The following is a 1153433-nucleotide window of genomic DNA, read 5'->3' on the forward strand; positions in this document are numbered from 1 at the left end:
TTGTATGTACTGTTTACACTAATGTTGATTGTATGTCTTGTTATAATGGTAGTAACGTGATTTACTGTCCCTTCATAAAGAGCTAAACCCACTAAAGCAGGGGTCGCCAAGTCCAGTCCTGGAGGACCACCGTGGCTGCAGGTTTTTGTTCTGTTTTTAAGTGGATTCCAGGGCTAATTAAGTTATGTGTTATTTCCCAAGTTCTGTGTTTTGGGAACCATATAGAAATTAGAAAACTAAGTTTGGTATAAAAAAAAAAAAAAAAAAACTATACACATATATACTCATCAAAAAAAGAAACGTCCCTTTTTCAGGACTGTGTATTTCAACAATAATGTTTTAAAAATCCAAATAACTTTCCAGATCTTCATTGTAAAGGGTTTAAACAATGTTTTCCATGCATGTTCAATTAACCCTAATCAATTAATTAACATGCACCTGTGGAATGGTCGTTAAGACCTTAACAGCTTACAGAAAGTAGGCATTTAAGGTCACAGTTCTAAAACGCAGGGCACTAAAGAGACTTGTCTACCGACTGTGAAAGATGCCCAGGGTCCCTGCTCATCTGCGTGAACGTGCATTAGGCATGCTGCAGGGAGGCATGAGGACTGCTGAATAAATTGCCATTTCCGCACTGTGAGACGCCTAAGACAGCGCTACAGGGAGACAGGAAGGACAGCTGATCATCCTCGCAGTGGAAGACCACGTGTAACAACACCTGCACAGGATCGGTACATCCGAATATCACACCTGCGTGACAGGTACAGGATGGCCACAACAACTGCCCGAGTCACACCAGGAACACACAATCCCTCCATCAGTGCTCAGACTGTCCACAATAGGCTGAGAGAGGCTGGACTGAGGGCTTGTAGGCCTGTTGTAAGGCAGCTCCTTACCAGACATCACCAGCAACAACGCCGCCTATGGGCACAAACCCACCTTCGCTGGACCAGACAGGAGTGGCAAAAAGTGCTCTTCACTGATGAGTCACGGTTTGTCTCACCGGGGTGATGGACGGATTCGTGTTTATCGTCGAAGGAATTGAGCACGTCTGGGACCTGTTGGATCGCAGGGTGAGGGCTAGGGCCATTCCCCCCAGAAATGTCCAGGAACTTGCAGGTGCCTTGGTGGAAGAGTGGGGTAACATCTCACAGCAAGAACTGACAAATCTGGTCCAGTCCATGAGGAGGAGATGCACTGCAGTACTTCAAGCAGCTGGTGGCCACACCACATACTGACTGGTACTTTTGATTTTGAGCCTCCCTTCATTCAGGGACACATTGTGAAACATTTTTAGTTTATGTCTTATGGTGTTGACTCTTTTAGTGTTCATACAAATATTTACACATTAAGTTTACTGAAAGTAAAAACAGTTGAAAGTCAGAGGACGTTTCTTTTTTTGCTGAGTATATATTAAAATGTACCAAGCCGTTATATGGGAATAATGTATTTTTTTTCTTTTTAACAAGTTTCATCTTGATTTTCATTCTACTTTTCTAGGTGTTCTAATTGTTTAATTAATCCATTATTTTCTAATTAGTGGCTCTGATGCTAAAGTAGTTTTAGCCTTTGATTTTTCCGTGTTGTTTGCCTGCGTGTCCGCTCTGTTCATTTTTAATTGTCATTAATAAGATACAACGAAGGGGGTAAACTGCAAAGAGAAAGGGGAAAATATAATGAAATCAACAAAAGAGAGTTAAGTATTTAAATCGATAGCAAAAGCAGAAATATTTCTAAATGTCTTATAAATGTAAAAATCACACTGCTGTGCTTTTCTCAATGTCGAATAAAAGAAACAAAATAGCAGCTAATTAAATGAGATCAGCGTAATCAGGTGGTGTCACTGATTAGGAATCTGGTTGGAACAAAAACCTGCAGCCACAATGGGCCCCCAGGACCGAGGTTGGGAAACACTCAGCTAGTCTGAGTAGAAGTCACATAATATGACATCAGCTTAAGAGGGCGCATGGGGACGCATTATTTGCATAGTCAGCCTCCTATGATTATTCCAAGCATGGTTGCTGCCTGTGTGGACTTTGTATACTTTTCTCACTGTTATATATTTTATATATATTTGGTACTGTGTCTCTCCGGAAAATCCTTGGGTACCGTTGGTTTGACTGTGTGTCGAATGAGCGGTTGCTCATGGAGTCCCGAATGAGGTACATGACCTGCTTTGTGAAGCAGCACTACGTTTTTCTGAGGGTGATCCCGCTCGTAAGATCCTCATTGTTGGGGACCCGAGTGGCTGGACCAGGCCAAGGGGTAACCCACGTAACACCTGGCTACAGCAGATACAGGGTAATTTCAGGAGGGTGGGACTGGACTGCGTGTCTTCCTGGGGGGTTGCAAACCACGATCCAGAGTTGTTTCATCATGTAGTGGGTGCGGCAATGCACCGAACCAGTGCATGCTCCCCAACTTGACTATATATTTTATCTTTACTATTCTTTATATCTGTATTGCCTTCCACTGTACTGAACCTACTGATTGAAGGACGCTAAGTTAGTAGCGTCACAAACGCACAACCGGGTCTCTGTACTTTCTGGGTGTTTTGACAAATGCGACAATACCAAAAACGTATGTGTGTGAGTGAGTGTGTGCGTGTGTGTGTGTGTGTGTTACACTAGCTGACCATTCTGAATTGTTACTATGTGGATGTGCCAGTAAAAGATCTTTGTCCAAGACTGGTTAATGCTTTGCGCCGGACATACAACATGCTGTGGATAGGCCCCAAACCTAAGCAAACCTGAAGTGGTTTGAGTGGATTTGAGAATGCCAAGTAAAAATATGGCCACATTTTTTTAAAAAATAAATAAAGATACCAGAACCTATTTATTTCCATAAATGTACTCACCACTGCTTCACTCACTAAGAGCCCACTTTCACATCTAAGCCTGGTATCATGAACAAACTGTTGTCATCCACCAAACTTCTCTGGAAAAAAATCAACCTTTACAATTTCATTCTCATGTATACAAAAACTTTTGAATTATGCCATTTAAAAAAAAAAATCACAGTTTGTTTATTGGTGCAGAAGACAGCACCAAATAAATATCTCTGGTTAATACTCTTTAAATCTACTGAGGTATTGTTCAGTTCCATTTTTATATACATGATACTGGCACTTGATTATTTTCAAAGTCACTAAAAAAATAGATCACAACAGTCGACAGACATCCTTAGATATGAAGAAGGTCCCTTAGGTTTCTTTAAGTTGTTTACGATTGTTCCATGCAAGAAAAACTCCTGGCAGTGTTCCGGTGCAAAAAGTTAAGTGCAACGTTGATCTGCTCACCAGTGAGTTCTAAATGTTTATTCTACGCACAGAGCAGGAATCCAACAAGCACAGGAACGACATTAATAATCAGCAACCACAATGTCACCACCAATCCAGCTGAGCTTGAGCAAGGATCTAAAAAAGGGAAGAATACACAGCGTTAGCGTACCTGCATGAAGGACACAGAGAAAAAAATAAAACTTTTAAAAAGTTGTTGGACTCTGACTTGGCTGAAATGCACATGTGAACAGTTGCTAAATAAAGTATGCATTCACACCATTTGTATCCCTGAATTTGGTGTAAATCGTTTTCAGGTATTCGCTGTCGGTTATGTGTTAGCATGGCTTATTTTCCTTTTTTGTGTTTTCTTTGTTTAAAATATTATTTTCATGTGGTTATTATACTGGGATTGGCTCCAGCAGACCCCCATAACCCTGTATTCGGATTCAGCAGGTTAGAAAATGGATGGATGGATGGTTGGTTATTATATTTCTGCATTGTGTAAACTTTGCTCTATTTAATTATTAGTTATTATCCATTTGGCAGACAATGTGGCATAGTGGTTAACTCTTTGGACTTTAAACCCTGAGTTTGTATGTTTAGATGTCACTATTGACACCATGTGTGTGACCATCAGCAAGTCACTTCACGTGCCCCTGCTCCATTTGGAAAAAAAAACAAACGAAAAGTAACCCGTTTTATTTCAAATGTTTGGTTGCCTTGGTTAAAGGTGTTAGCCAAATACAGGTGCATCTCAATAAATTAGAATATCATCGAAAAGTTAAATTATTTCAGTAATTCAATTCAAAAAGTCAATCTCATATGCTATATAGATTCATTACACATAGAGCAGGAGTCCTCAGTCACGGTCCTGGAGAGCCGCAGTGGCTGCACTTCTGCTTCACTTTAGTGATTTTGAGCCCTTATTGCTTCATTTTGTCTTAAACAGCTATTTGAATTGCTCCTTATTATCAATAACATGCAAATGACAAGAGAGAGCAGCATTTCTCCATTTAGCTTATTTCCATTTACACCTGTGTGTATTTATCTGCACTATTGGGTTTAATTAAATACATGGAAGAAAAATGAAGAGAAAAAAGTGAAGGACTGAGAATTACTCGTCCATTTTAGCCTTTAAATCATTTGCATGATAGAAAGGGAAATAAAATCTAGGATATGAGAATGACCTGACATAGCAGAGTTAATTTAATTTCATAGCTTGTTAGTGCTTTATTGGCAAGAATTGCTTTCTAATTAAGCAACCAGGTCAGAACAAAAACCTGCAGCCACTGTGGCTCTCCAGGACTGGGACTGAGGACCCCTGACATAGAGTGATATATTTCAAGCATTTATTTCTTTTCATTTTGCTTATTATGGCCTACAGGTAATGAAAACTCATTAAAGTAGTGTATGAGGAAGTCGGGAGTGACAGAGAAGTATGTAAGAGTGGTACAGGATATGTACGAGGGAAGTGTGACAGTGGTGAGGTCTGCGGTAGGAGTGACGGAGGTGGGATTACATCAGATATTGGCTCTGAGCCCTTTCTTATTTCCAGTGGTGATGGACAGGTTGACAGACGAGATTAGACAGGAGTCCCCATGAACTGTGATGTTTGCTGATGAAATTGTGATCTGTGGCGATAGTAGGGAGCAGGGTGAGGAGGCCCTGGAGAGGTGGAGATCTGCTCTAGGGAGGAGAGGAATGAAGGTCAGCAGGACCACCACGACAGAATACATGTGTGTGAATGAGAAGGAGGTCAGTGGAATGGTGAGGATATGCAAGGAGTAGGGTTGACGAAGGTGGATGAGTTTAAATACTTGGGATCAACAGTACAGAGTAATGGGGATTGTGGAAGAGAGGTGAAGAAGAGAGTGCAGGCAGGGTGGAGTGGGTGAAGAAGAGTGTCAGGAGTGATTTGTGACAGACGGGTATCAGCAAGAGTGACAGGGAAGGTCTACAGGACGGTAGTGAGACCAGCTTTGTTATATGGGCTGGAGACGGTGGCACAGGAGACAGAGTTAAAGATGCTAAGATTTGCATTGGGTGTGACGAGGATGAAAAGGATTAGAAATGAGGACATCAGAGGGTCAGCTCAAGTTGGACAGTTGGGAGACAAAGTCAGAGAGGCGAGATTGCGTTGGTTTGGACATGTACAGAGGAGAGATGCTGGGTATATTGGGAGAAGGATGCTAAGGATGGAGCTGCCAGGGAAAAGGAAAAGAGGAAGGCCTATTTATGGATGTGGTGAGAGAGGAAGAAGAAGAAGAAGAAGAAGAAGAAGAAGAAGAAGAAGAAGAAGAAGAAGAAGAAGAAGAAGAAGAAGAAGAAGAAGAAGAAGAAGAAGAAGAAGAAGAAGAAGAAGAAGAAGAAGAAGAAGAAGAAGAAGAAGAAGAAGAAGAAGAAGAAGAAGAAGAAGAAGAAGAAGAAGAAGAAGAAGAAGAAGAAGAAGAAGAAGAAGAAGAAGAAGAAGAAGAAACACAGCTATACTTCTGGTAATATAAAAACCCAAAATGAAAAAAACTGTGTCAGTTTCACTTTATTCCCAATCCTCACACCTCTGCATCTACATCTGCTGCTTTGTACTGTACATGGACAAATGGAGCTCTTCTGTGCCCACCCTCTCTATGGTGCTCTGAGCAGCCCTATTTGCATGTCTCTTGTCACGACTTTTTAGCCAGACTGTTACAATATTTTGTCTCTTAACACAAGTAACACAGTTGCATATTTGACTTCCTCCAATAATTGTTAAAAGATTAATTCAAAATAAATGTGCTACGTTGATTATCCATTCTTCTAATTAGGAAGCTCAATTCACATGCTAAACATAAATTTAAATTCAAAATTAAAGTAAAACCCGATACATAAACAATGAATGATTCTCACAAACGCACAATATTTTACAGATCTTTGCCTAGGGGGGAACCATTTTGTAGTATGTTGCAGGCATCCCAATTGGTCAGATGGTGTCTTTACAAGCAGATTTTGTACTGCTTGAACTGTCATCTCGGGTAAACCCAAACCATTTCCAAGCAACAAAGTTAACCCTGTCTGTTATAAATAGTTTCTCTTCTGATCCTCACTCAACTTGTTTTTACGCACACCACTGCCTGGCAACATGAGCAGAGATGGCGCAGTCATACTTTGTAGACTTTATTTAATGTTCAGAGGCAGTTGTGGAGAATCAAATAAAAGTGATCAACGTTGCAATATTGACTCCTAGATATTGATTTTATCTTAAACTAGCTGAATACCACTTTGCTATGGGATAGCAACCAGAAAAATGTGTTCCAAAATATACAGAGTGACAGTATACGTCCTGTAAAGGTCATACGGCAAGATTCAGCACATAAACGAAACAAAGTAGGTTACTAATTATTTCTTGAAATGGTTTACTTAAATATAAGCTGTTTTAAGTATAAAAGATTTAAACAGTCATAGGTTGCGGGTCTGGAAATTTCAGAGTGGTACTGAGGCTTGGTGCTGTAGGGGTCGGCGGTCCATGTCATGTTATCCACCAGTTATTAGAGACTTGGCTAACAATGTCAACCCGTATCTGAGCGGCCAGAGAGGTGGTGCCGTGCACAAGGTAGGCAAGCGAGGAGAAGAGGCACGAACTGTCACCGCTCATCCACACCACGCAGTGAGGGACCACTACTTGGTCAATATTAATCCTTTCTTCCTTGGTCATAGTTTTACGGGCTTATTTAAAGAGGTATAAAATTAATAGAAGAATGTATGACAGTATGAAAAAGAATAAAATAACAAAAAGTATGAAAATCAAAATCCTCAAAAAAAAAAAAAATTGATTTAATATCCATCCATCCATCCATTATCCACCCTGCTATATCTTAACTACAGGGTTACGGGGGTCTGCTGGAGCCAATCCCAGCCAACACAGGGCGCAAGGCAGGAAACAAACCCCAGGCAGGGTGCCAGTCCACTGCAGGGCGCGCACACGCACACGCATGCACACACACACACACACACACACACACACACACACACACACACACACACACACCAAGCACACACTAGGGACAATTTTGGATCGCCAATGCACCTAACCTGCATGTCTATGGACTGTGGGAGAAAACCAGAGCACCCGGAGGAAACCCACGCAGACACGGGGAGAACATCCTCGCAGGGAGGACCCGGGAAGCGAACCCAGGTCTCCTAACTGTGAGGCAGCAGCGCTCCCCACTGCGCCACCATGCCACCCTTGCTTTAAAATACCTTGGAATAACCAAACTAAATTATTTTAAAAAAATAAATAAATGGCAAATTATAAACACTTTGTGGAAACTCGAAAATATCAAAACAAAACTTGTACTCTTCAGAAAAATGAAAATATTTTTAATTTACTTTAAAGAAATTTATTTTAAAAAGAAATGGAGTAAATGGGTCTAAAAACTATAAGAAATTTCACACTTGTACCATGAAATTTTTAAAACTGTTTCTTAGCGAACACCTATGGCCCAAGGGTAACCTACATTCCAAATTTATATATATATATATATATATATATATATATATATATATATATATATATATATATATATATATATATATATATATATATATATATATATCGAAATGAAAACATGATAATCTCCACCCTAGTAATAATTTATGTATAACTTGTTCTCCTGTGTTTTTGTAGGTGGAGCCCACCAAGAGGCAGGGCCAAACTGACATCACAGCTGAAGGACCACCCTAGGCCTATACATTGGAGAAGACAGGGAGCGGATACATTAGTGGTTCGTTGATTGTCATCTGAAGAGTGTATTAGCGGCAGTGGCGCCTAAATGTGCTATTATTCCAGGGCAATATTTGAGACCGATCTATCCCAACAGAATAACTTGTTTTATCAGTTATGTTCATATAATAGCTAGAAAGCATTTCAATCATGCCAGTTAGCACAGAGATAAATGGCACATTTTTTAAAATGTCCCCATGCTATTAAGTATCATCCTTGTTTTTGTGCTTCTGTGTCTGTGTGCATCTAAACTTCCCCTTGGTATTAATAAAACTGATCTAATCTAATAATGCTGCAGAGTGTAAGCCACAAAATTGTACTAAGAGAAGACAAGAAACTGTTTAACGAATTTTTACTTCCAGGGTCTTTTTTCTTTTTCAAAGCTATTTTTGTGAGGTAGCTCAGTAAAACATTTTAGCACTGTAACACTTAGTCTAGTGGTTTGGTACACTGCTGATGTTGAACTTAATGTTAATGCGCAAGATGCTATCACATTGCAAATACGTCTATGCATCTACCAGTTTGCGCCAAAGAAAAACAGAAATGTCATGTGGTTCTGGTGAGCATAAGTACAAGGACAATGCTGATGACATTGTTTTTTACCTTACAGAAGAGATTATAAGTGCATAGAGATGTTAAATATGGTTAGATCTGATGGATACACAATGGGGGTCAATATAAACCATTCATGAAAAGTGGAATGAAGAGTGGGCCATGGATGTCACCAACAGAAGAGTAATAATAAACTGGCTCACTCTACCACTTAGCAGAGGCGAGATGCATAAAGCAGCATAACTGGCTTCACATTGAAGCAACAAACTTCTTTCCAGAGGCATTTAGACCACTGGTGTAAGTATACTGACATACAGCTTTATCAAAAAGAATTAAATTTGAAGTTGCTCTATTATAAATACAAGTATTTTGCAAAATGTATAGTGAAAACTTAAAGAACTATCATACTGTACTTGCTCTATCACTGGTCAAAATGTCTTTTAATTGGCTTCCTACCTAGAGGTATGCTTCTGGATGCATTTGCTGGTGGAGGATCACGTTCAGGAGGGCATGTTCTACAGAAGTCAAAACAGGAAGGGCAAACAAGACTTCCTGTATATACCCAATCACTCATTTGAATATTAATATTTAATATTTGTCCTGCACGACTGCATAGATATGGAGTACCGTGAACCCAAACAGTAAGGCCGTGCGCTGAGCAGGAGATCTAAAGGAAAAAAAAAAAAATCAATGACCATTTGCATCCTGGTAAGAGATTATCATTTATTATCAATGAATGTAGTAGTGAAAATTCTTATTCTAATACAAGAATTAAACATAGCGCCAATAACATTATGAAACCTGTATAATGTATAGTACTTCAAAATCACAGGGGGGTTGAGACCATCCCAACACATGTTTATATGTTCATTTTTATATATACAGTATATAAGTTATACCTTGTAGCAGCCACTTCCCCAGTCAGGATAAATTATTCTTCTTGTACACTGCTCCATCACAAATGGTGTTCTCTGATGCAAGCAGATGGATTCTGGGCTATAGGTTTCAGCAGCATAATTTCTGGATGGGTCTAAAATGAGTAAAATAACTTTTCAGAACACCTTACAAACCATAAAACTAACATTCAATTAATTACGTGAGGCAGTTACATCTTGCCTGAAGAAGGTGCCTGAGTTGCCTCAAAAGCCTACATATTGTAATCTCTTTAGTTAGCCAATAAAAGGGGTCATTTTGCTTGACTTCTCACTACATTCATAATGGCTAACATGGTACAACATCCTAGTACTAATTACATGAGGAATTAATTCTATTATTTGTTAAAACAAACAGTTCACAAGTGTTGTGGAGTACAAAATCTGCAAATTTTGGTTTATATTTCCACTATATTTTGTTCAAGACAAGACAACAGATGAACTACATTCAGGACAAATCAAAGCATGTCTTCTTCCCAGTTATATGTCACTTTTAAACAGATGTTCCAACAAAGAAAGAAAGACATGCTGGTGGCTCAAGCTATCAATTACTTTATAACCTGAGAAAGGATGGACATCTAATTATTTTACAGCCTGGGAAAGGAAAACCTGCCGTTACCTCAGACAACATAAAAAAATGTTATTGTTTGGGAATACGGACAGTGAATTCATTCATCATATTGACAGCCAGCCAATCAGAATATCTTACAATCACATTTTGCAAAACCCCCCAGTAGAACTGTAGAATAAATATGCTTTGTCTGAGGAGCAATATAGTAAGGAAGGAGGGAGGAAGAAGAAGGGACGAAGACGTCAGAAGAGAACAGAGCAACAGCCACGTGCGGCTGTTTCCATCTGGTCTTCAGAAAAGCATCATGAGTAACTACGAGTGCTAGATCACAAGCCGCCTGCAACATTTATACTTGTCATCTTTAAACTTTTTGTAAGCTTTATCTAAAAACTATATATATCCAGAATTTACTATCAGTCCAATTTTATATTATTCTTTGTTCTACTGGTATTACTATTTCTGCAATACCAGACTGCTTTTTAACTTTCTATGCTTTGTCTTAATGTCTATAGAGTGATTGAAGTAGTAAAGTAGATTTCTTTGAGCACCTGGTGCAGCCGTAGGCTTGCCATTACCTCTGTGCTGCGAGATTTATTAAGGCTAAGGGTGAGAGCGCCACCCCATATTAAGGAATAGTACATAAAGTAAGACAATCTTGGCTGATAAATGACCTATAGGTCAAGTCTTTGTATGTATAAATGTATTCTTGTAGACCAAAAGTAATATTTAGGTCTGAGATATCATTAAAACACTGCACAGTGGAACTTCGGGTCACAAACGTCTCGGACCATATGCAAATCGGGTTACGACCAAAAAGTTTGCCAAACTTTTGCATCTGTTCATGACCACACACTCGGGTGACGAACAAGCCAGTTTCCCTCCCGGTTCGTACGCGCTGATGATTTCCTCACGTGTTCAGTCTCTCCCTTTGCATTCCCTGTGTAGCTAGCTAGCGAGCGAGAGAGAGAGAGAGAGAGAGAGAGAGAGCACGAGATAGAGAGCATGAGAAGGCAGTTAAAGAAGGCAGTAAGGCCGAGAAGGCAGTTAAAGAATGAACTGGGCTTGTTTTTAAAGAGATTGCAAGGTTATTTTTCTCTGTTCAAGGTTTTCTCAATGTTATTCAATGTTTTTACATTTAGTTAACTATTACACTGTGCATTCTATGGTATAATTAACTATTTCTGTGCTTAAATATCTTTACATACAGCTCGTACGGTCCGGAATGGATTAATTGTATTTACATGCAGTCCTATGGGAGAAATTACTTCGGGTAATGACCAAATCGGGTTGCGACCAGAGTTTTGGAACGAATTACGGTCGTGACCCGATGTTCCACTGTATGTTGTTTGTGCCGATAGTAAGTCTCTTGAAGTGCTGAGAGAGTGACAGGCTGTGTTATTCCTAGGGCACTTGTGTGGTTTAAAGTGCTAGAGTTTAACCAGTGTGTGTGTCATTCATAGGGGGCACTGTTCAGTTTCTGTGTGTATGCGTATAGCTATGTATATGTGTGTTATGGGTGCAACAGTAGACCAACCCGGTAACGAGCTTGACGACCACACTTACCCTTGAAGAAAACAGGTAAAGATTAAGTAGAGGAAAATATACTACAATAATACAGCAAGTTAGTTAAAACAATATTGTAGAAATTGTAAAAAAAAATATTAAATTATCTAAATGCAGCACCTAATAGAACATATTGAAAGACTTTTCATTTTTTTATTTTCGGGAAATGTCATTATTAGTTTCATAAAAGTTGAATTACATAGGAGTAAACATGAACATGAACGTTTTACATTTAACAAAACAAAAACAGCTACTAAAAGTTTAGACACAAGACAGTACAATGTAAACATATTTTTCTATTATCTGAAATCTGTTAAATTTGAAAAGTCAATATTAGAGAAAATATAAAATGGTACCTAATTCTAAATGCTTTTTATACTTAATTCTGCTGTAGATAGTTGCTATGGAGAAGTTTTAGATGCATTCTATTGCATTTCAAACAAAACTACTATTTGCAGTGCAATACACCAAGCATTTTAAATACAAGCTTAACTAACCTGGTTGATTTTCCACAATTCTACAGTCAGAAGTTCTTTGAAATGCCCCACTTAGATGCCAGCTAAATTCCTGAGTGAATGGGCAGTAATCGGCTATCTCCACTGAGCCACCATAGTAAGGCAAATCTTGAGCTGCTACACCGGGGATGCTATCAAAATACTAAAAATGAACACAAACATAAATTATTGCTGTCAGTATGTTTTATGTTATGGAGAGCAGTGCAGAATTTAACAGAACGCAAATGTGAATGGAGAACATTTCCCTTTTACAAGTATCAGTCTATAGCAAAGCTAGAAAAGAGAATGAAGAATTGCGCAATACCTGATACTCCTGTGGTATCCTCCTCGAATATTTCTGCAGATTGCACACTGCCACAGCCATCTGGTCTTGCCTGCATGTTAACTGCAAAGGAGTGGATCTCAGTGCGTCACAATAGGGTACAAGTTTTTGGTTTCTGTACAAGGAAGAACAAATAAAACTTTGTAATTAAAAAATATCATAAGACAGACCAAGTAGCGTAAAGTAAATGGGTTTATAATGTTTCATTTAATTGCAAAGAAATTTTTCTTATTTGAGGATTTTCAAAACCTGCTTTTCGAATGTTTAGTATTGTCTTTCCAAACAATAATAATGAATTTTTCATTAATTACTGTACAAGCTTGTTGAACACCTTTATTCAGGGTAACTTGCAACAACAGGTAACATCACAATTATTCTTACAACAGAGATTATTAAAATATGCACTGCATGCAACAAAATTCTGTTCATTTACAACAATTTAACACTAGATAGTGCGGGCTACCTATTTGCTTGAATATGCAAAATGAAGATATAAGCACTGTGCTTTTTAAACTAATTAGTAACTGGCAAAACACAGTGAATGGATTGGAACTGTGCATTTTACTCAATGGGCAAAGCAATTAAAATCTGAAACTTCTAACTCTACTGTCTAAAACCTGATATATCACCAGAATTTTACTGGAAATTCAAATGCTGTAATGTAGGTAATGACCAAATAGACATCATTCCCATTCAATAAGAAAGACTCGTCAGTTCTCTGAATAGTGCAAACTTTTAAAAGTACAACTTAAGGCCCTCCAAAAGTAAAGATAGTCTCCAAATACCATGTGCATCCTCACATTTCATAGTAGATGACTGTCTACTAAAATTTAGAACAGTGTAATATTACATGTCCAGTATAATGTTTCATTTCTCTCTAAGACAAACTCAGTTCTGCAATGGCATTTTATTTTCCCCCAAGTGTTTCTATACTCAGCAAAAAAAGAAACGTCCCTTTTCCAGGACTGTGTATTTCAACAATAATGTTTTAAAAATCCAAATAACTTTCCAGATCTTCATTGTAAAGGGTTTAAACAATGTTTTCCATGCATGTTCAATTAACCCATAATCAATTAATTAACATGCACCTGTGGAATGGTCGTTAAGACCTTAACAGCTTACAGAAAGTAGGCATTTAAGGTCACAGTTCTAAAAACGCAGGACACTAAAGAGACTTGTCTACCGACTGTGAAAGATGCCCAGGGTCCCTGCTCATCTGCGTGAACGTGCATTAGGCATGCTGCAGGGAGGCATGAGGACTGCTGAATAAATTGCCATGTCCGCACTGTGAGACGCCTAAGACAGCGCTACAGGGAGACAGGAAGGACAGCTGATCATCCTCGCAGTGGAAGACCACGTGTAACAACACCTGCACAGGATCGGTACATCCGAATATCACACCTGCGTGACAGGTACAGGATGGCCACAACAACTGCCCGAGTCACACCAGGAACACACAATCCCTCCATCAGTGCTCAGACTGTCCGCAATAGGCTGAGAGAGGCTGGACTGAGGGCTTGTAGGCCTGTTGTAAGGCAGCTCCTTACCAGACATCACCAGCAACAACGCCTATGGGCACAAACCCACCTTCGCTGGACCAGACAGGAGTGGCAAAAAGTGCTCTTCACTGATGAGTCACGGTTTTGTCTCACCAGGGGTGATGGACGGATTCGTGTTTATCGTCGAAGGAATTGAGCACGTCTGGGACCTGTTGGATCGCAGGGTGAGGGCTAGGGCCATTCCCCCCAGAAATGTCCAGGAACTTGCAGGTGCCTTGGTGGAAGAGTGGGGTAACATCTCACAGCAAGAACTGACAAATCTGGTCCAGTCCATGAGGAGGAGATGCACTGCAGTACTTCAAGCAGCTGGTGGCCACACCACATACTGACTGGTACTTTTGATTTTGAGCCTCCCTTCATTCAGGGACACATTGTGAAACATTTTTAGTTTATGTCTTATGCTGTTGACTCTTTTAGTGTTCATACAAATATTTACACATTAAGTTTACTGAAAGTAAAAACAGTTGAAAGTCAGAGGACGTTTCTTTTTTTGCTGAGTATATATGTTTAGTTGTCCAATACAACTAAATACTGAATACTGTTAAGGATTTAAAAATACATTTTCAAATACCTAAGGCATTAATCAACAAATACTGCCAAAAATCAAGAAACTTTATTGTTTAATGACTTGCTTTTGTTGTTGCTGATCTATCCAGAACTTGCAGCTCTTCATTACAAAGTCACAGCCCATTCCTCTTCCCCAATCCAGCTGTTCTGCCATACTATAATTAGCTTTGTACCATCTGTAAAAATAAATAATTACAAACCATTTGGTTGCAGAAAAAGAAACATTGTAGTCTATAACAGCAGTCATGAGTCTAAAAAAGAAATAACGCATCGCCAACAACAGAAGTTTGAAGGAAACTGAGCTCTAGCAAACGCAGAATTCCAGGAGATGTACAAAATATTGAAAGCAAAGCACACAGTAAATAACTCATTGATGTTACTATAAGAAGGCCTGGCCAAACAATACAAGTTAGTATATTTATCTTTTTTAATCATATTACTTTATTTCAGTTTAAGGATTAATAACTTATTAGGAAACCTTTGCAACATAAAATAAGCAAAGGGTTCAACATCCTCAAAAACTAAAGCTGTTCATTTTTCTTTTGTAGTGTCTTTGTCTTATACATGAATAATAATAATAAAACATTTTATTTATATAGCGCCTTTCCCATGCTCAGAGCACTTCGAATAGTTGCCCGATAATCATTTAATTATTGCCTATTTTTAATTTAACAATTTCAACAATAAAAAATACACCTTAATAATGTACATTTACTTACCCAGTGTCCTCCATAATCGCTAGTGTTATTCTAGAAAATACCCTGTTCTGTGTATGTGATCCTGTCATTGCTTCATTCTGAAAAAGAGGAGGCTTCCGTAAGTCAAAGTTTAAGTATCCTCATAAGTGATATTTTTATTTGTGAAAAAACGTAATTGTTAAATAAGATTGAAATGTCAAATTCATTTTTTTAATGTTATACATCAGGATAGGGTTTGGATCCCCATGACATTAAATTAGATTAAGCTGGTATGTGAATGCTATTACACAACAGTCAGTGGCTTGACGTTTATATTATTTAATACAGAAATAAAGAGAAAATAGTAGGATGAATAATGAAGGAAGGAATTAAACTAAAGGAAAGCAAGAATAGATAGATAGATAGACGGATAGATACTTTATTAATCCCAATGGGAAATTCACATACTCCAGCAGCAGCATACTGATAAAAAACAATATTAAATTAAAGAGTGATAACAATGAAGGTATAACAGACAATAACTTTGTATAATGTTAACGTTTAACCCCCCGGGTGGAATTGAAGAGTCGCATAGTGTGGAGTCTCCTCAGTCTGACAGTGGAGCAGGATGGTGACAGCAGTCTGTCTCTGAAGCTACTCCTCTGTCTGGAGATGATCCTGTTCAGTGGATTCTCCATGATTGACAGGAGCCTGCTCAGCGCCCGTCGCTCTGCCACCGATGTCAGACTGTCCAGCTCCATGCCTACAATAGAGCCTGCCTTCCTCACCAGGTTGTCCAGGCGTGAGGCGTCCATCTTCTTTATGCTGCCTCCCCAGCACACCACCGCGTAGAAGAGGGTACTCGCCACAACCGTCTGATAGAACATCTGCAGCATCTTATTGCAGATGTTGAAAGATGCCAGCCTTCTAATGAAGTATAGTCGGCTCTGTCCTCTCTTCCACAGAGCATCAGTGTTGGCAGTCCAGTCCAATTTATCATCCAGCTGCACTCCCAGGTATTTATAGGTCTGTACCCTCTGCACAGTCACCTCTGATGATCACGGGGTCCATGAGGGGCCTGGTCCTCCTAAAATCCACCACCAGCTCCTTAGTTTTGCTGGTGTTCAGGTGTAAGTGGTTTGAGTCGCACCATTTAACAAAGTCCTTGATTAGGTTCCTATACTCCCCCTCCTGCCCACTCCTGATGCAGCCCACCATAGCAGTGTCGTCAGAGAACTTTTGCACGTAGCAGGACTCCGAGTTGTATTGGAATTCTGATGTATGTTGGCTGAACAGGACCGGAGAAAGTCCAGTCCCCTTTGGCGCTCCTGTGCTGCTGACCACAATGTCAGACCTGCAGTTCCCGAGACGCACATCCTGAGGTCTGTCTATAAGATAGTCCACAATCCATGCCACCAGTTATGAATCTACTCCCATCTCTGTCAGCTTTGTTGAATGAAAACAGGAATCATTCACTTTATCCCATTCCACATTTGTAGTGATCACATGTGTAACAAAATGTTACCATATTTTGGTTACCTCAAGTAATCTTTTTTCCCAGTGATTAAGTTCTGTACCCATTCCACCTTGGTTCTCAAGTTCCATTCCCTCTAGGATAGGGCAAGCAAAATGCTTCCTAGCTTCCTCCTAAACAGAAAGTAAATAAAACCGTACCTTAATATGTGGTCCCACAAAATTTATTAATATAAATTAATTATATTAATTTAGTTAATATAAGAAAGGCATAGTACAGTACTACTAGAGTTAATATACAAGAAATCCTCCAGGCTTAAAGCATTAACATATAAAAAAAAAAAAAGAAATATTAAAAAAAAAAAATCACATTTTGCACTTTATTTTCAGAGGTTAATTCACAAATATTTCCTCAAAAACAGCAACCCTGAAATAAAAGATGAATGTTTATTGCACTGCCCTATCATACAAATTTACAAGACTTACAACAACATGTGGAGTTACAAGAAGGTACACATCATGACGCAATCTCTTGTTACCACTGACATCCCAGAGTCTTGTAGCACTGCGTACTACTTTGTCACTCCATTGATATAATCCTAGACTGAAAAAGAAAAACACCATAAACTTTAAGTATTAAAATAAAAAATCTAAGCATCAATTTGTATTTATTATATATAAAAGTTCTTTATCAATTAATTTCCCACATTTGATTTCAAACATACCATTAATGCATTTGTTTCTTTCAATCTGGATAAAGACAGTTGACTTGTTAACCAGTCTCAACTATCTAGCAACCTGATGAATATACACAGAACATAGAAAACAATTCTAGATAATAATTACCGAACAACATCAGTTCTGTGTTTAGTATTTTTGTCATTTAATTCCTTATGTGAACTTCAGCAAAAGTGAGACGTTCCACATGCCTTGTAAGATATTCACTAGTAAAATATTCTAGGATGAGCAATTTCTTTCCACAGCCACTAAAATTCTTTCAGTTATACTTAAAAGGTTGGGAACACCTAAAAAGTGAGTAGTAGCATATATTAAAAAGTATTATTTAAAAAAAAAATGGTACTATTGTTTTACTGTCCTGATGACTTTAAAACATATCCAGTGCTGTTTTTATTGCAATTTGCACTGTACGCCCCCTTAAATAATTAAAAACTTTGTGAGGACACTCCATAAATAGCATTGTATATAAAGACTAAATATTTATTTGTGTTTGGAAAAAATAATCAGAACTTTTGTAGGAATAATTACCACTAGATACAGATATAAGTTGTTGGTGCCAATGTGAACTTTGTGGCAAAAGAAAAATGATTGTCATACAGTAGCATGAGTCTACTATAATTTTTAGTCAGTCAGTCAGTCTCCAGCCCGCTATATCTTAACACAGGGTCACAGGGGTCTGCTGGAGCCAATCCTAGCCAGCACTGGGCGCAAGGCAGGAACAAACCCCAGGCAGGGTGCCAGCCCACCGCAAAACTATAATTTTTATATTTTTAAAAATTCTTTATAAACTAAATTTCCCCTTGGAACAAATAAAGTATTATCTATCTAAATGCATTTTAAAATACCTTTCGTTAAATGGTGGCAATCCATTGGCATTTCTCCGAGTTAAAGGCTTTCCATCATTACTGTGATAAAAAGCAAAAAGACCAGCAGAGAAACCCTGGAATCATAAGATCAGATTTTAAAATTATGAATCAAAAACAACAATAAATGGGGAAAGTAACTTAGATATTCACATCATATCACTGTTGCATAGCTTACATGGTGCATGATTGCAATTTATTTATTGTTAGAAAATGGGTTCGTAAATTTAGTTTTCAAGTGTTAGTGTTTCCTGCTATTAATCCACAACTAAAAATTGCTATAAACTTGAAAGGAAAAAACAAGCAATTTTCTACCTTGCCAATTTTGATATGTATATGATTATAAACATATAATGAACACAACAGCACAATACAATCGGCAAATTAATTTATAATATACTAAGGGGGCTTTGCCCCGTGCTGGCTTCATTCGCCATCCCCTCCCCCCACCTGCGCTCCGCACCGTTGTGAAAAGGGGGGATGAACGCACCCCTAGGAGACGCGGTCGCGCCTCCGAAACCACTCTTAAACGGTGATACATTGGGAAACAAGTAACAGTTGTTTATTTTTTTACCTCCACTTTGCTCAATCAGCTGCTGGCTTGCTGCTGATGCTGCCATGCCACGTGATCTGCATTTTGTGCGGTGCGTCGAATGTTTAAAAGCCTGTACAGCACCAGAATATTCAGTTGTTGTAACTATGACGTGACTGGTCCCTGTCGTGAGAAGTGAAAGAGTCTCTCTGTCTCTCTTCAAAAGATCACATCTTGTCGCAAAAAAAAAGTCTCATATCGTCGCAAGATTTTTTTTTATAATAGATAACAGTGCATAGTAAGTATACTGTATATATATAATTCACTAAGGCAAGACACCCATGGAAAGCACGCCGGAAGGGGCGTGGATTCACTAAGCCGCAGACAAGTAAGACACCTATGGCGCACGCAGGGAGGAGCCATGCCCACCAACTCCAAGACCATTGGATACGACGACAACTCGCAGAGCCACGCCCACCAACTCGAACGCGACGACACAGAAAGAATGACGTAATTTATATTCGTCTGTCGTAGAGGCCTCATATACCTTCGAGCCACCGTGACTGTTCATAGAGGCATGTTTCTTGCGGAGGTGAGTCGCCATATGCAGCGTGTAAAACGGTTTGCGAGGGGTATCCCATGGGATCCTTAAACCAATCCTTTACAACTGAGGTTAGAACACAATGAAGTAAGCAGTCTTTAAAAAACGAGTTTTCGGTTATGACGCACGACCACGTGACCATAGCAAACTGTTTTACACGCTACATACAGCAATTCGCATCCGCGACAAACATGCGTCTTCTTCACTCATGGACAATTATATGTTGCTCTCTCCAGAGTTCCATCTTTTTATTCACTTTCTGTTGTATCCTCAAACCCTCCCTTTTTAGACAACCGTGTCTTTCCAGAAGTGTTCAACCATCAATAAGATGAGATTCAGCATGTGTATACCCGGCGCAGAGAGGCGTGGGTAGGCCGTTGAACCCCATTCGGGCTGCAAACCGTGGAATTCCCACTAAGTGCGACTCATACGCTCCCACTGGTTACGTCCCTACCCTTTGTACACACCCCCCTCCCACCTTGCTACTACTGTGGTCGGGTGTCTTGGTGGATTATATATAGAAAAGCGCCAAAACCGCACAGAGCAATGAAACGTCTATGTGAGTCACAGGTGCTTCTGGACTGTGCAAAGATGACAACGACTCAAGTGACGAGTTGGAGGTGGGCACATGAGCAGTCAGTGCATACTGAACGAGAAATCAGCAGACTAGCATGACGGAGGGAGCTGAATAGACGTCCTTCTCCTCTCCTCCAATTCCACACTTCGCGCCTGAGCGCTGTGCACTTCCATCTGGCAAGAGAAGGCGCGATGGCTGTCCGCCAGTTTTCAGTCACGGACGATTGCGTGTTGGTTCGTTCCGTGCTTTGTTACAATGTTGCTTTTCTTGCTGATTTATTACATTACCGATTTTTCAAATGTTAATTTTCTCCCTGTGCTTAAAAATCATTAAAAAAACGGCCTGATTATGCGGCGTATGGTACGCCGCAGGTTGGCTAGTTTCTTATAATTCAATATCACTCTGATCACTCTGGAGGAATTTTAGCCCACTGTTCCCTGTAGAACTGCCTTAATTCAGAAATTTTGGTAGGTTTTCGATCATGAATTACTCTCAATTCAAGAGAGGACATAAGCAATATCATTAGTGCCTTCCATTCTTCATAGTTTTTATGAGGCTTTAATCAGTACTGCAAAACCATTTGCACAAGCTTGAAGGCCTTTCCCCATGCTATCACCTAGCTATCCAGTTCTGTACTTTCTGTTCAATAAATCTTGAGATAATGACAAACCAATCCAGCCCAGTAATCTTTCCACAACAAAGCAGTTATGTCAGGAAAAGAGCACAAATTTTAAATATAATCTTAGTACTCTATTAAAGGAGTTGCACCTTTACAGACAGCAAATCAACTAAGGCTACATCCACACTACTACATTTTCATTTAAAAAGTCTATTTTTAAACAAAAATCATCTCAGCCCACAATGATATTTTCACATTGTTTTACAAAATGATCTTCTTCGCCCACACTAAAAACATCGAAAATGCATATGACATAGTTGTTCACCTACACATGGCATGAGCATCAGCAGAAACAGGAAGAGGAGGTGTCGTCCATGCTAGGCATTCATTTGCAGCTTATTTTTACACATGGACGACAGCAAAAGGTGGACTTGTTATTAAATGTAATGCACGAGTATAAGGCACGCAGAGCGGCTAAGGAAAAGTAATGAGCAGGATCCAATCGGGGAACTGCCACGTAATAAGCTTGGAGAAATCAGAGTGTCATTACATTCTGCTTTTTCAAAACTTTGTTTTCACCCATCCACACTGTAACATTGAGAAAGCGTTTTAAAAAATAATATGCCCTGGAGAGTGTTTTTAACAGGCTCTGTTTATGGGGATTGAAAACAAAGGGCGAAAATGGAGAGTAATGTATCCTATATAGAAATGTCTATGCGTGGAAGTATGTGTGTATCTGTCCGGCCCAAAAGTGAGAGGTGGAGTCGGGGTAAGGGCTCCAACTCTGAGGAAACAGAAACTCTCTTATCTGCTAATAACACAAGCGAGACAAGCATGTTGGCAAAATGAAACCTCAGAAGAAAGACAAAGTCGCATAGCCACTAACATCGGCAAAATGGTATCCATTTTACGTTCCCTCCCACCGCTAATGCACAAGCGAGGCGAGCACGTCGGCAAAATGAGACTTCTGAAGAAAGACATTGTCGCTTAGCCGCCAACATCGGCAAAATGGTATCCCCTTTTACTTTTCCTCCCAACACTATCGCACAAGTGATGCGAGCACATCGGCAAAACGAATCCTCCTAAGACAGAGATGCCCAGAGTAGTTCCTTTAAATTACTTGACATCTCTACATTTCAGTTTCTTCCTGACAATTTCAATAGTTTCTAGGACCCTGGGCTTTTTACAGCTTGGGCTTACATGGCTAGAGTGCTTATAAACAAACATGTAGTGGTCTGACGTAGCCTTAATTCACAATGGTGCTCCTCCACACCATTTTTTGAGCATCCAAAAGCAATTTTCATCATAAGAGATTAACTTCACTGTCTCTCTCACACACACATACACATATCTAGTGACATACAGGTAGCAGATGGCAAGGCCACATGAATAACTGCACTGACTGATCATATTGGTTCAGCTGAACACTATAATTAGACGACAGCTTAAAATATTATTCTGCCTCAAGCAATATTCAGGCATAAATTCTGAAAAATAATTTGAATTTGTCTGGCTCCTTGACAGTGATATACTGATTTTGGTTATTCAGAATGAGTTTGGAATGGAAACTTCAAAATGGCAATCAAAATACACTTTAAATCAAAACTGCCCTATCAAGAAGTTTGTACAAACATTTATCTCTTTGTTATCCCAATGGGAAAAATGAGTAATGGTATAACATGAAATCAAGAAATGAAAGTCAATTAAGGATTATTTGAAATCCTTGAGATACGAGTGCCCCAACATAGTTTGTTGAGATACGAGTCGTCACTAGGTCGATTTTCTGCCATGCGTTACGAGCCAAAATTCGAAGTACGAGCCATCAAAGAGCTTGTCGGCGCACATTCCGAGGAACTGACGACAGAGGAGTTGACTACAGACGCAGCAACATACCGAGGTTCTGCAGGAGATTGGTACCGCAGAGGAGCCAGAGGCGGAAGAGGTTATCTCTTCAAGTTAGAGAAAAGAAGTGTTGGCAATGTGGGAAAAAGTTTCTGACTTTATTGAAAATAAACAACCTGAAAAAGTTGCAACTGGTCGTGCAGCGGTGCTATTTAATGAAACTCATTTCAGAAACATCCTAAAAGGGGAGGAAGAAACAAAGCTCCTTGGACAGGTTTCTATTGAAACGCCCTACGAATGAAAGTGACGAAAGCGTGGCAAAAAAGAAAAAAAAAATAGTGAAGAAGAAAATTAAGTTAAGCAAAAGTGAAGTGAAAGAAAAAACATTACAATATGCTAATCGGCTCCGCCAACATCTGTTTATTTCTTTAGATTCTCTATTATGTATTACGTTTTATTTTGTTTGTATATAATATTTGTTCATTATAAATACAATTTTTCTTATGTTGAAAACATTTAACAAAAAATTGGGGTGGTTTTTTGGGGCTGGCACAAGCTAATCTCATTTCAATTAATTTCAATGGGGAAAATTGATTTGAGATACGAGCATTTTGACTTGTTAATTAAAGCACATGTTAATTCACATAGAAATCCATCATAACACAGCTTTAAGCAAGCATTTCCATGAGTTCAATGACATTCTCAAAGTAATCTTTTAATACAAACATTATTATACTGTTCAAGTGTGCTAGGGAAACTTTTGATACATACGTTCTGCAACACTTTAGTTTTCTTACCAATGCATGGATAATTTCATGTTTCACTGTGGATAACATGCCTATAAATTCCTGAGTCTGAGTAGAAATCATATTTGGGCAAAGATTGGCATATCCTGCAACTGGTCTATTTAAAGAGAACAGAAAATAACAAACATAAGATATATAACATAAGAAAGATTATTTTGTAACTTCTTAACAGAATAGACTCCTCAAAAAAAAAATGAACACATTAAAAAAAAAAATCTGATTGCCATTTTCCAAAAATGTGCAGTTTCTGAGTTAAGGCATACAATTTTATTATTAATAAACTAATGTTACTTTTAATGCAGTTTGCAAGTTCATATTTGTATTATTTTATCAAAATCATCAGCTTGAATACTACTAAACAGACTGGCTTTTCAGATTCTTCCACTACTATTCCATACCTGTCTAATGTACCTTCCAGTTGACAGTAAGCAGCATAAGCCACAATATTTTCTTGTCCACACCTTTCTGTTGTTATGCCACTCACATACAGTACAAAGTCAGCATCCAAAATGCCTACACCATCCGGTTGACCTCTTGGCCCCCAGTACTTTCCATTATCGGCACACACCATACATTGCTGGAAAACAAAAAATGTGCATTCCTCAGCTGTATCATTTTTATAATAGTATCAAGTCAAGTCAAGTTGGGCAGCATGCACTGGTACAGTGAGTTGCTGCACCCACTACATGACGAAACAACTCGGGATCCCAGTTGGTAACCCCCCAGGCAGACACGCGGTCCAGTCCCACCCTCCGGAAATGACCCTCTATTTGCTGCAGCCATGTGTTACATGGGCGACCACTTGGGCTGGTCCAGCCACTCGGGTCCCCAACAATGAGGATCTTACGAGCGCCACATGGCCGTAGTGCCGTAACTGACGTTCCCTCACAATGCAGGTCATGTGCCTCATCCGGGGCTCCATGAGCAACACAAAGTCAAACCAGCAGTACCCAAGGATTCTCCGAAGAGACACAGTATTGATGGTGTTCAGTCTTTGTCTCAGGTCACTGGATAGCGTCCATGTCTTGCAACCATAGAGCAAGATAGGAAGCACCAGGACTCTAAAGACTTGGACCTTCGTCCTTTTGCAGATATCGGGAGCGCAACACACCCCTTTTCCAGCGACCTCATGACTCCCCCATCCTAATCTGTCTACTGACTTCATATGAAGAGTCACCAGAGTCATGAATGTCACTGCCATGGTAAGTAAACCTCTCGACGAGGTTGACACTCTCTCTGCAAACAGACAAACTGCTGATGGCCATGCCCAAGAGGCCATTAAAAGGCCTGATCTTTGGTTTTTATCAGGACACTCACAAGCCCAGACACTCAGACCCCTCACTCAGTCTCTCGAGTGCCCCGATCAGAGCTTCCATTGACTCCACGAAGATCACAGCATTGTCAGCAATGTCAAGATCTGTGAATCTTTCCTCACAAACAGATGCCCCACAGCCACTGGACCCCACGACCTTGCCCAACACCCAGTCCATACAAGCATTGAACAGAGTAGGAGCAGAACACACCCCTGACGAACCCCAGAATCAACTGGGAAAAATGCAGCGGTCCTGCCTCCACTCTGCACAGGACTCACAGTACCAGTGTACAGGCCGGCCATGATATCCAGCAACCTCGAGGGGATCCCGCGAACCCTCAGGATGTCCCACAGGGCAGCTCGATCAACTGAGTAGAGTGCTTTATGAAATTCGACTGCAAAGAAACTCTGCCAATATACATTAATTTAACATTAACATCAATTTAACTAATTTAACATTAACAGAGCAAGATACAGAGGACAGGAAGCTATAGAAAAAGATGATCAACTGTGGCAACCCCTAATGTGAGCAGTCGAAAGAAGATTTTTAATTAGTATTCCAAGTAAATGTAATTTATTATTGAATGCATAAATGAGAATCTCACTGTCATTAATTGTATTAAATCAGTAAGTTGTAAACATGCCTGATAAACAAACGAGCTGTTAAAATATGTTTAAACTGACCTGTAGATGTTCCTTTGGTACAACAATTGGTCCGCAATAAGTGTTTTCAGCACAAGCACCCTGGCAATATCTGTGAGGATCATCTTTCTTCCTCAGATACAGATTAGTAGCACATTGTCTGCATTAAAATAATTAAAAAATGCAGAAAATATTAGGGACAAAAATAGCATTACAAATAAAATGGTCTTTGTTGGACTTTGGGAAATAATCAATATTGTACTTGTAATAAATATTGTCTCACATATGCACATGGGAGGCAGCTAAAGGGCCTGAATGAGAGTAATTCCATGCCAGACCAGGGGTGGCAGAGTGCACTAACTTTTTCTTTCACTTGTCTGCAGAACAGTTACGGGAATTCCTGCCTGGCCCTGATGACATCACTTCCTGTTCTGGCATCAATGATGCCACTTCCAGTTCCAGGGCCACTGATGGCATCACTTCTGGTTCTGGGACAAATGACACCACTTCCAGTTCCAGCCTCACCGATGACATCACTTCCTCTGGTCTCCTTTAAAGCCGCCATTTTCTGGCTGTTGAGCCAGTGCTGTTGTGGACTGCAGTCTGTACGCATCTGTGCATTATTAATATCCATTTCTGCAGCCAGGAACAATATACGGGAGGCTTCCCCAAACATGGTTCTTTTTGTCTTGTTTATGGCAATATCTTTTAGAAATTAACTGAATTACACAGTATTTACTAAACTGCTTGCCTGCTTCACTTAGCCAGTGCCAAACCTGGCAATGTTTGAAACAAAGCAGGAACCAAATTTGGAAGGGATGCCAGTTTACTGCAAGAAACACACACAACCACTTCCAGTCATACTTGACCAAAAACTTCTGTTTTCATGCTAATTTTAATTTTTCATGCTTTCCATATGGAAATATACCTGGCAAGTAGAATGGGACCAGCATGCTTACGAACTTGAAAAGCTTTTTGCAAATAGTCAATGGCTCGTGGAAAAAGCTTGTCCTTTGAAGAAGGAGAAAAAAAATCAAATTATTGTTTTAAATAATGCATAGGTGGTATTATATTATTGCTTTAGGACTGGAAAGCTTTAACTAAAGAGATTAACTAAATATTATAGTTGCATGAACTAAGAAATACCTCTGCTTACCTTAACTAGTTCTTTTTTATCTGGATCCAAACTGCAAAAAAGAAAGTTGGAGATAAGAACTACAGGCTATTGTTTTTTATTACCAAATTCATTTTAATTTCTACTTACTTATCTATACTTGCATCATAGACAACTTTAATCCTTAACTGTTGATCAGTACTTCTCTTGACTATTCGATCCGATTCCAGGTGAACTCCATAAACTACCTAAGTTTCAAAGAAAAAAAATACAAAACTGTTTAAGAAAGAAGAATACAAAAAATAAAATAAAAAAATACAATGAATCACATACGAAGGACAAGTTCTTTAAAAAGATAAGGGCCCTGTGCTAAAACTGCAAAAAACCACTAAATGTTAAGAGTACACCAACTTAACCCTTTCGACCCTGACATCCTATTACTAGTACATTAATATGCCGTTGTTTTTGTAAAACTCGTTGGAACCAAGCCTGCTACTATTAGTGCAGACTGGAGAGACTGGCATACAGTTCGCTAAACACGGAAGTGAAAATGGACGCTTCCAGACTGTGCAGACCACTTTCAGCTTTATTTCCTCAAGAAGATTGAAATATTGGCAGCTATTGTATAATAGTGATAATTTTTTTGTTTTTTCATTTTTGAGCTTCCTAGACACTCCAAAGGCACAATATCATTCTTGACATAGTAAACTCATCATTAGATACGGGGGTCTTCCCAGACTGTCTTAAGGCTGCTATAGTTAAACCCCTACTTAAGAAACATAATCTCGACCCCTCGGCTCTTGAAAATGTTAGACCCATCTCTAACCTGCCTTTCTTAAGTAAAATTCTGGAGAAGGCAGTCATTATGCACTTAAATGATCACCTCAATAAACCTGCTATTCTTGATAAATTTCAGTATTTTTAAAGTATTTTTAAATTTTAAAGTAGTAAATGACTTGTGGGTAAATGCAGACAGAGGCCATTTATCTGTTCTCATCCTTTTAGATCTGAGTGCCGTATTTGACACCATTGATCACAACATTCTTAGAAATCGCCTTAGTCAATGGGTGGGCCTCTCTGGCAGGGTCTTAAATTGGTTTGAATCCTACCTGGCAGGTAGAAAATTCTTTGTTAGTTGTGGTAATTACAACTCAAAAGACACACAATATCCTATATGGTGTTCCACAAGGCTCTAGCCTGGGTGCACTGCTCTTTTCGATTTACATGCTTCCGTTAGGTCAGATTGTCTTGGGGCACAACGTGAGCTACCACAGCTATGCTGATGACACACAGCTGTATTTATCTATAGCACCTGATGACCCCGACGCTGTTCTTTTACTAACACAATGTTTTACTTGTGTTTCTAATTGGATGAATAGTAATTTTCTCAAGCTAAATAAAGAGAAAACAGAAATTTTAGTGATTGGCAATAATGGAGACAATGAGATTATTAGAAATAAACTTGATGCATTAGGATTAAAAGTCAAGACGGCGGTAAAGAACTTAGGGATAACTGTTGACTGTGACCTGAATGTTAAATCGCTTATTAATCAGACCACTAGGACAGCATTTTTTCTCTTAAGAAACATAGCAAAAGTTAGACTTCTTATATCATTAAAAGATGCTGAGAAATTAGTTCACGCTTTTTTTTTCAGCCGACTAAATTACTTTAACGCACTCCTCTTAGGACTACCCAAAAATGATATAAATTGTTTGCAAAGAGTGCAGAATGCAGCTGATGGAATCCTAACTAGGAAAAGAAAATCCGAACACATTTCTCCAGTTTTGATGTCACTACACTGGTTGCCTGTGTCATTCAGGATTGACTTTAAAATACTGCTTATGGTTTACAAAGCCTTCAATAATCTCGGTCCATCTTATATATCAGAATGTCTGACACCTTACACACCAAATCGTAACCTTCGATCCTCAAATGAGTGTCTGCTTAGAATTCCAAGAGCAAAACTTAAAAGAAATGGTGAGGCGGACGGCCTTCTGCTGTTATGTACCTAAAATCTGGAATGGCCTGCCAATAGGAATTTGCCAGGTTAATACAGTGGAGCACTTTAAAAAAACTGCTGAAAACACATTACTTTAACATGGCCTTCTCATTACTTCATTTTAATTTAATCCTGATGCTCTGTATATTCAATTTATTATCATAACTATTCATGGTGGCTCTAAAATCCGTACTGACCCCTACTCTCTCTTCTGTTTCTTTTCCTGGTTTTCTCTGGTGACGACCTGCGCCACCACCACCTAATCAAAGCACCGTGATGTCCTACAGTGATGGGATTAAAAGTCAGAAGTCTACATGACCATCATCATCAAGTTCTTCCATGAGAACCCTAAATACAGAGAGGACTGTTTCATTTATGTAGAATGCCCAGGGGGGGACTGGACGGTCTCATGGTCTGGGACCCCCTGCAGATTTTAATTTTTTCTCTCCAGCTGTCTGGAGTATTTTTTTGTTTTTTCTGTCCTCCCTGGCAATCAGACCTTACTCTTATTCTGTGTGAATTGGTGTGGTCTTATTTTAATTCTTACTTTGTTTTTTATTTCTCTTTTCTTCATCATGTAAAGCACTTTGAGCTACATTATTTGTGTGAAAATGTGATATATAAATAAATGTTGTACTTGTTGTATCTTACAAAATCATTTTTCCCATAAAAACAGAAAATCCAGGGCCGGAAGGGTTAATTCCTATGCATTAATGTCTAAAATCAATGCTCTTACCCAACACCTAATTTCAATCCTAAAATGTCACTTACCAAGTTACTACAGTGTCTTTGAACAATAAATTAAAAGACCTCAAAGAATAAGGTGAGTGGCTGCATAGAGACAATCCTTGGATTTCATGGCCCTCTTAGAATTCCAAGAACAAAACTTAAAAGAAGTGGTGAGGCGGGCGGCCTTCTGCTGCTATGCACCTAAAATCTGGAATAGCCTGCCAATAGGAATTCATCAGGCTGATACAGTAGAGCAGTTTAAAACACGGCTGAAAACACATTACTTTAACATGGCCTTTTTATAACTTCATTTTAATCTTAATTTAACTTAATCCTGATGTTCAATTTCCTCAAAATAACTATTCATGGTGGCTCTAAAATCGGTACTGACCCCTACTCTCTTTTCTGTTTCTTTTTCCGGTTTCTTTGTGGCGGTGGCCTGCGCCACCACCACCTACTCAAAGCTTCATGATGCTCCAACAATGATGGATGGATTAAAAGGCAGAAGTCTACGTGACCATCATCATCAAGTCCTTCCGTGAGAACCCTAAATCCAAAGAGGACTGTTTCATTTATGTTAGGTAGAATGCCCAGAGGGGACTGGTCAGGTGGTCTCATGGTCTGGAATCCCTACAGATTTTATTTTTTCTCCAGCCGTCTGGAGTTTTTTTGTTTTTTCTGTCCCCCCTGGCCATTGAACCTTATTCAATGTTAATTAATGTTGATTTATTTCGTTTTCTTATTGTGTCTTTCATTTTTCTATTCTTTAATATGTAAAGCACTTTGAGCTACTGCTTGTATGAAAATGTGCTATAGAAATAAATGTTGTTGTTGTTACATTTCAACTTATTCTTATAGTGAGAAATCAAGCAAAATGACACCTTTTATTGGCCAACTAAAAAGATTACAATATGAAGCTTTCGAGGCAACTCTGGCCCCTTCCTCAGCCTGCGAAGTGGTGGCAATGAGGCTAAAGATCTGTGCTGTTATCCCGAAGGTTGCCGGTTTGAATCCTCGTCACTGCCAAAAGAGATCCAAGGCCCTTAACCTTTAATTGCTCCAGGGGTGCTGTACAATGGCTAACCCTGCGCTCTGACCCCAAGGGTTATGCAGAAACTAACAAATTCCTAATACGAGAAATTGTATAAGGCGAAATAAAAAATTGTAATCTTTTTAGTTAGCCAATAAAAGGTGTCATTTTGCTTGACTTCTCACCACATTCATAGCGGCTAACATGGTACAACACCCTAGTGCTACAAACTTATTCTTAGAAAATGCACTTTCAAATCACAAATACAATTTCAAAAGTATTAAATAATACAGCAGAGACAAAAGAAAACACAAATTACATGCCACATAAACACAGAAAACTCCAAGCAAGATGCAAAAAAAAAAATCAAGTTACGTCACTCTCTCTTCATCCGCTTGTCCTGCTGATGGCTTTAGTGGACGCATGCTAAGCTGGACTGACAGGGCCACCCTATACCTGGCCTTGACAGATTTCAGTCCAAGGTGCTCCCAAGCCGGAAAAAAGACAGAATCCAGCTAATGTATCCTGAATGTTGACTTAGTGGACCTTGTGGAGCCAACCCGGACACAGACAGGCGGACATGTTGTTTATCAAACCACCACACGTTTATTTACAGCTATTTACAATGATTTGGTCACTCAGACCCAGTTCAATAAAGTGCACAAACCCCAATAATCACAGTCCTGGCCACAAATGCCTTCTTCTCGGGCCGCCTCCACACCTCTTCTGCCTCGTCCTCCTTCCACCCGACTCCAGCCTTGAATGAAGGGAGACGGCCCCTTTTATATTCTCCCGGATGAGCTCCAGGTGGTTCCTGACACTCCCTCGTTGGCCACGCCCCAGCGTGGTGGAAGTGCCGGCTGTTCTCCCGGCAGCTCTCCGGGCGCCCTTTTAATTCTTCCCCCCAGCACTTCCTGGTGTGGCAGAAGTGCGGAGGTAACAGGTCCCCAAGGCATTGGGGTGCCTCCTGGCGGTGACCACGGGCCCCTACAGGGTAGGGCTTCCATGCCCTCAACCCATGGCCCCCAAAGCAACCAGGAAGGCGGCCCCCACGTGATCCAGGGTGGGCGTAGACCCACATCTGGTCCCTCATGGCGTCCCGGCCGTGTCGTTGCCCCTGGCATCCCTGACAATCTCTAAACTAGGGTCTCTTAATTTCAAAAAGAAACAGTTCCATTCAATGGCCGTCTTGATTTTATGACCTTCTTAGCCCTATCATGCCCATTCCGTGTGGTTGATCTGGCAGCAGACCCCATAGGGAGTCAGTTTTCCCAGTACTCGGTGGTGAAGCTAATGCATCATTACCACCTTGCCAAAGTCTACTGATGGCACCTGCAGTGTTGGGAAGATAAAGAAAGAAAGATCCACAAGAGTATCCTGTTAGTAACACATGTATGTAGGTGGCCAAATAGTCTTTTGGCCTTAGAAAATTTGGAGGTTTATTTATTTCAGCACCCAGCTGACTGGATTTTTTCCCCTTTTCTTTCAAATCTCTACATATGAACATAGCATTTGTTATCATGTTTGAGTTTCTGTTTCTCATCCCAAAAAAGTGTCGGTCAGGTTAACTGGCATCTAAACTGCATCGGTTTTCCTGCCAAGCTTATTTTAGCTAGCGGCTCTCAATTGGTCTTAATGGGAAAAATGTGGTTTCATTTGTGTGTCTGTGCCCTGTGATGGACTGGCACTCTGTCCATAGTTGTTTCCTGTCTTGTGCCCAGCGCTGCTGTGATAGGCTGTGACCCATGACCCAAAAGTGGATTAAGCAGTTTAGAGAGCTTATGTCAATATGGTATAACAGGTCCACAGCTCCCATCAAAAAGGCCAGTTTTAAATAAATACTCATTGCACTCGCGGCTTAATGAGTTGTGTGGCTGAAGCGGGTTTCCTGGGGAGCTAGTGATGTGGCCGTTTCTCACCTAAGTGCACAGGTGAGAGACGGCCCGCATCTGTAATTGTTCCCGGGAGCCGCTGACTGCCACAGGTGAATCACGTCCCCTTTTATTAAGAGTAGCACGAGGCGGCTGGGAAGGAAAGAAGGGAAAGAGCCGGAGGTTGCAGGAAAGCGGGAAGCAGCAAGGAGGAGAGACAGTGAAGCGAGTGAAGACTCGCTCGCAGGCAGCTGGACAGTTGAGCCCTAGCAGGGGTGTTTGGTCAACACCTAGGACAGTTGGAAGTGGTCGCTCCCGCTGAGCATTTTATGACGGAACGGGAGTGACCGCTGACCGCATAAGGCCAAGAAGGCAGCGGGAGTCAGAAGGCTTGGAAGTAGAAGCCCCAACGTGAGCGTCCTGGCCGCTGGGTGAAAAGCCAAGTCTCGGTCTGGACAGTGCAACCGAAGCCAGGGATCGGGAAGACTCCAGAGAAGGCCAGCTGCAGGAAGGGCAACTCCCCTGTTGAGAAGCCCGATGGGAGAAGCAGGGGAGCCGCCAGGTAAAAGACACCGGGCTTTGGATTTTTAAAGGGACTGCTTCCAGATTTATTTTAACCTCATTGTTTTAAAGGATTCTTTTTTTTCTAGTCATTAAATTTTTAACCTACACTTCACAACTGTTTTAAATCAGGGCTGTGGAGTCGGTAGATAAATGCTCTGACTCCGACTCCTCAGTTTCTAAATCTTCCGACTCCGACTCCACTGTATGTATATACTATGCTAATATATTTTCTACATCCATTGAAGGAAAGGAAGGCAACATACATGTCATTTCACCACAGAACTACTGGCCAGTGTCACTCACCGGCCAGCTGATCAGCACAACGAGCCTCTGCTGGAGACAGGTAGGGAGATCGGTGTTCTCGGCTCTTCGGCCCCCTTCACTAGTGCATAGCGAAGGGGAGCCGACGGAGCTGAGAACACACCAGATGATTTTTCAGGCGTTTGACGCGTGATGACTCGTTGACGGCCGAAAAATCGGCAGTGCATCTGTAAATGTATGGGGGGCTTTAGGCTAGGTTCACAGTTCCCTGTAACAGTGGAACACGACACAATGGAAAGCGGTGCCGCACCTTACCTGTGCATTACATCCCATATAGTGACGCATACAGTCAATGAAAAGCATGCTTCATGGTTACTTGACATGTTCGTTTTGTGGTAACATTATGCACTGCATGCATTGGGCTTTATTCTTACAGCAGAGAAGTAGTTCATTATGACTGTTTGTGAATTGGGACATTTCAACTTACTTTTTTTAATCCCATTTAAATTTAGTAGGAGTCGGAGTCGGTTAACTTTTTGCCGACTCCGACTCCAGGTACCAAAAATTGTCTCCGACTCCTCGACTCCGACTCCACAGCCCTGGTTTTAATGGATCATTTATTTATTGAAGATTTTTTCAAAGCACTGCACTTTATTTAATTTGGACATTGTTTTGTTGTTCTTTGTAATAAAAGCACTTGACCCTTTTTACACTATCCCCTTGCTCCATTTGTTGTGCCGCACTGCCGTGCTCATCGTTAACATTACCGACGGTGCGAGGGAGCATACAGCGAACCCGCATTGTCACAGTCAATATGTATTATTGTGATCATTTTTCAACATGCTGTGCTGTATATTTACTTTTGAACTCCCCAATTTCTAAAACCACCTGATGGTTTCCAACATTGGAGGTTTATCCAATGTAAAAGTAATACAGTGAAAGTCAATGAAGATTTCTTCTTTCTTAAATACAAAAAAAAAAAAACCTACTCTCTACTTTCTGTTCACTGAAGCACAAATTGAATCAACACCTGATAAACTGGTCACTTCCAATTTAACGGTGACTGAGCACGCTGTAAATAGCTGGATTTTATTACGGCCCTACATTTAAAAAACAAAATGACAGAATCAAGACCCAGATTTTTGGTCACGCATTGGACAATCATCTTTTGTTCTGCATCTCCAATGTTGATCACCTTTCTGCGTGGACGACGGTTACAGGGATAAGGACTGATGAAATGAACCATGAAATCATGGCAAGTCGTGATATTTTCTTTAGAAAGGTGGAAAGGATTGATGAGCTATGAAGGGCTTAATGGCCTGTTTCTGTGAAACATTCTTCTAATATTCTAACGCTCGAATATTGAGGTATTAGCACAGAATTAAAATTAACAACAAATGAAACTGTGCGTGCCTATGACATAACATTACAACAAGCCACAAATAAGCACAATTTTCTGCCAATGCGAAACTGTTACCACAATGTTTTGTTGAAAAATCACCTCCAATACTACATTTTTATGTCAATCTCTTTCTTGAATTCATGATTATACAAATTTAAACTTTCAACTTAATGTGTCACAACTCTAAATGTAAGAATATATAAATGACCATCTTTATATCTCTCTATTATAAAAGGAAATCCTGAGATGAGCCTTTTTTCAAAGAGATAATTTCAAGTCCCGTGAGATAAGACTTTGGCCATGAGATTTTTACAAGTCAAGCCCTCCTCTCAACCATATTTAGCCATGCCCACGGCCCTCTTACCTCTCATTAGTATGAATGCTTTTGTCAGACACAGTTCCTACACTCTTAGCTCTTATAAATGTTTACGTTTTCCTTATTTTAAGTTTCCAATAAAAGAAGACTTATTATATCCAAATCTTATTGAAGAATTTCATCCCGAAAGGTTATCAACAGAAGAAATGAGTACATGGGCAATCCCAGCACCGAGAAACGATGAAGTCAAACGAAATAACGCAAAAATTGGCTAAATGTGTATCAATAGACTGAGCTGAAACAGTTGGTGGTGATGGTGCGGAAGATGGAAACATCAACTTACAAATATCACGAAGAATATCTACAACCGTACGATCTTCCACTGCCCGAATTAGCGTTGAAAGAAGGATGTTTCCAAGAAAGGTAATGTAGTCCATCTTCAGGGGATAACATTAGACACCAAAGGAGATCTTGATTTGCCATTCGTATTAAAACATTAACAGTTTCCCGTTAGAATAGCTTTTGCAAAGACAATTAACAAATCTCTGAGCCAAACATTATTTAATAGAGGGAAAGAAACGATATTCACTCACGGGCAGTTATACATTGCGTTGTCATGATGCAAGTCCAAACACAGAATTTAAACTTCAATGCGATATTGACAAAAATCTAATTTAAAAAAAATGTTTTTTACTGAAGTTTTACAGTAAAAGTGTAAGTTTAAAAAGTATTTGCATGTTAACTTCAAAGCCAAACAGAACGAAATCGTATTACGCAACAAGTAACTCTTAACGCAACATGAAACATAATTTACTTTTAAATTATTACGTTTTACTATTTTTTAATATGGTTAATTACTCACTGTAATATAAAATAGTTAGTTCTATTATGCATATGTGACAATTCCCATGAAAATAACAATCTGTCTAAATTGTACATCCGCATCCCCATACGTGAGCGGCTGAACTGGAAAGTGGCTAGTGCGTAGTGCCAGCCCGGGGGCTAGCGAGCGAAGACAGCAGGGGTCAAAGCCCCCTAGTACTTGATATTTTTAAGAGCCTTTGGATAGAAGTGTCAGCTAAATCTAAGTGTAAGTGAATTATTGATTTTCTGTTTCATTTTTGTCACTGTACTGATTATTCAACCAATAATGATATTGCTACCTGGCCTCATGGTATGGTATGGCGCTGCTCCTTTTCTCCTGGAGGATTACAGATTATTGAAGGGAAGATCAATGAAGCCATATACACTGCAAAAAATTTAAATCTAAGCAAGTGCGATTTGCTTATATTTACAGTAAAAATCTTAACAGTTTTATTTTGAGATAGAGGGAAAGAAATGATATTCACTCATGGGAGGTTATACATTGCGTTGTCATGATGCAAGTCCAAATACGGAATCAATATTCAATGAGATATTAACGAAAATTGAATTCAAAAAATTGTTTTTTTACTGAAGTTTTACAGTAAAAGTGTAAGTTTAAAAAGTATTTGCATGTTAACTTCAAAGCCAAACAGAACAAAATCGTATTACGCAACAAATAACTCTTAACGCAACATGAAACATAATTTACTTTTAAATTATTCCGTTTTACTATTTTTTAATATGGTTAATTACTCACTGTAATATAAAATAGTTAGTTCTATTATGCATATGTAACAATTCCCATGAAAATAACAATCTGCTTAAATTGTACATACGCATCCCCGTACGCGGGCGGCTGAACTGGAAAGTGGCTAGTGCCAGCCCGGGGGTTAGCGAGCGAAGACAGCAGGGGTCAAAGCCCCCTAATACTTGATATTTTTAAGAGCCTTTGGATAGAAGTGTCAGCTAAATCTAAGTGTAAGTGAATTATTGATTTTCTGTTTCGTTTCTGTCACTGTATTGATTATTCAACCAATAATGATATTGGCGCTGCTCCTCTTCTCCTGGAGGACTGCAAATTATTGAAGGGAAGATCAATGAAGCCATATACACTGCAAAAAAACTAAAATCTAAGCAAGTGCGATTTGTTAATATTTACATTATAAATCTTATCAGTTTTATTTTAAGATTGAATTGACTTATCAAATATCTGGTGATTAAGATTGTTCTGCTTGTTTAGAAAATGTCTGCCTTGTGGAATTATAACAAGAGACACAACTTTTATTTCCTAATTTTTTCTTTACTGTAAGCAGATATTCATCAAGCTTTACATAATGCACTTTTACAGCAAAGCAGGAAACTGTCAAAAAATGTTAAATACAGAAACTTGAATTATGTTTCAGTGTAGGCCAAAATGTACTTAAGTATATAAAAAAGAGTGGTACTTTAATGATGATGACGAGAAGATCCTGAAATAACAACATGATTGAATTACCATAAATAAAAATGCAGTCAAGTGCACCAAAATGCACGGCTTTAAATTATTTTTGAATTGCTTCATCAGTGGAGCTTCATGGAAAGACCAGGAGAAAGACTCCCTAATACGTAGAAGCCATACAGCTGTACAAGTGCTCACTAAGAGAGAAAGCTGGCATCAGAGGACCTTAGTAGTCTGGCAGGTTGGTAAGATCACTGGGGCAGTCTGCTGCACAACATCACCATTCCAATTGTTCTTCAACCTAATTTAAAGCATTTTGTTAATTATGTTTGGTGCAATGCTTCCAGTTTGCGATGTGCTATAGTGGTTGAAAACGCATTAATATTATTAAATCAAACATTAAGTGTTTTACAACCCTGCCCATTGTAAGTGTATAGTGTAAGACATTATACGAAAGTGAAATGATAAAGTGATTAAAGATGTTTTTTTTAAATTTGATTTCAAGGCATATTTGCTGTCCAAGCATATCTGGTGTCATTACACAGTTAATCAATACAATAGTAAAATCTGTTTAAATATAACACTTTTTTTATAATGATCTCAAGAGCTATGCAGCTTCTCTACAGTGCGATAATTGTTTTTTCCATTTTTGTTCGAGGACCTGTGCACAGACAGGTTAGTAGTCACACAGTGGTTGGGATTGAACTGGCAGCTTTAAGATTTAAAGGCCAAAGCTAGAGCCACCACACTTTAAGCCTGTGGACACCTCAGATAATTATGAAATTGAATTGTAAGGACTCAACAAGTGAGTAAATGTGTGACCCAGGTCAAGTTTTCTAACCTTCTTGTGCAGGGCTGTGGAGTCGGTAGATAAATGCTCCGACTCCTCAGTTTCTAAATCTTCCGACTCCTCTGTATGTATATACTATGCTAATATATTTTCTACATCCATTGAAGGAAAGGAAGGCAACATACATGTCATTTCACCACAGAACTACTGGCTAGGAAGCCAACACTCTACTATAATGCCAGATTAAAGACAAACACAATTGATTGGCGGCGCGATTGCGGTGTCCACATGGACGGGCAGATCCAGCTTGCCGAAAATCTCGACCACCGTCCCCATCCAAAGTAATGTGATGCCTCTGTCTGCTGCAGTGGCTGTCTCCTCTGTCAGCCAGCCGGAAGGTTAGTGCATTGTGTCACTCACCACAACAACAACAACATTTATTTATATAGCACATTTTCATACAAACAGTAGCTCAAAGTGCTTTACATATTAAAGAACAGAAAAATGAAAGACACAATTATAAAACAAAATAAATCAACATTAACATCGAATAAGAGTAAGGTTCAATGGCCAGGGGGGACAGATCAGCTGATCAGCAGAACGAGCCTCTGCTGGAGACAGGTAGGGGGATCTGTGTTCTCGGCTCGCCCCTTCACTGGCGCGCAGCGAAGGGAGCCGACGGAGCTGAGAACACACCAGATGATTTTTCAGGCGTTTGATGCGTGATGACTCGTTGAACGGCCGAAAAATCGGCAGTGCATCTGTAAATGTATGGGGGGCTATAGGCTAGGTTCACAGTTCCCTGTAACAGTGGAACACGACACAATGGAAAGCGGTGCCGCACCTTACCTGTGCATTACATCCCATATAGTGACGCATACAGTCAATGAAAAGCATGCTTCATGGTTACTTGACATGTTCGTTTTGTGGTAACATTATGCACTGCATGCATTGGGCTTTATTCTTACAGCAGAGAAGTAGTTCATTATGACTGCTTGTGAATTGGGACATTTCAACTTACTTTTTTAATTCCCATTTAAATTTAGTAGGAGTCAGAGTCGGTTAACTTTTTGCCGACTCCGACTCCAGGTACCCAAAATTGTCTCCGACTCCGACTCCACGGCCCTGTTCTTGTGCCACAAATGTGGTAGCACAGAAAGCTTTGTATTTTTGTGACTCTGTAAACGATTTGCATGTTCTCCTCATGTCTCTGTGGGTTTTCTTCCAGGCCCCAGTTTGTGTTTGGTGTGTGTTTACCCTGGACTGGCACCTTATTCGGGGTCTGCCCCTGTGCTGACTGGAATAGGCTACAGCACCCCAACTGCGACCCTGGTCTGGATTAAGTGGGTTAGAAAATGAAAGAAATTTTGAATTAAAAAAGTTGGTTAAATACGTTTATGAACGACACAGAACTGGATTGTGCAGGTTGCAATTATACGGTTCTATAAATGTAACCAAATAGTGAGGCTGTGGTACATTGCCCGATAGCTCTCACCTCTGTTGGAGAAACCTGTCTTGCAGAGGACAAGAAGGTATGGAATAAGATGATATGCTATGGCGGGAGTAGCCAAAAGAAGCAGATGATTACGGACCGGACTTATTACGTGTAGTTTCTCATGCACAGTTCTGAGACCCCGTTTTAATAGCAGAAGTGTCATTTCATGACCTACACTAAGACTTAATGGTATTCTTCTTCATCTTTTATCTTTTCCCACATCTATGTGGGGGTCAATGAAACTGATCAGCCTTTCGCTTTCTCTTCCCCGTACGTCCATTTCCATCACTCTTCTGCCCACATTACCATTGTATCCCCTCATCACCACACCAGTCCTGCCTATACCACTTCAACCTACTTTCCTGTACTTTCTTTGATATCTGTACCAATTGTGTTGTACCTCCGATGGTCTCATTTTTTATTCTGTCCTTTATTGTAACTTTACACATCCATCTCAACATTCTCATTTCTGCCACATCCAACTTCTACTCCTGCTGTGCTCCCTTTAAAACTCACACAACCTTGCTGATCTTAGCACTGTATTAATAAATTTACCTTTAACCTCTGCCTTAATTCTTTGATCACACAATACTCCTGATCCCTTCTTCTAATTATTCCAGTCACATTGCACTCTGTAGGTTGTCTCCGCATGTAATTCTCCATCTTGGGCTACCACTGATCCCAACAATTTAAACGTATCCAGTCTTTTCAGTGGCTATCCCTACGGGTTAACATTTGAATCCTGATGAAAATGAAACTTCAAAAGTTCTTTCTTCTTCGTATTTATCGTCAATTCTCTATCTTCCAAAGTTTTTCTGTTTTTTCAACTTCCTTTCCACCTCCTCCGTTCCGCCTTAATACGCATAAGTTACTTTAAAGGGGTTTTAGCGATGACACCCAGACTTAAAAGCACTATTTGTAGAAATTCAGACCGCAAACAAATACTTGACACATTGAATACAATGATTTCGTTTCTACGGAGATAAATAGATAATGACCATGACTGACTGCTGAAACAGCGAGCAAAATGCAATATCAACTGGTAAACTGGACACAGTATCTTTTTAAATATATCATTAACATATTACAAACCCCACGTTTATTGTGCATCACATAGATAAATGAATGAATATGGAAAACGTTTTAATGCTTGACTAAAATGATAATTAATGAAACGCTTTAAAAACACAACAAAGACTACCAACACTATACAGTAACTGCCCATTGAACGACGTATTACCGCCTTCCCATTTCACTCACCTCAGAAGCAGTCGGGACACGATGCCTACAAAGATGACAGTGAGAAACGTGACAGGCAACTACAAAAAGATACAAATGACGAAATAATCCAAAGACTATTTTGCAGGAGCTCAATCTCGTCGCCATCATCCGCAACCATCGTCGAGCCGGCGACCTGCCAAACGCCCTGACAGAGCGACGTCACGTCAAAGAGGATCCCGCCTCTGGCCCGACGTGCTCTGGAAGTGACGTAGCGGATTGGTTACAACGTCCTGTCTTTCAACGCCCCGGGCACCAGGCATTCCCTAGGTTACAGTCTCCGCCCACAAAGCTGTGCAAGTAAGTGACGTAAGCGAGTGGAGCAAAGCCGCGGATCAGACTGTAGTCGCATTTATTGTTAAAGCGCCTATAGAGTTCGCCTGGCCTGCGCTGACACTGTCATGCCGAAATTGTGCTGAAATTATTTTGACAATGTTTTATTTCAAATTGAAGTGGGCACCTTATACCAGGGCCGTTTGAAGGAATTTGGGGGCCCCAAGCAAAATGGACATGGAGGCCCCCCGCACGCACGCACGCACGCAAAGGAACCACAGCATAGCCATACAGTTTAAATTCACTCACACTTTATATAAATAAAAAAGGTTTACAGTGCAAATACTGCTGTTGCATATACTGTGCATAAATAAAAAAATGTTTAGAGTGCAAATACTGCTGTTGCATATAAAGTGCATAAAATTTGAACATTTTCAACAATTGAACATTTGCAAAAAACACCACTGTACCATAAAATCAAATATACATTAAAAAAGTGAACAATAACTAAATCCAACATACTTAACACACACTTAACACTCCAAAACACACACACACATACATACTCACATTAACATTTTTCAGTTCTCTCAAACATGTGCAAATTATCTAAAACTGCTGTTTGCGAGCCTTGTTTTCTGCAAAGGCAATCACAATGTCCTCCATGTCCAAAGACTGGCGAACATCCTGCTCAATTGACATAAGTGCCAGTCCTGTGAGCCTTTCTTGGCCCACCGTGGACCTCATGTAATTTTTTATCAGCTTCAAAGCTGAAAAGCTCCTCTCACCAGAGGCCACTGACACAGGGAGAGTCAGGAGTAGACGCAAAGCGATGCTTAAATTACTGTACAAATCCAGTAGCTTCTCACTGTAAATGTAATTAAGCATGTCAAATGGGGAAGTGGCTACATGGTCTGGAAAAGTGTAGAGATGAATTGATCTCAAGTGCCAAGTCATCAGCATCAATGTCATGGAGGGTTTGTTCCAATTTTTTGCATCGTTCATGAAGCTTTCCATTCTTTATTGTCTGCTTCATGTTTTCCTTTGAGAACAGAAAGTCATAAAGGTCATAAACACCCTTCAGTCTTGAAAACCTGTCACTTAGGCTTCTGAGGGCTGTGTCAACCATGGGCAGAAAGAAGTCTCTTCTAAAAGTTATTATCCATCCATCCATCTTCTAATCCGCTGAATCCGAATACAGGGTCACGGGGGTCTGCTGGAGCCAATCCCAGCCAACACAGGGCACAAGGCAGGAACCAATCCTGGGCAGGATGCCAACCCACCGCAGGACACACACACACACACTAGGGACAAGTTAGTATCCCCAATGGACCTAACCTGCATGTCTTTGGACTGTGGGAGGAAACCCACGCAGACACGGGGAGAACATGCAAACTCCACGCAGGGAGGACCTGGGAAGCGAACCCGGGTCACCTAACTGCGAGGCAGCAGCGCTACCACTGCGCCACCGTGCCGCCAAAAGTTATTATTATAATAATAATTATTATTTTAATTTCTTCTATGTAAAGCACTTTGAATTGCCATTGTGTATGAAATGTGCTATATAAATAAACTATTTACTGTTAACAAACAATGAAATTATAATTAAATGTTTACTAATTATTAGTAGTGCTGTGAGTCGACTACCAATGCTTAAAAACATCCCAAGCTAATGTTTGATGCACAGAATTTATTGTGTGGTTTTCCTAAATAGATTATCACAGTGGAATAGTTAGTATAGCATGCTATGCCACTTTCATCAAAACCTATTACAAAGCTATAGCAATGTCATGTCATTTATGTATGATACATAAACATATTTCTGCTAGCCTACCTGCTGCAAAATTGCACCATTTGTACAAGACAAGTAGAGCTATTTTATGTGTGTAATTTATCACTTACCACTGTCTTGCTTTTTCTTATCCTCCTCTTCCTTTCTCTTCTTTCTTTTTTGGCTTCCTGAAGCATAATTCCGCTTCATGACTGCCGAGGACGTTTTGTATTTTGCCGGCAGCAGAGATCGCGTGATTGGCTGGCTGCTGTCAGCGAGGGGGCCCCCTTGAGGGGGATCCCGATAACAGTGTCATTGCACTTTACTGCATTCACTATCAATGGGGCGCTCACACAGTTTGTCGCTGCATTTTATTCTTAACCAGTCGTTATCTTGGGGCCCCAGGCCAGCTCGGGGCCCCAAGCAATTGCTTGGTTTGCCTGCCTTGTCGCGACGGGCCTGCCTTATACCCAAGCCTGTTATCAGAATCAATCAAAAAGTCTACTTGTTACAGTAATGTAAAAATGTAAGTGCACACCATGGAAACTGTTGACTTTTTCAACATATTTAAACAGTCTGGCACTAGGTCGTCTAGAGGTACCTGTGACTGGCGTGAGATTGACTGGTGGTGGTGGCCTGTGTCACAATGGGATGAGGTCCCATTGCGTGGAAATGCAGCCCAGAGTGAACGGTATAAGCTCCGTCCAAGATCTGACGTGAAGCAAAGCTCATTTGTGCCTTTATAGGTCGATGGTCTGGTTCTAGAAACAGTAGAGACTTTTCAACGTCTTGGTTACCACCACTTCCAACACACTAACATGGGAAGAAAACATATATGTGTTCTGGTCTGCTCTAAAAAGGTTTTGGAATTTCAGTTTTTCTGAAGAATCACGTATAAGAAATACATTAGGGCCATTATTGTTTTCTTCTGTACAATTGTATAACATATTGTAATTATTTCTTAATCAGAAGGTTGACATATTTTATCAATATTGTGGTAGTCTTGCAAGTCCAGACATGCACAGTAAATTCTACTTGTACAGACAACCATAAATCAATTTGGCTTAAAAGTGTGTGGGAACAATTAGAACACTCAGAGATTATGAAATTTCTAAAAACAACGCCTCATAGATAGATAGTAGTTTATCATAAAGGCAGTTGAAAGTAGGGGCAATGATTTTAACAGCAAACAACAATGGTGCTTTTGTTAATATAGTCCATCTACTAGCTAGCTTGTAATAATAATAATAATAATAATAATAATAATAATAATAATAATAATAATAATAATAACATTTTATTTATATAGCGCCTTTCCAATTCTCAAGTGGATGGATAAACCGATGGCTGAAAATCTCCCAAGCACACCCCTTTTGAAAATACACTTCTGGTCAAAAGTTTTCAGACACCCCGATTTTTCGATTTTGTATTAAAATACAAGCAGTTCAAGTCTTGTGAATAAATTGAAATAGCACAAAGGTAAGTGGTAAACTGCCAGATGTTAAAAAAGGAAATGTTTAACTTACCAAAAAATGAAAAAATAATGCAATTTTTAGAGATTTTCATAGAGGACTTAAACATCTCCTCTCATCTGACCTCATCTCATCATCTTAACCACTTTTCCTGGTGTGGTTCAGCTCAGACCTCACTGTCCCCAGCTACAGATTTAAGTTTTTCCAGGAGAATTCCCAGGCGTTCCTAAGCTACTCAAGAAGTAGGATCATTCTAGTGTGTCCTGGGTCTAGTAGGATTGGCGACGGTGATGCGGTGTTCACTGGATGTTTAAACTGTTCTTTCTACAGCCTCCAGTTAATCCAAAATTTTGCTGCAAGAATTACTACAAGAACAAGAGAACATGAACACATAACCCCAGTTCTTAAATCCTTACACTGGCTCCTGGTTAAGTTTAGGACAGATTTCAAAATCCTCCTTTTGTCATTGTCACACACGTGCACTTAGGAGGTAGTCAACAAGCCCGAAGGTGAGTGAAATATCGTGAGACAAGGGGTTGATACACAGTAATAACACCTCTCTATCTCTCATCAGACAAAAAGAAGAAATATAAAATACCTCCAGTACTGGGATTGGCTCCAGCAGACCCCCGTGACCCTGTGTTCGGATTCAGCGGGTTGGAAAATGGATGGATGGATACCTCCAGGTTCCCAAGATGGCAATCGATCGTCACATCTTCCTCTGATTCCCAAAGACAATGTCACTTCCGACACCCTCGTCACAATGTCACGTCCGATACCACCCTGATGACATCACTTCTGACTCCACATCACTTCTGGCTTCCAAAGATGACATCACTTCCCTCTGACAGTCATGACGTCATCTCCTGCCAACTCACTTCCGTTTGCCATTTTTTTTTCCTGTATAAAAAAATGATATTCTTTCCCATGTACTTTGCCAATTGCTATACAGTATTTCGATCCCAATTTCTGGTCTTTTTTCTTTATTGTCCTTTGAACATTACACAGGGACGGTCCCCAACTCTTTTTTGTTGTGTTGGAGTCGTATATTTCATCACAGCATATAAAACCTTAAATGGCCAAGGTCCGGCTTACTTGTCTGAACTTATCAAGACTTACAAACCAGGGCGCATGATAAGATCTCAAGATGCCAGTCTGTTTATGATTCGAAGGATTAATAAAATAACAATGGGAGGTTGAGTTTTTAGTTAGAGGGACCCCTAAACTGTGGAAGGGTCTGTCTGCTACTTTAAGAGATGACCCTTCGGTCTCAGCTTTCAAATTCCAGCTGAAGACTCACAACTTCAGTTTAGCACACCCTGACTAGAGCTGCTGATTAACTACACAGACTGCATCTCTGTTGTTTGTCATTAGCACTAAAACATAAGAAATATGATACTTCTAATTTACTACTAACACTCACCTATTCTGTTTCTCTTCTTGGTACTCAAATGTGGCACTTGGTGCCACTGCCCACCTGCCAAGTGGTTTTACCTGCCTAAGGTAAAGTCATCTCTGATGGAGGATCGCAGGAATCGTCGGGTAGAGGGGTCCTTTCATCGGATTGGCTGGCCCAGCACTGACTCAGCTGTGGAATGGCCAATAGGGGGAGGCAGCTTGATAGCCGAGGTCTCCAGGACTCTAAACAAATCCAAATCCTATTATGTGATATCATCCATCCATCCATTTTCTAACCCGCTGAATCCGAATACAGGGACACGGGGGTCTGCTGGAGCCAATCCCAGCCAACACAGGGCAGGAACCAATCCTGAGCAGGGTGCCAACCCACCGCAGGACACACACAAACACACCCACACACCAAGCACACACTAGGGCCAATGTAGAATCGCCAATCCACCTAACCTGCATGTCTTTGGATTGTGGGAGGAAACCGGAGCGCCCGGAGGAAACCCACGCAGACACAGGGAGAACATGCAACGAACCCGGGTCTCCTAACTGCGAGGCAGCAGCGCTACCACTGCGCCACCGTGCCGCCCTTATGTGATATCATCTACTGTTAAATTCTGCTCCGTATTTGTAATATTGTTATTTTACTGTTATACTGTATAGAGGATTACTTGTATTTTGTTCTGTGTATTGTATTGTATTGTATTGACCCCCTTCTCTTTGACACCCACCTACCTGGAAAGGGGTCTTTCTTAGAACTGTCTTTCCCAAGGTTTCTTCCATTTTTCCCCTACAAGGGTTTGTTTTTGGGAGTTTTTTCTTGTCTTTTTAGAGAGTCAAGGCTGGGGGGACTGTCAAAAGGGAAGGCCTGTTAATGCCCATTGTAGCACTTCTTGTGTGATTTTGGGCTATACAAAAATAAATTGTATTGTATTGTTTTGTACCGCAGGGTCTTCACCTAGTGGGATGTGCCCAGAGCAGCTTTAGTGTGAGCAGTCCCAGGGAGCATCCTTATGATGTGTTCAAACTACCTTTGACTGGTTCCTCTTGATCCATAGGAGCAAGCGGCTCTACTCTGAGGCTCTTCCAAATATCTGAGATTCTCAACCGATCACAGAGCGTCAGTCCAGCCACCCTGCGAAGAGACCTCAATTTTTGCTACTTGTACTCGCAATGCCGTTCTTTCTGTCATTACTCACAGCCCATGACCATACCTGAGGACAGGGATGTAGGTGGACCGGTAAACTGAGAGTACTGTCTTTATGCACAACACCCACTTCAACATCATGGAATGTCACAGCGCCTATGGAGCGGCTGCCGCAGTTCCAATCTGCTTGTTGATCTCATGTTCTCTTTTTCCATCAAATTTATAAGCAACATCTCGAGATATTTGAATTCCTCCAGTAAGGGCAGTTGTTTCCACCTCGCCTGGAGAGAGCAGTCCACTCTTTTCTGAGACAGAACCATGACCTCATTTCTGTTGCTTCACACTCGGCAGCAAATTTCTCGAGTGTGTGCCAGAGGTCAGAGTCGGATGAGGCAAAGAGGATAATATCATGTGCATAAAGCAGCGATGACGGTCTGTGACGTCGGGGCCGGCTCCATGCTCCCACTTCTGTTTCCGGAGCCTCTTGAACCCAACCCCGTCAATAATGTAACTGGATGAGCCAGGCAGATGAGGACACTCACACACAAAGCAAAGCAAAGGGGTAGGTGCCAAAGTGCTCTGCTGCTTTTATTAAAAATCAGTCAAAAACACCGCCCAAAACAGAGAGCAATGCAAAAATTCAATAATAATCCCTGCCTACAGAAAAGATGTGAAACGTGTGCTCATATTTATAATAGACTGCATAATTATACCACACTGACGACTAGAACGTTGCATAAAGGGATCATTTTCCTTCAGATCTTCTAGATCTTCTAGTTATCTTCTAGATAGATAGATAGATAGATAGATAGATAGATAGATAGATAGATAGATAGATAGATAGATAGACACTGTAATTTCCATCCATCCATTATCCAACCCATTATATCCTAACTACAAGGTCACGGGGGTCTGCTGGAGCCAATCCCAGCCAATACAGGGCGCAAGGCAGGAAACAAACCCTGGGCAGGGTGCCAGCCCACTGTAGGATCATCTATTTTGGTCTACCTAATTCTCTGCATGAAATGTCCTGACACTGCACTCTATGTGGGAAAAACTGGACAAACACTCCGCCAGAGAATGAATTTACACAGGGTCCACATTAAACATGGCAGCACAGATGTTCCTGTAGCAGCCCACTTAGGCCGGGTTTATTCTTCATGCGATGCAACGTATGCTCCAGCGGACGCTCCTGCTATGCAAGCGCTTAACTGTTTATACTTGCATGTGTACTTTACGTAAATCTGGAGGAATCCACCAGGTGGCAGTGCGAGATGTCATCACGGCGAGGACAGGTTTGGCTTCTCTGTGTTGTGAAATGACTGGAACACCCATTAAATTCTGATGACACCTCACTGCAATATCTCTGAAAAGGATGTTTAATGATTAAATCCATCAATCCAGAGATGGGTCCATTCCAGCCAGCATTGGACACGAGGCCGAAACAATCCATAGACGGGGCATCGGCTCATCGCAAGGTGAATACAAGCACTCACATACACACTGGCGTCATTTTAGTGCCACCAAATCTGCATATCTTTGGAAGGAAACCGGAGTACATGGAGGAAACCCAGCAGGAAAACATGGAAACTCCAGGCAGGGAACACCGGTGAAGTGACTCTGTGGGAGACAGCAGCACTAACGCTCCACCACCGTGTCACCCCCATGTGTGTAATTATCAACGGTATTCATTATTTAAACGAAATTAACGATTTATCTGTCAAATGTAACGTACATACTTTAATGCATTTCATCATGAAAGTGATATCAAGTATAAATCTAAGGATTGTAAATGTGCAGAGTTGGAATATCATACATTTAATGTGTTCTGTGTGGTGATCTGTTGCTGTTTGCCGCTCCTGTCAGGTCAGGAGGAAGCCACAGAAAAAAAAGACGGCCCAGAAGATGGTATGTGAGACTTTTAAAATGTTATCGTGTCATTACGATCGGGAATATGAATTGAATTGAATATAAAAGCACCGCGAATGCATCTGTATGTCGGCATTTTGCTTCACCACATCGAACCGTTCATCAAACATTGAAGCGCGCATATCGACCCCGTAGGATCCAACTTTTTTCATACTGTGACCCCCCCCTGACTTTTTTCTGGTACTGCAACTCCCGCAACTTTCGCATTAATTTATGAGGATGCATCAAATGAACGCTGGGAACACATGGCAGCCATGATGCATGCACTTACCCGTTCTAAGCATGAAATATGAATGAGCACTAAAACAGTTATGGACACTGTGGGAGGGACTTTAAAGTCACAGTGCTTAAGGGCAACTTCAGAACACTGCAAGAGAGAAAAGAATGGGAAGTCAAACTCCTGCTAAAACTGAACACATTACAACCTGCTGTAAACAGAGACAGCGGTTTTATGGCCAGATATGAGGACTGTTTGCATGTCTCAGACTGACACAGACAACCCATCCATCCTCTAACCCGCTGAATCCGAATAGGGTCACGGGGGTCCGCTGGAGCCAATCCCAACCAACACAGGGCACAAGGCAGGAACCAGTCCTGGGCAGGGTGCCAACCCACCGCAGGACACACACAAACACCACACACCAAGCACAATTTAGAATCGCCAATCCACCTAACCTGCATGTCTTTGGACTGTAGGAGGAAACCGGAGCGCCCGGAGGAAACCCACGCAGACACGGGGAGAACATGCAAACTCCACGCAGGGAGGACCCGGGAAGCAAACCCAGGTCCCCTAACTGCGAGGCATCAGCGCTACCACTGCAGCAGACCCCCGTGACCCTGTAGTTAGGATATAGCGGGTTGGATAATGGATGGATAGATAGATGTCTCACTTAAAGGTTTACCAATGTTTTTACTTGTCCTAGTGTGTCTATAAACACAGGGAACTCCAGTTTCTGTATTATATCTCGCCTGAAGAAGGGGCCCGAGTTGCCTCGAAAGCTTTCATATTGTAATCTTTTTATTTAGCCAATAAAAGGTGTCATTCTGCATGACTTCTCACTAAGTAAATAATCCATAAAAAGAAGCATCTGCGGAGGTTAAAAACAATCTAATAAATATTCCTTAAAAACGAGGTTAAAAATCACACAGGCAGGAAACTGTCCTCTGCAATTCAGAGTCCTGGTGCCCTTTTATAACTGACGTCTCCTCGACGTGCCCTTTTTGGACCTTGTAGCCCGAGGAGAAGTCCACCAGCAGGCGCCGACAGCCTTTTATCCCGACCCGTGTCCCACGATGTTCCACAGGGAGCCGCCTAACCCCTGCTCCACTCGCACCGCTGCCAAACACTGGCTCCTCCCGGCGAGAGCGCACCCTGAGCACAATGACTACCTGGTTGCTCAACAGCACCCTCCTAAGCCCTGGCCACAGATTTCTTCCTGGGGGCTCCATTCCCCTCTGCCTGCTTCGTTTCTTCTTGCACCAGCTCTCTGTCACTCCTGCCTTTCTCACTCCTTCCTTTCCTTTCCTTTCTTTTGCTTTCTCTCTTTTTGATCTCAGTATGGGTTTCCCACAAACTGCTGCTGGGATGCCAGTCCTTGTTGACCAGCTACTGCAGTGCCTCTCCATGCCCATCTCCTCTACTCATGCCATCCATTTCTGGCCAGGTAAGAAAACAGGGATGGTCCACCCTGGCTGGGATGGTGGTCAGTCCATCACATTTGTAATGGACTGGAAAGTATTAAATAAGGGATGAGTGAATGCACCTTTATGTTTGTTACCCGCTCCCTTTGTTCATCCTCACATATGACTTTTTTATTTTCTTATGGATCTTTTGCATTCTATTCTGCAAGCGGCATGGAGTTTGGGGATAACGTCAGGGGACTGCAATGAAGTGGAAAGAGTATTTTTTAATATTTTTTAAAACCCCTAATCCAAAATCCAAATGAGATGCAGGGATCGTAATTGTATTTTGCAAACAAATCTCCCATACTGTACACAATGGTGGTCCTCCTTATTCATACAGTATGTAGGGGAGCTAATAAAGGCAAATCCTTTGTACTCTTGAGGCACACACGGCAAACACTAATCTTTTTTTTTCTTTGATGTTGCATTTGCAAAGGAGGAACTGAAGTCACATTTATATTTACTTAAACTGGTTTTTAATAAATATGAATTACATTACTCACAAGATACCATTCAAATATCTCATAATAGGTAAAATATATTCACGTTGGAACACCAGAACATAAATCAATAATGCAGAGTGTATTTTATATTTGTTGAAGTTAATTTAATTAAATCTACACACACTTGAGGCAAAGAGGTCGTGAATTTCGTATTTCTTAAAATTTCTCTGTAACGTCTGCATTCACATGCCCCCCATTTTTCATATGCGAGGTGACCCTGTATCGTTCACTGTATCATTTCCCGTGGTGACATTTTTGACAACTTGGGGCTCAGGATGTTTCAGTCGCTGAGCGTCCACATTTTCTATTCTTATTTCTTTTATTTCCAACTCCGGTGTGTCATCAGTTCTTATGCTGTTCATCTGTCTTCTCCACTCCCTTTTCGCCCTCTTTTAGGTTCTTCTTTTCTATCCGCTCAGATGAAATCTCTCTCTACTACTTAAGCCTTTTTACTCAAGACCGCTTTTCGTCGTTTGGAAACGAAATCTGTCGCCGTCAACTCCTCTCGACTGGGACCTGCGCCTGTACTTATCAGCGTCTCAGAGTAGGACAGAAGGGGCTCAAAAATCTCAGAGTGACTCATATTTTGTGTGTGGGTCGTGGTCTTTCCGACTCGATGCTCGTTTAAGTCTCATTCTGGATGCTGTTGCGAAGTGCCAACAATTACGTGCCGCCCAGCGCAATAGCCTACCGTATTATTGTAGCGACCTCACTGTAACAGGCTCGAAAAGGAAAACACAGCAGGAAAGAGAAGGTGCTGCGGAACAGTTTACAAGTAACGGTCTAGGAAGAATACACGAACATAAGACAAAAACGAAGGAAATTGAACTGCAATTATTACAATTAGCTATAAACCTTTCATTGATATGGCCTTGAGAGTTGCAGTAAAAGATTATCACTGTTTCCGATACAGAACAGAACACCATTTTCAAAAGAGATGAGTACTTAAATAAAGCACAGAGATTTTAAAATAATAATTTCTTTCCCTATATTAAGATAACTCAGACTGAGAAACTACTTCAAAAGTTTAAACCATATCTAAAACATTATTGGATCAATGACAACTGGCACTAACACTATTTCTTTAATACGGCAGAAACTGCGCTGTGCTTCTCATTCAACTCCACAAGATGGCAACAGACGCCTGAAGAGTAGAAAACAGCAAACCGACACCTGGGAGTGGAGGGCTTTGAAGTGAAATGGGAAGCTTTGGAGGCATAAACGTGATGTACGAGGCAAAAGTGTGGCCTCGGGGAAAGTCTTGAGTTTTAATCAAACGTTTGTTTATTATATTATAATAGCAGACTTTTACCTAATATCTGCCTGAACAATGAAAAATGTGCTTTTTGTTTCTATCTATCTATCATATAGTGCCTTTCATATCGCTCTATCTATCCATCTATTTATCTATCTATATATTATATAGTGCTTTTTATATCTATATATCTATCTATTATATAGTACCTTTCATATCTATCTAGCTATATATTATATAGTGCCTTTCATAGCACTCTATCTTTCTATCTATTCATCTTTCTATCTATCTTATAGTGCCTTTCATATCGCTCTATCTATCTATCTATCTATCTATCTATCTATCTATCTATCTATCTATCTATCTATCTATCTATCTATCTATCTATCTATCTATATATTATATAGTGCCTTTCATATCTATATATCTATCTATTATATAGTGCCTTTCATATCTATCTATCTATCTATCTATCTATCTATCTATCTATCTATCTATCTATCTATTATATAGTGCCTTACACATCTATCTATCTATCTATCTATCTATCTATCTTATAGTGCCTTTCATATCGCTCTATCTATCTATCTATTATATAGTGCCTTTCATATCTATCTATCTATCTATCTATCTATCTATCTATCTATATAGCCTTGTGCTAAAATTATTTTATTTCATTTTTTCTCTCATCAATCCACACTCAATGCCCCAGAAAGACAAAGCAGAAACAGGATTTTAGGAATTTTTACAAATTTATAAAAAAAAAACCAACAACAACTGAAATATCCCATTGACAGAAGAGACCCTTTACTTAGTGCTTTGTTGAAGCCCCCATGGCAGCAAGTCCATCCTGGAGTCTTCTTGCTTCTGACTTCACACACCTGAATTTGTGGGTTTTCTGTCCTTCTTCTCTGCAGACCCTTCAAGCTCTGTCAGAATGGACGGAGACCATCGCACCACCAGACAGCTGTTTTCAGTTCTCCCCAGAGATGTTCAGTTGGGTTCAAGTCAACTGAACCCAACTGGCAGGGACACTCAAAGACAATCCCAGTGTTCTCCCTGAGCCACTCCTGTGCTGCCTTTGCTTTGTCCTGTTGGAAGATGATCCTTTGGCGCAGCCTGAGGTCCTGAGCGCTCTGGAGCAGGTATGTCTCTGTACTTTACTCCGTTCAGATTTCTCCCAACCCATTCTAGTCTACAGACCCAGCTGCTGAAAAAAAGCAAAAACAAATCTCCCAGTATGATTCTGCCACCACCACTGTGCTCAGATGATGAGTGGCACCAAGTTTCCTCCAAGTCTTGATGCTAATTTTGGTCCCATCAGGTGATGTGAGTTAAGATTTGTGACAACTATAGGAAAAGAAAAATGAGTGAATGCCAGCACTAAAGCCAATTCAAATGAATTCCTTCATTCTTGTATATTCTGAATTTATCAATCTGATATCCAAATTCAGGGAGGCACAGCCAATCTCAGCAGCATCAGACACAAGGCAGGAACCAACCCTGGATGGAGAATCACAGAAATAAAAGACTCAAGACCAGTGGGACAGGAGACGACTTGAAGGTAGCAATGCTAAATACTCTTCAGTTTGTGTAGTCATTTGAAAAGCACTATATAAATAAAATGTATTATTATTATTATGATTATGATTATTATTATTATTATTATTATTATTATTATTATTATTAACCCTCTTAATCCAGACCAGGGTCGCTGGGTGTGCCAGAGCCTGTCCCAGCTAGCATAGGGTGCAAGGCAGAAATAAACCCTGGACTAGGCACCAGTCCATTGAAAGGCGTATTCTCATATAGTGCCCTGCCGATAATATATGATTTGAAGTGACAAACCATTTTTAACATTAGAAAACGACCAGAGAGAGTAAACAGATTCAAAGAGACATTGATACAGACGTGCTAAGCCTCACGCAAAAATGAGGGAAAACAAGGCGCTTGTAAAGTTCTCTCGCTAAAATGAATTTGGCAGGCTAAACGAAAACACCTTTTCAATTTTCACGGGGTGTTGAGTTGCTCGGTGCTTATTGTTTCGGGCTGTCCTTTTGAACTGCTGACAGAAATTTGGCTCGGCCTTTGCTTTAATTGGTGGCACTGGTTGCCTGCTGCCTTTTGTGTGGCGCTCTTGTGTATCGATTTCCAAGTTTCCTTCCAGGCCTTCTGCCTCTGTTCTTTCTTTATTTCTCTTCTCTGTTGGGAGCCTTAGTTTGCATTTGAAGGCCTCTACACCAACCAGATGTTGCAAAGTTCATCTGCAGGCGCGGCCAGATCGTCAAGGAATTTCCCGGTTACTGCATTTAGCATCTGAACCTGGGTTATTATTATTGAACATTGAATCACAGTGGGTTTGATTTGGCTTTTTTAACACTCATCAACAGAAAAAGCCTCTTTAATGTCAAAGTGAAAACAGATCTCTGCAAAGTGGTTTCAATATAAAATACAAAACGAATGATTGCATAGAAATATTCCCTCCCTTCAAGTCAGCAATGCAGTAGATGGCAGCCTTGAGTCTGTGTGCACAGGTTTCTCTTTCTCTGTTAGTTCTGCCATTTCACTCCACATTGTTCTTAGTAGAAGTTCTGTCAGATGTCCTGTTGATCACGAGTGTCAAGTCCAGCCACTTATTCTCCGTTAGACTGAGATTTGGACTCTGACTCAGCCATTCCAGAACATTCACATTGTCGTGTTGAAGCCATTCCTGCGTAGCTTTGTCTTTATGTCTTGCTGAAAAGCACATCCTCTCCAAAGGTGTAGGCTTTCCCCATATTTTTCTGCATTCATTTTTCCCACACAAGCTTTCCAAGGTCTGCTGAAGAAACTCATTTCATGAATTGCATTTTGTATTCCAGCATATGGCACATCACAAACATTAACAGCGCTTTTAGGAATCTTATACCAAATGGCATATAACAGAGACATCTGCATTGCCTTTGTCATTCCAACAGATGGCACATCACAAACGTTAACAGTGCTTTTAGGACTCTTATACCCAAAGACATATAACAGAGACATCTGCATTGCCTTTGTCATTCCAACAGATGGCACATTACAATTATTTCTAGTAATACATTTTGCAAAGAAAGCAAAGGTTTGTGTGTTTTTTTTAAATGGTGATCCTGTTGTTTTTGCTAGCTGTCCCATCCATCATCCACACTGCCCTTCAATGTCTCTGCTCTCATCATAGGCACCCAATGCATTAGGCAACATAGGTGGCCACCTAAGGTGCTATCCTCTGCCAGGCACCATTTATGAAAGTTAAGCTCCCCAGCAATTGTTAAACTCTAATGATACTGAGTAGGTGTTGGGCATGTTGTTTATGAAAGTTAAAGTGTGTACACTCCATACACAGAGGGGTGTGCACTCCTTTATGTCTACAGAATCTACTCTATATACAGTATATATATATATATATATATATATATATATATATATATATATATATATATATATATATATAAAATCCTAAGCCTAAAAGTACAATGATTTTGTGCAACGATTTTACGTCACATTTTTATTGTCCCATTTTTTGTCACACTTTAAATCAGGCTTATTTTAAAACCTACATATATATGTTTGGTATCATTCTTTTCAGGATTTATCAAATATTAGTGTGTTGTTAGATTTTCAGATTCTTATTCTGTTTTTAAATTATAAACTAAAAAATATCAAGAACTCACGTCTCGTGAGACAAGACTTTGTGCCAAGAGATTTAACCAGGCCCGGGGCCGGAAATAAAAGACAAAGAGTAGAACAGCTGCTATGCAGGCTTTTAAATGTTTGAAGCGCTGTGCGAGATGCAAATCACATGGCATGGCAGCCGTAAGCCAGCAGCTGATCGAGCAAAGAGGAGGTAAAAAAAAAAAACTATTTGTTTCAATATATGGCAACAATTAGGTGGGGTTACGACCAATACCCCCCCGACCCAGCTCTCCCCACCAAAAACACCTAATTTTGCTATATATTGCCTTTGATTCTTGTAAGTCTAAGCATTATCCTCTGATGAAGGTCCCTGGCAAGGGTTGAAAGCTCGGGAATAAAAACTACTTAATGATATGTGATTAATTTTTTCTCACTTTGTGGATCTCCAGCTGCTAATATATATATATATATATATATATATATATATTTATTTTTTTAACCAAACCTAGTTTTGTAATTTCAATATTGTGGTAGCGCTGCTGCCTCGCAGTAAGGAGACCTGGGTTCACTTCCCGGGTCCTCCCTGTGTGTAGTTTGCTTGTTCTCCCACAGTCCAAAGACATGCAGGTTAGGTGCATTGGTGATTCTAAATTGTTCCTAGTGTGTGAGCTTGGTATGTGGGTGTGTGTGCCCTGCGGTGGGTTGGTGCCCTGCCTGGGATTTGTTCCTGCTTTGCTCCCTGTGCTGGTGGGACTGGCTCTAGCAGACCCCCATGAACCTGTGTTAGAACATAGTGGGTTGGATAATGGATGAATGGATGGATGGATGGTTCCCATAACACAGAACCTGGGAAATAATATATCTCTTAATTAGTTTATGAGTTCAATTAAAAGCAGAAGGTGGTTGGAACAAAAACCTACAGCCTCAGTGGGTCCCCAGGACCGAGTTTGGGAAACAGTGCCTTAGTGGGTTATAATAATGGTTGCTGTCATGTCCAACTCATCCTTTTATTTTAAGGTGAACAGTTTGTGGTGCTTCAATTATGAAGAAAAACTAACAAAGCAGGAGATTAACAGGAACACTTTGATTCTCCGTTGTGTTGTACTGCACTTCCACTCTTGATCAGGCCCCCCCCAATACCCCCCTGCAGGGCACACGATATTCCATTTTATACTAAAGTAGTAGCACACGGCATTGCCTGGTATGTAATGTTAAGTAAGCCCTGGTCATTTTTGTCTACTTGTCTGACTTCTGCTTGTTCGGATGTTTCACTTGCACTGAGCCAGCAGGTGGCAGTGGTGTGCAAGTTGTAGCATACAGGAGGTAAAATAAAAACGCACTGGGACCTCCAGGTTCAAAATTTTGAATTCTAAAGTCGTCTGTCTTGTCCATATGCTCTTAAATAGCAACTATGGGAAATTTTGTCCAGATTAGGCAAAGGGTGTAGGAGTGTAAAGGGATCAGACAGACAGACATTTTATTTTATATACATAGATAGCATTCATATTTTCCCAGTAAATCAGTCAGTGTTAGGACTTGAACCAAAATCCCTTTGGTTCAAGTCCTCAGCACCTTAACCATCAAGTCTATCAGTGCCTACTGTACTAATACAGTCCTTCACCCCCAGTGTTGGCACACATCTATCTTGTTTACATAATTCATAGTGTCACTTGATAGAGTTTAATAGCTTTAGTGCCAACCCTGCTCTTTATCCCGCATTATGCAAAGCCTTTTCAGAAGTCGGAGGCCCCAGCATGCCTTTGTTTGCTTCCATCTTTTCAGCCGTGAACACTGAAGAAGATCTTTAGTGACCCTACTAAAGTGTGACGGGCCTCTTATTGACTTCCATTCAATTCAGATCATTGCAATTCAAAAGCCCCTTTTCTAATTTTGAGGATCTTTATTCTGTTTGAGAAATAAAAAAGGCAAATACAGTAAAAGAAATGGCGGTAACTTTTTAATGCAGAATGACAAGAAAATTCAATCGCACGCTGTTGCAGTTCTTTTTTTTTTTTGACCGCTGTTTTATTGCCGTGCCACAAAGTTAATACAGGGTGGCACAGGGAAACGGGAAATTTTCAATTGATGTTCAATGCACAAATAAACACATTGCAAAATACATGTAACGGTGAAAATAATTTATTAATGGTAATCAGTATTCATTCAATATTCATTTTATGTTTTGAAGAAGACATCGTGAAGGTGTTGTCCATTTCTCCGTCCACATTCTGACAGCCCGTCGTGGAAATTCTGCATTGCTCGACGTAACTTGTCAATGGGAATGCCAGCGATTTCCTCATCGATCCTCCTTTTTAGTTCAGCGATGGTTGCAGGACGTGTGCGGTACACTTGACTTTTAAGATGTCCTCAGATGAAAAAAAAATAAAATAACAGACAGTGAGATCTGAGCATCTTGGAGGCCATGCAATGTCACCGTGGCATGAAATGACGAGCCTTCCAAACAATCGTCGAATAGCTGCCATCAATTGTCTGGAAGTATGTGATGTGGCTCCACCTGGGGAATTCTTTTTTTAAGGCTGAACCCGTCTCTTCGAAAATGGCGCACCCGTGTTATAATCACATGACCAGACAGGACACGATCGTGACATCCTAACAGGGTTTGGCGCCGCATGTGTTTGGTCAGCCGTAGGCCTCGCACACCTTTAAGGCCACCTCTATAGACGTCTGATCAATGGAGAACTGCTGAGATGGTCGTCATTTTGGCAGGTTTTCCCCTCTCAGCACGTGATCTCTCATCCTCTGTTAGAGTGGCCATTGGGTTCTCGGTCACCTACCTCCCTGTCCAAGGCTACTCAGTTTGACCAGATGGACAATTCTGGGAGAGGTTTACTTACCTTGGCAGCGACATTCATGGCTCTGGTGACTGTTCCTGCTGGTTCCAAAGTTCTACCATGTCACGATTATTGAGACAACTATACTGCTGAACACTCAAAGCTTTAGAAATGGTTTCATCCTCCTTGTCCAAGGATTAATAAAATAACAGTGGGGAGGTCGAGCTTTTAGTTACAGGGCCCCTAAACTGTGGACTGGTCTTCCTACTACTATAAGAGATGCCCCTTTGGTCTCCCGGCTGAAGACTCACTACTTCAGTTTAGTACACCCTGACTAGAGCTGCTGATTAACTGTGCTGACTGCATCTCTGTTATTAGTCATTAGCACTAAAACATAAGTAATATGATAGTTAGAATTTGTTACTAACCCTTACCTTTTCTGTTTCTCTTGTCGGTACCAGAGATGCCCCTCCGGTCTCAGCTTTCAAATCCTGGCTGAAGACTCACTACTTCAGTTTAGCACACCCTGACTAGAGCTGCTGATTAACTGTACAGAGCGCATCTTTGTTGTTAGTCATTAGCACTAAAGCATAAGTAACATGATAGAATTTGTTACTAACCCTCACCTTTTCTGTTTCTCTTGTCGGTACCAGAGATGCCCCTCCGGTCTCAGCTTTCAAATCCCGGCTGAAGACTCACTACTTCAGTTTAGCACACCCTGACTAGAGCTGCTGATTAACTGTACAGACTGCATCTCTGTTGTTGGTCATTAGCACTAAAGCATAAGTAACATGATAGTTAGAATTTGTTACTAACCCTCACCTCTTCTGTTTCTCTTCTCGGTACCAGAGATGCCCCTCCGGTCTCAGCTTTCAAATCCTGGCTGAAGACTCACTACTTCAGTTTAGCACACCCTGACTAGAGCTGCTGATTTACTGTGCAGACTGCATCTCTGTTGTTAGTCATTAATCACTACTTTTTGTGTGATTTTTGGCTATACAATGGATAAATTGTATTGTATTGTATAGACCCCCTTCTCTTTGACACCCACTGCACGCCCAACCTACCTGGAAAGGGGTCTCTCTTTGTACTTCTTTTCCCAAGATTTCTTGCATTGTCTTCTTAGAGAGTCAAGGCTGGGGGGGCTGTCAAAAGGCAGGGCAGCAGACTCACGACTTCAGTTTAGCACACCTTGACTAGATCTACTGATTTACTGTGCAGACTGCATCTCTGTTGTTGGTCATTAGCACTAAAACATAATGTAAATAATATGATAGTTATAATTTGTTACTAACCCTCACCTATTCTGTTTCTCTTCTCGGTAGTAGAGATGCCCCTTCGGTCTCAGCTTTCAAATCCCGGCTGAAGACTCACTACTTCACTGTAGCTCACCCTGACTAGAGCTGCTGATTAACTTTGCAGACTGCATCTCTGTTGTTAGTCATTAGCACTAAAACATAAATAATATGATAGTTATAATTTGTTACTAACCCTCACCTATTCTGTTTCTCTTCTCGGTACCAGAGATGCCCCTTCAGTCTTAGCTTTCAAATCCCAGCTGAAGACTCACAACTTCAGCTTAATACACCCTGACTAGAGCTGCTGATTAACTCTGCAGACTGCATCTCTGTTGTTAGTCATTAGCACTAAAATATAAGTAACATGATACTTCGAATTTACTACTAACACTCACCTATTCTGTTTCTCTTCTCAGTACTCAAATGTGGCACTTGGTGCCACAGCCCACCCGTCAAGTGGTTTTGCCTGCCTAAGGTAAAGTCACCTCTGATGGAGGATCGCAGGAATCGTCGGGTAGAGGGGTCCATTCATCGGATTGGCCGGCCCAGCAATGTCTCAGCTGTGGAATGGTCAATAGGGGGAAGACAGCTCGATAGCCGAGGTCTCCAGGACTCTGAACAAATCCAAATCCTATTATGTGATATCATCTACTGGTAAATTCTGCTCCGTACTTGTAATATTTTTATTTTACTGTTATACTGTATTGAGGATTACTTATGTTTTGTTCCGTGTATCGTTTTGTATTGAGCACATTCTCTTTGACACCCACTGTACGCCCAACCTACCTGGAGAGGGGTCTCTCTTTGAACTGCTTTTCCAAAGGTTTCTTCCATTTTTTCCGTACAAGGGTTTTTTTGGGAGTTTTTTCCATTGTATTCTTAGAGAGTCAAGGCTAGGGGGGTGGCTGTCAAGAGACAGGGCCTGTTAAAGCCCATTGTGGCACTCCTTGTGTGATTTTGGGCTATAAAGAAATAAATTGCATTGTATTGTATTGTATTGTCCTAACTCATGTTGCACCACAATTTGACCGCAAATGTCCACAGAGCGTTTCTTGGACTTCACTGCTTCGTTTTTATCCTGACGCGCAATGTGAATTGTTTTATCTTCTATACACAGCCACATGCGTGCCTTCGTACACAACGTCCGGTCAATTCAATGCGCCACAGACAGACTCCAAACAAGTTCTAGAAACATCTCAGGAAGCACCTGAGCGCAGACTGGAGTGTGTGAAATAATCAGCCTTGACACACAAAAAGGTTTGGGGCAGCCACCCCTATACTTGAGCTTGGCTGCAAAAGAGCAAAAATAAGATGCACAGTTGTGTACAGACTGAGTCCAAAACAGAACTGATAAACTGAAGGTAGTTGGTGGGGTTTTAAGGCCAGTCAGGGGAAGTGACGTCATCTAGACAGGAACCGGAAGTCATAGACATAGAATTACTAGACGCCGCATGACCAGCAGCATCGTACGTCAACGTCGCCACCATATTGCGAGTGGCACTGCTGTGGAGTGAAGTAATGGATAAAGACGCCTCACGCATGTGCTGCTTGGGATTGTACAAACCGCTGTACGCTCCAAGCCAGATCCCGGGGGAATACATTTCATAGGTAGGGCTGAACAATTGTTTTGGTTATATTTGTCCATTAGAAAATCCCGTTTTATAATCTTAGCACTCAAAGTCACCTTACAATAAAATTAAACTATATTAGTAAAATTAAAACAAGAGAATGATCAAAAATCAATAATTAGCAAACAAACAAAGATAACTGGCAGTAACAGTGCAAAATTCACAATTGGTTTGCCAGTATGAAAAGATAAGTTTTGAGGGCAGTTTTAAAACATGTTATTGAATCGAGCGCACAAATATGAGAGGGGAGAGAACTCCAGAGTTGAGGAGCACTAGGACAGAATGCTCGAGCACCCATAGCACTGAGTCTGACGTGTGGTACAGAAAGTGGAGCTGCAGATGAGGATCAGAGTGAGCGAGAGGAGTGCCAGTCTGGAGGAGATCAGTGAGGCTGTGGAGAGCTTGAAATGTTTAAACGAGCGGAATTGTGTATTGCAGAGTTTCTCATCCTTTAAGTATTTGCAACCCGAGTTTTCATGACAGTTTTAATCGCGCTCCCCTAACATTTTTTTTAAAATGTAGATGCATATTTTATTATACCTACTTAACTTTTATCGACATTTATCTAACTCTACATTTATTGTTCTAGTATCAGAATGTAGTTTAAGTTAATTTGTTTTGGTTTCAACAGATGTTTTTTTCATATTTTTGATTCTTGTTTTCTTTTTTTCATATCTTCGCACCCCTTTTTTGTTACTTCGTGGCCCCCTAGGGGGTGCCCGCCCTAACCCTGCCCCACAGGTTGAGAACCACTGGCGTATTGTATTCTGTAGTTAACAGGGAGCCAGTGAAGTTGAAAGAGAATCGGTGTGATGTGTTCAGTGGATTTAGAACAGCAGGTTATTATCCTGGCAGCAGAATTTTAAATAAGTTGTAAGCGACGGATACATTTTTGTGGGATGGCAGATAGAATAGCATTACAGTAAACTATACGTGAGGTGACTCGGGCATTAATTAATACTTCAGTACTGTGTTGGTAAGAACAGGACGAAGTCTAGAAATGTTTCGGAGATGGAAGAAGGCAGTCCGTGAAATGTTACTTAAATGAGAGGAATTATTTAATAATAATAATTTGTATTATTATTATTATTTAATAATTGCCATTATTAGTGTATAAATGGATATAAATAACTGCATGTAAACGATTCGCCAAAATCTGTTGTATGCAAACAATACTGTTTTATAAAAACGTTATTGTTTTTTCAACAGAAAACCCGTTTTCCATGTCTACCTGTATTAGTTAAAATGGCACTTTTGCCACTTGCAATATGGCGGATGCGCTGGCATATCGTGTCGACCGGGCAACACAGTGAATGCGGCGTCTATGTATATATGTCTATGCCGTAAGTAACATTGTCTGGATATAGCCTGGAAGTGACATCATCTAGACAGAAACCAGAAGTGATGTCATCAGACCTTGTTGTCTGCAGAAATAATAGAGACAGGATTAATGTACACTGCCACCCCCTGGCCTGGCATGGCATTACCTTCTTTCGAGCCCTTTTGCTGCCTCCCATGCGCATGTGTGTGACAAGTGCCACGGCAAAAGGTCTGGAAACTTCTAGGGATACATGAGAGATTTCATTTTGGGGTTTTTAACAACAGTTACGAACCTTTCTGAAAAACATTTTGACATTATGGAGAGACCTGAAGATGGACGATTACAGGGACTAGCAGTTTTAACGTAGCTTGAGTGGATCTGCCATGAAGAATGGGATAAAGGGACTAAATCCTGGTGTGCACAGCTTGTAGAGTCTTACACAAGAAGATTGGAAGCTGGATTTGCTGACAAAGGGGCTTCTATGAAGTACTGAGTTAAGGGTCTAAGTCACGGGAGCTGAAATCCGGTCCTGGAGGGCCGCAGTGGCTGCAGGTTTTCATTCTAACCGGCTTCTTAATTAGTGACTAGTTTTTGCTGCTAATTAACTTCTTTTGCCTCAGTTTTAATTAACTTGACTCCGGCCCCTTTAGTTGTTTCTTTTTTCTTAATTGGCAGCCAAACAATAATGAGACACCACATGAGCAGCTCACCTGTGCCCATCACATATTTTGACGGTGTTCTTAGAAAAAACAGAAAATCAACAGCTTTCGAAATGTCTGCTGTGGCAGAATGAGAGCAGCAACAAGCCATGGAATTAAATAATGGGTTTAATTAACAGAAAAAAACTGGCTTCTCATTAAGAAGCTGGGTGGAGGGAAATTGGTTGAAATGTGAAGTGCCAGTTTAGCTGGTCATCTGTCGTCTCAGTTTGGCTGTCATTTAATGAAGAAAGGAATCAATTCAGAGGGCTGACTCCTTAAAAACAGGGCAAATAAAAAAAAAAGGAAAAAGATTGAATTAGTAGTGAAAACTGGTCACTGATTAGGAAAAGGGTTTGAATAAAAACCTGCAGCCCACCTGTGGCCCACCAGGCTGAGAGTTCAACACCCCTGGTCCAAGTACTTCTATGAACGAGAAAGTTCAGTTTTTGATGTTTCATAAAACTTTCTGAAAACCTCTTTTCATTTTGTCATTACGGGTGATTGAGTGGGGATTAATGGATAAAATGGCAAATTTTATTCCATTTAGAAAGAAATCTGCAACACAATAAAATGTGTTGAATGTGCTGAATCCACTGTAGCTATCTGTCACAACTAGGCACTGTGCAGATCGATGGGTAAAAATGATAAATGCATCCATTGTAAGTGTGGGAGCGGATGGACTGGCATCCCGATTGGGATTGAGGATAAGTCCATACCTGAGCTGGGAGGACAACAAGAATGGAGGTGCAACCCAGCCAGGTGGACCACCAATTTCTATCTCACTCCTTGGATGGACCAGGGACAAAGGGATTTTATGAAGTAGTTTGCCTCCCCCCCAATGCGAGAGGTGCCCAGTACTCCTCTAATAGGACTTCATTTTTGGACTCCTAGTAGTGCAGAAGGACAACCATGTTGGTGTCTCTGGGTACCACAAGAGGGCGTTGTGAAGGTTGGATATCCGTATCATGGGGAGCTTGTGACATTTAGGCAATGTCATTGCACTGGACGTACTCTCGGGTCCTGTCATAAAAGAGGGGCGTCGCAGCTACCACAGAGTCCGAATCGGGAGGAGGTGAAGGAGGCTCACGCCATTTAACTCTAAATCTACAACACCATAAACTGTGTAGAAGGTGAGGGGGGAGTCTGAAGCCTTTCTGAATCCACCATAGCTACTGTATCTGTTACAACCAGGCACTGTGCAGATTGATGGGTAAAAATGATAAACGTATCCATTGTAAGTGTGGGAGCGGATGGAATGGCATCCCAAATGGGATTGAGGATAACTCCTTATCCGGCCGAGAGGACAAGAAGAAGGGAGGCACAACCCAGCAAAGTGGACCATCAATTTCTATCCTAGTCCATGGATGGACTAGGGATAAAGGGATTTTATGAGTAGTTTGTCCCCCACCCCAAATGCAAGAGGTGTCCAGTACTCCTCTAATAGGACTTCATTTTTGGACTCCTAGTAGTGCAGAAGGACAACCCTGTTGGTGTCTCTGGGTACCACAAGGGGGTGTTGTGAAGGTTGGATATCCGTATCATAGGGAGCTAGTGACATTTAGGCAATGTCATTGCACTGGATGTACTCTCAGTTCCAGTCATAAAAGGGGGGCATCTCAGCTACCACAGAATCCGAATTGGGATGAGGTGAAGGAGGCTCACGCCATTTAACTCTAAATCTACAACACCAGAAACTATGTAGAAGGTGAGGGGGGAGTCTAAAGACTTTTTGAATCCACCATAGCTATTGTATCTGTCACAACCAGACACTGTGCAGATTGATGGGTAAAAATGATAAACGTATCCATTGTAAGTGTGGGAGCAGATGGAATGGCATCCCGACTGGGATTGAGGATAACTCTCTACCCAGCTGGGAGAACAACAGGAAGGGAGGCGCAACCCAACCAGGTGGAACATCAGTTTCTATTTCGGTCCACGGATGGACGAGGGATGAAGGGATTTTATGAGCTATTTGTCCCCCACCCCAAATGCAAGAGGTGGCAATGCTCCTCTGATAGGAATCCATTTTGGACTCCTTGTAGTGCAGAAGGACAACCCTGTTGGGGTCTCTGGGTACTACAAGAGGGCGTTGTGAAGGTTGGATATCCATATTATGGGGAACTAGGGGCATTTAGGCAATGCCATTGCACTGGATGTACTCTCAGGTCCAGTCATAAAAGAGGGGCGTCTCAGCTACCACAGAGTACGAATCAGGAGGAGGTGAAGGAGGCTCACGCAATTTAACGCTAAATCTACAACACCATAAACTGTGCAGAAGGTCAGGGGGTCTGAAGCCTTTCTGAATCCACCGTAGCTATCTGTCACAACCAGACACTGCAGATCGATGGGTAAAAATGACAAATGTATCCATTGTAAATGTGGGAGCGGATGGAATGGCATCCCAGATGGGATTGAGGATAACTCCATACCCAAACCTGGATGACAAGAAGAAGTGAGGTTCAACCCAACCAGGTGGACCATCAATTTCTATTCCAGTCCATGGATGGATGAGGAATGAAGGGATTTTATGAGCTGTTTGCCCCCATATGCCCCCACCCCAATGTGAGAGGTGGTAGTGCTCCAGTGATAGGAATCCATTTTGGACTCCTAGTAGGGCAGAAGGCCAACTCTTCTGGGGTCTCTGGGTACCACAAGGGGGGAAGTTGTGAAGGTTGGATATCCATATCATGGGGAGCTAGCGACATTTAGGCCGAGAGGACAAGAAGAAGGGAGGCACAACCCAGCAAAGTGGACCATCAATTTCTATCCCAGTCCATGGATGGACCAGGGATAAAGGAATTTTATGAGTAGTTTGTCTCCCCCCCAATGCGAGAGGTGCCCAGTACTCCTCTGATAGGACTTCATTATTGGACTCCAAGTAGTGCAGAAGGACAACCCTATTGGTGTGTCTGGGTACCACACGGGGGGACGTTGTGAAGGTTGGATATCCGTATCATGGGGAGCTAGTGACATTTAGGCAATGTCATTGCACCAGACGTACTCTCGGGTCCTGTCATAAAAGAGGGGCGTCTCAGCTACCACAGAGTCCGAATCGGGAGGAGGTGAAGGAGGCTCACGCCATTTAACTCTAAATCTACAACACCATAAACTATGTAGAAGGTGAGGGGGGAGTCTGAAGCCTTTCTGAATCCACTGTAAGATCCATGACACTTCATCCATATATCCTCCTTGAACCTCCAGGACCTTTCTTTCCCTTTTATAGTTCGTCATCCAGCCAAGTGATAAAAAGCTCATTGCGAGGTAATGGCTAGCAGGCGTCAAGCTCGACAGATCTGCCCTGCACTCCCGAAGGACTTGTTTTTATGACACTGGCTCGGCAATTAAAGCGGCAAAAGTGAAAAATGATAATCATCATTTACATCACAAAGTACGAGGCTTGGGTGGTCTGTGGACTGAAGAGGGGTGTAACCAGACAAAGATCTCATTATATCCTCGAGGGGTAAAGAAACACATTTTTTAAAAAAATCACAGCAGCAGTGTCCTAAATGTAACGTGATGACCAAATTGCTCAGAGTTGTCTTCACAGCAGAAGTGGCAGGTGTTAATTTAACACGTAATGTAATTGAATATAGAAACACTGCTGCCATGTGTGCACGTTTAACACGGTCAGAGTTCATTTCACTCTGTGGTTTTGCTGCGCCGAATTCCAGAAAATGAAAGAAACACAATCCCACTCTTGCCAAAGAGAGGAAAATATTGTGACTTGGGGGTCCCAAAAGCACAAAAGACCCAAAAATACTTTCAAAAGTTGCCATCTAGGTCAGGTCAGGTCAGGTTGGGGCACATGCACTGGTGCAGCGGGTTACCGCACCCACCACACGATGAAAGAGCTCAAGATCCTGGTTGGCAAAACCCACCCTCCGGAAATGACCCTCAATCTGCTGTAGCCAGGTGTTATGTGGGCGTCCCCTTGGCCTGGCCCAGCCACTCGGGTCCTCAACAATGAGGATCACCCTCGGGTAATCGCACCACATGGCCGTAGTGCCCGAACTGACGCTCCCTCACAATGCAGGTCATTCAGGACTCTGTGAGCAACACAAATTCAAACCAGTGGTACCCAAGGATTCTCCAAAGAGACACTGTAGTTGTCTTAGAGGATCTTCATCTCAGGTCACTGGGTAGCGTCCATGTCTTACAAACAGGAAGCACCAGGACTCTAAAGACTTGAGCCTTCGTCCTTTAGCAGAGATATCAGGAGCGCCACACACCCCTTTCCAGTGACCTCATGACCCCCCATGCTCTCCCAATCCATCTACTGACTTCATAGGAAGAGTCACCAGAGTCATGAATGTCACTGCCGAGGTAAGTAAACCTCTCGACGAGGTTGACACTCTCTCTGCAGACAGACACACTGCTGATGGCCGTGCCCAGGAGGTCATTAAAGGCCTGGATCTTTGGTTTTTATCCAGGACACTCGCAAGCCCAGACACTCAGACTCTCGATCAGAGCCTCCTTTGACTCCATGAAGATCACAGCAAAGTCAAGATCAGTGAATCTTTCTTCACCAACAGATGCCCTCTAGTGAGGGGAAAACAACATCCAAACCCCAATTAGATACAAAATAGGGCTCAGAAGAATCCTATTAAAATAAAAGGTTTGTTTAAACAAAACTCTCTGTAGTCCCAAAAAGCTCCTCTGAGCACATAAATAGCCTGAGAAGGCAAGGCAATCCACAGCAAACCAAATACAGAATCCAAAGGCGAAGTCCAAGTTCAAAAAATCCAGGAAATCACAAAACCGAAGGCAAAAGTTAAACTCAAGTAACCCTTCACTCCCTAGCACATTTGAAATGAACCAACAGGAACCATGGAAGGCCCTCCCATATATAATGTGGTGGGCAGTTCCTGGCAGGTGGCCCCGTCCCTTGATAGCGCCTTGATATGTGGAGTACAAGTCACAGGAGGTTCTGCTCAAGACTTATAACACAATGGTGAGGCCTCATCTGGAGTACTGGGTGCAGTTTTGGTCTCCAGGCTATAAAAAAGGACATAACAGCACCAGAAAAGGTCCAGAGAAGAGCGACTAGGCTGATTTAGGGCTACAGGGGATGAGTTAGGAGGAAAAATTAAAGGACTTAGGAGCCGTAGATGACTCATCATTATCAACTGCCAGACAGTGTGCAGAAGCCATTAAGAAGGCTACTAGAATGTCAGGTTATATAGTGACTTGATATGTGGAGTACAAGTCACAGGTGGTTCTGCTCAGGCTTTATAACGCACAGGGGAGGCCTCATCTGGTGTCCAGGGGGCAGTTTGGTCTACAAAAAGGACATAACAGCACTAGAAAAAGTCCAGAGAAGAGCAACTGAGCTGATACCAGGGCTACAGGGGATGAGTTAGGAGGAAAGTTTAAAGGAATTAGGAGTCGTAGAGGACTCATCATTATCACCCTTCATTCACTCCCTAGCACATTTGAAATGAACCAACAGGAACCATGGAAGGCCCTCCCATATATAATGTGGTGGGCAGTTCCTGGCAGGTGGCCCCGCCCCTTGAGGGGAACCTCTCACGACACAAGTGGCACATAATCAAATAGACACAAAGAATAATAAACCAAAGAAACAGTAATGCACGAAACAGACAGGAAACACAAGTTTGTACCCCAGCCAGGGAAGAAACACTGGCTGACACCTGACTGGTAAGACATGCTTTACATTTGGCACTGTCTAAATCAATCAAATCAATTAACTCAATTTTCCTTTTATATAGTGTCTTTTACAATGTATACTATACAATTAATCAATAAATTAATTTTCTTTTTTTAACGTTTCATTCTAAGGTGACTTCTGTCAAATAAATACATTATATAGTGACTTTCATACTGATAACATTAATTAGCCAATCATCCATTATGCTATATCCCAATTACAGGGTCATGCGGGTCTGCTGGAGCCAATCCCAGCGTGCAAGGCAGGAAACAAACCCTGGGCAGGGCACACACTCTAGGGCCAATTTAGAATTGCCAATCCACCTAACCTGCATGTCTTTGGACTGTGGGAGGAAACCCACACAGACACGGGGAGAACATGCAAACTCCACACAGGGAGGACCCAGGAAGTGAACTCTGGTCTCCTAACTGCGAGGCAGCAGCTCTACCATTGTGACACCGTGCCGCCTAATTAGCCAATCATTTTTCTTGAATAGAGCTTTGTTTTTAAAGCTTACAAGCAATCAATTTTTGTCTCCAATCATCTATCCATCCATCCATCCATTTTCCAACCCTCTGAATCCGAACACAGGGTCACGGGGGTCTGCTGGAGCCAATCCCAGCCAACACAGGGAGCAAGGCAGGAACCAGTCCTGGGCAGGGTGCCAACCCACTACAGGACACACACAAAAACACACACCAAGCACACACTTGGGCCAATTTAGAATTGCCAATTCACCTGACCAGCTTGTCTTTGGACTGTGGGAGGAAACCGGACCACCCAGAGGATACCCACACAGACAAGGGGAGAACATGCAAACTCCATGCAGGGAGGACCCAGGAAGCAAACCCGGGTCTCCTAACTGCGAGGCAGCAGCGCCACCATTGCGCCACCATGCCACCTAATTAGCCAATCATTTTTCTTGAATAGAGCTTTGTTTTTAAAGCTTACAAGCAATCAATTTTTGTCTCCAATCATTTTTTTCAATTTTCATTTCAGTTCCTTTTTAAGCGATTGCTATAAATGAATCAATGTTCATTTTAAAGAGAACACTACCAATAAGTCTAAATCATTTCAATTTTATATAGTGCCTTTCATAGTGATTACTGTCAGTCAATCGATCAATTTTCATTTTTTATAGTGCCTTTTACGGTGAATGCTATGAATAAGTCAATTAATAACATTTCTTTTTCATGCCTTTTATTCTAAGGGGATTGCTCTCAAATGTATACCTTATATAGTGACTTTCATACCAATTGCATTAATCAACCAATCACTTTTCTTTAATATAGCTTTGTTTTTAGAAATTACAAACAATCAGTTTTGGTTTGAAAGCAATTTTTTCAATTTTCATTTTGGCTCCTTTTTAAGTGATTACTGTAAATGAATCGATGTTCACAATGATTATTCCTTCAGTTTTATATAGTGCCTTTCATAGTGATTACTATCAGTCAATCAATCAATTTTCATTTTATATAGTGCCTTTTACAGTGAATGCTATGAATAAGTCAATTAATAACATTTCTTTTTAATATCTTTCCTTCTAAGGGGATTGCTTTCCAATGTATACATTATATAGCGCCTTTCCTACTGATTACATCAGTCAACCAATTCTTTTTCTTGAATAGAGCGCTGTTTTTAATGATTACTAACAATCAATTTTGGTTTGGTTTCCTTTTCAATTTTCATTTCAGTTCCTTGTTTTGGTGATTGCTGTAAATGAGTCAATGTTCATTTTAAAGTGAATGCTATCAATCAGTTAAAGACGTTTCCATTTTATATAGTGCCTTTCATAGTGATCACTATCAGCCAATCAGATTTCATTGTATATAGTGCCTTTCATAGAGGTTTTCTTTACAAAGTGAAGAGCAAATCCAAGGATATCGGGGTACACGTCCAAGCCCGTCATCTGTCACAAGGTTTACTGAGGGTGACATTGTCATGGTTTGGATGTTGAAGTCGGCTTTCAGTTGTCCAGATGGCTGGAGTGGGAGTCAGTGATCAGTAGCTGACCAGCATCCTGCTACAGAGTTACACTGGATGTGTCTTTGGAACAAGGGGGCTTAAAGATCAATAGAGGAATCCTACCATAAGTAATATTCCAGAACATGCTGGAACAGAGTCATTTCCAGCTCACGATGATGAATGGCAACGCCGGTGACGCTCACCTTTCTCATATTCCCTGAACCGCAAGGCCACCAGTACCTGGCTGTCCTTTGAAGGCCTGGAGCATTCGTCACCCTCTTGTACCCCTGGTCTTGTATTCATCAAGGATTTAACACTGAAAGGCCACTCAGCGGATTAAAAGAAGTTTGCAAACGTGGATTTATGATTTCCCGACTTCAAAGAAGTGGTGGCTAACAAACCCCAGAAAAAAGGAAGGACCCTGTCACCGTAGCTGGGGTCATGTTTCTCACAGGATGCAACCTAGACCAAAAGAAACGTAATGAAAAGAGCCCGCTTTAATGACATTCTGACAGGCCTCTTTATCTGGCTGGCAGATTTCATCGCTCTCTGAAGTCCGTAAGCCGATGACACCCGGGAGGAAAAAAAAAAATCACACGTTTTATGATTCTCAGAGAAAGAAGGAGGCAATTTTGTCCGTCCCAGATGAATGAAGACCTCTGTGGAAGTCAAACCACTGGCATTCTGTTGGATGGATTATGTAGACATATTCCATTTTTAAAGACGGTGTTCAGAAGCCATGGAGAAGGTTAACAGAATGTCAGGTTATATAGCGCCTTGATATGTGGAGTACAAGTCACAGGAGGTTCTGCTCAAGATTTATAACACACTGGTGAGGCCTCATCTGGAGTACTGGGTGCAGTTTGGGTCTCCAAAAGGACACATCAGCACTAGAAAAAGTCCTGAGAAGATCGATCAGACTGATTCAGGGCTACAGAGGATGAGTTATGAGAAACATTAAAGGTCTTAGGACTCGTATTGGACTATCAACTGCCAAATGGTGTGCAGAAGCCATGAAGAAGTCTAACAGAAGGTCAGGTTATATAGCGCCTTGACGTGTGGAGTACAAGTCACAGGAGGTTCTGCTCAAGATTTATAACACACTGGTGAGGCCTCATCTGGAGTACTGGGTGCAGTTTTGGTCTCCAGGCTATTAAAAGGACATAACAGCACTGGAAAAGGTCCAGAGAAGAGCGACTAGGCTGATTTAGGGCTACAGGGGATGAGTTAGGAGGAAAAATTAAAAGAATTAGGAGCCGTAGAAGACTCATCATTATCAACTTTTCATCAGTGTTCAGAAGCCATTAAGAAGGCTAACTGAATGTCAGGTTATATAGTGCCTTGATGTGTGGAGTACAAGTCACAGGAGGTTCTGCTCAGGCTTTATAACACACTGGTGAGGCCTCATCTGGTGTCCAGGGTGCAGTTTGGTCTACAAAAAGGACATAACAGCACTAGAAAAAGTCCAGAGAAGAGCGACTAGGCTGATTCCAGGGCTACAGAGGATGAGTTAGGAGGAAAGTTTAAAGGAATTAGGAGTCGTAGAGGACTCATCATTATCAGCTTCCCATCAGTGTTCAGAAGCCATGAAGAAGGATAACAGAATTTCAGGTTATATAGCGCCTTCATGTGTGGAGTACAAGTCCTTATGCTGAAGCTTTATAACACATTGGTGAGGACTCATCTGGAGTCCTGTGTGCAGTTTTGGTCTACAAAAGGACAGAGCAGCACTAGAGAAAGTACAGAGAAGAGCAACTGGGCTGATTCCAGGGCTACTGGGAATGAATTCTGAGAAAAGATTAAAGGACTTAGGAGTCGTAGTGGTCTCATCACTGTCAACTGCCAGACTGTGTGCAGAAGCCATTAAGTAGGCAACTGGAATGTCAGGTTATAAAGCGCCTTGATGTGTGGAGTACAAGTCACAGGAGGTTCTGCTCAGGTATTATAACACAGTGGTGAGGCCTCATCTGGAGTACTGGGTGCAGTTTTGGTCTACAAAAGGACATAACAGCACTAGAAAAAGTCCTAAAAAGATCGACCAGACTGATTCAGGGCTACAGAGGATGAGTTATGAGAAACATAAAAGGTCTTAGGACGTATTGGACTATCAACTGCCATATGGTGTGCAGAAGCCATGAAGAAGTCTAACAGAAGGTCAGGTTATATAGCGCCTTGACGTGTGGAGTACAAATCACAGGAGGTTTTGCTCAGGCTTTATAACACACTAGTGAGGCCTCATCTGGAGTTCTGGGTGCAGTTTTGGTCCACAAAAGGACGTAGCAACACTAGAGAAAGTCCAGAGAAGAGCAACTAGACTGATTCCAGGGCTGCAGAGGATGAATTAGACAGAAGAGTAAAGGTTTTATGACTCATATTGGACTATCAACTGCCAGAGAGTGTTCAGAAGCCATGAAGAAGACTACTAGAATGTCAGGTATATAGCGCCCTGACATGTGGAGTACAAGTCCTTATGCTGAAGCTTTATAACACACAGGTGAGGCCTCATCTGCAGTCCTTTGTGGAGTTTTGGTCTACAAAAGGACATAACAGCACTAGAGAAAGTACAGAGAAGGGCAACTGGGCTGATTCCAGGGCTACTGGGAATGAATTCTTAGAAAAGATTAAAGGACTTAGGAGTCGTGGTGGACTCGTCAATATCAACGTCCAGACAGTGTTCAGAAGCCATTAAGGAGTCTACTAGAATGTCAGGTTATATAGCGCCCTGATGTGTGGAGTACAAGTCACAGGAGGTTCTGCTCAGGTATTATAACACACTAATGAGGCATCATCTGGAGTACTGGGTGTAGTTTTGGTCTATAAAAGGACAGAGCAGCGCTATAAAAAGTCCATAAAAGAGCAACTGGGCTGATTCCAGGACTACTGGGAATGAATTCTTAGAAAAGATTAAAGGACTTAGGAGTTGTAGTGGACTCATCAATATCAACTGCCTGCCAGATCTAAAGATGGAGCTATGTAAGTGTTTGCAGCCCGATAAAGTCAAGCAACGCGTCTCACTCGGTTTTGGTGAATCGTGACTTATGTGATATTTCACCTCCTGAAATTCCATCTTGCACCCCGGAGTGCGAAGCCCTGCCATAGAACACCTGTGAAGAGACCTGAAGGTGGCAGTTCACAGACACTTCCTTTCTAGTCGAATGAAGCCAGAAGAGGATCTGCCAGGAAGAACGGGATAAACTGCTGAAGTCCAGGTTTACAAAACTTGTAGAGACCTAGCCTAAGAAAAATCAACTGCTAAAGAGGCTTCTGCAAAGTACAGAATTAAGGGTCTGACTAATTATATGAACGAGATGTTTTGATTTTTATTCAATTTGCAAATCTTTCTTTGACATTATGGGCAATTGAGTGTAGATTGATGGGTAAAATGGCAAATCGTTTCCATTTAAAACAAAATCTGTAACGCAGTAAAATGTACAGAATGGGGTCTGAATATTTTCTGAATCCACCGTATCCATCAGTCTGTCACAAGCAGGCACTAGAAGGCCCATTTAGGATTGTGAGATCATTTGTTCCCCAAACAGCAGATGGACGGATGATAATGCTTTGCTAACTATAAAACACTTTGAAGAACGTCACTCAGGCGCCACACCGGTGCTCCATTGGCCTTTCTGCAGTGCGGTGGCCTTTGCCCTGAACCTCAGGCTTCCCTAAACTCAGCCCCATTAGGCCTACGTGCCATCTGCTTGCCCCACAGGACTCTTCCCAGTGTTTTCTTTCACTTCTGATTTTGTGTCCTCTCATGCCCTAATAAAAGAAAAAAAAAAAAGAAGCCCAGATGTCCCGATGAAATGCAGGAAATGGGTGAAATCCTTCCTGTCTGTGGAATTTTGAAAATTTACAATAACCCAGAAAAAAAAAAAGATCGACGCCATTCCTTGAAGGGGCTCCGAGGACAAAGCGCTGCAGATGCTATTTAAACTTTCGCATTCTCTGTCAGATTTCCTTCAGAAGACCTTTTTTGAGCTGCCACCGCTGCCATTGTTGCAGAACATTGGCGTCCCGTTTCACTTTACCTCTTTGGCTGCCTTTTGCTGACTCGAATGTCAAACGGGGGGTTTTTATGAGTTCCTGGGCAGCGGTAAAAATCAATGGTCCTGAGAAATACAAGAGAGAGAGAAACAGTTAAACCTTGTGCCGTCTGTCCATCCAATTTTTATGACCCTGCTTTTTTTCGTTACAGGATCACAAAGGGGACATATGGCATGCGATCACTGAGGGAACGTTGCAGCACCCCTAACTCCGGACACAAGTGCACGGACACAGTCCCAATTCAAATGAAAGGTTTCAGTTAATACAAAGGTATTGTGACAGATGGCTGGGGACCATGCCCGGCCGGGATGCCCCTGCGGCATATGTACCAGGAGAGCAAGCACGGGAAACACAACATCTTCCCTCAGGACGCTAGATGGCAGACTCCCTGGGTTGCAGCGGTGCCTCGGACTCCCCTAGGGCTTCATGGGAGTTGGAGTTTGGTGCAGCCCTGTTGGGTTCCGCGGGCGCCGCCAGGAGGTGCTGCAGCAGGAGCTGCTGGACCCTTCTGGGCACTACTTTTCGTCCAATGAAAGGAGCCAGCAACCACCACTCAGCGGCCAGAGTTGGGTGGAGGTGGACGAGGTTGCCTGGGAGGAGTGGTGGTGCAGAGGAAGAGTGCATTACTTTTGTGTGTTGGTGCTTTGGGACTGTATTGTGGCTGGGAGGGGGCATGGGGAAGACGTGCCCTCCAGCTGAAGAGAAATAAAAGTTTACTTATTTTATACGTGCGCCACCGTGTCCAATCTGTGTTGGGTCGGGCGCATACATAGCGCCTTTATCACAGTATCAAAATGCACACCCCAGACACAATGCAACTCGTTCCATTGTCCTTCTCCCCTCCCGCTCCTCCAGGTGGGCTTCGTCTACTTCCTTATCATACCGGAGCGGGGAGGCTTCTTTTATACAGAACCCGGGTGCACTTCTGGTGTCACGAGATCGTCCCTCGGAGGCACTGCTGAAGTCCCATAAAGAGTTGACCATGAATCCCTGCAGCGCCCCCCTGGCGGCACCCACGGAACCCAACAGGGCCGTTCAATGGGACTACAGTTCTCAAGATGCCCTGTGGGAATTGCAAGCCAGGGGCACCACCCAGGGTGTCTTAACAACATCATAGGCCCCCTGGCAAAGCTGTGCACTGGGACCCCTGTTTTGACAGTAAAACAGAAACGCTATTCAAAGGGCTGGACCAGACCTGCTAATATTTAATTAAAATGAAGGTGAAAAGGTGGAGCAACCTGCTTGTGGAAAAGATACATATTATTTTTGGTTTTTTTTCTCCACGCTGTCGGTTGACTCCTTTACATTTACTAAATTGCTCCATATAAAAGTAGAGGAAGAAAGGTCAGGAGATTGGACTGGTAACTGCTAGAGGGAGCATTCTCATTTCATTCATGTTGTAAGAGCCATTTGCTAGTTATCTCTCTATTATATAAAAAAATCCTGCGACAAGACGAGACTTTTTGGAACATTTTTTCAAGTCCGGCGAGATGAGACTTTGGCCATGAGAAGTGTTCAAGTCCCGCTCTCCTTTCAACCATTTGCAACCATTCATTGGTGTGAATGCTTTTGTCAGACACAGTTCCTGCGCTCTCAGCTCTTATAAATTTTTACCTTTTCCTCACTTTAAACTCCCAATTAAAGAAGACGTATTATGTCCAAATCTTATTGATGAATTTAATCACGAAGGGTTATCAACGGAAGAAATGAGTACACGCGCAATCCTAGCACCCAGAAGCAATGAAGTCAAATGAATTAACGTGAAAATTGTCGATCGGTTACACGGCAAATTGGTTACATGCGTATCAATAGACTCTGCTGAAACAGTTGCTGGTGATGGTGCGGAAGATGAAAACATCAACTTACAGTATCACAAAGAATATCTACAACCGTGAACACTGTACAGTCTTCCACCGCACAAATTACTGTAGAAAGAAGGATGTATCCGAGAAAGGTAATGTAGTCCATCTTCAGGGATGACATTAGACACCAAAGGAGATCTTGATATGCCATTCGTATTAAAACGTTAACAGTTTGCTATTAGAATAACTTTTGCAAAGACAATTAACAAATCTCAAAGCCAAACATTCAAAAAAGTCATTCTCATTTCATTCATGTTGTAAGAGCCATTTGCTAGTTATCTCTCTATTATATAAAAAAATACTGCGACAAGACGAGACTTTTTGGAACATTTCTCAAGTCCGGCGAGATGAGACTTTGGCCATGAAAGTCCCGCTCTCCTTTCAACCATTTGCAACCATTCATTGGTGTGAATGCTTTTGTCAGACACAGTTCCTGCGCTCACAGCTCTTATAAATTTTTACCTTTTCCTCACTTTAAACTCCCAATTAAAGAAGACGTATTATGTCCAAATCTTATTGATGAATTTAATCACGAAGGGTTATCAACGGAAGAAATGAGTACACGCGCAATCCTAGCACCCAGAAGCAATGAAGTCAAATGAATTAACGTGAAAATTGTCGATCGGTTACACGGCAAATTGGTTACATGCGTATCAATAGACTCTGCTGAAACAGTTGCTGGTGATGGTGCGGAAGATGAAAACATCAACTTACAGTATCACAAAGAATATCTACAACCGTGAACACTGTACGGTCTTCCACCGCACGAATTACTGTAGAAAGAAGGATGTATCCGAGAAAGGTAATGTAGTCCATCTTCAGGGATGACATTAGACACCAAAGGAGATCTTGATATGCCATTCGTGTTAAAACGGTAACAGTTTGCTATTAGAATAACTTTTGCAAAGACAATTAACAAATCTCAAAGCCAAACATTCAAAAAAGTCATTTTATTTAATAGAGAGAAAGAAAAGAAATTCACTCACGGACAGTTATACGTTACGTTGTCACGATGAAAGTCCAAACACGGAATCAAAATTCAATACAATATTGACAAAAATACCGTTTTTACTGAAGTTTTACAATAGAAGTGTAAATTTGAAAAGTATTTGCGTGTTAATTTCAAAGCCAAACAGAATAAAATCGAATTACGCAACGAATAACTCTAACGCAACATGAAACATAATTTACTTTCAAATTATTATGTTATACTATTTTTTACTATGGTTAATTACTCGCTGTAATGTAAATTAGTTAGTTCTATTATGCATATGTAACAATTCCCATGAAAAGAACAATCTGTTTAAATTGTGCCCTGCGGTGGGCTGGCGCCCTGCCCGGGGTTTCATTCCCTGCCTTGCACCTCTTGTTGGCTGGGATTGGCTCCAGCAGACCCCCGTGACCCTGTAATTAGGATAGAGCGGGTTGGATAATGGATGGATGGATGAAGTGGACAGGACTGGCGAGCTTTGCTGGACTGAATGTTCTCATCCAGATTCTTCTAAAGTTCTAATGTTTAATAGTCAAACTCCTTTGCTGCAGCCTTGTGTATTTTTGGCTCCATTTCAGTATAAACTGTGTGTTCAAGCGCACCACCCAGAACCACAGCACTTGGACAACCACATCTTGCTACTTGACCAGCACCAAAATAAGCCACCAAAGCCTCACTGAAGGTCTTCTTGTCTGAGAGGACCAATGCAGTCATTAGAATTTCATGGGTGGCTCCAGGAACTGGTGAGCAAGGCAGGATCAAGCAGCTGGTCAAACATGTGCGAAAGAAATCTCTCAGTCCAAAATGAAAAGTGAAAATTCAAAGGACACACACACACCAAGCACACACTGGGGACAATTTAGGATCGCCAATGCACCTAACCTGCATATCTTCATTCTTCTAAAAAACATCAAGTCAAGTTTTGAAGGCCCCTGAAGTCTTATTGTCTACCACACTACCATCCATTGTCCAACCCACTGAATCCGAACACAGGGTCACGGGGGTCTGCTGGAGCCAATCCCAGCCAACACAGGGCAGGAATCCAATCCTGGGCAGGGTGCCAACCCACCACAGGACACACACAAACACACCAAGCACACAACAAGCCCAATTTAGAATTGTCAATCCACCTAACCTGCATGTCTTTGGACTGTGGGAGGAAACCCATGCAGACACGGGGAGAACATGCAAACTCCACGCAGGGAGGACCCTGGAAGCGAACCCGGGTGTCCTAACTGCGAGGCAGCAGCGATATCACTGCGCCACCGTGCCGCCCTACCACACTACTTGGTCATTTATTCCAAGTGTCTGTGGTTCTCTGAGTGAAGAAAAACTTCCTAATATTTGTGTGAAATTTCCCCTTAACAAGTTTCCAAATGTGTCTCATTTTAAAGTCACCTTCGATCCACCGGACTAATTCCCTTCATGATGATAAACACTTCACTCAGGTCTCCTCTTCATCTTCTTTTTCTTAAACTGTGAAGGTTCAGCTCTTTTCATTTTTTCTCCTAACTCATCCTCTGTAGCCCTGAATCAGCTTAGTTGCTCTTCTCTGGACTTCTCCTAGTGCTGTTATGTCCTTTTGTAGACCAAAACTGCACCCAGTACTCCAGATGAGGCCTCATCAGTGTGTTAAAAAGCTTGAGGAGAACCTCCTGTGACTTGTAGTCCACACATCAAGGCGCTATATAACCTGACATTCTGTTAGCCTTTGTCATGGATTCTGTACACTTTCTGGAAGTTGGTAGTGCTGAGTCTACTATCACTCCTAAGTCCTGTAATCTTTCCTCAGAACTCACCACCTGTAGTTCTGGAATCAGCCTGGTTGCTCTTCTCTGGACTTTCTCTAGTGCTGTTATGTCTTTTTTGAAGTCTGGAGACCAAAACTGCACCCAGTACTCCAGATGAGGCCTCACCAGTGTGTTATAAAGCCTGAGCAGAACCTTTATGGACTTGTATTCCACATATCAGGGTGCTATATAACCTGACATTTTGTTAGCCTTCGTCATGGCTTCTGAACACTTTCTGGCAGTGGATAGTGTCGAGTCCACTATGACTCCTAAGTCCTTTAATCTTTCCTCATAACTAATCACCTGTAGTACTAGAATCAGCCTAGTTGCTCTTCTCTGGACCTTTTCTAGTGCTGTTATGTTCTTTTTGTGGTCTGGAGATCAAAACTGCAACCAGTACTCCAGATGAGGCCTCACCAGTGTGTTATAAACCCTGAGCAGAACCTCCTTGGACTTGCTCTGCACACATGAAGACGCTTTATAACCTGACATTCTGTTAGCCATCTTAATGGCTTCATCACACTATCTTGCAGTTGATAGTCCACTACGACTCCTACATCCTTCTTCTAAGGTGTACTCTCGATTTTCCGACCGCCCATTGTGTATTCAAACCTCACATTTTTACCTCCTATGTGTAATTCTTTACATTTACCGACATTAAATTTCATCCGTCACAAATCTGCCCAAAACCTGTCTGCTGTCCCTCTGTGATGATATAACGAATTCCAAATTATTTGCCACTATCTTGGTATCATCTGTAACTGTTACCAGCTTGTTATTTATATTCCTATTTAATCATTTATATTTATTAAAAATAGCAGCAGTCCCAGCACTGCCCTCTGCTGGTCACCACTCTTAACATCGGCCTATTCTGAGGAGGTTCCTCACGCCTTCCTCTGTCTGAGCCAGTTCCGCACCCATCCACACACCACACCCTGAATTGTCTCTTCTTTTACTTTGATGCCCAACCTCTCCTGTGGCACCTCATCAAATACTTTCTGCATTTATAGGTAGTGCCAAAGAATTGTAGGTGGGTGAGGGGTGTTCTGTGCCCACCCAATATAATAAGATCAATAAAGATTAGAGCTGACTGCCTGGGATGAGATGTGACAGATTCTCTCCCATGTCGTGATCAGATCTGTAAGTGTGTGCGAGCGAGCCCAATGTCAGGTAGTCTCCAGCCCACCTGCCCTTAATTTGCTTTAGGTGGGTTTGTGAATGCTGGCTTATATTATGTTATTTCATCTGAAGTGTAAAAAACAGGGGGCACCACTGACACCCCAAAACCCCAGACACACTACCCTAAACAGTCACAGGTGTAAAATAAAAGCTTCTATTGCACCAAAATGCCTTCTTTCCAGATGTTCCACAATCATTTTGTCGTGGATGCCAGGGGCGATGGCCCGGCCGGGATGCCTTGGAGGACTGGAGGTGGGCGTGCGCCCATCTGGGACCACGTGGGGGCTGCCTTCCTGGTTGCTTTGGGGGCCACGGGTACAGGGCATGGAAGCTCCACCCTGTAGGGGCCCGTGGTCACTGCCAGGAGGCGCCCCAATGCCTTGGGGACCTGTTACCCCAGCACTTCCGCCACACCAGAAGGTGCTGGGGGGAAGATTTAGGACGGCACCCTACGCTGGGGCGTGGCCAAGGGAGGAATGCCGGGAACACCTGGTGCTCATCCGGGAACCATATAAAAGGGGCCATCTCCATTCATTCGGGGCTGGAGTCGGGAGGCGGAAGGACAAAGCGTGAGGAGTGTGGAGGCGGCCCAAAGAAAGGCATTTGTGGCCAGTACTGAGTATTGGGCTTGTGTGCACTATTTGGACTGGGTCTGAGTGACCAATTACTGTATATAGTATTGTAAATAAACGTGTGGTGGTTTGATGAACAACATGTCCGCCTGTCTGTGTCCGGGTCGGCTCCACACTTTCAATAAATTCCTCCTCCTCCAGGTGAGCTTTGCCTTCTGTCTCCCGACTCTGACTCAATGGAGGAGGCTGAACGGCTCGCTTTTATGTCAGACCCAGGAGTATTTCCAGTAGCAGGGCACAGTGTGGCAGAAGCACTTCCGGGTCAGACGGAAGCCTCTTGAAACTCCCTGCAGGACCCCCCTGGTGGCACCCAAGGACCCTGACAGGACTACGACTCCCATATCTCCTTGCGGGCATCCTTACTGGGTCCACTGCCATCTGTTATACTGGGAGAGGAACTGCCCTGGATGCAACAACTCGCCCACCTCATCCATTAAGGTATCCCTGTTCCAGTTCAATTCCATCCCAGCTGGGTTAGGCCTCCTTTCATATTGTTCCATTATGGCATCCCGGCTGGTGAAGGGTCCAGCACGGTACTCACAGTAGACCTTCAGTCAGATGAAATGTGACCAGAATGTTAAAAAAAACAAAACAAATCCTTTTCAGTTTGGAGCTTTTGGAATTTTATTTTCTTACCAACTCGAAAAAAAAAAAAAAATCCTGATGACACCCTGACAGAGAAGCAGCGCTTATCTGATTCCCTGCCCAGCCTCAGATGGTTTCAAGTTCATTCCAATTATCCCAATTGTGCCTGGGGTTTGGATTCTTTATTCTGCGCACTGGCATGTACAACCCCGGCCTAATCAGTCCGTGCAATTAAAGGGTTGTGAATCCAAAGGAGATTTGAGACAGGAAAGCGGAAATCTGGGAGTCACTTTCCTGTTCTTCAAAATCATTAGACTGGCATGTGCTGGCAAGACTCTGCCTCACTTACAAATGCCCCCCCGCCCACCTCGGCATAACACAGATACTGGGGGATAATTACACTATCAGCAATTTGGGTGACGACAAAAAGTTGTTTACTTTGGGATTAAAAGAAAAAAAAAGGAATTTTCATCATCCCATTCCCACTGCTGCCCACATTAGAAGCATTTTGACTCATGTTTAACGCACCCTCACCTAAGGCGGCCGTGTCGCGTCTCGGAATCGCTTTAGCATCAACCTCAGAGACAGAGAGCATAATTTCACTCCTTTGGGATATTTGGAATTCATTGCGGGAAATTAATTGCAGAAAAGTCTACATCGCTAAGAAAATGCCCCTTTAGCTGTGTGTGAGAGGAGGGGTACATTACACTCTCACAGACTTTAGGGTACTCACTGTAGAGCTGGCCAAGGTGGATGAGTTTAAATACTTGGGATCAGCAGTACAGAGTAACGGAGATTGTAGAAGAGAGGTGAAGAAGAGAGTGCAGGCAGGGTGGAATGGGTGGAGAAGAGTGTCAGGAGTGATTTGTGACAGACGGGTATCAGCGAGAGTGAAAGGGAAGATCTACAGGACGGTAGTGAGACCAGCTATGTTATGCGGTGGCACAGGAGGCAGAGCTGGAGGTGGCAGAGTTAAAGATGCTAAGATTTGCATTGGTTGTGACGAGGATGGACAGGATTAGAAATGAGGACATTAGAAAGTCAGCTCAAGTTAGATGGTTGGGAGACAAAATCAGAGAGGCGAGATTGCGTTGGTTTGGACATGTGCAGAGGAGAGATGAGGGATATATTGGGAGAAGGATGATAGGGATAGAGGAAGGATGAGGTTTATGGGTGTGGTGAGAGAGGACATGCAGGTGATGGGTGTGACGAGGATGGACAGGATTAGAAATGAGGACATCAGAGGGTCAGCTCAAGTTGGACGGTTGGCAGACAATGTCAGAGAGGCGAGAGATTGCATTGGTTTGGACATGTGCAGAGGAGAGATGAGGGGTATATTGGGAGAAGGATGATAGGGATAGAGCTGCCAGGGAAGAGGAGAAGAGGAAGGATGAGGTTTATGGGTGTGGTGAGAGAGGACATGCAGGTGATGGGTGTGACAGAGGAAGATACAGAGGACAGGAAGATATAGAAGAAGATCATCTGCTGTGGCAACCCCTAACGTGAGCAGCCGAAAGAAAAAGAAGAATAAGACTATTGAATGGCGCATATTGTACTATGGGGCATCTGTGTATACCAACCAGACCAACAGCCAAAAGATACTCCACTTTGTAAAAGTAGTGATTTTATTCAACTAGCTCTGCAGCAAGAATAACCCGAATATAATAATAGAATGAGGATCAACAGAATGTGATGCACCTGAGCCAAACTTCAAATGTCATAGCAAAGGGTCTGAATACTTGCATAGATATGACTTTTTAGTTTCTTTATCCACATTAATAAAAGGATATGAATCTATGTGTCCACCCGGTTATTATTTCCCCATCATTCTAACAAATGGCACAGCACAAACGTTTGTAGTAACGAAATGCATAAAATTTGTCATTCCAACAGATGGCGCATCACAAATATTAGCACTGCTCTTATAAATCTCATACCAAAAGACATAGAACAGAGGTACATGCATTACGTGATGCATTGCATACAATAATGTTGAGGTCTATATTGATTATTTACATTTCAGTCCAACTTAGATGGGTAACACAACTAGTGAAAGGATAAGTGTCTGTGTGTCTGACTGCGTGTCCATCCAGCTGCTCTATGTCTGTCATTCCAAAGGATGGTGCATCCCAAACATTTGCTGTAATAAATTGCATTGAATGCATCATCTCAACAGATGGCACATCCCAAATATTAACACTGCTTTTATGAATCTCATACCAAACGAAATAGACATATGCATAGCATGTTGCACTGCAAACGTTAACACTGAGGTTTTCATTGATTACTTACATTTCAACCCATCTAGGATGGGCAGCAGTAAATAAAAAAAATGTCTGTGTGCCTGTCTAGTTGCACTGCCTCTGTCATTAGATTTAGTAATAAAATGCACTGGATTTGTCATTCCAACAGGTGGTGCATCACAAATATTAACACTGCTTCTACGACTCTTATACCAAATGACATATAACAGAGGCACTTGCTTTACATGGTGTACTGCAAACGTTTATGCCGAGGTCTATGTTGATTACTTAGATTTCAATCCATCTTAGATGGGTAACACAGCAGTAAAAAGGTTTAGGGTCTGTGAGTCTAACTGTGTTTCTGTCCGGCTGCCGTATCTCCGTCATTCCAAAACATTTGTTGCAATAGATTGCATTGAATTCATCATTCCAACAGATGGCTCATCTGAAATACTGTACGTATAGTAACAATATACTTTGCAGTTGTCATTCCAACAGATGGCGCATCACAAACATTAACACTGCTTTTGCTAATCCCATACCAACTGGCATATAACAAAGACATATGCATTACATGGTGCACTCCAAATGTTAATGCCGAAGTCTATGTCAATTAGATTTGAATGCGTCTTGGACGGGATGGGCACAGCTATCATTCATAAACAAAAAAATGTCTTCAGTGCCAGCCCTCTAGATGTTACAAAAAATAGACCTGTAACTAAATAAGTTTAACCAACTTAAAAATGAAATAGTCACCACTATAAGTTTAAACAACCCAACAAATAAACAGTTACTACGGATATAATTAACATTGCTTCCATGAATTCCATAACAAATGTCATATACAGTAACAGAGACATATGCACTGCAAACGTTAGCACGGACGTGTACACTGATTATTACATTTCAACCTGTCTTAGACGGGTAGCGCAGCTGGTGAAAGGTTAATTGTCTGGTTGCGATGTCTCTGTTATTCCAAAAGATGATGGATCAAAAACATTTTTAGTAACTAAATGCCTTGCATTTGTCATTCCAACAGATGGTGCAACACCAATAGTAACACTGCTTTTTACGAATCCCATATGCACTGTGAACGTTATGTTGCTTACTTAGATTTCAACCCATGTTAGATGGATTGCACAGTTAGTTAAAGGATAAGTGTCTCTGTGTCTGTCTGTGTGTCTGTCCGGTTGAAATGTTTCTATCATTCCAACAGATGGCGCATCACAAATATTTACATTGATTTTACAAATCTCTTACCAAATTGCATAGAACAGAGACATTCACATTGCATGATGCACTGTAAGCAATGCTGGGGTCTTCATTGATTACTTGGGCTTCGACCCATCTTAGACAGGTAGCTCAGCTTGTTTCTAATAATTTGGCAAATATTACTAAAATCCTGTCTTCGCATTCTGATTCTTGGGTACTGAGTTTTGCTTGATAAGCGAAAAGGGAAAAAATGAATTTAAATGATTTTAGCACCAGGCTGTTACAAAACAAAATGTGTAAAAAGTCAAAGAGTGCGAATACTTTCTGAAGGCACTTGTCATACATGCATGTCGGAGGAGCTTCTTCTGTGCTCATTTAAGGTATGCTGTACAACTCTGGGATGAGAGGGGGCGCTGTGGCTAACTGTGTCGTCTCCCTATCTTTTCACAGCACCAAGAAGACGCCCTGTGAGGACAACTGACTCTACCCCTTCTGGTCAAGAGATGTATAAAGCCCAGCCTCCCCAGAAGATGGTGTCACTTGTTTGGAATGAGATGACCACAGGATGGAGCCCCGTCCTATTTGGGAGACCTGCAGTGTGCCCACTGAGGCTATTTTCTTCAGTTTATGGACAGAGCTGTCGATATTGTGCTTTTGTGTATAACAGGTCAGGCCAGATTGGGGAGCATGCGCTGGTACGGGGACTTGGCACACCCACCACACATCGAAACAGCTCGGAATCCCAGTCAGACATGTGGTCCAGTCCCACCCTCTGGAAGTGACCATCTATCTGGCACAGCCAGGTGTTATGTGGGCGACCCCTTGACCTGGTCCAGTCACTTGGGTCCTCAGCAATGAGGATCATTTCAGTTGGATCACCCTCGGGTAATGTGCCGTAACTGACTCTCCCTCTCAATGCAGGTCATGTGCCTCATTTGGGACTCCATGAGCAACACAAAGTCAAACCAGCGGCACCCAACAATTCTCCAAAGAGTCACAGTATTGATGGTGCTCAGTCTTCGTCTCAGGTCACTGGATAGTATCCATGTCTCGCAACCATAGAGAAAGACAGGAAGCACCAGGACTCTAAAGACTTGGACTTTTGTCCTTTTCCAGAGATATCAGGAGCGCCACACGCCCCTTTCTAGTGACCTCGTGACCCCCCATGCTCTCCCAATCTGTCTACTGACTTCATAGGAAGAGTCACCAGAGACATGAATGTGACTGCCGAGGTAAGGAAACCTCTCGACGAGGTTGACACTCTCACCGCAGACAGACACACTGCTGATGGCCGTGCCCAAGAGGTCATTGAAGCTCTGGATGTTGGTTTTTATCAGGACACTAGCAAGTCCGGACACTGAGACTCCGAGAGCCCCGATCAGAGCCTCCATTGACTCCGCAAAGATCACAGCATCGTCAGCAAAGTCAAGATCAGTGAATCTCACTTCACCAACAGATGCCCCCCAGCTGCTGGACCCCACGGCTCTGCCTAACACTCAGTCCATGGAGGCATTGAACAGAGTAGGAGCAAAACACACCCCTGACGAACCCCAGGATCAACTGGGGAAAAACGCAGAAGTTCAGCACAGCACTCACAGTACCAGTCTACAGGCCGGCCATGATATCCAGAAACCTTTGGGGGGATCCCGTGAAGTCTCAGGATGTCCCTGAGGGCAGCTCCATCAACTGAGTCAAACGTTTTGCAAAAATCGACAGAGGCTGCTAAGAAACTCTGTCGATATTCACATTTGCGCTCCATGAGAACCCCCCAGTGCCATGTGGTCGATTATAGACGTCAAAAGGTGTAAAACCTGACTGCCCTGGTTGCTGGTAGGTGAGCAAGTGACCACGGATCCTATTGAGGACGACCCTAGCAAGGACCTTACCCGCCACCAAATGCAGTGTTATCCCCCTGTAGTCGTCATAATCCAGGCGACCACCCTTCCCTTTCCAGATAGGAATGACAAGGCCCGTTTTCCAGTCGGGTGGGATAACATTTAGTTAAACAGGACAACTCAGCTGGCGTGGTGTCATTCACCCACTCTACTACACAGTCGTGGCCAAAAGTGTTGAAAATGACCCAAGTGTTGGTTTTCACAAAGTTTGCTGCTTCAGTGTTCTTAGATCTTTTTGTCAGATGTTTCTGTGGTGAACTCATGTAGGATTACAAGCATTTCAGAAGTTTCAAAGGCTTGCAGTTTATGCAAAGAGTCCATATTTGCAGTGTTGGCCCTTCTTTCTTTTTCAAGACCTCTGCAATTCACCCTGGCAGGCTGGCAGTCAACTTCTGGGCCCAATCCTGACTGATGGCAGCCCATTCTTGCATCATCAATGCTTGGAGTTTGTCTGAATTGGTGGGTTTTTGTTTCGTCCACCCGCCTCTTGAGTATTGAGGACAAGTTCTCAATGGGGAGTTTCCTGGCCATGAACCCCAAATTTCAATGTTTTGTTCCCCGAGTCACTTAGATAGATAGATAGATAGATAGATAGATAGATAGATAGATAGATAGATAGATAGATAGATAGATATGAAAGGCACTATATGATAGATAGATAGATACATAGATAGATATGAAAGGCACTATATGATAGATAGATAGATAGATAGATAGATAGATAGATAGATAGATAGATAGATAGATAGATAGATAGATAGATACTTTATTAATCCCAAGGGGAAATCCACATACTCTAGCAGCAGCATACTGATAAAAAACAATATTAAATTAAAGAGTGATAACAATGCAGGTATAACAGACAATAATCTTGTGTAATGTTAATGATCTCCTCATTCAGTCTGTCACTGAAGCTGCTCCTCTGTCTGGAGATGATCCTGTTCAGTGGATGCAGTGGATTCTCCATGATTGACAGGAGTCTGCTCAGTGCCCGTCGCTCTGCCACGGATGTCAAACTGTCCAACTCCGTGCCTACAATAGAGCCTGCCTTCCTCACCACTTTATCCAGGCATGAGGCGTCCTTCTTCTTTATGCTGCCTCCCCAGCACACCATCGTGTAGAAGAGGACGCTCGCCACAACCGTCTGATAGAACATCTGCAGCATCTTATTGCAGATGTTGAAGGACGCCAGCCTTCTAATGAAGTGTAGTCGACTCTGTCCTCTCTTGCACAGAGCATCAATATTGGCAGTCCAGTCCAGTTTATCATCCAGCTGCACTCCCAGGTATTTCTAGGTCTGTACCCTCTGCACAGTCACCTCTGATGATCATGGGGTCCATGAGGGGCCTGGTCCTCCTAAAATCCACCACCTGCTCTTTGGTTTTGCTGGTGTTCAGGTGTAGGTGGCTTGAGTCGCACCATTTAACAAAGTCCTTGATTAGCTTCCTGTACTCCTCCTCCTGCCCACTCCTGATACAGCCCACAATAGCAGTGTTGTCAGTGAATGTTTGCACGTGGCAAAAAATTATCACTTTTGCCTTATGGCCCGGTGCTCCATCATGTTGGTCACCAAACTGTTCTTGGATGGTTGGGAGAAGTTGCTCCCGGAGGATGTTTTCTTCATTCATGGCTGTGTTCTTAGGTACAATTGTGAGTGAGCCCACTGCAACCCCACGTGACATGAATGGTCTCAGATGCTTTACTGTTGGCATGACACAGGATTGATGGTAGCACCGCTCACCAAACAATCGGAAAGGGGATTCATCAGAGAAGATGACTTTCTCCCAGCATTCCTCAGCGGTCCAATCCCATAATATCAGTCTGTCCCTGATGTTTTTCTTGGCTTCTTTGCTGTCCTTCTTGACGCCCACCAGGCCGTCCTCCAAAAGTCTTCGTCTCACTCCCACCTACCTGCTGACATTCCTGAGCGAGCTATGCCCTGGTGGTGCCCGCAGCCGAATCAACTTCAGGAGACGTTCGGTGCTGGCACTTCCTGGACTTTCTTTGGTGCCCTGAATGAAGCCTTCTTCACAACAGCAGTGGAAATGAGTTTTCTGGGATGAAGTTCTTTGTCAATGCAAAGTAATGAATTGCCATTCATCTGATCAGAACATTCTGGAGTCTATACAAATCATAAAAAACGGAGGCAGCAAACTTTGCGAAAATGAATATTTGTGTCGTTCTCAAAACGTTTGGCCACCACTGTACATGTGAGATAGTGGGGTTAGGGTGACCCCCCAGGATTCTCCTACAGTCACGGGGCTCTAATTGATCAGACTTGAGCCACCCCATGGAAACTTCTTCGGAATACGAAAAGCCCATCTGTTCTTCCACTTCAGAGTCGTGGCGGGATATTGAAAGTGCCGTGTGAAATTGGGGCCGATTGACCTTAAGCTGTAGTGGTCAGCAATTGAAAAGGAAGCGATTTATTTTAAAGACCTTTCCAAAGTCAGCTTTGTATCCTGTACTTTTGCACTGAAAACCTGCGAGTAATTTTGAAGAAATAATTTGTCTCATATGTTGCCACACTGGGGTGTTATTAAACACTCTTAAATGGCCTGACAGCACGATGTAAATTATTTTCCGTGGCAGTTAACGTTCCCAATTACCTCCAATTCATTTCCTTTTCTGTGTCCCGTTAATGCTTTCCGAACGTTTCTACATGTGAGGGCCCCTTGGCGAGGTCAGGGGTGATCTCCTTTCTTCTTGGTTTTTTTTTTTTTTTGGTCCTCCATTGTGTATTGTGCAATTCCCTTTTTATCTCTCTTATCCCGCCTCACACTTGATAAGCGGACATGTGGTCAGATAATTTATATCTTTCATGGAGAGCCACCAGGAAGGGTCATTTAAAGCTTCCTGGAATGTGTGTGTCCAGCACGTCTAAAGTTTTCGGCCAAGCCAATTAAGATTTATTCGTCTTCTGTACCTGCTGTGAGAGACTGGCGTCCCAGTTGGAGTTGTGCCAGGATCCTCACCCAGCCGGGACGCCAGTACGATGGAAGGACAAGGGAAGGCAGTGCATTCGGGTCATTGTCGTATCCCACATGCTGCCTGGGTTGCAAATACCCTTGCAGATACCCACAGGGCTTCATGGGAGTTGTAGTTCTGTGGGTCAGGGTCTACCAAGGGGCGCTAAAGGGGATTAGTGCGCCCTACTTTGTGGGGTTTCAGGTGGCAACACTCTCAGGACACCAGAAGTGCTCCCAGGTTTAATATAAAAGGAGTCGTCAGCTTCAGTCCGGAGAAAGAAGACAAAGCTTGACTGAAGGAGTGGAGGAGTGAAGAATGGAGAGAGAAGGTGTGCTGAGTGATGGGTTGAAAAGGATTCAGACTTTTAAATCCACCAAAACTTGTGCCCATGTTGTTGGGTTGGGATGTTTTTGGGTGCTGCAAGGCCCCCTGGTGGTCACACTGCTTTATTTCCAATTCAGGGTTTCAGAGACGAGAGCCTGTGATGGCGGCAATGACTGCGAGACAGGAAGATGGAGATGCCTGTCTGTTCATTCCATGTATCTTAAAATGAACCCGGTATCTGGAACAAATTTTAATATAAATGGTCATGTGGCTCTGGATATTCACTCAGTGGCCACTCTATAAGGTCCATCTGTGCCGTAATGCAAACAGTGTGCTCCTTTAACTTCCTTGGCATTATGTTTAAGCCTGGAAAAGAGTGTCAAAAACACTGAAGTGTTGTGAGGGGTGCCACCCAGGAGCACTTTCTGGCAGGGATGCCCGCAGCATGGAAGGACGGGAGGGGGGAAGGCAGTCTATTTAGGGGCATTGACTCCCCTGAACCATTAGGTGGCAGACCCGTTGGGTTAAGGGGCCACCACAGATTCCCACAGGGCACTTTTGGACTTGTAGTTCACTATCTCAGCCCTTTTGGTTTCCAGGGGACACAGAAGGGACTAAAGAGTCCTATTTCGTCAGGCTCCAGCTTTACCCGATAGTGCTACCCATATCACAGCTTTAAGACACCAAAAGTACTCTCGGGTTTTATATAGAAGGAGCTGCCTGTCTCACCTTGGAGACCCTTGGGGAGGAGGAGGAGGACAACACTTGCTGTGAGGAGTGGAGGAGGCTGAGAGAGGAAGACGACGACAGAAAATCGCAAGATTATAGAGTGCTTGGTGCATTAATCTGTGACTGTGCTTGTGGTGTGGAAAACGCTTTCCACAAGAGTTTCATACAATAAAAAATCCTCTTGTTGATTTATACCAATATACCAACACCAATGCAATTATAAAATCAAATGACGGTTTATCATTACAAAATCTGAACGGGTGATGTACTAATCACACAATTCATTTCTTCCTTTTCTCGCTTCTCATTTCTCTCTGTCTCTTTCTCTCTCTTCCTTCTTCCTCCAGACGACTGTTGTCCACTACCTCCTGACTATGATTGCCCATACAGGAAGCATTGCTTCTTTAATGCCGGACCTAGGAGTACTTCCAGTGTCATTACATTGCTGACTAGAGGCACTTTCAGGTTACTTCCCTAAATCGAGGACAATCCGTCCTTACATCTCCCCCTGGCGGCACGGATGAAACCCCAGAGGGATGAGCTACAAGACTACAGATCTCAGCCTGGCCAGAGTGGGCATCCAGACATTGGCACTGTCATCCAAAAGGACTGCCACCTATTGTGTCAGGGAGGAAAACCATCGGCGTAATTCTCCCTCCATTCTTCCAACAAACTGGCTTCCCGGCTGGGTAATAGTCTATTAACAATCCCGGCCAGAACGCCAACCCACGCCTGATGTCCATCACAGGTGGCAAACTATATAGAACTGTTCATGATTTTGGCAGCATGATGTTATTTCATCCACTAGATGAGTATGTTGGGAGAATTGTGCTAAGGATAGAGCTGCCAGAGAAGTGGAAAAGAAGAAGGCCTAAGGGGAGGGTTATGGATGTGGTGAGAGAGAACATGCAGATCATGGGTGTAACAGAATAAGATGACGAGAACAGAAAGACATGGAAGAAGATGATTTGCTGTGGCAACCCCTAATGGGAGCAGCCAAAAGAAGAAGAAGATGGCAGCAGAATACTGTCCTAAGCATCTTAAAAATGTACAGCAGTTCATTAGTCGTCACTCCAAGTCTGACTCGTGGTTAACTGTACTTGCACAGAATTCTGATCTAGAGTCACACTCTGGGTTAATACCATGCATGGTGCTTTATGCACGTGTTTTTTTTATACATTGACGAGACACATTTTCAGGGCAAAATTCATCATGCGTCTTCCTGTTTAAATCCTGGAGTCATTTGCCATCATGTCTAGAGAGCGTGCACATAAATCTGAACACAAGGGGTCACTTATGGTGCTAAAGCAGGACAACATAAACAGGATGGACCATCATGGGGAAAGAATGAGGACTTCCTTTTCCAGTTATGCATCTACTGTAGTCTACAACATCAAAAGACTGAATTCACATTACAGCCAGTCACCGTCTATGCACCCACTGGCCACTTTATTAGGTACAGCTGCCCAACTGCTTGATAGATAGATAGATAGATAGATAGATAGATAGATAGATAGATAGATAGATAGATAGATAGATAGATAGATAGATAGATAGATAGATAGATAGATACTTTATGACTCCCAAGGGAAAATTCACATACTCCAGCAGCAGCTTACTGTTAAAGAACAATATTAAATTAAAGAGTGATAACAATGCAGGTATAACAGACAATAACTTTGTATAATGTTAACGTTTACCCCCCCAGGTGGAATTGAAGAGTCACATAGTGTGGGGTCTCCTCAGTCTGTCAGTGGAGCAGGACGGTGACAGCAGTCTGTCCCTGAAGCTGCTCCTCTGTCTGGAGATGATCCTGTTCAGTGGATGCAGTGGATTCTCCATGATTGACAGGAGCCTGCTCAGTGCCCGTCGCTCTGCCACGGATTAAGACTGTCCAGCTCCGTGCCTACAATAGAGCCTGCCTTCCTCACCAGTTTGTCCAGGTGTGAGGCGTCCTTCTTCTTTATGCTGCCTCCCCAGCACACCACCATATAGAAAAGGGCACTCGCCACAACCGTCTGATAGAACATCTGCAGCATCTTATTGCAGATGTTAAAGGACGCCAGCCTTCTAAGGAAGTATAGTCTGCTCTGTCCTCTCTTGCACAGAGCATCAGTACTGGCAGTCCAGTCCAATTTATCATCCAGCTGCACTCCCAGGTATTTATAGGTCTGTACCCTCTGCACAGTCACCTCTGATGATCACGGGGTCCATGAGAGGCCTGGTCCTCCTAAAATCCACCACCAGCTCTTTGGTTTTGCTGGTGTTTAGGTGTAGGTGGTTTGAGTTGCACCATTTAACAAAGTCCTTGATTAGGGTCCTGTACTCCTCCTCCTGCCCACTCCTGATGCAGCCCACCATAGCAGTGTCGTCAGCGAACTTTTGCACGTGGCAGGACTCCGAGTTGTATTGGAAGTCTGATGTATGTTAGCTGAACAGGACCGGAGAAAGTCCAGTCCCCTGCGGCGCTCCTGTGTTGCTGACCACAATGTCAGACCTGCAGTTCCCGAGATGCACATCCTGAGGTCTGTCTGTAAGATAGTCCACGATCCATGGCACCAGGTATGAATCTATTGCCATCTCTGTCAGCTTGTCCCTAAGGAGCAGAGGTTGGATGGTGTTGAACGCAAATATCTAATCAGCCAATCATGTTGCAGCAAGTCAGTGCATTTTAAAGACATTGTCAAGATGACCTGCTGAAGTCCAAACTGATCATCAGAACGGGAAATAAAGGTGACTGAAGTGTCTTTGACCGTGGCACGGTTGTTGGTGCCAGATGGGCCGGTCTGGGTATTTCAGAAACTGCTGATCTACTGGGACACAACCATCTCTAGGGTTTACAGAGAATGGTCCGAAAAAGGGAAAATATCCAGCGAGTGGTACTTCTCTGGTCTTGTTGATGCCACTGCAAACTGGATCACTACGTCACCCTGCGTCTGAATTGGGCTTAACCATAATTACGCAGAATTTCGAATCACGCTTGGGGTTAACGCCAAGGAGGTCACGCAGCCAATCACAAGGCTCCTGCTCAGTCTCTGTAGAATGCAGGCGTGGTCAAGTGGTTAGTTATACAGTAGATAGATAGATAGATAGATAGATAGATAGATAGATAGATAGATAGATAGATAGATAGATAGATAGATAGATAGATACTTTATTAATTATCACTCAGCCAATCATTAGAAAGAGCCATACACAGGATCTGTGGGCCTTTGATTGTTGGTGGCAGAAGTAGTGAGTCCAGTTGTTCTTTTGCCGATTTTCAGAACACTACAATCCAGAGAATGTGGTGCCTGACAAAAAACATCATGAGCATGGTGGGAGTTTAAGAGGAAAGTGTAAAAGAAAAGCCACAAGTACTCAAATGACAGCTCTTTGCAGGAGGACTCTGAATGTCAGAGATGGAAGATCACGGTGCTGGAGGGTGGCAATGGGTTGCTTGGACACAACAGTAAGAATTTCACTGTACTCCACGCTTAACAATACCGTGTTGGAAATGCGCTATATAGGCATCGACCAGACACAGACTGACAGCAGAGGCACGTTTAAAAATAAACAAAAAGGTTTTAATTTTTTCTTCAGCCATGGGGCATGTCTTCCCCGTGTCCCACAGGCCCAACACAGTCCCAAAACACCACCAAAGAAAACACCAAAAACACCCAAAAATCACTCCTCTTCCTTCACTCCTCCCAGGCAGCTTTGTCCTCCTCCTCCCGACTCTGGCCATTGCGTGGTGGCTGCTGGCCCCTTTTATAGTCCACCCGGAAGTGCTCCAGGTGGTTGACTGCCGAGTTCCGGCTGCACCTTCAGATGTGGTGAATACGGTGCCCATAAGGACTCAGGATTCCCAGCTGCAGCACCCCATGGTGTCGCCTGTGGGACCCAACAGGGCTGCGCCCAACTCCAATTCTCATGGAGCCCTGGGGGAGACTGAGACACTGCTCCAACCCAGGTGGGCTGCCATCTAGCATCCAGGTGGAGGTATTGCACAGTCCATGGCTGCTCCCCGAGAACATATACTGAAGGGGCATTCCGGCCGGGCATGGACCCCAGCCATCTGCCACAACTGTTACTAAAGCTACTACTGTCACCCTGAAGTTGATGAACAACAGCAACAGGAGATCCCCGGCACTTCTCACTCTCACTTCTCACTGGAAGTAGACCAGTTGGTAAGCCCCCCTTGTAAGGTCTCGCTCACTCTTTCCATGGCCTAGTTCCCTGTTGGATAGTTATATGCTTCTCTTGCTTTGTCCTCGTTACTCCCAGAAAGTCAATCCACAGACGGGTGGGAATTCAGATTTGGGATTGATACAAGCCGGAACAAACCCGTCTTCCTCACCAACTCGTCTGGAGCCTCCCATCTATCCTCCTCCTATCACTTCAGCACATCTGCTAATTTATTCAATTGGCTGATTGGCTTGTTTACCGCTCTTTAGCATTTGGCAGCAATTACGATTTTTTTTTTTTTTTTCTCGTTTGCCTTTGTCTTGGGTCACATTCTCTTATCTTACTCTGCGGCCTCCCGATGTCATCGCAGTAATACGTGTTTTGTAAACAGTTCTAAGGGTCCTGGAAAGAACATTCCATTGTGCAATTCCAGCTAATCTTCTCCTTTTCCTAATCTTGTTTATTAAGGTTATAGACAGCATTTGGCAACCATTCCTCTGAGACGTATCTGACTCAAATGAAACACCCTTCAAATTTCCAGCCCTGTGGGGAATGAGGCCCCGCATTCTGACTTTGAAAAAGAAAGAAAGAAAGAAAGAAAGAAAGAAAGAAAGAAAAGCTAAATGATCACCTGAATAAACATTCTGTTCTTTCCAAGTTTCAGTCCAATTTCTGAACAAATCACAGGACAGAAACTGCACTGGTTAAGGTAGCCGATGACTTGCGGGTAAATGCAGACCGAGGCCGTTTATCTGTTCTCATCCTTGCAGATCTGAGCGCCTCATTTGATTGACCATTGATCACAATATTTTTATAAATCAGTGGCTGGGCCTCTCTGGCAGGGTCTTAAATTGGTTTGAGTCTTACTTAACAGGTAGAAAATTCTTTACTAGTTTTGGTAATTATACTTCTAAGACCCCTGATATTCTATATCAGTGGTGGCGAACCTATGGCACGCGTGCCAAAGGGGGCACTCAGAGCCCTCTCAGTGGGCACGCACGCCGTCGCCCGAGCGCAGAGTTCGTTACTATAAAGCCAGAGGAATGCGGGGCCGGGCTGCTCCCCTCACCGCTCCCCCTCTTCACGTGCACCGGAGGACTTTTCTCACATCACCCGCCCCTCTGCCCAGCAGCCCAATGGGAGCGCTTCCTCCCTCTCCTGTCTGGGGTAAGGCGGGCGGCACACATGCTGCTTGAGGGTGCGGCACGGACTGCAGCCTTTTGAGTCTGTGATTCCCGTGGTGGGGTTGGAGGGGATGTGGTATAGCGGGTCCACAGCTCAAAATTGAAAAGGCCAGTTTTAACAGATAATTGCCGCACTCAGCTTAAAGGGGTTATAGTAGAGTGGCCGGAGCGGTTTCCGGGAGCTTTGTGATGCGGGCAGTCCTCGCTTAAGCGCACAGGTGAGGAGTCGTCCGCATCTGTAATTATTGCCGGAGTTGCTAATCGCCACACCTGATCCACGACCCCGTAATATATAATGGAAGCTTTGGGGGCGGAGCTTAATAGGGAAGACCTGCGTGAAACACTTGAGAGGCTCGAAGGGATGACAAAGGACAGCACAGTTAGTTATGAAAATGAAATCCTTAAAGTGTGGAATTCTCTGCCAAATAATCTTAAGTCAATGAAGGCACTTGAAATTGCTTTCCTTACTTTGTTTGGAACATCTTATGCTTGTGCGCAGCTGTTTTCAGCTTTGAATTAAATCAAATCTGACACCAGAAACAGACTAACAGATGACCTGAGTGCTGCATGTGTTGCTCTCAGTCTTACAAAGTATGAGCCAAGGTTAGACAAATTATCAGCATGCATACAACAGCAAAAAGCACATTAATTGTTCAAAAGCATACCGAATGCAAACTTTTACCTTTCAACAAAAAGTTGTTTGTATCATTGAAAGCTCTGTTATTATGTTTTTCTTTTAAGACAAAAGATGTTACTGTATGAGTTGCTTTTCTAAACTAAAAGCTCAGTAGATAGATAGACAGACAGAGCATCAGTATTGGCAGTTCAGTCCAATTTATCATCCAGCTGCAGGACCAGGCCCCTCATGGACCCCGTGATCATCAGAGGTGACTGTGCAGAGGGTGCAGACCTATAAATACCTGGGAGTGCAGCTGGATGATAAATTGGACTGGACTGCCAACACTGATGCTCTGTGCAAAAGAGGACAGAGTCGACTAGACTTCCTTAGAAGGCTGGCATCCTTCAACATCTGCAATAAGATGCTGCAGATGTTCTATCAGACGATTGTGGCGAGTGCCCTCTTCGACGCGGTGGTGTGTTGGTGAGGCAGCATAAAGAAGAAGGACGCCTCACGCCTGGACAAACTGGTGAGTAAGGCAGGCTCTATTGTAGGCACGGAGCTGGACAGTTTGACATCCGTGGCAGAGCGACGGGCGCTGAGCAGACTCCTGTCAATCATGGAGAATCCACTGAACAGGATCATCTCCAGACAGAGGAGCAGCTTCAGAGACAGACTGCTGTCACCGTCCTGCTCCATTGACAGACTGAGGAGACCCCACACTATGCGACTCTTTAATTCCACCCGGGAACGCTAACATTATACAAAGTTATTGTCTCTTTTACCTGTATTGTTATCACTCTTTAATTTAATATTGTTCTTTATCAGTATGCTGCTGCTGGACTATGGGAATTTCCCCTTGGGATTAATAAAGTATCCATCTATCTAGCGTTTCCCCATCCTTCCACTTCAGGGGCATCCCGGCTGGCTGTCCATCACAGTGCTATAGAAATAAATATAGTAGTTGTTGTTGTTATTGAGTGACTTGGTGACATAATGGGCCAACAGCTTCTCAGAAAATCCTTTTGTTTTTAATTATAGCTTATGGTCGTGAGAGGTATGCCACTGGAACCAGATAAATGTTGAGGCACCAAACAGGTCGCCCAGTTTAATAAACTAAGTTGATGGTGCATTAAAATGAAAACAAAGAGCTGCTACAGTCAGGTCCATAAGTATTCTTGCAGTGACACAATTTTCATAATTTTTGCTCTATGCACCACCACAATGGATTTGAAATTATGCAATCAAGATAAGATTGAAGTGTAGACTTTCAGCTTCAATTTAAGGGGTGTACCAAAAATATCTTGCGTGAGCCATTTAGAAACGACAGCCATTATTATATGTGGTCCCCCCCCCCATATTCAGGAGCTCAAAAGCATTTGGACATTTGACCGACACGCTGCTCCTTAGCCAGGTCTCTCTCATTATTTCATTGACTATTAAGCAGGTTGAAGATCCAGAGTTGATTCCAAGTGTGGAATTTGCATTTGGAAGCTGTCACTGTGAACTCTCAACAGGAGGTACATGATAGTAAAAAGAGTCCATCATTAGGCAGAGAAAAAAAAGAAACCCTTTAGAGAGATAGTAGGAACACCAGGAGTGGTCAAATCAACCTGTTGGTATATTCGTAAAGAGAAGAAAATCACTGGTGAGCTCAGCAACACCATAAGGTCAGGAGAACCACAGAAGACAATGTAGCTGGATGATCACAGAATTCTGTCCTTCATAACATTTAGCCAAACCAAGACCACTGCTGTCTGGAACCTTCAATGCTTGCAGGAATGTCTTTGTGGGCATCACCCAGATCTGGGCATTGACCCCATCCTGTGTCAAAGCTCAGCAGACAATTCCTTCCATCACATGGCTTGGTTTTTGCTCGGCTGTAGGACATTTATTGGGTCCATGCTAATAAAGAGCGCCCCATTCTATTGATCGCCATTGGGGTCTACCTGTGGTCAGTTACATTTGTGGGACTGGTTAGGAGCAGGATGAGAAGAGAACATCTCCACTCACCAGGATACGTGGGTAGGATCTGCATGGTAGAGGTCAGAACTTCAAAGCACCTGATGGTAATCTCAGTGATGCCAAGGTCAGAGAGAGGTGGCGAGGAAGATGTTTTTTGACTGATTTAGGTTCTCTCTTTGGACCACATCTGCTCAGCGCTTAGATCATCTACTGGTCTGTTTCCAGCTCATAATATTCCACTAAAACTTTGCAAGTCCATAGCAATCTTTCTATTGGTGAATTCTGTGTTCAGACATTTGGATTGAGAGGAGTCACTGGGCGAGTGTTTTAGGTGATGTAAATCTGCAGTCTTCTCATATTTTTCAGTGGCATGAAGCTTTGTGGTTGACACCAGTGTGCTGGATATGTGAGGACTTCTTGAAAAGACATATCAGTGCGAAATTTCTCATAGCTTCATAAATTTCAAATCCCACCTGACCGATACATAATTTACCAAAGCCTCCATCGCTCTCCTACATTTCATACAAGTCACAGTTAATCCTCGTCACTACTTCTGCAAAGTGTTTGAGCGTTGACCACATTGAATCACTTTGCGCCCACCTTACCAAATTTTGGCCAGATTGAAGAACAATTCCTGTTACCAACCAGTTAGTCAGTCATTATCCAACCTGCACAGGGTAACGGGGGTCCCAATCCCAGCTAGCACAGGGCACAAGGCAGGAACAAACCCCGGGCAGGGTGCCAGCCCACTGCAGGGCACACACACCAAACAGACACTAGGGACAATTTAGGATTGCCAATACACCTACTAACCTGCATGTCTTTGGACTTTGGGAGGAAACCCACGCTCACACGGGGAGAACATGCAAACTCCACGCAGGGAGGACCCGGGAAGTGAACCCGGGTGTCCTAACTGCGAGGCAGCAGTGCTACCCACTGCGCTACCCTTCTTTACCAACCATTCGTCCAATATGTCATTTTCTAGTAAAGGGGTGCCAGGGGTGTTGGATTTAAAAAGTTTTGAGACCCATTCACCTTCTGCACACTTTATGGTGTTGTGCAGTCAACCTTAAATGGATACTTTGACATTTTTGCCCAACATCTACACTTAATATCCCAAAATGACAAAGTGAAGATGTTAGGGTTATGGGTAGGCTTAGGGTTAGGGTTTTAGAAAGGTTTGCATTTTTTTTTTTTAATCAAAAACTCAAATCTCTCATTCCAAGAAGTATTCAGACCCTTTGTTGCAGCCCTCCAAATTATGCTTCGTGTTTGCCTTAACTCTCCTTGAGATGTTTCTAAAACTTGATTTGGGTCCATCTGGGGCAAACTGAATTTACTGGACATCACAACATGTTCCTGAATACAGAAACTCCCACAATTCACTCTGCATGCCAGAACTAAAACCGAGCCATTAAAGTCCACGGAAATCTGAAGACCTCCATGATCAAATTGTGGTGAGGCACAAATCTGGGCAAGGGTATGAAACCATTTCTAAAGCTTTGAGTCTTACCAGGAGCACAGTGGCCTCAATAATTGTGAAATGAAGGAGGTTTGGAACAACCAGGAATGTTCTTAGAGTTGGCCATCTGGTCAAACTGAGTAAATGGTCATGAGGGTCCAAGGTTGAGGGTCAATAAAGTCTTCTTATGAGATGAGAGAACCTGTTGGAAGGATGATCATCTCAGCAGCACTCCAACATTCAGTTGTTTTTACTGTAGTAGAGTAACAAGATGGGAGTCCCTCTTCAGGAAAAGTCTTATGACAGACCACTTGGAGTTTTCCCAACAGTATTTAAAAGGAGTCTGAAGAGCATGAAGAATATCTGGTCTGAACTCTTCAGACTTCCAAGCATTATATCTGGTAAAGACCTGGCATTGCTCATCACCTGCCTAATGCCATCTCAACTGTGAAGCCTGGCAATGGCAGCACCATTCTATTGGGGGCTTCTCAGTAACAGGGGCAGGGAGACGGGTCAGAAATGAGGGAAGGATGAATGCAGCCAAATACAGAGGGGTCCTGCTCCAGAGTGTACGCCACCTCAGACTGGGGCAAGGGTTCACCTCTCAGCGTGACATTGATGTGAAGCACACAGCCAAGACAACACTGGAGCAGTGGCAAAGTGAAAGGGTGGTTAGAAACATTTGGGTGGGCAAACCATAAGCCATTTTTAAAATTCAGAAACCTTTTATGGACTATGGGTGGGATCCTGTTGAAGTTTCAAAAGACCCTTTAAGTGCCGTGTTCGCATTTTCCTTCTTCTGCTTCCTTTGTCTTTCCTCTCACCCACTCTACTAATGTGTTGCTGTCTCTACTTGTGCTCACCATTACTTTACTGGCTAAACCGTCTGTTTTCCAATCTACTTTAGTTACTCCACATTCTGCAATAACTTCAAACTTGCAACTGATGTTGTAGTTAATGCAGGTTTTTAATCAAGCATCAGCTCTCCAACCAAAGTAGATTTTATTGTGAGTATAAATAAACATTTTGAGCATTGCTTATTAAAAAAAATGTAAATGTTTGTGTGTACTCATTTCATCCAAAACAGACAACTTTTATGACATTCCTATCAGTTTGATTGTCCTTCCAACCCCTATAACTCACAATGATGGGTCCAATCAACACAGACCCTCCGCACAGAAAACAATTGGACGTGGGAGCGGAATTCAGGGTACTGGATCCGGCAGGGAGCAGCACTAACCACTGTACCACCATGCACCCCAGCAGAAAGTTGTGCAATAGCAATTTGTTTTTCCTTTATTAAGTTGATTATGTTGGCAAACCAAACTGTTAGTCTCTTTTGAACAGGAAAGTAGAGCAGTAGACAAAAGCGAAGCCCATGACATCATTTATTTAGACTTTCCAAAAGCCTTTGATGCAGTCCCAGATTTACTTTCAAATGAGAAGCTATTGAAATCAGAGGTCACTCAGAAAAAATAGATTTTAAGATGGTTAATGGTCCAGGGACGGAGAAGAGAAAGCTCTCTACATGGGGCAAAGTCATCAGTGCAGCTCTTCCTGGGTCTCTCCTTGAACCGTTAGCTTCTCCTTAGTAACTGGGCTGCTTAGTTTTGAATCTCAAGCATTTGTGTAATTAAAAGGACACTGAAAAGTTGTGCAGACGCTTTAGATGAAGGAGCTACCTGGGGCTGCTAGAAGAATATCTATCTATCTATCTATCTATCTATCTATCTATCTATATAGTGCCTTTCATTGTTATCTATCTATCTAATATTTAGTGCCTTTCATTGCTATCTATCTATTATATAGTGCCTTTCATGTCTATATATCTATTTATTATATAGTGCCTTTCATTGCTATCTATCTATCTATCTATCTATTATATAGTGCATTTCATTGCTATCTATCTATCTATCTATTATATAGTGCATTTCATTGCTATCTATCTATCTATCTATCTATCTATCTATCTATCTATCTATCTATCTATCTATCTATCTATCTATCTATCTATCTATCTGTCTATCTATCTATCTATCTATTATATAGTGCATTTCACATCTATCTATCTATTATATAGGGGGCTTTGTAGCTGCCCAAACTCCCAATACATCAGGCTCAGACACAAGTTCTCCAATGAATAATGATTTAATTGTGGGAAACTCTTCCAACAGTAATTGTTTTACATGCCATGCAATTTTTTTCACTGTGAACCTCTTTGTCTTCTTCTCCTCCGCTCCTCTCATAAGCTTCATCCTGCTATTTCCAAGTCTGGCTCCCAGATTAAAGCAGGCTATACCCTTCGAGCACCCTGGGTGTACCTCTGGTGTCCTGAAGCTGTGGCACAGGAGCACTTCCAGGTGAGTTGATCGATCACATCGACCTTACATATTAGTGGGAAAAGATGAAGAGGAAGAAGAAGTGGTAGTCCAAGATGGAGAATCAGATGCAGAAATGAGAATGTGGAGATCGCTGTGTGGAGTCACAAAGAAGGACAGAAGAAGGAATGAGAAAGTGGGAGAGAAAGTACTGGACAGTAGGTTGAAGTGATATGGAGAGGTGATGAGGAGAGACCATGAATATGTGATGGATATGGGAGAAGAGAAAGTGAGGGAAGACAAAGGGGAGGTGGGTGGATAAAGTAAAAGAAGATCTGAAGGAGAAGGGGCTTGAATGATTAGGAGGTGCAGGACTGAGCTGAATGGAGAAGGATGATCAATCACATCGGCCCCACATAGAAGTGGGAAAAGATGAAGAGGAAGAAGAAATGGTAGCCCAAGATGGAGAATCAGTTGCAGGTGTAGGAGTATCGTGTGATCAAAGAATTAAGGTGACAGTTAAAGGTCAGGTTTTTAAGACAGTGGTAAGACCACCAATGACGTATGGAGCCGAGACCTGGGCAGTGAAGGGAGTGTAAGAGAAGAAGTTAGAGGAGGCAGAAATGACAATGTGGAGATGGCTGTGCGGAGTTACAAAGAAGGACAGAAGAAGGAATGAGAAAGTAGGAGAGAAAGTACTGGACAGTAGGTTGAAGTGGTATGGAGAGGTTAAGAGGTAAGAGGAGAGGTGATGAGGAGAGACCATGGGCAAAAGAGTGATGGGAATGGAAGTAAAGGGGATGAGAAAGCAATGGAGCCAAAAGTGGAGGTGGATGGATAAACTAAAAATCGCGAGTGGTCTCCCTTCAACTGTCTTGTATACTCAGATATGAGGATGGATATTTGGTGGAGTAAACCAAAAGACAATGATTACATTTTTATATTATGTAAATTAAAGAACCATCAACAACAAATCAAATCAAATTAATAAGTATTGAACACTTATTATAAAAGTAAAGTTGAATAAATCGGACTCTGCAGCTGCATAAATAAAAGGTACAGTACCACTTCCGGTTAACAAAAATAGCCCAAAAGTTGATAGAAATCTACGTTTTGTACCTCATATTTGTATGCAAAATTTGGGTGACGTAAGTGAAAGTGTACTCAAGTTATCGTCTTTACACACGCACACACACACACACACACACACACACACAGACAGACAAAATTCTAAAATTGGCATTTTCAGACTCAGGGAGGTCTAAAAACGTCAAGATTCTTCAAAATCTTGACATTGAATATCTGAATGATTATAATACTTTCCTCATACTTTATATACGAGAAAGTCAGGGAGATCTAAAACATCGAGATTCATCAAAATCTCGACATTGAATATCTGAATGATTATAATACTTTCCTCATACTTTATATACGAGAAAGTCAGGGAGATCTAAAACATCGAGATTCATCAAAATCTCGACATCGAATCTTTGGATGATTTTAATACTTTCCCCATGCTTCGTATACAAGGAAGTCAGGGAGGTCTAAAAATCGAGATTCATCAAAATCTCGAAATCGAATTTTTGGACAATTACAATGCTTTCCCTACAAGAAAGTAAACCGGGCTCAGGGAGGTCTAACACGGTGAGATTCATCAAAATTTCAACATTGAATTTGTGGACGATTCCAATACTTTCCCTATATTTTGTATACGAGAAAGTAAAAAAAAAAAGATCTGAAGGGAAAGGGTCCGACTGGGGAGGAGGTGCAGGGCCGAGCTGTATGGAGAAGGTTGATCAAAAACATAGAAGTGGCAAAAGATGAAGAGGAAGAAGAAGAAGAAGAAATGGAAGACTATTATCATTGTATTTGTGGTAAAGCATTAGTATCAGAAAGCTAACAAACATCATCATGAATTGGAGGTGCCACGAAATTGTGATGTCATTTATTCTCAGTCAGGAATTCTTGCTGTTAGCTGGGACTGCGACTCGGACGCTTCATAGACGCTTGCTATGTTCTACTCTGAGGTATTGCCACTTCTTATCGTATTCCAATTTTTAGTGCAATTCCTAGAAGTAATCCTAAGACACTGGATAAATATGGGCCCTTCACACACTCCACTCTCTAAAAGGTCCAGTCTGAGCTTGTTGAGCACATGTGGCTCAGGCTAATGCTAGAAAGCTCATGTCACTATTTAATCTGGATCACAATGTCTGTCATCAGAATACTCACTGCTTGTTTTCTGAGGATGCTTATTGCTCTCCTTGGTAACTGCTCATGTTTTGAAGACATGATGTCTGCCATTTAATTTATTTTATTGTAATTTTTCATTCTGAGAAAAAAAGGCTTTGTGTAGAGGTATCTGTCCACAGTTACTTTGACATCACGTGTGAGTCAGCCCATCAATGCAAATTATAAGACACGGCTTGCGTGCCAAAAGGATTACAAAAGTTGTTTTGATTTCTTCTCCTTTCCAATAAATTCTCACAAAGAAATGTTTGTCGGCACAAAGTTATTGCTTCATAAAAAGCTTGCTGTCACCGAAGAGTCTGTGCAAAATTGTTTTGTGATCGTTCAATGTTGCTCGAGTAATCCAAACTCAGATGCACTACAGTGCTCTCTATAATGTTTGGGACAAATTGATTTTTCCCCAAATGCTCCACAGTTTTAAATTACAACTCAGTCAATGCAGACATTGTGATTAAAGTGCACATTGCAGACTTTAATTTAAGGGGATTTGCACCTAACCTTTTTTCTAAATGTTACCCCCATTTCAGGGCACCATAATATTTGGGACACAACAATGGCAGGTCTATTAAAGCCGCTGCCATATTTTGGTTTTTGTCATGTATCCCAGCATGCAATGATGGCTTGAGGTCTGCGATTCACAGACATCACCAGGTGTTGAGGGTCTTCTCTGGTGATGCTCTTCAAGTCCCTAATGCAGCCATCTTCAGCTCCTGCTTGTCCCCTTAAGTTTCCTCTTCAGCATATGGAAGGTCTGCTCAGTTGGATTTCAATCAGATGACTGGTTTGGCCATTCAAGACTTTTCCATTTTTTAGCTTTGATAAACTCGTGTGTGGCCTCAGCAGTGTGTTTGGCTCCTTATCTTGTGGTAGGATGAAGTGCCGTCCAGTGAGTTTGGAGACATTGACTGGAATTTGAGCAGATCAGATGTTTCTACACCTCAGAATTCAGTTCCATCATCAGTGAAGAGAAGCGTGCCAGGACCTGTGCCAGCCATACATGCCCAAGATGTAACCTCCCCAGCACCACTGTGTGCTTTGAATCTCGGACAGTTCCTTTTGGTCTCCATACTTTGGATTCATCTTTGTCTCTTCTGTCCAAAAGACCTTTTTCCAGAATTATGCAGGCTGTTTGAAGTCCTTTGTCCAAACTGTAATCTGACCATCTGACATCTTGCAGTGTGTCCTCTCTATTTCTGTTCATGGAGTTTTCTGTTGATCGTCGTCTCTGACACACGCAAATTGGCCCCCTGAACACTGTTTCTGATCTGAAGGAATCGGTGTTTGGGGGCTTTTTCTTGACCACAATGAAGGTTCTTCATTCATCAGCAGTGGGGGTGTTCCTTGGGCTACCAGTCCCTTTGTTATTACTGAGACCACCAGTGTGTTCTTTCTTCTTTATGATACTCCAGGCAGTTGATTGAGGACCCCCTAAGGATTTTCCGATGTCTCCAATAGTTTAATTCTTGTTGTTCAGACTCATGATGGCTTCTTTGACTTTAATTGGCACAGCTCTTGTCGTCATGTTGAACAATGGCAACTACAGACGCCAAAGGGTAGAAGCAAGCTGAGGTATCTTATGGAGAAATGAAACCCACCTGAGGAATTACAAACACCTGGGATGTCAGTTGTCCCAAATCCTATATAGCCCTGAAATAGGGGTGTTAGAATGGGGGGTCAAGGGCATTGTAGACGACTTTTTGTCATTTCTACACACTGTGACTGAAACTTGTACTTTTGAACTGTGGAGCAGACGGATACATTAAGGGAAAAAGTGCCTTTGTCCCAAACATTATAGAGGACACTGTATATTGACTTTACCACTGCTACATCAGAATGAAGAGAATAGAGATATGGCTTTGGAAATAAGAGTATTGGGACCACTTGTCTGCACTGATGGCCCAGTTGGGCTCTAGGCTGGTTTATTTAAATGTGATGCTTACAGATACTAACCATACTGCGCCATCTGTTGGAATGACAAATGCAATGTGAATGTCTCTGTTATATGCCATTTAGTATGGGATTCATAAAAGCAGTGTTAATGCTTGTGATGCGCCATCTGTTGGAAAGACAAATGCAGTGTGTATGTCTCTGTTATATGCCATTTAGTATGGGATTCATAAAAGCAGTGTTAATGCTTGTGATGCGCCATCTGTTGGAAAGACAAATGCAGTGTGTATATCTCTGTTATATGCCATTTAGTATGGGATTCATAAAAGCAGCGTTAATGCTTGTGATGTGTCGTCTGTTGGTATGACAGATACAATGCATTTTATTACTACACATGTTTGTCGGATCACCTTCCTGATTTATCAGAGGTAAGCGATACCATCCTGGGGCAAGAGGGGGCACAGCTGCTAACATTCTCATGTCTTTTGTCACCCACAGCAGCGTGGAGATGCCCACTGAGGGCAATTGACTCCGTGCATGCTGACTAGAGGATCATAAAAGAGAAAAGGCCCCCGAGAAAGGTGTCTCATTTCAGACCTGAATGGAGGTCCGGATGAAGAGTTGATCTTTCAAGCTCTTAACTTTGAAATGACGCCACATTTAAATTGCCTTTAATGTCATTTGCTTGTTATTATTTGCATCAGGATTAAAACAGGGGTCTCGGCTGGTACCGCAACACTTCACCGATGTCCACGAGTGTCCTTTCACCCTTCCTCAGGGTGGTTGTGATGCACCATCTGTTAGAACGACAGAGACATGCACATACACACAATCATGTGTCCTTTTATTGCGGTAGATGCATTATTAAATATTGTTGGTGCTAATTAATATTAACTCTGAGGTCTTCATTGATTATTTAGATTTCAGTCCAGAGGAGTTAAAGAGCTAGTCAAACACTAAGGGTTGTGTCTATCTGTCACGCAATGACTCACAAACCACTGGAGCTAAAACCTCGATCTCACTCTTAAACAAAAACTTATGACATGATGCATGCTGGTGAAGCAAAAACCTTGGGTAGCAACAAGTTATCAGGGTTCACATCTTTCTTACGGCAAACTGTCTGATTGGGTGACATGGTAGAAAGGAAAAAGACCAGTGGTGACATCTGCTGAGCGTGAAGCTCATTGCTGAGATCATTCCTAAGAAAAGGACAATGAACAGGCTATGCGTCAGGGGCAGGATGCAGAATACAAATGCGACAAAGACAGACTGACCTGTGTTTATGTCCTCATAGCAAAGTGACCTTTAGGATCACAAAGACAAGTGCTACGTTTCTCACGGCAGGATGATTCGAAGACGAAGTCCACACCGACAGCCTCTGAGTGTCAGACCAAACACAAGGGGAGCTTCAGTGATGAAGAACGATGACAGGTAAGCTTGAACTGTAGAGCCATTGAGAGGCGAGGGCTGATCGACGTGGCACATATTCTCGATGACGCAGAATGTATGGAGATGAAGAAGGATGTCGTCAAATACTTACAGCTTCACAGCTTATGCACACATTTCTTTTACATCGATTTTGAAAGCCAACGAAATGATGGGCGCCATTTCTTTATACTGAAAACAAAAGAGTCCGTGTAGCCAAAATAGAAATGTTCAGCTTGCTCTGTATCTCCTTTTTGAGGACCAGAGGTTCTCATGTTTCTTAGTAATCATTAAAATGAAAGAAACAATCAGATCACAACAATATGATCATGTCCCATAGAAACTACTGACCGATAATTTGTTGATTTAAATTGCATTTCAGTGTACCATACTTCAAATCTTATTGTGAAGATATTACCCTTGTGTCACGTTCAAGCAGCATTTTTAAATTTCAAATGAAAATGATGACAAAATAAAAATGTCTAAGTTGAGCAGACAAGGCAGCAGAGTGGAAAATAAAAAAATGAGAGTCATCTGGATGTGCATAAATATGAGGCGCCAGGTGCATCTCATTCCACCTTGTAGCCACATTTGCCACAGAACACGCTGGCGGTTCACATGCCAGGTCATTGCATTATCACATCTGGCACAGGTGGAGCAAAGAAATAACAAGGAGTCGACGGCAGCCAATGAGTCAACTCATAAATCAACTGAAGCCAGCGGTAATAAGAAAAGAAAACGTGCGAACCATCACAAAGTGCAGCTTCAGAAAACCTTACAGGAAAAAACCTTCATAAGTGTGATTTCTAAAGTGAAAACGGAAACGTGTGTTCTAAAAATAGCTAATATAACCTAATAATTCACTCTCACTTTTTTTAAAATTCTAAATATACAAAATATAATAATATAAATAAAAGGACTGATCAATGGGTGCCGAGGGAAAAAGAAACTGAAATACGTCATGTCACTTAAGAAAGCCGGCGGTGTCAGTCATCCTCCTGGTTCGAGATGATAATACTTTATATTCCACTTCAGTTAGAAAAGAAAAAAAAAAAAACGGAATCACCAGGCTGGGAAGTTTTGATATGACTATTTGATTTACATTTCAATATACAATACAAAAAAATGAAAAGAAATGCATTCCCCATGGTGCATTATTGGTATATTAGCCTCAAGAGGGGCTACGGTCTGCTGTATAATTGGGCCCAAAAAACTTGGTTGCCAGATATGCAAATAACACTTCAGGAAATGATTCTTGGATTTGAGCATCAAGTGAAGCCTTTTGATTCTGACAGACAAAAGTGAATGATATTCCCAAGGCGGATGTCTCTCTCCACGTGAAGATACATTAGTTTAGTATAGTAGGCAGGATCGATAGATAGATAGATAGATAGATAGATAGATAGATAGATAAATAAATAGATAGATATTAAGTTAAGTATAGTAGGCAGGATAGATAGATAGATAGATAGATAGATAGATAGATAGATAGATAGATAGATAGATATTAAGTTTAGTATAGTAGGCAGGATAGATAGATAGATAGATAGATAGATAGATAGATAGATAGATAGATATTAAGTTTAGTATAGTAGGCAGGATAGATAGATAGATAGATAGATAGATAGATAGATAGATAGATAGATAGATAGATAGATAGATAGATATTAAGTTTAGTATAGTAGGCAGGATAGATAGATAGATAGATAGATAGATAGATAGATAGATAGATAGATAGATAGATAGATAGATAGATAGATAGATATTAAGTTTAGTATAGTAGGCAGGATAGATAGATAGATAGATAGATAGATAGATAGATAGATAGATAGATAGATAGATAGATAGATAGATAGATAGATAGACAGATAGATAGATAGATAGACAGATAGATAGATATTAAGTTTAGTATAGTAGGCAGGATAGATAGATAGATATTTTATTTTTAAAATGACCTTTATTATGAACAATAACAAAAAATACAGTAATAAGACAAACAATCCCAATATTCAAGATATTAACAAAAAAGTCTGTATCACACAACCACCACTACTCCCCCTTTACACTCCTCCTACTCCGCTCATAAATATAATCAAAAAGTTGACAATTCATTATAATACAAAGACCACCACTACTCCCCCTTTACACTCCTCCTAATCCACACATTAATAAGAAAATCAGATGGTAATTCATTATAACACAAAAACCACCATTACTCCCCCTTTACACTCCTCCCACTCTGCATATTAATAGATTATTTTAATATTAAAAATTAAACTTTACTTCGTGCAAAAAAAAAAAAAAAAAATTGAACACAGCAGTAGTATGCAGTTAATAAATATGTTGCATTACTCCACTACTATTGCCCCGTGCACACTTCTTACTCCACACATAAAGTACAGAATTTCCATATTAAATAAGTAATTCATAATTTGTTCATTAACCCACTATTCCCTTATACATGCCTCCTGATTCACACATAAATAATAAATAATTGTCCATAATAAACACACAATTCATAATCAGTTTACTCCACCATCACTCCCCTGTACTCGTCTCCTACTCCATACATCGCTCTCCATTATACACACAGCATTGTATTCCCCAGGAGTCTCCTATTCTGAGCTTTCAATCATCCAGTATTTAAATATTTTGAAGGACATTTAAAGAAGTCACCACCCAGTCACCAGCTTGCCCTTCTCAACAGAACACAAAGCCCCCCCAAGCCCCCATAAATCACAGAAGGTCTGCATGTCTCCAATGAGTTGATGGTAAGTGAACTCCAGCTTCAACCGGCACTTCACCAGCACTTTAAACATCAGGAGCACATCGGTGGTCTTTGAGTTTTTTTCTCTGTTCCTCCTGGTTTTGAGGATTGACAGTTTTGCTTGGCCCAGTAGATAATTTCCCAGCACACACTTGTTTCTCTGTCTCTGAGTATACTTAATACCAAAAATAAATCCAACAGTTGACAATGACAGTCCTATTCTATCCAAAAGTATCTTGAGAAATATAAAAAATGGTTCGAGCCGTTTGCAGTTAACAAAAAGATGAAAACAGTCTCTGCTGTTGACAAAGCGGACAACAATCTGATGTTCCTGGTGAAATAACCGATAAAAAGGAGTTGGTGGCGAGAGCCCCATGAAGAATCCTCCATTGCAGGTCGCCAATTCTTTTTTGCAGTGGTTGTTTATAAAAGTTCTCCACGCTGGAGTTTCATTCACTCCAACATGCAGTTCTTGTCTCCAGCGTGTGTCTGGCAAGTCTCTAAGAAATTTATAAAAAGTCACCTTAACACACACCTGGTAGAGCTCATTTTTTCCCATCGTGTCAAACTGCTTGTCTATTAAGTTGCCAACTTTCAGAATGGAGCCTGGCGGTCAGTGCAGTCTGTGACGTTGGGTTTGACTTGGATGACGAGTTCTGTGATATCTGAGTTGAAGATCGGATTGTCCGGAGAGCGCTCTGGCACAGTGACCCTGCGCCTAAGTTCACCAAGGCCTCCTTAAACTGGCACAGAAAGTGGTGTACAAGGCGTTCAGACCTCACGCCCAGGACCGATGTGAGGTGTGCTGCGGTGTGCCATGTGCTAGTGTGGTTATTTAAAAGATGGCCAATCTTCGTGATTCCACTTTTAATAAGGATTGAGGTGAAGTGACAAGAGAAAAGCAGAGGAGAGTTCAACACATTATTCCTAATCAGAGGTTCCTCTAAAAAACAATGAAGATTGCCAAAAACAAAACGAGATCTCATAAGTTTACTATGCCAAGTAAGCAACATTGACTGATAGAATTTTGGCAAAACTGATAAAGTTAGTTTGGAGACGTCTAAGAGGAGTAGCTGTTTGTCAAATTTTAACTCGCTCACTTTGTGTAAAATTACAAACGCCAGGTCTCTCCAAGGCAGGCCGTCTGGACCATAGAACAGCCTCTGCAGCGTCTGGAGCCTGAAGGCCTCGATTTTACTTCTGACGTCAATCAGTCCCTGCCCTCCTTCTGCCACTGGTAGGTGCAGCACACCTCTCTGGACCCAGTGTAGACTGTCCCAAAAAAAGTCAAGGATGATCGTCTGTACAGATTTGATCAGAGCTACTGGTGGATCAGCACACCTGAGCTTGTGCCAAAACATGGAGGCAATCAAGTTATTCAGGATTAACACCCTGCCTCTACATGAAATGTCCCTCAGAAGCCACTTCCAACGGTTCAGCCTTGCTTGGATCAGATCTGTCCACCCCACCCAATTTTCTACAGCAGTGCCATCTGTGCCTAAATACACCCCCAGGTACTTAAACACGTTTCTATTCCATTGGAGGGTCTCAGGAAGAGCTGGAGGAGCGCGAGTCCCCAGTCACCCAGCAAGAAAGCATTGCTCTTGAGCCAATTGACTTTCGCTGGCGTCAGTTTTGAAAAACGTCTAAGCAGTTGACTAAAGTGTTTACCTCAGATGTAGAAGACACAAAGACAGTAATATCATCTGCGTAGGCAACGACCTTAAAACAAGCAGTGGGGCAAACTGGGATGCTGAGACCAGAAAGACGACGCCTGAGCTGCTCTAGGAGGGGCTCAATTGACAGAGAGTAGAGCATCCCTGAGTGGGCAGCCCTGGCGAATACCCCTGGTGACAGAGAAAGGGGCTGTTGTGGCACCGTTAATCTTCAGAACGCCATATATATTTGAGTAAAGCATTCCAATGTATTTGGAGAAGGAGGACCCAAACCCAAAAGCTTGTAGGACTCTGAACAGATATTGGTGATCCACTCTGTCAAAAGCTTTTCTTGATCCAATGAGATCATTCCTGCCTTTAAACCGAGAAGCTTTGAAGTCGTAATCAGGTCTCGCACCAGAAATATATTGTCAAAGATGGAGCGGTCTGGCACACAGTAGGTCTGATCTGACCTGATGACACACCCCATTACTCTCGCAGGCGAGTAGCCAGAGCCCTGGACAGAATCTTATAATCCGTACATAAAAGGCTAACAGGACGCCAGTTCTTGAGGTCGGACAAATCTCCTTTTTTTGGGAGCAGAGCAATAACAGCCCGCCGACAGGATAATGGCAGTTCATTGTTCATTATGCTCTCTCCGAAGACTGCCAATAAATCCGCACCTAATAAATTCCAGAATGTCTTAAAAAACTCGACCGTCAGGCCGTCTATGCCAGGTGACTTTCCTGTATTTAGTTCGCTGAGGGCCGTAGTCAAGTCCTCTAAGCTGAGGGTTGTATCCAGAAGCTCTTTTTCCGTTTTGGGGATTTGTGGCAGGTTGTCTAGGAGGCTCCTGGTCTCAGAAGAATCTTCTGTTGTTTCGGCACAGAACAGCTTTTTATAAAAATCATGAGCAATAGCTCTGATGGCCTCAGGCTCCTCGATGATGCGCCCATCCTCATTTTTCAGAGCGTGAATCACTTTACTCTGTGATCTTTTCTTTTCAAGTCCAAAAAAAAATTGAGAAGGAGAATCCATTTCGACCAACTCCTGAATTCTTGAGCGCACAAGAGCACCATGCACCCGTCTGTCCAATAAGTCCATGAGATCTTGTTTTTTTGTTTTTAGATTTTCAAAGACGCCATCGTTAAAAGAGCTGTCTAAAGACGAAGAAAGCTCTAAGATGTCCTCCTCCAACTCTGCCATTGCCTTCCTCATATTCTGAGTTGCATTCTGCGTGTATTGCTGACACAGCACTTTGATCTGAGTTTTTGAACAGTCCCACCACTGCCGCAGAGATGAAAAGGAACTTGTCGTCAACCTCCACCTCTTCCAGAAGAATTCAAAAACTTCAATGAAACGGAGATCTTTCAGTAGGCTGTTGTTGAAGTGCCAGTATGACGGAAAGGAAGATCGAAATGGAAGTGAAACTTTGAGAAGGACAAGACTGTGATCAGAAAAGCCAGAAGGATGAATGGAGCAGTTCGCTATAAGATTGCTGTGGTGATTCAAGCAATACACTCTATCTAGTCTCGCCATGGAGATCGAGCCCCCCGAACCCTTCACCCACGTGTACTGGCGAATTCCTGGGTGTAATGCCCTCCAGACATCAAAAAGGTCGGCCTTGCTGAGGACTGACTTTAAGTGAGCCGCGGAGCTGGGGTGAGGCTCCAGGCCATTTCTATCTAAGGAGGCGTCATCTGTGCAGTTAAAATCTCCCCCCACAAAAACAAGATCTTCATCTTTGCACTGCACAAGTAAGTCATGGAGCAAAGAGAAAACAGCAAACGCTCCCTTCCTTCATTGGGTGCATAAACATTTATGAAGACCCACGTTGTGCCCCCTAAGCAGGCTTCCACTTTCAGTAGTCTGCCTTTAACTACCTCTGTCACGCTAGTCGAGTCGGGTGAGAAAGAAGTAGAAAACAGAATGGCGACCCCGGCACTAACACTCGACCCGTGGCTCAAAAACATCTGTCCCTGCCAGCCTCTGTGCCAGTCTGCCTGGTTAGCAGGGTCTGTGTGAGTTTCTTGTAAAAAATAACACTAAGCTCCTTATTAAGTAGATAATCAAACACCGCGACCGCTTGTTGTCATGTCGACTTCCATTGATGTTAATTGTGCCAAAATTACACAAAGGCATGAAAAGCAAAAAGAAAAGCAGTCACCAAAACAACTTTAAAAAAGACATGGAAGGACGTGTCCAGCAGTACATCATACTGGCTTGGGATTTAAGGATCTTTTCACCCTGCTCATCACATTTTTCAGCCGCACAGCTTCAGTTCTCTTAAGGCCTAAAGCTGTAGCCTGGCGTAGGACCCCCTTAGCTGAGCTCAAAAACAGTTGGAGATGGGGAAATGGTGACTCACATTCACACCCCTCTTGCCCTCAATAAATTTTACAAAACGGATTATGTTGTCGTTACTGTAGCCACCACGGAAGCTCAGCTGAGGTGACAGATTGGACCTCACTGATGTCCCCGAGCCACCGCCTTCATCCTGACTCACAATACCGACGTCTGCAGGCACCTCAGGCTCATCTTGAACATTCTCTGAGTCGTCAGCTGCGGAGACTGAGCTCTCAACTTTATTGTGCTTAAGTGCAACACCGCTACATGCGGACCCGTCTTTCCTTTTTCTTGTCACAGGCTTTACCCACTCTGTGTCATCCTCCATTTCTTGAACATTGCTCGCTGTTGTCTGCTGAGGTGCTCATCTTATTGATCGCACCTCAGCCCTAACATTCTCCTCAACCTCTCGTATCTGTTGTACAGCTTCTGTTTCAATGAGCTCGGCGCTGGGCAGAGCCCCATCATCATGAACGGAAGCCACACTCACAGGCTGCTCAGCACCATCACTCGTATGTGCAGAATGAACAGTAACACCGTCCGTAGGCAGTGATCCGGCCTCAGCCGCAGCGTCCTTCTCTGGGCGCTCTCACCACTCTGCACGACTTTAGTTGCGGGCGGACTCAGCCGCATCCGCCGGCTCAGCTGCACGTTCAGGTGCCAGTTGCGCCATCATAGCAGGTAAAGAACTGCCCTGATCCTGCACACTCTGACCAGGGCCCTCCATTAAGTCCTCCTCCACATCAGAAAAACTGACGGAAGACTCACTGCCTTCATCGTCAAATAATATCGAGTAGTCCTCGCGGCTACTTTTAGAAACACCAGGTACTGCGGAGTCTGTAGTTTCCTCAGAGCGCTTACACTGGCTAGCCTTGTGCCCCACTTGACCGCACTTAAAACATTTCATGGACTCGGATGATATAAAACCACATAATCAAATCCATCTACTCTGAATTTGAGAGCCACATCAAGTTCACCTTGTAAATCGTTTAAAATCATGTGAACTTGTCTCCTGAAAGAAACGACATGTTTTAAGTCGGGTGATCGACAGCCAAGGGAATCATTGAAACTTTTGATATGATCTGCCCATATCTTTCAAGTTCTTTGATGAGAATATCATTCTTTAGAAACGGAGGAACATTTGAAATAATCACTCTCCGTGCAGGAGTAGAAAGAGGTAAAACTGAAATTAAGGTACCGTTAATAATCACACCATTCTGAACAAGAGTATGCACCAAACTCTCATCATTTAGAAACAGGACAACACTTTTATTCATCCGAGACGCTGAACGTACATTTTTACAGCCGATTAACTTGCCGACTTCCACTACACACGCCTCAACAGAGACCATCGGATCAACCAACAACTTCACGCCATGCCGGCGTGTTAAGTTTTCAAAATTGCGCGGCATCAAGCCAGGCGGTGTTTGTCTCGGCGCGGCCATTGCGCCGCCGCAAATACAATACTGGAGTCAATAAGAAAAACAATATGTAGACAGCAAAATAACCCCTACACATTAGAGAAAAACAAAAAATATAAAGATTAGGAAAAAAAAAGAATAAGAAATACTCACGAGCCCACCCGGCACGCCACCACCTCCTCCACCTCCCGCCAGCAACCCACAGACACGCCCACGAAAGACCTACGCAATCAAACCACAGACCGACAGCGAAACAGCATAGAGATAGATAGATAGATAGATAGATAGATAGATAGATAGATAGATAGATAGATAGATAGATAGATAGATAGATAGATAGATAGATAGATAGATAGATATAATTAGTATAGTAGGCAGGATAGATAGATAGATAGATAGATAGATAGATAGATAGATAGATAGATAGATAGATAGATAGATAGATAGATAGATAGATATTAAGTTTAGTATAGTATGCAGGATAAATAAATAGATAGATATTAAGTTAAGTATAGTAGGCAGTCATCCTCCTGGTTCGAGATGATAATACTTTATATTCCACTTCAGTTAGAAAAAAAAAAACGGAATCACCAGGCTGGGAAGTTTTGATGTGACTAGTTGATTTACATTTCAATATACAATACAAAAAAATGAAAAGAAATGCATTCCCCATGGTGCATTATTGGTATATTAGCCTCAAGAGGGGCTACGGTCTGCTGTATAATTGGGCCCAAAAAACTTGGTTGCCAGATATGCAAATAACACTTCAGGAAATGATTCTTGGATTTGAGCATCAAGTGAAGCCTTTTGATTCTGACAGACAAAAGTGAATGATATTCCCAAGGCGGATGTCTCTCTCCACGTGAAGATACATTAGTTTAGTATAGTAGGCAGGATAGATAGATAGATAGATAGATAGATAGATAGATAGATAGATAGATAGATAGATAGATAGATAGATAGATAGATAGATAGATAGATAGATAGATATTAAGTTTAATATAGCAGGCAGGATAGACAGATAGATAGATAGTGTTAATATCACTTTACAATGTTTAATGCAAGTAAACGTTAAAGAGTTACATATAGGAAGTGCAAATGTTAGATTTGAATACAAAATGGCAGGTATGAAACTTGACAATACACCTTATGAGAAGGAGCTGGGAGTCAGAGTCAACTTGTCACTATCTACAGTGGAGTGGCTTTATGACAAGTGTCTGAGTGTCCTTGAGTGTCCCAGACTTACAGCCCTTAAAACATCTGTGGGAAGACCAGAAGATGTCGTTTTCCAGATGCTTTCCATCCAATATAACAGGGCTTGTGAGGAGCGAGTCAGGAGGATTGGATTAAATGATTCATTTCAGGTTTGCAAAGCCGATAGAGACTTACCTAAGAAGATTCAGAGCTGGAATTGCTGCAAGAAGAGCTTCTACAAAGTAATGCATTATGGGTCTGAATACTTCTATGAATGAGAAATTTCAGTTTTTGATTTTTAAACAATTTGCAGACCTTTCTAAAAACATGTTGTCACTCGGTCCTTATGTGTTTTGAGTGTCGATTTTCAGGGGCGTAATGGCCAGGTTTTCCATTTAAAATGAACACAATACATATAAACTGTGCCGAAAGTGATGTGGTCTGAATTGTTTTTGAATCCACAGTACTTTCACATATTAAGATTGATGCTTTATTAACAATGATTTTTATGTAAGTTTCAAATTAAGACAATGCCACTTTTGTCATAAGTAGGGCGTTGTGGATTTTGTGACAGACAGACTCCCTTGGTGTCTTTTTTGTCATATGTTGGCTACAGTTAGTGCTTTGCTTCTCCTCTATTGGATCCGATACACGTGTTACAAGTCAGCAAACGCTAGAATAAGGCGAGGAACGATATAAAGTGAGTCAGATAAAAGTAACAAGTTGAAACGCATGTTAAAAAATGAGGTATAAAACATGCACAATTCAGGCCAAGTTTAGATTTGACGTCTTTAAATAATCGGGATCATCTAGACCAATAAAGTCTTTCTAATTAATTTCACTGTTTTTACAAACAGAGCCTACAAGTCCTTCTTCTAAGTAGACAATGGAGTGAAAAAACATCAGATGGCTTATATTTCACTCTGTCATATTGAATCATTCAATGAAGGGAAGATCAGGAATTAACTGAGAATGGATAGTCAGTGACATAGCAGCATCTCCAAGTGTTAAGGTGTGCCGCGTCAGTGACGGTATCAGTTCTTCTATGCTGCACATTGTCTATGAGACAATCAGTAAGAAATAATAAATACGGCTTAGAAGGTAAATATTATGCAGCTCCAGAAAGTACAGGATTAGTTTTCAAAGAAGGTGACAGCAGCTAATTTACAAATTCCAAGGATACATAAAAGAGTTGTGGGAGGTCGAGTCTCCATACTTTGGTATGACTTTCCTGTCGATATTCATTAACCTGTTCATGCTTCAACTGTGCTGGTCTTCTAAAATGAAATGTTTGTCATTCTTTACTGACCATTTGACGATCTGGATGGATCTTCTGACCATGAAATGAAACATCAGAGAACTTAGGCAAGGGCGGCATGGTGGCGCAGTGGGTAGCAGGGACTCCCTGCGTGGAGTTTGCATGTCCTCCCCGTGTGTGGGTGGGTTTCCTCCCGCAGGCTAAAGACATGCAGGTTAAGTGGATTGGCGATCCTAAATTGTCCCTAGTGTGTGTTTGGTGTGTGGTGAGTGTGTGTGTGCCCTGCGGTGGGCTGGTGCCCTGCTTGGGGTTTGTCCCTTGCCTTGCGCCCTGTGTTGGCTGGGATTGGCTCCAGCAGACCCCCGTGACCTTGTGTTTGGATATAGTAGGTTGGACAATGGATGGATGGATGGATGGAGACCTTAGGCATCAATGGTCAGCCACCCAGCACAAGGGTATCATATTTTATTAACAGACATTCTCAAACTCAACTAATTCAGTTGAAGGTCAAGCAAGGGATGCTATCTCCTTGGAAGGACCATGATCAAGGCTGGGAATCACACTGTGGAAAGCTTGCCTCACTTATAGTGTCATCACAAAGTCACAAGTGCAATAGAATACCAGGAGCGCTCCTGCCATCCTAACCACGACAAAGATGGCCACACATTAATTTCTCTTGCTCCCCACAGCAGCACAGTACAAAAGATCACCAAATACACAGTCCCTATTCTTTTTCTCCTTTCCACCTCCACTCCTCCATGGTCAAGCTTTGTTCCGCTTCTTCCCGACTCTGGCTCCTTGAATGGAGTGAGGCGACTCCTTTTATGTGGCTCATCAGGGTGAACTGGATTTACACCCAGTTGCGATGGAAACCCAAAGTATGATTCTACAGCTCCTCCTGGCAGCCCCCACAAAACCCAACAGGTCTGTGCCAAACTCCAACTCCCAGCATGCCCTGCAGGAATCTGTGGTGCCACAGCTACCCATGAGGGCTGCCCTCTAGTGTCCAGGTGAAGTAGTGCCATGTGGATGTTCTCTCCCCTGGTCCTTCCACGCAGCTTGCATCCCGGCTGGGTAGTGGCCATGGCCTCCCGTCACACCAGTAACAACACAAATACAGGTCAGCCCTTAGAATTCACGGGTTTTATGACGTACTGCAGTAAGCTCGCTACTTAACTCCGAGAGTACTGCATCATTGTGCACCTTCAGCGGTTGGTGCAAGAGCTGCTGGGTGGGAGATGAGGGTGCTAATTTTAAAAGTGACCCATAGCGAGCCTGCAGGGCGGATTTTTGCTTCAGTGATTTAATACACAATTGGATTACAATCACATCTATAAGGATTCTGGTTTTCTCTGGATTTGGGTTCTTGTCCTGAGCTGGAAAAATGACTTCCGACTTCTACAAATCTTCACATACATCGGCATCATGGTAGGGCAGAACTTTACACAATTTTCAATCGGCTGTTCACGGGGGATTCCATTTCATCACTACGCCTCCATCATCTGCAGCTGCGAAACTGTTGCGTTTTGTTGGACGTCTTTTGTATCTATTATATTAATTTTTTTCGTCATTTTAGTACCATAAATATATTCACAAATTTAAAATAATAAGCTGCATTTTGCAAAAAGCACCTTGTCTGGGGGATGCCACACATCTTTCACTCATCAGCCTGCCTTACTCACATGATTTGCTTGCTCACTGATCATTCAGTCTCACGTTCCTTGTCACCTTTTGAATCTTATTTAGTGCAATAAACTTAGAATATAGAGGAATCACGGGCCTAAAACATTTTTACGGATTTTCATATTCGGGGGGTTTCTGTGCCCCTAACCCCCGTGAATCACGATGGATTACTGTAGTCAGTTTATCCTTATCTTTTCTCAAAAGAGTCCAGCTGCAGGCAAGGCAGTCTGAAGCCTTGGAGAGATTCAGCAACCTGAGACATTCTGAGGCCAGTAAGACGACGCCCCTGTCAGCGTCATCTTGTCTGACTCCGCCCACTTTCCAGGAGCCACTCCCCTGTTTCGCCTACATTACATACCCTTCATGTCGAGTTCAATTCCTTATCAGTTTCTGCTCTCAGACCAGTGAACTCGGTAGGTTTGAAGCCTGCGTATTCAGAATTTATTGAACTACTAAACTATTGAGGTCACAGAATGGATGTGTCTTTTACTGTTGCTTTAATATATAAATATAACAAATAAATATATATATATCTTATATATAAATGTCTACACGTGGAAGTGTGTGTGTCTGTCTGTCCAGCCTGAAAGTGCGAGGTGGCCCGGAAGTGCGAAGCTACAGCATGAAGCTCAAAGTGAAACCACCGAGAAAATTGAAACTCGCTTAACCGTTGATAGACAATGAAGGCGAACACGTCGGCAAAACAAAACCACCGAGTAGTGCTTCCTGGATGCTCTCTCCCCCCAGTCCTTCTGTCGAGCTGGCATCCCGGCCAGGTAATGACCGTGGCCACCCGTCACACCAGTAATGACACAAATACAGGTCTTTAGGATTCGCAGGTTTCATGACTTACTGCAGTAGCCCCACTACTAAACTCTGAGAATACTGCATCATTGTGCAGCTTCACCGGTTGCTGCAAGGGCTGCTGGGTGAAAGATGAAGGTGCTACGGTCTCCTCTGGATTTGTGTTCTTGTCCTGTTACCACTTGTTTAGTACCACTCTGTAGTTTTGAGGCCTGCGTATTCAGCATTTATTAAACTACTAAACTATCAAGGTATTTCATGTCTGCATCTGAAGCAAAACCACAAAATGGATGTGTCTTTTGTTGTTGCTTTAATATATATATAACAAATAAATATACAGTATATATCTTATATATAAACGTCTACGCGTGGAAGTGTGTCTGTCTGTCCGGCCTGGAAGTGCGAGGCTATAGCATGAAGCTCAAAATGAAACTGCTGAGAAAACAGAAACTCGCTTAGCTGCTAATACACAAGTTAAGCGAGCACATCGGCAAAACGAAACCTCAGAGGAGAGAGAAACTCACTTAGCCGCTAATACAGAAGCGAGGTGAGCACATCAGCAAAACAAAACCTCCAAGGAGAGAGAAACTCACTTAGCCGCTAATACATAAGTGAGTCGAACACGTCGGCAAAACAAAACCTCAGAGGAAAGAGAACCTCGCTTAGCCACTAATACACAACCAATGCAATTGATTAATAGAAGTGCAAGAATCCATAGCTTCTAGGAGCCCAGGCTTTTTACAGCATAGGCTTACACAGCTAATTATCCTTCTATATAAAAGCGGTCGGGATTGTCCTTCCGTCCCGTGAGTGCTACGCAGGCGTGGAGTTTCACACGCCCCGTCCATTTTGCAATGCACGATGGGATTTGTAGTTTCATTTTTCCAGGTAAAAGATGATTTTCTACTCCAGACTGTGCGATATCTTCTTCTTCTTTCTTACTATTTAAAAGCGGTCGGGATTGTCCTTCCGTCCCGTGAGTGGAAAGCGTAGCGGTATTCCGCTTATCACAGACTTACTACTTGCAGCTTGCGGTACGAAGCGACATGATGTGAGCAGAGTTCTGGTGCTCCCATCGTTCTCTTGCTTTTGTGCGCAATGCGCTGGAAAAATAGACAAAATTATGTCTCTGGAAATAATTAATGTTGATGGAGTACAAATGCCTCACCGCGTAGTAAATATCAGGGGGGTTCAAAAGGGCGACCTCAATATAGAAAAAAAGTTTAAATTTCATCACAAAAATAACAGAAACTACGAGTATTAAAGTAATACCGCTCAAATGCAAAATAACCAAATTAATGAGTTTGTATAAAATATCAAATTAATCTACATATTGAATTGCCTTAAGAAGTGGTCAACTTAAAAGTCGGTCGCCTTAAAAGGCGGGTCAGCCTAGTATATATATATATTGTGAAATATGACGGCCCGGACACACACAGGCGGACACCATTTTAATCATCACCCCACGTTTATTTACCAATATATTACAAGTGTCAAGTGCACCGCCACCAAACCCCCAGTTCCTCAAAGTCAAAAAGTCACTGTCCACACACGCAAACACTCGGGCCTCTCTTCGCCTCCTCTGCCACGACCTTGTCCTCCTCCTCACCCGACTCCAGCCTTGATTGCAGGGCGGCGACTCCTTAAGTAGGCGGCTGATTGACGACTGCACCCAGCCACCTGTGACTATATATATATATATATATATTGTCACATGTGTGAAATTAAGGGAACAAGTTAAGGGCTTAGATAATAACAATACTACCCCGGGTCATCCGAGTATTAAGCAGTAACGGTATCTCATCTTCTTTCCCCTCTGCAGACATGATGATTGACATGATGTCACTTCCAGAACCTGTTCCACCTGTGTCCGCCTCTTCCTCCCAGAATTCAGCTTAACTGGAAGCACTACCATCTTGGCTCAGACTTGACCGGTTTCAGCTGGACAAGTCTCCGTGCATTTAACATGCAATATTTTGGCACCTTTTTTGCCAACTTATGATATGCGGGGTTTGCCTACGGTTGCCCCAGGCCTTTTATACGTGTTTTCGTCTCTCCTTTCATTATATAGACACACACTCTCTTACTGGCCACTTTATAAGGCACACCTGTTCAACTGCTTGTTAACGCAAATATCAGCCAATCACATGGCAACAACTCAATGCCTTTAGCCATGTAGACGTTGTCAAGACGAGCTGCTGAAGTTCAAACCGAGCGTCCTGACTGCAGCTGGATACTTCTCACTTTTTTCAGCATCAGACAGTGTTGGGAGAACTGTAAAGGGAAGATCTACAGGACGGTAGTGAGACCAGCTATGTTATATGGGTTGGAGACAGTGACACTAACCAGAAAGCAGGAGACAGAGCTGGAGGTAGCAGAGTTAAAAATTCTACGATTTTCAGTGGGTGTGATGAGGATGGATAGGATTAGAAATGAGTACATTAGAGAGTCAGCTCAAGTTGGACGGTTGGGAGACAAAGTCAGAGAGGTGAGATTGCGTTGGTTTGGACATGTGCAGAGAAGAGATGCTGGGTATATTGGGAGAAGGATTCTAAGGATAGAGCTGACAGGGAAGAGGAAAAGAGGAAGGCCTAAAGGAAGGTTTATGGATGTGGTGAGAGAGGACATGCAGGTGATGGGTGTAACAGAGCAAGATACAGAGGACAGAGAGATATGGAAGAAGATGGTCCGCTGTGGTGACCCCTAACGGGAGCAACTGAAAGAAGAAGAAGAAGAAGAAGAAGAAGAAGAAGAAGAAGAAGACAGTGTTGGGAGAACTCCATTTGAAAAAACGGCAGGATGACTGTTCATGTGGTGGTCAGGATCCTCTCTCTTCCTCTCTGCTCTCCTCTCTTCCTCTCCTGTTCTATTTTTTTGATATACATTGTTAATCCTGGAGGGGAGATTGTCTTTTTCACGTGATTTATCTGATGTGCTCTTGATGCATCAGCTGCTGTTTTGTGTGAGTGCTGTTAGAGTGTGCAGTAAAGTCTGTATGGAAGAAGTCCGAGGTGTTCCAGCATGTTTGGGGTCCAGCAGCGGTGGGTTTCTCAAAGATTTTAGGATGTTGTAACATGTTTTGTACCTATGGGATAGTGTAGTTTTAGTGTAACAAGCCAATCAGTATGAGAGAGGTGTGTGTGGACCTTGCATGTCCTCTCTCGTCTGTGTGTGTCATTTTCCTGTTATCCTGGTTTTCATCACACATTCCAGTGGTCCCCATGTTGCCCTGCAAAGAGCTGGTGTCCCATCCAGAGTTGATTCCCTCCGTCTTCCAAATGTGGATAGATAAGCCCAGAACTGGATCAGCAGCTTGTAAAATGGATAAGGGATGAAATGTAATTTTGTTATGGATTTTATTCTGGATTTCAGTAGATTCATTTCACACGGCTGTAATAGAAGACCATGTGCCCGTTCACACATTTTGGTTACTGGCAGTTGCTGCAGCTCGTTAATCACGTCTTTTATCATTTCCCTGCTTGTCATTTTAATGTGTACATACTTTTATTTCCATAATTTTCAGAATAAACTCAAGTTGAAACCTGAAATAATTAATGATGACAGATTGTAAAAAGCTTATTACAGTTTCTCTCTGACTTTCAAGTGCCGTGTATTTCATATGTGAACTTTGGTAAATATCTATTACACAGATTGGCATCGATGCTCCTGAGAACAATCCCTGACAGTTAAGATTTCCCAGGAGGAAGGAAAAGTCTTTCGGAATCTTGTTGCCAAAGATAAGACAGAGTAGACCACCTGAAGAGAAAGAGAGGCCTAAAGTACCATCTGGGACCCCAAAAAGAGTCTCTGCAATGTGGGATTGGTGATGTAGGGGTGGAGTAGGCATCCGGGAACAGGTTGTGGTCTCTGGGGTGTGCTTATGAGGGTCTTTCTCCAGGAAGTTGTGTTTTCCCCCTACATTCCAAAGACATGTGTGTGAGGTTAACTGAACACTCTAAACTGGCCGCGTGGGTGTGTGTGTGAGTGAGTGGACCCTGTGACAGACTGTAGGAAATTTAAAGGTGCTACATAAGGCAAATTGGACAATCAACTGTAAATACAGGATGGGCAATGCTGACCTACAGTAAACAATCTCTGAAATTAACAATAATATCAATACATTTTAATTCTTTAGCACCTTTCACATGCTTTGAAAATATTAAAAAATAAATTAAAGGGTGTGTATTGATCATTCCAAGACCGCCATTACAATACATGACTTCTATTCATAGAACATGTCAGGTGCAGTGACTGCAGTCGGTGAATGTCGTCACCCTGAGGATGTCAGATTACATGACTAGATATTGCAGGGGACAGCAGATTACACGACTGCCTCGGGGCTTCTCAGCACACTTTCAGATTTCTAAAGTATTGTGAGGAAAGGATGGGAGACTAGCAAAGAGACCACCTGACAGCCATATGTACGTGACCTGAGCTTAAACCCTATTTCACGTACACAACTTGCATAGCACCCTTAGAGAAAAGCAGCAGATTGCAAACGTCTCAGTGTCATGGGGCTTCCTGCAAAGCTTGAAAGTCATTTCATGCGTCATTAAGAGCAGGTTGCATTCTAAATGGAAGCTGGCATGAATGTGTCCTGTGCTGGACTGGCGCCCCACCAAGGTTAATTCCAACCTTGTCAGGATGCAATTAAGTCATAAAAATGGGTGACTAGCACCATAAGTTCTCCATAACATATCCTGAGCATAAAATGTTCCCACCTTTCCCAATACCTAATTTTTTCACATATGAGGGTGTAGGGAAGCCCATCCTATCACAAAGAGACTGGGAAAGAGTGCAGGGCAGTAACCAGCAATGGATAGGAAGTCACCTTCGGCCCTGTTATTGACTGAGGCAGTTCTCCAGCATCCAAGGCCGAAGTTCTTATGTGTTTAGGGGGTTGTTGTTTGTTGTATCTATCTATCTATCTATCTATCTATCTATCTATCTATCTATCTATCTATCTATTATACTAAACTTAATATCTATCTATCTATCTATCTATCTATCTATCTATCTATCTATCTATCTATCTATCTATCTATCCTGCCTACTACACTAAAATTACTATCTATCTATCTATCTATCTATCTATCTATCTATCTATCTATCTATCTATCTATCTATCTATCTATCCTGCCTACTACACTAAAATTACTATCTATCTATCTATCTATCTATCTATCTATCTATCTATCTATCTATTATACTAAACTTAATATCTATCTATCTATCTATCTATCTATCTATCTATCTATCTATCTATCTATCTATCTATCTATCTATCTATCTATCTATCCTGCCTACTATACTAAACTAATGTATCTTCGCATGGAGAGAGTTATCCGCCTTGGGAATATCATTCACTTTTGTCTGTCAGAATCAGACGGCTTCACTTGATGCTCAAATCCAAGAACCATTTCCTGAAGTATTACTTGCATTTATTTGTCTATCTTTCTATCTATTGTCACAGATGTGTGAGTAGGAGTCAATTAAAGGGCCTGAATAAAGGCAATTCCACGTCCGACCAGGGGGCTTCACGGTGCACTAACTGTCTTTCTTGATCCCTTGCAGACCATTCTTGGGAAATCCTGCAGGGTTCCGGTGCCTTCAATGATGTCACTTCTAGTTCGGGGGCACTCGATAACGTCACGGGCTCCCGGGAATGACCCAGTGCACGGGCATCTCACATGTGAACGGTTTTAGAATGAGCGACACTTATTTTTAATAAAACTACTGCAATATGTCAACACCAATAAAAGACTAACCTTAACTACAAGCAGTTTATGCTGTCATATAAGTACATGTTAGTTGCGGTAATAAGAGCGTAGAAAGCACAACGTGTCCAGCGTGCGGTCGTCCAGGTGAGAGCGCACCTTCGTGCAGAGTACGCCAGCCACTGAGAAAGCACGCTCTGCCTCCACTGAAGTAGGCGGCACAGTCATCAGATACTGATATACTTGTTCTAAACAACGCCCGCACTTGCCGTTGCTCTGAAACACCGCCATTCCAGCTTTTACTGATTCATCCATTCTGTGATGGCAAGTTTCTTGGCGCAGGTAATGCGGATGCAACAGACTGACGGATTGCAAATTTCAAGTTGCCGTTTCAAGCTGTTGTCTGATGAAGTGCAATCTGCAGCAATGGCACCACCTTCTTCCAGTGTTGTGGATGTTGCAGCCGAACTACTGCTGACAGTCTGTTCAAGTCGTGTTACCAGACGACAAACAAATTTTCGGATGATGTCATTAGATGGTACCGAGAACATGTCTGTAGCCATCTTTTTTGCAGAACACACTACACCGTGGGCCAAAAAACTGCGCCACTTAATTATTTTCAACTATAACTTGTTTATTTCCTGATCGAGTTTTACACTTTTACATGCTATATATGCGAGCTTGGACATCCCATTCAGCTGGGAATTCAAGCAGTTTCATTCCTGGGAATATGAGAATGGAAAACATCCGGAAATCCCGAATGGATTCCCTAGTCATTACTCAGATCTAAATGTTGGTTTAATTACAGTAGAATTCGGATTATCTGCTCATCGATTGACCAAGGTTCTGCACTGTCTGAGGTGAACCTCTAAGTATCATACAACACTTTCTTATTATTCTTAGAAATTTTGCTGTGAATACTACACCAAGCGTGTAAATACTAGCAAGCAGTTGAGGAGATGGGGACTCTGGGAATGTTGCTGTGACTCACTCGTCACTTCCCGACTGCACCCCTGTGCTATTGTCAGTGTGTCGCCAATAATGTCCCCGTACATGGGCTCTGCTCTTTCGTCCACTTAGGATTTTTTAAAATGTATTCACTTCTATCTATACTAATAAAAGGGAAAGCCCTCACTGACTGACTGACTCACTCGTCAGTAATTCTCCATCTTCCTGTGTAGGTAGAAGGCTGAAATTTGGCAGGCTCATTCCTCACAGCTTACTTACAAAAGTTAGGCAGTTTATTCATTATTCATATACTGTAATAGACTGCAGCTCGATGGCCGTGGGAGGCAGAGTTGTGTCTCGCATCCTAACGCCTCCCAGATAATTGAGGGCCTGCCCATATAAGGTAAATATTTGCGGGTGAAGAACTGTGCTTAGCATATTCATAAGTAAAAATATCTGAATCACAAACTGACGTTAATTTTATTTTGTCCATGAATACTTATTAAATAATTCCAAATAGTCTGTCCGCTTCCTTTCATAGCTTTTCCGATGGTTGTGCTGCTTCCAGGCATGTATTTTCGTATCAAAGCATTTAACCAATCACATTTCAGCCATCATTTGTTGCCAGGCAGAGAGGTCTTTACAATCCGTTGTGCAGGCACTCTAACACAGAAAAAATGTCAATTAACCTGTTACTTCAACCAATCAGATTTTGAGTTGGTGTCAGTAGGGCCCTCTAGCAGGCGTACGGCGACGTCACCGTATTCGGACCCATTGATTGGATAGAAGCCGCAGGTTCGACTTTCAGCATTAGCTTTGATGGCGATAGAAAGGGACTTTTTGATGGAACTGAGGCGCACGGATAATCTGTACGACAGAGTGATTGAACTGTTTTTGACGAAAGAGTGGAGGATGGATTTTGTTTACAAATAATCTGAATTTTTGGTGAGTGAAATGTTGTAATTTTCCTAAATAATATTGCAAGTTTATGAGTTATTATTGATGTTTTTTATGTGTGTCGTGGCTGTGGCTGCAGTGGAAAGGAACTTGGTCACCCCTGGTTTGTCTATTCAATAAAGGCATTTATTGTGGCTACAGGATTTATCTATCTGCAATGCAGCGGCTCTTTATACTGTATTTCTGCATATTAAGATGGTTTTTATAACCATAAACTAGTTTTTGAGGGGCGGGTTGATTCAGACGGTGTGAGATGCACGGTCCGTCAATGGAGCAGATGATATGTAAATTTAATGAACATTACAACCTGAAAATAAATAAAACTGTAGAGAGGCCCATGATTAAATGAATGGTAAAAAAGTAAAAGCGAAGCGACGGTGACTTATTGAGGCAGGCAGGCCAGACCACAATAGCAAGAGCTCGATGTGGTGCGCATTAAGTCGATCTAAAATGCGCGCTCAGATTTGAAAAAATATATCTTTTCAAGTTCTATTTGGATATAAGTAGGTTCTATTTAGTCGACAGAAATATCTTTGGTAGGAATGTAATTTAGTCGTTAAATTTCTATGGTGAAGAAAAATTTATGCAATGATGACTAAATTTAACTTACATTCCTACCAAAGATATTTCTGTCGACTAAATAAAAAATTACTTATATTTAAAATTTAAATAGAACTTGAACAGATACGATAGTTCATAATGTCCACGCAGCACTAAGTGCGTGTAAGAGCGGAAGTCATCCGATTTACCAAGCAGCATATTGCACTGATACGAAATAGCCTGCCCATTTAATTATTTAGGAATGGATAAATAAATTAAGATTTTGTACAAATAATGTTTTTCATTTTCTTCCTCGATGGATTCTGGCACGCCAAGCAACAGCTGCTCGCACCCCAAAGAGTATATATATATATATATATGTGTGTGTGTGTATATGTATGTGTGAATATATGTAGATATGTATATACAGTATATGTTTATATGTGTATGTGTATGTATATATATATGTATGCGTGTGTATATGTGTAGATATATATATATATATATACAGTACAGGCCAAAAGTTTGGACACACCTCCTCATTCAATGTCTTTTCTTTATTTTCATGACCATTTCCAGCACTCCATCACTCTTCTTCTTGGTCAAATAGCCCTTACACAGCCTGGAGGTGTGTTTGGGGTCATTGTCCTGTTGAAAAATAAATGATTGTCCAACTAACCTGACTTCTGCACAACACAACTGCTGGTCCCAACCCCATTGATAAAGCAAGAAATTCCACTAAATAACCCTGATAAGACACACCTGTGAAGTGAAAACCAGTTCAGGTGACCACCTGTAGAAGCTCATCGAGAGAATGCCAAGAGTGTGCAAAGCAGTAATCAGAGCAAAGGGTGGCCATTTTGAAGAAACTAGAATATAAAACATGTTTTCAGTTATTTCACCTTTTTTTGTTAAGTACAGAACTCCACATGTGTTCATTCAGAGTTTTGATGCCTTCAGTGAGAATCTACCAATGAAAATAAAGAAAACTCATTGAATAAGGAGGTGTGTCCAAACATTTGGCCTGTACTGTATATATATATATGTATGTGTGTGTATATATATGTGTGTATGTATGTATGTGTGTGTAGATATGTATATATACTGTATGTATATATGTATATATATGTGGATGTATGTGTGTGTGTATATATATATATGTATGTGTGTGTATATATATGTGTGTATGTATGTATGTATGTGTGTGTATATGTGTAGATATGTATATATATATGTGTGTATATGTATATATGTATATGTTTATATGTGTGTGTGTGTGTGTGTATATATATATATATGACAGCAACACTCACAACAGTCACAAAACAATTACATTGTCAATCATGTTACGTTATTTTCAAAATGTTTCCTTTTCTTTTTCATTACTTCTTTAACAAACGACTTCTCCGCTGCGAAGCGGGTATTTTGCTAATAGTTCATTAAATCTTCATCCTGAATATCACAATTGAAACGAGAAGCAATCAAATGGTTAAGCAGGGGAGAAACATGGTGTAAAAGTAACAAAGGAAAAGATTAGACTTTTGGAGCACCTTGGGGCCAACCCGTGTCAATCTCAACAATAATTGCAAAGAAAACGTGTTTTATAAGGCCAAATCGAGCCATCCCGACTTCCATCTAAGGTAGACTAAATTAGGATAGCGACTCTTCCGTTTTTAAGGTGTTCTGGGAGGAAGAGGCGGGTCCAAAAGATGAACTCTGGAGGTGACATCAGATGGAATGGTGTCAATCACCCTCTCTACAGAAGGGATAAGAAGAGCCGTCGTTAATACACAGCGCCACCTCCTGTCTCGGTGGAGAATTACCGTCACACAAGCCTTCTAGCTGTTTCCCATGCACATGTGCGTGACAATGGTCATTCATTTAGTGTTCAGTTATTCGAGATAGCATCTACATCCCCTCAGATTGTTGAGTTTCCATTGTATTATGTACTAGCAAAATACCCGCGCTTCGCAGCGACGAAGTACTGCCTTCAAATTTTTATTAAGAAGAAAAGTAAACCTTTATAAACTGAGGGAAAATATACCAATAATTATTTGTTAAGGATCTCTTTGTATACCACATTGTGAGTTCGGCCCTCCGGTTGTAACATGACCAAGCTGTGCGCTGAGCTTACTCTTGAGCATGTAACGTACAGTTGGCCATGTGAACAGTAATCTTGTCTCAAATCTCACAGCTTGGATTGCTGCTGTCATAATCGGTTTGAGTTTCATGGTTTGTTTCAATGACGACAGTATTTGCAGGACTTGTTGTATTGAAGTGACATTCAGCATCTGTCAGGCATTGTAAGCACACAACCGGTTTCATCGATAACTTCACATCCAGCTTCTGAGAGTTTAAACATTCATAAACATCAAAGTGTCCACTACTCAAATCGTCACCTGTCAATCTAAGATGTTTAAGAGGCATTGGCGGTTGTCCAAAGGTGTAAAATATTTGGCCATTTTGGTACACTTGAAAGCGACAACCGAACAATTCAGCGGCAGCCATCAACTCACATGCAGAACCATAGGTGAAGGGCTTAAGCATTTCACTCTTCTAGTGCTCCTGTGTAGTCTAATTATCTCCTGTACCGTCATCAGTCCACACCTTGAACCTGTGCCAGTCATTCAATACATAAGACACAATGTTCCTCCGGATATCAAGAGTGAGCCTGATATGGCCGTGCAACATGTAACAAAGAGAATGGAAAAGGCAGGTGCCATCTCCGGGCATGGAAACCACTCGGTAAGTGACAGTTCTTTGATCGATGGTGATCACCCCTCGATAGACATGTTAATGGGGGTACGGTTGTCGACCTTTATGACACTTACGCGTAGAATTTCGAAATGAAACCTGCCCAACTTTTGTAAGTAAGCTGTAAGGAACGAGCCTGCCAAATTTTAGTCTTCTACCTACACGGGAAGTTGGAGAATTAGTGATGAGTCAGTGAGTCAGTCAGTCAGTCAGTCAGTGAGTGAGTGAGTCAGTGAGGGCTTTGCCTTTTATTAGTATAGATAATGTTTTAGGTCTACTGTTTAACCATATATTATGTATTTTATGTATTTGTAATAAGCTTTGATAGCTCTATCATTTGTGATACGTTTTAATGTTATGTCCTAATGTATCTGTAAAACCTACTGACAACCCTCATTCCTCTGTTGGGACAATAAAATTGAATTTTGGTATCTAGAGCTCAGTCCACAATGTCTGCTCCCCTTGGGGGTTCTTTCAATTTGGAATATTCAAAATTGAACACATTTGTAGAGTGCTGAAGCCGTCTGCCACCCGCACAATGCCAACAGCACAAATGAGGGTGCATAGCATTTCAGTCACAGATTCAGCTCTCTGGCCAACAGGACCACTCGGCTAGCCAGTGTCAGTGGTCTCTGGCCCTCATGTGCGGCTTGACCTGTTAACGGGTTGATGCTAAAGGCCTTTTCTGAGGTTGTTGTAGAAACTCAAGCAAAGGTGACATTATTTCACTGGACTATCGGCTTTCTTTTAGAAACTCTGGATGTGCTGGCTGCTTGCCCAACAGGACCCTTCATACAAAATCCTAACAGAACACTGAGGCATTTGTTAGACCTGCACTCAGCGAGGCCGTGAAGTAGACCTCTGAAAGGCGACGTCTTACAATGGCAGGCATTTAAAGCACCAGGGCCACTGGAATGTTTGATTTTTTGAGAGCAATTGAGAATACCGACCAGGAAACCGTAAGAAATTCAACATTTCTCAGGTGGTTTGGACATTAGCCAAAGGAATATTTTGGGCTCCATTAAATTAATAATCACACATACACAAATGTATACTGCATAGTGTGCAATTTGATTTATATACATATTTAAGATAGATAGATAGATAGATGTGAAATGCACTATATAATAGATAGATAGATAGATAGATAGATAGATAGATAGATGTGAAATGCACTATATGATGATAGATAGATAGATAGATAGATAGATAGATAGATATGAAAGACACTATATGATAGATAGATAGATAGATAGATAGATAGATAGATAGATAGATAGATAGATGTGAAATGCACTATATGATAGATAGATAGATAGATAGATAGATAGGACAGAAACATCAGAGAATTTGACCTGTTTAGCCTTGACAAGAGGTGACTACATGAGGACCTAATCCAGGTCTTCAAAATCCCCAAAGTCATTGATGAAGGAGATCCACCAAGCTCAATGGAGGATCACAACCTTGAGCACATCAGTGGAAATTAAGGAGGAAGGCATTTAGGACTGAAAGCCAGGAAGCACTTCTATACATAAAGAGTTGTGGGATTCTGACACAAACTACCAAGACATGGAGCTGAGGTAGAAACCTTGACAACTTCTTAGAAGTCTCTGACGGTGACCATTAGGACAGCTTAGCTGTTAGCTAAACAAATGAGCTTGATGGACTGAATGGTCTCCTCTAGTTTGTCAAATTTCTTTTGTTCTTTTGAAGCCTACTCTAGCAATCCTAGGGTGCCAGTCCATCACAGACCTGGATGGGGCAGAAGTCCATCACAGGGTGAACACACAAACTCACACACACACCAAGTGAAGAACTAGTGCCCTATCCTGGTGTTGTTCCTACCTCATTCCCTAGGATTGCTGGGATAGGGCCAATTTGCCAACGACAGATTACTTAACCTGCAGAGTCAAACAAAGCACAAAGTGACACGCCACAAAATAAAACCTCAGTTCAAGTTAAAGGAAATGTTGGAGACATTCTTAATATCATTTAGACAATCATGCAAAACAGCAATCATTTGTACTAACCGAGATGGTAAAAACAGAAGAAAATTAGAGTTCAGAATCACACAGCCTAGGGGTAGAATTTCAGTTTCAGATGATATCTGTTTCTTAAGCAGACTGTTATGATCGATGGAGATACAAGAGGAGTGGAGAGCTGCATTATGGGGCTTTAGGATAACAAGAAGGCCATCATTAAGCGTTGGGTGCTTTCAAGGTAGTCATTATGAGAAGATTAGGAATACAGGTGGAGGTGCACTTGTAGCAGGCCTATTAAATCATAATGTCGCCAAGGAGAATGAAACCTACATAAGGTGAGGGAAAATGCACAGTCAGTTAATAAAAAAATGAAAGAAAAAACTCCACGTCCTTCCCACATGGGTCTTGAACCCTGTCTATCAAGTTGGGGTGGCCTGCACATTCACTTCTCCTAACAATTCTTCAACATCTCCCTCTCTTTCTAACATAGCCCGTCTCAAGGCCAGATTAAGACCCCCCACAGGCCCCAGTGGGACTTCATGAGTGGAGCTCCTTAGCAGAGAGTTGATCATTCATTGAATAATGCAGCTTGTAGACACCCTGCCGTTAAATGTATGTGGAGATGCCACTCCAGTTGAGACCCAAACATTGAAGAGGGGCAGTTGGTGCTTTTGTCTTGATGATTTCAGGGTGCAGATACCCCTTCATTTCTTTGAGAGGGGAGTTGGGTGTTTCACCCTTGATGATTTCCGCATGTTTCATCACTTTTAGTGGTTTCATCACAAGGGCACCAGATGGTGTTTCCGACTTGCAGATTCAAGATTGTATCATTGGGGGTTGATGGTCCCTTTTAGTGATTTCCTCGTGCAAGGGGAGGATTGTGCATGATGAAAAGACCCCTTTGCTGCCACGTTCTCTTGGGATCGCATCTAGAATATCCTGATGGTAGCCCCACCAACGGTTCATCTTCCTTTCCTGTGAATATCCCATTGGGGATTATTAAAGTATCTATCTATCTATCTATCTATCTATCTATCTATCTATCTATCTATCTATCTATCTATCTATCTATCTATCTATCTATCTATCTATCTATCTATCTATCTATCTATCTATCAACTGTCTAAGCTTGAATTTCTTCTAGAAATTTCTTCAGGGTTCAATTTTGGCCAAGTGTTGGAATCACTTCCAGGATTTCTGGCAGCCCTACTTTATTCCAGGGATGCCACCTAGAAACGTCATCCTTGTTCCTCTGGCACCACTACAATGGCTTGGTCAAGAGACTAGACATCATGGATGTGAGGCCTCCTATGAGGACCATAAAGCCAGAGCTACAAGCTAATCAGCCTGCCCAAGAACCAGAAAGGTATGAGAGGATTATCCAGGATATGCAGGAGGGAGTTAGGACTCGGGTTAGAAGCTGTGTTGGGGTAACAGATGAGATCCCAGTTAGAGGAGGTCTGTACCAGGGGCCTTCTTGAAGTCCTTATCTCTTTAATCTGGTCATGGACGTGTTGACTTTTAGGGTAAAAGAGCAACCCCCCCGGTACAGACTTTGTACAAATGACATTGTGTTGTGTAGCACCAGAAAAGAGAAAGAGTGGAGAAGGGCTTTGGAAGATAGTAGGAAGTAGGAAGAAGAAGAAGACAGAATATCTGAGGTTTAATGATGATCAGAATTCAGATGTTGACCTATAGAGAGAGCTATTGAAAGAGTAGAGAAGTTTTAATATCTAGGATCAGTGGTAGCCCATGATGGACAATTAGACACAGAGATAACTCAAAGAGTGCGCTGTGGATAGAACAATTGGAAGAAGGTATCAGGAGAATTTTGTGATTGAAGAATAAGGGCGAAAGTTAAAGGTGAGGTTTTTAAGGCAGTGGTAAGACCAGCAATGATGGATGGAGCTGAGATCTGAGCAGTAAAGGGAGTGCTGACGACACATAAGACACATTCTGGACCCCATGGAAGTATCAGATGAGGACAGAATGAAGACAAAACTGAGTTCCATTATGAACAACGACTGCAACTGATGCAGTCTTTGCATTGAGACAACCCATAGAGGAGCATGAAGAAAAACAGAAAGGGGGGAATATGGAGTTTATTGATTTGGAGAAGGCCTCTGATAGAAGTGGCACATCAGGTGGTCTGGTGGTGCATGAGAGAGAAAGGAGGACCAGATACTTGTGTGAGGATTGTCCAGGATATGAATAAGGGAGTGAGGACTGGGGTGGGCTAACAGACAAGATCCCAGTTGAAGGAAATCTGCACCAGGGATCTTCTTGACATCCTTACCTCTTTGATCTGGTTATAGATGTGCTGACTTGTGGGATCAAAGACCAATCCGCTGGTGCAGGCTTTTTGCTGGTGACATCATGTTGTGTAGCACCAGAAAAGACGAAGAGTGGAGAAAGACCAGCAATGACATATGGAGCTGAAACCTGGACAGTCAATCAAGTGAGAGCAGGAGAAGAAGTTGGATGTGTCAGAAATGAGAATGTTGAGATGGATGTGTGGAGTTACAAAATAGAAAAGAATAAGAGACCATCAGAGATACAACAAAAGTGGGCGAGATAAATAAGAAAGAATCAGGAAGGAAGGTTGAAATTGTATGGATATGTGATGAGGAGAGACCATGAATATGTGGGCAAAAGAGTGATGAGAATGGAAATATTGGGGATGGGAAAGTGAGGGAAGACAAAGCGGAGGTGGATGGATAAAGTAAAAGAAGATCTGAAGAAAAAGGGGCTTGACTGGGGAGGAATTGCAGGACCAAACTGTATGGAAAAGTTGGATCAAGCACATCAACCCCACAGAGATGTGGGAAGAGTTTGTCATACACGTGTGCTTAGGGTCCAAGTGAGTGTGAAATAATAAAAGATACGTGATTGGAACGGCGCACAGATGATTTTCTCCCTCTTTTAACAGACCATCAGAGGATTAACCATTCTTTTCTGCTCCAGTCCCATCTGTTACCATCTCTTCCGGCTCCGCATAAAGATGCCACTTCCGACTCACATCTGACAAGATCACTTCTGAGCAGCCATGATGACATCACTTCCGGGCCACCTCAATAACATCACTTCCAGGCAGACACGATGACGTCACTTCCGACCTACCCTCGAGGATGTCACTTTCGGTCCAATACTGATGAGATCACTTCCAGCCAGCTGTGATGATGTCACTTCCTTTCCGCCCTCAACTTCCTTCCTGCTGCCATTATTTAAATAACACCGGTTGGCTTGGCCAGATTGTCGAATGTGTTTTTAAAATTTTGACCACTTTAACAGTCTTTTTTGAACTACTGTGCCCGCCATACATCATACAGGGAAGCTTCCTCTACTCTTTTTCTGGGATTTTGTCTATTTATTGTGTCACATGATGAAAAGGACGAAGAAGAAGAAGATTTTGATTAGCACATAAGTGGTGTCACTTGGCCAGTGTAGATGATCTTCTTATTCTTAAGTTGGTCTCGTCTCGTGGTCCATATTCCATTCTAAACTCACGGTGCATCTTTGGTCGGCACAGTCGCACATAATGAGAAAAGCACCTACTGCAGTAGTCAGGTCTGTCTGCCTGTCCACATGAAACACCTCATCTCCCAGGTTTCATTGAGATGCCATCTCTTGAATACCGTGTGCTGTACATATTTTTAAAATTTCAAAATCTCCCATTAAAAACCACAGTTCCATATGCAGGAACTTGCTTTTAGCTTTTGGGATTCTCTCTCTTTGCCTTGGGGAGGGGGGTCTTGTAAAAAAACTTCCAATTGCCTTGTGCCAGCCTAGTAGTCCCCTTGCCAGCCAGGTGTCCCTTCCCACCTTACAAAGCTCATCTATCTACTGTAAGCATCCTTATTTTGGACAACTCTCTGCCACAAACTGCCATCTAGCAGAAGTTTGATGAAAGCCCTTAAATTAGCACATTATCAGATGAGGCATCAGGGAGCAGCGCGGGCTGCCGCCCTTTTGAAGATAAAAACGTCTAATGAAAAAAAAAATATCTTTGATGCCCCCACCCGCCTTATATTTTTGATTTCAGGCAAATCCTAATATAAAGCAGCATTCCACTGAGCCTTTGAAATATTAATCTGATGTTCTATTTTAAGCCATTTTATTCAGTTGTCATTTTCAGTTTGGTCACATCACGTTGAGCCGCATGCGTGGAGCTTGCCGGGGTTTACTTTATTAAAGCGCATATTTATTTATTCCTTGCGGCGGCTGAAAATGACATTTGTGGGTTTCTGGCATTTGAGGTTGTCTTAGGCTCTGCGCTTAATCACTTCCCGTTAAGAGCAAATAAATGAGGCATGATGTTTCTGAGTGGAGGATAGGAGTGGACTTATCTAGCAAGGATCTCCCGCTGACAAAGAATATAAAGCTCTGTCGTGGAGGAACTATGATTTCAATACACAATAAAGGAAAAGGATGGCTTTGGTATGGTAATGTTAGATGCCACTGGGCCCGTTGGTATGAGGCCAGCAATAACAATTGAATAGTTTCAAGTCCATTTGCATAACCACAATGGCTCTCTGGCCTCCAAGAGTTCGACGTGATTCCACAGAGAAAACCAAAAGTGGGCTGCAGGCTGCCCGACCTCCTCTCCTGACTTGGTGGGTTTGTAATTCTAATGGAAGGCTAAAGCTGCCTCTCATTAAAAGACGCAGGCTCACACTAAATGCCGGAGTCACCTTCAATCTGTCCATCATACTGATATTTCATTTTCATAACACAAGGTTTAAAGACCCATCCATCCAGCCATCCACCCATCCATCTCTGTTCTAAATTTGTGTTTTAAAGTTTTAAGACCCAGGGACAGCATTTAGATCAAGCCAGTTAAAGGATCAAAAGCATATTCTATCCACCCATCCATGTTCAGCATTTAGAGCAAATAAACACTGTCCATCACCAGGCCGGTTAAGAATTCAGAAATATCATCCATCCATTTGGTAACAGAATTTGTGTTTTAGGCTCTAAGACCCAAGGAACATCATGCTGTCCCACACAAGGCCAGTTAGCAGTTCAGAAGCATCTTCTGTCCATCCATGGTCTAATTTTTAGTTTTAAGGTTGTGAGACCCATGGGAGAGCATTTAGAGCACGCAAACACTATCCAACACCAGGCTTGTTAAGAATTCAAAAGCATCTTCTGTCCATCCATCCATCCATTCATCTGTGTTCTAAATTTGTGTTTTAAGGTTCTAAGACACATACTGTCCCACAACAGGTCTCTTAATAGTTCAGAAACATCTTCTATTCATCCATGGTATCATTTTTTGTTTTAAGGTTGTGAGACCCATGAGACTACATTTAGAACAAATAAACACTGTCCCTCACCAGGCCAGTTAGGAATTCAGAAATATCATCCATCCATCCATTTGTGCTCTAAATTTATGTTCTAAAGTTCTGAGATCCAGGAGAAAGCATGCTGTCTTAAACCAGGCCACTTCTATCCATCCATGTTCTACCTTTTGTTTTAAGGTTGTGAGACCCATGGGACAGCATTTAGCGCACATAAACACTATCCCACACCAGGACTTTTAATAATTCAAGCACATCTTCCGTCCATCCATTAATCCATCCATCTGTGTTCTAAATTTGTGGTTTAAGGTTCTAAGACCCAAAGAACAGCATTTATAGTAAATAAACACTGTCCAGCAAACTGTCCCACACCAGGCCAATAAAGAATGCAGAAGCATTTTCCATCCATCCATCCATCCATCCATCTATCCATCCATCCATCCATCCATCTATCCATCCATCCATCCATTTTTGTGCAGAATTTATTTGTGTTTTAGGTTCTAAGCCCCAGGGAACAACATGCTGTCCCACACCAAGCTAGTTAAGAGCTCAGAAGCATCTTCTGTCCATCCATGTTTTAAATTTTAGTTTTAAGGTTGCGTGACCCATGGCACAGCATTTCGAGCACATAAACACTAATTCCACATTAGGCTTTTTAAGCATTCAAAAGCATCTTCCGTCCATCCATCCATCCATTTTTGTACAGAATTTATTTGTGTTTAAGGTTCTGAGCCCCAGGGAACAACATGCTGTCCCACACCAGGCCAGTTAATAGTTCAGAAACATCTTCTATTCATCCATGGTATCATTTTTTGTTTTAAGGTTGTGAGACCCATGAGACTACATTTAGAACAAATAAACACTGTCCCTCACCAGGCCAGTTAGGAATTCAGAAATATCATCCATCCATCCATTTGTGCTCTAAATTTATGTTCTAAAGTTCTGAGATCCAGGAGAAAGCATGCTGTCTTAAACCAGGCCACTTCTATCCATCCATGTTCTACCTTTTGTTTTAAGGTTGTGAGACCCATGGGACAGCATTTAGCGCACATAAACACTATCCCACACCAGGACTTTTAATAATTCAAGCACATCTTCCGTCCATCCATTAATCCATCCATCTGTGTTCTAAATTTGTGGTTTAAGGTTCTAAGACCCAAAGAACAGCATTTATAGTAAATAAACACTGTCCAGCAAACTGTCCCACACCAGGCCAATAAAGAATGCAGAAGCATTTTCCATCCATCTATCCATCCATCCATCCATTTTTGTGCAGAATTTATTTGTGTTTTAGGTTCTAAGCCCCAGGGAACAACATGCTGTCCCACACCAGGCCAGTTAAGAGTTCAGAAGCATCTTCTGTCCATCCATGTTCTACATTTTAGTTTTAAGGTTGCGAGACCCATGGCACAGCATTTCGAGCACATAAACACTAATTCCACACCAGGCCTATTAAGAATTCAAAAGCATCTTTTGTCCATCCATCCTTCCATTGATCCATGCATCCATGTTCTAAATTTGTGTTTTAAGGTTGTGAGACCCAGGGGACAACATTTAGAGGACATAAACACTGTCATCCCTCTCACTAATTCTTTTTTCTAAACCAGAGCTGGGTTTCAAGGAAGATAATGTCCCAGCAATCATCAGAAAGAAGATGGGAACAATCCCAGGACGACCCATCGCAGGTGGAATACCCACAGTTCAGTTCAGCACTGCCAATCCATCACATCTGCATGTCTTTGGACTGTAAATCAGGAGTTCCCAGCCTTTTCTACTCCCCGCACCCCTAGAAAATGTTTGCTTTGTGTTCACACCCCTTCCAAATGTAATATCATATTTGATGTCGAAGAAGTTAAATCTCTGATTTTTGAACCACATACAGTACTGCGGGTGAACAAACTGAACTACAAAAAATAAACTTCTAGCTCAGTGCGTACATTTTAAACATAAATGGAGCATTTCCCCTTTATAAATCTCGATAATCTTATAAATGTGTCCCCTGTGAAGCTTAGACACCCGACTGATGATCTGTGGGTTGGAATATTCCATGAAGCATCAAGCGCTGGGATGAAAATAACACACAATCACCGATCAAAGGGTTTGGGGTATTGAAGACCCCTGTGAAGCAACGGGTACTGCTGAGCTGCTAAGTAATGATACCCAGTCAACGAACTTTGTGCCCTCGATAACACCCAGCACGGTAATTCAAAAAGAGACGTGCCACACAGTTCAAAATGGCTGCACTACAGCCAGGCCCGCCAGCAGAAGAGATGGGCAGAGTGTAAGCAGCAGGTGTTGCATCCAATTCAGTCCCCCTGGTAAAAATGTCAACCAAACCTCGCAACCAGTGACATTTCATAATCAGGGCTTGCACATAAATCACTACTAGACCTCGGCCTTCTCTAAAGATCATTGCAAAGCACAAATTCCACTCTCTTAAAAATAAGTTATTCACCTTTACAGACAATCTGCCCACAGCAAGGAACCCACGAGAAGTCTAATTTCTGCTGCTCATTCACAGGTGACAATTGCGCACACAATGCTCGATTCTTTTCATATTAAAGAACATGAACCCAAACTAAAAAATGGCCTACAAGTGACAGCATACTGCAACACACCGATTGCAGCACGATAAAGTCAGAAGACGCCCCTCATGCAATTTTGTCAAATCACAATGCACCCTAAATTTTTGTCACACCCCTTGATTTGCCCAATCCACGAGCCCCCTGCTATAGCTCGAAAGGGGGGCAAAGGGAGCCAACCCCACTCAGCCATGGGGAGAAGATGCAAACTCCACAAAGACAGCACTCAGAATGCAAACCCTAGTCTCCTTTTTTGCAAAGCAGCAACACTACCACTGTGCCACCGTGCCACCCTTTAAGAAAAATACTTGGCGATAAATCTGAACTTGAACTTTATTTAGAGTTGCTAATCATCCACCCCTGCATGTCTCCGAGATACGGGAGTGAAATCAAAGTATCCACGGACACAAGGAAAAACATGCCCATACCACGGAGACGGGGAGCTGGCTCGGGTCCCTGGAGGCTGTATGCCACCCACATTTTAATAATCAATTTTTACATTTCATTTTTGTACCTTTTAATTCTCAGCTTGCTGCTAGACAACATATAATCTGTTTTCATTCCTAGGAACGTGTTTATATTTAGCTCCTTTTTCAAGGACAGGATCTGCAGCCCGAGTGTTGATAGTAAATCTGTGTCAGCATAATTATTAAGCAATGACTCTGTAATTTGCTGCTTAAATGCCAAGGACAAAATGATGTTATTTTCCGTTTGAACTTGTAATAAATCGAGGCTGATCCTGCTCAGTGGCACTCGGTGTGCAGCCCCCAGAGACTCTGGTGTGCTTATGAAACGGTAAATTCATTACAGCCTATACTGAACATCCAATGCATGCAAGTATGACTCAATTTCTAATTAATATTAGGACAATGAATATAGGGCTGGGGAAAAAAGAGCAGGAATTCACACGCACAGTTTGCCAGATGAGAGATGACAGTGAATTGAACGTTCGAAAGTTTTAAGGTTGTGAGACCCATGGGATAACATTTACAGCACATCAACACTATCCCACACCAGGCCTGTTAAGAATTCAAGAGCATCTTCTGTCCATCTGTCCATCCATCCATCCATCCATCCATCCATCCATCCATCTGTGATCTAAATTTGTGTTTTAAGGTTCTAAGACCCATGGAACAGCATGCTGTCCCACACCAGGCCAGTTAACAGTTCAGAAGCATTTTCTAACTATCCATGTTCTCATTTATTGCTTTAAGATCATGAGACTCATGGGACAATATTTACAGCACATAAACACTATCCCACAGCAGGCCTGTTAAGAATTCAAGAGCATCTTCTGTCCATCTGTCCATCCATCCATCCATCTGTGATCTAAATTTGTGTTTTAAGGTTCTAAGACCCAGGGGACAGCATTTAGATCAGGCGAGTTAAGAGATCAAAAGCATATTCTATCTATCCATCCATCCATGTTCAGCCTTTAGAGCAAATGAACACTGTCCCTCACCAGGCCAGTTAAGAATTTAGAAATATAATCCATCCATCCATCCATCCATCCATTCATCTGTGTTCCAAATTTGTTTTAAAGTTCTAAGACCCAGGGGCTATCCCACACCAGGCCAATTAAGAATGCAGAAGCATCTTCCATCCATCCATCCATCTATCCATCCATTTGTGTACAGAATTTGAGTTCTAGGTTCTAACACCCAGGGAACAACATGCTGTCCCACACCAGGCCAGTTAACAGTTCAGAAACGTCTTCTATCCATCCATGTTCTAAATTTTTGTTTTAAGATCGTGAGACTCATGGGACAATATTTACAGCACATAAACACTATCCCACACCAGGCCTGTTAATAATTCAAGAGCATCTTCTGTCCATCTGTCCATCCATCCATCCATCTGTGATCTAAATTTGTGTTTTAAGGTTCTAAGACCCAGGGGACAGCATGCTGTCCCACACCAGGCCAGTTAACAGTTCAGAAGCATTTTCTAACTATCCATGTTCTCATTTATTGTTTTAAGATCGTGAGACTCATGGGACAATATTTACAGCACATAAACACTATCCCACACCAGGCCTGTTAATAATTCAAGAGCATCTTCTGTCCATCTGTCCATCCATCCATCCATCCATCTGTGATCTAAATTTGTGTTTTAAGGTTCTAAGACCCAGGGGACAGCATTTAGATCAGGCGAGTTAAGAGATCAAAAGCATATTCTATCTATCCATCCATCCATGTTCAGCCTTTAGAGCAAATGAACACTGTCCCTCACCAGGCCAGTTAAGAATTTAGAAATATCATCCATCCATCCATCCATCCATCCATCCATCCATCCATTCATCCATCCATACATCTGTGTTCTAAATTTGTTTTGAAGTTCTAAGACCCAGGTGACAGCCTACTATCCCACACCAGGCCAATTAAGAATGCAGAAGCATCTTCCATCCATCCATCCATCTATCCATCCATTTGTGTACAGAATTTGAGTTCTAGGTTCTAACACCCAGGGAACAACATGCTGTCCCACACCAGGCCAGTTAACAGTTCAGAAACGTCTTCTATCCATCCATGTTCTAAATTTTTGTTTTAAGATCGTGAGACTCATGGGACAATATTTACAGCACATAAACACTATCCCACACCAGGCCTGTTAATAATTCAAGAGCATCTTCTGTCCATCTGTTCATCCATCCATCCATCTGTGATCTAAATTTGTGTTTTAAGGTTCTAAGACCCAGGGGACAGCATGCTGTCCCACACCAGGCCAGTTAACAGTTCAGAAGCATTTTCTAACTATCCATGTTCTCATTTATTGTTTTAAGATCGTGAGACTCATGGGACAATATTTACAGCACATAAACACTATCCCACACCAGGCCTGTTAATAATTCAAGAGCATCTTCTGTCCATCTGTCCATCCATCCATCCATCCATCTGTGATCTAAATTTGTGTTTTAAGGTTCTAAGACCCAGGGGACAGCATTTAGATCAGGCGAGTTAAGAGATCAAAAGCATATTCTATCTATCCATCCATCCATGTTCAGCCTTTAGAGCAAATGAACACTGTCCCTCACCAGGCCAGTTAAGAATTTAGAAATATAATCCATCCATCCATCCATCCATCCATTCATCTGTGTTCCAAATTTGTTTTAAAGTTCTAAGACCCAGGGCTATCCCACACCAGGCCAATTAAGAATGCAGAAGCATCTTCCATCCATCCATCCATCTATCCATCCATTTGTGTACAGAATTTGAGTTCTAGGTTCTAACACCCAGGGAACAACATGCTGTCCCACACCAGGCCAGTTAACAGTTCAGAAACGTCTTCTATCCATCCATGTTCTAAATTTTTGTTTTAAGATCGTGAGACTCATGGGACAATATTTACAGCACATAAACACTATCCCACACCAGGCCTGTTAATAATTCAAGAGCATCTTCTGTCCATCTGTCCATCCATCCATCCATCTGTGATCTAAATTTGTGTTTTAAGGTTCTAAGACCCAGGGGACAGCATGCTGTCCCACACCAGGCCAGTTAACAGTTCAGAAGCATTTTCTAACTATCCATGTTCTCATTTATTGTTTTAAGATCGTGAGACTCATGGGACAATATTTACAGCACATAAACACTATCCCACACCAGGCCTGTTAATAATTCAAGAGCATCTTCTGTCCATCTGTCCATCCATCCATCCATCCATCTGTGATCTAAATTTGTGTTTTAAGGTTCTAAGACCCAGGGGACAGCATTTAGATCAGGCGAGTTAAGAGATCAAAAGCATATTCTATCTATCCATCCATCCATGTTCAGCCTTTAGAGCAAATGAACACTGTCCCTCACCAGGCCAGTTAAGAATTTAGAAATATCATCCATCCATCCATCCATCCATCCATTCATCCATCCATACATCTGTGTTCTAAATTTGTTTTGAAGTTCTAAGACCCAGGTGACAGCCTACTATCCCACACCAGGCCAATTAAGAATGCAGAAGCATCTTCCATCCATCCATCCATCTATCCATCCATTTGTGTACAGAATTTGAGTTCTAGGTTCTAACACCCAGGGAACAACATGCTGTCCCACACCAGGCCAGTTAACAGTTCAGAAACGTCTTCTATCCATCCATGTTCTAAATTTTTGTTTTAAGATCGTGAGACTCATGGGACAATATTTACAGCACATAAACACTATCCCACACCAGGCCTGTTAATAATTCAAGAGCATCTTCTGTCCATCTGTTCATCCATCCATCCATCTGTGATCTAAATTTGTGTTTTAAGGTTCTAAGACCCAGGGGACAGCATTTAGATCAGGCGAGTTAAGAGATCAAAAGCATATTCTATCTATCCATCCATCCATGTTCAGCCTTTAGAGCAAATGAACACTGTCCCTCACCAGGCCAGTTAAGAATTTAGAAATATCATCCATCCATCCATCCATCCATCCATCCATTCATCTGTGTTCCAAATTTGTTTTAAAGTTCTAAGGCCCAGGGGCTGTTCCACACCAGGCCAATTAAGAATGCAGAAGCATCTTCCATCCATCCATCCATCTATCCATCCATTTGTGTACAGAATTTGAGTTCTAGGTTCTAACACCCAGGGAACAACATGCTGTCCCACACCAGGCCAGTTAACAGTTCAGAAACGTCTTCTATCCATCCATGTTCTAAATTTTTGTTTTAAGATCGTGAGACTCATGGGACAATATTTACAGCACATAAACACTATCCCACACCAGCCCTGTTAATAATTCAAGAGCATCTTCTGTCCATCTGTCCATCCATCCATCCATCTGTGATCTAAATTTGTGTTTTAAGGTTCTAAGACCCAGGGGACAGCATTTAGATCAGGCGAGTTAAGAGATCAAAAGCATATTCTATCTATCCATCCATCCATGTTCAGCCTTTAGAGCAAATGAACACTGTCCCTCACCAGGCCAGTTAAGAATTTAGAAATATCATCCATCCATCCATCCATCCATCCATCCATTCATCTGTGTTCCAAATTTGTTTTAAAGTTCTAAGGCCCAGGGGCTATCCCACACCAGGCCAATTAAGAATGCAGAAGCATCTTCCATCCATCCATCCATCTATCCATCCATTTGTGTACAGAATTTGAGTTCTAGGTTCTAACACCCAGGGAACAACATGCTGTCCCACACCAGGCCAGTTAACAGTTCAGAAACGTCTTCTATCCATCCATGTTCTAAATTTTTGTTTTAAGATCGTGAGACTCATGGGACAATATTTACAGCACATAAACACTATCCCACACCAGGCCTTTTAATAATTCAAGAGCATCTTCTGTCCATCTGTCCATCCATCCATCCATCTGTGATCTAAATTTGTGTTTTAAGGTTCTAAGACCCAGGGGACAGCATTTAGATCAGGCGAGTTAAGAGATCAAAAGCATATTCTATCTATCCATCCATCCATGTTCAGCCTTTAGAGCAAATGAACACTGTCCCTCACCAGGCCAGTTAAGAATTTAGAAATATAATCCATCCATCCATCCATCCATCCATCCATTCATTCATCTGTGTTCCAAATTTGTTTTAAAGTTCTAAGACCCAGGGGCTGTCCCACACCAGGCCAATTAAGAATGCAGAAGCATCTTCCATCCATCCATCCATCCACCCATCCATCCATCCATCCATCCATCCATACATCTGTGTTCTAAATTTGTTTTGAAGTTCTAAGACCCAGGTGACAGCCTACTATCCCACACCAGGCCAATTAAGAATGCAGAAGCATCTTCCATCCATCCATCCATCTATCCATCCATTTGTGTACAGAATTTGAGTTCTAGGTTCTAAGACCCAGGGAACAACATGCTGTCCCACACCAGGCCAGTTAACAGTTCAGAAACGTCTTCTATCCATCCATGTTCTAAATTTTTGTTTTAAGGCTGTGAGACCCATGACAAGCATTTAGAGCACATAAACACTAATCCCACATCAGGCTTGTTAAGAATTTAGATGCATCTTTTATCCATCCATCCATCCATCAATTGATCCATCTATCTGTGTTCTAAATTTGTACTGTAAGGTTCAAAGACCCAGAGGACAGAATTTTGAGCAGATAGATACTATCCCTCCCTCACTAATCCTTTTTTTAAAACTGTTTATCCAGAGCTGGGTTTCAGGGAAGATGGAGCCTATCTCAGCAATCATCAGGAAGAAGGTGGGAACAATCCCAGGCAGATGAGAGATGCCGGTGAATTGAACATGTGTGTGTTTAGGACAGAAATTGGAATTGCTCTGCTTGTGATTTCGATTCACTTTACTGATACATTAGAACAATCTGGAGGAGAACAGGCCATTTAGCCAATCCTGTCCGCTTAACTCCTCCATAATAACATTAAGTCGAGTTTTGAAGGTCCCTAATGTCCTCCTGTCTACCACATTACTTGGTCACTTATTCCAGGTGTCTGTGGTTCTCTGTGTGAAGAAAAGCCTCCTAATGTTTGTGTGAAGTTTCCCCTTCACAAGTTTCCAACTGAGTCCCCGTGTTCTTGATGAACTCATTTTAACTCTTTCAGGACGGATGTTGACTTTTGTCGGCAGGAAGGGGTTGAGAGTAGTAAGCAACTGCAAATGGTGACAAATCCTACCATTATGTTTTAGTTCAACTCTCTTTGCTAAAAGGAAAGTTAGCTTCATTGGTTTGACCGACATTCCCTGCGCTTGCGGGAGCAAACAACGACAAAAATCTCATCTGGCGAGAGATCGAAGCGAACGCACAAAGCAAACTACTCCGAGGATGATGTTTTGTATATTATCGCTGAATTGGACTCTGACCTATCGCAAGTGATTTAGAGATCGAGATCAAACATGAAAGTGAGGTACCATCATCCGCTGATCGATCTCCAGCAAATCATGGTGCCGAACATGTTTGTGTAGATGAAGACCGCCACTCATAATGACATGAAGTACAAAGTAGATTGCGTTGTGCTGTGACCGTGACTGCTGCTGCCATCCCCAGCCCTATCATGCAAAGAAAGCCTGACAACTGTCCTGCCACGTGTTCCTGCCAGCTGTCATGCTGCCCGTGAGTGTCTTGAGCCACAAGAGATTGTGAACTGGCGGCCACAGCACCCAGCAAATGATAGCTTAGGTTGATTTATGTGTGAGACCCTTGCTTTGGGTGCTTTTCAGAAAACGGTGTTTTTTGGAAAAAATATTCAGCCCTCAAAGAGTTATAGTCACAGTCTCTCTAACTGCCTTCCTAATTTTAAACACTTCAATCCAGTCTCCTTTCACTTTCTTTTAACATTGTATTGAATTTATTAAAAGCAAGTGACATTCCATAACATTTTTCCAATTTCATGTAGTATATAACATCAGCTGCCCACGGACTTTAAAAAGGTGGGTTAGAATTCTTCTTAGTTGAGCGAGACAAGTCTACGTGCCAATAGTGAAGTAAAGGCGATGACAGTTTGTTTGTCCTTCTCCACTTTAAGCCCACCAAACACAGCTGTTAGTGGGTTAGGAGGGATTGTGATACCCCCAGGCTGTCTGAAAGGCGTTTAAAGGTTTTGGTCCAGAACGATGTTAATTTGGCGCAGGCCCAAAACATGTGGCCCAGTGAGGCTGGAGCTCGATTGCAATTTTCGCAGGTTGGATCTAACTCTGCAAACATTTTGGACAATTTTAAACTAAAGAGAGATGTGCTCGATAAAAGATTTTAAGTTGAATAGTGGCATGCGGCAGTACGGTGGTGCAGTGGGTAGTGCTGCTGCCTTGCAGTTAGGTGACCCAGATTCGCTTCCCGGGTCCTCCCTGTGTAGAGTTTGCATGTTCTCCCCGTGTCTGCGTGGGTTTCCTCCCACAGTCCAAAGACATGCAGGTTAGGTGCATTGGCGGTCCTAAATTGTCCCTGGTGTGTGTGTGTGTGCCCTACGTTAGGTGGCGCCCTGCTCGGGGCTTGTTTAGGCAATTCATTGCATTTCAAGTGATTAAATCTAAAGGAAAGCTGAGGTAGGGCAGTACAGTGGCACAGTGGGTATTGCTGCTGCCTTGCAGTTAGGAGACTCGTCTTCACTTCCCGGGTCCTCCCTGCGTGGAGTTTGCATGTGCTCCCCATGTCTGCGTGGGTTTCCTCCCACAGTCCAAAGACATGCAGGTTAGGTGCATTGGCGGTCCTAAATTGTCCCTGGTGTGTGTGTGTGTGCCCTACGTTAGGTGGCGCCCTGCTCGGGGCTTGTTTAGGCCATTCATTGCATTTCAAGTGATTAAATCTGAACGAAAGCTGAGGTAGGGCAGTACGGTGGCACAGTGGGTATCGCTGCTGCCTTGCAGTTAGGAGACCTGGGTTTACTTCCAGGGTCGTCCTTGCGTGGAGTTTGCATGTTCTCCCTGTGTCTGCATGGGTTTCCTCCCACAGTCCAAAGACATGCAGGTTAGGTGCATTGGCGGTCCTAAATTGTCCTGGGTGTGTGTGTGTGCCCTGCCCAGGGTTTGTTTCCTGCCTTGCGCTCTGTGTTAGCTGGGATTGGCCCCAGCTGACCCCGTGACCCTGTAGTTAGGATATAGCGGGTTGGATAATGGATGGATGGATGGATAATTGTATGCTTTGCACATATGGAGCTCGAGCGAATTCTGTGCGTAGGTGCCTTCCACTCCTTTCCTGAGATGTTGAGTGAGAGATCCTTTTCCCTCTCTGCTCTCGGATCTCTGTAAGGGAGGGACTTTAAAATGTTTTTATATGTTACAGGAATGCTGTTTGAGTCCTCAAGACTGATCAATATTTTTTCCAGAATATAAGAAGCTGGGAGGTGAGGGAAATTGGGCAGATTTTGTTTAGCAAAGTTTCTAATTTGGAGGTAGTGAAAGAAATGTGTTGCTGGAAAGTTAAATTTGGAGTTTAATTGTTCGTAGGATGCGTAGACATTGTCCGTGTACAGATCTCTTAAGTGATATAATCCTGTATGTTTTCCAGACGTTAATAACTGCATACGTTTTAGAGGGTGGGAAAAGGTGGTTCACATGTAGAGGTGCCACATATAAAAGCTTCTATGTCTTAAAATGCTTCCTACATTGGTTCCATATTCTGAGTGAATGAAGAGAGTGGTTAGGAGCGGGCACTGATACAGCACATTGCTGCACCCACCACAAACCAACTCAGGATCCCAGATTATGGCCCAAGTGCAGCCATGCAACGGGTGACACCTCAGCACCACACTAGTTCAGATGGAGTAGAACCAGTGTGAGGTTTTTTTATGGTGGCTGGAGTGCCAATTCTGCCACCAACCCCCAAGTTTTTCCCTGCAGGTTGGAGGGCCTACATGCAGGGATGGATGCAGATTACCGTCATACCGAGGACGGAGCAATTGCAGGTTAAGGGCCTTGCTCAAGGGCCCAACAGAGCAGAGTCCCTTTTGGCATTTTATGGGATTCGAACTGGCAACCTTCCAATTGCCAGTGCAGATCCCTAGCCTCAGAGCCACCACTCCGCCACAGTGAATGAAGTACAATTAATTGGGTTATTAGTATATTGGCGATAACTCGTACCTACTGTGGTACAAAGCAAGGAATATAAAGAAGCACTGCAGAATTTTATTTCTGTTGCAGACCAAGCCTGTGTCTGTTCATCTGTTTGTGTCCATGTCCAGGTTTTTATTACTTGTATGCTTGCCACCCAGTAATAAAACTGAAAGTTAGGTAGTGTCGTGCCACCTTCTGCCTAAGGTCTTTATAGGGTCGCCCTTTGAATACGTGGAAGTTTTGAATTCCAAATAAATGAGGTTGTGATTGAATCTAATTTCTTAAAAAAATGATTTGTTAATGTATATGAAAAGAAGCTTAGGAAGGATATTCATCTTGACAGTGTTAATTCTTCCAGCAAAAGTGAGATGGAGGGTGTGGGATAGTTTGTGTATACTACTGCTAAGTGTTAGGGGGTAATGTAGGCTGCGGAAAGAGGAATGTTGGAGGGGAACCGCAAGGGAGGAGCAACCTGGAAGAGGGAGGAAGTGCATTTGGCTGTAAGACGCTATTTTTGTTAAATAAAAGTTATCAAGTTCTCACAGCAGAGAAACGCGACATGGTGTCAGAAGTGATCTGGCTGTGGTGAACAAGTCTCCAGTACTAAAATTTCTCTCAAACAAATAAGCATTGGAGAATCCGCAAGAAAAGATTGGTAATCAGTGGTTGTAGGGGTGAAAATGGATGCCGCCGGTGCCGGTAGCACACCAGCACATCACACAAGTTTCAGGGCCGTCCACAACATTCAGTATTCAGCCACCAGAGCCTTTCGATTTTTCCAAAACTCAGCAGTGGCCAAAATGGATACGGCGTTTTGAAAGGTTTCGCCAGGCAAGCAACCTGCATGCGTCTCCCGAAGAGAATCAGGTGAGCACGCTTATTTATGCTAGTGCGGTTAGGATTGCAGGCACGGTATTTTGTGGATCTGATATATACAGGATCCACATATAGAGGAATTGTCTTATCAAGTCCTTCTCTGATAACCCCGTTTATCTCATAAGCATTTTGAAAGTGAACTGCCAGTGGCTCAATGGAGACAGCAAATAGCAGTGGTGACAGGGGGCATCCTTATCTAGTACCACGTTCTAGCTTGAAGTAGTCTGACATAATGTTGTCAATGCAAACTGAAGCTTCTGGACTGGTATACAGTAACTTGATATGTTCGGAAAAAATCCAAATTTCTCCAATGTAGTGAAAAGGTAGTCCCATTCAGTTATATCAAATGCTTTTTCTGCATCCAACGATAATAATATCTCCGGGTTGTTAGACTTTGTGGGTGAATATATTACATTAAACAGGCATTGAAGATTTGAAGCTAAGTGTCTGCCTTTAATAAATCCAGTTTGGTCTTGTGATATTGCCAAAGGAAGCACTGTCTCGTCTTAATCTATTTTTACTTAAACTGTAAAGGCTCATCTATTTTAATCTTTCCTCATAACTCATCCCCTGTAGTTCTGAATCAGCCTAGTCGCTCTTCTCTGGACCTTCTTCAAGTGATGTTATTCCTTTTTGTAGCCTGGAGACCAAAACTGCACCCAGTACTCCAGATGAGGTCTCACCAGTGCCTTATAAAGCTTGAGTAGAACCTCCTGTGACTTGTACTCCACACATCAAGGCGCTATATAACCTGATATTCTGTTAGCCTTCTTAATGGCATCTGAACACTGTCTGGCAGTTGATAATGTCGAGTCCACTGTGACTCCTAAATCCTTCTCATAAGGTGTACTCTAGATTTTCAGACCTGCCATTGTGTATTCAGACCTCACGTTTTTACTTCCTATGTGTAATACTAAACGTTTAAGCAAAAGAAGATGAAGAGGTGACCTGACTGAAGTGTTTCAAATTATGAATGGAATTAGTCCAGTGGATTGACACGGTCGCTTTAAAATGAGTTCATCAAGAACATGGGGACACAGTAAATTCCGTACAAACATTAGGAAGTTTTTCTTTTCGCAAAGAATGATAGACACTTGGAATAAGCAACCAAGTAGTGTGCTAAAAAGTAAGAAACAGTAAGAATTTAGGGACTTTCAAAACTCGACTTGAAGGTTTTTTGGAAGAAATAAGTGAATAGGACTGGCGAACTTTGTTGGGCTGAATGGCCTGTTCTCGTCCAGAGTGTTCTAATGCTCTAAAGATATCTCAGACCTAAATATTATTTTTGGTCTCTAGAAATATATTCAAACATACAAAGGCTCAGCATCCTTGACTATCAACCAAGAATGCCTTACTTTACATACTCTTCCCTACTATTGGGTGGAGCTCACACCTTCAGCCTTAATAAACCTCGCAGCAAAGAGTGTATGGCAAACCGGCTGCACCAGGTGTCCACCCTCGATTCCTGATGTCTAAATAAGACAGACAGGTCCACCTGTAGAATCCCTAAGGAGGTTCTAATACTTGGCACCTCACCGGGAACACCTGATTCTAATATGATGGATTTGAAGTGGTGATAAATGTAGGGACGGATTTACCTACTTTTTCCATGTGATAAATCTGCATTTTTGTTAATTTAGATTATGAGAATGAACCCACCATGTCAGTTTGATTTGTCATTTGTTCAAGTAGATCACCTTGATCTGTAGGCACTGTTGGCATGAAGATCTACTGTTTCCCTCTTCAAAGTTGTTGATGAAGTCAAGTATATCAAAGGGGTGCACTTACTTTTTCACACAACTGTATCTTCTTCAAATCCCCCAAGATTTGAGGGGCAACAGGTAAATCTGAGTGATCTTGGAAAATGGACATTACTTTTCCGGCACAAGACTGTATTTCTATGGCCCAAGGCCCTTACTGAGGACCTTTTTCTACATGCGAGAGGGATGGTGACCTTATTCCAGCGCCTCGTCACAAAAGCAGGTAATTATTTTAGGTCTAGACAGAGAAAATTGCCAGATTGATTTTTCTGGGTTACTCGACTGTGTCTTTTGTTATTTGACACCTTTAACCCAACAACTTACAGATTAACTCCTCGGAGAACCTGATTGCGTGAAGGGTCCGTGCCGATTTAAAGCAAAGCCATTGTGGCTTCTCCAGGTTTGAGACCCTTGCTGCTCACTTTACCATGCAGGAGGGCTTTATTAATTATTGAATTCCAAAATTTAATAAAATAATTTAAGGCATTCTGTGGTGGGCTGGCACCCTGCCCGGGGTTTGTTTCCTGCTTTGCGCCCTGTGTTGGCTGGGATTGGCTCCAGCAGACCCCCGTGACCCTGTAGTTCGGATATAGCGGGTTGGATAATGGATGGATTTAAGGCATTACTGAGACAAAGAAGAATTGCAATGTTTTTCATTGTCACCCATGGCAAAAAAAGGATAAATACGTGCATTTGAAAAGTCCGCAGCCCAACACAGGAGGGGTGCAGAAAAAGAGAACGAAACACCCAACTGCACAGCAAGCAGACAAATGTTCCTTAAGTTTAGAGTTTTGCCGTCGAGTATAGAATGGATTTGCTAACCAGTTTCCCATGGCTTTTGATCTCGGCGTGGGAAATATTTGGGACAATTAACAATCAGTGGGTTTGTGGAGAAGGAGACCGAGTAGCGCAGATTACAAAGAAGATGTCATTATTTCCAAGGGTTGGGGGTAGCCACTGTATTTCAGTCCTGAAAATGAAATGATTGAACTTCTCATTCTTTTCTTTCTCCCACTCACAACGCATCTCCACAAAGCAAGAAGAGGCCTTGTATATAATACAACAAAAGCATTGAGACTCTGTTTTATTGTTTGTCAAAACTTGCATATATTCAGTTATGACACATATTTATGCGCAGAAGCCTGGGGGGTCAAACGACTTGTTAAATGTTATTATAAATTAATTTGGGGTGCCATCTTATGAATGTGAGGTCACTTCAGAGTGCACAGCATAAACATTTAACTTTCCAATTTTATGTAATTAACTAGCTGTCCCCTGCGGCTCCGCCTGCGTAATAGTGAAACAGTACAGACTTTAAAAGTCAATGAACGAACAGGTATCGCTAGCTAATTGGAGACAAGGCACACTCCAAAACGCAGAGGTAGACCGACTCGGATGGAGGCTGGCGCGTTAAATGAGGAGGGTCCTGCCCTGCTCTCTACTCCTGACGCCAAGCTTCCCACGGATGGCAGCCTTTCTCTTGGATTACTGCGAATATATCACTCCTGCAAGCAAACTGGGATACTTAGCACGATGAGAGAAGTCGCAAAATCAACCAGAATGTTCAAGCAAATTATAGAAAAAAAACCCGATCTAAACCCTTTAAGTAGTTATCTCATTTGCTAGCTAAGCGGAGGTATGGTACACCCTGAGGCTGGTGCATGGGTGAGGAGGACAAAGTCCCTGTCCCCTCAGCCTATGGCCTGTCTCTCTCGGATTCACTCAAATAAATTGGTACCGCAAGTGAACTATGATACTTAGCGCAATGAGAGAAGTCGCAAAATCAACCAGAATGTTCGAGCAAATTCTCGAAAAAAAATCTGTTCTAAATCCGTGAAGTAGTTCTCTCGTTCGCTATCTAAGCAGAGGTAAGGTACGACCCAATGCTTGCTGGAATGGACACATCCCTGGATTGATGGATTTCATCATTAAACATCCTTTTTAGAGATATTGCGGTAAGGTGTCATCTGATTTTAATGGGTGGTTCAGGTAATTCACAACCCAGTGAAGCCGAACCTGTTCTCACCGTGATGACATCTCGCACTGCCACCTGGTGGATTCTTCCAGATTTACGTAAAGTACGCGCGCAAGTATAAACAGTGAAACGCTTCCGTAGCAGGAGTGTCCGCTGGAGCATGCGTCGTGTCGCGTGAATATTAAACCTGGCCTTCGAATTGCCTCACTACTTCTTGCAGATGATGTGCTCCTGTTGGCTTTATTGTTCCGAGAAGCCCAGCATGCACTGGGACAGGAAGCAGCAGGGATGATAATCATCACCTCCAAATCCGAGTCCATGCTCCTCAGCAGGAAAAGAAGGACCATCCTCTCCAAGTGGGAGGTGAGTTACTGCATCACATGGAGGAGCATAAGTGTCTCGGGGGTCTTGTTCGCGAGTGAGGGGGAAAAGGGATGGAGAGATTGACAGACTGAGCGGGGTGGCGAATGCAGTGATGTGGCCGTTATACCAAACCGTAGCGCTAAAGAAAAAGCTGAGCCAGAAGGCAAAGCACTTGATTTACCACTTGGTCTGCGTCCCTACCTTCACTTATGGTCACAAAGTTTAGGTAACAACTAAAAGGACGAGATTGTGGGGACAAGAGGATGAAATGAGCTTTCTCCACATGGTGGCTGGGCTCACCCTTAGAGACAGGGTGACAAGCGCAGACATCCAGGAGACACTCGGAGCAGAGCCACTGAGCCAATAGATATGGGTACCACCTGGATGCAGATGTTTATTTGGCACATCCAGCTGGGAGGAGACCCTGAGGAAGTCCAGGGGCCTGCTGGGAGAAATTAATCTCTCAGATGGTATGGGAAAACCTTGGGATCCCACAGAATGAGTTGGCAAGTGTGGCTGGGTAAAGAGACACTGCTGAGGTGGTTGCCCTGCTACCCGCTCCCAGAAAAGTAGTGGAACAGGAATGAATGAATGACGTTGTTGTTTATCATGGAAAGTGATGACATGTTGCATGGTTGGATATGCATGTAAAAATTTTACTGTACTCTGTACAATGACTGCACTAATGCCACTAATTTATTGCTATTGCTGCTTTAGCTTGAATCACAGGCATTGAGTCGACAGCTTTGGTAACTGGTAATAAAGAAATCAATTTCCTGTGATTGTAGAAACCAATTCTGGCTGAACAGAATTTTGAAAAGTAATAATTTAAAATGGGCGGCACGGTGGCGCAGGGGGTTGCCTCGCAGTTAGGAGACCCGGGTTCTCTTCCCAGGTCTTCCCTGTGTGGAGTTTGCATGTTCTCCACCGTGTCTGCGTGGGATTCCTCCCACAGTCCAAAGCCATGCAGGTTAGGTGCATTGGCGATCCTCAATTGTCCCTAATGTGTGCTTGGTGTGTGTGCCCTGCAATTGTCTGGCGCCCTGCCCGGGGTTTGTCTCCTGTCTTGCGTCCTGTGTTGGCTCCAGCAGACCCACGTGGCCCTGTAGTTCGGATATAGCGGGTTGGATACTGGATGGATGGATGGATGGATAATTTAAAATGCTGGCTTATGTGAGGGTGAAGCAGAAACCTGTCACATTCACAAGAGAGAGAGAGAGCTCGGTGTGACATGCTCAGGAGTGAACAAAAAGAAAAACGAGAAAGATGCGGACGCTCGCCGATGATTCAAGAATGCGCATCATTCTTTTCCTTACAAGCTGCTACACATCTGACTCCCATGTCTGCTGACATCCATCTGCTGAGAGGTCAGCAGCCTTTCTCAGGGGGCAGCAGCTAATTTGACAGTGACGCTGCCGAAGATGAAGGTGAGGCTGACAGGAAACCTGCCACATCTTGATCTGAACACAGCGGAATTGGAGCTGGTGAATCTAAAAACCTCGTACAGCTGAGCTGAAGAATGTGGCCTGAATTCTACAGCCGGATAACTCGGGAAGACTGGATCTAACGTTCAGTAATGGTTTCACTCTGCTTGACGCTTCTGAATGTATGAATGGACATCACCAGGTGCTTTTGCAACCACGTGATGAACCCTTTCTGAATGTGTCATGCTCAGTATAAATGATTGGAGCATAAACAATGAATAGATAAATATACATGTTGTGGAGATTTCGGACCCGGGCACAGACAGGCAGACACAGAATGTCCCAAAGCAAAACATTTTATTTGCTGCTTTTCTGCACAACACAAACCGAGTGCATCAATCACTAATGACACCGTCCTTTAGATTCCCTTCTTCTCTCTGCCTTCTCCAACTCCTCACTCGCAAGCTCCTTCTTCTTCCACCTGACTCCGGCTTGCCGAGTGGAGTGAGGCGGCCTCTTTCCTACGTCACCCGGATGTGCTCCAGTTGCTTCCTGATCTTCTTCTGGCAGCACTTCCTGGTGTGGCGGAAGTGCTGCTCTTGCACCCGGATGAATTCCGGACATACCTGGACTCTTCTTCTGGTGTGGAAGAAGTACTGCCTTCTGGGCACCCCCTGGTGGTGACCATGGGTCCCAACAGAGATGAGCTTCCAAGCTCTGCTCCCGTGGTCCCCACGCAGATCAGGGTGGCTGCCCTTTAGGGACCCAGGGAAGGTATTGCTCTTCTCCCGATCCCTCCAGGAGTCCCGGCTGGGCAGGACCCCCAGCCATCCACCACTATGTATATATTGTAAAAGGAACAAAGATAAAGAGTTGGTGTACCACCTTCGTTACCTCATATAATTGGAAAGGTTTAAGGAAAATAGATCTGTGGTAGATACCTCACAGATGATATACAAACATTGCATAACTACAATTCCTCTTAAATTCTCAGTCTCTCCTCCTTTCTTCCTCTCCTTTTACACCTCCAGGCAAGCTTTATCCACATTCACCCGACTCTGGCTTGCCTGGATGAGTTTCAGTGGCTTCTTTTATTTCCAGGAGCACTTCCCATGTGACCCTATCACAAGTAAGAAGTACTTCCGGGTCAGGCGGAGGTTCTTTTAAGAGGGAGATGATTTATTTCTGCAGCTCCCCCTGGTGTCACCTACAGAACACAGCAGGGCTGCGCTACTGGACTACACTTCCCAGTATACCCAGCATGGGTCCATGGAGGCACCAGAGTCCTGAAGGGCTGTCACCTATTGTGTCGGGGGAGAAAACAGTCTGTACAATTGGTCTTGAAATGTCCTTCAATTAAACTGGACTCTTGGATGGGTGAAGGACCTTGAACCATTCCAGCTGGAATGCCAGCCAATGTCTGGTTAAAATAATCTGATTTTAACATGTAATTTCTGGTATTTTATAATGTCAGTCATTTAAGTCGAATGCGGAAAACTCCCGCTATTTGTCCAAGAGATTACGATATGCTAAAGCCCTCCTGAGAGAGTCACCACAGAGCACATGGCCTTTTTTAATTCAATGTATTGCACCTATGTCACCACGCGGTAATACCTGAACTATTCCAAACCGACTTTTGCACCAATTTGTGTTTATTTGTATCATACACCTTTATCATAAGAGCATCCCTTATCTATGATGGAGCGTTCGATCAGAGGAAAATATGAAGCTGGGTTTAAATTGAAAGTCATTGAAGTGGCGAAAGAAACTGGTAACTGTGCTGCTGCAAAAAAATTCAATGCATCTGAGAAACTGATGAGAGATTGAAGGAGGCAAGAAGAAGTAAAAAAAAAAAAAAAAGAATGGCCGTATAAGTCGGGGTCTGATTTTATGATTGATTTTTCGGATTTCAAGACCCAACTTATATGCAAGTTTATACGATATTACATTTTATTCATTTGTATGCACCTTTCTAAATGATCAAGGACACCAAACAATAGATAAAACACACATTATAAACACAACTAAAAATACAGAATTACAAATCAGACAGAGCAATTGTAGTCAAAGAGAAAAAGCAATCTTAAACAGATGAGTTTTAAGTTCTAATATCGATCTATCTATCTATCTATCTATCTTATCCTGCCGACTACACTAAAATTAATATCTATCTATCTATTATACTAAACTTAATATCTATCTGTCTATTATACTAAACTTAATATCTATCTATCTATCTATCTATCTATCTATCTATTATATAGTGCCGTTCACATCTATCTATCTATCTATTATATAGTGCCTTTCACATCTATCTATCTATCTATCTTATCCTGCCGACTACATTAAACTTAATATCTATCTATCTATCTATCATATAGTGCCTTTCACTTCTATCTATCTATCTATCATACTAAACTTAATATCTATCTATCTATCTATTATATAGTGCCTTTCACATCCATCTATCTATCTATCTCTTATCCTGCCGACTACACTAAAATTAATATCTATCTATCTATCTATTATACTAAACGTAATATCTATCTATCTATCTATCTATCTATCTATCTATCTATCTATCTATCTATCTATCTATCTATCTATCTATCTATCTATCTATCTTTTTTCCTGCCAACTACACTGAAATTAACAAATATCTATCTATCCTGCCGACTACACTAAAATTAATATCTATCTATCTATCTATCTATCTATCTTATCCTGCTGACTATACTAAAATTAATATCTATCTATCTATCTATCTATCTTATCCTGCCAACTACACTAAAATTAACAAATATCTATCTATCCTGCCGACTACACTAAAATTAATATCTATCTATCTATGGAGCTATAAAAAGCCTCATTTTCCCATGTCGACCAGTACAGCTCTGTCTATACAGTGCATATTGTTTCCTTTCAACTTTATTGTCAGTAAAAGACAATTCATAAAATTAAATTTATTTGATTAAACTTTAATTATTTTAATTTAAATACTTTAATCATTTAGTTTATTATTAAATGATTTAATACTGATGGACAATGCTTTCCAGAAGTCAATGTGTCTGAGAAACTGATGCAAGACTGGAGGAGGCAAGAAGAAGTAAACAAAACAAAAAACAATTTTAATGTTATATTTTTGAACGGGCGGATAAGACGGGGTCTGATCTTATATTCGATTTTTCAGATTTCAAGACCAAACTTATATACGATATGACATTTTATTCATTCGTAGGCGCCTTTCTAAACACTCAAGGACACCAAACAATAAAGAAAAGACACATTATAAACAAAACTAAAAATGCAAAGATACAAATCAGACAGAGCAATTGTATTTAAAGAGAAAAAGCAGTCTTAAACACATGAGTTTTAAGTTTAGATTTGAAAAATGAGAATGAATCGATATTTCTGAGCTCAGATGGTAATGAGTTCCATAGCTGGGGAGCAGAGCAACTGAATGGTGGTAAGACGGACGAAGGGGACAGTCAAGTGGATGGAAGAAGAGGATCTAAGGTTGTGGGAGGGAATGGCAACATGGAGGAGGTCAGGTCAGGTATGGAGGGTCAAGGCTGTGGATAGCCTTGAATGTTAACAGGTGAATTTTGAAGTTAATTCGGAACTTAACTAGAAGACATCGAAGTTGCTGCTGCAAGACGGGAGTGATATGGTGAATAGAGGGGGTTCTAGTAGTGATGCTGGCAGCTCAATTCTGGACCAGTGGAAGCTTATAAACAGATTGGCGGGAAAGACCAAAGAAAAGGGAATTGCAATAACCCAGACGAGAAGTGACAAGGCTATGAACAAGGATAGCAGTGGTGTGGGCCGAATACGATTAATGTTACGCAGTTGGAAATATGCAGACCAGGAGATCTTATCGAAAAGATAGAGTATGTAAGAATTAAGAGTCCAAGACATCATAAAGGTTTGGGGCAGCCACCCGTATATTGTTTTTCCCAGCTGCAAAAGGGTTTTTAAAATCAGAAGCACGATGTGCTTATCACAGATTCCAAAACAGAACTGACCATAGTAGCCCAAGATGGAGGCTTTAAAGGTCTGGAGAGGAACTGACGTCAGCAAAGGGGCAACTTCAGAAGTGACATCATCAAAGGTGTCAGGTTCGGAAGTGATGTCATCAAAGGGGCCGGCTTCGGAAGTGACGTCATCAAAGGGGCCGGCTTCGGAAGTGACGTCATCAAAGGGGCCGGCTTCGTAAGTGACATCTTCTGAGGCGCCGGAACGTTGCAGGATTTCGGGGGAAAGGTCTGTAGGGATCTGAGAAAGACAGTCAGTGCACTCCGCCACCCCCGGTCGGATGTTTTACTACACTTACTCAGACCCTTTTGCTGTACTATCAAGGATGACACCCAGACTCTTAACCTGTGGGTAAGGGAAAACAGAGGAATTATTAATAACAAATGAAAAATTTGTAACAGAGATAATGACATAATCTGGGGCCGGAAATGAGGTCATAAGGAGTGGACAGGAAATGAAGTCATCGTGGTGGGACGGAAGGAGAAGCACTCGTCGGTAGGAACATGGAAGTGGAACCTTCCATGAAATTCGAAAAGGACGTCACCCTGGGGGGACCCTCTGCTTTTCTGCTGAATAATTGAGTACTCTGTTTTAAATCCCCATTTCTTGTTCTGTCGCGCATCATTGAGCCCCCTAATTGCGTATGTGTCATTGTGGCTACAAACGCTTTGGTGAATTTCGCTGATCAACACAACCTATTAGCAATCTGTCGATGCATCCAGTTAACAGAGCGTCAAGATAGCAATGTCCAGGTAAAACAAAATCAACATACTTTCCAATTCTTCTTATAAGCAGAACTATTACTAAAAAGCCAGAAGAAAAGAAGCAAAAAAGGAAAACTTTGTAGCACAAGTAACTCATAACAGTGACGTTATGCTTTTGTCCTACCAGTTTGACTGCACACACCACCTTCCTGACACTGAAAGGTGTGCCAGCTATAAGTACCCAAGAGCAGTCACAGGTGTGGCACCGCTGGCATTGGCATGACAGACACGTTTTATTTGGTGCAGTCGGCAAAGTGATGACAGGCGGAATTAAAGTAGCAAGCTGGAAACAAAGTGCTGCTGTTCTCTTCAAGCAGGTATGCTTGTCAAAACATTCTTAAGTAATACAAATGCAGACAAACGAATGGCTGCCAATAACCGTACCCAAAATCAAAGTACAGCACTCACATTTTGTAATCAAACTCTACTTTAGTTAGAATATGCCCAATGGGCACCTGCAATGGCACAACAGGTGTGTCCTGATACCAGAAGGCCTGCAGCAGACCTGTGGCATGCTGGGAGATTGAAATATCTCGATTATCTGGGAGTGTCTGGGAATTCCTCAGAAGGAGATGAGAAAAAAGTAACTTAGGATGGCATGGCCTGGTCTGTCCAGCTTGGCATAATGATTCAGCGATCTTCACCGGGATAAGCAGAATGAAAGTCAAAGGAGGTGACGAGATGTTTATGACCTTTCCTAATGTATGCCTAATGACACCTTTGATTTAATTAACCATTTTCTTCATAGTGCCGTCCTTTGCTAATTGAATATCTCCACTTTTCTTGTAATTCAGAGTTTTGTTCCTTTAGAGTTCTTCCATTGTTTCGCTCTTTAAACGTATTTTTGAATGTTAATATTTTTTATATGTCATTATTTTCATTGATATGCTTGTGACAGCACTACCACCATTTTGGATGTCATTTCTAATACAGGGTGCTGGCATTAGAGGAGGAATTAAAAGAACCTGAAGATAAGATGATGTCAGATTACTAACCAAGGGTCCTACCCATGAAAATCAGATGGACCAACAAACCCGAACGTTGAGCAAAAACCGTAGTTGAAAGTACAAATCGAGAGTACAAATCTGAAAGAGAATCATTCACAAAGGTTTGGGTTATCTGCAGGTCACGAGGATTGCTGAACAGTTAACCTGCTATGCAAAATAAAATTAAGAATGAATATCAATTAAATTACTCTTTATTTTCCCTTCAGGTACACTCTCACCCCTAAGTCCGCAGTCTTTCTCTTGGATTAGCGCAAATAGATCACACTATGATTCTTACTGTGATGAGAGAAGTCGCAAAATCAACTGGAATGTTCAAGCAAATTATAGAAAAAAAAACATCTAAATCTGTTACAGACAGACAGACAATGGATTTTATGTGCAGTATATATATATATATAGATAGATAGATAGATAATCAATTTTAGTGTAAGTGGCAGATTAGATATCTATCTATCCTTCCTACTATACTAAAATTAAAATCTATCTATCTATCTATCTATCTATCTATCTATCTATCTAAATCATACAGTGCCTTTCATATCTATCTATCTATCTATCTATCTATCTATCTATTATTATATAGTGCCTATCATATCTATCTATCTATCTATCTATCTATCTATCTATCTATCTATCTATCTAAATCATACAGTGCCTTTCATATCTATCTATCTATCTATCTATCTATCTATCTATCTATCTATCTATCTATCCTGCCGACTACACTAAAATTAAAATCTATCTATCTATCTATCTATCTATCTATCTATCTAAAGAGCTGTAAAAAGCCTAATTTTCCCATGTCGACCAGTACAGCTCTATCTATACAGTGCATATTGTTTCCTTTTTATTTTATTGTCAGTAAAAGACAATTCATAAAATTAAAGTTGTTTGATTAAACTTTAATTATTTTAATTTAAATACATGTAATTATTTAGTTTATAGACTAAATGATTAAATACTGATTGACAATGCACCCCAGAATGCAAGGACAAAAACTAAATGTAACATTGTGGCAAATTTCAGTTATTGTAACACTGCAGTAGCCTGGGAAAAATGCCGGCCCCGGCTGTGTAAATTTCGAAGGGAAAGGGTCACAGCATGTCTGCTGCAGATAACAAGGAGCTTTTGACCTTCGAAAGCACTGGACTATTTTCAGTTTAAATGACCCCTCAATGGAAGGTCACTTAGATAAAACTATCCCACCAGAGCCTGTGTTTATGTTGTGGTATTTTCTCTTTCCATATGGCAAAAAAATATGTTTCTTTTAAATGTAGAATTAAAAAAAATCTAGAAGCAACAAATTCAAAGGCGGGTGCATTTTTAGAATTTTTCCTTTTACCTCTAAGTGTTTTCATTTCATATATCTGCTAATGCCTGTAATGTGATTTCATGGGAGTGTCTTTTAAAAAACAACAAAGGCTTACGTCTGGGCTTCTTACAGCTTTACTGCGACTTGATTTTTAAAAAGGCTGAAATGAGCTCTGAAAAAAACAACAAAACAAGTGACTTTCACTCATTGGCACCTCTGCCTACAAAGGCTCATCATTGGTAAAGGCAGATACAGAGCCTTCTATAACATTCAAGACAAAGACACGTTTCTCATTGATTCAGTTTAAATTACAAATCAGACAATTCAGACATTGTGATTAAAGTGCACATTTTATTTGACTTTTATTTGAGGGAATTTGCACTCATTTCGGTCACACAACTCTTTTTCTACACGGCCCCCCATTTCAGGCACCATAATATTTGTGACACAGCACTGTCAGGTCTATTTAAAGCTGTTGTCACATTTACTTCATTGTCACATATCCCAGCATGCAATGGATACTTGAAGTCTGAGATTCACAGACATCACCAGGTGCTGAGGGTCTTCTCTGGTGATGCTCTGCCAAGCCCCTAATGCAGCCATCTTCAGCTCCTGCTTGTCCCCATAAGTTTCCTTTCAGCATATGGAAGGTCTGCTCAGTTGGATTTCAATCAGGTGACTGGTTTGGCCATTCAAGGATTTCTCATTCTTTAGCTTTGATAAACTCCTGTGTGGCCTCAGCAGTGTGTTTGGCTCCTTATCTTGTGGTAGGATGAAGTGCCGTCCAGTGAGTTTGGGGGACTTTGCTGGAACTCGAGCAGATCAGATGTTTCTACACCTCAGAATTTATTGTGCGTCTGCCGTCAGCAGTTCCATTAACAATGAAGAGAAGTGTGCCAGGACCTGTGCCAGCCATACATGCCCAAGCCAGAACACCCCCAGCACCACCATGTTTAACAGATGAGGTGGTCAGCTTTGGATCTCAGGCAGTTCCTTCTCCTCTCCACACTTTGCTCTTGTCATCACTCTGATGAGGTTCATCTTTGTCTCTTCTGTCCACAAGACCTTTTCCCAGAATTCTGCCGGCTCTTTGAAGTCCTTTAGACAAACTGTCATCTGGCCATCTTGTTTTTGTGGTGCTCATCTTGCAGTGTGTCCTCATTGTTTCCGTTCATGAAGTCTTCTGCTGATAGTCATCTCTGACACACACACATCGGCCCACTGAAGACTGTTTCTGACCTGTCAGACTGGCACTGGGGGCTTTTTCTTGGCCATAGTGAAGATTCTTCTGTCCTCAACAGTGGAGGTCTTCCTTGGCCTACCAGTCCCTTTGTGATTCCTCAGCCCACCAGTGTGTTCTTTCTTCTTCAAGATATCCCAGACAGTTGATTGAGGTCACCCTCAAGGTTTTCCTGATGTCTCCAATGGTTTTATTCTTGTTGTTCAGCCTCATGATGGCTTCTTTGACTTTCATTGGCACAGCTCTTGTCCTCATGTTGGATGATGGCAACTACAGACTCCAAAGGATAGAAGCAAACTGAGGTATCTGATGAAGCCATGAAACCCACCTGAGGAATCACAGACACCTGGGACACCAACTGTCCCAAACATTATGGTACCCTGTAATAGGGGGGACCTGTGTAGAAAAAGTGTTGTGTGCAAAGACCCTTCAATGAAAGTCTGTAATTTTAATCACAATGTCTGAATTGTTTGATTTGAAATTTTAAACTGTGGAGCAAAGGAAAAATGTGTCTTTCTTCCAAACATCATTGGGGGGGCACTGTGAGCTTGAATCATTTTCTCTCATTTACTCTAAACAAAGGCTGCTGAAGGCGATGGGGTCTGAGGACTTTCTAAATCCACTGTGTACATCATAACCTTCTCATTAGCTTTTGGGGTCTACTTACCTGGACTGTGCTTTTCAGACGACTCCTTTTATCATCAAAGTAAACGGGAATCCCTGCCAGCTATTCTGGAAAGAAAGAAAAGAGCTGGAAACTTTTCACAAGAGCTTGAAGAATTAGAGCAGTGATGCGGTCGTCTGCAAGATGAAGAAGTCTTGCATTGGGTGATAACGTTTTGGGTGTCACCTCCAGTCAAGGTCTACTGGTGTGACAGACAACAGAGTGCCTGCCGTGGCTTTTTAAAATGTGCTTAAGGGGCTGTGGTGACGGAGACCACCAAGCAGCAGCAGTATTACCTAATAGTCACAGGAACCTGGCAGGTTAGCATACGGTAGGAGGATTCGTCCATATATACAGTAGAGTGGATTCAGAAAGCCTTCAGTCCCCTTCATATCCTGCACTCTTTATTGTGTTTTAGATTTCATTTAATCGGATCAATCTGCCATTTTTGCCCATCAATCAACACTCAATAACCCATAATGCCAAAGTGAAAATGTGTTTTCAGAAATTCATTACAAATCAAAAACTCAAATCGCAAATTCAGGCCCTTAATTCAGTACTTTTTAGCTTGATGGACTAAACGGTCACTTCAGGGCTGCCAGTGCTCATGTACATCACGCTGACTCGTGCATATCTGAATATTAACTACACCGCTGAAAGGAGTGCGACGTACCGAGGCATTTCAAGGGGCTTTCTGACGACCTTCTGCTGCTCCACCGTCGGCTTGTTGATCAGCCAGCACCCCCAGTGCCATCTTGCAATATGATACTGTGAAGTTAATGGTCACCTTCTCCACATGTATTGTTCTCATCCTTTTGTCCTGTTAGTGGTCATCACAGGTCAACGGGGCCAATCAGCTCATTGCAGGGGCAACTTGTGATCATTTACTGCTCTAAAGAAGAAAAGGCGAGAAACTCGGAACCTCAGCAACAGCGCACATGATCCTGATGTCAAGAACGTTCAGTACGTACAGCCTGTGTGGCCAAAGGTCTGAGGACACTGTGAATGTCATCAAATTGTGTTAGACAGACTGATAGATAGATAGATAGATAGATAGATAGATAGATAGATAGATAGATAGATAGATAGATAGATATGAAAGGCACTATATAATAGATAGATAGATAGATAGATAGATATGAAAGGCACTATATAATAGATAGATAGATAGATAGATAGATAGATAGACAGATAGATAGATAGATAGATATGAAAGACACTATATAATAGATAGATAGATAGATATGAAAGGCACTATATGATAGATAGATAGATAGATAGATAGATAGATAGATAGATAGATAGATATGAAAGGCACTATATAATAGATAGATAGATAGATAGATATGAAAGACACTATATAATAGATAGATAGATAGATAGATATGAAAGGCACTATATAACAGATAGATAGATATGAAAGGCACTATATAATAGATAGATAGATAGATAGATAGATATGAAAGGCACTATATAACAGATAGATAGACAGATAGATAGATAGATAGATATGAAAGGCACTATATAACAGATAGATAGATAGATAGATAGATAGATAGATAGATATGAAAGGCACTATATAATAGATAGATAGATAGATATGAAAGGCACTATATAACAGATAGATAGATAGATAGATAGATATGAAAGGCACTATATAATAGATAGATAGATAGATATGAAAGGCACTATATAACAGATAGATAGATATGAAAGGCACTATATAATAGATAGATAGATAGATAGATAGATAGATATGAAAGGCACTATATAATAGATAGATAGATAGATAGATAGATAGATATTAATTTTAGATAGATAGATAGATAGATAGACATTAATTTTAGATAGATAGATAGATAGATAGATAGATCGATATTTTGAATCCACACAGTTGTATTTAGACAATAAACCCAACCTGAACACAAGCCTTAAAATGTTATTCTTTCTCTCTCTTTCTCTCCTCACGTGAGTGTTGCCTGCTGCCTCCCGACTCCTTTAGGTATAGTGGTGGGCTCCTTTTAAGCTGGACCTGGGTGTACTTCTGGTGCATCTGGGTTATCTGTAAACCAGGGATGACCTGCTCTGGCAGCACCCTCTAACTGGGACTGTTGGCGAGGAACACTGACACCAGTGATTTGGGGGATGAACTGCTATCAGCTACCAGCTCTTCTCAGCCCATTGGTCCTTCCAGTATCCCAGAAAGGATGGGAGTTACGGGGTGTCCTGGCCAGGTAATGTCTGTAACCAGGCCATCCTTCTGTTATGGCTTGCCGGCCTGGTAAGAAATCCTGGGCACTTATAATTGATAGATGGAATTGTTGTGGATTCAATTGTCAGGATGTCACAGTTTGACAAATGAATAAAAGCCCCCAGTGAGAATCCATTTTTTATGGTAAGCTAGTTTACATTAAAATTATCAAGACAATCTATATACAGTATATAAAATTAAATGTCTGTCTGCCTGCAATGTTCCCTGTACAATCATAAACCCTTTGACCAACATTGACCAGATTTTGCATAGTTAATCTGTAAGATTATTTAGAGACAAGACAGCCAACTGTAAAACCTGGACAGCCCACCACAGCCCCCTAAATTTCATCTCCTTGAGACATGAAAGATACCGGTATTGTTTATTAGCCAATTTGACCAAAATTGATACCTGGGATGTTTTTTCAGTTTCACATTATGAATCAAATTTTTTTTTTTAAATATGGCGTATTCAATATGGCAGACCAACATATTCCCAGATGAAAAATGTAGGTACTGCATTGGAGGGTCATTAATTTTTTTGTTAGAAGCGACAATTTTAACTGGCAATGCTAAAGGAGAGGATGTGTCCATTCCACGCATTCCTATGATACCCACTGACATGCCTTTCGATTTTAAGCGACTGTAATAGCCAGTGTTAGGACTATAAATAAGGCTCAAGGACGGTCACTCAGGGTGGCAGGCGTTCACTTAGAAAGTCCATGCTTTTCCATTGGTCAGCTATAAATTGCTTGTTCCAGGGTGGGCACAACAAAACATTTATACATATACACACCAGAGGGTAAAACCAAAACTATTGTATATGGAAAAGCATTAGATAAATGAATTTGCCATACTGCAATAATCCAAGTATGTACTTAGTATAGAAGAACAAATGACACACTAGTTGAAATTGTCAACGAAATATCACTGAAATTATTTGAATGGGTTATTGTTTCATTTCCACAAATGCTGATGTTCTACATATAAGAAGCCTGGAGCATGCTGGGTAGTTAAAGCTAGTGATATATAAAATAGTAATGTATAAGACATACAAACAAACTTAATTCAAAAAGGAAGAACCTACAATTGTCACTGGAATAACCTGGAACTGGTAGAGGACATTGGCAGCCATCGTTGATTATTGAATATTCCACACAAATCTGACTTTGCTTTAGAGTTTTGATTCAATGGAATATTTCAAATAAGAACACAAATGAAAATGGCATGGACAACAATGATGGGACCCTTAAACTGATCTTTGGTTGCACAACCCTTCAAGTTTGCAGTCGCTGCACACAAGCAATTCCTGGAGCTCTCCATGAGACGTTTGCACCTGTCCACAGGTCGTTTAGCCTGCTCATCCTCACTCCAGCTGGGTCATCTTTGTATGGGGTCTCCTCCAGACTTTATGTCTCCATTCTTTCCAGAGATGTTCAAATCAGGTCTCATAGAAGGCAACTTCAGAGGTGTCCAAAGGGTTCTTCATAGCCATCCTTGGATGCTTTTAGTTGAGTGTTCTGGCCTATTGTCTTGTTGGGGAATCCATGACCTGCGACTGAGACAGAGCTTTCTGACACTGGGCAGTATTTTTTGCTCCAGAATGTTCTGATGGTCTTCAGATTTCATTGCTCCCTAGACAGACTGAAGGCAACCCATGCCAGATGCAGCAAAACCACTCCAAAACATAACCGAGCCTCCTCCATGTTTCACAGTAGCTGTGGTGTTCATTTTGTTCAAACCTTCATTCGGTCATCTGTGGACTTCGAGCTCCTGTGAGTTGCCAGAAAGTTCCAGTTTGGTATCATCTGTCCAAAGGACATTTTGTGGCTTGTCAATATGCATTTTAGCAAATTCCAGTCTGGCTTTTTCGTGTGGAGTCCTCCCGGTTTCTTCTTCCATTGAGTCCACTTACATGGTGTGATCAAACACTGATGGACCTCGACCTTGGAGTTCAGCTTGTGTCTCTTTGGAAGTTGTCCTTGGCTTTTTTGTCTGCCATTCTCACTGTCCTTCTGCCCATACTGGTGTTGACTTCCCCTTGTGGCCGTGTCCAGGGAGGTTGTCTACAGTCCCATGGAACCTTCAGCTTCTTCATAATTGTTGTCATAGGAACATCAAGCTGCTTGGAGATGATGGTCTTCTAGCTTTTGCCTTTCACATGCTGGTCTGCCATTTTCTTTCTGATCTCCTCAGACGACTCTCTCCTTTACTTTCTCTGCTCCATGTTCAGTATGGGATACGTGATGACACCAAAGAGCAGAGAAACGACTTTTCTCCTTTAAAAATTGGCTGAATGACTGATTGCACGATTGGAAACGTGTGTGATACGAATTCAAGAAAACACCTAGTATGGAAAAAAACACTTGAACCCAATTATTTGTAATCTGTTCTAGGGACACCGACAAACGTGTCCAGGTCATTTTAGAAGGTCTTTGTAGAATAAGCAACAGTTGATCTCTTGTCACACTTGACTTTGCTTTTACTCGATGACATCTCAAAGGCCTGCAGGTAGCCATTTTTTCATTTAATCACACTTGAGTAGACATACAACACTTTTTCAGTGAGCTGTAAAGGTACCAACAAATGTATCCACATCATTATCCACCTTTTGGAGATGTTCTCCATGTCAGTGTGGATTTTTCTTTGGGATCGCTAGTTTTCCTGCCACATCCCAAAAAACTTGTATAAGTTACATTGCTTAAATTGACCTGACCCTGCGACGGTCCGGCCTTCTAACCAGGGAGTCATCCTGCCTCATGTCTTATGTTGCTAGGATGAGCTTCAACCCCACCCGTGAACCTGACCTGGACGGAGTAGGTAGGTTGAAGGTGGTATGTTATGTTATGTTACCTCACATCACCCCATGAGGGTCCTTCCTGGGCAATGAATAATTCAAACTAAAGAGAAATCGACCAACCAAGTTTTTCAGTGTCTTGCATGCGGGGCGGCTTCATTGAGTGCCTGATCTCCATTTATGTCACGGTCAATGACATTGACGCCGTTAAGACACATGACTTACAGCGAGCGGTGCAAAGCACTGTGGCTCAAGACTTCAAGGGAAACGGCAGCATTTCCACAAGATAAACCCCCCTGAGAAATCGCCGCATTTAAATTTGACTTGTCTGCTTTTGCTCGGGGTCAGCAAGCGGGTCTCCGAGCCATTTGGGATTTGGAGAATGCAGAAGCAAGCTCTCTTTGTACCCGTGCTGCTGTAATTCATTCACTGGAGCTGCCTTCTGGGGAACAGCACAGTAATTAATCCTAATTAAGTGTTACATAAATATTCCAAAAGTAATGGCTTTCCTAAACTAATTCCTTACTGCATTCGGAGGTAATTGCTGGACAATGCATTTCCAGGCAATGTGACACATTTAGGAAATGCTCATTGAATCATTGATAATGGCCGAGGACACATGCCATACAAGAATACAAAATACGGGGCTCATTTTTCTCTCAGAAGTATGTCTGGGAGAGGAATTTTATGGTTTCTTTCTGAGGGTCAGGTAGAAGTTTCAAATGAAAAATGCAACTGACCACAGCAGGAAGTCATAGCCTGAAGAATTAATGGTGTTCCTATTAAGTAGAATACCATGTTAAACATTGTCGCAGATGGCTTCTTGACCCGGCCGGGATGCCCAGGAGGACCGGAGGAGGGCTTATGCCACCCCCAGACCATGTGGGGGCGACCGCCCTGGTACCTTTGGGGGCCACGGGTACAGAGCTTTGAAGCTCAACCCTGTAGGGGCCTGTGGTCACCGCCAGGGGGCGCCCTTATGCTATTGTGGTAGCCGGCCCGGACACAGACAGGTGGACACGTCAATGCCACCAAACACACATTTATTTAGTCCTGGCCACCAAACAATGCCTTCTTTTTCTTCAGGCCGCTTCCTTGCCTCCTCCAGAGACCTTGTCCTCTTCCACTCGATTCTAGTCCTGAATGAAGAGAGGCAGACCCTTTAATAGTCACCTGGATGTGCTCCAGGTGCCTCCCGACAATCCTCGGCTGGCACTCCCCAGTGTGGTGGAAGTGCCGGCTGTGTAACTGGAAGCACTCCAGGTGTCCCCAATTCTCATTCCCCCAGCACTTCCGGGTGTGACGGAAGTGCTGAGGTCCAGGGCTCCAAAGGCGTTGGGGCGCCCCCTGGCAGTGACCACGGGCCCCTACAGGGTTGAGCTTCAAAGCTCGGTCCCCGTGGTCCCCATAGGTACCAGGGCGGTCGCCCCCACATGGTCTGACGAAGGCGTAAGCCCACTTCCAGTCCTCATGGGCATCCCGGCCGGGTTGCCCCCCCAGCCATCTCCGACAATATATATATATGTTGTAAAAAAATCGCAAACAGTCAGAAAGAGTTGGGGCACCCAAAGGCAAACCCTGTATAACTGAAAACAAAAGGAGAGTTAAAAACACGTTAAAAGAAGAAAAGAAACATCTTCACAGACGCGACTCTGAAGAATGACTGCTACAAGATGGAGACACTTCCGGTTAAGTACAGGCCAGGCAGGAAGAGGCAGGTCCAGGTGAGCACACACCGGAAGTGTAATAAAATGCATTGCATTTGTCATTCCCACAGATGGTGCACTACAAACGTTAACATTGCTTTTATGAATCTCATACCAAATGGCAAATAACAGAGACATATGCACTGATGTGTGCCATTTTGCATTCTGAGGAACACTACATGTTCAGTTGTTCAATTTGTGATTCAAACACTTAGCGTTGCAACAGATGGCACATCACACCTATTTTCAGTAATAAAATGCATTGCATTTGTCATTCCCACAGATGGTGCACTACAAACGTTAACATTGCTTTTATGAATCTCATACCAAATGGCAAATAACAGAGACATATGCATTGTTTTTGGCATTTCAATAGATGGTGCATCACAAACATTTGTCCATCCATTTTCTAACCCGCTGAATCCGAATACAGGGTCACGGGGTCTGCTGGAGCCAATCCCAGCCAACACAGGGCACAAGGCAGGAACCAATCCCAGGCAGGGTGCCAACCCACCGCAGGACACACACAAATGGGCCAATTTAGAATTATCAAGCCACCTAACCTGCATGTCTTTGGACTGTGGGAGGAAACCGGAGTGCCCGGAGGAAACCCACGCAGACACGGGGAGAACATGCAAACTCCACACAGGGAGGACCTGGGAAGCAAACCACTGCGCCACTGTGCCGCCCACAAACATTTGTAGTAAAAAAATTAATTACATTTGTCATTTTAACATTAGCACTGCTTCTGTGAATTCCATAGAAAATGGCACATTACAGAGACATATGCATTTGTGTGTGCTATTTTTCATTCTCACAAATACTACATAGCATGTTTAGTTTGTGATTCAAATACGTAGCATTACAGCAGATCGCACATCGCACCCATTTGCAGTAATAAAGGGCATTGTAATTGTTATTCCAACAGATGGTGCATCACAAACATTTATAGTAATAAAATGCATTGCATTTGTCATTCCCACAGATGGTGCACTACAAAAGTTAGCACTACTTTTACAAATTCTATAGCAAATGGAACATAACAGAGACATATGCATTGTTGTTGCTATTTCAACAGATGGTGCATCACAAACATTTGTAGTAATAAAATAAATGACATTTGTCATTCTAAAATTAGCACTGCTTTTCCAAATTCTATAGCAAATGGAACATAACAGAGACATATGCATTTGTGTGTGCTATTTTGTATTCTCAGAAACACTACACAGCATGTTCAATTTGTGATTCAAATACTTAGCATTCGAACAGATGGCACATCACACCCACTTGCAGTAATAAAATGCATTGCATTTGTCATTCCAACAGATGGTGCATCACAGACATTAACACTACGTTTACGAAGCCCATACCAAATGGCACATACCTGAGACACATGCATTGTATTTGTCATTAAAATATACGACACATCACAGGCATTAACACTGCGTTTATGAATCCCATTTCAAAATGCATATAACAGAGACATATGCATAGTATTTGTCATTCCAACAGGTGGTGCATTGCAAACATTTTGCATTAATGCATCTTTTTACTAGAAATGCTTGTGATGTGCCACCTGTTGAAATTACAAATTCAATGCATTACAAATGACATTCCAGTAGATGGCACACTGCAAATGTTAACGCTGAGGTGTACGTTGATTATTTAGATTTCAACCGGGCTTAGACAAGCAGCACAGCTAGTTTAATAAATAAAATAAATGTCCTGCAAATTATGTAGGAGCATTCAATGTATGGTCAGGATGTGCCAGTGCCTTATAAACCAGTGAGAAGCAGACATTAAGATTTAGCCTAGGACTATAAATTTAATTTAATCAAGTCCAGGAAAAACAGAGTTCAGTCTCAGGAAGGGGTCATTCCGGCCCTCCTCTCAATGTCATGTTGTTTTGTCCCCCACTGGTTCAGAGGTCACCCTTACTGTGACTCTGACAGATATGGATTGCTCTCACAGCAAAGGAAGATTAGAATAAGGCAGAGATAAGATAAAAAAGAGAGAAAGCCAAGTGTCACAGTCTGGACAGAGCGGGATCAGCTCCGGAATGCAAACGGAAAGACTTTTCCTTGGATTTGAAAAGAGCATCAGGGGCAGGAAAAGACTTTTCCAATTATCTTTCTCTTCTTCTTCTTTCCAATTATCTTTACTTTGTTGCCCTCCGTCACGCCGTCCCCCACACCAGAGCGGCAATTGGCAGTGAAGACTCGAGAACAATTGGAGAACAGAAGAGGCTGACAACATCAGACAGACTGCATTTCGTGCCACATGAAGGCGAGTTTGGAAAGTCTGGAGGCAAACATAAATATTCGGAGTGAAATTTGAATACTAATGAAGCAATGTACATTTGAGGGGGACGATGGGGGAGGTTTAGGACCTTGTTTCCCAAACATATCTGAATATGTTGAGTTAAAAGAAAGGAATCTGAAAACAATCATATGATTAAAAAATAGCCGTAGAAAACTATAAAGCCATTAAAAAGCACATTGAATAGAAATGCAATATTAATGTTTGTGGTAGAAAGAATAAAAATGTTCAAAGTGTGGCAAATTATTAAACAGAGGGAAAGAGGACATCACAGGACTCCATGAAAGGAGACACATTTCCATAAAATCAAAGCCCATTGAAATACTGGGCCTTGAAAAAGTTTTCAGAAAATTAATATTTTATTATTATACATCATTGAATTACAGTGGATTTAATTTGCCTTTTTTGACACTGACTTTTTAATGTGTCAGCAAAGTGTTTCAAATAAACTACAAATACAGAACACAAAATAACTGATCACGTATTCACTCCTTAGAAGTTTTCACATTTTCTTGATACACGACTACAAAAGCCGAGAGAGGACGTGCAATATCGTTATTTTTTTAAATTGTCTCCTCGAGATAACAGACTAATTTTATCGATATCTTGAGAAAACGAACTTTGTTTTCTCGAGATAACGTAATAATTTTATCGTGATCTTAAAAAAACGAAACTTAACCTTTGCTCCTGGTATCAGGCTCGCTTAGATTGCGACACCTATACAACTGAAGCCTTACTAACCGTCTTCTTAAATGATGGACACTAACATTATTTTCTACGGAAGCTGAGAGAGGACGTACAACATCGTTATTTTTTTTAAATTGTCTCCTCGAGATAACAGACTAATTTTATCGATATCTTGAGAAAATGAACTCTGTTTTCTCGAGATAACGTAATAATTTTATCGTGATCTCGAGAAAACGAAACTTAACCTTTGCTCCTGGCATCAGGCTTGCTTAGATTGCGACACCTATACAGCTGAAGCCTTGCTAACCGTCTTCTTAAATGATGGACACTAACGTTATTATTTTCTACGGAAGCTGAGAGAGGACGTACAACATCGTTATTTTTTTAAATTGTCTCCTCGAGATAACAGACTACTTTTATGGATATCTTGAGAAAACGAACTTTGTTTTCTCGAGATAACGGAATAATTTTATCGCGGTCTCGAAAAAACTAAACTAAACCTTATCTCCTGTCATCAGGCTCGCTTAGATTGTAACGCCTATACAGCTGAAGCCTTGCTAACCGTCTTCTTAAATGACGGACACTAACGTTATTATTTTCTACGGAAGCTGAGAGAGGACATTTAAATTTGTTTTCTTGAGATAACATCCTTATTTTTTTAAATTGTCTCCTCGAGATAATAGACTAATTTTATCCAGATCTCGAGCAAATTTAAATTTGTTTTCTTGAGATAACGGAATAATTTTATCGCAATCTCGAGAAAACAAAACTTAACCTTTGCTCCTGGGATCAGGCTCGCTTAGATTGTGACGCCTATACAGCTGAAGCCTTTCTAACCGTCTTCTTAAATGACAGACACTAACGTTATTAATTTCTACGGAAGCCGAAAGAGGATGTGCAATATCGTTATTTTTTTAAATTATCTCCTCGAGATAACAGACTAATTTTATCAATATCTTGAGAAAACGAACATTTGTTTCCTCGAGATAACATAATAATTTTATCGCGATCTTGAGAAAATGAAACTTAACCTTTGCTCCTGGCATCAGGCTCGCTTAGATTGCAACACCTATACAGCTGAAGCCTTGCTAACTGTCTTCTTAAATGACGGACACTAACGTTATTATTTTCTACGGAAGCTGGGAGAGGACGTACAACATCATTATTTTTTTAAATTGTCTCCTCGAGATAATAGACTAATTTTATCCAGATCTCAAGAGAGTGGAAATTTGTTTTCTCGAGATAACAGACTAATTTTATCAATTTCTTGAGAAAACGAACTTTGTTTTCTCAAAATCACGTAATAATTTTATCGTGATCTCGAGAAAACTAAACTTAACCTTTGCTCCTGGCATCAGGCTCGCTTAGATTGCGACACCTATACAGCTGAAGCCTTTCTAACCGTCTTCTTAAATGATGGACACAAACATTATTTTCTACGGAAGCTGAGAGAGGACGTACAATATCGTTATTTTTTTCAATTGTCTCCTCGAAATGATGGACTAATTTTATCGCGATCTCGAGCAAATGGAAATTTGTTTTCTTGAGATAACGGAATAATTTTATCGCAATTTCAAGAAAACGAAACTTAACCTTTTCTCCTGGCATCAGGCTGTCACTCATATGGCCAGGTAAGTCAACCTACATGTCCCTGGGATGTGGCAGTAAAACCCATGGAGAAGACCTAGGGAGACATGGGTAGAACGTACAAACTTTACACACATATCTCCAGACAGAATTCCATCTTAGGATAATGGATCCGTGAGACAAAAGTGTTAACCATTTTGCAAAGGTGTTTTCACCATTTAAAGCAGATCTTGAAATATCATAAAAACCTGTGCACTTATCACTGCAATTCTCCATTACAATTGCCCAGACCATGGAACGTCTGATACATAGTTGTAGTTACATACCCTGATGTTTTTATTACATTTTGAAAGTACAGATACAATGTAACTATGTAAGTACACGTGGTTTTGGATCAGTGATAAATTGTTACATTGTAATTATATAAACTGTGGAATAACAATGACAACTGAGTAATTAACTATTGTGTTACTTTGTATTACACAGTAAGTACCGAGTAATAACTCATAGTTACACTGTACTTATACAGGTAATTACATAGTAGTTACAGTGTAATTATGGACAATGTAATGTGTTACTGGAAATTCGCTTTCATATACGAGTGCTTTAGATTACAAGCAAGTTTCTGGACTGAATTTTGCTCGCAAACTGAGGCACCGCTGTATATTATATTCTGGTTCTTCTCATACCTTTTGAGATCAGCCACCACCCTTGAAATTTCTGTGCATATAACAATTGTCCATTCTCGTTTATAGGACAGCTGCTGACTTCTTTGTCATCCTTATATATTAACCTTTCTTCTGGTACATTCTTTATTTACTTGACCGTCTCAGTATTTTTCTTAAACCAGTTCTTCTATTTCAGTGTACATTTTGTTGTTCACTTGATCTTTATCTCGTTTCTGACGTTTATCAACCATCCACCCATCCATCCATCCATCCATTATCCAACCCACTATATCCTAAATACAGGGTCCTGGGGGTCTACTGGAGCCAATCCCAGCCAACACAGGTTGCAAGGCAGGAAACAAACCCCGGGCAGGGCGCCAGCCCACTGCAGGGTACACACACCAACACACCAAGCACAATTTCGGATCACCAATGCACCTAAACCCCCCACGCGGACACGGAGAGAACATGCAAACTCCACGCAGGGAGGACCCTGGAAGTGAACCCAGGTCTCCTTACTGCGAGACAGCAGCGCTACCACTGCGCCACCGTGCCACCCCGTTTATCAATAATTTATGCTATTTCTTAAAGATGAATGCTATGTTACCCTGAAATTATTTTCTCACAAGGGTCACACAGTGTCAGGATTTGAACCACATTTGAGTCCAAACCCTTAACCACTGAACCACACTGCCTGCTTTTTAGTCCTCTTCTGCTTATCTGAGATCGGGTCACGGGCACAGCAGATTAAGCAGAGAGGCCCAGACTTCCCTCTCCTCTGCCACTTCTTCCAGCTCTTCCGGGAGAATCCCAAGGCGTTCCCAGGCCAGCCGTTAGACATAGTCCCTCCAGCATGTCCAGGGTCTTCCCCGGGGCCTCCTCCTGGTTGGTCGTGCCCGGAACACCTCACCAGGGAGGCGTCCAGGAGTCATCCTGATCAGATGCCCGAGCCACCTCATCTGACTCCTCTCGATGCGGAGGAGCAGCGGCTCTACTCTGAGTCCCTCCCGGATGACTGAGCTTCTCACCCCATCTTTAAGAGAAAGCCCAGACACCCTGCGGAGGAAACTCATTTCCGCCGCTTGTATTCGCGATCTCGTTCTTTCGGTCACTACCCACAGCTCATGACCATAGATGAGGGTAGGAGTGTAGATCGACTGGTAAATTGAGAGCTTTGCCTTACGGCTCAGTTCCTTTATCACCACGACAGACCGATGCAGAGCCTTCTTGTGCATTAAACAATGAACACAAGAAAAGAAGTCCATCTGTTGGAAAAGAAGTCCAGTAAAAGCCTAATTGCTAGCCAAAAATCCAAGTCCAAAGTACAGAGCTATAATAATAATAATAATACATTTTATTGATATAGCGCCTTTCCCATGCTCAAGGCACTTCACAGAGTTTAGATAGATAGATAAATAGATAGATGTGAAAGGCACTATATACTAGATAGATAGATAGATAGATAGATAGATAGATAGATAGATAGATAGATAGATAGATAGATAGATAGATAGATATGAAAGGCACTATATATAATAGATAGATAGATAGATAGATAGATAGATAGATAGATAGATAGATAGATAGATATGAAAGGCACTATATATAATAGATAGATAGATAGATAGATAGATAGATAGATAGATAGATAGATAGATAGATAGATAGATAGATAGATAGATATGAAAGGCACTATATATAATAGATAGATAGATAGATAGATAGATAGATAGATAGATAGATAGATAGATAGATAGATAGATAGATAGATAGATACTTTATTAATCCCAAGGGGAAATTCACATAATCCAGCAGCAGTATACTGATACAAAGAAACAATATTAAATTAAATAGTAATAGAAATGAAAAAAATTACAATAAAATTAATGTTAGCATTTACTCCCCCGGGTGGAATTGAAGAGTCGCATAGTGTGGGGTCTCCTCTGTCTGGAGATGATCCTGTTCAGTGGATGCAGTGGATTCTTCATGATTGACAGGAGTTTGCTCAGCACCCGTCGCTCTGCCACGGATGTCAGACTGTCCAGCACCGTGCCTACAATGGAGCCTGCCTTCTTAACAAGTTTGTCCAGGCGTGAGGCGTCTTTCATCTTTATGCTGCCTCCCCAGCACACCACCGCGTAGAAGAGGGCACTCGCCACAACCGTCTGGTAGAACATCTGCAGTAAGGAGGATGCCAACCTTCTCAGAAAGTATATTCTGCTCTGACCTTTCTTACACAGAGCATCAGTTTTGGCAGTCCAGTCCAATTTGTCATCCAGCTGCACTCCCAGATATTTAAAGGTCTGCACCCTCTGCACACAGTCACCTCTGATGATCATGGGGTCCATGAGGGGCCTAGGCCTCCTAAAATCCACCACCAGCTCCTTGGTCTTGCTGGTGTTAAGGTGTAAGTGGTTTGAGTCGCACCATTTAACAAAGTTAAAGAGTTAAAGTGTTTAAGAAAGAACTATAGTAGGAATCAAAATAAAATCACAAAACCGCTATTCAAATCAATCTCAGATAAGACAGGAATGCGCTCCCGGTGCATCATGGGTAAGATTGCCAAGGTAACGACCAGACAGCTAACCCCCCACCCCCCCTCAAAAATGGTGGCAAAAATGGCAATAAATAATAATAAGCCTCTGATTATATAATAAGTAGTAAACCTACGGTAAGAAATCGAAGTGAATTTCCTCTCTAACACATTCATGACACCCTATCTGTTAACACATCGACTTGGGACAATCGAGAGCGGAGGAGAAAGGTTTGTTCCTTGGAGTTCATAAAACTTGCGCTTCTGAAGTTTGGCTTGTGCTTGCAAAAACATCTTGGCCGTGGAATGCACTACTGCGCCGCAATATATCATCAAGAAGCCTCGAGTCATTTTCAAAACGGCCGTCATGTGATACCAGATGTGTTTTTACATGTGCATGTGTCTAAATGGCTTCCATCTGACTGGAAGGCTCCCAGGATACTGCCAGCGAATTTGTACAAATAGAATACAATGAGGAGCGTATTTATGTTCTTTTGTTCTCATGTGCGCCATTGATTTGGATGGATGGGTCAGCATTTGCTAAGAAACAGTGGTAGTTGACGTAAAAAAAAAAAAGACGATCGAAGTCAAATACTGAAGAGGTAAGAAAAGCATTCCGTATCTGGAGCTCGCCCCTCTCTGTGTAATTTGGCTTAAAAGCTGTAGCCATTTTAAACCGGGAAGCACAATTCCCACAAGGCTCATCTTCTTGAAACTCCAGTTGAACAGGTCAGCCCTCCTAAGGGTCGCACGTTATTTTTACATATTTCACTCCGTGATATAGTGCAGGGTTGACTAGGGGATGGAAACAGGAGGTGTTGTTTTGGTGAAGTTAGGAAAAGGGGGCTTCCAGCTGCAAGCAGAAGCTGCCTCCAGTAAACCACGTGGAGGGGAGGGGGGGCCCTGCCAAGTCTTAATGGGTGTGACCCTGAGACAGTCAGTCAGTCAGTCGGTCAGTCAGTCATCGTCCCACCCGCTATATCCTAACACAGGTTCACGGGGGTCTGCTGGAGCCAACACAAACCCTGGGCAGGGTGCCAGCCCACCGCAGGGCACACGCACACCCACACACCAAGCACACACTAGAGACAATTTAGGATCGCCAATGCACCTAACCTGCATGTCTTTGGACTGTGGGACACGGGAAGAACATGCAAACCCCACGCAGGGAGGACCCGGGAAGCGAACCCAGGTCCCTGAGACAGTGCCCTCTGTAAATGGTTTAGCATTTAAAAATCATAAAGAAAAAAAATCTGAAACGGCAGCATTTCAGGAAATTGTTTAATAACTGTACGAGCATAAAAACAAAACTGAAGACGCCAAAGTCACAAGTTTGCCAGTTTAATTAAACTTACTCTGTGACCCCTTAGCATGCCACCTATAGAGAATATTAAAAAGTCTACGCCCGCCCTGCCCACCGATAATAAAAAATGAAACCAAGAGAAATCCTGCCAGAACTTATTCTACCTTTATTTCAAAATTTCAGTCTATATAAAGAAGGAGGAAAGCAAATCAGAATTTTTTTAGTTAAAGAAGGAACAAAAACAAATCATAGAAAAATCTGATTGCGTTAGTGTGCGGACCCCCTAAACTAATAATTAGTTGAAGCTTCCTTTGATTTAATTACAGCACTCAGTCTTTTTGGGTAAGAGCCTATCAGTCTGGATTTAGGGGTCGTAGTGAACTCTGTGCTGCCATCTTCCCGACAATGTTCAGAAGTCATGAAGAAGGCTAACAGAATGTCTGGTTATATAGCGCCTTGATGTGTGGAGTTCAAATCACAGGAGGTTCTGCTCAGGGTTTATAACACACTGGTGAGGCCTCATCTGGAGTAATGGGTGCTGGTTTGGTCTCCAGGCTACTAAATGGACATAACAGCACAAGAAAATGTCCAGAGAAGTGCAACTTGTCTGATTGTAGGGCTATAGGGGATGAGTTATGAGGAAAAATGAATGGATTTAGGAGTCGTAGTGGACTTGACACTGTCAACTGCCAGACTGGGTACAGAAGCCATTAAGAAGGCTAACAGACATAACAGCACTGGAGAAAGTCCAGAGAAGAGCGACAAGTGACAGGGAATGAGTTATGAGGAAAGACTAAAGGATTTAGGAGTCATAGAGGACTCATCACTGTCAACTCTCAGTGTTCAGAAGCCATTAAGAAGGCTAACAGAATGTCAGGTTATATAGCGCCTTGATGTGTGGAGTACAAGTCAGAGGAGGTTCTGCTCAACCTCTTTAACACACTGGTGAGGCCTCATCTGGAGTACTGGGTGCAGGTTTGGTCTACAAAAGAACATAACAGCTCTAGAAGAAGTCCAGAGAAGAGCAACAAGGCTGATTCAGAACTACAGGGGATGAGTTAGGAGGAAAAATTAAAAGACTTTGGAGTCGTAGTGGACTTGACACTATGAACTGCCAGAAGCCATTAAGAAGGCAAACTGAATGTCAGGTTATATAGCGCCTTGATGTGTGGAGTACAAGTCACAGGAGGTTCTGCTCAAGCTTTATAACACACTGGTGAGGCCTCATCTGGAGTACTGGGTGCAGTTTGGTCTAAAAAAGGACACAACAGCACTAGAAGAAGTCCAGAGAAGAGCGACTAGGATGATTCCAGGACTGCAGGGGATGAGTTATGAGGAAAGATTAGAAAGACAGATAGATAGATGTTAACGTTTACCCCCCCGGGTGGAATAGAAGAGATGCATTGTGTGGGTGAGGAATGATCTCCTCAGTCTGTCAGTGGAGCAGGACGGTGACAGCAGTCTGTCACTGAAGCTGCTCCTCTGTCTGCAGATGATCCTGTTCAGTGCATGCAGTGGATTATCCATGATTGATAAGAGCCTGCTCATCGCCCGTCGCTAATTAAAAGACTTCAGAGTCACAGTGGTCTCGACACTATCAACTGTCAGTGTTCAGAAGCCATTATGAAGTCTAATAGAATGTCATGTTATATAGCGCCTTGATGTGTGGAGTACAAGTCACAGGAGGTTCTGCTCAGGCTTTATAACACTCTGGTGAGGCCTCATATTGAGTACTGTGTGTAGTTTTGGTCTTCAGGCTACAAAAGGACATAACAGCACTGGAAAAACTCCAGAGACGAGCAATGAGGCTGATTCCAGGGCTACAGGGGATGAGTTAGGAGGAAAAATAAAAAGAGCTGAGCCTTTACAGTTTAAGCAAAAAAAAGATTAAGAGAAGACCTGACTGAAGTGTTTAAAATTATGAAGGGAATTAGTCCAGTGGATCAAGACGGTGACTTTCATCAAGAACACAGCTGGAAACTCAGTAAGGGCAAATTTTACACAGTGAACCACAGACACTTGGAATAAACTACCAAGTAGTTTGGTAGACAGGAGGACTTTAGGAACTTCCAAAATTCAACTTGATGTTATTATGGAGGAGTTAAGTGGACAGGACTCGCAAGCTATGTTGGGCTGAATGGCCTGTTCTCGTCAGGATTGTTCTAATGTTCTAACATCTAGACTTAGCAATTTTTTGCCCACTCCTCCAGATCTGTTAAATGATGAGGCTGTCTTGTGTGCATAACTCTCTTCAGGTCACCCCACAGGTCTAGGTGGGTTCTGGCTGGGCCATTCCTGAACATCGATCCTCCTTTGATGAACCCATTGCTTTGTTGATGTTGATTTATGCTTTAGCTCGTTGTCATGCTGAAATGTGACTTTCCCCTTCATCATCTTCAGCTTCCTAGCTGTTGCTTGAAGGTTTTGAGCCCAAAAACAAATGATACTTGTAGCTCTTCATGATTCCATCCTACCTTGACTAAACCACACTGGGAAGACCGGGGGAGCAACCGTGGTCAGAGATTTACCTCCCCCGTAGCGATAGATGGCAACCCCCCCGGGTTACAGCGGTGCCTTGGACTCCTGCAGGGCTTCATGGGAGTTGGAGTTTGGTGCAGCATTGTTGGGATCCACAGACGCCACCAGGGGGTGCTGCAGCAGGAGCTGCTGAGGCCTTATGGGCAGTTCTGCAACCACATCTGGGAGTGCTGCCGGAAATGAAGTCATCAAGTACCTGGAGCAAGAGGCAGGTGAAAGGTGGACAAAGCTTGCTGAGGAGGAGTGGAGGAGAACAGAGAGAAAGACAGAAAAAAGAAAAATATTTTGCTTGTGCATTGGGACTGTGAAAAAAAACAAAAGCACTCATGTTTTTATAAGTGTGCCTCACGCGTCTGTCTGTGTTGGGTTGGGTGGCTGGCACGTCCCTTAATAGTTCTGTCACAATAGATAAAAGAAAATGTGAGACACTATATAAAATAGATAGATAGATAGATAGATAGATAGATAGATAGATAGATAGATAGATAGATAGATAGATGTGAAAGGCACTATATGATAGATAGATAGATAGATAGATAGATAGATAGATAGACAGATAGATAGATAGATAGATAGATAGATAGATAGATGTGAAAGGCACTATATAATAGATAGATAGATAGATAGATAGATAGATAGATAGATAGATAGATAGATAGATAGATGTGAAAGGCACTATATACTAGATAGATAGATAGATAGATAGATAGATAGATAGATAGATAGATAGATGTGAAAGGCACTATATGATAGATAGATAGATAGATAGATAGATAGATAGATAGATAGAAAGGCACTATATAATAGATAGATAGATAGATAGATGTGAAAGGCACTATATAATAGATAGATAGATAGATAGATAGATAGATAGATAGATAGATAGATAGATAGATGTGAAAGGCACTATATAGATAGATAGATAGATAGATAGATAGATAGATAGATAGATAGATAGATAGATAGATAGATAGATAGATAGATAGATGTGAAAGGCACTATATAATAGATAGATAGATAGATAGATAGATAGATAGATAGATAGATAGATGTGAAAGGCACTATATAATAGATAGATAGATAGATAGATAGATAGATAGATAGATAGATGTGAAAGGCACTATATAATAGATAGATAGATAGATAGATAGATAGATAGATAGATAGATAGATGTGAAAGGCACTATATAATAGATGGATAGATAGATAGATAGATAGATAGATAGATAGATAGATAGATAGATAGATAGATAGATGTGAAAGGCACTATATAATAGATAGATAGATAGATAGATAGATAGATAGATAGATAGATAGATAGATAGATAGATAGATAGATAGATAGATAGATAGATGTGAAAGGCACTCTATAATAGATAGATAGATAGATAGATAGATAGATAGATAGATAGATAGATAGATAGATAGATAAGGCACTATATAATAAATAGATAGATAGATAGATAGATAGATAGATAGATAGATAGATAGATAGATAGATGAAAGGCACTATATAGATAGATAGATAGATAGATAGATAGATAGATAGATAGATAGATAGATAGATGTGAAAGGCACTATATAATAGATAGATAGATAGATAGATAGATAGATAGATAGATAGATAGATAGATAGATAGATGTGAAAGGCACTATATAATAGATAGATAGATAGATAGATAGATAGATAGATAGATAGATAGATAGATAGATAGATAGATGTGAAAGGCACTATATAATAGATAGATAGATAGATAGATAGATAGATAGATAGATAGATAGATAGATAGATAGATAGATAGATAGATAGATAGATGTGAAAGGCACTATAATAATAGATAGATAGATAGATAGATAGATAGATAGATAGATAGATAGATAGATAGATAGATATATAGATAGATAGATAGATAGATAGATAGATAGATAGATAGATAGATAGGAACTATATAATAGATAGATAGATAGATAGATAGATAGATAGATAGATAGATAGATAGATGTGAAAGGAACTATATAATAGATAGATAGATAGATAGATAGATAGATAGATAGATAGATAGATAGATAGATAGATAGATAGATGAAAAGGAACTATATAATAGATAGATAGATAGATAGATAGATAGATAGATAGATAGATAGATAGATGAAAGGCACTATATAATAAATAGATAGATAGATAGATAGATAGATAGATAGATAGATAGATAGATAGATAGATGTGAAAGGCACTATATACTAGATAGATAGATAGATAGATAGATAGATAGATAGATGTGAAAGGCACTATATAATAGATAGATAGATAGATAGATAGATAGATAGATAGATAGATAGATAGATAGATAGATGAAAGGCACTATATAATAAATAGATAGATAGATAGATAGATAGATAGATAGATAGATAGATAGATAGATGTGAAAGGCACTATATAATAGATAGACAGATAGATAGATAGATAGATAGATAGATAGATAGATGTGAAAGGCACTCTATAATAGATAGATAGATAGATAGATAGATAGATAGATAGATAGATAGATAGATAGATAGATAGATGTGAAAGGCACTATATAATAAATAGATAGATAGATAGATAGATAGATAGATAGATAGATAGATAGATAGATAGATAGATAGATAGACAAACACACACGTATATCAGCAATTCTTAATCTTATTTTTTTGTAGTGACCCAGTTTTATCTTTTGTTATCTCAGTGACCCACGATTCCCACCATTCGTCGTCCTGAGGAGTGTAAGCCAATATCCTGTTGCCCGCGGTGTCCCATTACAAAGCATTCTACAAACCGTTTGCAACTCTCAGAACTTTTATGATTCACGACTCAGCGCGACCTAAGAACAGGCATCACATAACCCAGCATTGGTTGCAACTCATAGTTTAAGAAATCCTGCTATATATTACAAAATCACGTATGAATTATTAAATATCTGTAATGTGATCGGGGGGTCAGAAGGAAGACCTTAAGAACCCTCCATCTCTAAATGAATCAAAAGAATCCATTCAATTAAGCGAGGCGGTGAAAAGAATCAAATGAGTAAAATGAATCAAAATGCCCATCACTAATGCCAACAAGCTGCTCGTCTAATTCAGCTTTTGCTCTCCAAGTCTCGTAAACGGCCCCTTGAACATTTCAGTTTTCACAAAGCATTACACGGTGTGAAGTGGGAACACCTGCAGGCTTTCCTTCATGGCTTAAAATTTTGGATCCTTTTTACACATTTGGTAGCACAAATATTTGAATGTAAAAATAACAGTGGAACGCATTCCAGACGGCAGCGAACTCGGGCGAGGTCACCTCATTGCATCGGCCACAACAAAACTGTCTGCTCTTCTCCTTTTTCCTGCCTGTGAATGCTCCCCACAGGGTCATTGCCCTCCTGATAATGAATTTTAAAAATATACTGGGGGATGATGGGTGTTTTTACGAGTTAATTATATTTCCTCCTGTTCGTCTCAACAGTGCTTTTCTTGTTCTTAATTGTAATCATAATAAAGTCAGTGTCTGTTTGACCCCAGGTCATAAAAACGGAGCAGACTTCGATATCGCGCACCCCAGGAGGAATGCCATTTTGATTGAAAAACACAGAATATTGGCCTTGAGGGAACCTCTGCGGTCAGATAGTGGACATGTGGTTGGTGTAAAGATTAATTATGGCTTTAAACATTTTCAGGATTTATAGCAGAATTCTTGTTGCCTGCTTGTCCGAATGGCCTGTGTGGGGTTCCTTAGCTCAAGTTAATTACTAACTCTTTAGTACAGGGGGCGCCAGAAGCATCATTTGATTTAAATATATCTCATATACAGTAAATAATTGCATATACTACATTCTCAGCCATGCTTCATTTAATTCAGAGCCTACTGAGAATAAAGTGGATGACGGCAACCTCTGGCACAAAGCAAGGTGCCAGTCCATCACAGGGTGTACATCTACAATTGGACCAGGCCAATTCAGAATTGTCAAATAACCTAACAAACTCACCTTTGGAGATGTGTGAGGAAAATTAGAGTACCTGGAGAGCTTCAACTTGGATTGCACAAATTAGTCATATGATTTTGGACTGGCACAAGGGTCAAGTGGGTAGAGCTGCTGACTCACATCCCTGGGAGACTTGGTGAGCTTTATAGGCTCTCCTTATATCCTTGTGGGTATTCAAGTTTCCCTTCCCTATACCATTTAGGTAATTGGTGTCTGTAAACAGGCCCCATATTATGGGGGTATATTTCAGACAAAATTGAACATATAACAACACAAATCCACCTCAGTTAAATGTCTATGTATGTCTGTCTGGTTGCTAAGTCTCTGTCATTCCAACAGATGGTGTATAACAAACATTTGTAGTAATAAGATATATTGCATTTGTCATTCCGACAGATGGCGCATCACAAACATTTGCTTTAATAAAATGCGTTGAATTTCTCATTCCAACTGATGGTGGAGCATAAACATCTGTAATGTATTACATGTATCATTCTAACAGTTGGCACACCACAAACATCAATACTACTTTTACGAATTATATACCAAATGGCATATAACAGAGACATATGCATTTTATTTGTCATTCCAAAAGATGGTACATCACAAACATCTGTAGTAATAAAATGTATTGCATTTGTCATTCCAACATTAGCACTGCTTTTACAAATTCTATAGCAAATGGCACATAACAGATATACAGTATATGCATTATATAATAAGATATAGTGCATTTATCATTCTGACAGATGGCACATCACAAACATTTGTAGTGATAAAATGTATTACATGTATCATTCTAACAGTTGACGCACCACAAACATCAATACTACTTTCACGGATTCCATACCAAATGGCATATAACAGAGACATATACATTTTATTTGTCATTCCAAAAGATGGTACATCACAAACATCTGTAGTAATAAAATGTATTGCATTTGTCATTCCAACAGATGGCGCATTACAGACATTTGTAGTAATAAAATGTATTGCATGTATTATTCTAACAGACAGTGTAGCACAAACAACACAGCTATTTATGAATTCCATACCAAGTGGCATATAACAGACATGAGTTTAATTTGTCATTCCAAAAGATGGCACACCATAAACATTTGTGGTATTAAACTGTATTGCAGTTGTCAATCCAACAGTTGGCACAGCACAAACATTAATACTGCTTTTTATGAACTCCATAATAAATGGCATGAGATGTGCATTTAATTTGTAATTCCAACAGATGGCACACCACAAACATCTGTAGTAATAAAATGTATTGCATTTGTCATTCCAATAGATGGAGTATCGCAAACATTTAATGCATTTATTTTTGACAAATGTTTGTGAAGCAATAAGCTAAATAAAAAGGGCAGGCTTAGACACACCTAGGACCCCCTGCAGGAAGTAGGGGGACATAACTGAGTGTTATTCTCAACAATGCTGCACATCCTCTCTCTGACACAACAACGCTGAGGACTTTCAGACAACAAATCAGCAGAAGTGTGTCAAGATACAGTATGGGGGGCTCCTTTATACCAACACCAATATGCCTGTATAGCGCCTCAATGGGACTGGGACTGCAAAGTCAGAAGTTTTCTTTCTTTTTAATTATTCCAGTGTGTGTTCACAGCATAGTGTGTGTGCCTCCATATATTTATTTATCTATGTGTTTATTTATTTAAAGAGCTGGTGTAAAAAGCCAAATTAAACCCTGGTGTAAAATCTATCTATCTAATCTATCTATCTACCCTGGGATCTATCATCTATCTATAATAGTGTTCTATCTATCTATCTATCTATCTATCTATCTATAGTGCCTCTATCTATCTATCTATCTATTATATAGTGCCTTTCATATCTATCTATCTATCTATCTATCTATTATATAGTGCCTTTCATATCTATCTATCTATCTATCTATCTATCTATGTACAGTATCTATTTAGCAACATGGTCCTTGAAGGACAGCAGATCATCGATTTCCAATTCTAGATGATACTGTTGTGTCCTCTGGATTTGTGTATCATTGACAGAGCTCTGATAAGAAAAACTATGTGATTGTATGATAGGGACAAGTGAGGAGGTGTACAGAGAGGAGGTCCTTGGAGTAACCCCCATGTTTGCCTGGTGCATCCTTGACATCTCATCGTGCCGGGACTCGTGGTGAATTCTGCCTAAGAGGTTGGACTCAAATCATCTGAGGGCATTCATTGTGATGCCAAGGTCAGACAGGGTGGCAAGTTGGATCTGGTGACTGACAGTGATGAAGGCTTCATGCGGACAGCAGCATGAGTACAGATGACACATTGGTAGCTCTAGCCTGCTGTAATATAATAATATTTGGATCTAGCCTGCCACAACATAATAATCTTTCCCAACCTTCAGTCTTTAGGAATTTCCCCGGTATGCAGACATATTCGAAGGGCTCATGGTCGGCTTATACGCAACATGACTTTTTGCCCAATTAATTTGTGAGTTACCCTACAGGTAGGACTCAAACCATCTGTGCCATTCTTAGTGATGCCAAGGTCAGAAAGGGTGGCAAGTTGGATCTTGTGGTTGATAATTTTGATTGGTGTCTCCAGCCTGCTGTAACATTGTAATATTTTGTTCTAGCCTGCCATATGTTTCCTAGCTTTCCAGTCTTTAGGAATTTTCCCAGTGTGCAGATTTTCAAAGTGCAAATGGTTGGGGTATCCGGAAAAAGATTTGTTTGCCCATTCAAATCTTGTGCAAACCCAAGACGTTGGACTTAAACCATCTTAATGATGCCAAGGTCAGACAGGGTGGCAAGTTGGATCTGGTGATTTGTCAGCGACGAAGGCATTATGAGGGCAGATGACACACTGGTAGCTCTAGCCTGCTGTAATGTAATAATATTTGGCCCTAGCCTGCCACAGCATAATAATCTTTCCTAACTTTCTATCTTTAGGAATTTCACAGTCTGCAGAGCTTTTCGAAAGGGTGGCCCATTTTGCCCATTTAAACCGAACGTACGCGCTGCCACCAGGGATCATAAGAGTCACATGCGTCTTTCGCAAAGCCACACACGGCGAACGAATGGGCTGCGACTTTGAGGCTTCGTTAACTCCCTAGAACGTCTCATCCCTTTAGCACGCGACTGCATTTACTCCAAAATATCAAGAAGAAAGGACGAAAAAACAATACAGAAACCACAATGGAGCGTTCTGCCGTACCGCCACGTTCCTGAAGGTAAATTCCCATCTTGCTCTGTTTTGTTGCGCCCCGCGGCTTCACTGCTGCCACTGTCGAGCGGAGCTTCTCGCGCAGCAAGCCGGCCGACCGGCCAGCCAGTGATGTACACACGCGCACCGAGCCTGTGCTCACAAGCACGGAGGAATTCACGAGTTTTGAAAGCACCGAGGGTGTGCGTGCATGCATGCATGCATGCGTGCGCGCGGCGGAGTTTCTAGGATTGGACTGAAAAGAGACGCAATCGCCGCTCTGTGCCTCGAGCCGGAGGCTCAGCTGACAGCCGGCGGCGCTGCGCTATGAGGCGAAGAGACAGGACGGCCAACGCGAAGCTGGGAACGCGCGCGCGTGCACGCCAGCCTGCTTGGGAACCTGTTGCGCTTTGTGAACTCTGTAAGAGGAAAGAGAGAGAGAGAGAGAGAGAGAGAGGGGGACAGACGAGAAGAACGGAGTAAGTAAGACCGAGTCCATCGATTGACTAGGGGATGGGGCTGGGGACTGCTGGACACGCAAGTTGCACCCCAGTCCTTTGTGACAAACGGTTTATTTGTCGAGCGCGCTGCTTCGTCTTTGTAGCCGCCGCGATCACAGCGGCTGTCCTTGTCAACCTGTCTGCAATTCAAATGTTGCCAATTGCATTGCAAGGGGGAAGGTGATGGGGGTAGTTGCGTCTTTAGCGACGAGAAAGTTCATTCATTGCTTGATTTGGTTTCTGAAATTCTCAGACAAGTAACAAACCACCCCCCCACCTCTTTGATGGGTCATAAGGCGAAGCACGCCATGACGTAATTGTTTCAGACACCCGGCAAACTAACTCGTCCTGCAAGAGAAGTCTGGCTGTTCGCATTGTTTTGTGGTGCAGCTGCGCGGTGTGCAAACCTGGAGGTGCCGGGCTGGTTAAAATACTCGCTGACATTTAAAGAGGGTTTACCGAAGTCCTCGCAGCTCGGACTGGCCGGCTCTTGGAGTTGCTTTCCCGTTGTTCCTGCAGGGATTAAAGGGGCGGGGGAATCCCCGAAATCCCAAAGGAAAGAGGAAATCCCCAATGGCAAGAAACAGGGCGTTACGTTTATGCAAATATCGGGGGGTATTGATGTTCGCTAGTAGCCTGTATTTAAAAACTCGCAATTGTGAACTTTTCAACCTTTCAAAAAATGCATAAGTAAAGCAAATCATGTTTACGGGACTCCTCCGAGCTCCTCTAAGTAGAGCTGCAGCCTCAGAAATTCAAAGTAATAAAAGGAGTTCGACCTGTTGCAGTCTGTGGAGTTCGCATCTTGACCCTGTGTCTCCGTGGATTTGTTAAGGAGGACGAGCAGCAACACTCGTGCACCAGCGTCCCCTCTCACTGCTTACTGCATGGGAAAGGCGCTATATAAATAAAATGTGTTATTATTATTAGTAGTAGTAACTTCAAAATTGACCCCCTTGCAATGGATCAGTGACTCGGAGGCGGCCTTAGTGGTGTGCGCCCCACGCGGGTCCGGTTACGTCAAACGCTGTTACCGTTATGTGTGGACTGCATAAACGTGAGCGTGAATTTAATAAAAAAATAATGTTAACATACACCGAATTTTCTTATTACACTATTCATTTAAATTTTTGCCAGATAACACTTTTTCAAAATATATCAGGAGAACATAACTTGACAAATCCGCAAGAACGGGACACACGGGGCCCCCTTAGGCGCGGTCACCCCACTTGCCACCCCTAAACGCCGCTCTTGCTGTGACTTATATACGAGATCACGGCAACCATTTTTGGGTAAAGCTGATTCCGAAGTCAGTCAGTCAGTATCCAACCCGCTATATCCTAGCACAGGGTCACGGGATTCTCCTGGTGCCAATCCAAGCCAGCATAGGGCACAAGACAGGAACAAACAGGGCGCCAGCCCTCTGCAGGGCACACACACACAATTTTAGGATCGCCAATGCACCTAACCTGCATGTCTTTGGACTGTGGGAGGAAACCCACTTAGACACGGGGAGAACATGCACACTCCATGCAGGGAGGACCCAGGAAGCGAACCCAAGTCTCCTTACTACGAGGCAACAGCACTACCACTGCGCCACGATTCCGAAGGCTGTCTTAAATAATTCTGCATGTGTACTAACGCAACGTACTCAGTAATTACAACACAAAAACTGACCTAATCAGTTTTAACGTGAAAAGATGCCGACAGAAGAAGAGAAGAAGCGGGTCGCTAAGAGTGGAGAAAAGAGGAGCTGCTCAGGAAGCATCAAGCACATCAACCTCTGAGCAAATTAATGATAAACGTACAGAGAAAGAGGATGAAGACTATGAAGAGTACACTCAGCATTTATGACAGGCTGAAAAGAGCGTAAGAGAATTGCTCAAGCAACTGAAGGTCAAGGGTTAACAGAGTATGTTCAAGTCAAGTGTATTCACTGCAGTGTGCCGTTACTGGTACATTATAAATGCAGTGCCCTCTGGAATGTTTGGGACAAAGACACATTTTTCCTTGATTTCCCCCTCCACTCCATAGTTTAAATTACACATCAAACAATTGAGATATCGGGACTAAAGTGCACATTGCAGACTTTCATTTAAAGGGATTTGCAGACATTTCGGGTCACACAACACATTTTCTACATGAAATCTTTCAGGGCACCATACTGTTTGGCACAATTGGCGTCCCAGGTGTTTGTGATTCCTCAGTTGGGTTTCATGGCTTCATAAGATACCTCTGCTTTCTTGTACCTTTTGGAGTTTGTAGTTGCCATTGTTCAAGATGAGGACATAGGAGCTGAGCCGATGAAAGTCAAAGAAGCCGTCATGAGGCTGAAACACAAGAATAAAACAATTGGAGACATCAGGAAAAATTTAGGATGAGTGAAATCAAGTGTCTGGAATATCATGAAGAAGAATGAACACACTGGCAGGCTCAATAATCACAAAGGGACTGGTAGGCCAAGGAAGACCTCCACTGCTAAGGACAGAAGCATCCTCACTATGGTCAATAAAAAGCCCCCAACGCCTGTCTGACAGACCAGAAACAGACTTCAGGGGGCCGATATGTGTGTGTCAGAGATGACTATCAGCAGAAATAGAGGGCACACACTGCAAGATGAGCACCACAAAAACAGGACGGCAAGATTACAGTTTGTCTAAAGGACTTCAAAGAGCCTGCAGAATTCTGGGAAAAGCTCTCTTGGACCAATGAGACAAAGATGAACCTGATCAGAGTGATGGCGAGAGGAAAGTGTGGAGACGTAAAGGAACTGCCCAAGATCCAAAGCAGACCACCTCATCTATTAAACATGGTGGTGTTCTGGCTTGGGCATGGATGGCTGGCACAGGTCCTGGCACACTTCTCTTCACTGATGATAGAACTGCTGACGGCAGACGCACAATGAATTTTGAGGTGTAGAAAAACATCTGATCTGCTCGAATTCCAGTAAAGTACCCACAAACTCACTTCCAGTAAAGTCCCCACAAACTCACTGGACGGCACTTCATCCTACCACAAGATAATAAGCCAAACACACTGCTGAGGCCACACAGGAGTTTATCAAAGCTAAAAAAATGGGAAATTCTTGAATGGCCAAGCCAGTCACCTGATTGAAATCCAACTGAGCAGACCTTATATATGCTGAAGAGAAAACTTAAGGGGACAAGCCCACCGAAACAAGCAGGAGCTGAAGATGGCTGCATGAGAGGCTTGGCAGAGCATCACCAGAGAAGACCCTCGGCACCTGGTGATGTCCGTGAATCTCAGACTTCAAGTATCCATTGCATGCTGGCATACGTGACAATGAAGTAAATGTGACAACAGCTTTAATTGACCTGCCATTGCTGTGTGCCAAACATTATGGTGCCCTGAAATGGTGGGCCGTGTAGAAAAAGTGTAAGTGCAAACCCTCTTAAATGAAAGTCTGCAATGTGCACTTTAATCACGATGGCTTGATTTGTCATTTGAAACTGTGGGTCAGTCAAGGAGAAACATGTCTTTGTCCTACACGTGGAGTGCAGTGTAATTGCTCTTGTGGTTTGGTGCTCAGTTGTAACTCGGTTATGTTCTGCCAGTAATATAATCGCTCTTGTAAGTTTCCAGCTCGTGATTGTTATCTTTTTTTAGACAATTGTTTCAATTTAAAGAAAACTGCAGTACTTATCAGAGTTAAATATCTGACAGTGAGTACTATTCGGTACTCAAAACAGATGGTGTGTGGTAAAATTTACGCAAAGTAAGGGGCACCATGTTCACGTCCTTACTGTGTGTTACAACATACCAGTGGTTTGCCTCCGTGCCACCATATTGTTAAATGTCTTTACTGTATTTTAAACCCTAACAAATGATCTTTAGTATTCATAAGAAATTATACAGCCTTGCACATATGCTATGCTATATATATATATATATATATATATATATATATATATATATATATCTATATATATATATATAATATATATATCTATATATATATATATAATATATATATATATATATATATATATATATATATATATATATATATACTAATAAAAAGCAAAGCCCTCACTGACTGACTCACTCATCACTAATTCTCCAACTTCCCATGTAGGTAGAAGGCTGAAATTTGGCAGGCTCATTCCTTACAGCTTACTTACAAAAGTTAAGCAGGTTTCGAAATTCTACGCATAACGGTCATAACTGGAACCTGCTTACGTACATATATACGGCCATAGCCTGCAGCTCGGTCGCCGTGTGAGGCGGAGTTGCGTCCCTCATCTTCACGCCTCCCACGTAATTGAGTGCCTGCCCATATAAGGCAGTCCGTCAGCAGCAATCCAACATGCTGCCGCTACGAGGCGTTTGTTATACCTAAGATGAATATAATATTCACGAGATATAAGTTTAGTGAGAAGATGCAGGGTATAAACGAGACTTTCAATCACTTTGTAACGGAGTTAAAATTGCTGGTGAAGGATTGTGCTTATGCAAATGAAGATGAGATGGTCAGGGATAGAATAGTGTTTGGCACAAACTCGGCAAAAGTGCGAGAGAAACTTTTAAGTGCCGGGTCTGAGCTAACACAAAATAAAGCCGTGGACATCGTGAGATCACACGAGATAGCACAAGCACAGCTGAGAACCTTCGATGCATGTACGCCGAGGGGCTCACGTGAACTGACTGTGAACGCAGTACGCAGAGAACAAGTGAGAGCTCCAAGGAGGGCTGAACAAGAAACGCATTACACAACTGAGAAGGCAGCAAAAGAATATGAAGCGAGTGACGCGTACAAGCATATTCATAAGTGCAGCTACTGCGGAAACAAAGCACACGGTGGAAAATGTCAATGTCCAGCTAAAGAAAGACAGTGTGAAAAATGTGGTGAATTGAACCACTTCGCTAAAGTTTGCAGGACTGGGAAAGGTAAACCCGTGCATACAGTGTGTGATGTCTCAGATAAAGAGGAAGACGAGCTGCTTATTGATGCAGTAAGAAAGGAACAACCCTCTGAATCTGAACAAGCCTTTGTAGACATATCAATAGGAAAGAACGGTGTAAAGCTTAAGTTTAAATTAAGTTCATAGACACGCTGCCGCTAAATATTCGCAGGCAAATCCACAACTTAATACCGGGAATGCCTGTTAAACATCTTAGATTCACGAGTAGCAATTTGGGTAGTGATCACTATGATGAATGAAACTTGAACACAACACGTCCTCCAAATACGAACCTGATTGAAAGAAATAATGATAATCAAATCCTTGATGACAGCAACACTCATAACAGTCACAAAACAATTACATTGACAATCAGGTTACGTTATTTTTAAAATGTTTCCTTTTCTTTTTCATAACTTCTTCAACACAATACTTCTCCGCTGCAGGTATTTTGCTAGTATATATATATATATATATATATATATATATATATATATATATATATATATATATATATACATATATATATACACACCGTAGATCCCGGAATACAGGCCGACCCGGTATATTATCCAAACCCCTTCTCTACCTACTAAATTGCATGTATTTGCCGATGACCGGTATTTAAGCCGACCCCCTTCTCCAAGCAAAATTTTCTAAATTTCCTTAAAAGTGTCTCTTCGGGTATATTTATAATGTTTATCGGCGAGAATTTGAGACTGCCGGCATTTTTGATATATAATATAATGTGCATAATTTACCAAAACACCAATAATTTTTCTAATGTACTAACCAAAAAGTTATAAAAAGTGCCTAGCATACTTCGATTAAGCTAGGAGCATGGTGGCGCGCATGGTCGCAGCGGCTCAGGGCTCTCCTTTTCAGTGCACTTTTTGTTGTTTTGTACTTTTTTGTCCTTGTTTGCACGATCGGTTCGGCGAACATCCACTACACCATTCAGAACCTTATAGACATCGGTGTCCAGAGCCAGACATCTGTTTCGAGTGTTTTTCATCACAAGCACAACATCCCAGACAACATAGCGAGACCAGCGGGCTCTCTGTGGATTGTTGTCGGGTCTAGGAGACGACACAGATGGAGGAGGGAAAGAAAGCGGAAGTGGGGCCGCAGATCCGGCGTTACGCTAAAGCTAAAAAACAACCAAACAAGCCCTATACAGAACTTTTTTCTGCACTGAAGGAGCTGCTTTTAATCTCATTGTAGCTGCGTACAGTGACAATAAAAGGCATTCTATTCTAGAAACAATTTCATACTGTACTTACCATTTAATTTGACATCTTTGGGCTGCAGGAAGGGAGGAGATATTTCCACACAATGTCCATCTTCGTTTCGATTGCAATCGCTTTTACCTTCTCTTCCTTCCTTAGCAATTATGTGTCTTGCTTGCATGGTCTTAATGAATCATATATATAGGTAAATCACTGCAATGACGGAAATTACATCCACAAACACATGTATCTGGGCTCCGACTGACGCTACTAACGCCTCGGTTGTTTGTTTACAATCGCGCAAGCGGATACACGTGACCGCATCCATTTCGTAACGCAAGATGTTGGTCGTAAATTAAAACAAAAAATTTCATTTTAAACTTCCTAATAATTTATTATAAATTTTATTAATAAAATCAACAACTAAAACTTTTTTTTGAATAAATTCTTTATTTAATTTAAAGTACCGGCATGCAAAGTTACTTCTTCATCTGAAAGATGGCTCTGTGGTTTCGTCATTATTTACTTCCGTATTCATCGGCAAAACCGGCATTGCGCTGGAAATCTTGAATCTGAAACGGTACTCGTTGTATAAAGTGACCCCCAAACTCCAAGCCAAAAATCTAGGACGAAATTCTCGGCTTATATAACGGGATCTACGGTATATACATATATATAACCTGCTATTTCCTAATACAGGGTCACGAGGGTCTGCTGGAGCCAATCCCAGCCAGTACAGGGCACTTGGCAGGAAACAAACCCCGGGCAGGACACCGGCCTACCACAGGGCACACACACATGCACACACTAGGGACAATTTAGGATCGCCAATGCACCTAACCTTCATGTCTATGGACTGTGGGAGGAAACCCACGCAGACACGGGGAGAACATGCAAACTCCACGCAGGGAGGACCTGGTAAGCAAACCCAGGTCTCCTTACTGCGAGGCAGCAGCACCACCACCGTACCACCCCTATATACTGTATATATATATATATATATATATATCATATGTATATGGTACCAAGAGAGGGTGCAGTGAGTGTGTACGCTTGATGAGTGTACTCGTGTACTCTTTGCATTATTTGACAGTAAAACTATTTTCAACCATTCTATGATTTGCTTCTCGCAATTGAAAGAGGGCATCATGGCAGATTGCAGATCAACCACAAGTTTTACCTGGTAGGTAACCACCCATACAATCAAATTGTGATTCAGACTACGAATGCAATGAATACATATATATATATATATATTTCTATAGTTGAAGATCAGCCTTGTCACAGACAGACACCGAGACAGCCAATGTCTAAAACACACGCTTTTATTATTTTCTGCTCTGAACATGCAGCACAGTGCACCAGTCACTCACAGTCCTTTCTTTAATTCTCCTTTCTTGCCGCCTCCACTCCTCCCTCTCGCAAGCTCCGTCCTCTTCCACCCGACTCCGGCTCCCTGAATGGAGTGATTTCATTCTATTTTGCCCTTTCTCTGTGCAGTTTGCCCCCCTTCGTTGCATCTTATTATTATTATTCCCATGTAACTGCTTGGTACATTTTCATATAGTATACAGGTGCTGGTCATAAAATTAGAATATCATGACAAAGTTGATTTATTTCAGTAATTCCATTCAAAAAGTGAAACTTGTATATTAGATTCATTCATTACACACAGACTGATGTATTTCAAATGTTTATTTCTTTTAATTTTGATGATTATAACTGACAACTAATGAAAGTCCCAAATTCAGTATCTCAGAAAATTAGAATATCAATTAAGACCAATGCAAAAAAAGGATTTTTAGAAATGTTGGCCAACTGAAAGGTATGAACATGAAAAGTCTGAGCATGTACAGCACTCAATATTTAGTCTGGATTACTGCAGCAATGCGGCGTGGCATGGAGTCGATCAGTCTGTGGCACTGCTCAGGTGTTATGAGAGCCCATGTTGCTCTGATAGTGGCCTTCAGCTCTTCTGAATTGTTGGGTCTGGCGTGTTGCATCTTCCTCTTCACAATACCCATAGATTTTCTATGGGGTTAAGGTCAGGCGAGTTTGCTGGCCAATCAAGAACAGGGATACCATGGTCCTTAAACCAGGTACTGGTAGCTTTGGCACTGTGTGCAGGTGCCAGGTCCTGTTGGAAAATGAAATCTGCATCTCCATAAAGTTCGTCAGCAGCAGGAAGCATGAAGTGCTCTAAAACTTCCTGGTAGATGGTTGCGTTGACCTTGGACCTCAGAAAACACAATGGACCAACACCAGCAGATGACATGGCACCCCAAACCATCACTGACTGTGGAAACTTTACACTGGACCTCAAGCAACGTGGATTCTGTGCCTCTCCTCTCTTCCTCCAGACTCTGGGACCTTGATTTCCAAAGGAAATGCAAAATTTACTTTCATCAGAGAACATAACTTTGGACCACACAGCAGCAGTCCAGTCAAGACGCTTCTGACGCTGTCTCTTGTTCAAGAGTGGCTTGACACAAGGAATGCGACAGCTGAAACCCATGTCTTGCATACGTCTGTGCCTGGTGGTTCTTGAAGCTCTGACTCCAGCTGCAGTCCACTCTTTGTGAATCTCCCCCACAGTTTTGTTTCACAATCCTCTCCAGGGTGCGGTTATCCCTATTGCTTGTACACTTTTTTCTACCACATCTTGTCCTTCCCTTCGCCTCTCTATTAATGTGCTTGGACACAGAGCTCTGTGAACAGCCAGCCTCTTTAGCAATGACCTTTGTGTCTTGCCCTCCTTGATGAAGGTGTCAGTGGTCGTCTTTTGGACAACTGTCAAGTCAGCAGTCTTCCCCATGATTGTGTAGCCTACAGAACTAGACTGAGAGACCATTTAAAGGCTTTTGCAGGTGTTTTGAGTTAATTAGCTGATTAGAGTGTGGCACCAGGTGTCTTCAATATTGAACCTTTTCACAATATTCTAATTTTCTGAGATACTGAATTTGGGACTTTCATTAGTTGTCAGTTATAATCATCAAAATTAAAAGAAATAAACATTTGAAATACATCAGTCTGTGTGTAATGAATGAATCTAATATACAAGTTTCACTTTTTGAATGGAATTACTGAAATAAATCAACTTGGTCATGATATTCTAATTTTATGACCAGCACCTGTATATCCTTCTGGAGTTTTCTCTCGTCTCCACACAAGTTCTCTGGAGCTCAATCAGAATGACAGTCGGGTTCTTGGTCACTTCTTTTAACCGGGTCTTTCTCCCACAAATCCTTAGTTTGGCCAGTTGGTCAGCTCTAGGAAGAGTTCCAGTTGTTCCAGACTTCTTCCATTTAAGAATTTTATGAAGGCCACTGTGGTTTTTGGGAACCTCCAATGCTTCAGGAATATTTTGTAGCCTTCTCTATGTGTCATAGCAATGGGGCTGAATATTTGTGTCAGTGTCATATTGTTAATGTTTTGTTTGTAATAGATTTACTAAAATGTCTAAAATTTGTGTTTTTGTTTTGTCATTCTGGGCTCCTGAGTATTGTTTGAGGAGGAAATAAGGAATTAAATGATTTTAGCACAAGGCTGCAACGTAACAAAATGTAAAAAATTCAGACGTGAGTGTAAGTAGACTGCACCCTCGGAACCAAATTACGTGAAGAATTTTCTAACATTTCAGTGATTATTTATCACTCCTGTGCTCACCTCTATTATAAAATAGGTCATTATGATAGCAATTAATTGGAAGAATTCATCATTAATTGCAAAATTACGGGATTTGAGTGCCTCTTTCTCTCGCACGATTTCGCTCAAAAACTAATCAGCAAGTCGTCATCTCATAACAGGCTGAAGTTTCGAGCTTGGTGTTTTTCCATCCAGTCGTCGACCGTCCTCAAGAAGCTGTGACACACACAGAGACGGACACACACCCATCATCAAGATATCGATGTTTTCGGTATAGGGGGACCCTAAAATGTCAAGATCCATCGAAAACCGGAGAACGAAATTTTTGATGCATCTAAAGCTTTTGCCCGTCCCCTTTAGACGATAGGTTGTGGTGGGGGACGGCACAAGGGAAAAAAGTGAAGAGGATGGAATACTTTCTGAATGCATTGTATTTGTTTATTAATAGTTTAGCTGACACAGATTTGGCCTTATAAATTAAAATAACAGTAAACACGAAGCACTAGGTACAAATTCTGTCTATAGATGATTACTGGTAGGAAATGCACAATTTTTTGCTAGAATTGCTTATTTAAATGTGTGCACCGGCATACAGCACTCGACAGGGCGAGCACACGACCGCGTCTGCGCCTCTAGCAGTTCCTGAGCACCATTATGTATTGCATTTTGACAATACACGTCTTTACACGTAGAATAAAAATAGTATAGAGGTACGTTGAAATTTTTCCAATCGAAAATTTCTTAATGGATTCTCAGTGAAGGTAAGTTATATTTATGAATTGTCAGTAAGCCGTACAACGCAGGATGCTGTGAACTCAGTTGACTTTTGTACATTGCATGCATTCTGTAACATTAATATAATAATAATAATCCTTATATATAATTTGATACTATCCGTATGTATGGTGTTCACGTCAATACCCGGTATGTATGGTGTTCGTGTCAATACCTCAACTCAAGACAAGTTAGAACCATGCAATGGGACTCTGCCTCTGTAGTTAGAACATCACGTGGCAAACACGGACGCAGTATTGCATGGTTGGCTAAGAATGTTCAATAGTGATGGGAAGTTCGGATCATTTTACCGACTCGGACCTTTGAGTCTCGTTCAGCAAAATGAACGAATGTTTTTTCGAGTCATTTCGTTCAATTCTCTTCTGGCTCAGACTGCATAGGTTGCTTATGGGGCTGTCACGTGATGAACGAATGACCCGAACCCGAAGACTCGAGAGATGAACTAATCAATTCTGTTTCCGGCTCAGACTGCATACTAGGTTAAGCTTATGGGGCTGTCACGTGATGAACGAACGACTCGAAAAACCCGAAGACTCGAGACAGGTGAATCAATAATTCCAATACAGAAACTATAGGAAGTTGTGCAAATGTGCATGCGCGACTGAACGAATCACTCCCACGAGACGACTCGTTCTTCCCGAGTCACATTAAAGATTCGGTCAAAATGAACGAATCGTTCAAGAATGACCCATCACTAATGTTCGAATGCTTCAGTGACGCTGCTGGACGGCCGAGTATAGTAAGTCGGTGTTGGTTCGAGCAGATAACCGTAAGTTTGGTTGGTTTTTGGAACGTTGGTTTGGTGGGACGTATTTTCCAGGACTAACATCGTCGACTGACTTAAACCCTTCGACAGCTCCGGAACCGTAAGTAATTTAGAACGTATCGCCATTTGCTTGGTACGTCGAAATCTTTGGGCAGTTCGGTTTTGGCATCCGTCCTTCTGACATCAATTGGTGAAGTGAGTAATGCCGGCTGGGTATTGACAACAGTCATTGTTGAAATTTTAGCCTATCTCAGATCTAAAATGACCACGCCAACATAATTATTACTCCGACTCTGATTAGAGTCGTAAAATACGGTTTGTTTTGAAAATTTGTTTGCTGGAAAAAATCAAATGAGGTGCGCCGAAAAGCTGAGTTCACGTCTCGCAGCCCCGTTTGAGCAGGTAGCTCTTCGTTACATCAGCCGAAAAGGTCACAAATCAGTGCCATGATAACAAAATCATTTCAAGGACTTAAAAAAAACAAATAATTCTTTGCAGAGAAAGTATGGATTTCACAAACGTAGAATTTGTAGCCCGATTCGATCGGCACCCAGTCGCTAGTAATGATAATAATTCTTTGCGTTTATATAGAGCTTTTCTCACTACTCAAAACGCTCAGCAGTTGCAGGTTAAGTGCCTTGGCTCAAGGGCCCAACAGAGCAGAGTCCCTTTTGGCATTTACGGGATTCGAACCGATTGCCAGTGCAGATCCCTAGCCTCAGAGCCACCACTCCGCCTATAAAGATCTGTCTTTGCATCTGTAGCTTTATGTTCATTTACCTAAACAACAAACATTATAAAGGGTGATACGCAGTACAGATGCAGGAAAATGACAATTTCCTTATGCCCTACTATGCAGGAAGCTGATTTGATTTCTTCAGGATATAACGCAGTGCAATGTATGGGGTGTGCTCCTCATAGGAAGTCTGCCTTTCCTTTATTAATAGTCGGTGCAAATAAAACAAAAAGTGGCCTCAGTTAGCCTGTACATTTTGCTACCCTTTGTAATAAGCATCTTTCTTTTTTTAGTTTCTGAAAGCTAAAAGTTCTCTGCTTTAGCTCAGTTTGTATGACGATGGTGCGTTAGCTTCTAAAGTCGTTTTTAGGATTTACTCGTATTGACCTCGTTTACTAGCAGTGCGGATGTTATTAGGTCAGAGGAGTGTTCTGCCATCTTACGACTGGACGTACAATTCGTATTGTGCCCTCTTTGGATTGATCAAAAGCATCTTGGAGAAGTGTAAAAATCTATTTTACTTCCTTATAATGTATTTAATGTTTTTTATAGGAAATCCCTTAAAGGATAAGTTTGGTATTTTTCAAGTCAAAGTTATTTCTTCACAAATATGCTACATATATGCATTTACAATGAGAAATTGTGTTCTAAACCTAAAGGACAAGTTTCATATTTTTCAAGTCAAAGTTATTTCTTCACAAGCCTGCTATCTATGTATTTGCCACACAAAATTATGTTCTCAAGTTAAAAGACAAGTTTCGTATTTTTAAAGTCGAATTTAATTCTTCGCAAATATGCTGTATATGCATTTGCCAAGCAAAATTGTGTTCTCAAAGTGAATTGCTTTCTATAAATTAAAAAAAAAAAAGAAAAATGTTGCCCGCACTGGCAATTTACATTATAGTCTATGGGGCATGGAGGAAAAGCTTTAAACCTTACCAAATAAAGGTATGTCAATTTTTTTAAGCCAAGACAGTTGTCTAGTATTATCGGTGTTTTGCGATTGCACACACATTGTAAAATAGTTTATCGTTTTCTAACACTCATGTCATGCAATTTGGCCATTTTAAAAGAAGTCCAGCTGTGTGCGAGGGCTCAGGACTTAGTCCTTCTAAACCTTTCACCCTCGCCTGGTGGGCATGGCTTCCTACCGACAGACCAAATCATACGTGACTTCCTGGGGCTTTGCATTTACGTGAGAAGTCGCACAAGCAAATAGAAAATGTATCCTTACCATGAGAAAAATAGTCCATCCATCCATTATCCAACCCGCTATATCCTAACTACAGGGTCACGGGGGGTCGGTCTGCTGCAGCAAATCCCAGCCACCACAGGGCACAAGGCAGGAAACAAACCCCAGGCAGGGTGCCAGCCCACCGCAGGGCGCACACACACAGGACAATTTAGGATCGCCAATGCACCTAACCTGCATGTCTTTGGACTGTGGGAGGAAACCCACACAGACACGGGGAGAACATGCAAACTCCATGCAGGGAAGCGAACCCCGGCCGGTCTCCTTACTGTGAGGCAACGCCGCTACCACTGCACCACCGTGCCACCCAGAAAAACTAGTCAGTCCTAGCAATATGCAAAAAGTATTAGGACCCCCCCCCCCAAATCATTGAATTCAGGCGTTCCAATCACTTCCATGACCACAGGTTTATAAACTCGAGCCCCTAGGCATGGCTTCTACCAACATTTGTGAAGTAATGGGTCGCTCTCAGGAGTGGTACTGTGATATTTGTGATATTAAGTACTAAATATTCCACGCTTGACTGTTAGTGGTATTGTAACAATGTGGAAGCAATTGGGAACAACAGCCATGAAGTGGTAGGCCACGTCAAATCACAGAGCGGGGACAGTGGATGCTGGGGCGCACAGTGGGCAGAAGTCATCAACTTTCTGCAGAGTCAATAGCTACAGACCCTCAAAAGCTCAAGAACAGTGCAGTGTAGAGAGTGAGAGAGAGCGCTTCATGGAATGAATGGGTCTCCATGGCCGAGCAGCTGCAGCCAAGCCTGACATCACCAAGTGCAATGCAAAGCGTCGGATGCAGTGGTGTAAAGCCCACCACCCGCCACTGGACTCGAGAGCAGTGCAGACATGTCCTCTGCAGTGACGAATCACGCAGTCCGATGGACGAGTCAGGCCAGGAGAACGGTTCTTGCCTGACTGCATTGTGCCAAGTGTAGAGTTTGGTGAAGGATTGTTTTTCAAGGTCAGGCTTGGCCCCTTAGTTCCAGTGAAAGGAACTCTTAATGCTTCCACATACGAAGCCATCTTGGACAGTTTCATGCCCCCAACTTTGTGGGAACAGTTTGGGAACGGCAACATGACTGCACACACACCAGTGCACAAAGCAAAGCCTATAAAGGAATGGAGGAGCGAGTTTGGTGTGGCCGCACAGAGCCCTGACCTCAACCCGACGGGACACCTTTGGGATGAATTAGAGACTGCAGAGACGGCGAGAAAGCCAGGCCTTCTCGTCGAACATCAGTGCCTGACCTCACAAATGCTCTTCTGGTCACAAATTCCCATGAATGCCTTGTGGAAAGCCTTCCCAGAAGAGTTGAAGCTGTCATACAGTTGTGCTTGAAAGTGTGTGAACCCTTTAGAACTTTCTATATTTCTGCATAAATATGACCTAAAACATCATCAGATTTTCACTCAAGTCCTAAAAGTAGATAAAGAGAAACCAGTTAAACAAATGAGACAAAAATATTATACTTGGTCATTTATTTATTGAGGAAAATGATCAAATATTACATATTTGTGAGTGGCAAAAGTATGTGAACCTTTGCTTTCAGTATCTGGTGTGACCCCCCAATAACTACAACTAAACGTTTCTGGTAACTTTTGCTCATTCCTGCACACGGCTTGGAGGATTTTTCCCCATTCCTCGGTACAGAACAGCTTCAACTCTGGGATGTTGGTGGGTTTCCTCACATGAACTGCTCACTTCAGGTCCTTCCACAACATTTCGATTGGATTAAGGTCAGGACTTTGACTTGGCCATTCCAGAACATTCACTTTATTCTTCTTTAACCATTCTTTGGTAGAACGACTTGTGTGCTTAGGGTCTTGTCTTGCTGCATGACCCACCTTCTCTTGAGATTCAGTTCATGGACAGATGTCCTGACATTTTCCTTTAGAATTCTCTGATATAATTCAGAATTCATTGTTCCATCAATGAAGGCAAGCTGTCCTGGCCCAGATGCAGCAAAACAGGCCCAAACCATGATACTACCACCACCATGTTTCACAGATGGGATAAGGTTCTTATGCTGGAATGCAGTGTTTTCCTTTCTCCAAACATAACGCTTTTCATTTAAACCAAAAAGTTCTATTTTGGTCTCATCCGTCCACAAAACATTCTTCCAATAGCCTTCTGGTTTGTCCACGTGATGTTCAGCAAACTGCAGACGAGCAGCTATGTTTTTTTTGGAGAGCAGTGACTTTCTCCTTGCAACCCTGCCATGCACACCATTGTTGTTCAGTGTTCTCCTGATGGTGGACTCATGAACATGAACATTAGCCAATGTGAGAGAGGCCTTCAGTTGCTTAGAAGTTACCCTGGGGTCCTTTGTGACCTCGCCGACTATTACACGCCTTGCTCTTGGAGTGATCTTTGTTGGTCGACCACTCCTGGGAGGGTAACAATGGTCTTGAATTTCCTCCATTTGTACACAATCTGTCTGACTGTGGATTGGTGGAGTCCAAACTCTTTACAGATGGTTTGGTAACCTTTTCCAGCCTGATGAGCATCAACAACTCTTTTTGTGAGGTCCTCAGAAATCTCCTTTGTTCGTGCCATGATACACACAAACATGTGTTGTGAAGAGCAGACTTTGATAGATCCTGTTCTTTAAATAACACAGGGTGCCCACTCACACCTGATTGGCATCCCATTGATTGAAAACACCTGACACCTCACCTTCAAACTAACTGATCATCCTAGAGGTTCACATACTTTTGCCATTCACAAATATGTAATATTCAATCATTTTCCTTAATAAGTAAATGACCAAGTATAATATTTTTGTCTCATTTGTTTAACTGGTTTCTCTTTATCTACTTTTAGGACTTGAGTGAAAATCTGATGATGTTTTAGGTCATATTTATGCAGAAATATAGAAAATTCTAAAGGCTTCACAAACTTTCAAGCACAACTATAGCTGCAAAGGGTGGGCCAACTCCATATTAAAGCCTATGGATTCAGAATGGGATGTCATTAAAGGTCATGCGTCAGGCGTCCCAATACTGTTGGCAATATAATGAAGATTCTGGTTGGTCCCGGCCCCCACGGTGATAAAAATCCAGTTATTTTTTTTTTCCCCAAGAGAGCACCCTGGTCTCACACTTGGAGGTTGTAATCCTCATCCCAGTCGATTCAGTGCCTGAGTGCACAATGAAGATCTCAGTGAAACGAGGAAAACAGGACAACATTGACAGCATAAAGCAAGGATGCTGTGCCAGGTCTCCCTCGGCTGTGAGGTATCATCGTCTGTGAGGCTTTGGTGTCTCGTCCATGAAAACCCCCAAAACAGGATTAGTGATAAAGACACAGCCTTGATGGAGCTCAACACCCAACCAGTGAACAGCAAGTATTCAGACACGGCTTTTACTGCATTCACACAGGGGACAAATTGTGACGTTAGAGCGGCCCTGCTATTCCCCCACATCCCTGCACCACCTCCCACATAAAATGCAGAGGGACGCGACACGGCCGCTTGCCTTTTTTCCAAATCTAGACTTTGTAGTCAATCGCCTTTGTACTCTCAGCAAGTGTTTCAGGGAGACAAACTGCTCGACGGCCAGAGCAGAATTCACGTTGTTCCTCCTGTATCTTTGGCTCAGCCATCCACCGCACTTAATAGTCAGTCAGTCAGTGTCAGTCAGTCAGCCATTGTCCAACCTGCTATATCCCAACACAGGGTCATGGGGGTCTGCTGGAGCCAATCCCAGCCAGCACAGGGCACAAGGCAGGGACAAACCCTGGGCAGGGTGCCAGCCCACCACAGGCACTTAATAGTTTTTTTTTTTTGTAAATCATTTTTGCCACGATCAAGGCCAGTCTGCTGCCCGGCTCTGTCTGCCTGTTTGTTTGTTGCTGTTATTAGCTGCACTATAAAGGATGAATGACAGGAAATGTTAGCCTGGGCTTTAAATAGTAACCACACTTGTCATTAAGATCTGGCAGTTGGGCTACTGTGTAAATACCTCAGCTGTAAAGCATTATTGCTTCATATAATCAGAATTCATAACCTTTGTCCTCATCATTGGCAGTCTGGAATTATTCCTGCTTTTTAGTCTCTTCCCGGCAAACAGCTTTTTATTACGTGACTGTTCCTATGACATCAGTAGACAGATTGGGAGCGTATTGGGGAGGTATCATGTGGTCGCCATAAAGGGGTGTGTGGCACTCTGCAAAAGGACGAAGGTCCAAGTCTTTAGAGTCCTGGTGCTCCCTGTTTGTGAGACATGGATGCTATCCAGTGACCAGAGATGAAGACTGAGCACCTTCATGTACTGTGTCTCTTCAGAGGGTCCTCGGGTACCACTGGTCTGACTTTGTGTTGCTCATGGAGTCCCGAATGAGGCACTTGACCTGCACTGTGAGGGAGCGTCAGTTACGGCACTACAGCCATGTGGCGCCATTCCCCGAGGGTGATCCAGCTTGTAGGATCCTCATTTTTGGGGACCCGAGTGGCTGAACCAGCAACAACAACAACAACATTTATTTCTACAGCACATTTTCATACAAACAATGGAGCTCAAAGCGCTTTACATGATGAAGAAAGAGAGAAAAGACAAAATAAATAATTAAAACTAGCTGACGCCCGCCGTAGCATATGGCAGTGTAAGAATAGGTACGGAAAACGGTGGGAAAGGAATTCAGCAGTCAGGAAGAAAGAAATAGTTCTTGAAAGACGCAGTTGTGAATAGGTGTTTCGCTGGAGACGACAGATAATGAGTCGAAAGATCTAACCGTAGAAAAAGCCATGGACAACAATAGTTTTGTTGCATGTATCTTGGACTTCCTGGACATGTGGACGGTAATATGATCATTTTGCCTACACGTACGTTGTTATTGTCTGATAATCCTTTGTATTATTCCACGAGCAGATCTTGTTGATGTAATCTGAGATAGTCGAGACACGCGCCCTCTGTTTTACCATACACATCTACGACGTACTGTTGGAATAGTTCACCGCTGGAGTGTAAAATACTAAATGTATTCCTCATTGCTAATCTGTACGCGTAAAATTGGCATTGAGTAACCCTGATTCGGTTGGCGGTTCTTTTATCGGGAACATGTTGTGCCAGGTAATGTCTCCGTAAGGGAATAAAAGTGGGCAGACCATAAGATTGCAATTCATATTGAGTGTGGAAATCTGTTTACAGCCTCTGGGATAGATGCTGTGAATAAGTCGTGACAAATATAAAGGTTTGGGGACCACCCCCGTATATTGCCCTCAGACAATATATAAGAAAAGAGATCAAAAATCTTTTATTGCAAAGGTACATTTGACAATTTATTGAGATGAAAATGGTGGTTTTATACAGTAAGGATTATGGAAACAGGAAATGGTTGGCATGTAGTGACATCAGACAGGAACCGGAACCAATGTCATTATGATGAGCCGGAAGTGATGTCATTGGTGATGTCCGGAAGTGACGTTGCGTCGGCCATTTTGTATACCCAGAAGTGGAGGTAATTAAATTCCTCCAGGCTTTCGGTGGAGAGAAGAGATTCAGGTAAGTACCACGTGACCACTCCATATCTCGCGATAGTTCACTCAACTTTAGGTTCTTTGACTGCCTCCTAATCGCACGTGTGTGACAATGCAAAGGTCCCTTTTGGCAGGGGGTTCGCCATCTTTTCCGATGAAAATCGCTGCAACATCGGTGTGACATGTCGGGGCATTGTATCGTCGTAAATCCTGCCCAGCGTTTTCCTTAAAAACCATTTGTACAGATGCTGTTGGATTGGACTGAGCGATTTCATGCATGTGTTTGTATGATTTAGCGAAGGGGTTGATGGTTCTGAGCATGGAATCTAGCTGGAGAAGTAAATTTTCGCTGCATGAAGAGTTTGCTTTATTTTGTAAGCGTACTTCAGTAGCTTGCGCTGTGTCAAAAACATTCAACTGTCCATATCCTGGAGAGGTAGAAGTGTTAGCGTATCGTGGAGAGATTTGGAGATAAATTTGCCCGTGTATTTTAAAACAGCATGGTCCGTGGCCAGGAGGTTGAGTTATCTCTGGAAGAGGACGAATAGGAATCGAGAAATGCCGTGTCGGCTGCGTGTGAGCGGGACCGGTTTTGAAGTGGAAGCAGGACGAACCAGAAGAGAAATATACATATAAGATCAGGGAACATTAATTAACATAGAATAAAAGTAAGGTCCGATGGCCAGGGAGGACAGAAAAAACAAAAAACTCCAGACGGCTGGAGGAAAAAATAAAATCTGCAGGGGGTCCGAAGCCACGAGACCACCCAGGCATTCTACCTAACATCAATGACCTCAATCAGTCCAGATTGTATTCAGGATTCACATGGAACCAGTCCAAGAGGACAACCACGTAACACCTGCCTGTGGCAGATAGAGGGTCATTTCCGGAGGGTGGGACTGGACCGCGTGTCTGCCTGAGGGGTTGCCAACCGGGATCCCGAGCTGTTTTGTCGTGTGGTGGGTGCAGCAGCACACTGTACCAGTACAGGCTCCCCAACTTGGCTTGACTTGAATTGTTGTCATTGTGTTATTTGATAGGCCAACAGAAGATGGAGAGGCCCTTGAGTGGTCCTTATATTCCTTTATATAGGGTGTGTTGAGTCAGGTTTATAGTTATTATTCTTATCTCTCTATTATAAAAAAAAAAATCTTGGAAAGAGACAATACGTGATTTTCTCAGAGACACTTTAACGTCCAGTGAGACAAAAGGACAGCTGCTGTACAGGCTTTTAAATGATCGGCGTGCAGCATGACAAACAGAACACGCAGCTCGGCAGCAGCAGGAAGACAGCAGCTGATCCGACCGAATCTCCTTAGCATGTGTTCAGCCCCCCCTTCACAATGCGAACGGCACAGATGCGAAGTGGCTGGCGCACAGCGTACCCTGGGGGGGGAGAGGGTGGTCGAGGAGCCCCCTAGTACCTCAAGAAATAAATGCAAATAATGTCAAAAGTTCTAGAGAGTTCCAAGCTCAAGCCGTCTGCAGTCTCCCAAGGAATGACGGATGCAAGCTTCCTTGCCTCTACGTGTCATGAGCTTCGCCTCCACTTATTCCAATTTGCAGACACTCTTGTGTTTTATTGCAGAAATGCTTCTTGCATGGTAAACGTGGAACATTCTGAACATAGCTGTCATTTATGGTGGCACCGTCCATCCCACAGCCCCGCAGGTGGCGACTTTTGAGAAAGACGACAAAGCGATGTTAGCATTTGTGAACGGTGCTGACTTTGAGAGAGGCAGCTTTAGAGTTGTTTGCCTTTAGTTTTTCAAGATCGCTTGACTTCGGATGATTTCAAAATGGCCTTTTTCACTTTGACTTTGACATGATAGGACTGTCAAGGGGGCGATTTGCTGTATGCTCTGAATGTTCTTCTCTTGCTTGTACATTTTAAATTCCCATTGTGTTATATTCTTCTTTACTGTTTCTTCAATAACTTGTTATTATATAACTTCTGGCTTTAAGGCTTGGAAGATGCTTTACTCCCAAGCGACTTACAAAAGAGGTCAATGTAATTAAGTAAGCACCAGTCTAGTGCGGGGGTCCTCAATCACGGTCCTGGAGGGCTGCAGTGGCTGCAGTTTTTGCTCCAATCCAATTGCTTAATAAGAAGCCGTCATTGCTCGAGTAACACATCTGCTTCACTTTAGTGGTCTCGCTTGAGATTTTGAACCCTCGTTGCTTATTTTAGTCTTAAACAGCTCTTTTCTCTGTTTTTAATGGCTCCTTATCAGCAAAAAGATGTAAATAGATAGATGGATAGATAAATAGATGGATAGATAGATAGATAGATAGATAGATAGATAGATAGATAGATAGATAGATAGATAGATACTTTATTAATCCCAAGGGGAAATTCCCATACTCCAGCAGCAGCATACTGATAAAGAACAATATTACATTAAAGAGTGATAACAATGAAGGTATAACAGACAATAACTTTGTATGATGTTAACGTTTACCCCTCCGGGTGGAACTGAAGAGTCGCATAGTGTGGGGTCTCCTCAGTGTGTCAGTGGAGCAGGACGGTGACAGCAGTCTGTCTCTGAAGCTGCTCCTCTGTCTGGAGATGATCCTGTTCAGTGGATGCAGTGGATTCTCCATGATTGACAGGAGTCTGCTCTGTGCCCGTCGCTCTGCCATGGATGTCAGACTGTCCAGCTCCGTGCCTACAATAGAGCCTGCCTTCCTCACCAGTTTGTCCAGGCGTGAGGCGTCCTTCTTCTTTATGCTGCCTCCCCAGCACACCATCGTAGAAGAGGCTCCGCCACAACCGTCTGATAGAACATCTGCAGCATCTTATTGCAGATGTTGAAGGACGCCAGCCTTCTAATGAAGTATAGTCGGCTCTGTCTTCACTTGCACAGAGCATCAGTATTGTCAGTCCAGTCCAATTTATCACCCAGCTGCACTCCCAGGTATTTATAGGTCTGTACCCTCTGCACAGTCACCTCTGATGATCATGGGGTCCATGAGGGGCCTGGTCCTCCTAAAATCCACCACCAGCTCCTTGGTTTTGCTGGTGTTCAGGTGTAGGTGGTTTGAGTCGCACCATTTAACAAAGTCCTTGATTAGGTTCCTATACTCCTCCTGCTGCCCACTCCTGATGCAGCCCACCATACCAGTGTTGTCAGTGAACTTTTGAACGTGACAGGACTCCGAGTTGTATTGGAAGTCTGATGTATGTTGGCTGAACAGGACCGGAGAAAGTCCAGTCCTTTGCGGCGCTCCTGTGACTGACCGCTGACCACAATATAATAGAGAGATATAAAACCCCTTAAATGTGATAAATGTAGTGAAAGCGCATACTGTATGTCATATACTTGAAAGGTACATCGGTGAATGTAATGCAGCCTACCAGTTGCACTACTGGTCCAGTTAAATTTCTAATTCTAGATTAGTGCACAGGCCGTAAACAAAGTCTTATCGGTCATATAAAGCTGATGTCACATTAGGTGACTTTTTGTGATGGGGGGATGTCAGATTTGCCGGTTGCTGCTCTCATTGCCTGCGGTGGGTTGTTGGTTCCTGCCTTGTGCCCTGTGTTGGCTGGGATTGGCTCCAGCAGACCCCCGTGACCCTGTGTTCGGATTCAGCGGGTTGGAAAATGGATGTTCTCCTTGCTTCACCATGTCATATTACATAACTTAAAATCGGAGCCCGTGTCACTTTTGCAGACTATTGAGACAGTAGGAGAATTTCAAGCTGTGGCCTTTTTTATTTTTAGTGACTCCAATTGGTCATATCAGATGCAAAGGCTGCTATTTTTATTTTTCTCAGTGGTTTTCTCGGAAGGTTCACAGTGCAGCAGTTATATATAACTTTATTTTTGGCTACAGCAGACATTCAATAATATTATTTGTTCAATTTCAGAACAACTGGTGTCATAGAATTGCTTCATTTTTGTCCTTAATGTTGACACCTTTTCCACCCATAGGCATTACCACACAGGACTGATTGCTGCTCTATCTGCCATTGCATATGTTTATATGTCTTCTGTATTATATAGATCAAAATTAGGAGACATAGTGGAACCACGCTCTCAATATAACTGTTCCTTAAAAAGTTCAACAGGTGATGCCAGCGTGTATTCGGCAGGCAGGATCGCTGCGAGTTAAGATTTGTCGCGCCTGCCGCAAGAACAACAGTTGCTATCTCTGGCGCCAGGAGACATACAGGGTGGCTTCTTTGGAGAAAGGAATCCAGAGCCTTCCATTACTCTTAACGCAAGCTCATCGTGTGCTCACACACACGCACTCACGATCCCACAGCGCTGCTCTCACACACTTACACACATTATGGACCGTTCCTCGAATACTTCATGGTAAATGCAGATGAGTTGGTATACTATACAAATGAAACTTATTAAATCACACCTTAGCTAAATGATGTATGTAACTTTACATATACGATATATTTATTTACACACACACACACATACAGACATATCTATATATACTGTATATACAATACATATGTGTATATATGTGTAAAATGTGCATGTTTGTGTTTATACAGTATATGCATATATACTGTATGTACACACAGTAAATTGATAAATGTTTTGTTGTGTTCATTTTTTTAAGTCCGTTTCATTACATTTTGTGTTTCATTTTAACATGTCTGCTTTGTTAATCGGGTGCTGCTATCCCACAACCCCAGAGCAACGGTTTGGAATCCCATGACCAGCCCCAGAACTGCCCATAAGGGCTCAGCAGCTCCTGCTGCAGCACCCCCCTGGCGGTGCCTATAGGCCCCAACAAGGCTGTACCATACTTCAACTCCCATGAAGCCCTGCGGGAGTCCAAGGCACTGCAACCCAGGGGGACTGCCATCTAACATCCTGTGGGAGGTTAACGCTCTGGCCACTCTTGATCCCCCGGTCCTCCCGGTGTGGAGGCATCCTGGCCAGGCAAGGGCCCCAACCACACACTACAACACTAACACTATATTATTATTACTACTAACAGTTTAGATAAGTAAATAATATATAAATAAAGTCTGAGCCCAGTAAGTATACATTAGATACGCTTATTGGTATACGTATGTACTACTACTACTAGTACTAGCACCTGAGCTCAATAAACAATACATGGTAATCAAGTCCAACAAATATACATTAACACTTATGCATTACTTCTACTAGCAGTTAAGATGTATAAATGGTATATACGTAGAGTCTGAGTCCAGTAAGTATACATTAGATACGCTTATTGGTATATGTATGTACTACTACTACTAGTACTTGAGCTCAGTAAAGACATTTTAAATAGGATATGATTCCAACAAGTATACATTAACACTTTTATATTACTACTAGAACTTGACCTCAGTAAACAATATGATCTGAGTCCAAAATCCGTACATTAAACACTTATCTACAACTACCACTAGCACTTTACATCAGTAAATAATATACAGTATACCTAGGATCTGAGTGCAGAAAACATACGTTAAGCACAATATGTTCTACTACTACCAGTAGCCCTTGAGCATCATCTTCTTCTTTTCCTTCTACTTCTACTTCTTTTGGCTGCTCCTGTTAGGGGTCATCACAGCAGATCATCTTCTTCCATGTATTCCTGTCCTTGTCATCTTGCTCTGTCACAGCCATCACCTGCATGTTCTCTCTGAACACATTCATAAACCTACTCTTAGACCTTCCTCTTTTCCTCTTCTTCTTCTTCCTATTCTTGTTCTTCTTCTTTTTGCTGCTCCCGTCAGGGGTCACCACAGTGGATCATCTTCTTCCATATCTTCCTGTCCTCGTCATCTTGTTCTGTCACACCCATCACCTACATGTCCTCTCTCACCACATCCATAAACCTTCTCTTAGGCCTTCCTCTTTTCCTCTTCTTCTTCTTCTTCCTGTTCTTGTTCTTCTTCTTTTGGCTGCTCCTGTTAGGCGTCATCACAGCAGATCATTGTTTTCCATATCTTCCTGTCCTTGTCATCTTGCTCTGTCACAACCATCACCTGCATGTCCTTAACCACCACATCCATAACACTCCTCTTAGGCCTTCCTCTTTTCATCTTCTTCTTCTTCTTCTCTCGGCTGCTCCCGTTAGGGCTTGCCACAGTGGATCATCTTCTTCCATGTATTCCTGTCCTTGTCATCTTGCTCTGTCACAGCCATCACCTGCATGTTCTCTCTGAACACATTCATAAACCTACTCTTAGACGTTCCTCTTTTCCTCTTCTTCTTCTTCCTGTTCTTGTTCTTCTTCTTTTTGCTGCTCCCGTCAGGGGTCACCACAGTGGATCATCTTCTTCCATATCTTCCTGTCCTCGTCATCTTGTTCTGTCACACCCATCACCTGCATGTCCTCTCTCACCACATCCATAAACCTTCTCTTAGGCCTTCCTCTTTTCCTCTTCTTCCTGTTCTTGTTTTTCTTCTTTTGGCTGCTCCTGTTAGGCGTCATCACAGCAGATCATTGTTTTCCATATCTTCCTGTCCTTGTCATCTTGCTCTGTCACAACCATCACCTGCATGTCCTTAACCACCACATCCATAACACTCCTCTTAGGCCTTCCTCTTTTCATCTTCTTCTTCTTCTTCTCTCGGCTGCTCCCGTTAGGGCTTGCCACAGTGGACCATCTTCTTCCATGTATTCCTGTCCTTGTCATCTTGCTCTTTCACAGCCATCACCTGCATGTCCTCCCTGAACACATTCATAAACCTATTCTTAGGCCTTCTTCTTCTTCTGGCTGCTCCCATCAGGGGTCACCACAGTGGATCATCTTGTTCTATATCTTCCTGTCGTCGTCATCTTGCTCTGTCAGAGACATCACCTACATGTCCTCTCTCACCACATCCATAAACCTTCTCTTAGGCCTTCCTCTTCCCTGGCAGCTCTATCCTTAGCATCCTTCTCCCAATATACCCAGCATCGCTCCTCTGCTCCTGTCCAAACCAACACAATCTGGCCTCTCTGACTTTGCCTCCCAACTGTCCAACTTGAGCTGACTGACCCTTTAATGTCCTCCTTCCTAATCCTGTCCATCCTCGTCACACTCAATGCAAATCTTAGCATCCTTAACTCTGCCAGATCGTAATTAATAATATTCACATAGAGTGCGAGTCCAACAAATATACGACAAACACTCGTGTACTTCTGTCACTCCTACGTCTACTCCTCCTATTCAAACTGTGCCCTGTCCAAACACTGAAATTGACACATTTTTGTTTTTAGTAGTAGACGCTGCATTCCTGCGTATGTTTTTGTCTTTTCAAGGAAGCAGAGGTTTGCCGTTTCTTCTGCTGGCCATCCATCCCACTATTTTTTTATAATGGCAGATTTCTCCATGAACTTCATAGGTTGTCTAGCCTCTGACATTTAAGAAGGGCTCTTCCTCCCTTGAACAAATCTAATCTGTCGGCATCTTATCCATGTCTGGCAGCGTCATGATTCACTTAGTAAAACGATAAATTGAATAATAATCTGAGAGGGGTCTGTTTCACTGTAACCCGCTGTTCGTGTTTTATGTTTCGATCTTCTTCAGATGCTTGTGCAGTAGCTGGAGCAGCAAAGGCACTCGCGTCTTTCTCAATCAAGGGTTTTACAGACGAAAGCGGCCCAACGGATTCTTCTTATTTTTTAATTCTTCCCCACTAGCTGTGTCAGCTGCAAGCTGATATTATGAAATTGTACCTCAACGTCTTGTTGTTATTCACTTTTGGTTCACCAACGCTGTTATTATGGCTATAAAGTGAAGATTTTTCCTGATTGTATTGACGCAGTGACGTCATACATTACTGTATGGAGTGCTTGAAACTGTATTGTAATGTCTGGTGCCATGTGTAAGAATTGTAAAAATATAACAAAGAGATGATTTGTGAAGTGCTGTGCAGGCCGTGCTCTTGCTGAAAATATCTTGAAGCTATTTTGGTGTGGCATTTCTTATTAAACTTGGAGCTGTCGACAAGGCATGAAAATAGTAAATGCATTGTACTCCATAAAGAGCACAGGATACTGGTGAGTGCCGCACGTCCAGTGATGAAGGCCGTGACCTTTTATTTGCCATTTTGCTGAATTTGGCAATGATACCTTTATGCTGGTACGGTGCATATGTTGCTTACAATTTATATGACGATTAATAAATCAAAGCATTTCATCTGCACACTGCACTCTTAACACAGTGCGTGTAACGACAGTCCCTTCTTGCTCAAGAATGACAGCTATGGGTTTTCATTTCTGTAGTCCTTCTTTTAAATAAAGAAATATGATTCATTTTAAAATGACCGTTTCATGTGTTACTATTAAAAAGCTCTGCTTGTTGTTAAGTTGGGCGGCACGGTGGCGCAGTGGGTCGTGCTGTTGCCTTGCAGTTAGGAGACCTGGATTCGCTTCCCAGGTCCTCCCTGTGTGGAGTTTGTATGTTCTCCCCGTGTCTCTGTGGGTTTCCTCCTACAGTCCATGCCAGTTAGGTGCATTGACGATCCGAAATTGTCCCTAGTGTGTGCTTGGTGTGTTGGTGCGTGTGTGCGCCCTGCCCAAGGTTTGTTTCCTGCCTTGCACCCTGTGTTGGCTGGGATTGGCTCCAGCAGACCCCTGTGACGCTGTAGTTAGGATATAGAGGGTTGGATAATAGATGGATGTTGTTAAGTTTATAGTGAGTGGAGAGCGTTGTTGCCGCATGTAAAGTGCTGATTTCCGTGTTGCCCCAATACCAGCACTGCCAGGGATGCGTCCTGCGTCTTTTTCATTGAATTTTTCATTGAGACCTGTGATGGAGAGCCTCATCAACAGCCACACCGACTGCTTGTTTTATTTTCACCCAGTTTTGCTATTTTAATGAAACATCTTGCTCTTTCCCTAATTATACTGAACTAATAATTAAAACTCATATGTTTTATACCTAAATGAAAAAACAGTAAAATGACAGTCAAATGGAGTGACTAAAGGGTTAACAAGGTTTCTTCCAGTTTTCCCCTTTTTTCGGGGTATTTCCTTGTCTTCTTAGAGAGTCAAGGCTGGGGGGCTGTCAAAAGGCAGGGCCTGTTAAAGCCCAATGCGGCACTTCTTGTGTGATTTTGGGCTATACAACAAATAAATTGTATTGTTTAAAGAGAAAAGGGAGTTTCATGCTGGGCAGATATGGGGAACAATGGAAACTGTTGACTACCTTGTTGTTTGGGGCTTATTGTTAATAAAGGAAAAAAAGACATTGTTTATACAAATTTTAACAAAATAAGTACTGTAATGGAAGGCTGGGATAGATGGGCATCCTGGTCAGGATGGAGGGTGTTCTCTTACCCGGCCATGTACCCATCATAATGTAATGGACAGTGAGGAAGAAAAACTTCCATGTCATTTTGTATTGTTAGTTTTTTAATTTACCCAATTACGACATTTCAGATTATGATTTACATCAAGCGTTTCTGGTTACACGTAGAACATAAGAACTTTGACAAACGAGAGGAGACCATTCAGTCCATTTGTTGACTGTTTGTTTAGCTAACCTTACACCATCTGAATATTTATTCTGATTGGTTCATTGCCTTACATTACCTGAATATTTACTCTGATTGGTTTGCTGACTTACACCATCTGAATATTTACTCTGATTGGTTCATTGCCTTACACCATCTGAATATTTACTCTGATTGGTTTGCTGACTTAAACCATCCGAATGTTTACTCTGATTGGTTCATTGCCTTACACCATCTGAATATTTACTCTGATTGGTTCGCTGACTTAAACCATCTGAATATTTACTCTGATTGGTTCGCTGACTTAAACCATCCGAATATTTACTCTGATTGGTTCATTGCCTTACACCATCTGAATATTTACTCTGATTGGCTCATTGCCTTACACCATCTGAATATTTACTCTGATTGGTTCGCTGACTTAAACCATCTGAATATTTACTCTGATTGGTTCATTGCCTTAAACCATCTGAATATTTACTCTGATTGGTTCATTGACTTACACCATCTGAATATTTACTCTGATTGGTTCATTGCCTTACACTACCTGAATATTTACTCTGATTGGTTCGCTGACTTACACCATCTGAATATTTACTCTGACTGGTTTGCTGGCTTACGTCATCTGAATATTTACTCTGATTGGTTCATTGCCTTACACCATCTGAATATTTACTCTGATTTGTTTGTTGGCTGTTCAGTGTGCCGTGTGCTGTTCATATTATTATTATTATCATTATTTGTATCATCTTTATACTTTGTACACTTCTGAGTTTTGTACTTTTAGTGTTTTGCACATTTTACAGTAGAAGGATGATATTTACTAAAAATGTTACTTTTCAAGTCAAAAAATGTAACATTTTGTAAATGTTTCTTGATAAAAGAGGTTAAAGTACTTCCACGACTGAAATACAGCAGCACAGCTAATCATTTCATCACCGTTTGCTTGCCGTAGCATTTCAAGAATTTCATTACCGCTCTTCCCAAGCTTGATGCAAAATTCAGTCCCACAACTTTGCAGCATTCATGGTAGCGTCTTCTTGTTTATCTGCCGTGACGACACATAAGAGGTACTTTCACTTGCTGTGAGAGAACACTGAAGAATACGGCAGTCCAACCGCAGGTTCACACACGTCAATGTGCTGTATGTCGTTCACAAACATCTGCACGGCTTTCTCATGTCTACCTCCATGAAAGAGAAGCAGAGTCTCATTACATCTCAATCAGCCTTTGCAGTTCTGTGAATGTAAATATATGCTTGGTTAAGCTACTCTGGCAAGACCAATTGGGCAATCGTTAAGACGCAAAAATTGTAGTATGTTGGGCTAAAAGATGGGGATCAGTAATTGAATATAATATGGGCTTTCACTGGATTAAATATGCTATAGCTAGATAAATACATATACACCGTATATAGGAAGAAAACTAGTTTTACTGGATAATTGTTAGCCTTTATCCTGCCAAAATGAGTGCCATATAGATCCTGGGAGTTTATTCTTTCAAACTTTCTCATGATTTCTCTTTTGTTTTAATGCAGAAGTTAGGCCATCTCAGAATCCAACATGTTTCTTCTTGAAAGCGAACCATTAACACATGGTGGTAACAAAAAAAAATGTATGTACAGTATACAGTATATTACTGACGAAGAGTGAGCAGTTACTGTGCATAGCATGGAGGCAAAATGTCAACCAACATTTATCAGCGTTTTCACCTGTAAAAACGAGAACAGGGTGTATAACCCATCTGTAGTCATCTTAATCTCAAGTTCTTTCACAGAATAATAATAACCGAGGTGCACACGGCACTTTGATAACAGGCTCACTTCCAGATGATTGTGGAGTAAATGATGAAAAGGGATAAGGTTTAATTAGGCAGAGGCATTGTGTACCTCTGTGGTGGGAGGCCTAGTGGATTAGAATGGGCAGGAGTGTGTGTATGTATATGTATATATTTATATATATATATATATATATATATATATATAATAGAGAGAGAGATAGAGTATATATATTTGTATGAATAAAAATTGGAAAAGTAACACATTTTTAATATGCTTGATCAAATTCAGGATCTCAGCATTTGGAACAAGGCAGGAACCAAACCTGGACAGGTTGCTGTTAGGAGTTTCTGCCTTTAATAAATACTTTCTACCTTTAGTGAGTGCGGGATTGATTTTGCGTTATTCCTTTTGGAACATTTCTAGCATCATTTATTAATGATCTTCTCTTTAGTATTATTATAGTTTGTTGTGTCACAAGGTGCCATCCTTGTTTATTCTATGGTTGCCACCATTTCATGAACTGTGTCCCAGGACACAACTATTAATGTCAATTATGTGATTGCATTTATATCAGTTCTATCTATCTATCTATCTATCTATCTATCTATCTATCTATCTATCTATCTATCTTATCCTGCCAACTATGCTAAAATTAATATCTATCCATTATATAGTGCCTCACATCTATCTATCTATCTATCTATCTATCTATCTATCTATCTATCTATCTATCTATCTATCTATCTATCTATCTATCTATCTATCTATCTATCATTATATAGTGCCTTTCACTCTATCTATCTATCTATCTATCTATCTATCTATCTATCTATCTATCTATCTATCTATCATTATATAGTGCCTTTCACTCTATCTATCTATCTATCTATCTATCTATCTATCTATCTATCTATCTATCTATCTATCTATCTATCTATCTATCCTTCTTGACTACGGTTTTCGGTTCGTGTTTAGTCCTCTGGTGTAACAGTCATTTTGACTATTTTTTTGACCTCTTTTGTGAATTCTGACCATGTATTTTTATATTTTCTAGTCCGGGGTGCTCCAGTTTTCCGCTCTGCTTATTATACCTTGGCAGCCGATTACACGGCCCATCACAGACCGACCCTCATGGTATAAGTTTGTACTCCCCACTTAGCTCCACACACAATAAATACGATTTTCACGGGACTTTACCAGGACTGTGATTGAACCATTGAGCCTTTCACCTTTCTGGTGTCATGACCCTCGCTTTCCCATTTAAGTGTCATTGTGAACCAGCAATCCCCCTTGATGAACTGAGCGCGCTTGTCAAAGGTTCCACCTTGGTGAACTTAATGTGTTGATAAGATTGGGTCCCCCTGGTTGAACTGAGCCTGATCATCAGGCGGGGGAGTGGAATGAGTGCAGAATGGTGATCCACTGGTGATCCACTGCGTGATGCACTTTTTTATCCACCACAACCCACTACTGTTATAAACAACAGCAACAGATAAACAATATATATATATATATACACATTTTGAATGATTATAAAGTATTTATTAAGATACATTTAAGTTGTATAATTCAAATTAACCTCCTCGTTTCTGTTTTAACAATCTGTTTGCATAGATCGCTGTAGACACAGAACACACATGAAATGCAAGTGTTCCAAATAACGATATAGTATTTATAAGAGGTGTCATTTTGCTTGACTTCTCTCTCTGTACAACGCTAAGCAACTGACACGCAGGTAAACAGACTTGAGCTGAGAAAACTGTGAGCCGGTGGGGGATGTGATAGCAGGCTTCTTGCTGCTTGCTGCTTATCGACACATTTAAAGGACAAAAGATGCTGATGGAGAGGTGAGAAGCGATTTAAGGTGGGATGGATGGATCTACAAGTTTTTTCGTAGGCTCTGGTAATTAGAACATTAGAACACTCTAGACGAGAACAGGCCATTCAGCCCAACAAAGCTCGCCAGTCCTATCCACTTATTTCTTCCAAGAAAACATCAAGTCGAGTTTTGAACGTCCCTAACGTCTTACTGTCTACCACACTACTTGTTCGCTTATTCCAAGTGTCTATCGTTCTTTGTTTAAAGAAAAACTTCCTAATGTTTGTGCGAAATTTACCCTTAACAAGTTTCCAACTGTGTCCCTGTGTTCTTGATGAGCTCATTTTAAAATACAAGTCTTGATCCACTGGACTAATTCCCTTCATAATTTTAAACATTTCAATCATGTCATCTCTTAATCTTCTTTTGCTTAAACTGTAAAGGCTCAGCTCTTTTAATCTTTCCTCATATTTCAACTCCTGTAGACCTGGAATCAGCCTAGTCGCTCTTCTCTGGACCTTGTCTTGTGCTGCTATGTCCTTTTTGTAGCCTGGAGACCAAAACTACACACAGTACTCAAGATGAGGCCTCACCAGTGTGTTATAAAGGTTGAGCAGAACCTCCTGTGACTTGTACTCCACACATCAAGGCGCTATATAACCTGACATTCTGTTAACCTTCTTAATGGCTTCTGAACACTGTTGGGAAGTGGATAGCTTTGAGTCCACTATGACTCCTAAATCCTTCTCATAAGGAGTACTCTCGATTTTCCGACCGCCCATTGTGTATTCAAACCTAATATTTTTACTTCCTATGTGTAATTCTTTACATTTACTGACATTAAATTTCATCGTCCACAAATCTGCTCAAGCCTGTCTGCTATCCAAGTCCTTCTGTGATGATATAACGGATTCCAAATGATCTGCTAATCCAACTATCTTGGTATCATCTGCAAACTTAACCAGCTTGTTACTTATATTCCTATCTAAATCATTGATAGATATTAAAAATAGCAGCGGCCCCTGCACTGCCCCCTGCTGGTCAGCACTCTTAACATCGGCCAGTTCTGATGAGGTTCCTCACACCATCACCTTCTGCTTCCTGTGTCTGAGCCAATTCTCCACCCATCTACAAACATCACCCTGCACTCCCACTTCTTTTAACTTGATGCCCAACCTCTCATGTGGCACCTTATCAAATGCTTTCTGAAAGTCCAGATAAATAATATCATGAGCTCCACTTTGATCGTATCCTTTTGTTGCAACCTCATAGAATTCTAACATGTTAGTAAAACACGACCTCCCTCTTCTGAGCCCACGCTGACTGTCCAGTTAAACTCCTGTCCTTGTCATGTGTTGCTCAATCTTATCCTTAATAATTCCTGCCATTAATTTCCCTGTGATGCTTGTTAAGCTTACTGGCCTATAGTGGCTTGGATCTGCCCCGTCACCCTTTTTATATAAGGGGATGATATTTGCCATTTTCCAGTTCTTCTGAATCTCTCCAGTGCCCAGTGACTTCCTAAATTCCTAAATTCTTGTGTTAATGCTGTAAAGCAGATTAATACACACCACTGTGACTCGGGCTTAACCATATTAACATGGAATTCCAAGCTTGAGTCATGCTCAGGGTATAATTTGCTATTTTGCTACAGTGAGGAAATTTAGTATTTCACGTTCCTTCAGATTTCACAAACCTGATCACTGTCTGTGGAGTTTGGGTGGTCTCTTCACAGGGACTTTGGTTTCCCTTGTGAGAGATGGCCAGCAGCTTATCCCGGTCAATACATCCTGGCCGCTAGATGGAGTCCACTCTGCAGCATGGAGGTGCCCTGGATTCCCGCATGGCATCATGGGAGATGGAGTGCGACTTCACAGCCCTGCTGGGTGCCGTGGGTGCCATCGGATAACGCTGCAGGGAGACACCCAGGATTTTTATTTTCCCTATTGCCCGGAAGTACTCCCAAGTCACGGGGATGGAAGAACAGAAGTACTTCCGGGCTGAAGAAAAATATGAATCTTCAGCAGACCCGGAAGTGCTAGTGAATCAAACAGACTGGCGGACAGGAGCACTTCCGGTCAGGGACTATATAAAGGATTGTGGGAAAACCCAGCAAGCTGAGCCGGAGTTTGCAGGAAGTGTGACGGAGCTGCTGGGTGGAGAGGAGGATTTATTGTAATTATTGTATTGATTATTGAGTATTGTGGAGGTGGACGTGCTTCGTGCACAGTATTGAAGAAGTTAAAATCATTTCTGATACTTTTACGGGGTGTCTGGACGTGTTGTCTACAGGTTTGGAGGAGCGACAGCGCCCTCTACTGTCACACCCTTCACAACCAAAAGGGATGCAAGTTAAAGACATGGGCTCAGGCTTGGTGTGAGTGAATGTGTCCTGTGGAAGGAGTGGAATCCATTCAGATTGAATTCCTGCCTTGCTTTCCCTGTTTTCCGGGGGCCGGCTTCAGCTCTCCACAACACTCTAATCATCTTAGACAGGTTAAGAAAGTGGATGGATCCATAGGTTGAGGACATTGCATTATTATTACATGTACTTGAAATACATTTGACATTTTGACCGACGTGTCAACTTATCTTCATGAACGAAGCTACTGATAAATATTTGAACATCGTGCTCATTCATACACTCTTCTTTATTTGCTGTTTGAGACCTGGGCAGCCTTCGGAGGTGCCCGTTAACTGCAAATAAATGAAGCATCAAAGGCAAGTCCTCTGGCTTTTTATGTCGGCTTAGGTCATTTCTTTTTATTTGGCAGTGTGCTGAACTAAGATAGCCAGTTAATTACCCTGTGGAAGTGCAGTGGCAATAATACACAGACACCCACAAAGCTAACAGGAAATTATCTGTCAAGAGCAATATTTATTTTGCGGCTCTACTGCAGAGAATGACCTCAGGGTCACATTGTGACCCGCAGGTTGATTTTCCAAGACAATTATGTGAACATATCCTGATAACAATGTTGTTCCTTGGACTGCATTAGCACACAGCAGTGGACGGCAGTTATGAGGAGCTAATCTGTGGCCTGCTTGGTTATTTGCCTTTGCACTTTTAACAGTTGTGGGCGAGTGAAGAGCAGCAAATCCAAAGGAGAAATGTAATCAAATGGAAAAACAGTCAGTCATCGTCCAACCCGCTATATCCTAACAGAGGGTCACGGGGGTCTACTGGAGCCAATCCCAGCCAGCACAGGGCACAAGGCAGGAACAAACCCTGGGCAGGGTGCCAACCCACTGTGTTAGAAAATGATAAACTATTTTACAATGTGTGTGAAATCGCAAAACACCCATAATACTAGACAACTGTCTTGACTTAAAAAATGGACATACCTGTATTTGGTAAGGTTTAAAGCTTTTCCTCCGTGCCCCATAGACTATAATGTAAATTGCCAGTGCGGGCAAGATTTATTTTTTTTTTTAATTTATAGAAGGCAATTAACTTTAGAGCTCAGTTTTGCTTGGCAAATGCATATACAGCATAATAGTGAAGAATGAAATTTGACTTGAAAAATACGAAACTTATCCTTTAACTGCAGAACACAATTTTGCGCAGCCAATGCATAGATAGCAGGTTTATGAACAAATATCTTGGATTTGAAAATACAAAACTTGTCCTTTAGGGTTTAGAACACAATTTCTCTTGGTAAATGCATAGATAGCAGGTTTGTGAGGAAATAATTTTGACTTGAAAAATACCAAACTTATCCTTTAACTTGAGAACACAATTTTGTGCAGCCAATACATACACTCACCTAAATGATTATTAGGACCACCACACTAATACGGTGTTTAACCCCCTTTCGCCTTCAGAACTGCCTTAATTCTACGTGGCATTGATTCAACAAGGTGCTGAAAGCATTCTTTAGAAATGTTGGCCCATATTGATAGGACAGCATCTTGCAGTTGATGGAGATTTGTGGGATTCACATCCAGGGCACGAAGCTCCTGTTCCACCACATCCCAAAGATGATCTACTGGGTTGAGATCTGGTGACTGTGGGGGCCATTTTAGTACAGTGAACTCATTGTCATGTTCAAGAAACCAACTTGAAATGATTCGAGCTTTGTGACATGGTGCATTATCCTGCTGGAAGTAGCCATCAGAGGATGGGTACATGGTGGTCATGGAGGGATGGACATGGTCAGAAACAATGCGCAGGTAGCCGATGCCCAATTGGCACTAAGGGGCCTAAAGTGTGCCAAGAAAACATCCCCCAAACCCTTACACCACCACCACCAGCCTGCACAGTGGTAACAAGGCGTGATGGATCCATGTTCTCATTCTGTTTACGCCAAATTCTGACTCTACCATTTGAATGTCTCAACAGAAATCGAGACTCATCAGACCAGGCAACATTTTTCCAGTCTTCAACTGTCCAATTTTGGTGAGCTCGTGCAAATTGTAGCCTCTTTTTCCTATTTGTAGTGGAGATGAGTGGTACCCGGTGGGGTCTTCTGCTGTTGTAGCCCATCTACCTCAAGGTTGTGCGTGTTGTGGCTTCACAAATGCTTTGCTGCATACCTCGGTTGTAACGAGTGGTTATTTCAGTCAAAGTTGCTCTTCTATCAGCTTGAATCAGTCGGCCCATTCATTCTCCTCTGACCTCTAGCATCAACAAGGCATTTTCGCCCACAGGACTGCCGCATACTGGATGTTTTTCCCTTTTCACACCATTCTTTGTAAACCCTAGAAATGGTTGTGCGTGAAAATCCCAGTAACTGAGCAGATTGTGAAATACTCAGACCGGCCCGTCTGGCACCAACAACCATGCCACGCTCCAAATTGCTTAAATCACCTTTCTTTGCCATTCTGACATTCAGTTTGGAGTTCAGGAGATTGTCTTGACCAGGACCACACCCCTAAATGCATTGAAGCAACTGCCATGTGATTGGTTGATTAGATAATTGTATTAATGAGAAATTGAACAGGTGTTCCTAATAATCCTTTAGGTGAGTGTATATAGCATATTTGTGAAGAAATAACACTGAATAATAATAATAATAATACTGGACTTATACTTTAAACCTTTGAATACAATTTTGCTTGGCAAATGCATAGTCAGTCAGTCAGTCATTATCCAACCCAGTATATCCTAACTACAGGGTCATGGGGGTCTGCTGGAGCCAATCCCAGCCAGCACAGGGCACAAGGCAGGAAACAAACCCCGGGCAGGGTGCCAGCCTACTGTTTGTGTTAGAAAATGATAAACTATTTTACAATGTGTGTGCAATCGCAAAACGCCAATAATACTAGACAACTGTCTTGACTTAAAAAATGGACATACCTGTATTTGGTTAGGGTTAAGACTTTTTCTCCGTGCCCCATAGACTATAATGTAAATTGCCAGTGCGGGCAAGATTTGTTTTTTTTTTTAATTTATAGAAGGGAATTAACTTTAGAGCTCAGTTTTGCTTTGCAAATGCATATACAGCATAATAGTGAAGAATGAAATTTGACTTGAAAAATACGAAACTTATCCTTTAACTGCAGAACACAATTTTATGCAGCCAATACATGTATAGCATATTTGTGAAGAAATAACTATGAATAATAATAATAATAATAATAATAATAGGGCGGCACGGTGGCGCAGTGGTACCGCTGCTGCCTCGCAGTTAGGAGACCTGGGTTCGCTTCCTCCCTGCGTGGAGTTTGCATGTTCTCCCCGTGTCTGCGTGGGTTTCCTCCGGGCGCTCCGGTTTCCTCCCACAATCCAAAGACGTGCAGGTTAGGTGGATTGGCAATTCTAAATTGGCCCTAGTGTGTCCTGCGGTGGGTTGGCACCCTGCCCAGGTTTGGTTCCTGCCTTGTGCCCTGTGTTGGCTGGGATTGGCTCCAGCAGACCCCCGTGACCCTGTATTTGGATTCAGCGGGTTAGACAATGGATGGATGGATAATAATAATACTGGACTTATACTTTACAACAAAAGCATTTATTTCTATAGCACATTTTCATACAAATAATGTAGCTCAAAGTGCTTCACATGATGAAGAAAGAGAAAAAAGACAAAATAAATAAGAATTAAAATAAGACAAAGTTCATTAACATAGAATAAAAGTAAGGTCCGATGGCCAGGGAGGACAGAAAAAGCAAAAACAAGTCCAGACGGCCAGAGAAAAAATAAAATCTGCAGTGGGTCTGAAGCCACGAGACCGCCCAGTCCACTCTAGGCATTCTACCTCACATTAATGATCTGTCCTCATTGTATTTTGCGTTCTCATGAAGGACTTGATGATGACGGTCATGTGGACTTCTGGCCTTTAATCCATCAATGTAGGGACATCACGGTGCTTTGATCAGGTGATGATGGCGCAGGTCGCCACCACAGAAAACTGGGAAAAGAACAGAAGAGAGAGTAGGGGTTTGTACGGATTTTAGATCCACCATGAATAGTAATGATAATTAATTGAATATGCAGAGCATCAGGATTAAACTAAAACGAAGTTATGAGAAAGCCATGTTAAAGTAATGTGTCTTTAGCAGTTTTTTAAAGTGCCACACCGTATTAGCCTGGCAGGCTATTCCAGGTTTGAGGTGCCTAACAGCAGAAGGCCGCCCGCCTCGCCACTTCTTTTAAGTTTTGCTTTTGGAATTCTAAGCAGACACCCATTTGAAGATCTAAAGTTACGATTTGGAATATAACGTTTTAGACATTCCGAAATAGGGCGGCACGGTGGCGCAGTGGTAGCGCTGCTGCCTCGCAGTTAGGAGATCCGGGTTCGCTTCCCGGGTCCTCCCTGTGTAGAGTTTGCATGTTCTCCCTGTGTCTGCGTGGGTTTCCTCCGGGCGCTCCGGTTTCCTCCCACAATCCAAAGACATGCAGGTTAGGTGGATTGGCGACTCTAAATTGGCCCTAGTGTGTGCTTGGTGTGTGGGTGTGTTTGTGTGTGTCCTGAGGTGGGTTGGCACCCTGCCCAGGATTGGTTCCTGCCTTGTGCCCTGTGTTGGCTGGGATTGGCTCCAGCAGACCCCCGTGACCCTGTATTCGGATTCAGCGGGTTGGAAAATGGATGGATGGATATTCTGAAATATAAGATAGAGCAGATTATTTAAGGCTTTGTACACCATAAGCAGAATTTTAAAGTCAATCCTGAATGACACAGGTAGCCAGTGTAGTGACATCAAAACTGGAGAGATGTGTTCAGATTTTCTTTTCCTAGTTAGGATTCTAGAAGCTGCATTCTACACTCGTTGCAAACGATTTATGTCTTTTTCGGGTGGTCCTGAGAGTGCGTCACAGTAATCTAGTCGACTGAAAACAAAAATGTGAATTAATTTCTCAGCATCTTTCAATGATATAAGAGGTCTAACTTTTGCAATATTTCTTAAGTGAAAAAATGCTGCCCTAGTGTTTTGATTAATATGCGACGTTAAACCTTTGAATACAATTTTGCTTGGCAAATGCATAGTCAGTCAGTCAGTCAGTCAGTCATTATCCAACCCGCTATATCCTAACACAGGATCATTGGGGTCTGCTGGAGCCAATCCCAGCCAACACAGGGCACAAGGCAGGAACAAACCCTGGGCAGGGTGCCAGTCCACCGCAGGGCGCACACACACCCACACACCGAGCGCACACTAGGGACAATTTAGGATCGTCAATGCACCTAACCTGCATGTCTTTGGACTGTGGGAGGAAACCCACGCAGACACGGGGAGAACATGCAAACTCCACGCAGGAGTCTCCTTACTGTGAGGCAGCAGCGCTACCACTACACCACTGTGCCACCCAAATGGAAAAACAAAACAAATAAAATTAGGCGCAAAATAGAAAAAAATGGCTCAGGCTTTGTGAAGGGTTTTTAGTCCGTCACCTGTGGTGTGATCTGTTCATAGAGTGATGACTTTGGGATTTATAGGTAGGGGAGTGGAAGGGGCGGAGTCAGGTGCCCTCACTGGAGTGTCTTCTCGGTACTGTGGAGGGAACAGAAGAGGACATAGTGCCAGCGCCCCCTGTTGACCAGGGGTGGTAGTACATATGAGCCATTGATGTGTGGGCATGACACATTATACAGTGCCATCCATAATGTTTGGGACTAAGACATGTTTTTCTTTGATTTTGCCCCTCTGCTTTACATTTTAAAATGACATATCAAACCATCATGATTAAAGTGCACATTGCCGTCTTGCATTTGAGGGGATTTGCACTTACCCTCTTTCTACACAGTCCCCCCATTTCAGGGCACCATAATATTTGGCACACAGCACTGGCAGGTCTATTAAAGCCATTGCCATATTTAGTTCTTTGTCACATGTCCCAGCATGCAATGGATACTTGAAGTCTGAGATTCATAGACATCATTAGGTGCTGAGGATCTTCTCTGGTGATGCTCTGCCAAGCCTCTAATGCAGCCATCTTCAGCTCCTGCTTGTCCCCTTAAGTTTCCCTCTTTGGCATACTGAAGGTCTGCTCAGTTGGATTTCAGTCAGGTGACTGGTTTGGCCATTCAAGAATTTCCCAATTTTTAGCTTTGATAAACTCCTGTGTGGCCTCAGCAGTGTGTTTGGCTCCTTATCTTGTGGTAGGATGAAGTGCCGTCCAGTGAGTTTTGGGGGCCTTTACTGAACTCGAGCAGATCAGATCTTTCTACACCTCAGAATTCATTGTGTGTCTGCCGTCAGCAGTTCCATTAACAATGAAGAGAAGTGTGCCAGGACCTGTGCCAGCCATACATGCCCAAACCAGAACACCCCCAGCACTGCCATGTTTAACAGATGAGGTGGTCTGCTTTGGATCTTGGGCAGTTCCTTCTCATCTCCACACTTTGCTGTTGCCATCACTCTGCTGAGGTTCATCTTTGTCTTGTTTGTCCACAAGACTTTTTCCCCGAATCCTGCAGGCTCTTTGACGTCCTTTTTCCCAAGCTGTAATCTGGCCCCTTTTGTTTATGTTGTTTTGCATCTTGCAGTGTGTCCTCTGTGTTTCTGTTTTGCTGATAGTCGTCTCTGACAGGCGTTTGGGGGCTTCTTCTTGACCATATTGAGGATTCTCCTGTCCTCAGCAGTGGAGGTCTTCCTTGGCCTAGCAGTCCCTTTGTGATTCCTGAGCCCACCAGTGTGTTCTTTCTTTTTCATGATATTCCAGCCACTTGATTTCAGTCATCCTAAGGTTTTACTGATGTCTCCAGTGGTTTTATTCTTATGTTTCAGCCTCATGATGTCTTCTTTGACTTTCCTTGGCAAATCTCTTGTCGTCATGTTGTGCAGTACAATACAATACAATACAGTACTATTTATTTTTGTATAGCCCAAAATCACACAAGCAGTGCCACAATGGGTTTTAACAGATCCTGCCTCTTGACAGCCCCCCAGCTTTGACTCTCTTAAGAAGACAAGAAAAAACTTCCCAAAAAAACCCTTGAAGGGAAAAAAATGGAAGAAACCTCTGGAAAGGCAGTTCAAAGAGAGACTCCTTTCCAGGTAGGTTGGGCGTGCAGTGGGTGTCAAATAGAAGGGGGTCAATACAATACACAGAACAGAACAAATCCTCAATACAGTATAAAAAATTTACAAGTATGGAGCAGAATTCAACGATAGATGATATCACATAATAGGATTTGTATTTGTTTAGAGCCCTGGAGACCTCGGCCATCAAGCTGCCTCCCCCTATTGGCCATTCCACAGATGAGAGAGTGCTGGGCCAGCCAATCCGATGAAAGGACCCCTCTTATCCACGATTCCTGTGATCCTCCATCAGGGATGACTTTACCTTAGGCAGGCAAAACACCTTGGCAGGTGGGCTGGGGCACCAAGCGCCACATTTGAGTACAGACAAGAGAAACAGAAGAGGGTTAGTAACAAATTCTAACTGTCATATTATTTATGTTTTAGTGCTAATGACTAACAACAGAGATGCAGTCTGCACAGTTAATCAGCAGCTCTAGTCAGGGTGTACTAAACTGAAGTAGTGAGTCTTCAGCCAGGATTTGAAAGCTGAGACCGAAGGGGCATCTCTAGTACAGAGAAGAGAAACAGAATAGGTGAGGGTTAGTAACAAATTATAACTATCATGTTACTTATGTTTTAGTGCTAATGACTAACAACAGAGATGCAGTCTGCACAGTTAATCAGCAGCTCTAGTCAGGGTGTACTAAACTGAAGTAGTGAGTCTTCAGCCAGGATTTGAAAGCTGAGACCGAAGGGGCATCTCTAGTACAGAGAAGAGAAACAGAATAGGTGAGGGTTAGTAACAAATTATAACTATCATGTTACTTATGTTTTAGTGCTAATGACTAACAACAGAGATGCAGTCTGCACAGTTAATCAGCAGCTCTAGTCAGGGTGTACTAAACTGAAGTAGTGAGTCTTCAGCCAGGATTTGAAAGCTGAGACCGAAGGGGCATCTCTAGTACAGAGAAGAGAAACAGAATATGTCAGGGTTAGTAACAAATTCTAACTATCATATTACTTATGCTTTAGTGCTAATGACTAACAACAGAGATGCAGTATGCACAGTAAATCAGCAGCTCTAGTCAGGGTGTACTAAACTGAAGTAGTGAGTCTTCAGCCAGGATTTGAAAGTTGAGGCCAAAGGGGCATCTCTAGTACCGAGAAGAGAAACAGAATAGGTGAGGGTTAGTAACAAATTCTAACTATCATATTACTTGTGTTTTAGTGGTAATGACCAACAACAGAGATGCAGTCTGCACAGTAAATCAGCAGCTCTAGTCAGGGTGAGCTAAACTGAAGTTGTGAGTTTTCAGCCAGGATTTGAAAGCTGAGACCAAAGGGGCATCTCTACTACCGAGAAGAGAAACAGAATAGGGCAGGGTTAGTAACAAATTCTAACTATCATATTACAGTACAATCCCCTCTTAACCTGGTCACCTCGGGACTGGACCCATGGTTGGTTGCCATTTTGTCCCGTTAATCCAACGTATACCTATTTTCATGTAGACAAATATTTCTAAGGTATGTACTGTACCTCTTTGACGTTCCTGAAGAAACCATATCCACAAGGCTTCATCCACGATTTTGCACATGGGTTTTTTTCTCATACAATGACTGGACATTATGGTGTAGCGGGTCCACAGCTCAAGTCAAAAATGCCACTTTTTAAATAAATAATCACCGCACTCGCAGCTTAGCGAGTATGTGTGGCCGATCAGTTCCTGGGGAATTCGTGCTGCGGGCGATCCTAGCTTAAGTGCACAGGTGACGAGTCGTTCGCATCCATAACTGATCCCGGGAACTGCTAATTGCCACATCTGATCCACGTCCCTGTAATAAATAGAAGTGTGAGGCAGTTAGAGGGAGAACAGGAACGAACCGCAGGTTAATGGAGAAGGAAGCAGTTAGAGGAAAGCCGGTGCAGGAGAACGAGCGAGAGAGAGAGAGCAGATTCGATGGAGCAAAGGCAGGCAGCTGGGAGATGAACCCCTGCAGATGAGTGTTTGGCCAACACTCGGTGGGGCTGAAGAAAGTGGTCGCTCCAGCTGAGCAATCACGGAACTGGAGTGACCGGTATTGAAGACGAATGGCCGTCGAAAGGCAGTGGCAGTCGTGGAGGCTTTGGGCTGGTTTAGCCCTGGCTGCTGGGGAAAGAACCCAAGTCTCGGTCCGGATCAGTGTGGAAGGCAGCTGCATCTATAGGTAGGGCGACTTCCTTGTTGTGAAGCCCGATGGGAGAAGCAGGGGAGTCACCAGGTAGAAAGTTGAAGGTGCCGTGCAAAATTCAAAATATGTAAACGGAAATCACTCTGAGCATAGGAGCCCTCTCACCTTCCAGGAAAGAAGAAGCGCATACATATAATATAAAGAAGAACTCAGGAATAAAAAATATATATATATATATTATTTTATCTTAACAGGCCAGTTAAGAGGGACTGTACTGTACTTATGTTTTAGTGCTAATGACCAACAACAGAGATGCAGTCTGCACAGTTAATCAGCAGCTCTAGTCAGGGTGAGCTAAACTGAAGTAGTGAGTCTTCAGCCAGGATTTGAAAGCTGAGACCAAATGGGCATCGCTAGTACCGAGAAGAGAAACAGAATAGGTGAGGGTTAGTAACAAATTCTAACGATCATATTACTTATGTTTTAGTGCTAATGACTAACAACAGAGATGCAGTCTGCACAGTTAATCAGCAGCTCTAGTCAGGGTGAGCTAAACTGAAGTCGTGATTCTTCTGCCGGGATTTGAAAGCTAAGACTGAAGGGGCATCTCTAGTACCAAGAAGAGAAACAGAAGAGGTGAGGGTTAGTAACAAATTCTAACTATCATGTTACTTATGTTTTAGTGCTAATGACCAACAACAGAGACGTAGTCAGCACAGTTAATCAGCAGCTCTAGTCAGGGTGTGCTAAACTGAAGTAGTGAGTCTTCAGCCAGGATTTGAAAGCTGAGACCAAATGGGCATCTCTAGTACCGAGAAGAGAAACAGAATAGGTTGAGGGTTAGTAACAAATTCTAACTATAATATTCCTTATGTTTTAGTGCTAATGACTAACAACAGAGATGCAGTCTGCACAGTTAATCAGCAGCTCTAGTCAGGGTGAGCTAAACTGAAGTCGTGATTCTTCTGCCGGGATTTGAAAGCTAAGACTGAAGGGGCATCTCTAGTACCAAGAAGAGAAACAGAAGAGGTGAGGGTTAGTAACAAATTCTAACTGTCATATTATTTATGTTTTAGTGCTAATGACTGACAACAGAGATGCAGTCTGCACAGTAAATCAGCAGCTCTAGTCAGGGTGAGCTAAACTGAAGTCATGATTCTTCTGCCGGGATTTGAAAGCTAAGACTGAAGGGGCATCTCTAGTACCAAGAAGAGAAACAGAAGAGGTGAGGGTTAGTAACAAATTCTAACTGTCATATTATTTATGTTTTAGTGCTAATGACTAACAGCAGAGACGTAGTCAGCACAGTTAATCAGCAGCTCTAGTCAGGGTGAGCTAAACTGGAGTCGTGAGTCTTCAGCCGGGATTTGAAAGTTGAGACCGAAGGGGTATCTCTAGTACAGAGAAGAGAAACAGAAGAGGTGAGGGTTAGTAACAAATTCTAACTATCATATTACTTATGTTTTAGTGCTAATGACTAACAACAGAGATGCAGTCTGCACAGTAAATCAGCAGCTCTAGTCAGGGTGTGATAAACTGAAGTCGTGAGTCTTCAGCCAGGATTTGAAAGTTGAGACCAAAGGGGTATCTCTAGTACCAAGAAGAGAAACAGAATAGGTGAGGGTTAGTAACAAATTTTAATTGTCATATTATTTATGTTTTAGTGCTAATGACTAACAACAGAATGCAGTCTGCACAGTTAATCAGCAGCTCTAGCCGGGGTGTGATAAACTGAAGTAGTGAGTCTTCAGCCGGGATTTACCGGGCATCTCTAGACTCCAAAGTGTAGAAGCAAGCTGAGGTATCTGATGATGCTTGGAAACGCATCTGAGGAATCACAAAGACCTGGGACACCAACTGTCCCAAACATTATGGTGCCCTGAAATGGGGTGGGGGGGTTTTTTGGGGGCGTGTAGAAAAAGTGTTGTGTGACCACAATGCATGCAAATCCCCTTCAGTGAAAGTCTGCAGTGTACACTTTACTCACAAGTCTCAGTTGAATGGTCTGTAATTTGAAACTGTGGAGCAGAGGGGGAAATCAAGGAAAAGTGGGTGTTTATCCCAAAATATTATGGAAGATGCTCGATGTCTTGATATATGAAATTATATAACTTGGGTAGTGCTGCTGCCTCACAGTTAGGTGACCCGGGTTCGCTTCCTGGCTCCTCCATGTGTGGAGTCTGCATGATCTCTTAATGTCTGCGTTGGTTTCCTCCCACAGTCCAAAGACATGCAGGTTAGGTGGATTGGCGATCCTAAAATTGCGTGTAATTTGTTTGTGTGTGCCCTGCGGTGGGCTGGCACCCTGCCCGGGGTTTGTTTGCTGCCTTGTGCCCCGGGATTGGCTCCAGCAGACCCCCGTGACCCTGTGGGTTGGATAATGGATGGATGGATGGATATTACTTGTAAAAACCTTAGTTTTATGAAATTCTTTAATACAAAGACCTACTTTTTTTTTTAACTTACATCCATTTTTTGTAATGCTGAAATATTAATTCAGAAAGATTAAAGTTTAAATGCTCTTCATTTTTCAATTGGGAACATTTCAGGGGCTTCCTAATCCATGACCATGGAGCCAATGAGAAGGTGACAGCTTCAGACAGCTGGGGTTTTATCACATTGTGCTGATTTTATTTGGGATGTTCACGCTGAGGAAAGGGACTTTATATGAAGAGGGGATTATCTTACTGGTGGTGTGGAGGAAGAAAAGAAGAAAAAAACTCCCTGCAGGGCGTAGGACCCCCTGCAATTTTCTATTGACCTTGTATGCCATTCTGTGCTTGATTGAACTGACAGGAGTTTATTAACCTTGCGAGGCAAAGGGGGGAATCTCACAAAGCACCACCACCCTGAAGCCCCCTGTCATCTGACTGCACCTGGCGTGACTCCTGCTAACCTCACCAGTTGGAGTCACGGAGCTGAAGCTGTTTACTCTTTAAGTGATTTGCATGACAATTCAATGCAGAATTATAATTTTGATAATGCAGGGGGTGGGCAAAGGTAGGTGTACGGTGGCGTGTATGCAAAACAGAGAGTTTGTTCTTCATTTATTAATTTGTATTTTTTATTTGTTACACATGACTTCTATGTTAAGTGCCCTGTGCCACTGTGACATTCTTTTGAGATAATAAAGCAATTGTAATAATCATAACCTGCAGGTCTGTTTCCATAACCTACTTTTGCCCACCCCGTATATCATTCTAAATTTTCTTTTCATATTCAACATTTCTTTTATGAACAGAAAAGCGCAGTCCATTCTGACTTTCATGAAATGTTTTTTTTTTATTAATTTAATAGCATTTACAATTGTGCAGCAATGTCGGAGAAAATAAAGCTAAAGATGTAACTGTAACCGGTTAGAAAGATCAAAGATCAAATGAATTGTTTTCGGATTGCTGCCGTCTTGTCTGATCCCATTTAAAATTAATACATTTCTTTCTGTCAAAGTCTGGTGGGAGGGGGGGGGCGGGAATTAGTTAAGCACATCAGAGAATTTTGCAAACCATATGGTATTTGACGGGCTTAATGTCTCTGGGGAAGCGCAGAAGAGTGGCACTTATAGCAAGAGAGTGGAAGCTTCCGTGTCTTAAACTGTAAACCAGGGGCTCCCAACCCTTTTGCTGTCCCGTTTACTCCATGAAAGTAAATTCTCCCCCCCACCCTGTTTTGTTCAGTAAATTGAGTTTATAATTCTACCCTAGGGGCGGCACAGTGGCACTGCTGCCTTGCAGTAAGGAGACAAAGGGTTTACATCCCGTGTCCTCTGATGGTCCAGGTTGGCTCCACAGTCCTTGGCAGCTTGAACCCGGGACTGTTGATAATAAAACTGAGGATGAACCGGGCAAGTGAAGACACACACACACACACACAGGAGTAAGTGCAGAGTTCAGTAGCGTTCAGGGACAGTGTAATCGCTAAATATGCCCGAGCACGGAACACAGACATGATGTCAATGATGCGACAATTCTCATTTCATTCAATATCATTTGAGTTAGAGAAACAGGTTTTGATTCTCACCTTGTACATGAACGTGAGTAGTCGTTTGCAAGAAAACCTTCAAATTCATCTGTTAACATCATTTGCCTCCGTAAAAATCTTCTCGTACGTGCAGCATGATTAACAGCACAAAGCTGCATTGTGCGCTCAGTTACTCTGTAAAAGGGCAGAACGTTATCTTGCCCTACACGACCTCCAAAAAACACACAAAATAAGTAATATTATGTTGACATGCATGCTGTCCCTCCGTGTTCAGATCTTGTTTTGGCTCTACACAAAGTTGCACGGTCATGGTGAAGGCGCACCCGGGCTGAGAACATTAAGTGCAGTGGGAGCAGAGTGGTTCCCCCACTCACTATGAAAAGCACTATATAAATGTAAAGAATTATTATTATTAAACCATTTACCAATCTCTCTCTCTCTCCTTTATTTATATATATACATATACATATATGTGAATGAAGGACTTGACCGACCTGCCTGATTTTTGAACATGAATGCACGTTCAGCCAAGCAACCTCGGAGTGGCACACCTTACACTCGCCTTTTGGCTGCACGCTCCAGGCCTCCTGAATATTTATTTAAAATCGTGCTTCACCACGGACTTCTCTTATCACAGGGACACGTCTTTAATAATAATACATCTTATTTATATAGGTCTTTCCTATGCTCATGGCACTTACCTGAACGAAATCAGCCACCTACACTCCCCCAAAACATTCAACAGGATAAAGATTAAGCCCAGGGAGCAATTAGCTTGGTCATCATGCTTTTGTAAATATAAATCTATAACATTCAAAACTTTCAGATGTGTTGGTTCCTAACAATTTATTCCTGCCAGTGCAGATGGCACGCTTAAAGGAATTTTTCAAGTCAAAGTTATATCTTCTCAAAAGTGGTATATATGCATTTGCTAAGCAAAATTGTGTTCTACTGGTAAGCATTTTCTATAAATTTAATGAAATGTTTTGCCAATACTGGCACTTTAAAATGGAGGCTATGTGGCACGGGGCACTACTGGAAAATAAAACCTTAGAAACTTATCTAATATGTCACAGGTGAGTTCCATCTATATCTATCTATCTATCTATCTATCTATCTATCTATCTATCTATCTATCTATCTATCTATCTATCTATATATATAAATATATATACTGTATATATAAACTTTGTGTGTATATATATATATATATATATACTGTATATATATGTGTATATATATATATATATATATATATATAATCTATCTATATATATATAATCTATCTCTCTCTCTCTATATATATATATAATCTATCTATATATATAATCTATCTCTGTATATATATATCTATATCTACATATATATAGGGCGGCACGGTGGCGCAGTGGTAGCGCTGCTGCCTTGCAGTTAGGAGACCTGGGTTCGCTCCCGGGTCCTCCCTGCGTGGAGTTTGCATGTTCTCCCCGTGTCTGTGTGGGTTTCCTCCGGGCACTCCGGTTTCCTCCCACAATCCAAAGACATGCAGGTTAGGTGGATTGGTGATTCTAAATTGGCCCTGGTGTGTGCTTGGTGTGTGGGTGTGTTTGTGTGTGTCCTGCGATGGGTTGGCACCCTGCCCAGGATTGGTTCCTGCCTTGTGCCCTGTGTTGGCTGGGATTGGCTCCAGCAGACCCCGTGACCCTGTATTCGGATTCAGCGGGTAGAAAATGGATGGATGGATGGATATATATATATATAAATATTGTGACAGAGGGCGCTCTTGTCCTCTTGAATTATTGGACAATACGTCAGACACCAGGTAACAGTCCAAATTATTATTTTATTTGAACTGCACAGTGCACAAAGCACCCTCCTCTCCACAATACTCATTAATTAACAATACAAATACTCAATAATCAATCCTGCACTCCCAGACGCGTTGCCACCCTTCCACCCAGCTCAGCTCAGCGCTCTGGTGTATGTCAGTCTCTTTTATAGTCCCCGACCTGGAAGTGTTTCTCATCCTTCAGTCCATGTGACTCCTTAACACTTCTGGGTCATAAAAAAATTCCTCATCTTCATCCCGGAAGTACATCACTTTCGTTGTCGCTTTGCCCATGACGTACTTCCGGGTTATAGGGCACATGTGACTCTCTGGGCCTCCGTGCAGCGTCCTCTGTTGGCCCTTGTGGTATCCAGCAGGGCTTTAGAGAAAAACACCATTGTCCGTGATTCCCTGCTGGTATCCGGCGCACCTCCATGCTGCAGGGAGAGGTCCATCTGGCGGCCTGGGGGAGTTGGCTGGGATGACAAGGGATGACAATATATATATATCTACGTATGTGTGTGTGTGTATGTGTGTGTATATATATATAATGTGTGTGTGTGTATATATATATATATAATATGTGTGTGTATGTGTATATATATATATATATATATATATATATATATATATATATTTTTTTTTTATATTTATTTATAAAGCACTTTAAAAACAACATCAAGCCTGACCAAAATGCTATACAATAAAAAAATGAAAACCCAGCATATCAGACACACAAAACAAAAGGGTAAATGAAACAGAAACACAAACATAAGAACTGAAGAGATTCTTAATAAAACGTAGACAGCCAACATATCATACTGGGTTAAAAGCCAGAGAGTAAAAATGTATTTTTAAATAAGATTTAAAGACAGCTAGTGAAGGAGCCTGCCTAACGTGCAACGGCAAAGCGTATATATATATATAAAATCCACCATCTGTCTGTCTGTCTGTCTGTCTGTCTGTCCACTTTTCATGACAGAACTCCTTAATGGATTTAGATCAGGTTTTTTTCTAGAATTTGCTTGAACATTCTGGTTGATTTTACAACTTCTTTTATCGTGCAACGTACCATAGTTCACATGTGGTATTATTTTATTTGCGTGAATCAAGGGGGCGGGGTCGGGGCCATCCTTACTCATGTGCCATCCTTAACTCTGCTTAGCTAGCGAACGAGAGAGTTGCTTAATGGATTTAGATTGTTTTTTTCCTGTAATTTGATTGAACATTCTGGTTGATTTTCGACTTCTCTCATCGCACTAAGAATCATAGTTCGCTTGCAGGATCGATATATTCGCGCACATCCAAGACAGAGGCTGTGGACCAAGAGGAGGGGGAAGCGTGACGTCAGGAGTGGGGAGCCGGGGAGAGCCCTCTTCACTGTCCTGTTTCACTACAGACAGCTAATGCTCTAATATATAGGCAAACATTTCTATATATATCTATAGACTGTATATATAAAATCCAGTATCTGTCTGTCTGTTCGCTTTTCATGAGAGAACTACTTAACGGATTTAGATCGTTTTTTTTTTTCTATAATTTGGTTGAACATTCCGTTGATTTTGCGACTTCCCTCATTGTGATAAGTATAATAGTTTGCTTGCGGTACCGATTTATTTGTGCAAATCCGAGAGAGACGCAGCGGGCCGAGGGGCGTAACTTACCTCTGCTTAACCAGCGAATGAGAGAACTACTTAACGGATTTAGATTGTTTTTTTTTTCTATAATTTGCTTGAACATTCCGGTTGATTTGGCGACTTCTCTCATCGCGCTAAGTATCATAGTTCGTTTGCGGTACCGCTTTTATATGCGCCAATCTGAGAGACACACAGCGGGCCAAGGGGAGGGTGGGCAGGGCACTTCCTCACTCACATGCCAGCCTGGGGGCATACTTTAACTCCGCTGAGCTAGCGAACTACTTAACATTTTTAGATCGGGTTTTTTTCTATAATTTGCTTGAACATTTCAGTTGATTTTGCAGGATCGATATATTCACGCTAATCCAAGACAGAGGTTGCGGGCCGAGGGGAGAGGTAAGTTTGACGTCAGGAGTGGGGAGCCGGGCGGGACCCTCCTCACTGTCCTGTTTCACTTGTATGTGGGCGGAGCCATGGGGGACGGCTAGTAGTTTATATCACACACTGACATCAGGGTATCAGAACCACTAGACTAGTTGCAGAAGTTTCTACAGAAAAATATGTCACCCTCATGCGTTTCCCGTTTGGATTTTTGAACCTCTGCGTGTTGAGTTGAGTCCATTTGTAGAAATGGTTCATCCAAACAATGCAAGTGTCACAAGTATGAAAGATCTTATCAGTTATGCGAACAAAGTCATAAAAGTTTACAGTCCCTCTATGTGTGCTACTGATCAGCTGTTGTTCGCCAGGGCAAGCTGCTAAGTATCCATAAAAGTTGTCGAGAAGCGAAGCCACTTTATCGCTGCCTTTTATGATCCATGGAGGGAATTTCAGGAAGCGCCCTGGCTGTGGCCTTTTATTTTATTTTTTTTTTTGTGACTTTGTCACTTTTCACTGTGTCACTGTCTGTTGTCAGAGCAGATGTTAAACGATCACTCTTTAAAGAGAACTCCTCCACAGCATCTAATTAGGACCTTCACAAAAGATTAACAGATGTTATAATTGTCTTCACTCTTTAACTTCATTATTTCTGCCCGAGTCGTTCACTGTGGCTGCCTTTTGGTCTGAATAGGCCGTCGACGTGTGCCTTTTAATTGCTAGGTGAGGGATTTTTTTTTTTTAAGCATTGATGACTGAGTTTGTTGTAAATCAGGTTGTTGAAATTGTGTGTTGTCGTTAACAAAAACAAATGAGGAAAATGGTTTGGGGGGGCAGAAGGCAAAACAAAGTCTCTATAGCATTGTAAAGTCTGCTGACAGACATGACCCTGGTGGAGTGCCATTGTTTTGTAGCACACTTGATTCATCGCCGTAGGACTGCTTCTTGTTTAAGCAAGACTTTGAATATTTTGATGACACAAAAAAAAAAAAGCAAATAAAAGGGTGGCACAGTAGTCAGGGCTGCTGCCTCACAGATCCGGTCATCTGGGTTCAAACTCTGCCTGGTCGTTGCCCATATTTTCTATTTTTTTATTCCCTCCCACATCACCATTGACATGGAAGTTTGGTTGATTGGTGATTCTAATTTGTTCATGAGTGTGGGACCACACTTACCCACCCTGAATTGGATTAAAGATTAAAGAATGTTAAATACGACCAGCAGCTATAATGCATGCACTTCAGAAGAGGTCATCCACCTGAACGTTCAGCATGTTTAGGCCCGGCCTTTACCAGCATAGGAGACCATCTAGGAAAAGCTTGGGTTTGTTGCTGGCGGAGCAAAAATCGCCTGATTATGTGACATTTAGCTCCTGATAACTGGCCTTCCAGGACAGTCGTGCTCGGCCCTTTTTTGTGATAGCCAATAGTGCCTGTTTGATGGAGCTGATGCTGTATGAATGTATGAGTTCAGCTGCAGTCACGGCCATGTTTTACTTTTTCCAGTCTGTTGTCTCACGTTTTACATACCACATCAGACAGATGAGCGTCTCTTCTATTTGTAAGGTCCAAAAAACCCACGTGCTCCTTATTGCTCTTCCTCTTGTGCTCGGCCCTTTTTTGTGTTAGCCAATAGTGCCTTTCTGATGGAGCTGATGCTGAATGAAGGGTTAACAGGTTGAAGAAGTTCAGCTGAAATCACGGCCATGTTTTTCTTTTTCCAATCTGTTGTGGTATGTAAAACGTGAGACATCAGACAGACGAGCGTCTCTTCTATTTGTAAGGTCCAAAACACCCACGTGCTCCTTATTGCTCTTCCTCTTGTGCTCGGCCCTCTTTTGTGAGAGCCAATAGTGCTTGTCTGATGGAGCCGATGCTGTATGAAGGGTTAACAGCAGTGGCGTAGCTAGGGGCGGGCGGAGGGGATAATTTTGTTTCGTTATCAGCAAGAACGCGTTCTTGCTCTGCGCAGAAAACATCCCCACCTATCACTTATACACTACACTGGTTCTGGTTTTCGGCGCGTAATTATATTAAACTAATAATTAGAGCACGGCTTATCAGTGCGTCTATACTATATATATATATATATATATATATATATATATATATATATATATATATATATATATATATATATATATATAGTGGAAATGGCCCAGACACAGACAGGCAGACATGTTAAAAGTCACCACCACACGTTTATTTTATACAATATTTACAATTCAAAATGCCACACAAACCCCTAAGTCCCCAAAGTCCTGGCCAAACAACACCTTGGCTTTCTTCGGGCCACCTCCACTCTCTCTCTGCTTCGTCCTTCTTCCACCCGACTCCAGCCTCGAATGAAGGGAGACGGACCCTTTTATGTCATCCCGGACGAGCTCCAGGTGTGTCCCGGCATTCCTTCTTGGACATGCCCCAGTGTGGCGGAAATGCCGGCTGTTCTCCCGGAAGCTCTCCGGGTGTCCCTCTTCTTCTTCCCCCCAGCACTTCCTGATGTGGCGGAAGTGCTGAGGTCCAGGGTCCCCAAGGCATTGGGGCGCCCCCTGGCGGTGACCACGGGTCCCTACATGGTTGGGCTTCTAAGCCCTCCACCTTTGGCCCCCAAAGCAACCAGGATGGCGGCCCCACGTGATCCCAGATGGGCGCGCCCACTTCCGGTCCCTGAAGGCGTCCCGGCCGGGTCATCGCCCCGGCATCCTTGACAATATACAGTATATATATATATATATATATATATATATATATATATATATATATAGTGCTCAAAAGAATTAAAGGAACACTTTTAATCAGAGTATAGCATAAAGTCAATGAAACTTATGGGATATTAATCTGGTCAGTTAAGTAGCAGAGGGGTTGTTAATCAGTTTCAGCTGCTGTGGTGTTAATGAAATTAACAACAGATGCACTAGAGGGGCAACAATGAGATGACCCCAAAACAGGAATGGTTTAACAGGTGGAGGCCACTGACATTTTTCCCTCCTCATCTTTTCTGACTGTTTCTTCACTAGTTTTGCATTTGGCTACAGTCAGTGTCACTACTGGTAGCATGAGGCGATACCTGGACCCTACAGAGGTTGCACAGGTAGTCCAACTTCTCCAGGATGGCACATCAATACGTGTCATTGCCAGAAGGTTTGCTGTGTCTCCCTGCACAGTCTCAAGGGCATGGAGGAGATTCTAGGAGACAAGCAGTTACTCTAGGAGAGCTGGAGAGGGCCATAGAAGGTCCATAACCCATCAGCAGGACCAGTATCTGCTCCTTTGGGCAAGGAGGAACAGGATGAGCACTGCCAGAGCCCTACAAAATGACCTCCAGCAGGCCACTGGTGTGAATGTCTCTGACCAAACAACCAGAAAGACTTCATGAGGGTGACCCAAGGGCCCCATGTCCTCTAATGGGCCCTGAGCTCACTGCCCAGCAGCATGCAGCTCGATTGGCATTCGCCATAGAATACCAGAATTGGCAGATGCACCACTGGTGCCCTGTGCTTTTACAGATGAGAGCAGGTTCACCCTGAGCACGTGACAGAAGTGAAAGGGTCTGGAGAAGCCATGGAGAACATTATGCTGCCTGTAACATCATTCAGCATGAGCAGTTTGGTGGTGGGTTAATGATTGTCTGGGGAGGCATATCCATGGAGGGTCACACAGACCGCTACAGGCTTGACAAAGGCACCTTGGCTGCCATTAGGTATCAGGATGAAATCCTTGGACCCATTGTCAGACCCTATGCTGGTACAGTGGCTCCTGGTGCACAACAATTCCTGGCCTCATGTGGTGAGAGTATGCAGGCAGTTCCTGGAGGATGAAGGAATTGATACCATTGACTGGCCACCACACTTTCCTGACCTAAATCCAATAGAACACCTCTGGGACATTATGTTTTGGTCCATCCAATGCCACCAGGTTGCACCTCAGACTGTCCAGGAGCTCAGTGATGCCCTGGTCCAGATCTGGGAGGAGATCCCCACAACACCATCTGTCATCTCATTAGAAGCATGCACCGATGTTGTCAGGCATGTATACAAGAACACAGGGGCCATACAAAGTGCTGCGACAATTTTGAGTTGCTGCAATTAAATTTTGGCAAAATGGACTAGCCTGCCACATCATTTTTCACTCTGATTTTTGGGGCGTCTTTGAATTCAGGGCTCTGTAGGTTGATCATTTTCATTTCCATCAAACGATGTGGCATCCTTTCGCTCCTAACACATTACCCAGTCTATATCAGTATAGATATCCAGGAGGATTTCTTTTTCCCATTGAGATCTGATGTGTTTTCAAAGTGTTCCTTTAATTTTTTGAGCAGTTTATATATATATATATATATATATATATATATATATACAGTATATATATACTAGTGGATGCTTATAAATAATTATATGTGAAAATTTATTGCTGTTTCTCTTTATAAGAATAAATCTATGCAAATATATCTTAATTATTCTCTCTACGTCTTTTTAATTTTCTATTTAAATAGGTTAACATATTTAGATATGTTGGTGGTGCCGGAAAATTGAAGCACCACCCTGCCCCGAGCGGCACGAACTCGAGCTACGCCACTGTGTAGTAACACAGTCAGCTCCAGCTCTGCTTTAAGTTGTAACGGCCGGCTCGCTCTCCAAAACCAAGACTTGTGGCCTGGCAAGTTGAGGATGTTAGACCCGACAAGCCGTACTTCTTCCAAATAAACTTCCCCCAGTCGAAAATTTCAAATAAGCCAAAAAAATACCGCATGTAAAATAATAAAGTGAGTATATATTGATAAAGAAATAAATGAACAAACTTCAAACAATATATATATCATAATGTCTGGCGGAAAGTAATCATAAAAAGAAAAAGTGCAGCACAAAGTTAATGGACCATACAAACCCTCCTTCGACCCCACACTGAACATGAGCTCGATAAGACAAACAGAAAAATCGAAACGCACATAAAAGTCCAGAAGATTTAACAGAAAATGAATAATGTTTGTGAACCTGGTTCGGCTGGAAAAATTGACCTACGGAAATTGTTCATTCATCCATTTTCCAACCCACTATATCTTAACACAGGGCCACGTGGGGTCTGCCGGAGCCAATCCCAGCCAGCATAGGGCGCGAGGCAGGAAACAAACCCTGGGCAGGGTGCCAGCACACCGCAGGGCACACACACACCCACACACCAAGCACCCACGAGGGACAATTTAGGCTACGGAAATTACACGGATGAAAATGATACGCGCGCTCCTCTCCCCCACACAGCAAGAAACAGTCTCACCGTGCTCATCCTCGATACGTGGCATGATCCAGATCCATGATCCGGGGTTTTGCGGTGCAAAGCTGTTGTTGTCAGGTGTTGAAAGTTGAAAGTGGCAGGTAGACAAAGGGGTGAAGGATTTGAATTGGTGCGTTCTCCTGTCTCTGTAGTGGAAAGGCAGGAAACAAACCCCGGGCAGGGTGCCAGCCCACTGTAGGGCACACACACACACACACACCAAACACCTACATTTCTAACGCTCGTGGGCTTTTACCACATTTTCTGTCAACTTTGACATCTGTATGCTTTGTTTAAGGTCTTGGAAAACCAGAGCAGGAACCGTCCCCAGGCAGATGTTACTTACAGTCAGATGAAAAAGTTTGGGAACCCCTCTTAATTCTTTGGAGTTTTGCATATCTTTGGCTGAGCTTTCAAAGTAGCAACTTCCTTTTAATATCTGACATGCCTTATGGAAACAGTAGTATTTCAGCAGTGGCATTAAGTTTATTTGTTTAACAGAAAATATGCAATATGCATCATAACAAAATTAGACAATAAATGTGGGCACCCAACAGAGACATGACATCAATACTTAGATGAGCCTCCTTTTGCTCCTTTGAGCCTCTCGACGCTGTCCTCCTGTAGCCTGTGATGAGTGTCTGGATTCTGGATGGAGGTATTTTTGAATCTTCTTCCATACAAAATCTCTCCAGTTCAGTTCAATTTGATGGCTGCTGAGCATGGACAACCTGCTTCAAATCATCCCATAGATTTTCAACGATATTCAAGTTAGGCTGTAGAAGACTGTACTTCTCCCTCTGCATGAATGCCTTTGTAGATTTCCAACTGTGTTTTGGGTCATTGTCTCGTTGGACTATCCAACCCCTGCGTAACTTCACCTTTGTGACTGATGCTTGAACATTATCCTGAAGAATTTGTTGATATTGTGTTGAATTCATCCGACCCTCGACTTTAACAAGGGCCACAGGCACTGAACTGGCAACACAGTCCCACAGCATGATGGAACCTCCACCACATTTGACAGGAGGGAGCAGGTGTTTTTCTTGGAATGCGGTGTTCTTTTTCCACCATGCAAAGCTCTTTACGTTCTTACCAAATAACTCAATTTTAATCTCATCAGTCCAAAGCACTTTGTTCCAAAATGAATCTGGCTTGTCTAAATGAGCATTTGATACAACAAGCGACTCTGTTTGTGGCGTGAGTGCAGAGAGGGCTTCTTTCTCATCGCCCTGCCATACAGATGTTCTTTGTGTAAATTGCGCTGAATTGTAGAACGATGTCCAGATACACCATCTGCAGCGAGATGTTCTTGCAGGTCTTTGGAGGTGATCTGTGTGTTGTCTGTAACCATTCTCACAATCCTGCTCATATGCTGCTCCTGTATTTTTCTTGGCCTGCCAGACCTGCTGAGTTTAACAGCAACTGTGCCTGTGGCCTTCCATTTCCTGATTCCATTCCTTACATTTGAAACTGACAGTTTAAACCTCTGAGGTCGCTTTTTGTAGCCTTCCTCTAAACCAGGAGACTCAACAATCTTTGTTTTCAGATCTTCTGAGAGTTGCTTTGAGGATCCCATGCTGTCTGTCACTCTTCAGAGGAGAGTCAAAGGGAAGGAAGCACAACTTGTAATTGACCACCTTAAATACCTTTTACCACTCATGATTTGACACTCCAGTCTATGAAGGCTTAACCGTCTCATCCAACCAAGTAATCAGCATTGAGCAGTGACAGGCATTCAAATCAGCACAATGACAAGGGGACCCACATTTGTGCACAGCCAGTTTTTCACATTTGATTTAATTTCATACAACTAAGTACTGCGTTACTAAAAATCTTTCTTCGGAAAACACTGCAGTACTGAGATGCTCCTAGGAAATGAAAGACAAACCACTGTTATCTTTTTATTTGAAAGGAGAGTCAATTATTATGGAAGCCCAAACGTTTTCATATGACTGTATTAGAATCATACACTTTAAATATGAGATCAGAAAAGTGAATTTAAAATCTACTCAATAAAAAGCAAAGCAAAGCCTTCAGCATCAATTGTAGTGCCCTGTTTGTACTGTCACATAAATGTATTGATCTGGTAACTTGTGGCTCTTCTCTGGTGTGAAATTACCTTCTCCGCATTCAAAAGAGAAATATGAGAATTTAATGAAGAGTCCCCATTGCCTGGTCGAGTGTTTGCGCTAATGATAAACGTTATTTTCGTCATTTAACAGATGGTTGCTGATCAGATTCTCAATTCATTATTTGATGGATTGACTGATTGATTTGTCGGTGACTCTTAATCGCCTAAATTGACTGTTTATTGATTGATTCCGCGCTGCTGTTTAGCTGCTAGGCTGGATATCCCCCTTTCCGTGGCTGTAAATTTTACACTTTGATTTTGCTTCAGTTTCACTACCCACTGTACTTGTCCTTGTTACTGACACTGTATAGCATTAGTAACCTATCAACCACATTGAGCTTGAATATTGAACTTCTCCACAGAAAAATGAGATTAAACCTTTTTATCTATCTATCTATCTATCTATCTATCTATCTATCTATCTATCTATCTATCTATCTATCTATCTATTATATAGTGCCTTTCATATCTATCTATCTATCTATTATATAGTGCCTTTCATATCTATCTATCTATCTATCTATCTATCTATCTATCTATCTATCCATCTATCTATCTATCTATCTATCTATCTATCAAGATGTCAAGTTTGCAGATGCAGTCTTTCTTACATTACTTCTGGTGTTCCTGTGACGAGTTTTGACATCATGTAGAAGAATAAAGGACGAGAAAAGGGGATGGATACACAAATATGAGCGCGCTAACTAAAGCCGATGTCACGTTATCCAACGTCTCAACTGTAGGGTGTGTCACACTTGCCTACATCAGTTGCTGATCTCAACTTGGAATTTTGGTTAAGGGTTAGGCTTTGGTGCAGCAGTAATGACTTTTGGGTGTTGAATTGTTTCTGGTTATGACTATGCGTCATCTCCTGCTCTTCTTCATGCAGAAGAACATGTAAGTGGACCCTACAATGAACTGGCAGCCTGTCCTGTCTCTGCTTAGTTCCTGATGCTTATTCGATAACCGCATGAAACTGGACTAAGTGGGTTTGAGAATTTTATGTTATATTTCACTCGTAAAATCTTTGATGAAGAGGTAGATGTGGATGCATCAGATTTGAGGAGTCATTGTGTCTACCATCTCTGTGGATGAGGTTATGTTTCTTACCTTTAACACCCGCGGCCAATTAGGGCACCCAGGATTGAGTTACAGATGGAGCAGCGCAGGCCCAGACTTCATTAAGGTTTAGGGATCTGGCATTGAGGGAAAAGTCGTATTCAAGGCAGAGCTGTAAACAACAAAGACTATCAAATGTTAGTCTGCTTGTCTTGTTTTGCACTGTTTTCAGAAGCAGTGATTAGCACAAGAAGGATGAACGATTCATCTGTCAAGGAAACTGGAGGGAATCTGGGAAAACCGGATTTGAGCTGTCAGTAGGAGCCCTTACGAGACTTTCCAAGCATTTCATTGCCAGATAAGCCAGTGCCATTAGCAGTCATTCATGCATTTTATTTTTATTTTTATTATTATATCTATCTATTAATTATATAGTGCCTTTCACATCTATCTATCTATCTATTATATATTGTCTTTCACATCTATCTATCTATCTATCTATCTATCTATCTATCTATCTATCTATCTATCTATCTATCTATCTATCTATTATATATTGTCTTTCACATCTATCTATCTATCTATCTACGTATCTATCTATCTATCTATCTATCTATCTATCTATCTATCTATCTATCTATTATATAGTGCCTTTCACATCTATCTATCTATCTATTATATATTGTCTTTCACATCTATCTATCTATCTATCTATCTATCTATCTATCTATCTATCTATCTATCTATCTATTATATAGTGCCTTTTACATCTATCTATCTATCTATCTATCTATCTATCTATCTATCTATCTATCTATCTATCTATCTATCTATCTATCTATCTATTATATAGTGCCTTTCACATCTATCTATCTATCTATTATATAGTGCCGTAGTGGTGACAGTTCTTTCCTCCACCTGACTCCTCTCCTCTATGTCGCCCCCTTTATCGAGACACTCCGCAAGTGCAGAATCATCGGAGAATTTCTGCAAGCGACCTGACCTGCTGTTGTATTTTTGGTCGGAGGTGTTCAAAGTGAAGAGATGAGAAATGAGATGTCAGGTAATGTGAATGGAGGAAACGTGTCTGTTCTTCAGAGAGATCATCACAAGCTCCTCTCAGAATGCCCCTCAGCCTCGTGTCCGGTTTGAAGGCCGAGAGCTGAGCGGTAGGCAGTGGTGTTGGGCAGCAGAGTTGTTGTTCAATAACTGAGATTCAGTTTCAGAACTTATAACTGAAAAAAGTAAAATGAACATTAAGTTGCATATGGGAGAAAAGTGCAGGATTTTACATATTGTGTATTTACAAGTCATATATGCTGCTCAAAAGAATTAAAGGAACACTTTTTAATCAGAGTATAGCATAAAGTCAATGAAACTTATGGGATATTAATCTGGTCAGTTAAGTAGCACAGGGGGTTGTTAATCAGTTTCAGCTGCTGTGGTGTTAATGAAATTAACAACAGATGCACTAGAGGGGCAACAATGAGATGACCCCCAAAACAGGAATGGTTTAACAGGTGGAGGCCACTGACATTTTTCCCTCCTCATCTTTTCTGACTGTTTCTTCACTAGTTTTGCATTTGGCTACAGTCAGTGTCACTACTGGTAGCATGAGGCGATACCTGGACCCTACAGAGGTTGCACAGGTAGTCCAACTTCTCCAGGATGGCACATCAATACGTGTCATTGCCAGAAGGTTTGCTGTGTCTCCCTGCACAGTCTCAAGGGCATGGAGGAGATTCTAGGAGACAAGCAGTTACTCTAGGAGAGCTGGAGAGGGCCATAGAAGGTCCATAACCCATCAGCAGGACCAGTATCTGCTCCTTTGGGCAACGAGGAACAGGATGAGCACTGCCAGAGCCCTACAAAATGACCTCCAGCAGGCCACTGGTGTGAATGTCTCTGACCAAACAACCAGAAAGACTTCATGAGGGTGACCCAAGGGCCCCATGTCCTCTAATGGGCCCTGAGCTCACTGCCCAGCAGCATGCAGCTCGATTGGCATTCACCATAGAATACCAGAATTGGCAGATGCACCACTGGTGCCCTGTGCTTTTTACAGATGAGAGCAGGTTCACCCTGAGCACGTGTCAGAAGTGAAAAGGTCTGGAGAAGCCATGGAGAACATTATGCTGCCTGTAACATCATTCAGCATGAGCAGTTTGGTGGTGGGTTAATGATTGTCTGGGGAGGCATATCCATGGAGGGTCACACAGACCGCTACAGGCTTGACAAAGGCACCTTGGCTGCCATTAGGTATCAGGATGAAATCCTTTGACCCATTGTCAGACCCTATGCTGGTACAGTGGCTCCTGGTGCACAACAATTCCTGGCCTCATGTGGTGAGAGTATGCAGGCAGTTCCTGGAGGATGAAGGTTGATGGATACCATTGACTGGCCACCACACTTTCCTGACCTAAATCCAATAGAACACCTCTGGGACATTATGTTTTGGTCCATCCAATGCCACCAGGTTGCACCTCAGACTGTCCAGGAGCTCAGTGATGCCCTGGTCCAGATCTGGGAGGAGATCCCCCACAACACCATCTGTCATCTCATTAGAAGCATGCACCGATGTTGTCAGGCATGTATAGAAGAACACAGGGGCCGTACAAAGTGCTGCGTACAATTTGGAGTTGCTGCAATTCAATTTGGGCAAAATGGACTAGCCTGCCACATCATTTTTTCACTCTGATTTTTGGGGCGTCTTTGAATTCAGGGCTCTGTAGGTTGATCATTTTCATTTCCATCAAATGATGTGGCATCCTTTCGTTCCTAACACATTACCCAGTCTATATCAGTATAGATATCCAGGAGGATTTCTTTTTCCCATTGAGATCTGATGTGTTTTCAAAGTGTTCCTTTCATTTTTTTGAGCAGTTTTATTTATGTTCAGAACATTTTATTCGTCCATATGAAGAGGTCCAGTTATTTGGTCAGCCGTTTGTAATCCTGTCGTCTTCACTGGCACGGACCACTCAGCTGCTGTTGATGGTCTGGCCGCCTGTGCTTTTTCTCCGGTTTCGCATCACAAACCAAGTGCTTTTTAAACGAATCTGTTGTAGGTATATTAAGCGATATAAGGGATAGTTGGGATTTGTTTGAAGACACAGTTAAAGTATTTTTCATCTCTCTGTTATTTTCCTAGCCTATGATTATCTGATCTTTTTCACTCTGCGGCAGCTGCAATACAAAGCTATAGGGCTAGAAGCTGGCATTAAAGAGCGGCTTGCAGGAAGTCATGGGATTCACAGAGCAGCACAGTGCACACCTGAAGCAGCTTTCACACCACATAATCCCTTGCCATAAACTTGAACAATTTTTAAATGCTTGTGTGTGTTTTTTTTCTTTCTTTTTCAAGTTGCGCCAAATTTACCGTTGCATTTAATGTGTACGGCACTCTGAGAAACAGCACTCCGCTCTTCAAGGCGCTGCCTACTGCTGTACCCTGTGTGTGTCGGGCGCGTGCCGTAGTTTTAGTTTTGTACACTTCTTCGTATGACAGGAAAGCCACACACAAAGCATATTTGTCTAAATTAATTTTAAGTTGCTTCACTGCACTAATAGTCCATGTGTTCTTTCTTTAATTATTTGCTAAATTTCTCATTAGCTGAACAATCCCGATTATTGTATTCATGGTAAAGCTTGCCCATCTCACTTAAATTATTTATACACAGTACTTGCTGTGCTACTTGTCTAAGATGGGGTGAAATCTAAATAATCAACGTAGACCTCAGCCTTAACTTTTACAGTGCATCACCTATTGGATTATAAAGCCTGTTGGAATAAAATTCATTACATTTATCATTCCAACTGATGGCGCATCACAAACATTAATAATAGTAAAATCCATTACTACTAATGTTTGCTTTGCTCCATCTGTTGGAATGACAAATGAAATGTACAGAGCATCCGGAAAGTATTCACAGCGCATCACTTTTTCCACATTTTGTTATGTTACAGCCTTATTCCAAAATGGATTCAATTCATTTTTTTCCTCAGAATTCTACACACAACACCCGATAATGATAACGTGAAAAAACTTTATTTGAGGTTTTTGCAAATTTATTAAAAATAAAAAACTGAGAAAGCACATGTACATAAGTATTCACAGCCTTTGCCATGAAGCTCCAAATTGAGCTCAGGTGCATCCTGTTTCCCCTGATCATCCTTGAGATGTTTCTGCAGCTTCATTGGAGTCCACCTGTGGTAAATTCAGTTGATTGGACATGATTTGGAAAGGCACACACCTGTCTATAGAAGGTCCCACAGTTGACAGTTCATGTCAGAGCACAAACCAAGCATGAAGTCAAAGGAATTGTCAGTAGACCTCCGAGACAGGATTGTCTCCAGGCACAAATCTGGGGAAGGTTACAGAAAAAGTTCTGCTGCTTTGAAGGTCCCAATGAGCAGAGTGGCCTCCATCATCCATAAGTGGAAGAAGTTCGAAACCACCAGGACTCTTCCTAGAGCTGGCTGGCCATCTAAACTGAGCGATCAGGGGAGAAGGGCCTTAGTCAGGGAGGTGACCAAGAACCCGATGGTCACTTTGTCAGAGCTCCAGAGGTCCTCTGTGGAGAGAGGAGAACCTTCCAGAAGGACAACCATCTCTGCAGCAATCCACCAATCAGGCCTGTATGGTAGAGTGGCCAGACGGAAGCCACTCCTTAGTAAAAGGCACATGGCATCCGCCTGAGTTTGCCGAAAGGCACCTGAAGGACTCTCAGACCATGAGAAACAAAATTATCTGGTCTGATGAGACAAAGATTGAACTCTTTGGTGTGAATGCCAGGTGTCACGTTTGGAGGAAACCAGGCACCGCTCATCACCAGGCCAATACCATCCCTACAGTGAAGCATGGTGGTGGCAGCATCATGCTGTGGGGATGGAACTGGGAGACTAGTCAAGATAAAGGGAAAGATGACTGCAGCAATGTACAGAGACATCCTGGATGAAAACCTGCTCCAGAGCGCTCTTGACCTCAGACTGGGGCGACGGTTCATCTTTCAGCAGGACAACGACCCTAAGCACACAGCCAAGATATCAAAGGAGTGGCTTCAGGACAACTCTGTGAATGTCCTTGAGTGGCCCAGCCAGAGCCCAGACTTGAATCTGATTGAACATCTCTGGAGAGATCTTAAAATGGCTGTGCACCGATACTTCCCATCCAACCTGATGGAGCTTGAGAGGTGCTGCAAAGAGGAATGGGCGAAACTGGCCAAGGATAGGTGTGCCAAGCTTGTGGCATCATATTCAAAAAGACTTGAGGCTGGAATTGCTGCCAAAGGTGCATCGACAAAGTATTGAGCAAAGGCTGTGAATACTTATGGACATGGGATTTCTCAGTGTTTTTATTTTTAATAAATTTGCAAAAGCCTCAAGTAAACTTTTTTCACGTTATCATTATGGGGTGTTGTGTGTAGAATTCTGAGGAAAAAAATGAATTGAATCCATTTTGGAATAAGGCTGTAGCATAACAAAATGTGGAGAAAGTGATGCGCTGTGAATACTTTCTGGATGCACTGTATGTGTCTCCATTATATGCCATGTGGTATGGAAATTGTAAAAGCAATGTTAATATTTGTGACACACCATCTGTTGGAATGAAAAATGCGCTAAATACGTCTCAATTATATGCCGTGTGGTATGAGATTCGTAAAGTTAATTTTAATGTTTGTGATGCATCATCTGTTGGAATGACAAATGCAGTACACACGTCTCTGTTATATAGCATGTGGTGTGGCATTCATTAAGACAATCTTAATGTTTTCTATGTGCCATCTGTTGGAATGACATAGGCAATACAGATGTCTCTATTGTATGCCATGTTAACATTTGTGTTACACCATATGTTGGAGTGACAGATGCAATACACGTCTCCGTTACATGGCATGTGGTACAGGATTCGTAAAGGAAACGTTAATGTTTGTGATTTGCCATGTGTCAGAATGAAAAATGCAATAACAAATATCGCCGATATATGCCATGTGATATGGGATTGATAAAGGCAATGTTAATGCTTCTGAATGAGAAATGCAATACATATGTCTCTATTTTATGCCATGTTAATGTTTGTTTTGCTCCATCTGTTGGAAAGACAAATTCAATACAGATGTTTTCATTATATGCCATGTGGTATGGGATTTGTAAAGGCAATGTTAATTTTTTTTATACGCCATCTATTGGAATGACAAATGCAATATGTATATCTCCTTTATCTGCTATGTTAATGTTTGTGATGCACCATCTGTTGGAATGACAAATGCAAGGCATTTTTTCTACAAATGTTTATGATGCACCATCTGTTGAGAATTGCCAGTGTGGGCAAGCTATTCTTTTACATTTATTTAAAGTGATTTAGTTTGTAACACAATTGTGTGTGGCAAATACATAAATACTATGTTTGACTTGAAAAATGCCAAACCTATCCAACAGATCCAACAGTAAAGAACAATTGGAGACCCCTGACCTATATATTCACTATGGGGACACCTGGAGAAATAACAACAAAATAATATAAAATGTTTGAGTTCACGTGAAAACTATCATTGCGTCATCTTATAATTAAAATTTTATTTTCATGTGTGATTTGAAGAATCATTATGGGCTATATAGTGGCAGCTTCGCAGGTGAAGGGCTACAGCTTGAGTCCTGACTTTTGTGCCTTTTATTTCGGAGTTTCCACGATCTTCCCTTGTTTATATGGGTCACCTTTTGAGGTTCATGGCTTCCTCCCACAGTTAGATGCTTGCAGATTGATTAGCAAAACAAAGTCGAATGTGGGTACATGTGTGACCGTGCCATATGCTGGCGTAAGACTGCTTCTGGCCTGATGTCTCATCAATGTGCCCTGGAAAAGCGGGAAATAGTCCATCCATCCATTATCCAACCCGCTATATTCTAACTACAGGGTCACGGGGGCCTGCTGGAGCCAATCGCAGCCAGCACAGGGTGCAAGGCAGGAAACAAACCCTGGGCAGGGTACCAGCCCTCTGCAGGGCACACACACACACACACACACACCAAGCACACACTGGGGACAATTTAGGATCGCCAGTGCACCTAACCTGCATGTCTTTGGACTGTGGGAGGAAACCGGAGCACCCGAAGGAAACCCACGCTGACACAGGGAGAACATGCAAACTGCGAGGCAGCAGCACTACCCACTGTGCCACCGTGCCTCCCGTGGTAAAGAATAAGTAGGAAATCTGCTTTGTGGCATGAGGCTCATGGGAAATGTAAGCCAATTTTGACTGATAGGTGAACATCTTTAAAAACACAACAAATACGAATCACCGTTTATATGTCGAAATGTAGATACATACGTGTCATGTCATGGTCTGACCCACTTAATCCAGACCGGAGTCATGGTGGGGGCAGTGGATGGAGCCTATCCCAGTTAGCATATGGCGCAAGGTAGGAAAAACTCTGGACAGGGTGCCAGTCCGTCGGAGGACACACACACATACATACACACAACATTCATATGCCATGCAGAGAGAACCTGGCAGGTAAAACCTGGTCTTCTTAATGTGTGCCACACTCAGATGCACAATAAAAAAACAGAATTTTTATGAAACATCTAGACACAATTACAGAACCCTGCCTGTCGTGTTCACTATGTGGACATGTGACAGTCACACCTGTATGAATTTGATGGACATCCCATTGCACAACCATTGGCATTAATATGGAGTTGTTGCCCCATTTGTGAAAGGCTTTCTGCAAGTGTGTGTCTGTGGGAATTTGTGCCCATTTGGCCAAAAGTACATTTGTGGACAGGTGCTGATGTTGAATGAGAAGACTCGTCTCATAATCGAAATTCCAGTTCATCTCAAAGGTGTTCATTAGGGTTGAGATCAGGGCTCTCTGCGAGTTCCTCTATCACTTCATGGACCTGGGCATGAGCCAACCTGGAACACAAAAGGGCCTTCTCCAATCTGTAGCTGCAACACTGGAAGAACAATGTCTTTGTATGCTGTACCATTAGCAAAGCCCTTCACTGAAACCATGAGACCCAGCCCTATGAGACCATGAGACCCTACCATTATGCCTACTACACCAAACTTAACAGTACGCGCTCTCTTTCTGGAAGATAACGCTCTCCTGGCATCTGGCAAACCCAATTTCACCCATCAGACAGCCAGATAGTAATGCATAGATTCATCACTCCAAAGAACACGTGTCCAATGGCTCACCAGTCAACGCTCGGCTTGCGTACAGCTGCTTGTGCTTTGAATCTCCTCTTGTGAAGCTTCTGACAAACATTTCTTGTGCTGATGTTGTTTCCAGAGGCAGTTTGGAACTCTCTTATGAGTGATGTGACAGAAAATAAGTCATTTATACACACTCTTCAGCACCCAGCGGCCGTACTCTGTGGGTTTCTGTGGTCTGCTATGTCATGGCCAAGTTATCTATCTATCTATCTATCTATCTATCTATCTATCTATCCTGCCTACTATTCTAAAATTAAAATCTATCTATCTATCTATCTATCTATCTATCCTGCCTACTATGCTAAAATTAAAATCTATCTATCTATCTATCTATCTATCCTATCCTGCCCACTATACTAAAATTAAAATCTATCTATCTATCTATCTATCTATCTTCTAATAGCACTTTTCTTTTGACTGGGGTAGATCTATCACATGTACAAACTTATGGCAAAGGTGGCATCATATGAGAGTGCCACGTTTAACTTCACAGAGCTCTTCAGTACGACCCGTCGTGTTGATTTGGTGCGCCTGTTAATAATGCACTCATTAATTTGGGGGGATGTCCACATCCTTTTGACCATGCAGTGTAGATTAGAATGATCATTTATTGTGGAATGCACTTTATCTTCACTGTTTTTGAACCGAACAGGAAGAGGTGGCCCTTCTGTTTGATCTTGACACACTACTCTCATCTTTGTACCTGACAATGTATGTTATCGTCAGCTGTAATCTGTGTTTACCTGGATACAAAAGGTGCCTGAAGAAATCACATCTGCTGTCGGATGCCTGCATTGATGTGTGCTTATAAAGCGCATTCTATGGCTGCACTAAAGCAGTTCAAAGTATTATCTGGATACCGAGTGGTTTATAACGGTGCAGTGTGCGTGAAGTGAACTGTTTTTTCTTTGTGCCCTTCTGCGATTGGCCAGGCGAGCTCATTTCCTCGCTATGTTTTGAAAGAGCTATGAAAACAAGCAGTGAGTCTGCACAAAGATAACATACCATGTTCAAGTTAGGATGATCTCTTCATAGATACTTGAAACATTTCCCCTCTGCATTTCCGGACATTGACCAGCACTCTCGTGGAAAAGAAAAGAAAAAAAGAACTTCACAAAACTTTAGCACATTTAGAATGGTGGAGTCAAATGTGAATAATGAGACATATCACTCACGCTCCTATCATTCCTTTGGATGTTTTATTTTTATTTTGCTTGTTTTGTCTTCAGTAACTTCTGGGTGCCTGAAGAGCGAGTGAAAGAACGCATATGTTGTGATCATGGCCGGGAGCAGACAGCAGGAAAGACGAGAACTCTGGAAAAGGCTTTCACTGGACAGCAGCCTTGTGGTAAGAAATTGAAAAAGATATCTGAGTTACAGTTTACTTTACCGGAAAGCAAAAATGTACAGTAAGACAATGTAGTGGTCTTGGTTGTGTTTTTCTATGATGCATTTCTACCAGCCTTACAATAATTCCTCATTCTGTCCTACTGAGATTATTAACAAAAATGGATTTTAATGAGCTGTTTTGTAAGGAAAAGCAGTCAAGTATATATATATATATATATATATATATATATATATATATATATATATATATATATATATATATATATATATATGTGGTGCCAGCAGCTACCCTCTAAAACACACATAGCTCTGATCTCTCTCTCAAAAATGTCAAACATTACTCCTTAACAATCTGTAGATGATAATTTCAGCTGAAGAAACAGGTATCGCTAGCTGAGCAGAGGCAAGGTGCGCTCCAACATGTGGCGAGAGGCACAGCGACTCGAACGGAGGCTGGTGTGTGAGTGAGGAGGGTCCTGGAACCCCTCAACCCACTGTGCCCCTTTTGGATTTGCACAAATAAATTGGTACCTGCAATTGAACTATGATTCTTAGTGCAATGATAGAAGTTGCAAAATCAACCAGAATGTTCAAGCAAATTCTTGAAAAAACGGATTTAAATCCGTTAAGCCGTTCTCTCATACACTGGCTAAGCGGAGGTAAGTTACGCCGCTTGGTCCAGTGCATCTCTCTCGGATTTGCACAAATAAATCTGTACCACAAGCGAACTATGAGACTTAGCGCGATGAGAGAAGTCGTAAAATCAACCGGAATGTTCAAGCAAATTATATTAAAAAAGAATAAATAAATGATTTAAATCCGTTAGGTAATTCTCTTGTGAATAGTGGGCAGACATATAGATATACAGACAGACATTAGATTTTATATATATATATATATATATATATATATATATATATATATATATATATATATATATATATATATATATATATATATATATATATATATATATATCCATCCATCCATTATCCAACCCGCTATATCCTAAGTACAGGGTCACAGAGTCTGCTGGAGCCAATCCCAGCCAACACAAGGCGCAAGGCAGGAAACAAACCCTGGGTAAGGTGCCAACCCACAACAGTGCACACACACCCACACACCAAGCACAATTTAGAATCGTCAGTACACTGAATCTGCATGTCTTTGGACTGTGGGAGGGAACTGGAGTACCCGGAGGAAACCCACTCAGACACAAGGGAGAACATGCAAATATATATATATATACACAGTATATACACATTGTGGCAGTAGGGGGCAGTAGTGCACCCTCGAACCCTCAGGTACGACTCCTGACACCAGGTAACAGTCCAAGACCTTTTTATTTTTCCCACAGTGCACCAAGCACCTTCCACACTACAAATAAACACACTCTAATAAACACTATCCACACAATAACCTCTCCTCCTCGCCCAGACACTTTGCTCCTCTCCCACCCAGCACAGCTCAGTGTCTGGACTGAGGCACCGTCCTTTTATAGGCCCTGACCCGAGGTGTTCCTGTCCCAGCAGTCCACAGTTCCCTATTCCTTCCGGGTCAGGGCAACCAGTCCATTACTTCAACCCGGGAGCACGCCATACCTTCCTGTCACGTGACCGTGACGTACTCCCGGGTCATAAGGCACAACAGAGCCCATAAGTCCCCCCACAGCGACTCCTGGTGGCGCCCAAGGTATCCAGCAGGGCTGTGTATAAATACCACAGAGTCCATAAGGCCCTGCTGGACCTCGGAGCACGATCCCGCTGTCTGGAGAGCTCCTCCTGTTGGCCTGGGGGTGCGGACCGCCTCGGAAGCCGGCAGTCTTCCACAGTTCCCCCTTAGTGACGACTTCTGGGGCGGAGCGTCCGCCCGAAGGGACGCCCTCCTCCAGGAGGACGCGCCATCCGGCCTTGAATGCGTTGTCCCTGTCCTCGAGAACCTTGGAGGGACGGTGTACTTCCTGTCCCCCGGGACAATAGCGCCTCGGGCCCGTCGCCGCAATTATAGCACCGACGAAGTCCTCCTGGTTGCTTCCCTCTGCGGGACCAAAAACACCTCGGAAACTCCGCCAGCGTCGTCTCCGCCCCTTCACCTGCCAGGGAGGGCATTACGGCCGCTTGGCTGCCCTCAAGCCTTCTCTCCATTATGTCGGGAGACCCACCTTTCCTTTTGGGGATCTCCGCTTGATTTGGGGCTTGCGCCAGCCTGAGGCTCTCTATGGAAAGAGAGAGCCTCTTTGCTGTCTGCACACCCGCTGTCCTACGCTTATTAGGTTCGGCGTCATTAGTACCGACTTCGCCCGATGTACAGCACCAACCAGCTGCACCGGCACGAGCGGCGCTTCCCCCGGCACTCCTATCACCGGCGTTAACCCGCACTTGAGACCGGTCGGGTCCTCGGGAGTACTGCTCGAAAGCCACGCCACGCCGCATGCCCCGGGCCGCTTGCTCCAGTCCCCACCATTCGGTCATCATGCCCCAGTCCCTTGTCGGGCACACAGTGCTTTGACACGCCGCTACTCATTCTCAGCGGTGCCCGACGCACTGTGTCCCCTTACACTCTACGACACGGGAGGGACTCACCTGTACTCCCGCATCGATCATCTCCGGAGGTTCCCGGCCCAGCCGCTGCACGTAGTCCTGTAGACCCTTTAACGGGCTGCAGCCGCCGCCCCAAGTCCTCCACACGCCCTTCAGCTGTTGTAAGTCCTGTAAGAAACAGCTTAGGGGTGCGAGGTATTTCTCGAGACCCCGTAAGTCCAAACAGTTAATGTTTACGGCCGGAGTTGTTTGCGCTTCCGCATTTCGCTTACCTCCCGCCGGGGACCAATGAGCACGCCCCTCCTGGCACGTGTTCAGCTGGGCCGCGCAAAGGCTCTTGGGAGTTGAGTCCTCAGAGGGACGGCTGGCTACTACAAGCCGCTGCGATCTGCCTTCTCCTTTACGCGGCAGACTCGCCAGCCACAACCCGTCCCTCTTTGTCGGCGGTTTTTCTTTCGGCGGCGCTTCGCCCGCCTTCCCTGCCTTTCCAGGAGGCGTGGACCCGTTAGGGGATGACCGGCCTCGTCGGCGGACTCCGGGTTTCCTCCACCGTCCCGACATCCACCGCGGGTGACCAGTCTGTAGTCGCCGACTGCGGCTGTCTCTAGCCGTCTTGCGCCACGGCTTGTCTTTTGGGAGCCGCGCCATTTTGCCGAGCACGGGTAGTCGTCCAAGACGCCGCTGCGATCCTCCCGGCGGACGTCTGTAAAACAGGATAAAAACAAAGGCGGGACGTCGGGCGGTTTACCTGCAGCCGCCTCCGTAACGGAATGCGGCACCCCCGGACCGTCTAAGGAATACGCTGCGCCCGGGATTTGTCCGTGTGCCGGGTCCTTCGCGGCCCGGATCAGCGCTTTGTCTTCCTCGCTCCCGGTCAGGAGGGTCCAGGACATCGCGGCGTCCGTCATGCCCTGCAGGCGGCTGGGACTGAGCTTCTTTTTCCCTGTTTTCTTTCCCATAGTCCTGCAGAACGGGATGGCGCGCACAGTTGCAGCTTTTCGGTAGCGGTGGTGTTTGCACCTCCGTGAAAAGATGGGGAATCCCGAGGGTTGTCTGCCCACACAAAATTTGTTTGTAATGCAGGTCCTCTGCCAACAGACGGCCAGAGAATCCTGCCGACTACGCCAGTGTGGCAGTAGGGGCAGTCAGTGCACCCTCGAACCCTCAGGTACTACTCCTGACACCAGGTAACAGTCCAAGACCTTTTATTTTTCCCACAGTGCACCAAGCACCTTCCACACTACAAATAAACACACTCTAATAAACACTATCCACACAATAACCTCTCCTCCTCGCCCAGACACTTTGCTCCTCTCCCACCCAGCACAGCTCAGTGTCTGGACTGAGGCACCGTCCTTTTATAGGCCCTGACCCGAGGTGTTCCTGTCCCAGCAGTCCACAGTTCCCTATTCCTTCCGGGTCAGGGCAATCAGTCCATTACTTCAACCCGGGAGCACGCCATACCTTCCTGTCACGTGACCGTGACGTACTCCCGGGTCATAAGGCACAACAGAGCCCATAAGTCCCCCCACAGCGACTCCTGGTGGCGCCAAGGTATCCAGCAGGGCTGTGTATAAATACCACAGAGTCCATAAGGCCCTGCTGGACCTCGAGCACGATCCGCTGTCTGGAGAGCTCCTCCTGTCGGCCTGGGGTGCGGACTGCCTCGGAAGCGGCAGTCTTCCACAACATATATATATATACTATATATATATACTATATATATATACTATATATATACTATATATATATATATATATATATATATACTATATATATATATATATATATATATATATGTGTATATACTGTGTATATATATATATATATATATATATATATATATATAGATACAGTAGATATATAGATGGAACACACCTATGACATATTCAAAAGTTTTTAAGCTGTTATTTTCCAGTTGTGCCCCATAGCATCCATTGTAAAGTGCCAGTGTGGGCAAAAAATTTCATTAAATTAATAGAAAACGCTTCCCTATGGAATACAAAAGCATATGCATAAATACCACTTTTGAGAAGATATAACTTTGACTTGAACAATCCTGAACTTATCTTTTAACTGTGGCATCTGCACTGGCAGGAGTGAATTGTTAGGACCTAACAAATCTGAAAGTTTTGAATGTTATTGATTTATATTTCTAACAGTAAGATGACTGAGCTACTTGCTGCCTAGACTTAATCTTTATCTTGTTGAATGTTTTGGGCGTATTTAGGGGGCTAATTTCCTTCAGGTAAGCGCCTTGAGCATAGGAAAGGCGCTATATAAATAAAATGTATTATTATTCAAGACGTGTCCCTGTGATATGAGAAGTCTGTGGTGAAGCTCGACTTTATAAATAATATAAATAATAATAATAAATAATAAGAAATAATATATAATAATTATAAATAATCGGGAGGTCCAGAGCGTGCAGCCACCAGGTGGGGTGTAGGGTGTGATGTTGCTTGGCTGAACACGTGCTCACGTTCAAATGTGGGCGGGTCGGTCAAGTCCTTCATTCACACCTTGGAGCAGGAGGTGGGTGGCACAGGTTGGGGGCGAGGGTGAGGCTTGTGCTTGAGGAGTGCCTGAAGGGCGGGACTCCTGCTTATTTAGTTGGGCCCATCAGGTGGTGTTTCCCTCAGGAGCAGGGGAAGTGTAAGTGGCTCAGTGTGGCACCCTGCAGAATGCCATGTATCTAATGGTTCCCTGCGCCTGTCGGTGGGCATCTCTTCTAGCTACGGATACCGGTAATGGTGATTTAAGGGGCAGCACCAGAGTTTGGATGGAGCATGGAGGCTCATGACTGTCTTAAGATAAAGATGTCTGCCTTGATTTTAACCTCATTTTATTGGATCAATTTATTTGACGCTTTGTAACCTCCTCATGAACATCGATTGCTTTGGATTATTTATTTAATGAAGAATTCAAGCACTGCACCTTTGGACACTGTTTTGTTTTAAATAAAAGCACTAGACACTTGCAGCCCCCCTTCGCTGACTGTGTGCATCCTCTTTTGCCCGGCTCATCCTTAGGTCCGTTATTAGTGTTCCCGGGTTCAAGAGCTTCCAGAAGCTACCATGGAGTGTGGAGTCGACCCAGACTGTCCCACTCATTTGAAATGTTAAAGAGAAACTCCTTTATCTTGTTTATTAATATATACTAGGGGGCTCTGCCCCCTGCTCGCTTCGCTTGCCAACCCCTGTGTTTGGTAAATCGGATGTGCAATTTTAAAAGCTGTTTTTTTTTGTTTGGAATTGTTTCAGTTTCATTATTTGCACTTTTACAAGTTTCATTAAAAACAATATTTGCAATTACCTTTTGTTCAGAATTGAATTTTGATTCCGTTTCTGGAAATACATCGTGACAATGCAACGTATAACTGCCCGTGAGTGAATATCGTTTCTTTTTCTCTAATAAATAATCTGACTTTTTCTAATGTTTGTCCCTGTGATTTGTTAATTGTCTTTGCATAAGCTATTCTCACAGGAAACTGTAAGCGTTTTAATACGAATGGCATATCACAATCTCCTTTGGTGTCTAATGTTATTTGCGGAATATGTACAGGGTGAGGCAGAAAGGACGGACTTTTTTACAAAATCACAAAATTGTTAAAGTTCATATTGGAATAGCATTTGACAATTTTTAGGAATGGAAATGCAAAATACGCCTTACCGAACGATTACTGAGGCCAAGTTCAGAAGAATGCCTCCGAGCAGATCGACTTGGATTGCGCAGCAGGGCTTGTTGTACGCTTTCCACATTTTCAGGGGTACGTGCCGTTCGTGTAGCCCCCGGTGGTCTTTTGTTCATTAGTGTACCTCATGTACAAAGTGCTTTAACCCAGTGTAGGATAGTGTTAGGCGCGGGAACAGCTGTATTTCTGTGGATAAGGAAATGGCAACGAAACTAATAGATTGGTTGTTCTTGACAAAACAGCCGTACGCAAAAACACGGTGTTCTATCGTCCACGGCTCCATGGCTTCAACTAAAAAGAAAATAAAAAAATGCTAAGACTTTGCGAACCTAACGCCACCTACCGCACATCTGTCACTCCACCTAGTGGTGAGTTCTAGCCATTTCAAAGACGTCCGTCCTTTCTGCCTCACTCTGTACTACATTACCTTTCTTTTTGCCTGTTTAAATGTGCATCGCTTCTCCGTGATCATAAATATACACCTGACCGAATTGTGTTTTCTTTGAAATTAAACTTGTCGTTGCTTTAACTGACGTGGGACCACAGATTCTCGTAGCGTATGATCCATAATTTCTCTTTTTTAGCTCTAATGTGATCTTTATCTTGTTTTGATACTTTCAAATTTTTCTGCTTTTATATTCTGTAACTTACTCTGTATGTGTATCGTGCCATCGTTTTTTTGTGTCTTTTGAATTCCACTGTTTTCATTATCTCTAACCTGCTCTGCCTGTGTTTCGCCCCCTTGTTTTTGATCCTCTTTATGACGTTTTACTTTGTTTTCTGCTCTTTGCCTTTTATTTCAGACCTCGCTTTGTCCGGCTATTTTTCCAGTTGCACCTGGTCCTGAAGATTAATTTCCTTTTGTTTGTGCTAATGCGATTTTTATGTGAATGTGAATTTCCCCTTGGGATTAATAAAGTATCTATCTATCTATCTATCTATCTATCTATCTATCTATCTATCTATCTATCTATCTATCTACATATTATATAGTGCCTTTCACATCTATCTATCTATCTTTCTAAATATTATATAGTGCCTTTCACATCTATCTATCTATCTATCTATCTATCTATCTATCTATCTATCTATCTATCTATCTATCTACATATTATATAGTGCCTTTCACATCTATCTATCTATATTTCTAAATATTATATAGTGCTTTTCACATCTATCTATCTATTATATAGTGCCTTTCACATCTATCTATCTATCTTTCTAAATATTATATAGTGCCTTTCACATCTATCTATCTATCTATCTATCTATCTATCTATCTATCTATCTATCTATCTACATATTATATAGTGCCTTTCACATCTATCTATCTATCTTTCTAAATATTATATAGTGCCTTTCACATCTATCTATCTATCTATCTATCTATCTATCTATCTATCTATCTATCTATCTTTCTAAATATTATATAGTGCCTTTTACATCTATCTATCTGTCTATCTTTCTAAATATTATGTATATAGTGCCTTTCACATCTATCTATCTGTCTGTCTGTCTGTCTGTCTGTCTGTCTGTACGTACTGTCTTTTTTTGATACCTCCGCGTCCGGCTTGAAAAGAGAAGAATTAAGAAAAACAGACTGACGTAATAAAGTGTCACAAAAGTTTTACTTGAACAATCGCTGACTTCGTAACCCCAAACACGACTTTCATATTCTGTACCTTTCTCTGCATGTGTATGCGCCATCGTTTGTTTGAGCCTTTCGAATTCCACTGCTTTCATAATCTCTTATCTGCCTTTTCTCTCCAACGCTTTTGGGTCTCTTTTCTCCATGTTGCTCTTTCTTCTTGGCTTAGTCGTTGACGTCTCATGTAGAATGTATTGTCCTTGCACGCTTTATATGTGCTGAGAACGCAGGATCTGTGTGTGCTATGTGCCTTTACACGACTGAGTGTTTTGCTGGCCGTGCTTTTATTTGATATCGGTTGTAAGTAGGGTGTGTCTTGCAAGAATCTCATGTTCCACGTCCCCGCGAGATGGTCCTGTGACAGTCTCTTGGCACCAAGTCTCACGTTTACGGTCCCCGCGAGACACTCCGTGGCCAGTCTCTTTCATCTTGCGGGCCTTTTAAGTGTCTTCCGAGAACTTCAGAGAAGATCGTCTCCCTGCCTTTCCTTTCCAAGATTTTTTTATTTAATAGATAGATATATAGATTGTTCATCCGCTTTAAGCATTTTGGTTATTTGAAATTCCAATTACACAGCAGCAAATCTTTAAAAGGGGAACCCCCCACGTCACCCTGAGATGACAGTCTGTGGCGATTCTTCAAAAGAGGAATCCCCACATCCCAGGAGGACTGTCGGCAGCCATTCTGGTATTCGAAGACATCCGGGTCATGAGGGAAAACAAAAAACGTTTGTGCATCACTGGCATGGTGCACTCGATCACATTCTTGAAAGAGGTGAATGTAAGTGTTCTTCTTAAAAATGGCAGATTTCACTAACATGGCATCAGGCTAATGCCTTTCTTCAGTACTTTCCTGCTGAATCATTCTCTAAGGTCTCCAATGCAGAATACCACACAAACTGTAAATTTGGGGGCACTATCTAAAATAATGTGAATTTCTTTTCTCTTGGGTGTCCCGTCACCTTCTACCGTAGTGATAATCAGTTTTGTTGTGGTGGTTGACCTCGGGTCAGAGTCCTTCAATTTGAGTGGCAGTTTGAATTTGTTGCTTTTCTCGTTTATTGTTTGATGAGTTTTCTTATCTTGCACTGCATCTCTGGGTCCCTTGTGCTAGATAAGTAGGTTAAAAAAATGGATGAATTGTTCTCAATGCTTGAAAGGGTACTGTACATGATAAACACCACACAAATGTTGAATACTTTGATGGAAAGATGTTTGGGAACAATGAGGGGCCTTCACTGATACCTACTTGATACTGAGTTTGAATGTTATCTGTTGTGTTTCTTCTGCTTAGACTCCATCTTTGTAGATAACTGCAAATGAAAGGATAAACAAAAGCCCGTATGCCACCCAGGCCTATGAAATTAAAGGCTTCTCCCTTTTTACATCCTTTGACATTTTTCTGTTGCTCTGGGGTATTTCCCTCCTGCCGATTTAGATGTTGTATCAACTCCTTATCAACACCAGTCCTGACTTGCTGCTGCCTCGGGCCACTTTTGTAGGTATGCTGACTGGTCACCTAACTAGAATTTGAAGGATCACTCCTGGTGTTTCTGGAGTTCTGTTGGGCCTCTTTCAAAGCTACAGTAGTTAATTAATCATTAATTACGGGGCCATTGTAGTCTGCCAAGCACTTACTTCTAAAGCTTATCAACAAATTCAATTTAATAATGTTAGTTTTTAAATAAGAACATTTATAAGCACATAAATAAGTCATCTTCCAAGGAAAACACATTCTTATGTTCTGTCAAGCAGTTCCATCACAATTTATTATAGTACAGGTAAAACTGTTTTTATCATTCAATCAATAAATCAATGTTTTCTTATTTTAACAATATTTTCATGCCATAACAATTTTATAGAGCCTGCAAGATTATCTACAGCGTGAAAAATGTAAAGTGTAAAGTATAAAGGACCTGACAAATGTATTCAGTAGGTGTCAAATAGTTCAACTGTTACAAAATAAAAGTAAGCTTACGAAGAAGGTTACAGAGCAAAAGGACCTTGAGCATCGGAAAAGTGAGATATAAATATAATCTAAATCAATCTATCTATCTATCTATCTATCTATCTATCTATCTATCTATCTATCTATCATTATATAGTGCCTTTCATATCTATCTATCTATCTATCTATCTATCTATCTATCTATCTATCTATCTATCTATCTATCTATCTATCTATCATTATATAGTGCCTTTCATATCTATCTATCTATCTATCTATCTATCTATCTATCTATCTATCTATCTATCTATATATAGTGCCTTTCACATCTATCTATCTATCTATCTATCTATCTATCTATCTATCTATCTATCTATCATATAGTGCCTTTCATATCTATCTATCTATCTATCATATAGTGCCTTTCATATCTATCTATCTATCTATCTATCTATCTATCTATCTATCTATCTATCTATCTATCTATCATATAGTGCCTTTCATTATCTATCTATCTATCTATCTATCTATCTATCTATCTATCTATCTATCATATAGTGCCTTTCATTATCTATCTATCTATCTATCTATCTATCTATCTATCTATCATTATATAGTGCCTTTCATATCTATCTATCTATCTATCTATCTATCTATCTATCTATCTATCTATCTATCTATCATATAGTGCCTTTCATATCTATCTATCTATCTATCTATCTATCTATCTATCTATCTATCTATCTATCTATCTATCTATCTATCTATCATATAGTGCCTTTCATTATCTATCTATCTATCTATCTATCTATCTATCTATCTATCTATCTATCTCTATCTATCTATCTATCTATCTATCTATCATATAGTGCCTTTCATATCTATCTATCTATCTATCTATCTATCTAATTATGATTGTCAGTTTTCTATTCAGTCTCTAGACTGTGATTGTGTTCAGTGTGTTCATAGTAATTAGTTGTGTGGATGTTAACTATTGACAGTATACAGTATCTGTCCCTTATCGCTGAATGTTTTTCTGACAGTGCTTTATCTTTTGAATGTTGTCCTATTTTCTTTTACACATATATAAACTTGCAAGTTTTCCGACCCTTATATCCCTTATGATAGTAAACTTTTAAACTATGTAAACAGTTTATATTATGAGATGATACCTCTTTTTAATTTTTTGTTTTCATCCGTTGAGAATAGAGTATAATGGGTATTGCCCCCAGCCGCTTGCCACAATATATAAAATCCGACATCTGTCTGTCTGTCTTTCTGGTTTTCACGACAGAACTACTTAACAGATTTAGATCATTTTTTTTTCTATAATTTGCTTGAACGTTACAGTTGATATGGCAACTTCTCTCATCACGCTAAGTATCATAGTTTGCTTGTGGTACTAATTTATTTGTGCATACCTGAAAGAGAGCGAGGCTGCAGGCCGAGGGGAGGGGGAGGCGTGGCCTCAGGAGTACGGTGCTGGGCGGGGCCCTCCTCAATCACGCGTCAGCCTCCATTCCAGTCACTCTACCTGTCGCCACGTGTTGGAGCGCACCTTGTCTCTGCTTAGCTAGTGATACCTGTTTGTTCAGCAGACCAGACATCATCATCTAGAGATGCTAAGGAGTAACGTTTGACGTTTTTGAGAGCGAGAGATCACAGCTACGTGGCTTCCGCTTGGCCAGAGATACCTTGCCAAATTTATACATTTTTGGAAAAGAGATCACAGCGACATTCTCGCCCCTGATAGCAAAACCAGGCTTTTCAGGGTCCAATATCCACTACTCACTGCACATGATCATCATTATTGTGCAATTTTTAAATAATGTGCAATAATCCAATAATGATATAGTTATTTATTCTTTCCAGATGTATTTTTTCTGCAACTTTTTTGCACCATTTGTTTATTTATTTGTTGTGTTCTACATATTATGATACCAAGATAAGTGGATTAGCAGATCATTTGGAATCTGTGATATCATTACTGAAGGACTTGGGTAGCAGACAGTCTTGGGCAGATGAAATTTAATGTCAGTAACTGTAAAGTATTACACCTAGGAAGTAAAAATGTGAGGTATACACAATGGATGGTCAGAAAATTGAGTGTCCACCTTAGGAGAAGGATTTAGGAGTCGTAGTGGACTCTAAGCTATCGGCTTCAGACAGTGTTGAAGAAGGCTAACACAATGTCAGGTTATATAGCGCCTTGATGTGTGGAGTACAAGTCACAGGAGGTTCTGCTCAGGCTTTATAACACACTGGTGAGGCCTCATCTGGAGTACTGGGTGAAGTTTTGGTCTCCAGGCTACAAAAAGGACAAAGCAGCACAAGAAAAGGTCCAGAGAAGAGCGACCAGGCTGATTAGAGGGCTACAGGGGTTGAATTATGAGGAAATATTAAAAGAGCTGAGCCTTTACAGTTTAAGAAAAAGAAGATTAAGAGGTGATATGATTGAAGTGTTTAAAATTATGAAGGGAATTAGTACAGTGGATCAAGACTTGTATTTTAAAATGAGCTCATCAAGAACACGGGGACACAGTTGGAAACTTGTTAAGGGGAAATTTCGCACAAACATTAGGAAGTCTTTCTTTACACAAAGAACGATAAACACTTGGAATAAGCGACCAAGTGGTGTGGTAGACAGTAAGACGTTAGGGACTTTCAAAACTCGACTTGATGTTTTCTTGGAGGAAATAAGCGGATAGGACTGGCGAGCTTTGTTGGGCTGAATGGCCTGTTCTCGTCCAGAGTGTTCTAATATATGCCTGCACTGGAGGTGCTGCTTTTAATCTCATTGTACATCATGTGTATAGTGACAATAAAAGGCATTCTGTTCTATAAAAATGTTGTATATCAAGAGGCCCTTGGATACGAAAGCTGTCAATATCGATTCTTCTCAGTACAAATGATTACACCTTTTTTATTGATCTTTAAAGTTTGTCCTGTTTCACTACTATGTCGGGGACAGCTAGTAAGTTGATGTGCTTGGCTTTGTTTTTTATGATTATAACTTGATTGGATTGCGGCCCACTTGTTGTCAGTTGCTGAAAGGAACGTAGATTTGAAAGCAGATATGAGGTGTCTCCTGAAGAAAAACAGATCCAGTGATAACGTAGACCGCAGTGTAAGCTAACTCCCATTTCTTCTTCTCAGACCTCTGGCTCACCGTTCAGACACGCGTATATATCAAAGTTATCGAGAGTGTTCAGACATCGTCCTGGTTTTTATAGGCATTAGTAATGAATCAGACATGAGATTTTGTTTTTTCCATCCCTGTGAATTTAGTGAATCTTTTCTTCTGGAAGCATAAAAGTTGATGTCTTTAAGAGAGGATTTTTAAACCGTACTGAAAGATTTCGAGAATTCATGGAACCTTTTCAAACAGGAACAGCTGTGTGCTAAGATTGCAGATGTGGGCAAATTTGTTGGTGCCCCTCCATGAAAAAAGAAGAACCCAAGATTGTGTCTGAAATAAGTCGAAACTGACAGAAGTCATTGGCAGCCATCGTTGTTTATTCCATTGTCAACGAAAATCTGACTTTACATAGATAGATAGATGAATAGATAGATAATGAAAGGTGCTATATGATTGATAGATAATGAAAGGCACTATATGATTGATAGATAGATAAACAGATAGATAAATAGATATAATGAAAGGCACTATATGATTGATAGATAGATAAACAGATAGATAAATAGATATAATGAAAGGCGCTATATGATTGATAGATAATGAAAGGCGCTATATGATAAACTAGCAAAATACCCACGCTTTGCAGCGGCGAAGTACTGCCTTAAAATTTAGAAAATTAAGAAGAAAATTAAACCTTTTTAAACTGAGGGAAAATATACCAATAATTATTTGTTAAAGTTTTCTTTGTATACCATGTTGTCAGTTCGGCCCTCCGAGTTGTAATCTGACCAAGCTGTGCACTGAGTTTACTCTTGAGCATGTAACGTACAGTTGGCCGTGTGAACAGTAATCTTGTCTCAAATCTCACAGCTTGGACTGCTGCTGTCATAATCAGTTTGAGTTTCATGGTTTGTTTCAATGACGTTAGTATTTGCAGGACTTGTTGTGTTGAAGTGACATTCGACATGTGTCAAGCGTTGTAAGTATACAGCCGGTTTCATTGATAACTTCACATCCAGCTTTTGAGAGTTTAAACATTCATAAACATCAAAGTGTCCACTACTGAAATCGTCACCTGTCAATCTAAGATGTTTAAGAGACATTGGCGGTTGTCCAAAGGTGTAAAATATTTGGCCATTTTGGTACACTTGAAAGCGACAACCGAACAATTCACCGGCAGCCATCAACTCACATGCAGATCCATAGGTGAAGGGCTTAAGCATTTCACTCTTCTAGTGCTCCTGTGTAGTCTAATTATCTCCTGTACCGTCATCAGTCCACACCTTGAACCTGTCCCAGTCATTCAATACATAAGACACAATGTTCCTCCGGATATCAAGAGTGAGCCTGATATGGCCGTGCAATATGTAACACAGAGAATGGAAAAGGCAGGTGCCATCTCTGGGCATGGAAACCACTCGGTAAGTGACAGTTCTTTGATCGATGGTGATCACCTCGATAGACATGTTAATGGGGGTACAGTTGGAATGATAAAGGAAATGGGCACCTGAACAATGTAAAGTAAGTCTAAAATACCTACACGATAACTATAATCTTAATAAATGAACAATAAAACAGCGGAGGATTAAATAAAAAGGCTGTAGTTGTCAGCAGGGAGACGTGAATCCCGTGGTGAAGCAAGGAAGGGAATGAAGAGACCGGAGCGACGGACGGCTTTATATAGGCAGGCAGCCAACAACGTGGGAGGTATTGGGATGGGGGACCCAACGCCGCCTCACATGGTGACCGAGCTGCAGGCTATGGACGTATATATGTACGTAAGTAGGATTCAGTTAGTGTTGGAAACCCGCGTACCAAATTTCTTGAAGATGGGCCCATAAGTAACAAAGACCGTTGAAACGTTCAATATGGCGGCCGACAGTGGCGTCATACCACCGAAATAAATACCAAATTTCAGCCTTTTACCTACACGGGAAGTTGGAGAATTAGTAAAGTTGGAAAGTTCAATATGGCGGCTGACAGTGGCGTCATACCACCGAAATAAGTACGTACATTGGTTTTGGTTAGCGCAGGGAAGCCGCCTACCAAATTTCGTGAAGATGGGGCCATGAATAAGAAAGTTCAACATGGAGGACGTTGTTGACCGTTATGCGTAGAATTTCGAAACCTGCTTAACTTTTGTAAGTAAGCTGTAAGGAATGAGCCTTCCAAATTTCAGCCTTCTATCTACACGGGAAGTTGGAGAATTAGTGACGTTTGGAAAATTCAATATGGTGGCCGACAGTGGCGTCATACCTCCGAAATAAGTACGTACATCGGTTTTGGTTAGCGCAGGGAAGCCGCCTACCAAATTTCGTGAAGATGGGGCCATAAATAAGAAAGTTCAACATGGCGGATGTTGTTGACCGTTATCGACCGTAATGACCGTTACGCGTAGAATTCCTAAATGAAACCTGCTTAACTTTTGTAAGTAAGCTGTAAGGAATGAGCCACAAAATTTCAGCCTTCTACCTACACGGGAAGTTGAAGAATTAGTGATGAGTGAGTGAGTGAGTGAGTGCGTGAGTCAGTGAGGGCTTTGCCTTTTATTAGTATAGATAGATAAATAGATAGGAAAGGCACGGTATGATAGATGGATAGATACTAATTTTAGTATAGTTGGCACATTAGATAGATAGATAGATAGATGAAAGGCACTATATATAATAGATAGATATGAAAGGCACCATATGATTGACAGACAGACAGACAGACAGATAGATAGATAGATAGATAGATAGATAGATAGATAGATAGATAGATAGATAGATAGATACTTTATTAATCCCAAGGGGAAATTCCCATACTCCAGCAGCATCATACTGATAAAGAACAATATTAAATTAAAGAGTGATAACAATGCAGGTATAACAGACAATAACTTTGTATAATGTTAACGTTTACCCCCCCAGTAAAACTTTAGAGTTTTGATTCAAAAGAGTATTTCTGGAAGTAACACAAATAAAAATGGCATGGGCAAAAATGATGGGACCCCTCACCTCATTGTTAGTCGCACAACCTTTAAGAGTTTGCAGTCAATTCCTGGAGCTCTCCATGAGACGTCTGCATCCATCCACAGGTCGTTTGGCCCACTCGTCCTCAGCAAACCATTCCAGCTTTGTCAGGTGTGAAGGTGGTCTTCTCCAAACTGTTTTTTTTCAGTTCATTCCATAGATGTTCCATAAGATTGAAATCTGCACTCATAGATGGCCACTTCAGGACAGTCCAATGTGTTCTTCTTAGCCGTTCTTGAGTACTTTTAGTTGAGTGTTTTGGTCCTTTTTCTTGTTGGAGGGTCCATCCTTTGTTTGAGACTGAGTTTTCTGACACTGGGCAGTACGTTTCACTGCAGAATGTCTTCATAGTCTTGAAATTTGATTGGTCCCTGCACAGACTCAAGGCAGCCCATGCCAGATGCAGCAAAGCCATTCCAAAACATAACCGAGCCTCCTCCATGTTTCACAGTAGCTGTGGTGTTCTTTTCTTAGAAAGCTTCATCTTTTCATCTGTGGACCTTCAAGCTGATGTGACTTGCCAGAAAACTCCAGTTTGGTCTCGTCTGTCCAAAGGACAGTTTGTGGCTTGTCAATATGCAATTTAGCAAATCCCAGTCTGGCTTTTTAATGTGGGTTCTTCTTCCATTGAGCCCACTGTCGCTTACATGATGTGATCAGACACTGATGGACCTCGACCTTGAAGTTCAGCTTGTATCTCTTTGGAAGTTTTCCCTTGAGTTTTTTATCTGCCTTTCTCACTGTCCTTCTGCCCATTCTGGGGTTGATTTTCCCCTTGCAGCCGCATTCAGGGAGTTTGCCTACAGTCCCATGGATCTTCAACTTCTTCATAATATTTGTAACTGTCATCACAGGACCATCAAGCTGCTTGGAGATGATGGACTTCTAGCCTTGGCCTTTCACATGCTGGTCTATCATTTCCTTTCTGATCTCCTCAGATGACTCTCTTTGCTTCCTCTCCTCAATTTTCAGTGTGGGATACACGATGACACCAAAGAGCAGAGTAACGACTTTTGTCCATTTAAATCAGCTGAATGACTGATTGGAGACGTGTGGGATAGAAATTCAAGAAAATGGCTAGTTTGAAAAAAAAAAATCACTTAAATCCACTTATTGAGGATCTTTTCTAGGGACACCAACAAATGTGTCCAGGCCATTTTAGAAGATCTGGCCGCATGATGAGGTGCACAAGTGTTGTCACCGCCATTAACACCAGCAGATGTCAACATCCTCCAAAGATCATTTCTTTTTTCATGGATGGAGAAGAGCCACACTGACAGCCTATAATGTTAACTGGTCCTCCATCTATAGCTTCTGACTGGCAGCAAATGACGAATATTTCCAGAGCACACAATAACAGCAGCTTGACATTAGACATGACTATCAGGGTGAGCCAAAAAGAAGTCCCACATTTCAAATGTTTATTCTACAAAAACAAGATGAAATAAATTTCATCACGACACAAGAAAGGGTGTACAAAATAGATTTGTTTTCACTGTGTTTAAAAACTGATGTCTTCAAGGTGGTGGCCATCGTTAGCGCGACACTCTTCGAGTGATTTCTGATCTCTCGCATGACTCGTTTGGCCATTTCGAGGGAACAGCATTCTTGAGGGCTTCAAGGTGTGTATATCCCTTCGACTTGAGAAGAAATCGCACAGAGCGAGATCGGGTGAATGTGAAGGCCACCTGACATCGCCACGCTAGGAGATCAGCTTCCGGAAACATCTCCCGCCATACTTGCATGGATCTCCACGCTTTGTTGCCCCATCCTGTTGAAACCAGGCATCCACCACATCCAACTTTTCTAGTTTGTGCCACAAAAAGTTCTCTAGCATTTCAATGTGAGGTTCTCAAGCGACGGTGACCGTTGCTTTTCCCTTTCCTCAAAAAAGTAAGGGCCTACAAATACAATGCCAAATTTTGTACCAGCCTGTAACACGTGTGCTCACTGCGCAGGGGTCTCTGATGAAGTTCACCAGGGTTGGTTTCAGCCCAGTAGCGAAGGTTTTGCTTATTTACGCAATGTTTCAAATGGATATGTGCCTCGTGGCTGGCGTCATGTAATGATGGCATCTCGATGAACGGTTTGCAGAATGTTCACCCACAACTCTCTGCTGCTCTCCCTGTCTTTCTCAGTGAGTTCCTGCACTACCATCATTTTGTGTGGATGGAAATTAAGTTCCTCATGCAAAATCCTCCTCAAAGACGTGTTGGAGATGCCCAAGGCAGAAGCGAGCTGTACGTCTTGGAGACTGCAAAATGGATGCCCTTACAGCTTGGATGTTTTCAGGTGTCCATACAGTCTCAGTTTTTCTGTTCAATGCTGTACCCGTCTGTCTAAATGTAGCCACCCGCTGAAGAATTGTTGTCCGATGTTGGGACAGTGGTAGATGGTATGTGAGACTTTTAAAATGTATCGTGTCATTACGATCGGGAATATGCGACGCTTGAATATAAAAGCACCGCGAATGCATCTGTATGTCGGCATTTTGCTTCAGCAGCGGAAAGCAGCAATAGATTGCCAAACAGAACAAATTAAATGTATGATATTCCAACTCTCTGCACATTTAGAATCTTTAGATTTATACTTGATATCACTTTCATGATGAAATGCATTAAAGTGTGTATGTTACATTTGACAGATAATTTCGTTTAAATAATTAATACTGTTAATAAATACACACATGGGGGTGTCACGGTGGCGGATGGAGTTACGTCGCTGGTATTTTCTGCTTGTATTCCACACTGTGCTCCGGTTTCCTTCCAAAGATATGCAGATTTGGGGATTTGGTGCCGCTAAAATGCCGCTAGTGTATGTGTGTGCTTGTATTTACCTTGCGATGAGCTGAGGCCTCGTCAAAGGACTGTTTCTCACTCGTGCCCAATGCTTGCTGGAATGCACACATACATCCCTGAATTGATGGATTTAATCAATAAACATCCTTTTCAGAGATATTGCGGTAAGGTGTCATCAGAATTTAATAGGTGTTCTAGGCAATTCACAACACAGAGAAGCTGAACATGTTCTCACCGTGATGACATCTCGCACTGCCACCTGGTGGATTCCTCCAGATTTACGTAAAAAGTACGCGCGCAAGTATAAACACTACAAGGCTTGCATGGCAGGAGCGTCCGCTGCAGCATGTGTCGCGTGGCGTGAAGTATAACTCCAGTCTGCATGCCTCACTCGTATAGTCAACAGCCGTATGAGCGTATACTGTTTACTACAGCATTGTGACTGTGTGTGTGTGTGTGTACGCATGCGCACGTGTGTGCTCTGAAGTGCGAGTCCCCGTCTTGCGCCCCAAAACACGAAGCTGAGTCTCAGTACTTTAACAACACCAGCTTTATTCAGCTTGAAACAGCAACAGCTCTGTTATTTATTGCAGCGGGATCGTTTATAATGTTCCTTGTATCACCCATCGACGACCCGCGATCTTTTTGGATACGCTTATACTGCTACAGCGCTGGGAGACTGCGATTGCTTTGGGACGCTCTTCCGCGTGTCGTCCCGTTGGGTGGAATCCCACAAGAGTTTAGAAACTCACTCACACCAGTCATGATTCTTTTTAAAGGTAAAGTGCAGGTTAATTTGTTTTATGTATTTTTACTTTATATTTTGTATTAATCATTTTTATATGAATAGTTTTGGGTTGTGGAACGAATCATCTGAGTTTCCATTATTTCTTATGGGGAAATTCACTTTGATATACGAGTGCTTTGGACTGCGAGCACGTTTCCGGAACGAATTATGCTCGCAAACCGAGGTTCCACTGTACTTCATTGTGGCTCACCCTGTACTACACAACTGATCATGCTGGCGCTCACAGCGCATTAAGCAAGAAAGTGATTACATGCATGCCAAGTACCAGGAGATGGTAGAGTCATGTCAGACTCGAGGCTGGTAGTCTTTTCAGGATGCTAACCCCGCAGAGATTCCAACTTTTTGGGCTGCCATAAAATGAACATCGGCAGCCTCAGGATTAGCCCTTTGGATTAGGACGACAGGTCCATGGGCTGCTGCTGCTGCTGCAGGAATGTAAGATGGCGTCTGATTAACTCCGTCTGGGTCACCTGTATGACGTTGAAAGACCCGGAACACCCAATGCCCGCCAGGTTACCTCACATGACGATGCATGGCAGCACGTGTCTCGAACCAAATTGTGAGTTTAATGCTGGTGATTTTGCTGTGCACACACATTCTTTCGTCCTAAACCTATTAAATCACGATCCTGACATTAATGAGAGCAGTATCAAAAAGCGTCGTCGATCTTCTATGTAAAACATTTTAAGTTAATGTATTGTACTGATTTCATGCTACCAAGAGTGTAGAAAGAAGTGAAATGTAATTTTGTAGTCGATAGAAAAACAACAAATGCCTGATTGAAAAATTTTCCCCCCAGCCAGAAGTGACCTTTACGCTTGAGAGACTCCTCCAGTACACCCAGTGGAATACACCTGCGCGTGTAATAATTGCTTTCCAGCCTACTTCAAGTTCAAAAACTGCAGGCTATACTCTTGCCGTCAGACATTTTCAACAATCAGCTTTAGCTTAAAACAAGAAGCCAAAATGTATGTGCAGGATACTCAAGTGGAATGGAGACAAAGTAGAAGAGACGTGTATATCGGTGAATTGCCTGAAAACAAATAATTGTATGATAATATATGCTGAAAACCGAACAGAGACATCCAAGTAATGTTTAACCCAAAGGCCTTAGGCACTAGTAAAGCTGTAATGTAATAGTGTTTATATACTGTCGGAAGTTTCAAAAGTTTCTAAGAGTCACATTGCCACTCCATTGTATACGGCGGAAAAATGTGGAAATACGCATGCAGCTATTGGAGGAGTTTTGCATAACCTTTAACCTCCTTAGCCTTACATTTTTTTTTGCAAAGACAATGTAATGTATATATATATATATATATATATATATATATATATATATATATATATATATATAGTGATGGATGTCTGGCAAGAGTTGCTGGCCCTCACCCCCAGGCCACCAGGAGGAGCTCTCCCGACAGCATGGACGTGCCCCGAGTTCCAGCAGGGCCTCATGGACTTTGTAGTTTTTATACACAGCCCTGCTGGATACCTTGGGGACCACAAGGAGTCGCTGTAGCGAGGCTCATAGACTCCTATGTGCCCTATAACCTGGAAGTGCGTCCTTGTCACGTGAACGGGAGGAATGACGTACTTCCAGGTTGAAGAGAAAGACTTTTACCCCGACCCGGAAGTGGTAAGGACTTGTGGACTGTGGGGCAGGAACAGCTCCGGGCCAGGGAGGACTCTGGGAAAGCCCAGACACTGAGCTGAGTTGGGAGGCAGGGTGGCTAAGCATCTGGGAGTTTGGAGGATTGGTTATTGTGTATTATTATTATTGGAGAATTGTGGAGAAGAGTGTGCTTTGTGCACCTTATTATTATAATCAATAATAATTATTTGGGACTTTTATCTGGTGTCTGACGTGTGGTCTGAGGGTACAAGGGTGCGAGAAAACCCTAAACTGTCACAATATATATATATATAAAATTCTTTTTAAAAACCACGCTTATATTAACTTAAAAAGTGTACTAAAAAGTTAAAAATAAGTCTCTCATACATCACTCATAAAATAAAAGGTGGGCGCTTTTGCTAAGATTTTAAGAAGTGTTTTTTGAATGTTGATTGCTGAAAAGTGCCCAGGCTTTTATTTTACAAATGATGTATGAGAGACTTATTTTTAACTTTTTAGTGCACTTTTTAACTTAAAATAAGTGTAGTTTTTAAAAAGATTTTTTTTTTTATATATATTATTTTCAACTTTTTAGTCTTGGGTTTGTTTTAGTTCTATCCCTTACTAGCGCCATCTATTGGTGAATATGAAAATTTCATTTCTTAATTAACATGGATGAATTGATCAATTAGTGAAATTGATTATTGATTCATCTATTGTCATCAGAAGTGAGTAAGTGTGCAGAATTTCAAGTCATTTGGACAATAGGCAGTGGGTTAAATATCGATTACAAGGTTTGTACCAGACAACAAACAGGTGAAGTTATTATAAAGCATGGTAATAAAAAGCATTGCATTATTTGGCTTGAAAAATTACATTTTTATTAAATCTCATCTTTCTACTGCAAAACATGCAAGACATTAAAAGTACAAAGTCAGAACTGTAGAAAGTATAATAATGATACAAAAAAAAGATGAATAATAAAAATAATATTAATAATGTATAATTTATGTGTATCATTTATTTGTATTTATGTTTCTTTTATTTATCATGTATACTTTTGTTATGTGAGAAAGGCCTAGGTTATGTCCCATGTGCTCTGTGGGTGGTTCTATAAGGGGTGGGGCCACCTGCCAATCACCGCCAGGAATGGCCCTCTACCCTATTTAAGGGAGGGCCTTCCACAGTTCTTGGCGGTTCATTCCAAATACGCCAGGTAGTGGAGTGTTTCTTGTGTTTTTCCGTGCCTTGATACTGCTTTTCGCTATTTCTGGATTTTTGAACCTGTTCTCTGTTTTTTGAGAAAGCTTTTTGGATTTTGTATTGGGACTTTGGTTACTGTGTATTATCTACCTTTGTGCTTTTTGGAGCTTTGTGCTTGCGCAGCCGTTGTGGAAATAAACCTTTTATTTTTATAGAGATTTTTCTTCTCTGTCTTTTCGGTTTGTAGTTGGGGTTTTGACGGTATTTTCCCCCTCTAATGGGCAGTTATTGAAAGTGTTTTTGAACTTGTGCTTTAGGGACTCCCAAGTCTCCACACACGGTAACTGAAGCACAAACTAATACACAGAGGTTTCTTTCTTTCTTTCTTTCTTTCTTTCTTTCTTTCTTTCTTTCTTTCTTTCTTTCTTTCTTTCTTTCTTTCTTTCCATTGATATATGCCTAGTATTTCCACTGTGGCCATATTTAACCCAGAAGTAATTAGGTTGACCCCTTCGGTCATGTGAGGCTTAACACCAATCGGGGATGCTGACGACGGTGATTGCTGTATGGTGCCTACAATGCCAATGTGATGAGGCGACGAGATGTGTGGCGCTGTAGGATGTCACAATTACAAACATTGACGCCATGGAGGAGGCTACAGCAGGGCTGGGCCTACACATCACTCCACTTCATTGGCATGGATTCAGCATAGTGCTCAGCGCACATACAGTATACCTCGATCATACACTCCAAAATGCACACGTGACCGTTGATTTAATAAAATAAGGGCTACAGTGTGTGCAGAGAGTTCATTTCATATCTGTTAGGAACTTGAGTGTAGAAGTATTAGATAAAAAATATTTTTATAGTACACCCATGGCCAAACGTTTTGAGAATGACCCAAATATTAATTTTCACAAAGTTGGCTGCTTCACTGTTTTTTTGTCAGATGTTTCTGTGGTGTACTGAAATAGAATTACAAGCGTTTCATGAGTTTCAAATGTTTTTATTGACAATCCTGACTGATGGCACTCGCCCATTCTTGCATCATCAATGCTTGGAGTTTGTCAGAATTGCTGGGTTTTTGTTTTGTCCACCCGCCTCTTGAGGATTGAGCACAAATTCTCAGTGGGGAGTTTCTTGGCCATGGACCCCAAATTACGCTGGTTTGTTCCCCCAGCCACTTAGTTATCACTTTTCCATTATGGCCCGGTGCTCCATTATGCTGGAGAAGGTATTGTGGGTCACCAAACTGTTCTTGGATGGTTGGGAGAAGTTGCTCTCGGAGGATGTTTTGGTCCCATTCTTCATTCTTATTCTTAATTGCAGAGGCCAACACTGCAAATACTGACTCTTTGCATAAACGTAATGTCATTGTCAATAAAAGTCTTTGAAACTTATGAAATGCTTGTAATTCTACTTCAGTATGCCATAGAAACATCGACAAGAAGATCTAAAAACACTGAAGCAGCAGACATTGTGAAAACCAATACTTGTGTCATTCTCAAAACGTTTGGCCATGACTGTACGTCTCAAAATTTACCTCTGAAATTCTTAACACGTGACTAATCTTATTCCAAGTTTGTAGAGGTTACTGAACACTAACCCTCGGAATACCTTAAAAATGGCCAAGACCAAACCTGGTTTACAGTTTCTCGCACTGCAATGGCTAAACAGTCCCTTAACAAGGGCTGAATAAAATGTCAACATAAGACAGGGAAGGAGTCTCTTGATTCTTCTAATAATGGAAAATCTCCTATAGCGTGATGACTCTAGAAAGTTTCTGTCGGAGGGTGTTTTGGTCCCATTCTTTATTCATGGCTGTGTTCTTAGGCCAAATTGTGAGTGAGCCCACTGCCTTGGCTGAGAAGCAACGGCACGTGACATGAATGGTCTCAGGATGCTTTACTGTTGGCGTGACACAGGACTGATGGCAGCACCGCTCACCTTTTTTCTCAAGCAATCAGAAAGGGGATTCATCCGAGACAATGACTTTTCCCCCAGCAGTCCTTCGCAGTCCAATCCCAGAATATCAGTCTGTCCCTGATGTTTTTCTTGTCTTCTTTGCTGCCCTTCTTGACGCCCACCAGGCCATCCTCCAAAAGTCTTCACCTCACTCACACCGACCTGCTGCCATTCCTGAGCGAGCTCTGCACTGGTGGTGCCCTCTGATCCCGAATAGGACCAAAACATCCTCCGAGAGGAACTTCTCCCAACCATCCAAGAACAGTTTGGTGACCCACAATGCATTTTCCAGCATGATGGAGCACCAGGCCACAAGGTCAAAGTGATAACTGAGTGGCTTGGTGAACAGAACATCGAAATTTGGCGTCCATGGCCAGGAAACTCATCATTGGGAACTTGTGGTCAATCCTCAAGAGGCGGGTGGACGAAACAAAAACCCAGCAATTCTGACAAACTCCAAGCACTGAGGATGCAAGAATAGGCGAGTGCCATCAGTCAGGATTGGGCCCAAAAGTTAATTGCCAGCATGCCAGGGCGAATTACAAAGGTCTTGAAAAAGAAAGAAGGGCCAACACTTCAAATATGGACTCTGTCATTGTCATTAAAAACTTTTGAAACTTCTGAAATGCTTGTAATCCTACTTCAGTACACCATAGAAACATCTGACAAAAAGATCAAAAACACTGAAGCAGCAAACATGGTGAAAAACAACACTTTGGTCATTCTCAACACATTTGGCCATGGCTGTGTGTTCATTTTGCCTTATTTGTAATGGTAGTTAAGGCAGAAGACGCTTGTTTCAGTATTTCATTCCAGTTTTTGTTCTTTTTTATGGGACACGCTTCTAAGGTGCGCCCATCTGATTTTCCATACCTGTGTGTATATGATATCTCTAATTGAAAAGAACTTTGAACAGTTTTCTAGTGCGCCTGCAGACCTCACACGGTGGGCCGAGAATCTGACAGAGGGTGTTACAGAGTGCAGACAGTAACAGCTGGTATACGGAGCTGAAGCTATATTTATGGAGGGCTTTACTGACAGATTTACTGTCTTTTTATTAGTTTGGCTTTCCAGACGGCTAGGCTTCAAGATTCAGGGAATCATCGTGCTGTTAACGATTAGAATTTCTACAATGCACAAAATATTCTAAAACATGAAGAAGCCTAACTGGGACACCAAAGAAAAGTTAGCAGTGGAGGTTGAATTGAGGACTGGACCAGCCAGTTCCCAGTTTAGTGGAACTCCTTTTTAGGCGTCCGGCCATACAGTTCAACAACACCGGTGGGTTCAGAAAGCATTCAGACCCTTTCACTTGTTCACGTTTTGTTAGGTTGCAGCCTTAGGCTGAAATTGTTTAAATTCATTTTTCAGCACATCAAGTAACACTCAACACCCCAGAATGACGAACTAAAAATAGGAGCTTAGGAATTTTTGCAAATTTGTTAAAAATGAAAACTGAGATATCCCCTTGACACAAGTATTCAGACCCTTTGCTGTGACAGTTCATATTTGTCTGAAGTGCGTCCTGTTTTATTGATCACCTTTAACTGATGTAATTTTAGGAATATGTGCCTTCTTGTGACTTATCAGTGCTACTTTATAAACTCAGATTATCTAATTTAGATTTAGGCATCCGTTAAATCATCACGTGGACAGCATACAGGTTTGGGCAGATTTGTGGCAAATGAATATTAATGTCGGTACTGTACAGTATGTGTAAAGAATTACATGTAGGAAGTAAAAATGTAAGGTTTGAATAGACAATGGGGGTCTTAAAATTGAAAGTACACCTTTATGGGAAGGATTTAGGAGTCGTAGTGGGCTACCAACTGCCAGACATCGTTCAGAAACCATGAAGAAGGCTAACAGAATGTCAGGTTATATAGCGCCTTGATGTGTGGGGTACAAGTCACAGGAGGTTCTGCTCAAGATTTATAACACACTGGTGAGGCCTCATCTGGAGTACTGGGTGCAGTTTTGGTGTACAAAAGGACATGACAGCACTGGAAGAAGTGCAGAGAAGAGCAACTGGGCTGATTCCTGGGCTACTGAGGATGAGTTAAGAGGAAAGATTTAAGAATTTAGGAGTAACAGAGGACTCAACACTATTCACTGCCAGATGGTCTTCAGAAGCCATTAAGAAGGCAAACAGAATGTCACTGTTATATAGCGCCTTGATGTGTGGAGTACAAGTCACAGGAGGTTATGCTGAACCTTTATAATGCACTGGTGAGGCCTCATCTGGAGTACTGGGTGCAGTTTTGGTCTCCAGGCTACTAAATGGACATAACAGCACAAGAAAAGGTCCAGAGAAGAACAACTAGGCTGATTCAGGGGCTACAGGGGATGAGTTATGAGGAAAAATGAAAGGATTTAGGAGTCGTAGTGGGCTACCAACTGCCAGACATCGTTCAGAAACCATGAAGAAGGTAAACAGGATACCAGGTTATATAGCGCCTTGAAGTGTGGGGTACAAGTCACAGGAGGTTCTGCTCAAGGTTTATAACGCACTGGTGAGGCCTTGTCTTGAGTACTGGGTGCAGTTTTGGTCTCCAGGCTACTAAATGGACATAACAGGAAAAGGTCTAGGCTGATTCAGGGGCTACAGGGGATGAGTTATGAGGAAAAATGAAAGGATTTAGGAGTCGTAGTGGGCTACCAACTGCCAGACATCGTTCAGAAACCATGAAGAAGGTAAACAGGATACCAGGTTATATAGCACCTTGATGTGTGGGATACAAGTCCTTATGCTGAAGCTTTATAACGCACTGGTGAGGCCTTGTCTGGAGTACTGGGTGCAGTTTTGGTGTACAAAAGGACATGACAGCACTGGAACAAGTGCAGAGAAGAGCAACTGGGCTGATTCCTGGGCTACTGGGGATGAGTTAAGAGGAAAGATTTAAGAATTTAGGAGTCACAGAGGACTCAACACTATTCATTGCCAGATGGTCTTCAGTAGCCATTAAGAAGGCAAACAGAATGTCACTGTTATATAGCGCCTTGATGTGTGGAGTACAAGTCACAGGAGGTTCTGCTCAAGCTTTATAACACACGGGTGAGGCCTCATTTGGAGTACTGGGTGCAGTTTTGGTCTCCAGGCTACTAAATGGACATAACAGCACAAGAAAAGGTCCAGAGAAGAGCGACTAGGCTGATTCAGGGGCTACAGGGGATGAGTTATGAGGAAAAATGAAAAGATTTAGGAGTCGTAGTGGACTTGACACTGTCAACTGCCAGACTGTGTACAAAAGCCATTAAGAAGGCTAACAGAATGTCAGGTTATATAGCATCTTGATGTGTGGAGTACAAGTCACAGGAGGTTCTGCTCAGGCTTTATAACACACTGGTGAGGCCTCATCTGGAGTACTGGGTGCAGTTTGGTCTTCAAAAGGACATAACAGCACAAGAAGAAGTCCAGAGATGAGCGACTAGGATGATTCCAGGACTGCAGGGGATGAGTTATGAGGAAAGATTAGAAAGACAGATAGATGTTAACGTTTACCCTCCTGGGTGGAATAGAAGAGGTGCATAGTGTGGGTGAGGAATGATCTCCTCAGTCTGTCAGTGGAGCAGGACGGTGACAGCAGTCTGTCACTGAAGCTGCTCCTCTGTCTGCAGATGATCCTGTTCAGTGGATGCAGTGGATTCTCCATGATTGACAAGAGCCTGCTTAGCGCCCGTCGCTAATTAAAAGACTTCAGAGTCACAGTGGTCTCGACACTATCAACTGTCAGTGTTCAGAAGCCATTAAGAAGGCTAACAGAATGTCAGGTTATATAGCATCTTGATGTGTGGAGTACAAGTCACAGGAAGTTCCGCTCAGGTATTATAACACACTGGTGAGGCCTCAGCCAGAGTGCTGGGTGCACTTTTGGTTAAGATGGCCCTTTGAGTGTTGCGGTGATGGTTGTCTTGCTAGAAGTTTCTTCCATCTCCATCTAGGCTCTCTGGAGCTTAGGTTCTTGGTCACCTCTCTTACTCTTACTCTTACTCTTACTATTTAGATTTTTTGATTTGGAATATGTTGTTGCAATAACGTTCACGTTGTAGACTTCACAAAACGAAACTACATGCTTTGACAAGATGGGAACTTCACGGGGGACGCCCTACTCGAATTGCTTTGACACAACCGGGACTTCATGTGGGACCCCCTGCCTCTATTGCTTTGATGTGATTGGGACTTCACGACAATCAAGAGAGATGCGGTGCGTAGTGTGGAAAAGGAAGAAATGTGCACGGAGCATTAGGGAGTAAGATGGAGGGGTTTTGTAGTTATTTGTAATTTGCTTTGGAACATTTTCGGTACCAGTCATGAGATCCAAGAGCTAATATTGATATCAAAGTCAAAATTTTACTACTGATCCAACACTAAATTGTATGAACTGCACAGTTCTGGGAGGCTCAGTACCAGCACTGCTGCTTCATAACAGAGTTCACATCCTGGGTATTCCCTGTAAACACCATGCAGAGAGGGCCCGAGACACGAACCCTGGTTTCCTTACTGTGAGGTAGCAGCAGTCCCTCTGTGCCACCTGTTAACCTTTAGTGTTAGAGCTAATTGTGACTTTGAATTGTAACTGGAAAAAAGAGTTTATTACAGATATGTGGAAAAACGCATCTTTTTGAGTTCCACTTAATTAGTTTTATTTGCCTTTGGGGTTGTTTATTTAAAAACATTGTTAAGTAGTTATGAATGGAAATGAAATGACCTTGAATGTGAATTGCAGAACTAAACACATAATGAGCAAGTGATTTTACAAGCACACGTACTCAAGAAGCTGGCACTCTTAACAATGATTACAAAGAGCAGTGCAGGCAAATTAAACAGGCGCCCCCAAAAGTGGACATTTTGAACTGGATTATGCACGGTGAGTTTATAAGTTCTGTGCAAAAGCTGACATCTTTCAATATAGCGCCTTTCATATCTATCTATCTATCTATCTATCTATCTATCTATCTATCTATCTATCTATTATATAGTGCTGTTACATCTATCTATCTATCTATCTATCTATCTATCTATCTATCTATCTATCTATCTATATATAGTGCCTTCATCTATCTATCTATCTATCTATCTATCTATCTATCTATCTATCTATCTATCTATCTATTATATAGTGCCTTGCATATCTATCTATCTATCTATCTATCTATCTATCTATCTATCTATCTATCTATTATATAGTGCCTTTCATATCTATCTATCTATCTATCTATCTATCTATCTATCTATCTATCTATCTATCTATCTATCTATCTATCTATCTATCTATCTATCTATCTATCAACCTCTCGTTTACATCTGTAAAATGTTGTGCATTGAATTGTTTCTGAAGGCACTGTATTGCAGTTTGGGGGTTCTTGAAATCAAAAGGAAAACCCAAAAGTATACAAAGAATCTTTCCAACATATTTGTAGGCTAGTCTGAGAGTAATACAGTTTGATAATATACAATTTATAATTACCTTTTTTCTTTTTACCTTTCCACTTTCTTTCTTAGCCAGTGCAGGAAAACTCAGCTAGTTTCGTGTTTACTGCACATTTTTTAGTGTAACTGTAACAATTTGTTAAATATGCTCAGAATCTAACTTTAGAGGTAAAAAACAATTTGTGAAAAATGGTGTTAGTACAATTTTTGCAATAAAGCAACTTTTTGTATTTTTTTAAAAGCTAATATGTAAATATGCTATATTTGTCAAAGGGAAATGAAATCCTCCTCTTGCTAAAGTGCATGTAAAGTAAAAGGGAGGTTTAGCAGGTGGCTGAACAACTAGACAGACGAGGAGGAGGACAGCCGTTATCATCTCGCGTGCGGGGAGGCCGCTCTCCTTATATGGCCCCAGTGCTTCCATTACAAAGGAGAATTTGTAAGAAGTAGACTCGGATGATCAGGGAGCACACCATTCTGGATGGGCATGCAGTAATGTTGAACAGTAGAGGAGTATACAGTATAGGGTCACGAGTACAGAGCACTCTGAAACTCTTACTCGCATCAATATGTATTCAGTAACACATTTCAAAAGTAAAGATGTGCCATTTATTTTATCATCTTTATATCCAAAATGTATCTTTTGTTCTTGGGGAAACCATTTCCTGAAAACTAGCACAAGTGCACATATGGGCTTGAGACGATCTGCCAGGAGGAATGGGATAAAGTGTCCAAATCCAGGTAGGCAAAGCTTGTGGACACTTAGCCAAGAAGACTCCACACTGGAATTGCTGCCAAACTATGAACAAGATATACAATATTAGATATACAATATTAGCTTTTGATTTGTAATACTTTTGCAAACCTTTCTGAAGGTATATTTTCATTTTGTCATTTTGGGTTAAAATGGGCAAAAATGGCTAATTGACGCATTTAGAATGAAACCTGCAACACAGTAATATTGTCGATTACTTTCTGAACACACTGTAACTTTATTAATATTCCATCCCCACATCTTCTAATATTAGATACCAAAGTGCAAAATAATTTCTAGCACTGCATGGACAAGAAGCGGTTTTTCACCTACCTTAGAAAAAGTGGCCGAGGAGCACACAATTCCATTTATGTCAAAGTAATATTTGCTAGAGAAATTCTTAATTGCTTGTCCTTAAGTGAGTACATCTTTAAAATATTTCGAATAGAATAGAAAAAAAATTAAAGCATACTTTCTGATGAAATATTTATTTGGAGGTATAAAAATAGGCAGTATAGTAGGCTGTTTTGTTATCGCACAAAAAATAAAAATTACATCAACCATGCTGTGTTCCAGCTGATGCAGTTTGCACACAACAGGCTAAATATAGAAAGGCCGACATTATGCTTGATTAAATATTTGTGGATGTGCCTGCCAGAGTGGGCTCCCAAGGTGCACGGTGACCAAGATTGAATTAGCAAATTATGTTTTTCCCTTTTGCTATGCAATCTCCTTGCACAGATGTTCTTATAAAAATATATATACTGTGTGTATGTGTATATATATATATATATATATATATATATATATATATATATATATATATATATATATATATATATATATATATATATGTATATATTTATGTATGTATGTACGTCTGTCTGTATGTATGTATGTGGATAGATGTATGTATGTGTATATGTGTGCGTATATATATATATATATTGTCACAGTAGGGGGCGCTAGTGCTCCCTTGAACCCTCAGGTACCACGCCAGACACCAAGTAAAAGTGCTACAATTCTTTGTTTTATTATAATAATTATGTGCACCAAGCACCCTCCACTCCACACTATTCATTAACCAATACAATAATCCAATCCTCCAGCTCCCAGACACGTTGCCCTCCTACCACCCAGCTCAGCTCGCCGTCTGGGAGCTCCCACAGTCCTTTTATACTCCCTGACCCGGAAGTGTTCCTGCCCAACAGTACACAAGTCTTTATTCCATCCGGGTCAGGGTAAATAATACTTTTCTTCACCCCAGAAGCCCGTTGCTCTTCCTGTGACAAACTTCCGGGTCATAGTGCACAAATGAGTCCACTGGCCTCCCAACAGCGACTCCCAGTGGTCCCCAAGGTATCCAGCAGGGCTGTGCATAAAAACTACATAGTCCATGAGGCCCTGCTGGAATTAGGGGCCCATCCATGCTCTCAGGGAGAGCTCCTCCTGGTGGCCTGGTGGTGAGGGCCGGAATATGAAGCCGGCCATCCACTACAATATATATATGTGTGTGTATGTACATATATGTAAGTATGTGTGTGTATATATAGATATATATATAGATATACTGTGTATATATATATATATATATTATATATATCACGTATATATTTGTGTGTATGTGTGTGTGTGCGCGTGTGTGTATGTCTGTCTGTATATATGCATGTATGTGTGTATATGTGTATATATATATGTGTGTATGTATGTAGATATATGAATGTATGTATGTGTGTGTATATATATATATATATATATATATATATATATATATATATATATATATATATATATATATATATATATATATATATATATATATATATACGTGTGAATATGTATACTATCTATCCCCTGTGGCTCCACCTGCGTAGTAGTGTAACAGGACAAAATTTAAAAATCAATGAAAAAAAAAAAAACAGGTACCGCTAGCTAAGCGAAGGCAAGATACGCTCCAAAACATGGCCAGTGGAAGAGTGACTCGAATGGAGGCTGGCGCGTGAGTGAGGAGGGCCCTGCCCGGCTCCCCACTCCTGACATCATTCTTCCCCTTTCCCTTAGCCCGCAGCCTCTATCTCAGATTAGCTCGAATAAATCGCTCCTGCAAGCAATCTACAATGCTTAGCACGAAGAAAGAAGTCGCAAAATTAACCGGAATGTTAAAGCAAATTCTCAAAAGAAACCCAATCTACAGTAAATCCGCTCATGAAAGCGAACAGACATACAGATGCTGGATTTTATTTAAATAGAGATATATGTATGTGTATGTGTATGTATATGTATATATATATAGACATACATATAATATATTTATATATAAATATGATAAAGCGTGTGTTTGTGTGTGTGTATATTTTTCACAAAGCTATCTTTACATCTTTGCTAAAAGGTATTAATTGCCTTCTTTTTATGTTTTGGTGAATATGTATTACTAAGGTTCAGCAGTTTTATTTCTTAATCTTTCTAGAAATGAGAGATTTCAGTTTTTGATTTCTAATAAATCTGCAAATCTTTCAGAAGAGATGTTTTCACTCTGGGCTATTGAGTGTGGATTAATGGGCAGAAATGGCAAACGTATTCATTTACAATGATGTCAACAACACGTTAACACAATGAAGTGGCAGGGCGTGCAGGGGTCTGAAGACCTTCTGAATCCCCTGTGTGTTGCATGGACTCTTTGCCTTAGGCTGAGGTTAGCTTGGGGCGTGTAATTCAATGGGCAATGGCCTGACCTCCTGGCAAATAGTCAGAAGTCAGCAATCTTCTTTATCTACAGCATCTTCCAGGTGTTTGTTGCCAATAGTTTGGCAATTCTGCTGCCTAGATGGAGATAACCTGTTTAAATGCTCAAATGCTATCTGCGCCTCTTGACTGATGAGCTTACATCAAGCATCTCCTGTAAGCATTCATTCACATAACCAAACAGGCAGGCTTGACTGGTGTAGCTCGATACTCTGCTAAATTATTATCTAAAATTTACATGACAGAAGTCACTTTCACAATCAGTTTGGTCACATTGCATGAGAACAGGCAAAGTATTACCAGAAGAAATAAAAGTAGGTCATAATGTGCACAGTGGAGTGTTACATTTGATTATTACAGCATACAGAAAGCATTGATTAGCCAAATGCTCTGACCTAACAGAATCAGGAGCTTCAGAGAGTTTGATTTGATCAGGTGAAGAGGTGCTGTGCCGTCACATACGGTAACGTGACTTAAACTTTTAATGATCTGGGCCTGAATTCTGTGCCAAGTTGTTGTCTGCATGCAGTTTGCCGGTTCACCCGCTTGTCTTTGTGGATTTTTCTCTGTGCACACTGGTAATACGTATTCATTTAGAACATTAGAACATAAGAAATTTGACAAAAAAGAGGAGACCATTTAGTTCTTTTGTCACTTGTTTGCTTAACTAGTAGCTAAGCTGTGTCACTGTCTCCACCAGAAACTTCTTAAAGATGGTCAAGGATTTTACTCCAAATTTATAAGTCAGTAGTTTGTTCAAGAGCCCTACACCTCTTTGCGTAAAGAAGAGATTCCTGATTTCAGGCTTAAATGCACTTCTCTTTAATTTCACGGAGGTCCTTGAATATGTGATTCACGCTTAAGCTAATATCACCCTGGGGGCAAATAAAGTTCTTTCTTTCAATAATAATAATTCTTTACAATTATATAGTGCTTTGCAAACTCCATACAGGGAGGACCCGGGACGTGAACCCATGATCAAATTAGTATTTTTATATCTATTCTATCCTGCCTACTACACTAAAATTGGTATCTATCTATCTATATAGTGTCTTTTACTATCTATCTATCTATCTATCTATCTATCTATCTATCTATCTATCTATCTATGTATTATATAGTGCTTTTCATTTCTATCTATCTATCTATCTATCTATCTATCTATCTATCTATCTATCTATCTATCTATCTATCTATCTAATTATGATTGTCAGTTTTCTATTCAGTCTCTAGACTGTGATTGTGTTCAGTGTGTTCATAGTAATTTGTTGTGTGGATGTTAACTATTGACAGTATACAGTATCTGTCCTTTATCGCTGAATGTTTTTCAAATATAAATATAAAAATTGGTATTTTTATATCTATGCTATCCTGCCTACTACACTAAAATTGGTATCTATCTATCTATCTATCTATCTATCTATCTATCTATCTATATATAGTGTCTTTCATATCTATCTATCTATCTATCTATCTATCTATCTATCTATCTATCTATCTATCTATCTATCTATCTATCTATCTATCTATCTATCTATCTAATTATGATTGTCAGTTTTCTATTCAGTCTCTAGACTGTGATTGTGTTCAGTGTGTTCATAGTAATTTATGTGGATGTTAACTATTGACAGTATACAGTATCTGTCCCTTATCGCTGAATGTTTTTCTGACAGTGCTTTATCTGTTTGAATGTTGTCCTATTTTCTTTTACACATATATGAACTTGTAAGTTTTCCAACCCTTATATCCCTTATGATAGTAAGCCTTTAAAATATGTAAACAGTTTATTTCATCAGATGATACCTCTTTTTAATTTTTGTTTACATCTGTTGGGAATAGAGTATAAAAAACATATGACTTCTACGTTAAATTTTAAAAACATTTTTTTTCTTGTTTAAGTAGCACTAAAAAAATCAACCATCAAACCCTATGAAAGTGCAGTATTTGAGATATGATGCACATATTTGCTGTGCACGTCCATCGCTGTGTGTGGTGTCCTCGTGTGTGCCAGTTAAACCCAGCAGCACCAGTGTTGAACACTCCCATCAATTTCCTAAACTTGCTTATCCTGAGCAGTTGAGCAGTTGGGGGGAGGCTGTAGCCTATCATACATACAGGTACATCTCAATAAAATTAGAATATCATTGAAAAGTTGATTTATTTCAGTAATTCAGTTCAAATAGTGAAACTCATATATTATATAGATTCATTACACATCTATCTATCTATCTATCTATCTATCTATCTATCTATCTATCTATCTATCTATCTATCTATCTATCTATCTATTATATAGTGCCTTGCACATCTATCTATCTATCTATCTATCTATCTATCTATCTATCTATCTATCTATCTATCTATCTATCTATCTATCTATCTATCTATCTATTATATAGTGCCTTGCACATCTATCTATCTATCTATCTATCTATCTATCTATCTATCTATCTATCTATCTATCATATAGTGCAGGAATCTCAAACTCTGGTCCTGAAGGACCACCGTGGCTGCAGGTTTTCATTCTTTTCTTAATTAGCGATCTGTTTTTGCTTCTAATTAAATTCTTGTGAATTAATTTTAATTGATTTGTTTTTTAAGATTTGTTCCTTGGAATTTCTTCATCGTTCCTCTGCATTGCCTCTGCAGAAATGAAACGTCAAGTGAGCGAGCCAACAGAACACTAACTAGGGCCTCAAACGCAACCAATTTCACTCCAACCAGTTGCTTAATTAGGCGCTGAGTCTCATTGTTAATTAAACCCGCTCTTTAATTGCATGGCTTGTTGCTGCTCTCATTGTTCAATAGCAGACATTTTCAAAATTGATTTTTTTTCTTTACTTTTCTGAGATCCCTGTTAAAATGTTTCGGGGACCTGAACAGATCCACATTCCTGAGACCTCCACCTTTTGTATTGTCAGATTTTGTGTGATGGTCACAGTTTTCTGGTCGTGTTTTGGCTCATTTTGTATCTCATTATTGTTTGCCTTCTAAATAAGGAAAAAGAAACAATTGAGGGGTCTGAGTCTTCAAGAGCAAGTCAATGAAAATGAATTCAAAGGAAGTTGATTAGCAGCAAAAACAGGTCACTCATTAAGAAAAGGGTTAGAAGGAAAACCTGAAGCCGCTGCGGCCCCCCCCAGAGCTGGAGTTTGAGATCCCTGATATAGTGTCTTACCCCACAAAGCTTCTGGGAGAAGGTCCTTTCGACAGAAGAGACCAAAGTGGAGCTTTACGGCGAGTCACATCAGTTTTTTGCCCACAGATGAAAAAAAGAAAAGACCACCATATGTACTGTGAAAAATGGAGGTGCCTCAGTTATGTTTTGGGGCTGCTTTGCTGTGTCTGTCATGGGTATCTTGAGTCTGTGCAGGGAACAATGAAACCTCAAGACCATCTGGACATTCTGGAGTGAAACATCCTGCGCAGTGTTAGGGGGCTCTGACTCAGTGGATAAGCAGGATAACGAGCCAAGACATACAACTAAAAGCCGCGGTTCCCACACTGTGGTGGTACGCGGAGCCTTTTCAGGTGGTACACATCGCGGTCCCTGAAATTTAATTTATCTGTGCAAAACCCTTTATGGCAAGAAACCAATGAAACTGTTTAAATACAATAATACGTGGATTCCCAAATTTAATGTGGTGTGAAATTTCGTCATCTGAATTAATAAAACCTATTATTCGATTCAGTATTGAGTTCATTTAACGCTACCATAATTCCGTTTTGCGGAAGTCAACTTCTACTTCTTCACTGTTTGAGCTTTTGGTCACTAGATGAAAGCACAACGGCGACACTATTTAGTCTTCGGTAAGTCTGCCTCACAGAAACCGCTTGCGTTTGTTGTTACACGTGCACTGCCGCTGTATCGCATCGTAGTCACTAGATCTAAGCACAAAGCCGATCCCATTTCGTCTTCGGTAACTGCGTCACATACAGGCAGGATTTAGTTTCGGGGCGGAATTTATCAATTTATGTACATGCACACATTTTTTTCATTCATTTTATGCATAATTTCTTCCAATTCTTTACCTTTTACTCAGATTTCGGGGCGGTTTAGACCCAAACTCCCCCCCCTTTACAGCTCTCCTTCCCTTTCAACAAAGTGCGGGTGGTACGCAACGCAACTCACTTAACCTCAGGTGGTACTTGACGTCCAAAAGTTTGGGAGCCCCTGACTAAAAGCACCCAAGAATGGCTGAGAACATCACATGGGACTGTTCTGAAGTGGTCATCTCTGGCAAGCCGGCTGTGAGGAGTTAGTAAGTGGGCGTGTCTGAGGGGGTCACGTGACTAGTTCTGTCTGACAAGCCAGCTGTGAGGAGTAAGTAAGTGGGCGTGTCTGAGAGGGTCACATGACTAGTTCTGTCTGACAAGCCAGCTGTGAGGAGTTAATAATTGGGCGTGTCTGAGGGGGTCACGTGACTAGTTCTGTCTGGCAAGCCAGCTGTGAGGAGTTAGTAAGTGGGCGTGTCTGAGGGGGTCACGTGACTAGTTCTGTCTGGCAAACCGGCTGCGAGGAGTTAGTAATGGGGCGTGTCTGATAGGGTCACATGACTAGTTCTGTCTGGCAAGTCGGCTGCTCTTGCAGTTCAGTATAACAGTTGTTTTGTTTTTGAAATTCTTGATAAATAGAGTTGAAAAAGCTTTTTGAACGCCCCTCGTATATTGAGGACTTTGAATTTGGTGTACTTAGTAAAATTGTTCTGAAGTGGTCATCTCTGAGCTCTGATTTGAACTTTTGTAGAAAGAAGCAGAACATAGAGACTGGAGAAGACCCCCTTCAAACCTGACATGGCTAGGGCAGTTGGATCAGGACGAGTGGGCCAAGCGACCCGTGGACGGGTGGAGACGTCTCATGGAGAGCGTGAGGAATCGCTTGTTTGCAGCGACCGCAAACTTTAAAGGTTGCACAGCCCAATATTAGGTGAAGGGTCCCATCATTTTTTCAGAGTGTCATTTCCATTGGTGTTACAATTTGAGAAATTCTCTTGAATCAAAACTCTGATTTTTGTTAAATATGGAATAAACAATGATGGCTGCCATCAGTTTCAAGTTATTTCAGAGGCAATTGTGGCGGGGTACCAAACATATTTGTCCATGCCTGTATGTAGTCTGGTCCATTTCTCATACCTTTCTGATCTATCTTTCATTTTTCACGAGGTTTGTGTTTTTATGTCACGTGCTAACATTTGAGTAAATATTCCCAGATTTGTTTTATTCAGTACTTTGGTTTGCATTTAAAATTGCGTGCAGTGCAGTTGTTGGGCTCAGTCATTAATCGATCTGCTCAAAGCGTCGCTAAAAACAAAAAATGACAGTATTGTTGCGAAAGATTAATGAAGACCATTTACACTTCCCCACTTACGCTGCTTATCTGTGGAATTCTACTTCAGACATCATGGCCTTTAGCGGAATGCGGCATTGGACCGTGAAGCAGAAAACTGGCCAACGCAGCACATCTCGGGCAGGTCGTTTGGAATGTCTGATTCAACTGGGAATAAGACCTTCTGGATGGCGCGTCAACACCTTTCTTTACTTTAATTAAGAATATTTATTGTGTGTGATGTAGCATTTTAAGAGAATTCTCGTAAGAATAATCCCTTTCAAGGTCTGTGAAGGAGAAATGTCATAGTTTCAGTGTTCACATACTGGGCGGCATGGTGGCGCAGTGGTAGCGCTTCTTCTTCGCATTAAGGAGACCGGGGATTGTATTCTGGGTCCTCCCTGTGTGGGGTTTGCATGTTTTCCCCATGTCTGTGTGGGGTTTCCTTTGGATGCTCCGGTTTTTCTCCCATAGTCCAAAGACGTGCAGGTTAGGTGAACTGGTGACAGTAAATTGGCCCTTTTGGTTGTGTAGCCGAGCCTTTTTTGTTTAATTTGTAAACCTGAGGGGCAAATCACCTGACAGCTTTTTCTTTTGTTGAAATAAAATGGAATGATCCGGCTGGTGCCCCAGATTACACGTTCTCCCCGTATCTCTGTGGGTTTCCTCTCACTATCCAAAGACATGCAGGTTAATGCCCGGGTGTGTGTTTGGTCGTCCTGTGATGGACTGGCACCACGTCCAGGGTTTGTTCCTGTCTTGCTCCAGGTGCTAGCTGGGATGGGCTTCAGCACCTCTTGGCGCCCCGGTCTGGCTTGAATCGGGATATGAATTGATCTTATACGCACAATTATTACAGGGATCAAGGATGCAGCCAGTGTTTCCTCTCTGAACAAAAATGAATTTCTGTACCTGACAGACCGTTTTAAAAGAGAAACTACCAAAGTATGCTGTGTGCGCTTAATGTACGGTGAAAATCAGCTGGTATCAACTAAATACAATCGATTTCTTGAACTATGGCACACCCCTTGATTGTTTCTAGTTTACATAAAGTGCATTTTTTACTTCAAATGAGACCTTTTCTCACTGAGGGCGCTGATTAGACTGGAGTGTGGTCATCACTGGAGCCCCCCCAGGGTCTTTTTAAGGTCAGTTACTTATTTGGATTTACTAGGGACATTCAAAGTTTCTGCAATTTTATATTTTCATTGGAAGGGAGGAGGAGTTAGTAATGGGGCGTGTCTGAGAGGGTCACGTGACTAGTTCTGTCAGGCAAGCCGGCTGTGAGGAGTTAGTAAGTGGGCGTGTCTGAGAGGGTCACGTGACTAGTTCTGTCTGATTAACCGGCTGCGAGGAGTTAATAATTGGGCGTGTCTGAAAGGGTCACGTGACTAGTTCTGTCTGGCAAGCCGGCTGCGAGGAGTTAATAATGGGGCGTGTCTGAGAGGGTCACGTGACTAGTTCTGTCTGGCAAACCGGCTGCGAGGAGTTAGTAATGGGGCGTGTCTGAGAGGGTCATGTGACTAGTTCTGTCTGGCAAGTCGGCTGCTCTTGCAGTTCAGTATAACAGTTGTTTTGTTTTTGAAATTCTTGATAAATAGAGTTAAAAAAGCTTTTTGAACGTCCCTCGTATATTGAGGACTTTGAATTTGGTGTACTTAGTAAAATTGTGATATTTGCGGATGAACCTAAAATTGGTGGAATGGCAGACAGTAAGGAAATCCAAAAAAACCTGGACAAGTGGACGAGCACTTGGAAAATACAGTTTATTGGTAAAAAGTGCAAAGTGCTACATGTGGGCACAAGTAACACGAATTATAAATACAAGATGGTAGACACTGAGCTACAGGAAGGAACATCGGGAAAGTATTTGGGGGTCATGTTGACGCAATCTTTTTATCGACAAAGCAATATGCAGTTGTGATTGAAAGGGCAAAAATCGGGAGTGGTCTTCCCTTGACTTTCTTGTATACTCAGATATGGGGATGGATATTTGAGGAGTAAATCACAAGATTTTTATATTATGTACATTAAAGAACCATCAACAACCAATCAAATCAAATTAATAATATATTAAACAATTATTATAAAAGTAAAGTTGAATAAATCGGACTCTGCAGCTGAATGAATAAAATTAAAGTACCACTTCCAGTTAACGGAAATACCTCAAACGTTGATAGAAATCTATGTTTTGTACCTTGTATGCAAAATTTGGTTTACCGAAGTGAAAGCGTACTCAAGTTTTCGTGTTTACATGTGCGCACACGCACAGACAGACAAACAGACATACTTCCAAAAGTGGCATTTTCAGACTCGGGGAGGTCTAAAACGATGAGATTCATCAAAATGTTGAAATCAAATTTCTGGACGATTCCAAAACTTTGTATGCGAGAAAGTAAAAATGAAATGTTCGGTCGAGTCATAAAAACTGTTGAATGTAAGTCAAGAGACGTTATGCTCAAGTAAGCACGGCCACATCTGGAGAATTGTGGGCATTTTTGGTCACGACGCTACACGAATGACATAGCAGAACTTGAAGCTGTGCAGAGGAGAACAACCAAATGCATCTCAGCCCTTGAGGACATGTCCCACTGTGACAGACTCAATTATAGCAGCACTATTTAAATGGACTACAAATCCCAGCAGCCGCAGTGGTACTACACCATTGAGCAACTTCAGAGTGGCGTGGGGGTTGCTGGGAAGACAGATAATTAAGAGCTCTCTTTAAAAACGAGGCAGAAGATGCTGAAAGGATCCCCTGTGTCTATTTGTATGTACGCTTCACGCTCTATTGGATTACAACTACAACCACTGTAAATTGCTGTTTCTATCTGGATGTAAGTGCTTGTCCTGTGCCTGCTTGTCCATGTGATTTTGTCTTGGTTGGACACGTCTACAATTAAACCTGTTTAGTCTTGAGCAGAGGTGACAGAGAGGGGACCTCATCCAGGTATTTAAAGTCCTGAAAGGCAGCGATAAAAGAAGATCCTGCAGAGTTCTTCTAATAGTACTGGTGAATCACGCACTCGAGGACACCTAGTGGAAATTAGGGGGAAGTGCATTTATGACTGAAGCAGGGAAGCTCTTTTTTTATGCAAGGGATTGTGGGAAACTGGAACAAACTACTAAGGCATGCAGATGAAGCAGAAAGCTTGACAACCTTTAAGAAGAATCTGGAGGAGTTATGGGAACAGCTTAGCTATTAGCTAAACAGACGAGTGACAAATGAACTTAATGGCCTCCTCTCGTTTGTCAAATTTCTTACATTTTTATGTTCATTTACTTCTATAACAGGGGTCCCCAACTCCAGTCCTGGAGGGCCGCAGTGGCTGCATGTTTTCATTCTAACCCTTTTATTAATTAGTGACCTGCTTCTTTTGAATTCATTTTCATTGACTTGCTCTTGAAGACTCAGACCCCTTAATTGTTTCATTTTCCTTAATTAGTAGCCAAACAATAACGAGATACAAAATGAGACACAACAACTGGTGTCCGTCATACAATATCTGAAAATAAAGAAAGGTGAAGGTCTCAGGAATGCTGATCTGCTCAGGTCCCCAGTGCTCTTAGAAAAGAGAAAATCCACAATTTCGGAAATGTCTGCCATTGCACAATGAGAGCAGCAACAAGCCATGGAATTAAAGAGCGGGTTTAATTAACGACGAGACTCCGCGCCTGATTAAGCAACTGGTTGGAGTGAAATTGGTTGGAGTTTGAGGCCCTGACTGAGTTTGTCTTCTGTCGGCTCACTCACTTCACATTTCATTTCTTTTTGGTTGTAATTTAAGGAAAGAAATGCAGCAATTCAGGGGAACAAATCTTAAAAAACAATTCAATTAAAATGAATTCAAAACAAGTTAATTAGCAGCAAAAACAAGTCGCTAATTAAGAAAAAGGTGAGAAAGAAAACCTGCAGCCACTGGGGCCCTCCAGGACTGGAGTTGAGGACCCCTGTTCTACAAGATGGACCAAGAAGACTCTGGATGAGCTATCAGGACAGCTTAGCTATTAGCTAAACGTACGAGTGACAAATGAACTTAATGGTCTCCTCTCGTTTGTCAAATTTCTTGTATTCTTATGTTCATTGACTTCTACAAGATGGACCATGAAGACCCTGGATGAGCTATCAGGACGGCTTAGCTATTAGCTAAACGTACGTGTGACAAATGAACTTAATGGTCTCCTCTTGTTTGCCAGATTTCTTGTATTCTTATGTTCATTGACTTCTACAAGATGGACCAAGAAGACTCTGGATGAGCTATCAGGACAGTTTAGCTATAGCGTGATGGACTGAAGGGTCTCCACTCACCTGTCAAATTTTTTCTGTTTCTTGTGCCATTGTTTTCTGCTTCTTTCCTCTTTTCCTTTGCATATTCTTCTAGTTTGCCCCTCTGCAGCCTTTAATTATTTACCACACTCTTTGTTCAGCTTTGCATCAAATGGCAATGCGCAAATCCGAGATCGTTTTTTATACAGGAAACAGCATACAGTTTTGTCACCAATACATTAAAAAAAAAAATCTCATTACATCAAGGTGCAAAAAGGCTGTTATTAAGATAATTACAGACTGCTTTTGTAATGAGCATACATGACTCGCCATTCCAAAATTCTGTGTACCTGTGTGATGTTCAGATGAACAGGTTCTGCGAGTTTGAGTCTTAAAAAAAAGTGTCCTGCCGAGCAGGCTGCGTTCCCCACTGTTTGGTTTCTTTAGTGCGTTTCTTTAAAGCGGGTTGGATCGTTTGGCTCCTTCAGTCCCATTTTTTTCCAAATTTGGATTTATCATTGCCATAGCTGTTTTAGCGTGGACGTCTATAACCAGATCGCTTCTTTGGAAGACGTTCCAGGGTGATGCAGCTCGTTAACTGTAAGTGATTCTTGTTTTCTTAACTTTGACGCTGACGGCAAGTCTGATCCATGGGCTGTCAGTATGCTGAGTGCTTACATTTTATGTGGGGTACATTGCAGAGGCAGCAAGAAGAAAGAGCAAGATAAGCCTGTCCTCATTATGCATTTTGATTGAAAAGCATGAGATGATACGTTAACTTTTATTTATTTATTTATTTGTACTGAGGAAATATGAATTACATGTTCTTGCCGGTTTAGCTTCCTAGTTTGTATAAATGGTTTTGAATCTGAAGAGATAAATGCCGGTGTATTATTAGCAACATGAGGGGTGTGGGCCGGGACACCTCTAGGATGAAAAGACCGGAAGAGAGGACGCCTGGACGATTCTGGAGCCATGGACTGCAGCACTTCCACCACACTAGGAAGTTCTGCCAGAAGAGAGTCCGGGCACACCTGGAGTGCTATGGGATGCCCATGCAACACTTCCACCACACCAGGAAGTGCTGCCGGAAGAGAGTCCGGGCACACCTGGAGTGCTATGGGGTGCCCACGCAACACTTCCACCACACCAGGAAGTGCTGCCGGAAGAGAATCCGGGCACACCTGGAGTGCTTTGGGGTGCCCATGCAGCACTTCCACCACACTAGGAAGTGCTGCTGGAAGAGAGTCCGGGCACACCTGGAGTGCTATGGGATGCCCATGCAGCACTTCCACCACACCAGGAAGTGCCGCAGGAAGATCATCAAGGAGTACCTGGAGCACATAAGGGAACAATTATAAAAGGGGGCTGCATCACTCCATTCTGGGAGCCAGAATTGGGAGGTGGAGGAGTTAGAGGTGGCAGAAGAAAGAAAGAAAGAAAGAAAGAACTGAGTTATTGTTGGTGATTTATGTGCTGTGCTGAGAAAGAGAACAAGGAATAAAAAGCACAAGTTTTTCAAGTGTGCCTCTTGTGTTTGTCTGTGTCGGCTTGGATGGCTGTCACGCCCCCTACAGGTGTGTCACACGGGGCTGATTCTGCTTTGTAGTGACGTCAGTAACCTCTTGGGCAAGAGTGCATCTGATTTAAATTAACAGCATTTAAGTCAAACGCTAATTTGGGGAGGAGCCTTTGTAATATATGGCCTGGGTTGGCTGTCATCCTGGCCTAGATGGACCGTCCATTACTTGGCTGGGAGGCCCCTTTTAAATGGGGCCGTGATAATTAGTGGTACCTTTCCAATATAAAGGTTCCCAGGTTCATGTGCTCCTCCAGTACACTGGGTGGCGATATTCCCCTGCCGAGTTTCCCATTCGCTTACCCGTAGGGCTGCATGGGAGCTTGGTGGGTACCGCCAAGTGTGAGGAAGCTCTCTTGTTACGTGTGGGGGTTTTGTCTGACCCAAAAGCTCTCCCTGGATGCAATGTGATTGGACCGGAAATAATCCTGGGTCCATTGTAAAGGCGAGTTGGAGTCGGGAGGAAGATAATAACTAATATGAATAATAATTCTTTACATTTACACTATAGAGCTCTTTTCTCACACGTTATCGTACAGTGCACCATTACTGGTATTAAATATTATATTGTATTGTATCCTATCTTCATATATAATACACTACCGTGGTTGTTTGTTTGTCTGTCCAGGATTTTAAATCACCTGTCGCTCGCAAACCGTTTGACCTTTCGACCTGAAGTTTGGTACACATATACTACGTGACGTCTACTGCCTGCTTTCGGGGTGATGATTGACCTCCAAGGTTTTTCTCTTTTTATTTTTATTTTATTTTATTGTAGAATCAACCAGCAGGCCGGCAGTGTGGCACATGTGTACGGGCGCCGTTCTCATCCCTACCACCTTTGCTGTCACTTCCCCTACCTCTTCATATCTTAAATGATTCTTGAGGCAGATTGAAGACTTGAGTGCCAGCTTAAGTGAAAAATATTAAAGAAAACGTACTCAGTAATTGCAACACAAACACTGACGTTTGGTTTCTGAGCACCATCGCTTTGCCAAGTTTTTGGTCCCGTTAAATTGTAAGGATCTGAACGCTGGTCTATCCGACCCCCTACCGCTTATTTTCCAGTCTGATTTCTGCCAGAGCAGATTGTGATAACATTTCTAAAGGCGTATTATTCTGCGTTTGCTTCTCGTCTTTAGCCATGGCCCAGTCAGCTGTAACTCTCCGCACACTTGTCTGTCGTCTCCAACAACTGCTTGAGGTGGGATGAGATGTTCAGCTATGTACAAGAAAGCTTTTGATTATTTCTTTTTTTTTTTAAAATCCGTGCTTTACAATTTTTAACCCCCCAAGGCATTTATATTGAAAGGAAAAAGAGAAAGTGCAGTCTGGTCGCATTTCCTTGGCTATTATCTCAAATCCTCTTTAAATATACTGTTTCATTGTTTGACTGCTTACGAGTCACGGTATAGTTTCCTAGTTCAATGACATGTTTAGTGTTAGACATTCAGCTCTGCTGCGTCTGCCATTTGCATGACTTTGACTATTCATTAGCGGGATTGCTTTTAAGCGAAACACAATTTGGAACAAATGAATGCGCAGTTGATTGAGGGGTAGGAAAAGGATTTACTTACAGACGCTAAAGCCTCTTGCCGGACATCTGTCAAAAGCCCACGAGTTGAAGTAGCAGGGTGAATAGGAAGGAGAGTTGGGTTTCTTTTCTCTTTTGCGATAAAATCTGATGATGATTTAGGTTTGAATCAAAAGTATTTTGTTTTTAAACGCCAGGCAGGCGAAGAACTGTTAGAAGCTACAGTGTGAGATGTCTATAAGGGAACCTGGCAGATCCTCTGATTACGCGGCTTTTATTCTTAAAGTGATCATAATTATGTTTCTGGACTTCTCTAGCGTCTTCAACACCATCCAACCTCTGCTGCTTAGGGACAAGTAGACTCACACCTGGTGGCATGGATCATGGACTGTCTTACAGAAAGACCTCCATATGTGCGTCTCGGAAACTGAAGGTCTAACTGCAACGGGGTGGGGGCGGAGAAACGTTAACATTATACATTCTATCTATCTATCTATCTATGTATTTATCTATCTATCTATCTATCTATCTATTATATAGTGCCTTATCTATCTATCTATCTATCTATCTATCTATTTATCTATCTATCTATCTATTATATAGTGCCTTATCTATCTATCTATCTATCTATCTATCTATCTATTTATCTATCTATCTATCTATTATATAGTGCCTTATCTATCTATCTATCTATCTATCTATCTATCTATCTATCTATCTATTATATAGTGCCTTATCTATCTATCTATCTATCTATCTATCTATCTATCTATCTATCTATCTATCTATCTATCTATCTATCTATCTATCTATCTGTCTATCTAACTATCTTAGCTAAATGGCTACTTTATTATTCCATTTTCTCTGTCATTTTCCACCCAGGGCCGTCTTAACGGCATTATAGGCCCCTCGGGGCAAAGCAGTGCACTGGGACCCCTACCTACACAGGAATACAAATTTAAATGGTCAATAAAATTAAACGTATATTTATTGTATTGGTACTGTTTAAACATTAAAAAAACATGCCATACAGTAAGGATTAATCAACACAAACGTTTGAACAATATAACAGGAACCCTGAAAAACACCACAATTTCAACATACGTATAAATCAGAATCAGAATCTCTTTATTGTCATTGTGACAAATACAATGAAATTAGGTGCAGTCCCTGCCGTGTCAAAATATAAATAAATATAATTACAAAAGGATAAGAATGGAGGGCGGCACAGTGACACAGTGGGTAGCACTGCTGCCCCGCAGTTAGGAGGGTTCGCTTCCCAGGTCCCCCCTGCATGGAGTTTGCATGTTCTCCCCGTGTCTGCGTGGGTTTCCTCCCACAGTTCAAAGACATGCAGGTTAGGTGGACTGGCGATCCTAAATTGTCCCTAGTGTGTGCTGTGTGTGTGTGTGTGCCCTGCGGTCGGCTGGCACCAGGGTTTGTTCCTGCCTTGTGCCCTGTGTTGGCTGGGATTGGCTCCAGCAGACCCGTGTGACCCTGTAAGATATAGTGGGTTGGATGATGGATGGATGGATGGATGGATAAGAAAGGATAAGAAGAAATAAGGTAGAATGAAATGAATAAATAAATGACACTCAATTGGTAAACCGTACAGACGGAGATGACACAGTATAAAATTACTATAAATTATTTATTATTAGTCAAATATTTGTGAAATTTCTTTGCAGAGAATTGAGTTGAAGCGACATTAACAGATATGCTTTTACATTCTGTAGTGCAGGGGTCCCCAGCTCCAGTCCTGGAGGACCACCGTGGTTTTCATTCTCTCCCTTTTTTTAATGAGTGCCCTGTTTGTGCTGCTAATTAACTTTTTGTGAATTCATTTTAATTGACTTGTTTTTTAAGATTTGTTCCCCTGAATTTCTTTATCATTCCTCTGAATTGCTTCATTTCTTTCCTTAAATGGCACCCAAACAGAAATGAAACATGAAGTGAGGGAGCCAACAGAAGACCAACTAAGTCAGGGCCTGAAACTCCAACCAATTTCACCCCAACCAGTTACTTAATTAGGCGCAGAGTCTTGTCGTTAATTAAACCCGCTCTTCAATTCCGTGGCTTGTTGCTGCTCTCATTGTGCAATGGCAGACATTTCCAAAATTGTGGATTTTCTCTTTTCTAAGAGCACTGGGGACCTGAGCAGATCAACATTCCTGAGACCTTCACCTTTCTTTATTTTCAGATTTTGTATGATTAACGCCAGTTGTTTTGGTTCATTTTGTATCTAATTATTGTTTGGCTGCTAATTAAAGAAAAAGAAACAATTAAGGGGTCTGAGTCTTCAAGAGACAAATCAATTCAAATGAATTCAAAAGAAGTTAATTACTGTAGCAGCAAAAATAGGACACTCATTAAGAAAAGGGTTAGAATGAAAACCTGCAGCCATGGTGGTCCTCCAGGACTGGAGTTGGTGACCCCTGCCACTTACACATACCTGCACATGAGGTGGCAGAGGTGACTGTGATATTAAATCAGAGGTGCCAATGCCACTTGTAACACAATGACAAATATTTATAGTTTATTAGAGTATAATATTGATTTATTGACAGCAAGTCGCAACATACATAGATTAGCATGGGGCCCCCTGGCAACTGCCTGTCATGCCCAAGCGTTAAGACTGCCCTGTTTCCACCCCATTTTTGTCCTGAGCACGGTCCATCGGGGATACTGGACCCTGTCCTAACTAGTATAATCATTTACTGCTCTGTTCTTGTAATATTTCTATTGCACTATTATATTGTATTGAGGATCAATTGTGTTCTCTTCTGTCTATTGTGTTGTATTCTGTGTATTGTTTGTGTTGTGTGGGTCTCTCTTTGAACTGCCTTTCCTCAGGTTTCTTCCATTTTTTTTCCCCTACAACGGTTTTTTTGGAAGTTTTTCCTTGTCTTCTTAGAGAGTCAAGAATGGCGGGCTGTCAAATGTTAAAGGCCATTGCGGCACTTCTTGTGTAATATTGGGCTATACAAAAATAAATTGTATTGTATTGTATTGTAGTATAAGGTGCAAGGCAAGAGGAAACCCAAGAAATGGTGGCAGTCCATCATAGGGCAAAGACACTTACAACACCAAACACACACCAGGGCCGATATAATAGCACCAATCCACCTAACCTGCACGAGAGCTGGAGAGGAAGGAAACCTATGGAGATACGGTGAGACCATGCAATTTGAGACACTAACCAAGTCATCCCATTTAATTCAACAAGATAGTCCAACAAAAAGGCACATGGCGTCTGGCCTCTGTACGATCAGGGTGTGTTTGCTCGGGAGATCCATCCGGTGGGTCACTCTTGCCAAAAGGACGCCTTCTTTCTTGTTTTTAGGGGGGTTTGTCCACCTCAGTTTTCTCTTCTGCATATGAAGGTAATTTTATTATTTAACATCTTAATTCATGTGCCATTGTACTGTTTCCATACACAAAACACGATAACACATTTAAGATGCATAATTAACATAAGACATTACATTTGTCAATTACAAGTGAATGATAAATTGTGCAACTCGTAATGATTGTTCGCAAATTAAATGAGCGGGAATCTTGCGACCCGTTCGTGAATCAAACAAACAAAGATTGTTAGGCGGATTCTCAGGTAGCGACCTGTCCGTGAATCAAATGAGCGAGAATCGTTGGACTCATTCTCGGGTTGTGATCTGCTCACGAATCAAACAAAGCAGAATTCTTAGACTGATTCTCGGGTGGTGACCTGTTCACAAATTTAATGAACAAGAATCGTTAGAATGATTCTCGGGTAGTGACCTGTCCATGAATCTAACAAATGAGAATACTTAGGGACTGATTCTTGGATAGCGACCCATTCACTAATTGAACAAACAAAAACTGATTCTTGGGTAATGACCGGTATGCAAATCGAACAAATGAGAGTCCTTAGACTGATTCTAGGGGAGTGAATGGCTTGCGAATCAAATGAACGAGAATCGCTGGACTGATTCTCGGATAGTGACCCGTTCACAATTTAAATAAATACGAATCATTAGACTGATTCTCATAACCCATTCGTGAATCAAACAAACAAAATTTTTTAGATGGATTCTCAGGTAGTGACCCATCCTTGAATCAGACAAGAGAGAATTGTTGGACTCATTCTTGGGTTGTGACCTGCTCACGAATCAGACAAAGCAGAATTCTTAAACTGATTCTCGGGTGGTGGCCTGTTCGCAAATTTAATGAACAAGAATCGTTAGACTGATTCTCTGCTACTGATTCATCCACAAATCAAATGATTGAGAATCATTAGACCGATTCTGCTAGTGACTCGTTCACCTATGAAATGAATGAGAATCGTTGGACTGATTCTTGGATAGTGACCCATTCACTAATTGAAGAAACAAAAACTGTTAGACTGATCCTCGGGTAATGACTGGTATGCAAATCGAACAAATGAGACTCCTTAGACTGAGTGAACAGCTTGTGAATCAAATGAATGAGAATCGTTAGACTGATTCTCTGCTACTGATTCATTCATAAAACAAATGAATGAGAATTATTAAATGAACGTGACCCGTTCACAAATCAAATGAATGAGAATCGTTAGACAAATTCTCGGTTAGTGTCTTGCTCACCTATGAAATGAACAAGAATCGTTAGACAGATTCTTTGGTAGCGAGCCGTTCACAAACCCAACAAACAGAAATCGTTGGACTGATTCCCGGGTTGTGACTCATCCACCTATGAAATGAACGAGAATCGTTAGACTGATTCTCTGGTACAGATTCATTCATAAATCAAATGAATGAGAATCATTAAATGAACGTGACCTGTTCGCAAATCAAATGAAGGAGAATCGTTAGACAAATTCTCAGTTAGTGACTCATTCACCTATGAAATGAACGAGAATCGTTAGACTGATTCTCTGGTACGGATTCATTCACAAATCAAATGAAGGAGAATCGTTAGACAAATTCTCAGTTAGTGACTCATTCACCTATGAAATGAACGAGAATCGTTAGACTGATTCTCTGGCACAGATTCATCCACAAATCAAAAGAATGATAATCGTTAAATGAATGTGATCCGTTCGCAAATCAAATGAAGGAGAATCGTTAGACAAATTCTCGGTTAGTGTCTTGTTCACCTATGAAATGAACAAGAATCGTTAGACTGATTCTCTGGTACTGATTCATTTACTAATCAAATGAATGAGAATCATTAGACCGATTCTTTGGTAGCGAGCCGTTCACAAACCCAACAAACAGAAATCGTTGGACTGATTCTATGGTTGTGACTCATTCACCTATGAAATGAACGAGAATCGTTAGACTGATTCTCTGGCACGGATTCATTCACAAATCAAATGAATGAGAATCATTAAATGAACGTGACCTGTTCGCAAATCAAATGAAGGAGAATCGTTGGACTGATTCCCGGGTTGTGACTCATCCACCTATGAAATGAACGAGAATCGTTAGACTGATTCTCTGGTACAGATTCATCCACAAATCAAATGAATGATAATCGTTAAATGAATGTGACCCGTTCGCAAATCAAATGAATGAGAATAATTGGACCGATTCTTGGTTAGTGACTCGTTCACGTATGAAATGAACGAGAATTGTTAGACTGATTCTCTGGTACGGATTCATTCACAAATCAAATGAATGAGAATCATTAAATCAACGTGACCCGTTCGCAAATCAAATGAACGAGAATCGTTAGACTAATTGCTCATCACTAGATTACAGTGGAGATGTCACCTGTAAACCTGAGAGATGGATGTAAACCAGTAACACCATGAATGAATACCTGTAGCTGGCTTTTGGAGCAAGTGATTGCACCAATGGGATTGTCAATATTTATCTTTTACACCGGTCTAGCGCAAAGCCTACGTAGGAAGAAATGAAATGCGTCTCCACCCAGCCGACAAAGATGTTGGCATCGATCAAGTACAGAAACATTGCAAGAACAAAGCCGTAGCCGAGTGCCACTCTAATTTTCTGACCACATTTTAGATCAACCTCCGTGCCCACCGGAGCTGGCAGAACATGAAGTGTGCACGTTGGTGTGAATTGCCAGGATTTTGGCTTGTGGTTAAAGGAGTGTGCATTACAAGGAGCACCTGCACCTGAGGCTATAGTATACGAGAAGAAAGGAAATGTTTAGTTTGAAAGCGTGCAGGAATGCCAGCGTACAGGTTTTTAATCTGTCCACACTTTGATGAGAACTGCAAATTATTTTAATCCTTTGTTTCTATTTTATTTATTTTTTTTTTTGCACAGCTGGAGCATTAGGGCACACACTAGGAGCGCAAAGACGGAAATTTTATGCAGGGAACGAGTGGCCGTAATGAAAAGAAGATGAAAGCCGATCGGTTGTTTTAGGATTGAACTCTTAGCTGCTTCCTTTTACATTTCAGATTAGTTTTCAGGTCGAATTGCTTTTCTTTCTCCGTAAGAGCTGTCCGCTCAGTTTCTGTAGGGTGAAGGGTCAAGTGGGTTATACTGCACGATGGCAGCCGTAAAACAAGCACAGGTCTGGAGGGGCACTTTGCCAGTCAGCTCGGGCAGCTTTGACAGGCTGGACCTGCTGCTTCAGTCCTTTCCTCATTCCAGGAGGGTGCAGCCCCCGTTACCAGCGACCCCAGGACAATCCACCTTCATGCCATTACAAGGCGTGCGCTGTCACCACCCCATCAGACGGCGCCTTTGATGGGTGAGCCAGATAAGAGTTGATGTTTTTATGTTCTGCAGACGTGCCACTGACTCATAATTTATCTGAACCAACATTCAGTCTGGACGTATTCCTTCTAGCAATTTAGCATGAATGCAAATTCTAGGCTGATTGCTGTTTAAGACTTTTAAAAAGCACGGAAAACTTTTTTTGGTATTGTTTATTTACTATTTCCTCTTTTTCACTGCATCTTTTAATGGCGTACATTGAATTTCATGACACTGGAAATGATAAAAAAATATTATTGTATAACAAATCCAGGCAGGGAATTGTTTATGTTTTATTGTTTTTTGTAAAAAAGGAAGCAGTTTTATATTATTATTGTTATCTTTAATTTAAGTGGTCACTGACACAGAAATTTAACCCTTACAGTGTCTTCAAATGGAGACTTAATGTTGGGCCTTATTGGTATTTTTTTGGATCCAATTCTGGAGCCCCTCCTGAGGTACCCTGAATATCCAAATTTTTCCCCACCTAACTTATTTAATATCAATCGACCATCTGTGGCCGGCTGGAGGAATGACGGGTCTCCTGATAAAATTTGGGGCACCAACCGGGTCGTCCCATTTAATCAAAAAAATTAGTCCAAGAGAAAGGTGTCAGGCCTCTTGACTTCGAGTTGGCTCGGCTTTGGCATTTAGCCTTTGCTATCCAGTGGGTTGTTCTTACCAATAAGGCGCTTTCTTTCTAGGCAGCTGGGATTCTTTTGGGGCGGGGCTAAGCACCCTCAATGGGCGGGTCCTCGGTGGTGCTGCAGGGAGAGAAGGAGAAGACAAAGTTAACCACAGCACCCCCTCTCGGCCTCGATTGGGTGCCATGACGAGATCCTCCAATGCGCATGTGTGACACATCTTTACCTTTTGTACCCCTGATGGCCCGAACTTTTAGGACAGGATGTTTTTTTAAGGGTTTGTGAACAAACAAAGCACTGTAAGACATTGACTGCTGGACCATTTATTACTGGGATACTGCAGTGTAGGTCTATGCATTCGAAAACTTGTTAAAAATGTAATGAAATATACTGCTCAAAAAAATTAACGGAGCACTTTTGAATGAGAGTATAGTATCAAGTCAATGACACTTGTGGGCTATTGATCTGCTCAGTTCAGTAGCAGAGGGGCTTGTTCATCAGTTTCAGCTGCTTTGGTGCACTAGAGGGGCAAAAATGAGACGACCCCCCAAAACAGGAATGAATGGTTTAACAGGTGGAGGGAGGCCACTGACATTTTTTTCTCCTTATCTCTTTTGTCACTTGTTTTGCATTTGGCTATGGTCAGTGTCACTACTGGTAGCTTGAGGCCATACCTGTTCCCTACAGAGGTGACACAGGTAGTCCAACTTCTCCAGGATGGCACATCAATACATGCCTGTCATTGCAAGAAGGTTTGCCGAGTCTCCCAGCACAGTCTCACGGGCATGGAGGAGATTCCAGGAGACAGGCAGTTACTCTAGGAGAGCTGGACAGGGCCCCTCGTAGAAGGTCCTTAACCCATCAGCGGGATTGACCGGTATCTGCTCCTCTGGGCGTGGAGGACCAGGATGAGCGCTGCCAGAGCCTACAAAATGACCTCCAGCAGGCAGGCCACTGGTGTGAATGTCTCTGACCAAACAATCAGAAACAGACTGGCATGAGGGCCTGACATCCTCTAGTGGGCACAGTGGTGCTCGATTGGCATTTGCCATAGAATACCAGAATTGGCAGGTCCACTACTGGCGCCCTGTGCTTTTCACAAATATGTGAATTTCCCTTGGAATTAATAAAGTATCTATCTATCTATCTATCATATAGTGCCTTTCACATCTATCTATCTATCTATCTATCTATCTATCTATCTATCTATCTATCTATCTATCTATCTATCTATCTATCTATCTATCTATCTATCTATCTATCTATCTATCTATCTATCATATAGTGCCTTTCATATCTATCTATCTATATTTCTATTTATTATATAGTTCCTTTCATATCTATCTATCTATCTATCTATCTATCTATCTATCTATCTATCTATCTATCTATCTATCAGATGAGAGCAGGTTCACCCTGAGCATGTGTGACAGACGTGAAAAGGGTCTGGAGAAGCCATGGAGAACGTTTTGCTGCCTGTAACATCATTCAGAATGACCGGTTTGGTGGTGGGTCAATGATGGTCAGTCTGGGGAGGCATTTCCATGGAGGTACACACAGTGATCTACAGGCTAGACAACAGCACCTTGACTGCCATTAGGTATTGGGATGAAGTCCTTGGACCCATTGTCAGACCCTATGCTGGTGCAGGGGGTCCTGGGTTCCTCCGGGTGCACGACAATGCCCAGCCTCATGATACCATTGACTGTCCCCGACACTCTGCTTGTCTGACCTCAATCCAATAGAACACCTCTGCGTGGGACTTTATGTCTCGGTCCATCTGACGCCTCAGACTGTCCAGGAGCTCAGTGATGCCCTGGTCCAGATCTGGGAGGAGATCCCCCAGGATACCATCTGTCGTCTCATTAGGATGTTGCCAGGCATGCATACAAGCACATGGTATTGGGGGCGGGCATACAAACTACTGAGTATGATGATTTGGAGTTGCTGCAATGAAATTTCGGGAAATGGACTCGCCTGCCTTCTGCCTCATTTTTTTCCCTTTGATTTTTGTGGTGTCTTTGAATTCAGCCCTCTGTAGGTTCATCATTTTCATTTCCATCAAATGATGTGGCATCTTCTCGTTCCTAACTGATCACCATACCAGTCCATGTTAGCAGAGATAGCCAGTAGGATTTTTTTTTACCATTGAGATCCGATGTGTTTTCAAAGTGTTCCTTTAATTTTTTTGAACAGTTTATATTAAAAGGAAATGCTTTATTAATGACAGTAACTCCACAATCTCAAAGCAACTGTTATTGACTTGATTTTCACCAGCAACATGACTAAAAGTCTCTGTTTGAATGAGAGTCCACCCTAGAAGCACATGTACCACAAATATGACACATTTCTTTTGCACTGTCCACGCTTGTTGCACACAACACATTTGGTAGTTGGTGACAGGGAAAAATGTCCCTATAGTGCTGTCCTGGTGGTCGTGACAAGCCTTGTAATGAGGAAACGCCTTTGGTGCAACTATCAGAGTCTACAGGTTCCACATTACATCCACAAGCTAAAGTGAATTTCTTCCTTCATTAACCTGCAAAGCCAAAGTTCTTCCACAAGAGGGAGGATAACCGTCAACCCCCAGCTTGTGAACGGAAAGGGCCGCATGGATTCTGTATAAGAATAATGAATAATGAATGGCATTAAGCAGAGCGTTTTTATTTTCTAGGCTCTCCATAAAGACATCTGCGGACAGAACTGTGGTAAGGGAGAAATATGACCAAAATAATAAATAAATAAAGTGTCTATAGTCACGAGGAGCGGGAAATGGAAGTGTCCTCTGTTCTGCTTGTCTAGATGCGTTGGTTTCAGCAGTTGTAATTACATATTATGATATGGGCCATCACTGCCAGAATACTTGGAGTCTAATTATATCTTATGGCATTTGTCATAAATCGAGCCAAAAGCCTCTCGCCTTCTGCTTTCGTAAAAAAAGAACAAAAAAATCTAAACAAATGGCCTGGTTGGCAAGATGTTGCTGATGCAAGGCAACCACCAGATTGTCATGGAGCAGCAGGAAATCTCATAGAGAGCCTCAAGAAAAGGAGACCGAGAGCCAACACGGGCAGCAGGAGAGACCACACGTATGCCAGATTGTGATGGGCAGGAACTGCTGGCAAGACAGTATGTCCCCAATGTGTGCTGTGTGCCCCTGAAGGGCATTAGTCAGGGGCATTCAGATGAATGAGAGAAAGGCAACTTGGATAGAAGCATCCGGAGCCAGAGATGGATGCCTGGCACTGTTCATGAAGTGAAAGCAAGGCCGGGGGGCAGAAACATGACCCAGTTTGTTAAAAGGGTACAGCAATGTGTTGGCAACCGAGGGAATACACTGATAGATAGATAGATAGATAGATAGATATGAAAGGCACTATATAATAGATAGATAGATAGATATGAAAGGCACTATATAATAGATAGATAGATATGAAAGGCACGATATAATAGATAGATAGATAGATAGATGTGAAAGGCACTTTATGATAGATAGATAGATAGATAGATGGATACTTTATTAATCCCAAGGGGAAATTCACATACTCCAGCAGCAGCATACTGATAAAGAACAATATTAATTTAAAGAGTGATAACAATGCAGGTATAACAGACAATAACTTTGTATAATGTTAACGTTTACCCCCCTGGTGGAATTGAAGAGTCACATAGTGTGGGGTCTCCTCAGTCTGTCACTGGAGCAGGACGGTGACAGCAGTCTGTCGCTGAAGCTGATCCTCTATCTGGAGATGATCCTGTTCAGTGGATTCTCCATGATTGGCAGGAGTCTGCTCAGCGCCCGTCGCTCTGCCACGGATGTCAAACTGTCCAGCTTGGTGTCTACAATAGAGCCTGCCTTACTCACCAGTTTGTTCAGGTGTGAGGCGTCCCTCTTCTTTATGCTGCCTCCCCAGAACACCATTGTGTAGAAGAGAGCACTCGCCACAACCGTCTGGTAGAACATCTGCAGCATCTTATTGCAGATGTTGAAGGACGCCAGCCTTCTAAGGAAGTATAGTCGGCTCTGTCCTCTCTTGCACAGAGCATCAGTATCGACAGTCCAGTCCAAATTATCATCCAGCTGCACTCCCTGGTATTTATAGGTCTGTACCCTCTGCACAGTCACCTCTGATGATCACGGGGCCCATGAGGGGCCTGGTCCTCCTAAAATCCACCACCTGCTCCTTGGTTTTGCTGGTGTTCAGGTGTAGGTGGTTTGAGTCACACCATTTAATAAAGTCCTTGATTAGGTTCCTATACTCCTCCTGCTGCCCAGTCCTGATGCAGCCCACGATAGGAGTGTCGTCAGCGAACTTTTGAATGTGGCAGGACTCCGAGTTGTATTGGAAGTCTGATGTATGTTGGCTGAACAGGACCAGAGAAAGTCCAGTCCCCTGTAGCGCTCCTGTGCTGCTGACCACAATGTCAGACCTGCAGTTCCCAAGACGCACATACTGAGGTCTGTCTGTAAGATAGTCCACGATCCATGGCACCAGGTGTGAGTCTGCCAGGATGTATTTCCTTCCTTTATCTGTTTCATTTGTGTTAGGTAGAATGCCCAGAGGGGACTGGGCGGCCTCGTGGTCTGGAATCCCTACAGATTTTATTTTTTTCTCCAGCCGTCTGGAGTTTTTTTTTCTTTTTGTAGTTCTGACAGGGTCCCCCGAAAGGCAAGATCCCTGGGTTAGGATTCCCACACAGACCCCTGCAAGACATGCTGGGACCTTTTATGAATCCCATACCAAATGACATATAACAGAGAAATTTGCATTGGTCATTCCAACATATGGCACATCCCAAACATTAATACTGTTTTTACAGATTCATATCAAGTAGCATATAACAAAGATATCTGTTTTGCATTTGTCATTCCAACAGATGACGCATTAGAAACATTAACGCTGTTTTACGAATTCATACCAAATGGCATGTAAGAGAAGCCTATGCATTGCATTTGTCATTTCAACAGATGGCACATCTCAAACGTTTGTAGCAATGAAATGTTATATTTTATTATGTAATCTACTTGTAAATACATCATTTGTATTAGTTGGCGTCAAAATGGTTTTGTTTACTTATTTCCAGATTTATATGACTGATTCCTGACCATTGGCAAGTGGAGATTGACTTAATCCAGACTTTGACTTACAGTATATATATTGTAATGGATGGCATACAGGAGTAGTGTCCCTGCCAGGATGTATTCTCTTCCTTTACCTGGTCTGGAAGGCCCAGGTGGCACATTGGCAGAAAGAGTGGCAGGAGGTTCCCAGCCTTAGCCAGGAGGATGGCAGAATCTGCCAGTGCCAATGTAGGCATGAATGTCAGCAGCCGGTCATTAGGCTAGTTTGACAGAAGGATGGAGGAGACAGCCTGTAGTTCTGACAGGGTCCCCCGAAAGGCAAGATCCCTGGGTTAAGATTCCCACACAGACCCCTGCAAGGCATGCTGGGACCTTTTATGAATCCCATACCAAATGACATATAAGAGAGAAATTTGCATTGGTCATTCCAACATATGGCACATCCCAAACATTAATACTGTTTTTACAGATTCATATCAAGTAGCATATAACAGAGACATCTGCTTGCGTTTGTCATTCCAACAGATGACGCATTAGAAACATTAACACTGTTTTACGAATTCATTCCAAATGGCATGTAAGCGAGGCATATGCATTGCATTTGTCATTCCAACAGATGGCACATCTCAAACATTTGCAGCAATAAAATGCTATATTTTATTATGTAATCTAGTTGTAAATACATTATTTGCTTTAGTTGGTGTCAAAATGGTTTTGTTTACTTATTTCCAGATTTATATGACTGATTCCTGACCATTGGCAAGTGGAGATTGACTTAATCCAGACTTTGACTTACAGTATATATATTGTAATGGATGGCATACAGGAGTAGTGTCCCTGCCAGGATGTATTCTCTTCCTTTACCTGGTCTGGAAGGCCCAGGTGGCACATTGGCAGAAAGAGTGGCAGGAGGTTCCCAGCCTTAGCCAGGAGGATGGCAGAATCTGCCAGTGCCAATGTAGGCATGAATGTCAGCAGCCGGTCATTAGGCTAGTTTGACAGAAGGATGGAGGAGACAGCCTGTAGTTCTGACAGGGTCCCCCGAAAGGCAAGATCCCTGGGTTAAGATTCCCACACAGACCCCTGCAAGGCATGCTGGGACCTTTTATGAATCCCATACCAAATGACATATAAGAGAGAAATTTGCATTGGTCATTCCAACATATGGCACATCCCAAACATTAATACTGTTTTTACAGATTCATATCAAGTAGCATATAACAGAGACATCTGCTTGCGTTTGTCATTCCAACAGATGACGCATTAGAAACATTAACACTGTTTTACGAATTCATTCCAAATGGCATGTAAGCGAGGCATATGCATTGCATTTGTCATTCCAACAGATGGCACATCTCAAACATTTGCAGCAATAAAATGCTATATTTTATTATGTAATCTAGTTGTAAATACATTATTTGCTTTAGTTGGTGTCAAAATGTTTTGTTTACTTATTTCCAGGTTTATATGACTGATTCCTGACTATTGGCAAGTGGAGATTGACTTAATCCAGCATTTGACTTAAGTCCCCTGAAGTGCTAGATGGTAGTATCTCTGGGTTAGGATTCCCACATGGACCCCCGCAAGGCATGCTGGGACCTTTTAAAAATCCAATTCCAAATGTCATATAACAGAGAAATTTGCATTTGTTATTCTAACATATGCCGAATCAGAAATATTAATTCTGTTTTGACAGATTCATACCAAATGACATATAACACAGACATCTGTATTGCATTTGTCGTTCCAACATATGGCACATCCCAAACATTAATATTTTCTTTACAGATTCATATCAAGTAGCACATAACAGAGACATCTGTATTGCATTTGTCGTTCCAACACTGCTTTTACCAATTCATACCAAATGGCATTTAAGAGAGGCATATGCATTGCATTTGTCATTCCAACAGATGGTGTATCACAAACATTTGTTGTCATTAAGTGCATTGCACTTGTCATTCCAACAGATGGCACATCCCAAACATTTGTAGTGATAAAATGCAATATTTTATTATGTAATCTAGTTGTAAATACATCATTTATATTAGTTGCTGTCAAAATAGTTTAGTTTCTTATTTACAGGTTTATTTGACTGATTCCTTACCGTTGGCAACTGGAGCTTTGACTTATTCCAGACTTTGACTTTAGTCCTCTGAAATGCTAGATAACAGCATCTCTGGATCCGGATTCCCACACGGACCCCGCAAGGCATGCTGGGAGTCCTGTGGGGTAGTCCTGCTGAGGTTCGTGGGGGCTACCGGGGCTCTGTTGGTCTTCCGTTTGACCTGGAAGTGCTTCAGTGGACAGACTCCAGGATCTAAGATAAAAGATGCCACTCGACCTCATGGAGTCCGGCGTGGTCCGTTATTAACTTTGACATTAAAGAGTCGTTTTCTACTGATCAGTACCAAAACAGTCACATTAAATCCACTGTGATTCAGTGTTGCAAAATAAGAAAATACAAAAACTTTCTAAGGGAAGAATACTTTTCATCGGCACTATAGGTATATCTGCACTGTGCTTTAGGTTCCTGTGAGTACATCATTATTGTTCATGAAGATTTCTGAAACATACAGTAATTATGCATCAGGCGTTCTTTATCCTTTATCAAAGAAAATGAGTGAAATATTTCTGCAGTAATTGACATTAAAACGGTTCAACCTGAGGTTAATTAGGCAAGAGCAAGTGAGCCGAGTCTTTACTTAAAGGATTCACTTCAATGTCTTACATGCCACGTGGAGGTAGGAGACCGACGGAGATTCCCTAGAGACTGGCACTTCCACTTCTATTGCCCAATATAACTGTCCCAATATAGTAAATGCTTAAGGCAATTTATATGCAAATGAATACGAGGAAGATGAAGGCCTTTGCCGTTATAATATTAACAGCTCTGTAAATGCTTTCATCAGTTAATCTTTTAATCATTGGGAGCAATAAATCGATTCAAATTGTCTTTTTGAGTCAGCCTATAGAAGACTTTTATATGTTTTAGTCTGATTAGGCTGCTGGTGTATCTGTGCGATTATATTTTATAATAGCAATTCTCTGTTAAATAATTGATTATTTTACGCGTTACGTGTAGCTGAGTTAATTTACTGAGAGAGAAGAAATTGGAGTCCTACTGATGGGAAATTTATGGAAATTGATATTTCAGTTTGTTCTGGATGTCTGTGTTTGAATACATATTTGGAAAGGCTGTTGAATTTTCGAGTTCTATTCACTTATCATGGTGCCTGAGAGTGGCGACGTGTTGCATGTTGAGTAATGGGTGTAAGAATTTCACCCTACTCTGTACACGTGACAATCATCCACCTCAATTAAAGAATAAAAGTCTGTGTGTCCGTCCGGTTTGCGATGGCCCTGCCATTTTTAAAGATGGAGCATAACAAACATTTGTAGTAATAAAATGCACTGCGTTTGTCATTCCAACAGATGGCGCATCACAAACATTAACACTGTTTTTACGAATAACATACCAAATGGCATATAACCAAGACAACTGCATTGCTTTTAGCATTCCAACAGGCGGCACTTCACAAACATGTGTAACAATAATATACAGTACTTTTATTATATAATTTAGCTGAAAATACATCATACATATGCATATATTAGTAGATGTAAATAGTATTTCATTACTTTTTACAGGTTTATTTGACTAGTTGCTGACCATTGGCAAGATTTTTGCAGATCTGTTTTTGCCCTTCGGTTCCACAATCAGCCATTTTGTAATTTTGAATGCTTAGCTTGTTGTCGTAATTATTTATTATTTGCACCTGATTCTGTCTAATGGACCGTTAAACCTGAGATCCCTGCCTGTTGCTTAATGCCAAACAAATGGAACTGTACTGTCATAATTCTACATTTCTTTTTATTACAATGCTTTTAAATCTTCTCTTTAAAGAGCCAACACCTTGTGGCCTACAATTAATCTCCATTATATGTAGATAACCAGTTTGACACATTAACCTTAATAAAAGGATAAGTGTCTATGTGTCTCTCTGTGTCCCTGTCCGGTTGCTATATCTTTATCATCCCAAAAGACTGCACATCACAAACATTTTTAGTAATAAAATGTACTGCATTTGTCATTCTAACAGGTGGTGCATCACAGACATTAACACTGCTTTTACGAACCCCACACCAAATGGCATATAACAAAGATATCTGCATTGCATTTGTTGTTCCAACAGATGCGCATCAGAAATATTAACACTGCTTTTAAGAATCCCATACCAAATGGTATTCAACAAGATATCTGCATTGCATTTGTCGCTACAGCAGTCGACACGTCACACACATTAACATTGCTATTACGAATCCATACAAAATGGCATATAACCAAGACAAATGTATTGTGTCTGTCATTCCAACAGATGGTGCATCACAAATATTAACATTGCTTCTATGAATCCCATACCAAATGGTATTTAACAAGATATCTGCATTAAATTTGTTGCTACAACAGCTCTTATGAATCCATACAAAATGGCATATAACCAAGACACATGCATTGTGTTTGTCATTCCAACAGATGATGCATCACAAACATTAGCACTGCTTTAATGGAACCCATACCTAATTTTATCAATTACTAAAGAAAATATTGCATTAAATAGGCTATGACAAATGAATGATAATGTCTTGTCGCTATGCAATGCATACTCTACCCTTTATATAAGTGATAATCAAGAATAAAAATGATTGAACTTTTTCGCAAAGAAACTCCATCTTGTGGTTTTGTGACAGTTCAGTTAAATGTCACTTCAAAATAAAGTTGCAAAAAAAAGTATGCAATGATATTTTTGTCAAACTTTTCAGAGAATAACTGGAAACGTACTTTATTGTGGGTGGTATATCGTGATATATATCGTTATTGTGATATAAAATAATCCATATCGTGATATATGATTTTTACATATCGCCCAGCACTACCAACAGGTGGCTCATCACAAACATTAACACTGCTTTTACAAATTCATACTAAGTGGCTAATAACTGAGACCAATGCATTGTGTTTGTCATTCCAACAGATGATACATCACAAACATTAGCACTGCTTTAATGGATCCCATACCAAATTGCAAATAACATAGATATCTGCGGTACATTTGTCTTTCCAACAGATGGCGCATCACAAGCACCACATTGCTCTCATGAATCCATACCAAATGGCATTTTTTTGTCATTCCAACAGATGACTTGTCATAAACATTAACACTGCTTTTATAAATTCATACCAAGTAGCTTATAACTGAGACCAATGCTTTGTGTTTGTCATTCCAACAGATGGCAATTCACAAATATTAACACTGCTTTTAAGAATCCCATACCAAATGGTATTCAACAAGATATCTGCATTGCATTTGTCGCTACAACAGTCGACACGTCACACACATTAACATTGCTCTTACGAATCCATACAAAATGGCATATAACCAAGACACTTGCATTGTGTTTGTCATTCCAACAGATGATGCATCACATACATTAGCACTGCTTTAATGTATCCCATACCAAATTGCAAATAACATAGATATCTGCGGTACATTTGTCTTTCCAACAGATGGCGCATCACAAGCACCACATTGCTCTCATGAATCCATACCAAATGGCATTTTTTTGTCATTCCAACAGGTGGCTCATCACAAACATTAACACTGCTTTTACAAATTCATACCAAGTAGCTTATAACTGAGACCAATGCTTTGTGTTTGTCATTCCAACAGACAACGATTCACAAACATTTGTAGTATAAGAACCATGAAACCTTTATACGCTTGAGCCAATATGCCACACAGCACAGCGGTGAATGACCACTTAACTGACACTTTGTAAATGGCAGTAGGACATAAAGAATCCCTTGTTAAGGCCTTGCTACATAACAATCTATCTATCCCCCACCCATCTAGGGTCACGGGGGTCTGCTGGAGCCAATCCCAGCCAACACAGGGTGCAAGTCAGGAAACAAACCCCAGGCAGGACGTCAGCCCACCGCAGGGTGCGCACACACACACACCAAGCACACACTAGGGACAATTTAGGATCGCCAATGCCCCAGACTTGCATGTCTTTGGACTGTGGGAGGAAATCCACGCAGACACGGGGAGAACATGAAAACTCCACAAAGGGAGGACCCGGGAAGCGAACCCCAGGTCTCCTAACTGCGAGGCAATAACAACGTATCTGAATGATATTGTGAAAGTCCTATAAAACATCGGCCACACATAAATGTGGGAAAAGATGAAGAGGAAGTAGAAGAAGAAGAAGAGGCATTTAGTACAGGTGTACCTCTATTTTTAACACATTTCCAAAAATGTCTCAAATGCTATTTTCCCTTGATTATTCTGGGGTACTGAATGTTGCCTGACGTGGGAAGAACTGAACTGAAATGATTTTGGCAGAAGGCTGCGACATGAAAGTGAAGGAGTCCGGTTAACGTTTTGTGTGCGAGATTCACGTTAGTGTGGGGCAGGTCACGCTGTAGACAGGAGTGCCGTTCCCTTTGGAAGGCTACTTGTAAAAATGACATTTGAAAACATTCTCCATGTCGTTCTCCCTGTAGCCGATGCTTCTCTTTTTTAAGGATTTTGTAAACAGTGCTGCCTAACATCGGCAACAAACTGATTTGCTTTTGAAATATCCTAATCCTCGGTGGCGCATCTGCTGCTCCATTTTTCACATGTTACACTCGGCAATATCTTCAGGTTTAGTGCTGATGCTGCAGCTCTGCCTTCTCTTCGCCCATCTGCTAGGGTGGGCATGACAAGGTGATTTAATCCAACTTGACAAACTAGTTAAATATTGACAAGAAGTAGAAGAAGAGACCCAGTAAACTAGCAGCGCCTGCGCTGTGCTTGGCTTTCGCTCTCAGCCTTCTGCACGGTTTTTTCTTTTCCGGAGTCCATGGAGTATCAAACAGTAGAGAACAGAAGCGATGAGCCATATTGGGGAGAATTCTTTTAGCTCAATTTGTGGATGGGTTTCCAGCGTATCCGTTCTTCAGCTTTGGCTGGTAAGTCGTTTTTCATAGAATTCCATGTTACTCTTGGATTTGCTGCTGTTTGTCTTGTGCGTTGCTAGGACTGGCATAGAGAAAGTGCCCAGCATGGCACTTATGGACAGATGTGCCTTTGTCACTGTCTGCATTATACAGAGACAGTACCAAGAGAAGATTATGGGACAGGCGCTATATAAATACAATGAATTATTATTATTGTTATTATTAGGTTTATGGAGGTGCTGAGAGAGGACATGCAGGTGACGGGTGTGACAGAGTAAGATGACGAGGACAGAAAGATCTGGAAGAAGATGATCTGCTGTGGCAACCCCTAATGGGAGCAGCATTTGAGTAAAATAAAAGCGTGGGCACTTTTAGTAAGATTTTATCGATTGATGAAAAGTGCCCACGCTTTTATTTTACGAGGATGTATGAGAGATTTATTTTTGACTTTTTAGTACACTTTTTAACTTAATATAAGCATGGTTTTAAAAAAGTATTTTTTAATATCTATACTAATAAAAGGCAAAGCCCTCACTCACTTACTCACTCACTCGTCACTAATTCTCCAACTTCCCGTATTGGTAGAAGGCTGAAATTTGGCAGGCTCATTCCTTACAGCTTCCTTACAAAAGTTGGGCAGGTTTCATTTCGAAATTCTACGCGTAACGGTCATAACTGGAAGCTATTTTTCTGCATATACTGTAATAATGGAGTTGAGCTCGAAAGCCGTGGAGGGGCGGAGTTTCGTGTGACATCATCACGCCTCCCACGTAATCACGCAGTACGTAGAAAACCAGGAAGAACTCCAAAAACCGATGAAGAAAACATACATTATATAATTAAGAAGGCAGCGAAACAATTAGAAGCGAGCGAGTGACATATAAAACCATATTCAGCGGCTCACGTGAACTGACGCAGTACGCAGACAAAAAGCAACAGTTCCAAAAAGTGCTGAACAAAAACCGAATTACACTGCTACGCTCACATAGACAAACTACACGCAGTGGCGCAATAGTAGAGCCTTCGCTTCTTGCAGCGGCGTCCGAAGTTCGATTCCCGAGATGGGATGTGCTGAGTATGTACGTGTGCTTCCCGATTCATTTTAGCCTCACATCCCCTTGGTTTGAGACGTATGAAAAAATATGCGGTTAACGCAGAAAGTTTGAATTGCGCGATCACATTTGAAACAATATATCTTTTCAACTTCTATTTAGTCAACACTTAGCATATTCATAAGTAAGGCTGCTGCGCAACTCACCACGCCTCCCATGTAATTGACTGGCTTCCCATATAAGGCCGTTCTTCGCTGCGGTGTCTTTATTGGTTTCCTTGCTTCAACAAGGAAGATATGGAGGAATATTTCGGACAAAATGAAATAAATAAATAAATGCGTAAATAAATAAAAGTACTGTGAAATGTGAGCATAAATAAATGTGTCATGAAATGAGAGCCTAAATAAATGTGTCACGAAATATGTTTTTCGTTGCTTATTTATTTATTTCATTTTGTCCGTAACATTCCTGCAAACCGTCATGAAATACGGCTTGAAATAAAACTGTCACTTTCACTCGTCAAAGTTGAGAGGGTGGGCTCTAACACGCCCTCTAGTTACTGATTGGTGAATCGATAGCACAAGAATTAATTAGAAAAATGCTTACTACTGCCGATGAAATGGATTCTGCCGAAGATATTACGTATTTCAGAGAGAGAATTGAAGATTTATCGGAAGAAATTACAATGTTGTTGGCCCTTTTAGAACTGAGTATTTGACCCTTGTTTTACGAGTATAAAGTCAATTGCATATTCGCAGCTACTTTTTCAAACAACTGTACAGCTCTGATCAGTGGTAAAGTTGTTCAGTTCAAAATATTAGGTGGAGCTGCTTTGGGCATTCCATGTCAAAGTACCTAAACTAATAGGGCCATTGCAGCTTACCGTATATCAAACTGGCTCATTCGCCTTGTGATCGTCTTCTCTGATACATCATACAGATCTGCAATCTGTCGTACTTTTAAACCGCATAACAGAAGGTGTTCTATTGACTCAGCTGGAATGTCAAAGGATGGACGTCCAGAGCAGGGTACTGCATCACCTGAACTGGAGTGTAGTAGAGTCCGTTCCACCTGTTCTTCGATAATTTCAAAACAGTTTCATCTATATCGGAGTCTAAAAGGGCCGGCAACATTCCGATAAATCTTCAATTCTCTCTCTGAAATACGTAATATCTTCGGCAGAATCCATTTCATCGGCAGTAGTAAGCATTTTTCTAATTAATTCTTGTGCTATCGATTCACCAATCTGTAACTAGAGGGCGTATTAGAGCCCACCCTCTCAACTTTGACGAGTGAAAGTGACAGTTTTATTTCAAGCCGTATTTCATGACGGTTTGCAGGAATGTTACGGACAAAATGAAATAAATAAATAAGCAACGAAAAACATATTTCGTGACACATTTATTTATTTATGCTCTCATTTCATGACACATTTATTTATTTATGCTCACATTTCACAGTACTTTTATTTATTTACGCATTTATTTATTTATTTCATTTTGTCCGAAATATTCCTCCATATCTCACAGCTTCTGCGCTGTTTTATAAACGAACGACACATACGAAAGTCATTTATCCTTGCTTCGCCAACGAGGCAACCTTTTTATTTAATTCACGGGTTCTGCGCTGTTTTATTGTTCATTTGTTACGATTATTATACTTATTGTGTACATATTTTACACTTAGTTTACTGTTCAAGTACCCATTTCCTTTATTTAATCCGCGGCTTTTCTGCTGTTGTTTTGTTCGTTTATTACAATTATACTTATTTCATTCACTTTCTTTCAGGCAAAGAATGTTACGTTATTTTTAAAATTTTTCCTTTTCTTTTTCATAACTTCTTTATAACACACTACTTCTCCGCTGCGAAGCGCGGGTATTCTGCTAGTACTGTATATATTCTTTTCAACTTTTTAGTCTTGAAATCTTGAACTATTCTTCATATTAAAATGTCATTTCTTAATTAACATGGATGAATTGATCAATTAGTGAAACTGATTATTGATTCATGTATTGTCATCAGAAGTGAGTAAGGCCGGGTTTAAACTTCATGAAACACGACTTGTGCTCCAGCGGACACTCCTGCTATGTAAGCTTCACTGTTTATACTTGCACACGTACTTTACGTAAATCTGGAGGAATCCACCAGGTGGCAGTGCGAGATGTCATCACGGTGAGAACAGGTTCAGCTTCGCTGTGTTGTGAATTGCCTGCAACATCCATTAAACTCCGATGACACCTTACCACAATATCTGCTGAAAAGGATGTTTAACGGTTAAATCCATCAACCCAGGGATGTGCCCATTCCAGCAAGCACTGGGCATGAGGCTGAAACAATCCCTTGACGGGACATCAGCTCATCGCAAGGTGAATACAAGCACTCACATACACACTGGCGTCATTTTAATGTCACCAAATCTGTATGTCTGGGAGGAAACTGGAGCACACGGTGGAAACCCAGCAGGATAAAAACATGGAAACTCCAAGCAGGGAACACCAGCGACGTGACTCCCTGTGAGACAGCAGCACTAACGCTCCGCCACCGTGTCACGCCATGTGTGTAATTATTAACAGAATTCATTATTTAAACGGAATTACCGATTTATCTGTAAAATGTAACATACATACTTTAAGGCATTTCATCATGAAATTAGGGTTAGGGTTAATCTAAGGATTGTAACTGTGCAGAGAGTTGGAATCTTTATATATAATATGCTACCGTGGCTCTTTGTCTGTCCAGTATTATAAATTACAGTGGAACCTCGAGATACGAGTTTAATTCGTTCCAGCACTGAGCTTGTATAGCGAATTTCTCGTATCTAGAACAAACTTCCCCATTGAAAATAATGGAAATCCAGTTAATCCGTTCCGCACCCCCAAAAATATCAACATAAAAATCAATTTTCCTAACAAATAACACTGATAAATAATATACACAAGTGGAACCTCGGTTTGCAAGTAACTTGGTTTACGAGTGTTTTGCAAGATGAGCTACATTTTTTAATTAATTTTGACTTGATAAAACGAGCGATGTCTTGCAATACAAGTAGTATGGAGATACTTTGTCTGCTGAGCGTCATGTGATCATAACTGAGCTGATGGTTCTTCTCTCTCGTGCGCATCTCTCTCTCCTTATCTCTCTCACGCGCACCTCTCCCTCTCCTCATCTGTCTCGCTCGCTTGCGCACGCGTCTCTCTCTCTCTCTCTCTCTTTATCTCTCTCGCCGCTCTCTCTCTCTCCTTATCTCTCGCCGCAGCTCACGCACGCTCTCTCTCTCTCTCTCTCTCCTTATCTCTCTCACGCGCACCTCTCTCTCTCCTCATCTCTCTCGCTCGCTTGCGCACGCGTCTCTCTCTCTCTCTCTCCTTATCTCTCTTGCTCGCACGCGCCTCTCTCTCTCCTTATCCCTCTCGCTCGCTCGCTCGCGCGCGCGCCTCTCTCTCTCCTCTTGAGGGCAATCGTCTCCTATTCTCCGTCTGCATGTCCGCGATATTTTTGGATACGCTTATACAGCCAACTGCTACAGCGAAACAATGAAATCACAACGCACAAACGTGTAGATCCTCACGCTGCGGGAGAACAAGGAACGCTGAGTGAGCTGACGGGCTGGCAGCGTCAGTGTGTGGGTGAATCCCCGAGTCGAGGCGGATCGGGAAATGCGTCACGCATAACCACAGCCTGGCTCGTGGCTTGTTACGTGAGCCAATGCTCGTATTTAGATCCGAATTTTTCGCTCATACTTTCCTCTTACCTTGAATTTCTTGTATACAGAGGTGATCGTATCTAGAGGTTCCACTGTAATAAGTTTGACCGATTGACCTGAATTTTGGTACACATATACTACGTGGTGTCTACTATCTCCTTTAGGGGTGATGATTTTTATTACTCTTTTTATTTGTATTTTATTTTATTGTAGAATCAACTCTTGGCAGCGCGCAGCAGGGCGGCCGTGTGGCGCATGCGTATGAGCGCCGTTCTCATTCCCTACCACCTTCGCTTATCATTCTTGAGGCAGACTGAAGACTTAAGTGCCAGCTTAAGTGAAAAATTAAAGAAAACGTACAAAGTAGTTGCAACACAAAAACGAACTTGAATCAGTTTTTTCGCGAACAGACGTTGACGAAGGTGGAGAAAAAAAGAGCTGCTCAGGAAGCGGCAAGCACATCAACCTCTGAGCAAACTAGTGACAAACGTACAGAGAAAGAGGATGAAGACTAGGAACGCTCAAGTCAAGTGTATTCACTGCACGTTTTCGTGTAGTACGCCGTTACTGGTATCATATATTTAATGTGCTCAGTGTGGTGATCAATTGCTGTTTGCCGCTGCTGTCAGCTCAGGAGGAAACCCCAGAAAAAAAAGACGGCACAAAAGATGGTTTCGTGAGACCTTTAAAATGTTATCGTGTCATTACGATCGGGAATATACGACGCCTGAATATAAAAGCTCCACAAATGCATCTGTATGTCGGCATTTTGCTTCACCACATCGAACCATTCATCAAACCTCGAAGCGCGCACATCGATCCCGTCGGATCCGCACAGCGGCTTTCTGTCACATGTTGGTAGTAAACAGAGCCTCTGGCGTCACATTCCAACTTTTATCACACTGCGCCCACTGACTTTTTGCTGGTACTGCAACTCGTGCACGCGTCGTGTTAATTTCTGAGGACCTGCTCAGAGGACGCCTCAAATGAACGTGTGGCAGCCATGATGCGTGTGCGTTCTGAGCGTGAAGTATAAATGAGCCCCAAGTGTGCAAAATCTCTAGTCATTTGGACAATAGGAAGTGGGTTAAATATCGATTACAAGATATATACCAGACAACGAACAGGTGAAGTTAAATAAGAAAAAAAATAATTTGGTGCCTAATCTTAAATTTGATTCCTCCTTTTTACAGTTTTAGAGTCCCTAATATTAATGTTTAACCCTAGAACCCTAATTTTAAACTACTAGAACCCTAGGAGGCTCGAACTATTTTAGGTTTCTCTAATAACCCTAAACAAATATTTTGAAATTGTATGGCTTTTATGTGCTTTATTTGATCCTTACTTTGTTGCTTTTTAGACCTCATAGTTGGTTTTATGACAAATTGCTTTTAATTTGCAGTTTTAAGTTTTTCCATTTTTATGCCATTTTTGTACAGTTTTTTATAAAAGTAATGATTATGAATACATTTTAGGAGGTTTTTAGGACAGCATTTCTCAACCTTTACATATCTACGACAATTTTAATTGTGCCCCCATAACGTTTTTTTGAAAGGACCCCACTAATACCAGTTTGTTCTTTTGTAATTAATGATATATCGTAGATTCATATTTTATTATACCTGCTTAACTTTTATCGACATTTATCTAACTCTATATTTATTTTTCTAGTATCAGAATGTAGTTTAAGTTAATTTGTTTTGGTTTTCAATAGATGTATTTTTCATATTTGTGAATTTGTGAATTTCCCCTTGGGATTAATAAAGTATCTATCTATCTATCTATCTATCTATCTATCTATCTATCTATCTATCTATCTATCTATCATATAGTGCCTTTCACAGCTATCTATCTATCTATCATATAGTGTCTTTCATATCTATCTATCTATCTATCTATCTATCTATCTATCTATCTATCTATCTATCTATCTATCTATCTATCATATAGTGTCTTTCATATCTATCTATCTATCTATCTATCTATCTATCTATCTATCTATCTATCTATCATATAGTGTCTTTCATATCTATCTATCTATCTATCTATCTATCTATCTATCTATCTATCTATCTATCTACAGTATCTATCTATCTATCTATTATATAGTGCCTTTTCTATCTATCTATCTATCTATCTATCTATCTATCTATCTATCTATCTATCTATCTATCTATCTATCTATCTATCTATTTTCAATTCTTGTTTTCTTTTTTTCACATCTTCGCGCCCCCCTTTTGTTACTTCCTAGGTGGGCCCACCCCACCCCACAGTTATGGCGCTTTTCCACTGCATAGTACGGCACGACACGGTTCAGTTCAGCTCACTTTTGGGGGGGTTTTCCACTGGGAACAGTACCTGGTACCTGGTCCTTTTTTTAGTACCACCTCAGCCGAGGTTCCAAGCGCCAACCGTTACCAAAATGTGACGGTAAACTCTGCTGGTCACTGATTGGCCGGAGAAAATCGTCATTACTGCGTCACTGGCTATTCTTTTCTTTAAAGGTACACACACGCGGAAGTTTGTGTCCCGTCTCTTCATCGCTGGACGCAGTTTGTTGCATAAGTGGATGAATGTTTCTTCAGACATTCGAAAGTTCTCCAGCCACTGAGTGTTTGTAAAACCGGGAACAATCACATCCCACCACTCTGAAGCACGGTTAAATGTCCAAACAGATGGTCTGTTGCGGCGACTTTATTGCAAAATGTGGAAGATCTGTAATATACAGAATCAGCATTTTAATGTTACACTGGCAGTTAAGTTCATTTTATGCTTTGCAACAGTGATAAAAGTTAGCTAGTGATGTGCTTTTTTTAGATGCTTACCCTTGCGCGTCGTCGAGCTAAAGTGTTGTCATTGTCTGCGTGTTGTTGTAAAAGTTCCACGGTGTCACGGCAGTAGAGGCGGCGTAACTATAACGACACGTGAATAATCCCGCCCACTCTAAAGCGGTACTAAACTGCAGTTGAAACGCAAACCGAGCCGAACTGAGCCGAACCAAGGTGAGCTGTACTGAACCGTGCTGTGCCGTACTATGCAGTGGAAAAGCGTAGTTAGAGAACCACTGATTTAGGACGTTTTAAAGTATTTTAAAGGCTCTCTATACCTAGGAATGTGTGTTGACGCAGGGGTAGTAAGTACAGTAGTTACTACATTCATAGGCATGTGTGCCCGTGCAATGTCTGCCCTCTAGGGGGCAGTTCATCTCCGTAACCCTAACCTACCCTTAACCCTCACTCTACTTGCAAGCTCCGCCTTTTTCCTCCCGACTCCGGCTCCACCAATGGAGCGAGGCGGCCCCTTTTATAATGTGCTGCAGGTGCTCCCTGACGATCTTCCGGAAGTGCCGCATGAGCACCCAAAAAGCACTCTGGTTGTGTCTGGACTCTCTTCTGGGTGTGGCGGAAATGCTGCAGTCCAAAGCTCTATAATCATCTGGGCGCCCCCACTGGTGGTGGCCACGGGCAAAAAACAGGGTTGAGCCTCTAAGTCACGGGTGTCAAACTCCAGGCCTGGAGGGCCGCATCGGCTACAGGTTTTCATTCTAACCCTTTTCCTAATCAGTGACCCGTTTTCACTGCTAATTCACATTTTAATAGCCCTGTTAGAAGGATTCAGTCCTCTGAATTGATTTGTTTCTTCATTAAAATGCAGCCAAAAAGAAATGAGACGTGAAACAAGCCAACAGATGACCTGCTAAGCTGGAGCTTCAAACTCCAACCAATTTCTTAATGAGAAACCGATTCTTGCTGTTAATTAAACTTGTTATTTAATTCCACGGCTTGTTGCTGCTCTCATTCTGCCACAGCTGACATTTCCAAAACTGTTGATTTTCTTTTTTTCATAAGAACATCGTCAAAGTGTTTTGGTGAGTTGAGAGATCGACCTTAGTGAGACCTTCACCTTTCTTTATTTTCAGATATTGTGTGATGTGGTGGCTTGTTTTGTGTCTCATTATTGTTTGGCTGCTAATTAAGGAAAAAGAAACAACAGAAGGGCCTGAGTCAAGTTAATTAAAAGAAGTAATCGGCAGCAAAAACTGGTCACTAATTAAGAAGATGGTTAGAATGAAAACCTGCAGCCACTGCGGCCCTCCAGGACTGGAGTTTGACACCCCTTCTCTAAGCACTGATGCTGCCCTCTTGTGGCCCGAGGTGGGTATTGTCCCTCTGCCGGGCCCTCCCAGGCATCCTGGCTGGGGATCTGCCACAAACGACAGGCCACACGGTTCGAACTGCTGCGCTCGATGGCCAGGACCGCCAGCAAGAGAGATGGGCCGATTGGAAGCAGCAGGTGTTGCGTCCAATTGAGTCTCCCGTTGAAACCCTGGCAAAAATGTCGATCAAACCGCAAAACCATCAGGGCTTGCACAGAAGTCAATGCTAAGGCACTCGGCCCTCTCTACGGATCACTGCAAGGTCCAAATTTCCATTCTCTTAAAATAAAACAAAATGATTTGCCGTTTTGAACGCTCCGATCCCACAGCGAGGAACCCTGCAAGAACACTCACTTCTGTGGCTCCTTCACAGGTGACAACTGCGTGCACAGAACTCGATTCTCTTCATATCGTAAAACAAGCGCGCAAAATAATCAATGAGAATCGGCACCTGGTGAGGGCTGGGAATCGGACACTTCAGGCAGCCATTGCATGCTGGGATATGTGACGGCTGTAATAGTCCTGCCATTGCTGTGTGCCAAACATTATGGTGCCATGAAATGGGGGGGGCATGTAGAAAAAGTGTTCTATGACCAAATTATGTGCAAATCCCCTTAAATGAAAACGTGCACTTGAATCACAATGTCTGAATGGTTTGATTTGTGATTTTAAATTGTGGAGCAGAGGGGGGGAAATTAATGAAGAAGGGGTCTTTGTCCCAAACTTGAACTTTACAGTTGTGACTGAGAAAAATAAATCTGTTTTTATGGTTCGTGTGGAGCCCCCCCAAGCCCAACTGTCAAACTCCACCAATGATTTTACAGTCTGATACTTTAGTTGTTTAGGCCACACTGTCTCCGTTATGTTATTTTTAATTATTAAAGTCTAAACAAAGCCACATTAAAAAATAACAACAATAATACAAATAATAATAAAACATTGTATTTGATGGTGCCTTTCCTGAGAGTCAAGGTCACCTCACAGAGCCTCACCTTACATTCGAAAGTCCATGCTGAGAGGAGACGTCGTCATTAGCAGAAATAACGACGAGGGGCAATTGAAATCACTGATTTCCTCTCATTTATAGCCACTTCCCGTGGACCGGTCTGTGTTTCTTTTAGCGTTACTATTATTACTAGTACTTGCATTTTTCAATAGCAAAACAGAATGTTCTATTTCCTTAGGTTGCAAAAAAATAAATTAATAAAAGGAGATGATAATAATAGTGATGAAGGATAATACGTGGTGGGGGCTTTTTTTGTTGCATGGATTCAGGAATGCTATTAAAAGACTCCACTAGCTGGAGGAAGAAGCACAGTTAATGTGTACTGTCAGAAACATTTCGAGTTTAAGTGAACTTTATTTTCTCTAAAAGACACGTCTGAGGAGTAAATGACCTGGACACAGCGAAAGGAGCCTGCAGCAGGGTGACGTCATGGAGCAACGGCAGGCGCACAGCGACCTTTAGCCGTGCCTTTCAGGACACTTCGGCAAAGATGGCGGCTGCAAGCTGCCTGAGGACGATTTCTGTCTTCATACCTTATTCTGCTTTTTAATGTGGAGTTTTAGATCATGAAGTGAAATGAATTGATATTACGTATAAAACTAGACTGAGTATTCCTCGAATGGTGGAAGATATGACCTAGTGTGTTAAGAGCAATGAGTCTGAGAAAAATTATGTCTTTAATAATTATCTACCTGTTTATGTATTTATTTATTTAAAGCCTTATTTCACACTGGGGACAAATAAATCTATCTATCTATCTATCTATCTATCTATCTATCTATCTATCTATCTATCTATCTATCTATCTATCTATCTATTATATAGTGCCTTTCACATCTACTGTATCTATCTATCTATCTATCTATTATATAGAGCCTTTCATATCTATCTATCTATCTATGTATCTATCTATCTATCTATCTATCTATCTATCTATCTATCTATCTATCTATCTATCTATCTATTATATAGAGCCTTTCACATCTATCTATCTATCTATCTATCTATCTATCTATCTATCTATCTATCTATCTATCTATCTATCTATCTATCTATCTATCTATTATATAGTGCCTTTCACATCTACTGTATCTATCTATCTATCTATCTATCTATCTATCTATCTATCTATCTATCTATCTATCTATCTATCTATCTATCTATCTATCTATCTATCTATTATATAGTGCCTTTCACATCTACTGTATCTATCTATCTATCTATCTATCTATCTATCTATCTATCAAATTGGTATTTTTATATGCTATCCTGCCTACTACACTAAAATTGTTATCTATCTATCTATCTATCTATCTATCTATCTATCTATCTATCATTATATAGTGACTTTCACGTCTATCTATCTAGCTATCTATCAGATTTGTATTTTTATATATATGCTATCCTTCCTGCTACACTAAAATTGGTATCTATTTATCTGTAAGGATTAATGTAAAGTATATTTGAATATAAGCATAATGTATAGCCAGGGGCACACATTTTTATATTTTAAATCAATGATATTTATTTAGTTAAATATTGTTATATTAAAATATTTTATTGCAATGCTGATTTGAAAATAAAAAGCTGAGTTAAAATAATAAGCACTAATGAATGATCTTTCTGGATGTTTCTAGTCATCATATAAAAGCACTTTACGCAGCTCAGAAATCACATCCAGTCCAGTCGCAAGCAAATTCTGTAAGAAAAAAGGACAGAAGTAGATGTGTGGTGCTGAAAAACAAAAGTATCCTTTAATTTTCGGGACTCTCCCTGGAGTGTGTAAATCAAATTTAAAGCCTCGTGTCAGTGGTCCCTAATGTTGACTTAAATCTCCAATAATGGACTTGGTCATTAGCTGCCGGCTTTACTGCTAGAAAACAATAAGCCTCCTGCAGGTAAACTGCTCACACATTAAACACACCGTCTTGGAGTCTTTGACCCCGTGTGTATTGTGCAAGGTGCTGGTGGTCACCACACTGTTATTATCCTGCTGTATCCCCCATCTGGTCAGCCAGCTGGCCATCCGACAGATGGGAGGGGAAGGCGAGGAGAGCCGGCCAGCAAGTGAAGGGGCTGCACAGCCAGCCGTCCACTTCCATTCCTTCGTGCTCGGCACTGCGAGTGAGAGCCGTTTTCTTACACGGTGCATTATTTATTAATATCAGAAATACCGACATACAAACACCACTCCAAATGGCCCTTGTCATGGAATTATCCTGCACACTTGTAAAATGCCATAAGTGGATGCTTTTGATCAAGAAAAATAATGGCAGTGGTAGAAGACCTTCACAGTTTTAAACTTAAAGGTAAGAACTGAAACGATTGCTGTTTGGGAAATGAGAAACTCGGACTTGTAGAAGAAGAAAATGAATGAAAGTGTTTAAAGTCTCAGTCTCCATTACCGAAGCTGCACTCGCTTACAAGTGCAAAATCATCTTTTAAAGTGGATGTACTGTGCGGGTTTTCTGTGTTGTAATATTTATGGATTTCATTCCTTTAGGTAACAAAAGCAGAAACTATTAATTTATAGTTACGCTGTCTTATCAGCAGGGCTCACATTTCAGCTGGAGAACTCAATTAGTGAAAAAAACAGCCGCTCTGATATTTGACCCACTTTGGTGGAGAATGAACTGGTAATTGAGAGTCTTCTTAGAATACAAAATACAAAGAACTTTAAAAGACAGGCATTGTTCTTAAGAAATGATTTATTTGTCTTTAGAATTAAATGAGCATTGCAATACTATTATCTACTTCAAATGATGGCATTCACAGAATATAAAGAGTTAACCAAATGTGTGAAACTTTTGTCAATGCAGAATGAATAGAGAAATAAAGTTCTGTCATATCTATCTATCTATCTGTCTATCTATCTATCTATCTATCTATCTATCTATCTATCTATCTATCTATCTATCTATCTATCTATTATTATATAGTGCCTTTCACATCTATCTATCTATCTATCTATCTATCTATCTATCTATCTATCTATCTATCTATCTATCTATCTATCTATCGTATCTCCGCCCACGTCATAGTGATACAAGACAAACTTGAACAATCAATAAAAAAAAAGAAAATAAATAAGAGAATAATTTGTATTGAGGAGAATTTATATTGATAGCTTTTGTATCCGAGGGCCTCTTGATGTACAATATTTTTGGTTTTGCTATCAAGGGCGTGAATGTCGCTGTGATCTCTTTGCCAAAAATGTAAAAAGTTGCTAAGGTTTCTCTGGCCATCTGGAAGGTGGGTACGCTCTAACGTCAGATATTGCCACTGCATGTATGCCTGTTCAGTTCATGACGTGAGAGCGTCCCCCAGAAGAGCATGTGGTCGTGATATCTTTGCCAATGTGCAGCTGCCCTCTAAAACACATGTAGCTCTGATCTCTCTCTCAAAAATGTCAAATGTTACTCCTTAACAATCTCTAGATGATAATGTCTGCTGAACAAACAGGTATTGCTAGCTAGTGCTGGCTAATTGCATTGGGAACTGACTATAGTTGGTTACGGCATTTTAAGGGTTAAAAATCAATTAAGAAACAGGTATCGCTAGCTAAGTGGAGGCAAGGTACACTCCAAAACGCAGAGGTAGACGACTCCCCACTCCTGATGTCACGCTTCCTCCTCCCTTTGGCTCACAGCCTTTGTCTCGGGTTAGCGTGATTATATCGCTCCTGCAAGCGAACTATGATTGTTAGCGCGGTAAGAGAAGTCACAAAATCTAGTAGAGTGTTCTAGCAAATTAAAGAAAAAAAAACCTGATTTAAGTCCGTGAAGTAGTTGTCTTGTTCGCTAGCTAAATGGAGGTAAGGAACACACCCCGAGGCTGGTGTGTGAGTGAGGAGGGCTCCACTTATTCATCCCTTCGGCCCACTGCGTTTCGGTCAGATAAATCGGTACTGCAAGTGAACTATGATTCTTAGCGTGATGAGAGAAGTTGCAAAATCAAGCAGAATGTTCAAGCAAATTCTAGAAAAAATAAACCAATCTAAATCTGTGAAGTAGTTCTCTCGTGAAAAGGAGACAGACAGACTGGTAGACAGACGTTAACTTTATAGAGAGAGAGAGAGATATAGATATATATATATATATAGAGAGAAAGATTTATATATATATATATATATACAGTATATATATATATGTATATATATAGATATATATATATTTATATATATATAGATATATATATATATACAGTATATATATATATATATATATATAGAGAGAGAGAGATATAGATATATATATAGAGAGAGAGAAAGATATATATACACACAGTGGAACCTCGGTTTGCGAGCATAATTCGTTCGTGAAATTTTCTCGCAATTCAAAGCACTCGTATATCAAAGTGAATTTCCCCATAAGAAATAATGGAAACTCAGATGATTCGTTCCACAACCCAAAACTATTCATATAAAAATGATTAAGACAAAATATAAAGTAAAATACATAATACAAATTAACCTGCACTTTACCTTTAAAAAGAATCATGGCTGGTGTGAGTTTCTAAACTCATGTGAGATTCCACCCAACAGGAAGACACGCGGAAGAGCATCCCAAAGCAATCACAGTCTCCCAGCGCTGTAGCAGTTCGCTGTAGAAGCGCATCCAAAAAGATTGCAGACATGCTATAAGTGCCTGTCATCAATGGGTCATAAAAGGAACATTATAAAGATCCCGCTACAATAAATAACAGCGCTGTTGCTGTTTCAAGCTGAATAAAGCTGGTGTTAAAGTACTGAGACTCAGCTTCGTGTTTTGGGGTGCAAGATGGGGACTCACACTTCACAGCGCACACACACACACACAGTCACAATGCTGTAGTAAACAGAGAGACGCGCTGGGCGAGCAAGCAAGCGAGATAAGGAGAGAGAGAGAAGAACCATCAGCTCATTTGTGATCACATGATGCTCAGCTGACAAAGTGTATCCATGCTACTCGTATTGCAAGACATCGCTCGTTTATCAAGTCAAAATTTATTAAACATTTTTGCTCGTCTTGCAAAACCAAGTTACTCGTAAACCGAGGTTCCACTGTATATATATATATATATATATATATATATATATATATATATATATATATATATATATATATATATATATATATATAAATATCTATATTTATATATATGTAGATATATATACTGTATAGATAGAAAGAGATTTATGTATAAATATATTTTTTGTGATGGGCAGCTGGGATGAGAGCTGGATGTAAAGGCCAGGGGAGAGAGCAACTGCACTGGCACTGCCTTCTCTGGGATGCTAGAGGCACAGCCCTATTGGGTTCCATGGGGGCCACAAGGGGGAGCTGCAGAGCCCTAAATAGGGCTTTCACCACATGTTATATATATATATATATATATATATATATATATATATATATATATATATATATATATATATATATATATATATATATATCCATCCATCATCCAACCGACTATATCCTAACTACAGGGTTATGGGGGTCTGCTGGAGCCAATCCCACTCAACACAGGGCACAAGGCAGGAAACAAACCCTGTGCAGGGTGCCAGCCCACCGCAGGGCACACACACACACACACACCAAGCACACACTAGGGAGAATTTGGGATCGTCAATGCATCTAACCTGCATGTCTTTGGACTGTGGGAGGAAATCCACGCAGACACGGGGAGAACATGCAAACTCCATGCAGGGAGGACCCGGGAAGCGATCCAGCAGCGCTACCACTGCACCACCGTGCCGCCCTATATAAATATATATATACATTTATATATTATGGAAGGCGGCTGGGGTGCATGCCTGGTCGGGACACCCCTGAACACTATATTCAGGGGGAGCAGCCCTGAATAGTGCAATACCTCCCCCTGGATGCCAGATGGCTGCCCCCCTGGGTCGGTGCCTCGGTTTCCTGCAGGGCTCCATGGGAATTGGAGTTGGGTGCAGCCCTGTTGGGTCCTGCAGGCACCGTCAGGGGGTGCTGTCTTTGGGACTCTTGAGCCCGTGTGGCCAGCTTATTCATCACACCCGGAAGTGCAGCCGGAACTCTGTGATCAAACATCTGAAGATGTTGTTTAGGACTGTGTATTGCCTGTGGGGTTCACGGGGAAGACGTGCCCCACGGGTGAAGAAAAATAAATAATTGTTCTATTTTACATGTGCCTCCGTGTCAATCTGTGTCGTGTCTGGCAGCAGGAGGCGCTATTCTTACAATATATATATTTATATATATGTATATATATATATATATGTGTGTGTTTGTGTGTTAGTTTGATTGTCAACTCTGAACCGCCCCACTGTAAACAGAGCGTTGAGAATAAATTGACGTGATTCCTACCTTGTGCCTCGTGCCACTGGGGTGGGCTTAGACTCCTTGTGACCCCTTAGTGAACTGTGCAGTTCCTGATGACAGGTGATTTTTTTTTTTTTGCAGATTATTGTGATTGAATATTCGGTGAAGTTTTTTTCAGAGTGTTTTATTGAAAAATAAGACGCTGGGAAATCAAAAAATAAAAGGCGCTCAACAATAATCTTCAATATGCTTGTTTTGAATATTTGGTTTCAGTGATTTTTGGGCTGATTTCCAACATGTAAAACGCAGCCACAGGCTATTCACCCTGAATAGAAATCATTTAGTTAAAGCTTTGTTATGTAATTAGACACCGCCGTGTTAAAAGTGCACCCTGTTCCTCATCTAAGACCACAACTTTCTGCCTATTGCCCGAAGCAGCCAGGGGCCAAATTTTGCGGGCATCTTTCATCAGTCAGCAGTGTGCGAGATGTTTGGTGTTAAAAACATCCTGTTATTAAAAGTGACAATTGGAAAGACTTAAACAAAAATGGTCAGTCATTCAGATGCTTGTGTTGATGTTGATAGCTGAGTAAGTGAAGGCTTTGCTCCTGCTCAAAAGGTAAACTTGATCTGTCAGTTTTGGCTTTTGTACGTGTTCCGAGTATTTTTTGAAATTTGATGCCTTTTGTAGCCGCGTCCCGTACTTGGCTGTTATTTTTATCTCTGTGATGAGTAGCAAGTGATGCCTTAAACGAGATCGGAGCAAAAAGTAGCATGTAAATTACGCCAGTGCTTCCATAAATGGAGCAGGACCTTGTGGGAATATCTGGATTGAGCCAATGAAGTAAGTTGTATAATCATTAAGATAAGGGGGTAATTAAAAGTGGGAACTGATGAGAATAAAATCCCTGTAGCCACGAGAGTCCCACAGGACGTAGCGTTCTTTACGGCAATTCATGCTAATGACTGAATTCGAATGCTATTCTGTCGTTTTTGCTTGTTTTTTTTTTTTTTCTTCATTGTCTGCGTCTGCATTCGTTTTTTCCCCAGGTGTTCGGGGTCTCCACACTGTGCCGGTGGGTTTATTTGGCGATTCCACATTGACCTGGTAAGGGTATGGGTGGTATACCTATGGCTCTGCTGAGACACAGTCATGTCTTGGAGGAAATGTGTTTCATAATGTTAACCTTTTTTTTTTTTTGTAGTGAATTAGGGGCATACAATTTATAAAAAAATGAAGAGTCGTTAAAAATACAAAGAGAGAGAGAGAATGGGTGGTCATTTTAGACTTGTGTTGATCGGCGAAATTCACCAAAGCGTTTTTCACAGCAAATTGTGAACATAAAATCTTTGAGAAGAAATATAAAATCGTTTAAAGTACAAAGAGAGCATGGCTGTTCACGCTAGGCTTGTGCTAGTCGGCGAAATTCACAGAAACGTTTTTCACAGCAAAATTCGGACATAAAATTTGAAAAGAAATATAAGATTGTGGAAATGAAAAAAAACAGAATGGCTGTTCACACTAGACTTGTGCTAGTCGGCAAAATTCACAGAAGCGTTTTTCACAGCAAAATTCGGACATAAAATTTGAAAAGAAATATAAGATTGTGGAAATGAAAAAAGAGAGAATGGCTGTTCACATTAGACTTTTGCTAGTCGTCGAAATTCACCAAACATTTTTTGCAGCAAATTGTGGACGTAAAATTTGATAAAAGAAATATAAAATTGTGGAAACTACAAAAACAGAATGGCTGTTCACACTAGACTTGTGCTAGTCGGCAAAATTCACAGAAGCGTTTTTCACAGCAAAATTCGGACATAAAATTTGAAAAGAAATATAAGATTGTGGAAATGAAAAAAGAGAGAATGGCTGTTCACATTAGACTTTTGCTAGTCGGCGAAATTCACCAAACATTTTTCGCAGCAAATTGTGGACGTAAAATTTGATAAAAGAAATATAAAATTGTGGAAACTACAAAAACAGAATGGCTGTTCACACTAGACTTGTGCTAGTCGGCAAAATTCACAGAAGCGTTTTTCACAGCAAATTATGTATGTAAAATTTGAAAAGAAATATAAAATCGTTTAAAGCACAAAAACAAAATGGCTGTTCACACTAGACTTGTGCTAGTCGGCAAAATTCACAGAAACGTTTTTCACAGCAAATTGTGGACATAAAATTTGATAAAAGAAATATTACATCGTTTAAAGTACAAAGAGAGCATGGCTGTTCATGTTAGACTTGTGCTATTCGGCGAAATTCACAGAAGCATTTTTTGCAGCAAATTATGGTGGTTTTCAAGGAGAGGACAGGAAGTGACATTGTCAGTGCCGAAACAGGAAGTGACGTCATCAGGTCCGGAACAGAAAGTGACGTCCTCAGAACCAGAAGAGGAAGTGATGTCCTCAGAACCAGGCAGAATTTCCCGTAATCAGTCTGCAGTGAAAAGAGAGAAAGGATCAGTACGCTCTGCCACCCCCTGGCCTGGTATGGAATCACCCTCATTCAGGCCCTTTAACTGCCTCCGTGTGTGGCAGGACTGCATGGTGCCCTGATCAGGTGGTAGTGGTGAAGGCGATGTCCTCAAGGTTTTTAGGCTTCACGTGGAAGAATTAGATGATGATGATGGTCATGTGGACATCTGGCCTTCAATCCATCAATGTAGGGACTGTCAAAGAAGAGCCACCAACAGTGTTTGGGCAGCCACCTGTATATTGTTTCCTGGTAGCAAAAGAGTTACGTTTTGTGTACAACTGTGTACAGATTTGAGTCCAGTACAGAACTGTCTTGATGAGGCAAAGATGGCAGTTTTAAAGTACAAGACAGGAAGTGACGTCCTCAGAACCAGAACAGAATTTCCCGTAATCGGTCTGCAGTGGTAAGAGAGAAAGGGTCAGTACACTCTGCCACCCCCTGGTCTGGTGTGGAATCCCCCTCATTCAAGCCCCTTTAACTGCCGCCCATGTGCACGTGTGTGGCAGGACTGCATGGTGCCCTAATTATGTGGTGGTGGTGATGTCCTCAAGGTTTTCAGGATTCATGTGGAAGAATGTGATGATGATGATGGTTATGTAGACATCTGGCCTTCTATCCATCAATGTAGGGGCTGCACGGTGCCCTGATTAGATGGTGATGGCGCAGATCACCTCCATAGAAAACCGTAAAAAAGTACAGCAGAGAAAGTAGGGGTTAGTACAGATTTTGGAGCCACCATGAATGATAATGATAATGCATGTTCAGAATATCAAGGTTACACTAAGATGAAGCTATGAGAAAGCCATGTTAAACTAATTGGCTTTTAGCAGGGATTGCCCCCCGAGGGCCTCACAGGCTCATTGGGTGAGTGACAGGAGCTCGAGAAGTGCAGACAGAGATAAGGGACTTGAAGTATCGTAAACTCGGACGATAATTTTACCTCACTGAGACAAAGTTAAACATTTAAAATTAAATCAACAACACCATAAAGTGTTATTAGAGAAGACACACTTTGGCTGGCATCCCGGCCAGGACAGGTGGTTTCCTACCCATGCTGGCGCCCCCTCTCGTCCCGGTTGGTCATTACACATCTCACTCGAGCTCCGTGAGGAGATCCTCCGACGTGTATTCGGGATTTTTTTTTTGTAGCAGTTTCTCGGATAATGCCATTCATATGTCATTCATGAATAAATTCATCAGTGAGTTAAAGCACAAGGATGTTGTGGTGATTAAAATCCGAGTAAATTACAGTAGTCGGGCATCAAAGGGTGAGTTGAGCAGCCCTCAGAAGATTTTTAATATATTGAAAATTGTACTCCATTAAGAAACTCCCACTGTCCCTTCAGCATATTCCATCATTTTTTAACCTGACCTTTCTCCGTACTTAATTAGAAGCCCTCCTCTTTGATTTCAGCCAGGGGCAAACGATTCTTTCTGCCTAATGTGGTGATTCTGATCGTCTTTACCTTTTTGTGGTTTTTCAAATGTGTCAGGGACCTCAGGAGCTGCTTTTGAACGTCTTTCCTCGTTGCTGTCCCGGTTATTTCCGCATTGACGGCTGTTGCTAGCCGCTTTGACCTGGGGGTCATCTACAACAGCCTTTTTGAGACGGTGGCATTTTAAAGAGTACCTTTTAATTAATGCATTGAGTTAAAAAAAAAAATTATTTTGTTTCCCCGATCTCTCGCGTCACGAATTCAGCGACGGCGTTAAGGTTAATTTCCTTGTTATTTTTTCAGTGTTAAAGATCAAAGCAAAATAAATCAGAATTATACAGTAAGATGGCCTTGATTTTTTTAAAGACATTCAATGTGACCTGTAGGGGGCGTTGCAGCTTCCCAAATCCCATATTATTTAAATAATAATTTCTCCACGGTAAATACAAACACAATATTCTTTTCCTCGTTGGTCTTTTCTTCTTCCACACATCCACACGGGTGAGTTTTGTCCTCCTTCCTCACAACTCCTGCTCACTTGGGTAAGGCAGGGCAGCTCGTTTTATGTTGAACCTGAGACACTTCTGGTGTTAGGGCATAACCTGTATGAAGATGGAAGCTCTTAAATCCCTACAGTACCCTCTGGTGGCACCCATGGACCTCAACAAGGCTGCCCCATACATCTCCAGTTCTCGGTATGCCTTGTGGGTGTCCATTCAGGTAGCATTGCCATCTAAAGTGTCAGGAGAGCATGTAGCTCTGCTAGGTTGTCCTTCCATCACAATGGCCACCTGGCCCGGTAAAGGTCCTTGGTCCATTCTTGCCTGGATGCCAGCGTACCCCCTTCTGCATTGGCATTTTCTGCCAAACTGGCTAAGGCAGGGAATAACCTGCCACTCGTCCTGCCCATTTGTCACCTGATATTGGAAAGGCAGTCCACCCTGGCTGAGATGCCAGTGTCCCTGCACGGAATACCCTGCCACCCCTCCTGCCCATTTGCCACCTGATATTGGAAAGGCAGTCCACCCTGGCAGAGATGCCAGTGTCCCTGCAGGGAATTCCCTGCCACCCCTCCTACCCATTTGCCACCTGATAATGGGAAGGCAGTCCATCCTGGCAGTGATGCCAGTGTCCCTGCATGCCATCCATTACGCCTTATATACTCTTTGACGTTGTTTTTCCGGGACGTAGATCCTGGCAACCGGTGTTGTGCATGAATGAGTTCCAAAGAGCACCTTCATTGAATGAGAACGGTGAACTTCACGTAATGTATTTGCAAGTGAAGAACTTGAACGTGAGCGAGTTCAGTTTTAGGTGACATTCTGGATCTGGTTTAGGTCCTGATTAAACCTTTTGCCTTACCCTGTAATGTAGGAGTGGAGCTGAATCAAAATACGGTATTCTGATAAAAACAAATAGCAGATTTTTATGAACATTTATTTTGTATGAATTTTTGCCATTTATTCATAATCGGGAAAAAATAAAGTCAAATCAAATCGGCCCCATCCATGTCTGCCTGCTTGTGCTGAAGCTGCACCCCCGCTGACATGAGCTCCGCTTTTGCTTTAAGGAAAACTTTGCGAGGCCACTTTATATTTTTCCCCGTTGTATATATCCATCCATCCATCCATCCATCTTCCAACCCGCTGAATCCGAACACAGGGGTCTGCTGGAACCAATCCTGAGCAGGGTGCCAACCCACCGCAGGACACACACAAACACACCAAGCACACACTAGAGCCAATTTAGAATCTCCAGTCCACCTAACCTGCATGTCTTTGGACTGTGGGAGGAAACCCACACAGACATGGGGAGAACATGCAAACTCCACGCAGGGAGGACCCGGGAAGTGAACCCGCATCTCCTAACTGCGAGGCAGCAGCGCTACCACTGCGCCACCGTGCCACCCCATTGGATATATGTGACGTGAATTTTTACTGGCAGCGTAATCAGTTAGTTCACCTACACGCTGGCTCCACAGTCACCATTTGTGTCACACGGTTGGAAATAGAGCGGCCATTTTTATGGATACTTGCTGTTTAATGCTCTATTTAATTTCTTTTTTGGTTATATATATGGTTATACATGTTTGTTGCTGGGTAGAACTCAATAAAGTGTATTTAAATAAAAGAGTCTTCATAATTATTGTATTACTAGCTGAAGCCTGCCGTAGCATATGGCGGTGTAAGAACAGGAACGGAAAATGGTGAGACAGGAATTCTGCATAACAAAGTCTTAGGAAACCACCGTCACAGTATGACGAAAATAGCAAGGAGCGAAACCAATGCCAACGGTCGCGAGAGTACCTTCCTGTAGCAGGCTACGGAAAACATAGACATATAGATAGACGCCGCATTCACTGTGTTGTCCAGTCGACACGATAAGTCAGCGCGTCCGTCCTATTGCGAGTGGTAAAAGTGCCATTTAAAGTAATACAGGTAGACGTGGAAACCGGGTTTTCTGATGAAAAAACAATAACGTTTTAAACAGTATCGTTTACATACAACAGATTTTGGTGAATCGTTTACATGCAAATATTTACATCCATTTATACACTAAATGCGTGCGTATCCCATGGTCTTAGAGTTGGTGGGCAGGGCTCTCGGTCTTGCGTGCGCTCTCTGTCTTGCTTGCCCTTAGTTAGATTTGGCGGGCGCGGCTCTGTGAGTTGGCGATCGTGGCTCTCTGTCTTGCGTGTGGTGAAAAGTCAACGTGGCACAGACGAAAGCGACTGAGGCTGTGTTTGGTGAGATGTTGCGTGCCTTGAGAGCGACACTGGACTCGGGAGGAGGGTTAGAGTTGGTGGGCGGGGCTCTGTCGTGCGTATCTCATGACGTGGTAGGAGGGTTAGAGTTGGTGGGCGGGGCTCTGTCGTGCGTATCCCATGACGCGGTAGGAGGGTTAGAGTTGGCGGGCGGGGCTCTGTCGTGCGTATCCCATGACGCTGTAGGAGGGTTAGAGTTGGCGGGCGGGGCTCTGTCGAGCGTATCCCATGGTCTTAGAGATGGCGGGCGGGGCTCTGTCTTGCTTGCGCTCAGTGTCTTGCGTGCCCTTAGTGAATTATATATATATATAGATATTCAAGAACACTGTAATAGCCTAATATATGGCATGCAAAATTGACAAAAGTAAACTCAGGGGTCATTTATTCTCACTCCTTAAAAAATAGTGAGCTGAAATGGTGAGCTATGGGCGTGATTGTATTCCATTTAATCTGTGCAAAGTGAACTTTGAGCGAGTTCTTGGGGGTGGCCAGCAGCAATGATTGCAACACAGGAATGAAAATGTCACCTGCAGAAATTCTCAGGTGGTTCTGTATGACGAGGAGGATGAGACAGAGGAGAACTTCAAGAAATGTCTGCAAGTCAACATAAAGCAACACCACTTGGACTTGCTGCAGTTTGCCTGTCGGACAAAGACTGGAGCGGAGGATGCGGTTGGCCATCTGCTCCACAAGGCTTATTCTCACCTTGACAAAGCTGGCTGCAAAGTGAGGATGAGGTGTTTTGGATTCTCCAGTGCCTTCAATTTCATCCAGCCATCTCTGTTAAGGGGTCAGCTCAGAGATATGCAGGTGGATGAACCTCTGGGGTCCTGGGTGATGGACTACATGTCTGGCGGACTACCGTTTGTGAGACTCAAGGACTGTGTGAGCAACACTGGAAGAGGACCTCTAGGAACAGGCCGGTCTCATTACACTTCACTGTACACCTCAGACTACAAATGTAACAGCCGGTCAGATCACTTGCAGACGTTCTCAGATGATTCTGCACTTATGGGGGTGTACTGATAAGGGGGATGAGACAGAAGAGAGGAGTCAGGGGTAGAGGTTTGAGAATTGTCTGCAACTCAACTTCAGCAAAATGAAGGAACCGCTTATTGGCTTTCGCCGTACCAAAGAGCCTCAGTGTCTGGTCAGTATTCAGGGAGTGGATGTAGAGGTAGTCCGCTCCTACAAGGTACTTGGGGGTCCACATCATTGTGACAGGTTAGACTGGTCTCAAAACACAGAGGAAGTATAGAAGAAAGGGTAGATCAGGCTGTTCTTCCTTAGGAGACTGAGCTCCTTTAAGGACGGAGGTGACATCCTTCATATCTTCTGCCAGTGTGGTGTGCTGGGCTGATAACATCACTTCAAGAAAGGCCCACCGAATCAGCAAGCTCAATAAGGAAAAGGCTTAGTTATGGGACGTCCCCTGGAATCACTGGAGTTAGTGGTTGAGGGCAAGAATGAAGGAAAAAACCGATGGCCATTATGAACAACGCAGCACATCACATCATTGAGAAGTTATCGTTCCCAGCTCAACTGGAACATCTTGGTAATGGAAGAGCGGAAGGAGACCACCACCCGTTGGGACAGATGTTGCCCCAGTCAGATGGGAGGCAGCACCTCTGTGGTGGGTCTCCCATATATACACACAATCACAGGGCTTCATGGGAATTGGAGTTCTAATAGGATGTCCCGCTCCATCTCGTGGGAGCCACCAGGGGGAGCTGTGTTTGCGGGGAATAGGGCCCGTCTGACCCAGAAGTGCTTTCTGAATGCAGTGTGGTAGCACCAGAAGTTCTTCTGGGTCTGATGTGAAGGAAGCCTCTCCATCATACAGACTCACTGAGGAGGACTGGAGGTAGAAAAGGAAAGAAAGAGAGAAGGATTTATTGTATTTGACGAGAAGCCTGTATTTGAAAGACATTTGTACAACAAATCATTAATTTGCACCCGGGCCTTGCGTTTATATGGTCGAGTTTGCGGTGCTGGGCCGCCCTCTGTTGGTCACAGTCCATTATTATTCTCGCTCTGTTAAAACAAAAATCAGGACTTTGAGTTTAGAAGAGAGTGTGTAATTAATTTAAAACACATTTATGACGGCCTGAAATCCCTGACTTTATGAATCATTTATCATGAGTGCCACTAACTGCAAAATGTGATGTTCTACTTTCGAAATACGAGGGCAGTCTGAAGACAGATAAAAGCGTGGATCAAAGCCGCTTTCTTCTTTGCTCTCAAAAGTTGATATAGTGTACACGACTGTTGGTGTTAACGGGAAAATCCAATAATGCAGTCCAGAGGTGATGTCAAAAGCTTTGTATGCGGAGCATCTGGAAAGAATGATTTTAGCGTTTGTCTTCTAAAAAATAGGCCGACGTATGCCAACCAAGCAGCGTGGCAAAGGCCTAGCATTGCTCTACATTTTATTAACTGTGTAACAAAGGCGCTATATAGGCACCTGACCCGACACAGATGGACACGGAGGCACGTATAAAAACAAACACTCTTTTATTTTTCTTCAGGTGTGGGACACGTCTGCCCCGTGCCATACAACCCAAACACAGTCCCCAAAGCACAAGCCCAAAACAATTCTCTTCCCTTTCTTTACCACCACTCCTCCTCAAGCTTTGTCTCCTTCCTCCCAACTCTGGCTCCTCGAGTGATGGTGGCTGGGCCCTTTTATAGCCCACCCGGAAGCATTGACCACCTGGTCCTGATTGCACTTCCGGTGCACTTCTGAACACTCGTCCAGCCGGGCTGTTGGAAGCAGACAGCACCCCTAGCGGCCACCCCGGGCCCCAACCAAGCTGTGGAGGACTCCATCTCCCATGGAGCCCTGCGGGTGGTTGGGGAATCACCATTAGGGACCGGGAGTGACGTCATCAATAGCGCCGGAGCCGGAAGTAGCATCTTCAGGACCGGAAATGATGTCATCAGTAGCGCCGGTAAACGGAAGTGATGTCATCAATAAATGGCACCAGTATCGAAAGTGATGTCATCAATGGCGCCGGGACTTAGAGAGATTTCCTGTGCAGAGGATTGAGAGAGAAAATCAGTGCTGCTCGCCACCCCCTGGCGTGGTACTACTAATATTTAGGCCCTTTAGCTGCCTCTCAGTTGCACGTGTGTGCCAATATCTAAAAGGCTTGTCATGCCTGCGCATCAGTTGGTCCCTTTCCAGGCTCAGCTTCAATATGTAGTACCACTCTGAAGAGAGAGGGGGGCACTGTTGCTAACCTTTCCTCCTGCTTCTGCCTCCACAGCTCTCAGAAAACTCCCAGTGAGTGCGACTGGCTCCGCCCCTTCCCGGCCAGGCATTATAAAGCCGGGCATCCCCCAGAGGGAGGAGCCTCACTATGAGCCGAGGGAGCCTAGAAGACAGAGCTCCATGGAAAGCAAGGCCTGAGCAACAGTGACCGTCTGTATTTTCTGGTGTGCAGTGCCATCGTGAGTGTGTCCCAACATTTTATCCTCGAACCCGGGTTTCATTACCGTTCGACCACCACAGGCTCTATTTAGAAAAAAATGTAAAAAAAATCCTCAAAAGGCTATTCAAGAAAAGCTTACCTTGCCCTTTAAAAGTAGAAGTCTCTACTTTGCAGTTTGGAAGTGGGCATTCATTGAATCCTGGCAACACGGCCTTTAGTGTAATTACAGGATTAGCAGTGAAACCCTATCTTGGATTATTAAACAGAGTTGTCCAACATGGTTTAGGATTTTCATTAGAAATCAGCGCTTTATCTTTTCAACCGGACGGCTAGACTGTTGCAGCGTCTCCACCAGGACAGCATCCCGGACCCCATCATTTGTTTTTCTGTATCGGTGATGTCAGAAGCGAACTTGCAGAGGCTTTATATCAGCGGTGCTGACAGCTATATGGCCTCAGGCTGGCCTCCTGTAAACAGCTCTCCTCACCCACACTCCGACTTGTTCTCCTCTTGATTTGTGTGTTTTCGGCTACTGTAGAGTTACAGTAAATGTTTTATTCTCTGTTTCTTGGTTTTTATTTTCTTTTCTGTAGATAATATCAGCTTTTCTGTAATAAATGAAGTGTGTGGAGTTTATAACCCTGCAAATGAATAGCTGACTGCTTGAGTGCCTTTTAAGCGGTGTGCAATTTCGAGTTGGCACCGCGGTGCCAGTACAGTAGATGGTGTGCTTGATTTTGATAATAAGGGGGCTTTAAATTCAACCACAATCAACAAAGGTGGGCAACTTACCATTGAATACCAAATTCTGTCTACAGTATGTAAGTGAGATAGACGTAAGCGGTAACAGTGAGTAGACAAACCTAACTGTTCTATCAGTTCTCCACATTGTCTTTAAGAAGCTTGTAAATGAATAGCTGGTTTTATTACGTACAGTATCTCACAAAAGTGAGTACATCCCTGACATTTTTGTAAATATTCTATTCTATCTTTTCATGGGGCAACACTGAAGATATGACACTTTGACATAATGTAAAGTAGTCTGTGCACAGCTTATATAACAGTGTAAATCTGCTGTCCCCTCAAAATAACTCAACACACAGCCAGCCATTAATGTGGAAACCGCTGGCAACAAAAGTGAGTACACCCCTAAGTGCCAAATGTCCAAGTTGTGCCCAAAGTGTCAATATTTTGTGTAGCCACCATTATTTTCCAGCTTTGCCTTAACTCTCTTGGGCATGGAGTTCACACGAGCCTCACAGGTTGCCACTGGAATCCTCTTCCACTCCTCCATGACGACATCACGGAGCTGATGGATGTTAGAGACCTTGCGCTCCTCCACCTTCCGCTTGAGGAAAGCCCCACAGATGCTCAATAGGGTTCGGGTCTGGAGACATACTTGGCCAGTCCAGCACCTTTACCCTCAGTGGACGTCTTGGAGGTGTGTTTGGGGGTCGTTATCATGCTGGGATACTGCCCTGCGGCCCAGTTTCCAAAGGGAGGGGATCACGCTCTGCTTCAGTATGTCACAGTACATGTTGGCATTCATGGTTCCTTCAATGGACTGTAGCTCCCCAGTGCCGGCAGCACTCATGCAGCCCCAAATCATGACACTCCCACCACCATGTTTGACTGTAGGCACGACACACTTGTCTTTGTACTCCTCACCTGGTTGCCGCCACACACGCTTGACACCATCTGAACCAAATAAGTTGATCTTGGTCTCATCAGTTCCAGTAATCCATGTCCTTAGTCTGCTTGTCTTCAGCAAACTGTTTGCGGACTTTCTTGTGCATCATCTTTAGAAGTGACTTCCTTCTGGGGCGACAGCCATGCAGACCAATTTGATGAAGTGTGCGGCGGGTGTATGGTCTGAGCACTGACAGGCTGACCCCCCCACCCCTTCAACCTCTGCAGCAATGCTGGCAGCACTCATACGTCTATTTTCAAAAGACAACCACTGGGTATGACGCTGAGCACGTGGCACTCAACTTCTTTGGTCGACCGTGATGAGGCCTGTTCTGAGTGGAACCTGTCCTGTTAAACCTGTCGCTGTATGGTCTTGGCCACCGTGCTGCAGCTCAGTTTCAGGGTGCTGGCAATCTTCTTATAGCCGAGGCCATCTTTATGTAGAGCAACAATTCTTTTTTTCAGATCCTCAGAGAGTTCTTTGCCACAAAGAATACAAACAAATTGCATATAAAACTATCCATCCATCCATTGTCCAACCCACTATATCCTAACACAGGGGTCTGCTGGAGCCAATCCCAGCCAACACATGGCGCAAGGCAGGAAACAAACCCTGGGCAGGGCGCCAGCCCATCGCAGGGCAAACACACACACACACACCAAGCACACACTAGGGACAATTTAAGATCACCAATGCACCTAACCTGCATGTCTTTGGACTGTGGGAGGAAACTGGAGCACCAGGAGGAAACCCATGCAGACACGGGGAGAACATACAAACTACACAGAGGGAGGACCCGGGAAGTGAACCCAGGTCTCCTTATTGCAAGGCATCAGCGCTACCCACTGTGCCACTGTGCCGCCCGCATATAAAACTATTTACAAAAAAATTACTCAAATTTTCCAAAGAGAACTATTTACAATACACATAACCTTATACAAAAAAAATTCCTAATTTATAATTACATATTCTATCTATCTATCTATCTATCTATCTATCTATCTATCTATCTATCTATCTATCTATCTATCTATTATATAGTGCCTTTCATATCTATCTATCTATCTATCTATCTATCTATCTATCTAGTGCCTTTCATATCTATCTATCTATCTATCTATCTATCTATCTATCTATCTATCTATCTATCTATCTATCTATCTATCTATCTATATATCTATCTATCTATCTATCTATCTATCTATCTATCTATCTATCTATCTATCTATCTATCTCTATAAATCATATGGTGCCTTTTCTATCTATCTATCTATCTATCTATCTATCTATCTATCTATCTATCTATCTATCTAAATCATATAGTGCCTTTCATATCTATCTATCTATCTATCTATCTATCTATCTATCTATCTATCTATCTATCTCTATAAATCATATAGTGCCTTTCATATCTATCTATCTATCTATCTATCTTTCTGGGAAGTGAACCCAGGTCTCTTTATCATGTGAGGCAGCAGTTCTACCACTGCTATCTATTACCGTGCCTTTCACAATTCTCATTCAGCTGGATATTTTTAAATGAATGCTGTTTGTCACTTAGCCGCTTTCATATTACTGTTCTTAGCCGCTTTCATATTACTGTTCTGCGAGGCTTCGATCTGCTCAGCAGATAAGCTGGCACATTTAGCAGTGGAACATTACAAGTCTTTTCTGACTTCCCTTCATGGTGGTTTTCTTCTGAACAAGGCCGTTCTCACTCCATGCCGCCACACCTAGCCTAAGAATAATGAACCAGGAGTTTGCATTTAAGTCCCAGAGCTACTTTGACCCACACATTGCTCTCTTTATTATTCAAGTCATCAGGCATGGAAAATAGCGGAGTCATTTGTGTTTGCTTGCCTAGAAAAACCATTAAGGTTAAAAAGTAACATGCACGTTTTTATGGAAATGCACACAGTTTAATGTCTTAATGTTTCATGAAATTGAGGCAGATAACAAATAAACAATGGCAAATAAAAAGTAGTCAAGGAATCATTAAGGGACAAAATTGTATTCACATTTTTGATTCATCAAAGTAGCCGCCTGCACCTTTTGTTGATATAAACTGTGGTAACCCCTTTGATTCGGTGTCCCAGTCACCAACTCTGCCTCAGCATAAGACCCTGAGACCATCACACGTCCTCCTCCAGGTTTGACAGTTGTTGTCACACGGTGAGGGACCATCCTGTCACCCTGCGTGATGAACTGAAGATTTCAAATTTGGTTCATTGGCCCATAAGACTTTCTTCCAGCCTGTAGTCATCCACAGCTGGTATTTCAATTTCCCAATTTTGTCCTTTAAGGAATGGCTTTCTTCCTGCCACTCGCCCTGTCAAACCTGCAGCACAAAGTCTCCTCTTCACAGTCCAAACTGACACTCGCTTTTGTCACCCTGCACTGTTAATCTGTGAGGTGCCTGTGATCACACAAGCTGGTGTCCTTTAGAAACTCATCTTCTGATTGGCTGTTGACTTTGGCTCTGCCAGATCTCGTCCTATCAGAGTTTCTTCCAGTTTCCAGTTGCCTTTGGATTGTGTAGGACACCACTGGAGTCACGGACACTTCCTAGACTTCCAATACTTCTAACTGTAATAACGCTCTGTCTCATTCATTTGTTAGTTGTTGTTTTCTTGCCATCACCACAGGAATATTGTCCAAGTCGTACTTCTGAGGGTGTAGTAACACATTCTGCTCCAACTCTGCTTTAAGACACACAGAGGGGTTTTGAAGTAATCAACACAAGTTGGGACACCTGTGCAAATTGTTCGCTTTAACTTGCAAAGCTTCAGTTACTTGAATGGCTGCAGAACATCTGTAGGTCATAAGCTATTAGTTGTTCCCTGAAGAAGCCCCATTTGCAATATTCCGAAATGTCTTTTTTTCAATTTTTGCTAACCTAAACTTTACATTTAATCCTCCTGCAGTTTACTGTTTACCTTTTCACCATTTTAGATCATTCATTGCATTTCAACTGATTAAGTTTCAAGGAAACCTGTAAAAACGGAGGTGTTCTAAAACCTGTGACCAGTACTTATGGACAAATAACACACACTTGTCTAATACATAAAGCTCAAATTCTGTGTGCGTGTGTGTGTCTGGTGTACAAATGAACCGTTAGACCAATCTTGGACAAAATTTGCACCCTCATTTGATCAGGACGAGCTGCACGGTGGCGCAGTGGTTATCACTGCTGCCTCACAGTTCGGAGACCTGGGATCGCTTTCCGGGTCCTCCCTGTGTGGAGTTTGCATGTTCTCCCCATGTCTGTGTGGGTTTCCTCCCACAGTCCAAAGACATGCAGGTTAGGTGCATGGTGATCCTAAATTTTCCCTAAGTGTGTGTGCGCTGCGGTGGGCTGGCGCCCTACCTGGAATTTGTTTCCTGACTTGCGCCCTGTGTTAGCTGGGATTGACTCCAGCAGACCCCCCGTGACCCTGTGGTTAGGATATAGCAGGTTGGATAATGGATGGATGGATGGATTTGATCAGGACAGATTTTAGACCATGTCCTGACCCAAAGTTAGACCCACTGTATCAATATGTTCGGGTAAAACCTGTAGCTATGCGAACATTCATTGAATGTGCTGCCCTTCAAAGTGTTTGTGGCAGTGCGGAGGAAGCAGGTCTTCTGTCATCCATCTTCCTCTCTGTACTGAAGCTGCACAGGTCACTTCCAGATCTCGGGTCTCAGCCTCAAGACTCTCTGGCAACTAATCAGCAAGCAAACAAGTCCATGTTAGGCCTCTGTGGCACTCGGCACTTTGGTAAATCGGTCAGTGGGTCTTATCTTCATGCCATCTGCTAACACCAATGTAGCGCCGGTCCTACAACAGAGCGAGTTACACAGACAGAGCGATATAAAGAGTAAAGGATATAATTTAGGATTGGGCTCAGGGATCATACACGTCCACATTACCTGAGATTGGACAGTAACCTAAAAACTTTGAGAATGTCTGTGTTAGTTGTAGGCTTCCTGGTTTTAGAATGTGTGCAATGTCTCTGTCTTTGTTTAGTGATTTAGCTGCGACAACAAATAGGAAAGATTTATGGTGTTGACCTTTACTGAGTTTATGACTTACAGTTCATCTGCCAGTCTCTGTTTAAGACATATCTCTGCTTTTTCTTTCTTGAGCTCTATATCTGTGAAGAAAAAAAAAATAAAATTCAACAGAATATGTGGGATGTTAACTGATAGTCTTAGGAGGAAATTGTAGTCGCTGTGCTACCACCTGAAGTGTATTGAGCTTCTGTAAAAAAACAGACCTGGGGCAATAAAGATCTATTATATAGTGCCTTTCACATCTATCTATCTATCTATCTATCTATCTATCTATCTATCTATCTATCTATCTATCTATCTATCTATCTATCTATCTATCTATCTATCTTATATAGTGCCTTTCACATCTATCTATCTATCTATCTATCTATCTATCTATCTATCTATCTATCTATCTATCTATCTATCTATCTATCTTATATAGTGCCTTTCACATCTATCTATCTATCTATTATATAGTGCCTTTCTCATCTATCTATCTATCTATCTATCTATCTATCTATCTATCTTTCATCTATCTATCTATCTATCTATCTATCTATCTATCTATCTATCTATCTATCTATTATATAGTGCCTTTCACATCTATCTATCTATCATAATGCCTTTCATCAAGACAGGTTGAAATCTAAGTAATCAACATAGAACCTCAGCGTTAACATTTACAGTACATCATGTAATGCATGCGTCTCGCATATGTCTCTGTTATATGCTACTTGGTATGAGATTCATAAAAGCAGTGTTAATATTTCAGGTGCAACATCTATTGGAATGAAATACGGGTCTCGCTGCAGGCTGAAATACCCCATAATTACGTCAGGTTATGCTCACAATGCAAGTCCCAAAGAGCCCCTTTGAGTCAATCCACTTTCACACAATCCTGGTGGCTCTGAGGTTAGGGATCTGCACTGGCAATCGGGAAGTTGCTGGTTCAAATCCTGTAAAATGCCAAAAGGGACTCTGTTCTGTTGGGCTCTTGAGCCAAGGCCCTTAACCTGCAATTGCTGAGCGCTTAGTACTGAGTGGTGAGAAAAGCGCTATATAAATGCAAAGAATTATTATTTTTATCAATCCTAATCTTAACCGCGGTGTAACCGGGCACACTATGGATCTTTTCTGGCTGACGTTGTGGCCGCTTTGTGATGTTGGGGCGTTACATGACTGACCTGTTAGTTACTGCGGGCTTAAGTTACACTCTTTAGCACACAGACAGACACACTAACAATTATCTTTGTATTAAATTGGAAAACTACCAGAAGAATTATTATCCTTGCAAAAATCTTGATGGAAAAAAACACAATTTTAAGTATATTAAAGGGTCTGCTTATTTTCAGGAAAAATGTACGAATAAAGTAAAAGCAAGGTTCAGCGAGAGCCCTTCTAGAGAGAAGTCTTTCAGCTTGCGTCTTTTGACCAGAGTCTCTGGCTCATGTGTTTTGGGGTACGTTATGGATGAGATGTGCTTTTTCAGACTCGTTATTTCAGAAGACAGACATTGGGAATGGGGCATAAAATTTAAAAAGTCAGCTAACTGGATCACTGGACAAGTGAAGAAAGGATAAGGAAGACTGGTGAAGGAAAAGAGCTTTTATTAATGCCATATGAGTGAGATCAACGTTGTATGTATCCTCCGAGAGTCGTTACTCTGAGCCGATCTGTAAGCTCTCTTAATAGGAAACCAGCCAAAAGAAAGAAGAACGGCGATGTGCACGACAGGATAATTCCAGAGTAAGAAAACAGAAGACTAACGGAGAACGTGATGAACTGAGAAGGCTGGCGCCACTGGAGACAAGAGTGGGCTACTGTGTAGTGAAGCAAATGATGATAATGGAACTTTACTAATGTCCCTGCTCGAGGGATACCAGGGTGGCACAGAACCAAGGAACTGCTGACTGACTCTTCTACACCAAAGAGACTAAATATGAGTCACTGTTCAGGGCGTGGATGTGGAGGTGGTCCACTCCTACAAGTACTTGGGGGTCCCCATCAATTCCAAGTTGGACTGCTCTTTGAAAACACAGAGGAATTTTAGAAGGGAGGACAGACAGGCTCTTTTCTTTCTTAGGAGACCGTGTTCCTCTAATGTGGGCAGTGACATCCTTCAAGTCTTTCTATCTATCTATCTATCTATCTATCTATCTATCTATCTATCTATCTATCTATCTATCTATCTATCTATCTATCTATCTATCTATCTATCTATCTATCTATCTATCTATCTATCTATCTATCTATCTATCTATCTATCTATCTATCTATCTATCTATCTATCTATCTATCTGTCAGATAAGTGCTCTACATGATTGCCAGATTTAAGTCTTTTCCATGTTCAGAGTCTTTGTCTGCTGTAGTATAACATAACCTAACAATCCCAGGCCTGCTTAATCCGTTTCAGAGTTGCAGGGGGCTGCAGCCTATGGATTAGCCAAGTTTGCAAAATAAATAACTTTTGCCTAAAACTTTTTGGATCAAAGTACTTTGGCTTGACTTAACAACATTTCAACTATTTGGCTTAAAGCCACTGAAAATAAATCACGATTGGTCAAGTATTATGATTAGTAAATACTGGGCATTTGAATGTAAAATCTTATTCTCTTAGGCAGTAGTGCTCCTTAAACTGTCTAGTGCTATTGTACGGTCACATATGATGGTCTTCTTTTTAGATTTCTTCTGACTAAACATAACTTTTGTTTGCTTTTTGGGAACATCTTTTTCAAAACAATATTATATAGTGCCTTACACATCAGTAGTCTGTCATCCATCTTCCTCTCTGTACTGAAGCTGCAAAGGTCACTCCCAGATCTCGGGTCTCAGCCTCAAGACTCTCTGGCAACTAATCAGCAAGCAAACAAGTCCATGTTAGGCCTCTGTGGCACTCGGCACTTTGGTAAATCGGTCAGTGGGTCTTATCTTCATGCCATCTGCTAACACCAATGTAGCGCCGGTCCTACAACAGAGCGAGTTACACAGACAGAGCGATATAAAGAGTAAAGGATATAATTTAGGATTGGGCTCAGGGATCATACACGTCCACATTACCTGAGATTGGACAGAAACCTAAAAACTTTGAGAATGTCTGTGTTAGTTGTAGGCTTCCTGGTTTTAGAATGTGTGCAATGTCTCTGTCTTTGTTTAGTGATTTAGCTGCGACAACAAATAGGAAAGATTTATGGTGTTGACCTTTACTGAGTTTATGACTTACAGTTCATCTGCCAGTCTCTGTTTAAGACATATCTCTGCTTTTTCTTTCTTGAGCTCTATATCTGTGAAGAAAAAAAAAATAAAATTCAACAGAATATGTGGGATGTTAACTGATAGTCTTAGGAGGAAATTGTAGTCGCTGTGCTACCACCTGAAGTGTATTGAGCTTCTGTAAAAAAACAGACCTGGGGCAATAAAGATCTATTATATAGTGCCTTTCACATCTATCTATCTATCTATCTATCTATCTATCTATCTATCTATCTATCTATCTATCTATCTATCTATCTATCTATTATATGTGCCTTTCACATCTATCTATCTATCTATCTATCTATCTATCTATCTATCTATCTATCTATATCTATCTATTATATAGTGCCTTTCACATCTATCTATCTATCTATCTATCTATCTATCTATCTATCTATCTATCTATCTATCTATCTATTATATAGTGCCTTTCATATCTATCTATCTATCTATCTATCTATCTATCTATCTATCTATCTATTTATCTATCTATTATATAGTGCCTTTCACATCTATCTATCTATCTATCTATCTATCTATCTATCTATCTATCTATCTATCTATCTATCTATTATATAGTGCCTTTCACATCTATCTATCTATCTATCTATCTATCTATCTATCTATCTATCTATTATATAGTGCCTTTCACATCTATCTATCTATCTATCTATCTATCTATCTATCTATCTATCTATCTATCTATCTATCATTATATAGTGCCTTTCACATCTATCTATCTATCTATCTATCTATCTATCTATCTATCTATCTATCTATCTATCTATCTATCTATCTATCTATTATATAGTGCCTTTCATATCTATCTATCTATCTATCTATCTATCTATCTATCTATTTATCTATCTATTATATAGTGCCTTTCACATCTATCTATCTATCTATCTATCTATCTATCTATCTATCTATCTATCTATCTATCTATTATATAGTGCCTTTCACATCCATCTATTTATCTATCTATCTATCTATCTATCTATCTATCTATCTATCTATCTATCTATCTATCTATCTATTATATAGTGCCTTTCATCTATCTATCTATCTATCTATCTATCTATCTATCTATCTATCTATCTATCTATCTATCTATCTATTATATAGTGCCTTTCACATCCATCTATCTATCTATCTATCTATCTATCTATCTATCTATCTATCTATCTATCTATTATATAGTGCCTTTCACATCTATCTATCTATCTATCTATCTATCTATCTATCTATCTATCTATCTATCGTGCCTTTCATATCTAGTTATCCATCAATGCATTTATCTGTCAAATATACAGTATAATGTTTATCATCCTAATGCCATCCCCATATATATATATACATTTTTTTTTTTCATTCCACTTGAACAATTTGAACCATTTTTTTAAATCCATTCCATAAAATTCAAGTGAAAATGAATTTAAATTCCAGATTCTCCTGTAACAGAACAGGCCGAATACCGAGGGGGCTCTGTATGTTTATTACCTGATTAGCCTTTATATTTTTTTTTTTTTGAGGTGTTAAATATACCGTGTATTTCTGAGTGAGAATGAATGGATGATTTGTTAGCTTAAACAAGCTGAATTTTTACAATAAACGGGAGGATTCAGACGGACTCTTACATTAGCTTCCTTTGTGTGACCTCGCAGTGTAGATGGAGCCCGCTGATAAGCGCTTTCTCTAAAAATGGCCACATTGACTGTGAGGGAACGGCCACATAGCGCAGCTCGATTGTTCCCGTGAGCAGAGGGTGCATAAAGCAGCCCACAGTAGTTAGGAAGGCAAGCAGACAAGTTTGGCTTGTATTTAAGAGAAAAAATAAATAAATAAAAAAACAAAACAGCGTATTCTGTAACAGGCCCAACTTTGAAAAAGCAACTTCATCGAAGCGGTGAGGTTGTCTGCGTGAACGTCGCAGTTTGGGGTTTCCTTCATTCGAGCGCCTTGATTGAATGAACGCATTGAACGGTGAGGCTTTTTACTTTCTAATGTATGACATGTGAGACTTTCAGCTCTACGTATAAATCTGCGCTCTTTAAGGGGTTCTTAAAATGTCACTATGCTTTATCATCTCATTATTCTCTGAATGAAAAGCAGATATCTTCTAACATTAAACCAAGGAACCAGACAGGGAAGTACTACCCAATGATATACAGTACTTTATTTTTACTCTTCTCTAGTCATGTCTGCTCTTATTAGACACAGCTTTGGGCTTTTAATGAGAAACAGAGAGCAGGTTTAAAGCTCTGACATACGTGTTAGTGTGCATTTTCCATTATTGTCGAGAAATTAATCAGTTCAGACCTCAGGAGATTTGTTCCATCATTCACCAAATAGATAACACCTGTTGGGTCTGCGTGGTTTGTTAAGCTGCTTTGCAGATCCCAGTTTAGGAGTTCTTAGCGGGACGATCGCACTGACGGTGTCATCAATATGAATATCTTTTTTTTTTTTTTTGCTGTCTGCATTATTAAAAGTTTTGCATTTTCCTGTTTTATTACAGAAAATGATCGAATAAAATGTCTCGGAATTAAAAAAAATAGTCCAAATTACCATAAGCCGTCCTGATTTTGGGTGTTCATGAAATTTAGAAATACATAATAAACAAGAATAGTCACATATCACACATTTTGGAAATATTCAAATGTGGGCTTCAGTTTAAATGTTTAAAGTCTCGATAGTCTCAGTTGTCACAGACATCTGTCATTTTACACCCCCCGGTAAAGATCCATGGTGGGTGTGGAGAGTCCGCCTCGACCCAGACAGACACTGAGACACACGCCATTCATTTTTCTTTTACCTTTTTGCCCGGTGCACGGCCTACCAGCACTATTGCTCACTGTCTTTTTCTTTCTTTCTTTCTTTCTTTCTTTCTTTCTTTCTTTCTTTCTTTCTTTCTTTCTTTCTTTCTTTCCTCTGTTCTTTCGCCATCTCTACTCCTCTCTTTTCGCGAGCTCCGTCCTCTGCCTCCCGACTCCGGCTCTCCCTTTTATAGTTCACCCCTGGATGTGCCCCTGGTGCTTCCTGGTATGCCTGGATTCTCTTCTGGCAGCATTTCCGAGTGTGGCAGAGGTGCTGTAGTGCAGGGCTCAGGAATCGTCCCGGCGCCCCCTGGTGGTGGCCACGGGCCCCAATGTAGGGAGATATTGCCCCTCTCTCCGTCCTTCCCTTCTCCAGGCGTCCCGGTGGGGCAAGGTCCCTGGTCATCTGCCACATGGGCTAGACCCTTATTAATGGATCAAAAATTTAAAATATCATCATATTTGTACTCAGTCAATCAGCCAGTCAGTCATTGTCCAACCCGGTTAGTCCTCACCAGGGTCACAGGGGTCTGCTGGAGCCTATCCCAGTCAGCATAGGGTGCAAGGCAGGAACAAACCCTGCAGAGAGTGCCAGTCCATCGTAGGGTGAACACTCACACTCCCCACACACACACACAGTAGGGCCAATGCACCCAACCTGCATGTCTTTGGACTGTAACAGGAAACCCACGCAGACACGGGGAGAACATGCAAACTCCACGTAGGGAGGATCTGAGACGCAAACTCTGGCCTCCTTACTGCAAGGCAGCACTTACCTCGGAATATTCTCAAAGCCCACAAGCTTATGTTTGACAGTTTTCATAAGTAACCTTCTAGGATTGTCTCTTACAAGGCTGGGACCATCAGCAAAGAATCGGATACTAAAAATATGATCAGGTTGGTGGTCAGTAACCTCAAAATCACATTACATCATCGGTTCTTAAACTATGGGACATCGCGTCCCGCTGGAGTTTGAGTTTGGGAGTCGAGATTCACAGCAGTACTCAATGGGACAGAGGAACGGGTCGCGTACGGTTAGTAGAGTGTCTTATGATGAGTCGCCCCGGACAGGTTATGTGAACACCATTGCTCCTCTATGACCTGCATGGACAATTCTCCAAGGGCTTCCTAATTTTTAAAGGGGCCCCCCAATTCTTAAAGGGGGCCCCAGTTCTCCAAGGCCCCCCAATTCTAAAAAGGGGGCCCCCTTCTAATTCTCCAAGCCCCCCAATTCCCCAATGGCCTCTGAATTCTCAAAGGAGCCCCCCCAATTCTCAAAGGGGGGCCCCAGTTATCCAAGGCCCCCCAATTCTAAAAAGGGGGCCCCCTTCTAATTCTCCAAGCCCCCCAATTCTTCAATGGCCTCTGAATTCTTAAAGGAGCCCCCCAATTCTCAATGAGACCCCTCCCAATTTTCCAGGGTCCCTCTCCCAATTCTTCATGGCCCCCCCAATTCTTCATGGCCCCCCCAATTCTCATATGGGGACCCTCCCACCTCCAAGGCCCCAATTCTCAAAGGGTCCCCCTCCCAATTCTCCCATGCCCCCCCCCAGTTCTCCAAGGTCCTCCAACCAATTCTCCAAGGGGGCCCCCCCGCCGGTTTGACTGTTGCTGGCGAATCCTTACCTGAGAAAAGCAAAAAGTCAAAATTGGGTCGCGAGGAAGAAAAAGTTCAAGACGCAGCACATCAAGCGACTCAGCACATGACTGTATAGCCAATCGCCATTTTCTCAAAGTTAGTTTGGTGAATCTCACATTACATTTACTTTTATTTGCTTAAAAGATGCTTTTATCCAAAGCGACTTACAAAACAGGTCAACATAATCGAGTACACATCTGTGTGGGGGACCACCAGGGAACAAGTGTGACAGGACGAAGGTGCAACATTTACTATCAAAATTAAAGAGCTCAGAGCAAAAAAATAAAAGTGAGTTACAGTGCCTAAACAACAAAGGCTAAGAGCTGATATCAGTGAGACAGAAACTACTGTCAAGGAAACACTAATATGGGGTATGTGCTGTGGGCATGGAACGGGCGCCGTTTATGTGACTCAAGGGGGCTGCACTCCAGACAGCAACAGAAACCCCATGTGTCCCCTCTCTTTTCTCAAAGTCTAATAATATCGAATGTGTGCTGTGGACACTGAAGGGGTGACGTTTATGTGACTCATGGGGCGCGCTCTGGACCTTTCCACACCATTATCTGCGCTATGGACGCTACACTGAGGGACTCCATTTTGGTAACCTAAGTGGCTTGTGTTACAGACACTGAGAGATGACCCCCCTCCATACTTGATGTCTAATAATATATAATGTGTGCTATTTACACTGAGTGGTGCCATTTACTGTATGTAAGCAGACTGCACTATGGACACTGAGGGGGGACCAATCCTCGAAGTCTAATAATATAGAATGTGTGCTGACATTTATGTGACTGAAGAGGTCTGCACTCCAGACACCAACAGGGACCCCCCTGCCCCTCTCTTTCCTCCTCTTCTTCTTCTTCTTCTTTTGGCTGCTCCCATTAAGGGTTGCCACAGCAGGTCATCCAAAATTGTTGTCCGCATATTGATTTGCCAGACTTTTACACCGGATGCCCTTCCTGACGTAACCCTCCCCATTTATCTGGGCTTGGGACCGGCACGAAGAAACACACTGGTTTGTGCATCCCCTGTGGCTGGGTTACCCCTCTCTTTCCTCAAAGTCTAATAATATAGAATGTGTGCTATGGACACCATACGGCCATCATTTTATGTAATTGAAGGGGTCTGCACTCCAGACACCAATGGGGATCCTGTGTCCCCTCTCTTTCTTCAAAGTCTAATAATATAAAATGTGTGCTGTTTACACTAAGTGGTACCATTTATGTAAGCAGCTTGCACTACAGACCCTGAGGGGGACCCCCCTGTCCTGGACGTCTAATAAAATAGCATGTAATGTGTGCTATGGACACCGCAGGGTTAACATTTATTTGACTCAAGTGGCATGCTTTGGACCTTTCCACACCAATGTCTGTGGACACGGCACTGAGGGGCTCCATTTCCGTAATGCAAGCAGAGTGCACTATGCTCACCCAGGGGGTCCCCCAACCAACCCCCTCTTCCCTTGAAGTCTAATCATATAGAATGCGTGCAATGGACATTGAAGGGGCACCATTTATATAACTCAAGGGTTCTACGCTCCAGACACCAGTTGGGACCCCCTTGCCCCTCTCTTTCCTCAGAGTCTAAAATTATAGAATGTGTGCTATGGACACCGAATGGACATCATTTATGTAACTCAAGACACCAAGGTGACTTCCCTATACCCTACAGACACCCCCCTCCATCCTTTATGTCTGATAATATAGAATGTGTGCTATGGACGCCGAAGAGGTGACATTTATGTGACTCAAGGGGTCTGCGCTCCAGACAATAATTGGGACCCCTGTCCCCTTCTTTGTCCTCAAAGTCTAATACGAGAGAATATGTGCTCTGGACATTAAGGAGTGTCATTTATGTAACTCAAGTGTCACACTCCGGATCTTTCCTTACCAGCTTCCAGAGCTATGGACACTGCACCAAGGGGCTCTGTTTTGGTAACTGAAGTGGCATGCTTTACAGACGCCCCCCTCCATCCATGATGTCTAATAATGTAGAATGTGTGCAATGGACACCGAAGGGGTGACATTTTTGTGAATCAAGGGGTCTGCAATCCAGACACCAACAAGGACCCCCCTGCCCCTCTGTTTCCTCAAAGTCTAATAATATAGAATGTGTGCAATGGACACCACAGGGGTGACATTTATGTAACTCAAGACACCAAGGTGACTTCCCTATACCCTCTGTCTGTGATGTCTAATAATATAGAATGCACGTTATGGACACCAAAGAGGTGCCGTTTATGTAACTTCTAGGGTATGTGCTCCGGATACAAAGGGGACCTCCCTGCCCTTCTCTGTCCTCGAAGTCCACCGCTATAGAATGTGTGCTATTTAGCACTAAGGAGTGTCATTTATGTAACTCAAGTGACAGACTTTACTGCAGCAATGTCCAGAGCTACAGACACTGCATGCACAGAGGGGTCTGTATGTCGGTAACTGGAGTGGCATGCATTAGAGACACTGAAGGAGACCCCCACCGCCCTCCATCCTCGATAATAATGAATCCTAGAATGTGCACTACGGACACTGAGGGGTGCCATTTATGCTACTCAAGCGCCATGCTCCAGACTTTCTCGCACCAATGTCCGTACTCTGGACTCGACCTGTTTTGGTAACTCAAGGGATGCAGACCCCCAGACGCAGAGGGGTATCCCCCAACCTAAAGCTCCATACAAGCTTTGACCAGCACTGAGTATAAATGCAGTAACTCGACGCCCTTTTTGAATTTCACATACCATGACACGCGTGAACGTTCAAATAAATCCGGACTGATCTTTTTGTTCTGTTTCAGCTTGCACGTAAAGACTAATTCTTCACTCTTATTAATGACTTGAAATTATTTTTTGGAGGTGTGTTTCCATTTTTTAGCGCTGTTTTTTCTGATATGCCGTTATCTCCAAATTAAGAAACTCCACAACTGTCAGTGGAGATGCCATGAACATCTGGCTAATGGCATGGCTATGCTATAAATGGCTTACAATTGTTGCTGTGTCTTTGAAGACCTTTTATTGCAGCCACGTCAGGCCTAATCGAATGCAGATTTCGGGTGATCTTTAGATCTTCGGTAGTCAGTTCACTGCAGGCAGAATGTGTCTACCAGCATCTCGGGTTCAATGTAGGAGAGGATCTGGGCCTAACGTCATTATATCAAGAAAGTTGGCACCCGGGTCATTAATGTGGTGAATGACACAGGGCACAATGGACGTTTCCTCTTGACAAATCACATATAAGTCACCATAGTAACTGCCCATAATTATGCGTACGATCTAAACATGCATACAAAAGGAAGCCTGGCAGGAATTGTGAACGAGTGTTTTTCAGGGTGATGGGAGACAGATGTGGGGGTAGGTGGTGTGGTGTGACACGATGACCGAGGGAGGAACTGAACAAAAAAAAAAGGAACAAAAGACGGAGATCACCAGCTTTGTTGTGCAAAAGGAAAAAAAAAAAATCAAAAGCAACGTGATGCATCATCTGGAAATGGAGCCTTCTCGCTGCAGATATGAAAAATAACGAGGAGGCTAAATTGGACGAGATGTCGTGGATCACCAGATTCCCAGATCTTGACATGTTGTGTTTGTGTGTTTCTGTGATTTATTTCTAAAAAGTGGGTCTAAATGGGTCAGCTATGAGTGATGATACAGACGAGCCTGTTTTGTCAAGGACGTGGTGGGGGTCTGACATTTTCAGCCTAATTCAGTTTTAACAAAAAAGGAGGAATTGGCAGACACCGACACTGAGGACAGTTGAAAAAGACTCGGACAAGCTTCGGAACTGGGCAAACACTTGGAAAACGTTGTTCGATATTGAAAATTTTAAAGTACTACACGTTGGTAAAAGGAACGTCATTGATGAATATAAATTGGGAGATGCTGACCAATGGGAAGCAACCTCTGGAAAGGATTTAGGGGCTTATGTTGACACATCGTTTTCATCATCGGAGCAACGCGCATGAGCGTGTGAAATGGCGAATGAAATGTTAGTTGTCACAATAAGCAGACACAAAAGTCGGAAAAAGGTTTGGGGCAGCCACCCGTATATATTGTTCACTGGCTGGCGAAGGGTATAAGTTAGGCCACTGATGTGCGTAGATTTGACTTCAATGCAGAACTGATGTTATGGAGGTAAGATGGTGGCATAAAAGGCCAAAACAGGAAATGAGGTCATCTAGGGCGGAATGGGAAGGGTCCTCCTCCTTAGACCCAGACCCGGATGTGACGTCATCGAAGGGTCTTCGTCCATGGGTTCGAGACCAGAAGTGACATCATCACACAGGCCGGAACTGGAAGTGGCGTCATCGGGGTCAGGCGGAATTTCCCGTGAATGATCTGCACAAACGCGAGAACAAGAGTTAGTGCACTCGGCCACCCCCTGGCCTGGTGTGGAATTACTTTCGATCAGGGCCCTTCAGCAGTCTCCCAATCACACGTGGGTGACATACCGTATATCTTCCAATAGTAGCCCCCGGCGTTTATTCAAAAAATTATTCGGACGGCCCGGCGGTTGTTGGAGACCGGCTATTATTCGCCTCGCAGACGGAATGGTGATGGGTAAACGGGGTTCATTTGGCAGTAAAATACGGTATGGTACCGTATTTACGGTCTCAAAATGTAGGCAACAACACCGGATAAACATTTCAGGATTTAATGAAATTATCAGTACAGCAGTACGGTCTTATTAAAGCAGTATACAGTACGGTACTACCGTAAGCATGAAAAACAGGTACGGTAGACTTCAACTTTCTTGCCAATGATGCCACCAGCACTGGCCTGCACCAGTCTGAATTTCGCACGAAAGCACTCATCAGCCCGACAAGTCCCCTGCGGAACATAAGAACATGCAATAAGTTCCAAACTCACGCATATACGTATACATTATGACATGAGACTGGATAAGATACAATAAAGTACAGTACTTCCCATCTACTCTTCGTCTGAATAGGTAATGATTGCTTCGTTATTTGCGAGTTCTTCTTCATCTTCCTCTTCTTGTGATGGCAATACAGGTACTCCCATTGCTTGTTGTTGCGCAGTAATCAGTTTTATCAGGATTAACGTGTCGAAGATGGCATTTTCATGTTCTTCCCGCCACCTCTGCCCTTCCTGTGGGGTTATGATTGACGTGGAGACGAAAGGGCAAAATGTACACAAAGAAATTTCTTTTTGACTTTCTCGCTTCCTCGATAGCATCCGACGACAAAACATTTTTGACACGAAAAGGTACTTACCGTATGATTCACTGCAGGAGGGCGGTAGCCCAGGTGGTACGAAAAGAGGATTAGCGTACGAAAAAGGCGGTGGGTCATTGGAGATCGACGTTTACTACAGACCGGCGCTTAAAGGAGATCGGCGTCTATTTGTTGCGACATCTCTTCAAACCCGGCGTTTATTGGAAACGGGCGTCAATAAGAAGCCGGCCACTACTAGAAGATATACGGTAGTCTATATCGTAAAAACTGTTGCATATAAATCGAGGGATGTTATACTCGCGCTATATGATGCACCTGTGGAGTTCTGGTCAGCACGCTACGAGAAAGACATAGCAGCACTTGAAACGGTGCAGAGGAGAGCAAACAAAGGGAATCCCAGAGCTTAAGGACATGTCCTACCATGACACTCTGATGTAGCAGCGCTACTTAAAATGGACTACAAATCCCAGCAACTAGTGAGACCGCATCTGGAGTATAGTGTGCAGTCACCACTAGCGATGAGCGAACCTCGTTGAGCTCGACGAAATCATGGAAATGCATGTGAACTTCGCCAGTTCAATGGGGAAGGAAGAACCGAACTGTTTTAGAGCGGATTTCAATCGTGCAGTGGTCTTTGAAGTGTCCTTGAGGGCAAGGGGGTCAAGGGAAAAGTTTAGTAAATATGCCAAACTGATTTTAGTGTCCGAATATGTGATCTGGGCTGGGAGGCGACAGTGTCCTCCACTGCGTACAGATGGCCACTTGTTTTGTGAGTGCATCAAATTCACTTCATTCTGGACCAAAATCAGCCAGCCTTGGTGTCACACTCACTCCGAACCCATTAACAGCCGTGTTACTGAGGTGGAGGTGCTGCAACCAGGGACTCAGCAGTAGCTGCAGCACCCCCTGGTGGTGCTCACAGAACCCAACAGATCTGCTCCAAACTCCAACTCCCATTGAGCCCTGCGGGAGCCCGAGACACCATTGCAATCCAGGGTGGGCTGCCATCTAGCACTCCAATTGGGCTAGGGCAGCGGTTCTCAAACTGAAGTAACAAAAACGGGGAAGCGAAGATGTGAAAAAAAGAAAACGAATCGAAAATCTGAAAAATACGTCTGTTGAAACCAAAACAAAGATTGAAACTTTCTGTCAAAGCGCGAGAAATAAGAAGAGGTGGGCAGTGTTGTCATATGTGGCATAATTTCGCTATTCGTAGCGAAATTTTAAACTTGTTTAATTTAATATTGTTTTTTGTATCGTTATACTGCTGCTGGATTATGTGAATTTCCCCTTTGGATTAATAAAGTATCTATCTATCTATCTATCTATCTATCTATCTATTATATAGTGCCTTTCATATCTATCTATCTATCTATTATATAGTGCCTTTCACATCTATCTATCTATCTATCTATCTATCTATCTATCTATCTATCTATCTATCTATCTATCTATCTATCTCTAGTGCCTTTCTATCTGTCTATCTATCTATCTATCTATCTTGTAGCGGTGTATCAGCAGCAAAAAATATAGGAATAAATTTTATTAGGGTTTCAAAAAAACATTAAAGGGTGCAATTAAAACTGTTATGAAAACTCGGGTTGCAAATCCTTAAAGGTTGAGAAGCGCTGGGCTAGGGAATGCCCTGAATTTGCTCTCTCCCCCAGTCCTTCCACTATTTAGGCATCCCGGCCAGGCAAGGGCTTCAGCTATCTGCCACAACTTTAATCCAAATACCCACAAAGTACCACTTTGTGAATATTGCTATATTGCAAATGAATTCCTTAAGGTCTTTACGCTCACTCTAAAATGACGTACAAACATTTCAAATAAAAGTCTGCTGATCAGTTGGCACACAGTACAGTACACAGCAATTTGCACCTTTTTTGATTTTTCGTTTTACGTTCCCAAGGACAAAAAAAAAAAAACAAACCCTCTATTCTGTCCATTGAATTCTTTTCAAACACCACATCTGTATCATTTACCAGAAATGGCAACAACAATACGTAATTCTTTCAAAAGCACAAAAAAAAACATCAAAGTGGATTTCAAGGAAACATGACAGGTGTAGTTTTGCAAAACAAGAAGTACAGGCCGCGATTATTAAGCAGTACGCCGGCCCCGGTCTTAACATTCAGCTTAACACATTGCAGGTTTTATTGTGCCCCTAATTGCCCTGCGTTTCGTGCGTCTTTTTGAAGTATCGATTTCAGTTTTTTTTTTTTCCTGACATCTGATGAATTTTCATTTTGGCAGCTTCACTCACTTTTAATGGTCACCTGGCGTGGCCTCCGGCAGCATCTCGGTGGGACGTCCGCAGCACCGAACCGCTCAAGCTGGTGCTCTGCTCTGTGTTTTTACACAGCTGAATGGCCGAGCCTGTGTCCAGACCGCGCTGCTCGTGTCTCTTAAGAGAATGTGATAATTGCCCTCCTTTCATCACCGCCTAATTTGTTTCCGCTGGTGGAGTCGGCCTCTCATGCCTTCAATTGGAAACATCAGTGAGAGAGAAATGTAGCCAGAGGATGGCCTTTCCTTACTTCTTGCTTTCCCTTTCCGTTTCCTTGCCAGTAGTTTTTTTCATGTCTGACAGGTAACAGTAGTGGTGATCATTAAAATTGGGGCCATGTTTTAGATCCATTTCTTTTATTTTGCTATTGCTTTCTGTCCCATGTGCACGGTTTGAAGCTGAGGGGCGATCGATGACTTTGCGGAGGCTGGTCCTAAATTGTGGAATGGTTTGCCCCTCGCAATAAAGTCGACTCCCAGAGTTCATAGTTATAAGTGTTGTGACAGATTAAGGCTGTATCGCTCCCTTGAACCCTTGTCCAAGACTCTAGACAACAGGAAAAAGTCCACAAGTTGACTTTATTTAAATGCCACGGTGCACAAAGCCCCCTCTCCTCCACTATACTCATAAACACTCACAATAATAAATCAATAATACTCTCCACCTCTCCCAGACGCTTGCCACCCTTCCACCCAGCTCAGCTCGCCGTCTTTTTATACATCCTGACCTGGAAGTGTTCCCAATCCCCAGTCCACGTGATTCTCTATCACTTCCGGGTCAGGTACGAGTCCTTCTTCTCGCCCCGGAAGCCCATCGCTCTTCCTTTGACGCACTTCCGGGTTATAGGGCACAAATGAGTCTTCAGTCGTCCCTGCAGCTCCCTCTTGCGGCCCCTGTGGTATCTTCGGGGCACCTCCACCATACTGCAGGGACGGCTCCATCTGGCGGCCTGGGGGTATTGGCCGGGATGACAAGCCAGCCAAAGACCACAGTGTCTACTAAAAAAGCACTTTAATTCACTTCCTTTTCAGCTTATGACCTCCATCCATCCATCCATTATCCAACCCGCTATATCCTAACTACAGGGTCACGGGGATTTGCTGGAGCCAATTCCAACCAACACAGGGCGCAAGGCAGGAAACAAACCCCCGGGCATGGCGCCAGCCCACCGTAGAGCTTACGACCTTGAGTGTTCAAATCTTTCTATTTACGATAGGGGTCCCAAAAATAACGAGAATTTTTTTTTCTGGAGGCTGGAGGGGCGTTAGTTCCAACCTTTGCCAGCTCGGTGCGTGTACAAGACTGCCTTCTGCATCATCAGTGGCGTCCTTGTGGAAAGGTCTATAAGGTCGGTGTCATTTTATCTTGAGCCTCTGTTACCATCTTCGTCGATGTTGTGGTGGCAGACTTGAAAGAATAACGTGTTTGCATCAAGTTCTATTTCCTTTGGGGGGAAAACAGCAGCAGAAACTGTCACGATATCTTGAGAGCTTTGAGTCAGGCGAGGGTTTTTACCTTAAAGAGCTCAGGCGATTGGCGTGATGCAGGGCGGAGAAAACAACCCAAATTGCGACGATCAGATTAGATAGATAGATAGATAGATAGATATGAATGGCACTATAAGATAGATAGATAGATATAGATATGAATGGCACTATAAGATAGATAGATAGATAGATAGATGATAGATAGATAGATAGATAGATAGATAGATAGATATGAATGGCACTATAAGATAGATAGATAGATAGATAGATAGATAGATATAGATAGGCACTATAAGATAGATAGATAGATATGAATGGCACTATAAGATAGATAGATAGATATGAATGGCACTATAAGATAGATAGATAGATAGATAGATATGAATGGCACTATAAGATAGATAGATAGATAGATAGATAGATATGAATGGCACTATAAGATAGATAGATAGATATGAATGGCACTATAAGATAGATAGATAGATAGATAGATATGAATGGCACTATAAGATAGATAGATAGATAGATAGATATGAATGGCACTATAAGATAGATAGATAGATAGATAGATAGATATGAAAGGCACTATATAATAGATAGATAGATAGATAGATACTTTATTAATCCCAAGGGGAAATTCACAGATTAGTGGCTTCTGCATCACGACGACGCTCCTGCCTGCACAGCATTCAGTGTGCGGCAGTTTCTCATGAAAAAGGGGATGACAGTGGTTACCCCCAACACTCCCTGGACCTTGTGCCCTGCGATTTTTTTTGTTCTTATTTCCAAGAATGAAGAGGGACCTTAAAGGAAAGCGTTTTCAGGATGAAGTTGAGGTCAAGAAGCAAACGACAGAGGCACTGAAGGCCACCAGTTTTCAAGAATTTCAGAACCGTTTGAAAAAGGAGTGGGACAAATGTATTGGATCTCAGTATTTTGAGGGTGATTAAATTTTGGAAATGTTCTGAGAAATATACGATTTGAAAAAAAAAAGTCTTTATTTTTGAGTCCCCCCTATACTATGTTTGCGGAGAGAGTGTCGACCTCATTGAGAGGTTTACCTACCTTGGCAGTGACATTCATGACTCTGGTGACTCTTCCTGTGAAGTCAGTAGACGGATTGGGAGAGCATTGAGGGTCATGAGGTCGCTGGAAAGGGGTGTGTGGCGCTCCTGATATCTATGCTAATGGATGAAGGTCCAAGTCTTTAGAGTCCTGGTGCTTCCTGTTTGAGAGACATGGACGCTATCTGGTGACCTGAGATGAAGACTCGACTCCTTCAGTACTTTGTCTCTTCAGGGAATCCTTGGGTGCTGCTGGTTTGACTTTATGATGCTCACGGAGTCCCAAATGAGGCACATTACCTGCATTGTGAGGGAGCGTCAGTTACTGCACTACGGCCATGTGGCGCTCGTAAGATCCTCATTGTTGGGGACCCAAGTGGCTGGACCAGGCCGAGGGGTCGCCCACATAACACCTGGCCGTGGCAGATAGAGGGTCATTTCCGGAGGGTGGGACTGGACCGCGTGTCTGCCTGGGGGGGTTGCCAACTGGGATGATCCCGAGTTGTTTGGTTGTGTAGTGGGTGCGGCAACACGCTGTACCAGTGCATGCTACTTGACTTGACTTGTTGTCACAGGTACATCAAGCTGCTTGGAGATGATGGTCTTCTAGCTTTTGCCTTTCACAATGCTGGTCTGCCATTTTCTTTTCTGATCTCCTCAGACGACTCTCTCCTTTGCTTTCTCTGCTCCATGTTCAGTGTGGGACACACGATGACACCATGAGGGACGACTTTTCTCCATTTAAGTTGGCTGAGTGACTGATTGCACTGATTGGAGTCGTGTGTTATACAAATTCAAGAAAATGGCAAGTTTGGAAAAATCACTCGAACCTAATTATTTGTAATCTTTTCTATGGGCACCGACAAACGTGTCCAAGCCATTTTAGAAGATCTTTGTAGAATAAGAAATCCTGAGTTGCTACGAAAGCTTCCATGCATCCAACCATCTATTATCTAACCCGTTATATCCTAACTACAGAGTCACGGGGGTCTTATGGAGCCAATCCAGGGCGCAAGGCAGGAAACAAACCCCGGGCAGGGCGCTAGCGTACCGCAGGGCACACACACACACCAAGCACACACTTAGGGACAATTTAGAATCACCAATGCACCTAACCTGCATGTCTTTGGACTGTGGGAGGAAACCCACGCAGACACGAGGAGAACATGCAAACTCCACGCAGGGAGGACCCGGGAAGCGAACCCAGGTCTCCTAACTGCGAGGCAGCGGTGCTACCCGCTGCGCTACCATGCTGCCCGCCTCGAAAGCCTACATATTGTAATTGTTTCTGTTTGCCAATGAAAGGAGTCATTTTGCTTGACTTCTTATCGTATCCATAATGGCTAACACGGTACAACGTCCCATTACTATTCGATGACTTATCAGAGGCCTTTAGGTATAAATTGCTTTTCATGTCGTCACATTTCAGGAGGCATATGACACTTGTTCAATGAGCTGTAAGAGGACCAATAGCTTTGTCCACCTCCGTAAATTTGAACACTTATGCCCAATCGACGCTATACCAACATAAACAGAGTAAAAAAATACATTAATAAATCGTGGAGGTCACTGAAAAAGATGAGACATAGATAATAATGGAACGACTGCTTTCCATGTTGTCACTTTTCAGGTGGCACTTGTTCAGTGAGCTGTTAGGGGACCAACACCTTTGTCCACAACCATAAATATAAACACTTACCCCAACCCAGAGCTATACCGAAGGAAAAAGAGTAAAAAAATACATTAATAAATTGTGCAAGTCAGTAAAATAGACGAGACACAGATAAAAATGGAACGACTGCTTTCCATGTTGTCACTTTTCAGGTGGCACGTGGCACTTGTTCAGTGAGCTGTTAGGAGACCAACACCTTTGTCCACAACCATAAATTTGAACTCTTACGCCCAATCGACGCTATACCAACATAAACAGAGTAAAAAAATACAAAATAATAAATCGTACAGGTCACAGAAATAGACGAGACACAGATAAAAATTGGAACGACTGCTTTCCATGTCGTCAATTTTCAGGTGGCACTTGTTCAGTGAGCTGTTAGGGGACCAACACCTTTGTCCATGCCTGTAATTTGAACTCTTTTAGCCCAATCGACCCCATCCCAGAGCTATACCAAAATAAGCAGAGTAAAAAAATACAAAATAATAAATCGTGCAGGTCACAGAAATAGGGCGGCACGGTGGCGCAGTGGTAGCGCTGCTGCCTCGCAGTTAGGAGACCCGGGTTCGCTTCCCGGGTCCTCCCTGCGTGGAGTTTGCATGTTCTCCCCGTGTCTGCGTGGGTTTCCTCCCACAATCCAAAGACATGCAGGTTAGGTGGATTGGCGATTCCAAATTGTCCTTAGTGTGTGCTTGGTTTGTGGGTGTGTTTGTGTGTGTCCTGCGGTGGGTTGGCACCCTGCCCAGGATTGGTTCCTGCCTTGTGCCCTGTGTTGGCTGGGATTGGCTCCAGCAGACCCCCGTGACCCTGTGTTCGGATTCAGCGGGTTGGAAAGTGGATGGATGGATGGTCACAGAAATAGACGAGACACAGATAAAAATTGGAACGACTGCTTTCCATGTCGTCAATTTTCAGGTGGCACTTGTTCAGTGAGCTGTTAGGAGACCAACACCTTTGTCCATGCCTGAAATTTGAACTCTTTTAGCCCAATCGACCCCATCCCAGAGCTATACCAAAGGAAACAAAGAGTAAAAAAAATACATGAATAAATCGTGCAGGTCAGTAAAAAAAACATCAAACTGGGCGAGAGGAAACTCAAATTTGTGAATGAAGTTGGATTGTGGGCTCACTGCGTTCCATGATTTAATCACAGAGAGAGTGTCTTCCTTCTGGTTGATAGTTTGATCCACCATTGATCCGTGTGGCTGACAGTTCTAACAAACCGAGGATCCTGCTCAGGATTGAGGGGGATTACAGGATGGATGTGAAAATGTGAAAACTCCACACTAACAACCACCAAGCATGGGGCTTGAACTTAGAAGTGCTGGATTCAAGCAAAAAAAAAAACAAAAGACTCTCTCCACTATGCGTGTTTTTTTTAAGTTGGAATTCCCACAGCTGATAAATCACATCCTAAACTTAAAAGCTTTCTTCCGTATCCTAAACTTAAGTAAGTAATCCATATTATACATCAGATATTTAGGATTTAGGGAACCAGCAGGTCATCCGTTCAATAACTGGTCCAGCACTGCAAATGACACCGGCCACTCCACTGTGACTCCGACCCCCAAACCCCCCCATTTAGACTGAGTGGTCTCTCTCTTTTTTTCTCTCACCCTGTCGATAATCCAAAGGCCGTCCCTTCAGTCTTCTGGGTCATCACACTGCTATGGGTCTAAGGACCCTTTTAAGAGGCAACTGGGGCTGGGCTGGCAGTTGCTTTGTCATTCGGTTTGTGCTGTAGATGTGACTTTAGGTTCTCTGGGAAGAAACCGTGCAGTTGTTTTAATCTGCTGTTGTGTGAACTTCTCCTCGTCTGGTTTTCCATTTTATAGATCGATGGTGAAAATGAAGTTACCTTGAACAGATTTGTTTCAATCTGCCGCTGTGTGTTTACACCTCTTTTGGTTTTCCATTTGATTGGTCTACTGTAGAACTAGGGCAGTGTGACTCTTATCCTTTTTTTAAGTTACGGACCAATTTAAGAATCTGATGAAGGTTATGGACCCCTATCGCCATAAATATTCACCTGTATGGTGAGCGCAGTTTTTCACTCGTGACATTTTTCTCGCTGTTATTTTTCTTGAGCGTTAATTTTCTCATGAGTATGTAACAGTAGGCACAGGTGAGAGAAATTCTTGCGAGAAAAAATAACGGGCGACAGACGCAACACGCGGGAAAAATCACGTGAGAAAGATCAACAGTATCGGGCTGTATAGTGAATATAAATGTTCATTTTTTAACCTGATCCTCACGGACCCCCTGAAACCCATCCATGGACCCCCACCCAGCGCGGATGTCGACTTTTGTCAACAGGAGGTGTTGAGGGTGGGAATCAACTGTAGACTGTGATACATCTCGCTGCTAGTTCAGCTCTTTTGGCCAGGAGGAACGTTACCGTTGTTGGTTTCACTGCTTGTGTAGTGAAGCGCCAACAATGGCAACGATGCCATGACATATGGCAAGAGGTCGAAGAGAATGCACAAAGCCAAATACTCCGTAGACAACGTTTTGCATGTCATGACTGTTTTGAACTCTTACTCGTCAGACTCCACTTTTGACGCATGTGATCTGGAAATGAAGACTGAAAACGAAAGTGAGGTACTGGCGTTAGCTGATCGTGGCACTGAACACATTTGTGTAGCTGTGTGGTATAGCAGTATTCGTCTGGGAGGACCACCACTTACAATGACAAGAGGTACAAACCAGATTGCAATTGCCACCGCCACTGCCACCTCCATACTCCATGGTGCTAAGACAGCCTAGCAGCCAGTCTGCTACGCCCATTCCTGCCAGCCATCGTGCCACTCACGAGCAGCTCGAGCCACAAGAGACGGCAAACTGGCGGCCACAGCATACAGCAACAGGTGGTTTATGTTGATTTATGCAGGAATCCATTGCTTTGTGTGTTTTTCAGAAAAAAATATTCTAGCCCTGAAAGAGTTAAGAACCCTGTACTGGGGTGTTGTACCGTGTTAGCCATTATGGACGTCATAGCTGAAAAGATTACAATATACCAGCTTTCAAGGAAGGGGCCTGAGTTGACTGGAAGGCTTGCATATTGTAATCTTTTTAGTTAGACAATGAAAGGTGACATTTTGCCTGAATTCTCATTGGTCTGCTGTGAAAGTGGACTTCCCTTCAATGGAGTTAGTAAAGGGTCTTGACCCTCGCCAACAGAAGAGAGGCTCGTCTTTGTGATGTCTCGTGTTTTACATATTAAAACAGAATTGGAAAACAGGAGAAAAAAGGCAGAGACTGCGGCTCAACCCTCAATGCCCCTTGGCACAGTGGTGGTACAGTGTGAGGCAGCACATACAGAAGGGAGGCTCAATCTGCCTGATGTCTCGAGATTTACGTGCCATGACGAAATGGAAAAGATGAAGGAAAAAAAAAAGGGTAGAGATTGTTGCTGAACTCATGGCAACTGTCCCTTCATGCCAGTCAGGCAGTGCACTACTGACTGTCAGAAAAAGGGATGGAAAAGTTTGAACCCAGTCGCTAAAGTAGACACATCCAGCAATTCTCAGTCCTGTCATTTGATATGGTGCAGCCACAAGGTGAGTGACTGCGGTCTGCAAATCTGATATACCATATGATAAAATGTCACGTAGTGTAACATCGGCTTAACTGAGCTTCACTGCTGTTCAAAAGTTTTAGAACACCTCAGTTTTTCCAGTGTCACAGATGGCTGGGGTTCTTACCCAGCCGGGACACCTGGAAGGACCAGAAGGTGGCATTTATATCTTCTGGGTCACGAGGGGGCAACCTCCCTGGGTTAAGACAGGACCACGGGACGAGGAGCAAGGAGGTTCCAACCCTTTGGGACCCTTGGTCATCACCAGGGGGCACCTCAAGCCTCAAGAAACCTGAGAAACGTTTACTTCCGCCACACCCGGGAAGATGTAGGAAGAGCCTTCCAGGGACGCCCGGAGTGCTTCCGGTGCAAAGGGCAGCACTTCCACCACACCAGGAAGTGCTGCCGGAAGAACGTCACCAGGCACCTGGAGCACATCCGGGTAGAAATAAAAGGGGCTGCCTTCCTACTATCGAGGAACTTGAGTCGGGAGTGGGAGCAGGACAAAGCTCCCATGAGGAGAGGAAAGGCGGCCATGGGCAGTGAGAGACAGCCCGAAAAAGGAGTGATTGGTGCTGGGAGCACTGTGTGCTGTAAGGGACTGTGTATTTGGTGGTTTAATAAAACGTGTACTTTTATAAAGATGTGGTTTCCGACTGGTGGGGTCCGGGCATGTCTCACACCAGTTTTTCTTTAAATGTAGTCAGCTGACCTAGGTCCAAGTCTTTAGAGTCCTGGTGCTTCCTGTCTTGCTATATGGTTGCGAGACATGGACGCTATCCAGTGACCTGAGACGAAGACTGGACTCCTTCATGTGTTGTCTCTTCGGAGAATCCTTGGGTGGCGCTGGTTTGACTTTGTGTTGCTCACGGAGTCCCGAATGAGGCACATGACCTGCATTGTGAGGCAGCGTCAGTTACGGCACTACGGCCATGTGGTGTGATTCCCAGAGGGTGATCCAGCTCGCAGGACCCTTACAGTTAAGGACCCGAGTGGCTGGACCAGGCCAAGGGGACGCCCACGTAACACCTGGCTCTGACAGATTGAGGGTCATTTCCAGTGGGACCAGACCACATGTCTGCGTTGCCATCCAGGATCTCGAGTTGTTTTGTCATGTGGTGGGTGCGACAATGCGCTGTACCAGTGTATGCTCCCCAACCTGAGCTGACCCGACCTAAAATCAGCTGAAATGCAATGAATGACTGAAAATGGAGAAAAGGTAAGCAGTAAACTGCCAGAGGTTTAAATTTAAAGATTAGGTCCGCAAAAACTGCATAAAGGAATTTTCAGAATTTTACTAAAGGGGCCTTCTTCAGGGAACAACTAATAAATAGATAGATAGATAGATAGATAGATAGATAGATAGATAGATAGATAGATAGAGGGTGGTCCAGATCTAATTTTGCAGATCCAGATCGTCTGGTTGACTTTGATTTATGTGGGGATGATTCCAGTTCGGCGCGAAGAGAATTCTTCATGCCGTCAGTTTGCACACTTCTTGATGGTCTGGGATTTTTCGGCTTATTTTCTGTGTAATAAACTAAAAAAGTTATAGTGTAATGAAAATTGCATAATTAGATCTGGATCACCCTATAGATAGATAGATAGATAGATAGATAGATAGATAGATAGATAGATAGATAGATAGATAGATAGATAGATAGATTAATAGGTTACAACCTACAGATGTTCTGCAGCCATTAAAGTAAATGAAGCCTTACAACTGAAGAAAACAATTTGCACGGGTGTCCCAATTTCTGTTGATTACTTAAAAACCCTCTTGTGTGTCTTAAAGCAGAGTTGGAGCAGACGGGGTGCCTCATGAGGAATTGTGGTATCATATGAGGAAGTTTGAAGGGGCAGAGAAGTATGTAAGAGTGGTACAGGATATGTAAGAGGGAAGTGTGACCGTGGTGAGGTCTGCGGTAGAAGTGACGGAGGTTGGATTACATCAGGTATCGGCTCTGAGCCCTTTCTTATTTGCAATGGTGATGGACAGGTTGACAGACGAGATTAGATAGGAGTCCCTGTGGACTGTGATGTTTGCTGATGACATTGTGATCTGTGGTGATAGTAGGGAGCAGATTGAGGAGAACCTGGAGAGGTGGAGATCTGCTCTAGAGAGGAGAGGAATGAAGGTCAGTAGGACCACCAAGAATACATGTGTGTGAATGAGAGGGAGGTCAGTGGAATGGTGAGGATGCAAGGAGAAGGTGGATGAGTTAAATACTTGGGATCAACAGTACAGAGTAATGGGGATTGTGGAAGAGAAGTGAAGAAGAGAGTGCAGGCAGGGTGGAATGGATGGAGAAGAGTGTCAGACAGACGGGTACCAGCAAGAGTGGAAGGGGAAGGTGTACAGGACGGCAGTGAGACCAGCTTTGTTATATGGCTTGGAGACGGTGTGCAGGGCTTCTGAGGCCACAAGACCACCCAGCACCCTACTTGGCATTCTACCTAACATGAATGATCTCAGTCAGTCCTCATGGTTTTCAGGCTTCACGTGGAAATTTTAGATGATGCTGGTCACGTGAACATCTGGCCTTCAATCTATCAATGGAGGGACTGCACAGTGCTGGTGGCGCAGAATACCAGAATAACATCCTGACAGCCTTCGGTTATTAATAATCAGATTTTGTTCTTAACTGATTTTTGTGCAAGAATATTTCTCATTCTGAGTTGACACGCTGCGGTCCATCAATCTGTGCAGTGCTGCGTATTTTTTATTTTTTTTTTCCTCTTATTGTCGGATTCAAATTTATCAACTGAAGTGAAAAATGCGCTTGTCGGCGATTCAGTTCATTTAAAGTAAAGACGCATCCTAAAGCCTTGGCACATTCTTCTGTTCTACAATCGGATGAGATTGGTGTGCGTTCCGACTCGGCTCCCGTCTCGAAAGCGTCAGAGAACTTAGGGAGGGGGGGGACATTAGGTCAGGGGACGCGATTGTATGATGACAGAGACGGAGAAGGCATCTGCCACTCACGCATCATTAAAACCCAACTTGTTTTCCTTTTCTCGGCAGGAGTGCATGGATTCTAATAAGTGTATAGAAGACCTTTTGAATCAACTTGAAGAGGAACGGCGCAATGTGAGGAGGCAAGTGAATGGATTTAAAAATATTTGATTTTCTACAAAATGTCACCCCCTCGCAACCATACATTTTAATGACAATGGGGACCTTGTTCAGCCGAACAGAATATCATTCTTTTTTTTTTTTTGAAATAAGAGTAATGTGATCATGAAAAACAAAACCAGTTTTTAATTAGTGAGAGCAGACTTAAACTACACTGTAGTTAGCGAGTGCTAAACTGTGAAAAGTTTGGAGTCTCCTGATCTTATTTTCCTTGACTTTCTCGTGTCCCTGTGGTATTTAATCTTATTTCTATGTAATCGCAGTAGTTCTGCCTCAGGAGCATTTGTGATTAGGAGTTATGATCGTGACAAAGATAATAACAGATTAGGATTGGATTTTATTTAGTGTCTTACCAGAAGGTGAGAGTGAGGAAAAGCCTCAACCAGAACTTGGAGCAAATGGGACAGTGAACTGAACAAATGTGGGTTACTCAGCCGTGCAAGTATACAAGAAGGGCACTTTAAATGGCGTAAGTACATTAATGAGGGATTTAGGTGGCAGGAGAGAGTATCTGTGAAGGCAGCTTGATTCATAACGGAATAGACAGACGACGACAGAAGATAACACAAAGATTAAGGAGGCCTTCTCTGGAGCCTTGGGACAGTCGCACCTCTGGCATCAGAACCTCCTCAACCTCCATTTCAGGTTCTCCTCTCTCCTAACAGACTTACATTGTGTAAGAAGAGTAGAGAGGTGTTGTGTTGGGGATTGTACAGTTTTGGAAGTTCACAGCAGGGTTTTGTAGGACTGTAATAGCAAAGAAGAAGCCATCAATGTTAAATGAGCCAAGTGGAGTTATGGTGTGGTATGGTGAGGATCTTCTCTCTTCTAACAGACTAACATTGTGTTAGAAGAGTAGAGAGGTGTTGTGTTGGGGATTGTACAGTTTTAGAAGTTCTCAACGGGGTTTTGTAGGACTGTAATAGCAAAGAAGAAGCCATCAATGTTAAATGAGCCAAGTGGAGTTATGGTGTGGTATGGTGAGGATCTTGTCTCTTCTAACAGACTTATATTGTGTAAGAAGAGTAGAGAGGCGTTGTGTTGTGGGTAGGACTGTCATATCAAAGGAGAAGTCATCAGTGTTAAATGAGCCAAGTGGAGTTATGGTGTGGTATGGTGAGGATCTTCTCTCTTCTAACAGACTAACATTGTGTAAGAAGAGTAGAGAGGTGTTGTGTTGGGGATTGTACAGTTTTAGAAGTTCTCAACGGGGTTTTGTAGGACTGTAATAGCAAAGAAGAATCCATCAATGTTAAATGAGCCAAGTGGAGTTATGGTGTGGTATGGTGAGGATCTTGTCTCTTCTAACAGACTTACATTGTGTAAGAAGAGTAGAGAGGTGTTGTGTTGTGGGTAGGACTGTCATATCAAAGGAGAAGCCATCAGTGTTAAATGAGCCAAGTGGAGTTATGGTGTGGTACCAACATTAGCAGCATTTCTACAAGAATTTATAACTTTAACATGAAATTAGAGTTAACAGGGCAGTGAGCTGAATGAAGGTGAGATAATCAGCAGTGCAAGTTAGAGACAGTGAAGTACAGGGATGGCACTTTCTGCTGTGTAAATGAGTTAATGAGGATGTAGACGGCAGGAAAGAGCATCTATGAAGGCAATTTCATTTGTAACTGAAGAGACAGACCTCGACAGACGATAACACAAAGATTAAGGAGCCTTCTTATAGAGTTGAGAAGTGAGTCCTTAGGACAGTCTGAACTCTGGCATCACCATCTCCTCGACCTCCATTTGAGGATCTCCTCTCTTCTAACAGACTTACATTGTGTAAGAAGTGTAGAGAGGTGTTGTATTGGAGATCGTGCCGTATTGGACGTTCACAGCAGGGTTTTGTAGAACTGTAATAGCAAAGAAGAAGCCATCAATGTTAAATGAGCCAAGTGAAGTTATGGTGTGGTAATTGTGAGGATCTTCCCTCTTCTAACAGACTTACATTGTGTAAGAAGTGTAGAGAGGCGTTGTGTTGGGGATTGTACAGTTTTAGAAGTTCTTAACAGGGTTTTGTAGGACTGTCATAGCAAAGAAGAAGCCATCTTAGTTAAATGGGCCAAGTAGAGTTATGATGTGGTACCACCATTTGCAGCATTTCTACAAGAACTTATAACTTCAACATGAAATTAGAGTTGACAGGGCCGTGAACTGAATGAAGGTGAGATAATCAGCAGTGCAAGTTAGAGACAGTGAAGTACAGGGATGGCACTTTCAGATATGTAAGTGAATTAATAAAGATTTAGACGGCAGGAGAGAACATCTGTGAAGGCAACTGTGTTTGTATCTGAAGAGACAGACCTCGACAGAAGATAACACAAAGATTAAGGAGGCCTTCTCTGGAGCCTTGGGACAGTCAGACCTCTGGCATCAGAATCTTCTCAACCTCCATTTGAGGATCTCCTCTCTCCTAACAGATTTACACTGTGTAAGAAGTTTAGAGAGGTGTTGTATTGTGGATTGTACAATTTTAGAAGTTTGTGGCAAGGATTTGTGAGGCTATCATAGCGATGAAGAAGCCACCAGAGCTGAATGAGCCAAGTGGAGTTATGGTGTGGTATGGTGAGGATCTCCTCTCTTCTATCAAACTTACATTGTGAATGAAGCGCAGAGACGCATTGTGTTGTGGATTATACAGTTTTCAGAGTTTGTGGCAGGGTTTTAAAGGACTGTCATATCAAAGGAGAAGCCAGAGTTGAATGAGCCAAGCACAGTTATGGTGTGGTGCCAACATTAGCAGCATTTCTACAAGAACTTATAACTTCCAACATGAAATTAGAGTTGACAGGGCAGTGAACTGAATGAAGGTAAGATACTCCTAAATGCAGGGTACAGACAGTGAAGTACAGGGATGGCACTTTCAGCAGTGCAAGTGAATTAATAAGGTACAAAACATGGATTTCTATCTACTTTTGAGCTATTTCCGCTAACCGGAAGTGGTACTTTTTTATTCATGCAGCCGAAGAGTCTGATTTATTCAACTTTACTTTTATAATAATTGTTCAATATATTGTTAATTTGATTTGATTTGTTGTTGATGATCCTTTAATGTACATGACATCTTTATATATAATATGCTACTGTGGCTGTCCTTTTGTCTGTCCAGGATTTGAAATGACCTGTTGCTTGCAAACCGTTTGAGCTATTGACCTGAAGTTTGGTACACATATACTACATGACGTCTACTATCCACTTTCGGGGTGATGATTGACCTCCAAGGTTATTCCTTTTTTTATTTTATTGTAGAATCAACTCAGCAGCCAGCAGGGTGGCCGTGCGACGCATGCGTACAGACGCCGTTCTCATCCCTACCACCTTCCCCGTCACTTCCTCTACCTCTTCATATCTTAAATCATTCTTGAGGCAGATTGAAGACTTAAGTGCCAGCTTAAGTGAAAAATTAAAGAAAACGTACTCAGTACTTGCAACACAAACACGGACTTAATTAGTTTTAACGCGAAAAGATGCCAATGAAAGAAGAGAAGAAGCTGGCCACTAGGGTGGAGAAAGGAAGAGCTGCTCAGGAGGTAGCAAGTGCATCAACCTCTGAGCAAACGAGTGATAAAGGTACAGAGAACGAGGGTGAAAACTAGAAATACTCAAGTCAAGAGTATTCCGTTACTGGTAAAAATGTAATCATTGTCTTGCTGTTTATTCCTCAAATATCGATCCCCATACCTGAGTATACGAGAAAGTCGAGGGGAGAGCCCTCCCAATTTTTATTTGCCTCCTCCCGTTCCACTCGCAGTCTGGAAGTGACTAGCGATCCGCTTCTTTGCCGGAGACCGGACTTTTTCCTCTTCGTCTTTTAATTAACTCCATGCCTGGTGTGGTTGGCGCTCAAGGCGTTTACAAGCCGCGGTAACTCGTTGCCATTCAACATATTTGCGCTCGTTGCTGACACTCGCGCTTGGCCACCAAAGGTTCTTTGTGTGCCTTTAATTTAGAGACTAAACTTCTACAAGCTTTATATAGGAGGAGTAAAGACACTGAAGCCGTGAGTTAAGTGTCCACTTTTCCTTTCTTTTTCTTTACTTGGACATCACTTTTATTTCTCCACCTCTCTCCCACTTTTTTTTTTCCTTTCCAGCCCCAACTAATGCATTTACCCTGTCCGTGGAAAAAGCGATCAATAAAAAGATCACAAACAACTGAATTTAATTATATACACTATCAAAATTATTCGTATCGATACTTTAAATGTATTAGATCAAAATATTATCTGTTTTATCTAAAATACATCTCTTACACTTCTATCTCGCGCTACTGGATGCATCATGTGCCTGCACTATCGGCCAGTGAAGTTCTGCAGCATCGTGATTACATATGTATGAGCTTAATTAGCATGCTCCATATATGGTTGTTTCAGGGTAGGAAACCGGGGGCGGGGTTTGAGGCGCGTTCACGAACACACATTTACAAAACGATATGATTTATAAAGGGTTAAGTTGCGGAGAAGTGTGCGTACGACAGGTTTAATTTATAATCTGATTAATCTGTGTTCTGTGGCGTACATATCTTCCAGTTTGTTATTTTTGTTTATATATTTATTTTTTGCGTACGCGTATTTTCACGCTTGAAACCACGCAAAGTTTTATAAACGCGGCCCCATACTCTCTAAAAATGTACTTCAGAATCATGTCTCTTTAACAGCTCGGCAGTAGAACAACAAAGGGGAAGACCCGAATGCTAAAATGAATCCATCCTGCGATTTAAAAATATTTGGTACAAACATCACAGTCATGTTCACTTTTGCTGCAGAGACCCTCGAGGGAATGGACTGAAGCAGAGTAATGGCTTCGGCGCGTTTTGTCTGCCGGGTCCTTTTAATGACATCTGACTTGAAGGGGCACAGCGTGTTAAGTGGGCTAACTAAAGCTAACAGTGCGGAGCTTACTGATCGTTTTGGGTGAGCAGTGAAGAGCCAATTATGTCTTGTGCACACTTTGTGATTAGAATACTTTAAAATGTCGGGTTAAGCACTTTATAGTTAAAAAGAAAACTAAGTGTGTGTGTTTATTGTCAGCAGTGGATTTATAGGTCTGTAGAAGCAGAGGCTGGTAGATAAATGAATTTTCATGCAGGCGGCTGCTGGTGCTGGAGATTTTCTGATTTGGGAAGCAAGCGTGTCCATCACTTTACGTCAAGCCAGCAAGAAGCCACTAATTTAACACATCTTACAATGGAAGTATTCATGTGTGAAAATATGGTGTACACTTTTTTTTTTCTTTTCAGATATTAAAGTAACGCCCAGAGGTATTTTATTTTGAGGTATAATTGATTTGGCCGTGTTGCTTCGCCCAAGTTGGCTGAACGTTTACTTTATTTGCTAATGATTTTTTTGTTTATTTCAATAACTCGGTGCGGTGCCGCCAGCATGTTAGTTGTGCCTTAGTACATCGTGACTGATACAGTCATTATTAATATTTATTTGCGTTTCAAACTCTCACTTCTGCAGGTGTATTTTGTGCTTTAACGTCTGCCTTATGTTTTAAGTGCCATATTTTATATTAAAGCTTAATGTGTGATTTGAGTTTTGCTTGGTTAACTGTACTGCCTCATACATCAGGTCTGAATTGGTTTGGCAAATGGGCTGTAAACCAACAATTCATCAGACATTTCTGAATTTTCCATATCCTGACAAAGTGACCCCCCGCCCAAACCCCCGTAAATGATTCATTTCATGCGGCATGGTGACAGGAGCCCTCTTCATCCACATTGATTCTCTGCTGCTTTGGACATTTATGACATAGAAATGATTAAGGAGCGCTTGTGTTCACTAACATTGGCATCAGTGTGTCATGAAATATGTTATATGATCTCAAATTTACATCTCCTAGTGTATCATTTTTGTCCTACTTGACTTTTTTCTAGACACTAATATACAGAATAAGGAATTACTTGTTGAGGAATATCACAGAGACTAGCCATGCTATTCGTCTAAGACACATTGAAATCCAAAACTAATCAACATACGCCTCAGTGTTAACGTCTGTAGAGCACCATGCAATTCATTTATCTCTGTTATATGACACTTGGTGTGGAATTCCTAAAAGCAGTGTTAATGCTTGTGATGCGCCATCTGTTGGAATGACAAAGTCAATTAATTTATCTCTGTTAAATGACACTTGGTGTGGAATTCCTAAAAGCAGTGTTAATGCTTGTGATGCGCCATCTGTTGGAATGACAAAGTCAATTCATTTATCTCTGTTATATGACACTTGGTGTGGAATTCCTAAAAGCAGTGTTAATGCTTGTGATGAATGACAAAGTCAATTAATTTATCTCTGTTATATGACGCTTGGTGTGGGATTCCTAAAAGCAGTGTTAATGCTTGTGATGTGCCATCTGTTGGAATGACAAAGTCAATACATATGTCTCTGTTATATGACACTTGGCGTGGAATTCCTAAAAGCAGTGTTAATGCTTGTGATGCGCCATTTGTTGGAATGACAAAGTCAATTAATTTATCTCTGTTATATGACACTTGGTGTGGGATTCCTAAAAGTGGTGCTAATGCTTGTGATGCGCCATTTGTTGGAATGACAAAGTCAATTCATTTATCTCTGTTAAATGACACTTGGTGTGGGATTCCTAAAAGTGGTGCTAATGCTTGTGATGTACCATCTGTTGGAATGACGCATGCAATGCATTTTATTAATAAAAATATTTGTGATGCGCCATCTGTTGGACTGATATTGACACAGAAACCGGCCAGACACACACATGTACTGGCACTTAACCTTTTACTAGCTGTGTTACCCATTTAAGATGGTTTGATGTCTAAATAATCAACATAGACCTCAGCGTTAACTTTTGCAGTGTACCGTTCATTGCATATCTCTCTGTTATATTAGAATTGAATTCGCAAAAGCATTTTTAATGTTTGTTTTTCACCATCTGTTGGAATGAATAATGCAATGCATTGTATTACTAAAAACATTTGTGATGCAGCACCTGCTGGAATGATAAATGAAAATGCTTTTTATTGCTAACAATTTTTTTGATGCTCCATCTGTTGGAACGATAGATACATAACAACCAGACTGACACACATACACAGATACTTACCCTTTCACTTGCTGTGCTACTCATCTAAGATGGGTTGAAATCTAAATAATCAACGTAGACCTCAGCATTAACGTTTGCAGTGCACCATGCAATGCATATGCCTCTGTTATATTCCATTCGGTGTGGGATTTGCCAAAGCAGTTTTAATGTTTGTGAAGCATCCATCCATCCATCCATCCATTTTCTAACCCGCTGAATCCGAATACAGGGTCACGGGGTTCTGCTGGAGCCAATCCCAGCCAACACAGGGCACAAGGCAGGAACCAATCCTGGGCAGGGTGCCAACCCACCGCAATATATTTTTATTACTAAAAATGTTTGTGACGCACCATCTGTTGGAATAACAAATGCAATGCATTTTATTACTAAAAACGTTTGTGATGTGTCATCTGTTGGAATGACAAATGCAATGTGTTTTATTAGTACAGTACAGTACAAGACTGTACAAGTACAGTCCCAGTAAAGAAAGGCAAAGTCAAAAAACACAGGGGTCCAAAATCCAGAGATATCAAAAAGCATAAGCACAGAAAATGGCACAACAACTCACTAAAACCTCCAGGCACATTCGAAAATGAATCACCAGGAACTCTGGGAGACCCTCCATATCATGTGGCGGAGGGCTCGTCTTCCTGTCGCCAGTTGTCAGATTTGCAGAAGAAAGGAGAGCGGAGTGGCAACAGTGCCAACGCCTGAGCTGGGGTGGAATTGCCAATTGATGAGCCCTGAAGTCGACTCCCAAGCGCACGTGTGAGACCACCATTAGCAATGCGCAGATCAGGGCCGCACTCTTAAAACATACACCGAGATTGCCCCGAGTTGATTTATTCACAGAGGTGATCGATTTGTAACGTTTTTCATCAAACACATGTATGTGAAATTGTGTCCACACACGACATAATAATTAGCCTTTTTGTACTTTTCTAATTTTACGTTGATGTAGAAGTCATTCTGCTACACCATTACTGAGGGTTAGGGAAAGAATGGTGATGCACATTGGATTTCATTTCATTGTGGCAGACAGCCGGGTCCCATGCCCGGCAGGGACGCCCCTGCTGCATCTGTTCCGGGGGAGCAACCATGGGCAGCTCAATACCTCCTCCGGGATGCTTGGTGGCATTCTCCCTGGCGGACGGTGATCCCTCAGACTGTCGCATGGCTCCACGGGAGATGGAGCCCACCACAGCCTGGTTGGGGGCTCGGATGGCTGCTAGGGGGAGCTGCATGGAATCAGCAGCCCGGCTGGATGAATCTTCAGCCCCACCCCGGAGGTGCAATTAGGACCAGGTGGTCAAGCACCTGGGACACTTCCGGGTGGGCTATAAAAAGGGCCAGCCACCAGCACTCAATAGCCAGACTCGGGAGGAAGAGGGCGAGATTGCCTGGGAGGAGTGGTGGTGCAAGGAAGAAGGGTTGTTGTGCTAACAGTTAAGTGCTTTTGGGACTGTGTTGGGCCTGTGAGGCACGGGGACAGGTGTGTCCCACGGCTGAAGACTAAAATAAAAAGCCTGTGTGGTTTACACGTACACCTCTGCGTAGTCTGTGCCTTTTACACTATCTGAGCAATTAATACCCAACCATCCATTTTCTAACCCGCTGAATCCAAACACAGGGTCACGGGGGTCTGCTGGAGCCAATCCCAGCCAACACAGGGCGCAAGGCAGGAAACAAACCCCGGGCAGGGTGCCAGCCCACCGCAGGGCACACACACACGAGGGACAATTTAGAATCGGCAACGCACCTAACCTGCATGTCTCTGGACTGTGGGAGGAAACCCACGCAGACACGGGGAGAAGATGCCAACTCCACGCAGGGAGGACCCGAGAAGTGATCCCAGGTCTCCTAACTACGAGGCAGCAGCGCTACCCACTGCGCCACCAAGCTGCCACAATTATTATACATACTTTTTACATTTTTCAAAGCTTAAATGAAGATATTTTATAAAAATAAGGTGTGGGTGGGGGGGTATTTTAATGAAGTTGTATTCCTAGACATGTGACGCACAAAATATCCTCCTTACTTGTTTCAGCCGGTGTAAAAATGAAATAACCCTGACGTTCCCCTTTCCATAAAATATTTGTCACGCATCCTGTATCCCGCAAAATGTAAATGAAAAAGGCAGCTGTTTTTGTTTTTTTTGTCTTTTTCCTTTTGTTGGAAAATGTTATGTTTATTATACAATCCAGCCTCACATCTTGGATCCAGAGAATAATGGCCAATCTATAAGAGGAGGACTTTGGTGTCTACAATGAGACAGATGCTCTTATAAATCAGCGGCAGACTTCAGACTTTATTATGCCTGTGATTTGTGACCATCACAAGTCTGGCTCATTGGGTCAATGGACATTGAACGTGACAATGACTTATCACTCTTGGTGGACTCCAGACTAGCTAATAAAATCTCCACAGGCACTGCGGTCTGAAAATGGAAGTCTCCCTCTCAACCGCTTTTGAAGAAATGGTCGTGTGTGTCAGATATTTAGAGCTGAGCTGGGGCCGAGGGGGTCTTAGGACTGAAGCACATGAACGGCCGTCCACGTGCTTTCTCCTTTTCTTTTAATAGACTCGTACGTGCACGTGTACACGTGGGGGTGTGTATGTGCTCACCCAGCGATGATCTGATGCCCTGTCCAGATGTTTTTCCCACCTGTGCCCGTTGCTGCCCCCCTTGCCTTGGATCAGTGGGGTTTTGGCCATATGAATGAATACTATAATCTGCCCTGTCCAGTTCAACTCTCACAAACACATCATCAATTGTTTTAACAAATATCTGTACAATTTAAATTTCAGGTGGGCTCAGGTCTGGTCCGGTCCGCACTGCACTGGTACAGCGGGTTGCCGCACCCACCACATGATGATACAGCTCGCCACCCTGAATGGGACCCGAGTGGCTGCAGTGCAGCGGGCGACGCCAATTCCGATCCCCGACAGGCCTGACCCCGTTGGCACTCTTGACAGTTTTTTTGTTTATGGGCGGCCTCAGCAGAACTACAGAGCAGCAAGGAGTCCTGTCTGCTGTTGTTACGGTGGCTGGAGTGCCAATCCTGCCACCAACCATCATTTGTAATTTCAGGTGATAAAAAACCAACTGCATTCGCGTACAATCACTGAATGGAAACACAGACAATTCTCATTTGTCTTTTGTCGACTTTTCAGAAGTATCGCTTCTATTTTGGAAACACGGCTTTTATCGTCATTAAAGTTGTCTGGGCATCCTGGGTAAAGAGTAGGGGGTATCCCAATGTCCTGGCGAAACTGCCCACCTTGGCCTAGTCATTCTGGTCCCCTAATCATCCCCTGTCCCTAATTGTCTATCTCTCTCACCACTTCACCACCTAACAGCTAACATGCGGTGGGCATACTGGTGCAAAAATGGCTGCCATCACATCCTTCAGGTGGATGATACACATTAGTGGTGGTTGAATTGGCTCCCCTCTACCTAGTAGTGAGGAAAGTGCTATATAAATGTGAAGAATTAATATGATTATCTCTTATATATATATTTCTCTTCTGGTTCATCCTGCTTCCTCTTCAAACCCGGTCCCGCCCACACGGCATTTCTCGATTCCTATTCGTCCTCTTCCAAACTCTTCCCCACGCTGCCTGCGGCCTCCCATACACCCGCAAGTCCTATTCCTCCTTCGGACTACTACATTTGCTCCTTCCTCTCCTTTTCTAATGCTGAGAAACTTGTCCCTGCTTTTATCACATCCCACATCGATTATTGTAACTCCCTGCTGGCAGGTGCCCCTTCTAATCTTATATCACAGCTCCAGCTTATTCAAAACTCGGCTACAAGAGTCCTGACTCAAACCAGCAGCAGCGAGCACATCACACCCATCCTGCTCCATCTTCACTGGCTCCCCGTGTCTTACAGAATCGAATATAAAATCCTACTAATAACCTGCAAAGCCTTAAACGACCTCGCGCCAAACTACATTGGTGACCTTCTCCATCACTATGTGCCTGCCCGCTCACTAAGGTCCTCTGATTCTGGCCATCTTGTTGTTCTCCACACTAATCTACACTCCATGGGTGACGGCAGGGCCTTCAGCTGTATGGCGAGTGCCCAGACTCTGGAATGACCTACCGAAATGAATCAGGTCAGCTGACTCCATGAATTCTTTTATAAAACAACTCAAAACTCATCTGTTCAGGAAGGCCTTTAGCTCTACTTGACTTCATTCCCCTTCTCTCAGTTTACCTCCATGTCAAGACGCTCATGTAATCTGTGTGTGTGTGTGTGTGCTGGACCACCAATTATGTTGTCTGTTAGGCTTTATTTCTCTGAATTCACTGTCGTAATCTTCTTTATTAATTTGGTTTATACTATGCTGTATACTGTAGACCCTGCCGTTCTTTCTTATATTCTGTAAGTGCCTTGAGCATTGGAAAGGCGCTATATAAATAAAATGTATTATCATTATTATTATTACTGTGTTCCCTGCTCCTCTCTCATGACCCCACTGGTGTCACCACCAGATATCTAGCCTGACCGCGTGACCTTTCACCTCGGCCATGTCTGTGCGCCTGGGAGTCTTTTCCATAGCCTGCTACAGGAAGGTACTCTCTCGACCATTGGCATTAGTTTCGCTCCTTGCTATTTTCGTTATACTGCGGCGGTTGTTTCCTAAGCCTTTGTTATAAAATGAGCGACAGCATCTTCTCTTTCGACGGGTTTTTGTAGAACGTCATCTCTGTTCTGGGATCCGGCAACTGCCTGTTCCTATCAGTGGGTTATTTCTTGACACAAACGGTTGACGAAGGCAATGCACTCCCACTACGACATCGTTGCATCACATTGGGACAGATTTGGAGACGTTCTTCCTGTTCTTCCCAACGCAAGTCGAGTTATCACAACAAGTCATGAGTACTATCAATACATGGCAACATCTGGAGCTTATGGTGGTGAAGCTCAAATTCAAGCTCTTTCTGAGATTCTCCATGCTACCATTGTCATTTACTTCAAACACGACCCCAACATCCCGCCTTGCATTACGTTAGCAAAGATTTGCATTAATCTACAACAACCAGTCTTCAGCCACGGTCAGCTGTCCGTGGCTTTTTCTAGGGTTAGGTTTTTCGACTCATTATCTGTTGTCTCCGGCAAAACACCTATTCACAACTTTCTTTCTTCTTGATTTCTGAATTCCTTTCTCACCGTTTTTTCCGTTCCTATTCTTACACTGCCATATGCTACGGTGGGCGTCGGCTATCTAGTTATTATTATTATTACTTGGGGGCTTACCCCCCTACTCGCTTCACTCAACAACCCCAATTGCCTGTGCTACACGCCGGCCACATCGCATCTCTGCCACTCGCATTGTGAAGAGGGGGGCTGAACGCACCCCAAGGAGACGCGGTCGCTCCTCCAAAACCCCCTCTTAAACGGGGATACAATTAGAAACAAATACAGTTGTGTTTTTTACCTCCTCTTTGCTCAGTCAGTTACTGGCTTGCTGTCGTGCCGTGTGATCTGCATCTCGCGCGTCGCTTCGAACATTTAAAAGCCTGAACGGCAGCTGTCCTACTCTTTGTCTTTTATTTCCGGCCCCAGGCCTGGTTAAATCACTTGGTACAAAGTCTCGTCTCGTGGGACGTGAGTTCTTGATATTTTTTAGTTCATCATCACGTTAAAGTAAGTAAGCTGGGAGTGCAGCTGGATCACAAATTGGACTGGACTGCCAATACTGATGCTCTATATAAGAAAGGTCAGAGCCAAATATACTTTCTGAGAAGGTTGGCATCCTTCAACATCTGCAGTAAGATGCTGCAGATGTTCTACCAGACGGTTGTGGCGAGTGCCCTCTTCTACGCAGTGGTGTGCTGGGGTGGCAGCATAAAGATGAAAGACGCCTCACGCCTGGACAAACTTGTTAAGAAGGCAGGCTCCATTGTAGGATTAAAGTTGGACAGTTTAACATCTGTGGCAGAGCGACGGGCACTAAGCAAACTCCTGTCAATCATGAAGAATCCACTGCATCCACTGAACAGGATCATCTCCAGGCAGAGGAGTAGCTTCAGTGACAGACTTTTGTCACCGTCCTGCTCCACTGACAGACTGAGGAGATCCCACACTATGCGACTCTACAATTCCACCCGGGGGAGTAAATGCTAACATTAATTTTATTATTTTTTTTTTTTCATTTTTTCATTTTTATTATTATTTAATTTAATATTGTTTCTTTGTATCAGTATACTGCTGCTGGATTATGTGAATTTCCCCTTGGGATTAATAAAGTATCTATCTATCTATCTATCTATCTATCTATCTATCTATCTATCTATCTATCTATAGTGCCTCTCATATCTATCTATCTATCTATCTATCTATAGTACCTCTCATATCTATCTATCATATAGTGCCTTTCATATTTATCTATCTTTATCTAAAGTTTGATAAATTCTGAAAAGAATGATACCAAACATATAGGGTGGTCCAGATCTAATTATGCAATTTTCATTACGCTATAACAACGTGCAACGCAGGATGTTGGAGGAATTTGGACCGCCTGCAGTACATTGGAACACGATCTCCCAAATCAACGGAATGTTTGACCGGACTGGTAGCACCAATCACCCAAAATTGTTTTCCTGCATTGCATTAAGAGCTGCATAATTAGATCTGGAACACCCCATATATATCCATTTTCCAACCCACTGAATCCGAACACAGGGTCACGGGGGACTGCTGGAGCCAATCCCAGCCAACACAGGGCACAAGGCAGGAATCCAATCCCGGGCAGGGTGCCAACCCACCACAGGGCACACACAAACACACCAAGCACACACTGGGACTATTTAGAATCGCCAGTCCACCTGACCTGCATGTCTTTGGACTGTGGGAGGAAACCCACGCAGACATGGGGAGAACATGCAAACTCCATGCAGGGAGGACCCGGGAAGCGAACCTGAGTCTCCTAACTGCGAGGCAGCAGCACTAGCACTGCACCACCATGTCACACCCCCCGTATATATGTAGGTTTTAAAATAAGCCCGTGACATAAAAACATCACATAAAATCATTGCACTTTTAGGCTTAGGATTTTATATATAAATAGAGTAGATTATTATTATTATTGTCTTGCCACCTGCAGTCGCTAAAATGCCAACAGCAGAAATGTCAACATTGACTCCATCCATTATCCAACCTGCTATATCCTAACTACAGGGTCACGGGGGTCTGCTGGAGCCAATCCCAGCCAAAACAGGGCGTAAGGCAGTAAACAAACCCCGGGCATGGTGCCAGCCCACCGCAGGACGTGAACACACACACACACCAATCACACACATAGGACTCCCGGATGGTCACAACTTTCTGGAACTTCAAAGCCAATTTTCACGTTTTTTTGTGTTTTATAAATCCAGACTTCTGCATACTATGGTGGGCTGGCACCCTGCCTGGGGTTTATTTCCTGCCTTGTGCCCTGTGCTGCCTGGGATTAGCTCCAGCAGACCCCCGTGACCCTGTAGTTAGGATATAGCAGGTTGGACAATGACTGACTGACTGACCGACTGACTTCTGCATAAGAAATTTGCTTATGTAGGTTTTATACACGAGGCCCCGAGCCTGTTTCGTGGGCCTCACTCCCATTTCGCCACGACTGTGTCCTCATTTCACAGTACAGTAAGTCCCCGACATACAAACTAGTTCCATTCGGAGAGCGAGCTCGCAAGTCCAATTTGTTCATAAGTCCAGCCTTGGCACCCAACGAACAGCAATGCAAGCTCCAACCCTCGACTCCTATAGAAAACGTGCACAATAATAGCGAGGGTTTCACGCTCCACCCAGTGCTAGACGCCTGGACTGACTTACGCACTGCCACGAAATTTGTAGTTACGCTACAATTTAATATTTTTCATTTATGAAATCATTTTTTTCATTTATTGGACATGTATGTTCAACAACAATTCACTTGATGGCGATTCCAATAAAGGATTTTGCAGTGGAAGAGACACTGGGAGAATTGTTGGGGGTCCTAAGGTGCCTACTTTTTTTTTGTTCTTTATTTCGCTTTATACAATTTTTCGTATTAGGAATTTGTTCGTTTTCGCATACCCCTTGGGGTCAGAGGTCAGAGAGCGCAGGGTACGGCCCCCGAGCAATTGCAGGTTAAGTGCCCAGCAGAGTCAGATCTCTTTTGGCAGTAAGGGGGATTCGAACCGGCAACCTTCTGGATACCGACGCAGATCCTTAGCCCTGAGGCGTCATTGTCTTCTCTTGTATCTTCTTCAATAAACGTGTCTGTTTTTCATATGACGTGGCTGGATACTCTCCGGACAGGCCTCGTACGTTAATTCATTTCCTGCACTGAGTGGCGAGTACAGTATGGCCTTTGCACTTTTTCTATTATTCTCAGAGAATAGCAGATGTTCCTGAAGGATTTGAAATGATTATTACTCCTGAGTACAAATATCTGGCAGCCATATATTTATTGTTTTTAGACTGGGCACCCAGAGGAGAATCCAGATGCTCACAATGGCAAACAGTGACATCTGATTTGGTGAATAGCAAAGGAAGTTAGAAAGCCGTTCCCAGCTGACTCCATCTGCACAGGGCAGATGGTTGCCGTTTGTATTGCTTCGGCCTGACACTTGGGTAGAGTCAAAAGGGGACGACAGTCCGGGCGAGATGTACAACGGCGCCTTGCTGGGAGTTTGGCAAAGGCCTTGAAGTGTGAAACCGAGCAGTTCCCTGCCTCTGGTCCCCTCACCGGGCACAGCCTTGAATGGCACTCGAGCAGGCTGACCATTTAGGACAAAGAAGGGGGTTGGGGGCCAATGTTTTGTTTCTTCCACTGAATCCATTGTTGTCAGCTTTCAGGACACAAAGAGGCGTCCAGTTATTCGGAACTAGCAGAACTTGGCATTTTTTCCGAAACGTGATAAAGAAGAAGACTCATAATCAGATCTTGCATTCTGAAACCAGTTTGCATTTACATTTATAGTTAATCACTTTGGTGATGCTGTGATGGAATCTGGGGGGGGGGGTCAGCGCACCCCAAGTCCCTAAACACAATCACACCAAGTCCTGGGGTCAAAAAAAAGGAAGGTTTATTAAACGATTCCTCTTCAAAGTAACAAAAGCATTCTCCACAATACCTCTCTTCTTCTTCTTACTTGTCAAGTGTTGCTCCACGTCCTCCCAGCTCTGACTCGCCTGGGTAAGGGAGTGTGGTCCCTTTTATTAAGGACCCCGGGGTATTTCCGGTGCCAGGCGATTGCCCGATGGGAGCACTTCTGGGTTATATGAAAGTCCATTACAACAGGGTTCTTGTCTCCCTGCAGCACCCTCTTGTGGCACCCAGTGACTTCAGCAGGATATCTTTGCCAGAACTACATCTCCCAGCATGCCCTGCTGGCTTCTCAATGGGCATCAATATCCGGGGCCACTGCCATCTAGCGTGCTGGGAGAGTAAGAAAAACCCCCCAGTGACATCTTCCTTTTCCAGTGGGCTGTCTGTCTGTCCATCCCTTCTGGTCCTTCCTTCCGGGTCTAATCCCGTTCTCCTCCCCGGCTGGGACGCCTGTCTGCCTACTAGGACCCTCCCGTCCAGGTAAGGAATCATCCCCTCTTCTGGCCAGGATGCCCGTCCCATCTCCAAAACGATTTACAAAAGAGGTCAACATCAGTGTTACAGGACAAGGGCACAAGATTGACTGTCACAAGTCAAGTCAAGTCAAGTTGGGGAGCATACACTGGTACAGTGTGCTGCTGCACCCACTGCATGACAAAACCACTCGGGATCACAGTTGGTAACCCCTCAGGCAGACACGCGGTCCAGTCCCACCCTCCGGAAATGACCCTCTATCTGCCGCAGCCAGGTGTTACGTGGGCGACCCCTTGGCCTGGTCCAGCCACTCGGGTCCCCAACAATGAGGATCTTACAAGTTGGATCGCCCTTAGGGAAAGACCCCACATGGCCGTAGTGCCGTAACTGACGCTCCCTCACCATGCAGTTCATGTGCCTCATTCAGGAGTCCATGAGCAACACAAAGTCAAACCAATGGTGCCCAAGGATTCTCTGAAGAGACACACATGAAGGAGTCCAGTCTTTGTCTCAAGTCACTGGATAGCGTCCATGTCTCACAAACAGGAAGCACCAGGACTCTAAAGACTTGGACCTTCATCCTTTTACAGATACCAGGAGTGCTACACACCCCTTTCCAGCGACCTCATGACCCCCCATGATCTCCCAATCCGTCTACTGACTTCATTGGAAGAGTCACCAGGGATATGAATGTCACGGCCAAGATGCAGGCCTTTAATGACCTCTTGGGCACGGCCATCAGCAGTGTGTCTGTTTGCGGAGAGGGTGCCGACCTCATCGAGAGGTTTACTTACCTTGGCAGTGACCATCACAAGTGAAGAACTTTAAATCAAACAGAACAATGGATGACCAGTTACTCTTTTCTTAGTTACGCAAAACCTGACATCAAAACCATTGTCAATTAAAAAGATTAGACGCTTCTTAAAGATAGTGAGGGAGGCAATGGTTTGGACTGAGCTGGGCAGCTTGTTCTATCATTTAAGACAGGGGTGCCCACACTTTTTCGGCTTTCGAGCTACTTTTTAAAATGACCAGGTTGAAATGATCTACTTACATTAAAAATGCTATATACAGTGGGGTGAAAAACTATTTGCCCCCTTCCTGATTTCTTATTCTTTTGCATATTTGTCACACAAAATGTTTCTGATCATCAAACACATTTAACCATTAGACAAATATAACACAAGTAAACACAAAATGCAGTTTTTAAATGATGGTTTTTATTATTTAGGGAGAAAAAAAAATCCAAATCTACATGGCCCTGTGTGAAAAAGTCATTGCCTCCTTGTTAAAAAATCACCTAACTGTGGTGTATCACACCTGAGTTCAATTTCCTGATTACTGCCACACCTGTTTCAATCAAGAAATCACTTCAATAGGAGCTGCCTGACACAGAGAAGTAGACCAAAAGCACCTCAAAAGCTAGACATCATGCCAAGATCCAAAGAAATTCAGGAACAAATGAGAACAGAAGTCATTGAGATCTATCAGTCTGGTAAAGGTTATAAAGCCATTTCTAAAGCTTTGGGACTTCAGAGAACCACAGTGAGAGCCATTATCCACAAATGGCAAAAACATGGAACAGTGGTGAACCTTCCCAGGAGTGGCCGGCCGACCAAAATTACCCCAACAGCGTAGAGACGACTCATCCGAGAGGTCACAAAAGACCCCAGGACAACGTCTAAAGAACTGCAGGCCTCACTTGCCTCAATTAAGGTCAGTGTTCACGACTCCACCATAAGAAAGAGACTGGGCAAAAACGGCCTGCATGGCAGATTTCCAAGACACAAACCACTGTTAAGCAAAAAGAACATTAGGGCTCGTCTCAATTTTGCTAAGAAACATCTCAATGATTGCCAAGACTTTTGGGAAAATACCTTGTGGACTGATGAGACAACAGTTGAACTTTTTGAAAGGCAAATGTCCCGTTACATCTGGCGTAAAACGAACACAGCATTTCAGAAGAAGAACATCATACCAACAGTAAAATATGGTGGTGGTAGTGTGATGGTCTGGGGTTGTTTAGCTGCTTCAGGACCTGGAAGGCTTGCTGTGATAGATGGAACCATGAATTCTACTGTCTACCAAAAAATCCTGAAGGAGAAGGTCCGGCCATCTGTTCGTCAACTCAAGCTGAAGCGATCTTGGGTGCTGCAACAGGACAATGACCCAAAACACACCAGCAAATCCACCTCTGAATGGCTGAAGAAAAACAAAATGAAGACTTTGGAGTGGCCTAGTCAAAGTCCTGACCTGAATCCTATTGAGATGCTATGGCATGACCTTAAAAAGGCGGTTCATGCTAGAAAACCCTCAAATAAAGCTGAATTACAACAATTCTGCAAAGATGAGTGGGCCAAAATTCCTCCAGAGCGCCGTAAAAGACTCATTGCAAGTTATCGCAAACGCTTGATATGTAAATCACTATATAGTAGATAGAGAGATATGTAAGGCACTACATAATAGATAGATAGATAGATATGAAAGGCACTGTATAGATAGATAGCGAGATATGTAAGGCACTATATAATAGATAGATAGATATGAAAAGCACTATATAATAGATATATAGCTATGAAAGGCACTATATAATAGAGAGATGTGAAAGGTACTATATAATACATACTGTAGATAAAGAGAAATGTAAGGCACTATATGATAGATAGATATGAAATGCACTATATAATAGATTGATAGATAGATATGAAAGGCACTCGATAGGTAGATAGTGAGATATATAAGGCACTGTATAATAGATAGATAGATAAATATGAAAGGCACTATATAATAGATAGCTATGTAAGGCAATATATAATAGACAAATAGATATGAAAGGCACTATATAATAGATAGATAGATATGTAAGGCACTATATAATAGACAGATAGATAGATAGACTGCATTAAAGAGTTTGTTTCTCAGGTCCTTCCTTCGTGGACTTTGCATCTTCTCCCCGGGCCTGTGCGGTTTTCCTTCAGGTGCTCTGCTTTCCTCCGACAATCCAAAGACAAGTATGTTAAGTGGATTGGCGACGCTAAAGCGACCCTGGTGTATGTGAGTTTGTGCCCCTGTGATGGACTGGTGCCGTGTCCTGAGGATTGTACCTGCCTTGTGCCCTGTGCTTCCTGGAATAGACTCCAGCCCACCATAACCCTGCTTTGGACTAAACAGGCTTAGAACATGGTGTGGTGTGGTGTGTTGTGGTCTCTGTGACGCCATAGACGCCTGAGGTGTGCTGTGTTTTTAGCGTTCTCACACTGTAAGAGATTCTAATTGAATCTTTGTAGAGAGAAAACCCTTCCACCTTCCAATTCTTGTACTATAGTTGAGATAGGGGGATTGGGCACTTGGGTGGTGGTTGATGTGCCCCCCATGTAAACAAGGTTTAAGTGCCTTGAAAAGCGCTATATAGAACTCAACGTCGTCTTCTTCTTGATGCTAATTCTGGGAGTTGTAGGTCACCCCAGATCAAATGTGTTTCGATTAACTGTATTCTTTTATGAATCTATAGCTGTTGTAAGTTGTTTGTGGATATGCGGGGCCTTTAAAATATAGAATGTTACTCTTCACATTTTGAAAATTGAAAACTTTTTAGGCAGTTTAAAAATAAGTCCGACTAGACAGTGGGCTCTTTGTGTCAGGCATTTTATTTCCAGGCCTGTTACTTGGTAAATGAAATCGTAATTTCTCAGCTGATCCTTCTCTAGTATAGAAATGAATTGAGTAGGCCGGTTTTCCTTATGGATTTATGGGCTCCTTAGAAGAAAAGAAATCCCTTTCAAGGCGCACCAAACCAGAAGACGAGATCGGTTGCGATCTTCATGTTGACGCCCTCTTGGTCTTTGTCACCAGGCGTGTGTTTCACTGAAGGAGAAGTAAAGCAGCCGCAGCACGCCACACAGCTGACAGGAGCATCACGCTGACAGGGACAGAGGCCACTTCAACAGACTGGCCCTAATGGTTTCTATTCTGTGCTTTTGACTTTCTTGTCTTCTCCTCTGTGTGCACAACGTGTGTGCTCGTGTGTGAATGTGAGTGATCAACGCTGAAGGCAGTCATTTTTATTTTCTTACACATTCCAGTGGTTAGTAATTTATTTTCAGAAAGACAAGCTGAAGACCTCTCATAAACTGCTCAGGGCAAAATACGTTTATGTATTCAAAAACGAAAAGTCCTGGATATTTAGGAAATCTAAATAAGCATATCGGGAGTAATTTTGAAATGACTTCCTGAGCTTTAGTAGCTAAATTTGGCGTTGCATTAAAATGAATCGCTTATATCTTACTGCGTTATGGACGTCTTGATTTGTGCCTCGTCTTGTTTGTCTTTTATAAATGAAGGCCTGTCACTGCTGTACACTCGCTCTCTTCTAGACATGTTCACGTATTATTGAATCCTAACTTGCAGGTTTCAGAGCTCCTGTTGTTCTTGTTGCAGTATCCCACACAATCCTGCATATTCTGACACACACACACACACATATATATATATATCTCTATATATATTGTGATGGACGGCTGGGTTCCATGCCCGGCCGGGAAGCCCCTGCTATGTATGTTCCGGGGGAGCAACTTTGGACAGCTCAATACCTCCCCTGGGACGCTTGGTGGCAGCCTCCTGGACCGACGATGATTCCCCAGCTTGGGAGAAATGGAGTCTTCCACAGCCTGCTTAGGAGCTGGAATGGCCGCTAGGGCGTGCTGCCGAGTCTCAAGAACCCGGCTGGACGAGTCATCAGCCCCTCCCGGAGGTGTCAAACACCTGGGACACTTCTGGGTGGGCTATAAAACGGGCCAGCCTCCACCCCTCAATGGAAGAGGACGAGGTTGCCTGGGAGGAGTGGTGGTGCCAGAGGAAGGGTTGTTTGTGCTCTGTTGAAAGTGCTTTTGGGACTGTGTTGTGGCTGGAGGGATTAAGGGGAAGACGTGCCCTCCAGCTGAAGAAAAATAAAAAACCTGTGTGATTTTACACGTGCATCTCCGTCAGTCTGTGCCAGGTCGGGCGCTATGTAGCGCCTTATCACAGTATATCTCTATAGATATCTCTATAAGTAGGGTGCTTGGCGTGACATCTGGAAAGCGGAAGGAGGAAAAGAAAACCTGGTGGTGGAATGAGGAAATACAGTAGAGTATACAGAGGAAGAGGATGGCAAAGAAGACGTGGGATAGTCAGAGAGATGCAGAAAGTAGACAAGAGTACAAGGAGATAAGGCTCAAGGTGAAGAGAGAGGTGGCGAAGGCTAAAGAAAAGGCGTATGATGAGTTGTATGGCAGGTTGGACACTAAGGAGGGAGAAAAGGACCGGTGGGCTAGACAGAGGGGCCGAGCTGGGAAAGATGAGCAACAGGTTAGGGTGATAAAGGATCAAGCAGTAGGAGTGATGGAGGTGGGATTACATCAGGGATCGGCTCTGAGCCCTTTCTTACTTGCAGTGGTGATGGACAGGCTGACAGACGAGATTAGACAGGAGTCCCCGTGGACTGTGATGTTTGCTGATGAGATGGAAACGTACTCACAAGCGAGGAGAGTGTGTTGAGCAGATGGAAAGAGGACTTTGAGAGGCTGATGAATGAAGAGAACGAGAGAGAGAAGAGGTTGGATGAGGTGGAGATAGTGAATCAGAAAGTGCAACGGATTAGCAAGGAGGAAGTAAAGACAGAGAGGAAGAGGATGATAAATGGAAAGGTAGTTGGTTCAGATGACATAACTATGGAAGCATGGAGGTTCTTTAGGAGAGATGGCAGTGGAGTTTTTAACCAGATTGTTTAATGGAATCTTGGAAAGTGAGAGGATGCCTGAGGAGTGGAGAAGAAATGGACTGGTGCCGATATTTAAGAATAAGAGGGATGTGCAGGACTGCAGTAACTACAGGAGGATGAAACTGAGGAGCCACAGCATGAAGTTATGGGAAAGAGTAGTGGAAGCTCAGTTAAGAAATGCGGTTATGATTAATGAGCAGCAGTGTGGTTTCTTGCCAAGGAAGAGCAAAACAGATGCAATGTTTGCTCCGAGGATCTTGATGGAGAAGTTTAGAGAAGGCCAGAAGGAGTTGCATTGCGTCTTTGTGGACCTGGAGAAAGCATATGACAGGGTGACTGAGAGGAGCTGTGGTATTGTATGAGGAAGTCAGGAGTGGCAGAGAAGTACATAAGAGTGGTACAGGATATGTAGGAGGGAAGTGTGACAGTGGTGAGGTGTGCGGTAGGAGTGACTGAGGTGGGATTACATCAGGGATCGGCTCTGAGCCTCTTTCTTATTTGCAATGGTGATGGACAGGCTGACAGACGAGATTAGACAGGAGTCCCTGTGGACTGTGATGTTTTCTGATGAGATTGTGATCTTTAGCGATAGTAGGGAGCAGGGTGAGGAGACCCTGGAGAGGTGGGGACTGCTCTAGAGAGGAGAGGAATGAAGGTCAGTAGGACCACCAAGACAGAATACATGTGTGTGAATGAGAGGGAGGTCAGTGGAGTGGCGAGGATGCAGGAGTAGAGTTGGCGAAGGTGGATGAGTTTAAATACTTGGGATCAACAGTACAGAGTAATGGGGATTGTGGAAGAGGGTGAAGAAGAGAGTGCAGGCAGGGTGGAGTGGGTGGAGAAGAGTGTCAGGAGTGATTTGTGACAGACGGGTGTCAGCGAGAGTGAAAGGGAAGGTCTACAGGACGGTAGTGAGACCAGCTGTGTTATATGGGCTGGAGACGGTGGCACAGGAGACAGAGCTGGAGGTGGCAGAGTGAAAGATGCTAAGATTTGCATTGGGTGTGACGAGGATGGACAGGATTAGAAATGAGGACATTAGAGGGTCAGCTCAAGTTGGATGTTTGGGAGACAAAGTCAGAGAGACGAGATTACGTTGGTTTGGACATGTGCAGAGGAGAGATGCTGGGTATATTGGGAGAAGGACACTAAGGATAGAGCTGCCAGGTAAGAGAAGAAGAGGAAGGCCTAAGAGAGGTTTATGGATGTGGAAATTTCGTATAGTGTGTTTTGACCCATTTGTATGTCTGTCCGCTTTTTACAGATTTAGATCAGATTGTTTTTTCTAGAATTTGCTTGAACATCCCCTGACTTGTGCCTTTCTTGAAGTTGTTTGCCATGCTCTTTTGTCGTAATTTTGAAAGTTAGACCACCATACTGACTCCCCACACATTTTACCTTCCACATGAATTGCATTTTTATGACAGTCAACTGAAAACCCCGACAGATGCTCGCCATTGAACTAATTCTGGAACTTCTAAAACCAAATGCTTGCAGCAGTGATGACTTAGAGGTATCATTTTAAAGGGGGTGAATACTTACGGGACCAACTATTTTGTATCTTATATTTGTAATTCATTTAGATCACTTGGCAGAGATCTGCTGCTGTTTTTCTGTTGAAAAATCAAAACTAAACCCCCATAATTCACTGTTTTTTTTTAACAATATAATGTGGAAACTTCCAAGGGCTTGAATACTTAAAGAAAGTAATTCACGTTAGCTCTCTCCTTATTTACCAGGTAGTGCTAAAGCGGACTTTCTATCCTTCATGGTTGCATTAAATCCTCACCCTTTCACATTTTTGGGTGACAGCACAATTAGCCATTATCAAAAAAATGTAATCCTTTTTCCATTGTCAGAATGAAATGTCTATTATTCGCTGCAGAAAAAAAATGCTCTGAGGAGATTATTAGGGAGATAAATGGTAGACTTGAGTGCCTCTGATTATAAAGTTCATGGGAATACAGAAAGAATACGCAAATGACACAGATCTCAAACGAGTGCAATTTTCTATCAGGTAACGAAAGAAACCGGGCATTGATCAGAATTCACAGACGCAGGATACTTTCACTCTCTTACAAAATGCTTTTGGTGTTCAGATCGGGTAATGCCAAGTGCAGGTCACGGGTTGTGTCCATTTTATGAGGTGGAAATTGTGCCCAAGTTAATTACTGCCATTATAAAGGCATCAAGGTAGCTCAGGAATGCACATTGTTTAATATGTTGTTGTTTTTTTATTAATCGTTTTATTTTAAGTTTATTATAAACTAGCACCGTCCCCCTGTGGTTTCGCCCACATACTAGTGAAACAGAACAAACCTTAAAAATCAACTTTTAAAAGAAAATGTAATTCTGGCCAAGCAGAAGGTAGGTAACGCTTTAACGTCAGACGTTGGCACTGTATCTGATCGGGTTCAGTTCTGACGGAAGAGCGCCCCCCACGTGGGAGAAAAGCACGTGGCGGAGATGCTGTATCTCTGCCAATGAGCAGGTACCCTCGAAAACACACGTAGCTCTGATCTCTCTCTCAAAAGTGTGAAACGTTACTCCTTAACAATCTCTAGATGATAATGTCTGCGAAGCAAACGGGTATCGCTAGCTAAGCAAAGGTAAGGTGCACTCCAACACGTGACGAGAGGTAGAGCGACTCCAATGGAGGTTGGCTTGTGATGAGGAGGACCCCCCATTCAGCTCCTCTCCTCTCTCTCGGATTGGTGCAAATAAATCAGTAGAGCAAGCGAACTATGACTGTTAGCACAGTGAGAGAAGTCGCAAAATTAACTGGAACATTCAAGAAAAAACCCGATCTAAATCTGTTAAGTAGTTTTCTTGTGAAAAGACATACAGACAGACAGACTATGGATTTTATATATACAGGGTGACACAGAAAAACGGGAACTTTTGAAATGCGTAGTGGCAGCCATGTACAGTTGGCAGCACTGCGGAACAGGGACCTTCAGCTGTAAACAGTCTCGCCATTTAGTAATTTAGTAATCAATTGCAAGGCAATCAATGGCAACTGTGCGAGAATTGTTTGGTACCTTAAGACTCAGGTCTACACGACTTGGCCAAGGACACTGAATGAATTGAAACAAAGAATTCGAGACGAAATCCATGGTATCCCAGCTGAGATGTTGCAGCGATCAATGGGGAACCTCAACAGCAGATTGGAAGAATGCATACGTACAGGAGGACGCCATCTACAGGACGTCATTTTCAGGCATTGATAATTTGGATTACTGTCTCTTAAAAGGCAAGTTGTAGGGGGTCATCCATCCATCCATTTTCTAACCCGCTGAATCCGAACACAGGGTCACGGGGGTCTGCTGGAGCCAATCCCAGCCAACACAGGGCACAAGGCAGGAACCAATCCTGGGCAGGATGCCAACCTTGTAGTGGGTCAATTGCTGTCAATACATTTTTATACATTTTTTTTTGTTGAATTTCTTCTACTTTTATTGGGTTTTTCAAAAGTTCCTGTTTTTCTCTGTATATATATATATATACTCAGCAAAAAAAGAAACGTCCCTTTTTCAAGACTGTGTATTTCAACAATAATGTTTTAAAAATCCAAATAACTTTACAGATCTTCATTGTAAAGGGTTTAAACAATGTTTTCCATGCATGTTCAATTAACCCTAATCAATTAATTAACATGCACCTGTGGAATGGTCGTTAAGACCTTAACAGCTTACAGAAAGTTGGCATTTAAGGTCACAGTTCTAAAACGCAGGACACTAAAGAGACTTGTCTACCGACTGTGAAAGATGCCCAGGGTCCCTGCTCATCTGCGTGAACGTGCATTAGGCCTGCTGCAGGGAGGCATGAGGACTGCTGATGTGGCTAGGGCAATAAATTGCCATGTCCGCACTGTGAGACGCCTAAGACAGCGCTACAGGGAGACAGGAAGGACAGCTGATCATCCTCGCAGTGGAAGACCACGTGTAACAACACCTGCACAGGATCGGTACATCCGAATATCACACCTGCGTGACAGGTACAGGATGGCCACAACAACTGCCCGAGTCACACCAGGAACACACAATCCCTCCATCAGTGCTCAGACTGTCCGATAGGCTGAGAGAGGCTGGACTGAGGGCTTGTAGGCCTGTTGTAAGGCAGGTCCTTACCAGACATCACCAGCAACAACGCCGCCTATGGGCACAAACCCACCTTTGCTGGACCAGACAGGAGTGGCAAAAAGTGCTCTTCACTGACGAGTCACGGTTTGTCTCACCAGGGGTGATGGACGGATTCGTGTTTATCGTCGAAGGAATTGAGCACGTCTGGGACCTGTTGGATCGCAGGGTGAGGGCTAGGCCATTCCCCAGAAATGTCCAGGAACTTGCAGGTGCCTTGGTGGAAGAGTGGGGTAACATCTCACAGCAAGAACTGACAAATCTGGTCCAGTCCATGAGGAGGAGATGCACTGCAGTACTTCAAGCAGCTGGTGGCCACACCACATACTGACTGGTACTTTTGATTTTGAGCCTCCCTTCATTCAGGGACACATTGTGAAACATTTTTAGTTTATGTCTTATGCTGTTGACTCTTTTAGTGTTCATACAAATATTTACACATTAAGTTTACTGAAAGTAAAAACAGTTGAAAGTCAGAGGACGTTTCTTTTTTTGCTGAGTATATATAGTCATAAAATTGAGCCCAAGACATTAGAAAGGTTTGGGGCAGCCACCCGTATATTGTTTTTCGCAGCTGCAAAAGGGTTTCCTTTATCAAACAATCGATGTGCATCTCACAGAGTCCAAAACAGAACTGCTAGAGTAGCCTAAGATGGAGGCTTTAAAGGTCTTGAGAGGAACTGATGTCATCAAAGGGACCAGAACCAGATGTGACGTCATCAAAGGGGCCGGCTTCGGAAGAGACGTCATCAAAGGGGCCGGCTTCGGAAGTGACGTCATCAAAGGGGCCGGCTTCGGAAGAGACGTCTTCAGAGGTGCCGGAACCTTGCAGGATTATCCCAGGAAAGGTCTGTAGGGAACTGAGAAAGACAGTCAGCGCACTCCGCCGACCCCTGTTCGGATTTTTTATTACAGTTACTTGAGCCCTTTAGCTGCCTCCTACTCGCACGTGTGTGACAATATATATATATATTCCATCCATTCATTCATTATCCAACTCACTATATCCTAACACAGGGTTACGGGGGTCTGCTGGAGCCAATCCCAGCCAACACAGGGCGCAAGGCAGGAACAAATCCTGGGTAGGCCCCAACGGGTTTCAGCAGTGCCTCGGTTTCCCAGGTTCTCTCGCTCTGCACACTTCTGTTTTCTCCCTCCTAAAATTCTCTTGGCCACTGGGTAACCTCAGGGCCGTCTTGCCCAGGAGCCCCACGAGCATAGGGGTCCATTTTTTTTCTGGGTGCCTATGTATGTTTCTGTTTTGCTATCAAAAAAGGGACTCCAGTGCTCTACTTTGCCCAGGGGCCTATGATGCTGTTACGCATCTATGGCCATATTAACATAAAGCAACGTAATTGAAGAATGAAGGCACTGTGTGTGTGTGTGTGTGTGAGAGATGAATATGTGTTAATGTGGGTGAGGGTTAGCATGACGGGTTAATGAGACTTTGTACAGATTTTGATCCCAGGTTTATTGCTAAACGTTTCAGGTTGGAGCCATATTTCTTGAGACGTCAAAGCCGGGCGGTCGTGAATTTAACTTAAGTATCATTTCTTCTTATTATTAAAGTGCCCTTGAAAGATGCCCATTTTTCTTTTGCCCTTACTAAAGGTCAGTGGGCTTTAATGTGCTTCAGAGCGGTGATGTAGCATCTTGACGTGACAATTTAGAAACAGAGACGCATAATTAAAGGATACGCGTATTCCCTGATTCATAGTAGACATTTGGAATTTAAATATATTGGGAATGCTAAACTGGATTTATTAAATAAATGCTGCTTTTCGATAGTCTCCTCAGAATTACTGTATTACTTAGATACTAAATCTGACATCTGCTAAAGAAACAGCAAACATCTTATAATGAAATGTGGTGGAAAGCTAAGCCCTGGCACCCACATTTGATTTGCTTCATCTTTATGTTGCGCTGACGTCCCAACATGTTGCCTTAACTCTTATAGGGCTAACTTTTTTTTTTGCCCAGGGCTCAATATTTTTCCAAAAAACTAATCTAAAGAGCACACAAAGCAAAGGTTTCACAGATCTATCCGTCCATCAATTATCCAACCCACTATATCCTAACTACAGGGTCACAGGGGTCTGCTGGAGCCAATCCCAGACAACATGGGGTGCAAGGCAGGAAACAAACCCTGGGCAGGGCGCCAGCCTACCGCAGTTCACACACACATCAACATATGTCAATACTTATTTATGACAAATGTCACTCAGTTTTATGTCCCATGAGCCTCTAGAGTATTGGACATAAATCAACATTAAATTCTTATTTATGAACAAATGTTGCTCAGTTTTATGTCCCATGATCCTCTGTGATATGTAAATTCAGTATATTCCTGTTTGTCTCATCACTCATAAACTTAAAGGCACTTTCTGGAAAAAGCTGCTTGAAGTAGTTGAGTGGCTGGTAGTCCATAATGTCCGCTCGCTAGCACACCGCGTCATTTGATGAAGTCCAGTAGCCAAGAATCGATGTCTGCGTATGCCCATGCGAACGTTACCGTAGGCATATCAGCTAGGGACCGATCTGCTGATGCAGGTACCTGATTTTCATTTTTTGATCTCCAGATCACTTGCATCAAAATCAAAGTTCGATAAGTCAGCTAAAATACTGTGGCGTGTCTTGCCATTGCATGGGCTGTAGGGAAGGGAAGCAGTGTTGGGGTGGAGTCTTGGGGGCCCCTCCCTAGAGAGAGATGAGTGACAGGGATCCGGGTTAATTAACGGTGCGTGATAAAAAGGGGAGGTGGTGGCCAGAAGTGTAGTTGGAGGGGCTGGAGAAGGGAGGAGAACAGCATCAGGTGGAAAAAGAAAAATGTTTTTAAAAGAGGTAGATAGGACGAAGGTGATTTGTCTTTATTATTTTGGAGGTGACCCTGTGACACAGACAATGGGCAGCTGTAGGGCACCGTTTATCGCGGCATATTGAATAAAAAGTCAGTCGGCATTTGCAAGACTTCCCCGGACAAGCGGCTCCTGAGTGTGTTTTTTCAACGGGACGTCACAATACATAAAAAATAAATAATACACACGGAGTAGTTTGATTTGCACATTCGCGTCGCTCTCTCGCCCGATGTCGTTGCCAATCTTGATGCTGTTTACTCCACGCTACTCACGCACATGCAGGGATTCGACATCAAGTCAACGAGTCTAACAGTAGTGATGGGTCGTTCTTGAACGATTCGTTCATTTTGAACGAATCTTTAATGTGACTCGGGAAGAACGAGTCGTCTCGTGAGTGATTCGTTCAGTCGCGCATGCGCATTTGCGCAACTTCCTATAGTTTCTGTATTGGAATTGATTCACTTGTTTCAAGTCTTCGAGTTTTTCAAGTCGTTCGTTCATTACGTGACAGCCCCATACGCTTAACCAACTCAGTCTGAGCCGGAAACAGAATTGATTAGTTCATCTCTCGAGTCTTTGGGTTCGAGTTGTTCGTTCATCACGTGACAGCACCATAAGCTTAACCTAGTATGCAGTCTGAGCCGGAAACAGAATTGAACGAAATGACTCGAAAAATGATTCGTTCATTTTGCTGAATGAGACTCAAAGGTCCAAGTTGGTAAAATGATCCGAACTTCCCATCACTATCTAACAGTCCTCCCAGCAAAGATATTCGACTTATTGCGTAACGGTGAGTTTTATCGATGTCTACAGCTTTGTTTCACCATCTGGCCCCTCAATGTCGACTTTATTCAACATTCGCCCTGAAAGAGTTAAAGCACTGCTTCTCTTTACCATCTCACCACCCAGTTATACTGTTTCACATTTATGGACAACCCACAAGCTTCCCCCTTGAACAATCGAGCATAAATGTAAGGTGGAGTGGAACTGAAGTTTACAACCCTTGATGAATTTGGCCTGAAATGTCCTCAGGACTCACTGACGGCAACCCGTGACCCCACTGGTGGCAGCCTGTTACCCAAACCAGTGGTTGAGAAACACTGACTTAGAGCACCACACATTAATATAGTATATAGAAATTATTAATAAGACATAAGATAACACTGACTGTCCATCTCCTTGGCCGGTATGGGCGGAGTATCCCTCATCAGAAATACTTCTGGTCCCAGGCATTTTGGAATTTTTGTGTGTACATAGTGAGATATGTTGGGGACAAAAATGATCAAGTAGGAAAATGCGGCCAAACCAGCTAAATGACGGCTCACGCGTGTAATAATTCATATTAGCGAAACAGGTCATTGATCAGAATTCACATACGCAGGATACTTTCGCTCTCCTGCAAAATGCTTGAGGATTTCAGAGTGGAGAATGCCAAGTGCGGGTCACGGTCCATAACCTTTCATCTATGTATCCAGAGCAAAAGCTTTATCCATCCATCCAAGCCTCTGTGGATCTGGCTGTGTGTCTGACCAGTCGCTATGTCTCTATCATTCCAACAGATGGCACATCTTAAAAATTGTTGTAATAAAAGACATTGCATTTATCATTTTAACAGATGGTGCATCACAAACAATTAGCACAGCTCTTTCGAATTCCATGTCAAGTGGCATATATCCATCCATCGATTATCCAACCCACTATATCCTAACTTATGGGGTCACGGGGGGTCTGCTGGAGCCAATCCCAGCCAACACAGGGTGCAAGGCAAGAAACAAACCCTGGGCAGGGCGCCAGCCCACCGCAGGGTGCAAAACCTTTAGATTCATTAACAATTTCTATCTTTGGTTTTCAATGGATCTCGAACGTTTTTGGGTCCGCAATACTGAAAACATCAATATCTCGATGATGGGTGTGTGTCTGTGTGTCACAGTTTCTTGAGAACAGTCGAGAGCTAAAACGGCCTGACAGAAATATACCAAACTCGAAAGTTCAGCTTGTTATGAGATGACGATGAGCCGATTAGCTTTTGAGTCTAATCGTGCAAGAGAAAGGGGCTCTCTGGTATCGAACTACAGGCCTGGAGGGCCGCAGTGGCTGCAGGTTTTCATTCTAACCCATTTCCTAATCAGTGACCAGTTTTCACTGCTAATTAACTCCTGTTCCCTTCATTTTAATAGCCCTGTCCTTAAGGATTTGGTCCTCTGAATTGATTCGTTTCTTCATTAAATGGCAGCCAAAAAGAAATGAGATGTGAAATGAGCCAACAAATGAGCAGCTGAATCGGGGCATCAGACTCCAACCAGTTTCACAATGAGAAGCAGATTCTTGCTGTTAATTAACGCCGTTATTTAATTCCATGGCTTGTTGGTGCTCTCACTCTGCCACAGCAGACATTTCCAGAACGGTTGATTTTTCTGATTTTTCTAAGACCACCCTCAGAGTGTTTTGGTGAGCTGAGAGATCAGCCTAACCGAGACCTCCATCTTTCTTTATTTTCACATATTTTGTGATGGGCACAGGTGAGCTGGTCATATGGATTCTTGTTTTGTGTCTCGTTATTGTTTGGCTGCTAATTAAGAAAAAGGAAGCAACTAAGGGGCCTGAGTCAAGTGAATTAAAATTAAGGCAAAAGAAGGTAATTAGTAGCAAAAACTGGTCACAAATTAAGAAGATGGTTAGAATGAAAAGCTGCAGCCACTGCGGCCCTCCAGGACTGGAGTTCGATACCTGTGCTCTAGGGGAACAAAATCAAATACCGTAATTCTGCAATTAATGATAAATTCTTCTAATCAAATGCTATCGTAATGACCTACTTTATAATCAGAAAGGCTGGCATCAGAGCGGTAAATTATTACTGATATGTTATAGAATAGTTTGGGTAACTTGGTTCCTAGGGCGCAAAGCCCACCGACCTTCACGTCTGAATTTTTGTTTATTCGGCAGCTTATATCAGCTACCCGTTGTCACTCCTCAGTGACCAGGCCGACAGGTTTCACTCCATCATGCCCGCTCTGCTGGACCCCATTAACACTACATTAGGCACTACATTCAGTTTTCATGTGGTTTTGGTTCTACTTGCATGTTCTCCTAATTGGAATTGGAGCAGTTGATTATCGCCATATTGCAATAAGGGCACCTAGCGAGAATGAAGCTGCTTTTGTTATCCATAGTTTAGTTTGGTTCATTTGTTTAGAACAGTTTAGCTCTTTCAGGGCTGATGTCGACTTTTGTCAAAAGGAGGGGTTGACGATGGTAATCGACTGTAAACTGTGACAAAACCAACCATTATGTTTTAATTGGACTCTTGTTGCTAGAAGGAAAGTTAGATTCATTGGCGCAAACAACGGCAAAAATGGTACTGACTTTTGACGAGAGATCAAAACGAATGCGTAAAGCAAAATACTCCATGGGCGATGTTTTACCTATTATCTCTGAACTGAACTATGACTTGTCAGACACAGATTTTGATACAAGTGATTGAAAACGAGTGTGTGGTTCCAGCTTCAGCTTATTGGTTCCCAGTATGGTACTGACAATGTTCACCAGGTAGAACTGCCACTTAACAATGATAAGAGGTAGAAACCACAGTGCAATGCACCGCAACCTTGTCCCAACCACACAAAGACACGCTGGCAGCGAGCCTGCCGCACAGTCTTGGCAAACTGGCAGCCACAGCATGCAGCAACAGACGTTTTATGTTGGTTTCTGTGTGAAACCATTGCTTTTCAGAAGTTATGTTTTTTGAAATAAATATTCAGCTCTGAAAGAGTTAAAAACAACCAGAGTGCTTTACAACATCGAGGTGCTGGTGGTGGGGACACGGCCAGTGTCCTGCGCCTGTTGGTTGACGTCTTGTCGAGGACAAAGGAGCTGCCTGCCTCACATCAATGAGCCAGAGATGGGAAGAGGAGAACAATGCTGGCGCGGAGGAGACAACGACAGAGAGAGAAGGAAGTAAAGAGTTACATACTGCAGAAAATGCATATACAAAAACTAGACACGAAAAATCTAAACTTTAAATGGCAGATGTTTTGCTTTTGTTTGCTTCCCGGGTCCTCCCTGCGTGGAGTTTGCATGTTCTCCCAGTGAGTTTTCTGCCACAGTCCAAAGACATGCAGGTTAGGTGCATTGGTGATCCTAAATTGTCCCTAGTGTGTGCTTGGTGTGTGTGTGTGTGCCCTGTGGTGGCCTGGCACCCTGCCTGGGGTTTGTTTCCTGCCTTGCGCCCTGCATTGGCTGGGATTGGCTCCAACAGATCCCCGTGACCCTGCAATTAGGATATAGCGGGTTGGATAATGGATGGATGTTTTGCTTTTATTTAGCAAAAATATCTGCCAATGGGGTAAGCAGAATTCACTTGACAAGATTTCTTAAATTAAGCTTAAAAAAATCATATTACAAATTGTTTGATGAGTCAATAATTCTTACAATAAGGAAAACAAGATTTAATGTCGTGATATCAATGTTTTTCACTTGCTAAGATTTTTTGCCATGTAATAGTGCCTCTGTGTTACTTCGAGTGGTGGCTGTAGTGGGAAACACTTATAGGGAAGAGTTTACCACGATTAAAAAACTCTTTTAACTTGTGTCCGAGCCTGCTTGTGTTGGGTGTTTGGGGAACTGGAGCACCCCCTGGTGTCCACAGATATTGCATACAGGAATTAAAAAGAAAAAAAATGTTAGATTTGAATACACGATGGGAGGTCTGAAATCGGAAAAATACCCCTTATGAGAAGGACCGGGGACTCGCGGTGGACTTGTCACCGTCTAAATCCAGACAGTTCACAGACGCCATAAAGCAAGCAAATGGAATGTTCGGTTGTAAATCAAGATGTGCGGAGGATGTTTTTTTTATTTACGTCACGTGAATATTAGAAAGTGTAAATTTTTAGTTGGTTAACAGATCATCATAAAGCCACAATTGCAGAACAAAATCCTATCAGATCATTTGGACTGTGCTTTTTTTGTCAGTCACGATTTCGTTTGATCCGTTCTCATTAATCTGACAGTTTATCCATTTATTGAATCCATGTATTCAGTTTCCGGCTTGCAATTTGCCACTCCATACTAAACAGAATATCCCGGAAAGCGCGTTATTGCCAATTCCATTCACAAGGAGTGTAGTTAACCACGTGGTAAGAAAGTTGCATGCAAGACAGCAGCTGCAGCCTCCCTCGACTGTACGGCGTGTTTGTTAATTAGCTGCTTCGTCAGGCTTTTTCGGTTGGCTGAAGTTAACATTCAGGGATTTATCGGCAAGATTTTTTTCATTGCCCACTGCTCATCAACCATCTATCATAATGCAAAGTGACAGGAGTCGTGACAACACTAAGGTTGTTATCTATACTATACTTTCTATATATATATTATATATATGTATAGTATATAGTGTGTATATATATATATATATATATATATATATATATATATATATATATACTAGACAATACTTTCTTAGAAGGTTGGCGTCCTTCAACATCTGCAATAAGATGCTGCAGATGTTCTACCAGACAGTTGTGGCGAGTGCCCTCTTCTACGCGGTGGTGTGCTGGGAAGGCAGCATAAAGAAGAGGGACACCTCATGTCTGGACAAACTGGTGAGGAATGCAGGCTCTATTGTAGGCACGGAGCTGGACAGTTTGACATCGGTGGCAGAGCGACGGGCGCTGAGCAGACTCCTGTCAATCATGGAGAATCCACTGCATCCACTCAACAGGATCATCTCCAGACAGAGGAGCAGCTTCAGAGACAGACTGCTGTCACCGTCCTGCTCCACTGGCAGACTGAGGAGACCCCACACTATGCGACTCTTCAATTCCACCAGGGGTGGTAAACGTTAACATTATACAAAGTTATTGTCTGTTATACCTGCATTGTTATCACTCTTTAATTTAATATTGTTCTTTATCAGTATGCTGCTGCTGGAGTATGGGAATTTCTCATGGTGATTAATAAAGTATCTATCTATCTATCTATCTATCTATCTATCTATCTATCTATCTGTCTGTCTGTCTGTCTGTCTGTCTGTCTGTCTATCATTATATAGTGCCTTTCATACAGTATCTATCTATCTATCTATCTATCTATCTATCTATCTATCTATCTATCTATCTATCTATCTATCTATCTATCTATCATATAGTGCCTTTCATACAGTATCTATCTATCTATCTATCTATATATCTATCTATCTATCTATCATTACATAGTGACTTTCACGTCTATCTATCTATCTATCTATCTATCTATCTATCTATCTATCTATCTATCTATCTATCTATCTATCTATCTATCTATCTAGTCAATACGGCTTTGCAGAGGTTAAATAATTGCATTAGCTTGTGTGACGCAGATCACCAAAAACGCACCTATTTATTTGTCCCATTCACATCGAGGAACAGATTTCGTTTTTAAGGCAGGAGTGCGGTGAGGTGAAACGTACCAAATGTGTGCTCCATGAACGCGTATTCCACACAATTTAAAAGGTGGCCTTATTACGTAAAAGCCATCCAGTTATTATTGCAGCACTCATGTTACAGGTCATACTATACAATTAAATGTTTTTGAACAATGACCCGGATAAATGGGGAGGGCTGGCAACAGGAAAGACATCTGGCTGTACAAATAATGGCGAAACCTCTAAAACATCGACCCCACAAAGAAGTGGGAAAAGATCAAGAGGAAGATGAAGAAGTTTTTGAACGCTAATGTTTAGTTAGTTATAGTCGATACATCAGTAATTCCTAAGAATAGTAATAGTCCTGGTGGGTGTTGGACTCTGCCAGGGTTGCCCGTTGTCACCGATCCTGTTCATAATGTTTTTATGGACAGAATTTCTAGGTGCAGCCAAGGGGTGGAGGGGGGTCCAGCTTGGTGACCTCTGTGTTTTTACAGGTGATGTGGTCCCATTGGCTTCATCGGATGGTGACCTCAGGTGCACACCAGGGATGTTTGTGGCCAAGCATGAAAAGGTCAGGATGTTGATCAGCAGCTACCAAGTCCTGAATTTATGGTTCTCAGCTGTTAAAAATGGTGTAGTGCCCCCTTCAAGTTGAGGATGAGGTGGAGAAGTGTGAGGGAATAAAGGGACAGACTGGTTGATCAGAGTGGCGTCAGCAGTTGTGCAGACATTGTAAAGGCTAGTTGTGGTGAACACACAAGTGAGTCCCAAGGCGATCTTCATTTCTGTGCTCGCCAATGGCCACGAGCTTTGGGGAGTGACGGAAAGAACTGCATTGTGGATGGAATCAGTGAAGGTGAACTCCCTTTGCAGGGGGTCTGGGCTTAGCTTTAGAGATATGGCATTCCTCTGCATCAGAAGGAGCCAGGTGAGGTGGTCCAGGCATCTGATCACCTCTCTGTGAAGTCCCTTTGAAGATGTCCAAATGGGGGCAGACCCAGGACAGCACATGCTGGAGTGATTCTATCTCCCATCTGGTCTGGAAACGCCTCAGAGTTGGAGAAGTCGGCAGGGAAAAGGGAGCACCCGGGCATCTTTGCTTAGCCCAGTGATCTCCAACTCCGGTCCTGGAGGGCCGCAGTGGCTGCAGGCTTTCATTCTAACCCTTCTCTTATAATAATAATAAGTTGTATTTATAGTGCGCCTTTACCTACAGATTCATTAGTGACCTGTTTTTGCTGCTGATGAACTTCTTTTGAGTTCATTTTCATTGACTTGCTCTTGAAGACTCGGACCCCTTAATTAGCAGCCAAACAATAACGAGATACAAAATGAGCCGAAACTGGTGTCCTTCATACAATATCTGAAAATAAAGAAAGGTGAAGGTCTCAGGAATGTTGATCTGCTCAGGTCCGCAGTGCTCTTAGGAAAGAGAAAATCAGCAGTTTCGGAAATGTCTGCTATTGCACAATGAGAGCAGCAACAAGCCGGGGAATTAAAGAGCGGGTTGAATTAACGACGAGACTCGGCGCCTCATTAAGCAGCTGGTTGGAGTTTGAAGCCCTGACTTAGTTGGTCTTCTGTCGGCTCACTCACTTCACGTTTTATTTCTCTTTAATCATGATTACATCTCGCCTGAAGAAAGGGCCTGAGTTGCATCGAAAGCTTGCATATTGTAATCTTTTTAGTTAGCCAATAAAAGGGGCCATTTTGCACGACTTGTCACTGCATTCATAATGGCTAACACGGTACAACACCATAGTACTACCCTTCACCAGGTAATAGCTAATGTGTGGTGAGCATACTGGCACAAAAAAATGTCTGCAGCTGCATCATCTGGATGGATGCTACTCATCTGTGGAAGTTCAAGTGGTTCCTCACTGTTTATGCAAAGTGCTTTGAGTAAGTTAGATAAAAGCTGTATAAATGTAATTCATTAGCAATTTAACATCCACGTGAATGTCCCAGCCTAGAACTTCTCAGTAGAACATTACTAAAAGCATTGCACTCCCTCCTCCGGCTGGTCTTCTTCTCAGCATGCATTTTGGTGCCGTCTCTTCTCCAAGTAATGATACACAAATATTCAAACGCAACAGAAAACAGGATTCATCCAACCAGGAGACCTCCCCTCATTGATCCAGGGTGTGCAGTTCCATTGCTTGAGTACCATTTTAGAGGACGTAATCCACCAGAAGATTAGCATGTTTGGACCAGGCCTAGTATTTGGATGGGAGACCATCTAGGAAAAACTTGGGTTGCTACTGAAAGAGATGTCGATGATGCCAGCAGGGGGCGCTTACCCTGTGATCTGTTTGTGGGTCCCAATACCCCCGTGTAGTGACGAGGACCATGAACTGTAAAAATCTACACCATCATTTGGGTGAGACATAAAACTGAGGTCCTATCAGTCTTTAGATTTAGAGTAGAGTGTTTCCTGATGCTCTGGCTAAATTGCCCACCATGGGTTTGGTCATTCTTGCCCCATAACCATCCTCTGTCCCCTACTGACTAACTATCTCTCTCAAGAAGGGGCCTGAGTTGCCTTGAAAGCTTGCATATTGTAATCTGTTTAGTTAGCCAATAAAAGGGGTCATTTTACTTCTCACTACATCCACAATGGCTAACACGGCTCAACAGCATAGTATTACCCCTTCACTACGTAATAGCTAATGTGTAGTGAGCATACTGGCACAAAAAAAGTCTGCCACCGCATCATCTGGGTGGATGTGGCACACTGGTGGTAGATGAAGTGGTTCTTCACTGTCTATGTGCTACAAATGTAATTCATTAACAATTTAACATCCACGTGATTGTCCCAGCCTAGAACTTCTCAGTAGAACATTACCAAAAGCATTGCACTCCCTCCTCCGGCTGGGCTTCTTCCCAGCATGCATTTTGGTGCCATCTCTTCTCCAAGTAAAGATACACAAATATTCAAACGCAACAGAAAACAGGATTCATCCAACCAGGAGACCTCCCCTCATTGATCCAGGGTGTGCAGTTCCATTGCTTGAGTACCATTTTAGAGGACGTAATCCACCAGAAGATCAGCATGTTTGGACCAGGCCAAGCACTTGCGTGGGAGACCATCCAGGAAAAACTTTGGTTGCAACTGAAATGTCAGAAGTGGATGCTTTCGTTCTGCTCTGTTTGTGGATCCCAATACCCCAGTGTAGTGACGAGGACTATGTACTGTAAAAATCTACACCATCATTTGGATAAGACATAAAACTGAGGTCCTATCAGTCTTTAGATTTAGGGTAGAGTGTTTCCTGATGCTCTGGCTAAATTGCCCACCATAGCTTTGGTCATTCTTGCTCCATAACCATCCTCTGTCCCATACTGACTAACTATCTCTCTCAAGAAGGGGCCTGAGTCACCTCGAAAGCTTGCATATTGTAATCTGTTTAGTTAGCCAATAAAAGGGGTCATTTTACTTGACTTCTCACTACATCCATAATGGCTAACACTGCTCAACACCATAGTATTACCCCTTCACCACATAACAGCTTCTTCTCAGCGTGCATCTTGGTGCCGTCTCTTCTCCAAGTAGTGATACACAAATATTCAAAAGCAACAGGAAACGGGATTCATCGAACCAGGAGACCTCCCCTCATTGATTCAGGGCGCAGTCCCATTGCTTGAGTACCATTTTAGAGGACGTAATCCACCAGAGGGCAGCACTGTGGCGCAGTGGTAGCGCTGCTGCCTCACAGTTAGGAGACCCGGGTTCGCTTCCGGGTCCTCCCTGCGTGGAGTTTGCATGTTCTCCCCGTGTCTGCGTGGGTTTCCTCCGGGCGCTCCGGTTTCCTCCCACAATCCAAAGACATGCAGGTTAGGTGGATTGGTGATTCTAAATTGGCCCTGGTGTGTGGGTGTGTTTGTGTGTGTCCTGTGGTGGATTGGTTCCTGCCTTGTGCCCTGTGTTGGCTGGGATTGGCTCCAGGAGACCCCCGTGACCCTGTATTCGGATTCAGCGGGTTAGAAAATGGATGGATGGATAATCCACCAGAAGATCAGCATGTTTGGACCGGGCATAGTATTTGGATGGGAGACCATCTAGGAAAAACTTGGGTTGCTACTGAAAGAGATGTCGATGAGGCCAGCAGGGGGCGCTTACCCTGTGATCTGTTTGTGGGTCCCAATACCCCCGTGCAGTGACGAGGACCATGTACTGTAAAAATCTGCACCATCATTTGGATGAGACATAAAACTGAGCTCCTCTCTGTCTAGTCATAAAAAGCTTCCTTCAAAAAGAGTAGAATGTTTCCTGATGCTCTGGCTAAATTGCCCACCATAGCTTTGGTCATTCTTGCTCCATAACCATCCTTTGTCCCCTACTGACTAACTATCTCTCTCAAGAAGGGGCCTGAGTTGCCTCGAAAGCTTGCATATTGTAATCTTTTTTAGCTAGCCAATAAAAGGTGCCATTGTGCTTGACTTCTCACTACATTCATAATGGCTAACCCGGTACAACACCCTAGTCTTTAAGGAAAGAAATTAAACAATTCGGAGAAACCATGAAGAAATTCAGAGGAGCAAATCTTAAAAACAAGTCAATTAAAACAAAAGGAAATAGGAGTTAATTAGCAGCAAAAATTGGTCACCAATTAAGAAAAGGGTTAGAATGAAAACCTGCAGCCACTGTGGCCCTCCAGGACCGGAGTGTGAGACCACTGGTCTAAGCAAAGATGCTCGGGTGTCCCTGTTCCCTGCCGACTTCTCCAACCCTGAGGTGTTTCCAGACCAGATGGGAGACAGAATCACTCCAGCATGTCCTGCCCCGAGGTCTCCTCCCAGCTGGACATTTTCAAAGCACCTTCACAGAGAGGTGATCAGATGCCTGGACCACCTCAACTGGCTCCTTCTGATGCAGAGGAATGTCTGCGTTCCTCATCCTATCTCTTCCATGCCTGCGTGCAGACTGTTAGACTGTTGACCTCTTGACCCAGACCTTGATAAGTGGTCGCAATGAAATGAATGGATGGAATTTTGAAAGTAGGATAAAGGCTTTCTAAAGCAGCTTCCAGAATTGCTATTCTCCATAGCCAGGTAGGCAGACAGAGGCAATGCTGGCAGCAGTGGATAGAAAGCAGGAATCTCTTTAAATCTCACAATTTAAAGCCACCGCTTAACCTCACCTGTGTAGATGTGGGAGGCAAACTAGAGTTCCTAGAGAAAAAGAAAGCAAATATAAATGTTTTAGGCCGGAGTTGGCTGATGCACTCAATTTTCTAGACTGGCAGTAAAATGAACATCTCTTAAATTCGTCTCTTATTCATCTGGTTGACCTTTAACTCCAATCATTCATTCGTTCATTCATTTTCTGACCCTACTTACTCTTCTTTTCTTTTCTTTTTTTTAACATTTTATTGATTTTATTAAAATCAAATGACATTCCATACATGCAAGTCGAGTTTAACAAATCTGTGTTCGAAAACAAATCAACCCCCTACTTATCATATAGACTCGCGTATAAGTCGGGTCTTGAAACCCGAAAAATCGATCATGAAATCCGACCCTGACTTATACGCCCGTTCAAAAATGCGACACTTGATTTTTTTTTTTTAATATCTTCTTGCCTCCAGTTTTTCAGACGCATTGAATTTTGTTGCAGTGGCGTAGTTACCAATTTCTTTCGCCACTTCATCCATTATCCAACCCACTATATCCTAACTACGGGGACATGGGGGGGTCTGCTGGAGCCAGTCCCAGCCAACACAGGTCTCAAGGCAGGAAACAAACCCCGAGCAGGGTGCCAGCCTACCGCCGGGCACACACACCAAGCACACACTAGGGACAATATAGGATCGCCAATGCCCCTAACCTGCATGTCTTTGGACTGTGGGAGGAAACCCACGCAGACACGGGGAGAACATGCAGACTCCACGCAGGGAGGACCTGAGAAGCGAACCCAGGTCTCCTTACTGCGAGGCAGCAGCGATACCCACTGCGCCCCTGTGTCGCCCTCACCACTTCAACGACTTTTAATTTAAAACCTGCTTCATATTTCCTTCTGATTGAACGCTCCATCATAGATAAGGGATGCTCTTATGATAAAGGTGTGTAAGAGATACAAAAAACACAAACCAGTGCAAACGTTGCTTCAGAATAGTTTGGGTATCACCGTGTGGTCACGTAGGCACAATAGAGAGAGAGAGAGTGGGGGGGTTAGGAGCCCACGCTGATACAACGCATTGCAGCACCCACATAGAAATAAAAGGCCGTGTGCTCCGTGGTTACTCTCTCAGGTGGGCGTTAGCATATAATCTTTTGGACCAATAGCGTGAGTTTTCCGCATTCGACTTATACAACCGACATTATAAAATACCAGAAATCAAGTCCCGACTTATCCGCGGGAGAATTTCAATGTGAGTATACACGGTATTGTAAAATGTGATTTCAGGGGGTCACCGCCACCTAATCAAAGCACCGTGATGTCCCCACATTGATGGATTAAAGGCCAGCAGTCCAACGTGACTGTCATCATCAAGTCCTTCCATGAGATCCCTGAATACAATGAGGACTGATCATTTATGTTAGGTACAAGGCCTAGAGGGGGCTCGGTGGTCTCGTGACCTCAGAACTCCTGCAGATTTTATTTTTTCTTTCCAGCCGTCTGGAGTTTTTTTTGTTTTTTTTTGTTTTTTCTGTCCTCCCTGGCCATCGGACTTTACTCTTACTCTATGTTAATTAGTGTTCTCTGATTATAATTCTTACTTTGTCTTTTTTCTCTTTCTTCATCGTGTAAAGCACTTTGAGCTCCATTATTTGTATGAAAATGTGCTATAGAAATAAATGTTGTTGGAGCCTACCCACACAGCATATGGTTGAAGGTAGGAGTCCATATGCATTATCAAACGTCCCTAACTGTCTTGTCTCTGTTTGTTGTGCTTCATTTCTTTCTGTCTTGTTATTTGAAGCAACTGCTTTCTTGTGTAAACATGACTCAATAAACTTGAACCTTGAACCCTGTATTGAATGGCAGCCCCCTCGCTCAGAAACACACGGTGAAAGGAGGAGCGAGTGTGTGAGTCTGTGTGTGTGTACGCACTGTGGCTGAAATTTAAATCCCGTTCCCCGCTGAGCGGTGAAGAAGCAGTGCATTAGCGACATTACCATACTGGCCATTCCCTGTCACACAGGCCTTCATGCAACAGTCAGATTGTTAGCAATTCATGCTAAAATATGGAATCACCATGTTCAAATCTGCATCATCGAGTTCACTGCTTTGTATAGGGTCGCTCAAAAAAGGACTTTCAGTCGCAAGCATCTCTTGGTGTCATGGTTGCCATGGTTTTGCTGCTGACATGCGCTCTAAACTAGTCCCACCTGAGAATCACCTTCCTGGTTCATCCTTGGTATGCAATACCACCCCGGGACGAGAGGGGGCGCTGTTGCTAATGGGGCACAGAGGAGATGCCAAGTGAGGACAACTGACTCTGCCCCTTCTGGCTGGAGGACTGCATGTTTGGGGCGCTCCCGAAGGTGGTGTCTCATTTGGACAAAAGCGGAGCTCCACTCCAAACCTGATGTCGAGCTTAAGGAAGGCGTAGCGTGTATAGCACGATATACTGTATACACCGTGAGGCGCAAATAAATGAGAGGAGAACCAAATCAAAATTGGGGTACCACCCTGTTTACTTCCAGTGTAGATTTTGCACATCCAAACACACTGAAGAAACGTATCCACAGGTATGAGTTGGACAGTACCGTGTGTCCGACCGATTTATAGACCGAAGCGCTAATTAGAAGTATGGTACGCGGGGCAGCCATCTTGGATTTTGAGGTCGGAGTTGTTGGTGAGGCGCTCCCGACTTCCTTTCCTACTTGCAACTTGGAAATTTCCAACGTCCCAATGCAAATCAGCTTCAGGTGTCCCGAAGTGCGAGGTGCAGCTATGGCTACGGGCAAATTGAAGACCCATTTCACGTTAAATCTACATCACAATAACGTATGCAGAAAATGGGAAGGCAATCGCAATACGTTGCGAATCTACGGCATGCGCAATGAAAATAATTACCGAAACGAATTATCAAACAGGACCTTAGAGACATTAATTAATTGCCAAATCAATGCGTCTGTATTTTTGCTTTTTTTTTTTGCCTCTCACGGCGAGGAGATACCGTTTACCTACGCTTCGCTCCTCCACTACAAATTGCTCATCTTGACTAATGAACGTAATTGTTCATTTTGTACGTTAGGTGCAGTGAATGTTCAGCAAACGGTCGTGATTGGTTAAAAAACGGAAAGCTACACTTTAACTTGGGCAGTGTATTTAAGAGCCTTTTAATGCCACTTCCCCAAATGCCTCCCCTTTTTTTTTTTTTTTTACGGGCACTCTATTTGTAAGAGACAATAGATTCCTACCCCTCCCCCCAACGAGTGCTAGCTTCCCTAACCCCTGCTGCAGGCATAGATTTGTCAGAGGCATTCAGTTGAGACTGATTATGATTGCAGCAGATGGGCTCGATTCGACAGGCGATCCCAAGCAGTTTTCTTAGGGCTGGGAATTAATAGGCCCAGTCATAGGATCGCACATGGAGCATCAGGCCATGCGCTCTTGATCCTGCTTTAAGCTCCCCTCCCTGAGGAAAGTGCCACCTTCAAAGCCAGTAGCCCTCCCCAAACACATGTTAAACGTCCCACAGTCTGAGAAAGGCAGTGAAGCACAACAAGGAGAAGCGAGAAGGAGAGAGAGAGAGAGGGAGAGGGAGTGGGCGAGCAAGAGAGAGAGAGAGGGGGAGGACGAGCGAGTGCAACAGAGAGAGAGAGAGAGAGAGAGAGAGGAGGAGAAAGACGGCTTGTGTTGGGCTCAAAGCAGGACTGACGCTGCAGTGTGGATGGAAACTTTATCAACTCAAACATCTCCCGCTTGGGGCTTTAAGGATGACCGCTTGTAGGAATACCGTGGCTCTTATCTGAGGGACGTCATCAGTCAGGATGCGCCATCAATGCCAGGGTAAGGTGCTCTGCTGTCATTGGGAATGTATTTGCCTGTAGTGTATTATTTATGAAGGGCAAAGTCAGACATGTGCCTCAGTTGCATTGGTGTGTATGCAGGCACGCGTATCGTAAACGCGTAGGTATATGCAGATGGAGCAGTCAGGGTCTACTGGGCATGTGTGTCTTCAGCCAGAGCTTGTGATTCAAACTGCTGATGGCTGCACTTATGTAATTTACGGCTCTTATATAATACCCAGGGAGCGCGGTCGGTTCTGTGAATCTCGCAGCGGTTTTAGCATTTCATTTTTTTTTTTCTTTGCAAAATGGTTTTAAGATGGATGTAGAGATAAGACCCTCAAACAACAACCCGGTTATTTAGGAGATCAGGGTCTAACAAAAAAAAAAAAAAAGAAAAGCGAAATTAGCAACAGCTGTTTTCAGAACTTCAGAATTTTGGAAGTGTCTTTTATCATTGAGGTAGAAGAAGGGGCCGAGGAGGATGAGCTGTCTGCCTTAAAAGCCGTGCTTGTGTTTGGGGGGGGGGGTGCAATTGTGTGCCCTGTTGCTATTAGCAACTACATAGGCTAAATTGCTGCATGGCCATATAAGCAGCTTAATTCTGATCGATGGAATACAAATACAGACCGATACAGTGCTACCGCTTGAACAGGTGGCACACTGAACGTGAATCCCACCCCACCACCCCGTGCTTCGTTATGTTTTGTCAGCTCCATTCATATTTTCTCCTTTGGTTTGTTGCTGTTGTTTTTTTTTTTTCCCTTTCCCGTTCAAACCTGGCCATAATTTTAAAATGCCATGCCACTAACCAAGGTCTAGTGGGATTCTTTCATTATGCATGCAGTCTTCTGTTGCCTGTAGATAAACACGGCCATTCGGGTGGGCTCGCTGGCTTTCACCCCCTTCTGACCATCTCAGGAAAGTCGCATCCTTAGCCTCTGTGAGGGAGCAGGGGAAGAGCAACTCACCTGAGATGGTAACACAATTGTGTCAATTCAAACGAATACAGCAAACTCACCCTCACGGGGTTGGTAACGCAACTCGGCCTCCCCGCTGCGTCAGTTTGGAGAGCAAGTCGTCCGAGTTCATCCGAAAAGTGCGCCTCCTGTTGCGTGAACTCAGAGAGTAACTGACCGCCCAAAGGGTCAGCATGCAGCCCTTCATTGCGTGATCTCACAGGGTAGCTGATTTTAGGAAGGGACAAAAAAATTCAGCCTCCTGCTACGTGAATTCAGAGAGCTGATCCCACAATTCAGCTTCACGTTGAGTCGATTTGGAGAGTAACTGGCCTTCCAAAGTATCCAAGTGCAGCCTACCATTGAATGAATCCACAGGATAACTGACTTTAGAAACTGCCGTTGCATGAATTTGGAGAGTAACTGACCATGGAAGATGTCTAAATTCGGCCTTTTGTTACATGAATTTAGAGAGTAGGTGACCTTAGAAAGGTGCCAACATTCAGCCTCCCGTCGTGTGAATTTGAAGAGTAGCTGAACTCCCTACTGGATGACTTTTTAAAGTAACTGACCCGAGAAAGGGCCAAAGTTCAACCTCCCATTGCATGAATTCATATAGTAGATGACCTTAGAAAGGGCCATAAATGCATCCTCCTGTTACATGAATTCAGAGAGCTGATCCCACAATTCAGCCTCACGTTGAGTGAATTTGGAGTAACTGACCGCCCAAAGGGTCAAAATGCAGCCCTTCATTGCGTGAACTCACAGAGTAGATGACTTTAGAAACTGCCAAAATGTGTCCAGCCATCGCATGAATTTGGAGAGTAACTGACCATGGAAGATGTCTAAATTCGGCCTTTTGTTACATGAATTTAGAGAGTAGATGACCTTAGAAAGGTGCCAACATTCAGCCTCCCGCTGTGTGAATTTGAAGAGTAACTGAACTCAGTGGTTAACAAAATTCAGCTCCCCTACTGGATGGCTTTTTAGAGTAACTGACCCAAGAAAGGGCCAAAATTCAACCTCCCATTGCATGAATTCATGTAGTAGATGACCTTAAAAAGGGCCATAAATTCAGCCTGCTGTTCTGTGAATTCAGAGAGCTGATCCCACAATTCAGCTTCACGTTGAGTCGATTTGGAGAGTAACTGGCCTTCCAAAGTATCCAAGTGCAGCCTACCATTGAATGAATCTGTAGGATAACTGACTTTAGAAACTGCCGTTGCATGAATTTGGAGAGTAACTGACCATGGAAGATGTCTAAATTCGGCCTTTTGTTACATGAATTTAGAGAGTAGGTGACCTTAGAAAGGTGCCAACATTCAGCCTCCCGTCGTGTGAATTTGAAGAGTAGCTGAACTCCCTACTGGATGACTTTTTAAAGTAACTGACCCAAGAAAGGGCCAAAGTTCAACCTCCCATTGCATGAATTCATATAGTAGATGACCTTAGAAAGGGCCAAAAATTCATCCTCCTGTTACATGAATTCAGAGAGCTGATCACACAATTCAGCCTCACGTTGAGTGAATTTGGAGTAACTGACCGCCCAAAGGGTCAAAATGCAGCCCTTCATTGCGTGAACTCACAGAGTAGATGACTTTAGGAAGGGACAAAAAAATTCATCCTCCTGTTACGTGAATTCAGAGAGCTGATCCCACAATTCAGCCTCACGTTGAGTCGATTTGGAGAGTAACTGGCCTTCCAAAGTGTCCAAGTGCAGCCTACCATTGAATGAATCTGTAGGATAACTGACTTTAGAAACTGCCGTTGCATGAATTTGGAGAGTAACTGACCATGGAAGATGTCCAAATTCGGCCTTTTGTTACATGAATTCAGATGACCGTAGAAAGGTGCCAACATTCAGCCTCCCGTCGTGTGAATTTGAAGAGTAGCTGAACTCAGTGGTTAACAAAATTCAGCTCCCCTACTGGATGGCTTTTTAGAGTAAGTGACCCAAGAAAGGGCCAAAATTCAACCTCCCATTGCATGAATTCATATAGTAGATGACCTTAGAAAGGGCCATAAATTCAGCCTGCTGTTCTGTGAATTCAGAGAGCTGATCCCACAATTCAGCTTCACGTTGAGTGAATTTGTAGAGTACCTGGCCTTGCAAAGTGTCAAAATTCAGCCTACCATTGAATGAATTCAGAGAACATCTGACCTTAGAAACTGCCAACATTTGTCCACCTATTGCATGAATTTGGAGAGTAACTGGCCTTAGTCAATGACAGTATTCAGCCTCTTGTCTCGTGAATTCAGAGAGTAACTCAACTTAGTGCCAATATTCAGCCTGCCGTGTGTGAATTTGGAGAGTAACTGAACTTGGTGGTTAACAAAATTAATGTTTAGACAAACTGACCCGAGAAAGTGCCAGAATTCGGCCTCTTGTTGTATGAATTCATAGAGTAACTGAGCTTAGATAACGCCACAATGCAGCCTTCTGTTGCGTAAATTCGGAGAGAAGATAAGTGGTAGAAATGGTAAAATCCAGCCTCCCATTGCGTGAATTTGAAGAGTAACTGAACTGTCAAAATTCAGTATGTAACTGACCCGAGATTGTGACAGTATTCAGCCTCTCGTCTCATGAATTCAGAGAGTAACTGACTGTAACTTGTAATGAAGTTCAGCCCACCACTCCATGAATTCAGAGAGTAACCGACCTGACCTGACCTGACCTGAGAAGGTGCCAAAATTCAGCCTCCTATCGCATGAATTTGGAAAGTAAGTGAACGTAGTGGTTAACAAAATTCAGCACCCCGACTGGATGAGTAACCGACTTAAAAAGGTGCCCAAAATCAGCCTCGTGTTGTATGAATCTGAAGAGTAACTAAACTTAGATATTGTCGATGTTCAGCCTCGCGTCTCACGAACTCAGAGTGTAACTGACTGGAGCTCATAACAAAATTCAACCCACTGTTGCATGAATTCAGAGAGTAACTGACCTGAGAAGGTGGCAAAGTTCAGCCTCTCATCGCATGAATGTGCACAGTAACTCAACTCCTTTGGTTTTCTTTCTTTTAAGTCATTCTGGTTTGAGCTGAGACCACAGTGTGTGCGTGTTCTTATTTATCAGTTTATGTAGGTCCTTATTTTAAGAGCTTCTGTAAAAGATCCCAGTTTGTATTTCTCTCTATCTGTCTAGAGAGTGCCAGCCTTCTGCCTCCCTAATCCAGTGAGTGACTGGCCGGCCGGAGAGAGTGCTAGAATTTCACCTCCCAGAGCATGCAATGTGTTTATATATCCATCTATCCATTATCCAGCCCACGATATCCCAACTACAGGGTCACGGGGGTCTGCTGGAGCCAATCCCAGCCAACACAGGGCGCAAGGCAGGAAGCAAACCCCGGGCAGGGCGCCAGTCTACCGCAGTTCACACATACATCAACATATGTCAATACTTATTTATGACAAATGTCACTCAGTTTTATGTCACATGAGCCTCTAGAGTATTGGACATAAATCAACATTAAATTCTTATTTATGAACAAATGTTGCTCAGTTTTATGTCCCATGATCCTCTGTGATATGTAAATTCAGTATATTCCTGTTTGTCTCATCACTCATAAACTTAAAGGCACTTTCTGGAAAAAGCTGCTTGAAGTAGTTGAGTGGCTGGTAGTCCGTAATGTCCGCTCGCTAGCACACCGCGTCGTTTGATGAAGTCCAGTAGCCAAGAATCGATGTCTGCGTATGCCCATGCGAACGTTACCGTAGGCATATCAGCTAGGGACCGATCTGCTGATGCAGGTACCTGATTTTCATTTTTCGATCTCCAGATCACTTGCATCAAAATCGCAGTTTGATAAGTCAGCTAAAATACTGTGGCGTGTCTTGCCATTGCATGGGCTGTAGGGAAGGGAAGCAGTGTTGGGGTGGAGTCTTGGGGGCCCCTCCCTAGAGAGAGATGAGTGACAGGGATCCGGGTTAATTAGCGGTGCGTGATAAAAAGGGGAGGTGGTGGCGAGAAGTGTAGTTGGAGGGGCTGTATGTGTGTATATATATATATATATATACAGTATATATATATATATATATACAGTATACAGTATATATATATATATATATACACACACATACACATATACTGTATATATATATGTCTATATGTGTATATATATGTCAAGTCAAGTCAAGTTGGGGAGCATGCACTGGTACAGTGCATTGTCGCACCCACCACATGACGAAACAACTCGGGATCCCAGGTCCAGTCAAACCCTCCGAAAAATGACCCTCTATCTGCCGCAGCCAGGTGTTACATGGGCGACCCCTTGGCCTCGTCCAGCCACTCGGGTCACCAACAATGAGGATCTTACGAGCTGGATCACCCTCGGGGAAACGCGCCACATGGCCATAGTGCCGTAACTGACGCTCCCTCACAATGCAGGTCATGTGTCTCATTCGGGACTCCGTGAGTCAAACCAACAGTACCTAAGGATTCTCCAGAGAGACGCACATGAAGGAGTCAAGTCTTCATCTCAGGTCACTGGAAAGCGTCCATTTGTTGCAACCATATAGCAAGACAGGAAGCACCAGGACTCTAAAGACATAATATATGTATATATATGTATATACACATATACGGGATGTGTTTATTTATATACAGTATATGTATATATAGATATGTATATATATTTAAATAGATATGTGCATGCGTATATATATATGTGTGTGTATGTATGTATATATGTATATACATACACACAGGTATACAGAGTGAGTCAAAAGTATGTTAACATTTGAATGGCAGAAGCAATTTATTCACAAAACATACCTCATATGTGCAAGATGGTTTACAGGAATGTCTCAACCTGTTCACCATCATGTTCAACCATATGTGGCACATAAATTGTCCGCAAAAATTGTATATAAGTATATACATAGCAGTACCATAAGTGTTAACATAATTTACCCCATATATATATATATATATATAGACATACAGTAAATATACTGTATATTCGCACTGTAAGTAGAATTCTGTGTACACATTCATCTCAAGTGGAGTTTTTTATTTGTGTGCTGTACCACTTTCAGATTTTATATATATATATATATATACTGTATATATATATATGTGTATATATATATATTTATATATATATTTTTTTCCACAGCGGTTTATCTCCTGTTTGTCTTTTGCTCGGTTTATGGAGTTTTGTTTCACAGCTGCCGTTTTTTGACAGCTGACTGAAATGCTTCAGTGGTGTGATCTGTGTGTTCAAAAATGTATCTTTGGGTGGTCAAGAATACTGCTAGGGAGTCATGTGCTTTGGTCATTACATTTGACATACATAATAAGCATAAGAGAATGTAGGCCGATAAGTAACACAATAAATAAAACATCAGCGAGAGCAGCAGTCTGGTCATTACCGACCTGTTTAACCCTTGCTGGCTTGTTGCTAAGCTTCTCTCTTTGCCATTAATTGGCCTATTGGGCATTTCACTAATCTTCACTGCAGCATTTATTTTTATATTGTAGTTTACCAATAGTGTTGTAGTTTCTTCCGCTTTTGCTATTTTTTATTTAGGTATCTCTCAGTATCACACATATATTAAGCTTTTGAGTTCATTTAAAATTGTCATAAATCAACAGTTAAGTGTTTTTTTTTTAATTTGTTTAAAGGTGTGTGGGCACTTAGTTAAGCAAATCATTCAGCCCCTTCATGATCTTATCTGTTTTTTTTATCAATATAATAATATTAATAAGAACTAGAAGAGCACCCTATGCCTCCTGGGTAAGTAATTTTAAGACAGAACTATCAAACTTCTGTAAATGATGTTTTACACAGTAAGAGACACATGGCATTCATTTCATTTGTCTCAGGGCTGAAAAACCCAGGGTAAGTCATTTGACTCTAAACTCACAATAGTAAAAAGAAATAAAGTACCCCCTAGGGTTAAACATTTGGGTTCCTAAATGGCCCAATGTCTCATCCTGAGAAAGTGGGACATGTGTGGCAGATTTTATTTGGACTGGACCAACTGGACACGCGTACGCACACACACACAAACGCACACACACACACACCTTGAGCTCTTTATATTGGATAATCATAATTAGGAGTGAAACCTGCAGGCCTTCAGTCTTACATTGCAGCGCCACAAAAGGCTTCACGTAAGCAACAGTAAAGTCTCCTTGCGTTGTTTTGAATTCTGCACGCGTCAGTATCGTGTCCTCTGGGATTATCAACTGATGGGCTTCTGGAGATGCTTTGGAAGATGCTTTAATTACCGGTAAAGTGCTCAGCAGGTTGCCACTACCTAAACTTTCTTTTTTGAATTTTCAGAATATATCAGATCTTAAACTTTCGATTAATGCCCTGGTTTAGCCAGCATTCCACCCACAGGCCGGTGTCCCTTGTTTTGTTTGGTTTAATTTATACCATTTATTCATAGTAATGTTTACTGTATTTATTATATCTGTTTTTCCATGTGTGGGTTGGTAAAGGGGAGTGGCCTTTCTTATATCCCTTGTGTTTTTGTGGGTGGCTCCCTAAGAGGCGGAGCCACCTGCCAATCACCGCCAGGAACTGCCCCTCCATCCTATTAAAGAGCCGGCCTTCCCTTAATACCTGACAGTTCATTGAACGTGCCGGAGTGGATTTCTTGTGAGTATCTGTGTCTTTGCTGTTGCCTTTTGATTTCCTGGATATTGAACCTGTGCTGTGTTCCTCGACTTCATCTTTGGATTTCTGTATTGCGACTGTGTAACTGATTTTTGACCCTCTTTGATATTTTGGATACTGTATTGGGCAACTCTTTCTGCTCTTTGGAGCTTTGTGCCTGCACAGGCTTTTGTGAAAATAAACCTTTTATTTTTATCAAGATTGATCCCTGCCCTTTGGGATTCTAGTCGGGGTATTTTGACGATGTTTTCCCTCTCTAAGTGGGCAACACTGGAAGTGTTTTTGCAGCTGAGCTTTTTGAACTCCGGCACTTAAAAAGCATTTTCTACAAATATTTGTGATGCGCTATCAGTTGAAATGACAAATGAAATGCACATATCTCTGTCTTACATACCATTTGCTGTGGGTTTCGTAAAAGCAGTGTTAATGCTCGAGATGTGTCATCTGTTGGAAAGACAATTGCAGTGCATTTTATTACAACAAATGATTGTGATGCGCCATCTGTTGAAATGAAAAGTGTAATGCATATGTGTCTGTTATATTCCATTTGGCATGCATTTCAAAAAAGCAGTGTTAATGGTTGTGATGCACCATCAGCTGGAAAGACAAATGCAGTGCATTTTATTACAACAAATGATTGTGATGCACCTACAGTTGTAATGACAAATGTAATACATATGTGTCTCTTATATGCCATTTTGTATGTGTTTCATAAAAACAGTCTTAATACTTGTGATGCGCCATCTGTTGAAATGACCAGTGTAATGCATATGTGTCTGTTATATTCCATTTGGTATGTGTTTCATAAAAGCAGTGTTAATGCTTGTTATGCACCATCAGTTGGAAATACACATGCAGTGCATTTTATTACAACAAATGATTGTGATGCACCTACAGTTGGAATGACAAATGTAATACATATGTGTCTCTTATATGCCATTTTGTATGTGTTTCATAAAAACAGTCTTAATACTTCTGATGTGCCATCTGTTGAAATGACAAATGTAATATATATGTGTCTGTTATATTCCATTTGGCATGCATTTCAAAAAAGCAGTGTTAATGGTTGTGATGCACCATCAGTTGGAAAGAAAAATGCAGTGCATTTTATTACAACAAATGCCTGTGATGCGCCATCTGTAGAAATGACAAGTATAATATATATGTGTCTGTTATGTTCCATTTGGTATGCGTTTCCTAAAAGCAGTGTTAATGCTTGTGATGCACCATCAGTTGGAATGACAAATGTAATATATATGTGTCTCTTATATGCCATTTTGTATGTGTTTCATAAAAACAGTCTTAATACTTCTGATGTGCCGTCTGTTGAAATGACAGAGACATAGCAACACACAGAAAAGGTGGACTACCTGTGCTACCCTTCTAAAACGGGTTGAAACCTAAGTATTCAATGTAGATCTCAGTGTTAATCCATCCATCCATTATCCAACCCGCTATATCCGAACTACAGGGTCACGGGGGTCTGCTGCTCAGCCAACACAGGGTGCAAGGCAGGAAACAAACCCCGGACAGGGTGCCAGCCCACCACAGGGCGTGCACACGCACACACCAAGCACACATTAGGGACAATTTTAGGATCGCCAATGCCCCAAACCAGCATGTCTTTGGAGTGTGGGAGGAAACCCACGCAGACACGGGGAGAACATGCAAACTCCACGCAGGGAGGACCCGGGATGCAAACCCGGGTCTCCTAACTGCGAGGCAGCAGCACTACCCTCTGCGCCACCGTGCCGCCTCTCAATGTTAATGTTTATTGGAATGTATTTTGCAATGTATGTAGTAATAAAATGCATTGCATTTGTCATTCCAACGGATGGTGCACCCCAAATATTTATAGCAATATAAAACATTACAACTGTTTGTGATGCACCAGAAGAGCAATGACAAATGCAATGCACACACCTCTGTTATATGCCATTCAGTGTTGGATTTTTAAAAGCAGTGTTAATGTTTGTACTGCACCATCTGTTGGAATGACAAATGCAATGCATTGTATTATTAAAAATGTGTGTGATGCACCATCTGTTTGAATGACAGGGACACAGCAACCAGGCAGAACACAGATACACTGACACACAGACACTCGGATGCTTATCCTTTTATTAAGGAGGTTAGATGATAATATTTTTTTTATTTATATAGCGCCTTTCCCATCCTTAAAGCGCTTCAAAAATATTCAAAGGAAGACAATTGAAATTATCGCTTTACCGAGATAAAGATTTGGTGTAATCTTTGACCAATTGAACTGTGAGGTGGTAGCTGCTTATTTCAATGCAGTTCAGGGATAGGATACTCCACGATCAATTACTTGATTAGAGATGCCAAGGACTGATAAACATGCGGCCGTTTGCTATCCCATCTGTCTTGGGACCATTTCCATTGGTAAACAGTGCGAGGCATCGTGGGAACTCTTTGCTCTCATGCACTTTATCCTGTCAGTGGTTTACAGAGGCTTCCGCATTTACTGGCCATTATTGCATTTCTCAGCTGCATGCTTCCCTGGAGTTCAGGGCTGTGAGGTCAAATTAAATTACTTAAGAATGTCCGAGAGTGACAGACTTTGATGTGGAGGGTGTGGTCAGGAGCAAACTGCTCGGAAGTTTGGTGGTAACTCCTGGGAAATTGGGTTCAAACGAGCGAAAATAATTGATTCATCCGCAATGGCCTTGCATGGGGATGGCTGACTAGTAAAACGTGCCGCTCCAGATGAGAACTCCCGAGTCCGAGACTTTGAGCGGAGCAGGCCGATTTGCAGGATCACTCGCCGCTCTGGTCCAGTGCACTGTAAGTAGAATTCTGCGTACAAATTTTTTTTTACCACTTTTGAGATGATTGTCTTAAAGGATTTAATTTATGCTAATGACAATTAAGAGCGCATTGTTAGTCAGTCATTGTCCAACCCGCTGTATCCTAACACAGGGTCACGGGGGTCTGCTGGAGCCAATCCCAGCCAACACAGGGCGCCAGGCAGGAACTAATCCTGGGAACGGCGCCAGCCCACCGCATGGGCACACACTAGGGACAATTTAGGATCGCCAATGCACCTAACCTGCATGTCTTTGGACTGTAGGACACGAGGAGAACATGAAAACTCCACGCAGGGAGGACCCGGGAAGCGAATCCGGGTTTCCTTACTGTGAAGAGTGCATTGTTTTACTCTAAATCTCCTGTTTGTTTCTTGTATAATTTTTCGTTGTTTCTAAGTAAAATAAGACTTTAAAACTAAAAAAAGTTTTAAAACTTGTATTTAAAACAATACAACACAGAATGGCGGCATGGTGGCGCAGTGGGTAGCGCTGCTGCCTGCAGTTAGGAGACCCGGTTCACTTCCGGGTCCTCCCTCGTGGAGTTTGCATGTTCTCCCGTGTCTGCGTGGGTTTCCTCCCACAGTCCAAAGACATGCAGGTTAGGTGGATTGGCGATTCTAAATTGGCCCTAGTGTGTGCTTGGTGTGTGGGTGTGTTTGTGTGTGTCCTGCGGTGGGTTGGCACCCTGACCAGGATTGGTTCCTGCCTTGTGCCCTGGGATTGGCTCCAACAGACCCCCGTGACCCTGTATTCAGATTCAGCGGGTTAGAAAATGGATGGATGGACAACACAGAATGCAGAAAGCATTACTAGCCCTTCACTTTCTTCACACTTTACTGAGTCGTTGATTTAATTCTGAATGGATACTCTGGCCGTTTTCTTCCATCGGCCTACAGTACACTCCCTACTCCATAGTGACAAAGTGAAAATGTTTGTTCATTTATTAAAACTCAAAAACTGAAATCTCTCATTCCTAGAAGTTTTCAGACCCTGATTTCAGTACTTTATAGAAGCCCGTTGGGCAGCAATTCCAGCTTCAAGTCTTCTATGTCTGTCTAAGCTTTGCTTACACCTCGATTTGGGGAGTTCATCTCCTTCTCCCTGGCAGATCCTCTCAAGCTGCATTACAGTGGATGAGAAGGGTCTGTAAACTGCCATCGCCAGCTCTCTCCACAGATGTTCTCTGGGGTTTTTAAGTCTGGGCCACTTCAGAATAGTTAAAGGCTGGTCCTTGGCTGTATGTTTCAGATGATTGTTGTGCTGACAGGCGGCAAACTCTGGAGAAGGTTTTCATAAAGGACCTCTCTGGATTTGGCTGCATTTATTCATCCTTCTCTCAATTCTGACCAGTCTTGCTGTCCCTGCCGCTGAGAAGCACCCCAGAATATAACGCTGGGACCACCAACCTAGCTTCATGGTAGACATGGTATTAGGAAGGTGATGAGCAGTTCCTGATGTTCACCAGACATAACGCTTGATGTTCTGCCCAAACACTTCAATTTTCTTCTCATCAGACCAGAGAATATTTACATTATGTGATCAGAATCCTTCCAAATGCCATTTTCTCAAGTGTGGCTTCTTTACCATAAATGCCTGACTGTTGGAGTTCTGCTGAGATAGCCGTTCTTTCCGATAGGTTCATCCATCTAAAGCTTTCACCTCCCTGACCAGGGACCTTCTTTCCCAGTTACTCAGTTTGGCCAGACTGCCAACTCCAGGAGGAGTCCTGGTGGTTCCAAATTTGTTCCATTTCGCAATTTTTAGGGCCACTGTGCAGTTGGGAAAACTCAAACTACAGCAGATAGTGCTTCACAGACATTAATAGTGCTTTTTCGAATCCCATACCAAATGGCATACAACAAACCCATATACATTTACTTTCCAACAGATGTCGCATCACAAACATTTGTAGTAATAAATTGGACTGCATGTGTCATTCTAACAGATGGCACTTGGCAATTATCAATATTGCTTTAACAAATACCATACCAAATGGCATATAACAAACCCATATACCTTGCATTTTCTTTCCCAACAGATGGCGCATCACAAGCATTTGTAGTAATAAAATACATTACATTTGTCATTTCAACAGAGACTACATCTCAAACATTAACATTGTTTTTACGAATCCCATTACAAATGGCATATAACAAACACATATGCATTGTGTTTGCCTTTCCAACCGATGGTACATCATAAACATTTGAAGTAATAAAATACATTGCATTTATTTTTACAGCAGATAGTGCTTCGCAAACATTAATAGTGCTTTTATGAATCCCATACCAAATGGCATAGAAGCTTTAGGAATCAACATAAATAAAAGAGTCAAAAATGAACATAAGAGACACATAACATGAATTTGAACCGTAGTGAAGGAAGAAATCCTGGCTAAGAAATAACACATTGAATTTGTCATTCGAAAAGAAGGTGCATCACAAACATTTGTGGTAATAAATTGGATTGCATGTGTCATTCTAACAGATGGCGCTTGGCAATTATCAATATTGCTTTAACAAATACCATACCAAATGGAATATAACAAACCTATATATGTTGCATTTGCCATTCCAACAGATGGCACATCACAAACGTGTAGTAATAAAATGTATTCCATTTATTTTTACAGCAGATAGTGCTTCACAAAAATTAATAGTACCAAATGGCATATAACAAACCCATATACTTTGCGTTTTCTTTTCCAACAGATGGTGCATCACAAGCATTTGTAGTAATAAAATACATTACATTTGTCATTTCAACAGATAGCACATCACAAACATTAACATTGCTTTTACGAATCCCATTACAAATGGCATATAACAAACACATATGCATTGTGTTTGCCTTTCCAACCGATGGCACATCGTAAACATTTGGAGTAATAAAATGCGTTGCATTTATTTTTACAGCAGATAGTGCTTCACAAACATTAATAGTGATTTTATGAATCCCATGCCAAATGGCATAGAAGCTTTAGGAATCAACATAAATAAAAGAGTCAAAAATGAACATAAGAGACACATAACATGAATTTGAATAATAATAAATAATGCATTTTATTTAAATAGCACCTTTCCCATGCTCAAGGCACTTGAACCATAGTGAGGAAAGGAATCCTGGCTAAAAAATGACACACTGAATTTGTCATTCAAAAAGAAGGTGCATCATAAACATTTGTGGTAATAAATTGATTGCATGTGTCATCCTAACAGATGGCACTTGGCAATTATCAATATTGCTTTAACAAATACCAAACCAAATGGTGTATAACAAACCCATATATGTTGCATTTGCCATCACAAACATGTGTAATAGTACTTTTATGATTCCCATACCAAATGGCATATAACAAACCCATATACTTTGCGTTTTCTTTTCCAACAGATATCGTACCACAAGCATCTATAGTAATAAAAAGCATTACATTTGTATTTTCAACAGATGGCACATCACAAATATTATTTTTATGAATCCCATACCAAATGGCATATAAGAAACACATATGCATTACATTTGTCATTTCTCTGATGGTACATCACAAACATTTGCAGTAATAAAATGCATCACATTTGTCTTTCCAGCAGATGGTGCATCACAAATATTAATGCTGTCTTTTACGAATCCCATACCAAATGGCAAACAACAGAAACGTTTGCATTGCATTTGTCTTTCCAACAGATGGCACATCACCAACATTTGAACTAATGCATTTTATTACTACAAATGTTGGTGATGCGCCATCTGTTGGAATAACAGATGCAATGCATTTTATTTACTACATTCATTACCAAATACATTGCAGTAGATGGAGGTCTGCAAACGTTATTGCTGAGGTCCTCGTTGATTGTTTCGATTTCATACCTGTCTTAGCTGGTTGATCAGTAATTTAGTAGAAATACACGTACACCTGGATGACTGGACATGTGGATCACGTGTGACGTGAGATTTTTTCATGAACTTTCTAATATTGTTTGCCATTGTCCATCGGTGGTTACCATAGTCTCCTGTTTAATCAGAAATGTAATTGTTTTCTGTTCTGCATAAAAACATCAGATGAAAACGTTTTGTCAGCCATCACTGAAAGCTGCATGGAGTAAGTAACCTCTCTTGTTTGGGTAGAGTATTCCTTTAGCAGAGCCAGAGTATAATGTATAGTATAATGGAGTGCAAGAATCCTTACCAACAGACTGTGCTTGCTTAAATGCTTCTTAGGTATTAAACATAAGAAAATCACATGGTCAATAACTTGGAAATGCACGCAGGCAAATGAGACTGGCACGTGCCATTGCATTAATGAGACTCGTTTGAGATACGTTGGAGGTGTGATCCACAGCAAACAAGGCGGCATTGTGTGTGGCCATGTGAGGAACCCTGCCGAGCGAGAAAGTTCTGGCTTGTTGCATAGGCGGTGTATTCCACGTTAGCAAGGTCACGGCCGCGGTCTTGAGGTTGGCATATAAAACATCACATTCCAGGAGATGGTTTTCCTGCTGCAATGAAGTGTCCTTTTCTCCAGATATTTTCTTTGTGCAGGTGGCAGGAAGCGAGGGTGTGCCAATGCCGTTGGAACTGCTCTAGCTCAGCTCATGTTGGTGCCTTTTGTGGGCTGGGGTGGAAGTTGTACTTCACATCACTGGCTGATTTCTGTAGATATTTCTGCAGTTTATTTTGGCAGGTGAAATTGGGTATATTATTCCTTTGGTATGTGTGTAAGTGTATGTGTGTGTGGGTGGGTTGGTTATTGGCACAATGATGTTCTGGCAGTGCATAAGACACTACCCCACGCAGGAATGTTGAGAGAGCACCTCAGACTGGCTTTCTGCCCTCACCCAGGGCCAGTTGTGGTCGAGTGGGGAGAATTAAACAGCCCAAAAATATGCCCCCTTTAACTCTCTGATTTACCATTGTCACAAAAACCAGAGACGAGAGTCATAAAAAGGTTTGGGGCAGCCACCCATATAATGTCCCCTGGCTGCAACTGGGTAAATTGGTAGCACTGATGGGCACAGATCAGAGTCCAAGATAGAACTCATGAGTTTAGTTGAATATGGCAGCTTTAAAAGCCAGAAAGGGAAGTGAAGTCATTGAGGGTAGAAGTGGAAGGGTCCTCTTCCATAGGCCCGGACCCAGAAGTGACGTTGTAAAAAAGGGCCAGAACCAGAAGGCTCTTCGTCCATGGGTTCTACACCGGAAGTGGTGTCATGCAAGGGCCCAGAAAAACGGAAGTGACATCATTATGACCAGAACCGGAAAGTGATGTCATCGAGAGTGGAAGAGGAAGGCTCCTCTTCCATAGGCTCGGACCCGGACGTGACATCATAATAAAGGGCCAGAACCAGAAGGCTCTTCGTCCATGGAACTGACAACATCCAATGGGCCAGAACTGGAAGTGATGTCATTATGGCTGGAACCAGAACTGACGTCATTGAGTTTGGAAACTGGAAGTGGCATCATCGGTGCCAGGCAGAATTTCCTGTGAGCGGTCTGCAGGAAAGTGAGAAAAAGAGTCCGCGCCCTCCGCAACCCCCTGGTTTGGCCGTGGAATTACTCTCATTTAGACCTTTTAGCTGCCTCCCATGCGCACATATGTGTGTGTGACACCATCACAAATATCTCAACAGCAGGGGTCCAAAAGCAGACGGAAAGGCCCCTTGGTAGACAAACTAGAGCTGCTCTTTCTGCGGGTCTTCTTGAGCTCCATCCTGCGGGTCAGCTCCCCATTCTGGGGAGCTTTATAGGGCTCTTGACTGGAAGGGGCGGAGTCAGTTGCCATCACGATGCTGCTTCTCAGAGCTATGGAGAGAAAGGGAGGTGACACGGTTAGCAACAGCGCCCCCTCTCATCCAGGGGTGGTACGACACGCCTCTGATGAGCCCGGAAGGTGCTCTTCCAACATGCATATGTGACACGTGTATAGAAGTGTACTGCAATAGCTGTATTCAGATTTCAAGTTTTCAGAATTATTTCCATTTTCCTTGATAGAAATTCATTTTTGTTTTATTCATCCATCCATTATCCAACCTGCTACAGCCTAACTACAGGGTCACGGTGGTCTGCTGGAGCCAATCCCAACCAACACAGGGTGCAAGGCAGGAAACAAACCTCAGGCAGGGTGCCAGCCCACCACATTTTTTTGTTTTATATTCCTTTTATGTTTATGAAGAATAAGTTTATGGGCAGTTTGAATTACTTTTATCTAGTGATAGTAAAGGGCGGCACGGTGGCGCAGTGGTAGCGCTGCTGCCTCGCAGTTAGGAGACCCGGGTTCGCTTCCAGGGTCCTCCCTGCGTGGAGTTTGTATTTTCTCCCCGTGTCTGCGTGGGTTTCCTCCCACAGTCCAAAGACATGCAGGTTAAGGGGATTTGCGATTCTAGATTGGGCTTGGTGTGTGTGTGTTTGTGTGTGTGTCCTGCGGTGGGTTGGCACCCTGCCCAGGATTGGTTCCTGCCTTGTGCCCTGTGTTGGCTGGGATTGGATCCAGCAGACCCCTGTGTTCGGATTCAGCGGGTTAGAAAATGGATGGATGGATAGTGATAGTAAGTAGTTGGTGTTTCTGTTGATTTCTTTTGATTTATTGTGACAGTCCAGGTTAGTCCCACACTCCATGGTTAAACCCAGAACCGTCGATGATGTACCCTGAGGATGAGGACACATACAAGGGGTCCGCAAGGGGTCGTGGATTTTTTTGTTTTTTTCCACAAAGTGTTCAGTGCATCAAAAGTGCGGCACTCCAACAAAGTCAATAAAATAATCCATTGTAAATTCCAGGTGCTAAAAGGTGGAGGCTAAAATGTCCCAAAAATCAAGAATGAATAATCTGTTAAAGCAAGGAGAAAATCCCAGACAGGATCAAAATTTCGAGATTTTGATGAAACGCAACGTTTTAGATCACCCTGAGTCGGAGAATATCATTTTGGGAATTATGTGTGTAAACACGACAACTTGCGTACGCTTTCACTTCGGTCAGCCAAATGTTGCATACAAGTATGAGGTACAAAGCGTAGATTTCTATCAACCTTTGGGCTATTTCCGCTAACTGGAATTGGTGCTTTACCTTTTATTCGTTCAGCTGCAGAGTCCGATTTATTCAACTTTACTTTTTTAATAATTGTTCAATATATTATTATATATTATTATTATATACTGTGGTATTGTATGAGGAAGTCAGGAGTGGCAGAGAAGTATGTCAGAGTGGTACAGGATATGTACGAGGGGAGTGTGACTGTGGTGAGGTGTGCGGTAGGAGTGACGGAGGTGGGATTACATCAGGGATCGGCTCTGAGCCCCTTTCTTACTTGTAATGGTGATGGACAGGCTGACAGACGAGATCAGACAGGAGTCCCTGTAGACTCTGATGTTTGCTGATGACATTGTGATCTGTAGCGAGAGTAGGGAGCAGATTGAGGAGACCCTGGAGAGGTGGAGATCTGCTGTAGAGAGGAGAGGAATGAAGGTCAGTAGGACCACCACGACAGAATACATGTGTGTGAATGAGAGGGAGGTCAGTGGAATGGTGAGGATGAGGGAGTAGAGTTGGCGAAGGTGGATGAGTTTAAATACTTGGGATCAGCAGTACAGAGTAACGGGGATTGTGAAAGAGAAGTGAAGAAGAGAGTGCAGGCAGGGTGGAGTGGGTGGAGAGGAGTGTCAGGAGTGATTTGTGACAGACGGGTACCAGCAAGAGTGAAAGGGAAGGTCTACAGGACGGTAGTGAGACCAGCTGTGTTATATGGGTTGGAGATGGTGGCACAGGACACAGAGCTGGAGGTGGCAGAGTTAAAGATGCTAAGATTTGCATTGGGTGTGACGAGGATGGACAGGATTAGAAATGAGGACATCAGAGGGTCAGCTCAGGTGGGATGGTTGGGAGACAAAGTCAGAGAGGAGAGATTGTGTTGGTTTGGACAGGAACAGAGGAGAGATGCTGGGTATATTGGGAGAAGAATGCTAAGAATAGAGCAGCTAGGTAAGAGGAGAAGAGGAAGACCTAAGAGAAGGTTTATGGATGTGGTGAGAGATGACATGCAGGTGACGGGTGTGACAGAGCAAAATGACGAGGACAGAAAGAAATGGAAGAAGATGAACCGCTGTGGGAGACCCTAACGGAGCAGCCGAAAGAAGAAGAAGATATTATTAATTTGATTAGATTTGTTGTCGATGGTTTTTTAAGATAGATAGATAGATACTTTATTAATCCCAAGGGGAAATTCTCATACTGCAGCAGCAGCATACTGATAAAAAACTATTTTAAATTAAAGAGTGATAACAATGCAGGTAGAACAGACAATAACTTTGTATAAAAATCTAATCATTGTCTTACGGTTTACTCCTCAAATATCCATTCCTATATCTGAGTATATGTGAGCGTCGAGGGGAGACGTCTCCCTAATTTTTTCTAAACAGCAATGAAAGTGTTTTACAGCTGTTCTTCTAGCTGCCATTGCTTTGTCAGTATAGAAAAGAGACGCCATTACAAGGGCAATGAGAAACTTTTCTGTGTTTTCACCGAACTCATGGAGAAGCGAAATCGGAGTTCTGCATGAACAGTGCCCGGGCCAGGACTGGAACTCAGGGGTGCCAGGCGCCAGTCCTAACTGCTCTGTTATCCACCGTATTTTTCCACATTCTGCTTTTGTGAAGTCCAAGATTTGGGGATTTTCAAGTAAGAGATGTGAACACCTTTAGCTCTGGGTTGGCAAGCTTTGCCTTATTGAGAGAAACCAAACAGGTTGTTTCAAGTCCTGATGGGTCCTATAGAGTATAACGCTAACTTGGCCTTTTGTTAAATGTACCAAATGTCACAGGGGAGAACATATTTGCTTCTCTTACGTACACTTTTGCTGTGCGGTAGAAAATCCCAGGAGCATTTTCAGAATTATTTGAACTCACCACATTTGTTTCAGCTGTTAAGCAACTGTGGAAAGTTGTTAGGGGGTAGTAGATATTTATTTAAGTTTGCGGATCCATCTGTTCAAGTGAAATTGGAAGAATCCTACAAGAAATGAATGAAGAGCCAAAAAAGAAACAACGGAATGAATTTTTGTCGTCAACATGTTGCACCATCTGGGCAGCAATTACTATGAAGTAGTAGTATTACTGAAAACAAAGTAAAGCGCGAGACCAGAGGTATTACAAATAAATAAATATTAATAATGCCTTTTATATTAACAGAAGAATTCATAATACTGACCTCTAAACCTATGACATTTAAAGTTCTCCCTTCATGCCACTGCTGCTGCGATGATTGGTAACTGCTGTACTAAATGGCAAGAGGAGGATGTGCCGAGTCCCCTCTCGTATCACCTGCTCCTGAAAGTGTTTGATGTCCCTGATTGTCACCATGGAGGCCTCAGCACAGCCCTGCCACTCTCCTGATTTTCAGCTGCCACCGCTGCCGCTGCGTAAATGACAAGTCGTGGTGCCGCTGCTGCCCTTCTGTAGCAACCAGGCAGTGAGGCGTCTTCTCACTAAGAGCTTCTGGTTACCACCACTGGATGCCACTGTAGATATCACTAAAGGGACACACACACAGCTGGCTCGGGCATACGTGAATAGTAGCGCGCCACCAGCTCACTTAGCTTCTTCACAAGCCTTTTCATCGTCTCTGCCTACCAAATTCTCCATTGCTCTGGACACTTCAATGGCCCAGGAATAACATGGACATGTTGTGTGCTACTGCATGTCTAAAAACCACCATTATAAGACACTGGTTTGAGCCTACTTCTAAAATAAAAAATAGTGAAGACACTACAACAACAACAACATTTATTTCTAGAGCACATTTTCATGCAAATAATGGAGCTCAAAGTGCTTTACATGATGAAGAAAAGAGAAATGAAAGACAAAGTAAGAATTAAAATGAGAGAACACTAATTAACATAGAATAAGAGTAAGGTCCGATGGCCAGGGAGGACAGAAAAAACAAAAAAAAAAGAAAGAAAAAATAAAATCTGCAGGGGGTCCGAGGCCACGACACCACCCGGCCCCCTGTAGGCATTCTACCTAACATCAATGATCTGTCCTCAATGTACTCTGGGTTCTCATGAAAGGACTTGATGATGATGGTCATGTGGACTTCTGGCCTTTAATCCATCAATGTAGGACATCACGGTGCTTTGATCAGGTGGTGGTGGCGCAGATCACAGACCAAAGAAAACTGGACAAAGAACAGAAGAGAGAGTAGGGGTCAGTATGGACTTTAGAGCCACCATGAATGGTAATGATAATTAATTGAATATACGGAACATCAGGATTAAATTAAAATGAAGTTATGAGAAGGCCATGTTAAAGTGATGTGTTTTCAGCAGTGTTTTAAAGTGTTCCATCGTATTAGCCTGGTGAATTCCTATTGGCAGGCCATTCCAGATTTTAGGTGCATAACAGCAGAAGGCCGCCTGCCTGCCTCACCACTTCTTTTAAGTTTAGCTCTTAGAATTCTGAGCAGACACTCATTTGAAGATCGAAGGTTATGATTTGGAATATAAGGTGTCAGACATTCCGATATATAAGATGGAACGGGATTATTTAAAGCTTTGTAGACCATAAGCAGAATTTTAAAGTCGATTCTGAATGACACCAGTGAAACATGCAGACCTGTGGGCCTCAAACAAAACGTCAATAAAAAGGTAGTTAGGAGTTGACACTTGATGTGTTCTTTCAGTTAACCTCAAAACATAAAGTATTTATTGCTTGTGGTGACATCGTGATCCCCTTCTTCTCTTGGTCCTCCTTGATGAACTGAGGATGGTCATCAAAGAAGTGGGGCAATAGAATGTGTCATTATTAACAGCAGCAGCTCAGGACCCGGCGGTTGAAACTCTGAAACAAAGCAAGTTGATCTTGGGGTTGTGGAGAAACTGTAAGTTAAAAATGAAAAAATTATATTATTGAAAAAAAAAAATTAAAATTAAAAACTGTATAAGTTAAAATAACAAATTAAATAGACATTATTGGGTGTAGTTCACCAATATAATGATGAACTCCATCATAAATTTGTGTCTTATCCTGTATATTTATTTATCTGTTTATGGATTGATTTGTTTTAATAGCTCTTGTAAAAAGCCAAATTTCCCCCTTGGTTTATCTATCTATCTATCTATCTATCTTGGTGACTATACTAAAATGTATCTATCTATCTATCTATCTATCATATAGTGCCTTTCTATCTATCTATCTATCCTGCTGACTATACTAAAATGAATCTATCTATCTATCTATCATATAGTGCCTTTCATATCTATCTATCTATCTATCTATCTATCTATCATATAGTGCCTTTCTATCTATCTATCTATCCTGCTGACTATACTAAAATGAATCTATCTATCTATCTATCATATAGTGCCTTTCATATCTATCTATCTATCTATCTATCTATCTATCTATCTATCTATCTATCATATAGTGCCTTTCTATCTATCTATCTATCCTGCTGACTATACTAAAATGAATCTATCTATCTATCTATCATATAGTGCCTTTCATATCTATCTATCTATCTATCTATCCTGCTGACTATACTAAAATTAATGTCTGAATGTAGTCCACCGATATAATGATGAACCTGAGTATGAATTCTGGACATGTGTTCACCGTGTCCTGGGGGATTATCGATAGACGTTCCCACTGATGCCTAAGATATAGAGTTGTTGATTCTTGTTTTATCTTTTATTAAACCTCTAGGTGTTATAATGTATTTTATTACTTGTGTTGGTTCATACAGAGCAGTGCTTCCCAACCTTTTTGGTGTCGTGACCCACTTTTTCCCATTAAGGTGCCTTGGTGACACAGATGTGTGTCCCCCCTTGGTGGCTCAAGCAGTGGGGTGATCGAGTGCGATCCTTGGAGTGATTGTTTCCCATTTGTGACCCACTACCAGTACTTGAACCGTCAAGATAGGCAAATCCGATCTGAGCAAAACATTGGAAATGAGAGACGAGGCTTGTAAAGCGGTCGTAGCCTTGTAGCTTTCTCCCTTTCTCATGTTTTTGTCTTTCCTAATCCTTTTTTATGAGCCCTGCCCTTTGGTCTTATCTACCAGAATCAAACCATTTTCTGCTTTCATTTTCCGAATAACAAGACTGGTCTCAATAGCTCTGCACGTTGGGAGCACGTTGTTCTTTTTTCTGAAGACTCTTATTTTCTGTCGTTGATTAGTAGGGTCTGCTTGTTTCTTAGTCACTTGACTCTGTCTTGTAGTCTTCACATTAGGAGTTGTAATTCTCCCAGAAAATACGGAAGCACAGATGGCCAAAAATAACAGGATGTGTGCTAGTTTATATTTGTCTTCCATGGCTGGCTCCTTCAATATGTAGCCCTTGTAATGAGGTAAGCAACGGCTCCTGAATGTAATCACTTTAGCTGGGTAGCTGGAACTGTGGGTACTGCTGACCTGTGAGCGTGTATGGTGTGGGATGTTGAGAGAAAACTCAGTAAATGTAGAAGCAAAAGTCTCTCCGAGTACAGAGGTGAAGTCACACGTGCCGCGCTCAGCAGGGATTTGTCTTGTGCTGTGGATTAGATGTTGTCATTAGAGCTCTCTGAGTGTCACAGCTTTGAATGTGAATCTGTGTAATGCTGCCCTGGCGCTGCCACTCACGAAGGTGTTGTAAGTTTGATGACAGGCACTTTTACTATTACTTGTGCCCAAGCTTTGCTTTGTTTAGTAAAGACAATTAACTGTGGAGGACGATCTGAGAGATGGTCCAGTGTTTTGAAGGGTGATACTCTTTGTACAAATGTTGAGGTGTTTGTGTACATCCAATATAACGACTTTCATGGGCTGTTCTTTTATATAATGACTAGCTGTACGCCATGACTATGACAACATAGTAAGGACACAGGAAAAGCTTTAAAAATCAATAGATGTTGGCACTGTATCTGATCGTGTTCAGCTCTGACGGGAGAGCGTTCCCCTCGTGGGGAGAAAAGCGCATGGCCGTGACGTCTCTGGCTATCAGCAGCTACCATCTAAGACACACGTAGCTCTGATCTCTCTCTCAAAAACGTCAAACGTTACTCCTTAACAAACTCTAGATGATAATGTCTGCTGAACAAACAGGTAACGCTAGCTACAGTCATATGAAAAAGTTTGGGAACCCCTCTCAGCCTGCATAATAATTGACTTTCCTTTCAAATAAAAATATAACAGTGGTACGTCTTTCATTTCCTAGGAACATCCGAGTACTGCGGTGTTTTCCGAACAAAGATTTTTAGTGACGCAGTATTTAGTTGTATGAAATTAAATCAAATGTGAAAAACTGGCTGTGCACAAATGTGGGTCCCCTTGTCATTGTGCTGATTTGAATGCCTGTCACTGCTCAATGCTGATTACTTGGTTGGATGAGACGGTCAAGCCTTCATAGACTGGAGTGTCAAATCATGAGTGGTAAAAGGTATTTAAGGTGGTCAATTACAAGTTGTGCTTCCTTCCCTTTGACTCTCCTCTGAAGAGTGAGACAGCATGGGATCCTCAAAGCAACTCTCAGAAGATCTGAAAACAAAGATTGTTGAGTCTCCTGGTTTAGGGGAAGGCTACACAAAGCCATCTCAGAGGTTTAAACTGTCAGTCTCAACTGTAAGGAACGGAATCAGGAAATGGAAGGCCACAGGCACAGTTGCTGTTAAACCCAGCAGGTCTGGCAGGCCAAGAAAAATCCAGGAGCGGCATATGAGTAGGATTGTGAGAATGGTTACAGACAACCCACAGATCACCTCCAAAGACCTGCAAGAACATCTCGCTGCAGATGGTGTATCTGTACATCGTTCTACAATTCAGCGCAATTTACACAAAGAACATCAGTATGGCAGGGTGATGAGAAAGAAGCCCTTTCTGCACTCACGCCACAAACAGAGTCGCTTGTTGTATGCCAATGCTCATTTAGACAAGCCAGATTCATTTTGGAACAAAGTGCTTTGGACTGATGAGACAAAAATGGAGTTACTTGGTCAGAACAAAAAGCGCTTTGCATGGTGGAAGAAGAACACAAACACCTGCTACCTCCTGTCAAATGTGGTGGAGGTTCCATCATGCTGTGCCGCTGTGTGGCCAGTTCAGGGATTGGGGCCCTTGTTAAAGTCGAGGGTTGGATGAATTCAACCCAATATCAACAAATTCTTCAGGATAATGTTCAAGAATCAGTCACAAAGGTGAAGTTACGCAGCGATTGGATATTCCAACAAGACGATGACCCAAAACACAGTTTGAAATCTACAAAGACATTCATGCAGAAGGAGAAGTACAATGTTCTGGAATGGCCAGCACAGTCCACTGACTTGTATATCATTGAAAATCTATGGGATGATTTGAAGCAGGCTGTCCATTATCAGCAGCCATCAAGTTGAACTGAACTGGAGAGATTTGGTATGAAGAATGGTCAGAAATACCTCCATCCAGAATCCAGACACTCATCACAGGCTATAGAAGGACAGCATCGAGAGGCTCAAAGGAGCAAAAGGAGGCTCAACTAAGTATTGATGTCATCTCTCTGTTGGGGTGCCCACATTTATGCACCTGTCTAATTTTGTTATGATGCATATTGCATATTTTCTGTTACTCCAATAAACTTAAAGTCACTGCTGAAATCCTACAGTTTCCATAAGGCATGTTGTGTATTAAAAGGAAGTTGCTAGTTTGAAAGCTCAGCCAATGAGAAAAAAAATCCAAAGAATTAAGAGGGGATCCCAAACTTTTTAATGTGACTGTAAGTGGAGGCCAGGTGCGCTCCAACACGTGGCGACAGGTAGACCAACTCGAGCAGAGGTTGGCGATTGAATGTTGAAGGACCCACTCCCCTGCTCTCGGCCCACAGCCACTCTGTTGGATTTGCATAAATAAATCTGTACCACAAGCGAACTCTGGTACTTAGCACGATGAGAGAAGTCGCAAAATCAACCGGAAAGTTCAAGCAAATTCTAGAAAACAACCCGATCTAAATCTGTTAAGTTATTCTCTCGTGAAAAGTGGACAGACAGACAGAACGTGCTTGGACCTTGAAATTTTTAAAACCGTTTCTTCGCGAGCACCTATGGGCCAAGGGTAACCTACATTCCAAATTTCAAGTGCCAAGTCCTCATGGTTCAGGAGATTTCGTGATGAGTGAGTCAGTGGTATTTGACTTTTATATATATATATATATATATATATATATAATAAATTCATTACAGCTTCTCCACGACCCTGCTCTGGTTAAGTGGCTTCTGAAAGGGGATGGAGAAGAAGTTTCAGAACAAAAACAAAGATGAAGTTTTGAGATGACATAACAACTGACATTACTGCATCTCTATGTATGGTGAAAAGAAGCCCTTGAGAAACCTGTGAAAGCTCTTCAAGGATGTGACCCTGGCATGAACCTGTGGGTCAATCAATATGGCATGAATGCTGGACTGGCATCCCATCTAGGGTAAGCCTTACCTGGCAGTTGATGGACTTAATGACTTCATAATCCTGTGTGTGATGGCTTAACCAGCTGGGAGAAATGTTTGTTTTTTTTGTCATCACACTAGTATCATGGGTTTGAGGGTCACAAGGAGCTGTGGCACCCCTCAGATGGGGAAGTAAGACCACCCCAGAGGTGCACGATTGTACTTGGCCACAAAAATCTGGGAAATTTTCAGATGCCTTAGCACCTGCCATCACTGTGTCTCTTTGCATGGTGAAAGGAAGCCCTTGATAACCTCTACTAGGAATTAACACTAGTCATGAACCTGTGGCTGTGGGGTCAATCAATATGGCGTAAATGCAGGACTGGCATCCCAAGTGGGATAGAAATGTGACGACTTACCCAGTTTGGAGAAATGCTTTTTTTGTCATCATATTAATATCATGGGTTTGAGGGTTAGCAGGAAGGATGGGGCATCAGGAAACCCCATTGGTGTTCTGATGCATTTTGGGCACAAGATGCCATAACATCTGATATGACTGAGTCTCTTTGCATAGGGAAAGGAAGCCCCTGAGAAGCGTGTGAAAGCTCTGCAAGGAGGTGACCCTGGCATGAACCTGTGGCTCAATCAATATGGCGTAAATGCTGGACTGGCATCCTGACTGGGATAGAGTGTGATGGCTTACCCAGCTTGGATAAATTCTTTTGTTTTGTCATCATACTAATATCATGGGTTTGAGGGTTAGCAGGAAGCTGCAGCACCTCTCAGATGGGGCAGCAGGACCCCCCATGAGTGTACAAATGTTCTTGGGCACAGAAATCAGTGAAATGTAGAAATACCATAACAACTGACATCACTGAGTCTCTTTCCATGGTGAAATGAAGTCCTTGAAGATATCAGAAGCCTATGAAAGCTCTTTAAGGAAGTGACCCTAACATGAAGCTATGGCTATGGTGTCAATCAATATGGCATTAATGCTGGACTGGCATCCTGACTGGGACAGAGTGTGATGGCTTACCTTGCTGGGAGAAATGCTTTTTTTTGTCATCATATCATGGGTTTGAGGGTTAGCAGGAAGGATGGGGCAACAGGACCCCCATTGATGTCCTGATGCATTTGGGCCCAAAAATAGGGGAAATTTAGAAATGACATAAAATCTGATATGACAGAGTCTCTTTGTATGGTGAAAGGAAGCCTTTGAGAAGCCCGTGAAAGCTCTGCAAGGAAGTGACCCTGGCATTAATCTGTGGCTCAATCAATATGGCATAAATGTGGGACTGGCATCCCGACTGAGGCAAGGAGTGAAGCCTTACCCGGCAGTTGATGGACTAAGTGACCAGACCGGGATGGCTCAAGGTTCCTATCTAAATTATATAATAAATTGACTGGTGGGTGGGGGAGAATGATTACTGGGGACAGTTTATCTCCCAGGGTGAAAAGTGGCCCTGCTACTCTGCCGTGGTCCCAGTTTGGACTCCCGCATGGTTTCATGAGACATGTAATTCGGAAGGGCAACCCTGTCGGGATCCATAGGTGCTGCCAGAGGGCCCTACCATGAGAAGGTCTCCTTACTTTGGGCAACTTCCGCGTGACCTGGAAGTGCTTCCACCATTCTGTGCCATGACATTGCAGAGGTACTCCCAGGTCTACCATTAAAGGAGTCATCTCACCTCATTTAGGTCAGAAGGAGAGTCGCCGATACTCACCAGAGGAGTGGAAGGAGAGGACAAGAAACATTTAATCAGTTTTGGTGGGCTGTGATTGCCTGTTTATTTGAACCCAGGACTGTGTTGGGTGTAATTGTGTCTGGGGTTTGGGCCTCAGTGGTGCCAAATTTGTGAATTTTGTTGTATTTCAGACTTTTGCTCTTTTCTACTCACCATTTTTTGGATTAGAACCATCAGGATGAGAACAGGCTATTCCGTGCAATAAAGCTCACCAGTCCATTCTGCTTAATTCATCTAACATAACATCAAGTCGAGTGTATTTTCATCAAGATTTGTGTATTAGGATTTTGTCTGCTTCAGGATTGCCTTTTTCAGGCAACTCCTTATGCCTTTTGTACTCTTTAGAGCTTCACTATTAACAGAGCATTTTCCATCCATCCATTATCCAACCCACTATATCCTAACTACAGGGTCACGGGGGTCTGCTGGAGCCAATCCCAGGAAGGCAAGGCAGGAAACAAACCCCAGGCAAGGCGCCAGCCCACCGCAGGGCACACACACCCACACACCAAGCACACACACTAGGGATAATATAGTATCCCCAATGGACTTAACCTGCATGTCTTTGGACTGTGGGAGGAAACCCACGCAGACACGGGGAGAACATGCAAACTCCACGCAGGGAGGACCCGGGAAGCGAACACCTAGGTCTCCTAACTGCGAGGCAGCAGCGCTACCCACTGTGCCACCATGCCGCTAACAGAGCATTTTTTTTTATGGAAATACATCTTTTACATTTCTAAAGATTCTACATTTCAGTTTCTAGTTGGGGTCTGATGGTTTTCCCCCTCCATTGGGAATTTTGATTCATTTTCTGGACTTAATGCTTAGGAACTCTCTGGTTCATAACACAATGGCAAACTGATTGAGAAGGTGACGTGTCTGCTGAGCGTGAAGCAAATTGCTAAAGTCTGTTATATGATAGGCAGCGATGAATGACAGCCCGTCAAGAGTATGCGGTGCGTCAGCGTGCTGGTTACTCATGTACTACTAGGGCTTGAGAGGAAGGGTGGTCCGCGTGTTTTATAGTAGACTAGCAAAATACCCGCGCTTTGCAGCGGAGAAGTATTGTGTTGAAGAAGTTATGAAAAAGAAAAGGAAACATTTTAAAAATAACGTAACCTGATTGTCAATGTAATTGTTTTGTGACTGTTATGAGTGTTGCTGTCATCAAGGATTTGATTATCATTATTTCCTTCAATCAGGTTCGTATTTGGAGGACGTGTTGTGTTCAAGTTACATTCCGTGTTTGTCAACCGTTGTAAAGATAACAGGTTTCATTCATCGAAGTGATCACTACCCAAATCGGTACTCGTGAATCTAAGATGTTTAACTGGCATTCCCGGTATTAAGTTGTGGATTTGCCTGCGAATATTTAGCGGCAGCGTGTCTATGAACTTAATTTAAACTTAAGCTTTACACCGTTCTTTCCTATTGATATGTCTACAAAGGCTTGTTCAGCGTCAGAGGGTTGTTCCTTTCTTACTGCATCAATAAGCAGCTCGTCTTCCTCTTTATCTGAGACATCACACACTGCATGCACGGGTTTACCTTTCCCAGTCCTGCAAACTTTAGCGAAGTGGTTCAATTCACCACATTTTTCACACTGTCCTCCTTTAGCTGGTCATTGACTTTTTCAATCGTGTGCTTTGTTTCCGCAGTAGCTGCACTTATGAATATGCTTGTATGCGTCACTCGCTTCATATTCTTTTGCTGCCTTCTCAGTTGTGTAATGCGTTTCTTGTTCAGCCCTCCTTGGAGCTCTCACTTGTTCTCTGCGTACTGCGTTCACAGTCAGTTCACGTGAGACCCTCGGAGTACATGCATCGAAGGTTCTCAGCTGTGCTTGTGCTATCTCGTGCGATCTCGCGATGTCCACGGCTTTATTTAATGTTAGCTAAGGCCCGGCACTTAAAAGTTTCTCTCGCACTTTCGCTGAGTTTGTGCCAAACACTATTCTGTCCCTGACCATCTCATCTTCGTTTGCATAAGCACAGTCCTTCACCCGCGAATATTTAGCGGCAGCGTGTCTATTGGATTGTTGCTGACGGACGGCCTTATATGGGCAGGCACTCAATTACGTGGGAGGCGTGACGATGAGGGACGCAACTCCGCCTCTCACGGCGACCGAGCTGCAGGCTATAGCCGTATATATGTACGTAAGTAGGTTCCAGTTATGACCATTATGCGTAGAATTTCGAAATGAAACCTGACTAACTTTTGTAAACAATGAGCCGGCCAAATTTCAGCCTTCTACCTACACGGGAAGTTGGAGAATTAGTGATGAGTGAGTGAGTGAGTCAGTGAGGGCTTTGTCTTTTATTAGTATAGATGATAAAACATAATCTTCAATGGTTGCTGTAACTCCGGAAAACTTACATCCATTCTGATCAAGCAAATACTTTTGTGAATTTAATATTAACTGTCTGGGATTAGCTCTCACTTGTACTATTTTGGCATTTCCGTACTGAATTCCTTTGTGTTCAGGTGTTTTATTAGTAAATGTGATTGTGAAGTAAATATTACATTATGTACTTCTGTTTCTTTTTTCTTATGAAATAATTGTTGTCGATGTCTCCCTCCAAGTACTACCTTTCACCATTTTAAACATGACTTGAAGTTATAGCGCCTTGAAGTGTGCCACAGACCATCTAAGGACAGGCATTTTTTATCGGAGCGTTTATTTGAATGATTCCATTCCAAAACTGTCCACTTTGCCACCATGCAGCTCGGGCAGTTTTACAGCTTACCCCGCTCCACTTAATCTTTTTTAGTGGGCTGCTACATTTATTGCCCACCCTAAGGCCCCATTGTTGGGCGCTGCTATTCACAGCATTGTTGATAGCCTTTTACTCAGCTGAGACCACAGTAAGCAAAGGCCGATAATGGAATTGGGGCGTATGAAATGTTCTTATGGTCACTACTTGCCCTCAAGGAATTTTATCCAGTAGGTCGCACCACAATGAACAAATCATGTTTGGAGGGCTTCTGGAGCTGCCATTGTGACTCTGCCTTTCCAAAGGTGTTTTAGTAGCTGTGCTACATAAAAGATGGGTGCTGACTGAGGGAGAGCTCAAAATGTCACCCGGAAACTCTGTGCTTGCATCATTTAGAGGCAGTTCCTGTGTGCGTGGGCCTAGGAGTTCTCCTATTAGTGTATGATGCAAAACAACCTGAACATTAATAATAATAATAATAATAATTCTTTGCATTTAGATAGCGCTTTTCTCACTACTCAAAGTGCTGAACAATTGCAGGTTAAGGGCCTAACAGAGTCTCTTTTGGCATTTACGGGATTCGAACCGGCAACCTTCCAATTGCCAGTGCAGATCCCTAGACTCAGTGCCACCGATCTGCATTGAAGGTTCACGACTGGCCAGTGACAGTTAACCAGAGTTAAATTTCTAGACCTGGACAGATCATGCTGTAATTCCATGAGAAATCATTTAGCGTAGTCGGCAGGATTTGGCCCATGAATGGGTGGAGTGTAGTGGCAGTGCACCACAATGAGTAAATCATGTTTGGAGGGCTCTGGAGCTGCCATTGTGCAGATGTGGTTCTGGTTGACAAACGCTGGGTTAGTGCTGACTGAGGGAGAGCTGCCATTGTCACCAAGAAACGCTCAGCCTGCGTTGTGCAGAGGTAAATCCTGTGTGCATGGGCCTAGGAGTTCCCCTACCAGCTAACACTACAACAGAGCGCCTTCAGTAGGCCTTTATAACCTGGATGTTGCAGGTTCACAACTGGTCACTGACAGTTAACCTCATTGTAAGTATCTGGACTGAAACAGACCATGGTGTGATTCCATGACAAATCACTTAGCGTAGTTGTCAGGATTTGCACCATGAGTGTGAGTATGATTGGCTTATTAGATATTTGCAATAACAAGCAGTTGAACAGGTGTACCTAATATAGTGGCTGTTGAGAGTGTGTGTTGTGACGGACAGCCGGGTCCCATGCCCGGTCGGGACGCCTCTGCTGCATATGTCCCGGGGTGCCACCATGGACCGTGCAATACCTTCCCGGGGCGCCTGGGGCAGTCTCCCTGGCCGTGGGTCCTTCCTCAGTCTCCCCCGTGGCTTCATGGGACATAGAGTCCACCACAGCCCGGTTGGGAGATGGGGTGGCCGCTAGGGGGTGCAGCGGAGAGCCAGCCGCCACATCGGACGACTTACCAGCCCCACCTGGAGATGCAATTAAAGCCAGTTGGTCAGGCACCTGGAGCACTTCCGAGTGGGCTTTAAAGCAGGCAACCTCCCTCCATTTGGGGCCGGAATTGGGAGGAAGAGGATGAGGTTGCCTGGGAGGAGTGGTGGTGCCAGAAAGGCTTGTATATAGTGTGAGTTTTGTGCTTTGGGACTGTGTATTGCCTGTGGGTCACGGGGTCCTGGATTGCTTCTGGGTGCACAGCCGGCACTTCTGCCACACTGGGGAGTGCCAGCGGAAAATTGTTGGGAGGCACCTCGAGCAGATCCGGGTGATTATAAAAGGGGCCGCCTCCCTGCATTCGGGGTTGGAGTCGGGAGGTCGAGAAGACAAGGTCTTGGTGGAGAGGCAAGGAGGCGGCCTGTAGAAGGCATTGTGTTGTTGGCCTGGACTTTTGGGGACTCTGGGGTTGTGTGTTGCACCTTGTAAATATGAGTATGGACAATAAATGTTTGTTAGGTGATTTAAACGTGTCCGCCTGTCTGTGTCCGGGCTGCTTTCCACAATATATATATATATATATATTTTTTTTACTCGTGTACCACGCGCCCTCATGTAAGACGCACACCCTAATTTTTACAAAGGAAATCGCGAAAATCATTTTGCCCCGTGTACGACGTGCGTTGTGATAGGAAGCGTTTAGAGAGAGAGCGCAAGCGAGAGAGGGAGAGAGAGAGAGAGAGCCCAAGCAGAAGAAGTAAACATTACAGAATTACATTTCCTCGTCTATGACACGCACCTGATTTTCTAATGCTAATTTTCGGGAAAAAATGTGCACCTGGTACGCGCATAAATACGGTGTTTATATATATATATATATATATATATATATATATATAATGTGTGTGTGTGTGTGTGTGTGTATGTGTATGGATGTAAATATGCATATACAGTAATCCCTCCTCGATCGCGGGGGTTGCGTTCCAGACCCCCCCGCGATAGGTGAAAATCCGCGAAGTAGAAACCATATGTTTGTTTGGTTATTTTTATATATTTTAAGCCCTTATAAACTCTCCCACACTGTTTATAAATATTCAGCGCAGAGTTATACAGCATAATCCCTTTGTATTCTCTTAGATATTAGGTAAGATTCATTGAAATTATGTATATAAGCACACTGTTTATATACAGTAAAACCTAAATATTATTTTAAAGATATCGAGTGTTTCCGATATCACATATGTTACAGCCATTACGATAGACAGGCCACCAGCAATAAATACATTCAATGTAAGAAAAATAGTATACAGTAAATGTGTGAAGAGTGACACTAAACGTACGTATATGTACTAAGTACTGTGAGTAGAAAATTAATTATGGTTACTCACCAACAATGACACGATGACTTGTCCGATAACAATGAGTTTTATTTTACTGCACAACAAAGGAGAGCGTTACAGCCCTTAAAGGAGCCACTTCAGGCGATTGTGTAGCACTGCCGTTGTTCTTCTTCAATCCAAATCCCTAAAGCAGATTCCATCCGGACTACTGCCTTATTACATCCACTTACAACTTGTTTTGCACCCTGGTTAAAAGGACACTGCAGCCGTAGATCTTCTATTCCTTTCCTACTTTTTAAATAAAAAGAATCGTAGCCTTCAACAAATCCAAAACGTTTACTTTTTCGACAATCGTTAACATCTTACGATTGCGCTTGGGCACGGCCCCTGAAGCAGCAGCAGATCATTTTGGAGCCGTAATGAAGGGCTTGACTATACACAAAGATAAACACAAAAGAGCACAACTCTTTACACAGCGAAACACGTTTATGCTGAATGAGTGAGACGAGACTTCCTGGTTAACACTGCATTCAGCTGGCAGGAACTTAACTGCGTGCTCTGATTGGTTAGCTTCTCAGTCATCCGCCAATAGCGTCCCTTGTATGAAATCAACTGGGCAAACCAACTGAGGAAGCATGTACAGGAAGTAAAAAGACACATTGTCCGTAGAATCCGCGAAGCAGCGAAAAATCCGCATTATATATTTAGTTATGCTTCATATAAAATCCGCGATAGAGCGAAACCGCGAAAGTCAACCTGCGATATAGCGACGGATTACTGTATGTGTGTATGTATGTATGTATATGTATATGTATGTATGTATGTGTATGTATATATATATATATATACAGTATATATATATATATATATGTATTGTGAATGAGAAATAAGAGACAGAAACCAGCGTTAAGAGTTGGGGAACTGTCCCTGCATAGTGTATAGTACTTAGGCAAGAAGTTAGCGCTGCAGTACCGGTCGCGAGCATAACAAAAGTCACACTGCAGACAAAGAACAGTTGCCCAGGGGAAGGATTTATATGTTGGAACCAGAAATGTACCAGCTGTAGGGGCAATGAGACTCAGATAATGGTGATGTCATCAGAGGGAGCCGGGAGTGAGGACATCAGCAGGGAATCGGACTTGACATCATCATGGATGGACGGTGGGTTGATGCGGAAGTGTACGTTTGCTGTTGTCTTCGGCGTGTCAGGTTATGGTTTGTCGGGTCTTCTTGTTTCCTGGTGAGGAAAAGAGAAAGGCATTAATGCGCTGTCCTGTAACCCCGTCTTGTGCTTTTCCGCCCTCCTTCGAGCCCGTAGTCTGCCCCCTACTCGCTCGTGTGTGATAGTATATGTAAAAGTGTATATAAGATGACGCATGAGCAGCTATGTGTAATTCGTAAAGGTTTGAATTATTTATCCTCTCAGGGGGGCTACATCTGAGACGTCTGCCTATAATTATAGCATTTGATGTCCATAGATTTACATTTACTCTGTCGACTTTTTACCAAGCAATAAACCGTACATGCTGGAGCCCACCCTGTCAGCTTTGATGGGTGAAAATGACAATTTCCGTTTCAAGGCGTATTTAATGTTGTGAATGGTGAAACCGAAATGAATAAGTGAAGAAATAATGAAATAAATACATGAAGAAGTAGGAAAAAAAAATAGAGCATTTAATATTCGTGCTCGGCGGTGGGCTGGCACCCTGCCCAAGGTTTGTTTCCTGCCTTGCGCCCTGTGTTGGCTGGGATTGGCTCCAGCAGACCCCCGTGACCCTGTGTTAGGATGTAGTGGGTTGGATAATGGATGGATTATTATTCATGCTGGTGTGTAATTGTGTTTTTAATTATACATTATCACATTTCACTGTACAGGGTGGTCCAGATCTAATTATGCAGATCCAGATCATCTGGTTGACTTTGATTTAAGCAGGGATGATTCCAGTTCGGCACAAAGACGATTGTTCATGTCGTCAGTTCGCACACTTCTCGTTGGTTCAGGATTTTTCTATGTTATAAACTTAATAAGTTATAGCGTAATGCAAATTGCATAATACCACCCTATACATTTATGTGTTTAATTTTGTAACCTCGTCCGCAATGTGGTCCTGTTGGCTCCATCAGGTGGTCACCTCTGGTGTCCAAGTCTGAGGTCATGGTGCTCCACCAAAACAGGGTGCAGTGCTGCCTTTGGGTTGGGAAGAAGGTGCTACAACAAGTGGAGGAGTTTAAATATCTCAGTGTGTTGTTCATGAATGAGGTGAGAAGAGCGTGAGAAATAGATAAGCAGATCGGAGTGGTGTCCGCAGTTCTGTGCACGTTGTACTGGTCTCGGTTGTAAAGCTCTCGATTTACTGCTCGACGTACATTAATGTCCTCATCTATGGCCACGAGGTGTAAAGTGACCGAAAGAACCAGATTGTGGATACAATAGTGGAAATGCGCTTCCTGCACAGGGTTGTCTGGGCCAAGCCATTGAGATCTTGTGAGGAGCGCAGACATTCGGATGGAGCTCAAAGAAGTGCTGAAGCTCCTCTGCATCCTAAGGAGCCGTTTTTGTAGGGTCTGATTAGGATGCCTCCTGGACGCTTTCCTGTAGAGAAGTTTTGGGTATGTCCAACTTGGAGGACTCTGGGACACGTTGGTCAAATTTCATACTCTCATTCTGGCTGGGAAACACCTCACATACCCCATCTTGAAGGAATTGGAAGAGATGATGGGGAAAAACATTATCTAAGCATCTTAGCTTGGACTGCTGATTCTGCCACCCAGGCTAGATAAGCAGTAGAAAATGTATGATTGGATGGATGGATTGATGGATGGATGGATAGATGGATGGTGTGACGCATGTACTCCTGGGGATCACCTTCAAGGCTCGACTGTAGTAATCGATGTCACTCTGGGCTGAGAGGAGCCCACTCACGCTTACAACCTGCTCTGTTCTGCCCACGGTTTGGAGAAACCACCCAACGTAGATGTCAAGTCCCGGCCCACGACTTCTGGAGTAAGCCCCGCCCCCGTTCTGGGCTCGGCATCCACTATCCGAACAGGAAGGAGGCGTCTTTGAAGACTTGGACTTACACAATCCAACATGGCCGAACCTGAGTGACTACCTTGGGTTGTTGCTGCCAACATTTCTCTTGTACCCTCGGGCACACGTGGTGTTTTTGATGTTGAAGTTAAATTGGATTTTTGCCACATTTGTGCTCCAACAGAGTGGTCTGTGTGCCCTGTGACACGATTACAATGGATCTTCAATTTTGTCCGAAATGTTCCCCCATGTAAGGTCTAGATAGATAGATAGATACTTTATTAATCCCAAGGGGAAATTCACATACTCCAGCAGCAGCTTACTGATAATAACAATATTAACTTAAAGGGTGATAACAATGCAGGTGTAACAGACAATAACTTAGAATAATATTAACGTTTACCCCCCGGTGGAATTGAAGAGTCGCATAGTGTGGGGTCTCCTCAGTCTGTCAGTGGAGCAGGACGGTGACAGCAGTCTGTTGCTGAAGCTGCTCCTCTGTCTGGAGATGATCCTGTTCAGTGGATTGCAGTGGATTCTCCATGATTGACAGGAGTCTGCTCAGTGCCCGTCGCTCTGCCACAGATGTTAAACTGTCCAGCTTCATTCCTACAATAGAGCTTGCCTTCCTCACAAGTGTGTCCGGGTGTGAGGCGTCCTTCTTCTTTATGCTGCCTCCCCAGAACACCATCGTGTAGAAGAGAGCATTCGCCACAACCGTCTGATAGAACATCTGCAGCATCTTATTGCAGATGTTGAAGGACGCCAGCCTTCTAATGAAGTATAGTCAGCTCTGTCCTCTCTTACACAGAGCATCAATATTGTCAGTCCAGTCCAATTTATCATTCAGCTGCACTCCCAGGTATTTATAGGTCTGTACCCTCTGCACAGTCACCTCTGATGATCACGGGGTCCATGAGAGGCCTGGGTCTCCTAAAATCCACCACCAGCTCCTTGGTCTTGCTGGTGTTCAGGTTTGAGTTGCACCATTTAACAAAGTCCTTGATTAGGTTCCTATACTCCTCCTCCTGCCCACTCCTGATGCAGCCCACGATAGCAGTGTCGTCAGCGAACTTTTGCACGTGGCAGGACTCCGAGTTGTATTGGAAGTCTGATGTATGTTGGCTGAACAGGACTGGAGAAAGTCCAGTCCCCTGTGGTGCTCCTGTGCTGCTGACCACAATGTCAGACCTGCAGGTCTGACACGGTTAATCCTGTATGATGAAATGTCTGATGAATGGAAGTTACTTCTAAGTTTCTATCAAAGGAGTCTGCCTTGCGCCCTGTGTTGGCTGGGATTGGCTCCAGCAGACCCCCGTGACCCTGTAATTAGGATATAGAGGGTTGGATAATGGATGGATGGATGGATTCCTGACCTTCACATCAAATCTGTTCAGTGATTTCTTCACCGTTTTTGAGTCACTGACTGTGACGATGCGGGTTCTGCTCCAGCCTCTGAACCCAACACCATCAGTAACGTAACCGGAAGAGCTGGACAATGAGGACACCTAACAAAGCAAAGGGAAAAAGGTACAAAGTGCAAACAGTGCTTTTATTCACAATGAACAAAACAAACCGTGTCCAAATAAAAAGTGCAGTGCTCCAAACATCAATAAATTAATAAATAATCCATGATTATAATAATATAATAATAATAAGCCTTTGGAGTTTTTTTTTGTTTTTTCTGTCCACCCTGGCCATCGGACCTTACTCTTATTCTATGTTAATTAATGTTGACTTATGTTTATTTTTTATTGTGTCTTCTATTTTCTATTCATTTTGTAAAGCACTTTGAGCTACATTTTTTTTGTATGAATATGTGCTATATAAATAAATGTTGATTGATTGATTGATTGATTGATTGATGAAAAACACTGAAAATGTGGATGTTAAAATCCCAATAAATAAATCCTTTAAAATCGAGGTTAAAAGCCAGCCCCTTCTTTAACTCTTTCAGGGCTGATGTCGACTTTTGTCAAAATTCAGGAGTAGAGGACGGTAATCGGCTGTAAACTGCAACCAAACTTGCCCTTACGTTTTAGTTCGACTCTCTTTGCCGGAAGGACAGTTACGTAGCTTTGTTGATTTGACCTCGACTCCCTGCGTGTGAATGAGTAGTGAAGAGTTAACAGCCTCTAAATTGGCATCGACATCTGGCGAGCTCCATGGACGTATTATGTATTATCGCTGAATCGGACTCTGACTTTTCAGACTCTGAGTTTGACGCAAGTGATCTAGAGATGGATATCAAAAACGACAGTGAGGTACCAGCAATCAGCTGACTGTGGTGCTGAACACTTTCGTGTAGCATTCGCCTTGGAGGACCACCACTTATGATGACAAGAGGTACAATCCAGATTGTGTCACACTACAACTGCCACCGTCGCCCGCCTGCTGTGCGAAGACAGAGAGGTAGACGGCCCGCCATGCATTCCTGCTGGCTATCGAGCCACCCCTGTGCAGCCACTGCTGCCAGAGATGCCAAACAGGTGCCAATAGCAGCCACAGCACGCAGCAACAGATGGTTTATGTTGATTGTATGTGTGAAGCCATTGCTTTGTGTGCTTTTCAGAAAACTGAGTTTTTTGGAAAAAAAATGTAGCCATCAAGGAGTTAATTAAACCCGTTCTTTAATTCCATGGCTTGTTGCTGCTCTCGTGGTGTAATGGCAGACATTTGTGAATTTGCTGATTTTCTCTTTTCTAAGAGCTCTGGGGACCTGAGCAGATCGACATTCCTGAGACCTTCACCTTTCTTTATTTTCAGATATTGTATGACGGACACCAGTTGTTTTGTCTCATTTTGTATCTCATTATTGTTTGGCTGCTAATTAAGGAGTAAGAAACAATTAAGGGGTCTGAGTCTTCAAGAGCAAGTCAATGAAAATGAATTCAAAAGAAGTTAATTAGCAGCAAAGACAGGTCACTCATTAAGAAATGGGTTAGAATGAAAACCTACAGCAGCCACTGCGGCCCTCCAGGACCCCTGGTATAGAGAATATAAATGTTCATTTTTATCTGACCTTAACCGACCCCCTGAAACCCATCCATGGATCCCCCCCCCCCTCCCAGGGGTTCCACGCACCTCAGATTAAGAAACCCCCGACTTAGACTGTCCCACTGTGTCTTCTCTTAATGTACTTTTCAATGAAAGAAAAAAAAAATCCCAACGTGCCCATTGGTGGCAGGGTAAGGAGTTAAAGTGGAGCCGCTTTGTCTTTGGAGGGCTGTTGATCGCTTTCCAGATTCTGGCAGTTTACATTTTGCGCGGCGTTCTTTAGTTACACGACAATGACCTTTGGCTTTAGCAGACATTCAGGTTTATTCATGCTCATTCATTAGTTTAATCTGTCTTTGGCCCGAAGCCTTACTTTGGAATTAATTTGGAGTAAATACTTCAAAACACCCTTTGTGTTATGTTTATTGATTTTAGAAAGATAAAAAAAAGGCTTTGAAGAAAAAGAAGGGATAAAAAAAAACACAAGTGAAGGTATATCTGTGCAGACCCGATGGACCGAGCAAGCCTAAACACGGAGGAGGCAAACATTTTGGATTTCATTGTTCGGGTGCTCACTGTACCATTAGTGGAACAAAATGCATTCGGTAAGGAGGACGTCTGGGTCATCTCTTTGAGTGCACAATGTCTGAGTCTGCCTTATCTAGAGAGCAGGAGAAGAAATATGTGCAGAATGTGGCCTGTAGGGGGCGTCTCTGACCCCCAAAACCCCAGACACAACTCCGGTGGACACTGCTTCAAAAAAGCCTTCTTTTCTATAGGCTTCTGTCTTCATCTCTCTCTCTACTCCAGGTGAGCTTCATCCTACTCAGACTTCCAGCTCTGGTGAGCCCCTGGGTGAGATGGAGAGGTTTTCTTTATGCTGTAACTTGGGAGTACTTCCAGTGCCCCCCAGTACTGCACCCCTGAAACACTTTCCAGGTCAAGTGGAACCATTTGAAAACATGGAATCCTCCTCCCTGCAGCTCCCCCTGGTGGCTCCCAAGAAGGCACCCAAGGGCAGCCCACTGGGATTACAACATCCATGTAGCCCTGTGGGTGTGTATCAGCACCCACCGTGTTAATCCACTTAATCTTCTATTGATATTCATATTCATTTTATTATTGCGATCAGGAAGGGAATGCCCACTATAGATAGATAAGAAAGGCACTACATGAAAGATAGATAGATAGATATGAAAGGCACTATATAATATTAGTATACTAGCAAAATACCCGAGAAGTAGTGTGTTAAAGAAGTTATGAAAAAGAAAAGGAAACATTTGAAAAATAACGTAACATGATTGTCAATGTAATTGTTTTGTCACTGTTATAAGTGTTGCTGTCATATATATATATATATATATATATATATATATATATATATATACATATATATATATATATATATATATAGTGGCAGTAGGGGGCACTAGTGCTCCCTTGAACCATCAGGTATAACTCCAGACACCAGGTAAAAGTCCAAGACTTTTTATTTTCTTTCACAGTGCACCAAGCACCCTCCACACTACTCATATATTAAATCCAATAAACAATACTCTTTTAAACCCTCCTCCTTGCCCAGACACTTTGCTCCTCTACCTCCCAGCACAGCTCAGCGTCTGGACTGAGGCACTGTCCTTTTATAGCCCCTGACCCGGAGGTGTTCCTGTCCCAGCAGTCCACAGTTCCTTATTCCTTCCGGGTCAGGGCAATCAGTCTTTTACTTCACCCCTGGAGCACGCCATTCCTTCCCGTCACGTGACGCACGCACAACAGAGCCCACAAGTCCCCCCCACAGCGACGCCTGGTGGTCCCCAAGGTATCCAGTAGGGCTGTGTATAAACACTACAAAGTCTATAAGGCCCTGCTAGACCTCGGGGCACGATCCTGCTGTCGGGAGAGCTCCTCCTGGCGGCCTGGGGGTGAGGACCGGAATGGGAAGCCAGCAGTCCTCCACAATATATATATATATATATATATATATATATATATATATATACACACATATATACAGTATATATACATATACATCCACATATATATACATATATATATGTGCACAAAACCACGCTTTTATCAAGGCTTCCGTTGCGTAGTCTTTTGAAATGAAATTTTCCTCCAATCAGTTGTAGCAACGCGCTTTCTTCCGACTGTTACATTTTTGTAGCTCTGATGCGCTGATCAATGTAATCGGTGTACCAGGAAATCATGCATTGACAAAAGCTCCCCTCTGCTTGTAATGCAAAGTGTGATTAAATGCATTATTTTTTAATGCGTTATGGAGCACATGCATCGAAGCTTCTCAGCTGTGCTTGTGCTAAGAAAAGGAAAGATTTTTTAAACAACGTAACACGATTGTCAATGTGACCTTTTGTAAGTAGTGCCTGGAGGATTCAGTGTGGAGAAACTCTAGAGACAGCGTGTGTATTAACTTGTGGATTTTTCTGTGAGTATTTGGTGGCAGCGTCACAAAGTTGCTTCGGAAGACGGCGTTAGCCGCGGAGCTCAGCTCAGACCGAAATGAGATGAATGGGAGGGGAGATGATGACGTGACTCCCCCACCCGCCTTAACTCTCGGAATTTGCATAAGCACACCCCTTCACCTACAATTTTAACTTAGTTACAAAGTGATCAAAACTCTCGTTTATATCCTGCGTCCTCTCATTAAACTTGTATCCCGCATTACCTGTGGGCATGAGAAACGCCAGCGGTAGCCTGTCTATGAACTTAATTTAAAGTTTAGGTTTACATCGTGCTTTGTTTTTGAAGTAGCAGCACTCATGAATACGGTTGTATGTGTCACTCGCTCGCTTCTTATTGTTTCGCTGCCTTCTCAATTTTATAATGCATGTTTTTTTCAGCGCTTTTTTGGAGGTCTTCCTTGTTTGCTATGCACTGCGTTGACAGTAAGTTCACGTGATTACGTGGGAGGCGTGGTGATGTCACACGAAACTCCGCCCCCCACGGCCATCGAGCTCAACTCCATTACAGTATATGGAGAAAAATACCTTCCAGTTATGACCGTTACGCGTAGAATTTCGAAATGAAACCTGCCCAACTTTTGTAAGGAAGCTGTAAGGAATGAGCCTGCCAAATTTCAGCCTTCTACCTACACGGGAAGTTGGAGAATTAGTGATGAGTGAGTGAGTGAGTGAGTGAGTGAGTGAGTGAGTGAGTGAGTGAGTGAGTGAGTGAGTGAGGGCTTTGCCTTTTATTAGTATAGATAATAACTATTTACAATAACTAGATATAAATGCACTATATAATATAACTATTAGATAGTAGCACCAATATGTACACCAATACTAGTAACATAATAGATAGAATAAAATATGAAATATATAATATTGCTATATAACAGCTATAATAATTATTTAACTATATATAAAGTCACTATATAAGTATATAATAGATAGTGGAACTATACAATATAGCTATATAATAGATATTTAGATAGGTAAATTAATAGATAGATCGATATGAAAGGCACTATATAATATTAGTATATAATAGATATAATAACTATTTAACTATATATGAAGGCATAATATAACTATATAATAGATAGATAGACAGATGATATGAAAGACACTCTATATAATAACTGTAATAACTAACTATATACAGTGTAAAAGCATTATATAATAGATAGATTTGAAAGGCACTATATAATGTTACTATATAATAGCTATAATTACGAACTATATATAAAGACATAATATAACTATGTAACAGATAGATAGTTATTATATAGTAATATTATAGATTACCTTATCTAACTATATACAGTATAAAGGCAAAATATAATAGATAGATAAGGTAATCTATAATATTACTATTTATTAACTATAAAAACTATGTAACTATATATTAAGGCACTATATATTACTGTATAGGGCAGCACGGTGGCGCAGTGGTAGCGCTGCTGCCTCGCAGTTAGGAGACCAAAGACACAATCCAAAGACATGCAGGTTAGGTGGATTGGCAATTCTAAATTGGCCCTAGTGTGTGCTTGGTGTGTGGGTGTGTCCTGTGGTGGGTTGGCACCCTGCCCAGGATTGGTTCCTGCCTTGTGCCCTGTGTTGGCTGGGACTGGCTCCAGCAGACCCCCGTGACCCTGTATTTGGATTCAGCGGGTTAGAAAATGGATGGATGGATATTACTGTATAATAGATAGATAAGGTACTTTATAATATTACTATATAATAAGTATAAAAACTATAACTATATATAAAGGCACTATACTGTATATTATTACTGTATAATAGATAGAGAGAGAGACTGTTAGAGATAGCGCCCCCTCTCGTCCCAGGGTAGTACCACATGCCTTAGGTGAGAATGGAAGGCGACCCTACTGTACGCATGTGTGCACCTTGTTGTGGCCAGATGCAGGAATGACAGGTCTTGGATAATAATTTGGGACACCAGCCAGGTCATCCCATTTAATTGAATACAATTTAATGAAAAGCACACTTTGTGGTGTTTGTACAACCAACATGTGGGTGAAATAACAACAAGAAGTATTCGGCATCTTAGCTGCAGAATTGGATGTTGTTCCACTAGAGCTCCATCGGGCAGGTCACTCTTATTGTGGACAAACCGAAAGGGGCGGGGCTAATTTCCCTCACTGGGCGGTTTCTCAGCGCTGTGGGGAGAGGCCGAGAAGTGAATGTTAGCAGCAGCGCCCCCTGTCACCCCGGCGGTTTATCACATACCTCGATCGAGCCCGTGAGGAGATCCCCAGGCTTGCATGCCTGACATGGTATATGGAGACTTTTCAACATCTAATAGGGTTGAGCTCAAATTATAATTTTTGCCGTGATTTCTAGTCCCCACCTCCCTTGTTTGAAAGGCACAAGACATTCAGTGAGGCATAAAAATTAACTTCAGTCGTATCCCTCAGAGAAATCTTTTCACAGCTGTTTGTGGATTGTAAAAAAGTGTAGCATTTCGGGATATGTATTTCAGGCTTATTAACACTGATGAAAAACTATGTGATGTCTGAAAGAAATCAGTGGTCTTTTATATCTGTGCTAATAGCTGAAGCCTTCTGAGTGGCTGTTTTCAGATATCCAGTGATACCATAACCATAAATCTGTCACTCATGCATAAGCCTCAAACGTTGATCCTTGTGTTGTGGAGGAATGCTAAGTATAAATGAAATATTCCTTTGTTTGCTTTAGTGATTCTAGGATTTCAAATGAATGAAAGCTTTCACTGGTTTTACATAAAAAAAAAGTACCGTATACAGTTGACGTCGAGGTTGCCCACTAACCACAGACCCTGTCTTTAAACGTCCCTTTTCTAAAATGAAGGCTTACAGTAACAGTGTTGTGTCCCGTAGATCGAGCAGTAAGTGAAGAACCAGGAGGGATTTCGTTCAGCTTGAGATATTAATTTGGGTTTGACTGGAAAAGAGTCTGCAATCTAAACCTTAGGGATGGAGTTTTGAAAATAAGAGGGGTCCTGCGTTTAGTGCTCCATAGGCGCACAGCGTCGGCAACTCACGGGAGGAAAGGCCAAGTGTGGAGGAACGGCTCATATGGAATGGCAAAAATAAAGATTGCGAAATGACTCTTCCTAAGATTAGACTGTTGTGAGACAGGTTAGTTTCACCCTACTGATGATCCTGCTCCGTACGAGAGGAGCCGCAAGTTCAGACATTTGGTGTATGTGCTTGGCTCAGGAGTTAATGGTGTGAAGCTCACCATCTTCGGGGTTATGATTGAACGCCTCTAAGTCAGAATCCCTCCTAAACTTGACGATACCCTAGCGCCGTGGAGCCTTGGATGGGACAGAGATAGCTGGAGTTCGCCCCCCCCACACCCCAGGGTGTTGGGTCATTTGAGACGGGGCCGGGGATCGGGCTGGATGAACAGTTGCTTCCTCTTCCTCTTCTGCACCACATGTTCGTGGGGAACCCAGCGCTAAATCATTCATAGACGACCTGAATCTTAGTAACTCAGCAAGAAGAGAGTCTTGGGCAAGGACTCGAGGGTCGGTCTAACTAAGCTATAGAAGTCCTCCAATGGGAGCACCTCTCGGAAGGACAACCATCTCAGCAGCACTTCATGAATCAGGTGTTAATGGTAGAGTGGCTAGATAGCAGCCACCCCTGAGGAACAGGAATCTGAAAGTTTAATGGAGTCCGAGGCCATAAAGAGAAGATTATCTGGTCTGACGAAACAAATCTGAACTCCAAGTGGTCTGTTTGGCCAAGAGCAGGCATTGCTGATCACCTGCCTCGTATCATCCGTACTGTGATGGATGGTGATGGCAGCATCACGCTATGGGGGCTACAAGGGCAGGGAGACCCTTCGGAGTTGAGGAAAGGCCCTACCAATCCAGAGGTCCTGAATTGGTAGGGCTAATTTTGAGCAAATGCGACAAAGTCTAGGTAGGATACATTGGGATTAACTTTTAAGTGTGGAGAAAGTTGAGGAGTAGTGGATCAGGTTTAAAAATGTGTCACATGTAATGCAGGACAGGTATTGTCATATGAAAAAGTTTGGGAACCCCTCTTAATTCTTTGGAGTTTTATTTATCATTGGCTGAGCTTTCAAAGTAGCTTTTAATATCTGACATGCCTTATGGAAACAGAAGTATTTCAGCAGTGACATTACGTTTATTGGATTAACAAAAATTATGCAATATGCATCATAACAAAATTAGACAGGTGTGTAAATGTGGGCACCCCAACCGAGACATGACATCAATACTTAGTGGAGCCTCCTTTTGCAAATCTAACAGCCTCTAGACGCTGTCCTCCTATAGCCTTTGATGAGTGTCTGGATTCTGGATGGAGGTATTTCACCCCATTCTTCATATGAAATCTCTCCAGTTCAGTTCAATTTGATGGACAGCCTGCTTCAAATCTTCCCATAGATTTTTAATGATATTCAAGTCAGTGGACTATAATGGCCATTCCAGAACATTGTACTTCTCCCTCTGCATGAATGCCTTTGTAGATTTTGAACTCTGTTTTGGGTCATCTTCTTGTTGGAATATCCAACCCCTGCGTAACTTCAACTTTGTGACTGATTCTTGAACATTATCCTGAAGAATTTGTTGATATTGGGTTGAATTCATCCGACCCTCGACTTTAACAAGGGCCCCAGTCCCTGAACTGGCCACACAGCCCCACAGCATAATGGAACCTCCACCACATTTGACAGGAGGTAGCAGGTGTTTTTCTTGGAATGCGCAGTTCTTCTTCCGCCATGCAAAACGCTTTTTGTTCTGACCAAGTAACTCCATTTTTGTCTCATCAGTCCAAAGCACTTTGTTCCAAAATGAATCTGGCTTGTCTAAATGAGCATTGGCATACAACAAGCGACTCTGTTTGTGGTGTGAGTGCAGAAAGGGCTTCTTTCTCATCACCCTGCCATACAGATGTGCTGAATTGTAGAACGATGTACAGATACACCATCTGCAGTGAGATGTTCTTGCAGGTCTTTGGAGGTGATCTGTGGGTTGTCTGTAACCATTCTCACAATCCTGCTCATATGCCACTTCTGTATTTTTCTTGGCCTGCCAGACCTGCTGGGTTTAACAGCAACTGTGCCTGTGGCCTTCCATTTCCTGATTCCATTCCTTACAGTTGAAACTGACAGTTTAAACCTCTGAGATGGCTTTTGTAGCCTTCCCCTAAACCAGGAGACTCAACAATCTTTGTTTTCAGATCTTCTGAGAGTTGCTTTGATGATCCCATGCTGTCTGTCACTCTGCAGAGGAGAGTCAAAGGGAAGGAAGCACAACTTGCAGTTGACCACCTTAAATACCTTTGACCACTCATGACTGGACACTCCTGTCTATGAAGTTCAAGGCTTGACGAGCTCATCATACCAAGTAATCAGCATTGAGCAGTGACAGACATTCAAATCAGCACAATGACAAGGGGACCCACAGCCAGTTTTTCACATTTGATTTAATTTCATACAACTAAATACAGCTAGATAGATAGATATGAAAGGCACCATAGATAGATAGATATGAAAGGCATGATAGATAGATAGATATGAAAGATGCTATAAAATGATAGATAGATAGATAAATATGAAAGGCACCGTATAATAGGTAGATAGATAGATAGATAGATATGAAAGGCATTATATAATAGATAGATAGATAGATATGAAAGGCACCGTATAATAGATATATATGAAATGCACCATAGATAGATAGATATGAAAGGTGCTATATGATAGATGTGAGAAGCACTATATATTAAATATATCATCCAACCCGCTATATCCTAACTACAGGGTCACGGGGGTCTGCTGGAGCCAATCCCAGCCAGCACAGGGCGCAAGGCAGGAACAAATCCTGGGCAGGGTGCCAGCCCACTGCAGGGCACACACACACACACATTAGGGACAATTTAGAATCTCCAGTCCACCTAACCTGCATGTCTTTGGACTGTGGGAGGAAACCCACGCAGACACAGGGAGGACATGCAAACTCCACGCAGGGAGGACCCAGGAAGCAAACCCTTAAGGCGCTGCGAGGTAGCAGCGCTACCCACTGTGCCACTGTCCCACCCTGTATTAAATAGATATGAAAGGCACTATATAATAGATATAAAAAGGTGCTATATAATTGATAGATAGATAGATAGATAGATAGATGTGAAGGGCACTATATAATGATAGATAGATAGATGGGGCACTAAGTAAACAAAGATATATTTAAAAGGTCCTATATGATAGATAGATGTGGTTGACACTGTATATTAGATAGATACTGTAGATAATTATTTATGCACACACACTATAGTTTTGACTCACATCTGAATTAAAAAAAAATAGAATACTTCTCACCTGGCAGTCACTGTCACAGGAAGGCATCAATATTCAGGCCCATTATTGTTGGTACTGTATAAAGGAGCCCCCTGTAGCATTCCATGACACACTTCTCCTGATTGAATGCCCTCCGTGTTTGCGTGTCACAGATAGGATGTGCAGCTTTGTTCATAATGGCACTCAGTTTTGTTTTCATTCTGTCTTCCTCTACGACCTCTGGGGGTCCGGAGTGTGTCCCATATCCGAGTCTGCCCTTTTAAATAGCTTGTAGATTCGGTGAGCCTCTCTTGAAGTGATGTTACTGGCCCAGCACACCACACATTGGCCATCACAGAGTTGTAGAAGATGTGAAGGAGCTCACTTCTCACATCAAAGGAACTCAGTGTCCTAATAAAAAAGAGTCTGCTCTGCCCTTCTTCTGTAGTTCCTCTGTGTTACAAGACCCGTCCAACCTGTCATTGATGTGGACCCCCAAATACTTATAGGTGAGCACCAGACACCTGAATGACTTATGTCTACATCAGACAGAATAATGCAAAATTTTGTACTTTCTTTCAGGATTATACATAAAAATTCTCCATCTCTAATGAAGATTTAAAATAACAAGGTGGTTATAGTCCTAGTGTCCAAACATGACAGTTGTTTTTTCATTTATTCATATCAGTTTACTTAATGCAGTTTTGAGTGCCATCTTTTTAGGAGCATAAATTGACCACACTGCCTAATTTTTAAATCCCACCCAGCATTTTGAAATTATACTGCATAGTATTTGAAGCAGAGCCTGGCAATTTGCATCTGTGTCTGTCTTTTAAGGTTCAGTGGTATTTCGTATTTCATTCATTCATCCGTAAGCTGGAGTCATTTCAGCTTCACTTCAAATAACAGATTGAATTTACATTTACTGTGTGGCTTTAGATAAGAACTTCAACATCACTTATGTCATTAACAATTTATTAACGCGTTTTCACTTTATTGTAGCCTAAGTAGCCTCGATACTCTGCCTTCTAATTTTGTTTCGGCACTCCATTGAATCAATATACACTGAGCAGCAGTAAACTACCTAAGTGAAAGGATGAATTAATCTGCTTTCGACTGCCATTTGTGACCAACATGTTTGACTTAGATAATCAATATGATGACATTGATGATGACACACGGGAATTTAAAAGAATAGTTAAGTAGCATTAGCATTGACATCTAAGCAGACCATTCACATCAATTCAGGGCAATTCATTCTTATTAAGCGCACTTAGACGTCCACCTGCCATGTCCAATAATTACATATACAGATTGTAGGATAACCGCAAAATAGATAGATTGATAAATGCGAAAGGCACTATATAATAGATTAATATAAAGAAGTGAAGGGCATTATATAAAGGATAGATACATAGCTGAATAGTTATGATATGAGATCTACTGTATAAGATAGATAGATAGATAGATAGATATTAATTTTAGTATATTTGGCAGGATATATAGATATTTTATTTTTAGTATAGTTGGCAAGATAGATAGATAGATAGATAGATAGATAGATAGATAGATAGATATTAATTTTAGTATAGTTGGCTGGCTAGATAGATAGATAGATACTGTAGATATGAAAGACACTATATAATAGATAGATATTAATAAAGAAGTGAAGGGCCCTATATAAAGGATAGATACATAGCTGAATAGTTATGATATGAGATCTATAAGATAGATAGATAGATAGATATTAATTATAATATAGTTGGCAGGATATATAGATATTTTATTTTTAGTATAGTTGGCAGGATAGATAGATAGATAGATATGAAAGACACTATATAATAGATAGATATTAACTTTAGTATAGCTGGCAGGATAGATAGATATTTTAATTTTAGTATAGTTGGCTGGCTAGATAGATAGATATGAAAGACACTATATAATAGAGAGATATTAATTTTAGTATAGTTGGCCTGATAGATATTTTAATTTAAGTATAATTGGCAGGACAGATAGATATTAATTTTAGTATAGTTGGCTGGATTGATAGATAAATATAATGGTGTGTCCCTGGTCCCTTACAACAATCATTTTGGCTTTGGCGAGGTGATTAAAGAGGACGTGACACATGAGGAGGACTGAAGGCGTTGGACCTGATGCTGAGAGTTGTCTTAAACTTTTGAATTTCAAAAACGGGAAGCATAAAAATGGATAGTAGGCAAACAAGGCAAGGCAAGGAGACGCAGGCTTTACGGGATCCACTTGACAGAGAGTACACCTCTGAATATGCTAGGCCTTGGCATCCTCAGTGTTAATGTTTGCAGTGTACCGTCTATTGGAAAGTAGTTTGTAACGCATGTAATAAGAAAATGCACTGCATTTGTCCTTCCAACAGATGGCACATCACAAACATTAACACTGTTTTATAAATCCCATACCAAATAGCATATAAGCAAGTTTTTTGTAGATAGAAGTGAGGAGCGTGCATGCGCCATCTAGTGGCTGTGCTTGAGCGTGAGCAGAGCGGACTGCTCCTTACTCACACACACACATAGGTCTTTCGTTTATTTACTGTTCGTCTGGCACAGGGGTGGGCAAAAGTAGCTCTACAGTTGTGAGTACACAAAACACAAAGTTAACTCTTGTATTATTTATTTCTATTATTTCTCTTCTTCTTAATGCTAATGATTTAATAATGCTACTGTAATAATTGTAACCTGCACGTCTTTTTTCCACAGAAACAACCGTAAACGTAGTTTTGCCCACCCCAGTATACTGGGCATGAACTCTCTTGATCCAAATAGCAGGGTATACAGTGGCTGCTCATACTCTGTTGTTTGGTGCCTGACGTACAGAATAAGGCTGTTAATATATTTATTCTTTTCCATGGTGGTTCACAGTTAAGTTGTAATTATTTTTTATTTTGAGAGTATTTCCCTTTATTCACGATTGTCTGATTACCTCGAGGGTCTTCCCCAGAATGTACTGCGTGTTGTATTTACTCATTAAATGAGGCAGGATGGTGCCAGGATGAAGACAGCAATGTGGAAAGCGCTGAGGGAAACTTGCAGTTTAATTTTATGTGGTATACTTGGACTGGAGCCAGTCAGCCCCCCCGAAGGTAGTTTCCATAGTTACTGTCCTGAAGAAGAAAATCTGCTGCCGTGGCTTTTTTTTTTTTTTCCCTTTATACCTTTCTGCTTCCCACACTGCTTCATTTGATTAAATTCCATTTCTTGATGGTCAGGTGTATCAAACCTACAATCTCACAAGCCCTCTGGGGAGTAGCATTTGCCAAAGCCAAGCGTGAATTAAAGAAGGGAGACTGCACAGTAGCGCAGACTTATTTATTTTACTATCAATCAATATCAGAGCTGTATGGATTTTGTAAATTGTGTTACTAATTCTAGTCACTTCCTATTAGCGAATCGCATAATTATTATTTCCTGCAGTCATTCGGTCTTAATTCTAGGTGTTTTGAGTCCACAAACAGCGTCCATCCGATGATTCCCAAATCTGCTTAACTTAAAGGTCCCGGGGAGGTGATGCCAATCCCAGCCGCACAAGCTCATTCAGGGTCCCCAGGCAACCTGGCATGTCTGTCTTTGTACGCAGATGGGAAAAAATCCACTTGCAAAGTGCAGAAGTCACCTGGGATTCACACCCAGGACTCTGGGGGCTTGCCGGGTATCAGCGTTAAACATTCTGCCATCATGTTGCCCCCGAAAAAACTGTCTTGTTCTCGAAATCCATCGTTGTACTATGGGATTGAAAAGAGTGGGTTTGACTGTTATGGTTTAATGCAAGAAGCCTATTTGCTGAAGATGTTAATATGAGTCTTTGGATGGTCATGATAATGTGGAGGTCCATCAGGTCAAATTAAAAAGACATCACCCCCACAGCACGATGTTGCCGCCATGGAATGTTCTTACACAGGTGATGGGCAGTGCCAGGTTTCCTTAGAACGGAGGCCAAACGGTTCAATCTTGGATTCACCAGACCAGAAAATCGGGCTTCTCTCAGCCTGAGGGTCCTGTTTGCAAGTGGGCTTTCATGTGTCGTCTGACCATTCTGACAAAAAGCTCCGGTCGGTGGAGTATCGCCATGATGGCTCTTCTTCTGGAAGCTTCTCCCATCGTCACACAAGCTCCAGCAGAAGTGACCATCAGGTTCTCGGTCACCACCCTAACTAGGACCCTTCTCCTGTGATTGCTCAATGTGGCCATACAGCGATCTCTACAAAGAGTTGTGGTTGCTCCAAACGTCTTCCATGTAAGAATTATGAAGGCAGTTGTGCTGTTGGGATCCTTCAGTTCTATGCAGCTTTTTGTAGCCTTCCCCAGATTTGTGTCCAAGCTCTTCCAGCAATTCCATTGACCTCCTGGCTTGGTTTTTTGGTTAATTGTGGACCATTTTTAGACAGACAGATGTGTGCCTTACCAAATCGTGCGCAGTCAACTGAATTGACCGCAGGTGGACTCCAAACAAGGTGTGGAAACATCTCAGTGATGGTCAGTAGAATGGGATGCACCTGAGCCACCTGAATTCTGAAAATTCAAATTTCAAGGGGGTCTGAATTCTTGTGTCAATCAGTCCATTTATATATATATATATATATATAGTGGTAGATAAGGGGCGCTCTTGCTCCCTTGAACCCCTGTCCACGACTCCAGACACCAGGTAAAAGTCCAATTGTTGACTTTATTTTGTTGCCACGGTGTACAAAGCACACTCTCCACCACAATACTCATATAATAACAAATACTACAATAATAAACACAATAAACCAATTCTCCAGCTCCCAGATGCTCTTCCACCCAGCTCAGCTCGCCGTCTGGGAGCTCCCACAGTCCTTTTATATTCCCTGACTCGGAAGTGTTCTCAATCCCCAGTCCATGTGATCCTCAATCACTTCTGGGTCAGGTAAAAGTTCTTTTCTTCACCCCGGAAGCCCATCGCTCTTCCTATGACGAGCTTCCAGGTCATAGGGCACAAATGAGTCCTCGGTCCTCCCTGCAGCACCCTGTTGCGGCCCCTGAGGTATCCAGCAAGGCTGAGGATAAAAACTACATCGTCCATGATGCCCTGCTGGTCTTCCGGGCACCTCCATACTGCAAAGAGGGCTTCATCTGGCGGCCTGGGGGTATTGGCCGGCCAAATATCACAATATATATATAAATGTATATATGTATATATATATATATATATATATATTATACATTTATACATATATGTATAAATGTGTATATATTGTGACAGATAGGGGGCGCTGTCGTCTCCTTGAACCCTCAGACCAGACACCAGATAAAAGTCCAATAATTGACTTTATTATAATTAATAAGTGCACAAAGCACCCTCCACTCCACAATACTCATACACAATACAACAATTAATCACAATGTCGCCCTGCCACCCAACTCAGCTCAACCCTGGGATCTCCCACAGTCCTTTTTAAAGTCCTTGACCCGGAAGTGTTTCTGTCTCTCCATCCATGTGACTGGCAACACTTCCGGGTCAAATAAAAACTCCTTTTCTTCAACCCGGAAGTACCTCGTTTCTTCTGTCCCCGTGACTCTGACGCACTTCCGGGTTGTAATGAAAACAATCCTTGAGCCTCCCTGCAGCGTCCTCTGGTGGCCCCCAGGGTATCCAGCAGGGCTGTATAGGAAAACTCCACTGTCCACGATGCCCTGCTGGAATTCGGTGCACCTCCATGCTGCAGGTATGGCTCCTAGAAAAAAGAAGCTGCTTGACCTCATCCAGGCAAGTCAGAGCCGGGTGGAAGTGGACAAAACTCGCCTGGGAGGTCTAGAGGAGGAGAAAAGTCAAGAGAATTGTGCTTATTACACAAGTGGAACCTCAGTAGAAGGTATTTGTGTTTGAGCGGGACTTGGGTTTGCAAGGTTGTGTCTGGGGCTGGACCATCTCTGGCACCCTCTACTGTCCACTATGCTTATTTATTTATACACTGTGTATATATATATATTGTGAACGCTGGCCCTGGCACAGACAGACGGACAACATTTTTGCACCCAACACACTGTTTATTCACACTATTTACACAATATTCAAAGTCACGTGCACTCACGAACCCCAGTGCTGCTGGCACTGATTCCCCCAAGTCCAGGCCACACAGTCCTGTGCCTCTTTTCTCCTGGCCACCTCCAGTCCTTCCTCAAGCTCCGTCCTTCTGCCTCCCGACTTCCACCGCTGACTGGAGGGAGGCGCTATGGGGAGCGGATGGGCTCCAGCTGCTTCCGGCACTAAACGGTGGCCACACCCCTGTGTGGCGGAAGTGCCGGCTGCGCACCCGGAAGCCGTCCATGTCTCCTCAGTCGTCTTCCCCCCGGCACTTCCTGGTGTGGCGGAAGTGCCGGGCTCCCGGGACAATTAGGCACTGGGGCGCCGCCTGGCGGTGGCCACGAGTCCCTACAGGGCTGGGCTTCAAAGCCCCCTACCCGAGGCCCCCTGCATAACCAGGACGGATGCCCCCACTCGGTTCGGAGGAGGCACACACCCTCCTCTGGTCCTCTAAGGCGTCCCGGCCCGGGCTCCAGCCCTGGCCGAGGACCACATGGGATAAACCGGCATCGGGGTGCCGCCTGGCGGTGACCACGGGCCCCTACAGGGTATTGCTTCCATGCCCTCGACCCGTGGCTCCCAACAGAACCAGGACGGACGCCCCCTCGCGGTCTGGAGGAGGCACAAGCCCTCCTCACGCCCTCCTGGTCTGGGGGACCACAATGCATATATATATATATATATTATAATAAAAAAAAAATCCTGGGATAAGATTTCAGACACTTTCAGACACTTTCAAGTCCCGCGAGACGAGAATTTGTGCCAAGAGATTTAACCACGCCCGGGGCTGGAAATAAAAGACAAAGAGTAAGTGACAAAGTACAATGTCATAAAGAATTCAAAAATGTTGACGCGATACACATGCAGAGCAGGTTAGAGATAATGGAAGTACGTAAATTCGACAGTCTCCAAAAATCAGAGTAAAGATTGCATTAGCGTAAACAAATGGAAATGATTACTCAGTGAAATAACGGAACAGCAGAAAGTGACTGAATATATTGTTGATTGATTGATTTAAACTTTAAGTCGGAGACTTGTAGGTCGTCTAATTTGTGTTGCCATCAGGGAAAAGTTGTGTTTCTTCTCAATGAAGAGCCGTATTGGCGAGAATTCAAAGATTTGTTGTTTGCGAGCGGTAGAGACATGAAGTTGTTGGCGCGTAGTGCAGGCAGGGTGGGTTGGCGAGCGACAGATGACGGGGCCTTAGCTGCCTCGAAAGCTTGCATTTCTAATCTATTTAGTTAGCCAATAAAAGGTGTCTTTTCACCCTACTTTCTCCTGTATCAATCTATGGCTAACACAGTACAACACTCTACTGCTATGTGTATACTGTTGTGACAGACATCCGGGGACGTTGCCCCACCGAGATATCAGGAGAGGGGCAGTATCTCCTCCGGAATGCTAGAGGGCAGCCTCCCTGGATGACATGGGGGCCACGGAGTTTGGAAGCTCAACCCTGTTGGGGGGAACATGGCCACCGTCCAGTCAGGGGCTGCCTGTACTACTCCGGAACTTTGGTCCGCAGCACTTCCGCCACACCCGGAAGTGCTGCCGGATGGCATTTGGGAAGCACGTGGAGCAGTTCCGGGCGCAGTAAGAAGGAGGTCGTCTCACTCCACTCAGGGAGGCAGAGGACGGAGCTTGCGAGTGAGGAGTGGAGGCGGAAGAAGAAGCAGCGAGAGAGAGAAAAGAGAGAACTTTATTGGTGATTTGCGCACTGTGTTATTGTGTGGTGTGTGTTTTGGGACTTTTGGCATCCGAGTCTCTCTGCGTCCGGGTTCAAGGTTCACACTGTACATATGCAAGTGTGGCTTTGTCAGAATTGCTGGGAATTGCAAATGAGAACCGGAGAAGAAGAAAATGCAGGAAAGCAGCTGCAGAAGACGTAAGCATCCAGATGTGACAAAGCCTTGAGCGCGTGACACTGCAGAGGCACTTCTGCTTGTTTCAGTGAATAATTTCAGGCATGGTAATTCTTTATTTTTTCTTATTAATTATCCTTGATTTAGCCTCTGGAAAAGATGTTCATAGTTTGTTTATACGGACATTTGGATCCTTAGTCAACAACATTCTACATCTGACCTTTTGTTTTAAGAGTGGAAATAATTAGCATTGAATGAATGCTTTATATATTAATTTGTGGTGACTCGCAACTCACAAGTTTCACAGAAGACTAAAGGTTACTTTACTTTACTTTAATGGTAGCGTTTAACATTATTAATACACAGAGGGGCAACGCAAACGGGTCTTCACTTTGTCATTAAGGGTTATTGAGTGTAGATTGATGGGTGAAAAGGGCGAATGTCAGTCAGTCAGTCAGTCAGTCATCATCCAACCTGCAATATCCTAACACAGGGTCACAGGGGTCTGCTGGAGCCAATCCCAGTCAACACGGGCGCAAGGCAGGAAACAAACCCCGGGCAGGGCGCCAGCCCACCGCAAGGCACACACACACCCCTGGGACAATTTAGGATCGCCAATCCACCTAACCTGCATGTCTTTGGACTATGGGAGGAAGCCCACGGAGACACGGGGAGAACATGCAAACTCCACGCAGGGACGACCCGGGGGCGAATGTGTCCACTGAAAATGAAATGGTCAACACAATAAGGTGTGCAGTGCATTGAGTGAGGGGTTCTGAGTACCTTCTGAGACCACCGTACATGCATTTACCTTAACTGTTAGAAGTGGAGTGTCCCAGAAGGCGCTTCGTCTCTTTGACGTCAACAAACAGAACCATCGGCTTAAAATGGTTTTTACTTCACTGGATTTTTGCCCCATCCTGGGTTATTTTCTCCCTCTGAGACCCCATAACTGTGGCCTGGATTAATGTGGTGTTATGGTAGGGTATGTTATGTAGTCACATTATTCGGAAGCTGACCCTCTAATTGATTCTTTATTTACACAGTAGCTTGGAAATTAAAAGTTTGGCAATTGCTGTACCGGCAATACAGGCAGTGGGTGAGCTGAGCCAACCCCGCATCAAAAATTGAACTTCCGACAATAAGCTCAAGTCTGTGAAGAGAACCTAAATGAACAAAAACATATTTGTAGCAGCATGAGAATCGTTATTTGTGGCAGATGACAATTTAAGTAAGTAAATGTACACTCACCTAAAGGATTATTAGTATCACCTGTTCAATTTCTCATTAATGCAATTATCTAATCAACCAATCACATGGCAGTTGCTTCAATGCATTTAGGGGTGTGGTCCTGGTCAAGACAATCTCCTGAACTCCAAACTGAATGTCAGAATGGCAAAGAAAGGTGATTTAAGCAATTTGGAGCGTGGCATGGTTGTTGGTGCCAGACGGGCCGGTCTGAGTATTTCACAATCTGCTCAGTTACTGGGATTTTCACACACAACCATTTCTAGGGTTTACAAAGAATGGTGTGAAAGGGAAAAACATCCAGTATGCGGCAGTCCTGTGGGCGAAAATGCCTTGTTGATGCTAGAGGTCAGAGGAGAATGAATGGGCCGACTGATTCAAGCGGATAGAAGAGCAACTTTGACTGAAATAACCACTCGTTACAACCGAGGTATGCAGCAAAGCATTTGTGAAGCCACAACACGCACAACCTTGAGGCGGATGGGCTACAACAGCAGAAGACCCCACCGGGTACCACTCATCTCCACTACAAATAGGAAAAAGAGGCTACAATTTGCACGAGCTCACCAAAATTGGACAGTTGAAGACTGGAAAAATGTCGCCTGGTCTGATGAGTCTCGATTTCTGTTGAGACATTCAAATGGTAGAGTCAGAATTTGGCGTAAACAGAATGAGAACATGGATCCATCATGCCTTGTTACCACTGTGCAGGCTGGTGGTGGTGGTGTAATGGTGTGGGGGATGTTTTCTTGGCACACTTTAGGCCCCTTAGTGCCAATTGGGCATCGTTTAAATGCCATGGGCTACCTGAGCATTGTTTCTGACCATGTCCATCCCTTCATGACCACCATGTACCCATCCTCTGATGGCTACTTCCAGCAGGATAATGCACCATGTCACAAAGCTCGAATCATTTCAAATTGGTTTCTTGAACATGACAATGAGTTCACTGTACTAAAATGGCCCCCACAGTCACCAGATCTCAACCCAGTAGATCATCTTTGGGATGTGGTGGAACGGGAGCTTCATGCCCTGGATGTGCATCCCACAAATCTCCATCAACTGCAAGATGCTATCCTATCAATATGGGCCAACATTTCTAAAGAATGCTTTCAGCACCTTGTTGAATCAATGCCACGTAGAATTAAGGCAGTTCTGAAGGCAAAAGGGGGTCAAACACCGTATTAGTGTGGTGGTCCTAATAATCCTTTAGGTGAGTGTAAATCTGAATACACCATCGAGTCTGAAAATTGAAAGTGAGGAGAATTTAGGAGTCACAGTGGACTCGTCACCATCAACTTCCAGACAGTGTGCAGAAGTCATAAAGAGGGCTGACAGAATGTCAGGTTATATAGCACCTTGATGTGTGGAGTACAAGGCTTTATAACACACTGGTGAGGCCTCTTCTGCAGTACTGGGTGCAGTTTTGGTCTCCAAAAGGACATAACAGCACTAGTGTTTGTGGTGCGTCATCTGTTGGAATACAATTCATGTTACCGCTATAAATGTTTGATGCCCCATCTGTCGGAATGGTTTTTATTACTACAAATTTTAGTGATGCACTATCTGTTTGAGTGAGAAGTGCAATGCATGTTACTGCTAGAAATGTTTGATGCACCAGCTGTTGGAATGACAAACAGAATGCTTTTTATTGCTCTTGGAATGACTAATGGAATTCATTTTATTACTACAAATGTGTGTGGCTTCTCATCTTTTGATATGGCAAATGGAATGCTTTTTATTCCTACAAATCTTTGTGATGCGCCATCTGTTGGAACAACAGAGACATAGCAACTGGACGGACACACAGGTACACAGACACATGATTAAGGTGAATATTTATTGACAATTGTTTTTTATTAGAAATTTTGAGATTTGATGGATTGATTTATTAAAAGGAGAGATTTGGAAGACGTTTCTAAAGAAGCTATAATTTAGTCTGTCAGCCATACACCTGCAAATAAACATTTTCTTATTTTTCTTTTGATTGAGTTACTATAATTTATAATGAAAGAGAATCCACAGTTTTTTGTAGCAGTATATATATATTTAAAAAAAATGATCCTTAAGATTGCCGTCATGCTTTGCTAATGATAATTTCTGTCAGACATCATTGGCAGTTTGTGTGTGTTGTGTTATAACATCTGCATGTGGCACATTTCCAACATGTGGTGCTCTTTCTCCTTATACAGTACATATTATATTATTGAAGTCTCCTAAAGATCCTTTAGTTGATTGAGACTGGAGTCCATCTGACATTAAAGCTCCATTTTATAAACAGAAAAGCTACAACTCTGAAAGTGTTGCATTATTTTGGCTTCCTTAAACTACGGCTAACAATAGGCCATCATTCATGTTGACACTAATCTGTACTTGTGGCCTGGCTAGTGTTTGATCTGAATAATAAAAAAACGCAAAGAAAAGAATAGAACAAAACAGCCTTTCTTTGCCTCTTGCCCCAGGCCATGCGTTTGACAAACAAATCGTCTACCTTTCTCATGCCACCGAAACGCTTAAAGAGACACCAGGGCTGTGCTTTGCCGCTTTCCAGCCCGTCCAGTCCGTGCCATTTGTCAAAATATTCAGTCAGCTTTCTTTTTTCTTTGATTGTGTAGGCTGCGTGTTTTGTCGTTTTTTAGTTTCCTTTTTTTGCCCAAAAGGCCTATTGCTCTTCTTTGTTTTTTTTTTTATTCCCCAACAGTTTACATGGATAGATAGCATTGCCATATCCCGACGCTCCGAGTTAGTAATCCATGGCCTCATGTGCCGTGTTCTTGGGAGCTCCAATTATTTAACATGTTAATTCTGGCAATGGATGTCAGCTCTTGCCAGTTTATGCCCAGCCTTAGGTTTCTCTTATTCCCTCAACATCTGCTTGAAGCCAGCTGACATGGCAAAAACAAGTTAATTTGATCTCCTAATATTATTTATTGTCTTGCGCTGTCGGCCTGGTTGGTATATTAAATGTGTTGAGTCTTTAGAAGTTGAATGTCGTTTCCACAAGGCACGCCAATGTTACAAATAGCTGAGATTTATTTACTCTGAGACGCCTCCTGAGGTTTTAGTGAGTAAGTGACAATAACAACAAACAACAATGATATTTGTACTTCTATGGCACATGCAGCTCCGAGTCTTGCGTCTCTGCAAACACTACAGCCACATAACCATTCAGCAGACCCCCCTCACCACTAACTCTCAAAATCAAATAATCCCACCGGTTGCCCTCACTCTGTTGCTGGTCTGACTGCTCGCACATCACTTTGGTGGGCCTTCTCGCTGCTTCCAGGACTCGCTCAGCTGGCATTCTCATCCCGCTTTGCCACTGTCTTGTCTGTGGTCCTCCGTCGTGGGTTGCCTTTGTTTGCTCCATCGTGCACCTCCGGTCTTAGCCCCCTTTTTGTGTGCGTCTCCCCACGAGCATTCATCTTCTCTCTGTCTGAACCTTGCCCACCGCATCTCACTCTACATCTACAGTGTATCAAATTATGCCACCTTTGATTATTCTATTACACTAATCACTTTGTTACTGTATCTCCTGTGTAAGCAAACAAACATAAAGAAATGAATATTATTTTCACCATAATGGATCAGAGATAAGAGAAACTTGCAGGGTGACCTAATCCAGGCTTTCAGATGTCTCAAAAAAACATATTCCAGAAGAATTCTTTCACTTAAAAAGTGACATGAATGACATATTTAATGACACCTACTGCATTTGATATGCAATCCATGAAGCACTTTCACTTTTAAAAATAAAGGGATAAATGGCTGTGTGTCTGTTCGGTGGCTATGTCTCTTTCATTCCAAAAATTTTTATAAAATGCTTGGCATTTGTCAGTCCAACACAAACATTAAGAGCTTTTATGAAAACCGTACCAAATGGCAAGTAGCAGGGACATATGCAATGCATTTGTCATTCTAACAGATGGCGCATCACAAACATTAAGTGCATTTATGAAAACCGTACCAAATGGCAAGTAACAGGGACATATGCATTGCATTTGTTATTCTAACAGATGGCGCATCACAAACATTAAGTGCTTTTATGAAAACTTTACCAAATGGCAAGTAACAGGGACATATGCAATGCATTTGTCATTCTAACAGATGGCGCATCACACACATTAAGTGCTTTTACGAAAACTGTACCAAATGGCAAGTAACAGGAACATATGCAATGCATTTGTCATTCTAACAGATGGCGCATCACACACATTAAGTGCATTTATGAAAACCATACCAAATGGCAAGTAACAGGGACATATGCATTGCACTTGTCATTCCTACAGATGGCGCCTCACAAACATCAAGGACTTTTACGTACTTTTGCCATGGTCAAAGTCACTTCAGTCCCCTTTCGTCCCCATTCTGATGCTGTGTTTGAACTTCATCAGGTCATCTTGACAATGTCTATGGGTGGAAGTGCATTGAGTTGCTGCCTTGTGATTGGCTGATTAGATATCTGCATTAACAAGCAGTTGAACAGGTGTACCTAATAGTGGCCAGTAATTGTATGTATATACACAGTGTATATTTATGTTTGTATGTACGTATTTATACACACATACATTAATATCAAATCTACACTATATGTGACATTTGGGAACCCGACAGATGTTTTGCTATGTATGCACAATGATATGTGGAAATGTGTTTTGGATGATTCATAATCTGGTGACAGCCAGGGTGTCTGGTATGTGGGAGCGTTGCACACACTTCTGAGCTCGGGGCAACTGTCTGTCGGATTATATAGCAGTGACATGAACATACACCATTGTGTAAGCTGTTCAGACATGAGGTATTAGTGTTAGCTAGTAATGATTTTATACTGAGTGCAAATGCTTTTGTGAAATGTTATCCGTCTTATTTAGTGACATCCCCTTCCGGATATATTTTACATAATTATAGTCATTGACTCTTCATATTTGATGTATAGTACTTTATGACTACATATACTGTAGGAGAGCACAGAGCTTATTACTGCTGCCTTGCACATCTTCTGCTTCTGATTTGAACTCCTGTGCCCGGCGATTGTCTTCATGGCGTCCGGCTGTTTTCCTTGAGGTCCTCTGGTTTTCCTTTTCACATTCTCAAAACTTGCTGATTGGCGTCTTTTAAACGAAGGTTTGAAAGTCAGCGGCCCCCATAATGGATGTGCTCCCCTTACAGCAGGGGTTCTTAACCTGAGGTCCGTGGATGACCCCTAGAGGGTCCATGGATGGTTTTCAGGGGGTCCGTGAGGGTTAGATTAAATTGAACATTTGTACTCAGTATACAGCCCGGTACTGTTGCTTTAGAGTAGATGTAGTAGTAGTAGTAGCAGTAGTAATGGTAGTAGAAAACACAGTAGTTGTAGATCTGTTGTAATTTCCACAAGAGGATTGTATTACATAATTATAATGAGCGGCCATTCCTTTTTTTTTTTTTTTATATATTGTTTCACTTTAAAGTTTAATAATACTTTGTGAATGTTATATACGTATGTATATGTATGAGACACTCAAATCATTATATTCATTGCATACAAAGTTGTGTTTGTGTGAATATTTCTTGGGGAAGGGGGGTCCATAGCTTTCATCAGGTTCTTAAAGGGGTCCGTGACTCAAGAATCACTGGCTTAGATCCTGCCTGGTGCCTAATGCTGCTGGGGTATACTTTGGTCAAGCCCCCCACAAACTTGAATTCGATTAGGTGTGATGTTCCGCCCCTGGTTGGAGTTCAGTTTCCTTTTTCATTTTTTGATTCTTTTGTTAAGGTTAATAGCTTGGCTCCGGTTTATTATTAATATATGTATGCATTATTCTGATCATTTAGTTTCTTCATCTCTATTGTGACAAGTGGACACAAGCCACTTTCAGTGTTATGGTTTCAGCCGGGTGTCCCCCTTTAATAAACAGATCTAACACAAAAACTGTGCCTGGTGGTCCATACAAACAAGATGGCCTAATAATAGACCAACAAATACTGTTTTTTCCCAGGTTAAGGGGTCACAAACAACTCATTGGAGTTTGCTTCATGTTGGCTTCCAGGTCCAGGGACGGTCTGATTTCATAGAGCTCTGTGATTGGTTTGGTGCCCTCACTGTGTGGCATCTCAGAGATGCAGATGAAAAAGGAGAGACAGAGAGAGACAGTTAGTGTGAGTGCCCGTCTTGTTCCGGACTGGTACTGCTTACCTCCGAGGAGCCTGGATGGTGATCCATCAATCCATCCAGTTGTCCATTTCCTAATGCTTATCCAACTTGGATCATGGCGGCAGCAGTCTAAGCAAAGAAGACTAGAAGTATTTTCTTCTGTGCTCCTTGAGTTCCATGAGTGGTTACGCAAATTTAAAAATGGAAGGAAACGAGCAGTCCCTTGCGGTTCATTGTATGGGCTTGGTGGCTTTGGTGAGTTCTAGTGATTATTTGCATTGGGTCTCTCTTTTTGTGAAGTTAATCCTGGTCTGCTCCTATACCTCTCTTCTGGATTTGTGTTTTTGGGACTTGTTTGACTTTGAACTCCCACTTTGCCTTTCGACCTCTCCAGAGCTTCGCTGTTCAAGAGCATTGTTATAATAAATACTTCGATTTGTAAGGAATCATCATCTACAAGCCATAGGTTGACAGATTCTTCTGCTTTTTTGGGACATATTCAAGAATTTATGCTATTTCATGACATCAGGTGCATTGGAGAATGTTCTGCTTATATTATGCTACAACACAATCTATTTATTTTCGACATTCCAATTGATTCAATTCAATTTTCAATTCAATTCATTCAACTCAATTTGTTTATTTTCGACATTCCATTCAATTCAATTTTCAATTCAATTCAACTCAGTCTGTTTCTTTTCGACATTGGAAATCCAGTTTAGTGTTGCAGTGAATTTCGATTTGGCCTTGGAGTTTGGATTGGAAGCCACATTGTCAGATACTTACAAAAAGTGCACACAAGGAGCAACTTAACGACATGAATCAACCTGACTGTGCATTGCGGAGTGTAGGAGGATCGGCGAGACCCCGGGAAAGCCTGCATGACTAAAGTTCCAGTTAAAAGCTCCAGCAATTCAGAAACAAATTTGCAACTACTCTGACACTATGTAATTAAAGGACTTACAGTCATTTCAAAGTCCGCTGAATGCAGTGTTTTCTATCTGTCTTTGCGACCCACCCTTGCAGCCCCCTTAGGCAAATTGAGTTTAATCATGAGAGCGTTTGGGCCTCCCCTTGGTGAGTCATGATTGGTGAATCTGACGCGATCATCAGAGCGGTGACCCGTCACAACCCACACTACCATTATAAATAACTAGTGGCTGAGAAACACTACACTGGCTCAGTTCTTAAATGCTATTTTTTGTGTGCATTGAATGTTGCCTGAGGTGGGGATAAAATAAATGTAGTTGAGTTTAGCATAAAATCTGCTCCACAAGGCTTATTCTCACCTGGACAAAACTGGCAGCACTGTGAGGCTGATGATTTTTGATTTCTCCAGTGCCTTTAATGCCATCCAGCCATCCCTATTATGAGTTAAACTCAGAGATATGCAGGTGGATGAGCTGATCGTGTCCTGGACGACGGACTATCTGACAAGCGGACTGCAGTGTGTGAGGCTCAAGGACTGTGTGAGCAACACTGGAGCACCACAAGGACCAGGCCGCTCTCCATGTCTCATCACTCTGTGCACCTCTGACTACAAATTTAACAGCGGGTCTGGTCACTGGCAGACATTCTCAGATGATTCTGAACTCATGGGGTATCTTGATAAAGGGGGATGTCAGGGACATCACTTCAAGACGAGCCCACCAAATCAACAAGCTCAAAGGGACAGACTCAGTGTTGGGACGCACTCTGGAGCCCCTGGAAGTCGTAGCGAAGGAGAGAATTAAAACAAACCTCAGTGTCGTAATGAAGAACGCTGCACATCGTCACTCACTGACGTACCAAGACCGAGGACTTTCAGGCATCAAATTATTTAGCAGAAGTCTGTCAGGAAAATTACGGGGGGCTCCTTTATAGCAACAACAATACGCCTGTATAGCACCTCTCTGGGACATGGACTGCCGAGTCAAAAGTTATTCTTGTTACGTTCTTTGTTTAAACTCATTCTGGTCTGTGTTCAGATGTCTATCTATCTATCTATCTATCTATCTATCTATCTATCTATCTATCTATCTATCTATCTATCTATCTATCTATCTATCTATCTATCTATCTATCTATCATATAGCACCTTTCATCTATCTCTCTCTATCTATCTATCTATCTATCTATCTATTATATAGTGCCTTTCATATCTTTCTGTTATACTTGTAGTGATTTTCAAATCTCTCTGTCTCTTTCTATTTATCCTATTATGTATTGCCTTTCAAATATACAATGTGTGTCTTTTGTAAACAGCTCATTCAATATTTTTATTAAACTGCTTGAATTAAATCTATCTATCTATCTATCTATCTATCTATCTATCTATCTATCTATCTATCTATCTATCTGTCTATCTATCTATCTATCTATCTATCTATCTATCTATCTATCTATCTATCTATCTATCTATCTATCTATCTATGCCTTTCATCTATCTATCTATATGTAGTGCCTTTCATCTATCTATCTATCTATCTATCTATCTATCTATCTATCTATCTATCATGATAAATAAGAACACCAGACATCATAAAGGTTTGGGGCAGCTACCTGTATAATATGCCCTGGCTGTAAAAGGTAGAGATTTCAAACAAGAGTTGTTCACAAGACTGAGTCCAAAACAGAACTTATTAACTAGAAGCAAGACGGCGGCTTTAAAGGCTCATAGAGGAAGTGACATCATCAAAGGGGCCAGAATAGGAAGCAACGTCGTCTGGGCTAGAAGTGACGCCATCAAGGGGACCAAAACTGGAAGTGATGTCATTGGGACCGGAATTGACGTCATTGAAGGTGCCGGAACCTGGCAGGATTTCCCAGAAAGGGTCGGCAAGGAACTGAGAAAGACAGTCTGTGCGTCCCACCGCCCCCTAGTCTGATGTGGCATTACAATTACTCAAGGCCTTTAGCTGCCACCTACTCTCGCACGTGTGTGACAATATCTATTAAATAGTGCATTTCATATCTATCTATCTATCTATCTATCCATCTATCTATCTATCTATCTATCTATCTATCTATCTATCTATCTATCTATCTATCTAATATATAGCGCCCATCTATCTATCTATCTATCTATCTATCTATCTATCTATCTATCTATCTATCTATCTATCTATCTATCTATCTATCTATCTATCTATCTATCTATCTATCTATCTATCTATCTATCTATCTATCTATCTATTTATTTATTGAAGGCGCTATATAAAAGATATAACCCCCACCTGTTTCCACAGTGGCTTCCCTGCACACTTGTGTCTCCTCCAGTTGTCGTCTCTTCTCCAGCTCTTAAGTTCTAATCTTGACATGGATGCAGATACTCAGGTGGTATATTTGAAGTCTAATGTGACACCCCGAGTTCTCTCATTTAAATTGTAATGGCTGGCATATATATATATATTTTTTTTTGCTGTATATATTACTGTGGCTAAGGCAGTTAGGACGGGCGTGGATAGATAAGCAGAATGCCGACCAGCCTGAAAAGCCAGTGATTTCTGCAGAGTTCAGTGAAGGCAGAGACCCTAAACCAGGAATGCTGTCTGTCATAATTTGTCTTCTTATTTTACTTGTGTCGGCATATTTGAAAATTTTACGCATCAAAGTTAACAATCAGACCCGTTCCTTTCCACCTTGCAGTGGCTTTTGAGGGGACATCATGAAGACCCCTTTCTTCACGTCGGTATTTCTCCCTTGTGTTATGTTTGTGCCTTTCTTACGGTTTCTCTTTATTGGACAGTGATTTATTTCGCCCTCTGAAGTCAGTAGAACCGACTGCGGCTTGCATGGCTGGCTGTTTTGTTGTCATGGTGATTGTGAAGAATGATTCCCTATTAATGAGGAAGTTCTTCTCTTAACTCTTTGAAAAATGACTGGCCCTCCGTAAACTTCCATTTCTCTTTTTTTTGTTTCCCAGAGAGAAGCTGGCAGTGGCCCGGTTGCAACGGGAAGTTGCACGAAGCAAGAGTGAAGGAACAATGGTACGTTTCTTGCTTTGTCTCTTCAGAATAATTTACTGCCACACAATGTCTTGTGTTTTAAATGGCTCGGGGTGCTCTGGTTTCCTGGGTGACGTGTGTGAGAAGGACACATCAGGTCTTTGACTCTTTCGGGTCCGTCTTAGACCTCCTGATTCTGTGTCTTCCTAAACATAAAAGCAAATGTATGCCTTTTATTATGGAGTTGTTACCCCTTCATTTTTAAGTTTTTTTTCATTGATGATTTGTAGTTAAAAGATTACAAATCCCTGAGTTTTTAGTGTGTTTCTTTATTAAGGTCTAAGTTGGATGTGAACCTTTTCAAAGTTAGACAGCCTAATGTCTTTCAGTCCAACATCTTACTAATGTACTAGGCGAGCACACCAGACATGCGGCCCTAAAATAAAATTGAAATGAATGCTAAGTTAAAGAGCTGCTGATAACTTGTTGTTTGCTAAGTAGTTTGTTCTTCTTGTTCCCATCATGTATTTCATTCCTTCTGATTGCTCGTCTTTTCTGTTTTGGTGACACATTCTTGTGTTTTCAGCATTAAAACATACAGCGTGACGTGGATCATATCAATGCTGTAAGCTTTGGTACGTGGTTGTCCTCAAAGAAACGTCAATGTACGGATGGTAAAGCAATACTTCTCAATGGACAGAAGATTCAGCTCGATTCTCGCTGTCTATTTTAGTCTATGGGACGTTTCCCAAGCAGTGGGCCGTGGCCAACCCCAAACAAAACCTCCACCCCAACCGATACGACAATTGCAATCAACTCACTGTGGCGGCATCGCAGGGGGATCACGGCCCATCCCGGAGACCTTCGTCACTATCTCTCAATGAAAGGCCTGACCATCACACTTGACTCATCTAACGCTCTATCTGGGGATCACGTGAGCGCTTCCCGTCCCCCAGACAATCACTCATTGTTGAGGACCCGATTGGCTGGACCAGGCCAAAGGGATGCCCACGTAAAATGCCTGGCTGTGGCAGTTAGAGGCTCATTTCTTGGTGGGCCGGGATCCTGAGCCGTTTTATCGTGTGGTGGGTGCGGCAATGCACTGTACCAGTGCAGGCTCCCCAACATGACACCCATGTAAATATGGTTGGTTTTTGTGATGTAAAAAAATGAAACCCACAGTCGTAAAATAAAATCCAAATAAAAACTAAGTTACATATTAGAAGCTGTTGAGATTTGTTACGTTTTCTAAGTAGTTACTTCCTTCAGTTCCTCTAGAACTACATTTCCCAGGCAGTGGGTCGTGGCCAACCCCAGACAAAACCCGACCCCCCTTACCTTTCCGCCAATCGTGCTCGAGGAACCAATGACGAAAAGCTTCACCATCACGCTTGTTTCATCTAACGCTCCCTGACTTTCTTGTAAACGAAGTATAGGGACAGTATTGTGATCGTCCAAAGATTCAATGTAGAATCTTGAACGTTTTTGACCTCTCTGGCTTTCTCGTATGCAAAGTATACAGAAGTACTGGAATCATCCAAAAATTCGATTTAGACATTTTGATGAATCTCAATGTTTTGACCTTCCTTACTTTCTCCTATATGAAGTATAGGGGCAGCATTGGAATCTCGGCGTTTAAGACCTTCCTGACTTTCTCGTATACTAAGTATAGGGAAATTCAAAATTCAATTTTCGAGATTTTGATGAATCTCGACGTTTAAGACCTTCCTGACTTTCTCGTATACGAAGTATAGGGAAATTATTGGAATCGTGCAAACATTTTATGTTTTAGACCTTCCTGACTTTCTCGTATACTAAGTATAGGGAAATTATTGGAATCATCTAAAAATTCGATTTAGACATTTTGATGAATTTCGACGTTTTAGACCTTCCTGACTTTCTCGTATAGGGAAAGTATTGAAATCGTCCAAAAATTCGATTTCAAGATTTTGATGAATCTTGATGTTTTAGACCTCCCTGACTTTCTTGTTTACAAAATATAGGGAAAGTATTGAAATTGTCCAAAAGTTTGACTTCGAGATTTTAATAAGTCTCGACGTTTTCGACCTCCCTGAGTCCGAAAATACCATTTTTGGAATTATGTCTGTGTATGTATGTAAACATGATAACTTGAGTACTCTTTCAGTTAGGTCAACCAAATTTTGCATACAAGTATTAGGTACAAAAGGTTGATTTCTGTCAACTTTTGAGCTATTTTCCGCTAACCAGAAATGGTATTTTTATCTTTTATTCATGCAGATGTAGAGTCCGATTTTTTTCAACTTTACTTTCATAATAATTGTTAGATATATTATTAATTTGATTTGATTTGTTTTTGATGGTTCTTTAATGTACATTTTATAAAAATCTAATCATTGCCTTGCGGTTTACTCCTCAAATATCCATCCCCATATCCGAGTATACGAAAAAGTCGAGGGGAGACCACTCCTGATTTTTTTTTAAATAAATGAATATGTAAAGAATTGTTTCTCTTTTGTTTAGCCGGGGCAACACACCAGCATAGTCAACTTAGGCATGTCCAGAATTTTTGACACTCTGAGCCCAATAGGTTCGCTGTCCCTGCCATACACCGTTTGGTGTCCTCCCTGACTGCTTTTCTCATCAGTTTTCTGAGGAGATCCTTTTTTCACCATATTGACTCCATGTGTATTGACTCCTCACTCTGCTTGCTCCATGGTATGTCTGGTTTCTTGGTTATTCTTTTGTGCCCCTCTCCTGATTGATACCTTTCAATGGTGAGACCCCTTTCACGCTTTGAAACCTCTTTGTGGAACAAGAGAAGTTCAGGATCATCCTAAAGGCGCAGTTGAACGTGATTTGAGTCCCTCAGAGTGATGGCAGGTGTATACTAACACGAGGCTGAATGTGACTGCGCGATTCTGAGCACAGAGCATGCACATGTATGCAGCCAGGTTTGGTCCTTCTTATTTTTATTTTTGTCCAATTTCTTTTCACATTCTTAATTTCATAATAAAGTTGGAAGAGTTCTGACATGATTTATTGGTTTCACTTTGTACATCATAATAAGCTGCCATTTGAACTGGGGTGTGTAGACTCGTTACACTGTATATGTAAGACCTACACTGTATGCTTTGTCCGTACAGAATCTGGCCATCTGAGTCGGAGGGGTTTGGATTAATGAGTTAGAAGAGTTTAAATGGCGGCCTACCAAGGAACGGCTTGTTCACTGGCAGTTAATATTTGTTTAAAAATAAAAAAGTCGTGCCATCAGAGAAGCCCATGCTGCCATAGAGCGACACCTTTATCTCATTACTGGGTGTTCAGTATTGATAATTAACATCCAGCGGGAGAGAAAGACCACTCAAGGATAAGTTATCTGTGCCAGCCAGGAGGTGAGCTGGAGTGGCTCCTTCATTGTAGCCGGCGGTAATCTCTCTCTGGGATTTCCAAAGGCTTTGAATGAAATGTGAAATCTGTCATAGTTTGGCTAATGGTGTCTTTTTAATGTTACATATTATAGAGAAATAGCTTTTCAAGGTAGATGTCGGTGTCAAGATCAGAGGTATAGTGTCCCTTCTTTTATAAGCTGCTGGATAGGAGAGGGCAACATAATAATGCCCCTTGAAATGTCTAAAGCTACTATTAAGTTCAGTCTTGTAATAAAACTGTATGTATATAGAATTAAAGAAGCAAAGGTCTGTGATACGGTTTGCATATTTATAGAAATCCAAAATGAATCCTGTATCTTAAAATCATGGCTATCAAATGAAAATGCCATTAACAGACACTTGGACGTGAACCCAACATATGCAGGCATGAAAAGAAGAACATCCAAAAAATCAAAAAAGACTTTAAGACCATGGGCGGCACGGTGGCGCACTGGTAGCGCTGCTGCCTCGCAGTTAGGAGACCCGGGTTCGCTTCCCAGGTCCTCCCTGCGTGGAGTTTGCGTGTTCTCCTCGTGTCTGCGTGGGTTTCCTCCCACAGTCCAAAGACATGCAGGTTAGGTGGATTGGCGATTCTAAATTGGCCCTAGTGTGTGCTGGGTGTGTGTGTGTGTCCTGCGGTGGGTTGGCCTTGTGCCCTATGTTGGCTGGGATTGGCTCCAGCAGACCCCCGTGACCCTGTTTTCAGATTCAGTGGGTTGGAGACCGGAGTCTTTAAGACCAACACCCTCTGAACCCCCCCCCCACCTTAATAATCCACCTCCGCTACACCCCCTCATTTGCTGTATATCATCTTTGATTCCTGTCTGTCTAATCATTTTACTCTGATGATGACACCTGGTTGGTGTTGAAAGCTCAGGAATAAAAGACTGTTTTGAGATACGTGACTCATTTTCTCCTATTGTGGATTTCTATCTCTCTCTTTATATATATAATAATTTTATATATATATATATATATACAGTATATAAAATCCAATGTCTATCTGTCTGTCTGCTTTTCACAAGAGAACTACTTAATGAAGTTAGATCATTTATTTTTCTATAATTTGCTTGAACATTCCGGTTGATTTTGCGACTTCTTGCCTCGTGCTAAGTATCATAGTTCGCTTGCAGGAGTGATATATTCACGCTATCCAGGACAGAGGCTGCGGGCCGAGGGGAGGGGGAAGCGGGACCTCAGGAGTGGGGAGGCAGGCATGGCCCTCCTCACTGTCCTTTTTAACTTTTACGTAGGCTGAGTCACGGGGGACGGCTAGTATATATATATATATATATATCCATCCATTATCGTAACTACAGGGTCATGGTCGTCTGCTGGAGCCAATCCCAGCCAACACAGGGCACAAGGCAGGGAATAAACCCCGGGCAGGATGCCAGCCCACCGCAGGACACACCCTCACACCAAGCACACACTAGGGACAATTTAGGATCACCAATCCACCTAACCTGCATGTCTTTGGACTGTGGGAGGAAACCCATGCAGACACGGGGAGAACATGTAAACTTCACATGGGAAGCGAACCCAGGTCACCTAAATGTGAGGCAGCAGCTACCCTCTGCACCACCGTGCCGCCCTATATATATATATATATATATATATATATATATATATATATATAGAGAGAGAGAGAGAGAGAGAGAGAGAGAGAGAGAGACACACACACAAACACAGAACATATACATTAACAGTTACTTTACAATTGGTTCCATTTCTTTTGGTATTTCTGGTTCATGTAACTTGCTCTTGTAAATATGTATTATGTATGTGTATATATATATATATATATATATATATATATACTGTCGGAAATGGCTGGGGTGGCGACCCGGCCGGGAGGACCGGAGGAGGGCTTGCACCTTCCCCAGACCATGTGGGGGCGACTGCCCTGGTACCTTTGGGGGTCATGGGTACAGAGCTTTGAAGTTCAACCCTGTAGGGGCCTGTGGTCACTGCCAAGGGGGCGCCCCTATGCCTTTGGAGCCCCGGACCTCAGCACTTCCGCCACACCTGGAAGTGCTGGGGGGAAGAGTAGCAGCGACACCCGGAGTGCTTCCGGGAATGCAGCCGGCACTTCCGACACGCTGGGGCGTGTCAGTGGAAGATTGCCAGGACACACCTGGAGCACATCCGAGGGAGCATAAAATGGGCCGCCTCCCTTCATACAATGGCTAAAGTCGGCTGGAAGATGGACGAGGTCTGGGAGGAGAGACAAGGAGGCAGCCTGAAGAAGTGAGGCATTGTATTGTGGCCAGGACTTTGGGGACTTGTGAGCACTGTTGTAAATATGTTAAATAAACGTGTGATGGGTGATGTTGACGTGTCTGTGTGTCTGTGTCCGGGCCAGCTACCACAATATATATATATATATATATATATATATATATAGTAAAAATAATCTAGTCTTTTACACTTTTCAACTTTGTGGTTATTGCTCTTGTTGTAGCACTTTGAGATTTTGTCAATGAAAAGCGCGTTATAAATAAAATCTATTATTATTATTTATTATTATAAATAATACACCTTGGCATGTAAAAAAGGTTTGGGGCAGCCACCTGTATACTTGAATGGCGGCTTCAAAAGTCAAAATGGGATGCACAGTACAGTAGTGTACAGATTGAATCCTAAACAGAACTGATTCACCGAAGGAAGCTGGCTGGGTTTTAAGGCAGGTCAGGGGAAGTGACGTCAATGGACAGAGAACAGGAAGTGATGTCAGCAGGCCCAGGCAGAATTTCCCGTGTTTGGCCTGTAGGGATAAAAGAGAGAGAGGGTTATTGCACCCTGCCACCAACTGGCCTGGTGTGGAATTACCTTCTTTTGGTCCTTCTAGCTGCCTCCCATGCACATGTATGTGACAGTATATATATATATATATATATATGTGTGGGTGTGTGTTGTAGACACCAGAGATGAAGGACTAGCATCCTGGCTGGAATAAAGGAAGGATTCATACCCAGCTGGAAGGCCATAATAGAAGGACTGGGTGAATGGGTAAACCGGGAGCAGTTAATTTCCCCTAAACAATAGGTGGCAGTGTTCCTCAGGGCTAAACTCAATCAGGACAACTGCAGGGTGGCATGGGAGTTGGAGTCCGGAAACACAGCCCTGTTGGGGTCTTTGGGGGACTTCTAGTGGCTGCTTCTGCCCTGTTTTCTGCATGACCTGGAAATTCTACCGAAGACTTGAGCAGGACCCCGTGTCAACTTTAAAGGAAAGCCCGCCACCACACTTAAATCGAGTCGGAGTCAGGCGGCGGTGGGCAGCACTCTGTTGGAGGTGGAGGAGTAGTGTGTATTTGTATAATTTGATGGTGTTCTGGAGATATAGGTGTTAATGGCAAATCAAATAGTTTATTTGGACTTGGGGTTGTGTTGGGTATTATTGTATCTGCAGTGTGGGGCTCAGTGTCTCCCCCTAGTGCTTACCATGTATATGCCTATCCATCCATTTTCTAACCCGCATATCCAGATAAGAGAGCTGATACCCACCCTGGCAGCATTGTGCCCACCATGGCAATAAGCCCAGAACAGAGTGCCAGTCTTTGTAGGACGTGTAGAGCCATCATTTTATATAAAACATTTTAATGGCTTAAATATAAGAGCTGTAAACAAAAGTTGTTGTGTTCTGGCAAATGAATAGAAAATAGTTCTTTTATTATAACCTTGAAGGAGATTTTTGATCACAACAAAAGGCTCACATTGGCAAAAGAAAGAACGCATTATTTCTTATTAACACCCTGTGAAACAGTACTTGTGAAGACGGGGTGAAATATGAAATGATTTCCTGGTTTAAAAAAAATAAAAAACGTATTTCTCGCATTAAGATAGCTGGGCTTTTACCAATTAATTTCCTGTAAAATCTGAGCGACACGTTGGTGCTGTTACAGGCAGACTTGTTTTACCTTAGTATTACATTACGGTCTGAAAGCTTTTGGTCACTTTCAGAGTTTGAAGTCATCGTTCATGAATGGATACATTCTAAGTGAACAGTGTGTGAGACGTATTGTGTATTTAGGAATCCACCGCATTTGCATGGCTAAGTAAAAATAATATTTGGCGTGTAGGTAAATTCCACCGTGAAATGCGTGAAGTTTATAAAATATCGCTAACACAGGTGTGCCCACGTATCAGATGTCCTATTTTCAGGTATAGTTTTATGTGTGCACACAAGCGACTTTTAGAATATGAGATTACACGCACTAGAATATTGATAGGCGATGGTTATAATGAGCATTATTGTTATTTAGAGTTGTCCCCAATAAAGTTAAGTCCAATTTCTTTTTTTCTAAATCTGTGCTGAGGTGGTCCATAGAATGAGGGGTTGAAAGGTGAGGTAAATGTTGGCGTCCAAACCTGCCTGTCCTTGTTTACTTGTGAAATGAAAAAATAAACCGTATAAATAAAAACATCGCCCTCTGGTGTTCTAAAAGATAAGGACTCTGCTGAGCACGGATTCTTTCGGGTGTTTTTCCTGGGCTTGCCGGGGCTCTCCAGTCGACGAGTGACGCCTCCTTCTGTGTCGCTGGGCTTTTGAGGTCCCGGGGCCAGAAGGGGCGGAGTCAGTTGCCCTCACTGGCCGGTTTCCTGACCACACAGTTAGCAGCAGCGCCCCCTGTCATCCTCTGCTGGGAGGAACCCGGATGGTGACCCCCTTGTGCACGTGTGCGACACGGCATTTTATTTTAGATCGAGAAATGAGAGATGATGCTTTTATGGTTGATATTTTGAAATATGATGTTAAATTCCAATAAGAGTCCAATAAGTCAAGGAATATTACTTGGAAGGTTTCTAGAATAACTGAATTTAAGAATATTATTTTGTTTCACAACTTTTTTTTACTGGCATAGTTTAATTCTGAGTCATATTCTTTTTACTATTTACTTTTATGACTAGCAGGTTGAAATCTAAGCAATCAATGTAGACCTCAGCATTAACATTTCCAGTGCACCATGTAATGCGTACGTCTCTTTTTTATGCCATTTAGTATGGGATTTGTAAAATCAGTGTTGTTTCTTTGTGATACGCCATCTGTTGGAATGACAAATGCAATGCATATGTCGCTGATAATATGCCATTTGGTGTGGGATTCCTAAAAGAAGTGTTAATGTTTGGGATGTGCCACCTGCTGGAATGAGAAATGCAATGCATTTTATTACTAAAAATGTTTGTGATGTGGCATTTTTTGGAATGACAGAGACACAGCAACCGGATGGACACACACACAGACAAATAATCTAATTTATATGCATGTTAAGATGTAAAAGGTTCATTTGAATATTTTCTTCCTAAGCCCAGTGGGAGAGGCTAATTATTGACTACTAATATCAGTGGCAAAAATCTCTGATCAGTTGGGCTTTACTTAACACTGTATAATGGATCAAAACACTCAGGGAAAGTTGTTATAGATAGATAGATAGATAGATAGATAGATAGATAGATAGATAGATGAAAGGCACTATATAATAGATAGATAGATAGATAGATAGATAGATAGATAGATAGATAGATAGGTGAAAGGCAATATATAACATAAATAGATATGAAAGGCATTGTATGATAGATAGATAGATGACAGGCACTATATGATAGATAGATAGATAGATAGATATAAAAGGCACTGTATAATAGATAGATAGATGAAAGGCACTATATAACATAAATAGATATGAAAGGCATTGTATGATAGATAGATATCAATTTCAGTATAGTTGGCACATTAGATAGATAGATAGATAGATAGGAAAGGCACTATATGATAGATAGATAGATAGATAGATAGATAGATAGATAAGGCACTGTATAATAGATAGATAAATGAAAGGCACTATATAACATAAATAGATATGAAAGGCATTGTATGATAGATAGATGAAAGGCACTGTATGATAGATAGATATCAATTTCAGTATAGTTGGCACATTAGATAGATAGATAGATAGATAGATAAGGAACTATATGATAGATAGATAGATAGATAGATAGATAGATAGATAGATAGATAGATAGATAGATAGATAGATAGATAGATAGATAGATAGATAGATAGATAGATATGCGTAGATACTACTTTTAGTATAGTTGGCAGAATAGATGGATTGACTCTGGACTTGGCATTTTCGTGTGGGGCTTTGTACTTGAGTATTGCTGATAGATAGATAGATAGATAGATAGATGAAAGGCACTATATATAATAGATAGTTAGATATGAAAGTCACTATATGATAGATAGATAGATAGATAGATAGATAGATAGATACTACTTTTACTATAGTTGGCAGAATAGATGGATTGACTGGGGACTTGGCAGTTTCATGTGGGGCTTTGTACTTGAGTATTGCTGTTGGTATAAAGGAGCCCCCAGTCGGGTTTCTTAACACACTTCTGCTGATAACAATTTGTTTGCTGAAAGTCCTCAGTGTTAGTATGTCAGAGAAAGGATGTGCAGCATTGTTCATAATGTCACTCAGTTTTATTTTAATTCTTTCCTCCTCTACTACCTCCAGGTGGTCCAAAGTGTGTCCAGTAACTGAGCCTGCCCTGTTAATCAACTTGTTGATTTGGTGGGCTTCTCTTGAAGTGATGTGACCAGTCCGGCACACCACACTGGACTCTGCTCTGCCCCTTCTTCTCTAGTTCTTCTGAGTTATGAGAGCAGTCCAATCTGGCATTGATGTGGACCCCCAAGTACTTGTAGGAGCGCACCACCATACATCCACTCCATGAATAGTGACTGGACATGGAGGCTCTTTGTTGCGGTGAAAGTCAATAAGCAGTTCCTTGGTTTTGCTGATGTTAAAGGTGCAGACAAACCTCCTTACACTAAGAAGCAGACTTTTCCCCCTGACTCCTGTCTTGTGTCTCGTCCTCCTTTATCATTACACCCCATAAGTGCAGAATCATTTAAGAATGTCTGCAAGTGACCTGACCTGCTGTTGCATTTCTAGTCAGATGTGTGCAGGGTGACGAGCAAAGCAGACCGGCCTGCTCCTTGTGATGCTCCAGTGTTGCCCACAGCCCTCGAGTCTCACACACTGCAGCCTTCCCCACCGATAGTCCATCACCCAGGACACCAGAGGCTCATCCACCTTTGTATCCCCCCATATACAGTGTTCCATCGAATTCGGGGCCCAACCGGCTGGCAGTTAACTCCAGGAAGTTTCAAGTGCCGTAAATTTCAGGGTCCAATCCTTTTGTTCCATTTGGCCATTTAAAGCCCTTTTTCAGCTGTGAGACAGGCAGTGCCCACTCCCCCCACTCCCCCCTCCCTTGTAATCCCCCACAAGGTTTTATTAAATTGCTGATGATTAGCATTTGTTTTGTTATTTGAGTAGCCGGCTGCAATATTGAAAATCAATGAAAATTGTGCTTTGTTTTACCATTGAATGCCACTTATCTCCCTGGCACAAAACATGGCATATTCCCCTGTTGTCATAAACATGCCATTTTTTTTTGAGCTTGGGCTCCACAGGAGGGAGGACCCGATATGTGTATCCACAATAATATCATTTATTTATAATTATCATCTTGATGTGACATTACCTTTCATGGGACTGAGCTCCGTTTAGGCGATGCCCGAGGCCCTCATTTCCCGTTTCCTAGAGGCAGGATATTATCGTCGATTGTTTGCCATGTCCATTTTGCACCTGCACCCGTCGTCGTGAACACACAATGTTAAGTGATTGAGTCCGTCCCCCTAGAATAGGCCCCCCGCCCCGCTGTAATGACACTGAATGATACTGCACACAATTGATTTATGTATCTGCTATTTTTTTTTCTTTTTTTTTAACCAATACCACCAGCCTCTAATTAATTTAAAGCCCACTCTGGAACAATTAGTGTCTGTTTAAGCCTTTAAGTGGATTCAGGTGGCAGATTATAAAGGATTTTTACTAGAAGAGAAAGAGATCTACGCAGCTAGTTAAACTCTGAGAGTATTACACGATTAGTCTTCATTTCATCCTTTTATCACTTGTCACTTAGCTCCGAATTTGTAACAATAAGCAGTCGCTGCCTCGTAGGCCCGACGCCTCACTCCGTCAGGCGGGCTCTTTGAAACTTCCCTTAAAAGCAAATGTCGCCTTTACAAGAGCCTGCTGGGCCTGTTTAACTTTTAATTCTGTTTGAGGAAACGTTTCGAGCGCCACTTCCGACAATGCGTCTGGAATTTAGGTTAGACACGGTTTTCTAAATTATTCATATCGATCAATAATTTACGCGTCACATGAAGTATTCATAATATGCAGCCTTTGAGCGTGAGGCCGTATGCAGTTTCTTGAGTAGCCACTGGGCAGATTGTAAGATTTCATCCACACTCTCCGGCCACTTTATTAGGTTCCATGTTGGAACCCCGTTTGATTCAGAACTTCCCTAATTCTTTGTGGCACTGACTCAACAAGGTGCTGGTAACATTCCTCAGGGATTTTGGTCCATATTGACATGATAGCATCACGCAGAGGCTGCAGATTTGTCGGCTGCACATCCATGATGCGAATCTCCCGCTCCACCACATCCCAAAGGTGCTCTACTGGACTGAGATCTGATGATGGTGCAGGCCATTTGAGTCCAGGGAACTCCTTGTCATGTTCAAGAAACCAGTTTGAGGTGATTTGAGCCTTTGTGACTTGAAGTGTTATCCTGCTGGAAGTGGCCATCAGAAGATGGGGACACTGCGGTATTCAAGGGATGGATGTGGTCAGCAACAAGACTCTGGTAGGCCATGGAATTTAAGTGATGTTCAGTTGGTATTAAGGTGCCAAGAAAATATCCTCCACACCATTACACCACTACTGTTACTGTTGGTACAAGGCAGGATTGATCCATGCTTTCATGTTGTTGACCCTACCTTCCGAATCAAAACTCGTCAGACCAGGCAAAGTTTTTCTAATCTTCTGTTGTCCAATTTTGCTGACCCTGTGCAAATTGTAGCCTCAGTTGCTTGTGCATAGTGTCACCCGGTGTGGTCTCCTGCTGCTGTAGCCCACCTGCTTCAAGGTTTGACGTATTGTGTGCTCTTCTGCGCACCTCGGTTGTAACGAGTGCTTATGTAAGTTACTGTTGCCTTTCTGTCAGCTCACACCAGTCTAGCCATTCTCCTCCGACCTCTGGCATCAACAAGGCATTTTTGCCCAGAGAACTGCCGCTCATTAGATATTTTCTCCTTTTCAGACCATTCTCTGTAAAACCTAGAGATGGTTGTGTGTGAAAATCCCAGCAGATCAGCATTTTCTGAAATACTCGTCTGTGGCAACAGCCACTCCACGTTCAAACTCACCTTTCCTTGACCATTCTGATGCTCAGTTTGAACTTCAGCAGGCTGCCTTGAGAAGTTATGATTCCTTAAAAACTGTGTAATTTTCTCCACAGTATTAGATGCTATCACTATTGTATCTGAGGATCTGTCCAGGTCTGGATTTAAAACACAATTAAATCTCCAGCCATTATAATTTTGTGAGTATTCTCATTAGATGCAAATACATTTTGGAAGAAAGCTCTATCATCTGCATTAGGTGCATAGATATTAATAAAAATGATTTTAGTATTAGATAAATTACCCGTCAACCTGACATATCGCCCATCAGAATCAGATATTGGACCTGACACTACAAATGGGATAGTTCTGTGTATTAAGATTCCCACTCCCCTGATTTTCTTTGTATAGCTAGAGTGAAACTTTTGGCCTGACCATTCTCTTTGCATCTGAAGCTGGTCTTTGCTTATTAAGTGAGTCTCCTGTAAAAACACTATCTTGGCATTTAGAGTTGTTAAGTGCCAGAGTACCTCCTTTCTCTTTTATTCATGATTGAGACCCTTGACATTCCAGCTCACAAAGTTCAGTCTTTGCTCATGGAAATATTTCTTCTGAACTTTTGTTGAAAAAGTACATTGTACATACAATAGCTTTGACATTGATTCCCCCAAAGTACATCCTCTCTTTGTTTTGAATTCCGCTGAAAGGAGGCTTGCCAATGAGCACTATTTTAAGTTGTCTTTAGTCTTCTTGTCTTCGGTCGAATAAAAGGGACAACCCAGTTGATGCCCCAAAATTTCGTGCCACAGTGCTGAGTATATCGTAATGAAAGTTCCTCATGGGAATGATTGAAGGATCAGTGTTGGGTCAACTCCTTATGCAATGTTATTTCTTCTCATAACTTCTCCTTCCACCTGCATAGATCTCATTTCCTTCTTACAAGACCACAGGATTGAGCCCAGATCTCCAGCCGTCTCTCTGCTATCTCATGATGGTTGAAAGCTCATCTCCTTAGACTTTACTTGTCAAAGTCAGATATCCTGTACTTGCCTTCTGATTCTCCTTCCTCAGGTTTGTCTTTAAGCATTGTCACCCTTTCACCATCAGTGGCGATCAGAAATCTTGACGTGACTCTGGACTCTTTACTTTCATTAATTGAATCTGTTTTTTCAGTGACCCAATCCTGTCATATTCAGAATATACGACCCTTGTTCACAAGCTATTCCACACACCTCCTTGTTCTTGCACTGGTTCTGTCTCAAGTGGATTATACCGACCTTTCCAACTTCTCCAGAATGTGGCTGCTTGACTGTTGTTCTCCGTTTCTCATTTCACTCCTTTTATTTTTCTCCTCCTGTCCATGGGCTGCTGCAAGGATTCAGTTTGAGAACTCCTTTCTTGATCTACAATTCCCTGAATGGTTCTAGCTCCTCAGTTTCTCCAGTCCTTGTTCCCTCGATATGTGTCTTCAAGAAATTTTTGTTTTCCTCTGCATGTTTGTCATCTATCACCTTCTGATTGTCGTTCCTTAGATTCCCCCCTAAGCATTGCTCTTGAAGATATCACCTTTTAACCACCAGGCATGGTTAGGAATCTTGTTACAGTCGGTCAACAATAGCATTTATTAAAATAATGTACCTGTTCCGACTTACATACAAATTCAACTTAAGTACAAACATACAGTCTCTATCACGTACGTAACCCGGGGACTGCCTGTATATATATATATATATATATATATATATATATATATATATATATATATATATATTGTGGCAGTAGGGGGCGCTAGTGCTCCCTTGAACCCTCAGGGACTACTCCAGACACCAGGTAAACGTCCAAGACTCTTTTATTCTTTTACAAGACAGTGCACCAAGCACCCCCCACACTACACTATTCATCAACCAATAACTAACTCCTAATAAACTCTCCTCCTCGCCCAGACACTTTGCTCCTCTACCTCCCAGCTTAGCTCAGTGTCTGGACTGGCTTCTAGTCCTTTTATAGCCCCTGACCCGGAGGCGTTCCTGTCCAATCAGACCACAGTTCCTTATTCCTTCCGGGTCAGGGCAAACAGTCCTTTTTTTCACCCCGGGAGCACGTCGTTCCTTCCCGTCACGTGACCGTGATGTACTCCCGGGTCATAAGGCACAAAAGAGCCCATAAGTCCCCCCACAGCGACTCCTGGTGGCCCCCAAGGTATCCAGCAGGGCTGTGTATAAATACTACAAAGTCCACGAGGTCCTGCTGTCGGGACAGCTCCTCCTGGCGGCCTGATGGTGAGGACCGGCATGAGAAGCCGGCAGTCCTCCACTATATATATATATATATATATACACTGCTCACAAAAATTAAAGGAACACTTTAAAGAAACACATTAGATACATCAGATCTCAATATGAAGTTGGATATCTATACAAATAACGACAGGGCAATGTCTTAGGAACAAAAGGATGCCAAGTCTTTTAATGGAAATAAAAGTTTTCTGCCTACAGAGGGCTCAATTGTGTAGACACCCTAAAATCAGAGTGAAATGAAGATGTGGCAGGCTAGTCCATTTTTTCAAAAACTTAATTTCTGCTACTCAAAATGCTTTTCAGTATCTTGTGTGGCCCCCACGAGCTTGTATGCATGCTTGACAACGTCGGGCATGCTCCTAATGAGACGACGGATGGTGTCTTGTGGCATTTCCTCCCAGATCTGTATGAGGGCATCCCTGAGCTGTTGTACAGTCTGAGGAGCAACCTGGCGGCGCCTAATGGACCGAAACATAATGTCCCACAGATGTTCTATTGGGTTTAAGTCAGGGGATCGTGAAGGCCATTCAATTGTTTCAATTCCTTCATCCTCCAGGTACTGCCTGCATACTCTTGCCACATGAGGCCGGGCATTGTCGTGCATTAGGAGGAAACCAGGACCTACTGCACCAGTGTAGGGTCTGACAATGGGTCCAAGGATTTCATCCTGATACCTAATGGCAGTCAAGATGCCGTTGTCTAGCCTGTAGAGGTCTGTGAGTCGCTCCATGGATATGCCTCCAAGATCATCACTGACCCACCACCAAACCAGTCATGCTAAACGATGTTACAGGCAGCATAATATTCTCCACGGCTTCTCCTGACCCTTTCACGTCTTTCACATATACTCAGGGTGAACCTGCTCTCATCTGTGAAAAGCACAGGACGCCAGTGGTGGACCTGCCAATTCTGGTATTCTATGGCAAATGCCAATTGAGCTCCCGGTGCTGTGCAGTGAGCACAGGGCAGTAGACATTTGGGCCCTCAGGCAACCCTCATGAAGTCTGTTTCTGATTGTTTGGTCAGAGACATTCACACCAGTGGCCTGCTGGAGGTCATTTTGTAGGGCTCTGGCAGTGCTCATCCTGTTCCTCCTTGCCCAAAGGAGCAGATACTGGTCCTGCTGATGGGTTATGGACCTTCTATGGCCCTCTCCAGCTCTCCTAGAGTAACTGCTTGTCTCCTAGAATCTCCTCCATGCCCTTGAGACTGTGCAGGGAGACACAGCAAACCTTCTGGCAATGACACGTATTGATGTGCCATCCTGGAGAAGTTGGACTACCTGTGCAACCTCTGTAGGGTCCAGGTATCGCCTCATGCTACCAGTAGTGACACTGACTGTAGCTAAATGCAAAACTAGTGAAGAAACAGTCAGCAAAGATGAGGAGGGAAAAATGTCAGTGGCCTCCACCTGTTAAACCATTCCTGTTTTGGGGGTCATCTCATTGTTGCCCCTCTAGTGCATCTGTTGTTAATTTCATTAACACCACAGCAGCTGAAACTGATTAACAACCCCCTCTGCTACTTAACTGACCAGATTAATATCCCATAAGTTTCATTGACCTTATGCTATACTCTGATTAAAAAGTGTTCCTTTAATTCTTTTGAGCACTATATATATATATGAAATTTCACTATGGCATGTTGTTCAACAATAAGTGATCTGCAGGATAGCGTCCATGTTCACTTGACCTTGGCTTCAAGTAGAGTAACGACAGAGTGCTGTACTGTGTGTAGTCAGACTACCCATAATCCATTGCTAACATGTTGTATTGCATCAGCTTGCATCCATCGTGGTTTCCGTGTAATGTTCAAATTGCCTTTTACTTTTTGATTTATCCTCATAGCTTGCTTTGTAAGTCACCTTGGATAAAGGTGTCTGCTTCATAAGTAATAATAATAATAATAATAATAATAATGGCTTATGTACTAACTATACAATCTGAAAAAAGACATAACTCAAAAACTATGCAAGACGGAAGAATTTTGAAATCAGCATGACAACGTACTTTTAAAACACCTCAAAGTATAATCAGCTAAAACATTTTAATCTGCAATAAATGTCAGGTGATCACTGATTGACCATGTATCTCTAATCTCTAATTCTTACATTGAGAGGGGCCAGTTGAGGTGGTCCGGCCATCTGATACGGATGCCTCCTGGACGCTTCATTGTGGAGGTTTTACGAGCATGGCCAGCTGGGAGGTGACCCCCGGGGAAGACCCCGGGTTTGCTGGGAGAGTTTTATCTCCCAGATGACCTGGGAACTCCTTGGAATCCTGCAGTAAGAGTTGGCGAGTGTGACTGGGGAAGAGGACATATGGGCCTCACTGCTGAGACTGTTGCCCCCTGCCCACCCGACTTTGGATAAGCGGTGGAAAATGAAATGAATGAATGATTTTTCTCTAATAATATCAACTAGGGGACAAAGATGAAAAGGCTGACATGACCACATTGCAGTTGGAAACCCCACATAAAGAGTGAATCGCAATGAAACCCCCCTAACCAAAATGAACAAGTGATATTAGAAAGCAATGAAGGTAACATAACAGAAACCAGCTTAATCCAGTCCAGGGCCCCAGTGGGTGGAGCCTATCCTTAAAGATAACTGTGAAACCTCATTTATTCTTAAGCAGATGCAACAACACAACTGCGGTTCCTATTTGTTTTTTCTCCGTTTGTCAGATCTTTATGTCTTAATGTGTTTATTGGCTGCAAATGAAGTAAAAGTTTCGGAAATAATTTTACGGACAATGCATCTCTTAAGCTAATACAGTTTATTTTAAAAACAAGGAGTGAGCATTCTTCTCGAGACGAGGCTCTGATTGTGCCGCCACACATATCCGGGCTGCTGGTGTTTGCATAAACGGCTTCTGACAGCTCTGTTGACTGACTTTTGTTTTTTTTTTTTGTATTTTATTTCAGTCCCTGGAGATGTGGGCTTTGGAGGCCTGTCAGCGCCAGTTAATAGGCATTAGTCAAGATGCGAAATCGCTATCGGGGACATTCAACCGATGCCACCTTCTTCTTCTTCTTCTTCTCTTTCTCCTCTTTGGACCTGTATTGTATAATGACAGTTTACAATATGCAGGAAGATGAAGCTGCGTCCTTTCCAGGTCCCCAAAGTCGAGCTGCTACTGAGTTGGTGAGGCAGGATCTGGCATGAGTCAGTCGTATAGCAAAAGAAATTTTTCAATCTAATAAAGTTTGTTTTTAAAATGGTTTAGTGAAAATTTAAAAAGTGACAAATGACAGAAATTGAGAGAAAAAATTATTATTACACGCGCAGAATACAAGGATATAAAAAGGTTTCTTTATGTTTTTAGCTTTCTCTTATTAAACTTCAGGTCCATCCCATACTTAAAGTTTGTGTTATTTCTCAATGGCTTCACCTCAATACGTCATTATGTTCAATAGGGTTTGAAAATGTTTGCCCTCCGTGTCTTACCAGCTGCATGGCAGATCTTAAGCTGAACTCGTCTGTAGTCAGGTTGGCAGCAGCCGCTGATCCCATCACACGACAAACCACCCAGGGCTGTCTTAACAGCATCATAGACCCCCTGGGCAAAGTAGAGCACTGGGGTCCTACATAGGAATCAGAAAAACAAATGTGGGCCCCTAATGCTCATGAGGGCCCCCGGGCAACTGCCCAGCATTCCCATGCATTAAGTTGGCCCTGGAACCAGCTGGATTGGGACCCGGGTGCCACCTCAACGCCACACTGGTCAACACCGTGAGGTTTTTAATGGTGGCTGGAGTGCCAGTCCCACCAAGTTTTCCCTGTAAATTGGAGAACCTGATGCAGATTAACGTCATACTCAGGATGAAGCATTTGCAGGGTAATGGCCTGGCTCAAGGACCCACCGGAGTAGAGTCACTTCTGGCGTTTATTGGGATTCGAACTGGCAACCTTTCCGATTGCCGGCCCAAATCCATAGCCTCGGAGCCACCAGTCCAACCCAGTCTGTAGCCAGAATGACAAGAAGTAATTAGAAGATTCTGTTTATAATTTAGCTTGTCAGGGGTTATAATAGAGCCTCCCATCGACTGTGCGCTAATATTCAGGCACAGAAGAAAAGACTTCTATCAACATAACATAACCTAACTGACTAACAAGTGGCCTTTACGTAAGAAATGCATGTTTTTTGTGGCAGATTTGAATTTTCAAACTGAACGGCTGTGGGGGAGATCCATCTGTAGGTGACGTACTATTGCATCACAGGGCACTGCCACTCATGCCCACCCTGAGCCACTGTAAAGCTGCCCATTAATCCCAACCAGCACATCTCTGGGATATGAGAGGAAAATCTGAGCGTCCGGAGGAAATGCCACACGGATGTGGTGAATGGAAAGTGACAAGGTGGGTATTGAGCTGGGGAGGCACCCTGGTGTCCCGTCAGATAAAACAAGTAGTTGTACGGGACGTGTAAGTTCACTTTTGCTGTTATAGGAGGAAAGATCACAATTAACACACCGCACTTATGAGATTTTAGTTTTATATTTGTACTGGCTGCAGTACCTGTCATAGAGAGCTAATGGGATAAATACAGATGACCCCCGAAATTCGCTGGGGTTACGTTCCTGTGATAAAATGCGAATTTAGGATGTGGTCAAGAAATGCCTATAAATGCCTATTTTTATAGTTTAAAGCCTAAATATGCCCCCAAAACATTTTAATTAAATTTCAAACTCATCTTAATACGTTACCCTAAAAAACATTAATGTAAAGGTAAACCCGTATACTGTACAGCACTTTACTGCTATGTCTCCCGCAGTGCTAGAATGTAAAATACCGATGTTACCGCTATATGTACTGTAATTCACACAGGCGCGTTTTCTTTGGTACGCGCTGTCGTTTTCTTTGGTATAAGTAGGGTAAATACGTGATAATTTAATGTAATTGAAATATAGGATAGTCCAGATCTAATTATGCAATTTTCATTACGCTATAACTTAAGTATAAGTTTATTACATAGAATATCACCCGAAAAATCCTACACCATTGAGAAGTGTGCGAACTGACGACATGAAGAATCGTCTCCGCATAAATCAAAGTCATCCAGACGATCAGGATCTGCATAATTAGATCTGGACCACCCTGTAAAGTAAAATGTATGGGTACTCACCAATAATGAATGATACTGATTGATGATGATGATGATGAATTAGCTGTGCAGTACGATGAAGGTATGTAATGAAGATAATGACTACACAGCAAAGCAGAGGATTTGCAGCTCCTCGGGTGGCGCCTCTTCTTCAGGAGGAGTCGTATCTTCTGACAGGTCTTCTCCTGGTGGGGTTTCGTGCTGGCTTTTCTTGATAGGATTGAGCAACATTGTGATGGGAAGTTGCAGCCTAACTTTTTAGTTCCCGGAGCAAATCTAGTACAGCAGTTCAACCTTCTCCTGGAGTGTCTTAAACTTCTTCTGGCTCTTAGTTAGCTTCATTGCCAGAAACCTTAGAAGGTGCAGGGCGTTTGGGCGGCATCTTAGGGAAAATCACGAGAACACTCAGTGAAACACTCGAGAGAGCAACATGCGATAAACTGCTATGATACGGGAATGCTGGGCTGCAACTGCCAGAGATTTGTCACAGAGCAGCAGCCAATCAGTAGCAAGGAGAAATGAATGACGCTCTCGGATTGGCTACTTTCACCATCCCAAGCCGCCTTTTCCTCTACAGTTGCTTTGTGTTCTCTCTACAGTACAGTATTGCCACAAAAAAAGGCATAAAAAAAATTGTGGAGGATATTTGCGATTTCCACTAACAATTATTAGTTAGGTTCTAAGGAAAAATCCGCGAACGACTGAGGCAAGCGAACTCTGAACCGCGACTTCACGGGGGTCTACCGTAAATAAAACAAATATCGGTATCCCTCGTTTTACAGGTACCTTCAGTGCCTTTCCTCTGTAATCGCGTGTGCCCTCCGTCTCTCATGCATTCCCCTGTAATAATGCCCGCTGCTCGGACTCTGCCGTTACATTCGAGGCGTCTCATCCCCTCCTCAATGATTTTCTGCGTGCCGTCCGTGACTCTCAGCGTGCCTCGTGCGCCTTTACTCCTTTTAGTGCAGGGGTCGCCAAGTCCGGTCCTGGACGACCACCATGGCTGCAGGTTTTCATTCTCACCCTTTTCTTAATTAGTGCCCTGTTTGTGCTGCTAATTAACTTCTTGTGAATCTTGTTTTTTAAGATTCGTTCCCCTGAATTTCTTCATCGTTCCTCTGAGTTGCTTCATTTCTTTCCTTAAATGGCACCCAAACAGAAATGAAACATGAAGTGAATATCTATCTATCAGTTATATAGTGCCTTACACATCTATCTATCTATCTATCTATCTATCTATCTATCTATCTATCTATCTATCTATCTATCTATCTATCTATCTATCTATCTATCTTATATAGTGCCTTTCACATGTATCTATTTTCTTACACTCAGAAACAAATATAATAAAACATTGTGTTTCATAACTGGAGAGAAGAACCAACCAATTTCACTCCAACCAGTTTCTTAATTAGTCGCTGATCCTTATTGTTAATTAAACCCGTTCTGTAATTCCGTGGCTTGTTGCTGCTCTTGTGGTGTGATAGCAGACATTTCCGAAGTTGTGGATTTTCTCTTAACTAAGAGCACTGGGGACCTGAGCAGAGCAACATTCCTGACACCTTCATCGTTCTTTATTTTCAGATATTGTATGATGAACGCCAGTTGTTTTGGCTCATTTTGCACCTCGTTATTGTTTGTTTTAATTAAGGAAAAAGGAACAATTGAGGGGTCCGAGTCTTCAAGAGCAAATCAATTAAAATGTATTCAAAAGAAGATAATTATAGCAGCAAAACCCGGGCACTCATTAAGAAAAGGGTTAGAATGAAAACCTGCAGCCACGGTGGTCCTCCAGGACCGGAGTTGGGGACCCCTGTTTTAGTGCGTCTCTCACACTCGCACATCCTCTTTCCAACAACGGGTGGTGTAGACGACAGAAATAACTCTTTTGGGACCTCCCAGCCCCACGCTCAAGACCTCTGTATTAAGCCTACAGCATTGTGGAGGACCAATCCTAACCCCTCTCCATGGTCTCTTTGTCCCACTTCCATCTGGTAGAAAGCACTGCAGCATCCAAACACGTTCTGGAAGGTTCTGCAACATCTTCTACCCCATGGTGGTCCGGAATCTAAACTCTGGGCTGCACCCCAGAAGTGCCCTGCCCAGGGTTTGTTTCCTGCCTTGCGCCCTGTGCTGCCTGGGATTGGCTCCAGCAGACCCCCGTGACCCTGTAGTTAGGATATAGCGGGTTGGATAATGGATGGATGGATGGATGTTGTTACGCTTTGTAAAGTTTGCTTAGACTTTGACTTTTGAAAGCTATCAATATAAATTCTTCTCAATACAAATGATTACATTTTGTTTTTTTAATTTTGTTATTGATTTTTGAAGTTTCTCCTGTTTCACTACTACAGCTAGTCTGGTATAAATGGAAAATGTAGCTTCAAGAAAACACGTAAATGAATTTCAGTAGCAAGCGAGGGTCCGTGTACTTTTTGGTATTTAAAATTTCATTTTAGAAGCAAACATGAAAAAACGAAAATGAAAGGAATTTTCAGATTTAGATTTTTGACTAAAGAATAAAATGAGGGAAAATAAGGTATTTTGTAATTCTGTGGTAACAAATAGCAGTCATAAACTTAAAATTACACATACTTTTCTGGATTTATTTGTGATTCAAATAATGAAAGTGTTATAGCTCAAAAACAACAAAACCAACGCATTTTCGTTGTCTGAAAACGGAGGTACTTCTTCTTCTGTGCGATTTTTGAAGACACGTGCGAACCTCCCAACGTATTCCTCACAAGACATCGATCAACAGCCTTGAAGTTACACTGCATGGCATCAGCACAGGATGGACCGTTACGTTGTTTTTCAGAACAGTAAAAGAGTGACACTCCAGGAATTTTGTTTTTTTCTTGTCTCTAAGCTGTCACTATTGTTCTCTGTTTTTCTTTTGGAATAATAACATCGCTTCTATAAAATCAAGTGTTTAAGCACCTTTACATTTGAAGGCAGAACTGTCTAACGTGCTTCTCCTTAAAGTCTAACTTCCCAGAGACAAATGAAATAACATTTATATTAATATTCATGAATTCATATTTATTTCAGGGCTCCGAATCTGGGAAAAGGCACTATCCTTAAAACACCCTGTGGTCAAAAAGACCACCCCGCTGCAAACCCCCTGCACGGTTAACCCCAAAATCAAAATTTCAGGTTCTAAAGTAACGTGTGGTCTCTTCCTGATAAAGTGAGATATGAGTCTACAGTTGGACCAAAGGTATGGAATTGTACACATTGAGCTGGTCATATATTAATATTATTATAAAATATTCAGTTATCAACATTTCAGGATTAAATCACAATAAAGCTAATATAATAAGGCAGAGCACTTAAATCAATGGTCTTCTCTTTAAAACTGCAGTATGGCAGACAAACCGACCAGCTTCTGAGTCAATGCCTAGTCAGTCTGTTTCTTCAGGCTGAGAGGGACATCTTGTGGTCATTGGTGTGCATTACAGGTACTTCCACAGCCAGTTCTTGCAAGTTTAATATTGCAAGCATCCAATATTGGGCCAGTATAATATTTTCCATCCATCCATCCATTTTCTAACCTGCTAAATCTGAACACAGGGTCACGGGGGTCTGCTGGAGCCAATCCCAGCCAACACAGGGCACAAGGCAGGAACCAATCCTGGGCAGGGTGCCAACCCACACACCAAGCACACACTAGGGCCAATTTAGAATCAGTATGTTTGTTCTTGATATGAACTTGTAGGATTTTGTATTTTATTTTATTTTATTTTATTTTGAGACGAGTGGTAGTCTAGGTTTAGGAAGTAAAATACAAAACCAGAAGTAAGTGGGCCATCCACTGAGCCCAGTTCGTGGCATTCCCTACCAGGGCTTTCATACATTATATATTTTTTTACTTTGACTCTTATTTTCCTTTTTCCTTCAGATGTTGTGGTTGCTATTCCCTTATGCACTTTGATGGACGAAGTTGCCCCCTGTGTATTTAAACTGAGTTTGTGTGCCCTGACAGGATGCTCTCCTCCCCTGTTGCCGATTGTCTTTGGTCCCCGTGACCCTAAATAGGATTAAGCAAATAATGGAAACGAATGATTTGCATTCAGTCAGTTTCTCCATACAAAACGTGTGTGATGTGAAACTCAATCTGAACATCTGTGCGCCAACTGGAGCGGACGTTTGTGTTTAGTCACTCTTTTCGGGGTCTTTGTCTGGATTTCTAGACTGGTTTGTGTGCTCCGAGTAATTATTAAGGAAACAAGCTCATGTATGTCACTTCAAGTATGCAGGCCTCCTTTTTTAAAAATAGAATAATAAATGGTAGGCCCAAAGACATTAAGATAATATGACGGTTATACCAATTATGAAAATTTAGGGCTCCTCTGCGGAAGCCAAACAGCTTTAATCAGTAACTAGTGGTAGTAACAGATCATAAATTACAGATATTTTTAAGTTTGTGGATTTGCTGCTTTAAAGGAAAAGAAAGTGTAAATTATTTTTATGTGACTCATACAATTAACTCCATAAATATAAAAACACTGCTTTTCCCTGATGGCAACACTGTGGCATAACATAACACCCCCCCAATTCAGGGTTTTCATTAGATATACTTCATGAGGTAAAAGTGCATACAAAACAAGAATAGCTGGGTCAGATATTTGAAAAATTAAAATGTATGTCTCAATTTAAAAGTCTACATATTCTCGATTGTAATTGAAATGTGTCCATTTTCACCCTCTGATTGAGTTCCATGAAGGGCTAGACCCCTAGTGAAGGATCAAAAATAACCTCAGATTCATCATCAGTGACCTTGAAGTAGTCTGAAACAATATGTCACATGCTTATATTTGAAATGTGTCATTTGTAACCCACTAGGAGTGGCTTTTGGGGAGGTAGGATCACCGGTAAAGAATCAAATGTCAAAAATATGGTCATATTGGTGATCAGCAACCTGGGAATGACATAAAATGTCACTTCATGTATCTATATTAACAATCCTAAATTTTTCAAAGTTTTGTGAAAAGAAGAAACGTCGAGCCCTGGTATCCCATTAGGAAGGGAACCCCTGGGATCTGCTGATGTGGCCTGCACAACTTCAGGTCCTTCCTTCTATTTTGTGCTAATGACACCTATTGGTTTCCACTAAATATAGTTAATAAATTGTTTAAAAATGAGGGTTTTTCAGGTCTTGAGGACCAAGAATTGTGGGGGTGAGAGGAGGCCCACAAAACTGGCATAACTAGACATCAAGATGAGTTGAACAGTACAGCATATGTGGTGCTTTTCTTGTGCCAGTGAATCAGGAGGTGGTGTACCACCCAGGTGTTCTTGAATTCTGTTTTCTGCCAAATATGCCCCTAGGGACAAGAAAAGTTCTATCTATCTATCTATCTATCTATCTATCTATCTATCTATCTATCTATCTATCTATCTATTATGGAGTATGACCCGGACTACAGACAGGCAGACACGTTAAACTCACTCCACACACGCTTATTAACAAAGTTCATATTTACAAATGAGTGCTCAAACCCCAAAAGTCCCCAAAGTCCTGGCCGCTCAGTCCAATGCCTTCACTCTCTACAGGCCGTCTCCTTGCCTGTCCTCCAAGACCTTGTCTTCTCCTCCCGACTCCAGCCATCATATGAAGGGAGGCGGCCCCTTTTATATGCACCCGGATGTGCTCCAGGTGTCTTCCAGTGACCTTCCGCCGACACGCCCCTGCGTGGTGAAGCACAGGCTGTGTACCCGGAAGCACTCCGTGTGTCCCCGATCCACTTCCTCCCAGCACTTCTGGGTGTGGCAGAAGTGCTGAGGTCCAGGGCTCTCTAGGCACAGGGGTGCCCCAAAGGAACTAAGGTGGTCGCCCCCACGTGGTCTGAGGTGGACGTAAGCCCTCTTCTGGTGTTCCTGGGCATCCCGCCTGGGTTGCCACCCCAGGCATCTCCAACACTATCTATCTATCTATCTATCTATCTATCTATCTATCTATCTATCTATCTATCTATCTATCTATCTATCTATCTATCTATCTATCTATCTATCTATCTATCTATTATACTATTGTGCCTTTCATATCTATCTATCTATCTATGTATTATACTATTGTGCCTTTCATATCTATCTATCTATCTATCTATCTATCTATAGTGCCGTTCATATCTATCTATCTATCTATCTATCTATCTATCTATCTATCTATCTATCTATCTATCTATCTATCTATCTATCTATTATCTTTAACTTCCTGTTTTATTTCAATGTATGCTGCTCTCTTTACTAGAGCACAGGGTGGTGACCACATATGAACAGAAGGGCACCAGAAGGGCACCTACTCACAGTGGAGTCCTGACGCCTTTTATTGACATTTGTTTGGGATTTGGGAGGAAACTGCAGTGCACCATGCAAGTGGGGGGCCAAAGACTCAGAGCCATTTTAAACTGAGGATCCCAAGGAACCCCTTTTTACTGGACATGTTTTTTTCTATCCCTGCAGCTAAATCTCTGGATCAGGTGCCAGTCCTTCCTACGGCATTACAGGTCACACACTGCATCCACTTAACACTAGAATCCTTGAGGCCTACGAAAAAACTTGAAATCGTGGGCCACCTTAAATTCCTTTGCAACTGTCCATTAGCATCTTTTGTTTTGTAAATGTGTCGATCGGCACAAGCAGCAAGCAGACTGCTGCCCAAACCACCGAGGCAGCTGAAGTTCTCCCAGCTCTTGTCTGTTTATCTGGGTGTGAGGTGCCTGGAGCTGTAGATATATACATAATATATCGTTTTGGAGCACATGCATTTCATGTGTGTTCCATGTCTACAACAATTTCTGTAAATGTAAGATGGCAGGAAATGTGAGAAATGGAAGAAATGTTTAACATACAGCTAAAACAGAAACTTTTTTCATGTTATAGAACTAATGACACAATTTTGACTGAAGTGCGTAATGTGTGAAGACTGAAGTCCAAATATCAAATAAACACTTTCACAAAAGGTACAACAAAACAAGTGTGTGTTTAGTGAAGTAAATAACTGAAGAAAAAGGGTGGTGCAGTGGTAAGAACTGCTGACTCGTAATCCAGAGGTCACGGGTTTGATTCCGGGCCCTTCCTAGATTTACCATTTTGAGGAGTGAGCCACTCTTATTGTTACCAGGATTACGAGTTTTTTCGTAGGATTCAGGGATTCTAGTTTTAAAGACACCAGTCACATAGAGAGAGACCCCTAAACCCAGTCTCTGAGGGTCTGAAGTAGCAGTGCTAGCCCCTGGGCCACCTTTCAGTGACGTTGCATAGGTTTTCCACATTTTGTCCCCAGTGTGCTCTGCGTTACTGTGGTAGTTCAAGTCAAGTCAAGTCGGGGAGCAGGCACTGGTACAGTACGTTGTTGCACCCACCACACGATGATACAACTCGACATCCCAGTTAGCAACCCCCCAGGCAGACACGCGGTCCAGTCCCACTCTCCGGAAATGACCCTCTATCTGCCGCAGCCAGGTGTTACGTGGGCGACCCCTTGGCCTGGTCCAGCCACTCGGGTCCTCAACAATGAGGATCCTGCAAGCTGGGTCACCCTTGGGGAATCACACCACATGGCCGTAGTGCCGTAACTGACGATCCCTCACAATGTAGGTAATGTGCCTCATTCGGGACTCCATGAGCAATGCAAAGTCAAACCAGCGGCACCCAAGGAAGTACGGGGTAGTAGGGTGGGGTAGTACACTTACTGTTAATTAAAAGCAGGACAAGTAAGGCAAGTCCACAGTTTACTGGTCCATTAAAGACAAAGTGGTGTCCGTGATGACGATTTTTATTTTGTAAGTTAAATTAAACAATCCGCTTATATAGCAGAAACTCCAAACTTCTATTAAATGAGTTTTATGCACATATTTCACACGGTAGGATGTCGCAGTTTCATTTATTTGCTGCCTATAAAGATTCTTTTGCTGTCAAGTGCACCTTTTACATGGTATTATAAAGTCCTTTATTATGTTGATACTTGTAATTTTTAGCCTTTAAAAGTCAGCAAAATTTAAATGGCAGACTCGTCGAAACCCTTGCATGCAAATCTTGGACATCTTCCAGCATTAAGGAAATCTAAACATTCATCAGGTATGCTGGATGTCTTCAATAAGCCAAGCTCATTGTTTCTTCCTTCATAATATTCAGAGGATTTGAGCTTCCCTCACACAACTCCTTGATCAGACGCTGGTTCTCCCTTGGCCGGACTCCCTCCTGGTGGGACTTCCTTTGTTTCCCCTCGGTGTCGTTCTTCTCTTCCCTCCTTCTCTCCTGTAAAGGACTCCGATGTTTCTGACTGCTTCTGCAAACACAGACTCCATACCCCCGACACCACCACCGCACCCCAAATTCCTTCACACCTTCATCAGTGTCCATCTCTCCTTGACACCTCCACCTCTGATTTCAAGAAGTCTCATGTGATCCCCTTTCTCAAACCCTTCTATTGTTGGGAATTTCCGTCTCATCCTTCCACCATTCCTTTCCAAGTCTCCAGGATGCATTGACCATAAACAACTCTCCGGTTATCTGTCTGACAACAATCGACGAGATCCTTTCCAGTTTGGATTCCACATTGCTCAGTCTACCGAGGTTGCTCGACTTTCGGTCTCAAATGCTCTCAGATCTGCTCAAGCTGCTTCTCCCTCCTCTGTCCTTATCCTTATTGACCTTATGGAGCCTTCTTGACCTCTGGAACTTTTGATACTGTTAACCACTCCTTGCTTATCTCTATTTGTAGACCTGTCTTGGATGGGTTCAAGTCCTGCCAATTCTTTTTGTGTCTTCTGTTCTAAAATCCTCTTCTACTCCGCAGAAATTCTCTACAGGTGTGGAACACGGATTAGTGTTGGGTCCACTTCGCTTGTCTCTCTACATTTTCTCCTACCACCTCTTTGCTGATGACGCACAGATCTTCCTCTCAGTTCCCTTTTACAATCCACAGGATTCAGCCCACATCTCCAGCTGTCCATCCATCCGGGATAACTCTCCTCTCCATAGACTTAACCTGTCAAAGTCAGATATCCTGTACTGGCCTTCTGATTCTCCTTCCTCAGGTTTGTCGCCAAGCATTGCTCTTTAAGATGTTACCTTGACTTCTTCTACCACTTCTGTGCTGATGATGTACAGATATTCTTCTCATTTCTATCTCACAACCTACAGGATTCATCCCATATCTCCAACTGTGATTCTGCCTTCTCATCCTGGATGAATGTTTATCTCATTAGACATAACCTTTCAAAGTCAGATATCCTCTACTCGCCTTCTGATTCTCCATCCTCTGGTTTGTCTTCAAGCATTGCTCTTGAAGATGTTACCTTGACATCTCCTACTACCTGTATGCTGATGATGTACCGATCTTCTTCTCATCTCTTTCACACAACCCACAGGATTCAGCCCAGATCTCCAACTGTGTCCCTCCATCCATCCAACCTGGATGAATGCTCATCTCCTTAAACTTAACCTGTCAAAGACAGATATCCTGTACTCGCCTTCTGATTCTCCTTCCTCTGGTCTATTGCCAAGCATTGCTTTTGAAGATGTTACCTTGACTTTTCTTACCACCTCCTGTCTGATGATGTCTTCTCATTTCCCTCTCACGACCCGTAGGATTCAGCCCAGATCTCCAGCTGTCGCTCTGTCCATCCATCTGGGATGAGTGTTCATCTCCTTAGACTTAACCTGTTAATGTCAGATATCCTGTACTCGCCTTCTGATTCTCTTTCCTCTGGTTTATCTCTTAAGCTTTGTCACCCTTTCACCACCAGTGACGATCAGAAACCTTGACGTGACTCTGGACTCATTACTTTCATTCATCGAGTATATTTTTTCAGTGATCCAATCACGTCATTTCTTTCCTCATAATATTCAGAACAAGTGACCCTTGCTCACCACTTACTCCACACAGCTCCTTATTCTTTCACTTATACTGTCTTAGCTGGACTAGTGCAAGTCTTTCCTGTCGGCACGTCTTTCAACTGCTATCTGACCTCTCCAGCTCCTTCAGAATGCGGCTGCTTGACTACCATTCTTTGCTCCTCATTTTCACTCTTTCAAACCCCTCTGCTCTTGTTTCTCCATGGGGTTCCTGTGGCTGCTACAAGCGTCCAGTTCAGAACTCTTGACTTGATCTGTGATTCCCTGAATGGTTCTGCTCCTCAACATCTCCAGTCCCTGTTGCCTCCATATGTGTCTTGAAGAAGTTTCTGTCTGCCGACCATCGCTACGCTTATCAGACGTGCCAAGACTGGAAAGGACTTCTCTGTTCTTCCTCCAAACCTGTGGATCGATCTCCCTTTACCTTTTCAGACCGCTCCCAATTTTCTCCCGTTTAGACGTCGCTTGAAAGTGCACCTTTTCATTTAATATTTTGGAACTGCTTAGCGTTTCTACAGGATATCTGCTGCTGTAACGCCAAAAAGTTTAAGGTTCTGATGTTTGTCTTCGCTGAGTTGCAGGTATCATAATATACGAAGGGGGAGTCCAGCTAAAATTAGAAAATGTGATTGTTTACAAAATGGAATGAACTTTCACAAAACTGATCTTGTCACTTCTCAATGTCATCTCCACCCTAATCAATGCACTTGCGCCACCTGCCTGGATTCCTGCAGAATAAAAGGTTTTGTCTCGTCCCCGCCACCCCTCGTGCACCGGAGTTATTGTCGAACAAAGAGAGGGGTACTGCAGTCACTAGTGTGAGTTACTGTGACTTGCAGGAGACCAACGTGAAGCCTGCTATTCGATCCAAGCGGAGGGGACTGCTGTCTCAAGGAGTCCTTTACCCGTCAGACAATGACACCCACACAGCTAAGAACACCAAGGCTCGCCTGGAGAAACTAAAGTTTAAGGTATTGCCACATCCTCCTTAATTTGCCAGATTTGGCACCGTGTGATTTCCACCTTTTTTGGGCTGCTAAAAAAAACATCTGGATGTTCGTTGATTCGATGACAGATGACGACGTGAAGACGGCGGTGCACATGTGGTGGTAAGGACGAAACCAAATCTTTTATTCTGCTGGAAGGTGGCGCAAGTGCATGGAGAAGGGTGGAGACCCCATTGAGAAACGACATGAGCAGCCTTGTTAAGATGTGGCCCAATTTCGGATCAATCCCATTTTCTAACTTTAGCTTGACTCCCTCGTAGTAATAGTACAACTCCTTCTTGCTCAGTTTTGTGTCTTGTTCTCTGTTGCTTTTCATGCGTGCACCTTCTAATCACTCTTGCAGGTGAGATACCTTGCTTTGTAAGTCACCTTGGATAAAGGTGTCTGCTAAATAAATAATAATTGTGTAAATCATCGATTAAACAAGGTCACTTTTTGGTGGCGAGGACGAGATGAAACCTTTTATTCTGCAGGAAGGTGGCACAAGAGCATGGAGAAGGGTGGAGACCCCATTGAGAAATGACACGAGCAGTCGTGTTAAGGTGCGGCCCAATTTCAGATCAATACCATTTTATAACTTTAGCTTGACTCCCTCTCGTAGTAATAGTACAACTCCCTCTTGCTCACTTTTGTGTCCTTGTTCTATGTTGCTTTTCATGCTTGCACCCTCTAATCACTCTTGTAGGTGAGATACCTTGCTTTGTAAGTCACCTGGGATAAAGGTGTCTGCTAAATAAATAATAATCATTTAAATCAGTGGTTCTCAAACTGTGTGTACAACTCCTCTTGCTCACTTTTGTGTCTAAGGGGGTGAGATACACAAAGTAACAAAAAGTGGTTCTCAACTGAGGCAAAAACGAAGATGTGAACAAAAGAAAACAAGAATCGAAAATATGAAAAATACATCTATTGAAACCAAAACAAATTAACTTAAACTACTTTCTGATACTAGAAAAATAAATATAGAGTTAGATAAATGTCGATAAAAGTTAAGCAGGTATAATAAAATATGCATCTATGATATATCATTAATAATAAACGAAACAAATTGGTATTAGTGGGCTCCTTTCAAAAAAACGTTAGGGGGGCGCGATTAACACTGTTATGAAAACTCGGGTCGCAAATACTTAAAGGTTGAGAAATGCTGCTTTAAATCATTGATTAAACAAGGTCACTTTTTGGTGGTGAGGACGGGATGAAACCTTTAATTCTGCTGGAAGGTGGCACAAGTGCATGGAGAAGGGTGGAGACCCCATTGAGAAATGACACGAGCAGTCGTGTTAAGGTGCGGCCCAATTTCAGATCAATCCCATTTTCTAACTTTAGCTTGACTCCCCCTCATAGTAGTAGTACGACTCCCTCTTGCTCAGTTTTGTGTCTTTTTCTCTGTTGCTTTTCATGCGTGCACCCTCTAATCACTCTTGTAGGTGTGATACCTTGCTTTGTAAGTCACCTTGGATAAAGGCGTCTGCTAAATAAATAATAATCGTTTAAATTATCGATTAAACAAGGTCACTTTTTGGTGGTGAGGACGGGATGAAACCTTTAATTCTGCTGGAAGGTGGCACAAGTGCATGGAGAAGGGTGGAGACCCCATTGAGAAATGACACGAACAGCCTTGTTAAGGTGCGGCCCAATTTCGGATCAATCCCATTTTCTAACTTTAGCTTGACTCCCCCTCGTAGTAGTAGTATGACTCCCTCTTGCTCAGTTTTGTATCTTGTTCTATGTTGCTTTTCATGCTTGCACCCTCTAATTACTCTTGTGGGTGTGATACCTTGCTTTGTAAGTCACCTGGGATAAAGGTGTCTGCTAAATAAATAATAATCATTTAAATCAGTGGTTCTCAAACTGTGGTGCGGCCCCCCCTAAGGGGCACAAAGTAACAAAAAACGAGGCGCGAAGATGTGAACAAAAGAAAACAAGAATCGAAAATATGAAAAATACATCTATTGAAACCCAAACAAATTAACTTAAACTACTTTCTGATACTAGAAAAATAAATATAGAGTTAGATAAATGTCGATAAAAGTTAAGCAGGTATAATAAAATATGCATCTATGATATATCATTAATTATAAAAGAACAAATTGGTATTAGTGGGCTCCTTTCAAAAAAACGTTAGGGGGGCACGATTAACACTGTTATGAAAACTCGGGTCGCAAATACTTAAAGGTTGAGAAATGCTGCTTTAAATCATTGATTAAACAAGGTCACTTTTTGGTGGTGAGGACGGGATGACACCTTTAATTCTGCTGGAAGGTGGCACAAGTGCATGGAGAAGGGTGGAGACCCCATTGAGAAATGACACGAGCAGCCTTGTTAAGATGTGGCCCAATTTCAGATCAATCCCATTTTCTAACTTTAGCTTGACTCCCCCTCGTAGTAGTAGTATGACTCCCTCTTGCTCAGTTTTGTGTCTTTTTCTCTGTTGCTTTTCATGCTTGCACCCTCTAATCACTCTTATAGGTGTGATACCTTGCTTTGCAAGTCACCTTGGATAAAGGCATCTGCTAAATAAATAATCGTTTAAATCATCGATAAACAAGGTCACTTTTTGCAAATTGGCCTTCTAGTACCACAGAAGCCTCACACAAAGACAGCCTTGCAGCCAGATATTCGCTCCACTGAAGTATTCTCTGAAAGATAATCTGCGTCTTTATCTCAAGGTGGAAGGATTTTTGTGTTCGGCTCAAGTCTGAAGGACACACACAAGCACCGAAAAGCTCGTCAGGCTCATCTGAAAGACAAGAAGTGCCCACTCGTCTGCTCCTTTTTAATAACCTGTCGGTGGAGGCCTGCAAATTAACAAAAGGGTGTCAAGTATACTACATTACCTTAAAATTATTTCAAAATTTTTACATTTTCGATACCGTTGTTCAAGATCACACATTTCCATCCTGTTTTTTTTTTTTTTTTGGTTTCCCCCCACTAGATGGCAGTATGGAGCCACTGGAACGGTTCACTTTTATCTCCCTGTTGTCGTGAGATCGAGCCACATGCCAACTGCATTAAAAAGCTGACACATTTTATATTGCCGCGGGTTCTCGTGAAACGGATCAGGTAATTTTACTTTAGGCTAATGAATAGGTTTCTAATACCTACAGAAAAATCAGTCACAGGTGACAAGGCGAGAACTGATTTTAACTACAAGAATCAGGTCTAATTGTTATTTGAGGGGCTGTTTAGGGATTTTCATTTCATCATTTTACTTGTTTTTCATCATAGCAGGTTATTTACTAGGCTGCATGGTAATGACTTGTTTTTTTATTTGAAATCTTGAGCAAATTCCCCTTCATTGACATTGACTATTTTGGATTATAAATCATTTTGTGTTATTTCTTATTATTTTTTATATATATAAATGATTGTTAACCCAGAAACTGTGCTGTGGCTTGTTGTAATTTTCTACAGCGCAGTCCTCTCATGTGTTCAGTATGTTCATATTGTGTGCTCTTCGTGATCTAAACATTCTGAATTGTGAGAATAAATAATTGGTTAGTCGGTCAATCCGGCATTTTCTCGCCCGCTTTGTTCGTCCTGAACGGGGTGGCAGGGGGGTGCTGGAGCCTATCCCAGCCACCTTAAGGCTGAAACAAACCCTTGACAGGGTGCCAGTCCATCTCAGGGCAAACACAAACACACACACACACACACACATATATAGGTGTCGTCAATAAAGTTTAAGGTATTGCCACATCCTCTTTAATTTGCCAGATTTGGCACCGTGTGATTTCCACCTTTTTTGGGCTGCTAAAAAAAACATCTGGCTGGTCGTCGATTCGAGACAGATGACGACGTGAAGACCAGCGATGCACATGTGGTGGCGAGGATGAGACCAAATCTTTTTATACTGCTGGAAGGTGGCGCAAGTGCATGGAGAAGGGTGGAGACCCCGTTGAGAAATGACACGAGCAGCCTTGTTAAGGTGCGGCCCAATTTCAGATAAACCCCACTTTCTAACTTTAGTTTGACTCCCCCTCATGTGTTCAGTATGTTCATATTGTGTGGTATTCGTGATCTAAACATTCTGAATTGTGAGAATATATAATTGGTTAGTCGGTCAATCCGGCATTTTCTCGCACGCTTTGTTAGTCCTGAACGGGGTCGCAGGGGGGTGCTGGAGCCTATCCCAGCCACCATAAGGCTGAAACAAACCCTGGGCAGGGTGCCAGTCCATCGCAGGGCAAACACAAACACACACACACACATATATAGGTGTCGTCAATAAAGTTTAAGGTATTGCCACATCCTCTTTAATTTGCCAGATTTGGCACCGTGTGATTTCCACCTTTTTTGGGCTGCTAAAAAAAACATCTGGCTGGTCGTCGATTCGAGACAGATGACGACGTGAAGACCAGCGGTGCACATGTGGTGGTGAGGACGGGATGACACCTTTAATTCTGCTGGAAGGTGGCACAAGTGCATGGAGAAGGGTGGAGACCCCATTGAGAAATGACACGAGCAGCCTTGTTAAGGTGCGGCCCAATTTCAGCCACCATAAGGCTGAAACAAACCCTGGGCAGGGTGCCAGTCCATCGCAGGGCAAACACAAACACACACACATATATAGGTGTCGTCAATAAAGTTTAAGGTATTGCCACATCCTCTTATATTTGCCAGATTTGGCACCGTGTGATTTCCACCTTTTTTGGGCTGCTAAAAAAAACATCTGGCTGGTCGTCGATTCGAGACAGATGACGACGTGAAGACCAGCGATGCACATGTGGTGGCGAGGATGAGACCAAATCTTTTTATTCTGCTGGAAGGTGGCGCAAGTGCATGGAGAAGGGTGGAGACCCCATTGAGAAATGACACGAGCAGCCTTGTTAAGGTGCGGCCCAATTTCAGCCACCATAAGGCTGAAACAAACCTTGGGCAGGGTGCCAGTCCATCGCAGGGCAAACACAAACACACACACACACATATATATATAAGGGTCAATTTAGTGTCGTCAATTCACCTAACCTGCCTGTCTTTGGATTGTGAGAGGAAACCCCTGAGCACTTGGAGGAAACTGATGCAGACATGGGGAGCACATACAAACTCCATGCATGGATGAGCCTGATTTCCTTTACTGTGAGGCATAAGCACCATCACTGCGCCAAATGTGCCACCCGATAATTGGTTATTGTCAGAAGATTGACTAGCCAATGGAACTTGCGATCGGTTTGCAAGTCCAAGTAGATCGTAGACCAGTACAGGTCTCAATTGACTTACATGCTCTCAAGCCTGAGAGTTACGTTTTGTCTGAAGACAATTTGTAGGCATACGTTGTGGTGGTACGGCCAGGGCCCTTGCCTGGTCGGGATGCCTCCACACTGGAAAGACGGGGGGAGGAGAGCATTACCTCCTCTGGAACGCTAGGTGGCAGCGGTGCCTCAGACTCCCGCAGGGCTCCATGGGAGCTGAAGTTTGATACAACCCTGTTGGGATCCGTGGGCACTGCCAGGGAGTGCTGCAGCTGCTGCTGAGCGCTTATGAGCAGCTCTTCCACGACCAACGAGACCAATGAGCACTTGCAGCTGCTTTATTAACTCTTTCAAGGCTGATGTCAACTTTTGTCAAAATTCAGGGGTAGAGGACGGTAATCGGCTGTAAACTGCAACGAAACTCACCCTTACATTTCAGTTTGACTCTCTTTGCTAGATGGACAGTTACATAGTGTTGTTGATTTAACCTCGAATACCTGCGTGTGCGAGAGTAGCGAAGAGCAAACAACCTCTAAAGTGGCATCGACATCTGCCGAGAGACCAAAGCGCATGTGCAAAGCAAAATACTCCATGGATGTTTCACGTAATTTCATTGAACAGGACTCTGACTTGTCGCACTCCGACCTGGAGATGGATATCAAAAACGTCAGTGAGGTACCGCCATCGTCTGATCGGTCCCCAGCTTTCGTGTAGCGTTCGCCTGGAAGGACCACCACTAAGGGCCGATTTATACTTCACGCTCAGAATGTGTACGCGCCCGCATCATGGCTGCCACGCGTTCCCAGCTTTCATTTCACACGTCCTCTGAGCAGGTCCTCAGAAATTAACGCGACACGTGCGCGAGTCGCAGTACCAGCAAACAGTCGGGGGGCGCAGTGTGCTAAAAGTCGGAACGTGACGTCAGCGTCTCTGTTTACTATCTACATGTGACAGCAAGCCTCTATGGAGATCCTTCGGGGATCGATGTTCGCGCTTTGCTGTTTGATGAATGGTTCAAAGTGGTGAAGTTAAATGCCGACATACAGATGCATCCGCGGTGCTTTTATATTCAACCGTCGCGTATTCCCGATCGTAATGACACGATACATTTTAAAAGTCTCACATACCATCTTTGGTGCCGTATATTTTTTATTTTTTTACTTTACCTGCTGTCAGGTCCAAGAAGCTCGTAGCGATTAAAAGCTGAGATGACGTTTACGATGGTCTGCTTTAATAATAAAGTAAACTACGAGGTTAAAGTGGACATTTCGAGATTAAAGCAGAGATTTTTACTTTAATCACAAAATACACGTTTTCACCGTGTCTTTTATTTTTTTCTCAGTGGCTCAAATACAGCGCTATACATTATGTTGCCGATGTGAAGTTGCAAAAAAAAAAAATAAATAATAGACGGCACAAAAGATGGTATGTGAGACTTTTAACATTTTTGGTGTCATTACGATCGGGAATATGCGACGCTTGAATATAAAATCACCACGAATGCATCTGTATGTCGCCATTTTGCTTCTCCACATCGAAGCATTCATCTTGTAGGGTCTGCATAGAGGCTTTCTGTCACATGTAGATAGTTCCCGAACGTAATGACACGATACATTTTAAAAGTCTCACATACCATCTTTTGTGTCGTCTTTTTTATTTTTTTATTTTTGCAACTTAACAACAGCAACATAATGTATAGTGTTATATCTGAGCCATCCATCCATCCATCCTCTTCCGCTTATCCGAGGTCGGAGGCAGAGTAGCCCAGATTTCCCTCTCCCCGGCCACTTCTTCCAGCTCTTCTGGGAGAATCCCAAGGCGTTCCCAGGCCAGCCGGGAGACATTGTCCCTCCAGCGTGTCCTGGGTCTTTCCCGGGGCCTCCTCCCGGTTGGACGTGCACGGAACACCTCACCAGGGAGGCGTCCAGGAGTCATCCTGATCAGATGCCCGAGCCACCTCATCTGACTCCTCTCGATGCGGAGGAGCAGCGGCTCTACTCTGAGTCCCTCCCGGATGACTGAGCTCCTCACCCGATCTTTAAGGGAAAGCCCAGAAAACCCTGCGGAGGAAACTCATTTCAGCCGCTTGTATTCGCGATCTCGTTCTTTCGGTCACTACCCACATCTCATGACCAGAGGTGAGGGTAGGAGCGTAGATCGACTGGTAAATTGAGAGCTTTGCCTTACGGCTCAGCTCCTTTTTCACCACGACAGACCGATGCAGAGCCCGCGTCACTGCGGACGCCGCACCGATCCGCCTGTCGATCTCTATATCTGAGCCACTGAGAAAAAAAACAAAGGACACGGTGAAAACGTGTATTTTGTGATTAAAGTGGAAATTTCGGCTTTAATCTCGAAATGTCCACTTTAACCTCGTAGTTTATCATTAAAGCAGACCGTCGTAAACGTCATCCCAGTTTTTAATCGCTATGAGCTTCTTGGACCTGACAGCAGCGGAAAGCAGCAATAGATCGCCACATAGAACAAATTAAATGTCTGATATTCCAACTCTCTGCACATTTAGAATCTTTAGATTTATACTTGATATCACTTTCATGATGAAATGCATTAAAGTGTGTATGTTACATTTTACATATAATTTCGTTTAAATAATGAATACTGTTAATAAGTACATAATAAGTGGGGGTGTCATGGTGGCGGATGGAGTTACGTCGCTGGTATTTCCTGCTTGTATTCCACACTGTGCTCCGGTTTCCTTCCAAAGATATGCAGATTTGGGGATTTGGTGCCGCTAAAATGCCGCTAGTGTATGTGTGTGCTTGTATTCACCTTGCGATGAGCTGAGGCCTCGTCAAAGGACTGTTTCTCACTCGTGCCCAATGCTTCCTGGAATGGACACATCCCTGAATTGATGGATTTAACTAATAAATATCCTTTTCAGAGATATTGCGGTAAGGTGTCATCAGAATTTAATAGGTGTTCTAGGCAATTCACAACACAGAGAAGCCGAACATGTTCTCACCGTGATGACATCTTGCACTGCCACCTGGTGGATTCCTCCAGATTTACGTAAAGTACGCGCGCAAGTATAAACACTACAACGCTTGCGTAGCAGGAGCGTCCGCTGCAGCAATGCGTCGCGTCGCGTGAAGTATAACTCCGGCCTTATGATGACAAGAGGTGCAAACCAGCTTGCATCACACTGCGACCGCCACTCACCTGCTGTGTGAAGACAGCCGGCCCATCGAGGTGCCCCTGCACAGTGACTGCCACCAGAGATGCCAAACATGCACCAACAGCAGTCACCGCACGTAGCAACAGACGTTTTATGTTGATTTATGTGTGAAACCATTGCTTTTGTGTGCTTTTCAGAAAACTGAGTTTTTTGGAAAAAATATTCAGCCCGTAAACAGTTAAAGGAGCCCGCAGAGACGCTACTCCATGAGCCGGAGTCGGGTGGGAGAAGACAAAGCTCGCCAGGAGGAGTGGAGTTGAGAGTAAGGAGGAAGAAGAGAAGGTTGTGTGCTGACCTGTGCCTTGTGCTTGTTCTGGTGGGAAACGGGCGAAGGCGTTTCCACACGGGAAAGACAGAACAAAGTAAAAGTGTGTGTGCGCTGACACTTGTGTCCTGCCAGTCTGCGTCAGGTTTAGGGTGGCTGTACGCACCCCAGGGCGTCACAACGTGTCAGTGATATGAATTAGCTGCTAAATCTGTACATGAAATATTGTCTGTTACTGTTCGATGATTAGTGAGCAGCAGCAGGGTGGTTTCGTGCCAGGAATGAGCACCACAGATGTGATGTTTGCTCTGGACATGGAGAAAGCATATGACCAGGGTGCCTCGAGAGGAGTTGTGGTATTGGATGAGGAAGTCGGGAGTGGCAGAGAAGTACGTACGAGTAGTGCAGGATATGACCGTGGTGAGGTCTGCGGTAGGAGTGATGGATGCATTCAACGTGGAGCCAGGGGTACCTTGCGGGCGCTGCAAGATTTCAATCCATTACGGCATAGTGTGTCGTCCCCTTTGTCACTAAGCTTCTTGTTGATGGTCTTGTCACCCATTGCAGCCTTGTGCAGGTCTTGTCCCTGAAGTCCTTTGACAGCTCTTTGGTCTTGCGTTACCCACGGTGGTGTAGAGGTTGGAATGGAAGAAACTGATTCTGTGGACAGGTGGGCTTTACACACATCTCAAGTTGAGATCAGGGGTATCTGGAATTGATTGATTGATTGTAGTCGCCAATCTGTAGGAGCCATAATCCTGGCTGGGTTGTAGGGGATCAAATCCTTATTTCAATCAATGACATGCAAATCAATTTATAACTTTTATGTAATGTTTTTTGTTCTGGATTTTTGGTTATTATTCTGCGCATTAGGGCGGCATGGTGGCATAGTGGGTACCACTGCTGCCTCACAGTTCGGAGACCCTGATTCGCTTCCCAGGTCCTCCCTAAGTGGAGTTTGCATGCCCTCCCCGTGTCTGCGTGGGTTTCCTTCCACAGTCCAAAGACATGCAGGTTAGGTGCATTGGCGATTCTAAATTGTCCCTAAGTGTGTGTGCTGGGTGTGTGTGGGTGTGTGCCCTGCGGTGGGCTGGCACCCTGCCCGGGGTTTGTTTCCTGCCTTGTGCCCTGTGCTGGCTGGGATTGGCTCCAGCAGACTCCCCCGTGACCCTGTAGTTAGGATATAGCGGGTTGGATGATGGATGGATGGATGGATTCTGTCCATTAAAATGAAACTAAAGTAAAAATGAGAAACTGTTCATTTCTTTTGTAAGTGAGCAAACTTCTAAATTCAGCAGGGGATCAAATACTTATCAAGTGTATATTACTAGAGCAGAATTCCAACAGTCAGTCAGTCATCCATTATCCAACCTGCTATATCCTAACTACAGGGTCACGGGGGTCTGCTGGAGCCAATACCAGCCAGCACAGGGCATAAGGCAGGAAACAAACCCCGGGCAGGGTGCCAGCCCACCGCAGGGCACACACAAACACACCCACACACCAAGCACACACTAGGGCCAATTTAGGATCGCCAATGCACCTAACCTGCAAGTCTTTGGACTGTGGGAGGAAACCGGACCACCCAGAGGAAACCCACGCAGACACGGGGAGAACATGCAAACAGCTACCACTGCGCCACCATGTTGCCCAGAATTCCAACACTGTTTGGTAATTTTATTATAAACAGCCAGGATTCGATTGGATTCACCTGGAGATTGTTCAAATCTTGTGAGCGGCTCAATGAGGAAAAACTCTGCCAACAAAGATGGCACCTTCCATAACTATCTTAACAAAAGACCAGACAGGCTTACAGCTTACATGCACCCTTTCCGCAAAAATATACAAAGTTGTGCCGCCAGGGCATGTGAACGCCTGCTCCGCGCCCCACAGCGTGCATAAACATGACAAGCACTGAAGGGATGTCGCAGCGGCCCGTCCATCAAGTAAAATATGCGAGCTGTCAGCACGCCGCTAGTCAGCAAGAGTGAACAAAGAAAGCAAAGACGAGGCCAAAAAAAATGAAAACAACAACAACAACATGAAACGCACATGTTGCCAGATGGGAAACGGCCCACAATGCATCTGGTCGCCCCCAGCTGTGGGGCAGTTGTGTGATTCCTAGAAGCCAACCGTGTTTCCCTGCACGGTGGCCGTGACCTTTTCTTATTTATTCCTGGAAGTTGTCTGCCTTGCGCGGAATGGTGGCTGCCCAGTTCTTTTAAGTCGGCTACCACATCAGGTGTCAGCTATTTGTTTTTCTTTCTCCCCTGAGAAGCTTTACCGGATCTTCTTGGAAGTCGTCTTATGTTTTGCTGAACGGGGTGCTGTAAAGTCCTCTTAAATCTATGTGAGAGACGACTGTTTAGAGGAGAAAAAAATGGCAGTACGGGGTGAAGTGTTGGAGTTCCCATCGAGATCCCCATTTCATTTTGGATGTGGGCATCATAGATAGATAGATAGATAGATAGATACTTTATTAATCCCAGGGGGAAATTCACCTACTCCAGCAGCAGCATACTGATAAAGAACAATATTAAATTAAAGAGTGAAAACAATGCAGGTATGACAGACAATAACTTTGTATAATGTTAACGTTTACCCCCCCAGGTGGAATTGAAGAGTCGCATAGCGTGGGGTCTCCTCAGTCTGTCAGGACGGTGACAGCAGTCTGTCCCTGAAGCTGCTCCTCTGTCTGGAGATGATCCTGTTCAGTGGATGCAGTGAAATCTCCATGATTGACAGGAGCCTGCTCAGTGCCCGTTGCTCTGCCATGGATGTCAAACTGTCCAGCTCCGTGCCAACAACAGAGCCTACCTTCCTCACCAGTTTGTCCAGGCGTGAGGCGTCCTTCTTTATGCTGCCTCACCAACACACCACCGCGTCGAAGAGGGCACTCGCCACAGCCGTCTGATAGAACATCTGCAGCATCTTATTGCAGATGTTGAAAGACGCCAGCCTTCTAAGGAAGTCTAGTCGGCTCTGTCCTCTCTTACACAGAGCATCAGTATTGGCAGTCCAGTCCAGTTTATCATCCAGCTGCACTCCCAGGTATTTATAGGTCTGCACCCTCTGCACACAGTCAGCTCTGATGATCACGGGGTCCATGAAGGGCCTGGTCCTCTTAAAAGCCACCACCAGCTCGTTGGTTTTGCTGGTGTTCAGGTGTAGGTGGTTTGAGTCGCACCATTTAACAAAGTCCTTGATTGGGTTCCTATACTCTTTCTCCTGCCCACTCCTGATGCAGCCCACCATAGCAGTGTCGTCAGTGAACTTTTGCACGTGGCAGGACTCCGAGTTGTATTGGAAGTCTGATGTATGTTGGCTGAACAGGACCAGAGAAAGTCCAGTCCCCTGCGGCGCTCCTGTGCTGCTGACCACAATGTCAGAACTGCAGTTCCCGAGACGCACATACTGAGGTCTGTCTGTAAGATAGTCCACAATCCATGCCACCAGGTATGAATCTACTGCCATCTCAGTCAGCTTGTCCCTAAGGAGCAGAGGTTGGATGGTGTTGAAGGCGCTAGAGAAGTCCAAAAACATAATTCTTACAGCACCACTGCCTCTGTCCAAGTTGGAGAGAGATCGGTGTAGCATATAGATGATGGCATCCTCCGCTCCCACCTTCTCCTGGTATGCGAACTGCAGAGGATTGAGGGTGTGGCGGACCTCAGGTGGTGAAGCAGCAGCCGCTCCATGGTCTTCATCACATGTGACATCAGAGCAACAGGCTGAAAGTCATTCAGCTCACTAGGATGTGATACCTTTGGGACTGGGGTGATACAAGATGTTTTCCAAAGACTCCGAACTCTCCCCTGTTCCCGGCTCTGGTTGAAGATGCGCTGTAGAGGACTCCCCAGTTCCAACGCACAAGCCTTCAACAGTCGTGGTGATACTCCATCTGGACCCGCTGCTTTGCTGGCACGAAGTCTCTTCAGCTCTCTGCTCACCTGGGCTGCTGTAATTGTGGATGAGGTAGGCTTTACATCCTGGGAACCAAGTTAGCCAAACTATTCTATCACATTTCAGTAATTATTTACCGCTCTGACGCTGATCCTTCTGATCATAAAATGGGTCATTACGACAGAAATTGACATGAAGATCTCATAATTAATGGCAGAATAACAGTATTTGAGGGTTCCTCTCTAGGGCCTCTTTCTCTTGCACGATTTGGCTCAAATCAGCATGTCGTCATCTCATAACAGGCTTAAGTTTCGAGTTTGGTTCTTTTCCGTCCAGCGGTTTTAACTCTAGACCGACCTCAAGAAACTGTGACACACAGACAGGCAGACACACACCTATCATCAAGATATCGTTGTTTTCGGTATCGGGGGGTGGGGCCCAAAAACGTCGAGATCTGTTAAAAACGGGAGATCAAAATTATTGACGTATCTAAAGCTTTCGCACCATAGCTGATAGGTGATTTATGTTAAATCCACAAAAACGAGTCCTTGTCTGACTGTCAAAGATGGCGGTACTTCTGGTCATATGGCTGCCAGGCAGGAAGAGGCGGGTCCAGGTGGGTGGAGGGTTACCGGAGGAGAGCTGTCAGTCTTCCGGGTCTGCAGAGGGTGGAAAGGAGAGAGCATTATCATATAGCGCCACCCCTTGGATTGGTGGAGAATTACCATCACCTGAGCGCTTAAACTGTCTCCTATGCACTTGCGTGTGACTGGCGGTTAAATGCACTGTGGTGGATGAAAGGAGAAAATGGAGACTAATGTCTGTGTTTTTTTAAACCAAATATAGTTTTGTAGTTTTTGTAGCATTTGATGAGGTGCCACATAAAAGGTTGGGCATCAGACTAAAAAAAGTGGCAGTTCAGGGTGTGGTGTGTGGATGACTGCAGAATTGACTCGGACACAGGAAGCAGAGGGTGATGGTGTGAGGAACCTCTTCAGAATTGGCTGATGTTAAGAGTGGTGACCAGCAGGGGGCAGTGCTGGGGCCACGGTTATTTTTAATATATAGAAATGATTTAGATAGGGGATACAGTATCTGTTTTATACTATTTGAAATTGGAAGAAATCAAATATTCAGTTAGAGGATCTGTACAGGATTTTTTCAAAACCTGGCAGGATTTAATCAATAATATTTAAAAAAAGCACAGAGGAAGCAATTATCTCCGCATTTCTTTTTCTTCTCCATTCATCTTTATTGCCCTATTAAACTCATCAATTTAGCTATGTTTACAAGCCTTACGTTTTACCCCGTTGGCCATGCTCTCTCTCTCAGGGGTGGGGGGTCGACTTGTTTTCAATCCTATTTTTTGTAAAAATTGATCTATTTGTATGGAATGATTACAATAAAATTAACAAAATAAAACAAAAAAAAAAAATGATTTAGATAGGAATATAAATAACAAGCTGGTTACATTTACAGATGATACCAAGATATGTGGATTAGCAGATAATTTGGAATCCGTTATATCATCACAGAAGGACTTGGACAGCTTGGGCAGATTTGTGGCAGAATTTAATGTCAGTAAATTTAAAGTAAAAATGTGAGGTTTGAATACACAATGGGTGTTGAAAATAGAGAGTACACCTTATGAGAAGAATTTAGACGTGGACTTGTCACTATCGACTTCCCGACATTGTTTAGAAGCCATGAAGAAGGATAACAGAAGGTCAGGTTATATAGCGCCTTGATGCGTGGAGTACAAGTCACAGGAGGTTCTGCTGAAGCGTTATAACGCACTGGTGAGGCCTCATCTGGAGTACTGGGTGAAGTTTTGATCTACAAAAGGACATAACAGCACTAGAAGAAATCCAGAGAAGAGCAACTAGGCTGATTCTCACAGGGGATGAGTTAGGAGGAAAGATTAAAGGATTTAGGAGTCTCATAGTGGACTCAACATCATTAACTACCAGACGGTGTTCAGAAGCCATGAAGAAGGCTAACTGAATGTCATGTTATATAGCACCTTGATGTGTGGAGTACAAGTCAGAGGAGGTTCTGCTCAAGCTTTATAACACACTGGTGAGGCCTCATCTGGAGTACTGGGTGCAGTTTGGTCTCCAGGCTACAAAAAGGACAGAGCAGCACTAGAAAAGGTCCAGAGAAGAGCAACCAGGCTGATTCTGGGGCTACAGGGAATGAGTTATGAGGAAAGATTAAAAGATTTACGAGTCATAGTGGACTCACCATTATCAACTACCAGACCGTGTTCAGAAGCCATTTAGAAGGATAACTGAATGTCAGGTTATATAGCGCCTTGATGTGTGGAGTACAAGTCACAGGAGGTTCTGCTGAAGCTTTATAACACACTGGTGAGGCCTCATCTCGAGTACTGGGTGCAGTTTTGGTCTACAAAAGGACGTAACAGCACTAGGAGAAGTCCAGAGAAGAACAACCAGGCTAGGATTCCAGGGCTGCAGGGGATGAGTTAGGAGGAAAGATTAAAGGATTTAGGAGTTGTAGTGGACTCAAGTCTGTCAACTGGCAGTGTTCAGAATCCATGAAGAAGGCTAACAGAATGTCAGGTTATATAGCGCCTTGATGTGTGGAGTACAAGTCACAGGAGGTTCAGCTCAACCTTTATAACGCACTGGTGAGGCCTCATCTGGAGTTCTGTGTTCAGTTTTGGTCTACAAAAGGACACAGCAGTAGACAAAGTCCAGAGATGAGCAACCAGGCTAGGATTCCAGGGCTGCAGTGGATGAGTTAGGAGGAAAGATTAAAGGATTTAGGAGTTGTAGTGGACTCACCATTGTCAACTGCCAGACAGTGTGCAGAAGCCATGAAGAAGGCTAACAGAATGTCAGGTTATATAGCGTCTTGATGTGTGGAGTACAAGTTACAGGAGGTTCTGCTCAAGCTTTATAACACACTTGTGAGGCCTCATCTGGAGTACTGGGTGCAGGTTTGGTCTTCAAAAAGAACATAACAGCTGTAGAAGAAGTCCAGAGAAGAGCAACAAGGCTGATTCAGAACTACAGGGGATGAGTTAGGAGGAAAAATTAAAAGACTATGGAGCAGTAGTGGACTTGACACTATGAACTGCCAGAAGCCATTAAGAAGGCAAACTGAATGTCAGGTTATATAGCGCCTTGATGTATGGAGTTCAAGTCCAAGGAGGTTCTGCTCAAGCTTTTTAACACACTGGTGAGGCCTCATCTGGAGTACTGGGTGCAGTTTTGGTCTACAAAAGGACACAGCAGCACTAGAAGAAGTCCAGAGAAGAGCGACTAGGATGATTCCAGGACTGCAGGGGATGAGTTATGAGGAAAGATTAGAAAGACAGATAGATAGATGTTAACGTTTACCCCCCCGGGTGGAATAGAAGAGGTGCATAGTGTGGGTGAGGAATGAACACACTGGTGAGGCCTCATCTGGAGTACTGGGTGCAGTTTTGGTCTCCAGGCTACAAAAGGACGTAACAGCACTAGAGAAAGTCCTGAGATGATTGACCAGTCAGATTCAGGGCTACAGAGGATGAGTTAGGAGAAAAAATTAAAAGAGCGGAGCCTTTACAGTTTAAGCAAAAGACAATTCAGAGGAGACCTGACTGAAGTGTTGAAAAATATGAAGGGAATTAGTCCAGTGGATCGGGACTGATATTTTAAATCTACTTGTGTAAGCCCATCCTGTTGAAAGAAACTATTGAAATCGTCAGAAAAATAACTGAAATGTAGAGATGTCGGGTAATTGAAAGAAACTACTCTGGGCGTCTCGTTTTGCCAACGTGCTTGCATCGCTTGTGCATTAGCGGCGGGAGGAAATGTAAAAGGGATAACTTTTTGCCGAGGTTAGTGGTGTGAAAGAATAAACACACAGAAACTCAGGTTAAGAGTTGGAGATCCTCCCCGTATACTGTGTGTAGCGTCCAGTACAAAATATAGGTCAAAATCAAAGTAAAACGTTTGACAACATAAAGTTCTCTCTTCGGTTCTTATATACATAACAAAAAAGCGGGTGGAAGTGCATTGCAGGCTGGTGCTGACGTCAAACGTAGTGGCCGAAGATGACATCAGGAGTGTGATTGATGGACTGTAGTTATCGGGGCCATCCGGAAACATGGCGGCTCCAGTCGAGGAGTCTTTTGTGGGAACGGGACGCGATGACCGGTATGGCCGTTTTATTCTCTTGTCTTTCTGTGGAGTTAAGGAAAGAAAAACATTAGTACCTCGTCTCATCCCCGCTGTCTTTTGTTCTTTCACACGCGATCGAGCCTTTTGACTGTCCCCTAAGCGCCCGTGAGTGACACTGGCTAAGCAACTTTGTCTTTCTCCTGAGGTTTCGTTTTGCCGATGCGCTCGCCCCTCTTGTGTTATTAGAGGCTAAGCGAGTTTTCTGTTTCTTCGGAGGTGAAGCTTTTACCCCGACTCCACCTCTCACTTCCGGGACGGACAGACACTTCCATGCATAGACTTTTATTTATAAGACTAGCTGATTACCCAGTGGCTTCTCTCACTGAGTGTAAGGGAAGAAAAATAAAATGTAGTATATTTATAAAATAAGTTTGTGAACTGCCAATTTTATTTTTCAACAAATAAGGAGCATTTACAATATAGAAATCAATATAAACAACATTATTAACATCATTATCATATGAAAATATGAAGTAATATATAAGAAGCACATTCCGTATGAATAAAAATGATTAAACCTGCGCCACCACCACCTACTCAAAGCATCATGATGCTCCAACAATGATGGATGGATTAAAAGGCAGAAGTCTATGTGACCATCATCATCATCATCAAGCCCTTCCGTGAGAACCCTAAATCCAAAGAGGACTGTTTCATTTATGTTAGGTAGAATGTCCAGAGGGGACTGGTCAGGGGTCTCATGGTCTGGAGTCCCTACAGATTTTATTTTTTCTCCAGCCGTCTGGAGTTTTTTTGTTTTTTCTGTCCCCCCCTGGCCATTGAACCTTACTCTTATTCGATGTTATTTAATGTTGATTTATTTTGTTTTATAATTGTGTCTTTCATTTTTCTATTCTTTAATATGTAAAGCACTTTGAGCTACTGTTTGTATGAAAATGTGCTATAGAAACAAATGTTGTTGTTGTTGTAAACAGTAAAATCTAAAGCTACCGTGGCTGTCCGTTTGTCTGTCCAGGATTGTAAATCACCTGTAGCTCGCAAACCGTTTCACCAATTGACTTGAAGTTTGGCACAAATATACTACGTGACCTCTACTATCCGGCTTTCGGGCTGATGATTTTTATTACTCTTTTTATTTTATTTGATTGTAGAATCGACTCTCGGCAGCGCACAGCAGGGCGGTCGTGCGGCGCATGCGTACGGGCGCCGTTCTCATTCCCTACCACCTTCGCCAATCGTTCTTGAGGCAGATTGAAGACTTAAGTGCCAGATTAAGTGAAAGGTTAAAGAAAACGTACTAAGTAATTGCAACACAAAAAGTAACTTAAATCCGTTTTAACGCCAAAAGATGCCAACGAAAGAGAAGCAGTGGGCTGCTAGGGTGGAGTAAAGAAGAGCTGCTCAGGAAGCAAAAAAACAAATGCTAAACGTACAGAGAAAGAGGATGAAGACTAGGAACGCGCAAGTCAAGTGGATTCACTGCACGTTATCGTGCGGTGCGCCGTTACTGGTATTTTGATAAAAGAATTTGAACAACGTATAAGAAGCGTATAAATTATCAAACAGTAAAACATTAACATTTAAGAAGTAAAGGTACATTGAGTACTACTGCAGTGCTTTCGGGTATGCTACATTTTTTGTTTGCCCATTATGTGCATAAATGTATCATTTTTTTTGGTGTACCTACCCGAGAACACGCCACATATAACTGACCGTGGGAGAAGCATGGATTTTAAACACATCTGCTGGTGTCCCTCGTGGGATGTTTGACGAAAAATCTCCTGCGAGTAAAACGACAGTACCTCCCATTATATTGGTAGGATCTCTGAGATCTTACTTTGTTCGATTCAAGGCTTCATAAGCTCTTTTATGTGCCGTGGTGCACTCATCCCAAACTATTATCTTGGAATGTTCCACGACTTTTGCCTTTCCAGAGCCCTTGCGTATGTTGCAAATTGGATTTCCGTCGTAAGCGAGGTTTAATGGCAATTGCAATGCTGAATGTGCTGCACGGCCTCCATCTAATAATGTAAAAGCGATTCCCGATGACGCTACAGCCAGAGGTATGTCACCGTTCGCTCCCTCGGCAAGAATCAGGCTTATTAAGAATGTTTTTCCTGTTCCTCTGTGGTCATACGTCATTTCCGTTTCAAACGCGAAAAGAATTTTATATATATAGATAAGTTCATCAAGAGCACGGGGACACAGATGGAAACTTGTTAAGGGGAAATTTCGCACCAACATCAGGAAGTTTTTCTTCACACAGACAACCACAGACGACTGGAATAAACGACCAAGTAGTGTGGTGGACAGTTTTAGGGACCTTCAGAACTCGACTTTGGAGGAGTTAAGTGGGTAGGCCTGGCGAGCTTTGTTGGACTGAATGGCCCGTCCTCGTCCGGATTGTTCCAAATGTTCTAGTCGTGCAGACGTTGGCAGCCAATAACTGCTGACTGGTGACTGAAGTGAGGGACGGCTCTTCAAATTGAAAGCTCGATCTCACCTGATTGCTCTTCACTGTTGTGTTTTATCTGTCTTATATTGTACAGTGGGATGCAAAAGTTTGGGCAACCTTGTTAATAGTCATTATTTTCCTGTATAAATCGTTGGTTGTCCCGATAAAAAATGTCAGTTAAATATATCATATAGGAGACACACACAGTGATATTTGAGAAGTGAAATGAAGTTTATTGGATTTACAGAAAGTGTGCAATAATTGTTCAAACAAAATCAGGCAGGTGCATAAATTTGGGCACCACAAAAAAGAAATGAAATCAATATTTAGTAGATCCGCCTTTTGCAGAAATTCCAGCCTCTAAACGCTTCCTGTAGGTTCCAATGAGAGTCTGGATTGTGGTTGAAGGTATTTTGGACCATTCCTCTTTACAAAACATCTCTAGTTCATTCAGGTTTGATGGCTTCCGAGCATGGACAGCTCTCTTTAACTCACACCACAGATTTTCAATTATATTCAGGTCTGGGGACTGAGATGGCCATTCCAGAACGTTGTACTTGTTCCTCTGCATGAATGCCTTAGTGGATTTTGAGCAGTGTTTCGGGTCGTTGTCTTGTTGAAAGATCCAGCCCGGCAGCTTCAGCTTTGTCACTGATTCCTGGACATTGGTCTCCAGAATCTGCTGATACTGAGTGGAATCCATGCGTCCCTCAACTTTGACAAGATTCCCAGTCCCTGCACTGGCCACACAGCCCCACAGCATGATGGAACCACCACCATATTTTACTGTAGGTAGCAGGTGTTTTTCTTGGAATGCTGTGTTCTTTTTCCTCCATGCATAACGCCCTTGTTATGCCCAAATAACTCCATTTTAGTTTCATCAGTCCACAGCACCTTATTCCAAAATGAAGCTGGCTTGTCCAAATGTGCTTGAGCAGACCTCAAGCGGCTCTGTTTGTGCTTCCTCTTCATCACTCTCGCATACAGCATCTCCTTGTGTAAAGTGCCAATGGTTGAACGATGCACAGTGACTCCATCTGCTGCAAGATGGTGTTGTAGGTCTTTGGTGCTGGTCTGTGGGTTGACTCTGACTGTTCTCACCATTCGCTTCTGTCTATCCAAATCTTTCTTGGTCTGCCACTTGAGCCTTCACTTGAACTGAGCCTGTGGTCTTCCATTTCCTCAATATGTTCCTAACTGTGGAAACAGACAGCTTCAATCTCTGGGACAGCTTTCTGTATCCTTCCCCTAAACCATGATGGTGAACAGTCTTTGTCTTCAGGTCATTTGAGAGTTGTTTTGTGACCCCCATGTTGCTACTCTTCAGAGAAAATTAAAGGAGGAGGGAAACTTACAATGGACCCCCTTAAATACTCGGATTCACCTGTGTATGTAGGTCAGGGGTCACTGAGCTTACCAAGCCAATTGGAGTTCCAATAGTTAGTTCTAAAAGTTTGGGAATCAATAAAATGACAACGGTGCCCACATTTATGCCCCTCCCTGATTTTGTTTGAACAATTATCGCACACTTTCTGGAAATCCAATAAACTTCATTTCACTTCTCAAATATCACTGTGTGTGTCTCCTATATGATATATTTAACTGACATTTTGTATCGGGACAACCAACGATTTATACAGGAAAATAATGACTATTAACAAGGTTGCCCAAACTTTTGCATCCCACTGTATATCTGTGATTGAAAGAAAGATGCGTTTGGTATTTTGCCTTAAATATTGCAGAACCGTCCACTCGTGCTGCTTATTAAGATGAAGTGGCACATTATAGACCATATTAGATATTCCGGACTTGAAATATTTCAGAAGATGTACCCAACTATTGTGCTGCTGTTGTATCTGTTTTTAGATTGCATTCACATTAAACTAACATTACAATCCAAAGAAGAATCAAAGTGAGGGGATAAAACGAGTCTCATTTTACAGATGCATTATGCCTCTTTGTATTTTTATGGCCAGACGCCATGAAGATAAATTCCACTACTCCACAATCCCTACCGTGCAGCCTTGATTGGATTATGTCCATCAAGCTCAGAGGATTCATTTTCATTTTGTGCAGATTAAGTGTGGCCTTTAGTATGGCAGATGAAACTGCAGATTTCAGCTGATTGGTATTTTGCACAGTAGATGGGGCTTAGAAGAAACGATTGTTATGCGTTATCAAAGGAAAGGCGTCCGTGATAGCAAACCAGAATGAATTATCAGCTAATATGATCATTTTGACTTTTTTTTTTTTGTTTGTTTTATTGCCGGTGTTATGTCCAACCTAAGTAATAATAATGATAGTAATATTAATATCACAGTTATGGTATCTTTAGGTGCCATCGTCAGTGGTTTTGAAGTAGTGGATTGGAAAGTTAACTTTGAGATACAGGAAGATTTTATGGGAGACGTTACCTGAGCTAGGATTTTTCTGGCTAACTTAAGAATTGTTAGCGTGCATTTAAAAACTAGCTGCCCCCCAGGGTGCCACCCACGTAGTAGAGAAACAGGACAAACTTTAAAAATCAGTAAAAAAAAAAAAAATGCAATTCAAATGTAATTCTGGCCAAGCGGAAGGTAGGTGCGCTCCCACATGAAACGTCGGCTCTGTATCTGATCATGTTCAGTTCATGACGGGAGAGCGTCCCCCGCGTAGGGAGAAAATCAAGTGGCTGCGATATCCTCTACAACACACGGAGCTCTGATCTCTCTCTCAAAAAAGTGAAACGCTCCTTAACAATCTCTAGATGATAATGTCTGCTGAACAAACAGGTATCGCTAGCTAAGTGGAAGCAAGGTGCACTCCAACACGTGGCGAGAGGAACAGCGACTCGAATGGAGGCTGGCCCTCCTTTTATACTGCACCTCGGAGTAATCCAGGTGGCGTGTTGGCGAGGTCTCGAAACACTTCCAGGTGTGGTGACAGCCCCACAAAGTAGGGCTCTGCAGCTCCCTCTGGCGGCCCCCACGGCACCCGACAGGGCGGAATTACAGAACTCTAATTTCTGATGCCCTGCGGGAAAGTGTGGGGCTGCCATTAGGCACAGTGGGTTGAGGTATTGTCCCATACTGTATATGTCCACTCCCCAGGTCCTTCCATTTAGGGCCCTGGCCATCTGTCACAATAAATAGGAAAGGCACTATATAAAGGATAAATGTGAAAAGTACTATATGATAGATAGATAGATGTGAAAGGCACTATATAATGATAGACAGATAGATGTGAAAGGCACTATATAATGATAGATAGAGAGATAGATAGATAGATGTGAAAGGCACTATATAATGATAGATGGAGAGATAGATAGATAGATGTGAAAGGCACTACATAATGATAGATAGATAGATGTGAAAGGCACTATATAATGATAGATGGATAGAGATAGATAGATAGATGTGAAAGGCACTATATAATAGATAGACAGATACATAGATGTGAAAGGCACTATATAATGATAGACAGATAGATAGATGTGAAAGGCACTACATAATGATAGATAGATGTGAAAGACACTATATAATGATAGAAAGATAGATAGATGTGAAAGGCACTATATAATGATAGATAGATAGATGTGAAAGGCACTATATAATGATAGATAGATAGATGTGAAAGGCACTATATAATGATAGATGGATAGATAGATAGATGTGAAAGGCACTACATAATGATAGATAGATGTAATAAATAAGTTATATTTGTGGCTTGTCCCAAAGATGCATAACCATGGGACCGCTGTGGCAGTATAGTGTGGGTCAGGGTCACCGAGCAGATGCAAATTACTAATTGGAACAATTACAATTATACATTAATATAATGTTGTCCAAAGTTTAGTCTTCAACAAGTGAAATGCCTGCTCAGTTGGGTTAACATCAGGTGACTGACTTGGCCATTCCAGAATTTTCCACTTGTTTGCTTTAATAAACTCCCGGGTTGCTTTGGCTGCATGTTTTGGGTCATCGTCCATCTGTATCGGTCAAACGTCCACCGCCCAATCAATTTGACTGCATTAAGCTGGATTTGAGCAGACAGTTCTGCGGAATGATTTGTCGTCTTAAAGTCCTCAGTGTTGTTGTGTCAGTGAGAGGGTGTGCTCTGTTGTTCATAATGGCACTCCATTTTGTTTCCATTGTCTCCTCCACTACTACTTGCTGGGGGTCCGGATGTGGTCCTATAACTGAACTTGCCCTTTTAATTAGCCTGCTGATTCGGTGGGCCTCTTTTGAAGTGATGTTACCAGCCCGGCACACCACACTGGACATCACAGAGTTGTAGAAGATGTGAAGGACATCAATACCCACATTAAAGGAATAAAAAAAAAAAATAACAGTCTGCTGTGGCCTTTCTCTTCTGTGTTCCAAGACCAGTCCAACCTGTCATTGATGTGGACCCCCCAAATGAACTCAGGCCTTGTGTTCAGAGTGTTAATTATTTAGCGTGGACCGTTTCCTGGTAAGGACGTGTTCAGACGTCGTTTTATCAGAAGCGTAGAGCACACTGAACAGTATGGCACCCCCAGGGGGAGGCATTTGTTCTCCGCTGTTAAGCCCTGCCAGACAGCAGCTCATAAGTTGACAGCAAGCATTATCTGACAATTTGAAAGCTGTGCCCTTTTTCTTTTCTTCTGTTGATGTTTCTGCCACCCCATTATTATTGGTAATCACATCCGAGTTCGGCGTGAGTGTTAAGGGCCAATTGAGATACTCAGTGCAGTCCGCGTACCCACAATCCTAATTGATTAAGCGAGTGTAAGTGGAGACGGAGTGATTAACTGAGACGACGGTTTAACACATCATCTGAAGTAAAGGCTCGATAGACACATTGCTGGGACAAAACATACGCACAATACTTATGATTGCAGAACGTGTCGTTATGATTTTAAATTTCACTTTATGGTCTCTGTCTACACCCGCAGCTGAGAAAGCAATTCAAGCTCAGAACCGTTTGTGTGACTGAAGAGACTGAATAAAAACAGGAGTAGCAAGTAGGCCAAAATGTACCGGGGGTCAGTGTGAGCTGGGACGGAGTGTTGCCCATTTTTCATGATTCAGGGCTTTGGAAGCTCCTCTGAAGTTCTTGTCAAAAATCATCACGGTGGTCCTAAGAGCTACGCTTTGAAAGCTATGAAAAAAAAAAAAAACCCACATAGGATAAACCGTTTGGCTCATCTTGACGGGCAGCTTTTTGGGGTCCCACCCCCTCCTTGTTTGGCCCATTTTGGTGCCATTTTGAGATGTCCGCATTGGCCGTTGCCAAGGTAACTTACCCGACTGCCAGCAAAAAACCTGCTTTGCGTGACGCCATAGGGGCGGGTGACCCTAAAAACGGTCATATTTATGCACGGCTTGGGCGCCCGTGTTTGAATTCCTTTAACTTTTTTGTGCGTAATTCTTGTTACAGCTTTTTAGGGTTCCCACCCCTCTCCATGTTTGGCCCTCGAGACCCCGAAAATGTTTCATTTTTTAGGCGTGTTTGGAACCATTGCTTTTGCAGATAATGACACCCTTTTGACGAGGAGTAAACCGCTGGGTGTCTGCAGCATAACTGATCAAAATGACCCGAAGTTGCGCAGGGCACCTCAACCAACCCCAGGGGGTCCATCCCCTTATGGTCGGTGCGTTTCATTCATTTTTTGGCATCTTTTCTGAGGAGTTTTTTGCTCATCTTGTCGTTTAATTGAAGCCAAGGAATTTGATTTCAACTTTTAATTTGTATGTCATTTCCTGAGGAAGCTGTACATTTTTTACCATCTTTCTGTCCTGAATATTGACGTGCGCCGCCATTTTGAGATTTTCGCATTACCCGTTGCCAAGGTAATTACCAGATTTCCACCAAAAACCTGCTTTGCATGACGGCGTTTACCCTAAAAATGGTCATATTTATGCACTGCTTAGGCACGCGAGTTTGGATTCCTTTAACCTTTTTGTGCGTAATTCTTGTTACAGCTTTTTGGGGTTGCCTCCCCCTCCATGTCGAGACCCCAAAAATGTTTTATTTTTTCATTTCATTCTGCAGCATAATTGATCAAAAGGACCTGAAGTCGTTGCGCTGGCCACCTCAACTGACCCCAGGGGGTCCACCCCCTTATGGTTGGTGCGTTTCAGTCATTTTTTTTTGTATCTTTTCTGAGGAGTTTTTTAATTGAGGGTTCTCTCAAGCGGGCGGCACAGTGGCGCAGTGGGTAGCACTGCTGTCTTGCAGTAAGGAGACCCGGGTTCGCTTCCCGGGTCCTCCCTGCGTGGAGTTTGCATGTTCTCCCCGTGTCTGCGTGGGCAGGGGCGGCCTTAGGCATATGCAAACTGTGCACCTGCACAAGGCCGCCATGCCAGTATATATTGAATATAAAATAGAAAGAGAGAATAACGACACAGCTGAAGTGAAGCTAGTGCAAGTGGGCGAGTCGTCTCACAAGTTAATGTTTCACCGCGTTTTAATAAAGTGTTAGTGTTCGCGCAATAGTCATAGTGAATATCTGGTCGGATAGGGGATACAAGACATTCTCATACCCATTCTAAGCAAATTGAAGAGATTCCGAGTACACGAATCTGGTTATTCGAAACGAAAGAGAAAGGCGGCTCAGGAGGCTTTCATTGCGTCACAGGAAGGAGCAATCCTGAACTTTATCATAAGTTAAACTTCTTGTGTCATGAGCATGAGGCGGCTATGCAGTGGCCATACGATACCATATTGACACTGGCGGGCGAAGGGGCCACCGATTCTTTCTCTGCCCAGGGCCGCCACGAGCCTAGAGCCGCCGCTGGCGTGGTTTTCCTCCCACAGTCCAAAGACATGCAGGTTCGGGGCATTGGCGATTCTAAATTGTCCCTAGTATGTGCTTGGTGTGTGTATGTGTGTGCCCTGTGGTAGGCTGGCACACTGCCCGGGGTTTGTTTCCTGCCTTGCACCCTGTGTTGGCTGGGATTGGCTCCAGCAGACCCCCTGTGACCCTGTAGTTAGGATATAGTCGGTTGGATAATGGATAGATGGTTCTCTCAAGCCAAGGAATTTGATTTCGACATTTCATCTCCTATATCATTTCCTGTGGAAGCTGTACATTTTTACCGTCTTTCCATCTTGAATATTGACATGCGGCGCCATTTTGAGATTTTTGCATTTCCTGTTGCTAAGGTAACTTACCAGACTTCTAACTAAAACCTGCTTTGCGTGACGCCGTTGTCCCTAAAAATGGTCATACACTGCTCACAAAAATTAAAGGAACACTTTTTTTATTGGGCCTGGCATGAAATCAATTAAACCTGTCTGATAATTTTCTGGTTGGTTAAGCAGCTGAGGTCATTGTTAATCACTTTCAGCTGTATTGGTGTTCATGGACTTACCGACAGGTGCACTAAAGTGGCAACAATTAGAAAACCCTCAAAACAGGACTGGTTTTACATGTGGAGGTCATTTCAAGTTTCTCCCTCTTGATCTTTTTTGGCTGGTTTTCCACTCGTGCTAGTTTTGGCTTGAGTAATCATCTCTACTGGCAGTATGAGGCGATTCCTTAACCCTACAGAAGTTGCACAGGTTGTCCAACTTCTCCAGGATGGCACATCCACACGTGCTGCAGCAAGAAGGTTTAATGTGTCTCCCAGCACAATCTCCAGAACATGGAGGAGATTTCAGGAGACTGGCTGTTATTCTCGGAGAGCTGGACAGGGCCGTAGAAGGTCCTCAACCCATCAGCAGGACCGATACCTGCTCCTTTGTGCAAGGCGGAACAGGCTGAGCACTGCTCGTGCCCTACAGAATGACCTCCAGAGGGCCACTGGTGTGAATGTCTCTACCCAAACAATCAGGAACAGACTTCATGAAGATGGCCTGAGGGCCCGACGTCCTGTAGTGGGCCCTGTGCTCACTGCCCAGCACCGTGGAGCTCGACTGGCATTTGCTCAAGAACACCAGAATTGGCAAGTCCGCCACTGGTGCCCTGTACTTTTTACAGACAAGAGCAGGTTCACCCTGAGCAGCTGTGATAGACGTGAAAGAGTCTGGAGAAGACGATATGCTGCCTGCAACGTCGTTCAACATGACAGGTTTGGTGGTGGGTCAGTGATGGTCTGGGGAGGCATATCCATGGAGGGACGCACAGACATCTACTGCGTAGGAAATGGTGCTCTGACTGCCATAAGGTATCGAGATGAAATCCTTGAACCCATTGTCAGACCCTACGCTGGTGCAGTAGGTCCTGGTTTCCTCCTAATGCACGACAATGCCCGGCCTCATGTGGCAAGAGTATGCAGGCAGTACCTGGAGGATGAAGGAATTGAAACAATTGAATGGCCTTCACGATCCCCTGACTTAAACCCAATAGAACATCTGTGGGACATTATGTTTCGGTCCATTAGGCGCCAGGTTGCTCCTAAGACTGTACAACAGCTCAGGGATGCCCTCATACAGATCTGGGAGGAAATGCCACAAGACACCATCCGTCGTCTCATTAGGAGCATGCCCGACGTTGTCAAGCATGCATACAAGCTCGTGGGGCCACACAAGATACTGAAAAGCATTTTGAGTAGCAGAAATTAAGTTTTTGAAAAAATGGACTAGCCTGCCACATCTTCATTTCACTCTGATTTTAGGGTGTCTACACAATTGAGCCCTCTGTAGGCAGAAAACTTTTATTTCCATTAAAAGACTTGGCATCCTTTTGTTCCTAAGACATTGCCCTGTCGTTATTTGTATAGATATCCAACTTCATATTGAGATCTGATGTATCTAATGTGTTTCTTTAAAGTGTTCCTTTAATTTTTGGGAGCAGTGTATTTTTGCACCACTTAGGTGCCCGTGTTTGGATCCCTTTTACCTTTTTGTGCGTAATTCTCATTACGTTTTTTTTTTTTATTCCAGTGGCTTTTGAGGTTTATTTTCGATTCGATTTCGAGTTTTGGTTATCGTTTCTTGCTTGTCAAAAACATCGGTTTGTCATTTTGGGAAAGACCCCTGGCTGGTATTGTTGACTTCCCATTTTTTTTTTTTGGATTTCCTGGCCCTAAGTTAAAATTTCTCTCAGCTGTGGCAGAAGAGGAACAAGAGGTGAAAGTTACAGCTTTTCACAAAACTTTGAAAGGTGGGGATCGATAATATAGGCACGTGGAATGTCATTTTATGGAATTTCGAGATTGCTGTGTATGAATATAAAAATATTTTTTGATATTTGATTCCTTATCGGTTGTCCTAACCCTGTAAGATCCACCCGCAGAACGGTAAAAATGACAAATTTCAAACTTATCGTTTTTGACTATTTCAAGCTCAGCAATTATGAATATGATGTCATTTTCTGCATTTGATTCTTAACTGGGGGTCTACGGACCTCCAACAGAGGGTGAAAGTGATTCTTTCTACCACAACTGACAATACTTAGATTTATAATTTAAATTGAAGCACACATTTGAATATTTCACATATTTGATGCAGCTATTTGTATTTATTATGTAGGCCAGTATCCCAGACCAATGTGTTTCTTCGTGCCGGTCCCAAGCCCGGATAAATGTGGTGGGTTACGTCAGGAAGGGCATCCGGTGATCAACATGCGGACAACAAAACAGAGTAAGATGATCTGCTGTGGCAGCCAAAAGAAGAAGAAGAAGCAGCCAAAAGAAGAAGAAGAAGATGTAGGTCACCCACTTGAGACCACCACTCCCATGCTACCTACCCTGTGTGCATCCACTGTGGGGCTGGCCAGATGGGATGCTGCCCAGGGGGACGCCCGGTTCACAGCAGGCAGTCACCCACTGTCCTGTCTTTCTGGCCTCCCAGGCCCAACCAGAGTGTCCCTCCAGGGGAGGGCCTGCTGGCATGCCAGCCCATCCATACATTTTCTAACCCGCTGAATCCGAATACAGGGTCACGGGGCATGCTGGAGCCAACACAGGGCACAAGGCAGGAACCAATCCTGGGCAGGGTGCCAACCCACCGCAGGACACACACAACCACACCAAGCACACACTAGGGCAAATTCAGAATCGCCAATCCACCTAACCTGCATGTCTTTGGATTGTGGGAAGAAACCGGAGCGCCCGGGCGGAAACCCACCCAGACACGGGGAGAACATGCAGAGGGAGGACCCGGGAAGCGAACCCAGGTCTCCTAACTGCGAGGCAGCAGCACTACCACTGCGCCATCATGCCACCCATGGCATGCCAGCCCCCACCTTAATTGCTGCTGTAGTGTCCATTCGTGTTCACATCCTAGCAGCTCCCTTTCCTTTATAATGGCCTCCTGGTCAGGAAAGGCAGCAGGGTCCATCCCAGTTGGGATTCCAGTTTACTCCTCACAACAGAGAACAGTAAGATTCTAACTTCCATGCCTCTCACACGGTGGTTAAAATACCATAATGCAGTTAGAAAATAAATGAGGTAGTGGCAAAAAATTCATTACGTGATGTACGTTCATACAGTTAGGAGTACAAGAAGCTGTTATTCAGTCCTTATGGCTACACTCCTGGATTAAGTGGTGCAAAGGCTAATTGTCCTGGAGTGAAGGAGAATTAAAAAAAATGACAGTCCCACAGTACTCTGAGTTTGAAATGGACAACAAGGTATGCGTGGCACACCAACAGTGACAGCTAAAAAAAAAAGGAAAAGGTCACCCCGACTCTACAATTTTATATCTCGACCAGCCAGCGTTGTTACTGACAGCGTCGCAATAATTTCAGAATTTTAAAACGTTTCCCTCGAAGCTGGAAGCTCCATTTCTCAACATGTCTCATGTGGCGTACACTTGGCTAGAGCAAGCTGGCGGCCCCCAATTAAGACTTCCACAAAGGGCATCTTTTCCTTAGGAGAGGTGTCCGCTAATAGCTGCTTTTGTTGAATGTTAACACCCGGCTTTACTCAGCTGGCATCGCCTGACTACGTCTTGAATCGGCAAAACAGGTTGGCAGTGGTTATCAGTAGGAAATAAAAATGAATATAAGCGGTTTGAAGTGCGCCACGGGTCATATTTCATGTTATTCTATTATATGATTTCTGCGCTGCTGGATTGTAGTCAAGTGATGTGCCATGCCAGCCATTTAGGGATGCAATGTTTATACATTGGCTGAAACACGACGACATCTAGCAGTGGTGACAAGTGAAGCAAATGACCGCTTTTATTGGCTAACTGGGTAGATCACAATATGCAAAGCTGAAAAGAGCATAGAAATATAAAATACTGTAATATATACAGTATGTGGGAAGTCAAAATGTGAGGTATGAACACACAATGGGAGGTCTGAAAATCGAAAGTCCACCTTGTGAGATGGACCTAGGAGTCGTACTGGACTCGTCACCATCGATGGCCAGACAGAAGCCACTAAGAAGGCTAACAGAATGTCAGGTTATATAGCGCCTTGATGTGTGGAGTACAAGTCACAGGGGGTTCTGCTCAACCTTTATAACACACTGGTGAGGCCTCATCTGGAGTACTGGGTGCAGGTTTGGTCTACAAAAGGACATAACAGCTGTAGAAGAAGTCCAGAGAAGAGCAACAAGGCTGATTCAGAACTACAGGGGATGAGTTAGGAGGAAAAATTAAAAGACTTTGGAGTAGTAGTGGACTTGACTCTATGAACTTCCAGAAGCCATTAAGAAGGCAAACTGAATGTCAGGTTATATAGCGCCTTGATGTATGGAGTTCAAGTCCAAGGAGGTTCTGCTCAAGCTTTTTAACACACTGGTGAGGCCTCATCTGGAGTACTGCGTGCAGTTTTGGTCTACAAAAGGACACAGCAGCACTAGAAGAAGTCCATAGAAGAGCGACTAGGATGATTCCAGGACTGCAGGGAATGAGTTATGAGGAATTATTAGAAAGACAGATAGATAGATGTTAACGTTTACCCCCCCCGGGTGGAATAGAAGAGGTGCATAGTGTGGGTGAGGAATGATCTCCTCAGTCTGTCAGTGGAGCAGGATGGTGACAGCAGTCTGTCACTGAAGCTGCTCCTCTGTCTGCAGATGATCCTGTTCAGTGGATGCAGTGGATTCTCCATGATTGACAAGAGCCTGCTCAGTGCCCGTCGCTAATTAAAAGACTTCAGAGTCACCGTGGTCTCGACACTATCAACTGTCAGTGTTCAGAAGCCATTATGAAGTCTAATAGAATGTCATGTTATATAGCGCCTTGATGTGTGGAGTACAAGTCTAAGGAGGTTCTGCTCAGGCTTTATAACACACTGGTGAGGCCTCATCTGGTGTCCTGGGTGCAGTTTGGGTCTCCAAATGGACACAACAGCACAGGAAAAAGTCCAGAGAAGATTGACAAGTCTGATTCAGGGCTACAGAGGATGAGTTATGAGAAACCATTAAAGGTCTTAGGACTCGTATTGGACTATCAACTGCCAGACAGTGTGCAGAAGCCATTAAAAAGTCTAACAGAATGTCAGGTTATATAGTGTCTTGATTTGTGGAGTACAAGTCACAGGAGGTTCTGCTCAGGCTTTATAACACACTGGTGAGGCCTCATCTGGAGTACTGGGTGCAGTTTGGGTCTCCAGATTACTAAAATGACATAGCAGCACTAGAAACGGTCCAGAGAAGAGCAACCAGGCTGATTCCAGGGCTACAGGGGATGAGTTATACGGAAAGTTTAAAGGCCTTTAAGAGTCATAGTGGGCTTGACACTATCAATTGCCAGACTGTGTGCAGAAGCCATGAAGAAGGCTAACAGTATGTCAGGTTATATAGCGCCTTGGTGTATGCAGTACAAGTCCAAGGAGGGTCTGCTCAGGCTTTATAACACACTGGTGAGGCCTCATCTGGAGTACTGGGTGCAGTTTTGGTCTCCAGGCTACAAAAAGGACATAACAGCACTAGAGAAAGTCTCAGGAAGCACAACTAGACTGACTCCAGGGCTACAGGGGATGAGTTATGAGGAAAAATGAGAGGAGCTGAGCCTTTACAGTTTAAGCAAAAGAAGATGAAGAGGAGACCTGAGTGAAGTCTTTAAAACGATGAAGGGAATTAGTCCAGTGGGTGAAAAATGGTGTCTTTAAAATGTGTTCATCCAGAACACGGGGACACAGTTGGAAACTTTAGGAAGTTTTTCTTCTTCACACAGAGAACCACAGACACTTGAAATAAGTGACTAAGTAGTGCGGTGGACAGCAGGACTTTAGGGGCCTTCAAAACTCAACAGATAAGACTGGCGAGCTTTGTTAGGTTGAATGGCCTGTCCTTGTCCAGATGGTCCTAATGTTCTGATACCCTTTATAAAAATGTCCTGCAGAGTGCTGTGGACCCCCAACTCATCCAGCGGTTCACCCTAAAGTGGGATAAATCAAAGACAACACTGAAGGGCGACAAAACTTTAGGACGACACTGGGGATTCCCTTAAGTGGCCCATCCAGAGCCCGGACTTGAACTTCATGACAGATCTCTGGAGAGACCCGACAGCAGCTGTTGACCGGTGGTCTCCATCCAACCTGACTGAGCTTGAGAGGATCTGCAGAGACGAATGGCTGGAAAATCCAGGTGTCCAAAGCAAAAGGGACTCCAGGCTGGAATGGCTGCCAATTGTGTCGATGGGATATTTCAGTTTCTTCTTTGCCATCCATCCATCCATTATCCAACCCGCTATATCCTAACTACAGGGTCACGGGGATCTGCTGGAGCCAATCCCAGCCAACACAGGGCACAAGGCAGGAAACAAACCCCGGGCAGGGTGCCAGCCCACTGCAGGGCACACACACTAGGGACAATTTAGGTTCGCCAATGCACCTAACCTGCATGTCTTTGGACTGTGGGAGGAAACCCACACAGACACGGGGAGAACATGCAAACTCCACACAGGGAGGACCCGGGAAGTGAACCCCAGGTCTCCTTACTGTGAGGCAGCAGCGCTACCCACAGCGCCACCGTGCCACCCATTTCTTCTTTTCTCTTAATGAATTTGCAAAAATGTCAAACTTCCCGCTTTCACTTTATCGTCATGAGTTTTGCTGGATGAGGGAAAAGAAGAAATTCAAGTGAAGAAAATGGGGGAAAGTGAAGGGGTCCACTGTACATCCCGGAAGCTATTCAAATGGTCCCTTCTTAAAAGCTACTTGGTGTCTTTTTGGGGGGGTTCCGTTCATTTTTCATATGCCTTTATGCGAAAAGGTGCGTTGGCTTGTAGGAAAAGAGCTAAAGTCGATTGTCTGCAGAAATTTGCATTTGAATTACAAACCTACGGTGGATGGCTCACTTGCACAAAGCGTTTAAACCGGTCCTGCAAAGCATAACTTGAAATTGTCAAACTGTAGCCCCCCTAAGCTTAGCTTTGCATTATTCAGTGACGCTCTATGCATTCCTAGCAACAGGGCACAAAAATAATAAAGCCTAATGACTTCAAATCAGTCCCCATTTGTGGGCAAAATACAGAGCTGTTTCAATCACTGCACATGACGGCTTTTGTATTTTTAATCTTTCTCAAGAGTGTGAAAAAATGTGCGGCAATTCGGTGCCAAATGCCTCCTTCTTTATTTGCAAAATCTCCTCTTAAAGAGGGGTTTAGGCTTACAGTTTATGACATGACTCTCTTCAGTTAAAGGGGGAAATAAAGCTTGACCATAAGAGGCTTAGTGAAATACATTTGTGAGGCTCTGGTTCAATTTGAAATAATTTCTACACTAATTAATTGGGAATTTCAGTGGTTGGTTTTTGGGGGAAAAATGTAGTTTAAGAAATACGAAGTTCCTGTGAGAAGGAAGAGGAGCTGCTTATGAACTGTCACCCCACCGAAGAGCCTCCATGCCGGCTTACGCTTCAGGGAGGAGGGGATGTAGTGGTGGTCCAGTGCTACAAGTACTTGGGGGTCCACATTAATGACAGGTTGAACACAGAGGAGCTATGGGGTTGGCAGAGCAGACTCTACTGTCCCTGTGTCCCTTTAATGGGGGAAGTGACATCCTTCATATCTTCTACAAGTCTGTGATGGCCACTGTGGCATGCTGGGCTGGTAACATCACTTCATGAGAGGACCACCGGATCAACAAGCTAATTAAAAAGGGCAGGCTCAGTTACTGGACACACTCTGGACCCCCAGGAGGAGAAATAAAACAAAACAGAGTGCCATTATGAACAACGCTGCACATCCACTCTGTGACACAACAACACTGAGGACTTTTGGCTAATGAATTATTCAGGAGAAGTGCGTCAAGAAACTCCCCAGTCCGATTCACCTCGTTTCTTCAAAAATGTCAGGTATACATCCATTATCCAACCCGCTATATCCTAACTACAGGGCCACGGGGGTCTGCCGGAGCCAATCCCAGCCAACACAGGGAGCAAGGCAGGAAACAAACCCCGGGCAGGGTGCCAGCCCACCGCAGGGCACACACACTAGGGACAATTTAGGATCGCCAATGCTGGGTGCAGCGTTTGGTCTACAAAGGGACATAACAGCACTAGAAGAAGTCCGGAGAAGAGAAACTGGGCTGATTCCAGGGCTACAGGGGATGAATTATGAGAAAACATTAAAGGTCTTAGGACTCATAGAGGATTATCAATTAACTACGGAGCACACTGCCTTTTTATCTATGTGGGTGCTGCAATGTGCTCTATCAGCGTGTGCTTCTAACCTCTCTCTGTCTCGCTCTCTATTGTGCCTTATAAAATACCAGAAATTATACGGTAAAATTGTAACGGCTGACCCCTTACCCAGACCGGCCATTACACTACTAAGGCGATTCCTTGGATCACCTGAGGCTCCTTGATCTAGTAACAAGCCGTACTCCTTACACGATGAAATAACAAACAAACAGTAGACAGATATGTAAAACCAAACGAGGATTTATTGACAGTGATAGATATAAATATACATGAGGACAGACGAATATTCAATAATATATATATATATATATATATATATATATATATATGTATATCACACGAGTGCATCGGGAGCAGTTGAAAGACCCGACGCGCACCGCGATAAACCCGGCCGGGGAACAAAGACAACGTACTAACCTCTCTCTCCTTTCTCCCGTAGAAAAGACGAAGCGACGTCGCCGTAAAACCCGGAATACAAAACGGTCTCTACTTCCGGGTTCCTTTCTTCCCTCTGGTCCCCCAAAGATGACATCAACCTTCCACAATCCATCACTCCTTCCCGGCAACCATACACGTCTGATTTCCGGTCCATCCCTTTATATTGTCTGCCCAAACCCGCCATCTTTGTCTTATTATTTTTTGAGATTTTTATGTCTGAAAAGAAAGACCTAATTTTGTTATAGTATACGGGGCAAAACCCCAAACCTTTATGCAAGTGTCTTGTGCTTCTGTTACAATATATATATATATATATATATATATATATATATATATATATATATATATATATATATATATCTCCATCCATCCATCCATTTTCCAAATCCTGAATCCAAACACAGGGTCACGGGGGTCTGCTGCCAATCCCAGCCAACACAGGGCACAAGGCAGGAACCAATCCTGGGCAGGGTGCCAACCCACCACAATATATATATATATATATATATATATATATATATATATATATATATATATATATATATATATATATATATATATATATATATATATAGTATGCAGTTAGAGATCCACAAAGGGAGAAAATGAATCACGTATCATAAAGTAGTTTTTATTTCTGAGCTTTCAACCCTTGCCAGGGGCCTTCATCAGAGGATAATGCTTAGACTTACAAGAATCAAAGGCAATATATAGCAAAAAATGACGTGAGGGGGGCTAAGTCAGTGTGATCGGGCTTGGGTTATATAGGTTGTAAAGTTTTATTTATTATGAACATATTCTTCTTAAGTTTGATTATGCTGGGTTTATGTCCAAATGTCTATTGATGTCGTTCTCATTTGATAGTCAAGATTCGGCCAGCTCTTTTTAGTAATGGCCTTAAATCTTACTTATATGTGTATACACACACACACATATATATACACTGTATATATATATATATGTATGTGTGTGCACAAAACACCATTATTCCAATGACACCAGTGACTAACTATTATATAAGAAACAAACATACAAATATTTACAAAGAATCCTCCTTTGCCCCTAAACACTAACTGAACAAACACAAACACCAATGAAATGATAAACGGTGGCTGAAATGAAAATGATAGATGAGTCCAAAAGCTAATAAAGTCCGGCAAACGTTGGATATTGGCTGGTGTGAAATTCTGCTTCCTCCCGACAATACAAAACACAAAATAAACGACCTCACGGTAAGTGTCCCCAGCAGTGGTTGGCAAAAGTCAAAACCCTGGGGTTCCTCGGTGCTGGCTGTTGTGTTAATAATCCGGTTCTTGAAGAAGCAAGTAATGGACTGGTACGATGTTCAGAATAAAGTTGAAATATGCATAAAATGATTCTTTTCCTTCCTCTCTCTCTCTTGCCTTTCGATCCTCTTGTTTAAATACAGAATTTTCCGGATGTAACTGGTGGATCCAACAGGTGATTACCGTCTTGGGGCTGTGGTCTCCCTCCATCATCCTTCCCCTCTTTTACTGACGCACACACATAACGGACAGTAAACGGGATGATGAAAACAAAACACACTCAGCACAGACCAAAAAAAAACAAATACTTCTTATTATGTAGCCAAGGCCTGACTTATCCGCGGGAGAACTTAAACACGAGTATATACAGTAATAATAGTTGTTTTTTTTTTTAATAGTTTTTATATTTCATTGGCAGTGTGTAAAATGTTCAGCGTTGCAGTGATTGTGATGCTCTTTGCATGAAAAAAATTTGTGCTCCATTCAAATGTCACATTTTCTTGGTGAATTGTGACTTTTTCCTTAAAAAGTGCAGCAAAAAAGTATTTGGCGTCTGGGGGTGCATTGTCGAGAGGTTTCCTTACCTCAGTAGTGACATTCATGTCTCTGGTGACTCTTCCTATGAAGTCAGTAGACAGATTGGGAGAGCATGGGGGGGTCACGAGGTCGCTAGAAAGGGGTGTGTGGCGCTCCTGATATCTGCAAAAGGACGAAGGTCCAAGTCTTTACAGACCTGGTGCTCCCTGTTTGTGAGACATGGACGCTCTCCAGTGACCTGAGACGAAGACTGGACTCCTTCCTGTGTGTCTCTCTTAGGAGAATCCTTGGGTACCGCTGCTCTGACTTTGTGTTGCTCATGGAGTCCTGAATGAGGGACATGACCTGCATTGTGAGGGAGCGTCAGTTAAGGCACTACGGCCATGTGGCGCATTTCCCCAAAGGGTGATCCAGCTCGTAAGATCCTCACTGATGGGGACCCGAGTGTCTGGACCAGGCCAAGGAGTTGCCCACTTATCACCTGGCTGCGGCACATTGAGGGTCATTTTCAGAGGGTGGGACTGGACCACCACGTGTTGGCCTGGGTGGGTTGCAAACCAGGATTCTGAGTTGTTTTGCCGTGTAGTGGGTGAGGCAACTCATTGTACTGGTAATTTTGTCTTGACTTGGTAAATTAACCCCCCCCCTGCCAAGTATTTGGCAGTTTAAGGGTTAAACATTAGGATTTGAAGTGTTTTTTTTTTTTTTAAAAATAAAACCTTTTTTTTTTTTGACGCTGCTTTTTTTTTTTTTTATTTTGTATCGTGGACACGCCAAACTATCGCAAGAACGAATGGGCGCACGGGCCTGGTAGAAAGTGGAAGATCTGTGATCCTGATGTTCTCTTGCTTTGTTCGCAGCGAGAGAAGCTGATACACGAGTTGGAGGAAGAAAGACGCCTGAGACTGGAAAGTGAGAAGAGACTCCGAGAGGTGACGGTGGAGTCGGAGCACAGCAGAGATCAGATGCTCTCATTGCAGCAGCGGTTTTCCAGGTAGGGTACGACTTTGGCTTCTCCTCCACGTTTGGACCGCGCTCTGGGGGTGAACGTCGTTTCTTTCCTAGCAAAATCCTCCTTTGCACTGATACATGTAATATGTTGTACATCACAATAGCGAGGGTTGCTCTATCCAGCAGGGGGTGCTAGGTCCCTTGTTGGAATAAGTTCCTTTTTAATTGCAGCGTGTTACATAACCCAAAACTATATAGATATGATATTAAAAGGCGATACCCCTCACTTAGTGATACGACGGTAAGAAATTACATCTATTCTTGTGTGCAGGCCCCCACTTAGTTAAATCATCCACCCATCCATCCATTATCCAACCCGCTATATCCTAACTACAGGGTCACAGGGGTCTGCTGGAGCCAATCCCAACCAACTCAGGGCGCAAGGCAGGAAACAAACCCTGGGCTACGGAAAAGACTCCCAGGTGCAGACATGGCCGAAGCGAAAGGTTACGCAGTCAGGCTAGATATCGGGCGGTGACGTGACACCAATGGGGTCATGAGAGATGAGCGGGGAAACGCGGTAGTCCGAAGGAGGAATAGGAATCAAGAAAAGCGGCATGGGGGTGTATGGGAGGCCGGAGGCAGCCTGGGGAAGGGTTTGGAAGAGGACGAATAGGAATCGAGAAATGCCGTGTGGGGTGAACCGGGTTTGAAGAGGAAGCTGGACAAACCAGAAGAGAAATATATATAGAAGAGGTTAAAATAATTTGGATATTTCATACTTTGCCCAAAAAACGCCAGGCATTCTATACAATGCCTGCCTTTCATACATCGCCGGTTAAATATACATTTGATCAGAATGAGATAAAAGCTTATTGCGCAGCCACCGTCACGAGTATAAAGTGAGGGTCATCATCACATTTTGAGTCTTATTTAACGTCTGGCTCTTGTAATGCGGGTTTTAAACCTGCCATCAAAAATACAAATTCTTTCACATTTGGTCCCTATTTGCAAAATGCCTGCATCTGCCACCAAGATATAGCCAGAGGCTTTATGTGTGATTTTTTTTTTTGGAGCAAATCGGAGATTATCCATCATGGATCTGTAGGGGTCTGACAAACAACTTGCATTGTGGTGCTCATCGAATGATATTTTCAATTTGTATCACTAACGCTGGATTGCTGGATTTCAAACATTGTATTATTTAAAGCACATGAGGGGATTCGGCTCTGGCGCTGCCCCTCGCAGGGCTTTACGTGATTGGAGTTAAGAGCCCCCGGCATTTAGCGTTTCTATGACTAATTCTGTCTAATGGATACTCTTGGATTTATTTTAGATGTATTATGCTTTTCAAAAGCACGCTGCCATTTACAAAACCTCCAAAAATGCTCACGTTGTGGTGGGGCAGGTAGAAAGATTCTTAACGCGTTTGAAATTAGGGGCAATAACTGCAGAAATGAGAAAACTAACAAGGGGGGCAATGACCTGGAAAATGATTAAGGCTTGTGTTGCAGCACAAATTAGGGCTTTTTAATCCTTCTCTAGCAATTGGGTTCATTTCACATCTATTGGAATACACGTGCCCGCTTTGTGTCTGTGCCCCGCGCTGCCAGGAAGCAGGCCTGAAAGATGAACAAACAAATAAAGTAATAATTGTGACAAAAAAAGTCATTGTTGACTCTTCTAGTTGTAATTAAGTAGCATTTACTATCATTTGTTGCAGTAAAAGCTACATGGGAATTAAAACCCACGCAGTCACCTTAATTCCATCCTTGGACGTGGGTGCAAACCATTCCCTCAGATTTTAGAATTAAAGTGACAGTGACAAAAGTGTGTCCCTTTAATTTTGCATTCATTTCTTGATGTGCCTTTCAGGCTGCAGGTGCTTTCACTGAGGAGTGTCGTTTATTGTTAGCATTTGTTGTGCAGATTTGACTTTGCTGAATGAAGTTATCCAGATGTAAAGGCGCTATAGACACGTTACAAAATGATAAATGTGACAAGTGAAAAAGAGGTGACACGTTTTTGATCCAGTTTTAAATTTTAATTTCTTCTGCCGTCAAGCCAATTCTTGGTTGTTATTTTAATTCAAGTTTTTATTGCAGTGGGCCTCGGAAGACAATCTGTAGCCATGCAAGTTAGGTGAACAGGCAATGCTAAATTGACCCTTGTGTGTGTGTGTGTGTGTCTGTGTGTCTGTGTGTGTCTCTGAGTATGTGTATGTGTGTGTGTGTGTGTGTGTCTCTGAGTATGTGTGTGTGTGTGTTTTCGCTCTCAGATGGACTGACGTCCTATCTGGGGATTGGCTTTGCACCCTGTGCTTGCTCGGATCACCTCCACCTGCTTTTAGAATTAAAGTGACAGTGACAAAAGAGGGTCCCTTTAATTTTGCATTCATTTCTTGATGTGCCTTTCAGGCTGCAGGTGCTTTCCCAAGGAGTGTCGTTTATTGTTAGCATTTGTTGTGCAGATTTGACTTTGCTGAATGAAGTTATGCAGATGTAAAGGCGCTATAGACACGTTACAAAATGATAAATGTGACAAGTGAAAAAGAGGTGACACGTTTTTGATCCAGTTTTAAATTTTAATTTCTTCTGCCGTCAAGCTAATTCTCGGCTGTTATTTTAATTCAAGTTTTTATTGCAGTGGGCTTTGTCGGACAATCTGTAGACATAGGTGAATAGGCAATGCTAAATTGACCCTTGTGTGCGTGTCTGTGTGTGTCTCTGAGTGTGTGTATGTGTGTGTTTTCACTCTCAGATGGACTGACGTCCTATCTGGGGATTGGCTTTGCACTCTGTGCTTGCTGGGATCACCTCCACCTGCTTTTAGAATTAAAGTGACAGTGACAAAAGTGTGTCCCCTTAATTTTGCATTCATTTCTTGATGTGCCTTTCAGGCTGCAGGTGCTTTCCCTGAGGAGCGTCATTTATTGTTAGCATTTGTTTATCAGATTTGACTTTGCTGAATGAAGTTATCCAGAAGAAACATAAAGGCGCTATAGACACGTTACAAAATGATAAATCTGACAAATAACAAAGAGGTGACACGTTTTTGATCCAGTTTTAAATTTTAATTTCTTCTGCCGTCAAGCCAAATCTCAGTTGTTATTTTAATCAAAGTTATTATTGCAGTGGGCTTCATCGGACAATCTGTAGACATAGGTGAATAGGCAATGCTAAATTGGCCCGTGTGGATATGTGTGCATGTATATATGTCTGTGGCTGCTATTTGTTAATCATTGATATCTGTTTCTCTTCTCCTGTATGTTTAATTTCATATGTGTGCAAATGAGTGTAAATGTTGTAAGGCTTATTTATTTACCATTATTGTTTCATGGTAGATATGTTTAAGTGCTCTGAGCCTATGAAAAATTGAATTGAAATCAATGATAAATGCTAACTTTCTTCTCTTCATCTGCTACGTCTAGTAACCGTTAAACCTCCTTATGGAATTGTTCGTAACTCAACAGTACATCTGAGGTTTGGTTTCATCACAAGATACTCCACGCTTTTTGATTATAAGGATTACCGTTGAGCTTGCAGGTGGTGACCTGCTGCACCTTGGCTGTGCAAAATCTGAAATGAACGAAAGACTCCGGCAGACGGCCCGGTAGTGCAGTGGGAGCGCTGCTGCCGCACAATAAACAGGCCGGGGTTCAAGGCCTGGGTGTAGATGTGTGGAGTTTCCATGTCCAAGTGGATTCCCTCTGGCTTATGTAGTTTCCTGCCACAAGTCCAGTTGGGGTGTGTGGGTGTGTGTTCACCCTGTCCAGGGATTATTCCCGCCTTGCACCCAGTGCATGCTGGGATAGGCTGCTTGAGACCTTTTTATTAATAAGCAGAATTAGAAAATGAATGATGTGTTAAACAGGACTGTGAAGTCTCAAGCCATTCGTGACTCAGGCTAAATGTAAATCATAATATCATGTGTTACAATTTCCAATTTCATTTATACTATTTCCATTAAGCTCATTTTTCTTCTTGCCTTTTGACAAAAATATAGCCTACTTTTTAATTTTGCATGTTTTATTAATTAAATAATATAAAAATCGGGAGTGATCTCCCCTAGTAAATCTTAGATTAAAAAAAAAAAGAAAAACTAATAAAAGATTTAGCATCTAGGGCAGTGGTTCTCTACCTGTGGGGCAGGCCTCCCTAGGGGGGCACGAAGTAACTAAAAGGGGGGCGCGAAGATGTGAAAAAAAGAAATCAAGAATCAAAAATATGAAAAAATCATCTATTGAAACCAAAACAAATTAACTGATACTAGAACAATAAATATAGAGTTAGATAAATGTCGATAAACGTTAAGTAGGTATAATAAAATATGCATCTACATTTCAAAAAAATGTTAAAACTATTATGAAAACTCGGATCACAAGTACTTAAAGGTTGAGTAACGCTGATCTAGGGTTTAGGAATAAATCTTTAATTTAACAAAAATTCCACAAGGGCCCTTATGTGTCTAGTTGGGGGGTTTTGATGGGATTTCCCCCTCTAGTGGGGACTTGGTAGTTTGGGACTCCTAGTCTACAAAACACATAAAATCACATGATGGATAACATCTTAAACCTGTCATGTTATTAACGAGAGTCATAAACCTCTGAGGACAAACCCCTGACAATATCGGGGGTGGGGGGCAACCTTAACAACGGGAAGACAAAAATAGCATTGAAAGTAATTTGAAAATGGTACAAAAGTAAATCTTAGATTAAGCAAAAACAATCGGGAGTGGTCTCCCCTCGGCTTTCTCGTATACTCAGATATGGGGATGGATATTCATAACAATGATTAGATTTTTATATTATGTACATTAAAGAACCATCAACCACAAATCAAATCAAATTAATAATATGTTGAACAATTATTATAAAAGTAAAGTTGAATAAATTGGACTCTGCAGCTGCATGAATAAAAGGTAAAGTACCACTTCTGACAAATCAAAAATAGCAATAAAAGGTGATAGAAAGTTTTGTAACTAACACTTGTATGCAAAATTTGGTTGACCTAACTGAAAGCATACTCAAGTTATCATGTTTACATACATACACAGAGACACAGACACACACACACACAGACACAATTTCAAAAATGGTAATTTTTTCGGACTCAGGGAGGTCTAAAATGTTGAGATTCATCAAAATCTTGAAATCGAACTTTTGGACAATGACAATACTTTCCCTACGAGAAAGTAAATTGGACTCAGGGAGGTCTAAAATGGCGAGATTCACCAAAATCTCGAAATCTAATTTTTGGACGATTAAAATACTTTCCCTATGAGAAAATAAATCGTACTCAGGGAGGTCTAAAATGTTGAGATTCCTCAAAATCTCGAAATCGAATTTTTGGACAATTACAATACTATATTTTGTATACGAGAAAGTAAAAAAGCCACAGCGGCATTGCAACAGCCTGTAAACCCGAACATTAAGGTGCTAAAAAGCAGCCTGATGATTCAGTGACGAAGTGTCTTGAATCTTGTATGTTGTGTGCTTTCAATCAATGTGGTAAAATATTCGTAAGTAGTCGAATTACAAATAGATGAGCTGGAGTTGGAGTTGCAGGTACAATAAATTGACGGGTCGGAGTTGATGGTATAAAAAATAGAGGCGTCAGAGTCATAGTCGGTGGTACCGTAAACTGAGGAGTAGATGTTGGAGTTGGTGGTATCATAAATTGAGGAGTCAAAATCGGAGTCGGTGTTACCAGAAATTGAGGAATCAGAGACGGTTGTACAATAATAGATGTCGAAGGTTTTCTGTACCGACTCCACAGCCCTGGAATTAATGGAATACTCCACACTAAAACTGTATTTCTTTGTGCCCTACCCCACCATAACTCTTGTCTAAGCTTTAGACTCGTCAAAGATTTTGATTTCCTGTTTTCGGTGGATCTCGACGTTTCAATTCCAAAAACATTCATATCTCGATGATGGGTGTGTGTCCATCTGTGTGTGTTTGTGTGTCACAGTTTCTTGACGATGGTCTAGAGTAGTGGTCGCCAACCCGTCGATCGCGATCGACTGGTAGATCTTTATCACTGTCCCGGTAGCTCCCGAAAATAAAAACGTTTTCAGTTTTGCAAGCATCTGTATCTCTTAATCCAACTGCTTTATTTTCAATGAAGTGACCAATCAGATAAAAGAAGAGCACCCGTAAATTAACTGTCGCAAACGTCAATATGGATCTCCATTGTGATAGCCCGCGCGAGTTAACATACTACAAACTAGAATGGCGGAGGCTCCACGAAAGAAGGCAAAAACATACAATTTTCATCCAGAATGGGAACAGGAATTTCTGTTTACCTTGGTGCCACCAAAAACAAGCATTATGTAAAAGAGGGAATCTGGAGCGGCATCACAATACCAACCACCCGAAATTTAAAGACCGCTACCCGCAAAAGAGCGCGATTCGTGCACGGAAAGTTGACGAGCTGAGATCTGAGTTGAAGGCCCAGCAATCACTTTTTACAAAATCTGCTGATCAAAATAAGGCTGCTACTGAAGCATCGTTACGTGTAAGTTACTTTCTGGCTAAAACAAAAAGCCTTTACGGATGGCGAATTATTCAAGGAAGCCATGGCCATTACTGCAGAGACTATTTTCAAGGATTTCAAAAACAAAGACGACATAAAAGCCTCACTCCGTGCTGTGCCTCTCGGCCCTGCATCAGTGGCAAGGAGGGTCGAGTCACTGTCAGAGGACGTGGATCGCCAGGTGTTAAAGGACTTGTCACTCTGTGAATATTTTTCACTGCAGTTCGACGAATCTCTGGATGCAGTGGACACAGCTCAGCTTGTTGTTTTTGTCAGAATGGCTTTCCAGGATTCTACAAAAGAGGACTTCCTCACTCTTTTGCACTTAAAGGAGAGAACGAGGTGAGGATATTTACACTGAGTTTAAAAATATGTAAGCAAAATGATATCCCCATTCATAAACTGGTAGCAATTACCACCGGAGAGCACCGGCGATGCGTGGCGTGCCTGGGTTTTATAGCACTGTGCCGTAATGACCCTGATTTTCCCGAGTTCAAGAATTATCATTGTGTCATTCATCAGCAGGCCTTATCAGGGAAAGTCGTAGATTTTTCACACGTAATGTCATTGGTGGTCAAACTGATAAACTCGATCGAGCAAAAGCACTTCAGCGTCGCTTATTCAAGGCGTTACTGGATGAGCTCGATGCCGCGTATGGAGACCTACTACTTCATGCTGATGTGCGGTGGTTGAGCCGCAAGAAAGTGCTCCAGCGGTTTGTTGACTTACTGCCTGAGATAAAGACATTTCTATCTGCAAGAAACGAGGAGCACAAGGAACTGTCAGATGATGCGTGGCTGTGTGACCTGGGTTTCTGACAGACTTGACCGCAAAGCTGAATACACTCAATAACGAGCTCCAGGGAAAAGACCGACACCTGCCACACATGATCAGCGCAGTGAACGCTTTTAAGTCTAAGCTTGGTGTTTGGATCACACATCTTAAAAACGGGAGGCTAACACACTTTCCCAACCTGGAAAAAATGTCACAGAGCATTAAAGACAAGGACGTTTTCACCCTGAGAAATACTGTGCTCACCTGGACAAAGTTGCAACAGAGTTCAATATGCGTTTTGGTGAGTTAAACGAAATGGAATGCATTGCTGCATTTGTCTCAAACCCATTCATGCTCATTGATATAGAACAGGTTGCAGCCAAATTCCAGCAAGTATTTTCTTTGTCAAGTGGAGTTGACATGGAGATAGTTGATTTGCAAAATGACATTGAGCTGAAAGCCAGATCAAGGGACAGTGACTTTTGGGGACTTGTCAACAGAGAAAAGTTTCCGCTCCTCACTGCATGTGCACTAAAAGTGAGTGCCTATTTTGGATCAACTTACCTCTGTGAAATGGCATTTTCACAGATGAAAATAATCAAATCAAAATACAGGAGCCGCCTTACTGACAGACACCTCACAGACTGCCTCAAACTGGCTATCTCTAGCTATGAGCCAGACTTCAGAGGACTCACAGAGAGTATTCAGTCACAGCCATCACACTGACTTGAGTGAGTAACATTACTTCAGCAGTTTTGCCTTCTGGTGGCATTGAGAAAAGTGATGTTGCATATGATGGGACATAACTGCACTTAGCTTAATTTGAGATTGTTGATAATTTTGTTGATAAAACAGTTCATTTATAAAATGTTAAGGGTAGGTAGTACCGTCAGAAACTTCAGTGAATAAGCACTTTACTGCTGACAATGGCATTTTTCTTGAGTTCAGTGCCACTTCATATGATCTGATTATATGATGGTTGCTTCCGAGTTAAGTAAAAAAAGAAAAAGAAAAGAACATTTAATGTATATTAAATTCAAATACAATTCAAATACTAAATAAAAGGCTTCAAGTTGGAAGTACAATCTGGGCTGTCTTTTTCTATCTATTCTTCGATAGGTAGATCTTGCCTTTCATTAAGGCCGAGGTCAGGGATCTTCGACTTGAAAAGGTTGGTGACCACTGGTCTAGAGTTAAAACGGCTTGAAGTCGAAAATCGAAAATTAAACTTGTTATGAGATGACGATGTGCTGATTAGTTTTTGAGCCAAATCGTGTAAAAGAAAGAGACACTCGAGAGGAACCCTCAAATACCGTAATTCTGCAATTAATGATGAATTCTTCTTGTCAATTGCTATCTCAATGACCTATTGTATGATCAGAAAGATCAGCATCAGAGCGATAAATAATTATTGAAATGTTATAGAATAGCTTGGGTAACTCGCTTCCTAGGGTGCAAAGCCGACTGACGCTCACGTCCACATTTTTTTGTTTTTCGATGTTACTTACACCACGTGGTTTGTAGGGATAGCCAGGAAATATTTAAAATCTCGTGTTTTCATGCAAAATGAAGCTAATAAAGTTTATGTTTCGACGGAAGTGGATGGCAGTCGACACAGCAAACAAAATCAAAATGTCTACGAAAAAAAAATCTAACGTTATTTGTGTCACGTGATCATCACGTAGTTATCTGCTCAAATACTCAGAAACATACAAAAAGCAGGCATTTTTCACTAAAATATTATTAAATCGATAACTCTGATAAGGTAAAAGTAGCCTACAACATGAAACCCTTTCACAAGGGGGTCAAACGTTTAAACTGAAGACCCCCCCACCCCCCGATACACTGGCCAAGAGTACTGTCTTCAGGTTAACAGGTATTGTCCTTAACAACAGAATCAGTTACGTAATTTAGTTCAATCGTGAGGAGACCGCCTGGGGGGGTTTGGGGGGCTCACTGACGTCAAGTTCCTGATGGTGCCACATTCCTAATCAGCAGCTAATTCCTGCTTGTAAATGAAGTCTTTTATTCATTAGCTCTCTTGTTTGTCACCTTCTGCATTCAGAAGTCGCAGGCAGCACAAGTGCAGATAAGTATTTTTTTTTCCCCGTAGCATCTTAAATTATAGGATTTTATTGAGTCTCTTCGGTTCACTGGTTTTTGCTTAAAAAGTAATTAATTCCTGTTGTTTATAAGTCGTGGATGTGAATTACAATGTGCTCTCATATACTGGCATTTTCACCTGCAGCTAATTGTCAGAAACTGGTCATTTATTTATGTCTAAAGTTCCAAGTAGATTTATGTGTAAAGTTCAAGTAGATTAACTTCTAGCTGAATGAGCTCAAATAATTCATTGAATGCCATCGTGTGCAAAAGGAGCAGAAAAATCAAAAGGAAAGGAACACAAAAAAGAAACATAATTAAGGTAATACGTGTATTTACATAAATAATTTGACCACTGATTTGGACAAAATATGGGCTAAGGGCTTTATGGCACCTTAAGCATGTGGTAAAACAATGAAATGTGGAAACGTCCCAAGGGTTGTGAAAACTTGTTATAGGCACAGTAGTTGGACACAACTAAGAGGGCAAAGTCTATAGAAACAAAGAAAGTTGGATCTGTTCAAAAATGACCAAAGAGAGTTTAGCAGTTCAAGCTGTGGTAAAAATATGTTTATATATATATATATATATATATATATATATATATATATATGCATATATATATATACCTGTATATATACTGTATATACCTGTATATATAGAAATATATATTGTGTTTATGTATGTGTACATATATATATATATATATATATATATTGTGATTGATGCTATCGCTCCCTTGAACCCCTGTCCATGACTCCAGACACCAGGTAAAAGTCCAAATAATGACTTTATTAAATCGCCATAGTGCACAAAGCACCCTCTCCTCCACTATATACATACAATAAATCACAATAATGCAATCCTCCACTCCCAGACGTGTTGCCACCCTTCCACCCAGCTCAGCTTGCCATCTGGGAGCTCCCACAATCCTTTTATATTCCCTAACCCGGAAGTGTTCCCAATCCCCAGTCCATGTGATCTTGCCACTTCCGGGTCAGGTAAAAAGTTCTTTTCTTCACCCAAGAAGCACATCATTCCCCTTGTCCATGTGACTTGGACGTACTTCCGGGGCGTAGGGTAAATAACCATTGTTCCCCCCTGCAGCGTCTACTAGAGGCCCCCATGGCATCCAACAGGGCTGCGTATAAAAACTGCAATGTCCATGATGCCCTCTGGTGTTCGGGGAACCTCCATACTGCAGGGAGGGCTCCACCTGGTGGCTTAGGGGTATTGGCCGGGATAAACGGCCGGCCATACACCACTATATATATATATATGTGTGTGTGTGTGTGTGTGTATATATATATATATATATATATATATATATATATATGTGTGTATATATATATGTATATGTATAATGTATATGGTGTAATGGAGCCCATGAGGTAGAATGGGGGAAAGCATCTTCTTTAGGGCACTGCCTCCCCTACAACGCCAGATGGCAACCCCCCTCTGTTGCAGTGGTGCAATGGTTTCCCACAGGGCATCATGGGAATTGGAGTTCTTTGACTCAGCCCTTTTGGGTGCTGTGGGTGCCACCAGAGGTTGCTTATCCAGAAGTGCTCCCAGGCCAAACCTTTGGGACACAGGTGATACTTCCAGGGATTATTTAACAGGAGCTTCCTGCCACGGCTCAGGGAGTCAGGAAGAGGAGTAGACCAGTGCTTTCTGGAGGATTAGTGGAGGCAGAAGGAAAGACAGATTGCTGTGTGCTTTATTGTGCTTTATACCATGTTTACTGTGTGGGAAACCTGGGAAGCGTTTCCCACAGCAAAATAAAAGCTTGTGTTGTGCTGAAATGTGTGTCTGCATCTGTCTGTGTCAAATTTGGGGAGCTGGTGTGTCCCCTGCAGGCCACAATATATATGTATATGTACAGTATATCCATCCATCCATCACCCAAAACGCTATATCCTAACTACAGGGTCACGGGGGTCTGCTGGAGCCAATCCCAGCCAACACAGGGCACAAGGCAGGAAATAAACCCTGGGCATGGCGCCAGCCCACTGCACACAGTATATACAGTATATGTATATGTAGTAAGAGAAAACACAGATCATGAAGTGTTGGGGCACCCATAGACTAACTCCATATAATTGAAAGAAAATGCAGGCTATAGACACGTTAAAAATGAAAAAAAAAAGCAATGTCTTTGCAGATGCGAGGTCCCCACCAGCTCTGTGACATGGCAGGTCCAAGTGAGATCCTCAACTAAATCCTCAACAGCCTCTCCAATGTACACTAAATCTTTGATTGTGAAAGCAGAACACGATGCACATTAAAGTTTTCGGCGAGCCTAAAAAAGTTCTTGAAGGTATCTACTTTTCAAAACCACATCCATCGATTTCTTCAGAAGAGACAAAACCTAATTGATTTTTTTTTTTTTTATGGCTCTGACTTTTTCACTGGGAAAGCTACTGTGTGTTCTGTGTACAGTAAATACATCAACAGAATACAAATCAAAAAAAAAAAAAGTCTTCATTTGCAATTCATGAGCCTTTAGTTCTAATCCAGAAGTGACATACCTGCCTTGTCATGTCAAGTACAGCAAAGCTAAACATCAAAGAAACAAAGCAGTCATTCTTTGAAGACGAATTACTACATAATCAGTTAGCGGTTCCCATACATCTATTGAATGTGATTTGCAGAATACAACAAAATTATCCAAAATCCATGCTATGGTGAAACATAGCGAGGATCTGTAAGTTCATTTAATGCCAAGCTCATCTGTACTTCGTCTTGGCTTAATGTTTAATATTAGGTTAGTTCATTAAGTGATAACGGTGTTAAACGTTTCACCCCAAATTTAGGTTTGTTTATTTGCTGGATGCCTTTATCCAAGTCGACTTACAACATTTCAGATACAATTGACTACATTTCTTTTGTTTTTCCAATTGGAGCACAGGTAGGTGAAGTAACGTCTTCACATTCACACCAAATTCCCAAGAATCGTCACAAGAAAGTCCAGAGGTCCAAAGTCCAGAAATTCTCAGAAAACACAGAATAATTATCAGAGAAACCCACCACTGCAAGCACATTCAATGAACTGCACAACATATATTAGGGTTAGGGTTAGGGCTGCCTCGCAGTTAGGAGACCCGGGTTCGCTTCCAGGGTCCTCCCTGCGTGGAGTTTGCATGTTCTCCCCGTGCCTGCGTGGGTTTCCTCCCACAGTCCAAAGACATGCAGGTTAGGTGGATTGGCGATTCTAAATTGTCCCTAGTGTGTGCTTGGTGTGTGGATGTATGTGTGTGTGTGTGCCCTGTGGTGGGCTGGCGCCCTGCCCAGGTTTGTTTCCTGCCTTGTGCCCTGTGTTGGCTGGGATTGGCTCCAGCAGACCCCCGTGACCCTGTGTTCGGTTTCAGTGGGTTGGAAAATGGATGGATTGATGGATGGACTATGCAACATTCCACGATCTGCTTCTCGCAACTGAAGAGGGCACCGTGGCGGATGTTTGCTGAATGGCATAAATCCCCAACCACAAGCGTTACCTGGTAGGTAACCACCAACACAATTCAGGTTGGGACTCAGACTACAAATTCAATATAGACATATAAATATATATATACTCAGCAAAAAAGAAACGTCCTCTGACTTTCAACTGTTTTTACTTTCAGTAAACTTAATGTGTAAATATTTGTATGAACACTAAAGAGTCAACACCATAAGACATAAACTAAAAATGTTTCACAAGGTGTCCCTGACTGAAGGGAGGCTCAAAATCAAAAGTACCAGTCAGTATGTGGTGTGGCCACCAGCTGCTTGAAGTACTGCAGTGCATCTCCTCCTCATGGACTGGACCAGATTTGTCAGTTCTTGCTGTGAGATGTTACTCCACTCTTCCACCAAGGCACCTGCAAGTTCCTGGACATTTCTGGGGAATGGCCTAGCCCTCACCCTGCGATCCAACAGGTCCCAGGCGTGCTCAATTCCTTCGACGATAAACACGAATCCGTCCATCACCCCTGGTGAGACAAAACCGTGACTCATCAGTGAAGAGCACTTTTTGCCACTCCTGTCTGGTCCAGCGAAGGTGGGTTTGTGCCCATAGGCGGCGTTGTTGCTGGTGATGTCTGGTAAGGAGCTGCCTTACAACAGGCCTACAAGCCCTCAGTCCAGCCTCTCTCAGCCTATTGCGGACAGTCTGAGCACTGATGGAGGGATTGTGTGTTCCTGGTGTGACTCGGGCAGTTGTTGTGGCCATCCTGTACCTGTCACGCAGGTGTGATATTCGGATGTACCGATCCTGTGCAGGTGTTGTTACACGTGGTCTTCCACTGCGAGGATGATCAGCTGTCCTTCCTGTCTCCCTGTAGCGCTGTCTTAGGCGTCTCACAGTGCGGACATGGCAATTTATTGCCCTAGCTAGCCACATCAGCAGTCCTCATGCCTCCCTGCAGCAGGCCTAATGCACGTTCACGCAGATGAGCAGGGACCCAGGGCATCTTTCACAGTCGGTAGACAAGTCTCTTTAGTGTCCTGCGTTTTTAGAACTGTGACCTTAAATGCCTACTTTCTGTAAGCTGTTAAGGTCTTAACGACCATTCCACAGGTGCATGTTAATTAATTGATTAGGGTTAATTGAACATGCATGGAAAACATTGTTTAAACCCTTTACAATGAAGATCTGGAAAGTTATTTGGATTTAGAAAACATTATTGTTGAAATACACAGTCCTGAAAAAGGGACCTTTCTTTTTTTGCTGAGTATATATTTATATATATAGTTATATACACATACACATATATATCACCCAAAGCAAATAAAAAATAAAAGAGTTCACCTGCAGGCACAGAAAAAACCCAAATGAGTCCAGTCCAGCCATTATAATAATTCACTTTCCAGCTGATGCTTTGGGTAGCTCAGGAGCTCCATCCTCAAGCACATTTATGCCAGGAATGAGTTCCATCCATCCATCCATTCTCTTCCGCTTATCCGAGGTCGGGTCGCGGGGGCAGCAGCGTAAGCAGAGAGGCCCAGACTTCCCTCTCCCCGGCCACTTCTTCCAGCTTTTCCGGGAGAATCCCAAGGCGTTCCCAGGCCAGCCGGGAGACATAGTCCCTCCAGCGTGTCCTGGGTCTTCCCCGGGGCCTCCTCCCGGTTGGGCGTGCCGGAACACCTCACCAGGGAGGCGTCCAGGAGGCATCCTGATCAGATGCCCGAGCCACCTCATCTGACTCCTCTCGATCCGGAGGAGCAGCGGCTCTACTCTGCTCCTCCAGGAATGAGTTGCCTCTTTTATATCATCCCGACCGGAAGGGACGGAGCTTTCTCGTGACTCAATGGATGGCATCCAATGCCTTTACAGGGGTTGCTGTAGGTGAAAGAGAAAGGTCAATTAGCGACAGTGCCTCCTGTTGGTCTGGTGAGGTATTGCTTAGCTTCTTTGAGCTTTGAAGGTGATCCCCATTTTCTATATATATATATTTATATATATATATATTCTCCCCGTGTCTGCGTGGGTTTCCTCCGGGCGCTCCGGTTTCCTCCCACAGTCCAAAGACATGCAGGTTAGGTGGATTGGTGATTCTAAATTGGCCCTAGTGTGTGCTTGGTGTGTGGATGTGTTTGTGTGTGTCCTGCGGTGGGTTGGCACCCTGCCCAGGATTGTTTCCTGCCTTGTGCCCTGTGTTGGCTGGGATTGGCTCCAGCAGACCCCTGTGACCCTGTGTTCGGATTCAGCGGGTTGGAAAATGGTTGGTTATATATATATATATATATATATATATATATATATATATATATATATATATATATATTGTGAAGGATGGCCTGCCATTTATCCCGGCCAATACCCCCAAGCCGCCAGGTGGAGCCCTCCTTGCAGCATGGAGGTCCCCAGAAGACCAGCAGGGCATCATGGACAATGGAGTTTTTATGCAAAGCCCTGCTGGATGCCGTGGGGGCCACAGGAGGGAGCTGCAGGGAGGACTGAGGGCTTCTTCGTGCCCGTGACCCGGAGGTTCGTCATAGGAAGAGCGACGGACTTCCGGGTTGAAGAAAAGGACTATTTACCCTGACCCGGAAGGAATAAGGACTTCTGGACTGTTAGGCAGAAACACCTCCGGGTCAGGGAGTATAAGGACTATGGGAGCTCCCAGACAATGAGCTGAGCTGGGTGGAAGGGTGGCAACGCGTCTGGGAGCTGGAGGATTGGTTATTTGTTATTATTGTGATTTATCTGAGTATTGTGGTGGAGAGTGTGCTTTGTGCACTGTGGAAGAAAAATAAAGTCAACATTTGGACTTTTACCTGGTGTCTGGAGTCATGGACAAGGGTTCAAGGGAGCGAGAGCGCCCCCTATCGTTCACAATATATACATATATATATATATATATAATATTGTGGAACTGGACCCGGACACAGACAGACGGACTTCATTAGTTGACCCAACACACGTTTATTATGTACAATTTTCAAAAGTGCACGTCTCAGTGCTTCCAGCACCGATCCCCCAAAGTCCAGGCCTCACAGTCACCAAATGCCTTTCCTTCTGGCCGCCTCCACTCCTCTCTCAAGCTCCATCTTCTTTCACCCGACTCTTGCTAATGCACGGACGCAGGCGGCCCCTTTTATACCAACCCGGATGGGCTTCAGCTGCTTCCCGGCAATCCCCTGCGGACACACCCCCGTGTGGTGGAAGTGCCGGCTGCGCACCCGGAAGCCCTCCGAGTGTCCCCAGTCTTCTTCCCCCCAGCACTTCCTGGTGTGGCGGAAGTGCCGAGGTCCAGGGTTCTTCACGCACCGGGGCGCTGCCTGGCGGTGGCCACGGGCCCCTACAGGGTTGGGAGGTCGCCCCCTTGTGGTCTGGAGGAGGCACAAGCCCTCCTCCGGTCCTTCTGGGCGTCTCGGCTGGGCTCCACCCCCAGCCGCATGCGACAATATATATTTATAGTATATAATATAAAATGTCAGTGGTGGTTAGTTTTAATGAGAAATATTCTTTCCTGTTTGACATTACATGGCTCTAACAAATCAGCAACAGATACCATTTTGTAAGTTTTGTTTAATGTAAGAGAAACAACATAATTGATTTATTAACTGTCATTATTCTAACTCTGAGACCTAATTATAATTAGACATACCCTGTTTGAATAGTAGGAAAAATATTACACTCTTAAGAAAGCAGCAGGGACTTGAAATAAATTAACTTTGAACCACTTCCTATAGAGCAAAAAGGAAGTAATTATACCCTCTTGAACAGAGATAGTCCTTATTATAATCAGCTCTTTCTTACCTTACTTCAGATCATCAATATTCAAATTATTTATATTTCAGCACTTAAAATGCCACAATTTTAAGGATTGCAACTATGAAAAGTATGAGGAAGATGCATGCGTGTGCTTTAACTTATTAATGCTTGCCCTCCAGACATCACTGGGATGCAGTGATTGGCACAGTTCCCTTACATCTGGCACTGGGTTCGAGTCCTGGGCAGCCCCTTTCAGTGTGGCGCGTATTCGTTCTCCGTGTGTTCCTGTTAATGTTTGAGCCGTGTGTTGATTCCTCTTCATTTTGTGCGTGAGTCACTTCACTGAGTGCATCTTGGTGGAGGACATTGTGCCGAGCGGTGCAAACAAAAGCAGTCACAGCTAAGCACTGGCAAGATGCTGGTGATGCCAGTGAATTTCAGGAAGCCCAGGGTCTCTCCATATTCTGAATAAATGAATGGAGAGGCTGTTAAGATGGTAAGGACACCCAAGTTCCTGGAGGATGTGAAAGGCATCTGGGCAAAGGGACTGCGTTCACGACCTCGTGCTGAGGCCCTTTGGAATATGCAGGTCTAATCGAGCAAATGAGCCGTGAGTGACACTAGCAACCAAGTGTCACAGCTAGGTGACAGCACCCAAGAAAATACACATATCTCAGAAAAGAAATAATAGAGAAACTTCATTCTCCCCAGTTAAAAATCCTCCAAAAGCGGCTTCAGAAGCTGGGAGAAAAGGGTATCTATGGAGAAACACGTTTTTAACATGCCGTGAATCACGATAACGTTCGGAAAGTTGACAGCAGATGGAACATGAAGGAATGATTTGGTGTTCACCGCGTTTAAAAACTGCAGACTGATTAGTCATCCCTCCGGTAGACAAAGAATTAGTTATAGACTGCAGACGCCACACTGGAAGGAGGTTCATCATGAAGATAAAGCTGCGTTTCTTCAATGTGTAAACAATTATCTTTGGTTTGCTCACGAAAAATAAGGAATACCTGTGTACATTTCAGTTGGGTTTTGTGTGTATTGAGGTTCATATCGGATGTTCTGTCACTGGCTAAAGTTTCTTAGTCTACTACAACTAAACAGCCCTGGATGAGGGTTCCATACGTAGTCATTTCATAAGGCCAATTACCAAACTAGGTGGAAGGGCAGATAATGAAGAATCTGTTTAATTGTTAATCCTCCATTCGATAGATAGATAGATAGATAGATAGATAGATAGATAGATAGATAGATAGATAGATAGATAGATAGATGTGAAAGTCACTATTAGACAGACAGACAGACAGATACAGTAGATTTGAAATGCACTATATGACTGACAAATAGAAATGAAAGGCACTATATAATAGATAGATAGATAGATTAGTGTAGTCGGCAGGACTACATAGATAGATAGATAGATAGATAGATACTTTATTAATCCCAAGGGGAAATTCACATAATCCAGCAGCAGTATACTGATACAAAGAAACAATATTAAATTAAATAGTAATAACAATGAAAAAAAAATTAAAATAAAATTAATCTTCGCATTTACTCCCCCGGGTGGAATTGAAGAGTCGCATAGTGTGGGGGAGGAACGATCTCCTCAGTCTGTCAGTGGAGCAGGACGGTGACAAAAGTCTGTCGCTGAAGCTACTCCTCTGCCTGGAGATGACACTGTTAAGTGGATGCAGTGGATTCTTCATGATTGACAGGAGTTTGCTTAGCGCCCGTCACTCTGCCACAGATGTTAAACTGTCCAACTTTAATCCTACAATGGAGCCTGCCTTCTTAACAAGTTTGTCCAGGCGTGAGGCGTCTTTCATCTTTATGCTGCCACCTCAGCACACCACTGCGTAGAAGAGGGCACTCGCCACAACCGTCTGGTAGAACATCTGCAGCATCTTACTGCAGATGTTGAAGGATGCCAACCTTCTCAGAAAGTATAGTCTGCTTTGACCTTTCTTACATAGAGCATCAGTATTGGCAGTCCAGTCCAATTTGTCATCCAGCTGCACTCCCAGATATTTAAAGGTCTGCACCCTCTGCACACAGTCACCTCTGATGATCACAGGGTCCATGAGGGGCCTAGGCCTCCTAAAACCCACCACCAGTTCCTTGGTCTTGCTGGTGTTCAGGTGTAGGTGGTTTGAGTCGCACCATTTAACAAAGTCCTTGATTAGGTTCCTATACTCCTCCTCCTGCCCACTCCTGATGCAGCCCATGATAGCAGTGTCATCAGCGAACTTTTGCACGTGGCAGGACTCCGAGTCATATTGTAAGTTTGATGTATATAGATTGAACAGGACCGGAGAAAGTCCAGTCCCCTGCGGCGCCCCTGTATTGCTGAACACAATGTCAGACCTGCAGTTCCCAAGACGCACATATTGAGGTCTGTCTGTAAGATAGTCCACAATCCATGCCACCAAGTGTGAGTCTACTCCCATCTCTGTCAGCTTATCCCTAAGGAGCAGAGGTTGGATGGTGTTGAAGGCGCTAGAGAAGTCCAAAAACATAATTCTTACAGCACCACTGCCTCTGTCCAGGTGGGAGAGGGATCGATGAAGCATATAGATGATGGCATCCTCCGCTCCCACCTTCTCCTGGTATGCGAACTGCAGAGGGTCAAGGGCGTGGCGGACCTGTGGCCTCAGGTGGTGAAGCAGCAGCCGCTCCATGGTCTTCATCAGATGTGACGTCAGAGCAACAGGCCGGAAGTCATTCAGCTCACTAGGACGTGATACCTTTGGGACAGGAGTGATACAAGATGTTTTCCAAAGCCTTGGGACTCTCCTCTGTTCCAGGCTCAGGTTGAAGATGCGCTGTAGAGGACTCCCATTCATCTATACAATTAATTTAGCTCAGCTATCCATCCACCTGTTTACTAAAATCACCTTATAGTCAGGTCAAGTTGGGGAGCATGCACTGGAACAGCATGTTGTTGCACCCACCACACGATGAAACAGCTCGGGATCCTGGTTGGCAAAGACCCAGGCAGACATGTGGTCCAGTCCCACCCCCTGCAAATGACACTCTATCTGTCACAGCCAGGCGTTGCGTGGGCATCCCCTTGGCCTTGTCCAGCTGCTCGGGTCCTCAACAATGAAGATCCTGCAAGCTGGACCACCCTCGGGGAATCGCACCACATGGCCATAGCGTCGTAACTGACGCTCCCTCACAATGCAGGTCATGAGCCTCATTCGGGACTCCATGAGCAACACAAAGTCAGACCAGCAGACCCTCTGGAGAGACATAGTACTAAAGGTCCTCAGTCTTCATCTCACGTTACTGAATAGCATCCATGTCTCACAAACAGGGAGCACCAGGTCTGTAAAGACTTGGACCTTCGTCCTTTTGTAGAGATATCAGGAGAGCCACACACCCCTTTCCAGCGACCTCATGATCCCCCCATGCTCTCCCATTCTGTCTACTGAGTACACGAATGTCACTGCCGAGGTAAGTAAACCTCTCAACGAGGTCGACACTATCTCCGCAGACAGACAGACTACCGATGGCCGTGCCCAAGAGGTCATTAAAGGTCCTGGATGCTGTTTTTTATCAAGACACTGGCAAGTCCAGACACTCAGACTCTCGAGCACCCCGATCAGAGCCTCCATTGACACCATGAAGATCACAGTATCATCAGCAAAGTCAGCATCAGTGAATCTTTATTCACAAACAGATGCCCCACAGTGCTGGACCCCATGACCCTGACCAGTACCCAATCCATGCAAGCATTGACCAGAGTAGGAGCAGAAGACACCCCTGACGAACCCCAGAATCAACTGGGAAAAACGCAGAGGTCCTGCCTCCACTCTGCACAGCACTCACAGTACCAGTGTACAGGCCAGCCATGATATCCAGCAATTTTGAGGGGATCTCACAAAGTCGCAGGAAGTCCCACAGGGCGGCTTGATCAACTGAGTCAAACGCTTTACGACCTTCGGATTTTGACTTGATGATATTTTGGACAATTTAGGTGAAGAAGATGGACAAACGTGTCTGACTAATGGGCTTGTTACAATTGTTCTAATGGTCCAGTCATTCTCTGATCCTAACTGTCCATCTTTTTACTTCACCTGTCCATTAATTGCAAAACCTATCCATCCACCTACTTACTAAACTCACCTTATGCTCACAGAATACATTTCCAAGTAGTGTGCTGTTGAGTAGAACTTTGGGGACTTCCAGATTTTGAATTGATGTTATTTTGGACAATTTAGGTGAAGGGGATGGACAAACGTGTCCGACTAATTGGCTTGTTCTTGTTACAATTGTTCTAGTGGTCCAATCATTCTCTGATTCTAACTGTCCATCTTTTTACCGCACCAGTCCATCCATCAATTTGCAAAACCTATCCATCCACCTACTTACTAAACTTGCCTTCTACTCACAGAATAAATTACCAGGTAGTGTGCCGGAGAGCAGAACTTCATAGACCTTCAGATTTTGACTTGATGTTATTTTGGACAATTCAGGTGAAGAAGATGGACAAACGTGTCTGACTAATGGGCTTGTTACAATTGTTCTAATGGTCCAGTCATTCTCTGATCCTAACTGTCCATCTTTTTACTTCACCCGTCCATTAATTGCAAAACCTATCCATCCACCTACTTACTAAACTCACCTTATGCTCCCAGAATACATTTCCAAGTAGTGTGCTGTGGAGTAGAACTTTGGGGACTTCCAGATTTTGAATTGTTGTTATTTTGGACAATTTAGGTGAAGGGGATGGACAAACGTGTGCAACTAATTGGCTTGTTCTTGTTACAATTGCTCTAATGGTCCAATCATTCTCTGATCCTATCTGTCCATCTTTTTATTGCACCCATCCATCCATCAATTTGCAAAACCTATCCATCCACCTACTTACTAAACTCGCCTTCTGCTCCCAGAATAAATGTCCAAGTAGTGTGCTGGTGAGTAGAACTTCAAGGAGTTCCATGTTTTGATGTTATTTTAGACGATACAGGGGAACAGGATGTACAAACCTGTCAGGCTAAATTCCTAATCGTTTGGTGAGCCCATCCATCCATCCACTAAACTCTTCTTATACTCACAAAGTAAAACATCAAGTAGTTCTGCACTGGAGAGTATAACTTTAGGAACCTTCAGGTCTTGATTTGATGTTATTGTAGATGATTAGGATGGACAAAGCTGCCGTGCTGAACTCTTCCAGAGTTTCTTATGTTGTAATTCAGGGCTGCCTACCTTATTAATATTTATTCGGAACTTGTTTTTAACTGTCTCAGTTTTGCAATTTTTAATTATTTATGAAAGGCAGACTTTGCACGGTTTATGTTTGGGTGTTTTGGAACAATATAGAGCAGTTTTCTTAGAGTTTTTTTTATAGTTTGTGATAAGTGTTGAGTCGGAGAGAGTAGGTAAGGTTTTATCTTGATAGTCTCTGTGCCAGTGTGCTGTTGGCCCTCCAGGGGGCAGCACCTTTTCAAACCCTAACCTACCCTAACCTTTGTAACTTTGAACTTGAAATAAAAATTGTTCACTGTAAAAAGACTTGAAACAACCATAAAAGTTTGGGGAATTTTGCCCCGTATATATCTGGTTCAAAGCGATTAAAGGTCTTTACAGACTCGAGTTCAATACGGGACTGAATAGGGGAATCAAGGTGGCAGATTTATAGGGAAGAAACAGGAAGAGGAGGGATCTTGTGGGACCGGGACCGGAAGTGACTGCATCACGCTGCAATGTGGTGGAAGTGATGTCATGAGGAGGCGGGGTCTTCTGATGGTCTGCAGCAGGGGAAAAAAAAGGAGAAAGCATCAAAGGGCATCGCCAACCACTGGCATGGCTGAGACACACTTATATTTGAGCCCGTAAACCGTCTGGCGTGTGTGACGACACGAATAAAGGGAAAATGCAAAAAAATAAAAAATGCCGAGACAGTAACCAAGCTGGCATTCGAACCCAGTCCCCTGATGCAATGAGAAGTGCACCCCACCACCGTGCCACCCTGCAATGACTTTTCCGTTGTTTTTGTTTGTTACATCTTACTTTTAAAGTGCCCACCTGCTTTTAATGCTTTTCACTTTATGTTAACCTTAACGGCCTGCTTCGTGTTAGCATTGATTTTCCATTTGTCGTATGCAGACTAACTTTGTTAGCCATTTCCATTTTTACAAACAACTCTGCAGGCTTTCAACAAGCCTGCTAAATTAATGTAATATTTGCAGGCGCTGTAGTTTAGCCACATTCGGTATGATAATGATTTCCTGAAGAATGTTTATGAATATTGCTTCACTGCCGCGCTGCAAAGAATTATATTACCGCACTGTGTATTCTTGTACTGAACATCCATCCATCCATTATCCAACCCGCTATATCCTAACTACAGGGTCACGGGGGTCTGCTGGAGCCAATCCCAGTCAACACAGGGCGCAAGGCAGGAAACGAACCCCGGGCAGGGCGCCATCCCACCGCAGGGCACACACACCCACACACTAGGGACGATTTAGAATCGCCAGTCCACCAAACCTGCATGTCTTTGGACTGTGAGAGGAAACCCACGCAGACACGGGGAGGACATGCAAACTCCACGCAGGGAGGACCTGGGAAGAGAACCCGGGTCTCCTAACTGCGAGGCAGCAGCGCTACCCACTGTGCCACCCTGTATTGAACATGCCTTCAAAATATCAGTCCGCCAATTTCAAACTTTATTAACCCTTTAAAGTAAGAAGGAAAAATAAAAAAGAAAAAAGACCACCAGAGTGTTACTAAGAAAGACGTGCGTCTCCCAGGATTCCAAGAAGAGAAACAGCTTCTTCTTTTCATATGGCAATATGGCGCCTTTGCGAGAGTCTGTGGACCCCTTCACTTTTTACACATTTTGTTATTTGCAGCCTTGTGATAAAATCAGTTAAATTTCCTCACAACAAGCAACCCCTCGATACCCCACAATGACAGGAGTTTTAAATTTATTTAGCAAATTTATTTAAAACTAGTTATCCCCCCGCAGGACAAACTTTAAAAATCAACAAGCAAACAGGTATCGCTAGCTAAGCTGAGGCAAGATGCGCTCCAACACGTGGTGTGAGGTAGGTGCTAGAGTGAGGCTCCCCACTCCTGAGGTCCTGCCTCTCCATCCCCTCGGCCCGCAGTCTCTCTCTCGGATTAGCGTGAATAAAACGGTACTGCAAGAAAACTACAATACTTAGTTTGCTGAGAGAAGTCGTAAAATCAGCCGGAATGTTCAAGCAAATTCTAGAAAGAAACCCAATCTAAATCTGTTAAGTAGTTCTCTCGTTTGCTAGCTAAGCAGATGTAAGTTACGCCCCCAGGCTGGTGCGTGAGTGCGGAGGGCACCCCCTCAGCCCGCAGTGCGTCTCACTCAGATTCACGCAAATAAATCAGCACACAAGTGAACTCTGATAGTTAGCGTGATGAGAGAAGTTGTAAAATCTACTGGAATATTCAAGCAAATTCTAGAAAAAATCTCGAACTAAATCCGTTAAGTAGTTCTCTCGTTCGCTTGCTAAGCGGAGTTAAGGTTATGCCCCCAGGCTGGCACGTGAGTGATGAGGGTCCTGTCCGGCTCCCCACTCCCGAGGTCCTGCCTCACCCTCCCCTTAGCCCGCTGCCTCTCTCTTGGATTATCGGTACTGCAAGCAAACTACGATACTTAGTGTGATGAGAGAAGTTGCAGAATCATCCGGAATGTTCAAGCAAATTCTAGAAAGTAACCCGATCTAAATCCGTTAAGTAGTTCTCTCGTTTGCTAGCTAAGGTCATAAAGCAATCGCCAGCTCCCTGAACCATCCCGTCTTGTCGCCTCCCGACCGGATTGGGAGTGTTTAGTCAGCACACTGAGCCCATCCAGAAGATGGCGTGTAAGAAAACGAAACAAAACCAATAAAAAAAAAAAATGAAACCAAAGCCCAAAATACGAGAACTGGGAATCACAGTCGAAAGAACGAGAAAGAGTCCAAAAGTAACACGCGAGATGAGAGTTAACAAGGTGGATTACTCTTTTGTCTTAAAGGGTTTTGGTATCCGCAGATTGGAGAAGGAGATGAACTCAAAAGCCGTCCTGGCCATGATGACGTCAGACGTCATGCCCCCTGAAAACGGGAATCAAAATGGCGGTGTTTGCAAACCTACAAGACGCTGCAAAACAGAACAAGGACTTTGCCGACTAAAAAGATAGAGTCGAATCATGACGGGGACGGGGTGAGCCCTCACTGGGCATCTTGTAGAAGAGAAGACAACATTAGCGACTGCGCCCCCCCTCTCGCCCCGGAGTGGTATCGCTTACCCCCACATTCCCCCAAATGCATGGCACTGTCTACATATGACTTTTATCAAATGATAAAGGATCCAGCTTTGCTTGTCTCATTTTATACTATCGTGGACCACCGGGGTTATGCGCACACCGCCTGGCAAACCCGACACAGACAGGCATGGGACACAAGTTCAAGGCACCACACGTTTTTCTTTTTCTTCCCGTGGGAAACGCTTTCACCCCGTTTTCCACCAGTACAGCACAGTCACCAGCACTAAACGACCCTCTTCTCTTTCTCTTCTCTCCTTCCTCCATTCCTCCTGGCAAGCTTTGTCTTCTCCCACCCAACTCCGGCTCCTGGAAGAGTGGCTGCTGGCTACTTTTATATGATGTATTTCCAGAAGCACTTCCGGGTCTGGCAGAAGAGCTGCCCATATAAGGTCTCAGCAGCCACTGCAGCACCCCCTGACGGTGCCCACCAATCCCAACAGGGTTGTATCCAACTTCAACTCCCATGGAGCCCTGCGGGAGTCCGAGGCACCACTGCAACCCAGGGGAAGGACTGCCACCTAGCGCTCTGGGGGATATGCTCCGGCATGGAGGCGTCCCAGCTGGGTAAGGGTCCTGGCCATGTCTACTGTCTACCCTAAATGTCCTTAATGCTTGATTATTTTTCTGCCTGCCATAAAATGAATATTGCAATAAAGTTGATTTAAGGCCATTTGTTCCAAAAGTGACCCTAAAATGTCACCTTTTATAAATTAGTTCCTAAATTAGCTCCAGTGGAATTTTTTTTTTTTTTTTTCCGGTTTTCAAATACTGTTTTGTTGACACGCTGGATTGTTTGCGAGTTTTGGAATTTTTATACAGAATGATTTGGCCGACTATATAAATAATCTCTCGTAATCCGTTCCATCAATCTTCTCATCATTAGGCTACTTGCTGATTGGCACCGAAGGCTGTTGGTGACCAGGCACCGCGTCATCCTTGAATATATTCTTGTCCACCCAGACAACACAACTTATGTGGATGTCTGGGCACGGCTGGCAGGAAACGGGCAGCGATTAGCATTGTCGGCCTTCTATAGGTCGGCTTCTGACTCACTGTGACTTGTCCCAGGCTGTCAGCTTCTAAATGTAACAAAAGGGGGGCCAGCTTTGTCATAAGCTCGTGTGGGGGCACTCCAGGAAGGCCCCCTCAGGGCCATGTGCTTCTCGTTACTTTAAGGACTCCTTTGATTTTTTATTTTTTTTTCCCCAAATAGTACAAAGAGCCCACTTAGTGTATTGGCAGCTTATAAAGACAATATACTTATGGCATTCTAGGAAGCAGAGCAGTTCCGTAAAACTCGAGAAGTGCGAAGTGAGCAGCAGCAGCAGCCCATCGGGAAACGAGGCAGTTGACGGCCTGAGATGTTAGAGCGGCGCACACCTCGTCAATCCTTAACGTGACGCGAAGCGATTCTGTCACAAACCTTGCAGAGCTCTTTCCAAAGCCACCAGTCTTCAGAAGGTCTGACCCGGAGGTGGGCAATCCTGTTCCTGCAGGGGCCTCAATTTGATTTTTCCTAATTGAAGTCGGTCGTCTTATTCATTTAAGTTCTGCTTAATTGGTTGGCGACCTGCTCTCAGTCTCTATCTGCTATCTCCAAATTAATAATGCGACTTTTATTACTCTTTTAATAGACGCGGCTGCCATGGATTCATTTCGCATTCTCTACTTTTTTTACTTCATAATTATTCATTTCCTTGTCAAAAATTTCAAGTTCTTAAGTTGATTTGTATTAACCACAAGTGGCAAAAACAATGAAGACGACTGCTAATTAGCTATCATTACCAGCACGTTTACCTGCATGTTTATTCAAAATGAAGGAGCTGTTTTTTAAGGAAATAATTCAAAAATAAAGAATATAAGGATCCTCGTGCAGAGTCCAAAGTTGTGGATCGGTAACAGTCAGCCCTTAATGTTCCCCCGGCCGCAGGGCTTTTGTTCCAAGCAGCTTCTCAATCAGTCAGTCGTCGTTCCTTTTCATCGATCTCGTTGTTTAATTAGCGAGGCGCTTTTTCTTTTTCATTTATAAAAGTGCAGTAGTGTCCGAGTTACACTTCTAGGAGATGAAGACGTGTTTTGTTAGTTTTCTGTACCTTTTGAATACATATTTTGTTTTGTTTTATCTACTTTTTGTATGGGGTTTGCTTCCTTAATGATTCCTGAATAAAGACAATTAATGAATTTCTTAATTTAAGTCGGTCGTGTTATTAATTTAGGACCTGCTGAATTGGCTGGCGACTTGCTCTCAGTCTGATATCTCAAAATGAATAATGTGACTTTTATAACTCTTTAAAAACGGAGCGGACACTAGCGCAAATGACTTTTAAAGCAGCAGCAACTTCAGCGGTACTCACGTGCGTGCTTATCCACCTTCATAAAAAGATAAGCCTCTGTGGATCTGGCTGTGTGTCTGACCAGTTGCTATGTCTCTATCATTCCAACAGATGGCGCATCTTAAAAATTGGAGTAATAAAAGACATTGCATTTATCACTTTAACAGATGGTGTGTTAGCACAGCTCTTACAAATCTCATGTCAAGTGGCATATATCCATCCAGCCATTATCCAACCCGCTATATCCTAACTGCGGGGTCGCGGGGGTCTGCTGGAGCCAATCTTAACCAACACAGGGCACAAGGCAGGAAACAAACCCCGGGCAGGGTGCCAGCCCCAACCACACACCAAGCACCCACACTAGGGACAATTTAGAATTGCCAATGCACCTAACCTGCATTTCTTTGGACTGTGGGAGGAAACCGGAGTACCCGGAGGAAACCCACGCAGACTCATGCAAACTCCACCAAGGAAGACCCGGGAAGCGAACCTGGGTCTCCTAACCACTACCACTGCGCCACCGTGCCGCCCAAGTGGCTTATAACAGAGAAAAATACATTACATGGTGCACTACAAATGTTATTGCTGACGTCTGTGCTTGATAATTTAGATTTCAACCCATCTCACATGGGTAGCGCAGGTAATAAAAGGATAAATGTCTGTGTGTCTGTCCAGTTGCTATGTCTTTTACTCTAACAGATGGTGCTTCACAACCATCCATCCATTTTCCAACCCGCTGAATCCTAACTACAGGGTCATGGGGGTCTGCTGGAGCCAATCCCAGGGCACAAGGAAGGAACCAATCCCAGGCAGGGTGCCAACCCACCACAGGACCCACACACCAAGCACAATTTAGAATTGCCAATCCACCTAACTGGCATGTCTTTGGATGGAAACCCACGCAGACACGGGGAGAACATGCAAACTCCACGCATGGAGGACCCGGGAAGCGAACCCGGGTCTCCTAACTGCGAGGCAGCAGCGCTACCCACCGCGCCACCTGCTTCACAACCATTTGTAATAATAAAATGCATTACATTTGTCATTCCAACAGATGGCACCTCACAAACATTTGTAGTAATAGAATGCATTGTGTATATCATTCCAACAGAGTGTGCATCCCAAACATTCACACAGCTCTTATGAATCCCATGTCAAATAGCATATAACAGGGACATATGCATTGCAAAGGGCACTGCAAACATTAACACTGAGGTCTCCGTTGATTGGTTAGATTTCAACCCGTCGTCGGTGGGTAGCACAGCTAGTAAACAAATAAATGTCTGTGTGTCTGTCTAAATGTCCATCCAGTTGCTATGTCTCTGTCATTCCAACAAATGATGCATCTTAAAAAAATTGTAGTAATCAAATGCATTGCGCTTGTTAATCCAACAGATGGCACCTCACAAACATTTTCTTTTTGACTAATAAAATGCATTGTTTGAGCAATTCTTTCCGCATGTCTTTTTCTTCTCCATTTATGTCTATTGCCCTTTTAAACTAATCAATTTAGGTATGTTTACAAGCTTTAAGTTTTACTCTGTTGGCCATGCTGTCTTTCTTAGGGATGGGGGCTAATTTGTTTCCATCCTGTTGTTTTTTTGTAAAACTTGATCTATTTGTATGGAATGATTACAATAAAATTAAAAAAAAATGCATTGTTTGTCACTCCATCACAAGCATTAACACTGCTGTTACGAATTCTATACCAAGTGACACATAACAGAGGCATATGCATTGCATGGTGCACTGAAAACGTTCACGTTGAGGTCTGCATTGCTTACTTAGATTTGAAGTAGAACGGCCGTCAGACTTCTGAACTTCCTACTTGTCACCCAGTGCCACATCGCTATAACACTCCCCCAGTTATGTGCTGTCACTCGACACTCTGCACGTCATTAGGGAATATGAAGCATTGTTCAAGCTGTATAGACCTGCGTCTTTTATTTTGTCACTTTGTATCGTTGCTCTGGTTTATGGTGTATGTTAAGTGGATGTTGCTTTGCCAGTGCACTGGGGACTTGAGGATCAAAATTCCGTTCAGCAACATATGGATGAATGACAATGAAAGTTGAGTTGATGGTCAATTTTCCTATTTTGTCTGGTCAGTTGATTTTGGTTTATTCTTGTCTGGTGCCAACATACAGTATATACTTACAATAAATAAATAAAACATGATCCAAAATCTGGAAAACGTCAGAACAAGACAGACCCATTAGGGTACGGAAGTGCAGGCCGAAATTATATTTTTTCTGTCCCTAGCGCTCTTCTGCTAACCCAGATCTTTTTGTGTCAGGAAGGACATTTTCTTCTTTATGATTAACTCAATCGTTTCCCGGGTTTTCATTTGGCAGGCTGAAGAGTCTTACTGCACGACTGATGATCTGTGACCCTTTTTTTTTTTTATTCTCCCTCATAGCAGATGGGGCTTCTGCTTGGCCATTTTAATTAAATGTTCCTTTGCTTAGATGCAGAGTTAAGCACTCTGGCCTATTTATTATGCTGCGTTCAAGTATATCCCTCGTGCCTCTTTATAGTCTTGTTTACGGTGAGTGTTCTTCAATGTGTCCATTAAAACTGAAAAACATTTCTTAGTGCGTTTTTGATCAAATTTATTTGTCAGTTTCTTGTGAGCACCCAGGATGGCGACTGAGTGCTCTGCTGACAACGAGTCAAAAGTAACTAAATAATGACGTTTCCATTTTCTTATATATACCCTTATACACCCGTATTCTTTCATTATTTCGCCACGTGGTGACATGACCTCATTGCGTTCACCCAGGGTCAGAGGCAGCCCCTCTGGCCCTCTCACCCCCCAAACACCCCCAAAGCCCCCTGCCCGACTCTCTCAGTCGCCCTTTTTTCCTACCACACATGTGAACTCTACTAGTGATCTGATCTGCGAGGTGTGACTAATGGCGTCTGCAAACAAGGTGATGGGTTACGGGCTCAGCATGGGCTACCCAGCCTCTGGTGCTACTGCTGCTGCTGCTGCTGCTTGTGTTGCACACCGAGCTCCTTTCCCACAGGTGGCGCAGAGAATGTCATTCCTGACTCACTGCTCCAGGGTCGGCATGCGTTTTTTGCACTCCTGTATGGCTATGGATTGATTGATATTTGTACAAAGTACAATGAAACACTCGTGTGCGCTTTTCACCACTGCATCACGTTGTGCCAATTCGGAAAAAATAATCATACGGGCGCATCTGTCTGTTATTACAAGGCATGGCAGAACAGTCAGTCAGTCAGCCATTCACTAACACGCTTTGTCCTGAGCAGGGTTGTGGTTCTGCTGGAGCCTATCCTAGTTAGCGCTGGGCACAATGCAAGAACAAACCCTGGATAGGCGACAAACTCACACACAAGGGGCAAATTTAGTGTCGCCAGTCCACCTAACCTGCCAGTCTTTGGACGGGAGTGCTCAGGATGATCAGGATGCCTCCTGGACGTCTCCCTGGTGAGGTGTTCAGGGCACATCTAACTTGATGAGGCCCCAGGGAAGACCCAGGACACGCTGGAGGGACTATGTCTGTCAGCTGGCCTGGGAACCCTTAAGGATTCTCCCGGAAGAACAAGTAGAAGTATCCAGGGAGAGGGAAGTCTGGGCATCTCTGTTCAAGCTCTAGTCAGGGTGTGCTAAACTGAAGTAGTGAGACTACAGCCAGGATTTGAAAACTGAGACCGAAGGGGCATCTCTTATAGTAGCGGGCAGGCCATCAACAGGGCAGAGATTGGCGTTGGGCACTTTTGGGGTCTAATACCTCTGCCCTCGATGGTGGCAGTGAGTAGACAAGGGCAAAGAAAATGGATTCTAACCAAAGAATCTGTGCAATAAAATCATCATTTCTAGTGTCCTGTTGTTATCCCAAGGATGCCTCATAAACGCACAAGGCACATTTTCTTAAATCGAAACCTCTGCTGCTTCAAAGTGGACGTACAGTAAAACCTGCTAATGTAACCACTTGTGTAAGGTGACCAACTGGTCAAGGTGACCACTATTCCTCGGTCCCTTCAGAAAACGGGGTGTTTTATATGGCAAAATACTGTAGTGTGACTTTTGGCATTGACGGGATTTGAACTGGCAATCTTCAGATTACCAGTGCAGATCACTACCTCAGAGCCACCACCCTGCCACATCTTTATCTATCTATCTATCTATCTATCTATCTATCTATCTATCTATCTATCTATCTATCTATCTATCTATCTATCTATCTATCTATCTATCTATCTATCTATCTATCTATCTATCTATCATATAGTGTCTTTCACATCTATCTATCTATCTATCTATCTATCTATCTATCTATCTATCTATCTATCTATCTATCTATCTATCATATATCTATGCCTTTCATTATCTATCTATCTATCTATCTATCTATCTATCTATCTATCATATAGTGCCTTTCATTATCTATCTATCTATCTATCTATCTATCTATCTATCTATCTATCTATCTAAGGTCCGATGGCCAGGGTGGACAGAAAAAACAGAAAAAAACTCCAGACGGCTGGAGAAAAAAAATTAAAAATGCAGGGGTCCCAGTCCCCTGGGGGCATTTTACCTAACATAAATGAAATAGTCCTCTTTGTAGTTAGGGTTCTCACGGAGTCACTTGATGTTGATGGTCATACAGACTTCTGGCTTTTAATCCATCCATCATTGTTGGAACATCACCGTACTTTGAGTAGATGGTGATGTCACAAGCCACCACCAAAAGGATACCGGAAAAGGAAACAGAAGAGAGAGTAGGGGTTAGTACAAATTTTAGAGCCACCATGAATAGTTATTATAATGAGTTGGATATACAGAGTATCAGGATTTTAATTACAGTGAAGTTATGAGAAGGCCATGTTAAAGTGATGTGTTTTCAGCAGTGTTTTAAAGTGCTCCACTGTATCAGCCTGACAAATTCCTATTGACAGACTACTTCAGATTTTAGGTGCATATCTATCTATCTATCTATCTATCTATCTATCTATCTATCTATCTATCTATCTATCTATCTATCTATCTATCTATCTATCTATCTACTGTATCATATAGTGCCTTTCCTATCTATCTATCTATCTATCTATCTATCTATCTATCTATCATATAGTGCCTTTCATTATCTATCTATCTATCTATCTATCTATCTATCTATCTATCTATCTATCTATCTATCTATCTATCTATCTATCATATTAGTGCCTTTCCTATCTATCTATCTATCTATCTATCTATCTATCTATCTATCTATCTATCTATCTATCTATCTATCTATCGAGAGGTCAGGAGCAGGCACTGACACAGCGCATTGCTGCTGCCACCACACGCCAAACCAACTCAGGATCCCAGATTTGGACCCAAGTGCAGTCCCAATGACACTGTAAATGGCATCAGCTTTTCCAGATTTGCGAGTCGAGTTAAGAAGAGAAATCCCCAGCCTTTTTTTTTTGGTAGGCATGATTGAATGATTTTGTGGGCTTTACTAATGTGGACCTCTTAAATCCCCCAGCCCCCGTACGTCTGTTCCTACACAGTACCAACTGTTGTATATAATCAGGTAGAATCAGCACCAGGGATTTGGCGCGTGTGCTTTCTGTTCACAGCATCTGTGCTCCCTACTGAAGAGTTCACCCTCTGAAAAGTTACAGGAATCCCCTCCAGCAAACCAGGAGTGGGGGGGGGGGGGGTAGGGGGAAACCCTGTTAGTCACATGGCTCGCCGAATTGCTCGGGGCAGGGCTCAGGGTTTTTTGCTCTGTCTTGCCATTAAACTCTAGGATTTAGTAAGGGAGGCACAGCCATGTGTGTCAGACGCCTGTGAATGTGGACTTCTGGATTGCATTGGCAGCTGCCAGGATGGTAGTCAGGCTGAGAAGTACAAGAAGGTGGCATCTTGAGTGATACTGGATCTTAAGACAGAAAAGAAAGAACATGGTGCTGTGCGCTTTCACCCTCACCCAGCGTGCAGCCCATTTTAAATTTATGAGCAGAGAAAGCTCCATGTGGAAGGGTCTGCGTGCTGCACAGTGTGGGGCCTGACAAGCCCTCCTTTAAAGAGAGCCGCTCAGCCAGTGATCACCTCCCTCTCCCTGTCTATCCCCCCGACAAGCCGTTTGCTCCGGTGAGAGGAAGGAGCTGAGACTGAGAATGTCCCATCGCAGGCCGGGCAAGGCAAGAAGCCTGACGGAAGAGGCAGAGTTGAGCCGGAAGCTGAAAGAAGCTGTCATCAGGTACTGAGCCCTTTCTTATCCTCCTTAAGACGTCTGCCATTGTGCCGTTCGGCCGTGACGGATCTTAAGACACCTTCACCCTTCAGCAGCTCCATTTGCAGACTTAAGTAAGCCAAAGGAAATCTACTAGAAACCATTGATAGAGAAGGAGAGGAGAGGAGACCCGTGACGCACTAATTATAGGCTCAGCCTGTCAGTAATGATTATCACTGCTGCAACTTTGGCAAAAAAATATTCTCTGGCAAACATTATTATTATGCTTTGACTCTTCCTTCCCCTCCTGTCAAGATGTTAATTCTACAAATGTAACGGTGAGGAGTAATTACTCGGTGGTGTATTTTAAAAGTCATAATTGCCTTCATGTAATGATCACGCTGGTGGTGATGATGCTGAAAAAGAGATCAGTCATATTGAACTCGCCGCTTCAACGTCCCCTGTTGTAGGCGAACGGCCAGGGGGCCAAGTCGCCCGTTTGGTCATTTGAGTTTCTACTTCAGGGCCCGTTGCTGAGTTTCAAGTTGCCTATTGTTTGGATCATTTTGAGTCAAAAATAATGAAAAGTTGGCACGTTTTGTAATTTTAGTTTCTTGAGTGCAGTCATATTACTCCAACTTCCCGATTGTTTTGTACCTTTTATAATTAAAAATTTGTGCGTTGTTTGTTTTAGTTTCTTGAGTGCAGTTGCACTTCTCCAAGTTCATTATCGTATTCTATCTTTTAGTGTCCAAAAGAATGAACAAGCTGCTTGTTTTGTGTTTTCTATTTCACGTCCCTGATTGTTTTGTGTTATTTTGTGTTTTGTCGTTTGAGTTTCTCGAGTGCCGTCGCACCACTTCAGGGTTGTGTATCTGTGTGTGCAAATGTAGGTCTGAAAATAATGAAGAAGTTGCGTGCGTCGCATTGTGGTTTCTTTAGTTCGGTCGTATTACTTCACGTTCGCTGTTGTTTTGTATCTGGTTAGTGTGCAAAAGAATGGAAGAGCTGCTTGTTTTGTGTTTTCTATCTCACGTCACCCAATGTTTTGTGTCAAAGATAATTCAAAAAGTTGCACGTTTTGTAATATTAGTTTCTCGAGTGCAGGCGTATTACTTCAACTTCTTTATTGTTTCGTATCATTTAGTGTGGAAAATAATTAGAAAGTTGTGTTTTGTGTTCTTTATTTCAAGTCACCCATTGTTTTGTATCCTTTTTTGTCAAAGATAATTAAAAAGTTGCACATTTTGTAATTTTAGTTTCTCGAGTGCAGTCTCACTACTTCAACTTCCCTAGAGTTGTCTGTCTTTTAGTGTTAAAAATAATTAAAAAGTTGTGTTTTGTGTTCGTTATTTCAAGTCCCTGATTGTTTTGTGTTATTTTGTGTTTGGTTGTTTGAGTTTCTCGAGTGCCGTCGCACCACTTCAGGGTTGTGTCGTGTCGTGCACCTCTGAAAATAATGAAGAAGTTGCGTGCGTCGCGTTGTGGTTTCTTTAGTTCGGTCGTATTACTTCACGTTCGCTGTTGTTTTGTATCTGGTTAGTGTGGAAAATAATTAAAAAGTTGTGTTTTGTGTTTTTTATTTCAAGTCACCTATTGTTTTGTGTCAAAGATAATTCAAAAAGTTGCACGTTTTATACTTTTAGTTTCTTGAGTGCAGTCGTATTACTTTCACTTCCCGATTGTTTTGTATCTTTTATAATTAAAAACTTGTGCGTTTCTTGTTTTAGTTTCTCGAGTGCCATCGCACCACTTCAGGGTTGTGTCGTGTCGTGCAGGTCTGAAAATAATGAAGAAGATCGTTTTGTAATTTTAGTTTCGTCGCGTTGTTTTGTATCTTTTATAATTAAAACTTGTGCGTTTCTTGTTTTAGTTTCTCGGTTTCTTTAGTTCGGTCGTATTACTTCACGTTCGCTGTTGTTTTGTATCTGGTTAGTGTGCAAAAGAATGGAAGAGCTGCTTGTTTCGTGTTTTCTATCTCACGTCACCCATTGTTTTGTGTCAAAGATAATTCAAAAAGTTGCACGTTTTGTAATGTTAGTTTTTCGAGTGCAGGCGTATTACTTCAACTTCCCTATTGTTTCGTATCATTTAGTGTGGAAAATAATTAGAAAGTTGTGTTTTGTGTTCTTTATTTTAAGTCACCCATTGTTTTGTATCCTTTTTTGTCAAAGATAATTAAAAAGTTGCACATTTTGTAATTTTAGTTTCTTGAGTGCAGTCTCACTACTTTAACTTCCCTAGAGTTGTCTGTCTTTTAGTGTTAAAAATAATTAGAAAGTTGTGTTTTGTGTTCTTTATTTCACGTCCCTGATTGTTTTGTGTTATTTTGTGTTTGGTCGTTTGAGTTTCTCGAGTGCCGTCGCACCACTTCAGGGTTGTGTTGTGTCGTGTAGTCTGAAAATAATGAAGAAGTTGCGTGCGTCGCGTTGTGGTTTCTTTAGTTCGGTCGTATTACTTCACGTTCCCTGTTGTTTTGTATCTTTTTTGTGTGCTAAGTTACCCATTGTTTTGTGCCAAAGATAATGAAAAAGTCTACGGACTACGGACGGAACGAGTGTGTCCATTTTGGAAAATCTGATCTAAAACTGAGAAGAATTCCCTAATTATATTGGTTTTCATTCTGTGTTCCCAACAGCGTGCATCTTGGGTAAACTGACAAGTCTGACTTGTCTCTAGCATGCGTGGCGGTGGACGTGTGGCCGAGTGTGCCCTGTGGTGGGCCGATGCCTTCATCATGTCTTGTGTTGAGTGTCGTCAGGATTGGCTGCAGGTCCTGGGACCCTGAACTGGATGAAGGGGAAGCAAATCCCAGATTAAGGCGGAGATGGAGTAATTACATGGATGGGTGGATGATTGGAAGTTTCTTTCTTTTGATTACATGAGGCGAATTTATTTTATTGTAATAATCACCCAAAGGGAGCTCGGGGTGAGACGTCACCTTTCCCATGAGCCTCATCTGGATAAGCGGGTTTAGCAAATTTAATAATGGATGGATGGATGAAAGTTTTTTCTTTTTATTATAAAGTGCTGTTTGTTTTTTTTTTTCCTACTCTTGAGATTGTCATCTTTCTGTACTCACATTACAAAGTCTGTCTTTGCTAAGCATAAGCTTATTTTATCTTTTAAGTTTTCCTAAGGATTAAACGAACCTTTTAACTAAATAATTTCCTAACCAGTCGCAATCAAAGGCAGCACTGAATGACTTCCCAGATTACAAACACACTCACACACCCCCTTCTTAATTACATTTTTTTTCTTTTCTTGGGGTCCTATAGCTCTGTTTGATTTCCACTTCCTGAAAAGTCCCCGATTGTCATCGTTCATTTCAAAAGATTATCACAAGGAAATAAGCCATGGAAATGCCAGCTACGGCCCCTAAACATTTTCAAAGTCAATGCCACGTTTAAGTTAGAGGGGCACTTTAAACTCCTCCAGGACGCTTGCTCGCTCGCTTTCATAAAGTTCTTGTGAGATTTCAAATACTCCTTCCATTTAGGAAAGCAGTGGACCCTTAGTTTCCAAGGACTTCGTCCCATTATGGGAAACTCAAGTTGTTACTATTGGTGTGAAGGACCTTCTCTTAATCGTACTTCACTTTCAGCTTTATGGCTCGTTTTAGTGGGCCGCGCAGTGCCAGCGCTGTTGGGGTTCAAGTTCTGGTTGCATCCTGCATGGAGTTTGCATGCTCTCTCCATGTCTGTGTGCTTTTCATGCCCCTGCTCAGGTTTCCAAAGACACGCCGGTTAGGTGAATTGGCACTGCCACATTGGCCAGTGTATGTGTGTGTGTGTTCACCCTGCAATGGACTGGTACACTGCTTCCAGGGGCAATATATCCCCCCACTGTATACACAATGTGGCACCATCCCTCTGGTGGAATTCCTATTTGTACATCAGCAGAGCATCTTGGGAGTTGTAGTCCTGATGGGCCACCTTGGACTACAAGGGAACACCAGCACTGCTTTGGCCAGGACACCAGAGGTACTCCCAGGTCCGACATTAAAGAAGTTGCCACTTCTGCATCAGGGGGCTGAAGTCGGGTGGAAAAAGGACAACACTTGCTTGGAGTGTGGAGGATGATTATTGAGTTTGTTCGAGAGATCATTTTTGGACCATTGCATAGTAAAAAAGTCACTTTAGTTGTATCTTTGAGTGTGTGGGTGCTTTTGTCTGGGGCTCTGGGGTGCCCCCTTTTGGTCACAATGTATATATATATATATATGTTCAGTTGCCTCAGAATCGGAGATCATGAGGTTCAAGGGTAGCCAGATTTGCTCTGTGGTGAGCCATCGGCAGTGAGCCGTAAACCAGCCATCTCCAGTGAACACATTGCAGTAACAGCTAAATGGAGATCTCCATCTGGTGAGTGGGGTGGATTGACCTCGGTGTCAGCCTCAGGCTTCTCTGTGCAGTGTTGCCAGAAAATCCACACACATATATATTATTGTCAAGCATGTGTGAGTACGGGACATCGTCACAGCTCACAGCACATAAACAATCCCACCCCAAGTCTAGAGGGGGCGCTGTTGCTAACTGTCTCCCTTTCTATCCGCACTTCAGAGGGATGACAGCCACAAGACGCGTGACATCACTTCCTCTTTTCCAGGAGTCGCCTATAAAATGGAGACGGCCTCCAGAAGTGGGCGTTATCTTTGGACCTGCGACTGAAAGTGTCAGACCTCCAAGTCAGGAGAGCTTTTCTGTTTTTTCTTTAACCATTTTGTGGCTACCTCGTTATGCCTTTTTATTTCACCTTATTTTGTCACCACTAAATGAGACAACAAACCCAAAAATAGCTTAATTCTCGTTTTCCTTAACCCACGTTAGGTACGTCCATGCTGTACATCAGTTGGTGATTGTGTGATAAATGTGTGCTGCCTCTATGTGCGCCCCCACGAATTTTTATTTTACGCCCATCCGACTCCCACCTAACCTATCGTCTGTGGGGGAGGAACGAAAGCTTTAGATTCCATCTCAACATTTTAGGGTACCGATGATATGCCAATTTAATCTGAGAAATTTATTTTGAAGATTTGAAATTCAGTTGAGAGAGAGAGAAAGAGAGAAGGATAGAGAGAGAGAGGGAGAAGGAGAGAGAGAAAGGAATAGGAGAGAGAAAGAAAGAGAGAGGGTGAAGGAGCGAGATGGAGAGGGAGAAGGGGAGAGAGAAAGGGAGAGGGAGAGAAAGAGAGAGAGAGGGGGAGAAGGAGAGAGGGAGAGAGAGAAGGAGAAGGAGAGAGAGAAAGAATGGTCAGTATGGGACAAGGGACAAAATGATCAAACATGGGACGTGTCCCTTATATAAGGGATGTCTGGCAACCCTACTTCCGGCTCCACATTATTATGTCATCTCTGGCACTTCCTGGATTTTCCCATCATGCCCATTTTACATCATTTCCTGTCCATCCCTCATATAAATCCGGTTATTTCACCAAAACGTTTATCCTTGTTGTGATTCAATTTCCTTTTGAATGTACTAGTCTGAGAAAGCAATGGGTAGCGACCGAAAGAACGAGATCGCGAATACAAGCGGCTGAAATGAGTTTCCTCCGCAGGGTGTCTGGGCTTTCCCATAAAGATCGGGTGAGGAGCTTAGTCATCCAGGAGGAGCTCAGAGTAGAGCCCGCTGCTCCTCCGTAGCGAGAGGAGTCAGATGAGGTGGCTCGGGCATCTGACCAGGATGCCTCCCTGGCGAGGTGTTCCAGGCACGTCCAATCGGGAGGAGGCCACGGGGAAGACCCAGGACACGCTGGAGGGACTGTGTCTCTCGGCTGGCCTGGGAACGCCTCGGGATTCCCCCTGAAGAGCTGGAAGAAGTGGCCGGGGAGAGGAAAGTCTGGGCATCTCTACATCTCGGATAAGCGGAGGAGGATGGATGGAGGGATAGTCTGAGAAAGACTACTGGACCCTTCACTATACGGGGAAGGCAAACCCCCAAACCTTTATGAGCGTGCTGTCTCCTTCTTATATCTTCATAATATAGATAATAATCCAAGTTGAATTTAGTAATTAGGAAGCTCATATGGATTTGCCTCATTCAGCTGCCTTGTGTGGCATTGGTTGTGAACGTTACCATAATGCCGGGATTAATGGCTCTCTTATTACTTTTGACTAAGTGAACATTTATTCCGGTCATGAAGCCGTCACCTAAATATCAAAGTGCCTCATATTAGCCGTTGTTTTGAGCTCTAAATATGGACACACATCGGCCTGTCACACTGAATAAAGCCCGCCACTTGCAGACTCGCTCCTTTGATTGCTTCGGCTGGTGAAGAAGAACCTCTGAGGCAAAAAGCTGTCAAACACATTTATCTACAAAACAAAAGTCATTTCAGCTGAAAACGCTTGAAGCCGCGGTGTAATTTTATTAACCGGGTTTCCAGGGCAAATCTGACCGACGGCGAGTCTTCTTCCTGAAAGGATCGGTTTTCCCTTTGCGTGTTCCCGCTTGACTTAACAGACATATTGATTTGCTAATTAATATGGTTGTTCAGGTTATTTAATTTTTAAAATGTGCCGCCTCACAATCTCCGAGTGCATCAACTTGTGAGGACAGAATGGGTTCAAGGTGGGAGCAGACCCAGAACCTTTGCCGTTCGGAAAATAAATGTCACGTACAGTTTGGTAGCACGGATTACAATGCGAATATCATGACGGATCATTCTTTCTATTGTTTGTAAGGACAAACAATAGTTCAGCATACCATAAATGGTAAAGAAATGCTTTGTCCAATTAAAACTTCTGAAAAATTCTTGATCAAAGTCTCTTTAACCCCTTCTTACCCAAAAGAAATGAATTCTGATTAAATGGCTTAGATAATACGAGTGAAGAATTTCAATTCATGGCATTGTGTTTCTAGCAAGATAAAAAAAAAAAAGAAAAATAAGTGACAGCAACCTCATCACTTCTGACTACAAAGTAAACAGAGGCAGACGAGCGAATTAGCAATAACAAATCTTTAAAAGGAAAATAATTAAGCCAAACCAGCCATTTATTCTCTTATTAATGGCTTCACAATGTCATTGTTTTGATGTGCAGTTTGAAAGAACAACATTGTCTGAGGAACATTCGCACGTCTCGGCGACAACCAGAGATCTGTGAAGATCTGAAAGGAAACGGCGTCTAATTGGAATTAATTTGGCTATCAAATAGGAAAAGCAATTCATCAACACCCAACAATCTTTACACGGCTCTTTACGTAAGGTTGAGCTCACGTTATTAAATCAAAGTCAGCGGCCGCTACAGATGTCTTCTGAAGCTGACATGCAAGTTGAAGGCAGCTCCTCTAATCAGGCAGGGCAAAGCCCACTCGCCCCACACAGAGCTGCCCCACATTCACACAACTTGGTAATCTGACCTCGTTTACATGTCCGTAAAGAGTCGTAATGAGGATCTCTAATCTCCACCGAAACAAATTTAAAGCCTCTAAATCTTTCCAAGAATTTATTGCAGACTAAGTGTTTAAGTGTTGTTTCACTTTGGGAAAATGTTGCATGGTGTGGGAAATAATTCTGTCAAGTGTATACATTTAAATTATCCGAGATTCGAGAGGAGGTTCATCCACTGCAAAACAGTAGATAGATAGATAGATAGATAGATAGATAGATAGATAGATAGATAGGTAGATAGATAGATATGAAAGTCACTATTAGATAGATAGATAGATAGATAGATAGATAGATAGATAGATAGATAGATAGATATTAAGTTTAGTATAATAGATAGATAGATAGATAGATAGATAGATAGATAGATAGATAGATAGATAGATAGATAGATGGGCGCTATATATTTATTAGATAGATAGATAGATAGATAGATAGATAGATAGATATGAAAGGCACTATATAATAGATAGATTGGACTTTTAGTATAGTAGGCAGGATAGCATAGATAGAAAATCATCAATTTAAGTACAAACAGATAGATAGATAGATATGAAAGGCACTATATAATAGATAGATAGATTGGACTTTTAGTATAGTAGGCAGGATAGCATAGATAGAAAATTATCAATTTACGTACAAACAGATAGGTAGATAGATAGATAGATATTGTGAAAGGCACTATATAATAGATAGATAGATAGATAGAAATGAAAGATGCTATATAATAGATAGATAGAAAAAAACCCAATCTAAATCCGTTATGTAGTTCTTTCGTTTGTTGGCTAAGCAGAGTTAAGGTACACACCGCCAGGTTGCACCTCAGACTGTCCAGGAGCTCAGTGATGCCCTGGTCCAGATCTGGGAGGAGATTCCCCAGGACACCATCCGTCGTCTGTTTAGGACATTGTCAGGCATGCATACAAGCACGGGGGTTCATACAAACTACTGAGTACGATTTGGAGTTGCTGCAATAAAATTTTGGCCAAATGGACTCGCCTGCCTGCTGCCTCATTTTTTCCCTTTGATTTTCGGGTGTCTTTCAATTCAGCCCTCTGTAGGGCTCATGTTGTTCATCACACATTACCATATCAGTCCATATCAGCAGAGATAGCCAGCAGTATTTTTTTCCCCATTGAGATCTGATGTGTTTTCACAGTGTTCCTTTAATTTTTTTGAGCAGTTTTATTTATTTTTTTGCTTTTCTCCAAAACCTTTATTAAAATAAAATAAATAAGGAGCAGTGAATTGGAGTAACAGTAACAGGCGGTGATTGAGCATGAAGTGCAGAGCTGCTGCTGATTATCATTTTTTCATGGCCGCTCCCATTCACATTAGTAAATAAATGCGAGTGCTCGGCGTCCTTTCATTTCCTAAGCTGGCTTCCTGTGCAGCTCTTTCATGTGTAGCTCATTGAAAGGTCAAAGATCGTCCAAGAAAACACACACACATACACACACACTTTAGTGGTCTGTTTCTGTAACTTTGTAATGCAATCCCCCTCTAATATGCGTGACAGGCTTCCAGTTTTTATGACTTTTTTTGTTTTGGAGGGGGAATTGACTCGACTTTTTTGTTTTTTTGGAATGTGGATTTTAGATTCTTTTAAGTCCAGCCACCTTCAAGGAATCGCACAAATCCGGTGTTTTATTGTTCTTAATTACTGGAACTAAGCATATGTTGCTGTATGTATATATACACACACACACACACATATATATATATATACTGTATATATATATATATATATATATATATATATATATATATATATATATATTATTTGACAGTAAACTATTCAACCATATATATATATATATATATATATATACATATATATATATATGTATGTATATAGTGCCTGTAGTTAAGATATAGCAGGGTGGATAATGGATGGATACCTGGTTGTCTCCACACATACCGCTTAGAATTCAGGCCAAAAAGTTCTATCTTGGTCTCATCAGACCAGAGAATCTTATTTCTCACCATCTCAGAGTCCTTCAGGGGTCTTTTAGCAAACTTCATGCGGGCTGTCATGTGTCTTGCCTCTCCTCAGTGTGTGGAGACAACCAGGCACTGCTCATCACTTGTCCCATACAGTCCCCACAGTGAAGCATGGCGGTGGCAGCATCGTGCTGTGGGGGTGTTTTTCAGCTGCAGGGACAGGACGACTGATTGCAATCGAGGGAAAGATGAATGCGGCCAAGTACAGGGATATCCTGGACAAAAACCTGCTCCAGAGTGCTAAGGACCTCAGACTGGGCCGAAGGTTTACCTTCCAACAAGCCAATGACCCTAAGCACACAGCTAACATAACGAAGGAGTGGCTTCACAACAACTCTGTGACTGTTCTTGAATGGCACAGCCAGAGCCCTGACTTAAACCCAATTGAGCATCTCTGGAGGGACCTAAAAATGGCTGTCCACCAACGTTTACCATCCAACCTGACAGAACTGGAGAGGATCAGCAAGGAGGAATGGCAGAGGATCCCCAAATCCAGGTGTGAAAAACTTGCTGCATCTTTCCCAAGAAGACTCCTGGCTGTATTAGCTCAAAAGGGGGCTTCTACTAAATACTGAGCAAAGGGTCTGAATACTTAGGACCAGGTGATATTTCAGTTTTTCTTTTTTAATAAATCTGCAACAATTTCAAAAAATTTTTTTTTTGTCTGTCAATATGGGGTGCTGTGTGTACATTAATGAGGGAAAAATTATTTAAATGATTTTAGCAAATGGCTGCAATATAACAAAGAGTGAAAAAAATTGAAGGGGGTCTGAATACTTTCCGTACCCACTGTGTGTATATATATGTGTGTTTGTGTGTGTGTGTTGTTTTATATACAGAGTTGGGTAAAAGTAGGTTTACAGTCGAGTGTGTGAATCATATATAGAGTTACTTTTAGACAATTTGAGCACTTATGAGATTGTACCTAAGTGAACTGTGCCATTGTCACATTCTTTTCACTTGATAAATTTAATAAAGATTTTGAGTTAATAAAGCTATTGTAATAATTTTAACCTGCATGTCTTTTTCCATACAAACAACTGTAACCTACTTTTGCCCACTTTTGTGTATATATATATATATATATATATATATATATATATATATATATATATAAATATATATATATATATATAATGTATAAAATAATATAATTTATTTATTTACTTTTTATGAATATGATTATAAATATATATTATATAATATCAAAATATACTCTGTATATATATTATATATTATATAATATCAAAATATACTCTGTATATATATATATATATATATATTTTTTTTTTATTTGGCTATTTGAGGATGGAATTCAATAAGAAAGTAAAAGAAAAGGCAATAAAAGTTTTAAGCGCCACATAACAGCCATGGGGGCCAACACGTGACGTAAATGAAGAGAGCGCTGGACGTTTGCTTGCTGTAAGTCGCCATTAAAGTCCTTAATCCCGGGGCTCTCCAAATAAATACGCACGTTCCTGGAATGGCTGCAGCTTGTGAATCTTCCTGTTGGGTCTTCAAACTGACGGGCCTTTGAATGTAATCTGGCGAGTTTAGTACTCGGCAAACGTTCGTACACATTTGAGCGTGAAATTTGAAATAACATTTCTTTTATTTATTTAGCACCATACTTCATTATTATTTTCTCTGTTCAGCATCAGGGGTATTAAAGGGTTAATTCCGAGGACACGCTTATAACTTGAATATTCTACTGTATTGTGTAATGATGACATATTTAGCTAAAAGTAATATCTTTTGGATGGTAGGGACAATAACAGGCGCTCGATCTCAGATCTGATGCTTTAAATAGATTCTGTCAAGCAGTCAATTGTTAAGCCTGCGCAGCCTCCTTAATGAAACTTGACTTAGTAGACAAACTTTTGCAATTATCCCTTCTCAGTGGAGAAAAGAGAACACTGACAGCTCAACCTGGCATTTTAATTAAGCGCAGCATTTAAAGAGCATCAGCTTTAGAAGTGAAAGGCAAAAAAAAAAAACAGAAAAAAGAAATGTCTTGCTTACGATGACCCCTGGAACCACAAGAGGGCGCCAATGAGTTTCAAGTTACAGACACAGTAATACCCAAGGGTTCAAATACAATTTTTTATTCCCCTCCATCACATACCTTCCTGACAAAATCACCTGCCACAGTACTCGGGTATAAATCATCTCCTTGCCACCTCCCGGAGAGTGTTGCCCGCTGCCTCTCAACTCAGACTCCATTAATTGAGGTTTTCTTTTAATCCTGCTTCCAGTTTCACGTGCCGGTTGTCTGAAATCATGTGGAAATTCAGGGCAGTCTTCCAAAACCCTGGCAACTCCCTCTGGTGGTATCCAAAGACCCTCCTGGCAGTGCTGCATTTCCGGACTCCTAATTCCCACACCACCTTGCGGGTGTCTTAATCGGGTTCAGTCCAGAGGAACACTGCCCCCTGTTGTGAACTTCTCCCCGGTGTGCTCATTCATCCAGTCCATCCATTATGAACAGGCAGCCAGCCAGCCAGCCTGTGTCCTTCCTCCATGGCAACTTCAAATTCCAAGTCAAACAAATCAGACATTGTGATTAGAAACTCTCATTTAAGGGAATTTGCATACATTTTGGTCACATGACACTTTTTCTATGCAGTTCCCCCATTTCAGAGCATCATAATGTGTTTGTCCCAAACATCACAGAGGGCACTGTACATGTATTTGGTTGGATTTTTTGTTTGGTCTTCATTCAAACTTGCAGAAAGCTGAGATGGAAAGGAAGATTATTTTTGACAAATAAAGAGCTTGACTATTTTAAACCCACTGGCACACAGCCGCCTCACTAAATTGGCCCCACTGTGTGGTTAAGACCAAATTCCTAGTTCTAGCCCTAGGCATCCCAGGTTTTCCCTGCATGGAGTTTGCATGTTCACCCCGTTTCTAAGTAAGTTTCCTACGGGTGCTTCAGCTTCCTCTCACAGTCCAAAGACGTGCCGCTTAGGTGAATTAGCAACATTAAATTGGCCCTTTTGTATAGTTAAGACCAAAATCATGGTTCAAATCCTAGACGTCCCGGGTCCTCCCTCTGTAGAGTTTGCATGTGAATTTCCCCTTAGGATTAATAAAGTATCTATCTATCTATTGTAATAAGAAGAGACACGAGGCGTGGCAAGGTTTGGGGCAGCCACCCGTTTAATGCGGTTTCCTGGCTGCAAAAGCAATTGATTCATGTAAGGCAAGTTTACACGACAGAGTCCAAAAGAGCACTGCCTCCCAGAGCAAAGGCAGGAGGCTTTATAGGACGGTGGGCGGAAGTGAGTTCGTCCTCGGGGCCGGGACCGGAAGTGATGTGTCCCGCTTCGAGGTGGGATTTCCCGGGAAAGACGTGTAGGGAACTTAGAAAGAGCGTCGGCGTACCCCGCCCCCCCCGGGCAGATGTATAATCAGTCCTCTCTAAGCCCTTCAGCTGCCTCCTATGCACACGTGTGTGACACTATCTATCTATCTATCTATCTATCTATCTATCTATCTATCTATCCATCTATCTATCTATCTATCTATCTATCTATCTATCTATCTATCTATCTATCTATCTATCTATCTATTATATAGTGCCTTTCACATCTATCTATCTATCTATCTATCTATCTCTATAAATCATATAGTGCCTTTCACATCTATCTATCTATCTATCTATCTATCTATCTATCTATCTATCTATCTATCTATCTATCTATCTATCTATTATATAGTGCCTTTCATATCTATCTATCTATCTATCTATCTATCTATCTATCTATCTATCTATCTATCTATCTATCTATCTATCTATCTATCTATTTATTATATAGTGCCTTTCATATCTATCTATCTATCTATCTATCTATCTATCTATCTATCTATCTATCTATCTATCTATCTATCTATGTATCATATAGTGCCTTTCACATCTATCTATCTATCTATCTATCTATCTATCTATCTATCTATCTATCTATCTATCTATCTATCTATCTATCTATCTATCTATCTATGTTCTCCCTGTGTCTGCATGGATTTCTTCCTAGTGCTCCCATTTCCTCCCACAATTCAATGCAGGTTAGGTGGATTGGCGACACTAAATTTTCCCAAGTGTGTAGTTAAGACCAAGATCATGGTTCTAGCCTTAGACATCCTGGGTCTTCCCTGTGTGGAGTTTGCATGTCCTCGCCGTGTCTGCATGGGTTTCCATGGGGTGCTGCAGATTCCTCCCACATTTGAATTAGGTTAGGTGGATTGGCGACATTAAATTGGCCCGAGTGTGTGGTTAAGATCAAAATCATGGTTCTAACCCTAGACGCCCCGGGTTCACCCTGTGTGGAGTTTGCATGTCCTCACCGTGTCTGCATGGGTTTCCTCTCACAGTCCAAAGATGTGCAGGTTAGGTAGATTGGCGGAGCTAAATTGGCCCTACTGTGTAGTTAAGACCAAAATCATGGTTCAAATCCTTGACATCCTGGGTCCTCCCTCTGTAGAGTTTGCATTTTCTCCCTGTGTCTGCATGGATTTCCTCCTAGTGCTCCCATTTCCTCCCACAATTCAATGCAGACTAGGTGGATTGGTGACACTAAATTGGCCCAAGTGTGTAGTTAAGACCAAAATCATAGTTCTAGCCTTGGACATCCTGGGTCTTCCCTGTGTGGAGTTTGCATGTCCTCCCCGTGTCTGTATGGATTTCCTATGGGTGCTGCACATTCCTCCCACATTCGATTGCAGGTTAGGTGGATTGGTGACACTAAATTGACCTTACTGTGTGGTTAAGACTAAAATCATAGTTTAAGCTGTAGACATCCTGGGTCCTCCCTCTCTGGAGTTTGCATGTTCTGCCCGTTTCCAAGTGGGTTTCCGCTAACAGTCCAAAGACACACGGCACAGGTTAGGGGAATTGGAAACACTAAATTGGCCCGAGTGTGTAATTAAGACTAAAATCATACGAGTAGTTCTAACCCTAGATATCTGTGGTCCTCTCTGCATGTCCTCCCCGTGTCTAAGTGTGTTTCTTCCTGGTTCTTCTCACATTTCAGTGCAGGTTAGGTGAGCTGGTGATCTTTAATCGTCCTGTGTGTGTGTGTGTGTGTGTGTGTGTGTGTGCTTGCAGGGACGTTTTTAGGCATACGCGAGCTATGTATCTGCGTAGGGCCCCGACTTACAATTTTTTTTTTTTGTTGTCGATCTGTGGGCCTGGGGCCCCTTTCATGCCCCTGGCACTGCCAGTCCCTCACGTCCTCATCCTAAATTTTATCGTTCTGAGTCGAATTCGGAGGGGAAGGGTAGGAGCAGGGGGGCAGCAGGCAAGGAATCGGGGGCGTGGCCATGGGACTGGGAATGTATAAATAGCGATCGCTCAGTCTGGATAAACTATTGCACAACGTGGATCGGTGGCAGATGGTGCGTTTTGAGACAATCATATATTATTATTTGGATTATTAGTTAAACGTAAAGCTAATATATTACATTATTAATCCTAATCTTCGTTCCTATTATCCAAATTGCAGTCTACACCTAAATCCCTAATAATATTGTCATGCCATCGTAACTTTGCCAAATGCACTATAGCAAACGTTAATTTTAGAGATTTGTTTCGGATTCATTCAGAGAGGTCCCCATAAAATCATGAAATATCCCTTCTGGCATATGGCCAAGTCGTTTATCCCGGCCAATACCCTTAGGCCGCCAGATGGAGCCCTCACTGCAGCATGGAGGTGCCCCGAAGACCAGCAGGGAATCCTGGGCAATGGAGTTTTTATCCCTGCTGGATACCATGGGGGCCGCTTAGAGGACGCTGCAGGGAGGAACAAAGAGTATTTGCCCTACACCGCCGGAAGTACGTCCGAGTGACATGGACAAGAGGAGTGACGTGCTTCCAGGTTGAAGAAAAAGGACTTTTTATCTGACCCGGAAGTGTTCCTAGTCACATGGACAGAGAGAGCGAAACACTTCCGGGTCAAGGACTATAAAGGATTGTGGGAAATCCTCAGACGTGGAGTTGAGCTGGGTGGAAGGGTGGCAATGTGTCTGGGAGTGTGGAGGATTATTATTTAATTGTGATTATATGAGTATTGTGGAGTGTGGGGCGCTTGGTGCACATTATTATAATAATAAAGTCGATTCTTTGACTTTTATCTGGTGTCTGGCGTCTGATCCGAGGGTTCAAGGTAGCGATAGCGCCCCCATCTGTCACACCATATATTACCGGCCTTTACCAGATCCAGAACAAAATCAGTAATTTACCACTCTGCATACACACACAACAAGCGTACATGTAGGCCTACTGGTCATCTAAGGCCTTTTTATTAGAACACCTTCCTGAGCTCCGGGTGGGGGTCAGCCACCCCAGATCCCCATTTCCGGGGCCTACACATTTCTGAACCAGGTAGGGCCCCCAAACTGCTAAGAATGCCGCTGGTGCTTGGTCTTGCTGTGTGTGTGTGTGTTTGCCCTATTAATAAACTGCCATCCTGCCCAGGGTTAGCTCCTTGCCATGCGCCCTGTGCTAGCTGCAATGGACTCCAGTAGACCCCCCACAACCCTTGTTCAGGACTCAGAAGGTTAGAAAAAGGCTGACTGCTTTAAACCTACAAGATTTAGGATGAAAGGGGCTAAACGATGACCGAGCATATGGACCCCACAGAGCAGCGCGTAAAAAAAGATAAAGAAGGATGAAAGGGTTAAAAGAGCGGGCGCGTGTTTTCTCAGGTGTGCGGAGCCCAAGTCATTCAGGCAGGCAGCCATTCAAACGACGGCAGTGACAAACGTTTCTGTCTACGGCAGGGGGTCTTATCCTCAGGGAAAGGTTTTAGTGTTTGTCATATGGGGGGGGGAGTCTGCATTACTGACAGACTTACTTGTATGCAGTTTGAACAAAGAGAGCGATTTGAAGTCATTTGCAGAAAATGATCCTTACTCCGAAAAGAAAAAAAAAAAAAAAAAGAAAAGCACACAAATGATGGGGTGCAAGTAAGACGAGTAGTAAAGCAGGCTGCCATCTCACTTAGCATTCAGATCAGGGGGCTGAAGACGGGCACAGATTCTACTTTGGTGGTAGACTATAAAAATCGGAGGCGCACTTATGAAAATTTAAGAATGCGTTGTAAACTTTGTTCACTTTATGTCTTGCCAACTGCAGCCCAGTAGGCTGTAAAACTGGTTGTGTTGTTTGGGAAGTCGATGATTTTATTGTGACCCCCCCCACCCAGTCCTCAAAGAAAATGCAAATAAAAACCAAGTGGAAGATAAGGAGCCGCTGATCCTGCTTATGTTCTCTAAACACTGGAGTTACGTCTTTCCACTCCTCTAGAAGTCAGATTGTGTTTTATTATTTTGTCTGCTGTGTCTATGATCCGTCGCGCTTGTCCGAGATTGCGAATTCTGAACACATGTGCAACCGCGTCGAGGGGCGGGATTATCAGCGGAGGCTCCCTTTAATGCCAAAGATAAGGCGTTGTCGTCACTGTTCTTACATTTTTCCAAGCCAAGTAGTTGAACTTTTTTCAGTTCCTCATTAGCGTATTTTATTACTTTTGATGGTTCTTCAAGTTGAAAGTGAAAGGTCACCGGCTAGATATCGGGTGGTGACGTGACACCAATGGGGTCATGAGAGGGGAGCGGGGAACGCGGTAGTCCGAAGGAGAAATAGGAATTGAGAAGAGCGGCGTGGGGGTGTATGGGAGGCTGCAGGCAGCGTGGTGAAGGGTTTGGAAGAGGACGGATAGGAATCGAGAACAGCGGCGTGGGCTGCGTGTGTGGGGGGGGGGACCACTTTGAAGACGAAGAAGAACGAACCACAAGAGAAATGTATATAAGAGATTGGGGGTAGTCTGCGGTCAAAGTTCAAGACAAGCAAACGGGTGCAGCTATGATGGGGAGCTAGACGCAGTTTTTACCCCCTAAAATTAAAGAAAAACTTGGCAGAAAAGCTAAGGAACATTTCCAGTTTATTTATAATATCATTAAAGGTGAACCGTGCAACTTTACGTTATTCAGGAAGTTTGTATCAAGTAGCCACTTTGTATTATTCAGTACCCTTGAAGTAGCTCTCAGTTTCCAAATGGTTGGTGAGCCTTGCTTTAGTGCTTTCAGCGATTTGCATGATGCTCAGCAGATGTCGCCGCTTACCTTTTATTTTTGTTCTGCCATGTCATTTGCTTTCGCCATGATAAACTTCACAAGCACAGATCACATTGTCAAGGTTGACACTGCCTCCGATTGTTTGAATTTCCAGAACATTTCAGGTCATCTGCATTTGATTAAGACCCAAATCAGGGTCCTATCCCCCCCCCCAGAATGGCCTGACCTTAATAGACTTTTCTACATAGAGACTGCTTGTTCTTTTCAATCCCATATATTCAAAGAATCGCTTTGCTGTTTTGTTTTGCATTCATTGTGTAGGTTAGGCCACCACAAGATGCCCTCTCCACATGCATGCACATGTAAACTACAATAAGCTGGCACCTAATAAAGTGGCCGGTGAGTGTATACTGTATAAACAGTAGAACTTTCTCCAGGTACTCAGTTTTATTTGTTCAATCCCATATCCCTTAGGCTTGATGAACATGGTGGGGCTTTATGATAAGTGGAGGGGTGTTTGAGAGAGGGCCCTGTGATGGACAGACAGGCACCCTTGCCCAAGCCTTGGAGGGCACTAAGCAGGTTTTAAAATAAATCTGAGTGGACTCTAATGGAGCACACTGCCACGAAGACCACAAGATGGCAATTCAAAGCAGCAAGAGGACACAGAGCTACACAAGATTATTCAAAGTAACGAGAGAACTAGGAAGAGCCGACCAAAAAATAATGACGGGAGCAATTTGATAAAAGGTTTGGGAGGCCACATTGAGGTGGCATCGATGCCAAATGATGTAGAGGAAAATAACTAAAGTGCAAGGGGGAGAGAAAAGAGGAGAAAATACGTCACAATCCGAGAGTCCAGACGATGAGAGCAACATGGCCGATTGTGCGTTCACATCACGGGCCCAAGCGAGTATCAAGCGCCTGGCAGGTTGTTGAGGGGTGAGCGGTGATGATAAGTAGTCCGCCGTGTTGGAATGTACAGCTTGTTAAGCAACTAGGAGATCTGATTTGGGGCTGGGAGCCAAGGTGCTCGTTCATGTTGATGTATGATGTGTTCTTTGTCTCTGGTCCAAGTCAGGACCGTGGCAGCCGCATTCAGAGCCCTTGTAATCTGTTAATACTTTGAGCACAACAACCAATTCTAAACCGATCTGCGGCAATCCTGCCAAGAGGTACGGAAGGTGTTACATTCTGGCGATTTGTTTTGCAGTTCGACGATTGCCAAAACAATCAAAGGAGTCACGTGGGGAAAGAACGACCCAGAAAGCCACCAAAAAAGGGGTTGGGGTACCAGCAGTGGTAAGGCAGAAAATCGGCCATTGCTGAAAACAGAGAATGCCATTTAGTAGTGGTCTTTAAAATGATGATAGATATGAAAGGCACTATATAACTTAGATTGATAGATAGTCTCCGCAGCACCCCCTGGTGGCACCGATGGAACCCAACATGGCTGAGTCGAGGAGCTTTAACAACTCCTGTGATGCCCTGTGGGAAACCGTGGTGCTAACGCAACACCACTAGCAGTCTCGTCTCCCTCCCAAGATTTTGTTTTTATAATGGAGAGATTTAGATAGGAATAAAAGTAACAAGCTGGTTAAGTTTGCAGATGATACCAAGACAGGTGGATTAGCAGATCATTTGGAATCCGTTATATCATCACAGTAGGACAGGCTTGGGCAGATTTGTGGCAGATGAAATTTAATGTCAGTAAATGTAAAGAAGTAAAGACGTGAGGTTTGAATACACAATGGGAGGTCAGAAAATCGAGAGTCCACCAAATGAGAAGGATTTTGGAGTCGTAGTGGACTCTATGATATCGACTTCCCGGCAGCTTCAGAAGCCATTAAGAAGGCTACAACAACATTTATTTCTATAGCAGATTTTTATACAAATAATGGAGTTCAAAGTGCTTTACATGATGAAGAAAAGAGAAAAAAAAGACGAAGACGAAGAAGGACGAACCACAAGAGAAATATATATAAGAGATTGGGGGTCTGCGGTCAAAGTTCAAGACAAGCAAACGGGCGCAGCTATGATGGGGAGCTAGACGCAGTTTTTACCCCCTAAAATTAAAGAAAAACTTGGCAGAAAATCTAAGGAAAATTTCCAGTTTAATAATAATATCATTAAAGGTGATCCATGCAACTTTATGTTATTCAGGAAGTTTGTACCAAGTAGCCACTTTGTATTATTCAGTACCCTTGAAGTAGCTCTCAGTTTCCAAAAGGTTGGTGAGCCTTCCTTTAGTGCTTTCAGCGATTTGCGTGATGCTCAGCAGATGTCGGCGCTTACCTTTTATTTTTGTTCTGCCATGTCATTTGCTTTCGCCATGATAAACTTCACAAGCACAGATCACATTGTCAAGGTTGACACTGCCTCCGATTGTTTGAATTTCCAGAACATTTCAGGTCATCTGCATTTGATTAAGACCCAAATCAGGGTCCTAGCCCCCAGAATGGCCTGACCTTAATAGCCTTTTCTACATAGAGACTGCTTGTTCTTTTCAATCCCATATATTCAAAGAATCACTTTGCTGTTTTGTTTTGCTTCATTGTGTAGGTTAGGCCACCACAAGATGCCCTCTCCACATGCATGCACATGTAAACTACAATAAGCTGGCACCTAATAAAGTGGCCGGTGAGTGTATATGAACAGTAGAACTTTCTCCAGGTACTCAGTTTTATTTGTTCAATCCCATATCCCTTTGGCTAGATGAATATGGTGGGGCTTTATGATAAGCGGAGGGGAGGGCCCTGTGATGGACAGACAGGCACCCTTGCCCAAGCCTTGGAGGGCACTAAGCAGGTTTTAAAATAAATCTGGATGGACTCTAAGTTCAAAGTGCTTTACATGATGAAGAAAAGAGAAAAAAAAGACGAAGTAAGAATTAAAATAAGAGAACACTAATTAACATAGAATAAGAGTAAAGTCCGATGGCCAGGGAGGACAGAAAAAACAAAAAAAAAACTCCAGACGGCTGGAGAAAAAATAAAATCTGCAGGGGGTCTGAGGCCACGAGACCACCCGGCCCACTCTAGGCATTCTACCTAACATCAATGATCAGTCCTCATTGTACTGTGGTAGTGCAATTGTGTCTGGGGTTTGTTTTGGGGCTCATTGGCACCCCCTGCAGGCTATGCTTCTTATTGTTTGTGGGTCTAAGTCACTTTAGCGCAGAGGTAGCCAGCACAGTGCCCGTGGGCACCTGGTCGCCCGCAAAGACCATGTGAGTTTCCCACATGGCAGGTTCTAAAAATAGCACTAGACACCATGGAGCTCTGTCTAAAAATTGTATATAATTGTGTCGCTGATCTTTTTGAATCAATAATGTAGACTAGCCGACGCCGGCGGTGTAAGAATAGGAACGGAAAACATTGGAAGGACTTGATGATGACGGTCATGTGGACTTCTGGCCTTTAATCCATCAATGTAGGAACATCACGGTGCTTCGATCAGGTGGTGGTGGCGCAGGTCGCCACCCCAGAAAACCAGAAAAAGAACAGAAGAGAGAGTAGGGGTCTGTACGGATTTTGGAGCCACCATGAATAGTAATGATAATTAATTGAATATACAGAGCATCAGGATTAAACTAAGATGAAGCTCTGAGAAGGCCATGTTACAGTAATGTGTCTTCAGCAGTGTTTTAAAGTGCTCCACCGTATCAGCCTGGTGAATTCCTATTGGCAGATTTTAGGTGCCTAACAGCAGAAGGCCGCCCGCCTCACCACTTCTTTTAAGTTTAACTCTTGGAATTCTAAGGAGACCCTCATTTGAAGATCTAAGGTTACGATTTGGAGTGCAAGGTGACAGCAATCCGAAATATAACATGGAGCAGATTATTTAAGGCTTTGTAAACCATCAGCAGGATTTTAAAGTCAATAACAGAATGTCAGGTCATATAGCGCCTTGATGTGTGGAGTACAAGTCACAGGAGGTTCTGCTCAGGCTTTATAACACACTGGTGAGGCCTCATCTGGAGTGCTGGGTGCAGTTTGGGTCTACAAAAAGGACACAGCAGTGTTAGAAAAAGTCCAGACAAGAGCAGGCTGATACAGGACTACAGGAGTTATGAGGAAAGATTAAAAGACGTTGTGGTGGACTCTAAGTTATCAACTGCCAGACAGAGCACAGAAGCCATTAAAGAAGGCTAAGAGAATGTCAGGTTATATATAGCACCATGATGTGTGGAGTACAAGTCACATTAGGGTCTGCTCAGGCTTTATAACGCACTGGTGAGGCCTCATCTGGTGTCCTGGGTGCAGTTTGGGTCTCCAAAATGACACAACAGCACAGGAAAAAGTCCAGAGAAGATCGACAAGTCTGATTCAGGGCTACAGAGGATGAGTTATGAGAAACCATTAAAGGTCTTAGGACTTGTAGTGGACTATCAACTGCCAGACTGTGTTCAGAAGCCATTAAGAAGGCTAACAGAATGTCAGGTTATATAGCGCCTTGATGTGTGGAGTACAAGTCACAGGAGGTTCTGCTCAGGCTTTATAATACACTGGTGAGGCCTCATCTGGAGTACTGGGTGCAGTTTAGGTCTACAAAAGGACATAATAGTGCTAGAAAAAGTCCAGAGAAGATAGGCTGATACAGAACTACAGGAGTTATGAGGAAAGATTAAAAGATGTCGTGGTGAACTCTAAGTTATCAACTGCCAGACAGAGCACAGAAGCCATTAAAGAAGGCTAAGAGAATGTCAGGTTATATATAGCACCATGATGTGTGGAGTACAAGTCACATTAGGGTCTGCTCAGGCTTTATAACGCACTGGTGAGGCCTCATCTGGTGTCCTGGGTGCAGTTTGGGTCTCCAAAAAGGACATAACAGCACTTGAGAAGGTTCAGAGAAGAGCAACCAGGCTGATTCAGGGCTACAGGGGATGAGTTTTGAGGAAAAATAAGAAGAGCTGAGTCTTTACAGTTTAAGCAAAAGAAGATTAAGAGGAGACCTGACTGAAGTGTTTAAAATTATGAAGGGAATTAGTCCAGTGGATCAAGACGGTGACTTTAAAATGAGTTCATCAAGAACACGGGGACACAGTTGGAAACTTGTTAAGGGGAAATTCTGCACAAACATTAGGAATTTTTTCTTTACACAAAGAACGATAGACACTTGGAATAAGCGACCAAGACGTGTGGTAGACAGTAAGACTTTAGGGACTTTCAAAACTCGATGTTTTTTTGGAGAAAATAAGTGGATAGGACTGGCGAGCTTTGTTGGGCTGAATGGCCTGTTCTCGTCTAGAGTGTCCTAATGATCTAATGTCACCGTACGGAGTAACTCGACGCCACAAGATCCCAAAAATGTCATTAAGTTGAAGCAGATTGCGTCTCTTTATGTTTCCTTCAGACGCTCTGTTACCTTAAGACTGTTTTTTCTTTTTTCTTCTTTTTTGTAAGAATCATCTCTAAGCGACGTCTAGGACAGCGTGAAATCAGCTCTCGTTCCATCCTGATTGCTTTACACTTTTGATAAGGGTGCAATTTTATTCTTCTTTCCGAGGCTCGCAATCTGTCTTATTTTTTCCGGAGGTCATTTCCAATACATAAATCTCGATAACAGCTGTATTTAAAGGGCTCAAACTCGCATGCAAAAGCAAAAAAAAAAAAACAACTCTCCGACAGTGAGCAGATGGTTTAAAGTTGCAATTCTCATTTCAAATCTCCCACAGCGGAGAGATTTGTTGCGACTTATAAGGATTGCTTGAGAGGCGCTCCGGCCTGCGTGTTTTAAGGAACGTAAAGGCTGTTTTATTATTGGAATATTTGACAAGGTTTTGGTTTGGGGAGGGAGGGGTGTGTGTGTGTGTGTAGTTAATTTATACGAAAAACAAATCTTTGGGCTTTAATCCATGTCATATCTTCAAAAGTAGCAATGGAAATGTGCGTTTGTCCACATAAAGTAAGCTTAGTGAGACGGCGGAAACTAACAGTGCTAGCGTTAGCCTACTGGAGTCGTACTCTTCAACTTATTTATTAATATTATTAGTGTTTAGGGCCGAGCTTTAAGACCTTAGTTAGATGATTATGGATATGTGCTTTGTGTAATGCTGTTTATACAGTCATGTGAAAAACATTACAGACCCTTGTTAATTAATAATAATAATAATTCTTTACGTTTATATGGCGCCTTTCTCACTACTCACAGTGCTTTACATAGAGAGCGGGAAGCCCCTTCAACCTCCACTAATGTGTAGCATCCACCTGGATGAGGTGACGGCAGCCATTTTCACACCAGCAAGCTCACCACACATAAGTTACTAGGTGGTGAAGTGATGAGAGAGGGATAGCCAATTAGAAACAGGGGATGATTAGGGGGGCAGAATGACCAGGCCATGGTGGGCAATTAAGCCTGGACACTGGGATCTACCCTGCGCTTTATGAAGGATGGCCAGGAATCTTTTTGACCCCAGGACTTCAGTTTTTTTTTTTTTTCCGCCAGTGTCCCCGTCATTGCACTGCAGCATTGGGATCCACTTTTAGACCACAGGGAATGTGCCCCCTGCTGGCCTCACCCACACCTCTTCCAGCAGCAGTCCAAGCTTGTCCTTTTCTTCACATTAAATTCTGTAATTAAATCACACACTTCATAGAAATAATTGTCAAATATCACATTCATTATTATTTATTTATTTAAATGTATGCAGTATTTACAGAATTTTTTTTGCATATGCTAATAATTGTGTAATGTGTGAGCTGTCCATTTGAGAATATTAGGTGTGTAGTTTTGAGCATCGTTTCAGGTAGTGGCCTGGAATCTCATTGTATGTGTCATGCAATGACAAAAAAGGAATCGTATCATAGCTGGTCTTATCTTATCATAGCTGTTCTTATCTTATCATAGCTGTTCTTATCTTATCGCATCTTATCTTGCCTTTTCTTAACTTTCCTTATCTTATCTCGTCTTATCTCATCATATCATAGCTGTTCTTATCTTGCTTTTCCTAACTTATCTTATTGTATCATAGCTGTTCTTATCTTATCATATTTTATCTTGAATTTTTCTAGCTTCTCCTATCTTATCATATCATAGCTGGTCTTATCTTATCTTTTCCTATCCCTCCCCTTCCCATCCCATCTCATCTCATCTCATCCTATCCGGTCCTATCCTTTCTTATCTTGTCTTGTCTTGTCTGAACTGGTCTGGTCTGGTTTGGTCTTGTGCAATCCTATCCTGTCTTTCCTTGTCTTGTCTTGTTCTGTCCTTCCTATCCCATCCCATCTCATCCTATCCTATCCTGTCCATCTTATCTTACCTTACCTCACCTTATCGCATCACATTGCATCGCAGCTTATTCCGCCCTTACTTGTCATATCTTACCTTTTCCTATTATTTTATCTTATCTTATCTCATCGTATCTTGTCTTTCCTTATTGTATCTTGCCTTTTGCTCTCCTTTCTTGTCTTATTTTATTTTGTCATATTATGTTGTGTCTTGTCTTTCCTTGTCATATCTTGTCTTCCGTTATCTTGTCTCATCTCGCCTTATCTTGTCTCCTCTCATCTCATTTGGCCTTATCTTGTCTTACCTTGCATTGCCTTGTTTTGTCTTGTCTTTCCTTGTCATATCTTGCCTTTTCCTATCCTTTCTTGTCTTGTCTTTCCCTGTTGTATCTTGTCTTGTCATTCCTTGTCTTGTCTTGCGTTATCTCATCTTATCTTATCTCATCTTGTCTTATCTTGTCTCTTCTCATTTTGCCTTATCTTGTCTTACCTTGCATTGCCTTGTTTTGTCTTGTCTTTCCTTGTCATATCTTGCCTTTTCCTATCCTTTCTTGTCTTGTCTTTCCTTGTTGTATCTTGTCTTGTCATTCCTTGTCTTGTCTTGCGTTATCTCATCTTATCTTATCTCATCTCATCTTATCTTGTCTCTTCTCATTTTGCCTTATCTTGTCTTACCTTGCATTGCCTTATTTTGTCTTGTCTTGCCTTGCCTTGCCTGGATGTCCTCTGATCCAAGTACTTGCTGGGCCCTAACATGCTTAGCGTCAGGTGGATGACCTCTTCTGAAGTGCATGTGGTGTGGCTGTGTTGTTGATGCTGAAAAAGTAAACAGACCCCACGAGCTGTTCAGGTGGAGTGGTGGCTCGGTGGCTAAGACTCTGTGCTTTTATCTGCAAGGTTCTACAGCTAGAAGGGATCTCACTCCACCTTTGAACAAGGCCATTAACCTGAAAATTGCTCAAGGAGTGCTGCGCTCTGACCCCTAAAATGTCATGCAAAATGACAACTTCTCCTTAGGGATTAACACGGTTTAACAAAAAATGTTCAAGATTTGATCTTCATTTGATCAATAAAGGTGACATAACAAATGTCATTAGAACTTTGGAACAAGCTGGATGAGAGCAGGCCATTCAGCACAACAAAGCTCACCAGCCCTATCCACTTGCTTCGATGGTTCTCCTATAAATGAGAGATTTTGGTTTTTGATATTTGCAAACGTTTCAGAAAACCGGTTTTCACTTTGGCGTTATGGATCACTGGGAGTTTATTGATGTCCAAAACTGGCAAATGTATCCATTTTCCAATTCTACAATATCATAAAGTGGGCTGAAAGTGAGGAGGTCCTAATACTTTTTGAATCTGCCGTTGCAGAGAGCATCCAAGCATCAGTGTCTCTTGAAGGTTTGCTTACAAAGTTCATCTGCAAGTGTCCTTCACAAAACTACCTGCACTCTTTCAGCTCATACAAGACTTATTATCTTCTTTCTACTCCTCCCGTCATTTTGCTCCTGAGACACAAAGTGAAAAAGCGGAGCGAGTGCCCACTATTGGCTCTCCACATCACAGGGAGGTCGCTGCTCTTATTCTCTAATCTCTTTCCTTACCTCTGCTTTGTTTTCTTGTCTTTAAACTGTCTTTAAGGTCTGTTCCCCAGCTCCAGGGCAGGTCACCTATCAAAATATCCATTATTAACGGCAGGGCTGTGGAGACGGTACACAAAACCTTCGACTCCAACTCCTCAGTTTATTGTATAACTGGCTCCGATCCCTCAATTCATTATATAACTGACTCCAGCTCTTCTTTTTATTGCCCAACTAACTCCAACTCTTTTAATTTATTGTACAAACAACTTTGATTCTACTTCCTCAATTTATTTTACAACCGACTCCAAATCCAACTTGTCAATTTATTGCACAACCGACTCCAACTCCTCACTTTATGGTACTCCTGACTCCAGCTCCTAGTTTATTGTATAACTGGTTCCGATTCCTCAATTTATTGCACAATCGACTCCAACTTAATTTATTGTACAAACGACTATAATTCTGATTCCTCAATTCATTGTACAGCTGACTCCAAATCTGACTCCTCAATTTATTGTACCACTGACTCCAACTCCTCAGTTTATTGTATAACTGGTTCCGATCCCTGAATTTATTGCACAATTGACTCCAACTCTTGATTTTTTTATATAAAAAACTTTGATTCTGCTTCCTCAGTTTATTTTACACTGACTCCAAGTTCAACTCCTTAATTTATTGTAGAACCGACTCTAACACCTTCTTTTACAAACAACTCTGATTCCTCAATTTATTGTACAACCGACTCCAACTCCTCAATTTATTATACAACCGACTCCAAATCCAACTTGTCAATTTATTGTACAACCGACTCCAATTCCTCAATTTATTGTACAACTGACTTGGATTGCGAACTCCTCAATTTATTGTACTCCCGACTCCAACTCCTCAGTTTATTGTTTAACTGGCTCCGATCCCTCAATTTATTGCACAATCGACTCCAACTCTTTATTTTATTATATAAACAACTTTGATTCTGCTTCCTCAATTTAGTTTACAACCGACTCCAAATCCAACTCGTAAATTTATTGCACAACCGACTCAATTTATTGCACAACCAACCCCAACTCCTTAGTTTATTGTACAAACAACTCTGATTCCTCAATTTATCGTATAACCGACTCAAACTCCTTAATTTATTGTGAAAATGACAACGATTTCGTTTCCTCAATTTATTGTATAACTGATTCGAACTCCTCAATTTATGGTACCACCGACTCCGACTACTCTGTGTGTAAATAGACACATTCCGTGACCCTGTTGATTGAAAGCACAGATCACACACAAGATCCGTGGCACTTGATCCTTGCCGTCATGAATCATCAGGCTGCTTTTCAGCACCCTAACCCATTAAAGTTCAGGTTTAAAGGATGTTGAGTTGCCATCCATTATCCAACCCGCTAACTACAGGGTCACGGGAGCCAATCCCAGCCAACACAGGGCGCAAGGCAGGAAACAAACCCTGGGCAGGGTGCCAGCCCACCGCAGGGCACACCCACACACCCACTCACCAAGCACAATTTCGGATCGGCAATCCACCTAACCTGCATGTCTCTGGACTGTGAGAAGAAACCGGAGCACCTGGAGGAAACCCACTTAGACACGGGGAGAACATGCAAACTCCACGCAGGGTGGACCCGGGACGTCTAGGGTTAGAACCATGATTTTGGTCTTAACTACACACTCGGGCCAATTTAATGTCGCCAATGCACCTAACCTAATTCAAATGTGAGAGGAATCTGCAGCACCCACGGCGAGGACATGCAAACTCCATGCAGGGAGGACCCGGGAAGCGAACCCAGATCTCCTAACTGCGAGGCAGCGGCGCTACCACTGCACCACCGTGCCACCCCTTTTTTATGTTATTTTTGTAAATTGTATTTACAAAATAAATAAAAAAAGGTTATATTTTTACCAAAAGGTTAGAAGGAAAAAATAGTTTAAGTGAGACAGCCTAAGTGAAATTAGAAATTGTAACACATTTTATTAAAATTTACATTGTGTCGGAGTTGGTGTTGGCACATTCTTCCTGACTCCACAGCCCTGGTACTTATTATAAGGAGTCAACAGGAATCTCGTTTTACCTAAGAAGTTACTTTGGCTCAGAATAATAAACGTGTTTGCTACCCGCTGGATGAAGTGTAATGGAGGATTTTCGATGAGGTGCGTTTTATGCCCACATGGCACCCGTAACAAGTGTGTATCATGAGGCCGCTCTTTGTGTTCTGTTTTGACAGCTCCTTTCTGCAAATGGAGAAGGAACAATATTTAAAATAATCTAAAGAACTATTCCTTGAACACCTAAAAGCTGGATAATTTACGGTGATTATGTATTTCCCTGAAAGAAACCTATTTGGAGAAAAATGAAGTGCTGCATCTTTACAGTACAAGTGAACAGTTAGAAGTTTTCTCTGAAAGGCTCCCCAGCTCAGTGGCACAATTTCGTCGGCGAGGCTGGCAGCGCTTTGTGGCGCGTTAGACAGGCCGGAAGAATGTCACACTCTTGTCACACAGATCAAGGTCTTTAACATTTCGCCTTTGGCTATTTTGAAATCCACATCTGAAAAGCTTGAGTGTTGCCGGCAGCTTGGAAGGAGTCGATTTGTTTTTACACATTTCACGTGCAGATGTTTTCATGCCAGACGTCTGTGTCACCTGTGAAGGAATGTAACACATTTCTCCAGTGCGCTGTTAGAAAGCCTTAAACCACAGTAAAGGTTTTCCTTTTAATTGTCCAACGTGATCATTAAAGCCAAAGAAAGACCAACCTAAAGTACAGAGTGTCCTCCATAATGTTTGGGACACTACAATGGCAGGTCTATTAAAGCCGTTGTCGTATGTAAGACATTGTCATGTATCCCAGCATGCAATGACTGCTTGAAGTCTGCAATTGAAAGACATCACCTGGTGCTGAGGATCTTCTCTGGTGATGCTCTGCCAAGCCCCTAATGTAGCCATCTTCAGCTCCTGCTTGTCCCCATAAGTTTCCTCTTCAGCATATGAAAGGTCTGCTCAGTTGGATTTCAGTCAGGTGACTGGTTTGGCCATTCAAGAATTTCCCAATTTTTAGCTTTGATAAACTCCTGTGTGGCCTCAGCAGTGTGTTCGGCTCATTATCTTGTGGTAGGAAGAAGTGCCGTCCAGTGAGTTTGGGGGCCTTTACTGAACTCGAGCAGATCAGATGTTTCTACACCTCAGAATTTATTGTGTGTCTGCCATCAGTAGTTCCATCATCAATGAAGAGAAGTGTGCCAGGACCTGTGCCAGCCATACATGCCCAAGCCAGAAAACCCCCAGCACCACCATGTATAACAGATGAGATGGTCTGCTTTGGATCTCGGGCAGTTCCTTTACGTCTCCACACTTTCCTCTCGCCATCACTCTGATGAGGTTCATGTTTGTCTCGTCGGCCCACAAGACCTTTTCCAAGAATCCTGCAGGCTCTTTGACATCCTTTGTCACAAACTGTAATCTGGCCATCTTGTTTTTGTGGTTTACATCTCGCGGTGTGTCCGCTGTGTTTCTATTCATGAAGTCATCTCTGACACACACACATCGGCCCCCTGAAGGCTGTTTCTGATCTGTCAGATAGACATTTGGGGGCTTTTTCTTGACCATAGTGAGGATTCTTCTGTTCTCAGCAGTGGGGGTGTTCCTTGGCCTACCAGTCCCTTTGTGATTCCTGAGCCCACCAGTGTGTTCTCCTAAGATTTTCCTGATGCCTCCAATGGTTTTATTCTTGTTGTTCAGCCTCGTGATGGCTTCTTTGACTGTCATTGGCACAGCTCTTGTCCTCATGTTGAATGATGGCAGCTACCAACTCCAAAGGGTAGAAGCAAACCGAGGTATCTGATGGAGCCATGAAACCCACCTAAGGAATAACAAACACCTGGGACACCAACTGTCCCAAACATTATGGTACCCTGAAATAGGGGGGGCCTGTGTAGAAAAAGTGTTGTGTGGCTGAAATGTGTGCAAAGACCCTTCAATCTATCTATTTAAAATTAATGTCTATCTATCTATCTATCTATCTATCTATCTATCTATCTATCTATCTATCTATCTATCTATCTATCTATCTATCTATTATATAGTGCCTTTCATATCTATCTATCTATCTATTATATAGTGCCTTTCATATCTATCTATCTATCTATCTATCTATCTATCTATCTATCTATCTATCTATCTATCTATCTATCTATTATATAGTGCCTTTCATATCTATCTATCTATCTATCTATCTATCTATCTATCTATCTATCTATCTATTATATAGTGCCTTATCTATCTATCTATCTATCTATCTATCTATCTATCTATCTATCTATTATATAGTGCCTTTCATATCTATCTATCTATCTATTATATAGTGCCTTTCCTATCTATCTATCTATCTATCTATCTATCTATCTATCTATCTATCTATCTATCTGCCTGTCTGTCTGTCTGTCTGTCTCTTTCTTGTTCTTATTCTTTTTGTTTGTATTTTTTTCTTCGTGATTTAGCTCAGCCGATTAGTAAGTGTATCTAGAGATCGTAGCTTAAATGCCATTTATCAGATCATTGACTCCACTGGTAACTTAACTTCCTCTGACAGGAACAGTTGCCAGAATGTGGAGACCCGTCAGCTTGAAGGGTGTCTGTCTCCATCTGGTGATGAAAACTCATCAAGACTGATATGCCGAGCACATCGCGTCATTTGGATCTTTGAAGCGGATGGTACTGCCTACCGTAAAAGCTGTTTTCTAAAAGCCTGGCTGATCACTAATTGTTTTTATCTGAAATAACACCTTCAATAGCAGGATAACAATCAGTACTTATACTGGGCCAGTGCCATCTTTGTATTCCAGATATCCAGAAAATTGCCAGCCTCTTTATCCCCTCATCTCCCAGCATGCTCCACCGGGTATTTTGCCATTACGTGATGCGCTGCTTTTTGAAGTCCATACCTTCCATGTGCTGGTCTTTTCTCCCTTAGATGACAGCGGATCATTTCCAAGTCTTGTGTGATTTTTGTCTCTTGCGCTGTTGTCCCGTGTGTTCATAAAGAGACGCAGCACTGCCTTTTATTCAGACCCCTTCCCTTCCTGGACACTTCATTGCATTGCTGATTTAACTTTAAGTGAATACGGTGATATTTTCGCCCATCAATCTACACTCAGTAACCCCTCATGTCAAAGTGCCGACTTGTTTTCAGAAAGGTTTAAAAACTTCATTAGAAATCAAAACCTGAAATCTCTTATTCCTGCAGGTATCCAGACCCTCAGTTCACTACTTCTTAGAAGCCCCTTTAGTAGCAATGCCAGCTATAAGTTTTCTAGGGGAAGCCTCTACAAGCTTTGCACACCTGGATTTGGGCAGTTTCTCCCATTCTTCCTGGCAGATCCTTTTAAAGTCTGTTAGTTTTGGGGTCTTCAGGTTTCTCCTCACTCCTGTGCACAGCAGAGTGCAGCATTTTCACCCACCCCCCCCTTAATCCAGCAGCACTGGGCTCTTATACTGGTAGCACTGGGTGAACAGCAGGGACTGGGCCTGGAGCAGACACTCACGCACACACATTTTTTACTAATATTTACTAAGTAACTTACTTAAATTACTGGAAAGCCCACCACACAGGGGGAAATCAGGCAAACTTCACATAGACCTCAGTGGCAGCCCAGTCTGTGCTTCCAGTTTATCGTTTCTTTTTCTTAATCTTATTATCGAGTAGTTGTGCCTTTGTTTCTCTGGAGAATAAAGTTTTCAGTTCTTCCTGTCAGAAATGAAAGTTATTAAAATGAAATGTTAGTGTTTTTTTATTGTTATTTTCTTATTCAAATACCCATGATGAAAAAAAAAATAAATAAATAAATAAATTGACTAGCATAGCGGGACGCAACTGGAATATATATTTCATATTTGTTATGGAGATTGTGTCTGGTAATGAAATTGCCTGAGTTGCATTCAGGCTGCAAAATGATTTAATACATTAAGTTTGTGACCAGCTCTCGGATTTAGATATTTAGATTTTTTTGACAATGCATAATATTTAAGCTATTGCATGATTCATATCTCGCACCCTGTAAATGAACCTATAAGTAAGAGAGATTTCTGTCCACCGTGCATGTAGCAATCCTGATTAACGCTGACTTTTAAACAGAAGTTGATTCAATCTGCCACCGAACACGGCGTCGCCTGATCTGAAGTGGAGATTAGACACGCTTTACTCGCCTTCATATTTGGCCAACAGATGGTGCAGCTATTTCACCCGCTCGGTGCCAGGATCTGAGCTCATCGGCATTGCTTCGAAAAACGTTCTACAGATATATTTACAAAAATGTCAGCAAGAAGCAGATCATCAAAAATATATCACTGGGCTTCATGCAAGAAAGAAATAATCACAAGTGCAAATAGAAAAGCAGCCAGAATGTCTTTAATTACAGAAATCCACAAATTAGTATTGTGTGGGGCTGGGAATCATCAGCAATGTCTACCTTCTGTCTCTAAATTGAACTTGTGCTTAAAAGGGAATTTATTATCATTATTTAACAGACTACTGATTTGGGCAAATATTGACTTAACACAGAAAGGCAGCATAGAAACAGTTGTATTAGCAGGCAGTGTGATAATCGATGAGAACGGGAGCAGGTGTCATGTGTGGGCATCTCCTCTGGGCACGTCAGAGACCAGCACTACCACTCCGGGGCACGAGGGGGCGCTGCCACCAATGGCGATGTCTCGTTACCCAAACACAGCTCAGAGACTCCGCCTAGTGAGGGCAGCTGACTCCGCCCCTTCTGGTCCAGCAGGTATAAAACCGAGAAAGCGATCTATTGATCTATAAGTCAGATCATCTATCTATCCTGCTGACTATACTATAATTAATATCTATCTATCTATCTATCTATCTATCTATCTATCTATCTATCTATCTATCTATCTATCTATCTATCATTATATAGTGCCTTTCACATCTATCTATCTATCTATCTATCTATCTATCTATCTATCTATCTATCTAGCATTATATAGTGCCTTTCACATCTATCTATCTATCTATCTATCTACATATCTATCTATCTATCTGTCTATCTATCTATCTATCTATTATATAGTGCCTTTCACATCTATCTATCTATCTATCTATCTATCTATCTATCTATCTATCTATCTTTCACATCTATCTATCCATCGTTATATAGTGCCTTTCACATCTATCTATCTATCTATCTATCTATCTATCATTATATAGTGCCTTTCACTATCTATCTATCTATCTATCTATCTATCTATCTATCTATCTATCTATCTATCTATCTATGATATAGTGCCTTTCACATCTATCTATCTATCTATCTATCTATCTATCTATCTATCTATCTATCTATCTATCTATCTATCTATATCTATCCTTTCACATTTTTCTATCTATCTATCTATCTATCTATCTATCTATCATATAGTGCCTTTCACATCTGTGTATCTATCTATCTATGATATAGTGCCTTTCACATCTGTCTATCCATCTATCTATCTATCTATCTATCTATCTATTATATAGTGCCTTTCACTCTATCTATCTATGTCTACTTCCTCACATGTGAAGACCTCTTTTATTTTATTTGTTTTTATCTGAACTGGCACACAAAGCGGGTATACTTCCCCTCATGAGACATGACATGAGAGTTCATCTTTCGTTGCCCAAATCCCACCCAATTGTCTTTTGCGTGATGGTGGGTTTGCTAAGATGACAGTGTTCTTTTTCTTTGTCACAATTTCTCTTTTTTAATGGAGATGCCGTTTCTCAGTCAGATCTCGGGGCACAGCCGTGACGTGTGCTGGCATCTCAAACCCTAAGCAGGTCTTCCTTAGCACAGACAACTTCATTTATGGTCTCCTCGCTCCTCACCTCACCCTCGACTGGATTCTGAACAAAGGAAAATCATCATCATAGTGCAAAATAATTTATAGCCTTGTGATTCCTTCCCCATAGTCTCTTTTTTCTTTCTTTTTTTAAAACTATAAATCAGTCCCATATTGTGTGTCCATTAAATCCAGCTGTTGAAATATAAACTTCTTAATTCTTTCACTTTGATATTTATCCATGCGGTAAACACAGCTTTGTGTCATTTATACTCGTTCTGATGTGTGTATCTGTGGAGCCTCATAATTATTGTGCAGCCCTCTGTAACATTTTACTACGACATTTGGCTTCCAAACAGAAACTTCACTGAATGTTAATTTTGTTTAATTATGACCACAAATGTTAAGAGCTCTCTTTGGATTGCTCCCCGGGGTCTTGGGATTACAGTTTGCAATATGGGATCTGAGGCCTTCTCCCATTGTGGACTGCAACTGCACATGTTGAAAATCTTTAGAGAAGCACATTCAGTGAAGACATGAAATACGCGTTAAGCCGTTAGCATCACTTGGAGTAACAGGCCGCCATTGATATGCATTTCTCTTTGTTGTTACACAGGATGGAAGAAACGGTCAGAAATTTATTGCAGAACCAGGGAGCAATGGAGCCCCCTACGGTGGATACGCTGGGCATTATGAAGGTCTACAAGGTAATTATTACAGTTTTGGTGTAAGTGAAACAACCGAATAGTCAAAGAGACGCAGTCAGTCATGCAGAGTTGAATTCTACACAATGTCACCCCCTTCAGTACGGAGTTTCCACCCCCTTTATGGGACTGTATGTTGGCTTCCTTTGGCATTCCCTGTGACGTGTGTTTGGTTAACGGGCAACACTCAGTGGACCCCATTGTGCCTGAATGTGAGGGTGGCCTGCAAAAGACTGGTGTGCTATCTGAGAAATAAAAATAAAAATAAGAACAAGACATTCAGCTCAATAAGCTTGTCCACCCTATTTACTCAGAGTGGCCAAGGTGAACATGATAGATAGATAGATAGATAGATAGATAGATAGATAGATAGATAGATAGATAGATAGATAGATAGATAGATGTGAAAGGCACTATATAATAGATAGATAGATAGATAGATAGATAGATAGATAGATAGATAGATAGATAGATAGATGTGAAAGGCACTATATACTAGATAGATAGATAGATAGACATCAATTTTAGTATAGCTAGCAGGATTAGATAAATAGATAGTGTGGAGCCGACCCGGACACAGACAGTCGGACATGTTGTTTTTTACCACCACACGTATTTATTATATACACTATATACAATTATGAGTGTCACTCAGACACAATCACGAACCCCAGCACACAGTTCTGGCCACACAAATGCCTTTTCTTCGGGCCGCCTCCACACTCCTCATGTGCCTTGTCCTTCATCCACCCGACCCCAACCTCGAATGAAGTTAGATGGCCCCTTTTATTCTCTCCCGGATGAGCTTCAGGTGGCTCCCGGCATTCCCTCGTTGGCCACGCCCCAGCGTGGTGGAAGTGCCGGCTGTTCTCCCGGCAGCTCTCCGGGTGTCCTTCCTAATCTTCCCCCCAGCACTTCCGGGTGTGGTGGAAGTGCTGAGGAAACAGGTCCCCAAGGCATTGGGGTGCCTCCTGGCGGTGACCACGGGCCCCTGCAGGGTGGGGCTTCCATGCCCTTAACCCGTGGCACCCAAACGAACCAGGAAGGCAGACCCCACTTGATCCAGGGTGGGCGCAGACCCACATCCGGTCCCTCACGGCGTCCCGGCCGGGTCATTGCCCCTGGCATCCCTGACAATAGATATGAAAGGCACTATATAATAATAGATAGATAGATAGATATGAAAGGCAATATATAATGATTGATAGATAGATAGATAGGAAAGGCACTATATAATAGATAGATAGATAGATAGATATGAAAGGCAATATATAATGATAGATAGATAGATAGATAGATAGATAGATAGATAGATAGATAGATAGATAGATAGATAGTGTAAAATGGCTATATTTAGACGCCTGACCTGACATAGAGAGACACGGAGGCACGTATAAAAAGTACAAATACTTTTATTTTTCTTCAGTTGTGGGACACGTCTTCCCCGTGCCACACAGCTCAAACACAGTCCTAAAGCACCAACACTAAATCACAACACACTCTTTCTCCTATTCCACCACTCCTCCACAAGCGTAGTCCTCCTCCTCCCGACCCTGGCTCCTCAAGTGGTGGTGGCTGGCCCTTTTTATAACCCACCCGGAGGTGTTCCAGGTGCTTGACCACCTGGTCCTAATTGCACCTCCGGGTGGGGCTGAAGATTCGTCCAGCCAGGCTGCTGAGTCCATGCAGCTCCCCCTAGCAGCCATCCGAGCCCCCAACCAGGCTGTGGAGGACTCCATCTCCCATGGAGCCCTGCGGGTGGTTGGGGAATCACCGTCAGCCGTGGAGGCTGCCACCAAGCATCCCGGGGGAGGTACTGGACTGCCCATGGTGGCTCCTCTGGAACATAAGCAGCAGGGGTGTCCCTGCTGGGCATGGGACCCGGTTGTCCTTCACAACAGATAGATAGATAGACAGACAAACATTAATTGTAGTATAGTCGGCAGGATAGATAGATATGAAAGGCAGTATATGATAGATAGATACAGTGGTGCTTGAAAGTTTGTGAACCCTTTAGAATTTTCTATATTTCTGCATTAATATGACCTAAAACATCATCAGATTTTCACTCAAGTCCTAAAAGTAGATAAAGAGAAACCAGTTAAACAAATAAGACAAAAATATTATACTTGGTCATTTATTTATTAAGGAAAATGTGAGTGGTAAAAGTATGTGAACCTATAGGGTGATCAGTTAGTTTGAAGGTGAAATTCGAGTTGGGTGTTTTCAATCAATGGGATGCCAGTCAGGTGTGAGTGGGCACCCTGTGTTATCTAAAGAACAGGATCTATCAAAGTCTGCTCTTCACAACACATGTTTGTGGAAGGGTATTATGACATGAACAAAGGAGATTTCTGAGGACCTCACAAAAAGAGTTGTTGATGCTCATCAGGCTGGAAAAGGTTACAAAACCATCTCTAAAGAGTTTGGACTCCACCAATCCACAGTCAGACAGATTGTGTACAAATTCAAGACCATTGTTACCCTCCACAGGAGTGGTCGACCAACAAAGATCACTCCAAGAGCAAGGCACACGTGTAATAGTCGGCAAGGTCACAAAGGACACCAGGGTAACTTATAAGCAGCTGAAGGCCTCTCTCACATTGGCTAATGTTCATGTTCATGAGTCCACCATCAGGAGAACACTGAACAACAATGGTGTGCATGGCAGGGTGGCAAGGAGAAAGCCACTGCTCTCCAAAAAAAACATTGCTGCTCGTCTGCAGTTTGCTAAAGATCACGTGGACAAACCAGAAGGCTATTGGAAGAATGTTTTGTGGACGGATGAGACCAAAATAGAACTTTTTGATTTAAATGAAAAGTGTTATGTTTGGAGAAAGGCGAACACTGCATTCCAGCATAAGAACCTTATCCCTTCTGTGAAACATGGTGGTGGTAGTATCATGGTTTGGGCCTGTTTTGCTGCATCTGGACCAGGACGGCTTGCCTTCATTGATAGAACAATGAATTCTGAATTATATCAGAGAAAAAGAAAATGTCAGGACATCTGTCAATGAACTGAATCTCAAGAGAAGGTGGGTCATGCAGCAAGACAACGACCCTAAGCACACAAGTCGTTCTACCAAAGAATGGTTAGAGAAGAATAAAGTGAATGTTCTGAAATGGCCAAGTCAAAGTCCTGACCTTCATCCAATCAGAATGTTGTGGAAGGACCTGAAGTGAGCAGTTCATGTGAGGAAACCCACCAACATCCCAGAGTTGAAGCTGTTCTGTACCGAGGAATGGGCGAAAATTCCTCCAAGCTGGTGTGCAGGAATGAGCAAAAGTTACCAGAAACGTTTAGTTGTAGTTATTGGGGGGTCACACCAGATACTGAAAGCAAAGGTTCACATACTTTTGCCACTCACAAATATGTAATATTCGATCATTTTCCTTAATGAATAAATGACCAAGTATAATATTTTTGTCTCATTTGTTTAACTGGTTTCTCTTTATCTACTTTTAGGACTTGAGTGAAAATCTTTTGATGTTTTAGGTCATATTTATGCAGAAATATAGAAAATTCTAAAGGGTTCACAAACGTTCAAGCACAACTGTAATGATAGATAGAAAGATAGACGTGAAAGGCACTATATAATGATAGATAGATTAGATGTGAAAGGATAGATAGATAGATAGATAGATAGATAGATAGATAGATAGATAGATAGATAGATAGACGTGAAAGTCACTATATAATAATAGATAGATAGATAGATAAGTCATTAATTGTAGTACTGTATAGTCGGCAGGATAGGATAGATAGATAGGAAAGGCAGTAAATAATGATAGATAGATAGATAGATAGATAGATAGATAGATAGATAGATAGATAGATAGATAGATAATTTTGGTAAAGGTTAGGTTAGGTTGGGGTGCATGCACTGGTACAGTGCATTGTTACACCCTCCACATGATGAAACAGATCGGGACCCCGGTTGGTAAACCCCTTAGGCGGACACGTGGTCCAGTCCCACCCTCCGGAAATGACCCTCTATCTGCTGCAGCCAGGTGTTACGTGGGTGTCCCCTTGGGCTTGTCCAGCCACTCGGGTCCTCAACAATGAGGGTCCTTTGAGCTGGATCACCCTCGGGGAAACGCATCACATGATCGTTGTGCCGTAAGTGACAGTCCCTCACAATGCAGGTCATGTGCCTCATTCAGGTCTCCATGAGTAACTGCTCATTCAACACAAAGTCAAACCAGTGGTACCCAAGGATTCTCCAAAGAGACACAGTGCCAAAGGAGTCCAGTCTTCGCCTCAGGTCACTGGATAGCATCCATGTCTCACAACCATATAGCAAGACAGGAAGCACCAGGACTCTTTAAGACTCGGGCATTCATCCTTTTGCAGTGTTATCTGTAGTGCCACGTACCCCTTTTCCAGAGACCTCATGATCCCCCCCATACAATAGGGGGCACTAACTCTAACAGGATTGTTTCTTTTTTGAGTGACATTGAAGGACTGTTTAAGAAGGACACATACTGTACTGTAGCGCTGTTTCCCTCCTCCAAGAAGACTCCGCTTCTTTTTCAGTTCCCTCCACTAGATTTTGCACACAAGTATGAGGTACAAAACACAGATGTCTATCAACGTTTGGGCTAGTTCCGCTAACCGGAAGTGGTAAAGCTGCAGAGTGCGATTTGTTCACCTTTACTTTTATAATTGTTCAATATATTATTAATTTGATTTATTGTTGATGGTTCTTTATTATACATATTATATAAAAATCTAATCATTGTCTTGCGGTTTACTGCTCAGCTGTCCATCCCCATATCCGAGTACTGTATACGAGAAAGTCGAGGGGAGACCACTCCCGATTTTTATTTTTTTCTTCTTTTCAAGATTATTATAAAGAACATGAACCGAGTCAATTAAAAGTATAGCAATGAACTCTCTGAGATTTTCCGGCACTGATGAATTAGCCTCTGCCGTTGTGCTCATCTGTATGTAACGACATGATTTTTATTGAAAGGAAACACAGCAGGTCTTCAGCGGAGTCTGTAAAACGTGCATTAGACAGCATAAATTATGTAGAGCCAAGATGACTGTCTCACGTTTCGTGATGTGGGGTCGAATCATTTGTTTGCATGCAAGGCTTATTGTGCAAAATGCCTGGCAGGTGTTGCCTCCGAGTGAATTTATATCTTTAATTGATTTGCGGTCACGATACGTAAGACATCGTACCACGCTTGTAAAATTCGGAGCCCCGAGGCCCCCTCACATAATGTGCTCCAGTTTTGTGACTAAAGATATTACACTCGATCAGTCTATCAATCTGCCGTCGTAAGATGCAAATGAGAGCAATTGGGAGTTTGGGAGAAAGAAAAAAAAAATCCTGACATAATGAATACTTAGACGGCTTGTATATTATGTATGCAAATTACTCCCAGAATTCCTAATGCATATTTAATTAGTTGAAATATCATTTAGCCCTTTTTTAAAAGGGCTGCCTAGATCGGTGTTGGATCTGAAATGTTACCTCGGGAATATGACTTTTCAACCAACCCCGGAATAAAAATAAATAAAAAGTGACTGATTGATGAAGCAGGTAATAAAGAAATCATCAACAATTTTATCATTGGAAATGGGCAAGAGAGTCCGAAACGCTGATATCCCGTGATTATATAAATTACGGTTTCAAAAAGAATAATGTCCGAACATTAATCAGCACGAGCAGATTAGTGGGACTGGGGATTTGCATCTGGGGCGTGCGGATCGCACTGGTTAGAAGCGGGCCGTATGTTGCCTGCATTAGCCATGCCAGGCGTCTCCTTCTCTCTCGTAAAAAACGCGCCAGTTCTCCCCATGCGCGCGCACAGCCTGCCCCAGTTCTCACGTCGCTCTCAGGTGATCAGAAGAACTTCACTTGTACTCCGCAGCAGGGAGCCGCTCATCTCTTCTCTTCTTTTTTTGGTTTTCCGCAAATGGCTCAGTGATGTTGCACCTTGCATTTTATTTTGAGGACGGGTAGATAAACTATTAACACTTCGGACCAAAAAACGGCTTTTTGATGATAAGTCGTTGAGTTTCAACTCTCTTTGGAGACAGCGTGGTGGCACTCATTTAGTTTACGAGGAAAAGCGCTCTCCGTCTGCTCAAGGCAAGCAGGAAATGGCTAATTGCTTTGCTTGAAATTTATTAAATGAACGCCCAGGTATGCTAAGCGAATAAAATAAACAAGGCAAGTGCATTAATCATCACAACTATTAACTTCGCACCATCCGGCAAGTATTAAAAATGACATTTTACGAGAGGGGCAGCATGGGGACCCAGTGACAGATGAGATCTGAGTTTGTGTCCCCCCCCCCAAAGGCATGGAGTTTGTATGTTCTCTCTGTTTGTGTATGGGCTTCCTCCCACTGTCCAGTGACATTAAAGTTAGGTGAACTGGAAACTCTAAACTGGCCCGTGTGTGTGTTCACCCTGTGGCGGACTGGCACCCTCTCCAGGGTTTGTACCTGTCTCGTACCCTATGCTCGCTCAGATAGACTCTAGCCCCGCCCCCGTGACCTGGTCTGGACCAAACAGGTTAGAAAATGACATAATGTCATAGATAGCTATGCAAATAACTATAGATAAATAAATAGATAGATATTTTAGTGTAGTTGGCAGGAGATAAATATTTTAGTGTAGTTGGCAAGATAGAAAGAAAGATAGGTAGATAGATAACTATGAAAATAACTGTAGATAAATAAATAGATATTTTAGCGTAGTTGGCAGGATAGATTGATAGATACGTAGATAGATAGATATTTTAGTGTAGTTGGCTTGATAGATAGATATTTTAGCGTAGCTGACAGGATAGAGAAAAAGATAGGTAGATAGATAGCTATGAAAATAACTATAGATGGATTAATAGATAGATATTTTAGTGTAGTTTGCAGGATAGATAGATAAATAGATAGGAAAGGCACTATATAATTGATTGAAAGAAAGATATTAATTTTAGTATAGATAGATAGATGTGAAAGGCACTATATAAGAAATAGATAGATAGATGTGAAATGCACTATTAGATAGATAGATAGATCTGAAAGGCACTATATAACAGATAGATAGATAGATGTGAAAGTTCTATCTATCTAGTGTAACAGTAGGGGGCGCTAGCGCTCCCTTGAACCCTCAGGTACCACGCCAAACACCAGGTAAAAGTGCCACAATAATTCTTTTTATTATAATAATTACATGCACTAAGCACCCTCCACTCCACACTACTCATAAATAACCAATAATCCAATAACAATAATCACAATCCTCCACTCCCAGACGTGTTGCCCTCCTACCACCCAGCTCAGCTCCTTGTCTGGGAGATCCCCTGGTCCTTTTATACTCCCTGACCCGGAGGAATTCCTGCCCAACAGTCCACAAGTCCTTATTCCTTCCGGGTCAGGGTAAATAGTCCTTATCTTCACCCCGGAAGCACATCATCCCTTCCGCTCATGTGACTTGGAAGTACTTCTGGGGTATAGGGCAAAAATAAGTCTTTGGTCCTCCCTGCAGCTCCCTCTTGCGGCCCCTGTGCTATCCAGCAGGGCTGAGGATAAAAACTACAAAGTCCATGACTCCCTGTTGGTCTTCGGGTCACCTCCATACTGCAGGGAGGTCTCCATCTGGCGGCTTGGGGGACTTGGCTGGGATAAACTGCCGGGCACAGTCCACACTAGACCTAGATCTATCTATGATAGATAAATAGATAGATGTGAAAGGCACTGTATAACAGATAGATAGATAGATATGAAAGGCACTATAATAGATAGATACATAGATGAAATATAGATATAATATACATGATATAATAGATAGATAGATATGAAAGGCACTATATAATTATAGATAGATTGATATGAAAGGCACTATATAATAGATAGATAGATGTGAAAGGTACCATATGATAGATAGATAGATAGTGTAAAAGGTGCTATATAGCACCCGACCCGGCACAGACCACGCAGAGGCAACGTGTACAAAACACAGGCTTTTATTTTTCTTCAGCTGTGTGACACGTCTTCCCCGTGCCACACAGCCCAAACACAGTCTCAAAGCACCAAACAAAATACAAACCACAATTCTTCTTCACCTTCTCTTCCACCACTCCTCTGCAAACTTAGTCCTCCTCCTCCCAACCCTGGCTTCCCGAGTGGTGGTGGCTGGGCCCTTTTATAGCCCACCCGGAAGCATTCCAGGTGATTAACCACCTGGTCCTAATTGAACTTCCGGGCAGGGCTGAAAGCTCGTCCAGCCGGGCTGTGGGAAGCAGGCAGCTCCCCCTAGCGGCCACGCCGGGCCCCAACCAAGCTGTGGAGGACTCCATCTCCCATGGAGCCCTGCGGGCAGTTGGGGAGTCACCGTCGGCCAGGGAGGCTGCCACCAAGCGTCCCGGGGGAGGTATTGGACTGCCCATGGCGGCTCCCCCGGAACATAAGTAGCAGGGGGTCCCTGCCGGGCATGGGACCCGGCTGTCCTTCACAATAGATAGATAGATAGATAGATAGATATGAAAGGCACTATATAATGATAGATAGATTGATATGAAAGGCACTATATAATAAATAGAAAGATGTGAAAGGTACCATAAGATTGATAGATAGTGTGAACGCTGGCCCCGGCACAGACAGACGGACATCATATTCTTTCCACACACTATTTATTTATATACACTATTTACAAAGTCTTTTGCTCACGTGCACCCCCAGTGCCCTCTCGCACCGAATTCCCCAAAGTCCAGGCCCACAGTCTTTTGTGCCTTCCTGGCCGCCTCCAGTCCTTCCTCTTGCTCAGTCCACTTCCACCCGACTTCCACCAAATGACTGGAGGGAGGCGGCCCTTAAATAATGCCCCGGATGAGCCCCAGGTGCTTCCGCCATCTGTTCCTTGGCCACGCCCAGCGTGGAAGTGTCGGCTGCCTTCCTGGTAGCTCTCCGGGCGCCACATAAAGTCTTCCCCCCGGCACTTCCTGGTGTGGCGGAAGTGCCGGGCTCCCGGGATAATTAGGCACTGGGGCGCCGCCTGGCGGTGGCCACGGGTCCCTGCAGGGCTGGGCTTCCATGCCCTGTACCGAGGCCCCTGCCTAACCAGGACGGACGCCCCACTCTGTCTGGAGGAGGCGCTCGCCCTCCTCACGTCCTCCAAGGTGTCCCGGCCGGGCTCCAGCCCCAGCCGCGGACCGTACGGGATAAACCGGCATCGGAGCGCCGCCTGGCGGTGACCACGGGCCCCTACAGGGCGGGGCTTCCATGCCCTGTACCCGTGGTCCCCAACAGAACCAGGACGGACGCCTGGGTGTGGAGGAGGCACAAGCCCTCCTCTCGTCCTCCAAGGCGTCCCGGCCGGGCTCCAGCTCCGGCCGGCGACTGCATGGGATCAACCGGCATCGGGGCGCCACCTGGCGGTAACCACGGGCCCCTACAGGGTAGGGCTTCCATGCCCTCGACCCGTGGCTCCCAACAAAACCAGGACGGACACCCCCTCGCGGTGTGGAGGAGGCACAAGCCCTCCTCTCGTCCTCCTGGGCGTCCCGGCTGGGGCCCGGCCGGGGACCACAATAGATAGATAGATAGATAGATAGATAGATGTGAAAAGCACTGTATATCAGATAGATACATAGATGACAGGCACTACATGATAGATAGATAGATGTGAAAGGCACTGTATAACAGATAGAACTAATTAACTAACTTTATTTGCCTTTAAGCTTTCTTGGTGCACAGCAGCACTTTCTGGAGACTTAGTGACAAACTGAACAGGTGACAGAGGACAGCACACACTTGGTCAGCGCAGACCGTAGTTAAGAACTTGAGTATTGACCTCATCTTGTCCTGTGTGTAGGTTCCTCGGTTGTCCCCTCACTTGGTCTTCAGTTATGGACCGTTCGTACTGATGATCAGAGGTGGACTCGTCTTGAGTTAGGAATGATCACAGGTGGACATGTCACTGGTCCCGTAGCTTTTCCCGTGTGTAGGGTGACGAGTACTCTGTACCAATGTGCACACCAATCCCACTTGTTTCAGACACGTTTGTGTGCCCCCAGTGGTACACGTCCTCCTGTGTGAATCATTTCAGAGAGTAGACGTCCAGTGGCGAATACCTGGAGGTCATTTTGCAGCAGATGCATAACTCACGGTGCACTGAACACGGTGTGGAGAGACCTGAAGATGGCCCTTTACAGACACTGCCCACCCAGTCTAATCGACCCTGAGAGGATCTGCTGGGGACGGTGGGAGAAACTGGCCAAGATTGAGGTGTGCAAAGTTTGTAAAGACTTGTACAAGAATATTCACAGCTATAACTGTTGCAAAAGGGGCTTCTTGAAAGTAATGACTTTAGGGTCTGAATACTTGAGTGAATAAGGTTTTAATTTTTGATTTTTAATACGCTTGTCACTTGGTCATAATGGGTTATTGCGTGTAGACTGGTGGACAACAATGGCAGCTGTATCCATTTATAATTAAACCTCCAACACAATGAAGTGTGCAGAAAGTGAAGGGGTTTTGATTATTTTCTGAATGCACTGTACATTCTGTCCTTGCTGACATTTTCTTGCCATCTTCTTCACCCACAGGCCCGTGCCAATGGGTGACACCTTGAGAATTATTTTTATTTTTTTTTTAAACTGTTTGGATAAGATAATGGGGCAGCTTAATATTTACAAATCTGCGCTGCTCTCCTGGTTATATTCTTAACTAGTCGCCATGATGTTCCCAAACGATCTGATAATTTTAACATTCACAATGAATATAATCTGTTTGTTCCTAGACGTAATTATAGTGTATAATCCTAAAACTCGCTCTGCTGTTCACACACACAGGGTAAACTTTCAGAGGATGTGAAAAAGGAGAAGGAGCCGACTGAAGACACAAAACTGGAAATAAGTGAAGAAGTGCAGAATGAAGGCAACGGCACCGAAAAGGAGGGCGATACGACCAAACTGCTTCTGGAGCGCCTGCGTGCCCTGGAGGTAGGACATAAAAACTGGAATGGGGCCGAGCTTTATGACATCTGTCTCAAGTGACAGGGAGCATCATAAATCCATGGCTGTTTGTTCATCACCTAATCATAATAGAAAACTGTAAGGAATGGCCGTAATTGTAGGAAAGCCACAAATGCCCCACTTCAAAGACACAAAGAATGTGCTTCTCATCGGAGAATATCGACGTACCCTTCCAAGTCATGAAATGAAATGACACGCACATAAAGAATCAGGCACTCTGAGAGAAGAGCGAATGCTTGTTTCACATTCTGTTTAAAATCACACACGCTGGGTTAGGGATGAAGACCTTTACCCAAAATATAATCACGCAAGATGGGTGTCCTCCTCTTTCCATCCAGAGTGCTGTTCTCATAAAGAAGTGAGTGCCCTAAATGTCAGATGAGCCACCTTAAAGCCCTGTCACATTATGTCAGTCGTGGACATCATTTACATCGTCTTAGTGAGAGACAGAGCCGTCCCATGGCCATTGACCGGTAGTCATGTAGTGTGACATACCCAGTGACACAGTCCAACCAGTCCGTGACTCGCTCTGTCACATTAGACAACTTCTCCTGTGGGCTCCTGTTGTAGACTTCATTTACAAAATCCGGATAGTAATAATAATAATAATACATTTTATTTATATAGCGCCTTTCTTAGAGAGAGAGAGAGAGAGTGCTTCCATGACAACAGCTCACTCCCATAACTCCTCTCATCGTCATCGTCAGACTACTTTTCCAGTGGGCTCCTGTTCTAGGCTTAATTTGCATAATCTTGATAATAATAATAATAATAATAATAATAATTTTATTGGGCGGCACGGTGGGTTGCAGTGGTAGCGCTGCTGCCTCGCAGTTAGGAGACCCGGGCTCACTTCCCAAGTCCTCCCTGCGTGGAGTTTGCATGTTCTCCTCGTGTCTGCGTGGGTTTCCTCCGTGTGCTCCGGTTTCCTCCCACAATCCAGAGACATGCAGGTTAGGTGGATTGGCGATTCTAAATTGGCCCTAGTGTGTGCTTGGTGTGTGGGTGTGTTTGTGTGTGTCCTGCGGTGGGTTGGCACCCTGCCCAGGATTGGTTCCTGCCTTGTGCCCTGTGTTGGCTGGGATTGGCTCCAGCAGACCCCCGTGACCCTATTCGGATTCAGTGGGTTAGAAAATGGATGGATGGATAATTTTATTTATATAGCGCCTTTCTTAGAGAGAGAGATAGACAGAGCACTCCCATGACTCCGCTCATCATCATGTAGTGTGACACACCCAGCGTCCCAGTCCAACCAGTCCGTGACTCGCTCTGTCACATTAGAAAACTTCTCCTGTGGGCTCCTGTTGTAGACTTCATTTACAAAAACCGGATAGTAATAATAATAATACATTTTATTTATATAGCGCCTTTCTTAGAGAGAGAGAGAAAGAGAGAGAGTGCTTCCATGACAACAGCTCACTCCCATAACTCCTCTCATCGTCATCGTCAGACTACTTTTCCAGTGGGCTCCTGTTCTAGGCTTAATTTGCATAATCTTGATAATAATAATAATAATTTTATTTATATAGCGCCTTTCTTAGAGAGAGAGAGATAGACAGAGCACTCCCATGACTCCGCTCATCATCATGTAGTGTGACACACCCAGCATCCCAGTCCAACCAATCCGTGACTCGCTCTGTCACATTAGACAACTTTTCTGGTGGGCTTCAGGTTGTAGACTTCATTTGCATAATCTGGATAGTAATAATAATAATAATACATTTTATTTATATAGCGCCTTTCTTAGAGAGAGAGAGAGAGAGAGTGCTTGCATGACAACAGCGCACTCCCATGACCCCTCTCATTGTCATCGTCAGACAACTTTTCCAGTGGGTTCTTGTTGTAGGCTTAATTTGCATAATCTTGATAATAATAATAATAATAATAACAATAAGAATACATTTTATTTATATAGTGGCTTTCTTAGAGAGAGAGAAAGACAGAGCACTCCCATGATCCCGCTCATCATCATGTAGTGTGACACACCCAGCGTCCCAGTCTAACCAGTCAGTGACTCGCTTCATCACATTAGACAACTTTTCTGGTGGGCTTCAGTTGTAGACTTCATTTGCATAATCTGGATAATAAAACATTTTATTTACTGTATATAGCACCTATCTTAGAGAGAGAGGAAGAAAGAGAGATAGAGATGGAGAGCTTCCATGACAACGGCACACTCCCATGACTACTCTCATCGTCATTGTCAGACAAGCTTTCTGTTGGGTTCCTGTTGTAGACTTAATTTGCAAAATCTTAATAATAAGAGTACATTTAATTTATATAGTGCCTTTCTTGAAGCGAGAGAGGGGGAGAGACGTTTCCATTACAATGACGCACTTGCATGGCAACTGTCATGTAGTCTGACACACCCAGCAAGTCAGTGCAACCAGCGCACGTCTCGTCCTCACACCATCAAACAGGTTTGAAGTTATCATCAGTCGTCGGAGTGAGCTCTGAGTTCGCGTTCATCCAAACGTTCAGCGCATATAATGCAGTGACGAGGAATAAACCCACAAGAAATGCCAATCAGCCATTCTCCATTCTTCCTTCAATTAATTACATCCATTTTACCACTCAGACCATATGACGTGGGCTTCCTTTTGGGCCCAGAAGCTCCTTTGCTATTACAGCAACACTTGGATAACATGGCTGTAAAAATAACATGAAAACAAAAAAATCAATAACCCAAATACAAGAAACCGCATTACTGCTAGGAAACTTGGCACTGATGATGACGCACGAAGCACTGACTTGTAAATGAAACACACTTGTGGAATGGCAATTTTTTTGCTCATGACTACATCGTTGTGCTTCCAAGTATTTTATTTATGGAAACCACGTATTTTCGGGGAAATTTTACGTAGAGTTCCATAATTTTTTTTAACCATGCTACTGCAGGGAATAGAGATAGATAGATAGATAGATAGATAGATAGATAGATAGATAAAGGCACTATATAATAGATAGATAGATAGATAGATAGATAGATAGATAGATATGAAAGGCACCATGTAATAGATAGATAGATATGAAAGGCACTATATAATGATAGACAGATAGATAAATGTTAAAAGCACTATATAATGATACATAGATATGAAAGGCACTATATAATCATAGATAGGAAAACACTCTATAATAGATAGATAGATAGATAAGAAAGATATGAAAGGCACTATATAATAGATAGATAGATATGAAAGGCACTATATGATTGATTGATAGATAGATAGATATGAAAGGCACTATATAATCATAAATATATAGATAGATATGAAAGGCACTATATAATGATAGATGGATAAATAGATAGATGTTAAAGGCACTATATAATGATAGATAGATCTGAAAGGCACTATATAATGATAGATATGAAAGGCACTATATAAGATGCTATGGATGCTGGTGATTAAGTGCCCTGGCATGGAATAGCACCCTGACCAGAGATAGTTCTTGTACCCTGCCCATCACTACCAAAGCAGCCACTGCCTTCCTGGGATTCCCACCTGGAAAGGAGTAGGTTAGAAAATGTACGAAAGACTGTTGAGTTATTCTCACAGATTGCCTGATCACGCCATTCCAGTTTTAAAAAGTGTTGTCAAATGGGCTCAGCTGGCAGATAATCGCTCTGCAAGGTTGCCTGTCAATGACAATTGTGCTCTGTGACTTCAAGAAAAAGGGAGACCAGAGATGGGCTGTAAATTCAGGAATTAATCTACATAAATGGCCCGCGAGAGCAGAATGCAGGCAGACATTAACTAAAGCAGTGACATTAATTGCACCCCGAGATAATTAGAACAAAGTGCCGTTAATTGCATGTTGGTTTAATGTTATGTTCCCGTGCTTGAGAATTATATAGAGGTGTATAAATGATAGTGTCATGCAGCTTGTTCGGCGGAAGGCAGCAAAGATGCCATCATTGAAAAGTAAACACACGTCTGTCTGTGAGCCGCTGCTGCTCTTCCTGCTTGTTTCATTCCATTTGGTGTACATTGCAGGTATTTTAAATTACAATAATAGATATCAAGGCAAGTTTGCTTGAGCATTTCCCCCATTTTTGTAACTGCATTTCATTCACATTCGTTGGTGCAGATGACACATTTTTCTCCAAAGTGACTAAATTGCACATTTATTTCAATAACTGAATGAGAAGGGAGGTGGATGTGACTCACCGAGGTTCACTCAGTGAGTCGGCAGTGGACATGGAATCTGCACCTCTTGTGCCGGATGCTCCAGGGCGGTTTCTGCGAGGCCACGATACCCGTGTAGTACAGAAAGTCTGCAGAAGCCTTCAATTTTTAAAAAAATTTTGTTCTGTCACAGCCCTGTGCTAAAATCATTTACATTTATTTTTTCTCCTTTTCAAGCAGCACTACATACCCCACAATGACAAGCTGGAACCAGGATTTGAGAAATTTTGGCTATGTTTTTTAAAGACTAGCTGTGCTACCAGTCTTATGATGGGTTGAAATCTAAATAATCAACATAGACCTCAGCATTAATGTTTACAGCGCATCATCCATTGTATATATTTTGTAATTTATGTAGTAGTAAAATGCATTCCAACAGATGGTGCATCCCATACATTTGTATCAATAAAATGCATTGCATTTATCATTCCAAAAGGTTATTCTAAACATTTGTAGTAATAAAATGCATTGCGTTTGTTATTCCAAGAGATGGTGCATCCTGAACATTTGTCGCAATATAATGCATTACATTTGTCATTCCAACAGATGGTGCATCAGAAACATTTCTCACAATAAAATGGATTGTATATGTCATTCCAACAGATGGCACGTCACAAACATTTGTAGTAAAATAAAATGCTTTGCATTTCTCATTCCAACAGATGGCGTGTCACAGACATTTGTAGCAATTAAATGCATTAGATTTGTCATTCCAACAGATGACGTGTCACAGACATTTGTAGCAATTAAATGCATTAGATTTGTCATTCCAACAGATGACGTGTCACAGACATTTATAGCAATTAAATGCATTGCATTTATTTTTCCAACAGATGGTGCATCCTGAACGTTTGAAGCAATAAAATGCATTGCATTTATCATTCTAACATATGGTGCATCATGAAACATTTGTAGTAGTAAGTTGCATTGCATTCCTCATTCCAACAGATGACGTGTCACAGACATTTGTAGCAATTAAATGCATTACATTTGTCATTCCAACAGATGGTGCATCCCGAACGTTTGAAGCAATAAAATGCATTGCATTTATCATTCTAACATATGGTGCATCATGAAACATTTGTAGTAGTAAGTTGCATTGCATTCCTCATTTCAAACAGATGACGTGTCACAGACATTTATAGCAATAAAATGCATTGAATTTATTATTCCAACAGATGGCTCATCACAAACATTTGTAGTAATAATGTGATATTTCTCTCCTTTTTTAATAAATTTGCAAAAATCCCTAAACTCCTTGTAGTTTTCTGGGGTATTAAGTGCTACTTGTTATTAAATACAAATTAGTTTAGCTAGTATTTAGGATTTGGGACACATCTTTGCGCACAATTTAGCGGCCCAGCCTTAAGATCCTATTAAAACATGAGTGGGGAGAGACCTGACGATGGCAGTTTACAGACGCATGAAGAATGTGATAAACTGCCCAAGTCCAGGGGTGCAAAGCTTGTAGAGACACACCAACTGAGACTTGAAGTTGGAATTGCTGTCAAGGGGGCTTCTATATGGTACTGATTCTTGTTGAAGACATGTCTCTCTTTTTGCCAATATGAGTTATTGAGTGTAGACTGATGGGCTGAAGTGGCACTTTTATCCACTTCAATTCACATCAAGGTGTGCAGAAAGTGAAGGGGGTCTGAATTCTTTTCTGAATCCACCGTACTTTACGAGCTTCGGCATTCACTGCAGTCGGACATTTTAGCTTCCAGGGCCTGAATTCACCTCCATTCCGAATATCAAGAAAGATCGACCTGGCAAACAGCGGTGTCTCTTATCAGCTGTGCCCAGGCATTTATCTTAGAAACAATTACGTGCATGGAGCAGGATACTCTTTTAGGGAAACAGCCGGGATTCCGCTGATACTGTCACAGATTGGCATTCAAGTTAAATCAAAGAGTTTCAAATTAAAAGCTAGGGCCGAAAGTTATTCAAGATTTAAAAGTAAAGCATACAAGAATTCTAAATCTGTTATCAAAGACAGACTGCAGACATGCGTACCACAGAAAAAGAAAAAGGAAAAAGGTCACCACGACCTATAAGCGATAGCATGTGGAATTATAAAGGATCACGCAGGGACTGATCAGAATGCAATGCTGATGATTTTTTTTCTTCACCCTCCTGGGCAATTGGATGATAGATAGTAAACGGAAAAATGAAGTTGCCGCAGCAAGATGCCAGCGACTTGTTAGATAAGCCGGTCTGCAAAATGGATGGACGGATCAAGGGATCAGAGTGCGGCAGGCCACGGAGTTTCTCTGTGACTTTGATCACGTCGCTTCTCTGTTTGGCGCCTTTGAAGAGACTGCGGGATGAACACTTCTTTTGTGTGGGGGCCACAGGACTTGGTGACGTCTGCTGCAGACCCTAAATGGAATGAAAGTGACGTGGAATACCTTGAAATATGAAGCGATGGCTTTAATGTCAGGCCTGGGTAATGAGCTATAAGCTGCTGTAGAGAAGGTCATAAAGGAATGGCTTCCAAAAAGGAAAACGGAAAACGGACTTATTACAAAAGCTTTAGAAGAGAGCACTCCCTTAATCAAACGAGTCGGAGCTGGGAGGGCACGGAGCAACACCCGGTTTGAGGAGGGCAGTGCGGTGGAAGTGAGAAGTATTGAGGAGAATCCTGCACTGGTGTTAACCTTCTTGAGGAGTGTGTGCAATAAACACAATGTTATTTGAACCCGGGACTCTTGGTGTGACCGTGTTTGGGGGTTTGGGGCTTGCCGACACCCCAGTTTTCATCACCTTACGTTTAATACCCACCGCCGTAAACTTGATTTAGCAGAACTGAGAATGTTTCATGTTTTTTGATACGGTGGTGCCGGACCGTCATACAAAATCACAGTAGCTCCGTGTCTTTCATATTCCCTTCCATCTAAACTAGTGTGGCGCTGAGGTGTCACCCATTGAGGTGTCCTAATCTGGGATCCTGAGGTGGTCTGTCATGGTGTGGCTATCAGCGTATGCTCCTGACCTCAACCTATTGCTTTCATGCAGAGGACATTCGCCCTATTGTCTCACCTACAGAAATTACTATGAAGTTCGTACTGTCATGTCTGGCCTGTTATGAATGAGACAATTATTAGTTTTGTATGTGTTTTTCTGCATCGATTTATGACGTTTTGGGGGTTCCTTTAGCCTTAGATGGTAAATCTTTCATAAGTTTTTTTTTTTTTTGGTTAAGATTTACTTGTTTTGTTATCAATTATTTTGTACCATGTTCGCATTATGATCAGCTCTATTTTTGTCTTTCTGTCATTAAGATAGTCCCCCCAGAGGTGCCCTCAGAGGTCATGACTCTCATTAACAGCATGACGGGTTTAAGATGTTACCCATGTGATCATTTCCCCATCTGAGTTTACATGTCATAGACTAGGAGTTCCAAAGTACCAAATCCCCACTAGAGGGGGAAATCCCATCAAAAACCCCAAGTGGTCACAAAAGGGCCTGGTAGAATTTTTGTTAAATGAAAGATTTATTCTTAAGTCCTAAAAGCTAAATCTTTCATTACTTTTGATTTAAGATTTAATTTTGTTATGACATACTGTGTAGCATTTTCACATTACGATCAGCTCTATTTTTGTCTTCCCATCATTGAGGTATCCACCATTTGTTGTTTTGTTGGGCCGTGTCCTCAGAGGTCATGACTCTCGTTAACAATGTGAAAGGTTTAAGATGTTCCCTATGTGATCATTTCCCTGAGTTTACATGTTGTAGACTAGGAGTTCTAAAGTACCAGATCCCCACTAGAGGGAGAAATCCCATTAAAAACCCCAACTAGTCACAAAAGGGCCCAGTAGAATTTTTGTAAAATAAATTATTTATTCTTAATAATAACAATAATAATACATTTTATTTATTCGGCCTTTCTAAACACTCAAAGACCCTAGATGCTGAATCTTTCATTATGTTTTTTTAATTGTTAATCTAAGATGTACATTTATTGTTAGGAGTTAATTTTGCATTACAATCAGTGCAATTTTGTCTTCCCATTTTTAAGGTTAAAGCCAAGTGTTATTAGGGGTGTGTCCTCAGAGGTCATGACTCTCATTAACAGCGTGACGGGTTTAAGATGTTACCCATGTAATCATTTCCCTATCTGAGTTTATGTGTCATAGACTAAGAGTTCTAGAGTACTCTCATTAACGCGTGAATCCCCACATTTCCCTATCTGGAGAAATCCCGTTAAAAACCCCAACTAGTCACAAAAGGGCACAGTAGAATTTTTGTAAAATAAATTATTTATTCTTAATAATAATAATACATTTTATTTATTTGTCCTCTCTAAACACTCAAAGACCCTAGATGCTGAATCTTTCATTATGTTTTATTTAATTGTTAATCTAAGATTTACTTTTATTGTTAGGAGTTAATTTTGCATTACAATCAGTGCTATTTTTAAGGTTAAAGCCAAGTGTTATTAGGGGTGTGTCCTCAGAGGTCATGACTCTTATTAACAGCGTGACGGGTTTAAGGTGTTACCCATGTGATCATTTCACTGTCAGAGTTTACATGTCTAGTCTCTTACATAGACCAGGAGTCCCTAAGTATCCAGTCCCCACTAGAGGGGGAAATCCCATCAAAGTCCCCGACTAGACACAAAAGGGCCTCGTAGAATTTTTGAAAAATGAAAGATTTATTTTTTAAGCCCTTGAAGGTAAATCTTTCATTAGTTTTTTTTTTTTTTTAATCTAAGATTTACTTATGTTGTAATGAATTATTTTGTACCATGTTCACATTACGATCAGCACTGTTTTTGTCTTCCCATTGTTAAGGTACACTCCACCCCCTCAAGTGTTGTTAGGGGTGTGTCCTCAGAGGTCATGACTCTCATTAACGGCGTGATGGGTTTAAGATGTTACCCATGTAATCATTTCCCTATCTGAGTTTATGTGTCATAGACTAAGAGTTCTAAAGTACCAAATCCCCACAAAAGGGAGAAATCCCGTTAAAAACCCCAACTAGTCACAAAAGGGCCTAGTAGAATTTTTGTAAAATAAATTATTTATTTTTAATAATAATAATACATTTTATTTATTTGTCCTCTCTAAACACTCAAAGACCCTAGATGCTGAATCTTTCATTATGTTTTTTTTAATTGTTAATCTAAGATTTACTTTTATTGTTAGGAGTTAATTTTGCATTACAATCAGTGCTATTTTTGTCTTCCCATTTTTAAGGTTAAAGCCAAGTGTTGTTAGGGGTGTGTCCTCAGAGGTCATGACTCTCATTAACAGCGTGACGGGTTTAAGATGCTACCCATGTAATCATTTCCCTATCTGAGTTTATGTGTCATAGACTAAGAGTTCTAAAGTACCAAATCCCCACTAGAGGGAAATCCCGTTAAAAACCCCAACTAGTCACAAAAGGGCCCAGTAGAATTTTTGTAAAATAAATTATTTATTCTTAATAATAACAATAATAATACATTTTATTTATTTGTCCTCTCTAAACACTCAAAGACCCTAGATGCTGAATCTTTCATTATGTTTTTTTAATTGTTAATCTAAGATTTACTTTTATTGTTAGGAGTTAATTTTGCATTACAATCAGTGCTATTTTTAAGGTTAAAGCCAAGTGTTATTAGGGGTGTGTCCTCAGAGGTCATGACTCTCATTAACAGCGTGACGGGTTTAAGGTGTTACCCATGTGGGGACATTTTGTCGAAGCCTATTGGGGTGATCCCATCATTAAGGTTATGGCTAAAGTTTTAGAGCCTGATGCCCTTACCTGACGCTAACCTTTCTCTATTTATCTGGGTTTGGGACCGTCACTGGGTTTGTGTGCCCCCAAACAACAGACCCCCACCCCCTCTCGACCACAGGGTGTAGGTTTAATGACAACCGACCCGAGCTCTGCTGTTTCCAATCTGTGCTGTATCATATTCGAATCTAATGGGATTTGGATGGACCTTTTGGCTTTTTGATGTGAGTGTTTCTATTTTTACTGTAACACAATGATGGCGTATATCTTTTCATGTATTGACAAAAAAAAAAAAAAAAAGTCCACTTGGGGGGTTTAACATCGCTCAGGTCTATTAGGACAGACTCCTGTCATGTTTGATCTGGAATGAGGCCGGAGAAGCCGGTGGTGTTTGATGTTCCCCACTCCTCATTTGTAAAAGCTGGTCATTATTATAAACTTTCACCTGCTCGTCTCGAGTGGTCCTTTTTATATGCAGCAGAAAATCCGCTTACCTCCTTTCATTTTTGCGAGTAGTGGCTGAATGCGTTCTGCCGTATATTAAGAGGAATATATATTTCTTTTCTTTTTTTTTTGAAAAAGCTTTTGTGATGTTAGCTTTATGTTTTTAAGGAGAAATGTGCGCTGTCATTTAGTAACTTTCTGTTTAAAGCACCCAAGGGGCTGTTTGTAAATTGCTTTTTCCTTACCTCGACTTCAGCTCTAGTCTACTGCTTTGCGTAATTGCTCTAAATTTTAACAGGCAAAGACTGACAACCAAATTAGCCGTGTTTCGCCATGGGAGTATTTCACTTTCATAAAATGTATAGAGGAATCAAAAGTTTACTTGCCACTCGATTTGAAAAGATTTTTATAAAGGTAATTAAGATGCATCAAAGGGAACGTGTAAACTGCGAAGAGTTCAAAGTGCATTTATTTAAGTAGGCGTCTGCCTCGGTTAGTGCATCTTCAATTTGGATTAGCGCACTGAAAACGTCCACGATGGTTCAAATACGATAGGGCGCCATACAAACAAACATACAAAAACGAAATGGCAAAAGACGCATGGAAAACGAAACGATTCTCGGCCGCCAAGGTAAATTATACGCCGAGCCTTCCATTTCTTGTAATTCTGGTCCCTCTGAGTCAACTGCCAGAGGAGGAAATGTGATCTCTGCGCCTTACGAGGTTCGATCGCATGTGCTGTGACCTCCTTCTGCTGCTGCGTGATTTACTTTCACGCCATTCCACTTCTTGCTTTTCTTAAATTTTCTGTGATGGTATCACTCCATGACTCAGGTTGGCGTGAATTCTTTGTCGAGCGGCCTCTTTCTTGCATTTGTGTGTGACCGGTGGACGGATTGTGAGAGAGCCACGGAACTAACTAAAGGTGTCATAAAGGGCTTTGTTAGCGAGAGCTTCATCTCCTTCACCGGTGGGTCCCAGAATGAATCGCCATCTTCCAGGGACCACCCATTTTAATTGCACCAAGAGGCAAACTAAAAGTGTCATGAATGGTTTCATTAGCGAGAGCTCCTTCTTCTTCACCAGTAGGTTCCAGATTGAGCCGCCATCTTCTGGGGTCCACCTGTTTCTACTGCATCCAAAATCGACCGTGTCCAGAGGGTAACTAAAAATGTCACTAAAGGCTTCATCAGTGAAAGCTCCTTCTTCTTCACCGGTAGGTCCCAGAATGAGACGCTATCTTCTGGGGTCTACCCGTTTCTATTGCATCCAAAACCAACCACGTCCAGAGCGTTAACTAAAAGTGTCATAAAAGACGTCTTCAGTGAGACCGCCATCAACTTCATCGGTGGGTCCCAGAATGAACCGCCGTCTTCCAGGGACCACCTGTTTTAATTGCACCCAAAGGCAAACTAAAAGTGTCATGAATGGCTTCATTAGCGAGAGCTCCTTCTTCTTCACCAGTAGGTCCCAGATTGAGACGCTATCTTCTGGGGTCTACCCGTTTCTATTGTATCCAAAACCAACCACTTCCAGAGCGTTAACTAAAGGTGTCAGTGGGACTGCCATCTCCTTCACTGGTGGGTCCCAGAATGAGCTGCCATCTTCCAGGGACCACCTGTTTTAATTGCATCCAGAAGGTAACTAAAGGTGTCATGAAAGGCTTTGTTAGCAGGAGTTCCTTCTTCTTCACCTCTGGATTCCAGAATGAGCCACCAGCTTAAGAGGGCCACCCTTATTTATTAAGCTCTGTCATGCTGTATGGAGACCTCTGGTGGACAGATATATTCAGGTCTCTCCAGAAGAGTTCAGTTGTGTTCAGGTCCGGGCTGTGGCTGGGCCATTCAAGAACGTTCAAGGAGTTGATCTTCAGCCTCTCCGGTGTTGTCGTTACTTTGTACTTTGGTTCATTTTTCTGTTGGAAGGTGAACCTTTGGCCCAGTCAGAGGTCCATTAGCGATATGTCTGTACATTTTCAGCTCTGCTTTCCCTCAACCCTGTGTAGTCTACCGGTCTCAGATGATGAAAAACAACCCCACAGCATAATGTTGCCACCACCATGTTTCAATGTTGGAATGGTATTGCACAGGTGATGAGCGGTCCCTGGTTTCCTTCAGACGTGACGCTTAGAATTTAGGCCAAACAGCTCAATCTTGTTTCTCATTGTCGGAGAGTCTTTTAGGTGCCTTTCTGCAAACTCCAAGAGGGTTTTCATGTGTTATCTGAGCAGTCCACCATAAAGGGGGGATGAAGTGGGTAGGACTGTTGAGCTTTGTTGGCTTGAATGGCCTGTTCTCATCTAAATCTTTCTAAAGTCCTCATCCGTGGTGTGTTGCAGTGACGGTCATCCTTCTGGAAGTTTCTCCCACCACCCCACAGGTTTTCCGGAGCTCAGCCAGAGTGACCGTCAGGTTCTCAGTCACCTCTCTTCCCAAAGTCTGTCTTCGCTGATTGAACACAAAAATGTTTTGATTTCATTAATGTAGTTGAGTTCACCCAAAATTACCAGAGTCCTTCAGCTTTAGTTTGCTTTTATGGGAATTCTGGTAATAATGGGACTCGATGAAACGATTCCACAGACAACATACAGTAACACCTGCTAATGTGACCACCCGTGTAAGGTGACCACTATTCCTCTGTCCCTTCAGAATCAGGGTGCGTTATATGGCAAAATGTTTGTATAAAGTGACAACTTGCCCATTGTGACAATTGACCACCTCTCCATGATCCCTAGGAAGAAAATCATCTTGGCTATAGTGTCCAGATAAAAAGTAATCATTTGGGAAAACATAAAAATTTGGTCCCTTAATTCTCTGTAGGTGTAATAAATCGTGTTCGAGCTTCTGGAAGGGAAGGGTTTCCAGGAAACTCCTGGCATAGCCCTAACTCCCCATCCCGCTTCTTACTTTTGTTTACTCTATGGTGCGTCTGTGGATTACTCATTTCTTTTTTAAACTAGGGGGCTCTGCCTCCTGCTCGCTTTGCTCGCCCACCCCCGGGTTTGGTTTACCGAATATATACAATTTAAAGAGATTGTTAGTTTCATGGGAATTGTTACATATGCATTATTTTCACTTTTACTTTAAAAATTTTTGGAAGTTTTATTTCCAGCCTCGGGCGTGGTTACATCTCTTTCTCGCACACTAAGGAGATGCCGTCGGATCATCTGCTGGCTGTCTGCTGCTGGCGAGCTGCGTGTTTTACTTGCCGTTGTTTTTAGAGCTGGGAGCAAGTTAAAGTGTCTCTCGCGGGACTTCACATTGTCTTCCGAGAAGATGACGTCTTGTCTCCCTAGTCTCCCTCCCGAAGATTTTTTTTTATAATAGAGAGATATTGTTTGAATCTTTTATTTTATTTTGATGGCGCAGTAGTAGCGCTGCTGCCTCGCAGTTAGGTGACTCGTGTTCACTTCCTGGGTCCTAACATCGTGGGATTTGCATGTTCTCCCCGTGGGTTTCCTCCCACAGTCCAAAGACATGCAGATTAGGTTCATCGGCGATCCTAAATTGTCCCTATTGTATGCTTGGTGTGTGTGTGTGTGCCCTGCGGTGGGCTGGCACCCTACCCGGGGTTTGTTTCCTGCCTTGCGCACTGTGTAGGGATTGGCTCCAGCAGACCCCCATGACCCTGTAGTTAGAATATAGCGGGTTGGATAATGGATAGATGGATGGAAAATGTTTTTGTTGTTTTTTTTGCAGCTAATATTTAATGTTTTTAATAATTATTATTACTACCAGCCACATACATATTGTATTCGTCCTACATAAGATTTGTTCAATATGGTTTCTCGAGATGTTTCGCTGTATGAATGGAGAATTCCCATTTTCCTTCAACATTAGTACTTTTTTTTTTGTTTGTTAGTAATAAATAATGTTTTCATGCTTCCCTTCGAATTTTTATTATGTAGAGTCTTGATTTTTTCCATCCATATGTCCTTCTTTGGTTAAGGTGACCACCTGCCTAAGGTGACCATTTTTTGGTCGCTCCCTTGAGTGGTCACTATTAGCAGGTTTTTACTTTATCTTCATTTTTCAAAGCTTTAGTAAAGATTGAAAGTAAAACAGTTCACACCAAATTCAGAGAAAACGTTGGTAATACAAAGTAGAGAAAAGCCCTCGTTGAAGGAAAATTCAGTTTATGGCTTTTATCTTGTTTGCTTGTTTCTTTCAGTTTACAGTCGAGCCGTTTCTCAATGATCAGAAAACTTGTATGCCTGTCCCGTCTATAAACTGCAAATGGGCCCATCAGTCCAAGCGAGCAACGAGGCTAATTCCCCAAAAACTGACTTCATTTTCAGCCTGTGTTAGAGGTAAAGCCAAGAAGGTTCTGTTTCACGTCAAGTACAGGAGGTCCAGGCTATACCATAATCTATAGCTATGGAAGAAAATGACATTCTATTCAAATTAAGCAAACCCTAATATGAGTTTCACTTAAAGCACTAACTCTCTAACATTGGCTCTTACAGTTCATATTTCCAAAACTGCTCATGAAAAATGTACTGCGGGTAACCCGTCCAGCAACCGTCAACAGATTATAAAGCGGCTACCGTACCGCTTCGCCTGTGTCAACCTCCTAATTAATGAAAACCCAATCGGTGGTCCTGATGTACCTTCAGCTGACTGTGACGATGCGGGAGCCCTGAACCCGACACCGCCGGTAATGTTACCGATGAGCACGGCAGTGCGGCACAACAAATAGAGCAAGGGGATGGTGTAAAAGTGCAAAGTGCTTTTATTACAAACAAACATCAAAACAACAGCGTCCAAATAAATAGCGCAGTGTTTCTCAAAATTCTTCAATAGATAAATAATCCATAAAAACAGAAGTGAAAAGTGGAGGTAAAAATCCATTCGAAAAAAACTCTTTAAAACAACGCTGGAAGCAGTTCTTTTATCTGGCGGCTCTCCTGCTTCTCCCGTCTGGACCCCGCAACAGGAGAGTCGCCCTCTCAGCAGCTGACCTCTCTACTGTCCGGTTGCTTTCCGTTCCCTAGCTCCGTACGGCTCCCTTGCCGGACCGAGATTTGGGTTCCTCAACGGCCTGGTCTCTCGCGCTGAGGCACACCTTCCCAAGACTCCACGACTCCCGCTGCCATCTCGGCCTTACGCGGCCAGCCGTCCTCCTTCTCCTTGATCACTCAGCTGGAGTGACCGCTTCCTTCTGCCCCACCGAGTGTCGGCCAAACATCTCTGCAAGGGCTCACTGTCCAGCTGCTTCCCTGCCTGCGAGCACACGCTCGTGTTCGCTCGCTCGCACAGGTTCTCTCTCCATACTGCTTCCTGTTGCCTGCAACCTCTTGTCTCTTTGTCTTTTTTTCTTCCTCCTCCCTAGCCACCTTGTGCTTTTATTTATAAAGATGACGTGGCAGCCATGGCAATCAGCAGCCCCCAGGAACAATTATGGATGTGGACGGTTTCCCACCTGCACACTTAGGCGAGAAATGCCCAAATGACGAATTCCCCCCGGAACTGCTTCAGCCGCTCACCCACCATGCCCCCGATTATTTATTTAAAACTGGCCTCTTGACGTGAGCTGTGGACCCGCAATACCACACTGACCCCACCAAACGCTTACAGATCTTCAATCCTGCCAAGTCCTCCCAAAAAAACTCAGGAACAACACGTGATCTTCTGTTACGTCCTTACCTGCTTATTTAATGTGTGATTTTAAAATTTGTTTTACCCAGCGTTCAACATCACAGAGGTGTTCAACTCTGGTCCTGGTGGGCCGCAGTGGCTGCAGGTTTTCATTCTAACCCTTTTCTTAATCAGCGAGCAGTTTTCATTCCTAATTAACTCCTTTTCCCTTCATTTTAATAGCCCTGTTTTTAAGGAGTCAGTCCTCTGAATTGATTCGTTTCTTCATTAAATGGCAGCCAAACAGAAATGAGATGTGAAACGAGCCAACACGAGACCACCTAAACTGGGACTTCAAACTCCAGCCAATTTCACTCCAACTGGTTTCTTAATGAGAAGCCGATTCTTGCTGCTAATTAAAGCTGTTAGTGAATATCAGGACTTGTCGCTGCTCTCATTCTGCCACAGCAAACTGTCAATTTTCTGTTTTTTCTAAGACCTCCATCAAGATTTTTTGGTGACCGGAGCAGACTGACATGACCGAGACCTTCACCTTTCTTTATTTTCAGATGAGCTAGTCATGTTTTGGGTCTCATTAAGGAAAAAGAAATGACTAAAAGGTCTGAGTCACGTCAATTAAAAACAAAGGCCAAACAAGTGAATCAGCAGCACAAACGGCTCACTAATGAAGAAGATGGTTAGAATGAAAACCTGCAGCCACCGCGGCCCACCAGGAGCGGAGCTGGACACCCCTGCCTGACCAAGAAGGTGCAGAGTTCAGTCCGGCCAACTCTCGGTGTGAAAAACTACTGCTCTGCAAAATCAAAATTTTATACCCATACAAGCATTTAATATTCACAGAGATTTGGTGCATTATATTAAGAAAATGATAATTTAAACAAAAGATATTAAAATGTGCTCACTTTAACAAAACAAAATGTACCACTGCTTGTAGCATGCGTTTCTGTGCTTATGAATCGCTTGTCAGATGAGCACATTTAAATGTGATAAATATCAAAAGAATGTCAGTGAACATCAAGTCAGCCTCCATTACTAATATGTTATTAATATCCAGACTTTCGAGTTATTTACAGACGACATAACAGTAATGTAGGTAATCTAAACAGTAGTCATCTGTGAACACAAATGGCTCGGAGACACAGTACTTCTCACACTTTCCTTTTCTCTTTCCAAAAACTTGTAGACCCTGTGACTGGTAGTAGGGCACCCCCTGTGAAACAGCAAGAACGATTGGGGTACTACCCTCGTTTTAACCCCCCTTTAAATCGATTGAAACAGAAAAGTGATAATGGTGCACCATCTCACAAAGGAAAAGATCAAAATGAGCCACAGCAGAGTCCGTCACCAGTACAGTACGGGACTTCCTCACCCGTCGACTCCAGATCGCGAATCAGACGCCCCTGGTCCTCTTTAAAGGGGTCCCGATCTGAACCCAACATTACAGTTGAGGCTGGGCGTCTGCTCTGAGTGGTGCTGGAAAGGAGATGAAAGCTTGCCAGTCCTTTATACCTGACGTTGGAGCTCCAGTCGCTACTAAGAAGCCCTTAACAAGTGCAATAAATAATCCGTTCAGCTAAAAAGTGGAGCTTCTCTACAACATTCGACTGCTAATGAAAATTCAGTGGTCACAATTTATACGTGGAGAGTTCGTCAAGCTTTGATGCAGTCGTATGTGCACATTTTAGGAATATTCTGTCATGAAGGCCACTTTTAATAAGGAGAATAATTGGAACATCGAAACTGCTTGGCTTTTAATGTAGTAAGTGCTCAACACCATTATCACGCTGTCAATCTCGTGACATGGAGGGAGGGAGGGTTGGAGGACAGGGACAGAATGTCTTTTTCTCATTTATTTAGGTTCAAAAAGTCAGTGCTGATACCTAGTCATTCCTTCAAAAGGAGGTGGGCATTACCCACCCTAGTGCCCTCCTACGAGTATCTCTACTGCAGTAGCATTAAAGGAAAGTTAATTAAAGAAGGGATCTGCTATATGATACATAGATAGATAGATAGATAGATATGAAAGGCACTATATACTGATAGATAGATAGATAGATAGATAGATAGATAGATATGAAAGGCACTATATACTGATAAATAGATAGATATGAAAGGCACTATATACTGATAGATAGATAGATATGAAAGGCACTATATACTGATAGATAGATAGATAGATAGATAGATAGATAGATAGATAGATAGATATGAAAGACACTATATACTTCATAAGCACTACATAAGTAGATAGATAGATATGAAAGGCACTACGGTTCACCGCCAAAAGTGCGATAGACATATGCGCCCCGACAAAACCGCGACCGACAAATGAGCACCGACAAACCCGCTAACTGGTTTTCGACAAATGCGTGCCGACAAAATCGTCACGACAAAATCGCGAGAGAAACCAAGAGAGTGGGATGCCCTTGCTGCAATTCTTCCTACATATGAAGGGCGTGATCTTAAGGACTATCTGCATGCCGCGTCTCATAATATTGACTTCTAAAATAAACATTATTATATATGCTTTAAACTAGTAATTCATATTTAATGAAACTTTCGCAATTTTGTCAGCGCGATTTTGATGGCGCGTTTTAATCGGTGCTATTTTGTCGGCGTGCATATGTCTATCGCGCAAATGTCAGGTCACAAGGCACTACATACTTCATAGGCACTACATAAGTAGATAGATAGATAAGAATATGTGAAAGGCACTATATGATAGATAGATATGAAAGGCACTATATACCTCATAGGCAATACATAAGTAAAGAGATAGATAGATAGATAGATAGATAGATAGATAGATAGATAGATAGATAGATAGATAGATAGATAGATAGGCAGGCTTTGGACTTCAGACCCTGAGGACGTTGCTTCATATCCTGCTGCTGTCACTCTGTGACCATACAATTAGAAAAACAAAAGAAATGTAAAGGTTGCCTGGTCAAACTGGTTTGGATTCTGCAGTATCTCCTTTAATATTCTTCTATATGCAGTATTCAAAAACCTCAAGACAGAGTCCAGATAAGCAATACTCTCTGTAGAAATGCACCCTTCAAACATCAACAGTCCACTGAAGGATCCCCTCTCAGCTTCGGATTATAAATGCCTGAGGGCGGTCCTTCAGTGGTGACATCATTTGTGGCCCTGCCTGTTGGGGCTCCACCCTCAAAACACAAGGAAGACAGGAGAACACAGCACAATGCATACAGTGTAGATACTATGTACAGTATTTAATAAAGATGTATTAACAAGAAAGTGCAATATCTGCAATATAATTGTATTTTTTTTATATATATTACCACCATTTTGTATAGTAATAATAATAATATTCATTCTTTGCATTTATATAGCGCTTTTTCTCACTACTGAAAGCGCTCAGCAATTGCAGGTTAAGGGCAGAGTCCCTATTGGCCTTTTACAGAATTCGAACCAGCAACCTTTCGATTGCCAGTGCAGATCTCTAGCCTCAGAGCCACCACTCTCATATTATGTATTTATATTGTTTTATTGTTTACTTTTTTTTTTTTAAATGTGTACTGTGATGACTCTGAAAAAGGTCTGCACAAGAATTCCAATGTGCTTTGACTGTCGGTTTTGTGCACAAATGGCAAATAAAGAAACCTTAACCTTACTGAATATAATACATCATTTTAACCAGAATACATAACTACAATAAAATTGAAAAAATAATAATTTGAAATGACCAAAGAAGGTGTAACAAAGAAAAATAAGCATAAGCCAACTGCCTGCTGGTTATGATGAGAACATTGGGAATGTGTTCCATGAAGCCAAATGTAATCCGTCTCCATCTATTTTTCAAATTTCCTACAGATTGGCCCTTTCTGTACTCAGCAGCAATGTGAAGGTCTGCATATAATTCATTACAGTATATTGAGTTATGATCGTCTTCACATATGAAACCGTTTAATGAAGTTGGCGGTAAATTGTTAATTATATCCATTGTTAGTTTAATGTGTATGTTATGCCATACGTTTCCTATAAATGCTTCAGCATGTCGTCTCTGTAAATGGAAACAATTACCATCTATTTTGCGCTTTAGCTAATGCAGAAGTGACAGTTGTTAATGACTTTAAATAGCGACATATGTTACATGTTTAGCAGTTTATTGTCACTGCAGAATCTTTAAATGGAATCGCGCTTTTCCTTTAAGCACTTTCTTACAAACTTTAAAAAAGTTTAGCCGACGTAGATCACAGTTAAGTCTGTCAGTCAGTCGACAGCAATTCATGGTTAATAAAATAAAATGTGGTGTGTAGTACTGGAAACGTGATGGTGTGGTGAAAGAGAGAAGGTCTGACTGGCGTGACCAGTTTATAATGATCCATTTTAAAACATCACTACAATAAAATCAATACATTTCTAAAAGAACGAACTGCGATTTATAGTCATAAAAGGAAGTCACTTTATTTCCAACTGCTTTTAGTTTTGTTGTGTTTCGCCTTGTAAATCACATAGAGAAGATTCTTCTGCATCACTTAAACAGCTCTATGAAAAATCTTCTTCTTTCGGCTGCTCGCATTAGGGGTTGCCACAGCAAATCATCTTCTTCCATATCTTCCTGTCTTCATCATCTTGTTCTGTCACACTCATCACTTGCATGTCCTCTCTCACCACACCCATAAACCTCATCCTTCCTCTTCTTCTCTTTTCTGGCAGCTCTATCCTTAGCATCCTTCTCCCAATATACCCAGCATCTCTCCTCTGCACATGTCCAAACCAATGCAATCTCGTCTCTCTGACTTTGTCTCCCAACCGTCCCCTCTAATGTCCTCATTTCTAATCCTGTCCGTCCTCATCACACCCAATGCAAATCTTAACATCTTTAACTCTGTCTCCTCCAGCTCTGTCTCCTGTGCCACCGTCTCCAACCCATATAACATAGCTGGTCTCACTACCATCCTGTAGACCTTCCCTGTCACTCTTGCTGGGACCCGTCTGTCACAAGTCACTCCTGACTCTCTTCTCCACCCACTCCACCCTGCCTGCACTCTCTTCTTCTCCTCTCTTCCACAATCCCCATTACTCTGTACTGTTGATCCCAAGTATTTAAACTCATCCACTTTCGCCAGCTCTACTCCCAGCATCCTCACCATTCCACTGACCTCCCTCTCATTCACACACATGTATTCTGTCGTGGTGGTCCTACTGACCTTCATTCCTCTCCTCTCTAGAGCAGATCTTCACCTCTCCAGGGTCTCCTCAACGTGCTCCCTACTCGCTACAGATCACAATGTCATCAGCAAACATCACAGTCCATGGGGACTCCTGTCTAATCTCGTCTATCAGCCTGTCCATCGCCATTGCAAGTAAGAAAGGGGCTCAGAGCCGATCCCTGATGTAATCCCACCTCTGTTACGCCTACCGCAGACCTCACCACGGTCACACTCCCCTCGTACATATCCTGTACCACTCTTATATACTTCTCTGCCACTCCCGACTTCCTCATACAATACCACAGCTTCTCTCTCCTCACCTTGTCATTTGCTTTCTCCAGGTCCAGAAAGACGCAATGTATCTCCTTCTGGCCTTCTCTCTTCTTCTCCATCAACATCCTCAGAGCAGACATCACATCTCTGGTGCTCTTTCACAACATGAAACCTCACTGTGCTCACTAATCATCACCTCACTTCTTAACCGAGCTTCCACTACTCTTTCCCCCTCTATGAAAAATACAATATACAATACAATAGCTCTATGAAAAATACAAATCATAAAAACCTTCATCTATAGACAGTGTGTAAGGGAAGTGCAAGTCTTGATACGTCCTCTAAACGAAAGAACATTTCATGGGGGGCGCTTATCTTTGCACGCGACTGTGTGTGTTTAATTAAGCTCCTATTTATCTGTTTACTTTGTAGCTGTCATTTTTTTTTCTCTTATATCTTCTAACCACTTGAAGATACATGTTGTGTTTGAAAATGTCCTGTATAAATAAATGTTACTCTTGTTGCAGTGTATTACATTTGTAAATACGTGTAAGCGCTTTGAGCTCGTACTCAAAAAAATAAAAAAATTGAATTGAATAATTCCCGTCCCTTGCTGAGCCAGCAGCCTTGAATCTTTCTGGTGCTTACATTTTGGTATGTGAATTTCTTGCTGCCTGAATTTCCCGTCAGCGGGACGCTGTTTATGAAGTGCAGTTATCGAGCTGCAGATGGAGTTACATGGACATTGTCACGAGTGAGAGCCACTGACACTGGCCTGGCTACAAGATCAGGGAACTGTCATTCACGATTACCCCACAGGAACTGCTCAAGGGCTGAGGGCATCGTGAGACTTGAGAGATTCTCATTTAGGAATCAACTTGGTCGCAGATGTTTCTCCTAAAATTCCTTAGCAGAAAGTACTTTAGACCAAAACGAGACATGAGATACAACGGGCCATGGATGACAAAATACGAGTGCAGAAATTGAAAAGACGTTCTGCATCAATATCGTGACACCTCCATGTGTGCAGAATCATTCTTAGAGATCAGAATTTAAAGCCAAACTTTAACTCAGATTTATTTAACTCAGGTAATAACAGTTAATCTACATATCACTGTAATGCCTGCTCTGCAGCAGTATTTGGAATTACGTCCACGTTGCACATTTTTCTAAATGTTAGTCTTGTAAGATTTACAAGAAACTGGTTTAGAAACCTGGCATTCATCATTTGGTGTTATCAGCCAAACGGAGATTACAAAAGAAACCTGAGGGAAAAGTGTAATAAATATAACGTGCAGACTCCAGGTCTGTCTCACAAAAGTGTTTTACTGCCTTAGGGAATTTTGTCCTGTTCACAAAAAAAAGTGTGTGTGTGTGTGTATATATATATATATATATATATATATATATATATATATATGGGCATGTCTGTATGTATAGATACATATATATATATATATATATACTGTATAATATGTGTGTGTATGTGTATATATACATATAAATAATATGTGTGTGTATGTATACTGTAGGGCGGCACGGTGGCGCAGTGGTAGCGCTGCTGCCTCACAGTTAGGAGACCCGGGCTCACTCCCCAAGTCCGCCCTGCGTGGAGTTTGCATGTTCTCCCCGTGTCTGCGTGGGTTTCCTCCGGGCGTTCCGGTTTCCTCCCACAATCCAGAGACATGCAGGTTAGGTGGATTGGCGATTCTAAGTTGGCCCTAGTGTGTGCTTGGTGTGTGGGTGTGTTTGTGTGTGTCCTGCGGTGGGTTGGCACCCTGCCCTGGATTGGTTCCTGCCTTGTGCCCTGTGTTGGCTGGGATTGGCTCCAGCAGACCCCCGTGACCCTGTATTCGGATTCAGCGGGTTAGAAAATGGATGGATGGATGGATGCCAGTCGTGAACTGGGCCCTTCGTCGCACAGCATTATGATTTGTTATAATAAAAACAAAATTACAAAAGAAACCCCTTGGACATTGATTCGATAGGAACGGCCTACTCGGAATCACTGTCCGAATCGTAATTATGTGGTGGTGTGGGAGCATTTCTGCTTCTGTCCATTCACAGTCCATCTCGTTTTCACGACGCTATCGTTTCCCCTCACGATGTCTTCTCAACCTTTCTCTAATCTCACAGGTTGCTTTGTGGCAATCCAAAGAGTGAGGCAATATACACGGAGCAATGGTTATTAAAGGGGGACACATAGGTATCCAGGCTCTTTAAAGCATAAATAGGGATCACTTCACTGACATGTGTGCAAGCCACGGTGCAACTGTGAGACGCGCAGCACTCGCCGGCTACAACGTAACAATAATAATTTCCGGAATGTGCTGTTACGTTGTTCATTTTACCCGCTGTCTTTCTTTCATTCATATGTTACGTAGCCACGTACCTTTTATCTTCGGCAATCTCATTCTCTAACCAGGCCTCAGGAGCTAACCAGCGTAACACTGTCCACCACCCCTTTCGTTATTCCGGCACATTGTTGACATCCATGAGTAACAACAACGTACTAAACTGGAAGGTGGTCTACGCATGCGTGGAATTCGCAGACAAAGATCAAGATCTAAATGAAGATCTCTTTAGTTAATAATTTAATGCACAACAATTTGTTTAGTTTGAATGTCTGTGTTTTGAGGTGTGACTGGCGTACTACAGTCTTCAGTGGTATAAGCCTGGAGGAGATTCTTTATACAATGCCTATGTTTTAGCTGTCTCTCTACTGCTATCTAGTGCTTCTTCTTCTAATTCATTCGCGGACAAACAAAGATCAAGATCCAAATGAAGATTATATATATATAGATATATTTTTTTATATATATATATATATATATATATATATATAAAACATTGAGGTGGATGTCCAAGGCCTTACTTGGCTGAGATACAGCGGCAGTGGATGGACCGGGGGAGACAACATTTCCAGGACATTTCTTCTCCTCGACTGGCATAGAGCAGTGCCCCGGGGCAACAGATTATGAGCATGGAAGTGGAAGTTCAACCCTGCTGGGGCCCGTGCCCTCCACCAGGGGGCACGTGGACTTTTACAGGGCTCTATGTGTTGCCGGAAGAAGCTCGTTGGGCACCTGGACTCCTTCTGAGTGCCCTATAAATGCAGCCAGTCACCGCCACTCAATGGCCTGAGTCGGGAGGAAGAAGACGAAGCTCTTGAGAAGGAGTGGAGGCGGAGGGACTGGCTGAGAGGAGGAACTGTGTTGTGCTTTACCCTGTGAGCATTGTGTGCTGTGGAAGGCAAACTATAGATACAGTAAACCGTGTGTTGTGTGCTAATCCTGTATCCTGCCTGTCTGTGTCGGGGACAGAGCGGCTCTACGCACCCTTGGGCATCACAATATGTATTTATACTGTATATATATATATATATATATATATATATATATATATATATATATATATATATATATATATATATATATATACACATACATATATTGATTTGAAATTTTAAATAGTGAAGCAGTGAAGGAAATTAAAGCAAAATGTGTGTTTGTCCCAATCAATATGGACGACACTCATTCTTTATAAACAGCTCTTTAAATAAGAATAAAATATCACACCTTATGATCAATGCAGACACACTTGTGTGAGACGGAGCTGTACGTTCACTCTGCCTGACTTGTCTGACTCGGCCACTGCAAAGATTAAAGCTTGTGCTTCTTCTGAACTGAAGAAGCGTGTTGTTTGTGCCTGAATAAAATAAAAGTACATGAATAAATATAAAAGTGTGGCTGTACTTGATGCAACTGTCGAATGAATCATCACTCAAACACATTTTAAGCTTCTATTACCTCTTGAAGTGGTATTCTTTTTCTTTATTCTTCTTTGAATTCTTAAAAAGGTTTTACCTTCAGTGAAAGGATGTTTGCTAAGTTTAAGTACTTTATAAATATTTTCCTTTGAGGTTGAATGTCAGGCCTCCCGGTAGTCGCAGAAAAAAACTAATCAGAGGATATTCTAGTGTTGGTCGTCGGCTGCCCGCCGGTGGGTCACTGGTTGGTGGGTATAGTGGCCACACGTTGGGTCGATTTCCTGCTTGGGTTTTCTGTAATGGAGTCTATGCAGGCCATCCAATCAGATGAGAGAATCTGTCCATCCATTGATCCCAATGCTCCTTTAGGCGACATTTCCATATACAGGAGAACAGCCTTTCTGTCTAGTAGGACTTTTCGATGGTTCCTCATAAGCAGAAGCTTGCTGCCTATCAGACCAGGTTAACGACAGCACCTCCGCTCTTTGTAGTTCAAAATCCCCTCCCCTTCTTTGAGCTCCGCCTTCTTGTGGCAGCAGATTAGTTTAGAAATGTGCCACTCAGTGAGCCGTCTCATTGTCCCCACTCACTTTTAAGCAAAATTCATTCCTGGTTGTCTCCAGACGAACAATGGCAAATAAGAAAAATTGAGAATGGTCTCCCCACGACTTTCTCATATACTCAGATATGGGGATAGATATTTGAGGAGTAAACCGCAGAGACAATGATTATCTTTATATATGAGGTGGGATCAAAAAATATGGTGAATGTTTAAAATTGAATGAAAAATATTGCAGTAAAAGACAAATTACCATGACCCCCAAAATACCCCCCCCCACTTTGAACACACTTATCCCATTGTTCTTGCCACTTTCTGAAGCACTTCTGGAAGTCCTCTTTCATGAGTGTCTTTAGTGGTTGCCTCGATGTCCTAATCGATTCGAAACGTTTACCTTTCATGGTCATTTTGACTTTGGGGAACAGCCGGAAGTCGCACGGAGCCAAATCAGGTGACTAAGGGGGATGAGGACACACCCTCATGTTTTTATTTGAGAGAAATTGCTGTGCAAAAAGTGACGTGTGACACAGAGTGTTGTCAAAATTTCATGTTAATGTGTTGTTCGCGATCCGTGATTTACGCCACACTTTAAAAACACGCCTTCTCTCAACCGGAGCTCACAACCAACTGACTGCACCAAACAACCTAAAACTTGTCACCCACTGTTACTAACGTTCGACGTGCCGCTTCCCATATTGACGATCCCTGCCTTTCCATTGGATGACGCTCGGCAGCAACAATCATCGTATTTTTTGATCACATCTCGTATAATACGTTACTGTGGCTGTCCGTTTGTCTGTCTGTATCAACTATTGACCTGAAATTTGGTACACATATACTACATGATGTCTACTATCCACTTTCGGGGTGATGATTGACCTCCAAGGTTATTCCTCTTTTTATTTTATTGTAGAATTAACTCTCGGCAGCGGGCAGCAGGCACATGTGTACGGGCGCCATTCTCATCCCTACCACCTTCGCCGTCACTTCCTCTACCTCTTCATATCCTAAATCATTCTTGAGGCAGATAGAAGACTTAAGTGCCAGCTTAAGTGAAAAATTAAACGTACTCAGTAATTGCAACACAAACACGGACTTAATCAGTTTTAACGTGAAAAGATGTCGACGAAAGAAGAGAAGAAGCGCATCGCTAGTACGGAGAAAAGAAGAGCTGCTCAGGAAGCAGCAAGTGGATCAACCTCTGAGCAAACAATTGATAAACGTAAAGAGAAAGAGGATGAAGACTAGGAATGCTCAAATCAAGTGGATTCGTGCAGTGTGCCATTACTGGTATTTTTATACGAGTATGTACGATAAAGAACCATCAACAATAAATCAAATCAAATCTCTATATATAAAAGCCAAATACCACCGACTTACTCATCACGAAATCTCCCGAACCGTGAGGACTTGGGACTTGAAATTTGGATTGTAGGTTACCCCTGGCCCATAGGTGCTCACTAATAAACGGTTTAAAAAATCTCGTGGTCTAAGCACGAAATTTCTTATAGTTTTTTAGAGCCGTTTCTATGTCTGGCCGCTTTCACGAGAGACTACTTAACAGATTTAGATCAGGTTTTTTTCTATAATTTTTTTGAACACTTCATTGATTTTACGACTTACTCATCACAGTTCGTTTGCGGTACCGATTTATTAGTGCGAATCCGAGAGAGACTCAACAGGGAGTTTGCCCTCCTCACTTAAGCATATGCCTCGGGGAGTAACCTTACCTCCACTTAGCTAGCAAATGAGAGAACTACTTCACGGATTTAGATTGGGGTTTCTTCTATAATTTTTTTGAACACTCCATTGATTTTGCGACTTACTCATCACAGTTCGCTTGCGGTACTGATTTATTAGAGTGAATCCGAGAGAGACTCAACGGGTTGCAGGGAGTGAGGGGGTCCCTCCTCACTCACTCACTCACTAATCTGCCTCAGGGCATACATAACCTTACCTCCACTTAGCTAGCGAATGAGAGAACTACTTGATGGATTTAGATTGGGCGTTATTCTATAATTTGCTTGAACATTCCGTTTGATTTTGCGACTTCTCTCATCGCTCCAAGTATTATGGTTCGTTTGTTGTAACCGATTTATTTGCGCAAATCTTTGAGACACGCAGTGGGCCAAAGGGAGGGGGCGGAGCCCTACCCACTCACGCACCAGCTTTGGGGTGTAACTTACCTCCGTTTAGCCAGTGAACGAGAGAACTACTTTATGGATTTAGATCGGGTTTTATTTTTATAATCTGCATGAAGATTCTGGTTGATTTTGCGACTTCTCTCAACATAGTTCGCTTGCAGTAGTGAAATATTTGCACTAATCCAAGACAGAGGCTGTGGGGCGAGGGGAGCAGGAAACGTGACGTCAGGAGTGGAGAGCCGGGCGAGGCCCTTGTCACTGTCCTGTTTCACTGATAGGCAGACGAAGCCATCAGGGATGGCTAGTTAATAATATATTGAACAATTATTCTAAAAATTAAGTTGAATAATACCGTATTTCTGCAATTAACGATGAATTCTTCTTGTCAGTTTCTATCGTAATGATGTATTTTATGGTCAGCGGTGAATAATTACTGAAATGTTAGAGAATAGTATGGATAACTTGGTTCCTAGGGCTCAAAGCCCACAACCGCTCCACATCCGAATTTTTATAAACTGGATTATTTATTGACATTATTTATCATCAACACTGTACTTTACTGTTTGCATTTGGTTTTAATAAGTGTCCTGTCTGACTTTTTTTTTCCTCTTTATTAACTCTGCTTGAGAAAAATGAACGGATTCATCAATGGATGGGCGGTAAACTTTAAATGTCTTGGTTCCTTGGACGCAAAGCCTACTGACGCTCACCTCCACATTTCTTTTTTGCATTTTCCATACTGTCCTAAAATTTTCTAGTTTCAGGTTGTATATATTATGCGTCTGGCTTGTGAGACTAATGCATTCTCCCGGTGCTTGATGGGTAGGTTAGTTTAATTGGCAGCTTTAAAGTGTGTGTGTCTACACGTGCACCCCGGGTAGACTCGGTTCATGCCTTCCACGCAGTGCTAATAAGAAATACATTCTTGTGTCCAATCTCAGAGACTGGCAGGTAAGGCTGACTGGTGCTTATTAGTTGGCATAGTGGGAATTGACCCCTAAGGTGGGTTGGTGGTTGGTTCCTTTCCCCACATGTCTGTTTTCTTACCCGAATCTTTGATTTACTGATGGAAAAAAGTGATACATTTTAAAAGAATTAAAATATATTGAAACCCTCGTAGATATAACATGAGGCAAAGTGACCGCTAACAAATGTAAGAAACCGTTTTCCTTTAGCTGTGGCGCACAGAGGAGAGGTGAAGATTCCCCCAATTCGTTTATGGGAGATCACGTTGTTCTGTGTGGCTGGCTGCCGTTCTATAAAAGCTTTAATTAACTCCTTTACAAAATCCCAAGCTTCTACAATAGAGCTCTCCTTGTATCTCTTCCATCGGCCCCATTAACAGTCGACTGGCCAAATTTGACTTTTTTTTTTTTTAGATTTAATGGTTTTTTTACATTACAGAAGTGAACATTTTTTAGTTGAGTCAATCTAACAATATTTGTCAGAATTGCTGTGTAGGTCAAGCAAAGGCACAGTGAATGACAGCCTAGAGAAAGTCACACTGGGAAACTTTCCAAAGGAAATAAAGGAGATTGTAATAGGTCAAATGTTTATTTTCATTATTTACAATTTCACTTAACTATTGCCGTTCAGAAGCGTTACGTTAAAAATATATTAAAAGGGAATCTGCGATATGTACACAGAAGTGCTGCGATTTGAGAAAGTATGCCGAGCCCTGCGCCTTCTGGAAACTTTATTGTGTTGCAGGTGCAATTTTAAACGCAGCAATTTTTTGCCCATCCTTCTACACTCAACAACCCATAATGAAAAAGTGAAAAACATGTTCTCAGAGAGGTTTGTACATTTTTTAAAAATCAAAAACTGAAATCTCTTATTCATAATAGTATTCAAACATTTGAGCAGCGGTATAGACGCATGTCACGTAACACCTGAGGAGTACTCGGCTGTAAAAGTGCCAACAGGTTTTGTGTCGAGCGTTACTCAGGCAACAGTGTAGGCATGTCTTATGTACGCGCCAGGCCCGAGTGTTACCCAGGCAATGGTATTGACACATTTCACATAAGACACGAGGTTTACTACGGCTGTAAAAGTGCCAACGGTGATAGTGCCGAGCGTTACTCGGGCAACGGTATGGGTGTGTCTAGCATAAACATCGGACCCAAGTGCTGCCCAGGCAACGGTGTAGGCATGTCTTGTGTAAGTGTCAGGCCCAAGCGTTACCAAGGCAACGGTATAGATGCATTTCACATAAGATACAAGGTTTACTGAGGCTGTAAAAGTGACAACAGTTTTAGTGCCGAGCGTTACTCAGGCAACGGTATGGGTGTGTCTAGCAAAAACATCACACCCGAGGGTTACCCAGGCAACGGTATAGACGTGTCTTGTGTAAGACCCGAAGGATTACTTGGGCTGTAAAAGTGCCAACAGCATTAGTATCAAGCGTTACTCGGGCAGCAGTATGGGCGTGTCTTATGTAAGTGTCAGGTCCGAGCGTTACCCAGGCAACGGTATACACACATTTCACATAAGGCATGAGGTTTCTGGGGCTGTAAAAGTGCCAACAGCATTAGTATCAAGCATTACTCTGGCAACAGTATGGGCATGTCTTGTGTAAGCGTCAGGTCCGAGCGTTACCGGGGCAGCGGTATAGATACGTCTCACATAAGACCTGAGTTTTACTCAGACTGTAAAAGTGCCAACAGCATTAATGCTGAGTGTTACTCAGGCAACGGTATAAATGTGTTTAGCATAAGCATCAGACTCAAACACTACCCAGGCAATGGCATAGACGTGTGATGTAAGACCCGAGGATTACTCAGACTGTAAAACTGACGGTATAGACACATTTCACATAAGGCATGAGGTTTACTGGGGCTGTAAAAGTGCCAACAGCGGTAGTATCGAGCATTACTCAGGCAATGGTGTAGGCGTGTCTTGTATAAACATCATGCCCAAGTTTTACCCGGATCACGGTGTAGAGGTGTCTTGCATCAGACCCAAGGTTTACTCAGGCTGTAAAAGTGCCAACAGCGTTAGTGGCGAGCTTTATTTAGGCAACGGTATAGATGCGTCTCATGTTAGACCCAAGGATTACTCAGGCTGTAAAAGGGTCAACAGTGTTAGTGCCAAGCGTTACACAGGGAACGGTACAGGCGTGCCTTGCGTAAGCATTAGGCCCGAGCATTACCTGGGCAACAGTGTCTTTACTTCCTAAACTCCTTCACGCAAGCTCTGTCCACCACCTTCTTCCGGTAAGGATCCCTGAAAGTACTCTACAAGTTCCCTGATCCTCTTCCGGCAGCACTCCAGATTATGTCGGAAATGCTGTAAGGGCCCCCAGAAGTACTTCACATGTTTCTGGATCCTCTTCCGGCAGCAATCTAGATTATGATGGAAGTGCTGTAAGGGTCCCCGGAAGTACTCCACATATTCCCAGATCCTCTTCCAGCAGAACTTCTGGGTGTGTTGGAAGTCCTGCAGTCCATGGCTCCGGGACTGTCCATGCACCCACTGGTGGTGACCACAAGCCCCAACAGGGTTGAGCCTCCCAGCTCCAATTCTGTGTCCCCCTCTTGCGTCCCTGGGGAGGATATGTCCTCTCCCCGATCCTTCCATCATGGAGGCTTTCCGGTCAGGCAAGGGTCCCAGCCGTCCGCCACAACACATTATCTTCTTTATTGCGATTGGTTAAAGTCCATCCCCTTTACACGACCATCTCCCCCTCGCAGTTTATCATGTTTACTATTCCATTCTTTCTTATCTTTCACAACATTTTGTTATGCTACCCCTCCCAGTGAGACAAGGCACCCACATTTCCCTCCACAATTTCCACACTGGCACACGAGGGGGGCGTGGTCACAGATGATCGCCTCTCCCTTTTCTCCCGAGAAACCGCCCACTGAGTGAAACTGACTCCGCCCCGCCCCCCAAATGCAGTAACCTCTGCTATAAAAGCGAGACGCTGCTGTCAGGAGAGAGCAGACTGATGACTGAAGCTTCAAAGTACAAGACAAAAAAAAAAAAAGATGGAAGAAGACTCTTATCTCATTTTTTTGTTAACCTGCTTTTCCGTTTTACTTTATTGAACGAGCTGTCGGGTACCAGGTTTGGTTAAGGGCAGTTTAAATATTAAAAAGGGGTCACCCGGCTGGCTCCCCCAACACTTGACTCTATCACCGTGTATTACATGGTTAGTCCGTAGATGTTGCCGATAGCCACGGACATACGGGGGTCTTCTTTCCTTGTGGGCATTGTAAAGCGTTGTGATCACCGATCCCATAAACACATCACTTCAATTTTGAAATATTTGTTAACGTGAATAGTTGTGATGGTTGAGACGGGTGGGCTTCTTCTAACAGCTGATTTCCCATGACATGCGATTATTAAATTATCTTTGGGCGATTCTCTTCCTGTTAAGTTAGACTTTTTGTATCTCCAACTCAACCTATCAGGCCTTTCCTTTGATGCCTGCGACAAGATTTTACTACTAATGAGATCGGAAATAGAAGCAATTAGCGGTTATTTTTTTATGACACCACAGAGTATATGGGAGCCTCATTAAAATACGTCTGCATTTGAAATGTCTTGGCTTCGATTCAAGCGCAGCAAAAAATATATATATATATAATAAAATAAAATAAAAAAAGAGCTAATGTGCCGTGAGGGAGAGGCGCGGATTCATAAAACTGTGTTGCCTCAAAGCTAATTAGGCAGGTTGTTCCAACATTGTTACTTGCAGCGTGTCATACAAAGGTTCTGTAACACAAAAAAAGCGAAGGCGATATATCTTACATCTAACTGCGAGCATCAGGGATTGTCAGGCTTCGTATTTAGAAAGTTATACAAGCAGCTGCCGAGATATGACAACACTATCAATAAAGTCCGCGCCTTTAAATTAAACTGCCATCATTACAATTACGGCACGTTTCATTTACTGCAGCAGCATTTGTACAGTCAAGGTCTCCAATTCCATCGGAAAAAAAAGAAAAAAAACGAGTTTGATTTACACTGGGGATCATTCATTACCGCATTATTTTACTCTCAGCATGGTCCTAGATATATAATTTACAATTTAACACTCCGTGTTATGATGTTTGATTTGAACAATGCCGTAGCCCTCATCACAATAAACAACAGCTCGGTGTAATCAGCGGAGGTGAGCTCGGGAATATCCTCGCCATCACCAAACCGAAAAGAATTAAAACAGGGTGGAAGGACGAGGCGAGCGCTCAATGTAAAGTCACCGTCTAACTCCGCGTGTGCCATCAATTCTCCTGAGCCCTGGCGTCTCACCGCTGGGTCTTCTGTAATGCAATTAGAATGTTTCTCTTTTGGATGGCACTGGTTTTTGAAGCTAACTGGAAGGCACTTCTGACAAATGTGTGACCACAGCCGCTCCTGCTAATGATTTTGACTGTGAGAATTGATTGTATGGATTTTGATCGGGACGGCGAAGCAGAAAGCCTAAGAAATGAAAGTTATTTTTAAATAGCGTAGGAAAAAGAAGCAATTACGTCTGAGGCAGAAAGGGGGTTTCTTTTTTTTTTGGTCAAATGCTTAGGGAAGCTGAAAATTTGGAATTATGATTGGTCAGGACAGCAAGGCAGTTATTTTACATGACATTTAATGTTTAACGCCCATCCATCGATCTATCTGTTCATTTTTTGAGCCCATGTGTTCAGGATGTTTATTAAAACCAAATCCAAATGGTAAAATACACAGTGTTGATGGTAAATAATACCAATAAGATAGAAAGATAGATAAGAAAGGCACTATACACTTCATGGGCACTATTAAAATGATAGATAGATAGATAGATAGATATGAAAGGCACTATATAACAGATGAATAGATATTAATTTTAGCGTAGTTGGCAGGATGTTAGATAGATAGATAGATAGACAGATAGATAGATAGATAGAAAAGACACTATATAATAGATAGATAAATAGATAGATTGATAGATAGATAGGAAAGGCACTATATGATAGACGATAGATAGATAGATAGATAGATATGAAAAGCACTATATAATAGATAGATAGATAGGAAAGACACTATATAATAGATCGATAAATAGATAGATAGAAAAGGCACTATATCATAGACGATAGATAGATAGATAGCTAGATAGATATGAAAGGCACTATTTAACAGATAGATAGATAGATAGATAGGAAAAGTACTGTATAATAAATAAATAAATAGATAGATAGATAGATAGGACAGGCACTATATGATAGATAGATAGATAGATAGATAGATAGATAGATAGATAGATAGATAGATAGATAGATAGATAGATAGGACAGGCACTATATAATAGACAGATATGAAAGGCACTATATGCTTTATAGGTACTACATAATTAAAGTGATAGATATGAAAGGTACTATACAGTACAGAAAAGATCATTGGGTCCTCTCTTGCAGATGGAGTTGTCTCCTTTATGGCTTGTTTTCAAAGTGGCACATTGCTGACTACACATGCATGGAACAGGTGTTGGTGATGCCTGCAGGGGGCACTTACCCTGTGGTCTGTACGGTACGTGGATCCAAATGCCCCAGTGCCATGATGGAGACACTGTGTTATATAAAAGGCACTGTCCTTTGGAGGTCCTGACTCTGTGTGGTCATAACTGACCCCTGGGCATCCTTCATAAAGAGTTGGGTGTTTCCTGATGTCCTAGCTAAATTTTCCACCACGGCTGAATCATTCCGGACCCCTAATCATCTCCCATCTCTAATTGGCTAACTGTCTCTCACCCCTTCACCACCTAAAATTAATTTCTGTTGAGTGCACTGCAGCAGTAATGGCTGCCGTTGCATCCTCCAGATGGATACTGTACATAAGTCGTGTTTGAAATGGCTTCCCACTCTCTTTGTAAAGCACTTTGAGTAGTGAGAAAGGTGCTGCATAAATGTCAAGAATTATTATTATTATTATTATTATTGTTCTTATTAAAATGTCAATGGATTGCTGCGAGAAACTGAGTGCATGCACAGTTATCAGTGCTCTATGTCTGGTGGCAGTACTCATAATATTCTCATTATGGTCAGCTAACGTTCCGTTCAAATGAAACTGCTGCAAGGTTTTCTTGTTTACATTTTTTTTCATAATTTTTTTCCAGTAAAAACATTTTTTGTAGTCGGTTAAACGTTGAACATATTAAGACGGGGATACTTTTAAACTACAGGTCAGTTTTATTTTGTGCTGTTCATTCAGGGGTAACAGTCTGTAGCATTTGGGGTCCACTGCCTCCTCGATTTTTAAATGGTCTCTGTGAAGCGTACTGGGAAAGTGGGTTAGTCTCATTTATTTTATTACATGCAAATTATATTTCATCACATTTGTTGTCAAATGTGCAGCGCTCAAATTGACCTGTCTTTGATGAATAAGTGGGCCACATCTGAACAAAATGAGTCCATGGTGGATCCAGCTGCTACATGCGGACAGACAGACAGACAGACAGACAGACGGCTATCACACTAAGTGCTTTGTGATTTATACGTGAACACACCTAAAATTGCTTCAACTTTCTAAACTGCCAACCAATTCTGTGACTGCACCTGAATGTCTACACCACGCACACATTTTCCAACAGGTGGCGTTCTCACTTTGTACATTCTCTGTAGTTGCTCTTGTGTTGCTGTGTTTTGTCACCAGTTTTGTGTTTTCATCCATTCTATTGTTGTTGCTTCACTGTTGGTTTTTCCGTAATTCTAGGAGAAGCAACCTAAGGTTTCAGAAAGGAGTCACACAAATTAAAGAAATGATCACTACTTATTGGGGTGTGCTGAGGACATTGTGTTTGTATCTGAGCGCCAGTCGCCATCCCCCCGATACCCTCGAGAGGCCTCATGTGCCCAGTCACTCCATACGGGCATGCAGTACCCCCTGTGGGCCTCTCCTTAAGAGATCACCGGTGGCCTCAGATGACCAAACTCGATTTGTCAATTCCGCTGAGCGGAACATTTGGCTTTGAAGCTGCATTTGCTGTGTGACGAACAATACCACATTGTTCTGTGTTATTCAAAGAAGAATAACTTAATCTCGCCACTCTCAGCTACTGCAGTAAAATTACATTTTGAACGAGTGAAACATTGCCATTTGAATTCTGAAAGATTAAAGGCCTAATTATGTCCATTGCAAGTGTAAGTTGATGACTTTGCATCTCTTTAAAGATACTGACATTTTTAAAATCTCGAAAGTCAGTGATAATGGCGGAGCAGCCAACAAGCTGAAATCAAGAAGAAAAAAAAATAAAAAATAAAAAACAAAATTAAAAAAGAGCAGCATGACATTTTTGAAAGTAAATGAAAAGGGAATCGTATCCTGACACCCTCTCGGTTTTAATTTTTTTTCTTTTGTTGTTAAATTCAATAGAAAGATTAGCAAGGTGTAAAATAAACCATAAACTACAAGAGCAGGAGCTGTAATGGGAGTTTAAAAGGTTATGTGTCAACCTTAAAGCTGCACGAGCAAATAGGAATCCTCTGAAAGCATAAATATAAAGGTCAAGAAGAAACAAGTCATGATGATGAACTTTAAGGTGACGACCAGCCTGTTAGAAGATGGCTAAATGGGAATATTTCCAAGTTATTGGTGCAGCATTGCTCACTTTGTTAAAGAAAACCATATTGATTTACACAGTTTCTCATTTGTCAGAGGCTGAGCTACGCATTGAGGACCCTCACAAAAACCATCAGTTTACAGGGCCAGCTACAGTGTGGACCACAGAAAGACAGACACAGCTTGATTGGTTACAAGGACCTGAAATAGACCTTTAGCTATCCTGCCTACTACGCTAAGATCAATCTATCTATCTATCTATCTACTTATCTATCTATCTATCTATCTATCTATCTATCTATCTATCTATCTATCTATCTATCTATCTTATCCTGCCTACTATGCTAACATCTATCTATCTATCTATCTATCTATCTATCTATCTATCTATCTATCTTTCTTTCTTTCTTTCTTTTTTATCAACACTGTGTATTTTACCATTTGGATTTGGTTTTAATAAACATCCTGAACACATGGGTTCAAAAAATGAACAAATCGATGGATGGGCATTAAACTTTAAATGTCATGTAAAATAACAGCCCTGCTGTCCTGACCAATCATAATTCCAAATTTCAGCTTCCCTAAGCATTTGACCAAAAAAAAAAAAGAAAAAGAAAATCCTTTTCTGCCTCAAATGTAATTGCTTCCTTTCCCTACGCTATTTAAAAATAACTTTAATTTCTTAGGCTTTCTAATTCGCCGTTCCGATCCAAAATCTATCTTATCCTGCCTACTACACTAAAATAAATCTCTATCTATCTATCTATCTATCTATCTATCTATCTATCTATCTATCTATCTATCTATCTATCTACATATAGTGCCTTTCATATCTATCTATCTATCTATCTATCTATCTATCTATGGTGTCCCCTGTAGAATGAGAGGTGGGTGGGGGTAGTCGATGTTCTTGCCTTCTTCATCCGCTGAAGGACGTAGAGATGCTACTGCTCCTTGGTGGCTATGGAGTTGGTGTGTTCGTCATGCGGTCAGCTGTGTGATGGCCTGGCGAGTGCACTTTTGGGCCCGGTGGCAGTGGTCTGAACAACAAGAGTAGGACATGGCATGGCATAACTCCAGAGAAGAGAACTCTGTCTGCTGGTGAAGGTTTAAAACACAAAGTCGCCGTCAGATCATCGGAGCTCCTCGTGATGTGCGCCGGCCCTTTGCTGCCATTACGTGGAGTTCTTCAGCAAACATGTAATTTCAGATTGTAATTTGTAGCTGCCCAGAAAACTGCTTTGCTCTTAGAAACATGACAGCTGATCTGATTGATTTTGCCATTCAATACACCACTTCAAATAGCAATTATTGGACAGTTTTTCTAATACAATTGGATGCCGCTATTATGATGCAATCAGGGGTCACTTGAGTATTTCAATAACAAGAAAAGCGAAGTCTGTGATCTTCTTTAAAAGGTGATTGTTATTATTGAAATGCATAATGCTCTGTGGGTTTTTCTCTGTCTTAATATGGTGGGCGCAGCATATTGTGTTTCATTAATGTTCTGGTTACTGTCAGACTCATTTTTCTAATTATACCATTATTACGGATGTATCTGGATACGTCTTTTTTCATAAAATATTTTAGCATACATCTACAAAGTGCAAAGGCTGCAGCGTTCGGGCCTAGCGCTTTCCTGCCTATGGTGCTTTTCATCCTGTGTGTCTCTGACTGGCTGACCTCTCAAATCACAAAGACATGTCGCAGTGTTGACTGGCAGCTCTGCGTCTCCCCAGTGTGGCTGTGTGCCCAGCTGTGGCCTTTGATGATCTGCCATTTCATTTAAGTGTTGGCTCCTTCCCTGAGTTTACAGCTTTCAGAATAGGCCCAGCCAATAGAAACATAAAGCTGAATATATAGAGAGAGCAAGGGGTGGCACGGTGATGGCACTGCTGCCTTGCAGTACGCAGACCAGACCAGGTTCACATCCCTGGTCCTTCCTGTGTGGAGTTTGCATGTTCTTCCCATGTCTCATTTACTTCTGGGGGCTCTGGTTTCCTTCCACTGTCCAAAGACATGCAGTTAGGTGGACTGGTGATGTTAAATTGGCCCAATGGGATTTTTCACTAATGTAATGTAATAGAGGGGTGGCATAGTGGTAAAGTTTTAACACTTCTGACTTTGCACTAAGCAGACCGGGGTTCACGTCCCAGGTTCCACCCTGAGTGGAATCTGCATGTTCTCCCCGTGTCTGTGTAGGTTTACCTCTGGGGGCTTCGGTTATCCTGCCACCACAGTCCAAGGACATTCAGGTGAGGCGTGTGGTTTGTGTTTGCCCTGCGCTGCGCTGCACTGGCGTCCCATCCAGGGTTTATTCCTGCCTTGTGCCCTATGCTAGCTGGGACAGGCTCCAGCCCACCACCGTGACCCTGGTCTGGATTTAGTGGGTTAAAAAATCTTATCACAATGACTAACTATTAACGGTGATGTACTGCACACTTAGATATCTTATTTTCACAGTTGGAATCCCATTCTTTTATTTACTTTTGTTTTGCTTTACATTTTGTTTTTTAGGCAGAAAACTCAGCCCTTGCAATGGAAAACGAGACCCAAAGAGAGCAGTATGAACGTTGTCTTGATGAGGTAAGTCCCATAAGAAATGTTTTTAGTGCCTCAAAACTGTAAACACCCGTCTAGAGCACCTCATCTTCTATATAGACATGTGTGTGTGTGTGTGTGTGTGTCCCGTACATGAAGGCACACCACTGCCCGGCAGGTCACACCTTCAGCACAACTGGAGGGCCGTATCATGGAGCAGCCTTCTCTGGTCCATAGAAAGACAATTAGCTTTGAAGGAGTGATGGCTTTACATTTTTCTGTTGTTTTGCGTTTTTTTTTTTTTATTAAAGAACAAATCATGAACTGTAAAGCACAGTTAAGTCAAACATACAATCAGTACAATATTGAAAAAATCCTACACTCCCCACTTCTCCAACCAAACTCAGCCTGGTGTGATTCCTCTTATGGTTAACATTAGGACAGCAGAAACGATTACAAGTGTGTATGTGACTATATATATATATATATATATATATATATATATATATATATATATATATATATATATATATATATATATATATATATACAGTATACTAGCTGTGAATATCATCTAAGACAAATTGAACTCAAAATAATCAACGTTGACCTCAGCATTAACATTTACAGTGCACCTTCTTTTGAAATTTATTTTGTATTCTATGTAGTAATAAAATGCGTTGCCTTTATCATTCCAACAGATGGCACATCTGATTTTTTTTTACCATTTGTTAAGGAATTCATAAAAACAGTGCTAATGTTTGTGATGCACCATCTGTTGGATAACAGAGACATAGCAACTGGGTGGAGTCAATGATACACAGACACAGGATAGATATTAATTTTAGTATAGTTGGCAGGATTAGATAGATAGATAGATAGATAGATATTAATTTAAGCGTAGTTGGCAGGATAAGATAGATAGATAGATATTAATTTAAGCGTAGTTGGCAGGATAAGATAGATAGATAGATAGATGCAAATGGCACTATGTAATAGATAGATAGACTTGAAAGGCACTCTATGATAGATATTTAGATATTAATTTTAGTGTATTTGGCAGGATTAGATAGATAGATAGATAGATAGATAGATAGATAGATAGATATTAATTTTAACATAGTTGGCAGGATTAGATAGATAAATATTAATTTTAACATAGTTGGCAGGATTAGATAGATAGATAGATAGATAGATATGAAAGGCACTATATAATAGATAGATAGATAGATAGATAGATAGATAGATAGATAGATAGATAGATAGATAGATAGGTATTATATGTATATAGAGTATAAAATTGCTCAGTTATTTCCTAATGTATTAGATTGTTCGGTTGTATCTTGTACTGAAGTTTTCCCAAATTAGACTACAGCATGTATTTTGTTTTTAAACAGCTAAGTAAATGTTTAATTTTCACAGTTTTCAGGTTTTTTTTTACCTGTCTCAGCTTGCTTCTTACTATTCTGTTTATTTTTTGATTTATTTTAGTTGCCATGTTGCCCGTTATTCTGGCTGATTAATTGCTATTTACACCCGTGTGTTAATTGAAAACTACTTAAAAAATTAATGAAGCAAATGCCTAACAAGAAAATTAAACAATGAACACAAAGCCAAGTGGCACACCTTTACCATATTTCTTACGAAAGTGAACCGTGCACCGTGTAATCACACACCGCGCACCCACTAAATACTGGAAATGGGGAAGGAAGTGTTTAATTGCAGCAGTAAACTCTCTCCGCTCTTTATTCTTCTTTCATTGTAATGCTAATGGTGTTTTTCGTGCGAACAGAGAGTACGACAGCAGTTTAAATCAATTTGACTCTTTGAGTAGCCTCAGAAACAGCACTTGCTATTATCGTAATGCAGCCCGTTTATTTACTGTTTTATTTTACTTCTTCTCTTCTTTTCATCCATTTGTCCACTCTAGCTGAAGACACACCAGCACCTGATGAAGAAGGGCTGCAAAGTATCAATGGGCTGTGCTGTCTTAGTTTTTGCTGCGCATTTTTTTTTCCTAAAATTCTCCTGTCGTTGCTTTAGTGGACAATTAGTAATAGAAAATAAAATAAAATAAAAAACACATACCCACAAATGTTTACACTTTCACCTTCATCTTTACCCACTTCTATGTTCGGTCGATGTGATTGATCGCCCTTCTCCATTCAGCTCAGTCCTGCACCTCTTCCTCAGTCAGACCCTTCTCCTTCATACCTTCTTTTACTTTATCTGTCCGCCTCCCCTTTATCCTCCCTCACTTTCTCGTTGCCATATCCATCACGTATTCTTGGTCTCTCCTCATCACATGACCATACCACTTCAACCTACTGTCCAGTACTTTCTCTCCTACTTTCTCGTTCCTTCTTCTGTCCTTCTTTGTAACTCCGCACAGCCATCTCCACATTGTCATTTCTGCCTCCTCTAACTTCTTCACTTACACTCCCTTCACTGCCCAGGTCTCGGCTCCATACGTCATTGGTGGTCTTACCACTGTCTTAAAAACCTGACCTTTAACTGTCACCTTAATTCTTTGATCACACGATACTCCTACACCTGCAACTGATTCTCCATCTTTGGCTACCATTTCTTCTTCCCCTTCATCTTTTCCTATTTCTATGTGGGGCCGATGTGATTGATCATCCTTCTCCATTCAGCTCAGCCCTGCACCTCCTAATCATTCAAGCCCCTTCTCCTTCAGATCTTCTTTTACTTTATCCATCCACCTCCCTTTTGTCCTCCCTCACTTTCTCTTCTCCCATATCCATTACATATTCTTGGTCTCTCCTCATCACCTCTCCAAAACTCTACAACCTACTGTCCTGTACTTTCTCTCCCACTTTCTCATTCCTTCTTCTGTCCTTGTTTGTATCTCTCACATTCTCATTTCTGCCTCCTCTAACTTCTTCTCTTACGCTCCTTTAACTGCCCAGGTCTCAGCTCCATACGACAATTGGTGGTCTTATCACTGTTTTACAAACCTGACCTTTAACTGTCACATGATACTCCTACACCTGCATCTGATTCTCCATCTTGGGCTACCACTTCTTCTTCCCCAAAGGTAAACCCACAGAGACACAGGGAGGACATACAAATTCCACGCAGGGAGGACCTGAGACGTGAACCCCGAGCTCCTTAGTGTGAGGCAGAAGCGCCAACACTGCACCACCCTGCCGCCCCCCTATTACATTATGTCATTGAAAACTTCCCTTTTGAGCCAACTGAACTGTTATAGTAATGACTAAAGTGCGCTATTGTGTGCATATGGTGTGTAACCACAAGGGGGCGCCACCAAGCTCCAGAAGCTGTAATGCCCAACGCGACTCTGAGTTTAAAGTAAAGATATTTATTTCCCCACCACACCTTTTCGATAAACACCTGGTCAAAGATGAGACAAGAGCCACTAAAACATTTGGGTCTGCCACTCGTATAATGTTACCTGGCTGCAACTGGATGAATTTCTAGTACAGATATGTCTAGGGTCGAATCCAAAACAGAACTAACTGGTGAGGTTTAAAGTGTGGCAGAGGAAGTGAGGTCATTGTGACCGGAACCGGAAGTGATGTCATCAGGGCTTGTGACCGGAAGGGGCGTCTTCTGGACCATAAGTGTCGTCATGGGACTCCTGACAGGAAGTGACGTCATGGGGCTCCTGACAGGAAGTGACGTCATGGGCCTCCTGACCGGAAGTGACGTCATGGAGGTCAGGTGGAATTTCCCATAATGTGTCTGCTGTGGAAAAAGAGAAAGGATCAGTGCACCTCGCCACCCCCTGGTCTGGTTTGGAATTACCTTCCTTCGAGCCCCTTAGCTACCTTCCATGTGCGCACGTGTGTGACACCGTTTATTGATCAGTAATAAATAAATTCACAATTCTGACACTTTCTTCCTCCTTCCTTCCTCCGAGAGTGTTGCCCCGACTGTGACTCCTTGATCTGAGGTGGCAGGACCCGGGAATTCTTCTGGTGCCACACTGTGTCCTCTTGGAAGCACTTCTGGTTCATATGCAAATTAGAGCGATCCTCTCCCGACAACACCTTCTAATGGCACCCAGGGACCCCCAACAGGGTTGTACTTTCCGGACTCCAGTTCTCAAGTACCCCTGCGGGTGTCCGAACTGGGATGCCACGCGAGGACCTCTGCCACCTGCTGTTTGGGGGACAGAACTCGACTTACGACTTCTGCTGGTCCGTCATTTACATGATTCCAGCCAGGCAAGCAGTTGTGTCCTCTTCTAACTGCTGTGCTCGTCTGTCCTTCTATTCTGGCTTCCCATCCGGGCAAGAAATGATCCTGGCACAGGGATGCCCGTCCTCCTCCTCGGGCACTTACAGGTGGTATAAGCTGGGCTCATTCATATAAAGGCGTGCTGTTGCCCCAGTTTTGCCTGGCCGGCTTTCACGTGGTAGCCATTATTAATCGTTTTAGTCTGAGTCATTGTTTATCGAAGGTATTTTTATCTGACATAACGTTCACTGGGCACCAAGACGTATCATTTTACCAATATGCCTGATGCGATGGCAAAAGTCACCTCGGTGTCCTTTACCTGTCCTGACATTGCGTAGCATAACGCCTAACGTTATATGGATTGTCTTTATGATTCTATTGTCTGTTCTTTCTGAGATCGTCGTCCTAATTGTCTTGTTTCGCTCCACAGTGTCGTCTCTTCTTTCTGATTAATATGGACTCGAAATACGTGACATTGTTTTAATAACGAGCGTGACCGATGTGGTTTTGTATTTCTGCAGACCGCACATTCATCCCAATCCTTTTAATTATATCACCCTTCTGGATCACAACGCGTCCGCTCTTCTTTATCTGGAGGTGTAAAAAAAAAAAGAAATAAAAGCGCTAATCAATGCCTCGTAATCTGATATCAAGTCAATTATGTTGTGTTGTCTGAATGCTGTTTGGATCAGACACACACACACACGCAGACAGACACGCAGACAGACACGCACAGCCTCGAGTATTTTAATTTATAGAAGTGCTTTGCCACAGCAGCTTGCCATCATTATAACGGCCTCATTTTGTCAATATTGGATCAAGAAACAATTACACATCATGAAACCTCTTCCCACTGTAATCTGTTCCACTCCACCAGTTATAAAAGCAACTCTACGCTTTTTATTGCAAGCCTTAAATAAACTTATTAACCACAAACTGCTCTTGAAGCCCAGGCTGAAATCTTCAGGTAAACATCCTCCCTGAATCTGCTCCAACCTCGACTCCAGTCTTTTGTGTGGTTTTTGTTTTTCTTTCTTAGAATTGGAAATTTGCTTATGCTAAATAAATGTTGATTTTTTTATTTGGTTTCTTTTAAGGTGGCAAATCAAGTTGTCCAGGCACTGCTTACTCAGAAGGTATGTTTTACGTGAACGTTGATTAAATACTTAACGGTTGTTAACATCTGATACGCTAATCACAGGGGCGGGCAGAGTCGGTCCTGGAGGGCCACAGTGGCTGCAGGTTTTTGTTGCGACCCAGTGGCTTAATAAGAAGTCCTTATTGCTCGAGTAACACTTAGTGGTCTCGCTCATTAACACTTAGTGGTCTCGCTCATTAACATTTTGAACCCTTATTGCTTACTGAAGTCTTAAACGACTGTATTCTTGCTTTTTAATGGCTCCTTATTAGCAATAAGATACAAATGACAAAGGAGACCAGCATTTCTCCTGTGTGTATTTCAGTCAGTCAGCCATTTTTCCAACCCGCTTATATCCTAACACAGGGTCACGGGGGGTCTGCTGGAGACAATCCCAGCCAGCACAGGGTGCAAAGCAGGAACAAATCCCGGGCAGGGCGCCTAGCCCACCGCAGGGCACACACTAGGGACAATTTAGGATCGCCAATGCACTCAACCTGCATGTCTTTGGACTGTGGGAGGAAACCCAAGCAGACAGCAAACTCCACGCAGGAAGGACACAGAAAGTGAACCCAGGTCTCCTAACTGTGAGACAGCAGTGCTACCCACTGTGCCACCATGTCGCCCCCCCGTGTGTATTTATCATGCATTTATTTGTTTTAATTAAACACTTGGAATGAAAGTGAAGAGAACAAAGTGAAAGACGGGGAATCGCTCATCCATTTAAGACTTCAAATCATTTGGATGATATCCTTAGAAAGGGGAAGAAAATCTAGGATATGAGAATGGCCTGACATGTCAGAGCTAAAGCACTAAACCAAGCCATGAAATTATATTATTGGCAAGAATTAAGCAACTGGGTGGGAGCAAAAACCCCTGCAGCTGCTGCGGCCCTCCAGGACTGACTTTGCCCACTCCATCCATCCATTATCCAACCGACTATATCCTAACTACAGGGTCGCATGGGTCTGCTGGAGCCAATCCCAGCCAACACAGGGCGCAAGGCAGGAAACAAACCCCGGGCAGGGCACCAGCCCACCGCAGTTGAGCCATTGTGAGCATAATAATTATATTTTGTCATTATGGTGTGACCAGTGGACAGACGGTAACTACGTTTTTATGCTGTTCTGTAATTCAGTTATTTACAGAAACCTGATTTCTAAAATGCCATTTAATTTCTTATTCCTGGTAGATGTGGTAAGAAGTGAAGCAAAATGACCCCGTTTATTGGCTAACTAGAAAGATTACAATATGCCAGCTGTCAAGGCAACTCGGGCCACTTAGTCAGGCATGATGAGAAATCAGATTATTGGCCTTGGAGAAACCTGACTAACAGGGGTGGGCATCTCTACGAATAACCCCATCGTTAGATTAGATAAACTTTAGCAATGTCATGGGGAAAGTCAGATGCGTACAGCAGGAAAAAACCTTAAAACAATAATAATGATAATCCTCCGGGTGCTCCGATTTCCTCCCACAGTCCAAAGACATGCAGGTTAGGTGCATTGGTGATCCTAAATTGTCCCTGGTGTGTGCTTGGTGTGTGTGTGTGTGCCCTGCGGTGGGCTGGCACCCTGCCCGGGGTTTGTTTCCTGCCTTGCGCCCTGTGTTGGCTGGGATTGGCTCCAGCAGACCCCTGTGACCCTGTAGTTAGGATATAGCGGGGTATAATAATAATAATAATAATAATAATAATAATAATAATAATAATAGTGCCTTTCTCAGTACTCAGACCACCACTAATTTGCAGAATCCACCTGGATGATCCAACAGCAGCCATTTCTGTGCCAAACCACTCACCACACATGAGCTATTAGGTGGTGAAGGGGTGAGATTAAGAGAGACAGTTTGAGACGAGGGGTGATTAGGGAGTCCAGAGTGACTAGGCCATGGAGCCTACACATTGGGGTACACCCCACTCTTTATGAAGGATGCCAACCAAAAATTACAAAGTGTCGAGACACTTGTTAGAGTGTAAGAGGAGGAGACGCCTGTGAGAATACCAAGAAAAATCTGAGAAGCAGGAGACAACAGAAAATGGCTCCACTTGATTTCTTTCTGACCTCCTTGTTGCCTTCGATCATTAAGGAGATCTCCCTTTTTGATTTTTTTTCCTTCCTATGGGTCTTTTCCACAGCAGCTTCCACCGTGTCCAGGGTTCACACCATCCATCGCTTTTTTGAGACAAGGGATGATTATGGCATCAGAATGACCAGACTAAATTTAGCCAGGACATTGGGATACCCCCCCTACTCTTTACAAGGATCTTCTAATGACCACAGAGAGTCAGGTTTTATGTCTCATGCAAAGGACGGCGCCGGTTTTACAGTACAGTGTCCCCATCACTGCGCTGCTGGCATTGGGATCCACATTCAGGCCCACAGGGTAGGCCATACCAACATGTCTGCCAGCAGCAACCCAAGCTTTTCCTAGATGGTCACCCATCCAAGTCCTGGCCATGCATGAATATGTTGAGCTTCGGGTGGATGACCTCTTCTGAAGTGCTTGTAGTAAGGATACTGACTCATAGGACGGATAATACAGCCAATCAATCAATCAATCAATCAATCAATCAATCGAAATGAGCGCATTAGGAGGAAGCATTGAATTTTCCTCATAGCAGTGAACATAAAAGACCCCCCAACACTGGCTCGTCTTAGCTCTCACCGTTACGAAATGAGCCTGTAGCTAAATGTGCCTCCTGGAGGGGATGACGTCCAATTTTGTAGCCATTGCTGCTCAATGGTTGATCTTTGATGGCTCATGAGACTTCACAGAGATTCTCATTTATATTTCATTGAAGAATCAACTTCAACTTTAAAAATTCCATAAGAGAAAACAGTTTAGACTGAAGGAGTCAGAAAGGAGACATGAGATACAGCTGAGGTAAGGAGTCAAAATGGAGAATTTGGTTTGGAAAGCGTGGCCTGCTCTATGAGCTCTCTTTCCAGTCTTGGTTTACTCTTTGTGCTTATTATTGGACTGACACCCTCATCCAAGATGACTTACAACATCTGAGATACAGTCCGTTGTTTTTCTTTTGCCAGTTGGAGCACAGGCAGTGGAAGTGACTTGCTCATGGCCACACATTGGTGTCAGAAGTGGGATCTGAAGTCACCACCTCAGGGTTTGAAATCCACCATGACACCCTTATCTTCTAGAATGAGCGTGATCTAACTGGAGCATTGTAATAGAATTTAGAGCAACTAATAGCATTGATCAGAAGCAAGGACTACAGCTTTGTAATCACAGTAAAGTATTTTATTACCACAAAGAATCTATCTGAGCATCTCATATTGCCGAGCAATGAATTCAAATACATTGAAATTGAAGAAAAAAAAAAGTGTCAAGACACTTGTTGGAGAACGTGAACCCGCAGTGTGACTTTGCTGTGATCTCTGCTGCCCTGTGAGAATACCAAAAAAAATCTGAGAAGCAGGAGACAACAGAAAATGGCTCCACTTGATTTCTTTCTGACCTCCTTGTTGCCTTCGATCATTAAGGAGATCTCCCTTTTTGATTTTTTTTCCTTCCTATGGGTCTTTTCCACAGCAGCTTCCACCGTGTCCAGGGTTCACACCATCCATTGCTTTTTTGAGACAAGGGATGATTATGGCATCAGAATGACCAGACTAAATTTAGCCAGGACATTGGGATACCCCCCCTACTCTTTACAAGGATCTTCTAATGACCACAGAGAGTCAGGTTTTATGTCTCATGCAAAGGACGGCGCCGGTTTTACAGTACAGTGTCCCCGTCGCTGCGCTGCTGGCATTGGGATCCACATTCAGGCCCACAGGGTAGGCCACACCAACATGTCTGCCAGCAGCAACCCAAGCTTTTCCTAGATGGTCACCCATCCAAGTCCTGGCCATGCATGAATATGTTGAGCTTCGGGTGGATGACCTCTTCTGAAGTGCTTGTAGTAAGGATACTGACTCATAGGACAGATATAAAAATATCCAAACCTAATTATGTCATATCATCTACTGTTAAACCGTACTTCTAAATTTTTTATTATTATGCTGTCTTAAGGAATTGTTCTGTTCTGTGTATTGTATTGTATTGACCCCCTACTTTTGACACCCACTGCACGCCCAACCTACCTGGAAAGGGTCTCTTTGAACTGCCTTTCCGAGGTTTCTTCCATTTTCCCTACAAGGTTTTTTGGGAGTTTTTCCTTGTCTTCTCAGAGAGTCAAGGCTGGGGGGCTGTCAAAAGGCAGGGCCTGTTAAAGCCCATTGCGGCACTTCCTGTGTGATTTTGGGCTATACAAAAAATAAACTGTATTGTATTGTATTGTATAATACAGCCAATCAATCAATCAATCAATCAATCAAAATGAGCGCATTAGGAGGAAGCATTGAATTTGCCTCATATCAGTGAACATAAAATATCCCCACTGGTGCGTCTTAGTTCTCACCGTGACGAAATGAGCCTGTGGCTAAATGGGCCTCCTGAAGGGGATGGAGGGGATTTTTTTCCAGGATGGTGTCCAATTTTGTAGCGGTTTCTGCTCAATGGTTGATCTTTGATGGCCCTTGAGACTTCACAGAGATTCTAATAATCAATGATTGTTTCCAAATGGGACTCATATTTGCATTTTGTGCATTTAAGGTGCAGAAAATTGAGAATGTGAAAATGGCTCTTTAATAATACTAATAATACATTTTCTTTCTATAGTGTCTTTCCCTTACACTTTGTCACATACGCTCACTGTTTTATTCTTCCTTTTGTTTTCCTTTGCCTTTCCGGACTGCAGGATCTCAGAGAGGAATGTCTGAAGCTGCGCACCCGAGTCTTTGACCTGGAGCAGCAGAACAGGACACTCAGCGTTCTCTTCCAGCAGCGAGTGCGCCCTGCTTCCGATTTACTGCTTCAGGTAGGTCTTTAATAATAAAACATTTACATTCTTTAGGTTAAGAGATCTTAATCATTCCAGTCATGTGAAATGCATAGCAACTTTTGAAATGATACACATTTTAAAAAATCGGGAGTGGTCTCCCCTCGACTTTCTTAGATACTCAGATATGGGGGTGGATATTTGAGGAGTGAATCGCAAGGCAATGATTAGATTTTTATATTATGTTCATTAAAGAACCATTAACAACAAAGCAAATCAAATTACTAATACAGGGGGCATTCAGAAAGTTTCTGCACTTCTTTTTAACTCTATTTATTAAGAATTTCAAAAATAAATGACATCGCTTTTCTACATAGTCACTTTCATTTGCGATGCAATTTTCCCAGCGTCATACCAACTTTTTAATGCCCATTAATTACCAGGGTCATCCTAACGCATGGGCACTCTGGGCAGTTGCCCGGGGGTCCCATGAGCATAGGGGCCCCATGCTAATCTATGTATGTTGTGACTTTTTGAGTGACTGTACTCTGCTTTGCCCAGGGACCTATAATGCTGTTAAGGCGGCCCTGATTACTACTTCTCCCAGCGAAAATATAAAAGTGCAGAAACTTTTTGAATGTACCTCGTATATTGAACAATTATTATAAAAGGACAGTTGAATAAATCAGATTCTGCAGCTGCATGAATAAAAGGTAAAATACTACTTCTGGTTAACGGTAATAGCTCAAAAGTTGATAGAAATCTACATTTTATACCTAATACTTGTATGTAAAATTTGGTTGACCTAAGTAAAAGCGTACTCAAGTTATCATCTTTATACACACACACACACACACACAGACAGACACACAGACAGACATAATTCCAAAAAAGGCATTTTCAAGCTCAGGGAGGTCTAAAACGTCGAGATTCAACAAAATCTCGAAATGGAATTTTTTTAGGATAACAATACTTTCCCTATACTTTACTATACGAGAAAGTCGGGAAGGTCTAAGACGTCAAGATTCATGAAAATCTTGAAATTGAATTTTTGGATGATTATAATAGTTTCCCTACAGGAAACTAAATCAAACTCAGGGAGGTCTAAAACATCGAGATTCATCAAAATCTCGAAATGGAATTTTTGGATGATTACAATAGTTTCCCTATGAGAAAGTAAATTGGATTCAGGGAGGTCTAAAACATCAAGATTCATCAAAGTCTCAAAATCAAATTTTTGAACAATTACAGTACTTTACCTACGAGAAAGTAAATCATATTCAGGGAGGTCTAAAACGTCGAGAGTCATTAAAATCTCAAAATCAAATTTTTGAACAATTACAATACTTTACCTACGAGAAAGTAAATCATACTCAGGGAGGTCTAAAACATCGAGATTCATCAAAATCTCGAAATTGAATTTTTGGATGATTACAATAGTTTCCCTATGAGAAAGTAAATTGGACTCAGGGAGGTCTAAAATGTCGAGAGTCATTAAAGTCTCAAAATCAAATTTTTGAACAATTACAATACTTTACCTACGAGAAAGTAAATCATACTCAGGAGGTCTAAGATAGAATCATCAAAATCTTGAAATTATTTTTGGACGATTTCAAAACTTTCTCTATGAGAAAGTAAATTGGACTCAGGGAGGTCTAAAATGTCGAGAGTCATTAAAGTCTCAAAATCAAATTTTTGAACAATTACAGTACTTTACCTACGAGAAAGTAAATCATATTCAGGGAGGTCTAAAACGTCGAGATTCAACAAAATCTCGAAATGGAATTTTTTTAGGATAACAATACTTTCCCTATACTTTACTATACGAGAAAGTCGGGAAGGTCTAAAACGTCGAGAGTCATTAAAATCTCAAAATCAAATTTTTGAACAATTACAATACTTTACCTACGAGAAAGTAAATCAGACTCAGGGAGGTCTAAGACGTCAAGATTCATGAAAATCTTGAAACTGAATTTTTGGATGATTACAATAGTTTCCCTACAGGAAAGTAAATCATACTCAGGGAGGTCTAAGATGTCGAGAATCATCAAAATCTCGAAATTTAATTTTTGGGCGATTTCAAAACTTTCTCTATGAGAAAGTAAATCAGACTCAGGGAGGTCTAAAACATCGAGATTCATCAGACTCAGAAAGTAAATCATAGGTCTAAAACATCGAGATTCATCAAAATCTCAAATTGAATTTTGGATGATTACAATAGTTTCCTATGAGAAAGTAAATTGGACTCAGGAAATTTTGACTAAAATGTTCAGGGAGGTCTAAAATGTCGAGAGTCATTAAAGTCTCAAAATCAAATTTTTGAACAATTACAATACTTTACCTACGAGAAAGTAAATCATACTCAGGGAGGTCTAAGATGTCGAGAATCATCAAAATCTCGAAATTTAATTTTTGGACGATTTCAAAAGTTTCCCTATGAGAAAGTAAATTGGACTCAGGGAGGTCTAAAATGTCGAGAGTCATTAAAGTCTCAAAATCAAATTTTTGAACAATTACAATACTTTACCTACGAGAAAGTAAATCATATTCAGGGAGGTCTAAAACGTCGAGATTCAACAAAATCTCGAAATGGAATTTTTTTAGGATAACAATACTTTCCCTATACTTTACTATACGAGAAAGTCGGGAAGGTCTAAAACGTCAAGATTAATCAAAATCTCGAAATGGAATTTTTGAATGATTACAGTAGTTTCCCTACGAGGAAATAAATCATACTCAGGGAGGTCTAAGATGTCGAGAATCATCAAAATCTCGAAATTTAATTTTTGGACGATTTCAAAACTTTCTCTATGAGAAAGTAAATTGGACTCAGGGAGGTCTAAAATGTCGAGAGTCATTAAAGTCTCAAAATCAAATTTTTGAACAATTACAATACTTTACCTACGAAAATAAATCAGACTCAGGGAGGTCTAAGACGTCAAGATTCATGAAAATCTTGAAATTGAATTTTTGGATGATTATAATAGTTTCCCTACAGGAAACTAAATCAAACTCAGGGAGGTCTAAGATGTCGAGAATCATCAAAATCTCAAATTTAATTTTGGATGATTACAATAGTTTCCCTATGAGAAAGTAAATTGGACTCAGGGAGGTCTAAAATGTCGAGAGTCATTAAAGTCTCAAAATCAAATTTTTGAACAATTACAATACTTTACCTACGAGAAAGTAAATCATATTCAGGAGGTCTAAAACGCAGATTCAACAAAATCTCAAATGGAATTTTTAGGATAACAATACTTTCCTATACTTTACTATACGAGAAAGTCGGAAGGTCTAAAACGCCGAGAGTCATTAAAATCTCAAAATCAAATTTTTGAACAATTACAATACTTTACCTACGAAAGTAAATCATATTCAGGAGGTCTAAAACGCCAAGATTAATCAAAATCTCAAATGGAATTTTTGAATGATTACAGTAGTTTCCCTACGAGGAAATAAATCATACTCAGGAGGTCTAAGATGTCGAGAATCTACGAGAAAGTAAATCATATTCAGGAGGTCTAAAACATCAAGATTCATCAAAGTCTCAAAATCAAATTTTTGAACAATTACAGTACTTTACCTACGAGAAAGTAAATCATATTCAGGGAGGTCTAAAACGTCGAGATTCAACAAAATCTCGAAATGGAATTTTTTTAGGATAACAATACTTTCCCTATACTTTACTATACGAGAAAGTCGGGAAGGTCTAAAACGTCGAGAGTCATTAAAATCTCAAAATCAAATTTTTGAACAATTACAATACTTTACCTACGAGAAAGTAAATCATACTCAGGGAGGTCTAAGATGTCGAGAATCATCAAAATCTCGAAATTGAATTTTTGGATGATTACAATAGTTTCCCTATGAGAAAGTAAATTGGACTCAGGGAAGTCTAAAACATCAAGATTCATCAAAATCTCAAAATGAAATTTTTGAATTATTACAATGATTTCCCTATGAGATAGTAAATCGAAGTCAGGGAGGTCTAAAACGTCGAGATTCATCAAAATCTGCGACATTGAAATTGTAGACGATTACAATACTTTCCCTATACTTCATATACGAGAAAGTAAAAATCCAAAACAATAGATCACCAGAAATAGTTTTCATATTCAGTGGTGGAAGGTGCTACCCTAATAGAGTGTCAGTAAATGCACTACACAGAAATCTGAAATTAGTCCTCGAGTTAACCAACTGCATTATTGTTTTGGATTGCAGCTGAATGCTTCAATCAAAATACTGAGTCTTCTATTTTCTAAATAAAATTTAAATAAGTAGAAGATAATGTGAACTTATTTTACAGCTGAGCACTCCGAGTTTTTGAAGTGCCGGCTGACAGCAGTATGCAGAATTCTGACATTAAATGCAGGAGCTCTTTGTTCTTTATCTTGTTATTTAGCGTTAAGACAATATCAGCTTTCTTCAGTTAAAGCGATGGGAACAATTAATGGAAGATTTTTCAAAACTGTCTAATAGACTCTTGCTTGGTGTTAATTAGTTAGAAAATTGGATGTAGGATTAATTGATGCGTTACAATTTGTTAATATTTATTTATTTTACCGGAGTTAATTCATTTTTATTTAACTTTTGCTTAAGTTTATACAGTGTGTCCTCCATAGTGTTTGGGACAAAGACCCCTTCATCCTCGATTTGCCCCTCTCTGCTCCAGAGTTTAAAATTCCAAGTCAGACAATTCAGACGTTGTGATTAAAGTGCACATTGAAGACGTTCACGTAAGGGTATCTGCATACATTTCGGTCAAATAACACTTTTTCTACACGCAAACCCCCCCATTTCAGGGCACTAGAATATTTGTGGCAAAGACACGTTTTTCTTGACTTGCTCCTCCGCTCCACAGTTTAAAATTACAAATCAAACCATTCAACGTGCTCAAATGGACTCGACCTGACATTCAGACATTGTGATTAAAGTGCACACTGCAGACTTTCATTTCAGGAGATTTGCACACGTTTCGGTCAAACAACACGGTCCCCTCCATTTCAGGACACCACCATGTTTGGGACAAGTTGGCGTCCCAGGTGTTTGTGATTCCTCAGGTGACTTTCATTTTTCCATAAGATACCTCAGTTTGCTTCTACCCTTTGGAGTCTGTAGTTGCCATTGTTCAACATGAGAACAAGAGATGTGCCAATGAAAGTCTGGTTTCATACAGTGACGTGATCCTGATAAGCTTGCCAAACGTAAGCCATCTGGTTAATTCATAACAGGCTTATGTTAAAGTACAGCGGCCCCCATAATGTTTGGGACATTGATTCTTGATTCTACCCTCTGCTCCACAGTTTAAATGTACAAATCAATTAATTTAGACATTGCGGTGAAATATTTTAATTAAATTGGATTTGCACACATTTCAGTCACGCACCACTTTTTCTACATGGTCCCCCATTTCAGGGTGCCATAATGATTGGGACAAATTGTCATCCCAGGTATCTGCGATTCCTCAGGTGGCTTTCATTTTTCCATAAGATACCTCGGATTGCTTCTACCCTTTGGACTCTGTAGTTGCTATCGTTCAACATGAGGACAAGAGATGTGCCATTGAAAGTCAAAGAAGCCATTACGAGGCTGAACAACAAGAATAAAACCATTGGAGACATCAGGAACATCTTAGTATGACCGAAATCAACTGTCTGGAATATCATGAAGAAGAAAGAACACACTGGTGGGCTCAGTAATCACAAAGGAACTGCTAGGCCAAGGAAGACCTCCACTGTTGAGGACAGAAGAATCCTCACTACAGTGAAGATAAACCCCCCCCCCAACGCCTGTGCGACAGATCAGAAAAAGTCTTCAGGGGGCCGATGTGGACGTGTCAGAGACGACTATCAGCAGAAGACTAAAGGGACCACACTGCAAGATGCAAACCACAAAAACAGAACGGCCAGATTACAGTTTGTGAAAAAGGACATCAAAGAGCCTGCAGAATTCTGGGAAAAGGTCTTGTGGACCAGTGAGACAAAGATGAACCTCATCAGTGTGATGACAGGAGCAAAGTGTGGAGAGGAGAAGGAACTGCCCCAGATCCAAAGCAGACCACCTCATCTGTTAGACATGGCGGTGCTGGGGGTGTTCTGGCTTGGGGATGTATGGCTGGCACAGGCCTTGGCACATTTCTCTTCATTGATGATGGAAACGCTGACGGCAGACGCACAATGAATTCTGAGGTGTGAAGAAACATCTGATCTGCTCGAGTTCCAGTAAAGGCCTCCAAACTCACTAGCCGTTGCTTCATTTTACGATTTTTGCCTCGTTTTTATTGTGATGGACCGGTGCCCAGTCCAGGAGGCAATTTTTCTGCCTTTTGCCCCATGCTTGCTTGGATAGGCTTCAGCCCCCAGCAACCATGCTCAGGATTAAGTGGTCTTAGAAAATGGTATGGGATGGGGTGGTTGTCATCGCCTAGATATTTCTTTTTTCATCTCACAGTAATCCTCACGTCTCAACAGAGTAGTTGATTACAGCCAGGCTAAATGTTGACTGCGGGACTGCGGACTAATGAAAGAAACAGACTTGTCAACCTGAACGTGCCTTTTCCACCACACAGTCGAGGGAAGCTCCGTCTCTTCCATCACCTTCAAACTTAGTGGCAGAACCCTTGGAGGACACAATATAAGTTCAAATATAAAACACATCGCTGACCCAAAATAATACCAAATTAATTCGAAGAAAACATTTAAGGAAATGTTCGCAGGAAGGTTTATCATACACTGACCTGGCATGGTCCTTAAATTTTGGGCCTCACAATGTCTACCAGTGTGATCGTCCTAACTGAGGCGTGTGATGCACAAAGCCTGAATATTTCTTCACCAAGTCAACATCTAATAAGGTCTCAGGAGCTGCTCGGAAAAACACGGTTTAAAGGGTAATTACCATTATCTGCCTCGGTCTTGGAGTGTCACATACAGTACGTGACATTGTGCCTTCTTATCTACACTTGCAGATATGCTAGCTGCTTGATTAGAGTCCTCCTTGCCACAGTCGGCACACTCTCATTTATCATTTATACCGTGTCAATAAGTCATTTAACATGAGGGAACAACTAAAACTGTTGAATTATTCTGTGAAAAATTGCTGGAAGGTTGATGACCCGTAAAGGTTCCTATGAACGATGACACGAAGTGGAAAGGAGAACATTCGTCAGAGACTTCTGTCATTTTTCTACTAGCGCTGATTAGCAGACAACATCATTTCCAGTTTTATTTGCAATACCTTTTCGTCTTGCGGTTCTTGCATCCACCTGCAGTAGTTCATGGGTTTCCTAGATCTTGCTTTGTCTGTAGAACCCTTTACACTTATAGCAGCTTAGAAATGCCCCAGTTTCTGATTGGCTACAGCCAGAGTTCCAAAGAGCACCTTCATTGAACAAGCTCATTTTCTAAGAACGGTGAACTTCATGTAACGTATTTGCAAGTGACGAACTTGAACGTGAGCGAGTTCAGTTTTAGGTGACATTCTGGATCAGGTTCAGGTCCCGATTAAACGTTTTACCTTACCCTGTAAACGTAGTGGTGGAGCCAAATCAGAATATGGTATTCGGATAAGCACAAATAGTGGATTTTTACAAATATTTATTTTGTACAAGTGTTTTGCCATTTATTTGTAATCGGAAGAAATAACGTCAAATCAAATGGGGTTAGGGTTAGGGTTAAGCTGCACCCCCGCCGACACAAGCATGCGGTGAAGCTCCACTTTTGCTTTTAGGAAAACGTTGTACTTTGCGAGGTCGCTTTATATTTTTCATCGTTGGACAGTCACTATTTATCATGGATTTTGACAAGCAGCGTATTAGGTTAGTTATATGATAAAGCTCCACAGAAATCCCTATAATGGGGTCTTCAACCCTCCACTCACTCGTCCTTTGTGGACCCGCCTTTTCCGATAAAGCTGCACAGAAATCCCTATAATGGGGGCTTTGACCCTCTTTTTCTGATAAAGCTCCACAGAAAACCATATAATGGGGGCTTCAACCATCCACTCACACTTTGTGGACCCTCCTTTTCTGATAAGGCTGCACAGAAATCCCAATATTGGGGGCTTCAACCCTCCACTCACCCTTTGTGGACCCTCATTTACTGATAAAGCTCCACAGAAATCCCTATAATGGGGCCTTTGACCCTCTTTTTCTGATAAAGCTCCACAGAAAACCATATAATGGGGGCCTCAACCCTCCACTCACCCTTTGTGGACCCTCATTTACTGATAAAGCTCCACAGAAATCCCTATAATGGGGGCTTCAACCCTCGACTCACCCTTTGTGGACCCTCATTTTCTGATAAAGCTCCACAGAAATCCCAATAATAGGGGCTTCAACCCTCCACTCACCCTTTATGGACCCTCCTTTTCTGATAAAGCTTCACAGACATCCCGGACCTCTTATGACATCATTAAGTTCAATACAGGAACCTTTTTTTAGAAAATTTTCAGCAGGGTCCTCATCTAGACTGCTATGAGTGCTCATTATTTGCAAAGTGATATCTTTAAAAGCCATATAGGATGTCCCGGTGGCAGGCAGAGGACATCAAGGTAAGAGCTTAATGGAAGCTCACATTCTCTCAATCCAGTGCCATTTGTCAATAACAGCAGTGAGATGCCCTCCTCGGTATAAAGATTAAGAGAGAAAGAAATCCAAAAAAAAAAAAACAAAAGAAATTTTTTTTCCAGATCTTTCTAGAAGTGTGTTTTCTCTACCTTGATGCTTTTTTTATGTTTAATGAATGAATTAAAACCATCGTTTTTTTCATACCTTAAAGTCGGTTGTTTTATTAAAGTAAAACATCTAGTGTCAACTTACTAAATTGTACAGCCGTGCTGCAAGAGCTGAATTCGGAATATGAATGTGTTGACTAATATGTCACCGAGGCAGACATTTGCACTGTTTCACCAGCAATGAAACTGTCAAAGAGTTATTTTAATTAATTACACTTTACGCCTATGGGCAATTTTCTTATTTCTTTTTCTTTGAAAAATATGATAAATGCTTTTGATATTACTTAGTAATGATTATTGAATTAGTTCAATTTTGCATATTGCTTATCTTGCCGATTCTAATTATGTGGGAATTGTTTATTGATATTAAGACGCTTGAACCCCCTTCTTAATTTTTGAATGGCAAGAGCAAATTATTTAATTTTTGCAAGGCATTTTGAAAAATGCCTCAGTGGTTTTGCTGTCAGCTGTCAAAAATGTAAGCAGGTTTATGAAAACAATGGAAAATGAATTATACCATTCTTATGATTCATTTATATAAAACTTTTTATCTATATAGAATTAATCCTTCTTCCCAATACACTTACCCAGGGCTGAATTGTAGGGCAGCCGGAGCCCATCCCAGCAATCAGTAGGCACGAGGCAGGAACAACAGCTGGACGGGGTGCCAGTCCATCACAGGGTGTTGTGTTGATCGGGGACAGGATTGACAGGTCGCAGCACAAAGGAAAATTCGGGACACCAGTTAGGTCGTCCCATTTAATAACTACTGTATATACTCGCATATAAGTGAAATTGATTATAAAATTATACGCCCGTTCGAAAATGCGACCCTTACATTTTTTTTGCTTCCTTTAATCTCTCGCCAATTTCTCAGACACATCGAGTTTTGTTGCAGCAGCGCAGTTACCAATTTCTTTCGCCACTTCAATGACTTTTAATTTAAAACCAGCTTCATATTTTCGTCCATCGTAGATAAGGGATGCTCTTAAGAATTAAGGTGTATGATACAAAAAAAACACAAAACAGTGCAAACATCGCTTTGGAATAGTTCGGGTATTATCGTGTGGTCACGTAGGCACAATACATAGAATTAAAAAAGGCCGTGTGCTCCGTTGTTACTCTCTCAGGGGGGCGTTAGCATATCATAATCTCTTGGACCAATAGTGTGAGTTTTCCGCATTCGACTTATATGACCGACATTATAAAATATCGGAAATTATAGGGTAAAATCAAGTCCCGACTTATCCGCGGGTACATACGGTACACTCCAAAACAAAATCATACCTCTCAGGCACAAAAACAAAGCAACAGGCTCTTGACTGTCTAAATAATGGGCCTTTCACTGGAACTGCGTCCGGCGGGTCACTCCTAGTAGAAATGACACCTCCTTCTGCTGAGGCGGGGCTTCTTATAATGCATGAACTGGAAGGGGCGGAGCTAAGTGGTCTTACTGCGCCTCCAGTCGGGACTCCAAACCGTCCGCCGTGGCACTTACATGGTATATTTTAGCACCACAAGCCGGCTCTCATTCAATGTATGGAGCTTGTATAATATATTTGAATATCATTGAAAGTATGGGGAAAAAAGAATCGATGGAAAAGAAAAGAAAAAGTCCATTCTCGTTTTTTATAGAAGCACTCCTGTAATGGTGTTCTAAGGTATAAAATTGTATTGATTTTCAGGCAGGCAGGTGTCAGGTGGAGTTAAAGCTGGAATTAGCCTATTTAAGCTGCAACTGTAAATGTCCTCGGCCGATTGTATCATATGTTTTAATGCACTCCTGCTGTCCCCGATGGCCTGTCGCGTTCCGTAATGCATTGAAAGCTACCATATTCTGTTCCCTAGCATGGCCTTCTTACTCGATTGACTGAATCAATGACTCTTCTGCTGAGGATGTGAAATACTGTACCGCATGATAAGATCTGCCTACCAAATCTATCCAGTCGGTGGATTAGCTTACCGTTAACATTTAGGCTGCCTGGACAAAGAAGGGCAAACTGTTTTTTGTTTTTTTTTCCTGAGCCAAAGAAAGTATAAAAGTGGGCATGAACTGCAGTGATCAGCATACTCTTTAGTACGTATTATGGTATATTATTAGCAAATATGTACGAGGTACGATCCAAAAATTTCCCGGAATTCATTTATTTAAAAGCATACACACCAAATAACAATTAATGGTGAACAGGTCCTTCAAAATAGTCACCCGCTGAGTTGATACACCAGTCCCAGCGAGATTTCAACCTTTCGAAGCACCTCTGGAAGTCGTTTTTTGTCAGTGTGTTCAGTTGTTACCGCTTGGATCTCCTCCACCGTCTCAAATCTGCGTCCCTTCAGCCTCATCTTCATCTTAGAAAATAAAAAAAAATCAGACGGCGCTAAATCAGGGGAGTACGGAGGGTGGGGAATGGCAGTAAACTTTGTAGAAGCCAAAAGTTTGCGCACAATCAGAGATGTGTGAGCTGGTGCATGGTCGTGATGCGAGAGAAAATGACTTGTCAGCCCACATCTGAGGACGTGTTTGGCGAATTCGATTTCACAAACGCCTTACAACATCCCTGTAGAGAGCTCCATTCACCGTCTGTCCTTGTGGCACAAATTCCTTGTGGATGACACCCTTCACATAAAGAAGCAAATGAGCATTGACTTGGTGTTGCTGTGAACTTGTTGAGCTCTTTTGGGTCTTTCAAATCACTCATTTTCACGAGCAACCCTTCACAGACACAACCGACGTTTAAACGAGAACTGCGACTTGAAAAACAACTGCGCTGACGTTATAACCAACTTGACAACTTGAACTGCTATCTAGCGACGATTGATATAACCAAACCCTTCTGGCTGCAGAATAAATGCATTCTGGGAACTTTTGGATCGCACCTCGTACATTGTAAAAGTAAATTGGTTAAAGTGAAGTGTAAGTAGATATGATCTGTGAGTTGCAGTGATTAGTTACCATCCATTCATCCATCCATCCATTATTCAACCCGCTATATCCGAACGGGTCACAGGGGTCTGCTGGAGCCAATCCCAACCAACACAGGGTGCAAGGCAGGAAACAAACCCCGGGCAGGGTGCCAGCCCACCGCAGGGCGCACATACACAGCCACACCCCAAACACACATTAGGGACAATGTAGAATCGCCAATGCGCCTAACCTGCATGTCTTTGGACTGTGGGAGGAAAGCCACGCAGACACGGGGAGAACATGCAAACTCCACGCAGGGAGGACCCGGGAAGTGAACCCGGGTCTACCCACTGCACCACCGTGCCACCCGTGATCAGTTACTAATGAAGATAATATGCCCCTTTGTAACCCACCGAGTTTGACACCCTTGCACACCATCCCCCCCGGTCTCTATGGTCATCATTGTGACATTGGAAGAGTGCAGTGACGCTCTTAATTGCTCAGGCTAATCAACATGCTGGATAAGAAAACCCACAGGCAATACACCTCCACTGCCCTCCATAAAGTTAGGGACAAAGACCCCTTCATCCTTGATTTCCCCCTCTCTGCTCCACAGTTAAAAGGTACAACTCAAACCATTCAGACATTGTGATTAAAGTGCACAGTGCAGACTTTTATTTAAGGGGATTTGCACACATTTCGGTCACACAACACTATCTCTAGCAGCAGTGGTCATTCTCTTATTCAGTTCATTGAGTCACGTATCCCAGCATGCAATGACTGCCTGAAGGCTGGACGGAAGGACATTTTCAACACAGTCCCCCCATTTCAGGGCACCATAATCTTTGTCGCAATTGGTGTTTGTGATTCCTCAGGTGGGTTTCATGGCTTGATCAGATACCTCGGCCTGCTTCTACCCTTTGAAACCTGCGGAAACCCTCTGATGCCGAACTAGCCTTTGTACACATATCAATAGGAAAGCAAGGTGTAACGCTTAAGTTTAAATTACGTTCATAGGCACGCTGCCGCTAAATATTCGCAGGTGAAGGACTGTGCTTAGCATATTCATAAGTGCAGCTACTGCGGAAACCCTCTGATGCTGAACACACCTTTGTAGACATATCAATAGGAAAGCAAAGTGTAACGCTTAAGTTTAAATTACGTTCATAGACATGCTGCCGCTAAATATTCGCAGGCAAATCCACAACTTAATACCGGGAATGCCTGTTAAACATCTTAGATTCACGAGTACCAATTTGGGTAGTGAACACTATGATGAATGAAACCTGTTCAAAAAACGAATTACACAATTGAGAAGGCAGCAAACGAATATGAAGCGAGTGACGCATACAAGCATATTCATAAGTGCAGCTACTGCGGAAACAAAGCACACGGTGGAAAATGTCAATGTCCAGCTAAAGGAAGACAGTGTGAAAAATGTGGTGAATTGAACCACTTCGCTAAAGTTTGCAGGACTGGGAAAGGTAAACCCGTGCATGCAGTGTGTGATGTCTCAGATAAAGAGGAAGACGAGCTGCTTATTGATGCAGTAAGAAAGGAACAACCCTCTGAATCTGAACAAGCCTTTGAGGACATATCAATAGGAAAGCAAAGTGTAAAGCTTACGTTTAAATTAAGTTCATAGACACGCTGCCGCTGGTGTTTGTCATGCCTACAACGAATACGATATTCGCAAGATACAAGTTTAATAAGAAGACGCAGGGTATAAACGAGACTTTTCATCACTTTGTAGCAGAGTTAAAATTGCTGGTGAAGGACTGTGCTAATGCAAACGAAGATGAGATGGTCAGGGATAGAATAGTTTTTGGCACAAACTCGGCAAAAGTGAAACAGAAACTTTTAAGTGCCGGGTCTGAGCTAACATTAAATAAAGCCGTGGACATTGTGAGATCGCACGAGATAGCACAAGCACAGCTGAGAAGCTTCGATGCATGTACGCCGAGCGGCTCACGTGAACTGACTTTGCAGGACTGGGAAAGGTAAACCCGTGCATGCAGTGTGTGATGTCTCAGATAAAGAGGAAGACGAGCTGTTCATTGATGCAGTAGGAAAGGAACAACCCTCTGAATCTGAACAAACCTTTGAGGACATATCAATAGGAAAGCAAGGTGTAAAGCTTACGTTTAAATTAAGTTCATAGACACGCTGCCGCTAAATATTCGCAGGCAAATCTACAACTTAATACTGGGAATGCCTGTTAAACATCTTAGATTCACGAGTACCGTTTTGGGTAGGGATCACTATGATGAATGAAACCTGTTAAAAAAACGAATTACACAATTGAGAAGGCAGCAAAAGAATATGAAGCGAGTGACGCATACAAGCATATTAATAAGTGCAGCTACTGCGGAAACAAAGCACACAGTGTAAACCTTAAGTTTAAATTAAGTTCATAGACGGCCATAGCCTGCAGCTCGGTAAGCCGTGTGAGGCGGAGTTGCGTCCCGCATCATCACGCCTCCCACGTAATTGAGTGCCTGCCCATATAAGGTAAATATTCGCGGGTGAAGGACTGTGCTTATCCAAACGAAGATGAGATGGTCAGGGAGACACGCTGCCGCTAAATATTCGCAGGTGAAGGACTGTGCTTAGCATATTCATAAGTGCAGCTACTGCGGAAACCCTCTGATGCTGAACAAGCCTTTGTAGACATATCAATAGGAAAGCAAAGTGTAAAGCTTAAGTTTAAATTACGTTCATAGACACGCTGCCGCTAAATATTCGCAGGCAAATCCACAACTTAATACTGGGAATGCCTGTTAAACATCTTAGATTCACGAGTACCGTTTTGGGTAGTGAACACTTCGATAAATGAAACCTGTTATCTTTACAACGGTTGACAAACACGGAATGTAACTTGAACGCAACACGTCCACCAAATACGAACCTGATTGAAGGAAATAATGATAATCAAATCCTTGATGACAGCAACACTCATAACAGTCACAAAACAATTACATTGACAATCAGGTTACGTTATTTTAAAAATGTTTCCTTTTCTTTTTCATAACTTCTTTAACGCACTACTTCTCCGCTGTGAAGTGCGGGTATTTTGCTAGTTGTATATAAATCAGAGGCTTGTAGATCATCGAATTCGTGTAGCCATCAGGGAAAAGTAGCACTTCTTCCCTTTGAAGAGGCGTATTCATGAGAATTAGACGATTTGTCGTTTGGTGAAAGTGAAATCCTCTGAGAGAAAATGTCAAGCCCCCGAGACAAGAGTTTATGCAAAGAGATTTGGAAAAGTCCCGCCCACATCTAAAACATTTACAACCACATACGCGGTTCAATCATCTCTCATTTGTGTGAAAGCTATTGTCAGACACAGTTCGTGTAAAGAGAAAGAAATGATATTCACTCACGGGCAGTTATACGTTGCGTTGTCACGATGTAATTCCAAACACGGAATCAAAATTCAATGTGATATTGACGAAAAGGTAAAAGTGAAAAGAGATCGACTATACAGTATAGCTATAAGTGATATGACAGAAGTACAGGGTGGTCCAGATCTAATTATGCAGATCCTGATCATCTGGTTTACTTTGATTTATGCAGGTACGATTCCAGTTTGGCGTGAAGATGATTCTTCATGTCGTCAGTTCGCACACTTCTCGATGGTCTGGGATTTTTCAGGTGATTTTCTATGTAATAAAATGAATAAGTTAGAGCGTAATGGAAATTGCATAATTAGATCTGGACCACCCTACAGTATATGTAGATATTGTTTGGCTTTAAACTTTAAGTCGCAGAGTTGTAGATTGTCTAATTCGTATTGCCATCAGGCAAAAGAAGTGTTTTTCTTCCCAATAAAGCCCTTCCGGCTATGAGGAATCCTGGGAGGAAGAGGCGGGTCTAGGTGGGTGGACCCTGGAAGTGATGTCAGAGGCGGAGAGCTGTCAGTCATTCTTTCTACAGATCAAGCAAAGGAGAGACCGTTATCACACAGCGCCAACCCCAGGCTTGGTGGAGAATTACCATCATGCAAGCCTTTAAACCGTCTCCACAGCCGCACGCGTGTGACACAACGCTATTTATCATCTCATGTTACGAAGGTAATGTTAATGCACAGCATCTGTGTTCCATTGTACACTAATTAACTGATTGTAAAGTCTGTAATGGCTGTCATTATACATTTGTGCAGTTAGCATTTGCTGCTTTAACACCCTTTTGCCTTTCTGGCACATCTTTATATTCTAATCAAAGCACAAACATTGAGGGAAAAGAAGAAAATTAGCTTTCAATGCCAAGAAAGGGTGCATAGACATTAGTTACAAAACAGCTAAATGAGTACCTAACTGTGCCAACTATTTAGGCAGAGTGTGCCGTGTGTGTGGGATGCCAGGTAGAAAGTGGAAGTGCACATTAATTTGAGCAGCGAATTGAAAAGCTTTGTTGCTTGATATGTAAAGGGGAAAGTTAAAATTAATTAACTTCTGAGCAACACTTTAGGTACTGGGGCGGCACGGTGGTGCAGTGGTAGCGCTGCTGCCTCGCAGTACGGAGGCCTGGGTTTGCCTCCCTGCGTGAAGTTTGCATGTTCGCCCCGTGTCTGCGTGGGTTTCCTCCCACAGTCCATAGACATGCAGCTTAGGTGCATTGGCGATCCTAAATTGTTTCTAGTGTGTGCTTGATGTGTAGGTGTGTCTGTGTGTGTGCCCTGCGGTGGGCTGGCGCCCTGCCCAGGGATTTGTTCCTGCCTTGTGCCCTGTGCTGGCTGGGATTGACTCCAGCAGACCCCTGTGTTGGGATATAGCGGGTTGGACAATGACTGACTGACTTTAGGTACTGCAAAAATGCATTTATTACACATTTACTCTTTTGGAACAAGAACTTAACAAAGGATTCTTTTGTTGTTAATGACACATCCAGAGAGCATCGGTCAGGTGATTATTCATGTCTGTGCAGTGTGGCCTTTCATATGCTGGTGAAATTACTTATAAATATGAAGGATTTACTGGTTGCATATTGAAGTATGCAGTATCGAGAGAAATTCACTTCTAACTGTTCCAAAGTGAAGTTCTTTTTGTAGGCCGCTTTGAATTGATGAATAGCCACTTTACTGATGCTTTGTAATTGTCATTAAAGCCAAAAGAAGCCTTTGTTAAGGTCTTGTTACATGACACTAAGTGAGTAGTTAGATGCATTTTTGCCGTACCTAAATTAAAGTGTTACGAATTCTTATTCTGTCCAGTACAGGTCCTTTAATACAAAGTACTGTTAGCAAAAACAGTGTCATCAAGTGGAGTCTTCCACAAAGACAAAAGGAGGGTGTGGCCTCCAAAATCTCCACAAAAGACAACCTGGGATCTTCCATTTTCTGCACCCCAAAGAGGCTCACCTTAACCCAGCCAGGTCCCAAATTCTACTTCCTGGCTTTAGCTGACACAAGGAGCTGGAAAACTACTGAAAATGTTCAAAAATATAACAAAATCCACACCAGAGGAGGGGTGACCGTAAACCCTTGAGAGTGTGGCAGGAGTCGTTCAGGGGGAAACTCGGCTAAAAGACAACTCAGCGGCATCCTTTACCAATTAGGTCATACTTAGGTTCAAAGAGATTTTTTGATAATACTTAAATGACAACGTAGGGCCCCGGAAAATCCAGAGAGTCACCTGCTTTATGAGAGTTCCAATATGTTGAGAATAAAGATATTCCTTAAGCCGTACTCGCAGGTCACCTTTTGTATTTTAAATATCGTTATCATACGATTAAAATCATACAATTTATAAAAAGGATTAGCAATTTTGGTTGCAGAAGATGATGTAAGAAAGAGTTGTTCCATCTGCAGAATGAAGTTTGTTCGGCAATTATATAAATTTATTTTCAATATTTTAGATCACATTGTCATTTTAAATATAAATAAAAAATCTCTTTGACCCTAACTATTACCTAACTGGTAAAGGATATCACCGAGTTGTATTTCAGCAAGTTGCTTCTTCGCCGAGTTGTCTTTTCGCTGAGTTGTCTTTTTGCCGACTTGTCTTTCACCAGGTTGTCTTTCTCCGAATTGTCTTTTCGCCGGGTTGTCTTTCTCCAAGTTGTCTTTTCGCCAAGTTGTCTTTTCGCCGGGTTGTCTTTCTCCGAGTTGTGTTTTCGCCAAGTTGTCCTTTTGACGAGCTGCCTTTTGCCGGGTTGTCTTTTACTGAGTTGTCTTTCTCCAAGTTGTCTTTTCGCCGAGTTGTCTTTTCGCCGAGTTGTCTTTTCACCGGGTTGTCTTTCACCGAGTTGTCTTTTCGCCGGGTTATCTTTCGTGGAGTTGACTGTTGCCCAGTCGGAGTATGTCTTTCCTGTTATGGTCTGTGAAATTAAGAGTCGAAAGAGGAAAATAAGGTCACCTCGGGACTCTACCACAACAAGACAGGTGGGTTTCTATTCACACATACTGTACGACCTTACTGGGCAGTTGTAACCACCAGTTAATGTAATAAACTCATCCTTGGGAGGTTTTGAAGGAGATTTCTAAACTCTTTTGGGGCTCCCAACCACCCCCAATGGGACAACATACCGAAGAGTCTCCCAAAGTGCGATCAGCTGTGTCAATGGAAGATAGCCTGTCGGTTGCCGGGCAACCACAGGCTCCCACCGTGAAAACAAATCTGAAAAGATTGCGGTTATGCTGTGACCACCTGCCTACGATAGGACATTATAACTGCAGCGAACAGGATTTCTTGGTCACTAACCTGGCCATGAGCCTCTGTGTATAGGATAGTGGGAGATCCGCTACAGTAAATAACCGTGCTGTTCCTATTTCAGGATGGTTTTGCTAACGTACTGAGACTCAGCCTCGTGTTTTGGGGTTGCAAGATAGGGACTCACACGTCACATGAAGGAAACCTGAACCAGCCTAGTGGATAACTAAATAGCAATGCAGGAAGGCTTGGGATCTGAGGTAGCAGTGCTAACCCGTGTACCTCCATGCCACCTTGTTGTGTCATCTAGAAAAGTCAGATTCAATTTGAAATAAACAAAAGTGTTTTTTTCTCTGTGTTTTTCCCAATTGATTCTGTGGTTTGTCACGAGCCTGTTTCTGCTTCTACTCTGTTCAAAGCTTGCATGGACTGGGTGGTGGGCAGAGTCATGGGGTTCAGCAGCTGTGGGACATCTGTTGGTGAAGAAAGATTCATGGAGCTTGACTTTGCTGGCGATGCTGTGATCTTCACTGAGTCAATGGAGGCTCTGATCGTGACGCTCGAGAGACTGAGTGAGGGGTCTGAGTGTCTGGGCTTGCGTGTGTCCTGATAAAAACCAAAATCCAGGCTTTTAATGACCTCCTGGGCATGGCCATCAGCAGTGTGTCTGTCTGCAGAGAGAGTGTCGACCTCATCGAGAGGTTTACTTACCTTGGCAGTGACATTCATGTCTCTGGTGACTCTGCCTATGAAGACAGTAGACGGATTGGGAGAGCATGAGGGGTCATGAGGTCACTGGAAAGGGGTGTGTGGCGCTCCTGATATCTGCAAAAGAACGAAGGTCCAAGTCTTTAGAGTCCTGGTGCTTCCTGTCTTGCTATTTGGTTGAGAGACATGGACGCTGTCCGGTGACCTGAGATGAAGACTCGACTCCTTCATGTGTGTCTCTCCAGAGAATCCTTGGGTACCGTTGGTTTCATTTTGTGTTGCTCATGGAGTCCCGAATGAGGCACATGACCTGCATTGTGAGGGAGCGTCAGTTACGGCACTACGGCCATGTGGCGTGTTTCCCTAAGGGTGATCCGGCTCGTAAGATCCTCGTTGTTGGGGACCCGAGTGGCTGGACCAGGCCAAGGGGTCGCCCACATAACACCTGGCTGCGGCAGATAGAGGGTCACTTCCGGAGGGAGGGACTGGACCGCGTGTCTGCCTTGCCAACCGGGATCCCGAGTTATTTCATCATGTAGTTGATTCGGCAACACACTGTACCAGTGCATGCAGCCCAGCTTGACTTGACTTGGTCTCATAGGCTGAATTTGAATTTCAAGACAAAAGAAGTGGTTTATAGTGAGATTAAGCAGCAAGACTGTTTGTGCGAAGGTGGTCTGCTGACAGGACTGGCCTTTTAGTGCGGCACTAAAACAAATGAAAATTAGCCTAAAAAGTGTGACCAAAAGGTTTTTGGCATTGCAGATTCCTTTCAGCCTCCTAATTCAAAGTAGGAAATGAAAGGTTAAACGGCACTATGGGGTAAAGATTGTGGTATGAATCATTCAGGCAAAAAGCTAGAAGTCTGGCAACCCCTTGGCTGAAAGCATAAAAAATGTTAGCATTCAAGTGCTGCTCCTTGAAGGACTTCAGCAGGTGTTGTATTAAATATTCAGTACATAGCTGGCAGGGGTAGCGGTCTGCTTGTTTTTCGGCGAAAATCATGATTCTTTGTCTAGTTTCATGAGAATGTACATAATTATATTCTTTTAGACAACGCATTTCCATGAACTTGAAGTAGAGAAAGCAGATTCATGGATAAACGGACATGTTGAATTCCTACAGAAGAGTTCTACTTCGATTCTAAATTGTCACTAGTGTGTGCTTGGTGTGTGGGTGTGTGTGTGTGTGTATGTGCGCGTGCCCTGCGGTGGGCTGGCACCCTGCCCAGGGTTTGTTTCCTGCTTTGTGCCCTGTGTTGGCTGGGATTGGCTCCAGCAGACCCCCTTGACCCTGTAGTTAGGATATAGCAGGTTGGATAATGGATGGATGGAGTTCTACCTGCTTGCTACCCTTTAGACCAGAACATATGGTGGATCCGGACCCCCCCCCATGCTTTTTGCCCACTCTATCCCACTGTAGATTTCATTTTCAGTGGAATCAGTTTTCCCCCACGGCATCTCGATGGGATTCAGTGTCCGTATTTATCAAGCGTCCAAGAGTAGGAAAGCAGTCCTAAACATGGTATAGAGGGTCCGTGGCTGCCAACGAATGGCCAGTGTTTGCCTCTTACACACTCACTATCCATGATGACAAAGTTACAACATCATTTTCAGAAAGGTTTGCACATTTCTCTCATTCATAGAAGTATTCTGAGCCTTCAGTACTTTGTGGAAGCCTCTTTGGCAGCAGTTCCAGCTCTGAAACGTCTATAAGCTTTGCAGGCATGGATTAGCTCTGTAGGGGGGACTTGATGAAGTATTTGGGGTGAGATGTGCCTGCACGCGAGGGTGCAATTGTTCTCAGTTGCTTCACTGGCTTCCTGTGGTGCATGATGGAGGCGCTGTGCCCACGGAGGTGTGTAAGTATGGGGTGGCACTGGAGAGAAAGGGGGAAATAATGAGGAAGTGAGGTTATAAAAAACGAATGAAGAGCAGTCTCGGAGAGGACGATCTGGCCACCTTTGGAGGAATGGCAGCAAGAACAGGGGTCTCGCAAAGGAGCATAGATTATGGCGCTCTAGTGTCTGGTTCGGCCCACTGATCAATGGCATGGCGTGGGGCAAGTATGGCGGATGACCTCCCCAGGGATCTGAGGTACGACTGCGGGAGAGCAAAGGATGACGGGAGGAAGGCCGACCTCAGGGAGGCAACCAAGATGGGGTTTCGCAGGATGAAGACCGTGGCTGCGTGAGTTATGGGTGAGCCGGGGAGACAAATGAGGTGGGCTGGGATCATCCCATACTGAAAAGAATATTAAGGATCCAGTGCTGTGTTTGTAACCTCCACTTCTAATGGAATTATTTATTTTGATTCTTTTATGGATTTATTTATTGAACTTTGGGATCTGCACTATTTGACGTGGGCGGCACGGTGGCGCAGTGGTAGTGCTAGACCTGGGTTCGTGTCCCGGGTCCTAGCTGTGTGGAGTTTGCATGTTCTCCCCGTGTCTGCGTGGGTTTCCTCCTACAGTCCAAAGACATGCAGGTTAGGTGCATTGGCGATCCTCAATTGTCCCTAGTGTGTGCCCTGTGGTGGGCTGGCGCCCTGCTCGGGATTTGTTCCTGCCTTGCACCCTGTGTTGGCTGGGATTGGCTCCATCTTGACGTCTGTGTTGGTGCCCATCAATGACAATACAAATGAATTCAAAACCCCTTAACTGTAGGCAGGCGATGTTCACTGAGCTAATTCCATGACACCTTCCCAGAGCCCCGAAGAGACAGACTGTGGCTAGATTTTGTTTTTATTTATTTACCGCACCATTGAGTGTTTGTTACTTTGAGTCTATGGGTTGGCACACCGACATTTCATGTTGATTTCTGTGTTGCCCTCCATCAACGACAATGAAAATAAATTGACAACCCCTTAAGCGTAGGTAGTCAGGTGATGTTCACTGAGCTAATTCCATGACCCCTCCATAAAGCCCCTAAGATATATCCAATGGCTAGTTTTTGCATTAATTTATATATTGTGCCATTAAACGTTTGTTATTTTGAGTCTATAGGGTAGGCACCCCAACATGTCATCTCGATTTTTGTGTTTCTCCCCATCAATGAAAATACAAATTAATTGAAAACCTCTTAACTAAAGGCAGGCGATGTCCACTGAGCTAATTCCATGACTTCTCAAATTAGTTGGCTGTACCAGCAGTGATTTGGGGGTGTCATATAAAACACTTACATGACCAATTATTTTCTGTTTTAGATCACTTTGCGTGAGCGGCACGATGGCGCAGTGGTAGCGCTGCTGCCTCGCAGTAAGGAGACCCGGATTCGCTTCCCGGGTCCTCCCTGTGTTAAGTTTGCATGTTCTCCTCGTGTCTGCGTGGGTTTCCTCCCACAGTCCAAAGACATGCAGGTTAGGTGCACTGGCAATCCTCAATTGTCCTGGGTGTGTGCTTGGTGTGTAGGTGTATGTGTGTGCCCTGTGGTGGGCTGGCGCCCTGCTCGGGATTTGTTCCTGCCTTGCACCCTGTGTTGGCTGGGATTGGCTCCAGCAGACCCCCCGTGACCCTGTGTTAGGATATAGCAAGTTGGAAGATGACTGACTGACTGACTTTTTGACGCAAACTTGCACTTTGCACCATCTCCATCTGTCAGCTGTCGACGGTGTTAGGTTCAGGATTTTCCCAAATGGGAAGAGGGCACAGGACCTGCACCGTCACACTAAAATGGCTAAAAAATCTCAGAGAGACTCAAGTGCGGTCCTATGAGTAGTAGCATTTTATCAGATTTCCTAATTTAGGAAATTTCTCCCAACTTGACCAGAGCTGTCCTAACTTGCTAGGAGTAACTAGAAGAATGCCGTTCAGGGCATAGAGATTGGCACACACATTGGCTCGCAAACCAACAATGGCAACTCGTGACGCACTGGCGGCGTATCCCAGTGGTTGAGAAGTGGACGTGAGGTGTAAATGCGAATACCCGAAGATCGGATTATGCTGCTCCATATCGGCAGTGACAGTGTGCCCACCGGCGACCCACACCAGACCTTGACTTCAATGATCTGTATGCTTTGTGACCGACATACGGCCAAATGTCCGGTCCCAAATGGAGCCGTAAGTTGGTGCATAACCGTTCATTATCATTGTCAAGGGTTTCGTTTTGGGGTATCCGTCCTAGTAGGCTCAGGTCCAAGAAATGACTCCTCCTCCTGGGGGGCTGGCCTAATTTTTATAAGGCTGCGGCCGAATGGGGCGGGGCCTTCTCTGTGTGCATCATTTCTTCATTCAGCTAGCAGGCAGATGTCATCAGTTTACGAAGCCGCCATTCTTTAATGTACCGTAAATGGCACAAATTGTTATCCTGGCATTTCTAAAGCCCATTTTTCCATCGTCATCAATTGCTCTTTTTAGTTTACAGATGGCGTGTCGCGTTCCCTCAGTATCCAAAACTACACTAGGTGTCGAGACCCAGGGTTTGCGAACGCCACCATCTCGCGGTGTTGATTCTATTTAGTAAATGTAGCTTTGCATTTTTAATTTAAGATATTCCAGATGTCACCGGCTTGAACTGTTTACTCTGTTTACCTAAGACAGCTTTTCATTGTTAATTAATTACGCTTTAGTAGAAATACACGGGATAGAATGTTATGCGTCTAATCTCGTCTAATTAACCTCGAATCAGAATGTTAAACAAACAGTTTTGGTATTGTGTAATTATAACTGGGAAAACGTATTATCACTCAATCGAAAGGAGAGCTTTAAAATAGCACGCTCTTCCGAAGGTGACTTTTGTCGTGCGGGTACTTGGGGGGTCTTCCCTTCTGGTGGACCCCCAGATCTAATGTTACAATTTGCGATCACAAGCAAATACCTTTAAAGAATTGTTACGACGCGCTGCTAAGCCGCCGTATTGCTGATTCTGTGAGATGCTTATTAAATTAAAGCTGCCAATTGGGCTAATTCTGCTGAAGCAGGTGCAGAACACTGGCTTGAGGGCAAGGCGCGTTTATGCCAGCAACCTTCAGTGTCTCAAGGACTTGAAGTGGAGTCTGGAAGACGAAAACACGTTCCGCATGCAGTGGATGCAGAGACGCCTTCACTTTATTATGTTGGTTATTTCATTTTAAATATATAACATTTGCCATTTTTGCCTATCATCTGTGATGGAACCAGTGGCGTCAGCGAGCCCTAACCCCAAAGACGATCACACAGCATCCCGGGTTCAAATACACGATGGTTTATTAAACACACCTCCACAAAGTCACAAAAGCTCAAGCACAGGTTTTTCTCTCTTTCTCCATAATGCCGCTCTGCTTCTCACCGCACTGCCCCCCTCCAGTCGATTGTTGCTCTACGCCCTCCCAGTTCCGACTCCTGGATAAGGGAGTGCGGCCCCTTTTTATTAAGGACCCCGGGAGTACTTCCAGTGCCAGGGTGACTGCCCCACTAAAACACTTCTGGGTCACACGGAAGTCCCATAAATTGGGGAGAGCATCTCCCTTCAGTGCCCCCTTTGCAGCACCCATGGTCCCCAGCAGGGCTGTATTGCAGGACTACATCTCCCAGCATTCCCTGCTGGCTCCTGAATGTCCATCCATCCCCTAGGGCAGCCTTGTTTTGGTGCGACCTCCTTCTTTCTCTTGGCCGAGATGCCTTTCTCCTGTCCCTGTCTATCCTGTATGCCTCCTACCCAGTCTACACTCACTATCCATAATGATGAAGTTACAACTTATTTTCAGAAAGGTTAGCACATTTATCTAAAATCAAAAACTGAAATCTCTCATTCATAGAAGTATTTGGAGCCTTCAGTTCTTTGTGGAAGCCTCTTTGGCAGCAGTTCCAGCTCTGAAACATCTTGGTGAGTCTCTATATGCTTTGCAGACATGGATTTGCTCTGTAGGGGGGAGCAAAGAAAAAACGCAAGCCCACTTAAATAAAAACGTGTGTGCTGGAAGGTATTTGTGTCTGCCTGTCTGTGTTGGGTAGGTTGGCTGGTACGCCCCCTGGTGGTCCACATTGGTAGTCATTCAATGAGATTCGGTAACGAACTGAGCCAGGGGTCTCTTTAAGTGCATATAAGGATTACACAAAGGGAATAAGCACATTAATTAAATCAGTTTCAAGTTTTTGTCAAACTCGGGGTGAAGTGATTTCAGCATTTTTCACTCATTGCCAATAATCATTCGACGAGATTCTGTAACAAACTGAGCAGGCAGTCTCTTTAAGCATATATACGGATCATACAGAGAGAATGAGCACATTAATCATTCGATTTCACGCTTTCACCAAACTTGAGGCAAACTGCATTCAGAGGGTTTTGCTCAATGCCAGCAATCATTCAACAAGTTTCTGTAATGAACTGATCGCCAAGTGGGGCTTTGGTGGGTCTCTTTAAGTTCATACAGTATAAGGATCACACAGAGGGAAGGAGCATATTAATTAAATTTCACGATTTCTCCAAACTCAGGATGAAGTGATTTCAAATATTTTTAATTTAATTCAGTTCATTGGGTTTTGCTTATTGTTAGTAATCATTCAACGAGATTCTGTAACAAAGTGAGCCGGGAGTCTCTTTAAGTGCATATAAGGATCATACGAAGGGAATGAGCACATTAATTCATTAGATTACATGTTTTCATCAAACTCGAGGTGAAGTGAATTCAGTGGGTTTTGGTTATCGCTGGTAATCATTCAATGAGATTCTGAGCAGGGGGTCTATTTAAGCCCAATATAAGCAGCGGGAATGAGCACACTAATTAGTTACTGAGTGTCCACTAATGACTAGAATAGACTTGACTCGACTCGACTTGACTTGACTAAATTAGACTTGACTTGACTAGACTAGACTCGACTCGAGGTGAAGTGAATTCAGTAGATTTTGCTTATCGCTGGTAATCATTCAATGAGATTCTGAGCAGGGGGTCTATTTAAGGCCAATATAAGGAGAGGGAATGAGCACACTAATTAGTTACTGACTGTCCCCTTATTAATAACTAGAATAGATCTGACTTGACTTGACTAGACTTGACTTGACTAGACTAGACTCGATTCGAGGTGAAGTGGATTCAGTGGGTTTTGCTTATCACTGGTAATCATTCAACGAGATTCTTCAATGAACTGAACGGTGGGGGGTTGTCCCATTAAGAATGCATAAGGATCATACACATTAATGAATTCAATATCACAATTTCGCCAAACTTGAGGTGAAGCAAATTCAGCAGGTTAATTAAGTCAATTTCACTTTAAGTTTCACATTTACTCCATACTCGAGGCAAAGTGAATTCAGCAGGTTTTGCTCGTCACTAGTAATCATTCAACGGGATTCTGAGCAGGGGGGTCTCTTTAAGCCCAATATTAGGAGAGGGAATGAACACACTAATTAGTTACTGAGTGCCTGCTAATGACTTGACTTGACTGAGATGAGATTAGACTAGTCTTGACTTGACTAGACTAGACTATGCTAGACTAGACTAGACCTGACGACTTGACTTGATGAGACTATAGACTTGTCTAAACTACTGTAGACTTGACTGGACTTGACTAGACTAGCCTTGCCTTGACTAGACTAGACTTGACTAAACTAGACTTGACAACTAGACTAGACTAGACCTGACTTGATGAGACTAGATTAGACTAGACTTGACTTGACTAGACTAGCCTTGCCTTGACTAGACTAGACTTGACTAGACTAGACTAGACTAGACTTGACTTGATGAGACTAGACTAGACTAGACTTGACTAAACTAGACTAGACTTGACTAGCCTTGCCTTGACTTGACTAAACTAGACTTGACTTGGTGCGGAGGCCTGCATTTTGATAGGTTTTTGGTATCCAAGCTGGGCAGTTTGAGTTGTTCTTCCTCCCCTTTGCTTTTTCAAGTTGCTTTATTGCATGTCATGTCTATATACTTATTTCCATGTGTAGATTAAACTAAATTAAGTGATTTTTTAAAATGGAATTCTTTTACATTACTGTGTGCTCATGAGTTATCTTTCTTGTGTGATCAGCTCATCTCTCCCAGCATCTCTTTGTATATTCAAGTTTTAATTATATTTGAGCTGTCTTACCTTGATCTGCTTTGCCACTTTACTGAATACTTGAGCATACTGAAGTTCTTAAATTGTCTTTCTATTCCCATAGTTTGATGGGAAACTTTGAAAATAATAGTTTTGACTTCTTACCATCTCTGGTATTGTTCTGCTTTGTGAAAGTAATTCACTTTCATTTGTTTTAATTTGATGTAGTTGATCTTTGCGGTGCCTGCTGTAGACTAACTATTGTTTGACTAAAACAAATTGGATTTAAAAAGGAAACTCGCTCTGTAATGAGTTTTAGCTTAAAAGCATTTTCCTCCACAGTATGCCATCATTTTCATTTTTCGTGCCAACCACCCTGGGTGCTTTGTCTGCTCCATTTCCAGGCGTTGTTAGTGTAGGCAGGTATTTGTATAAAAAAAAAAATCATCACATTTGTCACTGTACTAGTCCTTTGAGGACATTGTGATTTTTTCTTTTTAATTATGCTAAAATCAAAAAGGTGATCTGAAATTTGATAAGCTGATACAAATGGATACAACAGATGGGATGTCCTTTTGTGAACTGAATTATTCAAATACCTCTAGGTCAGGGGTCTCCAACTCCAATCCTGCAGGTTTTCATTCTAAATCCTCTTTCTTAATTAATGACCCATTTTTGCTGCTAGTTAACTTGTTTTACCTCGATTTTAATTAACATGCTATGTAAGACTCAGACCCCTTCATTCAGGGTGGCACAGCAGTGCATGGAGTCTGCATGATCTCCCTGTGTCTGCTTGGTTTCTCTCCAAGTGTTCTGGTTTCCTCCTACAGTCCAAAGACAGTCAGGTTAGCTGGACTAGAGACATTAAATTGGCCCTAATATATGTGTGTGTGTGTGTGTGTGTGCCCTGTGATGGACTAGTGCTCAGTCCAGGGTTTGTTCCTGCCTTGCACACTATGCCCTCTGAAATAAGCTCCAGCCCCCCTGATGAGCCCACTCGGGACTAAGAGGGTTAGTTAATGACGGACTGACTAACCTCACTTTCTTAATTAGAAGCCAAAATTTCATGTCGTCTTAGTGTCAGGTCATTCTTGACAATTTTTTTTTTACTTTCCATATCTACTCTCTATATATAAATTCCTAAGCCTAAAAGTGCAACGATTTTATGGTACAATGGGAAACAAATACAGTTTTTTTGGGTTTTTTTTGCCTCCTCTTTGCTCGATCAGCTGCTGCCGTGCCGTGTGATCTGCATCTCGCATGGTGCTTCAAACATTTGAAAGCCTGTACAGCAGCTGTCCTACTCTTTGTCTTTTATTTCCAGCCCCGGGTGTGGTTAAATCTCTTGGCACAAAGTCTTGTGTCACGGGACGTGAGTTCTTGATATATTTTAGTTTATAATTTAAAAATGAAAATCTAACAACATCACATTAAAGTTCGATAAACTCTGAAAACAATGATACTAAACTTATATATGTAGGTTTTAAAATAAGCGCGATATAAAACGTGACAAAAAAACGCAACATACAAAGTCACATAAAATTGTTGCACAAAATGGTTGCACTTTTAGGCTTAGGATTTTATATATACAGTAGAGAGTATACTAGCTGTGTAAGCCTGTGCTGTAAAAAGCCCGGTGTCTTAAAAAGTATTGAAATTGTCAGAAAAAAAATTGAAATGTAGAGATGTGTGTTAATTGAAACAACCTACTCTGGGCGTCTCTCTCCTAGGAGGATTCATTTTGCCGATGTGCTCATCTCACTTGTGCATTAGCGGCGGGAGGAAAAGTAAAAGGCATACCGTTTTGCCGATGTTAACAACTAAGTGACTTTGTCTTTCTTCTGAGGTTTTGTTTTGCCGACATACTCGCCTCACTTGTGTATTAATGGCTAAGCGACTTTGTCTTTGTTCTGAGATTTTGTTTTGCTGACACACTTGCCTCGCTTGTGCATTAACAGCTGGAGGAAAAGTAAAAGGGATACCGTTTTGTCGATGTGTTTGCCTTGCTTCTGTATTAGTGTGGTTAAGTCTCTTAGCACAAAGTCTCATCTCTCTTCAAAAGATCATGTCTCATCGCAGGATAAAGAGTCTCGTCTCCCAAGATTTGTTTTATTATAATAGATATATATATATGGGCGGCACGGTGGCGCAGTGGTAGCGCTGCTGCCTCACAGTTAGGACACCCGGGTTCGCTTCCCAGGTCCTCCCTGTGTGGAGTTTGCATGTTCTCCCCGTGTCTGCGTGGGTTTCCTCCGGCGCTCCAGTTTCCTCTCACAGTCCAAAGACATGCAGGTTAGGTGGATTGGCGATTCTAAATTGGCCCTAGTGTGTGTGGGTGTGTATATGTGGGTGCCCTGCGGTGGGTTGGCACCCTGCCCGGGATTGGTTCCTGCCTTGTGCCCTGTGTTGGCTGGGATTGGCTCCAGCAGGATGGATGGATATATATATATATATATATATATATATATGTATATATATAGTAATCCCTCCTCGATCGCGGGGGTTGTGTTCCAGAACCCCCCGTGATAGATGAAAATCCGCAAAGTAGAAACCATATGTTTGTGTAGTTATTTTTATATATTTAAGCCCTTATAAACTCTCCCACCCTATTAACATTATTAGAGCCCTCTAGACATGAAATAACACCCTTTAGTCAAACGTTTAAACTGTGCTCCATGACAAGACAGAGATGACAGTTCTTTCTCACAATTAAAAGAATGCAAACATATCTTCTCTTCAAAGGAGCGCCATCAGGAGCAGAGAATTTCAGAGAGAGAGAGAAAAGCAAACAATCAAAAAATCAATACGTGCTTTTAAGTAAGCAGAAGCACCGCGATAAAGCGGCATTTTGTAGAGGAGCGTCCCGTATCCTCTGTGCAAACAGCCCCTCTGCTCACACCCCCTCCGTCAGGCAGAGAGAGTGAGAAAGATAGAGAGAAGCAAACAAGCACAGCGCGGGAAGCATATCTTATAGCATTGAGGAGTTTTAGTTAATATGTAATACATGCTCTGATTGGGTAGCTTCTAAGCCATCCGCCAATAGCGTCCCTTGTATGAAGTCAACTGGGCAATCAAACTGAGGAAGCATGTAACCTAAATTAAAGACCCATTGTCCGCAGAAAGCGAACCAGCTTAAAAATCCATCATATATATTTAGATGTGCTTACATTTAAAATCCGCGATAGAGTGAAGCCGCGAAAGTCGAAGCGCGATATAGTGAGGGATTACTGTATATAAATGCAATGTTTCCTCTGATGATGTTAATGGAGAAGTTTAGAGGCCAGAAGGAGATACATTGCGTCTTTCTGGACCTGGAGAAAGCATATGACAGGGTGACTGAGAGGAGCTGTGCTATTGTATGAGGAAGTCGGGAGTGGCAGAGAAGTACGTAAGAGTTGTACAGGATAAGTACGAGGGGAGTGTGACCCTGGTGAGGACTGCAGTAGGAGTGACTGAGGTGGGATTACATCAGGGATCGGCTCTGAGTCCTTTCTTACTTGCAATGGCGATGGACAGGTTGACAGACGAGATTAGACAGGAGTCCCCGTGGACTCTGATGTTTGCTGATGACATTGTGATCTGTAGCGAGAGTAGGGAGCAGGTTGAGGAGACCCTGGAGAGGTGGAGATCTGCTCTAGAGAGGAGAGGAATGAAGGTCAGTAGGACCACCAAGACAGAATACATGTGTGTGAATGAGAGGGAGGTCAGTGGAATGGTGAGGATGAGGGAGTAGAGTTGGTAAAGGTGGATGAGTTTAAATACTTGGGATCAACAGTACAGAGTAACGGGGGTTATGGAAGAGAAGTGAAGAAGAAGGTGCAGGCAGGGTGGAGTGGGTGGAGAAGAGTGTCAGGAGTGATTTGTGACAGACGGGTACCAGCAAGAATGAAAGGGAAGGTCAACAGGACGGTAGTGAGACCAGCTATGTTATATGGGTTGGAGACGGTGGCACAGGAGACAGAGCTGGAGGTGGCAGAGTTAAAGATGCTAAGATTTGCATTGGGTGTGACGAGGATGGACAGGATTAGAAATGAGGACATCAGAGGGTCAGCTCAGGCTGGACAGTTGGGAGACAAAGTCAGAGAGACGAGATTACGTTGGTTTGGACATGTGCAGAGGAGAGATGAGGGGTATATTGGGAGAAGGATGCTAAGGATAAAGATACCAGGGAAGAGGAGAAGAGGAAGGATGAGGTTTATGGGTGTGGTGAGAGAGGACATGCAGGTGATGGGTGTTAAAGAACAAGATGACGAGGACAGAAAGATACGGAAGAAGATGATCCTCTGTAGCAAACCCTAACAGGAGCAGCCGAAAGAAGAAGATATATGTATGTTTGTATATATAATTTTATATATATATATAATTTTTTATTTTTATTTTTTTTGTTTTTCTTAATGCATACTTTTATAGACAGTGGGCGGTGTATTCTTTAACTGTTGTCTCCTTTAATTCCCTGTAGTTGCCTATCTGAAGGTGGTATTGCTTTATAGAATGATTTGCCCTTAATCTCTACAACATGCACCCCGCATTAGTGTCCTACAATGCTCCGGTATTGATTTGGACTTGTCTCACTCCTTCCTCCACTTTACCTCCACACGACCCAAGGTGAAAAGCTTAGATTAATAATAATCGATTCATTCCGAGTTTCTCAGCGTTTCGAGAGGCACCTGTATGACTGCCTGTAACTACAGAGTTGAAGTTTCATTAGGCTCTGTCAAGATGAGCCGGGTTGTCGAAACTGACTGTTTTAAAAGTGAAGGCGTTTTCCACTGTTCACCTCAAGAGTTCTTTTAAAAGGTTAGAGAAGTTAGATCCATATATATTATTTATGATGTTCATTCAACTTTTTGTCTCGCTTTGTCTCTTTTGGCGTGACTTTGCCGTGTGTTGCAGTAATTGATTAAAACCTTTTCTCCGCTTGCTGATTAATATAAGTAAAGAAAGCTTAAGTGCTGTAATTAGAGGAACAAACTGGATATGGTTAACTGAGCCCACGATTAAAGAATAAAGTCTCGGCCGCCGATGGATGTTGTATTTGAAGGAATCTTACCTGGGTTTCGTAAATGATGGTTACTGCAGTTCACTCTCTCTCAGCATCTATCTAATTATATATATATATGCTGTATTTAATTTACTCCATCACATCCACATATGGCACAAAACTTTTCTCGAATAGGCTACTTAAGATCTGAATATGCTGAACCCTTCGTAATCGCCTTGTAATTGAGCCCCAAATTGCATACACTGCACACTGATAAAGGGTGAGATTAAAGGATAGAAAATAATGAGACCGATCGCCACACACTCTCTCTTTTCTTTATTGCATCTGCTTGTGTAACTTAAACAGGTCGGCTGTAGGCATTGTTAAACTGCAACGCCTACACAATTCTAATTCATTAGCCTGCTCTTTATTCTGAACTTAAACTGTTTTGCTTAAAAGCTCGAGGTGTTTTTGTTTTTATTTTTTTTCTTATAATATTTGGAGTGAATAGTTTGCCATTTTTTAAAATCTTGGTTCACGTTAATGTTTCTCCATCCCCGAGCGTCCACTGTGTGACACGATTATTGAAATAATGAAGTAAGAGAATGGAGGTGGCGATTCGAATTTGGATTGTAGCAAAACGGTTCGCCTTTTGTACCACCAGTGAAATCTTAGTGGGATGCTGCTGCGGGTGGAATTGCCACATGTCACCTCTAAGATCTTCTGAATGACTCATAGTGGGGTCACTCTCTATACCTTTACTGTGTAGGACCTCCTTTAGCTCTCAAAGCAGCCTAAATCGTGGGCTCCTATTACACAAATTCGAGAGAATGTTTTATTTAAAATGTGCCCACGGTTTACAATTTACAAAATGTACGCCTTTATGGTGAAAAGTAAACCAATAGGGTGTCCTGAGGAAAAAGGATCAGAAAGACGTGAAGTTGTGCAGGCCGCCTCCACCAACCCCAGGGGCTGCACCTCTAGTAGGATACGAGGGGTCAAAGTTAGTCGTTGTCACGTGTTGGTGATATAGGCACACAGAGTGTCGTTTTATGCTATTTTAAAGGATGCTGATCATGAATGTGATCATATTTTTAATATTTGATTCCTTACTGATGCTCCCTGCCCAATATGTGCCACTGCCAGAAGGTTGGAAATTGACAAATGTCAAACATAAGCATGTGGAGGATTGTTTTAGACTATTTCAACGTCAGTGATTACAAGTAGCGGCACGGTGGCACAGTGGGTAGCGCTGCTGCCTCGCAGTTAGGAGACCCGGGTTCGCTTCCCGGGTCCTCCCAGTGTCGAGTTTGCATGTTCTACCCGTGTCTGCGTGGGTTTCCTCCCACAGTCTAAAGACATGCAGGTTAGCTGCATTGGTGATCCTGGATTGCCCCTAGTGTGTGTGGGTGTGTGTGTCCGGCGGTGGGCTGGTGCCCTGCTTGGGGTTTGTTCCTGCTCATTGCTGGCTGGGATTGGCTCCAGCAGACCCCTGTGTTAGGATATAGCGGGATGGAAAATGGCTGACTGACTGATTACAAGTAGTGATATTACTTTTGATTTTGTGATCTTTTACTAGAGGTCCAGCCCTCTATGGACCTACATCAAAGGGTAAAAAATGACAAACTTCTATTACAATCAAGAATATTTAGACGCTAAACATTTAAGTTTAAACATTTAAATATCTCACACAATCCTTCTTGTTAATTATGTAATTCTACCTCATGAAGCAAATCATTATATTGGTTATGAACACCCCAAATTAAAACAGCTTACGCTAATTCAGACTTTTAATTCTGAGATAGATTCAGCCTCTCTGCCATCAGTAGATGGATCAATCCAGGCGAGCAATGTCTGTCATATAACTAATATTGCCGGTAATGATTTAGAGCTAATTAAGAAATGTTCAGAGCAGAACTATTGGATCCAAATATCTTGAGGACTGTGGATTTTTTTGTACATCGCCACAGGCTTACCCAGGGAAAGGGAGGTCTTTCAAAAACATAATTGGAACTGTACTCGACATACAGCATACCACCATCTCAGCCCGTCAGAGCACCACATGTCTTATTGTACTGTATGTACACTAACTGTACATACAGAGTTTATCAATGAAGACAGACACACTGCTAAGGGCCTCAATGAGACAGACACATCCGGGGACTTGCATGCCATCTCCTTGCTGACCAGCAATGTCTATCTATCTATTTATTATATAGTGCCTTTCCTGCCTCTCCAACTGTTATATAGTGTCTTTCAAATCTATTTATCTGTTATATTCTGCCTTTCATAACTATCCATTTATCTATTATATAGTGCCTTTCATATCTTTCTGTTATACTTGTAGTGATTTTCAAATCTCTCTGTCTCTTTCTATTTATCCTATTATGTATTGCCTTTCAAATATACAATGTGTGTCTTTTGTAAACAGCTCATTCAATATTTTTATTAAACCGCTTGAATTAAATCTATCTATCTATCTATCTATCTATCTATCTATCTATCTATCTATCTATCCATCTGTCTGTCTGTCTGTCTGTCTGTCTGTCTATTATATAGTGCCTTTCAAATCTGTCTATCTATCTATCTATCTATCTATCTATCTATCTATCTATCTATCTATCTATCTATCTATCTATCTATCTATCTATTATATAGTGCCTTTCATATCTATCTATCTATTACTTTCCTTCTGATCATACATGTAGTCAGAAGGGGCGGAGTTGTGTTGAGAAACCGCCTACAAAGAGGAGCCCATGCAGAAGGGGGTGTGTCAGTGTTGCCAGGTTTGAGGTTAATCAAATCATGCAGGTCATGGATGCCTAAACTATGGCCAGTTATCTATCTATCTATCTATCTATCTATCTATCTATCTATCTATCTATCTATCTATCTATCTATCTATCTATCTATCTATTATATAGTGCCTTTCATATCTTTCTGTTATACTTGTAGTGATTTTCAAATCTGTCTGTCTCTTTCTATCTAACCTATTATGTATTGCCTTTCAAATATAGAACAATGTGTGTCTTTTCTAAACAGCTCATTCAATATTTTTATTAAACCGCTTGAATTAAATCTATCTATCTATCTATCTATCTATCTATCTATCTATCTATCTATCTATCTATCTATCTATCTATCTATCTATCTATCTATCATATAGTGCCTTTCAAATCTATCTATCTATCTATCTATCTATCTATCTATCTATCTATCTATCTATCTATCTATCTATCTATCTATCTATTATATAGTGCCTTTCATATCTTTCTGTTATACTTGTAGTGATTTTCAAATCTGTCTGTCTCTTTCTATCTAACCTATTATGTATTGCCTTTCAAATATAGAACAATGTGTGTCTTTTCTAAACAGCTCATTCAATATTTTTATTAAACCGCTTGAATTAAATCTATCTATCTATCTATCTATCTATCTATCTATCTATCTATCTATCTATCTATCTATCTATCTGTCTGTCTGTCTGTCTGTCTGTCTATTATATAGTGCCTTTCATATCTATCTATCTATCTATCTATCTATCTATCTATCTATCTATCTATCTATCTATCTATCATATAGTGTCTTTCATATCTATCTATCTATCTATCTATCTATAAATATTTTTCCAGCTGTATTTATACAATAGAAATTATAACAGCCAAATGAAAGATATCATAGCAACAGTTAAGAAAGAAAAAATAAAGAAAATAAAAGAAGAGAATCCTTGAATTAGATAAAGCAAAGATGACAATGAATGCTGGACAGCAAGAAGAGAAATGAACACCAAAGATGTCAAGACAGTTTGGACATTGCACAGTTCTGGTCCCCGTGTTTTGACAGTGAAGAGCAGCACTTCTCCCCGTACTCTGTGAAGTGAACGTCCTTCTTTACTGTTGTTTCTAAACATGTTTTCTCAGCCTATACATAACGGTAAAGAAAAGCATTTTTTACGAGTCGATAATTCAGCTAACTCAGCCTCAGGTCGCTTGTTGCTTTTTCCCCGTCAGTCGTGGCAGTCGTGGTGCGTAGGTTGAGACCGCCATTCCTAATTGTAATGCGTTTTATAAGTAAAATAGAGCTGTGACCTCAGTAACCTACCATTCTCTCATTTGACTTGTAATTATGTAGTTTATTACAAAGCAAAAAAAAAGAGAGAAAAAAAGGTGCAAGAATGTAGTCTCTAATTAATTAACCACCTGTAAGTGATTAAAATCTAAATTAGAGGTATTTAAGTTTGCTTTACGTTTTCTTCATTACAGCCTGAAATGAGAGCACAGAGGTTATCATAAGAGCGTTAAATGATCGAGAGTGTTGTTCCAACGTTCTCAAACTACAATGTGACTTGATTGAAGAAAATGAACATTTGTCACTACCAGTCTTAGTTTTGGAAAATGTAAAAGCTTGTTTTGTGTCTTTTACATGAAAATAAACTTCTTTTGCTATCCTTACTGTATATTGTATGGTTTTCAGAGGATAAGCAGGATTATTTTCTTACTTACATATTAAATAATAATATAAAGTTCTACAACACATTTGAAAAAAAAAATGTTGGAAAAAGGAATATGCAGAGTTTCTATTGCAAATAACAGGACAGGAACAGCATTGTATGCTGTTTTCCTTCCTTCAGGATTAATAAAGTTTTTTTCTAATAATGGAGTATAAGTGTGCCATCAATGCAGAATGCTAAAAGGGTTCTTACCAGTGAGAGACAACTGCAGAGCAACAGAGCTGTACGTCACCGCAGTTACTTGGTGGAAGTCACGGAATACAATGAAGTTGGAGACAGTTGAAGTTGACAGACGTCACCATAGGTGTAGGGCCGCAGTCATAGACCAGCAGTCTTTAGGAGGGAAGTTAAGGTTAGGGGGGTAGTAGAGACGGTTAAGATCAGGGGTGACATAGAGTATGTTGAGTGTTGTTAGGGTTTGTGGGAATTAAAAATTGTTTAGATTAGGATAAGTTAATGTTAGGGACGCAGTAGAGACCATTACGATCAAGGAGTAACATACAGTTTGTTGAATGGTACGTGTTGTTAGGGTTTGTGAGAATTAAAAATGATTACGATTAGAATAAGTTAAGGTTAGGGATGTACTAGAGACAGTTAAGAACAGGGTGTGACTATGTGGGTTCAGGCTCCACACTCCCATTGCTGTTGGAAGCACTTGAACCCAACACCGTCGATAACGTAACCGAGTGAGCTAGTCAGTGAAGGCAATAAACACTTGAGCAAGGGGTGGTGCAAAAAGTGCAATAGTGCTTTTATTTAAAACTGTCCATCAAAACAAGGTGTTCAAATAAATAAAGTAAAGTGCAGTTCTTTCTTCAATAAATAATCCAATAAAAGGTGGAGGTTAAAATCAATAGAAAAACATAATCCTTAAAAACCAGAGGTTAAAATCTTCTTTAGGAAGCAGTTTTAAAACAACAAACAAGCTCGGTGCTTCTTTTAACATGTGACTCCCCTGCATCTCCCTGTCCAGGCTTCGCAACAGAGGAGCCACACTCTCTATGCAGCTGCCCTCCTACAACACACATTCGAGACTGGAGACCTCCCGATCCCTGGCTTCCGGTATGGCACTCATCCCAGCCTCGGAGAACTTGGTTTCCACCAACGGCCAGGTCGCCCACGTTGGGGATTCCAACCACCAAGTCTCCCGACTTCCGCTGCCTTTCGCGGCCTCTCTGCGGCCAGTCGCCTTCCCTTGGTCACTCCCGCTACATAATCACTCAGCGGGAGCGACATCCAAATCAATCGCCTGGGTGTAGGCCCAACACCCCAGCTTCCTTACAGTTGCCCTCGATCGCGCGCTCACCACACGCACGCACCGCCTGTCCGTCTCTCTTGCACCGCATGCTTCCTCGCTCCCTGTAACCTCCGTCCTCTTTTCCTCATCTCTCTCTCCTCTCTCCCTTTTTCCACCCCACAACCGACTCGCTTTTAAAATGACGCTGGCCACAGCAGCTGCAGCATTAGCCATGGGACAATCACGAATGTGGGCAGTTCCTCACCTGTGCACTCGGTGAGAAACGCCCACGCCCTACGGATCGGCCCACGGCTCGCTATGGCCCAACGTCCCCTCGCTAAGGCGCGATCATTTATTTAAAATGAATGGCCTTTGCTCAACGAGCTGTGGACCCATAACACCACACAGGGGTAACATAGAGTATGTTAAATGGTACGTCTTGTTAGGGTTTGTGGGAATAAAAAATGGTTTAGATTAGGATAAGTTAATGTTAGGAGCGTAGTAGAGACGATTAAGATCAGGGGTAACATACAGTATGTTGAGTGTTGTTAGGGTTTGTGGAAATTAAAAATGGTTACGATTAGTATAAGTTAAGGTTAGGGGTTAGGGTGGTTAACGTGTAGTATAAACCAAAGGTGGCCAACTCTGATCCTGGAGGGCCTCACTGGCTGCTGGTTTTCATTTCAACCAAGCTGATTCATTAGAAGCCAATCCTCCCCAATAACACATTTGATTTAATTTCATGGCCTGTTCGTGTTTTAGCTCTACAATGTCAGTTCATTGTTATATCACAGATTTTTTTTCCTTTCTAATGACACGTATCATCCACATGATCTGAAGCCTAAAACAGATGAGGAATTTTCAATTCTTCACTTTCTCTTCAGTTTCCCTCCGAGTGTTAATTAAACCAAATAGTGAATGATGAATACACACTAGTGGCAATGGAGACATGCTGGATGGAGAACTGCAGGTTCCTTTATCTCATTGCTAATAAGGAGTAGTTAAAATAATATATATACAGCTGTTTAAGGTGAAAATAAGCAATTAAGGGTTCAAAATCTTAACAAGCAAGATAACTGAAATGAAGCACTTGAGCAATAAGTGCGTCATCAGTAATGAATGATTTCTCATGAAGCGATTGGGTTGGAACAAAACTCTGAAGCCACTGTGGCCATCCAGGACCCAACGTTGCTCAGCCCTGATTTAAAAGATCTGAGTCTTAAATAGCAAATCAATTTAATTAAGTTAATTAGCAGCAAAACTGGTCACTAATTAAGAAAATGTTTAGAATGAAAACATTTAGCCACTCTGACTTTCCAGGATCGGAGATGGCCACCCCTGGTATAGACGGTTAGGGGGAATGGTCGTTAAACTTTGGGTTGGTGTGAAGTGTGAGGGGTTAAGAATAGGGTTAGTGTGGTTAGCGTGTAGTATAGACGATTAAGATTAGGGTAAGTTAAGGTTTGATGTTAAGGGTAGAGTTTGTGTAGTTAGGGTGTAGGATAGACGATTAAGATTAGGGGTAACATAACGTTAGTGGCAAGTGTTGATAAAGTTAGGGTTAGTGTGAACAATAAATAATTAAGATTAGGTGAATATAGGGTTAGAGGTTGGCATTGTTAACGTTCGAGTTTGATTAATGAGAGTGTTAAGATTAGGGGTAACGTAAAATATGGGGTAAGGTTAGTGTAAAGTTTAAGCAGTTAAGACTAGCCTAATTTAAGGTTAGGTTTAGTATTGTTAAGGTTAGGGGTTTGTGTGGTAAGGGTGTAGTATAGACGATTAAAATTAGGGTTAGGGTTAGGGTTAGTATGCACTCTAAACGGTTAAGATTAAGGTAAATTAAGGTTAGCGTGGTAATAAAAAATGAAGAGGGCCTGGCGACGTTTTATAGGCATTACATAGCAGGCTGATCAATGATTTTCATTGGCCCAGTGTGTGTGTGTGTGTGTGTGTGTGTGTGTGTGTGAGACGGTCCTTATGCCTCCTGTTGTCACAGTAGACCCCAGCCCTCCCCAGTCCTCTAATAGTATCAAGGAAGAAAATGGATGGATGACTATTTAGCAAACAAAGAGCTGCTTTGTGCGCAGCGCCTTTCGATGAATATTCAGATGTGCCAATTTCATGAGCGACAGCCTGGCACTTTTTTAAGCTCTGAAAGTTAAATTTATGTATTATGAGCTGATAAGACATCATTTCAGAAGCCAGTCGGAAGAAGGTTCACAGCTTATTAAGTTTATGCCTCTTTAAAACAGATACTCATTTTACAATTTAATTTATTGACAACAAATTTATGTTTGCTCAAGTGAATGAATTTATAGCCTTTATGCTTTTAAATTCACGTTCTAGCTAGATTAAGAATTCTAAAAAATCTCTTGTTGAGCGTCTTTTGGGTCCAATAGCAATTTTCAGCAGTTTCATAAAAATTAATAAGTCTTTGGGGATTGCAGTGAACCTAATAAAACCGCTTTATGAAAATAGGCAGCATCTCGGTTCAAATCTTGATAGATTATATTGTTATTTATGTTTATGCACCAAATCCTCAGTCTGATACTTTGCTGTTTCATGCCCCCTGAGATTTATGAAAGTGGCGCTGGGTGCCTTCCTTCATCCATTCATCTCTAAATCACACTCCTCTCCCAATTGTCAAATGCTATCATCTGCAATGAAGTGTAACGAGTTCTCCGAATGTGAAGGAAACACGACGCGCTTGCCTTAGAGCTGCCCGTGGATTTGTCTTGTTAACTAGCATCTCCGGTGCCCTCTACTTTGTAATTCCCTTTGCCTGCATTTTGTATGCCACACGGCAGGAAAAATCAGTTATCCGGACCTTTTAGACCCCAATACATCAGCAATGCAGGCTGCCTGCCCTGAGGACGTTGGGCCTTCGTTGATATTTAATTATTCATCTTCCTTTGACTCGGCCGTTTTTTTGACGGTTGACATATCCATGGCATGTATTCGTGTGAAGAGTCAGATAAAAAAAAAAAGATGAAATCATACATTTAGAACAATGTACTTTGCCTTTAAAAAGTGCTCACCCCCATTTCTTGTTAGACAACGCCGCGTCACGGTGGATTTAATTTGACCTTTTTTGACACTGATCATAGAGAAAAGCTCCCTCATGTCAAAGTGAAAATAGATGGCTGCCAAGTGATCCATCCATCCATCATCCAACCCACTATAACCTTACTACAGGGTCACGGGAGCCAATCCTAGCAAGCACAGGGCACAAGGCAGGAAACAAACCCCGGGCAGGGCGCCAGCCTACCGCAGGGCACACCCACACATCGCCAGTGCACCTAACCTGCATGTCTTTGGACTGTGGAAGGAAACCCACGCAGACACGGGGAGAACATGCAAACTTAACACAGGGAGGACCCGGGAAGCGAATCCGGGTCTCCTTACTGCGAGGCAGCAGCGCTACCACTGCGCCACCGTGCCAGTCACGCAAAGTGATCTAAAACAGAAAATAATTGGTCATGTAAGTGTTTTATATGACACCCCCAAATCACTGCTGGTACAGCCAACTAATTTGAGAAGTCATCGAATTAGCTCAGTGGACATCGCCTGCCTTTAGTTAAGAGGTTTTCAATTAATTTGTATTTTCATTGATGGGGAGAAACACAGAAATCGAGATGACATGTTGGGGTGCCTACCCTATAGACTCAAAATAACAAACGTTTAATGGCGTAATATATAAATTAAAGCAAAAACTAGCCATTGGCTATATCTTAGGGGCTTTATGGAGGGGTCATGGAATTAGCTCAGTGAACATCACCTGACTGGCTACGCTTAAGGGGTTTTCAATTTATTTTCATTGTCGTTGATGGAGGGCAACACAGAAATCAAGATGAAATGTTGAGGTGCCAACCCAAAGACTCAAAGTAACAAACACTCAATGGTGTGGTAAATAAATAAAAACAAAATCTAGCTACAGTCTGTCTCTTCGGGGCGCTGGGAAGGTGTCATGGAATTAGCTCACTGAACATCGCCTGCCTATAGTTAAGGGGTTTTGAATTCATTTGTATTGTCATTGATGTGCACCAACACAGACGACAAGATGAAATGTTTGGGGTGCCCACCCATAGACACAAAATAACAAATGCTTAGTGGCGCAGTAAATAAAAGCAAAGTCTAGCCAATTGCTGTATCTTAGGGGCTTTATGGAGGGGTCTTAGAATTACCTCAGTGAACATCGCCTGCCTATAGTTATGGGGTTTTCAGTTCATTTTCATTGTTGTTGGTGGAGGGCAACACAGAAATCAAGATGAAATGTTGGGGTGCCACCCTATAGACTAAAAGTAATAAATGCTCAATGGCACAGTAAATAAATAAAACCAAAAACTATCCATTGGCTATATCTTAAGGGCTTTATGGAGGGGTCATGGAATTAGCTCAGTGAACATCGCCTGCCTACAGTTAAGGGGTTTTCAATTTATTTTCATTGTTGTTGATGGAGGGCAACACAGAAATCAAGATGAAATGTTGGGGTGCCAACCCATAGACTCAAAGTAACAAACACTCAATGGTGTGGTAAATAAATAAAAACAAAATCTAGCCACAGTCTGTCTCTTCGGGGCGCTGGGAAGGTGTCATGGAATTAACTCACTGAACATCGCCTGCCTATAGTTAAGGGGTTTTGAGTTTATTTTCATTGTTGTTGATGGAGGGCAACACAGAAGTCAAGACGAAATGTTGAGGTGCCAACTGGGCCATCCCATAGACTCAAAATAACAAATGCTTAATGGCGCAGTAAATAAAAGCAAAGTCTAGCCAATTGCTGTATCTTAGGGGCTTTATGGAGGGGTCTCAGAATTAGCTCAGTGAACATCGCCTGTCGACAGTTAAGGGGCTTTTGATTCATTTTCATTGTCATTGATGGGATGCAACAGCCATACCACGTTCAGAGTCACTTCAGTCGCCTTTCTGATGCTCGGTTTGAACTTCAGCAGGTGGTCTTGTTCAATGTCTACAGGCCGAAATGCATTGAATTGCTGCCCTGTGATTGGCTGATGAGATATTTGCATTAACAAGCAGTTGAACAGACGTACCTAATAAAGTGGCCGGTGAGCGTGTATAATACAATAGTAGAAACAGCTTTATTATTCTCCCCTCCACCAAGTGCAGGCACAGACCACTGGGACAACTTGCAAGGCAAACTTCAAGAATAAATGATACTTCTTACTAAACACAACCAAAGACGGCTTAATTTCAATTTCTTTAGCTTGAAATGCCTTCCTCATTCAAGGTCTTTAAGTTAAGGAGTTTAGAAAAACACGAATGAGAAGAATAAAATGGGCACGGTTTGAAGAGTTCAGTTCTTTTTTATTCATTTCATAAAGTGTTTTTTGCTTTTTTGCCGTATCTCTGACTTCAATCTGCCAGAGGAAGAGACGGGCATTTTCCTGACGATCGCCTGACTTGATGTGACATGCACTCTGTTGTCCCTGACAGTTTTGTTCTGTAAATCTCAGCAGGGATGCCTGGGGTGTGTGAGATGGGAAGTCGCAGTGGCAGATGATGGACACATGTGCTTCTGCATTGTCATTACCCACTTTGGGTCATTCTGCGCTTGAACTGGGAGGAACAATGTCTGGCTTGAAGTCTAAATACTGACATTACAAGAAGGCGACATTAAAGGTTTATGTCAGATACTCGGCCTGTAAACTTGCCAGGCATTTGAAGAGCAACGCCAACCTGAACATCAGAGAAAACATTCATCCGTACTTAATACAACTGAAACACATCTACAGCGAGTGCCCTTCGGAAGGTTCCATTATCCCTTGGTTTGCCTCTCTGCTCCACAGTTTAAAATTACAAATCAGACAATTCAGACGTTGTGATTAAAGTGCACACTGCAGACTTTCATTTAAGAGGGTTTGCACTTACACTTTTTCTACACGCCCTTTTCAGAGGACCATAGCGTTTGGCACATAGCAATGGCAGGTCTATTAAAGCCACTGTCATTTTTAAGACATTGTCACATATCCCGGCATGCAATGGATACTTGAAGTCTGAGATTCATAGACATCATTAGGTGCTGAGGGTCTTCTCTGGTGGTGCTCTGCCAAGCCTCTCATGTAGCCATCTTCAGCTCCTGCTTGTCCCCTTACGTTTCCTCTTCAGCATATGGAAGGCCTGCTCAGTTGGATTTCAATCAGATAACTGGCTTGGCCATTCAAGACGTTTAGCTTTGATAAACTCCTGTGTGGCCTCAGCAGTGTGCTTGACTCATTATCTTGTGGTAGGATGAAGTGCTGTCCAGTGAGTTTGGATACATTGACTGGAACTCGAGTAGATCAGATGTTTCTACACCTCAGAATTCATTGTGTGTCTGCCATCAGCAGTTCCATCATCAATGAAGAGAAGTGTGCCAGGACCTGTGAGAGATAGATAGATAGATTTCTGCAGCATTGAAGGTTCCCATGAGCCCAACTGCCCCAATAATTCTTAAATGGAAGACGTTTGGAGCAACCACGACTCTTCCTAGAGCTTGCCACCTGGCCAAACTGAAGTCAAGGAACTGGGTGAGAATGATTACCCAGAAGCCACTAGTCCAAGCCACCTGTCTGGAATTGTGAGAAGCTTTCAGAAGGACCAGCATCATTGCAACACTCTACTGATCTGGGCTTTATGACAGAGTGGGCAGACAGAAGCCTCTCCTCCGTGAAAGACACACAGAAGACTGCTTGAAGTTTTCAAAAATAGATAGATAGATAGATAGATAGATAGATAGATAGATTTTTCTATAGATGTGAGATAGACTTTTTCTAGATATATATAGATAGATAGATAGATAGATAGATAGATACTTTATTAATCCCCAAGTGAAAATTCCCATACTCCAGCAGCAGCATACTGATAAAGAACAATATTAAATTAAAGAGTGATAACAATGCAGGTATAACAGACAGACAATAACTTTGTATAATGTTAACGTTTACCACCCTGGGTGGAATTGAAGAGTCGCATGGTGTGGGGTCTCCTCAGTCTGTCAGTGGAGCAGGACGGTGACAGAAGTCTGTGATGAAGCTGCTCCTCTGTCTGAAGATGATCCTGTTCAGTGGATGCAGTGGATTCTCCATGATTGACAGGAGTCTGCTCAGTGCCCGTCGCTCTGCCACAGATGTCAAACTGTCCAACTCCGTGCCTACAATAGAGCCTGCCTTACTCACCAGTTTGTCCAGGCGTGAGGCGTCCTTCTTCTTTATGCTGCCTCCCCAGCACTCCACCGTGTAGATGAGGGCGCTCGCCACAACCGTCTGATAGAACATCTGCAACATCTTACTGCAGATGTTGAAGGACTCTAGCCTTCTAATGAAGTATAGTCGTCTCTGTCCTTTCTTACACAGATCATCAGTATTGGCAGTCCAGTCCAATTTATCATCCAGCTGCACTCCCAGGTGTTTAAAGGTCTGCACCCTCTGTGCCAGCCGTACATGCCCAAGCCAGAACACCCTCAGCAACACAAAGTTTAATAGATGAGGTGGTCTGCTTTGGATCTCGGGCAGTTCCTTTACGTCTCCACACTTTCCTCTTGCCATCACTCTGATGAGGTTCATCTTTGTCTCTTTGGTTCACAAGACCTTTTCCCAGACTTCTGCAGGCTCTTTGACGTCCTTTATCACAAACTGTAATCTGGCTGTCCTGTTTTTGTGGTGCTCATCTTGTGGTGTGTCTTCTGTGTTTCTGTTCATGAAGTCTTCTGCTGATAGTCGCCTCTGACACACACACACACATTGGCCCCTGAAGTATGTTTCTGATCTGTCAGATAGGCATTTGGGGGCTTTTTCTTGACCATAGTGAGGATTCTTCTGTCCTCAGTAGTGGGGGTGTTCCTTGGCCTACCAGTCCCTTTGTGATTCCTGAGCCCACCAGTGTGTACTTTCTTCTTCATAATATTCCAGACAGTTGATTTCGGTCATCTTCAGATTTTCCTGATGTCTCCAATGGTTTAATTCTTGTTGTTCAGCCTCGTGATGGCTTCTTTGACTTTCATTGGCACAGCTCTTGTCCTCATGTTGAATGATGGCAGCTGCAGACTCCAAAGGGTAGAAGCAAACCGAGGTATCTGATGAAGCCATGAAACCCACCTGAGGAATCACAAACACCTGGGACACCAGTGGTCCCAAACATTATGGGGAAGGCTGTTGTGTGGCCAAAATGTATGCAAATCCCTTAAAGTATTCAATCACGATGTCTGAACTGATTGATTTGTACATTTAAAGTGCGGAGCAGAGGGGAGAATCAAGGACAAATGTGCCTTTGTCCCAAACATTATGGAGGCCACTGTGCTTTAACATTAAGCTTTTATTAATGAACCAGATGTCTTACATTTGGCAGGATTATCATTATCACATCACTGTATGTGACATGTCTTCAAGAATCCTGCTTGTCACAGTTCCACCGACGGACACTAAGCGCTTACATGTCTGCTCAGCCGATTTGGTCACCGGTGATAATTACCTCCAAGATTTTTGGCAAGCCGTTAATTGTCTTTTCATTTTTCTGCACAGACTGTTTCTTGTGCCCCCCACCCCACCCCCTTTTATTCCCTTTAATTTAATTGTTAATCTTCAGAAACTTGTCAGGATGCGTTCTCCTTAACGTCATGGAAGAAGATGATATTAAAGACGGGCTCAGAGAGGCTCCTTTAAGGCACATTAGGCGAAAAGCTTTAGAACGCTTGGCTGGTATTTTCAAGTGAAGTTTTATGCCAGTGGTTTCCTTTTCTACACCCCTAGAAAATGTCTAATTTGTGTTCACACCCCCTACCAAAGTCATAGTACGTTTGAAGATGAACTCAGTTTCTCAGATTTTGAACCGTAAACAGTGCTGTGGGTGAACAAACTCAGCTCAATAAAATGAAGCTTTTAACTCTGTGCATAAAATTTGAGTATCAATTGAACACTTCACCAATAAATGTGTCCCTCTCGTGAAGCTTAGACACTCGATTGATAATCTGGGGGTTGGGGTATCCCACAATTTTAAAGCACGATCAACAGATCGAGGGGTTTGAGGGACTGGAGACCCCCCGAGAAGCAACGGGTGCCAGCGTTCTGTTAAATAACGAAAGCACAGTTGACGAGTTTTGGGCCACTCCAATAATGGCGGCACTGCAGTACAAAAACAGACGCGTGCGCACGTTTCAAATTCACTGCACCGCCAGCAGGAGAGTTGAGCGGAGTGTAAGCAGCAGGTGTTACGTCTAATTCAGCCCCAGGGTAAAAGTGACAATCAAACCTCGAAAGCAGGTGACGTTTCACAATCAGGTCTTGCACAGAAGTCAGTCCTGAACCTCGGCCTTCTCTATGTATCATTGCAAGGTCCAAAGTCCATTCTCTTAAATAAAAAACAAAAAGAGTTACTCACCTTTATCAACACTCCGGCTTGGCCGTGACATTCATATATCTCTGGTGACTCGTCCTATGAAGTCAGTAGACGGATTGGGTGAGCATGGGGGTTCATGAGGTCGCTGGAAAGGGGTGTGTGGCACTCCCGATATCTCTGCAATAGGACGAAGGTCCAAGTCTTTAGAGTCCTGGTGCTTCCTGTTTGTGAGACATGGACGCTATCCAGTGACCTGAGACGAAGACTGGACTCCTTTGGTACTGTCTCTCTCTGGAGAATCCTTGGGTACCGCTGGTTTGACTTTGTGTTGCTCATGGAGTCCCAAATGAGTTACAAGACCTGTATTGTGAGGGAGCGTCAGTTGCGGCACTACGGTCAGGTGGCGCGATTCCCTAAGGGTGATCCAGCTCACAGCCACCTGAGTGGCTGGAATACACCAAAGGGACCACCACATAACACCTGGATGCGGCAGACAGAGGCTGATTTCCGGACAGTAGGCCTGGACTGCATGTCTGCCTCTGTCAACCAGGATCCTGAGCTGTTTCATCGTGTGGTGGGTGAGGAAACGTGCTGTACCAGTGTACCCAACCGGACCTGACCTGACTGACCGACTGTGAAGGCACATCTCCGCAGCTCATTCACAGGTGACAATTGTGTGCACAACATTTGATTCTTTTCCTGTCATAGACGAGGAGCACAAACTAATAAATGACCTACAAGTGACGACAAGTCACAAAACACACTTCACTTTAATTTTAGCAAATCGTAATGCAGCCTTCCTTCAAGGGGTGCGGACACCCCAGCTTGGGAACCCTTGTTTTATGTGGGTGCTGCCCATACGTTTATGTAGTTTATTTTTAACTTTCTCATATACAAAGTATAGGGAAAGTATCATAATCCTCCAAAGATTCGATGTTGAGATTTTGATGAGTCTCAACATTTTTGATCTCTCTGACTTTCTTGTATACAAAGTATAGGGAAAATATTGGAATCCTCCAAAAATTCCATTTCGAGATTTTGATGAATCTCGATGTTCTAGAACTCCCTGACTTCCTCATATACGAAGAAAAAGGAAAGTATTGCAATCCTCCAAAGATTCGATGATGAGATTTTGACGAATCTCGACGTTTTAGATCTCCCTGATTTTCTTGTATATGAAGTATAGGGAAAATATTAGAATCCTCCAAAAATTCCATTTCGAGATTTTGATGAATCTCGATGTTATAGAACTCCCTGACTTCCTCATATACGAAGAATAAGGAAAGTATTGCAATCCTCCAAAGATTCGATGTTGAGATTTTGATGAGTCTCAACAGTTTTGATCTCTCTGACTTTCTTGTATACAAAGTATAGGAAAAATATTGGAATCCTCCAAAAATTCCATTTCGAGATATTGATGAATCTCGATGTTATAGACCTCCCTGACGTCCTTGTATATGAAGTATAAGGAAAGTATTGCAATCCTCCAAAGATTCGATGTTGAGATTTTGATGAGTCTCAACAGTTTTGATCTCTCTGACTTTCTTGTATACAAAGTATAGGAAAAATATTGCAATCCTCCAAAGATTCGATATTGAGATTTTGATGAGTCTCAACATTTTTGATCTCTCTGACTTTCTTGTATACAAAGTATAGGGAAAATATTGGAATCCTCCAAAAATTCCATTTCGAGATTTTGATGAATCTCGATGTTCTAGAACTCCCTGACTTCCTCATATATGAAGTATAAGAAAAGTATTGCAATCCTCCAAAGATTTGATATTGAGATTTTGATGAATCTCAACATTTTAGATCTCCCTGACTTTCTCATATACAAAGTATGGGGAAAGTATTAGAATCATCCAAAAATTCCATTTCGAGATTTTGATGAATCTTAATGTTTTTAGATCTCTCTCAGTCAGAAAATACTATTTTTGAAATTATGTCTGTCTGTGTGTGTGTGTGTGTGAACACGATAACTTGAGTTCGCTTTCCCTTCGGTCAATCAAATTTTCTATACAAGTATGAGGTACAAAAGGTAGGTTTCTATCAACTTTTGAGCTATTTCTGCTAACCGGAAGTGGTATTTTACCTTTTATTCATGCAGCTGCAGAGTCCGATTTATTCCATTTTACCTTTATAATAATTGTTCAATATATTATTAGTTTGATTTGATTTGTTGTTGATAGTCCTTTAATGTATATAATATCAAAATAATCATTGTCTTGCAGCTTACTCCTCAAATATCCATCCCCATATCTGAGTATACGAGAAAGTCAAGGGGAGACCACTAGGAGAGGATTTCCGTAGGGTACAATAGGGCAACAAAAAACCAAAATGCTGTCTCAGTTTCGGCCAAATGTCTCGATTCCCTTGTATTTCCGACTGATTCTTTTCCTGTGTAGAAATGTGACCGCGTCTGGATTTACAGCAGAGGGGTGCAGAGTCGCCCTTAACATCTTGTTGCTCTCCGAAAACCGTACGCCCGATTACGACTTGCCTTTAAACGTATCAATAGAAATCGGTGGCGAATTCATTGGTAATTAGTGCTCAGATTGTTATGTGAAAGTATATTTGGTTTAGTATTCCTCCGGAGTGCAATAAAATAAAGGATAAAGCCTATAATCAAATAGCGTGTGAATATTAATGTAAAAAAAATCCTTGAGGTCCCCAGATCCCAAATGCAATTATTTTCTATTCACATTAATTATTCCTAACAGATGACATTAATGACTTTGAGTTAAAACCTATGTAAAGATGCCCGCACAAGATCAATGCTATTTAGAGAGGGGTCACTTTTAAACGCAACCGTCAGATCGCAGGCAATCTCATCGGAAACATCTGCTGCGCATCAGCGGGATGAACAATTCCTGCTCACTTTTTTTTATTTGTGTGTCATGGATTTTGTGAAATTGTAAATTTGTAGAAGCGTAACGTGCCTTTTGGTTGCCGCTCTTCAGTAAGGGAGGGAATGACGATGACTGTGAGTTTGGGTGCTTTGCATAAAATGCTGATAAAGTCATGAAAGGATTTTATTCCGGGGCATATTTTTTGCTAATTAATTTTATTATTTTAAGAAATGACATTTTGTTTCATTTTACTACTTTGTTTCTTCACAGGAAAATATGTCACCTTCACTTACTGGTGCATTGTTAGAAAATTATCACGACCGGAGCAGGTGGATTCGTGTTTCCTCTTGGAATGTTTTAAAGCCGTGAATTGTTTTGATCTTAACGATCACAATCTGATTCTTTCTAATTATTCTTCTACTTTGGGCTTCTGTTTTTCCAGAAACTTCACTCTCGCATCATGGATCTATCAGCTGGGGACCTCATCTCAGACCCAGAAAGGAGTAAAATCTTCTTGCGGTCACAAGTCACTGAAGCCCCTTTTCATGTGAGCAATTCCTTTATTAAAACTGCTCTTGGCTTATTGTAAAGGCTCTCTGTCTCTGCACGCCGCGCCTCCGAATCAGACATGAAATATTGCGCTCATCCTCCGAAAACATTATCGAGGATTAAAAATGCCTTTTTTTTTCTTTCATTTCTCTCTCTCTCTCTCTATCTCCTCTCTTTCTCTTTCTCTCCCCTGAAATTCAATATCATGTCCCTGGTTGATAGAGCCAAGTGGAAAGTGTCACTTTGCACAAAGAGGAATAAATCTCAGTCATGTTCCCGGGACCCTGTTTTGTCTATTGATTACAGCTCACTCTCCGAGAAATGTCCAAGAAGCTTTTTTTTTTTTTTTATAAAGACTGTATAGGATATTACTCATCCAGCTTTTTTTATGATATATTATGTATGAACTTTTAAAAATTCATGTGGCCGTGTTCAGGGTTTTAGTTCTGAGGAGATATTAGATTAACATGGCCAAAGACGAAACCCAAATCTGATAATACTTTAATGTCTCGCTGTGGTATACAATATATATGTATAGTTTTAAAAATGGCAATTATTTAATACATATTTTAACATACTGTAAATGTGAAAAGGTATCAGTAAAATTGGCCCAGCTCTGATCCTGCAGGGCTACAGGGGCTGCAGCTTTTCTTTCTGACCCATTTCCTAATCAGAGACCAGTTCTCACTCCTAATTAACTCCTTTTTCCCTTCATTTTCCTAGCCCTGTTTTTAAGGATTCAGTCCTCTGAACTGATTCTTTCCTTCATTAAAATGGCAGCCAAAATGAAATGAGTTGGCCAGCTAAACTGGGGTTCCAAACTCCAACCAGTTTAATACAATACAATTTATTTTTCTGTAGCCGAAAATCACACAAGGAGTGTCGCAGTGGGCTTTAACAGGCCCTGACTTTTGACAGCCCCCCAGCCTTGACTTTCTAAGAAGACGAGAAAAAACTGCCAAATTAAAACCCTTGTAGGGAAAGGCAGTTCAAAGAGAGACCCCCTTGCCAGGCAGGTTGTGCGTGCAGTGGGTGTCAAAAAAAGGGGTGAATACAATACAATACACAGAACAGAAGTGATCCTCACATATATTGCACAATATAAGGGTGCAATATATGATATATATATATATATATATATATATATATATATATATGTATATATGTGTATATATATATATGTATATATATATATATATATATATATATATATATATATATATATATATATATATATATATATATATATATATATATATACAGTAATCCCTCCTCGATGGCGGGGTTGTGTTCCAGAACCCCCCGTGATAGGTGAAAATCCGCGAAGTAGAAACCATATGTTTGTGTAGTTATTTTTATATATTTTAAGCCCTTATAAACTCTCCCACACTGATAACATTATTAGAGCCCTCTAGACATGAAATAACACCCTTTAGTCAAACGTTTAAACTGTGCTCCATGACAAGACAGAGATGACAGTTCTTTCTCATAATTAAAAGAAAGCAAACATATCATCTTCAAAGGAGCGCCGTCAGGAGCAGAGAATGTCAGATTGAGCGCTTGCAAAGAAAAGCAAACAATCAAAAAATCAATACGTGCTTTTAAGTATACAGAAGCACCGCGATAAAGCGGCATTTTGTAGAGGAGCGTCCGTGTTCTCTGTGTAAACAGCCCCTCTGCTCACACCCCCACTGTCAGGCAGAGAGAGCGAGAAAGATAGAGAGAAGCAAACAAGCACCGCGTGGGAAGCATATCTTATAGCATTGAGGAGTTTTAGTTAATATGTAATACATGCTCTGATTGGGTAGCTTCTAAGCCATCCGCCAATAGTATCCCTTGTATGAAATCAACTGGGCAATCAAACTGAGGAAGCATGTAACCTAAATTAAAAGACCCATTGTCCGCAGAAAGCGGCGAACCAGCGAAAAATCTGTGATATATATTTAGATGTGCTTACATTTAAAATCCGCGATAGAGTGAAGCCGCGAAAATCGAAGCGCGATATAGTGAGGGATTACTGTATACACATATATACTGTATGTATGTATGTGTACACATATATATATATATATATATGTACACATACATACATATATATATGTATATATATATGTGTATAAATATAACAACAGACTAACAACAGAGATGCAGTCTGCACAGTTAATCAGCAGCTCTAGTCAGGGTGTGCTAAACTGAAGTCCTGAGTCTTCAGCCGGGATTTGAAAGCTGAGGCCAAAGGGGCATCTCTAGTACAGAGAAGAGAAACAGAATAGGTGAGGGTTAGTAACAAATTCTAACTATCGGGTTACTTATGTTTTAGTGCTAATGACTAACAACAGAGATGCAGTCAGCACAGTTAATCAGCAGCTCTAGTCATGGTGTGCTAAACTGAAGTAGTGAGTCTTCAGCCGGGATTTGAAAGCTGAGACCGAAGTTGCTGAAGTCTCTTAATGAGAAGTTGATTCTTGCTGTTAATTAAACCCGTTGTTTAATTCCATGCTTTCATTCTGCCACAGCAGGTCAGGTTAGATTGGGGAGCAGGCACTCGGACAACACATTGCTGCACCCACTACATGACGAAACAGCTCGGGTGACTCTTCCTATGAAGTTCTTGGAGGGATTGGGAGAGCATGGGGGGGTCATAAGGTCACTGGAAAGGGGAGTTTGGCGCTCCTAATATCTCTGCAAAAGGATGAAGGTTCAAGTCTTTTGAGTCTTGGTGCTTCCTATTATGCTCTGTATTTGTGAGACATGGACGCTATCCAGTGACCTGAGATGAAGACTGGACTCCTTTGATACTGTGTCTCTTCAGGGAATCCTTGGGTGCCGCGGGTTTGACTTTGTGGTGAATGTGCGGTTACTCACGAAGTCCCGAGTGAGGCACACGACCTGCATTGTGAGGGAATGTCAAGTTACAGTAGTACGGCTATGTGGCACGATTACCCGAGGGTGATCCGGCTCGCAGGATTCTCATTGTTGAGGACCAGGCCAAGGGAATGCCCACGTAACACCTGGCTGCAGCAGATAGAGAGTAATTTGAGGGGGTGGAACTAGACCAGGTGTCTGCCTGGTGGGCGTTTGCCAACTGGGATCCCGAGGTGTTTCATCCTGTGGTGGGCACGGTGTAGCTACACCATAAGCTATGTGGACTATGGCGCCGATCATAGGCAGAAGTATACATCAGCCTTAATTCTCCTCTTCATTGATTCCTGGTAGGGTGAATTTTGTTACCGCAATTGCCAAACAAACAATTCCAGATATGAATTTCTCTCGAAATCCCAGGACTTTACCTTTGTTCAATTCTGGGCAGATCATTTATCTGTACTTCCAACTTTTGGAGAGACGCCTGGTTACATTTTGTGGCTGGACACTTCAGTCCCTGTGCATCACACTGTGGTCTGCGGCCTTAAACAGCTGAAGCCTTTTCAGAAAGCCGTTAGCAGACTCAAACTGAAGCAAATAAAGGAGGGCAGTGACCCGAAAAACAAAATAGATTTGTGTGATTATTATTTAGAGGACCAAAACCAAACGCTAAAGCTCTAAAGAACGAGAGTAGTTAAACAACGCGTCTATTGACAACCGTAATCTATCATCCCGTTGTCAGACTGGCCGGAAGAAGAATCCGCAGTCACTGCAGCCCTCCAGTTGTATTACTTATTTATCCATTTCCATTAGCATTTAGACAGCAGGCCATTTATTTATTTTTTAAAAATGTAATACATTTTTATTTATTAGCACGCATGATGAATAATATTCAGTACGGCATACTTTTTTTTTAAGTTCGACTGTTACTTACACTGGGGCTGGAGATGCATTTTATGTTGAAAAATGGCTTTCAATATTCAGAAGATGAATTAACATATTTGATCATATATATAATATAATATAATTTAGGCCTTTACATGTGTCTGTCATATAAAGAGAACACCTAAGAGTCGGTGTGTTTACATGCACTCTGTCAATGAAAAGACAAAGAGCCACAAAAACGTTTGGGGCAGCACCCCCCCAGCTACAAAGCGTTAAATTGGTGGTACAGTTGAGAACAGATTGGAGTCCAAAACAGAACTGCCTGGCTGGGGTTTAAGATGGCGGCTTTAAAGTAAGGCACAGGAAGTAAGGTGATCGTGAGCGGAACCGAAGTGGTGTCTTCGAGACCGGGAGTGACGTCATCTGGGGCGTGACCGGAAGTGATGTCATCTGAGTTATTACTGGAAGTGGCATCTTTGGGGACCGGAAGTGAAGTGGTGTCATCTGGGTCATGACCAGAAGTGCCATCTTCGGGGACTGGAAGTGAGGTCATCTGGGTCATGACCAGAAGTGGCATCTTTGAGGGGGACCGGAAGTGGCGTCATCTGGGTTGTGACAAGAAGTAGCATCTTTGGGGGTGACCGGAAGTGACATGTTCTGGATCATGACCAGAAGTGGCCTCTTTGGGGATGACCGGAAGTGATGTCATCTGGGTCGTGGCCAGAAGTGACATCATCTGGGTCATAAGCAGAAGTGGCATCTTCAGGGTTTTGGAAGTGATGTCATCTGGGTCATGGCCAGAAGTGGCATTTTTGGGACAGGAAAGTGAAGAAATCTGGATCATAACTAGAAGTGGTGTCTCCGGGGTCCAGAAGTGATGTCACCTGGGTCGTGACCAGAAGTGGCCTCTTTGGGGACCAGAAGTGACATCATCTGGGTCATAACCAGAAGTGGCATCTTCGGGGGGACCGGAAGTGATTTCCTTGGGGACCGGAAGTTGTGTCATCTGAGTTGTGACCGGAAGTGGCATCATCTGGATCGTGATCAGAAGTGGCCTCTTTGGGGGGGACCGGAAGTGAAGTCTTCTGGGTCGTGACCAGAAGTGACTTCTTTGGGGACTGGAAGTGATGTCATCTGGATCGTGTCCAGAAGTGACATCATCAGGACCAGAAGTGACATCATCTGGGTCATACCCAGAAGTGGCATCTTCGGGGTCCAGAAGTGACGTCATCTGGGTCATGACCGGAAGTGACATCTTCGGGGTCCAGAAGTGACTTCATCTGGGTCGTGACCGGAAGTGGTGTCTTCGGCTGGGACCAGATGTGATGTCCTTGGGGACCGGAAGTGGTGTCATCTGAGTTGTGACCGGAAGTGGCATCATCTGGGTTGTGATCAGAAGTGGCCTCTTTGGGGACTGGAAGTGATGTTATCTGGGTCATGTCCAGAAGTGACGTCATCAGGATCAGAAGTGACATCATCAGGGTCATAACCAGAAGTGGAGTCATCTGGGTCGTGAATGGAAGTGGCGTCTACGGGGGACCGGAAGTGATGTCCTTGCGGAAGTGACGTCATCGGGGTCGTGACTGGAAGTGGCGATCTTGGGGCTGTTAGTGACGTCATCAGGATTGTGACCAGAAGTGCCATCTTCAGGGGGGGTTCAGAAGTGATGTCATCGGGGTTGTGACCGGAGATGACATAGTTGAGGGAGGCCAGGCAGAATTTCCCATTATTGGTCTGCATTGGAAAGAGAGAAAAGGTTAGTACACTCCTCCACCCCCTGGTCTGGTGTGGAATTACCCTCATTCGAGCCCTTTAGCTGCCACCCATGCCCACGTGTGTGACAATACACATAACTGGGTTAAGGTGAATAACAGATGCCCGGCTTCTTAAAAATCTGCATATACATGTGAAAGTAACCTTCTGGGATTCTCCTTTATCAAAACGCTATGATGTCATTAAACTGCACAAAAAACAGTTAAACACCATCGACTAACAAGAATTTGAAAATGATCACAACGCCTGTGTTCATTGTTTAGTCAAAGTGACGCTTTAACGATATGTTTCGCTTACCGGATTGCATGCAGCACACTCTTTGGTGCTTGTCTGTCTGACTGAGCCCTGCAAAGGGACGGCAGACCAGTATGTGTGCTTCATGCCTTACACGCAGTGCTGCTGGAATTATAATAATAATCATAATTATAATAATAATAATAATAACAGTTTTTTTTACTTCAATAAGATATTCGTTTGGTTATTTGTTAATGTAAAAAATAATCGCACTGCATAACACACGTTTACTTGTAATGCGCTACCCTACTGATCTTGATGTTGTGCTGCACTGTTTAGGTCATCAATATAAATGTAGCGATTTCTGAAACATCGAGAGATTATGCCAGTCAGGAGAAGAAATAAAGAGATCACCCAAGCATTTGCCTCTGGAAAAGTAGCTTATGGACGCTTCTACCCGCGGCTGCTGGAAGTGTGTGCTCAGTGCAACAGACGTGTGCCGACTCCAGAATCCTTAACAGTAACGCGGTTAAGGGTTTACATGGCCACATAATCGGGTTATTCGTGGAGAAGTCTGCCTCCATTAATCAGGATTCTCAGAGGCCAATAACCCGAGTTCTCTAATCGAAATCAGAAATCCGTGAATAAGCACAGCATTGAAGTGCATGTAAACAGGAGAACTGCATTTTACAACCCCACACATCTGTTTTCCTGACCTGCTCACTCTTTCCTTTTTCGTAAATAGTTTCATATTAATTTTAAAGATAAAGAGAAGTGACAGGCTTAATAAATGAAAGATAATGACTTTGATTAATGAAGAAAGTATTTTTAATTAGCCAATTAAAGCTCGCAAAGATCAGTTTTCACTTTGACCCTAAGGAATCTTTTTTCTGTTGTTCAGTGTCTACAATGGCAAATTAAATCCACTGGGATTCAATCTCGTATAACAATAAAATTTAACAAACCTCTAAGGGGGCGAAAACTATTTATGGGTACTGTGTGTGTGTGCTGTGCATATGCATTTGTGTGTATATATCCATCCATCCATATTCCAACCTGCTGAATTCCAAGCACGGGATCACACGGGTCTGCTGGAGCCAATCCCAGCCAATACAGGGCACAAGGCAGGAACCAAACCCGGGCAGGGTGCCAACCCACCGCAGGTGTGTATATATATATATATATATATATATATATATATATATATATATATATATATATATATATATGTATAAAATATACATATACACACACACTCACATACATATGTAAAGTATGTCATATGTTCCGACAAAACGTTTGGCCCCCAACCTCACCAGCTTTATGACAGGAAGTACATTTTAAGTTCATCAGAATTTCTAGGCTCCACTCATTCCTAATAAAAGCATTAATGTTCTGCGGGTCCATCTGGTTTGCCAAGTCTCCCTCATTCCAACAGATGGCGCATCACAAACATTAACACTGCTTTTTTGAATCCCATATGTTTTTGAGTAGTGAGAAAAGCACTATATAAATGTAAAAAATTATTGATTATTATTATTATACCAATTTTCATCTAACAGAAACATATGCATTATATGGTTCACAGCAAACACTGAGGTCTGTGTTGATTACTTTGATTTCAACATGTCTTAGATGGGTAATACTACTAGTTTAAGTGTCTGTGTATCCATCCAGTTGCTTTATCTCTGTGTTTAAAGCTGATGGGACATCACAAGCATTTGTTGTAATAAAATGTATCGCATTTGTCATTCTAACAGATGGTGCATCACAGACATTAGCACAGCTTTTACAAATCCTGTTCCAAATGGCAAATAACAGGGACACAGTCACTGTATGTTGTATCGCAAACATTTATGCTGAGGTCTATGTTGATTACTTACTTTGTAGATTTTCGCTCGTTTTAGACGTGTGGCACGGGCTAGTAAAAGGTTAAGTGTCTCTGTGTCTATCTGTGTGTCCATCTGGTTGCTGTGTCTCTGACATTGCAAAAGATGGTGTATCACATTTTTATTAATTAACTGCATTGCATTTGTCATTCCAACAGATGGTACATCATAAACGTTAACACTGTTTTCACAAATCCCGTACCAAATGACATATGCCAGAGACCCATGCATTGCATTTGTCATTCCAACAGGTACATCATAAGTTAACACTGTTTTTACAAATCCCATACCAAATGACATATACCAGAGACCCATGCATTTCATTTGTCATTCCAAAAGATGGTACATCATAAACGTTAACACTGTTTTTACGAATCCCGTACCAAATGACATATACCTGAGACCCATGCATTGCATTTGTCATTCCAAAAGATGGTACATTATAAATGTTAACACTGCTTTTACAAATCCCGTACCAAATGACATGCATTGCATTTGTCATTCCAACAGATGGTTCATCATAAACATTAACAGTGATTTTAAGACTCTTCTATCAAATGTCATATTACCGAGACATATGCACTGCAAGGTGCACTGCCAATGCTAACGCCGAGGTCTACGTTAGATACTTAGATTTCAACTTGTCTTAGGTAGGTAGCACAGCTAGTCTATAAATAAGTGAAATAGTCAAAACCACAGAAAGTTCCATCCCTTAGATCTCAAAAACATTACATCCTGCTGTTGACATTTTAGATGAAGACAAAATTCTCCCCATCATCTCCTTTTAAATGCAGGAAGATATGAACACGCCGTACAATTAGGCAAGATATTCCATTATGACCTGATTGGCAGTGACTAATATCTGCTGTCAGTTCAAGTCTCTAAGATCAAATTTTCTCTTCATGTATCACATGCTTTATTTTTCTGATTTTGCTGCTCTTCACTTTCCAGACTTTTGGAGATCTGTACAGTATACTGTATACAGTGACTTCAGAAAGTATTCAGACCCTTTGTTATGTTGCAGTCTTGTGCTAAAATCATTTAAATTGATTTTCTTTCCCTCATCAAGCCACACTCACTACTCCAGAATGGCAAAGCAAAAGCAGGCTTTCAGACATGTTTGAAAATGTATTAAAAATCAAAAACTCACTTTGGCACAAGAATTCAGATCCTGTGCTATGACCCCTGAAATCATTCTCAGGTGCATCCCATTCTATCGATCGTCGTTGAAATGTTTCTACAGCTGGTTTGGAGTCCACCTGTCATCAATTCACTGGACTGGACTGATTGGGAAAGACTATAGAAGAGCTGAGCAAAAACCAAACTGTGAGGTTCAAGCAAGGATTGCCTGCCTGCAGGGCTTAGAGACGGGATCGTGTCGAGAAGAAGATCTAGAGAGTTCTCCAAAAAATTTCTGCAGCATTGAAGGTTCCCATGAGCCCAACTGCCCCAATAATTCTTAAATGGAAGACCTTTGGAGCAACCACGACTCTTCCTAGAGCTTGCCACCTGGCCAAACTGAAGTCAAGGAGCTGGGTGAGAATGGTTACCCAGAAGCCACTAGTCCAAGCCACCTGTCTGGAAATGGGAGAAGCTTTCAGAAGGACCGCCATCACTGCAACACTCCAGTGATCTGGGCTTTATGACAGAATGGGCAGACAGAAGCCTCTCCTTAGTGAGAGACACACAGAAGACTGCTTGAAGTTGTCAAAAAGATAGACTATGGATAAAGATTTAATGCACTCAGCCAATAGGAAACCTCCATGGCCTGGGAACCAATCAGCAGAGGCTAACTTGCATCACTTCCAGAGCTTCCTAGGACAGCTGAAAGGGGAGGGATAGATAGATAGATAGATAGATAGATAGATAGATAGATAGATGTGAAAGGCACTATATAATAGATAGATAGATAGATATGAAAGGCACTATATAATAGATAAATGGATAGTTATGAAAGGCAGAATATAACAGATAAATAGATTTGAAAGACACTATATAACAGTTGGAGAGGCAGGAAAGGCACTATATAATAGATAGATAGACATTGCTGGTCAGCAAGGAGATTGCATGCAAGTCCCCGGATGTGTCTGTCTCGTTGAGGCCCTTAGCAGTGTGTCTGTCTTCATTGATAAACTCTGTATGTACAGTTAGTGTACATACAGTACAATAAGACATGTGGTGCTCTGATGGGCTCAGATGGTGGTATGCTGTATGTAGAGTACAGTTCCAGTTATTTTTTGAAAGACCTTCTTTTCCCTGGGAACGCCTGTGGTGAGGTGAAGATCTGAAGAGGGCTCCAAAAAATTTCTGCAGCATTGAAGGTTCCCATGAGCCCAACTGCCCCAATAACTCTTAAATGGAAGATGTTTGGAGCAACCACGACTCTTCCTAGAGCTTGCCACCTGGCCAAACTGAAGTCAAGGAGCTGGGTGAGAATGGTTATCCAGAAGCCACTAGTCCAAGCCACCTGTCCTGTTCAGTGGATGCAGTGGATTCTCCATGATTGACAGGAGTCTGCTCAGCGCCCGTCGCTCTGCCACGGATATCAGACTGTCCAGCTCCGTGCCTACAATAAAGCCTGCCTTCCTCACCAGTTTGTCCAGGCGTGAGGCGTCCCTCTTCTTTATGCTGCCTCCCCAGCACACCACCGCGTAGAAGAGGGCGCTCGCCACAACCGTCTGATAGAACATCTGCAGCATCTTATTGCAGATGTTGAAGGACGCCAGCCTTCTAATGAAGTATAGTCGGCTCTGACCTCACTTGCACAGAGCATCAGTATTGGCAGTCCAGTCCAGTTTATCATCCAGCTGCACTCCCTGGTATTTATAGGTCTGTACCCTCTGCACAGTCACCTCTGATGATCACGGGGTCCATGAGGGGCCTGGGCCTCCTAAAATCCACCACCAGCTCTTTGGTTTTGCTGGTGTTTAAAAAATGTCATGAAAATCCAAACACCATAAAATGCCTTTGCAGACGCGTAGTGTTAACCCTAATGGTCATGCCGTCTTGATTTCAAGCTCTCCATCTGCGTGTGGTGCCGTGAATTCAGGCGGCTGAGCTGCCACCCCATTTATTTTATTTTTTGAAACTGCTATTGTATTGCAGGCCTAATGTTGCCCAGTCTGCAGTTTAGGAAATTCAGAGAATGGGAGATTTTATTTAGCTGCTGACTTGAAGAAGGCAGAAGTGATATTTGGTGTAATTATTTGTTTGGCTTTGGGGCAAACATCTGCTAAACTAATACGGGACACAATAAATACCTCTGAATGTCGAGCGAGCGCTGCCCTTCAGTAACAGAGACGGCACTGACTTGTTTGCCACAGACGTTTTGAATTGATAACTTGTAAGCTTTAATGCGGGCCTCTTAACGTAAAGCACCGAGTCGCACTTGACACAAGTATTGCAGTTCCAGGCAGGCTTATATGAAATAAAACAATAATGCGTACAATGCAAAGTGTTACTGAGAAACCTGATCGTGTCTCCATTGAAGCTTTCGCTTGCAGCCAGCCTTTAGTCACCGTCAGCCCAAATCACTTTTGTGGAAAGCTGGCAACTATCAGAGTATTGAAGGCAAACCTAACATGTCAATAAACCGAAGAGGCAGAAAGACTCCGCTGTCTTCAGCTGACATAAAGATGGATTGTGGTTTATCAGAGTTTCACACAGAAAGAGTGAAGGGAGATAGGAAACCAAAATTAGGCTACGATGCAAGGCTTTTGTTCTCAGCGCTCGGCCTCCGGAGCTTCCAAATTAATTTAACTTGTCTCGGCTATGAAGCTGGATCTGAGTTATACATTTTGACCATAATGCAGTTGTCAGATTTCACTTTTTTTGCAGATATACTGCAGCTCTGACCTTGTCTAGCAGAGTCTGTTTTTAAACTAACGAAAAATACGCTTACAGTGACGGAACGTGATGTGAACACGCGTACATTACAATAAAGACGCAGTCATACAGGGTTGATAGTTTGTTAGAAATGTTGAACGCTGGGCCGTGTCAAAATATACAGGGACAAAAAATATATATATATATACTGTATATAAAATTTTCGAGATCCGCTTTGATCTCCCGCAAGGTGCCAGGGCCATTTTTGTCATTGTCTGTGTCTTGCTACTCATGAGAGTGCAGGAAATCTCAGTTAAAACCAACAAACCTAACTTTTCTTCTAGCAACAAGACTCCAACTAAAACATAACGGATTGTTTTGTCACAGTTTACAGTTGATTATTATTGTCAAATCCTTTTGACAAAAGTCGACATCAGCCCTGAAAGACTTAAGATTTCTGTTTCTTTAAATAAAGTTGGATTCCATCTGACACCTGCATTTCTAGAAATTATCTTCCAAGTAAAATCAACAAAATGTCCAGTCCATACTTTGCAGAACCAGCAGCGCATTCCTCGTAATGTGGCACAAATGGTGTATGCTGCGGTTAGAAAAATGCTAGAAAAGATTTAACTTTCAAGACGTATGCAGTATATGTGTTCACAGAGACATGCAGCCAAAATGTTTAATGTCAGTTATGGTGAGTGGCAGTTGGCTGTTAAGGTATTAACACACATCCCAGAAACTTCCTTAGGATAAAGCTGGAGAGATGAGAGCGGGTATAGACAGTAGAAGGCATAAAGTGTATTAGACAGTCTGCTGTATTTAACTTAATTAAAATAAACAAGAAATAGGGGGATAGGCAACAAGTGAAAGCCACTTTATAAAATAGATGGATTTGAATTTTAGTATAGTAGGCAGGATAGATAGATAGATAGATAGATAGATAGATAGATAGATAGATAGATAGATATATAATAGATAGATAGATAGATAGATAGATAGATAGATAGATAGATAGATAGATAGATAGATCTTTAAGGCACTATATAATAGATAGATAGATAGTAATTTTAGTGTAGATAGATAGATAGATAGATAGATAGATAGATAGATAGATCTTAAAGGCACTATATAATAGATAGATAGATAGATAGATAGATAGATAGACAGATAGATAGATAGATAGATAGATAGATAGATAGATAGATAGATAGATAGATAGATAGATAGATAGATAGATCTTAAAGGCACTATATAATAGATAGATAGATAGATAGACAGATAGACAGATAGATAGATAGATAGATAGATAGATAGATAGATAGATAGATAGATAGATAGATAGATAGATAGATAGATAGATAGTAATTTTAGTGTAGTAGGCAGGATAGCATAGACTTAAAAATACCAATTTGATAGATATGCTAATGCTAATCATATTAATGGCGAGATCACTAGAGTATTGGCTGACTCCTTTAAAAAAACTTGACTGGATGGCATTTGATTGATGGATGAATAGACAAATAGGAAAGGCACTATATATCCAAAAGAAATATAAAATAGGATGAATTTCACTTTAAGATGAATGAATGGCTGGAGAGATAGATATGAAAGGCAATTTACAATATATCCAATAGACAGATGGACACATGGGGATGAAGTGCATTATATAACTGAGAGATAAATGGAGGGATAATATGAAAGGCACTATTTGATAGATAGATAGATAGATAGATAGATAGATAGATAGATAGATAGATAGATAGATAGATAGATAGATAGATAGATAGATAGATATTAATTTTAGTGTAGTAGGCAGGATAGCACAGATAGAGAAATGTCAATTTAAGTATAGATCGATAGATATTTTATTTATCCTATGCAGAAATTGTATTACAGCAGGTGTCCCAGAGAAACTACACAGAATGTACTTTAGGATAGAAAAAATAATAAAAAAATAAAGAAAATCAGCAAATGGATAATATCCATAATGTAATAAATATTAAAGATCAATATTAGCATTGAAAAGGAAGAAAAGCAGCCTAGCCTGAGGACATATTATATCTCCCAGTGACAGATGGCTAAAAATACATTTTAAATAAATAACAGAAGTTTTGTGCTTTGTTGAAAACATAACAGCTACTTATTCTTTGGCCTTTGTGTACCCTTTGGATTAATAATTAATATTAGTATGAATATTTGTTACTACATTCTCACCACTTTTATTTTTCTTCTTAACTCTTTCTTCAGGGGGTGCAGCAGAGTATGAAATCCGCCATCCCTGTGCTGAAATGTCACAATCAGCTGAGTCTGACGGTGCCATCCCAGCTGTACCCTCGCAGCAGCTGCAGCAGCAGTGAGCTCTCTCTGTCCAGCGCTTGCAGTGAATTTTCCAGTGGATCCTACACATGGAATGATGGGAAGTCATGCAGCAAAAAGGTGGGGGTTTACTTTACACTGACGTTGCAAGACGGGTGCCATAAAGTCCAAGTAAATGTAACTTTAACTTGATGTTGTATAAAAAAAACCTGAGCATACTTGATCGTCATATTTTCATATATTAAAGCATAGGTGTGATCATTTTAAAAAGTTATCAACAGGCTTTTCTCATTTACACTCCCCTTTCCTTCTATAAAATGTTGCACAGGATCATTTGTTTGAATCTCTTTAAAGAAACAGCCACATAATATATATATATATATATATATATATATATATATATAGTGTGAAGTTAGTGCCCGACCCGTCATAGACTCACTTCAGAGGCACGTGTAAAATGGCACAAGACTTTTATTTTCTTCACCTGTGGGGCACGTCTTCCCCGTGAACCCCACAGGCAATACACAGTCCCACAAGCACTTAAAGATAAGCACCAAACACACAAAAGCACTCTCTTCTCAAACCACCACTCCACCCCGGCAACCCCATCCTCTTCCTCCTGATTCTGACCCCCGAGTAGTGGCTGCAGGCTCGTCTTATAGTCCTCCCAGAAGTGCTGCAGGTGGTAATCGGCCTAATTAGGCTGCACTTCCGGGTGTGGCTGCATTCCAACCCACAAGGGCTCGTTAAGCCATGCAGCTCCTCCGGGTGGTGTCCATGGAGCCCCACAGGTCTGAGCCCTGAAGTCTCATGCCTGTGGCCCTGATGTAACCCAGGAGGACTGCCACAAAGCGTCCCAGGGAAGGTAGTGTACATCCCATGATTGCTTCCACGGAACATATGTAGCAGGGCCGTCCCAACCGGGCATGGGACCCGGCTGCCCGTCACAATATATTTGACAATAAAACTATTTCAACCATTCTATGATCTCCTTCTCGCAACTGAAAAGAGGGCACTGTGGTGGATGTTAGTGTTAGCCAACTTGCTGACCAACCACAAGCTTTACCTGGTAGGTAACCACCCACACAGTCAGATTGTGATTCAGACTACGAATGCCTTGAATATATATATATATATATATATATATATATATATATATATATATATATATATATGTACTGTATATATATATATATATATATATATATATATATATATAGTTGATCCCGGTTAATCGGACCAGCCGCTTATTCGGACCAAATCCTAAAGAACCGAAACAGATCATATTACATAAGCCTAATATTGTTCGCTTATTTGGACTAAAATTCCGTTTAATCGGACCAAAGAAAGTGACAGAGAATAGGAAAAAAGAAGCCACAAGTCGCCCGCGGAAAGAGGATGTAAAGCGGGTCAGCGACATCGGGAGGATCCCTGGGCTCCCCAGGAGAATTTATGCTTTTATCAAAGGTCAGGAAGTCGGACAATTTGTACCAAGTGCAAACCAGTGGGGGTGAACATGCCTGCCCTTTCTTTCCTAAAACGGACCGTCCAGTAGCCGGCGACATGAAGTTGAGCGTAAACAAGTGCAGTGCGTAAACAGAATGTGTCAGATCACACTAGACAAGTTCTTCAAACGTTGAATGGAATTTGGTAATGTAACCTTTTTTATTGTGCTTCGCATGCTGAGTGTCATTTAGATCATTTCGAAGAATCTGTACATTTCTTTTTCAATAAACAAAGTTGTAAGCAACCGTACAGGTACATGTATGTAGTTCTTGTTTTACATTCGCCATATGCATGTGCAGCACAATAAAAGTTATAATGACATTTTAATATGTTACTTATAGCACATCCCGTCTTGGTTGCACATGTATAGGGCATGTTCGTGTGATCGGACCAGCCGGTTATTAGTACCAAAATGATCGCTTCCCGATGTGGTCTGATTAACAGGAATCGACTGTATATATATATATATATATATATATATATATATATATATATATATATATATATATATATATATATATATATATATATATATTGTGACAGATATGTCATCCCCTTGAACCCTCAGACCAGACTACTAGACACCAGTTAAAAGTCCAAATTCTTGACTTTGTATTATAGTAATCAAGTGCACAAAGCACCCTCCACTCCACAATACTTATACACAATAACAATAATCCACAATTCACAATCCTCCACTCCCAGACGCGTTGTCACCCTTCCTCCCAACTCAGCTCAACTGTCTGGGATTTCCCAAAGTCCTTTATAGTCCTTGACCCGGAAGTCCATGTGATTACCCAGCACTTCCGGGTCAGGTGAAAACTCCTCTTTTCTTCAGCCTGGAAGTACTTTATTTCTTCTGTCCTCGTGACTATGAAGTACTTCCGGTCTATACTGAACATACGAGTCCTTGAGCCTCCCTGCAGCGTCCTCTGGTGGCCCCCACGATATCCAGCAGGGCTGTGAAGGGAAACTACAAGGTCCATGATGCCCTGCTGGAATTCGGGACATCTCCACGTTGCAGGGAGGGCTCCACCTGGTGACTTGGGGGTATTGGCCGGGATAAGCTGAACGCCATAGTCCACTATATATATATATATTTATTTATTATTTATTTTTTTTTTTTTAATTTCTAAACTCTCCCTGTGGCAGAATGGGACACCACCCAGGATTGGTTCCTGCCATTTGCTTTGAACAATTCATGATTTAATTGACACTAACCAGCATAATAATAAATAAATACATAATTAAATAAAATACAGATGAACAGATGGATACTGCAGACAAGTTCAAGAAGTAAAAACGTACTCCCTAACTGATTTTCTACAACATCAATGCCATTTTTCTGTTTCCACATCAAATGGTACCGCTACTGCATTTACAATATAAGCAACGGGCAAACACCCCCATAACAGATGTAGTCGTTTACTCCAAACAGGCCTTGTGATGGACTGGTGCCCTCTCCAGGGTCTATTCCTGCCTTGCACCCTATATATATATATATATATATATATATATATATATATATATAGATATATATATATATATATATATATATATATATATATATATATATATAGATATATATATATATATGTAGATATATATATATGTAGATATAGATATATACAGTATAGATATATATATATATAGTGATGGATTCTTACCTGGCGGGGATGCCTACCAGGGGAAGGAGCTTGCACAGGGCAATACCTCCCCCACGAAGACAGAGGGCAGCCCCCGTGGTTTGCTACGGTATTTCCGAAAACGAACGAGACTCCCATCTGCCAAATAGTTACACGACCCAACAGCGGTCGGCGTCCAAATTCTTAGAGGGACAAGTGGCTTTCAGCCACGTGAGATTGCCTACATAACAGAAGGACCAGGGGAAGGAGCTTGCACAGGGCAATACCTCCCCCACGAAGACAGAGGGCAGCCCCCGTGGTTTGCTACGGTGCCACAGGTTTGGAGCCGGCAAGCTCAACATTGCTGGGACCTGAGGTCACCTCTAATGGGGCGCAGGGGGAGTGGCTGAGCCCTCCTCAGCAGGACTGCCACCACACCTGGAATTACACCTTGAAGGAGATCACGGGACACCTGGGTCACTCCCTGGTGCTCTATAAAAGGGGCTGCCTGTTTCCATTCAGCTAGCCTGATTCGGGGGGCTGGAGGACAAAGCTTTCACGATGAGGAGTGGAGGCGCACAAGAGACAGAAGACAGAGAGAGTTGAGAGAGAGGAAGTGACTGCTTGTGGTTATTGTTCTTCTTGTACTGTGCTGCATAGGTGGGAGACGAGACCAAAGCGTTTCCCATAGCTGAATAAACGTGTGCTGTGCTGAAATTGAGCAATGGTGTCTGTTGGGTTGGGTGTTTGGGGAGCTGCGTGCCCCCTTGTGGTTCACAATAAATACTATATATAGTGAAATATAGTGTGGTGTCTAAGCCATCATATTCTATTGATGCTTGCAGTACCACCCCAGGGCAAGTTGAGGGCGCAGTTTGAGTGATGGTGTATAGACAGAACTTTTCCGTTTGTGTCAAACACTTGAGATTTGCTTGACTTTTCACATGGAGTTGCTGTGCGAGTGCCGCAAAGCTAGCTGTATGTCCATCGGATCCTAATTTGATTTAATTCCAGTAATTCTGCATATTTTTGAGAGCTTGACATTCTCTGTTATTACATTAAGTGATTAAGATAATTTCTGCTAACGTTATCATCCATCTGTCGAGACAAAAAAGCACAATCCGAGCCTACTGCACAATGTATTGGGTACTCAAACAAGGAAAGGAAAAGCAGAAACGAACCTGAAAAGGCAGCCATGCTTGAGCAGCCCCAGACGGTGCACTTTTATGAAAGCATTCGTGATCAAATGAATACATTTGTTAATCTGACACTAAAAATCATCACTCCGCATCACCTCCACATTTACAAGCTTCCTGTGCTCACAAGATGCATTTCCATTAACAAGGGAGGAAAAAGTGCAAAGATGCATGTAAAGCATGTTGATTCCTTCAGTCCACTTGAGACTTCAGCATCTGCTCCATAATATTTTTTTACGCACAATGCCTCCACAGCAGATTTTCACTTCATTCCTCTTGCTAATAAAATAGAACATTTGAAATGAAGAAACTGTTATTATCAAATAACTCTTAATGGTTAGCCCTGCTGTCTCACAGATCTGCGGTTTACAGCCTGTGAATTGTCACTCTGGCGACTGGATTTTTCTGTCGTTTGAGCAGTTGAGTTTATTAGTTTAATTATTTATTTAAATTTCTAAATTGGCCCCCGGTCTAAATGAGTTCATGTTTGGGCCACACGACAGATTGGCGCACCACCTCGGGATGGTGCCTGCCATTTGCTTCGAATACTATACAATACAATACAATACAATTTATTTTTGTGTAGCACACAAGGAGTGCCAAATTGAGCTTGAACATGCCCTGCTTCTGGACAGCCCCCTAGCCTTGACTCTCGAAGAAGACAATGGAAAAACTCCTAAAAAAAAAAAAAACCCTGCAGGGAAAAAAAATAAGAAACCTTGGGAGTGGCAGTTCAAAAAGAGAGACCCCTTTCCAGGTAGGTTGGGCGCGCAGTGAGTGTCAAAAAGAAAAAGGGGGTCAATACAATACAATACAATACACAGAACAAATCTTCAATCTATATATATAATTCACTAAGGCAAGACGACCAAGGAAAGCACGCCGGAAGGGGCGTGGATTCACTAAGCCGCCGACAAGTGAGACATCTATGGCGCACGCAGGAAGGAGCCACACCCACCAACTCCAAGACCATTGGATACGACGACAACTCGCAGAGCCACGCCCACCAACTCAGACGCGACGACACAGAAAAAATGGCGTCATTTATAATTCGTCTGTCGTAGAGGCCACATGCACCTCCGAGCCACGTTGACTGTTCATAGAGGCATGTTTCTCGCGGAGTTGAATCGCCATATGCAGCGTGTAAAACGGTTTGCGAGGGGTATCCCATGGGATCCTTAAAACATTCCTTTACAACTGAGGTTAGAACACAATGAAGTGAGCAGTCTTTAAAAAACGAGTTTTCGGTTACGACGCACGACCGCGTGACCATAGCAAACTGTTTTACACGCTACATACGCTACATACAGCAATTCGCATCCGCGACAAACATGCGTCTTCTTAGATACTCCTGCACTTTGTACACACCGCCCTCCCACCGTGGTCGGGTGTTTTGGTGGATTATATATAGAGAGGCAGCCAAAACCGCACAGAGCAATGAAAAGTCTACGTGAGTCACAGGTGCATCTGGACTGTGCAAAGACGACAACGACTCGAGTGACGAGTTGAGGAAGCAGTCTTTAAAAACCAATGAGCCCTGTGCCTCTGTTTCATTACCGTCTCACCTGCTTCACCAATGCAGGCCCCGCAACAGGGCAGCCAACCGAGTAACCAAAGTCTTTGGGTTCAGGGGGGAGTATGGTTACAAAGCTGAAACTTAAAGGAATTGACGGAAGGGCACCACCAGGTGTGGAGCCTTTCGCTTCATTTGACTCAACACAGGAAACCTTACCCGGCCCGGACACGGACAGGATTGACAGATTGATGGCTCTTCCTCGATTCTGTGGGTGGTGGTGCATGGCAGTTCTTAGTTGGTGGAGCGATTTGTCTGGTTATTTCCGAAAACGAACGAGACTCCCATCTGCCAAATAGTTACACGACCCAACAGCGGTCGGCGTCCAAATTCTTAGAGGGACAAGTGGCTTTCAGCCACGTGAGATTGAGCGTTAACAGGTCTGTGATGCACTTGTATGTCCGGTACTGCACGCGCGCTACACTGAATGGATCAACGTGTGTCTACCCGGCGTGGGTAAGTTGTTGAACCCCATTCGTGATGGATACCGTGGCTTGCAATTTTTCCCCACGAACGAGAAATTCCCAGTACGTGCGGGTCATACGCTCGCACTGATTACGTCCCTGCCCTTTGTAAAGCCCCCCATGGTCGGGTGACTTGGTAGATTATATATATAAAAAAGCAGCCGGAACCGCAAAGAACAATGAAAAATCAACGTGGAAAGCGACTGAGGCGGTGTTTGGAAAATTAACAGTCAGCGTGACTCACAGGTGCGTGTGGACTGTACACAGACGAAAGCGACTCAGGTAGGGAGTTGGGGGCGGGGACATAAGCGGCAGTGCGTACTGAACGAGCCGTTCAACCCCATCCTGCGCTTTGGAAAGAGAAGGCGCGACGGCGCTCCTCCGGTTTTCAGTCACGGACAATTGTATGTTGGTTCGTAGCGTGCATTGTTGCAATGTTACTTTTCTTGGTGGTTTATTAAATTACGGATATTTCAAATGTTTATTTTTTCTTCTGTGCTTAAAAATTATTTAAAAAGCGGCCTGATTATGCGGCGTATGCTACGCCGCGGGTTGGCTAGTACAGTATAAAAATTAAAATATTACAAGTACAGAGCAGAATTTAACAGTAGATGATATCACATAATCTGATCCGGATTTGTTCAGAGTCCTGGAGATCTCGGCCATCAAGCTGCCTATAGTAGTACTAGTATATGCATACCAAATTTCAGGTCAATCGGTCAAACAGTTTGTGAGCTACAGGTGATTTAAAATCCTGGACAGACAAATGGACAGCCACGGTAGTGTATTATACAAAAAGTGTGCAATAGAAATGCTACAAGTGCAGAGCAGAATTCAACAGGAGATGATATCACGCAATACGATTTGCATTTCTCCATCAAGCTGCCTCCCCCATTTGGCCATTCCACACCTGGGCCAGCCAATCCGAAGAAAGGACCCCTCCACCCCATGATTCCGAGTGATCCTCCATCAGAGATGACTTTACCTTAGGCAGCCCCAGACCATCCTTGACTCTCTAAGAAGACAATGGAAGAAACCTCAGGAAAGGCAGTTCAAAGTTCCAGGTAGGCTGGGCATGCAGTGGGTGTCAAGAAAAGGGGCTCAATACAAGACAATACACAGAACAGAACACGGGTAATCCTCAATACAATACAAAAGTGCAATAGAAAAAGTGCAGAGCAGAATTCAACAGTAGATGATATCCCATAATACAATTTGTTCAGAGTCCTGGAGACCTCGGCCATCAAGCTGCCTTCCCCCTATTGGCCATTCCACAGTTGTGGGAGCATTGGGCCAGCCAATCCGATGAAAGGACCAATTCCTGTGATCCTCCATCAGGGATGACTTTTTGAGGCAAAGCAACCAGATGGACACGCAGTCAGAAACACAGACACTTATCCTTTCACTTGCTTTGCTACCCATCTAAGACACCTTAGTGTTAATGTTTGCATTGCACCATGCGATGCATGTGTCTCTGTTATATGCCATTTGCAATGCATTTTATTACCAAAAATGTGTGTGATGCGCCGTCTTTTGGAATGGCAGAGCCACAGCAACCATACGGACACACAGACACTTATCTTTTTAGTAGCTGTGCTGCCTGTCTAAGACAAGTTGAAATATTACTTAATCAACACAGACCTCAGCGTTAACATTTGTAGTGCACCATGCAATGCATATGTCGCTGTTATATGCCATTTGGGAGTTAATATTTGTGGAATGATAAATGCAAGCCATGTTATTACTGCAAATGTTTGTAATGCACATTCGATTGGAATGATAGAGCCATAGCAACTGGACAGACACACAGACACGTATCCTTTAACTAGCTATGCTACCCGTCTAAGATGGCTTGAAGTTTAAGTATCCAATGTAGACTTCATTGTTAACATTTGATAGATAGATAGATAGATAGATAGATAGATAGATAGATAGATAGATAGATAGATAGATATTAATTTTAGTATAGTTTTAGGATACGATAGATAGATAGATAGATAGATAGATAGATAGATAGATAGATAGATAGATAGATAGATAGATAGATAGATAGATAGATAGTTACTTTATTAATCCATCCATCCATCAATCCATTTTCTAACCCGCTGAATCCGAATACAGGGTCACGAGGGTCTGCTGGAGCCAATCCCAGCCAATACAGGGCACAAGGCAGGAACCAATCCTGAGCAGGGTGCCAACCCACCGCAGGAAACACACAAACACACCCACACACCAAGCACACACTAGGGCCGTTATTAATCCCAAGGGGAAATTCACATAATCCAGCAGCAGTATACTGATACAAAAAAACAATATTAAATTAAAGAGTAATAAAAATGCAGGTAAAAACAGACAATAACTTTGTATAATATTAACGTTTACCCCCCGGTGGAATTGAAGAGTCGCATAGTGTGGGGTCTTCTCAGTCTGTCAGTGGAGCAGGACGGTGACCGCAGTCTGTCGCTGAAGCTGCTCCTCTGTCTGGAGATGACACTGTTCAGTGGATGCTGTGGATTCTCCATGATTGACAGGAGTCTGCTCAGCGCCCGTCGCTCTGCCACGGATGTCAGACTGTTCAGCTCCGTGCCTACAATAGAGCCTGCCATACTCACCAGTTTGTCCAGGAGTGAAGTGTCCCTCTTCTTTATGCTGCTTCCCCAGCACACCACCGCGTAGAAGAGGGTGCTCGCCACAACCATCTGATAGAACATCTGCAGCATCTTATTGTAGATGTTGAAGGACGCCAGCCTTCTAACTAAGTATAGTCGGCTCTGACCTTTCTTACACAGAGCATCAGTATTGGCAGACCAGTCCAATTTATCATCCAGCTGCACTCCAGCGCACCAGGCAATGGCATGCATCTATGCTTTATTCCATCTGGTATTGGAGCCGTAAAAGCAGTGTTAATGTCTGTAATGCGTCATCTGTTCGAATGACAGAGACATAGGATCTGAATGGACCTACAGGCAGTCATACAGGCACTTCTCCTATTAATGGGTGTTGAAGCCTAAGTAATCAACGGAGACCTCCAAGTTCACATTTGGAGTGCACCACACAATTCACGTGACTCTTTTACATGCCATTTGATTTGTCATGTAACAGTGTAATTGTTTGTCATGCACCCTCCGTTGGAATGACAAATGCAATGCATTGATGCACCATCTGTTGGAATGACGGAGACATAGCAATCAGACTGACACACAGATACAAAAGGCACATACTGTATCCTTTTATTAAGGTGAATTGGTGGACTGCACCCCTTTCAATCACCTTTTATTTTGACTGGAGGTCCACATGTTCCACTACTAGGAGTTTAATGACATTGCATATTTTTTTTTTTTTAGCCCATGACATATTTCTGTCCATGGAATAAATCACTTTTAACTGACAGAGTAAAAAGCTGAACAGAGAGAATATAAACGTTGTGTGTGTGTTATGTGTTAACAACACGTCAGCGATGTATTAGCCTATGAGGATTAATGTTAGGTGTCCAAATCAATATAGCTTTGCTATTTTAATACTCAGTTCAGGCCTGATGGGTTTCACTTCATCACCTAATGTGTCGTATTGTTTCAGTTGCCTCTCCCAAAGCTTGCCTTAGGGCAGAAATGAAAATCTATTTAACAGGCCAGCTGTTTACCATCCATAGAGCCAGTCCAGGGGGTTCGGTGTGCGCCTCAGGAAACATTGAGACAACATGACCTACAAGGTAATGAGATCTCAGTTTGCCCCCCAGCCCCTACCCCCCTTTAAGTAATCCTGCCAAATTAAAGTCAAGGTCGGTGTCTTTGGAGAAGGAAAAGAGGGTAAGAACCAAATACCTTGCAATTACCTCTACTGTTTACACTGTGAAATAATCGGTCTCGACACACAAAAAAGGTTTGGGGCAGCCACCCTGGCCGCAAAAAAGGGGAACTGAAAATAGCAATGATGTCCTCTGCTGAACTGTTTGAGCTATGAAAAGGTGGCGGCTTTAAAAGCCAAAACCGGAAGTGGTGTCCTCTGGGGTTGGGACAGGAAGTGACATCATTCTGGGCACCGGAAACAAAGGAGACATCAGTCTGGGCGCTGGAAACTGGAAGTGATGTCATCTAGGGTTGGCACATTAGAACACTCTAGACAAGAACAGACCATTCAGCCCAACAAAGCTCCCCAGTCCTGTCTACTTATTTCATCCAAAAAACCAATAAGTCGAGTTTTGAATGTCCCTGAAGTCTTACTGTCTACCGCACTACTTGGTCGCTTATTCCAGGTGTCTATCGTGTTTATGCAAAGATAAACTTCCTAATGTTTGTGCAGAATTTACCCTTAACAAGTTTCCAACTGTGTCCCCGTGTTCTTGATGATCTCATCTTAAAGTCACCGTCTCGATCCACTGTACTAATTCCCTTCATTATTTTAAACACTTCAGTCAGGTCTCCTCTTAATCTTCTTTTTCTTAAACTGTAAAGGCTCAGCTCTTTTAATCTTTCCACATAATTCACCCCCTGTAGCCCTGGAATCAGCCTAGTTGCTCCTCTCTGGACTTCTTCTTGTGCTGCTATGTCCTTTTTATAGCCTGGAGACCAAACTGCACCCAGTACTCCAGATGAGGCCTCACCAGTGTGTTATAAAGCCTGAGCAGAACCTCCTGTGACTTGTACTCCACACTGGCCTGCAGAGACAACAGAAGTAGGTTTAGTGCACCCTGCCACTCCTTGGCCTGGTGGGTAATTACCTCGACTTGGCCCATTCATCTTCCTCCTAATTGCATGTGTGTGACGACACGTACAGCCACCCTATCTCCGACACAGACAGACAGAACATGACTTTGCCACACAGCACAGTTTATTTATTTTTTTAAACACAGTCCACAGTCCCTTTTGCCGTTTGTCCTCCCACCTCCACTCCTCCTCAAGAGCTTCATCCACTTCCTCCCGACTCAGGCCATTGAGCGACGGTGACTGGCACCTTTTATAGGGTATCCAGACGGAGTCCAGGTGCCCAATGAGCTTTTTCCGGCAGCATTTCCAGCACACCCGGATATTATTAAAGTTCAGGTGCCCCCTTCGAGGTGGCCATGTGCCCCAACATGGTTGAGCTTCTATACTCATGACCCGTGGCCCCGCTGCAAACCAAGGAGGCTGCCGTCTGTTGGTCCCGGAAGAAATACACTCTTCCATAATCAGTGTGTCCCGGCTGGGTAAGGGCTCCCGAACACCTGCCACAACACGTTGTTTGCCGCCATGTCACGATCCTTATTAAATATGTCTTTTCAATAAAACCCAAGTCATCGGTGATACTCAAATGTGCCACTTGGTGCCTCTGCCCGCCGGCCAAGTTGTTTTGCCTGCCTACGGTAAAGTCAACTCTGATGGAGGATCGCAGGAATCATCGGGTTTCATCAGATTGGCTGGCCCAGCGCTCTTTCAGCTGTGGAATGGCCAATAGGGGGAAGGCAGCTTGATGGATGAGGTCTCTGGGACTCTGAACAAATCCAAATAGTATTATGGGATATCATCTACTGTTGAATTCTGCTCTGCACTTGTAATATTTCTATTGCACTTTTGTATTGTATTGGGGATTACTTGTGTTCTGTTCTGTGCATTGTCTTATATTGATTCCCTTTTTTGACACCCACCTACCTGCAAAGGGGTCTCTCTTTGAACTGCCTTTTCTAAGGTTTCTTCTATTGTCTTCTTAGAGAGTCAAGGCTGGGGGGCTGTCAAAAGGCAGGGCTGAAAACTCACAACTTCAGTTTAGCACACCCTGACTAGAGCTGCTGATTAACTGTGCAGACTGCATCTCTGTTGTTAGTCATTAGCACTAAAACATAAGTAATATGACAGTTAGAATTTGTTACTAACCCTCACCTATTCTGTTTCTCTTCTCAGTGCTAGCGATGCCCCTTTGGCCTCAGCTTTCAAATCCCGGCTGAGGACTCACTACTTCAGTTTAGCTCACCCTGACTAGAGCTGCTGATTAACTGTGCAGACTGCATCTCTGTTGTTAGTCATTAGTCACTACTAATGTGATTTTGGGCTATACAACAAATAAATTGTATTGTATTGTATTGACCTCCTTCTTTTTGACACCCACTGCATGCCCAGCCTACCTGGAAAGGGGTTTCGCTTTGTACTGCCTTTCCCAAGATTTCTTCAATTGTCTTCTTAGAGAGTCATGGTTTGAGGGGCTGTCAAAAGGCAGGGCCTGTTCAAGCCCATTGCGGCACTCCTTTTGTGATTTTGGGCTCTACAAAATCAATTGTATTGTGTTGCTTTGTATATTGAAAAAGAACAAACGTGCCAAACCTTTTCTTTCATGTTGACTCTCCGTATGAATAGAAATCTAATTTGCTGTGTATTGTCTTCTTTTTTTTTTGTACATGCAGCCAGTGTTAAATTGGGAGAAGCGAGTCAGCATCACATCTTCGGCCCCCAGCAACGTTTCAAGTCCTGCCGAGGAGCAACCGCCAACTAGAAAGAAAGAGAGTCACATCATCAAGGGCTTGAAGAAGCTGCAGAGGAGACGGCCTATGGAGCCCTCTTCCCTGATGTCAAAATGGGGCTACAAGGACTGCATGAACTCAAATGAAGGCATATACTCCCCTGGTATCAAATGTGGGGCTCAGGGTGGCCCCAGGCCTCAGTTTACGTGCAAAGCCGAGAGACTGGGCGCTCAGCGGGAATTTGGCAAAAAATTTGCGTACGATTCGGATTCTCACGACGATGCGGATGACGAGTCCGCCAACGTCCCCACGCTGCCCTTTGAGCTACCAATGAAGGACTGTTGTAAGAAACTGACCCACAGTGTGTCCGACAGCCTGTTTAGTACGGAGCAGACAGAAAAGCCAGGAAGTGGGAAGCCACCGAGCTTCAATGCAAAGGAACAGCCCGAGAAACTCACAAGCTTTATCAATGGCTTCTTCTCCACTAGGAGGTCGTGTTCAGGCCTCAGGCCCCCCTTCCTGCAGTTTGAGGCTGGTTCCACGGACATCGATGCGGCACTTCAGCTTTCTGACATCGATGACCTGGAGGCGTTGGAAGATCTGCATGTCGAGAGCGCCGATGAGAAAAGCGGCGCCTCCAGTCGGCTCGCCGAGAATCAGACCCGCCACGTTACCATCAGCAGACCTTCCATATCACTGTGCGAGAAAGATCAGAGCAAACCTTCTCAAGGAGAAAGCAGACCAAAGACTTTCAATTTGATTAAGCAGCACAAGGTGGTGAAAAAGACGTCCTCTGAAGAATGTATTACCGTCATTTTTGATGCCGAAGATGGGGAGCCTATTGAGCTCAGTTCACACCAGACTGGCGTCGTCTCTGTGAGCCGGAATGAGATTTCTGTCAATCAGCAGCAGACCATATCCAGCGCGGCGTACACTGAGCTGATACCTCAGGGAATGGCTAATTGTCAGAAAAGAAGCAGTTCAGGGACCTCCTCCATCTTCGAGATCTCAGCAACCCAAGCTGACAAAACGGTAAATAAAAACGATAATCTCCCGAGGGTGTGCAGTGACGGCGGGAGCTCGGAAAAGTCGCCATTGCAGAACTCTCATCCGGCAAAATTAATAAAGCCACCTTGCGTTCACACTCCAAACAAAATGACTTCTGTATCTGCTGTGCAGACGGTGGTGAGTCAAAGGACAAACGTGACCAAAATACCAAGCAGGGGCAAAGGGGGGTCACCACAAAAAGTCCCCAAGACTTCGGCTTGTGAGGGCAGCAATAACGGCGGGATGTCTTGCTCGACCGTACAAGAAAAGTTACCTTCCTCGCCTCCAATCAAACTGTCGAGGTTTGCAAAGTCTTCTGGTGGTGGTACCGGTGGCTGCGGTCAAAGCCAAAAGGCAGAACTTGCGATTGTAAAGCACAATTCACAACCTCCACCGTGCTCTAAGATTCCCCAGAGAAATGAATCGGGAAAGACCCCTTGCACTGGAACTCCTGGGTCGCCTGTGCTTCACCGGCGGCCTATAGACTCTGTCGATTATGGAGAACCTCCAACCAGAGACCGACAGTGCGAGTCCTTCCACCACGAGCTCAGATCTCCTTCTCCTCCTCCTCCTCCGCCAGGCAGGTCGACGTCTTTGCTGATAAGGCCCAGTTACGAAGCCACCTCCCCGGTGGCGCTTAAACCGATAACACAAAATGGTGTCTCGCTACATCCACGTCCACACCAGCCAGCCAACAGAGACCCCCAGAATCCAAACTCTTCCAGCATTGACAGTGCAGCCGCAGCACTCGATAGAGACCTCCCTATGGAGCCTTGCTCTCCAACACCGGTGGATGACACGACCGATCAAGTTCAGAGCCCAACCGGGGGTCACCAGACCCCAACGAAAGGTTCACCGAAAAGAATGTCTTTGAAAACAACTCACATCTCTAACACACCACAAGCTCAGGATTCCCTCGATCCGTTTCTGAAGAGCTCCAAAAATGTCATCTGTGGTTACGGTCCTCAGAAAGGTTCCTCCCTACAGAGCACGTTTACCAGTAAGAGAGGACACTTAGGTGACGGTGGCCTGCCACTACAGTATAAAACATCTTGCAGTTTACCAGTCGCACTCCACTACGGGGCACAGTCGCAGACTTCAGTTTTGACGCATCCGTCCCCCGTTATTGAAAACGGTCTCCTAAACGCGGATGAAAAAACGGTCAAGACGCGCATTCCGCTTGGGGTGAAAGTGGCAATGAAATCTCCTCAGCTCCTCCGGAAAAGTTCAACAGTGCCGGGCAAGCAAGAAAAAGACAACATCAACGCGGCTTCCAAAGGAACGGTGACGTCGAGCAGCCTGAGGCAGTGTAACGCTCCGGAGGGAAACCACTCTTTAGAAATGGGGTCGGCAAAGTCGGATCAGGAGATTAAAGGAGATGACACTCTTGATAATCCGGTCCGAGAAAAATCCCTCCCTTCAGTATTAAATGATTGTGAAAGTCCAAGTCCAGCAGAAGACAAAGTCGAAGGAGAAAGCCGACTGTTCAAAAGGTCCGTTTCGGTGACTACCAAGCCCCATCTGAAGCCAGCTCTTGGAATGAATGGAGCAAAAGCCCGCAGCCAGAGTTTTAGTACGCACTCCGGGGATAAGTCCAGTATTAACATCCTGGAAGGACATGGGAAGGTACGAACTCAGATAATCACAAATACGGCGGAAAGGGGGAGCTCTTTAACGAGACAGAATTCCGCCATCGAGGGCTTTCAGGCGAAGCCTACATGCGGCCTAAACGAGAGTCCATCTCATGCTGGTAGAGGAGCCGACCATTCATACAACCGGCAAAGTTCCAATGGAAATACAAGCAACCTCCAGGGCAGCCCGAGCAAGATATTCGGCCGGGCGACTCAGAAGCTTGATGGTTCAAGAAGTACGTCAAAGCACGAGGGAAGCAAATCGCCACCTCAGAAAGAGCTCCGTAGTTTACCTTTAGTAGACAAGTTAGGACTGAGAAGTTTTAAGTCGCCAGAAAATTCCAAATCTCCGCCCGGATATTCTTCGGAATCCACTGCAGAGCAGATGGCTTGTGGTTTGTTAGGTTCGAACAGAAGTGATTCCCACAAAGCGGCCAACTCAGTAGATGTTCCCGAGAAACTCGTCAGTCCTTCAGTGTCCACCATTGAGGAAAAGGTTATGATGGGCATCCAGGAGAACGTGCAGAAAGGCCAGGGGCAGGAGAAGAGCCACACCTCAGAAATCAAACAAAAAATGGGCCCGTCCCTGGCCAGCTGGTTTGGCTTCCGAAAAAGCAAACTTCCGGCTTTAAGTGGCAAAAAGGCAGAGACATCAAAAATGAAAGAGGAGAAGAAGGAAGCCAAGGCTGGGCTGATGTTGGGGGGCAAACCCTCCAAGTCAGATAAAAAGAAAGATAAGAAGAAAAACGAACATCAGAGTAAAGAGGGTCAGGGTCAAGCGAATAAACTGGAGAGTGGCGACAGAATCATCGCCATAATCGACTATTCAAACACTCATGGAGGTGCGCCAGCCAAGCAGCTTCAATACCCCACAGCCTGCGTCTCAAAGGACCAGTTCATGAAGGAGCTGCTGAGCAGGTAAGCATGCATTAACTTATTGGGTCTTGCTTTAGTTTAGGCTCTGTTCCTCATTTAGTCTTACATAACCAAGACCCCAACAAACACTTCTTTGGGTCTTCATATAAAGCATCTGTCGATCGGTCACTCATCTCTGACATGAAGGTAAAAATGACTTGTTACTATGAAGGATTCATGAGTCTTATGCTAAATATTGCCATAGATCACACGGGTTAACTGGTATCCACCGATGGTTCCTTACCTGGCCAATGCAGGACACGATGGATAGACTGGCATCCTGACCAGGTTGGTTAGTGGTACCTTTTTCCGGTCGGGTAGCCATTATGCAGGAAGGACAGAGAGCCGCTGCCTCCCGAGGTGTTGTTTTACCTCCAGTACACCAGGTGGCAGTGTCCTTCTTGCGTGGCTCCCATTTAGACACCTGCAAGGCTGCATGGGAGTTGTAGTTTTGCTGGGCAGCCCTGTTGGAGGTTCTCAGGTGCCATTAGGAGCAGGTTTCCTTATTACGGGGAGGTCCAACCAGACACAGAAGTGCTTCCAGTCGACAATTTCAAGGATTTGTGTTGAAAAGCAGCCACTCCACCTCACCCAGCAGTCAGAAGAGAGTGGAGGAAAGGAAAGGAATTGTGACTGACAAGTGATAAGAACCTGTAGAAGGTATTTTGTTGGAATAAAAACCTTTTTCTGTGAACTCGTGACTGTGTGGTTTGGCTGTGTCTGAGTTTTTGCGGGGTGCAGGTACCCCCCCTACAGGTCACAATATGTAATATCAAGAGAAATTAGCCTCAGTTAAGCCACCCCCAAAGTAAATCTCTCTTAGTTGGTCACATTTCTTGAGATGAAGACACACTTTATGGAAGCTTTGTCCGTGTTATGGAGACCCAAACAAGTGTTTGTTAAGGCCTTGCTACTTACGAGTTAATGAGGAATGGATGCATTTTTGCAGTGCGGAAATGAAAGTGTAATCACTTAATGATTGTGTTCTGGGATGGCACATTGGGTACCACTGCTGCTGTATGGCTCAAAGGGTGGAGGTTTAGATTTCAACTCGAGCAAAGTCTGTGCCGAGTCTGAATGTTGCCCACATATCTCTGTTGGCTGCCTCTTTGCATTCTGGGTTTGGTAACTGCTGATTGGTCCAGAGTGGATTGGGGGTTATTAGTGACACTAATTAGGCTATGTTTGTGTGTACAAGAGTCATAAAATGTATTATTATTATTATTATTATTATTATTATTATATGCCTTGGTGGCCCGTGACCAATGTTCAGGAATAAGCCTTTTTTTTTTGGAAAATGCATAGCAAGTGTTCTCACTGTTCTTTAAGTAAAATATCAAATAATAGAAAGCATGGGCTGACACATTGATTTGATTTCAGTGTATTTTTAGTACCCCAGTGCCTATCAAAAGTTTTCACTTTTTATATTATACAGCACTGATTCACGATAGATCATTTACGGAAATGTCTGCTCGGTGACACAAAAGTTCCAGACACTGAGCACACTTTTGTGTGAAATATACCTGGGAGCACTTTGGCAATAATGAGGATTACAAGCCCATGAGATGTCACACCAGACATTTTGGCCTCAGTGATAGAAGGCCTTTTGATTTATTTCATTTTATGCTGCCTGGCATTGCACATATTGTATTGATGGATTAGGAGGGAGGTGGGTGGCCTGTTAGTTTAAGTGGTCACAGACTGTGGGATTGGGTGAAGACGTACGGTGCCTTTAAAAACGTATTTTCACATTTTACTTTTATACATGGAATCACAGTGGGATTTAATTTGGCTCTTTTGGCACAGATGAACAAAAAAGGGCTCCCTAATATCAAAATGAAAACAGATCGGTGGTCTTAGCTAGGGGTTCGCAACGTCAGTCTTAGGGATCCCCTGTGGCTGTTGGTTTTTGTTCCCACCAGCTTCTTAGATCGGGGGTTCTGAATGTCGGCACTGGGGACCCCCTGTGGCTGCAGAATTTTATTCCCACCAATTTCTTAGACCAGGGGTTCATAATGTCGGTCCTGGGGACCCCCTGTGGCTGTGGGTTTTTGTTCCACTTAACTTCTTACACCAGGGGTTCGTAACGTCAGTCCTGGGGACCCCCTGTGGCTGCTGGTTTTTGTTCCCACCAGCTTCTTAGATCAGGGGTTCTGAATGTCGGCACTGGGGACCCCCTGTGGCTGCAGAATTTTATTCCCACCAATTTCTTAGACCAGGGGTTCTCAACGTCAGTCCTGAGGACCCCCTGTAGCTGCAGGTTTTTGTTCCACCAGCTTCTGATTTTAATGGACTGATTTCAATTGGAATTGAACTGTTACCATTTCCCAGATTCTGCATTTTGGGAACAATATAGAAATTAGAAAACTAAGTTTGGCAAAAAAAATATTTTTGTTCAAAAGTACTAAGCAATTATACGGCAATAATGCATTTTTTTTTCTTTTTAACAATACTTTCATGTTGTTATGCATTCTATTTGTTCTGATTGTTTCGTTGCTTTCTAATTAGTGGGTCTGACACTAAAGCAGATTCAGCCTTTCGGAATTCCTTGTTGTTTGCCTGCGTGTCCGCTCTGCTCGTTTTTAATTGTCACTAATAAGATACAGCGAAAAACTGCACAGAGAAAGGGCAAAACCGAATGAAAATAACAAAAGTGAGTTATTCATTTAAATCGATACAAAAATGGAAATATTTCTAAATGTCTTATAAATGTACAAATATGCTGCTGTACTTTCTTAATGTAAAATAAGTGGAGAGAAAAATAATTGCCAGCTTATTAATTGAGATCAGATTAATTGAGATTGTCACTGACTATGAATCTGGTTGAAGCAAAAACCTGAAGCCACAGTGGGACCCCCAGGACCGACTTTGAGAGCCCCTGGATTAGTACATTTTAATATATATGTATTTTTTTTTTTTTACCAAACTTCATCCATCCAATCATTGTCCACCGCTTATCCAAAGTGGGGTCGTGGGGGCAGCAGCCTAAGCAGGGAAGCCCAGACCTCCCTCTCCCAAGCCACCTGCTCCTCTGGGGGAACCCAATGCATTCCCAGGCCAGCCGGGAGATATAATCCCTCCAACCTGTCCTGGGTCTGCCCCATGGCCTTCTCTCAGTGGGACCTACCCGGAACAACCCCCTAGGGAGGCGTCCAGGGGGCATCCTGGCCAGATGCCCGAACCACCTCAACTGACTCCTCTCAATGCGGAGGAGCAGCGACTCTACTCCGAGTCTCTCCCGGATAACTGAACTCCTCACCCTGTCTCTAAGGGAAAGTCCAGCCACCCTGCGGAGAAAACTCTGCCGCTTGTATCCGTGATCTTGCTCTTTTGGTCACTACCCCCAAAACCTTGTAGCCATAGGTGAGGGTAGGAATGTAGATCAACTGGCAAATCGACAGCCTCACCTTTTGACTCAGCTCTCTCTTCACCACGACGGACCGCGGCAGAGCCCACATGATCCGTCTATCAACCTCCTGCTCGTGAACAAGACCCCGAGATACTTGAACTCCTCCACTTGAGTCAGTAATGTGTTCCCAACCCGGAGAGAGCATTCCACCCTTTTCCGGCAGAGAACCATGGCCTCGGATTTAGAGGTGCTGACTCTCATGCCCGGCGGCACGGTGGCGCAGTGGGTATCGCTGCTACCTCATAGTTAGGAGACCCGGGTTCACTTCCTGGGTCCTCCCTGCGTGGAGTTTGCATGTTCTCCCTGTGTCTGCGTGGGTTTCCTCCCACAGTCCAAAGACATGCAGGTCAGGTGGATTGGCAATTCTAAAATTCTCCCTAGTGTGTGCTGTGTGTGTGTCCTGCCCAGGATTGGTTCCTGTGTTGGCTGGGATGGCTCCAGCAGACCCCCGTGACCCTGTGTTTTCGGATTCAACGGGTTGGAAAATGGATGGATGGATGGACTCTCATCCCCGCCAGTTCACACTCGGCTGCAAACCGCTCCAGTGTCTTATTCTTTTAATTTCTATATTGTTCCCAAAACACAGTATCTGGGAAATAACAGTTCACTCAGTGAGCTCGGGGGTCCAATTGAAAAGCTGGATGGAACAAAATCCCCACAGCCACAGGGGGTCCAGTTTGGGAATCTCTGGTCTAAACAAATTACAAACGTAAAGCACACGATAATTGATCTTCGAAATGTTCATCCCCTTTAATATGACAAACGTAATGTACTGTAGATGAAAGTGCTTTATATGATGAGAAAAAAAGACAAAGTAAGAATTAAAATAAGACAAAACTCATTAACATAGAATAAAAGTAAGGTCTGATGGCCAGGGAGGGCAGGAAAAAACAAAAAACAAAAAAAAACACTCCAGACAGCTGGAGAGAAAAAATAAAATCTGCAGGGGTTCTGAGGTCACGAGACCACCCAGCCCTCTCTAGGCATTCTACCTCACATTAATGATCTGTCCTCATGGTATTCAGGGTTCTCATGGAAGGACTTGATGATGACGGTCATGTGGACTTCTGGCTTTTAATCCATCAATGTAGGAACATCACGGTGCTTTGATTAGGTGGTGGTGGCGCAGGTCGGCCACCCTAGAAAACCGGGAAAAGAACAGAAGAGAGAGTAGGGGTCAGTACGGATTTTGAAGCCACCATGAATAGTTATGATAATTAATTGAATATACAGAGCATCAGGATTAAACTAAGATGAAGCTCTGAGAAGGCCATGTTAAAGTAATGTGTCTTCAGCAGTGTTTTAAAGTGCTCCACCGTATCAGCCTGGTGAATTCCTATTGGCAGATTTTAGGTGCCTAACAGCAGAAGGCCGCCCGCCTCACCACTTCTTTTAAGTTTTGCTCTTGGAATTCTAAGGAGACCCTCATTTGAAGACCTAAGGTTACGATTTGGAATTTAAAATGCCAGACATTCCGATATATAAGATGGAGCGAGATTATTTTTTATTATTATTATTTATATTTATACTCGCTGCTTGAGTTATATGAATGGCACCCCTTGGTTTCTATAGCGCACTTTTCAGCATTATTAGACTTCAAGGTCCTTTGGGGTGTATCGGTACCCTTAGCTCACACCCTTTACTTATCAAAACTGAGCTCGTCGGTTTCTACCAGAAAAGTAAGGAGCGCGCACCACTTGAGTTACATAAATGGCGCCACTCGGTGGACAGAGTGACTCCGGCTTAGGGACTCTAATTTTACCTTCTTCTGTTGGGAAAGTATTGTAATCGTTCAAAAAGTTATCGAGTCCGAAAATACAATTTTTTGGAATTGTCTGTCTGTGTGTATGTGTGTGTACAGCTGGACACCAGACAGCTGGAAAGAAAAAATACAATCTAAGGGGGTTCTGAGGTCGCGAGACCACCCAGCCCTCTCTAGGCATTCTACCTCACATAAATGAGGACTTCTGGCTTTTAACCCATCAATGTAGGGACATCACGGTGTTTTGATTAGGTGGTGGTGGCGCAGGTCGCCACCCCAGAAAACCGGAAAAAGAACAGAAGAGAGAGTAGGGGTCAGTACGGATTTTGGAGCCACCATGAATAGTAATGATAATTAATTGAACATGCAGAGCATCAGGATTAAATTAAAATGAAGTTATGAGAAGGCCATGTTACAGTAAAAGCTTAAGCTGTTGTGCATTGTGGCGCCTGGGATCACACAACCTGGTGACCCTCAGAAACACATCTTCTGATTGGCTGGTGACTTTGGCTCTGCCAGATCTCGTCCTATCAGAGTTTCTTCCAGTTTCCAGTTGTCTTTGGATTGTGTAGGACACCACTGGACTCAACGACACTTTGATTTTATTCTTGCAGTTTCTCTAAATGAAAGGCCTACATTTCTAAGGGTAATAACGCTTGGTCTCATTTCATTTGTTAGTGCCATTTTCTTGCCGTTATCTCTCTAATATTGCCCAAGTCGTACTTCAGAGGGTGTAGTAACACAGTCCGCTCCAACGCTGCTTTAAGACACACAGAGGGGTTTTGAAGTAATCAACAGACGTTGGGTCACCTGTGCAAATTGTGTTCTTCAACTTACAAGGCTTCATTTACTTTAATGGCTGCAGGTTGTAACCTATTAGTTGTTCCCTGAAGAAGGCCCATTTGTAACGTTCTGAAATTTCCTTTTTTCAGTTTTTGGTAACCTACACTTTAAATGTAAACCTCTGGCAGTTTACTTCTTACCTTTTCACCATTTTAGGTCATTCACTGCATTCCAACGGATTTCATTTGAAGACAAACCGAGGTGTTCTAAAACTTTTGATCGGTGGCTTCTTGCAGTATATACCATTCGACACATCTTGATGTCCGGTTATGCAAGACGTCAAGCTATTTTTGGACCTCTAGATCTGAAAGGTCCTAATTTATCTGCCATTTTTAGGCCATAGTTTGTACATAAAATTGCACCTTTATGATAGGAAGTAAACTAAAATCAGCAAAAATGATCAGAAGGGCTTGAAGTTGTGCAGGCCACGTCAATTGACTTCAAGTGTTCATCACACCCTAATAGTGTAGCAGTCACAAGAACACTCAGATTCTCGCTATTTTTAAATGGTGATTTATCACATATGGTCCACAAGCAGAGACGAGTAACAAAGTGAGTCAAAAAGAACACCTAAGGAATATATTAACTAAACGAAAAAAAACAAGAAAATAAACAATTCACACGTACACAAAACCCCACCCAAATTCCCCTCGGCAAACATTAGGAACTACATGATAAACAATGAATACTTACGACACAGTCCAGTACAGCAGGTGTGGGTTCCGATGGTGAACAGAATGAAAGCCTCCTGTGAAATGTAAAGTTTTGTCCTACCAGGTTCCTGTTGTAGCCTGAAGATTTGGTGTGACTGGGAGCGCTCCTCAGACGATAACGTATCCAACCATGACAAAATCACACGGACAAGCAGGCACAGGACAAGCACATGCGTTGGTCCAGATAGGAACTGTAATCCACGGTGGCTGTAGCTGTAAATCAATTAAGGGTGACACGTAGAAACAAATAGACACAGGAGATGGCGATCCCTTTCGGCATCTCTCGGCTCCTTTTTAAAGAGAACTTCTTTCTTCCCAGCTTCCCCTGTGTCATTCTGAAGCTGCCCAATGCTGTAATACTGCTGGGGATGATAAGATTTGTAGTCCATTGCTAATAGTGCTGCTACAATGGGGTACAAGGGCTCAAAGTTACTTTGTTTTAAAAAATGTCAAAGAAATGAGGATCAGCAATATAGAGATGTGGAGAGTCATTTTAATGGGATTTGAAGAAAATATGATATTTTTTCAGATTTGATTCTTTATCGGTGGTCTTCGCCCTCTAAGAGCCACTCTCCCAGGAGGTTAAAATTGACAGATTTCAAACATAAGAATGTAGGATGTTATTTTTGACAAATTGAGGGTCAGTGCTTAAATACTAATACAGTAAAAGTAAGAAATTTTATTTGTCACATAAACACGCACACACACTGGGGTGAGCAGCCATATAATTAAAAGTATACATTAAAAATAAATATTTAATATAAAAAGGTGCAGATTAAAAATACCCCAATAATTAGAGGTCTAATAAATGTAAAATGCCACACCATTTTCTAAGCATGCTTAATCTTAATCAGGGTCACAGGAGCCTATCTTAGCAAGCATAGGGCGCTAGGCAGGAACAGTTCCTTGTATGGGGACTTACACACACACACACACACTAGGGGGAATAGAGTGTCACCAATCCACCGAACCTGTATGTCTTTGGACCGTGAGAGGATGCCCTCCAGGACATAGAGAGAACTCGGGGTGTGAACCCTGGTCTCCTTACTGTGTGCCCCCCACAGTGCCACTTTGCCACCCCCATTCCAAAACCATGGGCAATGATATGGAGCTTCCAGCTACAGTATAATAGCCTTCCTTACTCTCGGAAGGCTTTCCTTTAGATTTTGGAGTGTGTCCGTGAGAACTTGTGCCCAAGAGCATTTGTGAGGTCAGGTTCTGATGTCGGCCGAGAAGTCCTGGCTCACAGTTAGCGTTAAAATCCATCTCAAAGGTGTTCAATGGGGTTGAGGTCAGGGCTCTGTGCAGGCCACTCAGGTTCCTCCTGGACCTGGCTTTGTGTACAGGGGAGAGACATGCTGGAAGAGACAACAACCTTTAACAGACCGTTGGCACAAAGTTGAAAGTGGACAGTTGTCTAGAATGCAGACACAGGGAGAACATGCAAACTCCACGCAAAGAGGACCCAGGACACAAAACAACAGGGATCACATGCAAACTCCACACAAAGAGGACCCAGGACACAAAATGTGGTCTCCTTACTGCAAGGCAGCAGTGCTACCCACGCACCAGTGTGCCGCCCCCATTCCAAAACCATGGATATTAATATGACGTTTGCTTCTATAACAGCATTCCCCACTCTGGGAAGGCTTTCCACAAGATTTTGGAGTTTGTCTGTAGGAACTTGTGCCCATTCATCCAATAGAGCATTTGTGAGGTCAGGTACTGATGTCGGAGGAGAAGTCCTGGTTCACAGTTGACGTTAAAATCCATCCCAAAAGTGTTCAATAAGGTTGAGGTCAGGACTTTGTGCATGCCACTCAAGTTCCTCCATGTTTTTATGGGGGATAGGGGACAGTCAGGCTGGAAGAGAGCAGGATCTTCTGTTGGCTTTTGGCACAAAGTTGGAAGTGCACAATTGTATAGAAATTAGACAAAGGGAAAACATGCAATCTCCACAAAGGAAGAACGTTAATCCTGGACTCCTTTCTGCGAGGAGCTTACAGCGCCAACACTGCGCCACCCAATTAATTATAAAAAATTTAAGAAAGCTAAATATAAATGAAAGATGCCAGTTTTTACAATATTAAGAAATGCCTAACAAGAGGACCATTAGTGTTTTCAGTAAAGCTCTTTCTCAGATTATGATCATTTTTGATCCTTTACTAGAGGTCTAGCCCTCTATGGACCTCTACCAGAGGGTGAAACCTGACACCTTTCCATAAGAATTGAGAAAATGAAGACTTGAAGCACGCATTCTAATATTTCAGATACGTTACTCAGAATTCTTATTTATTACATGCGTCTTGAAGTAAGTCATTATAGTTCTTCTAACGCCTTAGTTTTGGCCGGTTTACGCTAATGCCGAGTTTTTAAAATCTGAATCCTATTTTGTTCCTCTATACATGTGAGAATTATGTCCCTTGTGGCCAGGCACAGGAATGACAGGATACACGCCACGGGAAAAGTTGGGATTGCAGCTGGGTTGTCCCGTTTAATTAAATGAAATGTCCAACAAAAGAACGTCTCTTGGCAATTATTCTTCTTGCCCTTAGACTGAATGCAAAACAAATCAGCTCACCTTTAGCCACAGGTATGACGGGCCTGTCTGAGTGGAGCTCTGTCTGGTGGGTCTCTCTGGTCACAAAAAAATGCCTCCTCCCCGGGCAGCCAGGTTTCTTGTGGCTGGTGAACAGGAAGGGGCGGGGCTAAGTGCCATCACTGGGTGGTTTTCTCAGTACTGCAGGCAGAGAAGAGAATATTAGCAACAGCGCCCCCCTCTTATCCTGGCAGGTTATTACATACCTCAATCGAGCCCATGAGGAGATCCCATGACGCACACACCCCGTACACCTTTACTCGTTTATAGAATCTAATCTGAAAAGATGTCTTGCTTTCCATAATTATCAGATCAAAAAAGGCTTATGTCCAGAGCATAGTCACCATGGCAATCTTGGCAACTGCAACTTGACTGTGTTTTCAGCTTTCTATATTTAAGTGGTCTGTGTGTGGCAGAAATGTTTCACAGATCTTTGAAAACCAAGAACTTGGCCCGCCTTAGGCTTGAAAAGTCAATTAAAAGAAAATAGAATTTCATGCTTAGATTCAAACATTGTTGCTGATTCCGAGGCCTTAGTATCCTGGGGGCTACGTTAAAGAACTAGGTGCACAGCAGCTAAATGTCGTAGCCCTAGAGTACAATTAAGTACATTGGAAGAAGATAAATCACTAAGTGAGGCGAAAGCCATTTGAGAGCCTTACAAAGATAAAAAGTAGAATCTTAAAATCAATTTAGGAATGGGCAGTCAATGGCACGTTTGCAAAAAAAAATCCTCTCGCAGCTGCCTGAATCATCCCAGCTTTTCATGTTTGACACATTTCTAGTGTGGTGAATGCGCGTGAAGCGATTTATTCAACATTAAACTTGAAGTACATCTGCATTGAAAGCTTTCAGGCGGTGTTTATACTGGATAGCGTGCCGTTATCTGGCATATGGTGATGGTCCTGCTGGCAGCGTTAATAAAGACGTAATAAATTATAAACCGAATCTTTTTCAAAAGTATTATTTATGTGTCTTCATGTTTAGGAACGATCGCAAAAAAAATTATTTACTTTGTCTTACCAGGTTGCACTTCCTGGTTGTAGAACCCCCTTTGACTTCTCGTGCGGTTTGGTCCGGATTTCTCCTTCCTTGCTCTTACAGCTGATGTCACATTTCGAGTCACCTGGAATGTCGACTGCAGTTGCTTATGACTATGCCACTGCGTCCCAAACTTAGAATACTTGTCCCTTTTTTGTGACAGCCAATAACGTGCTGCCTGATGGAACCGGTACTCTGTATGAAGGGATAGCAGGTACGACGGGTACAGCCACAGTCTCCAACGTTCTTTTGTTTTTTTTTTTCCTTTTATGTAAATGGTTATTAGCTGCGGTGAGTTGAGCTGCAGTTTCAGCCCTTGTTCTGTTATGATGCATAAAAGCCAGACAGGTGAGCCTCTCTTCTGTTTTTGAGGTCCTGAACGTTCACATCCCTTACTCCTTTCCAAGTACTATACTTACGGGGTGAGCATTCATTTATTATCAGAAGTCATACCAACAAAGCCCACCCCTCCGACTAACCTGTCTGATTTTGTCGGGGTGAGTCGCAGACTTGCTGGAGTGAGTTGTGGGATATGTCCCATTTCGTGATTGGTGGTCAATGGAACCCGCCACCGACTGCCTGTCAATCGTGAAGATTATGTAAACAAAGGCTATGACTGAAAAGTCGTCTAATGTGACATGGCGTTAAGTCTCCTCTATGTTGTATACACTTCTCTGCTCCTTTCACCTAGTATGTTTTGCCAGTTCCTTTTGCCCTGATCTTGCCACTATCACCAATCCATCTGTGCCCAGCAGAAAGCCCCACTCTGGATAAAAGAATATGCTAACACCCAGTCATCTGCCACAGAGGGGTCCACATCAAGGAAGTGGATGGCATTTGGTGATAAGGCTAAGAGTGATGTTGCTTTGCATTTACCTGTTGGCCAATCAGAGAAGCAAAAATTATTGTACCACCTAGCTGAGAGTGTGCTGGCAGCTTTGTCCTTGGCAATGGACTCCCTCCTTCGTTGTCTCAAACTTATGATGAGCCTTAGAACTGAAACCCAAGATGGGCAAAGACCAATCATGCTTACACCCAGATGAATTAATAAAGTATATTTATGACCAGTGCATGAACTAAATCCAAAGAGGACTGTTTCATTGATGTTAGGTAGAATGCCCAGAGGGGACTGGGCGGTCTCATGGTCTGGAATCCCTACAGATTTTATTTTTTCTCCAGCCGCCTGGAGTTTTTTGTTTTTCTGTCCCCTGGCCATTGAACCTTACTCTTATTCGATGTTAATGTTGATTTATTTTTTATAATTATGTCTTTCATTTTTCTATTCTTTAATATGTAAAGCACTTTGAGCTACTGTTTGTATGAAAATGTGCTATAGAAATAAATGTTGTTGTTGTTGTTGGTACCCACTTCCCCATTCTGCCGGCAGTTAATACATGTGCACCAGTGCATACCGACACTTCACCCCCCTGACTAACCTGTACTTAGAAGACAATCTGTCCTTTCACCGAACTTTCACACTTCTGAGGGAAACTGTCTGAAATAGTGTCTGTATTTCATCGCACTTTTAGACCCTTCGAGGTCCATGCTCCTCCACAATGGGTTCAGTAGTTTTCAACCCACAACACCAGGGAGTACCGTCAGTCCCCCTTTTTGACTGAAACCACTGGTTATGACTGATATCTACAGTGCCTGTAGAGAGTATTCAGCATCTTGGACGTCTTCCCATTTTATTGTTATGCAGTATTGATTCACAGTGGGTTTAATTTGGCTTTTTTGACAACTGATCGACGGAAAAAAGAATCCTTGATGTCAAAGTGAAAAGAGATTTGTGCAAAAGTGTTCTAAATTATTAATCAGGGTTAGGGTTAGGGATTGGGATCAACAGAAAAAGAATCTTTAATGGCAAAGTGAAAAGAGATCTGTGCAAAATTGTTCTAAATTATTAATCAGGGTTAGGGTTAGGGATTGGGATCAACAGAAAAAGAATCTTTAATGGCAAAGTGAAAAGAGATCATCGTAAACTGCTCTAAATTATTAATAAGGGTTAGGGTTAGTGATTGAGATCAACAGAAAAAGAATCTTTGATGGTAAAGTAGCAAGAGATCTGTGCAAAAGTGGTCTACATTATTAATAAGGATTAGGGTCAGGGGTCGGGATCAACAGAAGAAGAGACCTTGATGTCAAAATGAAAAGAGATCTCGGCAAGCTGAAAATAACTGTTAACCCTTTGTATAGCATCAGTGCAGCGTCAGTCCGTCAGGCAATATGGAGGCTTGTTTGGACTTCACCAACAGAAGAGAGTCTCGTCTGTCTGATGTCTCATGTTTTAAGTGTTAAATTGGAATGGAAAAAAGGGGAAGGCTTGGCAGTTGTTAACTCTTTGCACAAGGTTGATCTGTCAGGCAGCACAAAGCCTTGTTCGGACTTCACAAACAGAAGAGAGTCTTGTCTGTCTGATGTCTCAGGGTTTAAGTATTAAATTAGAATGAAAGAAATTGAAAAGGCATGGCAGTCGTTAACCCTTCACACAGGGCTGGTCCGTCAGGCAGTACAGAGTCTTGTTCTTACTTCACAAACAGAAGAGAATCTCGTCTGTCTGATGTCTCGTGTTTTATGTATTAGAATAAAAGAAATGGAAAAGGCATGGCAGTCATTAGCCCTTCATACAGTGCCACTCCGTCGGGCAGTATGGATCCTTGTTTGGACTTCATCAACAGAAAAGCGGCTTGTCTGTCTGATGTCTCAGGGTTTAAGTACTTTGACCAAATTAAGACAAAAAAAAGGCTGCTGAACTCGTCATGGCTTTTAACCCATCACACAATGCCCGTTCAGAGCCAGCACCATCAGGCATCACGCTATTGGCTATCAGAAAAAAGTGGGTGAATACGGCTGTGCTGGTGGATCAGCGATCAGTTGGCAAAAGTGCCCAGGACTTTGATCTCCAAGTTGTGCAGTTTGACACAAATCGGCAACAAAAAGTTACGTCATGTGACATCGGCTTTAACTGATGGAAGGTTCGGCCCATACGGTTCAGAGGTTTGCACCCTCAACTGTAAAGACATTTCATGAACCTTGTCATCATCAAAATCCCAACTTGTGAGTATCGGGCAAGGGCAGGAGAGTGGGCACAAAGGTAACAGAGGGAAGATGAAGGACCTCGATACCGTACAAGAAGCTCACAGACACAAGTTTGCGTTACGCATTTCCTGTTAGCTGCCTTAAGGCTTAAGAAGTGCAATTAATGGGACGCTGGCAGAAGAAGTTGGCTCGTAATCCATAGCTATTGTTTACTTTTTAATTTGGCAAAATGAGAGAGAGGATCATTTTCTATCCTTTCTGTATAAATGAGTTTTCTGTAGAGTCGTCCATCTGCCCTCCAGCACCTTTGGAACAACTTCAGGGTTAAGTGGCCGTCTCCTTCACAGTCACTTCAGCCTGAGACCACTATGCTGTCACCAGGCACGATCCATCCTGTGCCCCCCGGTGTCCCACAGCAATCTGAGATAGAAAAATATATCATTATGTGTGCTTGAATAAATTGATATACTGCCTCAAATTGTAACCGACAGATTTTATCAAGGCTAGTTAGAAACATTTATCACTCAAAGGGTCCAGGGACAGAAAGATACAAAGAGGTTACTTTAAACATTAAAGCAGTGGGAGAAGCCAGCAGATTGAAGGAGGACGGTGTAATTTATCAGTGGAATCACTTTCTACCTGCAGAGTTGATAAGAAAGCCGCTCAGCAGACAGAAAATGGATCAAATCATGTTTCCTACAGGAGTGCGTCGAAGGGTAACTCCCAGGGCTCCGCTCCGCCTGGCGTCTCCATCAACACCCAAGGAAGCCACCAGAAAAGCAGCGAATTGAAGGCAGAACTGGGAATGCATAATGAAACCATGGTGAGTGGATTAGGAGCGACAGACAAAAATGGAGTAGAGTGGACGGCCCTGGTCTGGCTCTCCATTGATTGTAGGGGTTAAAAATGAACGCATTTCATGTTAAAGAGATCATTTAGGATATTTACAAAATCTCACTCTCTCTCTCTCTCTCTCTCTCTCTCTCTCTCTCTCTCCTTCTCTCCTCTCTCTCTCTCTCTCTCTCTCTCTCTATATATATATATAGCACATTGATTATTTTTGCCTTATTTTTAGTTTCACATACCTTTTTCTTATGTTTGAGTTATTGTGTCTTCTATAAATTATTTTATCCTTTTGCTAAGTTATCTTTTATGTTTATGTACCACATTTACGTATTTATTTATTTTACCATAAAGACTTTTGAAATTATACAAGAGAAAATAAATTTCTGTGCTACCTAGAATGATGTTTGCTTTCCAGGTAGATAGCTCTGTATAACTAAATGGAAAATGACATGGCCTTATGGACGAGGTTTTCTCTCCCTTGTGAAAGTGAAATTCCTAGGGATAAACTTCCTATTTCTTTTTATTAATTTTCATCAAAGAACTCCAAGATCTGGTGCTGAGGCAACTGTAAGAACAAAAGCATTTGATCAATAGCAATCATCCTGCAGATCCCAGCTTTACACATTTTTCTTTTTTTTCTTTTTTTCTTTCTTTCTTTCTTTCTTTCTTTCTTTCTTTCTTTCTTTGATAGATACATAGATATGAAAGGCACTATATAATAGATAGATAGATAGATAGATAGATAGATAGCACTTCCAAGTCTGCCCAGCATTTAACCAGTTTTTCTTTCTTTCTTTCTTTCTTTCTTTCTTTCTTTCTTTCTTTCTTTCTTTCTTTCTTTCTTTCTTTCTTTCATAAATAGATAGATACGTAGATATGAAAGGCACTATATAATAGATAAATAGCACTTCTAAGTCTGCCCATCATTTAACCAGTTTTTCTTTCTTTCTTTCTTTCTTTTTTCTTTCTTTCTTTCTTTCTTTCTTTCTTTCTTTCATAAATAGATACATACGTAGATATGAAAGGCACTATACAATAGATAGATAGATAGATAGCACTTCTAAGTCTGCTCAGAATTTAACCAGTATTTCTTTCTTTCTTTCTTTCTTTCTTTCTTTCTTGGATAGATACATGGATAGATATGAAAGGCACTATACAACAGATAGATAGATAGATAGATAGATAGATAGATAGATAGATAGATAGATAGATAGATAGATAGCACTTCTAAGTCTGCCCATCATTTAACCAGTTTTTCTTTCTTTCTTTCTTTCATTTTTTCTTTCTTTCTTTCTTTCTTTCATAAATAGATAGATACATTGATATGAAAGGCACTATACAACAGATAGATAGATAGATAGATAGATAGATAGATAGATAGATAGATAGATAGATAGATAGATAGATAGATAGATAGATAGCACTTCTAAGTCTGCCCATCATTTAACAAGTTTTTCTTTCTTTCTTTCTTTCTTTCTTTCATAAATAGATAGATACATTGATATGAAAGGCACTATACAACAGATAGATAGATAGATAGATAGATAGATAGATAGATAGATAGATAGATAGATAGATAGATAGATAGATAGATAGATAGATAGATAGCACTTCTAAGTCTGCCCAGCATTTAAACAGTCTTTCTTTCTTTCTTTCTTTCATAGATAGATAGTGTGACAGATAGGGGGCACTATCGCTCCCGCGAACCATCAGACTATATGCCAAACACCAAATAAAAGTCAAATAAGTTGACTTTATTACTAATAACAGTGCACAAAGCACCCTCCTCTCCACAATACACATAAACCAATTAATAATCACAATAATTAATAATAAACTCTCCACCACTCCCAGATGCGTTGCCACCCTTCCACCCAGCTCAGCTCAGCTCGTCGTCTGGGATTTCCTATAGTCCTTTTATATTCCCTGACCCAGAAGTGTTTCCAATCCCTCAGTCCATGTGATCTCCTATCACTTCTGGGTCAGATAAAAATCCTCTTCTTCATCCCGGAAGTACATCGTTCCTCTTGGCCATGTGACTCGGACGTACTTCCGGGGCGCAGGGCAAATAGTCACTGTTCCTCCTTGCAGCGCCTTCTAGCTGCCCCTGTGGTATCCAGCAGGGCTTTAAAGGAAAACTCCAATGTCCATAATTCCCTGCTGGCATTCGGGGCACCTCCATGCTGCAGAGAGGGCTCCACCTGGTGGCCTTGGGGTATTAGCTGGGATGAATGGCCGGCCATAATCCACAATATATAGATATGTAGATAGCACTTCTACTAAGTCTGCCAAGTATTTAACAAAATTTTATCTGAAGAAAATAACATTTCACACAATCAAGTTGAACGTATTCAACAAATGACTTCATGCAAAAAGACATTTTCTCCTCAGGGATTAACAAAATATATCAAATAAAAAAAAATCAAACCAAATTAGTCAAAGTGGATAAAAAAAGAAAAAAAACAAAGAGACAAAAAGTAACAAAACAAAATAGAACCCCCACCCAAGTGAAAGAGAGGAGAGCCAACAGCATAGGACAAAAAAAAAATTATATTAAATAAGGAAAGAAATAAGGAAACAATGCCCACCCCCCAGAAAATATCAATGCTTATTCTGAAATTTTATTATTCTCAAATTATTTTTTGATGAAGAAGAAGGTAGCATTGCATACAATGAATTCAGAAACAGGAGCACAACAGAACTCAAGTCCCACCTGAGTGACTGCCAGGAAGAACAGAAAGGGCAATCATAGTTAAAGAAACAAAATGATTGTTTTTTTGTTGTTTTTCCCACATATAGATGCTTATTCTAAAAGATTATCTCAATTATCATCTTTTTTTTTTGAAGAAAATAACATTGCATACCATCAAGTTGAACTTCGTCAACAATTGACTTAATGCGAAAATAAAATTTTCTCTCAGGGATTAACAAAGTATATGAACTCAAAAAAGAAAAAAATATCAAAATAGTCAAATTAGAAAAAATAAACTAAAAACCACCTAACAAAATAGAATTCAGTCCCCATCCGAGTGGGAGAGAGGAGCGTCAACAGCATGGGCAATAAATACATACATACATACATACATAATTAAATAAATCAATGAAAATGTCCTCCTCACATATATAAATGCTTATTCTCAAATTTTATTTATCCCATTTTTTTTCTCTTTTATTTGAAGTCAATAGCAGGAAAAAAAACAAATTCATCCCCCAACCAAATGAAAGAGAGGAGAGCCAACAGCAGGACGAAAATAGTGAGAAATAAAATTATTGTAAAATGTTATTAATCTTATTTTGTTTTTCACTTTTAAAACAATCCTCCTTTTGTGTTTCTCAAGTTCAGTCCGGGGGTCCCCTGCGACTCCAAATGGTGCGTAATCAGTGAGCCCTTTTACCTCTAATTGATCTCACTGTTTCATCAGCCTGTGCTTTACTTTTCTTTTCTTAACCTTGAATTCATAAAAATCACAATTTACATTTCAAACAAATGAAGACATATTTGTATTTTTGCCGTGGTGCTTAAATCTCTTTTGTTATTCTCCTATTAATTCACCTTTTCTGCTCCCTTAATTGTATCCTAATAACGACAATTAACGACAAGCAGAGCTGGTGATTTCTCTATTTATTCATTTTTTTGTATACATTTTTCTGTGGAGTTTGTTCGTATTTAAGGTTTTCTACTGCAGTTTTCTTGTTGCACCAGAATTTGGATTGTGTTTCTCTAGTTCTGAATATTTTTGACGCCATTTTTCTTTCTAACCGGAGTTGTCCACCTGTTGCTAGGCACCGTAGCTTTGAGAGTTGCTAGGGGCGGAGTCACATGGGTTGCAGTGACAACTGCAGTGTTGTAAGGTCCACTTGTAACGGCCGACCCCTTGCCCAGACTGGCCACTACACTACCAAGACTTATTCCTTGGATCACCTGAGGTCTAATAACAAGCCGTACTCCTTAGAAATTCTCTTACTTTTCCCGACACAACAAAATAACCAGAAAGCAGTAACAGATATCTAAAATTAAACATGGATATATATTGGAAAATGGAAAAGACAAACAAATATTCAATAATATATATACATATGTGTGTGCATAAAATACTACAATCCCAAATGTCACCAATGACTAATTATTATATAAGACACGAACATACTAATATTTACATTGAACCCTCCCTTGCCCCTAAATAATAAGTAGAAACACGTAGCACAAATACAAACACGGATCAGGTAAACACAGCGATTGAAATGTGGTGATAAATGAGTCCAAAATCAAGTCCGGCGGTATTGATACTGGCCGTAGTGTTATTGTGCTTCTCTCCGAAAAACAAAACGACCTCACCGCGAAAAGTCCTGACAATGGCTGGTGTGAATCCGAACCCCGGGGTTTCTCAGCTGTCGTGATGTTGAATCATATGTTGAAAAAGCAAGCAGTGGAGTCAAGCAATGATCGGCAGTGATGAGTTTGTAAATGATTAGATAAATTGTCTCCTTTCTCCTCTCGATTTGTCTCCTCTGTCTCTCTCCTCTTGCCTTCGCTGCGCCTTTTTAAATACAGAATGTCCCGGATGTATCTGGTGAGTTTAACGGGTGATTCCCGTCTCGGTGCTGCGGTCTCTCTCCATTATCCTTCCCTTCATCACTTACAGGGACAACATTTACTGACGCACACATAACGGACGGTAAATGGGAGATGAAAAGAAACACACTCAGCACAAACATACTATTATTATGTAGCCCTGCTGCACAGTTTTCCTGTACCAATTGGGCTATTTTTGATCGACATTTGTTGGGACTTTCGCCTTTTGCAGTTTTTGACTCTACTAAATCTTCCAAATTCAACATGGTATCTTGGGCGGCACGGTGGCGCAGTGGGTAGTGCTGCTGGCTCGCAGTAAGGAGACCCGAGTTCGCTTCCCAGGTCCTCCCTGCGTAGAGTTTGCATGTTCTCCCTGTGTTTGTGTGAGTTTCCCCCCACAGTCCAAAGACATGCAGGTTAGGTGCATCGGCAATCCTAAATTGTCCCTAGTGTGTGTGCCCGGGGTTTGTTTCCTGCCTTGCGCCCTGTGTTGGCTGTGATTGGCTCCAGCAGACCCCCGTGACCCCTGTAGTTAGGATATAACGGGTTGGATAATAGATGGATGGAACACGGTATCTAGGGCTCTTTTATTAACCTTCCTCTCCTCCACATAATTACCATGTTTTTGTCCATCTGTCGTCCTGTTTGTTACTATTCGCACTTGCCTATGTACTTTATCCTTGAAAAATCTCTGTGGGACCCCCATTGTATGATGATATGTACAAATTCTATTAACTCTCCAATATTTCTGATGGTGGTCTGTTCCAATTCCTTTGCTATTGCTGCCGCCCTGCTTTCTAGTGTACTTTGGCCTAATTTTTTTTTGGACAAGTGTGCTGTTTTTAAGGTGTCCATTTTTGAAGGACCCGGCAAACTTGCCCAGCAGCTTAAAGGGTCTGCTATCGGATCGCTTCCCCTTCTGAGTTTACAGACAGACGGCTACCTTTTGGCTCTTTTCTGGTGTCTGACCCTTACTCTTAAATTGCTTGACCTCATAGCTATTTTCACGGCACTGCGGTCCTCAAATTCTGTGGCATTCCCACAATGGCTGTGTCTGGAGGCCCTGCCCCCTTAGGCTCAACCTAAAGGGACATAACATAAAAAAACTAATAAATACATACTGTAAGTAGCATTACAACTAAATAATAATAGCAAAGTACAAACGGAGAAATCAAAAACATATTTAATAACATTTAATAGCACAAAAATCCATCGAAAGCAATAGAATTAATAATGAGGAGAATGGAGACTTGAGTCAGGGGTGAAGTCCTGTCACTAGGCCACGACTTAACCTTTCTTCCTGGTTTTCTTGGTTGTTATTGGCTCTCGGTACTTGAGCAGGCCTTGTGGTGGACCCCTGTCAAGGATTGGTCCCTGCAGATGCGGCCAAGATAGGCTCAAAATTCTGGCAGCTGTCGTTTGGATTAAATGGGAATTGAGAATGCATGTGATTGTGTGTACCACACCTCATTGAAAAGCAGTATATAAAATAGAGATTGGTCGCCAGATAATGTTGCTTTTACTTCAGATGCATTGTTAGATTGTCAGATTCCAAACAAAGAGAGGCTTAGCTCATCCCAGTAAATTGGTTTCCCAAAGCATTAACAGCACAGTAGACAATGATCTGAGAAAATACGCCGCTCTGTAAGGGAGAAGAAGTCCTGCAGGCACCTTTGTTCCCTGTATCTAATCGTAATGCTTCTTTAAAAGCCGTCAGGTTCTATGCGTCAACTCCATGACTTGCTATTTTGTTTCATCAGTGGCCACTCATTAAGTGTGATAAGCCACCCCTTGGCAGCAATGCTCCACAATCACAGAATAAGATTAGCTCCACAACCCGGCGTGTAAACAAGGGCTTACCTCCCTGATTACCATCTAGAATTCACTTCACAACTGAATTGACCAGTAATGATCTCATTAAATTAAAGATGATACATTAATAGAACTGGACAAAGTGGCATTGAGAATGTTATGTTTGAGAATCTCAGATGTACAGAATGGTGAGTATATGGTCTGTGGACTGGTAGAATGTTCATGAAGCAAAATCAAGGACGTTCATGTCGGAGTCAGCCGACGCAGGTAGGGGGTCATTGTCCTGGTTGAGGAGTGGTAGAACTTTCAACAAACAAAATTGAGGATGTTCATGTTGGAGTCTGCAGCCACAAGTAGGAACTCAATGTCATGAACTAGCAGTAGTAGAACTTTCAGCCAACAAAATCAAGATGGTCATGTCAGCGTCAGTAGCCACAGGTAGGAACTTATTGTCCTGGTTAAGGAGTGGTAGAACTTTTAATTATTAAAATCAAAGATGGTCATGTCAGAGTCAGCAGCCACAGGTAGGAGGGCATTGTCCTGGTCAAGGAGTAGTAGAACTTTCAACAAAAGAAATCAAGAAGGTCATGCTAGAGTCAGCAGCCACCAGTAGGAACTCAATGTCATGCACTAGCAGTTGTAGAACTTTCAGCAAACAGAATCAAAGATGGTTAAGTCAGCGTCAGTAGCCACAGGTAGGAACTTAATGTCATAGATTAGGTGTGGTAGAACTTTCAATAAACAGAATCAAAGATGGTCGTAGGAGTCAGTAGTCAAAGTAGGAATGCAATGTCGTGGACTAGGAGAGGTAGAATTTTCAGTAAGAAAAATCAAAGATGTTCATGTTGTAGTCAGAAACCACAGGTAGCAGGCCTTTGTCCTGGTCTAGGAGTGGAACAGCTTTCAACATACAGAATCAAACATGGTCATATCAAAGTAAGTAGCCACCAGTAAGAACTTAAATGTCATGGACTAGCTGTGGTAGAACTTTCAGTAAACAGAATCAAGATGGTCGTGTCAGCGTCAGTAGCCACAGGTAAGAACTCGTTGTCCTGGTCAAGGATTGGTAGAACTTTTAATTATTAAAATCAAAGATGGTCATGTCAAAGTCAGCAGCCACAGGTAGGAACTCATTGTCATGGACTAGGAGTGGTAGAAGTTTCAGCAAACAGAATCAAATTCATGTAGTACTCAGCAGCCACAGATAGGAACTTAATTTCATGGACTAGGAGTGGCAGAACCTTCGATAAACAAAATCTAAGGTATTTATGTTGGGATCAGTAGCCACAGGTAGGAAGTCATTGTTCTGGTCAAGGAGTGGCAGAAACTTCACTAAACAAAATCAAAGATGTTCATTTCAGAGTCAGCAGGCACAGGTAGGAGCTCATTGTCATGGACTAGGTGTGGTAGAACTTTCAGCAAACAGAATCAAAGATGGTCGTAGGAGTCAGTAGTCAAAGTAGGAACTCAATATCGTGGACTAGGAGAGGTAGAATTTTCAGTAAGAATAATCAAAGATGTTCATGTTGGAGTCAGAACTGGTAGGAACTCATTGTCATGGACTAAGAGTGGTAGAACCTTTGCTAAACAAAATCAAGGATGTTCATGTCAGAGTCTGAAGCCAAAGGTAGAACCTTAATGTTATGAATTAGGAGTCCCAAAGCACATAATCCCCAGAAACACTTCCAATAAAGCCTGCTATCACAATGAAACCCTGGCTGATAACCAAGCAAACATGGAGTCTTTATAAAGAAAAAGATTTATTCTTCACAAAACCGCTTGTAACAAGAATGACGCTCTGTTGGAGCACAAAAGGCAAAAAATGGAGTTGCCTGTAAATCCATAAGGTAATGAATTCCAAAGCAAACAGTAGAGATACTGATAGAATTGTCAAAATACAGAGCAGAGCATCAAAATATCTAGAAATCCAATCCATCAAGTAAACACAAGTCAACTCACCACTCCATGCCACGTTCGAAATGAACCACCAGGAAGCTGTGCAAGACTCTCTGGATTTATTAGGTCAGTCCCTGGGCAGTGATTGCAAAACGCCTGGACCATAACACACAGCAGCCAATCAAAAACATAGAATAATGCACATAATCTACAATGGTACCATTAACATTAATAAAAAAGACTCAAAAACAGACATAAAACATGAATTTGTACCCCAGCCAGGAAACAGGACATTCATTTTAAAAGAGCAGGTAAAACACAAAGTCATCCAAGGAAGCCAGGCCTACTGCTGTTTCATTTCTAGCAGGCGTGTTAAGAGTGTCACACACTCAAATAGTGACAATTCCATGTCTGACCAGGGGGTGGTGAGGTGCACTGACTTTTTATCTCAATCCTCTGCAGACCATTCATGGGAAATTCTACAGGGTTCTGGTGCTCGTGACGATGTCACTTCCTGCCCAGATGACGTCAGTTCTGGTTCCGGTGCCCGTGATGATGTCACTTCCGGTTTTCGGGACGAACCACCCACTCGGAAACTCAGTCATGGTACTCTCCCACCTGGTTAATTTTCAGGTCCAGTCCCCTTCTCTTCTGGGATCTTCACATCCTGCCGACTATGCCACTGTCACAGAAATGGACAGGAGACATAAAAAAAAAAGGTTTTGGGGCAGCCAGCCATGTATTATGCCTTGGTTGCAAAAGGGTTAATTATCAAGGAGTTGTGTCTGGTTCAATGTCCAAAACATAACTGATTGCAAAGATGGCAGCTGGACCGGAAGTGATGTCATCTGGGCAGAAAATAACCAGGTGGGAGAGTACTGTGGTCGAGTTTCCGAGTGGGTGGTTCGTCCCGGGGTTTGGAAAGACCAAGTACATGCTCTGTTCCCAAAACACAAAACTGGAAGTGACATCATCACGGGACGCAAGAACTGGAACTGATATCATCTTGGCATCACGGGCGCCAGAACTCTGTGGAATTTTCTGTGAATGGTCTGCAGAGGATTGAGAGAAAAAGTCAGTGCACCTCGCCACCCCCTGGTCAGACATGGAATTGTCACAATTCGAGCTCTTTAGCTGCCTCCCATGTGTGACAAGAGATTTACCTTAAAAACAAAGGGGCAAACGCTGTTTTGGCTGTGGCCGACTCTAGTGCTGGTCCTCCCATGATGCCCCCTGCTATACTCGTCTCTTTACGTTTGCTCTCGACTCTATCAAATATGTCGGTAGTATAATAGAATCTCGATGCAGCCATTTCGTGCACATCACCAATATCCACAACATAAAGTGAAGGAAGAGCATCACTTATTTCTGTTTAAGGAGGTTTTTCTCTTAATTGGCCCCCGTTTACTTGGCACACCTTAAGCTAATTTAATGCATGAGTTGCCGCCGGCAGATTTGTTAACTTTTTCTTAGTTAAGGAAGGTGTTTGTGCGCACAGCTCTACTCTTTTTTTTATTTTCTATGGCTAATCAGCACACCACACACTGTTTCTGAAGCGCTAATTAAATAAATGACTTTTTGCCTGCATGTTTGCAGCTATGAAGGTTCAGCGGACCTGAAATGAACTTCTGGCCACAGATGGAAATGATTACATGCTGTAAAACACTTTTAATCTTCTTTTTAGAGGCACACACACACACACAACAAGATTATGATTTTATTTGTGTCGTGAAGAAGTGGAAAACGGAGGTGAATTTTATTTTAGCACGTTACAATCCATTCCTCGTCAGAGGGGATGTCAAACTCGATGATCTCGCTGCCTGAGGATGTCAGATTACACAAACCAGCCTTGGCAGGGAGGTGACAAACTACACGACTCCTGGACGACTTTTCAGCCCAGTTTCACATTTCTCAAGTACTGTGCGCTCCCCTCGTTTCCTGAAATCAAATAACACGCAACCTGACAGAGTCGGTGCTGTACGAATGCTTCAACCGAGTTCAAGAGCACAATCTCAGCCCGTTTCCCCCTTTTTTTTTCTTTCTATTCTGTTGTGGTTACTTAAAATACGAGACATCAGAACAGACGAGTCTCTCTTTTGTTTATCAGGTCCAAAATCACCTGCATTCCCTATTCCTCATAGCTGCCTGCTGCAAGTAGTAAAGGAAGTCGGGTGGATTAGGAGTGGAGCTACAAGCACGGATAGGAGGGGCCAAAGGGCAAATTACCGGTAAAAGAAAAGACCGGGGGCGGAGCTAAAGGTCATTCCTGACAGTTTAGTAGTATTTCATTTCCATAGTCTTTGTGCACCCCTGTGATTTTTGGTTGTCTAGTCTAACATACCAAGTGACTCGAGGGGTGCACTCCGTGTGCGCGAGAGCCGACAACTAACGAGTGTTCAGGCGGAAGTGCGAGGGGCAGTCAAACAGTTCATGGAATTGTGATGTATTGTCTGGGCACGTGACATTGCACACACTTGTTTGGCGGTCTTGTCCTTATGATGAATGACTCTGATCGGAGTGTTTGGTCCTTTTTTTACTCCCTTCATATGACTCACTTTCTCAAGCGATAATCTAATTCTGTTACTTCTAGTCCTCTGCCGTCCATCTGCCCCTAAGTTATAACACGTTCTGTGGCTCTGTGGTGTGTACTTGCCTTCTTTTCTCTCCACCATTAAGTTGCAAACCAATTAACACAGATGCACCAACATTATAATATCTTAGTACAATACAGGAAGGATGTGCAAGAAAGAATGCTTGCAATGTCTTTAATTAAAGTCTTGTAAATTCTGATCATCCTGTTTTATATGAGCAAAATAAATAAAACTTAATATAAGCAGTCCACAGTTAGAAAAATTTAAGATTTTCCACACCAGGACAGTTCATTTGGTTGCTGTGCTTCTGTTATATGCCATTTGGTATGGGATTCGTAAAAACAGTGCTAATGTTTGTAATACTCCATGTCCCGGAATGGCAAATTCAATGTATTTTATTGCTACAAATGTCTGTGATGCGCCACCTGTTGGAATGATGAGTGCATGGCATTTTATTGTTACAAATGTCTGTGATGTGCCACCTGTTAGAATGACGAGTGCATGGCATTTTATTACTACAAATGTTTTTGTTGTGCCACCTGTTTGAATGACGAGTGCATGGCATTTTATTGTTACAAATGTCTGTGATGTGCCACCTGTTAGAATGACGAGTACAAGGCATTTTATTACTACAAATGTCTGTGATGCGCCACCTGTTGGAATGACGAGTACAAGGCATTTTATTGTTACAAATGTTTGTGGTGTGCCACCTGTTGAAATGACGAGTGCATGGCATTTTATTGTTACAAATGTTTGTGATGTACCACCTGTTGAAATGACGAGTGCAAGGCATTTTATTACTAAGGCATTTTATCACTACAAATGTTTGTGAGGCCGCACCTTTTGCAATGATAATTGCAAGAAATTTTATCATTACAAATGTTTTGTGATGCACATTCTGTTGGAATTATGAATGCAATTGATTTTATTACTAAAAATGTTTGTGATTCGACATTTATTAACATGACAATTGTGATGCGTCCTCAGTTGCAATGACAACTGGAATGCATATGTCTCTATTACATGAGATGTGTAAAAGCAGTGTTGATGCTTGTGATGCACCATCTGTTGGAATGACAGAGACATAGCAAATGGACAGACACACAGTCAGAGACACAGACACGTATCCTTTCACTTGCTGTGCTACCCATCTAAGATGGTTTGTAATATAAGTAATCAATGTACGCCTTTGTGTTAAAGTTTACATTGCACCATGCGATGCATTTGTCTCTGTTATATGCCATTTGCAGTGCATTGTATTACCAAAATGTTTTTGATGCACCATCTTCTGGAATAGCAGAGACATAGCAACTGTACAGACACACAGACACACTGACACTTATCCTTTTAGTAGCTGTGCTACCCATCTAAGACGAACTGAAATATTACGTAATCAACACAGACCTCAGCATTAACATTTGAAATGCACCATGCAATGCATATCTCTCTGTTATATGCCATTTGGGATGGGATTCATAAAAGCAGAGTTAGTGTTGGTGGAATCACAAATGCAAGCCATGTTATTTCTACAAATGTTTGTGATGTGCCATCTGTTGGAATAGCAGAGAAATAGCAACTGTACAGACACACCGACACACTGACAGTTATCCTTTTAGTAGCTGTGCTTCCCGTCTAAGACTAGTTGAAATATTATGCAATCAACACAGACCTCAGAGGTAACATTTGAAATGCACCATGCAATGCATATCTCTCTGTTATATGCCATTTGGGATGGAATTTGTAAAACAGAGTTAATGCTGGTGGAATGACAAATGCAAGCCATGTTATTACTACAAATGTTTGTGATGTGCCATCTGTTAGAACGACAAACCCAAGGCATTTTATTACTGCATGGATTATAAAATACATTCCAATAGATGGTGCACTGCAGACATTAACGCTGAATACACTGATGTCTATGTCGATTTCTCAGATTTCCACTCATCTTAGGCGGGTGGCACAGCTAGTAATCCCATTATACGCTCCCCACACTTGCATGTCTGACAACATCTCTTCAGTCAGAGACGTAGTTATCTCTGTTCTGCCTGAACATACGATAGTAAACATTTTTTTTCTTGGACATTATTATAAAGTATATGAGGTAAATAACATATAAAACATGTAATTTTTGGATGGGTTACTCTTTTAAGTTGCCATGTCTTGTGGCTTAGGTGATTGTTGTGCACGGGAGACACACAATTACAATTCAGCTCACTTGAAGTATAACGATGTACTAAATATTAATAAAATTCACCGATAATGAAGCATTAAGCAGCTCGGTGCCAAACAGCCCTGCCAAGAGTAGGCTAATCTAAAATAACGGCTCCTCAGCCTTGTTTTAAATGCCGAGACTGATGTTGCATTAGTTGGCCAAGGATCAGCAACCTGATAAATAAAGTCTGAGCCGTCTACGCGGGCTTTGTTTATGTCTGCCGTCACTTCCCTGAAACGCACGGTTAGCGTTAACCATTACTGAGTAAGAAGGAGCGCGTGCAGGTGCTCCTTGTATTTTGCTGAAATGGCACCATTTGCATTCTAGAGGTGAACATCCATCTTCGTTCTTAGGATTTAATATTAATGTCATGAATTGTTTGGCTTTAACCTTTAAGAAAAAAGTCTTACAGGTATTTAGAATTTATTTCCTCATAAGTAATATAAGAATGGGATCTTGTAACAACTTTAGGTAAAACCGAGAAATCACTGCTGCCTTGAGTCCTTCAATAGGTGGCCATCCATCCCTTTTCAGGCCACAAAGGTAGGATCCGATTTTACCGGCGTCTGACGCAAGGCAGGAAGCAATGAATTGGGACAATGAATCCCCCCCGAGAAAAAGCCCACCCAGATAGGGAGAGCTGCCATCTCCACTCATCCTGAACACAGGATGATGAGGTGACAGCACTAACCTCTGTGCCACCATGCCATAATATTTTCGGATCTTATTGACTTATTCTGTTTGTGAGCTAAGAGTAATCTAGCAGACACACACACACGCACACACTCACGCACACACACACACTCACACACACACACACACACACACACACACATGTGAGCGCGCTCAGCCTGGTCCAGTTCCTCATCCTCTACCTGCTTCCTAAAATAAACTTGATAGATATGTCTTGCAGAAAATGCAAATGAAGGACCCGGGTGTTGACACTTTGTTCAATTATGTTTGTCACTGTGCCTCTTTTTTTTTTTTTCTTCTTCTTTTCCATTTTGAATTTGTCTCAAGTCTGCCTTTAATTGCACCCCGTGTTGCTGATTGATTCAGAGGCTGAAGGTGACACAAATCCTCGGGAAAATTGCTATGAATTTTGGCAGCCGCAGGCACTTTCTCTGTGAAACATTCTAATTGGCAGGCCTGTAGCCCATAAGAGCAGGCCAAGCCAAGATGCCCGAGAGCAAATTGGACCGCTCAGTCCTGTACCGTATAGTGCCATCCATAATGTGGGCGACAAAGACACACGTCTCCTTGATTTGCTCCCCCCTGTTCCAGAGTTTAAAACTCCAAATCACGCAATTCAGGCATCGTGATTAAAGTGTACATTGCAGGCTTTCATTTCAGCGGATTTGCACACATTACAGTCACACAACACTTTATCTACATGTCCCTCCATTTCAGGGCACCATAATGTTTGGGTCACTTGGCATCCCAGGTGTTTGTGATTCCTCAGGTGGGTTTCACTGCTTCATAAGAGACCAGTAGTTGCCGGTCTGAGATCAAGGGCTGTGCCAGTGAATGTCAAAGAAGCCATCATGAGGCTGAAACATAAGAATAAAACCATTGGAGACTTCAGGAAAACCTTAGGATGGCCAAAATCAACTGTCTGGAATATCATGAAGAAGAAAGAACACACTGGTGGGCTCAGTAATCACAAAGAAACTGCAAGGCCAAGGAAGACCTCCACCGCTGATGAGTGAAGAATCCTCATTGTGGTTAAGAAAAAGCCCCCAACACCTGTGCGACAGACTTCAGGGGGCCAATGTGTGTGTCAGAGACGACTCTCAGCAGAAGACTCCATGACCAGAAACACAGAGGCCACACTGCAAGATGAGAACCACAAAAACACGACGGCCAGATTACAGTTTGTGACAAAGGACTTCAAAGAGCCTGCAGAATTCTGGGAAAAGGTCTTGTGGGCCGATGAGACAAAGATGAACCTCATCAGACTGACAGTAAGAGCAAAGTGTGGAGACGACAAGGAACTGCCTGAGATCCAAAGCAGACCACCTTATCTGGCGTTGCTGGGGGTGTTCTGGATTGGGCATGTACAGTATGGCTGCCACAGGTCCTGGCACACTTCTCTTCATTGATGATGGAGCTGCTGACGGCAGACGCACAATGAATTCTGAGGTGTGTAGAAACATCTGATCTGCTCGAGCTCCACTCAGTGTCTCCAAACTGGATTACTGCTTAGGGATTTGTTTGCCTTTTAATATACATAGTAGATTCCTAACTTGCACCCGAATATCTCAGTATTGGCTACCTGTGACATACGCAGGAGGTGCAGCAAACGGGCAGATCAGTTTTGAACAGCAGCAGTAGTGGAACACCATTCTTCCAGTATAGACACTCTGTAATACACAAAAGTGGTGCAGCAAATGGGCACATCAGTTTTGGACTACAACAATGGTGGAACGCCATTATTGTTTCACCCAAAAAAGATTAATTGCTGAACTATAAATGACAGGAATAGAGCCTGTCATGAACTGAGGTCCCATCTAGAGGTTACCCCTAACCTGCACCCTAATCTCCCAGTATAGACTCCCCATAAGGCACAAAACAGGTGCAGCCAATGGGCAGATGAGTTTTGGACTACAACAATGGTGGAACACCATTATTGTTTTACCCATTTTACATTAATTGCTGAACTATAAATGACAGGAATGGAGCCTGTCATGAACTGAGGTCCCATCCAGAGGTTGCCCCTAACCTGCACCCTAATCTCCCAGTATAGACACTCAAAAGTGGTGCAGCAAATGGGCAGATGAGTTTTGGACTACAGTAATGGTGGAACGCCATTATTGTTTCACCCAATTTAGATTAATTGCTGAACTATAAATGACAGGAATGAAGCCTGTCATGAACTGAGGTCCCATCCACAAGGTTACTTCCCATAAGGCACAAAACAGGTGCTAACCTGGTGGAATGCACCCTAATCTCCCAGTATAGACTTCCCATAAGGCACTGAGGTCCCAAACCTGCACCCTAATCTCCAGTATAGACACTCTGTAATAAACAAAAGTGGTGCAGCAAATGGGCAGATGAGTTTTGGACTACAGTAATGGTGGAACGCCATTATTGTTTCACCCAAAAAAGATTAATTGCTGAACTATAAATGACAGGAATGAAGCCTGTCATGAACTGAGGTCCCATCCACAGGTTACCTCTAACCTGCACCCTAATCTCCCAGTATAGACTTCCCATAAGGCACAAAACAGGTGCAGCGAATGGGCAGATGAGTTTTGGACTACAACAATGGTGGAATGCCATTATTGTTTCACCCAATTTAGATTAATTGCTGAACTATAAATGACAGGAATGGAGCCTGTCATGAACTGAGGTCCCATCCTGAGGTTGCCCCTAACCTGCACCATAATCTCCCAGTATAGACACTCTGTAATAAACAAAAGTGGTGCAGCGAATGGGCAGATGAGTTTTGGACTACAACAATGGTGGAACGTCATTATTGTTTCACCCAATTTAGATTAATTGCTGAACTATAAATGACAGGAATGGAGCCTGTCATGAACTGAGGTCCCATCTAGAGGTTACCCCTAACCTGCACCCTAATCTCCCAGTATAGACTCCCCATAAGGCACAAAACAGGTGCAGCCAATGGGCAGATGAGTTTTGGACTACAACAATGGTGGAACACCATTATTGTTTTACCCATTTTACATTAATTGCTGAACTATAAATGACAGGAATGGAGCCTGTCATGAACTGAGGTCCCATCCAGAGGTTGCCCCTAACCTGCACCCTAATCTCCCAGTATAGACACTCTGTAATAAACAAAAGTGGTGCAGCAAATGGGCAGATGAGTTTTGGACTACAGTAATGGTGGAACGCCCCATCCACAGGTTACCCCTAACCTGCACCCTAATCTCCCAGTATAGACTTCCCATAAGGCACAAAACAGGTGCAGCGAATGGGCAGATGAGTTTTGGACTACAACAATGGTGGAATGCCATTATTGTTTCACCCAATTTAGATTAATTGCTGAACTATAAATGACAGGAATGGAGCCTGTCATGAACTGAGGTCCCATCCACAGCTTGCCCCTAACTCAAACCCTAATCTCCCAGTATAGACACTCTGTAATACACAAAAGTGGTGCAGCAAATGGGCACATCAGTTTTGGACTACAACAATGGTGGAACGTCATTATTGTTTCACCCAATTTAGATTAATTGCTGAACTATAAATGACAGGAATGGAGCCTGTCATGAACTGAGGTCCCATCCACAGGTTACCCCTAACCTGCACCCTAATCTCCCAGTATAGACTTCCCATAAGGCACAAAACAGGTGCAGCCAATGGGCAGATGAGTTTTGGACTACAACAATGGTGGAACACCATTATTGTTTTACCCATTTTACATTAATTGCTGAACTATAAATGACAGGAATGGAGCCTGTCATGAACTGAGGTCCCATCCATAGGTTGCCCCTAACTCAAACCCTAATCTCCCAGTATAGACACTCTGTAATACACAAAAGTGGTGCAGTAAATGGGCACATCAGTTTTGGACTACAACAATGGTGGAACGTCATTATTGTTTCACCCAATTTAGATTAATTGCTGAACTATAAATGACAGGAATGGAGCCTGTCATGAACTGAGGTCCCATCCAGAGGTTGCCCCTAACCTGCACCCTAATCTCCCAGTATAGACACTCTGTAATAAACAAAAGTGGTGCAGCGAATGGGCAGATGAGTTTTGGACTACAATAATGGTGGAACATCATTATTGTTTCACCCAATTTAGATTAATTGCTGAATTATAAATTGCAGGAATGGAGCCTGACATGAACTGAGGTCCCATCCACAGGTTGCCCCTAATCTCCCAATATAGACTCCCCATAATGCACAAGACAGGTGCAGCAAACAGGCATTAAACAACACCATTGTATTCCTGTCCGTAGCTACTTCCTCAGTTATGTGTGGCATACAAAGTCTTTGTACTTCCATAATCAACTGCATCCTTTACGGCAGGTTGAGATGTTAGTTAAAGGCCAGGGATAAAGCAAAGAGACGAAATCTTTACGCAGTATGACCGGCCTCAGCCACTGCATTTGTGATGTTGCATAATCGCTGAACTTTTTATTGTCTGGCAAGGTCAGAGAACGCACATTATTTTACTAAAACTCGTTTCATTGCCGAGAAAATGAGGAGAGAAAAAAAAAATTAAAGTAATCTGTCTCTTTTTTTTTTTTGGATCTTGCACGATTGCTCTTTTTTTTTTTTTTTACCTTTTAATCAAAAGTGTTTTCTTGCATTTAAAAAGTGCTCCATTTGGACCAATAAGCATATCTGAGGCTGACCTTGCAGTGTCACAGTTAGCAGAAAGAGAGAGAAGGAGTCTGAAACTCTGCAACTGTGCAGTATGCAGGAAATTCAATCCCGCTGATCTAGAATTTTGATAGCAAAGCGAAGCCCCTTATCTGAGCCACTCAATTTAACAATGCCCCATTTAATACTGTCCTGACAGCTCCGGCTATATCTCCACTTCACAGAAATACAGCGAGAAGAAGCTACATTCTGCTCTTGTACTTTCTTCTTCTTCTTTTTATTTTTTTCTACCCACTCCTACTGTCATTTGTAAGCTTTTACCCACCACTCTAAAAAGCAATATGATCGATTACTGCAGTAGCTTATTAAGCAGATTTCCCACATTTCCTATACTTAACATCATCACAAGCTACTATATGCTAAAAGATCAATGGAATTTAATGATTTTTCTTTAGAATATCCAAGTGAGGTATATATATATATATATATATATATATATATATATATATATATATATATAAATAAAATGAGTGCTGGGCTCGGTCCTTAGTGAACTGAATCTTCTCTTTACGTGACTTGAAATGCGCCGCCCCACACACACTAAGCTACTATGTAGTAAGTCCTTGAATCCGCAAGACAATCCTGTTACTTCTCAAATAACGTTAGTCCGCTGGACCAGAGGGGTCGCCAAGTCCGGTCCATGGCTGCAGGTTTTCATTCTAACCCTTTTCTTAATGAGTGCCCTGCTTGTGCTGCTAATTAACTTCTTGTGAATTCATTTTAATTGAATTTCTTGTTTAAGATTTGTTCCCCTGAATTTCTTCATCATTCCTCTGAATTGCTTCATTTCATTCCTTAAATGGCACCCAAACAGAAATGAAATATGAAGTGAGGGAGCCAGCTGAAGACCAACTGAGTCAGGGCCTCAAACGCCAACCAATTTCACTCCAACCAGTTGCTTAATTAGGCGCTGAGTCTCGTTGTTAATTAAACCCATCCTTTAATTCCATGGCTTGTTGCCCCTCTCCTGGTGTAATGGTAGACATTTCCAAATTTACTGATTTTCTCTTTTCTAAGAGCACTGGGGACCTGAGCAGATCAACATTCCCGAGACCTTCACCTTTCTTTATTTTCAGATGTTGTATGATGGACACCAGTTGTTTTGGCTCATTTTGTATCTCCTTATTGTTTGGCTGCTAATTAAGGAAAAAAGAAACAATTAAGGGGTCTTAGTCTTCAAGAGCAAGTCAATGAAAATTAATTCAAAAGAAGGTAATTAGTAGCAAAAACAGCAAAATCACTCATACAGAAAAGGGTTAGAATGAAAACCTGCAGCCATGGTGGTCCTCCAGGACCAGACTTGGTGACTCCTGGTCTGGACCCTCACATCACTGGCCACTCCTTACCGCCAATGCAGATTTATCAGGCCATCACCTGAAGCTGCTCTCATGTCCTGCTGACTGATGAAATGCTAATTAAAGACGGACCTGAAGGGATTTTATCGATTGTATTGAAAGAAATGAAAGACGTCATCTGTGAACCCTGATTGGGTATATCTGAGCAGTCAATTGAGAAAGGGAGACATACCTGAGGACTAGAAAGCTGCAATTGTGACCTCCATCTTCAAGAAGGGACAAGTTCCTGAGAACTAGAAAGTTGCAGTTGTGACCCCAGTCTTTAAGAAGGGAGACGTTCCTGAGGACTAGAAATTTGCAATTGTGACCCAAATTCTTGAGAAGGGACGAGTATCTGAGGGTTATAAAGTTGCAGTTGAGACCACGATCATTGAGAAGGGAGAAGTTCCTGATGACTAGAAAGCTGCAACTTTGACCCCAAACTTTGAGAAGGGAGAATCTCCTGAGGACTAGAAAGCTGTAATTGTGACCCTCACCTTCAAAAAATGAGAATCTCCTGAGGACTAGAAATTTGTAATTGTGACCTCCATCTTCAAGAAGGGACACGTTCCTGAGAACTAGAAAGTTGCAGCTGTGACCCCAATCTTTAAGAAGGGATACATTCCTGAGAAATTAGAAATTTGCAGTTGTGACCCTAATTCTGGAGAAAGGACAAGTACCTGAGGCTTAGGAAGTTGCAGTTGTGACCACAATCTTTGAGAAGGGAGAAGTTCCTGATCACTAGAAAGCTGCAATTGAGACCCTCATCTTCATAAAGGGAGAGGTTCCTTAGTTCTAGAAAACTGCAAATTTGGCCCCAAACTTTGAGAAGTGAGAATCTCCAGAGGACTTGAAATTTGCAATCGTGACCCCAATCTTTAGGATTGGAGAAGTTTCTGAGGACTAGAAAGCTGCAATTGTGACCCTCACCTTCAAAAAGGGAGAATCTCATGAGGACTAGAAATTTGCAATTGTGATTCTAATTTTTGAGAAGGGATAATTACCTGAGAGTTAGAAAGTTGCAGTCTTTGAGAAGGAAGAAGCACATGAGGACTACAAATTTGCAATTAGTTACCCCAATTCTTGAGAAGGGACAAGTACCTGAGGACTAGAAATTTGCATTTATGATCCTAATTTTTGTGTAGGTAAGAAGTTCCTGAGGACTAGAAAGCTGCAATTGTGACCTCCCCTCTTCCAAAAATGAGCATCTCTTGAGGACTAGAAATTTGTAATTGTGACCCTATCTTTAAGAAGGGGGTCAAAATAGATCTGGGTAATTATAGATCAGTAAGTCTTAAAATTAGAGAAACTAGAATAAAAAATAAACCTAAAAAGTACCTATTTGAAAATAGTATAGTAAGTAACATCCAGCATGGGTTTATGAGGGAAAAATCTTGGTGGACCAAAACTCTTAGATCACTCCTGTAGCTCGTCGTTATCCGCTGTCATAATGGCAGTCCTCCTGATGGAGTGTGGCGCACCGCTTACTTCAAATGTATATTTTGCAGATCATATTTTGAAGAATTTAGCTGCTAATTCTTTCAAGCTCACATCAATTCCTACGCTACCGTTGTAACGGTGAACACCAGAGAACACACACAGCACCTGCGACGACGTCTAATACATGTTTACCATTCATCTATTGATGGCATCGAATGGCAATGATTAATTTGATGCTACTGAAAGGTTTTTACCTTGCAACAGGTTATGTTTATTTTTAAAACGTGAAGTATGCTCTCTGTACACGCGACACACATTTAGATGTCAAACGGGGTTCATTTGGAAGATTTATCGACGGTTCATCGTAATCAGAAGCTTGCTGTCTGTCACACCAGGTTAATGAGAGCACGGCTGCTCTGCTTTGCAGTTTAAAATCCCCGCCCCTACCTGGAGCTCCACCTTCATGAGGCATCGGATTGGTTTAGAAATGTGACACTCGGTGAGCTGTCTGATTGTCCCCACCTATTTTTAAGCACAAGTCACTCCTGGATGTCTCCAGAGACGTGTAGATTATGCATCTGACTCAACAAGACTAACATTCTGTCTTTTCCTGTTAATTGTTGTCAAAAAATCCAAGTTAAATCTACTGTGATGGAATCTCTCTATTATAATAAAAAAATCTTGGGAGGAGAGACGAGACATGACTTTCTCAGAGAGACACTTTCACGTCCCACGAGACAAGACTTTGTGCCTAGAGATTTAACCACGCCTGGGATGGGAAATAAAAGACAAAGAGTAGATGACAAAGTAGAACGTCATAAAGGATTGAAAAATGTTGGCGCGGTACACATGTAGAGCAGGTTAGAGATAATGGAAGTACGAAAAATCGAAAGTTTTCCAAAAAAATGATAGTAAAGATCGCATTAGTGCAAAAAAACGGAAAATATTACTCAGTGAAATAACAGAACAGTGAAAAGAGATTGAATATATTGTTCGTATTTAAACTTTATGTCGGAGACTTGTAGATCGTCTAATTTGTGTTGCCATCAGGGAAAAGTAGTGTTTCTTCCTAATGAAGAAGCGTGTCCACGAGAATTAAAAGATTTCAAAAACGTTGTTGCAGTACACATGCAGAGCAGGTTACAGATAATGAAAGTACAGAAATTTGAAAGTCTCAAAAATTGATAGTAAAGATAGCATGAGTGCAAACAAACAGAATTCGGTTAAATAACGGAACAGCGAAAAGAGATTGAATATATCGTGCATATTTAAACTTTAAGTCGGAGACTTGTAGATCGTCTAATTCGTGTTGCTATCAGGGGAAAGTTGTGTTTCTTCCCAATGAAGAGGCGTCTCCGCGAGAATTAAAAAATTTGTTGTTTGGTGAAAGTGAAACACCACGGGAGAAAATTTCAAGCCCCACGAGACAAAAGTTTATGCAAAGAGATTTGGAAAAGTCTCGCCCACACCTAAAAAATTTACAGCCACGCACACGGCTCAATTATTTCTCATTTGTCTGAACGCTATTGTCAGACACAGTTCATGTAGAGAGAAAGAAACGATATTCGTTCACTGGCAGTTATACGTTGCGTTGTCACGATGTAATTCCAAAAACTGAATCAAAATTCAATTCGATATTGATTAAAAGGTAAAAGCGAAAAGAGATCGAATATATGGACATAGGTGATGTGACTGAAGTATGTAGATATTGTTTGGCTTTAAACTTTAAGTCGGTGACTTGTAGATCATCTAATTTGTGTTGCCATCAGGGAAAAGTAGTGTTTCTTCCCAAAGAAGAAGCGTATCCACGAGAATTAAAAGATTCCAAAAACGTTGTTGCAGTACACATGCAGAGCAGGTTACAGATAATGAAAGTACGAAAATTCGAAAGTCTCAAAAATTGATAGTAAAGATCGCATGAGTGCAAACAAACAGAACTCGGTTAAATAACGGAACAGTGAAAAGAGATTGAATATATCGTACATATTTAAACTTTAAGTCAGAGACTTGTAGATCGTCTAATTCGTGTTGCCATCAGGGAAAAGTAGTGTTTCTTCCCAATGAAGAAGCGTTTCCGCGAGAATTAAATGATTGGTTGTTTGGTGAAAGTGAAATCCCACGAGACAGGAGTTTATGCAAAGAGATTTGGAAAAGTCCCGACCACACCTAAAAAATTTACAACCACGCACACGGCTCAATTGTTTCTCATTTGTCTGAACGCTATTGTCAGACACAGTTCATGTAGAAAGAAACAAACGATATTCGTTCACTGGCAGTTATACGTTGCGTTGTCGCGATGTAATTCCAAACACTGAATCAAAATTCAATTCGATATTGATTAAAAGGTAAAAGCGAAAAGAGATCGAATATATGGACATAGGTGATGTGACTGAAGTATGTAGATATTGTTTGGCTTTAAACTTTAAGTCGGAGACTTGTAGATCGTCTAATTCGTGTTGCTATCAGGGAAAAGTAGTGTTTCTTCCCAATGAAGAGCCCATTCCGCGAGAAATTAATGACTGGTTGTTTGGTGAAAGTGAAATCCCGCGAGAGAAAATTTCAAGGCCCACGAGACAAGAGTTTATGCAAAGAGATTTGGAAAAGTCCCGCCCACACCTAAAAAATTTACAACCACGCACACGGCTCAATTGTTTCTCATTTGTGTGAACGCTATTGTCAGACACAGTTCATATACTGTAGATAGAAAGAAACGATATTCACTCACAGGCGGTTATACGTTGTGTTGTCACGATGTAATTCCAAACACGGAATCAAAATTCAATGCGATATTGACGAAACGGTAAAAGCGAAAAGAGATCGAATATATGGACAGAGGTGATATTGTAGATATTGATTGGCTTTAAACTTTAAGTCGGAGACTTGTAGATCGTCTAATTCGTGTTGCCATCAGGGAAAAGTAGTGTTTCTTCCCAAAGAAGAGCCCATTCCGCGAGAATTACAGGATTTGTCGTTTGGTGAAAGTGAAATCCACATAAGCCAGCGGCAGAGACGCGAAGTTGCTGGTGTGTAGTGCAGGCTGGGGGGTTGGTGAAGCCCCCTAGGGTTGTATAAGAATAAACTGTGAAAACTTGTAAAGGGGTACTTTTTAAATGTACTTTATGTCTGCGACCAACCCCTCCACATGCTTTCCTGCCTTCACGTCAGTGACACAAACTAATGAGCCGTACCCTGTTCCTTTTTTTAAAGTCATTTTCCATTTTTCCTTAGTCATAAATAACCTTAAAGCTCTGTATACAAGGAGATGTTTCTTCACACAGCTTTGGGTCGTGTGTGCCTTTTTTTCTTTTCCCCTTTCTCCTCAGTCTGCTCTCACCTATGGTCTACATTAAAAGTCGTACGGCTGCCATTAGCAGAAAATGAACTGCTGAGCTTTTCAAAATAAAAGATGAAAATTAAATCACCGCAAGAAACTTCAGGATCAAGAGTATATTGGAACGCAGCAAAAAATGGTGTTTTGATGGTCATCATAAATCATAATTTTGCAATTAACAAAACACCAAGGACTAAATAACAATCTAAAACTTACAACAAAAAGAAGCAAATTCATATTGGGAAAAGTGCAACGTGGCTACACACAGACAGAGAGCTGTGGAGGGATAACCCACAAAGCACAAAGCAATATATTTTGTTTTGTATCTCGTATTAGTAATTTGTTTTATAGGGGTAGTGTCTCCAATACGTAGCACTTCTTTTCTCATTAAATTCTGCTGAGTGGATTTTCCTAAAAGCCCGATGAACAATAGCCAGTGGATCGGCGTGCCAGAGCCATTCTAGAAAATCGTTTAATCAAAGACCCCTGATGAAGACCAACCACTGGCCTTTACTGCAACTGCCGGGCGCAGCAACTTCACAGCACTGCCAGTGATGTTCAGTCTTTAAACCCGCACTGGCATTTTTGTTTAATAAATGACAGAACTGTATTCTGTGGAGGAGACATAACGAGAAACAAAAAGCGAGAAAAGAATCTCGATTCAGGCTATTGTGATACTTTTATAGGAATGGCCACTGTACAGCGTCACGCTCGACTCCCACTTTAGTCTTCTGTTCTCTTTATTTTGGTCTTCTATTTTGTTTTTTAATGCTCTGTTTTACCTTAACTTGAAATCACTGCCTTTGTTTATCTAGCAACGAATCAATCTTTATTGTATTCAGGACTACTAAAAGCATTGCAAAGGCAGGCGCAATACCCTTTGGGCTTTTTCGTTCTAATTTTCCTTTCTGGGGTGGGCACAATTGGAGGGGCATATTTTTTTAACTACCCCCCTCCCCCAAAACACAGATATGATATACTGTTCAACTTGTCTTCATGTAATTTATGAAAGATGCCCCTATTTTTGCCCTCCTAGACCCAAATTCCCCTCAGTTTTAGGCTGTTTTTAGACCATATTGTGTGAAGAAAATCAAACCCTTATAATAGATAGATAGAGAGAGAGATAGATAGTACAAAAGACACTATATAAAAGATAGATGGGTAGATAGATTAATAGTATGAAAGGCACTATATAATAGATAGATGGGTAGATTGATTGATAGTATGAAAGGCACTATATAATAGATAGATAGTACAAAAGGCACTATATAATAGATACAGTATATTTATAGTATGAAAGGCACTATATAATAGATAGATAGTATGAAAGGCACTACATAATAGATAGATTGATAGTATGAAAGGCACTATATAATAGATAGATAGATAGATAGATAGATAGATAGATAGATAGATAGATATGAAAGGCACTATATAATAGATAGATAGATAGATTGAATGAAAGGCACTACATAATAGATAGATTGATAGTATGAAAGGCACTATATAATAGATAGATAGAAAGTACAAAAGATACTATATAATAGATAGATAGATAAAAAGGTACTATATAATAGATAGATAGATAGAAAGGTACTTTATAATACATATATAGATAGGAAAGGCACTATATAATAGATAGATAGATAGATAGATAGATAGATAGATAGATAGATAGATAGATAGATAGATAGATAGGCTTTTTACAGAACACAGACACTGGAGGCACGTATAAAAGCAAAGAATGCTTGATCAACTGTTTCTGGTTGCACTTCCAGGTGGGGCTGAAGACTCGTCTAGCCTGGCTCAGGATTCCATGCAGCACCCCCTGGCGGCCATCCCAGCTCCCAACCAGGCTGTGGAGGACTCCATCACCCACAGAGGCCTGCGGGATGCTGAGGCACCACCATCAGCCAGGGGGGCTGCCACCAAGCGTCCCGGGGGAGGTATTGAGCTGCCCATGGTTGCTCCCCCAGAACATATGTAGAAAGGGCGTCCCGGCTGGTCATGGGACCCGGCCGTCTGCCACACCCCCCAATTATTAGTGGTTAGTTTTTCCTTTCCACAAACCTTCAAAACAATGGGGTTTGGTAAAATTAGGCAGCGGAATATCGTTTTATGTTACTTTGAGGTTGCTCATCACAAATATGATCATATTGTTCATATTTAATTCTCTACTGGTGGTCCTATCCTTCCCAGAAGATTAAAACTGACAAATTTCAATCATAAGCATGTGGGGTATCATTTTGGACTATTTCAAGGTCAGTGATTATGAATTTGAGGGTATTTTTGAGTTGTGATCTTTTTCTGGTGGTCTGTCCCTATATGGACCTCTCTCAGAAGGTGAAAGAAGGCAAATTTCTGTCACAGTTGAGAATATTTAGACTTTAAACATTTAAACTGAAGAGCACCTTATAATATTTGAAATATCTGACACAACTATTCTTGGTTGTTATGTCGGTATGTTTCATATCGACACCCTAATTAGGGGACTTACGCTAATTCAGACTTTTTCCTTTCTGCTTTCACTCTTATGTGTATTTAATGAGATCTGCTGCTCATTTCATGTACGGTGGCACTTGCATCACATTGTACTTGAGTTGATTGAATGCATTCTTTACTTTTAGGTCAAAGTTCACAGTTTCTGTCTGTCAAACATCCCTTCTTAAGTTGTAATGGTGGACTTGTTACATCTAAATGTCTTTTTTGAAATATATTTGTGTTTAACATTGACAGGCCAAGTTGGTGACCCATAAGATCAACATTATAGCCAGCAATGATGAGACTGCTGGTGAGCCCACCTGCCAGGACCACATGATAGGTAAGTTTACAGTCTGTAGTTTGCATGTTGTTCTGCAGTAAAAAGTGCAATAAAAATGTAAAGCAGCATATTAGAAAATTCTGGATTTTTTTAAGTGAATCTTGGTCTTGTAGCAGCGTTAAGCTTTCAGGGTAACATCAAGTCCAGGGTGATATTGTGAGGGGCTCCTCAGTCGCTGCATCCTCACACTGCGTTTGTTACCTTCCCATCCTCGAGACCACAGGGTCCACCCAATGACCCCTCGGCTCTCCATCAGCCGATACACCAAATGTACAGAAACGAACCCGAAAATCACCAGAATATCAAAGCCTGCGGTGAGGACAACTTCTGTAGTCTGCTAAGTGACGTGTCACGTCTTCAGCATCAGAGATTCATGTGACTCCAAAACGTTCACTTAGGAGTTACAACCTCGACACACTAAACCGATTAAAAGGAGCTTAACTACCACTCCGCTGCAAATAAAACACTCCCAGGGTTCCCTAAAGAATATTTTGCAAGTAATACTTAAAATTTATTCTTATTCAATACACAATTACAGTAAAAGGGTAAATTTAGAGGGCTCTTTAACTTAATTGAAATCCATGCATTATATGGCATCTTCAAAAGACTCTCGTTATACTTTATATAATGTGCAAAATTCAGACAATAGAATCATAACTCCGTGTCGTCCCCTGGCCAGTGCATGAAAGCTCTGTCATTATATATAAGACCAAGAAATAAAATATACAGTGGATTCACTAAATATTTAGACGCCTTCACTTTCTACACACTTTATTGTGTTGTACATTTAATTTAAAATGCATCCATTGGCCATTTCTGCCCATCCATCTACAATGAATAACTCGTAATGAGGACGTGAGAACCTGCTCTAAGAAAGGCTTCCAAATTTAGTAAAAATTAAAATGTGTAATTATGTTTATATACATGTAATACCAACAGCAGTACTGGTATATAGCACCTTTAATATCTATCTATCTATCTATCTATCTATCTATCTATCTATCTATCTATCTATCTATCTATCTATCTATTATATAGTGACTTATCTATCTATCTATCTATCTATCTATCTATTATATAGTGACTTATCTATCTATCTATTATATACTGCCTTGTTGTCTTGTCCCATCTTTCAGATGAAAGAAAGAAAGAAAGAAAGAAAGAAAGAAAGAAAGAAAGAAAGAAAGAAAGAAAGAAAGACTGCTAAACACTGGACAGACTTAAAAGTTCTATCTATCTATCTATCTATCTATCTATCTATCTATCTATCAATCTATCTATCTATCTATCTATCTATTATTATATAGTGCCTTTCATATCTATTTCTTTTTCTATGTATCTATCTATCTATCTATCTATCTATCTGTCTGTCTGTCTGTCTGTCTGTCTGTCTATGTATGTATCTGTCTATTATATAGTGCCTTGCTGTCTGTCCCATCTTTTAGAAAGAAAGAAAGACTGGGCAGACTTAAAAGTGCTATCTATCTATCTATCTATCTATCTATCTATCTATCTATCTATCTATCTATCTATCTATCTATCTATCTATCTATCTATCTATCGCTCTCTCTGTCTGTCTATGTATCTGTCTATTATATTGTGCCTTGCTTTCTGTCCCATCTTGTTGGTAGAAAGAAAGAAAGAAAGAAAGAAAGAAAGAAAGAAAGAAAGAAAGAAAGAAAGAAAGAAAGAAAGAAAGAAAGAAAGAAAGAAAGAAAAATTGCTAAACACTGGGCAGGCTTAAAAGTGCTATCTATCTATCTATCTATCTATCTATCTATCTATCTATCTATCTATCTATCTATCTATCTATCTATCTATCTATCTATCTATCTATCTATCTATATATAGTGCCTTTCACATCTATCTATCTATCTATCTATCTATCTATCTATCTATCTATCTCAAAGTGACTAATTATTTTCCTATCATCTTCGTTTCTTTTAAGTTTAATTGGGCAGAAAAGCACCATGATGGAATCGTGAAGTCCACTCTGTATGTAAAATTGTTGCTTTTTATGTAAGATTTATAGTGCAAAGACTCCTAGTTTGCAGGGATAGCTAACTCACTCATTAATCCACTAAAAAATTCATTATAGATCCAAAAGATCAGGCAAGGGCAAGGCTAAAGCCATCCAATTATTTACGAAGTGCAAAATCATCAGAAACACAAAGACGTCTGCTCTTGTAAGCCCGCTTAGAGATACCTGGCACTTTGTTTGGCCCAGTAAGACTTCTATTGATGTTACTCTGTCTGTCCTGATACCACAAGCATGTTAAGTTATTAAGTCATCTAAGTATATTCTGTAAGAATAATGGCATATGTGCATTTCAGCTTAAATTAATTTTTGTGTTTCCATTTTTCCAATTTCTCATTACGTATTGGTAACTAATAAGAGATGTAACCCACTAGATTTCTTAGAATGTTAAACTCGTCCTCTGTAGCCACTTCATTGGGTCCACCAACACTGTTTTGCCAACAGTTTGCAGACAGCTGACCATCACAGCTATGTGGCCTTGTTGCCATTCCAAAGCCTTGGGCATTAAAATGGAGTTGCTCCCCGTTTCCTCGTGATTTCAGAGTGTGTTTGTGGGTGATTTGTGGCGATTCAGCAACAGCAGCCTTTGTGAGGTCAGGTACTGATGCTGGGCGAGAAGATGTGGCTCACAATCAGCGTCCCAATTCATTCTAATGTGACGTTAGAAATCCTGAGTTTCAGAGCCAACAGTTGGATACGTCCCAAGTAAATGTCACATTCAGGACCGCACGTTTGTTCAACTGAATGGTAAACTAAGTCTGAGATAGGCAGCAGGTAGCCATCTTAATTATGTAATGTTCTTTATATTGTGATATGACTTACTTAGCAGCACTGCTTAAATAAGAAACCAGAAGCTCCAGCCCGGTGGCTTTCTAACCCAAAGTTCTTCCACGTTTGTGATGCGGTCTCTTTATCAGACAGCAGGATTTGAATGGCTGCTGGCAATTAATAAGTCGTGGTGACTCAATTGAGAGTCTTTAGAACTTGGAAGCTTCAAGGATTGTAAAGGCGTGAAGCTCGGAATGAAAAGTGCTTTTATGGGGAATTTTGCTAAGAGCAGATTTTCATTACTCTTAGTAGTTCTATTTCCATTCAGGGAAGCTTGAATTGAAAATGAGTAATAAAACATCTCACTTAATTGGATTTGTATGGCATTTAGTGAAAGCCTTTTCTTGCCATGTTCAGCACAGTTACGCCTCTCGTATTTTCAATAGATAATGTCACTCAGTAATTTAGGCAACTCTGTCGTCGTCGGACTCTGTAGTGCATTGGTTGTTCTTGTGGAGATATTCGTCTTATTTGAAGGTGAAAATAATGAATAGCCCCAAGTCCCCGGACCCCCCCCAATGCCGTCTATACCCTTCAATCCATCCCCTCTACTCCTTCTCTGTTCGTTAGACGATTCTTAATAACGGTGGTACATTGGCACAGCAGATTTCATTGTTGTGTTAACAGCTCTGTGACTAATAATAATTAATAACAATTATTTTCATGTATTTACCATCATATGAAAAAGTTTGGGACCCCCTCTCAGCCTGCATAATAATTGACTCTCCTTTCAAATAAAAAGATAACAGTGGTATGTCTTTCATTTCCTAGGAACATCCGAGTACTGCGGTGTTTTGCAAACAAAGATTTTTAGTGACGCAGTATTTAGTTGTATGAAATTAAATCAAATGTGAAAAACTGGCTGTGCACAAATGTGGGTCCCCTTGTCATTGTGCTGATTTGAATGCCTGTCACTGCTCAATGCTGATTACTTGAAACACCAAATTGGTTGGATGAGCTCGTTAAGCCTTGAACTTCATAGACAGGAGTGTCCAATCATGAGTGGTCAAAGGTATTTAAGGTGGTCAATTGCAAGTTGTGCTTCCTTCCCTTTGACTCTCATCTGAAGAGTGACAGACAGCATGGGATCCTCAAAGCAACTCTCAAAAGATCTGAAAACAGATTGTTGAGTCTCCTGGTTTAGGGGAAGGCTACACAAAGCCATCTCAGAGGTTTAAACTGTCAGTTTCAACTGTAAGGAATGGAATCAGGAAATGGAAGGCCACAGGCACAGTTGCTGTTAAACCAGCAGGTCTGGCAGGCCAAGAAAAATACAGGAGCGGCATATGAGCAGGATTGTGAGAATGGTTACAGACAACCCACAGATCACCTCCAAAGACCTGCAAGAACATCTCGCTGCAGATGGTGTATCTGTACATCGTTCTACAATTCAGCAATTTGCACAAAGAACATCTGTATGGCAGGGTGATGAGAGAGAAGCCCTTTCTGCACTCACGCCACAAACAGAGTCGCTTGTTGTATGCCAATGCTCATTTAGACAAGTCAGATTCATTTTGGAACAAAGTGCTTTGGACTGATGAGACAAAATGGAGTTATTTGGTCAGAACAAAAAGCGCTTTGCATGGCAGAAGAAGAACAGCGCATTTCAAGACAAACACCTGCTACCTCCTGTCAAATGTGGTGGCGGTTCCATCATGCTGTGTGGCTGTGTGGCCAGTTCAGGGACTGGGGCCCTTGTTAAAGTCGAGGGTCAGATGAATTCAACCCAATATCAACAAATTCTTCAGGATAATGTTCAAGCATCAGTCACAAAGTTGAAGTTACGCAGGGTTGGATATTCCAACGAGACAATGACCCAAAACACAGTTTGAAATCTACACAGGCATTCATGCAGAGGGATAAGTACAATGTTCTGGAATGGCCGTCACAGTCCTCTGACTTGAATATCATCGAAAATCTATGGGATGATTCGAAGCAGGCTGTCCATCAAATTGAACTGAACTGGAGAGATTTAGTATGAAGAATGGTCAAAATACCTCCATCCAGAATCCAGACACTCATCACAGGCTATAGGAGGACAGCGTCGAGAGGCTCAAAGGAGCAAAAGGAGGCTCAACTAAGTATTGATGTCATCTCTCTGTTGGGTGCCCACATTTACACACCTGTCTAATTTTGTTATGATGCATATTGCATAATTTCTGTTAATCCAATAAACTTAATGTCACTGCTGAATTCCAACTGTCTCCATAAGGCATGTCATAGATTGAAAGGAAGTTGCTACTTCCTCAGCCAATAAGAAACAAAAATCCAAAGAATTAAGAGGGCTTCCCAAACTTTTTCATATGACTGTATATAGCCTAATCAAAGTGCTTCAGTGAGGGGGACCTCCAATGTGTGACATCCAACTGGATGATGCGCAGGCAGCCATTTTTGCGCCAGTATGCCCACCGCACATGAGCTGTTAGGTGATGAAGTGGTGAGAGAGAGAGACAATTAGAGACAGGGGATGATTAGGGGGCCAAAATGTGTTGCCAGTAGTGTTTCTTCCCAAAGAAGAGGTGTATCCACGAGAATTAAAAGATTTGTTGTTTGGTGAAAGTGAAATCCACATACACGAGTGGCAGAGACGCGAACTTGCTGGCGCGTAGTGCAGGCCCCGGAGGTGGGTTTCAAGCAAAGTGAGCAGGGGGCATAGCCCCATAGTACCCTTAGAAAGAAATCCAACTGCTTCGTTATTTGACTTATCTTTTGCCCTACCTCTTGAGCTCCTGTTCTCCTAGTTGCTTAAACCTTTTTTGTCCGTTTTAGGATTGGCCAATTTTTTTTTCTGTTTGGCCTTAACACCTAGAGAGGGAAAGGAAGATCACTGTGAATGGCTACCAACAAATACAAAATAGACATGATAAGATCTGAGGAGGCCTTATTGAAATATAGGGTTTCTTCTTCTTGAAATAATCTTTATAAGGTCACATATAAGTGAATGCAATGCTAAAACCAACAGAACTGGAAAACGAGTTATCACAAAGGCTCCATTACAGAGATTTTAGCTGCATCCCCACCTGTAATGCCAGTTTAGTGTGGTGGGTGGACTGCAACTCAGAGGATTTATGGGTCGGTCCCTGCCAGTGACTCACTGTGTGACCCGGAGCAAGTCATTTAACCGGCCTGCTCATCAACTGTAAAAAATAAGTAAGTGAACATCTGTAACAAAGCTTTAAATCACATTGGGATGGTGTTCAGAATAAACAAAGGCGCTCAATTCAGTCAAGTACATCAAGCGTGCGTTTCTGGATACCTAATTACATCATTCAGCAGCACCACCAGTCTCTCTGATTCTGCACCTAAGGAGGAATAAAAGAAAGCAGGCTGTTTTACCACACGAACCCTACACACTAACATGCTAACTGATGGGTTTTCTCGTGTTGCTTTCCATCTGAGAAGCTTCCATTGTAGTAGTCTCATTGAAGTCAGACGTATATTATACATACCTGGAGACAACCACAAGGGAATCACGCCTAAAACTGGGTGGGGCCAATCAGACGGCTCGGTGAGTGTCACGTTTCTGAACCAGTCCAACACCTCATGAGGGCGGAGCTCAAAGTATGGGTGGAGATCTTGAACTGCAAAGACTAGTGGCGCTCGCGTAAACCTCGTCTGACAGGCAGCAAGCTTCTGATTACGAGGAAACATCTAACGTTGAAAAGTCTCCTCAAACAAACCTTGTTAGACGTATAAATGTGTGTCGCGTGTGCAGAGAGCACATTGCACATCCTGATACAAGGGAAAAAATTCTCTGAAGCATCAGATCACACATTGCCATTCGATGGCATCAGTGGACAAACAATAGTCGGGAACGATACATAGGAGTCGATGTGAGCGTGAAAGAATTCATGATGAAAATAGGAACTGCAAAATATGCATTTACTGTAAAATAAATGGTGTGTCACACTCCCACAGATACACAGACGCTTACGCTTTTATTAAGGTGGATGTTTCTAATTTCCATACATGATTATTTTGTTAATGATTGGTATTTGAGCGTAAAGAAAAAAACTACATAGTTATATAGTGCCTTTCATATCTATCTATCAGTCCTGCCAACTGTACCAAAATTAATATCTATCTATCTATCTATCTATCTATCTATCTATCTATCTATCTATCTATCTATCTATCTATCTATCGTTATATAGTGCCTTTCATATCTATCTATCAATCCTGCCAACTATACCAAAATTAATATCTATCTATCTATCTATCTATCTATCTATCTATCATACAGTGCCTTTCACTCCTACTGTATCTATCTATCTATCTATCTATGTATTATATAGTGCTTTTCATTTCTATCTATCTATCATATAGTGCTTTTCATATCTATCTATCTATCTATCTATCTATCTATCTATCTATCTATCTATCTATCTATCATACAGTGCCTTTCACTCCTACTGTATCTATCTATCTGTCTATGTATTATATAGTGCTTTTCATTTCTATCTATCTATCATATAGTGCTTTTCATATCTATCTATCTATCTATCTATCTATCTATCTATCTATCTATCTATCTACCCTACAGTGTATTTCATATATAATTCTGCATAATATTGTCTCTTTAATATCTATCACACAGTCACACAGCGACTTTCAGATTAGATCTCTATCTATAATATAGTTATTTACTATCTATATATTTTAGAGTTTCCTTTGTATCTAAAATTCTATTATATAATGCATTTCCTGTCTATCTAGCTATGATGTGTTGTTTTTCCTATCCTTCATATAGTGCCTTTCTTATCTATCTATCTATCTATCTATCTATCTATCTATCTATCTATCTATCTATCTATCTATCTATCTATCTATCTATCTATCTATCTATCTATCTATCTATCTATCTATCTATCTATCTATCTATCTATCTATCATATAGTGCCTTTCATATCTATCTATCTATCTATCTATCTATCTATCTATCTATCTATCTATCTATCTATCTATCTATCTATCTATCTATCTATGATGCCAGGTATTCCTGTATACTAATAAGCAATGTTTTCAATGTAATAGCGTGACTTAATTAGTAGTTTATTTTAATATTGTGTTCTAAAATTGTGTGAGTTGGCTGACAAGCCATAACATTAATGATTGTTCATTTAATATTCTCACTCTTCAAGCGAATGTCAATAGCAAAGGGAGCAACTCCTCTGTGTCACTGAGTTTCCTTCATCAGCTCATTGATGGCGCTTGAGAGCGATCATTTAGCAATCATCTTATCAGTGACTCTGTGGTCGGCTGGTTCATTTTACACATGATCGGATGAAGGAGTGATGTTTGCTTTATCTCTGCAGTGCCATCTCAATAAAGCCATACAACACCTAAAGGGTTTCATAAAAAAGAAAGAAAGGAAGGGATGCGGGTTACTGGGCTGAGGATCACAGTCAGCAAAGAGACAGTAGAATTAAATCAATTTTCAATCTTTTCTGATGAAGGCTGGAACTGTTGCCTGAAGATAATGCTGCTTGGTGCGTTTTATATTTGGAAATTTAAATTCCTTGTTCAAGGCCTCTGAGAAGTTACAGTAAATTAAAGAAGCTGTAAACTCTGTTGGGTTCATAATAACACCGTATAATCTAATTTTTAAGGTTGATTTATATTGTGTTAAAGGGGTTTGTGTCATTTACTGTGAGAAGAAAAACCTCTTTATGTTCGGAAGATTCTTTTTTTTTCCTTATGCATGAAATGAAAAGTGGTCTGACTTGAAGAGCTTTAGGATATTAACATTTAAAAATGAATAATTACCTGATTTTTTTTTTAATTTAGGTATATTTTCTGCTTTAAATCACTAACCAATTCAAAAGTAATATGCTAAATTATCCATTGTGCTTTTGATGTTCTGTATATATGGGGGATTCATAAAGAATTTTGCATAATTTATTGAGTTGTACATTTAATTGCCCACCTTAATGGACAAGTGTCTTTGTGTCCGTCCAGCGCTCTGTCTCTGTCAAATGCCATTTGGTATGGGATTTGTAAAGGCAGTGCTAATTTTTACGATGCACCATCTGTTGGAATTAAAAATTCAAGGCATTTATTTACTAGAAATGTTTTTAATGCTCAGTGTTTTGGACTGTCATGCACAATGCATTTTATTAGTACAGATGTTTGTGATGCGCCATCTGTTGGAATGAAACTAGAAATTAATTTTATTACTACACGTTTGTGATGTGCCATCTGTTGGAATGACAAATTCAAGACATTTTAGCACTACATGCATTACAAAATACATTCCAACAGGTGGTGCACTGCAAATGTTAATGCTGATGTCTATGTTGACTACTTAGATTTCAACCTGTCTTAGAAAGGTAGCACAGCTAGTATTGAGTATACACTCAATAACCCATAAAGACTTGAAGAATGCAGCTAAGACAAACCTGGAGGGGCTTTAGGACAAGTCTGTAAGGGTCCTTGAGTGGCCTAGCCAAAGGCTGAAGTGACACTAGAGTACATGTGACCTCAGACTGGCGTGTCACTTCACCTATCATCATGATGATGACATGAAGCACATGGCTAAGACAACTCTAGGTGGACTTTAGGACAAGCCTCTGAGGGTCCTTGGAGTGACTCAGTCCAACCACATAGAAGAGAAGAATGCAAAGCTTGTAGAGACTCAAAATGCTGAATTTGTTGCCAAAGGGGCTTCTCCAAAGTGCTAAATTGAGGGTCTGAACACTTCTAGGAATGAGAGCTTTCAGTTTTTTGATTTGTAATAAATTTAGAAACCTTTCTGAAGACGTGTTCTCACGTCGTCATTATGGATGATGGAGTGTAGACTGATGGGCAAAAATGGCAAATTAATTAAATTGGCAACTCGGCAAAATGGGCAGAATGTGAAGGCCCCACTCCAAAATCCACTGTATATGTGAATGAGAGGAATTTGGAGGTCTTTGATCTGGAAAATAAAAGCCCAAAAACAAAAATGCAACTCATTTCCAGCCTTCTGCTGATGAATAGTTTTATTTGGGCAGAAATTGGGTCATAAATCAAAATGCATTTGAGAGTCGCAGAGACGGTGACCCACGGGCATCAGCCTGCCAAGGTAGAGAAGCGCAGTACTTGTGACTTACAATTGGCCGCCATCAGTTGGTTATTATCAGACAGCTTCTTTTTCCAAATATTATATTTCTTAAACTAGCTCAGCAGCTACTGATGGAAGATAAGTGCCATACTTCAAATGAGAAAAATGCACTTTCTGTCCTCTTTGTCAAATGTGTATTTTTACAATGAATGATTACTAGTACACCAAAATAAAAAGGGTTAAGTCGCTCAACATAATGATGTCAAACTCAAATAATGCGGTTCAGGGGGCAGGAGGCTAACCTTCTAGCATTAGGTGCATGCTGGGAATGACATGCCAGTCCACGGCCAGGCCAACTCTCTTTCACACGTCTTCATGCTCTCTTGGGGGCCAACTGAGGGTTGGCAGTTCACCTAACCTGCCCACTTTTGGGCAAATGGAAGCAAAACAGGGATCATCTGTACGAAAATATACACATGCATAGGGATAGAGTGAGAGCTCCACAAAGATTGATAGCACTCAACAGGGAGCACGACTTCATAGCAGTCATCTCTGGAACCTGGTACTCTACCTGGTATGGCATCAGATCATTTCAGCAATGACAAGAGAAACTGGAGCAATGGAAGGAGTTGAAGGTCCAGCCATACGTCTAAGACTATGGATAAAGAATTAAGGCACTCAGCTAATAGGAAACCTCCATGGCCTGGGAACCAATCAGCAGAGGCTAACTTGCATCACTGCCAGAGCTTCCTAGCACAGCTGAAAGGGGAGGGTTAGATAGATAGATAGATAGATAGATAGATAGATAGGTGTGAAAGGCACTATATAATAGATAGATAGATAGATAGATGTGAAAGACACTATATGATAGATAGATAGATAGATAGATAGATAGATGTGAAAGGCACTATATAATAGATAGATGTGAAGGCACTATATAATAGATAGATAGATAGATGTGAAAGGCACTATATAATAGATAGATAGAGATAGATGTGAAAGGCACTATATAATAGATAGATAGATAGATAGATAGATAGATGTGAAAGGCACTATATAATAGATAGATAGATAGATAGATAGATAGATAGATAGATAGATAGATAGGAAAGGCACTGAATAATTCATAAATAGATTGATAAATAGATATGAAAGGTACTATATAATTGATAGCTAAGTAGATCTTGAAGACACTTCATAGATCGAGAGATAGATGTTAGAGCCTTTCTGTAACCTTACAAGGGCACATTTGTAACTTTAATAGGAAACTTTGTAACTCAGCATAGGGAACATTTGCAACATGAGTCAGGCACTTTTGTAACTTGCTAAAAAGGGCATTTTTGAAACATGAAATGGTGACATTTAATCAGATGTTTAGCTGTATAGGTTTGTTGTCAGCCCTGCTCCTGTACTTTTAGTTTTAAGCCCATTGTTCCCACAGTAGACTGCAGCTTCCAATGACCTCATACCGGACAAAGATGGTTCATATAATCAATGGACAGGTGCGATTAATAAATGTTAAAGATGGATTCATACAGTATAGTATTAGATTAAAGCACCCTGATAACTGTCAATATGTATTTTAATTTATAGCTCTCAACAGGCAACACGACTTCTTATCAATCACTTTTGGGTCACATCTCCTCATGGTTTAGCATCAGATACTTTCAGTAATGACACTAGAAAGACGGTTAAGGTCTAGCCATATATCTAAGACTATGGATAATGAGTTTATGGCCTCAGCCAATAGGAAACCTGGCCTCTGTCACACCAAACACTGAGAACCAATCAGTAGAGGCTAAGTTGCATAGCAGCAAAAGCTTGGTAGGAGAGTCCAAAGTGGATTTATAGCACTCAGTAAGGAACAAGATTTCATATCAGTCATCTTTGGGACTCACCTTCTCATGGTTTTAGCACCAGATAATTTCAGCAATGACAATAAAAACAAGGAAAAAACTTCAGGAAGACTTTGCACTCTCAGCCCCGCCTCTTTTGGTACCACCCACAAATTACGAGGCACATAAGAAAATGACACAAAATACACTGAACAATATTCACAAAATGTATGTCATTAATGAAAACACATCCAAAATAATACATCAGAAATGCCAGGGATCGCATGTTGGCTGAAAAATAGCAGTGAGTGGGTTGTGTGTTATTGCATGTGTTTTCTTCTCTTAAATGATTACATAAAAAGAGGAAAAGAATAAAAAGTACAAAATGAGAATCCTGCTTTCTTCGTGGTTGTAACACGATCTAAATTTAGTTCTCATTCCGTTTTCAGATGAGCAGAAGTTCTTCAAGTAGAAAGTGACGGCTGTCGTAAATTTGCAATGCGAGCTGTAGGACTGTGGCGTTTGAGTGGCATGTAATGGACGTAGAAGAAGAGCTCACATCGCGTACTTTAAATAGACGTGCGTGTTACAGAAACGGGGATACAGTGTGTACAGATATCATTTGATGCGCTGAGCTCTGGGCCGTGTCACTTTTTATTACACTTGAAATGTAGTCGTTGATAGGGAAGCGTGAGTCACACACTGTAATGCTCCTGAGATCGCCTGATTAGTAAGCACTTTTTATTTTTATTTTATTGTATTTTGTATTGCCTTTTCTTGACATACTTGGCCAACTATTTTTTTTTCTCCCGTCTTTCAAAAAAAAGCCGTGCCATAGCAGAAGAACACAAATCCAAGTGATTGTCATCAGTATAAATACATAGCCTGACATCCTCTTAACTACTTACTCCTGTTAACGGTTGTGGGGGCTGCAGACAGTTATAGTAGGACAGCACAAGTTGGAAATAACCCTGGCCCAGTTCACCAATCCAATCCAATTTGATTCAATTCAGTTTATTTATTAGTACTGATACGTTCTCAGGTAAAATGCAAGTACAGTAGAATTCTTGAAAATATGGAACCTCGGCATTAACATTTTCTGCATTTTGTAATGCGTGTAGTAATATAATGCATATCATATGCCATTCCAACAGATGGCGTATCACAAACATTTGTAACAATAAAATGCATTACTTAGAATATTTGTGATGTACCATCTGTTGGAATGAAAAATGCAATGCATATGTCTCTGTTATATGCCATTTGCTATGAGGTTTGTGAATGCAGTGATAGGGTTTGTGATGTGCCATCTATTGAAATGACACATGCAATGTATATGCCTGTGTTATATTCTATTGGGTATGGGATTTGTAATAGCAGTGTTAAGGATTGTGATGTGCCATTTGTTAAAATGACAAATGCAATGCTTATGTCTTTATTTTATGCCTTCTAGTATAGGATTTGTAAACGCAGTGTTGGGTTTTGTCATATACCATCTATTGGAGTGACAAATGCAATGCATAGGCATCTGTTATATACTATCTGGTATAGGATTTTTAAAAGCAGTGTTAATGTTTCTGATGCAGCATCTGTTGAAGTAACAAATGCAATGCATATGTCTCTGCTCTATGCCATTTGATAAAGTGTGAAAGCAGTTTTGTCACATGCCATCTGTTGAAATGACACATGCAATGCATATGCCTCTTGTTTGGTTTGGGATTTGTAAGAGAACGGCTAATGTTTGTGATATCCCATCTGTTAGAATGATATGTAGTGCACATTTCTCTATTTTATGCCATTTAGCATAGGATTTGCATACGCAGCGTTAAGTTTTGTCATGTGCCATCGGTTGGAATGAGAAATACAATCCATATGCCTCTTGTTTGGTTTCGGATTTGTAAGAGCAGTGTTAATGTTTGTGATGTGCCATCTGTTGGAATGACATAGAATGTACATGTCTCTGTTTTATGCCGCTTGGTATAGGATTTACATAAGCAGCGTTAAGTTTGTCATGTGCCATCTGTTGGAATGATAAATATAATGCATATGCCTTTTGTTTGGTTTCGGATTTGTAAGAGCAGTGTTAATGTTTGTGATGGGCCATCTGTTGGAATGACATAGAATGTACATGTCTCTGTTTTATGCCACTTGGTATAGAATTTACATAAGCAGCGTTAAGTTTTGTCATGTGCCATCTGTTGGAATGATACATATAATGCATATGCCTTTTGTTTGGTTTCGGATTTGTAAGAGAAGTGTTAATGTTTGTGATGTACCATCTGTTGGAATGTCATGCAATGCATATGTCTCTATTTTATGCCATTTAGTACAGGATTTGTCAAAGCAGTGTTATGTTTTGCCATGTGCCATCTGTTGGAATGACAAATGCAATGCATATGCATCTGTTGTATGCTATTTGGTATGGGATTTTTAAATGCAGTGTTAATGTTTCTGATGCAGCTTCTGTTGGAGTAACAAATGCAATGCATATGTCTCTGCCATATGCCATTTGATAAAATGTGAGAGCAGTTTTGTCATATGCCATCTGTTGGAATGACAAATGCAATGCATATGCCTCTTGTTTGGTTTGGGATTTGTAAGAGAACGGCTAATGTTTGTGATATCCCATCTGCTAGAATGATATGTAGTGCACATTTCTCTATTTTATGCCATTTAGTATAGGATTTGCATAAGCAGCGTTAAGTTTTGTCATGTGCCATCTGTTGGAATGAGAAATACAATCCATATGCCTCTTGTTTGGTTTGGGATTTGTAAGAGCAGTGTTCATGTTTGTGATGTGCCCTCTATTGGAATGACGAGCACACAGGTACACCGTCACACGGACACATTTCCTTTCATTAAGGTGGATAGACTCCGATTTCAAAAGCGCAGTTTTGAGTTCATCACATGAAGACAAGTGAGCACGGTCACCTAAGGCGGCAGAACTGTGAGCAGACTTCTCAGACTGTGCCTGGATTTTATTGAAGGGAAGCGTTACATCCATCCATCCATCCATTTTCCAACCCGCTGAATCCGAACACAGGGTCACGGGGGTCTGCTGGAGCCAATCCCAGCTAACACAAGGCAGGAACCAATCCTGGGCAGGGTGCCAACCCACCGCAGGACACACACAAACACACCCACACACCAAGCACACACTAGGGCCAATTTAGAATCGCCAATCCACCTAACCTGCATGTCTTTGGACTGTGGGAGGAAACCCATGCAGACACGGGGAGAACATGCAAACTCCACGCGGGAAGCGAACCCGGGTCTCCTAACTGCGAGGCAGCAGCGCTACCCACTGCGCCACCGTGCCGCCCTCCAGAAGCGGTACAGGAAATGCTAATTTGTTCCACGGTGTGTAATTGTTCCCGAATTCTTCAGATCCCACATGTATTCTCACATCATGTTTTGGTGTTTTTATTATCCTGAAATGAAGCATATTTAAGTGTTTTGAGATTCCTAATGTACTGCCGAGCACTGGAGGTGTCACGGTTTACCTGTCAGATTGAAAAGAATTACAGTTTATAGGTCACTAATGCAAGCCTTCAATGCAGCGGGCTTTTATTAGACTCAGACAGCATTGTAAGAGCAATTTTGTTTTTCACCTTGTTTTATGTGTCCTCCAGAATAACTCTCTCTTCTTTTCTATTTTTAAACCCTTCCAAGATGCCCTTTTTACCCATAATCCCTTCCGCTGCCTGTAAATCCACTAATTCCTTGTGTTCCATTCCCCATCATCTACTTTTCCTGTACCTTAGGTTCAAACTGCCAAATGAGAACCCTGGACAGCGGGATAGGCACCTTTCCCCTCCCGGACTCTGCCAACAAAGCAACCGGACGACACATCCCCAAGTCTGAATCTGACCCCGAAAAGGTCGTTCACCTTTCCCCATCACTGAGAGAAATCCCAAGCCAGGAGATGGTGGTGAAAGCCAACACTCTGGAACGAGAAGTGCCTTCTACCTCTGAAGCCATCCAAGAAGAGAAAACTGTCATTTGCCATTCTCTCTCGGATTCAGTAATGGCTGCCAAAACCCAGCGGGTGTTTCGAAGCCAACTTCCTTTGCCAGCCTCCTCAGGTAAATTATCAGCAGTATTTTTTTGCTTTCTTTCTTATGTTCCTAACTAGAGCCATCTGGAATGTTTAGAAGAAATAAGATATAAAGCAAAGCGCTCAATAAAAGCGGTGAAAGCTAAAGTATGACCAAAACCAAAATTGAAGTGGTTCTCGGTTAAGAGACATGGCACTGAAATGCTTAAAGAATTTCTTCTTTTTGTGAATCAGCTGCTTGACTCAATTTTTCAAAGTATTTAATAACTGCTTTAGCAGCTGAGTGTGAAGTTTGGAATGCTGAATTGTGATATGACACGTTAAAATAAAATAAAACAGAGAGCTGAATGTACTGTGTGTATAGGCAAAGGTGATGCCAGCTCAATCTGCCAAGGAGCTGGGGTGGCACACTGGCATGGTGGTGGTGGTGTTGGAGACTGCAGCTCAAGTACTGGGAGTTTTCCCTGCATGCTGTTTGCATGTTCTCTCTGTGTTCTTGTGGGTTTTCTCCCACAATCTGAAGATATGCAGTTTAGGTGGACTGGTGATGCTAAATTAGTCCATGATGTGTGTGGGTGTTCACCATGCAATTGACTGGTACCCCATTCAGGGCTTGGTCTTGTGCCCAATGCTTGCTGGAATGGACTCCAGCTTTCCTGTGACTCTGCCCTGGATAAGTGGGTTAGGAAGATGGATGGATGGTTGGCAGAGCTGAATTGTCCTACATGTATATGTGTGTGTTCACCCTATGATAGGCTGGCACCCTATTCACGGGTTATTCTTGCCTTGTGCCCAATGATTGATAGAAGTAAACTTTATCTCTCCTGTGACCCGATCCTGAATAAATGGTTTAGGAAGATGGATGGCTAAGCTAAATTGGACTGCATGTGTGTGTGTGTGTGTGTGCTTGTGCCCCATTCAGGGTTTGTCCCTGCCTTGTGCCCGATGCTTGCTGAGGTAGACTCCAGCTTCCCTACTACCCTGCCCTGTGCAAGTGGGTTATGATGCTGAATAGATGGATGGCGATGCTAAGTTGTCCTACGTATGTGTGTGTTCACCATGTGATGGGCTGGCACCTCATTCAGGGGCTGTCCCTGCCTTGTGCCCGATGTTTGCTGGATTAGAGTCCAGCTTCTTTGCAACCCTACCCTTAATAAGTGGATTATGAAGATGAATGGATGGGTGACATTGCTAAATTGGCCTGCATGTGTGTGTGTTCACCATGTGATGGGCTGGAGCCCCGTTCAGGGGTTGTTACCGCCGTGTGCCCAGTGACCCTGTCCCTGGATAAGTGGATTAAAAAGATGGATAGAAGGATTGATTAATGGTGATGCTAAATTGGCCTGCATATGTGTCTTCACCCTAGGATGGGCTGGCACTGCATTCAGGGGGTGTTCCTGCCATGTGCCCAATGTTTTCTGGATTAGATTCCAGCATCTCTGCAACTGTGCCCTGCACAAGCGGGTTAAGAAGCGGAATAGATGGATGGTAATGCTAAATTGTCCAACATATGTGTGTGTTCACCGTGTCATGTGCTTGCAACCCATTCAGGGGTTATTCCTGCCTTGTGTTGCAATGCTTGCTGGGGTAGACTTCAGCTTTGCCACAAGCCTGCCCTCGATATGTGGGTTAAGACGATAGATGGATGTATGGATGGTGATACTAAATTTGCCTGCATGTGTGTGTGTTCACCCTGAGTTGGGCTGGCACCTCATTCAGGGGTTATTCCTGCCTTGTGCCCAATGCTTGCTGGATTAGAGTCCAGCTTCCTTGCAACCCTACCCTTAATAAGTGGATTATGAAGACGAATGGATGGGTGACATTGCTAAATTGGCCTGCGTGTGTGTGTGTGTGCTTGTGCCCCATTCTGGGTTTGTCCCTGCCTTGTGCCCGATGCTTGCTGAGGTAGACTCCAGCTTCCCTACTACCCTGCCCTGTGCAAGTGGGTTATGATGCTGAATAGATGGATGGCGATGCTATGTTGTCCTACATATGTGTGTGTTCACCATGTGATGGGCTGGCACCTCATTCAGGGGTTGTTCCTGCCTTGTGCCTAATGCTTGCTGGATTAGAGTCCAGCTTCCTTGCAACCCTACCCTTAATAAGTGGATTATGAAGACGAATAGATGGGTGACATTGCTAAATTGGCCTGCATGTGTGTGTGTGTTCACTCTTTGTTCCAATCACTACGGGGTAGGCGCCCCCTGCTGGCTTCACCAGCACCTCTTCCAGCAGCAACCCACATTTTTCCTAGATGGTCTCCCATCCAAGTACTGGTCAGGCTTTTCTTCAGATGGATGACCTCTTCTGAAGTGAAGGTGGTGTGGCTGCTGGATGCGTGGGATTAGCAGGTTTGAAAAATGACTTGATGTTCACTTAAGTTGTTTTAGGGTATATTTGGGGATGGGGAAATGGAGCAGCATTGTTAGGATGCAGAGTTGATTTCAGAAAAGATTTCAGGCGCCACTTGGCATAGCCTGGTGGTTTAGTACTGAGAAAATCTGTGGTGGTTCTAGTCCTTCTGTCATCTACTATGTGATGATGGAAGTTACATGAGAAAAGGTTGAAGTGGCACCAATGGAGACTGTGCATGCAATAGCTGCTATTTTACTGAACGACTCTGAATTACAATAGCCATTTATCCACTAAACTTCTGGTACCAACCTAAGATGAGGTGCCAGTCTGTCATGGAGCACACCAGGAGTCACCAGTCAGCTTTAAAAAAGCACATTGGAGAAAATGTGGAGAAGCTAAAGACAAAATGGTGGAGATTTGAAAATACATTCTGGAACCGTGAAGTAGCAGCGCTTACCACTGCAATGCCTACTGTATACTAGCACATAAAAAGACAATAAATGCATAAATTCAACAGTGCGCCGGCAGCTTGGGCAGGATAACAAGATGCTAAAATAATAGGGCTTCAGACATTCCAGAGCAGAAAATCCCCCTTTAATTGTACAGCACGCTGAAAGCTGCAGATTAATTTACCACAAAGTGTGTGTACGCTTTACTGCCAGCCTGGCACTTCTGGCTGTGCATGAGCAGAATTTTGCTCACCTTTCGTCTCACCACTTTGTCTATTTTTTTTTTTTTTTTCTAAAAAGTTGAGACATGTGAGGACCCCTGAGCTGGGCCAAATGAGAAGGGACAAGTGTACTGTGCAATTGTCATTTCGCTTTATAAAGAATGGGAAAAATGATCACGTTCCACTGTACACTCTGTGTATTCAAGTAGAATTTGGTTATCCCATTGCTTTGCTTTGCAAAGTGAAGCTGAATATTTCCAAAACCGCTAAAGAATTAGCTGAATTAGCGGTGCTACCCGTCCTAGACATCAATGTTAACGTTTGCAGTTCCACCATCTAGTGGAAAGAAATTTATAATATGTGTATTTGACATTCCAACAGATGGCGCATTACAAATATTTGCTTACTACAAATGTTTGTGCTGTGCCATCTGTTGGAATGACAAATGCAGTGCATATGTCTCTGTTATATGCCATTTGGTATGGGATTTTCAAAAGCAGTGTTAAGGGTCACAGACATACATTACAGCATGTCAGATCTACCAACATGCACCCCTGAGTGCAAAAAATATTGAAGAAAAAATCTTTATGGAGAATGGCAATTAATACTCAGTTGGAAAATCAGGGTTCAATTCTGGAGAAGGAGCCTGAGAAACGGCTACCATGTATAAGGAAGGCAGGTGGTGTGCAAGTTACCCACTCCCTGCTCGGGGAGGTAGTGATGGAAAATAATAATGCAGGACTCTTTTAAATATTATTTGCCATTCTTTATAAAGCTTTTCTTCAATTTTGTTTTTGCACTCAGGTGAATACGTTGGTAGATCTGGCGTGCAGTAATGCATGTCTGTGACCCTTAACACTGCTTTTGCAAATCCCATACCAAGTGGCATATAACAGAGACATGTGCATTGCCTTTGTCATTCCAACAGATGGCACACCACAAACATTTGTAGTAATGCATTTTGTGTTTGTTGCGCCATCAGTGGAATGACAAATGCACGTATTACAAAATTCATTCCAGTAGATGGTGCACTGCCAACGTTAACGTTTGGCATATAACAGAAACACATGCCATTGAATTTGTCATCCCAACAGATGGAATTCTTCATTTTGTTCAATTTCTTGGCACTCCAGTGTGTGTGTTATTATCCTTATTTGTCCTAATTTGTTCATTAAAGTATCTTATTATTCTTTATCACAATTAATTCTGCTTATTGCCTCCCATTTCTTTTTCTTCATTCGCGCTTGTGTAAGCAGTGAATAGCTTTTTACTGATTGATGGCTGTTAGGAGTTACCAGCATGCCATCTGTGCTCATCCTCTGCCTACCACCCGGACCTCCATGCCACCCTCTTTGACCTCGCTGGGATTGTCCTCAGGTAGTTGGAGTCCTACATCTTGGGCAGATCCTACCATGTGTTCTGGCATGGAGTGATGTCAAAGGTGCACCAGGTGATCACAGGGGGCGCCCCAAGCATCGGAGCTGGACCCCGTCCTCTTCTCTCCACACTCCTCCTCACTAGCCCCGATCATCCCTTGGTTTTTTTTTTTATCAGTGCCATGCTGATGATACACAGCTGTACTTGTTGTTCCCTCCAGTGGACCGCACGCTATCCGCTACCATCTCTGCATATCTCACTGATATTACAACCCAGATTAAGGGCCACCATCTTCAGCTCAGCCTGGCAAAGAAGGACCTTCTTCTTGTCCCAGCGTGTCTTTCTATTCAGCACTCCATCTCCATTGTGCTCAGTTTATTATCATTCACACTTGACAAGTCGGTACACAGCCTTGGGGTGGTGATTGATGACCAGCTGTCCTTCAAGGACCACGTTGCTGCAGTCTCTCAGTCTTGCAGATTCATGCTGTACAATATCTTCAAGAACAGACCGTGTCTGAGAGAATACGAAGCACAACTCCTGGTCCTGGCCATGGTCTTGTCACATCTGGACTACAGATGATTCAAAATGCAGCTCTATGTCTAGTAATCTACCAGCTGAGGTGGGCACATGGCACTCCTCTTCTCAGACCACTTCCTGTAGTGTCACATATTAAGTTCAAATCTTTGATGCTTGCCTACAGAGTAGTCAAGCGAGTCTGCATCCATAAATATGGAGACACGTGTGAGGTCCTCTGCTTCTTCCCGACCTTGCAGATCTGTTGATGAATGGCAGTCTGGTGATGCCATCTCTGCATGGCATCAAATCTCAGTCCAGGTTCTTTTCATGTGTAGCTCCTGGCTGGTGGATCAAGCTGCCCACCTTAAAACTCTGACACCCTCAATGTTTTCAACACACGTTTGAATTATCTTCTGTTTGGTGAATTTCTGAATAGCTGTTGCATTTTGTAAATCTAAGAATTGTAACACACTTTTATTTTGTTTTGAGCTCTTCACTTGTTGAACTTTATGTTGTACCCTTGTCCTATAACACTTACTCCCAAACAGTCAAGATGGATCCAGCAGCAGACCTCCACCGCTCCATGATTCAGTAGCTCCGCTGGACAGCCAATTAGACTGCAGATTTGTCATTATGGCTTACTTGACTTGAGTCCGAAAACCCCAACCCTAACCTTAACCGTAGTGTAGCCGGGGGTTATCAGTGGCATATCATTTAAAGAGTCAACCTCCTCAATGGAGCAGAGCTCTGGAGGAGTCTATGAAACAGTCCCCAGACTGATGTTAGTCATTTCCAGTGACCTCTTTTGTAAGTCGCTTTGGATCAAATCACCTGCTAAACAAATAAATGTAATTGTGGAGTAATGTTTGTGATGTACCATCATTTGGAATGAAAAATGCAATGAATGTGGCTGTGTTACATGCTATTTGGTAAGGGATTCATAAAAGCAGATAGATAGATAGATAGATAGATAGATAGATAGATAGATAGATAGATAGATAGATAGATAGATAGATAGATAGATAGATAGATACTTTATTAATCCCAAGGGGAAATTCACATAATCCAGCAGCAGTATACTGATACAAAGAAACAATATTAAATTAAATAGTAAAAGAAATGAGAAAAATTAAAATAAAATTAATATTAGCATTTACTCCCCTGGGTGGAATTGAAGAGTCGCATAGTGTGGGGGAGGAACGATCTCCTCAGTCTGTCAGTGGAGCTACTCCTCTGTTTGGAGATGACACTGTTAGGTGGATGCAGTAGATTCTTCATGATTGACAGGAGTTTGCTTAGTGCCCGTCGCTCTGCCACAGATGTTAAACTGTCCAACTTTAATCCTACAATAGAGCCTGCCTTCTTAACAAGTTTGTCCAGGCGTGAGGCGTCTTTCATCTTTATGCTGCCACCCCAGCACACCACCGCGTAGAAGAGGGCACTCGCCACAACCGTCTGGTAGAACATCTACAGCATGTTACTGCAGATGTTGAAGGATGCCAACCTTCTCAGAAAGTATAGTCTGCTCTGACCTTTCTTACACAGAGCATCAGTATTGGCAGTCCAGTCCAATTTGTCATCCAGCTGCACTCCCAGATATTTAAAGGTCTGTACCCTCTGCACAGTCACCTCTGATGATCACAGGGTCCATAAGGGGCCTGGGCCTCCTAAAATCCACCACCAGCTCCTTGATCTTGCTGGAGTTAAGGTGTAAGTAGATTTGAGTCGCACCATTTAACAAAGTCTTTGATTAACTTTCTGTACTCCTCCTCCTGCCCACTCCTGATGCAGCCCACAATAGCAGTGTCATCAGTGAACTTTTGCACATGGCAGGACTCCGAGTCATATTGTAAGTCTGATGTATATAGATTGAACAGGACCGGAGAAAGTCCAGTCCCCTGCGGCGCCCCTGTATTGCTGAACACAATGTCAGACCTGCAGTTCCCAAGACGCACATATTGAGGTCTGTAGTCACATATTGAGGTCTGTCTGTAAGATAGTCCACGATCCATGACATCAGGTATTAATCTACTCCCATCTCAGTCAACTTGTCTCTAAGGAGCAGAGGTTGGATGGTGTTGAAGGCGCTAGAGAAGTCCAAAAACATACAGTAATTCTTACAGCACCACTGCCTCTGTCCAGGTGGGAGAGGGATCGGTGTAGCATATAGATGATGGCATCCTCCGCTCCCACCTTCTCCTGGTATGTGAACTGCAGAGGGTCGAGGGCATGGCGGACCTGTGGCCTCAGGTGGTGAAGCAGCAGCCGCTCCATGGTCTTCATCACATGTGACATCAGAGCAACAGGCCGGAAGTCATTCAGCTCACTAGGACGTGACACCTTTGGGACAGGAGTGATACAAGATGTTTTCCAAAGCCTTGGGACTCTCCCCTGTTCCAGGCTCAGGTTGAAGATGCGCTGTAGAGGACTCCCCAGTTCCAACGCACAGGCCTTCAGCAGTCGTGGCGATACACCATCTGGACCAGCTGCTTTGCTGGCACAAAGTCTTTTCAGCTCTCTGCTCACCTGGGCTGCTGTAATTGTGGGTGGGGATGTCTCACCTATGCTGGTATCAGCAGAAGGATGGTTGGAGGATGCAGTACTCCGAGGTGATGTTTGTGATGTACCATCTGTGGGAATGAAAAATGCAATGCACATGGCTCCGTTTCATACCATTTGGTTAGGGATTCATAAAAGCAAGGTTAATGTTTGTGATTCGCCATTTGTGGGAATGAAAAATGCAATGAATATGGCTCTGTCACATGCTGTTTGGTGAGGGATTCATAAAAGCAAGGTTAATGTTTCAGATGCACCATCTGTGGGAATGAAAAGTGTAATGCATATGTCTCTCTTACATTCCATTTGGTAAAAGATTTGTAAAAGCAGTGTTAATGTTTGTGATTTGCCATCTGTTGGAATGAAGAATGCAGTGTAATCTTTTACTACAGATATCTGTGATGCATCATATGTCAGAATGACAGAGACATAGCAACCGGACGGACACACAGATACAGAGACATACAGGTGGATATTTCCAAAATTGGGACAAAGCTGTAAACTGGTGCAGGCGCATTTTCTGATCTTATCAAAGGTTACCCGTGTCGTTGCAAGAGGAGACAGCGACAAGGAGGCAGACGCTGTATGCTACCCATTAATCCCATCTGCTTCTTCTTTAAAAAAACAGCTGAAAACAAATGTTCATCCTCATAACATTTTAAAATAATTGTGCTGCTAATTAAAGGTGCGGTGACAAGAGATTCATAAGAGAGAGTGATTGCAGGTATAGATTTTATGGTCTATGCTTGAATGGTCACATGTGTGACCTCAATTCTGCAGTGTACCATGGAATAGACTCCATGATTAAACACTGTCATTATAACAAATTGAACAGAAACATTCCATCAACAGATTGCCTCATAAGGAGGGGATAAGAGGACGAGACTACACTGATCTTGATGCTAATTTTCCTTTTCTGGCTGTTGCCAGAGAGGGCTGTGTTAATTAAATTGTCACAAAGAAGAAGTTAAAAAAAGTAGTGTGCCGGCGTCCCTAGAAAGGCAAGGTTGACAAATGTTTCTTTGGCATATATATATATATATATATATATTTTTTTTTTTACGTGGACTTTCAGAGACAATCCTGAAGCAGTCTTGAATTTTCAATGATATTGAAATGATGAAGCTCTGCTTGTTTCTCAAAGTCTTGTTGAATGTGCATAGCCTGAGGCTGTGGTTCTTATACATCTGTATATGCAGTGGATTCAGTAAGGATCCAGAGCCCCCCACCCGCTGCACACGAATTTATCAATTAATAATTTGAAATGGATACATTCAAGTAGTCTACCCTCAATGACCCACAATGATAATGAGGAAACGTGTTTTCAGCAAGGTTTGCAAATGTCAAGCCCCGCCCACAGCACCCAGAGAAGGCTCCACCCCTTCTACCCGAGACACCATAAAGAAACGGGCTGTCATTTAGACCTGAACATCAATGGGGACAGAGCTGCAGCTGAAGTGACGTACTTTAGCCTGATGAAAGCCTAGCTTTTTATATACTGTATATGAGGGACGTTCAAAAAGTATTTATTAAGAATTTCAAAACCAAATTACATCCCAGTGGCGCAGTGGTAGCACTGCTGCCTCGCAGTTAGGAGACCCGGGTTCGCTTCCCGGGTCCTCCCTGCGTGGAGTTTGCATGTTCTCCCGTGTCTGCGTGGGTTTCCTCCGGGCGCTCCGGTTTCCTCCCACAATCCAAAGACATGCAGGTTAGGTGGATTGGCGACTCTAAATTGGCCCTAGTGTGTGCTTGGTGTTTGTGTGTGTCCTGCGGTGGGTTGGCACCCTGCCTTGGATTGGTTCCTGCCTTGTGCCCTGTGTTGGCTGGGATTGGCTCTGGCAGACCCCCGTGACCCTGTATTCGGATTCAGCGGGTTAGAAAATGGATGGATGGAAATTACATCCCTTTTCTACATCATCACCTTCCTTTGTGATGCCATTTTTGTGTCATCATTTTTAAAGCCATTAGCAAAAAATGTTTTTGCCCTTCACCGTTTCCCACAAAAATATGAAGGTGGCTGCTGGCTCCTTTTGTAAGGCACCCGGAAGTACTCCAGGTGCTTGATTGCCCATTTCCGCCTGCACTGCCGGGTGTGATGAAAACACTGCCCATAGGGGCCCAGCAGCTCCTGCTGCAACACCCCCTGGCGGCGCCTGCGGATCCCAACAGGGCTGCACCAAACTCCAACTCCCATGAAGCCCTGCATGCAGTTTGTTGGTGAATCTTCAAGAGGGGAAAACTCCCCTCCCAATTGACGATTCTCCAAAGGGGGCAGTCACCCCACAATGATTGTCCACTGCTCCGCAATGGTTACGGGTCACAAGAAAACACACGTTTAAGAACCACTGCTCTAATACATCAAACTGTGCCCAACGACATGCCCCATTTCTTTACTTTTCAGCCAATCCTTTTCTGCTTTTTCTAGGGTAGGCATTTGGAATGCGCGTTTCAGATTTGCATGAACCCACCAAAATGACGGGTATTGTGCTTAAATGTGATTGGGGCTCCCAGGTGCCATCTGCTGGTAAAATGGGTTCAAGTACATTGAAAGAACAGAAAGAGTTTTGTGTCTTATGCGCAATTTATCGAATAACTGGCACCGTATATGGGGTCAAGAAGGTCCTGCGCCTGGATGTTGTACCTCCATTGGTGTTCGGGACAAGTTTTTCCTCCCACTTCTCCAAAGATGTGCAGGTCAGATTAGCTGGTGGTCTCAAATTGACCACTTTGGGGGTGACATCCTGCTCAGGGCTGCTGAGATCACCGCTGACCCCCCGGGCCCAACTGAAGTGCATCGAGCACATTTGAGGATGACATTGGTGTTTTCCGTGAGGGTGGCACCATGGTGGTTACTGTGGTAGACAGGACACAGGGTCAAAAAATCCATGGATGGTCTTTGTATGGAGTTTTTTTTTTTTAGAATGATTGAGTATTTTAGAATGATTTGGAGTTTACCTGTTCAAATGTCTTTAGAGGTAAAGGAATGATGATTAACCATTTTCTTATTTGTGAAACGAAAGTCTTCAACGAAACATAACAATGACCGTAATCAGCAGCCATTGAAATTCAGTACCTTGCTAATTTATTTTCTTTTCATCGTGCCTTTGAACAGCCGCATGCCAAAGCAGCACATTCAATATAAGGTTGGGGGGGAGGGGGTTACATAAGGAAACTTTCCAAATCTGAGAAATACTAAAACAATTCCACATAAGCCTCTCTTTTCCAGTAAGTAATGGCTATTTATTCATTTCTCCCATTTAGGTGTCATAAAACGCACAACTGCTGGAGAAACGGAGCAGAAGCTGAACGCTGTCAAGTCACCGGAGGACCATGGAAAGCTGAGAGGGGACATAGAGAGCAGTCAGGATGAGAGCTGCCCACAGACGGTACGAGAATGTCTGGCCCCTGTTTACCTTTTTTGAATGCTGAAATGATTTTTATCATTCACTGCGCAAAGTTGTAATGGAGAATAATTAAGCTGATTATGTCTGACACGTCTTTGATTAGCCTTAGAATTTGGAAACGTACTTTATTAGATTAGGATCACGGTGGGTGGTGGGCCTGAGCCTTTCCTCGCAGAACTGGGCACCAGTCCATTGCAAGACCCACTCCCATGAGCACCCACACTCGCTCAGGGTCAGCAGTTAACCCGACAAGCACACCCGTTGAGATGTGGACAGAGAACTGGAGTTTCCCGTTGTTTTGGTGTCAAATCCTAATACAACCAACCAATCTCACTCTGGACTTTTGCGTTGCCAACGGCTTACCACCGGGGTGTCCTACTGTGGTCTCGGTGGGCCGCACTGGCTGCGAGTTTTCATTAGTGAGCCATTTTTTCCGCTGATTCACTTGTTTGGCCTTTGTTTTTAATTGACGTGACTCAGATCCCCTTCGATGTGTCTTTTTCCTTAATGAATAGCTAGACAATAATGAGACACGAAACAAGCCGCCACAGGATTGGCTAACCTGAAAATAAAGAAAGGTGAAGGTCTCGGTCATGACAGTCTGATCAGGTCAACAAAACATCTCGACGGTGGTCTTAGATAAAAAAAAACAGGAAACCAATTGTCTGCTGTGGCAGAATGAGAGCAGCGACAAGTCCTGATATTCAATAACGGCTTTAATTAACAGCAAGAATTGGCTTCTCATTAAGAAACTGGTTGGAGTGAAACTGGCTGGAGTTTGATGTTCCAGTTTAGCTCGTCACCTGTTTGCTCGTTTCACATCGCATTTCTGTTTGGCTGCCATTTAATAAAGAAACATATCAATTCAGAGGACAGAATCTTTAAAAACAGGGTTATAAAAATGAAGGGAAAAGGAGTTAATTAGGAGTGAAAACTGCTCGCTAATTAAGAAAAGGGTTAGAATGAAAACCTGCAGCCCACCAGGGCCACCGAGAACGAATGGGGCAGCCGTGTGTGGTGGGCAGCTGGTGATGCTGCAAGTGGTGGCCCGGTTGTGGCTCTGAATGGAGGCCATTGAGGGTGAATGAGGCGGCGGGGGGTAGCATTGTAGTGTGCCTCGGGTGGCTGCCTGTTGAATGGGGCGGTGGTAGGCGATTCACTACCCGCCTTTAAATGCACTGTGTTCGTTGTCGGTGGGCAGACGCTGCAGGCAGTATACTGTAGTGGAGGTGACTGTGTGGTGGGTGGGTGGTGAACCCCCATTCATTTTCAATAGCTGTTGCAGGAAGTTGTCTCTTGTCAGTACATGAGACGTGTTGACGACGGGTGCCTTCCTGCTGTGATAGCGTGTACAGTGCTGTGCAGAAGAGCTCATCTTAACCTTTAGTCTTCACCCTTCAACAATGTCTCTGAAACACAAATCTGGAGATACAGTAAAGAAGAGAAAAACCATCACCATTGAAAATAAAGTAGAAATAATAAAAAAGTCAGAGAGAGGTGACACTCCATCATTCTTTGGCAGAGCACTTGGTTACAGTCGGTCAACAATAGCATTTATTAAAATAATGTACTTGTTCCGACTTACACACAAATTCAACTTAAGTACAAACCTACAGTCCCTATCTCGTACGTAACCCAGGGACTGCCTGTATAAGTAACAAGCGGTTAGGTTTGCTGATGATACCAAGATTGGATTGGATAATTTGGAATCCATTATATCATCACAGAAGGACTTGGACAGCAGGCAGGCCTGGGCAGATTTGTGGCAGATGAAATTTAATGTTAGTAAATGTAAAGTGTTACACATAAGAAGTAAAAATGTGAGGTTTGAATACACAATAGGCGGTCAGAAAATTGAGAGTTCACCTTAGGAGAAGGATTTAGGAGTCACAGTGGACTCTAAGCTATCGGCTTCAGACAGTGTGCAGAAGCCATTAAGAATACTAACAGAATGTTAGGTTATATAGCGCCTTGATGTGTGGAGTACAAGTCACAGGAGGTTCTGCTCAAGCTTTGTAACACGCTGGTGAGGCCTCATCTGGAGAACTGGGTGCAGTTTGATCTCCACGTTACAAAAAGGACATAACAGCACAAGAAAAAGTCCAGAGAAGAGTGACCAGGCTGATAGAATAGATAGATAGATAGATAGATGTGAGTCACTATATAATAGATAGATAGATAGATAGATAGATAGATAGATAGATAGATAGATAGATAGATAGATAGATAGATAGATAGATAGATAGATAGATAGATAGATAGATAGATAGATAGATAGATAGATAGATAGATAGATAGATAGATAGATAGATAGATAGATAGATAGATAGATACTTTATTAATTCCAGGGGGAAATTCCCATACTTCAGCAGCAGCATACTTATAAAGAACAATATTAAATTAAAGAGCATTAACAATGCAGGTAAAAACAGACAATAACTTTGTATAATATTAACGTTTACCCCCCCAGGTGGAATTGAAGAGTCGCATAGTGTGGGGTCTCCTCAGTCTGTCACTGAAGCTGCTCCTCTGTCTGGAGATGATCCTGTTCAGTGGATGCAGTTGATTCTCCATGATTGACAGGAGTCTGCTCAGTGCCCGTCGCTGTGCCACGGATGTCGATAGAATATAATATACTAACCACAGGATGAGTGATGAGGAAAAATTAAAATAACTGAGCCTTTACAGTTTAAGCAAAAGAAGAATAAGAGGAGACCTGACTGAAGTGTTTAACATCATGAAGGGAATTAGTCCAGTGGATCGAGACGGTGACTTTAAAATGAGTTCATCAAGAACACGGGGACACAGTTGGAAACTTGTTAAGAGTAAATTCCGCATAAACATTAGGAAGTGTTTCTTTACACAAAGAACGATAGACACTTGGAATAAGCGACCAAGTAGTGTGGTGGACCGGAAGACGTTAGGGACTTTCAAATCTCGACCTGATGTTTATTTGGGAAGAAATAAGTGAATAGGACTGGCGAGCTTTGTTGGGCCGAATGGCCTCTTCTCGTCTAGAGTGTTCTAAAAAATGATTCAAGGATAAGACGCCAGAAGAATCGATGCAGTGATGAACAGAATGTGCAGAAGATGTCATGGCATGAGATTCACACCCTGGTTGATGGTTCCATGAGGAGTCAGCACGGGCCAAAAAAAGCTGCGTCACTGCTACACATGCTAACTTTAATTGAGAAATCAAATTGTTGTAAGCGCACAACTTTGTAATGTATTACAGTCGGCTCATTGTACTTAACAGCCGTCTAATGTTGTAAACAAGCAGCAGGCTTTTTTGAGTTGGAAGAAACAAAGGATTCTTTTGAAACTCCACAGAAATGAATCAGAATGTACAGTACGTTACATAATCTGCGAGGGGAAGGAAAGATGAAGTCGCACTTGATGTTTTTTTTTTTTATTTTGTTTTATTTAGTTCTGTTTCTGAATTGTGTATCTGTGCCCACGGTTTGACACATTTAGCCTGCAACTCTGGAAATGCTGCAAAGAACTCATCAGATGAAGTGGCAGAGTCGGTGAGAAGAGACAGGAAACGTTTCCTTTTTAAACTGAGTTAAATGAATTCTTTTAAAAGAGCCCTAATGACAACTAAAATTAGAAAAGTTTATTTTATCCAGTAAAGCGATAGAAAGGTTCGGCCTAATCGCTGCAATGCAAATTTTGCTGTTAATTCGAGGCTTTCTTGCGGCATTTTGAATGTTTTATATTTTTCATCCAGTTTATTCCAATTTAAAGATTTGTCTTTCTCTTATTCATCTTCTGTTAGCGTTTCCATCGTTGTCTGTGCCAGGGGTCACCAACTCCGGTCCTGGAGGACCACGGTGGCTGCAGGTTTTCATTCTAATGCTTTTCTTAATGAGTGTCCTGTTTTTGCTGCTAATTAACTTATTTTGAATTCAATTTCATTGACTGTGTTTGCCATCTAGCACTTCTGGGAAGGTAATACTCTGGATACTCTCCCTCCCCGGTCGTTCCAGTGTAGAGGTGTACCGGCCATACGCCACAGTGATATTTCACTTTATTATTTTTAATAAGTTTGCAAATATTTCTAAAATCCTGTTTTCACATTGTCACCTACGGTATTCGAGTGTTGCTTGACGAGGGGGGTGGAAAAAATGAATGATTTTAGCACAAGGCTGCATCCTAACAAAGTGAGAAAAACGTGAAGGAGTCTTTCTGAAGGTGCTCTGTGTTTTTGGGTACGATGAAATGGCCAAGCTTTACAGATCTAATATGTCCTTTTCTTAATTAGGTGAGAGTATTGTATTGCTTAAAAGTTATGCTTTATGGATTTGTGCAGGACAAGACGGTGCGGGCGTGTACATACTCGGCCAGCAGCAGCGATGCGGACACAGAGTCGGAGCATGAAACGAACGATATGGAGGAAGTCTTGATGGATCAGATCCAAAACGGCAAGAAAAGTAAGCATATGTCAAATTACTCATTCACCTTAACCCGATTACGTGTGTGCATATAAATGATGAGAGTGGTCTGGAGTATTCATTGTAACAGCAGTCAGGGCCGTCTTAGCATATGGGCAGATACATAGATAGATAGATAGATAGATAGATAGATAGATAGATAGATAGATAGATAGATAGGAAAGGCACTATATGATAGATAGATAGATAGATAGATAGATAGATAGATAGATAGATAGATAGATAGATAGATAGATAGATAGATGTGAAAAGCACTATATGATAGATAGATAGATAGATAGATAGATAGATAGATAGATACATAGATAGATAGATAGATAGATAGATAGATAGATAGATAGATAGGAAAGGCACTATATAATAGATAGATAGATAGATAGATAGATAGATAGATAGATAGATAGATAGATAGATAGATAGAGTGGTGTGAAAAACTATTTGCCCCCTTCCTGATTTCTTATTCTTTTGCATGTTTGTCACACAAAATGTTTCTGATCATCAAACACATTTAACCATTAGTCAAATATAACACAAGTAAACACAAAATGCAGTTTTTAAATGATGGTTTTTATTATTTAGGGAGAAAAAATCCAAACCTACATGGCCCTGTGTGAAAAAGTAATTGCCCCCTGAACCTAATAACTGGTTGGGCCACCCTCAGCAGCAATAACTGCAATCAAGCGTTTGCGATAACTTGCAATGAGTCTTTTACAGCGCTCTGGAGGAATTTTGGCCCACTCATCTTTGCAGAATTGTTGTAATTCAGCTTTATTTGAGGGTTTTCTAGCATGAACCGCCTTTTTAAGGTCATGCCATAGCATCTCAATTGGATTCAGGTCAGGACTTTGACTAGGCCACTCCAAAGTCTTCATTTTGTTTTTCTTCAGCCATTCAGAGGTGGATTTGCTGGTGTGTTTTGGGTCATTGTCCTGTTGCAGCACCCAAGATCGCTTCAGCTTGAGTTGACGAACAGATGGCCGGACCTTCTCCTTCAGGATTTTTTGGTAGACAGTAGAATTCATGGTTCCATCTATCACAGCAAGCCTTCCAGGTCCTGAAGCAGCAAAACAACCCCAGACCATCACACTACCACCACCATATTTTACTGTTGGTATGATGTTCTTTTCTGAAATGCTGTGTTCCTTTTACGCCAGATGTAACGGACATTTGCCTTCCAAAAGTTCAACTTTTGTCTCATCAGTCCACAAGGTATTTTCCCAAAAGTCTTGGCAATCATTGAGATGTTTCTTAGCAAAATTGAGACGAGCCCTAATGTTCTTTTGCTTAACAGTGGTTTGCGTCTTGGAAATCTGCCATGCAGGCCGTTTTTGCCCAGTCTCTTTCTTATGGTGGAGTCGTGAACACTGACCAAGTGAGGCAAGTGAGGCCTGCAGTTCTTTAGACGTTGTCCTTGGGTCTTTTGTGACTTCTCGGATGAGTCGTCTCTACGCTGTTGGGGTAATTTTGGTCGGCCGGCCACTCCTGGGAAGGTTCACCACTGTTCCATGTTTTTGCCATTTGTGGATAATGGCTCTCACTGTGGTTCGCTGGAGTCCCAAAGCTTTAGAAATGGCTTTATAACCTTTACCAGACTGATAGATCTCAATTACTTCTGTTCTCATTTGTTCCTGAATTTCTTTGGATCTTGGCATGATGTCTAGCTTTTGAGGTGCTTTTGGTCTACTTCTCTGTGTCAGGCAGCTCCTATTTAAGTGATTTCTTGATTGAAACAGGTGTGGCAGTAATCAGGAAATTGAACTCAGGTGTGATACACCACAGTTAGGTGATTTTTTAACAAGGGGGCAATTACTTTTTCACACAGGGCCATGTAGGTTTGGATTTTTTCTCCTAAATAATAAAACCATCATTTAAAAACTGCATTTTGTGTTTACTTGTGTTATATTTGACTAATAGTTAAATGTGTTTGATGATCAGAAACATTTTGTGTGACAAACATGCAAAAGAATAAGAAATCAGGAAGGGGGCAAATAGTTTTTCACACCACTATAGATAGATAGATAGATAGATAGATAGATAGATAGATAGATAGATAGATAGATGCGAAATGCACCATAGAATATAATATACTAACCACAGTCAGGGCGGTCTTAACGTATGTGCACTGACCGGGGGTCTCAGGAGCACAGAGGAACACGATGTTTCTGACGCCTATGTATGTTGCTGTATTGCAATCACAACAGGGGCCCCAGTGCACTACTTTGCCCGGGGGGCTCATGATGCTAGTAAGACGCCCCTGATAGCAGTTATTTACGCAATCAGTTATTTTGTGTTTTATATTTGTCGTTTTTTTAGGTCTCTTTACAGAGATCTGTTTTCACTTTGACATTGGAGAGTCTTTTTGTTAAAACACTGCTAATTAAATCCAATAATAATTCAATGTTGTGTAACCATAAAATATGAGAACTTCAGAGAGGGGTGAATACTTTTAATAGGCCTGTGCCTTCTTCATTGTAAAGAGAGCTGCTCTAATCATAAACTGAACTCCGCCGAACAGAACATTCCAGTTTAGAGCCATTGTACGATATTACTTACAGCATTGCGGATGAACGAGCTCAAAAGAGTGCCTTCATTGAACGAGCTCATTTCTCTAAGAACGGTGAACTTCACATAACGTATTTGCAAGTGAAGAACTTGAACGCAAGCGATATTCTGGATATGGTTTAGGTCCAGTTTAAACGTTTAGTGGTGGAGCTGAATCCGGTATTTGGATAAGCACAAATAGCGGATTTTTATGAATATTTGTTTTGTATGAATTTTTTGCCATTTATTCGTAATTGGAAAAAATATCGTCAAATCAAATCGGCCCTGTCTGTGCCTGCCTGCTTGTGCGTAAGCTGCACCCCCGCCAACACAAGCACGCGGTGAAGCTCCGCTTTCACTTTTAGGAAAACATTGTACTTTGCGAGGCCACTTTATATTTTTCCCTGTTGGACATGCAATACATGATGTGAATTTTGACTGCCAGTGTAATCGGTTAGCTCACCTACACGCTGGCTCCACAGTCACCATTTGTGTCACATGGTTGGAAATAGAGCAGTCATTTATATAGATGCTTGCATCTATTTAATTTCCTTTTTGACCGAGAGTATATCTTATATATTAACATCTCCGTGTGGAAGTGTGTGTGTCTGTTTGGCCCAGAAGTGAGAGGTGGAGTCGGGCTAAAGGCTCCACCTCCGAGGATAAACAAGCGAGGCGAGCACGTTGGCAAAACAAAACCTCCATAGAAAGACAAAGTCGCTTAGCCGCTAACATCGGTAACATGGTATCCCTTTTACTTTTCCTCCTGCCGCTAATATACAAGCGAGGCGAGCACGTTGGCAAAATGAAACCTCAGAGAAAAGAGAAACTCGCTTAGCTGCTAATACAGAAGTGACGCCAGCACGATGACAAAACGAAACATCAGAAGATAGACAAGTCGCTTAGCCGCTAATAACACAAGCGAGGCGAGCACATCAGTGAAACGAAACCTCCAAAGAAAGACAAAGTCGCTTAGCTGCTATTAAAACAAGTGATGCGAGTACATTGGCAAAATGAAACCTCCAAAAAAAGAGAAACTTACTTAACTGCTAATACAGAAGTGAGGCCAGCACGTTGGCAAAACAAAACCTCAGAAGAAAGACAAAGTCGCTTAGCCGCTAACATCGGTAACACGGTATCCCTTTTACTTTTCCTCCTGCCGCTAATATACAAGCGAGGCAAGCACGTCGGCAAAACGAAACCTCAGAATAAAGAGAAAGTCGCTTAGCTGCTAATAAAACAAGTGATGCGAGTACGTTGGCAAAATGAAACCTCCAAAAAAAGAGAAACTTACTTAGCTGCTAATACAGAAGTGAGGCGAGCACGTTGGCAAAACAAAACCTCAGAAGATAGACAAGTCGCTTAGCCACTAACATCAGTAACACGGTATCCCTTTTACTTTTCCTCCTGCCGCTAATATACAAGCGAGGCGAGCACGTTGGCAAAATGAAACCTCAGAGAAAAGAGAAACTCGCTTAGCTGCTAATACAGAAGTGACGCCAGCACGATGACAAAACGAAATATCAGAAGATAGACAAGTCGCTTAGCCGCTAACATCGGTAACACGGTATCCCTTTTACTTTTCCTCCTGCCGCTAATACACAAGTGAGGAGAGCACAACAGCAAAACAAATCCACCGAGGAGAGAGACGCCCAGAGTCGCTCCTTTCAATTACTTGACATTTCTACATTTCCGTTTTCTTTTCTGACGATTTCAATCGTTTTTAGGACCCCGGGCTTTTTACAGTACGGGCTTACACAGCTAGCTAGCATATATGGTTATACATGTTTGTTGCTGGGTATAACTCAGACAAGTGTATATAAAAAGAAAAGTCTTCGTAATTATTGTGTTTTATTCAGGAACACTGCCTAATATAAGGCATGCAAAATTGACAAAAGTCAACTCATGGATCATTTATTCTCACTCGTTAAAAAATACGAAATGAACTGAAGATGAACTCGTTCAAAACTGAAATGGTGAGCTATGAACGTGAATGTATTCCTTTTCACCTGTGTGAAGTGAACTCTGAGCTCGTTCTTGTGAGGTGTGAACTTGCACAGCACTGATTACTTAGTTGGCTAACTCTGCCATTTTGTTTGTTTTTTTAACCAGGCGCGTTTCCAGTATTAAAGAGAGAGTCTGAAATTGTTATCGGCCATTGTGATGCTGGTTTAATGAACGGTAGAGCTTAGTCCGTCAGGTGGGAGTTGCAGTCTTTTTTTACGGCAGGCGCGCACAGTGTTCAGGATGATAATCCCTCATAAACGTCTCCAAGGCCTGTTAATGTATGCATTATCTGCGCCTCTTATCCAGCCATCAAGTCCTGATGAACTTAAGAGATGTTCTCCTTCAGCTGCCTGCCGGGATAATCAGATTCTGCTGTTCGTGTCTTGGTATGTCAGTGATTGGTATTATTAAAATGCCTCGTAATATAGTGGAAGCTGCAAAATTAAGCAAATGAAGCTTATTCCATTGCAAGGGAATTGCTAATTGAGTAAAAAGAAAAAAAAATTATCTGGATCACTTTATCCTTTAACTTTCTCACACATAGAGCGTCGTCAGCCACACGAAACATTTCCAAACCCCCTTAAATCTAAGTCAGGATCACAGAGGAGTCTGGCAGCACTGGGGCACATGCTTGTAAAATGTCCCAGGACTAGGGTGTCTGGTTCATTCTGGGGTCCTCTCACGTATAAACTCAACACAAGGGACCATTAGAAATCATCTGCCCACCTAACCACTCCAACCTCGGCAATGTGTGAGGAATACCAAGGGTACCCAGAAGAAGACGACCCATACAGGTGCAGGAAGAAGGTGGAAGGTCCACACAGGCAGTGACCAGGCTTGGGATTCAAACCCAAGATGCGAAAATCCTGAAGCAACAGGACTATGCACTGCGCCACCTTACAGTTTGGTGTAGCATGCTGTGTTTTTAAGATATTAATCTTCTAGTTCTTCAATATCTAATTAGCTTTGCAAAACCCATCAGCCCTTAGCAAAGTGATGTTTGAGTAACAACAGGCAAGCACGCTAGACTTCGGATTTTGCTGCAGTGCAAATCATCAGACTTCTTCCACACGGCCCCAGTGTTTTTACTCTCCCAAAAATTGAGACTTTTGAAAACGTTCTCCACATCTGTAAGTGAGAAAAGCGCTATATAAATGTATATAATTATTATTATTACCAGTAACGGCGCACTGCACAATAACGTGCAGTGGATACGCTTGACTTGAGCATTCCTTGTCTTCATCCTCTTTCTCTGTACGTCTGTCATTCGTTTGTTCAGAGGTTGATGTGCTTGCTGATTCCTGAGCAGCTCTTCTTCTCTCCACCCTAGCGGCCCGCTTCTTCCGTCGGCATCTTTTCACGTTAAAACTGATCAAGTCAGAGTTTGTGTTGCCATTACTTCTTACGTTTTTCTTCATTTTTCACTTAAGCTGGCACTTAAGTCTTCAATCTGCCTCAAGAACGATTTAAGATATGAAGGTGGTAGGGATGAGAGCGGCACCCATACGCATGTGCCACGCTGCCGCCCTGCTGACCATTGCTGAGAGTTAATTCTACAATAAAACAAAATAAAAAGAGGAAAAACCTTGGAGGTCAGTAATCTACCCAAAAGCGGATAGTAGACGTCGCATAGTATACGTGTACCAAATTTCAGGTCAATAGGCCAAACAGTTTGCAAGCTATAGGTGATTTAAAATCCTAGCCAGACAAACGGACAGCCACAGTAGCGTATTGTACTGTATATGAAGATCTGTATATTTCTGAAAACGCTGGCTCAGCTTTGCAGTGTGGATGGGTGAAAACACAGAGTTTTGAAAATGCCTGTTCTGATTGGTTCATGCTTATTACACGGCCTTTCCCTGATTGGATTCTGCTCATTACACCTTCTGAGCCGCTTTGCTCGCCCTTATTTGTACGTCACTCTCAATTAACAATCCCATCTCGCTATCAGTTTTTCGTATTCATAATTGATATTCTCTGTGTGAAAGAGCAAGCTGCGAATGGATGTCTAGTCTGGAGGACACTTCCTCTTCCTGTTTCCATCGATGCACACGTGTCCAGTTGTTGGCGAAAGTCCTTCTAATGTATTTTCGGCTGTTTTTACGTGGACAGAGATGTTTCCATAAATGATGTGGAAATGCTAGAGAAGGGCTACTAGACTGAATCCATGACTGTAGGAAATGTGATATGAGGGAAGACTGAAGTAGTTGAGCCATTTCAATTTAAGCAGACAGAGGCTAAGAGGTTGTATAACCGAAGCGTTTCCAAGTGTCAAAGATCGACACTGTTACGTTAAGACGAGTTCATCAAGACCACGGGGACACAGTTGGATACTTGTTAAGGGTAAACTTCGCACAAACGTGTAGAGAACCACAGACACATGGGATAAGTGACCAAGTAGTGCGGTAGACAGGAGGACTTTAGGGACTTTCAAAACTCAACTTGATGTTGTTTTAGAGAAATTAAGTGAAAAGAATAGGTGAGCTTTTGTATTCGTAATTGATGTTCTTTTATGGAAACACAAGCTGTGAATGGATGTCTAGTCTGGAGGACACTTCCTCTTTCTGTTTCCGTCAATGCACACATGCCCAGTTGTTGGCGAAAGTCTAAGCGAAATGCGCTTTCGGTTGTTTTGCATAGCATTACGTTACATTTTCTTTGCCACTTTGCTCGCCCGTATTTGTGTGTCACTCTCAATAACAATTCCATCTCATCGTCAGTCTTTCGTATTTATAATTAATATTCTCTGTGTTAAAACGCAAGCTGCAAATGAATATCTAGTCTGGAGGACACTTCCTCTTCCCGTTTCCATCGATGTGTACGTACCCAGTTGTTGGCGAAAGTCTACTCCATATTCGTTTTCAATTGTTTACATTGCATTACATTATATTTTCTTTGCCACTTTGCTCGCCCGTATTTGTGCGTCACTCTCAATAACAATTCCATTCTTATCGTCAGTTTTTCGTATTCATAATTGATGTTCTTTTTATGGAAACACAAGCTGCAAATGAATATCTAGTCTGGAGGACACTTCCATGTCTTATTTCTGTCGATGCACACATGCCCAGTTGTTGGCGAAAGTCTACTCCATATTTGCTTTCAGTAGTTTTACATTGCGTTACGTTACATTTTCTTTGCCGCTTTACTCACCCGTATTTGTGCGTCACTCTCAATAACAATTCCATCTCATCGTCAGTTTTTCGTATTCATAATTTTTGTTCTTTTTGTGGAAACATAAGCTGCGAATGGATGTCTAGTCTGGAGGACACTTCCTCTTCCGCTTCCGTCGATGCGCACGTGCCCAGTTGTTGGCGAAAGTCTACTCCATATTCGTTTTCAATTGTTTACATTGCATTACATTACATTTTCTTTGCCACTTTGCTCACCCGTATTTGGGCGTCACTCTCAATAACAATTCCATCTTATCGTCAGTTTCTCGTATTCATAATTGATGTTCTTTTTATGCCGTGTGATGGGCTGGTGTCCTGCCCAGGGTTTGTTTCCTGCCTTGCGCCCTGTGCTAGCTGGAATTGTCTCCAGCAGAACCCCGTGACCCTGTAGTTACTATATAGCGGGTTGGATAATGGATGGATCTTCTTTTTATGGAAACACAAGCTGCGAATGGATGTCTAGTCTGGAGGACACTTCCTCTTCTCGTTTCCATCGATGTGCACGTGCCTATTTGTTGGCGAAAGTCTACACCATATGCATTTTCAGTTGTTTTGCATTGCATTACATTACATTTTCTTTGTGGCTTTGCTCGCCCGTATTTGTGTGTCACTCTCAATAACAATTCCATCTCATCGTCAGTCTTTCGTATTTAGAATTAATGTTCTTTGTGTTAAAACGTAAGCTGCAAATGAATATCTAGTCTAGTCTGGAGGACACTTCCTCTTCTCGTTTCCATCAATGTGCACGTGCCCAGTTGTTGGTGAAAGTCTACGCCATGTGTTTTCCGTTGTTTTGCATTGCATTATGTTACATTTTCTTTGCCGCTTTGCTTGCCCGTATTTGTGTGTCCCTCTCAGTAACAATTCCATCTCATCGTCAGAACAGCACATATTTGATGTTCTTTTTATGGAAACACAAGCTGTGAATGGATGCCTAGTCTGGAGGACATGTTTGATCGATCGCGTACCCAGTTGTCGGTGAAAGTCTACTCCATATTCGTTTTCAATTGTTTTATATTACATTTTCTTTGCCGCTTTGCTTGCCCATATTTGTTTGTCGCTTTCAATAACAATCTCACAATGAGTTTTTCATATTCATAATTGATGTTCTCTGTGTTAAAATGCAAACTGCAAATAAATATCTAGTCTGGAGGACACTTCCACCTCCTGTGGTACGCACGTGTCCAGTTGTTGGCGAAAGTCCTCCAAATGTATTTTCGGCTGTTTTAGCGTGGACAGAGATGTTTCCATAAATGATGTGGAAATGCTAGAGAAGGGCTACTAGACTGAATCCATGACTGTAGGAAATGTGATATGAGGGAAGACTGAAGTAGTTGAGCCATTTCAATTTAAGCAGACGGAGGCTAAGAGGTTGTATAACCGAAGCGTTTCCAAGTGTCAAAGATCGACACTGTTACGTTAAGACGAGTTCATCAAGACCACGGGAACACAGTTGGATACTTGTTAAGGGTAAACTTCGCACAAACGTGTAGAGAACCACAGACACATGGGATAAGTGACCAAGTAGTGCGGTAGACAGGAGGACTTTAGGGACTTTCAAAACTCAACTTGATGTTGTTTTAGAGAAATGAAGTGAAAAGAATAGGTGAGCTTTTGTATTCGTAATTGATGTTCTTTTTATGGAAACACAAGCTATGAATGGATGTCTAGTCTGGAGGACACTTCCTCTTTCTGTTTCCGTCAATGCACACATGCCCAGTTGTTGGCGAAAGTCTAAGCGAAATGCGCTTTCGGTTGTTTTGCATAGCATTACGTTACATTTTCTTTGCCACTTTGCTCGCCCGTATTTGTGTGTCACTCTCAATAACAATTCCATCTCATCGTCAGTCTTTCGTATTTATAATTAATATTCTCTGTGTTAAAACGCAAGCTGCAAATGAATATCTAGTCTGGAGGACACTTCCTCTTCCCGTTTCCATCGATGTGTACGTACCCAGTTGTTGGCGAAAGTCTACTCCATATTCGTTTTCAATTGTTTACATTGCATTACATTATATTTTCTTTGCCACTTTGCTCGCCCGTATTTGTGCGTCACTCTCAATAACAATTCCATTCTTATCGTCAGTTTTTCGTATTCATAATTGATGTTCTTTTTATGGAAACACAAGCTGCAAATGAATATCTAGTCTGGAGGACACTTCCGTGTCTTATTTCTGTCGATGCGCACATGCCCAGTTATTGGCGAAAGTCTACTCCATATTTGCTTTCAGTTGTTTTACATTGCGTTACGTTACATTTTCTTTGCCGCTTTACTCGCCCGTATTTGTGCGTCACTCTCAATAACAATTCCATCTCATCGTCAGTTTTTCGTATTCATAATTTTTGTTCTTTTGTGGAAACATAAGCTGCGAATGGATGTCTAGTCTGGAGGACACTTCCTCTTCCCGCTTCCGTCGATGCGCACGTGCCCAGTTGTTGGCGAAAGTCTACTCCATATTCGTTTTCAATTGTTTTACATTGCATTACATTACATTTTCTTTGCCGCTTTGCTCACCCGTATTTGGGCGTCACTCTCAATAACAATTCCATCTTATCGTCAGTTTCTCGTATTCATAATTGATGTTCTTTTTATGCCGTGTGATGCTCTGGTGTCCTGCCCAGGGTTTGTTTCCTGCCTTGCGCCCTGTGCTAGCTGGAATTGTCTCCAGCAGAACCCCGTGACCCTGTAGTTACTATATAGCGGGTTGGATAATGGATGGATCTTCTTTTTATGGAAACACAAGCTGCGAATGGATGTCTAGTCTGGAGGACACTTCCTCTTCTCGTTTCCATCGATGTGCACGTGCCTATTTGTTGGCGAAAGTCTACACCATATGCATTTTCAGTTGTTTTGCATTGCATTACATTACATTTTCTTTGTGGCTTTGCTCGCCCGTATTTGTGTGTCACTCTCAATAACAATTCCATCTCATCGTCAGTCTTTCGTATTTAGAATTAATGTTCTTTGTGTTAAAACGTAAGCTGCAAATGAATATCTAGTCTAGTCTGGAGGACACTTCCTCTTCTCGTTTCCATCGATGTGCACGTGCCCAGTTGTTGGTGAAAGTCTACGCCATGTGCATTTTCCGTTGTTTTGCATAGCATTATGTTACATTTTCTTTGCCGCTTTGCTTGCCCGTATTTGTGTGTCCCTCTCAGTAACAATTCCATCTCATCGTCAGAACAGCACATATTTGATGTTCTTTTTATGGAAACACAAGCTGTGAATGGATGCCTAGTCTGGAGGACATGTTTCGATCGATACGCACGTACCCAGTTGTCGGTGAAAGTCTACTCCATATTCGTTTTCAATTGTTTTATATTACATTTTCTTTGCCGCTTTGCTTGCCCATATTTGTTTGTCGCTTTCAATAACAATCTCACAATGAGTTTTTCATATTCATAATTGATGTTCTCTGTGTTAAAATGCAAACTGCAAATAAATATCTAGTCTGGAGGACACTTCCACCTCCTGTGGTACGCACGTGTCCAGTTGTTGGCGAAAGTCCTCCAAACGTATTTTCGGCTGTTTTAGCGTGGACAGAGATGTTTCCATAAATGATGTGGAAATGCTAGAGAAGGGCTACTAGACTGAATCCATGACTGTAGGAAATGTGATATGAGGGAAGACTGAAGTAGTTGAGCCATTTCAATTTAAGCAGACGGAGGCTAAGAGGTTGTATAACCGAAGCGTTTCCAAGTGTCAAAGATCGACACTGTTACGTTAAGACGAGTTCATCAAGACCACGGGAACACAGTTGGATACTTGTTAAGGGTAAACTTCGCACAAACGTGTAGAGAACCACAGACACATGGGATAAGTGACCAAGTAGTGTGGTAGACAGGAGGACTTTAGGGTCTTTCAAAACTCAACTTGATGTTGTTTTAGAGAAATGAAGTGAAAAGAATTGGTGAGCTTTTTAGGCTGGAAGGTCTCTCATATCCTAATGCTAGTGTTGATGGATATCGTTTTCGTATAAAAATGCTGTTTTTAAATTAAACTTAGTTGTGTGGACGTGTGGACCTTTCCTATTGATTTCACAGTTTTTTTTTTTTTCTTCTTCAGTTGAGGTAGACGAACTTACTGTGCAGAAGAATTTTATGAGAAGTCCCATTTCCATACTGGATTTCTACCAGCACGAGGTCTATGCCCATTATGAAAAAGACGACGGCAAAGGCGAGACGCATTTCAAGTACGTTAACAGCGACTCACATGAAGAAAGGTCTGCAGACAGTCACAGTGTAAGTGTCCACTAATTTTATTGTGTCAGTCATATTATGAGGCCTGCAGAGGCATCTCTGTGTCTCCCAGAAGATGGCGCTGTTTCGTACAAAGTGAAATAAGTGATAAACTCGCCTGAATTTACGAGGGTCGTTTGATAAGTTTGTTAAATCGCAATGGGAAGGCGCCACAATTCCCTTTGGCGACGTCACGGCTAGCAAGTGTCACTCTTCAAACTAAAGTAAAGCAAAATTTCAGCCAGAAGTGAAGTGTTCTTTATGTCCTAAAAACGTTTAAAGCGATTTTTTTCAAAAAACGGTGTTTAACTTACTTATCAAATGACCCTCGTGACATATTGTTAAAGCGTTTATTGTGAACTCAGCTCAGTCATCATAATGAATATTTTCCGATTTTCTGTGAGACGCTCAATGCAATGTCTTGTCTAGAAAAATATTTCTTTTCGGAGAAGGTGAACATTTCTTTGTGCCTGGCATGGCTATCCTGTTTCTCAGTTAATCGACTGGCCCTTTAATCCCCTACCATGTTTCTTCATTCCCTGGCCCTGGTGGGTGCGCATGTGACGCCTGGACTTTTTAGTTCCATCTTGAGACTCGAGGGCCCCTTTATGTGACCCACTGGTTGATTTTTTTGTGATGCAATTTAAAATGTGTCTGAACTTGTGCATCTTGGTATTTTGGAGTAGTCATCATCATTATCATGAATCATTTTGATTGCTTATGTGCAAGGGACGTCTCGCATTTAGGAGACCCGGATTTGCTTCCTGGTGATGAAGATAGATAGTCCAGAGATCCGCACGTTGAAGGGAATGTAAAGATAGCCCTAGCGGTAGTTCCTGAAATGGTGTAGACTGGTGGACGGGTTCAGGAGCACTCCTTTCTTCACAGGATGGCCATGAATCCACTTACAATCCTTATGTACACAGGCAGACGGCAGACACTCTGGACCAGGGGTCTCCAACCCTTTTTCCCCTGAGAGCTACTTTTACAAAATGAAAATGGCCAAGAGCTACTTGTGTTTTCTAACGTTTATTCTCATAGCTTATTTCAACCCAAGCAAACTGAATAAGCTTGTCTTGCCTGAACATTTACAAAATGTCGGTGTCCACAACTCACATTTTCCATTAAAACATCACAAAAAAATATTTAGTTCACCTGCAAGTATCTCACACTATTGTATTAAAACATGAATGCTGCCAAAACTAAACAATGCAATTCCAAACACACAGATAGTCCTTATTCATTTGTCATTTTGTCACATGTCACTGTGTCACTTTATTCACAGGTCCCGTTTCATGTGTGATGTGTTTTTTAGTTAGTCAGATGACTGGCACTGAGGTGTCTGGTGGAGTGGAGCCCCCTTAGGTTCACTCTTCTGGAGTCATTTCAATGTCTGTCTCTCAGTCTTGATCTGAACTTTGACTTCATGACATTCACGTCAGACTCACAGAGGTATGGAGACCCAAACAAAGCAGACATTTTCAGAGCTGCTTGGTGAAGATTCTTCTAGTTATCTGGCTCTACTAAGCTCCAGAAAGGCTGAGAATGCTGTTGAGACTTTAACTGCACATTATTTTGAAGGTTTACTAATATATAATACCAGTAATGGCGCACTGCATGATAACATGCAGTGAATCCACTTGACTTGGGCATTCATACTTTTCATCCTCTTTCTCTGTACGTTTAGCATTCGTTTGCTCAAAGGTTCATGAGCAGCTCTTCTTTTCTCCACCCTAGCGGCCCGCTTCTTCTCTTCTTTTGTTGGCATCTTTTCACGTTAAAATTGATTAAGTCAGTGTTTGTGTTGCAATTACTTAGCACGTTTTCTATAATTTTTCACTTAAGCTAGCACTTAAATCTTCAATCTGCCTCAAGTACGATTTAAAATACGAAGAGGTAGGGATGAGAATGGCACCCGTACGCATGCGCCACACTGCCGCCCTGCTGGCCACTGCCAAGAGTTGATTCTACAATAAAATAAAAATAAAAAAGAGGAATAACCTTAGAGGTCACTCATCACCCCGAAAGCGGACAGTAGACGTCACGTAGTATATGTGTACCAAATTTCAGGTCAATCGTTTAAACGGTTTCCGAGCTACAGGTGATTTAAAATCCTGGACAGACAAATGAACAGCCACGGTAGAGTATTATATATAAAGATAAAAAATCCAATGTCTGTCTGTCTGTACGTCTGTTTGCTTTAAACGAGAGAACTACGTAATGGATTTAGATCAGGTTTTTTTTCTATAATTTGCTTGAGCATTCCGGCTGATTTTGCGACTTCTCTCATTTCGCTATGTAGCATAGTTCGCTTGCGGTACTGATTTATTTGCGCGAATTCAAGAAACACGTATCGGGCCGAGTGGTTGATGGCTCTCCTCACACACCCACCAGCTTCAGGGCCTGCGAATGAGAGAACAATTGAACTCAACTTTGTTTGATATCTATACTAATAAAAGGCAAAGCCCTGACTGACTGACTCACTCACTCACTCACTGACTGACTGACTCACTCATAGATAGATAGATAGATAGATACTTTATTAATCACAAGGGGAAATTCACATAATCCAGCAGCAGTATACTGATACAAAGAAACAATATTAAATTAAATAGTAATTAAAATGAAAAAAATTTAAATAAAATTAATGTTCGCATTTACTCCCCCGGGTAGAATTGAAGAGTCGCATAGTGTGGGGGAGGAACGATCTCCTCAGTCTGTCAGTGGAGCAGGACGGTGACAAACGTCTGTCACTGAAGCTACTCCTCTGTCTGGAGATGACACTGTTAAGTGGATGCAGTGGATTATTCATGATTTGGAGTTTGTTTAGTGCCCGTCTCTCTGCCACAGATGTTAAACTGTCCAACTTTAATCCTACAATAGAGCCTGCCTTCTTAACAAGTTTGTCCAGGCGTGAGGCGTCTTTCATCTTTATGCTGCTCGTCACTAATTCTCCAACTTCCTGTGTAGGCAGAAGGCTGAAATTTGGCAGGCTCATTCCTTACAGCTTACTTACAAAAGTTAGGCAGGTTTTATTTCGACATTCTACGCGTAACAGTCATAACTGGAACCTACTTACGTACATATATACGGCCATAGCCTGCAGCTTGGTTGCCGTGTGAGGCAGAGTTGTGTCCCGCATCATCACGCCTCCCACGTAATTGAGTGCCTGCCCATATAAGGTAAATATTCCCCGGTGAAGGACTGTGCTTATGCTAATGAAGATGAGATGGTCAGGGATAGAATAGTGTTTGGCACAAACTCAGCGAAAGTGCGAGAGAAACTTTTAAGTGCCGGGTCTGAGCTAACGTTAAATAAGTGCTGGTGAAGGACTGTGCTTATGCAAACGAATAGAAAGCAAATGTTACATTATTTTTAAAATGTTTCCTTTTCTTTTTCATAACTTCTTTAACACACTTCTTCTCTGCTGCAAAGCTCGGGTATTTTGCTAGTTTAAAATAAAGTGTTACTTAGGTCTTGATGAGTCTGAGTCCGGATATTCCCTTAAGCGTATGCCACATTGAAAAGACAGATTGCAATTCAGATTGTGGATCGTGATATGATTTTTTTGAACGGTCACCCACCCCTAATTTGACTAATCAAGTTTGCAAATTGATGTAGGATTCATTAACCCTTTGGTGAGCTACTTGGAAAGGGGTTGCAAGCTACCGGTAGCTCGCGAGCGACGTGTTGGAGACCACTGCTCTAGACCCCCAAACACGAAACAATCCAGGACCGAAACGAATAAGTACAGGTAGCCCAACAGAAGGCAGACAGACAGGAACTTGAAATACAAATTACAAAAAACTTTCTTTCTTTTTGGTCACCGGCCCCCTTTTTAAAAGCCACCCCAACAGCCCCAGCACCCTTTTAACACAGAAGACCAATCAGAGCCACTGCTGGGACTGCTGGGAGTTGCGGTTTTTAAATTCTAGTAGCACCGCTACATGATGAAGGGAATTAGTCTAGTGGATCGAGACGGTAACTTTAAGATGAGTTTGTCAAGAACACGGGGACACAGTTGGAAACTTGTTAAGGGTGAATTCACACACACATTAGGAAGTTTGTCATCACACAGAGAACCACAGACGCTTGGAATAAGCAAACAAGTAGTGTGGTGGACAGGAGGACTTTAGGGGCCTTCAAACCTCGACTTGATGCTATTATGGAGGAGTTAAGTGGACTGGCCTGGTGAGCTGTGGTGGGCGGAATGGCCTGCTTGTTCTAATGTTCATATGTGCTCTTCGACTTCATGTACAGCTGATTAAGCTTTCAATGAATTCTTTTTATGGATCCCATTTTTAATAAGTATTGGTGCACTGTCTCCAGTTATCCAACCTGCCATATCGTAACTACAGGGTCACGGGAGCCAATCCCAGGGCGCAAGGCAGGAAACAAACCCCGGGCAGGGTGCTAGTCCACCGCAGGGCACACACACACACTAGGGACAATTTAGGATCACCAATGCACCTAACCTGCATGTCTTTGGACTGCAAACTCCACACAGGGAGGACCCGGGAAGCGAACCAGGGTCTCCTAACTGCGAGGCAGCAGCGCTACCCACTGCGCCACCGTGCCACCCGTCTCCAGTTATTTTTTTTTTGTCAAAATATCCTATTTTATCCAAAGGAACTGATAAGATCAGTGTGCACTCTAACTTGGTACCGATGTTTCTTTACATTTGGAGGCCAGACACGTCGGGTGACTCGCTGAGGGTCACACAGTCAGGCTGGCAGGAGCTGAGCTCGTATCCCTGTGTCTGATCTTCTCATAACTCTGCTCCTCTGTCCCAAGTCTGCGTGGCCCCACTTGACTTTTCATGCTAAAATGGCCACTTGAACCCTGTGCTTTAAGAATTCAAGTAATAATAATCAAGTGTGGTTCACCTATATGTAACAAAGCGCTACTTTTTTGCTTAATAAATTATATTTTATAGCCTGATGCAATTGTCGGAGACCTGGAAACGGTGCGGCCATTCCTGAGCCCAAATGATTGAAGGTTGGCTTTGCCCTTTTTCTCTTCAAGATCAGATGTGTATTGTCAATGGAGGAAGTTATTAAACGCCACGCTTGGTTTTTGCCATAATGGTGAATTATTTTGCCAGTTGATTACTTCTCTGCAGTTGCTTTATGTAGTGTAAGAGCTTTATATGACATGAAAGTGAGTGTTTTCGGAACATAATTCACACAAATATGGCTGAACTGCATTATTAATATTAATCCCCTTCATCCTTCCGGTAATACTTTCCAAACGGCACATCTTGAATGATGTCCTCTGTGAACCTTTGTGACTCCAAACTTCTATACATAAGACAATAAATGTGCGATGGAATGATATTCGGCGATGGTAGATGTAGACGAGGTGGTTTAATACTCGCAAATAAATAAAATAAGCACGCCGAGAGACGGGTCGTTTTCTTTGCCAGGTTATTTATGTATTATAATGACTTGCTATTTTATGGCAAGGCTATCAGATTTCTTACAGTATGCCCGGGGAGAGAATCCCAGAGTCGTCTCACTCTCGCCATTTAGCCATCCATCCCTTTTTGACAGTTTCTCTATTACTTTCTGTTTTAAGGGTTATTAATGGGAAGTCGTAAATAAAGCACTACAAAACGGATCGCATTCTGAAATTCTTTTTTATTTTAGTGAAATAGCAGCTGTTTAGACTTTGTCTGCCGTGACCCCCGTGACAAAATCCGCTATACCAACGCTCAACCTGGCACAGACAGACGCAGAAGGCACACTGGTAAAACAAATACTTTATTTTTATTTTCTTTTTCTTCCCCATTCCCAACACAGTCCCAATAAGTACAAACCCACACAATTCTTCTTCTCCTTCTCTTCTCTCCACCACTCCTCCCCAGCAAGCTTCATCCACTACCACCTGACTCTGGCTCCCGGACTGGTGGCTGCTGGCTCCTTTTATAGCCCACCCGGAAGTGCTCCAGGTGTTTGATGGCCCATTTCAGGCTGTACTTCTGGGTGTGGCGGAAGAACCACCCACGTGGGCTCAGGAACCACTGCAGTGCCCCCTGGCAGCGCCCCCGGATCCCAACAGGGCTGTAATGAGCTTCATCTCCCATGGAGCCCTGCAGGAATCTGAGGTACCTCAGGGCTGCTGCCATCTAGCATTCCAGGGGGAGGTGATGCTCTGTCCACACTTGCTCCCTTGGACCATACAAAGAAGAGCCATCCCAGCCGGGCAAGCACCCCAGCCATCCGCCACACCCTGTTTACATGAGAAAGTCTGTACAGCAGAAAGTAAGTCATATATATCAGAAAGCAAGTGAACAGTCAGTCTGTGAAGGTGATGTGTTGGAAGCAGGAAAAATGGGCAAGCGTAAGGAGATGAGCGACTTTGACTAGGGCCAGAGTGTGATGGTTAGATGACTTACTTAGAACATCTCCAAAACAGCAGATCTTGTGCCGTGTTACTGGTTTGCAGTGGTTAGTAACTACCAAACGTAGTCCAAAGAACGGCAACCATTGCCCAAGACTCATTGATGCACATGGGGGTGAAGGTTAGCCCGTCTGGTCTGATCCCACAGAAGAGCTGCTGTAGCACATGAGAGCAATGAATAAAATAAATGATTGATCATCGTAAAACTACTGTCATATTTATATTACAAAATTATTTTCTTTTCCCAGGCTGATGCCGATGCTAATCTTACACGCCCAAGGCTAAATAAATAAGGCTGTTTCTGGACATTCCAGAAATAATGACTGATATTACTAGTGCTGTATTTTCTTCTTGGATTCTAAAAGAGTGAAGTAAAAATACAAAGTTCAAATCAATAAAGATTCGAAATTTCAGTCAATGCCTAGCAGTGTGCACTACTGTCAGTTAAAAGATGTGAAGTATAAATTAAAGATTTCAACACAAATTAAAACAGCAGTTTGTTTGAAGACTTATCACATTTCACTAAGTTTGTGTCAGAGGCATCAGAGCGACTTGTCTTAATTGGAGCTAATCAGTTCACCGTTCAGATATGGCCTGTTTGAACATTTAGTTAAAAAATAAAAGAAATCTTAAGTATGGCTTGTGTCTGTCACCATACACTGCGCTTGTGATGCTGTCACCACTCTTTTGTTTATGGTCATGATGCCTGCTACTAGTCACTGTCATCATTAGTCAGACAGATAGATAGATAGATAGATAGATAGATAGATAGATAGATAGATAGATAGATAGATAGATAGATAGATAGATAGATAGATATGAAAGGTACTATATAATAGATAGATAGATAGATAGATAGATATGAACGGCACTATATATTAGATAGATAGATAGATAGATAGATAGATAGATAGATAGATAGATAGATAGATAGATAGATAGATAGATAGATAGATATGAAAGGCACTATATAATAGATAGATAATGAAAGGTTCTAATAGATAGATAAATAGATAGGAAAGGCACCATATAATGATAGACAGATAGATAGAGAGATAGATAGATAGATAGATAGATAGATAGATAGATAGATAGATAGATAGATAGATAGATAGACAGGAGAGGCACTATATAATGATAGATAGATGTGAAAGGCACCATATAATGATAGACAGATAGATAGAGAGATAGATAGATAGATAGTGAGATAAAGATGAGACAGAGACATCATAAAGATTTGGGGCAGCCACCTGTATATTATTCCAGGGCTGCAAAATAGGTTGTTTAATTGAACAGAGATGTTCACTCGTTTGAGTACAAGACAGAACTTATTAGATGCAAGAAAGATGGCAGCTTTAAAGGCCCTATGAAACCGGAAGTGATGTTATTGGGACTGGAAGTGACACAATCATGGGGGTGGACAATCGGAAGTGATGTCATCATGGGGGATGGAAGTGACATTATCTTTGGGGGCAGAAAATGGAAGTGATGTCATTGGGATCAGAAGTGATGTCATCGAGGGCACCAGAACCTGGCTGGATTTCTCGAGAATGGTCTGCAAGTACTGTAGCTGAGAAAGACAGCACACCTCACCATCCCTGGTCTATTGTGGTATTACAATTACTCAGGTCCTTTAGCTGCCTTTTACTCGCTCGTGTGTGACAATAGATGGATAGATAGATAGAAATATAAGGTGTTATATAAAATAGATAGATAGATAGATAGATAGATAGATAGATAGATATGAAAGGCACTATATAATGATCCTTACAGTTTTTTTCTTGTGACATTTTTGATAGTTAAATATTCCCTCAAGCTCCCCAATGATGGTTTGAATCTCTTTTTTTTTGGTAGCACAACCAAGATTATTGGATGAATATTCCATCAGAGACCTCATGTATTTACTTAATCCCAATAAAAAGGCACAAAAGACTTAATAAATGGCAAATAGTGAGACATGTCATAAACAGATTGTCTTGTTCTACAAAGTCCCTGCTCCAGGAGTCCTCTTAATATGCAATAGATCAGTGACATTCTTCATAAATAAAACAAAAGACATTGCATATCCGTCACTTGTTGTTGTGTCATACATTTTACATGCTATTCGGAATGACTTGTATGTTTAATAAATTGTTCATGATCAGTTTATTTAGTACTTCAACATCAATAAACTATCCATTTAACACGGCCTCGAGCTAAACAACAACTTCTAATTATCGTGAAAGAAACTGCAATTACACAGCTGCCACTTTTCAAGAATTCTCATTTAAACCCACAGGGACCACAAGTCTCAAATATGTAGATAAATAAACCACAGAAAAAAAAGAGCAAATAAAACCCACAAAGGAATTCCCCCAACAACAGTTAAGTCTGAGATTTTAAACCGTTTGCTGAACCAAATTTTATTCCCCGATTATTCTGACACGTGATAAAGAAGGTAATTTATACACCTTGCAATCTTTAGTGAATCATGGCTATGAGTCCGTGAAATTGGCTTTCGTACAGAAACCCAATTGGCGGCTTAGTGAAGATTTGATCTGTTTGTAACAAAAGGCATTTTACGGTTTTTGATTCCGTGTAAACCACATATGAAATATCCAGCACTCTACAGGTGTGCATCATCAGACTCCATCCACAGTCTAACCCACTTTGTCCAGATTAGAGTCATAGGGATCTCTCCTGTAGGCATCGGGCGTAAGGCTGAAACCCACTCTGAAGGGGGGTGGCAGTCCGTCACAGAGGACACGCGTTACCACTCATCTGGTGCTGAATTTACAGTAACCGCTTAACCCAAAGAGACGTGAGAGATGAACTGGAGAACATGCTGAAGGATGTAAGAAATCTGACAAATGAGAGGAGACCTTTCAGTCCATCAGCGTTTCCCACCCTTTGTGGTGTCACAAACCGTTTTTTTTCATGCGAGAGAGTTTGTTTACGAAGCACTGGGTATGGGGTGGTTCCCCCTCTGTGAATTCAGCACGATCGTCTTTGAGAAAGGGAAGTGGGGTGGTTCCCCCTCGGTGAATCAAGTGTGATGATATCAAAGTTCGGGTCCATTGTCAACTCCAAACCATTGGATGACTCCAGCACGATTGTCAATGCTTTTCTTCCTTTGTGAATCATCATAGCAAGGGGTTAGGGATGTTGTCCAGGATTGGCTGTGATGCACCTGTGATGCTTCCGCTGTGAATTGAGCATGCTCATTGGACCAGTGGGTGGGGTTCTCATTTGGGGTCGGCTACGATCCACCTGCAATGCTTCCGCTGTGAAGTGAGCGCACTCATCGGACTGGTGGATGGGGTTCTCATCTGGGGTCGGCCGAGATACACCTGTGATGCTTACTCACTGAATTGAGCATGCTCATCAGACCGGTGGTTGGGGTTTTTGTCTTGGGTCAGCTATGATCCACTTGTGATGCTTCTGCTGTGAATTGAGCACACTCATCAGACCGGTGGGTGGAGTTCTCATCTGGGATTGGCTACAATCCACCTGCAATGACGCCACTGTGAACTGAGCATGCTCATTCGACCAGTGGATGAGGTTTTCATCTGGGGTTGGTCGAGATACACCTGCAATGCTTCTGCTGTGAATTGAGCTTGCTCATCAGACCGGTGAGGTTAGTTCTCATCTGTGGTCAGCTATGATCCACCTGTGATGCTTCTGCTGTGAATTGAGCACACTCATCAGACCGGTGGGTGGAGTTCTCATCTGGGATTGGCTACAATCCACCTGCAATGACGCCACTGTGAACTGAGCATGCTCATTCGACCAGTGGATGAGGTTTTCATCTGGGGTTGGTCGAGATCCACCTGTGATGCTTCTGCTGTGAATTGAGCGCGCTCATCAGACCAGTGGGGTTGGTTCTCATCTGGGGTCAGCTATGATCCACCTGTGATGCTTCTGCTGTGAATTGAGCACGCTCATCAGACCGTTGGGGTTGGTCCTCATCTGGGGTCAGCTATGATCCACTTGTGATGCTTCTGCTGTGAATTGAGCACAATCGTTGGATTGGTGGAGCTGGGATGAAGTTTCATCCAGGGATGGCCACAACCCACTGGCCCACAAGTTGGAAGACACTGATTTAAATAATAGCTAAGTTGTCCCAAACTAAACATGAGCATTGACAGAGATGAGATTTGAGCTCAGGGTATTGAAGCAGTGAAACGACAGTATGATCCACTACACCAAGTAGGTGTGCGCAGTCCTTTGAAACAGCAACAAGCACAGGACAGCATCCACACCTTAGTGTGACTGCCCAGAATTAAGGCAAGAAGTCCAAGAATGTGCCACCTGGGAATGTTTGTTTAAATAAAGTCCAGTAGAAGGCATTAACAGAAGAAGAACTGAAAGTACATTTATGAGAAGAACCATAATAACCTTGTAGCCACAGTGGACCTGCATTCATAGGCCTTGCCTTCCATTGGAGTGGTCCATCTACCTCAGTACTCTTGATCATAGTACGTCCCCGTTTATGTCCTTCCTCTTTCTCACCCTCCCCTGGTGAGTCTTCCAGTTGATTACTCGTTTCTACTCTCATCCCAACATTTACACTCATCTAACCATGGTTAGGTGATAGGCTATTAATCTCTTCTTTGTCACCACAGTATCCATTCTATAGTGAGGGCTACTCCATAACTTGAACAGAGATTCCAGTTTAGAGCTTCTTCAGCTTATCCCTGGTATCCCCAGCCCTCTAGGAACTAAAATGCCCTTTAAAAGGTCTAAACTTCAAAGGCCATCCACCCCAAGCTCCTCACTCTGTCGGGGGGACGTCACAGTTGCATGTGTCCCTCCAGCTTCTAAGCTGTCCTCCACAGTTCTCTGCCTGTATAGAGCAATGGAACAATCTGAGCGAGAACAGGCCATTCAGCCCAGCAATGCTCGCCGGTCCCATCCACTTCTTTCTTCTAACATAACATCACGTCTTTTAATGAAGTTCTTGCTTACCTGAGATGGACTAGCCAGCGGCCATTTCATTGTAATCCTCTTCACCAAATTGCAAAATAAATTTAACAGGTCATTCTGCAGTTTTTCATGTAAGGTGAGGTAGTTCTACTCTATTTGGAACGTTGTAATGTTACGATCTAATGGACTGAGCAACTGTTTTCATGTGGTGGACTAATTCTTCCAGTATTATTTCTAGCTCGACTGATGATTTTGTCGACATTTCAGTATGGCTGTAAATGGACCAGTTTCAGCCTAACCCTGTTTTGAGACTTACCTGGCTCTGTTCTCCGGACGTCTGAGTTGTCTGCGTTCCTCGCAGTCCACAATGTGGACTGGTAAGATATTTATTTGGTTTGTGTTTGTTTGACGGGCCTGCTTCAGTACTCAGCTGCTGAGCTCCTCTGACTGCGCTTCCACCTGTCTGAGCCTCCGCTGACTGCACAGTATCTCTACCTGATCATCGTATTCCTGCCCCATTGGAGATATATCCACCGTGGGTCTCGCCAGAGTCTCCAGGCTGACACCTCGAAAATAATAAACTCCATCTGGTCCAACTGACGATACTGCTACCGTGGGCTGCATCAGGAGTGGACAGGAGGAGGAGTATAGGAACCTCCCTAATCCAGGACTTTGTTAAATGGTGCAACTCAAACCACCTACACCTGAACAGCAGCAAAACCAAGGAGCTGGTGGTGGATTTTAGGAGGCCCAGGCCCCTCATGGACCCCGTGATCATCAGAGGTGACTGTGCAGAGGGTACAGACCTATAAATACCTGAGAGTGCAGCTGGATGATAAATTGGACTGGACTGCCAATACTGATGATCTGTGCAAGAGAGGACAGAGCCGACTATACTTCCTTAGAAGGCTGGCATCCTTCAACATCTGCAATAAAATGCTGCAGATGTTCTATCAGACGGTTGTGGCGAGCACCCTCTTCTACGCTGTGGTGTGCTGGGGAGGCAGCATAAAGAAGAGGGACGCCTCACGCCTGGACAACCTGGTGAGGAAGGCAGGCTCTATTGTAGGCACGGAGCTGGACAGTTTGACATCCGTGGCAGAGCGACGGGCGCTGATCAGACTCCTGTCAATCATGGAGAATCCACTGCATCCACTGAACAGGATCATCTCCAGACAGAGGAGCAGCTCCACTGACAGACTGAGGAGACCCCACGTTATGCGACTCTTCAATTCCACCTGGGGGGGGGAAACATTAGCATTATTCAAAGTTTTTGTGTGTTATATCTGCATTGTTATCACTCTTTAATTTAATATTGTTCTTTATCAGTATGCTGCTGCTTGAGTATGTGGATTTCCTCTTGGAATTAATAAAGTATCTATCTATCTATCTATCTATCTATCTATCTATCTATCTATCTATCTATCTATCTATCTATCTATCTATCTATCTATCTATCTATCTATCTATCTATTATACTAAACTTAATATCTATCTATCTATCTATCTATCTATCTATCTATCTATCTATCTATCTATCTATCTATCTATCTATCTATCATCTAAGTCTCGACGTCGTCTATGTAACATAGGCAGGGTTGCTGACCACAGTGTGTTAGGCAGCCCAGCTCGGTCGACTAACACCATTGTCAAATGCGATAACACCATTGTCAACTTTGGTTTCACCTAGATTGTCAAAATTTACGTCAAGCTGAGATCTGTGAGTTCCTAAAGTCCTACCGTCCACCACATGACTTGGTACCTTATTTCACGTAATATGTTTTTTCCAGAGATTCCAGAGATTTTTGGGTCCCCAGATTGCCATTAGACGTACCCGCTGAATTCAGACAAAGGCGGTTGGTTAAAAAATCTGTAAAATGTAACGTTCAGTTTGAAGAAAATGAGAGAAGCTGTAGTGGAAAGAGTTAACTAATTCTTGGCCAAGACATTTTAAGAAGGCGAAGTCTAATTGCATTCGATCCGTGAGCCGCTGTGCATGCTGGCAGTGACACAGGAGATTTGCCTATCAGTATTTAACTTTACATAATGATAAATGAGGGCTAGTGACCATGAAAATAATTCACATTGCCCTCAAGCTTGTTCTTCATTGGTCCAGCACAGGAAAATAACCTCAAATAAATAAGGTTTGGAAAAAGAAAAAAAAATATATATATATATATATAAACCAACCGAAGCTAATAAAATAGAGACGTTAACGTTTGCTCACTAATTTGAACTTTACAATAAAATTAAAATGCACATTTACATTGAATTAGCTGTGTTGCCCGGCTTCGCCCGGGAAATTTTCTAAGTCAGTGAACTTTAGTTACATAGCCATGGGTTAATCAGATATATCAGAAGTATTATGCAACTAACTAAGCCCTTTTCTGTATGCAATATTTGCATTTGTTTTAATATTATTAGTTCACTAGAGCTGCTTACTGTTAAACAAGTTACATAAAGTCCATAATTAAAGAGACTGCAGCAGAACTCTGTATTAAAGCGGTATTCGGTATATTTACAAAGGTGATTTGAAGTTGATTCTTTTAAATATAAAAACTGCTAAAAATCTCGACTCTCCATTAGCATCAAAGCCTTAAATCAGTTCAGCTCAGCGAGCAGTTGATTTAAATAAATGTCTACAAAAAAAAACGTTACCAATTACCGTATATACTTGCATTTAAGTTCTACTGCGGATAAGTCGAGGCTTGATTTTACCGTATAATTTACGGTATTTTATAATGTCAGTCATATAAGTTGAATGTGGAAAACTCACACCATTGATCCAAGAGATTACAATATGCTAACGCCCACCTGAGAGAGTAACCATGGAGTACACGGCCTTTTATTTCTATGAATTGTGCCTGCGTGACCACACGGGAATACCTGAACTATTCCGAAGCGACGTTTGCACTGATTTGTGTTTTTTGTATTCCACACCCTCATACACCTTATCGTGAGAGCATCCCTTATCTATGATAGGGCGTTCGATTAGAAGAAAACATGAAGCTGGTTTTAAATTAAACATCGTTGAAGTGGGGAAAGAAATTGGTAGCTGCGTTTCTGCAACAAAATTCAATGTGTCTGAGAAACTGATGTGAGACTGGAGGAGGCAAACAAAAAATGAAGTGTCGCATTTTTGAACGGGCGTGTAAGTTGGGGTCTGATTTTATGATCGATTTGTCAGGGTCTGATTTTATGATCGATTTTTTGGGTTTCAAGACCCGACTTACTGTATACACGGATATATACGGTACTTGTACTCACTCAGAAGCTCCGCCCTCTTCTCTTCTTATCACATTCTGGAAAACAGCAGCTCCATCAGCTTCATTCTGTTCAATCGTGGTTTGGCTTCATCGGTTCATTTGCAAATTTTTTTTTTTTTTCTAATTTCGTTTATTTTTTTTTTCTAACTTCAAAAAGCACTTAATGCTGATCGTTAATTGGTATTGACTTTTTTCAAAATTGCAAGGCCATACAATTATTAAAAAACATCTTGTGTCAGATTTATTGTTACATGTGACACACAGCCGGTCTGCAAAAGCAATCGACAACACTGCGTGATATTTTTCCCTGTTTCTAACTGCGCTTGTTTCACCAAGGGTCCCCTTGTCTATTCTTATCGCACTCAATTCCCAAAGACGGAAACCCCGCCTCACTCTTCAGACGCTGTCTGTAGGTCCTCAAGGACCTTTAAAAGGTTTTAATGGGTCTGAAGGCCATAAACGTAAAACAAATTAAATTGATATCCCAAAGTGTTTGAGGAAAAAATGAATTCATCAGTTTCTACCTATGAAGTTATGCCACAATGCTCTTATTTTCACTTTGTGAGAGAGAGAGAGAGAGTGGTTGGGAGCATGCGCTGATAGTGCGTCGCATCACCCATCACATGACGAACCACCTGGATTGGGACCCGAGTGTAGCGGGTGACACCTCAGCACCACACTGAACAGTGTGAGGTTTTTTACGGTGGCCGAAGTGCCAACCCTGCCAACAACCCCCACGTTTTCCCTGTAAGTTGGAGGACCTGCTTGCACTGATGAAATTGTCTGGACCGGTGCAATGGCTGATGGGAATTGTAGTCCACAACTCAGCATTTGCAAAAGGTTGTAGATAAGTTGAAGGAGGTGGGGTGGTAATAAATATTGATGCTTTTCTTACTGGATCAGTTGCACAAAATTGACTACGCTCACAGCCACAGCACTTACTTGCTTATTTTACATACTTATTATTATTCGGCTGACGTGTTAGGATATAGCGGGTTGGGTAATGGATGGATGGATGACGCGTTGGTTCAAGGCGACTTACAGCTTTTGACCTGGCAAGCATTTGTTAGACGCATCTTCTTCAAGTCTCGCCGAACTTTGTGCATTTCACTTTCCTAGTACAGGTGGTCTTCATTTGTACAATCCAGCTCACCTCAATTCTCCATCTGAATGTTGTCAGCGCTGTGATGCAACGGTGGATGTCTTGCTTTAAAATGTCTCGCCTGTTACAGTATTATTAATGGCAAATGTCAACAAATAAAAAAAAACGGGTTGGCTAATTTTGTCACAACATTTCATTCTTATCAGGTGACGCATTTTTGGAGATTTTGGGGTATTTTGTTTTACTGTTGATGGGGTCGGGGGAGTCTAACCCTAAATATTGATATATCGAAATATCCCTTGTTAGTGGATACCTACCGTCCTAGATGTATCATCCTGCCAAATTTCATTTTTTTGTAGCTAAACTGTAAATAGTGTTTTTGTTGAGTGACTGAGTCAACTTTGTATTAAGTAGGCAGTCAGGAACAGGGAAAAAGTTGGGATACCACCCCATTAAACCTGTTTAATCAAGCCAAAAGTCCAACAAATTACAAAATAAATAAGAATAACTTTGAACTCAAAAGATATTGAAACCACGTCAGACCGGTGCGTTTTTTCTAATGCTACTTGCTGTATCACTCATGCTGTGGTCGGCCACCATTCTGTTTTTTATAACTGAGTCACCCATAGGGCAGGACTTGTTAAAGATGTCCGAGTCCGTTATAGGTGCCCACAGTGAGCGTCCTCTCTGGGCTGTGGAGAAAGAAGGCAGATACGGTTAGCGACAGTGCCCCCCCTCGCCCTGGAGTGGTATTGCTAGTCAGGGGACATCTGAGTGCTCATGCCTGACTATAGACAGAAACACGTTAGGACAGTTATGGTGAGTTCATAGTGTGACAGCAGATGGCGCTATACCCGCGCTTGACCCGACACAGACAGACGCAGGAGGCACACTTAAAAAAACACAAATGTTTTTATTTATTCTTCGCTTGTGTGGAACGTCATCCCGTTCCCATGATCAAACAACACATTCTCCAAAGCACAAAACACACCACAATTCAGTCTCCACCAGTCCTCTCCGGCAAGCTTCATCCACTACCACCCGACTCAGGATCTCAGAATAGTTTCTGCTGGACCCTTATATAGCCCACCCGGAAGTGCTCCAGGTGCTCGATCACCTACTTCCGGCAGCCAGAAGTGCTGCCCACACGAGCTCAGGAATAATTGTAGTACCCCCTGGCGGTGCCGCTGGATCCCAACAGGACTGTAATGAACTCCAATTCCCATGAAGCCCTGTGGGAGTCCAAGGTACCACAGGGGGGCTGCCGTCTAGCATTCAGGGGGAGGTGATGCACTTTCCTCTCTTACTCCCCCGGTTCTTCCAAGGCAGAGAGCTCCGGCCATCCGTGACATTAGAAAGACTTCCTCAGGTAAAGAAAGTCAACCAGACAGTGCGTTATGGCCGAGATCTGCTTCAGTTCTGTGAGAATTTCACTGAAACAGCACCAGGGTGATGGCTGCAAACTTTCCTCCTAATGAGGCTCCCCTGTGAAAGAAGATCTGCTAACCCGCAGTGTTAAGGGGCATTTGATTAGACTCCTGGAAGGAACCGAGCATGTCAGAGAAAGAACTGTGAGATATACTGTAAAAATATAGATACTGTATATTTATATATATAATGCTGAACAAGAAGATCAATTGGTCCAGAAAAGTGGGCTTAGTGAAACAGATGTATGAAATAGAAGCCATTTAAATGAATCACATTTACATGGTTTTTGAAGGATGTCATCTTCAGTATAGTCAAATAACGTTTTTAATTGAATTATTTTGCAAACATTGTATTGGCTTCAAAGGATTAACATCCATATGCGATACTAAATTGAATAATGCAGCTTGAAGATCAAACACTTGTAGAGATTCTATTATAAAGATACTGGCACTCTTCTTGAGTTATTTTCAGAATTTTATTTTTTTTTTGGTTATTATTCTTTTTTTTTTTTGTGTTGAAAGCATTAATTTGGGATTAAAGAATCTGCAGTAATTTTATTTTCGCTGTAGCCTTCAAACCGCAGAGAACTTCCAGTCTGTACAAAAGATAAAATTACTTGAGCCTACTAGTAATTTGCATAGTAAAAGCTTTAATTATTTAAAGGCTAATGTCAGGTGAAGAAAGGTAGAAGCTGTTGAGAGCTACTCCCTCCCTCCCTCCCTCCCTCCACACTAAATTTTCATTAAAAGGCTCAATGTGTGTTTTGGTGATTTGTACTTGCGTACACCTACCGTTTAGAGCGCCTTTAGAAAGTATGCAGACCCCGTCACTTTTTACACGTTTTTGTTCTGTTGCAGTCTTCTTCTTCTTTGTCTTCTGGCAGCTCCCGTTAAGGATCTCCACACTAGATCACCTTCCTGTCTGCCACGACTTGCTCTGTCCTCCCTCCACCAGCATGTCCTCTTAGACCTTCCTCTTCCTCTATCCTTAGCATCCTTCTCCCAGTATACCCAGCATCTCTCCTCTGCACACATCCAAACCAACACAATCTCATCTTTCTCACCTTCTCTTAGGCCTTCCTCTGTTCATTTTCTCAGGCAGCTCTATCTCTAGCATCCTTCTCCCAGTATACCCAGCATCTCTCCTCTGCACACATCCAAACCAACACAATCTCATCTTTCTGACCTTCTCTTAGGCCTTCCTCCTTTCCTCTTCCCTGGCAGCTCTATCCCTATCATCCTTCTCCCACTATACCCAGCATCTCTCCTTTGCACACGTTCAAACCAATGCAATCTCGCCTCTCTGGCTTTGTCTCCAGACCGCCCAACCTGAGCTGACCCTCTAATAACAACAACCACAATATTTATTTCTATAGCACATTTTTATACAAATAATGTAGCTCAAAGTGCTTTACATGATGAAGAAAAGAGAAATGAAAGACAAAGTAAGAATTAGAATGAGACAACACTGATTATCATAGAATAAGCGTAAGGTCCGATGGCCAGGGAGGACAGAATGTCCTCGTTCCTAATCCTCATCACACCCAATGCAAATCTTGAACATCTTTAACTCCTGCTCTGTCTCCTGTGTCACCGTCTCCAGCCCATATAACATAGCTGGTCTCAGTACCGTCCTGTAGACCGTCCCCGTCACTCTTGCTGGTACTCGTCTATCACAAGTCACTCCTGACACTCTTCTCCACCCACAACACCCTCGTATTACACCATTCAAATGTTAACATAATTTTGACTCACCCTGTAAATGACAGGGGCGGCACGGTGGCGCAGTGGTAGCGCTGCTGCCTCGCAGTTAGGAGACCGGGTTCGCTTCCGGGTCCTCCCTGCGTGGAGTTTGCATGTTCTCCCCGTGTCTGTGTGGGTTTCCTCCGGGTGCTCGGGTTTCCTCCCACAATCCAAAGACATGCAGGTTAGGTGGATTGGCGATTCTAAATTGGCCCTGGTGTGTGCTTGGTGTGTGTCCTGCGGTGGGTTGGCACCCTGCCCAGGATTGGTTCCTGCCTTGTGCCCTGTGTTGTCTGGGATTGGCTCCTGCAGACCCCTGTGACCCTGTATTCGGATTCAGCGGGTTAGGAAATGGATGGATGGATGTAAATGACAGAAATAAATTAGTTTTTCGATGGTATTCAAATTTATTGTATAGTGACGGCAGTCCAGAAAGCAAACCCGATTGTATAGCTATGTAGGTTTGCTACAATCTTACCGAATTATTAGAGGACTGTCGCTAAGACTTAGGGTGGCCTGGTCGAGACCCTCAGTCAGACAGACTGCTGCCTACTGAAATGAACGTAAATAGGGGCGGATTCAGAAAGTACTGAGACCCCTTCACTTTATGCACACTTAATCGTGTCGTACATTTCATTTTAAACTAAATTTGCCAGTTTTGCTCCTCTCTCTGCACGCAGTAACCCGTAATGACAAAGTGAAGAAGAGTTGGCAGTGTTCAGAAATCGAAGGGGTCCTCTGTAAATAAATAGTCATATTATGCAATTTGGGGAATCAGCAGCTATCACGTTTTTTGAATATTTTTTAGCTAATCATTTTTCCCCCTTTGTTTTAACGCCTATAAAATCTATTTATTTCCCAGAAGTGAAGCCAGAAAAGAAGGATAACTTGAGCCTTCAGTCACCATCCATAGCAGTGCTTGTCCAAAAAGTTTGGAAGGCATAACTGTGTGATTTAAGTGCCTTTAATAACCTTTCACAAACACTCAGGAGAGTGATGTAAACTTCAGCAGCTCACATCACGGTCCTCACGGCCCGGACTGCCCTCCATTCATCATTGAGACACTTCCTGACAGCTCAGCTAGCGGGCTGCCTTCTTCCTGGGATTATTCCATTCTTTAGTTGATCTGTAATAGAGATTGCTGGGAACTTCTCTGACAATAGAAAATAATACGGCCAGGTTTCTTTTATAAACGGAATTGATCCGTTTCAAGCGGTCTATTGGTCTGCGTTAATTATTTGCAGTTGTACTGCTCTCTCGATCCTCGTTATCCGTTTTCTTGTTTTAGTAACATAGTGAGAAATATTTGATTTGTTATTATTTGGCTGGCACCTGTTTTTTTATTTTTTATTTTTCATTTTATTTATGATATTTATTAAAAGCAGGTGGGGGTATCAAGTGTGATAGAACCAGGGGCATTAGCAAGGCCCAAACCCCCAACATGAACAGAGTCCCGGGTGCAAATCACATGTGTTTATTACACCACACTCCTTTACAAGTTACAAAAGATATCCTCTCCTCATTACAATTTCTCTTACCGCCGCACTGCCCTCCTCCAGTCGAGTGTTGCCTCTCCACCTCCCAGCTTCGACTCGCCTGGCCAAGGGAGTCCGGTCCCTTTAATTAACTTTTTCAGGGCTAATTATTTTTTTTTTAGATTTTCTCCCAGGTCTGAATATTTTTCCTAAAAGACTCAGTTTTCTAAAAAGCATACAAAGTAAACGCTATATGCATTTAACATTAAACATTAGCTTTCTAAGATTGGCTGTAACACTGCTTACATACCTGTTTGTCTAACCATTTATATTCTGAAAGCCACTTTCTGGAAAAGAAACCGCTACCTGCCTTTCGTTTTTGATTTCCAGATCACTTGCATCAAAATCAGAGTTTGATAAGTCACAGTCTGATTCAGCAATAATATGCAAAAAGCAAAAAAAAATTAATAATGCCCACAGAGGATTTTATTTTGCACATTTGCTGTGCTCTTTTGCCCGACGCCGACGCCATTCTAGATGTTGTTTACTCTACGCTCCTCACACACACACACACACATAGGGATTCAATGTCAAGTCAATGAGTCTAACGGTCCTCCAACCAAAGAGGGTCTACCCAGGAGTGCCAGGGTCATATGGAAGTCCATTACAGCAGCACCCAGTGAACCCAGCAGGGCTGCGCTGCCAGACTATATCTCCCTGTATGTCCTGCTAGCTTTCCACTGGCCACCGAAGCTGCTGCCATCTAGCGCGTGGAGGGAGTAAAAAAAAAAACCCAGTGATTTTTTTTCTTTTCCATGACCTGTCCATCCATCCTTTCCAGCTCTTCATTCCGGGTCTGCTCTTTTTCTTCTCCCCGGCTGGGATGCTTATCTGTCCATTAGGAGTCTCCCATTTGGGCAAAGAACCATCTCCTCTCCTTTACTTAATACCTGTCCAGCCCATGTGGCATCTACACAAATCGAACTTAACAAAACTAAAATCAAATCAACTGTCCACCCATGAGAAAGAGAGGAAGGCCAACAGCCAGAGACAATGTGAGACTCCTGGGTAGAGCCAACTCCTTGTTAAGATCAAACTGTTCAAGGGGACCGGGCATCTGGTGAGGACCAATTGTGCCAGTTTTGAACCACTTATGGGGAGAGTAGGGTTGCCAGATTTGAAAATTAGAAATACGGGACACTCTTAAAATCTCTCTCTATATTACTATATACATATATTTATACATGCCCCCTAAACACCCAGACCAATATCTATCTATCTATCTATCTATCTATCTATCTATCTATCTATCTATCTATCTATCTATCTATTATATAGTGACTTTTTATCTATCTATCTATCTATCCATAATATATATATATATATATATATATATATATATACTGTGTATATATATATATATATATATACAGTAATCCTCCTCGATCGGGGGTTGCGTTCCAGACCCCCGCGATAGGTGAAAATCATGAAGTAGAAACCATATGTTTCTATGGTTATTTTTATATATTTTAAGCCCTTATAAACTCTCCCACACTGTTTATAAATATTCCCTGCACAGTTATACAGCATAATCCCTTTGTATTCTCTTAGATATTAGGTAAGATTCATTGAAATTATGTATATAAACACACTGTTTATATACAGTAAAACCTAAATATTATTTTAAAGATATCGAGTGTCTCCGATATCACATGTTACAGCCATTATGATAGACAGGCCACCAGCAATAAATACGTACAATGCAACAAAAATAGTATACAGTAAATGTGTGTGTACAGTGACAGTAAACGTACGTACATATACTAAGTACTGTAAGTAGAAAATTAATTATGGTTACTCACCAACAATGACACGATGACTTGTCCGATAACAATGAGTATAATTTTACTGCACAACAAAGGAGAGCGTTACAGCCCTTAAAGGAGCCACTTCAGGCGATTGTGTAGCACTGCCGTTGTTCTTCTTCAATCCAACTCCCTAAAGCAGATTCCTTCCAGACTACCGCCTTATTACATCCACTTACAACTTGTTCTGCACCCTGGTTAAAAGGACACTGCGGCCGTAGATCTTCTATTCCTTTCCTACTTTTTAAATAAAAAGAATCGTAGCCTTCAACAAATCCAAAGCGTTTACTTTTTCGACAATCGTTAACATCTTACGATTGCGCTTGGGCACGGCCCCTGAAGCAGTAGCAGATCGTTTTGGAGCCATAATGAAGGACTTGTCTATGCAAGCGAAAAATCCACGTTATATATTTAGTTATGCTTTCATATAAAATCCGCGATAGAGCGAGACCGCGAAAGTCAAAGCGCGATATAGCAAGGGATTACTGTATACTGTATATATATAAGTCAGTGTGTGTATGGGTGTGTGTATGTATGTTGCAGCATCACTTCTGATCGTTCGGAGCGATTTTCATGAAACTTGGTACAATGTTTCTCATTGGTCAACTAATAGTACTGTTGGGTGAAATCAACCCTAAGGATGGGTGGGGGGTGATCTTGTGATCTTGTATGCATGTTATCATTCAGCTGACACTCGGAACGACCACCAGAGGGCGAACTGGAGGTGACTGCCAGCATTCTTTATGTTTGAGCACCACCACCGCGCCCGCCTGTTGCTTTTGAAATTAAGTTCTATGCGTGTAAGTGTGTGTGTGTGTGTGAGGCGCAGAGTCGGGGTGAGGGCTCCAGCTCTGAGGATACGCAAGCGAGGCCAGCACACCAGCAAAAGGCAACCTCCTAAGAAAGACAGTCGCTTAGCTGCTAATACACAAACGATGCGAGCGCGTCGGCAACACGAATCCTCATAGCAGAGAGATGCCCAGAGTAGTTCTGGCGATTTCAATACTTTCTAGGATCCCGTGCTGGCTTACACAGTTATTATATACCAGGCGACTGCCAGCATTCTTTATGTTTGAGCAGCACCGCGCCACTGTCGCTTTTCAAAGTAATAGAGTTGGCCGGTTACAAGTGTCAACTGAATGATAACATACATACAAGACAGCAAAACAAGCACATTAGTGAATCTTTATTGCTTGTTAATTTATTTTTATTTTTTGAGTTGTGTTTTTTTAATTATTAAAAGTCAAAGTGTGTATGTATGTATGTATGTATGTATGTTCCAGCATCACGTCCGAACGGCTGGAGCGATTTTCGTGAAACTTGGTACACGTTTCTCATTGGTCGGCTAAAAATACTGTGGAGTGAAATTAACCCAAACCCAACCCTTCTGTGATCTTACCGTCTTGTATGCATGTCATCATCTGGTTGACACTCGGAACGACCACCAGAGGGCGAACTGGAGGTGACTGCCAGCATTCTTTATGTTTGAGCAGCACCGCGCCCGCCTGTTGCTTTTCAAATTAAATAGAGCTGGCCGGTTCAGAGCGTCAACTGAATGATAACATACATACAAGACCGCTGGACAAGAACATTAATGAGTCTTTATTGTTTGTTAATTTATTTTTATTTTTAAAGTTGTGTGTTTTTTTTTAAATTAGATTTTTCTCAAATATTAAAAAAAAAACAGTTTATTTTACTCCCGGGCAATGCTGGGTATTTCAGCTAGTATTATATAGAAATAGAGACATAAGTTAAAAAACATAAAGCAAGGATTTTAATGTGTTATGAGGAAAACAAAAGTAAAATCATTTGAAAATATTTATTTAATACTGACAACGGAGAAATATTATTATTATTTCATATAGGCAGTTAGAAAAAAAAAAGTGGGCCGTGTCAAGTAGTCACAACACCCTTTGTTACCAGTCACTGTATGTGGGAATGCTGATCCAGAACTGCATGGCAGTGCGACTGGAGAGCACAACGGTAAGAGCGTCGCTGATCTCAGCCAACGTTCGCAACTGAACAAGCTGCAAACAGGCAGCAAACACGAGTTTCCTCGTTACATTTGGGTTATTTTCATCAAGAGAATCTGAGAAAAGAAAGTACAACTACTCTTAAAGTTACAACTAAGTACCGTAAGAAAGCAGTAAAAATATATTTGTATTACGAAATTTGAAAATGAACTAAATACGGGACATTTGGGTGTCCCTGAAAGGTCAGTACACAGGACAAGGGGACAAAATGATCAAATATGGGACATAACCCGTATATGAGGGATGTCTGGCAACCCTAGGGAAGAGGCGACTTCAGACTGAGGAAGTGCTGAAAGGATTCCGGACATTCCTAGGAGGAGGAGAAGCTGGAGATGGTTGTAATGAAAAATAGGAGTCTGGTCGTCCTCACTTACCCCTTTAACCGTTGTGTCCACAGCAGAACAACACGATACACAAAATGAGATGAGAAGATACTTGCATTTGCAAGCCTGGCGCAGCAATTAGAGGTCATTGAAAAGCTTCCTCATTCATTATGTGGAATTTGTTTAGAGAACAAGTGCGGCAGAATTATACGCCCACATCCATTCCTGGCAAGTCATGTCAGGCGATGCGAGGCTCTCCGAGGTTTTGTCCATCAGAGTCTCGTTAAACTTTCATGATTAGCTGTTCATCAAGGATGGTGGAAACAGAACTCTTAGACCTGGTGACGCGAGACTGGTAATGGACAATAAACTCGCTCTGAGGATATTACTCATGCATTTTTGATTTGATCTTTGAATTACGAAACTGCAGCCTAATGAGAGTACTAACTCTACCATATATGAAACATCTGCATGCCAGTTGTGAGGCCGGGACACCTTCATAGTGGAAGAACTGGAGGAGAGAGTGTGCACAGGGATTACTGGGTTGGGTGGCAATGGTCCCTGGGATTCCCACAGGGCATGCTGGGAGTCGGAGTCTGCAGACTCAGCCCTGTTGGTTTCCGTGGGTGCCACCAGGGTGGTTGCTGAGGGGATTGCAGAGCCCTATTTTGTTGGACTACCGCCTCACCCTAACACACCATGCTAACAGACCACCGGAAGTACATAAAAGAAGCCCACTGCTTTCATTCAGAGAGCCAAAGTTGGGTGGTGGAGGCAGAAACAGAGAGGAAGAGACAAAGTGCTGGGCGTGGGAAACGCTTATTTGGAAGAGATTCTCCCTCAAATAAACTCCCTTGTGCTTTTACACTCACAACCAAGCTTGTCTGTGTCGGGTTTGGGGAGTCCGGAGCGCCCCCTGCAGATATCAGCTGCACACGTTGCATTGTGAAGGATTGGCATGGCACTCCAACTAAGGCTGGGTATGTGCAAGACCCATGAGGATGCCAAAATAGTCTCCTGCCAACCTATAATTAAGTTAAAGAAGTTCAACAGATGAATAGACGTATGGATCTGTGCTGTGATAAAGTGAACAATCCACTGGATGAGAGGCTATGTGATTGAACATCAAGTCAACATCTCTGAGTGGGTGTGCTGGGTCGAAGTGTGAGGGGCTCACCAGTTAAACTGGCACATAAAACCAGCAGGGGTCATCTTCCCGACCATCGGGCGTTTGGTGAGGTGGGCCGAGCGACTGGACGTTCTTGTGTAGATACCTCAAGTCTCCACTGATTTGTTTTTTCTTGTACAGTATTCACTTTTTGGTTTCGATTATTTTTCTTTGTGGTCCTTTCGATTTTTGTCCTTTTTTGGAGAAGGAAGAGGAGTTCTCTCCTGGGTTATTTTGCTCATTTTTTCATCACGTATTATTTTGAGCCACTGTATATACTATACATATGCGTGTTCACTTAAAAACCCGAAATCGGCCATATCAGGAAATGGCCAATGTCGCTGTAAATTGACCGGCCAATGTCCGATCTTTTCCTCGTTTTCGGGGTTTGGCCAGCCAGTTTGTGAAATGGCACGGGGCGAAAGGCAGCGATTTATCGCTCACTTAGTAGTGCAATTGCATTGACTGTAGCCTTGGCCGCCGGTCGGTGATTGGGAAGACGCGACGGTTCGTAGTGATTTTTTCTTCTGTGCCTACTTATTCCAGTGTGAGCAGTTTCTCATGCAGAATGGAAAACTCACTTCTAAATCTGCATCTGGAAGTTTGTAGGCATCTTCACACCTTGAGCGGACAGTCTTACATCAGTGCATCGGATTTTGCCCAGGGAGCTCTCGCCACTTCACAAAATGGCCGGCCAAAGTAGCATATACGCTGGTCATTTCTAGTAATGCAGACTTTGGCCACACCTCGTGGCCAAAATGCCAATTGGCCGGCCAATTCAGGAACTGGCAGAACTACACATATACATTTCATCAGCGTCACTGAAGAATGACTCTTATTATTTCATGACACTGAACTTTTTTTTCCTGGCTCTGCAAATAAGTCGGTGCTGCCATTTTTACACCACTGGTCCGCTCGGGTACGTCTACAGATGCCCGCTAGAGATGCCTGGACATGGGGCATTACAAGTGGAAGAACTGGGGAGACATCCATCCATCCATCCATCCATCCATTTTCTAAACCTGCTAGTCCAGAGGAGGATTGCCAGGTAGCTGGTGCCTGCCCCAGAAAGCATTGGGCACAAGACAGAGTGCCAGTCCATTCAATCGCAGGGTGACCACACAGTGAATACTCAATAACACTAAAGAAATGGCCGTTACTCTCAAGTGCCGCTGCTCATTTAGGGTGATTTAGGGGTTTTTCCTGTGCAACTTTACTTGTGATGGCCGTTGATTTTTTTTTACCTCGTTTGGATTTTCCGGATTTTTTTGTACACTTCCGCTTTACTCTTATATTTAACTCGTAAACGCAGCAGGCCAGCAAGTGGGTTAGTGGTGTCGTCTCCACCATTTTCCGCATTTAACTTTGTGTCGTAATGGCCGCAAGCAAACACACTTTACACTCGTGTCATCGTTTGCCCCTATAATGTCAGAATTTCTATCCATCCATTATCCAACCCGCTGTATCCTAACTACCGGGTCACGGGGGTCTGCTGGAGCCAATCCCAGCCAACACAGGGCGCAAGGCAGGAAACAAACCCCGGGCAGGGTGCCAGCCCACTGCAGTAATGTCAGACTTTGTTTCTTGAATTTGTCAAGAGGCAGGGCAAGGAATTGTGGGTCATCAATGTGAAAGGCAATGACCGATGTGACACTCTGTAGTGACTGGAATGCTGCCCCTTACTGGATCCTTTTTTAACATCACCTTTACTACTGTAGAGTATCTAAAATTGTTTTTAACATCGCTCATTTGATCTTAGGTAAGACTACACGCAATATCAAAGTATTTTATTTTATTGTACAACATACCACTCTGTGTCCTCCGATGCGAACAATTTACTGCATCAAACAAGCCGTGTGTGACACAATCACCGCCGAATGGAGGGGGCCGCATAATGCGTTCAGCTTAAATGGGGAAACCCAAGCCAGCAGTAATTTGATTTAGCAGATTTTGTCTTTGCATAGTCTGTGGGAGTTACGGCATGGCTAGCATAAGCAATTGATTTCTGTCATACAATACTGTTTGCCATAAGTACTCTGAGCGCGTCAGGCAGCCACTGCAGTCTACACTGGCAGATCTGTTTTCATCATGGCGCGCACTCCATATACACCTCCCTCCTCTCAACATGCACTTCATTAGGTCTCAATGTTTGGACAGATTTTTTGTTGCTGTTTGTGTGCTCTTCCTCTTTTTTTTCTGCCATACTCTGCAGTTATACATTACAGGAATGACTCAGTGATGATAACACACCAATGAGGCAAAGTGATGGCTTCTCTTCAAATTCACACCATAATTCAGACTTCCCAGTAAAAGTGTAGGGCATTTGTTCAGCCAACTTTAAAAAGAATATTGTCCGTTTGTTTTGTGGTTATATAAAGTTCTGTTTGTTTTACAGAGTCCCAACAAATACATCCAGTGCACACACACACACACACATACACAGACATATACACATTCATAAGTCTGAGTCACAGTCTCATTATTTGGATGGTTACCTACAAGGTAACGCTTGTGGTTGGTCAGCCAGTTGGCAAACATCTGCCACGTCCTCTCAGTTGCATCAACAACAACAACAACAACATTTATTTCTATAGCACATTTTCATACAAACAGTAGCTCAAAGTGCTTTACATATTAAAGAATAGAAAAATGAAAGACACAATTATAAAACAAAATAAATCAACATTAACATCAATAAGAGTAAGGTTCAATGGCCAGGGGGGACAGAAAAAACAAAAAAACTCCAGACGGCTGGAGAAAAAATAAAATCTGTAGGGATTCCAGACCATGAGACCGCCCAGTCCCCTCTGGGCATTCTACCTAACATAAATGAAACAGTCCTCTGTGGATTTAGGATCTCACGGAATGATGCATGAAGCAGATCATCGATATGTGATAACAGTGTCTGCCAATTCATACAAAAGAGCGCACGACACGTGTCTCGCCCTAATTGGAGCTCATCAGGTGTGCACACCTTCACTTGCTCTTATGGGGAACAAACTTCAAACATCAGCACCTGAGGCAAAGTCTCTGACATTGTACCATGGCGGCGGGTTCACTTACATGACAGGGTGAAGATCGGAGTGTTACAGTCATACATCTGATCACAATCTGATTATCAGGATGATTACCTGCCAGGTAACAGGTAATGCTTGTTGTCTGTCTATCTGTCAATCATATAGTGCCTTTCACATCTATCTATCTATCTATCTATCTATCTATCTATCTATCTATCTATCTATCTATCTATCTATCTTATGCTACCAACTACACTAAAATTAATATCTAGCTTTCTATGTCTATATAGTGCCTTGTGTATCTATCTATCTATCTATCTATCATCTTTCTTATCCTGCCAACTACGCTAAAATGAATATCTATCTATCTATCTATCTATCTATTCTACACATTTTTCACATATTTACTGCAGTATAATGTGTGATAATATAATAAGTACAATTTGACATATTCAGCTTTAATTCAGGGGCAAGATAACCTGAATTTCAGAATATAAGAATTAAAATCTCACTTTTTGAGGATCTCTTACAATGTTCTTTTATGAAGCAATTTCAAGTGAGTGGTGAGCTATGCTGGAATGTTAAGCATTTGGCCGCACTAAAAGCAGCCTGCAGGTATTGATGTTTATGTCCGCTTGTTCTCACAAAGCTACTGCAAAAGATAATGAGTTGCCTCTGTGGTTTGACGCTTTGCTGATTAATTTAGGCACTCCATATTATCTCTCTATCTGCCTTTTATTGCTTTTTGTTGACTTAAGCAACTCATCTCCTTGTGACTGTTTACTTGTTTGCTGAATAGTCATCTGAAACTAATTATTAAGGAAGATATTTCCTGTTGCTGCATGGCCTACAGCTTAATAATTGTAATTCTCACAATTGTAGCTAATCAAAGAGAAGAGTTTTAACCAACAGCAAATAATATTTCAAAGTGTTGTTAGTATGTTCAAGGAACTGTGATTACTATTCCCTGCTGGCATGAACCACAAGCACTAATCACTAATCACAATCAAGCTGCATAAAACTGAGCATCTTTCTTGCCATTCAATGCCATGCTGACTAACTTTGGCTCTGTAAATAGTGTGAGCGACGTTGAGGAAACGACTGAAAGAGACAAACGATTGTATTAATTGTCATTGACTCCCAGACTGTTCACAATAAAGCTCCCCTTAATTAAAAAGATGGAATGGTCTGGAATACTTCATGCAGTTTGTTTTCTTTAGAAGTAAAATTAATTCTATCTATCTATCTATCTATCTATCTATCTATCTATCTATCTATCTATTATATAGTGCCTTGCAATCTATCTATCTATCTATCTATCTATCTATCTATCTATTATATATTGCCTTTCATATCTATCTATCTATCTATCTATTATATAGTGCCTTATCTATCTCTCTGTCTGTCTGTCTGTCCATTCATCCTTACAATCAGACCAATTTCTACGCACATTTTTTAGCAGCTTATATTCACTAAGTGTTAGTAACGCTCAGAAAAGTGCCGTATTGTGAGATTTGCATTTACGAGAAATTGGGAAATATTTTGTAACTGTTGCCAGATTTTGAAATGCTTAACTCTACTTTTGTCATTTTCTTTTTAATTATTTTTTCCATGGAGTTTGCTCTGTTATTTCTATTTGAGCACTGATAATTAAATGGCGAGTGAAGTGCGTAAAGCTCTGACAGCTAAAGAGCAGCCGCCTTTGGTGTGCTGATTTGTTGTAACTTCTAAAATAAGCAGCACATTAAAAGAGAACAAAGTATTTCGTATATCTGACCTATCAGCCCATCACCTACAGAATGCCTACACATCTAATCTTTTTAACCCATAGAAATGATTGCTTTATTCTATAAAAACGTAAAATAAGCAGTTTGTGAATTGTGGATTGATGCAAAATCAAGACATAACGGTTGGTTTAATTAATAAAGGAGTCCAGTTATTGCTGAGGATGTAAGCCTGCAGCCACTCTGCACCCCAGGACTGTAATCGAGAGCTTGTGCCCTAGAAGACCCATGAGATTGTTCTTCCATAGCTCACTGTGGAGTGTCCAGATGTCCTTGTGCCTAAACATTACGACTGTAAGGTACACTGAACAGGTTCAGGCTCCGCGTCAAGAACCAAACGAGATAAAGCAAGAGGGGAACGCATCTCCCTGCTGCCAAGCGTTATCCCTGAGGCCCCTTCCTTTATTTATCACATTGGCACCTCTGTCATGACATCTTAATCCTCCCATCCTTTCCCAGATGGGATCCGACAACTTGAACCAGTAGTCTCAAACGTGCCCCAACTTTAAATTTTTTTTTGATAAATGTTTTAATATTTAATATTCATACAAGAATAGCAGAATTCTCTATCTTCCCATTAGCCCACCCCGATGTAGCATACTATAAAATTTAAATTCTAAAAATGTTTCATTATAAAATAATTTAACTGACTGTAGGTCACTTAAAAAAAAATCCCTTGATTTTGCTGTTAGCCGTTAATATATGCAGATCATGTCTCCAAATTAAAATTGGGTTCATCTGTGGGTGTTTAAAAATCATCGCCTTGAGCTGCTCCAAGAAGAAGAAGAAGAAAAAATAAATAAATAAATAAGAGTATGTAAATAAAAAGCTAAATTGTTTAGTTTTGCAACTAATTTCTTCTTGTATCTCCACTAATTTTCTCTGTAGATTCCATTAAAAGATATTTTTTTCTCCACTGAAATATTGCAGCAAGCAGACTAATTAGTCAGAGAAGTAATGACAAGAATGATCATTAAGACGGGAGCGCTTGACAGACTTATTGATGTCAGAACAATTTTTGGTCTTTTTTTTTTTTTATATAATAATAAGGAATACATCTGAGGGTCTCAGAGACTGGCACATTTAAATGAAAGCCACAGGTGCATAAAGGTGAAGGTCAAGCAACTAATTATAACAAGGCCCTTTTTTTTTTCTCCTCCAAGACGTATTATTGAGGTTTATATTCTTATAAAGGTAATTGCCTATTTTTTTTTTCTCTCCTACTAAAAAAATGATAAGAGGGTATTTTGTGAAAGAGCCATGGGGGTAGCATCTCCTCATAATTCTTCTCCACCGAGTAAGAAAGATCCTTGAGCTTCCCACTCCACAAAACTTCTTTGTTATTCTTCTAGAATGATCTGTCCTTGTTAAGAGACGAGAAGGTGGTGAGGGGCTGGTCATGGAGGTGAATCGGAGAATGTGACAAAATGAGTCACGGCGTACGCTCGCTCGGTGGCCACTTATTAGGTACACTGAAATGACTGGGCCCTCCATAATGTTTCACACAAAGACCCCTTTTTTATTTCTTCATTTACCCCTCTGCTCCACAGTTCAAAATTAAAAATGTACACATTTCAGATGTCGGGACTAAAGTGCACACTGGAGACATTCATTTAAGGGGATTTGCAGACATCTCGATCACACAACACTTTTTCTGCACTTTTTCACTGAGACACAGCAGAGTCCGTCTTGTGTTGGCATCACAATGAAACGCTTGGCAAAGGCAGTGTCTTTCTCGCTAGGTGCCCTTATTGCAATATGAGCACAGTAAGCACTCTGATTATGTTACGAGACGTGGACACAAAAACTCGATGCAGTGCCTCGCTGGTCGGTCAGTTAATGGCTTCCCGCACAAGAAGGCATGATGGGGTGACGCTTGGCTCAGGGAGTCCTCACTTGTAGGCCAATTCGAACAACATTTATCTATATAGCACGTTGTCATACAAGTCGTGTAGCTCAAACTGCTTTAGAAATTTAAATAAAAGGAAGTTAATATAAAACAAACAACATTAAGCAGTGATATTATGCAGTATGTAACAAAAATAAAGGTAAGTTCCAATGACCAGGAGGACAGAAAAAAAAGATAGATATAATTTTAGTGTAGTTGGCAGGATAAGATAATAGATAGATAGATAGATAGATAGATAGATAGATAGAAATAAAAGCCATTATATAGTAGATAAATAGAGATTAATTTTTGCGTAGTTGACAGGATAAGGTATATAGATATTAATTTTAGCGTTGTTGGCAGGATAAGATAAATACATATTAATTTTAGCGTTGTTAGCAGGATAAGATAGATAGATAGATAGATAGATAGATAGATAGAAATGAAAACTACTATATAATATATGAATAGATATTAATTTTAGTATTGTCGGCAGGATCAGGTAGATAGATGTTGTCACAAGAATGAGACATAATCAGATAAAGGTTTGGGGCAGCCACCCGTATAATCTGGTTTCCTGGCTGCAAAATCGTTTTGTAGTAATACAGAGCACTGAAGTGCATACAACCGAGTCCAAAACAAGACTGAGGGAAAAGGGAAAAAGGGCAGGCTTTTAAAGGGGAAGACAGGAAGTGAGGTCATGAGGATCGGGCACGTGTTCGTCCCTCATTGGATCAGGCCGGTAAGGTCTGTTTCCATTGGTTCGGTCCCGGAAGTGATGTCAAAAGAGCCAGGTGGAGTCTCCCAGGGATGGTCTACAGGGAAGTGAGAAAAAGAGTCAATGTACTCTGCCACAGATAGATGGCATGCCTCAGAACTGCCTTCACTCAAGCCCTTTAGCTGCCTCCCATGTGCACGTGTGTGACAATGTATAGAAATGAAAACCGCTATATAATAGATAGATAGAGATTAATTTTAGCGTTTTAGCATAGTTGGCAAGATAAGATATAATAGATAGATAGACAGGCAGACAGATTACATTTATTTAGCATTTTTCTCTCTACTCAAAGCACTTCTCATAGAGAGTGTGGAGTCACTTCAGCCATCACTAATGTGTAGCATCTACCTTGATGATGTGTCAGCAGCCATTTCTGCTCACTTACTCAGCTAATGGGTGGAGAAGTGGTGAGGGAGAATTAGCAGATTAGAGACAGTGAATGATTAGGGGGCCCAAATGTCTAGACCATGGTGGAAAAAGTCTGTCCATCTCGTCTTGGAATCACAAATGACTTGCATTAATGGAACATCACAGCTAATGGTTAACAAAGGCAGTGTCTTTCTCTCTAGGTGCCCTTATTGCAATGTGAGCGCAGTAAAGCGCTCTGATTACGTTACGAGACGCGGACACGGCTGCAGGTTGCCTTTTTATGGTGGTAAGCACCTGCTATGCTGCACCCACACCATAGAAAAATTCAATGTACTGCCTCGTTGGTCGGTTAATGGCTTCCCGCACAGAAGTGATGATTCAGTGATGCTTGGCTCAGGAAGTCCTCACTTGTAAGCCAGTTCCAACAACATTTTTCAATATTGCACGTTTTCATGCTTTACAAAATCATCACTTTTGAGCTTTAGTATGTTTGTCACGGTGGTGCACATTATAGTAGCGGTTTGAATCATTAGACGTGCGAGTCGCTATTTAGCTGGTTTGGCTGCATTTCCCTACTTGATCGAGGGTGTCGTCATTTCCCCAGTTCCTCTGATATGTTACACATGCATGGCTCAGAGCTGTCAAAAGTATGCACACATTCCCCCCATCAAGTTTCCTTTCATAAATCCCGACAATTACGTGGGAAGTTGCGTACGCACCTTTCAAGCCTCATTTTATGCTTATGCAAGCTTTATAAATGAGGCCCCTGGTCTTTACTAAAAGAAACCAAAAATCTTACGGCTTCCCTACTAAGCAGAGCAAAAGCACACTTAGTATTACGACAGGGCTTGAGGGCTTACGTTCCATGTTGTCTCAGTAAAATGCCTCACTAGTAATCAAACAGCGTCGCTGTGTATCTCCAGCATACATGCGAGGGTAAGCTCTGCGCTTTAATGACATTTGTGTTATTCACACCATTTCATTTGGAATCAGGGTGACACAATATCTGCATGTATTCAGATTGTGAAGGCATATGGAAAATCACTCCTACACAAAGCTGCCCGGCGTATTTCCTTCAGGCGGTCTCCCAGGGGATCGCGCCGTCTCCTTGACTCGCACTAAATGAATCCAAGAAAACAGCAAACTCATCCCAGGTCTCGATGAAGCTCCTTCTGATCACTTTCTTTTGGCACAAAGCGGCTCTTCAATTTCAGGCAGCTTGAAAGCGAGCTTTTTACTTAAGTAAAGAGCGATTGTATAAAACCATAGAGCATTTCCTCAGCAGTCTAAAGATGAAAGACATGTGTTAATACCAATTTCACGCTTGTCAGACCCATCTAAGAAGAGAAATAAATAAATCAATGAATAAATAAACAAGCAAGAAAGCAAATAATTAAATATATAAATAACACGGCAGCAAAAATGTATCAAATTACCTGAGGCTGTACCAATCGATAGGATCTACCAATTTGTTCAATAATGTAATTGAAAGTCCATTTACTTTGATATTTTATGATTTACAAAGCAGGAGCTTTCTCTGTGTCGTTTATAGCTTTATATCCAGATTTTTAATTGAGGTTTGGTCTTTGTGTATTTATATTATTTAAGGTTTCAATGGAGCTCAGGTGGGCTTCCGGTGAGGAGAGTTCAGGTATTGAGCTAAAACTGTAGAAGAACGTGAAGAAGGGAGCGACAACTATGAGATGATAGTTAGATAGATAGGAAAGGCACTATATAATTTACATAGCATATAAAAGGCCTGATAGATAGATAGATAGATAGATAGATAGATAGATAGATAGATAGATGACTATTGTTTAGGCATCCATGACCTTCATGATTTGGTTGACCTTATACCTGGCAACGCTGACACACCCCTTTCTGCATGGGTTCCTCTTTGTAGGCGGTTTCTTAGCATGGCTCCGCCCCTTATGACTACATGTATGATCATAAGGAAAGCAATAGATACATAGATAGATAGATATGAAAGGCACTATATAATATATAGATATATAGAAAGATAGGGAAAGTGCTATATAATATATAAAGTATATAAAAGGCCCAATAGATAGATAGATGACTAACTGTAGTTTAGGCATCCATGACCTGCATGATTAGGTTAACCGTGTACCAGGCAACACTGACACATCCACTTCTGCATGGCTCCTCTTTGTAGGCAGTTTCTCAGCATGGCTTCACCCCTTCTGACTACATGTATCATCATGAGGAAAGAGATAGATAGATAGATAGATAGGTAGATAGATAGATAGATAGATCGATAGATCGATAGATAGATAGATAGATGGGAAAGGCAAAATATAATGTCTATAGTATATAAAAGGCCCGATAGATAGATGACTATAGTTTAGGCATCCATGACCTGCATGATTTGGTTGACCTCATACCTGGCAACACTGACACACCCCTTTCTGCATGGGTTCCTCTTTGTAGGCGGTTTCTTAGCATGGCTCCGCCCCTTCTGACTACATGTATGATCATAAGGAAAGCAACAGATACATATATAGGATCTATCATTTTATAGTGAGTGGGGAGTCACTTCAACCTCCACTAATGTGTAGCGTCCACCTGAATGATGTGACAGCAGTCATTTTTGCTCACACATAAGCTAATAGGTGGAGAAGTGACAATTTGCAGATTAGACACAGGGGATAATTAGTGGTCCAGAATGACTAGGCTATAGTGAGCAATTTAGCCACGTCATCGGGATACCTTCTACTCTTTACAAAAGAAGCTCGGGGATTTTTCATGACCACGGAGATTCAGGACGTCAACTGAAGGACGGCTCCATTTTTACAGCCCAGTGTTCCTGTCACTGCACTGGGATATTGAGATCCACATTCAGACCACAGAGTAAGCGCCCCCTGCTGGCCTCACCAACACCTTCTTCCAGCTTTTCCTAGATGGTCTGTCATCCAAGTACTGGCTGGCCCTAAACATGCTCAGCTTCAGGGTGGATGATCTGTTCTGAAGTGCAGGTGGTGTGGCAGATTGTGAGATTTCTTCTGTTCTTATGTTTTCACTTTGACATTACGGAGCCTTTCTCTGCTGATTAATATAAAAAAAAAATAAATCCACTGTGACTATAAACAAAAAAAAAGAAACATGAAAACTTCCACGGGAGTGAATGCTTTGTATCGTCACTCCATATTGTATCATTTGACTAGTTTTTTTCCATTTTACTATACATACTTTTAACATTTCCAATGTTCTTTAGTGAAGAAGTCACAAGAGGAAGTAGGTTGTGTATTTTTAAGCTCTTTTGGTGGAATATCAAAAATTGTAAATATAAATATATAAAATGTCAGGCGGCTTAGTCTTCAGTCTTTGTATACTAAGCCCAAGTGGTCCAGATCTTGTGCTGACCTTTAAGTGAAGGATCCTCATGGAAATTTGTGAAGCTGCTCCCATCTTTTGTTTCTTGTCCACTGCTCTTATGATAACCTTTGCAGGTCTCGTTCCTCTAATATTACCAGACAGGTTAGGATGAGATCAGACTCTTTATTATCTGGGCCTCCAGATCCCGTACTCTCTTTCTGGGTTAATATTTTGAAGGAGTTCTGTTAGGAAAATAAAACGGGTGGCATAGTAAAGTAGGGTCTAAGGAGGGTTGTGGTTAGGGTTAAGATTAGGGTTAGGGATAAGCAGGGTTCCCATGGGCTCCATCCACATTGTCTAAAAGTTTAGTCTGATTTTATATGGTCCCATGGGTGCCCAGAAATGTACAGGCCTTTGCCACTAAATTTTAGAGAGGTTTTTTTTTGTGTTTTGTACCCAGGTCAATGTTCCAATGGGCTTCATTCCATATTGTCTAACATTTTAGTCTGATTCTTTGTAGTCACACCTCTACGTAGTAATACACAGGCCATCACCACTATATTTTTGGGACTTTTTTTTCTTACCCAGGTTGATGTTCCTATGGACGCCATCCATATCGCTAAAAATTTAGTCTGAATGTTTATTGTCCCACGGGTGCCCAGAAATGCCTCTGCCATTGCCACTAAATTTAGTTTTTTTTTTTTTGTTGTTTTTTGTACCCAGGTCAGCGTTCCAATGGGCACCATCCACATTTTCTAAAATTTTTGTCTGTTTCTTTATAGTCCCATTTGTAGACAGAAATGCATGGGCCATCACTACTATATCTCTGGATTTTTTTTTCTTACCCAAGTGCAGTGAAGGTTCTCATGGAGCGCAAAAGCGAATATCGGCAGAGTTTCTTTGCTGCCTTTGTCGATTTTCATAATGCGTTCGACTCAGTTGATCGAGCTGCCTGTCTCTGTGGGACATCCTGAGGGTTCATGGGATCCCCTCAATGTTGCTGGATATCATGGCTGGACTGTACACTGGTACTGTGAGTGCTGTGCTGAGTGGAGGCAGAACCACTGTGTTTTTCCCATTTGATTCTGGGGTTCGTCACGGGACTCTTTTTGCTCCTACTCTGTTCAATGGACTGGGTATTGGGCAAGGTCATGGGGTCCAGCGGTTGCAGGGCATCTGTTGGTGAAGAATGATTCACGGATCTTGACTTTGCTTACGATGCTGTGATCTTCCCGGAGTCCATGGAGGCTCCTGGGGATCTCGGGGATCTCGAGAGACTGAGCGAAGAGTCTGAGTGTCTGGACTTCCGAGTGTCCTGATAAAAACCAAAGATCAGGCCATCATCAGTGTGTCTGTCTGTGGAGAGAGTGTCAACCTTGTCGAGAGGTTTACTTACCTTGGCAGTGACATTCATGACTTCTATGAAGTCAGTAGATGGATTGGGAGAGCATGGGGGGTCATGAGATTGCTGGAAAGGGATATATGGTACTCCTGGTATCTCTGAAAAAAGACAAAGGTCCAAGTCTTTACAGTCCTGGTGCTTCCTGTCTTGCGAGACATGGACGCTATCCAGTGACCTGAGACGAAGACTGGACTCCTTTGGTACTGTGTCTCTCTGGAAAATCCTTGGGTACCTCTGGTTTGACTTATTGTTGCTCATGGAGTCCCAAATAAGGCACATTACCTGCATTGTGAGGGAGCGTTAAGTTACGGCACTACGGCCATGTGGCGCGTTTCCCTGAGGGTGATCCGGCTCATAAGATCCTCATTGTTGGAGACCCGAGTAGCTGGACCAGGCCAAGGGGTCGCCCACATAACACCTGGCAATGGCAGATAGAAGGTCATTTCTGAGGGGTGGGACTGGACCGGGAGTCTGCCTGGGGGGGTTGCCAATCGGGATTCTAAGTTGTTTCATCATGTAGTGGGTGCGGCAACTCACTGTACCAGTACATGCTCCCCAACTTGACTTAACTTAACTTGGTACACCTAAATGTACTTCCCCTTAATCTCCACTAGGTGTCCTCGAGTATGTTATTCACCCTTAAGCCAAAAGACTGTTGCTGGATCTTCTTGCTCGATACCTTTGAGGATTTCAAATATCTGGATGAGGTCCCCACGCAATCCCCTCTGCTCAACACTTCTTCTTCCTCTTCTTTTTTCAGCTGCTCCCATTACGGGTGATCCCAGCAGATCATCTATTTACATATCTTCCTGTCCCCTGCATCTTGCTCGAGATTAAACCGATTTAATTCTCTGAGTCTGTCACAGTAGGACATGTCCTTCAGTCCCATGATGCACTTGGTTGTTCTCCTCAGCATGGCTTCAAGTGCTGCTATGTCTTTCTTGTACTGTGGTGGAAAATGGATGGAAAAGGGAATGGGAATGGAAAAGGGGTTCAGTCGCCTCACGGATATTTATCACAGTCCCATGTTATTTATTGTCTCTTTCCTTAAATCAAGAATCAAGTCTCAGTCGGCTTGATGTTTCCCAGGCAGTGTCTGCGTTGTTGAACATTAACAGTAGAATCCCTGAAACCTACGAGAAAACTCGTAATACCGGGGTACCTTAAATTCCTACGCACTTCTCCTCATCAGCGTCTTTTGCTTTGTAAATGTGTCGATCAGCACAAGCAGCAGGCAGCCTGCTATCCCATCCGCCTCACCGACGGAGCCGAGTCCGTCGCAGAATTCTCAGAGCTCAGGTGTCTTTATCTTGCCTGGAGTTGTAAAGGATAAATAATACAGTAAATCATGTGATAGAATAATCACTAGTAATAACTCAAAAAAGAGTTGAGAAATGACCCCCGTATATTGTCTGATGGACAAAGATGAAAAAATGCATTCAAATGAATCAAAAATTGATCACAGAAGACATTGTGCAGTTAGTTTTTAATACAAAATGGAGGAAGGAAATGACATGGTGGAACTGACTTCATCTGGAATGGACGGAAGTGACGTCATTAGGGCCGCACCGGAAGTGATGTCATCAGAGATGGCGGGACATGACATCACCTGGTAGCGCCGGGAGTGATGTCATCAGAGATGGCCGGAAAGTGACGTCATATGGTAGCGCCAGAAGTAATATCATCAGAGATTGCCGGACGTGACGTCATATGATAGCGCCGGAAGTGATAATACAAAATGGCAGAAGGAAATGGCATGTTGCAACTGACATCATTATGGCCACACCGGAAGTGATGTCATCAGAGATGGCCGGATGTGGCATCATATGGTAGCGCCAGAAGAGATGTCATCAGAGATGGCCGGAAAGTGAGGTCATATGGTGACGCCCGAATTGATGTCATCAGAGATGGCCGGACGTGACGTCATATGATAGCGCCGAAAGTGATGTCATCAGAGATGGCCTGAAAGTGACGTCATATGGTAGCGGCAGAAGTGACGTCATCAGAGATGGCCGGACGTGACGTCATATAATAGCGGCGGAAATGATAATCAAAATGGCGGAAGGAAATGACATGGTGGAACTGACATCATCTGGACTGGATGGAAGTGACGTCATTATGGCCACACTGGAAGTGATGTCATCAGAGATGCCGGGACGTGACGTCATATGGTAGCGCCGGAAGTGATGTCATCAGAGATGGCCAGAAAAGTGACTTCATATGGTAGCGGCAGAAGTGATGTCATCAGAGATGGCCGGACGTGAAGTCATATAATAGCGACGGAAATGATAATCAAAATGGCGGAAGGAAATGACATGGTGGAACTGACATCATCTGGAATGGTTGGAAGTGACGTCATTATGGCCACACTGGAAATGATGTCATCAGAGATGGCGGAAAGTGACGTCATATGGTAGCGCCAGAAGAGATGTCATCAGAGATGGCCGGAAAGTGATGTCATAATGTTAGCACCAGAAGTGATAATACAAAATAGAGGAAGGAAATGACATGGTGGAACTGATGTCATCTGGAATGGACAGAAGTGATGTCATTACGGCCACACCAGAAGTGACGTCATATGGTGGCACCGGAAGTGATGTCATCAGAGATGGCTAGAAGTGGCGTCACTGTGCAGGAACCAAAAGTGATGTGTTGTTTTTGCAGCCATTTTATGGACCCGGAGGTAAGGTAAGAACGTTCTAATTTTTCTTCCTTATTTATGTCAGCAAAGATAAAGAGATATCAGCGCACATAACCAACCCTCTACCTCGCGAAGTACCACTCACCTTTGAGTTTGATGGCTGCTTCCTAATCGTGCATGTGTGACAATCATCATTTGGAATACATGCATTTCATGCGAGTTCCGCGTCTACAATGATCTGGGTAGGTGAAGGATAGCTAAAACAGAAACTTTGTCCATGTTATGCTAATAACGACGTGAAGTGTATAATGAGTGAAGACTTTAGTCCAAATATCAAATAAAACACATGCGCTTTTATTCAAGAATATAATCAAAGGAAAAAAAAATCATTCGCTAATAAAATGTGCGCTTCGAAGTGTGTTTTTGGGCTCATCTGCAGTCTTTGTATACCACAGACCACCTATAATCACCCCGGTGCTGGGACTGCAAGATATCTTCGCCTTTCCAAATCGCTGCACTCCTCCTCCTCTTCCATTTTAGAGGTGAACTAAGCAATATGTTCCAGTCACGAAGCTGTCTTTAATCGAACGGCGATTTTCGGAGTGGTAGGCCGAGTCGCCCCCGGAGGGTAAACCCAGCTGCCTTATCTTTATGTGCTCGAGGAGTGTTGTGGACATTCCTATAATGAGCTTCTTTACCTTTCCCTGTGATGCCGGCAATGCAGCGAGTCAAGAGGAAATATGGTTTCGAAGGGGGCTACAGGGCGCAGCAATTATGATGAGAGTCACAGTGGCCTTCCTGCAGGCTGTAGCCATCTTGATGAGGTGCAGGGAAATAATGGAAATGAGAGACGTCTTGTCAGCATTTTAAGCCCAATTTTTCATGGTTTGTGCGCGAACAATCTGCTGAATATATCTTTATGCTTTATTAAAATGCTCTCCCCGTTAATTAATAGTCCGGTAGTTGCTTTTACATGGTATAATCTACATCTGCTGTGGCAGCCGTAAGCTTAAAGGCTTTACGTTTAATGTTAGGAAAAAAAATTGCATTTCCTATTTATTTATTTATTTTTCATTCTACCGCCTGAGTATTTTATCTTGGCAAGTAGATTAATGGATCCTTTATTGCACCAAAGAATGGAGAGGTTCTTTTCAGGCTACACTATATAATTGTAAATGTTAAAAAATGTTCTAAATGGGATGTTTTATTGCTTTTGACACATTTATTGACATGGAGCATCTAGCAAATTTCATTACTCGCTTTCATCTCATAAAGGTAAGCAGTTCCCACTAGAACTAAAGTGAGGGGCAGCGGCCCCCTACTACTCTGCTAATCTTGATGCTGCTTTTACACTCCTCAGTGAAACGTAACTAAATTCAACATCTGTTATTATTATTTGTTTTAGATAGATAGATACTTTATTCATCCCAAGGAGAAATTCATATAATCCAGCAGCGTCATACTGATACAAAAAAACAAAAATGGCAGTACATGTGGCCCAACTGCAGGAGAACCTTCTTCCTAATGCTTGCAGGTTGCATTTCCCCCATTTTCTTAGCGGAGTTTCCTCTAATATCTCTGTGTCTTCTTGCAGTTTCACACTTAGGATTAAATAATGGCTCACGTCTGAGCAAGTCCTGGGATGAATTGGTATCCCAACTAGGGAGTGTCCCAGCCATGCTATACACCATGAACTATGACTTATTTTCTCTCATTCAGCCATATCTTCCACATGCTGGATGCTGTTATTTTAATCCTCTAGATCCACACTCACCTCCCTCTTCTTTTTACTTTTGAGTTGCCCAACAACAGTAATTATTGCTTTTCATATGGATTTATTTTCCTGCTTCCTTACCCTTTAACTGCATTACAGTTTCCAAACAGATCAGCATATTCTTGTGCTTCAGAGGCTATAATACACACATAATATTTTCGTCTAAAAACAGACACATTATTCTCAATTTCCGTCCATATTCCCTAGAAATGGCAACCTTAGAAAACATCGGCTCAGCATTGCAGTGTGGAAGGGTATAACCTGTAATTCTTTAAAGTAGTGTTTCTCAACCACTGGGTCTTAGACCACTTTTGGGTTGCAGGTTGTTGTTGGGGAATCTTGACAACATTGTTTAACAAGTTTTTTTTAACTTATTCTAAATTCTTACCTCAGCTTCTGTTCATGAACTCAACCGCAAATCCAGATGTGCAGGCTCTACTATAAAATTTAAGATAGATAGATAGAAAGATAGATAGATAAATAGCTCGACAGATAGATATGAAAGGCACTATTTAATAAATAGCTAGATAGACACACCCCTTCTACATGGGTGTCCTTTTGTAGGTGGTTTCTCAGTATGGCTCCGCCCCTTCTGACTGCATGTGTGATAAAGAGGAAAGAGATAGATAGATAGATAGATAGATAGATAGGAAAGGCACTATATGATAGATAGATAGATAGATAGATAGATAGATAGATAGATATGAAAGGCACTATTTAATAAATAGCTAGATAGACACACCCCTTCTACATGGGTGTCCTCTTTGTAGGCAGTTTCTCAGTATGGCTCCGCCCCTTCTGACTGCATGTGTGATAAAGAGGAAAAAGATAGATAGATAGATAGATAGGAAAGGCACTATATGATAGATAGATAGATAGATAGATAAATAGATAGATAGATAGATAGATAGATAGATAGATAGATAGGAAAGTCACTATATGATAGATAGATAGATAGATAGATAGATAGATAGATAGATAGATATGAAAGGCAGTATTTAATAAATAGCTAGATAGACACACCCCTTCTACATGGGTGTCCTCTTTGTAGGCAGTTTCTCAGTATGGCTCCGCCCCTTCTGACTGCATGTGTGATAAAGAGGAAAGAGATAGATAGATAGATAGATAGATAGATAGATAGGAAAGGCACTATATGATGATAGATAGATAGATAGATAGATAGATAGGAAAGGCACTATATTATAGATAGATAGATATGAAAGGCACTATTTAATAAATAGCTAGATAGACACACCCCTTCTACATGGGTGTCCTCTTTGTAAGCAGTTTCTCAGTATGGCTCCGCCCCTTCTGACTGCAAGTGTGATAAAGAGGAAAGAGATAGATAGATAGATAGATAGGAAAGGCACTATATGATAGATAGATAGATAGATAGATAGGAAAGGCACTATATGATAGATAGATAGATAGACACACCCCTTCTACATGGGTGTCCTCTTTGTAGGCGGTTTCTCAGTATGGCTCCGCCCCTTCTGACTGCATGTGTGATAAAGAGATAGATAGATAGATAGATAGATAGATATGAAAGGCACTATATGATTGATAGATAGATATGAAAGGCACTATATAGATGGATAGATATCTATCACTCTTTAATTGTCCCCAAAGGAGAACTTAGTATTTTTACAGAAACTCTTTAAATAAATAAATACATAAATATACACACATACTACTTTATTGGCTGAACATGCCAGAAAGTAATGAGACTGGCAACACTGCAAGCGATCTGGCAACGCTGCGCTGTTGTCCTTGATAGAGCACGTGTATCAGAAGTTGTGTTTTTGGTTGTGTGTCACGCAAAATGGAACAGCGGAATTTGGAGCAACGTTGTGCCATTAATCGGCAAGTGTGACGTTTGAAAAGTTAAAAAAGGCCTATGGGGAACATTCTTTATCCCGAGCTCAAGTTTTTTGCTGGCACAAATCATTTTTGGAAGGCAGAAAACACGTTGAAGATGAACACCATTCAGGGAGGCCTTCAACTTCGAAAACCAATGAAAGCATCGAACGTGTGAACACTCTTGTGAGATCAGACCGTCGTTTATCATTAAGAATGTTGAGTGAACAATTAAATTTGAACAGATTTACCGTTCATCAAATTTTGACTGAACATTTGCACATGCGAAAGGTCTGTGCCAAAATGGTGCCGAAAAACCTCACAATTGAGCAGAAGGACAATCGAATAAACAAGTGTCTTGATCTTCTTGACAGAATCGCTAATGAGCAAGATTTCTTTAGTCGTGTGATCACAGGTGATGAATCATGGATTTTTGAATACGATCCTGAGACCAAGAGGCAAAGTCAGGAGTGGCACACTGCAAACTCTCCTCGACCAAAGAAAGCTTGAATGAGCAAATCGAAGATCAAATCAATGCTGATTTGTTTTTTTGACAAAAAATGAATCGTCCACAAAGAATTTGTTCCTCCAGAACAAACTGTCAACCAAGTTTTTTATAAAGACGTCCTTGAAAGGTTAGAAAAAGGGTCATTCGCGTGAGAGCAGACATTGCAGACAAATGGATGCTCCATCATGACAAGGCCCCATGTCACACTGCTCTCTCCATAACAGAATTTTTGACCTCAAAAGGCATTCCTGTGGTTCCCCAGCCCCCTTATTCACCTGACCTCAGTCCGTGTGACTTTTTCCTTTTTCCTAAACTGAAAAATGTCCTCAAAGGACGTCATTTTGGGACTTTAGAAAACATCCAAAAGAGTGTAACGGACATGCTGAAGACCATACCGGTTGAAGACTTCCAGCGCTGCTACCAACAGTGGGAACAACGTCTCCATCGGTGTGTAGCTGCTCAAGGGAACTACTTTGAAGGGGATAACATTGATGTTGGAAAAAAATAAAAACTTTGGTAAATAAAAAATCAGTCTCATTACTTTTCTGCCATACCTCGTACTACTTTATTGGCTGAACACGCCAGAATAACTAAAAAGGAAGAAATTTTGAAAAGAAAAACTTCTGACTCGACAGTCCCAGTTGGGCACTATGAAGGAGTATTGCCTTTTGCTATTAAGAAGCCCCCCATAGTGTTTCTTCACACACTTCCGTTGAATGATTTGTTGGCTGAAAGTCCTTGTGTTAGCGCACCACAGAGAGGATGTGCAGCATTGCTCATAATGGCATTCAGTTTTGTTTTCATTCTCTGCTTCTCTATGACCTCCAAGGGGTCCAGAGTGGTCCTATAAATGTGCCTGCCCTTTTTATCAGCTTGTTGATTTGGTGGGCCTGTCTTGAAGTGATCTTACCGGCCCAGTACACCACACTGGCCATCACAGAGTTGTAGAAGATGTGAAGGAGGTCACTTCCCACATTAGAGGAGTCGAGTCTCCTTAGGAAAAAGACCCTGCTCTGCCCTTTCTTCTATAGTTCCTCTGTGTTCTGAGACCAGTCCAACCTGTTATTAATGTGGACCCCCAAGTACTTGTAGGAGTGTATCCATTCCTTGAATTGTGACCAGACACAGAGGCTCTTTGGAGCGGTGAAAGTCAATAAGCAGTTCCTTGGCTTTGCTGATGTTTAGTTGCAGACAATTCTCTTTGCACCAACAAACCAAGTTCTCCCCCTGACTCCACTCTTCCATCTCGTCCCCCTTATCAATACATCTGTGAATGTCTGCAAGTGAACTGACCTGCTGTTATATTTATAGTCGGAGGTGTGCAGGGTGAAGAGAGAAGCAGACCGGCCTGTTCCTGGTGGTGCTCCAGTGTTGCCCACACACCCCTTGAGTCTCGCAAACAGCATTCTGCCCAACAGGAAGTCCATTATCCAGGACACCATAGGCTCATCCGAGGCAATTGAAGGCAATGTATTGTATTTAAGGCAATGGAGAAATAATATGATGAAAGTATGATGGCTGAAAAGAAGTAAATCGTGATTAGCTGGCTAGGCTTGGCCCTTCTTTTCGCCTTGTGTGGTTCTACATTAAGAGTGAATGATGCGTTCCGTGCATTGGCATTGGTCATGTTACCCAATTTCAAACATCCTCTATTTCTAGAGCCGACTCATTTATATATTTGTACTTTTCTGTAATCCATAAACCATTTTGTTTTTCATTTTTTTTTTCTCCTTGGAGTTGCTGCTGGGTCTTTGCAATCAAACGAGAAATCAGAATGTTGGTTTGACCTTCTGAATAACCAGCTTGCTGCTGACCACTGGGAAAAATATTTACATTGATGGTCCTCAAGGACTCTGCCTTTTATAATATTCTGTAGCTATGTCAGATGATAATTTATTTCTTACATTTTAATCCGTCTTAAGCAACAGTCTTATAAATCTCTGCGATCGTTGAAGGAAATTGCACAAAGCTAATTCTGTAAGCAGATGTTTCCAAATGCTGCTCTCCTTCTTGTGTGAGGTAGAATTATAGGCAGGGCAGGATTTAACCAACATGGTGACCCCACTACACTCACTCGTACATCCACGCTGACTCCTGCAAGGCCAATTGAGCGTCGCTGTTACACCTAATGTGGTATGGGAGGAAGAGAAATGCCCAATACCGTTACCCAGTAATGGAGGGGCGCCCTGTCCTGCCTTGTGCCCTGTGCTTGGCGGCGTAGGCTCCAGCGGCCTCACAGTTCTCCTCTGCATTAAGCAGGTTTAGAAAAATGGATGGATGGAAATGTTTTACTGGTTCCTGGGTGTGAGAAGCAGCATCAACAGCAGCGTTGATTGCTGTAAGCCGCAGTGGAGGGCCGCAGTGGCTGCAGGTTTTCATTCTAACCCTTTTCCTAATCCAAGCAGTGTCCAGTTTTCACTGCTAATTAACTTCTTTTCCCTCTATTTTAATAGCCCTGTTTTTAAGGATTAAGTCTTTTGAATTGATTATTTTCTTCTGAAATGAGACATGAAACGAACCAACAGATGACCAGCTAAACTGGGATTTCAAACTCCAACCAGTTCCTTAATCTGAAGCTGATTCTTGCTGTTAATTAAACCCGTTATTCAATTCCATGGCTTGTTGCTGCTCTCTTTTTGCCACAGCAGACATTTCCAAAACTGTTGATATTCTGTTTTTTTTTTTTTCCAAGAACTCCTAAAATGTTTCGGTAACCTGAGGGATCAACCTTACTGAGACCTTCATCTTTATTTTCAGATTTTGTTTGATGGGTACAGGTGAGCTGGTCATGTCCTGCTTGTTTTATGTCTCATTACTGTCCGGCTGCTAATTAAGGAAAAAACAACTCAGGGGCCGGAGTCAAGCTAATTATATCTAAGGCTAAAGAAGCATCAAAAACTGGTCACTAATTAAGAAGATGGTTAGAATGAAAACCTGCAGCCACTGCGGCCCTCCAGGACTGGAGTTCGACACCCCTGCTCAAACGTGTGACCTGACAGCGAGACACCTACTGTAACCTGAGTGTCCATTACGTTGAGGGAGAATGTATCCTGCTAGCGACCCGGCCAGACGTCAATTCCAGTTCCCATTTTTTTGTGTTGTGGAAATGTGGCATTCACTCAAAGAGTGGTCATTTGCAAGTATTGCCCACTGTGATTCTGTAGATTTGGAATTGAAGGACACAGTTTGTGTTGCTCGGCGTTGTTTGCAAATAGATTCCATACCCGCTGGGCACATTGGAATGGCAGTGAAAGCTAAGGTCGACACTCTTTGCATTTTGGGCTTTTTCCCGGTTTTTCTTTTCTCAAGAGAATATCAGCAATTACACACCTCTGGTGATGTTTATCCTGACTGTTTATCAGACTTCACTGACCCGGTTTTTACTGACCACATGCTGTGGATTTTAAAGGGTTGCTATTGGTTTCAGCCATCATTGCCAGCGGGCAAATTCTTCAATTGTCAATTGTGTGAACTGTTGGCCCAACACCATTGCTCAGCGCCTGCCTCGGGATACACAGACAGTGCTGTGTGAGCTGAACCACGAGAGTTTAACGTTGGTGATATGGTGTCTTAATTGTTTGGACACGTCTCTTGGTAAAATGTCAGGAAGCCCCATCCTATCTGGTCATTTTTATGAAGTGGCATTTAGAATGAATGACAAAGTGACATCAAAGCTTCCTTCGTTCAAATGGAGTCATATTTGGGATATTATTCATATATTTGTGTGGCAACATGCTGTACCAGTGCAAAAACAACCTGACCTGACCTGACCTGTTGTGATGTGCCGGCAAGAGTGGAGAAGCAGGCCACCACTGGGGTGACGCAAGACAGTCCCGCCATAGCCCTCCATGGAACTGCACTTGCAGGGAAGCAAACAGCATCACACTGCGGGAAGTGATGGCCGCTAGAGGGTGGCGAGTCTGGAAATGAGAAGTTTCAATCCTTAAGAAGACGCCACCCCACCAATGTACTGTATCTGTGTATGGTCACGATCTATCTATGGATGTGGACAGAGCTAACAGCCTGAACCAATTCATTTCCTAGATTTTCCCTCCCACTGCCACCTTCTTCCAATGACCGGTCCTCCTACACCATCCCTACTACATCAACAACTCCTACCGCCTCAAGTGGATTGCCTGGTGACAAGTCCACCTCTGACCATCAGTGAAGAACCAAGTAAGGACACAATGGAGGAAGCTGCACACAGGAAAAGCTGCTGGACCAGATGGAGTCAGTCCTCGAGTTCTTAAGACCTGTGCTGACCAACGTTGTGGTGTCCTCTGTCACCTGTTCAGTCTGTCCCTAAGGCTCCAGAAAGTTGTAGCAAGGCTACATAACTTGTCAGTCGGGTTGGCCTTCTGGACTTTCCGTCACTTTATAATGTGGCTGGGAGAGTGTCTATGCAGGGCACTTTTCAGGACGTCCCAGTGCTGGGAGGATCCCGCCCTGTAAATATTCCAGCTGCCTGTTGCCGGCATCATGTTCCCATAACAACCGAGAGGGGAAAAGATGTTCTTAATTTTTAAGGGTAAATGGCGGATCAAGGAAGGGAGTGAAAAAAAAAGGAAGGAAAAGGCCGAAGGCAAGGAGACGACGAAATACGCTTTAAGAAACATCAGGATCTGACTTCACCCAGGGACGGCTGCTATTTGTGGGTGGCCACCCTGAAGAAATAATCAGTGTGACGAATCCCCGAGAAGAGGCCCGGGTCTGGTGTTCTCCGGGTGCTCCCGTTTGGTGTGTCGGACTAGTGAGCGCGTTTCTTCGTGATTGCCAGCGGAGAAGCCGTTTTCGCCAGAGGACTGTTGTGTTCCCTCATGCCTTACGGTAGGAACTGAACTGCAGGTTTTCTTCTCGGTATATATGGACTACGTGAAAACTTTCTTTCTGCTTTCTCTGAGAACAGTTTTTTATTTTTCTTAGGATAGGATTTGGCCGCAGGGGAGGGCGTTTGGGGAAGTGGGATCACAAATGAGCACCGGGCAAGGAAATGTAATCAGCAGTTTTCAATATATTGATCAGTCCCACTTTTTTTTTTTCCCTGATTTTGATTTTTTTGTCAGTTATTTAAGGGCGTGCATAGGGAACAAGAGGAGCCGAGGACCGAATATGGTAATGCTATTTTATCCTTCAAATATCGTCCACTTCCCTCTCGGGAGCTGAAGTGTAGGAATTGCGTTCCCGCATCGGGCGATTGCTACAAAGTGCCACTGCCGTGGAAAGCATCCTGCACTGTAAGGTGGGCACCTTTTCACTTAATGAGTAAAGACCAGCGGCAGGGCCGGATTAAGATGAAATTGGGCCTGATGCTGCAGCACAAAAAAGGCCTATTTTTTCTCGGCATTGGTGCATTCGACACTCACTGTACATGCGCACGACCAACCAAAGAGCCTTAAATGCTTGCGACGCAACCAGCCAGCCTTTATTCAAACATGAATAATAATAATAACGACGTAGTATCGTAACAACTCGAGATTAACATCAAATTATGTAACATCAACATTCAACAGTAATTGTCTGAAAAGTGCACTTAATAAAGAAAACCTAACAATGAATCATCCATCCATTTTCCAACCCGTTGAATCCGAACACAGGGTCACGGGGGTCTGCTGGAGCCAATCCCAGCCATCACAGGGCGCAAGGCAGGAACCAATCCCGGGCAGGGCGCCAACCCACCGCAGGACACCCACACCCACACTCACACACCAAGCACACACTAGGGACAATTTAGAATCGCCAATCCACCTAACCTGCATGTCTTTGGACTGTGGGAGGAAACCCACGCAGACACGGGGAGAACATGCAAACTCCACGCAGGTAGGACCCGGGAAGCGAACAACCAGGTCTCCTAACTGCGAGGCAGCAGCGCTACACACTGCGCCACTGTGCCGCCCATACCTAACAATGAAATACACACAATTTCGCAATTCTCTTACGAAACAGAGTAAGAAAAAATGAATTTGCAGAGACATTGGGTCAAAGTGACTCAGTTCAGGCTCTTGAGGGTAAAAATTTGTCCACAATTTAAATTTTACAATAGACCAGAATCCTGTCGAGGATTTTAAAAATTCTAAACATCCATGCCGGGCCTGTGGGCCAGCTTTAAGTTTTACCATTACAGATAACCATTTAAATAGCCATCGATTTTTACTGTACAACTAACTTTCAAGGTGAAAATGGCACTTACCGAACAACAATAAAGTGGCAAGTATCCCCAAGATATTGCAAAAAATGCAGCTAAATTACTAAGTAAAATTGATAGCATTAACTTGAAATCTCCAGTTAACAATAAACACGACGACGTTATAGTTACGTCACAGCGCAAAGAACAATAGTGACTGTATAATAAGTAACGCTGTGTCTAGGCGTCCGAAAGTCAGACTCCAAATTTCATTCTAAGAATTATTTTGAGGTTAATATAGCAAAGGAAAACTGTTCAGCTTCCGGAAAATTCTCGACTGTTTTCATCTGGGCCTATTTCAGGAATGGGCCTAATGCTGCAGCACTAATAGCACCCACCTTAATCCGGCCCTGACCTGCGGCACTCACATCACGAAGACCTTGGAGAGGCTGGTCTGGTCCTGGACTGTCTGAGTCCTCTTGTGGTAGACCACCTGGACTCACTGCAGTTTGCTTATTGGACAAAGACTGGAATGGAGGACGCAGTTATCTGTTTGCTCCACCAAGCTGGCAGCACTGGTGAAGGATTCTGTTTTTTTTGGTTTCTCCAGTGCCTTCAGTATGAACCAGCCATCCCTTTTAAGGGGTATGCAGGTGGATAAGCCTGTGGTGTCCTGGGTAATGGACTATCTGTCGGGCAAACCGCAGTGTGCGAGACTCAAGGACTGTTTGAGCAACACTGGAGCACCACAAGATTTGGACATAATACGTCTTATTTGATTGGGAACTTAAAGTGAGGAAAACATTAACATTTATAAGAGCTGAGAGTGCAGGAACTGTGTCTGTCAAAAGCATTCACGGGATTGAGAGGTGAGAGGACCGTGGGCATCGACCGTTAATCGTAAATGGTTGAGAAAATATCATGGCCAAAGTCTCGTCTCGCAGGACTTGAAAAAAATCTCTTGAAAAAAGTCTCGTCTCAGGATTTTTCTTATACAATAGAGAGACAGTAGTAGTACATCCCATAATTCCAGTAGGTGTGTCCTTAGCTGTGTCTTATTTCCATTTGGTCTCCGACTTCAGCGGGTAAAATAAAATTACGAGAGGCAGTGTTTACACTCAAGATGGAAGTGTTTCTGGCACACACGTTATTTATATTTGATATCTGTAGCCTTTTGGGTTACCGCTTCATAAAGCTATAATCTAATTTTCTCGTTTGACCCGCGCTGCGTTCTCTGCTTGGTTTTGGCCCACATTTCCATCAAAGAGACTCTGACATCTAACCTGCTCCCCTCGCGCATTGCCATGATTTTCCCTCTCAAGCTCTTTGATGAATAAATGCTATTTGTGTGTCAGGCCCGATTTTTGCTGTCTGAACCGTGGGCAGACGCTCAGACTTATTTATTTATGTCAGGCCGCGTTTCCACCTTGAGGAGTGAAGAAATCGAAGAGCAGGTCAGGTCTAATGTAATGTACTCTGAAAACCATGTGTCTGTTTAGCGCCCGATTGACTACAAATTGAAAAAAGTGGGTGGCACACAGCAGGGGCACTTTACTGCGTGCTTGAAAGGAAGAAATCCTCTGAATGTGTGTGTGCGTGTGTAAGTTATTCACACATCCCTTTGTCTGATTCCACTTGGTCTGATAATTCATTGCTGCTCACTAGAGACCATCCCGATAGATAGATACAAAAGGCACTATATAGATAGAAATTTTAGTGTAGTTGGCCGGATAAGATAGATAGATAGATACAAAAGGCACTATATAGATAGAAACAGAGATTTTAGTGTAGTTGGCAGGATTAGATAGATAGATAGATAGATAGATAGATAGATAGATAGATAGATAGATAGATAGATAGATAGATAGAAAAGGCACTATATAGATAGAAAAATAAAAATTTTAGTGTAGTTGGCAGGATTAGATAGATAAATAGATACATACATACAAAAGGCACTATATAGACAGAAAAATAGATAGAAATTTTAGTGTAGTTGGCAGGATTAGATAGATAGAAAAGGGACTATATAGATAGAAAAAAATTTTAGCGTAGTCGGCAGGATAAGATAGATACATGCATACATACAAAAGCCACTATATAGACAGAAAAATAGATAGAGATTTTAGTGTAGTTGGCAGGATTAGATAGATAGATAGATAGAGAAGGCACTATATAGATAGAAAAATAGATAGAAATGTTAGTTTAGTTGGCAGGATTAGATAGATAGATAGATAGATAGATAGATAGATAGATAGATAGATAGATAGATAGATAGATAGATAGATAGATAGATAGATAGATAGATAGATAAGTCCCTGTTTTGGGTTATGGCACATTGTGTTGAGTGTGGAGAAGCCACTTAGTAATATCAGTCGTGCTGAGTTTTTTTAAATGGGTCTTGTTTGATTTGTTTATTACAAACAGCTGATAGTTTGTACATTTTGCCTCTAAAACCTAATTTGCAATGGGTATTAAATACTTTTAAGTCAAACTGTATGTTGTAAAAAGACAAACAAGTTGTTTCGACTTTTCAATCAGGCAGACTGCCCATTATGGTGGCTCTTGAGTTTAACAAGGATTCTGGGAGGAAGAGGCAGGCCCAGGTGGTCGGGCCTAGGAAGTGATGTCATTGATGGGAAGGTGTATGTCTTCCTTTCTGCAGACGGAGGAGAAGACAGATCGTTATTAGGCAGCGCCACCTCATGTCTCGGTGGAAAATTGCAGTCACTCAAGCCCTTAAGCAATCAGTATCGCAGGACGGAGTTCTAAAGTGGTTAGGGGTTGACCTGCTATCCGGATCAAATACATCAGCAAAAGCGTGGTGACTTACAGGGTATTGTCTGGGAAAAGGCAAAGCATTATATGTTGACTTGGGTTGTTATTATTGTCACCCCTCTCCGGGTAAACTCTCTTTACTTTTCCTAATTATCTGTCAGAATTATGAGAAGTACTTAAGTTTCCTTAATAAGAAGAAATAGACACATTGTTATTTATTTTTCTTTTTTAATGTTACTATTGTCCTGAAAATACCAGACTGCGAGTGAGGAAGTAAGCATACACGGTCCCTCCAGAGGGACACCCACCCACTGTTACGATAAAGCCTGCCCTATAACAAGATGTCAGTGCTAATCATGCCAACCCATTCCAAAAGGCACGCTCCGACTCCTGAAGGACAAATGCTTTGATTAATCGTTACGGAACCTCCTTGCACATCCATCAAGGAAAGAGAGCACTCCCCCTGCCATTTCTCTCGAAAATGAAAATTCGTATTACTTAGCAGTGTTGTTGTAGGAGCTTAAATGAATCGATACTCAAGTCCAGTTTGTTCACAGACTATTGGTAATGTAACATGATTTGATGTCACTTGAAAAAGTAAAGATGTTTAAAAGTCAGTAAACGTAAGGACGGCGACCCAACAGGCCTAGTCTGTACTGGTAGGAGCTGCTGCTCCTTAATGGATCCCACATCTTGACTTTGAATCCCACACCTCTGTCCGTATTCATCAAGCATCTCAGGGTAGGAGAACAACCCAAACTGGCTTATAAATCTCAAGAGCGATGCAAATTCGCAGTACGAGTTGTGGCATTTTATCATTTTTTAACTTCAGCAGGATTTACGAGAACTCCTGAGCTGTCCTAACTGGCCTGAATCCCCCAGAAGATGGCTTTGAAGCAGAGGTCGACATGCACATCCCGGGAAAGGCTGAATGGTTTAGAAACGCTGGACAACAAGGAACCCATGGGAAAAAAAAAGATCTCGCTCTGACAGATGGACTAATATTTGTAAGAAATCTTGTACTGTATGTCACGTGATCGCTTGAAGAAGCTGTGCGGGGTCAGCCAGAAATGAACGCGTTGGTAACGTTAGCATTTTGTTTTTTGGGCCACGGGGAAAATGCAGCTCGGCAACCAACCAGTTCTTGAATTCTGCACCAGACTTTGAATGCCTTTAGCAATGCATGTGGTAATTCACTGATTTGTACATTTGCCCACTTCTCCACGTGAAGTAAAAAACGAGACCAGGAGGGGGACAGCATCACGTCCGAACGTTTGGAGCGATTTTCATGACACTTGGTACACACATCTCTCATTGGTCGACTAAAAATACTGTAGAGTGACATCAACCTTAACCCGCCCCTTTCTGGGTAGGGTGGGGGGTGATCTTACGGCCTTTGTATACATGTTATCATCCAGTTGACACTCGGAGCGACCACCAGAGGGCGAACTGGAGGAGACTGCCAGCATTCTTTATGTTTGAGCTCCACCACCGCGCCCGCCTGTTGCTTTTGAAATTCAATAGAGTTCTACACATGCAAGTGTGTGTGTGTCTGCCCGGCCCGGAAGTGAGACGTAGAATCGGAGTGAGGGCTTCAGGTCTGAGGATACGCAAGCGAGGCCAGCACACACCGGCAAAAGGAAACCTCCTAAGAAAGACAGTCGCTTGGCTGCTAATGCACAAACGATGCCAGCGCGTCGGCAACATAAATCCTCATAGCAGAGAGATGCCCAGAGTAGATCTGGTGATTTCAATACTTTCTAGGATCCCGTGCTGGCTTACACAGTTAGTATATACAGTAGCAGGCGACTGCCAGCATTCTTTATGTGTAAGCACCACCGCGCCACTGTCGCTTTTCAAATTAAATAGAGTTGGCCGGTGCCGAGTGTCAACTGGATGATAACATACAGTACATACAAGACAGCAAAACAAGCACATTAGTGAGTCTTCATTGTTTGTGAATTTATTTTTATTTTTAAAGTTCTTTATGTGTAAGCACCACCGCGCCTGCCTGTCGCTTTTCAAATTAAATAGAGTGGGATGCAAAAGTTTGGGCAACCTTGTTAATAGTCATTATTTTCCTGTGTAAATCGTTGGTTGTTATGATAAAAAATGTCAGTTAAATATATCATATAGGAGACACACACAGTGATATTTGAGAAGTGAAATGAAGTTTATTGGATTTACAGAAAGTGTGCAATAATTGTTCAAACAAAATCAGGCAGGTGCATAAATTTGGGCACCGTTGTCATTTTATTGATTCCAAAACTTTTAGAACTAATTGTTGGAACTCCAATTGGCTTGGTAAGCTCAGTGACCCCTGACCTCCATACACAGGTGAATCCGAGTATTTAAGGGGGTCCGTTGTAAGTTTCCCTCCTCCTTTAATTTTCTCTGAAGAGTAGCAACATGGGGGTCACAAAACAACTCTCAAATGACCTCAAGACAAAGATTGTTCACCATCATGGTTTAGGGGAAGGATACAGAAAGCTGTCCCAGAGATTTAAGCTGTCTGTTTCCACAGTTAGGAACATATTGAGGAAATGGAAGACCACAGGCTCAGTTCAAGTTAAGGCTCGAAGTGGCAGACCAAGAAAGATTTCGGATAGACAGAAGCGACGAATGGTGAGAACAGTAAGAGTCAACCCACAGACCAGCACCAAAGACCTACAACACCATCTTGCAGCAGATGGAGTCACTGTGCATCGTTCAACCATTGGGCGCACTTTACACAAGGAGATGCTGTATGCGAGAGTGATGCAGAGGAAGCACAAACAGAGCCGCTTGAGGTCTGCTCAAGCACATTTGGACAAGCCAGCTTCATTTTGGAATAAGGTGCTGTGGACTGATGAAACTAAAATGAGTTATTTGGGCATAACAAGGGGTTATGCATGGAGGAAAAAGAACACAGCATTCCAAGAAAACACCTGCTACCTACAGTAAAATATGGTGGTGGTTCCATCATGCTGTGGGGCTGTGTGGCCAGTGCAGGGACTGGGAATCTTGTCAAAGTTGAGGGACGCATGGATTCCACTCAGTATCAGCAGATTCTGGAGACCAATGTCCAGGAATCAGTGACAAAGCTGAAGCTGCGCGGGGCTGGATCTTTCAACAAGACAACGACCCGAAACACTGCTCAAAATCCACTAAGGCATTCATGCAGAGGAACAAGTACAACGTTCTGGAATGGCCATCTCAGTCCCCAGACCTGAATATAATTGAAAATCTGTGGTGTGAGTTAAAGAGAGCTGTCCATGCTCGGAAGCCATCAAACCTGAATGAACTAGAGATGTTTTGTAAAGAGGAATGGTCCAAAATACCTTCAACCACAATCCAGACTCTCATTGGAACCTACAGGAAGCGTTTAGAGGCTGTAATTTCTGCAAAAGGCGGATCTACTAAATATTGATTTCATTTCTTTTTTGTGGTGCCCAAATTTATGCACCTGCCTGATTTTGTTTGAACAATTATTGCACACTTTCTGTAAATCCAATAAACTTCATTTCACTTCTCAAATATCACTGTGTGTGCCTCCTATATGATATATTTAACTGACATTTTTTATCGGGACAACCAACGATTTATACAGGAAAATAATGACTATTAAGAAGGTTGCCCAAACTTTTGCATCCCACTGTAGAGTTGGCCGGTTACAAGTGTCAACTGAATGATAACATACATACAAGGCAGCAAGACAAGCACATTAGTGAATCTTTATTGTTTGGTAATTTATTTTTATTTTTAAAGTTGTGTTTTTTTAATTATATTTTTCTCAAACAATAAAAAAAAAAACACTTCATTTTCCTCCCGGACAGCGCTGGTCTTTCTATATAATTCGCTACTGTGGCTGTCCAGGATTTGAAGTCACCTGTAGCTCGCAAACCGTTTGGCCAATTGACCTGAAATACACTATGTGACGTCTACTGTCCGCATTCGGACCTCCAAGGTTATTCCTCTTTTTATTTTTATTTTATTTTATTGTAGAATCAACACTCGGCAGCGGCCGTGTGGCGCATGTGTACGGGCGCCGTTCTCATTCCCTACCACCTTCGCCGTCACTTCCCCTACCTCTCCATACTGTAAATCATTCTTGGTGCAGATTGAAGACTTACGTGCCAGCTTAAGTGGAAAAATTAAAGAAAACGTACCCGGTAATTGCAACACAAACACTGACTTGATCAGTTTAAACGCGAAAAGATGCCGACGGAAGAAGAGTTGGGCCAGTAAGGTGGAGAAAACAAGAGGTGCTCAGGAAGCAGCAAGCACATCAACCTCTGAGCAAACAAATGATAAACGTACAGATAATGAGGATGAAGACTAGGCACGCTCAAGTCAAGTGGCTTCACTGCACGTTATCATGCAGTGTGCCGTTACTGGTATTATATAAAAGTCAACGTGTGTATCTGTGTATGTTCCAGCATCACGTCTGAATGGCTGGTTGCGATTTTAATGACACTTGGTACACACGCTTCTCATTGGTCAACTAAAAATACTGTAGAGTGACATCAACGCTAACCCACCCCCTTCTGGGTAGGTGATGTTAGGGTCTTGTATGCATGTGATCATCCAGTTGACTCGCAGAATGACCACCAGAGGGTAAACTGGAGGTGACGGCCAGCATCCTTTATGTTTGAGCTCCACCACCGCGCCCGCCTGTCGCTTTCAAATTAAATAGAGTTGGCCGGTTCTGGGCGTCATCTGGATGGTAACTATTGGCGCTTTTCCACTGCATAGTACGGCACGACACGGTTCAGTTCAGCTCACTTTTGGGGGGTTTTCCACTGGGAACAGTACCTGGTACCTGGTCCTTTTTTTTAGTACCACCTCAGCCGAGGTTCCAAGCGCGGAAGCGTTACCCAACGCGTGACGTGTAAACTCTGCTGGTCACCGATTGGCCGGAAAAAAATCGTCATTACTGCATCACTGAACTTGCGACACGAGACACAACAGACCCGCTGGATTTTTAGCACAGCCAGCGAAGGTTCGGACGCACCATTTTGTTTTAACCAAAAATGGCTGTTTCGTGGTCTGTTGAGGAAGTACAGACGTTCCTCTCGTTGGTAACCGAGGAGCGGATCCAGCGAGAGCTGGATGGGGCGACGCGGAATGAAAAAGTTTTTCAGGAGGTCGCTAAGCTCTTGGGCGCACGGCTACCATCGGACTTACAAACAGTTAAAAACATCCACATGCCGAGAATGAAGAACACCATTCCGTCGATATGCTCCATTGTTGTGTGTTTGTTTGTGGCGCGTTTACGATGATGTCACGGCAGTAGAGGCGGCGCAACTATAACGACACGTGAATAATCCCGCCCACTCTAAAGTGGTACTAAACTGCAGTCGAAACGCAAACCGAGCCGAACTGAGCCGAACCAAGGTGAGCTGTACTGAACCGTGCTGTGCCGTACTATGCAGTGCAAAAGCGCCAATACAGTACATACGAGACCGCCAGACAAGCACATTAGTGAGTCTCCATTGTTTGTTAATTTATTTTTATTTTTAAAGGTGTGCTTTTTTTTAATTATATTTTTCTCAAACAATTCAAAAAATAAAAAAAAAACACTTTATTTTCCTCCTGGGCAATGCCGGGTATTTCAGCTAGTAAGATATAAAATGAACCAAAACCCGACCAGCAAACTGTGACCATCATACAGTGTCTGAAAATAAAGAAAGGTGAAGGTCTCAGGAATGTCGATCTGCTCAGGTCCCCAGTGCTCTTAGAAAGAAAAAATCAACAATTTTGAAAATGTTTACTATTGCATGGCAGCACGGTGGTGCAGTGGGTAGCGCTGCTGCCTCGCAGTTAGGAGACCTGGGTAGATAGATAGATAGATAGATAGATAGATAGATAGATAGATAGATAAGATAGAGTGAAAGGCACTATATAATAGATAGATAGATATTTATATAACAGACAGATAGATGGAAAAGGCAATGTATAATTCATAAATACATTGATAGAAAGAGGGGCGGCACGGTGGCGCAGTGGGTAGCGCTGCTGCCTCGCAGTTAGGAGACCCAGTAGGTAGGTAGGTAGATAGATAGATAGATCTTTATATAACAGACAGATAGATGGGAAAGGCAATGTATAATTCATAAATACATTGATAGAAAGAGGGGCAGCACGGTGGCGCAGTGGGTAGCACTGCTGCCTTGCAGTTAGGGTCCTCCCTGCGTGGAGTTTGCATGTTCTCTCCGTGTCTGCATGCGTTTCGTCAAAGTCATGCAGGTTAGGTGCATTGGTGATCCTAAATTGTCCCTAGTGTGTGTGTGTACACCCTGTGGTGGGCTGGCGCCCTGCCCGGGGTTTGTTTCCTGCCTTTCGCCCTGTGTTGGCTGGGATTGGCTGACCCCCTTGACCCTGTAGTTAGGACATAGCAGGTTGGATAATGGATGGATGTCTGCTATTGCACAATGAGAGCAGCAACAAGCCATGGAATTAAAGCAACTGGTTGGAGTTTGAGGCCCTGACTTAGTTGGTCTTCTGTCGGCTCACTCACTTCATGTGTCATTTCTGTTTGGGTGCCATTTAAGGAAAGAAATGAAGCAATTCAGAGGAATAAATCTTTAAAAATAAGTCAACTAAAATGAATTCAAAAGAAGTTAATTAGCAGCACAAACAGGTCACTAATAAAGAAAAGGGTTGGAATGAAAATCTGCAGCCACTGCGGCCCTCCAGGACCGGAGTTGGGGACTCAGGATGTTAGAGCTGTTATTCACTATGGATCTAAAACTTAGCATGACTGCACTATAAAGCGTCCACCACAGTCCCAGTCACACCTTCATAAATCAGCTACTTAGTATCAACTGAATGGAATAAATAACTTCACTTCATTTAAACTCGACACACTTTGCCTTACATGCTTTGTTATAAATCTGAGTAAAAAAGTAGCCGAGTGTGGGCAGCTTTGCTGCTCTCAGTGCCCAGTAGTGCGTCAAGCACGGCCCCAGCTTTGCCATGGCAACATTTATCAGCAGCATAGAAAATTCATTTCTTCTTTTTTGATAAACCATTTATTTAACCAGAAAGTGTTTTTATAAAATAGCGTGTACCTCAAAATCATCTCCATATGCTCCTGTTTATTTTCAATGCTGGTGGCGGTGTTCATAAAATCTATGAGAACCTGGCATCTAAACCTGTAGATAACAAAAATGGAGTCTGCGAGATTTGGAGCATAGAAAGCGGCACATTTTGACAACTGTAAATCTGCTCCATGGTTTCCTTTTGAGAGTGTGAAATGTAAACCGAAACAATGGTGTTGACTGAAGGACGGCAAAGACAATGCACAAATGTGCTAAACAAGGCAGCGAATGAGGTCTGCAGCTCCGTCTGTAAGTGAATGGTAACTTCAGGTGACGGCTTCGATTACATAGTGCGACCGCCAGGGGGCGTTGCAGCACCCAAAACCCAATGTCACAGACACAATACTGTGCACAATTCTTCTCTCTTCTTAATCTCTCCACCACAACCTCTCAGGTGAGCTTTGCTCTCCTTCCGCCGGGATGAGGTCGAGTGGTGTCTTTTATTTTGGACCTGGGAGTATTTCTTGCGCTAAGCCGTAGCCCGATGGAAGTACTTCAGGGAAGGGCTCACATATCCCTGAAGCACTCCTTGGTGGCACCCAGTGGTACTGGTAGTGTTGCCCAGGGAGGCTGCCATCTAGTGTGTTTGGGGAGCAAGTAGCCTCGCCAGGTTGTCTCGCCCCTGTCCTTTCCAGTATACTGGTCTCCTGACCGGGTAAGGATCCCTGTTCAGTATTGGAGTGGGATGCCAGTCTCTGCAATAGAGAAGTGTGTGGGGGGTTGGGGGTTGCGGGTTTGGGGAACATCCATTTCTGTAAGTGGGGAGGGAGGTCAACTTTATTATCTTGGAGGAAAATTTGTCTGCAGCAGGATAGTACAAAAAAAATAAGTCAATTCACAACAGCAGACAGCTAGTGTTATCATAAGTACACAAACTCAACATTAGTACAAAGATAAATGCTGTATTTAAACAAAATGATAAATAGGTTTAGCATTTAGCAGCATCCCTACAAGTAACAGAACTGACAAAGCTGTGCCAATCAAAGATATTTTGAATCTGTTGTTCTTTACCCTTGGGAACCTAAATCTGCGGCCCGGTGGCTGTTTAAAAACCTATAAATATGATTTTTTTTATGAATATGATGAAATATTTGTGTGCTTTATGTTAGGCTCCTAGGAGAAGACAAAAACACAGTTTCATCAAAGTTAAGGTAGCTCTGTACACATTACAATAAGCCAACTTCAAAAAAAGTAGTTGTCATTCCAACAGATGGCGCATCACATACACTAACACTGCTTTTATGAATCCGACACCAAATGACACATAACACACACATTTGGATTGCCTTTATCACTCCAACAGATGGTGCATCACAACCATTTGTAGCAATAAAATGCGTTTGTTTGTGATGCGTCATCTGTCGCAATGCAAAGTGCAATACATTTTATTACTACATGCTTTACAAAGTACAATCCAACAGATGGTGCACTACATTAACACTGCCTTTGCAAATCTCACACCAAATGGCATATAGCAGAGACACATCTATTGCATTTATAATTCTAACAGTGCATAACAAACATTTGTAGCAATATAATGCATTAAATTACTACAAATGTCTCTGATGTGCCATCTGTTGGAGTAAAAAAAATGAATATATTTTATTACTACATGCATTCCTGAATAAACTCCAATGGATGGTGCAGTACAAACATTAACACTGCTTTTATGAAAGTGGCATTTAACAGAGACACATGCACTGGCAGATTTGACAAAAACAGATGGCTCATCACAAACATTTGTAGGAATTAGAGGGTGGTGCACCATCTGTTGGAATGAAAAATACAATGCATTTTATTACTACATATATTACAAAGTACAATCCAACAGATGGTGCGCTACAAACATTAATACTGCCTTGGCAAAACGTACACCAAATGGCATATAGCAGAGACACATCTATTGCATTTATCATTCTAACAGATGGTGAATCACGCATATGTGTAGTAATATAATGCATTAAATTACTACAAACATCTGTGATGATCTGTTGGAGTAAAAAATGGAATATATTTTATTACTACATGCATTCCTGAATAAACTCCAATAGATGGTGCAGTACAAACAGTAACACCGTGTTTATGAATTCCACACCAACTGGCATATAACAGATACATTTAAATTGCCTTTATCACTCTAACAGAAAGCACATCACAAACACTTGTAGCAGTAAAATGCGTATGTTTGTGATGCATCATCTGTTAAAATGCAAAATGCAATACATTTTATTACTACATGCTTTACAAAAGTACAATCTAACAGATGGTGCACCACAAATATTAATGCTGCCTTTGCAAATCTCACACCAAATGGCATATAAAAGAGACACATGCATTTGCTTTTTTCATTCTAACAGATGGTGCATCACAAACATTTGTAGCAATAAAATGCGTATGTTTGTGATACGTCATCTGTCGCAATGCAAAGTGCAATACATTTTATTACTACATGCTTTACAAAGTACAATCCAACAGATGGTGCACTACATTAACACTGCCTTTGCAAATCTCACACCAAATGGCATATAGCAGAGACACATCTATTGCATTTATAATTCTAACAGTGCATAACAAACATTTGTAGCAATATAATGCATTAAATTACTACAAATGTCTCTGATGTGCCATCTGTTGGAGTAAAAAAAATGAATATATTTTATTACTACATGCATTCCTGAATAAACTCCAATGGATGGTGCAGTACAAACATTAACACTGCTTTTATGAAAGTGGCATTTAACAGAGACACATGCACTGGCAGATTTGACAATCTAACAGATGGCTCATCACAAACATTTGTAGGAATTAGAGGGTGGTGCACCATCTGTTGGAATGAAAAATACAATGCATTTTATTACTACATATATTACAAAGTACAATCCAACAGATGGTGCGCTACAAACATTAATACTGCCTTGGCAAAACGTACACCAAATGGCATATAGCAGAGACACATCTATTGCATTTATCATTCTAACAGATGGTGAATCACGCATATGTGTAGTAATATAATGCATTAAATTACTACAAACATCTGTGATGATCTGTTGGAGTAAAAAATGGAATATATTTTATGACTACATGCATTCCTGAATAAACTCCAATGGATGGTGCAGTACAAACATTAACACTGCTTTTATGAAAGTGGCATATAACAGAGACACATGCACTGCATTTGGCAATCTAACAGATGGCTCATCACAAACATTTGTAGTAATTAGAGGGTGGTGCGCCATCTGTTGGAATGAAAAATGCAATGCATTGTATTGCTATGTACATTGCAAAATACATTCCAACAGATGGTGCACTACAGACGTTAACACTGAATACACGGAGGTCTACGTTGATTACTTAGGTCTCAACCTGCCTTAGACGGTTAGAACAATTAGCGACCCTGTAAACTGAGCAGCTGGATTACCGAGACATAAACGGATGAGTCCTTGCCTCCATCTGTTCATTTCCCAAATCTTCATAATCCAGCCATGCAGGCAATTCAAGGTGATTTACCTTTAAAATGTAATTTCTCTTAATCACGCTGGAAAGACATTGACGCACACACACACACACACTGCAAGCATGCAGGACAACTAGAGGCAGACTGTCTGTCTTTTCAGATGAAGTTGTTTTTTCATGTTTACCCTCCCACTCTTCCCACCTCTCGTCTTCATTGAGTGAGGAGATCAGCTGTAACGGACAAATGGGAAAAAATCATTTCAACAGATTGTCAGTTGCACCATGGCTCCCTATGAAAACACAGAAATAAGAGGATGCTTATGTCTGTATCATTAAAAATTGTAATTGACTTTTTGGTTCCACGGGTGTCAGTTTAGATTTTCGAAAATGTTCTACCAATCTGAAAAAGCTGCCGTCTTTGTAATACGTTTCATTTCAGTTCATGGGAAGGTGAGGCCTCCACAGGAGAGTGATTTGCTGCCCACCTCTTCTTTATCACCACAGGTTTTGATCCCTCGGGAACGTAACAGTTTAATGGAACACTCCATACTCTGATCTTTTACCTTCTACTGAAGAACTGCCTGAAAATACAAGCAGATGGAGGCAAAGTGTGAGAGTGAGGGCCACTGGCCTACATGGTCACTTGCAGCTGAGATGAGGGAAGTGTTTCATTTTGAAGTTTTTGGTGATCACAAGGCAGAATTTGGATAAAGTGAATCGACTACAGGGTCTTTCCGGAGGACATACAACACCCCGCATTGTTGTTTGGAGCTGGGGAGTGGTGGGGCACCCACATATACAGAGAGCTCCTTCAGTTATCACTCAGTCAGCCATTCTTCTTAAACCTGATTCATGCAATCTTGTGGGGATCCTGTGGCCATCCCAGCAACACTGGGCATGATGGCAGGACACCAGACCACCACAGGGCTGCCAGCTCTCTCGCTCTCTCTCTCACACACACACACTTTAGAGTTGCCATCTGTGGGAGAAACAAGGAGAGCATCACATGGACACTGGAACCATGAAGCTGTAGCAATGTCCGTTGTGTTCTGCTGTGTGCCTCCCTCCTGGTGTCGTTTTATTAAAAAAAAACAAAAAAAAACTTGTAACCCTAATATTCTTCTTCTTCTTCCATAGCCATTTATATATGGTTGCTATATTTTTTTTCACTTTTAACTAGACTTCTCCAATAGAGGTTTTGATAGGATTTTTACAGCTGCATTAGATATCATTAAAACCAAACAAAGTGTATTCTCTGAGAGCACAAAGGAAAACTAAAGCCACCTTATAATAATAAAAATGTATGCTGCATTTACATAGAGCACCTTTCCCATGCTAAAAGCACTTAATGGTAGGCTGGGTGCTGAAGTGGTGAAGGAACCGGGTCTGCTGTAGATGGATGTTCATTCAACTCCAACCTTTGCACCACTCTGTGACCCTGAGCAAGAAATCTATACACTTGCCACCTGGCTTTGATATGTAGAAAATAAAAGGTGTTGGTCAATGTCCTCATCTTGAAAATGTTTGAGTTCACCCCTTTTAGGAAATGAGATAGATAGATAGATAGATAGATAGATAGATAGATAGATAGATAGATAGATAGATAGATAGATAGTGAAAGGCACTATATAATGATAGATAGTGAAAGGCACTATATAATGATAGATAGATAGATAGATAGATAGATATGAAAGGCACTATAGATAGATAGATAGATAGATAGATACCAAAATCCGACCAGCAAACTGTGACCATCATACAGTATCTGAAAATAAAGAAAGGTGAAGGTCTCAGGAATGTCGATCTGCTCAGGTCCCCAGTGCTCTTAGAAAAGAGAAAAATCAACAATTTTGAAAATGTTTACTATTGCATGGCGGCACGGTGGCACAGTGGGTAGCGCTGCTGCCTCGCAGTTAGGAGACCGGGTTTTCATTGTCTCCCCGTGTCTTTGTGGGTTTCCTCCGGGTGCTCTGGTTTCCTCCCACAGTCCAAAGACATGCAGGTTAAGAGCATTGGTGATCCTAAATTGTCCCTAGTGTGCGTGTGTGCCCTGCAGTGGGTTGGTGCCCTGCCCGGGGTTTGTTTCCTGCCTTGCTTCCTGTGTTGGCTGGGATTGGCTCCAGCAGACCCCCATGACTGTGTAGTTTGGATGTAGCAGGTTAGATAATGGATGGATGGATGGATAGAAAGATATGAAAGGTACAATATGATAGATAGGAAAGGCACTATATCATTCATAAATAGACTGATAGAAAGATATGAAATGCACTATATAATTGATAATTTGTGAAATAGGTCTTGAAGACACCTTATAATTTATAGATAGATAGACAGATAATTTTGGTATAGTTGGCAGGATAATAGATAATGGATCTGCTCCAGAGATTTAGCTGGAGGGATACAAGCTTGTTCAGATAAAAGGGTTACTTGGGGTCCTCAAATTAAAGTGACTCTGTGCCTTTTGCCCCTTTTTGCATGGTGCACTGCGGTTCCTTCTACATCCCAAACAAATGTCAAAAAGAGCGTCATATCTCCACAGTCAGTAGACGCCCTTTGCTTCTTACTTGGTCACCACACTGTGCTCTAGTAAATCGAGCTACATATATGGAAATAAAATAGGAAGTTAAAAGTAAACACTATCAACAATGTATAATGATAGATAGATAGACAGATAGATAGGAAAGACAATATATAATGATATATAGATAGATAAGCATTATATAATAAGATAGGCTCTATCTATCTATCTTATTATATAGCGCTTGTCTATCTATCGTATTATATAATGCTTATCTATCTATCTATCTATCTATCTATCTATCTATCTATCTATCTATCTATCTATCTAATTATATAGTGCATGTCTATCTATCTTATTACAGTATGTAGTGCTTATCTATCTATCTGATAGGCACTATATAATAAGATAAGATAGATAGACATGCACTATATAATTAGATACATAGATACAGTAGATATGAAAGGCTCTATCTATCTATCTATCTATCTATCTATCTATCTATCTATCTATCTATCTATCTATCTATCTATTGTATAGTGGTATAGTGCCTTTTCTATTATCTATCTATTATATACTGCCTTTTATATCTATCTATATAATAGATACCAAAGGCACTATATTGCTATAGTGTAGTTGGCAGGATTAAATAGACAAGCAGATAGACAGATATGATATGATATTATAAGTAGGTTTTTGTAAAAAGACATTTATTTAGGAAATTGTGAGAGCCTGACACGACTGGGTGGCTTGACATGTGGATTCTGTGCCACTCGTAACGTGATTTTTTTTCTTGGCCGTTGTTTGCTGTTGTCCAGTGTTTGTTATCACAGATGCCTGTTCTATCAGAAACACTGTGATCTGCATTCTGTCTGAAGTGTTGACATCTTCTTGGCCATCACCTACATGAGGTTAGCAACATATAAAGGAATAGTCTCTTTGGGTGGAGTGTTCCTTTGTTAGAACGGGGAGTAGTTGGGTGTTGTAACCTTGTTAGCCATCACGGATGCAATGAGAAGTCAAGCCAAATGACGCCTTTTATTGGCTAACTGACCAGATTGCAATATGCAGCTTTTCGAGGTGATTACATGTTGCCTGAAGAAAGGGCCTGAGTTGCCTCGAACGCCTGCATATAATCTGTTCGGTTAGCCAATAAAAGGCATCATTTTGCTCGACTTCTCAAGAACAGGGAGTTAAACCTGAAGAGAAACCACATACAGAATGCTTTGGACTAAAGATTCAACTGTAAAATTCTGAAGCCACGCAGTCTTCATTTTTGCTGACTAAATGATTTAACTGATTTCAAATCATCCATGTATTCCTTGCATAGACCTGCTTGTTCATGGATCAGGAGTTTGGACCTTAATAGCAGGAAGTGCCCTTGAATGCAGACATACCGACATGCACACAACTCTTTTATCAGGCCAATTTGGAACCAATTAAAAGTCTGATGTTTTAATAATGCATATGCTGCTGTGTGCAAGGCACATTTGAATGTACTCTTCACACTGGTCTTATGCTGACTTTTATTTAATTTCTTAATTGCCGTATTCCTGTACTTATTTCTGCAGAGCCGTAATGTGTGATTAGCCTTTGCATGGAGCTCGGAACGCCAAGTGGTGCCTTCTGTATTTTGATTCCATCTGCACAGATTTGCTGCCCATAACGAAGCTGCTTTAATAATGCATGTTTTGAAAACATAAAGACAATACACCTTTCATAATAAAGCTCATTAACACGCATTCAGTTCTTGGGGAAAAAAAACAAACAAGATAGAGCTTTTCTACATTTTACATCTGTGTAAAACCCACAGTCTAGATAGATAAATGTGAAAGGCACTATATAGTAAAGATAGATAGATATGAAAGGCACTATATAATTAATAGATGATAGATATGAAAGGCACTGTATAATAGATAGATGGATTTGAAAGGCATTATATAATTAATAGATGATAGATATAAAATGCACTATATACTTAATAGATAAATATGAAAGGCACTATATAATAGATAGAAATGAAAGGCACAACATAATTAATAGATAGATAGATGCATTTCGTGACACACTTATTCCACTGCAGAGCTGGAGCCATTACGGGTCCTCACAGAGCACCTTCTCACATAAACACACACTGTTTGGTCTTTGTAAATAATATTCGGAGCTTACACACTCTGATAGATAAGGCAAATAAGAGCTACAAGCTACTCCTTTTGTCTCCTCTGCTGCCGGTCCTTAAACATGTCAAGAACCTTTAGCCATCCTCACTAGATTGATTCTTTTACCTCTACAAGAACTACTTTTCAGCTCTGCAGTTTGCACCAGGCTGCATGCAGGGATTATTATTACATTAATAAGTGAAAAGACAAAAACCATTTGGTCAGTTTGAATGTGAAAATTCATTTGAAAAGCTGCTCTCCATTCATGTTGGAAAAGAGCTTTTTTTTAAAAAAAAATGTAACAATGGTAAAAATTACATACTGTAATATACTGAATATCTGTTATGTTTTGTCAGAATCGTAGACATACTGAAAGGCACAAGAGACTCAGCTTTGTGCGTGTTTAGGCTGATAAGAGTTGATAATCTTCATTCTGGTCCAAGTCATCTATATTTTAGTGGACCTCTATCTTTTGTACTGCCATTATTTTTTTATGTATTATGCTGAAATGGAAGTTCTATTATGGTGTCCTTCATCATCAAATTGGCCTTTGTGATTTTCTTGATGCTAAGCAGGTGACACTGCTTATTGTCTTCCTCCAATTATGGTGTATTTCTTAATGTAATCAGCATTGGACATTTGCTTGATTCTCAGCAGATGCCGCTGTTCTTCATTATATAATTAGCCTTTGTGATTTTCTTGATGCTCGGCAGATGCTGCTGCTTTTCTTCTTTTTCCTCTAATTATGGTGGTGTTCATTATATAATCAGCCTTTATGATTTACTTGTTCCTTAGTAGATGCTGGCGCTTTTATCCTTCTTCTTCCTATTATGGAGTTCTTTATTGTGTAATTTGCCTTTCAGATCTGTTTGATGCTCAGCAGATGCCGCTGCTTTTCTTCTTCTTCTTCCTATTATGGTGTTTTTCATCAAATAATCAGCCTTTGCGATTTACAGTACTTGTTCCTTAGTTGATGCCGCTGCTTTTCTTCTTCATCATCTTATTATGGTGTTCTTTATTGTGTAATCTGCCTTTCAGATTTGCTTGATGCTCAGCAGATGCCGCTGCTTTTCTTGTTCTTCCTATTATGGTGTTCTTCATCATATAATCAGCCTTTGCAATTTGCAGTACTTGCTCCTTAGTTGATGCTGCTGCTTTTCTTCTTCTTCTTCTTCTTCTTCTTCTTCCTATTATGGTCTTTTTCATTGTGTTTGATGTTCAGCAGACGCCGCTGCTTTTCTTCTTATTATTATTATGGTGTTCTTCATCATATAATCAGCCTTTGCGATTTGCTTAGTTGATGCTGTCGATTTTGATCTTCTTCTTCCTGTTATGGTGTTCTTCATCATATAATCAACCTTTCCAATTTGCAGTACTTGCTCCTTAGTTGATGCTGCTGCTTTTCTTCTTCTTCCTATTACGGTCTTTTTCATTGTGTTTGATGTTCAGCAGATGCCGCTGCTTTTCTTCTTATTATTATTATGGTGTTCTTCATCATATAATCAGCCTTTGCAATTTGCTTAGTTGATGCTGTCGATTTTGATCTTCTTCTTCCTGTTATGGTGTTCTTCATCATATAATCAGCCTTTGCAATTTGCAGTACTTGCTCCTTAGTTGATGCTGCTGTTTTTCTTCTTCTTCTTCTTCCTATTTTGGTCTTTTTCATTGTGTTTGATGTTCAGCAGATGCCGCTGCTTTTCTTCTTCTTCCTATTATGGTGTTCTTCATCATATAATCAGCCTTTGTGATTTGCTTGATGCTCAACAGATGCTGCTGCTCTTCTTTTGGCTAATGCTATGTCACTTGGTTTGGCAACACTTTGCCATAGTTAACCTACAGCTATAGGTCATTTTGTTGAGGTGGGTACTACCTAGAATTTTATTTGGGGGGAATTTCCAGAACATATCAGGTCATAAGCGTTGGCTTAAGATTAAGTTTGCTGAGTAACTGCATGACAAACTTTCGTATGCATTTTGTAACTGGAAAATCCGAGCAGTGCATGAAAATTTAATGCATTCACACAGAATTTGAAGACATGGCTACTGACTGGTGGATGAGGAAGAGGAGTAGGATGTTTTCATATCTTTTCATCCCTTTTTTGACCAAACAGATTCTCCATTTTTGGGAAATGGAGCTCAAACTAGCAGTACTGGCCACTGGGTATGAAGTAACCCTAAGCAGGATGGCACACGGGGCATAGCCAGCCATTTTATAAGGTCACCACTTCATCTAAAGTGTACCCATATGGACACTGGGTGAACAAGCCAACAGTGACAAAGCTAGGACTTGAGCCTGGAAAGTACCCTGATAACTTTCTCAGGGTAAATGGGAAGAAGTTGGAAGGGCTGGTCCAACACTTAAGTTTAGGGCTCATTTATACCCAGAATGCGTACGCGCCCACATCATGGCTGCCATGCGTTCCCAGCATTCATTTGACGCATCCTCTGAGCAGGTCCTCAGAAATGAATGCGATGCGTGCGCGACTTTTATTACCAGCAAAAACTCGGGGGGCGCAGTGTAGTAAAAGTCAGAATGTGACGTCTGAGTCTCTGTTTACTGTCTACATGTGACAAAAAGCCGCTGTGCGGATCCTACGGGATCGATGTGCGCGATGTTTGATGAATGGTTCGATGTGGTGAAGCAAAATGCCGACATACAGATGCATTCATGGTGCTTTTATATTCAAGTGTTGCATATTCCTGATCGTAATGACACGATAACATTTTAAAGGTCTCACGTACCATCTTCTGGGCCGTCTTATTTCTGGGGTTTTTCTCCTGTGCTGACAGCAGCGGCAAACAGCAATAGATCGCCACACAGAACACATTATATGTCTGATATTCCAACTCTCTGCACATTTAGAATCCTTAGATTTATACTTGGTATCACTTTCATGATGAAATGCCTTAAAGTATGTATGCTACATTTTACAGATAAATCGGTAACTTTGTTTAAATAATGAATACTGTTAATAATTACACACATGGGTGTGACCCGGTAGTGCTGCTGTCTCACAGGGAGTCACGTCGCTGGTATTCCCCGCCTGGAGTTTCCTGCTGGGTTTCCACCGTGTGCTCCAGTTTCCTTCCAAAGATATGCAGATTTGGTGACACTAAAATGACGCCATTTTTGTTTGTGAGTGCTTGTATTCACCTTGCGATGAGCCGATGCCCCGTTCAAGGATTGTTTTTGCCTCATGCCCAGTGCTTGCTGGAATGGACACATCCCTGGATTGATGGAGTTAATCATTAAACATCCTTTTTAGAGATATTGCGGTAAGGTGTCATCGGAGTTTAATGGATGTTTGAGGTAATTCACAACACAGAGAAGCCGAACCTGTTCTCACCGTGATGACATCTCGCACTGCCACCTGGTGGATTCCTCCAGATTTACGTAAAGTACGTGTGCAGGTATAAACAGTGAAACGCTTACGTAGCAGGGGCGTCCGCTGGAGCTGGCGTCGCGTGAAGTATAAACCCGGCCTCAGACATTTGTGCTTACCTACAAACCCGGCCTCAGACATTTGTGCTTACCTACAAATCGTTTTTCAATCCAGACCTACTGACCTTTGCGATTTTTCCGTAATGCCCTCTATGTGTGTCCAGTGTTATTTATTCATTTTACACACTAATGGCTTCATTTCAACCCTCAGCTCACCTCGTGTCCGTTCATTTCTTTGTCGGTTTGTGTGTCTGTTTTTTGGTCATTTACAGATCTCATCTGAAATAGAAGTTGTGGCGGATGGCTGGGGACCCAACTTAGCCGGGACCCCTGGAAGGGCCGGGAGAGAGACAATACCTCCCCCTGGGCCACGATAGGGCAGCCGTCCTGGTTCACATGGGGGCCACGCAATCAGAGCTTAGCCATGGCCACCGTCAGGGGGCACCCGGAGGATTATAGAGCCTTGGATTGCTGGAAGAGATTCCTGGCATACCCAGAGTGCTTCCGGGTGCTCATGCGGCACTTCCGCCACACCAGGAAGTGCCACCGGAAGAGATGAATATCGACTGTCTGAGTGGGCTTCCCCACCACCACCTTGAATTGAAAGTGTGGTATTAATTTCGGGCTCACGACGAGGCAAGTGGTACAAGTTTGGTTTTGAATGATGTGGTGGACGAAGCTGGACTTGTTTGCTATTAAGATTTTGTATTTTCTCTCTCTTTATAAAATTAGTACAGAGCGGATGTTTGTTTTTTTTTTTTTGCCCCCTTGCTAGAATTTTAAATGTTACTCTGTTAATGAACCCCTCCATTTTGCAAGTTAGTCAGTTGCTTACTTTGTAACTTGATGATATAAAACTGTAACATGCACAGAGGACTCTTTGGGAGGCAGGAAGCCGCCTGGTGACTTGTAAGGTACGTTAATTGGACTAATTACTTGTGTTAATTGCCACATGCTGAAGGCACAGGGCACCAATTATCAGCGAGAGAACAAACACAGAAGAGAGGAGAGGAGAACAACAAGGAGGAGATACGAGATAAGCAGCCACCCATGGGGGTCCCAAACTTCCCAGGCTACCCAGAAATAAAAGTCGGCCAGCTAAGCCGGCATAGCACGTGCACGGTATGGCATGACAAACGAGCAATCTGATCTGTCTCGAAACGTACATTCAGATAGACGATCGCAAAAATGAATTAGGCGTATCTGCGCAAGCTGGCCACGATATCTCAGCAGCAGCCAATTTCAGCCTATCTCGAATACATTTTAAGAATTCCCAAATGCTTTTTTAAATATCTCCAAATGCGAAAGAGATATCCTGAAATGAATGTCTTCCTCAGATATCACACCTGCGGCTTATTTCAAGATGTGAACATGAACCTCCAGGAGATCATGGAGTAAATTCTCGTTCGATGAAAGATACGTGTCACACAAATAAGCCGATGTCTCTCTGTTTATTGTCATCCGTTTATATTTCTGAAATAATAAAACGAGGTAAAGACATCACTCAAAACAGCTGAGAAAATGAAATTGAAATCGCCTGGAAAGTTTCGAGCAAAAAAAGGTTCACTTGACTGAACAGCGGTGGTTATCTGTCGTAATGTTGTGCCCTCAAGGGAGTTTCTCTTTTCAGTGCCCACCGTCCGTCCGTAAGTCCATTTTCAGAATGCGCTCGTTCAAAAATTGAGTAGACGCACAGAATAACTTGACGGCCGTTAGTGGGAAGCAGAAACCCGGCGTGGATGGGATGGAGCAAATTGTAAACACGGCGAGAACATCCAAACTGCAGAGAGGAATCACCCTGCTGGCAGGTCCAGGTGTCTTTGTATTATACTAAATGGCGTCAGGTTCTGTTGGGTGGGAGACGATTGCTTTTAACATAACCATGAGCTCTGCGACTCTTTGAGACTCTTTAAGTAGTAATGAAATGAAGCTTTAATAAGGTTATTATTGTCATGAGTACAAGAGTATTGTCAAATAAACTACCGCACCTCGAAACTTCTGTTGTCCGTTTCTGGAATCTGAACCTTGTTATTCTGTTCTTTCCTCATTTCTGTTTGGTATTTCACGGGGCCTTCACAATTACCTTACCTCGACCCTCAATACCAACCACAAGCTGAATAGAGGCTTTCCTAAGTTATTAACACAATGTGTTTTACCGGAGGAGGAAGAGGAGGAGTTTCAATTAACCTTAAGTGCGGGTACATGCATGAATGGGTCCATCATGGCCTAGTAACCCCACCAGGCTTGTTTGATTAGTCGCCACCCTGATGTGACAGTAGAACATAAGACGGGACGAGACAAAATAAGAAGATGTGACATAGCGCAATATGAGACAAGATAGGATAGGAACGGTAAGGGAGAACAACATACAGTATGATGAGCAGTGGCAAGGTGAGCTAAAACGAGATTAGACAAGTCAAGAAAACACAGAAGAAAGAGGAGACAAGATAGGATAAGGTAAGGATAGAATATGAAAAGGCCAGAGTAGACCAGAGATGAGACCAGATGAGATAAGATACAAGATAAGAGAAGACAAGCTAAGCCAAAAGAGGGTAAGAAAAGACACAACCAGATAAAATGAAACAGGACAGGAAAAGACAAGACATGACGGGGCAGGATGAGCAAAAGCAAGATCAGGTAAGACGAGATATGGAAAGATAACATGACGTGAGTCAAGATAAGACTGGAAAAAACAGATATGAGATGATAAGTAGGATGAGATCAGATAGGACAACATAGAATAACAAAGTAAGAGAGGACACGGAAAGATGAAATAAGCTAAGACAGGATATAAAAGAGAAACATTGAATGAGGGAAGACAATAAGGATGAGATAAGATAAGACGAGCTAAGACACAACCAAATAAGATAAGACATGACAAGGCAGAATGAGCAAAAGCAAGATAAGGAAAGATGAGATATGGAAAGATAATGTGACGGTGAGTCAAGATAAGAAAGGGGAAAAACAAATATGAGATGATAAGTAGGATAAGATCAGATAAGACAACATTAAATTACATAAAGTAAGACAGGACATGGAAAGTTGAGGCAAGCTGAAAGAAACATTGAATGAGGGAAGAAAACACAGAATGAGATAAGATACAACAAGATAAGAGAAGACAAGCTAAGCCAAAAGAGGGTAAGAAAAGACACAACCAGATAAAATGAAACAGGACAGGAAAAGACAAGACATGACGGGGCAGAATGAGCAAAAGCAAGATCAGGTAAGACGAGATATGGAAAGATAACATGACGTGAGTCAAGATAAGACTGGAAAAAACATATGAGATGATAAGTAGGATAGGATCAGATAGGACAACATAGAATAACAAAGTAAGAGAGGACACGGAAAGATGAAATAAGCTAAGACAGGATATAAAAGGGAAACATTGAATGAGGGAAGACAATAAGGATGAGATAAGATACAACGAGATAAGAGAAGACGAGCTAAGACACAACCAAATAAGATAAGACATGACAAGGCAGAATGAGCAAAAGCAAGATAAGGAAAGATGAGATATGGAAAGATAATGTGACGGTGAGTCAAGATAAGACTGGAAAAAACAAATATGAGATGATAAGTAGGATAGGATCAGATAGGACAACATAGAATAACAAAGTAAGAGAGGACACGGAAAGATGAAATAAGCTAGATAGGATCGATCCATCCATCCATCCTCTTCCGCTTATCCGAGATTGGGTCGCGGAGGCAGCAGCTTGAGCAGAGATGCCCAGGGAAATATTGAATGAGGGAAGACAAGACAGGATGAGGAGAGTTGGGGTACCGTATATCAAGCTGAACTGATAGAAAATAATATGACATAAGATGATAATGGAAAATAGAATGTAAGGTAGGACAAGGTTGGGTAAAGTGACTAAGCCGAGGCAAGACAAAATGGGACAAGACAGTACAAGGAAGGATAGGAAAAAATAAGACAATACTGTACAGGATGAGCTATATAGTATAAGGATAGAATATGATAAATCTAGGGTAGGCGAGATAGGATATTACAGAATACAACACAAGCCAAAAATAAAACAATCAGGTAGGTTGAGACAAGACAAGGGAGGATATAAAAGGACAACAAAAGGTAAGAGGAGATATGGAAAGATAACATGAGATCATTTAAGATAAGACCAGATATGACATGATAATAAGGACAGCACATATAATAAGACAGGACAAGGAAAGATGAGATAAGCTAAAAATGATTGTATATGATAAAAGTAGGATGAGAGCAGACAAGATAGGATAAGGTGAGTTGGGGGTACAGTATGTCAAGCTAAAAATGACATGACATAAATGACAACTTAAGATAATATAGGAAAAGAGATGATAAGACAAAACAGAACAAGGCAACATAAGGAAAGACAGGAAGAAGATACAGGATGAGATGGTAGGATAAGTATAGAATATGATAACACTAGGGAAGACTGGTGAGGATAAGACTAAATACAACAACAGATGAGACTCAAAGCTATGATTAGGTAAAATAAGACAATATGGGATAAAATAAGACAAGAAAAGTTGGGATTATACAAGACAGGAGTTACAAGTTCAGATTAGATATGAAAAGGTAACATTAGGTGAGTTAAGTTAAGCCTGGATAGAACCAGATATGTGGTATGTGGAGCTGAAAATGACATAAGATAACACAATGACTCAAAGATAATCTAGAAAAAGAGATGGTAAGGCAAGGTGAGACAAAACAGAACAAGGCAACATGTAGGGTGAGACAGGAAGAAGTAAAGTAATATAGAATGAGATACGATAGGATAAGGTTAGACTATGATAAGACTAGGGTAGACAAGCTAGGAGAAGACCAAATGCAACAACAGAAGAGACTAAAATAAAGTTATGATTAGGTAAAATAAGACAATATGGAATAAGATAAGACAAGAAAAGATGGGATTATACAAGACAAGCCAAATTCAGATTAGATATGAAAAGGTAACATTAGGTGAGTTAAGTTAAGCCTGGATAGAACAAGATATGGCATGGTCAGTAGAAGAAGATATAAAGTAAAGCAGGACAAGAAAAGGAAAGACATAATGAGATAAGACCAGGTGGGAAGAGGTGAGTTGGGGTGTGGTATGTGGAGCTGAAAATGACATAAGATAACACAATGACTCAAAGATAATCTAGAAAAAGAGATGGTAAGGCAAGGTGAGACAAAACAGAACAAGACAACATGTAGGGGGAGACAGGAAGAAGTAAAGTAATATAGAATGAGATACGATAGGATAAGGTTAGACTATGATAAGACTAGGGTAGACAAGCTAGGAGAAGACCAAATGCAACAACAGAAGAAAATACAATGCAAGCTATGACAAAATAAGGTAAAAAGAAACAAGGCAAGACGAGACAAGACAAGGTAAACCGAGATTAGGAAATATAATTTAAGAATGGCATCGCTTACCTTGCATGTGTGTTTCAGGTATTTACACACTGATTTGTTTGCACTAGGGGTATTGTATTGTGAAGCCTGTAGTGTGGCTCGCATGGTCAGTAGATTTAAGTGTACCACCTCGTGTCTAGTAAGGATGGGAGTGGGGGCAGCAAAAAAGTACCTTGCCTCGGGTGGCATTATTTTTTTATTTTTAATAAATGTACAAAAATGTCTAATCTCCTGTTCTCGCTTTGTCATGCTGGGGTATCGAGTGTTGATTGATGTGGTGGGAAAAACAGAATGTAAAATGATTTTAGCACAAGGCTGCAAAACTGAAGGGGTCCGCATACTTTCTGCAGGCACAGTGTTTAACGTGCCACTTCTGCGGGCCACCCGCATCCAAGTATCATCTGAGGTTTCTTTTTGTTGTTGTTGTTTTCGTGGATCATCTGGCACTCACTACTTTCGTCTGCTTTATTTCAGATCACGGAGAAAGCGGAGGACCAACAAGAGGAACCGAAAATGTCTGTTTTTTCAAACATCTCCTTAGAGTCTCTTAACAAACTTAACAGCAACGCTGGAACCTTTGCGGAAAAAGAGAAGAACTTCAGCAAGGCCGAAACAGGAAAGGAGGCCGGTGGAAACGAAGAGGCGTCCTCGAGCTGCTCGGATAAGCCCATCGTCGACAGCCTGGAGTGTCTGAGCGACTCCTTGTACGACAGCTTCTCGTCATGTGCCAGCCAAGGCTCCAATGACGTTTAGGGACTCGGACATGACCTGGATATTCACCTTCCTGGAGCACTTAATGCATCGTATGGAATGATGTATGTTATCAGCGTTGAAACCTACCATGAAAGAAGAAGAACAATCTATGAGATTTTGTAAAAAGCAATATATATATATATATATATATATATATATATATATATATGTACATATACATACATACAGTGGGTATAGAAAAGAATGCCCCCTTTGAAATATTCCCATTTTTTTGCTTTACTGCCTTAAATGAAAACACATGCACTAATATTTCTTCCCAGTTTTACTTACTCAATGCAACCTCTAACATCCAAGTGAAAGATATCACAGCTACAGTTCAGAAGAATTTTTAAAAACTCAAAACCAAGACCTACTGAGATGAATAAAGGATCACAAACCCAATGTCATTTTGTTGACCCACCTTTTGCTTTAATGACAGCCTTGAGTCTGGTGGGATACTTCTCTATCAGCTTTGCACACCTAGATTGAGTAATATTGGCCCACTCTTCTTTACAGAACTGTTCAAGTTCGGTCAAATTGGATGGTGAGCGTTGGTGGTCTGCAATCTTCACGACGTTCCACAGATTTCCAGTGGGACTTAGGTCTGGGCCACACGAGGACATTCACTTTGTTTCTCCTTCAGCCACTGTGTGGTCAATTTTGCTGTGTGCCTCGGGTCGTTGTCATGTTGAAAGGTGAACATTCTGCCCATCCTCAACTTTCTGGCAGAAGGTAGCAGGTTTTCCTCAAGAATTTGATGGTATTTTGCCCCATCCATTTTTCCTTCCACACTAACGATGACCTGTGGCATGAAACACCCACACAACAGGATGCTGCCCCCTCCATGCTTTACTATCAGTATGGTGTGTTGTGGATGGTGAGCTGCATTGGTGTACCGTTTGGTATTGAGGGCCGATAGTTTGATTTTGGGCTCATCTGACCATAAGACCTTTTTCCACTTGGCATCAGAATCTTCAAGGTGCATTCTGGCAAAGCTCAAACAAGTCATAATGTGGCCTTTCTTGAGAAGTGTTTTTTTCCTTGTGAATCCTCCCTAACAAGCCACAATGGTGGAGCGCTTGTGAAATTGTTGTCACATGCACACCATTAATGACCATCAAAACTCCTTCAAAGTGGCCATTGGCCTCTTGGTCGCCTCTCTTACCAGTTTCCTCCTTGCTCTTCCATCCAGTTTGGAGGGTCCTAGTCGTACAAAACACTTGCTGCACTTCTTTATGATGGACTTTACTGAGCTCCTTGGGATTGATCAAGCCTTTGAGATGTGTTTGTCTCCAACTCCTGCCTTATGTCTGTCCACAACTCTGTCCCTGAGATCTTTTCAAAGTGGCTGGCCACCCATAGTCAGTTGTTTGCTGTCAGTTGCCTACCAAGCAAGGGAATGAATGGACCAACAACAACATTTATTTATATGGCACATTTTCATCCCAAAAAATGTAGCTCAAAGTGCTTTACATAATGAAGAATAGAAAAATAAAAGACACAGTAAGAATAATAAGTCAACATTAATTAACATGGAATAAGAGTAAGGTCCGATGGTCAGGGAGGTCAGAAAAAACGAAAAAAAAAAAAAAAACTCCAGACGGCTGGGGAAAAAAATAAAATCTGCAGGGGGTCCAGACCAGGAGACCGCCCAGGAACAGCTTCACTAATCACACTCATTACAACTGATCACCGGTGGAAGGAAGCCAGTAACCGCAATGGAAATGGTGTGCACTGACACCTGATGGAGTTTGGGGGTCGTTTATTGATCTCAGTATTTCTTGTTTGTTATTTTTTAAAATTCTTCTGAACTGTAGTTGTGATATCTTTCACTTGGATGTTATAGATTGCATTGAGTAAGTACAGCGGGAAAAAATATTGGTTTGTGTGTTTTCATTCAAGACTGTAAAGCAAAAAAAAAATGGGAATATTTCAAAGGGGGGGGTTCTTTTCTGTACCTACTGTATATACTGTACACACACACAAAGGGCAGTCAGAAAGTTCCCAGAATTGTGCTATAGTGGGAGAGTGAGAGATCACATGGCAAAGACATTGTTGTGGAGGGGAGCGTAGCTGAAGCCCATTTCCCCAATTTGCACATGAACTTGATGTTATGCACACGTCGAACTCAGACAGTAATTAAAACAATACTACACGCTGAAACCAGTCCAGACCTGTTCTAACTGGTCTAAAGACGTGCTGAGCTCCCCTCCACAATAATGTGTCTCATTCTCCTGCTATATCACAATTCTGGGAACTTTTTGATTGCCTCTTATACACACACATACATACACACATTATATATATATATATATATATATATATATATATATATATATATATACACACACACACACACATATATATATATATACACATATATATATATATATATATATATATATATACAGTATATACACATTATATATATACAGTGGTGTGAAAAACTATTTGCCCCCTTCCTGATTTCTTATTCTTTTGCATGTTTGTCACACAAAATGTTTCTGATCATCAAACACATTTAACCATTAGTCAAATATAACACAAGTATACACAAAATGCAGTTTTTAAATGATGGTTTTTTTATTTAGGGAGAAAAAATCCAAACCTACATGGTCCTGTGTGAAAAAGTAATTGCCCCCTGAACCTAATAACTGGTTGGGCCACCCTTAGCAGCAATAACTGCAATCAAGCGTTTGCGATAACTTGCAATGAGTCTTTTACAGCTCTGGAGGAATTTTGGCCCACTCATCTTTGCAGAATTGTTGTAATTCAGCTTTATTTGAGGGTTTTCTAGCATGAACCGCCTTTTTAAGGTCATGCCATAGCATCTCAATTGGATTCAGGTCAGGACTTTGACTAGGCCACTCCAAAGTCTTCATTTTGTTTTTCTTCAGCCATTCAGAGGTGGATTTGCTGGTGTGTTTTGGGTCATTGTCCTGTTGCAGCACCCAAGATCGCTTCAGCTTGAGTTGACGAACAGATGGCGGACATTCTCCTTCAGGATTTTTGGTAGACAGTAGAATTCATGGTTCCATCTATCACAGCAAGCCTTCCAGGTCCTGAAGCAGCAAAACAACCCCAGACCATCACACTACAACCACCATATTTTACTGTTGGTATGATGTTCTTTTTCTGAAATGCTGTGTTCCTTTTACGCCAGATGTAACGGGACATTTGCCTTCCAAAAGTTCAACTTTTGTCTCATCAGTCCACAAGGTATTTTCCCAAAAGTCTTGGCAATCATTGAGATGTTTCTTAGCAAAATTGAGACGAGCCCTAATGTTCTTTTGCTTAACAGTGGTTTGCGTCTTGGAAATCTGCCATGCAGGCCGTTTTTGCCCAGTCTCTTTCTTATGGTGGAGTCGTGAACACTGACCTTAATTGAGGCAAGTGAGGCCTGCAGTTCTTTAGACGTTGTCCTGGGGTCTTTTGTGACCTCTCGGATGAGTCGTCTCTGCGCTCTTGGGGTAATTTTGGTCGGCTGGCCACTCCTGGGAAGGTTCACCACTGTTCCATGTTTTTGCCATTTGTGGATAATGGCTCTCACTGTGGTTCGCTGGAGTCCCAAAGCTTTAGAAATGGCTTTATAACCTTTACCAGACTGATAGATCTCAATTACTTCTGTTCTCATTTGTTCCTGAATTTCTTTGGATCTTGGCATGATGTCTAGCTTTTGAGGTGCTTTTGGTCTACTTCTCTGTGTCAGGCAGCTCCTATTGAAGTGATTTCTTGATTGAAACAGGTGTGGCAGTAATCAGGAAATTGAACTCAGGTGTGATACACCACAGTTAGGTGATTTTTAACAAGGGGCAATTACTTTTTCACACAGGGCCATGTAGGTTTGGATTTTTTTCTCCCTAAATAATAAAACCATCATTTAAAACTGCATTTTGTGTTTACTTGTGTTATATTTGACTAATAATTAAATGTGTTTGATGAACAGAAACATTTTGTGTGACAAACATGCAAAAGAATAAGAAATCAGGAAGGGGGCAAATAGTTTTTCACACCACTGTATATATATATATGTATATATATAATATATATTAAGCCGCACTCAGTGGTGGATTGTATTTAAATATTTGAAAATTAATGTGTAATTTTGCACTGGCATAAATACTTAATATTGTACAGAGATTCTTGTAAATTAAGAAAATATATATATATATGTAGCAAAATGAATGAAAGCAATAAATATTCTCAGCCTGTGCCACCAATCACTTAGGTTGTTGAAAAGTAACCTGAATCTTTAAAAAAAAAAAAAAGTCCTTAGTCTGTAAGTCATTGAAATGGAAATGCTAGGATAACAATGGCTGCTGTTTTAAGGGTTTGAAAGAGAGAAGCTTTGGAATTGCAAATCCATCACATTTCAAACCAGAGGAATATTTGAATGAATTCCTAAGCACAAGCAGCTCTCGGACGGTCGTGAAATTCTCTTAAGCAGCTCTAAGGAGCCATCTTGATTACGCGAGGCGTCCCGATTTCATCTACGGATTGTCGATTTCCTTCCTCCTTTCTGCGCTTTAGCGAAGCGTCACTTCGACTGCGGGATTTCTAGCTGAAGATCGGTAGACCTGTTAGAGTTTAGAATTCTTTTTGTTTCTGTAAGTCCCCCCCACACACACACAGATGAATAACTAATACCTGAAAGTGTATTCTCGGGGTAGGGGGGGCTACGGCCGACTCTCGTCTTAATTCCACAGCTCACTTGTTATGGTGCTAGCAGACAACACTGTACTTCTGGGGTCATTATTTTTTTGTTTTTTTCTATGAAAACTGTGTTCATATGTATGGAGAAAGAGAGAGTCTATTTCAAAGGACCGCTGTATTTTTCTAGCTGTGATGTATTTATACCTACTTTTGTATATGGAACTGTAAAGTAGTGTATTTGTATTATTTCTGGGTTTTTTTCCATATTACGTTTTAAATGATACCAACAGTGTTACTTTGGTAATAACGTGTGCAATCTTGGCTGTTACAGAAGGATATGCCATATTTTATGTAATGATTCTGTCAGAGAAAAGAATAAAATGATTTTCATTTTTTAAGATTTTAAACCACTTTGGATTTTGTTTTCTTTAAAAAAAAAATTGGTATGCAGCACAAAGGGTTTATATATTTATATATTGTGACAGATAGGGGGTGCTGTCGTCCCCTTGAACCCTCAGACCAGACGCCAGACACCAGATAAAAGTCTAATAATTGGTTTTATTACAATAATAAAGTGCACAATGCACTCTCCACTCCACTATACATTTAAACACAATAACAAATACAAAAACCAATCCTCCACTCCCAGACGCGTTGTTCCCTTCCTCCCAACTCTGCTCGCCCATCTGGGATCTCCCACAGACTTTTATAGTGCATGACCCGGAAGTGCTTCTGATCTCTCAGGTCATGTGATTACCCAGCACTTCCGGGTCAGATGAAAACTCCTTTTCTTTGTCAGCCTGGAAGCACTTTTTTTCTTCTGTCCTCGTGACACGGAAGTACTTCCGAGCTATATGGAAAATAAACATCTCGGTGCCTCCCTGCAGTGTCCCCTGGCGGCCCCAACATTATCCAACAGGGCTGTGTACAAAAACTCCATAGACCATGATGCCCTGCTGGAATTTGGGGCATCACCATGTCGCAGGGAGGGCTCCCTCTGGTGGCCTGGGGGTATTGGCCGGGATGAATGGCCGGCCATAGTCCACAGTACTCCGCCCCCCCAACCCCAACTACACAACACCCAGCTAAGAACCATGGTTCTAAGCGGCCAGCCCCGCGAGGGACATCATCCTCCTCGGCAATGTCGGGAACACTCCTGTGAGAACCTAGGAGGAACATTATAAGAATGAGTTCTTTGATCCCCTGTCCTCCTAGGACAACTTCACCATACGTGGCCCAGTCGGCATAGTCCACAATATATATATATATATTATATATAATATATATATATTATATATATATATATATATACACTGCTCACAAAAATTAAAGGAACACTTTAAAGAAACACATTAGATACATCAGATCTCAATATGAAGTTGGATATCTATACAAATAACGACAGGGCAATGTCTTAGGAACAAAAGGATGCCAAGTCTTTTAATGGAAATAAAAGTTTTCTGCCTACAGAGGGCTCAATTGTGTAGACACCCTAAAATCAGAGTGAAATGAAGATGTGGCAGGCTAGTCCATTTTTCAAAAACTTAATTTCTGCTACTCAAAATGCTTTTCAGTATCTTGTGTGGCCCCACGAGCTTGTATGCATGCTTGACAACGTCGGGGCATGCTCCTAATGAGACGACGGATGGTGTCTTGTGGCATTTCCTCCCAGATCTGTATGAGGGCATCCCTGAGCTGTTGTACAGTCTGAGGAGCAACCTGGCGCCTAATGGACCGAAACATAATGTCCCACAGATGTTCTATTGGGTTTAAGTCAGGGGATCGTGAAGGCCATTCAATTGTTTCAATTCCTTCATCCTCCAGGTACTGCCTGCATACTCTTGCCACATGAGGCCGGGCATTGTCGTGCATTAGGAGGAAACCAGGACCTACTGCACCAGCGTAGGGTCTGACAATGGGTCCAAGGATTTCATCCTGATACCTAATGGCAGTCAAGATGCCGTTGTCTAGCCTGTAGAGGTCTGTGAGTCGCTCCATGGATATGCCTCCAAGATCATCACTGACCCACCACCAAACCAGTCATGCTAAACGATGTTACAGGCAGCATAATATTCTCCACGGCTTCTCCTGACCCTTTCACGTCTTTCACATATACTCAGGGTGAACCTGCTCTCATCTGTGAAAAGCACAGGACGCCAGTGGTGGACCTGCCAATTCTGGTATTCTATGGCAAATGCCAATTGAGCTCCCGGTGCTGTGCAGTGAGCACAGGGCGCAGTAGACATTTGGGCCCTCAGGCAACCCTCATGAAGTCTGTTTCTGATTGTTTGGTCAGAGACATTCACACCAGTGGCCTGCTGGAGGTCATTTTGTAGGGCTCTGGCAGTGCTCATCCTGTTCCTCCTTGCCCAAAGGAGCAGATACTGGTCCTGCTGATGGGTTATGGACCTTCTATGGCCCTCTCCAGCTCTCCTAGAGTAACTGCTTGTCTCCTAGAATCTCCTCCATGCCCTTGAGACTGTGCAGGGAGACACAGCAAACCTTCTGGCAATGACACGTATTGATGTGCCATCCTGGAGAAGTTGGACTACCTGTGCAACCTCTGTAGGGTCCAGGTATCGCCTCATGCTACCAGTAGTGACACTGACTGTAGCCAAATGCAAAACTAGTGAAGAAACAGTCAGAAAAGATGAGGAGGGAAAAATGTCAGTGGCCTCCACCTGTTAAACCATTCCTGTTTTGGGGGTCATCTCATTGTTGCCCCTCTAGTGCATCTGTTGTTAATTTCATTAACACCACAGTATTTATGCTATACTCTGATTAAAAAGTGTTCCTTTAATTCTTTTGAGCAGTATATATATATATATATATATAATACCCTACCGTGGCTGTTTGTTTGTCTGTCCAGGGTTTTAAATCACCTGTAGCTCGCAAACCATTTCACCAATTAACCTGGAATTTGGTACACATATACAACGTGACGTCTACTATCTGCTTTCAGGCTGATGAGTGACCTCCAAGGTTATTCCTCTTTTTATTTTTATTTTTACTTTATTGTAGAATCAACTCTCGGCAGCGGCCAACAGGGCAGCTGTCTACTTTTATTCTATGTTAATTAGTGATCCCTAATTTTATTTTCTTATTTATTTTGTCTTTATTTCTCTTTCTTCATCATGTTAAGCACGGTTAGCCCCATTCTGTTTCTTTAGTGTGTTGTAGATTTTTTCCCCATAAGTATAACCCATAATAACAAAATGAAAACATGTTTGGTTTGCAAATTTATTACAAATCTAAACCGGAAATCTTCCTTTCATAGAAGCATTCAGACCCTTAATGCCATACTTTGTTGAAGTCCCTGTGACAGCAATTCTGACTTCCAGGTCTTTGTGCCCTGCAGTGGGCTGGTGCCCTGCCCGGGTTTTGTTTCCTGCCTTGCGCCCTGTGTTAGCTGGGATTGGCTCAGCAGACCCCCGTGACCCTGTAGTTAGGATATAGCAGGTTGGATAATGGATGGATGGATGGTAGTCTTTGTGGTATGGACCACCGGGGCACGTGCAGCCGCCCCAACCCGACACAAATTTGCCATACAACACACGTTTTATTTACAGTTGTGGGGGAGTTTTCTCTCCCCCCCCACAGCACAGTATCCAAGCACAATTCTTCTTCCTTGTTCAGGTTTCACCGTATGGATGGTTTCAAGCAGGTGATGAGAAGTGCATGAACATCACCAACCACAGTACTTGAAGTTCTCCTTAAAGATTTAGAATTTTAGCTCATCAGACCAGAGAGATGTTTTCCTGATGTTCTCAGGGTCCTCCAATTGTCTGTTGGCGTCCATCTGGCCAGTCTACCATAAACACCTGATTGATGGGAGCGTTTCCAAGATGCTCATCCTTTCGAGAGGCTCAGCAGGAAACTTCTGAAGTTCTGTTAGAGTGACTCTTGGGTTCTCGGTCAGCTCCCTGACCTAGGAAGGCCCTTCTTGCTGGGGTACTCACTTTGGCTGGAGAGCCCATTCTAGGACAGGTCAAGCTGCTTCCAAACTTCTTCCATTTCAGAGTTCTTGAGACCAATGTGCTTTGACCTGATCTATGCCTCACCACAAATTAATCATGGAAATCCACAGAGAGTTCCTTGGACTGGATAGCTTGATTTTGGTCCTAACATGCAGTATATGAACTGTTAGACCTTCTCTGCACAGTACATGTGGGTCTTAATTAACAATGTCAGTTTGCCAAAAGAGGACTCCCAATCAGGTTCTAGAAACATCTCAAGAAGAATGAAAGCAAACAGGAGGCACCTGAGTACAGATTGGAGACTGAATACTTCTAGGAATGGGATTTCAGTAAACCTTAACAAAGAGAGGTTTTCACTTTGTCATTATGGGTTATCAGGTGGGCAGAATGGCAATTGGAGGCGTCATCCATTGTTGCCTTATATGCCCAGTCCTGTTGTGGTGGGCTTCGGCCCCCCACTACACTGAATTGGACTAAGCAGCTCTGACAATGTTTTTTTGGAGAGATATAAAGTATTTGACGTCCATTCATTTTTCTTGCTGCGACACGCAAACCCAGGGTTGTGTGGGCACCCCCGCCAATCCCATCTATTGGGGCGAAGGGAACACCATCTTATTAGCTGCTCTCTTCACTCCCTGCCATCAGACTCTCCACAGATATTAATCAGCCATTTAAATGCATGTATGAAATCTGAGCAGACAAAGCGTCGCCTGAGAAATGCAATTTGGAAAAGCCACAAGTGAGTCATGGGGGCAAAGGACAGACCAGCAGCAAAAAAATAAAAAATAAAAAATGCAGTGGCCAAAGATAGGTTTCACCCTTTATTTTACAAGGACCCCAACTTTCAAACACACATGGAGTGCAGTTAACATGGGCCAGCAAGCAACGACCAGCAGATTTGTCAGGTCTAGAACTCAATTGTCTCCCTGTGTTGGACTCACAAACTCTTAGCTTTTTTATGAAAGGAATACTCCATCCAGAAATGATCAGGACCCCATGCTGCATACAGTAATGGACAAAAAAAAATAAATGTCCACCTTATGTTTTTATAGAGAATGGATGTATGGACTCAAAGAAAGCAGATACTGTGGGAGAAATAAGTATATTTGATCCTCTGTTGATTTGTACATTTGCTCACTTACAAAAAAATGAACAGTCTCTCATTTTTATGGCAGCTTCATTTTAATGGAGAGTGACAGAATACCAACCATAAATCCAGAAAAAAAAACCCATTACATAAAAGTTATAAATTGATTTGCATGTCATCAAGTGACATAAGGATTTGATCCCCTACAACCCGGCCAGAATCCTGACTCCCACAAAGATTACAATCAATCAATCTATATATATATATATATATATATATATATATATATATATATATATATATATATATATATATATATATATATATATATACTCTGTATGCTCATGTATAAGTTGGGTCCTGAAATCCAAAAAAAATCGATCATAAACTCAGACCCCGACTTATACGCCAGTTTAAAAATGCAACACTTTTTTTTTTTTTTTTACATCTTCTTGCTTCCTCCAATCTTACACCAGTTTCTCAGACACATTGAATTTTGTTGCAGCAGTGCAGTTACCAATTTCTTTTGGTACTTCAATGACTTTTAATTTAAAACCAGCTTCATATTTTTATTCTGATCGAACGCTCCATCGTAGATAAGGGATGCTCTTACGACAAAGGTGTATGAGGGAGTGAGATACAAAAAACAGTGCAAATGTTCAGGTATTACCATGTGATCACGTAGGCACAATAGAGAGAGAGAGAGAGAGAGAGAGAGAGGTTAGGAGCACACGCTGATACAGTGCATTGCTGCACCCACATAGAAAAAAAGGCTGTGTGCCCTGTGGTTAGTTGGCATATCAAAATCTCTTGGACCAATAGCGTGAGTTTTCCGCATTTGACTTATATGACCGACATTATAAAATATCAGAAACTATACGGTAAAATCAATCGCTGACTTATCCACAGGAAAATTTAAACGTGAGTATATACAATAAATATATCTATCTCTATATCTCTCTCTATATCTTTCTCTATATCTCTCTATATATATATCTATATATATATATATCTATATGTATATCTATATATATATATCTCTCTCTCTCTCTCTCTCTCTCTCTCTCTCTCTCTATATATATATATATATATATATATATATATATATATATATACTCTCTCTTTATATATATATTAAGTGGCATAACCATAAATCCTCCGAGTGTCCGTCTGGATACTTTGACTCCCCTACCTGGACTGTCACTCACACGAGGCACTTCTTCCTCAGGCTCTTCCCTGCCTGCCTGCCCGCCTGCCCGCCTCTTCTTAGGCACTTCCTTCTAAATGCTGCCAGCCCTCCTGAGCCCGCTCTGACCTTAATTAGTCCTAATTGCCTACCTGCCTCCAACACATGCAATTAGGCCAATTAAAGCAATTTGAAGATCTACTGAAGCTTTGACAGCTGCACCCCAACAATGCAATGTCAATTATTATGAAAAATATTGTCATTAATATCAAAGAAATACTGTGTGCCGTGACAAATGAATCCACCCTACCAACATTCCCTGAACCACAAAAATAACCCTGATCTGCAAACTAGAGGAAGATGACATGTTACTAATGAGGAGAAGGAGAGGTTCAACATGAAAATAAATAAATAAATATTAATCCGGGTGAAGATGAAATACAAAATAAATAAAGAATACAAAAAGGGGATATATATATATATAATAAGAATATACTATTATACCTATATTATACCTATATACCTATGAATGAGCAACTGCAAGACATTAAAAAGTACCAACACGTACAGTGCCTTCAATGTTTCCACATTTCGTTCTGTTGCAGCCTTCTGCTGAAATTATTTCAGTTTATTTTTTTCCCTCAGCATCCATCACTCAATTTACAATTTTTTTTCAAGTTTATGGAAAATTAATTGAAATATCCCACTGACACAAGTATTCAGACCCTTCACTCAGTGTTTCATTGAAGGCCCCCTATGACCGATCCTGCCCAGGGTCTTCTTGGGTCTGACAACAACAACAACATTTATTTCTATAGCACTATTTCACACAAATGATGGAGCTCAAAGTGCTTTACATGATGAAGAAAGAGAAAAAAGACAAAATAAATAAGAATTAAAATTAGGGAACACTAATTAACATAGACTAAAAGTAAGGTCCGATGGCCAGGGAGGACAGAAAAAACAAAAACACTCCAGTTGGTTGGATAAAAAAAAATAAAATCTGCAGGGGGTCCAAGGCCACAAGACCACCCGGCCCCCTCTAGACATTCTACCTAACATCGATGACCTCAATCAGTCCTCATTATATTCAGGGTTCACATGGAAGGACTTGATGATGGCGGTCACGTGGACTTCTGTTACTTTCCTTTCATGGTTATTCACTTTCTTGGGGCCTGTTACAGATTTAAATAAATGAAGCTTCATTCTGGAACCTTCATGTGGATGTGTCTTTTGTGAACCAAAAAACAGTTTCCCCGGTGACATCGCACTGAAGGACCAATCTGGCACCTTTTCATTTTGAAGAGTGACGGCGTGATAACACCTTGAAATGACAGACTGACAGACAGACAGATAGAGAGAGATTTCAGGTCTTCATCTCCGTGAGTGACGGCTAGGAGGCAATTCATGTGACTGGAAACCGAGTGAAAACCTTTTCAATTTGGCTAAAAGTATACCAGTAATGGCGTACTGCATGATAAATGTGTATTGAATCCACTTGACTTGAGCGTCCATAGTCGTCATCCTCTTTCTCGGTGTGTTTACCATTCGTTTGCTCAGAGGTTAATGCGCTTGCTGCTTCCTGAGGAGCTCTTCTTGTCTTCACCCTAGCAGCCCGCATCTTCTCTTCTCTGTAATGGAGAGATATCTATTTATATTTATAAAATCTTTAATGTATGGTCAGTGGCGTAGCGTGGGTGTCGCCGCCCCCTAATTTAGGTATTTCAATTTAAAGGACTAAAATATAAAGTAATTCTTTGCCGCCCCCTAAAAGTGCCGCCCAGGGCGGGCTGCCCCTGCCGTCCCCCCACGCTACGCCACTGTGTATGGTGGCCTGCAGGACTGAGACAACCAGGGCTTGACCTGTGTCTACACAGTGAGGGTCCTTTTAAAATCAGACTCCATTAGGATTTACAACAACAACATTTATTTCTATAGCACATTTTCATACAAACGATGGAGCTCAAAATGGTTTACATGATGAAGAAAGAGAAAAAAGACAAAATAAATAAGAAAATAGGGCGGCACGGTGGCACAGTGGGTAGCGCTGCTGCCTCGCAGTTCGGACATCCGGGTTCGCTTCCCGGGTCCTCCCTGCGTGGAGTTTGCATGTTCTCCCCGTGTCTGCTGGCACCCTGCCTGGGGTTTGTTTCCTGCCTTGCACCCTGTGTTGGCTGGGATTGGCTCAAGCAGACCCCCGTAGTTAGGATATAGTGGGTTGGATAATGGATGGATAGATGGAAATAAGAAAATAAAATTAGGGAACACTAATTAACATAAAATAAAAGTAAGGTCTGATGGACCGGGAGGACAGAAAAAAAAAAAAAAACTCCAGACGGTTGGAGAAAAAATAATAAAATCTGCAGGGGTTCCAAGGCCAAGAGACCACCCAGCCCTCTCTGGGCATTCTACCTAACATCAATGACCTCAATCTGTCCTCATGGCATTCAGGGTTCTAATGGAAGAATTTGATGATGACGGTCATGTGGACTCCTGGCCTTTAATCCATCAATGGAGGGACATCACGGTGCTTTGATTAGGTGGTGATGGTGCAGACCACAGAAAACCGGGAAAAGAACAGAAGAGAGAGTAGGGGTTAGCACGGATTTTGGAGCCACCATGAATAATCATGATAATTAATTGAATATACAGAGCATCAGGATTAAACTAGGATGAAGCTCTGAGAAAGCCATGTTAAAGTAATGAGTTTTTAGCAGTGTTTTAATGTGCTCCACCATATCAGCCTGGTGAATTTCTATCGGTCAGCTATTCCAGATTTTAGGTGCCTAACAGCAGAAGGCCGCCCGCCTCACCGCTTATTTTAAGTTCAGCTCTTGGAATTCTCAGCAGACCCTCATTTGAAAATCTAAGGTTAAGATTTGGAATGTAAGGTGAGAGGCATTTTGAAATATAAGATGGAGGCAGAAAACTGAAAGCTTTGTAAACCATCAGCAGTATTTTAAAGTCAATTCTAAATGGCACGGGAAACCAGCGTAGTGACGCTAAGACTGGGGTGATGTGCTCGGATTTTCTTTTCCTATTATGGATTCTAGCAGCTCCATTCTGCACTCGTTGCAATCGATTGATGTCTTTTTTGGGTGGTCCTGAGGGGAGTGCGTCACAGTAATCTTACAAGCTTCCCACACCTTGACTTTGGCAATTTTGATTATATATTGATTGCCATCCTCTCAGGCTCTGTCAGGATGGATGGAGACCATCGGTGGACAGCTGGTTTCGGGTCTCTCTCCAGAGATGTTCAGTTGGGTTTGATTTGTTTCGGTAGAGTTCTCTATTACTCTCTTTTTGTATTATTAACTACCCGCGTAGTAGTGAAACAGGACAGTGAGAAGGGCCCACTCCTGATGTTACGCTCCCCCCGGCCTACAGTCTCCATCTCGAATTAATGAGAATATATCACTCCTGCAAGCGAACTATGATTCTTAGTACGATGAGAGAAGTCACAAAAATCAACCGGAATGCTCAAGCAAATTCTAGAAGAAAACCCAATCTAAATCCATCAAGAAGTTCTCTCGTTCGCTAGCTCAGTGGAGGTTAGGTTACACCCAAGGCTGGCACGTGAGTGAGGAGGGTCCCGCACCCCCTCCCCTCGGCCCACTGCATCTCTCTCAGATTAGCGTAAATATATCACTCCTGCAAGCAAACTTTGATACTTAGTGTGATGAGAGAAGTCACAAAAATCAACCGGAATGCTCAAGCAAATTCCAGAAGAAAACCCGATCTAAATTCGTCAAGTAGTTCTCTCGTTCGCTAGCTAAGTGGAGGTACTGAAAGGTACACGACCTGAGGCTCGAGCGTCAGTGAGGATCCGCTTAGTAGTGAAACAGGACAGTGAGAAGGGCCCATTCCTGGCATCACGCTTCCACCTCCCCTCGGCCCACAGCCTCTGTCTCGAATTAGTGCGAATATATCACTCCTGCAAGCGAACTTTGATTCTTAGTGCGATGAGAGAAGTCGCAAAAATCAACCGGAATGTTCAAGCAAATTCCAGAAGAAAACCCGATCTAAATCCGTCAAGAAGTTCTCTCGTTCGCTAGCTAAGTGGAGGTTAGGTTACACCCAAGGCTGGCACGTGAGTGAGGAGGGTCCCGCACCCCCTCCCCTCGGCCCACTGCATCTCTCTCAGATTAGCGTAAATATATCACTCCTGCAAGCGAACTTTGATTCTTAGTGCGATGAGAGAAGTCGCAAAGATCAACCAGAATGTTCAAGCAAATTATAGAAAAAAATAAAAAATGACCTAAATCCGTCAAGTAGTTCTCCCATGAAAAGCAGACAGACAGACGGTGGATTTGATATATTTTCAGATATTGTGAGCTGGTCACGTGGCGGCTCGTTTTGTGTCTCCTTATTGTTTGGCTGCTAATTATGGAAAAAGAGACAATTGAGGGGTCTGAGTCAAGTCAATGGACACTTCGCAGCAAGAACTGGTCACCAATGAAGAAGAGGATTAGAATGAAAACCTGCAGCCACTGCGGCCATCCAGGACCGGAGTTCGACACCCGTGCCAGTGTGACCCCAAAGTGGGTCGTGACCCATTGGCTGAGAAGCATTGCCAAAGAACGTGTGTGATGACACCTGACGATGGCAGTTTAAAGACTGTGGCATGCGGCTGAGGGTGGAGCTCAGCCGGGACACCCGGGAGGACCAGAGGAGGGCTGGTGCCTCCTTCCGACCGCGAGGGGGGTGACCACCCTGGTTTAGTTGGTGGCCTCGGGTAAGGGGCTTGGAAGCCCAACCCTGTAGGGGATCGTGGCCACCACCAGGCGGCGCCCTGGAGCCTGAAGAACCCTGGAACCCAGGACTTCCGGGTGCGCAGCCGGCACTTCCGCCACACTGGGAAGCCGCTGAAGCCCATCCAGGGTGCTATAAAAGGGGCCGCCTCCCAACAGTCGAGGGCGGAAGAGGACGGAGCTAGAGAGAGGAGTAGAGGCGGCCAGAAGGAAGGCACAAAGGACTGTGAGGCCTGGACTTTGGTGGGGTCGGTGCTGGAGGTACTGGGTTGAGCACGACAATACTGTAAATATTGTATATTTTAAATGAGTGTGATGGGTGCTAAACTGTTGTCTGTCTGTCTGTATCCAGGTCCAGTTCCACAAGACACATCCTATCCAATCTAACAGAGCTTCAGAGAATCTGCCAGGAAGAATGGGATAAGCTGCCCAAATCCAGGTGTGCAAACCATGTGGAGACTTAACCAAGAAGACATGAAGCTGGAACTGCTGCCAAAGGGGCTTTTCTGCAAAGTACTGCATTAAGGGCCTGAATACTTCTGAAGTCTCTCTTTCATAGGTCTTTACTTTTATTAAGCGTGCACACCTTTCTATAAACCTGTTTAAAGTGGTCTGAATACGTTCTTAATCTGCTGTACCTAAGGGGTGACCCCACCACCACCCCGCCTCCCTGATCTCAGTTATTCAATACGAAGCCCACTTTGACAACGTGCTTCAGTGCTCCCCCTGCCAGCCGCATGACTTCATTTTAAGGTCAGAGCTCAGTTATTTCATTATCTGTTTTCAGGCCTCTTGTCAGTTGAGTGACTCAAGGGTCTTTTGTCATATTTGTTCTTCACCCTGCTGGCTGTAATTCATTGTGCATCAGCTAATTAGTAAGTTCACTTTTTATTTTTTTTAATATAGCTAAAAACAATAGGAACATCACAAAGAGAGTGCGTGGAGGAGGCAGATGACACAATGTTTGTCTCCTCCGGCTGCTGATGAGTGATGACGACCGAGTTTGTCACTAAAGAGGTTAGCGTCTGTGACCGGGATTTATGAAGCTACCAGCAAAAATGGTGGCTTTTTTTTTTTCAATATTGTGCATTTATTGGAAATTCAGAGCTCTTGACCCTTTACGCTGGCCTTATTGAAGGTAATTTATTATCCACTCTTCATTTCAGGTCTGCACGAATATTGCATTAAAAGAACTGGTTAAAAAAAGCAAGGAGAAAATTTATGTTAAAGCTGTTATTAATTACTAAGGTGCTACCTCACCCATAATGTATTATCATTGGCTCAAGCTGGGCAACGCTCACATAATTTTCCATTTCCAAAGCTCTTCGACAGATACATTGTCTGTGTTGTTTTAACAGAGGCTCCAGTAATTGATGCAGTGCAGGTACTTTTAGCTTGCAAGGTGCATATTAATGATATGTGAATAATGAATATTTAATGTGAAATCCAGCATCCCAAAATATTCACAGTTTGAATCTGAATACCAAAAGCCGTTCAGCCGGCAGTGTTGGTCCCCCTGGTCAGATTTAAGGGGTCGAAGTGTTTGGGATACACTGAAGAAGTGAAAGTAATCCACCTTAATAAAGGATAAGTGTCCATCTGCCTGTCTGTGTTGTCCGTCTGGTTGCTGTGACTTTGACATTCCAAAATAAGGCGCATGAAAAATCATTTGCAGTAATAAAATGCATTGCATTTTTCATTCCAACAGATGACGCATCAAACATTTTCAGTAGTAAAATGCATTTGATTTTTCATTCCAACAGATGACGCATCAAACATTTGAGATTGTAAAATGAATTGCATTTTTCATTCCAACAGATGACGCATCAAACATTTTCAGTAGTAAAATGCATTGCATTTGTCATTCCAACAGATGTTGCATTACAATTTTTAGCAATAAAATGCATTGCATATGTCATTCCAACAGATGACGCATCACAAACATTTGTAGTAGTAAAAAGGCATTATTGCAAATGTTTGAGATGGACCATCTTCTGAAATGACAAATGCAATGCAAATGTTTCTGCTATATGCAATTTGGTATGGAATTCATAAAAAGCACTGTTATCAAAAGATAGAGAGAGAGATGTGAAAGGCACTATATATATATATATATATATATATATATATATATATATATATATATATATATATATATATATATATATATATTATCTAGCTATTACACATATACCATTTGATAACAGGCTTGTAGGTGGCAGTAAGATGGTCAGATCCGTGAAGATGTAGCAGGGGTTTACATTTCAAGGCATTAACATTTGAATACAGGGCGATAGCTCCCTATGGACTTTTGTGAGAGGGAGGAAATAAAAAAAAAAAAAAACTCATGCAGTAAATCAGCACATTTCGGATAAAACCCCCAAATTTGGGCGACTTAAGCCAATTCAGACTGCTTTCTTTGTGATCAGAACATGCCATGCCCGAGTGTCACAACTCAACTTCAATGAGATGAAAAGTGCCATCTCATCAAGGTACAAGGTGGCGCAGGGAAATGGGAAATTTTGGAACTAGGTGTTGGTGACCAACGTGACCTCGTTTAGAACCCCTTGCCATTAGTTATAATGGAGCAGTGGAGTGGGGCGCTACGAGCGTTCACTGTGAAGGCCTTTTATAAGAATGGTGATCGTGTGACTGCTGCGCAAAGGGAATTTCGGCGTCATTACCAGTTAGGACGTCACGATCGTGTCCCGTCTACTCATGTGATTACAACATGGGTGCGTCATTTCGAAGAAACGAGCTCAGCCTTAAAAAAAGAAGTCCCCAGGTGGAGCCACTTCACATACTGCCTGCCTAATAATCAACGGCAGATATTCGCCAATTGTTTGGAAGGCGCGTCATTTCACGCAATGGCCTCCGAGATCCCTGGGTCTCACCGTTTGTGATTTTTTCTGTGGGACCCTCTTAAAAGTCAAGTGTACCGCTCACGTCCAGCAACCACCGCTGAACTAAAAAGGAGGATCGATGAGGAAATCGCTGGCATTCCCATTGACATGTTACGTCGAGCAATGCAGAATTTCCACAACGGATGTCACAATGTGGACGGAGAAATGGACAACACCTTCACGATGTCTTCTTCAAAACATAAAATGAATATTGACTACCATCATCAATTGCATATCCTGTACAATACTATACTGTACTACAAAATTATAATCATTTAATGTATTTTGTGGGCGGCACGGTGGCGCAGTGGTAGCGCTGCTGCCTCGCAGTTAGGAGACCCGGGTTCGCTTCCCGGGTCCTCCCTGCGTGGAGTTTGCATGTTCTCCCCGTGTCTGTGTGGGTGCGCTCCGGTTTCCTCCCACACTCCAAAGACATGCAGGTTAGGTGGATTGGCGATTCTAAATTGGCCCTAGTGTGTGCTTGGTGTGTGGGTGTGTTTGTGTGTGTCCTGCGGTGAGTTGGCACCCTGCCCAGGATTGGTTCCTGCCTTGTGCCCTGTGTTGGCTGGGATTGGCTCCAGCAGACCCCCGTGACCCTATTCGGATTCAGCGGGTTAGACGATGGATGGATGTATTTTGTGATGTGTTTATTCGTGCATTGGACGTCAATTTAAAATTTCCTGTTTCCCTGTGCCACCCTGTATTTTAGATAAGGAAAAAAATGGCAGAGTGGGGCATTTCCATAAGAGACAGGGTGGCATTTAACTCCTTTACCAGTCGATTTCTCTATCCCACACCACTCCCTGCATTTTGATTGTTTTTATATAAAAACAAAACCCTTTATTGGTGATAAAACAGTAAATTCCAAGGGCAAATTTCACTCCGCTGGATCTCCTGGTAATATCAATGTTTTTTCTCTTTTCTGACTTCTAAATGCTTTTGAAAACAATCCTGACAACACCTCAATAAAGCGTCAAGACCCTGTTTGACTTTCAGCAGCTCTTCCTATTAAGTCAGATGTGTTGGCCAAACTTCATGGAGCTTCTCTCACTCCCAACCGAAATTCTTTGAAAATTTGGACTTGTAATTATTATTAGGGGCAGCACGGTGGCGCAGTGGGTAGTGCTGCTACCTCGCAGTTAGGAGACCAAGGTGTGCTTCCCAGGTCCTCCCAGCGAGGAGTTTGCATGTTCTCCCCGTGTCTGCGTGGGTTTCCTCCCACAGTCCAAAGACATGCAGGTTAGCTGCATTGGCAATTCTAAATTGTCCCTAGTGCGTGTGCCCTGCGGTGGGCTGGCACCCTGCCTGGGGTTTGTTTCCTGCCTTGCGCCCTGTGTTGGCTGAGATTGGCTCCAGCAGACCCTGTCATTTGGATATAGCAGGTTGGATGGATATTTATTTTATATATATATTTATAGTGAAGTATAGCGGCCCGGATACACACAGACAGACACCGTTTTATCCATCACACCACGTTTATTTACACTGTTTACAAAGAATATAAAATCCAAGTGCACCGCCACCAAACCCCCCCGAAGTCCAGGCTCTTACTAGCCACTTTCTTGTCCCACAACACACTCGGGCCTCTTCTCGCCTCCTCTGCCACGACCTGGTCCTCCTCCTTACCCGACTCCAGCCTTGATTGCAGGGCGGCAGCTCCTTAAATAGGTGGCTGATTGGTGACCACACCAAGCCACCTGCCACAATATATATATATATATATATATATATATATATATATATATATATATATATATATATATATATATATATATATATATATATATATATATATATATATATATATATATATATATATATATATATATATAAACTGCTCAAAAAATTAAAGGAACACTTTGAAAACACATCAGATCTCAATGGGAAAAAGAAATCCTCCTGGATATCTATACTGATATAGACTGGGTAATGTGTTAGGAACGAAAGGATGCCACATCGTTTGATGGAAATGAAAATGATCAACCTACAGAGCCCTGAATTCAAAGACGCCCAAAAATCAGAGTGAAAAAATGATGTGGCAGGCTAGTCCATTTTGCCAAAATTTAATTGCAGCAACTCAAATTGTATGCAGCACTTTGTATGGCCCCTGTGTTCTTGTATACATGCCTGACAACATTGGTGCATGCTTCTAATGAGATGACAGATGGTGTTGTGGGGGATCTCCTCCCAGATCTGGACCAGGGCATCACTGAGCTCCTGGACAGTCTGAGGTGCAACCTGGTGGCATTGGATGGACCAAAACATAATGTCCCAGAGGTGTTCTATTGGATTTAGGTCAGGAAAGTGTGGTGGCCAGTCAATGGTATCAATTCCTTCATCCTCCAGGAACTGCCTGCATACTCTCACCACATGAGGCCAGGAATTGTCGTGCACCAGGAGCCACTGTACCAGCATAGGGTCTGACAATGGGTCCAAGGATTTCATCCTGATACCTAATGGCAGCCAAGGTGCCTTTGTCAAGCCTGTAGCGGTCTGTGTGACCCTCCATGGATATGCCTCCCCAGACAATCATTAACCCACCACCAAACTGCTCATGCTGAATGATGTTACAGGCAGCATAATGTTCTCCATGGCTTCTCCAGACCCTTTCACTTCTGTCACGTGCTCAGGGTGAACCTGGTCTCATCTGTAAAAGCACAGGGCACCAGTGGTGCATCTGCCAATTCTGGTATTCTATGGCGAATGCCAATCGAGCTGCATGCTGCTGGGCAGTGAGCTCAGGGCCCATTAGAGGACATGGGGCCCTTGGGTCACCCTCATGAAGTCTTTCTGGTTGTTTGGTCAGAGACATTCACACCAGTGGCCTGCTGGAGGTCATTTTGTAGGGCTCTGGCAGTGCTCATCCTGTTCCTCCTTGCCCAAAGGAGCAGATACTGGTCCTGCTGATGGGTTATGGACCTTCTATGGCCCTCTCCAGCTCTCCTAGAGTAACTGCTTGTCTCCTAGAATCTCCTCCATGCCCTTGAGACTGTGCAGGGAGACACAGCAAACCTTCTGGCAATGACACGTATTGATGTGCCATCCTGGAGAAGTTGGACTACCTGTGCAACCTCTGTAGGGTCCAGGTATCGCCTCATGCTACCAGTAGTGACACTGACTGTAGCCAAATGCAAAACTAGTGAAGAAACAGTCAGAAAAGATGAGGAGGGAAAATGTCAGTGGCCTCCACCTGTTAAACCATTCCTGTTTTGGGGTCATCTCATTGTTGCCCCTCTAGTGCATCTGTTGTTAATTTCATTAACACCACAGCAGCTGAAACTGATTAACAACCCCTCTGCTACTTAACTGACCAGATTAATATCCCATAAGTTTCATTGACTTTATGCTATACTCTGATTAAAAAGTGTTCCTTTAATTCTTTTGAGCAGTATACATATATATATATATATATATATATATATATATATATATATATATATATATATATACAGTATATATTTTTTAACCAATCTTAGTTTTCTAATATCTATTGTGATGGGTCTATTGCCCAGCCGGGATGCCCCTGCTGCATATGTTCCGGGGGAGCAACCATGGGCAACACAACAACTTGGTGGCAGTCTCCCAGGCCGACAGTGATTCCCCAACCTCCCGCAGGGCTCCATGGGAGATGGAGTCCTCCACAGCCCGGTTGGGAGCTGGGGTGGCCGCTAGGGAGTGCTGCCTGGATTTCACAGCTCAGATGGACAAATCTTCAGCCCCACCCGGAAGTGCAATTGGAACCAGGTGGTCAAGTGCCTGGAACACTTCTGGGTGGGCTATAAAAGGGGCCAGCCACCACCACCACCACCACCACTCAGTGGCCAGAGTCAGGAGGAGAGGACGAAGCTTCAAGGGAGGAGTGGTGGTGCCAGAAGGCAGTTTTGGTTGTGGTCAGTGCTTGTTTAGGACTGTGTATTGCCTGTGGGGTTCACAAGGAAGACGTGCCCCACAGGTGAAGAAAAATAAATCTTTATTTTGATTTTTATATGTGCCTCCGTGTAAGTCTGCGCTGGGACGGGTACAAGAAGGCGCTATTGTTACACTATATTCTTCTCAAAACACAGAACTTGGGAAATAACACATCACTTAATTAGCCCAGGAGTCCACTTAAAAACAGAAGTTGGTTGAAACAAAAACCTCAGCCACAGTGTGTCCCCCTAGGACCGAGGTTGGGAAACACTGTATTAGTACACCATTTGGTTCAGACTATTTTTTTTTCTTGTGTTCCTCCTCTAAACCAAGTGCGTCTAATGGTCAGGTGCATCTTAAGGAGCGTAAAATTTTCAATCATGAAAAAAAAAGTCCAAAAACTTGGAACCATGAAGGACTCTATTGGGTCCCCTCCTTCCAAACTACTGTAAGTGTGTTGTTCTACAAAGGAAACATTTCTGACCTGAGGAAAAGAAAAAAAAAAAAAACACAATTTAAATGCCGGACTCATCCTTTGTGGGCTCAGAAAGATTTCATTGTAAAAGGACGCCTTTGCCGTGAAAGCCCCATTACAGCAGGAAATAATTATAACACAACTTGGCAGGTCTTCCCCACCGAGATCAAAAGGGCACAGCGTGGGGGTGTACAGGGGTGTTGAAATTTAGTGGTGGGGAAAAAAAAAAAAAAAAAAAAAGGCCCAGGGGTTGGCCAGCGAGGAATATTTTATGCCAGGTCACATTCATCGAAGGGACAGGGAGAATAAAACAGCAACAGGGAGTGAACCGTAGAAATGATATCTGAAATAACAGTAATCAAGGTACGGCACCTGCGGGAGCACTAAACAAATAATAGTAATAATAATAAAATTAAAAAGATGGTGGCTTTCACTGGGATCAGGAGTGCACTTCCCACCACCAGCATCTAAATGTCAGTCACCAGCCAAGTCAGGCCGAGGGTCTCTGGGCAGAAAAAGGGCAGCACAGGCACCAATCAGATGACTTCGCTAACATGTTACACGGGCTGGCACTGCGGCCAGCGCCTTCCATTCATTGAGCTTGTCATCCTGATTGTCCCCCAGGGTTCAAGCACCCTGCGCTTAACAGGGCATGGCCCCATTTATCTCCTCTGCCACAAAAGCCATGAGCTCATTCAAATGGTCACGGTCACCGATTCCCGAGGCTAGCAATGCAGTGCTGCTTTCCGGTGGTCCAGGACCACAGAGGCATGCTTAATCAAAGTCCCTGTGCCACCAAAAGGGCTCATTTGGTCACGTTTTCTGCTGCTGCTCTGAGCAAAAGTGGCATTAAAGCTTTACGGGTACTGATTTACTACTTTAACATGGCCTTTTTATAACTTCACTTTAACTTAATCCTGATACTCTGTATGTTCAATTCATCATAATAACTATTCACAGTGGCTCCAAAGTCCATACTGACCCCTGCTCTCTCTTCTGTTTCTTTTTCCGGTTTCTTTGTGGTGGCAGCCTGCGCCACCACCACCTACTCAAAGCTTCATGATGCACCAACATTGATGGACTGAAAGCCAGAAGTCTACGTGACCATCATCATCATCATCAGGTCCTTCCATGAAAACCCTAAATACAAAGAGGACTGTTTGACTTGTGTTAGGTAGATTGCCCAGAGGGGACTGGGCGGTCTCGTGGTCTGGAACCCCTACAGATTTTATTTTTTTCTCCAGCCTTTGGAGTTTTTTTTTGTTTTTTCTGTCCACCCTGGCCATCGGACCTTACTCTTATTCTATGTTAATTAATGTTGACTTATGTTTATTTTTTATTGTGTCTTCTATTTTTCTATTCATTTTGTAAAGCACTTTGAGCTACATTTGTTTTGTATGAATATGTGCTATATAAATAAATGTTGATTGATTGATTGAGATAAGCAGTAGTGATAGGAATCTGCTTATTATATAGCGCCTTTCCAATCAATCTCTTCATAACAGAGTGCCTTTCCTATCTATTCACAATATAACGCCTTTCCTGCCCGTCATTTGTTGTTTTTTTACCTGTCTATCAGATACAATAGATACATCATATTTCGCTTTGTTAAATGATCATATTTTCATACTCTAAAGGAAACAGCTGGTGAAGAAATGTTTTGAAATTAAACAGCACATCTGCACATGCTTTGGAGTGGGTCACAGACAGATGGGGTCCTTGCCTGGCCGGGATGTTTCTTCACTTATAGGACCAGGGATGCAAGCATGGGCACAACAGTACCCCCTCCCCATCCCCACACCGAGACGCTAGATGGCAGCCCCCATGGGTTGCAGTGGTGCCTCAGACTCCTGCAGGGCTTCATGGGTGATGGAGTGGTCTACATTCCAGTTTGTTAATTTATTTTTTTTGTTTCAACTGTTTGTATTTGTTCTGTATTTGCTGTTCAGCGCTCTGTGACCTTCTGTCTGTGAAGGGCGCTATATAAATAAAACTACTACTACTAGAGCCCTGTTGGGATCATGGGGTGCCTCCGGGGGCGCTGCAGCTACTCCAGAGCCCGTATGGGCAATCCTTTCACCACACCCGGACGTGCAGCCGGAAGTAGGTCATAGAAAAGGAGCCTGCAGACAGTACTTGGGGGAGCCAGAGTCAGGAGGACAGAGACAAAGCTTGCCAAGGAGGAGTGGAGGAGAAAGAAAGAAAGAAAGAACAAGATGAAGAAGAGTAGAGTATTGTCTAGAGGTGTGTTTGTGCTTTGGGACTGTGTTGTGTACAAAAATAAAATCTTTGTGCCTTTATCAGTGTGCCTCTGGTGTCTGTCTGGGGGGCTGGCAGTAGAGAGAAAAGCTGGGGATTTACAGTGGAGGGTCTTGCATGGAGCCACTGCTAAAGTCTTTATTATCTGTTGTTATATTAGAGTCGGCTCTTTTCCTTTCTGTTCTTCAAATGAAGTTAGCTGTTTTTCTTTCTTTTTTGCCCCTTGCATGTTCACTATAGATTTACACCTTGTTTCTGGATTCTTTTTTGAAGAAGTTCAGAGTTCTTCTTCTTCTTCTTCTTTCGGCTGCTCCCGTTACGGGTCGCCACAGTTGATCATCTTCTTCCATGTCTTCCTGTCCTCTACATCAGGGGTTCTCAAACTCGGTCCTGGGGGACCCCCGTGGCTGCAGGTTTTTGTTCCAACCAGCTTCCTAATCAGTGACAACACCTGATAGAGATGATCTAATTTAATTATGTGGTATTATTTATATTTTATTTTACATTCAGAAAAGCACAGCAGCATCATTTTTACATTTATAAGAAACTTAGAAATATTTCTGTTTTTCCTATGGATTTAAATGCGTAACTCTCTTTGTATTACATTTCGCCCTTTCTCTGTGCAGTTTGCTCCCTTCATTGAATCTTAATAATGACAATTAAAAACAAGCCGAGCAGAAACCCAAGCAAACAACACTCAATCGTGAAAGGCAGCAGCTACTTTAGCGTCAGCCCCACAAAGCAGTAAATAACGGATTAAACAAACAATTAGAACACCTAGAAAAGTAGAATGACAATCAAGATGAAAATACTTTGAAAAAGAAAAAAAATACATGTAACTACTTAGAACATTTTAATACTTTTTTTTTTTTTTTACCAAACTTAGTTTTCTAATTTGTTTATTGTTCCCAAAACAGGGAATCTGGGAAACAACAATTCACTTAATTAGCCCAGGAGTCCAATTTAAAACAGGCTGGTTGGAACAAAAACCTGCAGCCACAGGGGTCCCCCAGGACCGAGTTTGAGAACCCCTGCTCTCCATCTTGTTCTGTCACACCCATCACCTGCATGTCCTCTCTCACCACATCCATAAACCTTCTCTTAGGTCTTCCTCTTCTCCGCTTACCTGGCAGCTCTACCTGTAGCATCCTTTATCCAAATATACCACTCACCGCTCCACTGGACATGTCCAAACTAACACAATCTCGCCTCTTGGACTTTGTCTCCCAACCATCCCACCTGAGCTGACCCTCTGATGTCCTCATTTCTAATCCTGTCCATCCTCGTCACACCCAATGCAAATCTTAGCATCTTTAACTCTGCCACCTCCAGCTCTGTCTCCTGTGCCACCGTCTCCAGCCCATATAGCACAGCTGGTCTCACTACTGTCCTGTAGACCTTCCCTTTCACTCTTGCTGATACCTGTCTGTCACAAATCACTCCTGACACTCTTCTCCACCAGTTACACCCTGCCTGCACTCTCTTCTCCACTTCTCTTCCAAAATCTCCGTTACTCTGTACTGTTGATCCCAAGTATTTAAACTCATCCTCCTTCACCAACTCTACTCCCCTCATCCTCACCATTCCACTGACCTCCCTTTCATTCGCACACATGTATTTGGTCGTGGTGGTCCTACTGACCTTCATTCCTCTCATATCTCCACCTCTCCAGGGTCTACTCAATCTGCTCCCTACTCTCACTACATATCACAATGTCATTATAGTCTATGGAGACTCCTGTCTGTTAACTTGTCAATCACCATTGACAATAATAAAGGGCTCAGAGCCGATCCCTGATCAAGAAGTTCAGAGTTCTTGGAGGATACATTGTCCCCAAAAAAAAAATCAAGAATACAGTGGTGTGAAAAACTATTTGCCCCCTTCCTGATTTCTTATTTTTTTTTAATGTTTGTCACACAAAATGTTTCTGATCATCAAACACATTTAACCATTAGTCAAATATAACACAAGTAAACACAAAATGCAGTTTTTAAATGATGGTTTTTATTATTTAGGAGAAAAAATCCAAACCTACATGGCCCTGTGTGAAAAAGTAATTGCCCCCTGAACCTAATAACTGGTTGGGCCACCCTTAGCAGCAATAACTGCAATCAAGCGTTTGCGATAACTTGCAATGAGTCTTTTACAGCGCTCTGGAGGAATTTTGGCCAACTCATCTTTGCAGAATTGTAATTCAGCTTTATTTGAGGGTTTTCTAGCATGAACCGCCTTTTTAAGGTCATGCCATAGCATCTCAATTGGATTCAGGTCAGGACTTTGACTAGGCCACTCCAAAGTCTTCATTTTGTTTTTCTTCAGCCATTCAGAGGTGGATTTGCTGGTGTGTTTTGGGTCATTGTCCTGTTGCAGCACCCAAGATCGCTTCAGCTTGAGTTGACGAACAGATGGCCGGACATTCTGCTTCAGGATTTTTTGGTAGACAGTAGAATTCATGGTTCCATCTATCACAGCAAGCCTTCCAGGTCCTGAATGAGCAAAACAACCCGAGACCATCACACTACCACCACCATATTTCACTGTTGGTATGATGTTCTTTTTCTGAAATGCTGTTCCTTTTACGCCAGATGTAATGGGACATTTGCCTTCCAAGAAGTTCAACTTTTGTCTCATCAGTCCACAAGGTATTTTCCCAAAAGTCTTGGCAATCATTGAGATGTTTCTTAACAAAATTGAGACGAGCCCTAATGTTCTTTTTGCTTAACAGTGGTTTGCGTCTTGGAAATCTGCCATGCAGGCCATTTTGCCCAGTCTCTTTCTTATGGTGGAGTCGTGAACACTGACCTTAATTGAGGCAAGTGAGGCCTGCAGTTCTTTAGACGTTGTCCTGGGGTCTTTTGTGACCTCTCGGATGAGTCGTCTCTGCGCTCTTGGGGTAATTTTGGTCGGCCGGCCACTCCTGGGAAGGTTCACCACTGTTCCATGTTTTTGCCATTTGTGGATAATGGCTCTCACTGTGGTTCTCTGAAGTCCCAAAGCTTTAGAAATGGCTTTATAACCTTTACCAGACTGATAGATCTCAATTACTTCTGTTCTCATTTGTTCCTGAATTTCTTTGGATCTTGGCATGATGTCTAGCTTTTGAGGTGCTTTTGGTCTACTTCTCTGTGTCAGGCAGCTCCTATTGAAGTGATTTCTTGATTGAAACAGGTGTGGCAGTAATCAGGAAATTGAACTCAGGTGTGATACACCACAGTTAGGTGATTTTTGAACAAGGGGGCAATTACTTTTTCACACAGGGTCATGTAGGTTTGGATTTTTTTTCTCCCTAAATAATAAAAACCATCATTTAAAAACTGCATTTTGTGTTTACTTGTGTTATATTTGACTAATGGTTAAATGTGTTTGATGATCAGAAACATTTTGTGTGACAAACATGCAAAAGAATAAGAAATCAGGAAGGGGGCAAATAGTTTTTCACACCACTGTATATCTGCCAGATTTACAATTTATTTGCTTGGCATACACTTTTGTCCAAAGCGATTTAGGGAAGAGGTAAACATAATCGAGTAACGTTAGGTTAGGGTCCATTTGTTCACCAAGTCTAGTAGGACAGATAACAAATGTTGATAGCCACAAGTGAAAAGATGCAGTAACTAATAAATTTACAATCAGTTGCAATCGATAAAGCAATTAAACTTAATCTAATAACACATTAATGTACAAAATAAAATAATCACAGAGCAAAGTTTCTTCCAATTAATTAGACAGATATTCACAGAACAGATGGGTCTTCAAAAGCTTCTTAAAACACATTGAGGGAGTCAGCAGTTCAGAAGGAGGTGGGCAGCTCATTCCACCATGTGGGAACTACACAGGGAGAAAGAGTCTGGACTGAGACTTAATACCACGCAGAGGCGGCATCATTCGGGCGCCTCCGTTACGCACTGTAACGATGAATTCACTTTACTTTTAAATGTTGTCACACATGTGCACAAGGGAGGCAGTTAAAGGGTCTAAATGAGAGTAATTCCATGCCAGACCAGAGGGTGGCGGAGTGCGCAGACTCTTTTTCTCACTTTCTTGCAGACCACGGATGTCAAACTCCAGGCCTGGTGGGCTGCAGTGGCAGCAGGTTTTCATTCTAACCCTTTGCCTAATCGGTGACCAGGTTTCTCTGCTAATTAACTTCTTTTCCCTTCAGTTTAGTAGCCCTGTTTGGAAAGATTCAGTCCTCTGAACTGATTCTTTTCATCATTAAGTGACAGTCAAACAGAAAATAGATGTGAAATGAGCAGACAGCTGACCAGCTAAATTGGGGCATCAAACTCCAACCAATCTCTTAATGAGAAGGTGATTCTTGCTGTTAATTAAACTCGTTATTTAATTCCAAGGCTTGTTGCTGCTCTTCTTCTGACACAGCAGACATTTTCCAAAACTGTTGATTTTCTGTCTTTTTCTAAGACCCCTGTGATCATCAGAGGTGACTGTGCAGAGGGTACAGACCTATAAATACCAGGGAGTGCAGCTGGATGATAAATTGGACTGGACTGCCAATACTGATGCTCTGTGCAAGAGAGGACAGAGCCGACTATACTTCCTTAGAAGGTTGGCGTCCTTCAACATCTGCAATAAGATGCTGCAGATGTTCTTTCAGACGGTTGTGGCGAGCGCCCTCTTCTACGCGGTGGTGTGCTGGGGAGGCAGAATAAAGAAGAGGGACACTTCACTCCTGGACAAACTGGTGAGGAAGGCAGGCTCTGTTGTAGGCACGGAGCGGGACAGTTTGACATCCATGGCAGAGCGACGGGCGCTGAGCAGGCTCCTGTCAATCATTGAAAATCCACTGCATCCACTGAACAGGATCATCTCCAGACAGAGGAGCAGCTTGAGAGACAGACTGCTGTCACCATCCTGCTCCACTGACAGACTGAGGAGACCCCACACTATGCGACTCTTCAATTCCACCCGGGGGGTAAACGTTAACATTATACAAGTTATTGTCTGTTATACCTACGTTGTTATCACTCTTTAATTTAATATTGTTCTTTATCAGTATGCTGCTGCTGGAGTTTGTGAATATCCCCTTGGGATTAATAAAGAATATACTGTATCTATACTAGCAACTTGTCGCACGCTACGCTGCGCGTTGGATGACCACAGTTGAAGGACTCCCTGTTTAAACGCGGCTGCCAGTCGCGAACTGGGTCTTTCATCGCACCACATTTATGTCTGCGAGTGGGGAGTGTCAGTTCACTCGGAGTTTCTTGCGAGACCGTACGTTTCTGTATATTACGGTTGTTTTGCAATTGTAAGGACCTCTCGTCGGGTGTCTCATTGGCACGCTTTTGCCTCTTTCTTTCGCGATCACGGTGTAATCTGTCTTCTCTCTCTGTAGGAGTTTCACTTGCCTCTCGTTGTGCGGCAGAGACATGTCGTTGAGCTAATCTGTGTGGATTGCGAGCAACTGTCAAGCATTTGCCTCTTTGCTTCGTGATCACGCTGTAATGTGTCCTCTCTCGCGGCAGCAGGTTTAGCTGCGTTTCGTTTTGGCATTGTTTCGTAAGGTCTGCTCCGTACAAGTGCCCATGGGTAGCTGAAGACGGAAAGGCATAGTGGGCATAGTGAAACACACGAATTGGTGACCAGGGCAACCATCCGACTCAGACTCGGGGCTCGAAATACTCAAGTGCACATGTTATTTATAATTTATTTATTTATTTTTTTTGTTATGAACTTCCTCAAAAGAGTTGATTCCTGTAAATAGTTAATAGTATATGAACAATATAATTTGTTGTAGTACGGGCGTTAATTAGCGTCACACCTCATACCCTGCATACACCAGGGGCCTCATGTATAAACGGTGCGTACGCACAGAAATGTTGCGTAAGAACTTTTCCACGTTCAAATCGCGATGTATAAAACCTACACTTGGCGTAAATCCACGCACTTTTCCACGGTACCTCATAGCTTGTCTTACGCAAGTTCTCCGCTCGGTTTTGCAGACTGGCGGCACCCAGTGTCAAAGCAATGGTACTGTTCTTGTGTGATTACTCATTATTTTCCTGACGGCTTTATAAATACACAGAAACTAACCGCATATTGTTTATTAGTGTAATGCATCTGATTGTAATTAACTCGTAACAATATAATGGTAGAGGGAACAGCCATAGTATTCCAAATACCATAACTGCTTTAGCGTTGTTACTCTCACTTCTTCTTCTTCTTCTTCTTTCAGCTCCTCTTGTTAGGAGTTGCCACAGCGGATCATCTTTTTCAATATTTCTCTCACTGCACCACTCAGAGTATTTATATCACTGTATCTGAGTGTGAATCACAGCAGCAGCTGATCGGAAAGAGAATTATCGGTATACAGCTTCAAGGACACGCTGTCTCAGCCACTGCAAAATGTTTTAAAGCCTTTCCTGTACGGACCTCGCGGTTCAGAAACAGAAACGATATCATTTATAAGGTGAAATTCAGCAAAATATGTTTATTAAATTATACAGATAAAACTTTAACTTCATTTAAATAATCTATATTCTTCACTGGGAGTGTCGTGAAGGATAGAATAATTAAACATGTACTACGAAGATATTTCAATGTTCTTTAAACGTTTTGAAGAATCGGCGCTAAGCTTACAGATGGCTTAACTTCTATTACAGAGCTGATTGTATGGCGATCGGTTACTTGGGGAAAGAAAAGCACTGACTGCAGTGACGGCTACGCCAATATATATTGAATATAAAACAGAAAGAAAATAACAACACAGCTAAAAACACAGAGACAAATTTCGCAAAAGTTAAATGCTTGTGTCATGAGCACGAGGCGGCTATGCAGCCATCCACTGTGCATAAGCTACCTTACTGACGGGCGGGCGAAGGAGCCACCGATTCTTCCTCTGCCCAGTGCCACCACAAGCCTAGAGCCGCCCCTGATTGTACTGCTGCAATAAATTATTTCATCAAGTGAAACACATGTTTAATAACGTGCTTTAACTCCTATCATCATGAAAATGATATCACGTATACATCTCAGTATTTTAGTTATTCAGAGAGCTGTAATATCACAAATGTAATTGATTCTGTGTCCAGTTGGAGGAAGAGAGCCGGTTTAAGAAGCAAGTAGTGATTCACACACATAGAGCACATAGAAGATCAAATACAAAACAAAGCATTTAACGTGCTACTTTAATTACGATGTGATTTGAGAAACTGGTTAATTAAACGATTTTAAGATGAAGTTTATGATGTTCTACTTTAATGACAAAATAAACTACGTGATTAAAGTGGAAATGTCGAGATTGAAGTTGACATTTCGTGCTTTTTCCTCACTGTGTGCCTTTTTCTCTGTACCCTAATAAGCTTTCATATGACACTCAGACAGTGGGCTTACAACTCGCTTTTTCACGGCGACTTTGATATGTGACTTCTTTTTTATTTCCGCACTGTGCGATTTGTGAATGTGAGCTTTCAAGTTTCTCCAACACGCTATGTCACTCGATCAACTTCCTTTTGTTGATTATACCACGGTTTATTTGAACAAATAGTATGTTTTTCCTTTGCCTCCACTTGGTATTCGCTGAAATTCTTATATTTTCCCCGTGCTTTTCCCATTGTCTTTTCACAGAAGGCTGCGCTTAAGGGCGATTTATATTGATTTGCATATTCAAAGAGGCGTAATTCTGGGAGGATTTGGGGCGTTACATAATGCGCGTGCACGAGTTTTAGTTTTCACACTGATCGGGATTTATGTAGCGGAAGAACGTGGAAGTTGGAGTACGCACAGATTCCTGCATCTGGATTTTTCTGTGCGTAAGCACATTTCGGCGAGTTCTACGCACGGCGTTATACATGAGGCCCCAGGTGTTTGGCTGTAACACCAGAAGCGCGGTGCACGCTGTAAGGGTAGGTTGTGGTTTCTGTTTCTTTCGTGATTTATTTATTTCATTTTATTGACTATTTAATAGGCAGAGGGAAGAAGACATCATTGTGATGCTCTGTCTATTTCTTTACTTTTGTTTTGAAAAGATTTTCGGGAACAGGAAAAATAAAAGCAAAGGGGAAAGAACGGAGGGGGGTAAGCAGGAATTCTGAGAGGGGACGGACTGGGGCTTTTCTACGGGGCGGCTATACAGCCAAAAGGAACGTGGACCCGGACCCGGACACCGCGCTGGGCTTTTATTATATAGATATCTAAATGTTTTGGTGATACTCGGGGGACCACCCACAAGACACATGGAACATAACACAAGCAATGGCAAATAAACACAAACTTGATATACCCAGAACGATCACAAATGGACAACATAAAACTTGAATCTGAACCCCATTGGTTAAGCCTTAGGGACGGGGGGCTTAGCTGAAACACAATACTTAGTTCCGCTTACCTAATGTGAAGGCAGGTCTCGCTACTTTATTTCAGTTCTGTTTCAGCTTCACACAGGATTGCCCCTTCAGGTCAGCCCACCTGTATTCCCCCAGGCTAGCGGACCAATTCTTGATTTGTATGCACAAATTTTATTTTATAAATGCACTGGCTTAATCATAAAAGTTGTGGTGGACAGCCGGGGCCCTTGCCTGGCCTGGACGCCTCTTCTCTATATGGTCCTGGGGAAGAGGCATGGACTGATCAGTACCTCCCCCGGGATGCTAGATGGCAGCCAAGGGTGACAGTGGTGTCTCAGATTCCCGCAAGGCTCCATGGGAGATGGTGTTATCTACGACCCTGTTAGGATTCAGGGGTGCCACCAGGGGGCACTGCAGTGGTTCCTGAGCCCATGTGGGCGGTTCTTCCGAAACACCCGGAAATTCGTCAAACACCTGGAGGACTTCCAGGTGGGCTATAAAAGGAGCCACTCTGAGGGTCAGAGTGGGGAGGAGGGAGGCAAAGCTTGCCGGAGAGAGGAGTGGAGGTGGCAGAACAGAGAAAAGGACTAAGCTAAAGGTGATGATTTGTGCACCGTGTGCTGTGCGGAGAAGGAAATAAAAAAGCGTGAGCCTCGTGTACCTCTTGTATCGGGTTGGGGGGCTAGTACACCCCCTTAAAGTGGTCACAACATGTAAAAAGGTCTCATTTACAAGGTTTACACCAGCACTACTTTAGCGATTATCGCCATTGCACAAAAATGCCTGATGTAATCTAAACAGATAATGGCGCTCATGCTGGGAAGACGCATGGACTGATCAGTACCTCCTCCAGGATGCTAGATGGCAGCGGTGCCTCAGAATTCCGGAGACCTCCATGGGAGATGGAGTTCTCTATGACCCTGTTGGGATCCAGGGGTGCCACTAGGGGGCGCTGCAGTGGTTCCTGAGCCCATGTGGGCGGTTCTTCCGCCACACCCAGAAATTCGGCAAACACCTGGAGGACTTCCAGGTGGGCTATAAAAGGAGCCACTCTGAGGGTCAGAGTTGGGAGGAGGGAGGCAGCAGAACAGAGAAAAGGACTAAGCTAAAGGTGATGATTTGTGCACCGTGTGCTGTCCAGAGAAGGAAATAAAAAAGCGTGAGCCTCGTGTACCTCTTGTATCGGGTTGGGGGGCTAGTACACCCCCTTAAAGTGGTCACAACATGTAAAAAAGTCTCATTTACAAGGTTTACACCAGCACTACTTTAGCGATTATCGCCATTGCACAAAAATGCCTGATGTAATCTAAACATTTAGTGGCGCTCATGCTGGGAAGACGCATGGACTGATCAGTACTTCCCCCAGGATGCTAGATGGCAGCGGTGCCTCAGAATTCCGGAGAGCTTCATGGGAGATGGAGTTCTCTATGACCCTGTTGGGATCCGGGGGTGCCACTAGGGGGCGCTGCAGTGGTTCCTGAGCCCATGTGGGCGGTTTCTTCCGCCACACCCAGAAGTGCAACTGGAACTCCGTCATCAAACACCTGGAGGACTTCCAGGTGGGCTATGAAAGGTGCCAGCAGTCACCACTCCGAGAGCCAGAGTCAGGTGGAGGGAGATGAAGCTTGCCAGAGAGGAGTGGAGGAGACAAAGAAGGAAAAAGAATTGTGTTTTTGTGCTGTGAAGAAAAAGAAATAAAACATTTGTTTTATCAGTGTGCCTCCGGTGTCTGTCTGTGTCGGGTCAGGCACCCATATAGCGCCTTTTGTTACAAGGCATAATAACAATTATCCTCATAAAGACAGTCTACAAAGGGTATTCATGCTAGTCGTTACCCTTTTTTTCTCTCCGTCTCACCACTAACATGGCTAATTTGCCGTCACCTTGGCCCCGCCCACGTCGCCCATCTCGTGTGTTTCTATGTTTCCGAACCCTTCACCGAGGCGGTCTGCCTTTGTCTGGCACATGCCATTTTCACAGAAATTTTCCTAAAAGCGCCCCGACAGCACGTTCCTGAGCTTCTTTTGTGCCTTTCAGCATCCTAATTCCTGCCAAGTAATTTCCCACTCAGCTTTGTATGTGGAGCTGACTGATTGCAGATCTCGTCTAAGTGGCAGCCCACCTGCTTAAGCACACTAAGTGGCATATGCCTTCTTTTTTTTTTTTCTTTTCTGTAATCCCATTGTCCCGGCTGATAAGCAGATATGTTTGATATTAATCTTTTTTCCTCCTATTGTGATTTTTTTTTTTTTGCAAAATATCTGCCATGATTAAAATGCCACTTTTGGTTGCTCAGACGCGCCAGTCCCCGTGTAATTAAATTGCTGGCATTTAGCTCAGGGACTTGTCGGGAAAGCTCAGATGACAAAAACAGCAGATTTATTCACCCCTCAAGGCCAAGACTTGTCAGCTACCAAAGCAGGGGCCGGCAGTGCAGGAAGGTCAGGGCCCCCAAAACCTCAAGTGTGGTGCAACGAAATCATACGGGCCTCACAAGAGGTCTTCTATGACCGTGTGTTTTGGAGGGGATGGCTGATAACCCTGCGGAGTGTCATTTCATTCAGATGGGCTTTTATGATACTTAATGTCAGACTATCGACTTTAGCAGTAGGCACCGCACTTCAGCAGGCTGCTGAACATTGCAGATAATTCTAGCTCTCCTTGTCTTCAAGTCTGTAAAAAGAAAAGAAAAAAAACAGAAAGAGAAGAATTGGGTGATTAGACGTAAGCCTAAAACTAACACTTAAACCTTGATGTGAAACCCCCTGACCATAACGGCTTCTGAATTGCTCTGTCAATAAAAAACTAGGTTTTGGTAAGAAGGCTGTAATGGCTTTCATTTTCCAGCCCAAAACAAATTAGCCATTACAAGTTAAGAACTTTCAGGACATCTGGGGTGAATGAGGACGGGGCTTCGGTGGCCACTTTCCTAAGGCTAACAATGTGCGTTTCACACGGACTTCCAAGAACAAGTGAGTGGCACTTTATTAGGTACACCTGGCTAGTACCGGGTTGGACCCCCTATTACCTTCAGAACTACCGTAATTCTTCATGGCATTGATTCAACAAGGTGCTGGTGACATTCCTCAGGGATTTTGGTCCATATTGACATGATAGCATCACGCAGTTGCTGCAGATTTGTCGGCTGCACATCCATGATGCCAATCTCCCGCTCCACCACATCCCAATGGTGCTCTATTGGATTGAGATTGGGTGAATGTGGTGGCCATTTGAGCCCAGAGATGTCCTCGTCATGTTCAAGAAACCAGTGTGAGATGATCAGAGCATTGTGACATGCTCAGAGCATTTATGACTGCGGTCATAAAGGGATGGACATGGTCAGCAACAACACTCGGGTCAGCTGTGACATTTAAACAATGCTCAGTTAGTACTAAGGGGCCAAAAGTGTGCCAAGAAAATATCCTCCACGCCATCCACACCCAGTCTGAACGATTAATGCAAGGCACGGTGGATCCAGGCTTTCATGTTGTTGACCCTACCATCTGAATGTCGCAGCAGAAATCGAGACTCCTCAGAACAGGCAACATTTTTTTTTCAATCTTCTATTGTCCAATTTTGGTGAGTCCGTGTGAATTGCAGCCTCAGTTGCCTGTTCTTAGCGGACAGGAGTGTCACCGGGTGGGGTCTCCTGCTGCTGTAGCCCACCTGCTTCAATGTTTGACATGATGCGTGTTCAGAGTTGCTCACCTGAACATGTCGGTTGTAATGAGTGCATATTTGAGTTCCTGCTGCCTTTCTATCAGTTCAGACCAGTCTGGCCATTCTCCTCTGACCTCGACATCAACAAGGCATTTTCACCCAGAGAACTGCTGCTCACTGGATTACATTTCCCTTTTTTCGGATCATTCTCTGCAAACCCTAAAGAAGGTTAGGATTGAAAATCCCAGTTTCTGAACTACTCAGACCAGCCTGTCTGGCACCAACAACCATGCCGCATTCAAAGCCACTTCAGCTACGTGTTGTGTATTCTTTGGCATGCATGCATAGATACCCAGACAGACAGACAGACAGACAGACATGAAATGAATGGCACTATAAGGTAGATGTGAAAGGCACGATCAGACAGACAGAGAGATATGTAAGAGGGGGACATTTTTGTACACTGTGTCATTCCATTTCTCTCTTAGGAAAAGAAACATGCAAATATTACATTTAAAGCCCAGCAGATGAACAGGCAATAGGCACTCATTGTTGGCAGTGGGGGTGAGAAGTTAGAAGGCTGTCTGCAGATTGTAGGTATTTGCTGGATTGCATAGGAGTCACCATTTTGAAGTTTATGGCTGGTCGAGATTTACAAACAATACCACGTGTGATAACAGAACTGCTGCTTCCTTGGAGGATCCTGGATAATCCAGTTACTGATTGTGTGAGGATTGTTTGTGTAAGCATTTGCTGTCGTGCAAAGGAGTCGCCGCTTTGAAGTCTGGCCTTGGAGGATGTCTGGATTTACCTGACTTGGAAATATTGGTTTCTAAACAGCAGATCTGTACTCATTAATGGTTGGTAAGATTACATTTTGTTAACTTGTGTTTCCATTATTTGTTAAACCCAGGAAATTTAGATGTGCCATCGTTTAATCTGGTTGTTCAGAACTGATAATTGCAGGAATTGAAGGAGATTTAATCTCTGGCCAGGAGAAGGCAGTGGGACAGTCCACTGAGAACACAGCCAAGACACTCGGACAGAGCACAGGGGCTCGCAGGCTGACAAGGGTACGTGGCTGGCACGACGTGAGGCACAAGGACGGCAATACTCCCAGGGAGGAAGAGACAGCTCTACAAGGAGACGCCCGTTGTGGGTCCAGCGAGAGAGGGAAGCCGCATGAAAGGACCGAGCAAAGCTGGCAGACAAGAAATAAGGCGTACCTAATTCACAGCAATGCAAGGAGCCCAGGGTGGGAAAAAATGGAACAACGAAGAGACGGCGACAGGGATTCCACGATTTTGACAAAACTTCTCCTGGGAAACGAGTGTCCGGTGAACAGAGTGCACCCGTGAACAGTTGAACAATTAAGTGTTCGGGTAACACTGAGAACAAACTGGACTTTGCACCACTACAGGCTGCATCATCCAATTCTGTTTTTAATGGACTTTTAGAGTGTGGACTGTGTACTTTCTTTTCTAAAAAAGAAATTTTCTTCATGATACTGTTAGATTTGGTTTATGTTCATTTATCTTTTTAATGTACTTATTATTGTCTGGTGTAATAGAAATTACTGTTGCTTTTCCTGAAATTACTGTTGTGTCTTTCATTGTGTGTTTACTCACCGCGCAATTTAAAAAAACCTGTGTGCTATTATTGGTAAAATTCAGGAGTTCCCAGTCTCTTGATAAAACTGGGTGGCGTAGTCGGATATTTAAATGGTGTCTAAGTTAGATTACCTGTAAGTGTGACCAGACAGATGTGAAAAGCACTATCAGACAGACAGACAGACAGATAGATAGATAGATAGATAGATAGATAGATAGATAGATAGATAGATAGATAGATAGATAGATAGATAGATAGATAGATAGATAGATAGATAGATAGATAGATAGATAGCACTTTTAAGTCTGCCCAGTGTTTAGCAGTCTTTCTTTCTTTCTTTCTTTCATCTGAAAGATGGGACAAGACAACAAGGTACTATATGATAGATTGATAGATAGATAGATAGATGTGAAAGGCACTATCAGACAGACAGAGAGACAGACAGATAGACTATCAGACAGACAGAGAGACAGACAGATAGATGTGAAAGGCACTATCAGACAGACAGATATATAGATGTGAAAGGCACTATAAGAGAGACAGACAGACAGATGTGAAAGGCACTATCAGACAGACAGACAGATGTGAAAGGCACTATAAGATATATAGATAGATAGATGTGAAAGGCACTATCAGACAGACAGAGAGACAGATAGATAGATGTGAAAGGCACTATCAGACAGACAGACAGATGTGAAAGGCACTATAAGATATATAGATAGATGTGAAAGGCACTATCAGACAGACAGATAGATGTGAAAGGCGCTATTAGACAGATAGATAGATGTGAAAGGCACTATAAGATATATAGATAGATAGATGTGAAAGGCACTATCAGACAGACAGAGAGACAGACAGATAGATGTGAAAGGCACTATCAGACAGACAGACAGATGTGAAAGGCACTATCAGACAGACAGACAGACAGATATGAAAAGCACACATATATAGATACATAGATACATTATATTCAGCATGTGTCCTCCCTTATGTGTAGGCTGGCTGACAAGCTGGCGAAGATCAACAAATGTAATAAGTTAATACTAGACTCCCTGAAGCCTACAAAAAAAAAAAAAACCTTGTAATCCCGGGCCACCTTAAATTCCTTCACACGTCTCCATCAGCACCTTTTGTTTTGCAAATGTGTCGATCAGCACAAGCAGCAAGCAGCCTGCTGTCCCATCATCCCTCTTCTACCAACAGTGCTCAACTTGGGCAAAAGGTTCTCCCAATTCAAGTTCTTGTTTATCTCGGTGTGAGGTACTGGGAGCTGTATAGGGTAAATACTACATTTGGGCTCGTCAGGCATATGCACTTTTGGATCACCTTACGGGAATCAAACCTTGGATGTTGGCACCTGAGGCAAAGCCTCCGATATTCTGCCATGGCTTCTTGCAACTGAGAGGACATGGTGGATGTTTGCCAACTGGTTGACCAACCATAAGCATTACCTGGTAGGTAATCACCCAAATAATCAGATTGCTCTTCAGACACAATATGAATATATATGAATACACACACACACACACACACACAATCCACCTAACACGATCTGAAGTCCGACTAATTACATAGAACTCGGCATTAACATTTGCAGTGTACCATCTACTGAAATGTATTTGTAGCGCACATTGTAACAAGAGGTGTATCAGAAAAGTTTATAGCAATTCATTTTATTACTACAAATTTGTGATACTCCATCTGTTGGAATGACAAATGCTGTGCATATGCCTCCATTATATGCCATTTGATGTGGGATGCACCATCTGTTGGATAACAGAGACACAGCAATCAGATGGACATACAGATTCACAAATGCTTGTCCTTTTATTGTAGGGGATTTTTATCCAGATTGGTTATGTATATTAAAATGATCTGTGTGATCTGTAGCGAGAGTAGGGAGCAGGTAGAAGAGACCCTGGAGAGGTGGAGATCTGCTCTAGAGAGGAGAGGAATGAAGGTCAGTAGGACCACCAAGACAGAATACATGTGTGTGAATAAGAGGGAGGTCAGTGGATTGGTGAGGATGCAGGGAGTAAAGTTGGCGAAGGTGGATGAGTTTAAATACTTGGGATCAACAGTACAGAGTAACGGGGATTGTGGAAGAGAATTGAAGAAGAGAGTGCAGGCAGGGTGGAGTGGGTGCAGAAGAGTGTCAGGAGTGATTTGTGACAGACGGGTATCAGCAAGAGTGAAAGGGAAGGTCTACAGGACGGTAGGGAGACCAGCTATGTTATGTGGTGGCACAGGAGGCAGAGCTGGAGGTGGCAGAGTTAAAGATGCTAAGATTTGCATTGGGTGTGATGAGGATGGACAGGATTAGAAATGAGTACATTAGAGGGTCACCTCAAGTTGGACGGTTGGGGGACAGAGTCAGAGAGGTGAGAGATTGTGTTAGTTTGGACATGTACAGAGGAGAGATGCTGGGTATATTGGGAGAAGGGTGCTAAGGATAAAGGTTTATGGGTATGGTGAGAGAGGACATGCAGGTGATGGGATTGACAGAGTGAGATGACGAAGACGGGAAGATATGGAAGAAGATGATCCACTGTGGTGACCCCTAATGGGAGCAGGAAGAAGAACACGAAGAAGGTGGTGGTTATGAATAAAGAACAGCAGCAGGCCCAGCATTGACCCCTCACCCAAATCTGAAAATATTCCTCACACCTTTTGCTTCCTGCGTTTTAAGCCAATTTTGAACCCATTTATAAACCTGCTTTGAGTTCCCACTTCTAGTTTGGTCCCTGAACTTTTCATGTGGTACCTTAATAAAAGTCACCCGAAAATCAAGATAAAACATCACATGCACCTCTCATCGTATTCTTTGGTTTCGTTCATAGAATTCCAGGATAGCTGTGAAACGCGGCCTTCTCCATCTGAACCCACGGTGACTGCCCCACTAACACTCCTGTTTCTAGACCTGTGCTGCTCAACGTTTATCTTTTGGTAGACAACCTTCCAACGGACGTACCCATCGTCACTTCACATTGGATCTCAGATTCCTTTATGTTGCATAAAGGCCGATGGTGTGAATGCCTTGAGGAGTGCAGGTAGACATTTTTCACATGAGCGTAGCCCCGATGTATTCATATGTTTTTGCGCCTCAGAGTCAAATCAGGGAGCCCAGCAGACAAAACAATGAAATTTAATTTTCAGAGAAATTTGTCATTCCCCGCAGGTATGATGAGAGAAAGAGAGAACGCTCAAGCACCACTATGGCACAAACTCTCAACACTTGTAAGCTAACCTCACGTCATTTAAAATTTCAACAGGGGTTGTGAAGAGACAGCAAAACGCAGCCTTAAATATTTTTATTTGCTGCTGTAATGACCTCCCTCCTGGAAATCAAACCATCATTTCTGTCTGCAGCTATAAAACTAAAAGCGGCCCTGTTGAACATACTGCATTGTGGCAAGACTGCTGCCACAGAGCACATCGACAAATGTGAAATATGAAGGCCATTCTCATTAGGGCTTTAAATGGCAATTTTGTGATTTTAATCCCAGTCAGTATCCTTGTTGTAGCCATGCTTATTGAAGCACTGAGGGGCCAAAAGTTTGGAATTGATCCTAAACAGCAGGCACACAAATACAATATTTAGGAGACACGTAAAAAACTTGATAGAGGGTTCTCTGGCTATTAACCATTAACATTCTCACTGGAACTCCAGCCCTGGCTTTACAGTAGGCTGCCAAATTGTTTTCTCTGCGTTTTCCGTTCCTTTGTTGTTGTTGTAAAAATAAATAAATAACTTTTTCTTTTTTTTACCAACAACAATTTATAGTATCCTGACTAGAGCTGCTGATTAACTCTACAGACTGCATTCTCTATTGTTAGTCATTAGCACTAAAACATAAGTAATATGACAGTTAGAATTTGTTACTAATCCTCACCTATTCTGTTTCTTTTCTCGGTACTAGAGATGCCCCTTCAGTCTTAGCTTTCAAATCCTGGCTGAAGACTCACTACTTCAGTTTAGCACACCTGACTAGAGCTGCTGATTAACTGAACAGACTGCATCTCTGTTGTTAATCATTCACTAAAACATAAGTAATATGATAGTTAGAATTTGTTACTAACCCTCACCTATTCTGTTTCTTTTCTCGGTACTAGAGATGCCCCTTCAGTCTTAGCTTTCAAATCCTGGCTGAAGACTCACTACTTCAGTTTAGCACACCTTGACTAGATCTGCTGATTTACTGTGCTGACTACATCTCTGTTGTTAGTCATTAGCACTAAAACATAAGTAATATGACAGTTAGAATTTGTTACTAACCCTCACCTATTCTGTTTCTCTTCTCGGTGCTCTGGTCTCAGCTTTCAAATCCAGGCTGAAGACTCAGGACTTCAGTTTAGCACACCCTGACTAGAGCTGCTGATTAACTGAACAGACTGCATCTCTGTTGTTAATCATTCACTAAAACATAAGTAATATGACAATTAAAATTGGTTACTAACCCTCACCTCTTCTGTTTCTCTTCTCTGTACTAGAGATGCCCCTTCAGTCTCAGCTTTCAAATCCTGGCTGAAGACTCACGACTTCAGTTTAGCACACCCTGACTAGAGCTGCTGATTAACTGTGCTGACTGCATCTCAGTTGTTAGTCATTCACTAAAACATAAATAATATGATAATTAAAATTGGTTACTAACCCTCACCTATTCTGTTTCTCTTCTCGGTGCTCTGGTCTCAGCTTTCAAATCCCGGCTGAAAACTCACTACTTCAGTTTAGCACACCCTGACTAGAGCTGCTGATTAACTGTGCAGACTGCATCTCTGTTGCTGGTCATTAACACTAAAACATACGTTATATGATAATTAGAATTTGTTACTAACCCTCACCTATTCTATTTCTCTTCTGGGTACTCAAATCTGGCACTTGGTGCCACTCCCCACCATCCAAGTTGTTTTACCTGCCCAAGGAAAAGTCATCACTGATGAAGGATCGTAGGAATCGGGTAGAGGGGTCTGTTCAGACTGCATCTCTGTTGTTAGTCATTAGCACTAAAACATAAGTAATAATACATTTTATTTATATAGCGCCTTTCCCATGCTCAAGGCACTTACAGAATATAAGAAAGAACGGCAGGGTATACAGTATATAGCATAGTACAAACCAAATAAATAAATAAAGAAGATTACGTCAGTGAATTCACAGAAATAAAGCCTAACAGACAACATAATTGGTGGTCCAGCACACACACACACACACAGATTACATGAGCGTCTTGACGTGGAGGTAAACTGAGAGAAGGGGAATGAAGTCAAGTAGAGCTAAAGGCCTTCCTGAACAGATGACTTTTGAGTTGTTTTTTAAAAGAATTCATGGAGTCAGCTGACCTGATTCATTTCGGTAGGTCATTCCAGAGTCTGGGCACTCGCCATACAGCTGAAGGCCCTGCTGACACCCATGGAGTGTAGATTAGTGTGGAGAACAACAAGATGGCCAGAATCAGAGGACCTTAGTGAGTTACATAGTGATGGAGAAGGTCACCAATGTAGTTTGGCGCGAGGTCATTTAAGGCTTTGCAGGTTATTAGTAGGATTTTATATTTGATTCTGTAAGACACGGGGAGCCAGTGAAGATGGAGCAGGATGGGTGTGATGTGCTCGCTGCTGCTTGTTTGAGTGAGGACTCTTGCAGCCGAGTTTTGAATAAGCTGGTGCTGTGATATAAGATTAGAAGGGGCACCTGCCAGCAGTGAGTTACAATAATCGATGAGGGATGTGATAAAAGCAGGGACAAGTTTCTCAGCATTAGAAAAGGAGAGGAAGGAGCGAACATGGGATATGTGATGGAGGTGAAAGTAAGAAAGTTTCTTGATGCGATTTATGTGAAGTAACATGATAGTTAGAATTGGTTACTAACCCTCACCTATTCCGTTTCTCTTTTTGGTACTCAAATGTGGCAATTGGTGCCACTGCCCACCTGCCAAGTTGTTTTGCCTGCCTAAGTTAAAGTCATCTCTGATGGTGGATTGCAGGAATCGTCAGGTAGAGGGGTCCTTTCATCGGATTGACTGGCCCAGTGCGGTCTCAGCTGTGGAGTGGCCAATAGGGGGAGGCAGCTTGATGGCCTCCAGGACTCTGAACAAATCCAAATCCAATTATGTGATATCATCTACTGTTCAATTCTGCTCCATACTCGTAAAAATTTTTATACTGTATTGAGGATTACTTGTGTTCTGTTCTGTGTATTGCATTGACCCTCCTTTATTGGCATCCACTGCACACCCAGCCTACCTGGAAGGGGGTCTCTCTCTGAACTGCCTTTCCCAAGGTTTCTTTCATTTTTTCCCCTACAAGGGTTTTTTTTTTTGGAGTTTTTCCCTGGTCTTCTTAGAGAGTCAAGGCTGGGGGGCTTTTGAAAAGCAGTGCCTGTTAAAGCCCATTGCGGCACTTACTGTGTAATTTTGGGCTGTATGGAAATGTATTGTATTGTATTTCTATAACACATTTTCATACAAATAATGCAGCTCAAAGTACTTTACATAATGACGAAAGAGAAAAAAGAAAATAAATAGAATTAGGGAACACTAATTAACATAAAATAAAAGTAAGGTCCGATGGCCAGGGAGGACAGAAAAAAACTCCAGAGGGCTGGAGAAAAAAACACTAAAAACAAAATCTGCAAGGGTCCTGAGGCCATGAGACCACCCAGCCTCCTCTAGGCATTCTACCTAACAGCAATGATCTCAGTCAGCCCTCATGGAAGAATTTGATGATGGTGGTCATGGGGACCTCGGGCCTTCAATCCATCAATGTAAGGACTCCATGGTGCTTTGATCAGGTGGTGGTGGCACAGAACGACACCACAGAAAGGTAAAGAACAGAAGAGAAAGTAGGGGTTAGTACTGATTACAGAGGCACCTAGAACGATATTGATAATTAAATGCATATACAGAGTATTAGGATTAAACTAAAATGAAGCGATGAGGAAGCCATGTTGAAGTAATGTGTTTTTAGCAGTGATTTAAAATGCTCCACCATATCAGCCTGGCAAATTTCAATCGGCAGGCTATTCCAGAGTTGAGGTGCCTAACAGCAGAAGGCCGTCTGCCTCACCACTTCTTTTAAGTTTAGCTCTTGGAATTCTAAGCAGACCCTCATTTGAAGATCTAACGTTACGATTTAGAGTGTAAGGTGTCAGACATTCTGAAATACATAAAAATAGTCTCACTCCATCCTATAACTTTTGTATAAATACAATACAATTTATTTCAGTACAGCCCAAAAATCAAACAAGAAATGGTGCAATGGGCTTTAACAGTCCCTACCTTTTGACAACCCGAAAGCCTGGACTCTCTAAGAAGACAAGGAAAAACTTCCTTGAAGGGGAAAAAATATGGAAGAATCCTTAGGAAAGACAGTTCAAAGAGAGACCCCTTTCCAGGTAGGTTGGGTGTGCAGTGGGTGTCAAAAAGAAGGGGGTCAATAAAATTCAATACACAGAACATACATAAGAAATCCTCAATGCAATACAATAGTTAGTCAGTCAGTCATTGTCCAACCCGCTATATCCTAACTACAGGGTCACGGGGGGTCTGCTGGAGCCAATCCCAGCCACCACAGGGCATAAGGCAGGAACAAACCTCAGGCAGGACACGAACCCACCTCAGGGCGCACACACACACACATGCCAAGCACACTAGAGGGATAATTCTGGATCGTCAATGCACCTAACCTGCATGTCTTTGGACTTTGGGAGGAAACCCATGCAGACACGGGGAGAACATGCAAACTCCATGCAGGGAGGACCCGGGAAGTGAACTCAAGTCTCTTAACTGTGAGGCAGCAGCGCTACCCACTGCGCCATTGTGCCGCCGCAATAGAAATATTACAAGTACAGAGCAGAATTCAACAGTAGATGATATCACATAATAGGATTTGGATTAAATCAAGTTTGTGTACAATGACAGAAGGTTTTCAGACCCCTTCACTTTCACATTTTGTTGTGTTGGCCCCTTGTGCTACAATCAGTTTAAGTTTGTACAGCAGCTGTTATTTAAGCCAGCTGCTGCATGTTCATGTAAAAGATCTATATATATATATATATATATATATATATATATATATATATATATATATATATATATATATATATCTATATCTATATATCTATATATATCTATCTATCTATCTATCTATCTATCTATCTATCTATCTATCTATCCACACATATACATATATACACACACACACAGTAGCAGAAATACCCAGTGTTGCCTGGGAGGAAAATAGTGTTTTTTTTTTTGTTTGACAAAAATAGAATTAAAAAAACCCCACAACTTTAAAAATAAAAATGAACAAAACAATGAAGACTTATTAATGTGCCTGTCTTACAGTCTTGTGTGTATGTTATCATCCAGTTGGCACTCATAACTGGCCAACTCTAATTTCAAAAGCAACAGGCGGGCGTGGTGGTGGAGGAGCTCAAACATAAAGAATGCTGGCAGTCACCTCCAGTTCGCCCTCTGGTGGTCATTCCAAGTGTCAACAGGATGATAACATGCATACAAGACCGCAAGATCACAAACCCAGAAGGGGGCGGGGTTAGGGTTGATTTCACCCAACAGTATTTTTAGTCGACCAATGAGAACCAGCTGTTCGGATTTTATATATATATATATATATATATATATATATATATATATATATATATATATATATATATATATATATAAAGATTGAAAAGGCATCATATAATTAATAGATAGAGGTCTGGGTGTGCAGGGGGTACGTATAAATTTATAATATTATATATACGGTACAGGCCAAAAGTTTGGAGACACCTCCTCATTCAATGTGTTTTCTTTATTTCCATGACCATTTACAGCACTCCATCACTCTCCTTGGTCAAATAGCCCTTACACAGCCTGGAGGTGTGTTTGGGGTCATTGTCCTAGTGAAAAATAAATGATCATCCAACTAACCTGACTTCTGCACAACACAACTGCTGGTCCCAACCCCATTGATAAATCAAGAAATTCCACTAAATAACCCTGATAAGGCACACCTGTGAAGTGAAATCTAGTTCAGGTGACCACCTGTAGAAGCTCATCGAGAGAATGGCAAGAGTGTGCAAAGCAGTAATCAGAGCAAAGGGTGGCTATTTTGAAGAAACTAGAATATAAAACATGTTTTCAGTTATTTCACCTTTTTTTGTTAAGTACATAACTCAACATGTGTTCATTCATAGTTTTGATGCCTTCAGTGAGAATCTACCAATGTAAATAAAAAAAACACATTTAATGAGGAAGTGTGTCCAAACTTTTGGCCTGTACTGTATATATATATATATATATATATATATATATATATATATATATATATATATATATATATATATATATATATATTTATATATATGAGTGTCCCATATTTCTAATCTGGCAACCCTAGATTAGAGTGAAAACCTGCAGCCACTGTGGCCCTCCAGGACTGGAGTTTGAGATCCCTGCACTAGAGTGTTCCTAAGCCTGTAGTCCCAGATGCTTCCAATAATGCCCACTAGATATCACCATCAAACCCCAGCTAGTAAGAAGAGCAAGCACTGAATCTTTTTATAAAAATGTATCCTTCGCAAAAGACACCAATCCCAATGAAGCTCCATGAAGCACAAAAGCAAAATGGAATTGCTTGCAACAAAGGCAATCCGAGTTACAGAAAAGTCCCAATGCAGAATTCCAAGTCCAAAAAACACACCACTTTGTCATAGTGGATTACGGACCTTAGATCATTGGGTAAAAAGAGCAAAACGTATCCGTTTAAAATTTCATATCTCCAGCACAATAACAAGGCGTGCATAGAGTGAAAGGGTCCGAATACTCTCAGAATTCACTGTAAACTGAAAGAGGGTCTGTAAAGAAATGGCAGCAGTTCTGACCCCTGCACCGCCTACTGATTAAAATAAAATGGCATAAAATGTGTGTCATTGGAGAATAGGTGGTCTCAATTTCCCCCCCACGGTCTTTTGATGGCTCGGAACTCGCTCGGTACTGAACATGGCAGTCTGTCAGACTGTCACACTGACTCAGCGCTCAGACTTGACAGAGAAAATCTTTCAATTAACGTTAAATTTATGTCTCTTCAAATAAAATAAAAAAATCAGTCTGCAATTTGCCTTCCGAGATGTTTCTGCATGGCTTTTGTTGCAGGAGGTACGGTAAGCAGGCCTGTGATTACAGATGCCGAGAAATTACTGATTGACTGATTTATTCACTAAAGAGGACGTGAAGGCACAACATGGTTAAATTGATGTCATTTGGCTATTTTCACAAATGCTTTGTCACTTTGAATGATTGTGTGCAATTGAATTTAAATCAGATGCATTTATTTGCTGAGTGTTTATCTTTGTTCTTCTGTAACGCTGGCTCCGGGATGGTCCGACTTTCTCCAGTCTTGAATCTTCGATGATAATGATGAATTGATGAATACTATTGTTGTCACTGCTTTCTCAGCCATTTTCCAGGTGGTGGTCCTCAAAATCTTTTTTTTCCCCCTCCACTTTTGGGCAGCCTTTAGGGTGAAATCCAATGTTTTAACACCACCTGCCAGCCCCTCAGGCCTCCCTCTAGGTTCACGTCTTCACTCAATCATCCTCTCGCATGTCATAAAAGCAAACGAGATTGGTGTCAGGCCTTAATGTTTCCACTGACGAAGAGGTACGATGAAGACGCATTAAAATACCACAGGTAAATGACCCCCAAGGGCCTGCACTATAGTCGTGTCCAAGTGGTACTTCAGAGGGTGTAGTAACACAGCCTGATCCAACTCTGCTTCAAGATGGAGGGGTTTTAAAGTAATCGGCAGAAGTTGGGACACCTGTACAAATTGTTTGCTTCAACTTGCCAGGCTTCATTTACTTTAATTGCAGCAGAACATCTGTAGGTTGTCACCTATTAGTTGTTCCCTGAAGAAGGTCCATTCGTAATATTCTGACATTTCTATTTGAAATTTGTTTTTGGTTTTTGCTAACAAACTTTAAAATTGAAACCTCTGGCAGTTTACGGCTTACCTTTATCACCATTGTAGGCCATTCATTTACATTTCAGCCATTCAAATTTGAATAAAAACCGAGGTGTTCTCATGCTTTTGACGAGTAGTGTATATGGTGCTTGTTGTAGGATTTGAACCCAGAGCTCTGTGGCTGTAAGGCAGACCACTCTCAGATTATTGCTTTTCTCTGTAAATGGAGCCAAAACATTCAAAAAAAACTGTTTCCACAGTTTTTAAACTCTATTTATTAAGACTAGCCAACACACGGCGTACCATACAAAATGAACATTTGAAAAAAAAAAAATGGTAATGTAATAAATCAGCAAGAAAAGCAACATTGTAACAATGCACGGAACGAACCAACACACAATCGTCTGTGACTGAAAACTGGCGGACCGCCATCGCACCCTGCATGCTCATGTGCCCACCTCCCACTCGAGTCGTTGTCGTCTTTGCACAGTCCACATGCACCTGTGACTCGCGTAGACTTTTCATTGCTCTGTGCGGTTTGGGCTGCTTTTCTATACTCAGCAAAAAAAGAAACATCCCTTTCTCAGGACTGTGTATTTCAACAATAATGTTTTAAAAATCCAAATAACTTTACAGATCTTCATTGTAAAGGGTTTAAACAATGTTTTCCATGCATGTTCAATTAACCCTAATCAATGAATTAACATGCACCTGTGGAATGGTCGTTAAGACCTTAACAGCTTACAGAAAGTAGGCATTTAAGGTCACAGTTGTAAAAACGCAGGGCACTAAAGAGACTTGTCTACCGACTGTGAAAGATGCCCAGGGTCCCTGCTCATCTGCGTGAACGTGCATTAGGCCTGCTGCAGGGAGGCATGAGGACTGCTGATGTGGCTAGCTAGGGCAATAAATTGCCATGTCGGCACTGTGAGACGCCTAAGACAGCGCTACAGGGAGACAGGAAGGACAGCTGATCATCCTCGCAGTGGAAGACCACGTGTAACAACACCTGCACAGGATCGGTACATCCGAATATCACACCTGCGTGACAGGTACAGGATGGCCACAACAACTGCCCGAGTCACACCAGGAACACACAATCCCTCCATCAGTGCTCAGACTGTCCGCAATAGGCTGAGAGAGGCTGGACTGAGGGCTTGTAGGCCTGTTGTAAGGCAGCTCCTTACCAGACATCACCAGCAACAACGCCGCCTATGGGCACAAACCCACCTTCGCTGGACCAGACAGGAGTGGCAAAAAGTGCTCTTCACTGACGAGTCACGGTTTGTCTCACCAGGGGTGATGGACGGATTCGTGTTTATCGTCGAAGGAATTGAGCACGTCTGGGACCTGTTGGATCGCAGGGTGAGGGCTAGGGCCATTCCCCAGAAATGTCCAGGAACTTGCAGGTGCCTTGGTGGAAGAGTGGGGTAACATCTCACAGCAAGAACTGACAAATCTGGTCCAGTCCATGAGGAGGAGATGCACTGCAGTACTTCAAGCAGCTGGTGGCCACACCACATACTGACTGGTACTTTTGATTTTGAGCCTCCCTTCATTCAGGGACACATTGTGAAACATTTTTAGTTTATGTCTTATGGTGTTGACTCTTTTAGTGTTCATACAAATATTTACACATTAAGTTTACTGAAAGTAAAAACAGTTGAAAGTCAGAGGACGTTTCTTTTTTTGCTGACTATATATATAATCCACCAAGACACCCGACCATGATAGTAGCGTGAATTGCTGTATGTAGCGTGTACAACAGTTTGCTATGGTGCATGCGGTCGTGCATCGTAACCGTAAATTCGTTTTTTAAAGACTGCTAACTTCATTGTGTTTTAACCTCAGTTGTAAAGGAATGTTTTAAGGATCCCATGGGATACCCCTCGCAAACCATTTTACACGCTGCATATGGCGATTCACCTCCATGAGAAACCTGCCTCTATGAACAGTCAACGTGGCTCGGAGGTGCATGTGGCCTCTACGACAGACGAATATAAATGACGCCGTTTTTTCTGGGTCGTCGCGTCTGAGTTGGTGGGCGTGGCTCTGCGAGTTGTCGTCGTATCCAATGGTCTTGGAGTTGGTGGGCGTGGCTCCTTCCTGCGTGCGCCATAGGTGTCTTACTTGTCGGTGGCTTAGTGAATCCATGCCCCTTCCGGCGTGCTTTCCATGGGTGTCTTGCCTTAGTGAATTATATATATAGATTTTCAAAAACAAAATTACATTACTTTTCTACACAGTCACTTTCCTTTGCAGTGCAATTTTCCCCGCATTAAACCAACTTTTCAATGCCATCAGCAAAAAAAAAGTTTTTAGTCGAGCGCATAACCACTGATGCCCAGCTGCTTTCACTCCTCATGGTCGTGGCTGTAGCTGGACATCCAGCGCGCTCCACATCCATCACACTGGTACGGCCATTTTCGAGCATTTTAATCCACTCAGACGACTCTACAAATGAGAGAAAACTTTATCCCCATATGTACCGAGATGAATTTGTGCTCCCAGCACACCTTCCGAGAAGTGCCCAGCTGTAGTCAGGACAGTTTTAGGCCTCGGACAGATCCGAGCACTGCAGACAGTAGGGCAGGGGTCGTCAACTCCGGTGGGAGTTGGGCACTTCTTGAGGTCACCAGTGAAATGTGGAAGGGGCTCCAGCAGGGGGCATCAATTTATGGACCTCCTAGTGCAGGGGTCCCCAACTCCAGTCCCAGTGGGCCCCAGTGGCTGCAGGTGTTCATTCTCACCCTTTTCTTATTTAGTGACTTATTTTTGCTGCTAATTAACTTGTTTAGAATTCATTTTAATTGAATTGTTTTTTAAGATTTGTTCCCCTGAATTGCTGCATTTCTTTCCTTAAATGGCACCCACAAAGAAATGAAATGTGAAGTGAGTGAGCCGACAGAAGACCAACTAAGTCAGGGCAGTCACTCCAACCAGCTGCTTAATCAGGCATGGAGTCTCGTCGTTAATTTAACCCGCTCTTTAATTCCAAGGCTTGTTGCTGCTCTCATTGTGCAATGGCAGACATTTCCAAAATTGTGGATTTTCTCTTTCCTAAGAGCACTGGGGATCTGAGCAAATCAACATGCCTGAGACCTTCACCTTTCTTTATTTTCAGATATTGTATGATGGACACCAGTTGTTTTGTCTCATTTTGTATCTCATTATTGTTTGGCTCCTAATTAAGGAAAATAAACAATTAAGGGGTCCGAGTCTTCAAGAGCAAATCAATGAAAATGAATTCAAAAGAAGCAGGTCACGAATTAATAAAAGGGTTAGAATGAAAACCTGCAGCCACTGGGGCCCTCCGGGACTGGAGTTGGGGACCCCTGCACTAGGAGGTCCATAAATTGATGCCCCCTGCTGGAGCCCCTTCCACATTTCGCTGGTGACCTCTAAGTGCCCAGCTGTAGTCAGGAGAGTTTTAGGCCTCGGACAGATTTAGCGACCCGGGACATTCTGAGGCTGTGATAGGACGCCCCTGACAGCTGCATCTCTTTTGACTCCACCCCCACGTTTTGTGCGAAATATATTATTATAGTAATGGTGGCAAACTGAACGTGTGTGCAAAAAATAATTAAATAAATAAAAAAAAAGCTTCACCAGGATAAACTGTCATGCTAATGTAATAAATGTCCCTTTGTACTTGCTGCGAGGTCGCGAGCCATCCGCAATGGGTATCAAAGCGAGTCTTAGCTGAGTGACTCAAATGACTACTTTATATCTCTTTGTGCTTCTGAGGGCGAGTGCGTCAATCCTCTGGAGCATATACTGCGCCACAATTAATGCATTATTAATTTAAATATTAAAATTTTGTACACCAGTAATAAAACAGTACTAGTGATATAACACAGAGTGGACCACAAAAAGCTCCTAAACGTCCAGCGAGTAGGATTGCATATTTTGACTGTTTACTTATACGAGTCTATGTAGAATTAATCGTAGCCGAGTGCAGCGTATATAGTGGGCATAGAAAAGAATCCACCCGGGTCTAAATATTTCCTTTCCTTTTGCTTTACAGTCTTGAATAAAAACCCACAAACCAATATTTTTTTCCAGTTTTACTTACAGCTTGTTTTTGATTTTTTTTTTAATATTTTTTTCTGAACTCTAGCTGTGATATCTTTCACTTCGATGTTCGAGGTTGCATTGAGTAAGTAAAGCTGGGAAGAAATATTGCGTGTGTGTGTGTTTTCATTTAAGGCTATAAAGCCAAAAAATAAAGAATTATTTCGCAGGGGGGGATTCTTTTCTTTACCCACTGTAACTTATCCTTCTTTGTCCTCTTACTTAGCATTTCCCATTTTTATATGGGGGTCAGCCTTCTGATTACCAGTGTAGATCCTTAGCCTCTGAGCCGCTACTCCGTTGAGTGCAGCATATAACTAACGTATTATAAAATGCAGTCTCATGAATTGGACATGGCAAACGCAGATATAAAACGTATACTATAAAATTCTAAATGTTAAGACTTTTTTGTTCAATTTGTTTCTAATATAGGACACCAAAACGGCTTCTTCTGATGCAGAACTGAGAGACCTCGATAGTTTATAAGTGTAACAAATGCTGAACATACACATTTGAGTGCAGGAATTAAAGGGAATTGAAATCGTCACGTGGGGCGTTGTAATATAGGCGTCAGTTCACCAGCGAAACAGGGGAGAGGCTCCAGAAGGGGCCGTCAATTTGTATCCTCGGGTCTGTCCTGCCTGCCGCTGGACACTTCGTAGAGCAGCCGACTTGCCTGAAAGAGCCGAGTCACATGACCCTCTAGGACTCGACCAATTACGGCTCCTCCCGTCTTCACCGTTTCCAACGCAAATGTGAAAGTGCGGACATGTCCCTCGTACATCACCTGTGACCCTTTCTGTGTTCCAGCTTGTCTATCCATGTAGATTTGAAGTTTTTCTTCAACCGTACATCAAAGTAAAAGGTGAGCAAGACCTGCAAAATAAAGCCACCTCTATAAGAAAAAAAACATCTTAATGACTGGGACATACATGCTGCCACATATTTTAAAAAAGAAAAACGGATGATCTCCTTAACGTTTCCAATTCAGGATCAAATCTCAGGATTTCCATTTACCGTTTCCACAGAACAGACAAAGAGGTTAAAAAGAATAGTAAATAATGATAATGAATTGTATTTGATTTGTTCTTCTTTGGTGCTCTGTCAGGGTAAAGTAGAAGAGGTGATATGGAGAGCATAAATTAGGCACTGGGTATATGCAAAGCAAACATTATTCCATCAATAAGCCCGTAGCTCACTTCATGACTGAAGGATCCCATTTTCTTGGGGTGAAGTCAAAAACAATAATTAAGATAATTAGGAGTGCTAAAGATGCATGAAAAGGATATAATGAGCTGCGCCTCCTGTGTGGAACAGAGCCCCCTAAGAGAGGCTGGAAATTGACAAAAAAAAAAAAAAAAGAGAGAGAGAGAGAGACTGGGTACAACCCGTAGTTATTATTTGATCTCAAAAAGAAAAAACACAGTGACATTTTGAAAAACTGTGATCGGTACCTGGAGGGAGAGATTTTTACCTCTAGTGGTGGGGAACAAAAAAAAAAAAAAAAAGCATCGAGTTCACTTTGACAGCAATAATGAGAAGACAGGTGCAGCACACATGAAAGGGTTAGGCTCGGAGAACTCGATATTTTTAGGATTACAAAACAATATTCTGTCTGTTTGTTTTCATCGCTCCGGGACAAGCTGTCACCGCCAAGCCAGACCGCATGACCCAGCCCTACCAGTTATACGGCAATTAAAATGAGGCACAAGGTCCGCCGTTACCACACCGCGTGCACTCCGTGACTCGGCTCCCAGTGCAACTTTCATGAAATCAATTTAAAATATGCCTGCTGGAGGGGCACTGGGGTATTCTTTAAAGATAAAGAAAGGCTTTCGGAAGACTGCAAGAGGGGGAACAAAAAAATAAAGTTATCAGTGCACAATTGGTAGAGAGCTGAACGCTTGGACTTTGTGAATCCCAGGGAAATTCTGTGAAGAACTGAGATTGAGTGCATGGTCTCATAATTTGAATGAACTTCTTACTGAGCTCGTCAATGCATCTTTAACATCTGTTAATTTAAAATAAATACATAAATAAAACAAACAAGTGTATGTTCTCAGTAGACAGCTATAAACTGGCACAGTATAAGTGACTGGGGTGGTGTGCCAAGTGTGCTTTGTATGTGGGGTGTTTGTGTTTAGCAGGGGGCATCCCATCCAAAATTGTATTTACTGGGCTCAATAATAGATAATTATCACCAGAGGAAAAAAAAAAAACGAACAGTGAGATGTGGGCATCTCGGAGGCCATGGAATATCACCGGTGCGTGACATGACGTGCCTTCCAAACAATCGTCAAATAGCTACCATCGATTGTCGGCTCCACCTGGGGGCTTCTTTAAAGCCACCATCTTTGCATCCTTAAATCAGTTCTGTTTTGGACTCGACAACTCTCAACAAATTACCCATTTGCAGCCAGGGCATAATTTATAGGTGGCTGCCCCAAACCTTTTTGATGTCTCTGGTTCATTCTTATGACACAAGGCGATGGTGGAGATGGAGCTTGGAGGAGCACAAACTTCAGGAAAATGCCTTATCCAAAATACTGCGGGAGCTCCATGGGCAAACCAATGTCACAGTTAATGCCAACCAACCGGATATCAACTATCACAACCGATCCACCAATAAAATGTATCTAATAGAAATCTCAGTGCCACAAGACTATAACATCGATCCTAAATTATAACACTTCTATCATGAATGAGAGAGAGAAAAACTCTGGAAAAACTGACGTTGAAGTAATCTATCATCATAGGCGATACTGAGATTATCGCTAAATCCGTTGGGACAGTTCATGAAAAGTTCTCGCCCCAATATCAACATCTCTGTTCTGCAAAAAAACAGCAGCTATATGAACAGGATCTTAGCAGTAGCTAATTAGACCTTCATCTGTGATCGGACATGCCTTCCGGAACCCTCCGTTTACTCTTACCTAAGACTTTCAGTTATGCTCTTTTCCAAAAAAAGTTCTTGAGTGGGCACTGTTTTAGTACCAGTTGAATAGCTATGAAATCTAAAGAAATGGCAATATTATTATGATTACGAAGAAAAGAAAATGAAAAGATAGTACAGACCCGGTCTATGCTTTCTGTATGGTATCTTCATTACAATTTTAACATTTTGGAAGTGAACAGTTTCAGCAATAATCATAAATCATACAATTAATAAATAAATAAATAAATAATCCATCATGTTATATCAGTAGTGAAAAGTAAACTGGAACAGTAATTGACTAAGGTGGTCTGCACAGGTGTGCTTTATGCTGGAGTGGCATCCCACCCGCAGGGTCCCCGTCTAAGCTTTCTGTAAGACATTTTCATGTCCTAAATGCTAAAATTGTAATTACTGGTTTCAATAATAATAACCATACAAATGATTGTAATAAACAAGAGCAACACCCCAGAACTGAATAAGAGGGTAAGAAAATACATTAAATGTAATGATTAAATATTAAATCGTAATTACAATCATTTACATGGAAAAGTAAAATTACAATAATAAATAATAAGTTATGTCCAGGGCGGCACGGTGGCGCAGTGGTTAGCGCTGCTGCCTCGAAATTAGGACTAGTGATGGGAAGTTCGGAGCATTTTACCGACTCGGACCTTTGAGTCTCGTTCAGCCAAATGAACGAATCATTTTTCGAGTCATTTCGTTCAATTCTGTTTCCGGCTCAGACTGCATACTAGGTTAACCTTATGGGGCTGTCACATGATGAACGAATGACTCGAAACAGGTGAATCAATTCCAATACAGAAACTATACGAAGTTGCGCAAATGCGCATGCGCGACTAAACGAATCACTCCCACGAGACGACTCGTTCTTCCCGAGTCACATTAAAAATGAACGAATCGTTCAAGAACGACCTATCACTAGTTAGGAGACCCGGGTTCTCTTCCCGGGTCCTCCCTGCGTGGAGTTTGCATGTTCTCCCCGTGTCTGTGTGGGTTAGGTAGCCATGGTGTGTGCTTGGTGTGCGGGTGTGTCCTGCGGTGGGCTGGCACCCTGCCCGGGATTGGTTCCTGCCTGTGTTGGCTGGGATTGGCTCCAGCAGACCCCCGTGACCCTGTGTTCGGATTCAGCGGGTTGGAAAATGGATGGATGTAAGTTATGTCCATTGGCAACTGTAAACTAACCAAAAATAAGGGATTGGGGTGGTAAACGCAAGTTTGTTTGTTTTACGGGAGTAATACACAGTATTATTAATATTAGATATCTATTTTCTTACCCTTATTCAGGTCCGGGGTATTATTATTACTACTAATTATTATTAAGTAGTAGTAATAATAAATATCCAAGACCAGAATAGGCGTAAGAAAATTATTTATCATCATCATTATTAACAACAACATGTCAGTAGCCAACAGTAAACTGGCTAACCAAAGGGGACTATGGTGGTCTTCTGCTATGTGCAGGAGTGGCATCCGATCCAGGGCATGGTCTGCACTTTCTGTAAAAGATTTTCACCTCTTAAATGCTAAAATTGTAATTACTGGTTTCAGTAATAATACATTATTAAGGAGGTCCCCCTTCCTTAACGCTGGACACCCCCAGCATTTGCTGGGCACTTCGCGACCTCATAATTGAAGTAGGCGGTTCAAATAAATTGATAGATTAATAAGAATAATACGAATAATTTTCCTTGCTGTTGTTTCTTAATACGGCAAGTAATTGCATTACAAGGTCTCAACTGGGTTGCCACAAACACTTTCCTGCTAATACATCATGCAGATGAAACTCTGAGCTTTGAAACCTGCAGCCACCGTTAATTTGCTGCCAGCTTTCACTGGGATATTTGCCGTGCGCACTCCCGTGCTACCCAGAGCAGAAATTTATAACAATTAGAGTCTCTTGATGTGCAATTATGTGAGCATAAATATAACTAATTAATTCAACTGCAGTCAAAATGACTTTCACATATGCAGCCGTTCACCGTCCCTTATGATACGGCTTTAAGTAGAAATAAAAGGCAGTTTTTATGGTGGGGGACATATAAGCAGGTAGTGGCTTAAAAACTAAAGCTGCACCCGAAGTGAATATTAAATTCTTTTCTATAGACAGAGATACCTACTTACACATCTATTTTCAAAGCCTACAGCATTATACACATTTTATACAGGGGATAAATACAAAGAAAGATTTCATTTACAAAACGTAATGGTGTCTAATAACTAACACTTGTCAACATTTGACATATAACCTACTCTCCGAGTTTAGAAGCAGGGCCGATGCATTAAGTAATGTCACCTGAAGCAAGGCACCCTGCTTGTTCCTGCCTGATACGATAAGCGCCTGTTCTGCAGAAGCCGCATTGGAAGATGGATGGAGAAATAGATGGATGGATGGAAGGAAGGATGGATGGATGGAGGATTCCATCTAGAACACGTTTAAGCACTTCACATTGTGATGCCCGATGCGGGTTAGGCTACTACTATAAGCAAATCTGGAAGAGATGGATGGATGATTACACTTGGAGAACCTTCGGGCACTTGCCATTGTGAGCCGACCAATTCATAGATGGACTGTATTGCAGAGGGTGCACGTAGATGGAACAGTGGTGTCACGGGATGGAAGGGAGGACACCTAAATGACGGTCTATGACATTTTTGTACAATGTTTCAGGCCAAAAAAAAAAAAATCACATAAGGGGATAACTTGATGAAACGATCAAGGTATCCAGTGCTTGAAGAAACGATTAAGTGTCCATCGCAGAAATCATCAAGAGGGAAGGTTCAACAGTCCAGGGGCTGAAATCACCAAGCTGTCTATCGCTTGATGAAACGATGCAGACACCATTAATACTCCACGTCTTAATCTGGCCTTGGCTACCACACTGGATGACACCAACCCTATGAAGCCACAGAGCTAGAAGTCTGCACAATCTCTCTCCGACACCCTAGCACTGAGGACTTTCAGCCAATGAATAACCATTAGTGCGTTAGGAAACGGTACGGGGGCTCTTTTATGTCAGAGGTTCTGTTTTTTAAAATCTCTTCCTTTGGAGTTATTCTGGTGTGTGTGCGCACGTGTATATTTGTTTAATTTATGCATGTATGTATGTATGCAATTAATTTAAACGGCTTCTATAAAAAAAAGTTACAATATCCTGACTCCTAGTATACACCTATACAAAATAGGTAAAATTCCCCCTACAAAACCCTTTAAAAATAATAAAGCCCTACCATAAAACCAAACAGTTAAGGCACGGATTTCACTTCCTTACTGCGTACGCCCAGTTCAACGTTGCTCTCCTCGCACACCTGTCTTGAGACCGCTCCTGGGCCAGTTTATACAGGTGGGTGACTTAATCTCTTAAAGAGACACTCGCAGTATTTAGGCCATCATTCTTTATAATCCTACAATACCACAAACGAAAATCATCAGGATTGTTCATACAACGTCTGGAGACCACAGTATGAATTAACAGTGTAGAGGTCGCGAGGTTGCTGAAGATTCACACAGTCCGAAGACCGCGATCTGTTTATTTGACTACGAGGACTCCAAAAACACCCAGCCTTGACCCGGAACGCACACACTCAAGACACAGAGACACTGATAAACAGGCTCGATAAATAAAAGTGTACGCAAAAGCTATCCCACCAATGTCCCGACGGAGATAATCATTTACAATCGCTTAACAAATGAAAACGAACGAAACACCGGGCGCTACATAGTAAATAATTAACACGTACGACCAATTCAAACACAGTCCAGTACAGCAGGTGCGGATGACAACGGCGTGTGGTATTCAGACTAACCCGTGAAACAGCCCTCTGAATAAAATATAAAGTTCTGTCCTACCACATTCCAGTAGCAGCCTGAAGATTTGGCGGGATTGGGAGCGCTCCGCAGACGACAACGTATCCAACCATGATGAAATCACATACGTCCAGCTAGAAACTGAGCCAAAAGTAGCTTCAGTGACAGACTTTTGTCACTGTCCTGTTCCACTGACAGACTGAGGAGATCGTTCCTCCCCCACACTATGCGACTCTTCAATTCCACCCGGGGGAGTAAATGCGAACATTAATTTTATTTTAATTCTTTTCATTTTTATTACTATTTAATTTAATATTGTTTCTTTGTATCAGTATACTGCTGCTGGATTATGTGAATTTCCCCTTGGGATTAATAAAGTATCTATCTATCTATCTATCTATCTATCTATCTATCTATCTATCTATCTATCTATCTATCTATCTATCTATCTAGAAACTGTAATCTAGGTGGTTGTACCTGTAACACGTAGAAACAAATACTGTATACCGTGGCACAGATGATCGTGATCTTTTTTGGCTACTTTTCAAAGTAAGCGCCTAATTCCCGGCAACCCCAGCTACGGTAAAGCTGTCCAATTGCGTAAGAGTACCGGGGTTGCTGGGAATTGTAGGAAATTTATGAAACGCTGCAGCAACAGTACAAGTAACGAAATTCTTCCACAAACATATTTAACAACTGCACTGATCGTCTCACGATGTCACACTGAAGCATGTTGGTAACGTTGCAGTGCGAATGGGACGGACAGGGCGGATATGCTGTGACATGCAAATAATAAAAAAATATTAATTACATTTTTATAGCGCTTTCCTCGCTACTCAAAGCGCATTACATAGACAGAAGGGAAGCATTTCAACTACCCACCTGGATGATGTGACAGCATCCATTACTGCCCCAGTACGCTCATCACACATTAGCTATTAGGTAGGGGTGAGCGAGATAAGATTAGAGACATAGAATAATTAAGATAGAATGACCAGGTGGTGATGGGCAATTTTAGACTGCACATTGGGATGCACCCTGCTCTTTTCGAAAGATGCCCAGGGATCGTTAATGACCACAGACAGTCAGGACCTCGGTTTTACGACTCATGCAATGGACGGTGCCATTTTTACAGTAGTGTCCCCGTCACCACAGTTGGGGCATTGGGATCCACATTCAGACCACAGGGTAAGCGGCTTTTCCAGCAGCAACCCAAACTTGTCGTACATGGTTTCCCATCCAAGTACTGACAGGACCTGAACGTGCTTAGCTTCAGGTGGATGTTGGTGGAGCAGTAGTTTTTTATTTTCTCTTTTTCTTACAAAACCAAGGTCTTGGCTCTGCTGTCCTGCTCTCAAACAAAACAGGGGAATTGTGTGTGCTCTGACCAGTGCTATATATAGGACTTAACACCATGTTCAATTCCAGCTTCAGTCTGGCATTATTATTATTATTATTATTATTATTATTATTATTATTATTATTATTCGTTATGTTTATGTAGTGCTTTTCTCACTGCGCTTTTCTTTATACACTAAGTGGGGAGCCACTTCATCCACTACTAATGTGTATCATCCACCTGAATGATGCAATGTCAGCCATTTTTGAACCAGTACGTTCACCACACACACGAGCTATTAGATGGTGAAAGGGTGATCTTGAGAATACAACAAAATTAGAATCTGGTAACTGCCACCGAGGCTCACGTGGTCGCTCTTATCTTGATCCCATCGGCTGTCCCGTCCAGTCGTCCACCGAGAGTGACTGCAGCTCATATATATGTGGGGGTACCAAAATCTTTGAAGTGCTGACGGCCACTGAAGATCTTGATCCAGCAATGCCACCCACTCAGTATAAACAGATTTTGTCGACGTTCCCCTTTAGTGGTTACTTCATGGTGTCCACTCAATATCATCACAATTTGACGACCTAGCCCCTCAGTGTTTTCCTTTAGAAACACAAACACCGCCCCTTTGTGTACACACCTCAGACATTTTTTTTATCATACTTCTACGACCCGACCCGTGGGGGTACATGTGTGTCCGGATCGCATGCCTCTTTACTTTCATAAATGGCCTTTCTTTAGATGACGGCATCCTATAGGTGCCCGCCTATGTCGCCTAATGGATTGGGAGCCAAAACGTGTTCCTCTGTTGGTGCTTTCCCATTCAAAAACACTTTTTTTTTTTTTTTTTCCCAGAAACAAGTGACTTTTTAGAAAGTCAGAACTTTTGTAGCGATCCCACCTCATGAACTTGGGACATTTGCAGTTCCTGGCAAGTAGCTCTGCTACTTTTTTTAGCTCCTTCTCCGTGGTATGCCCTTTTCGTTCAACCAGGATCTATGGTGGGTGGGGTTCGGGAGATGAATTGCGCTGATTGGTTGACAACAAGCACAACAATCTCATTTTGGACGTTTGATAAGTTACCGGTGAAGATGGGGAGCCTCACTTTTCATAGCCGCCTCCGTGATGCTCTGCACCATGCACGACATCACCAGAATAATCTCTCCTGTGAAGTCACGATCGCTTCGAAGCAATAAGACGGGAGGGTCTCCCGTAAACCCCTGATCGCACCTTACTTTGCATCTCTCTCTTCATAACCGCCTCCCTCAATGCACCGCATCGAAGTAATAAGAGCGCGCGCGCCTGTGTCTATGTGTGTGTGTGTGCGCGCGCGCGCGTGTGTGTGTGTGTGTTTCAAGGGTTGGGGATGGGGGTCACCGTGAAGCTCTAGGTGAAGTCCAGAGCGCTTCGATGCAATAATGGTGGTGGTCGAGGGGACTCCTGTGAATTCCTCTCTCCTCACTACGCACCGCATCTCACTTCTTTGCAGGTCACATATTTTGCATAAAGGTTACAGCTGTGAGGTGGGAGCGCCACACACGAAAGTGGCCAGGGATCACAAGTAGCCCAGAGCCAACGTCGTACATGAATTAATTGGATCCTGAAAACAACGCTCCTTCGGTGTGAAAGCGCCTACTGGCCTCGTTCTGATAAATCACTTCGTCACCTTTATTTTTAAATGTTATGGAGCACCCAGGATGCTACCACTGCGCCACCTTGTCGCCCACAAACAATGCCATCTGAAAATAATTGTTATTTGTCGTGAATATGTGAGCATAACTCAAAATAAACATACATTGCCACTGCAGATGCAAATTATAATGAAACTTTTTTCCTCCGGGGGCGTGCTACTATTTGAATTATGTGAACTGTTGATACGGGTGGTCTCCGCGCCTCTTAGGAAACACAGAAGGGTATATCAGTAGAAAGGCAGTGGAGCAGGTGCTCAGTGATTATCACACGTCGTCTTGTGTTTGAAAACCACTCAACTATAGTAGGAAAACAAAAAGAGGGAGATAAACACAAAAGTCTGTGGAGCTGAGGCAGTCGTCAAATTGTTCAAGAGCCAGCAAGCCTGCTCCTCCGGAGATCCACGGAAAGGTGAATGAATAAATAAATAAATCAGATCAGATATTCTCCAGAGCTGACTTTCAGATTGCAATATCATAAACAGGCTGCATTTAATTTACATAGGTGGGCTCAAGTAGTAAGAAAAAAGCCGCCCGCTTTACTGACCGCAGTGAGTGCCATTTAAAGCTGAGCAGGTTGTCCACGCCGTTATGTCTTTTGATTCGCAGACCATCCCTGCGATACACAATAAGCAAATACTGAAAGAAAGAAAGAAAGAAAGAAAGAAAGAAAGAAAGAAAGAAAGAAAGAAAGAAAGAAAGAAAGCCACGACGAATACGAAGCGCTGTGCCTTACGAACGAATTCATTGTAGATAATCAGGCTTTGTTTCATTTTTTGGCTATATAAGACGCGTGATTCTCTCACGCTTCCGTAGTTTACATCTTTTTTTTTCCTTCCTGTGATTATTCTGTCACGCTTTTCTACAGTAATTACTGTAATATCACAACTTAGCGCTGCTCGATCGTGAGAGCGGCTCTTCTTGCTGCCGATGTGGATTATGAATTGCTCGCGTCCCCTTGGCGAGGAGCTTCTGTCACGTGACGGGTTGTTACAAAAAAAAAAAAAGAAGAAGAAGACGGCATCAGCAGCAGCAGCAACATCAGGCGGCTCTCCTCCTCTTGTCGTGTCAATCCTCACATTAGCGGGAAGACTTTTCACTCTCACGGAACTCTTGACTGCAGTGAACATATGGTGTGCCGGATCGTAGTGGGAAGTGTGCTGCCCATCTTAACACATCGGTTCTGATGTTTTATCTACAAGTGGCGGTCGGGAGAGGATGCGGCTCCTCTTGTACACAACTTTGTGTGGATTCTTACTCAGTACAGGTACCGTTTCACATACTTATACTTTTTGTCTTGCTTTTCGCTGTAAGAAAAAATAAATAAAATAAAATAAAATAACGGACCCTCGCATTTACAAAGTTAGCATAAAACGACATCTGGTTGTAGCTGCTTGCCCTCGATCGCCGTTGGTATCGATTAAGCGCCTGTTCTGTTGTCCGCTTATCTCGATGGCATCTTAACCCTTGAAGCAATGTATACGACGAGGCACCTAAACCGGGGCATCTGAGAATGTGTGGCGGCTAGAATTTGAAGAAGATAACGGCAGGTGAACACCGCAACTCGCTGTAGCCGGAGTTAGGGTACTGCCTCACTGTGTGCATTTTCTTGTCCATTTCATTCATTATTATCTCCTGAACCCTTGTCTAAGCAGACACAATCTATGAAGTCTATGAAGGCAGTGACGGCGCACTTTGCCAGGACTGAAGCGCATGCAACCACACGGATAACAGACTACCCCAACGTATCAAGGCATAGTTAACTGCAAATGAGAAGTTGCGCTAATAATATTTTCGCAAGTATATGCAGTGTGAAGCCATCAGAAATTTGATTTAAAAGAAGAAAGTTGATAGGATGACTTGTAGAACGCCGGAGTGTCGCCGCACAGCTGCCTTTGCGAGTGTACGGTAAGCAGACACTGAATTGGTGCGCTTGCTATTACACTAATACGTGGAATACACAGTGTGGCATTTTTGTCTTATTTCTCAAAAAAAAAAAAAAAAAACACTTGGTAATATTCTAAATAAGACAAATTACAAACTTAAGAAACATACGTTTAGGTCTTGATGCGTTTGACATTGCGGTACGAAACAGAAATGTCGGCACAGGCAGTAAAGATAAGTAGGAGCCATAACTGCAAACTTCCCTGCCTTGTTGAACCGATTGGACTCCAAAATAAGATGGCAGAGAATGAGTATGAAACAGTTAAGGGCTGGGGACATTCAATAACAGTCCGTTTACAGACCTGAAATTAATGCAGTTATGTGAAAATCCACACGGACGCGGGGACCGCAGGCTGACTCAAACCGGGAAGACACACCGGGGGGGACAGCCCTATGAGGGACTTGTTTTACGATAACACAGCAGTGACCGAAACGCACGCCTCCATCAAAGTTCCGGGAATCTAAAAAGTTGTGGTTCAAATCCCATCAGAAGGACATCAGACATCTGCGTTATAAAAAGGTGAGAAAGAATAAGACGTTGGGCTGTACAGAGGTGGGGATTTGACGAAGAGCGTGGCATCACAAGAGATGGCTCTGGCTGCATGTTTTTATTTTAGGATTCAGTCTCACGCTTGTGCCTTTTAATCGATGCGCGAGTGAGACAAGACTGGAGACTGATACAGAGGTGACATCCCGAGGTAACGTCTGGGGATCAAGGATGACACCAGCACAGCTCTGTAAATTAAACGGACGTTAAATTTACTTGTTTGAATCTTTAGTCGTAAGTAGTGTTCCGTGTAAATGTTAACGCAGTTTCACAAAATAACCAACATAAAAATGTTCCTAAAATGTATGCGCATTCCTCTTCCAGATAAACTGTCTAAAAAGTAATAATATAAGCCGTGCGAACCCGTGTCTGCAGGACTGAAGACAATCAGAAAAGAGGGCGAGAGTGATAGCTGAATAAACGACAAAAGTCTCGGGCTGTCCTGCAGACGACCACTTGGTCATGTTGTGCCCTTTGAAGGACTATGGCGGCAGCGAACTTTCTATGGATAGTAGGCTGGTGATCAAGTCAGATTTGTCATGGATGAGAACATCTCAGTCAATTAGTAGACCTTTATGATGTAACGCAGACTGGGAGTTAGGTGAGAAATGTAGACGGAGAGGAGGAAAAAAGAGAAAGTAATAATAAAATACACTAGTCGTTGGGATGTACACGCAATCACCATGTCCTATAATACATATAAAAATATACATTTATGTATATAAAATGTGTGTAAGAATGTGGAAAAAAAAAAATAAATATATATATAAATATATATATATATATATATATATATTAAACACATACTAACTTAATATGTATATACATATATATAATACGCATATACTGTACTATCTATCTATCTATTTATCATATAGGACCATTTATTTGGATGTAACTGCACATTATACAGTGATGATCTGGGGCTGCCCTGCAGATAATTATTTCGGTCACGTTGTGCATACTGAAGAACTATGAAGTCACCACACTTTCAGTTCATAGTAGGCTGGTGATCAAATCAGATATGTCATGGACAAGAACACCTCAATAATTCAGTGAACCTCTGATGTACATAGATAGATAGATAGATAGATAGATAGATAGATAGATAGGCACTATATAATAGATAGATAGATAGATAGATAGATAGATAGATAGATAGATAGATAGATAGATAGATAGATAGATAGATAGATAAGGCACTATATAATAGATAGATAGATAGATACTGTAGATGCTTTATTAATCTCAAGGGGAAAATAGAGTACACTCTATCTATCTATCTATCTATCTATCTATCTATCTATCTATCTATCTATCTATCTATCTATCTATCTATATATATATATATAAAATACATGCACATACATCCACACAACTGTTTTCGTTTCACAATATAGAAAAAGGAAGAAAAAGTTAAAATGTAATTAAAAACCTTTAATCATTTTGTTGTAGTTTTTTGAACAACTGCCATGTGATGTACTGTAGCTCATTAACTTGCACTTAAGCATAATTAGCACAGTTCATGTACAAGTTGTATGGCTGCCCTTTGCTTGTCTGTATCTACGTGGGGTTTATGCATCTCTCTGGATAAAATTACTTGCTAAATACATGCAAGCAAGGCTAAATAGGAATTACTGCATTTGTTAATATTGTTAAGTTTTATAATGTAAGTTATAGTAGAAATTTGGAAGTATCCTAAAATCGCATTGAAAAATTGTACATAAAGACAGAAATATGTATCCATGCCTTTACATGCTCTGTGTAGGTATATGGATTTTATATCATCCATGACTCATTATTAAATGTATGTTCCTATATTTTAAATGGCATCTTGGGTTGGTCTATGTAAAATGAAAAACACAAAATACTGTATGCTAAATATATATATATATATATATATATATATATATATATATATATATATATATATATATATATATACATTATCTATCTATCTATCTATCTATCTATCTATCTATCTATCTATCTATTATATAGTGCCTTGCATATCTATTATATAGTTCCTTTAATTTCATATCTATCTATCTATCTATCTATCTATCTATCTATCTATCTATCTATCTATCTATCTATCTATCTATCTATCTAGCCTGACGATGTGATAATAAAGCCCAAAGCTGCAGGTTTTTTGAGGGTGAGCTTTAACGTACAGTGAGTTTTGGCTAAAAGTGATTTAAGTTTCCTCCCAGGATTGCATTGGATAATTTAAAGTGATGATAAATAATTTAGCCTCTAAAATTCTCTAGGAAGGCTGCATCATCTGTCTCGGTTGGTATTTGTTACATGTCTTCACAGAAGGCTGTAGGTTGCATTCAAGTTCTCAGCCGATATAAGAGGATTATAAATCAAGGCCATATAAAATGTGGTATCTCATGCATAATTAAGACTGATGCTAAATTATGTTTCCTTTGTCACGAATAATTTGCATATCTACATGACAGACAGATTAGATTTATTTCATAGTCTGCATTCTCTAAAAAGTCAGTTCCTAGAAAAGCTGGGAAAAACAAGCCCTACAGGTGCTGCACAGAGATGGAAAAATGTAAAAGGCCTCCCTTCAGGCTCTCCTTCTGATATGGAGGTTAGCAAATGAAAAGCAGATGTCGGTCAGTCGATCTGTCCATCCCCTTCTTTTTAAACCCACATTTCCCGAGACAGCGTTGTGAGGAGTCAGAACCTTTACCAGCAGATTTGCATGGCAGATGTGTATTGCAAAATGTCTGGAAAACAGTGGATGGCTGGGGCAGTTAAAATGTTAGACATTGAAATCACAGTTTTGTTCGTTCACATTGTAGGACCCTAAGCAAGTTGTTTAGTGTCCTGCACTTCACGTGTAAAAAAACTGGATGTAACAAAGACGCTGTTTCCTTATAGAAAGTCTTGAACAAATGTTAACCAGATTTATACTCAAAAGTCTGCTGATGACCAATTTGCCTTTAGGGTATGGTGGTAGGGTGTCGCAGCAGTTAGCGGTCCTGCCTCGTAGGTCCAGCATCCCAGGCTCCAATCCCTGTGCCGGTGTTGTCCTTGTGGAGTTTGCTTGTTCTCCGTGGGTCTTTGTGGATTTTCCTCCCACATCCATATTAACATTTGACTCTAAATTGACCCCAAGTGGTTGTGTGTGTAGTCGGCCGTGTTCAGTGCCAGGGTCTCCTTAGTGCCCGCCGGTGTGCTCTACTAGCAATTCTGAATTAGAATAAGTGAATCTGAGAAAGTTCTGTTATATGTTGTTGCCCGTTGCCATCTTGACACCATATACTTTATTATCACAAAAAAATTGTGTTTGTTCCCCTCTGCAATGGCTCATTTTCTGCCATGAGCCGATGCCAGTTTAGCAGATGCCACACCACTGGATTATTCATGCAGGGTCCACTCAGGACGGATGCTGAAGTATTTCCCGAATCGTTCAGATTTGAAATCGTGCATGACCTAATTAATGCAAAGCATTTCCTTAATTAGAAAACAGTCCAGAAGATTTTCATAATTGAAAACCAGCCCAGCAATTATTCACTCAGTCGAAAGATTTTTTAAAATGCATCTCTCAGTGGTGTGGACAGAAAAGTACCGAGATTTATTTTAATGATCCGCTTGCCTAACGTTTTAACTATATTTTTTGAGAAAAAAAAGTGGCATTTTTAAGCCTGAATGATCATAAATGATTGCATACGGTTTTATTTTATTTTATTTTACTTAATATTTTTACATCCAAGAGCTGCCGCTAATGATCCTAATTATCCAAATAGCTGGACCATAAGAATGATAAAATATAATTAATTTCTGGTCTTGGTCCGTATTTTCTTAGTGAGCAGCGACTTCAGGAGGCCATCCATCTACAATTTCTTGCATAGATAAGTAAATAATCACTTTTCCCATAATTGCCTGAAACATTCATTTGTAGTTAACAGAAAAGAGCATTAAGATCAAATCTCAGAATTTCTATCCGAGCCGTCGGTTTTTCAGAGTAGTTATTTTCTTTTTGGCACCACTATTAAAGATGGTGTTGTTTCATTTAAAGGCTGGCCCCAATATTTTCACATGATGGAAACATAATTTTATTATATTTTATTGGTAATGCTTTAGTTTAGGTACTGCAAAAATGCACCAATCACTCATTTACTCTCACGTAACAAAAGCTTCTATTGATCTTCATGAAACTCGTCGTCAACCGCCGGAGCGCACTGGTCACACAGCAAATACAATACAATTTATTTTTGTATAGCCCAAAATCACACAAGGAGTGCCACAATGGGCTTTAATGGGCCCTGCCTTTTGACAGCCCCCCAGCCTTGACTGTCTATGAAGATGAGGATAAACTCCCAAAAAAACCTTGTAGGGAAAAATGGAAGAAACCTCGGGAAAGGCAGTGCAAAGAGAGACCCCTCTCCAGGTAGGTTGGGCGTGCAGTGGGTGTGAAAAAGAAGGGGGGGCAATACAATACAATACAATACACAGAACAGAACAAATCCTAAATACAGTATACAAATACAAAATTTAGATGTAGCAGAATTTATCAGTAGATGATATCCCATAATATGATTTGGATTTGTTTAGAGTCCTGGAGACCTCGATCATCAAGTTGCCTCCCCCATTTGGCCATTCCATGGCTGAAACCGTGCTGGGTAAGCCAATCCGATGAAAAGACCCCTCTTTCTCACAATTCCTGCGATCCTCCATCAGGGATGACTTTATCATTGGCAGGCACAACAACTTGGCAGGTGGGCCGTAGCACCAAGTGCCACATTTGAGTACCGAGAAGAGAAACAGAAGAGGTGAGGGTTAGTAACCAATTCGAACTATCATGTTACTTATGTTTTAGTGCTAATGACCAACAACAGAGATGCAGTCAGCACAGTTAATCAGCAGCTCTAGTCAGGGTGTGCTAAACTGAAGTAGTGAGTCTTCAGCTGGGATTTGAAAGCTGAGACCGAAGTGGCATCTCTAGTACAGAGAAGAGAAACAGAATAGGTGAGGGTTAGTAACAAATTCTAACTATCATGTTACTTATGTTTTAGTGCTAATGACTAACAACAGAGATGCAGTCAGCACAGTAAATCAGCAGCTCTAGTCAGGGTGTACTAAACTGAAGTAGTGAGTCTTCAGCCGGGATTTGAAAGCTGAGACTAAAGGGGCATCTCTTATAGTAGCAGGCAGACCAGTCCACAGTTTAAGGGCCCTGTAACTAAAAGCTCGACCTCCCCACTGTTATTTTATTAATCCTTGGAATCCTAAGCAGACCGGCATCTTGAGATCTTAATGTGCATTCTGGTTTGTAAGTCATGATAAGTTCAGACAAGTAAGCCGTACCTTGGCTATTTAATACTTTATATGTTAAAAGGAGGATTTTGAAATCTGCCCTAAACTTAACCAGGAGTCAGTGTAAGGATTTAAGAACTAGAGTTATGTGTTGTGTCTTGTAATAATTCTTGCAGCAGCATTTTGGATTCTTGCAGCAACAGTTTGAACAGCCAGTGAGCACCGCAAATGATGGGGTATCAATCGGGCGGCCCCTGTAAATATTCACAAAGCCCTAAAATTGAAACAGGGGCTACATGGCACCTAAAATCAACATAAAACAAAAGGCAATGAGGTACAAACAAGTGGATTCAGTCTGTCCCTTGGGGTGCGTCATTTCTCAGGTGGGAGTGAGGAGGGGACTGGAAAAGGCAGAGTCAACTTCCCTCCGTGGCTACAGGAGTAAAAGGAGATGATATGGTCAGTGACAGAGCCCCCTTCGTGTCCCCGGAGTGCTTAGCTTGAATGGCTTATCCATCTCTGTGCTGTGTGGAGTATTGACATGCAGCTAAAATGACTTGCTAATATGAAGGACTCACAAGTCGTATACTAAACATGTACGATCGAGAGAAATGCCACCTCAGACCACCCCAAAGTGACTTTCTGTTAGTAGGTCACATTTCAGAGATGGACAAACACTTTTAAATGGTGTTATGAAGACCCCCCAAAAAAATGTTTGTTAATGTCTTGTTACGTAAGAGTCAACGAGCAATCAGTGCCTTTTAGCAAAACCTAAAGTGTTTACAATTTTATTTTATTTTCGTGGAAAGGATTTATTTCGTTTTCAGGTGTGAAAGATGTTGTCAGAACCGGCTGTGTCCCCTCGTGGCTTTCGAGTTGGGTGAAACAGGCTCAAGAACAAAGTGGAACGCTGAATAGTATTAAAAAAAAAAATTACTGGAAGATTTTGTGAATTCCATAAATAAATTATAGGTCTGCGGGATAGAGTTGATACGTAAAATGTCGATGTTAGCTTTTAAGGATCGTATTCTTCTTTTCCAGCAGGCCATCTCGTTGTCGTGCTGATTTATCGTTGTGTGTTTGTATCCCTCATTTACCCATGTTGTGTGATCTAAATTTTCGATTAGAGCAAGGATTACATCTGACGAACATTTGATAAATCTGCGGCTTTTTTAAAGCTCTGTTCTGTGCCTATTATTGGTTTGTGTGTGTCATACTGCATATGTTCTGGCTAAGAAACACGTACTGCATATTTATAATTACAACTCAAGAATTAGGATTATGACTGACTTGTACACTGTAAAAAAACAAACAAAAAACAAAATAATCAACCAAACAAGACAAAAAAACAACAGTATTAATATAGTAAATGTATAATTTAACAGGAAAAAAGAGGTACTGCAATTAATGATTTCAAATTGATTAAAGCTAGGCAGTTTTTAACTGCAAATATAAAATAATTAGATCAATGTGTGAGAATATATATATATATATATATATATATATATATATATATATATATATATATATATATATATATATATACAGGGTGGTCCAGATCTAATTATGCAGATCCAGATCATCTGGATGACTTTGATTTATGTGGGGACGATTCCAGTTCTGTGTGAAAACGATTGTTCATGTTGTCAGTACGCACACTTCTTGATGGTCCGGGATTTTTTTCTTTGATTTTCTATGTAATAAACTTAATAAATTATAGCGTAATGAAAATTGCATAATTAGATCTGGACCACCCTATACATATATACAGTATATATATATATATATATATATATATATCTATATATATATATATATATATATATATACACTCACCTAAAGGATTATTAGGACCACCATACTAATACGGTGTTTGACCCCCTTACGCCTTCAGAACTGCCTTAATTCTACGTGGCATTGATTCAACAAGGTGCTGAAAGCATTCTTTAGAAATGTTGGCCCATATTGATAGGACAGCATCTTGCAGTTGATGGAGATTTGTGGGATGCACATCCAGGGCACGAAGCTCCCGTTCCACCACATCCCAAAGATGATCTACTGGGTTGAGATCTGGTGACTGTGGGGGCCATTTTAGTACAGTGAACTCCTTGTCATGTTCAAGAAACCAATTTGAAATGATTCGAGCTTTGTGACATGGTGCATTATCCTGCTGGAAGTAGCCATCAGAGGATGGGTACATGGTGGTCATGAAGGGATTGACATGGTCAGAAACAATGCTCAGGTAGCCCGTGGCATTTAAACGATGCCCAATTGGCACTAAGGGGCCTAAAGTGTGCCAAGAAAACATCCCCACACCATTACACCACCACCACCAGCCTGCACAGTGGTAACAAGGCATGATGGATCCATGTTCTCATTCTGTTTACGCCAAATTCTGACTCTACCATTTGAATGTCTCAACAGAAATCGAGACTCATCAGACCAGGCAACATTTTTCCAGTCTTCAACTGTCCAATTTTGGTGAGCTCGTGCAAATTGTAGCCTCTTTTTCCTATTTGTAGTGGAGATGAGTGGTACCCAGTGGGGTCTTCTGCTGTTGTAGCCCATCCGCCTCATGGTTGTGCGTGTTGTGGCTTCACAAATGCTTTGCTGCATACCTTGGTTGTAACGAGTGGTTATTTCAAGCAAAGTTGCTCTTCTATCCGCTTGAATCAGTCGGCCCATTCTCCTCTGACCTCTAGCATCAACAAGGCATTTTCGCCCACAGGACTGCCGCATACTTGATGTTTTACCCTTTTCACACCATTCTTTGTAAACCCTAGAAATGGTAGTGCGTGAAAATCCCAGTAACTGAGCAGATTGTGAAATACTCAGACCGGCCCATCTGGCACCAACAACCATGCCACGCTCCAAATTGCTTAAATCCCCTTTCTTTGCCATTCTGACATTCAGTTTGGAGTTCAGGAGATTGTCTTGACCAGGACCACAGCCCTAAATGCATTGAAGCAACTGCCATGTGATTGGTTGATTAGATAATTGTATTAATGAGAAATTGAACAGGTGTTCCTAATAATCCTTTAGGTGAGTGTATATATATATATATATTATAAATATATTTGTATATTGTGGAAAGCAGGCCATACACATATTGGTAGATATGGTTAAAGCACCACCACATGTTTATTATACTATTTGCAAATATTTACAAGTGCCATACACAACCCCAAAACTCCCCCAAAGTCCATGCCTCACAATGCCTCTCTCTTCTCTTCAGGCCATCTCCACTCCTCTCCTCCAAGACCTCGTCAACTCCGCATCCGACTCCAGCCATCGAATGGAGGGAGATGGCCCCTTTTATAATCACCCGGATGTGGTCCAGGTGTTTCCCGGCAATCTTCCACTGACATGCCCCAGTGTGGCAGAAGTGCCGGCTGCATCCCCAGAAGCACTCCAGGTGTCCCTGCTCCTCTTCCCCCCAGCACTTCCAGGTGTGGCGAAAGTGCTGAGGTCCAGGGCTCCAAAGGCATAGGGGCGCCCCCTGGCGGTGACTACAGGCTCCTACAGGGTTGAGCTTCAAAGCTCTGTACCCGTGGCCCCCAAAGGTACCAGGGCAGTCGCCCCCACATGGTCTGGGGAAGGCGTAAGCCCTCCTCCGGTCCTCCTGGGCGTCCTGGCCGGGTTGCCCCCCTAGCCACCTCCCATACTATATACAGTGTATATATATATATATACAGGTATATATATATATATATACAGTATATATATATATATATATATATATATATATATATACAGGTATATATATATATGTGTGGATATATTATGAAAGCAGCCTGAACACAGACAGGTAGACATGGTTAAAGCCCACTACATGTTTATTATACTATTTACAAATATTTGCAAGTGCCACACACAACCCCAAAACTCCCCCAAAGTCCAGGCCTCACAATGCCTCTCTCTCCTCTTCAGGCCGCCTCCACTCCACCCCTTCAAGACCTCATCAACTCCGCACCCGACTCCAGGCATCGACTGGAGGGAGACGGCCCCTTTTATACACACCCAGACGTGCTCCAGGTGCCCCCCGATTACCTTCCACCTGCACTCCCCAGTGTGGCGGAAGTACCGGCTGCGCACCCGGAAGCACTCCGGGTATCCGTGGTCTTCTTCCCCCCAGCACTTCCGGGTGTGGCGGAACTGCTGAGGGCCAGGGCTTCCTCAGGCATTGGGGCGCCTGGCGGTGACCATGGGCCCCTATAGGGTTGCGCTTCCAAGCTCAGTTCCCGTGATCCCCAAAGCAACCAGCCACTCGCCACACTATATATGAGCGGGGGCTCAAAAATAACGAGAATTTTCGTTCTGGAGGCTGGAGAGGCATTAGTTCCTGACGTTTGTTGCTAGGTGCATGTACTGGACTGCCTGTCAGCATCACTGGGCCAAGCGGCATCCTTGAAGAGCACGAGTGATTGCGTGATGCAGTGCGGAGAAAATGATCCGAATTGCGCTGATCAGGCGAGTGTTTTCGGTATCACGACAACGCTCCCCCTCACGCAGCATTGAAAGTGAAGCAGTTTCTTACACAAGACAGGATGACAGTGGTCCCCCCCACTCCCTGGACCTTGCGTCCTCTGATTTGTTCTTATTTCCAGGAATGAAGGGGGACTTTAAAAGAAAGTGTTTTCAGGATGTAGAGGAGCTCAAGATATTAATGACAGAAGCACTAAAGGTTATCACCTTGCAAGAGTTTCAGAACAGTTTTGAACGATGGAAAAAGCAGTGAGACAAGCACAGTATATGGGCGGTGACTCAGTGGCTGTGGGAGAGAAGGAGAAGAGAATGTTAGCGCCAGTGCCCCCTCTTGGCCCAGCGGGGTATCACATACCTCGATTGAGCCCGTGAGGAGATCCTCCAGTGCGCATGTAGACAGTGCATTATAGATAAATATTTTCTGTACAGATTTAATTATTTAAGAAAGTATATATTAATAAGGTTGTTTTTATCTGTGTTAGTATTTTTGTGGTCACTGTACAATAAATCCACAGAATTTCATTTTGTCAATAAAAAATGACCAGGTAACATCTGTCGTCTATAGTTTAATTATAAAGTTACCAAGATTAACACTTTAGAATAAGGCTTCTTGTGTAGTTATGCGGGAGCTTTTCGTGTAAAACATTTCCTAAATGGGATAAAAAAAAATTGGAGTCCACCAAAACTCAATAATGTGAAATCGGTGAGCGTTGTCGGCCAAAATAAACCTGATTTTAGTTCCAATCGTCACGAATTCAGGAAGGTGTGCTATTGCTGTTTGTAATTTTTGTATGATTTTATGGACGGTTACTTTGATTTTTTATCTGTTTATCACTGTTTTTGCAACTTTATTTCACTGCCAGTTTTGTAAAAGCTGATTTCATGAGGGCGACATGGTGGTGCAGTGGGTAGCGCTGTTGCCTCACAGTAAGGAGACCGGCCGGGGTGTTTGCATGTTCTCCCCGTGTCTGTGTGGGTTTACTCCCACAGTCCAAAGACATGCAGGTTAGGTGCATTAATGATCCTAAATTGTCCTTGGTGTGTGTGTATGCCCTGTGGTGGGCTGGCACTCTGCCCGGGGTTTGTTTCCTGCCTTGCGCCCTGTGTTGTTGGGAGTGGCTCATGCAGACCCCCCTGTGTTAGGATATAGTGGGTTGGACAATGACTAGCTGATTTAATGTATGCTGCAATTTCAGTTTGATGTCTGCTGCTGGTCATTATAGAGGCTTCATAAAAAATGATGGTGCACATAGTCCACTATCCAAAAAAAAAAAAAAATCATGACACCTGCATTTCAGAAGAGGCCAGTACTTGGATGGATGACCAACTTGAAGAAGCTTGAGTTGCTGCTGAAAGTGTTGGTGAGGCCAGCAGAGGGCGCTAACCCTGTGGTCTGAACATGGATCCCAATACCCCAACTGCAGTAATGGAGACACTGTGCTGTAAAATTTGCACCATCCTTTGGATGAGACATAAATCCCTGGGTATCCTTCAGAAAGAGTAGGGTGTACCCTGATGTCCTGGTTAAATTGCCCACCACAGCCTGGTCATTGTGCGCCCCCTAATTGTGCCCTGTACCACCTAACAGCTAATGTGTGGTGGGAATACTGGTGCAAAATGGCTGCTGTTGCAACATCCAGATGGATGCTGCACATTGGTGGGCTCCCCTCTGTCTATGTAAAGCACTCTGAGCAGTGAGAAATTAATTAATGTAATTCATTAATCAATTAATTACAGAGGGAGGGACTGGCTTAAGCCCAGTTTTAGGAAATTAAGCTATTTTAATTACAAGTTTGATTTAAACTTTGGTGCTCAATATTTCCTGGGTTCGCTTCCCAGGTCCTCCCTGCGTGGAGTTTGATGTTCTCCCCGTGTCTGTGTGGGTTTTCTTCCCACAGTCCAAAGACATGCAGGTTAGGTGCATTGGCGATCCTAAATTGTCCCTAGTGTGTGCTTGGTGTGTGGGGGTGTGTGTGTGCCCTGCGGTGGGCTGGCACCCTGCCCGGGTTTTGTTTCCTGCCTTGTGCTCTGTGCTGGCTGGGGTTGGCTCCAGCAGACCCCCATGACCCTGTGTTAGGATATAGCGGGTTGGAAAATGACTGACTGACTGACTGTTCAATAATTTTTTTGTGTTTTTCATTCATAATTATGTTTTGACCCAACTCCAATCTCCCTAAATACTTTTCTTCTGGTATGCCCTTGAAACAGCCTGTTATGTGACAATATCAAATTGGAAGAGTGAGCTTTTCACAGTAAATTAAACATCTTGAGTCTTTACTTGCCATACTACGGCACGCACCTCTGCCCCACTCTGACCCTGAGTGCACTGTTTGTAGTAAAGACACACACAAGGCCACCGATCTCTAAATGTATGTATCCTGAAACTGATAGTGACGGATTCAGGAAGGAGTCAACATGGACAGCATTGCACACCATTAAGTAAATTAGCAGGAAATTAGCTGGCCGTTGTCTTGATTGTACAGAATTTTGAACCCACGCTCGGTGTCTAGTTTTGAAACTGTGTACATGCAGCCAGCTCTACGGCATGCCTGGCTTCTTCTTCTCCTTCAGCTGCTCCCGTTAGGGGTCGCCACTGCGGATCATCATCTTCCATATCTTCCTGTAGTCGTCATCTTGCTCTGTCACACCCATCACCTACATGTCCTCTCTCACCACATCCATAAACCTTGTCTTAGGCCTTCCTCTTCTCCACTTGCCTGGCAGCTCCATCCTTAGCACCCTTCTCTTAGTATACTCTGCATCTCTCCTCTGCATATGTCCAAACCAATGCAATCTCGCCTCTCTGACTTTCTCTCCCAACCTGAGCTGACCCTCTGATGTCCTCATTTCTAATCCTGTCCATCCTCGTCACACCCAGTGCAAATCTTAACATCTTTAACTCTGCCACCTCCAGCTCTGTCTCCTGTGCCACCATCTCCAGCCCATAGTCTACATACTACTGTCCTGTAAACCTTCCCTTTCACTCTTGCTGATTCCCGTCTGTCACAAATCACTCCTGACACTCTTCTCCACCCATTCCACCCTGCCTGCACTCTCTTCTTCACTTCTCTTCCACAATCCCCATTACTCTGTACTGTTGATCCCAAGTATTTAAACTCATCCACCTTCACCAACTCTACTCCCTGCATCCTCACTATTCCACTGACCTCCCTCTCATTCACACATATGTATTCTGTCTTGGCGGTCCTACTGCCAGCAGCATGCCTGACTGAAAAACGTAAAAGACTGCGAAACTCTTGTATCATAATATATTAAATGCATTTGTCGAGTACATCCTTAGCGCTGATCGTTAGTCAAAGTAGTAAAGAAGACGATAGCTGTAACTGTTCCTAATTTCGATTTTGTTTTTTTTTCCGTATCCACAGGGGCTGCTTCACAAATCCAGTGCTACCAGTGTGAAGAATTCCAGAAGCATGAATGCTCATCGCCAGAATTTATTGTGAACTGCACTCTCAACGTTCAGGATATGTGCCAAAAGGAAGTGGTCCATAACAGCGATGGTACAGAAGGAACGCTTTTCATTTTACTGATGGGGGCTGCATGACTTGGGGAGGGAGGTTAAATAGTTGAAGCTGTGTGGATGGGTGAGGATTGGGAACATGGCGCCTTTTCCTTGAGAATTAGGGCTTTGACGACATAATAATACATTTGTTTAATTTCTGCCCCAATTCCAAATAAAATTGTGACAGAGATAGATATTAAAACAAAAAGGAGAGATTTCTAAATTCTCCTCACGCTGTATTATATTAATAACATTACAACACTCCATTATTTGATGCTCTACCCTTGTGAATTTCATTACTTTTTTTTTTTTTTTATGAAAATATGCGTTCATGTCTGCTCTGATGACTGCGACACGTTTCCTCACCATTTCTTTAAACACACCTATTAACCATTTGAACGCTAAAGGCACAAGTTTATTTCATTTCGTAATTAATTTCATTGCCCCCCTTCATCCACTATGCGGGTCTTCAATTGTTTGTGGCCTTCATTGCCATATTTTGCGCTTCATTATGGTTACCAATGCCAATCTCGTACCCGCAGTCTCTACTCTAGAAAATGCAGGGACGTCTCTGGAAAAGATCGGCATCTGCATTTCAGCATTGCCTCAAAATACGTAGCGTTGTACATTAACGGTGCCCTCACAGATGTGCCAGTTCTGCATGCCATGTGCACCGACACACCCCCTTACCGTGACAGACGTTGGCATTTGGACCTGACACTGATAACACCTTGGAAGGTCCTTTTTACCTCTTCCATCCCGAGAATACGTTGTCTGTTTTTTTCCAAAAACTACTTGAAATGTTGACTTGTCAGACCACAAAACACGATTTTGCTGAGCTACTTCACATCTTAGATGAGACCGAGCCATGAGAAGTTGGTGGCACGCCTGGACAGTGTTGATGTGTGGCTTCTGTGCTGCACAGTAAAGCCTTAACTTGCATTTATGGAAGCAACAGTGAATGGTGTTGACTGACAAAGAATTACTGAAGTATTCCCGAGCTCGTGTCATGGTGTCCATCATTACGGATCTCCATTATCATAGACGCAGGATGGTTTTTAAGACAGTGACATTTGAGGGATTGGAACCTACATGTATTCAAAACAGTTTTTTCAGCCTCCTCGAATTTTTTTACATTCTACCGTTCACTCTAGAGCGTGAACGAACTCAACTCCTAGGCATTTGTCTGTGGGAAACGTTCTTCTCGGGATTATTTGCCGTTGGTAAATTGATGAGCCTCTTCCCATCCTTGCTCTTGAAGGACTCTGCCTTTTTTTGAAGGCTCCTGCCACACCTGCTTCACATCACCTTGTTATTCCAAATTGTCACATCATTGTTAGTCCTCTGGGACCCGTCTTTTTTGGATCGTGTCGCAGGCATCGATTTCAGAAAAAAGCGTGGACCATCAAAAAACGATATGGTTCATTGGGTAAAAACATGCAGCGTCTTGTCTTGTGAATACTGTGTGAATCCAAGTCAAAGTAAACATACAAATCTCTCGTTTTTGCTTTTGTTAACTTTTTTGGAATTGGTGGTTGTAAAAAAATGGTTCTAGAAATTTTTATAATTGAAATCAAATCTCAGGGTAATGACTCATTAGCTGTGTCATGATAACGGGTTTGGTTTAATTTCAGGGTGTACTCACATTAGCGATTTGTTCCATGCATGAGCACGTTTGTCCGCATGTAACCCCTCCAAAGTTTAGTTCGTTTGATTAGTGTGATTGCTCTGTGCCGGGCCAACCATATCATACCCTGGCCCACTTGAAAGAGGTGTGCCCGGGCACACTTCAGTAGGGTTAGGGAACAGTGTGATCATTAAATGTGCCCGACATGACATCAATGATGCGATGAGTCAGGCAGGGCAACTCTCATTTCATTCGATACTGATTGAGTTAAAAAAACAGTTTTTCTATTCTCACCTTACAGATGGAAGTGAATTGTAGTTGGCAAGAAAAGCTGCAAACGCTTCCCTTAGCATCATTTGTCTCTGTAAAAATCGTCTCGTACGTGCACCACGATTAACAGCAGCGCTCTCAATAAATCTGTCTTGTCCTACTCGACCCCAAAAATCAAGTAAAATCATTTTGACATGCACGCCGTCACTCTGTGATCAGATCTTGTTTTGTCTTGTGGGACAAGAAAAAAAGATTTGGGGTTCCACACCATATATTAATACCTAACTGTCCCCCTGCAGTAATAAACAGGACACACTTTAAAAATCAATAAATTAAAAGGTATTGCTTGCTTAGTGGAGGCAAGGTACACTCCAAAACACAGAGGTGGACCGGCTCCCCACTCCTGACGTCACGCTTCCCCCTCACCTCAGCCCGCAGCCTCTCTCTTGGAGTTGTGTAAATAAATTGAAGCCGGAACCGAATTATAATACTTAGCACGTTGAGAGAAGTCGCAAAATCAAGCAGAATATTCAAGCAAATTCTAGAAAAAAAAACCGATCTAAATCCGTTAAGTAGTTCTCTGGTTCGCTAGCTAAGCGGAGGTAAGGAACACCCTGAGGCTGGTGCATGAGTCAGGAGGACCCCACCCACCTCCCCTCGGCCCGCTGCGTGTCTCTCAGATTTGCGCAAATAAATCAGTACCGCATGTGAACTATAATACTTAGCGTGATGACAGAAGTTGCAAAATCAACTGGAATCCATCCATCATGCTATATCCTAACTACAGGGTCACGGGGCTCTGCTGGAGCCAATCCCAGCCAACACAGGGTGCAAGGCAGGAAACAAACCCCGGGCAGGGTACCAGCCCACCACAGGGCACATACACACCAAGCACACACTAGGGACAATTTAGGATCACCAATGCACCTAACCTGCATGTCTTTGGACTGTGGGAGGTAACCCATGCAGGCACGGGGAGAACATGCAAACTCCACACAGGGAGGACCCGGGAAGTGAACCCGGGTCTCCTTACTGCGAGGTACCAGCGCTACCCACTGCGCCACCATGCCGCCATCAACTAGAATGTTCAAGCAAATTATAGAAAAAAACCCGATCTAAATCTGTTAAGTAGTTCTTTCGTGAAAACCGGACAGACAGGCAGACAGACGTTGGATTTTATATACATAGAGATAATGTCTTCATAAAATGACATTATGACTAGAGAGTAGTCTCCACAGACTGAGTCCAAGATGGGACTAACTTCAGAAGGCAAGTGGTTGGCTTAATATGTAGTTGGCAGGAAGAGGAGGGTCCAATGGGATTAGGTGGAAATGAGGTCAGTAGGAGGGCGTAGAACCCACTTGGGTTTTAAATGGTCTTTCTTTTCTGTGATCTGCAGAAGTGACAAAAAAGATACATTTATTTATATATATTTCATCGCCCTTCATTTTACCCTTAATTAAGCCCACTTACTACCTCCCGTGTGCACAAAAATCTTATAGTCATGATGAAAGTGCATCTGAGGCCGAAACTTTAAGTGCAGTGTGAGTGCAAGTCAGCGCTGGGGGGGGGCGTGTTGTACAATCACACTCAGGCACAGTACGGAACAAATGTATCTAGCGTGAGTACACCCTAAGTCTCATATTGTTGACCTCATCAGCCTTTACCTTTTTATAATTGGTTGTTATAACACCACATGCTGATAGGGGGCGTGTCCTCTGTGTGTGTACTGTATGAGTTGTGGTGGGGTGTGGCTACATGGTGTTGGCTGGGTGAGCCATCTGCTCAGTAATTTGAACTAAATAAATTTAGTCGGCTGAAGAAAGTCACTGCTGGCTTTAGGTTTTGATCTTGATGTTTCACGACTTTGTGATTACCTGTCGGTTTTGGCTTTTTTGTTAGCTGTTTAGTTTTTTAGGACCTGCTTGATTACTCTGTCTCTTCAATCACTCTTAAATGATGTCTGCCATGCATTGTACAAATTCCAAAGAGATCGTCTTCCTTGCTCAAGATCTTTGATAATGTGTGTCTGTGGAGAGTGGACAGGAGTGTACCAAGCTTTATTGTATGTGATCAAAGATGGACGTGTTGCCTAAAGGATTATGTACGATGGAACTTCTTTGGTGTTGAATGTTTGTGAGGTAATTGTATTTTGGCAATTAAGGGATTGTACATAAGAGTTTTGATACACAGAGATAATATCAGGTTGCTCCCAGGTGTAGAAGGTGGTCTTTCAATTGTAACTTACACTCACTGGCCACTTTATTAGGTACACCTTACTAGTACCCAGTTGGACCCCCTTTTACCTTCAGTACTGCTGTAATTCTTCATTACATTGACTCAACGAGGTGCTGGAAACAATCCTAAGGGATTTTGGTCCAAGTTGACATGATAGCATCACTCAGTTGCTGTACATTTGTCGGCTGCACATCCATGATACAAATCTCCCGTTCCACCACATCCCAAAGGTGCTCTATTGCAGGGGTCACCAACTCTGGTCCTGGAGGACCACTGTGGCTGCAGGTTTTCATTCTAACCCTTTTCTTAATGAGTGACCTGTTTTTGCTGCTAATTACCTTCTTTTGAACTAATTTTAATTGACTTGCTCTTGAAGACTTGGATCCCTTAATTGTTTCTTTTTCCATAATTAGCAGCCAAACAAGAATGAGATACAAACTGAGCCAAAACAACTGGTGACCATCATACAAAATCTGAAAATAAAGATAGATAGATAGATAGATAGATAGATAGATAGATAGATAGATAGATAGATAGATAGATAGATAGATAGATAGATAGATAGATTTCCTCAGAATTCTACACACAACACCCCATAATGACAACGTGAAAAAAGTTTACTTGAGGTTTTTGCAAATTTATTAAAAATAAAAAAACTGAGAAAGCACATGTACATAAGTATTCACAGCCTTTGCCATGAAGCTCAAATTGAGCTCAGGTGCATCCTGTTTTCCCTGATCATCCTTGAGATGTTTCTGCAGCTTCATTGGAGTCCACCTGTGGTCAATTCAGTTGATGTGACATGATTTGGAAAGGCACACACCTGTCTATAGAAGGTCCCACAGTTGACAGTTCATGTCAGAGCACAAACCAAGCATGAAGTCAAAGGAATTGTCTGTAGACCTCCGAGACAGGATTGTCTCGAGGCACAAATCTGGGGAAGGTTACAGAAAAATTTCTGCTGCTTTGAAGGTCCCAATGAGCACAGTGGCCTCCATCATCCATAAGTGGAAGAAGTTCAAAACCACCAGGATTCTTCCTAGAGCTGGCCGGCCATCTAAACTGAGCGATTGGGGGAGAAGGGCCTTAGTCATGGAGGTGACCAAGAACCCGATGGTCACTCTGTCAGAACTCCAGAGGTCCTCCGTTGAGAGAGGAGAACCTTCCAGAAGGACAACCATCTCTGCAGCAATCCACCAATCAGGCCTGTATGGTAGAGTGGCCAGACGGAAGCCACTCCTTAGTAAAAGGCACATGGCAGCCCACCTGGAGTTTGCCAAAAGGCACCTGAAGGACTCTCAGACCATGAGAAACAAAATTCTCTGGTCTGATGAGACAAAGATTGAACTCTTTGGTGTGAATGCCAGGCGTCACGTTTGGAGGAAACCAGGCACCGCTCATCACCAGGCCAATACCATCCCTACAGTGAAGCATGGTGGTGGCAGCATCATGCTGTGGGGATGGAACTGGGAGACTAGTCAGGATAAAGGGAAAGATGACTGCAGCAATGTACAGAGACATCCTGGATGAAAACCTGCTCCAGAGCGCTCTTGACCTCAGACTGGGGCGACGGTTCATCTTTCAGCAGGACAACGACCCTAAGCACACAGCCAAGATATCAAAGGAGTGGCTTCAGGACAACTCTGTGAATGTCCTTGAGTGGCCCAGCCAGAGCCCAGACTTGAATCCGATTGAACATCTCTGGAGAGATCTTAAAATGGCTGTGCACCGACGCTTCCCATCCAACCTGATGGAGCTTGAGAGGTGCTGCAAAGAGGAATGGCGAAACTGGCCAAGGATAGGTGTGCCAAGCTTGTGGCATCATATTCAAAAAGACTTGAGGCTGTAATTGCTGCCAAAGGTGCATCAACAAAGTATTGAGCAAAGGCTGTGAATACTTATGTACATGTGATTTCTCAGTTTTTTATTTTTAATAAATTTGCAAAAACCTGAGGTAAACTTTTTTCAGGTTGTCATTATGGGGTGTTGTGTGTAGAATTCTGAGGAAAAAAATGAATTTAATGAATTTAATCCCATTAGATAAGCAGATTCTGAAATACTCAGACCATCCCGTCTGGCACCAACAGGAATGCCACGTTCGGAGTCATTTCATTCCCCTTTCTTCCTTATTTTGATGCTCGCTTTGAACTTCATCAGGTCGTCTAGACAAGGTCTACAGGCCAATTTGCACAAAAACAGGCTTGAATTGTGCATATGCAACTTTCTATGCAAATATCTGGATTTATATAAGAAAACGTGATGGAAAAATGTGCGTATATTTACAGCAATTGTGACCCATGCATGTGCAACATTTTAGAGAAACTGGGAAATGGCGACACCCTTGGTCAAGTAGGGAAATACAACCAAACCAGCTCAATTCACATGTATGGTATTTGATATCACCGAGCTGTTATTATAATGTGTGTTTATGTGAAAAACAGCTGACATGTCAAATTTCTTGTGTTCTCATATAAAGAAATATAAATTTACACATGACTGGGATAATAACATGGTGCAACCATAACATCTATTTGTAAACTTTGCTTGGTTAGATAGCAAGTGAGTTGTTCCAGTATGTGTGACAGTCTTGACCCTCTGTGTCACCCAGATAGTCCTTCAAAGTCATAAAGGCCCTTTGCTTCAGCTACACGACTTTACTGTTTATTCCACATTCCTCTAACCCTTTGAGTGGAGAACTGCTAATCCCCCATAAGCCTACCATCATTTCCTTAGATTAAAGTGTTAGAAGTGTTAGCATTAGACACAGGCACTTCGTGAAATCAATACTATCTTGCTTAATCTCTTCCTTTTTTCACACTCTGTTACATGTTTGTTGATAAAGATATTAAGACGATGAACAGTATATCATGCCAGGTCTGTGCATTGGGGGTCTGCCTCAGCACAAATCGGGTGAGCTTCCAAATGTAATAGAAAAAAAAAATCATATTCTGCCAAAATGTTGCTTTGTACTGTTTAGTCCTGCTTCATGGCCTTGGCCTTTCTGACTGGAACACTTCGTTCTGTTCTTTCAATGATATCTTTCTGTACATCTCTGACTGCTGCATGTTTGACCAGACACCAAAACTCTGCTGCTTCCTTATTGTCTACGTATCATATTGGGCTTGAATTTGATCACATGGATGAAAGATAATCTGATAACGGGGATTCAGACTCTGAGTAGAATCTCCAGGGAAAAACTCTGTTAAATCAATACAATCACACTCATTCATTCATTTTTTTTACTTTTTCTGTGGGTGCAAGATGTGATGGCAGATGCCATTTGGAATATTGGAAATATCATTTAACAGTTCAGAAGAAAAGTACAGCGTATGCTGGGAGAGTAACGAGGGAGTGCTGTGTGATTTAAAATGTGTCTTATTAAATAAAGCAAACAAAATGATCACAAAACGGCAATACTGCTGTCCTCCTACCATCCTGCAGTGACGCACTTTATTTAAGTCTATCTATCTATCTATCTATCTATCTATCTATCTATCTATCTATCTATCTATCTATCTATCTATCTATCTATCTATCTATCTATCTATCTATCTATCTATCTATCCATCTATTAAATAGTGCCTTTTCTATCTATCTATCTATCTATCTATCTATCTATCTATCTATCTATCTATCTATCTATTGTAATAAGAAGAGACACGAGGCGTGGCAAGGTTTGGGGCAGCCACCCGTTTAATGCGGTTTCCTGGCTGCAAAAGCAATTGATTCATGTAAGGCAAATTTACACGACGAGTCCAAAACAGCACTGCCTCCCAGAGCAAAGGCAGTAGGCTTTATAGGACGGTGGGCGGAAGTGAGTTCGTCCTCGGGGCCGGGACCGTAAGTGAGGTCGTCCTCGGTGCCGGAAGTGATGTGTCCCACTTCGAGGTGGTGGCTCCTGGTGGGATTTCCCGGGAAAGACCTGTAGGGAACTCAGAAAGAGCGTCAGCGTACCCCGCCCCCCCCGGGCAGATGTATAATCAGTCCTCTCTAAGCCCTTCAGCTGCCTCCTATGCACACGTGTGTGACACTATCTATCTATCTATCTATCTATCTATCTATCTATCTATCTATCTATCTATCTATCTATCTATCATAATGTGCCTTTTATATCTATCTAACTTATCCTGTCGACTATACTAAAATTAATATCTATCTATCTATCTAAGCGCTATATAAATGTAATGAATTATTATTATTATTATTATCTATCCTGCCAACTCCACCAAAATTAATATCTATCTATCTATCTATCTATCTATCTATCTATCTATCTATCTATCTATCTATCTATCTATCTATCTATCTATCTATCTATCTATCTATCTATCTATCTATCTATCTATCTATCTATCTATCTATCTATCTATCATAATGTGCCTTTCATATCTATCTAACTTATCCTGCCGACTATACTAAAATTAATATCTATCTATCTATCTATCTAAGCGCTATATAAATGTAATGAATTATTATTATTATTATTATCTATCCTGCCAACTCCACCAAAATTAATATATATCTATCTATCTATCTAGTTTATCCTGCCAACTATACGAAAAATAATATCTATCTATCTATCTATCTATCTATCTATCTATCTATCTATCTATCTATCTATCTATCTATCATAATGTGCCTTTCATATCTCTCTGTCTATCTCTGTCTTATATCCAGTGGTATTCAGTCCTGTTCACTCTCTGCACACTTCAATGTGTTGTAGTTTTAATTTTAAATGGATGTATTTGACGTTTTTCCCTTCAGTCTACACTCAGTGGCTCATAATGGCAAGGTGAGCACACGTTTTCAGAAAGGGCAGCAGTTTCTAACAAATGTACCTCTTCACCATCCTGAATGTATAAACTCAGAGTGATTACACGGCTAAGGGCCACTGGATCCTGACACTTTCTTCAACTCAGAGCAGCACAAACATCCTGGAGCAGGCCAATATTAATATTCAAATGTTCGTCCTGGTTTTATTACTTCATGTCACACGCTTGCTGAATGGCATTTCTTATAAGGCTTTGAATCACATTAAGTAAATCCTTCTCACAGTCTGCCCCTTGACAGATGGAATCTTGTTGCTTGTCTGTAACTCTTTTAACTTTCCAAAATGTGGGGCAGAGATTCCACTGTTGGTTAATGGCTTCAGACTGGCATTGCTGCATTGATGTTAGATTTTCATGCTTCAGCTTGTTATGTGATGGGCTATAAAGTAGTTGTTGATATTTACTATCAGATTCTGAGCCATTAAACATTTGACAAAGCAGTTAAAGTGATTGATGCCAATGTAAATGTGTGCATAACAAGTGTAAGCCGTCAGGAACGTGACTTGACAAGGTACACATCATATTGTAAATCTCGGAGTAATTGGCCTGTTTGTTTTCCATTTACACTTGTTAAAATGAATGAGATATTAACACTGGTTTTTCATTGATTATCATTATGCCTAGCCATTTTTAGATTTACTGTCTGTGGATGTCATCAGTTCTGCCACCTTTCTCATACTGAAACCCAGTGCCTGCTTAACTTGTAATGCCAACAGGAAGTGATTTTGTTTCTGTGTTAGCTTTTGTGATGTGAAAAAGAATATGAGAAATGTGAATACTTATCGATATTGGAGTTATTTTTCCTGTCTCAGCAAAGTTGTTTTATCTAATTTGTACAGTTAAATTTATATATATATATATTTCTTATTTTTATATGAAAATTTTGTTTCCCTTAATAAGAAAGGCATCAATTTTATTTTGTACAACTTTCATTTTTCTTTACGTATTTTGAATAATTTTTTTAAATGGCACTCTCATTTTTTCAGAATAACATTTGTATTTTTGAGGAATGCACGTCATTTATATAATAGCCTTAATGGACCTTTTTTCATACTTTGCCTAAATAGCATTTGTCATTCTATAGATGGCCTGGGTATTATATACAGTGCCTAGGGAAAGTGTGTAATAATTCTCATATTTCATACATTGCCTAAAAACGCCAGGCATTATATACAATGCCTAGGTATTCTATAGAATGCTGGCTTTCCATAGATGAGACAACAGAGTCGCAAAAAAGTTTTGGCCAGCCACCAGTATAATTTTTCCTGGCTGCAAAACAGTTAAAGTGGGAGTACATTGTGTACAGATATGAGTCCAAAACAGAACTGACTTAAGGAGGCAAAGATGGTGGTTTTAAGGGAGAGCAAAGGAAGTGAGGTCATCAGGGCAGGAACCGGAAGTGATGTCATTCGCACCCAGGTGGAATTTCCCATAACAGGTCTGCAGTGGAAAGAGAGAAAAGGTCAGTAGACTCCGCCACCCCCTGGTCTGTCGTGGAATTACCCTCATTCAGGCCCTTTAGCTGCCTTCCATGCACACGTGTGAGACAAGATATATAAGAAATATATTATTAGCTTTGTAAGCTCCATTAATGTATAATGAGAAAGTTATAACAAAATGACTAGGCATACAATATTGTAAAGATCACATTTGAGTCTGTAATTCACAATTCATCCAAAAATAAATTTTCCAAAACAGGTTAAAAAATATGTCACATTACATATGAATTAGTTAACCTTTCTCAGGCAATTTAGGTTTTTTCTCAAATTTCATAGGTTGAAAAAATAATAATAATAATAAGACCTCAATATGTGACTATCTTACAGACAGACCTCAATATGTGACTACAGACCTCAATATGTGCGTCTTGGGAACTGCAGGTCTGACATTGTGTTCAGCAATACAGGGGCGCCGCAGGGGGCTGTACTTTCTCTGGTCCTGTTCAGCCAACATACATCAGACTTCCAATACAACTCGGAGTCCTGCCACGTGCAAAAGTTCGCTAATGACACTGCTATGGTGGGCTGCATCAGGAGTGGGCAGGAGGAGGAGTACAGGAACCTAATCAAGGACTTTGTTAAATGGTGCGACTCAAACAACTTACACCTTAACACCAGCAAGACCAAGGAGCTGGTGGTGGATTTTAGGAAGCCTAGGCCCCTCATGGACTCTGTGATCATCAGAGGTGACTGTGCAGAGGGTACAGACCTTTAAATATCTGGGAGTGCAGCTGGATGACAAATTGGACTGGACTGCCAATACTGATGCTCTATGTAAGAAAGGTCAAAGCAGACTATACTTTCTGAGAAGGTTGGCATCCTTCAACATCTGCAGTAAGATGCTGCAGATGTTCTACCAGACGGTTGTGGCGAGTGCCCTCTTCTACGCGGTGGTGTGCTGGGGTGGCAGCATAAAGATGAAAGACACCTCACGCCTGGACAAACTTGTTAAGAAGGTAGGCTCTATTGTAGGATTAAAGTTGGACAGTTTAACATCTGTGGCAGAGCGACGGGCACTAAGCAAACTCCTGTCAATCATGAAGAATCTACTGCATCCACCTAACAGTGTCATCTCCAAACAGAGGAGTAGCTTCAGTGACAGACTTTTGTCACCGTCCTGCTCCACTGACAGACTGAGGAGACCCCACACTATGCGACTCTTCAATTCCACCCGGGGGAGTAAATGCTAACATTAATTTTATTTTAATTTTTTTCATTTTTATTACTATTTAATTTAATATTGTTTCTTTGTATCAGTATACTGCTGCTGGATTATGTGAATTTCCCCTTGGGATTAATAAAGTATCTATCTATCTATCTATCTATCTATCTATCTATCTATCTATCTATCTATCTATCTATCTATCTATCTATCTATCTAATGCCTTGTCACCAGAAGGCTTTTTACCTGAAAATGGAGGCAATTAGGACTCAGGATAGGCAAACAGAGTTTTAGAGCTTTATTGCAATAAAACAACACAAAAATTAACACAGACTCAACCCAATATGACCAAATTGAGCTGAGCCCCAAATAGTTCAAAACCCAAAACTTATATATTATTTCTTATCACTTTGACCTCGTTCAATTAGCTCATTTTGCACCTGTTCTTACTGTCCATTGTTCATCTCTAGTTTCTGTTTTGCTTATTTCTGATTGGTCTTTGGCCAGGCAGATGTTTTCCTTTTTCCATCTTTGGGCTTTTATGGTGTCATTTCCTTTTCTAATCCTTTCAAACTATGTTATAATGGTGGCCTGAAGCTAAACTTTTAATTTAAAAGGAAATATGGTATGTGCTTTTATTTAATCATTGTGTGGCAGTCCTGACTTGCATTTCTATCTACACTAATGCAAATGCTTATACATTTGTCTATATTTATTTATGCTAATACATGAATACACTAATTTTACTTTCATGCATTACATCATTGTGACCTTGTTTATAGCAAAAGCCTTTTGCTGCCTTTGCTGCTGATTCCCCAATCCAGCTGGTTTCTTACGTGCCTACTAGAGCCATTTTATATATATTAAGTTTGTGGATTCGTTCCTTAGCTTCCTAGCCTTGAACACAGGTGTTCTCATTCCTCCTTATCCTGTCCTTGGGTAGTTTCTGTGCGTCACTCTTGTCCTGTTCTATCCTTCCTCTCTTTTAATTGGTAATTTTCTTTTTTTTTACTAGAAAATGCAATATGCCTGATTTTTTTTTTCTTGACCATCTTATTTGCTTAACATTCTAATTTATGCTTAATCTAATGTTTTAGAACCTTTTAATTACTTTTTATGGCTATTTATGTTAATATGCTATTTATGCTAATATAGAAATTATGTCTATCTATCTATCTATCTATCTATCTATCTATCTATCTATCTATCTATCTATCTATCTATCTATCTATCTATCTATCTATCTATTATATAGTGCCTTTCATATCTATCTATCTATCTATCTATCTATCTATCTATCTATCTATCTATCTATCTATCTATCTATCTATCTATCTATCTATCTATCTGAGACTGATGTCCCAAGGCTTCTGCTTCTCTCTGGAGCTGCAGACCTGCAGGAGGGGTAACACCAGACAGCTGATAAAACTGACCAGGAAGGTCAGCTGGATTGCAGAAATAGCCCTAGACTTACTGGAGAGGGTATCAGAATAGAGGATGATGACAAAATTAGAGAACATCATGTGTGATGCTGGCCGTACCCTCTGGTGTATGCTATCCTGAAGCAGTTTAAGTTACAGCTCACCCCTCTCAGTCTGCTAGGAAGTGCCTTCAGAAGTAGTCAGAGCTCATCACTTTGTTCACATTTCGTTATGTCGCAGTCTTGAGATGAAATCATTTAAATAAGTTTTTTTTCCCACGTCAGGCAGCACTGACACACTTACTACATCTGACATAAAATAATGGTAAATTTCTTTACTTTCTGTAGTTCACAATACATTTGAGCACAATTGTGTGTGCATTCCCCACAGCTAACAGTCGGAGCTGATCAGGATCCTTTTCCTAAAGAAGCCATAAACAGCCCTTCCAAGGACAACTTGCTCGCATTGGTGTCTTAGTCTTTCCTCCTTCATGTTTTAACAATATGATACATACATACATACATTATATAAACATGTGTGTTCTTTGCACCGGGGCCTGGATTTTCCGTCAGCGGCCCTGCAAGTGTGAGAAGATGAAACTTGCCAGAAGGAGTGGAGAAAAAGAGTGGAAAAAAAGAGAGAAAGAAGAGAAGTGTGGGAGAAAGCCGTTTCCCACAGGGAAAGGAAAAAAATTTAAAAGTGTGTTTGCCCTGTGTGGGGCTGTTTATGTTGGTGTTGGGTGCCCCCAGTGATCCACAATATATACTAGGGGGCCAAACCCTGGTGCCTTTGGTACCCAACCCTCAGTTGCGGCCAGAATATTAGTAAAATCTGTAAATGTACAAAACAATAATTATGATTTATTGGAGTAAAAATCATGAAATTCTATAAATATGTAAAAGAAAAATGAATGATTATTTAACGGAGTAAAAATCATGAAATGAGAATAACATATTTCCTCTTTTACCGCATAGAGTATTCCCGTTAAACTGAGGTCCACTGTGCTCGATGAGTATTATTTATCCATCCATCCGCCAACCCACTATATCCTAACTACAGGGGTCTGCTGGAGCCAATCCCAGCCAACACAGGGCACAAGGCAGGAAACACACCCTGGGCATGGTGCCAGCCCACCACAGGGCGCACACACACCAAGTACAATTTAGGATGGCCAATGCACCAACCTGCATGTCTCTGGACTGTGGGAGGAAACCCACGCAGACACGGGAAGAACATGCAAACTCCACGCAGGGAGGACCCGAGAAGCGAACCCTTAAGGGTCTCCTAACTACGAGGCAGCAGCGCTACCCACTGTGCCACCGTGCCACCCGTGAGTATTTATAAAAGACTAAATAAACAATCTATTCATTTTAACTGACATTCTTATAGATAAAAAAACTTTTTTAAAAAACAGGAAAAATCACGTGAAAACTAAAATGGTATGCAATGGGTCATCGTAACTTGACCTTCTGCTAACTAAATCACCTAAATACAAACACTGGTGTTACGAATAGAATAGTTTGTTCCTATGAAAGAAATTTTACTCGATCAAAAATTAAAACCACGACGTTCTTGATCTTTTAGTTTACAATTTAAAAACGGAGTAAGAATCTGAAAATCTAACAACATCACATTAAAGTTTGTTAAATTATGAAAAGAATGATACCAAACATATATATGTAGGTTTTAAAATAAGCCCGATTTAAAGCGGGACAAAAAAGTGCCATAAAATTGTTGCACAAAATCGTTGCACTTTTAGGCTTAGGATTTTATATAGAGAGAGTAGATATATATATATATATATATATATATATATATATATATATATATATATATATATATATATATATATATATATACATTCACTTTTTTTATCAAGGAATCATTAAATTGATATACAAATAGAGCCAAGACATTACTAATGTTTCAAATGGCTATTACTTCTTAATATAATTTATTATTCACATACGACCACAAAGCCCCATTTTCAGCAGCTATTATTCCGTTATCCCAGTGGTAATCTCTCTTAGTTTATTCTTAATTAATCATATTTAAATGCTAATTGGTTATTAGAGAAAGCTTTGTAATTGTGTTAGCACTGCTGAAGCCTATTATTCTGTTCAATAAAGCGAGTAAACTGTCTTTCCATGGGTTACAAGTAACTGGCATTCCTAAAATTCAGTACTGGGTTCAAACATGGCTATGCCAAGCAACTTTCTCAAGAAACAAGTCAATCTACCAATGGTCTGTAAAATGAAGGTTATTTCACGGCAGCATATGTAATGCATAACGTTTTCAGAATGGAGTGGTGTGCCAGTAATAGTCTGTCTTGTCTTCACCATGCTCTGTAGTTGCTTTACAGGCCTCTGAGCAGGTGCCATACTGGAATGTCATGTGACGTCAGGATTATCTACACTGTGCATTTCTCGACTGATATAGAAATAACCAGCTGGTTAAGTTTGCAGATGATACCAAACCTGGTGGAACTGCAGATACAGTAGAATTAGTTGAATCCTTACTGTGGGACATGGACAGCTCAGCTTACAGGCTGGGATGCATTTGTGGGAGCTGAAGTTTTACGTAAATAAATGTAAACTACTACATGTAAGAAGTCAAAATGTAGACACCGGAATTCCAGCAGCTTACTGCATACGTGGTTTGAACACCTCAAAACCCAGAAGCTTTATTGTACACTTCAATGAATTGCAATCAAAGATTGATCTGATGTCACTTCTCAGACTGAAAGTAGAGATTATATTTGAAAATAACCGTTTTCCCTGATTTTTCACCTTCAACAGCTGCTAAACGCGTTGCATATTTCAGCATTGAACAGCGTTTACGCCAAGCCAAAAATCAGATACAGCCTCTTCTATCCTGCAAAACTGAGACTGGATATTCAAGGCAAGTTTGACATTTTTAGTTCCCCGGATGAAGCACAAAAAAGAGCTAAAAAACTGACTCCAACACTTTTTGAAATATGATTGGGAATTGTGTCCTGCAATTTGGCCTACTCAGCAGTGAGACTTTTGTCATAATTATACTTTTTATTATACATTTTATTTCATTTCCTGCTACTTTAATGTTTTAATTACAGTAATAATTATAATTGTGTATATACTTTATATATATATATATATATATATATATATATATATACTGTATATACTAATAAAAGGCAAAGCCCTCACTGACTGACTGACTGACTGACTCGTCACTAATTCTCCAACTTCCCGCGTAGGTAGAAGGCTGAAATTTTGTGGCTCATTCCTTACAGCTTACTTACAAAAGTTAAGCAGGTTTCATTTCGAAATTCTACACGTAACGGTCATAACGGTCGACAACGTCCACCATGTTGAACTTTCTTATTTATGGCCCCATCTTCACAAAATTTGGTAGGTGGCTTCCCTGCGCTAACCAAAACCGATGTACGTACTTATTTCGGTGGTATGATGCCACTGTCGGCCCCCATATTGAACTTTTCAACGGTCTTTGTTACTTATGGGCCCATCTTCAAGAAATTTGGTACGCGGATTCCCAGCGCTAACTGAATCCTACTTACGTACATATATACGTCCATAGCCTGCAGCTCAGTCACCGTGTGAGTCGGCGTTGAGTCCTCCATCCCCACGCCTCCCACGTTGTTGGCTGCCTGCCTATATAAGGCCGTCCGTCGCTCGGGTCTCTTCATTCCCTTCCTTGCTTCGCCACAGGATTCACGTCTCCCTGCTGATAACTACAGCCTTTTTATTTAATCCACGGCTTCTCCGCTGTTTTATTGTTCATTTATTATGATTATATTTATTGTTTAGGTGTATTAGACTTCCTTTACATTGTTCAGGTGCCCATTTCCTTTATCATTCCAATTGTACCCCCATTAACATGTCTATCGAGGTGATCACCATCGATCAAAGAACCTTCACTTACCGAGTGGTTTCCATGCCCGCAGATGGCACCTGCCTTTTCCATTCTCTTTGTTACATATTGCACGGCCATATCAGGCTCACTCTTGATATCCGGAGGAACATTGTGTCTTATGTATTGAATGACTGGGACAGGTTCAAGGTGTGGACTGATAACGGTACAGGAGATAATTAGACTACACAGGAGCACTAGAAGAGTGAAATGCTTAAGCCCTTCACCTATGGTTCTGCATGTGAGTTGATGGCTGCCTCTGAATTGTTTGGTTGTCGCTTTCAAGTGTACCGAAATGGCCAAATATTTTACACCTTTGGACAACCGCCAATGGCTTTTAAACATCTTAGATTGACAGGTGACGATTTCAGTAGTGGACACTTTGATGTTTATGAATATTTAAACTCTCAAAAGCTGGATGTGAAGTTATCAATGAAACCGGTTGTGTGCTTACAACACTTGACAGATGCCGAATGTCACTTCAACACAAGTCCTACAAATACTGTCGTAATTGAAACAACAACAACATTTATTTATATAGGACATTTTCATACAAACAGTAGCTCAAAGTGCTTTACATAATAAAGAATAGAAAAATAAAAGACACAATAAGAAAACAAAATAAATCAACATTAAATAACATCAAATAAGAGTAAAGTCCAATGGCCGGGGAGATAGAAAAAACAAAAAAAAAAACTCCAGACGGCTGGAGAAAAAATAAAATCTGTAGGGACTCCAGACCAGGAGACCACCCAGTCCCCTCTGGGCATTCTACCTAATATAAATGAAACAGTCCTCTTTGGATTTAGAGTTCTCACGGATGGGCTTGATGAAGATGGTCACGTAGAGTTCTGCCTTTTAATCCGTCCATCATTGTTGAAGCATCATGAAGCTTTGAGCAGGTGGAGGTGGCGCAGGCCACCACCACAAAGAAACCGGAAAAAGAAACAGAAGAGAGAGTTGGGGTCAGTACGGATTTTAGAGCCACCATGAGTAGTTAACCATTAAACTCAAACTGATTATGACAGCAGCAGTCCAAGCTGTGAGATTTGAGACAAGATTACTGTTCACATGGCCAACTGTACATTACATGCTCAAGAGTAAGCTCAGCACACAGCTTGGTGAGATTACAACCGGAGGGCCGAACTCACAATGTGGTATACAAAGAGATCCTTAACAAATAATTATTGGTATATTTTCCCTCAGTTTTAAAAGGTTTAATTTTCTTCTTAATAAAAATTTTAAGCCAGTACTTCACCGCTGCGAAGTGCGGGTATTTTGCTAGTATATATATATTTGAATATATGTGTATATGTGTATATTATATTAATATATAATATAAAATCAAACATCTGTCTGTATGTCTATCCACTTTTCACAAGAGAACTACTTAACAGATTTAGATTGGGTTTATTTCTATAATTTGCTTGAACATTCCAGTTGATTTTGCAACTTCTCTCATTGCGCTAAGAATCACAGTTCACTTGCGGTACCAATTTACCAATTTTTACAAATCCGAGAGAGACTCAGCAGGCCGAGGGGAGGGGTTCATCATCATCAGGCCCTTCCGTGAGAACCCTAAATCCAAAGAGGACTGTTTCATTTATGTTAGGTAGAATGCCCAGAGGGGACTGGGTGGTCTCATGGTCTGGAATCCCTACAGATTTTATTTTTCTCCAGCCGTCTGGAGTTTTTTTGTTTTTTCTGTCCCCCCTGGCCATTGAACCTTACTCTTATTCGATGTTAATTAATGTTGATTTATTTTGTTTTATAATTGTGTCTTTCATTTTTCTATTCTTTAATATGTAAAGCACTTTGAGCTACTGTTTGTATGAAAATGTGCTATAGAAATAAATGTTGTTGTTGTTGGGGTGTATCTTATACCCACTTAGCTAGCAAACGAGAGAACTACTTAATGGATTTAGATCGGGTTTTTTTCTATAATTTGCTTGAACATTTTGGTTGATTTTGCGACTGCTCTCATCGCGCTAAGTATCACAGTTTGCATGCAGGAGTGATATATTCGTGCTAATCCAAGACAGAGGCTGTGGGCTGAGGTGAGGGGGGAGCGTGACGTCAAGAGTGGGGAGCCAGGCAGCAAGTGGGTAAGTGAGTGAATGAGTAAATGAGTGAGTGAACGAGTGATGGAATGAGTGAGTATACGAGTGAGAAAGTGTGTGAGTGAGTGAGAGAGAACGTGAGATGGTCGAGCAAGTGGGCAAGCAAGTGAGTGAGCGAGTGAGTAAACAAATAAGCAAGTAAGTAAGTGACTGAGTGAGTGAGTGACCAGGAAATCAAATGTCTAAGCAACTGAATAAGTGAGAGAGCGAGTGAATGAGTCAGTAAGTGAGCTAATCAGTGAGTTAATGTGTGTGTGTGAGTGAGTGAGTGCGTGAGTATGTGATTAAACAACGCATTGAAGGAGTGTGCGAGCAAACGAATGAATGAATGATTCACTGAGTGAGCTAATTGGTGAGTGAGTGAGTGAGTGAACAAGTCATTGAGGGAGTGAGTGGGAGAGTGAGTGAATAAGTCAGTGAGTGAGCTAATCGGTGAGTTAGTGTGTAAGTATGTGATTGAACAATGCATTGAAGGAGTGTGTAAGCAAGTGAATGAATGAGTCAGTGAGTGAGCTAATTGGTGAGTGAGTGAACAAGTCGTTGAGGGGGTGAGTGGGTGAGTGAGCGAACAAGTCAGTGAGTGAGCTAATCGTTGAGTTAGTGTGTGTGTGAGTGAGTGAGCGTGTGATTGAACAATTCATTGATGGAGTGAGCAAGGGAGTGAGTGAATTTCCGGCATGTTGCCGTATTTCTTCTGGCGAGTGTGGGTGACAGAGCTCCCATTCACCTCTTTCTAGTTATGCTGTCAGCCCATTAGCTTCATGTCCGTTCTCTCCAGCCGTGGACTCATTAGAGCATCGAGAGCTTCACTTCACTTAAGCAGGGACACACTCAGTCACCTTGTACTGAAGAAGCTCAACAGTGATATACAAGCTGCAGTGTGTGAAATTAAATGGTTTATGATTTTCTCCAAAGAAGTAAGCAAAACCCTAATTACAGTAAACGCGCACACAAATGCAGGCAGTATGGGATGTGACATTTCAAAGGGCTTTTTAAAGAAACTCCACAATGGTGCTCAAGTCTCTCTGATTACTTGTTAGAGGAAGCAGTGATAACACTTTAGTTTTGCACGCTGTCGGTTACCTCTGTAATGTGTTTATAACCAGGAGCTTCATAATAGCCTATCATTAGAGGATTACTACATGACAGTAGATCTAATTGAAAAGCAGCTTTTTTATTTCAGGAGCTTTTTAATTTGCCTGTGAGAAACTATTAAAAAAGAACAATACACAGACAAAAGTAGTTACAGAACAACCTTCTTCCTGCTATTAGAAATGGAATTGTTGTTATATACATTACTGTTTTTGTTTAATAACCTTTGGTGCTAGTTTTTCTTTTTATTATTCCTTTCCATTATTTTAAATAATCCACAGCGCTGTCACTCATACCAGACCATCCATTTTGTAACCCTGGATGCCAGTGCGTTTTCGGGCACAGTTTGCGTCCTGCCAGCGTTGAGTTTGCATGTTCTCCCTGTGCCCTCATCGGTTAACTCTGGGTGCTCCAGTTTCATCTCACTGTCCAAAAATATGCAGGACAGGTGAACTGGTGACACTCTGTGACACTGGCCTTTGGCATGTATGAAAAGAAGAAGTCAACTGATGACCCGTGCGGCGCTTCTTTCTCATACTACACACTTGGATTTTCATCTCCTCTCATGCAGTTGCCCATCTGGGCCACCCCCATCTTATTATATCCTGGTCATGTCCAGTCTGCCTTCTTCTCTCAAGACATTACAGACACCTTTGTATGAAAATTCCAGTTCCTTGGGAATTCATCTCATGGAATGACCTTCATTCTGCAAAGACAAGAAAACAAGAAAGGCTGTTTCACTTTGGCCATTTTTGAACCCAGAATTGAACTTTAGGAATGCCGGAGTGCCAAATGAACTGAATAACAGGGGTCAGCAGTGGCGATGCAGTTAGAAAGATTTCTCTAATAACCAATTAGCATTTTACCTGAGTAATTAAGGCTAAACCAAGGGAGCTACCAGGAGAAGGTGGGAGCAGAGGATGCCATCAACTATATGCTACACCGATACGTCTCCCACTTGGACAGAGGCAGTGGTGCTGTAAGAATTATGTTTCTGGACTTCTCTAGCGCCTTCAACACCATCCAACCTCTGCTCTTAAGAGACAAGCTGACTGAGATGGGAGTAGATTAATACCTGATGTCATGGATCATGGACTATCTTACAGACAGACCTCAGTATGTGCGTCTCGGGAACTGCAGGTCTGACATTGTGTTCAGCAATACAGGGGCGCCACAGGGGACTGGAATTTCTCTGGTCCTGTTCAGCCAACATACATCAGACTTCCAATACAACTCGGAGTCCTGCCACGTGCAAAAGGTCGCTGACGACACTGCTATCGTGGGCTGCATCAGGAGTGGGCAGGAGGAGGAGTATAGGAAGCTAATGAAGGACTTTGTTAAATGGTGCGACTCAAACCACTTACACCTGAACACCAGCAAAACCAAGGAGCAGGTGGTGGATTTTAGGAGGACCAGGCCCCTCATGGACCCCGTGATCATCAGAGGTGACTGTGCAGAGGGTACAGACCTATAAATACCAGGGAGTGCAGCTGGATGATAAATTGGACTGGACTGCCAATACTGATGCTCTGTGTAAGAGAGGATAGAGCCGACTATACTTCCTTAGAAGGCTGGCATCCTTCAACATCTGCAATAAAATGCTGCAGATGTTCTACCAGACGGTTCTGGCGAGTGCCCTCTTCTACGCGGTGGTGTGCTGGGGAGGCAGCATAAAGAAGAGGGACGCCTCACGCCTAGACAAACTGGTGAGGAATGCAGGCTCTATTGTTGGCACGGAGCTGGACAGTTTGACATCCGTGGCAGAGCGACGGGCACTGAGCAGGCTCCTGTCAATCATGGAGAATCCACTGCATCCACTGAACAGGATCATCTCCAGACAGAGGAGCAGCTTCAGTGACAGACTGCTGTCACCGTCCTGCTCCACTGACAGACTGAGGAGACCCCACGCTATGCGACTCTTCAATTCCACCCGGAGGAGTAAACGTTAACATTATACAAAGTTATTGTCTGTTATACCTGCATTGTTAGCACTCTTTAATGTAATATTGTTTTGTATCAGTATACTGCTGCTGGAGTTTGTGAATTTCCCCCTGGGATTAATAAAGTATCTATCTATCTATCTATCTATCTATCTATTATATAGTTATTTTCGTATCTATCTATCTATCTATTATATAGTTATTTTCGTATCTATCTATCTATCTATTACATACTGCTTTTCATATCTATCTATCTATCTATCATATAGTGCCTTTCACATCTATCTATCTATCTATCTATCTATCTATTAGGGCAGTAAAGGAATGACTGCTGAAAAACAGGGCATTGCAGCCATACATCTCTGTATATTTATAAAATCTAATGTCTCTCTGTCTCTGTCCACTTTTCACGAGAGAACTACTTAACGGATTTAAATCGAGTTTTTTTCTATAATTTGCTTGAATGTTCCGGTTGATTTTGCGACTTCTCTCATCGCGCTAAGTATCATAGTTCACTTGCAGTACCGATTTACTTGCATGAATCCAAGAGAGAGGCTGAGGGCCGAGTGGAAGGGGGTGGGGCCCTCCTCACACACGCCCCACCCTCGGGGCGTATCTTACATCCGCTTAACTAGCGAATCAGAGAACTACTTAACGGATTTAGATCGTGTTTTTTCTAAAATTTGCTTGAACCTTCCAGTTGATTTTTCGACTTCTCTCATCGTGCTAAGAATCATAGTTTGCTTGCAGGAGTGATATATTCACGATTATCCGAGAGAGAGAGGCTGCGGGCTGAAGTGAGGGGGAAGCATGACATCAGGAGTGGGGAGCCAGGCCTCACTGTCCTGTTTCACTAACACATGGGCGGAGTCGCGAGCAACGGCTAGTGAATAATAAATTAAAAATCAGTCATGTCAAGCAGTAATAGCCATTAGAAACATTAGTAATGTCTTAGCTGTACTTAAAAAATCAAATCAATGGTATCTTGATTAAAAAGGTATCAATTTCTATCAAATACATGAACATTTCTGAGTGACCCCAGTACTGTACATCTCATCGAGTCATCAATGTTACTGAGAATGAGGCTGCAAAGTTCCCTGCCTGTTTACTCAAGCCGTCCATCTTGGGTGATCCGACTGCATTAGTTGTGTGGAGGAACAGGAACTGGGAAAAGCCCAAGCAGAGCCTAAACCTCTGGGATGTCTATGCAGTTCCTCCTTCTGTTTTATTATCAGCCCAGGGCCCTCTGCGGTGGTTGTAAGTGACCAGACCAGTTATGATAATACATAACAACTTTTAAATAGAATTTTACATCTTCTTCTTAATGCATTATGGCTCATTTAGCAGGAATATTCTATGTTGAAATGAGACTAAGCAGGTCCCACAGTGTGATGTCTTAATGTATCACATTAGCGCTGCTTTTTCTCATCTCTTTTCCAATTAAAAAAAATATTTTGATGTGTTTGTGTAATGATTTTTGCAATGTAGTTTAACATATTTTCATGATCATAAAAAGGGAAAATGATCATTATTCTTGCACGTTGGCCAGCAGGCATATGGAGTGATGAGTGGTGAACAGGCTTTACTTAACCTGAGCTCTGCTACTCTTGTCACAACTACTGGAGGGACTTTGGGAAGGGCCCACCTGATTAATCCTACGGGTCATTTGTAGTGGACCCCAAATCAGTACACATGTGGGACAGAAACTCCCACAGAATATATATAGGGTGATCCAGATCTAATTATGCAATTTTAATTACGCTATAGCTTATTAAGTTTATTACATAGAAAATCACCCGAAAAATCCTGGACCATCGAGAAGTGTGCAAACAGACGCCAGGAAGAATCATCTTTGTGCTGAACTGGAATCGTCCCCACATAAATCAAAGTCATCCAGACAATCTGGATCTGCATAATTATATATAGGTCCAGATCTTAATTATGCAGATCCAGATCGTTGGGATGACTTTGATTTATGCGGGGACGATTCCAGTTTGGCGCGAAGGCGATTCTTCATGTCATCAGTTCGCACATTTCTCGATGGTCCGGGATATTTTGGGTGATTTTCTATGTAATAAACTTAATAAGTTACAGCGTAATGAAAATTGCATAATTAGATCTGGACCACCCTATATAAATATATATATATATATATATATATATATATATATATATATATATATATATATATTGTGACAGATAGGGGGTGATGTCGTCCCCTTGAACCCTCACACCAGATAAAAGTCCCAATAATTTTATTTTTACAATAATCAAGTGCACAAAGCACCTCCACTATACTACAATAAATCAGTACACAATCACTATGATCCAATCCTCCAACTCCCAGATGCGTTGTCACGCTTCCTCCCAACTCATCTCAACTCGCTGGGGTTTCCCATAATCCTTTTATAGTTCATGACCCGGAAGTGCTTCTGATCCCCCCCCAGTCCATGTGATTCTTAGCACTTCTGGGTCCGATCAAAAACTCTTCTTTTCTTCAGCCCAGAAGTATATCATCTCTTCCATTCCCGTGATTGTGAATTACTTCCGGGCTACATGGAAAGTACCAGTCCCTGGGCCTCCCTGCAGCATCCCCTGGAAGACCCCACTGTATCCAGCAGGGCTGTGAAGAAAAACTCCAAGGTCCATGATGCCCTTCTGGAATTCGAAGGAGGGCTCCCTCTGGCAGCGTGGGGGTATTGGGCGGGTTGAATGGCCAGCCATATACCACTATATATATATATATATATATATATATATATATATATAGTAATAAAAGAGGCAGTAGACAGAAAAAGGTTTGGGGATGGCCACCTTGTATACTTGAAAATTTACAAGCAAAAAAAATGAAAATACATCTTCACAGACACGAGTTCAAGACAGAATTGACTAACAGGATGAAACTTGGCCTATAAATATGGTGGACTACAGGAAGAGGTAGAGTCAGGAAGGCCAGAACAGGAACTGATGTGGCAGGTAGATAGATTCTGGGTACCAAACATGATGTCATTAGTGGGTGAACCGGTGGTGATGTCACTGAGAAGCATGGTCTTTGGCTGGTCTGCAGTGGGACAAAAAGATAAAGGATCAGATGACAGCACCAACCCGTGGCCTGGCTGTGAAACAAAACTATCTGAGCCTGTAAACCGTCTCCCATTCGCATGTCTGTGACTATATATCTATATCTATATTGTAATAAAATAGGCAATTTGACCACATGGTAAAAAACGTACTATATTACCAGAATGAAAACAATGTTTATTACAATATTTTGTTTTTCTCCAAATAATATTATACAACAAACGTTTGTACTCAGATATCAACAAGCAGAGGCATATTTGTCTTGGGAACTTTCAAATAGCCTAAATACAGACAATGTATTAGAAAATCCAAATAATATTGCATGACACTTCATGTGAGTTTCTGATTATTTTACATCACTGTAGGCCTGACTTTTATTGCACAACCACTTGCTGTGCTCTTCGCAACACAAGTTTATTGCACTCATTACGGATGAATTTGGTTGTCTTGTCCTTTGATCTGAGACAAATGTAGCATCTCTTGTCTTGTTCCTGAATGGCGCTGGGGTGGTGCTTGGAGCTGATTAGGGTGCCTCTGGTAAAATACCGCAACTGTGAATGACCAGATTGACATCTTGTGGTGTTTGCTACACTTCTGATCTCTGAGGTGCATGTGGAATGATCAAAGCAAGGGCCAGGTCCTCCAGGAATACTGCATGTTCACTGTTGACGTCAATAGGCCACCTCAAGATGCAAGAACCTCTTTGTGCGACATTCCCCGTCATTTTTCTATTGTGTTACACTGTGCATATCACAGAACCTCGGTATAAGAGAAAAATCCTATTTTACATTGTAGCAGTCTGGTGCCGCTAAGATTCACACTGTCGATAAGATGGTGATTTATTTATTTTTTTGGGTGGAGATTCCAGGGACGCACCCAGACTTGGCCCAACCTGCACACACTCACAAGCAGAGACAAAAAAAGCAACCGGTAATAAAACAGCAATTAAACAATATATTAAACAATAAAAAATGAAACAACGATCCCACCCCAGTTCCCCTTATAGCAATGTACAATAAACATAAATTGGACAATCACAAACTATTAACAAAAATCACACACTATGAAGTCCATGAAAATGGCAACGAATGAAATGATGGTAGATAATCCAGAGATCAGAACGCTGTATGTGAAGGTAAAGGTCAGTCCTACCGGTATTTCCTGATGAGATGATAGCATATGAATGAGATCGGGGCTATCCTTTCTTCACAAGACAACAACAAATCCTCAGATAGTCCTAAAGCCGCAGGAAGACACCAGACAGTCCATACACTCAAAACAGGACAAAACAAGAATCCATAGGTATCAAAACGGAAGGCAGACAGACAGGCAACTTCAGACATAAAAAACAAAAGATTTCTTCAATTTTGGTATCACTAGCCCTCTTTTAAATATTGTTTCGGCCTCCTTGTACCCAGCAGCCTTTGCACTTCCAGCTGACGACCAATCAGAGCCACTACAGGGACTGCTGGGAGTTGAAGCTCAAACTCCCAGTAGCACCGCTACAACATGGACGTTACTATAGGGTCCATTTGACCCCCAAATGCAAATAAACACAAATAAAAACTAAACAGAAAGACACAAAAACTAGTGAACGTGTGTCACAGTGTTAGGAAGACCTTACAAAAAATGTGTGAAAGGTGAGGTCACTAATCGTGGGAGTTTAAAAAAAAAATCATGGGTGTGTTATTGCCTGTTTACCCCTTACATTTGTCAAGTTCAAGTTGGACTGGCCTACTCCCACACCCTAAATAATAAGACACGCATACATAAATATACGCATACACTCAGACCCTAACCACAACAGTACCCTATGAATGACACACACACAGCTGGTTAACTTCTAGCACTTTAAACCACATAAGCGCTATAAGAATAATACAGCCTGTCATTCTCTCAGCACTTCAAGAGACTTAATTATTATCAGCACGGACAACCTACAGTGTTTTAAATAGATCTCAGACCTAAATACTACTTTTGCTCTCCAAGAAAATATTAAAACATACAAAGGCTCAGCATCCTTGACTATAGACCATTTATCAGCCAAGAATGCCTTACTTTATATCCTGTTCCCTACTTTTGGGTGGAGCTCTCACCCTCAGCCTTAATAAACCTTGCAGCACTGAGCGTATGGCAAATCTACCTTATTACTTCAATCACTCTAGATATGAAGACAAAGCATAGAAAGATGAAAGCAAGTTAATATTTATTAAAGAACAATAATAAGTAATAGAAAATAAGATCGATAGTAAAGTCTGGATAAGTCGTTTTAAAAAAAGCCTACTGAAAGGAATCAGTGATGTCAAGGATGAATGTCCTAGGGCGGCGATTGATGTTCATGAAAATGCCGTTAACTCAGTGGTTCTCAACCTGGCGGGCCCCTAGGGGCACTGAAGTAACAAAAAGGGGGTTGCGAAGAATCAAATAAGAATCAAAAATCAAAAATATGAAAAAAACATCTGTTGAAACCAAAACAAATTAACTTAAACTACATTCTGATACTAGAACAATAAATATAGAGTTAGATAAATGTTGATAAAAGTTAAGTAGGTATAATAAAATATGCATCTACATTTCAAAAAAATGTTAGGGGGGTGCAATTAAAACTGTTATGAAAACTCAGGTTGCAAATACTTAAAGGATGAGAAACGCTGCGTTAACTGATGATCGGATGAAAACTGGACACACATATCTTTGTTTTCTCTTCTGACGTCGCTCTTCCGTCGTCGCTGTTCCTTTTCTGACATTGCTTTCAGATGAGACATATGTATTATAAAATTTCACAACACATGATTGTTGCATGCACCTGTTTGGCTGACTGTCAATATGATGGATGAATTTTACTCCACAAATAATAAAGTTTTTTGATGTTGCTTTAGGTATTGGCATGTCTTTCTTTCTCAGGCTCTAAACCAAATTGTTCTCCCAGATGTCCATCCTTAAAGTAATCAATAGCCTGAGGTATCGGCAAGTCTTCCTTTTCCAGGCTGTAAAACTAATTTAGCACTATGTTGTGAACAACTGTTATAAAAGTGAGGTGTAAGGGAAGAGGATATGCCTTTTATATTATAATGCCTATACAAGTGTCCTGCATCTGAATCCATCTTGTTCAGATTGAGCAAAATATAATAAAAATATAGAGAATAATTTTTACAGTTTATACACAATAACAATGGGTCAAAGAGGAATGGGGTCACAGAGACCCCATGGAACAACAGCAGGTTTTGAAATGTGAGGTCCAAAGCCTTAATCACTACACCACCCCACCTGCCAAAGGACGATTTGAAGGAATAAACATCCGGCCACCCCTGAAGGTGCCTCCGTTAGCCTGTGCAGGATCTTTCCTCATTAAGACAGACTGCTCAGAGTGGGTCGAGGTCAATGTAGGGGGCTTCTTCCATCCATTCATCGAAGATGTAGTTTGTAATTATCTTAAATTTGCCTTAATACTCTTTCTCAGGATGTTTCATACTTGTACAGATCAAATATCCAGTCGCTTTTCACCGTCTAGCAAACATGGATGGACCCCCAAGAGATGTATTTTTTCGTGGTCTCTCTAAACCTTCCTTAAATGACAAGTGCAGCAAACTGACCTAAACTAAATGGGCCTCCTTCATGACCCCGCTCGCTGTGATTTATTTGTCTGCCTGTCCTCGCTGTACAGGTCATTAAATTTACACAGGGCTAACACATTAGAGACTGAAGTCAAAAACGCATTTACGGTCAGGGTCCTTATTCATTAGCAGAACTAAGCCCGCAAAATGTAAAAAAAAAAGAAAATCATTAAAATGTTGATGCATTATGCCTTTTGTGAAACATTTTGTCATATAAGTTAAAGTGTGATACTATTTTTATTAAACTGATAATGACACTTTTAATAATTGTTTCATAGTAATGCCTGTCTCTGTGGACGCTAATAGCAGGCTGTGATGATTATGTTATTTTGCTTAATGTGAATGATGGACAAGGAAAAAAATGTAGAGATGATTTAATAGAATGAATTCGTCTGGAATATTGTTATTAAGGAAATGTATTGCTGAAAAATGTGCTATTATCCATTATGGCTAACCGAGAAATGTGTAATTGTGGTGTAATATTTTATAATACTAGTACATCTTTATTAAAATGTACTACAGTTATACATTTTTGATTTCCATGGTTCCCAGTAGTAACATTAGGCATGCAGTAGAATGAAAAGAGATTTTAATTCTGATGAACATCTGTTGGTGCAAAGGCTGCCAAGCATACTTAACAATTTTTTTTTTTTATTATTCTGTCAATGAGGGTGACTTCTGGAAATAATAGAAGACTGAAGTGGGTTTGGGTAATATTATGGAAAGCTGTGGAGGCTGAGCACCATTAAGAGTAATTAAGTACAGTATAATGAAATTTGGTGGGAGGTTTCTCCTCATTTTCTGAATTTCGGGTTTGCTTGATGTGCTCGGCTACAATGAATTCAATGCATTGACAGAGCTGACGCAGGGGGGGCCGCATTGTATACAACGTCTTGTTTTTATAAAGGCCACTGCTGTATTGTTGTTGTTGTGTATTTAGGTGACTTAAAAGTTCAGAATTCAACATGGTTGTTTACTGACTGTATGGCCGCTAGGGGGCGTCCCAGCATCCCACACCCCAGATACAAACTACACAATTACAATCCAGGGTTCAACCAAAGTTTATTTGTAAAGGGTATGTCAGTAGTACACAATTCGATCCTTTCCAGTCCTTTTCTTGGCTTTTCTCCTCCACTTGTCCCAGGTGAGCGTTGTCCAGCTCCTGTCCCGACTCCGACTCCTGACTTCTTTTTATGCTGGACCTGGGAGCACTTTCGGTGCCACAGCAGTGCATGTTAGGATGTTTTCCAGGTTAAGACCTTCAAAGAAGCTATTGTACTTGGCTTCTGCGCCCCATTGTGGCATTTACCGTGTATGTTTACTCACATAAATGTCAGGTCCTGAAACCTGAAAAAATCGATCATAAAATCAGACCCCGACTTATATGCCCGTTCAAAAATTTCAACTTAATTTTTTTTTTACATCTTCTTGCCTAGATAGAAATATTGTTTAAGGCTTTGGCTTCAAATCTTGAAGTTGTGGGTTGAAATCCCACTACTGACACCACTGTGCGAAAATGAAACAAGTCACTTAACCTGTCTGTGCTTAAAGAGTCAAAACAGAAGAAACAGAACCGATTGTGTTTCAGATGTTGTAAGTCACCTTGGATAAAAGCTTCATTCAAGTGAGTAAACGATAGACAGATACCATATATACTCACTTAAATCCGAACAATGAATCGCAAAATCAGACCCCGACTTATATGCCTGTTCAAAAATGCAACACTTACATTTTCTTCCTTACATCTTCTTGCCTCCTCCAATCTTGCACCAGATTTTCAGATGCATCGGATTTTGTTGCGGCAGCACAGTTACCAATTTCTTTCACTATTTCAACGACGTTTAATTTGAAACCAGCTACATATTTTCTTCTGATCTAACGCTCCATCGTAGATAAGGGATGCTCTTACGATAAAGGTGTATGAGACTAAAAACACAAAACAGTGCCAACGTCGCTTCGGAATATTACCATGTGGTCAAAAGGCACAATACTTAGGAAAAAAAAAGGCCGTGCACTCCGTGGTTACTTTCTCAGGTGGGCGTTAGCATATCATAATCTCTAGGACCAAAGACGTGAGTTTTCCGACTTATAAGACCGTGTCACAAACTCTACACAGAGCCATAGCAAGGTTTGGGGCAGCAACCCATTCGACAAAGTCCGTGTCACAAACTCTAAAATGAATACAGCACTGATGTGCACAAAACCGAGTCCAAAACACAAATGAGTTGTTTACTGACTGTATGGCCGCTAGGGGGCGTCCCAGCATCCCACACCCCAGATACAAACCACACAATTACAATCCAGGGTTCAACCAAAGTTTATTTTTAAAGGGTATGTCAGTAGTACACAATTCGATCCTTTGCAGTCCTTTTCTTGGCTTTTCTCCTCCACTTGTCCCAGGTGAGCGTTGTCCAGCTCCTGTCCCGACTCCGACTCCTGACTTCTTTTTATGCTGGACCTGGGAGCACTTTCGGTGCCACAGCAGTGCATGTTAGGATATTTTCCAGGTTAAGACCTTCAAAGAAGCTATCGTACTTGGCTGCTGCGCCCCATGGTGGCATTTAAAATTAAAATAAAGTGAAAATAAAGTAAAAATGAAGCTTTTATCCAAGGGGACTTACAACATCTGAAACACAATCGGTTCTGTTTCTTCTGTTTTGACTCTTTAAGCACAGACAGGTTAAGTGACTTGTTTCATTTTCGCACAGTGGTGTCAGTAGTGGGATTTCAACCCACAACTTCAAGATTTGAAGCCAAAGCCTTAAACAATATTTCTATCTAGGCATGAAGATGTAAAAAAAAAATAAATTAATAAGTTTTAATTTTTGAACGGGCATATAAGTCGGGGTCTGATTTTATTTTTAAAGTTTTCCGCATTCGACTTATAAGACCGTGTCACAAACTCCACACAGAGCCATAGCAAGGTTTGGGGCAGCCACCCATATATTTAGTATCCTGGCTGCAAAGTCGAAAAATGAATACAGCACTGATGTGCACAAAACCGAGTCCAAAACACAAATGAGTTAATAGGGAAAAGGTGGAGGCTGTTAAAGGGGGAGGCAGGAAGTGAAGTCAAAGGGGTCGGGCTCATGAGGGTCTTCAACCATAGGCTCAAGCCCGGAAATGACATCACAGGGGCCGGAGCTGGCAAGGTCTTCTTCCATTGGCTCGGACCCGGAAGTGACGTCATCAGGGCCAGGTGGAATCTCTCGTGAATGGTCTGCAGGAAAGGAAGAAAAAGAGTCAGTGCACTTTGCCACATCCCGGTCTGATTCGAAATTGACTTCACTCAAGTCCTTTAGCCACCGCCCATGCGCACGTGTGTGACAACCGACATTATAAAGTACCAGAAATGATATGGTAAAATAAACTCCCAACTTATCCACAGGGGAACTTATCCACGAGTATATATAGTAACTCATTTTATGTTTCTTTTCTCCCAGGGCTGTATATTTTTCCAAAAACTCACTGTTTTTTTTTTTTTTTAAAAGAACACAAAGCAATTGATTTAACAAATCAAATCAACCAAAAATATTTATTTTTGTCAAATGTTACTTGTCTTGCATGTTGTATGAGCCTACATACTATGTGATTTTAATTACATATCACATACATGTTACATACAAAGCAAAGTCCTGCAAAGTATGATAATGCCACAAAGCCCTTGATCTCATCTTTCGTTGTGAAATGCGGTGCACACGCAACCCACGATTCAAAAAATTGCTCGGCATATCTGTTTGTCTCGTCTGACAGTAGCAGAAAGGCAGTCTCAGGAAAGAACAGCCTGAAGTGGTCCAGCGGCTGCAAATCTGTCGAGTCCAACAGCAAGCCGTGCTGTCTTGTGAAGGCCGGTAGCCAGGTTGGCTCCCACAGATCGATGTCTGGGTATTCCTCCCAGGTGAACCATCGCCTTTCTTTATTTTATATTCTACTAGCAGACCTGGCGCGCTTCGCTGCACGTTTAAACGGTTAGTTTTGGCAGCGGATCGTGGTTTTTCCAATCTAGACATCCTGTCTTTTTCAGATTCTTTTAACCGCCTGGTTTCAGCAGCCAATCGTCCTTTTCCCAATCAAGAAATCCTGTCTTCTTTAGATTCGTTTAACCGCCTGATTTGGGAAGCGAATCGTTTTTTTTTTCTAACGTAGAAGTCGTTTCTTGTTGAGATTCGTTTAATCGCCTGGTTTTGGCAGCCAAGCGCTTTTTTTCCAACCTAGAAGACCTCTCTTGAGATCCGTTTAATAGCCTCGTTGATTGCATGTCTTCCAAGGTAGTTTCAATGCTTGCACGGAGTCTTCTCCCCTTTTATGAGTGACTGTGTGAGTACCGCGTGTACTAAACAGTAAATTAGTAAAGGAGAAAGGACTAAAAACTAAGGAAAAAGAACGCAAGACCGCGTCAGCTCGGAGCGAAATGCAGTGAATGAAATGACGTGAATGGGAAGGGAGTTGATCACGTGACTCCCCCACCCGCCTTAACTCTCAATCCCTCCACAAACACACAAACACAGTCTCTCGGATCCCAACTCTCCTTTATATATATATAGATAGATATATTCTGTATTGTGTGATGGGCACAGGCGAGCTGGTCATGTGGTGGCTCGTTTTGTGTACAACTAAAGAGCCAGAGTCAAGTTAATTAAAACTGAGTCAAAAGAAGTTAATTAAAAGCAAAAACGGGTCACTAATGAAGAAGATGGTTAGAATGAAAACCTTCAGCCCCTGCAGCCTTCCTTCTAGGACCGGAGTTTGACACCCCTGCTCTAAAGCAAAGTCGGATTTGTTGTTAAAAATTTGGAATAAAGAACAAAGGGTGCCAATTAGCTTTGCCAGTTTCAAGTTATTCTTAGTGTCTGGCGGGATACCACTTCTACTGTGGGACGCTCCAGTTGCCCTTCTACACCACAGATTTAGGATGCACCAGTTAACGTGACAAATTCACTCAATGGTCCCCTGCTTATACATTTTCCCTGACCTTGGCTATGAAACCAATTTTAAGTTTCACAGGTCGGTTTCCATCTGCACTTAAACCTTCAACCAGGCCTGGAATGGAAAAAAGGAGCAACATAGTAGGCTTCAAAAAAAAAAGAAGTGGTCCCTGTAGCCGGTAAAAGTCCAGTTGGTTAGGACGCACCACTTAATGGGAGAGTTTCACGCCTCAGTTCTGCTATGCTGTGCTACGCTATTTACGGTGGCCATAGATCCAACAACATGGCTGGATCTTCCTGATAGTGACTATGAGGTGGCCTCTTCAAACATAAAGTCCTCCCAACATTCGACCGTAGCAGTCGACCAAGAAGGGTCAGCAGCTAAACTGTGGTAGAACTCGAACAACCTCCTAACCTGTTAAAGAAGAAGGGCTTTAGAGACTCAATTCCTAGGAGGTGTCACTGACCGACTTGGGTGTAATTCAGCAAGCGGTGTACTGTATATTAAAACGTAATAAAATATCGTCATAAACTTCCAAACAACCCAGTGACAAAGGGTTTAGCACCTTTGTTCTATGAATTTGTGTGGCCACCTTTGGCTTTAATTACAGCTTTTAGTTCGCTTTTATAGGCGCTAATCAATTCAGCACAGCTTCTTCTTGGACTTTTATGGCCTCATTGCTGGTTGCGTATTTCCTTAATGTCAGGCTGAATGAATATATGGCGCCTGGCAAATGCATTTTGGAGACTGACTTTCCAATAGGTTTTAAATCTGGGAAATGAAACGGCTGATGCGGAAGGCATACTTAATTTGTTCTGTGAGAATTCCAGTAGTAGGTGGACTTCAGATGCTTCTTTTGTTTCTTGGCGGGTCGTAATTTTGCTTCGTATGACATCTTTATGGACTCCAATGAACGTGTTTGACCTGGTGTGATAGGTAGCACTGTCACAATACGGGGCCTTCAAAAAGTATTCGGACCCCTTCCGTTTCTTCACATTTTCGCATGTTGTAGCCCTGTGATAAAATCATTTGAGTTCAGTTTGTCCCTCGGTACTCCTCAAGATTGGAGGATGGTTTTCTAATTTATTAAAATAAAAAGCAAGCACATCCATTGACACAAATATCCAGATCCTTGACTGAGTAATTAGTCGAAGCGATCCCAGCCCGGAGTCTTGTTGGGCCTGACACGACAAGCTGTGCACGCCAGTACTTGAGGGTTTTCTGCCATTCTTCACCGTAGATCATCTTAAACTCTGTTAGGAGGGACGGAGACAGGTGTTCATGTCTGACTGATTTCAAGTTCCGGGCCACTCAAGAGGATCCACAGAGTTGGTCCTAAGCCACTTCTCTGCTGTTTGTGCTTAGGTTCGTTGTCCATTTGGAAGGTAACCTTCACCATAGTCTGGGGTCCAGAGTGATCTCCCCAGTTTGGCCCAATTTAGTTTTGCATCAGACGCATTCAACGTGGAAGTGGGATTATATCAAGGATTACCTCTGAGCCCTTTCCTATTTACGATGGTGATGGACAGGTTGACAGACAGTGTTGTGCAAGTTCACACCTCACAAGAAGTCGCTCAAAGTTCAATTCGCACAGATGAAGAATGAAAAGATTCACGTTCATAGTTCACCATTTCAAGTTTGAACGAGTTCATGTTCAGTTCATTTTGTATTTTTTAAGAAGTGGGAATAAATGACCCATGAGTTTACTTTTTTCAATTTTGCATGCCTTATGTTAGGCTATTACAGTGTTCTTGAATATAATGCAATAATTCTGAAGACGTTTTTACTTAAATACACACAACAAACACGTATAACCATATCTCTTATATATATTTCTCTTCTGGTTCGTCCTGCTTCCACTTCAAAACTGGTCCCGCCCACACGCAGCCGACACGGCATTTCTCGATTCCTATTCGTCCTCTTCCAAACCCCTTGCCATACTGCCAGCGGCTCCTCTTCAAAACCGGTCCCGCCCACACGCAGCCGACACGGCATTTCTCGATTCCTATTCGTCCTCTTCCACAGATAACTCAACCTCCTGGCCACGGACCATGCTGTTTTAAAATACACGGGCAAATTTATCTCCAAATCTCTCCACGATACGCTAACACTTCTACCTCTCCAGGATATGGACAGTTGTATGTTTTTGACACAGCGCAAGCAATTGAAGTACGCTTACAAAATAAAGCAAACTCTTCATGCAGCGAAAATGTGCTTCTCCAGCTAGATTCCATGCTCAGAACCATCAACTCCTTCGCTAAATCATACAAGCACATGCATGAAATCGCTCAGTCCAATCCAACAGCATCTGTACAAATGGTTTTCAAATCTTGGGCAGGATTTACGACGATACAATGCCCCGACATGTCACACCGATGTTGCAGCAATTTTCGTTGGAGAAGATGGCGAACCTCCAGCCAAAAGGGACATTTGCATCTATCCCAGAGGCAACTCCTGTAAACAGATTTCCACGCTCAATATGAATTGCAATCTTATGGTCTGCCCACTTTTATTCCCTTACAGAGACATTGGCTGGCACAAAGATTTACAACATGTTCCCGATAAAAGAACCGCCAACAGAATCAGGGTTACTCAATGCCAGTTTTACACGTACAGATTATCAATGAGGAATACATTTAGTATTTTGCACTCCAGCGGCAAACTATTCCAACAGTACGTCGTAGATGCGTATGTTAAAACAGCTATTTCAGATTACATCAACAAGATCTGCGCATGGAACAATACAAAGGATTATCAGACGCACTTCAAGCAAAGGCTGAAAATAACAATGTATGTGTAGGCAAAATGATCATATTACCGTCCACATGTCCAGGAAGTCCAAGATACATGCAACAAAACTATTGTTGTCCGTGGCTTTTTCTAGGGTTAGATCTTTCAAGAAGTATTTCTTTCTTCTTGATTTCTGAATTCCTTTCCTACCGTTTTCCGTTCCTATTCTTACACCGCCGTATGCTATGGCGGCGTCGGCTAGTATGCTAATATCCTCCTGGTCAAAAAAGAAATTAAACAGATGCAAATATCCATATAAATGGCAGCTCTATTTCCAACTGTGTGATACAAATGGTGACTGTGGAGCCAGCGTGTAGGTGAACTAACCGATTACGCTGCCGGTCAAAATTTGCATCACATATTTCATGTCCAACGGAGAAAAATATAAAGTGGTCTTAACGAAATCCAACGTCTTTCTAAAAGCGAAAGCAGAGCTTCACCACGTGCTCGTGTCAGTGGGGGTGCAGCTTAAGCACAAGCAGGCAAACATAGACAGAGCCGATTTGATTTGACGTTATTTTATCCCCGAATACAAATAAATGGCAAAAAATTTGCATGAAACAAATATTCATAAAAATCCACTATTTGTGCTTATCCGAATTCAGTATTCTGATTCGGCTCCACCCCTACATTACAGGGTAAGGCAAAACATTTAATCTGGACCTAAACCTGATCCAGAATGTCACTTAAAACAGAACGTTCAAGTTTTTCACTTGCAAATATGTGATGTTAAGTTCACTGATCTTAGAAAACTGTGCTTGTTCAATAAAGACGCTCTTTAGAACTTGTTCATGCACAGGCGAGATCAGACAGGAGTCCCCATGGACTGTGATGTTTGCTGATGACATTGTGATCTGTAGCGAGAGTAGGGAGCAGGTCGAGGAGTCCCTGGAGAGGTGGAGATCTGCTCTAGAGAGGAGAGGAATGAAGGTCAGTAGGACCACCACGACAGAATACATGTGTGTGAATGAGAGGGAGGTCAGTGGAATGATGAGGATGCAGGGAGTAGAGGTGACGAAGGTGGACGAGTTTAAATACTTGGGATCAACAGTACAGAGTAATGGGGATTGTGGAAGAGAGGAGAAGAAGAGAGTGCAGGTAGGGTGGAATGGGTGGAGAAGAGTGTCAGGAGTGATTTGAGACAGACGGTTATCACCAATAGTGAAAGGGAAGGTCTACAGGACGGTAGTGAGACCAGCTTTGTTATATGGGCTGGAGACGGTGGCACAGGAGACAGAGCTGGAGGTGACAGAGTTAAAGATGCTATGATTTTCATTGGGTGTGACGAGCATGGACAGGATTAGAAATGAGGACATTAAAGGGTCAACTCAAGTTGGACTGTTGGGAGACAAAGTCAGAGAGGCTAGATTGCGTTGGTTTGGACATGTGCAGTAAAGAGATGCTGAGTATATTAGGAGAAGAATGCTAAAGATGGAGCTGCCAGGTAAGAGGAGAAGAGGAAGGCCTAAGAGGAGGTTTATGGATGTGGTGAGAGAGGACATGTAGGTGATGGATGTGACAGAGAAAGATGACGAGGACAGGAAGATATGGAAAAAGATGATCTGCTGTGGTGACCCCTAACAGGAGCAGCCGAAAGAAGAAGTTTTCCGTGAATTTTGACTGGTCTCCCATTCCTCATCCTCACCACCACACTTCACAGTCAGATAGGGATTGCTCAGGTTGATGAGCCGTGTCAGATTTCCTCCAGATGCGTTGCTTAGAACTGAAGCCAGACAGTTCAATCTTGGTTTCATCAGACCGGACAATCTTATTTCACATGGTCGGAGAGTCCCCCAAATGTCTTTTTGCAAACTCCAAGTGCACTTTCATGTTTCGTAAGACCACTCTGTCATAAAGCCCAGAGTAGTGGAGTGTTTCAGTGGTGGTTGTCCTCCTAGAAGTTTCTCCCAACTCTTAATAGGTTCTGTGGAGCTCAGCCAGAGTGATCATTATCTCTCTTGACAAGGTCGTTCTCCTCCGGTTGCTCATTTTGATCAAGCAACCAGCTCCAGGAAGAGCTATGGTTGTTCCAAACATACTGTATCTACAAATTAGAAAGGCCAGAGTGCAGAAAATGTTTTGTAACCTGCTCTAGATCTGTGCCTCGACTCTATCCTGGTATTCCAGCAGCCATACCACCTGCACTTCAGTAGGGGTCATCCATCAGCAGCTAAGCATGTTCAGGCCCGGCCAGTACTTGGATGGGAGACCATTTAGGCATAGCCTTCTTAACAGCATTATAGACCCCCGGGCAAAGCAGTGCAATGGGGCCCCTACCTACACAACCACTCAGCAAATCACAACATACATAGTTTAACACGGGGCCCCTATGACCCTAGGCAACTACCCAGTGTGCCCATGCATTAAGATGGCCCTGCATCTAGGAAAAGAAAAGTTGGCTTGCTGCTGGAAGAGGTGTTGGTGAGGCCAGCAGGGGGTGCCTACCCTGTGGTCTGAATGTGGATTCCAATGACCCCAGTGCAGTGACGGGGACACTGTGCTGTAAAAATGGCATCGTCCTTCAGATGAGACGCCAAACCGAGCTCCTCACTCTCTGTAGTCATAAAGGGTCCCTGGGCATTCTTCGTAAAGAGTAGGGGCTATCCCGATGTCCAGGCTAAATTTCCCTCCATGGTCTAGTAATTCTGGCCCCCTAATCATCCCCTGTCTCTAATCTCTTTCAGTGAAAGTTTCACCCTTTCACCACCTAATAGCTCGTGTGCACTTACTAATCTAAAAATGGCTGCCGTCACATCATCCATTACTTGCTTCCCACTTGCAACGTAAAGTGTTTTGAGTAGTGTTATCTAAATGTAAAGAATTCATCCATCCATTTTCCAACCGGATGAATCCGAACACAGGGTCACGGGGGTCTGCTGGAGCCAATCCCAGCCAACACAGGGCACAAGGCAGGAACCAATCCTGGGCAGGGTGCCAACCCACCGCAGGACACACACAAACACACCCACACACCAAGCACACAGTAGGGCCAATTTAGAATCGCCAATCCACCTAACTGGCATGTCTTTGGACTGTGGGAGGAAACCCACGCAGACACGGGGAAGCAAACCCGGGTCTCCTAACTGCGAGGCAGCAGCACTACCACTGCGCCACCATGCCGCCCAAAAGAATTCATTAATGAATTAAAATGAATTCCTTCAACCTCATGCAAGGTGATTGCTCCACTACACGATCTCCCAATGAGAGGTGTGTGCTTTTACTAATCAGTCTGATGAACCGAATTGAGCACGGGTGAACTCCAAACAAGGTGTAGAAACATCTCAAGAATGATCGATAGAATGCGATGCACCTGAACCAAATTTCAAGTGTCTGCCCCATTGTGTTCATGGCAAACTTGTGTTGGGAGTTTAGGGAATGTGCACCACCACGTGGGGACCACACCAGTCTTCACCCTCACAAATCTGTGGAGCACTTCTACATACTGGAACTTGGCAAAGACAGATCAGAAGTACTCAGCTCTTGTTAAATTCTTTATGTATTTATTTCCTACACTCCTGGCATGGGGAGGTGGAATGGCCTCCTCGGGGTTTACCTCAGCCACTAGTCCAGATGGTCTGCAAAAGGCACTTTACAGAGCAAGTCGGATTAAAACATAGAATCAAATTAACTGATAAACCTCTGAGCAGAATAAATAACAAGGCAGCAGAAGAAGAGAGCAATATTGACATACATGTGGAGGAGAGTGGAATGGATGTGACATCAAGTCAATGATCGATACATTATGGAAACAGAGAAATCCATGGGAAGAGAAAGTGCTGCTGCGTAATGGAACAGAAGAGTCCACTTTACTGAGTTAACGCAGAGTGGCAGGCCCTGGAAATTAAGACTGAAGACACAGAGCTAACCTTCTCAAACCAGTTTATTCCATTACAGGGTTGGGGCGGGTGGTAGGGGCCTATTGCAGACGTATTGGGCACAGGATAATGTGGTGCCAGTCCACATGGAGACCTGAACATGATCTTGGGTTTAATTTTACAGTTGTTGGAGCTTCATGTCCAAAACAAGGAGCAGGGCTGTCGGCGGACACAAGGGCCACTAAACAGTTCACAGTTTGGGTCGCTGCTGGAAGAGGTGTTGGTGACGCCAGCAGGGGGTGCTTACCCTGAGGTCTGTGCATGGATCCCAATGCCCAAGTGCGATGATGGTGACAATGCACTGTGAAAATGGCGGCGTCCTTCGGATGAGACGTAAAACCGAAGTCCTGGCTCTGTGTGGTCATGAAAGATCTTTGGGCATCCTTTGTAAAGAGTAGGGTGTATCCCGATGGCCTGGCTAAATTGCCCTCCATGGCCTAGTCATTCTGGCCCCCTAATCATCCCCTGTCTTTAATTGGCTAACTGTATGTCACCCCTTCACCACCTAATAGCTTATGTGTGGTTAGCCTACTAGTGCAAAAATGGCTGCCATTGCATCATCCATTAGCAGTTGTTGAAGTTGCTCTGAACTTGCAACAAACTGTAAAGTGCTTTGAGTAGTGAGAAAAGTGTTATATAAATGTAAAGAATTAATTAATAAATCAAAATTAATTCCGAATGTAGTTGGTCAGGTTGGCCAAGAAAAATATTTCTGTGGAGAAGTTAAATACTGAATAGGTGACCATCTTGGAAAAGCTTGGGTTGCTGCAGAAAGAGATATTGGGAAGCCCGTGGTTGATCCCAATGCCCCCCAGTGCAGTGACGGACACACTGTGCTGTTAAAATGGTTCTGTCCTTCAGATGAGATGTAAAACTGAGGTCCTGACTCTCTGATCTTTGAGAATCTTTCATATACCGTAGAATGTAGTAGTCATAAAGGGTCCCTGGGCATCCTTTGTAAAGAGTAGGGGGTATCACAATGTCCTGGCTAAATTGCCCACCATGGCCTAGTCGTTCTGGCCCCCTAATCATCCCCTATCTCTAATTTGCTAACGGTCTCTCATCACTTCTCCACCTATTAGCTCATATGTGCACAAAAATGGTTGCCACCTAACAGCTAATGTGTGGTGGGCATACTGGTGCCAAAATGGCTACTGGCTATCATCCAGGTGGCTGCTATGCATTAGTGGCTCCAAGCTCACAATATTAAAAAAGTGCTATGAGTAGTAAGGAAAGCACTATAAAAATGTAAAGCATCATTATTATTATTATAGTTTATATACCAGGTGTGATTCAAAGGGGGTGCCACAGAGCCCCAAACACGAACACAGCACCACAGTCCCAGGTTAAAAAATGTAAACTTTTATTCGACAATATACTTCTACACAGCAATATACTCCTCTCCTCTTCTTTCTTGTCTCTGCTACTCCTCCAAAATGAGCGTTGCTTGTCTCTTCTCCCGGCTGTGATTCAGCCGGTTAAGACCCTGAAGTATTTCTGGTGCCAGGGCATTGGAGGCATATCCCATAAAGTAGGGAGTGTAACTCCCTGAAGCACCCTCCGGTGGCACCCACAGACCCCAACAGGGCCCTAGTTGTTCCTCTTCCCAGTGGGTTTAGTACACACCACTTAATGGGAGAGGTTCACGCCTCAGCCCTGCTACGCTATTTACGGTGGCCATAGAGCCAACAACATGGCTGAATCTTACTGAAAGTGACTATCAAGTGGCCTGTACAACAGTAAAATTCTCATCGCCGAATTCCCAACATTCGACAGTAGCAGTCTATCAAGAAGGGTCAGCAGCTAATCTGTGGTAGAACTCGAAGAACCTCCTAACCTGTCATAGGAAGAAGGGCTTTAGAAAGTCACTTCCAAGGAGGTGTCATTGACTGACTTGGGTGGAATTCAGCAAGTGGTGTACTGTATATTAAAATGTAATAAAATATCGTCATAAACTTCCAAACAACCCACAGACAAAGGGTTTAGCACCTCTGTTCTATGAATTTGTGTGGCCACCAGTGGCTTTAATTACAGCTTTTAGTTCACTTTTATAGCCACTAATCAATTCAGCACAGCTTCTTCTTGTGGAAGCCACCACAGGACTACAGCTCCCAGCATTCTCAGCGGGTGTCCAAATGGGAACCGAAGCCCTGGGGTGCTGCCATCTAGCGGGTCGGGGGCAGCATTACAGCCTTGATACGGAGCTTCCCCTGATCTGCCGGCTGGTTAAGGGAGTGGGACGCCAGCCCACTTGTGTTTTCCATTAAGCAGGTTTGTGAAAATAAACAGTGGATTCAGAAAGGATTCAGACTCTGTCACTTTACGGCGTTGTAGATTTCATTCTAGATGAATTCATTTGCCATTGGGAGGCATGGTGGCACAGTGGTAGCGCTGCTGCCTCGCAATTAGGGGACCTGGGTTCACTTCCCCAGTCCTCCCTGCGTGGGTTTCCTCCGGGTGCTCTGGTTTCCTCCCACAGTCCAAAGAGATGCAGGTTAAGTGCATTGGCGATCCTAAATTGTCCCTAGTGTGTGTGTGTGCCCTGCTCGGGGATTGTTCCTGTGTTGGCTCCAGCAGACCCCCATGGCCCTGTGTTAGGATATAGTGGGTTGGACACTGACTGACATTTGCCATTTTGCCCATCAATCTACACTCAGCAGCCCATGATGACAAAGTGACAAAGTTTGCAGATTTATGAAAAATAAAAAAAGCCGAAATCTCTCATACGTTAAAGTATTCAGATCCTTAGTACAGAAGCCCTTTTTGGCAGCAAATCCAGCTTTGAGCCTTCTACATTATTAGCTGAATTATTCCAGAGTCGTGAATCAGGCAGGAAAAATCCGACTAACTACGTCATAGCCGTGCAGATACAAGAACAGTTTCTCTCCACAAACCATCAAGCTCACAAATGGCTAATTCATTTATTCATGCTTAGTGTGGGCCCCTAATGATCTGCGCTGGTATCTGGAAGGTTCCCAGTTCAAATCCCATTACTCCTAGAAGGCCTTTAACCTTTAACCACAATGTTTGTACAATGGCTGAACCTGTGCTTTGCCAACCGAAAGATCAAATGAAAAGTCCAAGCAAAGGGTCTGAAATTTCACTTGTGGTCGGGTGGCGTAATGGCGGAGAAAACTGAGAATGTTTGGGACACCGACCGGATTGTCTCTTTTATTCATCCAAGGACGAGGAAAGCAAAAGATACAACGTGACATAAACAGCACATCTCTTCATGGGTTTCACCTTAAGGTGGTCTGGTTTTTAAAGAGCTCCATCATGCGGCTAGCTTGGGCCAAAAGTGACGCCTCCTTCTGGGATGCCCGAGATTTATGTCTGTGGGACCAAAAGGGGCGGAGCTACGTACCCTCACTGGGCGTGACCATCAGCATCAAGTGACTCCATGAGAACCCTAAATACAAAGAGGACTGTTTCATTTATGTTAGGTAGAATGCCCAGAGAGGACTGGGTGGTCCTGTGGCCTGGAACCCCTGCAGATTTTATTTTTTCTCCAGCCGTCTAGAATTTTTTTTTGTTATTTTCTGTCCACCCTGGCCATCGGACCTTACTCCTTTTCTATGTTGACTAATGTCTTATTTTAATTTCTAATTTTGTCTTTTATTTTCTTTTCTTCATTATGTAAAGCACTTTGAGCTACTTTTTTGTATGAAAATGTGCTATAGAAATAAATGTTGCTGTTGTGTTCTCGACACTGTAAGGGAAAGAGGAGAAGCAATAGCATTAGCTCCAGTGCTCCCTCTCGCCCCGGGAGGTTATTACTGCATACCCCGACAGGGCCTGAGAGGGAGTTTTCCATTATGGTGGTCCATCCACTCCGACACATACAACAGGAATAAATAAACATAACATAAACTTTAACATGAAGGAACAAAATTTAAAAAATCATAAAACGAGAGTCTGAACAGCACCTCCTGGTGGATACAATGAGGTATGGCTCACACTCACAATGTCTACTGAGTGTCGTGTGAGGGTCTGGTTGACCATTGGGGTGGTCCCTGCCTTGGCTCTACTGCTGCTGAACTCGACTCCTGCACCTCCAGGTGGGCTCAGAAACGGCATGAAAAAAAAATAAGCCTAATATTGAAAAGAAATGTCACCTTTAGCATGAAAGTACCGAGAACAGGACCTGCAATGACGACTGTAAATTAGCTACGCTCGTCATAATTCAATGGCGTAGAACAGAGTGTTACTTTGTCAGGGCTACATTTTTCCCTGATCTGGCTGCTGCTGTTCAGTTGTTTGCTTATTTATTAATATTAATATCCTGAGTGACAGTACTGGGCAGGGTCCCTCAGTGCCGCCGGCTGCAGAATATAAAAAAGCACATCAGTATTCAAAAATGAAATTTTGCTCTAAACAGCAAAATTCTCTACAGTATTGTTGCTACTTTGCAAATAAGTAGCTGCTTAAAAAAAAGTGCCCTGAGTGTTGGAAATTTCATTTTTTTTTGTGGGTAACTTCATGTATGCATGTCAATTGTCAATGCATTTACATTTAAAGTACCGTAATTACTTACCATCTTTTTTTTTTTTTGGTCTGTGAATTAAAGTCTGAAAAAAATAAGAGAGAAGCGAAAGAGAGTTTTAGGCTAATTATAATACAAAGCCCAAGAACACGAGTAACCAGCTTACAGTGGATCCGAAAAGTATTCAGACACCTTCACTTTCTGCACACTTTATTGGGTTGTAGATTTAAGGTTAAATGGATGTGTCATCTGTGGCACACTGGTAACGCAGTAAGGAGACCTGGGTTCGCTTCCCGGGAATATCCCCGTATAGCCCCGTGTCTGCGTGGGTTTCCTCCCACAGTCCAAAGACATGCAGGTTAGGTGCATTGGCGATCCTAAATTGTCCTTAGTGTGTGTGTGTGTGGGTGTGTGTACCCTGCAATGGGTTGGCACCCTGCCCCGGGTTTGTTCCTGACTTGCACCCTGTGCTGGCTGGGATTGGCTCCAGCAGACCCCCATGACCCTGTGTTAGGATATAGCGGGTTGGATAATGGATGGATGGATACTAGGGGGTAAGCCCCCCAGCCCCTTTGGTGACCAACCCCACCTGGTGCCAAGTTTGTTGCCATTTGTTGGAATGAGAGATGCAGTGTATTTTATTATTACATACATTGGAAGGCTACCGGTTCAAAATTCTGTTATTGCCAGAAGGGATCCTACTCTGTTGTTGCAAGACCCTTAACATGGAAGTTGCTCCAGGGGCGCTGTACATTGGCTGACCCTCCACTCCTAAAATGTCATTAGACCATTAAAACAATCTGGACAAGAACAGGCCATTCAATCCAGCAGTCAGTGCCAGTCCTCTTCACTTCATTCTTCTAAAATAAAACCAAGTCGAGTTTTGGCGGCCCCCTTACTGTTTAACACACTACTTGGTCACTAATTCCACGTGTCTGTGAATAAAAACTTTACAACGTTTGTGCAAAATTCCCCCTTAACAAGTTTCCTACTGTATTCCCGTGATCTTGCTGACGTCATTTTAAAGTCACCCTCTCGATCCAGTAGACTAACTCCCCTCATAATTTGAAACATTTCAGTTATTCCTCCTCTTAATCTCCTTTTTCTTAAACTGCAAAGGCTCAGCTCTTTCCTCATCACTCATCCCCTGTAGCCCTGGAATCAGCCTTGTCGCTCTTCTCTGGATTTTTTCTAGTGCTGTTATGTCCTTTTTATAGCCTGGAGACCAAAACTGCACCCAGTACTCCAGATGAGGTCTCACCAGTGTGTTATAAAGCCTGAGCAGAACCTCCTGTGACTTGTACTCCACACATCAAGGCGCTATACAGTATAACCTGACATTCTGTTAGCCTTCTTCATGGATTGTAGACACTGTCTGGCAGCTAATAGTCCTCTACGAGTCCTCTGTGACTCTGAAGTCCTTTAATCTTTCTTCACAACCCATCCCCTGTAACCCTGGAATCAGCCTAGTTGCACTTCTCTGGACTTTCTCTAGTGCTGCTTTGTCCTTTTTGAAGCATGGAGACCAAAACTGCACCCAGACGTCCAGATGAGGCCTCGCCAGTGTGCTATAAAGCCTGAGTAGTACCTCCTTTGACTTGAACGCCACACATCAAGGCGCTATATAACCTGACATACTGTTAGACTTTTTAATTGCTTCTGAATGCTGTCTGGCAGTTGATAGTGTTGAGTCCACTACAAGTCCTAAATCCTTTAATATTTTCTCCTAACTCATCCCCTGTAATCCTGGAATCAGCCTTGTCGCTCTTCTCTGGACCTTTTCTTGTGCTGCTTTGTTCTTTTTGTAGCCTGGAGACCCAAACTGCACCCAGTACTCCAGATGAGGCCTCACCAGTGTGTTATAAAGCCTGAGCAGAACCTCCTGTGACTTGTACTCCACACATCAAGGCGCTGTATAACCTGACATTCTGTTAGCCTTCCTAATAGCTTCTGAACTTTGTCTGACAGTTGCTAGTGATGAGTCTACTACGACTCCTAAATCTTTTAATCTTTCATCATAATTCATCTCCTTCTATGGACTTTTTCCTGAATTGTTATGTCCTTTTGTATATCAAACTACACCCAATACTCCAGATGAGGCCTCACCAGTGTGTTATAAAGACTGAGCAGAACATCTCTGGACTTGTACTCCACATATCAAGGTGCTATCTAACCTGATATCCTGTTAGCCTTCTTCATGAATTGTACACACTGTCTGGCAGCTGATAGTCCTCTACGAGTCCTCTGTGACTCTGAAGTCCTTTAATCTTTCTTCACAACCCATCCCCTGTAACCCTGGAATCAGCCTAGTTGCACTTCTCTGGACTTTCTCTAGTGCTGCTTTGTCCTTTTTGAAGCATGGAGACCAAAACTGCACCCAGACGTCCAGATGAGGCCTCGCCAGTGTGTTATAAAGCCTGAGTAGTACCTCCTTTGGCTTGAACGCCACACATCAAGGCGCTATATAACCTGACATACTGTTAGACTTTTTAATTGCTTCTGAATGCTGTCTGGCAGTTGATAGTGTTGAGTCCACTACAAGTCCTAAATCCTTTAATATTTTCTCCTAACTCATCCCCTGTAATCCTGGAATCAGCCTTGTTGCTCTTCTCTGGACCTTTTCTTGTGCTGTTATGTCCTTTTTGTAGCCTGGAGACCTAAACTGCACCCAGTACTCCAGATGAGGCCTCACCAGTGTGTTATAAAGCTTGAGCAGAACCTCCTGTGACTTGTACTCCACACATCAAGGCGCTATATAACCTGACATTGTGTTAGCCTTCTTAACGGCTTCTGAACTTTGTCTGGCAATTGATAGTGTTGAGTCCACTACAACTCCTAAATCCTTTAATCTTTTTCTCCTAACTCATCCCCTGTAGCCCTCTAGTGCTGCTTTGTCCATTTTGTAGCCTGGAGACCAAAACTGCACACAGTACTCCAAATGAGGCCTGTCCATTCAAAAGACAATTTCCCCTTGGGGAGTAACAATTGAGGTTGGGAGCGGATTAACAATGTCAAAGCAAAAAAGTAAAAAAAAAAATAATTACAAAATACATTCCAACAGGTGGTGCACTGACAATGTTAATGATGAGGTTGAGGTTCATTACTTAGATTTCAACCCATCTTGGACAGGTAGCTCATCGAGTTAGAATATGAAAATAACACCCAGAATTTACATTGGCTTCACAAACAGATTTACTTATTTTCACTGTGGCAGTCAATGTGTTAATTGTTCAAGTCAGCGGATTTTTCAAACAAAAATAACAGTTATTTGAAAGTTCTAAAACTTTTCTTTTGTGCAATCTGATTTTAAAGACTTTTCTCTTTAAAACGTTTCTTCTATCTGTCATCTGAAATGTGTAGAAAATGACAAAGTATACAAATTACATTGAAAATTTCAAACAATGTCTTACTTGCCGTATTATTGTACATTAACTGCAGGGAAAGATTTTACCATCTGCGGCAAAGCAACTTTGTTTTTTTTAAAAAAAGAAATGTTTGAAGTGAGAATTGTAGAATGTGAAAAGTCTAATTTTTTCCAACCATTTGCTTACTGCTGTAAGTGTACATTAAGTGCAGAGTACAGATTTTGCTGTCAATGGCACTGCGACTTCCTGTTCTGCAAAAATGTTTCATGTTAAAATTCATCAGGAATACAAATACAGTATTTTTTGAAAAGACTGTTTAATTTTCATGCCAGGGTGTCTCTTCTTTTTATCTTCTTTGATCTTTTCTCATTGTCGTTCATTGTTTTCCATTGTTTTCTTCGAATCGTGTTTGTGTTTGTTTATATATTCAATTATGTAATATCTTTGATGTTTGCCTACAGAGCAGTCAGCGGGTCAGCACCTATATATGTATATATCCATCCATCCATCCATCCATTATCCAACCCGCTATATCCTAACTATAGGGTGGTCCAGATATAATTATGCAATTTTCATTACGCTATAACTTATTAAGTTTATTACATAGAAAATCACCAGAAAAATCCCAGACCATCGAGAAGTGTGCGAACTGACGACATGAAGAATCGTGTTTGCGCTGAACTGGAATTGTCCCTGCATAAATCAAAGTTATCCAGATGATATCGATCTGCATAATTAGATCTGGACCACCCTGTACAGAGTCACAGGGATCTGCTGGAGCCAATCCCAGCCAACACAGGGCACAAGGCAGCAAGGCCCGAAATAAACCCCGGGCAGGGCGCCAGCCCACCACAGTATACTGTATATATTGTGACAGATAGGGGGTGCTGTCATCCCCTTCAACCCTCAGACCAGATGCCAGACACCAGGTTAAAGTCTAATAATTGAATTTATTCGGACAATAATGTGCACAAAGCACCCTCCACTCCACAATACTCATAAACAATAACAATAATAAATCAATAATCAATCCTCCTCTCACAGACGCGTTGTTCCTTTCCTCCCAACTCAGCTTGCCTGTCTGGGATCTCCCACAGTCTCTTATATTCCTTGACCCGGAAGTACTTCTGACCCCTCAGTCCATGTGATTATCCAGCACTTCTGGGTCAGGTGGAAACTTCTTTTCTTTGTCAGCCCGGAAGCACTTTATGTCTTCCAACCATGTGACTAGGATGTACTTCCGAGCTGTATGGAAAACAAATGTCTCTGTGCCTCCCTGCAGTGTCCCCTGGCGGCCCCGACGTTATCCAGCAGGGCTGTGTATTAAAGCTCCACAGTCCATGAGGCCCTGCTGGAATTCGGGGCATCTCCACATTGCAGGGAGGGCTCCATCTGGTGGCTTGGGGGTCTTGGCCAGGATAAACTGCCGGCCATAGTCCACAATATATACAGTACATATATATATATATATATATATATACTGTATACATATACATACAAACAGAGAGAGAGAGAGAGGCTTGTAGGATCCTATGCCATTTATCATTCCAAGAGATGATGCATCACAAGCATTTGCAACAGCACATAATTCCAGCTGCCAGTGCCAATGAGGTCAGTCACATGACACCCCAACATCATGAGGCAACCATTTTCTCAGTCATGAAATGCCATTCACATACCCAGTTACACTATGGTTAAGATTAGGGTTGTGTGAGGGTTCTCGGACTCAAAGGGACATTGTGAGCATTACCTGTCATAGTTAGACCTATCTCAACATTTGTAGTAATGCAATGCATTGAATTTCTCATTCCAACAGATGGCGCATCAGAAACGTTTGCAGTATTAAATTGCATTGCAGTTGTCATTCCAACAAATGGCAGATCACAGGCATTACTAATGCTTTCACAAATCCCATATCTAATGGCATATAACAGATTAATAGCAACCAGATGGACATACTTATGTACAGAAACACACAGACACTTGTTCATTTATTAAAGTAGACAAGCTGTACTACCTATCTAAGATGAGTGGAAATCTAAATAATCAACATAGATCCTCAGAGTTAATGTTTGCAGTGCACCATTTATTTTGGACTGTATGTAAAATGCATTACATTTTATTTCTGCTACAATAGATACACATTTGTAGTAATGCATTAAATTACTACAGCTATTTGTGATGCACCATTTGCTGGAATCACAGACACATAGCAACCAGATGGATACACAGACACTCAGACACTTGTCCTTTTATTAAGGTGGATGAGCTGATTTCAGTCCATCTGGCAGTTACTCGCTGTTGGATGTAATGAGCGTTAACATTTTAAGTGCAGTATGTCTGCCTAGTTGCTGTGTCTCGGATATATATTCCATTTGTAAAAGCAGTGCTAATGTTTGTGATGCACCATCTGTTGGAAAACTTGAAACACAGGAAATGGATGATCTATCTATCTATCTATCTATCTATCTATCTATCTATGTTATATAGTGCCTTTCATATCTATCTATCTATCTATCTATCTATCTATCTATCTATCTATCTATCTATCTATCTATCATATAGTGACTTTAATATCTATCTATCTATCTATCTATCTATCTATCTATCTATCTATCTATCTATCTATCTATCTATCTATCTATAGCGCTATATAAATGTAATGAATTATTATTATTATTATTATTATCTATCCTGCCAACTCCACCAAAATTAATATCTATCTATCTATCTATGTTATATAGTGCCTTATCTATCTATCTATCTATCTATCTATCTATCTATCTATCTATCTATCTATCTATGTATTATATAGTGCCTTTCATATCTATCTATCTATCTATCTATCTATCTATCTATCTATCTATCTATCTATCTATCTATCTATCTATCTATCTATCTATTATATAGTGCCTTTCATATCTATCTGTAAATAATATAGTGCCTTTCATATCTATCTATCTATCTATCTATCTATCTATCTATCTATCTATCTATCTATCTATCTATCTATCTATCTATCTTATCTATCTATCTATCTATCTATCTATCTATCTATCTATCTATCTATCTATCTATCTATCTATCTAGTATATAATGCCTGTAGGTGTCATCTTTATATGGAGGGTCTACCACAAGTTAACATGTTTTTACCAGTTTAATGTGTTAAGTGACATCAGCAAGCCAACTTTATGCCCCATGTCCTCTGATGTGACTTTATTCATGACTTGTGACAGACATGCCAACAGCAAATGCATGGCAGTCACTACACAAACAACAGAAAGTGGCAACTTCAGTGTTAACGCTAAATGGCGTTGCAGGAAAAACATAAATAACTCACAAACTAAAGGCAGGAAACGTGTCATTTGCATCAAGCACGTACAATAATAACTAGTGAAAAAGAAGCCAGTCATGACAGCCAGGCAGCACGGGGTGCAGTGCAGAAATCATCCCAGTATAGGGTGTCGCTCTGTGCAGGACATTAGCGGGTAATTATGATGGTGCATCACTATTAGACGACAAGAACAGTGACAGACGGGAGGGGACCATTGAGTCCATCAGGCCCATTTACTGTATTTAATATCTAAGCTGTCCTAATAACCCCGTTACTGAGTAAAGCAGAGAGAAAAATGATCATTTCCATATCTATGTGAACATTAAAGTCCCCCCAACCACCATGACTGCTTTATTACAGGCTGAATTAAAGTTTTCCAAATTCATCCATGAATAAGGTGTGTAGCCCAAGAGGACTGTAAATTACTAATGTAATTGTGCTTAATTCTGTTTTAATATCTAAAATTAGCATCGCGGTGGCAGTAAAAGCCCCCAGATTTGTCGAGGTGCTTCGCAGTTCATCATTACAAGAAAACCCCTTCAAGTCGGCTTCCTTGATGAATTAGGTATGATTTATCGACGGAGTTAAAACCATTCTACAATTATTCATACTAATGAACTTATCGTGAATAATCGTAATGTCCAAAAACTGAAACGATGAGCAGTAGCCTGGTAAAATCTACACAGTTGTGTCTTGGGGTGGGGTGGTGGAGGGTCATCCTCTACTTTTAAAGATTGATGGGTTACCAGCAAAAAAAAACACAGCTAGACTAGTGAATGGGCAGGTGAAGAAGAGGGTACGGGAGAACGGCATTATGGGCCATGAAGAGTGAAAGTAATGGAAGAGCATCCTGAACGCAAACCTGCACTACGGGACATAAGATGGGAGTTTCCATGTCCTTGAGGAATGTCACATTCAGTGCAGGGAAAGGCTGTCACACATTTGCAGATGGTGGTGGTGAAAAATAAAATGTTAGAATGCTGGGAGATGAGTACGTAATTAAATGAGAGAGAGCACCAGAGACACACATAAAGGTTTGGGACCCGGTCCCGTATACTGTAGGTCTTGTGGAGGACAGTCTCTGGTAAGCGTTACAGCCATACAAGAGACCTGGCTGAGTAGTACAGGGGGATTTTTTTTATAAGACGGACAGAACTTGACATGGAAAATCGACAATGACGTTGAACTGTTGAGCCGGAGATGATAAAACGGCAGGGAGATCATCAGGAGTAAACTGGAAGGGAGGTCATCGAGTGGAGTCGGATCTCCAGCACCCGGAAGAGGACTGTCTCTCAACGCGGTCGTTGAATGGATTTTGTATGGAGCTTCAGAAAGGCAAGTCTTCTAACTCTTCCGTTTTCCTGGAGGGTAAGAAAGAGAGGCATTAACGCTGAACGTCAAATCCCCCCCGGCTGTTGTATTCACGCTGCGTCGGGCCCGCTGGCTGCCCCCTATTTGCACATGTGCGACAATGGTGGTACAAGAAGCTGTAGCTAATCTTTCTCGTATAACACAGGGACAGGGTAGCAGCGTAAATATGTAAGATTAGACTCATCCCAGTTTGCCTGAGGTTTTTGGTGGAGAGGAGGGCAATGAAGGTCAGTGGGACCACCAAGACAGACTACATGTGTGTGAATGAGAGGGAGGTCAGTGGAATGGTGAGGATGCAGGGAGTAGAGTTGGCGAAGGTGGATGAGTTTAAATACTTGGGGTCAACAGTACAGAGGAACGTAGTCTCTGTGGAAGAGAAGTGAAGAAGAGAGTGCAGGCAGGGGTTTAGTAGGTGGAGAAGAGTGTCAGGAGTGATTTGTGACAGACTGGTACCAGCAAGAGTGAAAAGGAAAGTCTACAGGACGGTAGTGAGACCAGCTATGTTATAAGGGCTGGAGATGGTGGCACAGGAGACAGAGCTGGAGGTGGCAGAGTTAAAGATGCCAAGATTTGCACTGGGTGTGACGAGGATGAACAGGATTAGGAATGATTCTTCCATGTAAGATTTAAGGAGGCCACTGTGCTCTTGGGATCCTGCAGCAGTGTTGTGCAAGTTCACACCTCACAATTCTCTCTCTGTCTCCTCCACTCCTCCCAGCAAGCTCTGTCTTCTTCCTCCCAACTCCACCTCATTTGCTGGGTTCCCAGCATTCCTTTAAATAGTGCCTAACCCAGAACTGCTTCTGTTCTTCCGTCCACATGACTTTCCAGCACTTCTGGGTCAGATGGAGAACTTGAGTTGTAACGGCCGACCCCTTTACATAACCAAGGCTATTGACTTGTCTAACCTGAGGATTCTCCAGATAATAACAAGCTGTACTCCTTACAAATAGTCCTTTTTTTCTCAAGCAGTGAAATAACAGGCAATGCAAATCGGAGATGAAAAATCAAGTGCAGATATATTGAAAGTGAACAAATACACTCACCTAAAGGATTATTAGGACCACCACACTAATACGGTGTTTGACCCCCTTTCGCCTTCAGAACTGCCTTAATTCTACGTGGCATTGATTCAACAAGGTGCTGAAAGCATTCTTTAGAAATGTTGGCCCATATTGATAGGATAGCATCTTGCAGTTGATGGAGATTTGTGGGATGCACATCCAGGGCACGAAGCTCCCGTTCCACCACATCCCAAAGATGCTCTATTGGGTTGAGATCTGGTGACTGTGGGGGCCATTTTAGTACAGTGAACTCATTGTCATGTTCAAGAAACCAATTTGAAATGATTCGAGCTTTGTGACATGGTGCATTATCCTGCTGGAAGTAGCCATCAGAGGATGAGTACATGGTGGTCATGAAGGGATGGACATGGTCAGAAACAATGCTCAGGTAGCCCGTGGCATTTAAACGATGCCCAATTGAGGGGCCTAAAGTGTGCCAAGAAAACATCCCCCACACCATTACACCACCACCACCAGCCTGCACAGTGGTAACAAGGCATGATGGATCCATGTTCTCATTCTGTTTACGCCAAATTCTGACTCTACCATTTGAATGTCTCAACAGAAATCGAGACTCATCAGACCAGGCAACATTTTTCCAGTCTTCAACTGTCCAATTTTGGTGAGCTCGTGCAAATTGTAGCCTCTTTTTCCTATTTGTAGTGGAGATGAGTGGTACCCGGTGGGGTCTTCTGCTGTTGTAGCCCATCCGCCTCAAGGTTGTGCGTGTTGTGGCTTCACAAATGCTTTGCTGCATACCTCGGTTGTAACGAGTGGTTATTTCAGTCAAAGTTGCTCTTCTATCAGCTTGAATCAGTCGGCCCATTCTCCTCTGACCTCTAGCATCAACAAGGCATTTTCGCCCACAGGACTGCCGCATATTGGATGTTTTTCCCTTTCACACCATTCTTTGTAAACCCTAGAAATGGTTGTGCGTGAAAATCCCAGTAACTGAGCAGACTGTGAAATACTCAGACCGGCCCGTCTGGCACCAACAACCATGCCACGCTCAGAATTGCTTAAATCACCTTTCTTTGCCATTCTGACATTCAGTTTGGAGTTCAGGAGATTGTCTTGACCAGGACCACACCCCTAAATGCATTGAAGCAACTGCCATGTGATTGGTTGATTAGATAATTGCATTAATGAGAAATTGAACAGGTGTTCCTAATAATCCTTTAGGTTAGTGTATATACATACAAGGACAGACAAATGCTCTATCTCCATATATAAAAGCCAAACACCACTGACATCATGAAATCTCCCGAACCATGAGGACTGTAGGTTACCCTTGGCCCATAGTTGCTCGCTAAGAAACGGTTTTTAAAAATTTTATGGTGCAAGCGCCAAATTTCTTATAGTTTTTTAGACCCATTTCTATGTCTTTCCGCTTTTCACGAGAGAACTACTTAACAGATTTAGATCGTTTTTTTTCTATAATTTGCTTGAACATTCCGGTTGATTTTGCGACTTTTCTCATCGCACTGAGTATCATAGTTTGTTTGTGGTACCGATTTATTAGCGCGAATCTGAGAGAGACTCATCGGGCTGCGTCCTCCTCACTCACGTGTCTGCCTCGGGGAGCAACCTTAACTCCGCTTAGTTAGAGAACGAGAGAACTACTTAACGGATTTACATTGGGTTTTTTTCTATAATTTGCTTAAACATTTCGTTGATTTTGCGACTTCTCTCATTGCTCTAAGAATCATAGTTCGCTTGCAGGAGTGATATATTCACGCTAATCCGAGACAGAGGCTGCGGGCTGAGGGGAGGGGGAAGCGTAACGTCAGGACTGGGGAGCTGGGTGGGACCCTCCTCACTGTTCTGTGTCACTGTTACGTGGGCGGAGCCACGGAGACAGCTAATGCTCTAATATATAGGCAGACATCTCTCTATCTATATATACTCAGCAAAAAAAGAAACGTCCTCTGACTTTCAACTGTTTTTACTTTCAGTAAACTTAATGTGTAAATATTTGTATGAACACTAAAAGAGTCAACACCATAAGACATAAACTAAAAATGTTTCACAATGTGTCCCTGAATGAAGGGAGGCTCAAAATCAAAAGTACCAGTCGGTATCTGGTGTGGCCACCAGCTGCTTGAAGTACTGCAGTGCATCTCCTCCTCATGGACTGGACCAGATTTGTCAGTTCTTGCTGTGAGATGTTCCCCCACTCTTCCACCAAGGCACCTGCAAGTTCCTGGACATTTCTGGGGAGAATGGCCCTAGCCCTCACCCTGCGGTCCAACAGGTCCCAGACGTGCTCAATTCCTTCGACGGTAAACACGAATCCGTCCATCACCCCTGGGGAGACAAAACCGTGACTCATCAGTGAAGAGCACTTTTTGCCACTCCTGTCTGGTCCAGCGAAGGTGGGTTTGTGCCCATAGGCGGCGTTTTTGCTGGTGATGTCTGGTAAGGAGTTGCCTTACAACAGGCCTACAAGCCCTCAGTCCAGCCTCTCTCAGCCTATTGCGGACAGTCTGAGCACTGATGGAGGGATTGTGTGTTCCTGGTGTGACTCGGGCAGTTGTTGTGGCCATCCTGTACCTGTCACGCAGGTGTGATATTCAGATGTACCGATCCTGTGCAGGTGTTGTTACACGTGGTCTTCCACTGCGAGGATGATCAGCTGTCCTTCCTGTCTCCCTGTAGCGCTGTCTTAGGCGTCTCACAGTGTGGACATGGCAATTTATTGCCCTCGCTAGCCACATCAGCAGTCCTCATGCCTCCCTGCAGCAGGCCTAATGCACGTTCACGCAGATGAGCAGGGACCCTGGGCATCTTTCACAGTCGGTAGACAAGTCTCTTTAGTGTCCTGCGTTTTTACAACTGTGACCTTAAATGCCTACTTTCTGTAAGCTGTTAAGGTCTTAACGACCATTCCACAGGTGCATGTTAATTAATTGATTATGGTTAATTGAACATGCATGGAAAACATTGTTTAAACCCTTTACAATGAAGATCTGGAAAGTTATTTGGATTTTTAAAACATTATTGTTGAAATACACAGTCTTGAAAAAGGGACGTTTCTTTTCCCTGCGAGCGACACGGCGCGCATGCGTGGAATGAGGAAGGGATGTTTCTGTTTCTGCCTGACGGAAAAGTGAGCGACAGCCACGCATTCCTCTAATATCCAATGACCTCCCCTTTGACTTTAAGAGACTGCAATTTCCCCTCAACGTATGCTTCGCCATGACGATAAATAAGTCTCAGGGCCAAACTTTGAAATATGCTGGCGTAGATTTAAGGGAAGATTGTTTCTCCCACGGTCAGTTTTACGTAGCTTGCTCACGTGTAAGTTCGCCCACGAGCCGCCCAATAAAGAAACAAAAACTATTGTTTATAAGGAAATCCTCTAAAAAGCAATTAAATATTTACACTCCCGCAGTGTCTGAAGTTCCATGTGAAGAAAGTCACAGGCAATAACTATAACTTCATATATATGTTTCCGAAAAAAAAGTATATTAAAACAGAGCCCCGTATGGATGAAGTCGCGGGTAAAAGCTAGTACAGTAATCCCTCCTCAATCGCGGGGGTTGCGTTCCAGACCCCCCCGCGATAGGTGAAAATCCGCGAAGTAGAAACCATATGTTTGTGTAGTTATTTTTATATATTTTAAGCCCTTATAAACTCTCCCACACTGATAACATTATTAGAGCCCTCTAGACATGAAATAACACCCTTTAGTCAAACGTTTAAACTGTGCTCCATGACAAGACAGAGATGACAGTTCTTTCTCACAATTAAAAGAAAGCAAACATATCTTATCTTTAAAGGAGTGCCGTCAGGAGCAGAAAATGTCAGAGAGAGCGCTCGCAAAGAAAAGCAAACAATCAAAAAATCAATACATGCTTTTAAGTATACAGAAGCACCGCGATAAAGCGGCATTTTGTAGAAGAGCGTCCGTGTCCTCTGTGCAAACAGCCCCTCTGCTCACACCCCCTCCGTCAGGCAGAGAGAGCGAGAAAGATAGAGAGAAGCAAACAAGCACAGCGGAAAGCATATCTTATAGCATTGAGGAGTTTTAGTTAATATGCAATACATGCTCTGATTGGGTAGCTTTTAAGCCAACCGCCAATAGCATCCCTTGTATGAAATCAACTGGGCAATCAAACTGAGGAAGCATGTAACCTAAATTAAAAGACCCATTGTCCGCAGAAAGCGGCGAACCAGCGAAAAATCCATGATATATATTTAGAGATGCTTACATTTAAAATCCGTGATAGAGTGAAACCGCGAAAGTCAAAGCGCGATATAGCAAGGGATTACTGTACTGTATAAAATCCAATGTCTGTCTGGTTTTCACAAGGGAACTACTTAACGGATTTAGATTGGATTTTTATTCTATAATTTGCTTGAACATTCTGGTTGATTTTGCGACTTCTCTCATTGCTCTAAGAATCATATTTCGCTTGCAGGAGTGATATATTCGCGTTAATCCGAGACAGAGGCTGCGGGCTGAGGGGAGGGGGAAGCGTAACGTCAGGACTGGGGAGCTGGGTGGGACCCTCCTCACTGTTCTGTGTCACTATTACGTGGGCGGAGCCACGGAGACAGCTAATGCTCTAATATATAGGCAGACATCTCTCTATCTATATATATATATAAAACAGTTCCATGACTGACTGACAGTCAATGCACAGACCAAACCGCTGGACCTAAAGGGCTGAAATTTTGACAGTGCATTCCTATAATGACATGGATAACCACTAAGCGAGGATTTTTTGAAATTCCGTCCCTAAGTGGGTGAATTGGGACACTCCAATATGTTTGTGTGGAAAATTGTATTCCCTGCGAACGACACGGCGTGCATGCGTGGAATGAGGAAGCGGATGTTTCTGTTTCTGCCTGACGGAAAAGTGAGCGACAGCCACGATTTCCTCTAATATCCAATGACCTCCCCTTTGACTTTAAGAGACTGCAATTTCCCCTCAACGTATGCTTCGCCATGACGATAAATAAGTCTCAGGGCCAAACTTTGAAATATGCTGCCGTAGATTTAAGGGAAGATTGTTTCTCCCACGGTCAGTTTTACGTAGCTTGCTCACGTGTAAGTTCGCCCACGAGCCTGTTAATATTGGTGCCGCCCAATAAAAAAACAAAAACTATTGTTTATAAGGAAATCCTCTAAAAAGCAATTAAATATTTACACTCCCGCAGCGTCTGAAGTTCCACGCGAAGAAAGTCACCGGCAATATCTATAACTTCATACTGTATATAAAGTATATTAAAACAGAGCTCCGTGCGGACGAAGTCGCGGGTAAAAGCTAGTACTGTATAAAATCCAATGTCTGTCTGCTTTTCACAAGGGAACTACTTAACGGATTTAGATTGGATTTTTATTCTATAATTTGCTTGAACATTCTGGTTGATTTTGCGACTTCTCTCATCATTCTAAGAATCATAGTTCGTTTGCAGGAGTGATATATTCGTGCTAATTCGACACAGATGCTGCGGGCCGAGGGGATGGGGAGCTGGGTGGGGCTCTACTCGCCATCCTGTTTCACTAATATGCGGGTGAAGCCGCCTAGGGGATGGCTAGCATTATATATATGTACACAATTTCCCTTATCCCAAAGACGCCAGTGAAGAATTTTATATATATAACAATATTTACCCGAGCACACAAATATACAGTAATTAAAGAAAATACAAGGCTCTCACTTGCCCCTAAACCATACATGAATACATACAGAACACAAAACACAAACGGCAAATGGAATGGATGTGATATATGAGTCCTGAATTAAATGAATACTGTCCGAAATGATATTTTGCTCCTTTTCCAAAAAAAAGCACAAAACGATCTCACCGTGTGAGTCCTCGGCAGTGGTAATCCGAACCCCGGGATTTCTTCTCACTGGCTGTCGCAATGCAGTTCCAGAAAATGGAAAAGCAAACGGTATAAAGTTGCACAATTGTTGCAGGTGATGATTTGGAAGATGAACATGAAAATGACTCCTTTCTCCTCTCCGCCTCTCCTTTTTTTTCGATCCCCTTGCCCTCCTCTGTTCTTCGCTTCTCTCGTTTAAGATACAAATATCCCGGATGTAATGGTTAGGGAAACAGGAAATTCCAGGCTCGGGATCGCGGTCTCCCCACATCCTCGGGATCGCGGTCTCCCCACACCGTCCTTCCCCGTTTATTTTCCAGGGACAACATTTACTTACACACACACACACAGGATAGTAAACGGGACAATGTAAACAAATTGGGATTGAGCACAAACACAAAAACAATATTACTATTATTTTGCCCCACATAATTTCTGTCATCCCGGAAGTACTTCTGGGCTGCCATAGCCGTGACTCGATAGTACTTCTGAGCTATGTAAAAAGTATGAGTCCCTGGGTCCTTGACCCGGAAGTGCTTCTGTCTTTCCGTCCACGTAACTCGTCAGCACTCCTGGGTCAGATGAAGAATTGTATTTTTCTTCAGCCTGGAAGTACTTCTGTGCTTCCGTCCCCGTGACTTTGGAGTACTACTGGACTATGTAAAATGTAGGGACTCCCCAGTCTCCCTGCAGTCGTCTCCTGGTGGCACCCACTATACCCAACAGGGCTGTTAAGTCGAACTACAGATCCCATGGTGCCCTGTGGGAATCCATCAGGCTTGAATCCATCCATCTAGCGTCTTGGGGGTAGTACTGTCCCAAAGATGTTGCCTTCTCCCATCCTTCCACTCTGTGGGCATCTCGGCCAGGTTGAGCTGCCAGCCATCTATCACACAGTATATGAGACATATATAAGGAGGGTCTGCCCACAGGTTTAAGGATGCTGTTCTGATAGGAATCCATTTAGAATGGCCCTGCGGTCCTTTATATGAGCTGGTGAAGCAGCTTTTTAATGATCGGCTCTCTCACAACGTACCATCTTCAAGTACTCTGCGTGCTGTTAATTATTTTCTCTGGGTGAATGCGTCCTGCTTAAATCTGCGCAAATGTAGTTATGGTGAAGCATTTGAGGCAGGAGCTCATGCATGATATGTCCCGACCTGATCCGGCCCATTTACCTAAGATTCACAGTATAATGAAACAGGAGCCGACCGCATAAAGATGGCAGCACACATCATTTAGTACCACACTGCCACATCGAGGTGATTGGAGCCATCCAGATATTCTCTCCTTCCAGATGTCTCTCTGTGGTTATCAATTTCAACTCTGCAATACTCTGAGCGCTCGAGGTCAAATGGCAAACAAATCATGAAGATAAAAGAGTCCAGACTAATTAATATTGCCCATTTTACAGTAGCCATTGTCACGTATGCACGTCAGGGGACCTCCCCACAAGCTCAGTCGAGGTATGTAATAACCTGTGGAGGCAAGAGAGGGATACTGCCACTAACACTGTCATCTCCTTCTTTCCCCCAGAGTGCCGAGGAACCACTGAGTGAAGGCATTTAGCCCCACCCCTTCCGGTCCCGCCCCCATAAACTCCAGGAAGGAGTCATCACTTTTGGTCAGAGTAAACTGCGAGAACTCCCTTCTCAATTTGATTTGAAGGGATGCCCACCAACGAGCGCTGCTTCAGTTCTTTTGTTTTTATTTTCATCTTTGGAGAAATAAAAGGAACAGCCTGGTTGACCCACCCAACATTTCTCCCCGGAGTTCTGAGCTTTTATTACCGCACCCGGCCACACCGCTTATTTCCAAGGAAGGAGAGGTGAAATAATGAAATCAGAAATCTGTCTCCATTTCTTCTCACGGTCTTTTTAATATATATATATATTTGTTTGTTTCTATCCCTCTCTTAAGTTAATGAGGCAGACCAGTCCCCCTAATTCACACAGATTTGAACTTTCCTCTTCAAAACCTTGCACTGAATGTCGACAGGAAAGACGTCATTCCCACAATGCCTTGCGTTTGAAGTGAAGACTTGCCTCATTCGCTAGTGAAGAATCACGCCTTTAATTCAAAGAGCACAGCATTCTGGGAATTATGTTTTGAATGCTGACATTCTTTGCAGGGTTTTCGGGATGTGACTCTTAATAATATTTTCACAAAAAATGCTCACATTTTGCACATTTGCAAAAGTTTGCTCGGTGGATTAGGCACCATAGGTTACGTGAGAATTTTTTTTCCACCATGGATGTTTTTCAAATCGTTTGCCACTGACCAACATTGGCTACCCATCAATCCCATTGAATCTGAATAATAATAATAATTCTTTACATGTATATAGCATTGGTGAAGTGGTGACAGATATAGCCAATTAGAGACAGGAGATGATTAAGGGGTCAGAATGACTAGGCCGTGGCGGGCAATTTGGCCAGGACATCGAGATACCCCCTACTCATTATGAAAGATGCTCAGGGGTCTTTAATGACCACAGAGAGTCAGTTTTAGACGGACTGAGCCATTTTTACAGCACAGTGTCCCCATCACTGCACTGGGGGTCATTGGGATCCACATTCAGACCACAGTGTCCCCCACTGGCCTCACCCACACCTTAAAATTGGTGACCCGGTTGGTGCTCCAGAATTTTGTTTTGTGAACTGTGTGTTCCACCAGTCAATGATAAATCATAAGGAAAAGCAGGATTTGATGTTTTCCTCATGGACAATTGTGTATAGCGCGTTCAAGAGCACGCATTTTTCGAAGCTGACTGAATTGATCCCATCATTAAGGTTTTGGCTCAAGCTTTAGGCTCACCACTCATTAGCTGTTAGGTGATGAAGTGCTGAGAGAGATATAGCCAGTTAGAGACAGGGGCTGATATTGTGGGCACAATGACTAGACCATGGTGGGCAATTTACCCTGGACATTGGGATACCCCCTTACTCTTTACAAAGGAAGCCCATGGATCTTTCATGACCTCAGAGAGTGAGGATGTCAATTTTACGTCTCACCCAAAGGACGGCACCATTTTTACAGCACAGTGTCCCCGTCACTGCACTGGGGGGCATTGGGATGCACATTTGGACCACAGGGTAAGCGCCCCCTATTGGCCTTCCCAATACCTCTTTCAGCAGCAACCCAAGTTTTTCCAAGATGGTCACCTATTCAGTATTTAACTGAACTCCATGGAAACATTATTCTCTGCCACCATGACCAACTACATTCGGTAACTAACATTTCCAAAATATATCATTTTTAGTTTCTCGTATACAAAGTATAGGGAAAGTATTGTAATCATCTAAAAATTCGACCTCAACATTTAGATGAATCTCAACGTTTTAGACCTGCCTGAGTCAGAAAATACCATTTTTGGAATTACAGTGGTGTGAAAAACTATTTGCCCCCTTCCTGATTTCTTATTCTTTTGCATGTTTGTCACACAGAATGTTTCTGATCATCAAACACATTTAACCATTAGTCAAATATAACACAAGTAAACACAAAATGCAGTTTTTAAATGATGGTTTTATTATTTAGGGAGAAAAAATCCAAACCTACATGGCCCTGTGTGAAAAAGTAATTGCCCCTTGTTAAAAATAACCTAACTGTGGTGTATCACACCTGAGTTCAATTTCCGTAGCCACCCCAGGCCTGATTACTGCCACACCTGTTTCAATCAAGAAATCACTTAAATAGGAGCTGCCTGACACAGAGAAGTAGACCAAAAGCACCTCAAAAGCTAGACATCATGCCAAGATCCAAAGAAATTCAGGAACAAATGAGAACAGAAGTAATTGAGATCTATCAGTCTGGTAAAGGTTATAAAGCCATTTCTAAAGCTTTGGGACTCCAGTGAACCACAGTGAGAGCCATTATCCACAAATGGCAAAAACATGGAACAGTGGTGAACCTTCCCAGGAGTGGCCGGCCGACCAAAATTACCTCAAGAGCGCAGAGACGACTCATCCGAGAGGTCACAAAGACCCCAGGACAACGTCTAAAGAACTGCAGGCCTCACTTGCCTCAATTAAGGTCAGTGTTCACGACTCCACCATAAGAAAGAGACTGGGCAAAACGGCCTGCATGGCAGATTTCCAAGGCGCAAACCACTGTTAAGCAAAAGAACATTAGGGCTCGTCTCAATTTTGCTAAGAAACATCTCAATGATTGCCAAGACTTTTGGGAAAATACCTTGTGGACTGATGAGACAAAAGTTGAACTTTTTGGAAGGCAAATGTCCCGTTACATCTGGCGTAAAAGGAACACAGCATTTCAGAAAAGAACATCATACCAACAGTAAAATATGGTGGTGGTAGTGTGATGGTCTGGGGTTGTTTTGCTGCTTCAGGACCTGGAAAGCTTGCTGTGATAGATGGAACCATGAATTCTACTGTCTACCAAAAATCCTGAAGGAGAATGTCCGGCCATCTGTTCGTCAACTCAAGCTGAAGCGATCTTGGGTGCTGCAACAGGACAATGACCCAAAACACACCAGCAAATCCACCTCTGAATGGCTGAAGAAAAACAAAATGAAGACTTTGGAGTGGCCTAGTCAAAGTCCTGACCTGAATCCAATTGAGATGCTATGGCATGACCTTAAAAAGGCGGTTCATGCTAGAAAACCCTCAAATAAAGCTGAATTACAACAATTCTGCAAAGATGAGTAGGCCAAAATTCCTCCAGAGCGCTGTAAAAGACTCATTGCAAGTTATCACAAACGCTTGATTGCAGTTATTGCTGCTAAGGGTGGCCCAACCAGTTATTAGGTTCAGGGGGCAATTACTTTTCACACAGGGCCATGTAGGTTTGGATTTTTTCTCCTAAATAATAAAACCATCATTTAAAAACTGCATTTTGTGTTTAGTTGTGTTATATTTGACTAATGGTTAAATGTGTTCGATGATCAGAAACATTTTGTGTGACAAACATGCAAAAGAATAAGAAATCAGGAAGGGGGCAAATAGTTTTTCACACCACTGTATGTCTCTGTTTGTGTGTGTGTGTGTGTAAACACGATAACTTGAGTTCACTTTCATTTCGGTCAACCAAATTTTGCTTACAAGTATGAGGTACAAAACATAGATTTCTATCAACTTTTGGGCCATTTCCGCTAACCGGAAGTGGAACTTTACCTTTCATTCATACAGCTGCAGAGTTCGATTTATTCAACTGTACTTTTATAATAATTGTTCAATATACAGGGTCGCCCATGAAAAAGTGACCTGTCTCCACCCAGACGACTGCATTACGTGGTGAAGAGATAAATTTCCACATTTGATACTCACATTTACAGAAGATCTCCTTGTGCGTCAATACATCTGTATGACCCGTTTCTTCATGTTCGTGTACTCTCTGCAACGGGAGTCGTCTCGTGGGCCATCCTGTATTATTAATGTTGATGGTTCTTTAATGTACATAATATAAAAATATAATCATTGTCTTGCGATTTTACTCCTCAAATATCCATCCCCATATCTGAGTATAAGAGAAAGTTTCGCGGAGACCACTCCTGATTTTTGGGTGGAGTATTCCTTTAACACCTCTACCCTGTACCTTCTCAGGAAACTGAAATATGTTAACCTCTCTCAGCGACACCTCATGCACTTTTGGAGAGGCTCAATCGAGAGCATACTGGCAAACTGTGTAATGGTGTAGTCCACCAGTTCCTCCATGTCTGATCAAAAGGGGGTGATGAGATCCGCCCAACGCATCATTGCCACTCAACTTCCAATCATACAGGTCACCTTTTCAAAGCCGTTGCGGGTGGATATCTGGGATGTCACCCATTCTGGCCATGGACTGCTCTCTCTAATGTGAGGTGTTCTAGGAGTCTGGAATAGCTGTCATGATGTTAAACTCTGCTTCATTCCTCAAATAGACTCCCACTTTGTGTAAAGTTTCCATTTGTCAGCATTATTGCACTTCTTGAGAGCTCAAAGAACCAATTTCTTTGTATCTGTTCTTGGCCGTTTACAATGACATTAAACTGAAATGAACTGAATTGATTATTTTTCTTCAAGTTGAGACGCGAATAGATTGATGGGTGGATGAATGGGTGGAGGGTCTGATCACTATTCTCTTTTTTAAAAACTGACGGAGAGTGCCATCTGTTGGCTAAACATTGCAAGTGAAAATCTCCTTTAAGGTGAACATCTCTTTCCTTTGGTCCTTTGAAGCCTATTGAGTTTGCTTCAGCCTGGTTTTGAAATGGAAGGCCAGTCGAAGAGGTTCATTGATTTATGTTATTTAATTAGACGACTTGTTCCAGCTCTCTACACGTCTCCAAATGTACCGATATATTAAGTTTTATCTTTCTGATAATTGTCATAACTTTTAATGGCCAATCGATCCAGTCAACGTTTTTTTGTTTCCTTCATTTTCATTTAATTTTTACATTTAGCTTTTTGACTTTCGGCTTCATTTAATGATGAGGCAAAAATACCAAAGTAGCCAATATTGGAGTGACTGACGTGGCCTCATTTATGCCTGTCTGTGTTCTTCAGGCTTGAATCAGCTTGTGGAGAATTGTGGGATACTTATAAAGGAATATTAACATTTTGTCGATTTTTCTATATATAGATTTTTTATATATAAATGTAAAGAATTATCCATCCATCCATTTTCTAACCCGCTGAATCTGAACACAGGGTCACGGGGGTCTGCTGGAGCCAATCCCAGCCAACACAGGGCACAAGGCAGGAACCAATCCCGGACAGGGTGCCAACCCACCACAGGGCACACACACTAGGGCCAATTTAGAATCGCCAGTCCACCTAACCTGCATGTCTTTGGATTGTGGGAGGAAACCCACGCTGACACGGGGAGAACATGCAAACTCCACGCAGGGAGGACCCGGGAAGCGAACCTGGGTCTCCTAACTGCGAGGCAGCAGCGCTACCACTGCGCCACCGTACCGCCCTAAAGAATTATTATTATTATTATTATTATTATTATTATTATTATTATTATTATTATTATTATTATTATTATTATTATTATTATTATTCAATGGGATTGATGGGTAACCAATGTTGGTCAGTGGCAAATGATTTGAAAAACATCCATGGTGGAAAAAAATTCTCACGTAACCCGTGGTGCCTAATCCACAGAGCAAACTCCATTTGCAAGGCCAAAATGTGCAAAATGTGAGTATTTTTTGTGAAAATATTATTAAGAGTCACTTCCTGAAAACCCTGCAAAGAATGACAGCATTCAAAACATAATTCCCACAATGCTGTGCTCTTTGAATTAAAGGCGTGATTCTTCACTAGCGAATGAGGCAGAGGGGCAGGTCTTCAATTCAAGTACAAGGCATTGTGGGAATGACGTCTTTCCTGTTGACATTCAATGCAAAGTTTTGAAGAGGAAAGTTCAAATCTGTGTGAATTAGGGGGACTGGCCAGCCTCATTGACTTTAGAATTAGAATTAGAATTAGAACAATCAAGACAAGAACAGGCCATTCAGCCCAACAAAGCTCGCCAGTCCTATCCACTTGCTTCCTCCAAGAAAACATCAAGTCGAGTTTTGAAAGTCCCCAACGTCTTACTGTCTACCACACTACTTGGTAGCTTATTCCAAGTGTCTATCGTTCTTTGTGTAAAGAAATACTTCCTAATGTTTGTGCGAAATTTACCCTTAACAAGTTTCCAACTGTGTCCCCGTGTTCTTGATGAGCTCATTTTAAAATACAAGTCTCGATCCACTGTACTAATTCCCTTCATCATTTTAAACACTTCAATCATGTCACCTCTTAATCTTCTTTTGCTTAAACTGTAAAGGCTCAGCTCTTTTAATTTTTCCTCATAATTCAACCCCTGTAGACCTGGAATCAGCCTAGTCGCTCTTCTCTGGACCTTTTCTAGTGCTGCTATGTCCTTTTTGTAGCCTGAAGACCAAAACTGCACACAGTACTCAAGATGAGGCCTCACCAGTGCATTATAAAGGTTGAGCAGAACCTCCTTGGACTTGTACTCCACACATCAAGGCGCTATATAACCTAACATTCTGTTAGCCTTCTTAATGGCTTCTGTACACTGTTTGGAAGTTGATAGCTTGGAGTCCACTATGACTCCTAAATCCTTCTCATAAGGTGGACTCTCGATTTTCCGACCGCCCATTGTGTATTCAAACCTCACATTTTTACTTCCTATGTGTAATACTTTACATTTACTGACATTAAATTTCATCTCCCACAAATCTGCCCAAGCCTGTATGCTATCCAAGTCCTTCTGTGATGATATAATGAATTTCAAATTATCTGCTAATCCACCTATCTTGGTATCATCTGCAAACTTAACCAGCTTGTTACTTATATTCCTATCTAAATCATTGATAGATATTAAAAATAGCAGCGGCCCCTGCACTGCCCCCTGCTGGTCACCACTCTTAACATCGGCCAGTTCTGATGAGGTTCCTCGCACCATCACCCTCTCCTTCCTGTGTCTGAGCCAATTCTGCACCCATCTAAAAACATCACCCTGAACTCCCACTTCTTTTAACTTGATGCCCAACCTCTCATGTGGCACCTTATCAAATGCTTTCTGAAAGTCCAGATAAATAATATCATAAGCTCCACTTTGATCGTATCCTTTTGTTGCCTCCTCACAGAATTCCAACATGTTAGTAAAACACAACCTCCCTCTTCTGAACCCATGCTGACTGTTCAGAATAACTCCTGTCCTTGTCATGTGTTGCTCAATCTTATCCTTAATAATTCCTTCCATTAATTTCACTGTGAACTTAAGAAAGGGATAGAAATGAATAGTCAGTCAGTCATTTTCCAACCTGCTATATCCTAAGTACAGGGGGCTGCTGGAGCCAATCTCAGCCAGCACAGGGCGCAAGGCAGGAACAGACTCCGGGCAGGGCGCCAGCCTACCACATGGCACACATACACCCACAAACCAAGCACACATTAGGGACAATTTAAGATCACCAATGCACCTAACCTTCATGTCTTTGGACTGTGGGAGGAAACCCACGCAGACACAGGGAGAACATGCAAACTCCATGCAGGGAGGACCTGGGAAGCGAACCCAAGTCTCCTTACTGCGAGGCAGCAGCGCTACCACTGCGCCACCATACCACCCTAGAAATGACCAAACATATTAAAAAAAAAAGACTGTGAGAAGAATGGAGTGGTGTGTTTTGACTGTTTTGTTCTGATTTAATTATTTCGCTTCTCCTCCCTTGCAAATAAGCAATGTGGCCGGGTGTGGTAATGAAAGGGAGGGGAGAAATTTTGGGGGGCCAACCAGGCTGTTCCTTTTATTTCTCAAAAGACAAAAATAAAAACAAAAGAACTGAAGCAGCGCTCGTTGGTGGGCATCCCTTCAAATCAAACAGACAAGGGAGTTCTTGCAGGTTACTGAAGTGATAATTTTTTTTCGGAATTTATGGGAGCGGGGCTGGAAGGGGCGGAGCTAAATGCCTTCAACCAGTGGTTTCTCGGCACTGTGGGGGAAAGAAGGAGATGACAGTGTTAGTGGCAGTAACCCTCTTGCCTCCACAGGTTATTACATACCTCGACTGAGCTTGTGGGGAGGTCCCCCGACGTGCATACGTGACAATGGCTACTGTAAAATGGGCAATATTAATTAGTCTGGACTCTTTTATCTTGATGATCTGTTTGTCATTTGACCTCGAGCGCTCAGATTACTGCAGTGTTGAAATTGATTACCACAGAGAGACATCTGGAAGGAGAGAATATCTGGATAGCTCCAATCGCCTCGATGTGGCAGTGTGGTACTAAATGATGTGTGCTGCCATCTTTATGTGTTTTATTATACTTATTTATTTCACTGTAGAAATATATGTTTATATTATTATATTAATATTTTGTTGATTTTTAAAAAAAAAAAAAACCTAACTATATCCTTTAAATAAACTCAGAAAACCACCATCCCAATTTTAGAGCTGTGGAGCAGCTGGAATGCAGGTAGGGTCAAGTTGCAGGGCTGAGTCCATGATGGAAACTGAACCGGTGTTTTTAATTTGGCAGCTTCCTTTCTTTTCCAGACACATAGTCATGGGACATGTGAAGTAAAGGCAGTTTAAGTGACTCATTCGGGGATCTGCAGAGAGTCACTGGTGACATTTACACCATCAACCATGACTTTTTATATAGCACCTTTCTATGGTAATTTAAAAGTACAGCGCAATAGAACGTATTTCCATATTTCAGATGTTGGAGTTCATTACGTAGTGAAGAAGTGGCAGAGGTTTAACTGGTAACGATTTGAGTTTATGTAACGCAGCCCATAAACACCAGAAGTGACTTTACTCCTGTGGACCCCTGAGCAAGGCCCTTAACCTGTGACTTCTTCGTCCTGAGCATGACGTTAACATGAAAGCAGGTCCTCCAACTTAGCAGGAAAACTTGGCGGTTGGTAGCAGGATTTGCAATCCAGCCACCATAAAAAACCTCACAGTGTTCCAGTGTGGTGCTGAGATACACTCGGGTGCCAATCCAGGTGGTCCGTCATGAGGTGGCTGTGGCAACATGCTATCAGCTCCTGCTGCCAACCTCCTTCTTTGTACAGTGCACAGCATCCTAAGCTGCTCTAAAAGTAAAAAGTGCCAACGCAGAACACAGAAAGACTTAGTGTAACACACTGGGTCAGTAATGGAGGCTGAGCCAGCGATTATGTAGTCCACACCTAAAGTGCTTTACGATTAGAGAGTTGTGCTGTGATGCTTTACACACCTACATACACACAAATATACACTGAATATACAATGCAGTCAATTCTTGTTATCCATGGGGGGGCGTTACTCTCCTGAAAAACCCTATGGATACGGAAAATGCAGATACTACTGAAGCACTGAACACAGAGGGAAAAATAGGGCAAGGTTGTGACAGGAAGCCGGGCCACCACTCTCACCCCTTGAGGCGCTGTAAGGATTCTTCCACAGGTGCATCTACAGAAACCTCGCTACGACTTTTACTTCCTCTGTAGTTAAGTTTGATCGTCTTCTAGATGCTCCAGCAGAGGATTCAAGAGACCACAACAGAGCCGACCCAAGGACCTCACTAAACCATCTAATCAGAAGTAGCAACAAGTAGTGTGTACAAAAGGCAGGAACATCTTCAGAAACTTAACCCTAACCTTAACCGTTACTCGAAATTGCTTGTTTGTGAGACAATTGAAAGCCCTGGCCCCTAACACGAATGGCCATCAATGGCTTACTCACACTTCACGGCACCAGGTAAACACACATCGATTAATTCAGCGCAGTGCGTGAGCAGACCCGGACAACTAAGGGCATCACAGACCTGTTATTGCTCAATCTCACGTGTCGCTCAATAGGCCTCTGGGAAACTTTTTCATCCTGCTGCGCATGGCTAGGAAGGTAACCTCTGATGTCCTTCTCTGGCCCATCACGTGGCCCGTAGCGAGGACCTTATCTGTGAGTACACACAGTTAGGCTGTGGGTGTCATGAAATGTGTCACACTGATATTAAAATAGAGGATAAGTGGCTCCATGAGAACAGAATGACTTTATACATTCAGAATTTGACTTTATATATTCAGGAATAATCAGAAATTCAATGAATTTGCCAGTTTGGCACTCCAATATATATTATAATTTTATAATAGTGGATAAGCAATTTCATGAGAACAGATGACTTTATACATTCAGAATTACAGTAACTTTTTATATATATAGACTTTGACTTCATATATTCATAACTGACTTTATGTACTGCGGTGGGTTGGCACCCTGCCCAGGATTGGTTCCTGCCTTGTGCCCTGTGTTGGCTGGGATTGGCTCCAGCAGACCCCCGTGACCCTGTATTTGGATTCAGCGGGTTAGACAATGGATGGATGGATGGATGGATGGACTTTATGTATTCATAATTTGATTTTATATATTCAAAAAATCAATATATTTCCCTGTTTGGCGCACGATAATATATATATATATATATATATATATATTGTGTAGTTGACCGACACAGACAGGCGGACATGTTGTTTTCACACCACCACACGTTTATTATACAAAACTATTTACAACAATATTGGTCACTCAGACCCAGTTCAATAAAGTCAGTGCACAAACCCCAAAGTCACAGTCCTGGCCACAATGCCTTCTTGGCGCCTCCACAGCTCTCCTGAGCTTCATCCTTCCTCCTCCCGACTCCAGCCTTGAATGAATGGAGACGGCCCCTTTTATATGGTTCCCGGATGAGCACCAGGTGTTCCCGGCATTCCTCCTCTAGCCACGCCCCAGCGTGGCGGAAGTGCCGTCTGTCCTCCCGGCTGCTCTCCGGGCGCCGTCCTAAATCTTCCCCCCAGCACTTCCTGGTGTGGCGGAAGTGCTGGGGTAACAGGTCCCCAAGGCATTGGGGCGCCTCCTGGCGGTGACCATGGGCCCCTACAGGGTGGAGCTTCCATGCCCTGCACCCGTGGCCCCCAGAACAACCCGGAAGGACACCCCCACGTGATCCAGGGTGGGCACAGATCCACATCCGGTCCCTCATGACGTCCCGGCCGGGTCATGGCCCCTGGCATCCCTGACAATATATATATATATTGTGGAGGACTGCCGGCTTCTTGCTCCGGCCCTCACCCCCAGGCCGCCAGGAGGAGCTCTCCCGACAGCAGGATCGTGCCCGAGTTCCAGCAGGGCCTCATGGACTATGTAGTGTTTTTACACAGCCCTGCTGGATACCTTGGGGACCACCAGGAGTCGCTGTAGGGGGGCTCATGGGCTCTTGTGTGCCCTATAACCCGGGAGTACGTCACGGTCACGTGACGGGAAGGAACGACGTGTTCCCGGGGTGAAGAAAAGGACTGTTTGCCCTGACCCGGAAGGAATAAGGAACTGTGGACTGTTGGGACAGGAACACCTCCGGGTCAGGGGTTATAAAAGGACGATGCCTCAGTCCAGACGCTGAGCTGTGCTGGGAGGTAGAGGAGCAAAGTGTCTGGGCGAGGAGGAGAGATTATAGTGTTGAATTTGATTTATAATTAATGAGTAGTGTGGAAGGTGCTTGGTGCACTGCGTTAAAAGAAAATAAAAAGTCTTGGACTTTAACCTGGTGTCTGGAGTTGTACCTGAGGGTTCAAGGGAGCACTAGCGCCCCCTACTGCCACAATATATATATATATATATATATATATATATATATATATATACTCACCTAAAGGATTATTAGGAAGACCTGTTCAATTTCTCATTAATGCAATTATCTAATCAACCAATCACATGGCAGTTGCTTCAATGCATTTAGGGTGTGGTCCTGGTCAAGACAATCTCCTGAACTCCAAACTGAATGTCAGAATGGCAAAGAAAGGTGATTTAAGCAATTGTGAGCGTGGCATGGTTGTTGGTGCCAGACGGGCCGGTCTGAGTATTTCACAATCTGCTCAGTTACTGGGATTTTCACGCACAACCATTTCTAGGGTTTACAAAGAATGGTGTGAAAAGGGAAAAACATCCAGTATGCGGCAGTCCTGTGGGCGAAAATGTCTTGTTGATGCTAGAGGTCAGAGGAGAATGAATGGGCCGACTGATTCAAGCTGATAGAAGAGCAACTTTGACTGAAATAACCACTCGTTACAACCGAGGTATGCAGCAAAGCATTTGTGAAGCCACAACACGCACAACCTTGAGGCGGATGGGCTACAACAGCAGAAGACCCCACCGGTACCACTCATCTCCACTACAAATAGGAAAAAGAGGCTACAATTTGCACGAGCTCACCAAAATTGGACAGTTGAAGACTGGAAAAATGTTGCCTGGTCTGATGAGTCTCGATTTCTGTTGAGACATTCAAATGGTAGAGTCAGAATTTGGAGTAAACAGAATGAGAACATGGATCCATCATGCCTTGTTACCACTGTGCAGGCTGGTGGTGGTGGTGTAATGGTGTGGGGGATGTTTTCTTGGCACACTTTAGGCCCCTTAGTGCCAATTGGGCATCGTTTAAATGCCATGGGCTACCTGAGCACTGTTTCTGACCATGTCCATCCCTTCATGACCACCATGTACCCATCCTCTGATGGCTACTTCCAGCAGGATAATGCACCCTGTCACAAAGCTCGAATCATTTCAAATTGGTTTCTTGAACATGACAATGAGTTCACTGTACTAAAATGGCCCCCACAGTCACCAGATCTCAACCCAATAGAGCATCTTTGGGATGTGGTAGAACAGGAGCTTCGTGCCCTGGATGTGCATCCCACAAATCTCCATCAACTGCAAGATGCTATCCTATCAATATGGGCCAACATTTCTAAAGAATGCTTTCAGCACCTTGTTGAATCAATGCCACGTAGAATTATCCAACCCACTATATCCTAACCACAGGTTCACGGTGGTCTGCTGGAGCCAATCCCAGCCAACACAGGGTGCAAGGCAGGAAACAAACCCCAGGCAGGGCGCCAGCCCACCGCAGATATATATATATATATATATATATATATATATATATATATATATATATATATATATATATATATATATATATATATATATATATACTTTATATAGTGAAGAATATAAGAGCCAAGGATGCCAGAAAAGATTATGGGTATCACCTGGATACTAGCAGGCCCCCATCAAATGCAGAGTGAGGATGAAAGAATGTCAAATAGCATGTGAGGATGCTTTAAAACATTAAAGATAGAAGAGCTTCTTATTCATCCAGCTTATTCACTGAAAGTCTGAACGATGGCTGTCTCCTTAGGTGCTGGTTAAATCTGAAGGGCCGGATTCTGGAAGAGTTGGGACTTGGTCATGGAAACATGGAAGTACAGTACTGTTGCTTATCTGCCAGTCAACGTCACTCTGAACTGTGGATGGAGAAGAATGGTCATATTAACAAGGGTGCCCTCTCTCGTCCAAAGCCCAGAATATGTCTCCATTTTGCCAGTTTTTAACTATATATGTGTGTCTATATTGTATATATATATTTATACATACTAGGAGAGGGTGGCACGGTAGCATTGCTGCCTCGCAGTTAGGAGACCTGGGTTCGCTTCCTGGGTCCTCCCTGCATGGAGTTTGCACGTTCTCCCCGTGTGTGTGTGTGCACCGCAGGTTTGGCACCCTGCCCAGGACTGATTCCTGCCTTGCACCCTGTGTTGACTGGGATTGGCTCCAGCAGACCCCCATGACCCTGTGTTCAGATTCAGTGGGTTGGAAAATGGATGGATGGATACAAGGGGGTTAGCCCCCCCAGCGACTTTGGTGACCAACCCCACCTGGTGCCAAGTTGCGGCCAGAATATTAGTCAAATCTGAAAATGTACAAAAGAAAAATTATTATTTATATTTTTGTGCAATGATTTTTTGTGACTTTTTATGTCACATTTCTGTCACGCTTTAAATTGGGCTTATTTTAAAACCTACATATATATGTTTGATATCATTCTTTTCAGAATTTATCAAACTTTAATGTGATGATGTTGTTAGATTTTCAGATTCTTATTCTGTTTTTAAATCATAAACTAAAAAATATCAAGAACTCACGTCCCGCGAGACAAGACTTTGTGCCAAGATTTAACCACGCCCGCGGCCGGAAATAAAAAACAAAGAGTAGGACAGCTGCTGTACAGGCTTTTAAATGTTCGAAGCAGCGCGGGAGATGCAGATCACACAACAGCAACAGCAGCAGCTGATCAAGCAAAGAGGAGGTAAATAAAAACTGTATTTGTTTCCCATTGTATCACCGTTTAAGAGGGGGTTTCGGAGGAGCAATTACATGTCCTTGGGGTGTGTTCATCCCCCTTCTTCTCAATACAAAGAGACGCGAAGTGGCTGGTGCGAAGAAAAGTGAGCAAAGTGAGCAGGGGGTGAATTCCCTAGTATATATATATATATATAAGTATAGTCAAAGAAAGACAAAAGAGCCACAAAAAGGTTGACATCCTGTATACTTGATCCCAGCTGCAAAAGTTGATAAATTGATTGAACAGTTCTGTACAGACGAGAGTCCAAAACAGAACTGACTAGCTGAGGTCAAGATGACGGCTTTAAAATAAGGCAGAGGAAGTGAGATCATCGGGGCCGGGACCGGAAGTGGCATCAACAAGGCGGAGACCAGAAGTGATGTCATCGGGGCCAGGCGGAATTTCCCAAAACTGACCTGCAATGGAAAGAGAGAAAGGATTAGTGCACTCCGCCACCTCCTGGTCTGGCTTGGAATTACCCTCATTTGAGCCCTTTAGCTGCCCCCCCATGCGCATGTGTGTGACAAAATATATAGTGCTATTTTTGTACACTTGAAAAGAGTGGCAAGCTAATTAGGAGCCCCTGTTGAGTCACACCAAACCAGCAAGAGTCATAAAGTCACCTCTTGAGTCACATCTTTTTCCATTACACTGAGAATATAAGGTGTCATACTGCACGACACGTCATTAATTGACTGAGCAGAAGACCAGCAGCCCCTGTGAGTTCTCGGAAGTGAGACAAGAACCACTGCTCTTAGTCAGATCTTTTGTATTTTTGTATTTTTAGTTGAGTGATATCTTATTAATTTGTCAAATTGAGATGATTTCTTTTGTTGTTCAAAATGTCAAGGTCTAAAATCAAAAGGAAAGCAAAACTACTCATTTTGTTTGTGTCAGAGCTTTGCTTCAATTGAGCGTCCATAAGGCACCATTCAACAAAATGATAAAGAGCTACAGTGCACTTCAGATTCACAACCAGACCTATTCCACTTCCTCAGGTACAAGCATGGCCACCGTCACATCTGTCGGAGGTGACGGACACATCTGAGCGCCTTCCCCTTGTTAGAGTACAGCAGAGTAGTACCATTGGACCAGCCCCTCACTCTCAAAGGCTTTAAAAATGACACCCCAAATGAATGAAACGCCACCTCTGAAGAGAAGCCAATGTCCGATTATCTAGAAAAACGCCCTTCAGTTCTTTTAGACGTGAACTCCCCGATTTCATAAACGGCAGTCAATTTGGCAGACTGGGGACATTTTCCTTTGCCATGAGACCCCTGTTTATTTCTTTCATTACAATGGATATTATGTTAATAAAATGTTCATAGCTGTTTTCAGACCGGAGAGCTTGTAAATAAGTGGGCTACGTTTGATCTCATTTAATTTTAACAGCACTTTAGTGTTTCGCCATGTGAGATCCTAATGACTGCCATTAGACCTACAAGTTTAAATGAATCATTTCGATAAAATCCAGCTCTTGGCAGAATTCAGAGTCACAACAGCACCATTCGATGGACAGCTTAAAGACCCCTTCGCTTTAATTAGCAGTTCAGACCCTCGCCTTTGTAACCTGACTTAGTGAAAGAAGGGAGAGGGGCTTGCGGCAGTTCTTTGTGCCCACATATCAATCAAGAAGGCAGATGGTACTAAATCTTGCCAGGTTTATTCAATGATAAACACGGTACTTTCACAAAAGGCAGGTTATGAAAATCAAACGAACAAAACCCAGTTTGTGCCCACCTTGAACACCAGCCTCACGCAATGCTCTTTCGGGGACCCTCTTTGTCTCTCTCTTTAGTGGTCACTAAGGTCTGAAACGAGACGCCATCTTCCAGGAGCGTCTTCCTCTTATATCCGGCAGATGGGAAGGGTGGTGAGGGGGTAACTTCCTTGGCCACTTTGCCCATACAGGACAGAGGGGGAAAAAGGAAATAAGGCTGTTAGTGACGATGCCCCCTTGTGTTCCGGGGTGCTTCCACAGGCATAAGGTGTGCCTGGAAGGCATATCCCTGGTGACAATGGATAAATGAATGGTAAGAGAGAAAGCTAAAAATGTCTTTGGGTATAAAAGCAACACTGTGCAGGCGGTATGATATAATAGTTAAGACTTCCCTGATGTTGTGCGTTAAAATCCCACTGCTGACACCATGTCACCATGAGCAAGTCACTTCCCCAGTTGGACAGTTAAAGATTGTATCTCTGAAATGTTGTACATCATGCTAGATAAAGGTGTCAGCCATTATGTTAACCCTTAAACCACCACACACTGGGGGGGCTTAATGCACCCCAGGACGCCAAATACTTTTTTGCTGCACTTTTTAGGTAAACGTCACAATTCACAAAGAAAATGTGACATTTTTTTCATGCAAAGAGCATCACTACTACTGCGACGCTGATCATTTTACACACTGCCAATGAATTGTAAAAAATATAAAAAACTACTGCAACAACCCATTATTATACAGGATGAGGCAGAAAGGATGGGCGTCTTTGAAATGGCTAGAACTCGCCACTAGGTGGAGTGACAGATGTGCGGTAGGTGGCGTTAGGTTCGCGGAGCATTTTTTAATTTTCTTTTTAGTCATGGAGCCGTGGACGCGTTTTTGCATACAACTGTTTTGTCAAGAACAACCAATCTTTTACCGCAGTTCAGCGTGAGTTTCGTTGCCATTTCAATATCCACAGAAATAAAGCTGTTCCCGCTCCTAACACTATCCTACGCTGGGTTAAAGCACTTCGTACACGAGGTACACTAATGAACAAAAGACCGCCGGGGGCTACACGAATGGCACATACCCCTGAAAATGTGGAAAGCGTACGACTAGCCCTGCTGCGCAATCCAAGTCGATTTGTTCAGAAGCATTCTTCTGAACTTGGCCTCAGTAATCGTTCGGTAAGGCGTATTTTGCATTCAGACCTGCATTTCCATCCCTACAGATTGTCAAATGCTATTTCAATATGAACTCAAACCTTTCAGTAAATTTCATGTAAATTTCAAATTAACAATTTTGTGATTTTGTAAAAAACGTCCGTCCTTTCTGCCTCACTCAGTATGTACAAGGTGCGACTGACGTCATTGATGAAATTCAGTACATCACCAAGCCAACTGCATTTGAAATGGCTGCATGCAAGAACACAGAGGTAAGCACTGATGCTAGCAGGCTAGTCTAGTGCAGCGGCTGAATCCCAGGGACAGTGATGCTGCAGTGCTGCAGGGGGCGCAAGTGGTCATGAGCTGGCTGCTCAATGACTGATCAGCTCCGGCGTGCTGGCAAATTGCACTGGGAACTGACTATAGCTAGTTATGGCATTCAATGAATGTACGTCGCCGAATAAACTCTGCACCGGCGTGCTGGCAAACTGCACTGGGAGACAACTTTAGCCAGTTGTGGAGTTCAATGAATGTACGTCGCCGAATGTATGTCGCCGAATATACTTGACTCCGCCGTGCTTCCAAATTGCACTGGAAACAGATTTTAGCCAGTTGTGGCATGTACTTTGCCGAATATACTCGGCTCTGGCATGCTGGCAAATTGCATTGGAAACCGACTATAACCAGTTAGGGTGGTTTAAGGGTTAAACGTGCTACTTACCTTGAACATTATCAACTGCGCTTTGTGATTCGCTTTTGCATATCCTGCTTAAAAAAATGCAATCAGTTTAGTCATAATTCACTGTGTGACCTGAAGGTGGCGCCACAAAGCAGCAAACACACTGACAACAAACCAAGTTGCAGGGTCAATAAAAACGTTTATTAGCCAATACCTTCCCACAGGGTATTCCCAAGCACAATTCCTTCTTCTTTCTCACCCTTCCTCTCCCTCCTCTCCTTACGGTGAGCTTTGTTGGCCTTCTCTGGACTGTGGCTCTCAGAATGGATGTGAGGTGATTCCTTTTATACAAGACCCTGGAGTGACCCTGGGCGTAGCACTTCAAAGGTGGGAGAGCTTCTTGCGGCAGCCATGGTGACACCCAGGGACCACAACGGGGTGGCTGTTCAAGACTACACTTTCCATGGTACCCTGCGGGTGTCCAGATTGGAAACTGAACAGAGAAGCTCTGCCACCTCCCAGTCCACCCACTACACCCCAACTCATCATTAGCCATCCTGGCTGGATTGCTTCTTCCATTGCTCTGTCCATTCACTACTGCCAGGTAAGACATTAGGGACACCAATCTTTTAATGTCACCACTCACAACTGCCTATAAAGAAAGGTATGATTGCCTGGTGTAAGGGATGGCTGGCAGCTTATCTCGGCTGGGACGCCCCAGTAATGGAAGGCAGCTTATCAGGGACACTGTATCCCCCAGGCCGATAGATGGCAGCTTCCTTGGACTGCAGCGGTGCCCCGGATGCCCCCAGGACACTATGGAACTTGGAGTTTGGCAAAACATTCCTGCTTGGGTACTGTGGGTGCCACCAGGAGATGCTGCAGGGAGACTGGGGAGTCCCTACTTTTTACATAGAAAAATACAATTCTTCTGACTCGGAAGTGCCGACGAGTCACGTGGACTGTAAGACAGAAGCACTTCCAGGTCTAGGACTATATAAAGGACTTGTGGAGACCCAGCAAGGAAGCTGGAGTTTGGAGGTACTAGGACAGAGCTTGCTGGGAGGTGTGGAGGAGAAATTAGGAATTAGTATTACTTTATTGTTGTGTTAATTGTGGCTGTGGTTCTTTGGAGGCACTCTTTCAGAAGAAGAAAAGATTAAAAGTCTTCTTAGTGTCTTTAACCTGTGTCCTGCATCTGTCTGCTGGGAAAAAGGTGGGCAACAGTACCACCTGGTGTCCACTTACCTATGCTGGATTCAGTCAGTCAGTCAGTCATTGTCCAACCCGCTATATCCTAACTACAGGGTCTGCTGGAGCCAATTCCAGCCAACACAGGGCGCAAGGCAGAAAACAAACCCTGGGCAGGGGGCCAGCCCACTGCAGGGCGCACACACACACCAAGCACAATTTAGAACTCCCCAATGCACCTAACCTGCATGTCTTTGGACAGTGGGAGGAAACCCATGCAGACACGGGGAGAACATGCAAACTCCACGCAGGGAGGATCCAGGAAGCGAACCCAGGTCTCCTTAGTGTGAGGTAGCAGTGCTACCACTGCGCCACCATGCTGCCCTACACTGGATTCATTTGATTCAATTTTAATTTATATAGCAACTTTCATTGCACTTTATCTGTAGTGGCTGAATTCTGTCCTACTTTAAATGTAGTGATGGTAGACTAAGTAACCCCTAACAGTGTGACAATAAGCAAATGCACAACCTGAACCTGCAATATGGTGACTTAAAGCAGAAATGTCATCTTTATATAATCAGCCATACCTCATGCACTTGAGAACAGGTCATCTACCTGAAGGTAAGCATGTTCAGGCCTGGCCAGTACTTGGATGGGAGACCAACCAGGAGAAGCTTGGGTTGCTACTGGAAGAGGTGTTGGTGAAGACAGCAAGGGGCACGTATGTTCTGGTCTGAATATGGATCCCAATGCCCCCAGTACAGTGATGAAACATACAACCAAGATTCTGACACTTTTGTGGTTATTAAAGATCCAAGAGCACAAGGCCGTCTTAACAGCATCATAGGTCACTGGGAAAAGTAGTGCACTGGGGCCTCTGTTTTGGCAGCAAAACAGAAACATACATAGGTATCAGAAACATCGTGGGCCCCTATTGTCCTGGGGCCCCAAGCCAGCGCCCATTGTGCCCATATGTTAAGACGGCCCTGCGCATCATTTATAAAGAGATGTCCAGGCTACCTTGCCCTCCAAGGCCTAGCATAGAAGAAATCAGGAAGGAGGAAGCTTGTTCATGCTTCTTTAATTTCTTTTCATGAAGAGGGAGCACCCTGTTACAGCAGCCTGCTAAGGTACAGCACCCTGAGCAGAGGTGTCAATAGAATGGCCACAAAGCAAAGACAAAGAGCCATATTTATAGACAACTGCATTTAGATAACAGTGCTGAATTAATATTTACATACCATCTGACATTTACTCTGGTTGACTCTCTAGCTTTCGAACCTTCTGACTTTAAGTCTGATTGGCTCTCTAGCTTTCATACCATCTGACATTTATTCTGATTGGCTCTCTAGTTTTCTTAACTTCTGAAATCAACTCTGATTGGCTCTCTAGCTTTCATACCATCTGACATTTATTCTGATTGGCTCTCTAGCTTTCTTAACTTCTGACATCAACTCTGATTGGCTCTCTAGCTTTCATACCATCTGACATTTACTCTGAGTGTTTCATTAGCATCAGGCACCAGTACAATGATGTATCCATTAGCTTACATAGCCCAATAAAAGTCTCATTCCACTACATTCCTTGTCCTTCTCAATATCTCTTAAGTTCAGCTTTTACCCTTGAAACTTCTGTGTATGTGAATACGGTCCAGTCTTGCTGGGTACATGACATCTGCCCATTCCTTAGACCACCACCTAGGACATCATTGCCACTTTATTTAACCCCTTTCAGCAGTCTGATCACACCAATGCTATATATTCCTTTTAAATATGTACATCATACCGAACCACTTCAAGCACAAAACTTAAATTATATTACCCCTTAATTCTCACACACTAGTCATAGTCCAGCGACCTCATGACCCCCATGCTCTCCAAATCCATGTACTGACTTCATAAGAAGAGTCACCAGAGATATGAATGTTACTGCCGAGGTCAGTAAACCTCTCGATGAGGTCGACACTCTCTTCGCAGACAGACACACTGCTGATGGCTGTACCCAAGAGGTCATTAAATTTGAGAAAGGGCGCTATATACATGTAAAGAACAAAGTACAGAGTAATGGGGATTGTGGGAGAGAGGTGAAGAAGAGAGTGCAGGAAGGGTGGAACTGGTGGAGAAGAGTGTCAGGAGTGATTTGTGACAAATGGGTATCAGCAAGAGTGAAAGGGAAGATCTACAGGACGGTAGTGAGACCAGCTATGTTATATGGGCTGGAGACAGTGGCACAGGAGACAGAGCTGGAGGTGGTAGAGTTAAAGATGCTAAGATTTGCATTGGGTGTGACGAGGATGGACAGGATTAGAAATGAGGACATTAGAGGGTCAGCGTCAGAGAGGTGAGATTGCATTGGTTTGGACATGTGCAGAGGAGAGATGCTGGGTATATTGGGAGAAGGATGCTAAGGATAGAGCAGCTAGGTAAGAGGAGAGGAGGAAGACCTAAGAGAAGGTTTATGGATGTGGTGAGAGAGGGCATGAAGGTGATGGGTGTGACAGAAAAAGATACAGAGGACAGAAAGATATGGAACAAGATGATCCACTGTGGCAACCCCTAACGGGAGCAGCCGAAAGAAGAAGAAGAATAAATCTATGAATCATTGCTCTGTAGCCTGGCATCCCTTCCATTGTTAATGCCAGCCCTGTGCCTGAAGCTGCCAGGGTAGGCTTCGTATTTACGTTCATTTACTTGAATTTACTTCACCTGCTCTATTTTTTTTACTAAACATATTTATTATCGTCCTCATAATACTCTTCCATTGATTGACTAAACTTTCTTTTCAAACAGACTAATAGAGAAGTAGAAAGGGCGATGGTTTTATTATTTTTTTTTTCTGTCTTGACTTTTTAATCTTCTTTCGGCATTGCCCCGCTGAATGATTAATGTCCATTCCTCGTAATAAATTTGCTGTTTTATCAAGCACTTTCTTGCTCCTTATGGCACTGTAATTCAAATCCAATGTCTTTATTGCCCCCCGGATGAAAGAAAGCCCATTATTTTATGGTGATCCAACTTTTCTATATTTAACTGCATCGTCAGCAGACCAGAGTAACATGTAGAAGCTGTCATGCTTTTGCGGTTTCTAAATCAGCCTGGTCTACGAAGCTATTCCTGGGGAAAGAAAAGGCCAACAAATGAAGGGTGTACAGTATGTGTTACAAAAAGATATTATTGGAGTTGTTTTGTGATGTTGCCATGTAATGTGTCAATTGGTGAGACAAGACGATGGCAGGACAAAGCGCAGGGTAACAATGCAGCTGCCTTACCCACCACACTCGTTAGTTAGGTGGGCATTTGTCTTCTTTAGCTTTTTATTTGCAGACATGTTCATGACAATGGCCTCGTCACTCTGTCGCCTTTCCTTTGTTGGGCTACAAAATGTCAGGGTTGTCTGACATCACTCGAGACTACTAGCAATGCAATCCTGAGAGAAGATCATAAAAAGATTTCAAATAAAAATATCTGAAGTGGAAATTCTATTCCAGACAGGGTCTAAAAGCCTCACAATTGACTTCCTTTTCTTGAGAAAATGACTCTCGGCTATAAAACGTCTGCCCACTATTCTGTAAGTCTGAGTGCTCCTCGATTGTCAAGTTTCATTTACCATACAGGAACAATTTGTGATTGTGCTATAATAAGGCACATTTTACTCAAGGTATGGCCATTTTTGGTTTAGCCTCACAGGTACCATATATACTTGCGGATAAGTCGGGTGTAATTTCTGGTATTTTATAATGTCAGTCATATAAGTCGAATGCGGAAAACTCCCGCTATTGGTCCAAAAGATTATGATATGCTAACGGCCACCTGTGAGAATAACCACGGGGCACACGGCCTTTTATTTCTATGTGGGTGCTGCAATGCGCCGTATCAGCATGTGCTCCTAACCTCTCTCTCTCTATTGTGCCCACGTGACCACACGGGAATACCCAAACTATTCCGAAGCGACGTTGGCACTGATTTGTGTTTTTTTGTATCCCACACCCTCATACACCTTTATCGCAAGAGCATCCCTTATCTACAATGGAGCGTTCAATCGGAAGAAAATATGAAGCTGATTTAAAATTAAATGTCGTTGAAGTTTTGAAAGAAATTGGTAAATGCGCTGCTGCAACAAAATTTGAAGTGAAACTTGGAGGAGGCAAGAAGATGTTAAAATAAAAATTAAGTGTCTCATTTTTGAATGGGGTCTGATTTTATGATTGATTTTTCGGGTTTCAAGACCCGACTTATACATGAGTATATACGGTATCTGTCTATCATTTACTTGAATGAATGAAGCTTTTATCCAAGGTGACTTACACACTTAGTCACTTCACCTGCCTGTGTTACGATTGAAGGTCTGAACCACCAGGGGGCGCACCAAACACCAGATACAATAGACACAAGTGCCGTAAAATTAAAGACTTTTATTCAGTGGGAAACGTTTTCCACCCGTTTCCCACCAGCACCAACTATACTACAGTGCACACAGCACTTCTTGATCTCATTCCATGCGACTTCTTTTTGCTCCCCGAATTAAAAATGAAGAAGATTTGCTATTGTGGCAGAAATGCAGGAGGTTCAAGACAAGAAGATTAAAGGACATTTTAGTCCAGGAATTATGGTGAAACAAGTATTGTATTGTATTGCATCTCAAGGAGAAGATTCTGAAGGTAACTAAAAGTGAATCGATGTCAATTTTATAATAAAAGGCTATTTTTTTAACAGTTATGTGAATTTTTGGGGTCCCCTCACGTTTGTCGCCTCCTGGAACACCTCGTGCATTGTGCCCTTTGCTAAGGGATTGGCTCCCCTTGCCTTCCAGTGAGGAAGAACAGCATCTAGAAAGTTCATAACCAGATTCACACTCTCTGTTTTTAATTTTAATTATATTTACAAACTCATTGCGCTGGTCAACGTTTGACTGTGTTTCAGCATTTTGGGGACACATTTTCTTACCCAAAGTCTTTTCCATAAAGAACATTTGATAAAATGTCACAGGCAATACACTACCGACCATCATTTACCATCTCATTTTCTTTAGGCAGGGTATGGCCTCTTTCTTTCTTTCTTTCTTTCTTTCTTTCTTTCTTTCTTTCTTTCTTTCTTTCTTTCTTTCTTTCTTTCTTTCTTTCTTTCTTTCCGCTTACAAGTATATCCTTTTTTATTTAAGCACAATGTTGTCTGTGCCCATGTTCAGTGATTTCTTTCTTTCTTTCTTTCTTTCTTTCTTTCTTTCTTTCCACAGTCGACTCCTCCACTCACAAGCTTCATCCCTCTTCCATTCGTCTCTGCCAGGCAGCTGGCTCCTTTTTAAGCCGCACCCGCACCCTGGTTAGGAAGTTCTGGAATTATTCCCAGGTGCGGTGGAAGCCCAAGGTCCCACAGCCACAGAACCGAACGGGACAAATATTAATTCCCATACAGCCCTGTGGGAACCCAGTTTGGGGGTTGGGGAAGATCGCGCCCTTCAAAAGCCATCTTCACTCTGTTCTTCCTTTAAGGAGGCATCCCAGCCAGGTATTAGATGCTGGCCATCTCTCATAGGGAACAGGAGGGAATGTAACCAGTTATATCTGTCAGATGTTGTAAATTGCTCTGGATAAAGGTGTCAACCAAGTAATATATAGATTAGGAAAATGGTAATTCTCCATATACAGTATATTTATAAATTCTATCCATATATATATATATATATATATATATATATATATATATTAGTATCGATGCCTCTTTTACAGTCAGACATAATCCTACTCAGTGCCACTCTTCACTCCCCCTCTACTCCAGTGACGCCTGTTTAAAACCATTACATTTCTTAGAGCCCTCCTTACTGTGTGCTGACACCAGTAATTAACGGCTCTTCTCTAATTAAAACCTGACTGGAATGTGCATAAAGAACGAAGAGTAATTTAGTCATTTTAAAATGAAAAAGAGGCTCAGGTGGGTATGGTGGCTGTGTGGCTAACGTCTCTGGAAGGTTGCTGGTTCAAATCCCGTTACTGCCAGAATGGATCCTACTCTGTTGGGCCCCTGAGTACAGCTATCAACCTGAACATTTGCTCTCTATGGGCTGTACAATTTCTGACCCCTGAAGACATTTTACTGTCAGGGATTAATAAAGTATATTTTAAAAAAAAAAATTAAAGATCAAAGGAGATGTTGGGTTCACTTTTCACAATCATGAAGATTTACAGATCCATCTCTGAGCCAATTAACATTTACCTGGTAATTGGAATAAATTCTGTCCGTCTTAAAAGTAATGATTTTCTTATAAACCTGTGACCAATTTTCTTCTGTTGTACAGTATTTTCATTTAACTAATGGTCAACTCAAGAGAGGTCTTTCCAATGACATTTACCACTGTTGTCATGTAAGGTGTCTTAGCGTGACCAGAAAGCCTTTATTTAGATGAAATGGCATAAGAAATGAATGTTGAAACCCAAAGAGCCTAGCAGGCCTAGACGGTGGTTTACGTGGTGTCACGTGGTGCTTTTCCTTATTATACTGCAATGCAGAATGGCAAAAAGTGGTGAATCCCCCTGAAAATCAATAAAAACTGATCAGGACTTCAACTGGGACACCAGGACACTGGCCCGTATCTGTTAGTACACTGACTGCTGGAGCATTAATTACCACATATGTATGTGTCTATACATTTAGCTTATATATAAACATCTACGTGTGAAAGTGTGTCTGTCTGTCTGTCCAGCCCGGAAATGAAAGGTGGAGCCGGGGTAAGGGGACCACCTCAGAGGAAACAGAAAACTCGTTTAGCCGCTAATAACACAAGCAAGGTGAGCACATCAGCAAAACGAAACCTCTGAAGAAAGAGAAACTTGCCTAGCCACTAATAACACAAGCAAGGTGAGCACAATGTCAAAATGAAACCTCCGAAGAAAGACAAAAACGCTTAGCTACTAATAACACAAGCGAGGCGAGTACATCGGCGAAACAAAACCTCACAAGAAACACAAAGTCACTTAGCTACTAATAACACAAGTGAGGCGAGCAGATCGGCAAAACGAAACCTCCGAAGAAAGACAAAGATGCTTAGCCACTAATAACACAAACAAGGTGAGCACAATGGCGAAATTAACCCTCAGAAGAAACACAAAGTCACTTAGCTACTAATAACACAAGCGAGGCAAGTACATCGGCGAAATTAAACCTTAGAAGAAAGAGAAACTTGCTTAACCACTAATAACACAAGCGAGGTGAGCAGATCGGCAAAACAAAACCTCCAAAGAAAGACAAAGTTGCTTAGTCACTAACATCGGCAAAACGGTATCCCTTTTACCTTTCTTCCCACTGCTAATACGCAAGTGAGGTGTGCACAACGGCAAAACGAATCCTCCTAGAAGAGAGACGCCCAGAGTCGTTCCTTTCAATGACCTGACATCTCTACATTTCAATTTTCTTTCCTGACGATTTCAATAGTTTCTAGGACCCCAGATTTTTTTCAGCACGGACTTAGACAGCTAGTCTTATATGTAAACGTCTATGTGTGGAAGTGTGTGTGTCTGTCTGTCTGTCTGTCTGTCCGGCCCGGAAGTGTGAGGCTACAGCATGAAGTTCAAAGAGCTGGCAAGGTGGCTCCAAGTTAACGAGTCGTACGAAGAAAGAAGTGCGAGGTTACAGCATGAAGTTGAAAGAAAGTGACTCCATCGGCAAAGTGAAACCACTGAGGAAGGACAAACGAGAGAGAACCTCAATTAGCCGCTGATAGACGAGGGGGGACGACCATGACTGCAAAACGAGACCAAAGCAAAAAACAGTTTCTAGGAGCCCGGGCTTTTTACAGCAAGGGTTTACACAGCTGGTGATAAATAATGAACTCTATGAAAACTCGTAAAAATGTAAAGAAGTGTATTAGAAATGAACAGTCTGTCAAAAATATCAAGAAACTGTTAATTACTTTATTTTGACCAGCAACACGACTAAAAGTTTCCAATTGAAGGAATTTCCTTGAAGGACAGCGCCTCACAGAGCACAGGCATGGAAACACATGGGCTGCAAGTATGATGCGTTTCTTTGCGCTGTCCACGCTTGTCGAACGTAACGCATTTGGGAGTTGGTGACAGTTTGGGCTCACTGGATTCGCTGAGCCAGAAATCGATTTTGGGGTAGGCTTGTGTAAAAATGGGTGTTCTAGTTTTTTAGGAGGATTAATAAGGGCACTTTTCCAAAAAAGTACATCTATTCATGCTGTGGTACATTCATATAATTCAATTATTAGGACCGTGCAAAAAGTTCAAGGCCATCAAATGTTGTTCTGCCACGATGAACACACACACAAAGTCAACCCCTACCTGTCGTGTATTCGATCCATTTGAATCGTTCATACCATTTTGCAATGAAACAGCAAGCCTTTCCTTTTATCATATTTGGCGCATATGATTGCAAATTGGATCGAGGGTCTGGTTTGTCATTGGCTAACTAATTTTTTGGTGGTTCCATCACAGCAGACTTGTCTTTTGGGGCTGCTAAAGCCAGAGTCTCCTCAGATGAAGATGCGATCCAAATGTTTGATTAAGTCTTTTCCTCAGCTGCACGCTGTTGCGTCGTTTGTGTCTCATTTGTGGCCGGGCGTTCTTCTTCATCTAAACGAGGCTTCTTGAAAAACCTTGATGTTGCGCAACGGAAGCACAGAGCAGCGGTGTCTCCCACAGGCACGTAGCCCTTCGCAAACACCCGAGTAAGTTCAACTGAAGTGAAGCCGACACCTGACCAGGAGAAATAACCGGCAGTTTGAAATCCAAGTCGATTGCTCACCGGGTGGTGGAAACTTAAAGCCGATGGTCTCTTAGTGATTCGCCGAAAGCACCGAAGTTAAAAAACGAAGAAGGTGATATCAGCGCTAAACCTAAGTTCTATGAGGTGTGGCAGAAAAGTAATGAGACTGGCAACACTGCAAGTGATCTGGCAATGCTGCGCTGTTGTCCTTGATAGAGCACGTGTATCAGTACCCTCCCATAGCTCAGTGCGAGTTTCAACTCCTTCCGTTAACTATGTGATTTTTGTGACTGCTATTAGCGAAGTTGTGTTTTTGGTTGTGCGTCACGCAAAATGGAACAGCAGAATTTGGAGCAACGTTGTGCCATTAAACGGCAAGTGTGACGTTTGAAAAGTTAAAACAGGCCTATGGGGAACATTCTTTATCCTGAGCTCAAGTTTTTCAGGGAGGCCTTCAACTTCGAAAACCAATGAAAACATCGAACGTGTGAACACTCTTGTGAGATCAGACCGTCGTTTAACGTTAAGAATATTGAGTGAACAATTAAATTTGATTTACCGTTCATCAAATTTTGACTGAACATTTGCACATGCGAAAGGTCTGTGCCAAAATGGTGCCGAAAAACCTCACAATTGAGCAGAAGGACAATCGAAAAAACGCAATCCTGTGGTTCCCCAGCCCCCTTATTCACCTGACCTCAGTCCGTGTGACTTTTTCCTTTTTCTTAAACTGAAAAATGTCCTCAAAGGACGTCATTTCGGGACTTTAGAAAACATCCAAAAGAGTGTAACGGACATGCTGAAGACCATACCAGGTGAAGACCACGTGAACAGTGGGAACAACGTCTCCATCGGTGTGTAGCTGCCCAAGGGAACTACTTTGAAGGGGATAACATTGATGTTTGAAAAAAATAAAAACTTTGGTAAATAAAAAATCAGTCTCATTACTTTTCTGCCACACCTCGTATCTGCTCTCTGCCCGTTAATATGTTGTGTGTCCTGCAGAATGTACAGTTCAGGTTTTCCGGCCAACAGTGTAGACAGCTTCACCTACCAAAATTGTTTAGTTAGAGAATCGCATTAGGAACTTGATAGCAATTAGGAAAACCAAAAATTGGATCGACTCGGTTTGTTTAGACAATTCAGCTACTTCTGATTCGGCTTCAGTCTCTCCAGGTCCCACTGTAGTCAGTGCGCGGCCGAAGTTAGCAGCACCAATTCAGCCACAGGGTGAGAGGGTAACAGTAAGACGGGGGTCTAAGAAGCCAAAATTTAGTCCCTCGGCACCCAGGTCACCAATTCGGACCCAGAACAGATTCTTAGCACTCCGCAGCGCGCCTGTGGAAACTGAGAATAAGAAAGTGCTCATAATTGGCGATTCCATAGTGCGAACTGTTTGAATTCCAAACTATGTTAAACCAGCAGTTAATGCTAAATGCCTCGCAGTGGCCAAGATTTCTGACATAGAGGCCGCATTGGACCGTGTCATCAAAGATGAAGTATCTACCCTATTGCTGCATTTTTTGGCACTAATGATATTTCTTTACAGCAATCTGAGGTATTAAAGAGGAACTTCATCTCTCTATGTACCAAAGCTAAAAGAAAATGTCGGAATTTAGTATCTGGCCCCTTACCAAGATTATATAGAGGGGATGTGATTTATAGGGGATTGCGTTCCCTTCACTGCTAGCTAGAAACCTGGTGTGCAAATAAAAATCATTAGGAAACATAATGTTAATTTTCACTCGTATGCAGACAACACCCAGTTATATCTTTCATTTAGATCAAATGAAGTTTCTCCGATGTTGTCTTTAATTAGTTGTGTTTGTGAATTAAAGGAGTGGATGGATGAGAACTACTTGTCTTTAAAAACAGATAAAACAGGGATGATAATTATTGGAGGAATGACACTGATCACAACAATATTTTGTCATCACAATGGAATCACCATTAATTTTACTGAATCAGCCCGCAATCTAGTAGTTATCTTTGACTCTAGCATGTCATTTAAAGCACACATTACAAAGTTGTCCAAATCATGTTTCATCCATTTTAAAGATGTTGTGAAATTAAGGCGTTTTCTAAATAAGCAGAATTCTGAGAAATTAATTCATGCATTTATTTCTAGTAGGATTGAATACTGCAAAGTGGTGTTCACTGGATGTTCAAACTGTTCTTTATTCAGCTTCCAGTTATTCCAAAATGCTGCTGCAAGAATTATTACAAGAACAAGAAAATACGGACACATAACTCCAGTTCTTAAATCCTTACACTGGCTACCGGTTAAGTTTAGGACAGGTTTCAAAAACATATAAAACATTAAATGTGCGAGATCCGGCTTACTTATCTGAACTTATCATGACATACAAACCAGAGCGCACATTAAGATCTCAAGATGCCGGTCTGTTTAAGATTCCAAGGATTAATAAAATAACAGTGGGAGGTCGAGCTTTTAGTTACATGGCCCCTAAACTGTGGACTGGTCTGCCTGCTACTATAAGAGATGCCCCTTTGGTCTCAGCTTTTAAATCCCGGCTGAAGACTCACTACTTCAGTTTAGCACACCCTGACTAGAGCTGCTGATTAACTGTGCAGACTGCATCTCTGTTGTCAGTCATTAGCACTAAAACATAAGTAATATGATAGTTAGAATTTGTACTAACACTCACCTATTCTGTTTCTCTTCTCTGTACTAGAGATGCCCCTCCGGTCTGAGCTTTCAAATCCCAGCTGAAGACTCACAACTTCAGCTTAATACACCCTGACTAGAGCTGCTGATTAACTGTACAGACTGCATCTCAGTTGTTAGTCATTAGCACTAAAACATAAGTAATATGACAGTTAGAATTGGTTACTAACCCTCACCTATTCTGTTTCTATTGTTGGTACTCAAATGTGGCGCTTGGTGCCACAGCCCACCTGCCAATGGTAAAGTCATCTCTGATGGAGGATCGCAGGAATCGTGGGGTAGAGGGGTCCTTTCATCGGATTGGCTGGCCCAGCTGTGGAATGGCCAAATGGGGGAGGCAGCTTGATGGCTGAGGTCTTTAGGACTCTAAACAAATCCATATCACATTATGGGATATCATCTACTGTTAAATTCTGCTCCATACTTGTACATTTTTTATTTTTTATACTGTATTGAGGATTACTTGTGTTCTGTGTATTGTATTGTTTTGTATTGACCCCCCTTTTTCACACCCACTGTTCGCCCAACCTACCTGAAGAGGAGTTTCTCTTTGAACTCCCTTTCCCGAGGTTTCTTCCATTTTTTCCCTACAAGGGTTTTTTTGGGAGTTTTTCCTCATCTTCTTAGAGAGTCAAGGCTGGGGAGCTGTCAAGTGGCAGGGCCTGTTAAAGCCCATTGTGGCATTTCTTGTGTGATTTTGGGCTATACAAAAATTAATTGTGTTGTACTGTATTGTTGACATTTGTTTTGCATTGTCAGAAATAATCCCTCAAGAGGCCATAACTTTTAAGTGATGGGCAGTAGGTGTCGAGTGATGCCATCCGATTGCTGGATGGTGTGTGGTGACTGGAAGTGGATTTAAACACGTAGGTTCAGTTGCTAGCGGTTCACGCTGTACAACATCTACAACATCAGACCTTATTGGACTGAACATGCAGAACAACTTGTGTTCTAGGTCTTGTTGCGTCTGGATTACTGCAATTCACTTCTGGCAGGAGTAGCTGCACGTGGTTCAGAATACAGCAACAAATCTTGTATTTAACCAACCAAGATGGGCATATGTCACTCTTCTCTTCAGATCGCCACATAGGCCCCCCTGTAGCAGCACGCAATAAATTCAAATCCCTGATGTTTGCCTACAGAGTAGTCAGTGGGTCATATTATGTGTATATGGAGTCAGTGGGTCCACACGTGTATATCGAGACACAGGCGAGGTGCTATGCTCCCTCTCATCCACTCAGGTCTGCCAGTGAACAGTGTCTGGTGAAGCTGCCTTGGCATGGCATCAAGTCTCAATCCAGGATCTTTTCCTGTCCAGTTCCTAGTTGCCCACCTCCATCTGAACTGCTGACTCCATAAATGTATTTAAGAACCAATGGAAAACCCGCCTTTTTTGCATACTTGTGTCTAATTGATTGAAAGAATAAAATAAAATAATCCCTTAAAATAAAACAAAACTGTCTCTTGGTGTTCGTTAAAAATACTCAATTAAGCAACTTAAGGTTCTCTTAACTATCTACTGACTACCACCAATCAGGTTACATATTCACCGTCGCACCACCCCATTTATTTATTGAAAGTTCTGTAAACCAATGGGATTTGACATAACCACTTTATAACCAAAGGAAAGATAAAAAGACAAATACCCAATCGGTGACAAAATTTAACAGAATATTTCACCTACCATAAACTGATTGGCTGCGCATATGGCCATTTGGGGTAGGCCTGGAAGTAGCCACGCCCACCCTTCCCTACGACACTACTCAGTGGGCGGTTGCTCCTAAACAGTCCCCAAGACCAAAGCCTACTTGATTATGATGACTTTGTCTGTAATTCACTTCAAGTAAAAGCGTCTGCTAAGCCAAATTCACGTCAATGTCAAGGTGAACCTTTAGCCTCGCCTGTTGTCCCTTTGAAGCATGGACAGGTATGGTTCATTAGTACCTGCCTCCCTGTTTTAAACAGCGGGCTGCAGTGACTGACTGAACACAAATTTTCCTCATAAGGGATCTTCCTACTATAACAATAATAATTCTTTACATTTATATAGCACTTTTCTCACTACTCAAATCGCTTTTGTGAGTGGGATAGAGATTTCAACCATCACTAATGTGTAGCATCCACCTGGATGATGTGACAGTAGCCATGTCTTAGCCAAATGTGAGGTATTAGGAGGTGAAGTGATGAGAGTGATAGTTAGTCAATTAGAGGCAAGGGATGATTAGGGGAGCCGAATGACTAGGCCACGGTGGGCATTTTAGCACACCCTACTGTTTACAAGTAGTAGTAATGACCACAGAGAGTCAGGACCTCAGTTTTATGTCTCATCAAAAGGATGCCACCATTTTTATAGCTCACAGTGTCCCTGTCACTGCACTGAAGCATTGAGACCCACTTTCAGACCACAGGGTAAGCGCCCCCTACTGGCCTCACCAATCCAAGCCTATCCTACATGTTCACCCATCCAAGTTCTGGCCAGGTCTGGGTGTTCTTAGCTTCAGGCAGATGACCCTTTGCTAGAGCGCAGGTAGTGCTCTGTCTCTATCTGTAGTTATTTGTCTAGCTGGCAATTTCCTATGAAACCAGTATGAGGTCTTGGCTCTGCTGTCCCACTCATAGACAAAACAGGGTAATTGTGTGTGCCCTGACTACTGCTAGGACTCATCATCATGTTCATCCAGCCATCCATCCATCCATCTATTATCCAACCCACTATATCCTAACTACAGGGTCACGGGGTTCTGCTAGAGCCAATCCCAGCCAACACAGGGCGCAAGGCAGGAAACAAACCCCGGGCAGGGCGCCAGCCCACTGCAGTCATCATGTTCAATTCCAGTTAAATTCTAGCCTTATCAATAATAATAGTAATTCTTTACATTTATATAGTGCTTTTCTCACTACTCAAAGCGCCTCAGTGAGTGAGGAGCCACCTCATCCTCCACTAAATGTGTGGCAACCACCTGAAAGATGCGACAGCAGCCATTTTTTGCATCAGTACACTCACCACACATGAGCTGTTAGGTGGTGAGAGAGACAATGAGAGGCAGGGCATGCTTAGGGGGTCAGAATGACTAGGCCTTGGAGGGCAGTTTAGCCTCAACATCAGGATACCCCCTACTCTTTACGAAGGATGCCCAGGGATCTTTATTGTCCACAGAGAGTCAGGGCCTCAACTGAAGGATGGCGTCATTTTTACACCCCAGTGTCTCTGTCACTGCACTGGGGGCATTGAGATCTACACACAGACCACAGGGTAGGCGCCCCCTACTGGCCTCACCAACACCTCCTTCCAGTAGCAACCCAAGCTTTTTCCTCGATGGTTTCCCATCCAAGTACTGGCTGGGCCTGGACGGGCTTAGCTTCACGTGGATGACCCTTTGCTGAAGCGCAGGTAGTGCTCGGTCTCTGGCTGCAGTTGTTTGTCTAGCTGGCCATTTCCTATCAAGCCAGTATTAGGTCTTGGCTCTGCTGCCCCACTCACAGACAAAACATTGGAATATGTGCACCCTGAATGCTGCTAGGACTCATCACTATGTTTGATTCCAGTTAAATTCTGGCCTTATTATTACAAAGTAATAATAATAATTATAATAATAATTCCTTACATTTATATAGTGTTTTTCTCTCTACTCAAAGTGCCTCAGTGAGTGAGGAGCCACCTTAACCTCTGCTAAATGTGTGGCAACCACCTGAAAGATGCGACAGCAGCCCTTTTTTGCATCAGTACACTCACCACACATGAGCTGTTAGGTGGTGAGAGAGACCATGAGAGGCAGGGTATGCTTAGGGGGTCAGAATGACTAGGCCTTGGAGGGCAATTTTGCCTCGATTTTGGGATACCCCCTACTTTTTACGAAGGATGCCCAGGAATCTTTATTGTCCACAGAAGGTCAGGGCCTCAACTGAAGGATGGCGTCAGTTTTACACCCCAGTGTCTCCATCACTGCACTGAGGGCATTGGGATCTACACACAGACCATAGGGTAGGAAAGCCCTCTGCTGGCTTCTTTTGCTGAGTTTTTAGTATCCGCGGTGGCCCTCTCCAATCCTGTTTCTATCTGTTACCTAATTTTTTTACCACACAAACCCCAAGTTAGGGGGCTTCTTTTGCTGATTTTTCAGTATCCGCAGTGTTTCTTTCTGTTGTGTCATTTTTTTACCAGACACCACAGGGTAGGCACCACCTAACTGGCCTCACCAACACCTCCTTCCAGCAGCAACTCATGCTTTCTCCTCGATGGTCTATCATCCAAGTACTGGTCGGGCCTGAACGTGCTTAGCTTCAGGTGGATGACCTCTTCTGAAGTGCATGTGGTGTGGCTGCTGATTGTGTGTGTGCCAGTATGGAATATCTGGGCATTTCGTTCTGTTTTCAAACTGTTGAGCCTGATTTTCCTTTTGTTGTTCTCTCTCCACAGGAGTGATATATCGCAAGTCATGTGCTTCCTCCGCGGCCTGCCTCATCGCCTCATCAGGCTACCAGTCTTTCTGCTCTCCCGGGAAAATCGGCTCAGTGTGCATTAGCTGCTGCAACACACATCTCTGCAATGGACCCCGACCACGCAAGCGAGGAAACTCAGCGGCGGCACCCTTGAGCCACTCGCACGCCGGGGGCTTCCTGTTACCCTTACTGCTAGCGATCCTGCTGACGTAGAACTGGCTTTCGGAGAGACACAAAGGAATGGCGTTGTACATAGTCTGAACCATTATAGCATTATTCTCCATGCTACCTGGTCCAATGTTTTAAAGAAAAAAAAAAAAAAGCCTTAAGCCATCAATCATGTAAACTCAGTCCTTTAAGAGATTAAATAATTTGTCATTGTGGGGCAGGGAAATCCATCATCGACGAAGACGGGCACAGACGACATTGTGTCTCAAGAAAAAAGGATATGCTTGGAACTCGGAAGTTGGAATTTTGATCTAAATGAAATCCAATGATGCAGAGCTCTGTAAGTGGGAAGAAAGAAAGAAAGAAAGAAAGAAAGAAAGAAAGAAAGAAAGAAAGAAAGAAAGAAAGAGGCCATACCCTGCCTAAAGAAAATGAGATGGTCAGTAGTGTATTGCCTGTGACATTTTATCAAATGTTCTTCACGTTAAAGACTTTGGGTAAGAAAATGTGTGTCCCCAAATGCTGAGACACAGTCAGTTATTGACCTGCACAATGAATTTGTAAATATAATTAAAATTAAAAAAGACAAGAGTATGAATCTGGTTATGAACTTTCTAGATGCTGCTCTTCCTCGCTGGAAGGCAAGGGGAGCCAATCCCTTAGCAAAGGGCACAATGCACGAGGTGTTCCAGGAGGTGACATACGTGAGGGGGACCCTAAAAATTCATAGAACTGTTAAAAAAAATGCCCTTTATTATAAAATTTAGGGCGATTCCCGTTTAGTTACCTTCAGAGTCCTCTCCTTAAGATGTGATACACTTGTTCCACCACAATTCCTGGACTAAAATGTCCTATAATCATCTTGTCTACAGTAGAACCTCCTTCATTTCGGCCACAATACCAAATCCTCTTCGTTTTAGTCTCATTTTTAATTTGGGGGGCAAAAAGAAGTCACAGGGAACGAGATCTGGTAAAGCAACAAAGCACACTGTTTTTGGTCTAAACCTCTTTGACGGATGGACGGACGACCCGGTGTGCGCAGCTGCATTCTCATCGGGCACAACGTAGTTTTGCGTGTGCCATTTCTCTGATGCTTTCCCGTGGACACCTCAGCGGTTCAGTTGAGTAAATTGTTCAGGGGGAAGGAACTCTTTAGGAACAAGTCCATCGATGTTGATAAAACACAATCATCATTTCCTCTTGAAAATCCGTCCTGGTGACTTGGAGAGAAAAAAACGAAATCTACCGAAGTTACCTGCACGACTGTAAAATAAACGGCACAAATGCGCACTCTATGATCTCAGCTTGATGCCTTTCGGTGGACCGATAACCAGACTTGTAGCAACTGATTAGAACATCAGAACAATCAGGACGAGAAGAGTCCATTCAGCCCAGCAAAGCTTGATGTCCCCTATCGATCTAATTCATCTAAGTTAACATAAAGTCAAGTTTTGAACTCACTTAGCTGCTGATAGACAAGAGGGGAGAGCACGTCCGCAAAACAAAACCGCCGATTCTGCATTTCATTTTTTTTCCTGATGATTTCACTAGTTTCTAGGAGCTTTTTACAGCACGGCCTTACACAGCTAGCATTTTATAAAGATTCACTGCTTGGCCTTATTATTGGCTGGGGTTTGACAGTGATCTCCCTTTGATGTTGAGACTTATGTGCTTTGGGACTCCTAGTCCACGGCAACCTTTGAATACATCTTTTAACTTAGTTCATGATTTTCCTGCAATTTCACCCCAATATTAGGGCAAGAGTAGCAATAGAACATTAGACGAGAACAGACCATTCAGCCCAATAAAGCTCGCCAGTCCTACCCACTTAATTCTTCGTTTAGAGTTTTTAAAGTCCTACTGCCCACCACGCTACTTGGTCACTTATTCCAAGTGTCTGTAGTTCTCTGTGTGAAGAAAAACTTAGTAATATTTGTGTGAAATTTCCCCTTAACAAGTTTCCAACGTGTGTGTGTAGTGGTTAAAGCGTTGGACTTCAAACCCTGAGGTTGTGGGTTCCAATCCCACTACTGACACCATGTGTGTGACCAGGGCCAGATTTAGACTTGGTAAGGCCCTAAGCTATTTGAGACATGGGGCCCTTTATAAGTCCAGATATTCTATGTAAGTGCCAAATATGATTTGTTTTGGGGGCCCCCAAGAAGGCGGGGGCCCTAAGCTATAGCTTGTGTAGCTTATACGTACTGTAAATCCTGCACTGTGTGTGACCCTGAGCAAGTCACTTGACCTGCCTGTGCTGCTATTGGAAAACCAAAAGAAATGGAACCAGTCGTATCAAAAATGTTGTTAAGTCACCTTGGATAAAGGAGTCAGCCAAGTAAGTAAATGTAAACTCATTTTAAAGTCACAGTCTCAATTCCCTGTGCTAATTCCCTTTGTAATTTTAAACACTCCAGTTAGGTCTCTCCTTAATCTTTCTTTGTCTTACACTGGTAATGCTCAGCTCTTTTTATTTTTCCTCCTAACTCATCCTCTAGTCCTGGAATCAGCCTAGTCGCTCTTCTCTGGATTTTTCCAGTGCTGTTATGTCCTTTTGTAGACCAAAACTGCACCTAGTAATCCAGATGAAGCCTCACCAGTGCATTATAAAGCCTGAGCAGAACCTCCTGTGACTTGTACTCCACACATCAAGGCGCTATATAACCTGACATTCTGTTATCCTTCTTAATGGTTTCTAAACACTATCCGCTCATAGTGTCAAGTTGACTACGGCTCCTACATCTTTTAATCTTTCTTCATAACTCATACCTTGTAGCCCTGGAGTGAGCCTAGTCACTCTTCTCTGGACTTTCTCTAGTGTTGTTATATCCATTTGGAGACCAAAACTGCACCCAGTACTCCAGATGAGGCTTCACCAGTGTGTTATAAAGCTTCAGCAGAACCTCCTGTAACTTGTACTCCACACATCAAGACGCTATATAACCTGACATTCTGTTAGCCTTCTTAATGGCTTCTGCACTGTCTGGCAGTTGATAGTCCACTACGAGTCCTAAGACCTTTAATGGTTTCTCTTAACTCATCCCCTGTAGTCCTGAATCAGCCTAGTTGCTCTTCTCTGGACTTCTTCTAGTGCTGTTATGTCCTTTTGTAGACCAAAACTGCACCTAGGACACCAGATCAGGCCTCACCAGCGTGCTATAAAGCTTGAGCTGAAACTCTTAGGACTTGTACTCCACACATCAAGGCGCAATATAACCTGAAATTCTGTTATCTTTCTTCATGGCTTCTGAACACTGAGAGTTGGCAGTGACGAGTTCTCTATGACTCCTAAATCCTTTAGTCTTTCCTCATAATTCATCCCTTGTAGCCCTGGTTCAGCCTCATCGCTCTTCTCTGAAACTTTTCTAGTGCTGCTATGTCCTTTTTGTAGCCTGGAGACCAAAACTGCACCCAGTAATCCAGACGAGGCCTCACCAGTGTGTTATAAAGCCTGAGCAGAACCTCCTGTGACTTGTACTCCACACATCAAGGCGCTATATAACCTGACATTCTGTTATCCTTCTTAATGGTTTCTAAACACTATCCGCTCATAGTGTCAAGTTGACTACGGCTCCTACATCTTTTAATCTTTCTTCATAACTCATACCTTGTAGCCCTGGAGTGAGCCTAGTCACTCTTCTCTGGACTTTCTCTAGTGTTGTTATATCCATTTGGAGACCAAAACTGCACCCAGTACTCCAGATGAGGCTTCACCAGTGTGTTATAAAGCTTCAGCAGAACCTCCTGTAACTTGTACTCCACACATAAAGGCGCTATATAACCTGACATTCTGTTAGCCTTCTTCATGGATTCTGAACACTGCCAGTTGACAGTTTTGAGTCCACTACAACTCCTAAATCCTTTAATCTTTCCTCATCACTCATCCCCTGCAGCCCTGGAATCCTAGCCTGGTTGCTCTTCTCTGGGCTTTGTCTACTGCTGTGTCCTTCTGTAGACCAAAACTGCACCCAGTACTCCAGATGAGGCTTCACCAGTGTGTTATAAAGCTTCAGCAGAACCTCCTGTGACTTGTACTCCACACATCAGGGCGCTATATAACCTGACATTCTCTTAGCCTTTTTAATGGCTTCCGTACACTATCTTGATGTAGCCAGTGATGTCCACTGTGACTCCTAAGCCCTTCTGCTAAGATGTACTTTCCATTTTCAGACCTCCCATTGGGCATTCAAATTTCACATTTTCACTTCCTCCATGTAATACTTTAACTTTCGTTAAATTTCATCTGCCACACATCCGCCCAAGCCTGTCTGCTGCCGTAGTCCCTCTGTGATGATTCAACAGATTCTCAATTATCTGCCAATCCACCTATCTTAGTATCATCTGCAAACTTAACCAACTTGTTTCTTATATTTCTTATACTTCTATCCAAATCACACACACACAGATACATATATATATATATACAGTCATATGAAAAAGTTTGGGAACCCCTCTTAATTTTTTGGACTTTTGTTTCTCATTGGCTGAGCTTTCAAAGTAGCAACTTCCTTTTAATATCGACATGCCTTATGGAAACAAGTATTTCAGCAGTGACATTAAGTTTATTGGATTAACAGAAAATATGCAATATGCATCTTAACAAAATTAGACAGGTGCATAAATGTGGGCACCCTAACAGAGATATGACATCAATACTTAGTTGAGCCTCCTTTTGCTCCTTTGAGCCTCTAGACACTGTCCTCCTATAGCCTGTGATGAGTGTCTGGATTCTGGATGGAGGTATTTCTGACCCCATTCTTCCATACTAAATTTCTCCAGTTCAGTTCAATTTGATGGACAGCCTGCTTCAAATCATCCCATAGATTTTCAATGATATTCAAGTCAGAGGACTGTGATGGCCATTCCAGAACATTGTACTTCTCCCTCTGCATGAATGCCTTTGTAGATTTCAAACTGTGTTTTGGGTCATCTTCTTGTTGGAATATCCAACCCCTGCATAACTTCAACTTTGTGACCGATGCTTGAACATTATCCTGAAGAATTTATTGATATTGGGTTGAATTCATCCGACCCTCGACTTTAACAAGGGCCCCAGTCCCTGAAACAGCAGGATGGAACCTCCACCAAATTTGACAGGAGGTAGCAGGTGTTTTTCTTGGAATGCGGTGTACTTCTTCCGCTTTTTTGTTCTGACCAAATATCTCCATTTTTGTCTCATCAGTCCAAAGCACTTTGTTCCAGAGTTCCAGCATTGGCATACAACAAGCGACTCTGTTTGTGGCGTGAGTGCAGAAAGGGCTTCTTTCTCTTCACCCTGCCATCCAGATCTTCTTTGCGCTGAATTGTAGAACGATGTACAGATACACCATCTGCAGCAAAATGTTCTTGCAGGTCTTTGGAGGTGATCTGTGTGTTGTCTGTAACCATTCTCACAATCCTGCTCATATGCCGCTCCTGGATTTTTCTTGGCCTGCCAGACCTGCTGGGTTTAACAGCAACTGTGCCTGTGGCCTTCCATTTCCTGATTCCATTCCTTACAGTTGAAACTGACAGTTTAAACCTCTGAGATGGCTTTTTGTAGCCTTCCTCTAAACCATGAGACTCAACAATCTTTGTTTTCAGATCTTCTGAGAGTTGCTTTGAGGATCCCATGCAGTCTGTCACTCTTCAGAGGAGAGTCAAAGGGAAGGAAGCACAACTTGTAGTTGACCACCTTAAATACCTTTGACCACTCATGATTGGACACTCCTGTCTATGAAGGCTTAACGAGCTCATCCAACCAATTTGGTGTTACAAGTAATCAGCATTGAGCAGTGACAGACATTCAAATCAGCACAATGACAAGGGGACCCACATTTTTGCACAGCCAGTTTTTCACATTTGATTTAATTTCATACAACTAAATACTGCGTCACTAAAAATCTTTGTTCGGAAAACACCGCAGTACTCAGATGTTCCTAGGAAATGAAAGACATACCACTGTTATCTTTTTTTGTTGAAAGGAGAGTCAATTATTATGCAGGTTGAGGGGATTTCACAAACATTTTCATATGATTGTATATATATATCTATATATATATGCATGTATATTAAAACTTATTATGTATATTCAAGTTTATTAAATATTTGATACCAAATACTCTCCTCTCATGCTATTCACCAATTCCAGGAATGTTTGAGCAGATATATGTCAACCACAGAACAGAATTGCCACCATTCTGGAGTTACCCATTGGGTTTATTTTCACTTAATTTATTTTTATTGTGTTAAAAAACAAGAATAATTTTTCTGGGATTGTGTGCACACGCTTTTTGCATTCTTCATTTGCATATCAGGACCTCCCCTTTTTGAATAAAAATGAGTCGATCTGCATGATGATGAAAGTGCCAGTTACTGAGAGGCAATCCAGGCAGAGTCAGTCCAGAAGTCCATTTTATTTATTTTGGATGCGGCGTCACCAGGCCATGCGTTGCACGTTGATTAGGACCTGGAAGTCTGCGTTTCTCTATATTCTGTACATGTGACATTGAAACCTTTAATAAAACTTACCAATTTAGCCATTCATTTTCAATCCATTTCAGGGTCCTGGGGGACCAGAGCCCATCCTGACACATGTGTCAGATGAACTGTAATAAAAAGAATAATTCAAGTCAATATAATTTATCATTTATACATTACAGTGATAAAACCAAACAGAGTGCCTGCAGAAAGCATTCAGGCCCCTTCACTTTTTATACATCTGTGATGTCGCAGCCTTGCGTTAAAATCATTTAATTTCATCGATTCACTCATCAAGCAACACTCAATACTCCAGAATGACAACACGACAACAGGATCTTTGAAATTTTGACTATCCATCCATCCATCCATCCATTATCCAACCCGCTATATCCTAACTACAGAGTCACGGGGGTCTGCTGGAGCCAATTCCAGCCAACACAGGGTGCAAGGCAGGAAACAAACCTTAGGCAGGGCGCCAGCCCACCGCAGGAAAGTTTGGCTTATATATTAAAAATAAAAAAGTCAAGATCACTCTGAAACAAGTGTTCAGACCCTTTGTGTTGGCGCAGGTGAACCTCCGTCGTTTGGACATCGCTGAGATGTTTCTGCACCATATTTGCAGTCCCACAAAGGCACCCATCTGCCTAAAGAAGGTCCCACAAGAGAGCAAAAACCGAGCCATGAGGTCGAAGGAAATGTCTTCAGAGCCTCAGAGACAGGATGGTGTTTGAGTTGCAGACCTGTGGAAGGATTCAAAAGGGTATGTGTAACATTGGATACAAATATTATCTGTTTAAAACACTAAAACAGATAAATACAGGATATACCAAGCATTACGTAAAATAAAAGATAACACACCAGAGTAAAAAACTAAATTCAATACTAAAAGAAAAGCCTGAACAAATAACATAATTTGTGATATAAATGAGCTCCACAGAACCTTTGTGCAAATGGGAGACACTACCAGTTGGACAACCATCACTGCAGCACCTCACTGTTCTGGACTTTAGGGCAGAGCGGCCAATTGAGACATGAAAGTCCACTTGGAGTTTGGAAAAAAGACACCTAAAGGACTCTCAGACTACGAGAAACAACACTGTCTGGTCCGACGAAACCAAGATGGAGCTGTCTGGACTCAATCCTAACGGAGAGAACCACCTGTGGAATATCATTCTAATAGTGAAGCATGGTGAGAGGTGGCATCATGCTGTGAGGTTGAGAACTGGGAGACCAGTTAGAACTGGAGGAAAGCTGACTGGTGTAAAGTACAGGGATATGCTAAACGAAAACCTGCTGCTGGAAATCTGACAAGGTCAAAGATTCGCCTTCCATAAAGACAACGACCTGAAGCACAGAGCAAAGACAACACAGTTCATGTCCTTGAACCCAATCGTAGATCTCTGGAGAGACCTGACACTAGCTGTCCACCTACGGTCTCCATCCAACCTGAGAGGATCAGCAGAGAGGAATAACAGAAAATCCTCAAATCCAGGTGTGTGAAGCTTGTTTTGTCAGAATCAAGAAGACTGCCAAAGGGGCTTCAACGAAGCACTGAGTAAAGGGTCTGAATACTTGTGCCAGTGGGATATTTCAATTTTTTCTTTTAATCTCTAGTAAATTTGTAAAATCCTACATTAACATTATCATTCTGAGGTAGTGAGTGTTATTTGGGAAAATGAATTGAACTGATTCATCTGGAGAAACTGAAGTTTGAGGTATTGCCACATATCCTCCTTATTCACCAGATTTGGCACTGTGTGATTTCCTCCTTTTTGGACCCTTAAAAAACATCTGGGGGTTCGTCGATTCAAGACAGTTGATGAAATAAAGAAAGCGATGCATGAGGGGTGGCGAGGATGAGACGAAACCTTTTATTCAGCTGGAGTCCTAGCACTTCCAGGGTGAGGAAGGGTGGAGACTCCATTGAGAAATGACATCATTAGTATTGTTAAGGTGCGGTCCGTTATCTGATAAATCCCATTTTCTCATTTTAGCTTGACTCCCCCTTGCATATATATATATGTATATATATATATATATATATATATATATATATACACGAGGGGGGACCCAAAAATAATCGAATTTTGTTGTTGTTAGGTTGGTACTTGTAGTACGTGGTTGGGCCACTAGGGCGATCTAGTTACACTCCTCACAAGTCAGTCTGCCAAGTGCCATCAGTCTGGAAGGTTGTGCTTGTATTCAGTGAATTTTGTAAAAGTACTTTTTTGTGCAAGCGTCGTTTTATTTACGATGGCCGATTATCGTGAGCAACGCGCGGCAGTGAAATTTTGTTTTCTTCTTGAAAAAAGTGTTGCAGAAACTATTGTTATTGAAACAATATGACAACCCTGAACCACCCACCCTACTCACCGGATTTAGCTCCGTGTGATTTCTTTTTGTTCCCTCGGATGAAAAAAGACTTGAAAGGAAGGCGTTTTGCTGACGTCGAAGAGGTAAAACAAGAAACGACCAGAGCGTTAATGGGCATTACTTCAGACGAATTTAAAAAATGTTTCGAACAATGGAACAAACGGTTAGATAAGTGGTTTCCACCAATGGAGAGTATATTGAAGGAGACTAATTGTAGTTTGTACAGAAAATTAAATTAAACACGTTTTAAAAATATTTCCGGTTATTTTTGGGTCCCTCCTCGTATATATATATATATATATATATATATATATATATATCAGTGGGCTGGTGCCCTGTGTTGGCTGGGATTGGCTCCAGCAGACCCCCGTGACCCTGTAGTTAGGAGGAGGAACCATCTTCCTCCCATGCCCTGCATATTCTTCTATACACCCTAACCCTAATCTTTTTAAATGCAATCATTTTCTGTAAAGGAGCAGCGCCCTGACACTGAACAACAAGATAGTAGGTGTCCATTGCCCTCCCCCAGGGGTTGGCGGGCACAGTGAGCAGGGGGCACAGCCCCTTAGTATATACAAATATATATATATATATATATATATATATATATATATATATATATATATATATATCTGCGGTGGGTTGGCACCCTGCCCAGGATTGGTTCCTGCCTTGTGCCCTGTGTTGGCTGGGATTGACTCCGGCAGACCCCCGTGACCCTGTATTGGGATTCAGCGGGTTAGAAAATGGATGGATGGATGGATGGATATATATATATATATATATTTATTTGTATATACTAACGGGCTGTGCCCCCTACTCACTGTATAGTAAATTAATAAATGAAATTACATTAACGCTTTATCAAAAACAAAATTGTGAATTACTTTATCCTCTGACTTACTTTCTATAAACATTGCTAGTTTTGCATTTTTGTTCACTTATTGTTACGATATTTTTCTCTTTTTCATTTATTGGATGATTCTCTTTGTTCTTGATTTTTATTCTATGCAGCTCTTTATTTGTTCATTTTCTTTTTTTCGATGTTCATTATCAGCTTTTGACGCTCTTTTTCTATCTTGATTTAAAATCTGACAGTCTTGAAAAGATCATTTTCTTTTCTGCCTTGCCATTGTAACTGACTGTGTTGAAGCGAGAGTTAGCGCTGAGAGTGTCACAATTATAATGGAAAGAGCATGTGTGCAGTACGAGTGATGATTGGGCGAGCAGTGTGGAGGGGTGTGGTCAAGGCTGAATATCGTGGACATGATGGAAATTTTATATATATATATATATATATATATATATATATATATATGTATAAAATCCTAAGCCTAAAAGTGCCATGATTTTGTGCAACGATTTTATGTCACTTTTTTTGTCACACTTTAAATCGGCTTATTTTAAAATCTACATATATATGTTTGGTATCATTCTTTTCAGGATATATCAAACTTTAATGTGATGTTGTTAGATTTTCAGACTCTTATTCCATTTTTAAATTATAAACTAAAAAATATCAAGAACTCACATCCCGCAAGATGAGAGTTTGTGCCAAAAGATTTAACCACGCCCGGGGCCGGAAATAAAAGACAAAGAGTAGCTGACAATGACAGCTGCTGGACAGGCTTTTAAACGTTTGAAGGAACGCACGAGATGCAAATCACATGGCAAAGCAGCAGGAGCACCAGCAACAAGCCAGCAATTGATTGAGCAAAGAGGAGGTAAAAAAAAACTATTTATTTCCTATTGTATCACCGTTTAAGAGGTGGCTTTGGAGGAGCGACCGTGTCTCCTTGGGGTGCTTGCAGCCCCCCTCTTCACAACACGAGCGAAGCGAGCAGGGGGGAACCCACTAGTATTTATATATACAGTATATACTATCAATATATACATACACAACCGTGAGCATTGGGAAGGTGCTTTGTATATAATATGTTTTTTTATTATTATTATTATAATTATTATTATTACCCACCATATCCTTTTCTAAGATATGCTTATCCTGAGCAGTGTCATGGATTAATCCTCAGTCCATCACAGGGAAGCTCACTCTTACAGGCACATACACAAATATATATACACACAGTACTGCATATATGTATATATAATATACTATATATGAATACCTCCTTGGAAGTTTTCACATTTTATTGTTGTAAAATACAGAAGGTTTTAGAAGTCCCAGAATCCATTCTATGGAGATCACATGCTTGGGGTTTCAATTGATTGCAATATAAAGAAGCCATATTTTGTGTTTAAAATTTGCAATTAATTTATACCTCTTTGCTTCAACATTTAAGAAGCTGTTTTCTTTTGATCAGCGTCAAGAACATTTGACTTGATGTTGTCCGAGGAGAATTAAGTGGCCAGGACTGGTAAGCATTGTTTGGCAGCGTGGCCTGTCCTTGTCCAGATCGCTGCAGTGTTCTAAGAAGCCCCCTTTAAATCCAATGTGATTCAAAATTTTAAAACAGTAAAATGTCTGTTAGGGATAAATACTTTTTACAAACACTGTAGATAAATATAAATGTATTCTCTTTTAACAGTATAACTGTTGTGAGGTGATATGACTGAATAGCTGGATGAAATTCAGCTGGCACCTTTTCAACTGGCTGTCCAACACAATACCTTGGCACCTACTGTGGATGCCCTATAATTAGAGACACACTTATGTAACTTGTTTTATTTTACTCCAGAATACATTTGCAATATTACACGGTTTGCCACACTAGAAGATACAATATTGGTGCCATGAATTTAGAGTGTTGTGCAAAAGTATTCAACCCCCCCCCTTGACCGTCATCACCATTTTCTGGATTTTGAAAGAAATATACACAAATTGTCCTAGTAGTTATTTTTATTGGCAACCTGAATGTTCTCACAGCTTGTTTTTCATTTTTAATGAGTGTTGTAATGGCTCATTTTCAATCCCAATGTAAATAATTTCTCAAAAGTATATTTCTATAAAAAAAATACAAATAAATGCTCCTCACATGACTATTCAAAACACTTAAAGTGTCAAAGTGTTTCCAAGCAAGACATATTTGGACCCCATTAAATTAATTAACTTCTACCAGTGATCAATTACAGTAAAGCTGACATATTATGGATATACAAAAACTATCAGCATTGAAGGACGTTACACTCAAAGTATATAATGCACTGGTGTCATCGCAGTATGTGTGCACAAGAAAGACATAGCAGCACTTGAAGCAATTCTTTGTGGAACAACCAAGAGCATCCTCAGGACTTGAGGACTGTGACGGACTCAGAGAATTAAACCTGTTTAGTCTCAAGCAGAGGAGACTTTGTGGTGATCTCATGCGGGTATTCAAAATCCTCAAAGACACTGATAAAGAAGATCCAGCAACATTCTACATGCTTAAGAGTCAATCACGTACTTGAGGACACCTAGTGGAGATTAAGGGGAAGTGCATTTAGGACTGAAGCCTGGAAGCACGCAAAGAGTTATGGGAATTAGGAACCATGGAGTTGAAGCAGAAGCCTTGACAACCTTTGAGAAGGATCTGGATGAGATATTGTGGCAGATTAGCTATTAGCTAAAGAAATTAGCAACAAATGGACTGAAGGGTCTCCTCTCGTTTGTCAAATGTGGGGGTTTCAGTGGCCAGGCTGTGAACCCACTGACGACTAAAGAGCAGACAACAAAAGTCAGAGACAAAGTAATGCAAAAAGGGTACAAAAAAATCCAAATCCCTGGCCGTCCCATTGAGCACTACTTTGGGAAGAGGAAGGTTTATCACAGCACTCAGTCACAGTGTAAAAAAGGCCATCTGTCAAAAATCCTGCACCCCAATCAAAACTTCAGGAGTCCACAATTCCATCCTTTTAGGAAGGTGCGCTGTCTGTGCTACCTGTCTAAGACGGGTTGAAATCTAAGTAATTAATGTAGACCTCAGTGTTAACAATCGCAGTGCCTCATCTAATGACATATATTTAGCAATGTATGCAGTAATAAAATGCATTGGATGTGTCATTCCAACAGACGGTGCATCACAAACATCTGTAGCAATCAAAAGCACTGCTGCAAATGTCTGTGACGCACCATCTGTTGGAATGACAAATCCAATGCAGTTTATTACTAAAAATGTTTGTGATGCACCATCTTTCTGAACGACACAGACACACAGACAATTACCACTTTATTAATGTAAATACCTTTATTTAAAAAAGGTGATGACTTTCACCAGGATTGAGTACTTTTGCAAGGTACCATACCATCAAACTTTGACATGAATAAGTTATTCAGTCCATCAACATATTCAGTAATTGCTGGCAAGACAAAGTAAATTCCGTCTTCTCAATTATTGTTTGTCATTAAATGCAATTCAATCCATTTTCATCTGCTCTCCCAGCACAGTACTGGTAATCCTCAAGGAAGGAGAAGTTGAGTTTGAGTTACATAAGTGCATATTTCCATAGCTGCCATATTGTCAAGTAAAAATCTCAGACTGGCAAACATTTTCGAGGATTCACGACTTAGTCGCATGGCAGCGCCGCTTAGTGCCACCTGCTAATGGCTGAGCCAGCAACGCACTTGCTGTAATTTCAGGTGGCTGCTCTCTTTGACTCACGTGTTTTCAACACAACTATTATGGTAAACTTCACATTCAAAATATGCCATACGCTTATCACACGTCATATGCAGCTTCAAAGTAATGAACAGCTGAGATACGCAGAACTTCCTTAGGAACTGTAAGTTGTGAATGACGTGTGTGACAATATAATCAAAATCTGTGAGTACCTAAAAACAAAAGACAAGATGCAAACTTCAACTGCACCATAATACAAAATTAGGTGTAAGAAAATGGGAAAAATGCATTCATTTATTTAAAAAATAATTTTTGCTTTTCCCACACTGACAGTGATGAGCGAAACAATTTGTGCGATAACGAATTTGCACCAAAACTCCTTTGCAGAAAAAAAATTGAGTTTTCTCTTTCAATTGAATTTTGTACTGTCTAGCGAAGAGGAGTTTATTTCCTACCCGGAAGTATTCTCAGGCATTAATTCCGCATGCAACTACCTGCCATTTTGTATCATATATAAACGTCTACGCGTGGAAGTGTGTGTGTCTGTCTGTTTGTCTGGCCCGGAAGTGCGAGGCTACAGCATGAAGCTCAAAGAGCCAAGTTAATGAGTTGGAAGAAGAAATAAGTGCGAGACAACAGCATGACAGGATGTCGCTAAAGTGAAACCGCCGACAAAAGAGAAACTCGTTTAGCCACTGATTGACAATAGAGGCGAGCACATCGGCAAAACAAAACTGCTGAGGAATGAGAACCTCGCTTAGCCGCTAATACACAAGTGAGGCGAGCACATCGGCAAAACGAAACCTCCAAGGAGAAAATTGCTTAGCTGCTGATAAGCAATGGTGGCGAGTACATCGGCAAAACGAAACCTCTGAGGAGAGAGAAACTCACTTAGCCGCAGATAGACAACAGATGCGAGCACATCGGCAAAACAAAACCACCGAGGAAAGAGAACCTCACTTCGCCGCTAATACACAAGCAGGGCGAGTACATCAGCAAAGCGAAACCTCAGAGAAACGAGAACCTCGCTTAGCCGCTGATACACGTGCGAGGCGAGCACATCGGCAAATCGAAACCTCCAAAGAGAGAGAAACTTGCTTAGCTTCTGATACACAATGGTAGTGAGTACTTCATCAAAACGAAACTTCTGAGGAGAGAGAAACTCGTTTAGCTGCTGATAGACAACAGTCGCGAACACATCGGCAAAACGAAACCTCAGACGAAAGAGACACTCACTTAGCCGCTAATACACAAGCGAGGCAAGCACATCAGCAAAACGAAACCTCCAAGGAGAAAAAAACTCGCTTAGACGCTGATAGACAACGGTGGCGAGTACATCTTCAAAACGAAACCTCCAAGGAGAAACTTGCTTAGCAGCTGATACGCAATTGTGGCGAGTACATCGGCAAAACAAAACCACTGAGGAAAGAGAACCTCACTTCGCCGCTAATACACAAGCAGGGCGAGTACATCAGCAAAGCGAAACCTCAGAAAAACGAGAACCTCGCTTAGCCGCTGATACACGTGCGAGGCGAGCACATCGGTAAATCGAAACCTCCAAGGAGAGAGAAACTTGCTTAGCTTCTGATACACAATGGTAGTGAGTACTTCGTCAAAACGAAACTTCTGAGGAGAGAGAAACTCGTTTAGCTGCTGATAGACAACAGTCGCGAACACATCGGCAAAACGAAACCTCAGACGAAAGAGACACTCACTTAGCCGCTAATACACAAGCGAGACAAGCACATCAGCAAAACGAAACCTCCAAGGAGAGAGAAATTCGCTTAGACGCTGATAGACAACGGTGGCGAGTACATCTTCAAAACGAAACCTCAGAGGAGAGAGAACCTTGCTTAGCTGCTAATGCACAACCGATGAGATTGATCGATTGAAGTGCCAGAATCCATGGTTTCTAGGAGCCTTAGCTTTTTACATCACAGGCTTACACAGCTAGTATTTAAATAAAGTAAAACTAAACACAAAAATTGCTGTTCTAAACAGATGAAAATGGTCACTACACAGCAAGATAATGGCGAAAACACATAGTTCGTGTGTCTTTGAGTTATATATTCATCATTTTTAAAAAACGGAATTGACTCCTCTATGATGATGTGAATGAGAGGCATAAACTGCATTGATTTTACAGGTGAGATTCGGATTACGTGTTTTTACGCAGCTGCACGGATGAACAATGAAGCTTTAAGGAGCAGTATGATTTGCTTTACATCCAAAAAGAAAACTTTAAAACTCTAAAAAGTAAAGAAAATTTAATGAGTTGTGTGCTTCTCAATTGCTAAATTACTAACAAAATGAATTTTTATTGCACTTCGAAAACTTACAAGTTTTGCTCATCGCTATACATTTAACAATTAGGCCATTCTAAGTCGGTCCCTTCTTTTTTAGTTGCACTTTTGTATTTTTTGTTTTTCCCCAATTAGATACTTTTACAGGTTAGGTAGAATACATGATGGCGTCCGGCTGATATATGACGGCAAAGGAACACAAAACGTTGTGTTACAAATTTGCCGCATCGACAATACAATGTCTTCGTTTACTGTCCATTGTTCTGTTCAGAAACGCTAAATATTTGCACGGTCATTTTATTTTTTTTTAAAAGTTAAAATATACATTTTCGATTTTTAACACTCAGACTTCGATTTCATTAGGTTCACTCTTTGAAGACGTTTTGTCACTGAGCCCAATGTTTTCTTCTGTTGGAGGAGTTTCCTTGTCCCCTTCTGGCCTTGCATTCTCTTTGTGGCGTCTGCTCTGCTTAGCTTTGGAAAAGCTGCGCCTCAAGGTGGAGATAAGCAGAGGGCGCCTGGAGTAGGTGGAGTCCAATGCCTTCTTGTTGACGTGCTCGATGGTCACTTTACCTCGTAAAACCTGCAGGAACACCTGCCGGAAATACTTGGAAGAGAGGTTGTAGAGAAACGGGTTAAGAACAGAGCTGAGGTAGAAGAAACAGTCTGCAATGTAGTGGATGATGTTGTAGGCCCTGAAGTACTTAAGAGTCCACTCGGTCTTGGGCACTGCGGCTAACATGATCCGTCGAATCTGGTTTGGCATCCAACATCCAGCTAGAGCCGCAACAATTAATCCTAGAAAATAAAAAAAGAAACAGAGTCAGTTTACTTATTTAGCATATGCTACGTATTACCCAAAAAGTTGACTTTCCTCACCAGCGTAGTAGGCAGGATAGGTGCAATACTGAAATTCCTACAAATTAATCTTAGAAATACACACACATTGCTCATTGTATTTTTATATTCTTTGACACACTGATTAGAGCTGATATGATGGAAGTTTTTAAGTATATAAAGGGAAAAAATTGTGCACATCCCGCCAGTAAAATTTTAATGGAATTTTCAACTAAATCAAGTGGACACAGATGGAAACATGTTAAGAGTAAATTTCACACAGACATTACAAGTTTTTTCTTCACATTGACAACCACAGACACAATGAATAAGTTACCCAGCAGTGTGGCAGAAAGTGGGTCTTTGGGGACCCTTCATGTGGACTTTTAGAGCTTGAAGGGATGAAAATTGTGAATCAAAGGTCAAAGATGTGGAGTCTTTCATCTCCTAAATATTTGACTTCTTCCCTACCAATACACATACAGTGACATCATATTGTTGATCTGATTGAAGTTCACTTGGTGAAATTGTTTACAAGATTGTTTCCTAAACCAATTTCCACAATTAAAGTAAAAATATACAATTTGGAAAGGTAGTCGACTTCAGAGAAGCTCAAGTGTGTTTTAGATCCAAAAAAAAAGACAGACTCCTGCTTTATAAATTTATAATTCTGAAGAAACAGGACACCTTGATGAATCCATTTCTACAACTACTACAACTCCTGTTCAGCTTCTAATATTAATGATTTTAGTTAATGATAAAAATGGTCGTGCTGTTTCTGTTCCAACTTTATGTATTGATGTAATTACTCAGTTATTTATTGTTTTATATTTTATGGGAGCCATGATGTTAATTTACTTTCATTACGATGCGGTGCTATTTACTATGAAGCGCATCGCTGAAAAACAAAGTAATTATTTATAATTGACACAAGAAAATAAAAAAGCACTGCTTTATCCAAGTATCCTCAAAAAACAATCTTAAGTGTGTTTGTGTTTCATTTTTCTAGGGTCCCAGGCGTTGGAATGTTTGCTTTGTCTCCTGAATATGATTCTTTGATTAGCATTTTGGTAGCAGTGAACATTAGGTCAGATCTCTGATTTCAATGTCGGCTTCGGTTTATGTTTCCTATACGGGTCATCCTCATTGCTTAATCCGTGTTTTTTAGGGCAAAGCATAACACCCTGAAAGCATCAGACACAGGTCAGATACTCTCATGATTTATGATTGTTGTCCATTTATTATACCTTTTCTGAAATCTTAATTGATATTTATTTTCCTTCCAGGTTTTTTTGTTACCCTGTGGAATTTATTTCTGAGGTTGTTTTACATTTATATTTCTTAGATTATCTATCTATCTATCTATCTATCTATCTATCTATCTATCTATCTATCTATCTATCCTGCCGACTACAGTAAAATTAATATCTAACTCTCTTTCTATCCTGCCAACTACACCAAAATGAATATCTATCTATCTGTCCTGCCAACTACAGTACAATTAAGATCTATCTATCCTGCCAACTACACTAAAATGACTATCTATCTATCTATCTATCTATCTATCTATCTATCTATCTATCTATCTATCTATCTATCTATCTATCTATCTATCCTGCCACCTACACTAAAATTAATATCTATCTATCTATCTATCTATCTAACTCTCTTTCTATCCTGCCAACTACACCAAAATGAATATCTATCTATCTGTCCTGCCAACTACAGTAAAATTAAGATCTATCTATCCTGCCAACTACACTAAAATGACTATCTATCTATCTATCTATCTATCTATCTATCTATCTATCTATCTATCTATCTATCTATCTATCTATCTATCTATCTATCTATCTATCCTGCCGACTACACTAAAATTAATATCTATCTATCTATCTATCTATCTATCTATCTATCTATCTATCTATCTATCTATCTATCTATTTTGCATAGTAACACTTTTTCCATAGTGTATTTTAAATTTTTTAATGCCTGGATGTTGCAGATGGCCGATTACACTCTAAATATTAAAGTTAAACTTTTAGCCAATATCTAAATTGTTCAGCTAAGGAAAAAATGGCTAACAACTGTCAGTCATAAGGCTTATGTGAATGTTGCTGTAAGAAGTCATTTCGCTTTTATTCATTTACAATGTCATTCCGAATCGCATCATGATTAATACACATATGTGAGCAGTGAGAGAAAAAAAAAACAAGCTTGATAGAAAAGTGTTGGGTTTTATTCAGCATGTCCTTCTTTCCGAAGCTCATTATTCTTTATGGCAACTCCATTCTGCTTGTAATTTGCAGTTTACTTTTGTGTCAGTTGTCTGGAAGGCGAATGTGACAGTGAAGTATATTAACAGACAATACTTTTCGTCATGATGGGTAACTTGATTTGTCTTCTGTGAAGAGGGTCGTGTGCAAGAGACTATTTCTATTTCGATTTGGTTTTGTGCAGGGATTCTGCAATGCTTTCAGTGTTAAACCTGTGCTCTGATATACGTAATTGTTTAATAAAAATGATCAAACTGATTATGCAGCTTCCATCTGTTTCCTGAATCTGTTTTATTTTTTTTTAGAGCCATATCATCCAAAGCCTACTCTAGTAGCAGAATGTACAAGTTAAGAGCTAACCCTTGTGGTTGATAAAAATGAAAATGGGTAATATCTAGGATGGAAAATATTTCTTCGATCACCTTCAATTAATTATTTTTATACTTTGCTGAGATTTTCAATCCAATCCTTTCATCAGGTATGATTTCTGTATGCAGGAGGCCTTCTCTGAAATTCCAAAGCTGGAACTGATTGGCCAGCTGACCAGGGGGGATACGAGTGGCTATGACATTAACAAGCCCTCAGTGGAAATGGGGAGAGTTTCAAGACTTTGCTTCAGTCTACTTGTTTCACAAGGTTGTTTTGTGTAGTTGACTGGTATCTAGCGTATGAGCTGATAACTATTTTCTGTCTTTATTTGTAATCCAGACAAAGTAAATGTAATACTAGGTGGTGTTTCACAAGGCAGGTTTTACTTCATTAATGAGAACAGTGGTGCATCGATGTTTACCAACTCCCCTCAGTTTTTATGACTGACTCGGAATGTGAAATTTATGGCAGGTGGGGATGGAGCATCAAACATGCTTGCCAAGGGTGACTGTAATTGGTCTTATGTGAGCCCTTAAGTCACCCGCTGCAGGAAGGCCATAAACTGACTAAAGAAAGCAACTGGGGGATGAGTCGTACCTGAGCACTTTCATTGGTAACTGGTCAGGAAGGCACAGATAAACTAATCCTATTGGTCTAACGTATGGCTGTTTATGATTGGCTTTGAATCGGAGGCCATTCTGTACTACGACACCCCTTTGGTTTGTGTTTTGGGGTAAGAATGGTATAGCGTTGGCCAACTTGCCTTTACCTCTCTCTCTGCCTCTCACCATCTGGTCATAAAGAGAACACCAGGATGAAAACAACTCGGTCTCACCAGCCATATTGAGACTGGCATGTTTTAATACTCCATTCAAAGGCCATGTGGTAGCAAAGCAAGTTGGAGTGAAGATAAGCTGAGAGCCGCCTATGGACACAAGATGCTCTGCTTCTTAGGCTGTAAGGGTATGGTTTGGCAATATTCACTTTGTGTACTGCTTCCTTAATATTTTTGGGCATTTGTTTCAATAATACATAATTCAATGTGTAACTTCACTCCTGCCTGTTTCTTTACTCTGTCTAATTTCCTGAGATCTAGAAGGGAAGTGGGGAGGAAGTGCTAAAGTACCTGATCACCGAGTGATAAGTGTGTGGGATTTGAGACATTTTATTAAGGTCTATAAAGAGTATGAAAGGGGAAAATAGGGGCACCAAAGGAAAATTCCACGCTAATGATGTTTGAATGAACTCCAATATCAAAGACGGGCCACCTCTCCCTTGGAAGAAAGCCTGGACTTGATGGCAGGATCTTTTATCTTTTCTTTAGTGTTTGTCGGAAACTATGTCTGTACATTCTTTGAAAGTGGAGAAAATGCTGACAGGAATAAAGCATTGGCTGTGATGGGGTATCTGAGTCTGTTTCATTGGAGAATGTCGAACTATCTATCTATCTATCTATCTATCTATCTATCTATCTATCTATCTATCTATCTATCTATCTATCTATCTATCTATCTATCCTGCCGACTATACTAACATTAATATCTATCTATCTATCTATCTATCTATCTATCTATCTATCTATCTATCTATCTATCTATCTATCTATCTATCTATCTATCTATCTATCTATCTATTGTAACAAAGGCACTATATAGGCGCCTGACCCGACACAGATAGACACGGAGGCATGTATAAAAAGTACAAAGACATATTTTTCTTCAGCTGTGGGACACGTCTTCCCCGTGCCACACAGCCCAAACACAGTCCCAAAGCACAACAAACACAACCCACAATCCTTTTTCCTTGACCACCACTCCTCCTCAAGCTTAGTTCTCCTCCTCCTGACTGGCTCCTCGAGTGGTGGTGGCTGGGCCCTTTTATAGCCCACCCGGAAGCGTTCCAGGTGATTGACCACCTGGTCCTAATATCAAGCAGATAGCCCCCCCTAGCGGCCACACTGGGCCCCAACCAAGCTGTGGAGGACTCCAGCTCCCATGGAGCCCTGCAGGTGGTTGGGGAATCATTGTTGGCCAGGGAAGCTGCCACCAAGCGTCCCGGGGGAGATATTGGACTGCCCATGGTGGCTCCCCCGGAACATAAGCAGCAGGGGCTCTCCTTCACACTATCTATCTATCTATCTATCTATCTATCTATCTATCTATCTATCTATCTATCTTTTAAGATATTGACTCCTTTCCCCAAATTTGCATGTTCTTGGCTGCTGAGATTGAGATGTAAAGGGAAGTGGGGAGAAAGTGCTAAAGTACCTGATCACAAGTAGTAAATGTTTGGGATTTGAGACATTTTATTAATGTCTACACAGTAAAGAGTATAAAATGGAAAAATAAGGTCACCATAGGAAACGTCCACGCTAATGTAGTTTGAATGAGCTCCACTATCAAAGATGGGCCACCTCTCCTTAGGAAGAAAGCCTGGACTGGATGGCAGGATCTTTTATCTTTTCTTTCTTCTTTTTGTTGGAAACTTTATTGTGTATTCCTTGAAATTGGAGAAAATGCTGACAGGAGCAAAGCATGGGCTGTGATGGGGTCTCTGAGTCTGTCTGAGCTGTTTCATTGGTCAATGTTGCCCCCCTACATTGGTACGGGAGGTGGCCAGGAGGGATGTTAGAAGCTGGAGAGTCACATTACATTGGAGGCTTGCATGTTAATGTCTCTCTCTGCTATTTTCCATCCTAAGGAGAGATCATCTGTGCTGCACTATGCTGATGGTATGCTGGATCAGGGGCCATGTCAGATCAGACACTATTTGTGACATTAAGACAGAGAGCCACCTGGTAGCCTGTTATCAGGTTGTGCTATTTTAACCAACACACTTGTATTTTGCTTATATTTTGGGCGTATTATCTATACTATATGATTAATACATTTGTAACTTTATTATCCTGCCTGTGGAAGTGACTCTACTCCGTTCAGCCCTTGAGCCAGGTCCTACCAACTTACAGGGGAAAACTTGGGGGTTGGTGGCAGATTTGGCACTCTAGCCCGGCACTCTCTTCAGTGTGGTGTTGAGGTGTCACCCATTGCACAGCTGCATTCAGATCTCAATTCGGGTGGTTCGTTGTGTGGTGGGTGCAGCAAAGCACTGTAATCGGCGCCTGCTCCCAACCTGTTCTGGTACGCTGTTGTGCTGCCTTAGGTCATAAATATAAAAAGTTGTGTAACCTATGAAGGCAGTAGCATGGATTTGGGGGCATGTGGGTCAGGTCTATGTAGTAAAGAGTACCACCATGGGACCCTGCCACGACAAAACATCTCAACTGGGACGCACTCGCTCCCTGAACTCGTTATCATTACATTAGGCTAAATGTTGTCCTTGGTCCCATAAGAATGACTCAGAAGGCTCCTATAGGACTTTTTTTAAAAAGGTTACAATTAGCAATTTAATGAATATTGAAAATCAGGAGCAATCATTTACTTAAGCATAAACCAGGGATGTGTGGTCAGGGGAGGCAGTCATCATGAAAAGTAAAAAAAACAAATAATAATAACAAAATAAATGAGTCCACTGGTCTGTGCTATAAATTTGTTTTCTGTATGATTCCAATCATTTTGATCATTTTTATAGTAAAATTTCGCTGAATTGGCAAATTTTCTGTTCAAATATAACAGAGAAACTCGAGGTGTGGCAGCGACGAGCCTCACCTCACCTTGGACTGTGCTCTCCCTCACACACGGGGTTGATGCATTCGACTGGTGCGTGCCTGTTGCCGTCTTTCAGTATGTCACCAATATAATGTTTGCAGACATGTTTATTATACACCCAGACTTTCTAATATCTTTAACGAATGTGTGTGACATATTTAGTCTCGCTGATCAGACATAAAACCGCAGTGAAAAGGCACAAGGCGAGGCAGACAGTACTGTGCCACCCTAAAGGGGGCGCATGTGAGCCCAACAGGTGCTCGTTCCTGAAGACCCGGAAGTGCTGCTGGAAGAAGTTCGTTGGGAACTTGGACTCCCTCCAAGTGCCCTATAAAAGGAATCAGCCACCAACCACCATTCAATGACTTGAGTTGGCAGGAGGAAGACGAAGCTTGTGAGGACCAGTGAAGGTTGAAGGACTGGCGGCAAAGGGACTGTGTTGGTGCTTTACTGTCTGTGCTGGACTACTAGATAGATAGATAGATAGATAGATAGATAGATAGATAGATAGATAGATAGATAGATAGATAGATAGATAGATAGATAGATAGATAGATAGATAGATAGATAGATAGATAGATAGATACTTTATTAATCCCAAGGGGAAATTCCCATACTCCAGCAGCAGCATACTGATAAAGAACAATATTAAATTAAAGAGTGATAACAATGCAGGTATAACAGACAATAACTTTGTATCATGTTAACGTTTACCCCCCCCCAGATGGAGGTGAAGAGCCGCATAGTGTGGGGTCTCCTCAGTCTGTCAGTGGAGCAGGATGGTGACAGCAGTCTGTCGCTGAAGCTGCTCCTCTGTCTGGAGATGATCCTGTTCAGTGGATGCAGTGGATTCTCCATGACTGACAGGAGTCTGCTCAGCGCCCGTCGCTCTGCCATGGATGTCAAACTGTTCAGCTCCGTGCCTACAATAGAGCCTGCCTTCCTCACCAGATTGTCCAGGCATGAGGCGTCCCTCTTATTTATGCTGCCTTTCAAGCACACCACCGTGTAGAAAAGGGCACTGGCCACAACCGTCTGATAGAACATGCAGATGTTTAAGGATGCCAGCCTTCTAAGGAAGTATAGTCGGCTCTGTCCTCTCTTACACAGAGCATCAGTATTGGCAGTCCAGTCCAATTTATCATCCAGCTGCACTCCCAGGTATTTATAGGTCTGTACCCTCTGCACAGTCACCTCTGATGATCACGGGGTCCATGAGGGGCCTGGGCCTCCTAAAATCCACCACCAGCTCCTTGGTTTTGCTGGTGTTCAGGTGTAAGTGGTTTGAGTCGCACCATTTAATAAAGTAGATAAACCATGTGCTGTGTGGCAAAATCGTGTCCTGCCTGTCTCTATCGGGGCTAGGGTGGCTGTACGCACCCAGGGCTTCAGACCCTTTACTGCAGCCCACCAACTTGTGGTCAGGTGCATCATTTTTGCTCTGATGCATGTTGTCGATTGTGGGACCTTCTATAGACAGGGGCCTGCTATTCCCAATCATTTGAATTGACCACCGGTGGACTCCAAACAAGGTCAAAGGTGATCATCCAGAAGGAGGAAGTGCCTGAGCCGAATTTCAAGTGTCATAGTCAAGCGTCTGAACACTTTGGGCAATGTTGTATTTCCATTTTTTATTTTGAATACATTTACATTGAAACCTATAAAGCATCGACCCCACATGGAAGGTGGGAAAAGGTGAAGAGGAAGAAGAAGAAGAAGAAGAGGATTTTTTAATACATTTACAATGATAAAAGCTAAAATCTTTACTTTTGGTTTTGCCATTCTGAGGCATCGAGTGAAATGCAAAAATGAATTTCAATGATTTTAACCTAAACCCGCAACATAACAACATGTGAACATAAAGTGAAGGGGTCTGAAAACCTTCTGAATTTACTGGAATTTTCTAAAAAGGATCCGTTCTTTAAAGAAATGGTTTTATTTAGGGCTGGGATAGTGGTAGTCCATAAAGATAAAATATTTCATTTCTTGTCTCACTCAGTGAGTAATAATTAATATTACACTGCTGTCTGTCATACGTTATTAAATGTTTAATGATTCTTGTTCTGCACGGGCCTCATATTTGTCATTAAATTTCCGATAATGAACCTCCTAAATATTCCAACAGGCTCAGTAGGCACCTACTGTTCCATTCCACCTGGGCTAATGAGCTCTGATAATGTCCATTCAATGGACTGGCAAGTAAGAGATCAACGGAAAATGTCGAGTCTCTCATCAGTTGAGAAGAAGGCACTAGAAAAGCTGAGCATGGGGGGGACCTGCGGACTCCACAAAGAAGACCCCACTGTCTGGGAATTAAACCTGGAGATAAGAACTGCGAGACCGGAGTCCAAAGAGAATACAATCAGAACAAGATCGCACAAATCTCACCTCCATGCAAGGTGTGTCTGGAAAAATACCCTGCTGTCCAAAAAGAACATTAGAGCAAGACGACAGTTCGCCTGAATATCTATACCGACCTGACCTTCTGGACCAAAGGACACATGAATCAGAGATATTGTTGTTAGGCCACAGTAACAGTAGACATGTTTGACAGCACTTCTGGCATAAGAACCTCAAAGCAACTGTGAAGCATATCGGTGGAAATCTTAAGGTTTAGACTCAGGGCCTGGGAAGCTTGTAGTCATTGAGTCAACTAGGAATTCTGCATCATATCAAAGTGCGCTTGGAGAAACTATGGGGCCATCTGTCCAAAATTTGAAATTGAGCTGGAAATGGGGCCTTTCAACATCATAATGATCTAAATCCACCGAGGAATGGCTAACAAAGAAGAAATGGATGGTTATGGATGGGCCTAGTCAAAGACCTGATTTGAATCTCACTGAAATGTTATGAGGGGATTGGAAATGAACAGGAGATGCAAGGAAACCCACAAATGTCTTATAACTGAAGGACTTGTCAAAAATGTCTCGGAGTTGATGTCAGGTATACAGAACACCTACAAGAAGCCAATTCTTCTGAATGGACTTAACTTTTACCCCAGTGGACCATTTCATCTGTTGATATTTTTATTGAGCAAATGATTGAAAATTAATATTTTATTTGTGTTTTTAATCAAGTATGTCATCTTGATCTGTAGGCAAGGTCTGCGTGGAGGCCTACTGTTTGTCTGTTCAGATAATTCTAGATAGATAGATAGATAGAATAAAAATACTAAAAAAAAAATACTATAAAATAGATAAATACATAGACAGATATGAAAGGCACTATATAATAGATAGATAGATCTCTTTTATAAACTGTACATATTACATTAAATAGTGCCTTTTCTATCTATCTATCTATCTAAATTTTAAAATACTGACTTCTTTCCCCAATTTTGCATATTAATGCCTTTTTCATAGTATTTTTTATTGACGTTTATGTTTTTTCTGTTACCCAGTGGAATTTAGTTTTGCTTTATATTTATATTTCTTAGATTATCTATCTATCTATCTATCTATCTATCTATCTATCTATCTATCTATCTATCTATCTATCTATCTATCATATTGTGCCTTTCATATCTATCTATCTATCTATCTATCTATCTATCTATCTATCTATCTATCTATCTATCATATTGTGCCTTTCATATCTATCTATCTATCTATCTATCTATCTATCTATCTATCTATCTATCTATCTATCTATCTATCATATTGTGCCTTTCATATCTATCTATCTATCTATCTATCTATCTATCTATCTATCTATCTATTATATAGTGCCTTTCATATCTATCTATCTATCTATCTATCTATCTATCTATCTATCTATCTATCTATCATATAGTGCCTTTCATACAGTATCTATCTATCTATCTATCTATCTATCTATCTATCTATTTATCTATCTATCTATCTATCTATCTATCATATTGTGCCTTTCATATCTATCTATCTATCTATCTATCTATCTATCTATCTATCTATCTATTATATAGTGCCTTTCTATCTATCTATCTATCTATCTATCTATCTATCTATCTATCTATCTATCTATCTATCATATAGTGCCTTTCATATCAATCTATCAATCTATCTATCTATCTATCTATCTATCTATCTATCTATCTATCTATCTATCTACTTATACAATCTGTTGTTTTGTGTTGCATTTGTAATTAATATCATCACTTCAGAGAGATCTGTTTTCACTTTGACAATGAAAGTCTTTTCAGTTTTTTAATGTCACAAAAGACCAATGAAATCCACTGTAATTCTAAATTGTATAATAATAAACTGTGAAATGCTCCAAGGGTGTGAGTACTTTTTGCAGGCCCTGTACGTCACACAGAGTGCGGCCGGGAGCTGAACTCGGGTCCCGGAGGCTGTGAGACGGCGACTCTAACGACTGTGTCACCGTCAATACATCAATACTCTCAAAGTGAAGAAGCTGCCAAACACTTGAAACACCTGTACACTTATGTAAGTAGGACAGCACTTTCGCTGACAGTGTATATAATTATTCAAGATTCTAAAAAGAGTAACAGAAAGCAGCCGTCTGTAGATCACTAATGAGGATGTCTCAGAAACTTAAAGAGATGCTGCTGAATTTACCACAAGCCTTTAAAAGTCGGTGTCAGAGTGTTAAATGTCCAACAATATAACCTCATTTTTCTTCACGGAGTGAAGATTTTTCTTCTGCTGCTTGATGCAGTGACTGTCCTACTGTATGAATAAAAATCCACATAAAAAAACGAAAGCCTTAAAAATGTCACAAAACATATTTGTTATTTATATTCCAAAAAAAGCTGTGCTAAATAGAGTTTAATCTGTTTATTTTTAGTTGTAGTCAAGGAAGATGGACTACAATGCAAGCAGAGGTAACAAAGTAGCTCGGTCTCTCTGCCATTTTTCCATCCATGGAGGAGGAGAAGATCAAATATAAACAAGCGTCAAACTCAAATACTAACCGCAAGAATTGTAGTCAAAGAGAAGTCAATAAGGGAGTGAAAGTAAGTCTTACATCGTCACTATGTCTTTATCCAAATCTTGGATAGAAAAGATAGTCCTGTGGTGACCTTAATACCGATGCACATAATGCTGTCACCAATCGTGCACTCCCAGAGGATCATGGGAAACTGACATAGCAATGGAGCATGCTAATCTCTCAAAATGATGATGTCTAATCTTCTTCCTTCCTTCAGCTGCTCCCATTCAGGGATTGCCACAGTGGATCATATGTCTTCATCTATCTCTGCCTTTTCAACCACACCGACTGCTTTCATGTCCTCCCTTTCCTCATCCATAAACCTCATTGGCCTTCCTCTTTTCCTCTTGCCTGGCAGTTCCATCCTCAACGTTCTTTCCCCGATGTACCCCTCACGTCTGCTCCAAACGCGCCCAAACAAAGGACGAGCTTGTAGCTTCACCTACTGTTACAAACCTGGGCAGCCCCTTGATGCGCGTAGGGCACCACCCTCTATTTGTTGAAACTCACTCCAAGAACATGGAGCATATGACACAAAGGGGCATCCGTTTCACAAAAGAACCTCAAAATCCAAAGCTTTTCCTTCTCTCTCAAAGTTCAAATCTTACAGTTTTGCCTCCAAAAGGATTTTTCATCAGCACTATAGGAGTTGGACGCTTGACTTTTTTGTTTTAAGCCGTAATTGGCAATTCCTTATTTTTATTTTGCTTCGACTGACATTTACAACACTCTGAATGTCATTTCCCAAATCATCTCATTTAGCACCTCCTGTGACTGTCTCACTTCAGCCTGTTGGCATTTTCATTTAATTGTAGCATATGTAATATTAAAATGATATTAGAGAAAAATGGGCTGAGGCGGAACAGTTGCAGAGGCCACTTAAATGTCACGTTAGTAGTGAGGTGGGCACTGCGTTAAAAAGGCAGGCTTGAACCCTGACAGTTTTCTGCATTCTCTTGATAAATTATAATACTCTCATTGTAAAAAGATCTTTCCTTCTCCATTGCAGGGATGAGACGAGTCTGAGCCTTAAACTCGGTCACCTTGAGAGTAAAACAGGGTGCCAGTCCATAGCAGGGCACACTTAATCAAGTAGATTAGATTAGATGAGAGAAACTTTATTAGTCCTACGGAGAGACTCACATGCGTACAGCAGTACAAACATAAAAAACAAGATCACAAAATCATAAGACAAATAATATAGCCAATCAATCAACATAAATAAATGTGTATATTTTTCCCAAGGGGAAAATAACTTTTTGTATTCATTTATTTGGCTGAGACTTTAAACCGAAGCAACTTACAATATTTGTGATATGATTGGTTACATTATTATTGGGCTTTATCCAATTGGAGCACAAGGAAGGTGAAGTGTTTGGCTCAGAGTCGGAGGCAGCATTCGAACCCACAACCTCAGGGCTTGAAGTCCAAAGCCTTAACCACCGCACCACACTGCTTGCTTTTTGCATGACCTCTGGGGGGAGTCAGAGAGCACAGAGTTAGCCATCGCACAGCACTAAAAATGACTTTATGTTAAGTCTGATTTAAAATTTTTGGTTTTACAATGGTGTGAAAAACTATTTGCCCCCTTCCTGATTTCATATTCTTTTGCATGTTTGTCACACAAAATGTTTCTGATCATCAAACCTCTGACCATTAGTCAAATATAACACAAGTAAACACAAAATGCAGTTTTTAAATGATGGTTTTTATTATTTAGGGAGAAAAAAAATCCAAACCTACATGGCCCTGTGTGAAAAAGTAATTGCCCCTGAACCTAATAACTGGTTGGGCCACCCTTAGCAGCAATAACTGCAATCAAGCGTTTGCGATAACTTGCAATGAGTCTTTTACAGCGCTCTGGAGGAATTTTGGCCCACTCATCTTTGCAGAATTGTTGTAATTCAGCTTTATTTGAGGGTTTTCTAGCATGAACCGCCTTTTTAAGGTCATGCCATAGCATCTCAATTGGATTCAGGTCAGGACTTTGACTAGGCCACTCCAAAGTCTTCATTTTGTTTTTCTTCAGCCATTCAGAGGTGGATTTGCTGGTGTGTTTTGGGTCATTGTCCTGTTGCAGCACCCAAGATCGCTTCAGCTTGAGTTGACGAACAGATGGCCGGACATTCTCCTTCAGGATTTTTTGGTAGACAGTAGAATTCATGGTTCCATCTATCACAGCAAGCCTTCCAGGTCCTGAAGCAGCAAAACAACCCCAGACCATCACACTACAACCACCATGTTTTACTGTTGGTATGATGTTGTTTTTCTGAAATGCTGTGTTCCTTTTACGCCAGATGTTAGGGGACATTTGCCTTCCAAAAAGTTCAACTTTTGTCTCATCAGTCCACAAGGTATTTTCCCAAAAGTCTTGGCAATCATTGAGATGTTTCTTAGCAAAATTGAGACGAGCCCTAATGTTCTTTTTGCTTAACAGTGGTTTGCGTCTTGGAAATCTGCCATGCAGGCCGTTTTTGCCCAGTCTCTTTCTTATGGTGGAGTCATGAACACCGACATTAATTGAGCCAAGTGAGGCCTGCAGTTCTTTAGACGTTGTCCTGGGGTCTTTTGTGACCTCTCGGATGAGTTGTCTCTGCGCTCTTGTGGTAATTTTGGTCGGCAGGCCACTCCTGGGAAGGTTCACCACTGTTCCATGTTTTTGCCATTTGTGGATAATGGCTCTCACTGTGGTTCGCTGGAGTCCCAAAGCTTTAGAAATGGCTTTATAACCTTTACCAGACTGATAGATCTCAATTACTTCTGTTCTCATTTGTTCTCATTTGATCTTGGCATGATGTCTAGCTTTTGAGGTGCTTTTGGTCTACTTCTCTGTGTCAGGCAGCTCCTATTTAAGGGATTTCTTGATTGAAACAGGTGTGGCAGTAATCAGGCCTGGGGGTGGCTACGGAAACTGAACTCAGGTGTGATGCACCACAGTTAGGTGATTTTTTAACAAGGGGGCAATTACTTTTTCACACAGGATTTTCTCCCTAAATAATAAAAACCATCATTTAAAAACTGCATTTTGTGTTTCCTTGTGTTATATTAGATAGATAGATAGATAGATAGATAGATAGATAGATAGATAGATAGATAGATAGATAGACAGATAGACAGATAGATACTTTATTAATCCCAAGGGGAAATTCACATAATCCAGCAGCAGTATACTGATACAAAGAAACAATATTAAATTAAATAGTAATAAAAATGAAAAGAATTAAAATAAAAATTAATGTTCGCATTTACTCCCCCGGGTGGAATTGTAGAGTCGCATAGTGTGGGGTCTCCTCAGTCTGTCAGTGGAGCAGGACGGTGACAGAAGTCTGTCACTGAAGCTACTCCTCTGGCTGGAGATGATCCTGTTCAGTGGATGCAGTGGATTCTTCATGATTGACAGGAGTTTGCTTAGTGCCCGTCGCTCTGCCACAGATGTTAAACTGTCCAACTTTAATCCTACAATAGAGCCTGCCTTCTTAACAAGTTTGTCCAGGCGTGAGGCGTCTTTCATCTTTATGCTGCCTCCCCAGAACACCACCACGTAGAAGAGGGCACTGGCCAGAACCGTCTGGTAGAACATCTGCAGCATCTTACTGCAGATGTTGAAGGATGCCAACCTTCTCAGAAAGTATAGTCTGCTCTGACCTTTCTTACATAGAGCATCAGTATTGGCAGTCCAGTCCAATTTGTCATCCAGCTGCACTCCCAGATATTTAAAGGTCTGCACCCTCTGCACAGTCACCTCTGATGATCACAGGGTCCATGAGGGGCCTGGTCCTCCTGAAATCCACCACCTGCTCCTTGGTCTTGCTGGTGTTAAGGTGTAAGTGGTTTGAGTCGCACCATTTAACAAAGTCTTTGATTAACTTCCTATACTCCTCCTCCTGCCCACTCCTGATGCAGCCCACAATAGCAGTGTTGTCAGCGAACTTTTGCACGTGGCAGGACTCCGAGTCATATTGGAAGTCTGATGTATATAGACTGAACAGGACCGGAGAAAGTCCAGTCCCCTGCGGCGCTCCTGTGCTGCTGAACACAATGTCAGACCTGCAGTTCCCAAGACGCACATATTGAGGTCTGTCTGTAAGATAGTCCACGATCCATGCCACCAGGTGTGAATCTACTCCCATCTCTGTCAGCTTGTCCCTAAGGAGCAGAGGTTGGATGGTGTTGAAGGCGCTAGAGAAGTCCAAAAACATAATTCTTACAGCACCACTGCCTCTGTCATGGTTAAATGTGTTTGATGATCAGAAACATTTTGTGTGACAAACATGCAAAAGAATAAGAAATCAGGAAGGGGGAAAATAGTTTTTCACACCACTGTATATATCCTGCCCTCGGGTGGCATGGTGGTGCAGTGGTAGCGCTGCTGCCTCGCAGTAAAGAGTCCTGGGTTTGTTTCCCGTGTTGTCCCTGCGTGGAGTTTGAATGTTCTCCCCGTGTCTGCGTGGGTTTGACATGCAGGTTAGGTGCATTGGCAATCCTAAATTGTCCTGTGTGTGTGTGTGCGCCCTGCAGTAAGCTGGCGCCCTGCCCGGGGTTTGTTTCCTGCATTGCACCCTGTGCTGGCTGGGACTGGCTCCAACAGACCTCCGTGACCCCGTGTTAGGATATATTGGGTTGGGTAATGACTGACTGACTGACATTTTCATACAAATGCTGTAGCTCAATGCGCTTTACAAGATGGAGAAAGAAAAAAGAAAAAATATAAAAATAAAATTAGGCAATAGGCTAAATGAGGCAAAAAATAAAGTAAGGTCCAATGGCCAGGGTGGTCAGAAAAAAAAAAAAAAGAAAACTCCAGAGTGATGGAGAAAAAAAAATAAATCTGTAGGGGCTTCACGAGACCACCCGGCCCCCACTGGTCATTCTACCTAACATCAATGATCTCAATCTTCATGTAGAACAATTAGATGATGATAGTCATGTGGACCTCTGGACCCTGGAAGCCAACCCAGGTCTCCTACCTGCAAGGCAGCAGCGCCACCCACTGCGCCACCGTGTCGCCCTCTATGTTAATTAGTATTGTCTAATTTTATTTTTATATTTTGTTATTTTTTTCTTTTTTTTTTCACTTTCTTCATCCTGTAAAGAACTTTGAGCTCCATCTTTTGTATGAAAACGAGCTATAGGAATAAATGTTGTTGTTGTTGATCCCTTCTGACAGTAATGGGATTTGAACCAGCAACCATCCACATCCTTAGCCACAGTAAAAACAAACACCAGGTTTGAATTCAAGTCCTCGGAGTCAGACTTTTGAACGAATGATTTTGCTTTAAGGACATTTTGCAGCATATTTTGCTCTTTTTTATCCAATCTGGCAAATTATCCTTCTCCTGGAGCTCAAATAGGTCAAAATACAATTAGAGGAGCGAGCTCAAGTTCTTAAAGATCACTTCAAAGTGCCAAAGACACAAACCCCAGTGGGGCTACCGATCCATAAACAGCATTATGGATTAAATCCCACTTCTCAGCTCTCCAGTGTTGTTGTCGAAAGGATAAAACTGTTCCCAAATGGCTGACAAGACACTTTGAAATTGGTGTTTAACTTGGCAAATGAAATCGAGGATCATGCATTGATTTTCCAATGTATTTGTTAACCACATTTATGAAGTTACAATAGGCAGATGCACCGCAGAATAAAGTCGGGAGGAGAGAGCAGACATTGCGGTCGCCGGACGCTTATGAACTGCTTTAACACGCTCTGCTGTATTGTAGCTGAAATTGGATTCACCCTCAGCTTCCCGTTCCGCCCGTCTGCGGATCAAATGCCACTGACGAGACCAGCTGAGTGAAAGGTGACCTTATAGAATATAAGAAGAATGTGCAGGGTGGTTAGAGATGCCGACCACCCACTCCAGGGAGCCCCAATTCAATTCCTAGTCCAGTCCCTGAGACAGCAGGCTGACGGGGCCCCAGTAGCATTTATAAGTTTGCAGGTGAAACGCGGACCAGGTTAGGTCAGCCCGTCTGGCATCAACAATCATGCCACGGTCGAGATCATTGAGGCAACACTCTTTCCCGCATTCTGGTGTTTAATGCCAACACTAACTGACGCTCCTGAGTTGCATCCGCATGATGTTATGAAATGTGTTAGCTGTTTGTAATAATTTGATCAGTGAACATTGTAACCACCAGGGGGTGGCACTGAGTCCCAAAATTCAGACACAGTAATGCCCAACATATTTTTTAGGATAAAATAAAAGATTTTTATTTATCCAAGTCACTGTCCCAATAATCATTCTTTTAAAGATTAGCCACAATACACAAAATAAGCAAATTCTTCCTCTGTTGAGTGTTGCCCACTGCCCCCCGACTCTGACTCCCTGATGCCACAGCGTGTCTTCCTGGATGACATATGTAGTACTAGGTTGTTGTACCGTGTTAGCCATTATGAATGTAGAGAAAAGCCAAGCAAAATGACACCTTTTATTGGCTAACTAAAAAGATTACAGTATGCAAGCTTTCGAGGCAACTCAGGCCCCTTCTTCAGGCAAGATGTAATACAGAAACTGAAGTTTCCTGTGTTTATATCCACACACTAGGACAAGAAACAACAATGGTAAATTTTTAAATGAAAACTCTTAAATGTAAAAATTAATAGGTTCATTCAGGCTAAGATTAATTTAACAGGAGATAGAAGAACAATGTATGGTCAAGATCTTTGGATAAGATAACTGTCCAACAAAGTCCTTTGAAGTTTGTGATGAGTTTTTCAAAACAATGCAGATCTCTAGTCAGGTTGTCTGTGTCAGTCTGAGAGATGCAAACAGTCTTCATATCTGGCTATAAAACTCTTGTCTCTGTTCAAGCCATGCTGTAATGTATTAAATTTTAACATGAGCTTAACTTCCCATTCTTTTCTCTCTTGCTGCGTTTTGAAGTTGCCCATAAGCCCTGTGATTTTAAAGTCCCTCTCACAGTGTCCATGGCTGTTGAAGTGGGCCGCTACAGGAACATCTGTGTTGCCACGTTTAATGTGGAATCTGTGTAAATTCATTCTCTGGCGGAGTGTTTGTCCAGTTTCTCCCACATAGAGTGCAGTGTCAGGACATTTCATGCTGAGAATTAGGTAGACAACATTCGATGATCTGCAGGAAGATGATCCCTTTATGTGATGTTTAAGTCGGGAGTTTGGTATATATAGAAAGTAGGGTGATCCTCCCCCAACAGCGCCCTCTATTGGGTATCCAGGGTCCCTGACTGGGCTGCATTTCCAGACTTCAACTCCCAAGCAACCCTGTGGGTGTCCCGACTGAGCTGCCACATGAGGACCACTGTCACCTGCAGTATGAGGGAACGAACTGCACCCAACTCTGGGCTTCTGCTGGTCCAAACAACGCATTAGACCAGCCGGGCACAAAGTTATTGCTTTGTCCAGCTGGCCAACCCATCTGTCTTTCCGCTATGACGGATGGCAGCCGGTGCCATTACCTGACTGTGACACCTCTGTAATGGAAGGACAGGGGGAGATGACTAATGGAGGGGCTTATAATCTCCTCCAAACTGCAGATTGAAAGTCCACCTGGGGTGTACCTGGGGTTTATGGGACTTGGTATTGGTTAGCTCAGTCCTGTTGGGTTCTAGGGATGCCACCAGGGGGAGCTGCAGGAGGAGCAGAGCCTGAATTTAGGCTTCCACTACACCTGGGAGTAATTCCAGGTCTCCCTAACAAGCCAACTGGAGTTCTCCAGCTTAAAAGCTGAGCTGAATGACTTCCGGCCTGTTGCTCTGACATCACATCTGATGAAGACCATGGAGCGGCTGCTGCTTCACCACCTGAGGCCACAGGTCCGTCACGCCCTAGACCCTCTGCAGTTCGCATACCAGGAGAAGGTGGGAGCGAAGGATGCCATCATCTATATGCTTCATCGATCCCTCTCCCACCTGGACAGAGGCAGTGGTGTTGTAAGAATTATGTTTTTGGACTTCTCTAGCGCCTTCAACACCATCCAACCTCTGCTCTTAAGAGACAAGCTGACTGAGATGGGAGTAGACTCACACCTTGTGGCATGGATTGTGGGCTATTTTACAGACAGACCTCAATATGTGCGTCTTGGGAACTGCAGGTCTGACATTGTGTTCAGCAATACAGGGGCGCCGCAGGGGACTGTACTTTCTCTGGTCCTGTTCAGCCAACATACATCAGACTTCCAATATGACTCGGAGTCCTGCCACGTGCAAAAGTTCACTGATGACACTGCTATTGTGGGCTGCATCAGGAGTGGGCAGGAGGAGGAGTACAGGAACCTAATCAAAGACTTTGTTAAATGGTGCGACTCAAACCACTTACACCTTAACACCAGCAAGACCAAGGAGCTGGTGGTGGATTTTAGGAGGCCCAGGCCCCTCATGGACCCTGTGATCATCAGAGGTGACTGTGTGCAGAGGGTGCAGACCTTTAAATATCTGGGAGTGCAGCTGGATGACAAATTGGACTGGACTGCCAATACTGATGCTCTATGTAAGAAAGCTCAGAGCAGAATATACTTTCTGAGAAGGTTGGCCTCCTTCAACATCTGCAGTAAGATGCTGCAGATGTTCTACCAGACGGTTGTGGCGCCCTCTTCTACGCGGTGGTGTGCTGGGGAGGCAGCATAAAGATGAAAGACGCCTCACGCCTGGACAAACTTGTTAAGAAGGCAGGCTCTATTGTAGGATTAAAGTTGGACAGTTTAACATCTGTGGCAGAGCGACGGGCATCAAGCAAACTCCTGTCAATCATGAAGAATCCACTGCATCCACTGAACAGGATCATCTCCAGGCAGAGGAGTAGCTTCAGTGACAGACTTTTGTCACCGTCCTGCTCCACTGACAGACTGAGGAGATCGTTCCTCCCCCACACTATGTGACTCTTCAGTTCCACCCGGGGGAGTAAATGCGAACATTAATTTTATTTTAATTTTTTTCATTTTTATTACTCTTTAATTTAATATTGTTTCTTTGTATCAGTATACTGCTGCTGGATTATGTGAATTTCCCCTTGGGATTAATAAAGTATCTATCTATCTATCTATCTATCTATCTATCTATCTATCTATCTATCTATCTATCTATCTATCTATCTATCTAAAAGGAGCCAGCTACCTGAGCCTGAAATGGGAGGAGGTGGACGAAGCTCGCCTACGAGGTGTGGAGAAGGAAGGAGGCTGCAAAGCTCTGGAAGAAAGGGACCAGTGGTATTATAGTACGTGTGACTGTCTGGATTTCTTACCCTAAATAAAGGGGCTTTTATTGCACGAATTAGTGTCATTCCTGTTTTTGTCGGGTCAGGGCAGTAGGTGCACCCCTGGTTTCCACACCTCTTTGTCTTCCCTTCCGGTTAAGAAACTGTCGTCCTTCACCAAACTGAGATGCCCATTCTCCGCCTATAGTGTATGTGAAGGTTTAAATCATATTTATAGGCTTCATGCAAAATCGTGCTTGACCTGCAGATTTATAAATAAAAGGCAAACCTTCACATACACTGATGGTGCACATTATTAGGACCACCAGTACACGTGCTAACCCATGCAGTTATCCGATCATCTAATCATGTGGCAGCAGCACAATTCATAAAATCGTACTGGAGGAGGAGGAGGTCAGGAGCATCAGTTAGCGTTAGTGTCTTGTCCTTACACCGGAGGGTTTTTACGACTTGCCTTCTGACTTGAAGTGCACCTCTGATATTTTTTTGTCTATTTATGGGACAGTAGTACTAGGGTGTTGTACCGTGTTAGCTATTATGGATGTAGTGAGAAGTCAAGCAAAATGACACCTTTTATTGGCTAACTAAAAAAGATTACAATATGCAAGCTGTCAAGGCAACTCAGGCCCCTTCTTCAGGTAAGAAGCAATCATTGTCATTACATCTCACCTGAAGAAGGGCCTGAGTTGCTTCGACAGCTTGCGTATTTTATTTAGCTGATTAAAGGTGTCATTCTATTATTGGGACAAAAGCCAGTTCCCCAATTTAGGCCTGAGTAGGCCAAAGCCTCTCAATGATTTTGTTAGGTCAGGCTAAATGGGGTGAGGCCTGTTCTTGGCTGGCTTGTGGACCTTTCAGGAGACATCACACTGAAAATACACTCGATTCATAACACTGATGTAACCACGTGTGCAAAAACAATACTAAGCTAGAGAGAAATGGGACAGCCGTCCGAGCCCCACTACCATAAAATCCAAAAGTGTTTTAAACAATTAAAGTAAGGAAAATCAAATGCTTGTATTTACAATACCCTAAGATGCTAAGGATGCAATAAGATAAAACGATGGCACAACACACAACTGTCTTTCTATCTGTCCACTGACAGCAAAATTTTAACTGTCCTTTGGAACGACGTCACCGAATTTGTGTTTTCTTTCTTCATGCCTTTTGAAGTCTTTGCTTTTTTCACCCAGTGCTCAGTCAGCTATCGTCTGTACCAGCAGACCACCACCACCCCCACCACCCTCCAAGTCCAATTATAAAAGAGTCTGATAAAGGAGTAATTACCTGCACCATT

The 1153433-nt window shown here is 42.3% G+C and overlaps 4 protein-coding genes across 14 annotated transcripts in view; 2 read left to right on the forward strand and 2 right to left on the reverse strand.

Annotated features, from left to right (window-relative positions):
* Nucleotides 1-3142: 3142 nt before the first annotated feature.
* lmln (leishmanolysin-like (metallopeptidase M8 family)) lies at nucleotides 3143-40607 on the reverse strand. The gene is made up of 17 exons (XM_039755379.1): nucleotides 40434-40607; nucleotides 26564-26661; nucleotides 26456-26486; nucleotides 26228-26310; nucleotides 25342-25459; nucleotides 23744-23922; nucleotides 23337-23442; nucleotides 18351-18445; nucleotides 17254-17371; nucleotides 16834-16941; nucleotides 15337-15413; nucleotides 14683-14793; nucleotides 12474-12606; nucleotides 12152-12311; nucleotides 9488-9618; nucleotides 9045-9255; nucleotides 3143-3415 (listed from the first exon to the last, which is right to left on the reverse strand). The coding sequence occupies exons 1-17, from the start codon at nucleotides 40560-40562 to the stop codon at nucleotides 3321-3323; spliced, it is 1983 nt and encodes a 660-aa protein (XP_039611313.1). The 5' UTR covers nucleotides 40563-40607; the 3' UTR covers nucleotides 3143-3320.
* A 152294-nt stretch (nucleotides 40608-192901) lies between these two features.
* Nucleotides 192902-939636, forward strand: LOC120530784 (nck-associated protein 5-like). Of its 9 annotated transcripts, none has more exons than XM_039755382.1 (20): nucleotides 192902-193039; nucleotides 262654-262772; nucleotides 386262-386335; nucleotides 498151-498214; nucleotides 566915-567048; nucleotides 635186-635276; nucleotides 646082-646231; nucleotides 685197-685265; nucleotides 690542-690580; nucleotides 695345-695464; nucleotides 745730-745834; nucleotides 759555-759743; nucleotides 772358-776010; nucleotides 790059-790236; nucleotides 817548-817632; nucleotides 833140-833460; nucleotides 844171-844295; nucleotides 848626-848746; nucleotides 860552-860727; nucleotides 939209-939636. In XM_039755382.1, the coding sequence occupies exons 2-20, from the start codon at nucleotides 262704-262706 to the stop codon at nucleotides 939485-939487; spliced, it is 6042 nt and encodes a 2013-aa protein (XP_039611316.1). In that variant the 5' UTR covers nucleotides 192902-193039; nucleotides 262654-262703; the 3' UTR covers nucleotides 939488-939636. The 9 variants fall into 9 exon arrangements, with proteins under 9 accessions (XP_039611316.1, XP_039611323.1, XP_039611315.1 ...); XM_039755381.1 differs by lacking the exon at nucleotides 192902-193039 and adding an exon at nucleotides 193242-193490; XM_039755383.1 differs by lacking the exon at nucleotides 192902-193039 and adding an exon at nucleotides 193242-193490 and having other exon boundaries at nucleotides 790116-790236.
* A 64170-nt stretch (nucleotides 939637-1003806) lies between these two features.
* Nucleotides 1003807-1117119, forward strand: LOC120530786 (ly6/PLAUR domain-containing protein 1-like). 2 transcript variants are annotated; one of them, XM_039755390.1, is made up of 3 exons: nucleotides 1003807-1004367; nucleotides 1018740-1018883; nucleotides 1114986-1117119. In XM_039755390.1, the coding sequence occupies exons 1-3, from the start codon at nucleotides 1004319-1004321 to the stop codon at nucleotides 1115219-1115221; spliced, it is 429 nt and encodes a 142-aa protein (XP_039611324.1). In that variant the 5' UTR covers nucleotides 1003807-1004318; the 3' UTR covers nucleotides 1115222-1117119. The 2 variants fall into 2 exon arrangements, with proteins under 2 accessions (XP_039611324.1, XP_039611325.1); XM_039755391.1 differs by having other exon boundaries at nucleotides 1003827-1004367; nucleotides 1018740-1018874.
* Nucleotides 1117120-1130814: 13695 nt separating this feature from the next.
* The window catches only part of LOC120530787 (G-protein coupled receptor 39-like), a 259986-nt gene continuing 237367 nt past the window's right edge, over nucleotides 1130815-1153433 (reverse strand). Inside the window, exon 2 of one of the 2 annotated variants that reach the window (XM_039755394.1) lies at nucleotides 1130815-1131675. In XM_039755394.1, coding sequence (XP_039611328.1) covers nucleotides 1131214-1131675 — 462 coding nt within the window. In that variant the 3' untranslated portion in view covers nucleotides 1130815-1131213. The remainder of the gene's footprint in view (nucleotides 1131676-1153433) is intronic. The other variant, XM_039755393.1, reaches the window with a different exon arrangement.

This window comes from Polypterus senegalus, chromosome 6 (genome assembly GCF_016835505.1).
Source record: "Polypterus senegalus isolate Bchr_013 chromosome 6, ASM1683550v1, whole genome shotgun sequence".
Classification (NCBI taxonomy): domain Eukaryota; kingdom Metazoa; phylum Chordata; class Cladistia; order Polypteriformes; family Polypteridae; genus Polypterus; species Polypterus senegalus.

Coding starts and splice junctions, on each gene's coding strand:
- lmln (XM_039755379.1), bottom strand. CDS start 40,562: ATGATGGCGACGAGATTGAGCTCCTGCAAAATAGTCTTTGGATTATTT. Junction 26,487..26,563: donor TATGATGCAAGTATAGATAA/GTAAGTAGAAAT, acceptor TCTTTTTTGCAG/TTTGGATCCAGATAAAAAAG. Junction 9,256..9,487: donor GGGGAAGTGGCTGCTACAAG/GTATAACTTATA, acceptor TTTTTCCTTTAG/ATCTCCTGCTCAGCGCACGG.
- LOC120530784 (XM_039755382.1), top strand. CDS start 262,704: ATGGCCGGGAGCAGACAGCAGGAAAGACGAGAACTCTGGAAAAGGCTT. Junction 646,232..685,196: donor AGCGCCTGCGTGCCCTGGAG/GTAGGACATAAA, acceptor TTTGTTTTTTAG/GCAGAAAACTCAGCCCTTGC. Junction 745,835..759,554: donor TCACTGAAGCCCCTTTTCAT/GTGAGCAATTCC, acceptor CTCTTTCTTCAG/GGGGTGCAGCAGAGTATGAA.
- LOC120530786 (XM_039755390.1), top strand. CDS start 1,004,319: ATGCGGCTCCTCTTGTACACAACTTTGTGTGGATTCTTACTCAGTACA. Junction 1,004,368..1,018,739: donor TGGATTCTTACTCAGTACAG/GTACCGTTTCAC, acceptor CCGTATCCACAG/GGGCTGCTTCACAAATCCAG. Junction 1,018,884..1,114,985: donor TAACAGCGATGGTACAGAAG/GAACGCTTTTCA, acceptor CTCTCTCCACAG/GAGTGATATATCGCAAGTCA.